Source organism: Mustela erminea, chromosome 6 (genome assembly GCF_009829155.1).
Source record: "Mustela erminea isolate mMusErm1 chromosome 6, mMusErm1.Pri, whole genome shotgun sequence".
In the NCBI taxonomy this organism is placed as follows: domain Eukaryota; kingdom Metazoa; phylum Chordata; class Mammalia; order Carnivora; family Mustelidae; genus Mustela; species Mustela erminea.
In genome coordinates, this window is record NC_045619.1 from 121,770,769 (window position 1) to 122,823,707 (window position 1,052,939).

A 1,052,939-nucleotide genomic window follows, 5' to 3' on the forward strand; every position below is an offset into this window, starting at 1 on the left:
TCATCAGTAACATATTTTTAAGTGTACATCTTCAAAATACGTATGTATATGTATTTACAAATTGTACAGATTCTACTCTGGCAATTTATTTTGTGCATTATGCAACACTCTGAAAAACAGATATCTTAGGAGGGCCAGAGAAAAAGAATATTAATAGAAATTCTAATATTTTTCTTCTGTATCTCTGGTTCATTTTGTCTGTGTCCTAGGGAGTGTCTGTCTGATTTTGAGACCGTTGCTTTAGACATTAAGATTAGACATAGAGGGAATGGGAGATCATTACTAAATTGGCCTGTTGAAGTAAGTATAAGTATGTGCACCGCATTTCTCGTGTTCCTTTATTCTTTATTAATCTGGATTAATCTTCCTGCCTTTTTTTCTCCCTGCTACTGAGTTTTTAAAGATCTATACTAGGGGCACCTGGGGGGCTCAGTCATTGGACATCTGCCTTTGGCTCAGGTCATGATCCTGGGGTCCTGGGATGGAGTCCTGCCTTGGGCTCCATGCTCAGCGGGAAGCCTGCTTCTCCCACTCCCCCTGCTTATGTTCCCTCTCTCGCTTTGTCTTTCTCTGTCAAATAAATAAATAAAATCTTTTAAAAAAATAATGAAGACCTACATTAGTTGTCACATAGAACTCCACATTTCTAGATTTATCGCTTTCTTTATGGTGTTAGACTTAATGCTCCATTTTCACTATAGTACTTTATTACTTAATCCTAAAGGAATTACAGTTAGAACCATATGATTTATGGTTAAAAATTATTAATATTTTTGGATTCCTATCAGAAAACCATAAATAGAAATGAACATTATTAACCTTAAAATGAATAACCTTAAAGTGTATAAGAGACTGCATGCTCAGGTCATTGATGCAACCATAGCTCAGTACAGTTTTGTGTCTTTTTTTTTTTTTAAATCTTATTATTCATTTGAGAAAGAAAGCACGAGCAGGGTGGAGGGGCAGAGGGAGGAGGATAAGCAGATGACTCCCTGCTGAGCAGGGAACCCCAGTGCAGGGCTTGATCCCAGGATCCTGGAATCATGACCTGAGCTAAAGGAAGACACTTAACCGACTGAGCCACCCAGGTGCCCTTGTGTTCTTCATTTTGAATTGCATTTAGAATCTGAAGGAAATTTATGCCTTTAAAAAAAAATAACTTCCTTTCCCCCCATTCACACCAAAATTAGCTTTTCTCAAGTTCATGTACCTGATTCACTCTGATGGCTTTTTAAGTAGATTTTAGAAATGTAATCAACATTGATAGAACTTTGTGTTGTTTGCTTTGTTTTGTTTTTAAGTAGGCTCCATGCCAGTGTGGAGCCCAATGCAAGGGTTGAATTCCAGACTCTGCGATGCAGACCTGAGCTGAAATGAAGGGTTGGACGTTTAACCAACTGAGCCACTTAAGTGTCCCAGGACTTTGTTTTTTGGATGCATGCATTTTGGCATGTTTATTTTATTTTATTTTATTTTATTTTTTAAAATATTTTATTTATTTATTTGACAGAGAGAGATCACAAGCAGGCAGAGAGAGAGAGGAAGCAGGCTCCCTGCTGAGCAGAGAGCCTGATGCGGGACTCGATCCCAGGACCCTGAGATCATGACCTGAGCCGAAGGCAGAGGCTTTAACCCACTGAGCCACCCAGGTGCCCCTGGCATGTTTATTTTAAAAGACTTCTCATTACCTTATAGTTTTATCTTCTATTACGATATTGAAATCCGTGAAGAGGGAGGAAAATACTTCTTAAAAGTTTTCTTTGTTACTTCTTTTCCTCAAGTTGGTTACCAAATTGGAATCAGACCAAGTAAAATTTACAACCACAGTCAGGTTAGAAACAAGTGCAAGTTATAGTAATGTACACTATCAGGTTATTAAATAGCTGGCATTTGGACCTTAGATTATTCTGGTTAGTTAATTAAAAAAAAATCAAGTATTTGTTTGTAATCCATTGTTTCTGTGGCAGGATATAGGAAGTTTGTTTTGTTTTGTTTTTAGAAACTTTAAGTTCAGGATCATCTTGTTACTTTAAAAATTAGATATGGTGGTTAAACAGTTGAGAATGTTTTCACTTAATTGTGTGTTATATAATATGTTAGCCAGTTTAGATACCAGATATTATGAAACAACCGTGTGATACGGTGCTTCTTTTCAGAACCAAAAACAAACTCAAGAATACCCCTATACTACTTTGGAATTTGCGCCTCCTCTCTCAGAGAAAGGAGGGTTTCAGTGTAAGTATTCTTGATGTTCTGTAATTTAAAAATATAATGATAAACTCTAGATGAGTTGCATAAATGACTGAAATAGTTGTAATCAAGGATACAGGTAAATTCACTTTTAATATTTTCCAAAGGAGCAGGCAGCCTTGGTGGTGCAGCTGGTTAGCATCTGTTTTTTTGTGTCTGCTCAGGCCCTGAGCTCTGGGTTGTGAGATCGAGCCTCATGTCAGGCTCTGTGCTCATCATAGAGGCGCAGAGTCTGCTTAGGACTCTTCTCTCGCTCACCCCCACCTCCAGCTCAAGTCCATTTCTATAAATGGTGAATGGCACATGATAAAACGGTTTCATTAATTTGCATTGTAAAATCTATCAGTTTGTGGCCACTTGGGTTTCTTCTGAAGAAAGTGGTGGTACTTGGTTGAGGATAAGAGTAAGAATAAGAGCTAATTTAGATTGTTTACTGCAGTTCTGTTCTGCTATGAAGTGGAAATTTCAGTTCATTGCCCGAAGGAAATCAGAGGATTGGATTTTAACACATACATATCTTTTGTCAAAAGAATATCTTGCTAGATAATTACTTTAAGTGTTAGTATAACTAACTAGTTAGTATACTACTAGTTAGTGTACTACTATATTACCAGTTAGTATAACTACTAATAAGTAGTGTTAGTATAACTACAGAATTCTTCGTGGTTTGCAGAGGGTCTGCCTTAGGTCGTTACATGTCCACCTTAAATATCCCTGACATTCAGTAGCTACCCTCTCGCAGCTTAGAGGAGGAGCATGGGATGGGGTGGAGTACTGCCGTACTGAGACTTAGGGGTATGATTTCTGCCATTGGTAATATGCTTTCGGAAAATAATTGGGTTATTTTATTTTTATTAGCAAATGCTTGAGCCTTTTGTTTATGTTTGAGTGATCTTATCAGAGACATCTACATTCCAGGTAGGAGTGCTTTCATTTAGTAGTACTTTCATTTTACTGGTGCTAATTTGGGGTGGTGTGGGGGTAATTGTTAATTACAGCTCTGAAGCATATACTATGGGTATTTTTTTAAGATTTTATTTATTTTATATATATATGTGTATATATGTGTGTGTGTGTGTGTGTGTGTGTGTGTATGTGTGTGTGTATATATATATATAGAGAGAGAGAGAGAATAAGCAGGGTTAGGGGCAGAGGGAGAGGGAGAAGCAGGTTCCCCACAGAGCGGGGAGCCTGATGCTGGACTCAGTCCCAGGAGCAGAGATCATGACTTGAGCCAAAGGCAGATTCTTAACCCACTGAGCCACCCAGGCACCCTGCATATATATGTTTTTGTATATTACTTCAAACTGAAGGAGATAGGTAGCATCAGACTATGTAAAATGTTACTGTTCTTGATATTCTTATATACAAACTAGGTGATGTTGGTGGCCCTGTGCTACTCTGGCCTTCCTTCAGCTGTTTTGTTTACTTAGGAAGCAGATTGCTTGGGACATTAACATGCTGGCTGAGAGAGTATTTCTAACATTCCAAATAAGAGGTAAAATCAGCAGTTGCATTTTTTTACATCACAAATATTTGGCCTGGAAAAATGCCATTATACATTGTTTAGTTTCAAGTTATTACTGAAAACAAACATTAGCTAGTGGTTAAAGTTTTTTTTTCCTAAGCAACCTTTTTCTTATGTGTCAGTCAGTTACATGGATCCTTTATTATATATATGTATATAGTTATATAAAACAATTCTAAGAATAAAACATATTTTAGTTTTCTTGTGCTTTAGAAGATACCTTGCTAGTATTAAAAAAGTTTCTTTACTAAATTTAGGTTATTAAAGGAATCTGGTAAAGAAGACTTATTGCAAATATTCAATAAAGTAGAAAAGAAGTAGATAAGCTTTTTATAGGGTTTTTTTTTTTTTTTTTTTTTTTTTGGTGGGGGGAATACAGACTGCCTTCATTTTATCACTGCTTGTGTCAAAGGGAATAGTCACTGCCTTATTTATAGCGTCTTTGCTGCCTCATGCATGTTTTTTTCAAACAATGTCCCAGAAGTTGATACTTTTTGGATTTTACCAGAAAAAGTTCTTTATCTGACATCATAGTAAAAACTAATTTTAATTTTGTCTTTGTACAGTTAATATATTTTTCTTCTTTTTAAAAGATTGCTTAGATTTTGATTGGTTTTAGTGAAATGTTTTAATTTTAAAGTATCAGGATAATTTTATTTTATTCATGTGGTTGCAAAATATTAATTTACATGGGAGGGCAGGTAGGCTAATGGATTTTCTTTAGGTGAAATTAAATGTGGATTTGAAATAAGAAGACTTCTAGTAGGCGGAATGGAATCACATGAGGCTATAAGTTCAGTTACTGTGCTTTTGCTTATTTCATTAAACTTTCTTCCCTGCGTGCCTTTTGTGTATTTGAAAGATGATAATTTCCCTAAAGGTTTTAGCATGATAAGACAAAATTCTGTTTTTATTTTAACTTTCATCCAGCATTTATATGTATTTAACTCTTCTGACTGGTATGTTTGAAATGCAGAAAATACCCCCAAATTTTTATTTGCTGAAGAAAACTTACTTTAACATGGTCCTGTTGATGCTTTCAGTAGGGACAGGTTAAAATTGAGTAAGTGTCCAATTTATACTCGTTTGTTTTTATAATAATTCAAAATGGCCAGGAAAATTGTTTTCAAAAATTAAGCCAAAGGGTATGGCTAAAGGAGCTGAGTTAGGTAATATGTTTTAGCAGTTTTGTCAAAAGTACACATTTTGAGATTAAAACCTTTGAAGTGTATTTTCCATGTTTGACCAAGAGGTGTGCATCACTAAATTAAAATTGAGTAGCACGATCTAAATACTTCATTTAGTATCTTTTGAAAGTGGTATTTCTAAGTATTCTTTTTCTCTATTAATTCATGGCTAATTAATCAAATGTTGTTTATAACTCATTTTCTAGATACTTACTCCAGGAGCTGTCGTTTGAGAAATATAAATTCTCTATGGAATGCTTAAAATCACCTTAAGAGACACCTGAACATGGGTGGTTGTTTCCAGCAGTTGACTCTTGTATATTGGACTTGTTATAATTCCTTTGAACTAGATAGAGTTCATGATAGTATACAGTGGGTTCTCCTGTAATACAAACATGTGTTCTGAAAATCAGGTTATGCATTAAAAAAGCCTTACTAAGGGTTTATGGGGGAAAACAGGGTTAGAGGCACAACACCAAAATTTCAGCAATGCCAGCACTTAGGAATAAAGATAGGAATCTAAGAAAAACAGCACAGTTTTATACCTATCAAATGATTAATAAATATATAAACATTACCATAAATATGGCACTTTACTTTGAAAAAGACCTCAAGTGTGCCTGTGGAAGCCGGTGTCAGAAGGGTTGTAGCTCGTGGGTTTGGGGAAGGCGGGAGGTGGGGCTGCTGGAATCTGAGCACAAGTTGTGACCCAGGCGTGAGGGGAGCGTGACAGCCCCGCAGTGAGCGGAGGTCTCTGCTGCTGGTTGGGGGCGGGGAGTGTGTGGATTTGGGGTATTCCTGTGTCCCTCAGGTCAGCCAGGCCCAGTTTTCTCTGTTTCACCTCATGTTTCTCCTGGACGGAAGCCTGTACACGCTAACTGAAATTTACATTTTGTTCCTGTTGTTTCTTAGTGTATCGGTCTCCTGCAATAAATACATGGTTTCTGAATAATCATTATATCAAAACTGACCCTGAAAGTGATTTAGAGAATGAGTGGCTAGCCACCATTTATTTCTAAATTTAGAAAAATTCCTTGTAAACTTTCAGGTGATAAGAATTATAGACATGGAGGACAGAATGTTTTCTTCCTCCTTCGATCAGAAGCTATCCCAGTTAAACATATGAACACATTTAGATTCAAAGAATTACATATTATGCTTAAATACAGTCTTGAGAAATTGTATGCCCTACAGTTACCTTTGCGGCACCCAGATGGTTAAGTGTCTACCTTCAGCTTGGGTCATGATCTTGGTGTCCTGGGATCGAGCTCGGCATTGGGCTCCCTGCTCAGCGGAAGTCTGCCGTCCCGCTAACTCATACTCTCTCTCAAATAAAAAACTAAAATCTTAAAAAAAAAAAACTGCCCTCTTCCCACCTCAAAAAAAGGGAAGGAAAAGAAAATTAAGGCTCACCATTATTTTCTGACTTAGGTGAGCTTAGCCATTATGTCATTATTTTCACTGAATTTTGTTTATTAACTATTGATTCTCATTTCATTGACTTGAATATTTACCAGGTGTTCAAGGTTTACTAACTGCTTTCTAAAATTTTACGTTAGCATTGAATATGATAGGTATTTATTTAAACATTCACCTTAAATATTGAAATGTTTAAATGAATACCCATTTACCTTAATATTTTACCTTAAAACGTTACCTTGACTATTTAAATAATACCTTTACAAATCTGAAAATACGGATGCATTTTCTTTACAAATTCATTTTCATATCAGTAGATAAACTTCAGAAATGAACAACAGAGAAGTGTACTAGTGGTTTCACTCTGTTTTCAAAATTTAATCATGTATGTTATGACATCTTTTGTTCATATCCGTAATTTGTTCCCCAAAAGCTTGTTTGTAATGTGGTTCTGGGACACATTTGAGAAACAGTGTTGAACCTGGTGATGAGGATGCCAGGCTAGCATCTAAACCCTGTGAAAGCTGTGACATAACCAAAGTGTGACATTGTGTTAATGGTGTGTTGAAGTTAAATACCACAGATGCTTCGATAGGAAGATCCACTCAGAGAATCCAAACTTGGATTACCAGAAGTGTATCTCCTACCTCTGACTGGTGGGTTCAGACTCTTGCATGTGCCCCGAAACAGTGACACTTACTCATTTCAACCCAGTCTAGGCCAGTTTGTTCTCCTCTCCTTTTTGAGATCCAGACATAAATCTGCTTGTCTTCACCATTTTCACAGCTTGCCGCTTCAGATCACATTTTCACTCTACCCAATCCATTGGAGGACTAAAGACAGTCTCCCCCTTCCTTTCTTCCCCAGAGCGACTTCCTGTGTTTTTCTAACTGCAGTCGCAAGCACTAAGGTTGGAGGCCCCAGGCAGGCTAATTTGCTTTATCTTCCATATGATAATCTCTAAATTTATTTACCTTTATTTCACAGAAAGGCTACAATTTGTATACTCACCTAGGGAATCCAAAGCCCTGCATCTGTCCTTAAAAGGGTTTAGCTTTGGGGCACCTGGGTGGCTCAGTGGGTTAAAGCCTCTGCCTTCAGCTCAGGTCATGATCCCAGGGTCCTGGGGTCGAGCCCCCGCATCGTGCTCTCTGCTCAGCGGGGAGCCTGCTTCTTCCACCCTCTCACTCTGCCTGCCTCTCTGCCTACTTGTGATCTCTGCCTGTCAAATAAATAAATAAAATCTTAAAAAAAAAAAAAAAGGTTTAGCTTCTATTGTTGGCACCTTGGCCCTCGGAGGAGGGGAGGGGAGAGGGGGTGGTTTTTCTCCTCACCCCCCAAGCACCAAACAGTCTTCCCCTGTAGTACCCTCCCTGTGGGCTTCAAAGTAAATAGAATATTTTCATTTCCTTGAATATTCCAATAATTTGAGGGCATGTTTTATCTTAATTCAGCTGTAGGAAGCACCAAGGTAAACTAGTTCCCATTTTTCCCTTTTTTGCTTTTTCATTCATACTTGGGAAAATGGCAAATGTACCAAAGAATGAAGTAAAATTAATCAGAAAAGCATGCCCCCTTTGTTTCTTGACATTTAAGAGTTGCCAGAAGAGAGTAAAGAAAAAGGCAGTCGTCCCCACTTCCTTCTCAAACTGTTCTTGAGTGAGACGGAAGGTAGGCATGGGGTAGGGTTGCAAAAGAAAGGCTAGGAGGAGAGATTCTTAGAGCCCAAGAGAAGACTTTTTTCCCTGGATGTGATCAATTCTTAGGTACTACAGTGATGTAGCTCCCCAAAACTTTGGAAGTAAAGGAAATTAAGATTACCACTTGGTATTCAAACAAAAATTAATACAGAATGAACACAGTAGGATAGGCACCTTAAAGCAGAAGTTAAAAACTAGTGGCTCAGGCAAGTCCAGCTATTATGTTTTATTTGGCCTGCCTAGAGAAAGAGTTTTTTTGAAAATGTTATATTAAGACTTGGTGATTGCCCATGGAAAATAAGGATTTTTTGCTCCTTGAAAAAAAAATAACAATAACAAACACGAGGCCTATATTCTTTCCACAGCTGGCTATTCCATCTCTGGCTTGCCACTGAGCCCTCCATTTATTAAAACGTCACCCTTCTAATTGTCAGGGAGAACTAGAGCCAGATCCTAGTTAAGATGGTAACAGTTTTAATCAGAAGCTTGCAGTAGAGGAAATGACAGTATAAATGGAATAAAATAACTAGGGATTTATAGCAAAGAAGCAGAGTAGAAGGGGTGTGGGAGATCGATAAACAGAAAATTTCTAAGAAGAGCCATCAAGGATACAAGGATAGGAGGGATCCTTGCTGAGGGCAGGCAATGTAATCATCTCAAGGAGCGAGAGGTGGATTCCCTCTAAACTGACTTAGCAGACTATTTGCTAAAATGGGGCTATTTAGGCCTGGCAAGGACAGGGATCATGCCAAGGCCTAGTTGAGGGGAGGGCTTAGAAGAGGCTGATTAAAGTTTGGTCAAAGAACATCTTGTTACCACCTCATTTGTTTTTTGCCAGACCCCCGGAGATACTTGGGGCTTTGGGTCCTACTTTAATGCTGCACTGTCCGATTGGACTTTTGAGGGCTTGCTACTGCAACTGAGGAGCTAAATTTTAAATCTTTTTTTTTTTTTCAAGATTTTATTTATTTGAGAGAGAGCATGAGCGGGGGGAGGGAGAGGAATAAGCAGACTCCGCAGCTGAGCAGGGAGCCCAACACAGCGCTTGATCCCAGGACCCTGGGATCATGACTGTGCTGAAGGCAAACACTTAACTGCCTGAGCCACCCAGGTGCCCCACTAAATTTTAAATCTTAATTTTAATTGAGAACCTGAAGCAACGTAAAAGCATTTTCCCCATAACCTTATCATTTCAGTAGGACTATATTAGGTCACATAATGGTATTGTAGTGTTTGTGTACTTTAAACTTATTTAATGTAACTACTAGGAAGCTTAACATTAAATATGTGTCTCAAGTGTCTGAGAATATGTCTGATGTGGTGAGGCAAATAGATTTTGGAGTGGATTCCCCCGTGACCCCTTCCTCACGATCATGCCTGTGTTTAATCCCTTTAAGCATGGGAAGGACCTGTCACTTTCTAACAACCAAGCAGACTAGGGAAAGGTGAGGGGATGTTGCTCCTGTGATTTTGTTGTTATAGGAGCCTCACCTTGCTAGCAGACTGAGCTTGGAAGCAGAGCCTTCCTGTCAAGTCTCCAGATGAGAACCTGCCTCTGGTCAACATATTTTGTGCAGCCTTGATGAGGACTCAGATAAGCCATGGCCAGAATCCTGACCTGCAGAACCTGTGAGATAATAAATGTATATTGTCTTAAGCCACTAACTGTAGTAATTTGTTGTTCAGTAACACAATACATAGCCTGGGAAAGGGGGTAGGGGCGGTGGGAGGGCCGTGTAGAACCATGGAAGTCTAGCAGAAAAGGGATCTACTGGGGAGAGTGAATCTTAGCCAGTGTACTTTGAATATCCTTGCCCTTTAAATAAGCTGTTGTCCAGTTGGTAATGCATAAAGCTTTAGTTCAGGAAGGCTTAACATCGCTTGTTTTGATTTTATGCTCACAGAAAAACATGTTAATTGTTACACGCTCCCTGCGTAGGTCCACTTAAGGGAGAGGAAGCCCAGGACCATCTGATTTGCAAAGGTGAATTCTGATGGTTTGTGGGATTTAATTGGCTGGGTGCCAGCCACGGGGCACGGTTGAAACTGACCTCATGCCTCTGCTTGGAGTCCTCTTGGCTGTAGTTGTAGTTGAATGCTCTGTGATTAAACAGTTGATTAAACAGTTGATCCCAGACTCCGTCTGATTACTAGTGACCAATGGAATGGTGCATGAACTTCATGAAATTCATGAAAATTTCCCCAAGACTCAGATGGTGTAGAAACAGGGTAGAAATTGTTGAGAGATGCTTTTTCCATAGTTTTTTTGTGTTTCTGCACATCTTGCAAACAGGCAGTGACTGCTTTTTTTAGACTATCTTCTTAAAGAGGTTTGTATAGTGAACAGCCCTGCTAAAGATAGACATGACGTCTCTCTTTGGAGCAGAGAGCAGGGTTGCTTAAGCCTTGGAAGACAGACATAATGTCTCCCTTTGGAACAAAAATGCTGATATTCTGCCTACTGCTAGTGCTGTGAATGATACAGTCTTTTTGTCTTAGACCCACAGGTCTTGTGTCTTCATTTTTCAGCACTCGTGGAATGGTGCAGACTATTTAGCTTGCAAGTAAGGTTTTTACCTAAATCAGAGCCTTTGCCTTTAGAGGTCTTGAAACTTGTATTGTTTCATAGTAGTCAAGATTTTATTTTTTTTTATAGAACTGAAGTTAATCTACTCATGACTAAACCTTTTCCAGAATAGATTGGGTGCCCATATGTCTTTCTCTTGCCTGGGGTGGGGGAGCGGGGGAAGACTTGTATTTGTTTTGTTAGATAAAGTTGTTCCATTTATGTCTTAAGCATGTTGTATCAATGAGTGAGTCTTCCTAGCAGTGATGTTATCTGAGACAGTCACATCTTTTATGCTAGCGAGTTGTATTAATCCCAGGCTTTGGTTATATCACCTACAAATGAGAGAATCGTATCTCTTAAGGTCTTTTCCAACTATAGTACTTCTAGGCAATGTAAAAAAAGCATCCCTTTAATTTTGTTTATTGGACGAGCACTTATATTGTTCTCACTATGAGACAGGTACCACTTTTAAGCGCTTTTCAAATAATCACTTAAACAAAGGTGATGTAGGAAAGGGAACTGAGGCAGGGAGTTTAATAATTTGCTCAAGGTCCTCCAGCTAGAAGATGACATGGCCGGGGTTCAAAAGTGTCTAGGTGAAATTTGTACTCTTTTCCACCATGCTGTGCTCCCAGGTTTTCCCAGGTTTTCATTGAAAAAATTATTCATTCTCTGGTTTTCATTGAAAAAATTATTTCATTGAAAAAATTATTCATTCTCTGCCTTGTGAGAAATCTGGAAGCCACAGGAGAAATTGAGGCAGGTCCCTGCTCTCCAGAATCTTCACACCAAGTGATAATTTTGTGCACTGTGTGTGTGCGTGTGTGAGTGAATGTGTCCCACACGAGGACTCAGAGGTCAGCATTTGTATGTAAGAATACCTCTTTAGAATGTAAAAGTTATGTGTTTATGTTAAATAATTGGTTCCAGATTTTTAAATATCTTATTTAAGGTTGTTGAAATAAACCTTAGGGTTCTATTCTAGTAGTAGTAAATTAGGTGAGACTTTAAGGGAACTATGCAGACATACTAGCCAAAAGGCTTTCCTGTTTGATGCCTAAAATAAGATTATTAAGATTATGTACAGAGATTAAAATAGTTACACTGAAGCATTTTCTTGAACGTTTTTAGTCAACCCACATCTCATTTATGTATGTTAGTATGAGCTTGTTGAGGATAACAATGGATGGAATCTTTTTCATCTTTGTGTCGTATCTGTGTTGCACCTAAGAAATTTTTTTTTTTTTTTGCTTTATTCACTTAAGTGTTGAGTGAATGATCAGTTTTATAGGATACACAGTGGTTCTCCATATCTGTCAGGGCAGGAAGCAGAATGACACTCGAGGTACATAAGAACAGGCTTTCATGAAAGAACTACTGAAGACTAAGGGAACCAACATGGGGTGTTGAGGCACTCCATAAGGCACTCTCTGCTGCTGTGACTCTGAGGTCAAAAGGGGCATCTATTACACAGTAACTGTATAGAGCTAGTGCGAGCAGAGGTAGGACTTACAGGGGAGGGACAGATGGACAGAGCTGTGACTGGCACAGCAGGCAAGAAAGAGGGGCAAGGGGGACAGATATCCCTGTGTCTCTGCTACCCTCTGATCTCCTGCCAATAATCCTCTTGTTGGCTGAACCCAGCTGGAGTACTGAATGATCCAGAGTGAGGGGGACAGATGGAAAAGAGCCAGCATGCTAGAAACATATCTGGATTTGTCTCCGCGCATTCAGGCCCCTAGAACAATACCGTAGACTGAGTGGCTTATAAACAGCAGAAGTTTATTCCTTATAGTTTTGGAGACCAGAAAGCCCAAGAATAGGGTTCTGGCAAGAGCCAGTGTCTGGTAAGGACTCACTTCCTGATTCACAGAAGGCTGTCCTCTTCCTGCAAGCTCATGGGGCAAGAGGAAGAGGGTATGCACTTCTCAGGGGTCTCTTTTGTAAGGGTACTAATCCTGTTCACAAAGACGCGGCTCATAGGATCTAATCACCTCTCAAGGGCCACACTGTCTAACACCATCAAGTTATGGCTTAGGATTTCAAGGTTAATTTTAGGGGGACCTGCTTTCATTTGATAGCAGGATTGAAGGATGCATTGTCATTTAATGCAACTTGATTCCTCAACTGCAAAAATCGTTAAATGTTTCCTCTACTGGTTCTCATGCATATTTTATGAAAAGCGAAATGCCTTCTGGTTGTTTTCCAGTTAAGTGTTTAATATTCACTCTAAGAATTTACATGAAGTACTGAATTTAAGTCATCAGTAGGTGGTGCTGCTGAGATTGAATCCTGAAAAATACAAAACTAGACATTTAACATGAGGATTAGGGTTCAGATAGGTTATTTGGGGAGGAACGTTATAATCCAGTGAGTTTCTGATTCGTTGTTTGGAGTTTCTGGAGAAGAGAATTAACGTGCAGGAAACTTCACCGCTTTGCCTTTGACAGCATCATCTCGTGAGACAAACAGGAGCAATGGTTTCTTGACTCCCTGAGATGCCATTTTGCTGTCACCCCTCAGGAAATGCAGTACTATGGGCTTTAACAATAGGAATAGGCCCATAATAACCATGGAGTTGTAAAATGTCTAACTGGGCTTGGATTTTAAAGATGCTGAAATGTATCACTCAGACTCGGTATTTGATAAAATACAGATTTTCAGGCCATTTGCCTGGAGATTCTGATTTAGTTGATCTGAGGTAGGCTGAAAATCTATAACAAGGTCCTGAGTGTTCCTCATGGTCACACTGGTTTGGAAAACACTGATATAGGTGGCTTGCCTTTGACCTGAGTTTCCTTACATACTTGGCCTGAGACTTCACAAACATTTTGGAGTGACAGTCACCTAGGACCCTCTCCCCCAAAAATGTTCCTACCCAGAGCTTTACGTATAATTTTTGATGCTTCAGAAATTCAGTCCATCCTCCATCACCTACTTTACAAACCCTCACAGAATCAGTGTAAAATTTCCCAGTTAGATTTCAAGGTTTTCCACAATTTTGGTCTACCCTGCTGATTGAGCCTTTTGCCTCCTTATACGCATCATACTCCGGAGCTGCAAAGATGAGCAAAATATTCAGATTATATTCCTGGACACAGGGATAAATTAAAATCAAAGGAACCTGTATGTTTTTCTTAAAGCCTGTATGAGTTTGTCAAAATACAGAATATAATCTGGGGCACCTGGGTAGCTCAGTCCGCTAAGAAACCCACTCTTGGCTTTGGCTCAGGTCATGATCTCGGGGTTGTGGGGTCAAGCCTTGTGTCCAGCTCTGTGCTCAGCACGTGGTCTGCTCCTCCATCCCCTCCCCGTGCTCCCTCCTCCCTGACTTGTGCTTGCTCTCTCTCTCTAAAGTAAATTTTTTAAAAAAACTTCTTAAAAATATAGATTACTATCTATTAAGGAAGTGCTCTAGGTAGGTTTTATGGTTTACAATCAGGTTTTTCTGATAAAGAAGACTGTTGATCTGTCAAGGTATGTGTATCAATTTATTCTACTCTCAAAGACAGGCCTTTTATTTAGAGCGTAATTTGGAGGGGGCCCTGTCATACCACAGCAGAAGTCATTCTGCTACTATGGTGGTGAAGCATCCAGGGTCCAGGGATTGAGCCCCACGTTGGGCCCCCTGCTCAGTGGGGAGTCGTCCTCTCCCTCTCCTTCTGTCCCTCCCCCCTACTTGTGCAAGCTCATTCACGCCCTCTCTCTCCATCTTAAAGAAATAAAAATTTTTAAAAATTAGATATTATATCTGGGCCATTATCTCTGTGGTGGTGATTTAACCATTACCTATTGTTGACTTCTATATTTATAATAATTAGCTAGAAGTTTACATGAAATTGGTTTTCCAAGTTTAGGTTAATATGGGAACAAACTCCTATTATGTGGCATGACAGTTCTTGAAAACACATGCAGGCGGTGTTAATATAAACATAGTTCTTCATAGGTATGAAATTTTTACTTCTTTGATAACTCTTGCCTCATTTTATCAATAGCCTGAGGTTGGAAATGGAATTTAGCAAATATTTGAACATTAGTGGGACTTAACAGTGACCAAGTGGGCAGAAAAAAGAAGAGTAGGTCTGACTACTGTCTTTTCAAAGTCCCGTTTACAAGGTTGGCCCTTGGCTTGGATTTAGGGAGGGTTCCCACCATTTCCAGAATTGGTAAGAGTGGCCCACTGTGCCCAAACTCGTTATTTGCACAAATGATGTGGTTTATGCTGGACACCTGCCTTGCCTAGGAACTCTGGAATTTGGGTATATGCCAGGCAGATCAGCCCCCAGTAAAAGCCCCAGGCAATAAGTCTAATGAATTTTCCTAGATGGCAACATTTTACAAGTCACAACCTGTTGCTAGGGGAATTAAACTCATCTTGTATTACCCTATTGCAAGGAAGCTCTTGAAAGCTTGTACCTGGTTTCTCCTAGACTTGAAAACCCCAAGCACCTTTTCCCTTTGTTGATTTGGTTCAGAGTCCTTTTGGTGTAATAAATTATAGCCTTGAGTCCAATATGCTGAACCCTGTGAGTCCTCCTAGTGAACCATAAAACTGGGGGGAGGGTGTCCTTGAAATGCAGCAAAATACTGAGCCTGCTGTTAGGGAGGCCATACATGTGTAAGGAAATAAAGCACGTGAATTTAAAAGGACAGCACAGGGTAGAGTTTAATAATGTGTTAAGTACTAGACGAAGAGATGGTGCTAATATTGCAACTGGGAAGTCAGATAGATAAAAGTGTTAATCATTTAATGCTTTGGAGCAAAAAAAAAAAATTCCCAGCTGTATTTATTGATGTGATAATGGGTATATAAATAATTATACACAATAGAGACAATTTTGTGAGCTTGGATATATGTGTTCACACAGATATGTATTACCATAACCACAATCTAGGTAATGAACATATCCATCACTCCCCAAAGTTTCCGGGTATTGTTTTGTTGTTTTCCTAGTAAAAACACTTCACATAAGATTTGTCCTCTTGTAAGTGCAAAATACCTCATTGCTAACTATTGGCATAATGTTACGCAGCAGGTGTCTGGGACCTACCTTATAGAACTGTAGCTTCATCCCTACTAAACATGAACTTCCCATGTCTCCCTCTATCCCCTGATAACCACCGTCCTATTTGCTACTTCTACAATTTGACTATTTACTTATTTCATTTTTCTGCTTTTAAAATTGAAGTTTAATCAATATAACAGGGTTCTATCCATTTAAGATGTACAACATGATGATTGAACAGTTCTCTACATTATTCAGTGCTCACCACAAGTGCAGTCACCATCTGTCCCTGAACATTGTTACATTACTGGCTATATTACCTGTGCTGCACTTTTCTGTGCACTTGTTTAACAATTTAGACGTTTGTACCTCTTAATTCCCTTTATCTGCTTCCCTCATCCCCCACTACACTTGCCCTCTGGCAACTGTCAGTTTGATCTCTCTCTGCATTTAAGAGTCCAGCTTTTTGTTTTTGTTTTTTTAGATTCTGCCTAGACGTGAAATTACATGGAATTTGTCTTATTTCACTGAGCATAATGCCCTCTGGGTCTGTCCATGTCGCTGCAAATGTCAAGATCTCATCTTTTTTTATGGCTGAGTAATATTCTATTGGGTGTATATATACCATATCTTTATCCATTCATCTATGGGCAGATGCTTGGGTTGCTTCCACATTTGGGCTATTGTATATAATGCTGCAATAAACGTTTGTAAGGGAATGGTCTAGTTTCATTCTTTTACATGTAGGTGTTCAGTTTTCCCAATACCATTTGTTGAAGAGACTGTCCTTTTCCCTTGTCTGTTTGTGCCTCCTTTGTAGATTAACTGACCACATAAGCATAGGCTTATTGCTGGGTTCTCTGTTTTGTTCTGTTGATCTATGTGTTTTTGTGCCAGTGCCATCCTGTTTTGATTGCTACACCTTTGTAATGTATCTCAAAATCTGGGATTGTGATACCTCCAGCTCTATTCCTCTTTCTCAAGATTGCTTTGACTGCTCATACAAATTTTTGTCTTATTGGTTTTAGGACTGTGAAGAGATTGCATTGAATCTGTAGATTACTGTGTGTCATATGGACATTTTAACAATATTAATTATTCTAATCCACAAACATGGAATATCTTTCCATTTGTTTATGTCATCTTTAGTTTCTTTCATCAGCATCTTACAGTTTTTTGTTGTTGTTGTTTTGTTTTAAAGATTTTATTTATTTATTTATTCCACAGAGATCACAAGTAGGCAGAGAGGCAGGCAGAGAGAGAGAGAGGAGGAAGCAGGCTCCCTGCTGAGCTGAGAGCCCAATGCGGGGCTTGATTCCAGGACCCTGGGATCATGACCAGAGCTGAAGGCTTTAACCCACTGAGCCACCCAGGTGCCCTAGCATCTTACAGTTTTGAGAGTACAAGTCTTTTTATTTCCTTGGTTAAGTTTATTCCTATGTATTTTATTTTTGGTATAATTGTAAATTGGATTGTTTTCTTAATTCCTCTTTCTCATAGTTCATTATTAGACTACAAACATAACAGATTTCTGTATTTTAATTTTGTATCCTGAAACTTTACTGAATTCATTTTATAAGTTTTCTGGTGGCGTCTTTAGGGTTTTCTATATACAGCATTATGTCATCTGCAAATACTAACCATTTTACTTCTTGCTTACCAATTTGGATGCCTTTTATTTCATTTTATTATCTGATTGCTACTGCTAGGACTTCCAGTATTCTGTTGAATGAAGTTGCCAAGAGCAGGCATCTTTGTCTTATTCCTGATCTTAGAGGAAAAGCTCTGTTTTTCACCTTTAAGTATGATGTTAGCTGTGGGTTTTTCATATAGGCGTTTACTGTGTTGCAGTGTGTTCCCCCAAACCTATTTCACGGAGTTTTTATTATGAGTGGATGTTGTACTTTGTCAAATGGTTTTCCTGCATCTATTGAGATGATTATATGACCTTTATTCTTTGTTTTATTAATGTATCACATTGACTGATTTTTGAATTTTGAACCACTCTTGCATCCCAGGAATAAATACTACTTGATCATGGTGAATGATTTTTAAAAATATATTGTTGGATTTAGTTTACTATTATTTTGTTGAGGATTTTTGCATCTATGTTCATCAGAGAGATGCCTGCACTTCTCTTTTTTTGGTAGCATCTTCATCTGTTTTTTTTTTCTTAATATTGTTTTGATATCAAGGTAATGCTAACCTCATAGAATGACTTTGGAGGTTTTCCTAACTCTTCTGTTTTTTGGCAGGGGTGGGGGATGGTTTGAAAAAAATAGGTATTACCTCTTTTTAAAGTGGTTGATAGAATTCACCCCTGAAGCCATCTGGCCTGGACTTTTGTTTGTTCAGAATTGTTTGATTACTGATTCAAATTCAGTGCTAGTAATCAGTTTGTTCAAATTTTCTATTTCTTCCTGATTCAGTTTTGGAAGATTGTATGTTTCTAGGAATTTATTCAATTCTTACACATCTGATTTGTGGACATATAATTCTTCATAATATTCTCTTAAAATTCTTTGTATTTCTGTGGTATGGTTATTGCTCACTCATTTCTGATTTATTTGAATTCTCTCTTTTTCTCTAGTGAGTCTGGCTAAAGGTTTATTGATTTCTTCAAAAACCAGCTCCCGGTTTCATTGATCTCTTTTCTTGCTTTTCTCGGTCTCTGTTTCATTTATTTCTGCTCTAATCTTTGTTATTTCCTTCCTTCTGCTGGCTTTGGGCTTTGTTCTTCTTTTTCTAGCTCCATTAGGTATAAGGTTAGGTTGTTTGAGATTTTTCTTGTTTCTTGAGGGAGGTGGGCTTGTATTGCTATAAACTTTCCTCTCAGGACTGCTTTTGCTGCATCCCAAAGATTTTGGACCATTGTTTTTTCATTTTCATTTGTCTTTATGTATTTTTTATTGCCTTTTTGATTTCTTCGTTGATTCATTCATTTTTTAGTAGCATGGGTTTTTGGTGGTTGTTTTTCATCTTCCACATATTTCTGTTATTTCAATTTTTTTCTTGTAATTGATTTCCACTTTTGTACCACTGTGGTTAGAAAAGATGCCTGATATGATTTCAGTCTTCTAGAATGTATTGAGACTTTTTTTCCTGGTTTGATATGTGATCTATCTTGGAGAACATTCCATGTGCATTTGAAAAGAATGTATTCTGTTGTTTTTGGTGGGGCTTCCATATATATCTGTTAGGTCCATCTGGTCTACTGTGTCATTATAAGCCCTTGTTTCCTTGTTGATTTTCCATCAGTATGCTCTACCCTGTTATTGTATTACTGTCAATTATTCCCTTTATGTCTGTTAATAATTGTTTTATGTATTTAGGTACTCTTCTCTTGGGTGCATAGATATTTACAGTAGTTATATCCTCTTATTGGATTGTTCCCTTTATTATGAAATGTTCCATTTTTGCCTCTCACCACAATCTTTTTTTTAAAAGTCTGTTTTGTCTGATGTAAGTATTGCTTCCCATTTTTTATGTTTTTATTTTGCTATCATTTACATGGTATATGTTTTTCCATCCCTTTACTTTTCTTCTTTAAAAAATTATTTATTTATTTATTTATTTATTTGAGAGAGAGCACAACCAGAGAGGGTGGGACAGAGGGAGAGGGACAAATCAGACTTCCTTTAGTTAATTTTATTAGGATTTTTTTGTGCTTCCTGGAATCTGGATGTCCGTCCTTCTCCAGACCAGGGAAATTTTCAGCTATTTATCAGCTAATTTCAGCTAATTTTCTTCAGAAAACTTTTTTTGCTACCGTGCTCTTTTTTCTTCTGGGATCTCTATAATGTCATTGCATAATACTTGATGATATCACTGAGTTCCTTTAACCTAGTCTGTCTGTCTGTCTGTCTCTCTTTTTAACTCTTTGTTCTTTTTACTGTTCAGCTTGGTTGCTTTCCACTACTCTGACTTCCAGATTGCTAGCCCGTTCTGCATCCTCCAATCTGCTGTTGATTCCCTCTAGTGTATGTTTTATTTCTGTTACTGAGTTCTTCATCTCTGACCCGTTCCTCTTTGTATTTTCTCTCTCTTTGTTGAAGGTCTCACTGAGATTCTCCACCCTTTTGTCAAGTCCAGTGGGTATCTTTATGATCATCACTTTTAGTTATTTTTCACGTATTGATACCTCCATTTTATTTAGCTCTTTTGCTGTTATTTGACCTGTTCTTTCAATTGAGACACATTCCTCATTTTTTCTTACTCTCTGTTTCTGTGTATTAGAAAGATTAGATACATCTCCTGGTCTTGAAAATAGTTGCCATGTGTAGAAGAGGTCCCTGTAGCGCAGTGCCCTTTGGGCACCAGAACCAGGAATTCCAGATGTGTCTCCTCTGTGGGTTGCACACTTTCTACTGTTAGGGCTGAATCTTGTTTGCTTCAGTCCAGTCAGCTGCAATGACCGCGCCCCCCCCCCCTTGCCTACCTTCAGTACACTGGGCAGGATTTGGTTCCTGCATTGTTGAGGGCCTTTCTGAGGTCACCATGGGCTTGTAGGTGGGTGATGTCAGCACGCAGACTAGCTGACTAGCATACTAGCCATATGCACTGAATAGCAGGGCTCTCTCCCTGCACAGCCAGCTGGAAGTTTTCACTTGCTGGTATTACAGGCACACTGGTGTGCGGGGTTATCTCCTGCCTCTTTCTAGGGCAGGAATCACTTTGGAGTTCTCTACTGAGGCTGCTTATAGGGTGTGGCAAGGTTAGGAGCTGCTTTGGAGGGTTATCTGCTAAAATGCGCAGGTTGGATAAGGCAAGAGCACAGGGGAATGTGAGGGCAGGGCATGCAGTGCCAACAAGATAGGTGGAGAATGTTTACATTGGTTCCCACAAATGTGTGACTATCTAGGTTGAGGGTAAAGAAGAGAAATGGCACCAACCAGCACTTTTATTCTTTAGAGAAGTCTCCTGAAAATCTCTTCCCCTAGAGAGCATGTTCTGAGATTAGTAAATGAATCTACTTTATGTAATACCACAGGCACTTTTCAAACTTCTGTCTCCTCAGGGTTATTTATTATGTTGGCTCTTTAAGGGCAGGGTCTCAGTTTCCTCTTGCTTTCCAGCTCTCCCTGGGCAAAACCCACTGGTTTTTTAAAGTGCCTGGAATTAAGCTTCAGTGATTCTAAAAGCTTAAGAATTTAAGCTTCACAGGTTTTCAAATTAAGTGTTACTAGGACTTGTCTTCTCAGTGCAGGCCCCCAGTGCTGCAGGGTGTCTCTCGTGTGGGGTGGGAATCTTTCTCTTCTTGCTTGTGGATTCCCTTCCATCTGTGGTCAGTTTCACCAGGGCTGTGGTTCTCATCCCCATCTCTCCTCCTCCCACTCTTTCACACGTGTCCTCTCTAAGATTAACTGTGGAAGTTCTATTCTGCCAGTCTTTGGGGGGTTTGGGGTTTTTTGTTTTTTTTTGTTTTGTCAGCTTTAGTTGTACAGATGTAGCTGTTATCTCTGTGTGTCCATGAAACGAAGTGACCTCAGGATCCTCTGCCTCCGCCATTTTCCTCTGAACTTTCCTCTACATTTGATTATTTTGATGCTTCATGTACGAGGAAGCATTCATTATTTGTCCTTCTGTGATTGACTTATTTCACTTAGTGTGTCTTCCAGGTCCACCCATGTGCAGCAGATAGTAGAATTTCCTTCTTTTTTTTTTTTTTTAAAGCACTGAATAATATTTCATTGTATGTAATTGCTGTATCCATTCTTCTGTTAATGAACACCTGGGTTATTTCCACAACTTGACTGTTGTGAGTAATGCTGCAATGAATGTGGGAGTGCAGATATTTCTTCAAGATCTAGTCACCCAGAAGTGGGATTGCCTAATCATATGATGGTTGTATTTTTAATATTTTGAAGAACCTCAATAATATTTTCTATGATGGGTGCACCATTATACATCCCTCCTAACAGTATACAAATGTTCCAATTTCTCCAAATCCATCATTACCAACAGTACCCTTTTGGGGCTCTGTGTGGAATAATAGCCATCATAACAGGTGTTTTTGTGTTCCAGATTTTAGGGGCAAAGATTTTCGCTTTTTACCATTAAGTGTGATGGGAGCTTTGGGCTTTTCGTTTATGGCTTTTATTGAATTGAAGCAAGTTACTTCTATACTTTTTTTTTTTTTGAGAGTATCATGAAAAGGTAGTGAATTTTGTCAAATAATTTTTTTACACTTATTTAAATGATCATGTGATTGTTTTTTGTCTTTCATTCTGTTAATGTGATGTGTCACATTGTTTGATCTGTGTATGGTGACCCATTCTTGCATTTCAGGGATAAGTCTCACTTGGTTCTGGTATGTGATACTTTTTTTTTTATTCTCGTTTTTTATTGCTTTTTAAAAATTTAAAAATTTTTTTTATTGTGTTATATTAGTCACCATACAGTGCATCATTAGTTTTTGGTGTAGTGTTCCATGATTCATTATTTGCGCATGACACCCAGTGCTCCATGCAGTCCTCCTTACTACCCATCAGCAGGCTCTCTGTCCCCTGCTCCCCTCCATTCTAAAACTCTCCATTTGTTTCCCAGAGTCCCTAGTCTCTCGTGGTTCATCTCCCACTCTGATTTCTTCCCCTTAATTTTTCCCTTCTCCTAATGTCCTCCATGATATTCCTTATGTTCCACAAAGACGTGAAACTATATGATAATTGACTCTCTCTGCTTGACTTATTTCACTCAGCATAATCTCCATTCCCATCCATGTTGATGCAAAAAATGGGTATTCATCTTTTCTGATGGCTGAGTAATATCCCATTGTGTATATGGACCACATCTTCGTTTGTCTGTGGTATGTGATATTTTTAATGTGCTGTTGAGTTAGGTTTGCTGGTAATTGGTTGAGGATTTTTATATCCATGTTCACCAAATATATTGGCCTGTAGTTTTCTTGTGATTTTACAAGAAAATCACAAGTAGTGAAAACTACAAGTATAGTTTTCTTATCTGGTGTTTATATGAGGGTGATTACTGGCCTATAAAATGAATTTGGAAGTGTTCCCTCTCTTTTTTGGAAGAGTTTAAGGATTACTATTAATTATTTTCAAATGTTTGATAGAACTCACCTATGAAGACACAGACCCTGGGCTTTTTTTTTTTTTTTTTCCCCAGGAGGTTCCTGATTATTGATCAATCTCAGTATTTATTACTCAGTATTTATTATTGATCTGTTTAGTCTTTCTGTTTTCTTTTCTTTCTTTTCTTTTTTTTTCAAGAGAGAGGGGGAGAATGCATGCATGTGTGTGCGTAAAGAAGGCGGCAGAGGGAGAGGGAGAAAGAGATCCTTAGGCAGGCTCCATGCCTAGCGCAGAGCCAGATGCAGGGCTCAATTCCCTGATCCTAAGATCATAACCTCAGCCAAAATCAAGAGTTGGACACATGCCCCTTTCTGTTTCATCTTGATTTATTCATAGGTTTTATGTTTCTAAAAATTTACTCATTTCGTCTAAGTTGTCTAACTTTTCATCATATAATTGTTCGTATTAGTTTCTCATGATATCTTTGTTTCTGTGGCATCAGTGGTAATGTCTCATCCTTCATTTCTGATTTTATTTATTTGAGTCTTCTCTCTTTTTTTCATACTTGGTCTTAGGGGCGCCTGGGTGGCTCAGTCATTAAGCGGCTGCTTCAGCTTAGGTCATGATCCTAGAGACCTAGGATCAAGCCCTGCATCAGGCTCCCTGCTCTGCAGGAAGCCTGCTTCTCCCTCTCCCATTTCCCCTGTTTGTGTTCCCTCTGTCACTGTGTCTCTCTGTCAAATAAATGAATAAAAATCTTTTTAAAAAAAAACTTGGTTTTGTTTATTTTTGTATTCCTCAATTTCTTATTTTATCTATTTCTTCTCTGACCTTTATTATTTCCATCCTTCTACTAACTTTGGGTTTAATTTGTTCTTTTTCTAGTTACTTGAGATATAAATTTAGGTTGCATGTTTGAGATCTTTCTTATCACTGTAAACTCTAAGTACTTTTTGTTGTTGTTGTTATATCCCTTAAGCCTTGGTATATTGTGTTTTCATCTTCATTTGTCTCAAGATAGTTTTAAATTTCCCTTTTGCTTTTTTGAGTATTGTATTTCTGTAGCTAGACTAGCTTCCTGAGCACAGAAAATGTGCCTATTTTCTTTTCTTTTTTTTTTCAGGAAGCTTTACCTGAACCTCCATGTTGCTCTCCTCTATGCTTCCAGGGACTTGGGTGTCCATCTCTCATTGTGCTTCTATTGAAATTACTTGTGGAAATGTCTGTCTGTTTAATTAGACTGTAAGCTTATAAGGACAGAGAGTGTGTCTTGGTCATCTTCGTATGCTGGCATTAGCACAAAAGCTAGCATTGAGGGTCCACTCAGTTCATTTGTGAATTAATTCTGTCACTCAGTCAACAAATATTTATTGAGATTTTACTATGTGCCAAGCACTAGTCTAGTTTTGAGTATATAACAGAGATCAAAACTGGTAAAAGTTTCTGCCCTAAAGAAACTCACATTCCAGGTGAGAGAGCAGACAATATAATAAGAAAGTCAAATAAACATTATATTGTTAAGTAAATAAGAGGAAAAATAAAGAAGGGGAAAGATCAGGAAATTAAGGAAGGGGGTGTGTTGACATTTTAGATAAGCAGTCTCACAGTTGACGTGTCATTCACATAAGGACCTAAAGAAAAGGAGGTAGTTGGCTCGTTGGATGTCTTGGGGGAGGGAACAGCAAGGACAAAGTCTTCATGATGGGTGGAACCTCTATGTCTGGCACTTTTGGAGAACATCGGAGAGAACAGCAAGAGGGAGAGTAATGGGAAGTTAAGTTAGACCGAAAGGTGGGTGGGGAAGATTCTGGAAACCCTTGAAAATTCTGGCAAAACCATAGACTTTTACTCAAAACGATATGGGAAGCCACTGGTGGCTTTGGACAGAGAAGAGATAAGCAAACTTACTTATTAATGTTTTTGGAACTAAGTGGGCCAAATATACATAGTACAAGAAGACCTAAAACTTGTATGCCTTTATAGTCTAAATTTTAAAGGAGTACTTTAGGTTAGAAAATTCCAAATCCATAATATCATTAAAAATATGGACTTAAAATCTGTGATTAAAACCAAAACAAAACTTGCTCCACCCAGTGGAGTGAGGGAGCACTGCATTTAGGCATACCACTTGGAAATTTTCTCTGATCTACATTAAACAAAATAACTGAAGAGTTGTCATTTCTGTGGACTTCACAAAGATCTGGCCGTGTCCACTAATACTGTTTTCAAGTTATTGTTTTCTTAAGATTTTATTTATTTATTTGACAGAGAGAGAGCCATCACAAGTAGGCAGAGAGGCAGGCAGAGAGAAGGGGAAGCAGGCTCACCACGGAGCCGAGAGCCTGATGTGGGGCTCAATCCCAGGACCTTGAGATCATGACCTGAGCCGAAGGCAGAGGCTTGAACCCACTGAGCCACCCAGGCACCCCCATGTTTTCAAGTTATTTTATCTTTTTTTTAAAAAGATTTTATTTATTTATTTGACAGAGAGAAATCACAAGTAGATGGAGAGGCAGGCAGAGAGAGAGAGGGAGGAGGAAGCAGGCTCCCCGCTGAGCAGAGAGCCCGATGCGGGACTCGATCCCAGGACCCTGAGATCATGACCTGAGCCAAAGGCAGCGGCTTAACCCACTGAGCCACCCAGGCGCCCTCAAGTTATTTTATCTTAAGTAAGGAAAAATTGGAGAGCTACAAACTTACCAAGTCCTTAGCAGTGAAGATTTGAGAAATACAGATTAAATCATTTTCATGAACTTTGGAATGATTATGCAGTAATTAATTTAGGGCTGCATCTACATTTAAATAGGATTTATTTATTTGCTTAAATATGTTAACTTTGGAATATTGAAAAGCTAACCCAGACTGTTGTAGTCTCTTAAAATATAAAATCTGAGAATCACTGCACAGAATGAAGTAACTTCCTCTTTTCTTTAATAGTCTATTTTTAATGATTAGCTCCCATTTGTATGCCATTACACACAATTTGTGTAATGGGAAATCTTAAATCATCTTTCTTTCTGTCTTTCAGTGTTTGAGATCTGGACACCTTTAACAGAAAAAATATTTCAGGGGAGCATTATTATTTTTACAGAAGTAAGGACAGCCTCTAAATTTTGTTAATTTCAAGAATAGCATCACTAAGTAAACACCAGATATTAAAAGGGTTGTATAAGCAAATATGCTATTGTCCTTGCTCTTACAAAGTTATTTATTTTATAGTCAAGGAGATTAAATTGTCCTTTTTTCCCGTAATAAAAATTGAACATCGTCTGGACTGTGATAGCATAACATTACAAAAAGAGGCACAATCCGTTGGTGATATAATCTTAACTGAATTCACTTCATGTGATTTGTTTGGTGACACCTGCTTATGAGGATTGGTATTGTATTTTGGAAAAACTCTTTGGAAATTACAAATAATGAGTAATTAGATCCAATCTCTTCCTGAGGCTCTCCACAGATCCAGCCTGATCTGTAGAGCAATTTCATTGCCCCCAGCTTCAGCCTTTCTGCACATCAACACCATATGATCACAGGAAACAAACCCCAGATATGCTGGAACATTCCTGGCTGTCTGTACATTTTGTTTCACAGACCCTACACTGAAAACAATGAACAAGCCTTGAGATTACAAATGATCTTACTAACAATTTAAGAGACTTTGAATTTTTGACTTCCTGCCTGCAGGAAGGAAGTGACAGTTGGAAGTGTGGAGAACAGGTGTTACCCCGGACAGCATGATATCTTCTGCTTACTAAAATAAAAAACACTGCATCAACATTCCTACGTGGAAGTGAGTTCTAACCACAAGACTCAGTCTTTCCACCACAGACCCAGCTCCAGAAAACCAGATCTGTTTCCTACCAGGAAGTTGTTAAACCCAGCATTAAAGGGCAGACTAAGGAGCAGAGTTCTTTGAATTGGTCTTGGATGAATCCAAGTCAAGAATTGGGGGGTATGAAAATGTCCCCCTGCGTGTCCTTCCAGTTACTGGCCCTGCAGTTGCCTGGCGGAATCGTCAGGGGACTTAGAAGGGAAAGAATCAGGACTGGCATAAACTGGTCTCAGCGGAAGGGTAGGTGATTTCAAACCCTTTCTCATCTCCTTTTGTCTTTGTCTCCAAGTGAGGGGTCCAGCATTGTTTCCTCCCAGGAGCTTAATGTTGCTGTAATGGCATTCTTTTCTTTGCCAGGCTAACTTGTTCTCTATCCCTGGTGAAGGAACCTACCCTGCCTCCCAATCTGTTACGGAAATTTTAGACTATTTTGGATCCCTTAGAAGAGCTGAGGACTCTTAAGTAATTGGAGGCTATGTCTTAGTCCAGACAAATAGCAGCCAGTCCTCTCCAGCCTCCTTTGTTAATGGTTCAAATCCATTATGGGATATGCATTTTGGAGGACATACAGATTAGAAAAGGTTGGGAAAGATATTGTAACACTGGGACCTAAGTCTTTGTGAATGCTTGTAAAGAAGCATGGTCTTGGGGCGCCTGGGTGTCTCAGTGGGTTAAAGCCTCTGCCTTCGGCTCAGGTCATGATCCCAGGGTCCTGGGCTCGAGCCCCACTTCCAGCTCTCTGCTCAGCGGGGAGCCTGCTTCCTCCTCTCTCTCTACCTGCCTCTCTGCCTACTTGTGATCTCTGTCTGTCAAATAAATAAATAATAAGAAGCATGGTCTTTTCCTAACATGCATCTTGAGGTGAAGAAACTGCATTCCCCAGGGGCTTTGTTTTCTCTCTTCTTAGAGACCTTACAGAGCCATGGCTGTGCAGGAAGGAGTCCTGGAGGCTGTAATTGGGACCACACAAGGAAACTGAAGCTCACGGGCTGAGTGGACAGATTGTATTGGGACAGGTAATACGTGATTTCTCCTTCTGAAAGGTCAGTGTGAGAACGAGGATTCTCTTGGAATAAAAGAGGAGTCAGCCATTATCAAAGCTTGGCACATTCCCCCTACTGCCCACCACTTCTCTTACTCTTCATCTCCGTCCATTCCTTCCAGGAGATCTTTCAAGGGCCCATTACGTGGTAGGCACCATGCTGAGATACGACCGTACAAAGATGAAAGCGAGTGTTCTCTGCCTTCAGGGAGCTTCCCTGGGGAAAGGGAGCTTTTGTAGGGGAGCCAGTGCCCAAACTATATAGGGAGACAAGGGCTACAGTACGAGCGTGGATGGATCCAGAAGGATTCAGGTGTTCTGACTCAAAGGAGGACATGCTTCCTTCTGTTTGGAGAAGGAGAGTAAGGAAGGGTTTCAGAGAGGAGGAAACTCTTAGAGTGGGGCCTGCAGGAGGAAGGCTATGCTTTTCGCTCTGTCATGTGCGATCAGGAATAAACAATAAAATTCTGTCCCCACTGCCTCGCCGGCCAAGTGATTCAAGGCTCTCCCCATCTTTCTGCTTGCCTCTTGGCTATTTCATTGCTCTTTAGTGCTGCCATTTAAGGCATAAGTGGAATTGCAATTCATTTATGTTGCTTTTGCTGAGAAGTTAGGGACAACAAACAGGTGGAGGAAAGATTTTTAAAAAATAGAGCATAAAGTTCTTATTAAGCCAGAATTGCTTTGTTTAATTGATTGTTACTAATCTGTAATTACTTTCAAGTTTTTATGCTAGTGAACTATTGCAGCTATACCAATATTAATAAATCGAGAGTGAAAACTCCTCCACCCCGCCTCACCCATTCCCCAGGGGCAGCACTCTTAGTCTGAGGAGTGTATTTCTGGATTTTTAATTTATGCTCCAATCCACAGCGATGATATATTTTTTTAAGATTTATTTATTTATTTATTTGACAGGCAGAGACCACAAGTAGGCAGAGAGGCAGGCAGAGAGAGAGAGAGGAAGAGTAGCAGGCTCCCTGCTGAGCAGAGAGCCCGATGCGGGACTCGATTCCAGGACTCTGGGATCATGACCTGAGCCGAAGGCAGAGGCTTTAACCCACTGAGCCACCCAGGCGCCCCCAGCGATGATATTTTAAGACAAAAATGAGATTGTGCCATTCGCATTGTTATACATAGCATCTACAGTTGGCTACTCTCTCCTACCCCTCTCCTAACTCTCTATATTATGAACAGTCTTAGGACTAATTTTCAAAGAAATTGTCTTTATATGGCACAGAGAAAGTTACATATGGATATTGCTGTGAGTCAGTAGAAAAATCAATTTGGCCGAAATTCATCTCCTTCAAGAAGCCCTCTCTGATCAACTCTACTTTGATTTTTTTCAGTCTCTTCTTCTGAGTCATCTTACATCTTGCTTTTGTATACTCTTTGGCCCCTGCTCCTAAACATATTCCTTTCTTGGACTCAAGCCCTTTTGGTTGCCAAGACTGAAGAGCCCATTTTGTAAGCCTTGTGGTTGCCTCTCGCTATTGATCTCTGTTCCAATCTTCTCACTCTCTGCGTTGGCTTCTGTGCTGACTCTTCTGTCCCCTCACCACTTGGCTTCCATTCGTTCCCTCCTTCACTCAGCAAATAGGTGCTGAGTGTCCCAACATGCTGGGGTCGGGGGGGTGCCCACACGTAGAGTTTGGACTTTAATCTGGACTCCAGATCATGGCCTCCTGCACTTCCACTTACCAAATTCTCCCTGTGTTTCTTGGTTCAGATTTCTAAGCTGGAGCACCTGGCCCAGGTTACAGAGGGGCATTCTGTGAACCAGGGCCTGTTCATCCAGATGTGGCTGGAGAGGGGTGTGGAGGACTGTGCCTGGGACATGCCCAGCTCAGTCCATCAGTGTTCTCCGGTCCTACCAGTGCATTGGTGACATATCCCTAACTGGGACATAAGTGAGGAAGAACTGTGTCTCTCACCACGATCCACTCATAGAAAATATTCATAAGCTATGCTAACACAGGCACTCTTTTGTTTACAGGAGGTAGGCTTATTGTGGGTAGCGAGCAAGCATCACAACCTCCTTCCTGTTCAGACAGCACGACTAGTTATCAGAGCTTTCCGTGCTGTAGAGAATTCTGGGTCCTATCACATGAACTCTGTCTTTGAAGGTAAAGGTGAAGAGACATTAGAAACTAGAAGGGAGGGTGCCTGGGTGGCTCAGTGGGTTAAGCCTCTGCCATCAGTTCAGGTTGTGATCTCAGGGTCCTGGGATCAAGACCCACGTTGGGCTCTCTGCTTAGCAGGAAGCCTGCTTTCCCCTCTCTCTCTGCCTGCCTCTCTGCCTACTTGTGAACTCTCTCTCTCTGTCAAATAAATAAATAAAATCTTAAATAAATTTTAAGAAACTGGAGGGAAATTAGATGTGAGAAATATAAAATGAGTGCCATTTTTAAATTCCCACACATGGAAATAAAAAAATAAAATGAGTATTTAAAATGGAATTAAAGACCTAGCCCAGAGTCCTTTTACTTCGTTCCAGGCAATTTTATTCAACAATTGTCTTCAAATGCCCAGGTCACAATTCCTATTAATACACAAAATTTCTAGAAGAAATCATAACACATCATACCACTGATGACTCAAGACAGAGGGCTAGGAGGTTAGAGTCTAGTTTGTATCCAGTTTCTCTTAAATATAAAGTTTTGTCAGGGATGACATGGAGAATCAGTGACAATTATATGGTATTAAAAATAGTTGGTGGGGCACCTGGGTGGCTCAGTGGGTTAAAGCCTCTGCCTTCGGCTGAGGTCATGACCCCAGGGTCCTGGGATGGAGCCCCACATCGGGTTCTCTGCTCAGCAGGGAGCCTGCTTCCCTTCCTCTCTCTCTCTGCCTGCCTCTCTGCCTCCTTGTGATCTCTGTCTGTCAAATAAATAAATAAAATCTTTAAAAAAAAAAATAGTTGATGACAGAAATGGTGCTCACATGGTTTTTCTACCCTGTCCTCTCATGTTCTCTGTACCAGTCTTCCAGCTCTTGTTTGAGAGGACTTCCGCAAAACATCAGCAGATTGCAAGTTCAAGTTCAAATAAAATAGCTAGCTTGAGGAAGCGGCTGACTGACTGCGTTGCAGTGGGCGGGCCGGAGGAGGCAATCCTCAAAACTGCTACCAGAATCCTAGGGGCACTGGGGAGCCAGGCGGCACAGTGCCCCTTCTGCAAAGGGCCTGCCTGGGGAGAGAGGAACCCAGAGAAATAATGGCGTGCCTCAGGCTGCCGGGAGGCACAGGGGAAACCATCGAAGGAAGCCAGTGTGTGGAAGGGATGAGAATAAGTGCTCCCCTCAGCACTCTTGCTTCATCCGTTGCAGCCAAGGCTCTCCCCACTGCCCAGGCGGCTCTGGGGCTCCCCACTGGCTTCCCCACCTCCAGGTTAACACCGCTCCTGTCCGTCCTGCACACCAGCACTCGCCACCCTTTCCAAATGATCAAGGAAGTGGCTCTTCTGTCCAGAAAACATTGCTTTATCGCTGCCTGCCTCACACACACACACACACACACACACACACACACACACAGACACCCCACCCCACCCCACCCCACACCCACACCCAGATCCTTCATGGATCATTGACATTCTGACCCCAGCCACGTCTTCTAACATCACCTGTCCTTACTTCCTGCCACGGGACACCAGACTCTCATAACCGCTCTAGCCTCCGGGCTTTTTGTGTGTGTGTCTGGAATATTACCGACACCCCAAAACCTGCCATCTGTCCTCCTCATCTTTCCCTCCCCTTCCCACAGCCCGAAGAGGAAATTCTCCTCTGTGTTACCATAGCACTTGGGCTGTACTTCTGACCTCAGTGATTTTTCTCATTCCCAGGTATGTTTTGTCTGTTGGACTTTGAGCATCTTTAGGGCAGAAATCTTCTGTCCATTCACCTTCACACTCCAGCACCTAGCAAAGGTGAAGTGCTCATTTGTAGGTGCTCCCAAGTAGTTTTTGAAAGAAGGCTATTCATGGAGACGGTTGTTGTCTTTTAAATATTTGATATGCTTTCGGACTAAATATGGACAGCTCTTAAGACGTCAATCCTGAAAACAGGTTTCCAACACATGTCGGTTCCCTCACCAGCAAAATAAAAATATTAATCTGGGTTACACAACAATTAATGTGCAAGAACAGATAGTTCAGGTACTAGGAAGAAATCTGGTTAGGAGGCTCGCAGTGTGAATCCAAACTCCCTTTCTGAACACTTTGAAGAAAAACAAGGGGTACTTTTCCTTGATGAGGACCCCGGTTTTGGGTATCTCTTTTTGCCTGGATTTGCTTAGATAAAAAATCAAGGATCACATTACAGTTCTTCTTCTCCTTTAACTCTAAAATTATATGATTCTGGATGGTTCCACTTAACAAATGTTAAGTATTCCATAATTTTTGTGTGTGTGCTCAAGTTGGCAATCCAAGCTACGCTGAAAGATCTGCTTTTTACCAGCGCTGCAAAGCATATTCAGAAATCCATTTGACTTTGAATAATGGACGTGCAAACACATTAAGTCATCATCTCCACCACTGTTCTGTTTCTTTAAGAGACCTCGCTCAGCAAGTTGGAAGATCATTGAACCATATGAGGGTCAATAAAAGAATAAAAAGTCACTGATTAGTGATTTCAGGACAAGGAACTGGATCCTCGCTCAGTATCAGTGTCCATACGCCACTCACAACCGAAGGGGGAGTGTTTGATCATCAGCAGCTAGCCCTTCTCAGGATGGCTTCTGGAAGACTCATCAAGCTCCTGATTTTTGAGCTTCTTGAGTTTGTTGCTTTCGCCACTCCCACGCTGGTGATCGTGGAACAGTTTGCCACTGCCTATCAAAAGAAAGCGGGTAGCCCTGGGAAAACGCATTATTGGCTGATTGTTTCCTGTTCCATTGCCTATGTGGCTTCTGTGACTCTACTGGTATGGGTTCCCGTTAAAGTTCTCTTATACAAGAAGCACCGCCTTTACAAAAAAATTAAAGGATGGTGAGTAAAATGGTTCTAAAGCAGGGAATCTCTGTGATGCTTTCAAACACACTGTCTCAGGTACTACAGGTAAGGATGTTCGCGTAGCACAAATGTACATAACGTATGCGTGTTATGATCAGTGAAGAGGAATTAGCACCGCTTCTATAGATATGTTGATAATATGGTATCTTCCTTTAAAAAAAAATAGGGACATTTTTCTGACTGATAGCAACACATTTATGTGTTCCTAAGTTTGCGGTTAGCATGAGTCCATGATATACAAATGTTGGACCTAATTCCTCTGTACACTGAACTGCATAAAGTTATCACAGTGAATTTATAGAAATCATAATTGAGAGATTATAGTGTAGAATTTTACTTTTGTGTGAAACAGAGTAATGTCTATTTAGAAATATTTATATTGCGTTGTTTTGCAGGTCTAAAGAAATCATCCTTTGACCCTTAATCAACTGAGATTTTTAAGCAACTGGTCTCTTTACTTAGATTTTTAAAAAAAATAATACTTTGCTTTTTCCCTGGTGTGTGTCTGGTGGTGGGGGGGAACTGCCACAGTAACAGTATAGAAATGTTTTAAATAAATTAAGATCTAATGTTGGTTCAACAGTAATTTGATAACCGTATCACCTGTATCAATTAAGTGCGAATAATCTCTGATACTAATATTTTTTCCTTTTAGATCTTCAGATCTGATTTTTACTCATCTGAGATTTCTTTGTTTTCTTTGCTTAGTTAAACCTTCTTTCATACTTATATTTTATTTATTTATTTTAAAGATTTTGTTTATTTATTTGACAGAGAGCGGGAGAACACAGCAGGGGCAGGGGTAGGCTGAGGGAAAAGCAGGCCCCTCTGCTGAGCAGGGAGCTTGTGCCAGCTCGATCCCAGGACCCTGGGATCATGACCTGAGCCGAAGGCAGAGGCTGAACTGACTGAGCCACCCAGGGGCCCTAATACTGATCTTTTATTTTAAAGCCAAACAACATCAACATATTTGAAAGCAAGCCCCTGGGAATTTTAACAAGGGCAGAAATGTAAAAATCATAGAGACAACCATCTAATTGTATTGGGAGGGTGCAGAAGGGGAGGACTGACGTGTTGAGTTCGCAAGGAATCTCTGGGTGCCAATTTTAGATGTGGGACTTTCATTTCCCTGAGGGCAAATATGTTGAAGTGTTTCTGGAAATAAACCATTTGGTTGACACTGTGTTTATCAGTGGGGTTTAGGGATTTTCCAAACCTTGACCCAAAGTTTCAGAATTACCTATGGAGCAGGTTTGGAGCTGAGCTGGGTCCTTTACTTCTTCTTACACCATCTAGGAGTAACTTTGACTGTCCAGGACTCCTGGCTGGGCTGGGAGTTTTGAGGGAAGGATGGACTATCCAAATGACTCTAGAAACCATTGGTTTACTCTAGCCCAGAAAGGCACTCCTTGATTTTCGTTTTGTTTCGTTTTTTATATTGACTCAAATCCCTAGGACTGTAGGTTCTCAGTATCATTCAGGCAGCAAACCTTCCATATCAGTTACCATCATCATCATTAAGTTATAAGTGCTTCTTTACTCATCACGTATGTGCTGAGAGATTTATATGTGAATTTCATTTTCTTCTATACCTCCTTATAAGTAGATATTTTCCTGAGTTTATCATCGCTATTCCCAAGAGGAAATTTATGATTAGAGAGGTTATGCAACTTCCCTGGTCATTTAACTAATGAGTGAGAGGACCAGACTTTGGACCTCCATCCATCTGACTCCGTAATCGCTACTTTTTTTTTTTTAAGTTTTTTTTGTTTTGTTTTTTGGTTTTTTTTTTAACTTATTTGAGAGAGAGAAGAGAGAATGAGAGAGGTGAGGACAAGAGGAGAGAGGTCAGAGGGAGAAGCAGACTTCCTGCCGAGCAGGGAGCCCAGTGCGGGACTCGATCCTGGGACTTCGGGATCATGACAGAAGCGGAGGGCAGTCGCTTAAGCAACTGAGCCACCCAGATGACCCATGATCGGTACTTCTAACCACTCTCCTAACTGTGTCTTTGAATGACAAGGTCCCAATCTGCTGGGATAAGTTGAGGGTAAGGAAGAGAGTAGCTTTACATTTCTACTCCCCAGTACACATTTTGCTTTACAAATCTGGTCCACGTACTCTCCTTATGCTAATGAGTCTTGGGCTGTGTCACAGTTACACTTTCCATGAATTCTTTGGGGAAATACTTTTCTGGTCTTTCATTTTCTTTGTAGGTGTGGCTGGGCGCAGGTGTTCTAAACAGGTTTACGATAGGTTATTCAGTTTCACTGCAACTATGAAACTATTTCCTCATGGCTTCATTTGTGAACACTGTCATATTGCTACCTCTTACTGGCATAGAAGAGAAAAGTTACCTAGCTCTATCCTAGAAACTTTACACATTCTGTACTATTAAAGTTTTTTGACAGCCAGGTGGGGTATGTGCTAGTATTCTCATTTTAAAGATAAAGAAATAGAAACTCTAATAAGTGATAGACTTTGTCAGGTCAAAAAATTTGTAAGTGATGGAGCTGGGATTTATAAGCCCAGATTGGCCTAAATCTGTGCTCTTTCCTTTATCTTGTGTAACTTCTCCTTTATTTTTTTTCTGTCTTTGAATGCCAAGTGTATTTCAAAATCAACACAACTCTTTTGGTGTCATTAAGATATAGTACATCCAAAGATGTGTATTTGGATATTATATATGATTCTCAAACTTATATATATGGGTATTTTAATATATGTAGTCAGGCAGAGTGTTTATCCTAATTGCTAGATAAAGATGATGCAAAAATAATTGGTATTATAGAAGGTAGGAATTGAAATAATGACTATTGAAGAATGCTTAAATAGTTATTTACACAAAATCTTATAGGTCCTTGGTATTTACAGATAGATGGTTGTCCTATTTAAGGATGTCCTTGTAGGTTCACAATGCCATTATTAGCCCCATGAAGCTGGTATTCAGGAGAGAATGAGGAATGTGCCCTGGCCATATAGCTGAGAGGAACAGACCTGAGTTCAAATCTCAGCTTTTTTTTTTCTTAAGATTTTATTTATTTATTTGACAGAGAGACAACGAGAGCAGGAACACAAGCAGGGGGAGAGGGAGAGGGAGAAGCAGGCTTCCCACCAATCAGGAAGCCTGATGTGGGGCTCAATCCCAGGACACTGAGATCATGACCTGAGCCAAAGGCAGATGCTTAACAACTGAGCCACCCAGGCGCCCCAAATCTCAGCTTTGACATTGACTGTGAGGATTTGTGTGAGTTATTTAAGTCCTTTGAATCTTAATTTTCTCATGAGCATAACAGGGACAACTGAGCTTTTTCATTTGAAGTGCTGTTTTAAGAAACTGAGTAAGATTAGGCATATAAAATCCCAAGCATAATGCCTGGCACGTAGTACAGATTCTATAAATATTATTGTTATTACCTCAGGCTGAATTTAGTATTTCCATTTAATTAGCAATAATCGCGTCTCAGATAAACTTCATTGACTACGATACTGCCACTGCACAAAGCTAGTGTTTCCATTTAAAACATGATCTTGTTTAGGGGCGCCTGGGTGGCTTCCTTGGGTATGTGTCTAACTCTTGATTTCGGCTCAGATCGTGATCTCAGGGTTGTGAGACTGAGCCCAGTGTTGGGCTTTGTGCTGAGCATGGAGCCTGCTTAAGGTTCTCTCTTTCTCCCTCTGCCCCTTCCCACTCCATGCACTCTCTCTCTCTAATTAAAAATACCAAAATGAATAAATAAATAAATAAACAAAAATGTGATCTTGTTTAATCCCCAGAATAGCTCTGAGAAGTGGTAAAAGTAATTTAAAAAATAGTGATGATCGGGGCACCTGGGTGGCTCAGTGGTTTAAGCCACTGCCTTCGGCTCAAGTCATGATCTCAGGGTCCTGAGATCGAGTCCCGCATCGGGCTCTCTGCTCGGCGGGGAGCCTGCTTCCCTCTCATTCTTTCTGCTTCCATCTCTTCCTACTTGTGATCTCTGTCAAATAAATAAATAAAATCTTAAAAAAAATAGTGATGATGAAGAAAATTATATGCTATAAGTGATGTTCTTCAAATTTGGAAAATCTTGTAGGTCTCTTTCATCCTTTGAGGAAAAATGATGGTCCATATAGTGATATCATGAATATCTTATAAAGTATTTGGCACTTATACAGTGCTTCTATGTTTTGTTTTTTCACTTGACCTGCATGCCAGTGTTGCGAAGTTGACCGAGTAGATATAATTCCTATTTTGTAAGGGAGGAAACAATGCCAGAGATCTTAAGGCATCCACACTAAATCAACAGTAGAGTCTGAACTTTAATCCAGTGCTCCTTCCTTTACTCTTGTGAAACACTTCCTTATTCTCTTTAGAATGAGTGTTCCTTTTTCAGGATGCCTGTCATAATTCATAATAGACTAGGCAGATGGTTTGAGGAATGAGGAAAAGCTGTTTATGTACACACCAAATTGTATATCCCAGTAAATAAGAGAAATCCTTTCCTGGGCTTTCAGTGAATGTGTGAAACCATTGAGCTACAAAGCTGGTCTGCAACTGGAGCATGTCTCAGTGGAGAGGGTACCTGGGGATAGGATAATAACGGAGGACTTGTGGGGATTCCCAGAATGCCTTGGGACCCAGGGATTCATTTCAGGAATTCTCTCAGTCTGTCAGAGTACAATTACCTTGGATCATGACATGTCATGAATTCTGGGAGGTGCCATGTTTGAAACGTGCCAACATTTTGGACTGCATTTTACCTTGCTTAAGTCCTTAACATATCAGACATGATTTGCTGTTGATTTGTTTAAGACAGTGGTAGTAATAGTAGTAGTAGTTATAGTCGTAGTAAAATAAGGGAAGTACTTATTGAAAGCTGCTCAGTTGGAGCACTATGTACCAAGCATAGTGGTAAACGCATGGCCTATATTATCTTAGTTAATTCTCTGACCTTTTTATGTAAGAACACTTAGAGTGTTCTTCTTACAAGTGAGGAAATTGGGGCACAGAAATTATAAGACCACATAGCCAGTGAGCTGTGGAACCAAAACTGACCACAGGGTGGTTTGACTCCAGAGCCTGGTCTCTTGAGGACCTTACTACCTTACTAATTTAAGTAAGGACCTACTTCTTACTACCTTCCTACCACAGTAGCACACACAAGTCATGTGCACGGTGGTAGTAACACCTGGGCACTGCTGGACAGGCTGGACGAATGGAAGGAAGTAGAGCTTGCTCTTTTCAGACCTGGGAAGGCCATCAGTAAGTTACCATGAACTAAGCACTGGTGCTTAATTTACTTCTTCGCAGAGCACTCCTCCTTTTTTCAGTGGGTCTGTCCATTTTCTGTTCATTAGCAATAATTGTGTGACATTTGACTATAGGCTTTTTCTTCCTTGCCCCACCATATCCAGTAAATTGGGAATATACTTACTTTTGCTTTTCTCTCCCACCTTTTGAAATAAGTTACCAGATTCCATTAATTCTTCCTCTTTGATCTCTCTTGTACCACCTCTTTGTTCTCCATGACTGTTAACCTCACCCCAGTTAGGCACTAACTTCGAGGGCCATCATACAATGGACATAGTTCCCCAAATTTACCTATGTTCAAATCCAGTATCAGTATTTGTCTCGGTTGTTTTGTTCAAGGAAGCACGAAGAACACTTTATTAGCTAATGCTGGGACTCATAAACTTCACCAGCTGGTGTCCTTGTCCTTCGCTGCTTCTCCCCACCATCCCCCTCCTTTACAGTCTTTGTTCACAGAATAAAAATCTCCTTTAAAAATGTTTTCTGCGTATATCTGTTGATGGACATCTAGGTTCTTTCCATAGTTTGGCTATTGTGGACATTGCTGCTATAAACATTCGGGTGCACGTGCCTCTTCGGATCACTACGTTTGTATCTTTAGGGTAAATGCCCAGTAGTGTAATTGCTGGGTCATAGGGTAGTTCTATGCAGCCATCAAAAGAAAGGAAATCTTGCCATTTGCGACAACATGGATGGAACTAGAGCGTATCATGCTTAGTGAAATAAGTCAAGCAGAGAAAGACAACTATCATATGATCTCCCTGATATGAGGAAGTGGAGATGCAACATTGGGGGTTTGGGGGGGTAGGAGGAGAATAAATGAAACAAGATGGGATTGGGAGGGAGACAAACCATAAGAGACTCTTCATCTCACAAAACAAACTGAGGGTTGCTGGGGGAAGGGGGGTCGGAAGAGGTGGGTGGGGTTATGGTCATTGGGGAGGGTATGTGCTATGGTGAGTGCTGTGAAGTGTGTAAACCTGGCGATTCACAGACCTGTACCCCTGGGGATGAAAATACATTATATGTTTATTAAAAAATAATAATAATAATAAAAAATTTTTAAATGTTTTCTGCACACCATTCCTGCCCCTTAAAAATGGAATCTCCCCCTTGCTTGTACAGTGGTATTGATATTATACCACCGAATCCTAAAGCTAGAAGGCACCTTAGAGTTCTACCACACTATTTCTCACAATACAGATAGACAATGGACGTCTGATTTCAAGGGGAATTCACTAGTTTTTGTGTCTCTGATTCTGAGGATGGCCTTCCTTATTTCTATCTAAGAAAATAAAAATCTGCCACCATGAAAGTTCCTCCCCATCTTCTTTGTAGACTTCATGTCCTCTACCCCAACTTGATATGCCGGTGAATTTGGCCATGGCCAGGAGCTCTACCCAATTCCTATGCCTGATTATCTAGATTCCCCCCCTTTCTTTTTAAGTAGACTCCATGTCTAGCTGGAGCCCAGTGTGGGGCATGAACTCATGACCTTGAGATCAAGACCTGAGCTGAGGTCAAGAGTTGGATGCTTAACGGACTGAGTCACCCAAATGCACCCCATAATTTCCCCTTTTTATTGCTTTACAAGTGTTCTCATTGGCTCATAACATAAACTCCCCCTTATATGATGATGATTCCCAAAATTGTGTCTCCAGGGTTGACTTTCCTCTGAGTGACTTCAGAGGAAAGTGTGTATATTAAAGTTTTTCAAATATTTGAAGGTACCTACCTCACTATGCCATCGCAAGCACACCCGATGGCGGTCTGCTAAGTCTTCTGTGGGGTACAGGTTTTATCAGGTGTCCTTGCTCTGTCATTTCTAGACCTTTTGCCCTTTTGGATATTTCCTTGGGACGATAGCTGACTTGTTAATGTTCAGATGATCTCATTGATACTCTGATATCCTATGGATTCAGCCGTCAACTTCAGCTATTGGTGTGATGTATTGACTTCAACTACAACTGTGTCACATTCATCACTGAGTGTGTGACTTCTCGAAAAACTGGCTTTTATTGCAGTTACCTTATCTTGTGCTTAGGCAACTTCCAGGAACCTGTAAGTGCCATACAGTCAGTGTGTCTTACGTGATTTTTCATGCCAGGAACAGTGTAGTTCACATATTTAACAATAGTTTAGATGAATGGGTGAATGGATGAGTGCAGAACTCGGCTTGTAGTATGAGCTCCCTGGGGTTAGTGTCAAGGAGGAGGGAAATTAATGGAAGATTGTGGGGAGTCTTGAAAGACAAGGAAGGGAACTTGGACTTGAAGAGCTAGGTGATAGAGAATGTGTGTGAGTTTCTGAGCATAGAGTGGTTTCCCCCATTATTATCTGACCTGCACTTTGTCCATGAAAAATCTCAGGGCCAGAATTCTTGCTGCACAAATAGGAATCATTAACTCATCATGGCTGAGCTCAGTCAGGTCTTTCTTCATAGGGCTACTCCTGGGGGAGGGAGGGGTCCTTCTTTCTAATTTATTCCAGATACCCCCAGAGCTCTACTGGTAGTGTTCTAGCTCATCCTTCCACCTGGAACTTACACCTGGTCCACAAGTCCTTCTCCTCAGCTGTTCTGCTCTCTGGTTACAGCCTTGCACTAGTCTTAGCACAAGTACACTTTCAAAGATGTGTCTGTGGGATTTCCAACATACATTTCATTGTGTGAACTTCCTAGGATAGCTGTTACAGAGTACCACAAGCTTGGGAGTGTAAACAATAGAAATACACAGTCCCCTAATTCTGGAGGCTAGAAATCTGAGGCCAAGGTGTTGGTTGTTCCTTCTGAGGGCTGTGAAGGAGAATATGTTCCAGGCCTCCCAGATTCTGGTGGTTTACTGCCACTCTTCAGCATTCCTTAACATATTGATGCATCACCCTGATCTCTGCCTTCATCATCACATGGTGTTCTCCCTGTGTCTCCTCACATGGTCTTCCCTCTGTGTGTGTCTGTCTCCAGATTTTCCCTTTTTACAAGGACACCAGTCATGTTGGATTAGGGCCCATGCTGATGACCTCAATTTAACTTACTACCTCTGGAAAGATACTATTTCCAATATAGTCACATTCTGAGGTACTAGGGGTTGGGACTTCAACATGTGCTGGCCTATGATAGTCTGCCCTCTGGCCCTGTCCAAAATTCATCTTCTTCTCACATGCAAAATAGACTCATTGAAACTGAGAAGGGCAAATTTCACTAAATTTTGAGGCTTGAGAATAATCCCCTGTGGCTGGACACTGTGTCCTCTGGGCCTATCAGACTGGAGGCTTCATGCTTTTCCTGGCTTCTGGTTCTGAGGAGGAAAAACCTCTGGGCCACTGGTGGCAGTGGTAGCCTCTCAGGCCTCTGAAGCACTGTCAGAGTCATTCTTCCCTTTTCTTGAAAGATAGTACACGTTCACAGCCAAACAGCTCTAGCAGCCCACTTCCTGCCTCTTGAATCCCAGAAGGCTCACAGCTTTCCTTCCCTTTTGTCCCATCTCTGTCCCGTTTTAGTCCCAGCTGGCAGTGGCAGCATTTCTGCTGAGACAGGTGATTGGATTCACAGGCCACACCCTTAGTATCCTCTCTAGAACATTCTCTTTCATTTTTTAAAAAGATTTTATTTATTTGAGAGAGAGAGAACATGAGCGTGGGAGTGGGGCACGAAGGGGCAGGGGCAGAGGGAGAAGCAGACTCCGTGCTGAGCAGGGAGCCTGATGTGGAACTCGATCCCAGGACCCCAGGATCATGACCTCAGCCAGGGCCAAACACTTACCCTACTAGCCACCCAGGCGCCCCTCTTATTTTTTGCACCATGGATAGACAGAAATTTCCAAATCTTCAAGTTCCAGCTCCTTAACAGTTATTCTTTCTTCAATTTCTCTCTCCCCTCTTGAATTTTGCTCAAAGCAGCAAGGAGACACCAGGCAGTGTCTTCAGGACTTGGCTTAGAAATCTCAGCTAAGTATCTGAGTTCATCAGCTGTGAAGTTCTACTCCATACCCCATAGAATACAGGTCCTCCAAGTGTTCTGCTGCTTTATAGAAAGGATCATCTTCCCTCCAGTTTCCAGTAACACTATCCTGTGTGCTGCCTGAGTCTTCACCAGGAACACCTGAACATTCGTATTTGTAGTATTTCTGTTCATGACAATGCGTCTACCAGTTCTGGAGGCTGGAGGTCTTGGGTCAAGGTTGGTTGGTTCCTTCTGAGGGCTGGTGGTTCACGGGCACTCTGGTGTACTTGGCCAAGCATCATCTGGCTAAATTTAGCCTTCATCTGCTGTCTCCTTGTGTCTTCATATAATCTTCCTTCTGTACATTCTCTTAATTTTCCCTTTTTATAAGGACACTGGTCATGTTGGATTAGGCATCACCCTAGTGACCTCATTTTAACTTCTTACCTCTAGAAAGACCCTGTCGCCAAATAAGATTACATGGTGAGGTACCATAAGCTGGAACTCCAACATATCTTTTGGGGAGGAGGCACAGAATTTAACCCACAACCCTTATTCATAAATTATAAACATATGTTGGCAGTCAGTCAAGATTTTAAAATACAAATTATCATGATTTCTGGTTACATAAAACACAGAACTTGGATTGGGAACAGGTTACATTGTTATTTTCACTAACCTCTAATTGAAAGCTATGATTTCTTTCCATTTTGAACGTTGGTAACAAATCAAAGTAGTATTACCAGAACCTGTAATTTCATTACATAGGTCTTTTCATATCACATTACAGCTGTTGCAGATACTTCATCAAATGGGTTATGAATGATTTCAGTTTCCACTAGATCTTGAGTACTCCAAAGGAAATCAGAAGACAATGTTCATAGATAGGCACATATATTACTATATGAAAATTGTAAAAGAATTTGGATAACTGTATTTCAACATAATTGCTTGTTTTTTTTTTTAAATTGTGTTTTATGAAAGGCCCATAGGTTTTACCAGATTCTTAGAAGTTTCACGGCACAAAAATTGTTCAAAAACATTGTGCTAGCCAGTGGAGAGAATGTAGTGAAACCACTCAGATAAGTTTCCTGCTTCCATGGAACTTCGTTTGGGTGACTGGCAAAGAGGAGGAATGTGTAAAACGGTACCCAAGAAATAATCAGCAGAACTTCAGATGGCCGTAGGGCTGTAAATGTATATAATTCTGTGTCAGACGTGGAAGATCTGGGAATAGAGAGCTGCTGGCAAAAGGAGAGCAAGTGTACAACGTGAAGGTGGGGCGAGTTTGCTGTGATCCGGAAATAACTAGAAGGCCAGTATGGCTGGAGTTAAGAGGTTTTTGGGAGAGAAGGTCATTCTAAATGAGAAAGACAGTGGGAGGAAGAAGAGAAACCACAACATATAGAACGTGTAGGCTAGAGTAATAGGTTTCAATTTTATTCTAATGACGTTACTCGTGCATTGGTGATTTTTTAAAAATATGTAAAATTCACAAGTGTATGTATTTTATGAAAAATACACAACATAAAACTTACCATCCTAATCGTTTTTAAGTGTACAGATCAGTGGCCTTAAGTGCATTCACACTGTGTCCAGACCAACCAACCATTCGCAGAGCTCTTTCCATCTTGCAAAACTGAAATTTTGTCTCCACCAAACACTAACTCTCCATTCACCCCACCCCCCATCATTGGAGAATTTTTGGTAGGGCAGTGATAATCATGTTTTACATTTTAGAAATATAACTGCTCTATGGAGACAATGTTGCTAGGCAAGAGTAGAAGCACTAACAGGAAATTGGTTAGGAAGTCAGATGAGATATGATAACCCATGACCTGCAGTGTTAGCAAAGGATGGTTTGAAAAAGTGTTTTCAGTACATATACTTGATGTAAAGCAGACAGCATTTGATGATCATTGGAACAGGTATGGAGAAGGATGTGGAGTCTTTTTCAGGCATGTTAAATCTGGATTGCCTACTAGACATCCAAGTGGAGGTACCAACAGTATTGGTCATACAGGCCCAGAACTCAGGCGTATTTACTTTTATATAATACTGATATTGATTTTTCTGAAAAAAGACATTTAGAGATCATAAGAGATAAACCATGACTTCAAGTGAAAACATTTGGGTATTTCTTACTCAAACCAAAAAAATCATATATATATATATATATGATAATGTATATGATATTATATACACACACACACACACACATACATATATATACATATATATACAATATTTGGAAGGTATGGGTAAGTAGCTGTTACTTGAAACCATGAGATTGGCTTAGGTAATTGAGGGAGAAAATATAGATAAGGAGGAGGAGTGGGAGTAATACCTGGGACATTCTTATCTATTTTTGAGTACAAGCTGAATAGAAAGCTCTAACTATCCTTAGAGAACCAGGTGCTGCAGGAGCCTAGATCTGGACTCAGAAAAGGAGGCAAAGCTACCCCTTAAAAACCCCATTGTACCTCTGGTTTTAGCAGGTCATATTGGGTCTGGTTGGGAGAGGGGTGTATCCCGCCCCCTAATTTATGTCTATACCTAGAATGCAAGATAGACAGTAGCATGGTAGTACCAAGGGGAAAACCTTAGTTTATTTGAAAGAGTTCAACACTTTTTTTGTACTTGGAAACACAATATCATATAAATGTAATTTTTTAAATGCGTAATTAGTTAAATATCTATTTAAGGAATGGAGGTATTTCATGAAACAAAAGCTTTGAGAATACTTTGTCCTCCCCAAAATTAATGATGCTAAGTGTATATTTTAATTCTTTCTGTCATAAGATATTTTATGTATTATATATGTATTATATCACAATAACAATTTGATTAATTGATTATTGTAATGTTTAAGAAGGGGTCCAAAAACACGTTTGCAAAATTATGTGTTTTTTATATATCCTATATATGTATATATACACACATACATATGTGATTTTATATATATGTGATATATAAAAATTTTTATTTTTGTGTATATATATTAAAATGTGATATATGTGATACATAAAATCACACAATATTTCACTATATATATATATATATAATTTTTTTCAAGTAAGAAATATCTAAATGCTTTCACTTGAAGTCATTCTTGGTATATATTCTCTAAATGTCTTTTTGAAAATCAACTTTAGACATAGGGTATAATATAACTTAAGAAAGTCATGTTCAGGAGGCCTGGGTGGCTCAGTCAGTTAAGCTGCTGCTTTGGCTCAGGCCATGATCCCAGGCTCCTGGGATCTAGTCTCGCATCGGGCTCCTTGCTCCAACGGGAGCCGGTTTCTTACTCCGCCTCTGCCTGCCACTCTGCCTGCTTGTGTGTGCGCGCTCTCTCTCTCTCTGACAAATAAGTTAATAAATAAAATCTTTAAAAAAAAAAAAAAAAAAAAGAAAGTCATGTTCTTTTTTTCAGTTGGTCACAAGAGCCAGAACTCTTGGGCAAGATTCCAAATAATAATGAAATATTGAATGTCTCTCATCTTGTACAGAGATGCTCTTAGAAGTCCATGGTTTGCTACTTATTTAGAAATCTCTCACCCCTTTGTTCTAGAAAATATTCCGGTTTTTGCATGTGTTGCCCTTTGCCATACTCAAACATTTGGGAAATGGAAATAGGGAAGCAGTAGTTTCTTAGAAAAACTATAGATGAATGGAACAGGAACTGCTAAATTAGCAGAATGGAACAGGAACTGTTGATCTTGTACATTATTGCTTTTGCTTATTTTTTTTCTCCTTTGCTAGGAGACCTGTTATGATGATGTGTGTTATACTCACCACACTTCCCAGCTTCAGCTTTTCGATTGCAGTGACCGAGGTATGGGATTTTTATTTCTTCTGCTGCAAGATTTTTGAGATTTTAAAATTTCCTCTGTTACTGCAATTCGATAGAACAGTGTGCCCCAAAATTTTCTTAAAACTTTATTTTATCCAATTTTCTTCCAAGTTGCAATGTATATATTTAAAGTACTAAGAACATTGTTACCTCTGTGATTGTGAAGGAAGGTCTAGCAGTCAATTAAAAAAATACCTTCTGTGTTTGTGCGTGAGAGACAGGAATGTTAATTTCAAAATAATTTTTTAAAAAAGCAAGGAATTTGAAAGTAGATTTGTATTTGTTTCTTTTAACTAGATGTCTTTTGAGTGTCCTCAGTTCTAAACAATATCCAAAGAACATCCACTCACATTCTAAGACCTTTGATAATACATCTATTGGCAAAGCATTTACACATGATATATATTTAAAAATAAACTTTATGTTTTGACTAAATGCAGCTTCAAAAGGACTCTAATAGATGAGCATCTACAAGACAGGAATATTATAGGCAGAACTCACAGGTTGTGAGAATTTTATTGTCTAAAAAAGGTTCAAAGAAGAATGCCCTATTAACCTTATTAATTTGCACGATGCTGTGAAGTATATAATTTTCACTTCCCCAAAGTGAGTAACTTAAATTACTTTATATTCCACAGATGAAATACATTGAGTAGGTACTGGGATAGAACACTCAGGAAATTTGATGGAATCTCTAGCATTCAGTAATTATTTATTGATAGTAGAGATAGAAATAAACAGACAATCAGAATAGTCATGATAGGCTTTATGAGAGAGGGGAGTACTGGGTAGTGTATGATATCATTAGAAATAGACGATTGTTGGACTGTGTCCTAGATGTTACATTAGGACAATATATAAATGTATTAGAATAACTTCTGAAGGCTGCACTTGATGCACATACTGTCCATCAAACAACAGTGTGTGTGTATTTGTATCTAGGTTTATCTTTTTTCCATCTCTCCTCCCCAAAGACTTTGTAAAGCTCATGAGAGGTTCCCCAGACCTTTAAAAATTCAGTTTACAACATTTTAAGCAACGCTATTATCGTAAAGTGATGGTAGATTTGTAGTCTGATTGCCCTTCTTGGGGCAAAAGAACATTTTTTTGGCTCTTTTCTATTATGTCCTTATCCACTGTTACACATTTTTTTCCTCCTTTCCTTTCATTTTTCACTCAAGTAAAGACACAAACAGAAATGTGTACAAAACAGTATTAGTGAAATACTACAGAGCAAAAACCTGTGTAAACACTACTCAGGTCAAAAAATAAAATTTTGCCAGCTCCCTTGTTTTTTTGCAATGACAACCTTTTCCCTCCTCCTTAAAGGTAACTTCTACCTTAACTGCTAATACCGTAGGTTGGATTGTCTGGTTTTGAATCTTTCATAAGAGAAATACAATTATATACATATATATATATATATATATATCTCATATATATATATATAAAATCTATCTATCCAACTATCTATCTATTTATCTACCTAATGTATGTCTGGTTTCTCTTATTCAAAAGTGTGATTCATTCAGGTTTTTGTATACAATTGTATTCCATTCATTTTCATTCTGTAGAGTAGTTCATCTTATGAATATATTACAGCTTACATTTCTGCTTTCGATGCCCACCTCAGGATGTGTCTGGTTTGGGTTATTAAATATAATGCTGCTGTGAACATCTTTGAATATGTCTATTGATGCACATATGCAAGAATTTCAGCTGGTGAAATATGCAGGAGTATAATTGATGGGTCATAACATAACATAATAAAACAATAAAAAAATAAAAAAGACAAAAAAAATTCAAATGTTTAACTAGCAGCTAGTGCCAGGTTTCCAAAGAGATTCTACTAATTTAGACTTAGCACTGGTGGAGAACAAGCATACCTGTTGATCCACAGACTCGCTAGACTTACATCCTAAGTCTTCTAGCCATCCCAGTGTGTATATTCGTGAATCTCATTGCAGTTTTATGTTGCATTTCATTAATAATGAAACTGAGCATTTTTTTTAAAGATTTTATTTATTTGACGGAGAGAGAGATCACAAGTAGGCAGAGGGGCAGGCAGAGAGAGAGGGAGAAGCAGGCTCTCTGCTGAGCAGAAAGCCCGACTCAGGGGTTGATCCCAGGACCCTGAGATCATGACCTGAGCTGAAGGCAGAGGCTTAACCCACTGAGCCACCCAGGCATCCCGAAACTGAGTATTTTCTTATCCTGCCAATTTTTTCCCCCTATTGTGTTACTTATCTTTTTGGAATTGATTCAGAAGTAACTTATATATCCAGATTTCAAGCCCTTTGTTGATTATATGTGTTGCAAATATATTCACACTTTGTGACTTAATACTTGTCATACCATTTTTGGACGAAGAGTTCTTCATTTAAAAATGGTGCAATTTGTCGGTTTCTTTTTTTCATGAATAGTAATTTTGGTAGCTTGAAAAGATTTTGTCATACTGTGAATCTGAATCTCAAAGACTTGAAGATATCCTCCAATATTATATTTTGGAGCCTGTATTGTTTTACATTCTCTTTTAGATTCACAGTCCATTTGAAAATAATTGTTGCATATGTTGTGCAGTAGGGAGTGCATTCCCCCCCCAATTAATGTCTAATGGACTGAGCACTATTTATAAAAATTTCTGTCTTTCCATGTTTCTCTGCAGTGCTACTTTTACAAATCAAGTGTATATATGTACACGTCTATTTCAAGTCTTCTGTTTTGTCCACTGTCTGCTTTTATATACCTCTGTCCACACTACACTGATACAATTCTTCTAGGTTTATAATAGCTCTTTATACCCCAAAGAGTAAATCTTTATATCTTTTTCATCTAAATGTCTTGCCTTCTGTATTCCTATATGGATTTTAGTGTCTGCTTATCATTTTCTGCAAAGTCTTTGAATTTTGGTTGAGGTTGCTTTGAATGTTATCATTTTTAAAAATCTCATTTTCCCTTTATTGATATTTAGAAATAATTTGTCCACTTTGGGGAGATTTTCCCCATGTACACTTATGTAGTCTATGAATAAAGATATATATTTCTTTTCTTTCCAATACTTACTGTGTTTATTTCATTCTCTTGCCTCATTACACTGGCTAGGACTTCTAGTACAATGTTGAATAGGACTGGTCGTGGTGGCACCTTGGTCTTCTTCCTGATCTCAGAGGGAAAACTCTCAACATATCACCACTAATATGATGTTTGCCACAGTCTTGTGTGTGTGTATGTGTGTGTGTGTGTGTGTGTGTGTGTGTGTGTGTGTGTATCTTAATCAGATGAAAGAAGTGTCCCAAAACCTGGTTGGGTTTAACCTGGGCTCTCCCTTCTTAGAAGATCCTGAACTCCATCCAATATCTGTCCCCCTCATTCTTCGACTTAAGGACTCCCAAAGGCTCTGCTTAGCAGTAGAGGGGGAAGAAATTGCCCATCCCACTGTTACCAGGAGCCTGCTGTAGTATTTTCGCATGTGTTTACCAACCTCAATCTTGAACTGAAAGCTCTCCCACTGATAGGAATCTTTGTTACATCTTTACAAATTGTTCAAAAGCTTATGGGGTTGCTGAGAGACTATGGACTCCCAGAAACAAACAGGAGAGTTTTTAGAAGGGAGGGGAGTTGAGGATGGGTGAGCCTGGTGATGGGTATTAAGGGGGGCATGGATTGCATGAAGCACTGGGTGTTATATGCAAGCAATGAATCTTGGAACACGACGTCAAAACTAATGATGTGGGGCGCCTGGGTGGCTCAGTTGGTTCTGCAATTGCCCTTGGCTCAGGTCATGATCCTGGAGTCCTGGGACTGAGTCCCACATCGGGCTCCCTGCTCAGCAGGGAGTCTGCTTCTCCCTCTGACCTCTCCCCTCTCATGCTCTCTCTCTCAAATAAATAAGTAAAATCTTAAAAAACAAAAAAACAAAACAAAACAAAACAAAACTAATGATGTACTATATGGTGACTAACATAACGCAATTTTTAAAAAAAAGCTTACCGCGTTGAATACCTGAAAAGCTGGAAATTAAGCTTCTAAGATTTTAGTAAATGTCTTTATAATTTAGTGCTGCTTTCAGACTATTAAAAGAATTTTAAACAAAGAAAGCACAAAATATAATCCTTCTAAATGGTTTTCTGAAAACAGGTTCAAAAAAATAGTAGTGCTTCGACGAATAGCCTTCCTGAGAAGTTACCTGACCTGCCAGTTTCTCTGGTTCTGACTTCCTTGATTGTGGTTGATATTATTGAAAAACTCAGGATATATCCTCTTACAGGACGGCTAAAGAGTAAGTATACTTTTAAATATAAATGTTTTTAAAAGTTTGACAAATTGGGGCACCTGGGTGGCTCAGTAGATTAAGCCTCTGCCTTCAGCTCAGGTCATGATCTCAGGGTCCTGGGATCTAGTCCCGCATCGGGCTCTCTGCTCAGCAGGAAGCCTGCTTTCCCCCCTCTCTCTACCTACTTGTGATCACTCCCTCTCTGTCAAATAAATAAATAAATGAATAAATAAAATCTTTAAAAAAAATAGTTTGACAGATTGTTCACCTCTTTCTGTCCCTCTGTTATTTGCTGACATGTTTAATGATATTCTTTTTTACAGTTAACATTATAGTTAGAAGATCAGAAATGAAGATATCTAAATATAATTATTTTAAAACCTACTTTGATTGCTAGACAGTTTTTCTTCTTTGTATTTTGGTAGTACTGATAAATGAATAAACTTACCAAATATTTAATACCAAAAGCTTTATAAATGTTTACTCTAGCAAGAAAATTTTCTAAGTAAATTGCTATAGATTTGTACTTTTTGGAAACTTTCTTAAAACCTTAAGTTTAGATAAATAAATAGTTCTGGATACCTTTGATACAGAAATTAATGGGACTGCTGCACTTATATCCTAGAGAATTATGTGTTTTTAATTGTGGATTGTCAAAAAGCTAAAGATCACACTAAGAAAACCAAGATACACCACAAATATTCCTCCAAAGGGATCAGTCAAAACTAAATTTAGGTTGGCCTTAAAAAAAAAAAAAGATATTTTGCTAATTGAATATTGTGTTTGGTCTTAGATTTTCTTAATTTTCACTTAATTTCATGTCATAGTATTTATGTTTAATTTATAATAAGTGTATGCTATTGTTCTTGCATGGCTAAGATTTTATATTTGAGGTGGGTAGATTTTTGTCTAATCACTTCCTGGTGGGGTGGAGGGGTTAAATTGAGTGAGTCAACTAGGAGAATGCTGAAGAGCAGTAGGGATGACTACTACAGCCAGGAAGGAAAAGACCAGAGAGTCATTTATGGACCATGAGCCACCACTCTTCCAGTCACTCTTACTCCTCCAATTGAAAAATAAAACTGAGCTGGGAGGCCACCAGGAAATCTGAGACTCTGAGCTTCATGTTTTGCACTCTGTCCTCAAGTGGGAGATGACGGTCATTATGTTTAACATAATGCAGGGGACAAAGTCCGTAAGATAGTAGCCAGTGGCCATCTTTTGAGGGAAGAGTATCCTTGAGTTACATCTGCCCTCCAGAGCCAGGTGTCTTTGTCTCAGACCAAGGAGATTCGGGAATTACCACGTCCTCTGCTACTTGCCTAGACTCTTTCTTGATGCAAACCTATTGTGAAGTTGGATTGTTTTTAATAACGCTGTACCTTCCATGTATGGGGACATTCTGTTTAATTTTTTAAAAAATTTTTAAATTTATTTTCAGCATAACAGTATTCATTATTTTTGCACCACACCCCGTGCTCCATGCAATCCGTGCCCTCTATAATACCCACCACCCGGTTCCCCCAACTTCCCCCTCCCCCGCCCCTTCAAAACCCTCAGATTGTTTTTCAGAGTCCATAGTCTCTCATGGTTCACCTCCCCTTCCAATTTACCCCAACTCCCTTCTCCTCTCTAACACCCCTTGTCCTCCATGATATTTGTTATGCTCCACAAATAAGTGAAACCATATGATAATTGACTCTCTCTGCTTGACTTATTTCACTCAGCATAATCTCTTCCAGTCCCGTCCATGTTGATACAAAAGTTGGGTATTCGTCCTTTCTGATGGAGGCATAATACTCCATAGTGTATATGGACCACATCTTCCTTATCCATTCGTCCATTGAAGGGCATCTTGGTTCTTTCCACAGTTTGGCTTCATCAGATCTATCTGTTTAAGTTTTTAGTGAAAGTCTCTTTCTAAAAAATGTACATGTATGTTTTGGGGAATGAGTTATCAGCATCTTATGTTTTAAGTGATGAGTTGGATTATCAAAGGGGAATTTTCCCCATATCCAGCAATGACAATGATACTGAGAATTGAAATAAGAAAAGCCCAAAGAAGTCAGTCTTGGAGACAAGACTGGAGAACAACTTGCACAACTGCACAAAAACCTTCTTCTTGAGCTCTTCTCTGCCCAAACTTGGGAAGGTTAATGTCTGGTTTAATAGCTCTACCGTTTAATGAAGTCATGCTTTAAAAAAACTAGGATTCACTCAAAATACCTTTGCAAATATTAATATATGTTAATTTAATTTTTTGCAAGTATTTGAACATGCATACTAATAAAATGGATTATGTGAATTCTGAATTTATGGTGTATTCTCATTCTCTGGAATTTAATACATAAATTCATAAACATGTAGGTTGTAATGCATAAATTTGAACATAAGCCAGTATGCTAAAAATATGCTGTCATTGCATGTGGTAATTCAGAATCCAAGAGGTAGAGAAGGAGTGGGTGATAAAGAAGCTTAAGAAATATTTGGCTTCCTTTAGAAAATGTTGAGAAATGGAATATATTCTGTTCTGTGCTCTATCCAGAGTTTGAAATGCCTGCCCTTCTATCAGCTTGTAGCAGTTATGACCTTATATTTGATGAAACTAAGGTAATCTATAGTGCTTGATTTCTGGACACTTTCATGCCATTTCAACCATCTCAATTCTAAGCTAGCAAAGCTTGATCCTTGTGTAGCTTTTCCTCTTCTATAATTTTAAATAAAAGTTCTTCTATATAAAAAATACGCTTATGCTTAAAGCAGTCTTCACTGGACCAGGGAATCCTTTCTGCTAACTTTCCATTACTCGCTGAAATATCTCAACCTCCCGTGGTCACCGTGTCCTAACAGCCAAACACATCATCTCACATATCCTGAGCCTCACACAGGAATATTTTCTGACACACATAGCTCTGAGACACAGCCACCTCTCAGATGTATGTCATACCTAATAATGTCATGTCCCCATCATGAGAACAAGTAATAATAGGAGCACAATATATAGACTAAATGTCCCCAGCTCTCACAGTATGTGGGTAGAGGTGGGCACACTTGGATATTTCTGTTTGAATTTTGCTAGCTCAGTCCCGACCAGTGAACGACGGGACCCCCATGCCCCCCCATCCCCCCATCCCCCCCATCCCCCCATCCCCCCATCCCTCACCATCCCCCCATCCCTCTCCATCCCCCCATCCCCCCCATCCCTCCCCATCCCTCCCCATCCCCCCATCCCTCCCCATCCCTTCCCATCCCCCCATCCCTCCCCATCCCCCCATCCCTCCCCATCCCCCCATCCCTCCCCATCCCCCCCATCCCTCCCCATCCCCCCATCCCTCCCCATCCCCCCATCCCTCCCCATCCCTCCCCATCCCTCCCCATCCCTCCCCATCCCTTCCCATCCCCCCCATCCCCCCATCCCTCCCCATCACCCCCATCCCTCCCTATCCCTCCCCATCCCCCCCATCCCCCCATCCCTCTCCATCCCTCCCCATCCCTCCCCATCCCTTCCCATCCCCCCCATCCCCCCATCCCTCCCCATCCCTCCCCATCCCTCCCCATCCCTCCCCATCCCTCCACATCCCTCCACATCCCCCCATCCCTCCCCATCCCTCCCCATCCCTCTCCCTCTTCCATCTTGTTCCCTCTCTCGTCTTTTAAGTCAGACCCAACTTGGGTCTTCTGTGATCTCATCTCTTGGTCCAGACTGCTAAATATTCCATTGCTCCAGCTTTTTTTTTTTTTCCCCAGTCATTGTTCTCACGCACAAAAAGACCTGGAATGCTCTTTTCCCACCACTCTTGATTGGCTCTGCTCGAAATGCTTGTATTATACTGTTGTTACTTGCCTCTGGGATATTGTTTGATGTTCTGCTAGTGCTTTAGACTGACTGCCTTTCTTCTGACAGTTGGAATACTGACTTCACTGCACCGAGATCTACCTGTTTAGAGAGGTCCCAAGCAGAGCAATAGATTTTCATTTGGGAACACAAGCTTTTTTGGCCCAGAATGTCTATGTACCAACAGATTGGCTGGGATTCAACAAGTTCAAATGATGGTCATTCCACTCTACTGGAGATCACCATTTCTCCTCCTGTCACTAGATCTTGTTGTTGATTCTGATACAGCCAGACTCCTTCTCTTGAGGTAGTACCCCCTCTCCCCACCATCAAGGGATCTCAGAGTTTCTCCTTACATTAGTTGTACTTATATTGTCTGAACCCCAAATCGTGGCCACCATTAGATTCCTCCTGCCCCATGTAGATTTCTTAACCTCCATAAAAACCAGTGAGGCAGCCAGACCCGCAAAGAAGTCCTTGGTTAGGAGGCAAATTTTCAGTTCTACCTACAAGGACTCACTTAAATACCTTAAGCCTAGCTCAGGTACCACGTTGCAAGTGATATAATAGAGTATGATAGTTAAAGTACTGTGGGGTGACACATGAAGTAATACTTTGTTTAATCTAGGGTGTTGGAGGTCAAAAAAATCCAAACGGAATATCTGGGATTTGTAGGCGTTTAGGCAGGTATGGTGAAGCAAGCTTTCTACATCGAAGGAAGACTGGGCCTCAAGAAATCCGAGTATACATGTAATTAATGGGCAAAAGTAACCATTTGGGTTTCATACTATGAGTGGAAAAACCTATTGCTGGAATGGAAGTTGCCTTCTTAAAACCAGCTTTTGTTTGTTTCTCAACTAGTGAATGGGGAAACCTACCAAGTTGCTTTGTAGGGGAGGGGGTATAGGCAGAAGGGGGAGGCTTAACTGGCATTACTGGTTGCTGCAATTCCTACTTGAACCAAATCAATACAACATTTGCTGTTTAGGAATTGGTATTTTATGTAAGATTTCATTTGGGGAGGAAAAAACCCCAGATTCTTCTGCTGTCTGGAAACTAACCCAGGACCCCATTTAGAATGACAGCCTGTGACTTTCTCTAAGGCAGTAGCATAACTCGAGTGTCCAATTCTGTACCTCTCCAGCCCATGGCTTCTGGAATCATGACCCTTCACCACCAAAGGACAAAGTGTATTCTCATCTGAGCTGTTGCTCTGGGCTGTGATACAACACAGTACAACACAACACAACACACTAAAATGCCCAACAATACCAGGCTCATCCCTGTAGAGCACACGCAGGTTTTGAGGAATATAAACACATATAAAATCAAATACATTTTTTAACATTCCATTTTGAACTGTTCGACTTCTAATGTGCTGTTTTCCCAAAATCATACTCATTCATTTAGAAAGATGGTCAAATAAACATAAGCAAAAAAGAAGAAAGTGGAGATCAACCACAATCCTGTAGACTAGAGATTTAGAACTGATAACATCTTCGTGAACATGCTTCACTTAAGGAAACTTATTTTCTATCTTTTTTTTTTTCTGAGCAGAATGTGGTATATATCATCCTTATTATTATATCTCCTTCAGTACATGGTTTTTATCGGTTGAATAATATATCCCATTATTAGCAAACCCTGACTTATTTAACCATGGTTCATTAACTAACCCCTGTTGTTGGACAACTAGATTCTTTTCCAGTTTTTCACTATGAAAAACACTATTGTTAGGACTCTTGTTCGGAAGTAAAAAGGGTTGCAGAAAAAAGGAGAAGGATGTGGTGAGAAAGAGCCGGCTGATGTGGTTTGAGTTGAGCAGGGAAGGCAAGCCTTGCTTGGAGCACCCATGCATGGATGGCCAAGGTAGATGGTGTCTGGGGGACCCTGTGCTGTGTAGGACAGTTAGCAGCCACTTGTAGGTCACTGGCCAAGCAGTGGCTGGGGACAGAGAGAGTTAACTGCCCCGGGATGACAGCCGAGTGATACCAGGAGGATGACCACAAAGTGTCCTCGGAAGACCCTGAGCATCTGCACATGCCCAGACTCCTTGGCAACGGCACTTGCCAGAAGAAATGGGACTATTATGGGCTGGCTGCCCATGCAGACAAATAGAGAGGGGGTCATTCATAGGGGATTGGACAAATGGGGTCGCAAGATGGTCGGGCTGCATTAGGGATATATGCACAGTCAGAGACGGCTCGCTAGAGGTGAGGTCAACGGGCTATTTGAGTGGAAAACATCCGAGCTCTGAAGAGGAGGTAGTTTCCACTGTCGCCTCAGTGAGAGGTGCCAGGTATGACATCGGCAGTGTAAGGTTTTCAAATAAATCTGCTCTCAGTGGCTCTAGTCCAGTTCCTACTGTGTAGTCTCTTGAAAACGCAGAGACTGGGGCCAAGAGCTGCAGGACCTCAGCAGCCTAGATAATTACTCCTTTATGTTAAATGCCTAAACGTACAATTTCTTGCTCAAAGTATATGCAAGCTCTTATGGGTTTTGACAGATGCCAATCAATCAAATGGCCCCCCTCTAAAGAATGCCCTAATTTACCATCTAAATAGTAAGAAAACACCTGTTTCCCCTCAACCTTGTAACTTCGGATAATGTATTCCTTTTCATCTTTGCCAGTTTCATAGGCAAAAATAGTATGTTACTGTTTTAATAATTTGCTTAAGGTAGTAGTTGCATTGAGCATTTTTCCCATAGGTTTCTTGGCTATTTGTATTTTTAAAAAATCGTATCTTTCCGTCTTTGATCTGTTTTTCTGTCGATATGTCTATTCTTTTGTTGTTGTTGTTTTTACTACTGATCCATGAGTTCTGTAAATAGTAAGGACATTAAACTTTGCCTGTCAGAAATATACATTTCAGAGTTATTTTATTTTATTTTAACTGTACTATAGTGTTTTTGATATAGGGAATTTTTAATTTGGACATTATCTGTTCTACAGATATTTCCTTTCTGGACTCTATGATGTTATGCTTTAAAATCTTTTTTTTTTTTTTTCACTCCAAGCTGATATAAATATTTACCAATTATCTTCTCAAAAATTTTGTACATTTAAATGTTTCATGAAGAGAAGAAGGTGGAATCTCTGTAAGGTAGAAACTCATTAATTTATAGGTAACCAATATCAGGAATGATAATCAGTATGTTTATTTACTTGATCTGGCAAAGCTTTTAGACCCTGCCTTTATTGTATTTCTTTCCATTTCTCCTGTTATGTCCAACATAAAAAAAAAGACTTAATAGAGTGCTTTAAAAATGTCAATGCCAGTCATAGCAAGCCCAAATAAACTGAATCAGGGTCCCTGAGGATGGGACTTGGGCATATTTAAATCGTTAAAAGCAAAACCTCATTGGATTCTGATTTGTATCCCCCATTAAGATCAGTGGTTTTTACTTTCTGACTGCATGTTCAGATCGCCTATGGGACTTGAATTTTTTTTTTTTACTCCCAGACTGAGCCCTAGATCATTAAATCATAGTTTTGGTGAAGGATAGGTCCAGGCACAAGGAATTTTTAAAGCCCCCCCCCCCCCCCCCCCCGGTGATTTACACTTGTAAATGTGATTCAAGTAGATGGGCAGAAAACAAGCAGGGACCTTTTGTACCTGTTAACCTCCCAATGCCTTTGTGAAATAGGAAACAAGGTTACCTGCAGAGAGCACTAGCGACGGATGGGAGAGAGAGAATCTGTAACAGGTTGGGTAAGGTTTGGGATAATTGCTGAGGGTCAAGGACAAGGAAATGGATGGATGAGAGATGCATAATGTTCAGCAAAGGATAGAAACCAGGAATTTGTCCTGGGAGCAATCAAGATTATGAGAGCTTTCTTCAATGATACTGAGAAGTCTGGGCATTGATTGTAGAAAAGATAGAACTGTAGGAATGATCCAGGTTTAGGGGTTCGCGGAACAGGAATGGAAGACGGAAAAGGATCTGTTGCTTTAATGGTTATTTCTTCTTATTAAATTATACAGTTTCTTAAGTGCATGACAATGATGATTTTTATTGAACTTGTACACTATCTCCAGTGAATCATGGACCACCATGTTCATGGACCATCATGAACATATATGCAGGGACCCACCCTTTGGGTACTCACCAGAGGCGTCTTTTCAGAACACACACATGTGAGCGTTCCTACTGATCAGTACACTAGGGGAAGGTTGTTGGGGTCTCAGCATATACAGTTAACTTCTTTAGGTTAAATGCCTAGACTAGTAATTTCTGGCTTGAAATAAATGTAAGGTTTTAAGGCCTGGCATCTGCAATTTTTTTAAAAGTTCCACGGACAATAAAAGTTCTGATACCCGCCCTGGCTGAGAGCCCCTGGTGATAGGAAGTATTGGGAATTGTTATGCATCCCAGGTTAAAAGCTGAGAGCCCACATCCAAATTCCTGAAGCCATTTGCTTTCCAGATTTCCTTGAAATGGAATGCAGCACACTTTAACCAGATAGAGTGTAAGAGATGCCACAATAAAGGCAGGGGGGTAGGATGGGGGTGGGGGGCGGCGATAGGGACGCTGCTTTTGTCTGAATAAAATAAATGGCACTTTGAGTTCCCCTTTGTTTCTTTTTAAGAAAAAGCTTATTATACAATATGAGCCCAGCGTGTGAGCTGGGTTTCCATAATGTGTTTTGCAATGGGTTTAGAGAGTACGTATGAGGAACACTGTGTTCGGGGCTATGCCAAAAAGGGGGAGTATTTCCTTCACACCCTCCTTTTGCTGTTTAGAAGAAGGAAGTTTTAGAAAAGTACGTACGTTAGTTCCAGGATTTTTCCCTCCTCTCAAGAAATAAGTAGCTATTTACCAGAGTGGGATGAGAGAAGGATAGAATTTCTGATTTATACCGTCTAATGAAGTACCAGCTGTCAGGATTAGGTCAGCGTGTTTCGGGCCAGGAACTATATTGTGGCGATCCCCAGGCCAAAAGACAGAGGACATAAGGGTGCTATTGAATTGTGACCTTTGATTAGGACAACTTCACATGATTATAACAATTCGGTATTCAATTGTTGCTTTCTTCCTACATGGGGAAAATTATGAACAATTTCAGTATCTAAAGTGCGATTCTTGAGGGTTGCAGGATATTTTCAAAGTAAATATTTTAGGGAGACTGACGGAAATAAGGGAACATGAAGAACTCAGCCTGCATTACTTTGTTACAATACTGAGCCTTGTTCTTCCTATCATTATTAGTCAGCAAAGAGTATGGCCCCAGGTTGAAAGTAAAGGCATAGGTCCTTAATTTTGGATATATAGATTTCCCTGGGGTGCCCTGGGGGTGGCTCTTTGGGTTGGGTGTCATCTTCAGCTCAGGTCATGACCCCAGGGTTCCGGGATGGAGCCCCATGTGGGCTCTCTGCTCAGCAGGGAGCCTGATTCTCCCTCTCTCTCTCTGCCTCCCCCAGCTTGTGGGCTCTCTCTGTCAAATAAATAAATAAAATGGTAAAAAATAAATAAATAAATCTCGATTTTCTTGTCTTGGAGTGAAGAGAACAAAGTAGGTTGAGCTGATGGTCTACATAATGTATGGACGTTCTGGGTCATTCCGTGTTAAACATGGTGGGTCCTTTGTATGGAGCACCATTTTGTTGCTATTTCAGAACCCCAAGTCCCTCAATTTCTGAATGGGGGGGGTGTTTAGTCTGTTTTCTATGAACTCACAAACACGGTCTTCTTGGAATCACCCATGGACATTTTTGTGACTCCCGATGCCTCCAGGGTCTGGGAAGCCTTGGCAATGTCTTGAATCAGGTTGCTGCTGTAGGAGTCATCTCTTTGTCCCAGTCCTGCTAGGCAGTGCCGGGGACACTTTGCGCTGGCTGGCATCCTGGGCCCAAATCCATGTGTGACATCCTCTCCCACCGTTGACTACCCGGGCCCTGCTACCAGGACCTCCTAATGTCCCCCCGGGCTGTGCTTGTTGGCTTTATCAGTTGCCTGGTCTCTCTTATAGAGCTCTCTCTAGGACCTGGGGCAGGGGGCAGTCTTAGTGGCTGACCCTGTGCAGGACTCCAGAGACCTTCTAGCTGGTGAATGGAGGGTGGAGGGGGGTGCGTTGTTATTCCGCGTGGTTTGGGTGCTTTGACCTACTTGCCTTCGTGCACATTTCCCCCGCAAGACGCCCATTGCTTGCTTATGCGAACAGACCCCAGAACAGGAATGGCTCCCATCTTTCATACAGCAAATCTTTAGGGAGGATCTCTTGCATACCAGGAGCTCCGCTAGGACCTAGGGGTATGGCAGTGAGTCAAAACGGGCGAAGTTCCCCCTTTTACGGAGCCCTCGGTTTAGTGGACATAAGAGCACATCAGTGAACTGCACTAGCAAATGGGTATAATTAAAACTGAGGCAAGTGCTTTGAAGGCTAAAAACAGGCTCATTCCCATTTGGACACAAATGTCCATTTTTGTCACCCAGCTTGGGTTCCTGCTGGGATTCCAAGCTTTGCTCTATGTCCAAGCACTTACTAGTAGAGGCATTTCAAACCATTTCAGAGTTTAAAATTCTGTGTATTTGGAAATACACAGAAATAATTCTGTGTATTTGGAAAACTCTGTGTATTTAGAATTCTGTATTTTTGGTATTCTGTGTATTTAACAAATTCTGTGTATTTGTTAAAAAGCATATGGCATACAATATGCTTTTTAACATTTTACTTTATTTGTTTTATTTAAATTAGTATTATATAATGGATAATTATCATATATCAATGCATATTATAGATTTATAATTGTCTATGTAATATACTTAGCATATTATAATGATTAATTATTACATTATTATATATAATATAGTATCTTGTCCGGGAAGATGGTCTTTAAACTAGCCAGCCTTCAAGCTACAGAAGATAAAAGAGTTTTCTGAATATTTTACCTTGCCTACAATCCAGAAATGATACATTTGTTTCTTCTCATGCTTGGGAGGAAACTGGGGTTGAACAGACTTTGGGATGTACTGGGAAACAGTTCAGTGTTTTTTCTAGAGAAAGTCCATGAGCTCTTCCAGAATTGCTCATGGGTTGAATATTTGCCTTGACTTCATTATTATTGTGAATTATAACTATTTGGTGAAAACTTGCACATCATTTTGAACACAGGCAGTGGTATGCTGGTCAGTCTTTCCAGAGGGTGCAGGGGAAAACTTTTTGGCCCCTGCCCATAAATGGGAGACGGGATAACAGTGTAACTCTAACCAAAGTTTAACAAACTGTGATCACTTTTACTATTTACTGTGTTCTTCTATTTAGTGATTGTTGTGTTTGATATATTTAACACACATACGGCTGTTGCTCCGTGTCTCAGGCACGATTTTAAATGTTCTACACATACCAACTCGCTCAGTCCTCACAACTGCCCTGTGAGGTAGATGCTGCTTCCGTCTTTTATTACTTGGCAACGAAGCTACTGGTCTTCCAGAGCTAAGATGTGCTGCTGAAAGGAAACAAACTCTCCACAGTCCAACTGAGTTTAGGAAGCAGATAGCGTCAAAGTAACCTTGTATATAAATGCCCTGCTGTGTCTCTTAATTTATTACATTTTTTCCCTTAGTTTCCAAGATTATGACCAAAAGTGTTTTGTGTGCTTAATATACTTTCAAATATTTGTAATGATTAATACTTTTCTTTTTGTCTAGATTTTTTTTTCTCAGAGTGTTATTTCTAGTCCATTAGCATTTCATGTTCTCTAGAACATTTTTTCTCTCAGGAAAAATAGATTTGGGAGTCTGTTAATCAAGGCTAGTCTTCTTTTTTTCTGAATACTTGTTTGATCTCCTGGCTGCCGTGAATTGAGTCACAGTCTCATTTCACAACAGCTGCCTCAGTGGCCTTGAGAACCTCTCTGCTGATGATTCCACGTCCTTTCTGGTTCCTCTGCCTTCCTCTCTCCCTCTTCCATTGAGCTCAGAAGAAAAGTCCAAAGCCTTCACCATGTCTGACTCTGCCACGTATGATAGCATGATCTAGGGGAAAAGGGTTTGAGGTTCAAGTTCTGGTCTCTCTACTTGCTAGCTGTGTGACCTTAGAAACGATTGTTGATCTTTCTGTGCCTCTGTTTAATGCATCTTTCAGGTAGGAAAATAACAGCATCTATGGTATAGAGCTATTCTCAGGATTAGGTGAATTAATGCAGAGAAACGGCTTGTGACAGTTCCTGATATGTGCGGAGCACTTACTAGGTTTGGACTCCGCCCCTCTTCTTCCCCTTCTGCCTCCCTAGCTCCTTACAAAGCTTGCCCTCTTTCCATCACTGTGGCTGAAAGATCTTTACCCACACGCTCTTTCTACCACCTAGAAAGTTCCTTTCCCCATTCTTCACCTAATTCATTCCTACTTATTCTTCAGGTCACTGCTTAACCGTCACTTCTCAGATGAGCCTTCCTGACCTCCTGTCTCACTCAGACCTATACAAGAATTTCTCATCACAGCACTGACCTTCCTTTTAAAGCCCTGCCACATTTTATTCTTCTGTGTTTATTGATGTGATCCCAGGTGACAGCACGGTCAAGGTGGGAATGTGGCTTTCATTCTCGATGCCCAGCTGAAGCTTGGTCTGGCTCTCTACGATCTGTCTGTTCCCAAAGGAGACTCACTAGTTCATTTTTCCTATCGTCTCCATTCCTGTCTTGGTTTTTGGTGCCTGTCCTTGTGATTCTTTTTATTTATTTATTTATTTTAATTTTTTAAGTAATGAACTTATGTTTCATCGTTAGCTTTTCCCGTAAAATTTCAGAATTACACAGACATTCTAGATTTTAACTGGTCTTTAGTAATTCATACAGTGTGTATCCTTCTCTGACTTCAGTGAGTATTTCATTCTGAATGGGAATAATTTCCTCATATTTCATGCATCAGCCTGTCGTATTTCTTTTTTTTTTAAACTTTATTTTTTTCGGGGGCACCTGGGTGGCTCAGTGGGTTGAGCCTCTGCCTTTGGCTTAGGTCATGATCTCAGAGTTCTGGGATCGAGTCCCACATCGGGCTCTCTGCTCGGCAGGGAGCCTGCTTCCTCCTTCCTCTCTCTCTGCTTGCCTCTCTGCCTACTTGTGATCTCTCTCTGTCAAATAAATAAAATCTTTAAAAAAAAAAAAAACTTTGGAGAAGGGAGTTGGGGGAAATTGGAAGGGGAGGTGAACCATGAGAGACTATGGACTCTGAAAAACAATCTGAGGGTTTTGAAGGGACGGGGGGTGGGAGGTTGGGGTACCAGGTGGTGGGTATTATAGAGGGCACGGATTGCATGGAGCACGGGGTGTGATGCAAAAATAATGAATACTGTTATGCTGGAAATAAAAAATAAAAAAAAATAAAAAAAAAAAAAAAAAAAAAAAAAAAAAACTTTATTTTTTTCGGTGTTCCAAGAGTCATTGTTTATATTTAAATAAGTTATATTTCTTTCCTAGTCTCTTTCCAAGAGGAATGCATGCTCACTTCAGAAAATTCTCCCCTACTGGTTTGTTACGTTGTTCTTAGGTTTTCCCTGTAAGCTATTTAACACTTTGGGGAATAAGTTAGAGATGGAAAGACATCAATACAAAGAAATTATCAAGGGGCACCTGGGTGGCTCAGTTGGTTGAGTGAACAACTCCTGGTTTAGGCTTAGGTCATAATTTCAGGGTTGTAGGATTGAGTCCCCTGTTGGGTTCCACACTGGGTGCGGAGTCTTCTTGTCCCCACTACCTCTGCCCCTCCCGCCACTGATGCTCTCTCTCTCTTTCAAATAAATAAATAATTAAAAAATCAAGTAAAATAGACGTGAGTCACTACTTAAACATTTGCCTGTGATTAAAATTACATATTCTTAAGTATTTAGTTCACACAGTGAAGACAAAAGGTTGTTTTGGAGCCTGGCATCAGATGTAGGGGACTACACAGAATGGCTGTTACCTTTTCTTTTTGCAGGGAGATGTTAACCTCTAGAGGAATGTGTACACTTTTTTTTTTTTTTAAAGATTTTATTTATTTATTTGAGTGAGAGAAGAGAGAGCATGGGAAGAGGCAGGGTCAGAGGAAGAAGCAGACTCCCTGCCGAGCAGGGAGACTGATGCAGGGTTCGATCCCAGGACTCCAGGATCATGACCCAAGCCGAAGGCAGTCACTTAACCAACTGAGACACCCAGGCACCCTCGATTTCTTTTTCATGCTTAAATCTTTTGTGAATTTTGCACAAATAAATATCCTTTTCCCCCAATAGAACACTAACAACTACAACAAAAGAACAATGTGGAAATTTGAAAAAATAATGATTTGGAGGGGAACTGGTTATTGAATCAAATGGGATAGTATTGAGTACATGAAAGTTTACATTGCTTGGGGGTAAATTTGTGGGTCTATTCTAATGACCATACAGTTTCTTGGCATCTTCAGTACTACTTTGCCCTCTGGCAGGCCAGCAGAGCTCTCCAGCCAATAGTTCTAGTACTTCTCCCTTGGAAAGAAGACAACAGAGTCCCTGCAACCCCAAATCTAAGCTAGTTTCTATTGAGCTCTAGAGAGATATGAAGCTCCCAACCCCACTTTCACCAAATACCCATGGGTTGGGACTTTAGTATTTTATTAAAAATGAACTCTAGCTAAGAATTCATTATTCATCCTGTGGTTCTTATCCTCAGATATTAGGATTCTTACTGACTGTTTAAAAATGTTAATGTGTCATGTCTTTGCTTGCCACTTCCTGGCATTGAAACAGTGCTGAAATTGCGATCAGCCACCAAAGCCCACATTATACCCTGCATTATTGATGTTGACAAAGGAATTTGGGTTTCCATACAAACAGTTTTAATTACAGAGACAGGTGAAGGAGAGTTCTCCAGGACATAACATCCTCTAAGAAACATAATTTCCATGTTGTTTTCCTTTCTTTTGTAAAACGAGAGATATAACTGATGCCAGTGTGCATCTGAGTTTAAAAAGAGATGATTTTATGAATATTAAAATAATAGTAATGGGTATATAATTTTCTTTCCTACCTGACTATTGTTTCATAAATGATACTCATTCATGCTACTCTGTCATCTAAGGTTGGTAAAAAAGTTTCTAAAGGTCTTACCATTTTCTATAAATGATTCATATCAGAAGTACTATTTCATCAAGAATTTAGATTATCTTTTTATTTTATTGATTTATGCAATTTGCACTTAAAATTTTAAAAAAGGAAAACTGAGGTTTGTTCTTTAAACAGCTCCTATTTATAGTAATCATTCTATTAATCATTAATCATAATAATTTATTTATTTTAAAATGTTTTCATATCAGTTCAATATAGTTCAACAAATTTTTATTGACTTCATGTCTCTAACCTTCAGAGCTATTCAGTACAATGACTTCTTTAGATTTTGTCTTATCATATTGCTTAATAGGTAATGATAAGCATGTTTGCTGAGTAAACTTTGCTAAGACCTAACAAATTCTTAGCAAAAAAAAAAAAAAAAAAATGATGCTTAACTAGATGAATGTTTGAGAAATAATGTGATCTACTATTCATGTATAGGAACCACACCATCAACATTGGTGGTTAAGTTTTTTTTTTTTTTTTAAGATTTTATTTATTTATTTAACAGAGAAGTCACAAGTTGGCAGAGAGGCAGGCAGAGGGGGAGGGGGAAGCAGGCTCTCCGCTGAGCAGAGAGCCTGATGAGGGGCTCCATCCTAGGACCCTGAGATCATGACCTAGGCCAAAGGCAGAGGCTTAACCCACTGAGCCACCCAGGTGCCCCTGGTGGTAAGTTTTGAGTTTTGAGGATCCCTTTGTAATTACCCAGCCTCAACACCCATGTCGCACAGAGAGGCACACGCCTGGGTGCACCCACATGCTCACACACAGTGTGATGTTCATGAGAAAATATCATCCTGATTCAGATGACTGTCGTGTTGATCAGGGATAGCCTTGTGGCCACAAACAAGTTGCTTTAGTCTAATCAGTTGTACTGACTAGTAAAAAATTCTGAGGATAGGACAGCTTAAAAAATCTCAGACTGTGCGGCACCTTTCACCAAGATTTTCTCATGGTCAAACAGATTCTGTCTTAGGACCAAATCCAAGCTGGAGATCTGGGTTGTAGTGATCCCTGTGGACGTCTTATAAAAAATGACAGGATTGGACCATTGGACTTTTAGAGTCATTTGATTTTACGATATGTGCATGTTTTATAATTAGCACATGACGTATTGCCTCTAGACAGTAATAACAGCCATAAAGTTAAGAGATTGTCGATTGGGGTCAAACAAATCTGGGTGTAAATTCCAACTCTGCCCATTACTGTGTGTTTGGATTGGTGTGTCATTTCACCTCTTGGGCTGCAGTTTCTATATTTATAAAGTGGGACCATAATCCCCATCTGTCAACTTTTTCCCAGAGGATTAAATGAGATAATGTTTGGAAGTACTTGGCTCTCTAACCAGTAATGGCTAGTACTGTGAAATGGTAACATGACTTGGGATCCATATATAGAAAAATAGGAAATGAAGAAGAACTTTCTCTGCCTTTGGATTTTTTAAATTTAAGATTAAAAAAAAATTTTTTTTAAGATTTTATTTATTTATTTGACAGAGATCACAAGTAGGCAGAGAGACAGGCAGAGAGGAAGGAGGAAGCAGGCTTCCTGCTGAGCAGAGAGCCCAATGTGGGGCTCGATCCCAGGACCCTGGGATCATGACCTGAGCCGAAGGCAGAGGTTTTAACCCACTGAGCCACCAAGGTGCCCCAAGATTTTTAAAAATTTTTTAATTTAAGATTTTATTTGTTTATCTGACAGAGAGAGAGATCACAAGCAAGCAGAGAGGCATGCAGAGTGGGGAGGAAAGCAGGCTTCCTGCTGAGCAGAGAGCCCCACGCGGGGCTAATACCCGTGACCTGAGCTAAAGTCAGGAGCTTAACCCACTGAACCACCCAGGTGCCCCCCTCTTTTTGTCATTATGCTTCCCATTGAAGTTCCATGTGTGAAACAGACATCAAATAAGAGAACACACAATTTTATCTTTAAATTTTAACACTTAAATTTACAAAAAATTGAAATGAAATTTTAATTTACATAACGTTTCAACAAGTTTTAAAATTCAAATCTATTTGTTGCAGGTGATGACAATAGGTACAGCCATACTTTGCAGCAAATAAAAACTGTGACCGACCAAGTGAAGCAAAATGAAGAAAGCACTTCCCCTCCGCAGCCAGCCAGGAGGACAGAGGTGTCACTGCCACCGTCAGCGAGGACACAGAACCCCTCTCCAGTTCTGGAGAGACCCCAAGAGCCCTCCTTTCACTCGGGAATCCTGGGAGCAATGTCCCGGCAGGATGATCGTGCCCAGATCTTCCTGTGGAGCTTTCTGCTGTGGTCTGACACCATAGAAATGGTGCGCGTGGCTGGCCACGCCGATGTGTACAAGTCAGGCTGGCTATACCCAGTCTACATATTTAGTTTTATTTCTCTCCTTCGAATTATATTAACTCCTCAGAACCCTCTTCTGAATTCCCTGGGCATCCTTCTCCAGGATTTACCCTTTATTTTTGTTAGACTTAGCTTGGTCATTGCCCTGGGAACTATCACACCCATATTGGGCCTTTGTAAAAACATCCTAGTGACTGTCTCTTATGTGTACTTCAATTACTTAACCAAATTCAGGGCTTTCTCTACCTTCGAAACATCTTCATTTTAAAGAGAACATGTAATATTGTCAAACCTCTTCATTATGCGTGTGTACACACTTGTCATTTTTTTTCCCCCTGGGGCCAAAGTTTTTGTACTATATAAAGAAATGAGGAATACATTGTAGAGAATACACTTTTTTTTAAAAAAAGAACTGTAGCATATCGCTTTTACAAAAATGTATTCAAATGTTGTTAAATCTCAGCAAAGTTTTATTCTTATGCTAACTCCCCTGGGTCTCTAGAAAATGTTAGTCATGTTAGTCCGTTATGTATACCACACTTTTTCTCAGAACACTCTCCATGAAAGCCTTAAAAAAATTAGAACATGTTTTCCCACTAAGTTAATTTCAACCATGCATTTGTGAAAAACAATATGTAAAATCTTAAGATTACCTCAGATTATAATTTTTCGTCAAGTAGTATTAGGTTCAAAATGAGCAAATACACAGATGAAAGTTGTTCTGACTATTGATTCGTCAGGCATTTGACCATCCCCCGCTGAGTTTTCGTAGATCCTAATTATAGCACTCTGTTAAGACTTTATGGATTTGCTTTTCTGAGTTCCCCGTCGATGTTTAAATCCTTAATCTACCTCCTCTGTCAATCCAACAGGAACTTGTAATACTTATAACTCTTAAAAATGAGAATTGAAATAATCTCTTTCAAATTATGCTATGATAATCTTTTTTTAATTAAGGAAAACTTCTGGTGAAGTAGTTGATTTGTAATGTTCTTAAATATGAAAATATTTTATATACACTTATATTGGGATTTATAGTGTGAACAGTGCTCAGACTCTAAGGTATTACTTATTTGAGTTTAGAATGCATTTTGTGTCTCATATTTGAATATGGATGTACCTGATATATTGGGAAGTCACAACGCTTAATACGAATAGTAAAGTCATGTATGTGTAGTAGGAAGATTATTGAGTAACTAATTTAATATTTTATTTCAAGAGTATACACGTTTATAATGTTCAAGTCTATTTTTTTGTTTCAGTGCTTTTCAGTATTTTGTTTAATTAAAATTTTTTTAAGTTGAAGAATAGTTGACATACAGTATTAATTTTAGGTGTGTAATAATAATTTGATATTTACATACATTACAAAATGATCACTATTATGAGTCTAGGTACCATCTGTCACCATACATAGCGTTTAGAATATTATTGACTACCTTCCATTTGCTGTGTTTTATATCCCCATGACTTATTTATTTTATAACTTGAAATTTGTATCTTTAATCCCCTTCACCTGTTTCATCCATCCACCCACACCCTTCCTCTCTGGCAATTACCAGTTTGTTCTCTGTGTCTAAGAGTCTATTTCTTTGTTTTGTTTGTTCATTTGTTGTGTTATTTAGATTCCACATATAAATGAAATCATATAGTATTTGTCCTTCTCTGTCTGACTTATTTCACTTCGTGTAATACCATCAAGAACCATCCATGTTGTGGTAGATAGTGAGATTTCATTTTTTATGGCTGAATAATATTCCACGGTAATATATATCGCTTTTTTAAATTTATTCATATGTTGATGGACACTTAGGCTGCTTCTGTATCTTGGTTACAGTGCTACAATGAACCCAAGGGTGCACATATCTTTTGGAGTCAATGTTTCCATTTTCTTCTGATAAATACCCAGAGGTGGAATCACTGGGTTGTATGGTAGTTCTATTTTTAATATTTTGAGGTCCCTCCACACTGTTTTCCATAATTCCTGTACAATATTACATACATTCCCACCAACAGATGTAGGTTCCCATTTCTCTACATTCTTTCCCTTGCTTATTATTTCTTTTCTTTTGAATTCTAGCCATTCTTATTGGTGAGGTGATAGCGTAGTTTTGATTTGCATTTCCCTGTTGGTTAGTGATGTTGAGCATCTTTTTGTGGTCTGTTGGCCATCTGTATGTCTTCTTTGGAAGATGCCTCTTCATCCCCCTCCTTTGCCCATTTTTAAATTAAATTGTTGTTGTTGTTGTATGGTGTTGAGTTGTATTAGTTCTTTATGTATTCTGGATATTAATCTCTTATCAGATACATCATTGGCAAATATATTCTTCCATTCAGTAACTTGCCTTTTCATTTTGTTGATGGCTCTTTACAAAAGCTTTTTCATTTGATGTGGTCCTATTTGTTTAGTTTTACTTCTGATGCCCTTGCCTGGGGAGACAGGTCCAAAAAAAATAGTGCTAAGACTTATGTCCAAGATTTTACTGCCTCTGTTTTCTTTTAGGAATTTTACAGTTTTGGGTCTTAAATTTATGTCCTTAACTCATTTTGACATTATTTTTGTGTATGGTTGAAAAAGTGGTCAAGTTTCATTCTTTTCCATGTAGCTGTCCAGTTTTCCCAACATTATTTATTGAAAAGCATGTCTTTTTTCTCATAATATATTCTTGCCTCTTTTGCCATAGGTTAATTGACCATATAGTTAGGGTTTTTTTTCCTGGGCTCTCTGTTTTATTCTGTTGATTTGTGTGTCCATTTTTTGTGAGTGCATCTATGTGTGTGTGTGTGTGTACCATGCTGTTTTGATTATTAAAGCTTTGTAGTACACTTTAAAGTCAAGGAGCATGATGGCCTCCAACTTTGTTCTTTTTCAAGACTGCTTTGGTTATTCAGGGACTTTTTTTTGCTTCCATACAAATTTTAGGTATGTTCTATTTCTGTGAAAAATGCCATTGGTATTTTGATAGGATCACATTGATTCTATAGATTTCCTTGGGTAGTATGGATACCTTAATAATATTACTTCTTCCAATTCATAACCAAGGTCTAGCTTTCTGTTTGTTTGTGTCCTCCTCAATTACTTTAATCAACATCTCAAACAGTTTTCAGAGTACAATTCTTCCACTTCCTTGATTAAATAGGCATTTTATGCCTTTTTGGAGCCCGGCTAACACCTTGAGAATTGTCATTCTGAACTCTGGATCTGACATATTACCAATGTCCCTATTGATTAGGTTCCTGGCCTTCAGTACTGCCTCTTGTTTTTGTTTTTGTGGTGAGTTTTTCTGCCTTGTCATTTTATTCAGATAAGAATATATGAAGGAGTGAGTAAAATACTAAAAAAGGGTAGCAAAGCCCCCAGTAAAATGTGCTTTAACCAAATCAGAGGAGACCCTAAATCATGGGGGGAAAAGGAGGGTAAAAAGAAGTTCAGGAAAAAAAAGAGAAAAAAATAAAATATATATATATATTAGACTGGTGAATAAAACAGGTTCACCCACTTACTTTTGGGAGTATTTTGGTCTCTTAGAAGAAACTACCTCCCCAAATTTTAAAGAATGAAAATCATATATGAGGGTAAACATGAAGAAGGGATGGAATATGACTATAAAGATGAAAAAAAATTTTTTTTAATTTCTAAAAAAGGAGTTGATAAGATAAGTTGGTTGGGAGAATAAAGAAAAAGAAAGTGGAGAGAATTTGCTCAGGCTGGAGACTAGAACAAAGCCCTGTGCTAGATTTAGGGTATATTTTGATCTATCAGAAGAAGTTGTGTCCCAAATTTTTTTTAGAAGAAAAAAAACCCTATGTGTATACAAAAAATAAAGTTAGATACAAGGAAGAATAAGATGTGACTATAATAATGAAAGTTCAAAAAAGATTTTTTGGAAAGGTATTGTTATGATAAACTAGTTTAAAAACGTTAAAAGAGGAAAGGGTAAAATTTAAAGAAAATTTAGCAGAAGAAAAAAATAAAATAAAAAAAATTAATTAACTTTGCAAGACTAAAGAATCATGGGGAGAAAGCCATGAATTCCATGCTTTGCTTTCTCCTTCTCTGGAATTAACGCTGTTCTCCTTGGTAGGTGAAATTGTTCCTGGCTGGATTTCTTGTTGATCTTCTGGGGGAGAGGCCTGGTGTAGTGATTCTCAAGTGTCTTTGCCCCAGGCAGAATTGCACCGCCCTTACCAGGGGCCGGGCTGAGTAATCCGCTTGGGTTTGCTTCTGGGAGCTTTTGTTCCCTGAGCGCTTTCCGTAGAGTTCCGGAGGACGGGAATACAAATGGCGGCCTCCCAGTCTCCGGGCTGAAGGACCCCAGAGCTCAGGGGCCACACTCCTCAGTGCGCCCTCAGAGACAAGCACTCAATCACTCCTGTCTCCCTGGCCTCTGGCTGCGCTCCGAGCTCACCCGGCCTGTGACCAAGCATCTCTGTCTCTGGCACACAGCCCAGCCTGGAGTCTTGGAACCCCGCAGATCTGTGAGCTCTTCCAGGGGAGTCTCCTGGGGTCTCGTGGGACCCCTGAGAAGGACAGAGGCACAGAGCGGTGACCTGTGCCACGGATCATGATAAGGTAACCCCAAGTTGGGAGCTCACTCCTCAGCTCCATCTCTGTAGCCAGCTTCCCGGCTCTAATACCCACAAGCTCTGTGACACTCAGACACCCCCGATCCTTCTGTGACCCCGTGAGACTTAAGGCCATGCTGTCCCCACGTGAGCTTCACCCCTGTTTAGCCTCTGGAGCGATGTCTCCCTCAGTGGAGCAGACTTTTAAAAGTTCTGATTTTGTGCTCCGTTGCTCCGCTGCTTGCTGGGAGCTGGCCCCTCACCCCCGGGGTGCATCTTCGCGTAGGTTTGGATTCACTTCTCTCTGGTCCTACCTTTCAGAAAGTGGTTGATTTTCTGTTTCTAGAATTGCTGTTCTTCTTCTCTTTGATCTCCTGTTGGATTTGTAGGTGTTCGGAACGGTTTGATAAGTTATCTAGCTTATCTCCTGCTGCCTGCTGTCATCTCAGCTTGTAACTTCTCTGCCATCCTGACTCCTCCCCTAAATAGGCATTTAAAAAAGACTTCTTTGTCTATTCGGATGCCTTTTATTTCTTCTTGTTTTCTGATTGCTGAGGCGAGGACTTCTAGTACTATGTTGAATAGCAGTGATGATAGCGGACAGCCATGCTATGTTCCTGACCTTAGGGAAAAAGCTCTCAGTTTTTCCCTATTGAGAATTATATTTTCTGTAGGTTTTTCATAGATGGCTTTGATGATGTTGAAGTATGTATCCTCTATCCCTGCACTTTGAAGAATTTTGATCAAGAAAGGTTGCTGTGCTTTGTCAAATGCTTTTTCAGCATCTGTTGAGAGTATCATATGGTTCTTGTTCTTTCTTTTATTAATGGGTGTTTCACACTGATTGATTTGTGGATATTGAACCAAACTTGCAGCCCAGAAATGAATCCCACTTGGTCATGGGGAATAATCCTTTTAATGTACTTTGGATCCTATTGGCTAGTATTTTGGTGAGAATTTTTGCACCCATGTTTATCAAGGATATTGGTCTGTAATTCTCCTTTTTGATGGGGTCTCTGTCTGGTTTTGGGATCAAGGTAATTCTGGTCTCATAAAATGAGTTTGGAAGTTTTCCTTCCTTTTCTATTTTTTTGGAACAGTTTCAGGGGAATAGGTATAAATTCTTCTTTAAATGTTTGGTAGAATTCCCCTGGGAAGCCATCAGCCCTGGGCTCTTGTTTGTTGGGAGATTTTTGATGACTGCCTCAGTCTCCTTATTGGTTAAGAGTCTGTTCAGGTTTTCTATTTTTTTCTAGTTCAATTTTGGTAGTTTCTTTGTCTCTAGAAATGCATCCATTTCTTCCAGATTGTCACATTTGCTTGCATATAGTTTCTCATAATATGTTCTTATAATTGTTTGTGTTTCTTTGGTGTTGGTTGTTATCTCTTCTCTTTCATTCATGATTTTATTTGGGTCCTCTCTCTTTTCTTTTTGATAAGTCTGGCCAGGGGTTTTATCAATCTTACTAATCTTTCAAGGAACCAGCTCCTAGTTTTATTGATTTGTTCTATTGTTCTTTTGGTTTCTATTTTATTGATTTCTGCTCTGATCTTTATTATTTCTCTTATCCTACTGGGTTTAGGTTTTCTTTGTTTTTCTTTCTCCAGCTCCTTTAGGTGTAGGCTTAGGTTGTAGACTCGAGACCTTTCTTGTTTCTTGAGAAAGGCTTGTATTGCTATACACTTTCCTCTCAGGACAGCCTTTGCTGTGTCCCAAAGATTTTGAACAGTTGTGTTTTCATTTTCATTTGTTTCTATGAATTTTTAAAATTCTTCTTTAATTTCCTGGTTGACCCATTCATTCTTTAGTAGGATGCTCTTTAGTCTCCATGTATCTGAGTTCTTTCCAACTTTCTTTTTATGGTTGAGTTCTAGTTTCAGAGCACTGTGATCTGAAAATATGCAAGGAATGATCCCAGTCTTTTGGTACTTGTTGAAACCTGATTTGAGACCCAGGATGTGATCTATTCTGGAGAATGTTCCATGTGCACTAGAGAAGAATGTGTATTCTGTTGTTATGTTCTGAATATATCTGTGATGTCCTTCTGGCCCAGTGTGTCATTTAAAGCCTTTATTTCCTTGTTGATCTTTTGTTTAGATGATCTGTCCATTTCAGTGAAAAGGGTGGGTGTTAAAGCCCCCTACTATTATTGTATTATTGCCAATGTGTTCCTTTGATTTTGTTATTGATTGGTTTATATAATTGTCTGCTCCCATGTTGGGGGCATAGATGTTTAAAATTGTTTCATCTTGTTAGACAGACCCTTAAGTATGATGTAGTGTCCCTCCTCATCTCTTATTATAGTCTTTGGCTTAAAGTCTAATTTATCTGATATAAGGATTGCCACCCAAGCTTTCTTTTGATGTCCATTAGCATGGTAAATTGTTTTCCATCCCCTCACTCTAAATCTGGAGGTGTCTTTGGATCTAAAATGAGTTTCTTGCAGGAAGCATATTGATGGGTCCTGTTTTGTTTTGTTTTATCCATTCTGATACCCTGTGTCTTTTGATTGGGCATTTGGCCCACTTACTTTCAGGGTAACTATTGAAAGATATGAATTTAGTGCCATTTTATTGCCTGTAATGTGACTGTTATTCTATATTGTCTCTGTTCCTTTGTGGTCTGTAACTTTCAGGCTCTCTCTTTGCTTAGAGGACCCCTTTCAATATTTCCTGTAGGTCTGGTTTGGTGTTTGCAAATTCTTTTAGTTTTTGTTTGTTCTGGAAGCTTTTTATCTGTGCTTCTATTTTCAATGACAGCCTAGCTAGATATAGTATTCTTGGCTGCGTATTTTCCTCATTTAATGCTCTGAATATATCATGCCAGTCCTTTCTGACCTGCCAGGTCTCTGTGAACAGGTCTGCTGTCAATCTATATTTCTACTGTTCTGTGTTACAGACCTCTTGTTCTGAGCTACTTTCAGGATTTTCTCTTTGTCACTGAGACTTGTAAGTTGTCTTACAAGTTGTTGTCTTATTTTTACTGATTTTGAGGGGAGTTCTCTATGCCTCCTGTATTTTGATGCTTATTCCCTTTGCTATATTAGGGAAAGTCTATAGTATAATTTGCTCCAATATACCTTCTGGCCCTCTTTCTTTCTTCTTCTTCTGGGATCCCCATTATTCTAATATTGTTTTGTCTTATGGTATCGCTTATCTCTCAAAATTTCCCCTTGTGATCAGTAGTTGTTTAACTCTCTTTTGCTCAGCCTCTTTATTCTCCATCATTTGGTCTTTTATATCACTAATTTTCTCTTCTGCCTCATTTATCCTAGCAGTAAGAGCCTCCATTTTTTATTGTACCTCCTTAATAGATTTTTAAATTTCAACTTAGTTAGATTTTAGTTCCTTTATTTCTCCAGAAAGGGATTTTATTTCTCCAGAAAGTGATTCTCTAGTACCTTACTTTTTTTTTTTTTTTTTTTTTTTTTTTAGCTCAGCTAGCACCTTGATAATCATCATTCTGAGCTCTGGTTCTGACATCTTACTAATGTCCTTATTGATTAGGTCCCTAGCCATCAGTACTGCCTCTTGTTCTTTCTTTTGAGGTGGGTTTTTCCACCTTGTGGAAAAACTTTCCCCTATTTCATCCAGATAAGAATAGGTGAATGAGAGAACAAAATACTAAAAGGGTAGCAATGACCCCCCAAAAATATACACTAACCAAATAGGAAGAGACCCAAAACTGGGGGAGAAAGAAAGGAGAAAAAAAATCTATCTAGATATATCTATCTCTCTCTATATATATATAGTGAGTTGAACAGAGCTACACACTTGATTTTGGGTGTATTTTGCTCTGTTAGAAGAAACTACCTCCCAGAATTTTAAAGAAAAACTTATATATATACACAAAAATAAGGGGTAAACATGATGAAGAGATGGAATATGACTGCAAAGATGAAAATTTAAAAAGATTCTAAAAAAGGAATTGATAATATAAGAAGTTAATTGGAAAAAAAAAAGAAAACAGAGGAAAGAATATGTTCAGGCTGGAGACTAGAACAAAGCCATGTGCTTGATTTAGGGTATATCTTGATCTATTAGAAGAAACTGTATCCCCAAATTTTAAAGAAATAAAAACCTGTAAGTATACAAAAAATAAGTTTAAATACAATAAAGGGATAGAATATGACTATAACAATGAAAATTTAAAAAGATTTTTAAAAGGTATTGATAAGATAAAATAGTTAAAAAGGGTTAAAGTAGGAAAGAAAAAAATTAGAAAAAATAGTATAAGAAAAAAATAAAATTAAAAAAATTTAACTTTGAAAGACTAAAAAACCATTGGAAGGGTACATGAGTGGCTCAGTAGGTTAAAGCCTCTGCCTTTGGCTCAGGTCAATTTCCCAGGGACCTGGGATTGAGCCCCACATGGGGCACTCTGCTCAGCAGAGAGCCTGCTTCCTCCTCTCTCTCTGCCTGCCTCTCTGCCTCCTTGTGATCTTTGTCTGTCAAATAAATAAATAAATAAATCTTTTAAAAAAAAAAAAAGGGAAAAAAGCCATGAATTTTATGTGCTGTATTCCTGTATGTCTGAAGTTTTGCAGTTCTCACTGATTCGTGAACTTGGTCTTGGCTGGATATTCTTGCTGATCTTCTGGGGGAGGGGCCTGTCACCATGATTCTCAAATGTCTTTGCCCAAGACAGAATTGCACCACCCTTGCCAGGGGCCAGGCTAAGCAATCTTCTCAGGTTTGCTCTTGGAAACCTGTTTGTCCCCTGAACGCTTTCCATATAGATTTGGAGGACGGGAATGAAAATGGCGACCTCCCAGTCTCCAATCCCAGAGGAGCTGAGAGCTCGCAGGTCCCACTCTTCAGTGCGCCCTCAGAGAAGAGCAGTGAATCCCTGCCATCTCTGTGGTTTCCAGCCGCACCTGGAGCTCACCTCGCTGATGGAGCGTTTCTATCTCTGGTGCTCAGCCCTGTTTGGAGTCTTTAAACCCAGCAGATTCTTGCTGTTTGCTCCCTCATCACTCCTTCCAGGGTCTACCAATTGTTGGGTCCCTCCTCGAAGAGCAGTGGCCTGACTATGACTCAGATCATGGTTTAAGGTAACCCCGAGCTGAGAGCCCACTGCTCAGCTCCATCTCTGCCTCCAGCTTCCCCACTCTGTTATCTGGGAGCTCTATAGCCCTCAGATACCCCTGGTCTCTTTGTGACCCTAAGACCACACTGTCCCTGCAAGGGCGCCACCCCCCCAACTTAGCCTCTGGAACAATGTCCTTCAGTGGAGCAGACTTCTGAAAGTTCTGATTTTGTGCTTTTCTGCTCCACCACTTGCTGGGATCCAGCTCCTCCCCACCACTGCCCTACCTTTCCACTTACTGCTTTGGGTTCACTTCTCTGCATGTCCTACCTTCCAGAAAGTGGTCACTTTTCTGTTCCTAGAATTGCCGCTCTTCTTCTCTTCGATCTCCTGTTGAATTTGTAGGTGTTCAGAATGGTTTGATAGCTATCTAGCTGAAGTCCTGGGACCCAATGATGTAAGGAGCGTGTTTCCTGCTCCTCCTCTATCTTGCTCCTCCCTACCCTTAATCTTTTCTCTTTGTTTTGATGATTTTCTATAGGTTATGTTTGAAATTCTTTCTCCCTATTTTTTGGGTGTCTCTTGTAAGGTTTTGGTTTGTTGTTACCATGAAATTTATATTTAACACCCTTTGTATGTACAAGTCTATTTGAGTTGATGGACCGTAAGTTTGAACATGTTCTAAAAGAGCTGCATTTTTACTCCTTCCCCAATGTTTTATGTATTTGATGCCATATTTTACATAATTTCATTTTGTGTATCCCTTAATTAATTATTATAATTATAATTGATTTTACACTTTCGGTCTTTAACATTCATACTAGCTTTATAAGGTTTATCCACTACCTTACCTATGTGTTTGCTTCTACAAGTAAAATTTTTCCTTTCATAATTTTTTTTACTTCTAGTAATAGTCTTTTCTTTTCCATCTAAAGAACTTCCTTTAACATTTCCTGAAATGCCAGATTAGTGGTGACAAATTTTAACTTTTGTTTCTTTGGAAAGCTCTTTATTTGTCCTTCAATTCTGAATGATAAACCTTACTGGGTAATGTATTTTTGGTTGTACATTTTTTTACCCCTTTCAGCAGTTTGACTATATTGTGCCAGTTGCTTTTGGACTGTAAAGTTTCTGCCAAAATATGAGCTGATAGTCTTGGAGGGGTTCAATTGTACATGACAAGATGTTTTTCTCTTGCTACTTTTAAGAGTCTTCCTTCAACCTTAACTTTTGACATTTTAATTATTATGTGTCTTGGTGGGAACTTCTTTGGGTTCATCTTGTTTGGGACTCTCTGTGCTTTATGAACTTGGATGTCTGTTTCCTTTCCCAGGTCTGGGAGGTTTTCAGCTATTATTTCTTCAAATGAGTTTTCTGCTCCTTTTGTCTTCTATTTCCAGAATCCCTATTAAAGAAAAAAAAAATAACATGGTTGATGTTGTTTCAGAGGTTACTTAAACTATTCTTGTTTTTTAATTTTCTTTTTGCTGTTCACTTTGGATGATTTCAACTACCCTGTCTTCTGGATTACTGATCTGTTCTTCTGTATCCTATAATCTGATGTTGATTCCCTTTAGTGTATTTTTCATTTCAGCTATTGTATTCTTCAGCTTTGCTTGGTTCATTTTTATATTCTTTATCTCTTTATTGGAGTTTTCACTATCTTCATTCATTCTCTCCCTAGTTCAATAACCATGTTTATGACCATTACCTCCAATTGTTTATCAGACAGATTGCTTGTCTTCATTTCATTTACTACTTTTTCTGTAGTTTTGTCTTGTTTGTTTGTTTGTTTGTTTTGTTTTGTTTGGAAAATATTCCTCTATTTCCTCATTTTGTCTGACTCTCTCTGTTGATGTCTGTGTATTAGGTAGATCAGCTTCATCTCCTGGGCTTGAAGAAGTGGCCTTATGCAGATGTCCTGTGAGGCTCCTCCCAGTCACCAGAACTAAGTGCTCCAGAGGTGTCCCCTGAGTGGACTGCATGTGCCATCCTATTATGGCTCTGCTATGACTGGTGGGCAAGCCTGGCCCCAGTATGGTTGATTAAGAGGCCAACTGTGGCTACTATGGGCATTCTTGTGTGTGAAGTTGGCTGAAGGCCCAGCTGATGGGTAGGCCACCCTGCTGTACCTGCACTGAGAATGTGCTTCAGTTTCTCACAAAGAGACAGTAATTCATGAACTCTAAATCATGCTTCTCCATGTATTTTTCAGGACTGTAATGAATGACTGTGGTAGCCCATGGAACAGGCACCCCTTTAGGTTTACCAGTGAACAACCCACACATCCTTTTGCAATGCCCTTGAAAAAAAGCAACTTCCTCCAATATGCGTTCCCTGCTTGGTGAGTGTTGGCCCAGAAGATACAACCAAGCTGAAGAATAGGAAAAGGAAAGAGTTTTGCCTGCAACAAGTAAGAAGAACATCAGGGATTTTTCCAAGATTGGAGAGACAGGCAGGGAGTCACAGCTTCCTAAAAAAGATACCAGCACCCAGGTAGGAAAACCTCAGATATAACTGATGAATTGTTGAAGGCTCTGTGTAGATAACTGAGTTAAAAGCTCCAGAGGGACCCAGTCATAGGAACTCCCCATAATACTGTGAGATTAACCTCCAGGAGCTTGATCAAGTTTCCATAGTAAATATTGGGGAAAAAATTCCCTCATGCTTCCACCAGGGGGAAGAGAAAAGGAACCTATTTGAAATAATTCAGGGGAAGCTAGCTAACCAGAGCCCAATATGCTATGGTGATCATCAGAGTGTAGCTGAGGGAAGCTGACCCAATTTTGGCCCACTCTAGCTATCTTGTTGACTTAAGGATGGGGGAGAAAACAAAACAAAACAAACCAGGGAAACTCTTGTGAAGTTCACAGTCCAGAGGCATAGACTGTCTAAAGACTGAGATGTGGTCATAAATTATAAAATGCTGCCCTCTGAAACACACACGTTTCACCAGAACATCACTAAAGGCCTAGTTACAGAAGTTCCTTTTTCCTGGTATACCATGTCCAGCTATCAAGAAAAAATTAGCAGGCATACCAACAGGCAAAAAACAAAACAAAACAAAACAAACACCACCACCCCTCCCGCCGCAAAACCTGAAGAGATAGAACAAGCATCAAAACCAGACATGTCAGGGATGTTAGAATCCTCAGACAAAGAATTTAAGACAACTAGGTTTAATATAAGGGCTCAAATGGATAAAGTAGAGAGCATGCAAGAACAGATGGGCAGTGCAACCAGAGAAATGGAAATCCCAAGAAGGAATCAAAAAAGAAATGCTAGAAACAAAAAACTGTGTAGCAGAAATGAAGACTGCATTCAGTAGACTTACCAGTAGATTGAATACAGCTGAGGAAGGAATCTCTGCATTAAAGCATATAGCAATAGAATCTTTGAAATCAAAGAAAATGAAGTCTAAAAAAAAAATGGAACAGAGTACCCAAAAACTGTGGACAGCTGCAGAAGGCATAAGTTATGAGTAATAGGAATACTAGAACTGGAGAAAGAGAGAAAGGAACTAAAGAAGTATTCGAAACAATAATGACTAAGAATTTCCCCACATTACTGTGAGACACCAAACCCACAGATCCAGAAAGCTCAGAAAACACCAAACAAGGTAAATGGCAAAAAAATTACACCTCAGGATATCATTTTCAAATTATAGAAAAGTCATAGATGAAATATCCTGAAAGAAGCCAGAAGGAAAAACCACCTTACTTTTAACACCCACCTTCTCAGAAACCATGCGAGCAAAAGAGAGAACAGTGAAATACTTAAAGGGTTAAGAGAAAAAAGCTACCAACCTAGAATTCTGTACCCTGTGAAATCATTCTTCAAGGTGTGGAGAAATAAATACTTTCCTAGACTTACAAAAGTTGAGAAAATCTGTTGCCAATAGATCTGTCTTACAAGAAATGTTTAAAGAAGTTCTTAGAGAGAAAGAAAAAAATGAATCAGAACTGAGATATACAAAGAAAGGAAGAGCATCAGAAAATGGATAGAAGAAGGAAAATAAAAATTAAAAAAAAATTGTAACTGACCTAATGAGTAACAGTTTGTTCAAAATAATAATGGCAACAATGTAATTATGTATGCATATGTATATATCATATATATATATATTTATTACATGCTTTATACAAATACATGTAAATAAAGTGAGTGACAGCAATGATACAAGTGATGGGAGGAAAGAATTAGGAATTTTTTTAAATTTTAAGAAAGTTTCATGGTAAGTGGTATAGCATTATTTGAAACTGTACATGGATTAGCCCTAAAAATGTGTTGCAAACTCTAGGGCAGTCACGAAAAATGTTTAAATAAAGAAGAATAACAGACACCCTGAGAAAGGAGACAAAATGGAGTCATATAAAATTTTCAATTAATACCATCAAAGGCAGAAAAAGAGTGAAAGACAAAAAGAACAAAGAAAACAGCAATACATATGATAGATATGAATCCAACTTTATCAGTAATCACTCTGAATGTCATTGGTCTAAATACACCACTTAAAAGACAGAGATTTTCAGGAAAGCCTGGATGGCTCAGTTCTGCCTATGGCTCAGGTCATGTTCTCGGGGTCATGGGATGAAGCCCCGCCTGAGGCTCCCTGCTCAGCCTGAGGTCTGCTTTTCCCTTTGCCCCTCCCCCTGCTCATGTGCACGTGCATGCTCTCTCTTTCTCTCAAATGAATAAATGAAATCTTAAAAAAAAGAAGTTGGAGATGGTTAGAGTGGATCAAAAAGTATGACCCAGCTATCTGGTCTACAAGAAACCCACTTTAAATATAAGGACACATTATAGATAAAAAGTAAATGGATGGAGAAAAACATGTTTACACTAACAACAAAAACAAAAAGCAGTAGTAGCTATATTAATTTTAGAAAGAGAAGACAGCAAAGTAAGGAAAGTTACCAAGATTAAGGAAGGTATTCCATAATGTAAAGGGTGGATATCTTAAGGAGACATGAAAATTCTTAACATGTATGCAACCTAAAAACAGAGCATCAAACCACATGAGTCAAAAACTGCAACAGATAAATCCATTATAGTCACAGACTTTAACATCCCTGTTCAGAGATGGACAGTTCCAACAGGTAAGTAAGGGCATGGTTGAACTCAACAACACTATCAATCATCAGTTATCAAGCTCTGATAAAAAAATATCAAAGGAGAACTAAATAAATGGAGAGACATTTCACATTCATGGATAGGAAGACTCAATATTGTCAAGATGTCAGTTCTTCACAACTTATCTCGAGATTCAGTGCAATCCCAATGAAAGTTTTCACAAGTTATTTTGTGGATATTGACAAACTGATTCTAAGTTTATATGGAGAGATAAAATCTTCAGAAGAGACAACACAGTATTGAAGGAGAAGAGCAATGTTGGAGAATTGATACTACCTGACTCAGGACTTACTCTAAAGCTACAATATTGTATCGACAAAACAATAGACAAACAGATCAATAGAATAGGATAGAGAGACCAGAAGTAAATCCACACAAAAGTAGTCGACTGATCTTTGAAAAAGGAACAAAATTAATAAAATGAAGAAAAGATAATCTGTTCAACAAATGGTGTAGGAACTACTAGACATCCACATGCAAAACATTAATCTGTGTATAGACCTTACATCCTTCACAACAACTAAGTCAAGATGGATTATATATCTAAATGGTAAATATGAAACTATGAAACTCTTAGAAGATAATAGGAGAAAACCTAGATGACCTTGGATATAGTGATGCTTTTTTTAGGTATAAGATCAAAGGCATGATCCATACAGAAATAATTGATGAGCTTGATTCATTAAATTAAAAAGCCTCTGCTTCATGAAAGACAATGTCAAAATTAGAAGACAAACCAGAGACTGGAAGAAAATAATTGCAAAATTCATATCTGATAAAGATTGTTATCCAAAATATACAAAGAACTCTTAAAACTCAACACTAAGAAAACAAGCAACTCTGAAGACAAACCACAAGAGACTCTTGACTAGGAAAACAAACTGAGGGTTGCAGAAAGGGAGGTGGGTGGGGGTCTAGGGTAACAGGGTGATGGGCAATAAGAAAAGCACGTGATGTGATGAGCACTGAGTGTTATATGCAACTAATGAATCACTGAACATTATATTGGAAACTAATGATGTACTATATGTTGGCTTATGGAATTTAAATTAAAAAGAAAAGAAAACAAGCAACCTAATTAAAAAATGGAAAAGGACCTCATCAAATGAATAGACACCTTACAGATGGCAAGTTTACATACAAAGAGATGTTCTAGATCATATGTCATCAGGGAAATGCAAATTAAAACACAATGAGATACCACTACACCTTGACTAGAAGGGCCAAAAAAAAAAAAAAAAAAAAAAAAAACTGGCAAGAAAAAATGCTGGGGAGGATGTGGAACAGAAGAAATTCTCATTCATTGATGACAGGAATGCAAAATGGTATACTTTGAAAGACAGAAAGATGGTTTCTTATGAAAATAAACATAGTCCTACAATACCATCCAGCAATCAGGCTTCTTGTCACTTATCCAAAGGAGCTGGAAACTGATGTCAACACAAAAGCTTGAATGTGGTTATTTTTAGCAACTTTATTTATTCATAATTGTCAAAACTTGGGAGCAAGAAAGATGTCCTTCTGCAGATAAATGGGTAGGTAAAATAGTTAAATAAACTATGGAAATTCTGATAATGGAATATTATTCAGCACTAAAAAGAAATGAGCTAACATGCCAGGAAAAGCCATGAAGGAAACTTATCTGAATATTACTAAATATAAGAAGCCAGTTTGAGAAGGTTGCATGCTGTAATGATTCAATCTATATGACATTCTAGAAAAGGCAAAACTACAGAGACAATATAAGATGAACAGGCAGAATACAGAGGATGATTGTAATGGAGAAGGCTATGTACATGTGAGGGCAGGGGAGTAAATGGGAAATTTCCATACCTTCCTCTCAATTTTATTGTAAACGAAGTGTCCTAAAAAATAATCTTAAAAAAAGCAGTATAGCCTTAAATATATAAAAAATGATTTTATATGTGTTCAGGATAATATTTGCTGTAATAATATTTGCTGTGAAAGTTTTCATTTATATATATATATAAATCTTAATTTTTCAGGATGTACCCATTTAAAAAGTCATAATTTCTCATGCATTGAAATTAAAATATTAATAGATTTTCTAGAAATCTCTTCTTTCTCTACAATGTTCTTCTTTCCTTTTATTTTTGAAGATTTAGATACCTAAGAGAGTAGAATTTCTAGAATATTTCAGTGAATAGATACAACATTTACATTCTATATTGCTAAATATTATAGATAACATTACCTATTTGTGTAGTTTTGGAAAAGAAATCTAATGTTCTTATGTCTTGGCTTCCAACTATAAAATCTTGGTTATTTTCAGACCATAAAGTACATTTTTAATCTTATTCTTACATTTTTCCCCAAATATTAAATGGGTCAAATAACAATCTAATTAAGTTATTTTGCAAAGTTAAATAAGTTTATTATAAAAATGTGTGCAGTGCCAAACAAAAGAAAACATAACACCAATTGGAGAACTGTAAAACTCAGGCCCTCAAATAATCTGCATATATATACTGCAAATTATGATCAATCTAAATATTCTATCTGAAGACAAATTTTAGATAAATAATCCAATTTTTTTTTTTATTGCAGTAAGGCAATTGTTTTCTAGTAAACTGCAAATGCATTACTGGTGTTTTGACATATTTTGGTAAAGATCAGAACATGTGAGGAATAAGAACATAAAGAAACAGTGTTCCATCCTTTAAATTTTTAAATTTATACTCAGCTGCATCATTATATCTTCTTTTTTTTTCTGGATCATAATTATTATGATAACATTTGAGCCAATTTGCCCATCAAAAGATAGTCTTGCTTAAAACAAATTTCTGAATCAGTTGCCAGTTTTAACCATGGAAAATGATAAAACAGTTTACAAAAAATGTGTTGAGCTAATTTTCTTGGAACTGTTTCAGGGCAAAAGAGTCACCAAGTTCATCTTTTATGGAATTGAGTGGGTGTGAAGTACGTGATACTTGAGAAAGAGAATGTCTAGGAGGAAATGAAATAGTTCAGCAATTATCTTGGCAATTAAAAAAGTAAGGATTTTCTTGATTTTATAGAAATACTTCAATAGCTTGAAGGAAGAGCTAGTTAAAAGCTACCACTACTGGGGGCCCTGGGTGGCTCAGGGGGTTAAGTAGTTGCCTTCAGGTCAGGTCATGATCCCAGGGTCCTGGGATTGAGCCCAGCATCAGGCTCCCTACTTAGTGGAGAGCCTGCTTCTCCCTCTCCCTCTCCCCACTGCTCTGCCTCCTTGTGATCTCTCTCTCTCTCTCTCTGTGTGTCAGATCAATAAAACCTTAAAACAAAAACAAAAAAATCTACCACTATCATCAACAGTTAAGCAAAAACCAGATGCAAAACTTAGTAGAAAAATATGGTAACAGATTTTATTTTAATGTGATAAAATATATGTAACATAAAATTTCCCACTTTAACCCTTTTTATGTGTTCAATTAAGGAGCTTTAAGTATGTTCACAATGTTGTGTAATTATCACCACTACCTATTTTTAGGTTTCATCATCTCAAACAGAAACCCACTAAACAATAAAATTCACTTTCCCTTCATCACTTGTCCCTGGTAGCCTCTATTCTTTCTGTCTCTATGAATTTTCCTGTTCTACATATAACATATAAGTGGAATCATACAATATGTGCCCTTTTGTGCCTGGATTATTTCACTTAGCATAATGTTTTCAAAGTTGTACTTGTTATAGCAGGAATCAGATTCCTTTTTATGATTGAATAATATTCCATTGTGTGTGTATGACAAACACTACATTTTGTTTATCCATTCACCTGCTGGTAGGTGAATAGGGTTGCTTCTATCTTTTGGCTAGTATGAAAAATGCAGCTATGAACACTGGTGTACAAAAAAATATCTGTTTTAATCTTTGTTTTCAGTTCTTTGAATATATACCTAGAAGTGGAATTGTTAGATGATATGACAATGATATGTTTAGCTTTTTGAGGAATGGCTTAACTATTTTTCACAGTGGCTATATCATTTTATGTTCCCTCTAGCAGTGCCTAAGGGGTCCAGTTTCTCCACATCCTCACCAATGCTTATTATTTTCTGTTTTCATTTTCTGATAGTAGCTATAACAATGGGTATGAAGTGGTATGCCATGGTGGTTTTGATTGTGCTTCCCTAATGACTAGTGATGTTGAACATCTTTTCATGTGCTTATTGGCTATTTGTGTGTCTTCTTTGGAGAAATGTCTGCTCAAGCTCATTGTCATTTTTAAGATTGATTGTATTGTTGTTGCTATTGACTTCTACTTCTTTATATATTATGGTTATTAATCCCTCTTCAGATATATGAGTTGCAAATAGTGTCTCCCATTCTCAGATTGTCTTGTCACTCTTTCAATTGCATCCTTTGATGTACAATTTTAAAAACAATTTTAGTGAAGCCCAATTTATCTATTTTTTTTTCTTTCATTGTCTGTGCTTTTGGTGTTATCTACCTCCTCTCTCCAAAACTCATTGCTGAATCCAATGGCATGAAGATTTTCCCTGATGTTTTCTTCTAAAAGTTTTATAGTTTTAGCTCTTGACTTTAGGTTTTTGATCCATTTTGAGTTAATTTTTGTATATGGTATAAGGTAAAGGCCCAATTTCATTCTTTTGTATGTGGAGATACAGTTTTCCCAACACCATTTTTGAAAAGACTATTCTTTTTCCACTGAATGGTCTTGGCACCCTTGTGAAAAATCAATTGGCACATGTGTGAGAATTGATTTCTGGACTTTCTATTCTGTTCTATTGCTCTTTATGTTTCCCCTATGAGAGCACCACACAATTTTGATTACTATAGCTCTGTGGTAAATTTTGAAATCAGGAAGTATGATTTGAGTTCTCCAACTGTATTCTTTTTCAAAATTGTTCTGTCTATCCCTTGAGATTTCATGTGATTTTTGTGATTTTATTTTATTTCTACAAAAAATGTCATTGGGATTATTATAGAAGTTGCACTGAATCTATAGAAATCTTTGGGTAGTCCTGTTATCTTAATAATATTAAGTCTTCCTTTGAATGAACATGGGATATCTTCCCATTTATTTAGGTCTTCTTTAATTTCTGTTTTATAGCTTTCATTGTATAAGTCTTTTGCTTCCTTGGTTAAACTTACTCCCAAGTATTTTATTCTTTTAGATGCTATTGTAAGTGGAATTTTTTTCTTAACTGCCTTTTTAGATTTTTCATTGATAGTATGTAGAAATGCAACTGATTTTTGTGTTTTGATTTTGTATCTTTCAATTGTGTTTCATTTGTTTATTAGCTCTAACAATTTTTTTTGGTGGAAGCTTTAGGGTTTTCCACATATAAAATCATGCCATTTGTGAAAAGAGATAATTTGACTTCTTTTTTTTTTAAGATTTTATTTATTTATTTGGCAGAGATCACAAGTTGGCAGAGAGACAGGCAGAGAGAGAGAGAGAGAGAGAGAGAGAGAGAGAAGTAAAGCAGGTTCCCTCCTTAGCAGAGATCCTGGTGCAGGGCTCGATCCCAGGACCCTGAGACCATGACCAGAGCCAAAGGCAGAGGCTTAACCCACTGAGCCACCTGGGCACCCCAATCATTTTACTTCTTGAGAGACACTTTTACTTCCTTTTAGTTTGATACTTTTATTTTTTTTTTCTTGCCCAATTGCTCAAGCTAGAACTTCTAGTACTATGTTGAATATAAGTGTTGAAAGCAATTAAAAGCAGTGGTCAGTCTTCAGAACCCACAACTCTGATATTTTGAAGGACAAAGTCTTTACTGTCCACTCTGACTCTAGCAAGCTACCCTGGAAAATCATTCTGCCACCCGAACACTGCCAGCCACAAAGATTGGGGATAGAGGATAGTAGCCACTACCATTAGGGACATGATGAAATTCATTGAAATTTGCCAGTTCTCCACTGGGTGTTTCAAAGTTTCTACTATAGCCCAGAGTTCCAGAAGTCACTTCAGACAGTTGCTGCCAGTTCAATAGTTGTTGAGATGAAGTGATGGATTCCTAGAGCTTCCCAGTCCACCATCCTCGGTGATGTCACTCTCCCAAATGTTGCTTTTCTTTTTTGCCTGTCCACCTCTTCAAGCCTGATATATTTTTGTTTCAATAAGTTCAAGGCCTGGGGCACCTGGGTGGCTCAGTGGGTTAAAGCCTCTGTCTTCGGCTTGGGTCATAATCCCAGCGTCCTGGGATCGAGCTCCAGGTTGGGCTCTCTGCTCAGCGGGGAGCCTGCTTCCTCCTCTCTGCCTGCCTCTGCCTGCTTGTGATCTCTGTCTGTCAAATAAATAAATAAAATCTTAAAAAAAAAATAAGGTAAATTCTTATTTGATGTAAATTCTTTGTGGGACAACTGAATTTCTTTTGTTTCAGAGTCACAGATTTACCATTGATTTTGGCTGGCCATGTGACACATTTGTGTAATTCAAAAAACTTTGAGGGTGAGTGTAGAGAGAATGTAATTACATTTTCTTTGCTTCTGAAATTGATATACATCTAAATTGGGCCAGATTTTTTGTATTTATGTAAATTATTTATATTTAAAAGCCATGAATGACTCATTTAAAATATCTTTTTTGTGTATGTGATAAATCAGTGAAACAGTGTTTCAGAAACAAACATGTTGTTTTATCTGTTCTGTTTCATAACTAACTTTTTCTGTCAGTCAAGTCTTAGCTTAATGAAAAAACAAAAACAACAAACTTTTGTCCTCTGCCCTACATTTTTATCACCTTTGGCATCCTGTCTGAATAATCTTAAAGTTAGAATGTTTTAAAAAATCAGCGAGGAGACTATATCATATTTCTTCCTAGGAAGCAGTTTCTAACTTTTATAACATTCACAAAAATAGTCAATTTTAGGGCTACTTCATGATAAACTACTCATTTAAAATTAAAAAAAAAAAAAAGGGGGGTGCCTGGGTAGCTCAGTCAGTTAAGTGTCTGCCATTGGCTCAGGTCATGATCTTAGGGTCCTGAGATCATGCCCTACATCAGGCTCCCTGCTCAGCTGGAGAGCTTCCTTCTCCCTTTCCTCTCCAGCCCCTCTGCTCTCCTCTGCTCATGCTCTCTATCTAGCTCTCTCTCTCTCAAATAAATAACATCTTTAAAAAAAATTTTTTTTTTAAATGCAATGTTTCTAGCAGCTTCATTTTGAATTGCTAATTTTTACCATGTTCCAGGGGTGGGTTGGCTATCTAATTACTGATCTCTGCATCAAGATACTCTTAATCCATGTTTTACTTCTAAAAAATAACAGTAGATGTTTAGGGGTTAATTTTGTGTTTAATGAACATTTTTGTTTTTATTTTTATTGATTGTTAAAATTATCATTATTTTTTTAAGTAGGCTCCACACCCAGCATGGAGCCCAATGCAGGGCTGGAACTCACAACCCTGAGATCAAGACCTGAGCTGAGATCTAGAGTCGGACGCTTAACCAACGGAGCTATTTGCTCCCATTTTTTTTTTTAAAGAAAGAATTCCATCCATCATGTAATGAATATACATCCTTGTGACTAAGTAAGCAGATTTTCTCCTTTAAGAGGACCTTTCTGAAGTTGAAGAGGATGAGTATGGTTGAGGCTGGGCTTTGAGGCTTTATTACAAATCTTTTATCCCTGTTTTCTCCGTTTTTCTGGAGAACCTTCTAGAGAAAGCCTTCTAGAACTATCTGCTTCCTAGTCTGGAGGAGATTCCCTCTTGGGTTTAGCCTCTCACTTTTTTTCTGACTGAAGGAACAAAGCTTTGTGAGAACGGTGTCTTTTGAAGCTAAGAAAAAAAGACACAACACTCCAAGCACTGAGTATACAAAATGAGGGGAATCCATTTCAGCCCTTAAGATAATGTTTCCAGCACCCAAACTGTCCTTTTTAGTGCTGCCATTTCTGTCAACTCTACAGTGAGGCTGTCTGCTGAGGGACCGCTGGCTCAGCTGCTTCACTGAGGGAAGCCCAACTTTCCAGGCCAGGTAATGGCCTCCTGCCTGCTTTTCACACAGCCCCTTCTGAGCAGCCCTGAGCCACACAGCTGTTTCACTTCTCCCCTTCTCTGCAGGCCAGCCTGGCTCCGCGTTTCTCACTATCACCCTTTCGCCACCCTCCCTTCCTCACCCCTCTCCCACATGTGTCCCTTTCTTCCCTTCCTCTGTGTCTGCTCTTCTCAGAAGTTAGCTTACAAAGCAAAGTTGTAACTTTGAATTCCTGTTTTTCCAACTACCATCATGTGACAGGATATCTCCTTATTGGAGGTTTTCCCTAATTTCAGAAGCCCTTTAAAAGTGAGAGCTTCCTCCACACCTCTTTTCAGCAGGGCAGCTCGGAGACCAGAGTAGGGGAAGGGGTGATTGGGTGCCTGCACTGTTTTGGTTCCTTCCTCCCCCCTCCTCTCCATTAGTGCAAGTTGAAGGATCAACTGTGGGACATGAGGCTGTCCCTGCTCCTGGTTTTCTTCCCTCTCATTCCGGTCGCTGTACAGCTGTTGGGTAAGTTGACTGAAACAGAAGCTTTCTGACTTGGGGCCTGGGGGAGATGGCACACCTTCCCTTTTGGGTCAAGGTTAATGGATTCCTTTTAATACCGTGGTGAGGAGGAAAGCAGAAGTCCCCTGCACCACCAGGTCTGCGGGGGAGACGGTTTTCCTCCTCTTGGAAGCCGGGAACATGGAGTACGGAGGCTGCCTCTCAGGCCAGAGGTGCTACGTGACCCCCAGCCCCACAGAACCCCTGTTTCTCCTGACTTCTTTCACGTCCCATGGTTCCTTCCCTGTTCTGTTCTTAGAGGCATTTCCTCTGCAGTTTGTTCTGGTTTTCAATTCACAATGTTCCTGTCGAAGCACCAAGAAATATCTTCTGAATGTTTTTGGCCAAAAGGAGGGCGGCACTGCTCTCTTTCTTCATGGTGGGTCTAAGGACAGGGTCATAGATCATCCTCCAAGGATAGATTCCATGAGGTTTTCACAACGCGTCTCTTTCTGTGAACAAACCTTTTAATGATCCATAGATTTTTACAGCTACAAAGTTCATCAGTATTCTAAGTTGTTCAAACTGATTTACACTTGTTTTCTCCCCCCCCCCCAACTCCCTTTTTTTCCCCTGGAGACTGGTGATTACTCACGAGGAACAGAATCCTAGCTTTTCAATTCTTAAAGACATTGTCGAGTCTCCCTTTTCTTTTCTAGTCCTTTAGACTCAGCCTGTTTAACTTCAGAATGAGAGTACCCATTAGAATTTTCATTCCCTTTTGAAATGAGATCGCAGGGATCTCAACTTTGAACTTTGGTTCCTGATCTCTCTTCTTTTCTCCCAAAGAGCACAGGTCATCTGTGTGCATTCTGTTCCAAGGGCACTCCACACTCTCTGTGTAATGGTGTGGGCGGGACTGGGGCATACCAGTAACACAGAAATGCCCGCCACCAGGAGACTTCCAGAGAGGGTGCTGACCACAGAAGACATTAAATCATAATGAGCATTAAGTAGTGGTAATTATATGGGGGCACTTGGGTGACTCAGTCAGTTAAGTATCTGCCTCTTAACCTCAGCTCAGGTCTTAATCTTAGATGGTGAGTTCAAACCTCATGCAAAAAAAAAAAAAAAAAAAAAAAAAAAAAAAAGGAAAAAGAAGTAGTAGTGAGTACAAAAGCTCAAGTGAAAGACCCCTGCCCTTGCCAGGGAGCTACTTAGTTACTCTGTGTTTTAGATTCCCTGTTTATAAAATGGGGGGCATAATGTTACCTGCACCAAGTTTTTGTAAGGATTCAATGAGTTACAAAATGGAAAATGTTTAGAACAGAATCTGGCCCATAGGAAGGCTTCCCAAGTGCTAGTTATTAAAGGTAGTAACTTCTTGTTCCCACAGCAGTAACAAGTTATCCAATAAAAGCAGTATATTAAGCATTTAAAGGAGAGATTTCCCAAGGAATTGTGCTGAGGTTCCTGGAGCCTGAAAAGATATTTTGCTTTATTGCTGGCTACAAAGCATATCCCTCAGTGAGTAAGGGGTGCTGGAGGAGATTCTTAACCCAAGTGGGAGAAGACTACAGGCTAGGGTTAGACATTAACACAGTGTTTGTCTTGCTAGTCTGTCTTGCGGCAGGGAAGTAATGTATGCTTCAGGACCCCAAAGGTTAAAACTAAGACCAGTGAAAATCCAAGAGTTGTGCTGTCTTAGATAGGATTGTCTGCTTAGGAGTGAGTTCGCTGTCACTGAAGGTCTTCAAACCGAATGTCAATGAACAATTCGAGGGCTCTGTAAGTGACCTGGATTCTAACCCAGGCAGTCCAATAGAAACATCATTGGTTAAATTATGTAGCCATGCTAAAAAAGTAAAAAGAAACAGGTGACATTGATTCTTATGAATATATTTTATTTAACCCAAATATTTTCAATGAAGATCACTAATATCACCTGATCATTTTATCAGGATAAAATATATGGGGATATTTTTATATTGATTTTTTTAAACATTAAATTTTCAAAATCTAGTATGTATTTTGTACTTAGAGCACATTTCAAATCAGACTGGCCTCATTTCTAGGGTACAATAGACCCTCAGGGCTGATAGCCACCATATTGGGCAGCATAGGTACTAGTTTTCTTTAAATTGACTCAATGTTTTGGGGCAAGAAATGTTTCTCAATTTGCTTAGGAAAGTTTCCCTCCTTGAGACAGCAGGATGCCTTGCTCTGATGAATGTCTTCCTCTTCTTAGGCACAAATATGGGGGAAGCAGGGAGGTGCTAAAGATGTGTTTACTCAGAGAATTTGAAAAAAAAAATGGGTAAGGGAGCCCCTTCCAAATTTTTTTTCTCTAAGTTGAAATCCTATAATTCTGATTTTACCTTTTCTTGGTTCACACAGCACATGGACAAAGGTTAGTTACTGCTTCATAATAAAGCAGTAGAACAAAGGGTATTTGAATTCCCATACCCAGCTGCCCTGGGTCCTAGCCCATGAAGAAAACCCACAGAAAGGTCTCCCTACTTTCTGTGTTTTATATATTTATATATATATATTTATTTATTTATAACTCAGAACACTTTCTCCTACCTCCCATAGTGCATCCCGCATCATCAGTGCTGGGAGTACCCACATCATACCTCGAGGGGCCAGGAGCCCAAGCTTAAGCGGGGAAGGGGGAGAGGGGTAGTACATGGAGTTCTTCTGCTTCTCTTGCCCTACTATCTGTTAGCAGGAAGAGTTGCATTCAGCACTAATGTTTAGATCTCAGTGGGGATATAGTCATAGTAGTGATACAGTGAGAGATGTTCAGACACAGAGGTTAGACCTCAGCTGAGAACTTAAGCTTAAAATGGAATGGCTTAGCTCATTAGCAATGGTGTGTTGGTAAACTTAACAATCAATTCTCAGAGAAGAAGAAAAAAAGCACTGATTTGTGGCATTTAGTGATTGCCATGGTGTAAGATTCCTGCTACGGTTGATTTCAAACTATGAATGTTATGTCACGGGAGGCAGAGTTGGAAAAGATGCCAACAATAGGACCTCACTAGCCAATGAGTGTCAAACAAATACAGTGAACGTGATCCCTGGCTCAATCTCATGCAGCATCCAACCTCTGTGTTTTATAGGTAAGAAAATTGAAGTCCTGACAGGTTAAGTGATCTTTCCAGAGTCCCACAACTAGTTAATGGCACCACCCATTTAGGGCTTAGGAGTCCTGACTCCCAAGGGAGTATTCTTTCTATTAAAGAGAAGTGATGTGCTTTCTTGCTGAATGAGTGATTGGTTAATATCAATCTAGAATTCTTCCAGAAACAATTCCCCACTGCCATTCCCTTTGTCATTTTAATTTTCATGAAATTTTCCCTATGATATTTCTATTTTTCTTTATTTCTAGTCTCTTCATTTCTTCCTTTACATATGACTTCTTTTAGATACCAGATTAAAGACACACCTTATCTAAAGTTACTGAGCAAAACCAAGTTCTTGTCATCATTTTTTTGCCTCCAGTGTTCTTATATTTGTCTATTTTTCCTGCTATTGTTCCAAACTTCATCTGACTTTTCTGAAATTGAAAAATGGAGTTCTGCATATGTAGGATATTGTGGTTAATGGCTAGATGACACTTGTTTTGCTTTGCTAATGACAATTCAGCACCTTATGAGGACGTTGAACTTAATTTCTCAGTAGGAGTCATCATCATTGGTTAAATGTGAACTTTACAGGGTCATGTGTGCTCAACCTCAGTTAAAGACAAAAACCCTTGCCCTCAAAAGGGAGCTAGAGACCATAGGCATCCTTCAACACTCAGATCTGGCCTCTGGGACTGGTAGGCAAGCAGCTAAGGGAGAACTAAGAAGTCACAGAGGCCACAAGAGGAGTGGAACAAAAGGAAAGCAGCTTCTGAAGTCACATATTTCCATAGCTGAGAGGGAGTCAATCTGTTATCAAAATGAGAACACTAATGTCCTCTTGCCTCTTGGCCACCATCAAACATTGTTGGATGGAAACATCATGTGGTTAGTTTGAGCCATAGAGGAGATTAGTAGAAATCAGTCAGAACACAAATGAGAGTAAAGGTGGTAAGAAAGCAAGGACCCTTTCAAAAAGAATTGAAACTGACATCGGAAAGAGAAAGCGTTCTAAGACAAATTTGTCCACTTACAAACCACGTTAAAGTCACAAAGCACGTTCAGATCCCTCGTTCCATTCATTAATCATTTTCAGATCCTTCACAATAGCCCCATGAGGTAAGATGGGTAGGTGTTACTGCCCACCTTTTACTACATGAGAAAACAGGCTCAGAAGTTAGCTAGCCACTAAGGACCTGAGCTGATTCTTGACTATTGTCTTCTGGCTCTGACGCTAAGAATTTGCCAGCTGGAGTGTGTTGACAAGGAAAGACATAAAATGTGCTCGAAACAACAGTATTTCAAAAAAGGGCTTAGTCCCTCTATTTGTATCAACTGTTAAGACATTTCACTTAGGGGGGGGAAGGAGGGCATTAACCCTGCAATATTTACTGTATGCAAAATGATGTGCTGGGTTTTTTACATAAATTATCTCATTCAGAAATTCATAGCAAGTGTATCATGGAACATTATTATCCCTATTTTACAAACGAGGAAATCAAGGCAAGAATGGTTAATTTAACTGAGCAAGACAACTAGTGAATGGTGGAGGCAGAATCTGATCACAAGTTTGCTGACCCCAAAGAATATACTTTTCTCCACCACATCACTTGTCTCTTGAGTTTGGAAACTCTGGAGTTCTCCATCATCTCTGCTCTTCTGTTCCTTTCTCTGGGCTGCTGCAACAGCTCTATTTTCTCTAGTCTCATCCTCTTTTCAACCATTTCATGCTGTCTTCAAGACTGATTTTCCCAAGTTAATGATAATACTTAACATGTATATAGCGATTTCCACTGGTCAGGAACTGTTCTCAGTGCTTTATTTAGAAGATCTCATTGGATCCTTACAACTACCAGCAGGTTCTATTATTTACCCCTCATCTTTCAGATGGAGAAAAGGAAGCACAGAGTAGTTTAGAAACGTGACCAAAGTCCTATAGCCAGTGAGCATCGGGGCTCTGATTATGTCATGCTCGTATAGACGTGATACATAAAGACTAATTAATTAGTTAGCATGATGGTGAGGGGAAGAAGAAAGAAGAAAGAGTGGTGTAGGTTCAAAACCTACAGATTTGCTTGTTTGTCCTAGGGTTGGGGGAGGGCCTGGCAATCTGAGGTTGAAGATCTAGGAGAGAAGGAAAGGAAGAGAACAAGTTGAGCGGCAGAAGGGAGTAGCATCCAGGACACAGGTAAAGAGATCAGCAGACTGAGGGTGACCTACTGAGACGAGAGTGAACAAAATCAGGAAGGGTGTAGCTATTCCTATCTTTAGAAAGTGAGACAGGAAGTTGGAGAAATTTCTTAACTCCTGCCCTCACCTTTCTCCTGAGGTCATAACCCATATTGGATTCACCCTTGGACCTCCCCAAATGGCCAAATGCAGTGACTTAAAGTATTAGGTTCTCTGAAGATTTGGTGAATAAATGAAGGATCAGAGTGAAAACTAAAATAACTCTCAATTGTTCCTTTATTCTTTTATTTGATATTGCCACACCTAACACTGTGATCCTTAGTCTGGCCCTTGCCCCCAGCACTTGGCTTAGTTTTTTTGCATGTACTTGGTGTATGACAAATATCTGCTTTTCACTTAACCTTGGTCCTTGAAGGACACCTCTGTAGGTTTTACCTTCATTGACTGAGGCCTTAGGGACAGATTTCTTGGTTTGGGTTAAGACACTATCTCTGATGGTGATTGGCGTGAAGTCGTTCATATGGGAAACAGTCCCAGGAAACAATGGCAGAGGTGTGGGGAGGTGAGACAGGAAGGGAAGGAGCCGTGGCCACTGTGGACAGCTGGAGTTCAGCCCTGCTCAGGTGTTCTGGGTGATTAAGGCGGACTGTGTCATCCCACCTAATATGCCAAAGATTAGAGTTGTTTCTTCATCAGTTGCTATCAGTCACTGGTGAAGAGCCCTTCCTGGAGGCCTTTGTTCTCCAACCCTTCTTGCCTTCACAGCATGTGGGGACAGGGGTCTCTGATGCACCCCAGGCCCAGAGATGCTGTGCTGACATTGAGGAGTGGGGCTTGCATGCACTGAAATGGCAAAAGGCAAGAAAAATAAGTAGGGTTCTGGCACCGCCTGCTACAAAATATCCAATTATGTTCCTTGTATCCAGTTTCTCTATCTTGCAAAAGATCGTTTTTCATGTTTGCAAGTCAGGATTTCATTTATCGATAATGGGGAAGGTCTACAAATGTGTAAGGAAATAGAGCATATAATGGTTCTGTCTCTAGAGGGTCAAATTTAATAACCTAATTTTCTTTGCTAGTCAATTTAGAAATTTCAGTATTTGCTTGATGTTATGGAAAAATGTAAAACTGTTAAAATGTGCTGAAAAGAATATTCACCTTCATGGGGCGCCCAGGTGGGTCAATGGGTTAGGTGTCTTACTCTTGATCTCAGCTCGGGTCTTGATCTTGGGTTGTGGGTTTGGGCCCTGCGTTGGGCTCCTTGCTGGGTGTGGAATGTACTAAAAAAAAAAAAAAGAATATTCACACTTATGTTATTGGTTACCTAGTCTTCACTTATTTTTACTTGAGATACTGAACTGAAACTTATTATCATTGCTTCTTTCCTGTATGTATTTTGACCTTTGAGGTTTCTGCCTTTGAATTAGCTACAGGCAGTATGAGCTCAGTGGGGCACAGAAGTTGTCTTTGGTTTGTTCTTACAATGTCACCTGCACAGTGCCTGGTACATATTTATCGAAAAATTAATATGACGGACCCCTGGGTGGCTCAGTCAGTTGAGTATCTGCCTTTGTCTCAGGTCATGATCCCAGGGTCCCGAGAGAAGGCTCCATGTCAAGCTCCCTGCTCAGCAGGGAGTCTTTTTCCTCTCCCTCTGCCTGTTGCTCCCTCTGCTTGTGCTCTCTCTCACTCTTATTTCTCTGTGTGTCAAATAAATAAATAAAATCTTCAAAATAAATAAGAGAAATTAATTTGAGATGAGGAAGATAAAGTTAAAGATGAAAGATGGGTCTCTTCAATTCTGTAAATATATTTCTTTTTTTTTTTTTTAAAGATTTTATTTATTTATTTATTTGACAGAGAGAGATCACAAGTAGGCAGAGAGGCAGGCAGAGAGAGAAGGGGAAGCAGGCTCGTTGCAGAGCAGAGAGCCGGATGCGGGACTCAATCCCAGGACCCTGGGATCATGACCTGAGCTGAAGGCAGAGGCTTTAACCCACTGAGCCACCCAGGTGCCCCCAATTCTGTAAATATATTTCTGATGTGTATTTAAAAATCAGAAAGAAAAACACACATTCAATCCCATAATTGAGATGGCAGAGAAAGGAATATAACAATTCTACTGTCCTCATTTGTTAGCTTTGTGCTGTTTCTCTTATAATTACATAACTGGTATAGACAGAGAACAGGACGTTTATATGTATAAAACATTGGTATGGTTAATGGTGGCAAAAAACATACCACAATGTGTCTTTTGGTCAAGACCTTGACTCCATTTAGAGGAAGAAATCAGAGCAACTGCACAGAGACCAGTGATACAAGGAAAACTCCATGTTGATTAGTGGGGGAGAAGAATAATGGATTACTGTGGAATCATAGAGTGATAATGTTGCCTTTCCTTATATTGTCTAGCAAAGACAATATCAAACTTGCCCTGCTCCCTAATGTCAAAGATAAATAAAGGAAACCAGAATAGATAAGGTTGAATTGAAATAGAAACTTTTCATTTCCAAGTACTCCTTGTATAAACAATTTATGAATTGTTCTTTGGTAAAAATAAACTTTCAGGGGAAGAAGTAACATGAAATATACCCATCACCATTCATCAGTTATTAAATAAACTAATGTATCTGGGTTATTAGTCAAGATGTTTCAGATTGAACTTATGTTCCTTCATTCATTCAACTAATATTTGTGGACAGAATATTTTGCTCCAAAAAGAGATGATACAGTCCTGAATCAGAAAGATTAAGTCTTTCTACTTGTGGGATTTACATTCCAGTAAAAGGATATGGACAAAACATAACTAAATGATTTTTTATAAAGAGTATATTTTAAGATGGTTAAGAACATTATATAGAAAAAGAGCAAAATTTGGATCATCTGCTCACTAAGGACTTGACACTTGAGCTGGGACCTTAAAGTGTATCCAAGAAGAGGGAACTTGAACTATGAAGTTTCTCAAGTGGAAATGAAGGGTTTGAGGAACAGAAAGGCCTTGTGGCTGGAAGGTGGTGGGTGAGAGCAGGGACAGGATCATGTCCTCTCTAGGGAGCTAGGATGTGGAGGTTGATGTTTTTCTCTTGTGTACAAAAGCACACTCTTAAAGGATTTAAAGTTTTGGGAAAATACAATTAAAAACAAAATCTCTTCCAAACTTAGAAAACCCTCATCAAGGTAGAAGAAAAAGAAAAAAAAATATGGTGGAATAAGCACTCAACCAGAATGGGATGCGTATCACAGATAATCTGCTAAAACAAAGAAATCGGACTCTTCTACATCATTAAGTGGAAACAACCCATTACATTAGGGAGGTACTGCAATTTGGAGTCAGGTGGCAAATTAGGCCCATCTCACCCAGGAAGCTGGGAGTTCAAGGGCTATCTTCTTTGATGCTTGCATTTCAAAGAGAAGAAGACCAGCGTGAGACTAATCCTGGCTTGGTCTAGTGTGTTGGCCATAGTGAAAGAGAGAAAATAATGGATTAGAATATATATATTTGCCAGGGTTTTCCAGAAAAATAGAAACAATAGGGTATGTGAGTGTGTTTATAAATGTGTGTGTATCCCTATATCTATCTATCTATCTATCTATCTATCTATCTATCTATCTATCTTCTATCATCTATCCATCCATCTATTGGTCATCTTCTGTCTCTCTTTCTGGAGATATTGAAGGAATTGGATCCTGCAGTTGTGAAGGCTGGCAAGTCCAAAATCTACAGGGGTAGACTGGCAGGCTGGAAACTCAAGAAAGAATTGATATTGTAGCTCAAGTCCAAAGGCAATCTGGAGGGTAGAGTTTTGTCTTCTTCAGGGACCTCTGTCTGTTATCTCTAAAACCTTCAACTGACTGGATGAGGCCCACCCACAGTACAGAGGATAATGTACTTAAATTTAACTGATTCAAATGTTAATTTTATCAAATGAACAAACGAACAGACAAACCCTCACAGCAACATCCAGACTGCTGTTTAACCAAATTCTGGGTACTATGACCTAGCCATGCTGACACATAAAATTGTCACAGTATATTTTTGGGTAGAGCCAGTAGATTCTGCTTTTGTTCTAGAAAGTGAAGGTGAGCTGGGTATCCAGGATATCCTAGGTTTTGGGCTTATGGATATGAGTAGACAATGTCACCATTAATGAAAAACAGAAGACTGGATGTTTGCCATGATATTTAGAGAAAAATTAAGATGGAACTACAGATGAAAATTAAGTACATGAAATGAAAGTCAAATAAGTATAGAAATCTCCAAAGGAAGAACACTATTTATGCATGAAAACTTTCAAGCACCTTACCTTAAATGGCTGGTGACCAACTAGTTGTATGACTGAATTTGGATGATGAACAAATGTTGGCTGTTCAGTGATACTGACGTATGATGCAGAAGATATTACTGTTGATGAGATGTTACTAAGCTAAACTATCTAAAAAGTGGAAGATAAGTCTCAATAGGAAAACAATTGGCAGAATTGAAAACAAATTAAATGTAAAGGGCCACATAGTTCAGTTTACAGATCTATATAACAAAATTTTCAGACTTCATTACCATTTTAGATTAGAAGAGCCTAGATATACATTTATGTGAGGTAAATGATCATAGCAATTGTTTTTTTTTTTTTTTTTACTTTTTGTTTTCCTATCTCCTGTTTTATTATGAACAAGACAGCATGTTATTAGTATTTTTATTTTATTGCCAATGCAGAAAGTTACTCATCTTGTCACACGAGGACATGAGCAGCAACAAGATGAGATCAAGTCTGGGAAGGAGTTCAGCTAGATGGGAGGGCCTCCGGCGGGACAGCGCATGCTCAGTTGACAGATGTCAACTCCAGAGACGCCAACGGAAGCAGGTGTTATGAGTTGAGACTCTATTGAGTCCCAATTCCAAGAAATCAAACCAAGAGAAATGAGAACCCCATTCCGAGGAAGCCCAGCTAAATTTCAAAGTGGCACCAAATTAGGAAACCAGATAGGCTAGAGGCAGGAGGTCTCTAACAAGTGTGGGACAAGAGCAGATGCAGGAGCAGGGCAGGGAAAACTAATCTTTGAAGGCACGGATCTTCGTAAGCCCTCAATTGATGGTCCAAGAACTGATCTCAGAACGTAATGGTGCTAACCTGACAGGGGTGTTGAGGACAGTAAGTAGAATAAGGCTTGTGAAAATGTTTTGTAAATGGTGAAGGACTCTGCTGTGGTACTTTTATGACTTTGTTACATTTCACGGGAATGCTTTGATTTAAAATAATGAGCTAATGACTCAGACCCTCAAATATCTGAAATTCTACCAGCTTATTTTGAAAGAACGCTTGTGTAGAAGGAATTCAGTAAATCTTTAGAAGTCATATTTGATATTTATGTCAGAAAATGAAAAGTCAGTTCTTTTCATTTGTCTATTCTTAAAAAAATAAACAAAAAGGAAAACCTTTACATGAATTCTGTTTCAAGGGGAAGAATATGTTTACCAGGTCCTTTTCCTTTTTCTTTTTCTTCTTTCTTTCTTTCTCTCTCTCCCTCCCTCCCTTCCTCCCTTTCTTTCTTTCTTTTGGCAAGAGGAAGTTCAGTTTTGCCAGCTAGCAGCTACATACTCTAAGTATAAGTCAGCTACACATATTTATTTAAATTACCAGCCCCAAATTATAAGTATAAAGCAACACTATTATTTGTAGTTATTGTCCAAAATATTACCACAAATGAAATAAAAACATATTTAATCTTTACTGTGAATCTGACAAATTATTACACTTATAAGTACATTTTTATATCTTTTGGTTATACAAAGTCTAGCATGAGTATGCCAATAAAATGAAAGTCAAAATTATATAAAAGATACTAACTTACAGATCTCGATGCTACACTATTAAGTTATCTACTGTTGCAAGAGAAAATAGAACAAAACAAAACACTTCTCTACAGGGCTCTCCAGAAAGCATTTAGTTCAAAGATTTGCCGAACATAAGGGTAAAAGTTCCTAAAATAAAACTATCTTTTAAGTTAAAAAAAAACCTCACCAATATTATAATTAGAATAATTATGTATGAGCTTCCTCTATCTCAAAGAGAGTAGGAATGAATCAGATTTCAAAACTCTATTCCAGGGTACACATATATCTAATTCTACAGCTTACTGTATTCATATCTAAATTTTCTTTTTTTTTTTTTGAGATTTTATTTATTTATTTGCCAGAGAAAGAGCAAGAGAGCGTGAGAGTACAAGCAGGGGGAGCAGCAGGCAGAGGGAGAAGCAGGCTCCCCACTGAGCAGGGAGCCCAACATGGGGCTCAATCCCAGGACCCTGGGATCATGACCTGAGCTGAAGGCAGACGCTTAACCATTGAGCCACCCAGGCGTCCCTTATATCCAAATTTTCTTTACTCAGATGGTTATTATTTCTTTCTCTGTTCTCGGCTTTTTATGTTTACTACACTACAATTTGTGTGCATTTAAGGCAGGCCTTTAGTAATGCTCCCATAACAAACTAGGATGTCTTGAGGATTTCTGGCCAGTTGCTGGGGCCTCCTGGGAAGAGGCCCCTCATCCCATTCTCTCTTTCCAGTCTCAAGGACATCCCCCCTTCTCCTGGGATCATACATAAGTTTTCTGGAAATGGAAACATTGGGAACTTTGACCTAAAATATTCTTTGTCACATGTATCCACTTAAACATCTTTTCTTGTTCTTTTTTTCTTTTTTAAACAGACACTAGGCAATTTTTAATATATAATGAGGATCACAAGCGCTGTGTGGAAGCGTTAAGTCCCAGTGCAGTGCAAACAGCGGTTTGCAACCAAGACAATGAAGCACAGAAATTCCGATGGGTGTCTGAATCCCGGCTTATGAGTGTTGCTTTTAAATTATGTTTGGGGGTACCATCAAAAACGGACTGGGTGGCTGTCACTCTGTATGCCTGTGACCCGAAGAGCGAACTTCAGAAATGGGAGTGCAAAAATGACACACTTTTGGGGATCAAGGGAGAAGATTTATTTTTTAACTATGGCAATAAACAAGAAAAGAATATTATGCTTTACAAGGGTTCCGGTTTATGGAGCAGATGGAAAATCTATGGGACCACAGATGATTTATGCTCTAGAGGTTATGAAGGTAAGAAGCATGGACTATCTTGACTTTCTGTCAAATTTTTCTCATCTTTCTTAGTTAGAACCTATTTCAAGAATGTAAGTATATTCTTGTTTAGTCTGTGCTAGAATTACTGATTGATTATGTTTGTGTTTTAAACTATTCTGTGTGCTATGAGAAAATGACAGTGAATAAATAGAATAAAAATTACTGAATGATTTAGCTGTTTATAATTAATGGAATGACTGTGTGTGTGTGTGTGTGTGTGTGTGTGTGTGTGTGTGTGTGTTTAACTTCTGCTAAGGCTTTTTTTAAACTATGGATCATGATTTTAAAAAATGAATTTTCACTCTGGCCTTTGACCAAAAGCCTCCTCCTATTTGACATTATCTGGTTGTAGTGATAAATGAATTTAACCAGATGTCTCTTTTCCTTTGGTTTAAGCTATCCCTAGAGAAATGACCCATGGAAAATCATTCTTTCCCAAGTCAGACTGCCTGAAATGAAATCTTGACATTCCTTGATCTTTTAAGTTTCTCAACGTTTCTCTGTCACCTTATGGGTATTACAAGACTGTACCAATCAGAAGATTAGAAAGGCTAAGGAATTAGCCTGTAAATTAACATGCAACATAGCTCACTATTTTAGAAAGTGGTAACACCTGTGGGCAGAAAATAATTTTATATGAATTTGGTTCCTTAAGCTATTGAAGGTTAAATAAAACCAGAGTATTTAGTTTTCTCTTATCTTGGCCAAATTTCATTCTCTGGTGGCTTGAAAGAAACAACATAACAAAAATAAAACAGAACTGGAAGCCTTTTACAAAGCCTCTTTCTGTCAGATGACGTTATAACCACATTCCAGGTTTGGATACTTGGTTATTTGGAAGTCTTATCAAGAATGACCTCAAGGTCAGAGGAAGGGATTACCTGTTTCCAAAATTACTGTGTTACTGAGGCTACAAAGATTGGTTGAACCCAGTTGTCATAGCTTATCAGAGCCTGGGAGTTCAGATCTTTGTAAGGCCACATTTGTCAGCTTTCCATTTTCCTTCTTTATGAAGAGAAAGAAAAGTAGGCATTGAAGAAGAGAGAGAAGTAGAGTTCAGAAAGAGGCTATCCTGAGGCATTTCTTGATCATAATGAAGGTTTAGAAGTTATAGGGGAAGCAGCCTAAGTAGTATAACCTTACAGGGGAAACTTGATAGAAAACTTCAGCAGGACAAGTGTGAATCAAACTTGACTGAGTCAAATTCCACAGATAGGACAGTAGTCCTAATTGAGGGATTCCAAACAAAGAAGATTGCCATTAAGATGTTGGACTCCTTATTTTATTTAAAAATACATCACTGAAGTTACGGAGACCCCACTTCTAATCCCCACCATCCTTTGTGCTCTCCTGCTAATTTGAGAAGAATATGCTTAGGGTTAGGATGGTGGTTCTCAAACTACATGTTTAAGAATCACCAGGAAATCTCGTCAAAAGTGCAAATACCAAGGTTCCCAAGGACATGGGGGTAGAGGGGAAAAGGTCTAAAAATCTATTGCATTATTTCTATGAGCACCTGGGTGGTTGTAAGAAGACTGACCACATTTTGCCTGCTCCCCAAATCTCTCTCGGTACTTAAGATTTTTTCTGCTAGAAGGTCTAGCACTTCAGAGTGATCTTGGAATCTACTCATTGGAATACACCTTCGATCTGAAGACAACATAGAGAGGGTCTATGTAGAGTCTGTCTCTCTTAAGAAAACTTGAGGAAGACAGCTGGCTGGGGTCAGGGACTATTTTAGAATAATGAAATCAGAATTTCAGACTTAGAGGGATCTGAGTGTTGTCTGAAGAATTTGGACCATAGAGGAAGAAAAATTGACTGCAGTTACATGACTTGTTAGTGAAGTGGTTGGAATAGAACTTGGTTCTTTAGGCCTCCTCAGGACTTTGTTAACTAAGTCCGGTTACTCCTAAAAAGGCCATTTCTGACTGAGAACTATAAACCAGCACTGAAAATTTCTTGGCTAATTTAAAGAATAGTACAACTAGCCCTGAGGTGGTCTTAACAGATTTTCTTCATGTGAAGGAACAGGAGACCTAGTGATTAAGAGTGGCGTAATTATATCTAAATCCAGGATGTTCCTTATACAATATATGATTTGGAAAACTGATCCTGTAATGTAGTGGGGCAAATGCTAGAGTTGCCTTTTGAAGTTCCTAACAACTAGCTAATTGGCGAAAAAGTAATTTTGTGGTAAATGAAAATAAACCTAGCTTGTCAGGAGGACCGGGTAAGTACAGTGAGGAAAGGGAAAGGAAAGAGGGTAAGGAACTTAATGTGCGTTATGATTTTAATATATGTTAGGTGTTGTGATGTATGTTTTACAAATTTTATACTGTCTAAATTGGATTTTAAGATGTCTTTAGGGGACTTTTTTTTTTTAATTTTTTATTTTTTATAAACATATATTTTTATCCCCAGGGGTACAGGTCTGTGAATCACCAGGTTTACACACTTCACAGCACTCACCAAAGCACATACCCTAAATAAATGAAATCTTTAGGGGACTTTTTAAAGTCATAGAATCTAAAACACTTAATTGAGAAAAGAGTGTTTTTATCCTGGACAAATTTTCTCTGTAGAAGGTTATTGTTTCCCCAGGGGGTGTCCCTACAGAGACAGACACACTAAGTATTTTGGACAATGTGGCTATGGGGGATGGTACAGTTTTGGTGGAGATTTGAGCTTCTCTAATCCTTTGGCTTCAGCCAAACTATAATCAATGATGATTTTTTATTTGTTTCAATTTTGTCTTTTAGGTAAACCCAGAGATTCCCATTTTCTCTGTCTGAATTCAGTTTTAAGAAAGACAAATATTGACTGTCAATGGTATCCAATGGTTTTGAGTGCTTTCTTTCCATGATGTGGATTAGAGAGTTACATCCAAATTCTGACCCTTTCTCATAGTCATTGTTGAGGGACTCCAGTAGAGGCTGGCTTGACAGGAAGTGGTGGGGAGGGCATTTAACTTTTGGCTGTGTGTTTGAGTTACACAGCTGTAATGTATTTTTCCATCTAGAGGGTCATTCATTCTGTAATTCCAAGCAAGAGGAAGAATGGCCTCTTCCCTGTTTTGGGAGAAATGCAGAAATCAAGACAGGTGTCAGTAGAACTTACTACTTTTGCCTCACATGAAGAAAAAGGAAAATCTGTCCTAAAAGACAGCAGATATGAGGTGGTACTAGAGTTGTTCCTAACACAGGATGCTGTGTGTACTCAGCAAAAGACGGGTGTAGAGAGAGAAGGCAGAGAGAAATGAATTTCCTGTGTGGAAATATCCAATGTGGTCAGAGAAAGAAGACCCCATTCTTTCAGCATCCTTCTTATTGGAAAGCCATGGGTCAGAAGATTGACTGACATTGTAAGTGTGATCACTGTATCTCTTCTAGACATGTACACGCTGCTGGGCAATGCCAATGGGGCAACGTGTGCCTTTCCATTCAAGTTTGAAAACAAGTGGTATGCAGATTGCACAAGTGCTGGGCGATCGGACGGATGGCTCTGGTGTGGGACCACTGCAGACTATGATGCGGACAAGCTCTTTGGATATTGTCCCTTGAAATGTAAGTAACGTTATCACCGAGAAAAGTTTGCCACATTTAGTACAGCACCGTGGCGATAGACCTTGTGTTTATTGAGACCATTTTCCCCCTCAAAGTTATTTCTCATTTATTGACTTGTCACACTCTATCACAACCCTGGGCAGATGTCATGGTCCCACTTTATAATGAAGAAGGTGTCCGGCTGAAGCCCAGACACAGTTCTTCTGACCCTCAGCCCTACGCTGCATCATATGACCCCTTTATTTCTGCCAACTGCTTCTTCCCTTCAATGTTTTCTGCTACTATCTGTTATTTTCTAAGATATACGACAAATTATACTGTTTATGATACAATATATACTGAATATCCCCCCCAGGGTTTACCTTTATTAAGCCATAGATCAAAAATAAAATTTAAGCAAGCATATAGTTTGATGGAACAAAAAAGATATGAGGGGCTCCTGACTTTTTGCCCATATAATGAAAAGGACTTCTTTCCCTGAAAGTCGTAGTAATGAATAGTAATGATTTTAAATTTAAGAACAGTATCATTTAATTTAATGTAGCTGTGAATCAAATGGAAGTGGATTATTTTTATGCTTGAAGGGATTTTTAAAATGAAAACCTATTACTGCAGTAATACAAAGTAAGTAGCTTTGCATGGTATTGATGGGAAAGCAGCCAGAACATAAGAATTCTCCTACGTACCTTCCACACTCAAGAATCTGTAAAGAGGGGCGCCTGGGTGGCTCAGTGGGTTAAGCATCTGCCTTCAGCTCAGGTCATGATCCCAGTGTCTGGGGATAGAGCCCCGGGTCAGGCTCCCTGCTCAGTGGGGAGTCTGCTTATCCTTCTGCCTGCCACTCCCCCGGTACCGGTTCTCAGTCTCTCATTCTCTTTCTCTCTCAAATAAATAAAATCTTAAAAAAAAAAAAAAAAGAATCTGTAAAGAAACAGTGTAACAGGTTTGGGTGCAGTGGAAGAGATCATCAGCCTTGGGAGAAGGGGTTGGGACTCAAGAAGGAGGCAAGGGAGGGGTTCTTCTGCTTTCCCTGTTACCCTACATCGTCAGCCTATTGCCAGCTACCCCCTTCTTTTTTCTACCCCCTAAAGTTCTTACTGTCTGCCCTCTTGCTCCTTCAGACTTTATGGATCACAGCAGCTCCCGTTTTGTGCTATTACCCAGAACTTTCCCCTGCTGGCCTGCAGAGGGATGGGTGCTGGAGAAGAGTCTGGGTGACGATGTGGTCCGGGATGGTTGTCAGGCCACGGGAATTGCAAGAGCATTGCTTACAACTGAATTGTGGGGACCCCACATCCACATACATTCACATGATTCCAAGCACTACTGTGAAATAATTCACAAAATGTTTTAGTGTTTTTTAAGTTAAATCCCGAAGTCTAAGAATCATACTTATTTCTCTTTTGATTTATAATCCCACTTAAAATAAATTTGATTTTTCAGTGCCATCTATTTATTATAATTCTGTCCTTTGTGCAGTCCCTATGTTCTGGGTGAGTAGCTACAAAAAGAGGCTTTCCCATTAATAGTGACACTCCTCTCGTGTTCTTGGGTAAATTAATTGTACTTGCCTCTCTTATAACAACTCTTAGAGCTTTGATTCCTGGGAAACGTTTATAGATGTCCAACCTCATTTTAGATGGCTTTTTTTAGTTGGAATCAAGCTATTCCCCCCCCCCCCAAGATAAAGCAATACTTGTTTTCCAATAATTGAGGACTGTCTTTCACCTTTGCTTCGTAGAAAGGGTATTTTTGAATCTATTATCATGAAGTTTCTTGGGAGTGTGGATTTTGTGGGTCTAACTAGCATCTCACACTTAAGTGGTATTGATGAAGGAGTTGTTGGAGGTATGTACGATTTAATCTATCATTAAATGGAAGACAAATAGCTAGTCACTAATCACACACACACACACACACACACACACACACAGACTCACAAAAAATGTCTCACAACCTTGGGATCAATTTGTGTTGGAGCTGTATCCTGAGTATTTTCTTGAATAATCTTTTAGTATTACTACTTCTAATTTATGTCTTCAAAGCCTATTTATATGTTTTTATTTAGTATATATCTTCATATTTTATATGTCTTTAAAGTCTACATATATGTATTACTTTTACATTTATCTATAAATATGAAAGTAAAATAACTGTAGGGAATCAAAAAATTGTTTGATTTCAATATACATTAAAAATTTAAAGCACATTTTATACATTTCATGCCTTTCTTAAAGGGCTTTGTGATTTCCCAATCTATTTCATTTTCCTTGCTCTGCGTTCCTTTCAAAAGAACATTTTAGGGGCACCTGGGTGGCTCAGTGGGTTAAAGCCTCTGCCTTCGGCTCAGGTCATGATCCCAGGGTCCCTGCTCAGCAGGGAGCCTGCTGCTTCCTTTTCCTTCTCTGCCTACTTGTGATCTCTGTCTGTCAAATAAATAAATAAAATCTTAAAGGAAAAAAAAAGCACATTTTATTTCCTATTAGCCTTAAAGTAGCAGGTTTAATATGGGAAGATGAGGTATCAGTTATTGACCTAGTGACATTTTTTTAAAATTTTTTATTTTTTATAAACATATATTTGAAAGAATTAATAAAATTGATAAACCCCTGGCCCGACTTATCAAAAAGAAAAGAGAAAGGACCCAAATAGACCTAGTGACATTTTAATAAGTGCTCTTTGTGGTCCTTGCATTGTTTATTGTAATGTTTTCCTTCTGTTTAGACATTTATTTTAAAGTATCATGAGAACAGGAAAAGGAAAAAACCCTTTCTCTCAGTTCTCCATAGCTTGCAACTTTAGCTCTCCAAATCGGTTGTGCTGGTTTGCTGCAGGAATTGGAACAATCTGGGGAGGTGTAGGGTCAGCAAACCTCTACACTCATTAAGAAATGGATTTTAATTCCTTGATCTAAAGTGCAAAATATACTTTTTTTAAATGAAGAGAAGAGTCAAATAGCATTTCCTTCTTGGGTCATGTGTATCCCCTCTCTTCCATTCCTGGGCAAGAAAATTATCTCTCTCTCTCTCTCTCTTTTTTTTTTTTTTTTTTGGTTTGTTTGTTTTGTGTCTCACATTTTCTACCATATTAGACCTCCAAATTTCTAAAAATATGTATTTTAAAACATCTCCATCTTCAAAAAGCCCTCAGGTCAATCTCATTTAAATGATCTCACTTACGTGGAGAAGAATCCTTTTGGGTATGGAACTAGTAAGATCTCAGATTGTGATCACTGAAATTAAACATTACCAATTCAAATTTATTTTTATGTAATCATATAGTAATTTTATAATGAAAAGCTCTTAGAAATTTCTATGTTGTTGCGTGAATGGAATTTTGATTTTTCTTCCTCTTTGATGTGCCATGGAACCCCAAGTTTCATATCATAGTGTGTGTTGTTGTCTGAAAAAGGTCACTTCCTTGCCACATACAAAGATTCATGGCAGCATAGGTTATATGCTTATGGGAAACTGGCCAACTTCTTGGCAGGTTGAACATGTCTCAGAAAATTTGAGAAATTACATGATTATTTCTCTTCCCTATAAATAAGAAAAGAGATTATTACTCCCTAGACTTTTTAAGTAGAATTTTATATTATTAAGAAGAGAAAAGGGACATTTTTATAATACTAAGCACTCAGAAATACTTCATTTGTTGACTAATTTCCCAACCATCTTAGAAGTAACACACTATAAATTATATTTATCCATTGACACTATTGGCCTTTCATAGGTACAACTAAGTTTATAGAGTATATTGGGAATCATAAAATAGCAAAGGTAAAAATAAACTCAAAAATGATTTTTTCCTATGAAAATAACAATCTAACAATCAGCATCTACTAGGACGTGGGGATACACAGATTTAATACATCCTAGAGATGGGGATATGAGGCTTCAGAACTAAGGACAAACCAGTAGTGAGTGACCATGCCTGGGTGTAGGTCCAGTCATCCTGGTGGTGGAGTGCATGACTTTGCCTTCTAAAACCCATGCCTTCGGTCTAAAAAGACCTATCTAGAATGTGAAGGCAAAATATCTACTTGCTGAGAGAAGATTTATATCTTTTCTCTTTCCCCTATATTTTTTTCTAGATTAAGGAATTTGGATTAGCATCTCTATTCTTAGTATTTTCATTTGCCTCAGTTCCCAAATCAATTGATCCCAAACATCCCAACACAAAAATAGGAAGACAATGCCTCTCTTTCCTTTCATGGGCATTTGAAAAGAATGAGATGCAATCGATCTTTTGAAAACTCCCACTCCATCAGAGGAGTGAAGAAAATCTCATAGGCACTTCAAAAAGAAGATGTGGTATATATACACAATGGAATACTATGCAGCCATCAAAAGAAATGAAATCTTGCCATTTGCGACAACATGGATGGAACTAGAGCGTATCATGCTTAGCGAAATAAGTCAAGCAGAGAAAGACAACTATCATATGATCTCCCTGATATGAGGAAGTGGTGATGCAACATGGGGGCTTAAGTGGGTAGGAGAAGAATAAATGAAACAAGATGGGATTGGGAGGGAGACAAACCATAAGTGACTCTTAATCTCACAAAACAAACTGAGGGTTGCTGGGGGGAGGGGGTTTGGGAGAAGGGGGTGGGATTATGGAATTGGGGAGGGTATGTGCTTTGGTGAGTGCTGTGAAGTGTGTAAACCTGGTGATTCACAGACCTGTACCCCTGGGGATAAAAATATATGTTTATAAAAATAAAAAATTAATTAAAAAAAAATAAGTCAAGGAAAACAAATAGGCTTCAGGCAAAAATGGTCCTAGACTCATTTAAGAAATGTTGTTACCTGAAAGTCTTTTCTATGCCTAATGCAGCCAATCGCATTTGACTTCTTTTATAGTTGAGGGCAGTGAAAGCTTATGGAATAAAGACCCGCTGACTGGCATTGCCTACCAGATAAACTCCAAATCTGCTTTAACTTGGCACCAGGCGAGGAGAAGCTGCCAACAACAGAATGCTGAACTCTTGAGTATCACGGAGATTCACGAGCAAACATACTTGACAGGTAATGATGGGAAAAGAAAACAAAGTTGCAAGTAAGATCATGATGGTTGTATTTTGGTCCAGTTTAGCTTAGAAGCAGACAGCCCATGTGATTATAGACATCAGGATAAATGCGTCCTGAGCAGGTGTTACAAAGGGTGGGGGTGGGGGAGAGGAGGGGACAAATATGCCCCTGGAGTGGTAAATAGGTTTTGTCTTAGGAGCCAGCTTTCTTCCATTGGTTGTGACGGTCTCAAGAACCCATGTTAAGAAGGATTCTGAGACTTGATCCAGGCTCAGAATAGAAGATATTGCAAACATTAGGTTATGTTCTTAGACAGGGCAAGGGGACTGTGGTGGTCATGTATTCCAGGTCTAATCTGAAGCCAAAGATTTTGCATCAGCATCACAGACGTCAAAAGGAAAAAAGGAAAAGGCAGGGATGAGTTGAGAGCAGCTCGGAAACTCTGCCTCCTTCGGGCTTCCTCTCTCTCAAACTCGCAGGCTGTACGGGGTTTCACGTCTTATTGGTATTCTTTTCACGAAGTGTTTGCGTTTGAAGCGGTTGTTCTCATAGGATTGTAAAGACAGAAAGAACGAATGTTTGCTTGGTATGAAAGTATTCGTTGGAGCTTTGAGATCCACACTTGGGGATCAGAGAGATCAGGAGCAGAAAAGAGCAGGGAGACAAGGCATCCTCAGTACCCTGTTCCAGAATCCCCTTCCTCCGGTTCACCCGGACACTGCTGCCAATGAACAGATCTCTGATCTATGACTTACCGTGTTCAGAAACTCTTAGTGGCTTATTTCTTTTATTTTTTTAGATTTTTTTTTTTTTTATTTGTCAGAGAGAGAGGGGGAGAGAGCAAACACAGGCAGACAGAATGGCAGGCAGAGGCAGAGGGAGAAGCAGACTCCCTGCCGAGCAAGGAGCCCGATGTGGGACTCGATCCCAGGACGCTGGGATCATGACCTGAGCCGAAGGCAGCTGCTTAACCAACTGAGCCACCCAGGCGTCCCGGCTTATTTCTTATCAAATAATTAAGAAAACACTTCTGCCTGGCGTTCAGAGGCTGTCATCTGTCCCCTGGCTCTGATTCCCCTTCATGCATGCTGCGGTCTTGACAGAAGAGTTTGGGTTTCTCATCTTTCTCTAATACTTTCTCACTGCTACAACTTTTCCCATGCCATTCCATGTGCCAGGAATTCCCCAGATTTCGTACAGCTGAAATACAATCCTATCCATTTCTAGCTGCATTTCTCTTGTTTGCTGCTTTTATAATAGCTACATGCATTTATGTCCATTTTCTTTCCATTATTATTACCGAGACTGACAGGAGACGAGCCCTCTGACCTCATCGTGTATTCACACACTCAGAGAAGGAATTATGCCTCAAGTCTGCTCAATTATTCTGTTTTGCGTCGGTCTACGGGGCCGCTAGTATTGGGGCATATTATCAGCGTGATTAATATTTATAACCGTGTCTAAAAATCAGGATGGAAATCACAGAAAGAGATAAAACTGAATTCCTATAGATGATCAAGGAAGAGAAAAGATGACTCAAGACTATGCAGGTGTTTTCTGGGCGGGCCGGCATGAGTGAGAGAAAGTTCTATGAAAGTTGAAGTGGTTTCTAAGTTAGTTACAGGAAGACGAATACCATAGGATTTCACCCAGATGTGGAGTCTAGGAAACAAAACAAATGAGCAAAGGGCAAAGAGAAAAGACAGAGAGAGAGAGAGAGAGAGAGAGAGAGAGAGAGACAAACCAAGAAACAGACTTTAAGTATAGAGAACACCCTGCTGGTCACCAGAGGGAAGGAGAATGGGGGGTGAGGGGAAAATAGGTGATGGGGGTCAAGGAGGTCAATTATGGTGACGAGCAGAGGGTAATGTATTAAAATTAAAACTTAAAAAAAAAGTTGAAATGGTTTCAGTTGCCCTTTTTTTTTGTTTTTTAAAGGAATCTATTTGTGGGTTGTCTTATCTTGACTCTTTCCAAGTTTTCAAGTTGACTCTTCCAGACTTTCCAAGTTTCTTGTTTCCTGGCTTTCTGGAAGCCACAGGAGAGAACCCAGGTTACTTTTTACCTACCTTCAGCAGCTGCCTAGAGGAATGGGGTGGTGTGGGCAGTACAGCAGCTCCAGCTGGGACTGCGGGAAATGCTTTCCTCATCAGCCAGTGTTATCTTTGTGTCCCTCAAGAGCGCAAACAAGCCCTAAGAGATACCGAGGCTGAGTTCACCTCAGATACTCATTTGAAACTTATCCAAGCCTCTGGAATTTTAGTCAGCAAATTTTAACTGAAATCTGGATGAGAGTGATTTCATTAACAAGATCTGCAGTATTTCCTGCTTTTCTTTAAGTAAAAAATATCATGCATTAGTGGGGGAAAAACCTACGGGGGAATTCATAAAGTGAAGCAGAGGTTGGTTTTTGGAGGGAAGATATTCATGACTTTCAGGATTTATTGGGATGTAGTGAGGGAAGAATCTAGAAAATAATGGTGTGAGTAAAGGATTGTCATCTACCTTCTTTGGGGAAATATGCCACTAAAATAAAAAAATACATGCCTATAAATAGTTATCTTTTTAAAATAAGATTTATTCTATGTGAGAATTGTGAGCAGTCTAAATATTCTTTTTTTATAAAAAGATGTAAACCATTTTTATGACTTAGTTCCATTTAGCTGTCATTTTTTGATCAGCTGCTGTGTGTCAGACACTGGGCTTTCTTTCTTTCTTTCTTTCTTTCTTTTTTAAGATTTTATTTATTTATTTGACAGGGAGAGAGAGATCACAAGTAGGCAGAGAGGCAGGCAGAGAGAGTAGGGGAAGCAGGCTCCCCGCTGAGCAAAGAGCCCAATGCAGGTCTCAATCCCAGGACCCTGAGTCCATGACCTGAACTGAAGGCAGAGGCTTAACCCACTGAGCCACCCAGGCACCCCTGGGCTTTATTTTTAAAGCTCACACCAACACCCTAAATGAACACTATTTTCTTCACTTTACAGAAGAAATAACAGGGAGAAGCTACAAAGATGCCTGATGCTTCCTTTTCAGAAAATAGTTAGATTGGAACTGAGCACTGTCTGACTTCCCGGGTCACATTCACGAACTAAGTGAGGATCTGGTGGTCCCCAAAGCACTAAAGAGAACCTTAATTTAGTTGTGAGCCACTCCTTGTCCTGGTTAACTTAGTCTAAACCCACACTCTGATTCCCTGTTGTCTGCAGGGGTTAGTGTCTCCCCAGCGGCGACTTCTTACATCATTCATGGTCATTGCATCATCCTCACTTCTGTTTCTACCCCCAAAATGTTGGGAAGCTATTTAATCCTCAATTCTTAAATCAGAGGTATAACTACATCATATGCAGGATTAGGATTTACAGAACTGAAATAAGATGTGGGAAGTGAAAGCTGGCTTGCTACTCTGATTGTTTTTGATGTTGGCTGGACAATGAATTGGACCACAATGCGGAAGAGATGAAAGCAAAGGGCAATGTTGGACCCAAGTTTATCTTCTGTTATAACTAGGTTTGAAAGTAGGTGCATAACCATTTCAGACAATATATGCAGAAAAAGCAAGAATTAAAAAGTTCATTGATATTTGTGTTATAATGCTAAAAATTGATATTTTGTGTTATAATGCTAAAAAAAAACCAACTCTTGGTCTCTCTATGACATTACAAAAGCACATTAAAGAAAGAAATTTGGGGGCACCTGGGTGGCTCAGTGGGTTAAGCCTCTGCCTTCGGCTCAGGTCATGATCTCAGGGTCCTGGGATCGAGCCCCACTTTGGGCTCTCTGCTCGGCGGGGAGCCTGCTTCCTTCTCTCTCTCTGCCTGCCTCTCTGCCTGCTTGTTATCTCTCTCTCTCTCTCTCTGTCAAATAAATAAATAAAATAAAAAGGAAAAAAGAAAAAAAAAGAAAGAAATTTGTGGATGATGCTCATTTGCTTTAAGTGAGGATATATTTAACACAAAACTTGAACTTTATTTCTAATCATACTTTTTGCCAACATCATTCAACATAGAGTAGTAGTAGTAGGAATAGTAATAATAATAATAGCTCATTTTTATTGGGCACAGATTATGTGTTAGGCCTTGGTTTAAGAAGTATTTATTAATTCAATTCTTCAAAATAAGCCTACAAGTACCTAGAGCAGAGGCAGGATGTCAGAGGACAGATAATTCCTTTAAGAAGCTATCTGCTTTGCTTTGTTATGCTAAACACAGTAATTTCAGCAGTCAGAAAAAATCTACTTTAATTCTTTCCATAGTCAGTGAATTACTTATAGTTTTGAAAACTTATAAATGTTTATTTTCTTAACGAATAAATTTTTTAAAATACAAGAGTATTTGATTTGCGGGAAGAGCTATATTAAGCATTTGTGAAATGCTACTTTCAGCATCATTGTCTCTAGTATACCCTTCTCTACGTACAGAGATTATTAGTCAGGTGACTACAACTTTAAGTAATTTATGAAAAAAGTCGTTAAGTGTTCAATAGTATTTAATGGAGTAATTATTAACATAAAATGTAGTATCAGTGTGACACTGATCCTAGAATGACATTTCTAAGGCACAGAGTAGTAGACAAGTATTTCCACTTGACACATCATAAGTTAACTATTACATAAATGAGATAGGACAGAACTTTTTATTTTATTTTTTATTTTTTACTTTTTTTTAAAGATTTTATTTATTTATTTGACAGAGAGAAATCACAAGTAGATGGAGAGGCAGGCAGAGAGAGAGAGAGGGAGGCAGGCTCCCTGCTGAGCAGAGAGCCCGATGCGGGACTTGATCTCAGGACCCCAAGATCATGACCTGAGCCGAAGGCAGCGGCTTAACCCACTGAGCCACCCAGGCGCCCCAGGACAGAACTTTTTAGTTGATTTCTTTAATTTACCCTAAAGTGACTAAATAGTATAGTACTCAAATAGGTTTAATAACTATATGTAAAAAATAAAAGGTGACCATTGATAAGATAAATAATTATAAAATTAATTTCATATGAATGCATTTTTATCACTTTAATATTGTTTTAAATAAATGCAGTCATACTTGGTGATGCTCATCCCAGAGATTTAAGACTTTAGAAATACAATTACCCTTTTGGTAGTCTCATCTCCTTGGTGGAGTTTACAATAAACATTTCTATTTTTTTAAGATTCCAACTTTGGAGAACCCAAAGCTGAGTCTTCACAGGTGTTATGAGTGAGTTCCGGCACGGACTTTTGTCTGGAGAGGAATGACACGTATCAGAATAGCTGTCTGGTTCACTGTTGTTTATTTAAAAGTGCTATGACATTTAAAGTTATCTAGAAAACATATTATAGTAATAACTCACAGGCAAAACTAATTTAAACTGGGATTGAATCTACTGGAGAAACCACATTGAGCCTGATCTGCTAATCCTCTGCCTCTCCCCATGTTTCTTAATCTGTCTTTAATTTCTTCCTCTGTAAAATGAAGAGATTTAAAGAAATCACACAATAGGGTTTCCTTTTCAGTAAATAATTCCAGTATCGAATTCAGTTCGGTTTATGAAGCATCAACCTACCTAATCAATATCAACCTAATCAACATCCTCAAGTTAGTATTTGGACTGCGCTTTGTGAGTGCCTCGCTTCCAGATTCTGAATGTACTGAGTGTAACATTCAGACCCCATGACCTCTAAGACCATCATCTGCCCTTTAACGGAAGTGGATGCAATAAATGTGAGATCTGATTATTTGGCACTGAGTGGCTGTGACCTCCATTCATTTGAATTGGTGACATGAATATATGCATATGTGAGCTAATGAGAAATTGGGGGAAGTGTTAGTGACTTTGAGATAGCTCAGTTGGTTACATGAGAACTGTAGAGTCTGGGCTTTGGTGTCACGAGACACCTATCATAGTTTGTGGGATTAAATGGACACATACAGTAGTCTGAATAGAGTAAGTGGTAATTCTCGCCATTGACAAGAATACCAACTTAAGTTTGGTATTTTACTTCAGACAAAGGATAGTTTTGCTTTTTATGCACCCCCCTTTTTTTATTATGTTCAACTTGCCAGTATATAGTACATCATTAGTTTTTGATGTAGTGTTCAACGATTCCTACAACACCCAGTGCTCATCACCACATGTGCCCTCCTGAATACCCATCACTCTGTTACCCCATCCCTCCACCCCCTTCCTTCTGTAACCCTCAGTTTGGTTCCTGGAGTCCAGAGTCTATCATGGTTTGTCTCCCTATCTGAGTCCTTCCCATTCATTTTTTCCCTCCCCCTCTGTGGTCCTCTTTAATCAACTAAAAACAAGGTAGAGAGAACAGAGAATCTGTTTTTTAAAAGTATAGGCAGGTAACAAATCAGTGTTTGACACCACAGGGCGTATGTCCATGTGGCTTGTTTTTTTATTCTACATCAACCTCCACCAAACCACCCCCCCAACCGCACAGAGTTTGAAATATTGTAATTATGACTTATGAAGTGCCTAAACAAAGTATTGTTCATGTTAGCCTAAGAATTTCACTTAGACTTTAAGTAAAATATTAATAAAAAGAAAAATTGATTTTTAAAAAATGTGAGATAAAAGTCGTAGACTAAGTTCTGGAAGGTTAGATAATAACTTGTGAGAATGAGAGACTGAAATGTTTATTAAACATTTTATGATAGAAAACTTGGAATTTTTTTTATAATAAATCTTATTTGTATTGTAGGAGCACCTGGGTGGCTCAGTTGGTTAAATGTCTGACTCTGTTTCTGCTCAGGTCTTGGTCTCAGGGTCGTGAGTTGGAGCCCATGTAGGGCTCTGGGCTCATCAAGGAGTCTGCTTGTCCCTCCTGCTGTTCATTTGTGGACTCTCAAACAAATTAACAAAATCTTTTAAAAAATCTTATTTGTACTCTAAAATGAAGTAAAATTATTTTTTGTTGATAGAGTCTTATCCAAATTAAAAGCACACTCCTACTATCCGATAGGAGTATTCCAAGATGATAGGGTCGAAGCCTGGTCATATCTGGATTAGAAGCTTAGCAAGAATCTTACTGGAGCTCACTAAGAATCTTACTTGGGCTTTCTTTGTTTCTCTGTTTCTTTATCTGCCAATGGAGGTCGTAGTTGTACTTACCTTAGGAGAATCCAAGGAGAAATGTTAGGCATTGTTTTTTTTATTACTTCTCTCTAATACATTTTGATCCAGGCACTTAATTCTGAATTCAATTCCATTGTGTTTTCCAAATGTCAGTTTTGTTTTTTGTTTGTTGTTTGGTTTTGCTTTTGTTCCATAGGATTAACCAGTTCCTTGACCTCAGGACTCTGGATTGGACTTAACAGTCTGAGTTTCAACACTGGATGGCAGTGGAGCAGTGGCAGTCCATTCCGGTATTTGAACTGGTTACCAGGTAGGGTCTAGCTTGTCTGTGGATAAATACATCAAGATTTAATTTATCTGGATACCATAGTGATCTTCATCATCTCACATGGAGAGCTCAAAGAAAAGAATTGGGAGACTTTACCAAATATAGTCTATTTCTCACATTCCTTTGAAATCTGCCAACTAGATTTGCATGTCATAAAACCGTAAAGTTATACCTGCTTCCCGGGTTAGAGATTTGTCTGGCAGAGTTATGACACAAATCAATACAGGACTCTGTTAAAGTACACATTCTCTGAATATCCTTGATTTGCTAGCTATTATATTCAAAATCAAATTTTCAAATTCTACAATGTTCCAGTTGAAAGTGCTTATATATGAAATTTATACTTATGAGATGTATGTGTATATATACTATATAATGCTATATAGTATATTCAAAGATTGTATATGTATTTATTTACATTTACACACACACATACTGTGAACTTAAGTGAATATGAATTATTTAGGGCTGGGTAATTTCTCATTGTCTTGAGCCCTGAGATTTTTATGATTTTTCTGTCATTGTTATAAGGAGCTTAACATCATTTTCTTCTGTTGTTAATCTAATAGAGTTGGATTAAAATGGCATTTCAGACATCGATGATAATATTCCATGCTAGCATAATAATTCATTAGCACTTTTGTGCTTGAGGTGCTCTATGGAGTGTGATTCAGAACTCCCTACCCCCACATCCAATCCCACCCCATACTAATGTTGGTTTATTAGCAAAGAATATAATAATTAATGATTACTAATGTCTGCATGGGTGTGGGAAAGGATGGGTCACATTTTCATTTACTAATTCTGCTGTGAGAAAATACTGATGTAGTGTTTCTTCATATGGTCTTTCTTAAAAGCCACTGAATGGTTTTTGCATTGGGCTTAGGAAACTAAACTCTCTTCTATGTTACTAATTTATGGTATTTAAAGAAAATGGAAACTTTGAAAATAAGAAAGAAGCAAGCTAGCTAGCTAGCTAGCTAGCTCAGAATAGATGCCAAAACACAAAAGGGAAATTTTAGAGGATATATTTTGGTTTAAACTGATGTGCTTTCCTATGAAATTCCACATCCAATGCATTCCTTCAGTGCAGAGTAACAGGGCTGTCACTAGAGTCAGCTTTGTTTTCCTCTACAATATGGGAACTAAACATTACGGTAGAGGAATATAAGATGTCTTTCTCGTGGGTGAGGTTTTGATTAGTCTGCCCACTCAGTCAAATTAAATTAGAGAATGCCAGTTGGGCTTAATCAGATCATTAAATAATAATGATTTTTTTAAGGAACTAGAGTTTATTTTTTGCTGCTGAATTATTGCATGTTTGACAGGTCACTTTATTTATTATGCAATTTTGGAATAATTATTGTAATACTTAACCACTTGCATTCTAAGGGTTCAGTGAGAAAATTGGGGGGGCTAACTGCAGTGAAAATGAGGAATGAAATTAGAATATTGATGAGAAAGGAAAAGAAATGCCCTCCCTTATTAAACCAAATTCCTGAGAAATAAGAGATACAAGGTTAAATCACCTTCCGAAATAATCTGAAACTCTCTGGAGAGTTTCTTCAAACTAAAACCAGAAAACTTGTAGAATATTAGAAGCTGTTATTGCATGAAATATTTGATTAAACATTCAGTTGTGTACTTACCAAGAAATGCATCTATTAAAATACATTCACATTTAAAGTGAGGATATTTTACACAAATGCCGGAGAAGTGTGAACTAAAATCTGTATCTATGGTAGCCATTTAAAGACAACTAATTGATATATTTAAGTCCTTATCATTGGCAGTGTTTTTCACTGTGCGCTCTTCTAAAACTTACAAAAAATGTTGACAAAAGCTTTATGGAGCAGGAGATACGGTTCCCATCTAACAGGAAGGCAAAGTGAGGTCTAGGTCCAGGTTATATACATGTCAGAGGTCACAAAACAGAATCATTAACAAAAGGTGGCTCATCAACCTGTCTTCAGGTGAGAGATGGCGCTAGTTTTCAGAACACTGGTTTTAACTAGTGAAATTCCTGTATTAACTAGTGAAAAGGCATGAGAAATGTGGGCATTAATGTATCCATTGCATTCCCAAAGGTGACTTTTTTTTAAAGATTTTATTTATTTTTTTTGACAGAGAGAGAACATAAGTAGGCAGAGAGGCAGTCAGAGAGAGAAGGGGAAGCAGGCTCCCTGCTGAGCCAAGAGCCTGATGCGGGGCTCGATTTCAGGACCCTGAGATCATGACCTGAGTCGAAAGCAGGCGCCCCTCAAAGTTGACTTTATCTGGTTCTTTTATCAATTTTCAGGAAGATATGGGATGATGGGTTAGTGGTTACAAATCTTCAGTGGGCTCGGTTGAAAATCGTGAGGAAGAGTCTTGAGTTTGGGGTGGACTTTATCAGTGTTTCCTATGCCCCGTTGCTTCTCAAGCTCCCAAGCTCCCTTTCCTAGTCTTTCTCCTCTTTGCTGTCTTCCTCTGCCATCTCCTCTCTCCAGATGGATCAAGTCCTACCATGTTCAGAAATTCTCTAGTTTGCTCCTCGCTGTTAGCCTTACGTAGGTTTTTGGTAGGTATTTACAATGTTTAATATGGTTGGTTTAGAACATTGTGTGTTTTGCATTTTGTTAGTTACTTCTAGATTGATTATACATAACAAAACCCAATGTGAAGATTGTTTAGGATTATAAAGTCTAGCTTTATTGTCCATATTGTGAAATGAGTTATTTCAAAGAAGTGAACTTGTATAATCAACATTTTAGACACTAGAGCGACCCAGCGATAAGGAAAGAAATAGACACTCAACGTGTCTTTTGCACTGCAGTCAGTAAAGATTTATTGGTGAATATGAAGCCAGAGACAGAATGGGATCCAATTAAATCCCAAGGATGAAGCTGTGAGGTTTGGGGGGGCTAACTGCTTGTGCTACCATAATAATCCCACTTTGATTTTTCCTTTTCCCCAAAGGAAGTCCATCAACAGAACCTGGAAAAAGCTGTGTGTCACTAAATCCTGGGAAAAATGCTAAATGGGAAAATCTGGAATGTGTTCAGAGACTAGGCTATATTTGTAAAAAGGGCAACACAAGTTTGAATTCTTTTGTGATTCCCTCTGGTAAGTGATCTATTTGGTCTGAAGTGTAGAAGATACTTTAATTGAAAGAAGAAAATTATAGACAAGCACAACTGTATGAAATGACAGGTTTTGTTGATAATTTATGGAGTAAACTTAGTCATACGCCTCCGGAATTTCTTTTTGTTGGTTACTAGTAATGGCCACTAACATTTCCTGAGTGTGCTGTGGTGTTCAGGCTTGTACAAAGCCTTTGAAAGAACATAAATAGGAATTCCAGCCTCATAGCAGCCCTATGAGCAAGGCATTATTATTCACACATTCTCAGTGAGGAAGAGGATATTCAGAGGATATATAAAACTTGCACATGTGACAAAACAGGAATCCAAACTAGGAAATAAATATCTGCAAAGGATGTTTTTATTATATTCTGGCTATTTAAGGATTTATCTGGGCTCTCGTGCCGTAAGTTTAGCGTCTTCAGTGGAAGTCTTCACAGAAATGGGACAAAACATCCAAAAATACTAACTGAATTTTATATATTGGCTAGACTCTGGGAAAAGAAGTCAATTATGCTCTCTCTTATAATTTTATAGAAGAATTAAGTTACTAACACAAGAATGCACCCTTTTTTCAAATTGACAGAAAGCAGACAACCCACATTTTTCACTATCAGCTGTTTTTGGAGAGACACTTAATACTTTAGAGGGATGTACGTATGTATGTGTGTATTCTTCTTGAGAAATCTGACAGTATGGCATTCTTGACTTCTCTCCTTGACTTCTAAAGTTAAAAAAAATTTGACTTTAAAATATGATTGACATGGTTGGAAAATCAAAATTTATAAAGTGATAGAAAATAATACCATTTTCCTTCTACCTCTTAACCTCTAACACCTAGTTCTCATCCCTGGATAAATAACTGTTTCTGGGTGTTTATCCTTATCTGGTTAGTCTATAAATATATCAACAAATATGTTTATGATTATTTATGTCTGCTTTATACAAATGGAAGCACACAATACATATCTTCTTCACACTTTTCAGATAAAAATGTGGACATCTTTCCATATGGTACAAAAATAACTTTTTGGTTTATTTTTATGACTCACAATAGACATTAGAGAGAGACCATGTATATTTTTGACCAGTCACCCATTAATGGACCTTCAATTTTCTTCTGATTTTTTATTTTTACAAACAATCCTACAGTGAATAATTTTATACACATGTCATTTCATGTGTGTGATCATTCCCAGAAGTGGAGTTGCTAGACCAAAGAGTAGGTGTATTTGCAATTTTTAAAATATTTATTAACATATAATGTATTATTTGCCCCAGGTGTACAGGTCTGTATTTGCAATTTTAATAGAGATAGAAATGATCATGATCTCCAGTGGGTACAGACAATGGTCCTGGTTCTTGGGTTTGATGATATTATGACTGGAAACACGTGTCTGGGAGACCTAAATCATTTTGTACTTCATCTTCTCTATTCCTCCCATAGGAGAAAAAGTATAATTCTTTCTCCTTGGAAAAAGTCATACAATTCTCCTTCCGGAGACTTGGAATTACCATGTAGGGGGAGATGAGAATGCTTTTTTAAATAGTTTCTCTGGTACAGGAAGCAGAATTCTGGAACTTAGCCTTGTTACTTAACTCCCAGTTTTGGGTTCCTCATCTGTAACAGGAAATATTAATACCTGTTTTGCCTGTAAAAATGTGTTCATACTGTCAAGCATTCCATAAATTAGCCTAATTTCTCTACTATCCGCCACCTCATTTTACTTGCTAACCTTCATTTGACATGGGGTTTTGCATTTCTCTGTAGTTCCTGGATGAATCATTCTGTCTTATCTATAAATTCAAATAAATCACAGAGGAAAATCCTGTGAGAGTTAAAATTATGCAGTGCACATGACTGGTGACCCCCTGGGGCAAGTGTTCTACCTTGTACCCTGTTGGTCCCTGCAATGCTACCCTGTTTGCCATAATTCCTGGGATCCTAGAGCTACACTGTTACATGACCCCCCCAACCACAAGTGGCCAGTGAGAGCATGAAGCGGGGCTAGTTTGACCTGAAATGTGCTCTAAGTGTGTAAAATGCATATGGCCTTTCTAAGACTTCCCACACAAATGAGTAAAAATATCTCGTGACTTCTTTTTTATTGATTACATGTTGAAATGATAGTATTTGGGGTATACTGGGTTTAATAAAATAAATTATTAAAATTAAATGTGCCTGTTTCTTTTTATTTTTATTTAACACAGCTGCCAGCAAATTTAAAACCATGTATGTGATTCTTATTCGTGACTTACATCGTATCTCTGTTAGACAGTGTTGCTCCACAGGAACAAGAGATCTTTTCTGGCTGCCCCTTGGACCTCCTTTTCCTTGGCTGTCTTCATGTTTTAAGATATTTTTAAAGGTCATTGGTTCAGTTTTTGAAGGCCTCAGCACTTACTGACTTTATTTTCAGCATCCCAGGTAGCAAGATCAAAATATCCCACCAGAGGGCTCCAGAGTTATAGTAATTTTTTTTTTTTTTTAATGTAAGTAGAAGTGTAGAATATCTAAACTGTATTGAGGGGCTGGGATTTTTTAAGCATGTGCATGTTTTCTACGATGATAATGCAGTGCTTGGTCATCATGGGTGACTGTTTACTACATGACTCCTGTAAACAGAATCTGGGACTCAAACATGTGGCAGACAGTCCTGGTCTATAGGGAAAAAGGGCTTTAAGGGATTCATTAAATAACACACATTTACCATACTGAGCATATGCTAAGGTAGCATGCTGAGAACATTCACTACCAAACATGTATAAATTAACATTCATGTGGTTATAGAGTCCCTCTTTAAGCAAGGTGCATTGCTAACTTGCAGTTTGAAAGAGCATCGATAAATGGTAATGATAAGCTGTTGCATATCCAATATATTTTCTCGACCTACATTCATTACACCAGCCCTGTGCCAACCCCCATGCCAGTTCTAGGGCATACAAGGATGAATAATGTGAGTTTCTGCCCTCAAATATCTTTCCTTCCCCTTTCGCCAGCTCAATACTTTTACAGTTCATTTTTGCAACATGAAGTCACGATTTGTGAGATTTAACCCTAACTCTTAGTAGCAATAATTAGGATGTTGGCCACTATTACTCATTGAGTTAATAATAATTATTGTGGTGTTTGTAATTTATATAACATTATCTTAAATGGTTTCTAGTCCAGAAGAACACAGTGAGGATAAATAGCTTCCTGTTAGTATTGCTATCAATATTGAAACGTTTTCACACATACGGATCCTTTGGTTCCTGTCATGTGACTTGCCCAAGATCACATGACCTGTGGCAAATTCAAAAGACTTCTGAATCTAAATCCCTTCGCTCACAACAGTATCATATGCCATCTCGCAGGAGCAAGCCAGAGGCCATGCAAAGGCACAGGTGGGCAGCTCATGCTCTGGTAGTTTCTGTGGGTTTTTGGTGGCTCTTCTGCCCGCACCTAGTTTATCTTCTGTGAATATGCATGCCAAAAAAGAAAAATAAATATTACCCTTAAATGTTTACTATGAATTTTTTTGTGTATCAAATGCTAGAAAATTTTGTTGTAATTTTTAAAACACTTTTTTCTCTAGAAAGCGATGTGCCCACTAACTGTCCAAGTCAGTGGTGGCCATATGCAGGTCACTGCTATAAGATTCACAGAGAGGAGAAGAAAATCCAAAGAGATGCCTTGACTGCATGTCGGAAGGAAGGTGGCGATCTAGCCAGCATCCACAGCATCGAGGAATTTGACTTTATCATCTCCCAACTGGGATATGGTGAGAAATCTACAACAGTAATACACTTCCCTCTCTCCCCAACTCTCCATCCATCTCTGGAATTTAATCATTATCCATTTAATTACAAATGTTATGATTTAATAATTTTAATTTAATAAAATTAATGAGATTATTTACTGCATACAATAAATATTAATCATGTATAAAAAGTAAAAATTGTTTAGAAATTTAAAGAATTTTTAAAATATCTTATTTATTTATTTGAGAAAGAGAGAGAGAGAGAGCATGGGGGTGGGGGGCAGAGGGAGAGAGAGAATCCCAAACAGATTCTTCACTAAGCATGGAGCCCAGTGCGGGGCTTGATCCCAGGACTCTTGAGATCATGACCTAAGCTGAAATCATGAGTTGAACACTGAACTGACTGATCCACCCAGGCACCCCGAGATTTAAAGAATTTTTATTCAAGAGATGATTTGCCTTATTTTTCTTTTAATATGCAATCAATTGACAGTTTTAAAAATCTGATTTTTCTCTATATAATCTGCATTCAGAGCAGTCTACCTTAGATTTGTCAGTAATGCTCCAGTTATTAGAAGTAGTGGTGCGTATGTATTTTCTTTTTTAATGCCATGTTTATTCTCACCAGAAACATCTCTAAATGAACCATCTCATACTCCGGACTTTATTTTCTTTTTTAAAGAAAAGCTACCGCTGCTACAGTGTTGAGCAGTGGAAGAAACAGGATAGTTTATTGGGGTGGTTAGGTGTTGGCCTCCAACTTTTAAAGAAATGTATGCCTCAATTTTAGGTACGTAAAGATTCTAAAGAAAATGTACTGAACAAAATTTTGTAAAGGTTTCAAAAATCAGTTCTATCAAAAACAAAGCAAAGCAAAGCAAAACAAAACAAACAAACCCCAAAAACAAAACCAGGGAAAAGGAGCTAGGAACAACTCCTCTTGTAGAAGAGGCAGGTGAGGAGGAACAGAGCGCTAACTGGCAAGCAGGGGTACCTGCTGGTTAAATGATGATCATTTTCTGCTCCCCCCCCCCCCCCCCCCCCCCCCCGAGCCTGCTGACTAGCCGCAGCTGTTCATTTCCAGCCAGCAAAACAAGAGGAAATGGATGGTGGCGATGGTGGGGACGGCTTCCTGACGTTTATTGCCTGAAAATTGATAGGAGTCAGGGTGGGGGGAGGAGGGGAGAAGGAAAATACAGTTGACAAATAGACGGGAATTAGCAGCGTAGTCGCAGAGAGCAGTTGCAAAGACCCCAAAACATCAGGGCCTCTAACACTTGTGCCAAATGGGATTCTTTCTCTTCTGTGTACTTCCCTCGGTTTAATAGACCCTGATAATAGCCTGCGGCAGCCTGTAAACAATTTCTTGATATTCTCTGCTTACCCATTCTGGAGAATTCAGACCAGACGGTAATAATGTAAGCAGGACTGATGTGTCTGAATAATATCATGGCATACAAGTCACAATGCTTACAGCAGGTAATACAGTTTGCAGATGAATCACTGGAGACCAGATTAGTTAAGGGGCTGTAGTGCCAAAGTGCAAAATTTTCTTTACTTTTTATAACATGTTATAGTAATAGGAAAAGCTGGTATGTTTATTACTCTGGTTATATAAGGAAGTTGGCTGACAAAAGTAGCCTTTATTTATTTTTTATTGAAGTATAATTGACATACATTTTGTTAGTTTCAGGTAATGATTCCACAACTGTGAAGTGATCACCACAATATACCTAGCTACCAATATTGACTGTGGTCACCCTGCTGCGTATTCCATCTCCTCGACTTATTAATTTTATCACTGGAAGTTTGTACCTCTTTTTTAAAAAAAGATTTTTTTTTTTTTATTTGAGAGAGAGAGGAAAAAAAATGAGTGGGGGAGGGGCAGAGTATAAACAGACTCCCTGCTGAGTGGGGAGCCCATCACAGGGCTTAATCCCAGGACCCTGAGATTGTGACCTAACACTTAACTGACTGAGCCACCCAGGTGCCCCTGAAGTTTCTATCTCTTGTTCCCCTCACCCATCTCACCTTAACACCCCGCTCTCTCCTTTACGTCTGGCAACCACAAATCTATTCTATGTATGGGTTTTGTTTTGTCTGTTCCTTTGTTTTGCTTTTTCGATTTCACGTATAAGTGAGATCAAATGGTATCTGTCTCTGTCTGACTTAGTTCACTGAGCATCATGTCCTCAAGGTTCATCCATGTCATTGTGAATGGAAAGATTTTATTCTTTTTTATGGCTTTATAGTATCCGTGTGTGTGTGTGTACAGATTGGAATATATATGTATGCAGTATCTTCTTCATTTATTCATCCATTGATAGACACTAAGGCTGTTTCTATATCTTGGCTGTTGTAGATTATGTTGCAATGAACATTGAGGGCGCATATGTCTTTTTAGTTAGTGTTTTTTTCCTTTGGATAAATGCCCAGAAGTGGAATCACTGTATCATATGGTAGTTCTATTTTTAATTCATTGAGAAACCTCCATACTGTTTTCCAAGGTGGTGACACCAATTTATGCTCCTACCAACAGCACAGGAGGGTTCCCTTTTTTCCATGTTGCTGCCAATACTTGTTATTTCTTGTCCTTTTGATAATAATCATTCTGGCAGGTGTTAAGTAATATTTCATTGTGGTTTTGATTTGTATTTCCCTGATGATTGGTGGTTTTGAGCATCTTTTCATGTGTCTTTTAGCCATATGGATGTACTCTCTGGAAAAAATGTCTATTCAGATCCTTTGCCTATTTTTAAATCAGATTTTTTTGTTGTTGTTACTGAACTGTATGAATTCTTTACATAGTTTAGATATAAACCCTTAATGAATATACGGTTTGCAAATATCTTCTTCCATTCAGTAGGTTGTCTTTTCATTTTGTTGATGCTTTCCTTTGCTATGCAGAAGCTTTTTAGGTTGAGGTAGTCTTTTGTTTACTTTTGCTTTTGTTGCCATTGCCTTTGAGTCATATCTCAAAACATACTGCCAAGAACAATGTCAAGGAACTTACTGCTTATATTTCTTCTCAGAGTTTTATGGCTTCCAGACCTATATTTAAGTCTTTACTTTGAATTAATTTGTGTGTATGGTGTAAGGTAGTGGCCCTATTTCATTCTTTTGTCAGTGGCTTCCAGTTTTCCTAACAACATTTACTGAAGAGAGTATCCTTTCCTCATTGTATGCTTACCATCTTTGTTGTAAATTAATTGACTATATATGTGTGGGTTTGTTTCTGGGCTGTCTATTCTGCTCCACTGTTCTGTGACTGCTTTTATGCAGATACGATGCTATTTTGATTATTTGGCTTTGTCATATAGTTTGAAATCTGGGAGTGTGATACCTTCAGCTTTGTTCTTTCTCAAGATTACTTTGGCTATTTGGGGTCTTTTGTGGTTCCAGACAAATTTTAGGTTTGTTCTATTTCTGTGAAAAATGCCATTGATATTTTGATAGGGATTACATTGACTCTGTATATTGCTTTGGGTAACAGGGATGCTTTTATAATATTAATTCTCCAATCCATGAGCATGGACTATCTATCTCTTTATTTGTGTTTTCTTCAATTTCTTTCATCAAGTCTTATAATTTTCAGTATAGAGGTCTTTTACTTTCCTGGTTAAATTATTCCTACGTATTTTATTGTTTTTGATGCAATTGAAAATGGGATTGTTTTCTTAATTTCTCTTTCTTATAGTTCATTGTTAGTATATAAAAAGGAAACAGTTTTATATATTGATTTTGTATCATGCAACTTTAATTTGTTTCCTAGTTTTAGCAGTTTTTTTTGGTGGATTCTTTAGGGTTGTCTATAAAATCATGTCATTGAAAATAGTGATAATTTTATTTCTTCCTTTCTAACTTAGGTGCCTTTTATTTCTTATTTTTTCCTAAGTTCTGGCTAGGACTTCCAATATTATGTTGAGTAAAAATGGCAAAAGTGGTCATCTTTGCCTTTTTCCTATTCTTAAGGGAAAAGCTTCCAGCTTTCTACCATTGAATATGTTAGTTGTGGACTCACCATATATGACCTTTATTATGTTAAGGTACATTCTGTCTATTCCCAATTGACTGCTTTTATCATAAATAGATACTGATTTTGTCAATTACTTTTTCTGTCTCTATTGAGATGTTAATATGATTTATTTTATTTTTATTTTAGAGAGAGAGAGCAAGCGTAAATGGAGAGGGGCAGAGGGAGAGTAAGAGTTTTTTTTTTTTTAAGTTTTTATTTAAGAGAGTGAGAGAGCACAAGCAGCAGCAACAGCAGAGGGAGAGGGAGAAGCAGGCTCCCCTCTGAGTAGGGAGCCTGTTGTGGGACTCAATCCCAGGATCCTGGGATCATGAACCAAGCTGAAGGCAGATGCTTAACCAACTGAGTCACCCAGGTGTCCTGAGAGGGAGAATCTTAAGCTTGTATTGCTATGAAATTCCCTCTTGAATGTTTTTGCTGAATCACATGGATTTTGATATGTTTTTTTATATTTCATTTTTCTAAAGGTATTTTTCAATTTCTTCTTTGATTTCTTCAGTGACTTATTGGTTGTACAGTAGCATAATTTATTTATTTATTTATTTATTTAGTAGCAGACTTTAAAATTACAACTTACATTGTAATTTTTCCAGTTTTCTTTTTGTAGTTGATTTCTGATTTCGTACCACTGTGTTTGTAAAAGAAGCTTGATACGATTTCAGCCTTCTTAGATTTATTGAGACTTATTTTGTGGCCTAGGATATGACCTATCTTGGAGAATATTCCTTGTGCACTTCAGAAGAATGTATATTCAGCTGTTTTGGGATGGAATGTTCTCTACATGTAAATTACTTATCTCCATTTCCTTAAGTTTTTTTTCTGGGATTTTTGTCTTGGATTTTTTTGTTTGTTTGTTTGTTTGGAACATATTCCTCTGTTTCCTCATTTTGTCTAACTCTATGTGTTTGATTCCATGTGTCAGGTGAAACAGCTATCTCCTCAGTCTTAGAATGGTGTCCCTATGTGAGCAGTGATCCTTACCATTTAACTTTGCGGTAGTCATTAGCTATTTCTTGAATTGTTTCTCCAATTGTTTCAAACTTAATGGGGCCCAAAACATAGTCTCCCCTTACCGAAGCCCAGGACTCAAGGGGCATCCCTTGTGTAGGCTGTGTTTGGGAGAACTGTGGAGAGGTGGAGTGCTGCCTGCTGTTTGTGGGGGGCTGCAATAGTGGCCTGGGGGGTGAGGCCCTCACCTGCCTCTGGCAGGGCTTCAGCATCAGTGTGGTGGGGTAGGCACTAGCTGGTTAGATTGACAGTGCAAAAATAGTGCCCACTGGTGCCGCTATTAGCAAACTAGAGCAAGAATGCAAAAATGAAATGGTGCCCTTTTGCAGTTTTCTCTAGAGATAGTTCCAGTAGACTTTTGCTCCTCTGACTTTTTTTTTTTTTTTTTTGACAGAGAGAGAGATCACAAGTAGGCAGAGAGGGAGGCAGAGAGAGAGGGGGAAGCAGGATCTCTGCTGAGGAGAGAGTCCAATGTGGGGCTCAATCCCAGGACCCTGAGACCATGACCTGCGCCAAAGGCAGAGGCTTAACCCACTGAGCCACCCAGGTGCCCCTGGCAGAATTTTTAAGATTAGCAAATGAATCTCAATTGCATATGGTCCAGGGTCTTTCCAAACTGCTGCTTTTGCCCTGGGTCTTGGGGTGAGTGAGTCTGTATATCAGATCCTTAAGAGTAGAACCTCTATTCCCTAAGCCCTTTGGTTCTCTTGGATTTAAGCCCCATTGGTTTTCAAAACTATATATTTTGGAGACTCATCTATAATACACATCCTGATAGTTGGGGTGCCTGATGTGAGAAACAAAGCCCTCACTTGCTGGAAAGGAGGTCCACATTTATGAGACCCCTCCTGATGGTAGGTCACTACACCCTGGTAGGGTTTTTAGCCAGACTAGGTCTCTGCCTGCTACCCATCTCAGCATGGCCTTTTTATCCTTTGTTGAAGAGCAGTTGTTCAGCTAATTCTCAGGTTACTTTCAGAGGGAATTGTTCCATATATAGCTATAGATTTGTTGTAGGGTTAGTTCAGGGTCTTCTTATACAGCCATCTTGAACCACCTCTGGCAAAGATTGCTTTATAGTTCAACTTAAGAATTAATAAATTTTCACTAGGGAATATTCCCTTTTTTGATTATTGATAAAGCTTATTTATTTAAAACAATGAAAATAATGTTGCTAAAGTTAAAAAAAATTATAAAATTATTGTTTCTAAATAAAAAGCCTAGAGAAACTTTTTAGGTAGTTGAGATAGCATCTTTTAAAAATATTTTTATATTAATTATAGAAATACAGGGGAGAAATTTGGACTTACACATATAAGTTATGACTACTTCAAGTAAAACAGCTTCCCTAACTGACTCATAACAATTGAGTTAACAACTTTTTACACTCGTGTATTATATATTTTTATAGAGTCTACCTTGTGCTTAGGAATTACAAAAACTAGACAAAGGTGCACAATTTAGTGAAAAAAAATATTTATAGGGAACTCTTTTTTTTTAAAAGATTTTATTTATTTATTTGACAGACAGAGATCACAAGTAGGCAGAGAGGCAGGCCAGAGACAGAGAGAGGGAGAAGCAGGCTCCCCGCTGAGCAGAGAGTCTGATGTGGGGCTCGATCCCAGGACCCTGGGATTATGACCTGAGCCGAAGGCAGAGGCTTAACGACTGAGCCACCCAGGCACCCCATGGAACTCTTAATACTTTATTTTAATTGTGGGACCTGAGGGTTTAGGTTTTTATTAGTCTTGAACCTAAATCCTGGAAGGACATGTGAGGTCATTTTGAAGCCTGTATTTGCTGCCCCAAAGATCATGATCTGCCATATTAAGTGAAAGGAAAGGGGGATCATCCTGGCAATGTCATTCCTGCCTCATGGCACTGGAAACATCTGTTGGGGCTGGCAATGAGCCAGTCAGGGACTTCTCCAAAAGCAAAGTTAAGTGACAACTTTTAGGAGGAAGAGATGAAACCATTTAGGGAAATTCCTATATAGTGTGGCATTTTCCTCATTTTCTACTACAACATCATCTTTATAATCCTTTGACAAGTAGTTTTATTTTTACCATTTAAAGAACATAAATCAGTCATTCATGATGAAATTTCCAATAGTACAAATTAAATAGATATTGAATTGTGTATTCTTTCATTTTTTGAATTTGCAAATATTTATGTTTCTAGCTATGAAAACTTAGGCTTTAAATTTTGTCCTATTAGTTATAATACTTAGAATTTTTAGAATTCTAACTTCAGGTAAGGTCAGTAATCTTCATAGAATAAAACAAATGATCACACTTTATATCTGTACCTGGTTGTTTTTGTTTTAACTTTTATTTGTTATTTGAGTTTTTCTGCTATTTTCTGGTGAAAAGGGTTACAGATTCATTTATATTTATATACTAATAAGTAAGTCCCAAATGTCAGGAGAGACAGCTCAAACCCTCAGTTTATGTATGTTTTCACTCCTATTATAGATATTGAGCTTTTTTGTGTGAGTTTTTTAAAATTTTATTTTGTTTTTTTCAGTAGTCCAAGCAGATATTGAGTTTTAACAGAAACACCTAGAATGTTGTTAATCACAACACAGTAATAAAATAGAAGTGGCGTTTAATAATACTTTAAAACATTCATGAGATTTAATAATAGTCAAATAGAGTAATAGATAAGTTAGCTATCACATTTCTAACACTGTGAGTGCAGTTGTTATGGAAAGTTATTTATAACAAAAAAGGAGCTTCACAAGATAGGGGATAATGAAGGACCAACTTCAGACTCATTTTACCAACTGCCAGGAGATATATTATACCCCCAAAATAAAAGAATAAAGTTGCATTCACAATGTAAATAGTACGTTGTGCAATTAAACTAATTTTGACAACGTAAAATGTAGCTGACGTCTCAGATTAACACTCAAGAGGATGGTCTTTTATCCGTTATAATATTAAGGGAGTAGAACTTTTGTTAATAAAGCAGGGGACCTTCCTTTCCTGATAACCTCCCGATTTTTGGAAAGAAAACATATGTACATTACTTTTGTGTCTTTCTTCCTGTTTAGAGCCAAATGATGAGTTATGGATTGGCTTAAATGACATCAAGATTCAAATGTATTTTGAGTGGAGTGATGGGACCCCTGTCACATTTACTAAATGGCTCCGTGGGGAACCGAGCCATGAAAACAATAGGCAGGAAGACTGCGTTGTAATGAAAGGCAAGGTAAGGCAACTCTATTTGCTGATATCTAGCAAAAGCCAGAGGGTATTTTTCTTCCTGCCTCACTCACTACACATCATCATTTAGATTGGTATTAGTCTAGGTGATCTATCTATATTTCAGTTGTTTAGCAAAGTCAAATTTTCAAGAGGACAACTAGAAAATCAACAGAGAGAAACTTTCAGTTCAAGGACAAAATTAACCAGTGACCCGTATTCATACTGTTCTTTTGCTGAGTTCTAAAGGGCAATACAAAGAGCTTGACTGAGCAAACGAGAGCTTTGGTTCTGTTTTGACTGGTTTCTCTGAGTTGATGTACTTAGGTCTGTTATGGGTTCCACAATCTGCACTCTGTATTTGGAGGGTTACCTATGTTATTTTAGGATACATGGAGATGTCACATATGAAAAAATTGTGTCTATGTCCTATACATGACTTTAGTGACGGAAGAATATCATCAAATTATCTTTCGCTAATGGGTAATGAACATGGTGGTTGAGAGGCTGGGTTTTGATGCATGGCTTATTTTCGCATTTATAAGATGGGCATAATAACTGTACCCAGCTTAATGGTATGGATATAAGGATGGAATGGGTTAATGCATATAACAAGCACAATGACTGACCCAAACCTAATGTTCACTAGTTATAAGCTTCTGTTTCGTCATGGGATTGTTTTCATTGTGATTAACTGAAAGCTTAAGAAAAAAGTAAGTGTTAACTATTGAAAGGGTAGGCCGAAGTGTGACGGAAACCAGAAAGCATCATTCTTGAGAAGAACTGAAGGACAATATGGCCGAAAGCCCAGAGTTAGAGGTGGAAGGGTAGGTAAGAACACTAACAACTGCTGAGGTGGAAAAAATATGCCTTTGTCCAGGAGTGGCAAGACCAATTTTTCAATTTAGAAATATTACTCTGGCTGAAGGTTGAGTACCAGATGGCAGTGGGTTGTTACTGAGTGAGAAATGAGGAATCAGAGGCAGACAATACAGAAAACATTTTTCAAGGTGGTTAGTAGTTTTGTGAGGGAGAAGAAAGGCCATTTTGACGTGAGGTCTCTAAGGAAGGGGGAGTAGGTGCCATCTGAAGCAGAGTGGGAGGTAGAGCCTTAGACCCAAGAGGACACTCATTAATATGAACTGGAAAAGGGTGGAGAGATGACTGGTTTCAGGTGTGTTTTCGAGTTTGGTGTGTTGGGTGAGGGAATTTTCTGGATGACTTTCTCTCTACTTGGTTAACTTGAAAACAGTCGACAGCAAAGGCTGCATGTAAACCTTCTTTTGGCACCATCACTTAAAGGCTGACAAGCATTTTTAGTTTCTCTCTAGATTCTTCTACACAGTAGCAGGGATAGTTAAAATATAAAAACATATTGGGGAGCTTCAATCTCTTTCACATCTTTGTAGCCAGAACCAAATTTGCTGTTGACTTATAAAATGTCAATTTACCTTTCCTTTCAGAGATGCCATTTTTCTCTTAACAATCTTTGTTTTTCTTTCCTGAGGCCCAATTACAAGAAAACTGCCTCAGAGTCAAATATCTGATAATCACTATTTTTTTTTTCTCTCTCTTTGCTTTCCACAGGATGGGTACTGGGCAGATCGGGCCTGTGAGCGGCCTCTTAACTACATCTGTAAGATGAAATCTCAAACCCAGCCCTCGGGAACAGTGGAAGTAGAACAAGGCTGCCAGAAAGTGAGTATAGAGCATGGACGATAAGTTCAGACCCGAAAATATTATGTGATCTCTTGGCTTTATTTTTTGGCGGTGTCATAGGTAGCCAAGTGTTCCAGCTGTTTAGATGTTCAACAGGTTCTTGTTAGGGTTTGGTATCACTGTTCTTCCTGAAGGCCTCTTCGGGTGTTCTCTGCAGTTACCGTGGCTGCATGTGGTCAGCAGCAACTTTCAGAATGCCATGGAAATTCTCCTACCCCAATGGGGGAACAAGAACAGAGAATAAAACCACATGCCCATGGAGCCTGGTAAGGGTAACAAGATTCAGGTCATGGAAAAGTGGTAGAAACATATCCAGTAGATAACTGTTAAGTTTCAGATAGCAAACTATCCTGTCATTTTCTCCATTTATAAGGATGGCCTCCATTGAGGATGCTGCTTCTGGTGGGGATTCCTCCCAGAAGATCCCTTCAGCGGGAGGCAGTTGTGACTAGCTGGTGGTAGCTGGTGGTAACCATGGAGTAAACCACGCCAGCCAACTAAGTGTGTGTCATCCTTGCCTATACCTCAGTTTGTCGCCACTCCCTGCATCTCTTTTAATACTCTGAGATTGAAGTAAAGGGTCTCTGTGAAACAATTTCTAACAGCAGAAAGAAACTCCAAAATACAGGGTGTATGTTTATCATTTTCCTGTTTAACTGCTGAGTTGCTTGTCTTCCTCTTTTTTCCTTTCTCACTTCTCTTGGGTAAAAATAAAATAGAAACTAAACCTCTTTCCAAGCTCGTCGTGTTGTGATCAGATCATCTTGTCACAAACACCAGAAGGCTGAGAGTTCATGAAACATAATTTAGGACTGTCCAAATAAATCATCAAGAAACATGGAGCAGACACAAAATCAGAGACCATTAATGATATAGAGGATCTTTGTGATAATTTCAATCCCTCCTTTAATTTTTATGTTCTGGAAATTCAGCCCAGAGAGGCTATGACTGTCTTGGAATGACAGAAACAAGACTAGAACCCTGGCCTCCTGACCCCATGTCTCACACTGAGACTACTGGGTTCACTGCCAGTGTGTTTACTTTTGCTTTGTCTAATCATATGGATATATGGGAGAGTGTGTATTATTGTAATTTTCTATAAATAAGAAATAATATTTAAATGTGATTACTTCTATACAATGGATCAAAGTTTGTATACATATAACAGTTATATAGATAATAAAAGTTATATATATATATATATAATATGGTCTAGTAATTGTCATATCTATAATGTCTGATAAAATCCACTTTAATCATAGGGTGGTAGTAACATAAATAAGATAATATCCATAACTGTTTGTTGAGTGTATTTATTATGCTGCCAATGATCTTAAAGGATAAACATTATGTTCCTAAGTAGACAGGAGAGGAAACTGAAGCTCAGAGACATTAAATAATTTGGTCAGTTTAAAAATACCTCCTGTGGCTCAGAGGGCTGGGAGGACTCGAACATCGAACAACAACAAAAAAATCCATTCACTAGCAAAGAAAGATACGACTGTTTCTTTTGGTTTTTTGTGAGTTTTGTTTGTTTGTTTGTTTGATTTTGTTTTTTTCCTGTCTGGGAATAGACACTTGGTGGTGTGGGGACATTTTTGAGAATTCAAAACCACAGGTATATTATACAGATGTAGAATTCAGTTTTCAATTCATTGCTACCTTTGTGGGCAATCTGGGGCAAAGTGGTCCTGAGTCTCTGAGATTCCAGGATGTCTGACAGATACAAATGTTAAGCAGTTTTACATAGAAGTTTTCTTTACCCAGCTGACGAGTAATCCCCTGGATGAGTTTAAAATCTTGAAGTTATAGAATCTACTACCAGGATTAATGAATGTGACATTCAAACGAATGTGTTTTTAAATACTTACAGAAATGGAATGTGAGCGTGGAACCCTGGACCAACCAAGTTGTCTTATCAAGTACTTCATTATGATTCACTTCCAAATATTTTTTATTTCCGTTAAGATTTCTTTGATTCTTGAATTTAGAAGTGTGTGTGTGTGTGTGTGTGTGTGTGTGTGTGTGTTGATATTGGGTAGGGGTTTTGGTGGTAGTGATGGGAATTTTGTTTTTTAGTTTTTAAATAATTAGAAACTATTGATTTTAATTTCACTGTATTGTGATCATTAGTTGTGGTTATTGTTACTTGTTGAGGCTTTCTTCATGGTCTAATTCATAGTTTTGGTAAATTTTCAGTGGGGTTGAGCAGAATGACTTTTTTGGTAATTTTATTTTTAATTATTTTTATTTTTTAAATAAACATATAATGTATTATTAGCCCCAGGGGTACAGGTCTGTGAATCGCCAGGTTTATACACTTCACAGCACTCACCATAGCACATACCCTCCCTAATGTCCATAACCCCACCCCCCTTCTCCCAACCCCCCTCCCCCCAGCAACCCTCAGTTTGTTTTGTGAGATTAAGAGTCTCTTATGGTTTGTCTTGCGCCCAATCCCATCTTATTTCATTTATTCTTTTCCTACCCTCCAAACCCCCAACCTTGCATCTCCACTTCCTCATATCAAGGAGATCATAAGATAATTGTCTTTCTCCGATTGACTTATTTCGCTAGGCATAATACCCTCTAGTTCCATCCACGTCATCACAAATGGCAAGATTTCATTTCTTTTGATGGCTGCATAGTATTCCATTGTGAATATATACCACCTCTTCTTTATCCATTCATCTGTTGATCGACATCTAGGTTCTTTCCATAGTTTGGCTATTGTGGACATTGCTGCTATAAACATTTGGGTGCACGTGCCCCTTTGGATCACTATGTTTGTATCTTTGGGGTAAATACCCAGTAGTGCAATTGCTGGGTCGCAGGGTAGCTCTATTTTCAACTTTTTGAGGAACCTTCATGCTGTTTTCCAGAGTGGTTACACCAGCTTGCATTCCCACCAACAGTGTAGGAGGGTTCCCCTTTCTCCACATCCTCGCCAGTATCTGTCATTTCCTGACTTGTTAATTTTAGCCATTCTCACTGGTGTGAGGTAGTATCTCATTGTGGTTTTGATTTGTAAAACAGAATGACCTTTGATTGTTCAGTTCGGGGTCTATATATGTTAACTAGAAAAAAACTTAACAATTTATATTATTCAGATGTTCTATATTCTTAATATTCCTAATATTTTGTCTGCTCAAAAAATATTCTTGCACTTCTGTCATCTTTTGTTTTATATACTTTGATCTGTGTTATATATACTTTGTATATACACTGTGTTATATATACTTTGATCTTTGCTTTATTATACTTTGATCTGATGTATCTTATTGATACATAGGTCCTTTAATTATGTAATTATTTTCCTTATTCATAATGCTTTTTTTTAACCATAAGGTCAACTTTAAATAATATCAGTATTGTCACAGAAGCTATATTTGCTTGGTATTTCCCTAGAATCTCTTTTTCCAACTAATTGTTTTTAATCATTCTATATCATGGAATGGTTCTTATAAATATGTATCTGCATTTTTACTTTTTATCTAATTTGAAGAACCCTGGCTTTTTATTGGCAAACACAAGTTTAGTTTTTTTGTTTTTTTGTTTTTTGTTTTTTTCCTCATACTGATATATTTGCCTTTGTTTCTACCATCTTACTCTGAGCTCTATTTTATTTACTATTCTGATTTCTTTTCTCTCTTGTTTGTCCTTTCCTTCATTCCACTTGTCCTATTAAATGTTTTGTATTATTTTTAAGATTTTATTTATTTATTTGAGAGAGAATGAGTGAGAGAGAGCACGAGAGAGGAGAAGGTCAGAGGGAGAAGCAGACTCCCCAAGGAGCTGGGAGCCTGATGTGGGACTCGATCCTGGAAGTCCAGGATCATGACCTGAGCTGCTCAACCAACTGAGCCACCCAGGTGCCCCTATTGAATGTTTTGATCCCATTTTCCTCCTCTACAGGTTTTGGAATAATACATTTCACTTTTTTAAATGGTTAAACTTAGGTTTTTTTTTTTTTTTTTTTTTTAAGATTTTATTTACTTATTTGAGAGAGAGAGAGTATGAGCAGTGGGGAGAGGTAGAGGGAAAAGCAGATTCCCCGCCGAGCAGAGAGCCTGATACAGGGCTTGATCCCTGGGACCCTGGGATCATGACCTGAGCTGAAAGCAGATGGTTCACCAACTTGAGCGCCCCAGGCATCCTAACCTTAGGTATTTAATATACATTTCTGACTTGAAGTTAAGCAGTATCTCTTCTGCTTCCTAAACAAAATGAAGTTCATTATTCCACTTAAATATGATTTTTTTTTAACTTTTAGAAATGTTAAACTCACAAGGAACTGAAAAAGAAAGTACAGAGAATTCCCCCATGCCATCTACTTTCTTCCCTCCAGTGAGAGCTTCTTATGTAGCAAGAGTGCAAACAGCTAGGTAACTGACATGGATACAGAATAATAACTAAACTACACATCATGTTAATTTCCCATTCCTTAACTTCCCACCTGTAATTAGTTATCTTTGCTATTTATACATTTAGACCTGTTCACTAAGGCATTTATTGGTTTCTTTGTTCAGTGTGACTTTCAGCCCATTTATTCCTCCTGACTTAAAATTCCTTCTTGCCAAAGTAAATCTTTTTGTGATCTTTTCCACTGGTGATATGGGAGTGGAAAACTCCCATCTTTATCTGAAAATGTCTTGTTCCATCATCACCTTGTGTAATAATTTTAGGTAGCCTGCTTTAAAATGCTCAGTTGAGGGGCGCCTGGGTGGCTCAGTGGGTTAATGCCTCTGCCTTCAGCTCAGGTCATGATCTCAGGGTCCTGGGATGGAGTCCCACATCGGGCTCTCTGCTCAGCAGGGAGCCTGCTTCCCCCTCTCTCTCTCTGCCTGCCTCTCTGCTTCCTTGTGATTTGTCTGTCAAATAAATAAATAAAATCTTTAAAATGCTCAGTTGACAGCCATTTTCAGACCATGCTGTGTATATAACGTTTCATTTTCTCCTAGCCTTTATTTTGCCATTGGAATTCCTGTTATTAGGATAATTCTTCTTTTTTAAAAAGTGGGTCCTCTGTATTTTCTCTCTGATTGATTTTAAAATCTACTCATTGGCTTTGTCATTCTGCTAGCTTTTAGCACAGTATGTTGAGATTTGGATTAATTTTCTTTTGTTTGGTACTCAGTGTTCTTCAGTTTTAGAATTTGTCTCTTTTAATTCTTGAAAATTATCAGTCAGTAATTTTATTTGGTGATTCTGAAACTTTTCTTAGGTTGATTTTCAACCTTTTCATTCTATTTTTTGTGTTCTCTCTCTGTTTTTTAAAATCTCCTTCATACATTCATCTCTCTGCTACATTCATTCATATGACGAATCTTTCTGAAACCACATTTTCTATATTTAATAAGGCCATTGAATTTTAAACTTTATAGATTTCTTTTCTGGAAATTCTATTTTTTGTGTGTTCAGGTCCTCTTGTTCTTTGTTCATAGCATTTTGATCTTTAGTTATTGATTCTCCTTTTGTCTTCTTTTGTTAAATCATCTGAGACATTTTTTTAAAAAGATTTTATTCATTTACGAGAGAGAGAGAGAGCGTGCACAAGTAGGGTGGAGGGGCAGAGGAAGAGGGAGAAGCAAACTCCCCACCCCACAGAGAGCCCAACATGGGGCTCGATTCCCAGGACCCTGAGATCACAATCCAGACTGAAGGCAGAAGCTTAACTGACTGAGCCACCCAGGCACTCCTGAAACATGCTTATTTTTTTTATTTTTTTTTCCAGATTGTTTTATTATGTTACATTTCTGACTTTCCCATAAAATGAACCTCAGGTGATTTGTAAATTTTGACTATGATTAGTCCCAATCCCATATCCACCCTAAGCCTCAAAATTTGTCACATTTTTTTTTTTTTTTTTTTTTTTTTTTTTAGATTTTATTTATTTATTTGACACACAGAGAGAGATCACAAGTAGGCAGACCAGCAGGCGGGGGCTGGGGGTGTAGGAGTGGGAAGCAGACTCCCTGCTGAGCAGAGAGCCCGACGTGGGGCTTGATCCCAGGACCCTGAGATCATGACCCAAGCCAAAGGCAGAAACTTAATCCACTGAGCCACCCAGGCACCCTTCAAAAGTCATAGTCTTACATGACCTGTGTTGTGGAAATATTTCTATTGTGTGGTTCTGCATTTTACTTTTCTGAGTGTCTAGGAATTTCTCCTTTTTTAGACCAAGATTTATTTTATGTTTTTGGCTGTGGAGTCTAATACAACGTGAATAGTGTCAAGTTGGGACCAGCACCCATCTCTGGCACAGAATCAGTATTTATTTTTAACAGAATGATTTCTTATTTCCCTGCACCTAGAACCCCAAGCGGATGACAAGAATCTACTATTGCCTGGTTTTGTGAATAGAGTTTTCTCACTTTCTTTTCCCAGAGGGACTTTCCCTAGTGGGTATCGTCTTTTTTTTTTTAAAAGATTTATTTATTTGAGAGAGAGAGACAGAGAGAGGGCATGAGTAGGGGGAGGGGCAGAGAAAGAGAGAGAGGATCCTGAAGCAGACTCCTCAGTGAGCCTGGAGCCTCATGTGGGGCTCAATCCCAGGACCCTGAGATCATGAATCATAAAATCAGGAGTCAGCCAATAATCTGACTGAGCCACTCAGGTGCCCCAGTGGGGATCATCTTTATGTAAGGACTTCAGCCCCACTTCCCTGCCTCAGGTAGACTGCTGGCCAAATACCCTCATTTATATGGACATTAGAACCCTTTCCTCTAAAGTCTAGTACCCTAGTCTTGGTCTGGTACATGACAGGACAATGACAGTCTTGACTTGAGCATTTCCCATTCTAGCGTTTTAGTTTTCTCTATGTTTTCGGTACCTGAAGTTTATATCAAGTATGGATTTTGTTTTTATTTAGCATTTCTGTGTATTTGAAGTATGGGAGAGGAACCATGCCGCATCATGTTGCCAGAAGTTTGCTAAGTATTCTCCCAGGACCAGATCACTCAGCTTTATGGTCACTATCTCCTTTTGGCTTCAGTAGACCACTACTGGTGGTAGTGGTTAGCTACTCAGCAAACGATTTCCTGTGGCTCGCTATTCTAATATAGAAATCTTAGCCATTCTGTTTAGGTTCCTCGGTATGCATTTCACAAGTCACTTTTACTGGAAGATGTATCAGGAGGGGAGAGAATGAATACCCTGACCCCAGTTTTGTGTCATAAGAGGAACAATGTACTACTGTTTTCTTTATTCATATAAATATTTTTCATTGCATTTCAAATTTTCCGTATTTGTGTTCTCTACATACTTCTGTCATTTATCAATTTATGTTTCATGATAGAGCAATTATTAAAATAATATTATTTAATTAATATCCCTGATTATCTTCTTGATAACATTAATAGGGCTGGAAAAGACATGGCTTCTACTGCTATATGATTGGACACACACTTTCAACATTTATGGAAGCAAACCAAACCTGTATAAATGAGAAGGCTTATTTAACAACTGTTGAAGACAGGTATGCAACCACTTTAATTTTATTTGAATGTAGGTCAAATAATGAAATTTTTTCAGAGAAGCCTAAATATCAACATGCTCTAAATTTCTGTAAATTTCTCTAAATTCTATAAATTGACACACTGTAAATTTTTGTTCATCTTGAAGTATGGCTTGCAAAAGTAGGAGCACTAAAAATCATATCCTTATTTGGATTCTTCATTGTAAGCACTATAAAATATTTTGCTGCTTCTAGAACTATAAAGCAATATTCAAAACAGTTTATTAGTATTCTGGCAAATATAGTTTGTGGATCTTTTTTCTGACCTAATATGGATCAATTTTTTCAAGCAGGGAAACTAAGTAAAATTTATTAGTTAAAAAAAGTTACTTTTTATCTTTACCATTATCTCTACCTAAAAAGCTAGTAGAGAGATTTACTGAATATTTTATTATTCCTTTACATTCTTCTGTTTTTGTTGCTTTCTTTTGTTACATTCTTATTTTTGTTGCTTGTTTTTTTTGTTTGTTTGTTTGTTTGTTTGTTTGCTTTTGTGTGTGTGTGTGCATTGCTAGGTTTACTAGACTGATAGGTCAGAAAAATCAAATTCACATAGACGTAGAACATTTTATATAATTTTTACTTCTAGAGTCCCAGCCATCTTTAAGGTTTTAGTTTTTATCTATTTTTCCTTTAATCTTTTCAAAGCACTGGATTAGGCACAGAAGATACTTAAATTCTAAAATGTGCAGTTGACTTGTAATAAAAAGGGAAAAATGTATCTAGTTTAAATACAAAAAATTATGTCCATTGGCCTTTCAGGACACACCCAATAAAATATAGAGAATACTATTGATATGAAAAAATCCTTTGATAAAACCAAAAAAAGAAAGATATCATAGAATTTGTATAGTCTCGGTAAAAGTGCTTGTAGTTCAACCATATCCTTTTTCACATATGATTTAATGTCTAATATTTGTAGCAAACTCCTATAATGCTAATGCGTGAAAATCTGAATGTAGATACTTTTTATCTTATGACAAGGTGAACTTTACCACTGTAAGTACTATGGGAACATATTCTGAGCTTCCCTGTAGTGGATCTTTTGATTTATTGGAGCAGAGTTTTGTTTTCTATGATATTTCTATTCAGGAGCTCACAAATTGTGGTCAAATTTGGTTTCTAGACATTTGAGAAGTACTGAGTTTAGGACTTTTAAATTTTTTTGTTTGTTCAATTTAGGGAATGAAATTACTCAGATTAAGATCGTACAAATGTTCTGTTATGGTAACCTCTCCATTTCCCTCTCTACTCTCTCTGAAGTCAATCCACCTCTCTTTGTTCCTGGAAACTTTGAGTCTCATTTTTATTTTGCTCCAAAGAAAGATTATTGCCTACATTGCTGCCTTATTGTGTAATGTTTGTCTGTGAAGACAAACTTTGGTCACTTTACTAACCAAATTGTGTCATTACCAGATTATGCCAATATGTGGATGAGAGCCAAAAGGAGAGAAAATGTGGGACTTTCTGACTCTGCTCCCAGTTCTTTCTAGAGTTTGAATCTCTGCTTCTCTGTTTTTCTCAGTTTTCTCTCTGTTTCAGACCTAAGATGAGAATAAAATTGTGGGGGACAGCCAACAGATTTTTCCATCTGTATCCTCCTTGATAACGTTATGACCTCACAGTTTTCTTAACCAAGAATTGTATAGAACATTTAAATATTTGGAAATTGGACTAAGTTTTTAAACAATGTATTTTGAAATGCTGTAGTCTTCTCCTTTGCTTTTTCAGAATTCTCTTATAATTTGAGGAGGGGCAGAGGGGCTGGTGAGGAATAGAGAGGAATTGTTTGAGTATATTTGAATGATTTTATTTACTTAGCTCTCTTATATTTCCCCCTCATTTCCTTAGTAGAAATTTGCATAATTTAAATGACCTATCCCTAAGACACAAGATGTTTGGATTACCAACTAAACCATAACCTAAACATAAAACTGAGTTACATTTCATGTGGCTAATTGGAAAAATTCACATTTCTAAAATGTAGTTAATTTTTTTTTTCTTAAGATATGAACAAGCCTTTCTGACCAGTTTTGTTGGATTGAGGCCTGAAAGGTATTTTTGGACAGGACTTTCAGATGTGCAAAACAAAGGGACCTTTCAATGGACCATTGAGGAAAAGGTTCAGTTCACCCATTGGAATTCAGATATGCCAGGTATGTGAATTGCTTGGGGCTGAGGTTTTCATTCACCCTACCAGTCCATTATCTTTCCATGTACCTTTCCAGACAGACTGTATATATTAATTATGTTCTCAGCATTTTGTACTTCACTTTCTTTTTTTTTTAAATTTTCTAATTAGTTCACATTGGTCTAAGAAAATAAGGAAGATAAAACTACTCATTGTCTGCTACTACTCTGAAAAATATTTAGGAAATTCTAAATGGCCACAGATGTTCTAAATGGCTAATTTATTCCTGTACCCTTGAAACTATATGAAAGGGATTTGAAACTTTTGAGTGCAACGATGAATAGAACCATCACTGGTCTTTGGTGGCAGGGCAAAGAACCATGTTTGCGTGGAATGTATTATTTCATGGTCTTGTGTGCACTGCCTCGCTTAGCCTTTTATATGTCCGGATCTTATTTTATCTTTTTAAAGAAATCTTCCAGGTAAGTTGAAAGATCTTCATTTTAAAAATGTGGAAACTAGAACTCAGAAAACATATGTGAGTAGAAATATTCTAGGCGTGGGCTTAGACTAGCCTGTGTGATTCCCAAATCTGTGTCACTTGGTGTGAACACCGCCATGCCTCTCCATCAGTTTGGATTTACCTCCCCTAGTAAGTAGTTCTAGAAATAGTCTCCGAACGATTGTTTTCCGCCTTTATTCACTGGTATCACAGCATGTGACATTATCCACTGTGACACCTTCCAAAAATTCCACATCTTTAATAGCAAATGTTTCATTGTGTCTGGGTGAAAAGCTAAAGGAGGACTGTTAGTTCAAGTGCATGAACTTACTACTTGGCCTAACAAGTCCTAATCTTCAGAAGTTCTTTTAATTTGTATTCTCAAATTATTGACAGAGAAAATAGATCAACAATATGGATAGTAGGATTCTTGGTGAACTGAATGTTCTTAAAGGCAGTAGGATTTCAGTTATTTTGAAATTAACTTGGGAGGATATTAAAAAATAAAAATTAAGTGGGCAGGATAGTAAGAAAAATATATATTTTAGCATCAGTAGGAGTGGTAATTCTTACTCTCTTGGTCAAACTCCTTATTTTTACGGGTGTTGATCATTCAGTGGTAGGATGTTGAGGGATTAATTTTGGAATGTCCTTAGGGAATAAAAATGGATCATATCAGAGCCATAGAGAATCAGAGATCTTAGAGAAATCAGAGATCTTAGAGAAATCAGAGATCTTAGAGAAAATGTTTTGGGAAATACGTGCCTTCCCAGAACTTTTAGAGTTACCTCTAAACCCTGAATGTCCATTTAAAGAATAATAATACAAGATTATCTCATGCTAGCAGCATAGATTCTTGGTGTTTTCAAAGTTCTATCTTAATGAATTACCATTTGGAAATAATCACAACTGTAAAATAGACTTATAAATTGTTAAGCTGACTATAGTCCTCATTTTATGTGCCTTTTTATCCATTAAAGCTGGTCCTCATCACAACTCCAAGATAGGTGATATTTGCATATTAAGATGAGGAAACAGGTCCAAGGTAGTTGCAAAGTCAATAAATAACTAAAATCTCTAGCTCGGTTGTATTTCATTTTGAAGTCTGTGAAAAATTTCTGTTCTGAGAGACCTATAAGGGCCCCATGGGGGGAAAATGGCTTTTAAAAAACTTAAAAAAAATTAAACCACTACTTTTGCCATTATGGTAAATTTTGTCATACTAAAATCATTGTATTATTAGATATCTATATGGGGAGCACCCTGAAAGATGTTAGAAATACAAAATGTTATCAAAACTCTGATGTAGGGGGCCCCTGAGTGGCTCAGTGGGTTAAGCCTCTGCCTTCAGCTTGGGTCAAGGTCTCAGGGTCCTGGGATCAAGCTCCGCATCGGGCTCTCTGCTCAGCGTGGAGCCTGCTTCCTCCTCTCTCTCTGTCTGCCTCTCTGCCTACTTGTGATCTCTGTCTGTCAAATAAATAAAATTAAAAAAAAAAAAAAAACTCTGATGTAGGAGATCAAAATTCTGTTAGGGATGTGGGCCATGCAAAGAAAAGGTAAATAACAGGTCAAAATAGCATAAATGAATTGCCAAACACTGCCATATTTCTCCTCTATATTTTCTCTTCATATGCAGACTTTCTTTTTTTAAGATTTTATTTATTTATTTGACTAAGAGAGAGCACAAGCAGGGGGTGCAGCATCCAGAAGGAAAAGCAGGCACTCCACTGAGCAAGGAGCCCCGATGAGGGACCTGATCCCAGGACCCCAGGATCGTGACCTGAGCTGAAGGCAGATGCTTAACCCACTGAACCACCCAGGCACCCTTTTTCATGTGCAGACTCCACCACGTAGTTCACAGTCCAGTGTGTACTGTCTTCTGTGACCATGGCCAGCTGTCAGTAGCACCCGTTAAGTGACTTTGGCTTTGTGTATTTAATACAGGGCGGAAAACAGGATGTGTTGCCATGAGAACTGGAGTTGCAGGGGGCTTGTGGGATGTTTTGAGATGTGAAGAAAAAGCAAAATATGTGTGCAAACACTGGGCAGAGGGAGTCACTCGCCCACCGGAGCCCACGACAACCCCCGAACCCAAATGTCCAGAGGATTGGGGCACCAGCGGTAAAACAAGCTTGTGTTTCAAGGTGAGTATCGATTGCTAAGTCAATAAAGAATGTGGAATGGGTTTCAGCCTTAAGAATCACACGAGGAATCAAAATAGAACCCCAAACCATGGCGCTCAGGCTCGACCTGCAGAAATTCCAATTTTATTCATCTGGAAGGTGATCTGGGCTTCCGTTCTTTAAAAAGCTCTCCTTGGGTTCACACTAATGACAAATTGCATTTCGACCAACAAACGTGACTCACAGAAGCTTTCTTCACTCACTTGCCTTCATCACCCTCCCTCTGTCTCTTCTCTGTGCCAAGGTTCCTCGGCTTAGTCTGAGCTCCCAACTCTTTGCATCTTAATGAACATTTCTGTTTGCCCTCGTGCTCTCCCACTGTGTCTCATTTCGCCCTGTTCTTAGAGTCCAAGTTTTTAGGTAAGTGGACAGATCGTGCCCATAGGCATCCTAGAGGTGATGCTCCACTGTTCTGATTTAGCCCCTGGTTGTTACACCTGCTGGGAGAGGAAGGCTCAGCTAGGTAGGGGCACAGGGCTGTTCTGTGCCGTTTAAATGACAATTTGATATTCTGTTCTCACTTTATCCATTCCAAGGTCACGCCATCTATTCTCTCCTTAGGGAGTCAAATTGACCAAAACAAATGAGACAAAAACATCAGTGATTTATGCATTGGGGTACTTTTTTCGCTCTTATAAGTCATATCCTTTCTGGAGAAGGTTAGTTCTAATCAAATACAGAAATGTGCGTATCTCCTGCTTAATGATATTATTGTCTAGTGTCCCCCTCTCAGGACCTCTTTCATTCAGTCCCTTCGGTGGCATATGGCCATGGCATGCCTTGTAAGATAGCTCAAGTTGAGGGAAAAGTGGAATTACTAACATGGATCAGAATGAGGGTAGTTAGGGTGCCTGGGTGGCTCAGTTGCTTAAGCGACTGCCTTCGGCTCAGGTCATGATCCTGGAGTCCCACGATGGAGTCCCGCGATCGAGTCCCACATTGGGCTCCCTGCCTGGCAGGGAGTGTGCTTCTCCCACTGACCTCTCTCCTCTCATGTTCTCTCTCTCTCTCTCATTCTCTGTTTCTCAAATAAATAAAACCTTAAAAAAAAAAAAAAGAATGAGGGTAGTTAGTCTTCTGTAACTCAAGGGGTGTGGCTAGTCAGTTTAGTCACTCCCACTGCTAGCCATAGAGACTGATAACCTGTTCAATCCTGGTTAGGCAGTTTCGAGTAAACATGTAATTTACCTAGAAGGGAATGTATAGGAGCAAGACAGGAGAGGATTTTGTAAATGGGTTAATTGAGGAGGAACACAAAGCAAGTCAGGTGTTTGTTGTGGCATCTGGAAACTTTGGCATTGACTACACAAAGGCCTGTTTCATCCTATGCACAGTCATTCCCCCAAGGTGGTAGGCTGAGCAGATTTGTTGCAGGGTTTTGAGAGAAGTAGCAGAATTCTTCAGAGCTGTGAAGCGACCAGGGTTCTGGGAGAGATGTTGCCCAGGTGGGTATTTAACAAATTAGAATATGTGCTTCACTAAAAAATTATGTAGTTTTAGAGATACTTGGGTAGGGTTTTTTTTTTTTTTTGGAAATAGATGGACTATCTTTGTACATATGAAGGTAAGGGAGTTATTAATAAAACTTAGGTGATGGTAAATTTATTTAAGAAAATAAAATCTTATGTCACAGTGGAGCAGGTTGAAGTTCTCACAGGAGTCTTGGGAATTACAGGAAACTTGCTCAAGATACTTCTGTCCAGATGGCTCAAGATAGGGTCAAGGTGAAGATTGCCTTGGGTTGCTTAGTGACAGCTGGGCAGCCATGGTCTCTTGCAAGCAAATCCCATTTCCCACAAACCTGTGATGGTGGGGACCATGACTCATGAGAAGCAATAAATAAAAATTACAAAAGTTGGTAGATACAATGGACTCCTATAGTGTTTGCATAAAGGTAGGTATTTCCCAGTCTGGAATTCCATTTCACTACAGACCTCACGATAATATGAGATGTTTCCTAATTTATATAATCTGTTAAATTTAGTTCAGCTTATCACCTTTTTAGATGCTTTGCCAAGCAAGTGTCTTTTGTGGCACGTGCTCCAATAGTTGTTAAAATACGCAACTGTAAGGAAAAAAAGACAAGACCATAGTAAAGACACTAAAAACAAAGTATTGAAAGACTGCCTGGTTATGCATTGTTTAAGCTAAACAGAATAACAAACTCTGGCACAATTTTTGTTTGCTTGGAAGTTTTTTCCTTATTTGTGTTTAATTTCTCTGTATCAAAAGTTATTCGGGGGCGCCTGGGTGGCTCAGGGGGTTAAGCCGCTGCCTTCGGCTCAGGTCATGGTCTCAGGGTCCTGGGATCGAGTCCCGCATCGGGCTCTCTGCTCAGCGGGAAGCCTGCTTCCCTTCCTTTCTCTCTCTGCCTGCCTCTCTGCCTACTTGTGATCTCTCTCTCTCTCTCTGTGTCCAATAAATAAATAAATAAATAAATCTTAAAAAAAAAAAAAAGTTATTCGGGGCCCCTGGGTGGCTCAGTCAGTTGAATGTCTGGCTCTTGATCTCAGATCAGGGAGCCTGCTTAAGATTCTCTCTCTTCCTCTCCTGCTGTCCTGTCCCTCCCCCTGCTTGCACATGCTTTCTCTCTCTCTCTAAGATAATAATAATAATAATAATAATAATAATAATAATAATAATAATAAAGCTCTTCTCTCTTTCCATCTAACACTTAACCAAACTAATCCTGTCTTCTACAATGAGCTGTATACCTAACCAATATGCCTGAAATTTTTATATACTTTTATAACTTTTTGGTATACCTGCAAGATTTTAATCTAATTTCTCCTTTGCTGTAAAATGCTTTTATTTTCTAAGGTTTTCTCAACAAAATATCATTCTACACATTTTGTTACCCAAATACTTACCCCTAAATTGATTTTCAACCAAGACAATTACATTGCTTTGTGCCATAGCAGTGTCTTACTTTTGATAGAGTGAAATCTCATCAAAAGTAAAAAATTAGTGGGAATGCAAGTTGGTGCAGCCTCTTTGGAGAACAGTGTGGAGATTCCTCAAGAAATTAAAAATAGAACTTCCCTATGACCCTGCCATTGCACTACTAGGTATTTACCCCAAAGATACAGATGTAGTGAAAAGAAGGGTCATCTGTACCCCAATGTTTATAGCAGCAATGGCCACGGTCGCCAAACTATGGAAAGAACCAAGATGCCCTTCAACGGATGAATGGATAAGGAAGATGTGGTCCATATACACTATGGAGTATTATGCCTCCATCAGAAAGGATGAATACCCAACTTTTGTAGCAACATGGACGGGACTGGAAGAGATTATGCTGAGTGAAATCAGTCAAGCAGAGAGAGTCAATTATCATATGGTTTCACTTATTTGTGGAGCATAACAAATAGCATGGAGGACATGGGGAGTTAGAGAGGAGAAGGGAGTTGGGGTAAATTGGAAGGGGAGGTGAACCATGAAAGACTATGGACTCTGAAAAACAATCTGAGGGTTTTGAAGGGGCGGGGGGTGGGAGGTCGGGGTACCAGGTGGTGGGTATTAGAGAGGGCACGGATTGCATGGAGCACTGGGTGTGGTGAAAAAATAATGAATACTGTTATGCTGAAAATAAATAAAAAATAAATTTAAGAAAAGTAAAAAATTATCTCTTTTGATTTGATAAGCAATCGAGTATAAAATAAATTCTGAAATGATATCATCTTTAGCTATTTGCAAAAGGAAAACATGAGAAGAAAACCTGGTTTGAGTCTCGAGATTTTTGTAAAGCTCTGGGCGGTGACCTAGCTAGTATCAATAATAAAGAAGAACAGCAAGCAATATGGCGGTTAATAACGTAAGTGTCTTTTCTGTGTGATATTCCTTTCTTTTACCTATTTGGTGCTAACGATGTTGAGAAAATTCTTATATTTTTGAAACTGTTGACTCATAATGCTACTTGGAGTGCCTATATTGTATCTCAAATCCAAAGGACCTTTTTGATCTGGTTTCACTTCCAAATGCTTTAATTTTATAGGTATAAATCCTGTGATGAATTGCTCTATAAAAGTAGAGGCACGGGGCACCTGGGTGGCTCAGTGGGTTAAGCCTCTGCCTTTAGCTCAGGTCATGATCCCAGAGTCCTGGGATCAAGCCCCACATCAGGCTCTCTGCTCAGCGGGAAGCCTGCTTCCCCCTCTCTCTCTGCCTGCTGGTCTGCCTACTTGTGATTTATCTCTCTGTCAAATAAATAAATAAAATCTTTTAAAAAAAATGAAAGTACAAGGCACTCAATAAATCATATTAAATGTTAAAGAAATGTTAATAAATGAATGATTGTCTGCCAGTGCTTTCCAAGTATATATTCTCAAATGGTGTCTTGTTTTCAGTATACTTATAGGCTGTACCAAAATGCAATTGTATAATGCTTATATTTAGTCACTGAATCTCATGACCTGGTTTGGAAGGTAACTTTCAAATTTGATTAGCTCTTATAGGTAACCAGACTTGTTTCATCCAATAACATAAGCTTTCTTTTTGTCTTCTAAATTGCAGGGCTAGTGGAAGCTACCATGAGCTGTTTTGGTTGGGATTGACATATGGAAGTCCTTCAGAGGGCTTTACTTGGAGTGATGGTTCTCCTGTGAGTAATTTGATTTAATATAGCATTTTCTCACTTTATCATGTATTTGTTTTGATGTTATCCTTGGGCTTAATCCAAATTTTTGGTAAGACAGACTATTGTGATAGCTACAAACATTTTTCTATGCAAAAGTAAATGTTATTTTGGATCATTATTCTGCTCCTGCCCTGATACAGTTCTCCTGTTCACCCAAGCTTATAAACACGGTGGACTGGATGAAAAAAAAAAATTAGAAAACTCATTTCACTGTTTAAATAAAATAATGTTTTCATTCTATCATTGTAAAACTGGTGTGCAAGTAGTTAAATTTCTCAAAAGTTACATTCTAAATAAGTGTTGGTGAGGATGTGGAGAAGGCAGAGCCCTTGTGCCCTCTTGGTGGGAATGCAAACCAGTGCAGCTGCTCTGGGAAACAGTATGGCGGTTCCTCAAAAAGTTAAAAATAGAACTATCCTCTGATCCAGCAATAGCACTACTGGGTATTTACCCCCCAAATATGAAAACATTAATTCAAAAGAACCCATGAGCCCTTATCATTATTGCAGCATTATTTACAATAGCTAAACTAGGGAAGCAGCCCAAGTGCCCAGTGATGGATGAATGGGTAAAGAAGATGTGGTGTGTATATACATCTATATGCGATGAGATATTATTCAGCCCTAAGGAAAGAATGAAATCTTGCCATTTGCAACAACACGGATGGAGCTAGCGAGTGCAATGGTAAGCAAAATAAGTCAGGACTGGAGAAAGACAAGTACCATAGGATTGCACTCACAGATGGAATTTAAGAAACAAAACAAACGAGCAGTGGAGAAAGAGAGACAAACCAGGAAACAGATCCTTAACTATAGAGACCGAAGTAGTGCTCCCCAGAGGGGAGGTGGGTGGGGGATGGGTGAAGTAGGTGGAGGGGACAAAGAGTGCACTTACCTTGGTGAGCACTGAGCAATGTGTAGGACTGTTGAATCACTAACATTACACAGTATGTTAACTGTATTAGAATTATAATTAAGAACAATATAAAAAATTGAGCGTTTTATAGCTTCTTATAGATCAGGAGATCTGGAAACAACTTTTGAGAATCTACTAGTAACCCCTGGGCCTTGCCAGCCTTCCCCATTCTCGGGAATGGAGAAGTGAGAGGCTTGGGCACATGCCGGCCACATTTCGTGTTCTAGTCATCCCAGGAAGTGATTTTATGTAATTTCAGTTCTACCTCCTCTTAGAAACCATCAGCAACTTTTCAAGGCCCTTGAGTAAAGTGATTTATTTGATAGTTCCATTGACACTCGGATTTCATATTGATATCTGGAAAATACTCTGTCTAAAACTGTTGGCTCTGATTCCACACTGAAAACTACAAAGTGGACCGGAACCCAGCCTGCCATTGATTTCCACTGTTAATTTACATGAAGGCTGGTCACTTGGTTAGCAGTATTTCATAAGTCTTTTTCCTTTAAAAGAAGAACTAATTGTACTTCTCTGTCTAATGAAGAGAAAAGTTTCCAACAACACACTGAAATATTAGCCCTTAAGAATTAGGGATATTAGAGATTGAGGAACTCCCAACACTGAGAAGTGGGGCTTTTTTTGCCAAGTTTTTCCCATATATAAATCCCACTTTTGTGACCCTGGATCCATTCTATGAATAAGACCAAAGAGGATTTTATAGTATAGTAACAGCATATTCTCTTCAACTTTGAGAATTTCCATGTAAGGCAAGCTATTTCTTTCTCACCCATTTTCATAAACCTTATTTTCAAAACAAAGCTATTGCAAAGAAAAGTAAATGGAATTTAAAAAAATGCTAATATACCTTTCCTTTCCTACTTGGATAAATGATAGGAAATGGCCTGATAAAAATGATTAATGGTTGCAATGTAATATTTTGGACATAGGTTTCATATGAAAATTGGGCTTATGGAGAACCTAACAATTATCAAAATGTTGAATACTGTGGTGAGTTGAAAGGGGACTCTGGTATGTCCTGGAATGATATTAACTGTGAACATCTTAACAACTGGATTTGCCAGATACAAAAAGGTACGGTAACCGGTCTTTTATTTTATCTCACGTTGGAGAACTAACCTCCTGATATCCCAGTATTTTCCCTTTATTAGCAGAACCAAAAAACGAAAAAAAAAAAACAAAACAACTAAATAAGGGAACTGGCCGGGGCCATCATTTCACAGGATAAGAATGAAGTCACTGAGTACAGATAAATGTTCCAAAGGAACAGAAGATCAAAAGGCCACCCGGGGAATCCTGGACAAGAGTCACGTCCTCTAAAGTCGTTCTCACAAGCTGTGATTCTGGCTCAGGTTCTATAGGGGGCGGAAGTGGGTGGGTACTTTACTCGGCAAGCAAGTCATGCAAACGCCATTCCTTTTTTGGAAAATTTACCCTCTGACCTATGTTAGCCCTCCGATAGGTGAAAGTTTCCCAAATAGTCTAAATATGGATTTCTTAAATAAATGTTTTTAGCACAAAGAACAGGCACCATTTTGAGACATCTGGTGCTGTGATTCCCAGCGTTGTTACTGGTGGCCAAAAAATATTACTGCATGCTGTCAGTCATGATCTGGAACTCAAAAAGTTCCACAAACCCAAGTCAGGCATTGAGGTCCAAGGATCCAGGTTCTTAGGTTAAGATCAAGGAATAAACAGATCTTCCCTGGAACCACCATGTATGTAAGCTTCCTCTTTTGTAAACAGTTCAGTGGAACCACATTGCCCTCTGCTGTTGGGGAACTTGGCTACTTGCTAGAGACACTGTTGCTCTCTCACTGTCCCTCTGAGTCTTCCTCACTTCTCATAGATTAGTGCTTTCACAGTTTTCAGAATGAAGGCATAAGTAGTGGCCAGTTTTTCTTTAGAGATCTCCACGCCACCGATGACTAGCTTCTCCATGTACTGTTGGTAGCTCTATACTTACAGGTGTTAATGGCATGAGACCATCTGGGGAACCTGCCTTTTATCAGGTTCTCACGACATCCCGATATATTGACTACTTAGAAAGAAAAATATTTTGTTCAGGTTTAGTAAAACAATACATTTAATAAAATATAAGATTCTTTGAAGAAAATATTTTATAAATAAAAAGTTCATCTCTAATGGTTTCAAATAATGAAATTTTAAGTAGTTTCACAGCTGATTATAAGATGATGTAACTGTCAACCAAACATCTATTGAGTACCTTTTCCATACCAGTAACACATATATTTTACCCCACCTCTGTACACGTATGACTAATTCCTTTTAGCTGTTGACAGAATTGAAGGTACGCGATTTAAACCCCATCTGAGACTTGAAGCCAGGCTTTCTGAATCCAACACCTCTGTCCCTTTTTTTCCTTTCCATGACACCATTTGTTGGGCCTGAAAAGTATCTTCCAATCTCTGGTGGCAATGACTTACCTAGTTCTTCTGTCCTTCCTTCTCCAACTCCATGGCCTGATGGGAGAATTGGAGAGTTCCGGAAGAGAGAAAGACAAAGAGAGAACAGTTGTGTTTTTAGATATTTTGACCCATGAAAATAGTAAAATCAGAAGGACATGGGATTGCAGAAGTTCAAGCACACTTTAAAAAATCTGATTTCCTTTTGTTTTCCAGGACAAACACCCAAACCTGAGCCAACACCAGCTCCTCAAGACAGTAGGTGTTTCCTTGTTTTGTGATCTGCATACTGATAATCTTTTTTCTCTCTCTCTCCTTTCTCTATGAAATGTACTTATACCTAGGAAGTAAGGAATTTTCAGTATCTTTGAGAATCTTGTGAAAGTGTGGATCTTTTCCTCTAGACAGGAAGTGTGGATCTTAGGCACAAACCTAAGGCATTTTAATGCAAAGTCTTAAGGGCTCTTGAATCATATCCCAGGGGCCAGATCTCTCTTTTTAGTAATGTAAAAAGTTTGTTTTCCAAGGCTTACTGTAACAAATTACCAAAAACTCAGTGCCCTTTTTTTTTTTTTTTTTTAAGATTTTACTTATTTATTTGTTCGACAGGGAGGGACACAGTGAGAGAGGGAACGCAAACAGGGGGGTTGGGGAGGGAGAAGCAGGCCTCTGGCAGAGCAAGGAGCCCGCTCGGGGCTCGATCCCAGGACCCTGGGATCATGATCTGAGCCAAAGGCAGCCGCTCAGTGACTGAACCACCAGGTGCCCCTCACAAACTCATTGCCTTAAACCAACACACACTTATTCAGAAATCTGAAGTCAGTTTCAGCGGGTCAACATTGGCAGGACTGTGCTTCCTGCAGAGGCTCTAAGGAAGAATCTGATTCCTTGCCTTTACTAATTTCTAGAACTGCATTCCTTGCATTTGCTAGCTCGTGGCCCCCTTCTCTATCTTGAAAAGCCAGCAGTGTAGCACCTTGCTTCATTTATCACATTACATTCGTCTGTAGTCGGATGTCCTTCCTAAAGGATATTTGTGATTACATTAGGGCCCACCGGATGATAATAGGATCTCTCTCCATCTCAAGACCCTTAAATTAATCACCTGTACAAAGTTCCCTTTTCTATACAAGGTAACATTTATGGATTCCAGAGATTAGGCCATGGATATCTTTGGGGGCTCATATTGAGCCTACAGTAGCCCAGATTGTGGAACACCATGGTTTGGAAGAAGGCTTAGGAGCCCGCCTGGTGTGTGAATTCCTTTTTTCTCCAGTTATATACTGAAGTGCCCAAGTTCATCTGTTACAGGCTCTTTGTTATACTGAGATGAAAGTTGATTTCTCCCAGCTTCCACTTCTTGAACTCAGAACATCATACGTGCAGGTATGTAAGTCCTGCCAGCTATGCGATCTCATTGATAAAAGTAACATTGGGACTTCTTTTACCCAATGACCGTACATGGAACTTAAATGAGGAGAAAAACTTCCAGAGTTGGAGCAAAGCAGCTATCTGGCCTTCAGTAATTCAGTCTGTATTTGGCATAACTATCCTGCTTATTCTGGTCTCTCAGAGTTGTAGATATTGCTGACAAAGCTACTTTGTCCTTTCCACTTTTGTGTACCACAAGAACCAGATTCTTGAATTTGTCTAAGTAAACTTCATCATCCTTTTTTCATTAATTTTTCAGATCCACCAGTCACCGAAGATGGGTGGGTTATTTACAAAGACTACCAGTATTATTTTAGCAAAGAGAAGAAAACCATGGACAATGCCCGAGAATTTTGCAAGAGGAACTTTGGTGATCTTGTTTCTATTCAAAGTGAAAGTAAAAAGAAGTTTCTATGGAAATATGTAAGAATTTGATCAATTGAAGAATGAAACAGTGACGTGATAAAAAAAAATTATAATGTCTACTATTGGTACCCGATGGTGTAGTTTCAAATTATGGGCTGAATTTGAATTTTCTCAGGTCAGGAGAAAGATGTGCATGCCAAGGGAGGGGTGGTGGTGGTGCTATAGCAGAAATGAGTGACCTGATGGCTTAAATATTCAGTGCAGAATCACAAAACCTGGAATGTTTTTAGTTGAGGCTTTGTGAGGACCCAGACATGATGGCTTTGAGTTCACTAATTTGATTTTCGAAGATCATAATTCTTAACTGCTTGTTATATGTCAATCCTGGACGCTTTGTGTATAGTGTAGCTTGATTACTTAAATATCTATCTTAGCTGGACCAAATTGTTGGTTAAAAGTACAGCTTGATTATTTACATAAACATCTTTCTTTGCTGTACCAAAATTGTCATATAGTAGAGCACAGTTTATTCTTTCCAAAGGTCCTTAGCTCAGTATTTCTTTTTCAAAATCTTCAAAATCCTTGCTGCTTACCAGAAGGGAGGTAAGAAAGAGAGCAGACAAAAATAAGGTGAACATAATGAAAGAATAAACATTCATTTGCTTACAAAGGTATTAAAGAGTAGCCTGACTTATTTTCATCTTTGTGGGTATATCTTGGTTTGGAATTTTTAGGATATTTCCTTAAATTGTATAAATTATATGCTTTCCTTAGAAGCAAAATACCAAATGGTTACTTTGTTTTAAAAAGAATATCTTCAATAATTTAATTACTATAAGCATTTGGTATAAGAGAGAATGATTTGAGGTATTTGTTTTAAAATTCAGGTTCTTATATGATGTGTATATTTTTCTTTTTCTTTTATTTAAAGCATATTTAATTTCTATACCCAACGTGGGGCTCAAATTCACAACCCCAAGATCAAGAGTCACATGCTTCTCTGACTTAACCAAGCACCTCAATATTTTTCTTATTATTTCTATGAAAAACAGAACTTTGAATGTACAACAAAATTTCTGCATGAATCCTCCCTTAGAAAATGTCCCAAATGGGCTGCCTCATTAATAAATAAGGTTTATTTAAGAATTTTCTTATTATATGGGTGCCTGGGTGGCTCAGTTGGTTGAGCATCACTCTTGGTTTTGGTGCAGGTCATAACTTGGGGTCTTGAGATCCAGCCCCACACTGGGCTCTGCACTCAGAACAAAGTCTGCTTGAGATTCTCTCTCTTCCTCTCCCTTTGCCCCTCCCCCTGCTCATGCTCTCTCTGTCTCTCAAATAAATAAATAAATCTTTAAAAAAAAAGAATTTACTTATTATATAAGTAAGGAATGAACTATAGGTAAACTTCTGCCTTTTAGGTAAACAGGAATGATGCACAACCAGCATATTTTATTGGCTTACAGATCAGCTTGGATAAAAAGTTTATGTAAGTACATCAAAATGAAACAACTTTGCTTCAGAGAGTGATTTGATAAACATCTAAGAGTTACTTTGAGACTAGTTTTGCTGAATACATTTTTAAAAATCCTACTGAATTCTCAATCTGAAAAGCATCTTTATTTTTTTGTGGGTTTCCTTTTTTTAATTTAAATTCAATTAATTAACATATAGTGTATTATTAGTTTCAGAGGTAGAGTTCAGTGGTTCATCAGTTGCATAGAACACCCAGTGCTCATTCCATCAAGTGTCCCCCCTTAATGCCCATCACCCAGCTACCCCATCCCCCCACCCACCTTCCCTCCAACAACCCAAAGTTTGTCTCCTTTGCTTAAGAAGAGTCTCTTATTGTTTGTCTCCCTCTCTGGTTTCATCCTCTTTTATTTTTCCCAGGTTTGTTTCTTTTACTAACCAGACACATACTGCATGTATTGTTCTTTGGTGTGCTTGTTGGCAATGTTCTCAGCCTAGCACACTCCTTTTATCCATTGTGTATTCCACAGAATTAGTATCATGGTTTGGGTTGCTTCATTCTGTGGTTATATTAAGGCTGACTTTTGTGCACAAACTTGAGCACAGGGGCTGGAATTTGAGGGGAAGAGTTTCAGTTTGAGCCCTTGGCAATCTGAGGTGAAGGTGTGTTAACTTGGCATTGAGTAGGTAGCAGGGCGTGCATGCTGACTTGGGCAGGAGGGCAGCTGGATTGTGAATTTGGGACCCACAGACCGATGACTTCATGTGTGACAGGGACACAGCTTGTTTTGGTTTTAACTTTTGTTTTTCTAGGAAACTTTATCTCTCCTTCTATTCTAAGTGAAAGCCTTGCTGGATAGAGTATTCTTGGCTGTAGATTTTTTTCCTTTTAGCAGTTGGAATTTATCATGCTGCTTTCTTCTGGCCTGCAGAGTTTCTGCTGAAAAACCCACGGATAGCCATATGAGGTTTCCCTTGTATGTCACTGCTTTCCTTTCTCTTGCTGCTTTTAAAATTCTCTACCACTACTTTTGGCCAACTTATTTATGTCTTGGTGCAGACCTCTTTGGGTTACTTTTTTTTGGGGGTTGTCTGTGCCTCCTGGATCTGGATTTCTCTTTCCTTTCCCAGAAGTTTTTACTATTATTTCTTTAGACAAATCTTCTGCCCCCCTTTCTTGCCCTTCTCCTTCTGAGATCCCTGTCATGTGACTGTTATGCTTAACAGTGTTGCTGAATTCTCTGGATCTATTGTCATTTTGTGTGTTTTCCCCCTCTCATCTGTTCAGCTTGATTACTTCTCATGACTCTGTCCTCCAGGTGGCTGATCCATTCTTCTATGTCTTTTTGTTTGCTATTTATTCCAGGTGGTCTATTTTTATTTCCATTTAGTGAGTCCAATAGCTCTAGTTGGTTCTTTTTTACATCTCCTGTCTCTTAGTAGGGGATCTCATGGAGGTCTTGCACTCTTTTCTCAAGTCCATTGAGTTTGTTTTGAGCATTACTTTAAATTCTCTATCAGACGTATTTCTTATCTCCATTTTGCTTAGGTCTCTTGTGATTTTGTTCCGCTCTTTCATTTGGGACGTATTCCTCTCTCTCCTCATTCTGTCTGTTGTTGTGTCTGTTTCTCTGCATTAGGAGAGTCATCTATGCCTCCCACACTTGAAAGTAGTGGCTTTATGAAGAAGAGGTCCTGCAGTGCAATGTCTCCTTTTCACCAGAAAATGGTGCTTCCGGGTTGTCACCTATGTGTGTTACCACAGGGGTTCCTACCATTGTGGCAGAGCTATATTTACCTTCGGTCCAGTCTGTGATGGCTCTCTGCCTGTTGTGGGCAGAGTCTGGTCCCTGTGGTGTTCGTGGGCCAGTTGGGGGCTGCCTTGGGCTTGAGTTGAGTCAGAGATGGGAGTTTATCAGAGATGAAGTAGCACCAGACTGTAGGCACTCTCCCTGTGTGGTCCCCTGAGAAGCTTTGAGTGCTGGGCGGGGCCTGCAGTCAGACTAGCTGCCTGCTTCTGGTCATACTGGCATATGGTTCTCTTCCCCTCTCCCTGGAGCTGGACTCACACTGGAGTGGTGCTGGCCCTCGTCTGGGCTGCTTACACACAGCCCAGCTGGTGATACGACTTTGATGGGGCCCTGCCAAGAGTGACTGGAGGGGGCTGACCTGCTTCACTGTGGCCTCTTTTCTCTGTCAGTCTGCAGAGAATCTATTTTGCCTAAAAAGCGTCTTTAAAAAGACAAAAAGAATTTTTTAAAAATCCTGTTGAATATTTTCAACATCATAATTTTCAAGCAACTCAAATTTAACTCAAGATTTAATCTTGCATAATTCCACCTATCTTTGTTTTAGGGTATCATCACGTGTTAGCCGGTGATCTACTAAGAAGATGTATCACACGTATATGAATACTGAACTTATTTTGGAAAATTATGATTCCCATTTGGACCATCCTTGGTGGACAGAATTAAAGGGTCCTTTTATGTTGCCCCACGTGTGCTTTCACAGCATTACTTTGAAATACCCTTTCAACTGCTTGAAATGCTTTCCCTTCAAAGGAATGGCTGTACTGTTTTCTATTAGATACAGGGGCCAGGAAAAGCTGTGGGAGGGAGGAAATTAGTACATTTTTGGGGGTTTCTTTCCTTGTTCATTAATACACATGTTCTCCTGAGTTTGAAGAGCAGATATGTCTTCCTGGCTCAGGCACAGATGTTTTAGCCACATGGGTTCTGTGTGACCATTAATTGCCATTTTTGAGATAGAGATCCAAACTCACACTCATTATTTTTAAACATCAGAAATGCTTGATGCTTCTTTGGGCAAGCACCGTTTTAATCATCTCTAAAATGAGAGGGTCGCATTTGATGATCTCTTGCTCTCTTTCCAGCTCATAGTCCCTGAGTTTCCATAATTTATGAAAATAAACATCAGCCCACATACCTTAGGAGAAACCTAGAATAAACATGAAAATCAGAGTATAGGCTTAACGAGAAACTCTGAATTCTTGGTCTCTCTCTATGGGTGGTTTTGTTTTGTGGGAATCATGCCTAATAAGTACTTGGAGAGGCTTTTTGCTTCTGGTCCCCTTCCAAAGAAACTGGGATCTCCATGACCTTTCTCACTTCAAGACTAAAGGTAGCTTCTTCTAGGGAGGGCAAAGAAGACAGGAAGCACCAACCACTTGGGAGTTTTCCTGCTGGTCTCTTTAGAATCTTCTCTTCTGTTTGCTTAAGATCCTATGCCCTGTTCATCTTCATTGGCTAATCCATTCCCCACACCAAGCTGTAGCCTATTATCCTAATGTTTGGATAATTTTTGCTAACTGCCTGGATTTTCTTTTCCAGTTGGATGGATGGAAGCAAAGTGGATTATGTGGCTTGGGCCACAGGTGAACCTAATTTTGCAAATGACGATGAAAACTGCGTGACCATGTACTCAAATTCAGGTAGACTATAAAAATCTTGAGTTTGCCTTGTGGCATGTTGTGTTGACCCTCCCCTAACCCTAGGCTAAATGTAGCAAATCATGCACTTCAATCAGGCAAGAAAAGCAGAGAAAAAGAAGTTTAATTTCAGTAGCATCACTGTTTGGTTTGTGAGAATGGAAGTTTGACATTTGCTCTACTACATGACACAGACATCTTACCTCTCATTTTATGTAACATTTCTTCATGTTTTGATTTGAGCAAAATATCCAAAATATTTATCTATCTCTTTTATCTCTCTCCACATCTTTGTAAAATGAGAATCATGGCAGAACTTACCTGTTGTTGAGTAGATTAAAGACGCAATATACCTAAAACACTAAGCAAATGCTTGGTATAGCTAAGTTTAGGTATTATTAGATTATTGTTATTAGCTCTTAATGGCTATTTAGATAATACATCTGCAACACTGAGTTTATTCTGGGCTCATAGGAAGCTGTCTAGAAAGTTGAACTATTACCAGTTTAAGTGAAAGAACAAAAGAACAGGGCATAGATCTTTCTAGTCACTTGTGTAAAAATGTTTGTAGTCTCAGCCATTTCTGAGAATCTTTATAAAACATAAGTATGTTTTTTTAAAAGAATGTTTTTAAATGCAAATATGTAAGTCTAACTTGGCTACTTTGTCCTTTACCAGGGTTCTGGAATGACATTAATTGTGGTTATCCAAATGCCTTCATCTGCCAGAGACATAACAGCAGCATCAATGCCACGGTTATTCCAACGGTGCCTTCAGTCCCAGGAGGTTGCAAGGAAGGCTGGAATTTTTACAATAACAAGGTACTACGAATATTAGTTGTAGTCTTGGCATTGATCAATACAGAGAGCTATAATGCACATCTTTCAGCTCGGAGGTAACTTTGGCTTATCAATGACTTTAGAAAATTTTAGGCAAGAATAGATAGAGGCTCCTATGCCAAATTCTTTATGGAAATGGAGAGTATGCTTGGAGATAGTCTCCAAATGGGAGTGTCCTTTCTTCTAAGGAAGAAAAAAACTTTGCAAAGGAAGTTCATGGGTGACAAATCTCACTTAACCTTTTGGATCTCTATTTGGTTGTAGAAAATTTATGCGTAGCTATCAGCTTCATGAAAAATTTTCATTTCTTTAGAGCAAACACTAGTATCTTTATTTAGTCCCTTTTTTCCCTTTTTCATCCAAGTGTTTCAGAATCTTTGGATTTGTTGAAGAAGAAAGAAAAAATTGGCAAGAGGCACGGAAAGCTTGCATAGGATTTGGGGGAAATCTGGTATCGATCCGCAATGAAAAAGAGCAAGGTATGCAGACTTGTATGGTTAGTGATGCATTTAAATATGTAATTCTCCCCCTGCTGATAGTAAATGATATTTTGGTTTTCCAGGGGAAAACCTGGAAGGGGAGAAAACCTGGCAGGGGAGAAAACCCAAAGACACAGGGAGAACGATTTTATTCAGTGGTAGGCACTGCCCTGGGCATTGAAAAGAACCTTTTCATTGTTAGGACAATTCTGTGAAGTCAGTTATCATCACCCCACTTGTCCGGGAGCCCGTTGCTAAGGAATCAGACTGGCTCTTCGACTTACATTCCGTTCTGTTTCCGCCAAACTGGTTTATTCCCCAAAGAGCCAAAGAAGTAGAGTAGCTCTAGGAGTGAAATGGAAAATTGCTAATTTATTGCACTGCTAATCACTTAATCACATACCTTAAAATGCAATAAAACTAATTTTAAATAGGAACATTGAACAAATTGAGACACCCCCCCCTCAAAAAATAACCATTAAGGATAAACCAGAGGTTTGAAGAAAATATTGAAAGAGAAAACGGACCATATCCATATAGCGGGTCAAGAGAAAGAGAGATCACCAATCCTACATGGTCTTTCCATGGCCACCTTACCGGAAATAGAGACTAAGCTAAATGAGTGATTCGTCACCTGAAGGACGATACTAACTACCAGTAGACCAGCCAGATGATGTTACTAAATCCGTAGAGGGTTTGGAAGCCACAGCAGCAGCAAGTGAGGCATGTCTGAAAGACTTCCAGTTTTCACAGCCTGGAAAAGAGAGGGTGTGGGCTTTGTAAAGAGAAGATGTGGACCTGTATTGTTCCAGAATGAAGACTTGGCACCAATGAAGGGCTGTTATGAAGAAATAGATTTAGGCTCCAAATCAGGAGGCCATTCTCATAATTAGAACTGATTAAATGAGCTGCTTTATAAGTTCTCTAAAGGGCTGTGAAAAGGCTTACCTTGGAAAGTTCTCAGTTGGCTGCTGTAGAGTCACACAGACTGACTGGTACGTAGTAGGAAAGATGTTCAGTAAATATTTTTACGAATGAATTTATGTGAGATCTTGAGGGGGAGATGAGGAACTGCATAATTTCAGGCTCCCTTTTGGTTTTGGGATTCTCTGACTTCCAGAATCATTTACATGTCTCCGAAAATATACAAAGAAGAAAGACCCAGGAAACTTCTATAACCCTCACTCAAATGTTTCCTAGCCTCTGTAAATGCTGTCATGGTCTCTCTTGGAACACGAGATTTAATAAATCAACCAAGGTTTCACTGAGAGCCTTTGTCAAGCTCAGCAACTTGCCAGACCCTGAAAGAAAAGGGTTAAAACATAACACACAATAGAAACATTTTCAGAATAGAATAGAATAGAACAGAATAGAATATTTCTCTAACTGGACTACCATATTTTGGGCTTAACTACCCAACAGAGAAACATAATAATTGATTTCTTCTCTTAACCACAAAGTGCTGATTCCTGGCATCACAGAATTAGAACCTGGGTAATAGAGATGTGCAGAAGGAAATAATTTTCAGATAAAATAACATTATTCCTGGCAAAACCGGCACACGTTGAATTCTTATTGTGGTTGTTGGCAGAAAAAAAAGTCAGTGCTGAAATATTGGCAGGTAGTGCTTTTCCACATTCATTTTAATTTGGGGATGGGGAAAGTTAAGATCTTATTTAGGAAATAAAACAAAACCAAAATAAATATCTAGCCATGCTCTTCTCCCCCTGAAAAATTTTGAAAAAAAAAAAAAATTTTTTTTTTTCTTAACCTTTAGTTGAGAAATAAGCAAATCCCTGAGCAGAGGAAGAATATACTCTAACAGGAGAATATACTCTAACAGGAGAATAAACACTTAACAGTGGCCCTTCTGTGGAATTGTTTGTTTCATGAATAAACAGCTTCTCTGTTTTGTATTTTCTTTGAGTAACCCAGATGCTTAGTCACTCCATATCCCATTCGCATCAGGAGCCTGGGTTTAAGCAGAGGTGCTGGGAAATTGTTCTGTCGAGCTAGTGCTCATTCACCTGGGCAGCCTTGGTTCCTGGCCCGAGAGGCTGCCAGCCATGGGGGTGGCTGGGGGGGTGTGGGACACAGGCTCACAGGCAAACACACATGGGATGGGGCATGTGTTCATTGAAGCCTTTTACAGCTTCTGGGCATTTGCCACCCTCCTTTCTGCCACAGAACAGGCAAGGAAGCAAAAGGCCACCCTAGCTCTACATTTGCTGCATTTTTCTAGATCTTCTCTCGTAATGATGCAAGTGATCCCCCCCGCCCCACATACACAGCCCCGGGTTCGAGCACATGGGGTGGATGCTGCTGGCCCCTTAGGGGTTGCTGCCAAAGAAAGTTCTAATCGGGTAGCTCTTTTGGTTTAGAAATCCAGTGTAGTGATAACTTGACAGCCTCAAGCATCTTGTTGGGAGAAGTAGGTTTCATTTTTAGACGTTTTCTGGGTTAAGAGCACTGTTTGCCTCCCTAGGGTTATCTTATCTAAAGAATCAGGAAACCTGCTAACTCCTAGGATGAGTGTGTGTGCGTTCGAAACACTAGCGCTTCCTGTAGGCCGGCAGGCAGCCCCAGCCCAGATTGGGGAAAGGGGATATGACATGGCACTCCCGGGGCCAGGGATGGACTCAGCCACCCTTGTCCCAGTTCCCCACTGCCCCTGGGCACGGCCCAGCCTGTCCAGCTATCTGCAGTGGCCCAGATAAAGCCTAGACTTTGATTATACAAAACTTTCCAAAGTACAAACTGAAGTGATAAGGTGAATGTAAGGTTAGAATGTGTTTGTTTTCATGGTAAGTGGTTTTAAACAGTAATAAAGACCTTAATCACGTACTCAGTATTTTAAACTTGCATATTTTGAATATTTTCCGTATTTTGAGTATTTTTCCCCAAAGGTTAAAATTATCTTGTGGAACTTTCTTTCAGCATTTCTTACCTATCATATGAAGGACTCCACGTTCAATGCCTGGACCGGGCTGAATGATGTGAATTCAGAGCACACGTTCCTTTGGACAGATGGGCGAGGAGTTCATTATACCAACTGGGGGAAAGGTTATCCTGGAGGCAGACGGAGCAGTCTTTCCTATGAAGATGTAAATATCAGTTTCAGGTCACCTCTCTGCGTACGGTCAGCCTGCTTCAGGGCAGCAGATTGTTCATTCATCTGTGAAACATCTACCAGGGTTCTTGATCTGGTTCATTCTTGCAGATCTTAAGTGTTTCAGACTCAGCCCGCCTGGAGGGAAAGGGTATAAATTCAATTACAAACTCTTCAGCTTGTGGCGTAGGTGGTGGCGGTCTCAAGGGATGGGAAAACCAGCTCCATTCTGGATCTGTGTTTCAGTCAGGATGTACACTTGAGCCCAGAGTTGCCAATTTTATTTGTATCAGCTGCCTCGAAACTTTTGAAGCTTGTAGTATTAATGCAACTATGACTCCTTCTAAAGGTAGAAGTTATCTGCCATTCATAGAGGATTTACCATGTGCCAAACACTGCTAGCTGCTCTCACATGTTAACCTAAGAGACAGAGGGGTGTTTATTTTCATACTTTTTAAAAAAATTTTTTATTTATTTGACAGAGAGAGAGATCACAAGTAGGCAGAGAGGCAGGCAGAGAGAGAGGAGGAGGCAGGCTCCCTGCTGAGCAGAGAACCTGTTGCGGGGCTTGATCCCAGGACCCTGAGATCATGACCTGAGCCAAAGGCAGAGGTTTAACCCACTGAGTCACCCAGGTGCCCGTATTTTCATACTTTTAATCTGGCATCATTGAACAGTTAACGGGTCTATGTTAAACACCACGTTAGGTTTTGAGAAAAACATGAAGAAACAGCAGCTTCTGTTCTGACATTAAAGAAGCCTACGCTTATGTTAGACCGCAAGTCTGATACAGGAAAGAAGAGAGTACGAAGTGTGAGTGTGTGTTAACAGTTATAGAGCCCTGTAGTAGGTAGGAGGAAAGAAGCTTACTGTAGGATAAAGTGATCTAGTCAGTCAGTACTCACTTAGGGAGGCTCTTGTTTGATGAAGAGAAGGAATATGAGAGGGGAAAAAATCAGCTCTGGGTCTTTTCCTCAAGAGGTTTAAAACAAGGGCGCCTGGGTGGCTCAGTGGGTTAAGCCGCTGCCTTCGGCTCAGGTCATGATCTCAGGGTCCTGGGATCGAGTCCCGCATCGGGCTCTCTGCTCAGCAGGGAGCCTGCTTCCCTCTCTCTCTCTGCCTGCCTCTCTGACTACTTGTGATCTCTCTCTGTCAAATAAATAAATAAAATCTTTAAAAAAAAAAAAAAGAGGTTTAAAACAATGATCTGGGAAGTTGGGTATGTGGGGCACCTGGGTGGCTCAGTGGGTTAAAGCCTCTGCCTTCTGCTCAGGTCATGATCTCAGGGTCCTGGGATCGAGTCCCGCATCCGGCTCTCTGCTCAGCGGAGAGCCCGCTTTCCTCTCAGCGGAGAGCCCGCTTTCCTCTCTCTTTCTCTGCTTGCCTCTCTGCCTACTTGTGATCTCTCTCTGTCAAGTGAATAAATAAATCTTCACCCCCCCCCCAAAAAAAGCAGCAGGTAGGTCTGGGTAGGAGTAAATGACTTGGGTTATAGTAGGGCTTTTATACAGAAAAGGAGTAGAAGTAAACTTGGAAAGGTTGACAGCAGAATTTAGAGAAATTTAGTTGCTCCAGGAGTGAGTTTGGACTTTGTCAGATGGTCAGTGAGAAAAGGTTAGAGCAGAAAAATGATCTGATCAAAATGGTACCTTTATGATAGTTAATTGGCAGAGCTCTGTATAGGGTAGATACATTTAGATGATGGGTCAATGATTTTCTATCGAGAAATTCTTTGAATCTTCATACATTCATGAGGACTAGAAACTTACTGAAGAAATTAAAGTAGAATGTAGTGAGGTGAGGTTTGCTTGGAAAAATTTGTGTGAGGGGTGAATTTTGTGTAAAGCAAAAAGAAAAAAAAATTATTGTTGCCCAAGTTTGTTTTGTTTTGTTTTGTTTTGAGAACATAAAGACAAGCAGAAACAATGGAAGCAAAAATCTACAATCTCAACCACCCAGGGAAAAAAAAACTGTTAATTTTTTGTTGAATTTATTTCTAGACTTTTTCTTAGTGCGTGAAAAATAAAGTTTATTTCGCAAAAATGGAATCAAAACACACATACTGTGTCGTTACAATTTCAGGACTTGAAAAGTGACAAGGATTCACTACAGTGTGATAAAGAGAGTGTGAGAGAACTCTTCGTACAGGTTCTGTGGTGGGAACATGCTTGCTCTGTACAGGTTTTCTGGAGCAGAGCATGGGCTGGAACCCAGTGTAATGGAAGATAAGAATGGCCAAGAGGGAAGTTGGGAATGAACGGAGCATCTAAATGTGGGACTGGGAGTTCTAGGAGTTGAAGTTCATGGGATAACAAGGCTGGGGGCAGCTAGAGCAGCACAAGCTGTGGATCAGGGAATGGGGGTAAAGTTAAGGACTGGGGTTCTTTCCATCTTTCTCCTCTACACTGGCATGCTGGCCTAGGTCTTCACTGCCGCATGGGAGAGAAGTTTCAGTCGTCCTGTCTGTTCAAGACAATACCCAATCTTTCCTTCCTTTGTGGTTCTTTACCAAAAAAGAAACCCTTCCTGGGGAGCACTCCTGCTCACAGTATGCTTTGCATTCCTCATTTGTTGAGAAGCAAGATAGTGCAGTGCTGTCATCTCTGCCAGGAGACAGGATGCCTGGGCTTTGTATCCTAACTCTTATTTATTAGCTGAATAACTGTGGGCATGTTAACCTGTGCCTCAATGCACCTGCGCCTCATATCTCTCATCTAGGAACTGGGCATACTCCTAGGACCAACCACTAAGGATTTCTATGAGCTTACAGGAATTAATATGCATCTAGTACTTAGTACAATGTCAGATATTATAGATGTGAGCTCTAACTGCTAGAGCCTATGGGTAAAGAAATGCAACACATGATAAATCAAAGACTTCATCTGACCCTGGATGAAAACTCTGGCAGGTGCAAGTTTTTCTTTACTTGCTTTGGCTCATAGACTGTCCTCTGGAAGTTTGATATTGCAAACATATCCACAACAAAAAATAGAAAAGTCTTTCCAGCCTGGCATACGTCCATGTACGTTTGCAAATAACATATGAAACTTTCTAGTTACATACCAGCCATTTGCTCTGAATCCATAATGATAATCATATAAATTAAATTAACAATGAAGAAATATAGATTATACTCATTTCTCTTTAACAGTGGGATACCTGTTTTGGGATTTGAGTCATGAGAATTTATATGGAGAAGATATTGTATTCTCCTAACATTTGATTGCAAAACTTTGATAGAGGTGTATACCATTTATGATAACAAAGTTTCTCAGACCTGTCTCTAAAATCATCCCAATCTATCTGGTTTTTAATTAAAAATAGCAAGAATTCAGTGTGAGAGATTCATTTGGAAAGTGCAAGCAGTTCCTGGAAAAAAGGATGAATTGAATGTGACTGTACATGAATCAGGATCATCTTTAAATTTGGTGGTTAAGAATGAGGCTTTTTCCTGACTTATTAATGAATTGATTAAAACAATTACTGAGTCACACTACTTTTTATTTTTCTTTCTCCACAAATGTACAGGCTGACTGTGTGGTTATTATTGGAGGGAAGTCGAGGGATGCAGGAAAATGGATGGATGACACGTGTGACAGTAAACGAGGTTACATATGCCAGACCCTTCCAGGTAGGTTCTCCCAAACCTCGCTTGCCCATAGAGCTGGGTGGTTTAATATATATATATATTTCAAGATTTTATTTATTTATTTGATAGAGAGAGATCACAAGTAGGCAAGAGGCAGGCAGAGAGAGAGAGAGAGGAAGCAGGCTCCCTGCTGAGCAGAGAGCCCAATGCGGGGCTCGATCCCAGGATCCTGAGATCATGACCTGAGCCAAAGGCAGAGGCTTAACCCACTGAGCCACCCAGGCGCCCCTTAATATATTTTTAAAAAATGACCTCCTTCTCAATTTTGCTCTAAACCTTAAACTACTCTAAAAACATAAAATTTTGTTTAAAGAATGGCCATTCCCAAGCACAAGAGAAAAGGTGACATTTTCTAGAAACTATTCATGAGTGTAACCCTTCATCCATTACCAAAAAAATTTGTGCAGATTACCCTTGAAGTTGGAACTTTTTCTAACTTCATAAAAAATGTAGGATATTCGCCTACCTGTTCCTTTTTAACAATGTCACAGTAAGAATACTTCGGTTCTGCTTGCGTAATTTGAGAACCATTGGCACAGAACATCATATATGCCCCATCATTCTATATACTCTGCCTTTAAAAATGTAGATGTCTTTTTTTTAATGATTTTAAGAGTGTACCCAGTGTGAGGCTCGAACTCACAACCCCAAGATCAAGAGTTGCATGTTCCACTGACTGAGCCAGCCAGGTGCCCCTAAAAATGTAGATACCTGATTTGTGTTTCACTTCGTATCTTAGGAAGCCCTGCGGTTATACAAAAATAAAACAGAAAATGTGCATATTTGCTTAGAGTTCAGATTATGGTTGCACATACTTTCGTGTCCAGTGAAAGAAGAATACAAATGTCTAGTTACACAAAAAGAGGGCCAGAAATTAAAAGGTGGTTTAGAGAGGAGGGTGCAGGTGGGGGGGGGTTGCTTTCATTCTGAGAACAGCTCTTTGTGAGTTTGAACTAGAAGGTACTTGTTCTAATACATCAAACTGACTTTCCAACACTCTCCAGGGAATCAGGCAACTACGGTCAACTCATGACCATGAGTGAAAATCGCCTGAGATATTTTCAGATGATTGAAAGGTGCTGCAGAAATTCTAAGCTTTCATTAATTCAAAAGCTGGTCTAGGACCTGTTGTTTTTCCCTCTATGCTCTGTCCTATGGCTGCAGAATTTTAGGCCACCAGAAAAGTACACATGCCATCTGTGCCCATGTTTTGAGGAAAGGAGGGAATATCCTTCCAGGAGTGAATGCTGACACACAAGCTTTTTGAAAATTTTTTTCTTATTATTATAAACGTAAGTGATAGAATATTTTCCACTAATAAAAGCTTATTAAAAATAAAAAATATTTATCATCATTCACATATACCTTCATGATTTTATTCATATATATATATTCATGTATGTATGTGAATAAAACCCATTTAAAAAATATGTAACACGTGTTCTTTGTTGACATTTTAGAAAATGCAGTAAAGCATAAAGAAGGCGGAAAAATTACCCACAATCCAACCACCTGAAAATAATTTCTCAATAGTTTAGTTTTTCCTTAGTCATTTTATGTGCGCAGTGGCAGTATCGTAGCCAATGAGGTTTATCCGAGGCGCGATTATTGCTAATTGAATGTCTTAATAAACAAATTGGACAGATGAGCTATTTCCTAATTGAATATAGCCTTCCGTGAAACTTTTTAAAGCTTTACTTGAAGTCTCATTTGGCACTTTTAGTGGTCCCCACATTCTCCACGGGTATTAAGACAAATCCAGACCTCCACAAGTTGGGAAATGGTTAAGATCATTCAGTCTCTACAGGCTGTATGTACCACGTGAAGGGTGCCGGTCGGAGTCTCTTAGTTTACTGATATTCTTCTACTAACACAAGGTGGCAGCAACAGCAGAAGAAAGGGGAAGCTGCCTTGGCCGAAATGAAGTCATTACCATACTAGGCGTAATCAAAAGCACTTTTGGCATTTGGATAGCGACAGAACAAGGCAGATGGTAGATTAGGTCGGTGTTATAGTGGAACACGTCTGAGAATTAGCCAAGACAAAATTGGTAGGCAAGGACATCTAGAACCCTAAAATAGGAGTTGGCAAATTTTTTTTTTTCTGTAGAGAGACACACTGTAAATATTTTAGGCAGCAAATATACATTCTCTGTTGCAACTCCTCAGCTCTGACATGATGCTAGGCAGTCACAGACAACATGTAAACAAGTGAATGTGGCTGGGTTCCAATAAAACTTTATTTATGGACACAAATTTGAATTTCATACGATGTTTACATGTCACAAAATATTATTTTTATTTAATTGTTGTTATTTTTGTCAGCCATTTAAAAGCCATTCTTGGCTCACTGGCTACAAAAACAAACAGGCCAGATTTCACCCTCTGGCTGTCATTTGCTAACCTCTCACTTTAGGGCATCCATTAAGGGACACGGAAAGAAACCCTTTTTGGGGTGTTGACAGTAATAGGCACAAAGGAAAGAAACCGTTTTTGGGGTGTTGACAGTAATGGGCACAAAGGATGGGTGGGCCTTAAACAGCCATTAGAGATGCATACTGGAAGACTGAGGGGAAAAGTTCAGAAAGCCAAAGTGACTCTGTTTTAGGCTCTACCCCCTGAGTCGGTTTGGTCAAGATATGGGAGCCCTGGATGAAGGGTGTAAGCAATCATCAGTAGGAGAAGAGGCTGATCCCGGGATAAGGGTTAAATGACCCAGGACTGGTGTCTGGCTTCATGCCAAAACTTAAAGCCGGCTCTGGAAGGTCCATTACTAACAGGTAGAGTCAAATAGATACAAATAGACACAAATTCATGGAGAGGGTACAGCGGACAGAGGAGAGGGAATAAGCTCTGTTGGTGCCCTTGAAATACGACCAAGATGGTAAAACAAAGATTAGTAACGACAGGATGGTAGATATTCTTTAATCGATGGAATTAAACTGTGTCATTTCTTTCATTCAGATACTAGATCTCATTGAATTTGCAAGCCTTTGGGTTTTTTTTCTTTTTCTTTTTTTAATTTAAAAACTCGATTACATATCTATATTAATGGTCTAAATACAGTTTGGAAATTATTTCATTCAACCAGCCATACTGATTAAAAACCAGAGCTTTGTTTTTTGGTGTGAAATGACTCATGAAAATATTTTTAACACCTGATGGTTTAGATTTATGCTATCCTGATTATCTTTATAATGTATGAGATATGGTAATAGACGACATGACCATTAACCCTCAAAGAAATGGTTATTGATAATGCTAATGAAAAATGAATCTTTTTGTTCCAGCCTCTTCCCTGCCTAATCCTCCAACAACAATTCCAACAGATGGCTTTGTTAAATATGGTGAAAGTAACTATTCACTCATGAAATTAAAGTTAGAGTGGCATGAAGCGGAGAAGTATTGCAAGCTTCACAGTTCCCTTATTGCTAGCATTCTAGATCCCTATAGTAATGCATTTGCATGGATGCAAATGCAAAAATTTAATGAACCTGTGTGGATCGCCCTGAACAGTAACTTGGTAAGATGCTGGGAACATGTGGGGACTTGATGTGATTGGTTAATTGTGATTAAATACGATTCTCTTTCTGTTCATTCTGTTGGATATTTGTTACATGCAAGACACTGCCGGGCAATGTGAATGATGTGAACGTGAACTAGACCCAGTCTTGCAAGGACCCCAGTGCCTTCAAGGATCTGGCAAGCTGGTGATCTCTGTCAGAAATCAAACAAAGATTTATATAGCTTATATTAACTATAAAATTGCTTTTGAATATTAAACATAGATTCTGCATCTAAGCATTTTTATTTATTAACTTACTCCTCTCTGGTGTCCCAATTACAACTATGCCACTGGAATTAAGGAAGCAGATCGGGGCATGGTTCCTGGATCATGAGGCACTTTTTCTTTGTCGAGGCAAGCCCTAGAGTTATCGGTTCTAAAGTTGTGCGAAGAATTTCACTGCAGTCAATTCTCTGTGTTGCATAAAAGAAAAAGGCAGGTTGGTGGAGCATTGGAGTGGTGGGCGGAAGCAGTGGGCACGGAAAGAAGAGTGGTGATGAAGTTGCCAAAATATCCCCATAATGAGCCTTCTCTGATGCCCTGTGAGCCATCTGTCCTCCATCTATTTAGCTAGCCAGCCGGCAGAGTTCCTAATAGAATAGCGATGACTAGCTATTAGCAAGTAACTAAGGGACAAGATCGAAAATGTCAAAGAGAGTTGTATAAAAGCACTAATAAGAGGAGACAAAAGGTATGGGTTGAGTGAGGGTAGAAGGTCAAGAAGGCTTCTCAGAGAAAGTGGGCTTTGTAGATGTCGTCTGGGATGGCTGGATATAAAGAAAGAGTACCACGAAGAGATAAAAAGGCAGAAGGAGCTAGAACTGGGAAGCAGGTTGGTGTCAGATTTGAGAGAGCTTCTAATTCTGTGCTACAGGGATAAAAAGGTGCACTTCATGGGCAGAGTAATTCTTGAGTAGGGAAGTGAACATTTAAAAGTAAGTGGTTCCATAATGATTTCTGTGATGGAACTTAGGCAAGACAATTTTGTGTCTATGTTGACTTTTCTTGATAGTTCATTTTCTCTTATGGACTCATTTTCTTCTTATAGACATGGTCACAGATCTCTCATGAGTTTAAAACAGGCTTGTATTTATTTTTAGAAAGATTAAATAGATTTTCCACTCTCCGAACCTTTATAATTAAAACAGTAGTATTATCTTCCTTATGTCTGTGGAATTAATGACTATGTAAGTATTATGTGATTAAACGTGATAGAATACTACAAAATCCCAACTTGGAATAACACATGCTTTTGATTTTGTCATTAAGTCTTTGGTAATTGGCTTGGTAAATGAAATAATGTGGTTAAAATGGGAGATATTTGAATCATTTCAAAATTCATTTATCTCATTAATACTATATATCTTATTTTTAGGCATTACTTGTAAAATCTCTCAGGCTGTTAAGAGGATATTATTGATTAGTAATATTTTTGATGTTATTAATGAATTTATATGTGATCATAAATTTATTCTACAAAATTTAATAAAAAAGTAAATGTGCAAACTGAATAAAACAATCAACTGTGTAAAAATTACTCTCATTATTTGCTGGAAGACCACCTTACTGGAAAGCAAGACACCTAGGTTCCTCTGTTACTTATCCATCTGATCTCACCTGTCATTTGTCATGTATACTTTTTCAAAAGCTAACCAATGAGAAGATCAGAAGAGATAAGTGTTTCTCTCCAACACCTATCAGTGAAAATCACTTAACTTTCATTATCATTTCATTGATAATATAATAAACATTTTATTTGTTCCGAAGACAAAATTTGTATTATGCTGAAAACCTGTGAAGAAAGAGTTTCATAGAATAAGACATAGGTGAAGTCTGTGTTTTTCAAATTAGTTTCCAAGGGTATAGTTAAGGGGAACTCTGAGAGTCTCTCTAAAAGAAAAGTGACATTTACTGAATTTAAGTTGGTAGAACTTATTTAGACAATGTACTTTTTGTTCCCAAATGTTGGAGACTGTCAAATCGTAGTCTCAAATATACTTCTGCTCCTCACTGGGTCTTTTTGGTGTTTTCGAAATGAGGCGAGACTCTCTGTTAATGGTGGTTTTTCTTCTTGCAGACCAATAATGAGTATGCTTGGACTGACAAATGGAAGATGAGGTTCACTAACTGGGCTGCTGATGAGCCCAGACTGAAATCAGCATGCGTTTATCTGGATTCTGATGGCTACTGGAAGACCGCATCTTGCAATGAAAGTTTTTATTTTCTCTGCAAAAGATCAGATGGTAATTGAATACACAAAAACAATCAAGGGGTTTGGCATTTTCTCAATAAGCTAATACCTACTGCTATTGATGTTATTAAACAGTAACTTGTTTTGGAGAATTAAATATAAGATAATAAAACCTGTCCCTTCACCTAACAAAAAGACTGACTTGGGAATAAACAAATATATAGAGATCTGAATAATAGAGAAAATTTTCTTCAGTGCTAGAGTTTATTTGCATTTTTTAGATTTTTGAATTTTTATTATTGAGATTATCCTCTGCATCTATGATGTCAGATTTGTCAGGAAATTATGATTACCTTTTATATCAACAGCATATCTGTATCACAGTAATTTTTATCAGGTGCATGTAGATTAATCAGAGTCAGTGAGATTATGGTTTTGGCTTTCCTAGAATACAGTCCTAGAAGTGGACAAGGATACATTCCTAGAGTTTTAACTGTCCCATTTCATTATATCAGAGACATGAGTCATAGCTAACAAGTGTTACTAGGCGTTAGGATTCCAGAAAAGAGTGACTTAAAGGGGGACTTTCTCAGCAAATTGTTTTTAGGTGACCTTTTTTTTAAGGAACTAAACATCTTTGTAAGTGTTTATAGATCTGCCTTCTTCAGGATGACTGTGATTGATTTCTACGCTATTAGAATACAGTCTATTGAAATATATTTAAAATGAAACCAAAAAGATAAAGTAAAAAGAACACCCAATAACAAAAACGTCAGATCCAAATAATTACCATTAGGACTTCATAAAAATAATCGTCAATAAAATTTTCCTTAGCTGCTACTCTATCACACTACAGAAACTTTAGATTTTATTTTATTTGAACTGTCTTTTTATTAACAGAAATCCCTGCCACTGAGCCCCCACAGCTACCCGGCAGATGCCCAGAGTCAGAACACACGGCATGGATTCCTTTCCACGGTCACTGCTACTATATCGAATCTTCGTACACAAGAAACTGGGGTCAAGCTTCTCTGGAATGCCTCCGAATGGGTAAGTGCCACATCGATGTCAGAAAATGCCATCATCCTCTATTCTGGACTACTGTCATACAAATAACACTGTACGTTAAATCATATGGAATGTGAAGATACCTGTTTATTTTTCTTCATAATTTGTACCATAACAAAATGCTCAACATCAACCCCCCCAATGTAATTTACAACACTGTAGCCTCAATGTTTTAAAGAAATACAGTAGAAAGTAATCATTTGCCGAACAAGTCTTTCTTATTTTCTGCCGTAATATTCTAAATTGTTAGGATTGTCATTATCAGTTGTCCAAAGTATTATGTTCACCTCTTCTCCCAAAAGCTCAAGTTCCCACAGTGCCCAGGCGCCATTTTGCTTTACTGTGAATAGAAAAGCATGTAGCCTGTGTTATCTCATGTGTGAAGAAAAACAAGAAAAAACTCAAATAGACCTGACATAAATGGATAATTTTCCTCTCAAAATAAAAATGTTAAATTAAGTTAATTTATCAGGGTGCATTTAAAAACGCCACTAAATTAAATCCTACTTTAAAAATTACTGAATTTTTCTTATACTAAATTTTGATTATCTTCTAAGTTAGTGTTCTTTATCCAACAGCGATATATATATGAGAGCTGTATTCTCATTTCCTTCAAATTCATTGAAAAGTTGACCTTGAGTTTTGACCTTTTCTTTTTACTTTTAGGCTTTTTTCCCCCTTCAGTTTCACTGAGGTATAATCAAGAAATGAAATTATAAGACATTTAAAGTATACAATGTGGTGGCTTGACACAGGTGTACATTGTGAAGGGATTCTCACCGTCAAGTTAATTAATACATCATATCTTTCTAGGAATGCATCCATTTCTTCCAGATTGTCAAATTTGTTGGCGTAGAGTTGCTCATAGTATGTTCTTATAATAGTTTGTATTTCTTTGGTGTTAGTTGTGATCTCTCCTCTTTCATTCATGATTTTATTTATTTGGGTCTTTTCTCTTTTCTTTTTGATAAGTCTGGCCAGGGGTTTATCAATTTTATTAATTCTTTCAAAGAACCAGCTCCTAGTTTTGTTGATTTGCTCTATTGTCTTTTTGGTTTCTATTTCATTGATTTCTGCTCTGATCTTTATGATTTCTCTTCTCCTGCTGGGCTTAGGGTTTCTTTCTTGTTCTTTCTCCAGCTCCTTTAGGTGTAGGGTTAGGTTGTGTACCTGAGACCGTTCTTGTTTCTTGAGGAAGGCTTGTACCGCTATATATTTTCCTCTCAGGACTGCCTTTGTTGTGTCCCACAGATTTTGAACTGTTGTATTTTCATTATCATTTGTTTCCATGATTTTTTTCAATTCTTCTTTAATTTCCCAGTTGACCCATTCATTCTTTAGAAGGATGCTGTTTAGATTCCATGTATTTGGGTTCTTTCCAAACTTCCTCTTGTGGTTGAGTTCTAGCTTCAGAGCATTGTGGTCTGAAAATATGCAGGGAATGATGCCAATCTTTTGATACCGGTTGAGTCCTGATTTAGGACCGAGGATGTGATCTATTCTGGAGAATGTTCCATGTGCACTAGAGAAGAATGTGTATTCTGTTGCTTTGGGATGAAATGTTCTGAATATATCTGTGATGTCCATCTGGTCCAGTGTGTCGTTTAAGGCCTTTATTTCCTTGCTGATCTTTTGCTTGGATGATCTGTCCATTTCAGTGAGGGGAGTGTTAAAGTCCCCTACTATTATTGTATTATTGTTGATGTGTTTCTTTGATTTTGTTATTAATTGGTTTATATAGTTGGCTGCTCCCACATTGGGGGCATAGATATTTAAAATTGTTAGATCTTCTTGTTGGACAGACCCTTTGAGTATGATATAGTGTCCTTCCTCATCTCTTATTATAGTCTTTGGCTTAAAATCTAATTGATCTGATATAAGGATTGCCACTCCTGCTTTCTTCTGATGTCCATTAGCATGGTAAATTCTTTTCCACCCCCTCACTTTAAATCTGGAGGTGTCTTCGGGCTTAAAATGAGTTTCTTGGAGGCAACATATAGATGGGTTTTGTTTTTTTATCCATTCTGATACCCTGTGTCTTTTGATTGGGGCATTTAGCCCACTAACATTCAGGCTAACTATTGAGAGATATGAATTTAGTGCCATTGTATTGCCTGTAAGGTGACTGTTACTGTATATGGTCTCTGTTCCTTACTGATCTACCACTTGTAGGCTCTCTCTTTGCTTAGAGGACCCCTTTCAATATTTCCTGTAGAGCTGGTTTGGTGTTTGCAAATTCTTTCAGTTTTTGTTTGTCCTGGAAGCTTTTAATCTCTCCTTCTATTTTCAATGATAGCCTAGCTGGATATAGTATTCTTGGCTGCATGTTTTTCTCATTTAGTGCTCTGAAAATATCATGCCAGCTCTTTCTGGCCTGCCAGGTCTCTGTGCATAAGTCAGCTGCCAATCTAATATTTTTACCATTTTATGTTACAGACCTCTTTTCCCGGGCTGCTTTCAGGATTTTCTCTTTGTCACTGAGACTTGTAAATTTTACTATAAGGTGACGGGGTGTGGGCCTATTCTTATTGATTTTGAGGGGCGTTCTCTGAACCTCCTGAATTTTGATGCTCGTTCCCTTTGCCATATTGGGGAAATTCTCCCCAATAATTCTCTCCAATATACCTTCTGCTCCCCTCTCTCTTTCTTCTTCTTCTGGAATCCCAATTATTCTAATGTTGTTTCATCTTATGGTGTCACTTATCTCTCAAATTCTCCCCTCGTGGTCCAGTAGCTGTTTGTCCCTCTTTTGCTCAGCTTCTTTATTCTCTGTCATTTGGTCTTCTATATCACTAATTCTTTCTTCTGCCTCATTTATCCTAGCAGTGAGAGCCTCCATTTTTGATTGCACCTCATTAATAGCTTTTTTTATTTCAACTTGGTTAGATTTTAGTTCTTTTATTTCTCCAGAAAGGGCTTTTATATCTCCCGAGAGGGTTTCTCTAACATCTTCCATGCCTTTTTCGAGCCCGGCTAGAACCTTGAGAATTGTCATTCTGAACTCTAGATCTGACATATTACCAATGTCTGTATTGATTAGGTCCCTAGCCTTCAGTACTGCCTCTTGTTCTTTTTTTTGTGGTGAATTTTTCCACCTTGTCATTTTGTCCAGATAAGAGTATATGAAAGAGCAAGTAAAATACTAAAAGTGTGGCAACAACCCCAAGAAAATATGGTTTAACCAAATCAGAAGAGATCCCAAATCGTGAGGGGGGAGAAAGGGGATAAAAAGAGGTTCAAAAAGAAAGAAAGAAAAAAAAAGAAAAAAGAAAAAACAAAGAAAAGAATTTTAAAAAGGAAAACGAATAAAGAAAAATATAAAAAGGAAAAAATATATATATATATGATAAACTAGTTAAAGAACGTTAAAAAAGAAAAAGGTAAAAGTTTAAAAAATTTTAGCAGAAGAAGAGAAAAAAAATGAAAAAGAAAAAAATTAAATTAACTGCAAGACTAAAAAAATCACAGGGGGAAAAAAAAAAAGAAAAGAAAAAAAAATCACAGGGAGAAAGCCATGAGTTCCGTGCTTTGCTTTCTCCTCCTCTGGAATTCCGCTGCTCTCCTTGGTATTGAAACTGCACTCCTTGGTAGGTGAACTTGGTCTTGGCTGGATTTCTTGTTGATCTTCTGGAGGAGGGGCCTGGTGTAGTGATTCTCAAGTGTCTTTGCCCCAGGCGGAATTGCACCGCCCTTACCAGGGGCTGGGCTGAGTAATCCGCTCGGGTTTGCTTTCAGAAGCTTTTGTTCCCTGAGTGCTTTCCGTAGAGTTCTGGAGGACGGGAATACAAATGGCGGCCTCCTGGTCTCTGGCCCGGAGGCGAGAGCCCAGGGCCCCACTCCTCAGTGCGCCCTCAGTGAACAGCACCCAGTTACTCCCGTCTGCCTGACCTCCGGCCGCGCTCCGAGCTCACCGAGCCTGCCACCGGTTCAAGGTAACACCGAGCTGTGAGCTTACTGTCGGCTCTGTCTCTGTAGCCGGCTTTCCTGTTCCAATACCCGCAAGCTCTGCAACACTCAGACACCCCTGATCCTTCTGTGACCCTGCGGGACCTGAGGCCACGCTGACTCCGCGTGGGCTTCGCCCTGGTTTAGCCTCTGGAGTGATGTCCGTCAGCAGAACAGATTTTTAAAAGTCCTGATTTTGTGCGCCGTTGCTCCGCCACTTGCCGGGAGCTGGCCCCTCCCCCCGGGGTCTATCTTCCCGTCGCTTTGGATTCACTTCTCCGCCAGTCCTACCTTTCAGAAAGTGGTTGTTTTTCTGTTTCCAGAATTGTTGTTCTTCTTCTCTTCGATCTGCCGATGGATTTTCAGGTGTTTGCAATCTCTAGATAAGCTATCTAGCTGATCTCCGGCTAGCTGAAGTAGTCTCAGCCTGCTACTTCTCGCCATCTTGACTCCTCTTAATACATCATATCACTTATCACATATTTACCTTTTTTTTCTTTTCTGGTTGGAACACTTAAGTTCTACTCTCTTGGTAAATCTCAATTTTTTTACAGTACAACATTATCAGCTATAGTCACCATGTCATCCATTCAATTCCATACACACACACACACACACACACACACACTATATTTTCTTTATGCAGTCATCTGTTGATGGACACGTAGGTTGTTTTTGTACCTTGACTGTGGTGAATAATGTTGCAGGGAACATGGGAGTGGAGAGCTACCTTTGAGAAGTGATTTCGTCGCCTTTGCATATATAGATACCCAGAAGTGGGACTGCTAGATCATATGACAGTTCTATCTTTAATTTCTGGAGAACCTCCATGCTGTTTTCCATAAGGGCTATATCAGTTTGCATTCCCACAAACAGTGTACAGGGGATCTCTTCTCTACATCCTTGTTACATTTATCTCGTCTTTTTGATAATATCCAGTCTAACAGGTGTGAGGTGATACCTCATCTCATTGTGGTTTTGATTTGTATTTCCTTGATGATTAGAGACCTTGAAAATTTTTCCCTGTACTTGTTAGCCATTTTTGAATCTTCTTTGGGGAAAAAAAAATCTATTCAGGTCTATTTGTCTATTTTTTAATTGAGTCTTTTTTTTTTGGCTATAGAATTGTGTAAGTTCTTTTTACATTTTAGATCTTAAACCTCTATTAGGATATGCAGCTTGAAAATATTTTATCCCCTTCCATAGGTTGCCTTTTCATTTTGTTGATGGTTTCCTTGGCTGTGCAGAAGCTTTTTAGTTTGTGGTAATCCCATTTGTTTATTTTTGTTCTTGTTGCTTTTGCTTTTGGTGTTCAAATACTATACACACACACACACGTATATATGTGTACGTGTGTGTGTGTGTGTGTGTGTGTGTGTGTGTGTAGTCATTGTTCTTGGGGAGATAGATAGATAGATAGATAGATACCTAAAACAGGTAGCTTGCCACCTGTTTTCTTCTTTTTGCTCCTCTGGGTGTATTTGATTGGCTCTTCTTGGAGACTATCGTTTCTTGCTTCCACTTTACCCGTCTGCTGTTGAATTCCACTCTGTACGTTTCTGTTCCATTATTCTTTAGCCCTGCGATTTCTGTTTGGTACTTGTTGATTCTCTCTCTCTCTCTGTTGAAATTTTCACTTTGTTTATCACTTTTTTAACCTCAGTGAGCATCTTCATAACTGTTGCCTTGAACTCTGTCAGGTAAATCAGTCAACGCTGTTTCATTAAGATCCGTTCGGAGATTTATCTTGTTCTTTTGTTTGGAACATATTTCTCCTTTTCTTCATTTTCCTTGACTCTCTGTGTTGGTTGCTGCACTTTCGATAAAACAAATACCTCTCCCAGTTTTGAAAGCCTGGTGTCATGTAGGAGATGAACCTCATCAACCCAACACAACCTCCTGTTTGTCCCTTAACCCTTTGTGATGGTCTAAGCTGCCATCTTTGTCTTTTAGTGGCTCCCAGTAGTTGAGGGTGTGCAAGGAACCTGTGATGTCCCAAAGGAGAAAATCACAGTCAGCACATAAATGCAGGCTGATTAGAAGCCAGACTCTCAAGTGGCAGCTAGGAAAATATGTAAGCCAGGTGTGTACACATGTTCCTTCCCGAGAAATATTGGTGACCTGCTTTTGTCATTGTTGCAAATCAGAGAAAAAAGGTGGTGGAATTACCCCCCCCAGATACCCCAGACTTCACGGAAGATCACACATTGCCCCTAGATGCATGCAAATTAGAAGCTGGACCACAGACAGTGGGTTGTAAAATACACAGTCAGTCCCTCTCCAAGAAAAGGCTGGAAAATGGGCATTTTTGCTGTTTCCTCTTAGCTGAGTCTTGAGTGTGGGGGTGGGGACCATTTAAGAACTGTTTCTTTGTTTTTCTGACATCCTGTGGGTCTTATGGCTGCAAACCCCACTGGTTTTCAGAGTGAGGTAGTTTGGTGGCCTGTCTCTTAGGGGGAAGCTTTAAAACTTGGAGTGCTAGAGGTGTGGTCCAGACCCTTCTGTCCTCAGGGGAAAGCTGGGAGTTGGCTACTCCTGATTATGTGGTGCTCTACTGGAGATAGGCTTTAGAGAGTATGTCTCAGCCTTTCCTACTCCTTTAGATGTAGAGATACTCTCAGTTACCCCATATGTCAGAGTAACTCATCTTGTTTCTGGATTTCTCTGAGGTAGTTGCTCCATGTGTAACTAACTGTTCATTAGTGTGCCTTTGAAGGAGGACATTTCAGGAACCTCCTATTTTGTCATCTTAGTCCCTTGCTGTAAGTTTTGACTTCAATTTCTGAGTCAAGTGAAGTCTCTTTGACTGTTCTTTGTTCATTTGGGGGGGGCTTTATTGTAGGGTATATATATCATATATATCATATGTTGGTTTAGTTCCTTTATTTCTTCATTTCTACTATCATATCTATGTAACATCATGTGTGTCTTTAATTGTTATAGATATGTTATATAGAAAGGTATTATAGATATGTTATATATATATATATATATATACACACACACACAAATACATACATACATATCTGTTATATATATATAGAATATATGTATGGGACATACATATTGTGTATGTTACATATATATGTCTATAATTGCTCTATCTTCTTACATATGTATGTTATATATGTGCCTATTATTGTTATATCTTCTTAATGAAATGAAAATTTAATCATTATACATGTCCTTATTTGTGTCTAGCAACAATTTTTGTCTAAAAATTTATTTTGTCCAGTATCAGTATAGCTACTTCAACTTTTTTTAAGTTACTATTTGCATGGTATATCTCTTTCCATGCTCTTACTTTCAATCTTTTTGTGTCTTTGAATCTCAAGTGTGTATTTTGCAGGTGACGTATAATTAGATAATTTTAAAATTTATTTTTATTTTCTTATTTTAATGTTAAATTTATTCTACCAATCTGTTTTTTATTATAGCAGTTAATCCATTTATATTTAATATAATTATTGATAGGGTAGGATTTACATCTGCCACTTTACTTATTTGCCATATATCTTGTGTCTTTTGGCTCCTCTATTTCTCCATTTCCACTTTCTTTCATGTTAAATAGATAATCTCTAGTGTACCATTTTAATTTCCTTGTTATTAAAAAAATGAGTTATAAACAAAAAATAAATGAATAGTCTCTTATTTTCACTTAGATAGGTACCTTTATTAGTGCTTATTATATCTTCATGTGGATTTGAGTTTCTGTCAAGTATACTTTCACTTCAGCCTCAAAAACTCTCTTTAGTATTTCTTGTAGCATATATCTGCTTGTGACAATTTCTCTCCATTTTTGTTTAACTATGAATTTATTTTTTTCCCTCATTTCTGAAGTATAGTGTTGCTGGATAGAAAGTTGTTGGTCAACAATCATTTTCTTTTCCAGCCTTTTGAGTATTTCTTTTCCAGCCTTTTGAGTATCTCGTGCACTGCCCTCTGGCCCCCATGGTTTCTGTTGAGAAATCAGTGTTAGTTTTTTTGAGGTTCTCTTGTACATGATGAGTCACTTCTCTCTTGCTGATTTTAAGAATCTCTTTCTTTTGACAGTTTGTGGTGTGAATTTCCTTTAACTTACTTGGAATTTGGATAAATGTGGAGTTTCCTAGATGTATACATTGTTTTTTGTCAAATTTCAGAATTTTTAAAAATTTTATTTTTTAAAAGATTTTATTTATGTATTTGACAAAGAGAGACACAGTGAGAGAGGGAGCACAAGAGGGGGAGTGGAGAAGGAGCCACAGGCTTCCCACTGAACAGGAAGCCCAACTTGAAGCTTGATCCCAGGACCCTGGGATCATGACCTGAACCAAAGGCAGATGCTTAATGATTGAGCCACCCAGGCACCCCAAATTTCAGAATTTTTGACCATTATTTCTTTAAGTATTCTTTTTGCCTTTTTCTCTTTTCCTTCTCAGACCCCCATTATGTATATTTTGATACACTTGATGATGTCCCACAAATCTCTGAGGCTCTGTCAATTCCCCTCCCCCCCATTATTCAGACTGGACAGACTGGATAATTTCAATTCACCTGCTTTTTTTTTTTTTTTTGGCTCTTTCTTTTGCTTAATCAAATCTTCTCTTAGGCTGCTCTAGTAAATTTTTCCTTTCAATTATTGTGATTTTTCAACTCCAAAATTTTAAGAAATAATTTCTGTCTCCCTCTTAATATTCTCTATTTGGTAAGATATTACTCATACTTATTTTTTTCCCATTCTTTACACGTTTTCCTTTATTTCTTTAACATACCTGTCTGGTCTTTGGTATATCAAAGGTGTGGCTTTCTCAGAAACAGTCGGTATTAAATGCTTCTTTTCTTGGGTATGGGTCATATTTTCTTGTTTTTTTTTTCTATTTCCTATATTTTTTTGTTGAAAACTGGACATTTTAAATAACATGATGGGCAACTCTCATAATGAGATTCTTTGCATTCTACCGAGTATGCTGTTGTTCCTGTTTGTTGTTTTTTCTCTGGTTTAGTGATTTTCCTTCACTAATTCTGTAAAGCTTGTATTCTTTTTCATGTGTGATCACTGCAGTCACTGCTTACTTAATTTAGTGGTCAGCTCATGGTTGGGAACAGATTTCCTTAAATGCCTAGAACCAGTAAGTCTCCCAGGGTTTCCTGAGGGACTCTGCCCGAAGGTACTGCCTTCCACATTCATTCAAGTAGTTTAAAACTCTGCCTTAGTCCTCCCTTCCTGTTTGTGCAGACACTCAAGGTCAGCCAGTGGTGAGAGCTTAGGAGTCCCTCAGATTTTTCATAAACATGCATGTCATCTTGGGTGCGTACATGCCCCAGTACATGTCTGTGGCCTTCTAGAGTCCCAAGAATGGATTGAAGTTTTTTGGAGCTCCCTGTGGACTGCTTATTCCCATTTTTCCTTTTAAGTTTTTTTTCTTTGTTATTCTCTTTTCCTCACCTGTTATCCCTGCCTCGGGCATCTGTGATGTTAGACAATTGCCACTGAAAGTTTTTGAAAAATGCCATCAGGGGGCGCCTGGGTGGGTGGTGGGTTAAAACCTCTGCCTTCGGCTCAGGTCTGGATCCCAGGGTCCTGGGATCGAGCCCCACATCTGGCTCTCTGCTCCTCAGAGAGCCTGCTTTCTCCTCTCTCTCTGCCTGCTTGTGATCTCCATCTGTCAAATGAATAAATAAAATCTTAAAAAAAAAAAAAAGAAAAATGCCATCAGGAAGAAGGCTGTTTACACTGTTGAGTTCTGAATTAGGATAAATAAAGCCAAACTTTGCAAGTGAGACTTTCCATGGAACTGTCAGATAAAATAATGGAAATTCTTTGAATTGGGACTTTGAAAGAGCTCCAACCCCATTCTGAGTATTCTGGTGGCTTCTAGGCTGCTGGTTTCACTGTGATTTGGGTGCTATTTGTTTTTAAGGTAAACAGAGAGCTGAGGATAAGACAATGAAATTAGAACAAGTTAAAACACCATGAAGTTCACACTTTATCCAAGTTTTCAATGCAAGTTTTAACTTGCAATGAATATGGAGAAATTTGTTTTCAATTTTAGGTAACATGTTTTCCCATAAATAAAATAAATGATTCTCATTTATCAAAACATGTCCAAAATATTTTGAATTGGTTGTTGTCTTTGAAATATATTAAACAATGAAATATGCAATCATGCAATAAAAACAATCACCAAGGGGATCATCCAGGACTCAGTACCATGTGATGCAGGCATAGAGTTTAGTGTAGGGTTCTGAGATTCAGAATGCCTGGATCATGCCCTCTGCTATCATTGGGATCTTGACAAATTACTTCCCCTCTGTACTTTTGGGTCCTTATCTATAAAGCGAGGTAACAGTAGTGCTCATTTAATAAGATAATTGTAAATTTCTAGTGAGATCATACTTGTAATACACAATGTGAAATATCTGGCATAAAGTGCTTAAAATATATTAGTTGTTATTATTATAAAGCTATAGATTTTTACTCTAAACTCTAATGCTGATACTGAATCAACTCTAATGTAATGAGAGATGTTGATGTCATAGTAATCTAACCAGTCTTTCAGTTTTCCTCTCTCTTTTTACTTTGTACAGTCCTATACGTAAGAGCAAGATTAATAATTAACCCTGCTGCCTAAAAAAACTAAGTGTTCTTTATCACTACCTTAAATACCAATCTGTTTCCATCTGCAGAGAGGCCTAACCCAAGTCTTTTTTCACATGTTGACCAGAGTAGTCCATCCAAACTGAGCCATCTAGTAACACTCTAAGTTCCTCCCAGTAGATAGGTCTATCTATCCATGATTTGTCTATGTCGTATCGTCATGAACCAAATACAGAGGAATCCATGTATCTGCATGCCATGTTCTCAAAGAAGCTCTAGGCTTCCCTCTCTCTCTCTGTCTCCTCTCTCATTCCTTCTCTTCTTGGAATTATTTTCTATTCATTCCACTTGAAATCCTATGCTTCTCAATATCTTAAATTCTTTTTCTGCATGGTCTCCTTTAGTTGCTCCACCTAAAAAAAACCTTCTCTCCATTTGACATGTCAGTTACATATCAAACCTATTTTCTCTTCAAATCCATCCATCTATCTATGCTATCTCCTGAGCCATAACCTTGTTAAGACACACTCTACGATGACCTGAATAGACATTTTTCCAAAGAAGACATCCAGATGGCTAATAGACACATGGAAAGATGCTCAACATCACTAATCATTAGGGAGGTAAAAATCAAAGCCACAATGAGATACCATCTCACACCTGTCAGAATGGCTAAAATAAAAAAGAAAAGAAATAACAAGCGTTGGTGAGGATGTAGAGGAAAAGAAACCCTCAAACACTGTTGCTGGGAATGTAAATTGCTGCAGCCACTGTGGAAAAACAGTATGGAAATTCCTCAAAAAATTAAAAATAGCACTATTGTATCATCCCATAATTCCACTATTGAGTATTTACCCAGAGAAAACAAAAACACTACCTCAAAAAGATATATGTACCCCTATGTTTATTGTAGCCTTATTTATAATAGCCAAGACATGGAAGCAACTTACATGTCCATCATTAGACAAGTAGATAAGGAAAAATGTGTAATATAGGTATATATGAAATGGAATATTACACAGCCATGAAAAGGATGAGATTGTGCTTTCTTTTTTTTTTAGAAACACAATGGACCTAGAGGGTATTTTGCCAAGTGAAATAAGTCAGACAAATACCATATGATTCCATTCATAAATGGAATCTAAAAAAGGAATAAACAATCAAAAAGCAGAATCAGAACTATAAATACAGAGAACAAACTGATGGTTGCCAGAGGGGAGGGAGGTAGTAGCATGTTGGGCAAAATGGGTGAACATGAGAGAGGGAGAGATACAGGCCTCCAGTTAAGGAATTGGTAACTAAAGGGAATAAAAGCAGAACATAAGGAATGCAGTGATAATATAATAGTGATATAATTGGACAGAGGGTAACTGTACTTCTGGTGAACACAGTATAATATATCAACTTGTCAAGTCACTAATTTGTACACCTGAAACTAATGTAATATTGTGTGTCAACTGTAGTCAAATAGAAAAAAACACACACACAGACACATTGCTACAACCAAACCCCCCTCCAAAGGGAATATTACATAAATACTTAAATATCAGGAGGCAGGGATCAAAGTGAGCCATCTTAGATTCGGTCTACCATGAGAGCTATTGCAGTAATTTGAATGTGAGATACTAGTGGCCATTCTTAGGTAAAGGTAGTAGAAACATAGAGAAGCAGACAGATGTGACAAATATTTAAACAGTAAAATCAACAGAATTTGGGCGTAATAGGCACTAGAAAGTGTGGAAGTCGAGAATGATTCTCATGTTTAGGCTTGAGCCAGTGGACAGATGCTGCCACTGCCATTCACTGATACATAAAGCACTAAGGAGAAATAATATTTCAGGACAAGAATTTTATGAGTTTTGTTTTATACATGTTGAGCTTGCAGTACCGGTGAAACATTACAGCAGAGTTTAAAAAAAAAAAAAAAAGACACGTCCTACTGGTCTTTGCATGTCTTTCAGCAGCTCGTTCAGTGTCTTATACAAAAATTATGCTTAAATCAGGGAAATACAAATCAAAACCACAGTGAGATACCACCTCACACCAGTAAGAATGGCTAAAATTAACAAGTCAGGAAATGGCAAATGCTGGCGAGGATGCGGAGAAAGGGGAACCCTCCTACACTGTTGGTGGGAATGCAAGCTGGTGCAACCACTCTGGAAAACAGCATGGAGGTTCCTCAAAAAGTTGAAAATAGAGCTACCCTACAACCCAGCAATTGCACTACTGGGTACTTACCCCAAATATACAAATGTAGTGATCTGAAAGGGCACGTGCACTTGAATGTTTATAGAAGCAATGTCCACAATAGCCAAACTATGAAAAGAGCCTAGATGTCCATCTACAGTTGAATGAATAAAGAAGATATATATACAATGGAATACTATGCAACCATCAAAAAAATGAAATCTTGCCTCTTGCAACTGACATGGATAGAACGAGAAGGTATTGTGCTGAGTGAAATAAATCAATCAGAGAAAGACAATTATCATATGATCTCTCTGATAATTTCCTCAAATTTCTCTGAGGAAGTTAAGAGACAGGGCGGGGGTTGTTGGGGGGTAGGGAAGGTAAAAATGAAACAAGATGGCATTGAGAGGGAGACAAACTGTAAGAGACTCTTAATCTCACAAAATAAACTGAGGGCTGCTGGGAAGTGGGGGTTAGGGAGAGGGTGGCTTGGTTATGGACATTGGGCCTCCCCAACGTGCTATAGTGAGTGCTGTGAAATGCATAAGCCTGATGATTCTTGGACCTGTACCCCAATGTTAATAAAAATAATTCAAAAAATAAATTATGCTTAAAAAATTTTTTTTTAATGAGCATGAGCAGGGGAGGGGCAGAGGGAAAGGGAGAGAGAGAATATTAAGCAGGCTCCACAGTCAGCATAGAGCTCAGTTCAGGGTCTGATCTCATGACCCTGAGATCATGACCTTAGCCCAAATCAAGAATTGGCCACTTAATCATCTGAGCCAGCCAGGCAACCTCCCCTCCAAATCTTACTTTTAGCAGGGAAAGTGAAACTTGGAGAAGATAAATGTCCACGTTTTGACATTCTTCCCCTTAAGTGGAGATGTTGGGGTGATTTTTATTGCTCTATCAATACTGTCATTATAAAAATATTATTAGCTACTTAAATGTCATTCCATCAATGTTGTTTTTTTTTTTTTACTTTGCAGGATCCTCCTTGGTTTCCATTGAAAGTGCTGCTGAATCAAGTTTTCTGTCTTATCGAGTAGAGCCACTTCAAAGCAAAACCAATTTTTGGATAGGATTGTTCAGAAATGTTGAAGGTAAATTTGCAGAACAATTATTTAATCACAAACATTTCAAAGTGTTCTGTGCAAAAAAAGTTTTCTGTTCCAGAAAGTCTTGCCTTAAATAATGATAAATTTGTGAAGAGTTTAGAAATTCAAACTTATACTTCCATTTAAAATAAGAACTGAAATTTTAAATGACTTCATATTATGCTATCTTGAAAGCTGTTGATTTAAAGTGTTTTCTGTAGCTGAATTAGTTTAAGAAGAGTTAAAAAATAATTTCTCTCTTTTGCCAGGAAGAAAAAAATAGGGATGCTTAAGTATATATTTTTGTACTAATTAGGAATCAGTTTTCAAATAATGCTAGTAAGAAACATAATCTTTTCAGTCTTTTTTCTCTGTAATAATTGGTTATTATAATATTGCATACTAAAAGTCTGGTTGTCAACAACAGTCATTATAGTATAAAATAATACGTTTAGAAATTTTGCATGAATAAGTGGAATTTATTTTAAGATGGCTGATTTTTAACCTCTGATTTACTGACTTTATTTGATCATCAGGAAAATGGCTGTGGATAAACAACAATCCAGTCTCCTTTGTGAACTGGAACACAGGAGATCCTTCCGGTGAACGAAATGATTGTGTAGCTTTATCTGCATCTTCTGGATTTTGGAATAATATTCACTGTTCTTCCTACAAAGGATATATTTGTAAAAGGCCAAAAAGTAAGTATGAATTCTCCTTGCAGTACCTGTGTTCGAAGTCCATCCTAGTTTCTTTCAAATATTAAGGGGTCAGGTGTGGGATTATAATGTGGTTATGGATCCTGTTATACAAGCTCTCCCCCATGTAAGCGATAAAACCCCGGTGATCAGTTGTCCACAGCTCTGAGGGGACAAACTCTGTGAGCGAAGCTGACATAATGACTTAGATATATCCATACATTTATGATGGGATCCCCAGACATACAGATTATAGAGTTGCAGGTGGTTTGAGGAGTCAGCTTGCAAAGCCTTATGGCATAAAAGGAAAAAGGGGTAAAGTTTGCCCTCTCCACCAAACCAGAAGGGATTGGGGTTCTGGAGAGGGATCAGAATTCACTGTGGGATAAATCATGTAAGACCAGTTAAATCTCCTTCTGAGATTAAGCAGCAGATCATGTAAATACAAGAACTGAGGGAATTAATAATGTTCTATGCCCACGATGTAGTACTCTCTAGACTTTAATAATATTTTTATGCCATTCCACTTCACATAATATCCTTCCCGAGAGATAAAATTATTAATTAGATAATAGAATTAAATAAATAAGTTAGGTAAATTAATACTCTACCCCCAGTAGATTTTATTATTTAGGAATTGTGTTGTTCTTTAGTCTTCTAAAACTCTGTTTTAGACACTTCGGTGGAGTGTTGGAGTTTTATTTTACTTTTCTTTCAAATGCCTTGTGGTGCCTTAGGCTTCAGTGGACCAATTTCAAAACAGCCTAGAATGCCTTATTTTTGGATGGGTTGGGAGATTTTGAGGGTCAGTACAGTGGGTTAAATGCAACTCAGTGGATTGTATTTTCAGAAATTTCATTGTATTCAAACTCTCCCTACAGTTGTAGGATGTTGATACAGGATGGATGGATGGATGGATGGATGGATACATACATAGGTCTTCTAAATTCTAGTTATCTTTCCTCTATCATCTAACTCTACATATCATATCCCCATGGACCAAATATGGAGGATTCCATGCATCTGTGAAACAAATAATAGTCACTATCTGCATGCAATTATTCTGGGGTTTTATAAGTATTTAATTAATTTTTTTTATTTCACCAACAGTTGTTGACGCTGAACCTACACATACGTCAGTTACAACAAGAGGTAAGACCACTATGAGATTTTAAGTTCTGTACTCGTAATATATCAATACAGTTTGTTTGTTTTAAAAACCATAATAATACCTTCCTATATCCCCTGTATTCAGTAGAATTGTGACTTACATTAACCTTTGTCAATACGTCATCAGCCTCCCTTGAATGATGCTCTAGGAAAGCAGGCCTGGGAGTCAGGTTTGGGTTTTTACCATAGATACTATTGAAAATATTGCTGTATTACAGAGGTGTCTTGTAGAAACCACAGGAGAGATTCCTCTCCAGAATCCCTGTGGTTTTCTTCTTTTTTTAAAAAGCAATATTTTAAATTTTATTTTTATAGACAACTTGAACCAGGTAACTGATCTTATTTCACCCTTTTTGTCAGCAGCTAGAAAAACTCAGAGTGACATTAATGGTTTGCTTGAATCTCCTTATTAGCCTCCTTGGCGTTATTTATTAACTAATTATACTCATGAGTTCAGATTCCCTCTACTCTGATTTTCTCTTTTCTTTAGTTTTCTCCTTTGCTTTTTTAAAATCATCATGATGATGATTATCTATTTATCTTCCTATGATGTATTTGTAAGCACCATTAAATTATTTTGAAACAGGTGTACCTATTTTAAAACACCGATGTTTAGAGGGCGCCTAGATGGCTCGGTTGGTTGAGCATCTGACTCCTGGGTTTGGCTTTGATCATGGTCTCATGGGTCCTGGGATCGAGCCCAGTGCAGGGCTCACTGCCCAGTACAGAGTCTGCTTGAGATTCTCTCTGTCCCTCCCCCTTGTTCTTGCTCACACTCTCACTTTCTCTCTCTCAAATAAATAAATAAATCCTTAAAAAGCAACAACAACAACAAAAAAAACCTGATTAACTAACAAATGGAATATTCCTGCAACTAAATAATAATCTTACACCTAAAACAATCCTCTAGGTCATGTGGACTCTGTTTTCATGTCCTGCATTTCTGCCTGACCAATGTCAAGGAATATTTGACATGAAAGGACATTTATGCATTTTAGCTTTTCCAAAAAGAAAGTTGTCTTGTTCTCCATAGCATTCTATCTTTGGCCTCTCTCCATCTTTCTCCTCACGATTTTGTTTATTTCTAGCTGACCCAAGGAAGATGGATCCTTCCAAACCGTCTTCTAGCATGGCAGGAGTCGTGGTCATAGTGGTCCTCCTGATCGTGGCGGGTGCTGGCCTTGCGGCGTATTTCTTTTATAAGAAAAGACGTGTGCCTTTACCTCAAGAAAGCACTTTTGAGAACACTCTCTATTTTAACAGCAGGTCAAGTCCAGGAACTAGTGATATGAAAGATCTCATGGGCAACATTGAACAGAATGAACATGCAGGCATCTAGTATCCTAATGGGATTTCGATATATTTGAATTTCATAACATTATAACTAAAATGTTAAGGTCTTTAATGCAATGTGATTGTTTCTTTAAAAATTTGTACGGTAGTGAAATGGACTGTCCTTTTTCTTTGCCTAATTGAAGAAATAATTGCTCCTGTTCCAGTCTGGCAAGGGATTTTCATGAAAGAGGGATAAGGATATGGACTATCACTTGAAAAACAGCTTAGGTGAACACAGAGCACAAGAATGCCCACTTAAAATTTAAGCATCACTGGTGTGTAGCCAGCATCAACTGCATGTGGGTTAGAAGAACCCCAAAGACCTAAGCTTCCTGAAATAGATCAAGGAGCTCCCAAAGCAATGTTCGGTAATTAGAAGACCGTTTAAAAATTCAGGTACAGATAACCTCAGGTGGCATGAAAATTTAGTCACTGTTTTCGCTTACCAGTCTTGATTTTTACTTCAGTTACTTAGAATTGTATTTGTACACATGCAGAAAGAATGAGGCAGCTGAGAATCTTGTTTTTTTCTAGCAGGGTTTCCCAGGCTGAATCTTGCAAAGGTGTTCTTTGTCCTGTAATATGTATATCGGGAACACAAAGATGTGAAATAAAAATGTAAATTTGCATAACTGGATGTACTTAGATAATGTGAAATAAACATCAAAGACAAGGTCTATTTTTAATATATGTGTATTTTGGTGATCTTGGTAAATGTCCATTTTCTTTTAAGTAAGACTTATTTATCTGTTTTACCATATACTTTACTTTGAAAATAAATAATATGATTAGTAGAGGAATTCTTTAAACCCTTCATCTATTTGGGAGAGATGTGTTGCTAAAATAGGTATAAAATGAATTTTTTTCCCCACAGTGACTTGCATAATTTCCCCAGATCTTCTCCTGTAACACTGGTTCAAGTCAGAATTCAACAAAGGCACTGTTACTGAAAGTTAGGTCTCTAAATATCTTTTTCTCACTTTAATGATTAATCATTCCTTTTTGTCTTAAAAAATGTTGCCTTAGATAAAGCTTCCTGGTTCATTGTATAATACTTGGGAGGTTTCGTATCTCACACAGCTACCACACTATCAGCTCATCACCGCCTTTATCAAGACCTGCAGTCCCAGGACTGGACTCACATAGTGTCAAGAGGTCTGGGAACGTCCAAAAATTACATGCATAATGCTGTACTAATTTGTGTTTGTGCCTGCTTTTTTTTTCTTTTCTGGCAAGAAAATGGCAGATTTTCAGGTAAGTCTGTAATTCAAAATAGATGAAGAAACTGAACATTGGGTAGGATGAGGATGGAGTTTCTAATACCCCAACTCAGATGAGTAACAGGTGGAAAGAAATAGGAAGTGAGAGGCAGGTAGTTGTAGAAAAGGTTGCTGAGCACAAACAATTCCCTCTCATACTTGAAACAGTGGAGGGCAAGTTGCTTTTTATTTTCTTGGTAAGAATGAAGCATTTTCCATCTGAAGAAATAGCAATGGGAACGATGACTGTAGAATCACAGCTGTCTGTAGTGAACTATGCTAAAGGAATGACTTTCCTAATATAATATATATATTAGGATATATTTTTAGGAATATATGCTATATATATTATATATACCAATATATCCTATACATATATCACATATATAGTATCTATTATATATATTATATAGTATATATAGACATATACTATATATGCATAGTATATTACAGATGCTATATGCTATATATAGTATATCATATAGATAGATACAGATATATATTATATATATATGCATAGTGTATATATAACTATTATAGATATATAATATATAGATATATAGTGTATATATCTATATATTATATAGACTGTATATATATTTTTTAAAGATTTTATTTATTTGACCAGAGAAAGATCACAGGTGGGCAGAGAGGTCTATATTATATATGAGGCCTATTTTATATATATATATATAATAGTAATTATATATTTTTAAAATATTTTATTTATTTATTTGACACAGAGAGAGAGAGATTACAAATAGGCAGAGAGTCAGGCAGAGAGAGAGGGGGAAGCAGGGAGCCTGCCCAGTCGTCCGTCAGGTGTTTCAGGAGCACCCGTCACATGGGCCAGACATGGAGACACCCACTGGAGACTCAAATACAGGTACGGAGCAGTGCGTGTCCACAGTCGTGCACAGCCCAGATCATTTTATAACGATATGGGAGATCCTTTGGTAGAAATAGGCTCAAGATATTTTTTTCAAATTGGGGCCCCTGGGCAACTCAGTTGGTTAAGCGTCTGTCTTCAGCTCAGGTCATGATCCTGGGACTGAGCCCCGCATCAGGGTCTCCACTCCACGGGGAGTCTGCTTCTCCCTCTATCTCTCTCCCTGCTCATGCGCTCGCGCTCTCTCTCTCTAAGGAAATAAATAAAATCTTAACATTTTTTTCAGCTTTCTTGAGATAGAGTTGACATAGAACCATGTCAGTTTGAGATGTACAACATAATGATTTGCTCTCTGTATGTCTTGCATCATGATCACCACAGTAAGGGGAGGTAGCACAGCCCTCACTTCACATCGTTACAATTTGAAATATAATTTGTCTTAAGCTTTTAATGGAGCAGTGACGAATGTAGACATGGTTTCAGCAATTCCAGAGCTGAGTTTGTGTGTCCAAGAGGTTAACTTTGGGAGGTACCCTCTTGAAGAAAGGTAATATGAAAAAGTAGGTATAAAAGTGAAAATTTATTCAAAATGAAAAAAGAAACAAGAAGTTACACATTTTTAAATATCATTAAATATCATATCATATCATATCATAATATCATAAATATCAAAAATATCATTTAATATAATTTTTAATAACTTTTTTAAAGTTGGCAGCTACAATATATATATCAAAAATTCAGGAAAATTATTATTTATTTTTTAATTTTTTTTTAAAGATTTTATTTAATTACTTGTCAGGGAGAGAGCGAGCACAAGCAGGCAGAATGGCAGGCAGAGGCAGAGAGAGAAGCAGACTCCCCGCTGAGCAAGGAGCCCACTGTGGGGCTTGATCCCAGGACCCCAGATCATGACCTGAGCCGAAGGCAGCAGCTTAACCAACTAAGCCACCCAGGCGTCCCTGATTTATTTTTTAATAATTAACTGCCTGATATACTTTGTATTCATTTTCTAGGATTTACCATAATGAAACACCATGGACTGGTAGCTTAAACAATGCACGTTTATTTTCTTTCAGCTTTCCTACAGCTTACGGTTCTGAAGGCTGGAAGTTCAAGGTCACTGTACTGGCCGGGAGGAGGTGGGGTGCTCTGATGTCTCTCTCCCTCTGGCCTGCAGATGGCTGCCCTCTTCCCAACCCCTTTATATAGCGGTCCCTCTGTGTGCAGGAGTTCCTGTGTCTCTGTGTGGGTCCTAGCTCCTCGTATAAAGGTACCAGTTAGACTGGACTAGGTCATACCTTAAAGACTATGTTTTTAACTTAATACCCTCTTTAAAGATCCTATCTTCATATATAGTCACATTCCGAGTTACTAGGGATGAGGGCTCACCCATTGGAATTTGGCGGGGGTGGAAGGACTCAATTCAGCCCATCACATACTTCAGAACCCTTCTTTCCGATTATCCCTTGTATTTGTCACAATCTTCTAGAGAAACTGAACCAATAGAATGTGTCTGTCTATCTATCTAACATTCAACTATCTTTTTAATCTACTTAGCTCTCATCTATCTGAAGATAGAAAGATATTTTAAGGAAAAGCCTCATGCAATTGCAGGTGTCTGATAACTCCAAAATAAACAGGATAGGTGAGGTGGCTGAAGACGCAGGGAAGAGTTGCAGTTTGAGTCTGAAGGCGGTCAGTCTGCCGGCGGACTCACTCAAGGAAGGTCAGTCTCTGTTCTGATAAGGCCTTCAACTGATTAGACAAGCCTCACCTGCACTAAGGAGGATAATGTGCTTTGCTCAAAGCCCACTGATTTTTTTTTTTTTAAGATTTTATTTATTTATTTGACAGAGAGAGAGATCACAAGTAGGCAGGTAGGCAGGCAGAGAGAGAGGAGGAATCAGGCTCTCTGCTCTGCAGAGAGCCCGATGTGGGGCTCGATCCCAAGACCCTTGGATCATGACCTGAGCTGAAGGCAGAGGCTTTAACCCACTGAGCCACCCAGGCACCCCAAAGCCCACTGATTTAAATGTTAATCTCATCCAAAATAACTCCTTCACAGAATCATCCAGAATAATGCTTGAGCCCATACTGGCTTCATGGCCCAGCCAAGTGGACACGTAAAATTAACCACCACACCCCTTTAAATGGCAATGGTTTTGCATTTTTTATAGAAAGAATAGAAAGATAATGCAGTCTTCAGCATGATAGAGCAAAGTTTTGAAAAATTCTTTCATAGTTTATAGTTTAACTCTTTAACTTGTGATTGATAATATAGTATACATTTTAGCATTAAGGTCAGCTATGGGAAAAACCTCTTGAATTTCATTCATCTATAAGCATTAATACTTAGGGCATTCATTTGAGTTCCTGTGCGTGTGCATGTGTATGTAACAAGTAACTGTAAATACCTCTGAATCTGGTCATAATCACTAATCAGTTTGTTGACATTTTTATAATGGCATATTATGAGTGCTTGGTGAGGTTGGTATTTTGTATCAAATCAGCTAATAATTTAAATGCGACTTGCATTTTATTCTAATTCCTTAAAATATTTTTTAAGATTTTATTTATTTATTTGACAGAGAGGGAGAGAGCATGAGAGAGCACAGGTAGGGGGAGGGGCAGGCAGAGGGAGAGGGAGAAGTAGCCTCCCCACTTAGCAGGGAGCCCGGGTGTGGCTTGATCCCAGGATCCTGGAATTAGGACCTGAGCTGAAGGCCAATACTTAACTGATTGAGCTATCCAGGTGCCTTCTTTGATGAATACATTTTAAAATGACAAAATAAGGTATACTTTCTAGACATCCAAATGTGCAGTCTGCCAGGAATTATAAAAGAATTTCTCAGTTGTTTTTCTGAGATGTTCCAAAATATTTTTCCAACTTACAGGTAAATTGTATATGCTACCTTTCTTGACCCTTCCATTTTGAATTGGTTGGATGACAACTGAAATTTCTACTTCAGTTTTCTTCCCTGTGGTAAGTGGAGGAATTTCTGTAGACTAGCCTCTCGTTGAAAATGTTTCAAGTGTTTCTAAATCCACTTTCATGGATCCTGGGCACATTAGGATATGCTCACACTACTGAATAAATTCTGGTTCTCCAGAGGGCTGGACAATCTGATACAGTGGATGGTGGGTGCGTTCCCAGAAGCCTCGAGGTAGCTGACTGACATGGTGGTTTCAGAGGACTGAACCACAGTATTCAGTCCAACGTGAATCTAGCTGCTCTGTGAAGGGATTTTGCAGAAGTAATTGAAGTCCCTAAATCAGGTGACTTTAAGTTGGGGATATTATTGTGTGTGGGCCTGGCTTAATCAGTTAAATGGTCTCTCAGAATTGGGCTTAGGCTTTCCCTGGGGTGGGGCTGGGGGCAGACTCTTGCTTTTAGGAAACTGTTTTGGCCCGTGGAGTTCCAACTTGCTCCAGATCTTTCCTTTGTGATGGCCTCCCTGGTGGACTTCAGACTTGCTCAGACAGTCTGCCCAGTTACATAAGCCAATTCCTTATGTCTCTAGAGAACTTTACCTATTATTTATCATCTGTCTATCTATCTATCTATCATCCATCTATCATGTTAATAATTCCTACTGGTCCCCTTTCTTTGCCTGAACCCTGACTGATATACCTATACCGACAACCACGTAAACGTATTATTCCATTAAACCAACCAAATACATTCCGAACTCAATGTCCCTTTTCCCTGATCCCCCAAAGTGCTCATGCTCCTTCTCACAAGAAGGAGTTTAATGGAAGGGTAGTAGGAGTAGAGAGTCTGAATCATTTAGGGTTAGAATATCCTACTTTGGCACATCTTATTTTAAAAAACACAACTGTGTGAAAACACGGCTAGGACCCTGTCCAAGAGCTTAAAACGGATGCATGCAAGGGAAGGCCCCCCCAGATTATGCTTCATTTGAAAGCTTCATTAGAGAACCACTCTGAATGTCAGGACGAGTTTCTGAGAGAGGGGCCACTGGAGAGAAGACCTGAGCACAGTCCTGTAAGATGAGAGAAAAGAGTATCTTGGTGGGGAGGGGGACGGTAGGAATAGATGCCAGACAGAGGAAATCTGAAGCAAAACCAGAGAGGAGAACCCACTGGTTGTAGATAGGGAGTAAAGTGGGGTGAACGTGGTAGAGACTAGAATTCAGGAGTCACACTCTCAGACACAGAGAGCGGGCACCTTCCATTTGGTCCTCCCTTCGATTCATCTGCATTCAAAGCACCTTTTTGTTTGTTTGTTTGTTTGTTTAGGGATGTTATTTATTTGTTTGACTGAGAGAGAAAGAGAGAGGGAGCGCACAAGCAGGCAGAGGGAGAGGGAGAAGCAGGCTCCCTCCCTGAGCAGGGAGCTGGATTGCAGCCTTGATCCCAGAACCCCAGGATCATGACCTGAGCTGAAGGCAGATGCTCTGAGCCACCAGATGCCCCTACTTTCAGAGCACCTTGATGTGTCAGGTTCGGCCCAGTTGACCTAACCAAGGACACAACGTGTCTCGCTAGTTCGGTGCCTTAACACACGAAAAGCTGCATATGTAACCTGGCCTCGCTTCCGGAGGTCCTCAGAACGCACACTCCTTTTTTCTCAGACCTTTGTGTTTGGAGCCACTAAGTTACTCTAATAGATGCAGGAAGAATTAGGCTCTGAGACTGCTGGGGACTTAGGTTACCCAACTGTGGGATGTGCAAAAGAACAAGCCTGTTGGCATGGCAAAACCGGAGGCTGAAAAATGTTAATTTAGGAACCCTTGAATTATGAGAAACATAAGGCCCCTGTATTAGTGAGAATTTCTTTTCTGCTAATATCTTAGGGAAAACCTATTCCATTGGCTATAAATGGGCATTTCCAGCCGGGTTGCCCTTTATAATTGCCTGGGCCTCACCTCAAACCTGTAAAATGAGAATCTGGGAGTGGGACTCAGGCGCTGGCCACTTGACCAGCAGCACAGAAGAAGAAAAACCAATAAAAACTGCCCAGGTGACCTTATGAACTGGATAATGAAGAAATAAGGTTAACCAGTACAGGTTTGAAGGTGTTAATTGTTCCTCAGGGTTTCCTAGCAGGTCAAAATTCTTGAGAACAGGAATATGGTAATAGTTCTCAAAATTAGCAGAGGGCAGTTGGTGAATTTCATGATGTAGGATGGCTGCCCTTAATGTAACTTTTTTTTTTTTTTTTTTACTAAAAAGAAGATATAGCCAAAAATAGTAATATTACAATTTGCCCTTGCATACTTCTGGTTTTTCTTAGAGAATTCATATTTTATCCAAATATCTAATAAGAAAATTTCCTTAAAACACTGTTTTTGGTCAAGCCTAAATAGATGTTGTCATAAAAATGTTTCAGGAGATTTCTTCCACTGGAACTTTTATCCAAACTGGTGCAACACATATTTTGGTATTAGAATTTCCTTAGCATTCTATAAATAATGTTTTTGATTTGGAAGAGTCCCTGACAGGCAGCAATTTTGAACAAAAGATGGCACTGACATTGGAAAGGCTCCCTGAGTTGGCTGGAAATCCTGGCTGTGCTGTGGGGGCTTTAAAATATTAAAAGTTATTCATGGTGTCCCTGCACGATTAGATTTTGGCAAAGATTGTTGATCTCACGCAATGAGCTCTGTGGGTTGAGTGAAAACCATTCCTATCACAGCTTTCTCCTTATGGGTCTGATTACAGTTCATGTACACAGAGTTCTCCCGGAGTCTGAGAGAACCCCGTAAGGCGATCATGCTCTCTTTTCTGTTAACTTTATGTTTTCTTTAAGGACAGGAAAGTTCGAGACTCCGTGGGCTTGCTCCTGATTTGGGGTTTTGGCAGGGGTTCTCAAACCGTGATGGGCATAAGAGCCACATAGGGAGTGTATTCAAAAATACAGATTCTCTGGGCTCATGGTTCTGATTCTGATTAAGAAGAGCTGGGTTGAGGTCCCGGAATCTGCCTTTCAGCAAGCATCCCAGGAGATTCTGATGGCCTCGGGCTATGATTTTTGATGAGCTCAATTTCAGAATCATTTTGCATTGAGATAGCATTTCCTTAAAGCTGTGAGAAATCTCACATAATCCCATAATCCCTGAGGTAAAAGCCGGATAGCCAAATAGCATGGGAGTTAACCAGAGTTTCAGTTTTTCCATTCTTTCTGTTAATTAACCAGGCGCTGTTGATGCTAAAATCTTACTGCACTACTTTTCATAAACTCTCTTAATCTCTCTGCTCTCTACTGAATGTTTGCCTTTCCCCTCATCCACACCCCACTCATACATTGAGACCTAATTCCCAGTGTGATGGTCTTAGGAGGTAGGGTCTTTGGGAGGTGATTAGGTAGTGAAGGTTGCGCCCTTGTGAATGTAATTAGTGCCTTTATAAAAGAGACCCCAGAGAGCTTCCTGTCTTTCCATCATGTGAAGACACAGAAAGAAGACTACTGTCTATGAACCAGGAAGCAGCTTCTCACCCAACACTGAATCTGCTGGTAACTTGATCTTGGACTTCCCAGGCTCCAGAACTGTGAGAAATAAATGTTTGTTGTTTCTTGGCCTACTGAATCTACTAGAATCTACTAGAATGCCTATGGCTTTCTATTAGAGCAGCCAAAAGGGTCTAAGACATTCTCCCGAAACTAACCTGTGCCTCTATCCCCTTTAGAGTTACCATTAACGAATATGTGTGAGTTGATGATTTGTCTCTCTTGTCCAATCTTAGAATATTAACTCAGGGAAGGGAAAAGCTAGATATTATGTGGTCCTGGACAGAACCTTAGATCCTTGTGAAAAGCATCATTTCTCTTTGCTGTGGGAGAAAGCAAAGAAATTGCCCCTAGAGAGACTCCCGTCTCATGGAAATGTCAGTTGTGATGGGTCAGGGTTTGCTCATGTTATAAAAGGGAGTCCATGGAAACCTTGTAATGCTGTGACCATCAGAACTCTGTAATTCACATTTATTGTCTTGATAAGGTGGCAAAGAAACCTCACCAGCTTCTTTGATAAAAATTGCAATACTTTAAAGAGGATTCTGCCTCTTATTTTCCCTCAGTTTCCTGGAAATCAGGAGCAGCTCTTGGGAAGAAGGTAATAGGGATAATTTCCTATCATGCTAGACACAGTGGCCTGTAATTGAATGAATTCCAGATGGTCCTAAAGTGTGTTCTGCCAAATATCACATTCCGCTGAGGGGTTAATTCCCAAACCCCCAAGTCCTGGCTCTTGAGCTGTGGGGACAGAAAAGGAGATTTGACGTTTCTAACAGATAAGAGGGAAGGGTATGGGATCAACAGTCTCTAGCTATCTGCGTCTCTGAATATGACAGTTTGCTTATCAGGCAAGATTTAACTTCCTTGAGGAAATACCAGGTTAAGAGATACGCAAGATCTCTATGTGTTTAGTGTTCTTGACCTTGGGTCTCAATACAAAGTCCTGATTTTCTCTGGTTGCGTCCGGACTTCTCTCTGGGCCGTGCGCCCATGTGTCAGTGGGCTGTGAATACACATGGATTATGGAAGAACTGCTCTTGTCAGAAGAGTCTGCTTCCATATCCCAGGTACCCCATCGGCCCCTGACTGCTGTGGGCCACCTCCCCACCTGCATGGCAGCTCTGCGGGAAACACCAGCCAGGAGCACTTGTGGTGTGTGTGCCACAAGACAGGTAATGGGACTCTTGCTTTTACCATCCAGGGGGGCCACCCCTCGCCCAGTGAGGACCACCAGGCCAACCTTGCAGAGCACGAAGAAGGAAGCAGATCCAGTGTGGGGCCTTCTTCGCTTGAGTAGCTGACAGAGATTCCACTGCCAAGTAATGGAGAATCTGGCACAATCCCCGAAGAGCCTCAGCCAACTGGAACTTTGGAAGCCACAGCTTTCTTCTGAGCTCCCCCTCAAGATGTGTATAGTCATTGTGCTTGTTTTGCTTCCTCCCTGTTCTTGTTTAAAAGCCAGATTTCTCCCTGGACAGACAGCAAAATCTCAGTCCTCTGGGGTTGCCATAAGGGCAGAGAGGCACAGGGAGAACAAGCTTGGGGAGGCCAGGGCGGTATCGGGTAACCTTTCCTGAAGTAGATCTTTAGAGTATCCAAGCCACTATGTTCTTTTGGACTGTCTTCAACCAAGCGTTTCCCACAGTGCCAAACCTCAGGATATCAAAGAACCACTCACAAAATATTCTCTCTCTCAGAAGAAGCAGAATGATTTTGCTAAAAGGACATTTCTGCCAACACATATCACATAGTCTGAGACAGTAAAAAAAAAAAAAAAAAAAAAAAAAAAAAAGATTAAAAAAAGGCCTAAAGAGAATGAGAGTGAGTTTTCAGTGGAATGAACACAGTCAATCCCCTTCTAAGAGTTCCTGTGATCGGCCAACCTAAGCTACTTTGGTAGATGCCACCTCCTCTGTGTCCCTCAAAAATAGCTAAAGCAATGGGAAACATTGTACCTCAGTGACCATAACTGGTACCACACCCGGGTAGCCATCAATATCCATAATCATGCATTTTTTAGCTCTCACTTTGTTTTCTTCATTCAATGGTATTTCAGTTTCCATTGTATCTGATAGAAGTGTCCAGGGGTCAAGTGCTATAAAGAACCACAACAGAAAAATGACAACTGTATAAGCTACAAACTCAAAACCTGTTGCTGGGACCTAACCAGAGGTAAATGGTCAGATGGACACACCCTGTTCTTCTGAACACACCAATCATAATATGACAACTTCCCCGAATATTTGACAGATCTGTGAAGCTGGTCACTCCTGCAATTCTGGCAGGCCATTCTGTATTAGTACAGAAAGCAGACCTACATCCATTTGGTTGAGTGTTGAGGCCAAAAGTACCATCACAGGGATGATCAACACCATCACCCCTAAGGAGTCCTGTCTAAGACAGCAGTGATCACCATCAGGTCACGAAAAGTTGAGTCAGAAATGAGGATACCATCTATACCACCCATGGGGCTGAAGGCCACACCCAACACAGGCACAGTATGAAACCTTACAACTTTCAAGAACATGGTTGAGACACTACGCCAATTACTGATGACAGAACAATCTAGAGTTGAGGCTGTTGTCAGTACTGTCTTGACAGAGCTTATAAAAATGCTGAAGATGCCGGCAACAAACTCAAGACAGGACAGATCCATTGGGTCATATGTGCTTGGTGTCACAAAGCTTCTGAATGACCCTAAACAGATTTTACCCTTGGTGCCCCTTTTAATTTCTCTTGTCATATTTATCTTTAAAAGCTTCAAGAAGAGCTACACCCACAAAGTTCTTAATTAATAGACTTTAGGTGATTATGTAGGAATTACTGGAAGGATACTTACACAAAAAATAATTTCTGTATTAAGTGTGCTTGGAAATCTGGAAGGACATTTCTCCTTCCTTTGTGATCTGTTAAGTCTGAATCAGGTATTATTTTACGCATTGTTTGAAGAGAGAAGCCAGATACTTAATAGATTTGTTATAAAACTAATGTTGTAATTAAAAGCTCCCTCCTCTTTTTGAAATTGAAAAAAAAATGTCATGTTATAGACCAGGGAAGTGTAGTAACGGTCAGGATAGAAGTAAGCAATCCCAAGTTCACCACAGAATTAGTTTATTGGGTCATTTTTCAACTTGATCAGATCTAAAGAGAGAATCCTTGTGGATCTTGACTTTTTTCTGCCTTTTAAAACAATGTTATGTTTATAGCCCATTCTAGTTAGAAACTTTGTGAAATATATGGTGAGTAATTAGTATTGTTTTTATAACTAGTCATTTAATGAAAAGAAAAATAAGATCCTAGAAAAATAAGTAAGCATGAGAATGAATAAATACCATGTTCATGGGGTGCCTGGGTGGCTCAGTTAAGCATTCACCTTCAACTCAGGTCATGATCCTAAGGTCTGGGATCAAGCCCTGTGTCATCCGGGCTCCTCCTCAGCAGGGAGTCTGCTTTTCCCTTTTCCCCTCCCCCCACTTCTTGCTTTATCTCTTTCTCAAATGATTTTTTAAAGTCTTTAAAAAAATACATTGTTCATGCTGATAATTCTCAAATTTGTATCTTTAGCTTTAACTTCTGCTTGGAACTTTTAACTTGCCTACTTGACTGCTCTATTTGAATGTTTCATAGATAGCTCACATTTAACAAAATAGAACACAGGCTTGCCCCCATGCTATTACCCCTCTGGTCTCCATTGTCAATAGCAATATGAGCTATCCAACCACTCACTCTAGACAACTTGGAGCCATTCTTACTTCATCTCTATCCCTAATGTTCTGTATCTGTCACCAAGTCTATTCAATTCAATTCCGCAAATCAGTCCTTGGTCTTATCTATGTCTTTCTCTTTTTATGGCTGCTCCCTAGTCCAGCTCTCATTATATCTTGCCTAAAATACAAAAGCCTGCTACCCAATCTCCCAGTTTCTGCTTCTGTTGTCCTCCATTTGTCCTCCACTTTGCAGCAAGTGGCCTTATTAAAATGCAAGTCATATCATGTCGCTCCACAACTCAACACCTTTCAATAGCTTTCAGTTTCATTTAGGAGACCACTCAACATTCTTACCATGACTGGTAGGACCCATGTGATCTGCCCCTGACTTACCACATGTTCACCACCAATACTCCAGCCAACTAATCCTCTCTCAGCATTTCAGAAAGTAGAACTCTTTCACCCCAGGGTCTTTGCACATATTGATCCCTCCACATGGAATGTGCTTTCTTCCCAGCTTCAAGATCTAGAGCTATTAGAGCTCTCAGGTCATTTTCATTAAGGTAGTCTCTGATTCTGTTGGTCTTCAACTCAGCCTCCTGCTTGTTTCCATAGCACTCATAATTCCTTAATATTTCCTTTATTTGTTTCTTCCTTTCTCCTCCCTGCCCTCCTCCCCCACCCCATGTAACGAAGGCAGGAACCAATGTCTAGTTTGATTCATCAGTGAATTTCTGGTGCCTTCCACAGTCCTTGGCTCATGATGGTGTTCAACAACACTTGTTAACTCAACTGAATCAATGGAAGAATTTAAATATTAAAATATTAAAAGAGAGCATTAGGCAGAATCCAGGAGAGAGCTAACATCAACTTTGAGGGGGCAGGATATAAACCTACCAGGAAATTCAAAAGAAGCCAGAGAGGAAGGATTCTGCTAGAATATTCTGAAAGCCAACCAAAGGATGCATTTCAAGAAGGAGGGCTAGGGAGGAGTAGGCTTGGCCAGATGCTGCCAGATGTCAGGTGAAACATGGGGTGAGGCTGTCTGCTGTATTTAGCATTACAAGCGTCATTTGTGATGTTGGCAATAGCAGTTTCAAGAAGACTGGTGAAGGAGAAGAGAAATCAGGCACAAGTTACTGGAGGGAAAGATTTCAGTATGATTGAGTTTAAGAAAGGACCTAGGAGAGAAGGAAGCGTAAGAGCCAGCAGTGAGAGACTATGATCAATGGAACACAGCACCCCACCCCCCATCATCCACTTCCATGGAACCCAAAGCCCAAGTGGAGGAAAGAGGAGAGGAGACTTCTCTAGAGTCACTGTGAAAATCACCTGGGAGGGGTTTTGTTTTTGTTTTTTAAGATTGTATTTATTTATTTAACACAGAGAGAGAGATCACAATTAGGCAGAGAGGCAGGCAGAGGGGGAGGGGGAGGAAGGCTCCCTGCTGAGCAGAGAGCCCAACGTGGGGCTGGATCCCAGGACCTCTTGATCACGACGCAAGTTGAGAACAGAGGCCCAACCCGCTGAGCCACCCAGGTGCCCCCAAAATCACCTGGGAGGCTTTTAAAAGAACCAGTGTCCTTGGCCCTACCCTAATTCGATTAAAGCAGATCTGTAGGCATGGGGTCTAGATAATGATATTTTTATAAAGCATCCAGTCTCTTCAAAATGTGCAGACCATGGTTAAGAAATGCCAGTTAAAGTAACTGTTTTAACTTTCTTTCTTTTGTGTGTTGAAATAACACTTGCAATTGGGGGAGGTTTCCTAGTTAGGCAAACACTGAGTTAAGGTAGCTGACAGGTGTCAGCAGGAAGGGGTGAAGAAGTTAGTGGGTACCTTTACCTTTATCCAGCCGAATTGTTTTAAATCCATGCATACATTCATTTACAAAAATGTGGTAGAATACACGAAACATAAAATTGGCCACAGTAACCATTTTCATGTATGGAGTTCTGTAGTAAGTATATTTACATTGTTGTGCAACCAATCTCCAAAACTCTTTTATCTTGCAAAACTAAGACTCTATGCCCATTAAATACCTTTCCATTCCTCTGACTTCCAGCCCCTGGAAGTACCATGCTACTTTCTGCCTCTATGAATTTGACTTCTTTAAGTAGCTCATATAAGTGAAATCATGCACATTTATTCTTTTGTGACTGCCTTATTTCACTTAGCATAGTGTTCTCAAGGTTCATCCATACTGTAGCATGTGTCAGAATTCCTTTCCTTTTTTTTCTTTTTTTAAGATTTTATTTATTTGAGAGAGAGAGCACGAGTGGGAGGAAGGGGTAGAGGGAGAAGCAGACTCTGTGCTGAGTGCAGCGTCTGACATAGGGCTCCATCCCAGAACCCTGAGATCATGACCTAGCAGATGTTTAACCAACTGAGCCACCCAGGTGCCCCAGAATTCCTTTCCTTTTAAAGGCTGAATAATATTCCATTGTATGTATAGATGACATTTTGTTTATCTATTCATTGGTCTTTGGACACTTCATTGCTTCTACTCTTGGTGATTGTAAATAATGCTGTAATTAGCATGGGTATACAAATATCTCTTCAAGACCCTGCTTTTAATTCTTTTAGGTAATTCTCAGAGGTGGGGTTGCTGGATTCTATGGTAATAATATTTTTAATTTGTTGAGGAACCACCATACTGTTTTCCACTGTAGTCATTTCCATAAAATGACTACAGCATTTTATATTCCCACCAGCATTGCAGAAGAGGTCTAATTTCTTCACATCCTTCCTAAAACTGTTTTTTTTTTTTTTAAAGATTTTATTTATTTATTTGACAGACAGAGATCACAAGTAGGCAGAGAGGCAGGCAGAGAGAGAGGAGGAAGCAGGCTCCCTGCTGAGCAGAGAGCCTGACGCGGGGCTCAATCCCAGGACCCTGAGATCATGACCTGAGCCAAAGGCAGCAGCTTAACCCACTGAGCCACCCAGGTGCCCCCCAAAACTGTATTTTGTTATTTATTTTTTGATAGTAGCTACCTAAAATATGTGAGGTGGTTACATTGTTCATTTTTACTCTTGCTATTTTTTATTTTTTGTTTCTTTTTTTTGAAGATTTATTTATTTATTTGAGAGAGGGCATGGATGAGTGGAGGGAAGGGGCGGAGGAGAGACTCTTCAAGGAGAGTCCCTGTTGAGCACAGAGAATCCCACAGGGCTCAGTCTCACAATCCTGAGATCATGACCCAAATTTTAGTATTTTTTTAAAAAAGATTCAGATCTTTATTTATTTGAGAAAGAGAGAATGTGCCTGCGAGTGGAGGTGGGGGAGGGGCAGAGAGAGAGAAAGAATCCACGCCTAACATGGAGCCTGAAATGGGGTTCAATCCCATAACGCTGAGATCATGACCTGAGCTGAGATCAAGAATGAGACACCTGGGGTGCCTGGGTGGCTCAGTCGGTTGGGCATCTGCCTTCAGCTCAGGTCATGATCCCAGAGTTCTGGGATCAAGCCTGGTGTTGGACTCCCTGCTCAGCTGGGAGTCTTCTTCTTCCTCTTTCCCTTACCCCACTTGTGCTCTCTCTCACGCAAATTAAATAAATAAATAAATAAAGTCTTTGGGGGGGAAAAAAGTGAGATACTGAACCAACTGAACCATACAGGTGCCCCCACTTTCACTGTATTTGAGAACTTCTTTTTTAAAGTTATTTTTATTAACATATAATGTATTATTTGGCCCAGGAGTACAGGTCTGTGAATCATCAGGCTTACACATTTCACAGCACTCACCATAGCACATACCCTCCCCCGTGTCCATAACCCAACCATCCTATCCCTTCCCCCCTCACCCCCTAGCAACCCTCAGTTTGTTTTGTGAGATTAAGAATCTCTTATGGTTTGTCTCCTTTCCAATCCCATTATGTTTCATTTTTTTCCTTCCCTACCCCCCAGAACCCCCATCCTTCCTCTCAAATTCCTCATATCAGAGAGATCATATGATAATTGTCTTTCTCTGGTTGACTTATTTTGCTCCGCATAATACCCTCTAGTTCCATCCATTTCATTTCTTTTGATGGCTGCATAATATTCCATTGTATATATATACACCACATCTTCTTTATCCATTCATCTGTCGATGGACATGTAGGTTCTTTCCATAGTTTGGCTATTGTGGATGTTGCTGCCATAAACATTTGGGTGCACAAGCCCCTTCAGATCCCTACATTTGTATCTTTAGGGTAAATACCCAGTAGTGCGATTACTGGGTCATAGGGTAGCTCTGTTTTATTTGAGAACTTCTTAAGTGAGGCTATACCAGGTGGTGTTGGATTTTTCAATGGATTTCCACCCTGGGGGAGACTAGGATTGGATAACTCAGACTTTAGCAAGGCTCTGTCTCTCCTTTTCTTATAGAAATTTTTGACATCTAGAAAATAAAGAAAAGCTTACAGTTACAAATCATGTCCTCTGATAGGGTTCTTCCTCTCTGGGGAAGACATGTGCACACAGCCTTGTCTAAAGGTTTCTCTTACTCTGAATCCTAGAGTGTTGTGAGGAGGGAAGATTCTATTTCTCAGTGCTGCTCATTTCTGGGCAAATCTTTGCTGCTCATTTTACATAAGATACAAGATAACCGGAGGCTTACAAAGTATGCAAGGGAAGAGATAGGCCAAGCTGCTGACTTCTTTCTCTGGCCCCACCTGTAGAGAACAGTGTCAGTCTGGGAGAGAAAATCATGATGTCTGCTGAGTTCAAGGTTGGAGGCTTTAGAAATTTAAGTATTTGTTGAGAGTCTATGTACCTTACTACTACACTATTATACCCCTGTTGACTTCAGCAAGCAGGACACATTTGATGAAGAAAATGGAAGAAAAATTTTAAGTTTGTGTTATAAAATTTTTTGTACCCAAGAGACTATGAAATCTGACTACCAGATATCTATTTAGATTACAGAAATGTGAACCCCAGTGCATTCAGGATCTAACTTTTGTTAGATTGAGCTGCCCCTGCCTTTCTCAACACTTTCTTACCTTCCTCTCAGAGAAGCCTGTACAGGCTAAGCTATTAGATCAAGGAAGTGCTGGAAGGCTTCTGTCTGCTAATGAGCCAGAATAAGGTGTGACTCCATGGGGTCACTTCAGAAGTCTTATTTATATGTCATCCAAGGAAACCTTGAGAGTTGAAGGTAGATGGCAATTTGGGCTCAGTGATAATTATTTTGTTCAAGGGCATTTCCAGTTTCTCCTCCACTTGATTTCACACAGACCTCACTATTTTACTAGTGCCCAAGTCAACTTGCCTTTTGTTGGCGCCCATGGACGATAAGGGACTCCCATAGAACATGCTGTATGTTTCATAGTACTTAGCTTGCTGCATGCTGTTGGACTTTTTGTCAGGCTTTTCTCTGACAAACTGTGATTGTGGCAGAGATCGTGCTCCATTCATCATCGTCTCACCAGCATATGGTGATGTAGGCATGCTCAATAAATATCTGAGTATGATACGATATAAATATGCAAATAATGCCTAATGCTCATTGAGCACTTCCTATGTGCCATGTACAATCATTAATTGTACTAGTATTTAATTTAATTTGGGTGAACCCTCATAACAGCTCTATGAAGGCAAGAGCTGTTCCATTTCACTGAGAAAACTGATAGAAAGTTTAGAAAAGTTATCCAAGTTCACACAGCTAACAAGTAGCTGAACAAGGAATGGAGCCTGGGCAGTCTGGCTCTTGAGTCAATAAGCTGACTTTGAAAAAAATAAAAAAAGGAAATGAAGTAGGGAAAACAAGGGTTTTTATCTGTCTGAACTCCCTTCCTGGGCAAGAGGGAGCACAGGTCATCAAAGGCAGACTAGGAGCTGGCCATGAGATGGTTCCCGGGGGGAGACCCGACGGAAAGGCCTGTGCGCTGGCCCAAAGGCACCAGCAGCAAAGCAGAGACAGCCCCCCAGAGCAAGGGGTCATCGTGGTGGGGATGCAAGGCTGGTGGGCGTCCAAGCTCCACCCACCCCTCCTTTTCCAGATGACTCCTCCCCCTGGGGCTTTTGGGTAGGGTGTGATATCAAGGATTTCGAGCTGAATTGCCAATTTCAGTACTGAGAACAACGAGTCAGGTATTTCACTGTGTTTGTTACATTTGTCATCATCATGAATGAATAGATAATGCATATACAGGGTACACAAATTAAAAGATTCAATAGGATGGTGAACCCCCACACTGCCTACCCCTACAACCATCTCCCTTAGCCACTGGTGACCACAGCTGGACATTTCTTGTGTATTCTTCTAGAGATCAAATATATATATATATTTATATATATGTGTGTGTGTATATATATATATACACACACACAAATATGTATAGATACACATACATACATTATTTATATATGCACATTTCTCTGGAAGAATATATAAGAAACGTTCAACAGTAGTATTTATACACACACACACACACACACACGTGTGTGTGCATATACATATAGAAGTGTCCACTCATCCATTTTCATTCTTCTAAGGTTTCCTTCCTTTTTTTTCACACTGTTGTCCCTTCTCTGTTGTCTTTATTTGATGTATTATGCTTCTTTTATTTAAAAAAAAAAAATCCTCTGTTGTCATTATAATGGAGTTTGGAGGAGAGCTCTGAGATAAACACATACCACATTTAACCAGAAGTCTTGTTAAAAGGTAATGATGGAGCACATCTGAGACAGACCCAGGTTTGGGCAGTCACAGATTATCTATGGGAAACTGGGTCAACTCAAAGAAAGCAACCTAACAAAATCCTGGTTTTAACAATAATAACAATAATGTTCATTTCACATTATCAGTGCTAGCTGATGTACTTTACCCAGTCTCTCATTTAATCCTCACATAAAATAGGTACTAAATCATCAGTAGCATTTCAGAGGTAAGGACCCTGAAGCTTACAGAGATCCAGTAAACTGGCCAAGGTCATAAATCTCACAAAGGACAGAGCCCAGGATTTAAATTAACATCTGCCTGAAACCTTTCTCTTAACTCCATGCTTGTTATATACTCTTCTGGCTAATTCCCGACCACTATGAATAGATTGACTCAAACTTCAGTTTTGTGAATGGAATGTATGTCTATGAGGACAGGATATGCTGAATGTGATTTTCCAGGGTCTGCTGTTCTCTTCAAATGGCATTTGAAAAATAAGATAATTCTAATTATCTTAGAAACTGGTTGGTGAGAACCTGTCTTAGTTCTATCTGAAGACAGCCCACCCTACGCCTCTAATATCCCCCTGTTTTAGCCTTAATCTTTTTACACTCTCAAACTCTAAAGTCTAAAGAAGTTCAAGTGGGACATGCTGTGTAGTTTCAAAAAGAAACTGAGGTTCCAGAAGTTCTTAATATAACAGGAAAGTGGTTTCAATAATACTATATTAATACATAGTTAATATTATATGTCAACTTGACAGGGCCATGGGTTGCCCAGGTAATTGGTTACACATAAATTCTGGAAGCATCTGTGAGGCTGTTTCTGGATGAAATTAGCATTTGAAATCAGTAGACCAAGTAAAGCAAATGGCCCATCTTAACGATGGGTCAACCAGCCGGGTGAGGGCCTGAACAGAAAAAGGTGAAGGGGGAATTCATTCTGTTTGAGGATCTCTGAACTGGGATATTGGTTTTCTCCTGCCTTAGGACTTGGACTAGAACTTAAACCATCAGCTCTCCTGGTTCTGAGGCCTTGGGACTAGGTGTCTTGGGACCTCTTATCTTCCATAATCACATGAGCCAAACCCTTACTATCAATAGATCAATATCTATCCATCCATCCATCATCGATCTGAATTTTATCTATGTATCTCCTACTGGCTCTGTTTCTCTGAATAAAGTGACTGATCTCATGAGATGGGAGGTCCCAAAATACTGTGAATAAGGCCACTTCCCTGCATGGCCCTCCGGGGCACCGTTCACCTCAAGGATTATGGGAATGATACGAAGTGAAGTTGAGACTTCTACTCTGATGAATCCAGGGCTCTTTACCAGCAATCATGGGACCCCAACGGGGCTTCTCCTTATAATACAGAAATGCCCTCCTCATAACAAATAGCATGGAGGACATGGGGAGTTAGAGAGAAGGGAGTTGGGGGAAATTGGAAGGGGAGGTGAACCATGAGAGACTATGGACTCTGAAAAACAATCTGAGGATTTTGAAGGGGTGGGAGGTGGGAGGTTGGGGGAACCAGGTGGTGGGTATTATAGAGGGCACGGATTGCATGGAGCACTGGGTGTGGTACAAAAACAATGAATACTGTTATGCTGAAAATAAATTAAAAAAAAAATCAAAAAAAAAAAAAAAAGAAAAAGAAAAAGAAATGCCCTCCAGTTCAAGGAAGGTCTGATCTAGGTGTTTGCAACGTACCCTTCACAGCAGGAATCCTGGGATACAGCAATTATTTGAACAAAGGTGTTCAGTTGATCAAGTGAGGCTCAGACCTTAACTGGAGGTTTTTTGGTTTTATTTGTTTGGTTTCTTCATTTCGTCTATAGAAGAGGAGGATTGTAAGTAGACCAAGAGATCAGAGGAGCATGGCTCCCCAGGATACCATTTCCTCCTCTCAGCACTTTTTCATCACCTCATCATCTGGACCATGACTTTTTCTCTTTCAGTGTTTGAGCTCATTTCTTTTAAGCTAGTCCTCTCCTTCCCTGGTGGCAGGTCTCCTGATCACATCCATTTTCTTTCATCCATCCAGGGATCACACAGTTCTAATCTACTTTTCCTTCTCTGGCTCATTCATTCAATTATTCATTGATTCATTCATCAGATATTTATTCAGCATCCACCATATGCAAGGGACTTTGTGTGAAAACTGGGAGACAGCAGGGACAGGAAGACATAGTCCTTTCAGCTACAGACCTTGGTGGACTGTAGGAAAGACAGAATTTTTAAAAATGATTTCATTATTGAAGTAAGCATAATGGAAGGAACTTATGGGAAGTCATGAAGGTACATATTGGGGTCAGAGAAGGCTTGAGAAAAATGAAAAAGGGTGGAATGAGTCAGAGTTCAGGGAAACTGATCACTGGAGGACTAGGGGTGCAGGCAGGGGAAGAGCATGTGCGGAGAAGGTACAGAAGCAAAAAGACATAGAATGAGCAAGGGGAAAGGCCATGCTCGGGGTGAAGCTGCCCCATATCTTAGCTCCCAGTCTCTTTACAAATGCCTAGTTGAGAATTTTTTTTTTTTAATTTTCCATTCAATTCTCCAAAGTTTAATTAAGAAGGAGATTGCTGGATGGAGTTATTCTTCTCACTGGATGGAGTCCATTAAAAATGAAGTCCTACCCTCTCTCCTTAAAATCAGAGCTGAGTGATTCCTCCACACAGGAGGACAGAGGACAGGCCCTGAACCACGCTGTAGTATTGTTGTTTGGGGCTGGGCTGAGGTGTCCCAACAGAACAAGGGCTCGGGAGATCGGACAGTGGAGGTCGTTGTATTTCACACAAACTGTAATGGTAACTTGCACGGAGCAGATTCTAAACAGGTGCTAGCTGAACCGAATTGTTATGTGTTGATTTCAAAGTTTTCTGGAAATTATCTCTAGAAAACGTATTATTCAGGGAACCATTTTCTCAGTAAATGGTAAGGACAGCTTCCATTTTCTAATATTAACTCTTCCGGGATATTTTTTTTTTCTCCCAAACAACCCTCTCTATTCCCTCCCCTATTTTCAACCAGAAGCTGGAATTTCAGTGCCCCTTTGCCTCAGAGATGGTAAGAGAAGCATATACATCATCACAGCATGGGAAAAGTAGGATAAAAACCAAGTATATCAGGCACAGGTGATGAGGATTCTACTACGGCATGAGAATCATGGGAAGCTTTTACAAGAAAGTGGCGTCCGAGCTGGGTCTGAGAAAGCGACACAAACAAAAGGAACAAAGATCTGGCCGTCGAGGGGAGAAAGGGCCATTTCCGCTGGACAGAACAGCATGAATTCTAGAAGCTGGAGAAGCTCCAGGTAAGAGAAGTGAAGGGAAGTGGCCTGGAGAAGGAGCCGAAGAAAGAGAGGCTAGTGAGGGACTTTCCATGGAATTATTACTGTAGAGCTTGCGTAATAATTGCAGAGCGATGACAGTCCATTTAATGAACTCACAGCTGTGCCAGCTACCAAAATGCCATAAAGGCAGGTGATAGCCCCATCTTAAAAATGAGGAGAAGTGGGACGCCTGGGTGGCTCAGTGGGTTAAGCCGCTGCCTTCGGCTCAGGTCATGATTCCAGGGTCCTGGGATCGAGTCCCACATCAGGCTCTCTGCTCAGCAGGGGGCCTGCTTCCCTTCCTCTCTCTCTGCCTGCTTCTCTGCCTACTTGTGATTTCTCTCTGTCAAATAAATAAATAAAATCTTTAAAAAAAAAAAATGAGGAGAAGGCTCGGGGCACCTGGGTAGCTCAGTCGTTAAGCGACTACCTTCAGCTCAGGGCATGATCTCCAGGTCCTGGGATGGAGCCCCAGGGCTCTCTGCTCAGCAGGGAGACTTCTCCCTCTGCCTGCTGCTTCCCCTACTTGTGCGCTTGCTCTCTCTCTGTCAGATAAATAAATAAAATCTGGAAAAAAGAAAGTGAGGAGAAGGCTCAAGGGCCCATAACATACCCTACAGGAGGCCAGTATTCTTTCCCCCAGGTCTGATTCCTATTATCACCACACCCTGCTTTAAAGAACTCTAAAACCATCCTGACTCGTGGTTTTAAAAAAGGATTTCAAAGAGCCCTCAGCTGTTGTGGAGTTCCACAAACAATAAAAAAATACTTTCCAAAACATAATTATCACTCTTCTCAGATTCATATATTAGACTTCCTCCTCTAAAAGAAGCGTTTTGATGCTAAAATAAATAAATGAATGAGGAAAGGAAAATCTTTGATGTATTCCAATCCTCTTTTAAAAATGATTTTCCCCCGTTGTGCAAAATTATACGTTTGCTATAAAAAATATGGAAAACATAAAAAAGGAGGAAAACATCACCTATATTCCTACCACCAGTGAGGAAATATTACTACTTAATTTATAGTAATATTCTTGCCATGGATATATTTGCCATAGTTATGATCTCTGTAACATTACCCACAAATGTGTAAAAATAACTTTTTCTTATTACACAATTTGCCTAATGACTGGATAAATATTGCAAAGATCTCTTTCCTACTGAGAATAAAATCTACCAAATAATAAACATTGGACAATTCATTTTGTAGAATTCTTATGAAGACCATTAGTTAAGTCAATATAAATAGTGTTGAATCATTCCTTCTGGCAATAGTTGAGTTCAAAAAAATTTTTAAATTGTCATTAACTTAAAGGATATCCGAAAGATAGAAATTTCAGCACGTCACATAATTCTGAAATACCCATCTGTTGACACCAACCTCTTAATCTTTTTTTTTTTTAAAGATTTTATTTATTTATTTGACATAGAGAGATCACAGTAGGCAGAGAGGCAGGCAGAGAGAGAGAGGAGGAAGCAGGTTCCCTGCTGAGCAGAGAGCCCGATGCGGGACTCGATCCCAGGACCCTGAGATCATGACCTGAGCCGAAGGCAGCGGCTTAACCCACTGAGCCACCCAGGCGCCCCCAACCTCTTAATCTTAAGAGCGTGCTAAAATGATATACCAGGATTCTGCCGCTTTTCTAAAAATATTCTAGAAACTTCAGTGGTTTTGGTGTGTGGAGTAAAAAATAAGTTTGAGGGTTAGGTACCTTAATATCCTTTCATCTCAAATTACAAAGGATTAGTTCTTCATTTTAGAAACAAGCAAGGAAGACATTAAATTAAAAAGGAAAAAATTTCCAGTGTGTTAGACTGGCACTGAAGATGCTGGATAAATATTAAATGTTGAATATATTCTTTGTCATATTTGTGGCTAACCCCGGAAAGGGGGGGAAACAAGAGAAGTTGGGGTGTGGCTGAAAAGGGAGAAAGATGTTCCACTGTCTCCACTTCCCCGGAAAAAGAGTACGGATGAAAAATAGAACGTTTTGGAATGTGAACTGTAGTTAACTCCCCAAGCTTCTCCCACTGACACGTTATGCCCCCCAGGGATCCCCACGTCCTGGTATTCACCTCCTTCTGGCTACACCCCTTGCCCCACCCTTAGGTGTGGATGGAACACGTGACTCCCTTCTGACAGGTGAAATAAGAAATGCCCCTTCCTGATTAGAAATCCTAAGCTTGCCAACAGCCCTGTGAGTCTGAAAGGCCCTCCTTCCACCCACAAGTCTCCCAGAGAAGCCTCAGTGTCGCTGGAAACACGGACTGCAGCCCGATGGAGCTCCCAGACGCGGAGCATAGGACGGCCACGCCTGACCCACAGCAACTGTGAGATAATAAATATCTCCCGTCTAGATCCTCGATGTGTGTGACTCTGTTATGCAGAACTGGATGACTAATATACCTATTTACACAGTGATTCACCCGGAGTGAGTCAGAAACTCGTTGTGAAATTGAGTGGTCAGCAGGCCTCTTTCTACCCACTCTCCATTTCTATTAGCTTCTTCTCGTCTGCAGATGTCACTTCCAGAAACCGAAGAGGGTGACAAGACGTATCACTGTTGTCTCACGGGGTATCAGCGCGTGCATGTGGCACAAACGAACAGAAAAGCCTTGGTGAAATGGACCCAGCCTTGGGTCAGGGCCCCAAACTTTAGGGAGGGGCCGCCAGGGTTCCTGTGGTGACTTGGCTGGACTTTTAGTGTTTTAGACTCCTTCTTCCGTCTTCCTGCGGCTCCAGCTTGAGTGGGGAGGCCCTTGGCTTCCTGCTCCTCATATCGCTGGGGCCACACTCAGTGTCACTTCTGCCTTCCAGACAGGATGCTCCCTCAGCATCCCCGGCAGACTCCCACCCACATTCACCTCAGATCTGGGTCACGCGCTCACTTCTCATGAGTCTGGAACAAAGTGAGGGGTTCCCACTGGGCCCTCGCTTGCCTTGAACAGATGGAAAGAGAAGGGATGGACATGGAGTAGACGCCTAGTAAAGTCTGCCACTCAAAGCTTTGTTCTCACAAAAGAACCACGGAAAGACAAGACAAAGGAAAGGGGGAAAATAAAAAGAGCGGAGACTCAGGACATGGAAAACAAGCTCTAAATGAGGATTCATCAAAACCAAATGGGAAGGTGCATTTTTGAAATGTCTAATAAAATAGATCCATTTCCAGCAAGACTGACACAAGATAATGAGGAAAAAATGATGAGTTTTAAAGTTACGCACATAACGTAATCCAAATTAGGTTAAAATAATAAAAAGAAATACACTAAAAGGTAACACAGATATAACACAGAGAGCATCTTTTTTTAAATATACTCTTAAGTATTTCTCTATAGGTTTTTTAAATTAGTGACCATAGATGGCTTTTATATAGAGAGGAAAAATACTGTTTGAAAGTTGCACATAACAACATGTATGTTTTGTTTAAGTCATTTTTACTATCAGCTTCCAAATCAAAGATGGCCTAAAAGTCTAAGTTAAAAAACGATTGACATGATCTAATTGTTATTCATACAGTGATGTGGATAGTGTCACAGAATCAGAAGTGTAAGATAGTCCCTACCCCATAGGGGCTGCCTTCTCAGTGGAATATTCTGTTTTTCCTCTAAGAATCCTTTAGAAGACACGTAGCATTTGTTTCAAATGCCTCGTAGGTAGTCCTGTGAAGTATTACACAAGAGTGGAGCCCGAGGTTGTATTTGTTTTAAAGCTCTGAGTTCTGCTTACATTTTTCGCTTCCTCTAAGAATTTCTGGACTGAAAGGCTTTGGAGAAGAATTGAAAAATCAGAATGTAGCAGATTATTTCCTTGGTGATGAGCTCTCTTCGGATTCCTTTGTGAATCCCGCCCACCCCATGTTGTGCTGCAAAAAGACTTGCACTTGCAAATAAAACCAAGGGGACTCATCACGACTGACGGGTGCTTGGTAGGATAAGCACCAACTTCCATTTGGATGGGCCCGGATTTCTGGTGACACCTACCAGCTGTATGACACTGGATATTTCTGGAATGCATAGTGAGATGTTCATTAGGTTCAATTGGTATAATGTAAGAAAATATACAAGGTACTTAGCACAGTGCCTAGGCATAGAAGACACTTAAAAAGTGTTAATGAACATTTATTATTATTATTATTATTATTATTATTATTATTATTATTATTTGGAGAGGTTAGTGTCTTGGAAAAGAAGGAAGAAAACCATGTAAAAGGACGCATGGGAAGAATCTGGGCCCAGAGCAGCTCAGAAAGGTAAGACTTCCTATTACTGTCAGAGCTGGCCCCACAGGGGCTAGGCAGGATGTTGGAGAAGAAGGGCACATGCATCCCTCCAGCAGAAACAAAGCCAAAATTTGCTGGAAAATTGTTGAAATAAATATAGAAATCTGTGATTATTATGGAAGTAAACGATGATCCCTAAAATTGTGCAATGCCCAACCTTCAGAACTGCACAGGGCAGTCCTGAACTAGACCCACAAGGTGGCTTTACCCTGGTGTCAGTCTCTTAAGTTGCTGCCATTTATTTTATGTTTCCTGGTGGGCCTCTTTTAAATTCTTTTTAGCTCAAGGCAGGGTAGACATGTAAATATATTATAAGGCCCGAAGAAGAAGTTTGAAACACAGGCCATACCAAAAGACAAAGACTCAGAACCGAAAGAAAAGAAAGACTGGTCAAGTCCCACCTTCTCTCCCACTTCCTGTCCGCTACATCTTCCTGTGAGAATGCAAAGTGTCTGTATATCAAGACGTATTGCATCAGGTAAGTGTTGGCCTCAAATGGGGCCAAATGCCTTGTGATTATCAATCAGGAGTAAATTAGCTCCTTCTTTGTGCAGAGGGCTAGCTAACATCTGAAACTCATTACCCCTAGAGGTTGGTTTGGATTGCAAATACAAGCATGTTTAAGGAAGGTTGGTTTCAGGCAGGCTGCACCCAGGCAGTTAAAGCTACAACCCGGAGTCAGGTGCAGAAGGTCAAGCCACTGGGTTCTGCTACGAGTTCTGTTCCTTTATGACTCCTGCTTTTCTCTTGCCGGCCCTCCGCAGCTTGGCCTGACTTGGAGACTACATCTTGGGCTTCTGCCTACCCCACCTGAACACCGTGACCCCAGGGACAGGGACAGGACCGTGGCTGGGGGTTGACTGTGGGGTGCTGTAATCCCTGGGGACAAACAGAGAAGGCTTGGCCATGTGACATTGGGAGGGAGTTGTTTATCCAGTGGGGAAGTTGTGCGGCAGCAGGTAGGCTGGCGCAGGTAGTGGGAACAGCTGAAGCTATTAGGAGGGCATCTGTAGCCCTGGAGAGCTTGAGACAAGAAAACAGGCCTTCCCGGGGTGGACATCGGCACAGAGGAATCGGGAAAAGGCTCAGAAGGGCCACTGTCCTGGGACCCTAGGTTAGAGCAAGTCAAGACCGGGTTCTTCTGTATCCCGCAGGTCACTTGGTAAGATTTGGGCAGGGAGCACAGATTTTAGGACCTGCTAATTAGTGCAGGATGCGGAACTCCCAGCTTAATTCCAGAAACAAGGTCAGCGGAGGTACTGAAAGGTAGCAGACACTGGGAGGCCCGGCGAACATGTTTTGGATGACTTTGCTGTAGACACCAATGCCTGAGACAGATAAGGCTGAGGTGGTCCCCCAGTGGGGGTGGCCACAGGCCAGGAGCCTGAGCTGCTAGGAGCTTGTCCATGCTCCTCTGCCCTGAGTCCACTCCCTTCTCTGCCCCGACTCAGGGCCCCAGCGGGGGAGCCCTGACCCCTTCCTCACTCCTCTCCCTGCTGGACTGATGATTTCCTCTCTCTCTCTCTTTTTTTTTTTTAAGATTTTATTTATTTATCAGAGTACAAGCAAGGGGAGCGGCAGACAGAGGGAGAAACAGGCTCTCTTCTGAGCAAGGAGTCTAATGCAGGACTGGATCTCAGGACCCGGAATCATGACCTGAGCCAAAGGCAGGTGCTTAACCAAAACTGAGCCACCCAGGCACCCCTGGACTGATGATCCTGGACACTGACTCCCGCTCAGCTCACCAGAGGGCTCAGGAGAAACAGGTCAAGTCCCTTCCCTTGACAGTTGAGGTAAATCCATCTGCTCTGTGATGTGTGTCATTGGAGAGAAGCTGGGCATTTCTGGGAGCTTTTGCCCCCCTGTTTCCATAAGAGTCACAGCATTCTCTAAGGTTGTCTCCCGCTGTTGCTCCCAGTTCTCACGTCGTTAGTGACGGAGAAGACCGATTCCCCCGATGTCTTTCTCTTTTTATTTCCTCTGCCCCCCACGCCAAGAAGCCCCACTCCCTCCACACCCTCCTCACCCCGACCCGGGACCCGAACTCAGAACCTCGTCCCTTCCCTGCATCCTTCGGCATCACGTGGTGTTTCATGTGCCATGGGCCACGTACACGTACTTTGTCCATCTTGAAATCGTGGGGTTTACCTTCTCTGACCTCCTCCACAATTTAGCACTTTGTTCGCTCAGTCGTTGCTTCGCTAATAATTTGTCTGGAACGTGTTCCACAGGGTCTTGGGATACTTACATCATCGCTCCCACCGCAGACTCTGGGATCAGAACATGTATAGGCTAATTCAAGTTCCCGACTTCCATTCTCTTACTTCCCAGGTAAGAACTTTATGCCTCCAACAAATACTTTTCTTTCTGTTTGAAGATCTCTTTTTACAGATTTTCGAATGCCTTAAGTCTTTTAAACCTCTTGCACCTTATGTAATGAAGGGCTTTATAGAGCTTATCTTTTCAACAAATCTTTGGCTTGAGTATGGCTAAAACAGTTACAGAATCAACTGGAAAGGGGAAAAAAAAAGATCTTGATCTAACACTAAAGCCTTTCCATTCTGCAAGGTGAAATCCTTTGACCTAGATCTGTCCCTTAAAAGGCAAGGGACTGTAAGAAATTCTAAGTTTTTCTTTGACTTTTAAGAGCATTCATAAATACTGATTAAAAAGTCGGGTTCACCAGCCAGTTTTATTTGATTTTCCTGAAAATCTGCCAGACAGAAAGTTCTCATTTTTATCCACCTTCATTGTTACCCCCAGAGCAGCCCTCTCCATAGCAACTGAAAACCTCTTTGGGTTGAAATAATCCTCTCCAGCTCCCAGTGCACAGTCAAGGAATTTTAAAAACAGAGGACTTTGTAACCACAAAGTACTCTCCAAGATTTAAAAGGCCACGGAGCTCCAGATAAATAATCATTTATCTTTCTCCTAACGGTAAGCACCACATTTAGAAACGTTTGTCTCATTCTCTGTCATTTTTTAAATGCTAACATAAGAATCTTAAACTCTCTGTTTTCTTAACCATAGAAGTTATCCCAATATCACCTCTACTACCCCACAGTCATTATTACCTCATCTCTGGGCCAAGATCTGACATGAGATGCTGTTCACATTTTGCATTCCTTAGGCAATCGGGTGAAGGGATTATTATCTTTATTATTTATTTACTTAATTTTTTTTTTTTTTTTTTTTTGCAGAAAGCTGATTGGCTCTCAAGTTGTCCCTCATGCCTTTAGTGACCATTGAGTTTGTGGATTTATGACAGCTCTTGAGGTCTTGAAACTCTGGGCTTTTTCTGCTAGTTGGTACTTTTAATAAACTAAAACCTTAAAAATGACCAGTGTCTAAAAAATGAAAAATGAACAGTGACTGTCTTCTTCTAGTCTCCTTCCTTAACAAAAACCGTCCCATTCCGTGTGATATGGTAATTTATGGAAATGTATTTTCTGTTTATTTTTTATTTACTTACTTGAGCAATGAGGACCCTCAGCCATGAGAGTTCTACTCTAGGATGGGAAAAAAACCAGCGTATTTCCTGTCTGGGTCCTAGGACTAGTACCACCTGCAGGGTGAAGAGAGAAACTTCTTCCTAATTCAGTTCCTCTGTTGAGTTTAGAGAGAGGCAATCGCACAAACTTCTTGGCTGTTCTACAGTTTGAACTAAGTGCACAGCCCTGAGCACTGCCTGCTGTTTGCAGTTATAAATGACCTACAGACACCCCCCCACACACCCCCTCGTCCCCCGCTGCCGTTCAGAACCGGCTGACCATTGCAAATCAGCTTAGCCACCCCATTAATGAATCCTTTCAAACACATTGCAGGAGGAATAATTAAAGCCTTTATTTTTTCCCTTTACCACAGAAGTTCCTCCCATTGCAAGTTTACACCGACAGCAAGCCGCCTGACTCCATCACACAGGGTCTCCAGGTAAAGGAAGGGTGGAAATGTGCTTCTGGACAAAGCTTCCAATATTGGGGGTGCCCGTGTTCCTTTTCCTCGGCCTTGTCCCCTCTACTGAGACGGAAAGACCCTCCACGCAGGACAGCGGCGGCCCCTGGAGCTCCAACCACCTGACAGAAGTACTAGGAGCTCTGTCTGCTGGTGACCCCCCACCCCTGAACCATTCGAGAAGCCTCATCAAAACCTTGCTGGAGAAAACTGGCTGCCCGCGGAGGAGAAGTGGAACGCAAGGAGATTGCCGTCTGGTTAGTGCATTAGGGTATGGGATCAGGTACCGGGGGCGTGTTCCAAAGAGAGCCGTGGCTTCTCCAGCCCTTTACTTCCCTAAAGGAAAATCAGGACGTGGTACCCGGGGCGGGCGGTGCCTTGCGGTGTCCTAACGCCCGCAGCTAGGGTACTGCGAGCCACTCACTCAGCATCCTCTATACAGCAATTCGAATCAGGGGGAATTTTATTTTATTTATTAAAACGGTAAAGTTTCTGGAAGCCTTTCTGCAACCCTCCAGCTCATGGAGAGGTATTTAGCTGCAAGTGTGAGCTTTTAGTTGTCTCTTCTTTCTGATTTACTATTTTATTTTATTTTACTTTACTTTATTTTTTGTGGTTGTGGAGAACTTGTGCTTCCCTGGTTAGATGCTCTTCGTTTGGGGGAGCAGGATGATAATGATAAGATATTTTTCTAACATTGAATTTTTGAAGTACTTCATCCTGGGGGTTGATTGGTGTTTTCTAGAATGTTGCATGGTGGGTCGCTCATGAATTGGATAATCTCCTCTCAAAAAGGACACATCTGACTGGCGCCCACGTGAGGCAGTCGGTTGAGTCTTGGTTTCTTGGTTTCAGCTCAGGTCTTGATCTCAGGGTCATGGGATCGAGCCCCATGTCAGGCTTGATGCTGAAGTGCAGAGTTTGCTTGAGATTCCTTCTTCCTCTGCCCCTTCTGCTCGTTCTGTCTTTCTCCCTAAAATAAGTAATTTTTTTTTTTTTTTAATGACACATCTAACCTAGGGAAGAGAAGTGCTGTAGATGGAGCTAAAATGAAGCCTGTGGCTCGAGGGGCTGGGCTCCCAGGTTTCTCTTGGTCTGCCCGGTGACCCTCAAACCCTGTCCGCTCCTCAGCGTTGTCTGGGCAGCTTTCCCCAAACACCATGCTGGGGCTTTTTCCTCCCTCCATGGAAGAGACTTAACTTGCCTGGAATGGAATTTTTAAAAATATCCTCCGCAGGCTGCTTTCATGTAAAATCCACCTTAATGTAAAGTCAGCATTTAACGTAAAACCAGAAAGTCTCCATCAAGGAGGGGGGACCCACAGAGTTACGAGCCCATATTGTCAGAGGATAGCAAACAAGAACAAACAAAAACACCATTCACCGTCCCTTTCCTGATTGACGAGATCTTTTTTTCCCCAGAATGAATCTACAAATAAATAAATAAATAAGCAAATAACTGCCTCCAGCCAAAAAAAAAAAGACAGAGAGAGAGAGAAGAAAAAAGTTTGGCAGACTTTCTCAATCATGCTTCATTCTAGGGGAAACATTTCCTGGCCAAGTGTTTTGTTTTTTGTTTTGTGTGTGTGTATGTGTTTGTTTTTCTTTCTTTCTTTTTTTTCATGACAGAGGGGTCTTACTAATAGAATTTTTTCTCTGCTCTGTGCAAACAATAAATAATTTGATAATTAGTGAAATTCCCAAAGGCTCCCAGAGAAAACATGTGTTAAAATAGGCAACTCATCTGTAATGACATTAATTTATATATATAGCAACATAAGACTTCCCCATGGAAATAACTCAGAGTCATATCTTATTAATGTCCTCTGAGAATTTGCTTCAGGGAAATGTTCTCCTCTAATGACATAAAGTGCCTTATTAAGGCTGGTTGAATATTAGTCTAGCTAGAACGAATGTAAACATGCAAAATTGTTCTCCTGGTTTTTTTGAGGGGCAGAGAAATTGTTTTGCACTTTTTGTTTTCTGTGACGTTACCAAGCATTTGACAAATTTATCTTCTGTTTGAGCTATTTCCTTTCCTAGGAAGTGAAACCCTTGTCTTGAATAGCCCTCTTGCTGCAGCTCTCTCTCTCTGTGGAAAAGACTGAGGTTAAAAAAGAGAAAGAAAGAAAGAAAGAGAGAGAGACAAAAAAGAAAGAAAAGGGCGAATTTCCACTTCACCTGCTCAGAGAGCTACACTTCACCTGAGCTCCCCATAAGCTAGGATCCCATGAAATCTCTCCTTGTTATTCATAAAAAAGCCAGGGAGAAACAGTGTCCTGTTGGTTTGACAAACAATCACTTTTGGCACAAACCACAGGACTTCAGCTCGTTCTTGAATCTCTTATGTCTTTTTAGAGACTTTGTCCATTTAGAGGCAGCATTTGTATTAGAAATTCTGTGGTAAATAAAATCTTAAAAAAGAAAAGAAAGAAATTCTGTGGTAAAAAGAGGGCAAGGGGTTAAGTTCATATCCTTAAATGTGTGGGGAGAAAAGAGGGAAGTAGGTGTCTTAAATTTGGGAGGAGAAAAGAAAGTCCCCAAATTTATTTCATGTTTAGCTAAAAACTGAGTGTGAGTGTGAGTGTGTGTGTGTGTGTGTGTGTGTGAGAGAGAGAGAGAGAGAATCAATCTGCAGTATCTGAAAACACTGCGCATTTAAAAATAAATCCATTCAAGCTTTAGCCTTTGAAAATGGATAGTCTTGCCTGATCATGGCCTTTTAAACTTTTTTTAATGAGAAGGTTAGAATGGAGTTTTAATGAATTTAATGAGGGATTAAGTAACTCTAAGTGAATAAATTCCACTTCAGTTGTGGTGGGAACCATGACCCTACATGGATTCCAGACATGGTGAAGGGATAAGAACCCGGTGTCTGGGGTCAGCCAGCACTGGGCCCAAATCGTTGTTCTGGTACCTTCTAGTTGTTGGGACATGTTGAACCTCAGCTCCCTCATCTATAAGACCCCAGTGCTGGTTCTCTCCTCAGGGAGCTGTGTGTGAGGACCACATGGCCATGAGATGGGGCACAACAGCTCAAGCTCTCTTTGTCCCCTCACATTTCCTTTACATCATGGACATGTCCATCCCCTTTTCCCAGGGACCCTGGAGTGGTGCTGGTGAGAAATGAGATAATCCTCAGCATCCCCCTCCTGCCCTGTCCCCAGACTTCCCTGCCCTCCATCCCAGGGGGTTGGGGGTTTTATCCAAGATCTCTAGAAGATTCTCAGACACCTTCAAGGTAGAGAACCACAGGTTTAAGGTCCTGCATTTAATTCAGTGCTCCCTCCCCAATTTGTCATTTCTGTCCCAGGATAAACAGGGAACAGCTCAAACTCTATCTTGTTGATCTTACAGGTTTTTCTTATCTCAGGAAGACTTATCTCTGTCAGTCAGAAATCTCACAGAATCTGGTATAGACCCACAAAAAGCCAGTACCTGCCATCAGCCAACATTCTTCCAACTCTTGATTTGGCAGGAAAAAGAAGAAATATAATTTCCCTCTTAGAGTCCATTATAAGGCCCCTCCCCCCCCCAAAAGAGACCTTATAAAAATCTCAGAACTTGAAAAAGGCCAGTGGATTTATCTATAACAATAATCAAACTTAAACAGCTTTGGATCTAAAATCTTTTAAGTTTATCTACAAGTATGACAACTGCCCTGTTAATGCAGAAGAAAGATTTCCTCTTGTTTTTGTCACTGAAGCTTTCCTAGCATCAGCAACGAACAAAACTAAATGAGGCGGCTGGGGAAGGTGATCTGATTTGACTACAAATCCAGAATCTGTTTGTTTTCCCTTTGAAACCTGATTGCCTCCACCTGCCAAGAAATCAAAGGGAAAATCGATGGATTATTCCTGAATGAGTCCATTCTTCTTTAACAAAGAATTACTTCATCCGAGTTAGCTCCTTAGATGGATCTTGTTGCCCATGAGGTGGAAGTATTTGCAAAATTTTACTAGACATCATTTCCCAAACAAAACCCAGCCACTGCTAAAAGCTCTAACCATATCTAGTGATGATGAATTGGAAAGTCCAGTCCCCCACGCACCCCCATAGAGTTTTCTGTCCTGTCAGTGTCTGTTAGAGCTCATGATGTGCCCAAGAGTAGTCTTTCCTCAAGCCGCTGCCTTCCATATGCAGGTAACTTCTTAAAAGTCCAATATTATAAAAAGGCAAAATATTGTCAGTCCACGGTCACTGGATTCCCCACTGAGCTTTATTCAAGCAGGCATCAAAAAATTAAAGCAAGGTTAGGGAATTTGTGTTCATTCGAGATGAAGGAAATCTCTCATCAGACAGAATGAGATGTTCCACTACTATATAAACATTTTCAGTCAGAAATCAATTTACCTTCCCCATTCTATGCTTTTCACAAACCATATCTCATCCTAATCTCTGCTGCCCCAAGCCACATCCGTCCTCTTCCTTTTATTCTTTCTTTCTTTCTTTTTGTTTTTAGATTTTATTTATTTATCTGACACAGAGAGGAAGAGATCACAAGTAGGCAGAGGCAGGCAGAGGGGGAGGGAAGCAGGCTCCCTGCTGAGCAGAGAGCCCGATGCAGGGCTCGATCCCAGTACCCTGAGATCATGACCTGAGCTGAAGGCAGAGGCTTAACCCACGGAGGCACCCAGGCACCCTATCCCTCCTCTTCCTATCCTAGAGTACATTGAGGAGGAGCCATGCATGGAGAGGGGTCTCAGGCACCCTGGATGTGATGAAGGGTGACCATGTACTCTGCTATGCGCTCTCAACCAAACCCTGGCCATGTGTGCCTGGTCCTGTGGCCTCGTGGAAGTGCCATTTTTTGTTCCACTGGCACTTTGTCTGACATACCCAGACTCATCAAACAACCTGAACGGCACTTGACAGTCTGTCAGCAAGAATTCATTCATTCTTCTTGTGGAGCTATGTCCTTACTGATTTACATTCGAGGCTTATCCATCCCTTGGTATCCTTTTTAATTTTTTTTTTTAAGATTTTAGTTATTTATTTGAGAAAGAGAGAGAGAGAGAAAGAGAACACAAGCAGGGGAAGGGACAGAGGGAGAGGGAGAACAGAGGGCTCCCCACTGAGCAGGAAGCCATATATGGGATTCGATCCCAGAACCTCAGAATCATGATCTGAGCCAAAGACAGATGCTTAACCCACTGAACCACCAGTCTGTTGGTCTCCTAATTGACCTTTTTTTCTATCAAACAGGAGGGAGAGTAAATTACTGGTCAAATTAAGTACATAGTTGGGTCTACAGCTTATGTTCTTCATGGCACAAAACAAAGGAATAAACGAATGAAGCCTATCCGTGGCGGAGGGGGAGTTAAGATTGAGCAGTATTAGCTCTGTGACCTTAGGTACATTGCTTAGACTTTCTTAAACTTGCTTCTCACATATGCTATAGTTATACCTTCCTTGTAGAAGGAAGACATAACTCATGCTGGATTCTGTGTGTTGCCCTTGCATACTGCACAGAAATGTACCCATTATTACCCATTACCCATATAATAATGTACCCATTATTCACTGTGAGTTAATTGGGTAATTGGTATTCTCAGTGCTTAACATTATGCAGAAATATTTGGTGGGTTATCAAATAGGCTGGGGACATTTTGTTTTTTCCATTTAAAATAATGGAATCATATTCTCACCATCAAAAAACAGATGATCACATTTTTTTTCCAGAACCAATTAGATATAGGTTTTTTTTTTTCAAGACTTCATTTATTTGACACACACAGAGCACAAGCAGGAGGAGCAGCAGGCAGAGGAAGAAGTAGACACCCCACTTATCAGGTAGCCTGATATGGGGCTCAGTTCCAGGACCGTGGGATCATGACCTGAGCCAAAGGCAGATGCTTAACTGACTGAGCCACCCAGGCATCCCACCAGTTAGATATTTGTACTGGGGAATGCTTGAATACCTAAGGTGCTTAGCAGTGTTCTGGACACATGGCTCGATTACACTTTTGTTTCAACTGATTCACCTCCCTAAGTCTTGGTGTCAGCTCTGCCAACAGTTACCAACCCATGAACTTTTCTTGTGGGCTAATCAAGAAACAGAAAAGGGCTGGGTTGGTTTCAGTGGTGAAGCTTTATAGCCACATCGAGTTGGTCTTGTTGGGAAGCCTGTTTGTTGAGTTCTTATCCCAGTGTAGCTGAGCTGGGGTGAGAATGGAATCTGTGTGGCTCGTGAAGAATGAGACAAATGCTTTGCTTTCGAGACAGATGACATGTTCCTTCCTGACTCAGACGGTATGTCCCAGATGTTCCCTGGTGGGACACCCAGCACACGTGGAATTATGACGCCTGAAGCTTCCACCTCAGAGAGTAAATTAAAAGATATTCTAGTAAACTGTCCTGCTGTGGGGAAAAAAAAAATCCCTCTGGGGCTCAGGACAGGCATCCCTTCATGCCTTGACTGAGACTGAGGCTATGCCATGGGCTGCTTCTGGTATCCTAGGAGAATTCTTTTTTTTTTTTTTTCCCAAGATTTTATTTATTTATTTGACAGAGAGAGGTCACAAGTAGGCAGAGAGAGAGGAAGGGAAGCAGGCCCCCTGCTGAGCAGAGAGCCCGATGCGGGGCTTGATCCCAGGACCCTGAGATCGTGACCTGAGCTGAAGGCAGAGGCTTTAACCCACTGAGCCACCCAGGCACCCTCTCCTAAGAGAATTCTTAGGAATGCCTCACCGGGGCGCCTGGGTGGCTCAGTGGGTTAAGCCGCTGCCTTCGGCTCAGGTCATGATCTCAGGGTCCTGGGATCGAGTCCCGCATCGGGTTCTCTGCTCTGCAGGGAGCCTGCTTCCTCCTCTCTCTCTCTCTGCCTGCCTCTCTGCCTACTTGTGATCTCTCTGTGTCAAATGAATAAATAAAAATCTTTAAAAAAAAAAAAAAAAAAAAAAGGAATGCCTCACCGTCTTTGAAGTAAGGCAGCTCCTGTTTTGTCAGGAGAGTTTCCCTTCCACAGCTCTGTGTGTATCTTTTTTTTCTCATCGTCCCATCATTACCCAAAACACCTTCTGCCATGTGAACTTCCCAGAGGAGCTAAGCCGGGCGTCGGGCTGTGTGTGTGAAACAAAGAAATCATCGTGGAAGTATTTTTAAGCAATTCTCTTAGGTAGGGTAAAGGCAAGGCAGATGGCATTCATCATTGCTTTTCACACCTCCTAAGAGCCAGGCATTGTGCTCGATGCTGAGGATAGAACTGCGCACAGACAAAACTTGGCCCAATGGACCACTTGTTCTCAGGGGAAGAGAGAAAATAGACATGGAGAGAAAGCAATTTTAGAATACTAGGGCCACAAAGAAAATAAATCTATTCTATGCTAAGGTTGCCACTAGACCCAAGTGACTGCTGGGCATTTGATACGTGGTTCATCTGAATTGAGACCTGCTTGGAGGTGTAAAGTGCACACCAGATTTTGAAGACTTAACCCGACCAAAAGAATGTCAAATAGCTCATGAATAATTTTTAAAAACTTGGATGACATGTCGAAGCAATCTTACTCTGCATGTATGTTTCAAAAAGGGACAGTATTAGATACGTTATTAAAGTTAATTTCCCTTTCTAAAATGTGGCTACTAGAAAATTTAAAGTGACATGTGGCTCACCTCTGTGGCTTGGGTCCTGTTTCCACGGAACAGCGCCACACTGGAGAACGTGGGGCAGGGTTGGGGATTTCCTTTCTAGAGACGGTGTTCAGGAAAGCATCCCCGAGGGGGTGTCACTATAAGCTCGATCTGAGAAATGAGGGGTAAGAAGACCTGATGCGTGGTGGGAAGGAGCTTGGTGGGACTGATGGAAAATGACAGGGCCAGAAAGTGAACGAGAGGTGGGAAGAGGTTAAGGGAAGAGAAGGCTAGGAAGTAGGCAAGAGCCAGACGGATGAGAAAGTTGTGTAGAGCGTGGATTTCATTCTAAGTGCAATGGGGACATTCCTTTAAAAGCCAAAGAGTCAACTGCTTTTACTCCAGGCAACATATGGAGACTGGAGACAGAAGAACTCCTCTCCGGGAGTAAGGGCTCCCCAAGAGGGCATCCCTGATGTATGAAAGTCCAACCTGGATTATCTTATTTGAAGCTGACTATTGGGGCTGCCCACCTTTCCTTACTGTTCATAAAATAATAAGGGGTGGTCGTTAGTGTTCTACGACTCTTCACTAAGCCTTGTATCTACTTGTGTTTTATTTTGTGTTTTTGAAACAGTGCTTCGAACCAGATGCCCTGTTACTAATAGCTGGGGGAGATTTTGAGGAGCAGCTCCGAGAGGAAGTGGTCCAGAGAGTTTCCCTTCTCCTCCTGTATTACATTATTCATCAGGAAGAGATCTGTTCTTCCAAGCTCAACATGAGTAATCGAGAGTATAAATTTTACCTACACAGCCTCCTCAGCCTCAGGCAGGACGAAGACTCCTATTTCCTTTCACAGAACGAGACAGAAGATATCTTGGCATTCACCAGGCAGTACTTTGACACTTCTCGAAGCCAGGTAAGAAGGGCCAAGGTGCCAGCTGGCTTTGCTCCTGAGATACAGTCCCTGAGCCTTATTTCCTGTCACTTATTTATCCCTAGGACAGTCAGGGACTCTTTAGAGAGTGCTTTGTGGCTTTCAGTTATGGGATGTTAAGTGATGTCATTTAAAATTCTGAGTATAAAAGGGGGAGATGGGATGACTAATGATTGTAAAATGAGTTCTAGCCAGAAGGTGGGTGGGCAGGAAAGCCAGGTGACTGGGCAGCGCTCTTCTCCTGCACATGAAAGCGAGTGATTCACAGTTCCTAATCAGTCTCCAAGGACTGACCCACGTCAGGGAGGGCACTGTGCCTATTTGCCTTGCCTTCTGGCCAGGGAAAAAAAAGGCGGAACCATTTGAGGGAGAGGAATTTATCATTAGTTACTTCACCAGAGAAACAGCTTGCAAAAAGCATTATTCATGACCGTCAGCCCAGACCATATCTCTTCTGCAGCTTTTGATTCCTGCTGCTTCTGTTCAAGGGGTCTCCGGAAGTGGTTTTCTCCTCTCTTGGTCCCTTCTGGCCTTCATTACTGTTCCAGCAAAAGGTGACCTTTCAATTACCTTTATCAGCTTTGCAGTGGGAAGTCTGAGTGGATAAAGTGTTCTGAATATTAAAAAAAGAAAAAAAAATTTAAGCCACATTTTCTTAAAGAATTGTGCAACCACCTGTGCAGTTTGAAGAGAGTTGTGAATCATTTTTTTTTCCTCTTGAATTTTTCATTGACATGTGTCTTTGAGCTGCTGTAACAAAAATATAACAGACTGGGTAGCTTCTACACAATAGAAATTTATTTCTCACAGTTCTGGAGTTGAGCGAGAGTCCCCATCCTGGTTCAAAAGATACCATCTCCTCCCATGGTGGAGGGAGTAAAGAAGCCCTCTAGGGTCTCTCTTATAAGGGCACTAATCCCATTCATGATGGCTTCACCCTCATGACCCATTCAATTCCCATAGGCCCCACCTCGTAATACCATCACAGTAGGTGGTAGGATTTCAACATATGAATTTGGATGAGGGGGACACAGTCATTCAGTCTACAGGGACGTGTGTAGGTATATTTGATTTTGGACCTCCATTCTGGCTCCTGGGAGCCCAGAGGTTTCTGTGCAATCATGCTGTGGCCTAACGACCCGCAAACATATCCTCCAGTTTGTCATAAAAATGTTTAATTTCTCGTGTGATTGGCACACAGATGGAAAGACTGCTTCTTAAAGACTGTGTGGGCATCACTCTGGTAACTCTCATCTCATGAATCTCAAAATAGGGCCATATTTTTGTTTCCACTTCCAATTGAGAAAATGGGTTCCTTTCTGGAATTCAGTTTCTGCTTAAATAAGGAAATAGGCCCACATATAATTTCTTCGGTGCAACATCTATATGATATGAGATCAGTTCAAATTAGCCACTAGGATTTTAGTCATCCCATCTGTTACAGCCTTTTGATTCAGATAAAGTGGGAATGAAAACCCTGCTCTTAAAAGCAGATGGTGTGTATATGTTCAACGTAGATTTCTGGTTATCCAACACACACTGCAAATTCCTGGGCTTCCAAGTGTATGTGAGATTAAACATTCCTAGAGCAGAATAAAATAATTCAATATTATGTGTAGGCCTACTTTCTCCATCTCTTCAGTCAAGAATTAAGAGCTCTTGTTGAGTCGTTAGGCCTTAGAGCTTTTGTCTCCTGGAGGATGGCAATGTCATCCTTTAACCCATTCACTTGGGCTGGAATTCCCTTAGGAATCCTTAGTCAAGTCAACCCAGACTTTTACAGGAGGCCAGTTGGCCTCTCACTGGAGGATGCCACTGTCTCCAACTAGAGAGTGTGAGGTCACGGAAGGTGCTGGTAGACCAGGCCCACCACTACCAACAGGTAGGTCTTGATCTACACAGGATTGGGCCTCCATCGGTGAAGTCACTAACAGGTGCTCTAGGTGGGCCTTCACCAGCTCATCAACAAAGAGCTCTGCACTGGAGGACCCTAATGTAGCCACCCTCCCTAGTGGCCCAGAACGTTAATATCCCTCCAGGCCTTCATTCTCTTTTGTCCAATTACTGTTGATCTCCTTGACTCAATCTCTTGCTCCCACCTCTCTCTGTTCTTTCTACTGTTGGCTGTTTCCATGATGAATAAACAGGGATCTGTACAGACTTCTCCACTAGCCCTGACTCTTCGATGAGGGAATAGTGGATAGTATTACCGTCCTACATTTGACAAACCCAGAAACCTGAGCCATTTTTAACTCTTCAGACTCCTTCACATTTTCTTCCAAATCCTTTGTAATATTCCTCAAATACATCCATTTTTCTATCTCTAGTGCTACCATCTGAGGTCAAGAAATACCTTGGGTTAATCAATAACTTCTTAACTTTACTCCTGCTCTTAAATTCTAGCCCTGGCAATTTATTCACTACTTTACCACCAGAGCGACATTTCTATAACATACCTTATTGTATTACTCTTTTGTTTATAATATTAATGTCTTCCCTGGAGCCTTTAGGGGAAAAGTTTTCATAGCACTGAGTATAAGATTCTTGTCACCTTCTTCAGCTTACTCTATCCGATGCACAGCTAGACACTGGGTCTCACAATAATAGTAGCGAAGACTAGATGACTGTGTCCTATGTACCAACTACTATATTAAGAATTTTTCATGTGTTAGTCCTTTTTTATCAATAAAGAGTATGAAGGTTGGCAAAGTTAATCATTTTGCTCAAGGCCACTCAGTTACAAATAACAGAGATAATATTAAAGCCTTACCTGTCTATCCCAAGCACTATGCTGTGGAACTCACTTTAATGATATGAAAGTCCCATCACCATCTGTGTTTCCATTTATTTCTACATTTAAGAGGAAGAGTATTTAAGAGCTTAGGCTATAGAGTCCTATCTGGGTGTACACTGGGACTCACTTATCAGCCCAGTGATCTGTGTAAAGAGTATCCACTGCACAGAGCTCTGGGAGAATGAAAAGAGAGAATAATGTAATGGACTTAGCACAGTGTCTGGCACACAATAGGCACTCAATAAATGTTTAAATGAGTGAATTGATATTCCAGTGGAATGCAAGGCAAGAGACTCGCCTTTCAAAGACTCATAATTTCATTGAAGAAAATTGATGTACACATGGAAAAGATCCTAGGTTCAATGGAAGTTCAAAAATATACTGTGATAACTTTGATTTGCACTTACCACACATTGAACTTGAAACTAAAGGCAAGGGTGAAAAGAGAAGTTTCTTATGATGACACAATGCAACAGAGCCAGTATGAAGTCAAGGTCAGGAATATATATTTGAAAGTCGTTACACTGCAGGCTCTACTTGAAGCTGGAGAGAAACAATTCTCCAACTGGAAGGGTGTGAACAGTAAAAATAAGGGATCTTCTTGGAGAAAACCCATCTCTGAAGGAATAATGAGAAAGGTTAAGTAAATAAGGACCAGTAGGATGGGTGTTAAAAAATCCAGTGTCAGGGTGAATAAAAGAAACAAGAATTTTCCAAGCAGAATTTCGAGACTAGAGAATGAGGGTAGTCATGTTCCTATAAACAGTTCAGACCTCTGTAAGGTAAAGAACTGTTTCTTGTCTTTTGGGGAAATCCTAGAGATATTTTAATCAATGTAACTTCAGAAGTTCAAACTTTTCTTTTTACTATGTATCTGATTTCAGTGTATGGAAATTAAAATGCTGCAGGAAAAATCTGGAATATTGAGCAGTGATGGTGCTGATGAAAATACACTTCCTCAGTTAGCAGCGACAATCATCGCTCTGTCCCTCCAAGGTGTTTGTCTGGGGCAAAGAAACTTGCCTTCTCCAGACTATTTTACAGAATATATTTTCAGTTTTTTGAATAGTACAAACACTCTCCACCTCTCAGGTAAGAATGCTTTTCATGAATTTAACTACTAAGTCATTCCTACTAAATGAGTTGTGCCTAAAAGAAAGACTGATGTTTTTTTATGAATAAATTTGTTCAGGTATGTTCTAAACACCCATTTCATCTTACATGTAGTAAGAGAGCTCAGACCTTTTCAAGGCAACCATGCTATTGTCTCCATGTGGTGATGGGGCAAAAACAGGGACTTGACCCATTTATTGATGATATTATGGATATAGAGCCAACGGAGAGATTTTTATGACCTGCTATAAGTACTAAGGAACACTTTTCTACTTGGTACATGGTCCTGAGCCAGGGGTCGCATAATATTGCCAAGAGTGATGAAAGGGTATGCCAAATGATGCAAGAACCTTGGTAGAGTTTCCTTATAATCATAACAGTAAAATATTTAATTTTAAGTAAAAATCATGTGAACTATCCACTCTGGCTACATTCATGACTGGCAGCTTTTTTGAGCTCCAAGATAAAACAGGATGCTAGGAATGGACTCAGAATGTTTGTCTGGCTCATTTCTTTGTCCTTGACAAGATATTAAAAATGAAATGAGTTTTATTCATTAAATTGTATTCATTAAAAATGAAATGAATTTTAATTTTTTAAAATTATTTTTATTAATATACAATGTATTACTTGCCCCAGGGGTACAAGTCTTTGAATCATCAGGCTTATACATTTCACAGAACTCACCATAGCACATAACCCAACCACACTATCCCTACCCCATATGTCCATAACCAAACTACACTATCCCTACCCCCCAGCAACCCTCAGTTTGTTTTGTGAGATTAAGAGTCTCTTATGGTTTGTCTCCCTCTCGATCCCATCTTGTTTCATATTTTCCTTCCCTACCCCCCACAACCTGTGCACTGCCTCTCAAATTCGTCATATCAGTGAGATCATATGATAATTGTCTTTTTCTGATTGACTTATTTAACTCAACATAATACCCTCTAGTTCCATCCATGTCATTGCAAATGGCAAGATTTCACGTTTTGATGGCTGCATAGTATTTCACTGTATATACATACCACCTATTCTTTATCCGTTCATCTGTTGACGGACATCTAGGTTCTTTCCATAGTTTGGCTATTGTGGACTTTGCTGCTATAAACATTCGGGTGCACATGCCCCTTTAGATCACTACATTTGTCTTTTTACAGTAAATAACCAGTGGTGTGATTGGGGGGTTGTAGGGTAGCTCTATTTTCAACTTTTTGAGGAACTTCTATGCTATTTTCAGAGTAGCTCCACCAGCTTACATTCCCACCAACAGTGTAGGAGGGTTCCCCTTTCTCCACATATTCGCCAACAGCTATCATTCCCTGACTTGTTAATTTTAGCCATTCTGACTGGTGTGAGGTGGAATCTCATTTTAGTTTTGATTTGTATTTCCCTGATGCCGAGTGATATGGAGCACTTTTTCACATGTCTGCTGGCCATCTGGATATCTTCTTTGCAGAAATGTCTGTTCATGTCTTCTGCCCATTTTTTGATTGGATTATTTGTTCTTTGGGTGTTGAGTTTGCTAAGTTCTTTATAGATTTTGGATACTTGCCCTTTATCTGATATGTCTTTTGCGAATATCTTCTCCCATTCTGTCAGTTGTCTTTTGATTTTGTTGACTGTTTCCTTCACTGTGCAAAAGCTTTTAGTCTTGATGAAGTCCCAATAGTTCATTTTTGCCCTTGCTTCCCTTGCCTTTGGACATGTTTCTAGGAAGAAGTTGCTGTGGCTGAGGTTGAAGAGGTTGCTGGCTGTGTTATCTTCAATGAATTCAAAAAACTCAATGAATTTTAATGACTCCCATTCTCACATTGAGGTCTTTCATCCATTTTGAGTCTATTTTTGTGTGTGGTATAAGGGATATGGTCCAGTTTCTTTCTTCTGTGTGTGGCTGTCCAACTTTCCCAACACCATTTGTTGAAGAGACTATCTTTTTTCCATTAGACATTCTTTCCTGCTTTGTCAAAGATTCATTGGCCATAGGATTAAGGGTCTATTTCTAGGCCCTCTATTCTGTTCCATTGATCTATGTGTCTGTTTCTGTGCCAGTACCATACTGTCTTGATGATTACAGCTTCGTAATAAAGCTTGAAGTCTGGAATTGTGAGGCCACCAACTTTGGCTTTCTTTTTCAACATTTTTCTGGCTATTTGGGGCCTTTTCTGGTTCCATATAAATTATAGGATTATTTGTTCCATTTCTTTGAAAAAAAATTGCTGGTATTTTGGTAAGGATTACATTAAATGTATAGATTGCTTTAGGTAGCATAGACATTTTCACAATATTTGTTCTTCCAGTCCAGGAGCATGGAACATTTTTCCATTTCTTTGTGTCTTCCTCAATTTCTTTCATGAGTACTTTATAGTTTTCTGAGTACAGATTCTTTGCCTCTTTGTTAGGTTTACTCCTAAGTATCTTATGGTTTCGGGGGTAGTTGTAAATGGAATCAACTCCTTAATATCTCTTTCTTCTGTCTTGCTGTTGGTGTATAGAGATGCAACTAATTTCTGTGCATTGATTTTGTATCCTGACACTTTACTGAATTCCTGTACAAGTTCTAGCAGATTTGGAGTGTAGTCTTTTGGATTTTCCATGTGAAGTATCATATCATCTTCAGAAAGTGAGAGTTTAACCTCTTCTTTGCCAATCCAGATACATTTTATTTCTCTTTGTTGTCTGATTGCTGAGACTAGAACTTCTAGTACTATGTTGAACAGCAGTGGTGATAGTGGACAGCCCTGCTGTCTTCTTGACCTTAGGGGAAAAGCTCTATTTTTCTTCATTGAGAATGATATTCACTGTGGGTTTTTCATAAATGGCTTTGGTGATATTGAGGTATGTACTCTCTATCCCTACACTTTAAAGAGTTTTGATCAGGAAGGGATGCTGTACTTTGTCAAATGCTTTTTCAGCATCTATTGAGAGTATCATAGGGTTCTTGTTCTTTCTTTTATTAATGTATTATATCACATTGATTGATTTGCAGATGTTGATCCAAACTTGAAGCCCAGGAATAAATCCCACTTGGTCGTGGTGTATAATCCTTTTAATGTACTGTTGGATCCTATTGGGTAGTATTTGATGAGAAATTTTGCATCTGTATTCATTAAGGATATTGGTCTGTAGTTCTCTTTTTTGATGGTATCTTTGTCTGGTTTTGGGATCAAGGTAATGCTGGCCTCATAAAATGAGTTTGGAAGTTTTCCTTCCTTTTCTATTTTTTGGAACAGTTTCAGGAGAATAGGTATAAATTCTTCTTTAAATGTTTTGTAGAATTCCCCTGGGAAGCTATCTGGCCCTGGGCTCTTGTTTTTTGGGAGGTTTTTGATGACTGCCTCAGTCTCCTTACTGGTTGTGGGTCTGTTTAGGTTTTCTATTTCTTCCTAGTTCAGTTTTGGTAGTTTATATGTCTTTAGGAATGCATCCATTTCTTCCAGATTTTCAAATTTGCTGGTATATAGTCGCTTATAATATGTTCTTTGTATTGTATTGTATTTCTTTGGTGTTGGTTGTCATCTCTCTTCTTTCATTCATGATTTTATTAATTTGGGTCCTTTCTCACTCTCTCTCTCTCTCTTTTTTTTTTTTGATCAGTCTGGCCATGGGTTTATCAATCTTATTAATTCTTTCAAAGAACCAGCTCTTAGTTTTGTTGATTTGTTCTACTATTCTTTTGGTTTCTATTTCATTGATTTCTGCTCTGATCTTTATTATTTCTCTTCTCCTGCTGGGTTTAGGCTTCCTTTGATGTTTTTTTCTCCATCTCCTTTAGGTGTAGGGTTAGGTTGTGTACTTGAGACCTTTCTTGTTTCTTGAGAAAGGCTTATATCACTATATACTTTCCTCTCATGACCACACTTGCTGTGTCCCAAAGATTTTGAACAATTGTGTATTCATTTTTATTTGTTTCCGTGAATTTTTTAAAATTCTTCTTTAATTTCCTAATTGAGCCATTCATTCTTTAGTAAGATGCTCTTTAGTTTCCATGTATTTGAGTTCTTTCCAACTTTTCTCTCATGGTCGAGTTCTACTTTCAGAGCATTGTGGTCTGAAAATATGCAAGGAATGATCCCAATCTTTTGGTCCCAGTTGAGACCTGATTTGGGACCCAGGATGTGATCTATTCTGGAGAATGTTCCATGTGCACTAGAGAAGAATGTGTATTCTATTGCTTTGGGTTGGAATGTTCTGAATATATCTGTGATGTCCATCTGGTCCAGTGTGTCATTTAAGGCCTTTATTTCCTTGTTGATCTTTTGCTTGGATGATCTGTCTATTTCAGTGAGGGGAGTGTTAAAGTCTCATACTTCTATTCTGTTATGGTCGATGTGTTTCTTTGATTTTGTTATTAAGTGGTTTATATAGTTGGCTGCTCCCATGTTAGGGGCATAGATATTTAAAATTGTCAGATCTTCTTGTTGGACAGAAACTTTGAGTATGATATAACGTCCTTCCTCATCTCTTATTATAGTTTTTGGCTTAAAATCTAATTTATCTGATATAAGGATTGCCACCCCAGCTTTCTTTTGATGTCCATTAGCATGGTAAATTGTTTCCCAACCCCTAGCTTTAAATCTGGAGGTGTCTTTGGCTCTAAAATGAGTTTCTTGCAGAGAGCATATTGATGGGTCTTCTTTTTCTTTTTCTTTTTTTTTTTTTTTCCAATCCATTCTGATACCCTGTGTCTTTTGATTGGGGGCATTTAGCCTATTTGCATTCAGGGTAACTACTGAAAGTTATGAATTTAGTGCCGTCCTGGAAGCGTTTTATCTGTGCTTCTATTATCAGTGACAGCCTAGCTGGATATAGTATTCTTGGTTGCATATTTTTCTCATTTAATGCTCTGAATATATTATGCCAGTCCTTTCTGGCCTGCCAGGTCTCTGTGGATAGATCTGTGGCCAATCTAATATTTCTATCATTGTATGCTACATTGTATGCTATCTTGTCCCGAGAGGATTTTCTCTTTGTCACTAAGACTTGTAAGTTTTGTTATTAGATGACAGGGTTTGGACCTATTCTTATTGATTTTGAGGGGGCTCTCTGTACCTCCTGGATTTTTATACTTGTTTCCTTTGCTATATTAGGGAAGTTCTCTGCTATAATTTGCTCCAATATACCTTCTGCCCCTCTCTCTCTTCTTCTGGGATCCCATTTATTCTAATACTGTTTTGTCTTATGGTATCACTTATCTCTCAAATTCTCCCCTCATGGTCCAGTAGTTGTTTTTCTCTCTCTTTTTCTCAGCTTGTTTATTCTGTCATTTGGTCCTATATATTGCTAATATTCTGTTATGCCTCATTTATCCTACAGTAATAGCCTCCATTTTTTATTGCACCTGATTAATAGCTTTTTTTTTTATTTCAAACTTGTTAGATTTTAGTTCTTTTATTTCTCCAGAAAGGGGTTTTATTTCTCCAGAAAAGGATTCTCTACTATCTTCCATGCCTTTTTGGATCTCTGCTAGTACCTTGATAATCATCATTCTGAACTCTAGTCCTGACATATTACCAATGTCCATATTGATTATGTCCCTAGCCATTTGTAGCCTCTAGTTCTTGTTTTTCTTTGGTGTGGTGAGTTTTTCTGCCTTGTATTTTATCCAGATAAGAATATATGAATGAGATAATAAAATGCTAAAAGGGTGACTAAGACCCCAGAAAAATATATGCTAACCAAATCAGAAGAGACTCAATACTGGGGGGAGAGAAAAGGGGAGAAATTTTAAAATATATATATATATGAATGACTGGTGAGTAGAACAGAGCCACTCACTTGATTTTGTCTGTATTCTGGTCTCAGAAGAAATTACCTCCCAGAATTTTAAAGAAAGAAAAACTTATACATATACACAAAAATAAGGGTAAACACTAAAGGGAGAGAATATGACTGGAAGATGAAAATTAAAAGAGATTCTAAAAAAGGAATTGATAAGTTGGTTGGAAAAAGGGAGAGGAAAAAAAGGGGAGAGAATGTGATCAGCTGGAGACTAGAACAAAGCCATGTGCTATATATAGGTTATATTTCGATCTATTAGAAGAAATTATATCTCAAAATTTCAAAGAAAAACCCCATGTATAAAAAATTAAGTTTAAATACAATGAAGGGATAAAATATGACTATAACAATGAAAATTTATGAAGAGTTTTTTAAAAAACATAAAATAGTTAAAAAGTTAAAAAAGGAAAGAGGAAAAGTTTTAAAAAAAGAATAAGAAAAAAATTAAATTAAAAAAAATTAGCTTTGCAAGACTAAGGGATCATGGGGAAAAAGCCATGAATTCTATGTGTTGCTTTTCCCTAGCTCTGGAGTTCCGTAGTTCTTGTTGGTTATTGAACTTTGTCTTCTGATCTTCTGTGGGAGGGGCCTATTGCAGTGATTCTCAAATATCTTTCCAGAAGTGCAATTGCACCACCCTTGCCAAGGGACAGGCTAAGCAATCTGCTCAGGTTCATTCTTGGTACCTTTTGTTCCCTAAATGCTTTCTATATGGCTGTGAAGGACAGGAATGAAGATGGCAGCCTCCCAATCTCTGGTCCTAGAGGAGCCAAGAGCTTGGGTCCTCACTCCTCAGTGCACCCTCAGAGTAAAGCAGTCAATCCCTCCCTTCTCCCTGGTCTCCAGCCACACTCCTTGCTCCTCTGGCCTGTGACGGAGTGTTTCTATCTCTGGTGCATGGTCCCATTTGGAGTCTCCAAACCCAGCAGATTCCTGCAGTGTGTTCCTGCATTACTCCTCTGGAGGAGGAAGGAGGGGTTATCTCCGGATCTGCCACAGTGGGGTCCCTGCTTGAAGAACAGTGGCCCAACTATGCCTTGGATCACAGTTGAAGGTACCTCCAAGCTGAGAGCCCCTCCTTGGCTGCCCTGCTCTGATACCTGAGCTCTGCCACACTCAGGCACCCCTGGTCTTTCTGTGACCCCACAGATTCTGAGATCACACTGTCCCCGCGAGGGTTCCTCCCCTCACTTAACCTCTAGAGCAATGTACCTCAGTGGAGCAGACTTCTAAATGTTCTGATTTTTGTGCTCCACTGCTCTCTCACTTGCCAGGAGCCACCCCCCTCCCCCACCACCACTGTCTGTCTTCCCATATGTCGCCTCAGATTCACTTCTCCACATATCCTACCTTCCAGAAAGTGGTCGCTTTTCTATTCCTAGAAATGCTGCTCTTCTCTTCTATCTCCTATTGAGTTTGTAGGGATTCGGAATGGTTTGATAACTATATAGCTGAACTCCTGGGACCTAATGATATTTCAGTCTCCTACTCCTCCACCATCTTGCTTCCTCTCTGAATTTTAATATTTTTAAAGACGCATTTATTTATTTTAGCAAGTGAGGGAGAGAGAATGAGTGGGGAGAGGGTCAGAGAGAGATTGTCAGTCATACTACCTGCTGAGCATGGAGTCTGACTTGAGACTTGACCCCACAACCCATGAGATCATGATCAAGTGAACCATTCAGGTGCCCCAGAAATGACATTTTTAAAATCTGTTTCAAATTTTTACACCAGGAGCATCTGGAATGTTGCAAAAGAGCTGGTGCTCCTTTCCAATACACTTCCTCCTGGGAAGTCACAGCGTAAAGGGAGATGTGAATTTACCAAGGGACCAAAAATACCTGTGATCTGAGTAAGACTCCCAACTCTGAAAGAAGGGCTCGAGAACTGGAATCATAGAGTTCAGTGTTGAACTTTTCCTGGACCTGTTTGCCCAGCAATTTGAATAACATATGTGGTTTTCTACAGTTCACTTGCACTTTTTGTTAAAAGTCAAAATATAATTAAATCATGTTACCCAGCTTTTGTGCATAGGAAATAAGCCAGAGAAAGGCATGTTAAGCAGAGAATCAGTCTGAGGTGGGAAGTCGGAGTTGGGAAATTTTAGCAGTGCAGTTCCTGTTGCAAGCCGAAGGGGTGCAAATGATTCCATTTTTCAAATGATGTAAAAATGTACACCACTTGAAGTCTTGACAGCTCTAAGAAATGGAGGCAGTCAGACCACAATACAGAAGAGAGAGGCAAGTTGTGTGAATATTGATCATTGTGGACCTTGGTCAAAAAAGCCAAGTAACACAGTTCATAAGAGATGTGTAGTATCACCTATTTGAACAAAAACCAGCCACTTCAGCATTTGAGCACTTGGGAGTTCAACTTCAGACTACCATTCTATCTCAGCTCCATTAGGCATTTTAGAAGCCATGAGGTATTTTCTCTCACAACTGCGCCTGAGCTAGGGCACTGTAGCTACTGATTATATCTTGGGTGGAAAGAAAGTATGCTAGTTTCAAGTGTTTTTTTTTCTTTTTCATTTAAAATTCAGCATAGTGAACATAACAGTGTTATATTAGTTTCTGTGTGTGATATACTGATTCCATTCTATGCATTACTCAGGGCTCACCCTAGTTCTCTCTCTCTCTTTCTCTCTCCTCCACCCTCTTTTTCTCCTTTCCTTATTTGTTTTGTTCTTAAATTCCTCTTATGAGTGAAATCATATGGTATTTGTCTTTCTCTGATTGACTTCATTTTGCATTATACTCTCTAGCTCCATCCATACTGTTGCAAATGGCAAAATTTTGTTTTCTTTTGGCTGAGTAATATTCAATTTTATATATACCATATCTCTTTTATCCATTCATCTATCAGTGGACACTTGGGCTGTTTCCATAGTTTGGGTATAGTAAATAATACTGCAATAAACATAGGAGTGCATATAACCTTTTGAATTAATGTTTTCATAGTCTTTGGATAAATATACAGGAGTGTGATTACTGGATTTTATGGCAGTCCTGTTTTGATTTTTTTGAGGAATCTGCATACTGTTTTCCACAGTGGCTGCACCAATCTGCATTCCTACCAACAGTGTACAAGGGATTCCTTTTTCTCTACATCCTTGCCAACATTTGTTGTTTCTTGTATTTTTATTTTAGCCATTCTGACAGGTGTGAGATGTTACCTTATTATGGTTGTGATTGGGTTTCCCTGATATGAGTGATTTTGAGCATCTTTTCATGTGTCTATAGGTCATCTGGATGTCTTCTTTGGAGAAATGTCTGCTGCCCATTTTTATTTAGATTATTATTATTTTTTTTTTTTGGTGTCAAGTTGTCTATATTCTTCATGTATTTTGGACACTAGTCCTTTATTGGATTTTCATTTACAAATATCTTCTCCTATTCAGTAGGTTGTCTTTTAGTTTTATTGATTGTTTCTTTTGTTGTGTATGAGTTTTTATTTTGATGTAGTCCCAATAGTTCATTTTTGCTTTTCTTTCCCTTGCCTCAGGAGACATTTCTAGGAAAAGGTTGCTATGACCAATGTCAGAGAAATTACTACCTGTGCGCTCTATTGGGATTTTTATGATTTTAGATCTCAACTTTAGGTCCTTAATCCATTTTGAGTTTATTTTTGTGCATGGTATAAGAAAGTGGTCCAGCTTCATTCTTTTGCATATAACTGGACAGTTTTCTCAAGACCATTTGTTGAGGAAACTTTTTTCCATTGCATATTCATACCTCCTTTGTTGAAGATTAGTTGACCATTACCATACTCTTTTGAATATTGCAGCTTTGTAAGTATAACTTGAGTATGGAAATGTGATACCTTCAGTTCTTTTGTTCTTTTTCAAGATTTTTTTGGCTATCAGGGTGTTTGGTGGTTCCATACACATTTCAGGATTGCTTTTTCCAGTTCTGTAAAAAATGCTGTTGATATTTTGATAGGGATTGCATTAAATCTATAAATTGCTTTGGATAGTATAGACATTTTAACAATATTTAGTCTTTTAATCCATGGGCATGGAGTATCTTTCCATTTTTTTGTGTCATTTTCAATTTTTTCACCAATATTTTATAGTTTTCAGAATATATGTCTTTTATTGGTTAAATTTATTCCTAGGTTATTTGGTTAAATTTATTCCTAGGTATTTTATTATTTTTGGTATAATTGTAGGATTATTATCTTAATTTCTCTTTCTGATGTCTTATTATTAGTGTACAGAAGTGCAACAGATTTCTGTATATTGATTTTGTATCCTGCAAACTTGCTGAATTCATATCAGTTCTAGTGGTTTTTTGGTGGAGTCTTTAGGGTTTCTGTATATAGCATCATCTCATCTTCAAATAGTGAAAGTTTTACTTCTTACCAATTTAGATACCTTTTGTTCCTTTATCTTCTATTACAGCTGTTGAATAAATGTTGAATAAAAGTGGTGGGAGTGGGCATCCTTATCTTGTTCTTGACCTGAGAGGAAAAGCTCTCAGTTTTTCCCTATTGAGAATGATGCTAGCTGTGGGGTTTTATATATGGCCTTTATTATGTTGAGGTATGTTCCCTCTAAACCTACTTTGTTTATCGTTTTATATGAGTATGTGTTTTACTTTTTTTCAAATGCTTTCTCTGCATCTCTTGGAAAGATCGTATGGTTTTTATCTTTCCTCTTATTGATGTGATATATCACATTTGAACCACCCAAGCATCCCATGCATCCCAGTAATAAATCCCACTTGATCATAGTAAATGATTTTTTTTATGGCAAATGATTTTTTAAAAATTTCTTTATTTGAGAGAAAGAGAGTATGTGTGTGAGTAGAGGGAGGGACAGAGGAAGAGGGAGAGACTCTCAAGCAGACTCTCCACTGAGCATGGAGTCTGACAAAGGAGTCAGTCTCATGACCATGAGATCATGACCTGAGCCAAAACCAAGAGTCAGATGCTCAAACAACTGAGCCACCCAGACACCCCAGGAAATGATTTTTTAAATGTACTGTTGGAATCAGTGTGCTAACATTTTGTTGAGAATTTTTGCATCTATGTTCATCAGAGATATTGACCTATAGTTCTCTTTTTTTTGTGGTGTCTTTGTTTGGCAGTATCAGGATAATGCTGGCCTCATAGAATGTATTCGGAAGCTTTTCTTTCTAGTTCTTTCTTTTCTAGTTTTTGGAATATTCTTTGAGAAGAACAGATATTAACTCTTCTTTAAATGTTTGGTAGAATTCACCTACGAGGCTTTCTGGTCCTAGACTCTCATTTGTTGGATGTTGTTTTATTTTGAGGGAGAGAGAGGTAGGGGCAGAGGGAAAGGAAGAGAAAGAATCTTAAGCAGGCCATGGAGCCTGGTGTGGGGCTTGATCTCACAACCCTGAGATCATCACCTGAGCTGAAATCGAGTTGAACACTCAACCAACTGAGCTAACCAGTCCCTGGGAAGTTTTTTGATTATTGATTCAATTTCAGTGCTAGTAATCAATTTCAAATTTTCAATTTCTTCCTGACTCCATTTTGTTAGGTTATATGTTTCTAGGAATTTATCCACTTTTTCTAGGTTATCCAATTTATTTGCTATATGATTTTTCATAATATTCTTATAATCTTTCATATGTCTGTGGTGTGAATTGTTATTTCTATTCTTTCATTTCTGATTTTTTAAAATTTGAGTCCTCTTTTCGTTTTTCAAGAGTCTCACAAAAGATTTACCAGTTTTGTTGATATTTTCAAAGAACCAGCTTCTGGTTTCATTGATCTGTTCTGCTGGTTTATTAATTTCTATTTTGCTTATTTCTGCCTTAAACTCTATTATTTCCTTCCTTCTCCTGGCTTTGGGTTTTGTTTATTTTTCTTTTTCTTGTGCCATTAAGTGTAAGATTTAGCTATTTACATGAGATTTTTTCATTCTTCTTGAGGTAGGCCAATAAAATTATAAAATTATTTAAATTATTAAAGTATTAAATATTAATATTAATTATTTAAATTATTAAAGTTATAAAATTCCCAATTAGAACAGCTTTTGTTGCATCTCAGAGATTTTGGACCATTCTGTTTTCATTTTTTTTTTTTTTAAGATTTTATTTATTTACTTGAGAGAGAGACAGTGAGAGAGAGCATGAACGAGGAGAAGGTCAGAGAGAGAAGCAGACTCCCCATGGAGCTGGGAGCCCGATGCGGGACTCGATCCCGGGACTCCAAGATCATGACCTGAGCCGAAGGCAGTCGTCCAACCAACTGAGCCACCCAGGCGTCCCTCTGTTTTCATTTTTAGTTGCTTCCTTGTATTTTTTAAAATTTCCTCTTTGATTTCTTGGTTGAACCATTCATTGTGTGATAGCGTGTTATTTAATCTCCATGCTTTTTGCTTTTTCTAGATTTCTTCTTGTTATTGGTTTCTAGTTTCATAGAATTGTGTTCAGAAAAGATGCATGGTATGACTTCTCTGTTTTTTAATTTTCTGAGACCTCTTTAGTGATTATATGTAATCCACTTGACAGAATGTTCCATGTGCACTTGCAAGTACTATATATTCTGCTATTTTAGTATAGAATGTTCTGAATAGATGTTAGATCCTGCTGGTTCAGTATGTCAATCAAAATCACTATTGTTGATTTTCTGTTTGGACCATCTGTCCATTCAGGTAAGTAGGGTGCTACAGTCCCCTACTATTTTTGTATTGCTATCAATTACTTCCTTTACATTTATTATTAATAATATTATGTATTTGGGTGCTACGATGTTGGGTGGATAAATATTTACAACTCTTATATCATCTTGTTGGATTGCCCCTTAATGATTTTTCAGTGTCCTTCTTTATCTTTTGTCACAGTCTCTGTTTTAAAGTCATTTTAGAACATCTCAGTGGCTCAGTCAGTTAAACTTCTGCCTTCATCACAGGTCATGATCTCAGGGTCCCACACTGGGCTTCCCTCTCCACAGAGAGTCTGTTTTATCCTCTGCCCTTCCTCCCACTCATTCTCTCTCTCCCTCAAATAAGTAAATAAAATCTTTAAAAAAAAAAATTTTATCTGAAATAAGTATTGCTCCCTAGACTTTTTTTTCAAATCCATTCGCATGATAAATGTTTCTTCATTCCTTCACTTTCGATCTGCTTGTGTTATTTAGGTCTGAAATGACTCTCTCATAGGCAGCATATATATGGGTCTTGCTTTCTCATTCATTCTATCATCCTTTCAACTGCAGCATTTTGTCCATTTACATTCAAACTAATTATTGATATGTGTATTTATAGCCATTTTGCTACTCACTTTATGGTTGTTTTTGTAGTTCTTCTCTGTTCTTCTTTTCTCTTACTCTCTTCTCACATTTAGTTGACTTTCTTTAGCAATAAGATTTCTTTCCCTTCATTCTTTGCATATCTATTACTGATTTTTGATTTGCGGTTACCATTCATTATATATATAATGTGTTCTATATATAACAGTCTATATTAAGTTGGTGGTTGCTCAAGTTTGAGCCCTTTCTTTACTCTTTTCCCTGCCCTCACATTTTAGGTATATGGTGTCTTACTTTATATCCTTTTATTTTGTGAGTCCTTTGAATGATTTTTATAGATATACTTATTTTTATTGCTTTTGTGCTTCCTAGTTTTCTTACTATTACTTATGGTTTTTCCTTGCCAAGCAGAGAGTTCCCTTTAACATTTCTGGTAAGATTGGTTTAGTGGTCATGGATTCCTTTAATTTTTGTATGTTGGGGAAACATTCTCTCTCTTTCCATTCTGAATGGTAACCTTGCTGGATAGAGTATTTTTGGTTGCAGTTTTTTTTTTTTTCTTTCAGCATTTTGAATATGTAGTGTCACTTTCTTCTGGACTACAAAGTTTCTGCTGAAAAATTAACTAATAGCTTTTTGGTTTCCTTTGTATGTAACTGTTTTCTTATTTCTCTGTTGGTCTTAGAATTCTCTCTTTACCACTACTTTTTGCCATTTTAGTTACTATGTGTCTTGGTGTCTTGGTGTGGACCTCCCTGAGTTGATTTTGTTGGGGGGGTCCTTGTGCTTCCTGGGTTTAGATTTCTTTTTCCTTCCCCAGATTTGAGAATTTTTCAGTAATTATTTCTCCAAATAAGTTTTCTACCCCCCTTTCTTTCTCTTCTCCTTCTGAAAGCATTATGATGCAAATGTTATCACAATCGATGATGTTGTTGGGTTCCCTAAGTATGTTTTCATTTTGAAAAAAATTTTTTTTCCTCTCAGCTATTGAACTTGATTGCATTACTCTGTCTTCCAGGTCAGTGATCCATTCTCTCTTTTCTCTAGTCTACTATTAACTCCATCTGGTGTGGTTTTAATTTCATTTATTGATTTCTTCATCTATTTTTTTTCTTTTTTGAGAAGGAGAGAGAGAAGGAGGGGAGGGGCAGAGGGGAATGGAGAGAGAGAGAATCTAAAGCAGGCTCCACACCTAACTCAGAGACTGACACAGGCCTGATCTTACAACCCTCAGATCATGACCTGACCTGAAATCAAGAGTCAGACCCTTAACCAACTGAGCCACCCAGGTGCCCCTCTGATGGGTTCTTTTATGTTTTCTATCTCTTTCTTAAGGGCTACACTGATGTCCTTCACTCTTTTCTCAAGTCTTTTGAGTGTCTTTATGACTATAACTTTAAATTCCCTATCAGGCATATTATTTATCTCCATTTTGCTTAGGTCTCTTGTGATTTTGTCCTCTAGGTTATAGAGGTAGTCATCCATATTTTCTTCCAATATTTGCATGTTATCATTTATGATTCATTTTGGATTAATTATGGTATATGCTGTGAGGAATAAATCTCCTTTATTGTTTCTATATGGCCACCCTTTTTTTAAATACATCTTATTTTAAATGCAGTGGAAATTATTTCCTCCACTGATTTGAGATTCCTCTTCTATATAATACATTGACAAATGTAATCAAATATATTTCTATTTCCTATTCTGTTGGTCAACTTATCTATTTATGGGCCAGTATCATACTCTCTTACTTACAGTTTTACTTATAATTAGTATACTAGTATATAATATTTAAAATATTAGTATATTTCAATGTCTGATAGAGCTAGCCTTCTTCATTGCTCTTCTTTTCAGCATATTCCTGGCTTGTTTTTACTTCCTAACAGACATCACCAAAATGTCAAGCTGGAAAGAAAAACATTGTGATAATTTATTGTGATGTGTATACACACACATATAAAATAACTTAGAGAGAAAATGACATTTATAAGATATTACATCTTATATATATGAATATATGTCTCCATTGCTCATGCGTACAGGTGTGTTTTTTTGGAGTTCTTTATTATTTTACTCATAGGTTTTAGACATTTTCTGTTATATTTGTATTTAGGCTTTTAGCTTTCTTTTGGCTGTCTTCGATGGGGTCTTTTCTTAAATTATATTTTCTAACTTGTCTTTGTGTATACAAAGGGTTTTATTTCTATGGACTAATTTTATAACCTGTTCCATCATTAAATCTTTTATTTTATTTTTGCATTGTTTAGAGTTTTCAGGTATATAAAACCATACCATCTTTAAATAGATAATCTATAAACTGGCAACCATACCACAGTAGTATTAGTAAACAAAGTCAGCTTGTCTCTGCAATCTTAGACCCCTTTTATTTCCTTTATTATTTCTGCATGAACAAACCCTTAAAAAGAAAATAATTGTATTGACTTAATCAAAGGAAATAGTTATGTATAGTTATAGTTAATCTACTAAGGATGTCTATAGTCCCTCAAAAAATAAATTTCCTAAGGATTAGGCCAGTTCTATTTTTTGTTTGCATTTTTATAGAGGCCATCTAGAAAAAGAAATAGTTGACTCGAGAGAAGGTATCCCTTTGGAGGAACTTCCCTTTGTATCATCCTTAGGAGATAAAAATGGTGGGAACTTCTTTGTAAGGCTGATATAGCTCCAAAGCTTAGTGTAAATCTTGTGAGGCAATCAATACTCACATGAAGTATAAATGTTCTTTTATTATTGTCCAGAGTAACATCTTGATTTTTCATTGGAACCAAATTTATTTAGCAGAATATCTGTACAGTGGCCGTAAGAAATTGTGATGATCCTGAGATTGACTTATCTTTATTCTATGTGACACCAGATTTTGTGTGAAATTTCTAGAACTAGACCAGCTCCTCAACATTCTCTGGACCAAAAGTACCTGTATCAGAAAAGGTAAAATCCATCAACTTCAAAGGACACAAACCAACCTAACAATCTATGATTGGGGTCACCCTAATCTCTCTGTATCCATGGGCCAAGAGTCAAATGATGGTTCAGCTTCCTGGGATGAGGTATGGTCATTATTCTTATACCATCTGATGTTACTGTTAAAGTTGTGAAAGTTCTGTAAGAGTTGCGGAAAATTTAAAGGATAATGTGTATTTCCTGTGTATGTGTATTTATAATGTGTATTTTAAATGTAAAAATATTCTATTTCTACAGAGTGGCCATGGGTTTTTTCTTCTATAAATAGATCTCTATGGACATAAACATGAGCCCAAGATAGGCAAGAAAAACATATATAGTGTATGTGTGTGTATATCTGCATTGTCTCATATATATCTTTTCCCACTTGTGTCTGTATTAAATGAGTGAGTAATTAATTCAGTAAACATACTGAGCATTTACTACCTGCAAGTCACCATCACAGGCATTAGGGATACAAGGCTGAACAAAAATAGGAACAATTCCTTTGTCACTTATGGGATAGTAGGAGGATATAGACATTACATATATATTCACAATGATGAATGAATGCTTTAAACATAGTTTAGGTTATGAAGAGATTACTTTGAGCCATGACTAACAGAAATATCTATACAGTAAGTTGTGAAAGATATATTTCTCTTTTTGAGAAAAAGTGATAAATATGTTTATAAACATATTTATATCTGTTATTTCCTTAAGTCGTGCTCTAAAGAACATTCGCTAGCCTATCTTAATGTTTCTTGAAAAGGGGTGCTATGGTCCAATTTGTTTTGGAAATATTAGATATACATATTGCTTTGTAGCATATTAAGTTATCTGGGGAAGTCCTTTAGCAAATAAACTTCTTTTATCTAATTGAATCCAACACTTCTCAAACTTTGACTACGGCATTCTTCACTCTAACCATTTGAAATCCTAATAAATTGATGTTCCACAAACATGACTTATGTTTATTGAGTATGTACTTTGTATTAGATGTGGCACTATTTCACCTGCATTGCCTCATTTAATTATTATCACAACTCTATGAGGTTAGGTATATTATTACATACTACAGATGAAAAAGTTGAGACATGGAACTAACAAATGATTGCTTCAGTTCACAGAAACTAGGATATGCACATAGGTTGTCTAATAACATATTCTGTGCTCTTAGCAGCTGTGCTATTGTTTGGGAAATGTTGATTTAAATAAAACTATTTTTGTTATTTGTATATTAGGTGAGCAAGGTACCGTCTGTACCTTAAAAGGGCAAGATCCCTTATAGATTCTTAACAATGCAGAATGTTGTTCCTGTGAGTTATAGATACATGACTGGGCAGTATCATACATTCCCTCCCCAACCCCAACCCCCAAGAGTTTGTATCTTTTAATCCCCATCATCTATTTGCTCATTTCCCCAACCCTCCCCTCTGGCAGCCACTGGTTGGTTCTCCATGTTTATGATTCTGTTTCCCTTTCTTGTTGTTGTTTGCTTATTTTGTTTTTTAGACAAAAACAGATTATTAATTAGAATATTAGATATTTTTTAAAGTAGATTTCTGTTACTTCTGTATATATGTATATCATAAGATATGTATATATAAGATATAAAGACCTGTATTAAATTTGATTCTTTCAAACTCATAGTAATTGTATTCAGCTCATAGTGAAGAGAGCTGATGCTTATGTTAATCTTTGCTAAGTAGATTTCTTCAGGGCTGGCTTTTAGGAATGGAGCAAATTTGCCTAATGAGGCCTTATCTTTATAAAGAATGAAAATTGTTTCTTAAAATTTAGGAACTACCTACTTAAGGCATGTGACCTCTAAAATCAGTAATAGTCATTTCCTGTGCTAACAATGCAAATGGTTCTTCTCTGTCCCAACCTGTCCCTTTCCTCGTGACTCTTGACAGGACCCTATGACAGAGAAGATCTGAAGATCCTGCCTATGTTATTTAGACCAGAGATCCTCAAAGTGTTATACCCGGGAACTTCTTGGAAATGCAAATTCTCGGGTCCCAGCCCAGCATCTGCTGAATCATAAACTCTGAGAGTAGGACCCTGCAGTCTGTCTTATAACAAGCCCTCCAAGTGATTCTCAGAATTAGAGATCTTGAGCCACTGCTTTAGAATATGTTTGTAAAGTTATCATAGATGTCTGATGATATCAAAGCAAGGATACCCATATACTGAAGTTTTATGCGAAGGCATAAAGATATTTTAAAGGTTATTGGCTGGATAATCTAAATTTTCATTTGATTTTGTTCTTTAATAAAAATATTTGGGGTTTCAGATTTATAGAATATAATGAATCACCATTAAGGACATTTGTGTTAGTGATTTCAGAAGAAATGTAAAACAAACAAATGACCTAAATAGCACAGGAATGGCACGTAAAGATCAAGGGCACAGAAGCTTATAGAAAGCTTCTGTGAAACTCTAGGAGAAGGTAGTCTAAGACCAGAACGATTCAATTTCTTGGCATTTAGCTGGTGAAAGATGAGTATCGTTCTGTTCATGTTTGTCTCCCATTGCTTTACTTACCAATCCTGCCCTCCTCAATGAGAATGCTCGTTCCAAAGGATTCATCATCGAAAGTCTGTGGCCAGTTTCCCTTTGTTGTTGTCAGTACATCTAATGGTGAAGCAATTATATTCTCTTAGTAACACGGTACAAGAGAGAAGTTGTCTTTGGCACAAATTACTTTGACAAAGGGAAAAAGAAAAACCCAAGTTTAGCTTTCTGTTGTTGCTTTCCCTAGTAGAAACCTTCTGGAGTCTGGCCCGGTCCTTTTCTGAGAAATGCCTTCCTCACCCACAGGCGTGAGGCTGGCAGCCATGTCTGGACAGTCTGATCCCACCTCCTATCTCGTGGGCAAAACCGATTGAACCAGAGGGATGCCTGAGCCCAGAAAGCACATCTGTGGCTTTGCTGAAGCAATCAGATCTCTGTCAGGACTTGCAGACTCAACTCCGTCTTGGGTTTGTGGGCTGAGAGGTCACTTCAGAGTTGGGATTTATATGGTCGTGTGTTTACTAAAGGAGAGAACACTGGACCGCAAAAGGAAATAGATACATGCAGCGGGAAACAGAAAGGAGAAAACACTTGGCCCCAATGAGACAGAGACAGAAACATCTTTGCTTCTCATCTTCCAGCTTCAAGTTGAGTTCTGCCTGAGTTCTACCTTTTCAATCTCTGAGATCCTTAGTGTCCTGCCAACACAACCTCCCCTTGGTTCTCACTGATTTGAGTGGGCTCTCTTCCCTGCAACCACACATTTCCTGATCAAGATAAAACATTTTTTACTCATGGACTCATCCCCCCAAAAATGTATGTGGGGAAAACTCAGCAACTATGTCATCATTTTCTGATCAGCAGTCTTTGTTAAAAAACCCCTGCATTCTCCAGCAGGGCAAATCCCACAAGCCTCGCAAAGCTCTGGTTTTCTTCAGAAGACCTTACTGATTGTGACTAAAGCTCACAAAGTCATTGCACTAGGGTTTGATTTCACCATCTGTGCTGCTGGAACTATATACACATTAAAATTTTAAATGCAATTTTTGATACAGAAAATCAGCCCTGAACACTCCTGAAATGCACAAATTCCCTCTGGCAGTTTTGAGAGACCTGTTGGATTGTTTGTTTGCCTATAATCCTTATCTGTCAGTGAATATGCCTACATTTGCTGTAGAAAAACAGCAAAGATAGAGATAAGCAGCAGCAGCAGCAGCAGGGAATCGTAATGATTTCAATTGTTTTTGGGGAAAAGGGAGGTCAGTTCCAAAGGTATCCATATTATTTAGTGTTTACACTCCCACTGGTTGACACAGCATTCACCTTTTAAAATATTTACTTTTATTACTTTTGAAAATACATGTTGGCTACACAGGCTTTTTCAATCAGAGAATATTAAAGACAATGATCTCATTCCCTCAGAGCTCCTGTTTATCATACAAAATCTTGACTCTGTCGAGACAAAGCCACCATCCACACTGAGAAGAAAAAAAAAAAAAAGGCATCAAGGATTTTAAACTGCTGGTTAGAAAACCATTTGACACATTATAAAATCCAGCGCACATTTTCAGGAAAGAAAAAAGGGTGCAAAACTCATACTATATCGTACTCAAAACGAAAGTGAGATACAGCTGACTTTGATCAGAGGTTGCAAATAATCCTTGCAATTGATCAGAGGTTGAAAATAATCCTCGCAAATTATGTACGCATGAGAAGATTGCAGGGGGGAACATGCAGTCATGGCTCCTTGTGTCTTTTTTACCCATTCCGTTGAGCTCTGACTTCTCAGGAATGACAACTGATGGGAAATTTGTTTGTCGAGATTACTAACGATGTTCTTTCCGTAGTCTTGCTTTTCTGCAGGGCAGCTGGCAGAGATATTTGTACAGAACAGCCTTTCACCCATTTCCAAGGAAGACTTCCAACGAATGAGTCCGGGAATCATCCAGCAGTTACTCAGCTGCTCTTGCCAGCTGCCTGAGGACCAAGCAGCAAAGCTGCCACCGACCACTCTGGAGAGTAAGTTGTGGCTCATCCCTGAGAAAGTGAGTGCACATAAGGCAGTGCACGTAATGTTGTGACCGTAGGATACATACTACATACCAGGTGCTGCTCTCAGCATTTTACCTTTCTCAGCTCACTCTATCCTCACAACACTATGAGCTAGATACTGTTATTATCCTCATTTTACAGATAGAAGTTAATTGACTTGACCAAGGACACACACTGGGGTAAGTGAAGTTGGATGTAAACCGGGGCAAGCTGGTCCCAGCACCCTCGTTGTCAGCCACTGTGCTACATTACCTTTCATTGAATAGTTTCTATTTTGTATGTAAGTTACAGAAATTGATTTATTCTCTCTATATGACTCAGGCACGACCAACTTCAAAGTTCCTAGTTGAGAAGTGGCATGGTATAAGAGAAAGAACATGAGTGATGGGATCAGAGATGCAAAGCTGAGTCCTGCCTTCTAGCACCAGCAGCTCCATGATCTTAAGCCCTCTCTTTATCTCCCTGAGCCCTTTTCCCCCCTGCACAGTGGGAAAGCAGTGATATCACACAGCTTACCATCCTTTCACACATCATAACACACCTAAAAAACAAAGGCACGCTGGGGTAAACCAAAGAGCTCCTCTAGGGTAGAAGTGACCGTGGAGAGAGTTGCCAGCCTCCGGATCAGGCTGGCATCCCCAGGAAGTAAAGCCTAGATATTTGCACTCACCTGTATCCCACTGGATCACTGCAGTAAGTGAACTCCACGATAAGGCTTCCTAGGGTAGCTGGAAGTTTCAAACGGGGCAATGTGTACAAAAATGTGTTCTGCACCCGAAAGTCACTGTATATGTAAAAGAAAAAGAAATTGTAGTCCAAAACATCCATGATGGGTAGCAAAAATGTGACAGTTAACATATGCATGCTTTAAGTATTACCAGTGATCAGAGGGTCTTATGTAGACTTTTTTAGAGTGTTTTCTTTCTCTTTGAGATAGTCTTGCAATGCCCTTCAGGGGTGAACTGTCCAGCTACACACTTCTTTTTTTTTTTTTTTTAAGATTTTATTTATTTATTTGACAGAGATCACAAGTAGGCAGAGAGGCAGGCAGATAGAGAGAGAGAGGAGGAAGGAGGCTCCCCGCTGAGCAGAGAGCCCGATGCGGGGCTCAATCCCAGGACCCTGAGATCATGACCTGAGCTGAAGGCAGAGGCTTTAACCCACTGAGCCACCCAGGCGTCCCCAGCTACACACTTCTAACACAGTGTGAATTTTGCACCTTCAAGTGGCTCTTTGGAAGATTTTATGTGAACAAAAACCTGCCAGACCTAAATATCTAAGATTCCACATTCACCAAAAGGAAAAAAAGCGAATTAAAGCTGAACAACAAAATAATTCAGCACCTGCTGGTCAGTGTTAGCTCAGAAATGGAGAAAGGGGATAGACCATGGAGATCTAGGAGCCTCCATGAGCATATTTACATGCCTACCCCCGGTCACCTTATCTGCTGCATAGGGGACACTGTGAAATAGCTTTGTGAGCTGAAGATCTGTGAGAAATCTTGCTTTCTAACGAACACCTAGACCCTTCTGCGATATGGTCCTCCTGAGAACAATTCAGAGAAATAACACTGACTATAGAACCCAGAAAAGCATTACTGTGTTCAACTTGAACTGTTGCATTATGTAACTTAAGGGAAAGGTAAATAACAGAAAATGTGGGCTGAAGACAGAGGCAGAGGGAGATATTAGGAAGAACAGGGTTTGTTGTGCTGGAATCCGACCCCTAAGCACCATCTGCATGTGGGGTTCCAGGAAAGTGTGTTACAGCCCCCACTAAATTGGGTTTCAGACCTATTCAAGGGAGCTGCTCAAGAATGGCTAGGAATTTAATGATTAGGTCAAGTTCTATTGTAATGTTGGGAAACATTTCTAGAGAACCTGTCTGCAGGCTGCCTGACTCCAGTCAAGATAGCCATGATATCTCTGTGAGGACCTGGGGTGATTAGCAGAGTCCCATGACCACAAATGACAGATGTTAGGGTTTTCAGGCTGTCTTTGCCTCATGAGAGCAGGTGAAATCTGATTCACAGAAGACCAAAACAGATTTCTAAGCTCTCAAGTTAGAAAGGATCCTTTCTCCTCCCAGACCCCATTGTAGTTGTCCTCAGGACAAAGGGGAGAGGAATAGAAGAATCAAAGGACTGGGAACTTTGCCCTTTACCTGGGAAATGCCACATCCTAATTTATCCTTGTGAATGCTCAACATTTGCTGATCTTTTGTAGCCATCATAAAAATGTGGCAACTTTGAACTTTATTAGACATCTTTTGAATGTCTTTAATTATGTATTCAATGGGAAGAATGACATTCCCACATAAGGTCTATTTGTGGAAGAGTGAGATATGAATCTTGGTTATGTATCTCCAGGGATGTTTTTATAACATAGGTATTTTTGTTAAGTCAGAACAAAATAAAACCTCTGAGTGTATGACTGATCCAAACCATTTTCATCATTTAAAAAAAAATTTTAATTGTGGTAAAAAACTGAAATTTGCCTCTTTGGAGAACAGTGTGGAGATTCCTCAAGAAATTAAAAATAGACCCTGCAATTGCACTATGACCCTGCAATTGCACTCCTGGGTATTTACCCCAAAGATACAGTTGTGGTAAAAAGAAGGGCCATCTGTACCCCAATGTTTATAGCAGCAATGGTCACCAAACTGTAGAAAGAACCAAGATGCCCTTCAACGGACAAATGGATAAGGAAGATGTGGTCCATATACACTATGGAGTATTATGCCTCCATCAGAAAGGACGAATACCCAACTTTTGTAGCAACATGGACGGGACTGGAAGAGATTATGCTGAGTGAAATCAGTCAAGCAGAGAGAGTCAATTATCATATGGTTTCACTTATTTGTGGAGCATAACAAATAGCATGGAGGATATGGGGAGATAGAGAGGAGAAGGGAGTTGGGGTAAATTGGAAGGGGAGGTAAACCATGAGAGACTATGGACCCTGAAAAACATTCTGAGGGGTTTTGAAGGGGTGGGGGGGTGAGAGGTTGGGGTACCAGGTGGTGGGCATTATAGAGGGCACGGATTGCATGGAGCACTGGGTGTGGTGCAAAAATAATGAATACTGCTGTGCTGAAAATAAATAAAAAATAAATTTAAAAAATAACCTTAAGAAAAACCCTGAAATTTGAGATGAAGTTCAACCATTCTTAAATGTATAGCTCAGCAGGCAGTATTTTCACATTATTGTGCAATAAATTTCTAGAACTTTCTCATCTTGCAAAACTGTAACTCTGTATTCACTGAACAACAACTGTCTTATAGAGGTTCCCTAGAAGTGAAGGGGTGGTGGTAAGAGGGGGAAAATTAAAATTTGGAAGTTTTTTGCTTCTTTTGAGTACACTGACAACACTTTTAATATTAGACTCCTGTATGATTTAGAACTTATAATTCAATAAAAGTCCTCTTAAAAACAAAGACTATTATCATGTTACCAGCTTGTACAAGAATGACAAGTACAGTAAAGTAGAAGACCAGAATATTTTCTATCTTAACAAATTTTAAGACGGCAGTTTCTTAAAATCTACAATGGGTTTTAATTAATATGATAACTGAATTATTTAACTTCTTATCTGTAGTCACTAAAGGAAATGATGGCTTAATTTTATAATTACCTTCCTTCATTGTTTACAATTTGCCGTGGCTTATTCGTAATTTCTAAATAAGTAGAAGACAGAGTATTTGCTCTGAATATTTGCCACCAAGGAAAACAGTGGCCTGGAAAACTCTTTATCCCCAAATCATTTATACAGTTGGCCCTTGAACAACACAGGTTTAAATGGCACAAATCCACTTATATGCAGATTTTTTATACATATACAATACTGTACTGTAAATGTATTTTCTCTTATGATTCTATTTTCCTTTCTGTTTTTAATTTTTAAATACTCTCCATGCCCAGCATGGGGCTTGAACTCATGACCCTAGAATCAAGAGTCGTTCAACCAACCGAGCCAGCCAAGTGGCCCTCCCATTATTTTCTTAATGACATTTTCTCTTTTCTAACTTGACATTGTTCAGGGGTCAACTGGGCTTGACACTGAAAGCCATTTTTCCCTCTCTTTTCATCTTTTTATCTTTCCTTCTTTGTTTCTTTTCCCCTCATGCATATTTCCTTCTGTTTGAATAATCTTAAAAATTATACTTCCTGAATATTTTTTGAAACTTTAGAAACCTATTTTTTGATAAATTTAGAGGTTATAAAAAATGATTGCAGTAATTTAAAATGTAGGCTGTCCAAATTTTTCTCCCAACCATTACACATTCATTGATCAGTTCTTACTAATGCAAGTACTCATTTTAGACCCTGAGAATAATAATCACTGGACATTATAAATAATTTTGAGAACTTTGGGAAGAAAGTACTCACCTTGTACAGAATCCTAGGTCTTCAATGGCCCCATTGAAGACACACATTTGAAGGCCACACATTGAACAGTGTGCTCCCTCTATAACTCTGCTTCCTTGACTTCAGAAGGTTTAAATGGGATTGGAAGGAAATCACGACCAGTGGATGGCAGCCGATATTGTGGTTTAAAGTGAGAGAAGTTCATTTCTTTGGTGGCGGGAGGTAAGCTAGGTCCTGTAGTGATTTTAGTAAGGGGTAGTTGGGGTCACTTCAAAGCAACAAGGTTAATGGTATAAGTCTTTTCATCCTTTTCCTTAAAGATGAAGACCTTTTACACACTAGAATGTTCATATAACAATTCCATATCTCTACCTGCTGTATTGTAAGATGGGTTTTTCTGGAATTTTGCGGGTTGGGGCATCACTATGAGTGATGAACACTGACCCTTTTGCACTCTCTGTTTGGCTTAGAATATGGCTACAGCACAGCGGCCGTGGCCTTGCTCACGCTGGGTTCCATGCTCGGGACGACGCTGATTCTGTTCCACAGCTGTGAGGAGAACTACAGGCTGATTTTACAGCTGTTTGTGGGTCTGGCCGTCGGGACACTTTCTGGGGATGCTCTGCTCCATCTCATCCCTCAGGTAACTCTTTTCCATTCTCCATGGAGCATTGCTAATTTCCATTTCCATTGAGTCACTGGTGGTGCCGATGCAAAATTTCACAGGGACTTGGCCAGTGTCTTCCTCGGGAGTAAGTATCATTACCCCAAAGCACTTATAGGGGCGAAGAGAGAACCAATCCTTAGACCCGCCACTCATTACTCTTATTTTTGAAATAAACCAAAAAAAGTCATCGGAGGCAGATTCGTCTTAAGAGACATTCAGGAAGTATCCACTAATTATCTGTTAAATAAAAATGAATGGGCTGTAAGAGGTTTGTGCTGACTTTTCTCCAGTTGTCCCTGACACATCAGATCCTTTCTCGGCCTTCTCTGCTGCTCTTTTCCTGCCCCAGAAGATTGTGCCTCCTCCGCTTCCTTACAGGGTGAACTGTTGTTTGGATTCAGCCAATGGGAGGCGCAGCAGAAAAGCCAGGGCAGGAGGAGAGAGTGGCAGGGGTACTTCTTCCCCATGCCTCCTGGCTCTGCACTTGCTCTAGAAGCAGCAGATTACCTATCATACTCCAGCTCCCGTGGGACGCCTCGCTTCCCCCCAACCCCACCTCCCCCTGAGCTGCAGAAACATGAGTTCCAACCTTCGCCCTTTCTGCTCTAGGAGTGGGAATGGATTCCCGGGGTTGCTTGCTTCGGGACATTTCATTATCCCTTGTTCCTCCCCTTGCTGCCTGCATTTGTTGCACCATCAATAAGCTGTCTTCATTTGAACCATCACAATGAATTTATTTTTGCCTAATAATATTTATATTTTCCTTAAGCAAAATATAAGTACCAGGAAGCTGGCTCTTTGCTGAATTCTTCTGAGGCTCTTTATTTGTTCAGAAATGACAGGGCAAAGACCCGAGATGCAAGAGTTAGGGCAGAAGGGGCTCAAGATGAGGTTATTTCTTCCCTCTGAAATCTCTTGGGATGGATAATGATGGGCAAATGAGCCCCCCTCTTGCAAAGCCGGAGATGTTAAAAATTTCCACAGGCCTCTGGCAATTTCCTACAGGGTCACTCTTATTGCTCAGAGGCTCAAAAATGATTAGATGTTCTGAAAAATCACAAAGTGAGCCTTGGAAAATGAAACAAACCATTATTTGTTTTAATTTCCCTTGTAATCTAATTTTCTGGAAATATTTCAGGGCTTATTGGCTGGAGGCAGTGGCCGAGGCCTTTTCCTAGGTCCCTTTAGTCGTTGCAGAGCTACTTACTGCCCAGGATTCTGCAAAAACAGCAAAAGCTTCCTGTCCCTCCCCCAAAGGGGGCATGGGGCTCCTGACAGCAGACGTGGACTTAGGCAGATTGGGGGGCAGTGTGTCAGCTCGTACTGCAGAGACATGTTCCAGAGAAGAGCTTAAAAGATCAGCTAGGTCCCCTGAAGATTGGAAGGCAACTGTTTTATTTGAGAGAAGACCCTTGGATAAAGGTTACTGAGGAAAGGAAGGAGAAGACGCAGTGCAAGTGTTTGGGAAGCTAGAAAATTCAGTGGCCGCACAGAAACAAGAAAAACACACTACTGTTAGGATTTCCTCTTCTCAGCTAGCAAAATGCATTCAACTTAAAGGTCTATATTTTATTCTGAGCTTGTGGGGTTTTCTTCTGTTTTGTTTTGTAACTTTGCCATGTCCATTATTTTAGGAAATAACATCATCATCAATATGAGATGAGTATCCTTTAATATCTTTACCAGAGGGAAAGGTTGAATAACATACACTGGTTTCTAGTTACGTTCATAAACTCAGTGTATATGCTCGGATACATATGCACGCTTACACATGTACTCATAGGCATATGTGCGTACATACCTACACATGCACAAGTATGTATGAACACATATATGTACAGTATGTGTGCATGGAATTTCTTTTTCCTTTTCTTACTTTGGTGATCAGTAACATCCTAAATGTAGAAAACACTGAGCTGTTTCCCAAACTGCCTTCTCCTTGGGAGGGAATATGATACATACTGATTTACCAACTCACAAGAAATCATGAGGTCAACCAATGGGATGAGTCAACTAGAAGAAAATTCCCAATGTGTTTCTTGTATCCTTTTGTTTCCCAGAAAGCTAACAGTATTGCTGGGTATATAGTGTACACTTCGTGGAAGAAGCCACTCAAGCAGATTTCTCATTTATCTGAATATTTCTTAGATTTTCTTTAATTGCAGTGGGCATGGGGGAATAAACCTTGGATGAAATATATCTTTCTCTTTCTTTGGGATATAAAATACATTGATCTGTTATAAAGACTTGCTGGGCAAATAGATATGGATTGAACTCTGGGAGAGGGGACTGAGAATATATGAAATTTTGGTTCTCCCTTCTTTTCTCTTGTACACATGTTGTTTGACCCTGAATAAATCAGATAGTGGATGTACGCATACAGCCAAGAACAGACTGGGCTTTGAATGATTCCAGCAGTTTCATGGGGTTCCCCAGAAGGAAAGGTGAATATATTTAATACTGGACCTATTAAGTAATATTTAAGTCATCAAAAGTTATTTCTTTGTGTCTCCCCCCCACCCCCTTTTTTTAATAAAGGTTCTTGGTTTACATAAGCAGGAAGGCTCAGAGCTTGGACATTTCCATGAAAGCAAAGGGCATCTTTGGAAACTGTTAGGATTAATTGGAGGCATTTATGGATTTTTCTTGATAGAGAAATGTTTCATTCTTCTGATATCACCAAATACCGAGGTATATTTTAAATTTTATTTATCTTTTGCTTTAGAGCTTCATAATACTCATCGTTTATTTCAAAAGTCCTTATTGAAATGTAATTGACATCTTCATAAGGTTCTCTAGGTAAGGGTCGGGGCTCTAATTTCCACAATACACAGATTATTCTGACTGGCAGCTTTCCTGTAATTATGGTTATTAATATTTTTAAACATCCACTGCTGGCCTGTTAAGGTACTTGTTAAAACCCGCTATTTGACCTTTGTAGCTAGTTCAGAAACAGGAGACTATTTCATGTCTGGGAATGAAGGGACCCAAAGGCCTAGCTACTAATCAGCATTTGGATGTCTTTCCTAACCCAAAACAAATAAACATGCAGACAAAAACTTAGAAAATTCACAAAATTACCCATCATTTTCTATCCTTTAAAAGCATTTAAAATTATAACAACAAGGAGCTCAGAAATGGGATTTGTGGCAGATCATCCTTTTTTTTTTTTCCAGCTGAATAATTGCATCCATTGTGTCTGTATTTGATCAGTTTCTGCATCTGTGATGAAACACAAAATGCAGTATGGTTTTTTAATGGATTCGTTTTGCTCTTACACATTATCCCATCAGCCAATAGATTAACTGGTGCGATGGTTAAAAAGGTAAATGTGTGCAAACAGCTCTAGGAGACCAAAATAAAGCAAATTCTCTTTACAAGGTCCTGGGCCTCTATTGTCCCATGTGGTTTTCCACTTATTTTCTGGCCTTCTCCTTGTTCACATAATTTATAACGTCTCTTCAGTCTTTTAAAATATCAAACACTTGTTTATTATTATCCCTAAATTTATCTGAGATTCAGATTCTGTGCATCAAAAAATAAGATGGTTTTATGGGTGAGCAGAGGGATGATGGGTGGTAACACGCTTACAGTCTGATGTTAAGGATCTTGCGAGTGAGTTTCTGAGCGATCACATTACGGTTCTTTCAGCTTTTTTATTTGAAACTTATCACCGTAAATAAAATACTGTTGAAATGTGGTTTGTTTTGTTTTGTTTTGTTTTGTTTTGTTTTAATGAAGCAGGTTTTTTCTTTGTCCTGGAGCCCAAGCGAAGATGCTATAATAATTCAGAAATTAGGAATACTAGCTTTGATCACAGTCCCGACCCTTGTATGTTCAACAACTTTACCTCCACAGAAGGGATTCTCATCTCAATAAGCACAAAAGACAATAAGAGATCCTCTTTGTCCACAACAGATTAGCATTGTCAGCTTGGGAAAATTAAATGACAAAGTCAACATATTAACCTGTGTGTAATGATTAGAAATTTAACCAGGATAGAAATGAGTGCAATAAAGTCTGGCCATCCAAAAATGTCTAGAACTTATTCAGATTGTCCTTAGACCTGCCAGGGAACTTAAAATGAGTTTTAAGAACAGAATTTCAAGGCACCTGGGTGGCTCAGTGAGTTAAAGCCTCTGCCTTCGGCTCAGGTCATGATCCCAGGGTTCTGGGATGGAGTCCCACATCGGGCTCTCTGCTCAGTGGGGAGCCTGCTCCCCCCTCCGACCCTGCCGCCCCTCTGCCTACTTGTGATCTTTGTCTGTCAAATAAATAAATAAAATCTTTTTTTGAAAAAAAGAACAGAATTTCAAGATTCACTCTATTGAGTAAAATAAAGATGAATGCAAATGTTTCAGAAGATAACAGTGCTTTAGTGGATGAATACATTTCTGAAGATATTAATTTCATAGTTACGGTGTAATATAGTTTCAGTTATCATCATTTGGTATCCCCATCAGAAAGAAAGCAAAATTTAATTTTGTAGTAAATATGATTTGGGGGTAAATTCAAAAGACAATATAAAAATTACCACCACTCAATTTTAATATCATAACTAGACATTTAAAGTTTCATTCTTAAGGCATTTGGAATATGAATGATGTTTCAGAGCAGTCCTGTGCTTCTCCAAGATGAGACATTTTAGCAAGTATTTTTCAGGATGAAATTCTCTTAGTGCTTTTTTTTTTTTTTTAAGATTTTATTTATTTATTTGACAGACAGAGATCACAAGTAGGCAGAGAGGCAGGCAGAGAGTGGAGGAAGCAGGCTCCCTGCAGAGCAGAGAGCCCGATGTGGGGCTTGATCCCAGGACCCTGAAATCATGACCTGAGTCCAAGGCAGAGGCTTTAACCCATGGAGCCACCCAGGTGCCTGTTCCGCACGCGCGCCACCTACCACTTTGGCCAATAAGCGCAGTATTAAATAGAACCATGAAACTGACAGAGGCTGCACCTGTGTTCTTCTGGCTTCAGCACTAATTTTAAACCATCCTCATCCAGCAGGGCGTGTCGTTGGTTAATGGGCATGTGGGACATTCCCACCATCTTTCACTCAACTCTGAATTAAGTGACCAGTCAGGCAGAGGCAAATCTGCTTCAACTATCCAGTTGGTAGGTTACTGATCTGAGTTACCTTCTTTCCTTTATTCTTTGATGAACAGCCAAAAATCAGTAGGATAGATAATCAAATTCACTCCTGATTTGCCTTTCTTAACCATGATATGTAGCTTGGAAAACTTTGCTAAGCACCTAAAAGCTGTTTTAAAGAGGAAAAAGCCTTTCCACAAATTCAAATCCTTGCTATATACACCACTCTGAAACACATACAATCAGATGGACATAATATGTATCACAATCATTTTGTTTACAAGTTTTCATAAACAAGTTGACCTTAAGGTTTTCCATCCTGAGTCATCCTTATCCATGACTAGATGGGGCCAAATAAATGTTGAACAAGGAATTAGAGCATCTAAGAGTGGGGTGATCATTTTATATTGCAATGAAGAACGAATTCTGTCCCCTAAGATGTTTTATAGTAAGTGGTTTCTGTTACATTGAGTTTTCCAGAATAAATATTCCAGGAGAAACTTCAAAATACAACCTCCAATTGGGTTTAAAACAATGTTCCCACTCTCATTCTTAAAGTAACAAGAAAAGGGACAGGAAAAAATATGAAAGTAACAAATAGTAGAAAACTTGCCTCCTCTGACCATGGCCTTGGGGGAAGTGTTTATAGTTCAAGGATAAATTCCTAATCTAGAGATAAGGGTGCCGAACCTGAGACGTTGCTACAGCAAAGGGAAGTCTGCCGGGAGATTTCGAATCTAGAGCTAACTCAAAGATGAACGAAACCATCCCCTTAAACAAGCAATTTTTAAAAGCCTTACTATGTTTATTGTGTAGATATGTCACAGGTGGCTTGGGAGAAGGTAATTTCAGGCTGACATTAGTTTTAAAATCACTTTCAGGCTGACTTTATCCCTTCCGTTTCAGTGAAGGGTTTCAGAATTCCAAGATGCATTTGAGTAAATCTCTGATGCTAACTTAGTGAGTTTTAAACTCTTTAAATAAGCTAGCTCACTAAGAAGATATTCCTTTTGTTATTTTAGCTGCAGGATCGCCCTTAAGTGAATAAAAATAGTATGAGCTTTTAGGGTTGTTTGGTTCAATTTCCCAGTTTTTCAGGAAGGAAGGGGGCTCATAATTCTCTCCAATCAAGGAGTCCTGGATGCTTGCCTCTAAATTCCTTTACACAGTATATGGCTTTTGGGGGGAAAAAAAATTCTAGAATAAATATTTGAACTCCTGTCTTTTAGTAGAACTGTAGAACTTTTTAATTTTAATCTGGCTTTTGATACAATGTAAAAAAAAATCATATTGTTTTCTTGTTCACTCTTACCCTATGTCCTTTGGGTCCTACCTTAATTCTCAGCCACTTATCCAAAAATAGCCCATTACTGCATCTTTTGAGTAGCTGCTACTGTTCTAATATGTGACATACAAGTTTACGTTCTCTGTTTCACATTTTTCAATAAGATGCTTATGCCTTACATTAAATTTGTCTCAAAGTTTTTTTGGAAGTTTATTTAAGTAATCTCTACACTCAACATGGGGCATGGATTCACGACCCCAAGATGGAGAATCGCACACTCTTCTAATTAAACCAGCCAGGTGCCTTTGAAAGGACGTGGTCAATAGGCAGATGCAGGTTTCCCTCACTACCCAAAAAAAAAAAAAAAAAAAAAAAGAACATTCCTATGAAAACTTTTGTAAGTCAAAATGGTATAAAGAAGCAATTATCATTAATTTACATGGAAGAATGTGTGAGCATTTCCAGACACAAAAAATAATAATCTCTCTTGGGACCTTTTGACACCTTAGGACTCATTTTGCTAACAGGTGTACACAATAAATCGAGTTAAATCACTTAACTCGCTCACAGATACAGGTCAAAGGTCTGGTAGCTTGATGCTGAGAGACTGAGTGCAGTTCCCAGGAAAAGCGCTTGGTGGCGCCGCTCAAGGCTGGGGTGCGTGCTGCCGCTTTCGCCTTGCCACGAAACGGATGCCGAAGGCCATTGGTGCTTTTGACTTTTCTCTGTAAAAGCAAAAAATCCCCTTCTGATTTCTGTCAGTTCCTGAAAACAGGTCCTAGTGTAGGCTTTTCGTAAATGCAAAAGGGGTGTAACATGAGCGTAAGAAAAATACTATGAAAAATATTACGAAAAATATTCTTTCACATCATAGAATGAGAAATTCAAGGCCCTGGGAAGGGAAATGACTTGGCCGAAATTGATCCATGAGTCAATCTCTGAAATGAAGTCAGGTCATCTTAACACAGAAGTCAGTTTCAAAATCTTAGTTTTCTGTCCTATGAAAGAATTTTTTAAAAGAGTAAAATCTCTTTCTTTTGTAAGTCTGTTGTACTTTCTTCATCAGCGAGATTCCTCTACTCTTGGGCAAAACCCCCGGAACAGAGTATTATGTTTTCAGGAATAACGGGAGGCATTGCATAGCTTTGTTCCCTATCCACAATACACAAATGTGCTTTAAGATCAGAAAAGGAATCCTAGACCCACAGTCCACCATACAGAAGTGTCAAACTAGGTCAAGAATCAAGAATCGTTTTCTTTTCTCTACAGCTTTTGGATTTCATAAAGGCTTACATAATTTAAGAGCCTGAATTACAGGCTGTCTCGGTAGCCTCTCGCTCTGTGTGGAAGGGTCTGATGTAGGTAAGAAAGCTATTTTCGTCTAAAGGTACACAGGACAAAAAGTTTGCTTCTAGCCCTTTGTCTTTACCATCTATGCTTGCCTATGAAATTTCAAAGTTCTGATACATCCCAGAATATTCAAATGTTTAAAAATCATCATAACTCTCCAGGTGTTTCAGTTTTACACCAAAATGATGAGCAGTGCTAATCTTTCATCAGTTATTATTATTATTTTTTTTAATTTAAAATAGAAAGGCCCAGAAGATTCACAGGCAGCTGAAATTCCTGTAGGCAGTCTGACGGCCTCCAACAGAAAATGTGAGTACCAATTTTCAACAGTTAAACTTTAAATATAGAAAGTACCACAGAACGGGGTTATGTCTGTTTGAAAATAATGTGAGGAAATCATGTAGATTTCTTCCTGGGTTTGCATTTCACTATTACAGTTTTTATGAGAAAATGTTTAATACTCAATCCTATCGGTCTTTCACACGCACTGAGCATTGACATCAGCTGTACTCCATTCTTTAAAAATGATATTTTCCTAAACTGTTTAAAACTGATCCTCTGGGAATGACAAATGCTGTAAATCCATATGTAGTTATCAAGTCTCCTTTAAAATCCTGAGCACAGCGTATTGTATAGATTTGCAGAATCACTATATTCTGCGTCTGAAACTAATGTAATATGTGTCAACTAAATATCAATTTTAAAAAAATTTGTGTTTACATGATAATTGAGCCTTTTACTTCTTTCTCTATGGGCTGGAGACTTCTGTCACAGTCTACTGAAATTTGGTACAAACGTCTGTCTCATGTGTGATGTTGACCCTGAAACGGTGGAGGTCAAATCAGAGATAACTCATCATTTGGATCTTACTCTACAGCTCACTTGTTCATACAAATCTCAACCAACCTTTTTTCTTTCTGTGCTTTTCCCTATTTCTGAATTTAATGTACCAATTTTGTAGACCACTTTATTCCTTTTGGCTTATGTTTCTGTAATTTTCTGAATTCTTTTGGTCTCTTTCAGTTTTCATCTGTTGTTTCCAAATCTGCCTAGTGGTTCTTACGGATAGGACCCTTTTGTGACACAAGCTTCTCAGTGTTTTAATGTTAAATTGTCATGATTAGTTATTCCCATTCTACTATAACAGATTAGTTACCTCGTAATAGAACTAGCTAACATTATATGCCAGGCACAGTGCTCCACACATCATGGATTATCTTATTTAATACTCCTATGACTGACTAAAGTAAGAACAATTATTATCCCAGTAAAATAAGTGTAGAAACAAGCTGTTTGAGAGGGTAAGTTACTGCCCAGGGTTTCATAGCTAGTAAGCTCCAGTACTAAAACTTACAAATGCTAATAGACCAACAATTTCATGATGGTCATTCATTCATTCATTCATTCATGCATCTGTGTCTTCTTACATTCTTTCATTCATTCAAGAAATGTTTGAAGTTGTGCTGTGTTGGGGGCACCAATGCATGCACTGGAGAGAAAAATAATGGTCTTTATCCCTAGTTTGCAATGTGGCTGGGGATATAGATGCTAAAGGATCAAACACGATTGTAACGGTCACTATTTTAAATGTGTTACATTTATTAACCTTGGTAATTTATTTATTTGATTCAAAATATGTGATTATGTAGTCTGTCTAATTCCGCTTTCAGGACATGGCTAGTAGTACTTTTCCTTCTAAATCTTTAGTTCCAGAAGAGAGTCTAGAATGCCTGGCACCTAGTTGGTCTGCAGTGGGCATCTCTTCACAACCGTTTTTGAAAGAAGGGAAGAGGGGAGAAGGATATACCCCATCACAGTAGAAGTGCTTTGGCAGATACTAGATCAGGGACTAGCGATGGTCCTATTCAAGGATTTTGGAAGCCTCCTATCTTTCCACCTCAGATATCAAGCTTGGCATACAGAACGCACAGTGAACAAATCCAAATTTGATTACTCAACTGCCCTTTTGCCAGGGACCTATTGAATTAGCTTCAAATATTTGATTACTTGTTTCACATTACCTCATTGGTGGAACTCGGCTTGTGTTTCAAAAGACAGGATGTGAACATCCTACCCACAGTCTGATTTAAATAAACGAAAAGTAACATGATACAAGGTCCAGCCCCCGTTTCACCATGTAAAACCTCAGATAAGTTAGAAATGTGGATATGAATATGACTGCCAGGTACATACACAAAGATAAAATATTATTGATAATTCTGTAGTAAGTACATTAGATTACCAAAGGATGCTGGTCTTATCTTCCACTGAATCATGTGTAAATTACCTTAAACACGATATACAGTGCGCTTAAGGGGTTTCTATTATAAATATGTATTTGCCTGGGGCTTGTTACATGTCCGTGATCTGACATTTAAAAACCCGTAATTAGAGGTAATAAAATAATAGAAAACAAAAATAGCCATACTGTTTCTTAGCAGAGTATAAATTGAGTAAAAATTTTCCATTTGAAGATATGCTACTTGTATCAAAACTACCCTAAAATACATGGAAATCACAATGTATTTGCATGCTGCAAAGTTGCCAAACGTATTATTTTAGATTGTTTTATTTCCACAAAGAAGAGCTTTATTTCTGAAAATTGGCAGGAATGGCAAAGTGACCCGGTAGGATTATTAGATTCCGAGAGTTTCTGGGCCATGCCAATAAGAACTCCCTGAATTTGATCATTTGATATTTATTCTGTGTTTATGTGACCATTACCTGAAATTTTCTTATTTTTGATAAAGAATAAAATGTATTAGTAAACCACAAGAAGGATGTAAGTTATCCTACAGGGATAGGTCTAAATAAACATGAATTTCAGAAGCGAAATGCCTGGGACATGTTTTGTAGAGTGGTCACTACATCTGTCTCCTGGCTGATAGCCTGGGCTCTATCTGCCATTTACTCAACTGAGGGTACTTAGTTTATGGTGTGGGATGTGAAATGAGTTGCACTGTATTGTCCAGACAAAGTGGAAAACCATATTATAGCCCAGTGCCCCCATAGTCTTTGACCACATAATAGAAACCAGGAGGTATCCTCTTTCTAGTTTTACTGAGTGTATAATTATTAGAATACTGGGTTCAGTTCTTTTTTTTTTTTTAAAGATTTTATTTATTTATTAGGGAGAGATCACAAGTAGGCAGAGACACAGGCAGAGAGAGGGGGTGGGGAGCAGGACCCCCCGCTGAGCAGAAAGCCCAATGCGGGGCTTGATCATGACCTGAGAGGAAGGCAGAGGCTTAACCCACTGAGCCACCCAGGTGCCCCTGGATTCACTTCTAACAGCAACAACAGCTACTACCTACACTGGTCAAACAGTGCATTAATTAAACAGTAATTAATAAAGTTTTACACAATAGAAATGGATTTGAATAGCTATTCTTATCAAATGGCATCGCTAGGTGGTTTGCTGTGAAAATAAGTGTAATCCTAGGAGTACTTTTTGAATGTATTAGTTGTCCAATTCCATGAGGAGGTTATGCCAAGATACAGTTTTAGGTTTTCAAAAGCAGAAATTCTGTCCGTTAAAACTCTGGCCCCAATTATGATTGAAAATATGATAGTAATTATTTCTGTAACTCTGGACTAATCAGATAATGTATATTATGTAATAGAATCCCATAAAAAAGAGCTTCTCTTCATTTTGTTCGATGTCTGGCAGCTCTAGTCCTGAAGGTTATTTTTTGGAAAGAAAAGGACACTGACTAATTGTTCCAAAGCTGATTTGGGGGCCAGCAGAGTTGTCCTTGGTTTTATGCTGGTCACACCTGGGGTGTGAACAAGATACCTGGGGAAGGCCATGAGTGCCAAACAGAAAGGGAAACTCAATGAGCAAAAAATGGGCAGAAGTGTAACTCAGCCATCTAACACCAAGGACAGTCTGACCCAAAGGAGAGAGTGTTGGAAAACAGCCTCTATTTTAACGACATCCTACGGGGAGGGTCTTAAATTATTTTAAAGTGCTTCACAAAAAATGCCAGTGCAGAGGTCACTCGTGGTATTTTGGAAGGTTATAACAACATTATTTTAATTTTTTCTTTTGGGATAGCTGAACAAAGTGACAGAATTGTGGATGCCATGCATAATTTATCTCGTTACGAGTCAGATCCAGTAGGAAAACAATGATCGTGCAGCCGAATGTGTCAATTACCATATCTGCATCTCTAGTCCTGACTCATTTGAAAAGCTGAACCAACGCAGGGTTGCTTAATTTGACGCGATGTTAAGAATGTCGAGAGAAAATGGGGGAGCTGGTGGTGTGTGAAGGGTTCCGTGACGTGTCTAGGGCCCTGTTCACGCTTCTCACTTTATTTGGTTCTTTAGGCAAAACCATTAGCCTGTTAGCAATAATGATACTGGTTGGGGACAGCCTGCATAATTTCGCGGATGGCCTGGTGATAGGAGCGGCATTCTCATCTTCATCTGAGTCAGGGGCGATCACCACACTTGCTATCTTGTGTCACGAAATTCCACACGAAATGGGTAAGTCAGACGGTAGCATGGCTGTCTCCCACTTGTTGAGAAAGCTAGAGGGTATTTCTAGCTATGGTCTGTAGGCGTCTTTTTCCAACACACAATTGAAAGACGAACACTTTCCATTCATAATCTATTTAAATGGCAAGAAGAAAACAACTGGTCGGAGGAAGCTTCTGTACCTTGGGATAAAATTCACTCTTTATGATGTTTCCCCAGGGCCAGAAGTCACTTGTTTTGGATTCTGGAGAGATCCAAATCTGAGAAAGTCATTTAGAAAAACCTCATTTTAAAGAACTTCGGCAAAGTCTTTAAAATCTGCTTCTTATATGTGGGAAAAACATTAAGTGGAGAACTTTCCCCATCATGTCAGCAAACAGGCCAATGAGATAAAATAACATTTAAATTAAAGCCAAACCATGGTTTCATCAACTTGATTTATATAAAATGTCTAAGACCAAGCATAAAATTGAAATGACAGGCGTCTGCTAGCAGATGCACATAAGGCTCTTTTTCTGGATAATCTTAATAGCCCTTGTAATTCAAATTCTGCCTCCCAGGAAACAAGAGAAGGCAAAATAGACATTTCCGAAAGAGACCCAGAAAGAGCGGGGTGGGGGCTGGCTCCAGGCACACACACGTCCTAAAGAGGGGGCTCTGGGCACTCTCATGGCCCCCCACTGCCAGGTCTACACTTCCCCTTTGGGCCACCCTAACCCCGGTGTTCATTGTCTACTGCCTAAAATCCTGTCAACAACTCATCACCCATCCTTCTTAGAGCAGTTCATCCAAGGATCTTCCTGAATCCATTAAAATGTACCTGGTCTGGGTGCTACATACTGTGGCCTTGCCTTTAGCTATTATAATAAAACCACAGAGGAGTGTGACAGTCTGTGACAGGCCAGCGAATGTGTTTTAAGACCTGTCCTAGGACCGGTTATACCGGTTACACCTCTCTGATCAAAAGGTCATTCTTCTTAGGAGGAAAGGTGTGGAGAGAATAAGGTCAGTTTTGGCAATGATTTTAAAATCTATTAAGTAGTTCTCTGTGCACAGGAGTTCTTGCAGAAGTAAATAATAAAAGCCAACGTAAGGAGATTTTGTCTGGCAAGTTTCCAGGCAAAAAGATTTAAAAACTCTGCAACAGCAAGTGCTTTATTCTGCATTTATCTGGGTCACAGGGTGCCAGGAACTAAAGAATATGTTGGTCCTCCTGGCAGATGTTAGCTTCAGGACTAGGAAAAGGAAGACAGCTCTTGAGCTGTAACTTCCTAATGGTACACTGAGAATCCTAGAGAGATACAAGAAATGTTTTAGCGACCTGTCAGTCAACTTCCCTTGCAAAATTGGTCCCAGTTGCTGAAGTTTGAAGCAACCTAATAGCACATTACTCCAGGAAAGGTATCATCAATTACACAATGATTATGTTTTCATTTTCCCTTAAATTTCAGGAGACTTTGCCGTGCTCTTAAGCTCTGGCCTTCCTATTAAGATTGCCATCCTTATGAATTTTCTAAGTGCTCTCACCGCCTTCGTGGGACTCTACGTTGGTCTCTCAGTATCAGCTGATCCGTGTGTTCAAAACTGGATCTTAACAGTTACTGCGGGCATGTTCTTGTATTTATCCTTGGTGGAAATGGTAAGCTCTGTGGCTTTTCTATGTTGTGTTTCTAAACTCTGAAAATGTAAAACAGAGACAAAGCTATAAAATGGAAGGACAGATGAGAAAAGAGTATATTTAATAACATAAAAGACTAAGGAAATATTCTGTGTAATCCGAGAAAGTAAAGTTGTAGGCAGAAGAAACATAATTTGAGATACAGAAAATATTGACATCCTTTAAGCGAATTTAAGTGGAATGAGTGAAACCTGTCAAATTGCCAAAAAAGGTGATCATCAGTTCATTCTGCTCTGGTTTTGCATTTCTATAGGATACCTATCGTTCTAGCTGAAAAATGGAAAGTTCTGCAAAATAGCCACCTATTTTGTTTATGCACTGGGCAATAGTTCAACTGAACTTGTCATTAATAAGCTATTTGAATTCATTAACCAACTGTATTTTTTAAAATAATGATTTCATCTTTATTTCAGTTTTACTAGCCAAAGGGCTATCATGCTGGTGAAAACAGAAAGATGATTGCAAGGGGCCTCTCACATTACAACATTTATTTCCTAAAGATATCCTCCCTGACATGGCTGGGAACTCAGTTATCTCCTGTCTTCCTCTCTAATCTGATGAAGGAATATAAGCTGGGAATTTTACTTTTTTTTTTTTCCTCTTAAATTCTGGAATCTGAAAAATAAACCAGTCTTTTAAGGTCACCTTCTATTAGACTTGGTATGACTTGGATGTGTTGAGGTAGAAAGTCTGAATAACTATCCTTTCTCATACATTGGAATCACGCAAATAAAATAATATAAATGATTGAAAGAAATATTGGACAGTGAAGAGCAGTAGAAAGCCAGTCCAAATGGAAGTAAGATATGTGATTACATGTATCTTAGAGCAGAAAAGTAAAATAAGCAATTTTGAGGGTCATATGTGTAACAGGAAATGATGACTTGTGATATGGGAGAACCTTGCTATTGCCCCAGAAGTAAGTGAAGAGAAATGTTTCATGAGGAAAAAAATCGGAAAGGCAGGAACCTTTACTGAAACAACCAGGTAACAGTGAATTCTGGAGGTAGAATTCGATGAGGGGACTCTGGAAATTAACACAACCGTTTTAAACCCTGGTCTACATACTTTTGGCTTTTTGGTTGTTCTCTTAATTCTCATGAGATTCAGAGAGCTGAGGTGAATACCAAAAGGCACTTCCATGTTTAGAAATGTTCTTAGATATTATTTATGATACTCAGGGAATTTCCTAATCTTGATAGTAAAGACAATATTCAGGGGGCAAGTTCAACACAGCTCTTCTGAACCTGAATCCTCAAACCAAGGTCGGTTTCACAAAATTCTGTGAGGCTTCCAGTTTGAGCAATCTGGATTGCTAACCTCTCCTGGTGGCTTCAAAAGAACAGTGTCACTCATCACTGAATTGTGAGCTACCTTCTGTTTAAAATGTCTGTATGTCAGTCCTCCGATTCACTCCGAAGTCTCCTGATGTTCAGTTTTCTGCTTTCAAATTCCTTTCTCTTTATGACTCAGTTGGCAGGGGGTGGGGGGTGGGAGGGGCTGGGCAGTTGCTGTATTCTTTTAAAGTGTATTCTGTTTTTGTTTTTTTGTTTTTTAAGTCTGGATCTCTCTTTGATGATGATGGATGTCTATTTATCTAGTTAATGCTTTTTCTTTATTAGAGAGTCTGAGCTCCCAAAATGGACCTGAGGACATTATCAAGAACCATTTGCCAGGGAGAACCCTAAGCTAAATACGTCATTTTCCCCTCAGTGTTTCTCCCCCTGGCTTTGTAAGCGAAAGCAATTGCTTGTACGAAATGTGGCAGACATCCTATGAGATTCCAACTAGAATGAATCTTGACCTTGCTGTAAATTACTATTGGTTAAGGAAAAACTGGCATCCTGGCAAAAAGACAGGAAAGAAAATACTCTTGAGTTTCCCGGGGCTACTTCCTATAATCCAGGTCGCTTGCTCTCACGGCCTTTGGAGTAACTTCTAAATAAATGGGACTCTTTCACATAGCAACAACTTTAACTGTTGCTGTGCTCTGGGGCTCTGCCAGAGAAAATAGTCTTTTGTCATTGAAAGGGAAGAAAACAAGTCTTCAAAACTCTGTAAAACAGCAAAGAAAATAAATAACAGTAACAAAAGGGTAAGGGGGGGCAGGGGATACTTTCAAGCACTGGTTATTTACTAAATGCTGGAAATTTACCAGGCACCTTCTGAGCAGGGCTAATGTGAAAAGATTAGCTACATTTTTGCCTTGCTTGTTTGTTTCAAAGTAATTGGGCATGTTATTTCAAACTCCCAGAAGAAGAAGAAAAAAAAAATACTAGGAGCAAAAAACGAGGCCATTAGTAATGAAGTCAGCAAAGCAGAAAGGCTTCACTAGGGAAATCTGCCAGCCTGAATTCTCCAAAGTGGTATTGCCTTCTCCAAGCACACTAACTCTCAGAGGCATTGATTGGTTTCTAAAGAAAGTTAAGAATGAAGGAGGCCTGGGTGGCCAGAGGAAATTCATTCTCTTATAAAGATCAGTGTGCTACGATGGATTTGTCCCAAGCAGAGGCTAAGACAAAGGCGTATATGAAGGCAGTTCGCCCTGGGGGTGATCCCAGGGGCAAGAATGGAGGGCAGGTGGAAGGGGGCAGAAAATGATAGAAAATCAAGAAAACGGTGTGTCTTTGTTAAGTCGATCTCCACGCTGGGGGATCCACCACACAGGACCTTCTGGTGGAAGGTTCCCATCCCCGTTGTTCAGAGTTAGCTCCACAAACATACCCCCCCAACACACACACACCCCTTTCAGGTTACACATGCTTGAGCGCCAAGGGAGTTCCCACCGCAGTCCCACAGAGAAGCCCAAGGCCAGAGAAGGAGGAACACAGTGTGGGCTGAAGCAAACTTCTGTGCAAAGCTCATCAACACGCCCTTGGAAATGGTCTCTGCAGCAGTGGTTGGTTGTCGCAGGTGAAGAATACGAGGAGCTCCTTCAAGGACAGGAGCCAACCAAAAACTCAGGAAAAGACTCAGTGCATAATAGTTAGTGGAACACGCTCCAAACCCGGTGGTCTTGAGGCAATATTTGATATTCCACCATCTCTGTCCTGTAGCACCCAACTTTGATTCTCCTCACCTTCAGGCCACATTTTGGCAGACCCAGATTTCTCCCCTAGAAGGGAAACCACGTCTTCCCTGAGGGGTCTGCTTTGTCCTGGCCGGTTGACAGGAGGCGCACAAATGTACTTAAAGGTTCAAGTTCAATGGAAATGTTCCCTGGTGTATTTTCAAACACAATAGACCGTGATTGGACAGTGTTTTACTTTGCAGGAACAGGAAGCACAAATTCTACCAAAGGAAGAGCTGGCAAAGATGGTGTACCATTGTTTCATGATTTTCTCTCGTTTCTACCATCTCTATGATTCCCTTCTCTCTTCACTTTGCATTAATTTTCTGCTTCTTTTCTTCCTTTGTGAAGTGGAATGACATATCATTGATTTTAAATCTTTCCTTCTTTTCTAATCCAATCACTGAAAGCTATAAACTTCCCTCCCAGCACTACTTTGCTGGATCCCATGAATTTTAATCTGTTGTGTGTTCCACATGGATCCCTCTGAAATGTCTTTAAATGTCTCATGTAACTTTTTTCTTGTGGAAGGAGGGTGCCTAATTGCTCAATGTTTGTAACTTTTCTAGGTAGCTCTTAGTTATTTTAATTTCTTCATTGTCAGAGAATATACTCTGTATTATTTTAGTCCTTCCAAATATTTTAAAGCTGTTCTATGGTGCAGGGTGTGGTCCATCTTGGCAAATGCCCTCCTGCGTGTTTGGAAAGTCCGTGAATGCTGCATTTCTTGGGTGTAAAGTTCTGTGAATCTCCATTAAGTCAGGCTGCTCGATGGTTTTAGTTGTATTTTCACATTCCATACTGATCTTTTTCTCCACATGATCTGTTAATTATGAAGGAGTGATGCTGAAATATACACCTATGTTTGTGGGTCTACTTGTTTCTTTCTTGGTTTTGTTAATTTTGCTTCATGCAGTGTAAGCTCTGACAGTAGAGGCATGCATGTTTAGGGCTGTCCTGTCCTCTTGATTGAATTGATACTTCTATCATGCAGAAGGATCCCTCTTTACCTCTGAGAAAACTCTTTGTCTTGAAGCTTCCTTTGTATGTCATCGACAAATGGAATAGAGTAGAGGCACATCTGCTTTTCTATTTGCACAGAATATCCTGACCATTGCTTTGTCTTCCCCTGCCTATGGAAAGTAAGGGTGGAGGTCTTTTTTTGTAAGATTTTATTTATTTATTTGACAGAGATGGAGACCACAAGTAGGCAGAGAGGCAGGCAGAGAGGGAGAGGAGGAAGCAGGCTCTCTACTGAGCAGAGAGCCTGATGTGGGGCTTGATCCCAGGACCCTGCCATCATGACCTGTGCCGAAGGCAGAGGCTTTAACCCACTGAGCCACCCAGATGCCCCAGGTGTGAGATCTTGATAGAGTGTTTGAAATGTCATGTAATAGAAATGTCTGATACAGTTAACAATGCCTGGAATTGGGCGCCTGGGTGGCTCAGTGGGTTAAAGCCTCTGCCTTCGGCTCAGGTCATGATCCCAGGGTCCTGGGATCGAGGCCCGCATCGGGCTCTCTGCTCAGCTGGGAGCCTGCTTCCTCCTCTCTCTCTGCCCGCTTCTCTGCCTACTTGTGATCTCTGTCTGTTAAATAAATAAATAAATAAATAAAAATCTTTAAAAAAACAAAACAAAACAAAATGCCTGGAATTAATAGATTAGAATCCATTTATCTTGTCTATCTACTTCCTCCAAATTGTATTTAATAACTGGATCTATTGGCTTGGTATCTTTTTTGTACTCCCACGTTTGCTACGAAGATTTCATGAGACGTGTTCTGTAGAGAATGCTCCCCTCGCCAAGATATCCCTGTCCTCTTCTTGGGGACCTGTGACTATGTTATCTTACATATCAAAAGAGACTTTGAGGATGTGATTAAGGTTTAGGACTGTGAGATGGGGAGATTAGCCTGGATTATGTGAGCGGCCACGTTCTAATCCCATGAGCCCTTAAAAATGGGAAACCTTCCCCAGCTATAGTCAGAAAGAGATGTGATGGCGGAAGAAGGGTCAGAAAGATTTGGTTCTCTGACTGACGTGGTGGAGGAGAGGGGTCAAGAGTCAAGGAATCGCAGCCACCTCTAGAAGATGGAAAAAGCAAGGAAACAGATTCTCCCCAGGAACCTCCAAAAGAAACCCAGCTCTGCTGAAGCGTTGATTTTAGCCTCGTGGGACCCTTGCTGGATTTCTGACTTCTTGAACTATTAGATAACAGATTATATTGTTTTAAGCCACTAGAAAAATGGTAATTTGTTAACAGCAGCCAGAGAAAATGAACATATCCCTACTACTCCTCCCTAACTACTAACCCTGGTTTAGATGTGTTTGGGACCAGAGACCACTACATAGGACAGTCTCATTCTGCTTGCTAACTGCGAGTTCCTTCTAAGAAAATTCTCAGAACTAAAGGAGTCCAGAGGATTTCTCATATTCACCTTCCCTAAATTTACAAACTTTCTAAACTAGAAGGAAGAGACAGGCCCTGGAAGTATTATTTTTCAGAAGTTTGGATAGGAGAGACTTTATTTTTAATAAATATGATTTATTACTTAAAGAATAAATTAACTCATTTTAAGGAACAGAAGAGGTTATGGCAAGGGAAAGTTTACTTTGGATCAGAAACAAGTTTCAGACCTTTAGGCATTTTTCCTAAGGTTTTAGATCCTGCAAAACTGTTTCCATAACAACGAGCCCATAGAAACCTCAAGGGGCTGTCACCACAGATAGAATTAGAGATGTCCCTAGAATTGGTGGAACTGGACAGCTGCCCAGGACCCCAGTACATGAATAGCACCCATGCTGATAGTGCAGAAGCTATAACTCTGAGAGGTAGGTCGTAGAGAAAGAAGAGCACTGAGTTCACCAGTTCATGCCCAAACAAAATGAAACAAAATTCAGCTGCCCCTCCACGGACATCAAGGCCATCTAGTTGAGAATAGACCTTCTTTCCAGCCCCCTCCTCAGCCTGTCTCCCTGACTACGTAGTTCTTCTGGATCTCTTTCTCTCCCTTCTCTGCTTTTTTGTTGGTTTGTTCATTCGAAGGGATGCTCTTCTAAAATATCTCTTCCTCTTCCAGATGATTACAGATGTTCCTTCCATCTTGATTTCATTTACGTAATAGGGAGTGGAAACTACAAGGTTGAGGGGCAGTCAGAGTATCTCACGTATCTGTTCCCTCTAAGAAGGGTCTCCTTGAAGTAGTAGCACAGCCAGACTTTTGCCTGGACCATTTTCCAATGTCCAGATAATGTTCCTTGAGCGAAAGGCAGGGTAAGAGTATTTGGATTTCGACCTTAAGATCCTCTGCTTTGAAAATAAATCCACACACACAAAAGTAAGATCTGTGTATAAAAAGGATTATCAGCAGTCAGATGATGAACATGCATTGGCTTCTCGATGTTTATTTTAATTCAGTGAATTTAATAGCTTCTGGATAGTGGATTGGGCGAAAATAACATAAATTGACAAAACAGCTGAATTTCTAGTGAGGCTTCTCAGTTTTTCATAACCGCATGACTACAGAATTAAACTAAAATAGAATTTCCTGCTTTTAGGATATTGATCCTATTTGCATTTCTCTGTTATTGTTTATTTCCAATTTATTGATTTTGATGGACTCGTGCTTTCTCAGAGAAAGCTGGATTCGTCCAATGCAATTCATTCAATCATCACCAAGTTTGTTCTGGTAAAGTCACCAAGTTGGTTCCAGTAAAAACCTTTTCTCCCTCCCAAAAACTTGTAAGCTACCTCTTCTTTGAAGTTTGACAATACCCAGGTGTGATATCCTTTAAAAAAATATGCATCGATAAAAGGAGACATTTTATTTGAAAGACATACAAAATAACCTTAATATACATATTTGCTTTCAACAAATATTGTACTTCAAATCAAAGAGTGCAACTCACATTATTTAAAATGCTCTTCTTCTATAGAAAAAATGAAAGAATTTGAAAACAATTTCAGGCAGCAAAATTAACATGAATTAATATGCACATGATTTAATATGCACAATTACTTCACAAAAGCAAGAAGTATGAATCATTATTATCAACAATTTTGAAAGATTTTTATTCTCTTTCTCTATAAATCAGTCAAACTCTATGCTTAGAGATTTTCTACTGAGAAAATGACTGATAAACCCAATTTTGATAAATGTTGTGCTCTGTGATTTTAAAAAATTGACCACCAGAAACATTTGTATTTTTCTGCCCCTTGTATTTTTTTTTTGCTTCTAGCCAGCCTCTCGACATGTAAATACATCTTCCAAAGTAATCCATTTCTTAAGAAAATATGCGAGACGACCATTGACTCTCTTTTCTGAGTTATACAATATACAAGAATTTGTCTAACAGAATCACTTCCCCTAAGGAAAAAAATGGAGACGTGAACTATTAAATAAAGGTTAAAAGAGGTAATATATTTGTCTCTCTGAATCATATGTGGTCTTTGTCTTACAACTCAGTTTTTGAAGGAGGAGATTTATTTTCTAATGTAAACTGCTTCATAAATTCCCTTAGGAAGGTAAGATCGGGAAATTAGAAGTCTATAGTATCCTGTGTTTGAATTTAAAAAAAAAAAAATTTTGTTTACTTATTTGTCAGAGAGATAGAACACAAGTGGGGAGAGCGACAGGCAAGGGGAGAAGCAGGCTCCCTGCTGAGCCGAGAGCCCAATGTGGGTCTTGATTCCAGGACCCTGGGATTATGAACTGAGCTGAAGGCAGATACTTAACCCACTGAGCCCCCCAGACATCCCTGTGTTTGAATTTTTAAAGAAAATACCTAATGTTGAATTTTTTAAAATAACCTTAAGATAAGCCCCGTCTTTGGTACTTTCACCTGGGTGAACCCCGTGAAAGCTGTAGTCCTTGCTTTCTTGCTTGCAAAAGAAAATTGAAACTGCTGTATTAAGATGTTTTGTGAAGAGAGCTACTAATTTAAAAAGACTTGAATTGGAAACAGGACGTGTGTCAGTGGGAACAAATCTCCAATTTTAGGATATTGTGGCGTCAACATGGTGATCTGTGTTCAGGGTGTTACTATTAGTAATCAAATATGATGCTGAAATCGAATGCACTTCTCTTTTTTGTCATGTAGAATCTGTGAATTTTATTTCAAAACAATATTATTATTCCACAACTGTTTTTACCCCCATGGAATTTTTAATTCTGTTAAAATGAACATACAATGTTCTATCAGTTTCCAACGTACAATAGAGTGATTTAACAATTCTGTATGTCACCCAGTGCTCACCTTGATAAGTGTGATTTTTAATTCCCCTGGCCTATTTCACCCATCCCCTCCAGTAACTGTTGGTTTGTTCTCTCTGTTTCAGAGTCTGGTTTTTTCTTTGTCTCTCTCTTTTTTTGTTGTTGTTCATTTGCTTTGTTTCTTAAATGTCACATATGAGTGAAATCATATGGTATTTGTCTCTGGCTGATTTATTTCACTCAGCATTATACCCTCCACAATCCATCCATGGTGCTGGAAATGGCAAGATTTCATCTGTTCTATGGCTGAGTGATATTCCATTGTATGCATATACCACATCTTCTTTATCCATTCATCTTTGGATGGACGAGTTGTAAATAATACTGCAATAAACATAGGGGTGCATATATCTTTTCAAATTAGTGTTTTCATATTCTTTGGGTAAATACCCAGGAGTGGAATTACTGGATCATATGGTCATTCTATTTTTAAATTTTTGAGGAATTTCCATACTGTCTTTCATAGTGGCTGCAATAGTTTGCATTTCCACCATCACAAGGGATTCTTTTTCTTCACATCCTTACCAACAATTGTTGTTTCTTGTGTTTTTTATTTTAGTCATTCTGACAGGTGTGAGATGATACCTCACTGTGGTTTTGATTTGCATTTCCCTGGTAGTTAGTGGCATTGAGCATCTTTTCATGTGTTTGTTGGCCATCTGGATGTCTTCTTCAGAAAAATGATGGTTCATGTCTTCTGCCCATAAAACAGAACATACTTCTAACCTCCTTTATACTGCTGTCAAAAGAAATGACAGAGAAAATGAATTCAATAAAACAAAAGAGAAAATATATCATAGACAAAAGGGTAGATTAGGTTGGAAACCATTCCTAAACTTTTATTGAATTTAAGTCTTAGGAGATTGTTAGAGGCAAGAATTGATAAAATATTTTTCAGCAAATATTCCAAAGAAAATTTTCACCTTCCAGAATATTGAAGAAAGAGAAATCCAGAAGAGACTTTCTGAGATTTTATAGTTGGTAAAACCTCTTTCTGTGGAGAGGCAACCTTCCCCAGCCAATCTGCAGCCAGGGAATCAGCCAGATTCCTTCAAGGAAAGGAGACATAGACTTCCCTCCATCATGTAATGGCCGATAATCATAAAGAAATTCAAAGTAGTCCACACTGTAGACTATGAAAAAAAAAGGATTCTAATCCTCTAAAAATGGATTATTTCATGAGTTAATTTCTTGATCCGTTTGGGCTGCTATAATTAAAAAAAAAAAAAAAACAAAACCCTAGACTGGGTGGCTTGAACAAACATTTCTTCTCACAGTTCTGGAGCCTGGTAAATCCAAGATCCTGGGTGCTGGCAGATTTGGTATATGGTGAGGACCTGCTTCCTGGTTTGCGCATGTCTGTCCTGCTGTGTCCTCACATGGCAGAGTACAGGGAGAGGAAAGGTCTCTCAGAATTCTGTTAAGTATATTCACATTGTAGTACAACCTTCATTCATAGAACACTTTTCGCCTTCCCAAGCTGAAACTCCATACCCATTAAACAAACACTAACACCTGATTATCTCTGCCCCTATTCTCTAGCAACCACCTGTTGACTTTCTGTCTCTATGAATCGGACTATTCTAGGTACCTCATTTGATTGGATTCATACAGTATTGGGCTTTTTGTGACTGGTTTATTTTACTCAGCATGAGATCATCAAGGTTGATCGTTGTCAGCATGTGTCAGAATTTCTTTCCTTTTTAATGCTGAACAATATTCTATTGTATGTTCACACAACATTTGGCTTATGCCTTTATCCATCAATGGACATTGAGTTGCTTTCTTGGCTACTGTGACTAATGCTGCTGTGAATGTGGGTGTACAAATAGATCTTGAAGTCCCTGCTTTCAATTCTTTGATGTATATATCCAGAAGCGGAGTTGCTGAATCATATGGTAATTCTAACTTTAATTATTTGTTTTCCATAGTGACTGCATCATTTTACCCTCCCAGTATCTCTGTAGCTTCAGCAACACTTGTTGTATTCTGTCATTTTTAAAATAACCATACCAGTGGATGCAAAGTGGTATCTCATTGTTTTCGTTTGTATTTCCTGAATGAGTAGCGATGTTCTTTAGCATCAATTCATGTACTTATTGGCCATTTTTGTATTTTCTTTTGAAAAAATATGTATTCAAGTCCTTTGATCATTTTGTTTAGATTTTTGTGTGAGTGTGAGTTGTAGGAGTTCTTTACTTATTTTAGATATTAACCTCTTAGCGGATGTGTGATTCACAGATAACTTCCTCCTATTCCATGTGTTGCCTTTTCACTCTGTTTATAATGTCCTTGGATGCATGAAAGTTTTTCGTGTTGGTAAAATCAAATTTAAGCTATTTTTTCTAATATTTTCTTCCCTAAGCTTCTAATGACATATCCAAGAAATCATTGCCAAATCCAATGTTATGGAGATTTCTGCACGTTTTCTTCTAAAGGTTTTATAGTTTTAGGTCTTAGATTTAGGTCTTTGATCCATATTGAGTGAATTTTTGTATATGGTACAAGGTAAGAATCCAATTTCATTCTCTTATATGTGGATACCCAGGTTTCCAATTCCTTACATTGAAGGGCTGTTCTTTCCTTTACTGGATTGTCTCTCAGCAGTCTTGTCAAAATCAATTGCCTGTATTTGCAAGAACTCATTTCTGGGCTCTTTATTGTATTCCATTGGTCTGTATGTCTGTCTTTATGCCAGGACCACACTCTTAATTATTGTAGTTTTGCGATTAATTTTGAAACCAGAAAATGTGAGACCTTGAACTTTGTTCTTTTTCAAGATTGTTTTGGCCATTGAGGGTCCCTTAAGATTTTTTAAAATTAATTTTAAGATAGATTTTTCCATTTCTGTAAAAAAATCATTAAGAATTTGATAGGAATTGTAATAAATGTGTAGATCACTTTACCTAGTATTGCTATCCAAACAATATTAAGTCTTCTAATCCATGAACATGGGATGTATTTCCCTTTATTTATACCTTTTTGATTAAGTTAATTTGTAACTATTTTATTCTTTTTGATGTTATTGCAGATGAAATAGTTGTCTTAATATCCTTCCTTCTCAAAGTGTTCGTTATTTTTGATAGAAACACAACAGATTTTTGTGCTGATGTGTATCATACAACTGCTAAATTTTTAATCATGTTTTAATATCTCAGAAATAAAAAAGGTATTGGCACTGTGTAACAAAGTTTTATTTATCAGAAGGACATGTTTTATAAGCAGTAATTTTTAAAAGATTTTATTTATTTATTTATTCATTTATTTGACACACAGAGAGAGATCACAAGTAGACAGAAAGAGAGGGGGAAGCAGGCTCCCTGCTGAGCAGAGAGCCCAATGCAGTGCTGGATCCCAGGACCCTGAGATCATGACCTGAACTGAAAGCAGAGGCTCAACCCACTGAACCACCCAGGTGCCCCTATAATCAGAAATTTTTAAATATAATACTATAGTGAATACAGTTTTTTAAATAAAGATATTTATAAGTCAGAAGATATCCATCATTAATCACATGAGGTCATTTCTCTTGTTTTTTTTTTTTTTTAACTCACTAGAAACAGAAATCTGCCTCAATTTTATCCATGTTTTTCTCTTTTTCCTCAATTATTGTTATATGAATAGGTAAACATGCATTGATGAGAATATGTAAATAGAAGAAATCTTCATTTTTTTTCTGAAAGTTAGAAGGGAGGATGTTAAATTCTTATTGAAGACTGTATGACAAATTTGATCCTTACATGATTTTTCCTTTAGTAGAGCAACTTCCTTGTCAAACTTATGAAGTCCATGAGAGTGAATGCCAGATACAATCTTGTTTACTCATTAGGACTAACATAGGTTGTTTACAATTCAGTTCATCTAATGGTTATTGAATGCATGAGATGATCACTGCTATGAAGAAATAGCTTATATATGGCTGAATGCTGTCAACAACCTGGGAGAAAAACAAAAAGGTCATGTGATTGTTTCTGTGGTTGAATACTTACTAAAACAAGTAAGTTGGTCAGCTGACAGAAGAGAGAAGAAAGACAAACAAAAATCAGTCTATCTATTTTTATTGGGTATATAAAGGCCAACAGCCTTTCTAATTTATCAATTTTTCAGCAAGTTGTGATCTCATGGATGACTTCCTCAGAAAATTTTCTTGGAGACAGAGTATGTATAAAGGATCATATCGACTGAGTGTTTAGTTTTGCAAACACTGGGTGAACTTGTGGGTGTCATTAAGAACCGTAATAAACCTATCTACCTATCTATTTAATGGAAGAACTCCTACACGTCTCTTTGTAATCATTTCTAGATAACATTTTATTAATTAATAATTACCAAATAACCCTTCAAAATCAAAAGAAAGTAACAAAAAAAAACTCTTCAAGATCAAAAGAAAAATTGCTTGCCTTATTCACATTATAAATATGCGGATGAGTGAATATGCAAAGATCATTTTTTTTCCTCATGCATTTGATGATATACAGATGTTCCAGTGCCTCTTTGTAGCAATAATGATCATTTGAAAAAAACCCTAGATATAGTAGTGGTATAAGACTGTGGAAAATATTTGGCAAAAAAAAAAATCCTTCTGTCCTGAGTATAAATAGAAGACTTTGAAATGACACTATCTAGTTTGACCTAAGCCACTAAATAGTCCAGTAACTCAAAATATGCTTTAGTTTTTCCTTCTTTTCCTTTTTTTTCTATTTTTAGATTAATAAGAATGTGTGGGTAGAACAGAAGAAATATAAAATGATCCATAACCATTATAATTCTTTTCCCAGTGGGCCTATACTTCCTTCTAAGAGTGTTTCTTTAATTTATCTAGTGACAGGGGTGCCTGGATGGTAGATAGGTTTATTATGGTCAGTTAAGCATCTGACTTTGGCTCAGATCATGGTCTCAGGTCCTGGGACTGAGCCCTGCTTTGAGCTCCCTGTTCAGTGGGGAGTTGGCTTCTCCTTCTGTCCCTCCCCATATCGTGCTCTCTCTCTCTCAAATAAATAAAACCTTTAAAAAATTTATCTGGTGACTTAGATAATCAGCTTTTTTTTTTTTTTTTTTTTTTTTTGGTCTGTACTATCTGCAACAGTGGTCACTCCCCACGTATGGCTGTCTCATCAAGCACTTGAAGTGTGTTAGTGTACTGGGAAATGGATTTTCTTTTAATTAAAAAACTTTATTTCTTTTAGAGCAGTTGGAGGTTCATGACAAAATTGAGTAGAAAGTACAGAGAGTTCCCAAATAACATCTGACCTATACATGCATACCTTCCCCCACTCTCAGCATCCCACACCACAGAGGTACATTTATGATAATAGATGAAACTACATTGACATGTTATTATCACCCAAAGTCTGTAATTTACATTTGGATTCATGTGTGGTGGTGTATATTCCATGGGTTTTGACAAATAACAAATGACCCTTATAATATCATATAGAATATTTCCCCGCCCTAAAAATCCTCTGTATTCTGCCTCTTCATCCCTCCCTTTCCTTGAAACCACTAATCTTTTTTTTTAATCTCTGTACTTTTGCCTTTTCCAAATATAATGTAGTTGAAATCATACAATATGTACATTTTGAAACTGGCTTCTTTCACTTAGTACTATATTTTAAGTTTCCTCCAGGTTATTCCCTGGCTTCATACCTCATTTCTTTTTAGCACTAAATAATATTGTCTGGATGTACCACAGTGCATGTATCCATTCTCCTACCAAGAACATCTTGGTTGCTTCCAGGTTTTGGCAACTATGAATAAAGCTGCTATAAATATCCATGTGCAGGTTTTTGTATGAACCTAAGTTTTCTGTATACTTAGGAAGATACCAAAGAGTGTAATCATTGAGTCATATGATAAGAATATGTCTAATTTTATAATAGATTTCCAAGGTGATTGTACCATTTTGCATTCCCATCAGTAGTAAATGAGAGTTCCTATTGCTCCAGATCCTTGACAGCATTTAGTGTTGTCAATGTTTGGATTTTGGCCATGCTAGTAGTTGTGTAGTGATATCTCATTGCTGTTTTCCCTTGAAATTTTCTAGTGACATATGATGTTGAACACCTTTTCATGTGCTCATTTGCCATCTGTGTACCTTCCCTGGGGAAGTGTCTGTCTATTCAGGTCTTTTAATCATTTTTATAAAAAACCGGGTTGTTTCTTATTTATGTGTTTTAAGAGTTCTTTGTGTGTTTTGGATAGTAGTCTTTTATCAGATGTGTCTTCTGCAAAAAAGTGTTTCCAGTTTCTGGTTTATCTTTTTATTTTCTTGACATTGTCTTTCACAGAGAAGAAAATTTAATTTTAATGAAATCAACTTATCAATTATTTCTTTCATGAATCATGTCTCTGGTATAATATTTAAGAAGGCATCACTCTACCCAAGGTCATCTATGTTTTCTCCTTTGTTATCTTCTAGGAGTTTCATGGTTTTGTGTTTTCCATTTAGACCTATAAGTCATCTTGACTTAATTTTTGTGAAGGGTGGAAGTTCTGCATACAGAGTCATTATAGAGTTTTTTATTTTTTCACGTGTGGCTGTCTGATAATTCTAACACCATTTGTTCACAAGACTATATTTGTTCCATTTTATTATTTTTGCTCCTTTGTCAAAGACTCGTTGACTATATTTATGTGGTTCTATTTCTGGCCTCTTTATTCTCTTCCATTGATCTGTTTTTCTATTCTTTCACCAGTTCCACACTGTTGTGATAGTTTTTATAGTAAGTCTGAAGACGGATAGTGTCAACTCTCCAACTTCATTCTTCTTGAATATTATGGTGGCCATTCTGGGTCTCTTGCCTCTTCATATAAATTCTGGAATCAGTTTGTCAATATCCATGCAATAGTTTGCTGAGATTTTGAATGGGATTGTGTTGAATCTATAGTAAGAACTGACATCTTGACAATATTGAGTTTTCCTGCCCAGGGACATGGGATATCTCTAGATTTATTTAGTTTGTCCTTGATGTCTTTTACTAGAATTTTATACTTTTCCTCAAATAGATTTATACATAGGTATCGCACTATTTTTGGTACTAATATAAATGGTATTGAGTTTTTAATTCAAATTCCACTTGTTCATTTTCTTCATGTGTAAGAATTGACTTTTGTGTAGTAACATTGTATCATGCAACCTTGCAATATGCACTTATTCTAGGAGGGTTTTTTTTAAATGATTCTTTTAGATTTTATACCTAGATGGCATTTTGGGGGTATTCTTTTCTTTGCTTTTATTCTCTTATTGCACTCACTAGGAATCCCAATCGGATGTTAAAAAAAAAAAGGGGGTAGGAGGGAATGCTCTTACTTTGTCCCTTATCTTAGCAGTAAATTTTCTGCATGATGTTACCTGTAGGGTTTTTTTTTTTTTTAGATGTTCATTATGATTTTGAGGAGGTTCCTCTCTTTTCCTAATTTGCTGGGAGTTTTTATCATGAATAGATGTTCAATTTTGCCAATGCTTTTAATGCATCTATTGATACCTTCTTAACCTGTTGATGTTGCAATGTAGATCACAGTAATTGATCGTGGAATGTTGAACCAACCTTGTATAATTGAATAAATCCCACTTGATTGTGGTGTATAATTCTTTTTATATATTGTTGGGTTCAATTTTCTAATATTTTGTTGAGAAGTTTTGCATCTCTGTTCATAAGAAGTATTGCCCTATAGTTGTTCTGTGATGTCATTAGTTTCCATATTAAGATATTGCTAATCTCATAGAATGTGTTGGGAAGTATTCCCTCTGCTTCTATCTTCCAGAAAAGGTTGTAAAGAATTGGTATGATTTCTTCCTTAAATGTTTGGTTGAATTCACTGGTGAATAACCTTTTGGAAGATTATTAATTATTGATTCAATTTTTAAAATAGATATAGGCCTATTCGAATTGTGTATTTCTTTTTGTGTGAGTTTTGGCAGCTATGTTTTTCAAGGAATTGGTGTATTTCCTCTAGATGATCAAACTTGTGGATATTGAGGTATTCATAACATTCCTTTATTATGCTTTTATTACCCTTGGTATTTGTAGTGATATCTCTTTGATTTCTGATATTAGCAATGTGTGTTTTCTTTTTTTTTTTTTTTCCTTAGACTGTGTAGAGGCTTACTGATTTTGTTGACCTTTTCACAGAAACAACTTTTGGTTTTGCTGATTTTCTCTACTCATTTCCTATTCTCAATTTTATTGATATCTACTCTAATGTTGTTATTTGCTTTTTTTCCTCTTTACTTTGGATTTAACTTGCTATTCTTCTAGTGTCCTAAATTAGAAGTCTGCATGATTGATTTTAGATTTTTGCTCTTTTCTAATCTATGCATTCAATGCTACAATTTTGCTTTACACACTTCTTTTGCTCTGAGCCCCACAAATTTTGACAACTTGTATTTCTTTTTTCTTTTAGTTCAAATACTTTAAAATTTTTCTTGAGATTTCTTTATTGACCTTTGTGTTATTTAGAATTATGTTATTTAATTTCCATGCATTTGGGGATTATTCAGCTAGTTTTCTGTCACTGATTTCTTGTTTAATTCCATTGTTAGCTGAAGTAGACATTGTATGATTTCTATTCTTTAAAATTTATTATGATGTGTTTAATGGCTGAGAATGTGAACTATCTTGGTGAATATTCCATGTGAGCTTGCAAAAATATATGTATTCTTCTGTCATTGGATGAAGTAGTTTACAGATGTCAATAATATCCAGTGGATTGGTGATCTTTAGTTCAACTGTGATCTTAACGATTTTCTCTTGCTGGATCTGCCCATTTCTGAGAGAGTGATGTTAAAGTCTCCAATCGAACAGTGGATCCTTCTCTTTCTCTTTGCTGTTCTGTCCATTTTGTTTCACATATTTTAATACCCTGTTGTTAGGTACACACATAATAAGGATTGGTCTTTTTGGAGTATTGAGTCTTTTTTCTTTATCTAATGGCCATCTTTATACTTGACACCATTCTTTGCTCTGAAGTCTGCTCTGTTTGAAATTAACATAGGTATTTTGCTTTCTTTTAGTTAGTGTAATGTTATATATCTTGCATCCCTTTATTTTTTAATCTGTATGTGTCTTTATATTTAAAGTGGACTTCTTGTAGACAGCATATGGTTGGGTCTTATTTTTGATCCATTCTGAAAATCCCTGTCTTTTTTCAGTGTATTTATCCCACTGGCATTTAGAGTGATTATTGGTATAGTTGGATTAATAGCTACCGTATTCTTTACTGTTTTCTATTTGTTACCTATTATTCTTTGTTTCTACTTTTGTCTTCAACACTTTTTCTGCCTTGTGATTTTAGCTGAACATTTTATACAATTCCATTTTGACTCACTTATTATCACCTTAATTATATTTATTTTCTAGTATTTTAAGTGGTTACATTTATTTATTTATACATTTACAAGTAATCCAGTTCCACTCTCAACACTACTTCATGGGTAATAGAAGTACCTTATAATATTGTGGGGGTTGTTTGGTTGGTTGTTTTTAAATATTTTATTTATTTATTTGTCAGAAAGAGAGAGAGTGTGTGTGTACAAACAGGCAGAGGTAGAGAGAGAAGCAGGATCCCTGCTGAGCAAGGAGCCCAATGTGAGACTCGATCCCAGGACTCTGGGAATCATGACCTGAGTGGAAGGCAGCCACTCAATTGACTGAGCCACCAGGTGTCCCTGGGTATTGTATTTTGAGGGTTGTTGTTGGTTTGTTTGTTTTTTTGTTTTTGTTTTTGTTTTTAGTCTTTCTTCTCTCTGGTTTTCAATTTTAGAAGTTTCTACTGTCATATCTTCAGACTCAGAGTTTTTCCTCAGCCATGTGCAATCTACCAACGAGCCCTTTATTCTTCATTTTTCTTGCAGCACCTTTTATCTCTGACATCTCTTCTTTATTCTTTCTTAGAATTTCCATCTCTCTGTTAATATTATTTTTGATTGTTTATGTTGTCTCCTTTTCCCATTAAAGCCTTTACCATATCATAGTCTTGTTTTGTTTTGTCTTTTTAAGCTCCTGGCCTGATAATGCCAACTTTCCTGCTGTATCTGACTCTGGTTCTGATGGTTGTTCAGTCTCTTCAAACTGTGTTTTTTGGTTTTCATGTAATTCGTGTTACTTTTGTTGAAAGGAAGACATAATGTTCTGGGTAAAAGGAACTGTGGCAAATAGTCCTTTAATAATACTGGAGTAAGGTATGGGGCGAGGGGAAGCATTATATAGGTCTTTGATTGGGTCTTGGTATTGTGGTGAGCTGGTGCTCCCAGATGGTGAACTTCTTGTCTCCTCCCTCTTTAGATGGAAGAGAATGGCAAGAGGGGGGGTGAAATCGAGCATTTCTCTTTAGCAGGTAGGATAATAAAACTCTAATAAAACCCCAAAAGGTTAGGCTCTGATAAAATAGTTTCTCTTAAGAGAAGTCCTTGTTAAGATCAGAATTCTCTGGCATATTTCAAAATAGCTCCTTTATCTTCCTCCTGATAAAAGCATGAAGGGATTTTCCTCCCAATACTCCCTGTGAGAATTCAGTAGAGCTCTTGGCAGAAAAATTCCACAGAAGTGAGGATTAAGACTTAAGGTTGGGTCCCCCTAGATTTTTTTACTTTTAGGCTTATCTACACTGAATCTAGTAATTTGTCCATTACAGTTTATTTCTCTGCCCTGGCACTGGTTTCTGGTTATAGGTTTCTGCTCAGGTAAACTGGATTCTCTATATACACTCTTCTTTCTCTCCAATGTTTGGGGCAGCCATTTGATCTCGCTTTTCTGTCATATCTGAGGAGAGTTGTTGATTTTTCAGTTTCTTCATCTTTTTTACTTGTTGCTGGGTGAATTGATGACTTTTAATCTTCTATGACATACCAGAAACCAGAAGTTTTGTTATTAAATTTTTAAGTGTATAGTTTGCATATGCAAACAGATAGTTGCAGATCTGCAAGCCAAATCATGACTTTCACTAACAAATTTCCATCTTATTCTCAGATGTGGGTCTTCTGCAAGGACACAATTAAACTCATTACAGATGTGACAGTAAGAGAAGACCCACATCTGAGAATTTGTGCCCCTAGAGAGATTAAGCTTTACTAGGACAGCCTACAAAATAAGTTTCTGAGATTTTCTCTCATCATATTTCTAGGAACAAGAATGGCTCCTCTTAGCAAATGCAAATGGATACATAACTCAGTGTGCACAAAGGATTTTAGGAATCTTCTGAAAAGAAGACGGTATAAGTCAGTTATCAAGGGAGCTTCACGAATGGAGGAGCAAATCATTTCTCTTGAAAGTTGATAATGCCAAAAACTATGCATTCCTGAGAGAGGAAAAATATATGAATGATAATCTTACCTGCAATGGAGACATCCACCGAATGTCTTCAGCAAGTGAATGTTGAATATTTATATTTAAATTGTAAATTTTTCATGGTGAAAGGACTTAGGGTTTGTTTGTTTGTTTTTAGTGTTTATAAGAAGCATCAGATACAGAACTTTGTCAGTATGTACATTTATGAGAGATCTTTAACACCAACAAGAAACCAGTTTCAGATTACAGATGAAAGTAGACAGAGAAGGCTTTGCATGGCAAGATTCTGAAGCTTAGATGTGTAAGGAGAAACCAAAAACCTAAGTTCTAGAGAATGTTTTATAGATCATCTTCCTTTGAGATGTCTTCACTAGTATATAATTAATTGCATAGCACAAGACATTAGAATTTATCCAGTTTCTTTCCTGATGGGTTCTAACACTCTCCATGAGCATTGCTTTTAAAACTTCAGCTTGACTATGAATACAGTTATGGGAACTGCCTCGAATATACGTTATTTACTTAATATCACTTTCTTAAATGTTCAGAAATTCTAATTACCGGTTGGCTGTAATACCTACATCTGCAGACAAGTCAGTCACTGCGTAGACTTGGTGCGTCTCAGGGAATTTCTCTTCTGTGTCTGATTCAGATTAAAACAATGGCATGATAAAGGACTATCTTTTAGTTAAAGATTTTCTTTTTTTTTCTTTTTTTCTCCACTCTCATTCTTTTTTTTTTTTTTTTTTTTTGCCAGAAAATTATAATTCCTTGACTGCCATGTTTAGGCATCCACTGACTTGAGTTGGGGAACTTGCTAAACATTGCAGGTAAAAAAGAAAATTATTTTCTACCTCAAGGCTTCCAAGTTTCTGGCAGAAATCTAAAAAATATATATCTCTTGGCTCTATCTCTGGCAAAGGGTTTTGCTAACATTTCTCTTTTTTCCTGACCTTTTTCTTCAGTTAACATACTCTATCCATCATTTCACCCCCTCTAGTCTTAGGGTATAAATCAAGATCTATAAAATTGTTCAATAAAATAATTTAATTGCCCAGGAGGTAAAGGAGGTTTTCCTCTCTTGAAATCCAGGGGAAAAATGGGGGCAATAAAACTGACATCTGGAATTTCTTTAAGAGAAAAAAACAAACTATATACCCTTGAAAATTAGTTCATATGGATCTTTATTTTCCTTCAAAATTTACTTACTGAAATGATAAAAAAAAATGTGGGTAGATTCAAAGGAAGTGAAATGCTGTAATCAGACATGGTTGAGATTTGACATTTTACATTTGTATCTTTTGGAAAGACTTTTTGTAAGACTCTCTGGTATTTTGGTGTATATCCAAGAGATATTATGATTTATATGTTCATCCATAATCATTCAAAAAAAGAGCCAAGTATTGTCTCAAAAGCAGGCTTAGCTAGATTTTCTTACCAAGCCCATTTGTGTACAGACATGAGAAGTTCAGATAGACCACCCAAATTAAGATGATCCATGTCAGAATGAGACTCTCCCTAAACTTTTTTTTTTTGAAATGCTGATTTTCATCGTTTGTCCATTTTTATAGGCTCCCAAAGCTAGTCTTTTTTTAAATAGCTTTTTCAAGTACACATTGTTTGCCTTAAAAACAGAATCAATAGCATGATGTCTTTTTATAACAAAACCAGCATGCTATCTATATGTTGCAGAATATATTTTCATTATGTTTTCATTACATGCAGTGACTTTTATGTCTATTTGAACATTGTTAGCTTTGATATTTCCACTTTTTTCTAATTAGGGGGAAACGTGTTGGTCATAATAGAGATGAATTTCAGGCAGAGAGCTGGTCTTTATAGTTCTTTAGAAGGTGGAAGAGGGACAGTAAAGTATCTCCCAAACCGAGAAAGCATGGTGAGAGCAGAAAATGAAGCAGACCACTCCATATAGTTTACACAGAATTTTATTCAGGATAATTTACTGATGGGGGCGGGGGTGGGCAGGCAGTCATACATGGCAGCAGCATAGTTATTCTTTGCAAAATCCAGACCTTAGTGTAGACCTTAGTACACCAGTTATATAGAGGGAAAACACAGAAGTTCATTGTCATGAGATCAAAGTGTTCACATGCACTTCCAAGGGCTTGCATGCCCCTAACTGACACCTAAGCTTTAATTAGATCTTGGGCATCACCTGTGCATCAGGAAGGAGAAAGACTATGTTATCTCTAACAGAATCATGGGAAATCAAAACAAGCTTCCCCCAATCTCAGCCTCAGTGGGCATGTCTAGGGCATGTATATTAATCTCCAAGAGGGCCAGAACAGATAGCCCTAAGAGTGCTCACTGAACAAACATGAACACCGTGGAGCGCCAAAGATGGAGTCGGTGTTTTCTGCATTCCTGCGGTCCTCTACAGTAACGAGATGAGCTGGCTTCTTGTCCTCATTCTGATGTCACATCTATGTGACTGAGTAAGTTATTATCCTCCTTGAGCCATTGTTTCCTCCTAAATAAAAGGAGTTTAATAATTTAGTAGGGGGCGCCTGGGTGGCTCAGTGGGTTAAGCCGCTGCCTTCGGCTCAGGTCATGATCTCAGGGTCCTGGGATCGAGTCCCGCATCGGGTTCTCTGCTCCGCAGGGAGCCTGCTTCCTCCTCTCTCTCTCTGCCTGCCTCTCTGCCTACTTGTGATCTCTCTGTGTCAAATGAATAAATAAAATCTTTAAACAAATAAAAAATAAAAAATAATTTAGTAGGAAAGGAGGGTGCAGGATTTAAGATAGGGCATGACAAAATGGATGTCAATGAAAGTCAGTGCCGTATACAACCTTCAACCAGAGCATCCTGAAGGAGTTCAAGGAAAAGATGAGCTGCTAGAAGTCCCATCTACATGGATGGCGAGTTCGTAGATGCAGCCATTTTGATTAAAAAGTAAAAAGCAGGGACCCTGATGCAAAACTTTCCAGAAGATATTGCATTCATGTGACTAGTGGCTCCTGGAGCTGTAAAAATCCTCATGGTGTTTCCTTGTGGATAATGCCATTTATGTACTCAGAGTCAAGGATTCTTGGTTTTCTTACTGGGGGTGGGGACACTGACAGAGCCTGGAAACTCTTCTAAACACATTTATTCAATTTTATTGTGTGTCACACACTATAAGCCAGTAGCTGGTCTATAAACTTAGGCTGGTTTGAAAAACAATAGGTCCAAAAATTATTTTTAAAAATTGTGGCATTTGGGGATTTAGTTGAGACAGAAACTGATGGAGATTATGAAGGAAGTCCCAAGACGCCAATTTAATCTCTGCAGTTTTGTACCTTAAACATTTTTGCTATTAAATCTAGCTGATTAAGACCTACATCTTTCCAACCAAAGACCCTGAATAGATGTTTGCAGCAAAGATGGAACTTCAAAAATGAGCTTTCTAAAATGTAGGTTAAGACATAGGTGATTTGAAAATGCATCTCAAGTTCTATGTTTGGAACTAGAACTGTTTTCACCAGCATGCTTTGTATCTTGGCTGAAGTATTTTCTCAACAATATACTAAAAAAACCCATGATGGTTCATTCAATTATTCATATTATAGGAGTATTTGCCAAAAAAAAATCTTTCTAGAAATTACCTCTACTTCATCAGAGAGGAACAACAGTCAGATGGCACCAGACGTAGTAGACATAAGACAAGTTGTTAATTCATCCACATCTTGAGGATGAATATTAATTACCTTCTTGAAAAACAAGGAGAAGGAATTACACAATGTCTTAGTATATTTGGAAGTAAGGTTAATCAAAGTTTGAGCCTTTTTGTGACAAGAGATGGCATAATTATGTCTCACAGATGGTCTGAGAGACAAATTATTGAGATAGAAGGAAACTGGTCACCTATGTTGTCTGGCTTTGAAGTAAACACTTGGAAATTGCTTACAAACTCCTGAGAATCAGCTGTCTTGGAACCTCCAGTGCATGTATCTTGTTAATCCCTCAAGAGAACCATCAATTGCCAGCCCTTTGGGAATGCTCTATGGATTTTCAAAATGTCATTTTAAATTTATAATAGATAATGAACCATACATACATACTTTTTACTATAAAGTAGTATGGGTAAGCTTATGTTTAAACATGGCAGAAAAAGACCAAAAGGACACATAATCTGTTTAAGGTCATCCCCCCAGGACAGCATTTCTGGATCCTACTTAACCTTTTGGTCCACTGCTCCATGTGAGGGTGTGAGATAGCAGATCACAATAACCCTCATCCTCATCCTGTCAATTTCTCTAATTAAAATGGAGAAACAACCATCTCAAGCATACCCAAAGAGAGCATTCAGGACGCTCTTGGACAGGTATTAAGAAAAAACAAGTCTACCTTGTTTTTTATTGCCATAAATCTAAGACCCTTGCATATTTTACAAGTTTTCAACTTGTAAGTTTTAAACCTTTTTCTTGCTGTAAATACCCTGGTAGTTCTCAAACAGAGGTGATTGTTTTTTAACCCCCTGGGGAACTTGGGACAACATCTGGAGACATTTGTGGTTGTCACAACTGGAGTCAGAGGTAACAGCTGACATCCATCAGGTAGAAGCCAGGGATGCTGCTGAACATCCTTTAACGCACATAAGAGCCCCCTTAACAAAGAATTATCCAACCCCAAATGTCAATAATGTCATGGTCCAGTGAGGTTTTCCCTCGACGTTGACTTAAGCCGGTTTCCCAATGGAAATGACTATGTCATGCAAGAGATACGTCACTCTCTCCTTTACATAATGAGGGATTCAAAGGAATATGGGACAGAACCATAGCGGGGATGAAAGCTACAGCATAGGGAATATGGTCACTGGCATTCTCGCCTTGTAAGGTAGACCATCGCTACATCTGTGGTGAGCACAGTAGAACATACAGAGATGTGAAATCACTATGTTGTACACTCAAAACTAAGGTAATAATGTGTGTCAAGTGCACTTCAATTAAAAAAAAAAATGAGTCGTGGAACACGACACCAAAAACTAATGATATACTGTATGGTGACTAACATAATGAAAAAAAATTAAAAATAAATAAATATAAAGAGATTAAAAAAAAAAAAAAAAAGGAACACATTGAGCTGCTTTTCCCCCAGACTCTCATGAGAACATTTTCTTCCACGTGGTGTTAAAGCCATTCCACTAAAAAAACAGCTGCCACTTGCCTCTCTGAGAGTAAAATACAGCTTTAGGGCATGATGTCTTTATTGTTCTGAAGGTCAGGAAGACCTTGGTGATCTCTTTGAAAGGAAACAAATATGTGCTTCGTAACAACCAGTACATCTAGCGGCTTCATAAACCTAGAAGAAGAGTCAAAAATAATACTTTATTATCTATTTCACATTTAAGCACTCTCAGAAAACCAAAGTAAGAAGGATTGGGTCTGCTTTAGGCTGATAACTATGTCATTTTAAGACTTCTGGCAATGCTACGATCCTTCTAACCACAGCTGAATGACTTAATTTATCTTACACTTTTAAGTTTTGGTCAAGAGTAGGTATCAAGCATTTTGTAACTGTTTTGGGAATTTGAAAGGTTATTAAGTTCTGAATAACAGAGTCTCTCATGTTTTCCCACCAAACTTTTCCCAGCAGTGAGTATATCTGGATCTTATTCTGGTTTTTTATTCTTTTTTTAGCTTCCTGAAATGACTCATGTTCAAACACGGCGACCCTGGTTGATGTTTCTCCTGCAGAACTTGGGGCTGACCGTAGGTTGGCTTTCTCTCTTACTGTTGGCTATATATGAACAAAATATTAAAATATAAGCTGAGAGTCTCAAAATCCTTCAAAAATGAATTTATACAGCCTCATTTTGTTTCTTTCCTTATACTCCAGAGTGGCTTGTAAATTAAGCATTTTTATCTTCCAGAAAGGCTATGTGTCTTTTAGTTCATTAACTTATTAATTTTATGATGCACTTTTGTTTTGGGATATAAATGTCAGGTTGTCCTCAACTGAAATTTTGGTGTCAGTGCCCAGCACCATGATGGAACGCCTCTCTTTTTTTTTTTTTTTTAGTAATTAGCCAATTCTAAATTAATGCTGGTAAACTTTCAAACAATATTGTTTTGCCAACAAAGAATGTTTGCAGTATTTGAAGTGGACGAACGCCTGCTGAGATCAAGTCTGGCTGCAACTTCTTTGATGTCAATAATATGCTTCTGCTTGCAAGACATTAAACCATAAGCAAAATAAATTACAAACAAATGTAATAAAGTCTAGTGTTGATGTGATGATTTGTGTGACCTTCTGTTACTGGGTGTCGGAATCTGAGTCAGTTCTTGCAAAACCGAAATAATGCGGTTCACCTGGAAGCATTATTCACTGGCTCATAAATGCATATAAATCAGCAAACTCCGGAACCCTAAAGGATTATAGATCAGCATTCTAGCTAACCACCAAATGAAATCTGTTCTAGGTAAGGAGAAATGGAAACAAAAAGGGAGGTGAAGAATTTTTTTAAGTCATAAAATTGGAGTTGGGCAGTAAGTCAATGCATAAACTCTCACAGATTTAACAGACTGTGCCTATGGATAAAATATTACTGATGATGCAATATAGTTTATATTGCATAAATCAATGCATAAACTCTCCCATAAATCAATTTATGCATAAATCAATGCATAAACGCTCACAGATTTAACAGCTATATGCCTATGGATATAATATTACTGATGATGCAATATAGTTTATATTTTTTTGAGGAAACCTAAACATCATTTCAGTAGGTAAGTTCTGGAAATGTGTAAGCCGCATTACAGATAACCCAGCAAAATTATGAAAATAGAAAATAACCCTGGCTTTAGTTATTTTTCTTGGAAAACAGAGGCCTAATATTTTTCTTATTTTTTTAATGATATCTCTTGACAAGGAAAAAAGCCCATTTTCCTGCCAAAATGCCTCATGGTACTCAATCAAATACATCTCTTCTGCTTCTTTCTTACCGGTAGGCAGATAACCCTTGCCATGTCCCACCGAAGCCCCAGGTCTTTTAACCGGTTTATTTGATTTCAAAATGAGACTGGTTTCTTCTTCAGTGGTCTTGAGAGCTTGATTTAAGGGGACCTCATGATAAAGTGCAGTAGTTCAGAGACGTTGGCCTACATGGGCATCAGCCAGAGGATGTATCCAAACACAGAACATCCGTCTCTGTCCCCAGAGTTTCTGATCCTGAATGTCTGGGCAGATTTTGAGACTCTGATCTTGAACGACCTCCAGGTGATACCCATGCTGCTGGTAACCACACCCCACCCCCACCCCACCCTGTTTGACCTCCGCTGGTGGGGTAGAAGTCTGCACACCTGGCTTCAAGAAAGAGCAGGAACACAGCCCTGTTGCCCAAGAGCTGTGTGATTCTGGTTAAGCTGATTAACGCTGCAAACCTCACGCGGGACCAGCGTTCCTAGGGTGAAACTCCTTTCCTCTTCCTCCTCTCCTGGGAGCATCGGAACGGTTACGGGGGGTCCCTGGATGACGAGTCCACAGAGAGGCACTTTTATTCAGATTTGCCTTGAAGGTAAGCAGAACTGACACATCCGAGCTTTGCCCTTCTTTTGTTAAGGAACCCAGTGATTTGTAACCGAACAGAAACGCCTTTGTGCAGGTCACAGCATGTGGGCTGCACACGAGAAGCCCCTGGCACCGTCTGTGTTATGGTTTCTGTGACCAAGTTCTGATGTTGACATTAAGCCTTAATTTATGCCAATTTAATTAGGAAAGCTCTGATGGATGACTGTATTCCAAGTTCAAGTTTAGAGTGGTTTGGGGCGAACTAAATTAAAATGTTCGATGTAAGCTACTCTGTAACCTTCAAGTTAAAGGGAGTTTCATCTAATCTCTAGGATGAGGTCGTGGGCACAGGATGGAGGGGCTTGAAGGGAGCCGCATGTTGGAATGAGTGGAGGGACATCCCCAATGAGCATTTTGCAAGCCTACAACTAGTGCCCTCAGTAAGCCATCAGTCCTGGCCATCAGAGGTCACTTGTAGGTAATGTAATCACTTCCAAGGGCACCTTTCTAGCCTTACCACTTCTTCGTTCTGCTCCCTTAACTGGCTCTTTGCTAATTCACTGAGTAACCCGACAGCCTGGGATGGTCCTCCCGCCACAAACAATCTTAGAATTGCTAGAAATTCTCTTTGTCCTCAAAGTTGAATGGTAATGATAAAACTATTATGACAACTATTTGCCTTGTAAATATGGACAGAGCCTGAATTTGGGGCGACTGAACTTTGTCGTCCCGGTAAGTCGTCTACATCATGGGTTACTCACGAGAGTTGGCGTATGTGCTGTTTTCCTTGAAGCCAGATTTCTCAATAATACTGGAGTATTTCTGTCTGCCAGGCCTAAATTTAGGATTCCACTGTATTTCTACTTGGTGACTGATTTGTTTTGTAGTCACTGAGCTAGAAATGGTCCGCGAGCAAAATCAAAGAGAAAATCATACAGAAATCTTACTTGGGCTGCCGTCGCCCAAAGACAGCCATCTCTACGGGAAGGGGAATTGGACCTGTGTCACTGTGATGCTAAGTACCGGGCCTGGGAAGATGGGTGCAGTGTTGCGTACTTACCAGGATGAGCATATTCTATGTATGAGGCTATAAATCGTGGCCAATACCACTCCTCCTAGAACACACGCTTCGGGGGTGAGACCGTGACTCTTTCTGTAAGATGCATCTGTCAGGACACTGCACGTTTACCCTTTCCTTTCTCCTTCAGAGCTGGAGGGGAAGGGTATTATCACGAGGCTGTGCATCACTAGGGTAGACTGGACTAATCAGGTTCGGGCTCTGGTGTGATCATTAAAAAATCAGGCTTTACACCGGAATCTTGGTTGAAATCTCAGTGCTTCCATTTCATAACCTTATCACTTCTTCGAACAATTCTCTCTTCTCATGTAAAATAAGGCTGAGAACGGAACCCAACTCATAGGATGGTGATAAGGTCCGTATGAGATATTTACTGCTCATGAAGCACTTAACACCATGCCTGGAGAACAGAAATGGCTCCATAAAGATGAAATTACCATCAGGACCCCCTTTGTTGTCAATTTCACAGTTCACCTCTCCAAGCTCTACTTTGGGTCAAGGAAATGTCTTGTCTTGGTAGAGAATGGAGATCAAGGATTTTTATGTAATGTCTGCAGTCCTCTAGTGACTCCTCCAGGCTCGCCCCCAATAGTCCTGCAAAGATGTCCACAGGCTTCTGGAGCCAGAGAGGTGGGTCCCCTCTGGTCGAACCCACTCCGCCCATCTCTCTGGAGAGCCTTCATCCACATGTCCTAAGGCTTATGCTTGATGAGAGCCCCTCTCTCTCATATTCCTTATCACTCATAAAAGAGGAAAACCTATTCTATTCTATTCCACTCACACTGCTAAGGATGTGGAGGGTGAATCATGGAGCCTGCTAGCGAGAAACCTGTCTAAGGTCATGGTTACTTTTACAACTTGATTTCAACTCAGGGTGAGTAAAAAGTAGTTCAACCTGTCCCCCCTGTTGCCAGGGCCCCTGCTGAGGGAATGAAACCAGCTCTGAGAAGAGTCCAGCCCTATCAGGATGAGCAAGAGGTCTGGCCACTGGAGGCCTGTCCTGTTCTACAGCCAGAAGCCCTCTGGCTGGCAGCATGCACAGCCTACACTGGACCCCCAGGGCACCATGGGTTGTGGTACTCCATCTCCCCCAGACGCTGCGCATACCCCTAGTGCCATAACTCCCCTCAGTGTAGGGGCATGAGCCCCACATTCTCTTACTTTTACTTACGTAGGCACCTCTCAATACCCAACTGAAACCATAGAGAGTTTGAGAAGCTAAAAAGACATTCCCAAATTCAAAGTGCCTTTACCCCACACCCATTGCTTCTTGGAAGGGTGTACCTATGAAATGTATTTGCACAGCCTGACATCACCCACCCACCCTCCCTGCCCTGCCCCCACCACACCAGCCACCTCTCAGAGGTGGAGATCTGTCATACAGACCTTCCTCCGGCAAACTCAAAGCCCCACCCCCAACACCTGCTTTTCAAAGCCTCTTGTTTCTCAGAATTTTCTCTTTCATTCTATAACTTTCTCCACATCCCTAATCATACTAAACATCAAAAACTTTCCCTCTTCCCCTGCCCACCGTGAAAGATGCTTTGTCCAACTGTAACCTACCTGGGCTCCCACACACTCCCATCTGTACCCTTGGCTTCACTCAAAATTTTGGAAAGTATCTAGGACTTCCGTGTTCTGTCTTAGGTTGTCTCATGGACTCAGCATTTCCTGAAACATCAAGCAAAGCCCATGGTCTCAGCCTACAGGATCCCATAATGCTGGCACTGGAACCAAAGTCAAACATTTAACGCAGCTCTTTGATTTTCTAGTAGTGTTATAATGACAAACATATTTATAGCACTATGTGCCAGACACTATTAAAGGTGCTTTGTGGGAGTCATTGAATTAAGAACTCTGAGAATGTAGACCTGATACTATTTTTGTGCCCCCCTTTTACAGATGAACAAACTGAGGCCCAGAGAGGTCAGTTAACTTGCCCAAGCTTACAGTAGCCTGGCTCCAGAATCCGTGATCTTAATCCCTACATCACATGGCCTCTACAGAGGGGAAACTGAGGTTGGGAGAGTCTAAATGATTGCCTGAGCTCTTATCTCTCTGTAAAGGAATTGGCATTGGACTTAGTTCAGACCTCTGACTCTAGTCCCACCATCTTAACAGTCTCCAGCCCTCCTTGGTCCTGCCCAATCAAACAATTCACCAGCAAGACCTCAGTCATCTGAGGTTGCTTTACTACCTAATTCATGTTAGTTTCTTCCCATGAGGATTTAGAGTCTAAACAGCTAGGTTTGGTTTTTTTTTAATTGAGATATAGTTGACATATAACATTATATTTCAGATGTACAAAAAAGTGACTAGATATTCGTATGTACCATGAAATGTTTACCATGGTGAGTCTAGTTCACTCCCATCACCACACATAGTTACAAAAAAATTTCTTTTCTTGCGAGGAGAGCTTTTAAGATCTACTTTGAGCTGCTTTCAGATATACAACACAGTATTATTGATTACAGTCACCTGTGTTATATCCCATGATTTATTATTTTTATAACTCGAAGCTTATGACTTTTGACACCTTCATGTGTGTCTCCCACCCTTATCCCCCTGTCTCAGGCAACCACCAATCTGGTCTCTGGACCTCTATGTTTGTTCTGGGTTTTTTTTTGTTTTGTTTTTTTTTTTGTTTCTAAGAGTCCACTTATCAGTAAGAACATAAGTAAGATGTCAGAACTAGAATTCAGAATAATGGTTATAAAGACACTATCTGGGCTTGAAACTGCTCTCACTTAGCTTAATGTCCTCAAGATCCACCCATGTTGTAAAAAACAGCAGGATCTGGGGTACTTGGGTGGCGCAGTCACCTAAGCATCTGCCTTTGGCTCAGGTCATGATCTCAGGATCCTGGGATCAAGCCCTGTGTGAGGCTTTCTGTTCAGTGGGAAGCCTGCTTCTCCTTCTCCCTCTGCCTGCCTCTATGCCTGCTTGTGCTTTCTATCTCTCTCAGTGTCAAATAAATAAATAAAATCTTTTTTTAAATGGCAGGATTTCCTTCTATTTATGGCTGTGTAATATTCCATTGTGTGTGTGTATATAATGGAATATTATATGGAATATTAGTGTATGTGTGGAGTATATACATTATATATTACATATACAAAGGAATACTGATATATATGTGGTGATGTATACACCTCTCATCACCACATATATATTGATATTCCTTTATAGATATAACTAATATATAATACATATCATATATATAGATATATCATATATAGATATATCATATATACACATACATATATCATATATAGATACATATCATATATATATCATATATCATATATACATACATATGTCACATATATGTATATAGATATATATGGAAGTATAGATATCACCACATATAAGTCACCATATATATGTATAAATATAAGTAATAAATCTCAAATTTTCTTTATCCATTCATCCACTGATGGACACTTAGGTTTCCATATCTTGGCTGTTATAAATAATGTTGCAACAAAAATGGGGGTGCCGGTATCTTTTTGAGTTAGTGTTATCATGTCTTCATATAAACACCCAGAAGTGAATTGCTGGCTCGACAGGTAATTCTATTTTTAACTTTTGGGGGAATCTCTATACTCTTTTCCATAGTGGCTATACCAATTACATCCCTACCAGTAGATCATTTTTTTCTCTACATCCTCATCAACCCTTGTTTTTTCTTGTCTTTTTGATACTAACCATTCTGATATACATGAGGAAATAGCTCATTGCAGTTTTGATTTGTATTTCCCGGTTGACTAACGATGTTGAGCATCTTGTCATACACCTATTGGCCATTTGGAAGTCTTACTCAGAAAAATGTCTGTTCAGGTCCTCTGCCCATTATTTAATTGGATTGGGGGGGTGTTTGTTTTGTCATTGAGTTGTACAAGTTCTTCATCTACTTTGGATATTAACCTCTTAACAGATATCTGATTTGCAAGTATTTTCTCCCATTTGGGTAGCTCCCTTTCCACTTTGCTGATGGTCTCCTTTGCTGTGTAGAACTGCTTAGTTTGGTAAAGTCTCACTTGTTCATTTTTGCTATTTTTATCTGGACTTTTGGTGTCAGGTCTAAAAAGTCCTCACCAGACTGATGTCAGTCTGTTTTCTTCTAAGAGTTTTAAGATTTCAGGTCTTATTTTCAAGTCTTTAATCCATTTCAAGTTGGTTTTTGTGTATGGTATGATGAAACAGTTGTCCAGTTTCATTCTTCTGCATGTACCTGTCGTTTTCTCAAGACTTTATTGAAGAGACTGTCTTTTCCCCATTGTGTATTCTTGCCTCCTTTGTCACAAATTAATTGACCATACATGCTTGGGTATACTTCTGGCCTTCTGTTCTGTTCTTTTGATCTATTTATCTGTTTTTATGTCAGTATTATACTGCTTTGATTACTCTATCTTTGTAAGAGTTTGAAATCAGGGAGCATGATGTCTCCAGCTTTATTCTTCTTCCTAAGGATGGCTTTGGCTATTTGGGGTCTTTGTGGCTTCCTACAAATTATAGGATTATTTGTTCTATTTCTGTGAAAAATGCCATTGGAATTTTCATGGGGATAGCATTGAATCTGTAGATTGCTTTGAGTAACGTGGACATTTTAGCAATATTAGTTCTTCCAATCCATGAGCATGGAATATCTTTCAACTAACCTGTGTCTTCTTCCATTTCTGTCATCAGTGTCTTATAGTTTTCAGTGTACAGGCCTTTCACACCCTTGGTTAAAATTCATTATTATTTTATTCTTTTTGATGCAGTCGGAAATGGATTGTTTTCTTAGTTTATCTTTCTGATAGTTCATTACTAGTATATAGAAATGCAACAGATTTTTGCATATTGTGTTGATGTGTATTTCCCTTTTTAGCTCTGTTAATGTTTGCTTTATTTACTTAAGTGCTGCTATGTTGTGTAGTTAAATATTTACAAGTGTTACGTCCTTTTCTTGGACTGACCCTTTTTACTTATGTAATGACCTTCTTTGTCTCTTGTTACCATTTTTGTCTTAAAGTCTGTTTTGTCTATAACTAGGTATAGCTACCCTAGCTTTCTTTTGGTTTCTATCTGTATGGAATGTCTTTTCCATCACTTTACTTTCAGTCTGTGTGTGTCCCTCCTTCTGAAGTGAGTCTCTTATAGACAATATATAAATGGATTTTTGTTGTTGTTGTTGTTTTACCCATTCAGCCATCCTGTGTCCACTGATTGGAATGTTTAGTCTATTTACACTTAAATGATTATTGATAGCTACACACTTATTGCCATTTTGTTCATTGATTTCTGGCTGTTCTGTAATTCCATTTTTCTTTCTTCTCTTGCTCTTTTTCTTGGTGATTTGATGATTTTGTAGAGGTCTTTGATTCCTTTCTCTTTGTCTTTTTTGGATCTACTATAGATTTTTGCTTTCTGTTACCATGAGGCTTACATTTTTTTAAAAAGCCACTTATATTTATAACAATTTATTTTAAGATAGTAACAACTTAAGTGTTAATGCATCTAAATTTCTACATTTTTATATTCCCTCCCAACATTTTATTTTTGATATCACAACTTACATCTTTTCATCTCATACACCCATTAACAAATTATTGCAGTTTTAGTAATTTACATTTGTCTTTAGCTTTCATATGCCTTTATGAGTGATTAATCTACCACCTTTACATTAGATTATTCTAATTTTAACATATATTTACCTTTACCAGTGAAATTGAAACTGCCACATGTTTTCCCTTCACTAATTAGTACCATTTTGTTCTGCTTAAAGAAGTCCCTTGAACATTTCTTATAAGACAGGTCAGATGATAATAAACTTCTTTGGTTTTTATTTGTCTAGAACTGTTTATCTGCCCTTCAATTCTGAAAGAAATTTTTGCCCAGTAGAGTATTCTTGATTGGGAAGTATTTTTTCTTTGAGCACTTGGAATATATGGTGCCACTTTCTTCTGACCTGCAAAATTTCTGCTGATAATCTTATGGGGATTCCCTTCTTCTTGCCAAATTATTTTTCTCTTGCTGCTTTGAAGATTTTTTTCCTAGTCTTTGAATTTGACTCTTTATAATATGTCTCTTGGTGTGGATTTCTTTCGATTTTTCTAACTTGGATCTCTCTGCAATTCCTGAATCTGTATGTATGTGTCCTTCCCCAGGTTAGGCAAGTTCTCGGTCATGGTTTCTTCAAATAAATTTTCCGATCATTTTACTTTCTATTTTCTGTCTTGGACACCTATAATGCAAATGGTTTGTTGATTTGTCTGATGGTGTCCCATCAGACTGTTAAGCTATATTCATTCTTTTTCTTTTTTTTTTTTTTTAAGATTTTTGTTTTTTTTTTATTTACTTGACAGAGAGAAAGAGAGGAATCACAAGTAGGCAGAGAGGCAGGCAGAGAGAGAAAGGAAAGCAGCCTCCCCGCTGAGCAGAAAGCCCCATACAGGGCTTGATCCCAGGACTCTGAGATCATGACCTGAGCCTCACAGGTGCCCCCATTCTTTTTTCTTTTGATGCTTTGAGTGGGTTAATTCCACTCTCCTGTATTTGCATTCATTGATCCTATCTTCTGCTTCATCTGATGTGCTGTTGAAACTTTCTTGTATTTTGTAGTTGAATTATTATATTCTTCAGCTCTGGGACTTCTGTTTGGTACTTCCTTATATTTTCCCTATCTTTGTTAAAATTCTCAGTTCGTTCATCCATTCTTCTTCCAAGCTCAGTGAACATCTTTATAACCATTATTTTGAACTCATTTTCAGGTAAATCACTTACCTCTATCTCCTTTAAGTCCCTTTCCCAAGGTTTCATCTTATTCTTTCATTTGGAACATATTCCTCTATTTCTTCATTTTCTTTGACTCACTATGTTGGTTTCTATGCATTAGAAAAAATAGTCATCTCTCCCAGTCTTGAAGGATTGAACTCCTGGAGGAGATGAGCCTTATTGTTCAACCCTGCCCTAGCTCTTGGTTGTCTCTCAAACTTTTGTGATTGTCCAAGCGGGCTTCTTTACCTTAGTGGCTCCCAATAGTTGAGGGTGCCATACCTGTCACTGCCCCAAAGGGGAAGATCTCGTCAACACCTAGATTTAAGCTGATTGGAAGTCAGATCCTCAAGTAGTAACTTCTAAAATGTGCAAATTTATCTCTTTCAAAAGAAGACTGGAATGCAGATGTTTCTGTCTGCTCCCTCTGCAATGAGCCCTGATCTGAGAACCATTTGGTTTTTTGCCCATCATCCCACTGAACCCATGGACACAGCCACACTGGCCATCACAGTTAAGTTATCAGATGATGTGCCTCAGTGTGGCAGATGCAAAAGCTGGGGCAACAGACATGAAAACTGAGGCTCCAGATGTGTGCACAAGCTCTTGTCTGGGATACCCTAGTGCTCTCAAGCTCAGCAGAGGGAGAGCACATTGATATCACTCAGGCTCTGAAGTCTCTGAAGAGGATTACTGTCATCCCTTATGTGTGTGTCTAATGGGAAGCCTGCCCTCAGGCCACAGCTATGAAGACAAGCTAATAGGTTTCTTGAACAGCAAGACTGGTTGCCTCAGCCTGTTGCCTCTCTGCTGTCCTCTGTGCATTGGAGCTAGTTACGAACTTGTTCTCTGTTTGCTACAGCCCTGTGGGACCCACTACCATAAGCCACAATGGCTACCAGAGCCAGGTAATCCAGAGGTTTGTCCTGGGCAGACGCTGTAAAAATCAGGGCACCAGATAAATATAGAAGCTCCTTTCTGGGAGATACAAGGGCTGGAATGAGGCAGAGGAAGAGCACTAAAATAGTACCTGCCAGCCTATGTCTTTGAAGAATATTTCACTAGCCCCCTAGCCGTGTGTTAAATTGGATGCCCACCCCTCAATCTAGTGCTTTAAAATAAGAAAATAAGTGTCTTTCACAAAAAGTCTGGGAACTTTTCATTCAGCTTCCTCCGCCCTGAACTCTGGGGTGGGTGAGGAGGTGCGTAAGCTATTTAAGAACTGTTTCTTAGATCACTGTTGTCTTGCCAGGACAGGGGGGCAGCAAGCCCTATTAACTTCTAAAAATAGATGTTTTGGGGATCCTCTGCCTAGAGTTCTTAAAGTTGAGATGCCAGACGTGGAGTTCAAACCCTTCTTTCCTCAGGAAGAAGTCTGGGATTTTGAGTACCCTCTCCATTATAGGTTGCCATGCTAGGGGTGAGGTTTATGGTAAAATTGTGTTTCAGCCTCTTCATCCCACCTCAATGTTTTGTTTTGTTTAGCTGGAGGAGTCCTCCAGCTAATTTGGGGCCTTTCTTTTCAGAAGAAATGATTCCTTTTGTAGCTGTAGATTTGTCTTTGGGAAGAGGTAAGCTCCGGATCCTTCTATGTCCACATATTGAACTAGAAGATGTTTACTTTTTTTTGTAATTTGGAGAAGTAGAGTAAGCAGATGCCAAATGTTTGATGTGCAAGGTCACCTAATGCATTTACTATGGATTAGAAAAATAGTCTCATTTCGAGTTTTAAATGCATTGCCTTTTTTTTCCTTTTCAGTGTAACAGTATTCATTGTTTTTGCACCACATCCAGTGCTCCATGCAATCCTTGCCCTCTCTAATACCCACCACCTTATTCCCCCAACCTCCCACCCCCTACCCCGTCAAAACCCTCACATTGTTTTTCAGAGTCCACAGTCTCTCATGGTTTATCTACCCCTCCGATTTCCCTCAACTCCCTTCTCCTCTTCATCTCCCAGTGTCCTCCGTGTTATTCCTTATGCTCCACAAATAAGTGAAACCATATGATAATTGACTCTCTCTGCTTGACTGATTTCACTCAGCATAATCTCTTCCAGTCCCGTCCATGTTGCTACAAAAGTTGGGTATTCATCCTTTCTGATGGAGGCATAATACTCCATAATGTATATGGACCACATCTTCCTTATCCATTCGTCCGTTGAAGGGATTCTTGGTTCTTTCCACAGTTTGGTGACCGTGGCCATTGCTGCTATAAACATTGGGGTACAGATGGCCCTTCTTTTCACCACATCTGTATCTTTGGGGTAAATACCCAGTAGTGCAATTGCAGGGTCACAGGGAAACTCTATATTTAATTTCTTGAGGAATCTCCACACTGTTCTCCAAAGTGGCTGCACCAACTTGCATTCCCACCAACAGTATAAGAAGGTTCCCCTTTCTCCACACCCTCTCCAACACATGTTGTTTCCTGTCTTGCTAATTTTGGCCATTCTAATACACTTCTCCAATGAAGACATACAAATGCATTGCCTTTAAAAAAAAAAAAAAATGCACGGGGGCACCTGGGTGGCTCAGTGGTTTAAGCCGCTGCCTTCGGCTCAGGTCATGATCTCAGGATGCTGGGATCGAGTTCCGCATCGGGCTCTCTGCTCAGCGGGGAGCCTGCTTCCCTCTGTCTCTCTCTGTCTGCCTCTCCATCTACTTGTGATTTTTCTCTGTCAAATAAATAAATAAATAAAATCTTTAAAAAAAAAAATGCACGGAGAAACACCTGGCTCTCAGGCCAACCTGGAAAAGACAGAGGGTTTTTGGCTACTAAGTTACCAGATCAGCAGTCACAATAAATGAATAGATAGGAAAAGATGTCAGAAATTGCCCATGTATTTTTTCTGCTCAAGAGAGATGGTATTCTGTGATAATATTATGTCTGATGAACCCAGGTAATGAATACAATATTGAGATACAACACTTTGAGTTCATGGAAGTAAGTTTTGCCTTTTTTTTTTTTTAATGAAGTGGGGACAGAAGGTGTATCCAGAATTATACTTTAATTATAATAGTAATAGCTGCTATTTATTGATCTTCTTTCTACAAGGCACTTATTGCTTTACCTGTAATATTTCTCTCATCGTTTAAACCCCATATTAAACCATATTGGAGATGAGGGTCTTGAGTCAGAAAGTTTAAATACATTAATGAAGACCATATGGCTCATAAATGGCAGAGCTACTGTGATTCCATGGTCTCAGGTCTTTACCATTACACACACTGTCTCAGACAAGGAGATCAAAAGACGGCACTAGAAGAGGTCATTCAGAAGTGCTCTGTGGGAATCCCCTTTCTTACACATCTTCTTCCAACAGTGGAACAAGATGCCTTGGCTTGGGGGAGTTTCCCAGTTGGGAAAGGCTATCGAGTTAAATAACCTAATACCCCCAACTACCACCACCCCCAATACTAGGAGCAGACAGCTAGGCAAAGGCAAACGTTTTGTTGGAGGGAATGGAAACTGACAACGTATTTGTGTTACAGACTCAAACTTCATACTATGAACAACTCAGGGAAGAGAAGCACTTTCCCAGCTATTTTTTGAGCTATTTTAGGTTTGCCAACTATATCTGAGAGTTCTTTTTTCAAATATTCAGGTCACTATCATAGCACTCACCAAAAATTTTGAAGTTAACTCTTTCCTTATCTGTGTTTTCCACCAGATGTTTAGTTCTTCCAGGGTAAAATGATCTCTCTCATTCATGTTTACACTCTGAGAACCTAGCATTCTGCCCCAAAGGTGCTAAATAATGAACTGTCTGAAAAACAAATCAGAGCACGTCATTCCCCTATTCAAAATATTTTGTTTCTCCCCATCGCCTTCAGGAAAATGTCCAAGTTACTTAACATGGAGTTACTTAACAAGTCCATGAACTGTCCTCTTTCTACTTCTTTTGTTGGATTTTCATTCCCTCCTTCTTTGTGTTTTACATTACAACAAATTCAGACTGCTATATATTTTCTTCATATATTGCTGCTTCTCACCTTCATGAGTTTGCAACATGGTTCCCTCTACCTGGCATGGCTTGGCCATGACTTCCTTCAGAAGTTCTTCCCTCTTTCTTCTTCCTAGGTCTCACCAAATCCAGTGGGATTCAATCACCATCTTTTCTCCTTCCATTAAATCTCTATCATGGGGTGCCTGGGTGGCTCAGTGGATTGGGCCTCTGCCTTCGGCTCAGGTCATGATCTCAGGGTCCTGGGATCGAGCCCTGCATCGGGCTCTCAGCTCAGTGGGGAGCCTGCTTCTCCCTCTCTCTCTCTGCCTGCCTCTCTGCCTACTTGTGATCTCTCTCTGTCAAATAAATAAATAAAATCTTAAAAAAAAATTTAATAAATCTCTATCACGGTATCCACAGCTCTGGTATATCACTGTTCAGACAACACTCTCTCCCACCAGAAGGAAATCTTCTTGAGAACAGATACTACATTTTGTTTATCCTGATATTACAGAACCATTGGCCTGTGGAGGGCATTTAGTAACTATGTGATGAATAACTGAATAAATCAATTAAAGTGCTTTGGCAATTGAATTGAAAATTCAACCAATATTTCAGTTTTTAAAATGTTTTCAAAGTCTATTTGGAAACAAACAGAAAACCTCACAGAGATGCCAAATTGCTTTGTCTTCACAAATGAGAAGCAGATTTAATTTACCTAAATGGCACTGAAAGGAAGAAACCATCCCCATTTGCTTCATATGAGCTGATTATCTGGTTACTTCATAGATTCATAAGTTAGCTGAGATATGTCTAGAAATACGGCATTACTTTGCTTTACATAGCTGTTTATGGTGACAGATGTTAATCTCTGGTGGAGTTGTGCAAATCTTTAGGCTACAAAGCATTGCTTTGTACAAGTTTGTGTGTGTGTGTGTGTGTGTGTGTGTGTGTGTGTGTATAATGGTATATAATTATTTTTTCAGTGTTATTTTAATGCAAGGCTTTTAGGAGGTTCGATTATCCAGAGATCATGATTATCTCTTAAATTCTTCTCCTAGGATAAAGTATATAACTCACCTCCATATCTGAAACCTGTTGAGTCGAAAAGATGAGATTGATCTAACGAAACACCAGCCTAATCTTTTGAATGGGGTCACAAGTAAGATATTCAAAATATTCACCCATTGTGATACAAGTATTAGTCTGGTGTTTTTGTAAATTATTATTTTTTAAAGATTTATTCATTTATTCTAGAGAGAAAGAGGGTATGTGTGGGAGGGCAGAGGGAGACAGAGAGAGAATCCCAAGCAGACTCTGTGCTGAGTGCAGAGCTTCACGTGGGACTTGACCTCATGACCCTGAGATCGAGACCTGAGCCAAAACCAAGAGTTGGGCCCTTAACTGGCTGCACCAGCCAGGTACCCCTTTTGGGTTTTTTTTCATAAATTATTAAAAAAAACTTTTAGTTATTATGCTAATAGCATCACAAGGTGGATAGTGAACTAAATGTCCCCCAAATTCATATGTTGAATTCTAACCCCCAACAATAGTATTTGTAGATGCAGCCACTGGGAAAGGATTAGGTCATGAGAGTGGACCCCTCATGAATGGGATTAGTGTCCTTATAAAATGGGCCCCACAGAGCTCCCTTCACCACCACCGCGTCAGGGCGCAGTAAGAAGAGAGCCATCTACGAACCAGGAAGTAGGCCTACACCAGACGCTAAATCTGCCTGGGGCTGATCACAGCCTCCAGAACTATGAGAAATAAAATTCTGGTAGTACAGACAACCCAGTTTAAGGCATTTTGCTACAGCAACCCAAACAGACTAAGACACTTCGGTTTTCAGGAAAGGTGGTGCCAGGGAGTCATTGATAGTCTTTTGCGAACTCAGAGGCTACAGCTAACTCCAGAGCTCAACAGCTGGGATACCACTGCTCAGAAGTTTCCTTTCTGATTAATATTGGAAAGTTAGATAAAACACGTGATAGGATCTCTGGGTATCTTTTTTTTTTTTTTTTTTTAAAGATGGCAGTTTTAGAGATGAGGGTAGTGAAGCAGACCACATCTCCACCACATGACATAATGAGAACATTTTGTCACACCACCATCATGCTGTGACCACCTTCTTCATTGGTGAAGCACTGACTGTGTACCAGGCACTGTTCTTGGTACTGTAAGTACCACCTTCTTTGACCCTTAGTACCACTATGAGATGGTTATTCTTATGTGAGTACCTTGATGTTTGTAAGAAATTGGTGGAGGGGTTAACACTTATCTTTTATGGTTCATGTAAGAAGTAGAGGAGAGATTATGCTGAGCAAAATAAGTCAAGCAGAAAGAGTCAAGTACCATATGGTTTCACTTATTTGTGGAGCATAACAAATAACATGGAGGACAAGGGGAGATGGAGAGGAGAAGGGAGTTGGGGGAAATTGGAAGGGGAGGTGAACCATGAGAGACTATGGACTCTGAAAAACAATCTGAGGGTTTTGAAGGGGTGGAGGGTGGGAGGTTGGGGTACCAGGTGGAGGGTATTAAGAAGGGCACGTATTGGTAGGAGCACTGGGTGTGGTGCAAAAACAATGGATTCTGTTATCCTGAAAAGAAATTTAAAAAAAAGTAGAGGAGAAAGTGCATTTGAGAATATTTGCAAACAATAAATATCTAAATAGTAGATTATTTCATTCTGGACAATTTATTTAAAGAGAAGGCACACTCAGATTTGAGCTCATGTCATAGTGTTCATCTGATTGCCCAGTTATGTCCTGCATTGGTAAGGCAGTATCTTAAAAGTGAAACAGAATTCTTCTCTGAAATAGACATATGATATGAATATATACAACTTCATGTAGAGAATCAGAGAGTGCTTGGCCTGGAAGGAAACTGTGATGGCTTCCAGCTCAATCCTTTATTTTATAAAGGTGGAACTTAAAATACCAGGATACTGGTACAATGTGGTATGATCAAAACTATGTTGGGAAAATGTGGGTTCTGGATGACAAAGGGCTGGCCGCAAAGGAACAAGGGCTAATGGAAGAGGTTTGGAGAAACTGATTTGACACTGGGGCAAGGATTTGGGAGAAGGAGAGAAAGCTGCCCAGACACAATGTTGAAAGGGGTGCCATAGTCTCGATCCTAATTCCAGGCTAGTTCCAGAAGCCTTCTTTCCATTTAGCATCAAAAAAATCCAGACGGCCAAGTCAGATGGGCTGGGTTTGGAGGCTCTGCCTGGGATGATGGACAGGTCACAGCATCTCCGATTAGACCAGTCTGTCTGAATTTCAACAGCACACCCAAGTCTCACTCTATTATTGGCTCATCAGAGGATTCAGGAATCCAGGAAACGGAGGTTGGGGAATCACGTGGATTCTGGCCAAGGTGTTGCAGCTGGTGAGTGGCAGAGCTGAGCCCAGAACCCAGCTCCCCCGACTCGTCCTCTGTCCTCCTCTGTGTTCTGCTGTGGTCTTCTTTCTGGGACATCCGCTGTCTCTTTTCTTCACCAAGAACTTCCTTTGCAAAAGGATTAACAATATTCTTTTTTTTTTTTTAAGATTTTATTTATTTATTTGACAGAGAGAGACAAAGAGAGGGAACACAAGCAGGGGGAGTGGGAGAGGGAGAAGCAGGTTTCCTGCTGAGCAGGGAGACCAATGTGGCGCTCGATCCCAGGACCCTGGGATCATGACCTGAGCTGAAGGCAGACGCCCAATGACTGAGCCACCCAGGTGCCCCAGATTAACAATATTCTTGATGTCACTCTATAACTGAAAGAATGAGAGGTTTGGGGGATCATTCTACATCCACATCCTATTATGTAGTAGGAATAGCTGCGCCTGTACCAGTACCAGCCCTGGAACCACACCCCCTTCATTTGTGAGGCACCGATGTGTGCCAGACGTACCGAGGGTATCTACTACTTGGAAGTAGTTGAATTCTTACGTGAGTTCGCTGATATTTAGGGAACATATATAGCCACATATGGGTATCATCAGACAGTTCAAATGAATTTACTTCTTTCTGTGGTCTGTTCAGTGATCATGGAATTTGTTTATTAGTTCTGGCTTTCATAGCCTGGCCTATTAGAAGAACATGGGCTCTGAAGCCCGCTTCTGACACTATTTGTTGTGTTAACTGGAGAAAATTCCTTAACCACTCTGAACCTCAATTCCCATCTGAGGCACATGTAACACTTTCTGCCTTATAGGGTTGCTATGACATGTGTAAGCAACAGAATGTAGTCCTCTGCATATAATAAGCAGTCCATAAATGATGGCCATCATTATATTGTTACTTCTGCTAAGAGTATTTCGATCTGGGGCACCTGGGTGTCTCAGAGGGTTAAGCCTCTGCCTTTGGCTCAGGTCATGATCTTAGGGTCCTGGGATTGAGCCCCACATCAGGCTCTCTGCTCAGCTGGGAGCCTGCTTCCTCCCTCTCTCTCTGCCTGCCTGCTTGTGATCTCTCACTCTCTCTGTGTCAAAAAAAGAAATAAAATCTAAAAAAAAAAAAAAATTTCGATCAGTCAAGCTATAAGAAAATAAGTAAAGATTAAATTCAGTTCTTTCAAAAGCAATAGGCATATTAACATTAGCACCATTTGCCAAGCACTTTCTCTCTTTTGGTCTTATAAATAATGACCTGTATTATCTCATGTAATCCTCACAATGACCTTTACTCCCTAAAGTTCATGATGAGAATCAGGGAGTCCATACTTTTAAGTAGTTTAGCATAGTGACTAGCACATAATGAGCTGTGTGTTCATGAAAACAAAAAAGATAAATACTATCATTTTCCTCATTTATCAGTTAGGGATATTGATTCACAGAGCGTGTGACTTGGCCAAAGTCACACAGCTGGCAGGAAGTGAAGCTGGGACCCAATCCTGGCAAACAATGAGGTGTCTATAGCAAACGGTACTGGTATTTTCCCCCAGAGTAGAAGGTTGTACCCCATGACAGAGACGAGGGTTCTCTTCCGTAAACTGGCGAAGCGGTCTTCCATGTTGCCTCTTTCTTTCATTTCCTTAGATAATGACTCCTTCCAACCCCCTGACATCCAGTTCTCTCTCCGTCTTCACCTGCTTAGTGGTCCTTTGCCTCTCAGAAGACAACTCAACCACACACATCCCTTTACTCTTTCCACAGGGACCATGAGAAGTCACCCCTCTCTCAAGAGACTTGCAGTTTTAAAACAGTGCCTTTTCCACCCACACGGTATCTTATGGGTTAGAAATCCATATGCCCGTCTGTTCCCTTCTCGGAGTTTTCTAGAATGTTCCTAATTCCCCTTTAGCACAGATTTCTATATCCTTTGCCCAAAGTCTCATGAAACACATTCCTGAAAACGGGCATTAGTGTTCAGGAGAAGTGTGGGGACCTTTTACCTCCCAGCTGCCTGGGTCCAGGCAGCCAGCCCTGCGACTGACTGAATGCACACTCTGTTAGTACAATCGTTTTTACCTTTTCTTCTGCCCAACCTCTGTAGCCTGTGCTCGCACAGAAAGCCTCGTTTGTATTCCGAGTCTGTTATTTTGATCTGCACGATAAGACAATCACTGTCCTTTGAATCCATAGCTTGCGGCAGCCTCCTTTGCTTTTCAAGTACGATAAGTTCTTAAACACAAGCGAGATGAAAAACATATTGCGCTTCCCTTGGGGACTATTTAAAATGTAAAATATAAATATTTCTCCTTTGAATGTACTTAACGTAGCAAGCCGGTGTCTGGTTTGTGTCCTTTCAGACATCACACTGACGCTGTGTTTGCTCTTCCTCCGTGTAGCGGAGTCGAAATGAGCTGGACAAGCGAAAATCAGCACTTGGGCCTCCTCTGCAGGGCCCAGCGCCGGCAAGCTTGCCAAATCTCCCTTGATCACATAATGCCTTTCAGATAAGGTTAACTCCGCAGTAGGCCCTGCCTTGTGTTCCTGTTTTATGGTGACAGATAGGCTGGCACAGGGTCTCCTGCTGCAATGAATCCAGTGTGAGGAAAAGCTAAGAGGACAGTCAGCCATTTTGGGGGGCTGGGAGGGGGCATGCCGCAGGCCACCTCGTGGGGCTCCGCACCTGGGGCTCATGGTCTTGGTGAAGATAGGGGACGCTTAGTCCTCCAGGGACAGCACCCCAGGGGGGGAAGTGGCTTCTCAGTCTCCCAGTCATTGAAACGTTTCTTCAGGCACATTCTCATGAGGAAGCCCCATAAGGATGAGTATTTGGGGGAGGCAGGGGTGTGAAATATAGTTAGTATAAAATTTGCCATTTTTCACCATTTTTAGGCAACCGACGCCGAGGCATAATGACGTTCACAGTATGTGCTCCTGTCCTCACGTTCTCGTCACAATTCTTCCACCACCAGAAACTCTACGGCCCTCACGCAATAACTCTCCATGCCTGCCCCAGCCTGGGCAACCTCCAGTCTACCTTCTCTCTGGTTGACTTGCCTGTTCTAGATACTTCATATAATTATACAATATTTGTCTTTTTGTCTCTGGCTTATTCCACTCAGCATATGTTTTCAAGTTTCATCCAAGTCATAGCAGGCATGAGGACTTCAGGCCTTTTTTTTTTTTTTTTTTTCATTTGAAATATAATGAACATACCATGTGATGTTAGCTTCAGGTATACAATATCATGATTTGACAACCCTATGCATTTCTCAGTCCTCTTCGTGGTAAGTGTGCTGTGGATCCCTCTGATCTCTTTTGTCTCCTTCATCTATTTCTACCATACCCATGGTATGGGTATACCCTAGTTTGTTTATCCACTCACCTGCTGATGGACACTTGGGTTGCTCCACAGTTGGCCTATTGTGTATGATGCTGCAATATTTCATACATGTGTATGAGATACACATACATGTATCTCATGTGTCTCATACATGCATGTGTCTGTTTGAGTCCCTACTTCCAGTTGTTTGGGGTGTACACTAGGAGTGCAATTTCTGGGTCACTTGGGAATTCTATGTTTACCTTTTTTGAAGAACCTTCAAGTTGTTTTCCACAGGAGTTGTACCATTTTATATTCCCACCAGCAGTGTGGGGGTTTTAGTTTCTCCACATCCTGGACAACACTTAACCATTTTCCATTTTTAATTATTATCATCATCATAATCATCATCATTATTATTATTATTATTGCCATCTTAGAGGGTGTAAATCTCATCACAATTTCATCCACATTTCCCTAATGGCTAAAGAAGCTGAACGTCTTCTCATGTATTTATTGGTTATTTGTGTATTTTCCTTGTAGAAATAGCTATTTGAGTCTTTTGCTTTTTCGAAATCATGTTGTTTTTGTTGTTGAGATCTAGGATCTCTTTATATATTCTGGAAATAGGATCGGGTATAGACCAGATATATACTTTGTAAATATTTTCTCCCATTCTGTGGGTTGTCTTTTCACTTTCTTGATAATGTCCTTTGATGCACAAAAGTTTTTAATTTTGCTGAAGTCCAGTGATTTACTTTATCTTTAGTTGCTTGTGTTTTTGGTGTCATATCCCAGAGTCCGTAGCCAAATCCCAGATTATGAAAATTTACCCCATGTTGTTTTTAACGTTGTTGAAGACTTATTACATCTCAAGCACCTTTCATATACAACGTATGTAATCCTGGTAGTGAGCTTAAGTGGTATTATTGTCCCCTTTGACTGATGAAGATATTTAAGCTTAAAATAATAATTTGCCCAAGACTGTGCAACTAGCAAAACTATAGAGCAGGAATTTGAACAGTGCTTCCAAATTCCTAACAGTTACTAATTTGGGGGTTCAGGAATGACATAGCATCATTTACAAGATTTCTCAGGAATTCCCCCAAATTGTAATTTATTCTTCAAGTACTTTCAGCATTCTTCATGCACTTTACTCATTATTATGAATATCTAAAATTTTGTGTTTAATAAATAAGAAATATTAAGGTTAGTAGTGTTTATAAAGTATGGTGAATGTTCAAACATTGGAAAAAGCCAGCAAACAGCATTGGTTAGTATTCAAATAATGTAACATTTAGAGCTCTTAACAAGATTAACAGAACTGCAAAAAAAAAATGTTTTTGTATAAAAATTGCCAATTTAAGGATTTTTTTTCCTCTTAGTCTTGTTATTTCTTAAAACAACATCCACAGGATTTAAATAAAGCATACAATGTGTATCAACTTATTAATATTTATTTTATGTGCCAGAATGACTCACGATTAGCAGCAGGTAGAGCCAGAAGCTCGTACTTATAAACAGCTCCAAGTAAGACTGACTGATTAGATCATAAATATTCCCCTTCTATGGTGAAAGTTAAGCTTTCATTTTTGCTAGAGAATTATGTTTTCCCCTTTCCCCAATTTCTCAACTGATTTTTTTTCTCAGGAGGTAGAAAAACATATAAATTTACTGAGAAATGACAAAAAAGAATTCTTGCGTGGAAACACTGGTTAAAAGCACATCTGGATTTTCCCCCCTCAAAACCCATATTTTTCCTATGGCTCCGGTGGGCAGCCTCCCAAGGGAGGCTAAGAAGGGAAGGGGAAAAGGAAAAGACCACTGGGTGTTACGACTAGGAGGTCTTCCCATCTAACATGTCTGGAGGGTTTATTGAATGTATTTGTTTCCTATTGCTGTTCTTAAGAGTCACCACAAATGTAGCGCCTTAAATTAAGGCAAATTTATTCCTTACAGTTCTTGAGGTCAGAACCCCAGAATCGGCATCACTGGGTTAAAGACAAGGTGTCCGCAGGGCCAGCTCCTTCCGAAGGCTCCCGTGTTTTCATGCATTTTCCAGCTTCTAACGGCCACCTACATTTCTTGCCTTGTGGCCCGTTTCTGAGCATCAGAGCAGATCACTCCAGTATCTGCTTCCTCATCAGCTCACCTTCTCCTCTTATTCTACCTCCTTCATTGTTGCTCTTTAAGGGCTGTTGTGATTACACTGGACCCATTGGATAATCCAGGATAATCTCCCTCTTCTAAAGATCTTTCAATTAATCACAGCTTCCAGGTCCCCTTTGCCTTAGAAGGCAACATTCAAGGTCCCAGGAGGAGGAGGAGGAGGAGGAGGACTCAGCGCAGGAGCCATTACTCAGCCTCCCGTGTTGGGCATCATGGTCTACTCTTCAAGTAATAGTAAAAGGCAGATGGGGTGTCCAGGACCTGACAACAGGTGAGCCACCTCTAGCAGGGCACTGAGGAATGTCCCCAGGTACCAGCGAGGCTTCACTGTACTAGGGCAAATTCAAGGTCTAATAGAACTCAATAACCTCCTACCCCAGTCAAAGTCAAGAGCTCACGAGTGGTCTCAGCTGAATTACAAAGGGTTCACGTGGAAAGAAAGTAGGCAGGGGTCCAGACGGCTGATGCTCTGAAGTTTAAGGGAGCAGCCATCGAGGGGAATCTGTCCGTTGATCCAGAGATCCTGCTTTGGCTCAGGTTTAAAAGATCTAGTCTCTTAGAAGGCAAACAGAGAAGAATCAAGTGTGTCTTCAGGGCTTGAAGGAGAACCTGTTTAGGCCTACCCTGGGAATTCAGAATGTGGAAAAGAGCAAAAACATAGTCTTTTGACCTGAGTGTGTTAGGAGAGTGTAGGTTTTAGAAATCTTGTTATCCCAACCTGGTTGGATGAGTTCTGGGCAGGGACTCGAGACAAGTATGCAGTCCTCTGTGCTTAGAACTAGGAAGAGGTTCAGGCAAATCAGATTTGCAGAAACAAAGATTTACTTATTCCCAAGGCCGGTGAGCATTTATACATAGCAGGCATGCGTGTGTGCATTAGGGCGTGTGAATTTCAGAAAGTATATACATTTGATTGGTCCATTCTCCCAGGTGACACATAGCAAGAGTCCCTGTAGCTTTCTGGTGCCAAAAACAGTATCGCAGTAATTAGACTCAAATACTTCACCTTGCATACCCATGTGCGGATTTCTTTGACAGCATACCTGCAACAGGATTCCTGGGTTATAGGCTTGGCATAAGGGCTGGGGCGCTCTCTGGAATGACACAGGAGAAGTCCGATCTCCCCACATCCCTGTCAACCTTTGTCATTTTCCAGCTTTCTAATTTTGCCAGTTTATTAGGTGGTGTGTCCTACCTCTGATCACCTACCGCGTCATTGTTTCTTATGCCTTCGAGTCATGTGACTTTGCTCTGCCATACATCGCCTCTTCATATCCTTTGTTGACTAGCCTGTTGGAAGTGCTACCTTTCCCTTTGTTGATAGGAAAATGTCTCTTGTATTCTCCGATAGTAATCTTTTGTTGGTTCTAGCCATTACGGATCACTTTTCCGTTTCATGAGTCTATTAATTTTGTCCACAGTGTTCTTCACTGAACAGACATTTTTAAGTTCCATGTAATTGAATGTGTCAAGTTTGAGCTTTATTGTTTGAGGTTTCGTTTAAAATTCTTCCTCATTCCCCAACGGAATGAGAAGAAATCAGAGAGGGAGACAAACCATGAGAGACTCTTAACTAGAGGGAACAAACTGAAGGTTGCCAGAGGGGATGGGGTAACTGGGTGATGGGCATTAAGGAGGGCACATGATATAATGAGCACTGGGGTGTTATATACAACTGATGAATTACTGAACTCTACCTCTGAAACTAATGATGTACTATATGTTGGCTAATTGAATTTAAATTTAAAAAGAAATTTCCCCCCATTGAAAGTCACAAAATTATTCCACTATATTTTTAAGTAACTTTAGGTCTTTAATCCTTTTGGAGTTCACGTGTCTGGTGCTAGTTAATAATTCAGGTTTATTTCTTCCGATAGTAGTCCATTTTCCTAACACTAGCTACTACATAATCTATTCTTTCTCCATTGATTTGTGATGCCACGTGACTATGAATTTCCCCTGGGCACGTGGAATTGCTGCTGACCTCTGCTTTCTGTTTCATTGGTCTACTTTGATGCCAGACTATACTGTTTATTACCGTGCCTATGGTACGTCTTCATAATTGATATTGTCCTGCTTATAGATTTTCTTTTAAGAGTAACTTAACTCTCAAAAACCTTCATTCGTTTTTTTAAAAATTGAGATAAAATTCACCTATGGTAAAATGGGCCCTTATAAGGTGTATAATCCAGTGGTTTTTAGTGTGTTTATAACCATCACTATACACTAAGCAGGACCTTTTTCCCACCCTAAAAAGAAACTTTGTACCCACTAGCAGTGACCACATTTCCCCTTCCCCAAGCCCCTGGTAACTTCTCACCTACTTTCTATCTATATGGATTTACCTATTCTCAACATCTCATTTACGTGGAATCGTACAATACATGGTCTTCTATGACTAGCTCCTCTCACGTTGCATGACATTTTCAAGGTTCATCTATCCGTCTAGTATGTATCATAGTATTAAGTATTTTTATTGCCCAGTAATATTCTATGGTATGGATAGACCACATTTTGTTTATCCATTCATCAACAGATGGATATTGGAGTTCTTCCTGCTTTTTACTATCATAAATCATGCTGCTATGAACATTCGTGTACATGTTTTTGAGTGAACATAGTTTTCAGTTCCCTTGGATGGATACCAACGAGTTACATTGCTGGGTCATATGGCAGCTTTATGGGTAACTCTTTGAGGAACTACCAAACTGTTTTCCAAAGTGGCTGCACAATTCTACATTCTCATGAACCATGTGTGTGGGCTCCAGTTTCTCCACATTCTTGTTTACTGTCAGTCTTTTTGGCTGTAGCCATTACACTGAGTATAAAATATTACCTCATTTGGTTTTGATTGCCATGTTTCTAATGACTCATGATGTTGATCTCCTTTCTATGTAATTGTTGGCCATTTGTATAACTTCTCTGCAAAAGGTCTATTCAAATCCTTTGTCCATTTTTTAATTGTGTTACTTATTTTTCTACTGATGAATTATAAAAGTTCTTTATATATTCTGGATACTAGACCACTACTAGATCTACGTTGTGAATATTGTCCTCTGTTCTGTGGTATGTGTTTTCACTTTCTTTATGGGTCCTTTGGAATGTTCCCATTGCTGTTAGAGGCTCCTGTATGTTTTCACTGTTCAGGCCAAGAAATGTAGAATGATTCTTGACTCTTCTTTGCTTTTAACCTACATCCAATCTATAAGGCAGTCCTATTGCTCTGCCTTGGAACCATGAATAGACTCTGACCCCTTCTCACCATATCCATCCTTACCCCCAGCAGTGCTCCTGTCTTTACATGGATTGTTTCCTAGGGTCCCAGCTCTTTCCCCTACTTCTCCACTAACCCTCCAATTGTCTCTTCTCGGTACAGTACCAGAAAGATCCAGTTAGTTTAACTCAGATTGATATCACTCCTCCTGATGGCTCAGGACACCTACAAGTTCTGCCTCTCACCCCTCACTCAGCTCTTCCCCAGGCACACTGACCCCCTGGACCTTTGCACGTGCCCTCCTCTTACCCTAAGGTATTTCAAGTGACCCCAGGATTCTGATTTTTCAGATCTTCTCTTCAATGCCGTCTTTCATGAGGATGTTCCTGTTTACTTTATGTAAAAATCACACATTATCTTCATCACTGCTGCTGTGGCCCTCCCTTTCCTATTCCCTGGTTTATTCTTCTCCTTAGCACTAGTCTCCTTCTAATTACTCTAAACGGGGCTTGTTTTTGTTGCTGTCCATCTCTCGCCACCTCCATTTTAGAAAAGAAGTTCCATGAAGGCGGGGATTTAAAAGACATTAAGAAGCCCAAGGACCACTCAGGATTTTATGAAACATTTCAGTTTGGAAATCAGTAGATCAACAATTCAAAGCAGCCATCTTTCCTGCTTGGTGGGGATTTGGGTGTGGTCTTTCCTGATCCTCTGGGCAGGGCTCCTTCCCTCTTAGAGCTGTGACTTCTGCAAGGCGAAGTTCATGGCTCATTTGTTTCTATTTGTTTGCTTTTTAAACCAAAAAGTGAATAGGTATTTTGAGTAAGAAATGGAATCATGGAGTCCTTCTGAAATCAGTTCCTTCTCCCCTTTGACACCCTAGAAGATTCCTGATCCAAGTCTGGCTTCCCTACCCTGCCTAGAACACTCAACCACCACTTAGCAGCTTCTCATGCTCCTGGGAACCCAGAAGGTGAGGGGCCCAAGAGTATTAGCTTCAAGATAAGTTGGCCTCTGCTGCCCAGCAATCCTGCTTCCTCTGTCGAGACCATTCCCTCACGTTCACTCTCTGCATTTGGTGTCTTTTTAAATTTACTAGTGTAGCGTGCATACCAAAAGCACACAAATTTTAAGTGCACAGCTCAATGACTTTTCAAAGGGAAAACACATCCATACAACCAGCACTCAAATAAGAAATCAGAAGACCTCCCCGCATCTTCCAGCTGGATTTGTTGCACTTTTTTTTTTTTTTATCAATTTTTTTTTTTTATTTCCAGCATAACAGTATTCATTATTTTTGCACCACACCCCGTGCTCCATGCAATCCGTGCCCTCTATAATACCCACCACCTGGTACCCCAACCTCCCACCCCCCGTCCCTTCAAAACCCTCAGATTGTTTTTCAGAGTCCATAGTCTCTCATGGTTCACCTCCCCTTCCAATTTCCCCCAACTCCCTTCTCCACTCTAAGTCTCCATGTCCTCCATGCTATTTGTTATGCTCCACAAATAAGTGAAACCATATGATAATTGACTCTCTCTGCTTGACTTATTTCACTCAGCATAATCTCTTCCAGTCCCGTCCATGTTGCCACAAAAGTTGGGTATTCATCCTTTCTGATGGAGGCATAATACTCTATCCCCAGGGGTACAGGTCTGTGAATCACCAGGTTTACACACTTCACAGCACTCACCAAAGCACATACCCTCCCCAATGTCCATAATCCCACCCCCTTCTCCCAAACCCCCTCCCCCCAGCAACCCTCAGTTTGTTTTGTGAGATTAAAAGTCACTTATGGTTTGTCTCCCTCCCAATCCCATCTTGTTTCATTGATTCTTCTCCTACCCACTTAAGCCCCCATGTTGCATCACCACTTCCTCATATCAAGGAGATCATATGATAGTTGTCTTTCTCTGCTTGACTTATTTCGCTAAGCATGATACGCTCTAGTTCCATCCATGTTGTCGCAAATGGCAAGATTTCATTTCTTTTGATGGCTGCATAGTATTCCATTGTGTATATATACCACATCTTCTTGATCCATTCATCTGTTGATGGACATCTAGGTTCTTTCCATAGTTTGGCTATTGTGGACATTGCTGCTATAAACATTCGGGTGCATGTGCCCCTTTGGATCACTACGTTTGTATCCTTAGGGTAAATACCCAATAGTGCAATTGCTGGGTCATAGGGCAGTTCTATTTTCAACATTTTGAGGAACCTCCATGCTGTTTTCCAGAGTGGCTGCACCAGCTTGCATTCCCACCAACAGTGTAGGAGGGTTCCCCTTTCTCCGCATCCTCGCCAGCATCTGTCATTTCCTGACTTGTTGATTTTAGCCATTCTGACTGGTGTGAGGTGATATCTCATTGTGGTTTTGATTTGTATTTCCCTGATGCCGAGTGATATGGAGCACTTTTTCATGTGTCTGTTGGCCATCTGGATGTCTTCTTTGCAGAAATGTCTGTTCATGTCCTCTGCCCATTTCTTGATTGGATTATTTGTTCTTTGGGTGTTGAGTTTGCTAAGTTCTTTATAGATTCTGGACACTAGTCCTTTATCTGATATGTCATTTGCAAATATCTTCTCCCATTCTGTCAGTTGTCTTTTGATTTTGTTAACTGTTTCCTTTGCTGTGCAAAAGCTTTTGATCTTGATGAAATCCCAATAGTTCATTTTTGCCCTTGCTTCCCTTGCCTTTTGCGTTGTTCCTAGGAAGATGTTGCTGTGGTTGAGGTCAAAGAGGTTGCTGCCTGTGTTCTCCTCAAGGATTTTGATGGATTCCTTTCGCACATTGAGGTCCTTCATCCATTTTGAGTCTATTTTTGTGTGTGGTGTAAGGAAATGGTCCAATTTCATTTTTCTGCATGTGGCTGTCCAATTTTCCCAGCACCATTTATTGAAGAGGCTGTCTTTTTGCCATTGGACATTCTTTCCTGCTTTGTCGAAGATTAGTTGACCATAGAGTTGAGGGTCTATTTCTGGGCTCTCTATTCTGTTCCATTGATCTATGTGTCTGTTTTTGTGCCAGTACCATGCTGTCTTGATGACGACAGCTTTGTAATAGAGCTTGAAGTCTGGAATTGTGATGCCACCAACGTTGGCGTTCTTTTTCAATATCCCTTTGGCTATTCGAGGTCTTTTCTGGTTCCATATAAATTTTAGCATTATTTGTTCCATTTCTTTGAAAAAGATGGATGGTACTTTGATAGGAATTGCATTAAATGTGTAGATTGCTTTAGGTAGCATAGACATTTTCACAATATTTATTCTTCCAATCCAGGAGCATGGAACATTTTTCCATTTCTTTGTGTCTTCCTCAATTTCTTTCATGAGTACTTTATAGTTTTCTGAGTATAGATTCTGTGTCTCTTTGGTTAGGTTTATTCCTAGGTATCTTATGGTTTTGGATGCAATTGTAAATGGGATTGACTCCTTAATTTCTCTTTCTTCTGTCTTGCTGTTGGTGTAGAGAAATGCAACTGATTTCTGTGCATTGATTTTATATCCTGACACTTTACTGAATTCCTGTATAAGTTCTAGCAGTTTTGGAGTGGAGTCTTTTGGGTTTTCCACATATAGTATCATATCATCTGCGAAGAGTGATAATTTGACTTCTTCTTTGCCGATTTGGATGCCTTTAATTTCCTTTTGTTGTCTGATTGCTGAGGCTAGGACCTCTAGTACTATGTTGAATAGCAGTGGTGATAATGGACATCCCTGCCGTGTTCCTGACCTTAGCGGAAAAGCTTTCAGTTTTTCTCCATTGAGAATGATATTTGCGGTGGGTTTTTCATAGATGGCTTTGATGATATTGAGGTATGTGCCCTCTATCCCTACACTTTGAAGAGTTTTGATCAGGAAGGGATGCTGTACTTTGTCAAATGCTTTTTCAGCATCTATTGAGAGTATCATATGGTTCTTGTTCTTTCTTTTATTGATGTGTTGTATCACATTGACTGATTTGCGGATGTTGAACCAACCTTGCAGCCCTGGAATAAATCCCACTTGGTCGTGGTGAATAATCTTTTTAATGTACTGTTGAATCCTATTGGCTAGTATTTTGTTGAGTATTTTCGCATCTGTGTTCATCAAGGATATCGGTCTATAGCTCTCTTTTTTGGTGGGATCCTTGTCTGGTTTTGGGATCAAGGTGATGCTGGCCTCATAAAATGAGTTTCGAAGTTTTCCTTCCATTTCTATTTTTTGGAACAGTTTCAGGAGAATAGGAATTAGTTCTTCTTTAAATGTTTGGTAGAATTCCCCCGGGAAGCCGTCTGGCCCTGGGCTTTTGTTTGTTTGGAGATTTTTAATGACTGTTTCAATCTCCTTACTGGTTATGGGTCTGTTCAGGCTTTCTATTTCTTCCTGGTTCAGTTGTGGTAGTTTATATGTTTCTATGAATACATCCATTTCTTCCAGATTGTCAAATTTATTGGCGTAGAGTTGCTCATAGTATGTTCTTATAATAGTTTGTATTTCTTTGGTGTTAGTTGTGATCTCTCCTCTTTCATTCATGATTTTATTTATTTGGGTCCTTTCTCTTTTCTTTTTGATAAGTCGGGCCAGGGGTTTATCAATTTTATTAATTCTTTCAAAGAACCAGCTCCTAGTTTCGTTGATTTGTTCTATTGTTTTTTTGGTTTCTATTTCATTGATTTCTGCTCTGATCTTTATGATTTCTCTTCTCCTGCTGGGCTTAGGGTTTCTTTCTTGTTCTTTCTCCAGCTCCTTTAGGTGTAGGGTTAGGTTGTGTACCTGAGACCTTTCTTGTTTCTTGAGAAAGGCTTGTACCGCTATATATTTTCCTCTCAGGACTGCCTTTGTTGTGTCCCACAGATTTTGAACTGTTGTATTTTCATTATCATTTGTTTCCATGATTTTTTTCAATTCTTCTTTAATTTCCCGGTTGACCCATTCATTCTTTAGAAGGATGCTGTTTAGTCTCCATGTATTTGGGTTCTTTCCAAACTTCCTTTTGTGGTTGAGTTCTAGCTTTAGAGCATTGTGGTCTGAAAATATGCAGGGAATGATCCCAATCTTTTGATACTGGTTGAGTCCTGATTTAGGACCGAGGATGTGATCTATTCTGGAGAATGTTCCATGTGCACTAGAGAAGAATGTGTATTCTGTTGCTTTGGGATGAAATATTCTGAATATATCTGTGATGTCCATCTGGTCCAGTGTGTCGTTTAAGGCCTTTATTTCCTTGCTGATCTTTTGCTTGGATGATCTGTCCATTTCAGTGAGGGGAGTGTTAAAGTCCCCTACTATTATTGTATTATTGTTGATGTGTTTCTTTGATTTTGTTATTAATTGGTTTATATAGTTGGCTGCTCCCACGTTGGGGGCATAGATATTTAAAATTGTTAAATCTTCTTGTTGGACAGACCCTTTGAGTATGATATAGTGTCCTTCCTCATCTCTTATTATAGTCTTTGGCTTAAAATCTAATTGATCTGATATAAGGATTGCCACTCCTGCTTTCTTCTGATGTCCATTAGCATGGTAAATTCTTTTCCACCCCCTCACTTTAAATCTGGAGGTGTCTTCGGGCTTAAAATGAGTTTCTTGGAGGCAACATATAGATGGGTTTTGTTTTTTTATCCATTCTGATACCCTGTGTCTTTTGACAGGGGCATTTAGCCCATTAACATTCAGGGTAACTATTGAGAGATATGAATTTAGTGCCATTGTATTGCCTGTAAGGTGACTGTTACTGTATATGGTCTCTGTTCCTTACTGATCTACCACTTGTAGGCTCTCTCTTTGCTTAGAGGACCCCTTTCAATATTTCCTGTAGAGCTGGTTTGGTATTTGCAAATTCTTTCAGTTTTTGTTTGTCCTGGAAGCTTTTAATCTCTCCTTCTATTTTCAATGATAGCCTAGCTGGATATAGTATTCTTGGCTGCATGTTTTTCTCGTTTAGTGCTCTGAAAATATCATGCCAGCTCTTTCTGGCCTGCCAGGTCTCTGTGGATAAGTCAGCTGCCAATCTAATATTTTTACCATTGTATGTTACAGACTTCTTTTCCCGGGCTGCTTTCAGGATTTTCTCTTTGTCACTGAGACTTGTAAATTTTACTATTAGGTGACGGGGTGTGGGCCTATTCCTATTGATTTTGAGGGGCGTTCTCTGAACCTCCTGAATTTTGATGCTCGTTCCCTTTGCCATATTGGGGAAATTCTCCCCAATAATTCTCTCCAGTATACCTTCTGCTCCCCTCTCTCTTTCTTCTTCTTCTGGAATCCCAATTATTCTAATGTTGTTTCGTCTTATGGTGTCACTTATCTCTCGAATTCTCCCCTCGTGGTCCAGTAGCTGTTTGTCCCTCTTTTGCTCAGCTTCTTTATTCTCTGTCATTTGGTCTTCTATATCACTAATTCTTTCTTCTGCCTCATTTATCCTAGCAGTGAGAGCCTCCATTTTTGATTGCACTTCATTAATAGCTTTTTTAATTTCAACTTGGTTAGATTTTAGTTCTTTTATTTCTCCAGAAAGGGCTTTTATATCTCTCGAGAGGGTTTCTCTCATATCTTCCATGCCTTTTTCGAGCCCGGCTAGAACCTTGAGAATTGTCATTCTGAACTCTAGATCTGACATATTACCAATGTCTGTATTGATTAGGTCCCTAGCCTTCGGTACTGCCTCTTGTTCTTTTTTTTGTGTTGAATTTTTCCGTCTTGTCATTTTGTCCAGATAAGAGTATATGAAGGGGCAAGTAAAATACTAAAAGGGTGGCAACAACCCCAGGAAAAAATGCTTTAACCAAATTAGAAGAGATCCAAAATCGTGAGGGGGGAGAAAGGGGATAAAAAGAGGTTCAAAAAGGAAGAAAGAAAAAAAAAGAAAAAAGAAAAAAGAAAAGAAAAGAATTAAAAAAAAAAAGGAAAACACCTAAGAAAAATGTAAAAAAGAAAAAATATATATATTAGATAAACTAGTAAAAAATCGTTAAAAAAGAAAAAGGTAACAGTTAAAAAAAAAAAATTTTTACCCGAAGGCGAGAAAAAAAAAAAAAAAAAATGAAAAAGAAAAAAAATTAAATTAACTGCAAGACTAAAAAAAAATCACAGGGAAAAAGCCATGAGTTCCGTGCTTGGCTTTCTCCTCCTCTGGAATTCTGCTGCTCTCCTTGGTATTGAAACCGCACTTCTTGGTAGGTGAACTTGGTCTCGGCTGGATTTCTTGTTGATCTTCTGGGGGAGGGGCCTGTTGTAGTGATTCTCAAGTGTCTTTGCCCCAGGTGGAATTACACCGCCCTTACCCGGGGCCGGGGTGAGTAATCCGCTCGGGTTTGCTTTCAGGAGCTTTTGTTCCCTGAGCGCTTTCCGTAGAGTTCCGGAGGACGGGAATACAAATGGCGGCCTCCTGGTCTCCGGCCTGGAGGAGCCGAGAGCCCAGGGCCGCACTCCTCAGTGCGCCCTCAGAGAACAGTGCCCAGTTACTCCCGTCTCTTTGACCTCCAGCCGCGCTCCGAGCTCTCCAAGCCTGCGACCAGTTCAAGGTAACACCGAGCTGCGAGCTTACTGTCGGCTCTGTCTCTGTAGCCGGCTTTCCCGTTCCAATACCCGCAAGGTCTGCGACACTCAGACACCCCTGATCCTTCTGTGACCCTGCGGGACCTGAGGCCACGCTGACCCCGCGTGGGCTTTGCCCCGGTTTAGCCTCTGGAGCGATGTCCCTCAGCGGAACAGACTTTTAAAAGTCCTGATTTTGTGCTCCGTTGCTCTGCCGCTTGCCGGGAGCCGGCCCCTCCCCCTGGGGTCTATCTTCCCGTCGCTTTGGATTCACTTCTCCACCGGTCCTACCTTTCAGAAAGTGGTTGTTTTTCTGTTTCCAGAATTGCTGTTCTTCTTCTCTTCGATCTGCCGATGGATTTTCAGGTGTTTGCAATCTTTAGATAAGCTATCTAGCTGATCTCCGGCTAGCTGAAGCAGTCTCAGCCTGCTACTTCTCCGCCATCTTGACTCCTCCTGGATTTGTTGCACTTTTAGCCAATGGAGGAGGCCAGGTCAAGAAAACAAACTGACGGACCATAGAATAACACATTTTTGTAACTTTAAAACAAGACCATAATTTTCAAAAACGAGCTCCCGCTGAATGTGCCTGATGTTCCTGAATTTCCGAAATGAGCACATCTGATCTCTGTGCACATATCTGGTATACAATTTATACTAGTATTGTAGCTTTTCTCTCATTTTAAAAAATAAACTTAATGTCATAATAAACTTAATGTCATATTGAGCGAGAGCTCATTTTGAATGGATGTGGTCAGTTTGTCTCTTGATACTGCAAGTGGACAGCTCCCAGGGAAGTGCAGCAAGGTGCCATCGCACTTTCCTCTGAGATAACAACACTCTCAAAATCTTGTAACCCCCATCCTCCAAGCCTTGCCTAGGACCCAGGCTCCCCCTAAAGTAAGCAAAGTGGACAAATACCAACGCCCCGGAAGTACAAATGAGAAAGTCTCAAGTTCAAAGTATCCCCCTGAGTCATTGAATTCAGCTTCCTTAAGTTTTACTTTTGTTATGTACAACCTAGTCCTAGAGTCCCAAGCATCCATAAGATGGAAATAATCATAGTCCTGAGGTGGTGGGAATTAAATGAAATAATATATTTGTGATAGGCAGAATAATGCCCTCCCCCCAAGAGCCCCACACCCTACTCCCAGGAATCTGTGAATATGCTACCTTTGATGTCAGAAGGCACTTTGTGGTTGATCATAGTTAAGGATGTTGGGATGGGAAAATGGCAAAGGGGATTAAGGCTACAGGTGGAATTAAGGGTATAAATCAACTGCCTTAAAATAGGGAAATTATCCTGAATTATCTGTGTTCGTCCAGGTGCTGTCAGAAAGACACTTAAAAGTGGAAGAGGGAGGCAGAAGAGAAGGTCAGAGGGATGTCAAGAACTTGACCCACCTGGGTGCCTGGGTGGCTCAGTGGGTTAAAGCCTCTGCCTTCAGCTCAGGTCATGATCTCAGGGTCCTGGGATGGAGCCCCACAGTGGGCTCTCTGCTCAGCAGGGAGGCTGCTTCCCTTCCTCTCTCTCTGCCTGCCTCTCTGCCTACTTGTGATCTCTGTCAAATGAATAAATAAAATCTTAAAAAAAAAGAACTTGACCCACCATTGCTGTCTTTCAAGGGGAGGATGTGGCCTTGAGCCAAGGAATGCAGGCAGCCTCCAGAAGCTGAAAAAGGCAAGGAAATAGATTCTCATCTAGGACCTCCAGAAAGAAACACAGCCCTGCTGAAACCTTGATTTTAGCCCATGAAAATGTCAGGTTTCTAATCTTCAGAAGGGTAGGATAATAAACTTGTATTATTTCAAGCCCCCGAATCAGTGGTGATTTGTTATCACAGTCATAGGAAACTAATATTTAAAGATCCTAATCAAGGGCCAGGTACATAATAAATGATCCATAAATACATGTTGGTTCTGCAGAGTAAACAGAGAAAAGGAAGGCTGAATGCTTCTAAAAGCTTTGCTATTTCACCATTTTGTCCAGGGTTGACCGTGTATATGTCATCAAAGTCCTGTTCCTAACTCACGTAGTGAGTCACAGAGCTGGGTTTAGAAACTAATATAGCTTTTCCTCTTTTTTATGATCAGAGCCAGAGGTTTCGGGTCTAAAGTCACCCCTGACAGTCATTGAAACTGCTCAATATCTACGTGGGGTTAGTGGCTGTCATACTGGAGAGCGTGGGCAGGGAGGGTTTCCACTATCGTAGAGAGTTCTAGAGGTCAGGGCTGATCTAGAACACAGTAAGTGATCGAGAAATACTTGAGGAGAAAAGAAAGAATGATGGGAAGGAGGAAGGGAAGAAGGTGGGGAAGATAAATAAAATTCCAAAAGGATGTCAGAAGAAATGATCAAGACTTAGAAGAGGGTCAAAGAGCTTACCAAGTGTCTTTTCAGAAAAGGCCTGGTGAGTCCTTTGGAGATTATCTGATTCTGTAGCTTTGAGAACCTCTGATTGACTTTTTATTATCTAGGCAAGTCTATATCTCTGTGAGGGAGGAACTTTGCTTGCCGAAAACCGATAGCATTTGCCAAATGATTTTTGCCCAGGACAATGCAACTAAGTGTTATTTCTCTAGAGAAACAATTCACTTCCTCCTGGTATAAAAGACAATCTCAAGCGTTCCATCTGATTGCCGCAGAAGATGCTAACACACTGTACTTCTATTAACAATTTTGTTTCAGTTTTGGTAACTGACTAAGCATCTCTCCTTTCTTCAGTCTCTTTTGAAATAGCTTTAGTATGTTACCAGTGCTTCCACTGATATATTGAGTTGGTGAAAATCTCAGATATGTTTTTGTTTTGTTTTGTTTTGAGATTTTATTTTTAAGCGATGTCTACACCCAAGGTGGGGTTCAAACTCCCAATCCCAAGTCGAGAGTCACCTGTTCCGGACTGAGCCAGCCAGGCACTCCAGTGTTCATATATACATGAGACGTAGGTTTTTAACATTTAAAAAATGACACCCAGTGAATTTTGAAGGCTGTAGTGACATACTCAAGTGGGCTCCACATGGAGCCTGGTAAAATGCACCACTCAGGGAGTGCACTTTAGGGGCTGTGGAAGCCTGACCATTCCTTTTTTTTTTTTTTTTTTTTTTTTTGGTCTCTGAGAGTGAATAACAAAAAACAGTAGGGCTTCAACTTTGCTGACTCTCTGTTCTTTAGGTTCTTTTGTCCTCTGTGATGTTTTTGGGTTTTGGAGTGTGCAGTATGTGGTTTCTGATTCTAGTTCACACACGCCCACTATGCACTTCCCATTGGTTGCAGCCATGAGGAGGGAGTTAGTTTTATGGGCTACTTGGCGATTCTTCCCAGATGAGGAAGAACAATAGGAGCCATGGTTTACAATTTTTTTTTTTTTTGAAAATTAGACTCTAGCAGGGCGAAATGAGTGACAAAGAAAGAGATACTCCTTTGCTAGAAGTCCTTTCTGAGATACTGGTCCCTGTAGACGTTATTAAAGAAAATCAGAGGGGTATCTGAGTGGCCCTGTCAGTTTGGCATCTGACCCTTGATTTCTGCTTAGGTCATGATCTCAGGGTCATGAGTTTGAGCCCCGTGTCGGGCTCCGTGCTCAGCACGGAGTCTGCTTGAGATTCTCTCTCTCTCTCTTTCTCCCTGTCTTCCTCTCTTCCCCTCCCACTCCTCGTGCATGCTCACTCTCTCTTTCTCAAACAAATAATCTTAAAAAAAAAGAAAGAAAGAAAGAAAGAAAATCAGAACCTAACAGTAAAGTGGAAAAATGAGATTTTATTCAAGGATGATTGCAATAGAACTGGGATGGGTTCCAAAGACAGCATAGACACACGTGCAAGAGGAGATTAATGGCCCAGGAGCAGGGTGGGAGTCCCTGCATGGAGCATTAGTCAGGAAACAGAGGGGTAAGGGGGATTCTGGCTGACTCAACTTGATAGAATTTTGCTAAAGATGACCTGTGTCATTAGACATCACCTGGCAGAAGTTGGGAGATAAAGAAAATGATCAGACACCAAAGTGATCAGTTACTGAGGGTGTGAGAATTCCTCTATCCTGACATAGCAGGGTTTTTGCTGAAATCAGGCAATGCACAGATGGACCCAGAAGGAAGTCCAAAGTTTGGGGACTAATGGAGAAGAGGGTCCAGGACAGTGTGGTTCAAGGACAGAGTTTGCTCAAGGACAGAGTCTTCCTTAACTGACACAAAGATGAGAGCTTGCGGTGCCCTTTGGAAAAGAAAAAAATTGCTTTGCCAAAATACAGGAACTGAGAGTAAGTAATAAGGGCAGGGGCTAAAAAGTGGGAACCTTTTGAGTTTATTTTTTTGTTTGAGATGTTAACAGGAAGGGAGAGTCTTTTAAAAGAGCTCCATGTAGTCGAGATAGGAGGGTTTTTTTTAATTGTTTGTTTGTTACTTTTATATTTTGAAATGTTAAAAGAGGCAAGAAGCAATAGGAAATAAAGAGAATATAGCCAGGACAAAGATTTCTTTGATGGGTATAAAGAGAAATAGGAATAAACAGCATATGGTGTCAGAGAGGAAAGTCTCCCTCTACCCTCTTCCACTGAGAGCCCGGGGCGCTGCCAATTAAACTAAGAAAAGACAGATTTGTAAGAGATAAGGCACACAATTTTTATTAATATTTACAGGCCTGGGTGTTCCTAGAAAGAAGTAAAACTCAAAGAAGTGGTTAGACTCAGGGGTTATGGGCTTCAAGCTACGAGACACATTGGGGAAGTAATAGGAAGTATGTGGGAGAACCACGGAAGAGAAGGTGATTTTACTAAGATCGGTTTATGCAAGTAATCTTGATGCTGGCTCCCTGTCTCTGAGGATGTGAGTGGCTCTTCTATTTCTGGGCGGGGGGGGGGGGGGGAGAGGGGGAAAAGCAGGGAGGGAGGGGACACCTTTGCACTTTCAGGCAGAGAAAGGAAGGGCAGAAAACTCTTCCTGCATCTGTTGATTCTGAATTGTCTTCAGCTCAAAATAATCTTTATGCCCAGGTGGCGTCTTTCAGGATGACATATTCTGATTCCCTTCCGTGGCTATCTAAAACTGTATTAAGTATAAATGGGCGAAGGTTAATAAAAATTGAAGAAAACAATTATCCATTCATTTATTCCTTCATTCAATACGTTTTTATTGAAGGCAATAGCTGTGCCATGCATTTGGCCAGGAGCTAAACATAGAAGGATAATATTCTCTGCTCTTTAAGGCTTTCACACAAGCAGAAGACAGATAGGGAAGAAAATTAAGTGAACTACAATGTCATAGGTACTGCATGATACAAAAGGAATACAATAGGATTAATGGTCTATTTTGATCTGAGGAAAACATATCAAACAATACAGGAAAAGATGAATATTGCAGTTATTTTCCACAGTTTCTGACAGGCCCTGAGTGCAATTTGAAACCAGTCACTCTGTGACTGAGTAATGACTATTGTCAAGCAGCAGATTAGCTAGCAAATTAGAATTCATCGGAAGCCATGTTCAATAAACAATTCATTTTCAGATTTTATGTTGGTTGAAAATGCATGTCTTTGAACATTTTGCTGGTTGCTTATTTCCTTCAAAGGAAAGTAAACCAACAAAATGGTAGTTAATTGTACTCATATCTAGCCGTATGTTACCATAAAAATATATACAACCGGAGGCTTAGGGGATCCTGTGGCATCTCCAAAGTCTCCTTCAGACTGTCTGTTCCATGAATGTATATCCCAAATACCTGAAAATCTGACTTCTAACCCAGTCTGGGGAACTTTGGAGAAAATGTTTTTGAATTGAATTTTATGTAGCGACATCTGTTCCCTGGGTGAGAATGCGTTAGCCAGATTTGTTTACTTATTTCTATGCCTCCAGTTAATCTTTTTCTTAGAAGTTACCAATAGTTTGCATGAAAATTCTCACAAGAACTCAAACTTACATAATAAGCTCTTCTCAGCTAGCTAAACTTATCTGAAGTCTGCCACTATTTTCCCAACTGCTTGATATCCCTCGGCATACCTATTATAACCCATTCTCAAATTTATACACAAAGATAAACTCAAAATGGATAAAAGACCTCAACATGAGGCAGGAATCTATCAAAATCCTAGAGGAGAACATAGGCAGTAACCTCTTCAACATCGGCCACAGCAAATTCTTTCAAGACACGTCCCCAAAGGCAAAGGAAACAAAAGCGAACATGAACTTTTGGGACTTCATCGAGATCAAAAGTTTCTGCACAGCAAAAGAAACAGTCAACAAAGAGGCAACCCACAGAATGGGAGAAGATATTCTCAAATGACACTACAAAGGGCTGATATCCAAGATCTATAAAGAACTCCTCAAACTCAACACACACAAAACAGATAATCACATCAAAAAATGGACAGAAGATATGAACAGACACTTCTCCAAAGAAGACATACAAATGGCCAACAGACCCATGAAAAAATGTTCATCATCACTTGCCATCAGGGAGATTCAAATCAAAACCACATTGAGATACCACCTTACACCAGTTAGAATGGCCAAAATTAACAAGACAGTAAATAACAAGTGTTGGAGAAGATGTGGAGAAAGGGGAACCCTCTTACACTGTTGGTGGGAATGCAAGTTGGTGCAGCCACTTTGGAAAACAGTATGGAGATTTATTAAGAAATGAAAAATAGAACTACACTATGACCCTGCAATTGCCGTACTGGGTATTTACCCCAAAGATACAGATGTCGTAAAAAGAAGGGCCATCTGTACCCCAATGTTTATAGCAGCAATGGCCACAGTCACCAAACTGTGGAAAGAACCAAGATGCCCTTCAATAGACGAATGGATAAGGAAGATGTGGTCCATATATTGAATGGAGTATTATGCCTCCATTAGAAAGGATGAATACCCAACTTTTGTATCCACATGGACGGGACTGGAAGAGATTATGCTGAGTGAAATAAGTCAAGCAGAGAGAGTCAATTATCGTATGGTTTCACTTACTTGTGGAGCATAAGGAATAACATGGAGGACACTGGGAGATGAAGAGGAGAAGTGAGTTGGGGGAAATCGGAGGGGGAGACAAACCATGAGAGGCTGTGGACTCTAAGTAACACACTAAGGTTTTGGAGGGGAGAGGATGGGGGGTTGGTTGAGCCTGGTGGTGGGTATTAAGGAGAGCTCGCGTTGCATGGAGCACTGGGTGTGGTGCCTAAACAATGAATTTTGGAACACGCACAGAAAAATTAAATTTTAAAAAATGTTTTTAAAAAATCTAGTACCAAAAAAATTCACCTTTCTTCAGCTGTCAATCAACAGGCAGGATCTCTTTGAATTAAATCAGTTGCCCGGAGCAACAGTGAAGTGCTACTTATTTCAAGGAAATCAGCATGACTCTGAAGTAATAAAGGGTAATCTTCCATTCCTTGTGCCACTACAAAAATCAAGCCTTGGTGTGACAATGATATTAAATGCATTGATCTTCAATCACAGTCCAACTCAATGGCCAGAAGAAAGGTTCTTTTGTGTGAAAATTCTTTCTGGGTCTTTGACCATCTTAGTGCACATGTGGACAGTCGGGAAGGCCATGCAGGTGGCCCTATTAGACGATGACAGCTGTAAATGGCTATTTATTCAGAAAGCCAAGCTGCTCACTTCTGTTTGCAGAGAACACAGCAGTTATTTGAAATCACTTCTCAAAAATCTTATCTCTGGTTTCATGAATTTCTCTTGTAAAGGCTAAGTTCACGTTAACCTGCCCAATTTACAAAAGGATTTCCAGAATTAGCTTTTGTCTGGTGCCACTTTTTCTTGGTCTATGTTTCTGTCAGGGTCCTCTGCGAATCTCTTTGAGCATCAAGTCCTCGCTCCCACACGCCCACCATTTTACAGACCGGGGAACACACCCTGATGGCTTCAAGTCCCCAGAATTGGCAGAGTTGAGAAGAGGGCCCAGGGGTTCTAATTACAAATCCCATATGAAGTGGGCCTAAGTATACCCTAAGTATACCTTCTAGAGCATTTTGTTTAATTAGCTGTATCCAAAAGCTTGCTGCCACATTACATAGTTCTAAAGAGGATCCTTGAAGCTTAAATATATGTATGTATTATGTGGTTGACATTTAAGAACACTATTTCCTCTCCCTCAGGCTCTATCTCCAATGAGCTGTGAGGAGACAATGAGACTTCTTTCCTTCTCTCAAAACTTTCCCATCCTTCTATCCCTTCCCTTCTAGTCCTTCAGCCCATTCTCCTTCCTCCGGAGCTGTTGGGATGGCCACAGAAGTAGAGCTGCCTGCGGTTTTCCCCGTCACCCAGCCAGGTCACCCTACCCAGAGCCAAGCAAAAAATAACCTAACCAGGTTGACTCCTCAGGCTCCCCCTACCTAAAACTGGAGTCCATGGCCTTGGAGGGGTTTGGTGACATCCTCTTAGGGATTTCTTACATTCTCTATGACAAATGAAAAATTCTGGTCACTGTGCTAGTGACAAGATTGAAAATTAAAATAAGTACTGAATCATCTGGGTGCCTAGAACGTAGGGTTGACAGATTCACCATCTGCATTTGTCTGTGTTTACTTGTCCCCTATAGAGCTGGTCAAAGAAAAAAAAAAATTAAGGCAATTTTTCTTTAACTTGGGTGAGAACTATAAGGGACTTTAGATGGAGTTAAATAGTAGTGAAGCGGGATTTTTTTTTTTTTTTTAGAAAGGCCATTTAGACCCAAAATGGCAATTTTCAAAATTGAGGCACATTGTACAAATTTTTTGAGGATTGAATGTAATCATGCTCAACAGTAGATGATTCTTTTGGAATTGCCTCCACCGTTAAAAGCCTCCATCTGATGGGTGTTTGTCATATTTGCATCTCACGGTAGGACATGGATCTCTCTGCTTTCTCTCCTCAGTTGGTTATCTGGCTTCCTGGCCACCCAGGCTGTGAGTTTCCGAGCTGAGCGCTCAGCGCCTCCGGGCTGCCGAGTTTTAGGAGACGTTTCCCCACTGCTGAGCCTCAGCCCAGCCTCCTACGCTCTTATCTGTTCGCAGAGTCCGGTGCCCAAGTTTTTCGAACTGTCAAGTGCACTTGAGCCATTAGCTGGCTCCTCGTGGCTCTTGCAGATCCCTGTACTTCCACTCTCATTTCCTTCTGCTTTTAAGCTATTTGATGCTTTTGTGTCTTCCTTCGGAGGAGTTCAGCAAAGTTTGCCTTGATGGAGAGGGGAGGGAGGGGGAGCATGTTTGGTTCTTTGGTGGCGGGGGGCGGGGGGCATGCATTATTGACCTGTTCATCCGGTAACTGGAAAAGCCTTCTCATTTGTGATTTCTCCTACTCTTCCTTCTTGCCTTTGCCTGCCTTCCAATACCTCCTCTCTGTCTCTGTCACACGTGTGCATGGGTTCGTGGTATCTGAAAAATCATGTAAATTACTTTTGACTCCTGATTCCTCTCCTATATGACAGTGCTTTGAAAAAAATAATAAATAAAAGCAATTGTACAACACGTGAACTGGGTCAGGTGCTCTGTGGTTAACTTCGTGTCCATGACACCTTGAAGGAAGCCACCTTTGCCGTTCAGGCAAAAGAGGGGATATCTTGGCTCTTATCTACAGACCAGCTCCATTTCTCTCATGCATAAATACATACATACATACATACATACATGCATGCATGCATGGGGTACCTGGGTGGCTCCATGGGTTAAAGTCTCTGCCTTCAGCTCAGGTCATGATCCGAGTCCTGGGATCGAGCCCCATATCAGACTCTCTGCTCAGCGGGGAGCCTGCTTCCTCCTCTCTCTCTGCCTGTCTCTCTGCCTACTTGTGATCACTGCAAATAAACAGATAAAATCTTAAATAATAATAATAATAATAACCCTAATCCCTTTTGCATTTTGCATCCCAGGATTTCAGTCGTGGGAGGGAGATGGACCATACTCATTCTGGTTGGAGTGCAAAATGCTGGAGGGCGGCATGTTGGCTTCACCTGGGCGAGGTGCCCATCCTGGAACTAATCAGCTGGGTCCAGGGACAGGCATAACTTCTTAATGTGGCAGCTCTCGTATGGCCCCAGGGAAGGACCTGCAGAGGGGAGAAGGAAGGGCTACTAAGCAAATCCTCTTAGGATCCATGTGCTATATGGCATAGTATATGAAAATCTCAGCAATCACAGGACGTGAATATTGCTGTTCCCATTTTACAAACAATGGAAGATTCTTGGAGGCATTAAGCCACATACGTGAGAAATGCGTGGTCAGATTGACTTCTGCATCAAAATTTACCCCATTTCCGGAACCCTCCTACACTGTTGATGGGAATGCAAGCTGGTGCAGCCACTCTGGAGAACAGCATGGAGGTTCCTCAAAATGTTGAAAATAGAACTGCCCTATGACCCAGCAATTGCACTACTGGGTATTTACCCCAAAGATACAAACATAGTGATCCAAAGGGGCACGTGCACCCAAATGTTTATAGCAGCAATGTCCACAATAGCCAAACTATGGAAAGAACCTAGATGTCCATCAACAGATGAATGGATCAAGAAGATGTGGTATATATACACAATGGAATACTATGCAGCCATCAAAAGAAATGAAATCTTGCCATTTGCGACAACATGGATGGAACTAGAGCGTATCATGCTGAGCGAAATAAGTCAAGCAGAGAAAGACAACTATCATATGATCTTCCTGATATGAGGAAGTGGTGATGCAACATGGGGGCTTAAGTGGGTAGGAGAAGAATCAATGAAACAAGATGGGATTGGGAGGGAGACAAACCATAAGTGACTCTTAATCTTACAAAACAAACTGAGGGTTGCTGGGGGGAGGGGGGTTGGGAGAAGGGGGGGGTGGGGTTATGGACATTGGTGAGGGTATGTGCTTTGGTGAGTGCTGTGAAGTGTGTAAACCTGGCGATTCACAGACCTGTACCCCTGGGGATAAAAATACATGTTTATAAAAAAATAAAAAATTAAAAAAAAAATTTACCCCATTTCCACTGTGACATGACACACAGTATTATTCGGTTGGAGATGAACATTGAGTTTCTCTAGTAAAAGAAAGGGATTCTTTTTTTTTTTTTAAATATTTTATTTATTTGACAGAGAGAGAGAGAGCACAAGTAAGCAGAGCGTCAAGGAGATGGAGAGAGAGAAGCAGGCTCTCTGCTGAGCAGGGAACCCGATGCGGGGCTTGATCCGAGGACCCTGGAATCATGTCTGGAGCTGAAGGCAGCCACTTAACCCACTGAGCCACCTGGGTGCCCCAAGAAAGGAATTCTTAACCAACTGTTACCTAGTATCACTCACTGAACCTCACTAAAAGTCTTCATTTTCTTAGTTCTTGATCCTATTATCCCAATAATACTATGTTAGAGCTACAGGAGACCACAGTCCTTTCTGCCCAAAACCCTACTGGAATTCCAGCTGCCTTCAGAGTCCATGTCAGCAGCCTTACTCCCTACATTCCATCGCCATCGCCCAGCTCTTGGGTCACCTGAGCTTGGACAACCTCTTTCTCATACTCCACTCTCCTCACCAGACCCCAGATATCAGACCCCTCCATCTGGCTCCTCTGTAAAATCTTAAATCCAAACCTTGTACTCTCTGACTACACCTTCCCCTCAGGCATTCCCACCTCACCTGCCGTTGTCTCCATGAGGCACCCAATCCCTTTGCCCCAATTTCCCTCCTGCCTCCATTTCCTCCCACCTCCCCTTACCTCCCGTCCACCCAAAATAGATGTTTCTTCATGTCAACTGGTCTTGACCGCTTTGCTCTAGCCATGGTCTTCACATCATGCTTTGGATCAACCTTGGACCCATGAAATTGTTTGCGTTCTCCCCTCATGTGAGCACTTCAGAGGGAAAATCACCAAAACCACAGACTGGCACCAGGAGGCATAGATCCCTGGGCACCCCCTGTTCCATTCTCCACAGTGACTATTTCAAGTCTTCACTGCTTCTCTCAATTCTTCTACCCAATAGCACTCTCCTCGTGCTTAGCCGGTGACCTCGCCTGCTGCTTCTGAGAGAAAATTGAAGCCTTTTCAGTGATAATGCTCTCACCTTCCAACCTGGGAACAAACCTGTGACCTTTAGTAAATATTTTGTCATGAAGGAAGACCTGACCCCCTCTCTCTGGCCTCTGGGGGCCAGCGCCCCTTCCTCTCAGAGATTAGATCTCCTTCCTGCTTTCCTGAATCTTCCATATCTCCCTATCTATAGCTCCTTTCCCCCAGAAGTAGAAAATACTTAGTTCAACTCATCAAAACAAAAAATATAACTTCCTTCTTTAGACTGCTTCTGGCCTCTCACCAGTAGAATACAAAGTCCTTGAAAAGAAAGAGGATCTTTCCTCAGCATAATCGCTGCTGCTATTAGAAATATTTATTAATATGGGGCACCTGGGTGGCTCCGTTGGTTCAGTAACCGACTTCAGCTCAGGTCATAGTCTGAGGGTCCTGGGATCGAGCCCCGAGGTAGGGTTCCCCACCAGCAGGGAGTCTAGTCTGCTAGTGTCTCTGTCCCTCCTCCTGCTTGTTCTTTCTTTCTCTCTCTCAAACAAATGAATGAAATCTTTTTTTTAAAAAAAAAATAGTTATTAGTAAATATTTGATAAAATGAATGAATGAATGTACTAGTTCAAATGTTTCACTTGTTAAGTAAGGAAATCGAAGTCAGTTCATTGTCCAGATTTACATAAAGCCCAACCAGCTTTTATGAGATATTTATAAATGATGGGTATTTAGTGTTTCCAACACTTTAGTCAACTTGTATAAGAATAAATATTCAAATACAAAGTATACAACATGGTGCTCGCTTCGGCAGCACATATGCAAAGTATACAACATGATTTATACCTAGGCTGGGATGCTTTTGAGATAGTCCTTCTGGAGTTGCTTAAGAAGAACATGTGTGGGGGCACCTGAGTGGCTCAGTGGGTTAAGCCTCTGCCTTCGGCTCAGGTCATGATCCCAGAGTCCTGGGATCGAGCCCTGCATCGGGCTTTCTGCTCGGCAGGGATCCTGCTTCCTCCTCTCGCTCTCTCTGCCTGCCTCTCTGTCTACTTGTGATCTCTGTCTGTCAAATGAATAAATAAAATCTTAAGAAAAAAAAAAAAAAAGAAGAACATGTGTGTGTGGAGTAAGCTGATTTGGGATTTACTAGACTGAAGCAACCACTCACGTGTAGTAGTTACTAAGGAAAGACTCTTGTCACCACAGCAGCCAGAAACTTTTCCAGTCTATATCAGATCATGACCTTTCTCTGCTCAAAATCCTCTGTCGCTTCCCACCTCACTCAGAATAAAAACCCAAACCTTGACCATCACGTCCAGGGCTTTCCGAAATCTGACCTTCCTTCTGCAGCCTGGTTTCTCCATTCCTTCTGGCTCCCTGAGCCTGCCAAGCTTGCTCCCTCCAGAACCCCTGCCCGCCTTCCCTTGCCTGGAAAGCCCATGCTCCAGGGACCCCCCCTGGTACACACTCCCTGACCTTCCTTTGCTCAAGTCATCTTCTCAGTGAACTTTAGGAAGCTCTGTCTCAGTCAACAGAATTTAAATGGTGAAGTTCTCTGCGTAGAGAAAACCATCTAGGAGGACATCTTCCTGCTGTGTTATGGGGCGAGATGACAGCTACCAGGGGCGTAGGAAATTTTCAGACAGGCTCTGCCCTGAAATGGCTCATCTCGCCTTCTGCCTCTGAATGCCCCCTTTCTCCCTTTCCAGAAGAAAGGAAGCCGGTGTGCTGATGCTCTCCTGGGACTGGTCAAAGCCTCAGCACTCAGCCCTTACATTCCGTTTTCCAGAAACGCCTTCTCATTTTCCTCTTTCCCTTCCACACCCCCCTCAAAACCTCCTTTTCCTCAGAGCAACTGAATTTGTGGGGTGCCCTATATTTGTGGGTGCTACAGATAAAAAGTCTGCTATGTTTATTCTCCACCAAAGTTGTTTGCTTCTAAAAAGCTGAGCATATTAATTCCAACAAAATAGGGAATTGGTAGATGATATAAGGAAGCTATTTTTGACTAAGAACCATCCTCTGGGGACCTGGGCCTCCTTTGAGGATAGAGTCTGACACTGGGACAAAATAGCAGCAGCAAAGGGATGCCTTACTTTTAGAGCTGATCAACCACTGAGAAGGGAGGAATTGTTTTTGAAGTTTCAAAAAAACATAAGTCATTGCTATATTGAGATTTTAATAACAATATGCCCTAGCTAATATCATTCAGTTTGGCATTTCATATATATATATATATATATATATATAAAATTTTTTCACGTTGTCTTTTTTTTTTTTTTCTTTTTTGGTAAAGCCAATACTACAGCATTGGAACCAGGGGCCCTAGTCCTGCATTATTTTTGGCTGAAACCGCTCATTAATTTCACAGGGTAGTACTTGGTGATCACGACCTTAAGGATGTGTTCTGTTTTTAAAGGAAATGTTTGACCATGGAGCAGGACGGCTTATCACAGGCACTTAATTTAACATGGAAACCCAGCTGTTCCTTTCTCTAAGTCTTAGTTAACTGTTAAGGAAGGTAACGTGGGAGAATTGGAACCCGAACCCTGGTTCATGGGCCAAAACTGTTTTCAGAAAAAAAAAAAGCCTCCAGTTGGCTAAAAAGAGAGCTCTACACAGGATGGACACCCCCAGAATCAGAAGCCAGAATTCTCCGAGCATCTCAGATAGCCACAGCCCAGCCTCCTTGAGCTGTCCTTACTTGGCCGGTGGCCAGAGGAGGAATTGCGGAACTCCTGGGAAGCGTGCCCAACGCAGAGTTCAAAGCTCCCTTGTTGAACAGATTCTGAGTACCAGTAGATAAAAGGCTGTCATCATTTTAGAAAAGACTAGGGTGCTTCGCTTTGTGGCCTGATCTCCAAATATTTCAGAATGTGCTGGTCTCCCTGTATCCAGTATATCCCTCTTTGCCTTTAATCAGCAGCCTTACCCAGGCTGTATTTTGAGGGTGGGTTTCACAAAATATCATAGCTTTATAAATTACAGAGTAGTTAGAACAAAGGCTTTATGTAGAAAGGAGCAGTTGTATATAGATTCCCATAAAGTAATTTTCCCCCCAAATGATAGGATTCCGACTTGGGACATATGCAGATTTCAGATTGGATGACTGGTTTTTTGAAATGTTGGGAGGGGGCAGCCTGAAATTCCTTCCTTCAAATTTTAGCCTGGAAGCCTCAAAGATTCCCTTACCTTGCCACCATTCTTTAAAGATAAGCAAAATATAATAATTAATTATCTATTATCCCTGGTTGGCTTTAAATTTATGAGCTACTTTGGGGTAGTATTTGAAGGCATCAGAATGATTCTTTGTGTTTCAGTGAGGATTAAGGAAAAGAAGACAATCGAAAACTTGTCCTTCAATAGATATGGTGTTAGCTCCTTGAGGAAAACGACTATGTCTTATTGAATGGTTTCTCTAGAGCCTAGCACAGTGCCTGGCAGGTTGTAAGTGCTCAGTAAGTATGTGTTGAATGAAGAAGGGAATGAATGAATGAATGAATGAGCAAAGGACTGAGCAAATACTTGGGGATTCATTTTTTAGAAAGTATAATCTTTGGGGGTTTATAAGAAGAAAACCGTTCAATATTTTAAAACAATATTGGGACATCTATATGTTTAGGAAGCTCAGATAAGTCACTTATGGAGAAACTGGTAAACCTCTGAGCAATGAGAACTGATCATGCATAGAGGAGAGACAGAACACAATAAAGCTTGAGTCAAAGCCCATCTAGGTCACCCAAGACATGGGAAATTGGATAGGTTGAGAGTGGTCATACAGGGTCTTCTGACAGGTGGGTAAATATCGCGACAACTGGGACAAGGTAAATATGATTGTACCGTCTGCCCTGCCAAAAGCACATGGGAATGCACATTAGGGGCTAGGTCAAAACCTCTTTGAGTTTCAAGGTCCTGGCTAAGGGTTCCCCTGGAATCCCTGGGAAATGAGCCTGGGCAGATTTGCAATTTGCATTCTCTCTTGCTCTTTTCATATGGTGACTGTCTGAACTGGCACCATCAACTCTTTGGGCTCTTCCAAGAAGACCTTAACTCGGGCAGCCTAGGCTGGGTCTCCATCCAGCAGGTGCTGGATTGCTGTGCAAAGGTCCCATCTGCCACTTCGGATGAGTCCCTCATGGAATCAGTGACAAACAAGTTCAGGTCTGCACACTTCATTTCTCATCTGTCGTCCACCACACGTGTGACTGTTGCAGGCCCATCATCATCCAGGTTTTGTGGGTTGGTGGTACCTATGAGGAGGGAGGGAACTCTGAGGAGGACAGTGGGGCTGGGAGGGTGCAGAGCGATTCTGAAGAAGCTCTAACTGTTGGAAGAAGCAATATCGTAAAGGGGAATTTATCAAGATTTTTTATACTGATATCCTTGAGATTTGGTCAGAGGCTCCAAAATCATTTTCAAATATGGTTACATTTGATCAACACTGAAAGCATCTTTTTAAATTTCTTTCCCTTCCCCTGTATCCTTCACACAAGGCACCTAGTTACTTTTCAAAGCCTGTTTGGACTCTGTCGCTATTCTGACATTAATAAATGAGTCCATTGACCTGTGTTGACTTCTTGCTGTGAGGTCAGCACTGTGCTGGCCCTCGTGGAGACCTTGCTACTTGCCCAGTCTCGAGACTTGGTCCCTTCAAAGAGATTATCACCTACATAAGGAAATAGAACTAACATAGCAGAGCACAAAATACAAAGGAAATCAGGGAAGAGGGGAGGCTTTGAGGGATGGGCCTGTCTGAGATGTCTTCAGGGGAAGCTGGAGCTTGGGCAGGGTAGAAGGAGGAATTGGAAAGAGAATAAAAGCAGAGCCTTGGGGAGGAGAGCCCAGTCATTGGAGGCGAGTAGTGTGTGGGCGTTGGTGGGGCATGAAGGCTTGAGCTGTGTTGGTTGAGTCCTGGAGCCCAGGGAGAATTTGCTACAGCATTTCAGGCATGTGGTGATGATAGCTTGGGCAAGAGTGTTAACAACGAGAATGGAGAGTCGCTCGGGTCATTGAAACACATGAAAGGAAACGAAATAGGAAATCCTTTATATTGATTGGATGTCAGAACTGGTCATTATTTCTTGTTTTTCCATCTCCCTACAATTTTATGCTCTAAATATTCTTAAACATAATGTTTTCTGAATTCCCGAGTACATTGAAGATTATATCCTTCTTAACCAATCTTCTAACTGTAGCATATAATAGAAAATAGAATAGAATGAGGGTATATGGTGTCAGATCACAGGAGCCTATATTCCAGCCTGGGCTCTGAGCGGTGGGACCTTGGACAGGCTAGTGAACTTTTCACCATCTCCCAATTGATGAAAGGAATGTTCTCTAGGACAGGTGTGGAGATTAAAGGGAGGCCATGATTCCTAGGGTATATCACCCCTTTCCTTTTCTTCCTTTGGAAAGCTCGTGAAAATCTGGAGAGCACCTGGTATGTTCAGTCCCAGGTTGTAGACCATAGATTTGCCAAATACCAGCTGTAGACTTTGCAGGACTACACTTGCCCTTCACCTTGCAGTGCCGTTCATGCCAGTGTTTATGCAATATGCTCTCTGGAGCCCCACTTCACATACTTAATTTTTCACCTCTCCCTCTACCCCAATAGATATTAGAGTTTACAACCTAAAAAAAAAAAAGAAAAGAAAAGAAAAGAAAAAGAAAAAGAAAAAAAAAGAAGAAGGCACACACTTTTGTAACCTAGAAGTAAATATTATCCTTGGTTCCCAGTGGGTCTTCTGACCAGGCTTCAGTTTAGACTTCCCTATCAAGAATGTCTCTGTATTTGGGGCACCTGGGTGGCTCAGTGGGTTAAAGCCTCTGCCCTTGGCTCATGATATGATCCCCGCGTCCTGGGATCGACCCCGCATCAGGCTCTCTGCTTGGCAGGAAGCCAGCTTCCTCCTCTCTCTCTCTGCCTGTTTCTCTGCCTACTTGTGATCTCTGTCAAATAAATAAAAAAATCTTTTTTTTTTTGCTACAATTCTCTTGTAAATGAACTCATCTTTCCCTAAGTGGGTGCCTTTTTTTTTTTTTTTTTAAGTACCGAAATAGAAAGCATAATAGAAACTCTGCAATAACAGAGTTGAGTGTTAAGCTTATTACATTCTGGAAATACACCAAATAGCAATGATGTAAAGAACAAGAAACCAGCATTGTGTTTGAATTATATTTTAGCCTTCTGATTATTTCAAATTATGAGCCAGGCTTCACGTGTAACCCTTACCCACCACCCACAGGTTAGGCAGGGAAGGGCGGGCTGCTGAAAGGGTCCTTGAGATGGGAAGAGATCACATTAGTCAAGAGTGAGTTCTCCTCGCTAAGAATAACATACCCTCCACAAGACTTTGAGTCACGAGCCAGATCAGATTTTGATGTGCAAAGCTGATATCTAGAGTGTAAAGAAAGGGGGATTGAGTTCAGGGTCAACTGTTTTGGTTCAGTCTACCTAAATTATAAAACAACAGGCTTTTATTGAAGACTCACTGTGTGCTAAGTGTTGAAGATTCCAAAGATGTTCCCAAAGAGCCTAAGGGCTGGCTTGTGTCAGTAGGAGAAAAATGCTCTTATTGTCAAAGCCAGCAGAGTTTGGGACCGACTGCCCTAGAAGGACAGAATACTGCTTGGGAAAATGGCCTTTATATGGGAAAACACCTAACAGGCCATTAGAGTCTACAAATAAATGCTAGTCCAGATGGGAGAAGGAGAGAGGTTGGCCTCCAGGAGTTAAGAAAGGGAAATTATCTGGATAGAGAGACTAGTGAAGGTTGGTGAGGATGACCTTTCTGCAAAGAGAAGGTTGGGCACCACGAACGTCCCTGTGCTGCAAATGACTTGGGGGGTAACAGTGACACCCAGGATTCAATTCCAAGTTATCTCCTGGTTTCCTATGTTGCGCTGTTGTTCATTATTGTCGCAGTTTTTAATAGGCCTGAACTACAATAAATATATGTTTAGAATAACTTTCTTTGGAGAACAAAGGAGGAAAAGATATCTAGAAGAACTGTGAAAGATTTTATAATGGAAAAAAATTACTCAGTACCCAAAGCACCTTTCTGCATGACCTCCAGCTGTCATTGTCTCTTGGACTGTTTTACAACTCCAGAAGGTAGAAGAGCAGTAGTGATATTAGTGATTCTGTTCATAAAAATGCAAATTATGTAGGGCACCTGGGCAGCCCAGTCAGTTAAATATCAGACTCTTGGTTTCAGCTCAGGTTGTGATCTCAGGGTCAGGAGATTGAGCCCCATGCAGGGATTGGTCTCTGTGCTCAGTGGGGAGTCTGCTCTAGATTCTCTCTCCCTCTCCCCTCTACCCCTCCCCCTACTGTGTGCATGCAAGTTCTCTCTCTCTCTAAAATAAATAAAATATATTTTTAAAGATTTTATTTATTTATTTGACAGAGAGAGAGAGAGATCACAAGTAGGCAGAGAGGCAGGCAGAGAGAGAGAGGGGGAAGCAGGCTCTCCACTGAGCAGAGAGCCCGATGCAGGGCTCGATCCCAGGATCCTGAGATCATGACCTGAGTCAAAGGCAGAGGCTTAGACCACTGAGCCACCCAGATGCCCCAAAATAAAATATTTTTTAAATACAATTTATTTAGAGATGCTGTTGATTATTGTCATTGGTATTGACCACTTTCACTTTGATTTATAAATTTCTTTTGGAATCTATGTATATATTTTTAAACATTCTTATTTGAAGCAGTGGTAGCATCTTACTGGGCACCTTATTAATAAATAAAATCTTTGGCAAGTGGCAATTGCACATTTGCACAACCATCACAATTTAACTTTCAATTTTTAATTTTAAAAATTTTTAAGGGGCACCTGGCTGGCTCAGTGACTCTGCCTTCAGCTTGGGTCATGATCCCAGGGCCTTGGAATCGAGACCTGCATCAGATTCTCTGCTCAGCAGGGAGCCTGCTTCCTCTTCTCTCTCTCTGTCTACCTCTCTGCCTACTTGTGATCTCTGTCTGCCAAACAAATGAACAAAAATCTTTAAAAATAAAAAAAGTAAAATTTTTATATTTTAACTTTTAATGTTAAATATAGTTGGTATATAGCATTATATTCATTTCAGGAGTACAGCATAGCCGTGATTCAACATCTATATGCATTTTGAAATGCTCACTGAAAGTGTAGTTACCATCTGTCATCATACAGAGTTATTACAGTATCATCGACTATATTCCCGATGCTGTGGCTTTTATTCCCTTGACTTATTTATTTTATAACCGGATGTTTATATCTCTTAATCCCTTTTATTCCTCCCATTTCCCACCCCCCCACCCACCCACATGGCAATTACCAATTTGTTCTCTGTATTTAGGAGTCTCTTTCTGTTTTGTTTGGTTGGTTGGTTTTGTTTTTTTAGATTTCACATATAAGCAAAATCATATGGTATCTGCTTTTCTCTGTCTGATTTAATTAATTTCTTAATCTGCTTACCATAATACCCTCCAGGTCCATCCATGTTGTCCCGAATGACATGTTGTCCCGAATGACAAGATGACACATATATATATATGTGTATATATATAATATATATACTAGATAGAGATATTGATATCTCACATCTTTCTTATCCATTCATCTCTGAGTGGACACAACTTGTTTCCATATCTTGACTATTGTAAATAATGCTACAATGAACAGAGGAATGGGTGCATATATCTTTTCAAATTGGTGTTTTGTTTTCTTCATATAAATGCCCAGAATTACTAGATTATGTGGAATTTCTATTTTTAAGTTTTTGAGAAATATCCATACTTTTTTTTTTAAAGATTGTATTTATTTATTTGACAGAGAGAGAGAGAGACAGCGAGAGAGGGAACACAAGCAGGGGGAGTGGGAGAGGGAGAAGCAGGCTTCCCAGGGAGCAGGGAGCCCAACGCAGGGCTCAATCCCAGGACCCTGGGATCATGACCTGAGCGGAAGGCAGATATTTAACTGACTTGGCCCACCCTCAAGTTTTTATTTAGATTTCTTTTCGTGTTTGAAAGTTAATCAAATTTTCAGGACTAAAATTTAAAAATATCAATATCCATCTACCTCTGTCTACTCATGTATCTGTCCATCTATCTACCCATCCACCCATCCATCCATCTTTCTGTCTTTCTCTGGGGACTCTTCTTAGCAGAATAAGGCCTGCCACAGATGGATGGACAGACCACTCACTGCTTTCCAGCCAGGGTCCAACATTGTCAGAGTAACTGAGAATCCTTTACTTATCTAATATGAAAAGTTTCTCTTTTTTGAATTTTAAAAAAAATTGTTTCTATTTATTTGAGAGAGAGAGAGAGAGCACAAGCAGGGGAAAGGACAGAGAGCGAGGGAAAGCAGACTCCCTGCAGAGCAGGGAGCTTGACACAGGGCTCGATCCCAAGACCCTGGGGTTGTGACTTGAGTTGATGTCAAATGCTTAAATGACTGAGCCACCCAGGTACCCCTAAAGCTCTCGCTCTCTCTCTCTCTCTCTCTCTCTCTTTTTTAAGATTTATTTATTCATTTGAGAGAGAGAGAGAACTCATGTAGGTGGTGGTCTGGGGGTGGCTGGGTTGGACAGAGGGAGAGAAAGAGGATCTCAAGCAGACTCCAGGCTGATGCGGGACCTCCTCCCACGCCCCTGAGATGGTCTGAGCTAAAACCGGAGTCAGATGCCCAACCAACTGAACCACCCAGGTGCCCCCCAGAATTTCTTTTCAAAACAAATGAACAATGTCACGCCTCTGGGAGGAAAGGGAGGAAAGATATTCAGAAAGGGAGGCAAGGGGGATGTGGTTCTCCAAGGAGCCTCCGTCCCCTGAGGAGTGTCAGTGAGGGCAGCGCTGGAGAGGCAGAGGTGAGGGTATTACTCTGTGCAGGAAAACCTCGGGTTTTTTTTCGACTCTTCCTAATCATCTCCTTTTCTTGGTGCAGCCCTCACCCAATCTGCCCTGGGAATTACCCCTGCAAATCGGCCTTGCCCTAGGGCACGTGTATGAAGCCCTTATGAGAAGAATCTCAGCCACAAATACCAGAGTCGGAGGTGACCTTGTAGGCAGATAAAAGTGATAAGCGTGAGGTAACATGGACTTGACTCTTTGTCCAAGCTCCCTCTTCTTCAAAATGTAGTAAATTCTTAACTCCCCTAGAGATTTCTCAAAAATGAAATGCTGAGACAGCAATGCTCACCTTAGAGGCTGCTGAATGGTAGGTAGGCAGGGAAACAAAGATAATTCCTGGTCCTTGGCGTAGGGTGGATAGTCGGTGTGATTTCCCTTTTCTCTGAGACAGGCAGCTAGAGAATGAACTAGATCTGACAGGCTACAGAAACATTTTAGAAAAAGGAAAGATGAGATTTCCAAGCAGTTTTTTTTAGGGACATAGTGAAGATGATAAAAGATTTGGGGCTTGGATTTCCCTTTCTTTCTTTAGTTAAGTTTGCGCCCATCCAGGGACAGATGTGTGGTTGGTTCTCAGGGTCAAAGGACTTGGTTTCCTGTTCTCTAACCACTTTTGACCCTATTGCAGTGACAGCAGAATCCTGTCTGTCAGAAGACTGCCAGCAGTCTGTCCTCCATTGGTTATTGGCCAACTCTCTGACAAAGATGCCAAGCTTCTGGAATCATAACCATCTATGTTAAAGGGTCACAACAATTGGGGCTCCTGGGTGGCAGGAGCCTCCGCCTTTGGCTCAGGTCATGATCCCAGAGTCCTGGGATCGAGCCCCACATCGGGCTCTTTGCTTAGCGGGAAACCTGCTTCTCCCTCTCCCACTCCCCCTGCTTGTGTTCCCTCTCTCTCTCTGTGTCTCTCTGTCAAATAAATAAAATCCTAAAAAGGAAAAAAAAAAAAAGAAACACGACAAAGGGGGAGTAAGGGCTGTCTATTGTGCTCCTTCTTCAATATCAGTACATTCTGGATTTGTTTGTGGCAGGTAGACTCAGCCTCAAGGCTCTGTCACCCCCCACAACCAGTCATCTGGTTGACTCCTACCCACAAAACAGCCTGTAGGTGGGAATAATGCCTCCTCCTCATCAGTGAGGATGACTCAGTGTGAGCTTTTCATCCCTAATCATTTTCCTGTAATTTTGACTTATCTAGCCTAATGCCATGGCTCTGGTAACATTCCTCTTCTCTTCACAGTCCTATCTGTAAACACATTGCTCTGTCAGAGAGCGGCATCGAAGCCAAGGCCGGGAAAAGAATTTCCAGAATGTTCAACGAGCAGGTCACATTTTAAAAGGATTCTCGGGCATGACCCAGAGCCCGCAGTATTTCAATTCCATTCATCCTTCACTTCAACACTTCTTGTAAGGTCACTCTACCGCCTGATTTGGGACGGTATAAAGCAGCTCAGCCCGCTGGCGCTGTGGGGGCCCCTGATTGTCCATCCGTCAAACACTCTCAAACTGTGATATTAATTGACTCCGCGTACTACTCATTTATCTGCATATAAGTGAGTGACTTGAGGTCACGGGCGTATGCCGGATGGGGTTGTTTTAGAAAGAAGAGAGAAGAAAATGGAATGTTAAGTCAGATTTTTGTGGGAGGAGTCACCAAAAAGGTGAGTCCAAGCCTAAGATGGAGTGCTTTCTGGCTTTGGAGGGCAGGTGACAGAAGTTGCTCTGACCCCATTCAAAGAGCTGACAGTCTTTTGTCCATGCCCTGAAATAATATTTCAGGTTGTTTCAATTTAAGCAGTTGCTATAGGCAACATAATGCTCAAACTATTAAACTTGGGAGGGAGGTAAAGATGGCAGAAATTCTCCTCAATGTTCTCCTTTGCAAAAACAGGAGTTCTATCCTCATACCCGTTTTACAGGAATATTATTATTTTTTTTTTTTTTGTAAAATACTTTGAGTTCTTCAGAGAGACAAGCTCTAGAGATCCTAAGAAATTGTTATTTTTTAACATAGTCATAAAATACTCTTTCTGTTAAACCATATTTGTACATGTGGATTTTCTCCTTCTTTAAGGCCTTGCTCTCTTGGTTCAGATTGATTCCCTTGGAGTGACTGTTGATGGTCATGGTAGTTCATGCAAATCGAAAAGCAGCAAAACCAAGTCACGAATATGACTGCTCTTTTACTACAGCTGACAGATGGAAGCAGCGTAATTGAGTCCCCGCGCCCTTGTTCCATAAGCTCCTGTAAGTCACCGTATTGCTTGCAGATTTCTTAGTTCCTTAGAGCTTTCAGGAAACCACACATTGCTCCTTTCTCCAATGACTAGCACTTCTATTATAATAACTAAGTAAATCCCCAGGGTGTAGAGCACAAACAAACATACTCTTTTGACTCATCCCATGTTCTACCAAAATTCCATTTGAAAGTTCCTAGGGTCCTCTAGAAAAGAGAGTGTGCCCAGGATCTCATGTTTCATGGATCATCAGAAGAGTGAAGATTAACTACTGTGTGCTTCTTTCAAAGGTGACTAAGTTGGCTTAGACTTATCCGCACGTACCTGCACAGAGTCTGTACGAATATTTCCTCTGCCAGATAGAGAATTGCTCTTATTTTTCTTGGCACTTAGTTGTCAAAACTATAATAATAATAATAGTAATAATAATAATAAAATAATCATAGCAGCCAGCATTTCTTGAGAACTTGGTAGCAGCATGAGTAAAACTTCACATGTGTTATCTCCTTTAATCCTCGACAATAACTTGTGATGCAAATATTATTTCCATTTACAGATGAAGAAAAAACTTAGAAAATAATTTGCCCAGGGCACACATCCAGAAAGTGGCAGAGTTGGATGACATTAATGCAAATAATTAGGTGCTGTTATTTTTTTGTTTTGTTTTGTTCCATTTTTAGCGATCCCACATAAAAGGTTAGAGTAAAATGTCTGTAGGTTTTCTGCGTATGTGTCTCTGATCAGCCAGGGGACCACAAATAAAGTCAAGAATGTCAATACACATTTGTGTTCCGTGACCTTGCCTCACTGATACACAAAAGTCTAATGGACCAGGTGATACCATGATTAGTTCACTCAACAATTGTTTCTTGTACAAGTCTTCTGATTATTTATCCTCAAGTGCCTACTCTAATCTTCCTCTTCCACAAAGCCTTCCTCAGTTTATCTTTATCTGTTTGTCCTTATACCAGATTACTTGTTATCCCTTTGTTCCTAAAATGTGATATGTGGGCCACAGGGGAGGTATGAGATGGTTCCAAGGGACATGCAGACAAAATTTTTAACAGTTTTAGTTTTCTGTTGCTCATTAGAAAAAAATCTAACCAGCACATTAAATCTGTGATTTCACAAATATTATTTACGACAAAGCTAAATTTCTTTGTCAAGTACAGACACCAAGTACTTAACCTTAGCTTTGGAAATGCAGCTTGTGACTTCTGAAGTTAAGGCAATATTGGGGAACACTATATACAATGCCAGATTATTATATTTTATAATGTCTAATTTTCACTGTATTAAAGTCTTATTTTGTAAACATGACTGTTTACGAACTCTTCTATAAACTTGCTACATGTCCATTTCTATACTAAACGCAGAGATACATTACTTCAGTTCGTTCTTGTTACAACTCTGTGAGACATGTAGTATCATAAATCCATTGTACAGAAGAGGAAACTGAGGGTTACAGACATTAAGAAGCCTGCTCAAGAGCACATAGTAAACAATAGTGTTAAAATCCAGGTCTATCTAATGCCAGAACTCATCTTACCACCACCTACATGGTGTCCTTTCTGTTCATATATTCCTCTAGGTTAGAAATTGTTGGAGAGTATCCTAGTGTCTGAAATTATTGCTAGAGTACTTTGACTTTTGACTTTGGTAAAGTCAAAAGTAATTAAAAGTAATTAAATAATTATTTAATTATTTTTTTTAATAATAAAGATTTGTCTCTTCTAAAAGAACATAAAATAAGCATCAGGAACTGGAATAGCATCGTGTCCTTTCCAGTAATAAGCAGAGTGAATGTAAGTGCTAAGATAATTCTGTGTCTTTAGTGATTCTTTAGGGATACTCTTGAATGAAAAAGAAAAGAAAAAAAAAATACATTTGCTTCAGCATACACCCCCCCCACACACACACACACACTGTCCTTTAGATGTCAAGCCAAAGTTCTGTTCCAGGCAATCTGATGGGGGTCGGGGGTGGGGGAAGGGAGGGATAGAACTGACTTGGGGGCAGGGCATAGTCAACTCTGGGAACATAAGCAAATTTTGTGGAGTACATTCATTCTGCCAATTTTCCCACTCCACTGTTTGAACTAAGATCCAATCCTCTCTATACTAAACAAAAAGATAAGACCATCAACCTGTTAAAAATCTGTGCTGGTTTAAAAACCAAAAGGAGGGGTGCCTGTGTGGCTCAGTGGGTTAAAGCCTCTGCGTTCGGCTCAGGTCATGATCTCAGGGTCCTGGGATGGAGCCCCACATCGGGCTCTCTGCTCAGCAGGGAGCCTGCTTCCCTCTCTCTCTGCCTGCCTCTCTGCCTACTTGTGATCTCTGTCAAATAAATAAAATCTTTTATAAGAAATAAATAAATAAATAAAAAGCAAAAGGAAACAAACTGCTAAGGCCAGATTGACTTCCTTTCAAAGCCTTTTATTTTTTAATAGAGAAAAATCTCTTTTATATTTTATTGATGAACCCTGGAGATAGATTTGGGTTTTTGGTACATGGCATTCTCAATTATTAAAATAAGTTCATTATGGTGATTATGGGAAGAAAACTTCATCCTATTTTCCCCAAGTCATTCCCTTGATCAATTTCCATCTGAATTGGAATTGGAATGCTGATTTCCCTGGGTTCCTAGTGAATGGGTTACTTCTCCAGTCTGGGCCTAGGTATACGTATTAGGGTTCTCCAGAGAAACAGAACCAATAGCATGTATGTTTATTTGCATCCATAGAAGGGTGTGGTATTTATCATAAGGAATTGACTCATGTGATTATGAAAATAGGTAAATCCCAAGATCTGCAAGGTGAGTGAGCAAGCTGAAAACCTAGGAAAGCCAATAGTGCAATTCTAGTCCAAAAGTCAGCAAGGTTGAGATTCTAAAAGAGCCAATGTTTCAGTGTAAACCCAAAGGCAGGAAAAAAAGTGGGGGCGTGGGGATGATGTCCTTGCTCAAAGGCAAGTCAGGCAGGAGGAGTTCCCTCTTTTTTTTTTTTTTTAAAGATTTTATTTATTTATTTGAGAGAGTGAGGGAGTGAGAGAGAGCATGAGAGGGGAGAAGGTCTGAGGAGAAGAAGACTTCCCACAGAGCCGGGAGCCCGACGTGGGACTCGATCCCAGCCGGGATCATGACCTGAGCTGAAGGCAGTGGCTCAACCAACTGAGCCACCCAGGTGCCCCAAGTTCCCTCTTATTCAGGGGAGAGTCAGCCCTTTTGTTCTATTCAGGTCTTCAACTGATTTGATGAGGCCCATCCACATTTGGGAGGGCAATCTTCTTTACTCAGTCCACAGATTCAAATGGTAGTCTCATCCAGAAACAGCCTTGCAGACACACCTAGAATAATGTTTGACCATATCCATGTGGCCCAGTCAAGTTGACATATAAAGTATACCATCACAATGTACTCCACATTGTGGTAGAACATCTTTAGACAGTACCTCCTTACTCTTATCCCCAATTTTGCAGAATTTCCCTAAGGCTGAACAAATTCCAAGCTTCTTCTATGCATTTCCCAATGCCAGACCCTTAGTAAGGAATCCATAAATGTTGTTGAAATTACTTTTTTTAAGTGCCAGGGACAATCAGAACTTCAGAGAGGAAGAAGGTGACAGTGGACTCCATCAGCTAAGCTTCTGTTTTCTGTACACTCAATCTTGGTGTTAGAAAATAGAATTCTTTGAAGGCAGTAACAAATGAGACTGAGTGTGTCGCATGCTGTAGATAAGAAATAAATGTTTATGGTATTGAGGGTGCTAAGGAGCATTCTCAAAAGTACATTGTCTCCAACAAGCCATACTTTTAACATTTCCCTAATTAGTAAAATAAGATTTCAGAATTATTAAAGTGTTGCTTTCAGAATCACCTTTGGTACTTCGCTCCAAGAAGAATGATCAAAATACTTTCACATGTTCTAGAAAATGAATGGGCATACAGGGTTTGGGGATGAACTCTGACAATGATTTGCATTTTCTTCCTCGTTGCCAAAAATAATGTTAGTGTCTTCTGGTGTTCGTGGCAGGCAAAATAAATGCCCTTTGTCTTTCCCCTTGTCAGAAACACACTAAATCATTCAGGATTGTTTGAAGTAACTTCTTCTATTTTTGGTCCTGTTTTCACAAGCATGAAATCTCTCTTTAGAACCTGGGGAATGCTTTCTGTTAAAAAACCATATGACAATTTGTTGATCAGTCATGGGTCTTTGTATGTGCATCTCATGGTCTTGAGGAAACCAAGTCACTTTGGGAAAGTGATGCCTTCTCCTTGACTTGGACATTCAGCCAGAAACCAGGGGTTCTCTCCTGAACCCCCTACTGGTCATACAAAAACATCTAACTATTTTTCAAGAAAGAGGAGTGATGGTAATATCCTGCACCAGGCAGATGACAATAACCTGAAGGTTTCAGACACCAACAACCTCTTGCTCTCTCATGGTCTTTAATCATTATGTCCTCCATGAAACCTGTTCCACAGTTTGTCACACTGCCCTCTGCTGGCTGGGCGGGTACTTGCTGATAGACGAAATGAAAGGATTTTTGGAAGGGGAACTTCAACATCCTTCCTGGGCTCTGACCACTGAATATAGCTCTTCCAATGTATTCCATAAATCCATCCAAAAAAAAAAAAAAAATGCCACTTCTGTAGCACCCAGGGATCGCTTACTCTTTGTCAGGCAATATAGGCACTGAGAATATGACAATGAACAAATCGTAGATCTGCTCTAAAGATGGTCTGGTAAACCAGTAATTATGGCAAGAGGTGAAAATGTCCACATGTGGGTAATGACGTTGTTTGCTGGTCTTCTTGATCGTGATTGTAGATCATACTTTCTGTTGGTATGAGAAGATCGTATCCTGGTCTTGATGTACTTATCACAAATGTTTGGTGTCTTGGATTTACGACACTTTGTATTTCCTTCAGGTGTAAGTCTTTTCGCTGTTTGCAAGATTAATGCTTAAGGATGACTGTCCAACAGTTTGGATATGTAGCTAAAATGCAGTGAATCTTTAGGCCCAATGTTTTAATCCACAGTTAGAGACATTCTAAATCATTCAGACATATCTAGAACAGCAACCCAGTTTCTAATATCTTTGGTATTCTGTACTTTCTGACAAATATTCCTCAGTGAACAAAGCACACTAGGTCTATGATTCGGTTGGTTGAAGTTTATAGGATAACAAACTAGTCATTTGCAATTAGAGCAAAAGCATGACCGTAATTTAACTCAGAGGCTTTTGAGGTAAATCTAAGGATACAGGTGACCCATGTGGGGTTGGAGTAAGGGTTGTGACTCTGAAGGTGAGCAAATGTCTGTGATGGTCACTGAGAGAGGAACCTTCACCTTTAACTACACTTTGCAGGTTTGGGACTGCAAGATTATCCCAGGGGCTGGTTATTTCACTTCTCTGAAGTTAAGGTAACTGATGTTTGGGTCTTCGTCCAAAGGCATCTGAGTCAAAGAAATCCCACCATTTTCCATTCTGTTGTCCTTATTCTATGATAATAGAATTCAATTAAAAAATTTTTTTCAGGGTGCCTGGGTGGCTCGGCCAGTTGAGCATCCATCACTTGATTTCAGCTCATGTCATGATCTCTGGGTCTTGGGATCGAGCTCCAAGGTAGACTTCGTTCTCAGTGGGGAGTCTGCTTAACTCCCTTTCCCTCTCCCCCTACTCTCTCTCTCTCTCTCTCTGTCTTAAATAAATAAATCTTAAAATTCTTTTCAACTTATAAACTATAAACTATTTATGGAACAATTTAAAGCAAGTCTAAAAGAATGTAGTAGCTAGGTATCTTTTCTCACTGATAACCAGCTGGCGTTAACCAGTTTAGTTCAACCTGGTTTGCTTTTGTACTTGGGTAGAATATGCTCACCTAACTCACCCTGGTTTTTTTATTTTGTTCTGTCTTGTTTTAGCATGTCCATGGCTTTGAGATCGCTATAGCTACCTCTTCATAAGAATTTTATATTGGAATTTTTCCTCTTGTTCCAGATTTTTATTTAAGTTAAAACTCAATAGTTTCCAACTTAATGAGAAAAGCTACTACTGTGCCTGCTCAACACTCATAATTAGTCCCCTAAGTTTTAAATTTTGTCCTGTTCTCTGTGACAGCCCTTCTTGTCCTCCCTGCTCTAGAAAATAAGTAACTAAAACTATCAGGGAAAGCAGGAATTGAGGGAAAAAATGCAATGCACTTGTGGTAACCTAAAGTATTCATTTCATTATTGATTTTTACAATTAGAGAAAGGTTTCCACTGGGATATAGTAGAACTCCTTTTGCTGTTTGTCAGCAATTGAGCTCAGATACTGGGGGGATCTGCCATCGAAGGGGAGGCTGAGGCAGAAACAAGGCTTACTCTGTGTGGGAGAAGTTGTGTTTGGATAGAGGTCGACCAGCAACCAACTCACACTTATCACTGACTTCTAGCATTGTATTTGGGGTATAGTGGGTGAATGTTTGTTGAAGGAATGGTTAAATGGATAAGTACATTTCTTTCTGTGCCTTGTAGAACCATGGGCTATTACTCGTGCAAGGTCACAAAATAACACATTGAGCAAGTCCAGAAACGAAGCCCAATTTCTTGATTTCCAGCCAAGTGTGCCCCCCATTCTAGCACCCACCCTCATTGACAAGGACCAGATGTCCTTCAGCCCTCCTTTTATCTGCTTTCACAGTTCGAGTTGACTGATGGAGTGCAAGGGTAGGGGAGTGGCCTTTTCTCCATTCTTTTTTTTGATTTTTCAAAGTGCATCTTTCAGAGTTGTTGTTATCTGTTATGGTTTTGTAAGAAAGTCAAGAGTGGAAAAGGTCGATGTTCAGAGTCAGACATTTGAAAATTGGCCAAACTGCCTCAATCTATACCTTAGATGGGTTTATATTTGATGAGAAACTAAAATATTATCATACCATATTTGCTACACCATAAAAAGTCGAACCATTTTTAGATATCTTGTGATCTGGAAAATAGAGGATTTTATAATTACTGGCCTTCCCACCACTCACTGTGTTTCACCCCATCAGGTTGGCGATACTCAGTAACAAATTTAGTATATTTAAGGATAACCCATAAATTCACAACTCAATTTAGTCTTGAAAGGTGAAACCTTATAAATAGAGTGAAGTTTGGGTCCTGAAAAAAAAAAAACTCAGAATCTTTAATAACAAATGAAGTTAAATTGCTCTTAATTTATTTAAGCTGAAAAATGTTCTTCTAAAAACAGACTTAGATCATGGGACCCGCAAGGAACGTATCTGAAGATTCCGCTATCAGAAATAGCCAGCATAACACAGGAAATGTGATCCTTTTTTGGGCATGAAGTGAAGGCTTAAGCACAGGTACTTGGACATTCTCTGATAAAGTAAAATGACTAAACATTTATCTGGATTCGGAGTTTAACAAGGGCAAGAGAGGAAGCCAGTTAGAAATGATCTACAGGATAGGAATGAAGCCCAGCTTTCTTTTCTGAGTGCTTTTCAAATGTTTGTATCTCTATGTCTCTAATAAAATAAATAAATATTCCCCGACACTTGGGATTATTTATATTACGTGACCCCTTCCTAATCTGCTTGTGTTTTAAAATCTCTTTCATTACACTCAGGTTTATTCTTAATTGCCAGCATTGCCTTCTCCTGTCACTGTAGATTTTGAAATTTTGCTTTAGATCTTTAGCTTTCTTGCAAAGAAATAATTCGGTGTAATTCTTCATTGTTTTCATCCGCTGGAATACTCAAAATGCAACAACTCATTGAGGTGGAATGCAAAGCGGGGACCAACCCAGATGTTCTGGGATTTCAATCCCAGCTTGGCCACTTGCTCAGATCTTTGATCTTTGGACATGATTTAAGTATTTGTGCCTATACTTTTGCATGTTTAGTAGAAATTTTGAGGCTCCCGTAGAGTTGTCATGTGGATTGGAAGAGATATTCTTGGTCAAACCTTGGTTCAGGAACTGGTCCTTAACAAAGGTTGTATTTTATTGTTGTTATTATTTCCTCGCTCCTGCTCAGGATCAAGTGTTCTGGGGTTAGCTAAAACGCTAAGAAGGCATTGTGTGAGGAGGTGAAAGTGGGCAGTGCTCCCTCTCAGCATTTCACAGCATAGACTCTAGACCCCATTTGATCATAAAAGGAGAGGAGCGTGTGTGTATGTGTGTGTGTGTGTGTGTGTGTGTGTGTAAGAGACAGAAATAATCTCAGAACTTCTCTTTTGTTTCCATGGCACAGTTCCTGGGTATCCTTTGGTTTTTACACTGCTATTTGTGCTGCCTCTATTTTTCTTGCCCACTCCCACTTTGATCAGTTCTTGGATCTGTTGTTTCCCTCTCCATACTGCCCCTAGATGATCACATCCATGCCTATGGTTTCAACCCTCACATGCCTGGTGAGGGCACCCAACTGTCTACCTCCAGCTGTCCTGAGCATTAGATTTGTAGTTCAGTGGCTCACTGGGCATCTCCCTCGAATATCCCCTAACATTTTCAAAGTCAACATTTTTAAATATGGGCACATTCTTTTAAGCCCCCCTTTTAGCTGCTAACATTCTCCTCCTGAGGTCTTTTCTTGGCCAGTAGTGTCATCATCTACCCAAATTATCTACCTTAATAACCTCAGAGTTGTTCTGAACTTCATCTTCGAAGTCGACTCAGCTGCCAGGTCTACTTCCAAATCACCTGCCGTTTCTTTGTTGGAGTGCTTAGCGGTGTTTCAGTGAAAACCAACACAAATTAACTCCAAAAAGCATGGACTCCATGTTGTTTTTTACTGAAGTTTTCTGGTGGAGAAAGGGAACACTTTGCACAACTCAGAGAAATATTTTCTTTCTAAAGCTCCAGTCTTCATGGCAGCTGCTCAAAATTTCACCAGCTTCTCCCTCTTTCTGTTTTTGGCTCTATCCCTACCATCACCCCCAGCCTCATCCACCTTCCTGGATCTTTCCCTCTGGGCATCTTCCTGGTCTTATCACATGCAGTAAATTTTGGTCTCTCTGTACTTCCTCAATTGAGGAAGTATAGTTTTAAACTGTCAACACAATCAAGTTCAATGTCTATGCAGAAGAAAACACAAAGAAACAAAAAAGATGATAGAAGGCAGTGCTCTGGGAGAGTGAAAATAATAAAGATAACAGAGGCTATACATTCTTTAGCTTCATTTTTTGGCCTCTCTCATACCAATATACCTTATAAATTCATACATGATAAATTCTCTACTTTGCTTTGCCCTTTGGGTTTCCAGTCCAACTTTTCAACATAGGATAACCTAGCCATCCTTTGAGATTCAGTTGAAAGATACATTTTGCATTTTTCTGAAATGCTCACCAACCCCCCCACAACCAACAAAGTAAATTACTCTTTTTTCTGCTTCCTCATATAACCTTGGACACACTAATTGTGCCTGTATATCCCCTCTCACCAGAATGTAAGCCCCTTACAAATGAGAATCTCTAATTCAGTGAATGATGATTGAGCTTTGACGACGTGCTAGGCTGTGTTTGAAGTGCTTGGGAGTCATTGGTGAACAAAATGGATAGAAAGTTCTGCCCATCAGGGAGCATGCATTCTGGAAAAGATACAGACAATAAACAATAGCATTCTAAATGAGTAAACCGGAGTAGGTACGAAGGTTGTGCATTACAGAAAAATGGAAATGTAGAGGGATCTGGAGTATGCAGAGGTGCCGATGGCAGTTTCAGATTGCATAAAGAAGGTTGGGGTGAGATTCAAGGAAACATGGAAAGAGATGGAGGATATAGCCCTGGGTAGCCCTGGGGAAAGAGCATACACAAAGATGACAATCACATCATGGTATAGACTCCAAGGCTGGATCTCCCTAGAATTTTGGAAGAAGAGGAAGAAAGTTGGTTTGGCTAGAATAGAGAAAATGAGGAAAGCAGAGCCACAGAGAAGGTTGTAGAAGTGATGGGAGCCTGTATCATATAGTATCTGGGAGTCAACAAGGCTTTGGGTCTTACTTACGTGAAATGCAAAGCCACTTCAGGGTATTCAGTGATGGACTGACCCCATCTGACTTACATTTTGGAAGGACTGCTCAGGCTGCTCTGTGGAGCACTGACTGTAAGGATACACAGATAAAGAACAGGGAAGCCTGTTAGGAAGCTATCATAATAATTGAGATGTGATGATTGTTGCTAGGACCAGATAATAGGATTTCATAATTGAAAAAATTCAAAGTCAGCAGGAATTTGAGAAAGGACTATCCGGATTTGGGTCTGAGCAACTGGAAGGGCAAACTTTCTAAGAACTGATGTAAGAAATACATTGGATGAACTAAGTATGAGAGTTATTGGTATTGCAGTTTTGGACATAACGATTTAGGGATAGCTCTTCAACATCCAAGAGATACAGCCAGTAGACATTTGGGTATTTGAATCAGTATGGGAGAGGAGTCTCAATTGGAAAAAAAAAAAAAAAAAATGGGCATCTTTAGTGCATAGATACAGAGCCATGTAACTGGAGTGGGTATAAAGAGTGAAAAAAAGGGGATGTGATATCCCCTCCATTAACTGGTCCGGACACAAGAACAAATGAGCAGAGGACACTGATGAGGCAAAGTATGGAGAAACTAAAGACAGCATCCCGGAAGTCACACATGATGATTAACTATGTTAAAAACTGATCATAAGATGAGGACTGACCCACAAGAGCAATTTCCATAGAATGGAGGGAGAAGAGACCTGACTAGAAAGGGCTGAAGAGAGAATGGAAGGAGAAAAATTGATAACAATGGCTCTCAGCAGAACTTTCAAGGAAGCTGACTGAAGGGAGCAGAGAAATTGTTTGGAAACTGCAATTGGAGGAAGTGGGTTGAGAGGAATTTAATGGTTCTGTTTGTTCCTTTGTTTGTTTTAAGACGAGAGTATATTGGGGCACCTGGGTGGCTCAGTGGGTTAAAGCCTCTGCCTTCGGCTCTGGTCATGATCCCAGGGTCCTGAGATCGAGCCCCACATTGGGCTTTCTGCACAGCGGGGAGCCTGCTTCCTCCTCTCTCTCTGCCTACTTGTGATCTCTCTCTCTCTCTCTCTCTCTCTCTCTCTCTCTCCTCTCTCTGTCAAAATAGATAAATAAAACCTTAAAAAAAAAAAGATAAGAATATGTTTGTATGCTGGTGGGAATGCTCCAAAAGGAGGTCTGGAGGTAGATGAAATGGGAGAGAAATGTGAAGATTCCTAGATCACCAACTTTGAGAAGGGAATATATAGGCTCTAACACAGAAGCACCAGCTTTCTTAGTTCATCTGTACTAATAGGACTGAGATTGAGCTGTTTTCCTGAACTAGCGCCATGTTTTGGTCATGGTCAGCATCCAAGGAGTGTGTATATAATTACTTGTTTGCTCTCTCACTAATGTAGAGAGGAAAAAAATGCATTCTGTCTTATACCTTCTTCCTTCTCTCTTCTATCTCTACCATATTATACTATAGTCTATCTCCTTAGCTCATCCAACATGTTCGTAAGGAAAGAAGAAGATGGCAGTGGTGCTGGGTGGGGAAGCATAGTGGGAGGTGAGGCAGGCAGTGAGAGACAGAAACAGAGAGACAGAGAAAGACCTGTGAAACATTGTGGAATGTTAATGTTCAATTATCTGACGGATGAAAGCCAGGCAGTGAAGAGAATGCTGTGTTGCCTGTCCCTGCCTTACATTAGCTGAGTAGTTTTCAGGGTAACCTAACTGTGAATCAACCAAAGACCTCTGTCTCTGGTGACTTCATTGCTAATGGAGGGGGCTGTTTCCCAGCCCACTTTTTCTCCCTCTCTTCTGATGTGGCAATGTTTTCCTCTCTTTGGCTCTGTCCCTACGTTCCCAACTGTCTTTCCACCCACACACACACAGGGACTGATTTCCTCTGTGGGACAAACTTTTTATTTTCCTTATAAAACTTTAATGTACTTTGTGTTGCTAAATTAGTTCTCTTTCTATTTCATGTCTAAAGAGCCTGTTCTAAACACTGGCTAGAACTTAGTATAGAAACATATTCTAAACTCCTCTCCTAACATTTTCTAGTAATGAAGTATCTTCATGATCAAAATCTTTAAAAAAAAAAAAATTAAATCTCTAATAATGAAACAAATCAGACCACCCCTAAAATACCATTGGAATAATTTAGTAAAAAATCGGTATGTCTCACCTGTTTGATGACTCTGGGCTGGGTAATAAATGGCACACACTGTAAATCTGACTGTTCTGGGAAAAGTTGTCTTTCCTCCTGGCCCCTCCATTTCAGGAATACAGGATTAGCCATGGATTTCGCAGAAGAGTTGATCCAGGGCTATTTTAAGATTTCCCTAGTTCAGGGATTCTGAGACCAGCAATTGGCTCAGAGAATACAAGCTAATGCCAGACATCTATGGACCTGGAATTTTCTCTTCTGTATTTAAAAGTTATGGATTCTTGCCATACCTTCATCTACTATATGCCATGGGGCTTGCAGGTGCTATATTTCAGTCTCTAAGCTTTCACCCAGAAGCTGAGACTCACTTTTGAATTAACTTTGGACACTATGTGTGTATTAGAAATGGCAGAAGGAGCTCCTGTTGTGGAAGCAGGCAGTGGTGCTATGCTCAGGGGGACCCTGCTATATCTGGCATAGACACCTAGACAGGGCAATCATTTCAGAGGTTGATCAATGATTTAAAATGGGGTCTGGTACAAAAGGACAACATGGACCAATCCTTATCCTACTCTCGTAGTTTTACTGGGAAAATAAATGAGGTAGGTAGTTTACTACTTACTAATATGGGAAAATCTGAAGTCATGGTGAAAGCAAGAGTGGTCAGGGAAGCCATCATAGGCTTGAGAGCTGAGATCATGAGGAAGCAGAAACTATGGGTAATCATAGGATACCAGCTGGTAGAAAGAGGACTCTTAACCCACAAAAGAGAAACATTGCTGCCTAGATGATAAAAGGGTTAACTGGCAACTGGAGGTGGACTCCGGTATTTAGGGCCTGCCAGTTATGCAATTCTAATTATCTTAAGTTAAAAAAATGATATAAAATTACAAATATAAAAACATTAGAGGTTCTCCCAGATTCATGGTGAAGATCCAAGCTAGTCAAAGGTCCTGAAGAAAATGACTTGAATATGCGATTTTTAAATGAGGATATATAAATGGCCAAAGATTATGAAAAGGTGTTGATCTTCATTATCAGTGAAGAGTACATGAAAACCGAAATGTACTACCACTGTCACTGAAAGATAATTCTCCGTAAGTCTCTTGTGTTTGTGCATGTCTTGCAAAGAGAGGTAATACTCTGGTTTGAGAGTCTGGTTTTCTTTCCAGACTACCTTTTCAAAGATGTTGGCATAGTGTACAGACATGGAAGATGGAAATAGTGTCTCTTTTGAGGGCAAAACAGGCCAGCTTACTGCCCACTATAAAAGATTTAGGTTCCCTAACACAGGCTTCCTCTCCTATAATGTAACTCACTACTCATGCAGGTCCCATCTGGCTTTCTTTGCATTGCTCTGCAGGATCTGGGGCTCAGAGAACCCATGCAGAAATGTGGATATTCTGGTTACTCTAATGGCTGTGAAATAAACAGTACTTCATCTCTGATCCAGGAATATCGAGTCTCTTTCCAAGATCTGTGAAGGTGGAGTAGACAACTTTGAGTATAGGATAAAAATCTCAGGTGTTTACAGTCCTTGATAAGTTAACACAGTACACCCTGTAGAATGGCTAAAAATAAAAAGATTAATGATACCAAGGGTTGGAAGGGGTGTGAAGCAGTTAGGACTCTCCCTGTTGTTGGGAATAGACTTTGGCACTCCACTTTGGAAAACTGTTTGACATTGTCTACTAAAGGTGAATGTCATGTCCTATGACTCAGTAAATTCCTCTCCTAGGTATACACCCAATAAAATATGTCCATATGTTTACAAAAGACATGCAGAGGATGCTCACAGACATATTCCTTGTAATTATCCCAATGTAAAACAATCAAAAGTCCATCAACAACAGGAAAGAAAAATAAATTGTTGCATATTCATACAATGAAATACTACACAGGAATGAAAATGAATAGCCTCCAATTACACACAGCTCCCAAAAATCACATCGAATAAAGGAGCAACATACCAAAAAAAAAAAAAAAAAAAAAAAAGACATATGATGCTATATTCAGAATAAAGAAAGCTAATACAGAGTGGCAATATAATTTTGTTTTGGGTTTTTTTTTTATGGTGGTTTGTGAAAGTCAGGGGGGACTTTGGAATTCTAAGGTGCGAAAAGTGTTTTCTTGATCTGAGTGGTGGGGGTGCAAACGTGTGTTCATTATATAAAAATGCAATGAGCATGTTACATAGACTCATGATTTGGGTACTTTCCTATATGTATGCTATGTTTCAGTAAAAGGACTAAGAAAATCAGAACTCTGAAGTCTTTTACTTCGCATACCGTGTCACCTCGTGGTAATAATCCTATCTAAGAATAATCTCATTTAAGATTAAACTGAGCATAATTTAGAGTTCAGTGGGTTTGGAGGGCATGGTTCAAAAACTCCACCAAGAAACAACCATAGTAGGGCACCTGGGTGGCTCAGTGGGTTAAGCCTCTGCCTTTGGCTCAGGTCGTGATCTCAGAGTCCTGGGATCGAGCCGCACATGGGGCCCCCCGCTCTTTGCTTGCCTCTCTGCCTACTTGTGATCTTGATCATATCTCTCTCTCTCTGTGTCTAATAAATAAATAGAATTTTTAAAAAAAGAAAAGAAAAGAAACAACTATACTGGTGCACCTGGGTGGCTCAGTCATTTGAGTATCTGACTCATGAGCTCAGCTCAGGTCTTGATCTCAGGGTTGTGAGTTCAAGCCCTGCATTGGGCTCAGTGCTGGGCATGGAGCCTACTTAAAAAAAAAAAAAAAGAAAAAAGAAAAGAAAAAGAAAACAATCATCGTACTAAAATTGTTTTAAAGAACTGCTTTAATGTTTGTCTTCTGGCATACTCCATAATTTATCTTATTTTTTTTAAATGTTGCCATACATTATAAAGGGAATTATACTGATTCAGAATATGTTCATTAAGATAAAAAATGAGAAATCTGCTTAATTCCAGATTGTCTGGAACTGAAACTTCACAAAGCCTGACATAACTTCAGTAATAATAACTAAAATTATAGTAATCTTAACTAACCTTTACTAATGAAGTAATAGTAACTAACCCTTACTGACAAAGGAATAGTAACTAACCTTTACTGTTTGAAGCAATCTTCATTCTTGATGGATGTCGTTCTATGGAATCTTCTCAACCACCAGGTGAAGTTTTATAGTCCTTGAGCTCTGCACACAGTCTCTACCCCAGTGTTGCACATAGGTCATTTCCTTACTTTAAAGAGTCTTACAGATTACATTATCAACCATCAATCCACCAAAATAGACATAGTAAATGTGATATGTAAGGTGTTAGCACCCCATGTTAAGAAGAAGGTAAAGAATAATTTTTAGGTTAAAAAAAAAAAAAAGCTACTGAAAGTAACCACCATTCTCTCAAAACCTGCTCTGCAAAACTTAAAAAAAGATTGATTACTCATAGTACTTGCCCACTTGTATTCTGACTCACTTGCCATTTAGTATTACGTTAAGTGAAGGTAAAAATGCAGGAAGTCAACCCAACCTTGTCAAAGTGTAGAGCACAGAAATGTCTATAACCAATTTTAAAGAGGCTCGTATTAATTGACTCTGTTCAAAATCCTTATTTGTTGAGGCTAGAATTCATTATTTCATTACGTAATACTAAAGAAACAGGAAGACTTCTAACACTGTTTTCGGTGTTCCCTACTTTGGGCCATTGGTGGTCTCAGGGTTGGGAGATGGTTCATACATGGTTCTAATTCTTTCTTAAAAGGGTTAGAGAAGATTTTTAGATCAAAATTAAGTATTTTTCCATTTATATGTGCAAATTATCATGTAAAAGGAATCATCTTGGGGTAATTTTTACTAGGTTACACGCTACATTAGGAGATGGATAATTTACGTGAGGTAATAAAAGCAATTATTTTTGAAAGTTCTCTTTGGAATTGATGTGAGATGCCCTGAATAGGCCTATCCAGGATTGTGTAATCTTTAAAAACTGTCCTTGAAAAACTAGTGTTCCACATACTATTACAAATGCAAGCAATCTGTGTTAAGGACTTTTTTTAAAAAAGATTTTATTTATTTATTTGACAGACAAGAAATCACAAGTAGGCAGAGAGGCAGGCAGAGAGAGGAAGGGAAGCAGGCTCCCCATTGAGCAGAGAGCCCAATGCGGGGCTCCATCCCAGGACTCTGAGATCATGACCTGAGCCTAAGGCAGAGCCTCAACCCACTGAGCCACCCAGGTGCCCCTGTGTTAAGGACTTTTAATCATGACTCACATGTGCCAATGTAGTAATAGATACACTTCTGTTGTCTCTGAGACCCCATGACATGTTCTTCCTAAGTTTCAATTAGTTCTTTTTTTTTTAATAGGTACCTCTTGTATATTTATTTTTTTTAATTTTTGAAAATTTATTTTCAGCATAACAGTATTCATTATTTTTGCATCATACCCAGTGCTCCATGCAATCGGTGCCCTCTATAATACCCACCACCTGGTACCCCGACCTCCCACCGCCCGCCCCTTCAAAACCCTCAGATTGTTTTACAGAGTCCATAGTCTCTCTTTTTTGACAAAGTTTGATGTACTTGTTTGTTTGGGTTCACCTATCTCAGAGATGATTAATAATATCGGACGCTTCTAAGGTACTAGCTCTACGAGTAACCCATTTCAATGCTATGCATCTACTTTTACAATTCTCTGGAAATGAGAATGTCATTTATTAAGGGGATAAAATAATTTACCCCCCCCCAAAAACACTTGTAAGTCATCGTAGTCTTGTCTCCCAAATTCACACTTATGACGTAAAAGCGTGGACACACGAATATACGTGAGGTGACCGTTGCGGGGGAGGGGGTTGCGGGTTGCTTTTGTCCAGTGAGAAAAAGATCGAAGCCTCTTTCATTCGGATGGTCTGAGCGATGGGCTAATTGGTTCACACGCCCCTCCCTATGTGTGACTCTAGGTGGCAGATAGGATGTTGGACACAAAGAAGCAGAGAAGAGAGCGTGGGCAGAGTACAGATTCCAAGGCTGGGGGCAGAAGAGTGTGGGGAGAAGCCGAGGAGAGTGGCCAAGGGCAGAGGCTGACACAGCAGCAAGGCCTTAGCCCAGAGAACTCGGTAGAAAGTTTTCTGCATACCAGAGATGCTTGTCACAGGCAGTGTTTTGCTTTTTAAATGAATCTGCTGGCAGTGTTTAGATGTGAATGGAGAGAGCGAGGCGAGGCCTCTGGACCACCACGCTGAAGAGGTTTCCAGATGTAAAGTGAGAAAACTAGACTTTGCATTGCTGACCAGGATGATGACAGACACAGGAGAAAAATAGAATGGCTTCGGAAGATATTTGTAAGGGAGAAATTCGTGTAATGTCCTATCTGATTGGATGAAGAGACAAAGGAGAAGAAAGATATCACGGAGGGTTCCAGCTGAGGCAATTAGGAGAACAGAATTGCTGTTGTGGAAGAGGAAGTCAAGAGATTTGGTAACAAGATCTTTTAGATACGTTCCGGGATTTTTTTTTGCTTGGTTTTGTTTTGATTACACGAATGTCAGAGCAGAATTTGTTCATCAGCAGGAAGATTGAAATGTGATATTTTATTTTCTGCAGCTAGAACTCCTGTGAAAGTATTTTAATTAAAATAATGTTTATCTATTTGCAACTCTCTGGCGGAGGGTTTAGTGTTATAGCTGTGAGACCGATCAACAAATGCTGAACAGTATCCGTCTCCTACTTTTTTATGAATCTCCTTTGTTCCTTCTTTTGTCATTCCTCAGGATTGTGTGTGAGCAGTGAGTGTGTGAGAGGGAGAGAGAGAGACACAGAGAGAGCCGAGTCACTACAGTCATCACGTGGCACAAGGGAAGAAGCAATGAATGTCCTTACCCCACAGACCCCTGCAAATAGGCATCAGAATCACTGTGTAGAGAACCCAGGCTTGGAAGGATTCATGGCGACCAGCTAATGCCCTCAGAGAAGACACCAAAGGAAGTAATCACAACAGAATTATCAACACGAGCTTTTCAGCTGTGGATTCTTTTCCGTCCACTGCCTCTTGACTGTCACCATGTGCAAGTGACAGTTAACCAGCCTGGGGGGATTATCACTCATTCTCTCTCTGCCAACAGAAAACAGGAGGATTACTATGTATGGACTGGTTACCATGCATCAAACCTCCTTATCCTTATTACTACGTCGAGGGCCCACAACTTTGAGAATAGGGATTATTGTTCCCAATGTATGGAGAATTTATGGTGGAAAAATTTCTCCAAGGCCCCCCACCGAACAGGATGATATTTCTGGGTGTACGGACCTACACCTGTGACCCTCGGCATGAAGCCACTTGCAAACCGTAGTTTTATTCAGATGAGAGGACCCAGACTCTCTGGCTTGTCCAGAGCCAGACTTGGTCATTCAAGTCTGATCCAAGAAGGTTTCCGCAGATTATTCTCCCTCCTCCCCTCTTCCTTTCTTCTTTCCTTCCTTTTAGAACATTACCTTTATTTCATGGATTAAAATACAAGTACACTGCAGGATGGTGACAAAATTTCACCACATTGAATTATTAATTTATCCATTTTAGAATTAAACGATTCCAAGAGGGATCTCTAATACCCAAAATAGAAATGATTATATTCCAATCAATATATATACATATGTATGCACATATATACATATATGTATACATATCTATATCTATACACATATGTAGATATATACATGTATATACACATAGATGTGTATATGCACACATGTATGTATATGTAAAATTAATGATCTGTATATAAACACACAGCCTCTGTAGAAAATTCAGATCATGCATACATCTCATTGAAATATTATATTTCTGTTGCTTAGGGTTTAACTTGCTTACTTATTTTTGTCAACTATTATCTCTTCGTATTCCAAGCCCATCTTTACCCTCCTGTTGAGGAACGCATTGCCGCATTCAAGCAAGCAACACTTCCAAATTGCTACCCTGTTGCTGTGTGGGATCAAAGGCACACTTTTGATCTCTTTACATGGGACTGTGCTTAAGCATATTCATTTACCCTTGCAAAACCCTTTGAGATTTTTTAGGATGAAAGAAAGGTGTTTCCTATCGTATCGCTGCTGTAAGGCATTTTGTATCTTTTTTATGTCTGTGGTTGATGTAACAACAGTATGTCATTCCTCCCAAAGTCTTCAATGTGCAGCCTAAAATCTATTTGCTAATATATTGTGAGTCTTCATTAATTTATAAAATTCCTTGGGACCCTTGAATTTAGTGTACCGTAATTGGTAGAAAATACTACTAATTAGTACTTTAATTATAAAGCCCTTTTAGATGCCCCTTCAAGTATGATTGAGACATTTTCCTGCAATATGTGATTCAGAGAGCTAGTAATTCTGCCCTCAGGATGACTTATTAGAAGAGTATAAAATACTTATAAATGTGCTGAGGTTTACTCATTACAGTAAGAAAATGTTATATCCTCAAATTCATGAGCATATACTTTTGTACTGAATGTGACAATGCAGGTTTTAGATTCTCTTTGCTACTTTATCTGGCACACCATATAAAGATACTGAATCATCTGGAATCTTTTTGAAAAATTCCATGTTTCCTTGGAGGGGGGTATCTGCAAACAAGATGAAAAATAGAAGAGAGAGCTAGGAGACAGTATTCCACTTGCTTTCAACTTTTCTTCCTCAACTCTCAGGATTTCAGAGCGGAGAGGAATCTTGAAAAGTAATAAAAATTTATTCTAACTCCCTTTTTTAAAATGACGGAAATTAAAGTTAGGCAGCAGAGGTCATTTATGTTTACATCCAGAACCTGTTCTTACATTCTTTGGACCACAAAATCAATACTGTTGTGTTAAAAACACTGTCCAGGGGCACCTGGGTAGCTCAGTGGGTTAAAGTCTCTGCCTTCAGCTCAGGTCATGATCTCAGGGTCCTGGGATCAAGCCCCGCATCGGGCTCTCTGCTCAGCGGGAGCCTGCTTCCCTCTCTCTCTCTCTGCCTGCCTCTCTGCTGACTTGTGATCTCTCTCTCTGTCAAATAAATAAATAAAATCTTAAAAAAAAAAAAAAAAACCACTGTCCAGGTTACCATGGGAAGCTGCCAGTCACGTGTTATAATTGAGACATCTCACTTTTCATCTTCCAGGACCTAGAGATCTCAGCTGACTGAAATCATTTCCCACATGTTTTGGAAAAGGCAGAAAAGAGTGGGAAGTGAGACAATCAGTTTAGTACATTTATTTAAAATAAAATAAAGGGGCACCTGAGGGGCACCATGTGTTAACTCATAGTTTCTGCTCAGGTTGTGATCTCAGGGTCATGGGATCAAGCCCCTCATGGGGCTCTGTGCTTAGTTGGGAGTCTGCTTAGGACTCTCTCTCTCTCTCCATCTCTCCCTTTGCCCTTCCACATACCTCTCTCTCTCTCAAATAAATACATCTTTAAAAATTAAAAAAGAATAAAATAACAGAAATACAGAAAATTATCTAGATTTAGTCTGGGTTTACTGTGATAATTGTTACACTGATTCTAAGACTTCACGATCATAAAATATTTGCTTAAATTAAAATATTTTGAAATATTCTTCAATAAGTCTCTTCAATGTTTTTCTGAATTCAATAAACCAAAATATCATACACCTTAATATGTCTGGGTTAATAGAGGTTTTTGATAATGGCATTTTAAATTTTTTCAAAATTTTACATCTTAATCTTGAAAAAGATATAAAAGATATAAGAAGATATAAAAAGAAAAATACCTTGTTATGTTTGCAACTGAAGTCTGTTCAATAATCCTAACTTAACTATTTTTACTTTTCTTAAATGATCATGAATAGTACCCTTCTATGAAATTATAAACAGAAGCCACATAAACAGAGGTCATATCCATGCAGCAACAGATTCTTAGATGTGCAACTAAAAGCACAATCAACTAAGCATAGAATAGATAAATTGAACATCATCAAAAATGAAAAAATTTTGTGCACCCAAGGACACTATCAAGAAGGTAAAAAAACCTACAGGATGGGAAAAAAATTAATATCCAACATATATAAAGAACTCTTACAATTCAACAAAAAGACAAACAGCTCAAATAAAAATGAACAAATGACTTGAAAAGACGTTCCTCCTAAGAAGATCTATAAATAGCCAACAAACAGGAACAAATATTAAATATCGCTAGTCATTAGTGAAATGAAAATGTAAACCACAGTGAAATACCGCTTCACACCTGCAAGGAAGCTACAATCAAAACAATGGAATGCAGTGCGTGTTTGTGGGGATGTGGAGAAATTGGAGCCCTGAAGCATTGCTGTTGAGTAAATAAAATAATGCAGCTACTGTGGAAGACATTTTGGTGGTTCCTCGAAAAGTTAAACAGAATTACCATAGGACCCAGCAATCCACCCCAAGTAAAGAATTGAAAAAGAATTCTCTACCCACAAGAATTTAAAATAATTATTCAAACAAAAACTTGTACGAGAATGTTCACAGAAGCACAGTTCACAATAGCCAAAAAATAGAAACAACTCAAAAGTCCATAATGGATGGATGCGTAAACAATGTGTGATATATCCATGCAACAGATTTATAATTTTAGCATAAAAAGAAAGGAAGTTCCGGAGAGCCTGGGTGGCTCTGTCAGTTAGGTGTCTGCCTTTGCCTCAGGTTATTACTTGGGGTCCTGGGATGGAGCCCTGCACTGAGCTCCCTGATCAGCAGGGAGTCTGCTTCTCCCTCTCCCTCTGCCCTTCCCCCGAGTGCTCTCACTCTCCCAAACGAATATATAAAATCTTAGAGAGAAAGAAAGAAATGAAGTTCCAACATGGGCTACAGCATGGTTGAACCTTGGAAGCATCATGCTATATAAAATAAGTCAGATAAAAAAGGATGACTAGTGTATGATTCCACTTATATTGGAATATCTAAAATAGGCAAGTTCATGGAGATTGAAAGTAAATTAGTGGTTCCAGGGGCAGAAGGGCTGGAGTTGATGGCAAGTTACTGTGGACTGGTACAGAGTTTCCATTTGTAGTATTGAAAATGTTCTAGGGGCGTACGGGTGGCTCAGTGGGTTCAAACCTCTGCCTTTGGCTCAGGTCATGATCTCAGGGTCCTGGGATCAAGCCTTGCATCAGGCTCTCTGCTCAGCAGGGAGCCTGCTTCCCCCTCCTCCTCCTCACCCCCCTCTCTCTCTCTCTGCCTACCTCTCTGCCTACTTATGATCTCTGTCAAGTAAACAAACAAAATCGTTTAAAAAAAAGTTTCAGAACTCAATGAAGATGATAGATACACAGTGCCCTGAATGTACTACCCGCCACTGACTGCACCCTTTAAAATGGTTACATTTATGTTACATGGATTCTATCTGCATGTGAAAGAGGAAATTAAAATATCACATTATGTGCTAGCTTAAAATAAAAAGGGGAGGCTTACCAGTACGTCCCTAAATATTGCAGGGTTTGTTTGTTGGAAAACTTTTGTTCTAAATATGTGTTCGAGATTTAGAATGTTCTAAATGCAAAATCTAAATTCTAAAGTAAGCGTTTGTTCTCACAACCTCTGATCAAGACAGAGCTTTAGGTAAGCGAAGACTAACCAACCAAAAGCACCAGAACATCAGTAACTCAAAGCACAAACTTAACAGAAAAATGCAGACTGGGACTCTGACAGCTTGAGTGGCATTTTACTGCGTATCTGCTTGCCAGCGGAAATGTGGGAACAGTTAAAAATAGAGCCGATGAAGGAACCAGAGCAAATGCTAGGGGCATGTCAGTAATAAGATTGAGCTTGAATTATAAAGATAAATTCTTCTCATTGTTTACACTAGTGTTTATTCCATTCCTATTGAAGTAGGGATTCATATTTTGCAGAATTTTGCCAGAATCACATTTATTGGTTATTCACAAATAGTTGGAGACAACGTGTGTTGGCTGAGCCATGAACCTGAGCTTGGGGAGTGCTCAGACCCTGTATCGCTGACCTTCTCTGAGCCTCATTTCTCAGCCATAAGATGGAGATGATGATGCCCTCCTCTCCATGTGTGGGGAGCATAACGAGACCATGTTTGTAAAGCAGACAGCCTGGCCCAGAGAAAGCAATTATTAAACATTAGTTCTCCATTTCAAGGAAAACCTTCTATACCAAAAGCTGTCTCAGGGAGGTTTTTTGTTTAATATTGGCCCTGTTGTAGGGTTTTTCTCAGGGAGGGGAGAGAGAATTGGCTAATTTTTTTTTTTTTTTAATGAGAGTCCTTTTTAAAATTATTTATTTTTTAATTTTTTTATTAGAGTGGGGAAGGGGCAGAAGAAGAGAAGCTGAAGCAGATTCCAGGCTGAGTGTGGAGTCCGAGGCAGGGCTCTATCACATGACCCTCCAGACCATGACCCCAGCTGAAACAAAGAGTTGGATGTTTAACCAACTGAGCCACCCAGATGCCTCTAAGGAAGTAATACCATGGAGCTTTCAAGCTCAACCTGAACTTTTCACTGTTTAAGAAGTGAGCTACTTGGGATGCCTCGGTGGTTCAATGAGTTAAGCCTCTGTGTTCTGCTCAGGTTATGATCTCAGGGTCCTGGGATTGAGCCCCACATTGAGCTCTCTGCTCAGCAGGGAGCCTGCTTCCCCCTCTCTCTCTGTCTCCTTCTCTGCCTACTTGTGATCTCTCTTTCTGTGTCAAATGAATTAATTAATTAAAAAAAAGAAGTTGGCTACTACACATAAAAATCTTTATATAAACATTATCATAAAGGGTCATCTCTGAATAAGCACATTTCTATTGCTCTTTCTCATGGTTATTATTTTCTTATTATTTAATCATCAAAGAAGATACAGTGCTGAAGCTGGGAATACAAAAGTTGGACTCTTACCTTATGTCATAAACCAAATTAACTCAAAATGGTTCAAAGACCTAGAGGTGAGACCTCAAAGTTCAAAACTTTTAGAAGAGAACAGGGCAAATGTTTCACAACACTGGATTTGGAAATGGACAATAAAAGAAAAGATACCCTGGACTTCATCAAAATTAAAAACGTATATGCATCAAAGCAAACTAGCAACAGAGTGAAAAAGCAACCCATGGAATGGGAGGAAATATATCCAAATCATCTATCTGGTAAGGGATTAGTATCCAAAATACATAAAGAATTCCCATAACTCATGACAGCAACAGAAAGCAACTCAATTTTAAAAATGGGCAAAAGTCTTGAACAGACATTTCTCCAAGAAGCTAGACAAATGGTCTATAAGCACATGAAAGGATCATCAATATCACTAATCAATAGAGAGATACAAATGAAAATCACAATAGGACAGTACTTCATTTCCATCAGGGTGGTACTCAATCCAAAATAAAATAGAGAGCCACAAACATTCTTGAGGATGTGGAGAAATTGGAGCCCTCACTCACTGCGGGTAAGAATGTAAAATGGTGACGGCTATGGTAAACAATATGGCAGTTTTTCCAAATTATTAAAAATAGAATTATCATATGATCCAGCAAGTCCACTTCTGGATATAATACACACAAGCATTGAAGGCAAGGAGTCATACAGTTGTTCACACCAGTGTTATTCACAATAGCCACAAAGCAAAAGCAACCCAGGTGTTAATTGATGGATAAATGGATAAATAACATGTGGTTTGTAAACCCAATTGAGTTTTATTCAGCATTAAAAAGAGGAAATTCAGACACATGCTATGACATGGAAGAGCCTTGAAGACATCGTGTCAAGTGAAATAAGCCAGTCACGTAAGCACAAATACATAAGAAGCCTGGGGTACTCAACTTTGTAAAGACAGAAGATAGAATGGTGGTTCCCAGAGAGCAGGGGGAGTTAGTGTTTAATGAGAATGGAGTTTCAATTTGGGAGGATGAAAAACGTTCTGGAGATGGATGGTGGTAAGGATTGCACAAGTCTGAACTCTACACTTCAAAATAGTTAAGATGGTTAGCTTTATGGTATGTGTATTTTGGCATTTTTTTTTTAAAAAACACTGAATCTGTACACAAATAGATTCATCACAATGAAAAATAGGGACGACAGTAGTTTATTTGCTTTTCTTAGGGAATCCAAGCAGGCAATCCTTGGTCCTCTTGAATAGCTCCATGCAGCAGAGATAGAATGCAAACTACATGTGTAATAACATAAGTGATCTTAAATAAATATTGCCATATTTATTTATTTTTGAAGATTTTATCTATTTGAGAAAGAGAGAGCAAACCAGAGAGAGCACAAATTGTGGGGAGGAGCAGAGGGAGAGAGAGAGAAGCAGACTCCTGGCACTTGATCCCAGGACCCCAAGATCATGACCTCGGCTGAAGGCAGACACTTCAATGACTGAGTCACACAGGCACCCCTGGTAGCCATATTTAAAAAGTAAAAAGAAACAGGTGAAATTAATTTTACTAATCAATTTGAACAATTTAACATTTTATTTAACCCTACATATTCAAAATATATCATTTCAACATTCAGTTAATATTACTTCCTTGGGGTGTCTGGGTGGCTCAGGTCATGATCCCAGGGTCCTGGGATCGAGCCTCTGCTTTTGGCTCAGGTCATGATCCCAGGGTCCTGGGATCGAGCCCCACATTGGGCTCTCTGCTTGGCAAGGAGCCTGCTTCCCTTCCTCTCTCTCTCTCTGCCTGCCTCTCTGCCTACTTGTGATCTCTGTCAAATAAATAAAATAAAATAAAATAAAATAAAATAAAATAAAATAAAATAAAATAAAATAAAATATATTACATTCTTAATGAGATATCTTTAGTCTTATTCTGTATTTTGCTTTGGTTTAAAGATGAAAGGTAGCACTAGTTATATTTCAAGTATTCTGTGGGCTAATGGCTACTAAATTGGGTCCCAGAGCTCCAGTGTGTTTGCTTCTCCCCCAGAGCCATTAATCTGGTGAGCTGAGAAGCAGTACCTACCACAAGGAAGGCACAACTTAAAGTCTTCTCGTGCACCAACTGTGGGAGAACTTCCTGTGAAAGACCTTCCTCAGTTGGATCACATCACAAACTCGCTGTGTGAAAACTGGCTACTAAGCACAGAGGTCTAGAGAGTGCCTGTTTGTGGACCTGAAGGGAAACTAGAGCCAAGGAAGTTTGGTTTGCTTTCTGACGTGTTTTGTTTATTTCTAACTGGGGAGGCACAGAGTGATCAAGCAGAAGGTGAAGGGAGAAGAGAGATATCATAGTCACAGGGGCGGCGGGAAAGGTGGTGGTAAGAGAGAAATGAACAAAGAGGGGTCTATGTTTGGGAGAAATATATGGTTTTATCTTGGAACTCTTTTTTAAGATTTTAGTCATTTGAAAGAGAGAGAGACAGAGCATGAGTTGGGGGAGGAAGGAAGAAGCAGACTCCCCACTGAGGGGGAGCCTAATGTGGGGCACGACTCCAGGATCATGACCTGAGCTGAAGGCAGACACTGAACTGACTGAGCCACCCAGTACCTGTGGAACTTTTAAAAATACATATATTTATTTATTTTGAGAGAGACCAAGTGGAGGAGGGGCAGAAGGAGAGAGAGAATCTCAAGCAGACTCTGCACCGAGCACAGAGCGCAACACAGGGCTGGATCTCACAATCCTGAGATCATGACCTTGGCTGAAATCAAGAGTTGGGTGCTTAAACAACTGAACCACCCAGGCATCCCTATCTTGGAACTTTTTTTTATCTTTGCATCACCATATCTTAAAGTCAAATATTTTTTTCCTTAGCGGGACTATCAGAAGTTGAACATTATATTTACCAAGGGCAAAAGGGCTGCGTATAGTCCTTTTACTTAATCGGAGGGATTACCATCCAGAATATATAAACAACTCCACTGTTGACAGCTTAATACCCTAAAGATTAAATCATATGCTGTATGTAAAAAAAGCAAAGAATTAAAATCAAGTATTGACTTCATTTATAGCGTGGTACCATAATAAGAAGGTGGATCATAGTTGTTTCTCAACAATTATGTTCACATACATTTGCTTTAGTTTAGTGAATCTTTAGTGAGTGTGGCCCAGGATAGCGGGGAGTATAACGATGAACACAAGAGGTGCCCTGGGGGCGCCTGGGTGGCTCAGTGGGTTAAGCCTTTGCCTTTGGCTCAGGTCATAGTCCCAGGGTCCTGGGATCAAGCCCCACATTGAGCTCCTTGCTCAGCCAGAAGCCTGCTTCTCCCTCTCCCACTCCCCCTGCTTGTGTTCCCGTCTTGCTGTGTCTCTCTCTGTCAAATAAATAAATAAAATCTTAAAAAAAAAAAAAAAAGCAAGAGATGCCCTGCCTAGCAGTCTAGCAGAAGAGAGACAAATTGTCATTTTCATTCCAGTTTGTAAGTGCAAAAAATAAAAATACAAAGAGCAAAGAAAGACACTCTATCCCACCCTCAGGTGGTGAGGGTAAGCTGCCCAGGAAAGAGTTTAAAAATGAACTGGGGGTAGCCAGGTGAAGCGGGGCATGCCCTCCAGGCAAAAGACGGAGTGACCAGGCACGAAACAGTGAGAAGTGAGTAACTCTCCGTCCAGGAGCAAGAACTTCCAAGATTGACCTTGTTAATTGAGAAGCCTCATCCACTTCCTGCGGAGTGATTTTTAGAAGGTTATTTTTCTGAGCCATAGTTTACTCTTCCATCAAATGGGAACAGAAACATCTCAGAATTGTTATGTGAAATAAATGAAATAATTTATGTGAAGTCCTTAATATGGTGCTTGGTACAGATTAAGCATTTGATAAAAGGCAGCTGCTATTAGCAAACTTAGGCAAATATGTGTTTGTCCATTTGTTTGTTTTTAAAGTCATCTTTTTATTTGCAAGAAAGAGCATGCACATAAGAGTGAGGGCTGGGGAGGAGGGAGAGAATCCTTAAGCAGACTCCCCCACTGAATGTGGAGCCCGATGTAAGGGCTCAGTCCCAGGGTCCATGAGATCATGACCTGAGCCAAACCAAGAGTCAATAGTTCAACCAACTGAGCTGCCCTGGAGTCCCTAAATATGTGTTTGAACTGCAGAACTAATACTGTCATGTTCATACAGGATTTCCAAAATGGAATGTTATATTTTCTTAGGAGTAGTTAAATAAAATAAATATTTTTATTTTATAAAAATAAAAAGTAAAATAAAAGTTAAATAAATAAAAGTAGTCAAATAAAAGGGCAACAAATACATTTACCTGTATATGAAGTTCTATTTCTCAACCCTGTCGGTGAGACACACTATACAAGACTTTCTGAAAATTACACAGTAAAATCAATACAAAGACAACTTTGATAGCAATAGGTTTGGGAAGGATCTTTTTTTGGTCTCATTTCTTAATTTCCATTAGGACTGCTAAGAAAATATTAGGCTGCTCCCAAATATGAGGGGAAAAAGGCTATCTTTTCAATTTGGTCTTACTGAAGTCTTACCTGATTGAAGTTGTTGGATTATTTATCAAAGATCATCACAAAGGTAAACATCAAGGAAGCATCCATATGCTTCCTTGTCCTCAAAATATATAGAAGAGAGGTAAATATTCTACCATTTTTTTTAAAGTACAAGTTCATTTCAGATGGAATACTTTAATCTGTTACTAAATGATTCTGCCCTCATTTTATGAAGTTCTTGGGAGTCAAATTGCACTTTTTATTGTTTTGTTGATTCTCATTGTGGTTTATTTTCTTGCATGTTTTTAATTTTGGAATTTGAATCTATGCTTATCAAGGCTTTAGGACAGAAATTTCCTATGTTTCTGCTGGTGTCCATAGGACTCTAGCCACAGGCCTACCAGAGCCGCCTTGTACTCAGAGAACACCTTGCCCATGAGATTCTGTACTCAGCATTCAGAATTGTTGATGAGGATATACCGAAATTGGAAAGTTTGTGCGACATTTGTGGGAATGTAAGATGGTGAAGGCACTGTGAAAGTGTGCTGGTTCTTCAAAAAATTAAAAATAGAATTACCATATGATCCAGCCATTCCATTTCTGCATATATACCTGTCTAAGATCATTCTGGCAGCTTTAACGAAATGTCACAGGCTGGGTGGTTTATAAACAACAGAAATTTATTTCTCACAATTCTCAAAGATGGAAACCCCACATTAGGGTGCCAGCATGGTCTGGTTCTGGTGAAAGCTCTCTTCTGGGTAGCTGACTGCCTACTTCTTGCTATTATTGTCTCATGGCAGAGGGGCAAGCCAGCTCTCTTTTGGAACAGCATGAATCCGCTCATAAGAGTTCTGCCCCGATGACCCAAGGCCTCGCTTCCTGAGACCATCACATCAGGCATTAGGATTTCAAAATACAAATTTGGGGGAGGGGGTACAAACACTCAGACCATAGTAATTACCCCCCAGAATTGAAAACAGGGTCCTGAATTTGTACACCCATGTTCATGAGGCATTATTCACAATAGCTAAAATATGGAAGCCACCCAAGTATTCATTGACAGGAGGGTGAACAAAGCGTAGTAGATACATACAATGGAATGTTATTCAGCTTAAAAGGAAAGGACATCCTGGTGCATGATATAAAGCGGATGAACTCTGAAGGCATTAGGCTCAATGAAATTAGTCAGTCACAAAGGGACAAATTCTGCATAATTGCACATCAGGGGAGGTACCCAGAGTAGTCAAATTCAGAGGGACAGAAGGCAGAAGAGGGGTTTCTGGGGGAGGGGAATGGGAGAGCATGAGGAGTGATGGTTTTGTGGATATAGGATTTTAGTTCAGGAAGATGAAGTAAGTTCTGGCGATGGATGGTGGTGATGTTATACAAAGATGTGAATACACCTAATGCTATTAAAATGTGCACTTAGAAATGGCTAAGATGGTAAATTTCATATGTATTTTATTACAAGAAAAAAATTCAAAAATAATTAACTAAAAGAATCCAAAATTATATTTGTAGACTCCAACACTCCTTTCTCATTAATTGATCAAATAAGTAGACAAAGAAAAAAAAATGTTCAGATATTGAAGACGTGAAAAACACTCCAAGCAAATTAATCTAATCTGTTTTTCTCTAACATTCCCCCCCAGCAATACTAGAATACGAATTATTTTCAAATACACGCAAAAAAATTCAAGGTAGATGATTTCCTGAACCACAAACATAAAGCCAACCTCATCGAATTTAAAATGATTGGGAATACACATAGTATATTCTCCGATTACTATGGAGTCAAACTAAAAATCAAAAGGAGTATTTAAAGCTTCAAGAACTGACTTCTTTATAACCCAGTGTTGAAAAAGGAAATCACGGAGAACATTGGCACATATTCTGAATTACATGAACAGAAAAACAAGTCAGAATCACTGGATTTATCTAACTAGGTGCTTGAAGGAAAATGTATACGATCAAATGTTCATGTTAGGACAGAAGTAAAATATGAAAAGTTCTAAACTTTCATCTTAAGAAATCAGGAGAAAAGAAGAGAAAAAACAAGCCCAAAGCCAGAAGAAGGAATAAAATAGGGGGCGCGTGGGTAGTGTAGTCACTTAAGCATTGACTCTTGGTTTGGCTCAGGTTGTGATTTTAGGGCCATGGGATCGAGCCCCACCTCTGGCTCTGTTCTCAATTAGGAGTCTGCTTGACATTCTCTCTCTCTCTCTTCCTCAGCCCGTCCCAGTTGTGCTCTCTCTCTAAAATAAATAAATCTTTTTTTTTTTTTACTCTTCCACAGGCAAAACTTTCATTATCTTTTTATTAACATATAATATATCATTTGTTTCAGGGGTACAGGTCTGTGAATCACCAGTCTTACATAATTCATAGCACTCCCCATTGCACATTCCTTCCCGAACGTCCATCACCCAACCCCCCATTCCTCCCATCCCCCTCCCCTCCAGCAACCCCCAGTTTATTTCCTGAGGCTAAGAGTCTCTTATGGTTTGTCTCTCTTTCTGGCTCATCTTGTATCATTTTTCTTTCCCTTCCCCTATGATCTTCTGTCTTGTTTCTCAAATTCCTCAAATTAGTGAGATCATATGATAATTGTCCCTCTCTGGTTGACTTTGCCAAGCATAATACCCTCTAGTTCCATCCATATTGTTGCAAAGGCAAGATTTCGGAGGTTTTTTAAATGGCTGCATAATATTGTGAAAGACCCCCCAATAATGGGTTCGTGATTAAAGGAGCGAGACTGATACAAAGCGAAGGTCAAGCAAAGCTTTATTTCACGCCAAGCAACAAGAATCAAACTGAAGGTTCAGGGCCATGCCTCTTACAGAGCAGGCGACCCCTCTCTGCTTCACAGACTAGCTTTTAAGTGCAAAGGCCATGTGGTTGGGCCTGGCCACGCACAGGTGACCAATGAGATTGTAACACACAGAGAAAGCTACACAGTCATGCTAAGTCACACATAAGTGACCAACTGAATTACAATTTACCCTATAGTAGACATTTGAACTAGCCTATCACCTTGGTCAGAATTGGCACCCAAAAGGCGGGGCCCATACTCCTTGGTAGCTAGGGAGACAGTATGTGCCCCCACTGATGGGATACCTCCACCTGGCCTGACCCACCCTTGTATTTGGGCTTTGTTCCCTGGGACTGATTTCTCAGGCTTGTTTTTAAGTAAGTCCCCTGGGGGGAAGGGGGGGCAGGGACAGTTCAAGTTTTACTGCATAAACAACAAAATAACTGTTTAATCCAAGATGGAATCACTTGCTAAATAGGAGATATATATATATATATATATATATATATATATATATATATATATCTCACATCTTCTTTATAATAAATAAAGAAATCTTTAAAAAAAGAAGGAAGAAAATCATGTAAGAACAGAGATTTAAAACAAGAGAAAAAATAAGAAAATCAATGAAACCCAAAGTTTATTTGAGAAGATTGATTGATAAGCCCTTAGCCAGAGTAATCAAGAGGAAAAGAAAGAATGCAAATTATTAATATCAGGAACAAAAAGGAAAATGTCACTGTAGAGGCTGCAGACATTCAAAGGATAGTAAGAGAATACTTATAACAACTTTATGTCAATAAAACTGATAAAGATGAAATGGACAAATTTTGTGAAACACTTGAACTATCAAGGATGAAAAAAATAACCTGACTAACCCCACATCAATTAAGGGAATTGAATCAATATTAAAAACACAGAAAACTCCAGATCCACTAGTGAATTCTTCCAAATATGTACTAAAGAAGTATGACTAAGTCTGTATAAATTCTTCCAGAATATAGAACATGAAGAAAAATTTCCCAACACTGGTCCTCACTTTATCAGGCCAGCATTCCCCTGATATATAAACCAAGATAAGGTAAATTACACTTTAAAAAGTTAAAAATTTTTTTAAAAATTATTTATTTGTCAGAGAGAGAAAGAGCACAAGCAGGGGGGAGCAACTAGCAGAGGGAGAAGCAGACTCTCGCTGAGCAAGGGGCCCGATGTAGGACTCACCCCAAGACCCTGAGGTCATGCCTGAGCCAAAGGCAGATGTCTAACCACTGAACTACCCAGGCATCCTGAAAGTTAATTTTAAAAGGAAGAAAATGTTTTGAGTAATGAAAGTATCACTAGGCTGGTTAGGTTTGGTATGACTTATCAGAAGACCTAAAGTAAAAGAAGCTTAAGCAATCTAAATGCTTATTTCTGCCTCCCAAGTCTGAAAGTCAGCAGTTCACAGCTACTGTAGTGGCTTTGTGGTGCCATCAGTGACCCAAGCACCTTTCTTTCCCCTGCTCGTTGAATTTCAGCATGTCGCTTTTATGTGTCTTCATTGTCTAAAAGGTCCACTCATAGCTTAGCTAATACGATCCACGATCCGATCGTCAGCTGGAAGGAAGAAGAGAAATAAAAGCTTTTCTCTCCCTTTTATGGATACTTCTCAGTAGTCTGCAGAATGTAGCCACATAGCTGCATCTCGTTGCAACAGAGACTGGGAAATACACAGTCTTTTATTCTAGCTACCAATGTGCCCCCCTTAAAACACAGGTTCCAGAAGAAAGAGACAAGGACAGCTGGGAATCGCAGCTATGAATAAGCTGACAGCTCTACATACGGAAATGCAGATGTGTTTCTTGATAATGCAGGTTTCCGTAGTCTATACAATCCTCCTGATTGTTCTCTGATCCACAAAATATTTAAGATGTACTTGTTAGAGCAATTGGACTTATCCTAATGAACACAAGGAATACTGATTTCTAATTTATAGATGAGATGATGTATATAAATCCTTCACACAAAGCCTGACACCTTGTATGTAAACAAAGGTACCAGTTGTTATAACAGGGTTTAGGTGAGAAATTAATAACAAATGAATGTGCTTTATAAACTAAAAAAGTGCTGTAGAATATTAGACACTCCAGAGTTCTGTCTTCTAGTTCTAGGAACTCATGAAATCTTGATTCTTCCTTGAAGCCTTTTCTTTGGAAATGAAATTAAGCTTTCCCTGACTACTTGTATATTTCAGCTGTGACCTTCACACACACACACACACACACACACACACTCACACACACTTATCCCCCTTATACTGGGTTTGCTTGCGCCTTTATATGCTATTAAACAACAATCCATAATCACGACACTCATTTTATAGTGTAAGTTTACAAAAAGCAAATGTTAACATTGTGGAATGCATCATATCAAGTTAGGTCAGTGGTAGATACAGGTGTATCTTTATGAAAGTGCTATACATAATGACAGATCTGGAACCATAATGTGTTGAAAAATGATTTACTAAGTAAAATGGAAAAAAAAAAATCACACATGGTGCTTATCTGTCCCAGAGAGCTCTTACTCCACAAGGTCTTAAATATAGTCAAAAATCTGCAAGGGAAAGAGGAGTAAAGTAATTGTAATCTCTGTTTTTCTCTCTCGGAGGGGAAGAAAAACCAACTCTTTTAAACTTCTGGCTTCCTTGGCCAGTGTTTCTTCCTGGCCCCCGTTCTCATTTCAGAGCATTAGTAATGCCCATAATATGCCTGTCCATTACAAGGGCTAATGAGCAGGCTGAAGTTTACATACAGCTTGAACAAATTAGTCATCTGCATTTGAATGCCTCCACTGATGACTGTACATCCATTATTGCTAGAGTACATCTGCATAACTTTTAACATGGAAAAAAATTAGGCTTCACTTATCAAATTTTAGCATTCATCTGTGGCTTTTAAAAACTGCAAAAGTCAAGGTATATTAAAAACAAAACTGACCATGATAGAAGGCATCCCTAATAAGCTTCTCAAACCTTTTTCTTTTCTTTCTTTTTAAGATTTTTATTTATTTATTTGGGGGGGGGCACAGAGGGTGAGGAAGAGGGAGAAGCAGACTCTCCGCTCAGGAGAGAGCCCAACTTGGGGCTCCATCCCAGGACCCCAGGATAATGATCTGAGGTGAAGGCAGAGTCTTAACCAACTGAGCCACCCAGATGCCCCTCTCAAACTTTTTTCTATCTATATTTATTCTGACAGTGTTTCCTTTTTTACATAAGGGTAACATTGCCTTACATTTTATTTGAAACCTTTAAAAAGCAGACTAGAGTCTGAACAGGTACATTGCATTGTGTTACTGTTCAATAAATTAACTAAATCAGCACAGGTTATAAAGAAAGAATTAATATAATGCTTTCATGGGAATTATGATTAGGTAAATGTCTTCCTATGTTAGAACTTGCCAAGTTTTATGTTTTAAGACACATGAAGACAGATCATTTATTCATTCATTTATGCAACTTGTGTTTTCAGGCTTCATCTAAGTGCCCGACACCATGCTCCATGCTAGGAATACTAAAATGAGTAAGACACAATTGGTTATTCTCAAGAAACTATGTAGTGGCAGAAAAAACATAAAAGCAGTTTGATATAACTTATATACTAGATCACACATGAACATTTATTTCAAACTTTACTTGTCCTTTGGCAGAAACTTTACAGGCCCTTTGGTTATAAGTATTATTAAAAATTATTTTCAAGGTTGTCTTGCTATTTTGTGATCTCTTTAAAAACGTGATGAAAGACAAAATTCCATTTCCCTGATGGTCATAAATGAAAGTGAATGCACAGATAATTAAGTACACTATAAGAAATCACACAGAGGGCGCCTGGGTGGCTCAGTGGGTTAAGCCGCTGCCTTCGGCTCAGGTCATGATCTCAGGGTCCTGGGATCGAGTCCCGCATCGGGCTCTCTGCTCAGCGGGGAGCCTGCTTCCCTCTCTCTCTGCCTGCCTCTCCGACTACTTGTGATTTCTCTGTCAAATAAATAAAATCTTTAAAAAAAAAAAAAGAAATCACACAGATGTCTTGGGAAGACACAAAGTTTCATCCAACTGGGTGTTTTTAAAAAACCATGTTAGAATCCTCCCTCCCTTCCATCAACAAGTGTGTATTGACTGGTTTCTAAGTGCTTATTAACTAGACTATAAGCCCCAACAGACCTGGTTTTTGTTGTGTGTATTCCTCCAGTGGCATGCAATGAAAGCTTGAAATAAACTTGACTGATTGTTGAAAGAACTCAGGGCAACTTACTAGATTTGAATGTGCTCTGATGAATATGCGGGGCTCCTACCCACACAGCTTCCAGTCTATAAGAGAACTAGACTTCATGTTACCCCTGAAATTTGAACACTCTCTCAAGAGAACCAAATAGTTTTGTTAAATGAATAGACCTAGGAGGGTGATATCCTCAGCAGATCACGAAGTTAAAATAGACAATGAATCCAAAACTTTAAATACAATATCTTTTGTATTTTTTGTATATACATATATGCACACATATACACATGAATACATATAAAACACCACTGTTTCCCCTCACCCCTCCACAATTCTTAGCCAGGGTTCTGCGGAGACTTCCAGCCTTGACTAGAAAGCAAAGGGTACCCTCTTCCTTGTCACGGGGCTCCTCACCCACATCCTAACCAAGAGCCTCCCAGCTTCCCAGTCTGTTGTTTTTCAAAATGTCATATTATCATTATCATTATTATCCAATATTTTAGTGCTTCTCTTTAACAGTCACTGAAATCTAAGTAAAAATGACCCTTTTAACGTCAAAGATTAGGAAAACCAGGGACCCAATGGATATGCCTTTTTTTTTTTTAAGATTATTTATTTATTTATTTGACAGACACAGAATACAAGTAAGTAGAGAGGCAGGCAGAGAAGAGGAGGAAGCAGGCTCCCGGCTGAGCAGAGAGCCCGATGTGGGGCTCGATCGATGTGGGGCTCGATCGATGTGGGGCTCCATCCCAGGATCTGGGATCATGACCTGAGCCGAAGGCAGGGGTTTTAACCCACTGAGCCACCCAGGTGCCCTATGGATATGCCTAAAGTTTTAACCTTACCAAAACCTATTCTTTCAGCCTTACTAAAATTAGCTTATGATGGAGATGGGTTTCAGCTGTTGATCTTTGAGATGAACAAGTACTGCGTCCCACAGTCATTTCATATAAAAGGCAGTTGAAGCCTCGTGGACTGCATTTCTGTATGTATATTTCATCACGCCAAACCCTAGACGTCGTATTTTTTTTTAAGATTTTATTTATTTATTTGACAGACCGAGATCACACTGATGCCTAGACGATTGGTTCTCCAGAGTTTCGCTGCAGTAACCTTTGTTGCAAGAAGAGGCACGCTCGAGTAGAAAAGTGAGCCTTTTGCTGTTTAAGTGCAATGTTCATGCTCATGTCCACTACTCTCATGACCAAGAATTCGGAATAGTAAAAAAGTGCTTATTCTGCCCAAAACGTGCCAGGAAGACTTCTCCACTTTGCAGAAAAAGCGCACTCCAAAAGCAGCGCTGTTTGGCTAGGAGTCAGACAGGAGTCAGGAAAGAAGAACTTCGGGCTGGGGCTGGGAAGTGGTGCTTTGGGATCTAGCGGAGGAGGCCAGCTGCCAGTGCTCGGGTCCTCAGCCCCGCGACTTTTCTGCCCACCCCCCACCTCCCGCCCCCGTCACTGCCACCGTCAAGTGCCTTCCCAGGCTCACCGGCTGCCCCGGCAGACGCCCGCGCCCCGGGGCCGCCGGAGGCCTCCGCGGACCCCAGGAGTCCGGTTTAGGAGCGGAGCCCGGGCGCTCTCCGCCGCTCCCGCCCCTCTCCCGCCCGCGGGCTGCCAGGCTGCCCGCGAGGTGGCTGGGGAGCCGGGGGAGCCGGGGGAGCCGAGCCCGGCAGCCCGAGGGAGGAAGCTCCCGGGCGCAAGGCCTCGCTTTCGTGGCTTTGAAAACTTTCCAGCGCGCGTGCCACGGAGACGCGCAGCGGCTGGGCCGGAGCCCACGCGGCCCGCGCCTCCCGCGGGGAACTTTTCGGCGCTCGGCTGCCTTGTCACTCTCGCTTTCCGACGCGCCTCCCCCTGGGCTCGCGCTCCCCGAGCTCCCTCCCTCCCTCCCGGCGAGGACCTTCCCGGCGCCCGCGGCTCCCGTCCCCGTGTCGTCGCCGCCGCTCGGCGCTCGCCCTGCCCGGCCGCCCGGCCGCGAGCCCGCCCCGCCGCCGCCGCCGCCGCCCCGCGTCTCGCTTTTCAAAATGGCCCGGCCCCGTCCCGCGCCCTGAGAGCGGCGAGCGCGGCGCCGAGCCCCGGGCAGCCCCCGGAGCGGGCAGCGGGCGGCGGGGGGCGGGGGAGGGGAGGAGGAGACCCGCCGCGAGGGGCTGACTGCTCGCTGCCAGCCGACTTTTCGCCAATGGTCCAAAGCGACATGTCCAAGTCGCCTCCCACAGCGGCGGCGGCGGTGGCGCAGGAGATCCCGATGGAACTGCTGGAGAACGCGGCTCCCGCGGGGGCGCTCGGAGCGGCCGCACAGGTAGCGAGAGCGCCGCGCCTTCTCCTTTCTTTGTGAGCCGCCGGGGCGCCGACCGCCCGCTCTCCCGCCGCCTCCTCCGCTAGGATCCCCCGCCCGGCCGCTCCCTGCCGCCCGGGTCGCCTCCACCACCCCCTCTCCCTTCGCCCTTTGCCACCGGCTTCTCCTCTCCTGGCGCCGGGGACCCTGCCCCTTCTCGCCTGTCCCTGGCTCTTCCGCGGCTTCCATTTTTCTCGGCTTCCGAAAAGCGAGTGGGAAGGGGCGGGGGAGACCTCCGGGTCTTCAGAGGCTGCTGCCCCCGGGGCTGCTCGGTCAGCCCTCCTCGCCCCTTCCCGGGAGAGGCACATGGAGAGACATGAACCAGGCGAGCGGACTGGACCTGCTCAAGATCGTGAGTCCGGGTGGGCGGGAGGGGCTCGGCTCCCCGCGGCTCTGGCTCGGGCTCCGACGCCGACCCTTCCGGGCGAGCTCGGAGCTGCGGTGGGAAGGGGGCGAGGCAGGGGGTGGAGGTGGGGGCAGCGGGACGTGGGGGGGAGGAGGGGGCTTCGGGCCGGGTCTCCGGGCGCAGCCCTGCCCCACCCCCACCCCCCGCACCTGGCTAGTTCTGCCTCCTTGACAGCTCAGCTCCCCTCGCGCCGCTGGCCACCGTTTGCCCGCGCCCCTCCTCGTTTCTTTCTCTTAAAGCCAGTTGGGGACGCGAAAAGTTTTTATTTTTCCATTTCCCCTGAAATGCTGGCCCTTCCAGGGAGCTTCAGGACCACCTTCCTCTCCGATGAGGATGAGCGGTTTCTGGAAAAATTCCGGTTTGCAGCTCAGTTGTGAAATAGGAGATGTCAGTTGTAGGCGTTGGGCAATGATAAGGTGGTGGCTTTTACGTAAGGCTTTGGCAGGTACAGTTTGGATTACAGACACCTCCAGGTCTCGGCGGTGAGGAGTCTCTCAACTTTTATCCTAGCAGGGAAATGACTGAAGACTCCTAGCTGTGGGGCCGCTTGGCGAGTGCCGGGAAGAGGTTAGGGTTCTATTTCAAGCCTTATTTTGGGGAAATAACTCTTTGCTTAGCGATATGGGCTTGCTGATTTCAAGCCTACGTTTGCTAAATGTGTAAATGTGATGGTGACATATACCTATATTTAAAAAACCTTATACATGTGGAGCTTTAGTGAACTTTCTTTAACCACTGGGAAATAACCTTGCTAACTTAAAACACATAATTCACTTTGATTTGAGATGGAGGAAAATGTAGAAACCAAGAAGTCCTGTAATGAGAAACCCATTTCTTTCATAAGGGTAGGACAGCTAGCTTTTTAGTCGGCCTTGGGCTGTTCCGCTGCTGAACCAGAGGGGGGACCTGTAACTAATCACCTACATTTCCATCTAGTTTCTGCCAGGGGACCTGAATTCTTACCAACACATGTCACATTTGTTCTAGGCTCCTGATTTTATCTAGACACTTAATCAGGTTAGATGAGAGTGAGAAATGTACTCAGAGAACTCTGTTATTCCAGGGTGAACGTCTTGAATTTTGATAAAAGAAAGGACTCTCTTAGACACCCCCCCCCTTTTTTTTCTTTGAACTCCCTTCAGGGATTTTTCTTTTCTTTTCTTTTCTTTTCTTTTTTTAAGTTTATTCTTGTGATAAAAAGAGTTCTTGGATTTCTGGAGATTAAAGTTGAGGCTGACCGAAAGCATGACTGCATTTAGATAAGAAATACTAAATTCACTCAGTGATTTACGTCGTTAAATGTAAGTCAACAAGTATTTGTTGTTAACTGCAAGGTGGAAATGATTCAGATGTGAGGAGACGCCACTGCTGTCTTCAGAGAACGGATATTCTAGTAGCTGCTAGTGTGACGCCTGTATGACAATTGCCTGGTAGAGGACTGTAAAAGAAGTACTGAATCTTGCTTTCCAAGGAGGAAGGATCACAGAAATTCTATGCGGAGTAATCCTTAAGGGCTTCATAGAAGAGGTGGCTTTTGAGAAGAGAGTCCAAGGATGGGTGAGATTTGACCAGAGATTGTCAGAGAGATGGTGGGACACATACAGGAAGTAAAGTCACAGAAGTTATAAATCTTATCACATATTTTCATGTGTAGCTTGAAGAGAGTACGGAATGGTACAGAGCAGGCATAGTTAGACGTAAGACTCACAAGGCAGTTTGAGGCCACATCTTGGAAGCGTTGAAACCAGCGGTGTAAGGAATGATGGAGAACCGTGGAAGGGGTTCAGCCAGGGAGTTGCATAACCGCTTATTCAGAAGATTTACCTGGGAATGTTCTGGAAGGTATTTTAGAGTTTTAGAAGTCCAGAAGTGGAGCTGCCAGACAGGAGATTGGTGAAACAGGTTGGATAAGAGTTAATAAGGCCTAATATGAAGGGACAGGAAAGAAAATGGAGATGACAGACCCACGCATGGGACATTTCAAAAGACTCAATGTGCAGGACTAAGGAAGTAAGTGTAGAAATACAAGAGACAGGAAAAGGGGAGGAAAGGCTATTATATGCAGGTTAGAGGTATAAATATTCAACTATAAATATAAATATTCCCCATCTATCTCTTTGCTTTTTCTACCTTCCAAAAATGAAAGCAGTTTTCTTTGAATTGTGTTTCTATTACCTCGATTATGTGAGGGGAAACATGGCCATGTTTATTTTATATCTAATAAATCATGGCATCATAGAGCTGTGAGAACTTGGCAAAGTCTCTAGTCCATCTCTCTGGGCAGGACAGGACAGCAGTAAAGCCCCCAGAAAAGGCGGGGGAGGGGTCCAGCTCAGGAGCAGCCCCTTTTGCTGATACTGATACTTAGAAATGGAATTTTCACTTGCAAATGGTGTCTCTAAGCAATCTTTGCTTTAAAGAACCCTCTCTGTCTTACCTCTGGATTTTATTCCAAGTTCTGTTTGAACAAAGCAAAAGATGCAGATTCCCAGACTGCCCATTTTTCCTTTTTTACGTTAATTAATTCTGCCTACGGATGGGGCACCCTCCTACATTCCAACCCTTTCCCTCCAGCACACTGCCATAAACAACACGACTATTATTTCTTACGTGAGAGCCGAGTTGGCAACCCTAACTACAAATCCTGGTAAGTTCTGATTCAAGCAGATTGCATCGCTTTTTAGGGGGCCTGCTGAACAGCTTCAGTGCAAACTTGGACATGGTCTACTTCCAAAGTCATGGATTCTCCCTCCAAAGCTCCAAATCTGCTTTGTCCACTCCTGGAGCCACTAGCCACATGTAGCTCTAACTGAGATGTGCCGTACATATAAAATACACACCAGATTTCAGGGACTCGGTATGAAATAAAGAATACACATTAATCTTTCTTACACTGACGACAGGTGGCTGCGATAACGTTTTGGGTATATTGGTTTCAATAAGTTGTATCACTGCAATTAGTTTCACTTGTTGCTGCTTCCCAGTTTCGTATGGCTACTAGAAAATTTCAATGACATGTGGTTTGGCTTACATTTCTGCTGGACAGCGGTAGTCTAAAATACGGCACTGGTAATTCTCTGGGGAGTGGAATTGATGGTGTAGGGAGGCGGTGTGGATGGGAAGCCTGTGGGAGGGGTTGAGAGTAGGATGGAGACACCGGAGGAGATGAGAAGAAACAAAGCAGTATCCCAGCACGTTAGGCCTGAAAGAGGTTGTGAGCAGCACCTCTAGGCACACCTGAAAATGAACAGACAGTAACCAGAGGTCCTGTTTGCTTTGCTCCTAGCAACAGAACCCAGCTGGTTCCACCCCGGCTGAGTTTGCCAGATGCTTTTCAAGCATGTCGTAGTAACACAGCCTGGTAATGGCAACATCTTGAATCACTGCAGCAAGGAGCTTTATCTAAAGAGAGCAGCAGCGGTCCTCCTGTGGCTCTTGTGCTGTGTGGGTATGGTTTTCCAGAAACACTTGGACAGCCGAGGTACAGCTCGGTCTTCCGCAGTCTGCCAACATAATGATCGTGGGTCTTGTGTTTTGTGTTTTTGTGTTTTCCTGGAACCTTCGTTGCTAACCCCCATGGCTTTCCTCTTGAATGGTATTTTTGTTCTGGTGTTGCATGGGAGAAATTTTAAAACATGCCAATCAGAATTTCTGAGTGTGTTTTAAGAACGTGAAATGTAATAACTGATTGAGTGATGTGGGGTTCGGCTGGTCTGGTAGATCTCATGGCTCTTTTCTTTTTGTCTTTCCTGGAGCGGAAAGGCTTAGTCTACCTGTTGCTGGATTTAATTCCATTGAATTAACACAATTATGAAGCCTTGGTCCTTTCAAGAAAAGCTGAGCAAAATGTGTTAACCCCGTAGGGGGTGGTGGCACTGTTTAATTTCACAGTGACAAGGAGTTACAATTAGTTATGCCACCACCACAAGTAACAAAGTCTGTCTCAGAGTTCTTTCTAGGCCTGCCTGGAGGCAGCTTATGAAGAGGGTGAAGTTCTCCTGCCCTCCCACTAGACGTTCTGTTTCCCAGCCTTGTCCCTCCTTCCTTCTCTACCTCCAGACCCCGCAAAAGATCTTTTTATGCTGCCTCTTGCTTCCTTTTTGCTTTTGTGCAAACTGATCCATATTGACAAGAACTGATGTCCTACCTCCCCTCTTCTAGAGAGGTAGTCTCAATTACTTCCTTCCAAGTAAAGGATCTTGGCAACCCCGTTCAGACTGAACTGTCAGTAAAGGAGGAGAATGAATGTCTGGTTTCTTTCTGGATCATTCTGGCTGCATTTGTCTACAACTCAAGGGATAAATATCAATGAATGCTAATCGAGAGGGATGGAAACTAATTTCAGGTATCAGCATTATGCTTATGGGGAGCAATATGTAGGGAAGAGACTGTCACCCTATCTATCAACCGCAGAAGCAGCGTCATACTTCAAGCTGTCCCCAGGGTCTGCCAAACCAACTTTGTGTGCACGGGTGGGCTCAAATCTCCAACTGACTGGCAACTTCCAAAATTAACTACTATGGTCCATTTCAACTAGACAGAAATTAGATTTTAATTACCTGTGAAATATAAACATTTATTTGCTGATTTGAAAACTACACTCCAGTTTCAAAAATTATTTGGTAACAAGGAGGACATTCATTTACATGAAGCTGATACTTACCATCCTGAGGAATTATCATTTTAATAAGTCATTTATATATTTGTGGAAATTTCTTAAATTTTTGTTGTTGTTTCTGAAATCTGATGTAGCTTGGTTGATGTTGTAGGAGAAGTAAAAGAATTTCGGTTTACGGTTTTCTTTTTCTCCTTTCTGCTATGGTGACATAATTTGTTTTCATGAGGTTTCGTGTAACTAATAGGAAATGAATAGAAATTAGTGGCTTTTCAGACTGTGCTCCCAGAAGGACTTAGGGGTTCTGCATGTGTCAGGGAGAGTATTATGGGATATACTTTACGCTCCGGCCAAACCCAAACTCCCTTTCTCTTCTGCCTTTTACTTCCTGAAATCTGGGAGACTCTGATTGTGAACCGTTTCACGTATTGGGTGTTTATATATTTAGTGTTGCTAAAAAAAAAAAAAAAATTGGAAAAACAATTGGTCCTAAAAGAGGCTACATTTGAAGCAGCCCCTGAACTAAGAAAACTATACTTCTTTTCCAAATTGAGTCAAGTAAATATTTGAATAATTAATCTTTCCTGTCTCTCTCCATTTTGAGAAGATTTGGCCTTTACTTTTTTTTTTCTTTCTTTCTTTCCTTTTTTTTTTTTTTTTTAAATTCCTGCAGATGAAACAGTCTAGTCCTCATTTTCAAGGATTTAAAGTAACTAAAGAAAAGTAATTCTAGCAAGATGGACTTAATTTTAAATATGCATTGGATCAAAGGGAACTTTGTTTTATAATGGTAGTATAAATTTTCACTAACATTTTTTAAAAATACATTGAAATGGACTGTATTAGCTTTCCAAAAGTTGCTTTAGTTTTTTCCCTTGATCTTGGATATTGTTATAAAAAACAATAAAGATTAACAAGGAAACTATGGAAGAGAAATAACTGCTCAAATTCATAAGAGAACAGAAAAGAGGTATCATTAAGCGTATCTATTTTAGCTTTTAATATATATAATACATAATTAATAAGGATTTGCTATGACACTATTAAGACATGAACAAGTTAATACTTTGAATAAAGCATTCCCTATAAATTTAAGTGATTAAAGGACAATATAGTTTTTTCAAAGTTATCACAAGTTTACACGGGATTCAGCCATAGTTGTGTGCCTGTGTGTACAAACTGTGTGTTAGTACAGTTGAAAACTCTGATAATCCAACATATATACGTGGGTATATATTGACTAGGTAGCTAAGTGTATCCAAAGTAATACTTATGAATAGTATTCCTAGGGGCTTAGAAAAATGAACATACATTTAAAATGAAACACTTTTTAAATGTGTCTAATTTCTTGCAGAAAATTGTCTCCTGTAGGACTGAATGTCTGAAATTTTGTGTGGTTTTCACAGTGCCTATTGTGCATTTGTGAACAGCCACGAAAAAGCTTACACACCAAAGCAGCAGAGTAATAAAATATATTTATCATGAAAAATCTGAAGCAAAAGACAGTGATAGAATTTCATATTCTCTTTCCACCCATTTCAAAATGGTATTGGAAAGACACATCACGATGGAGTAAGATTATATTTTGTCTTCATTCTTAAAGATAATCTGTGCCTCTCCTAAAGAAAAACAATGTGTTTTAAAAAAAGAAAGGAAAGCCGTGTGTTTAACACAGGTTTGCCCCTCCCCCGCATAAGAAACATGTTAGGCCTTAAAAAATTGCTTTCAAAGGTAATTAGTCTTTTCCCATGTTCAATAATATAAAAATATTTTTAATTTTAAAGAACTTTTCGTGCTTTATTTTTGTGTTTGTAGGCTTTGGAAGACACTTTTATCCAAACCTTTATATAATAATTGGAAAAGGAAGAACACTCTTGAAAGAATGTTATTTTTCAACAGTTTACTGAATAGTGTTTACATAAGTATAAAGAATAAGCTGCTAAGTGAGAAGAACCTTGTATGATACACTGTGAAAGCCCAGCCTAGGTTGTCTTTCCTTTTATGAACTTGAGAGTTAATTAAATGCCATGGAAACACATTTGTATTATATAAATCCCGTAGATACTTGAAAGAGAACAAACGTGGTTAAGAAAAATTTTTGCTTTAAGATTGTACTACCCTCTCACTGATTGCAAAGTCATCTAAGTTACTCATAACACAAATGTTCTTAATAGATCTTAGTTTGCCTAAGTACTACGTATACCGTAGTTTATAAGATATTTCTTTTTTTTAATGAAAACCATCTGTGTGTATCAAATAGAACAAAGTAGTATTTTCAAAACCTGAACTCTGCAATTTACTCGGCAATTTAAAAAAAGTTAACTTTTGTAAATGCTGATAATCTCATGAAGTCTCTTTGAGCCTAAGCATTCTCACCATGTTACGTCCTTCACCCAACTTTACCCGACTCTTCCAATCTGTACATGGATATTACTTTTAAAAATATCATTCTGAGCCCTTATCATTCACTAGGTCTTACACTAAATGCTATGAATCTGTTATTTCATTTAATTCCTAAACCTGTAAAGTAAGTAGCAGTATGCCTTTTGAAGGATGAGAAGACTGGTGTTTGGAGCAGTTAAGACATTCGCTCACAGTCTGCAATGGCAGGAGTCCAGCCTATTTGCTTTGCACCTAAAGGCACAGTTTTGAGCTATTTTTCAATTATATGTTAATGGCCAGTATTTGCAACAACTTTACCTATGCCTGCCATGAAACAGAGATTGATGCATTGTTTGTTCTTAGAGCTCTGAGTGTAAATAAATAATAATAGAAAAAGCAAGTTCATTCTCATAGATTCATGCTTGGCTTTATCCTGGTATGGAAGCAAACGGTCTTGCTCTTAACCTCCTGTTCTTAAATGCTTGTCTTCTTATTGCTATTATCCTATAAAATTACCTATTTATCTAATTATTCTATAAAATTTTATTCTATGAAATTTATTTTTCTCCCATTCTCAGTAAAATCACGAAGTGATTTTGATTTTCCTATCACATGCAAACATTGCCACAATGGGCCCGACATTTTTATAAGGCAGTTCAGTGTCATCCAGTTCATGACCACTTACAGAAGAAGCCTTTCACCACTTCTGAAGCCGTTTCTAGATCCATACGGTCAGGGGAGGAATTGGTACCATGTTTTCATTCATGTTCCATGTAGACGCGTGTGTGTGTGTGTGTGTGTGTGTGTGTGTGTGTGTGTGTATTTCAAGGTAATCAGAATTCATATTATACAGTGTTCTTCGGCTACCATATAGTTCTACAAGTAACTATGGGATTACAAATTAAAACATGAAAAAAAGCAAAAATGGAGGCCCAGTGGCACTGGAAATGGCATCTCAGGGCAGGCGAAACTGTTGCCTTCGTGCTGTCCGAGAGGCCTGGACTCATGATCTTTTCTGTCTCCTTACAGCTGCAGCTCTGTGCTCTCCTGCCCTGAAACCCTTGCTTTTAAATGTTTTCTCTTCGGTGGCTTTGCCTCTTGACGCCCCGTATGCGAACAGATAACATAATTTGTTTTAATTCAAGAATTAGTAAATGCTTTGTCTCTTCTCCCTATTAACTCACTGTTCTTGAAATAAGTACTTGTGATTCCAGCAATAATAATTTTCAAACAATGCCCATATGATGGCAATTTATAATTTGTTTTGGTTTTTGACTTCTTCCTAGCAGTAGGCCTAGATTTCTCATTTGCCTTTTTTTTTTCTTTTTTTTTTTGCAGTCATATGGGAAAGGAGCTAGAAGGAAAAACAGATTTAAAGGATCCGATGGGAGCACTTCCTCTGACACTACCTCAAATAGTTTTGTTCGTCAGGTAAGAGAGCTTTTAAAATTTCTGTTCTGGAGAAGTATATTCAAATGAATTTTGTTGGTTTGGTTTGGTTTTGTTTTGAAGGCGATTTTATACCATTATCCTTAAGACCTATATGGTGTTATTATACTTCTAGTTGAAGTGAAAAGTGTGCCGTTTCATGTGATAATTAAAATATTTAAATTTTAAGTGAGACCGTGCAATAATTACAGCCTTTCCTGGCAAGTTGGTCTTGCCAGGAAGAAGGATTTCTTCTTAACAAAATAAGGGAACTCCAGCCGAAATGATTACAGATTTGGAGGTTTTCTTCGGCTGCGGAAGAGGGCATCTCAGTGGGTATCTGTGTGGCCAGCTATGAAATCGAAATACTGGTGTTCCTCTCGCTTGGGTTTTCTTTTTCCCTCTCAGAGTTCAGGCTGTCAAAGAGGAAATCGTGTTTCGTCTTGGAATGTTTGAAGCTACTAAGGTTAAATAAAGCACGTGTTATCTTTGAGGAATAATTTAAACTGCCTTTGGAGACGTAGCCTTTATGCCAGGTACCAGGCAGTGTAGTCCTGGGCAGCAGTTTCCCGCCGTCCCCCAAAAAGTCAGCATGAGCGCTTTCCGCATAGGAACATTTGTATGTGCTAACAGAAGGGACCGGAACCCCCAGAGCAAGAGCACAGGCAGCCCGATGACTGAGGACAATAGGTTCTGCTCTAGACTTAAGTTTCTTCAGGTGTAGGTGTGTATCTTCATCGAACATTTCTCGGTGGGGAAGGAATTGCACAGAACAGCGCTAGACAGAACCTGATTCCACGGCCCAAGGTCCCCCAGTTTTTGGCTCTTGTGCTCAGGAGTAATTTGTCGGTGACCACTTGCTCCCCAGACCATGGAGGTCCACCAGAAAAACTGCTCCAGTTCTTTTGGTTGCCAACTCTCCCCATTGCTTCTGGCGTCCCTGCTCCCACAGCTCTCCCCCACAGTTAGTTAGTAGCTTAAATGTCTATACCTGCTGCACCAGCAGCGATTCTGTTCTTGGCTGGTTGCCCCCTTCTTCCCCTGTCCTGACAAAGACCAAGGATGGGCCCTCCTGGGTCTCGCCTGTTCCCACCTTGCAATGTCAGGAATGCCAAAGGCATGTCTGAGTAACTGACACGCAACTGGAAAAATCTTGGTTCAGGTCCGTGCCAATGAAGAATTGTTTCAGTGACAGGAAATTAGAAAGAGAGTTGGTTAAGAAAGAATGGAGCTCTTTTGCTAAGAAACATTTAGAAAGAGAAAAGGTGGAGCCAAGCATGGCCCAGCCCTGGAGCTATGTTTTACTGGTGTCAGAAGGAGCCAGGAAGGGTAGCAGAGGAGCCAAAGGTGTGTGCGTTGGCCTGATGTCATGGTGGGCAGAACTGGGGCGTCATGGTCCTGAGAATGAATGAAGGATCTTGAGAAATAGCTTCAGGGAGTCAGTTAAAGGAAAGTTACCCAAGGCCTTTTCCATGTCAAGCATCCATATTTATTCTGCCTCTGGGACAAGGAGATTGAACCAGAGGAGTGAGAATCCACGGCCGTGAGTCATCATCTCAGGGCCAGCACTGGAGGACCCGAAGCAGAAAAGAATAAGCTTCTTAGGACCCAGAGTAGCTGCGGCACAGCCACACAGAATGAGAGGCAGCTTGTCGAGATTATGTGGAAAGAAAAACTGATGTTTCGAGTGGGCAAGAGATTGTGAATAGAAATTAATCATACAGAGCCTGTGATGGCCCAGTTTAGCTCTGTAACGATGTCCTTCCAAGACAGTCGCTGGACTTCATGTTCCAGTCGTCTCTTTGGCTGTGAATTCCCCTTTTATGGTGTTTTGAGAGCTTAATGCATTACGTTCATTCGTTAAGGAGTGATTGCCGCACTGCATGTAAGTTACCTGGAATTTCTTTTTTGTCATGATAGCTTCCTATTGGCTTTGTGTTCTCTGGGTGTGAGATTCTGTGCTTGAAACACAATTACAAATAATAAAGAGGGGGGCACCTGGGTGGCTCAGCTGGTTAAGCGTCTATCTTTGGTTGGGGCCCTGATCAGGAGATAGCCTGCTTCTCCCTCTGCCCCTTCCCCCCCACTCCTGCTCTCTCTCTCTCGGACTCTCTCTCTCTCTCTCTCAAATGAATAATTAAAAAAAAAAAAACTTCAATAAAAAATGAGAGCTGTTAAACTACTTCCTGTACATTTAGATATATATTGCTAAAACATATGTGAGCATTTAAGAAGACCAAAAAAAAAAAAGTCTATCCTAAAGGTCCATCTTCTGGAAATAAAGCCTGTGTCCTTGAATCTCAACAGAGCAAGGTGTTCCATATGGCATGGATTTGAGGTCATGATTACACAGGCTTGAGAACCCTGATATACTAGCGTCTTTCTGTCACAGAAGGAAAACCAGTGTCTTTGGCAAGAATGCCAAGTCTAAAAACCATAGTTTTCCTTTGATAATTTAATCTCTATTTGTTTAAAGCAGCATTTGTATTTCATTGCTATTTGAAAATAAGCAGAAGCTACCTTTGCCAGAGCTAGATACATACTAGAAATGGCATCATCAGAGTGTCTCAAGAAGTATATCGTGGATAATAATGATAAGCATATGTTAGATTATTAAATAATCTGGAAAAACATCTTTTAAGTATTTTCTTTTTATCATAAGTAGATGTTTTGTTAAACATGTGACTCATGCCCGTGTATGTTACTTCCTTGTCTGTGGCTGGGGCGTATGTACAATTGATGTTGGAAAAGTAGTCCCTGTAAGTAGGATCCATTTAAAAATATCTTGCAGTTAGGTTATATTTTTGCCCTTGAATTAAAAATGGTTTCCATACAACTTTGAAACATTAGAATTATATTTTTTACAACTATATCATTTGTAAAGACTTTTAAGACTCTTTGGGAAGCACTGGGTACTTTAGAAAGCTTCAGAGGTTGAAAATGTGAAGATTTCATTAAAAAAAAAATTGAGAATTTCAAAAATAAATAACTGACAGAATATCATAGCACTTATTATGAACAGAGTTGGAGGTCCCCCAGATTCCTATGCTGATTGTACTTGGAGGGTATGTATGGGGGCAGCAAGGTTAAATGAGCTCATAAGAGTGGGACCATTAATTCCTGTAGGACTGGTATCCTTGTAAGAGAGAGATACGAAGAATATGCATGCTCAGTTAAATAGCCGTGTGAGAGCATAGTGAGGAGATAGCCATCTGCAAGCCAAGGAGAGAGGTCTCGCCAGAAAGCCCACCCTGCCAGCTCTGTGATCAGAAAATTCCAGCCTCCAGAGCTGTGAGAAAATAAATTTCTGTTGGGTAAACCACCCAATCTGTGGTGTCGTTATGGCAGCCGTAATAGACTAATACAGGCATATATATAAAATTGGGCTTGAAAACAGGCCTCTTTTAATTAATTTAGTTTCTTACTTTTAAAGTAAACATTCTTACCGATATGTAGCATATATGCCCTGAGATGCACAACTCATAAGTGGTTCATGAGATCTGAGATTTCATCAAGTAAGCACCTACGTCACTACCACCCAGATCAAGAAATCCGTACCCTCTGGCCCCTAGGCTCCCCGTTTTGACCCTTCTCAGTCATTTTTCTTCTCATGCCATAAGTTCTATGGGCCCGTTTTTAGAGTCTTGTGTAAACAGAATCATTTTATGCCTGAATTCTTTCACTCAGCCTTATGATTGTTGAGTGTATGTATGTTGTGTGTTGAGATAACTGGTGCGTCTTTTTTGCTGCACAGCATTCCATTATGTGAAGACACTGCTAATGTTTATCTCCCCTACTGTTGCTAAACGTTGGGTTATTTCCATCTGGGGTTATTGAGAGGAATACTGCATTATATAGTCCTATCTTTGGTGTGCATTTTTGGTATGGTTTTATGCATTTCTGTTCCACAAATGGAGTAGAATGCTGGGTCCTACCTATGCATTTCTTTTTTCAAGATTTTATTTATTTATTTGACAGAGAGAGATCACAAGTGGGCAGAGAGGCAGGCAGAGAGAGAGGGGGAAGCAGGCTCCCTGCCAAGCAGAGAGCTCAGTGCGGGGCTCGATCCCAGGACACTGAGATCATGACCTGAGCGGAAAGCAGAGGCTTAACCCACAGAGCCACCGAGGTGGCCCATCTATGTATGTTTAACTTAAGTAAACACTGCAGTCCAGTGTTTCAGAGTGGTTGAACCAGTACACATTCCCACAAGCAGTGGGAACAGTCTCAACTGTTTTGTATCTTTGCCAACACTTGGTATTGTCAGTGTTTCTCATTTCAGTCATTCTTGTGACAGTGTAGTGGTAGCTCACTGTGGTATGAGTATCCATTTTCCTGATAACTAAGTCACAATTTACCTGTACCAGATTTTAGTCCTATGGCTATTTGATGAACATTATAACCATTTGTTGGAATATGTTGAAACCTATCGGAAAACATTAGAACATGATCATGAAGACTATGAGGTAAAAGGGTGAGAGGCATTTTTTCCAAGGGTTTTGGTTTTTTCCAAACTTTTTATTGTGCATTTTTTAGCCATCATTTGTGTGTGGTTTTCTAACTCAAGTTATTTTATAAGAATCAGTAGTCTTAAGGAAAAGATGCTTACCCATATGTTTCTGCTTCAGATCCTAAAGCAGGATAACAGGTGCCGTGACAGAATTTTTGTAATCATTGGTCAAGATTCCATTTTGTTAGTTGATCAGTTCACTGTAAGTTGATTAAGTAAGTAGTCTTCTGGTCCTTCACGACATCAACTTTTTTGATGTCCTAATATTTCAAAGTGGGGATTGGAGAGAAACGACGAGTACTTATCATTTACCTCAACACGATGGAACTGGAGGGTATTATGCTGGGCGAAATAAGTCAATCAGGAAAAGATAATTGTCATATGATTTCACTCCTATGTGGAATATAAGAAACAGTGCAGAGGATCATAGGGGAAGGGAGGGAATCTGAATGGGAAGTCATCAGAGAGGGAGGCAAGCTGTGAGAGACTCTTAACTAGGAAACAAACCGAGGGTTGCTGGAGGGGAGTTGGAGGAGGATAATTTGGTGATGTGATGAGCATTGGGTGTTATATGCAACTGATGCATTATTGAACTCTACATCCAAAACTAATGATGTACTATGTGTTGGCTAATTGAATTAAATTTTTTTTTTTTTTTTAATGTGTATTGAAGGATGACTTCGCACCTGAGTGTGGTTAATTTCCCCCAGGACATTGGTTTTTATGCTGGGGCTCGGGGGAGGGCCAGAGTCCTGATCAGTGCTGCAGTCTGGATGCTGTCCACAGGGATGGTTGGCTAGGTATGGCATATTATTGGTAGGGCTTTCCAGTGGCTCCAGGAAACAAGGTTGCTATGGCTTCTACTCTATATAAGCTTGCTGTCAAGTGATGGCCTAGCTCACTTTATAAACTACATTTTTTTAAAAAAGATTTTATTTATTTATTTGAGAGAGAGAGAGACCACAAGTAGGCAGAGAGGCAGGCAGAGAGAGAGGGGGAAGCAGGTTCCCTGCTGAGAAGAGAGCTCGATATAGAGCTCAGTCCCAGGACCCTGAGATCATGACCTGAGCCGAAGGCAAAAGCTTAACCCACTGAGCCACCGAGGCGCCCCGGCCTATCTTACCTTATACATCATGCATTTCAAGGAAGAATTTGTCCCGCCTAAGGTTTCCTAAAACCATTAATTGGAGGGAAAGTTAATCGTGGTGTTTTTTAAAGTCTTTTGCTTTATGTTGCAGCCAAAATGTTACCTGTATGCAATATGTGTTTTGAGTATACTGAACTTAAATTTTCCATAGTTCTCATTTATGTAAATTATGATGTGAGGAGACTTATTTAAAATGGTTTCTTTTCAAGAAGGAGGTTAGTGGTGAGGGATTATGGTTAAGAGACTGGACTCTGAAGACAGGCCACTCAGTGAAGTCAGGCTCAGACATTTACTAGTTAACCTTTGAGCAAGTAGCTTAATCTTTCTGTTCCCCTGCATTTTGCTCTGGGGAATAGTGCCTACCTCCAAAGTTAGCTGAAAGGATTGCATGAGTTCAAACTCATAAATTACTTAGAGCTGGACCTGGCATCTAGGAGGTACTATTGAAGAGTTTATTACTATTGCTTAGAATATCATTACCCATTGAGAACACTGGTTAAATCCTGACTACGGGGCACCTGGGTGGCTCAGTCAGTTAAGGGTCTGACTCTTGATTTCAGCTCAGGTCATGATCTCTCGGTCTCAAGATCGAGTCCCGTGTCAGGCTTGGAGCTCAACGCGGAGTCTGCTTGAGATTCTCTCTCTCTCTCTCTCTCTCTCTCTCCCTCTGCCCCTCCCCCTCTCTCCATCTTTCTCAAAAACAGAACAAAACAAAACCAGAAAAATAATAATAATATTAGGGAGAATAATAAGAGTTAACTCTTATTTGAGTGTTTAGTATATATTCTGTCTGTATCTCCATTATACAGTTAAGAACATGGAGGCACAGAGAGGTCAAGTAACTTGTCTTCAGTCACCTTGCAAGTAGGGTTGGAGTCAGAATTTGAATCCAGGTGGCTGACCCCAGATTCTTGCTTTTATTGAATATGTTACATCTCCTCGTAACAAAAGCTGTGAATACATAAAATCACCAATGAGTGTATCATTCATTCAGCTGAGGAAGACATGTAGAAGGATTTCTACCCATGTTTTCAGGATGAATGCATGCAAAATTAGTTTTCTTTTAACTTCCTTCCCCATAGGAAGGTGAGGATGTCTTCAGCATTGTCAGCATCCCCTGGGCATCATGGTTTTAAAAACTAAAACAACACACCAGTATTATTCCATTCCTGGTTCATCAAAAATTGCTTCAAGTCCCAGTTGGTACCATCATTCAGCCCACTCCGTGCCCGTATCAGTAATGACAAGTGGAGAAGTAGCAACGGAAATGTCTGTTTTCCCTCTCCTCCCACAGAAGTCACAGGAACACGCCCTTCTCAGAATCCTGAAAGTCCTCTTTTTCTTTTTCTTCTTTTCAATGAACTTGGATGTGGGCTCATGTCCACACTCAGCATCTCACTGGTCTGTTTGAGGTCTAGCTGAGGCTGATGCAGTCCATGAATCATCCTGATTGTGAATCTGGGTAACATTAGGTGCATATACAGCACTTGGGATAAGGTCGACCTGTTAGAAATGTTTGGTCTGTTTTTTAGGTCTGTTGCTTCCTAAACAGGCATTTTAGTTTTAATGTAGTCAGAAGCAGAAAGTGTTCTACATGACTTCTAGGCATCCTAAAGAATTAACAAAGATGATTGTTCAAATTGTTTCTGTACCAAACCGTGTTTAATCCACAAAGCCATGGTTATCTGGGATTTATTATGATAATTAAGATAACCAAAGTTATCTTCAGCTCAGGGAAAAACACTTTGTCCTCTGGCTCTGCGTTGCGAACAGATACATCGATAAAAGAACTTCATTTGTCATCATAATAAGGCTGGAAAAGCTGCCATTCTTAAAGTTTTTTGCATGTAGTGCCTTGCATAAAGTTATAGCCTATGAGAATGATTAAGTTTTTCGTTAATGTAGCTCTTCCTTCCCAACTTATCACAGAAAGAAAGAAACAAACAAAGAAAGAAACAAAGAAAGAAAGGAAGATTGATCGATCCCTGAGGTCTGTTGTTGAAAGAGTAGAAAAGGAGAAGAAGTAGTAGTTTATTTTAGCACAAGAACCTAAGCGAGTAAATTAATTTACTGGAAGAAAAATAGGTGGAAAGGAGTAACAAGGCCTGCCTGGCATTGAAGGATAGAACATTTGTGCTGTTCTTTTCAAGAGATTGTGCAAGAACTGCTAACTGTATAAATTCCTTGATACTGCCAAGGTCAGGGGAAACTATGTACATCAAAGTCAAGGCAGCTCATGGGGGCAGAGAGGGGAGTGTTACTAACTGCTTCTCAGCCCACTCAGTTCTGTGCTGTTGTCTCTCATTTCTCCATTCTCTTTTCTTTTTTTTTTTTTTTTTCCTCCTTCATTTTCTTAAAGACATGTGTTCTCCCTGGCTACATTTATGTACCTGGCAGTATTCCTAAGATGAACACCAAATGCTGAGCGGATGCCTGGCAGTTTGCTTTATTTGGATGAGTCCCCAGCAAGGCAGCTTTCATTCAGAGTACACCGTCCTCTGAGCTCTGCTGTATGCGCTGCCCCGGATGGCGGGGGCTGGCAAACGGTTTCCACTGATAACTTTCCCAGGTCACCTTGTGGCACCAACGGGTGTCTCTCGGGCAGAGACTTCAGCCCTAGAAATGAACAACTCTTTTAGGAATTTTCGAGGGCCATGACTCCTTGGGACTCACAGGGAGAACGCTGCGACTGATCTGGGATTGTGCTTGCCGACATATGTTGTGGTTGTAACGAAATAATCCTGTAGCTTCTAAGAGCTTCCAGAATACAAATCAGGATGACAAAATGGAATGAACCAAATATTTAACAGAAGGTTGCATGGCACTTTCAGAACATGGTATTCTAAACAAATTCCGTCCTCTTCCAGTACCATGTTCTTGGTGCTGCTTTTTTGGACCTTTTATTAGTTCAGATTGGCTTTAAATACGAATGATTAATCACAGAGACACACAGTCTATTTTTTAGTTCTGTTTTGCAAAGACAGATTAAATTGTGATAATGATTACAGACTCCAGGCCTGCGTAGACTGATATGTTTAAGGTTGGATAAATCTTTCAGCCCTTAAATACTGGCTTGTTGCCTTGTTATGCTGTATTCGTCACAAACACAACTATAAATAATAATGTGGTAGATTTATGGCCACTGTGATTTCCTGTAAATGGCTTTCCATCTTATTAGGCATTCACCTAGGTTTTGTGAATGGCAGGATCTGTTCTGAGACGTCTTAAGAACTCTTCTTAAATATATCAGTAGAAAAATATTGAGCTTTTCAGTAAAGAATTCCCTTGCCTTTCTGTAGTATAAATCTCCTTACTGCCATAAATGTTTTCCTTTCTTCTTTTAGGAGACATACATATTTTAGAAAGTACTAAAACAAAATTTAGATTTTTTGTACTTCATATAATTAGTTTTAAAATGTCTTTTTTCACATAGTTTTTGTGGAAGGACAAGGGCATGATTAGATATGGAATCTGCCTCATTCTCAGACTATTTTCCTGTATTTAGAATACCTGCTCTGTGAATGAGGTTCAATTAAGATCTCTCATTATTAAAACAGTTTTGCAGCTCAAGGCATTTCTATCTTTGCATGTCTTTTTTCCCCCATTGTTACAAACATATAATTTGAAAACCCAGAATTATTTCTGCAGGTGTTTTGAGTTTCATTGACTTTCAGATGTTTCAAATTACAATATACTTTCCACTTACACCCTATTTTTGTTCATCTTCTGCTTGGTCCATCTGTGCATTCTTAGAAGTCATAGACCAAAGTCACCTCGCGAGATTGAGAAATTACAAGTGATCTGATACGGAGTAACTGGTATAATTAAGTCAATGGAGTTTCTTCATAGCTGGTGTAAACTAACTAATGGAGTTTCATTAAATACTGAATTTACAAAAAGTGTGTGTTTCAGTTGACCCCTAAACTTTGAGAAGTACCACTGAAGATCACTCACTTAGCTTAAGGTTAATTGTTCATGTGTCTTAGGCCTTCACAGGCATAGGTAGTAAGTAGTCTGGTCCAAGTAAGGAATTGTCTTTTATTTTTTTTTATTTTTTTTTTTTTTTAAAGATTTTATTTATTTATTTGACAGAGAGAAATCACAAGTAGACAGACAGGCAGGCAGAGAGAGAGAGAGGGAAGCAGGCTCCCTGCCGAGCAGAGAGCCCGATGCGGGACTCGATCCCAGAACCCTGAGATCATGACCCGAGCCGAAGGCAGTGGCTTAACCCACTGAGCCACTCAGGCGCCCAGGAATTGTCTTTTATAAATGGAAATATTGTCAGCTTCTCTCCCTATTGATTTGTTTCTGGAATTCTTCATGTCTGACGATTATCAGATGCCAAGGAAGTCCTTTTTGAGGTTTTGGCTTATGTCTCAAAAATATTTGCTACGGTTCAGCTCAACAAGCAAGTATTCCAATTCTATCTCATCATTATTTCACATTCATGACGAAGCGAGTGTGTTTATTACAAAGACCCGAGGTGGAGAGAAGAAACCCAGCCCCCGCCTGCTCCTCTGATCTTACCGTGCTTCCTTTCATCATCTGCTTATTTTAGAGTCTGATCATAAAGGAGGGGAAAAAACAGGAAAATGGTCACAGGAGGCGGGGAGAAGCTTTCCATGGATGCATAATTAGGAAAATATAGTTGAAGGTCATCAGGAAGTCCCTGACGTTACGTTCTGTGCCATCCATCCAAAACTATGATCAAGTTATAAAGAGTTATCTTGGTTCAGGACCTCACATCTCCCTTCATGATTTCCTTATATCTTTGATGTCTGTAGAAAAGTTCCAGTACCCATTCCTTCTTCTACTTTAGACCTGGTGGCAAGAAGCCCAGGGGACTGTATTTGACAAAGCTTGGACTTCTGACAAGGACACTTTACCTGAACGCTGCCTTCTCTTCTCCATCCTGTCTGAGAGTCTGGATGTTATGACCTCACCAGTTTTTCTTTCCTGGAAATAATATTTTCTCTCAGCCAGGGGTCTTCTCTTTCACAGAGGTGGAACCTGGAAGGTTTACTCCCCTATAGAGGTCTCACTCCCATGGAAGGATGTGTGATTTCTCCTTGATCAGGGTGCTGTATCTGCAAGCTGGACATGGCAAACTACCTTTAAAAAAGAACCCAGCAACTGCCTCCCCCCCACCAAAACAAACTAACTGTTCATTTGAAAGAAAAGTAGCTCAGATGGTATATCCCTTTGCTAGAGTTTGAACCACAAGCTGGTGGCTTCAACAACAGAAGTTCATTGTCTCACGGTCCTGGAGGTGAAGATTGTGAAATGGAGGTGTTGGAGAGGTGGCTTCCTTCGGAGGCTGTGAAGGGAGCTTCTGTTGCAGGCTCCTTTCCTGACATGTAGGTAACTCTCTTTATGTTCATGTGGTTGTTTTCTCCCTCCTGTGGGTCTGTCTCCACATTTCCCCCTTTTATAAGCACATCAGTCATGGTGGATTAGGGTTCATCTTAATGACTTCATTTTATCCTGATTACCTCTATAAAGGTCCGATCTCCAAATAAAGTCACATCCTGAGCTACTGGGGGTTAAGAACTGGGGAGGGGGTGATGATTCAACCCATAGTAGATAGTGACTCTGTTATAATTAGCTTCATATATGAATTTGTTTTTTTCTTACAGCTCAAGTATTTTAATATAATGATAGATTTACACTAAAAAGCCAGCATATATCAGAAAAGCATCTTCTGCTAGACTATTAAAGGAGTGAAAAGGTGCATTTCCCCTATATGTGTTGACACGATGCATATATGGTCCTGTGGCTGAAGTAATACATGAAAATGTTATTATTTTTATAATCAATTTAATAAATTCAACTAATATTTTAATTATAAACTCACTTCAACTTTCTTCATCATATGAATTTTCATTTAGATTACTCCATTTCTTCCAGAGTAGAAAAACCTCTTCCCAAGGCCTTGATAACTTGCACCTAAGCACATGTCAGGGATTTATAAAATGTTCCAAAAGCTTGGGGCTTTTAGAGATTAAATTCATTAGTATAACCCAGAATCTGGTTCACTCTTCAGTATAATTTGTCTGATGGGTAAAAAAAAATATGAACTATTGCGTATCTACAGTAGAAAGGTTCTTTGCTCTTAGCTTCAAGACACCTGTCAACACACACAACACACACACACACACACACACACACACACACACACACGCAAGCATTTATGTGTACATCTGTGCATCAGTCTGTATTAGTGACTTGTAGGTTTTCCTTGTACACTTTTCCCTCTCAGATTTAAAAACAGCTCTATATTTTAAAAAGTAATTAATTATATGGCCTAAGATAGTATCCTTCATATGTATTAAGATTTGAGCTATTTAAAAATCATTTTTATACTTGCATTTCTTACAGTGAATTATTAACTCTGTTGAGTTCTAGCAGTTATGACTTTGAGCTTATAGACATTTAAGACCAAGAAGAATGAGGAATTAAGTTAATCTTTCTCACAGACAATTATAAAGAGAGCTGTGGCAATGAGAAAAACCACATGGTAGGTCATGCTTACTTCTGCATTAGCTACTTGGGGTGGGGAGGATCAAAGATCATATGTCATCTCTTGCTGTTTTATTTGATGATGCTTACTGGTTCACCAAGGTGAGGAACTTGCTGAAGAACATTATTTACTCTTTTGAAGACCTTGTTTCAAGTGATTTTCCTTTGCTAAGCAGAATGCATTTTAGGGATCCAGTGTAGAAATCTCTATTAAAGAATTCATAGTTAAATGTGTTGTTAAGCATCAGAGCCCTGGGCATGTACATTTTGGAAATAGTTCCCAAGGGATTTTAATGTTTGCTCATGATTAAGCACTATTACCTGGAAGGAATCAAAGGATGAGACAGGGTCATAAAGAAAAAAATTTGGTCGGAAGCAGCCACCAGGAAAGTAATAGATCAATGTGTGACTTACTGACATATCCATAGCCATTCGTGAACTTAGAGGAAGATTGTATTATAGTAGAGGGGCAAAAGAGAGGCTTGCAGGAGCGTTGGGGAAATGGTGTTTTATTCTGAACAGTAAGAAGAGAAAGTATTTGGACATTAATTCCAAGAATAATTTTATATCAAAGTTTTCCATTTTTTAATTTAAAAATTAAGTTCTAAATTAAAAAATTGAAATCAATATTTAAAATTAAATTAAGGCTCATTTAAAATTTAAAGTGTTTAGCACGCAGTATGTTCAGGGATGGTAGGGACCCACGTTTGAGGCATCTGGATGTACGGAGAGTTGAATGGGGGCTGAGCTTGGGGGTGTTGGAGGTCACCAGTCACTTCCGTGCTGTTGAGTTATGCTGCAGCATCTGGGGTAAGAAAAGGGTTGAAAGGACGCATTGATGGGATCGGTTGCTGTCAAAGAACAGAACTGAGGGGCGCCTGGGTGGCTCAGTGGGTTAAAGCCTCTGCCTTCGGCTCAGGTGATGGTCTCAGGGTCCTGGGATCAAGCCCCGCATAGGGCTCTCTGCTCAGCAGGGAGCCTGCTTCCCCCCAATCTCTGTCTCTTCCTGCCTCTCTGCCTGCTTGTCTGTCAAATAAGTAAATAAAATCTTTAAAAAAAAAAAAAAAGAACAGAACTGAATAAAAACGGTAGTAATAGCTAACTTTCACTGAATGCTGATGGTGGGTCGGCCAATCTGCTAACCACGCTGTTGAATCATGAGCACATCTGAGCGGGTGAGGTGGTTGCGGGGGTGGGTACTGCAGCCTTCCCAATTAACAGGTGATGAATTGAAGCCTTGGTTAGGTTAATTAATTTGCCCAAGTTTATATACTTACAAGTGCATAGTAATTATTAGATCAAATTGGGTACCCTTGGGAATGTTGAGGTGTTTGCTTGGGTGGTGAGAGACTTTGGGCCATACTGATGCTCAACATCTGGGAACGAGTGACAGGGGAGTTCTGGGTCATCAGGCCAGAGCCAGCCTGGGGTCCAGCCACCGGAGCCACGACTCTGCCAAAAGCAGGGCAACCCACTGGGTTCCAAGAGCTGAGCTGGCTTCAAGAAGACCTCCAGCTCCATCAAGGATTCAGGAGGGTCCCTTTTTCAGTATGGAGTACATGCGAAGGAAGAGAGCTTTCAAGGTGGAAGCCAGGTTCATCATACCATTCTTTCAGTTTTTCTATAGTTGTGAACAATTTCAAAATAGTCTGGGGCAGGGGGAAGCGGTGGGATGGGAGGGAGAGGGCTAGAGTACTGAGTGAGCTAAAGGTAGACGCTCTGGGAGAACCCAGGACCCCAGGCTGGGGTGGGGAGCTGCATCCGCTGAACACTGCGTCCGCTGAACAGAAGCACATAGAGGAGAAGTGATTGCTCTCTTAGAGATTCCCTCCACGGCATCCTGCTTGCCTGTCTGCTTCTTCAGAAGATGTCTCTGGGGCCAAAGTGCCTCATAAAACAGAGCTGGGAGACAGAGGTTGATGTGCTCTATTGGCAACTTTATTCCAGAATTTGGCATTAAAAAACTCTTTTAAGACTTTCTCTTTCTCTCTCTCTCTCTTTTTAAGGACTTTTTTCAACATATAAAATAAAACCATGGACAAATACAATAGAAATAGGTTTTCCTCACAGATGTCAAGTTGAGAAAGGTTAGAGGGTTTATAGCCCCAAACAGCTGCTTATCTTAATATCCTATCATGGCTCTTTCGGTGAATTTGCACAAACCCCTTTGAACCAGGGGTGCTGATTAACAGCCATTTTCCCCTGAGTGGGAGTAGTCATTAGTGGTCATGTAAGTTGAAAATCAGCCATTCTCTTTCTGCCTCTGGTCATTTGTTTGTGGGAGAGCAGTTGTTTGAGAAAATTAGGTTATTTGGTTACCAAGAGACACTGCCCTTTATCTAATTACACTCTCTTGGAAGAAGAATTGCTCAGTATTTGTTAGACAACTCTGCGTGCTAATGGTCTTTGGGGAGATGTTTACAATCTTCCTATAAAACAGATCAAAACAGTTTTGCTATTGTTTTCCATGGTTTCTCCCTATTGAAGTTTATAGGCAAAGCGTCTGTGTCCTGAAGATGTGATAAGTACTATGAATGTGAAATACTGTGTTTTAATGTTTAAAAAAAAAAAAAAAAATTCATGGAGCCTGATTTTCAAACACAGTTGTTTCAGGACAGGACCGAGTATCAGAGTTTAGTCTTATTTATTCCAAGCAGAGAAGTGACTCTGCATTCGGGACTTGAAGGTATCCACACTTTAGGGTGAAACAGTGTCTCTGAGCGCGTGTTTGTGTCCCTGTGAAAAGTTCCCTAGAAACAGGCCGAGTGTGCTTCTACTTTCTGACTCTGCTGGACTTTATTTGTACTACCCTCTCGTTACCGGTCCTCATTGACTCATGTATGTATCCCTTCGTTTGTTTGTTTGTTTGTTTCACAACCCATGTGGAGCGTCTTTGGCAGGCACTGGACCAGACAGAAAATAGAATAACCAAGTTCTTTCCAATTATAAAATAAGTCCTAGGGATATACCATACAGCCTCGTGACGGTAGTTAATGATACGGCATCATGTGTTTGAAAGTTGCCAGGAGAGTAAACATCCTCATGGGGGAGGGAATCTAGCTTTGTGTGTCGATGGATGTTAATTAACTCAGTGTATTGTGGTGAGCTTTGATACGTACATCAAATCATTATGCCGTACACCTAAACCTGAAACAGTGTTAACTGTCCATTATATCTCAATAAAAACAGCAAGGTTTCTCGATTAAAATATTAAAGTGTTAAGTGTATTAGTGCTTTAAAGTCCATCGTTACAATTTCTGTACCAGAGGTGAGTTCAGAATGTGGCCGATAACACAGGGAAGGGACCGATTAATTCTCCCCGGGGAAAATGAAGAGAATGTCGCCAGGAGGTCCCGTTTGAGCTGAATATTGAAGGATGAGGTGCAATGTCCTAGGAGAAGAATCTGGAAAGGGCGATGGCAGGCTGAGAGAGCTCATCTTGTGCTAAGGCAGGAAGAGAGGAAGAAAATGGCCTGTTCTATCTGGTGGGGCTGGTGGCTGGATGTGTGGGAGAGGAGGCCATGTGAGTATGGGTGTCTGAAACACGGAGAACGCTGTCACATAGGACACCTGTGCTGACCACGTCTGTAGCAGGGGAGATATTTACATCGCTCTCCAACACCTGCTCAGGACCTACTCTGTCTCAACAGACACCATAGAAGGGTTTACTGGCATGGCTGGCTGTTAGCGTGGGGCGTTTTAAAGGGCAATATATTTATTAACAACAGCCATAGACCTTCTTATTGCCCTTCAGACTGACGTTAGGTTGACTATAGTTGTTTAGACTTCTGTGGTTCAAGGACTTGGAGGTTTCTGGGTCGGGCATATTGTGTTTTATTTTAGATTTCAGAGCAAAAGGAGTCTACTGAGAAAGTTATGTAATTTAAAACGCAAGCTTTAAATATAAATTGATCCTATATCTGTAATAGGTCTGACTATATAGGTCCACATATATGTGTAAATGTATGCACATTTCTTTTGACAAGTTATTTCAGGGATTACATGATTAATGTAACCTACTGTTGTTGTGAAGGTCGTAAGTATTTCCAGGATGAGTTAACAGTGACAAATCTTAACAATCAAGGCCATTTAAATCTGAATTAATTGATACCACATGTATTTAGGAGTTCCTTTGTTTTTATTTTTATTTTTTATTTTTTGAGAGAGAGAGCACGCACACAAGTTGGGGGGAGGAGCAGAAGGAGAGAGAATCTTAGCTCCACACTCAGAATGGGGGCCCAACACAGCGCTTGACCTCACGATCCTGAGATCATGACCTGAGCCGAAATCAAGAGTCAGACACTTAACTGACCAAGCCCCCCCCACAACCCCAGGAGTACCCTCTCAGGAGTTCCTTTGTTTTAATCTCCAAACTTACAAATCTTCCTGGATATATGCTTGAGAGATTATAAACCCTTAATTATCTGGGAGCTAGTGTATCTGTGCACTAATTCTTTTGGTTTATGAGGTATAGTTTGGGCTGACGAAGGAAGGAAAGGTGTTGAGGGCCCTCAGATCTCTCCAGAGTAGGAGAGAGAAAAGAAATGAGAGGAAGGCTTGGGAAGTGCTTTAAGGTCTCTGAAACGTTCCGATCCCAGTTCTCTCCATTTTTCCTTCCCAGTTACTGAGAATGAAACCGGAAAGTCTCTAGAGCCTGCAGCCACCAATCTACCCTCCCCGACTAGGTCACCCCCACCCTGTTCGTAAAGGTCAAGTTGTTCAGAATAGTTCTCAGCTTCTTAAAGGAAAATTGGTACAGATGAGGCTACTCAACCCCCCAGCTCATCCCAGAGATGCTTGAGCTGTGGAAAATAGTAGTTATTTTATTTGAGCCTCTGCTACTCATACCGGTGTGACCTGGTAAAGTTACATGAACCCTCAGCTCCTCTGGAAAGTAAGGGTAATGGAGGGATGGCTGCTGGGGGGAGCACTACAGCTTGCTCCAAATCTCCGTCATCCCAAAGCTACGATCCAGGGGGAAAGAGCACATTCCCTAGGTGAGTGTGCTGTATCGGAGTAAAAGCATTTCCAACCCAAAGGGGTTTAAAGGTAAAATCTAGAGGTAAAGTTCCCTGTATGCGAGTGGCAGGTGGCCTGGGGAAACTTGCTGAGAAGATAGACTTGTTTGCTTTTACTCACTGTGATTCCTCCACATCTAAAAGATAACCGGGCAGACGCTTCACATTCCGGGCAGTTGGACTGTTGTTGTGGCTGTTGCTTGTTCAGATTTGTTTTTTGCTTCTTTTGCAAAGGCGACCTGGGGAGGCTGTTGGTTGAGGCTGAAGGGTACTGCCTCGGAGTAATCAAGTTACGAGAAGAACCCTTAATCAACAGATAATTAACTTATTCCCACCCCCACCCCCCAAAAATTGATTTTGAGCAATGTGTCTTACACAAAAGGAACATCATTCACCAAAAATGTGATTTCTTGGTATCTCAGTCTAAATTTGAGTCCTTTACACCCACCTCTTTTTTCTTTCTTTTTCTTTTTTTGGTTTGTTTCCTGAAGCTATATTTAGAATACATCAATCACTTTATGCTGCCATTTTTTTTTTCTTTCTCTGACCTCAGGAACTTATGAAATGTGCTTGATCTGGAGACCCCTTTCTTTTCACTCTCTTCACAGCCCAGAAATTTGAAAAACAACGATTTTCTTCTATTTAGTTCATTCACAGTCTCTATCTCCATTATACCTAGTAACTGGTAACTAGGTACCAGACAAGCTTGAATAACACAATTGTACCAATCATTAGCTACAGTAGCATAGAGTTTCAAAGAGAATCAGTGGTGATACCACTGTTGGCCTTTGTGGCAATTTAAAAGAAAACAATTCTTCCAGTTTATTGTATCCAACGTGTATTAGAAGAAGAAATAGTTTTGATTTAAAGACGGTCAGAAGTAGATAGCGGGATGGTATGTTGGTCCAGCCAGGAAAGTCTTGTATGCAATGAGTGGTTCTTTTGTTCAGGACATCTCCATGTTTACTAGGTGGTTCCACTTAAAATATTTGCTACTTTCATTCTTGTTTTGTGCGTAAAAGAGACTTTTTTTTAAATCATAAAATTCATATAAGCTCACTTAAAGCTTTCTCATGATTTTTCTACCCAGATCTTTTTACCTTGTAAAGTACATGTTTTATGCTTTTAATAGGTTTTTATGTTTAACATGGATTTTTTTCTGATCATAAAGTTAATATATGCTCTCTTAAAGATTAGCTCATGGTTCCTCTACCCAGATCTATTTACATTTTAAAGTACAGTGTAGAGAATGAAGATAAAAGCACAATTGTATGGTAAAAATTCTATCCTCTGAATAAAGTCCTTTGATTGAATGCAACTTGGGAGTATTTTGCTCAACTTTAGATTTTTGCCCAGATGTTTATGTAGCAGAAGGTGGCTACTTTATACTATATTTGTACTAGGTAGGATAGATTAACTTTTTTATTAGAAAATTCTTTTTTTTTTTTAAAGATTTTATGTATTTATTTGACAGAGAGAAATCACAAGTAAACAGAGAGGCAGGCAGAGAGAGAGGGAAGCAGGCTCCCTGCTGAGCAGAGAGCCTGACGCGGGACTCGATCCCAGGACCCTGAGATCATGACCTGAGCCGAAGGCAGCAGCTTAACCCACTGAGCCACCCAGGCGCCCTTATTAGAAAATTCTATTTGGTGATGGTATTTGCCTCCCTGCTGATCACTTACACGTATGGCATCCTTTTTTCCCTTGTTCACATCTTTCCTCCATTTTCCCAGTCCTGATCTGAAAAGCAACCATGACAAGAGGGAGCATCAGGTAGAACGGTCCATTGCAGGGGACTGCAAACATGACTAAGGATGGCTTAGCAGAAAGGTAATTTGGGGGCCCACTTAACTGTGAAGCCCAGGTGTCGGTGACTGGAGTGGCTCTTCTGTCATTGGGCACTTGACTTCTTTCCATCTCTTGTCTCTCCTTCCCCCCATGTTTGCTTCATTCTCTGCTCTAGGTGGTGGCAAGAGGGTTCGCAACAGCTTTGGGCGCACATCCTTCCAGTTGAGTTGTATCTCATTGACCCCGACTGAATGACTGTGTAGCCGTGAGCTCATGGCTCAAGCCATCCATTGACGGGCTGGACCTGAGTTATGTGCTCTCTCCGAAGGTGGCGGGAGAGTCACCCTGACACAAGGCCTACGGACTAAGTCAGAAAAGTGGTGACTTCCTGGGGGGAATATCAGAAGACTGTTACCAGGTAGAGGAGGTGGAACAGAGAATGAGGCCCACTTTAGGGGGTCAATGGAGCCTGCTGACATGGGAATGCATGTGTAAATATATCCGTACAGGAATATGTGTTGATGGCCATATGTGTTGCTTATTTTTTAAATGATCAAATCGTAGTCTTAATGTGAAGCCACCCCAGGTTGGTGGTATAAAATTAGAATGTTTCAGTGTTATATGTGTGTTATATATGCTTTCTGAAAAAAATCCTTGTGGGGACAAGAGGACTAGCTAAATCTAATTATTATGGCCTTCAAAACATTTGAGCAACACCTATGCCCTAGAGATAGAACAGAGAGTTACACTAGTTTTAGAAACCAATAACTTAGGTTCTTTTTTTTTTTTTTTTTCACAGTGATTTTTATAAGCAGCCAATCATGTTCTGGACAATGTTTGTTTGTGTTTTGTTTGTTTGTTTGTTTGTTTGGCTTGAACAGTTTTTACCAGGACACTTGGTACCTTTGGGAACTTAATAAGATGTTTGAGAATCTTAATAATTGGGGGAAATTAACATATTAAGATTTAGATTATATTTTTCAAGTAATAATGATCACTTTTGCTTGGAATCTTAATTCAGTGGAAAGACTCATTTGCCCATTTGTAAGATGTTGGACACTGCCTATGTTCTATTGAGTACCACTGGCTTTGTCATTGAGAGTATGCTTGGCATACATCCTAACAAACGTGTTCTTGTTTTCAGACCCTTGTAGTGATAATCACCCCTTATGCTTAACAGAACAGGGCATTTGGCAAATGGAATTGGGTAGACCTGTAATGGGCATGCAGTTTTGTTGTCTGTTGAGAATTTGGGTTCCTTCTGGCCAGTTTCACTCAGTTTCTCCTTGCAGGAAATGTAAGGGCTGACCTTGAGAAAGGGGATTGTGACAAATTAGGATTTTTTGGTTGTGTCAGAATCCCATCTCAAACTTGCATAAGCAAAAGGGGATTAGATGCCCCCCATCAGTGTAAAAGGCATGGATGTTATTGGAGGTGACAAGATGCTGTGTCTCTTTGCATCGGTGCTGGATTCTCTTTCAGGAGATAAGATTTCGCCAGGTAGGCAGGGACATGGCAACTGGAAGATCCAGGCTCCCTCCTGGCCAGCTTTGAGAACAGAGAATAAAGTCTGCTTCTTTGTTTTTACTCTTTCTAATTCCAGTTCATTGAACCTCAGGGTAGGTTGCTTGACCTGCTTTGTTCAGGTACCATCTTTTGAACCAATCTCTGTGGACAAGGATGAAGTACTGTAAAAGACCAGCTTGGCCAGATGGGTGTGTGCAAGGGCAGGCAGATGGCGGGGTTAGAGCAGAGGCCATGCAAGTCAACCAAAGAAGGAGGGTGGGGGATGTAATCAGACAACGTTGAAAAGGATGCTGGGCAAACCAATGGCCAGTGGAAATACTGGACTTCCATTGTACTTGATGCTTATACGAGTGTCTCTTTGTCCCCTGCACAATGTACAGAAGGAAGCAGATTCTTCATAGGGATCATGGATCCTTTATCATGCCCTGTGTATTAATGAAGTAATGGTTCCTCTCAGGGACTCTCATGAAGGGTAGGGCAAGGTGGGAGGGTAGAAGATCTACCAGCCTGGGCAATTACAAGAATGACATCTTTCAAGGTGTGGAGGGCTAGCACTTCTTTCTGAGTAGTTGATTGAAAACACTTTCACCTTAAATTTTCACTGTTCCCCTTCGGTTCCATTTGCATGATGCTTTCTCATTTTTCAGGTGTTTTTTTTCCCCCCTCCTACATCATTTCTTTCCAATGATACAGTGTCTTCTGAGGGAATGCAAACAGAAGTTCACAGAAATTAAACCCAAGGTCCCACAGCTAGGAGACAGTAGAGGTAGGATTTTAACCCTGGTCTCCTGTCTACACCGAGCTGTCTTTGATATCACTATTGTATTCTGCTACTAGTGCCATCGGCATCCACTGCTGAAAGCCTACAAATATTTTAATTTACCCTTAGTGTGTGTCTTACTTAAGTGACAAGCACGAGACTAGCATCTTGATGTTGGCCATTCGTGATAGGATTGCTGAGCTCTGACAATCCCAGATTCTGGAGGCAGACAGCTTGGGTTCAAGTCTGTCCTTCCAAACCTCCCTAGCTGTCAGTCTTTGGGCACGTTGCTTAACCTTTCTGAGTTTCAGTTTATCTTCAAATGGGGGAAAATCAGAGGGCTTACCTTATAAAGCTATTGTGAGAAATGAAAAAAAAAAGTACTGTAGATGAAGGAAAGATGTTTCATCAAATCCTAAGGTTTACATTAGCACCCTGCCTGGTACTTGGTAAACTTTATAAATATTGGCTCAAAGGGTGCTAATAAAACATTCAGGCCAGTGGCTTTTTCTAGGACAGTGTTTATATTCTTACAGGAGACCCGCAGGTGAGAGATGTATTTGTGATTGAAGGATTCTGGAACATATTAAAGAAGAGGTGCCTAGGAGCTATGAGCCATAGGAACTTTGAGTTTGGTTTTAACTTTTTTGGGGTGGGTTTAAGGTTCCTTACACTGTCGAGTTCATTGTTTAATAATTGTTTAATGTTTTCTGCCTTTACAGTTGGCATTATATAATGAATAATGGGGGTTTTGAATATAGGGAAGCATACTTTTTGACTGTTGAATATCACATGTTTTCTTAACAGGGAAATCGAGGACATTGAATGTTTTGTTGATATTTAGAAATTTGTTTCCAGTGGTAGGGCTGTGCCTTTTTACATTTTTGTAGGATTTGAAAATGCGTGGCAATTCACTGAGACTTTTGAATGTTTAGATTTTACATTTCTATGAAAGTACCACAAATATATTTGCAAATTAGTAAGCTCGGGGGAACCGGTGGTAGCAGAAGTAGTTTGCCACAAGAAAGCTGTAGTGGGTGAATCTCAAATGGCCTTTATTAAATGAGTACTTTTATTAGTAAAAATCTAGTAATAGAAACTTCTGGAGAGAGAAAAAGAGACTCTAGTCTATAATACTAACTGAATAGAAACTCAGTTCCAATAGTTCACTTAAAAATTTTTTATTTATTGGGACGCCTGGGTGGCTCAATTGGTTAAGCAGCTGCCTTCGGCTCAGGTCATGATCCCAGCGTCCTGGGATCGAGTCCCACATCGGGCTCCTTGCTCAGCAGGGAGCCTGCTTTTCCCTCTGCCTCTGCCTGCCATTCTGTCTGCCTGTGCTCGCTCTCTCCCCCCCTCTCTCTCTGCTAAATAAATAAAATCTTTAAAAAAAAAAATTATTTATTTATTTATTTATTTGAGAAAGAGTTGGGGGGTGCGTGTATGATCTGGAGGAGGGGCAAAGGAGAAGGAGAGGTGGATCCCACCACCCCTCGCTGAGCAGGGAGCCCGACACAGCAGATATCCGGGCTCGATCCCAGGACCCTGAGATCATGACCTGAGCCGAACACAGACACTTAACCAGTTAGTTAAGTGCTCCTATAATAAAAATTTACCTTTTGAATACTTGGAAAATTGGTTTAATCTTATCATTGTTCAAGACAAGTAAAACTGAGTACCTTTGAAGGTGGGAATTTGAGACACCTTTACTTCTGACGTCAGATTTTCTTTATTTGGCATGAATCAGTCACTGTGGAGGAGTATGTGTATCAAATATCTGTTCTTTTAACCCTGGTTCAAATTTAAATACAGTTCTGATTTGTTGAGCATGGCCTTTAAATTTTTTTCCTTAACTAACTCATATGTTTGAAAAACAAATTCATTTTAAAGAATTGGGACTTTTTATTTTGTTTTTAAAACCGAAAAAATAAAGATATAAATTAAGACACACACACATCAAGGTGAAGCATTTTATAGCATCAGTGAAATAACAATTATTTACAAATAAAATACTAACATATAATTTATAAGTGAAATAACCCATAAGCCTGTTCCAGTACTGTTTCAGGGGTGCCTGGGTGGCTCAGTCAGTTAAGCATCTGCCTTCGGCTCAAGTCTTAATCCCAGGGGCCTGGGATTGAGTCTCGAGCTCCCGGTCCACAGGGAGTCTTGCTTCTTCCTCTGCCCTTCTTCCCACTCATTCTCTCAATCTCTCTCTATTTCTGTGTCAAATAATAAATAAAATCTTAAAAAAATAAAGCCTGCCTATTAACCACTTTAAACTAGAAACTGGTAAAACACTTTCATCTGGTTGACAAGACTTTACATCACTATGGGGTCTTATTTTTAAATCCTTTTAACTAAATCTGTAGAATATTCCATTTTACGTGTTTCTTAATATTAAACACAATGTAACTGGGGCGCCTGGGTGGCTCGGTGGGTTAAAGCCTCTGCCTTTGGCTCAGGTCATGATCCCAGGGTCCTGGGATCGAGCCTCACATCGGGCTCTCTGCTCGGCAGGGAGCCTGCTTCCTCCTCTCTCTGAATGCCTCTCTGCCTACTTGTGATCTCTGTCTGTCAAATAAATAAATAAAATCTTTAAAAAAAATAAACACAATGTAACCATGTGGATCAGTGTCAAAATTTACGCAGTGTTGTTTGAAATGCAGATAGTCACTGTTGCTGTTTATTTCTCTGTCTACATGAGTTTCATCCTGGGGCATCTCCTTTGACTGATGGCTTCCAAGTAGCAGAAACTTGAAAGCCCTGCCCTCTCAAGCATATAGTTGGTTACTTCTACTCTTGTCAATTTACTTTGTTGCTTATTAAATAAACAAGGTTGATGGGAGTCAAATGATGTGCAGGTTGAGTCAGAATTAAACCATTCTGCATGGAGAACAGGTTAGAATTATTGAAACAGTCAATCAACATTAGGAACAAAGTATTTTACAAGGAATATTCATTTTATTAAAGTTAACAGGTTCCTTATTCATCAAGTCTTCAGAAATACCACATGCACACGCACCTTACACCACACCCACTCACACGCGTGCCCAGAGGCACTGCCAAGAGACCGGGAGCTCCAGTTTTCTGCCTTTTTAAAAATAAAATTACCGCCCCTTCTACTGGATTATGGTGTCCAGTGGAAAGAAAGCCCCCTGTATGCTTTTATAGCAGGAACCTGCACAGAGGGGCAGGTGGGGGGAGGGGAGTTCTTACTACTGTGCTTGCTGCAGACACTGTCAGAACGTTAAGACCAGACTGAATTCTGAACTCCACATCTTGTAGACGAGAACACCTTTTCCGTCTTCCTCAGAGTCATTTTTAATATGCCGAGGAAAATCGTGCAGTCCAATCCTGATGACGTAATGTTTACTAAGCAATCATATGAGCATATGTGTATTTGGCTTACAAACAGGGTAAGGAAAGAAAAAGCAGCAATTATTGTTGTGGGCGGCGGGGGGGGGGGTGGTTACTGACAATAAGTGTGCATTGATACACTTCCCAGATTCTCCCTCTCCTTTTTTGGGTGGTTGTTATTGAGGGTGTAGAGTTGATCTGGGGTAATATAGAGATGATGTCACTGTACCGTGTTTGCCATCTCTTTTAATTAGTAGGTCTGTAGGGATTGAGGACTTTACCTTCAGAATCAGTGCACGTGATCCTTGATGTGTGAATGTGTGATATTTGTTGTCAGTGATCTTCACAGTGAGTTTTAAAGCGTTTGAAATGGCACTTTAAGCACTAACTGTACCTTTGTAGTCTTTGTTAGAGCCCAGGTAGTAAGAAAACTTCTCAGATTCATTCTCGTTCAGGAAACGCTTATTAAATATCTGGGTTGTGCAAGTCTATCATCATTCACCTACATGCCAGATGCCGGAAGTCCCAGAAATCAATCAGACAGGGGTCATGTCCTCGAGGATCTGATTGCCCAATACAAATCCCTTTTTTGGATTCATTTTGTTATTTATTTCCTCAGGATCGTATAAGTTTACCAAAAAGATGGTGATTTGGTGGGGGTTCCTTTTCCTTTTTCTTGTTTCATTTAGCGTGGATGATAGAAACATCTTTGACCGGAAGTAAGAATTTTGGGTGTGAGGGCGCATTTTATACTCAAGATATAAGTGCTATCAAAAATCCAGTGAAATCGGAATCACAGTTTCTGCTTCTGCCGCATTCTGCTCTGAAGGTTGTCAGGTCTGGCCTTGGTGTTGCCATGGGGACAGGGACTTCGAAGGACCTGCCATTAGCAATTCTGTTTGAAACGGAGACCCTTTGAACCACTGGAAAGTGGCCCTGGAATAAGCTTGGTCAGGGAGCCCTGGGAGAATCCTTGGCTATTTCAGCCGCCAAGCCCTGCAGGGATGAAGGTGGGGGAGTGGCCAGTAGAGAGAGCAGCACGGAGCTCTTCGCTCTGCCATTTTAAACAGAGAGGCAGACCGAGAGACCCCGACCTGGCAACTCTGTGTTCCAGCTGAGACATGCCCAAGAACAAATCATGACTCTCTAGGCCTTGCTGATGGATGGTTTTGCGACCAGTCGAGGAACTACCAACATTTCCATTGCAATGGAAACTTAATACCATGAAATAAATATCAGTAACTCCTTTCTGGAGAATATCAGAAACATGATGATCGTATTGTGAATTCTGGAGAGAGAAAGAGCTTGTATGCAGCCGTGCCGGCAGCCCTTGCTATCTTGTGAATTGTTGTAGAGGGTTGATAGTTATCCCATGATTATTAATAAGGGTCCTGCATGCGCCTGCATAAAAAGGAGGGTGATCAGATTAGCTCAACGACAGCCGAACGGGTGACACCGGCCTTCCTTCCAAGCCTGCACCCCACCTCCCAACACCACCTTCTTTCCATTTATTCTGTAACATACCCTGTCATCATTGTTAAATAAAACTTGGACTTTGGTGGTCATATATATATATATTTTTATAATCAGTTATTCTGAATGTGCCGTAGTATGATAGGTATATTTATGCCTTTTTATTAAATCTTTTTAGGATCTTTGGGTACAGATAAGCTCAAATCAGATTTTAAAGGTGGAACTCAAGGGTTTTTTGTTTTTCTTTTTTTTTTCTTCCAAGTATTTTAGTTTGGCAGCTTCTGTTTCAGTTTGGTATTTAAATTTGTGTATGCCTTATTGCATACTGACTATTTTCTCTTGCTTATTAGTAAACACAGGCATGCATGTGTTCAAATTGTACTTCGCCATGAAAGAATGACATTCAAACTCTTTGAGTTCAGACAAGTCATCCACACCCGATGTCCCCGCAGGAGTCTCACTTGTGAGTTGTACCTTTCTCTGACTTGCATAATTTCATGAAAAGACTTTCAGGTCACTGTCGACAAAGATGGTCATCTTCATGGTATTCCCCTTGCGTATAGATAGATGAGGCTTTAGATGTGTCTTGAAGAATGCATCCTTATGCTTATATGTACAAGTTGGCATGACTACAGGATCCGCTTCCTCCGCTGGCTGGAACTGGGGCTATTTTTAGTATCTTTTCCTGGCTTCCGAGTTAGTGTATCAGCGTGTATTTATGCGAGGGAGAACTCTGAGGCCATATAAGACTGTAGTTTAGAAACCTAGTAGCCTCATTTGCCTTTTGCTCTCTGGAAGGGGAAAAATGATATTGTATTTTGCCAACACAGAAATGTAACAGGATGGAGTGACAAGACACATCACTCTGGCTTCTCCAAAACCACAGGGGACACAGGTGAGGCTTGAGAGAGAGTCTACACATGGAGAAGAATTGTCCCAGGGATGAGGGACGGGGCATCTTCCTGGATGAAGGGAGGTGGCTGCTGTCAGTTGCACTAGATTAAATCATCACTTCCTTTCGTACGTGGGCAATACCTCAGATTTCCTCTGATTCACAGAGGCTTTGACATCTTCCATGGAAGCCAGTGTGTTCCCCATTATGGGCAAATAAGGTTCTGTCATGCAGAGAACTTGGGCCAGATAAGACTGCCTTTTCATCTTGGGTCCTGCAGTCACAAGCAAGTTGGGTGACATTAGGAAGGTCAACCTCCCTGGCCTTCAGTTTCCTCATCTATAAGATGGGGAGATCATACCCTTCGCTCCGAGGGCAGGGAAGGATGTGAGGAGGAGAGATGATGCTAAACCACAAGTAAACGTCTGGCATGGGGCAGGCGCTGATCAAATCCTGCAAACTCAGGGAAATAAAAGTAAATGGACCATGGGCTACCTTTCCCTCAAGGATCCACATTAAGACTTTCAGCCAGATGTTCTTTTTTTTTTTTTTTTTTAAGGACTTTATTTATTTATTTGATAGACAGAGATCACAAGTAGATGGAGAGACAGGCAGAGTGAGAGAGAGAGGGAAGCAGGCTCCCTGTTGAGCAGAGAGCCTGATGCGGGACTCGATCCCAGGACCCTGAGATCATGACCTGAGCCGAAGGCAGCGGCTTAACCCACTGAGCCACCCAGGTGCCCCAAGACTTTCAGCAGATGAAGCAAACAGATCAAACGTATTTTTGGAATCCATATCTCATTTCTTCTATCTCTGCTATTGACATCCATCGACCCAGGGTCACTTGGCCCTCTAGAACTCTCCATTTGAGTTAATGGCTGGACCCAAACAACCTCATCTAAATCTCTTCCTTCCTCCCATGGAACTTCCCTCCTGGCAAAAGCAAAGCTGAGACTTTGAGACATTCTGACAATCAGTAAGCCTAGTCTTACAGTGAGAACAGGTGAGCCCCCAGCTTTAGTTAAACCTCTTCTCCTTCCTGGCACTAGGTACCTTCTCTGATGGCACTCTGCTGAGGTTTGGTGTTCAGAGAAAGTAGCCTGTTTGCAAGACTCTTTGCCTTTTTTTTTTTTTTTTTAAGATTTTATTTGTTTGAGAGAGTGTGTGAGAGAGAGAGAGAGAGAGTGAGAGAGAGCACGCAAATATGCCTGAGTAGGGAGGAGGAGTAGAGGGAGAGGGAGAAACAGACTCCCTGCTTAGTGGGGAGCCTAGCATGGGGCTTGATCTCAGAATCCCAGGATCATGACTAGAGCTGAAACAGACACTTAACCAACTGAGCCACCCAGACACCTCTTTCTTTTGCCTTTTTAAAGATTATTCCTTTATTCGTGAGAGACAGAGAGAGAGAGAGAGAGAGAGAGAGAGGCTGAGGGAGAAACAGGCTCCCCAAGGAGCAAGGAGCCTGATGTAGGACTTGATCCCAGGACACTGGGATCATGACCAGGGCCTAAGGCAGATAGATGCTTAACCGACTGAGCCACACAGGCATCTCTTTGTTTTGCCTCTTTTAATGGCTGGTAGTCACAGTTTTGAAATTTAAGATTGACTTTCTTTTTTTTTAAGATTTATTTATTTGACAGAGAGAGATAACAAGTAGGCAGAGAATCAGAGAGAGAAGGGAAGCAGACTCCCTGCCAAGCAGAGAGCCCGATGCGGGACTTGATCCCAGGACCATGAGATCATGACCTGGGCTGAAGGCAGAGGATTTAACCCACTGAGCCACCCAGGCGCCCTGAGATTGACTTTAAACAGCAGCCAGATGAATCCTAAGAATCTGAAGAGCCTCGTGACACCTGTGGGCATGTGTAAAGCCTCTGCCTTTGCTGTGCTGGCTGATTTTAGTATCAAAGAGCAGATATGTCAGAGAATGGCAAAAAGTACAAACAACCAAAAAAAAACTGATAGGGGTCTGCTGGGTGGGAGTGGGAACAGCCGCCTCTTTGGCCCACTTGTGTCTGGGATGTCTGTTTACCGTTTCTGAAAAGTAGGTGGAAGATGGAAAAATATTAAAAAGTGAAAAATCAGATAACATTTTATAAGCAGCAGCATTTAAACTTTCAGTGAGTTCAGTCAAAATTTGCTATGTGGCTTTTTTCTAAACATAGAAGTAACCTATGCTCCTAAGATAAAAATGTGAAAAAAGTAGGGAAAAATCTTAAGAGGGAGATAAAAATCACTCCTAATCCCCTCTGGTGGTAAATTGTAACCATTACTGATATCCTGGGGTTTTTCTGCCCAAATCCTTTCATCTCCCCTCTCACTCACACACACTCAGATTTGTGTAACCACCGCATATATTTGTTGGAGTGGAGAAATGGTATGCAAATCGAATTTTAATATCCTCGTACTGTTTTCATTAGTAAGAGACAGAGGAGCAGTGTGGTTGAGAGATCGTGCATTTGGACAGCCCCCGTCTGAGTCCTGGCTTTGCAGCAAAGTATTTGATGGTGGAAGTAACTTCGGGCCTCCCTTTCCTCCGCTGTGAGATGCGGATACAATCATCCACCCATACACCGTGGAGCCCTGAGGACTCAGTGAGATGTTATCTGTAAAGTGCTTAGAGGGATGTCAGGATCCAGTCCACTTTCTCCGAACAGTGGCCAAGCCCACAGCTATCAGCAGTGTGTCCTCCCCCTGTAGCATCATCTGTCCCCTCCCTTGACCCTGTCCTTCTAACCCTTTTTAAAATCCTACAGGCCCTTTTAGGTACAACTCAGATGTTTCCCCAGCTGCAGAAACTCCCCAGGTGGTGGGGATTCTTCTACATGAGCACCGATAGATGCTTCTGGAAAGCTGTGTGGTGTTGTGGTTAGAAGTCCCGGGACTTCACTAAATTCCCCCAGTTCGAGGCCGGCTCTGTCATTCACTAGCTCAGCATTCTTGGGAGAGTGACTTCATTCCTCTAGGGCACGGAGTGCTCCTCTGTGGAAAGAACGTTAAGTGTAGCACTTAGCTCACAGGGTTGTCGATCAGGTTGAAAGGGTTATCCCGTGACAAATGCTGAAAACAGAGCTCAGCCTGTGTTAGCTGTTCCCACGCAGAGCATCTGCACTGGCGTTAGTGGCTCGGGTGTTGTATTCTTCATATTAGGAACGCATGGATTTTATCTTACCCATCTTTATATTCACCATAAACCTACCCAGTGCCAGACCCAGAGCAGATGTTCGCTGTACACTTCCTCAGCGTAATTGCACTGGGTAGAGAATTGCAAGGGAAGTCAGGACTTAAGATGATGACACATGGGACGCCTGGGTGGCTCAGTTGGTTAAGCAGCTGCCTTCGGCTCAGGTCATGATCCCAGCGTCCTGGGATCGAGTCCCACATCGGGCTCCTTGCTCAGCAGGGAGCCTGCTTCTCCCTCTGCCTCCAGCCTGCTACTCTGTCTGCCTGTGCTTGCGCTCTGTATCTCTCTCTCTCTCTCTCTAACAAATAAATAAAAATCTTTATATAAAAAAAAAAAAGATGATGACACATGAAGATTTTACTGTGGAAGCTTTGGGTTATTGGAAGAAGTACTAAAGTTTATAAGACAAAAGGAAACTAAAAGTCCTCTTCTTTATTAACTTTGTATTTTATGACAGTTTTTGAGGTACAGAATTATCACACATCAGGTCCAAAGAGTTCTCTTATGGGCAACACCATTTCGCCCATTATTAGCGTTTTGTGTTAATAGGTATACTGGTTATAATTAATGAGCCAATGCCAACTGGTGTCCATACTTCATTCAGATTTTTCTCAGTTTTTCCTTAATGTTCTTTTTCTGTTCCAGAGTCCCATCCAGGATATCTTATTGTATTAGTCTTTATATCACCTTAAGCTCATCTTGGCTGTGATAGTTTCTTAGACTTTCCTTTTTTTTTTCTTTTTGGTTACCTTGACAGTCTTGAGGAGCACTGATCACGTTCTTTGTAGAGTGTTCCTCAAGTGGGATTTTTAATTGAGAGATGATTCACATACCACAAAATTCACCCTTTTTAAAATGTTTACAGCAAACCAATTTTAAAATAGTTCTTTGGTAGCTTGATTTCATGAAACTAAAATTTATTAATAAAACCAGATTTCTTGAATTGTATATAAAGTGTTCCCAGATAGGAAGTGTGTTATTTAAATTCCGTTCATATGGTGAGCTCAGCTGCTTTCTGGTGAGGATTTATTTGAGCGGGGTTATAATGCATTTTGGCCAAAGAGAACCAGAAGGTCATCTTGGGTTCGCTGTTGCCCTGGAAATGTTGAAAGGAATGAATTTGTTCTGGCATCTTGGACTGTTTTGGACACAGTTTCTAGCAGGGTACTTGTTTTTATATACTAACTGAAATAGTACTGATGTCAGAGTAGCTTGCATTTGGAAAACAGAAAAGAAAATGGAAAGGCATCGTTTACCTTGAAAAGCTAGCAACAGATGGGCAGAGATTATCACAGAGTAGAAATCAGGGTGTGGGAGTGGGATTCCTGTTTGTGCAGCTTTCCCTATATACCCAGCTCATCCATCCATCCATCCATCCGTCCATCCATCCATCCATCCATCCGTCCATCCATCCATCCATCCGTCCGTCCATCCATCCATCCATCCATCCATCCATTCATTCGTCCATTCATTCATTCATTCAACAAATCTCTGTTCAGTGCCTACCAAGTGCCAGAAACTGCTCTTAGTCCTTGGAATGCAGCAAAGAACTAAGCCAACAAGGTCATTTTCTCCCGGACCTTTCATGTTGGTAGTGTAGACAGATAGTAAATAGAGGAATGTATGTCGGGGGCGAGGGGTGATAAGTAGTTTGAAAAAGCATAAGGTGTGGTCGGGTGATACAGAACGGTGGGTGGGGGCTCTTCCAGAAAGACCTCTTTGAGTTGACATTTAAGCAGAGACACAAATACAGGTATTTGACTACAAGTGTGTCTGCAACATGGAAATTCTCTTTGGAATGAAATGCATTCAATTAAAATCACAAAGAAATTAATGGAATAGCTTTCTCTCACTGTCACCATGCTGCGTTCCAGAGATTTAATGGTCAGTGAATGCCAAGTCCCTGCTTCCAAGGAACTTCCTGCCTTGGGTGGGAACAGGGTTAATCAATTGGAAATAAGTCCTTAGTGACAAGGACTGGCAGTGTAAGAAGTACACTGCCCCTGAACTTCCCTGCCCCTGGGAAGGAGGCAGGAGACTGTGAGCCATGAGAGGGGACAAGAGAGAACCAGTCTCATCTGGGGGGTCAGGGCAGGTTTCCTTGAAGGGGGACACTTGATCTGAAAGCCAGCCAGGGAGCAGGAATGAACAAAAGTGATAAGGATTTAGGAGGAAGGCCAGAGAGCTTGGGCGCCAGCAGCCAGGGAGAATTGTGGGAAGAACGTGGTGGGGCCAGTAGCTAGGAGAACATCCATCACAAATGGCCAAAGGAAGTTCTAAATCAGTTGGTGCCATCACATTCTCGGAAACGGCTAGTCTTTTTATAATTGGTAAATGGTACTAAGTGAGAATAAGTTTACCTGAAAAAGGCCAACCTATTGACTTGTTTTAACATTTTTGGAATTTATTTATTTATTTTTTAAAGATTTTATTTATTTATTTGAGAAAGAGCAGGCATGAGCAGGGGGAGGGGCAGAGAGAGAGAGGGAGAAGCAGACTCCCCGCTGAGCAGGGGTGTCTCCATCCTAGGACTCTGGAGTCAGGATCTGAACTGGAAGGCAGATGCTTAACTGACGAGGGCACCCAGGCACCCCAACATTTTTGGAATTTAGAGTGTACACCAAGTTTTGCCAAGATCAGCTAGAATATGGCAGGATGCATCAAGTTTCTGATACTTTGTTCGAATAGCCAAAAACTAGAAGAAATAGATCTCATGATTGTGTTTTCAAAATGATCGTGTTCATAAGAAAAAAGACTAGATTCTTTTCAGGAAGACAGTTTTTAAACTCAAGACATTGAGGGTTCTTACATTTTTCTTGTTTTTTTTTTTTAATATCGTTAAGTGGTATTTTCGAGGAGACATTCAATTGTATTATGCAGGAAGTGTGGTTCTTAGAGGCAAAACAGCCCTCAGGGAATGTTTTTTAATCTAAGAAAATGAATTATCTTTGTTTAAAGCTTTTCCTCTAGTACATTCAGTTACTTAATGTTGTGCATCATCTTTTAAGAGTGTTTGGGTATGACATGCCCAGAGCCCAATGACTTTATAAAGACTGAACAATGCTTTTGCTAAGGATGCAAAAATGCCTAATCTCTGGCTTTTAAAATGTTTCTGCCTTTTTAGGAAAATCAAGATGTGTATGTGGAGTAGTGTTAAATGAAGGGCTTACAACAGCAGTGGTGGTTCATAATGCTGGTATGACGGCGGTGGTGCAGGTGTCTTGGTCTGTCGCAATTTTGTCTGGGTTTTGACCTTTCCATGCCGGTGCACAGCAGATCCTTTTTGGTGACACCTGTGTACCAAGTTTTGTATTTCTGTTACTTAAATCCTCCATAAACATACCCCCCAAAATTCCGGTGGTCACTTCAGTTCTTTCCAAAGCTTCAAAATTTTGATCAGACTTTGAAACTTGGGACTGTTTTGTGTATTTCTAATATTTTTTTAATTATGAAAGCAGGACAGGCTTTATTTGGAAAATTAGGAAATTGGAAAATTAGGAAGGTAGGAGACAAATATTTAATCTCATCACTGATCATCTTGTAGCATGTGAAATTGTTATTTTAAATGCAAGTCATTTTTGTGATTATAGGAATAAGATGTACACACTTCAGAAAGAAAGACAATATATAGGGAGATAGCCAATGTTAGGATTTGGGTCATTTCTGCTGTGTGTACATGTGTGTGTTTCATATTATAAAACTTGAATTCAGAGTAGTCTCAGAAAGGGTTAAGGGAGGTACTTTAAAAGATTGTCTATTAACAAAATTTCTTCAGGGGTGCCTGGGTGGCTCAGTGGGTTAAAGCCTCTGCCTTCGGCTCAGGTCATGATTCCAGGGTCCTGGGATCGAGCCCCGCATCGGGCTCTCTGCTCAGCAGGGAGCCTGCTTTCCTTCCTCTCTCTCTGCCTGCCTCTTTGCCTACTTGTGATCTCTGTCTGTCAAATAAATAAATAAAATATTTTTTTTTAAAAAAAGAAGAAGCTTTTAAATGAAAAAAAAAGAAAATTTCTTCAAAGTATCTTCTTGAAAATCTTGGGCTTTCACATCTTAATAATATTCTGCTATTTTTAAGTATTTTTCAATATTTTCAAATATTCTAACATTATCTGCCATATTTTCTGATGGCAAATTTCATAATCTCAGTTGTAGCTTTGAGGGCCTTATTTTGAATGTGAACTTAATATTTATGAAAGGCCATTAAAAGTAGTTACTAAATAGTTTAGCCAATAATTCATATTAATTGAACAAAGATTCAAAAATAAATATAGCCTAAAAAGGAGGTAAATATGTATCAAATAACTTCCCAGATATTATACTTTTATATTCTTCCATACTTTTTTGGATGTGTGCAAGTGTGTGTGTGAGATGAGTGTGTGTGTGTGTGTGTGTGTTTATGCAAAATTATGTCATGTTATTTGCATTATTCTGTAGCTTGTTTTCCTCATTAAGTTGAATAATACGAACATGTTCCTATTTCACTCAACAGAATTTTCTATTAGTATTTTCGGTGTCTGTATAGTATGTGATTTTATAGTAATATTGTAGTTGAAACGATTTTTTATTATAAAACATTAGGGTTTTCTCTATTTTTTCCATTATTAAAAACAACACAGTTGTGAACACTGGTGTTAAATTATCACTTGAATGTGGATTTCTAGAATTAGAATTTCTCAGCATTGAGAATATGACTATTTTTAAGGCTTTTGCTACATATTTCCAACTTACCTTTCTGGCCCAGCACATTTTTCTTCACATCATCATGCTTTTAATTTCTTGCCTACCTACTAAGCAAAGAAAATTACCTATTGGCTTTAGCTTCCCTATACGCTGGGCTTTTCCATATCATATTTTTTGGACAATTCAGTTCACAGTGTTCATAGAAAACTTGTAGGCATATTCGGTTAAATCTCAGCACTCGGAGGCTGACCTCGAGCCCTGGGAGCAAACCAGATGACAGTTGATTTCAGATTTTGATAGTAGAGAATGGGAAAGGAAGTTTTGGAAATTCTGAACTTAATTCACATTTACTTCCATGCCATGACTGATAGACATGCCACTCAACTGGAAAGTTATTCTTTGTGAGGATGTGTTCCCCATCATACACAACAAACCATTGAACTACCCAGGTTCTAAACTTATATTCCATATAAATTTAATAGTGATTATCTGAGTGTTGGGAAAGTCAACGATTTGCCCCCAAAATTCAAGTTAGGTATTATGTAAATTTTCTCAATTTCCAAAGTTCAACTTTTGCTGATATTTAAGGAACAGAAAATCCTCTAACTAGAGGAGCTTTACGGTATCATGTCCAATATTCACATATTTGGAATCTAAGGCACAGAAAGGTAAAATGGCTTGCTGGAGTCACAGAACCCCAGGAAAAGTGTGTCCATTGGTCTTGTGCCTTGTCTTTACCTCTTGGAGCTGAACATGGAAACCCGCAGAGAAGGGTGTCTGCTCCTCCCCTGTCCTATACAAATAAGGTGTGCATAACCTTTAGGCCAATACAATTGAGCAAGCTGGAGAAAATCTCTTAGATGAAGATGGATTTGGGACTAGGGAGTGGGGGATGAGGAAGACCCTTACAAAAATAGTCTATTGATACCATCACATTTTAAATATTTTGCTCCTCTTTGGGTCTCCTCCCTAACTTATTTCCCCCTAGGAATTCCGTTTTTATGTATACATAATTCTTAAAAGTCTGAGATTACATTTATTTTCCCTGTATTTCCCAGCACTGCACGTGGCCCTCCCTGCCTCAGTGCATTTGGAGGTGATAATCGCGACCCAGCCTGACGACACTGCATGTCCCTGTGGGACGAGATAGTTGGAGGAGAGCCGTCCCCCTGTGAATGGGGTTTCCATTTCTGTTCCTTGAAGAAAGCTTCTCTTTATGTGAAATTAATGATTCACATGGATTTTGAACCTTTGCCCTTATAGTACTGGGTAGGGTTCTCTTCCCAGAAAAGCTGATGAGTTGGTGAATAGGGTCATGGGTAGTGTCTTCAGTTGGGTTCTTTGGGAGGCGGACGTTGAGGCAGGTAGCAGGCAGGAATCCACAGGACTGGAAGGGTGTGGGGCTCGGGAAGGAAGCAGGCTATGTGGAGAGAGAAGCTGCGATGGAATGCAGGGCAGACTGCAGCCTCAGCCCCCACACGGGGAGCTCTGGAGCTAACATGACCAGTCAGACTTGTCTCAGGTTGGGCTGAAGTGACCGGATTTTATCTTATTTTTTGTTCCTTTTTTGTTTCCGTATCTTGGATTTTATTTTTATTTACTTTTTAGGATTTTTATCCATGTTCCAGTTAACATAGAGCGCAATATTAGTTCCATATACAATATCTCCATATGCATATAATGAGTCAAGGCTTCGGTGCAATGCCTGGTCCTCATCACAAGCGAGCTCCTTAATCCCCATCACCTGTTTCACCCCCACCCGCCTTCCCTCTCTGGTAGCTAGCAGTCTGTTGTCTACAGTTAAGAGACTGTTTCTTGGTTTGCCTTTCTCTCTCTCTCTCTTTTGTTTCCCCTTTGCTCATTTGTTTTGTTCTTTTTTTTCTTTTAATTTTATTTATTTGACAGAGAACACAAGTAGGCAGAGAGGCAGGTAGAGAGAGAGAGAGAGGAAGGGAAGCAGGCTCCCTGCTGAGCAGAGAGCCCGATGCGGGGCTCGATCCCAGGACCCTGGGATCATGACCTGAGCTGAAGGCTGAGGCTTTAACCCACTGAGCCACCCAGGCGTCCCTGTTTTGTTTCTTCAATGCCTGTATGAATGAAATTACATGGTATTTGTCTTTCTCTGACTCATTTCACTTAGCACAATACCCATCCATATTGTTGCAAATGGCAAGATTTCATTCTTTTTTAATGGCCGAGTACTATTCCATTTTATATATGTACAACAATCTTTATCTATTCATCAGTCAATAGACACTTGGGCTGTTTCCATAATTTGGCTATCGTAGATCCTGCTGCTGTAAACTTTGGGGTAGCATATCCCCTTGAATTAGTATTTTTGTATTCTAGTAGTGCAACTGCTGGATCATTTTTAACATTTTGAGGACCCTCCATACTGTTTTCCAGTGTGGCTGCACCCGTTTGCATTCCCACCCTTGCAAGAGGGCTCCCCTTTCTCACACCCTCACCAACACCTGTTGTTTCTTGTGTTGTTGATTTGGGCCATTCTGACAGGTGTGAGGTGATATCTCATTATAGTTTCGATTTGCATTTTCCTGATGATCAGTGATGTTGAGCAGCTCTTCATGTTGCCTTACCCTCATAGATGTCATCAGGTAGGGATCACCCAAGAATGGCTGTGACCTTGGTTGAGGCACTTTTCATCAATGGGCCAGCAAGTGATTGGGGCCACATATCCCAGGGCCCACTGTCGTTGGCATCAGTCCTCTCTGGATAAGTGCACTTGTGAGGGTACAAATGAAGAAAGGACCATTAACCCTATATATGGAGATAATGAGTTTCATCTCCTTGCTTAAACTCCAAGAACTGACATTTGTTGAGCAGGGGAAGAATGCATCTCTAATACATGTAAATATGAAACAAATGAGAAGAGACAGAAGGCGTTTGCAGCTTTCACACAAAGCCCATGTCTCCAGCATTAATAAGTCTATAAAGGGGGGTGGTTTCTTACAGAAATTTAAGAAACATACGGATTTGCAGAATAGGAGGAGGAAGGGTGACAGGTATTTGCAAAGTACTTAGATTCCTTTTCTCATTTGACAGTTGAAATAACCCAGTAGATAAGTAGGATGAGAATTCTTATCTTTTATTCATGAGTGAAGAAACGGAGGTTTCTTAGAAGTTGACTGAATTGTCCAACGACAAAGAGCTGGTAAAGAAATGAACTTGAGACTCCTTGCACCATTGTGTTCCTTCTTTTATAATCCTTTGTTTGTTCCAGTGATCAAGGAAGGTCAGGGAAGATGAAATATCTCCAAAGGCAATTTTCTTGTTCTCCATTGCAGTAAAAAGTACTAAAGTATTCTCTGATATAAATCCAAGGTACAAGTGAAGTAAACAGTCTCGAGGCTGGGGTCAAGGATGGACACCTGAATGCTGGATGGCCGTCTCCCGCATCCCTTCCTCTGACCTCTGGTGGGTGCACACAGAGGCTGAGAGAATAAGGCCAAAGGCACACTACATTACTTACTTGGTTTGGACCCAACCCCCAGTGGACTGGACAACTTGAACATTCAAGGAATCTTTGTCTATGTCTAGTGGACTAAGTGGCTTCTTCATTAAAAATTGTTTAAAATAATAAGTCACTGAGGTGAAATCCACATAATATAGAATTAACCATTTAGGGTGATCAATTCAGTGGCATTTGACACATTCACAGTGTTGTGCAACCACTGTCTGTGGTTAGTTCCGACACATTTCCATCACCCCAAAGTAAAAGCTCTTCCCTATTAAGTAGTTTCTCCCTCTCTCCTCTCCTTCCCCTGGCCACCACCAGTCTGATGGTTCTGTCTCGCCTTCTGTCTCTGTGGATGTATCTATTCTTGGTATTTCATGTAAATGAAATGATACAATGTGTAACCTTTTGTGTCCGGCTTTTCATTTGGCATAATGTTTACAGGGATCCTTATCTTATCAGGTGTGTTGGTACTTCATTCATTTTCATGGTTGAATGATACTCTGTTGTGTGAGTGTATCACAGTTTGTTAACCCATTCATCTGTTGAAGGACATCTAGACTATTGTTTTGACTGTCCTGAGCTGTGTTGCTAGGAATATGCACACACCTGTTCTTGTTCAAGTACCCGTTTTCAGTTCTTTTGGTTATATACCTAGGAGTAGAATTCTGGGGTCAGATGGTGACTCTCTATACAACTTCTGAGGAACTATGAAATTGTTTTTTATGCTGCTGAATCGTTATACATTTCCACCAGCAAGTACAAGTGTACAGGTGTTTCATTTTCTCCCCATCCATGCCAACACTTGTCATTTTCTGTTTTGGTTTTTTGTTGTTGTTGTTGTTCGGTTATTTGTTTTTAGCCATCCTAGAGGATGTGAAGCAAAAAACGGCTTCATCCTATGAGGCCACTCCTAGTTTCCACCAGAGGAAGAAGCCCCTTTAAAGTAGAAGGGAAACAGGGCAACCTTACTTGCCAGCTATCTTGGGAGGAAAAGAAATCTCTAAGGAGGTCGTTCCTAGAAGGACCCCAGAAGAGGGGGTGTCTTTCTGGAACTCAAGGCTTCAATCCCTTGGCCTGGTCCCATGACCCTCCCACTCTAGCATGGAGGGTTGACAGATACTTTCCCTTGGAAGGAGGGACACACTTTTGTTCTCCCATTTTGAAGGTGGAATGAGCTACCAAGCTATGGAGGAGGGTTTGTGGGAAGGAAGCCAAAGATTTCTGGACAGATAAAGTCATAGAGTCATTAATTTATTCCACAAATATTAATATGGTACCTTTTATGTGCCAGGCACTTTTCTGGATGCCCGTGATATGTTAGTAACAGATAAAGTCCTTGCTTTCACGAGCTTTCATTCCAATGGGGGCAGATGGACATGAACAATACACATCACACAAATTCCATAATATGTTGGAAGGTGGCAGGTGCTATGCAGGGTAGGAAGGTTGTGGGGTGCTGGGATGGGAAAATGTCAAGTACTATATAGAATAATGGATGGATATTTTGGGGAAGCTGGGAATTGAGCTCGGCTTGGGAAGGCTTGGGCATAAAGAGATTCTCTGAGTCAACAAGCTTTACCCAGACAGCCCGAGATCCTCAGGACAGTGTTGACGTCATAGCTGTGGTTCGCTTCCTGTCCTCTTAGTCCTCCCCTGTTCGGGGGTTCATTGTCGTAGTTGCCTTTGATATTTATCTGTCTACCTTACTTTGCTCAGTATACAAGCCAGCCTTTCCAGTTACGACTGTCTGGTTAACAACAGTGAAAATTAAGTGCCTCCGAGCCTTGGGCAAGTCCGGGCCCCTGGGAGGCAGGAAGCCAGATGTGAGTGACCAAAATCTCCCCGATGTAGCTGACGTAGAGGCTCAACGTTGTAGAGGCTTATAAGCCTCACCAGGTGTGCGAGGGTTCTGTGTCTTTGTTTTTATTCTCTTTTCTAGAAGGGACTCCTAGAAGATTTGGGGCATCCTAATACCTCACGGTTCAGAAAATATGTGATTCTCAGACACCCCCTGCACTTCTGGTGTTTTGCCCTACAGACACCCAAGAAAGGCCTGGAGCTGGCCAGGTTCCTCTTCTAATTTCCTCCTTACATGGCACTGTTTCTTTTGAGACGGGAGACCACAGTAAGGCGTGGGCAAGTGTGAGGTCGCTGGACTGCGTAGTGTCTCCGTCAGGAGGCTGGCAGTTGGAAGAGGAGAATCAAAATCATTTTGACTCTGAGACCATATCCATATTTGATCTCATTTTTGCAGACCTTTCACTGTTCTAGGCTGATGTTTCTGTTTGATGAGGCGAACATAGCTATAATCACGATCTTGGCAGACCCAGTCACATAAAGTAGGAGCATAGAACACAGACAGCCTGATGTGTGTTCACTTTATTGTGATTGCTGTCTTTGAGCTGGTCAGAAGATGATTCAGAAATAAAATGGGCTTCTGATTTTAAACTTTGAACTCTAGATCCGGCATCTACATAGGCTAGTTATTGGAAATTTATGGTCTCTGAATTTTATTTTTTTCTCTGAATTTAAAAATCTATGACTAAGTAGAAGACAAGATGTTGTTGCTTTAAATATCCAGGTATTGCAAAGGAGAGTTCGAGATCTCTGGAATACTTTTCCCAAATGAAATGGGGTTTGCTCTTTTTCACGTTGGTTATTTTAGGCAGTCATTAAACAGTTGTTAGCCAGTTTAGTAAGTTTATATAAAACTGCATATTTGAGGCTTTAAATGCCACACAAGTTCCAGTGTAAACAGAGGAGAACAGAGTCCGTGCTTTACACAGAAGCGCCCGGCGCTGTACCTCATTCCAATTGAGGAAATGCTTACAAGTCCGGGGCCAGACACAGGTTGACTCACCCCAGTAGTCAAGGATGTTCTGGTTAGTGAGTTGGGACCGAGAGGGCAGATCCCGGTGCCAGTGCTGCGTGGGTCAGCTAGACTGACTTTGTTCCGCAGTTACCGATTGTGTCTCAGACCCTGGTAAATGTCTCATAAATGCATTCCAGTCTTCAAGAGAGTGTGGATTATGAGCCGCTGGCTCATGGCCAGACCGATGCTCAGCAGCCCTCCACCAGGCATGCCAAGAACATTCTCTCTTCCGACTGTCAGTGCCTAGTGTGGCGAAGACAGCTCTCGCTCAAAGTGACACCTGTCTTCGGGGGTAGGCTTTTGCAACACACGCCTAAATATGGTGAATGGCTCTGATACTGGCCAGTTTCTCCCCCAGTTGCTGTTGAGAAAGGAGAAAAAAAAAAAAAGGAGTAGAAGCTGCTGTTGATTTCCGGGTAATGTCTTTGAACTTGAATTTGTCACGAGAGTGGAGCCTTTGGTACAGAGCATCTTATTCACTGTTTCGTTAATCAGAATGCATTTGCACTCTTAAAAAGCTTCAATCTGGATCTCTGCAAGGGATTTTAAAAATTTCTGGTTTCTAGCTTCTCTCGTTTTCTGTGGAAGAGTAGCTCTACTGACATTAGCTACAGCTAACTCTTACTGAGCCCTTACTGTGTTTCTCGGCTTTGTTTTGCACATTTTACATCTATTAAATCATTTCATCCTCAAGGTAACCCTATCAAAAGGAAGCTGTTTTTGGTATGGCCATACTTAAACCCACTGTGTAAAGCTATTTAATACAGCAGCAGCAATAACAACACATTTTTGAGTGTGCCTTATCCGCAAGTCTCTTAGTAAAGCAAGTCTACTTTTACTGTGCCATTGAATCTCATTGGTGTCTAAAACAAACTCCTCCCTAATAAAGAGGTATTTATCATTTTTTTTTTTGATGCCTACACGATGGATGAAACGCCTTTCTATGTGTGTCCCACTTGATTCTAAAAATAATCTAGGAAGGCTTTGAAACAATGGTCTTCCAGGCAACGAAGCTTACATGGTCAATTTCTCTGTTTTCCTAATTTTATCAGTATCGTGTCTGTAGATTCCATCCAATCCTGAGTTTTTCTTGCTTATTCCCCTAGGATGCTCTCTTATGCTTCTCTTTCTCCCCTCCTCTCTTTCTCTCTCTCTTTTCATTTTCTATAGGACACTTCATTATGCCTCTTAGCTAGGTGAGCATTGCTCTGTTAGAATGATCACGTCATTAGCCAACAATTTTCAGAGCTGTTTGATGGCAGGAACTACGTCCTATTCATTTTCTCGTTCTTCTAGCACCCAGCACTGGGACCTGGCACATAGGAAGCACTCAGTAAATGTTTACTGAATGAGCAAATCTCTTCCTTCCCTTCCTTCTTTTCCTTTGCCAATAACCTACTCCAGACACTCATTATTATTTCATGCCTAAGGTATATCAGAATGTTTTTGCCTGCATATAACAGCAAAGACAACTCAACCTGGCTTAAGCTGTAAGGAATTTTACTGGCTGACAGCACTGGAAGTACGGAGATAAAGCAGGCCTCAACATGGACTGAGTCCAAGCACTCCAGTGTTTCTTTGGGATTCTCTTGGCCCTGTCCTCTTTTGGCTAACACTGTGGTGGTTACAGGAGTTCAGATCCGCAGATTTGACCCCAGATTTGGCCAACCTGTATCTTAGGAGTGCACTTGTCCCGGAAAGTTCTAGGAAATGCCACTTTGTATTTCATTGGCTTGATTTGGGTCACGTGCCTGTTCTTGAACCAGGTTTTATAGCCTGAGGATTGCCATATGCTGATTAGTCTACAGCGGGATTTGTGAAATAGGCAGTGGCATGAGGGAAGGAATGACTTTGAGATAAAAATAGAGTTGGGTCAGCTTCTTCAAACATATGGCCTTTTATGGAGCATGGGTGGAAAGGTGACTAAAATTTAAGGTACTGTTGGGAAGCAGAGCTGGACTTGGTTGTAGTAGCCATCAATGTGATGGTGCCCTCTATAAAACTAACTAACTGGTATTTCTCCCTCTGGATGCTCCCTCCTTCCATACACAGAGCCACTAGACTAATCTCTCTGAAACATGATGTTTATGATACAACCTTAAATGAAAAAATGTTGACTGGCTCCTTTATTGCCTGTTGAACAATATTCTGATTTTCAAGCTTCTATTTAAGAGAGTCTTGTTTTATTCTTGCAGATTCATCTTCTCGTTCTCTTCTGTACTAAAACTAGCCCTGTTGACTGAATGTTTGTGTGACCCATAAATTTATATGTTGAGATTCTAACCCCTGAGGTGATGGTATTAAGAGATGGGGCCTTTGGGAGATGACTAGGTCATGAGGGTGGAGACCTTATAAAAGGGATCCCAGAGAGCCTCTAGTCTTCTTTCTGCCATGTCAGAATATAAAGAGAAGGTAGCCATCTGCTTTCTGGAACAAGGCCCTCACCATATCCCAATCAGGGATCTCAGGCCTTCAGCCTCCAGGACTGTGTGAAATAAATCACTATTATTTATAAGCTACTCAGTCTATGAGTTTGTTACAGTAGCCTGAATGGATTAAGATAGCTGGGCTTTGGCCAAATTAGTTTACTAATCATTCTCTGATAATGTAGGTTTATACCTTTGCTTCATGTGTTTTCATTTTCTCCACCTAGAATGACTGCTTTTCTTCTCTCTGAATATCAAAGTCCTAACCTTGATTTCAAGATCCACCAAAGAAGAGAAAGAGAAAGGGCCAAAAAGTGTATTTAAAGCAAAAATGGCTGAAAACCTCCCAAACCTGGGAGAGAAATAGACATTTAAATCCATGAGGCCCAGAGGTTCCCAAATAGGTTGAATTAAAGAGGGATGCCCCGAGACACATTATAATTAAATTGCCAAAATTCAAAGACAAAGAATTTTAAGAGCTGTGAGAGAAACGATGGAAGTTACCTACAAGGGATCTCTCATAAGACTATGGATTTCAAAAACATTTCCAGCCAGGAGAGAATGAGATGACATATTCAAAACACTGAAAGAAAACTTTCTTAGTATAGACTTGTTGATTGAAAGTTGTTTTCTTTCAATCAATAAGTCTATCCTAAGCCGGGCTGTCCTTCAGAAACAAAGGAGAGATAAGGACTTCTCTGCTCTTCTGAACAAACACAAGCTGAAGGAGTTCATTACTAACAGATCTGACTTACAAGAAATGCTAAAAGGAGTTCTTGGAATGGAAATCAAGGAACACTAATTAACATCATAAAAACACAAAGAGATAGGGTAAATCTCACTGATAATAGTAAGTATATAGTTAAAGTTAGAGTCTGCAATATGGTAATAGTGATGTATAATTCACTTACAACTTTAGTTTACAAAGTTGGAAAAAAATGAATGTAGTCAAAGTAACCATAGCTTAAAATATGTTATTAGTTACACAATATTTTTAAAAAGTAAATTATAATAACAATCTATGATATGAGGGGAAGGAGAAGTGAAAGTGTAAAGTATATGAATTTTGTTGAAGTTAAGTTATTATCAGTTTAAATTTGGGTGCTATAAGTTTAAGCTATTTTATGTAAGCCTCATGGCAACTACAGGGAAAAATCTTGTAGCAACTACACCAAAGAACACGCTAAAGAAGTCAAAGCATACCAATACCAAAACACATCAAAACAAGAAAAGTCAGCATATAAGAAGGAACAATGAATCTACAAAACAACCGAAAACAATGAACACAATGGCAATAGTGAGTCTTTACCTAATCAAAGATTATTTTAAATATAAATGGATTAAAGTAATATTTAATTACTTGAAATATAAATGAAAAGACACAGAATGTATGGATTAAAAAAGTAAAAATAAGAACCAGATCCAGCCGTATGCAGCCTATAAGAGATTCACTTCAGTCTTAAAGGCACACATAGACTGAGACTGACGGGATGGAAGAAGACATTTCAACCAAATGGTAAGCACAGAAAAGCAGAGATAGCCATACTTACATCAGTCAAAATAGACTTTAAAAATGGTAAAAAGAAAAAGAATGTAACTATATAGTGATAAAGGAATCATCTATCAAGAAGATAGAACAACTGTAAATTAGGGGCACTTAAATATTTAAAGCAAAAACTAACAGAGCTAAAATGAGAAATGAACGGTAATACAACAATGGTTGGGGATGTTAATACTGTACTCTCAACGATGGTTAAATCACCGAGCCCCAAGAATCAATAAGGAAACAGAAGATTTGAAAAGCACTGGAGACCAAATGGACCTAACAGACATTTACAGAACACTCTACCCAGTAACAGCAAAATATAGTTTCTTCAACTGCACATGAGATGTTTTCTAGAACAGACCATATGCTAGGACAGACCACAAAACAAGTCTTAGCAAAATCAAGAAAATTGAAATCATACCAAGTATCTTCTCTGACCACCATGGCTTGAAGCCAGAAGTCAAGAATAAGAGGGAAACTAGAAAATTCATAAACACATCAAAATTAAATGATACTGTCCTGAACAACCAGTGGATCAAAGACAAAAAGGGAATTTAAAAGTTTCCTGGAAAATGAAAATAGAGTATAGCAGAACTTTTGGGATACAACAAAACAGTTCTAAGAGGGAAGTTCATAGCAGTAAACACCTACATTAAAAAACAAGAAAGATCCTAAATAAACAATGTCTGCCTTAAGGAACTAGAAAAGAAGGAACAAATTGAACCCAAATTTAACAGAGAAAAAGGAAATGATAATGATTAGAGCAGAAATAAATGAAATAGAGAGCAGAAAAAGAATACAAAACGTTAAGCAAACTAAGAGTTGTTTCTTTGAAAAGATAAAACTTACCAGTCAGAATGGCTAAAATTAAGAAGTCAGGAAACAACACACGTTAGCGAGGATGTGGAAAAAAGGGAGCCCTCTTCCATTGTTTGTGGGAATGCAAGCAGGTAGAGTCACTCTGGAAAATGGTGTGGAGGTTCCTCAAGAAGTTAAAAATAGAGCTACCCTATGACCAGCAATTGCACTACTAGGTATTTACGCCAAAGAGACAAACATAGTGACCTGAAAGGGCTCTTGTGTCCCAGTGTTTATAGCAGTGATGTCTACACTAGCCAAACTATGGAAAGAGCCCAGATGAATTGGTAAAAAAAGATGCGGTATGTATGTATGTGTATGTGTATATATATAGATACGTGTACACACACTCACACACACACACACACACACGCACACACACACACACACACAGGAATATTACTCAGTCGTCAAAAAGAATGAACTCTTACTTTTTGCACTGACATTGATGAAACTAGAGGGTGTTATGCTAAGTGAGATACATCAATCAGAGAAAGACAATTATCATAATTTCACTCATATGTGGAATTTAAGAAACAAAATAGAGGATCATAGGGGAAGGGAGAGAAAAATAAAAATAAGATGATATCAGAGAGGGAGACAAAGTGTAAGAGAGTCTTTTTTTTTTTTTTTTTTTTTTTTTTAAAGATTTTATTTATTTACTTGACAGAGAGAGATCACAAGTAGGCAGAGAGGCAGACAGAGAGAGAGAGGAGGAAGCAGGCTCCCTGCAGAGCAGAGAGCCCCATGCGGGACTCGATCCCAGGACCCTGAGATCATGACCTGAGCCGAAGGCAGCGGCTTAACCCACTGAGCCACCCAGGCGCCCTAAGAGAGTCTTAACTATAGGAAGCCAACAGGGTTGCTGCAGGGTGGGGCGTGGATGGATGGGGTAACTGGGTGACGGGGATGAAGCTGGGCAATGATGTAAGAGCACTGGGTGTCTTATGCCACTGATGAATCACTAAACTTTACCTCTGAAACTAATTATACACTATATGTTAATTAAATTTAAATAAAATAAAATTTCAAAAATGCAAAAGCTGACAAACCCTCAGCTCAACTAACCAAGGAAAAAAGAAAAAGGATCCAAATCAACAAACTTGTAAATGAAAAAAGGCATCAAAATAGGCATCACACGTGAAAGACTGAAACTGGACCCACCTCTTCTCTACCACTCAAGAAAATTAACTCAAAGTGGATTAAAGGCTTAAATATAAGACCTGAAACCATGAAACTCATTAAAGAAAACAGGAGCAAAGCTCCTTGACATGAGTCTCAGTCTGATATTTTTAGGTCTGACACCTAAAAGCACCAGCAACAAAATAAAAAAAAAAAAAATGATGAACAGTGGGATGCCATTTAATTTAAAAGCTTCTGCACAGGGGCACCTGGGTGGCTCAGTTGGTTTAGCATCTGACTTCAGCTCAGGTCATGATCCCAGGGTCCTGGGATGGAGTCCCCCATTGGGCTCCCTGCTCAACAGGAAGCCTGCTTCTCCCTCTCCCACTCCCTCCAGCTTGTGTTCCTTCTCTCTGTCTCTGTCTCTCTCTCTGTCTGTCAAATAATTAAATAAAAGCTTAAAAAAAAAAAATAGAATGCTCTTCACAGCCAAAGAAACCATCAGCAAAGTGTAAAGAAAACCTACAGAAGGGAAAAACTATTGGCAAACTGTATGTATGATAAAGAGTTAATATCCAAAACATATAAAGAACCCATACAATGTGAGGGCAAACAAAACAAGACAAAAAAAACAAACAAACAAAAACAAATAACCAATGAGACAATGGGCAAAGGACCTGAATAAGTATTTCTCCAAGGAAGATCTATGAGAAGCCAAGTGGTACAGGAAAAGGTACTCAGCATCACTGGTCCTTAGACAAATGGGAATTAAAACCACAGTGAGATATCACCTGACACCTGATGGGGTGGCCATCATCAAAAAGGCAAGAGAGAACAGATGATGGCGTGGATGGGGAGCCAAGGGGACCCTCGTGCACTGTTGGTGGAATTATAAACTGGTGCAGCCTCCATGGAAACAGTATGGAGGACCTTTAAAAAATTAGAAATAGAGCTACTACATGACCAGGCAGTTCCACTTCTAGAGATGTATCCCAAAGAAACAAAAACACGAACTCAAAAAGATATTCATACCCCTCTGTTTATGGGAGCATTATTTGCCATAGCAAAGACATGGAAACAACCTAAGTGTCCATCCATGAATATATAAAATAGAATATTGTTCAGCAACATAAAAAGGAATCCGACCATATTTGACAACACGGGTGGACTTGAAGGCATCGTTCCAAGTGACGTAAGTCAGACAGAGAAAGACAAATACTGTGTGGTCTCACTTATACGTGGGATCTAAACAAACCAACCAACCATTAGAAAAAGAGGTCAGATCTGTGGTCACCAGAAGTGGAGGGGGAGGGGAGGGGAAAGTTAGATGAAGGTGGGGAAAGTGTGCAGACTTCAGCTCTAAGACATATAGGCACTAGGGATGTCATGTGCATCACGGCTATTTGATATATAGGGAAATTGTTAAGAGAGTAAGACCTAAGAGCTCTCATTACGAGGAAAACGTTGTTTCTTTTTTTTTTTTCTTTTTTCTTTTTACTGTATATGAGAAGATGGATGTTAGCTGAACCTAGCATGGTACTGATTTCACAGTATGTGTAAACCAAACCATCATGATGTATCCCTTAAACTCACCCTGTGGTGTATGCCAGTCATTTCTCAGTAAAACTGGGGTAAGCAGGTGGTTCTCTCTGAAGCATTTCATTATCGCTCTGCTTTGACTCAAGGTGCCTCTACTCTAAATATTAGAGCATTTATTAAAATAGCATGGTGCCCAACATGATGTTGCTTTGCGAGATTGGATAATTTTTCATTTAAATTAAGTTTATCTTTTTCTAGTCTCCCTGAAGGTAAAATTAGAGATTTATATGCATTCTTGTTGCTCCTCCTGCCTAAGTCACTTTCTTGCAATGGGTGGTTGCTCGGTACATACCTTACATACACCCGCCGAGGAGAGTGGTAACAAAGAGGTATAGAGGAATGATTGGAAATGGGAAGGTTCTAGCTAGCCTTTTGAAAAGTTAGTAATACAAATACAGGCACTGTTCAAGGTTCTAGAACTTAGAGCAACGAATAACCAAATCCCTTCCCTCGGGGAGCTTACATTTCTGGTGGAGAGATGATCAAACACATTAATATGTGGTAAAATGTCTCCTTGTGCCAGCCGCTAAAGACGAAGGAAGATAAGAGGATATCGGAAGGTAGAGTGAACAGGGAAGGCTCTGACTAAAGCCCTGGATGGAACACTAAGAGATGATGTGGGACAGAGGGAACCCCCTGGGGCACAAGTTTTGAAAGCAAGTGAGCAGCCTGATGTGGTCCAAGGGTGCTGACGGAACAGGAGTGATGGGAGCTGGGAAGGTCAAGGGAGCCATTTGTAGACCATTCCAGAAGTTCAATTTTAGGTGACAGAAGATGCCTTCAAAGGGCTTCGATCTGGACAGTGGCCTGGCCTGATATATATTTTAAGAAAATGACTTTGTCTTCTGTGTGGAGAAGAGAGATTGAGGAAGACCAGAGGCGAGGTGTTGTGGAAGTCGAGGTGAGGGACTGGGTCTGGAATGCTGGCGGTGGAGCTGGGGCAGAGCGGTTGGATTCTGTCTGTAGTTGAAGATGGCAGCATTGGGATTTGCTGATGAAACGGCTCTGTGATGTGCTTTTGTGTATGATGATAAACGAAGGTGGGTAAAACGGAATGAAGTGACGTAATCGTGGCTTTTCAAATAGAATGCGTCATTTAGTTTGAATTTTAAAGAATCACACAGACAGCTTTCGACAGTGGACTTTTTCAACAACTGCTCCTAAGAAGCACTAAAAAGTTACAAGATTACTTAAGAGTACTAAATAAATGACAAAAGGATAAAATCAAAGGGCACTTGGAGTGATCATTTGTATTTACAACATGACGATTCTGAAATCTCTATGTTTTAGACATCTTTTCAGAGACCTGGCATTAATTGTATTTTTAATATTTTGCTGGGTTGAACATCTTTGTTGTGGGAGATGTGATTAACTTGAGACTACTTTGATTTCTGTAATCTGTTTTTTGTACTCGCTTTCAGAATTGATCCAGTTTGGTATAATCTTCAGTATATCGTGTGACTTGCCCAAAATTCGAATACATCTCCTTTCCATAGATAATAGAAAGGGGAAATCTGCTAGAAAGTGCATAAGAACAAGCATAAATGCTTTAAAATAATAAAATTTAAAACAATTAAAATAATACTTTGTTTTAAAAACTGTTAGGCATGTTTTCTGTAATATTTGGTTATTCATCATTTTATCTTTTTTAATGAATTTGTTCATTTTTTTTTGCCTTGACAAAGCACTACTTCCAAAGCATTTAATGTTCTTATACCAGATTTCTCTGAGAACCTCAGAACTTCCTCAAATTCATTAGCTTTTACAATAATTTTATAATTGTCAAGTGGCAATTTTTTGTTTCCATTTCTTTTTTTTAATTTAATTTAATTTTTTAATATCTATTTTCAGCATAACAGTATTCATTATTTTTTCTTAAGACAAGGTAAGAGATAGGAAAATGAGGACTTGCCATTAGAAATTATTTTCTAGTGCCCCCATGCCTGCAGTAGCCTCTTTGTAGAACAGCTTTCTTCCTGGAAGAGCAGGTGTTTGCACTACATGTATTTTTTGCACTGAAATTCACCTCCATGGCATTCATACTGACTCTTTACAATGGGTGAGAATTTGGTTTCAGCGGGATTATAGGGCTGATGTTCCTTTGCTGTTATGATCAAACTAAATCAGTTGGATGCTAATTTTTTGATATCCCTCTAGGAAAGTTATTATTTGTTTGCTTATTGATGATGTACTACTTGGAGCAATTTATGTATGTCTTCCTTTTATTCATTCTTTCAGCAGAAATATATCGAGTACGGTCTTTCTATGGCCACTGTGGTTGCTTACTCACTAGAAACTTCAAAACAGTAATCCTGCTAGCGTTCTTCACCCACTGCCTTTTAAAAGGGTCCAGTGTAATTTTTAAACCTCTTGCATGGGCGGAGGAGGGCCCAGTACAACAGAACAGGTAGCATTTACAGCTTCCCTCCCCTGTATCTTCCTCTCTGCTTTGTCAGATTTTCTTTAATTGTGTGGCAAATTTTTGCATTATGCAGCTACATAGAAAATTATTTGTTTGTTTGTTTGTTTGTTTTGGAGAGCGAGCACTCGTGATTTGGTGAAGGGGCAGAGAGAGAGAGGGAGAGAGAGTCTCAAGCAGGCTCCATGTCTAGAATGGAGCCCCATGTGGGGCTCGATCTCATGACCCCGAGATATAACCTGAGCCAAAATGAAGAGTCAAACACTTAAGCGTCCCAGATATTAGCCACCCAGAGGCCCCAGAATGATTAAAATACTGATTTTGATCAGTATTTTGCAGGACTCTTCAACCAGAATTTTACCAGTGTGCTACTCATAGACAGCTCCTTATTTCAGAGATTAGAGAAGGGAGAGCCCGTGCCTTAGACTCCTGAGATAGAAGGTAAAATTGACTTTTGGGGGCACCTGGGTGGCTCAGTGGGTTGGGCCTCTGCCTTCGGCTCAGGTCATTGATCCCAGAGTCCTGGGATCGAGTCCCGCATTGTGCTGTCTGCTCAGCAGGGAGCCTGCTTCCCCCTGCCTCTCTGCCTACTTGTGATCTCTCTCTGTGTCAAATAAATAAATAAAATCTTTTTACATTGGGGAGGGTATGTGCTATGGTGAGTGCTGTGAAGTGTGTAAACCTGGTGATTCCCATACCTGTACCCCGGGGGATAAGAATATATTATATGTTTATAAAAAATTAAAAATTAAAAAGAAAAACAATATTTTTAAAAATTGACTTTTTGGGGGGTGGAAGATCAGTGAAAAGTTACTTGGAAAGATAAGCAAAGGCGAAGGTGGACACCCTCACCATGTCACCTGGGATTACCTTACTGGCTCCCTTGGGTGAGGTCCGACAGAACCTGTGAGGAAGGTCATCCTGCATGATTTGGAAGCCAGGTGTTCTTTCTGGTTTCTTCCCTGGCTGTGACTGAGTTCCTGTAACCCTCTTCTCTGGGCCTCAGTTTCCTTAGTTCTCAACTAAAACATCGGGTAGGACCTGAATGCAACCCCTTAAAATCCTTACTGAAATCCTAACCCCCAGAAGTGATGGCGTCACTAGGTGGGGCCTTTAGGGGGTGGTTAGGGCAAGAGGGTGGAGCCCTCATGAATGGGTTCAGTGCTGTTACAAAGGGGATGCCACAGAGTTTCTCCCTGTGAGGACGCAGTGAAACGATATGTCGGAGAACCAGAAAGAAGGCCTTTACCCGGCCATCCTGGCTCCCTGATCTTGGACCTCCAGAACCGTGAGAAATAAATTCCTGTGGTTGATAAGCTACCCGGCCTTTGGTATTTTGTGACAGCTCGAGCAGAGTAAGACGGCGCCAAACCTGATCACGTTGAGAACCTCTTTAGAATCTGAGAGACGTGGGTTCGGAAGTCAGCTCTGCCGTTGACTTCAGATTCGTTCTTAACTCCTTGAAGCCTTCATCTCCTCACCTGTACAGTAGATACACAGTCTCTAAGGTCTTAGGAAAATTTGAGATAATATAGATTAAGGATTTAGCGTAGTGCCTGCTCCGCCAATGGCAGCCAGATAGAATGAATTGAGAAGGTTGTAGCAGGGTCCGGATTTCCAGAATCCCTCTCAGGTGCTGTCTGGGCGTGTAGGTCCGTTCTGCGGGTACCCCCTGTCTGAGATGTCGTGGCTCCTAGGAACGGCAAGCTCTTTGCCCTGGCCCTCTCCGTCTCAGGAAGAATTCACTTTGCAATCTGATGTTCTTGCATCCGAGCTTTCTCAACATACACCCCGACACCGTGGAATGAGGTCAGTTCCCTATTGTCTCTGTTATTAAATTAGACCAAATTGTCATTGTTTAGAAAACTCTGTTCACAGGGTCCTTGTTAATGGAACCAGCCAGGAACGTTGCCCCCCACCCGCATGCTTTTAGCTTCCGTCACCTCCACCCCCGCTGAAAATGCCAGACTCTGCGCGCCCGAGCAGGTAGTTTCTCGTGGGTACACAGGAGACACACGAGAATGAGTGTTTGTTCTCTCGCCGTAGCATCCAGATCCAATCCTCAGTGAAGACGTGGTTCCTTCTGTATCCCACTCCACCACCCAGAAGTAGACAGAATCAGGCCGGCACTGGGGAGCAAGGAATCCTAATCCAGTGGCATCCCAGAGCAGCCCCGTGGGCAGGCTGTGGCAGAGGGCCAGGCCGACTGGCGCAGATGGTGTGAATTGTGAAGCCCTCACCGTAGAAGGGGCTTGCACCAAGGCTAGGAATTAGCTGTCTTTCCTTTATAGAGATATAATGGACACAGAGCATTGTGTAAGTTTAAAGTGTACAGCCTGTTGTTTAGATACTTTTCTATTACAATGTGACTGCCCGTTAAAGCCTTAGCTAATACCTCTCTTGCATCACATAATTATCATTTCTTCTAGTGTTAGGAACAGTTAGGATCTAATCCCTTCGCGTATTAAATGTGCATAACAGAGTTCTGTTGTCTAGAATGACTGCGCTATGTATTAAGTCTGCGAGTGACAGGTATGGATCCTTCAACGGCAGCTCCTTGGTTCCCCTAACCCCCAGCCCTTGGTAACTACCATTCCATTTTATGGTTTTTTCAAATTTTCTTTTTTTTAAGATTCCCTATAAGAGATAACATACAATATTCATCTTTCTCTGAGTTCTCTCACTTACCACAATATTTGCAAGGACCATCCATGCTGTCACAATAGCCATTTTTCCTTGTTTGAAATTTTTGGCTTTCTCTTTCCTGTGTGTATCCTTTGGGTGACACACCCTGACTTAATGAAGGCAAGCTTTCCTTCTCAAAGGAGTGATTTTATTCCAAATTACAATGTTTTGTTATTTTCCTATATCCCGTATATTTTATTTCCTATATCCATCTACCAGTACCTTGAGAAAAAGATGACTTAATGAGGGAGAAAGTTTAAATAAATCAACCACACCCCCATATGGGTGTATATACATAATACACGTGTATATATGTCCGTGTATGTATAAAGACAGATATATAAGAGTTACATGCGAACAATTGTCGACTACCTAGCAGAGGCTGGAGAGTGAGCAGCATAGTTAAATATATGGTAATGAGGAAAGAACAATGATTGTGCTGTAATTTCCCTACTGTTTTTTTTTGGGGGGGGGGCTGCTATTGGCAGCTATTATGAAAAGCAGGTTGTTGGAATACAAAACCTAAACAAAGAACTGTCCTTGTATAAGAGCATTTTATACAGCCTGTCTTTTGAAATACAATAAAAAAATGTCCACAATCCATGCTTCTCAGCTTATGCCAATTACCCATTGTGTTTGTGCTTACTCATTTATGCATGCAAGTTTCAGTAGGAAAATATAGTTGTTTCTGTAAATCTTAGATGGATAAGCCTCTGTAAAAACAGGCTCATTCAAACAAACAAACAAAAAAAGCAATCAGACTGCAAAATGGCAAATAAAAGGAGCCTGTCCTTATAGAAGAAAAATATTAAATTTTAACATGATGTTGCAATAGACAAAGGGACCTACTGCAGACTTTTCAAGTGCTCATTTTGCTTCCATCGCTATGGTTCCACTTACAGATGGTCCAGGCGATAGTTGCTATAGAAACCAAACCCCTTTCATCCATCTCTCTAGGTTGCTATGGTGTGTTTGGGGTTGCTGCACGTAAACTTTTGTATTAAGTGTCATTGATGTTTTTCATGACTGACCTTATAATGAAGCATATCGATTACTCATTAACCATGAAATGATGCATTACCAACTAACCATCAGTTACTAAGTAGAACAGGCGGGCCTGAAATTCTTTGTAGACATGTGCTGTGCCTTTGCTAACCAGGCTATTTGAAACATTAATGTGATTAAAAAGAAAACACACACACACACACACACACAAACCTTGCTCGAATTGACAGAAGTAGAAATCTTTTTTTTTCTTGAAACTGATCCTTTTTCTAATGAGATTGGAGATCTCCTCAAAGCTAACAGGATTCAGAAATCCTGTATTGTGATTTTTGTTCTGATATTTGGTGTGTGGCTTTAGGCTAATCGTTAACCTCTGAAATTCATCTCTGGATTCATTATCATAAGATAATGAAACCCTGGCATGATAGAGTTATATATGGTAAGCTCCATGAGGACTGGTACACACGTGTTTTGTTCACTCTTGTGCATTCTGAGCCTGGGAAGTGCCTAGAGAAAAGAGCCTGGAATGTAGGAAATACTCAGTGGTACTTGTTGATTGAATGAACACGCGTGTTGTGTTCTGATCACACAGGCCGCCCATGTTTTAGTTTCTGTGTTAAGTCAGTTTCAAGAGTAGGCTTCATTTCATTTTAATTCAACAAATGTTCATAGAATTGCTAGTTGTGGCAACATGCTTCACTTCTTGTTTGATTCCTTACACTTTACAAAATACTTGGTTTTCACTCCTGGGATTCTGTGTTCTAAATTCCCTAATTATCGCTAATCTGTGGACCTCAAGTGTTTTGTTATTGTTGTTGTTGTTGTTCAGTTTCAGGTATGCATCCTTGAATATAAATTTTCTCACCATTCCTTTCAAGGCACACTAATTTTTTTAAAGATTTTATTTATTTATTTGACAGAGACACAGCGAGAGAGGGAACCCATGCAGGGGGAGTGGGAGATGGAGAAGCAGGCTTCCCGCTGATCAGGGAGCCTGACACTGGGCTTGATCCGAGGACCCTGGGATCATGACCTGAGCCAAATGCAGACATTTAACGACTGAGCCACCCAGGCACCCTTCAAGGTACATTATTAGCAGGGCACTTGGCTATCCAATGCTTAGAGGCACAAGCCTCTGACTATAAACATACTACTTCTCTACCCTTCAGAAGGTTACTTCCCATTGCTGGACTCAATTTTCTCATCTATATAATGGGGATAACAATACCTACCTCATATAGTTATTATGAGATTTAAGTGGATTCATAAAGTACTAAGCCCAGCAATTGGCAGAGGGGAGAGTTTCATGAATAGTAGCTTTTGTTCTCTGTGCACATAGAGAGGATGTGCTTGAGTCTAGTTAGTTGGAAAGTCTAGTTAGTTGGATGTAAGTTAGTTGACTTTCTGTTTCTATCCAGTCCCTCTCACTGCACTGCCAGCTCCCACATTTCCACTGGGTAAGGCTCGTTTAATAACATTAGACATATTCTATAACCTACCAGTCATTTGAGATATTTAAAAAAAAAAAAAAAAAAAAAAAAAAAACCTGTGCCGTTTAAAATCCCAATCAGAGACATGCTTCAGATCTGATCTTTGTGACCTCCAAACCAGACTCCTGAGTCTGCACTTGGGTGGGGCTTTGTTCATCAGTCCTTCCTTCTGCTCAGCAACTTGGACTTGGGGGGCAGGGGGTCGTCTTTGACTCTTCCCCGCCCCTCATCAGACCTAACTTATCTGGTGCCTGGGATGAGAACCGATGGCAGCAAAGATTCTGTACAACCTTTCAGAGACGGGAAGGTGTCTTAGTTCTTACTCAGATCCTGTCTGGTTCCCTCTGTTGCTGTCTGTGGGTGGGTCCTGGGGAGAGCGCACGCCTGGTTACAGTTTCCCCAGGCCCCCCTCCCTCAATGAGGATTCTCCGAAAAGGACTGCCATCTCTCCTTTGGATTCTTGCCATCTGCCCTCTCCCCTAACTTCCTCCCCAAGTGGAGCATCCTCTGTCTTGGACTACTGTGGGGGTCCTTCCCCGCCCCCAGCAGCTGCCCCATGGAGCCACAGACACCGTGACTACCCCCATGCTGTGCAGTCTTCCCTCTTCCCTGTTGGCAACTGTGGCTCCAGCAAGCCTTCTTCCTCCTTCTGGAAGGACTTGTTTCAGGAAGTGTAGATGCACGACACAGGTGTTTCCATGTACTTCCCCCAAACTCCGGGAGGCCCAGCCAGACTCTTCCAGGAATTCCCCAGCCTGCTCTGACCCTCTCCAGAGGGGCTGCTGGGTGAAGAAGAGGCGCTTCCTGCTGGCGTTAAGACGGGGCAAGCAAAGGCCAGGATGAAGGTCTATGTCGTTTTCTGGTTGGCGGGTGAAGTAGGCTGTCCTCACACATACAGATACGTCAAATTTTCAAATCCTCTGTGGAGCAGACACTGCTGTATCTTAGTTAGTAAACATTATACCTGAGAGCATTATAATACATGTAGTTATCATTGGCCACAAATTAAAGCTTATAATACATATGGAAGCCGTATGGTACTTAAATTGAAAGGTAAGCACCTTTAAGACCATCAAGTTTAGAAAATCGTTTGCACACATTTATTTATTGTTTGATCCTTCATTGGTCTTTCTTTTCAGATATATTTTAACGTGTGCGTTCTAATAAATATGACATGTTATGTTGCATGCCATACAAAAGGATCTTCATTTGTGACTTAAGAATAATTGCTCTGAGGGACGTCTGGGTGGCTCAGTTGGTTGGGCGACTGCTCGGGTCATGATCCCGGGGTCCTGGGATTGAGTGCCACGTCGGGATCCTGGCTCCACAGGGAGTCTGCTTTTCCCTCTGACCTTCTCCCTATCATGCTCTCTCTCACTCTCTCTCTCTCTCTCAAATAAATAAATAAAATCTTTTTAAAAAGGAATAATTGCTCTGAAACAGATTTATCATTGTACCAGCAGGAACGAAAAGAAAAATCAGTAGAGTTCTGATGTGGAATTCTACACCGTGCGAGTTGACATGTGCATATTTTGTATGTGCTGTTTTTTTGTGTTTTACTCTCAAGATTCTTCTTAAAACCCTGAATTTTAGGAAGCGTATCCGTGATGGCTGCACACAAATACTAAGACCCACAAATACGAAGATCCATGGGCTGACAGCCCTTTTCTTTCTTTCTTTTTAAGATTTTATTTTATTTTTTTATCTGAGAGAGAGAGAGAGGCAGAGGGAAAAGGAGAAAGGAGCCCGAGACGGGGCTTGATGTCAGGACCCCAGGATCACGACCCGAGCAGAAGGCACACGTTTAGCCACTTGAGCCACCCAGGCGCCCCTTAAACTTAGTATTTTAGAGCAGGTCCAAGCAACAGAAGATTCCATGTTTAGGGAAAGAAAACCCTCAAGCGAAGTTGAATTCTGGGGAATCCTAAGGCATGGGAAAGCGCACGCCTGTGTAATAACGAAGCGGTAGTGCTGAGCCTGTCCTGTGTGCGACGCCAGGCCGTGTGTCATTGTGTCGCTTGGCGGTGGTGAGATCACAGCATCGCAGGGGGAGAATGCTGGTGCTTAAATGGAAACTAAATCCAGCCAATGCAAAACAAACGTAATCTTTTCCAGATTAGCTGCCATTCCGCATTACCTGCAGAACGGTTGCTGTGGGTCACAGGCTTGAGTACATGTGAAAAATAATGTAAATAGAATGCCTTATTAATGCTTGGAGGAAGACTGCCTTAATAAATAACTTTGCATCACACACACAAAAATGTGGCTCTTTTTTTTTTTTTTTAAATATGTCATGTGCCTTAGGCAAGAAACCGTTTAATGGCAAGATCAACTTCATGGAGACTAAAAATTTTCTTTGATAGATGGATGTGTTTCTCCAAGGGCTTTCTGCTCTAATGTACAAATGGTTATTAAATTTTCAGGGAAGGTCTCCTTTTAACTCTCAATGTCAACCTATTTTCGACTTTTACAGCAGGAAAATGAACTGAGGATGTCCTTTTCCAGATGTTCCCATCTTGCTTTTCATTAACTGCGTGGTTTTAGAAGTTGTTACCTGATTTTGATCTCTATTGCACTGACAGATCTATTTGCAAATCTGTAAAAATATTGCAGCCTATTGTATGTTTCGTTGAGTTGGGAAGAATTGATATATATTCACTATTGATGTATATTTATATATAGCATATCAAACAATGTCCTGAGCATTATATCATTATAATGAGTGCCAACAATTTGGTTTTAAGGACAGCATGATATAGTCTTTTTTGACCTTAGGAATTAGTGTTTCCAAATTTATGAAATTATTAATTATTGGAATTAGTGTTTCCAAAATTATTAAATTATTAATTATTAAAATTGAGCTACTTACGTGGTGACTATTACTCTAAACACATTTAACAGGAGAAACCACATAAAGTCTAAAAAAACTTTTTTCTCAATCTACATATTTTGTGAAGATAAAAAAATTAGCTTCAGTATGCAAAAGAGAAGATGGTACTTTGTCACTGAGAAACTGTTGAAAACTCTTTACGAACATTTAGGCTTTAAAATGGATAGAAGCAGGGGCTCCTGGATGGCTCAAGTGTCTGATTCTTGATTTCAGCTCAGGTCATAATCTCAGGGTTGTGAGACTGAGCCCCGCACGAGGTTCTGTGCCAGAGAAACTCTCTCCCACTCCCTCTTCCCCACGTCACTCCTGCCCTCCAACTTGAACATGCATGTTCTCTGTCTCTCTAAAAATAAAAATAATAACATGGATAAAAGCAAAAACAGAAAAAGGAACGAAGGAAAAGAATGCCTTTCTTCATACCATCAGACCCTGAAAGCTGATTTCACAGAGAAACTTGTGTAAAGTTGATGCTAAAAGATTCCCTGTAGGTTTATGGTAAGAGGGAACGTTCTATTCCTCTGCTCAAAAGTGAACTGGCCTTACTATGGCTACATTTCTGGTGATTCCATTTTGGAACATGACACCATTGGGACCCACCAGGCCAGGGCTCCGACTTTTAGACTGTATTGAAATATAGTCAAATTGGTGAGTGTAGTCAATTTTAAGCCAGTGTAAGTATGTCAAAGGGATATGCAGATCTGGAATAGAGAGAAATACACACACACACATGAACTTCTTACAGAATCCTCTTTGATAAAATGTGATTTTTTTTTTCCCTGTAGACCTTGGCAGTGACTATGTATAGCCAATAAATGGAATGTCGCTGTCATCAAGAACCTGGGCTTTTGGATTCTGGAGAAGACCTGGGTTTGAGTGTTTGTTGTGCTGCTTGCCAGCTCTATAAGTCTGGTTTATACCAACTCACCTCTTCTTTTTTTTTTTTTTTTTTAAGATTTTATTTATTTATTTATTTGACAAACAGAGATCACAAGTAGGCAGAGAGGCAGGCAGAGAGAGAGGAGGAAGCAGGCTCCCCGCTGAGCAGAGAGCCTGATGCGGGGCTCAATCCCAGGACCCTGGGACCATGACCTGAGCCGAAGGCAGAGGCTTTAACCCACTGAGCCACCCAGGTGCCCCTGACTCACCTCTTCTTAATGTCATTGTCCTTGTCTGAAAATTGATTATTATAAAGGATTCTCCCTCCTAGAGCTGTTTGCCTCAAATGTAACGTTAATATAATATTGTTATGGGTCCAAAATTTAAAAATAACCTAAGTTCTCCCCTCATCCTGCCTATCTCATCTTAACTGAGGAATTCACATTCTTTTAAAGTAAATATACAGTATTTATGATATTTCGCATGGATGTGTGGACAGTGGAATAACAGAGTTGAGAGCAGTTTGCCATTTAGACTCAGTATGCGGGTTAGGATCTGGGTCCTCTATTTTCCTTCGGTGTCCGTGGACGCGTTTCTCAGCCTTTGGAGGTTCCTCTTTCCCCTCCTGGAAACAGGCATCATTGTGGTCACTGCTCTGCAGAGTTGGCCTGAAGATTCGATCAGGAGTGTCTGAAGCACTGAGAATGGGCCCTGCCTCACAGCGAGGCCTCCATGAATATGAGTTATTCTTATCATTGTGCATAGTTTAAAGGGACTGGGAGAAGGGGCTAGTAAGTTGGCTTGAAGCTGAGAGACAGGAGAGGAGAACCAGAAGAGCAGGGAAAGAAGAAGATAGAAAACCAGGCTGCAGACAGAATGGGAACTGGGAGGCAGGGGACTCTTGCTTTTCAACGGATGGGTAGATGACCACGTGACCGTCTGCTTAGATGTTCGCATCATCTTGGAAACCCTAGTCTTCGGGATGCATAATTCTCCGTTCTTTATTATATAAACATTTATTAGCAAATAACTTGACTGGTTCTATTTTTTAAAATGTACCATGCAACTTGAGGGGCCCCTGGGTGGCTCAGTCCGGTTAGCATCTGACTCTTGGTTTTGGCTCAGGTCATGATCTCAGGGTCTTGAGATCAAGCCCTACGTCGGGCTCCATTCTCTTCCTCTCCTTCTGCCCCTCCCCTGCCTGATCTTTCTCTCTCTCTCTCTCTCTCAAAAAAAAAAAAAAAAGTATCATGCAATTTGGAAGACAAAAAGGTATAAAGAATAATAAAATAAAATATTGATTGTGTTCATTTTTATGGCCCACACAATTGATGCTTTTGGTGTAGCATTCCCTTGCTCTCCCACTGACAGAAACCATCACCTTCATCCTTAAATTAGTCCCATGAATTTTTCCCATCTTCTGTATGCATGAATATGTCTTTTTTTTTTTTAAGATTTTATTTATGTATTTGACAGAGACAAAGAGAAGAGGAAGCAGGCCTCCCCGCTGAGCAGAGAGCCCTATGCGGGGCTCGATCCCAGGACCCTGGGATCATGACCTGAGCCGAAGGCAGAGGCTTTAACCCACTGAGCCACCCAGGCGCCCCTGAATATGTCTTTAAGTGGTGTATAGTACTGAGTATGCTTACGTGTTTTCCTGTAAGTTGTATTTACGTGTTTCAGCTTTATATAAAGAACAGAATACTAGAGTATGCTTCTAACACTTTTGGTCTGGGAAACATATGGTTGTCATTCATCCTTAATGTTATACATAAGGATGGTTCATTCATTTTCATGCAGTGAAGTATTCTATTGTGTGACTGTAGCACGGTTCATTTTAGTTAGTGAATATTTAGGTAGTTTCCTTTTGGCGGGGTGAGGGTGGTCAGTGGCTACGACCTACAATAACACCAGAAATACTCAGGTGCATGAGCCCGGCTACAAATGTGCAGTTTTTCCGGGCAGTGCTTTCGTGATCCTTTCTGAGTTATGGCGCATATGGAAAATAATATTTTTGTACACCATTCACAGCTGCAGCCCTGACCCTATCCCCCCGACCAATACCAGCACTTAGCCGCTCCTAGAGCTCAGTGGAGTGATAACCGCAGCCACAGCTGGAACTCATTTGCTTCAGTGGCCTGATGGAGAAGCTGTGCCTAAGGTATAGGTTGGAATGGCTTGCCCCAGTTGTGGTGCACAGAGTTTTGCCCGTTTTTATTGTCAAACTGTTCTCTAAAATAGGTGTGTCATTTCCGCATCCTCAGCAGCTGTATAAAGAGGTCTCATTCCTCCACGTCTTTATCAACACTTGGAAATACTGGACTTTTTCACATTTTTGTCTGCCTGACCCTCTTTTGCTTTTATACCTTGCCTTTATATCTTTTGCCCACATATCTGTTGTGCTGCTACCTTTTTACATGAGGCTGTATAAGACATTTATATAGTCTTTGTAGTAACCCTTCGTCAGTTACAAGTGTGGCAAAGATCGACTCCCAGTCTGTAAATTGTTTTTCCACTTGTTTTTGTTTTTGTTTTTTTGATGAGCGTAAGTTCTTAATTGGGATATTGTCAACTTCAACAATTTTTTCCTTTACATTTCTCATTTCTTACCTTGTAAGAAATTCTTCCCCGAATAATAAGGGCATAAAAATATTCTTTTATATTTACTTCTAAAATTCTTAAATTCTGGCTTATTTGTTTTTATGATATGAGGTAAGAATCTAATTTGATGCTTTCTGTCTGGATAATATATTGTTCCAGGACCACTCATTAAATGGTCTTTTTTTCCCCTACAGATTGGCAAGGGCAGCTTTGTCATAATACCAAGCACCTGTTCTGAGTTTAACCTTAAGTTTAATATGTTTTGATTTTGAAAAATAGAACTTTAAAATAAAACTGTGGCCCTCTTGAAATTAAAGAGGAAATTGGATTGGGAATTGGATTGGATTGGAAATAAGAAGATTTGGGTTTTGAATCAGACAGAGAGCAAGAGCCCCAGGACAAGCCAATAATATAAACAGCATATATGATCTAAGTCCAAAGTGGTAGTCTTCTTTGGCTTTGATTCTAAGTTCAAGTTATTCTACTCTGGGAGTTTGTGGTGAAGCACATAAGGAAGAAAGGGAATAGAAGACCCTACCTCTCTACCCTTGATAGTTGGTCACATCACTCAAAGCCTGGGTACAGAGGGAACCCCCTGGGATTGTTTTCCTCATAAGGGGGGTGGTTTGTGATAGACCCTTGAGGGTGGCAGGGACTCAGCTTGGTGAAGTGAGTCCTCAGCCTCTTTGGCCTTAGTTCCCCCTCTATTGAACAAAGACCATGAAGCAGGCGATTTCTCATGTTTCCAGTCTTTGAGAGTATGGGCCATGTAACTACGCCTAATTGTAAATGAGTCACTGGAGAACCAAGAACTGGCCCGTGGTTTTCGGGGTGTGTTAGATAGCCTTATCTTTGCTCTTTCACAGTTGGGTGAGGTTTCATTTTGTAATGCCTGAATATCATATTTGAAATAAATGTCAGCTTAATTCAGGAGAGTGCAAAAATATTATTTTTTGAAGAATTTCCCCCACTTCATTACATAATGTAAATTATCCTACAAACAAAAGTACTTCATTAAAATTCTCCACTGGAAGAAATGTCCATTTTATTGATGTGTTTTCAGTGAGTGAAATTGCAAGAGACTGTGGGGTGGGAAATTATTCTTTTCTCTCCAGCACTGTGCTCAAACATATCCCAAAACACCTCTTTTATGTAACTTGCAAAGAAATATAGCATAACGGGGTGCCTGGGTGGCTCAGTGGCTTAAAGCCTCTGCCTTCAGCTCAGGTCATGATCTCAAGGTCCTGGGATCGAGCCCACCACCACCACCACCACCCCACCGCCTCCCCGCACATTGGGCTCTCAGCAGGAAGCCTGCTTCCCCATCTCTCTCTGCCTGCCTCTCTGCCTACTTGTGATCTCTGTCAAATAAATAAAATCTTTTAAAAAATTTTTTAAAATATGTAGCATAATGGCTAGGAGAACCTTCTCTGGAGTCAGATCAGATTCCGGTGGTCAAGAACTGCAAAGATGACCTTGAAGTTGTTAATTACCTTCTCTAAGCCCCGAATTATTATTTTTTTTTTCCCGTGAAATGTAGATAGTGGGCGTTATTCATTCACATGGCTTGAATCTTTAACAAGATAATGCATGTCAAATGCTAATTGTTAATTCACGGGACAACTGACCAATATGTGCTACCTACTAATACTATTATTCATGTATATGCACAGTTTTTTATTCTTATTTATTAAAAATTATCACACAAGCTCCAACTCAGTGTGAATTCTTTACCCTTTGACTGCAGGCTTTTCCCAGCTTATTTCCCAACACTTTAAATTTCTGTACACAGAGTTGACCTTACTTGCCTAACGCACTTATGTGATCTGGATCAAACTTTACCCTTAAAAAGTGATTTGTCTTTTTATCATCTACATGTGGTGAAAAACTGTAAAGATAAAAAAGCTTAGAAAAATCTTTTTCTACTATTTACCTACTTTTGTATGTTATATAATCCAAAAATATTTTTGGAAGTTCAGTGTCCGAAAGACACATTTTTAACTTTTGTGTTATAAAGGAAGTTCCATATCTTATAGACCCAAAAAAGGTTATAAAATCCTTATTATGCTTCTCACAGCCCTGACTCCTCGTCCCAGGTAACAGGGTAAACAGGTAAGAATCTTCACAGGCATCTGGTAAAGGCCCCTTGACTGTATAAGGAAAGAAAGTAGCTGTTAAATTCAGTTTATGCAGCCCTAGATAAAGCAAAACAAAAAGCCAAGAGTTCTGATATTGAAGACCAAAAAAATCTATTACATGAACTTTCTTGTTTTCAGCGCCCTTAGTAGAACGTCAAATTAGCAGAATGCCATGTAGGTCAACTCTGGCTCATTTGCATATGCAAATAATCTTGGCAGTTAATAATTTAATATTTTGTGAAACAGTACATTTTGTATTAGATTTATCTAGCAAATGAATATAAATTCTTTGCCATGAAATTTGCATGATTTTTTTCCATGCAGTCATCCTTATTCTACACTCAGTCTCTAAGATACATTTTTATAAAGAATAAGGACTTCCTTCTAGTACTGTGCCCAAAAATACATAGAGTCTACTAAATATTTTTAAATAGAAGATTAATTCCTGATCATTCCGTCAGATTATCATAAATGTTCTTTTCTGAACAAGAAATATCCTCCGAATTTCTGTTAGTCAAAATATATTCCCAGAAAGGCAGTAAATCCTACGCTCATCCATTATTCATGTCCTATCATTCTCCCAATTGGAGGTTGGCAACCTGGGAACACATAGAAGAATTAATTCATGATAAAGTGGGTTATTTTCCGAACTCCACATTGAACTTGAAAATACAGGTCTTTCATGAAATCTCACTGGTCCTCTTTATCTTCCCTGCCATGCATTTGCATGGCGAATCAGTGCAACCCACCCTCCTCTCTTTTATTCCAAGTGTGTAGGGAGACGTTCGGGACGCCTGGGTGGCTCAGTTGGTTAAGCGGCTGCCTTCGGCTCAGGTCATGATCCCGGTGTCCTGGGATCGAGTCCCACATCGGGCTCCTTGCTCTGCAGGGAACCTGCTTCTCCCTCTGACTCTGCCTGCCTCTCTGTCTGCCTGTGCTCGCTCTCGCTCTCGCTGACAAATAAGTAAAAAAAAAAAAAAAAAAGTTGTTCATTTTGTTTCCAGATAAACGAAGCAAAATTGTACACGTGTGTAAATGTCCTTAAAAATCTTTGGCTGCCTCCATCTCTTAATTTTAAAAACTTTCAAATGCGTGAACTACCAAAATCAATGACTTCCTTATAGGACCGGACTGGACCGAGAGGTTGTCTCTCTGTCATTCCTGCTGCACACACACACACACACACACACACACACACACACACAGAGTCAGGGATCACAGAAATGGGGAGAACTTTGGTTCCCATTGTTTATACCATTGTTCTTACTTATACTATTATTTATAGAACTAAGCTTTTATTTCACACCTGTATCTTTTGGCTATTTCCGTGGAAGCACACTCAGCCTTCTTCTGGAAGGTACCCACATTTCTTTCACGTCCCTGACTTTATTTCAACTTCATTATCTCAAAAATTGCAGAGGATCTTGTGGCGGACTCAAAAACAAAGGTTTCTGCCTGGATTCGATGAAAACCAGAGGACCTCTACATCTGCATCCATTTTGCCTTACACAGCGATGATATAAAAAAATATTTAAATATGTATTTCACAACTGTCTAGAGCAGCAGGAGCAGCCTGTCGGGGAGAGCACCCCCAATAATCTTGCAGAGATGTTTTGTAACCCCTGTGGTTGTTGGAGCCTGGGGACGTTTGGGACAGTGATGTGATGAGGGCTGGGAGGGTTGGAGCACTGAGTCTTTCTGAGCCTGGAGGTAAGTGTTCACGATTCTAACAACCGGTGTGGCTGTGGCTGTGTGTGCCACCTCGGCGTCCCCGGAGTCATCTCCTCCATGGTAATTTGCCCAGACTCTGAGAAGAATCTAATACCTAGGATCACAATAAAAGTATTACTTACTACTGACATGGCTTGAGTGTTTAGCAAGGAAAAATGGTGGCAAAATCTTTGGGCTTGATTGGCTGTGCAATGCTCACCTTATGGGGCCCAAATGATGACAACTAGAGTCAAAAGTATATTGAGCATTCCTTCACTTTACTTTCCAGCTCCCGGGATGGCATTTCATGGGAGCAGTGACATCTAGTGTTCCCTCCCAAGACAGCAGTGACTCTGAGCTAAGTGATGGTGTTTATTTCAGCAGTAGGCGACAAACTAGATTACTTCTGCCGGGGCCTGACTCTCACCATTTTTGAAGCACGTCACATTAATCTAAAGTCAGGGGTCTGGTTCGTTCCAGATTTTCATAAGCACTGGGGCAGGTCTGGCTGGGAGGCCAGACATTTTCTTGTTTTCTGGCCCCACTCCACACGGTACTCAGCTCAAAGGTCCCCTGGGAATAAGGCATTTCTGAGACCAATCTGAGGCTTTGCAACAAATGTTAAGTGAGTACAAAACTTCTTTTAATAAAAAATTGGCACAAACTCAAACCTAGCCTTTCCCCCCTAATGCATTTTGACTTCACAATGGTCATTTTGAATTAGGTATGATTGGGAAGGTCTTAGGAAATAAAACTGGAAACTCAGCAACATCTGTTAGGGCTATACCTGTTCTCACTTTTGCTCTTATTTATTTATCTCCCTCTTTCTCTTTGAATGCTTGGGATTTCATGAATATTTTATTTATACTGCTTGGTGCACACAGCAGTGAGGAACTGAGTCTAAGAAAGGAAAAAAATCCTTAACCTTCCATTGTCCACTGAGGACACCATGTTGATATTTAAGAGTAGCCTGTGGTTTCTGGAGTTTGTGTGTTTGTCTAATGTTAGTGGCAAGTAGGCGCTTATATTGTTTCTTACTTAGATCAGTTCTCAGTGCTTTTCTTGCTGGACTGCAAACAGTCAGGCTCGTGGTCCTGGGTACCTTTGAAATTCCCAGTTATTACCTTTCTCTAATTCTCCTTTTATTTTAACATAAAACAAGTTTTTGTCTTCCCTGAAGTTCTTGAGTTTGAACCTCTCTCATGGAGTCTATCTGAAGACCTTTTCCATAGGCGCCTTCTGCCACTTCCATTTTAAGCAAAAACAAGCAATATATGGTTATTTCATCACTGATAGGCATGTCCTAGGATTACAACTTTGTGCACGATGATTAGCACCTGACTTGGCGAGTGATGTCCGTAATTCAGTGCTGGACTGTGTGCATCTCAGCGCTTTTAAGAGCATTTAATTGTTGTGGACAGTTTTTTTTAACTGAAAGCTGGTAGGGAAAAACACAACTGTTCAGTGTTGCTGGGAAGTTGGGGGGGCGGGGGGGGGCGATGGTGGGGAAGAAGGCTGAAGCGCCACCTGCTGGTGCCTTCCCTTTTCTCTCAAAGTACAAAGTACTTGTGTTTTTAGACAACCTGTTCCGTGAAATTTAGCCATTCCTTAATCTCTCCACATTCCAAAACAGAGGTCTCATAAAAAGTCTCTTAAAAACGAGCATAAATAAATGCATTGGCTTATACGTTGCCACTAGGTGATGGGCCAAAGACCACATAGATGTGTAACCCCGTTGGGATGAAGGAACTATAATTGCATTTCTTTAACCAGATAAGCTATCCTTGCTGGATTATAAATGGAAGCTTCATATTCATATGAGCCAGGCATGTGGAATGTGTCAATGAACAAATACTTCTTACTATCCTATATCCAACTCCAGGAAATTCTCTGCCCACACAGGTTCACCTTTTATGGGATGAATACAGCTATAAACAAGAAACCTAATAAATAAGCCTATTGTTTAGTATGGCAGAAGCTTATAAATGTTATAGAAAAAAAAAGAAAATAGAAATCAGGATAAGGGAGGTTGGGAGTGTAGGTTTCCATCCTCAGTGGTGAGGTCGAGACAGTCCTCACTGAGAAAGTGTCATTTGAGCAAAAGTAGGTAGGAGAAATAGGTCGCGTGGATATCTAGGAGGAGAACATTCCAGATGGAGGGAAGAGTGATGGCAGACCCTTCAGGAAGAAGTATGTCCAGTATGTTCGGAAACATCAAGAAGACCAGTGTGGCCGGGGCAGAGAGAAGGAGAGGAGACAGCACGTAGGGCAGGAGGGGAGAAAGGAAACCAGGCCAGCACATACAAGTGCTAAAACATGTTTTGTTACACTGTCTGCCCCACAGGAAGTGCTGCTCTTACATCACCTTTAATAGTCTTTCCTTACTGGAGTTGGTTGTGTATATTCTAGCTTTTATGAAGGAGTCTCACACCATGACGAAGAGCCCGTTGTATTTTTGGTCTCATTCTACGTCATGATTGATGTGCCATCTTATCCCTGTATTACATGTTGGAGGACATTCTAAGGTTTTGGAGAGAACTGAATTCTCACACACTGTATGCACCAGGGCTGTGATGGGACAGGCACACAGCAGACGGCTTTTATCTAATAGGGCATTGCCATTTTAATAGAAATATTTCCTGTTTGACTAATCCATAACAAATGGAAATACATGGCCAGAGTTTGTCTTACTAAACTCTGAAGTTATTTTTGCCATTAATGGGATGATAATATACTATTTTGACTAATCAGTTCAACTAAAAACCCATCAGTTAAGTCACAGAGACAAACTGATTTGCATTCCCACCATATCAATCCCCTTTGAATGTAATTCATGCAATGAATTTGAAATGATAAAAGTACAGATTCTTTAAATTTTATTTATTTTTAAGATTTTATTTATTTTATTTGAGAGAGTGTGTGTGAGCAAGAGAGAGAAAGACAGCAGGAGTAGCAGGAGAGGGAAAGCAGGCTCTCCGCTGAGCAGGGAGCCTGATGCAGGGCTCGATCCCAGGACCCTGAGATCATGACCTGAGCCGGAGGCAGACGCTAAACCCACGGAGCCACCCAGGTGCCCCCAGATTCTTTAAATTTTAGATCTCAAGGACCTTTTTTTCTAGTGTCACTCTTCCATCCCACACATGAGAGAAGAGAGGGCTAGAGAGATTTTTCCTGAGGTGTAGCACAGCTCTTCAACCTGTTGTACATGCGTCTCAAATTTACCTCTTCTTGAAAAATGCCTCTGCCTCCGAAGTTCAGAATGGTATTTTTCCACTGTCGTTCTTACAAGAAGACAAGTGAATTTCAGAGATTTGCTGGTTATAACTTGTTCCCTTTTTTTGCCTCAAATATAAGATGACTCAGCAGCCATTGTTCTGCGAGGTTGGAGAAATACATGATTTGAGCTGGTGGTGAAAAATAGGAGAGTCACGTGACTCGCTAATGTCATTTCCAGGTGCTGTCGGCAGAGACATCTGACCTCAGAACTGTCAGCCTCTGAGAGCTAGATATTGTTAACTTGAAATGCAGTTACCAGAGAATGCTATTCCTAATCCTTTTGCCTTGTCTTCTTGAGGCATACAGCCCTGGGACAAATTGTCAAGGACAGGTGGACTAGCAAAGAAGACATATTTAGAAATTCTGTCTGGCTCTATATGTCACTTACAGATTCAGTAGCCAGTTGGGGCGTATTTTGGCGTATGAAAACTTGGGGAAATTCGCTTTTTACGTTTACATTTCCCTAAAGCTCAATAGTTTCTATTACTCATCTTATCTCGGACTGATTTTACTTTGAATTTTAGCTCCTCTCCTTAATTAACTACTTATTAGATAGTATTGTCTCTATTTCTAGCATCTAGAATCTAGAGTACCCTAAAGGAGGAAGTTTGAATTTTCCCCCTTTACAGGAAATTACGGTCTCCCTTGTCAGGCAAGTTAACCTGGAGGAGGGATGGAGCAATTCTGCCTGGCTGGCTGCTTTGTTCTAGGGAGAGAGGGGCTTAGTTGAGGGGCGTGGGGGGGGAGAGAGAGAGAGAGAGAGAAGGAGAGGAGAGAGGAGGGAACACCAAGCAACCTTCCTCTTCCAGTCCTCTTCCTCAAGTCTCAAGAGTTCTCAGAACTTGACGCCTGGGCAGGTAAGCGTATAAACCCATCGTAAGGCCGACTACAGCAACATTGATTGTGTCATGGAACCATGTAGAAATTAATAACGTCCTGTTGCTTACGCCACCCGCACATTTGCTAATGGCCGGAACTACTGCTTATTTCCATCACGATTCATTAGATATCTCACCAGGTCCAATGAGAGAACAGTATTTGCTTGTGAGCCCTGTACAACCATTTTTAAAGACCTTCATGTACATCCATGAAAGAGAAATTAACCTACTTGACAAGGCTGTCTCTTTCTCACCTGGTATGGTTTTGCTTCCACTCACCCAAGCCAGTCCAGAATCTCAGAATGCATCTTGTATCCTGTCTTTATCGAAAACTGCAATGATTACTTTTTGAAAGTAGGACAGGCTGAATTATTATTCGGCAGAGTTTCTCTTTATAGAAGTATCCCCACTAATAAATGAAGAAGGGCCCGAGAAATTATGGTTTCATCGTTCTGCAGTCCTAATGATCGATTGGCTGAAGCAGTGATGTCGTCATTGTGAACTCCGTAAAGAAGGAAGGAACCTGGCCTATGTTCCTCCTTTCAAGTGTCTTTGCCACCTCCAGATAGAAATCTAATCATGCCTCTAGATCTCGCTAGCAGTCTTCCCTGGAACGTGTTCAAGGACAATGCAGGAATTCAAAATCCAGAATGTGTGGAATTCTATAGGACAAATGGCCAGTTTTCTTCCACAACCAAATTGCAAGGGGGCCAATGGGAAGGGCTAGAGGAGGAGCTACAGGGTAATAAAAACCCAGACCAGTAATCAGTTGCAATGTACAGTCCTTATTTAGATCCTGATTTAAGCAAAAAGTAAAAAAAATTTAAAAAATAAAACAAACACCACCACCACCACCAACAAAAAACAAATGCTCTGGGACAATAGGGAAATCATTACTAGACTGGGTGTTTACTACTATTACAGAATTACTGTTATTCGTTCGTTTGCAATCATTCATATGGGGTTCTTTTAAAGTAATACCCATTTTTTAGAGATACAGGCTATAATTTTCATGAATGGAATGAAAAAAATAGTACTGAACTTAAGAAGCATATTGATAAATTATATGAAACTTGTCTCAAAATGACGCTTTCATTCAACTTATTTAATTTCATTTAACTTGTTTTTTTCGTTGTTCTCTGTATTACATAAATTACCTGACACAACTTGAGGAGACTTGATGTTTTGCTGTCAGTCACATGCATGTGTTAGAGGCATGACACACAGACCAATAACACCATTTACATAGGATTCTGAGGATTCCTAATTTTGCCTCAGAAAGAATTCCGTAATTTTGATAATTTTGCTCAATTCTTACATGTGTGGTCTTCAGATATGAACTGTGGTTTAAATCATATACCCAAACCTTTTACTTATAGAATACTAAATATTGATTAGTTTTTTAAAAGATTTTATTTACTTGATAGAGAGAGAGTAAGTGAGAAGGAGCCATGTGGGGTGGGGGGGGAGGGTGTGGGAAGGCAGAGGGAAAGAGAGAAGCAGACGCCCTGCCGAGCAGGCAGCTGGGCTTGGGGCTTGATCCCAGGACTCCAGACTCACAACCTGAGCCCAAGGCAGAAGTTCAACCAACTGAGCCACCCAGGCGCCCCTGACTATTGATTATTGTTGTAAATCATCACAACTCCACAGCACTGTAGAATATTATATCATTTAAAAAGCTAGTCAGCAATGGGTATGCAGCCAATATTTGTTGAATAAGTGAAATTTCACTCAGTTATGTTAGGTTTTTTGCAAGAAAAAAAGAATTTTATATCCTTAATATATTCCTCTTGTTCAATAATTACTGATCAATATGTTTTACCAGATTTTAAGAGTAATCATTATAATGAAAATATACCACTTTTTTTAAAAAGATTTTTTATTTATTTATTTGACAGACAGAAATCACAAGTAGGCATAAAGGCAGGCAGAGAGAGAAGAGGAAGCAGACTCCCTGTGGAGCAGAGAGCCTGATTCGGGGCTCGATCCCAGGAGGCAGAGGCTTTAACCCGCTGAGCCACTCAGGCGCCCCCCTGTCTACCACTTTTTAATACTCATGCAGAAAATCACATAAAACAGAAAATGCTTCTATATTTCTTTTTCTTTTCTTTTCTTTCTTTCTTTCTCTCTTTTTTTTTTTTACTTTAAGGAATTTCCTTTTATTTTAAAAAGATTTTTTCTTTATACACTATCACATAGTCACTAACGAAAACTCCAGAGGTACTGAAAAAGTTTTCATTTCATTACCGGACACAACCACTATGAACATTTTTATTTCTGTTTAGTCTTTTTAAAAATAAAGCTGTAATCATATTAAGAAATACTCTTGCCTTCAGTTTTAGAGACACAATTGCATTGCATAAGTGTTTTCTTTGACATTTCCTCTTGGCATTATTTTTCTCTAATAAAACAGGAACTTCTCAGCCTCTTAAAAAATGAGAACTCTTCTACCCAGTGAAATATGTAGAAAAAACAGAAAATAAGCACAGTCAGCACTTTTCAGGAACATATCCCTACATCTTTTAAAAAGGGAGGCCTATTTTTAAATTTTTTAATATTTATATTTATTTATTTATTTGCCCTGAGAACAGTGGGGCTGTTTGAATTTCTAGAAGTAGTGAGGTTTAGTTTGGTGAGTACTGTTTTTGGATGGATCTGGAGATGAGTAACCAAACAAATTATGCCAAGTTATAAAATAAAGAAATAAAAAAAAATATTGTGCCTTTGCAATGCTTTCCTCCTCTACCCTGCTCTTGATCAATGCTACTGTTGTGTTTTGTCTTTGGATTCCGATGGCTACTAGAACCTGGAGCATGTAATCTGACCTCTTTTACTTTATTTATTTTTTTTAATTTTTAAATGAATAGTATTTTTTTATTTTTTTAATTTTTCTTGAGTTTTAAAACTTTTTGTTTGCATATTCTAAATCTTAACTATCTTTTACTTTATATTTTTATTATTTTTTTAAACTATCTTTTACTTTAAACAAGCTCAACTTCTGAACTCCGTTCCTTTTGGCCCTAAGCATGTTGAAGACCTCCTTTCTTTATCCCCTCTTCCCTTTTTCTTCCTCCCTCTACCAACTTCTTTCCAAAGAAATTTCTAATTCCTTTCTAGGCTTAGAGCTCTGCGTGCGAATAGGAAACAGGTTTGCACAACTAGAGAAGACACCAATTGTAGGAAGTGAGTCATCTTTAAATTAAAGAAATTCTATCCCATTTGATAAGATTGCTTGGTTCCTTGCAGTCTCTCATCTTGCAGCTGCTTTCCATTTTCCAAAGGCTTGCTTTCTCTATCCCAGGAGAGGATGGAACAGATGTTAATCTTATTTTCGTGAGACCTAGGCAGTTGGAGTTAGATCAGGCTAAAGAGCTCGTGTTGGGCAGAGCTGGTCAAGAACCAGCCTGTTACCGCGGTTTCTTGCATCATAGAGTTGGAGGTTATGCCTTGGGACAGGAGGCATATGTCCCACAACCGTGACAAACCAAGTGTTTCTTGGAGTTCGTTGTGCTCTTGGCTCACTCTTCCAAGGTATAAACTTTATAACAGGCTTCCATGGTCTAGAGAGCCAAACTGAAGTCAAGCCAAGTCCCTGATCACAGGAGCAGAAATCAGTTAAATGGCCTCACCTTGGCCATCAGCACCTTGACCCAGATGTTTATCTGTACCCCAAAGTCTCACTGCCTTTTCCAGATTAGCTTAGCGTGGGCACCAAAAAATATTTACCCATTTCTCTCATCTTCTCTAAAGTAATTGTTCTCTGGTCAGCGAGGCTCGCTTATGTTCAAGGTCAAAGGCATCTTACTACTTACTGGACATTTCATTTCCTTCCTTATAAATGACTACTATTCCTCAGTTTTCTGGCTTTCTATAAAAAAACTTCTAAAAGATGTGATCCATCATATTCTTCCATATCGGGAGGAGTCAACGGGACCTCTTAATATCGGATATTATAAATTCCCTGGCAGGATGAGGAGGAAGAAAATGGAAACATGGCTAAATAGCTTAGCAACCCTTCAGTGGTATTAAATCTCTACCCGCTGAAACATTTTATATGTCATCTCAAAATATTATAGTAGTTTTTCACAATAAATATTCCATCCCTCGTTTTATAGAACAGGAAACCAGGGTTGTGACAAGTATGACCAGAGTCAGGTCTCAATGTGGATTTGTGGAGACTACAAGCAGGCTATCCTCTGATCCTCATTCAAATAATTTCCAAATATGTGGAACATTTTCTTAGTGGGGGAGTGGGCTGGCAGTGATGGTGAGGGATGCTTTTCTTTTCTGTTTGCGGGCACTGGCCACTTCGGCCGAACTGGGCCCATTTTGTCAGCTTCGTAAGAGTTACCAAGAGGTCTGAGATCTTTTCCCAAAGCAGTCTGGCAGAGTTCCCCTTATAGACCAGTTCTCTGCTTTCCGTTCCTTAATTTGCTGTGATGCTAGGTTACATGGCTGGTGCATGGTGAAGAAGGGGTTTACAACCTGATCTTCCTGTGTCCTTAGCTTCCACCATCTTCCAACACTTTTTTTTTTTTAACTTTTTATTTATTTATCTGACAGAGAGACAGAGAAAGCAGAAGCAAGTGGAGGGGGCAGAGGGAGAGGGAGAAGCAGAGTCCCCACTGAGTAGGGAGCCCCATGTGGGGCTCAATCCCAGGACCCTGGGATCATGACTTGAGCCCATAGCAGATGCTCAACAGACTGAAACATCCAGGTGCCCCTTGCCAGGGCTTCTTAAGATTCATGAATCTGTGGTCAAATGATCATTAGTGAATTACTGTAACTTTGATTCTCTGTTCTATGTCTTACATTCTATATGTGGCTTTACAATTGACAAAGAGTTTTTCACAGCTGTAATCTCATTTAAATCTCACCCAGGAACAGACATAAGAGGTGGGCCAGGGGACATCACAAGTAATTCTTCTTATTCAGAAGAGGGCCATAGTAGAGTTGGGCACTCCTGTCTCTTAACTTCAAGTTTCATGATTCTCTGTCGCTTCTGTGTTACTGGGTTTCTTCCAGATACTGCTGTTCAGCCTGGGAATAAGAAAAAAAGTTGGGGGGGGGGGGAGGATTACTTAATAGCTACAATTTTGAAACAAGAAGAATGGCCACTTATGAAACAGTTTCTTCTCTGGTAGCTCCTAAAGATGGCATTAGGGGCCCACCCAGGTTAACCCCTGACAAGGGAACCTTCCATCTGAAAAGACTATAGTGATAAAGCATTTCCTGACACTAGAGTAAGAATTTTATGTTAGATTACCTAATGGGGTCATCAAGGCTTCACGGAGATGATGCCATTAGAAATGGGTCTGGTGAGTGAGTCAGAATTTATATCCAAAGCCAAAGGGGGATAAGAGGCAACACCTTCCTTACTGAGAGACAGAATAGGAACCCACACACCCAGAGGTATGACAGGGAATGGAAGGCTTATGAATGGTGAGTCCTGGCTGGGCAGGAAGTTAGCACTAGGTGTAGGCTGGGAAGCAGCGGAAGCTCCTAGGAACTTCTTTGCAAGAGGTTACCGAATCAAAGAGGTCTATTAGAGTAATGAATGATCCAGTTGGGAAGGCGAGCTGGACAGAGGAGGAAAGCCCGGAGATGGGATACTCACGTTTTGAATTTAGTACTTAACTCCGTCATAATAAAAGCGTTTATTGAAAGAGTGAGAGTGAACAAGTGGCACCTTCCATGTAATCTTCTGAAAAGAGAAAAAGTAACAGTTACCATTTTTATATTCCTTGAAGTGAGAAGACAACCCAGCACCGAGTATCACTTTGTATTCAAATGAAACCCTCACAGTCAAAAGGTTTGATTATTTGATGACTTATTTAAAAAATATTACTTGGCTTTCAGGTGGAGACGGAAAGCCTCTCCTTCATCTGCAACACAGCACAGAGCAGTAGTGATGGGTGTGGCTCCTAGAGACACACTCCCCGTGTAGGAATCCCAGCTCTGCCGTGTCCTTGCTGTATGACCTTGGGTCTGTTACACGGGGCGGGCACAACCCTCGGAGGGCCTGGGGACAGAGGTTAGTCTGTGACTGTAGTTCAGTCCTCTGCCCAGTGTGCCTTAGGTGAAGCACCAAATTTTCATCCTTTCCTGCTCGCTTTCTCCATTTAATGGATTTCTTTGCAGTTTTAAAAAAGCATTTTTACAGTGAAAATATATATATATATTTATATATATATGTATGGAAGATAAGCCATCTCAGCTGTGGTTCTTATCGAGTCGTGTGAGTAATGTTAGTGCAATTAGCATGAGCTTTTAGTACCACTAGTATCATTTGTAGGGGTGGTTGGGGCATGTTGGTGAAGAAAAGAAGACCAGCGGGTGGCCAATCTGAAGACTAACTAGATCCACGATTTCAGTTACATGATTTTATTTATTCTTAGAAAACAAGAATGATTATTCCCAGATTCAGGGGTTGAGGCAGAAGTTCAAAACTTGAGTTGTATTTCTGCTTGGGAAAATAGCAGAGATCTAAAATTAGTCTTATAAGACCACAGATATGTACCCAGCCAAATTTAATGTGGGATTTTAAAGTTCATGGAGTTAAATAGTTGAAAGTAGCACTGTACAAAGCAAATAGAAAATGTACTTTCAAAAGTTTTTTTCGGTTTTATTTGGTAAGATATCAAAATCATTTAAGGAATGTATTTATGTTTTCACGATGATACTTCAGATATTTGGCATCATGAAAATGTATTAAAATATTAACAAAATGAGAGTTTTTCTTTAGTAGGGATTTCTTTAGTAGGTATCACATTTGTTACAGGAAAAGAGGTAGAAGTTTCTAATTCTTGGCAACACATCTCCTCATTTGTAATTTGGTTTGTCCTCATGTGTGGCAATGATGCATTGTAGTAACATTGTAGTTACAATGTTAGATTGTTAGAGCACTTTTTAAAAGGGTGTTTAGGATTGGGTTCTTTCTTTTCCATATAGTTGAATAAATTTGAATTAAGGCTTGGTAAGATCAAATTAGATATAGCATTTGTCCCACCATTGAGAAAACTGAATCATGGCATATAGTTAGTATTGAAACCAGGGACCCATTTTCAAAGCAAAAACAAACAAACCACCACCAACAACAATGAAACAAAAAAAGAGAGAAAAAGAAGGATCTCATGATTGCTTCCTCTCTAACTCAGCCTCGCATCTTCCTAGAGTATGTGAATCCAGGCAACAGCAGTAATTTTAATGTGGACCACTCAATGGCCCACGGTTAGTTCACTGATAATGTTCCAGGAATATTCATTGCAATACCTAGCAGAGGAAATTACTGGCACGATATTTTACAAATAGGTTTAAAAGGGCTAATTTCGTCTTAGAAGGGAGGCAGGAGAGGGACACAGCATCCCCAACTCCTTCATTCCCTGACACAGACAGTACCCTCTAGAATGGAATGGTTAGGGGAAAAAACGATAGAACTGTGAAAAGCATCTCAAATGCACAACATAGATTTCTGTGATTAGTGTAAAATTTCCTTGCCAGGGCACCTGGGTGGTTTAGTGGGTTAAAGCCTCTGTCTTCAGCTCAGATCATGGTCCTAGGGTCCTGGGATCGAGCCCCACATCGGGCTCTCTGCTCAGCAGGGAGCCTGCTTCCTCCTCTCTCTCTCTGCCTACCTGTGATCTCTGTCTGTCAAGTAGATAAATAAAATCTTTAAAAAAAAAATTCCTTGCCATTAGAGAATAAAAGCAAAAAGAATGAACTCCATCTTGTGGAGGGACCATCCTTTGTCACACACATCTGTGGTCCCCGTCTTTTTTTATATGATTATTCAGCAAACAAATGGACATAATATGCAGAGTTTATCAACTATGGTATGATAGGAACTATTTCCAACAGATAAAGACATCTGGTGAATTAGTGTATAGTATATAGTTTCACTGAGATTTAAAACCATTTCTCACCTTAGGGTGCCTGGGTGGCTAAGTCAGTTGAGCATCCAACTCTTGGTTTTGGCTCAGGTAATGTCAGGGTCATGAGATCAAGCCCTGTGTCAGGCTCTGCACTCAATGGGGAGTCTGCTTGAGATTCTCTCTCTCCTTTTTCCTTCACCCCTCCCACATTCATTCTCTCTCTCTCTCTCTAAATAAATCTTAAAAAAATTTTTTTCACTTGAAACTAATGTGACACTATGTGTCAACTGAACTCAAAATTTTAAAAATGTAAAATTAAGTAAGTAAATAGTGATCACAAAAACATTTTCAAGATGTATGTAGTGCTAAATAGTGATAAGAGACTGAGAAAGCAAATAGGGGGAAAAACTAGTTTTGTCTTGGAAAAATCTATGAATGATGTCTGAAGCAAAACCTACCATTCTTAGGGGCGATGGGGTGGCTCAGTGGGTTAAGCCTCTGCCTTTAGTTCAGGTCATGATCTCAGGGTCCTGAGATCGACCCCACATTGGACTCTGCTCAGTGGGGAGCCTGCTTCCCCCACCCACCCCGCACCTACCTCTCTGCCTACTTGTGATCTCTGTCAAATAAGTATTAAAAAAAAAAAAACAAAACCTGCCATTCTTAAAGAATCATCAACGTTCGGGAGGATCCTTGAAGATCGTTTAACCAAACCACTTAGTCTTGCCAGATGAGGAGAAACCTTTCATTTCCTTGATTAAAATACTAGATTATTTCAAGTACGATATGGACTGGAATTGAACCAGAGGAAGGAGGACTTGGGTGGGGGGCAAGTTACATTATGCTCTTGTAATTCTGAGTCATTCATTCTGTACATGTACATTCTGTACATGAATTTACAATGAACCCTAAATTCTTTCAGAAAAAAAGATGAGATTATCCAGTGGCAGAATGTGTAGTCTGCAGCCTGGGTTGGTGAGGGGGAGTGGGGAGAAGATTAGCATGTTGGAGCACAAGGATGCTTCTCAGAACTTCAGATGTTGTGTATTCTAGCAGCATATATGGAAGTTGCCCTGGCGAAGAGTGGTCTAAATGCAAACCAACAAAAATACTGCCCCAAATCCTAAGTATTTGGTTGCTACAATGCATGACTCTTGGTGTACACCCTGATACAACTATTTTGTTTTGTGTATCCCTTGTGTATCTGAATCCTCTCCGCTACTAGACTGCCGTCTTTCTTCAGGGCACATGACACATACATAGACAAGTGTCTATAGACACAAACATAGTCTGTGTCTTATCCACCTTAACTGGTGGATAAGAGCCGTCTGCACGGCTCTCTGTAAGAGATACTGGCTTTCGTGGCACGTCACAGAAACTTGATGGTACAATTAGTTGACGGATAGCCATACCTTTAAAATAGAAGCTTTATGTTTTTTTATCTAATGGGATTCAGAGGTTAAGTATGCTAAAGACATACCTTCTAAATAAAATATTTTCCTTTTTTTCCCCTCTGTATTCTCTCTGAGAGTTGCAATTGCTTTCTATGTCTTTTATTCAAGATTTAAACTAGGAGTACAACCCTTCACGCTTCTCTAGCCTAAACTGCCTTGTAAGCAACAAGACATATTTCTTTTCTTTTGTAAAAGTCTTAGCAACAATAGTGATAATATCTGCATAAATACATATTTGGAATGGACCAAACCCCCATATAAAATATTCTAATGCCTTATTTTGGAAGTTTTCCTCTATTGGTTTTATTTTCCTTCTCCAAGCACATAAAAATGACCACAACGGTATTTATACAACAGTTCAAACTTTCTTTTGAAGATAACGATATGTGATGATTTTATTTTTCTTGGATTTAAAAATAAAAGCCTAAGAAGAAGAATTTGCCTCCAGACAAGATAGAACGCTATCACTGAGGCTGCCCATGGCATTTTAAATGGCATCACTCCTTGAATTCTGATGACCAGTCCATGTAGCTGATTATATTATCACCATTCTCATTTTACAAAAGCTTAAGAACAGAAGGAGCTTGAGTAAGCTGTCTGTGGTACCTGAGCTCACACCTGACTTTACATCACCACCTGCTTAGCCACTGTACTGGGCAGCCTCTTGAATGTAGAAAAAATGTAGGACAAGTATAGTGGAAATCTCAGATTCATGGTGTGCAATGTTTGTGTTAGTGAGGAAGAAAGTCTTATTGAATTATGTGTGTATCTTTCGAGGTATCCTTTTGGGGGATCAGAAGGATACTCATTCTTGAGTTGTTGGTCTGATAGTGAATTTGTGTCTTCGGATGGCAGGGCTGAGCCTTGTGGTCAGTTTTGTCTGTCTGCACGGCTCTCTGTAAGAGATACTGCAATTTTTGGAAACTTGAAAAAAAATTCTTTTGCATACTCATTAAAATCATAAGCCTGAGTTTCCCAGTATCTTAAATAGTTTGTAGGGCTTGGGAAAACACAAAGCTATGTTCCGCACACATGCTTTTGACATGAAATTGGCAAGAGTCTGGCCCAGCAGCTATGCCCGGGTATCATACTAGCATGGACTCTTATGTTCCAAAAATGACCGTCATTCGGGAGAACACTCAAGTTGCCCCAGCACCTTCCCGTAATGCCGCTCACGCTGGAGGACAGACCGCTTGAGCCGTCTCTCGATTTATTAGTGCTATTGCTACTTTTATGTGTTTAGTGACCTTAACTCGTCATTTTTGCGTGTTGCTTTAGAAACTTGTAAGCACTTGAGACTTGGGAGCTACTCTCTGGTGGAAACATCTGTTTGTTTCTATTCCTGTGACTAGCTAGGTTCCTTGTTGTTGGGTTAAAAAAGGGAAGATGTCCCAGAAAAGAAAGAAAAAAGGCGGTGCACTGGGAGAATTGGGGTTTGATCTCAGGATCTGCCAAAACGAGGAAGGAAGCTCTCTGGGTGTCATGGTTAAAGGAGCCGAGCAATTGTTGAGTGCTGGTTGTTGAGGGCTAAGTTCTCGTGCACATTGTCCGTATTAGCAGGCATCCTTTGAACTCCTACTCTTTTTTTTTTTTTTAAGATTTTTATTTATTTATTTGACAGACAGAGATCATAAGTAGGCAGAAAGGCAGGCAGAGAGAGGAAGGGAAGCAGGCTCCCTGCTGAGCAAAGAGCCCTATGTGGGCCTTGATCCCAAGACCCTGAGATCATGACCTGAGCCAAAGGCAGAGGCTTTAACCCACTGAGCCACCCAGGCGCCCAAGCCCCCACTCTTTATGAAAGAAGTACTACCCTAGGTTCCCTCTGGGCTCAGAAATAAAAGGAGGTCCCTTCTCCCAAGACTTTAGGAATGAATATATAGGGCTGCCTATATTATAACAAATCTTATTTCAAAGGTTTTTTTAGTAGTAACTTCTTTTGAAAAACCCACACACACATTCTGTCCCCTCCCCTGCCTTCACCCCTGTGTTCAACATAGCAAGCAAGCAGGGGTGCCTGGGGGTGAGGGGTGCTCAGTTGCTTAAAAGTCTGACTCTTGATTTTGGATCAGGTCATGATCTCTGGATTCTGAGATGGAGCCCCGCGTCGGGCTCTGCACTCCACATGGCCTCGGCTTGTCCCTCTCCCTCTGCTTCTCTCCCTGCTTGCATGCATACTCTCTCTCTCCAATAAATAAGTAAAATCTTAAGAACAACAAGAACAAAAAACCACATAGCAAGAAAGTTCCTTGCTGGTGGCCGAGCTTAGGAGAATCAGCCAGTGTGTGTGTCTAGTGGAGAAGACCATGTCTCTGAGTGTCCACCAACCAGGAGCAGACTCGCTCAAATCCTCCAACTCCACCCCCAAAATATGTTCCTGCTCAGAGCTTCAGAGGCCCTTGGTAATGTGAGCATACGACCGCAGTCTAAAAGGAGAGAATGCTAAATCCTGTTTCCTGGCACTAGAGCCCTTCAAGGACCAGAGGCAGGCAGAACTTGGCCGTGGAGCTCAGGCTGCAATGTTAGATCCTGCCCTCAGAGGCCAGTTCAGGACTGAGACACATGATCTAAGAGAGAGACATGTTCTCCCACCCTGGCCTGAGGTTGCCAGGGGACCTGGTTGGAGTCTTGTCCTCTGATGTCCTTTGCACTAAAAGGAGGTGTCTGGGTCACTTCTTCTCTTCAGTGTATCTGAAGATGAAAATAAAGAGTGCAGCCTCGATGAGATTCAAAGGTGGCACGGCCACTATGGAAAACAGTATGGAAGCGCTTCAAAAAATTAAACCGAGAATCACCACAGGTTCCAACAGCTCCGCTTCCGGGTAGACACATGGAAGAATGAAAGCAGGGACTCGAAGATATCGTCACCCATCCAGGTTCATGGCAACAGTGTTCTCAATAACCAGAGCATGAGAGCGACCCAGGAGTCCATCAGTGGATGGATGTGGAAACAAATGTGGTACATCTGTACAGTGGAATATTACTCAGCCTTGAAAAGGAAACAAGTTCTGACTCTTGGTACAACATGTTTGGACCTTGAGAACATGACGCTGAGGGAACTAAGTCACTGACAGGACAAATAATGTGATTCCACTTAGATGAGGTGCCTACAGCGACCAAACTCAAAGAGAAAGAAAAGTGAACAGTCAATGGCAGAGGGGCTGGAAAGAGATGAGAGGAGGGAGCTAGCGTTTAGGGAGTACAGAGTTTCCAGCAGGGTGGATGGAAATGTTCTGGAGATGGATGGTGTGCCCAATGACATGAATGGACTCAATGCTACAAAAGAACTTAAAAAAGGTTGACCTGTTAAATATTATTTTGTGTATATTGTACCACGATAAATTTTTTTTAAAAAAAATGCAGGCTCCACATTGAAAAGATTATCCACCATGACCAGCTGGGATTCATCCCTGGGTTACAAGCATGGTTCAACATTCGCAAATCAATCAATGTGATAGAACAAATCAGTAAGAGAAGAGAGAAGAACCACATGGTCCTCTCAATTGATGCAGAAAAAGCATTTGACAAAATCCAGCATCCGTTCCTGATTAAAACGCTTCAAAGTATAGGGATAGAGGGAACATTTCTGAACTTCATAAAATCTATCTATGAAAGATCCACAGCAAATATCATCCTCAATGGGAAAAAGCTTGCAGCCTTCCCGTTGAGGTTAGGAACACAACACGGATGCCCACTCTCACCACTCTTGTTCAACATAGTATTAGAAGTCCTAGCAACAGCAATCAGATAACAAAGAGAAATAAAAGGTATCCAAATTGGCAATGAAGAAGTCAAACTCTCTCTCTTTGCAGATGACATGATTCTTTAAATGGAAAACCCAAAAGACTCCATGCCCAAACTACTAGAACTCATACAGCAATTCAGGAACATGGCAGGATATAAAGTCAATGGCTTTCTTATACACTAACAATGAAAATACAGAAAGGGAAATTAGAGAATCGATTCCATTTACTAGAGCACCAAGAACCATAAGATACTGGGAATAAACCTAACCAAAGAGGTAAAGGATCTGTACTCAAGGAACTACAGAACACTTACGAAAGAAATTGAAGAAGACACAAAAAGATGGAAGACCATTCCATGCTCTTGGATCAGAAGAATAAACATTGTGCGCTAGAGAAAATAATCCTAAAATTTGTATGGAATCAGAAGAGACCCCGAATTGCTAAGGAAATGTTGAAAAACAAAAATAAAACTGGGGGCATCACGTTACCTGATTCCAAGCTTTACTACAAAGCTGTGATCACCAAGACAGCATGGTATAAAAACAGACACATAGACCAGTGGAACAGAGTAGAGAGCCCAGATATGGACCCTCAACTCTATGGTCAAATAATCTTCAACAAAACAGGAAAAAATATACAGTGGAAAAAAGACAGTCTCTTCAATAAATGGTGCTGGGAAAATTGGACAGCTATATGTAGAAGAATGAAACTCAACCATTCTCTTACAGTGTACACAAAGATAAACTCGAAATAGATAAAAGACCTCGATGTGAGACAGGAATCCATCAGAATCCTAAAGGAGAACATAGGCAGTAACCTCTTCAATATCAGCCACAGCAACTTCTTTCAAGATATGTCTCCAAAGGCAAAGGAGACAAAAGCGAAAATGAACTTTGGGGAGTTCATCAAGATCAAAAGCTTCTGCACAGCAAAGGAAACAGTCAACAAAACAAAGAGGCAACCCACAGAATGGGAGAAGATATTTGCAAATGACAGTATAGACAAAAGGTTGATATCCAGGATCTATAAAGAACTCCTCAAACTCAACACACACAAAACAGATAATCATATCAAAAAATGGGCAGAAGATATGAACAGACACTTCTCCAATGAAGACATACAAATGTCTATCAGACACATGAAAAAATGTTCATCATCACTAGCCATCAGGGAGATTCAAATTAAAACCACATTGAGATACCACCTTACACCAGTTAGAATGGCCAAAATTAGCAAGACAGGAAATAACGTGTGTTGGAGAGGATGTGGAGAAAGGGGGTTCCCTCTTACACTGTTGGTGGGAATGCAAGTTGGTGCAGACACTTTGGAGAACAGTGTGGGAATTCCTCAAGAAATTAAAAATAGAGCTTCCCTATGACCCTGCAATTGCACTACTGGCTATTTACCCCAAAGATACAGATGTAGTGAAAAGAAGGGCCATCTGTACCCCAATGTTTATAGCAGCAATGGCCACGGTCGCCAAACTGTGGAAAGAACCAAGATGCCCTTCAACGGAGGAATGGATAAGGAAGATGTGGTCCATATACACTATGAAGTATTATGCCTCCATCAGAAAGGTTGAATACCCAACTTTTGTAGCAACATGGACAGGACTGGAAGAGATTATGCTGAGTGAAATCAGTCAAGCAGAGAGAGTCAATTATCATATGGTTTCACTTATTTGTGGAGCATAACAAATAGCATGGAGGACAAGGGGAGATAGAGAGGAGAAGGGAGTTGAGGGAAATTGAAAGGGGAGGTGAACCATGAGAGACTATGGACTCTGAAAAAGAATCTGAGGGTTTTGAAGGGGCAGGGGGTGGGAGGTTGGGGGAACCAGGTGGTGGGTATTAGAGAGGGCACGGATTGCATGGAGCACTGGGTGTGGTGCAAAAACAATGAATACTGTTACGCTGAAAAGAAATTAAAAATTAAAAAAAAAATGCAGGCTCCTCTTCCAGAAGGAAGGAGGGATCTATCAGATGAAACTAGAAGGACATAATACAAGATGGCGGACAGTGGACTTCCATTCAGCTGCGGGGGTGGCTGCTGTGGACCAACCAACAGCTGAAGGCGAGTCAGTGGCGTTCTGCCCTGGAGCTTCCCCAGACCTCAGATTGTCTTGCTGTGATTGCGTCAGACAGCAAGAGGGGCGATGAGATTTGGGTTGGTGAGATAGTAGTCGGGCTTTCTGATGCTGTGGTTCCAGGCTGGCCGCAGCCTGAACTCAGCACTCTGATCCCATGTCGTGCCTTCCAAGCCTGGTTCCAAACTGGGTTGTTGAAACATCACCTAGATCTCAGAAATGGGGGATGAGAATGTGAGCAGAAGTCATAGACACCTCTGTATCGCGAAGCCGTGAGGAACAGATGAGGCCCAGAGAAAAAGAAGGGGTGTGCTCTGCAGATGCATTCTAGCCTCCCATGTCACTCCCTGGGCAGACCTTCGTCCTCTCTCTGCTTCCAGAGCCGTCTCAGTAGGTCTCTCCAAGAGCTAAGGCCAACCTTCTGCAGAAACTTAAATGCCAAGTGTCAGAATCAGTCAGAGTGGTTAAAGAGAATGAAATATACAAGTTTCGGAACACATGCAGGAAACACGCATTTGTGTCATTAAAAAAAAACAACAACACAAAAACTAGTACCCCAAAGTGACAGGTTCTGTTCACAGCCTACCCATGCTCCGCCTCTCCCTCCTACTCTCAAAGCCATTGACACTCTTGGAAATACTGTCTTCAGTGATCTGGAAATTTATGTCTCTATGCCCACCCTTGTCTTGTCCAGAACTTTGCAGCTCAAGCCTCCCTTCAGCCAAGGTCTCCTCTGGAAGATTGTTTCAATTGGATGTTGTAGGTTATCTACAGGGAATACGCCGGGGAAACTGGATATAGTCCAGAGCCAAGCTGAGAGAATTATACTCATCCATGGGCCCAGAATACTAGGCACCAGGCAAAGTGCCAAGCAAGGCAAACACAAGAACAGAAAATGGAGAGGAAAGAGGCCACTGCTCACCTGAGGATTGACAGGCTGAAGAATATATGTTCACCTAGCACTTGTCTTCAGTGTGGTTAGCACAGAGAGGTACAGATAAAGGCCAAGGGGAACGAGGTAGTAACTAACTCTTGGGGAGAGAGATGGGGAGTAGGAAGGGGGAAAGGCACTGTGTGGGTTGATTGCGTGCCCCAAAAGGATATGTTGAAGTCCTAAGCCCCAGTACCTGTGAGTGTAATATTATTTGGAAGTAGCAACTTCATTAGATGTGATCAAATTAAGAGGAGGTCTTACTCAGCTAGGGTAGGTCCTAATCCAACATGACTCGTGTCCTTATAAGAAGAGAAACTGAGGTACAGACCCACACAGAGATGGCCACGTGATGACGGAGGCAGAAAGTGGATTGAGGCATCTACAAGCCGAGGAGTGCCAAGGACTGCCTGCAACGCCAGAAGCTAAGAGAAGGGTGTTGACCAGTTCCTTCCCGACAGCCTTCAGAAGGAGCAGCTCTGCAAGTGGAGAAGCAAAAACAAGGATTGGAGAAGAAAAACAGAGCCATTCAGAAAGGGGTGCCCCATATCCCAATGGGATGTCAAGCCGTGACAGGGAGTGATGGCAGAAAGATAGGCAAGAATCAGACCAGACAGGGCATTTCTGCTCGGCTAAGGGGTCTGGACTCTGTTCACTGAGGATTTCATGGCTGATTGATTGTAAAAAGGCCCTTGCAGCCTTCCACGCTCTAGTCTCTACAGGGTAGAGTGCATCCTCATTTGGACCTGATGTTGTCTTGCCCTCTTAGTTCTTCCAGATGGAAGGTTCGGCCAGATGTAGACTGACTTTAGGACTGGACTATGGAGACTGTTCTCGAAATACCTCTCCTTATTGCTTTGGTTTTATATAGCTCCCCATGTCGCTCGCAGACACAGCCTTAGGACTGACATATAGTGCACTTGGCTCCAAACCACGGCAAAACTCTGTTTTGTTTTTGAGATTCTTGGCACCATTTCATGAAACTCCTCCAATTCTAGTCTGGTCCACGCTTAACAAAACCAAAACTTTTGATAGCTAGTATTCCAAGCTTGCCCCCACGCTTGTGCGCGTATCGTGCACTGTTGAAAGCCAGAGTCTCTGGTCTGCCTCGGGTCAGAGTTTCGGTTCCCATTTTCTTATCACAAACCCACTCCAGTCTTTTCATTTTGCTCATTATTTCATTAATGATATTTCCAAACCTTCTGACTCATAGGTTTTCGACCTCATGTGGACAACAACAATAAAAGAATCTAAATGAAACATAAGAAACTGTTCGCTATGCTTTCTTAAGGGACCATTTTAAATCGTCTGCCTTTCTGAATTGCTTTATATAGTGTAGCAGGAGTGGGTATGGGATGGTGATTCAAAATTTCCTCGTGATCTTCTTGAAAAATGACTTCATATTTGCCAGAATAGCTTCATTCAGATGATAGTAACTGTTACAGTGCTATAATTTTAAAAACAGAGTGGAAAAGTACTAAAGGAAGATGCCAGAGGTCTGAGTTTGAGCCCCATCTCCGCCATTAACGAACGCAACAGAATACTTCAATTATTTTTGACCTCATAGTTACAGCCAGCGAAAGGGGGCCCAAATAGAGTGTTTCTAAAATCTTCAGTTGTGCAATTGCAAGTTTCTTTTTTAACTACAGAAGCAACGTGAACTCTGAGGAGGTAGTTTAACGTTTGATGGCCGCTAGAACCCAAATACTTTACGGAGCTTGTCCATGAAGGCAAGATTCCTTAGCAAAGTTTGCCACCTAGTGGCCGCAAAGAGTGAAACAGTTTTGCTGTAAGCAATGGCCCAAAACAAGGCGCCCTTATGGAGTTTCATTGGCCCCTGAATGCAATTATTCTATTAGAGTTTTTTTTTTAGAAATCAAGTCTACCTTGTAAGCAGGAAATTGTCCTAAATGCCAGTTAGTCTTGGGTCTTCATTGTTCTGGATTTTGTTTTGCTTCTGGACCTCCAGCACCACGTCACCCCTAGCCCTAAATCTTACATAAAAGCCCTTAAATGTTTTATTTGTCTCAGAGAAGGACTTGTAAGGATCTGAGCCCTACATCAGCATGTGGAGACATGGTCTTAGTTTTGTGGATTCTTTTGGAGTCTTACGTACCAAGCTGCCTTAACTGCAACCACTTCACATGACCTTTGAATAACCTCATATTTTCGAAAATATTTGAAAATCTAAAGCGTGAGAGGTTAAGTATTATCTTCATAAAAATACTGAATGACTGGAATGATAGGAATAGGTCACGCTCTGAACTAGCAAAACAAAAGCTGTGACTATTCTATTGACATTAGACAAATGCCTAAAAACATATTCTACTTGACATTTTGCTTGGTTTCACTTGGACCTTCTCTTGGACAATATTAGTCTACAGTCCAGAAAAACAAGTTGCAAAAGATTTGCTGTGACTCAGATAACTAAACATCTCTGCCTGCATTTATAAAACTTAACCAAAAATTTGATTAAGCGTCTTTACGGAGAGTTGATCCGCACTCAAGAGGAGTCCCGCACGACTCCGCATTTTTGGTAATTCGCCCACAGTGAGATAATGAGATGGTGGAAGGTATAACCAGGTAATTCATTGTTAATCTTTTGTCTGGGGAACAAATCCAGCTGCGTTCTTGACGTCGCCTCTTAGTATTCTCAAAGACACCTCACGCTCAGTTGGTCCACAACAGAACTTGAGGTCTTGCCCACCCCTATCCCTACCTGGCTCATTTCCGGTCTTTTCTCCTCCCTCACCCTCGGATCCAGGAACCAGTCTATCACCAATTCCATTTTTTTGTTGTTGTTGTTGATGTGTAGGTGATACACACTGTACTATTAGTTTCCAGTATACAACTAGTGATTCAACAACTCTCTGTGTTATGCTATGCTTACCACGTGTCATATCTGTCACCGTACAATATTATTACAGTACCACTGACTATATTCCCTATGTTGTGCCTTCCATACCTGTGACTTATTCTTTCTGTAACGTGGGAACCTGTACCTCCGACTCCCCTTCACCCTCTCTTTACCTTCCCTCCCCTCTGGGAACCGCCAGTTTGTTCTCTGTATTTATGGGTCTGCTTCTGCTTCTTGTTGTTATTGTTTGTTTTATTTTCTTAGATACCATATAAAAGTTAAGTCACATTGTATTTGTCTTTGTCTGACCTAATTCCCTCTAGGTCCATCTTTGTTGTTGCAAGTGGAAAGGTCTCATTCTTTTTTATAGCTGAGTAATATGCCATTGTTTATATGTACCACGCCTTCTTTATCAGTTCGTCTATCAATGGATGCTTAGGTTGATCTATATTTTGCTATTCTAAATAATCCTGCAATAAACATAGCATATATCTTTTCTTTTTTTTTAAGATTGTATTATTGTATTTATTTATTTGAAAGAGAGCGTGTGTGTACACAAAGCAAGGGTTTAGAGCAGAGGGAGAGAGAGAAGCAGACTCCCTGCTGAGCACGGAGCCTGATGTGAGACTCAATCCACTGGGATCATGACCTGAGCCGGATGCAGACGCTTAACTGACTGAGCCATCTAGGTGCCCAGCATATATCTTTTCAAATTAGTGTTTTTGCTTTTGTTTCCTTTGGATAAATACCCAGTTGTGGAATTACTAGGTCATATGGTAATTCTGTTTTTAACTTTGGGGAGAGTCTCCATACTGTTTTCTGCAGTGGCTGCATCAACTTACATTCCCACCAGTAGTACACAAGGGTTCATTTTTCTTCACATCCTCACCAACACTTGTTATTTCTTGTTTTTTTGTTTTTTGGGGTTTTTTTTTCTAACAATTCTGACAGATGTGAGGTGATATCTCATTGTAGTTTTGACTTGCATTTCCTTGATCTCCCATCCAAGTGCTAACCAGGCCCAACCCTGCTTAGCTTCCAAAATCAGATAAGATAAGGCACATTCAGGGTGGTGTGGGGCATAGACTGCATTTCCCTGATGATGGGTGATGTTGAACATCTTTTCAAATGTCTGTTGGCCATCTGTATGTCTTCTTTGGCAAATGTCTGCTCAGGTCTTCTCCCTATTTTAAATTGGATTATTTGTTTTTTTGGTATTGACTTGCGTAAGTTCTTTATGTATTTTGGATATTAATCCCTTATCAGATAGGTCATTTGCAAATAACTTTTCCCATTAGTAAGCTGTCTTTTGTATTGTCGATAAGTTTTTTTAACCCCACTATGCAAAAACCCTTTATTTTGGTGTAGTTCCAATAGTTTATTTTGCTTTAGTTTCCTATGCGTGAGGAGGTATATCCAGAAAAATGCTGCTACAGCCAATGCCGATTAATTTATGTGTCTATTTTTGTGCCAGTAGCCTACTCTTTTGATTATTTTAGTTTTGTAGTATATCTTGAAATCTGGGACTCTGATACCTCCAGCTATATTCTTCTTCCTCAAGATCGCTATGGCTATTTGGGGTCATTTGCAGTTCTATATAAATTTTAGGATTATTTGATCTAGTTCTGTGAAAAATACCATTAGTATTTTGGTAGGAACTGCATTGAATCTATAAATTGCTTTGGGTAGTATGGGCATTTCAACAGATTCATTCTTCCAATTCATGAGTGTGGTATCTGTGTCATCTTCACTTTCTTTCATCAGTGTTTGATAGTTTTCAGGGTATAGGTCTTTCACCTCCTTGGTTAAGTTCATTCCTGGGTATTTTCTTCTTGTGATGCAATTGTAAATAGGATTGGTTGCTTAATTTCTGTTCCTGCTATTTCATTATGAGTGTATAGACACACAACAGATTTCCCTAAATTTCATATCCTGAAACTTTACTGAATTGATTTATTACGTCTAATGTCACTGGTTCTTTGGGTTTCACCGTGCAGGTATCCCGAACAGATCCTTTCATCCGCTACCCCTCCTCTGCCAATTAAGCCGGATCTCCGTGTCTTTTGCCTGGACCACTGCAGTGGTCAGCTGATCTTCCCTCTATCCTCCCTCCGGCTCATTTCCCTTGCTGCATGTAACCAGTTTGATCTTTCCTAAATGAAAGTCAAGTCATACATCCCTCTTGCTAAAACCCCTCATTAACTTTCCAACATTTTTATGACAAATACAGAACCTGTTAAAATTGCCTGCAGGCCTCCCATGGACTGGCATGGCTTTCCTCTCCAGTCTCAGTAGAACTATCTTCCCTGTTAATGTCCCCACACTGGTGATGCTTCCTCCTACAGGACCTTCTCCCTGGGTTGCTGTTCCTTACTCCCTGTCCCCTAGTTAACGTTATCATCTTTCAGATCTCAGATTTTGTCTCATTTCCTCAGGGAAATCTTGGACCAGATGAAATAGGAACTCTGTGGTCAGCTTTTACAACACCTAAATTTTTTCTTTGACTCATTTGTTGTAGTTGCGATTTTACAGTAAGTATATTGAGGCAAACTCTCTCTGCGTCTTCTCCCCAGTGAATCTCCAGCTCCTTGGTTAGTGCCAGGCTTATACTGAATGCTCCAGGGACTCATGAAGCAGATAAATGTATAAGGCACATTCTCTTATCACAATTTGCTAAACTCAAAATGTCAAAATAATCCAAACTAAGAAGAAATTTGTAAAACTCTTGGGTAATCCTAATTTGCTCAAGGGGGAAACTAATATTTTGCTATCAGACTATTCTGACCAATGGTTGATTACATTTTTTCTTGTAGCAAACATCAGCAGAGCAGATACACTGGGTACATTCCCATCAACAATGCTAACCAGTATGTCATTTGAATAAAATGTTGGGACAGTTCCAGGGACCTGGGTATCTCAGTTGGTTAAGCCTCTGCCTTCAGCTCAGGTCCTGGGATCAAGCCCCATGTCCCTGCTCAGTGGGGGGTCTTCTTCTCCCTCTCCCTTCCCCCACTGTTCACGCTCACTCTCTCCCTCTCAAATAAATAAATCAAGTCTTTAAAAAAAATAAAATTCATGACAATGGAGCAAAACACAAATTATAAGTAAAAAATGAATGCTGGAAAGAAATGGATGATCCTGTCATATAAAACTAAAAAATAAATAAATAAATAAAACCCCAACAAGTAAAAGGGATTTAAAATAAAACATTTCAACAAAGGTAGATATAAGAAAAATTAATACATAAGATACTGCTGTAATGAACTTTTAAAATTGCATTGAAGAGACTACATTTAGAGTAATAACAGAAAGCATATACTTTTTTAATGTGTTCTGTACTTGTTTAATTAACTAAACAAGTGGCCTGTAAAGAAGTATATGGAATCCAGAAAATAATAGTTACTTAACAATAGGCATAAAAATGAGGCAAGGGAAAATAAAGGTAAAAATCAAGATGAAATTCCCAAGGATAAACTTAAAGAGATGTGTATAATGTATTTAAACTAGAAGATAAACGTCTTCCATTAAGGCCCCTTCTCCAGGAGAGAAGGCTTTGAGAGAGAAAGGGAATATCTGCCTTATGGGTAAGATTGGCTAAATCAACCTCAATGGACAGTGAAGTGTGGCTTGCCCTAGAATACACAAAGCTGTCTTTTTAGCTACTGTGTCTGTGAGGAAAATGAGTAGACTCTAATGGGGACTGAGATGGTGAACTCAAACAGCATCACCAAAGATCGCTTCCTTAATGTCTAGGGAAATAAGCAAATGTTCATTAAAAAGGCAAACAAGTTTTTATTAACAGCAGACAAATAAGGAAAGGGGCATTATCTAAAGAAGTCATTTTCAAAAACTGAAACAGAAGATTGTGGGGGTAAAGGCATGTCCACAGTTCAATTCTTACAAGTTAGCAATCTTGAGAATTCCTACACATACCTTTATGTTTTTCTTCTAAAAGTAAGGACTCGTGGAAACTAGTAAAAATGGCTGAAACAGAAGGTAAATAGCAGGACCAACCCTTTCCTCAGAAATGAAAACTTCCAACCTCCATAATGAATTAAAAAATATTTCCAAAGGAAAAGCGTCAGTCCGTCATTTGACAGTTAACAAAATCTCAGAAGAGAGACCAAAGTCCAGGTATTATAACAGAGACTTCCTGCTACTTTGCTGAGTCCTTTGTTCCCACACCTCCGTCCCACGATATACACATACACACACTCACACGCTCTCATTTCATAAAAATAGGTAGAATATGAGAAATGTACCCCTTGATGAATGAACTGTAACTCAGAGGTGGAAACAAACTGATCTGGAGAATCATGGAAAGAATTTACTCACCCTATAACAAATCAAATGATAGGGCAGAGCTGCCTAAGAATGCCTAAGCATGAACCAAACCAAAAACAAAAGAACAAATAAAATGTTACATCCAAAAAAAAAAAAAAAAAAACCCACTTGAAAGAGGAGCATACAATGCAAAACAATAGCAACAACAACAAAAACCCACCCCCTAAGAAACACTAGGGTGTGGAAAGAAATTTCTCACAATTGCTTCTTACATGGTACAATTGATACACATGGATTTAATAAAATAATGCTCATGGAAAACATGAAAAAAAAACACAATAGAATTATAAAAAGGAGACAGTAGTTATAAGGAAATAGAGGATCAAAACAATGTCATTTTCAAAGTACTGTATCAATCAGAAACAGCAAGAAAAAGATTATAGACTAGATAACTGAATTACTGACAGAGAGGAAAGGCTTGGGATAATCATAATGACTACAAATTAAAAAGGCTAGTATTAAAAGCAATTAGAGAAAAATTAATAGATATAGAAGGTAGACGAAGATGAGCCAACATAAGGATAATTGCTATTTAGTGAGAGAGGAGGAAAAATTCAGTAAGACACAAGATGTCTTCTTTGAAATGAAGAAAAAATAAGAGATTGCAAGAACTCACTGTATTCCATAAAAATACTATAAAAATATCTATTGAACAGCAAAGATTTAAAAAAATTATTCAGATGAGGGAGAAATCAATTTTCTCCAGTTTCTCCATATACTTCTAAGTTCCAGAGAACAATGGAACATTTTCTACAAAGTTCTCAGGGACAGAGCATGTGATCTAAGGATATTGTTCTCATCTGAAATATCTGTCCAGTATAATGGCAAACATGAGAAACCTCAGAGAATATTTAATCTGTAAGCCTGTTTTGAGAACCCTCCTTTCCAATGAAATCCGGCCATGTAATGCTCAGATCAAGAAGGAGGGCTCAGGGATAAAGGTACTATGGGAAAATGTCTATAATAAGCATCAAATCCATTTTAATGTAGAACTGATACCAAGTAGAAGTATATTACATAGCAAAGTATGTTTCCGAACATGAGGAAATAAAATTCATAACATAAAAAAAAATGGGAAGTGAATAATGGGAAATGGAGCAGAAGTGTGAGAATGCTCATGGTCTCAGGTAGTATGGCAAGGAGATCGTCTCTGTGCTCTGGGAGTAAGAACTACAGTTACCGAAAAAGAAAAAAAAGACAAAAAAAAAGAACCAAAGCAATAATAATGACTCATATGTCAGACTTTTCTCCTACTCCCATTCTTTTTAAAAAAGAGTTTATTTATTTATTTTAGAGAGAAAGAGAGTAGAGGGAGGAGCAGAAGGAAGGGGTGAGAGTTTCAAGCAGACTCTGCCCTGAGTGCGGAGCCCAACTTGGCGCTGGATCTCAACTTGGCACTGGATCTCATGACCCTGAGATCATGACCTGAGCCAAAACCAAGAGTTGGGTGCTTAATCGACTGAGCCCCCCAGGCATCCCCTCCAATTCCCCTTCCTAACGGCAGAGGGATCATTTAGGAAATACTGTCTATTGTGTAAAACAATCATTATTGGAGGTTCAACAGCTTATTTGTTTATACTTGTTTCTCTTCTCTTCTCATTTTACAGGAACAAGTAAAAGTTAATTTAAAACTTCCTATTAGGGGTGCCTGGGTGGCTCAGTGGGTTAAAGCCTCTGCCTTCGGCTCAGGTCATGATCCCAGGGTCCAGGGATTGAGCCCCACATCAGGCTCTCTGCTCAGGGGGGAGCCTGCTTCCCTTCCTCTCTCTCTGCCTGCCTCTCTGCCTATTTGTGATCTCTGTCTGTCAAATAAATAAATCTTAAAAAAAAAAAAAACTTCCTATTAAAATTAGTTTTAAAACTTTTTTTTTTTTTTTTTTTTTTTTTTTGTCTGAGAGAGTGAGCACAGGCAGACAGAGTGGCAGGCAGAGGCAGAGGGAGAAGCAGGCTTCCTGCTGAGCAAGGAGCCCAATGAGGGACTCGATCCCAGGATGCTGGGATCATGACCTGAGCCGAAGGCAGCCACTTAACCAACTGAGCCACCCAGGTGTCCCTAAAATTAGTTTTGATAGGTTGATTCTATTTTTATGCAAGCGTTTTTATCAATATAATTGCAAGAAAAGTTGTCTAAAATGAATGCTATAGTCATTTATGGGTCTGGTGTTTACAGATGGTGCCCCATCTTTGGGGCACCTAGGTGGCTCAGTTGGTTAAGCAGCTGGCTCTTTTTTTGGGTGAGGTCACGATCTAAGGGTGCTGGATTGAGCCCCACATTGGGCTCTCCACTCAGAGAGGAGTCTGCTTGAGGATCCTTTCTCTCTCTCTGCCTCTCTCCCTCCTATGTGCGTGCTCTCTCTCTCTCTCTCTCTAAAATAAATAAATCTTTTTAAAAAATTAAAAAATAAAAATCTCTACTTTTAAAAATGTTGCTTTAAATTGCTTTAAAATTGTTATTTAATGAGTCGATATCATTTTTACAAAAATGACTGAGTTAATTCTACATTTTAAAAGAAGACTGGAGATAGATATGCCAGGATGTCATCAGATGGTCAAGTGGGTCATGGAATCAGGGGTAACTCCTGCCTTATTCCTTTTATTTAATTACAAAGATAAAATATTTTTTAAATGTATTGCTGTACTTACATGGGGATCTCAGATAAGTTGAGAAGTATTCTAAGAACCTAGATGACAGGGGTGCCTGGGTGGCTCAGTGGGTTAAGCCCCTGCCTTTGGCTCAAGTCATGATCTCAGGATCCTGGGATCGAGCCCCGTATCAGACTCTCTGCTCAGCTGGGAGCCTGCTTCCTCCCCTCTCTCTGCCTGCCTCTCTGCCTACTTGTGATCTCTCACTCTCTGTGTCAAATAAATAAATAAAACCTTTAAAAAAAAAAAAAAGAACCTAGAGGACAATAGTAAATATAAAGATAACCTATTTCATCTAAGTAGATTCATAGCTTTCAGTTTATATCAATGATAGATTTGTCCCTATCAAAATCACAAAGGTATTTCTCATAAAGTAAAAAAATAATAATAATCTTTAAACATTAAAATGTTGTAGTGGAGTGAGAATATAAGTGGAGTAGAGTAGGAAATGACTCACTTGTGCTTTCTAATTTGTTTAGCTGCTAAATCAGTAGGCACATTTTTCCTCGCCGTGGCCCTATAAATACATAAGCCCCTCTGGTCCGGAGCTGTGGAGCTTCTTGAGGTTGGATGGGCCATACAGGTTTTGAAACATCACATAGCACCCAAATTAGAGGAATGCTCTAAGTATTTGGCAATTGAGATCCTTTCCTCTAGCTAAAACACAGGGGAATGTGTCCCACATTGTACCTGGTACATTAATACAGAAAACTAGATTTTTAGGGGATGTCTTAATTGTTTTTACTTGTAACAACTTTTACTGACTTTCAACTTTTATGTGTGTATTTTATGGAAAAGTCAGAGAAATTACTTTGGAAATGTTTATACAAATAATGATTATCACTGCAAGCAGATTCATCTTTTTGGTTATTATAGTATATTCAAGTAACAACAAAAAAGAGAGGTGCGTTCAAAAAATAACATACCAATAGGACAGTCAAGAAAATTCCCACCCGGCCTTCAATTTATGCAATACATATTTTAAAAAACACAAAAAGCAATAAGGATATATAACAAATAATATTAAAAATTGTATTGGGGGGTGTGGGCACCTGGGTGACTCAGTTGGTTAAGCATCTGCCTTCGGCTCAGGTCATGATCCCAGCATCCTGGGATCGAGCTCCACCTCGGGCTCTCTGCTTATCAGGGAGTCTGCTTCTCTCTCTCCCCTTCCCCATTACTACTCTCTCTTTCTCTCTCTCTCTCTCTCTCTCGTTCACTCTCTCTCTCCAAAATAAATAAATAAAATCTTTTTAAAAATTGTATTGGGATAAATAGTTAACTGCTTGAAAAAATTAGATCCACGCCTTACTGTCAAAACCAGATAAGAAGTTAAATAGAATATGTCCTTGAGTAAAGAGTTTAATATAAAACAAATCAGGGTTAGAATAAAAGAGTGTTGCTTTATCAGGACAAAGAGAAAGTAAAAAAAAAAAAAGAAATCTTGGAAAATAAAGAACAAGGTACTGTTATTTTAAGATATGAAACTGTATAATAATAAAAAAAACAAATAAAATGAAAAGGTAAGCCAGGAAAATATTTGAAGCAAGTGCATAAATCAAGAATCAAAATACTGCATAGTTTCTATAACTTGGTAAGGCTATAGCAGTAAGGAAATTGAATTTCAAAGTATCTGTATTGTAAATGCAATGAAGTAAAAATAGCTGAATTTTTAAAGAAACGATGCAAAAATCCCTTCAAGTTCCCACATTTGAGATAAGAACTAATATTTTTCACTTTCTAAAGTGGCAGTATTGTTCTATTTTCAATAAAATTGGAATAAATGCATCAAACATTCTGGTAGCTATGAAAGGGAACTATTTTAGAACTCCCAGGACCCCAAGACAAAAATCCCTCAATTTCAACAGCAATCTTGACTTACTGTTGTATTAAATATGACAAAAAATAAGCAGAAAGTTCCTGTTAAGACATTTATTGACGATAAGAAACAAATGGCAATTCAGAAGACTCACACACAGCTAGGTGGGAAATTTTGTGTTCGAGGGTAGGGCCGGGCTGCTCAGCGCCCCCCAACCCCGGGATCCTGCTGGCCAGTGTGGGAACCGGAAGAAAGTTGAAAGAGCCCACCACCCAAGACAGCCTGGCATCGTTGAAAGTGCAGGGGTTTCGGTGTCCAAGGGCTTTGAGCTGGAATCCTTCTCTGGCTCTCACTAGCATGTATCCTTGCATCTGTCATGTCACCTGGGAACCCCATTTCCTCAGTCGTGAAACTGAGCTACTGTTCACTGACACTCCATTTCTGGGGGGAGTTATATGATACAGTGAGTACAGGGAGTCGATGCTGGTTCTTGTCATGGACTTTTGAAAAGCACTCATTCAGCCGGAGCCAATGGCGTCTCCCAAGTACAGTGTCCTTGCTATCTGCTACAATGACCTTGGCTGTGAGACTATCACCTCATCAAAAACCCATCACAAAAGAGTCTGTTTGGAAGCACAGATGTCTGGTTTCTTTGCTGAGATCTGCATAGAATAAGATCACTGAGCTCAGCAATAAACTTCTGACATCAAAATTCAACCTTTGAACAAAAACCATTTAAAGACGAAAAGTAGAATCATCAAACCATTTCCCAACCCCCATAGGCCTATGATGATGGAGGTCCCTGTATGCTATGACTTTTTCTAATGTGCAACCTCATCCCTCATTAAAAAAAAAAAAATTTGTTAATGCATGTCAGGTGAAACATAACACTGATTCTTGCCCACCGCAGAGACATCTGTTAAGTGCACTTGGAAATTTTGCCTGGGAGTTTGGATTTCAGTTGTGAATTTCAGATTTCTGAGCAGCTTTCCTGATTCTTTTGTCAACCTCGTGGAGGAGGACTTGAGGCTTGATAGGGTTCCATGGTGAAGCATCCTTGGAGAAGGGTGAGTGCTCCCTACCCAGCACACACAGGCATGGGGACTGAGAAATGATCCCCCCCACAAAAGGGCTCTGTCCTAATCCCTGGAACCCGTGAATATATGCCCTGACGTGGTGAAAAGGACTTTGCAGATGTGATTTTATAAAGATCTTGAGCTGGGAAGGATTATCCCGGATTATCCCAGGAAGCCCAGGGTCATCGCCAGGGTCCTTGCAAGAGAAGGAGACAAGAGAAACGGCAGCTGAGAAGGAGATGGTGACCAAAGAAGCAGAGGTCAGAGGGATAGGTCTGCTGGCTTTGAAGAGGGAGAAAGGGCCAGGAGCCAAGGAATGTGGCAACTTCTAGAAGCTGAAAAAGGCAAGGAAACAGGCTGTGCCCTAGAGTCTCCCAAAGGAAGGCAGCCCCAAGGACGCCTTTTTCTCCTTGTGATACTTTAGAACCTCTGACCTCTAGAACTGTAAGATACTCAGTTTGTGTTGTTTTAAACCACTGAGTTGGTGGTTCTTGGTCACAGCGGCCGTGGGTCTGGTACGTAAACACATGGTGTTATAAAGTTGCCCCCAGTGGGCCTGGTGTGTGTGTGTGTGTGTGTGTGTGTGTGACAGTGAAGTAAGGGGGACTGTCACCTGCGCTCATTTTTATTTTTCCAAAACCACGCAGCACGTGTTTCATCTTTTGGCTTAGCCCCGCGATCACCTCTCCTCCACCGAGAAGTGAGAAGGTCAGCTGCTGCCAGGCTTTATCCTCTCCAGCGGGGCGCTTGCTAAAGCAGAGCAGAACATTTTCATTTAAGAGAGAGAGAGAAAATCCTGGGGAGGTGAAGGGAAGGGGTTGGAAGTGTTCCTACTTTCCTTTATACGGCAAGAACTTTCATTTATTTTTATTCTGACCTTGCTTTCAACTATACGTAGTTCTCATATTAATCAGGAGCTAGGAAGCAGTCCGTGGGCATCCTGGGGTCGGTGCTGGGGAGGGGGTACAAAGAGCAATCATACGCTCTGGTGCTGGGAGGCCATGTGCGGGAGGGACCCTCTGTTGGCTGTTCCATCCCAAGAGTCCAGAGAGCAGCTCTGGGTCAAAACCTGCAGCCCTTCCCTGGGTCCTTGGAGGGGGCGGGGGAAAGCTTTGGCTGAAAGGCTGGATGCTCTTGTGGCCCAATACGACCTCCTCTTTCAGACGCCCACCAGAACCGGAGCCCTGCTTTCTTTCCCTCCCCTAGCTCTGCGAGCTGAAGCCAGTTAGGGAACCTCTCTGTGCTCAGTTTTCCCGTGTGTCAAATGGGTACAAAAACACGAGCTGTGAAAATTAAAAGAGCCTAGCACACAGTAAGTGCGTGTTAAGCTATCATTATAATGGCTCTAATCTCAGGGAACAACAGAATTTTAAAGGGGGAACACAGAGGCTCTAATTTTGATCTCTTTAACGGATTTATTTCTTTTTACAACACCAACCCTGCCTGCTCTGTTACATAAATGAGCCAAAGGGGGACTCTGTGCCTTGGCTCGTGGGTTGCTTATTTCTTTGGGGGAGCAGAAACCCGTCAGCTCAAAAGTCAGCCGGCGCCAAATGCAAATTCTTACATATCCTATTGTTTTAAACATAGCCCCAAAGCAGATTTTTAGCCCTTTAGAGCCCGCCTGCGTTGTTTAACCCACGAATTTTACCCACGGGTACAAGCCATAAGGGCCCCAACCTACTTCAGACCTTTGGGGATCTCTGACCCAGAAGCCCCAGGGGAGGCCCCAAAGGGACATCACGGAGGCCCCTTTTCCAGTCACCTGGCTCCTTTGTCCCCCTCCCCCTTCTGAGTTGCACCCCTACGTACCATAGCCTCTGGACAGGCTCCGACTGCGAGGAGCCTCCCCGCTGCATGCAAATCTGTCAGTCACTCAACAAGACTTCTGTGTGTCATTGCCATCTCTGTCTTCTCTTTCCTTTGATCATCCTCCAGATCCCTCAGACCCCCGCATTCTCTTTTCCAACTAACACCAACTCCCCGTAAAGGAACATTCAAGCACATTTCTGCTTCTCCCCCTCATAATAAGCTAAATAGAATCAAGGGACAGAAATGTAAATGTCTTAGTTTTCCATACAGTTGCCCAATTTGGGACATGAAGTGTTGGATATAGGAAGATTGTCAGGAATACCAAATATCTCAAATTATTACATTCTTTCCATCACACCTTAAAAAAAAAAAAAATCACACTGAGATTTTAGGCACATCTGTTGGTACTTTCCAAAATAAATCTAACCAAACGAGAAAAATGAAATTCAAATGTCTAAACCTAAGCTTAGAAATTCAGTAGGAAAGCCTCACTTCTCCAGAGCCAATTAAGTGGAGTTAGGACCCAAATGAACTATTCTTTATGAAGAAGGAAAAAATGTTTATATCAAACATAACAAGTTGGATCTTTCAAAAAAGGAAAATTCATAGTTCAATTATTTCTCCTTGGAATCTCTCTGGTTCACAAGTGAGATACCTCTGTGGTCTGTAATTTTAAAAAATGGGCAAATACACTGTTTTTTAGATGTTGTTTATCCCTAGCCCGATGACGCTCCCCAAGTTCCACTCTTCTGATCTTCCCTTTGAAAAGACTGTTTTTCTGTTGCATCTATCATTCTTGTAGTGTTCTCAACTAATTAAATTGAACAGAAAGAAAAATTGAGATTATCTTGTCCCTTCCTTTGCAGTTCCTCCACTGCTAGTACAGTTTTATAAGAAGGTGAACTTTTCTTGAAGACACCTTAGAAAACAATGTCTGTGATCTCGTCTGACATGTCTGATATTCCTCTCCAAACGCTCTTCTTGTTATCCTATAATTTTGTATCTTTGTAGCCAACATGTTTTTGTTGTGTTTTTTTTTTTTTTTTTTTTTTTAAGATTTTGCTTATGGGGGCGCCTGGGTGGCTCAGTGGGTTAAGCCGCTGCCTTCGGCGCGGGTCATGATCTCAGTGTCCTGGGATCGAGTCCCGCATCGGGCTCTCTGCTCAGCAGGGAGCCTGCTTCCCTCTCTCTCTCTCTGCCTGCCTCTCTGCCTACTTGTGATTTCTCTCTGTCAAATAAATACATAAAATCTTTAAAAAAAAAAAAAGATTTTGCTTATGTATGAGAGAGAGACAGAGAGGGAGCTGGGGGTGGGCACAGAGGGAGAGAGAGAATCTCCAGCAGACTTCGCACTGAGCACAGAGCCCTACCCAGACTCAATCCCAGACTCTGGGATCATGACCTGAGCCGAAATCAAAACTCAGACATTCAGCTGACTGGGCCACCCAGGTGCCCCGATAGCCAGCATCTTTCCGTAGCCCGCCATGCCCCCCTTCTCCGTATCCTCACTCTGTTTATGCTCCATGAACCATGTATACGTTCTCATCTCTGCTTCCCTCACCCTCTGTCCCATAGTTTTGGAAAATCCCAAGCCATGCAAAGTCCGACTCTCACTGACTCTGCTGTTGAATTTGAACAGACAAACATGGCAGGGAAGAACCACAACTGGTTTCCTTGAAGTTCATGACCACTAACATCAACCTGTCCTCAGTACTGCCTATGAGTCCTACTTCCCTGATCAAGGCACTCAATCCCTTCTGAGGTAATTCTTTCACACCTTCTGCCTTGTCCTCAGTCCCCAACATTTTCTTCCTTCTTACTCTCAGTTAATGACCTTTCTTCTACTTTCATCTGAGGGCATAGCAACTCTCCAAAAACACCTTTGTCTTTCTACCACCATTAAATCTACCCACCGGTCCTTAAATCCTCTGCCCTCCTTTCTGTTACAGTGGGTGAACCAACCAGGAGTCTGCCTCAGCTTGAACCCGGGGTCGCATTCCCTCTGGCGCACCCAAGGACTTGGCTTCTACAGTTATCCAGGGTTGCTCTTGAAATATCTTTCCCCCCTTTAATACCTTCCCTTCAAGGGAGAACTTGCCTTATTCCCACCTCTTACTGCAACCGTGTTTTCACTTTTCTACTCTTTACTACAGAAAGTCTCCTTGAAAAAGTTCTCTCTCCTCACTGTATCAGGTTGCTTGCCTCCCTCTCTCGACCGAATTTATTTCATTCAGACTTGGACCCAGTCCCTCCATTAAATTCAGTCTAGTCACAATCATCAGGGGCCCCCACTTGATCACATCTGATGATACCTTCTCAGTCTACGTCTCGACCGTGCACTGGGCTGGACCAGATGAATCCCTTCCTCTGTCTTGCAGAACGCCATGCTCTTCTAGTTTCCTCCCAGAGTCACTGGCTTCTCCTCCTGTTTCCACCTCTAAATGGTGCAAACCTGAGGAATCCATTTCCAAGCCTCGTCTCTGTCTAGACATCTCTAGGAAATTCCTTAAAACTCATGGTTCTAAAGATCATCTCTCTGTATATAAACTGACTTGCAAGGTAATATCTCAACCCAACCTCCTTTTCTCAACTTTGGAATCCTATGCTAGATTGCCTACAGGATGTCTCTACCTTGACGTCCTAGAAGCGTCTCAAAATTAATATCTCCCCAAAAGTACTTTTTTGTTTTCTCCTCCAAACCTGCATCTCCTTAAGTGTTCCTCTTTTCAGGAACTGGCTTGACCATTCAAGCAGTTGCTAAGGCCTTGTCTGCCCTTCTTCCCAAACTGGGCTCATTCCTGGCTCTTCCCTTTTTCTTCAACACAACGTCAATTAATTCTGTTCCCTCTGCCTTTAAAACACATCCACAGTGCAAACACTTCTCAAGATTTTCCCCTGCTGGTGCCTTGGAGCAAGGCCTCTCTCTCTTACATGGACTGTTAGCAATAGTCTCAGAAACAGTTTCTCTGGGCCCAAACTAGTTCCTTGCATTCTCCACACAGCAGACAGTGTGCCACTTTGAACGTGTAAATCAAATTGTGTGTCCTTTACACAATATTCCAATGATCTCCCTTCGCAATTAGAATAGACCTGAAGACCTTAAATGCTGAAACCCCTGGCCACTCACTGAGCTCCAGCATGGGTGGCTTCTTCCCATTCTTCCCATGGGCCAAGTGCCTTCCCTCTCGGTGCATTTGCCTGGATTTTTCTATCTCCAGATGGTCACTTGTTCCCTCCCCGCTTTATTCTGCTCAGAGTTCATTTTTCTAAGAGGGTGATCAACTCATATATGAGAAAAAGTTCTATCTGTCTTCACTTCCTCCCCCACTTAACCCAACACCAAAAAACTGCACGTTGATACTTTTAATAATTGTTTCCATTTCCATTGTTAAGTAATATTTTATAATAAATATATAATATATATTTTTATATTTATGTTTTTAAATTTTAATTTATATATATTTTGCTTAAACTAGAAAACTCAGCATTAGACAAATAATCTAACAAAATATCTTTTTTTTAAAGATTTTATTTATTTATTTGACAGACAGAGATCACAAGTAGGCAGAGAGGCAGGCAGAGAGAGAGGGGGAAGCAGGCTCCCCGCTGAGCAGAGAGCCTGATGCCGGGCTCGATCCCAAGACCCTGGGATCGTGACCCGAGCCGAAGGCAGAGGCTTAACCCACTGAGCCACCCACGTGCCCCTCTAACAAAATATCTTAATGGACATGGTTTTTCCTATTTTTTTTTTAACCAACATATCAAAAAATTTTTCTTAAATTCTCATTACCAACTCATTGATGCCCATCCTCTATTTTTAAATGTAAACACTATTCTTTACCTTTTCTTCTTCTTTTTTCTCTAAGGGGATTCATATCCCACTGTATTTGTTTTGTATATTATTCTTGATGCTTGGACTTCGGCCTGGTGTTTTCAATGTCAAGGGATAGGTAAGAGTGTATATTCATTTATTTAACCCAACTGCCAATATTGAAACCCTGTTAGGCAGTAAGAGCATAATCTGAAAAGGACTCAGCAGTAATAAAAACATCAATTTGTTTTAGACTTGAGCTTAGTAGGTCACAGAAAGGTCAGTAATCCAGAAGGATATTTCCGTGAAAGTATCAACCGATCCTTAACAGAATCTCTACAACATTTGGCTCGAGTGTTACTTTCTTAATTTGTTTTTAAGTGGAAAATTTTAGGTTTTGTGGAAGTATTTAAAGTTTTGCTTTGGAGAATATGTACAATCTTTGCTCCCCGGTTGGCTACTTTCATCTTCTCTTGGCTGACATCCATTACAGCCCCATTCATGGGGGGTGCCCACTAGTCATCTTGATTTGAACGGGGCCTACCGGAGCACTCCTTTCATCTTCTGCAGCAATTAAGTTAATCAGGAAACAGTTTCATATTAGGATAGAAAAGAATAACACTACATGCTGTCCTTTGAGGATACGATAAAATAAAAAAACTCATTAAAACAATAAAACATAAAATGAATGCAAGGTGATATTAATACCAAATCTAGTAGTCTGTTTTTAGAGGGTTTGCAAAGTGATTTCGAGCGTCTATTCTAATTAGCGATTTTAGTAATATTTGATGTGTTTCAATTTCTCCTAAAATGCAGACAGACACTTTGCTGTCCCCCTTTTTTTTTTTTTAAGATTTTATTTATTTATCAGAGAGAGAGAGGGGGCGAGCACAGGCAGACAGAATGGCAGGCAGAGTCAGAGGGAGAAGCAGGCTCCCTGCGGAGCAAGGAGCCCGATGTGGGACTCGATCCCGGGACGCTGGGATCATGACCTGAGCCGAAGGCAGCTGCTCAACCAACTGAGCCACCCAGGTGTCCCTTTGCTGTCCCTTTTTTCCGCTTCTGCCCCTGTCTAATCCTCCCCAAAGCGACATGAAAATGCACGCCCCAAGGCAGTTTAGTGTTTGACTATTTTGAGACGACTTTTCTTACCGTTCCTGTGGGGCGTCCTGATTGGATGGGGGAGCGCACCCAGAGGAGGCCTTCCAGTCCCGTGGAGGGCTGCTGGGGGGGGGGGGGCAGTGGGAAAATTCACCCAAGGCGGGTCAAAAGAGATAAAAAGTTTATCAAACACTGCAAGGGAGCAGTGGACAAAGGAGAACCTGTGTGGTGAGGGACCACACTTATAGGAGTGTGGAAGCAAGGGAACGCCTGGAATATTCCCTTTTGGTGATCTTGGGAACCTCGCCTGGTCATCACCGGTCACTGAGAACCACTGGTTATTTCCAGGTGGCTCGCCTAATGAACCTGTTTACTCGGCCTGTTTGCATTCAGCTCAGTGGGGGGGGTCACTGTAGGGGCCCTTTTACCTTCCCAGGTTGCCATGGCTCAAGCCCGTTGCCTTGATCTCCCTTGTTTTGAAGTTGTCCATTTTAAAATCTATGAAGGCTGGGCAGCAAGCAGGGGCAATAGACGAAAGTTTTTTGCTTTTGGACGAACTGAAGACATCAGGTTTCGGATATACCGATACTCGTGACTCCTGGAGAACTACGCCATCATGGTTCATAAAAACAAACGAACAAACAAACAAAAAACAAAAAAATTGCAAATTGCTTTTGACCCAGACAGCCTGTATCGTCGGCCTCCTCTGTGAACGTTCCCCCACTCTGCTGGCCAAAGACCCAGGACTGCGCAGGCTTAAGCTTCAGTCCCCCCCAGTTCTGTTCTTTGGTGCCCATTCACGGAAGTTCCCCAACTCCTTCTCCTGGTCTCTGGACCATCTCCATGGTAGTGAGGTGTTGGGAAGAAAAGCCATTTCCTTCACCGTAGGCTAAGATGGGGGTAGTCCTGTCCTTATCTTTCCCTGTCCTTCTAGCTTGTATGGGGTCTGTGTGGAAGGAGCCACACACACAAAAATCAGTGTTAAGGTCCCTATCATCTAAATCTGTATCAGAAGCTCATCAGTGAGAAGCAATATTTCAGTGGCATTATTTTGAAGGACCCCAAGTCCATCACGATGTAAAGCTCTGCAGTCCCCATGGCTGGGAGCAGGAACTTTGGAGTTCTGCGGACCTGGGTTCAAATCCTGCGGCTGCTGCTGACAGGAAAAACACAAGTTGTGTTATGGCCTGCGTCGAGGTGCCGAGGGCTGAAATCTCTTCCCTCATTCGTCTCCCGGGGATTAATCATAACTCTCCCTCCTCCGGAGCTGGTGTAAGGATAGAAGGAGTAGTGTGTCCTCAGCGCCAACGTCAAGAACTGTTAGTATTTTTTCTTATTGTCATTGTCCCTGTTACTCGTGAGTCGGGCCACACCTGTGAGGAGTCTGGTGTCTTGCCTGGCCCCTTCTCTCCGCCCCCACCCCCCATGGTCTTACTGAATGTGGCGTGGCTTGAGACCTGTACTTGGCGGTGAAGGTCAGGGCTAGGTGTCTCGCTTTAAAACCCACTGTGCTGTTTACCGTAAAGATGCCCTCAAGAGTGCTGTTTATCGCTGTCACACAATGTTCCTTTTTATGGGGACCTCCAGGAGAAGTTGGTGCCAGGCAGAGTCGCTCTTCTGAGCATTTGGGTTATTTTAAGCTTGTAGACAGTAAATTATATAAATGACCAAGTTTCCCTCCTTGAGTTGGCTGCTAGAAAGCTTAGAGCCAAATGTAAGCCTCATTTGTAGGAAGTGCATCGATTATTACGGGGTGCATTTTAAGCCTCATTTCTGCCTCCATTTTATGTCATCCTTCTATTATTCTTTTTTTTCCTCCTTTTATTTTATGCTACCTAAGTGTTATTTGAAAATGTGTTCTTGTAAATTACTTAAATTATTTCTGAAGCAAGATGGAGGGTAGCTCGATGAAGATAGATCGGTAAAATAAGGCTTTAAGGAAATTAACATGAAGCTATAACAACTTAGAGCTTTAATATCTAAGAGAAATTTAATTTTTATAAAAAGACACTTGTTACATAAAGGTAAATTTTCCGATTAGTAAAATTTCAGACATTGCAAGAACAAGAAAGGAATAAGTTCAGGAGTGTGACTGTTTTGCAGAGAAATAAGGGTGATTTGGAAAACCAGTAGAAGGGAAACCACGGAGCTCAAAATGTGTCTGTTGTGTGATTGATCTCATTAATTCATGAATCATTGTGTTCTACCCCAGGGTCAGCTTATAAACGTAATTTTGGCCTCTGACAGAGAGCAGAGGAAGACCTACGGGTTCAGGGGTCAGACTCCTTGGTGGAAACCTTGGCTCTGCCATTTCCTTGGGTAATTGACTTAACTTCATTGTGTTTCCATTTATTCATTTATAAAGTGGATAGGGAGCCGGGCTTACCTCACAGGGTTCACAGGAGAATCAAGGGGAACCTGTGAAGTGTTAGCAAAGTGACTGACACTTAGTAGGAGTCAGTGCCTCTCACCCATTCTTCTTCACCTTTTGCACTTGAGCCCGTGAATTTTGAAAAAGATGCCAATTGTCAATTTCGCAATGAGTTGCATCATAGGGTTAGTCACATCGTGGTTGGGCTCATGCTGGTGACAATCTTCATGACAAATAACGATGCTAATAAGAAAAGAAAAAACATATATATATGGTTTATACACACGTCGCAGAATTCCAGAATCTATCAGGAGCGTTTCCTGGACACCGCAAAAAAAAAGTGTGCTTCTCTTTCTTGGTCTTTCCAGACAAACCAGAAATCAAAATAGCTGCCGCAGAGCATCTCATCCTATTACCGTGATAGATGTGCTCATGGAACGTTACACTATGAACAGTGCACTTTGCCTTTTATCACCAAAGTGTCATTGTTTTCTTTCTTACACATGTTGCATTTCCTCGTAGCTGTCATTAATGAAATGAACTGATCAAGTCTATGTTCTGAAAAAAATTAGTGTGGGATGGAAAAATTTTAAACTCATAATATTCTATCTAGACTTTTCTTCTCTACTTCATCACTTCCTCTGACCTTCATAATAAAGACTTATTCATTCTCTCTTCTACACCCAGCCACCCTGTGACATAAGACCTAAAGTCTGGGGAGAGAGAGAGCGCGCTGGAGATGTCGAACAGAAGGGGTAGGGTTTTGTTTGCTGGCTCTCTTTGTTCAGAATCTGAGTAATGGGCAAAGTGGGGAAAATTGAAAGAAAATAAGTAGCAATAGAAATTAAGCAAATGTACCAAATATAAGGCTGGGGATGTATATTGATGGACAGAGACACAGGAGACTGAATGTGGGGGAAAGGAGTTTGTTTGGTTGTTTTTAATTGTTTTTGTTTGTGTTGAAAAGTGAAGGCGGTCTTAGAAGTGACTCTAGTGGGAAGAGAGAATTAGGGAGGGAAGCACCTATGTGGCTCAGTCGGTTGAGCAATGGACTCTTGATTTTGGCTCAGGTCATGATCTTTGGGTCGTGAGATCAAGCCCCATGACCTCTATATGCTCAGTGCAGAATCTGCTTGAGATTCTCTCTCCCCCTCTATCCCTCCCTGTGCTCAAGCTCTCTAAATGAATGAATGAATGAATGAATGAATGAACGAACGAATGAATGAATGAATGAATGAAATCTTTAAAAAAAGAATTAGGGAGAAAAGGAAAGGAAATTCTTGGGTAGTGTTGCTGAGTTAGAGGATTCTCTGTTGTTTTCTTTGAGTTGTATATAATTAAAGATCAGCACTTGATTTTCAATCACCTTTTGTTAGATTGCATTTCTTTCAATATGACTGGGCTGTGAGAGATGTGGGATTTCCTGGAGTTGCATCGTTTTCTCATGATTTTAAATACAATGTGTATTCTGACTCCAGAACACAAGACTTACTGAAGTCAGTACACAGTTCCTGATCATTATTCATTTTGCGAGTATAAGTTCTTCTCCCCCAATCACGTTGCATGGGACTGTTTTGTTTACTTCTGTTGCCCTGTGCACGTAAGTGGCAAATAAACCAGTAATGCCACTCTCATCACTGAGGAGAAACACCTGGTTGTTGGTATGAAAAACAAGCAAACAAAAGAACCAACCAACCAACCAAAAAAACAAACAAAAAGAATCTGGACACCCTGGTGAGAGAAAAAAGAGAGAGAGAGAGAGAGAGAGAGAGAGAGAAAGGACTTTCAGTCTATAGAAGCTGGAATAAAATAGAGCAGTAATTTTGGGTGTCAAGTAAGTAGAGCTGAATGGAAGAGACAGAGGGCCAAACAGAGATCCTGTTCAGGATTCTGAGATGTGAGGATCAACTGGGAATTGAAGTAGAGTGGAACTGACATGAAAATAAAGAATGTCATGGATCGTGCTATTGGAGACTGACCTTCACTAGTGCATGGAAACATCCAGAATTGAGACACTTTGGGAACATATATCTGTTCCACTGGATTTCTTTTTCTGTTTTCTATCTTTGTGCTTATCTATTTTATTCCTGACTGTCTCATGGATTTATCCACTTCTCTTCCCTTCCACCTCCTTGGATACTATCATATTTTACCTGGACAGTCACAGCAGCTTCTGAGATGGTCTCCCTGCCTCCTTTCTGGCCCTCTCCCACTCTGCTTCAACTCTACTACAATAGTGTGTTTAAGTGAACTTGCCTCTCAACTGTATGAGTGGAATCCCACTGCTGTTAGTGTAAAGACAAGAGTCCTTTGCATGGTCCTCGTGATCTAGCAATTATCTACCTTTCTATCCTGTTCTATCCTGTTCTTGTTCCACTCTCCCTCTTCCTTTATCTTTTAGCTGCTTTGACTCAGCATTCTCTCTTCTACCACAAAGACCTCCATAAATAACATTCCTCCATCTGGAACATGGCTGCCATATTGCCTCTCCCTGCCTTGTCTCTCGTGTATTTAGTTAACTCCTCCCCATACTTCCCACCTCAACTCAATGGCACTGCCTCAGGGAAGCCTTTTCTGAGACTCTAGTTCTAGAAGTTGCCTACTGCTATACAGTTTCATAATAGTCTATACTTTTTAAATTTTTTTAATTTTTTTAAAAGATTTTATTTATTTGTTTGACAGACAGAGATCACAAGTAGGCAGAGAGGCAGGCAGAGAGAGAGGAGGAAGCAGGCTCCTGCTGAGCAGAGAGCCTGATGCAGGGCTCGATCCCAGGACCCTGAGATCATGACCTGAGCCGAAGGCAGAGGCTTTAACCCACTGAGCCACCCAGGTGCCCCTATACTTTTTTTTAAAGACCTAGGCAGTTTGCAGTTCTCTGTTTATGTGATCCTGGTTCACCTTGTCTTTCCCCCTGGGTTTTAGTCTCTCTATAGTCGAGGACCATGGTGGTTGTACCTGTTGTTTTATCCCGAGTGCATAGCAGAGTCAGGCCTGTATGGTAAGTAGTGCTCAACTGGTATTGTTGACTGCATGATATTGTTTATGAATATAGACATTTGGTCCTTTTGCTTTGTTATGTTTTCATTGAAATCGGTGGAGAACTGTTTGGTGCACTTAAGAACACTAGGCTCTGAACAGTTGCCTTTATAACAGCATGCAGTGGAGGAATAGTTCAATGGGTATATGGGCTGGAGTGTCCGTGAGGGGAGGGAAAACACAGTCACCAGAAAAGCCATCAACACGCAAGCCAGAAGCAGCTGCCATAAGGAGCCTTGGGCTCTCCCACAGAAGGTTTCTCCAGGGGCGCCTGGGTGGCTCAGTGGGTTAAGCCTCTGCCTTCGGCTCAGGTCATGATCCCAGGGTCCTGGGATTGGGCCCCGCATCGGGCTCTCTGTTCAGTGGGGAGCCTTCTTCCCCCTCTCTCTCTGCTTGCTTCTCTGCTTACCTGTGATCTCTCTCTCTGTGTCAAATAAATAAATAAATAAAAATTAAAAAAAAAAAAAAAAGAAGGCTTCTCCAGGTCAGGTTTTACTCTTCGGTATCAAGGAGTTTTCTTCTCAAAAGAAGCATTTCCTCTACTTCTTCCTTTTTTTAGAAGACTTTCCTCTTCTTTCGTGTGTGTTTAACGTTCACTGTGTACTTTTTTCCCTCCGAACTAATAGTAATATAGAAAGGGAAGAATAAATTACGATGAATTCTCAAATTTTATTAAGACTTCCTAGATAGAAGTATCTTGGGCTTCTAAAAAAAAAAAAATACCTGGCCTCAACATTATTTATCCACAGTTGTTTTTAATTTGTTGATTTCATCATTGTACCTCTGATTATCACCTTTTAATATTTCACTTGGACAAGTGTTGCATGATAACAAAAGAGCTAATCTAACAATTCATTTGATTTGTGATTTAGCTGAAAGAACCAAACAGCTAGGGTGTTTGTTTGTTTGTTTGTTTAAGATTTTATTTATTTATTTGAGAGAGAGAGAGGGAATACAAGCAGGGGGAGTGGGAGAGGGAGAAGCAGGCTTCCCCCTGAGCAGGGAGCCTGTTGCAGGGCTTGATCCCAGGACCCCAAGATCATGACCTGAACTGAAGGCAGACGCTTAATGACTGAGCCTCCCAGGTGCCCACAAACAGCTAGTTTTATTGACGTTATCTGATTGGATTTTTCAGTAGAGACACGTTTTTTGTAGACAACTACACAAGTTCAAAAGCTATAGATTTCTTACTAATGTTGGACGTTTGGCTAGTTTTTAAAGCTAAACAGCCTGGAGAATTTTTCCCCCCTCTTTATTTTTTTAAAGGCTTTATTTACTTATTTGACAGAGAGAGCCAGAGAGCATGGGATGGTAGTGGTGGGGGGGTTATGGCAGAGGCAGAGGAATAAGCAGGCTCCCCATGGAGTAGGGACCCCAATGCGGGGCTTGATCCCAGGACTGTGGGATCATGACCTGAGCTGAAGGCAGACACTTAAGCAATTGAGCCATCCAAAGGTATCTTTAATAAAATAACAGATCCCTTCACATTTAAACACTTTGCTGATTTTTTTTTAAGATTTTATTTATTTATTTACAGAGAGATCACAAGTAGGCAGAGAGGCAGGCAGGGAGAGAGGGAGGAGGAAGTAGGCTCCCCGCTGAGCAGAGAGCCCGATGCGGGGCTTGATCTCAGGACCCTGGAACCTGGAACCCTGGGACCCTGGGATCATGACCTGAGCCAAAGGCAGAGGCTTTAACCCACTGAGCCACCCAGGCGCCCCCTAGATTTTGCTGATTTTGTATGTCCTATGAGATAAAGTGTAAAGTCCTTGCTCTGGTGTTCAAAGTCCTTCACAATCTGGTCCTATCCCATTCTCAGACCACTCCTCCACCTCCTCCCCAGTCTTAGGTTCTGTGAATTAATCATTCATTCCAGAAACATTTTGAGGTACTTTTAAAATACACACTTGGGGGGCACCTGGGTGGCTCAGTGGGTTAACGCCTCTGCCTTCGGCTCAGGTCATGATCTCAGGGTCCTGGGATCGAGCCCCGCATCGGGCCCTCTGCTCAGGAGGGAGCCCGCTTCCCCTGCTCTCTCTCTCTGCCTGCCTCTGTCTACCTGTTATCTCTCTCTCTCTCTCTGTCAAATAAATAAATAAATAAATAAATAAATAAATAAATAAATAAAATACACACTTGGTGGGAGGTCTGGGTGGCTCTGTTGTTGAAGCCTCCAACTCTTGATTTCAGCCCAGGTCATGATCTCAGGGTTGTGGGATCAAGCCCCATGCTGGGCAAGATGGCTCCCTAAGACTCTCACTCCCTCTCCCTCTGCCCCTCCCCCTGATTGTGCACATGCTCGCTCGCTCTCTCTCTCTCTCTCTCTTAAAGAAGAGAAAACTGAGGACAAATTAAAAGTGACTTCAGTAATATAGGCCTTTATTTCTCTTTCATGTTATAGTCTGAATGTAAACAACAGAGGGACTGAGGCGCTTTCTGTCCTGTTGCTCTGTTCTCCCAAACATTCAGCTTCCTCCTCAGTTGAAAGGGCTTTTAAATGGGGAATGGCTCTGAAGTCTACAGTCAGGGCAGCAAGAAAGGAAAGGAGCACGGGAAAGGCATGCTCCATTCCCTCTAAGGATGGGACTAAGACATTGGCATGTGTCCCTTCGTCCTATTCTGTGGAACAGAAGCAGGTCATGGGGCCATACCACGTTGCAAGGGATTCTGGGATATCTCTCCTAGCCCCACAGCCACATGTCCATTTCTGCCATTCTTAATGAAGTAAAGAAGGGATAATGAGGGGACAGCTGTGAATCTTCGTCACCCCTACTACGTGTCCATCACTGCACTAAATGCCAAGGGTATAGATGAGTGAGGCCTGGATTTGGGGGAGAAGCCAGTTTAGTTTGAGGGACTTTGGGTTCTCGGAATATATCACAAATATTTAATCTATTTATGTTTTCTTTACATTCTATACAAATAGAATGTATTGTGTATATGTTCTGCATATAACTTTCTGTGCTTTTGCATCTGCTGTCCCATTACCTGGAGTGCTTTCTGCCTCAACTTCCCACTGGGTGCAATTCTACCTACCCATTCTGCAAAGACTAGCCGAAGCTCCCATGTTCACAAAGCCTTTAGCATTCCTTCCAGGGATAGGTAGGAGTTATATCATTGGTACCTCCATAGCACCCAACCTCTGTTTTCTCTTTCCTCTGTTTTGTTATAAGTCCCTAGAGATAGATAGGGCTATATTTTATTCATTTCCTATTTCGAGCCCCTAACATAGTGTCAAGCAAATAGAAGGGGCTTGATAAATGTTTGCTGATCAAATTGGTGCTAGGCATCCTTTCATAGATTCTTGAATGGCAAGGGTGGGGGAATCTCTAATGAACTGGAGCTCTCTCTCCTTTTCTGCATAATAATATCAGAGTTAATAAAAAAGTTAAGTGAATTCCAAATCAAATTCAGAATGATAGAAGACATCATATCCCCAACATTTTCATCTTATTTGTTGAGTTAATTTTAACTCTTCATTTTTATTCAGTTATTCTAGCAAATGTGTCCTGGATGAGACAGACGAAGGGCCTTCGAGAAAAAGCCTAAATTTGAATTACATGTTCTCTTAGATCACTTACTTATGCTTCTCACTAAAGTTTCCTCAAAAAATCAAATTAGTATCCTACCTACTGGAGATGTATCTTGCATGGTCCAGGAGACACTGAGATTTCTTTTCCGAGTTCTTCCTTCACAAGCAGATTTGCAATGTAATTTAGAAATTTTGTTTTATGCTAGGTTTCTGATACAATCACAAAAGTAATCTTATTATCTATAGTTTATTCTTTTATTTCCTTTTGGGGCCTTCGAATACATGGAGGGTTAATTGGTATATGATAAAGCCATAGAATTTTCTCGGACTGTTTCAATGACATAAATCACAAGGTATGGTAGGTAACACTATTGCCTATGTTACTCATAGACAAAATACTTGACCGTGTGGCACCTTCCTTAATTAGGGAAATGAGAACATTGAACAAAAACAGGGTTGGTTTGTTTATTTTAATCTCTAATGGCTTCCTGGACTATTAAAAATAACAAAGATCTGTTACTCTTAAATCATAGGTTTTAAGGAAATCTTGGTGAAGTGTTGACCTCCTCATAGGCTGGCACTTTCTAGGGGCCTAATGGGCATGATGGCGAGCGACCTTCATCTGTGACGTGAAATAGTTAACCTCCTTCTCAAGTGGCGACAGTATGTGGAATGGCTGGGACATGGGAACACATTTGGATCAACAGCTGTGGCACACTGAAAGGCTCTACGAATCCCTGCTCACTAGAACGGGGGAATACCAGGCAAATTAATGGTTTTATCCCCAAATGCCTATTTTTTTTTTTAAGATTTTATTTATTTGACAGAGAGAGAGAGATCACAAGTAGGCAAGCAGAAGGCAGGGAGAGAGGGGGAAACAGGCTCCCCGCTGAGCAAAGAGCCCGATGCAGGGCTCGATCCCAGGACCCTGAGATCATGACCCGAGCCGAAGGCAGAGGCTTAACCCACTGAGCCACCCAGGTGCCCCCCCCCCATGCCTATTAATAATTCGTCTTTTCAGGGGTGACAGGCACAAAAGCCTTTTAGGAAGCATGTGATGATCAGCTGAGCCTCTGGGGGCCCCTGTCTGTAGAGAAGGGTGCAAATTAGAGCTTGCAAGGACCCTTCATTTGCCAACTTGTGCTGGGAAGGCAGCCTCATCTAGTTTCTCGTATCTAAATCATAGGTGAAACATCCTCTAATTAATTGTATTATCTAATTAATCCTACCTGACTCTGATCAGATTTGCTCACTGGGGTTCTGCTGAGTTAATGTGCTTTTCACGTTGGAAATGAACACTTGTCAGGGAACGAATGGGAGAAGAGGACCTGCTCAGCTGCGGCAGGCAAGTGGTCCCCAGACCACTCTGGAGATCTCTCCTGACAATCCACGAGAGTCGCGTACCGCGAGACACGGCGTCTGGCAGTTCGGAGGGCGGTTCTGTAGTCCCAGGAATCCTGAGTGAATTAAAGTCTAGACCCTAGGATCTTTCAGGATCAAGGGAGGAGGGAGAAACTGCAGATCAGATATGCCCCAAGCGTGACAGAGGTAACGGAGGCACGCAGCAGGGATGCTGTCGCTGGTCTGAAGCCTTGTGAGGGAGGAGGTAATGGTAGAGCAGTGGCGGGCGGGGGTGGGGGGGGGGTTGAGCTTAGAAGCAGGGACATCAACAGCATCAGGACTAGGCCTCCTCTGGTAAAAAGCAGGATACTGCAGGCTCCTGAAAGGCAAGATTCTCTGATGTTTGCCCATCTCCCGAGTGGAGAATGGCTACTGTAAAAATGTGGCCAGGAAACTCTCCTAATCCGGACAGTCAGCACTGTACGCCAGTACCAGTTCTCTCAGGAAAATAAATTCTGCTCTCGGTAGCTCTCTGGTCAGTAGACAACTTCCCTGAAGAAGAACTCAAATTACCCGGAAAAGGGGGAAAAAAAATTAAAACGGGGAACACAAAGTTTTGGCATGCTGGCAGGAGCTGGTGGTGTTTTTTTAGAAACTACCTAGGAGGCAGAAGCTAAGTGCCGATGTGCCCATGCCTCTTACCTGGGTGTGCAAGGTGGGGAGCAATGGACAGTGGCTCTGATGAGACGAGAAAGCACAGTGCAGCTCGGTGAAGCCACACACACGCTGACTGCGTTCTGTACCGCTCTTCATGCAGTGCTGTGGGCTGGTGCATCGTCGGCGAGTACGGGTGTCCTATGTAAGTTTCTATGTAAGTTTCTATGCTTGTAGACGCGCAGCGAGGGGCTGAAAATACGATCCGTGGCTGTCTGGTGCATGTTGCCTCTTTCAGACGTTTGTCATCCCTATGCTGAAGGATCAGCCAGAGAATCAATCATTTGTCCTACGAGTTTTTGAGGCACCTGAGGTAGAGGAGATGCTAAGATTTTTCCGGAGATTTTTTTTTTTTTTTAAATAGATTTTGAGTGCTGTGACTTTGATAAGATTGGAAATAACTTGCGCAGGGTTGCGGGGGGGTTGTTTGACAAGACCATTGTCTCGGAGATCTGTTCATCAGTTCAGACCAGTTGATACTCTCTTTCACCTAAAGGAGTCCTGTTTTCCTGTTTGCATTGTGGCAGGAAAAGAATCTCTTTCAGAGGGAAATACCATGGAGTTGGTGATATTAAAGCTAGCCACCGAGGCTACTGCTAAATCCTATTTCGAACGGCTCTGGAGAAAGAGTAGATGCTAATTGCTTGACGGATGACACAGCTGTTGCAGTCACGCCAGCACTGACAGCAGCTTTATCATCCTGTGACTGTTTCACTGAAATAACCCTTATTTCACGGACCTGCTGTGTTTTGCAAAATGGCTGTCTGAGTATTATTAAATTCTGCAAGGCAGGCTTCCACACACGCTGAAGTATCACTACTTAAAATGATCGGATGCTAATTGGCATCTGCGGGGCTGCACCGCTAGCTAGCCGACAAGCTCCCGAGGAAGTGCTGGCTTTATTTTCCTGCTCCTTTTGCAAACGGCTGCTTCATTTTCTGGGGCTGATGCGAAAGAGGTTTATGCAGGCTGGTCAAATTGCAGTGCTGAAGCCGGTTTGAGATTCCTGGCTGCAAAACACCCGGAAATTCTACAAAGGGAGCTAATCTGTGCGTTAAGGGTATAATTTAGGAAAGCCGTGACCTTGGAAAATTGGCCACTAGGAAAGATATACGTGCCGCTTCCAGGACAAACAAGGTCAAAATCGGATATGATCTAAATAATAAAGTTGAGGGCTGGGAGTTGGAGGGAGGGGAAGGAATAGCTACATTCCCATCCGATCTTAAAGGTAAATGTTCAACGTTATTATATAGCTAAGAGCCTAAGAAGCCCCTGTCATTCGAAGAGTTTTGTGATTATTATGTATACGGTGCCGTTTTTCTTTCGAATGCAACAGTTGACAGGTAAGGAGATCGGGTAGTGAGGTAGCCAGCAAAGATTTTTAAAGACGATGTCTGCAGAAAGACATGTAGCTTCTCTTTTTTTTTTCCCCAATAGAAAAATAAATTGCTTCTTAACAGGAATTGGGGGGAAAGCGTTAGAAAGTTTTCAAAGTGTAAAATTACCCACATAGAAAACATCTTAAACTAAAAGTAATTTGAAATTAAAAACCCATATGTTTATAGAGTGATGAAGGCTGACAGTTCTATAGCTGTATGGATTTCTGTTTGCTCATATAACGAGCTATAAGAAATCTGTGGCTATGTGGTTTCCAACGGAAGAATTCTGAAATAAGGCCTCAAGGTAATAATCTTTACCCGACTTGTTTTTGCCTTTTTCCTGACCTTGAACATGTAAATAAATGGAAGAGACAGCACCCTCTGTGTTTTGGAATGTTAACTTTTAGTTTAGGAGATTTGACTCATTTGCTCATTCTCCAACCTTTTTTATCCCACATGCATTTTGGTTAAGGGACCACAAAACATACAGCACGACTATATTTTAAAGGTAAAATAAATTTACACCTTGGTCGCTAGAAATAAATTTTCCTTTATTTTAGAACATTTATCTCTTGGGAACTCGAACGTGTCACCCACCTGCTGCTGTTTCAGCCTCTTCGGTTTGGCAGATCTGTGTATGGATTGCAATTTGCTTCAGAGGTAGCCAGCCCAGTACTATAGGCGTGTACAATCGGAACATATTTCATTTCCTTGGAAGAAAATATCTGCCTGTGAGATCCCTAATGGGCATATAAAGCAGATGTCCTGTGGAGTCTAGAAGCTGCTCACTGAGTAATCAGGGAGACAGCAGGGCAAAGGGAAGCCCAAACCTGGATATGGTACCACTGATGGAAGCCTTGTCCATTAAATGTTCATTATGTCCTGGTGTCCTTTCTCTAGTCATTTTTCATTTCAGGCAGTGATGACCTAGACCATGCCAGTACTGAATTCCAATTGAGACTTGGGAACTTTAAGTGCGTATAAATAAATATATATATATATGAGCTGCAACACACAAATCTGTCGATGTGTGTGTGTGTATGTGTGTGTGTGTGTGTGTGTGTGAGAGAGAGAGTCCTCCCCTCGTTCTTCTAATCTATTTTTTAATATGACAGCTTTCTTAAGGATTCCTCCTACTCCAACATTGTCTCAGGAAGAGTATGAAAGTTATGTGGGTTTTTGAATAAAGTTATGTACATATGCCATAGTTCCTCATTTCTAGGTTTTCATCTTCCACAGCTGTCCCCTTGATTAGAGTCCCTCCCCTCATTTGCATAATGCTGCCTCCGTATTCAAACATATTCTGTGAGTGGCACCTCCCCTATAGGCTGTGGCCCCTTTCCTTTTCTGTAAGGCCCCATGCATAAGCCTCTCTCTTTGGCATTCTTCTTTGAATGCACGATCTAGCCTCCATTATTTGGTTTACACCTAGTGATCATTCTTCTCGAACCCTGCTTCATTTGTCAGAAGAAGTTCCTATTTTTATCTAAACTGTCTTGCTATTTTTATCATATTGAATGACATGAAAACCTGTCAGCTGAATAAATACTCTTAAGCTTAAAAGGCTTTATAAGCATAGTAAGCCCTGGGCGCACCCCTGCGCGGCGCTTCTAGAACACCGACGCTTGCATGCCTTGGGGAGCCGAGATTGATACGAACTCTATTTGGTAAACTTGCAAGTGAAGTGTAAGCGTCCCGCCAGAGAAGTGCAAAAATCTTGTGCCCATCTTGGTTTTCGTTTTTGTTTTTTAAGGTTTATTTATTTATTTTGAGAGAGAGAACAATAGGGAGAGCACAGGGGAAGGGGCAGAGGGAGAGAATCTCAAGCAGACTCCCTGCTGAGCCCTACCCAGGGCTCGATCTCACAACCCTGAGGTCATGGCCCATGCTGAAATCAAGAGTCAGACGCCTAACCGACCGACTGAGCCACCCAGTGCCCCATAAGTACTGATAGCGACAAAAATTCACAGGGTAGGGCGGCTGGGTGGCTCAGTTGGTTAAGCGACTGCCTTCGGCTCAGGTCATCATCCTGGAGTCCCAGGATCAAGTTCCCTGTCGGGCTCCCTGCTTGGCGGGGAGTCTGCTTCTCCCTCTGACCTCTTCCCTCTCATGCTCTCTTTCTTTCTCATTCTGTCTCTCTCTCTCTCACATAAATAAAATCTTTAAAAAAAAAATTCACCGGGTAAACAAGCCCACATCACCAATGCTGAAACAAAGAAACCAAACAACATCAGGACCCTCGTCTGGTCTTCCACTCACTGGTCACCTCCCTCTGCATCCGGGGTACGCACTCATCTGGCTTCTCACATCATAGGTTCGTTGTTCCTGTTTCCCAACTGTATGCAAAAGGGCTTATACAATATATGGGTTTTTTTGTTCAGCTTGTATTGGACATCATTATATTTATGAGGTGAATCTGTGTGGTTGCATGTTGTGGCTTATACCCGGTCCATTCTCACTGCTGTATAGGGTTCCATCACGGTATAGGTTTCCATCAGACGGCTGATAGACATTTGGGGCATTTCCAGGTTGGCGCTGTTGTGGCTGCTGCCTCTGGAGTCATTCGTGACATGCCATTTTGTGGATGTTTACATGTGCATTTCTGTGGAATATGAAACTAGGGATGAAATTGCCGAGCTGTGGGGTAAATCTGTATTCCGCTTGAAGTGATGGTGGAAAACCACTTCCCAGACTGGTTCAGTCAGTGGACACTGTGAGCAGGAGTGCCTAACCAACGCTCACGGTCATCTCTTGCATTTTACCCTGCCTGGTGAGTGTGTACACGTACACCCACGATGTGTTATCTGGCATTTCTCTGATGACTAAGGAAATCAAGCACCTTCTCAGGTATTTATTGACCATTTGGACAGTCTCTTTTGTGAGGCGTTGGTTCAAGTCCTTGTCTCTTTTTCTATTAAAGCATTTGAGACTTTTTTTGTTCTGGGAAGCACAAGCACCAGGACACCTGGCTAGCTCAGTCAGTGGAGTTGTGTGACTTTTGATCTTAGAGTTGTGGGTTTGAGCTCTATGTTGCATGTAGAGATTACTTTAAAAAAAAATCATAAAACAAAAAAAGAACCAGGAAGAAGGAAAATAACTGATAATTATCATAATAAAAGGATCAGAGACGAAGGGGTATTATATAGACATCATTAGAATGTGGACTCAGGCTAACCTGGGCATGGTTCTTGATGGTCTCACTTATTTACTCTGAGATAGTGTGGGGTTCTTTTCTCTCTGACCCCCCACTTCACTGATCTATATAATTGGGAAAGTAGGAAGAGCTTGCAGGGTTATGTTGAGAGTTGAAAGGGTCATCAGCATTTAGCATATTGCCGATAAACAGTTCTTTTTCCAAAACTGGAGCCACTGGGAAGTGAGATCACGAGACAGTGACCACAGTGAGTGAGTGGTAGGGGATGGTAGGGAGGACATGGTGGGAAACTCTGAACTGGATTCTTAAGCCCGTGTTAGTTACTCAAAGTCTTGAAAAGCTTTGACAAATGGGTTAGACGATGGAGAATGACCTAGTCTATTACCAGTCTCTTCTAAGAGTACTCTGTCCTTGGTATATGACCACTCCTGAACTTTTGGAGCACGTAAAGGCAGTGCGATTGCCAAATGGTGTTACTTTTGTATAAATAGTTGGCCCCTGAACAACACAGGTTTGAACTGAGTGGGTCCACTTTTGATAAATACAGGGTTTTTTTCAATAAATAGAGTAGAATACTGTAAATATGTTTTCTTATGGCTTTCTCAATAACATTTTCTTTTCTCTAGCTTACTTTGTGGTTAGTATGCAGTATATAAAACCTCCAGCATACAAAATAGGTGCTAATCAATTGCTGAAGTTATCAGAAGGGTTCTGGTCAACAGAAGGCTATTAGTAGTTCAGTTTTGGGGGAGTCAAAAGTTATACACGAATTTTCAACTATGTGGCTGGGCCGGGGGCATGGCGGGGGGCCGGTCAGCATCCCTGCCCCATGTTGTTCGCGGGTCAACAGTATTACATAACTTATGAGCAGTTCAGGACTCTAGATAAATTCTTACTGTTATTGTTATTCAATGCACAATCATATGCCCTTTTATAGAGTTTACAAAATACTTTTATGCCCATTATTTCATTTGATGTTAAAGCAACCTTTAAGGCAAAATGAACAATAATCTCACCATTCTCTGGATCAAGGAACTTCAAATGAGGAGTAACTATGGCCACAGGCCCCAGAATCCAGTAGAGGCCAACCTGAGATTTAAAGTAAAATGTATTCTTACCCATACACGATGCTTTGTGCATCTTGTTTGGGATGTATTTCTAAGTTTCAGTAATGGGATTAAAATTAAATTTAATTAATGCTAAAATTTTGGGTGCTTCTGAGTAAGAAAATCATCATTGAACTTAAGAAATGCTTAAGTGCCTATTAATGAGATTTCTTTGTAGTAGTATTGTGGGTGATGTACCGTTTCAACTTAGAGTTTTCTCTCACAATTTATGCTTTGTCCAATTATCCTAGCTAGTAGTTGTCCTAACTAGTTAAAGTAAGTTCAAGCTATGCACTCACTATATATATGTTGGAAAAAATGTATTTTTCATGGAAAATGACTTTTTGAAGAACTTTTGAAGGCATCAATTCTATCCCTTCACAGATAAAAGATTCATAAGCATAGTAATGTATATGTATATATATGTACATATGTACATGTATATATATGTATATATGTACATATGTACATGTATATATGTATACGTGTACATGTGTACGTGTACGTGTGTGTATATGTATGTGTATATACATACTAATATACATTAAATCACTTGGAGCTTTTCCATCTATGTCTTAAGATTTTTTTTAAAGATTTGTTTATTTATTTTAGAGAGAGAAAGAGAAGGTAATGGGAAGAAGGGCAGAGGGAGAGGGAGTCTTAAGCAGACTCCACGCTTAGCGGGGGGCCTGACTTGGGGGTCAGAGTCACGACCCTGACATCACAACCTGAGTTGAAATCCAGAGTTGGCTGCTTAACTGACTGTGTGCCACCCAGGTATCCCTGTCTTATTTAAGATGTTCTTGAGGAATAATATTTGGTGTTTAAAACCTACGTGTCTTTTAAAGTCAAATTTATATATACTTTTGCCTAGCCTATTCTTAATCTCAAGAGATGGCTGAATTTTCAGGTTTGGGACTGCATGTCTTTAATAGCTTTTAATTTGGGCCATATTAAAATCTTCAATTTGACCCTTCAAATTTATAAGGTGCCATTAATCTTAAAAAATATATATTTTTTTAACTAATGTTCATCTCTGTGGGCTGGGTGAAAACATTCTTCAGAAGACATATGTTAGTATCCAAGGAGTAGATCCTAGCTTCAGAAACGGCAACCACAAATGTATAAAGAATTTCACAATAAAAATACTGCTTGATGATTTAATTTTTTAGAGCTTTAAGTTTTGCTTTAATTGTAAGCATCAGAGCATGAGGACTTTTTTTTTTTTTTTAAGAGGGAGAGTGGGAGCAGGGAGTGGGGAGAGGGAGAGGGAGAGAATCTTAAGCAGACTCTGCTCCCATTGGAGGGGCAGTTTGGTTTTGTTAATTTTAAGAGGATCACTTTTTTTTTTCAGCTCTATTGAGGTGTACATGACAAATAAAATTGTAAGATATTTAAAGTGTGTATCGTGATGATCTGATATACATATACATTGTGAAAAGGCCCCTCCCATCTGGTTAATTGACAGGTCCCTCAGCTCACACATATATCTTATGTGTGTCTGTGTGTGTGCGAGAGAAAGCACTTTTCAATTCCACTTAGCTTATTTGTGAAATGTGAAATTTTTGAAATGTGTCTTAGCACATTTCAGTTACACAATACATGGTTATCAACTGTAGTCACCATGTTATATGTTAGATCCTCAGACCTTAATTTATGTTATGGCTACAAGTTTGTCTTATTACCAGCCTCTTTCTATTTACCCTACCCCCCAGCTCATAACCACTTTTCTACTTTCTGTCTTGATGACTTGGATTTTTTTTTTCCCCACATGTAAGTGAGACCATGTAATACATCTTTGCCTGGCTTTTTCACTTACTCGAGTACACAAATGGCAGGACTTCCTTCTTTCTCGTGACTGAATGACGTTCCCCTCATTGAGAAGAAGCATCTCACTTCTTTATTCCATTGTGTAAGTGTACGTGTGTGTATGTGTCCCGTCTTCTTTATCCAGTCCTCTGATGATGGAAACTTATGTACTTTTGATATCCTGGCCACTGCAGATAATGCCACAATGGACATGGGAGTATGGAAAGGCAAAATATTTGTATTATTATCATGTTTTTAGAGAGGGGAAAGAGAGGGTTGGTGGGGAGAGGGGGAGAGAGAAAATCTTTTTTTTTTTTAAGATTTTATTTATTTATTTGACAGAGATCACAAGTAGGCAGAGAAGCAGGCAGAGAGAGAGGAGGAAGCAGGCGCCCTGCTGAGCAGAGAGCCAGATGTGGGGCTCGATCCCAGGATCCTGGGATCATGACCTGAGCTGAAGACAGAGGCTTTAACCTACTGAGCCACCCAGGCATCCCAAGGGAGAGAGAGAATCTTAAGCAGATTCCATGCCCAGTGCCGAGTCCAACATGAGGCTCTAGCTCACAACCCCGAGATCATGACCTGAGCTGAAATCAAGAGTCAGACACTTAACCGACTGGGCCACCCAGGCACCCCAAGAGGCAATTTCATATCCAAAATTTGTACTTTGTAGACCCTTGGGCAAGTTAGTCCATCATTCAGTGCCTCAATTTCCCTTTCCGTTAAGTGAAGAATAACAGTAGAATCTTATTCATAGGCTTGCTGTGAACATTGCATGTGTTAAACTATGCAAAGACTTGGCACATAGTAAGTGCTTAATTAAGTCTGAACTTTTTTAGTTATTGTAATTTCTACCTCCCTCTGCCTCTGAGCACCACTTCTCTTGTGGTAAGAAAGCTGCTGAAAAAGAGCCATCACTTTCGGAAGGATGAAGTCATTGTTTTAAAGAAAGCTTTTTTGAAGTTGAGTTGGTTACCGAGAGTTCTAGCCAACGTCATCCACCTGTTCATTCGTGAAGTGATTACTCAGCACCTGCTGCTTGCCCACAGCTATCCTGAGAGTTCAAAGTATGGAGGGGAACTGAACCCCTTAATTCCTTCCTTCAGGAAGGCCTAGCTTACTGGCGGAGATACGCAAGTTTATGGAACTTTAAAATATTTTAGCTAACTGGAATATCCAACAATAGGACACAACAAATGGTCTACCACCTATAGCAGAGAAGGTCAAACTGACATTAAAGAGAAAAAACTAGGTTTAATGCAGACTGACATGGAAGGAGGGCTATGTTCTGAAACTATGTTACACAAAAAGTCAGTTGTAGAGCAATGTATATGGTATGATCACATTTACTCTGCATGTGTTTGTATCTATATTGGTGTCTTCAGAAGAGGTCTCCAGTGGATGCCAAGCTCACAGAAGTGGGATTGTAGAGGGACAGGTAGAATTTTACTTTTTATGTCATCTGACATTTGACAATGAGCATACCTCATGTTTGCAATACATATTTAATAAGATAGATACCTTTCAATTAATGGATCCCCCACCTTCTTCCAGAAAGGCTTATAAAATATGAATTAATATATATAAGACACATTGTAGCTCATCAGAAAACACTCCACTTGAAATGCATTGAGTGGAAGCAATCCACAAATGGAGGAATCTGTTAAACTGAGAAATTGGCATAGGTACACACAGAACTATTTTGAAATAAGAAGGGCAAGGTCTAGCTGGTTGTTATGTGTAGATGTCTAGCTGGTTGTTATGTGTAGATGTGCTCAGCAGTGGGCCAGGGTTGAGTCCTTCCATTGTGTGCTAAGAACCTGTTTCATGAAGGGTGGTCAGATCCTACTAAATCTGTTTGCACTCTGGCATGATTTTATTGGTGGCCCATTTCCTAAGCAAATGAAAATCAGAAGGAATGACTATATGAGGTGTAAGCAGCGGGATGTAGATCATCTTAAAGGATACTGACATTACCTGATGGTGGCCTAGTGTGTCTTTTTCACCAAGAATACGCACCAGTTGGGATGGTCAGATGGTCAGAGTTGGCCCCAGTCCTATCCCACTGTCCTGAAACAGCTTCCCCTTCACATCTGTGATACTCATGCACCTGCTTCCGTAGTTGACTCCCTGCGCCTTCTCACCCACATGTTATATCTTTCTTTTCTCCTTTATGTTGGTCTTCGTTCAGGCAGTCATACATCTGTATTCAATTCTTAGAGAAGCTGATGAAAACCAAAATACATTTGGAAAATACTTAAAAGAAGGAAACCCTAAAAAAATTAAGAGTAGACTGAAAAAGAAATGGCCGAAATAAAGGAAGGAAAACTATTCTTTATAAATGCTGAGGGTGACTAACTCTCTAGGCCTAGCTCAGATCTTTCTCCCAAGCTTCACACCCATGTAAACATCGAACAGCCTCCAGGTGCCTATGTTTGGGAAGCCCTCCGGCACTGCAAACACAGCTTGGGCAAAATGGACCCCACTGGCTCCATCCTAGTCCTGTTCATCTCCTTACCTCCTTTCTCTCTCCCACCAACACGCGCATCTCCAACCACCTCATTGGTCACCTTGGAAGGCCCTGGGATCCTCCCAGTTGTCCAAGCCAGAAGTGAGTCCTTTTCCCTTCCCTTTACTCTACGACTCAATCTGTCATCACATTCAGTCACTTCGACCTCAGGAGTTCCAGAATCTTCTCTCCTCTGTCCCATCTGTCTCAACCCTAGTGAAGGCCCCAGTTAAGTCCCTCCCAAATTCCTGCAGCAACCTCCTGACTGGTCTCCCTGTCGTAGTTGTGATTCTTGAACAATCTTTTCAGCACGTCGTAACGGCCATTGTGATTCTTCTCAAATGCAATCATGTTGTTTCCTGGCTCAAAACCCCCAGTGGATTCCCATTCTCTGAGAACGTAAGTATAGTCTGATCAGCGTGGACAAGGCCCTTCCTGATTAAACACTATTTGTCTCCCTTAGCTCCGTCCCACTCCAGGCCCAGTGGCCTGGAATGCCATGCATTATCCCCAATGCCCAGTGTTCCCTTTTGCTTCCGCTCCTCGGGAGGGTCTGTTCCCAAGTCTGGGGTAGGCGTCCTTGCTCTTTTCCCACAATAGCACTTACTATACCTTATCATAATCACTCCTCTAATTGTGCCTCTTTGAACTCTAAGTTCTCTTTTCATGATTGTATCCTGATTGTCCAGCAAGAAGGTCTCGCCTGTGGCAGATGGTCAGGACATATTTGTTGAATGAATAATTAAATACAGCTGGACAAATGTGGTTAAACTGTTATTTTTTTCTGTGTTCCTACTGATCATTATAAAATGCAATCTGCATTTTAAATATAAATTCATTATGTGCACGAGTATATGTGTGTGCAAACACACACACACTGCTTTGTGATGAAACCAAGTTAAGTTCCTTGATCTCTTCATTATTTATAAAGTAGAAGATAAATTCTGTTGCTAGACTTTGAAACTATGTAATTATTTACTTATTAGGCCTTTTTTTCATTGTTTAGATTATTTTCTGTCCATTTCTTTCAGGGATCTGAAAACAAGAACAAGCTCTTTACCTATGGCAAGGACCTGCTCTGAGTACAGAGGAGGTCCTAGCTTGATTTAAACAATGGGAAGGAAAAAAATGAAACAAGGAGGGATCTGGAGGGAGACAAACCATAAGAGACTTAATCTCACGAAACAAACTGAGGGTTGCTGGGAAGTGGGGTTAGGGATAGGGTGGCCGGGTGATGGACATTGGGGAGGGTATGTGCTATGGTGAGTGCTATGAATTGTCTAAGACTGATGATTCACAGACCTGTACCCCTGGGGCAAATAATACAGTATACGTTAATTTTTTTAAAAAATACTAAATTAAATAAATAAATCTTAAAAATAAATAAATTAACGATGAGAGTCACCAAAATCCATAAGCTAACTTCATTTAAAAACAGCAGTGACAAAATAGGTCTGATGTGGTGGTGGTGGTGTTTTTAACACCTGTTTTAAAGGATCTTAAAGCACAGCCTTTTAAAAATAAAAACACCACCGGGTTAGTTTGTCCAGGCCTTGAATTAAAGGCTTTCGCGGCCCGTGTGTATTCGAGGCTGTTGCATGTTTCCCATGTTAAACCGGCGGCCCCGATTTCAGACGCAGCTTTCCTCCCCACAACCTCCCGTCAGGGCTCAGGCAGGTAGCGCCGCTCTGACGCAGCCTTTTGTGCTGTTGGCTTACAGGCCTTCTATTGCCAGATGACCTTTCTGCTGAATAGATCTGCTTCCCATCGAGCCAGACTCCTGTTTGTTCTCTTTCTTGGTATTACATTGAGATAACAGCCAATTCTCTTCTGTTTGAATCATCCCAAGTGGCTCCTTTTATTGTTGACTGGGCTGGGCTTTTTCCCTTGGCACTTTTGTGATGAGCACATCACAGTTCTCCTCCCCATCACCAAAGGGATAAATAATTGATGCACTCCACTCTGATTTCCAAACAGCAACACAGAATAAAGGGGGTAAGGGGCAAAGTGGCTTCTCTCGGGGCTGTGACTAAGGCACTGGGTGGGTTTGGAGTTTCTGTCCTTCTTGTTTCTCACCCTTTTGGAGGGACTTGTGAGGAGGGTGATGGTATCAGTGAGTCCACAAAGCTTCCCTGCAGCGGCCATTGACTTCTCTCTAGTCATCTCATTATTGGGAAAATCAGGTTGCTCCTTTGGGCAGATATTAGACTATGAAATGGTGGTAGTCATCAAAGGCGGGAATTGGAACCTTTTTTTCTACACAGATTGTTGGGACACCAAGAGATGTAGTCAAAGGAGAACAGAACAGAGTGGAGGGGAAGAAGAAGTTAAAAAAATCCACTTGAGGGGCGCATAGGTGGCTCAGTGGGTTAAGTCTCTGCCTTCAGCTCAGGTCATGATCCCAGGGTCCTAGGATCAAGCCCCGCATCGGGCTCTCTGCTTGTGGGGGGCCTGCTTCCTCCTCTCTCTCCGCCTGCCTCTCTGCCTACTTGTGATCTCTGTCTGTCAAATAAATAAATAAAATCTTACCCAAAAAACCCAGTTGAAGGATCTGAAATCTCTCTTCTCCTCTGTCCCCAAGGCGCATACCTCTTTATCAGTCATCACTTTGCAAAGCTTTATAAAGGATGGGTAAGATAAGGGAAGGTAATTTCGTGGTAGACAATAGAAATCACCTCTTTCCAATTTAGCACATGGAATTTGTTGGTTGTTTACGGCAGTGTTTCTGGATGTGTTCTTTGGGTCACCAGCGTGAGGATTTTTAGGAGTGTTTGTGAAAAGAAATGCACAGCCCTGGGAACGATCCTAGACCCATAGAATCTGCTTCTCAAGGATGGATCTTCATCATTTAATTTTTAATAACCTCTCGGTGTGCTTTTTGTGCGCACTGTTGCTTGAGGAGATCTCAGAGAATCAAGGGAATTTGAAAGTCAGGGTCGGAATGTCAGGAATTGTGAGAATCTGGGTGTTGGGAATTGTGGCTAGGCTTTTCATTGTCCTTCTTCTAAGGTGAGTCAGCTTACCTCAAGTCAACTTGTGTCAGGTTACTCAAGGTTCAAATTCCTCAGAGAAAGGATCCGAGTTGCCCAGCTTGGTCTTCTTCAGGCCAGGACAGGGGAGGACTACTTGACTGACAGTGGAGAAGAATTTCCCAAAGGAAAAGCCAAGGTTTTTTTCTAGGAAAAAAAGGGGGGGGATAGGTTCTGCCCAGCAGAAACCCCAGATGATCTTTGTACCGACATAGAACATAATGATAGGAATTTTCAAATGAACCATGCTCTCCCATGGTTAAAGCTTAGGAAGTAAAGCATTAACACCCTTAAGCTGAGTAGTGCTGATGTTCCTTGTGACATAAATGGGGATTATGGAAGATGGAATTTGTAGGAAAAATCCAGAATTGCCTTTCCAGTAGAATTAGTGCCTGCTAAAAACTTGGTGAAAGTAAAGTCTTAATATATGAGCTGATTTAAGTAACTAATAATGACAGTAAAGATTTCATTCAGATATTCTGTAAATACTGGCAACCTATGGAATGATAATACCGAATTATTATAGATTCAACTAAGGAACACTGTAAAAAGTCTGTCAATAAAAGAGCTAACATAGGGGTGCCTGGGTGGCTCAGTGGGTTAAAGCCTCTGCCTTCGGCTCAGGTCATGATCTCAGGGTCCTGGGTTCCAACCCCGCATGGGGCTCTCTGCTCAGCGGGGCGCCTGCTTCCTCCTCTCTCTCTGCCTGCCTCTTTGTTACTTGTGATCTCTGTCTGTCAAATAAATAAATAAATAATCTTTAAAAAAAATAGGAGAGCTAAAATAAAATACCATATATTCTTTCACTCCTTGCAAGGTACAGCTTTTGTTGCGAGATCTGACTCCTACCGTGTATTTCTCCTTAAGCAAATACTGACCTTCTGGGAACCGTGGTCTGAGCAGACACAGTTCTGATAAGAGCCTAGCATGAAAGATATACTGTGGATTTCAAATTTCTAGAAAGTTCTACTCCTTGACAGTCTTAACTAACCTCCAACTGTTCAATCATTATGGATGCCACAGAAAGGAATAGGATAGCCTATGTGCCATGGTGCACAGATAGACCACACCTATTAAATCTATTGGCAGCTTTCCTTACAGCAAGGTTAATTTGGTTGAAATAAATGGACTTGCCTCCTTATTTTAATGAACTAAATTTCTGTTCCAGAAAAGCAGAGAAGGACAAGAAAGCACCTAAAGTAGAAAAGGATAAGAAAGAGGTTTTATAAACTTGTTTCAAAGTATCAGCACCTCAGTACCTTTTTTCCCCCCTGATAATACACCAAAAATGCCTTTAGAAGTGATTTAATTACATGGAAGAAGTTTCCTGAACCAGTTTACAAATGTGTACCCCTGAAATTTGAATAAAGCAATATAGACAGACCCTAGAATTTATAGTCTTCTCTTTAAGGGCTCTCAGCAAGGTTTGTCTGTTCGGTTTTTGTCTGATTGGGAGGGAGGACAGATCAGAGCTGCCGTCAGTCCCGTCTTCTCTTTCCTTGGGGTCACAAATATTTTAAAAGAGAAATCTGTGTAATTTTTTTCATACAGTGCAGACCTCTACTTTAGTTAAATTCTTCTGGTTTTAAAAATTTATTCTTTTTAAAAACTCTTGCTCAATCCCTCTTGAAACAAGCAATTTCATAGATTTTCATTTCTGACCCATAATTATAACGTGCTCATTACTGTTTAAAATAATAGAATTCGTATTTTCCACAGACCAAAGAGCACTTCAAATTTTGAAATGAACCTCTACTTCAAAGGGAATAGCCATCATTGCTGGAAACTACTTTTCTCATTTTTCATTTTTCCCCTATATGATTCCTTATTTCACTGTTTCTTTCATTGAACTTGACTCTTGAACTGTGATTGACAGCACAATCAGACTAAAGAATACTCTTAAAAGACACTGATTTGGGTTCTTTTCACGCTGCAGCTCCGTGAAAAACGAGATGACAGTCTGACTTTCTTTCTGAGTTGATTGGATGTTCTGTGTTTACCTTTTTAAATCCTTGATGACACATGCACTTCCCCATGGCAATTTTTAAAGTTGCTAAGGCACTGAGGATTTCTCTCTGACAACTCTGCTCCATTACTCTTTGGAGAAAATGACAATCATTTGGAGTTTTACAGTTTCATCTATGATTAGATTACAGGCTATAGGCTTGTTAACTCCGGTGGGTCTGATAGAAGGACTGATGTGCTATCTGAGTACTATCAGAATTCACTTCCCCGTCATTATTCTGTTAGCACTAGTACTTCTTCATACACAGGGGGAGGTTAGCCTCATCACAAAGAAATAGGTGCAAGACACTGCAGTCACATTTTTCTTTTTAAGGTTTATTTATTTCAGAGAGAGAAAGAACAGGAGAGGGGGAGGGGAAGAGGCAGAGGGAGAAGCAGACTCGCCCACTGAGCCTGGAGCCTGATCTGGGACTCGACCTCACAACCGTGAGATAACAACCTGCGCCAAAATCCGGAGTTGCACGCTTAACCGACTGAGCCACCTAGGCACCCCTAGACCATATGTATTTTTGAAGATCAGCTTCTAGGGTCTGATGGAAGGGTATCCACGGAGAATTATTCTCATTGTAAATGAATTGGCACCTGAAGAAAATAAAGTCCATTCCCATTTTCCCATGCAAGAATGGCTTTTAAAGTTTATTTTAAAATAATGGCTCTGCTTTTTGTAAAGCTCACACTAACACAATAAATGTTCTTACTAATGGCTTCTAAATTACCATGTAGCTTAACTAAGCTCAAGATTTTAAATTTCAGAGTAAATCTTCACCCTCAGTTTTTATTAGTAATGTGAACCTATTTCTCTGGTTTCAAACTATGCGGACTTAATTGCAACCAGAATGCTGAAACTTTGTTTAGATTAAATAAGGAACTCATGATTCAACTTTTCTCCATTCTTTGCCAATCCTTCCTAAGTTTCCATAAAAGTATGAAAATACATTTTATAGCAATTTTAAATAATAACTAATTGAACAATTCAGAACACCAGTGTACCGTGCATCATTTTCAGCCTCACATAATACAAAAGATTGGGACTGTCACAAACTTCGGGCATAAAGCAATGATCTCAGTTTCATAATAAATTACGCTTAGAAACAGAGTGAAATCAATAGAAGCAATAACATAAAGAAGTGAATAATTATGCAACCTTATTAGAAATGCCAATCACATACTTGCCAGCCTGTAGCCTTGTGTTGTGTGAAACTGTCAAAGGGCAGGGGTGTGTGAATTGCGGAGCCCGCCCTGCCCCACCAGCCCACAGGCAGTGAAAACGAGTTTCACTGGGGCAAGGGCTTTGACTCAGGAATATAAATGAGGGATTCACAGAATCCTTTACCTCCAGAAGCAGGAGCTGAAAACCAGTCATGGAGGAGAAGTGGAGTCACAGGGAGTCGCATCAAGCCCGAATTTTGAGTAAAAACGTGCAAGGATGCGGAAGCTATGTTGTGAAGAGTGCACATTAGAAAAGCAGGGACTCCTCAAAGTGCCTGAAGGGGGCAGGAAAGAGAGCTTTCAGGAAGTGTGGCCCCTGAAGAGGGCACTTGGGTTAGCAGGTTCTTTTAATGGCAGAATATGAGAGTGAAGATCTTAACATGGTTCCTGCCCTTTCTGCAGTCTGATGGTTCACGTTTTCTGAGTTTCTGCAAATGAATATCCTTTAAATTAGGTCCCGCCCCTTGTGGGAACGTTAGTGATCTCTGTCCTTTTAAACCAAGTGGTCCAGACTCTGATAAAATAAGGAACATGTTCACGGAGGAAACAAGAGTGAACACCAAATGTTAGCATAAACTCAAATGTTATACGTAACACAGCAGTCAAGGTAGGGATTAAAGTATATGCAGAGGTTCATAAAACAAGGATGATAATTAAAACATGATTTTTTCATGCTCTGTAAAGTGAAACATGTTTCATTTTTAGCTTAATGATGGTTAGGTTTATTCATTTATTTAATATGTATTTAGTGCCTGGCACGTCTTAGATACTCTTATTCTAGCGGGATGTAAAGATGAATCAATCGTCCCTTCCCTCCAAGAACTTACGGTAAGTACCTAGAATAAAGCAATATCTTTCATTTTTAAAACTGCATACTGCTTTTGAATTCTCCAACTGTTACCCTCACTTAAGCAGATCATTTATGGGAATTTGTCTCAGAACCGGTTTCCTGTAACCAGTTATAATGGGGCTATTTGTCCATAAATTTCAGCTCAAATCTAGGATTTAAATGAGTAGCCTTCAAACTGTCCAGAAACAGATCTTTTCTCAATAACATAGAAAAATCTGTGTACCAATACTTCTAATTAGAAGGAAATAACTTCTCCTTTTTTTTTTTTTTAAAGACTTATTTATCTATTTGAGAAAGACGGAGGGAGCACAGGCTCATGGGAGCTGGGGGAGGGGCAGAGGGAGAGAAGTAGACTCCCTGCTGAGCACAGAGCCCCAGGAACCCCAATTGATCTCATGACCCTGAGATCATAACCTGAGCTGAAATCAAGAGGCAGATGTTCAGGGACGCCTGGGTGGCTCAGTCGGTTAAGCTGCCTTTGGCTCAGATCATGATCTCAGGGTCCTGGGATCGAGTCCCACATGGGGGTTCTTACTCAGCAGGGAGCCTGCTTCTCCCTCTGCCTGCTGCTCCCCCTGCTTGTGCTTTCTCTTTCTCTGATAAATAAATAAACAAAAATTTTTAAAAAAAAAAGTCAGATGTTTAACCACCTGATCCACCCAGGTACACTGGGAAATGACTACTCCTGTTACTGTTACTACATGGCTGAAATGTAGGTGTTAACATACAAGCGCTATACACACATTACAACCAAAGAGATGAAGAATTTGTATTGAATTTAATGTGTTGAGAAATAAGAGACGCCACATTCATGATCATAAATCTACATGAAAGACTCTTGGCACCTTAGGCAGTTGGACTCCAGTGAGGTTGCTCAGGAAGACCACACTCTCCTGTATTCTCCAGATGATGTGACAAAAGGATGAGCATCTCAGCGATGGGGACTATTGAGAGACAGAAAAGACAATGGACTATAAATATGGTGATTCTAATTTTTCCTATTTTCCACTTACAAAACATTATTTATTTAGACCAAAGTTGTATTTGTCCCAAGGGAAATAGAGCTAGAAAAGGTTAAGATGGCCAAAGATAATCATTTTCCTTTTCCCAACCTATTTTGAGTTCATCATCCCCCGAAAATAGTTGTTTGTTTCTTAATCTCTGGTAAGTTTTGGTTAAAATTGAGGATACTTGCAAATCTCATGAATCCTCACCACATCCGTGTCTTTACCCTTTTCTTATCAAGGACATTTTAATTTAGCTGGTTGGCCAAATTAATGAAATCTGAATGGCTTTGGCTGTGTTTTTGAAAGCTGTCCCAGAACTGGTAAAAAAAAAAACAAAAAACAAATGGTTCTATTCTTTCTGGAAGAAGTTCAGATAGGCCCTCCCCGCCACCGCCCTCCCCTCCACCGCCCTCCCCTCCACCTCCCTCCCCCATGACCTCGCTCACTTCCCCCTCGCCCCTCCTCTCCCATTGTGCGGTAAGCAAGAGCCAGAAAATGGCTTTGTGACTACTATTCAGTGACAAGTCATTGTCAATGACTCCCTCCAAGGGACAGGATGCTGTGGTTAGACCCTTGCTTAAGAAGTCATTGTTTTATGACTTTTTCCATGTCCTTGTCCTCTCTGGGTTAGACGACTGCAGTGTGCTCTACTGGGATATGCCTTTGAAGTTCACTTGGCAAACGCTTATATTATCATTTCAGCCAACATTTTTTTGTGTATAATGTGTCATAGTAGTATATATTAAAATGATGAATGTGGTTCTTGCCCTTGAAGATTTGTTAATCCAACAAGGATCAGCATTTAGTTGATGGCCCATCATCAGAAGATGATAAATTGTCATGGGAAGTATCATGACTTATTGACAGAATTTTAGGCAATCTATTAGAAATATTTGTATTGGAAAGGCATATTCCCTGGCATAAAAATATGTTCAATATTTGGTGGGTGGATGAATAAATAATTCTGGGTGTATTTTATTTCCTCCCCAAATGCTATTGTCCCTGATAGCCAGAATATGAATGCAACTGAGATTCTTGTGTAATAGTTGGGTGTTTATTTCTAAGTAACAAAACCTCAATTTAAAGAACAAGTAAAAATTGAAAAAAAATACTCAGATTGATCTAAACTAAGCACAGATCTGAACTAAACTCTTCAAAGTCACAGCTTCTAATAGCTCTGGCTTGAGCTAAGCAATTTCCTGTGCAAGAGAACAAATTCTGACAACCATTTCAAATCATCAGAGCTAAGCTTTTATTAACCTGTATGTTTCAGTAGTCCATCAGTTCATCCATTATATTCATCAAAAATTAAGAAGAACAAATTTATACATTGCTAATTGGCCTCATTACGAAACTAGTGTACACACAGTTTGGTTTTGAATGGACCTAAATTCTATTTTGAATGATTAATACTGTGTGTCATTTCTTTACAACTGGCTCATCTTCATCTGGACTATGTGAGTTACATTTAAAGAATAAGAATAACAATAATTAGCAATGAGCACTTATTGAGTACATACTATGGGCTAGGCATGCTTCTAACTGCTTTGTACATATCCATTTAATTCCTCATTATCTGTGAGTCTTATAACATCGTTTTCTTTTTACACGAATATATTGAGGCACAGAGCGGCTGTGGTCAGAGTTGTGCAACTAGTCTAGTAAATGTTAGAAACAGGAGCCTACTCTTTTTCATCACAGGCACTCTGTGGCCTTAGAGAAAGGACTATCTTTGAGTGGACAAATAAGAAAAATGCCACACTGATTGGGCAGATGAGGCCTGTATTGATTTCACCCATAATTTATTCTTTTGGCCAGGGCATTTGTGCAGTGTGCAGAATGTACAACATTTCATGGCAGCCTCATTCTCACTTCCTCTACTACCCATCAGTACTTTTGCAAATCTCAAGTAATTTTCGCATGTATGATTTTATTTGATTTTGGCTTTGGCCATATTAAGTAAATGTAAAAGTTAACTATCCTTCCTTTTCAAAAGAGAAAGCTAAGACTCAAACAGGTTTATACATTGATCACACAAAAAGTACCTCATGAAGACCAAGCAGGAAACCAGGAGCATGGCGATCCCAGGTACGCAGCCACTGCATCCTTACCATCTACATGCTGTACACAGAGTTTTATATATGCTCACAGAGCCCTGTGAGCTAGTTGTCACTAGAGTCTTTATGTGGATGAGGAGTCCAACAAAGCTAATTACCTTGCCCTAGTTTCAATATTCTGTAAATGGAGGAGTCTGAATTCAGTGTTGGTCTGTTTGACTCCAAATCTGTGCTCTTCCTGCCACGTTTACTCTGTCTCTACTTGAGTAGATCTGATCATTAGGTGTAGACATGTCCATACAAAATAACACTCATTAGTGTTGGGTTGTTGAAGTTTAAGATAAAACATTGCTTAGACAAAACAGCCTACAGGGGATACACTAGGGAAGATACTGCTCGAGATTTTAATAGGTTAGAACATAAGGAGATAATACTTTCAAGAGGGAGAACCACTTACTTAATCAGGATGCACTAATTGAGCACCTGTTAAATACCAGGCGGCTATTTAGTTGTAATGTGAGTGATAATGCTGAAAGTAGAAGCACTTACCCTCCAGGGGATCACAATCTAGTTAGTGAGATAACTAAAAGGCCTGGATGTGAAAACTTAAGCTACTCAGTCATTTTCAAGGACCTCTTTCAGTAGGGGCTCCCTTAGTGGATTCACAGAAGAAACAGTCACAGATTAGGTGCCTCACAGACTTGGAACTCCATTTTCTCCACTGACTAGAGTGGACGCATCTACTAATAATAGATCTTGTGCCCCAAATGCAGAGCCTGAGACAAGGACTCAGTGCAGGCAGTTTATTGGGCCGGTGGTGTGTCTGAGAGACAGGGAAAGAGAAAAAAAAATATATATATATATAAAAGAGTATTATCAAGGTTGTGGGAAAGGGGGTTAGAGTGCTCCAGATTATCCTGAGAAGTGTACCAGAACGTCCCAGAACTGCCCATTCTGAGAATAGCAGTCAGAAGCATTTGTGTCCTATTCTGTCTCCTATTCATTGAGAGTTGACTCTAGGGACAGACTCTCCCCAGTGCTTCTGGGTTTGCTGGTGGACTGAGTGGATGTTTGCAGGATGTAAGACTGGGGCAGAGAGTGGAAAGTTGCGTGGCCTGGCTTAAAGTGAGATAGAGTAAACTGCAGCTGTGACTGAAATCAGAGGTAGGTTAAGAGAATGGGAGACTGTTCTGATCCCTTCCATGAGTGGCAGCACTGGTCAGCTGTTCTTGTTATAACCAAAAGATAGACCAACCAACTGGGCAAGTATAGGCGTCAGACCCTAGAGGGTCAAAACTATGTGTTGCCTTGGCACTTAAACTCTCTGGGTCTCCACGCATGCCCCTCACCTGTTACCATGAGCCACATGCCCAGTGTTCATGACCTTATATAGGATTCATTCCCTCTGAATCTGGGCAGGTCCTCTGGTGCTCTTCCTCACTTTTGACAAGTAGGACACGGTGGAAGTAATACTGCATGATTTTCAGGGTTAGGGAAGAATCCTTGCAGCTCCCCGCAGGGTTTCTTGGAGTGCTTGCTCTTGGGATACCGTCTCTTGGAATCAAGGTGGCATATCAAGAGAGGCTCCAGCTGTGTGGAGAGGTCATGTATTTTGCTGTGGTCCCCCGCCCCAGCTGAGCTCCCAAATGACAGGGTGTATGCACTGCTAGCCATGCGAATGGCATCTTGGGTGTCCAACGTAGTCAATCTCCAGATGACTCAGCCCAACATCTGTCTGCCCATAACCACATCAGAGTCCCCAAATGGAAACTACCCAGCTGAGCCCAGGGAACCCACAGAACCATGGATGTCTTAAACTATTGTTTTAAGCCATTAAGCTTTGGGACAGTTCGTTACGCATCAATCGTTAAGTGGCACAGGATATAAATCAATTATTTCTTAGATGTCAGCAAGGTTTTACTTTGGTACACAGTTGCTACCTGACATTTTAAAGACTCCATTTTTTACTTTTTACTTACCATAAAGTTGCTCCTTGGAAATAGGTTTGTGGAATAATATTGCTGCTTATCAGTTTTCTCCTGATAACTTTATAGATGAAATTCTTAGATTTATTGTGTCATGAATCCTTTTGTAGTCTGGTAAAGCCTAAAGGAGTCTTTCTTAGAACAATATTTTTGAGTGCATAATATGAGATTTGTAGAGCTACAAAGGAAACTAATCATACGATGACATAGTTTTCAAAATATTTTAGAAACCAAATCTGTGATACAGTAATTTATGCACTTTTTATTAGTGTATTTTTAAAAATATTTTATTTATTTGACAAAGAGAGAGAAAATGAGAGCGCATAAGCAGGGGGAGTAGCAGAGGGAGAGGGAGAAGCAGGCTTTCCCAGGGGGCCTGATGCGGGCTCCCACGATCCCAAGACCGTGGGATCATGACTAGAGCTGAAGACAGATGCTTAACTGATTGAGCCACCCAGGTGCCCTTTATTAGTGTGTTAAATGCAACACTAACAATCCTGAAATAGTCTTAGAGAGAACACCCATATACTTAGTTCCTAGTTTGTCTCATAAGCCTTTGATAGACTTCCTTTTTTTTTAAACATACTTTAGCACATCTGTCCATCTAAGCATCTGTCCATCCATCTATGCATCATTAAACCATCCTAATGTTTTTATGCAAGTCAATGTAAATTGCAAAGCAAATTGCAAGTTTCCTTTAAATAATTCAGTGTGTATATCATAAACCAGAAGATGGATGTATTTCAAGATACCTAAAATAATTATAATCTGATATGAACATAGGTGTGATTTCTCTTGCTGACATCACAGGTACTACCAAAGCTCTGGTTTGTTGCTAACATCCAGAACTGAGAGGGATGCTAAGGTTAAGTCAGAAGTTACCAAAAAAATAAGATGCAGTGTTTTTTAATTCAACTTCATGAACTCCCTAGGTTTTATTCATAGATTCCTTGGGTTCCAAGAGCCCCACGTTAAGGGACCTGGTATGTGAGATGTGCAGATGGTCCATGAATTAATTTAAAATTTAAATCTAGTGTATATAATAATATAGGTGTATCTTAAAACTCAAGTTTTTAAAAATAAATTTTGACCTTTTTACCTGCAAGTTACTATAGCGAAATTAAGGAAAGAAGCTGAGAATACTTCAAAGAGTCATTGAAAAGAAAAAGAAAGGAAGAATTATAGAACTGACCTCTGTATTAGATTGGTAGGCCTGCTGTAAGTACCAAAACCCGAGGGACTTAAAACAGGAATATGTTATCTTATAATCTAGAGGCTAAGAGTCCAAAATCGATGTAACAGCAAGGCCGTGCACGCTGTGATGGCAGGAAAAATTCCTTCTTTGCCTCTTGGAGTGCTTGCTCTTGGGATACCGTCTCTTGGAATCAAGGTGGCATACCAAGAGAGGCTCCAGCTGCATGGAGAGGTCATGTATTTTGACCTTCTGGTGTTTGCAGGCAAACGTTGGCATTTCCAGTCCCGTGGTCGTCTTCTCCTCTTTGTCTGCCCGTCTTCTTTCCTCTGCATGTCTGTCCCTGTGTTCACATTTCCCCTTCTTGTAAGGACACCAGTCGTATTGGATTAGGGCCCAACCTAATGACCTCATTTTAACTTGATTACCTCTGTAAAGACCTGACTTCCAAATAAAGTCACATTGTCAGATATTACTAGGGGTTAGAACTTAAACCTACCTTCGGGGGGGGGGGGGACATAGTTCAACTGATAACAACAGCAGACCATTATAACTCAAAGGAACAAAGGTTTAGTTGTAGTTTGAAACCAAATACTTCTAGAAGGATCTGAGATTAAATGTGACTGGAGTTACATGGTCTGCTCTTCCTTTTATACAACTCCTTTCTAGAACAGTAAATTTGTGTTGGATAGCCTTCATGATTTTTTAAAAATTTAAGTCTAAAAATACAAATCTAAGTAATCCCTAACATTCATGTTTTAGTCAAAACATTGGGCTCCAAGTAGCTTTATCCATTTTTCAACAGTATTAAACTGCAAAAAATTTTAACAGAAAATTATACCCAAAGAACTGTTTTAAAATACTTACTATACCTGATTAGTCAACAATGGTTATTGAGTAACAGTGAGTACAGAGTACTCTATTCCCTGAAGAGAAAAAACATATATATAGCAGACCTGAGCCATGTCCTTAAGGGGTTTATAGCATAATGAGACAGATAGGATTTACTCACACACACACGGATTCACAGGATACTCAAAATAAAGGAATTTTTTAATTTTAAAAATCCTTTTTTATCTCCATTTTCATGTGGATTTAAAATTATTTTCTGATTTTGAATTGGTTGAAAACTCAGTTCGTATTTACAATTTTAATTGTAGTATTAGGTTTTTCTTTTTTTAAATTCAATATTGATTAATCCTGCCTCTACAAAAATCATCCAGAATCATTAGAAATCAACTTCATGAGGTTGTTGTCACTTTGAGTAAGTAAGATGAAAACAGCAAAAGACATAACCGCTTAGAACGTTTTAATAAATGTTGGCTATTATTATTAACTATATCTGTAGAATGTGTAGCCCAAAATCATCATTTAGGCCCTTTGCCTGTAGTTCTGATATTTATGTGGCTAACTGAGCCCCATCGTTGTTGTTTTATACTTTACAAAAATGCAATCCAAAATATAGTTGACTTTTTTTTTTATTGTTATGTCACCATACAGTACATCATTAGTTTTTGATGTAGTGCTCCATGATTCATTGTTTGTGTAGAACACCCAGTGCTCCATGTCCGTGTCCTCCGTACTACCCACCACCAGGCTCACCCATCCCCCCACTCCCCTCCCTTCTAAAACTTTCTGTTTGTTTCCCAGAGTCCATAGTCTCTCATGGTTCGTCTCCCACTCCGATTTCTCCCACTTCTTTTTTCCCTTCTCCTAATGTCCTCCATGCTATCCCTTATGTTCCAAAATAAGTGAAACTATATGATAATTGACTTTCTCTGCTTGACTTATTATAAGTCAAGCTTATCATAGCATAATCTCCTTAATTTAGCATAATCTCCTCCAGTCCCATCATCCATGTTGATGCAAAAGTTGGGTATTCATCCTTTCTGATGGCCGAGTAATATTCCATTGTGTATATGGACCACATCTTCTTTATCCATTCATCTGTTGGAGGCCATCTTGGCCCTTTCCACATTTTGTCAATTGTGGAAATTGCTGCTATGAACATTGAGGTACACACGGCCCTTCTTTTCACTACTTCCAAAATACAGTTGATTTTTGAAAAACATGGGAATTGGGGGTGTCAACAATCCACACCATTGAAAATCCACATGTAGGGGCGCCTGGGTGGCTCAGTGGGTTAAGCCTCTGCCTTTGGCTCAGGTCATGATCTCAGGGCCCTGGGATCCAGCCCTGCAGCGGGCTCTCTGCTCAGTGGGGAGCCTGCTTCCCCCCGTCTCTCTGTCTGCCTCTCTGCCTACTTATGATCTCTCTCTCTGTCAAATAAATAAATAAAATAAATCTTTTTTAAAAAAAGAGAGGAAAAAAGAAAATCCACATGTAACTTTTGACTCCCTCAGAATTTAATTGCTAATCATGTGTTGTTGACAGAAAGCCTTCTGGATAACATAGTCAACCAGCATATATTTTGTATGTTCTATGTTTTATAGATTGTGTTCATATAATAAAGCAAGATAGAGAAAAGGCAGTATCATTAAGAAAATCATAAGGAAGAGAAATGACATTTATAGTACTATACTGTGTTTACTGAAAAAAAAAACAAAAATCCATGTATAAGTAGACCTGATCAGTTCAAAGCCATGTTGTTCAAGGGACAACTGTTAGAACATTATTATTTTCAAAATAAATAGGAGCCATAATTCCAAATAATTCTTAGACACTTAAGGGAAACATATGCCTTTAAGGGAAAAAAAAATATATATATATAGTATTTTATTTTTTATATTTTATATTTTATATTCATATATATGTATACACACACACACACATATGTATATATTCAAGATTGGAAGTGACCCAAGGAAAAAAGTCCAGTTGCCTTTTGATTTCAGAGAGAGAAGAGTCTAGAAAGCATTGCTTTGGCTCAGTAGGTCTTCACTGAAAGATACTGAATATCTCTAAATCTTAATTCCTCATCTTTAAGGAACTGATATTAGTACCTACTTCCAGGATTGCTAGGACCTGAGTGTATGTAAATTCCCTTATGGCATGTTAGGCCTATAGTAAATGCTCAGGAAAAGTGGCTTTCAGTTCCCAGCCCCCTCTGTAGTATCCCATGACCTCAATCTCTTGGTCACCGTGGTCACTCTGCTAGGAAAAAAATTTTGGATGGAATGGGAAAATGCTATGCCTTTCTTTTATGGTCCTGAACTTTCAACCTGCAAGAACATAAGAATATGGAAGAAAAACCAAGTAAAAAGTGAAATAGACGGTTTGCTCCCCCTCTATTTGTATCCGCGCAGCTTCAGGGGGCCAGGATTTCCCTAGCGAGCAGATTCCCTCCTGCAGAACCTTCCAGAACGCTTCCGTCTGATGAAGAGAAGGCCCGACAGCATGGTGTTGTTCCAGTCGCCTGGTGTTGCTTGCTGAGGGGGAAGGCAGAGGTCCGCCTGTATAATCCGATTTCATCAACCCACACTAATCACTACTGATAGTAGCAAAATTTAGCCTGGATCTGCTTCGCTAATCTAGATTGACAGGAGGTAAAAGAAAAGGGACACAAGGACACAGAAACAAAGAGAGGAGAGCCAACACTGATTTCCAGCCTTGCTCTTCCACCTGGGGCTTCTAAATTGCTCCCCTCTGGGGCTTCTATTTTTCTTACCTTATAAACAAACGTTCCTGGTTGTTAGGAGACCAGCCCTTTCGCGGAGCAGTTTCAACAACAACAGGTGCGCTGTGAGTCTCGGGACTGCGGAGAGAGCAATACCTACGCGAGGCTGCGCAGAAGGTACTTACAGGTGCACATTGTACCTGACACTATGTATTATTTATTGAAACTGAGCTCTGCATTCTCTGTATCCTCTGGGCAGCCCTGGAGTCAGGCGCCTCCTAAAATGGATGCCACCAGCAGCTAACCTGCAAAGTCTCCTAAGTGCTTTGCTCTCAACGATTTCTCTTACTAAGTGATTGTAAGCTGTCGCCAGCGAGTTTTTCATTAAAGCTTGGGGAGTAATTGGGACTTGCACTTATAGCAGCCGAGGGAGGAATTCCTCTGTGATTCTGGACGTTTGCACATGGATGCGAGCTCTCTTTTCTAAGGGACACTCCACCCTGGGGTTTGCGGCTAGAGAGAAGATTCACATGTTGCAGCTTCTGGCTCCATATACGGAGTGATTAGTGATCTGTTATGTGTGTCTTCACATGCTTAGTACTGAGAAGAAAAATGGGTTATCTGAAGGTTATCTTCATTGTTACGTACGACTTCTGTGTCTGGCAAACCATGGAACTTTTTGCATTTGGGTAACAAAGACATTTGGAATAAACTCCATTGGATTTTCCATGTTGGTAAAAGTGTTCTTGGTCACCTCACTATTGCAAGTTGCCATGCAAAAGACACCTAAGGGTAAAAATGTCTCCTGGGTAAGTAGATCGTGTTTTTATATCTCTTAAAAATATATATATTTCTTTGAGCAGAAACACATCATTTGAGGACTTAAAGACATCTGGTGGCTTCATGATAGTACAGGTGTTTGGGAGACTTTCAGGAAGGATTTGCCTGAGAAAAGCATGGAAGTGTCTTTATATTAGTGTTAGAAATCCTTGGGCAAAAGCCCAGTGGTGTGCTTGCTGAAATATGAACTATATGACATGCAAACTGTGGGTTTGTTTTGCCACTTTGAAGTTGCTTCGGATTTGCCAGTAAACACAGAATTTAAAACGCATCAATACGAAGTCAAGGTTGTAACTTTAAGGTGTTTTTAACTGTTCATGTTCAGTAAAGATAGTGCATATTTCTTAGAGGAGTATTAGGTCAAATTTTACAGGGAAGGGTGTGCAGAGTTTTCATTATTTGGGCATTTGGTTCTCCCCTCCTTTTTTTTTCCTTAGGAGGAAGATAGCAATAGGCATTTTTCAATTTTACAGGTCTAATTAAATTCTGTCAATCCATAATAGACATGTACAGTGGGGGTTTAACATTCCAGGAATAACAAGGACATGTTAATCCTAATTGAGTTTGGCTCTTTAATGTTGTTTCAAGTTCGTTTCCTACTAAAAATACAAAATGTATTAGATGGAGCTTAAAATAATAACAATCTGTAAACTCTTAAAGGAACAAGTGGCTTTAATTCCCTGCTGTCATATTGAGTGAGCTTGGTACATTAAAATTAATAGGCAAATGGATTCCCTTCTCCTGTCCATACAAACTTGGGTCTCAAACACCAATGTATTCCACCAGCACCAACATATGCAAGCCAACCTTACTCGGTGCAGAATTTATTAGATTTATGGTTGTGGTCTTCTTAAAATAACTCAGGGGGAAAAAGGATTCTGTTTTTGCCACCTTAATTTGAAATTGACTGATTAGGTTATTTTTACGTTGTGTGAAATAGCATGATGCATACTTGAAAATGGTGACTGATCCCTTTCTGTTATTGACCGTTGTGCTTTAGAAGACTTAGTATAAAGAGATGTATCTTTGTTTAAAAAAAAAAAATCCCAAAATTATTTCAAACAACTGACCATGTTTTTTTTCAATTTATTCACTGTCAACAATTATATTGATTTTTTTTGTGTCTTGATATTTTTACTACCCTTGATTTTTCATCTTGTCCTGGTAGAACCAAGTCCTAAGATCCACACACCCGTGGCCTTTGTAGTGAGTTTCACTCCCTCTCTCTACGGATGGGTCCAGCAGCTAATTCTGTTTCCCATTTGAGTCTCTGCCACTTCTCCCAGTACATAAACACCAAAGAAAGGAGTAGTTCCAAAAGTATATCTCCTCCTTCATCTGATTAATCCCTTCTAAAAGATTAATTCTCCCAGAGCGGTGTCTGCCTAATGGAGGGTTTCTGCCGTGAGGGCAAAACCTGAAACATTTTATTAGCTTAGACCACCACTGGGTTTGGTTTACTTCAGACACAATGATGCCAATATTTTTGTAAAAGTTCAAGTTGTTGGCTAAAAATTTAGGAACAGTTATTTTAATAGTCAGAATACTTGTCTTTTCTTAGGTTATAATTTTCACTGTATATTCTATATAAATGCATTAATGTCACTATATAAATGTCTCTATACCAGGGCTTGTCAGAAGCAGAGTTTATGAGTTTAATCACTGTTACATCCCAGAAAATACAGCAATTCAGTCGGTGTGCGCTGACCCTGCAATGAAACCATGACTGTTCGTTAGTCTTATAAAATGTCTTATTTTAAATACAGGGTGCAGGCAGATGTTTTCTGACATTGGCCATTGCCTCGAATTTAATCAGTTGTGGTGGTTTTAGGCATTGAATGACATTTCCCTGAGTTTTTTGGCTTTCTGGGGTGAAATGTATCTGATAGTCCTTTGCCATTGGACAGTTTCCATTTGAGCTTTTACTTAGACTTGAATTTAGAGGAGAACAACATGATTCATCTCATCTCAAAGCACACAGCACACCTCTCAGTGGAGAAAGTGGGGCTTCTCTCTCTCTATCCCTGGTCTGTCTTGAGTCTTCCTTAGATACACTTTGCCCCAAATGATAAACACTGACACGGATTGTGAACATCACAATCCAGGGAGAAACACCACTTTCTTTTTGTGGCGCGGACTGTGCGGCAGCCTGGTGTCTGGGCACCTGCATATTATCGTGCCTGAGAGTTTCTCTGCCTTTAATGAATGAGACTAGCAACTACCTGCTTCTCTGAGATGTGGTGAGGATTAGCAAGTCGTCTTGCTGTAAGGGTTCAACAACCGTTCACCAAATGTTTACTGAATGCCTCTTCTGTGATATTCTCAGAACTGTGGAAATAGCAGTGAATAAGATACTCGAAAATCCCCGTCTGCATCGAGCTCGTGTTTTAGTGAAAGAAGACAGACAAAAAGCAAACACAAAAGCAGTATATAACATGGTGAATAAAAGAAAGCAGGGAATGGGTTAGGAAGTCCGAGGGTTTGGGAGGGGGTGTTGCCAATTGGTTAGTCCAGTGATTTGAGCAAATACTTCAGGAAGGTCGCAGAACCAGCTGTGTGGAAATGTAGAAGTCAAGCATTCCCAGGAAAGGAATGTTGAAGTGCAAATGTCCTGAGGCAGGAGTGTGCCTGAAGTATGTGAGAGGAGCATGGCTCAACTTCAGGGACATTCTTAAAATTTCTTTGTGTCTCCTGAATGCATTTGCATATCTTTGGCAATTGTTTCATTTTCACTGGGAATTCCAAGGCAGATCTAAATGTGTGTATTCAAATCTCCAAGACCGGTAATGTGTGGAGACTTCCTAGGACAGCCCATACCACACTTGCCGGATGAAGATTACAGATGACACAAAGGAAGGGGAGAGGACTGACTATCAATGACACATTCGCACTTTATAGAAAGTGTTATGGCCCTTGAGAGTTGAGAAGTTTGTTTATTTTTTTTTTTGATGTTGAGACAGTTTTACAAAGAAGCATAAGGATGTTTTTGGAGTAACTGAAATTAGAATAAATTTTAAAGTAATGTTAAAGATCGTATTGAGAAAGAATGTTTAGGGATAAGCCTCCAGATCTGTGAAACACAGCTTTCCCAATAATAAATTATACTTTTTGTTGGGATATGGTTAAGTATATAACACAAAACTTTATTGTGGCATCTCCACAGATTCTTGGACTCTAAAAATCTCTTCCAGAAGTCTGTGTTTTGAGACACGGTCATGTGGACATTTGTTCATTAGAGCTCTATGGACCTCTTAAGGCTGTAGGTCTGACTTAATGCCAGACTGACCTACTTTGTGGAAGAGTTGCTCAGCCCTGAAAATACAGAAATAAGAGATCCCACTTAGGATCCTGTCACTGAGTAAACTCCCTTGCTGTTTTTTTAATCCTCAAGAACTGATATCAACCACACCGCAGTTTCTGATATTCCCAATATGTGGTTCTCTTTAAAATGATGATTTCTCTATAGTACAGTCTATTTCATTATCTGCTTTTCTATTTTTTTACTCAGAGCCATAAAAAGCTAATAAAAGTTATGTAAGAAAATGAAGGCAGACTGTAAAGGACCTAAATGAATTACATTCTCCTAACCACATGCTAGAGATTAAGTAAGAACTCAGAACTTCGGGGTCTACCTTCTATTTCTTGATAGGGATGGTCCTGGCAAAAGCATTAGGTGTGCACATGTTTTTATATTATTTTATATTATAATATTATAATATTGAGAAAGAATATGTTATATATGGTTATTATGTATTAAAATACATGTTACTGGAAATTAGATAAAGACTAACATGAAAATAAAACACTCCATCTAAGATGGGGCACTAGTAAGTTTCTGAAATAGAAAAGCCATACTCCAGCCCAAGAATCTATCCCTTCTCCTTGGTCACTGTCTGTGTCATCTTATTTCCATATAAATGTCTTTCCATATAAATGTCAAAGATTCACTCATCTTCTGAGGTGGTGGTGGTTGTTGTTGTTGTTTTAACTTCTCTGGTAGCTATCTGTGTCCATCTTTTTTTTTTTTTTTTAAAGATTTTATTTATTTATTTGACAGACAGAGATCACAGGTAGGCAGAGAGGCGGGCAGAGAAAGGAAGGGAAGCAGGCTCCCTGCTGAGCAGAGAACCCGATGCGGAGCTCGATTCCAGGACTCTGGGATCACGACCTGAGCCGAAGGCAGAGGCTTTAACCCACTGAGCCACCCAGGCGCCCCAATCCGTGTCCATCTTGATGAACTTAAAGCTGAATGGTTTTAAGTCATTACTGTGTCAGAGATTTACCTCTTGTTGGTTTTGCTTCATTAAGTATGTAAGTTTCACTAGAGTATGGAGATTACTGGTCTTTCAGTCAGTAGCAGTTTCTGAAAATAACCAATTTTATATTTCCCTTTTTTATGCTCTGAACATATGCCACTATCATCAGAAATATTTCTCTATTGGTGCTCGGCTGGCCCAGTCACGTAAGCCTGGGCTCTTGATCTCAGCTCAGGTCATGATCTCAAGGTCATAGGATTGAGCCCTACGTAGGGCTCCAAGCTGAGCTCGGAGTCTGCTTGGGATTCTCTCTCCCTCTGCCCTTCCCCACCCTGCTAGCCCCCCCCACTGTGTGTGTGTGTGTGTATATATATATATATATATAATTTTTTTCCCTCCCCTTTTGTTCCTTGTTGGATTACATTAGGTTTATTATACTTACTTCAAACACCTATGCAGGTTTTCATTTTTTCACCTGCATTCACAACTGAGAGGAAATCAGAGTGATACAGATAAATTATTTACTTTGGCTCACAGCTGCTAAGAGTCTTTAAAAAACTCACACATGGAGGCAGTTTTTACTTTCTCTCTCTCTCTCTACATATATATATATGCACACACACACACAATTTTTTTGTTTACTAAATAGAGAAGCTCAATATCTAGGCTCGGAAACCTGAAAGATTTTACCAGGTGGCTTTAGCAAATATGCATTTATATAGCTCTCTAGATCCCAGCCATAAAGCATTAAGAAATGTGTGCTTGTACGAAGGCTGCTCTTATTAATTATGTTTTTATTTTTTTTAAAAGATTTTATTTATTTATTTGACAGAGAGAGATCACAAGTAGGCAGAGAGGCAGGCAGAGAGAGAGGAGGAAGCAGGATCCCTGCTGAGCAGAAAGCCCAATGCGGGGCTCAATCCCAGGTCCTGGGATCATGACCTGAGCCGAAGGCAGAGGCTTAACCCACTGAGCCACCCAGGTGCCCCAATTATGTTTTTAAATATTAAAATGTGCACCATTTAAAAATAATCATAGTTCTAACTTACCGGGTACTTACACATTTAAAAGGTGGCATATCATCATCTCCTGTCCCCAAACTAATGCTTTCCCCGCCTCCTGTTTCCCGTTGCTCTTCCTGGTGACGTTATTCTCTCTTACACCCAAACTTAAAGCATTGTTGACAGTGTTTTGAAAGGGGGAGAGTACGGGCTATATAGTGGGGAACATATGGACTTCAAAATTGGATTTGGGGTTTAAAGCTTGAGTCTTCCAACCGCTGTAGGACGTTGACATCATTAACCTCTGAGGTTCAGTTTGTTCATCTGTCAAATGGGGATAGTAGAACTTTTCCTGTAGGAATATTTTTTAAGTAGTGTATCTGAATTACTTATCATAGTGCTAGCACTCGCAAGTAGTTCGTTAAAAATCGGTTTGTTCCCCTCGTCCTTTCCTTCCCAATCTCATGGCTATAGCACGAATTTAGGGATCCCTTACCTTGTATCTGCTGGCCTGTGTAGCAGGCTCTTCTCTGAGGCTTCCAAACTTTCTCCTCTCCCACTCCTTCCAGATATTTCTGCTCCTCCCTAAGTTCCCTTAAACCCAGATTTTCATCATTTCTCCAGCAGACCAAATCCTTTCCAGATTCCTCATCGTCCCTAAGTAAAGTTAAATATTCTTGAACCCAATTGACTCCCTTCACAGAGAAGACAACCAAGGGGTCTAGAATCGGGGGCCCTCTGTTCACCCCTTCGGCTTCTTTCTCTTGGGTTCAAACCATGGCCTGAGACCACTGGGCATCAAGCTAGTGGGACTCCTCTTCTCAGGGCTCTTACTGAGCACAAGTCTGACTGAGGGAACATTCAACTCGACTGTGTGCAGATGCTTCCCAAGGTTTCCCCCTGGGGCTGGCTTTCTCCCTGGATGTTCCCCAGGACCAAAGATCATGGCCTTCAGGCCGGTGGAATATGGGTAAGAACGGGGAGGGAAGATCTCATAATTATCCCCAAATCACGTAGTGATCTGCTGAACTCTTCCCTTATTCTATTTGGTGAAGGTTTTAAAAAAGAGCTCAAGCAGGTGCATGGAAGATATCATTTAAAATCTAAACTCGAAAGCACCAATTCCAGACTAAGTAAGAAGTGTTACTTTTCTGAGAGATGTTGATCTATGTCCTAGTTCATCTTAGATCCCACATCTGAAGCATTTGGAACCCAGGAATGGGAGGACCAACTGTGACTTGTTCCTTAAAATCAAGAGGTGTGATACCATTTGCGATGGGTTACCAAATCACAGTGTGTTCAAAGGAATCTGAGTCTGTGCCCAGTAGGGGATTTTGTTCCTTCTGCTGTGCGTGACAGCCCCAGCGGGCATTAGCGGCTTTGATCAGCAGGGCCAACAAAACTTTCAGGGAAAACACAACACAGCCCTACAATTCCACTGCTTGGGGAGAAGGGCAGGTATGGCAGTCCTCCTTGTAGAGAGATAGAAGGTAAAGCAGAAGTAAAATAAGGATGGGTTGGTTACTTCCAGCCTGAGAAAACTGTGGGGTATCTGGGGTTGGGGGGTGAGTGGTATCTCCTTTCAGTAATTAGATGGTGCCATATTCAGGGACACTACCTTTGGCAAAAAGGCTGGAGAGATTCCACCGTAAACAATTTCAAATTAAGTTATGAACGTTAACCCTGTTTCAGGGAGTCAGCCAAGGTAGGGTGACCCGAAGTCCCGTATCGTGCCTGTTGCCTCGCAGTAACTATTAAGAGTGATTTTCACTCTCGAAGGTGTTCTGGTTTGGATAATAAGTTACCTGTCGCTCTCAGTGTTCAACAGAATGTGAATTGGTGATGAAAGTGGAGAGCAGTGGGGGAATTGCTGGGAAGACTGAGCTGTCCCCAGGAAAGGCTATGCTCTGAGTGCTCTGACACTCAAGGAGAAGGGGAGGGTGCTCACGTCTGTGGCATTGGGAGGGAGGCATCAGCTTTCTAACTTTGGGAAAGCTCATTGATCTCTTTTGAGGATCCCTCCCTTTCCCTGCAAAATGGGGATCCTTATATCTACCTTGTATGGTGGTTGTAAGGATAAAGTGTAACTATCCAAGGAGGATAGGTACTGAAGACAAGAGATGTCCTAGGAATAGTGACACAAGCTGTGCTACTTACAATGACCTCCACTGCCAATCTAGATTTCTCAGCCTGACCTGGAGGAATGTCAGCATCCAGCCTCAGACTAAGGTTCTGGCCCAGTTCCCAACCATTTCTGCAGGTAGAACCTCTACCTCTTTGAGGGGGACCTGGGTGGCTCAGTTAGTTAAGCATCTGCCTTCAGGGCGCCTGGGTGGCTCAGTGGGTTAAGCTGCTACCTTTGGCTGGGGTCATGATCTCAGGGTCCTGGGATCGAGCCCCGCATCGGGCTCTCTGCTCAGCGGAGAGCCTGCTTCCTCCTCTCTCTCTCTCTGCCTGCCTCTCTGCCTACTTGTGATCTCTCTCTGTCAAATAAATAAATAAAATCTTTAAAAAAAAAAAAAAAAAGCATCTGCCTTCAGCTCAGGTCACCATTCCAGGGTCCTAGGATTGAGCCCCTGCCCTGGGCTCCCTGCTCAGTGGGGAGTCGGCTTCTCTCTGCTCCCACTTTCTCTCATGTGCTCTCTTTCTCTCTCAAATAAATAAAGTCTTAAAAAAAAAAAAAAAAACTCTATCTCTCTGAACACACGTGCTTCTCTACCCTTGTGCTTCCGTTCCCACTCTGTGGCTAACAAGTTGACACCCACACCCTTGAAATTTAATTGCTGCTACTTCTGAAGCGAGTTCAAAACTAAGTCTTATTAGCAAAGGTCACTTGAAAGAAAAGAGATCATTAGAGTGACCCTCACCACATATGCATGTAGCCCTTGTGTATAAGTAAGTTTACATTTATGTCTTTAAAGCTAAGAGCATATACTGTAATAAATGTCAAAACCCTAGGTGTTTATTACATCTTTGATAATGACAGTGTTTAAAATGGAGTGAAAATATGTTAGTGTTTATCATGAATGATGATACAATGACTTCTGGGGGAAAAAAAAAATACACAGGATATTCAGAATACTTAGTGGAGGACAGAAAGACAGAGTTTCTCCTAAGGACTTAAGCTAATCCAAGCAAATAAGACAATACAAATCAGGAGAGAGCACTATTTTAACTTACATTCTACAAAAAAATTAAGGTGAGAGGGAAATTATCAAAATGTGCAGGAAATCCCCACTGCATTCAAAAACAAAGACTCTCAAGGATGCCTGGGTGGCTCAGTCAGTTAAGCATCCGCCTCTGGCTCCTGTCATGATCGCCAGGTCCTGGGATTGAGTCCTGTCTCAGGCTCCCTGCTGGTCCCCCTGCTTGTGCGCATGTGTACTCTCTTTCTCTGACAAATAAATAAATACAAAATCTTGAAAAACAAAACAACACACACACACAAAAAAAAAACCCCAGAAATTCCTATGCCAGAGTGCAAACGTATCAGTATTCCTCTCACTGTGGAAGTCTGATATTTTTATCTTGGCACTGTTTGCTAGCTCTTGGGTCTTAAATTTATGGTCTTATTAACTTCCCAAGTCAAACCAGGAGAGTGAAACGAGCTGCCTTGGCTGTCTCTGGTAGCATGAAGGAAAGTACCTGCATGTGGACAACAGGGTTCTTCCATCTCTTCCTCCTGGCTGAACCAACGCCACGAGGTCAATGGACTGCACCTCCTCCTAATGTATAGAAAGGATACGAACATCTCCCACTTCCTGGAGCCCCCCCCCAACCCCAATAACCCAAGGGATGCATTCTTTTTTTTCTTTTTTTAAAGATTTATTTATTTATTTATTTATTTGACAGACAGAGATCACAAGTAGGCAGAGAGGCAGGCAGAGAGAGACAGAGAAGCAGGCTCCCTGCTAAGCAGAGAGTCCGATGCGAGACTCGATCCCAGGACCCTGAGATCATGACCTGAGCCGAAGGCAGAGGCTTAACCCACTGAGCCACCCAGGCGCCCCCAAGGGATACATTCTATTTAACTTAGCTTAGCCTTAAGAAAGGCCGAGGGTGGAAATGTGACCAACCTATCAAGACAGAAAGAGCTGGCATCGCCATACGTTTCTCAAAATCGCCATCATCAGGCACCCCAGGTCGGCACCAGAGAAATCAAACCGGAATCACTCATCTGAGAGGAAGATCTCTGAGGTCGTGTCCCCCTGACCCTCAGAAGGTACACAGCAGCGGTCTGCGGAGCTCAGTAGGGCTGCAGCCATCTTAGCTGCTGACAGCTGGCACAGCAGCGGCAGTGACAGCACGTATTTTTTTTTTTTAATATTTTATTTATTTATTTGACAGAGAGAGATCACAAGTAGGCAAAGAGGCAGGCAGGGGGGTGGGGGGGAAGCAGGCTCCCCACTGAGCAGAGAACCCGATGCAGGGCTTGATCCCAGGACCCTGAGATCACGACCTGAGCCAAAGGCAGGGGCTTAACCCACTGAGCCACCCAGGCGCCCTGATAGCATGTATTTTAAAATGTGAGTGACAGGTGGGGGCCAGACGCTTCTGGAGGAGGTGGAGACTCAACCTTGTGCAATCTGGGTTCAGCATGTCCAGCCGGCTTGCCTCATAGAGCTCTCTTCCAGGTTCCTACCTGTAAGCAGGTGTCCTTTAAACTCAGAAGCTCTTTGGGGGGGCCATTCGTCCCAAAGGGGAATTCACCATGAAGGGATCTGGGTTAGAGCCTTGTTGGGGCCACTGCCATGGCCTCTGGAGATAAAGGATCGGAGAGAGTTTATTTTCATTTTTGTTGTGTCAGGAAGTCTGTGCAGGAGCGAAGGCAGAAAGCAGGGATGTGAGAAACGTTTGGGAGAGGGAGAAGTAAAAGAAGCAGCACGTCTCCATGCCACGTGTCTCTGATGACACACTCGCCTCTATGCATAAGTTAATACTGAAGTCTTGGACGTTGCGACAGCTCTCAGGAGTGTCTTCGCTTTCTGCTACTTTCTCAGTCATCTTGTAGAAATACTGTAGAGATTCGGGGTCCCAGCTGCTGAAGCAGGCTGTCCATGGAGGTGCACATCCCAGCTCTGCCCTTGCCCAGGGGCGCCCCCAGTGCCTTACCTTCGGGAAGACCGTTTTCATGTCTGGTCAATGGCGAGATAGAGTTCGATCTGTCCTACTCCCCTCAAGCAGTGAAGACCAAACAGATCTCTGAGACAGAGGCTGCCACTGTCACACATTATAAATGTGGGATTTTATTAAAATGAGATGGAGATCCATTCGATTTCTAGAAAAACTATCTGTGTTCTAAGACCAGAATTGCAAATCTCAGTGACAGTGGACAGGCGTATTTCTCAACACACAATGGACAAGCGCATTACTCCCACAGAAGGAAATGAACTTCCCCTTTGGTCCAAGAGCGTGGCACATAACAAAAGGTGTCAGATACATTGGTTTCAAAGATGGAGTTGGGAAGAGTGCTTGTTTCCCCAATTTTCCAGGTGAAGGATAAATCTGTGTTCATTTTCACTCGACTTTTTTTTTTTCCCATGTAACCTAAACCTGTTAATATCTATATTCAGCAAAGCTGACATGGTTGCCTAGCAACCTGGCTTAGTGGGCTCACAAGGCACCAAAGCAAGAAATGAAATGCAGCTCACAAAACCGTGATTTATGCTGCCGTTGGACAGAAATTCATTCCCCATGTGTTGTGTATGGGTTTTTATTTTCAAAATATAAATAAACCTTTCCAAATGTTAGCTCAAGGCTATGAGGAGCTTAAAAATGATGGTATATTAGGTAACATTTCGAGGTGGTTAAATAAGGAGGGAGGAGAAATGTCCCTCTGCTCCTTAATTAAAACGGGGGGTAATGTTGTCCCCCCCCCCCGCATAGGTCATCTTCTACTCTTCACTCTCACTTTTTATTTCCTCTGCGGGAAGATGTATACATTATTCTCGGAATAAGATGTAATGAAAATTGAAATGTCAACACTGGGAAATAGAACTTAGGATTAATTACTGCCAAATGTCTATTTTTGTGCCCTACACAAGAGAGTAAAAGGAGGATGAATTAAAAGGACTTTTCTGATGCCGATTTTTCTACCTTTCCACCTTTGTATGTTTTCTTTTCTTGTATTCTCCCCCATGGTAACGTGATCACCTCTAAAATTAAGAACAAGGAAAGCCTTTGGATTCAAGAAAACAAATAGCGTCTACTTCGTGGACAGTGTCGACGTCGGGACTGCGGGCGGAATGTGACACCGACAGTTGACGTTGTCTCTTGTTTTATTATCTCAGTTGTTTCAGGGTTCAGGTTTTATTAGGTACCTTCAGTATGCGGGGGAAAGCAAACTAAAGGACCTTGAAAAAAATCCTTTTTGAAATAAGATTGGAAAATAGAGTAAGATGGGACAAATAACAAGGACTGTGAAGTGAAGATGTGGGTAAGGGTGAGAACAGACGACAGATAGACTGAGCTCGGTAATATCTGTGGTTACCAGCAGGAATCCCTCAAATCTGCCCGAAAATATCTCCTGATACTTCCTACATGATGGAGGAGGACAGTCTCCCATTATTACTTTGCTATCAAACAGTCATTTATATCCCCTCGATGTTCCTTCTTTCTTTTATCCTTATTCTGTAGTTGGTACGAATTATGGTTTTTCAAGACACACCAGATTATATGTAAAATCTTCTCATTTTTAAGTGTTGGCTTTAGTCAAAACGAGCAACCTCAATACTCCGTAGGCCAGATGGAACATACATGGAAACCAGAATATGCTCGTGGTTGCCATTCGGGACTCCTGGTGCAGAGGGAGAAGAGAACGGGGTTGATGGAGGAGTCCTAAGCAACTCTCACTTGGGCAGAGGCTGCAAATAAGACAGGTTATCCGGGAGGTAGTAGGGCAAGAGACAAGATCCTGCTTGATGCTACAGGAACTAGGAATGCAGAGGACTTTCAGGAGGAAGAGAAGGGATATCCACTGGGTCAAAAGCGACTTTAGGGGAAAGACATTGAAGATCTTAGAAGAGGAATTTCGAGGGGTGGGTGAGAGTCGAGCACAAATGCCGTGAGTTACAAGAAGTGTGTGGGTGATGAAAGTAAGAAGCAGCAGAATGTAGCCTACACTGTCCAGAAGGTGGAAGTATGCCACAGTCACTTGGAAGCAGTAAGTTGAGAGAAGATGTGAACATATTTGTAGACAGAGCACAAGTTTCTGGAACACGTGGCAGAAGAGAAGACCAAACGCAGAGGTCTAGAGTTCACTTCTGAGAGAATTAAGAGTTTAAAAGGAAGCGGAACATGAAGAGGAATCTGTGAAGGTTTTGTGTGAGTGGATAACGACATCAGTTTTGAATCCGCATTTTAGTTGATAGGTCTTGTTTAGTTGACCGTAGAGGTGAGGTGCTTGGAGATTGAGAAGGGCAGGGCAAGACAAGAGGAAGAAGGAGGAAGGTCTGTTATGGAATCGTGGTGAGCGTGATCTGTGTTGAGAACCTCCAGCAATTTGCGGTAACCCTCGAGAAAATGACTAAACTTTTCTCTAACGGGAAGAGGTCGACACGGAAGGTAGTCAGGAAGCGGGGGCTTGTGGGTTGCTAAAGACTGTGCTATTGCAGTCCCTGAGACTGATGTTGGACCGTGGGGAGCCCATCAGTGAAAAAAAAAACATGTGATTCCAGGAGGAGATTGGTAGCCAGAAGATACAGCAGAGATATTCAAGGACTCAAGGTCATGGGCAAGGCTAATTGCAGGTTTATTATAAGAGAAGGAGCAGATGAGGTGAAAATAACATTGTGACCAGAGAAAAAAATTTCAGGATTTGAAGTCCATTAGTTGAAACAATTTGGGGCCACCTGGCTGGCTTAGTCGGTGGAACATGCAACTCTTGATCTCGGGGTCGTGAGTTCGAACCCCACATTGAGGGTAGACATTACTTAATTAAAAACACACACACACAATTTGAGGTAGAGACCAGAAGAAATAAGAGTTATGCCTATGGGTTCCTAGTGAGGGAGTGAAAGCCCTTCAACTCAGGGAGAGCCAAGGGCCAGGAGGAAGTGCAGAATTTTGCATGTGATGTACCGGATGCAAATGCTCTAGTAAAGAGAAAAACCAAGTCAGATGAAAGAGTGTTTGAGACACCTGGAGGGAATATCTCAAAAGTTGGTAAATAGACAGTCTTAGGTTGCCGTACTTACCATAATTTACAATTTAGGTACCAGTTTATTTATTCTTCATACCTTTCTTCCCTCCCTACTAAGTTGAAGACAAAGATCATATTTTATCTATTGTGTTCACCACCAAATATAAGACCTAGTTCGCAGCACAGTGATGGCTCACAGCAGGCATAATCAATAAATCTGTTACATAATAAATTAAAAGATAACAGCAGGGGTGGTCAGGGGTCCTGCAATTGGATGTCATGGATTTAAAAAGCTTTGAGACCACTGACTGAAATGAGGGGGAAATATTTCATAAATGGCAGGAAGGAGCTTGCCTCTCTCTCTCTCTCTCTTTCTCTCTCTCCTCTCGTTTAATGATTTTATTTATTTATTTGAGAGAGAGTTGCTCAAGTGGGGTGAGGGGCCGAGGGAAAAGCAGTTTTCCCACTGAGCAGGAAGCCCACTGTGGGGCTCGATCCTAGGACTCCAGGATCATGACCTGAGCTGAAGGCAGACACTCAACCGACTAAGCCATCCAGGCACCCCATGAAGCTTCTCCCTTGATAACAATATAAAAGGTAACGATCTCCAAATTGTAGCAAAAGAAAAATAATTCAAACTTTCATTAATCTGCAGGAGACAAAGAAGAAGGTAGATTACTTTTTTTAGTAAGCAGCAGGTAGGCACCGCACAGACATGTAAAACCAAAAATGTGATGGTCTTAAGACTAAATAATCACCACCAAAATGTTATACTTTCATAACTCTTGAAAGGTCATTATAAAGTGGCAAAAGTATTTTAAAAATGTAATCCTATAGCAGCATTCACAGTGATTCTTGGGCTACCATTCAGTTTTCCCACAAGGTCACTTTCAATAGTTCATGTGCTCTGGCTTTTGGGGTCATGATGAAGAGTAAGTTGGATATGCCTCTGCCTGCCAAAAACAACCCCGAGAGTGCCAAGTATGGGAGCCAGCGAAGCTACGGAAGGCATAAGGTATGCCTGACACCTTCGGCTCCTGGCAAAATGAGTCAAGTGTATGACTTGACAACTTTTTTGGGTGAACAAGTTGTCCCTTTTGTATAAAATGTCATCAGCTCACTGTTGGGTATTTGCTGATGTCAGCCAGAAAAGGAAGCATTTTCAAAAATGTGATTTTTAAAAAAGATTTTCTTTCTTTATTTGACAGAGAAAGGGGGGTGGGCAGACAGAAGCAGGGGGAGTGGGAGATGGAGAAGCAGGCTCCCCGCTGAGCAGAGAGCCCCATGCGAGGCTCAATCCCAGTACCTTGGAATCACAACCTGAGCCAAAGGCAGATGCCCAACGAGTGAGCCACCCAGGTACCCATCAAATATGTAATTTTAAAACAGAGTAAGATTTGAATATAAACTTGAATATAAACTTATATAACTATATAAACTTGAATATAAACTTACTCTTTTTGTTTGGAAGCATTACAAGATTGTGTTTATTTTTTTCAAAATTTTTTGCCCTTGGGGCCACCTAGGTGGCTCAATGGGTTAAGTGTCCGACTCTTGATTTCAGCTCAGATCTTGCTCTCAGGGTTTTGAGTTCAAGCCTCGCATTGGGCTCCATGCTGGGTATGGAGCCTACATTTAAAAAAAAAAAAAATGGTGCCCTCTAAGTGATAGGGTTGTATTTTTTTCCCTCATTGTAACTACTTTTTTTTTCTTTGCTAAAACTAACATTTTCAGTATTGAAGTAAAGGTAAAACTGTTGTCTGACATGTTCCCCAAGTCTAAAAAATTCAGATGGTAACTTTCTGCACTAAATCTGTTATTTATGTATAAAAGGGAGATGTAAGATATACTCTTGGATTTTGTGAAAAGGAGACAAATAGGGAAATATCCAGAAAAAGGGAAGACAGAGTCAGAAAATCGCCAGCAGTTACATTAATACCAAGCTGTGACGAATCTCTGTATGGGAGGCAGGACTTGACTAGGAAGTGTTCTCCCCAAGGACAGGCAGACAGGGCTTCCGGCTCGGAGCCCCATGGTGCTGCCTTCATCCATCTGTCCATCCGTGCGTCCATCCATCCATGCATCCATCCCAAGGTCTTGCATGTAGTAGTTCCTTAGGAAGATGTTAATTTTATTTAGTCCCTGAATTGCTATTTGTTTCAGAACGGATGTCCTGATAAGTTCAATGAGAACGAGGCAGGCATATGTTTTTAAACATGCTTATAATAAAGGGCTCATGGATTAGCCGATTAGAATCAAGATAGGAAGGAAATCTAACAAGCAACCTTAGATTTGCCCGTTTGAAAAAGATTAAAACATCAAGATATCTTTGAGATATCTTCAGCTGTTACTGAAGAAATAGTATAGGGACACCTCCTGTATCCATCCCACTAAGAGCTGCCGAATACCAGCTTTTTGCTTACTGACAATCCACACTGAAGAAACTGCTGGCTCCCCAGGAGCTCACCTTCTACCCAGGAGGTGGGGAAGGCAGTAAGATGAGCTGACAGATAAAGATACAAGGTGGCAGGTGTTGAAAACAAAATGAAGCCGGAAAAGAAGAAAAATGACAGGTCAGGGCATGGAATGCGTTTCTCTGGAGCAGAGTCTGAGAGGCCACTGTCGTTAAGATAATGCTCATTCCAGGAAACGAGAATTTAACACATCTTCTGGTGCAATTCCAAAATCACGGCAGTGCTGCTAATTCCAAGCCTCCGGTTATACAGTTTCTCTTTTTTGCTTCATTTTCAAATAGTTTATTCCCAATTTTGAGTAGTTTAGCTTGTGTGTGTGTATGTGTGTGTGTGTTTTGTCTTTTCAGAAATGTGTTTTAAAGCTCCGTCTTTGAAATTCTAGAATTTGCCAATTTTGTTTGGATTTTGTAGTTCTGAAAGAATTTCTTTTTATCCTCTCTAAAGTCTACTTTGATGGCAATAATTAGGTTTACTGTAATTGTAAACCAAGAAAAGCTTGCCATAGAAAAAAAATAATTTTTTAGAAGATTTTATTTACTTATTTTCGGGACAGAGAGAGTGTGTGAGTGGGGAGAGGGGCAGAAGGAGGGAGAGAGAGAACTCTAAGCAGACCTCAGGCCAAGCTCGGAGCCTGATTTGGGGCTTGATCCCACGGCCCTGAGATCATGACCTGAGCTGAAACCAAGAGTCGGTTGCCTAACCGACTGTGCCACCCCGATGCCCCTATACTCTGATTTTTTAAATTGAAAATAAGCATCATTTGTAGTATCATGATTATGAAAACATCATCTGTATATTGGACCCGCAATAGAAGGAAACGTGTTCTAAGGCCATTAAAAGTTGCTGCTCCAGGATGACTCTCCATTCTCTCCCAGCTGATGGACTCTTGTATTTTCTTTAAAATTTCTATCTGCTCCTTCTCAGTTCTATTGAACTGTTAGTGCGGTTGATATCCCATGAAGTTCTTATTCTTCGGTTATTTTTTATTTTGTTAGCAAATCTTCAGTAACCGTGTGTGTGTGTGCGCGCGCGCGCGCGCGTGTGTTGCGCACATTTTAAAAATCTCTTGAGTCACCTGGGTGGCTCAGTCTGTTAAGCATCTGCCTTCAGCTCAGGTCATCATCCCAGGACTCTCAGATTGAGCCCCATGTGGGGTTCCCTAGTCAGGGGGGAGTCTGCTTCTCCCTATGCCCCACGCCATACTCACACTTGTTCTCTTTCTCTCTCTCTCTCTCTCTCTCAAATAAATAAAATCTTTTAAAAAATTAAAAAAATAAAAATCTCTTCATTGTGTTTCTTCCATCCTACAGGATTGCTGATGAGAAACCAACTATTTAATCTGATTTTTTTTTCTTCTGTAAATAATTTGTCTGTTTTTTTCTCTCTGCAGCTTTTCACATTTTTTCTTCATCCCTGAATTTCAGATTTTCCTCAGGACACATCTAGGTGTGAATCTTTTTCTCCACCATTCTGTTTAACTTTGGGTTAAACTGTCGATCTGCATACATCCATATTTCTTACATTTTCTCCATTCCCATAAGATAAATGTTGGAACACTACGATCTATTCAAATTTCTTAAGCTCCTATATTTTCCGTCATTTTTTCCCTTTGGATTTACAGACCTCCGCTTTGGTCTTCAAATGTATCCATTTTATTAATCATCCTGGCCATTAAATTTTTTTTTAGGCTGGCAAGTGGGTTTTCATTTCCAAGAACATACCCATTGCCCCATGGCTCATAGCTTCTTGAAATAATCTCTTGACTCTCTGAAGACACTAATTTGGATTTTTTTTAATTTGCTTATGTTTCTTGCTTTATTTCTGTTTCCTTGAGGGATGTTGGATCTTCTCATTGAGATTGCTTTCTTTCTTTGTTTTTCAAAGGTATGGTTTCCTTATTTATTCATTCATCCTTGTGCAGAAGTGCCTGCTTTGGTTCACATAGGCTGGTAGCATGGGGTCCTTACGTTTTAAGTATTGTTTCCCCTATAGCCCCATCGTGCCTGAGTGGGAAAGTGAGCTGCAGATCTGTGTAGCTGAATAGGGTCGTGGAAGTTTGCCTTCCCAGTGGAGTGTATCATCAGGAAACCCCCAGGCAGGAACCCCACCGTCACCTGAGTTAGGGAGGCTTTAACCCTTAGGGTTGGAGTCCTTTAGTTCAATGCTGGGAAAACCTACTTTTTTTCTTCTCCCACAAGAACCCCTTCCATGCCTTTAAGGATGTCAGTATTTTTGCCTCAAAACTTTCTTCCTTCCAGTCCCAACACCTTTTAAACTGCATTTATCTATTTAATACTCTTTGTCTTTTTTAAAGTTATCTGATAAAAACTCTGCAAGTAAGTAAACCTTATGAAATAAAATTATAAGTATGGTGAAATTTAAGGTCTCCTAAATATTCAATATAATACATAAACTTAGTAAGTTTTCAACCAAAATCCCAAGTCTAAACCAATTACTCAGTTATATATTTTAAGTCGGAACTAAAAAGCTCATCTGTTTCTACTGGGCTGAATTCTCTTAAATGTTACAAATACATAAAATACAGAGTAGGCAAGTCTCGTTTGCATAAACATCCAATTGATTATGTTTCTTCAGTCATCAAAACATTGCTCTTTTTTTTTTTAAGACATTATTTATTTGACAGAGATCACAAGTAGGCAGAGAGGCAGGCAGAGAGAGCGGAAGGGAAGCAGGCTCCCTGCTGAGCAGAGAGCCTGATGCGGGGCTCGATCCTAGGACCCCGAGATCATGACCTGAGCCAAAGGCAGAGGCTTTAACCCACTGAACCACCCAGGTGCCCCCAAAACATTGCTCTTTTAATTCTAATTTTTTCTAGGCTTCCTCTCCAAGGAAATAATTTATGTTATCCTACCTCAGCCGGTTAAGACTGTAGAATGGCCAGAAATGCTGGCGACTCTGAATGAATCCTCATCAACACAGACCTGCCTAGCTCTTCAAGGTCACTTTATCAGGGTCCTCTCAACATTTTTATTTAGGGAGAGGTGGGTGTGGGATACAGCAGGATCATCCGAGCCCTTTTCTGCCCTTTGGACTACCTCCCCCTGGATTGTACTTGGCCTTGTACTTTTCTGCCTAGCTGGGATTGAGGAACCCAGCCTCCTTTTTTATGTATTTTCGAACACTTTGGACTATAGCTCTCTTGGAGGATATTCCGAGGATATCCAGCTGAGTTCCAGAGAGCTCTCATGACTGACTTTTTCTGTCACAACGTTCAAGGTCACACCACTGACAGTTATTGACTGAGAGACCGAGCAAGTGACTGCTGACCTCTAGAGGATGCTTGATGCTATAAGTGATCATTTTTCTGCGCTAATAGCGCTCTCACCAGATGGTTGTAATAAATTTGGACTGGGAAAATTCAAGTCAAGTTCATAGCCCAGTGCCTGGCACATAGTAAGGGCTCAGTAGCTGGTATCTTTTATTATGGCTACATCCGGTAAATAACTACCGATAAGAAAATACATTTAGATGAGACAGAATCTTTGAAGCACGTATTTCGCTAATTGGTGTTAGGTATCTCCCCTATCTTCCCCTTGTTTTGAGCAGTACTTTATTAACCTAGTGTTGCAGTGATAAGTTAGCTTTAGAGCAGAGTTTCTCCACCTTTGCATGGTTGAGGTTTTAGGCTGGATAATTCTCTGTTGAGGAGGGGCTGTCCGCGCCCTCTGGGAGGTTAAACAGCATCCCTGAACCCTACATGAGCAGCAAACCCTCTGCCACTGTGACGACCAAAAATGTCTCCAGACTTTGGTGCATGTCTTCTGGAGAAGGCAACAATCACCCCTGGTGGGAACCGCTGTTTTAGAGTGATACCAATTTGCATGTTGTTGTTGTTTTTTAAAATCATTTTTGTCTTTGCTTCTCTGAACTCCGCTCCTGTCTTTGGAGCTTTATATCTTTTGCCCTAAAAGCAGCATAGACTATGTCATCACCTCCTTTTTCCTCCCAAGCTTGGGGTCTAAAGATGGAAATGTAATTGAAATTAAAGGCAAGGCTCTATTGAAATTAATAATCAACCTATTAGGGGAGGGAATGTTTCCCATAACCCAGAAGATAGCACTTCTTGTGAGCCTGCCTTTTGCTGGTTAAGAGAATTGCAGATGTATTCCATTGAGAAAAGTGGTATGTTCCCACAATCCCGCACAACACTGTATTCTTCTAGTTAGTAAGTTTCAAAGAGCTGTTTCTATTTGTGGCCACTACAAAAATAATGGCTTGCAGGTCATCTCTTTATGATAAGGTTAATTCCTCTCCATTAAAATATTACAGGCTTTTGACGAAACCATTTACTAGCAGCCTCTAGACAATCAATAAATATTTTAACTTGAAGTGTAAAACACCAAATCATTACATAGTAACCTCGTTGTGTTATTAGTTTTTTATATTCAGTAAATATTGAATATTGAGTGAATGGATGATTGAACAGAACATACACTAAATTTTATCACATGGAAATTCTATATAAGTATCGTCTTACCAATATTGTAGTGAATAGCTTTCCAGAAGAGAGAGTTGTTATAAAACCATTATGTACCACTGTTAAAAGTTGGGATTTGAAAGAAAGAAAAAAAAAATATAATCGACCAACCCACGAAAAAATAGTCCTAAGGAGGGCGCCTGGGTGGCTCAATCAGTTAAGTGGCCCACTCTTGGCTTCAGCTCAGGTTGTGATGAGGATTGTGGGATCGAACCCCGTGGGCCTAGCTCTGCGCTCAGTGCAGAATCCACTTCAGGTTCTTTCTCCCTGTCCGTCTTCCCCTCCCCACTCGTGTGCTGTCTCTCTCCTCTCCCTAAAATGAATAACTACAATCTTAAAAACAATAATAATCCTAAGGAATATTTCTCTTGTTAGTGAATTTTAACATTAATTACATTGTTCGTTTTGGACAAGAAGGCTACCAGGATGTTCCACTATGTTGTTATTCAAGAAATTGTAGTATCGATAAATATCAGAGGGTCTTTTTCGCTCTGTTTTTCCTTTTTGTGTAAGTCTGAAAAATGACTTGCAGAGAGGTAAAACCACATTGAGAGAATTGAATTTCCACAGTTTATCTTCTCACATTCATGGGGGGAAAAGTTAACCTCTCTAAACCTTCAGCCACAATAACTGAACCAATCTACGCCATTGCCCTCAGTGACCTGTCATGGAGAGCAAAACATTTCTTAGCCCCGCAGTGACACTACCACAAACACCACAGAAAGCTTTCCAAGTTCCAATGGAAAATAGATTTAATAGAGTAGCAATTCTAGTGCAACAGAAGAAGTTGACTTCATCTTAGAAACTTCTTGAAATTTATAACAAAAGATCAAAAACTGTACAATAGAAACATAGTAACTCAGAACAACTCATAGGAAAAGACAATATTAAAGTTCTAGTAGGGTTTTTTGTGGTTTTTTTTTGGTTTTGGTTTTGGTTTTTTGCTTCATTTTGGTTTTTAAGAACTGTTGCTCTTGGGTATTTGCATATTGACTCTCACCAGCCAATTTGCATATTGACTCTCACCAACAAGTTAGATAATGACAAGCAGAAGCAACTTCTGATTCCTACATAGGAACAGTGGTGTGCTGGCAAATGTTGAATATAAAGCTATCCAGAAAGAATGAAAGGAAAAAGGAAAGAAACTTTCTGATTTGTAGCATTTGCCAGTTTCCATGGTAAAAATACTCTCATCATTGCCAATTTCAAGCTACATTGTAACCTCACTGAAATGGTTCTGAAAAAGAGATGTTCACCAGCACACCATTATTTGGTATTTCCATCATACAGGTACAACTGACATAAAATCACCTCAAGAGTATAAATAGCAGTGAAGCACAGTAAAAATAATCAGAAAATTATGAGTTTTCAGTACTTACCATCTTTGTTTTTAAGCATAATTTATTTCATTGTTGAGTTATGTGATTTAACTTTCAGGAATAGCTATATTTGAGAACTGCCTCAAAATTCTTGAAATTTTAACAATCAGTGGGGCCAGACCCAAGAGCACACTACTAGCATTTTTTTCATTTATATCTAAATTCTCTAAAAGACTAGTAAGTACTTGCAACATCTGTTTTGCAAGTATTTTCAAAGTAATTTCCTTACAGTATTAGTGTATATTTATTCACTTAGAGATCTAGTGCCTAAAACAGAGGCTGGCATATACTAAGTTCTCAATAAATGTTGGGTACCAGGCTGATCTTAAAAATGTAAAATAAGGGGCACCTGGGTGCCTCAGTCGGTTAGCATCTGCCTTTGGCTCAGGTCATGATTCCAGGGTCCTGGGATCAAGCCCCACATCAGGCTCCCTGCTCCTTGGGGAGCCTGCTTCTCCCTCTCCCTCTGCCTGCTGCTCCCCCTGCTTGTGCTCTCCCTCTGTCTCTCAATCTCACTCTCATCAGTACTCCATAATTATTGGCTACCCTTTATTGATTGGTGGCCTGAAAAACTCCATAGTGCGTATTTTAGTTGCTTTTCACTTAGGTATCGAGCAAATCTTATTTGATTTTTAGCAAACCGTGGAATACCCCCAAAAGCTGTTTTCATTACAAGTAGACTAACGGTAGCCAGGAAACCAAGGATTTGACTAAAAGAATGATTGCCTCACTTAATTGCTTTGTGGCTAGAATTACTGTTTGACGGCACCGAAGGGGAACAGAGAGCCTGTATTTTTCCCTCTCAGGAGACTGTTAGCAAACGCTTCACTCCACATACCACAAATGGCCGATTTCCTAAAGAGCAGGCCAAGAGGGAACTGTGTCTCTTCGACCCAGAGGGATTGGGAAAGCAAGAACAGTCCTTCAGAGGTAAAGCTCTGATGCGTCCTCAAGCTTTGGGATGTTTTTTTCAGCTGAGTGAGATGTTGCTTTTGAGCCCTGCACATTCTGAAAACCCTCCCTACCCCAACATAACCAATCACATTCATTGACTAGATCAAGTTGGAATATAAATCTGACAATGTAACCAGCATATGTTTGAGTCCTTTGCATGCATTCAGGAATATCAGAACACCTTGAGGTCATCAGCGTCTTCTGCAAGCTTACTGGAGTACAGCACATCGGAGACTCAGAAGGCAGTTGGTTTTTTTGGTGTGTTTTTAAGAGCCTTAATAGTCCAGATAGTCAACAGCCCCAGGAGCCATGACTTCATAGGAGGGGTAGCCTATGGAATGAAGCCCTCTTTTGCTCTCTGCCCCGTCTTTGTAAACTCTGGGGTGAAAGGGTGGGGAGCTGGGGTTGTCAATAGTGCGAAGCCTCCTAGGATACTTCAGTCCCTTGAGTGCACTAAACTCTGATTTGTAAGAGAGCAGAGCTAATGGCAGGAATCGTTAACATGAGCTCTATGACACCCAGGAAGACTATGACTCATCTTTCAGGGGTGACGCCTCATGACTCAGAAGAAGCAGGCAGCGAGCAGCTATTTTGTGGTTAGTAGTTGTTGATTACGAAAGGTCTCTGCTGTTCACTGACTCGATCAGTATTTTGTTATCTGCTTTATTTGTAAATATATGTAACAATGCCTTTGTCAATTGTAAACATCCTACGTTTCTATAATTTTATAAAATGATCTTGGATGAGATGAAATAAGCAGATTAGAAATAATGATTTGAGGGTTATGAAGTATCTCCAACTACAAGATTTCATTTCTTCAAAGGAAAATGGAGTGGAACTCCTGGGTGGCTCAGTAGGTTAAGCATCCGACTCTTGAGTTTGGCTCAGGTCATGATCTCCGGGCCATGAGATTGAGTCCTGCTTGGGCTCTGTGCTGGGCGTGGAACCTGCTTAAAATTCTCTCTTCCTGAGTTTCCCTCCATCCCTCCCCCTCCCCACGTGTGCACGTGAGCGCTTTCTTGCTCTTTAAAAAAAAGAAAAGAAAAAGAAAATAGAGTTGTATTTTATGTTAGTTGTAATTTCTGATTTCAAAAATGAATGTATGTGAAAGAAACAATAACTGTATTTGTGAACCTGAAGCCCAAGGTAGATGACAAATTGTCAAAACGACATTAAAGGAATAAACTCTAAAATGTCTTCTTTATGCATTAGAGATCAGAGCTTGCTAGGTCATTTTGGATTAATAGATTTTTAATGTTTTTATATGCAGAGCAGTCACAAATGCATTAAATATAAAATTGTACCTTCTGCCCGACACTGCAGGAAATCCTAAAAAAAATTTTAGAAACCAAATGCGTATAAAAAATTGCAACCCAAACCACCACCGTATTTAAAAGCAAATGACAGCAAGCAAACTCCCATGTAACACCTCCAAAACAATGTCTACAGAATAGAACATTTCCCAACAGCCCCCAGAAGCCTCCCTCTGCCTCCTTATCCTTTCCACTCACCACCCTTGCCAAAAGGTAAACACTATCCTGCCTTCCTGACTTTTATGGAGATCAACTCCTTGGTTTTCTTTATCATTTTATCTTTTCTCACTTCTATACACCTCCTTAAGCTCTGTGAGTTGTTTTGCCTAATTGGGCATTATGGAACCTTGCTACTCTTTGTATATATGCTTTGGAGTCTTGCTTTTTTTCCTCACTTAGTATTACATTTCTAAGGTTGTACTGTGATAAATGTTTAAAGAGCCCATTAGACTATATCTGAATTTATGTGTCCATTCTACCGTTGATGAACATTTGGGCTGGTTTTTTTTGTTTTTGAGGGCTAATAGAATTACAGTGTGGTGATTATGAACCTGAATCATGAAGAAAAGATGTGTTTGGACTCCATATATTTGGTGAAAGAACACATGGAATTAGAGATTATTTATATCAGAATGCACCTGTGTTATTTTTGCGCACTTAAAGGAATGAGTTTTAATACCATGAAACTCAATTACTTGGAATATCCTAATGAAAAGATAGAATCACATCCAGTAACTACACTGAACTAAGAAGCAGAAAGGTTGCTACACATTGCTAATGGATTTTCCTACCCTAATGGATTTTCCTACCCTTTTATTTTCCTATCCAGAAAGAACAGTAGTGAGTTTCTTGCAGGCATGTTTTAAGGAGCTGCAGTATGAGTACAGGTCTTTGAACGTGTCAAAAGGAAACAATTAAACCTAGTTATCTCAATCTTAAAGTCATTTGTAGCCATTTATAGCCTGGTTGCTATACAACAGATAGAACATTACGCACAGTGGTACAGTGTAAGGGATATACAATGTCCCTCGTACAAAGATAGGGGAAAATCCTGTTTTAAACATCTCACTGAGTATATGAGTGAAGGTAATGAGTCTTGGCTAATCCTCTAGCTTATGGAGAGTTAATAGGTCATTCATTTATGCATGCACCAAGTACTTATTAGGCACTGTCTGTGGGTTAGACCATAGTGATACTAAGGAAGTGCACACTATTTTCGCTGGTGAGGTGCTACAGACTTAGGGGAAGAGAGGGAAATTAGGTATAAGGTAATGATTTGCATATGCAGAGTGACTGGGGCTGTGTCAGAGGAGTGTGTAATAGATGGACAACGAAGGGAGCCTGTAGCCCTGAGAAGATCAGGGAAGGCTTCGGAAAGGAAGAGAAGCTTGAATTGGGTCTCAACATGTGAGTGGAAGTCAGCCCAGGGAGTCCAAGGCGGGAGTGGGGGGAACATCCCGCAACAGAAATTTTGCTATCTTTGCCATCACAGACAATGAATGGATGGCGGTGATACAGAAATATTCAAGGAGACATAAATAAGCCACTTGGGAAATGAATAAGGTAGAATTCAGAGCAATGGAAATATACTTCAAAAATAGTTTGTATTCATTGAAAACTTCTGTGCGCCCAACACTGGGCTTAGTATCTTCTCTGTATGTTGTCTCACGTGCTGCTCACATTAGCCTCGTGGAAGATGTACAGTCAGTCTTTCCAGGCATGATGTCCTATGATGGAGTCCCAGTGCTATAGTGACCTGTGCTGTGCTTAGAACCGGCCCTACCTTGGGGTTAATGCTCTGCCAATGTCATCTTGAAATTCTTAATAATTGAGGGCAAAGGACACCACATTTCCATCTTGGGCTGCACCTTACAAATTATGAGGCTAGTCTAGAGTGTCTGTGCTGTGATTTGCAAAAACTGGGGCTTATGAAGAATAGTCACTTGCCTTAGATCACATAGCTATCAAGCCCAAGAGTCAAGATCCCAGTCAAGTTCTTTGGGATGCTGATTCCGAACTCCTGTTTTAACTCCTGTGCTAGTCTCTTCTGCCTTCTATTTTCAAAATAAATGAATAACAGAAGAGAGGAGCACCTACAAGTAACCTGAGCTGGTGTACTGAAATGGAAAGGAAAAAAAAAAACAAAAATCAATAGAGGAAAAGAAAAAAATGAATCAAATGGTTAGTTGAGGAAGGAATGAAACATGATCTTCTCATCATAGCCACCTTGAATTAAATGTGAAAATCCAAAATGTGGAAATCCAAGTCACGTAAAACCATTCCCCAGAGGAAAAAGAGCTTTGAATTCAAAATCACGTTCCAAGGTAACTGTGCTGTGTCTTGGTTATCCAAAGCGCAATTTGATGTTGACCCAACTTTGCTCTTTCTTGGTACTTTATGCAAGAAAAGCCAAGAGCAGTCTTCCTCCCTCAGACTCCATCAATACAGCTGCCCCCTCTGATGGCATTAGATTAAAAACTGAAAATAAACAAGATCCCATTTGATCTTAATCACAGCTCCCTTGGAGGAAGTTCTACTTTAAGATATCTTCATTTTTCTTTGGAAAATGGCAGCTTACGCCTCTAGCCCTGGGATATGCTTCAAATTTTTCTTAACGCTCCACATTAATTCAGCAAGCAGAAAATAATGATTTTTAAAAGCATTTCCTTGGACAAGCCTTCTTTGAAGACTAACAAATCCAACTTCCATGATACTAAAAACACGATATTCTAGAACATTCGTGATTTGTTCATTTTGTTTCAGATAAAGCCTTGAAATATGTTCTTATGTTATTCCAAAGCACCTGCAGAGTTCAGGGTCCAAGACAAGTGACCACAAAAGAACATGCTTGTTATATGAAGAACATATTTTTTGTAAGTGTATTCATTACACGTTCATAATAAAAACAACATAATTCTCTTGATTCATTTCTTCAGCCTCCAAACATATCAGATGTACTTAAATGCTATCTTGTGGAAATATGCACATCTGGAAATACTAAATTGCACCAGCAGTGTTTGGAATGACCACATTCATTCCTGTGCTCTGCTAAGGGCAGAGGTTTGACTGTGTCTGACTAACTTCCTCTCATGAATGGACAGGGGACAGCACACTAGGGCTTCTGGAATGGGACTCCATGGGGACCAACAGGGCTGGTTTTAGAAAGTGCCAAATGCTGGAAGTGGATAGAAAGTTAGGACAGGATACGAAAAAGAGCTGCCTAGGGAGTGCTTAAACTCTGCAGCCAGTTTTCTGGAAGGATCCAAGACACCGGGAGACAGGGTATATTATGGCAACATCAAGGGCTAGGTCTCAGGGTATGAATTCAAGAGCTACAAGAATTCAAGCCTCAAAGACTGAACAGGGAACAATGATGAAACCTGCAGAGAGAAGAGAATTTACACTGCCCTAACACAGTAGTTTTCTATCTTGGCTGCACATTAGAAACACCTGGGGAGCTTTTAAAACTCCACATGCCCAAGCTGCATCCCAGACCAATTAAGTCAGAATCTCAGAATCTCGGCGGGGTAGGATTCAGGCATCGGGAGACCTTAAAGCTCTCCAGGGGTTCCACTTTGCAGCAAGGCTGAGAACCACTGTTTTCAAGCAAGTGGTGGTGTTTACCCGATTTAACCACGTACGTATCATATGCATCATAATTCTCAGATTAACCACATTATACTTAAGTATCTTTGTGCCTAAGGTGCAAGGTGCACTTTTTTTTTTAAAGATGTTTGTTTGTTTGTTTGTTTGTTTATTCATTTGAGAGAACGCGAGAGACTGCGTGAGAGAGAGCATGAGCAGGGGGAAGGGCAGAGGGAGAAGCAGGGAGCCTGACGCAGGGCTTGATCCCAGGACCCTGAGGAGCTCTTTATAGATCTTGGATATCAGCCCTTTGTCTGTACTGTCATTTGTGAATATCTTCTCCCATTCCGTGGGTTTCCTCTTTGTTTTGTTGACTGTTTGCTTTGCTGTGCAGAAGCTTTTGATCTTGATGAAGTCCCAAAAGTTCATTTTCACTTTTGTTTTCTTTGCCTTTAGACATGTGTCTTGCAAGAAGTTGCTGTAGCCGAAGTTGAAGAGGTTACTGCCTATGTTCTCCTCTAGGATTTTGATAGATTCCTGCCTCACGTTGAGGTCTTTTATCCATTTCAAGTTTATCTTTGTATATGGTATAAAAGAATGGTTGAGTTTCATTCTTCTGCGCATAGCTGTCCAGTTTTCCCAGCGCCATTTATTGAAAAGACTATTTTTCACTGGATATTTTTTCCTGCTTTGTTGAAGATTATTTGACCATAGAGTTGCAGGTCCATATCTGGGCTCTCTACTCTGTTCCACTGGCCTATGTGTCTTTTTTTATGCCAGTACCATGCTGTCTTGGTGATCACAGCTTTGTTGTAAAGCTTGAAATCAGGCAACGTGATGCACCCAGTTTTGTTTTTCTTTTTCAACATTTTCTTAGCAATTCTTTTGCTAAGAAATCGGGATAGCATTGAAAGTATAGATGGCTCTAAGCAGTATAGACATTTTAACAATGTTTATTCTTCCGATCCATGAGCATGGAATGGTCTTCCATCTTTTTGTGTCTTCTTCGATGTCTTTCATGAGTGTTCTGTAGTTCCTCGCGTACAGATCCTTTACCTCTTTGGTTAGGTTTATTCCCAGGTATCTTATGGTTCTTGGTGCTCTAGTAAATGGAATCAATTCTCTCATTTCCCTTTCTGTGTTTTCATTGTTAGTGTATAAGAAAGCAACTGATTTCTGTGCATTGATTTTGTGTCCTGCCACATTACTGAATTGCTGTATGAGTTCTAGTAGATCATCACCTGACCCGAAGTCAAATGCTTAACGGACTGAGCCACTCAAGGGCCCCTTAAGAGTCACTTATGTAGTTGATCTACACACACACTTAAGGAATTCTGCTTATCAGATCATAGTGCTCATCATCAAAGACGGGGGTCTCTGGAACAGACAGCACATTCTGTCACTGTCAGAGACAAGTGCGGAATAGCGAGACGTTTATCCCGAAGACACTACTTAACATTGACATACATTTGCGGCTCAATGAAATGAATCACTCACCGTCGGGGCCAAAACGAGCTCCAGGGCTCACTCGGAGATTTATCATGCATGATTTCATCAGATAGTTAGAGCAAAAGGAGACCATTTTAAAATTTCCCGTTTATTTTTGGGGTATCTCCAGTTTTTCATCTGATAGAGAATCGTTTTGACCTCAACGATCTTCTGAAAGGGTCTCTGGTCCTCAGACCACACTTTGTGAACCACCAACCTGAGGAATGCACCCAGTGAAAGTAGTGAGGATTGCGGACACACAGATGTATTTCCCACTGTCTTCCTTCACTTGTGCGAATTTTATTTCTCTGCCTGTTTCCCTTATCCTTTTTCCACTCAGCTGTGGTACACGATGGATTCAGGTTGGAAGTTTGTATTCTGGGCCATGTACGAATAAATGCTATTGATGCACAAACCTTATGACAAAAAAGAATCATCAACGCTCAGGGAAAAGTTTCCCCCAAACAAAGTGCCAAACAGTTGTTATTCTCAATCTGAAACATGAATAAGGTCCCACTCATAACCTATTCCAAAATTCCTCAAAAAATTAGAGCCAGAGTCTCGAGTTTTTATTCTCATAAAAGGAAATGATGAAACCTGTCGCTGTTTTAAAAATGGGGTTGGGAATATCTTGTTTTCTTAGAGTTGGTGCTCCTAAATCACCCTGTAATGAAAAAGTGGTGTGGGGGAGATGGAAGCTGTAAAAATGGGTCTCTGTTTGTAGTAAAAATTAGGGAGTAAATTCAGTTCACATTTTTGTGATTTACACAAAATTTGCATCTAGAAAAATCGACTCATTTCACTACTTCATCGCAGGAATTAGTAAAATGAAATCACATGGTGGGAGCCATTCCATTTGAGTTCATGGTCTTATTTTTAGCAGTCCTGTATGCTCTTCTGTATCCCTAATTCATTGTTTCCCCTAGATCTATTTTTTAATCTGTTTTATTTAATTTTATCCTGTTGTACTGAATTTATAAATTTGTATTTTGAAAATTTAGAAGTTCTTTGTAGGTTAGCGAAATGAATGCTGGGGCTAGGTGGTGGGGAGAAATGGGAGACGATGATAAAGGTTCCAGACGTTTAGCTATAGGATGAGTAAGCTCTGAGGATCTAAGGCATCATGACTGCAACTGACCATGAGGTGTTCCCACACTCACTACAAAAAGACACCACATGAGATGATAGAATGTGTGAATTAACTATCACAACGTACATGTTTATATCAAACCACCACGATGCACACTATAATTATCTTACAATTTCCTATGTCAGCTATATCTGACCAAAGTTGGAATTTTAAAGATAAGACAAAATGAGTCCTAAAAATCATATTCACTATTTAATACTTACGATGTTTGGCAGACCTTATTTAAGTCTATATTATATGGTCAACTCGCAAATGCAGGAAGATATCAGATATGCTCCTTCTAGGACTCGCTAGGTCAGCAAGCTTTAGTTTATTTTCTTTTTTAAGATTTTATTTATGTATTTGACAGACAGGGCTCTGGGATCATGACCTGAGCCAAAGGCAGAGGCTTTAACCCACTGAGCCACGCAGGCACCCCAGCAAGCTTTAGTTTAAAGAAGAATTGGGTGAAAATTTGATTAGCAAGGGCCATTTATTTTGGCCAATTTTTTTTTTTTTTACCTAAATTAGTTGTGAATCTCTTAGAGATTATAACTAGAAGCTCTAACTAATTTAGACTGTTGTATGAAGTCTCTTTCCTCCAGCATGTTTAGTGGAATAGAAATTTTGGAACTGATAGTGGTAGGGCTAGACTAAGTCATTAGCCTCCCTGTAGACCAGTTGAACGACCTCTCTTTAAGTTGGAAGCTTCTAAGGCTTCAGGCATATCAAGTCACTCAACCAGTTAGTTAAATGGCAGCAGAGTTGGAACTAACTCCATTCTACTATCTCTGAGTCTAGCGTCCTTTCGGCTTTATTGAATATACTTCCAGGTTTTACTAGATTACAGAAAAGACCATACTCTTCTGAAAGCAGTAAGAGATCACATTCATGGTGGCCATATTAAAACTGAAGTTAGCATGGTGGACAAACCAGATGTTCTGTACTCGTTCTAATGGGAAGGCAAATATGATCTAGAAATCAATACATTGGGTACCTTCAACTATTGCTCTAAGCTGCAGAGAAAATCAAACAGGGTCCTGTGACAGAGGATAGCTCTACTTTGGTCCCAGAGGTCAGGGCTTCTCTGAGGAGATGAGTTTACCTGAATGATATAAGAGGGAGGCAGCCATGTGTCTGTCTACGGGGAAAGCATTCCAACTAGTCAGAAGAGCAAATGCAGATCCCTGACACCAGAATGCGTGTGGCGCAGTCTGGGGACATCAGGAAGGCCATTGTGGCTTCCGCTGTGGCACCGACGGGCAGAGTGAGGGGAGATGAGGTCAGAAATGTGGCCAGGAGCCAGTTCTCACCAGCCCTGCACATGTCAGCTGCACTGAGAAACGATTAGAAGATATTAAGCAGCAGAGCAATTGAAATGAATTCGTGCTTTAAAAAAGACAACTTTCAGGGCACCTCTGTGGCTCGGTCAGTTAAATGTTGAACTCTTGATTTGGGCTCAGGTCATGATCTCAGGGTTGTGGGATCGAGCCCCGCATCAGGCTCCACGCTCAGCGTAGAGCACAGAGTCTGCTTGTCCCTCTCCCGCTGCTCCTCCCCACCCCCCACTCATGAGCTCTCGCTCTCCTGCTCTCTCTCATAGAAATAAATGACCAAAACCTCATAAAACAAGAGACAACTTTGCCTATCTGTGGCGGTGGGACAGCAGCCATGCAGTGAGTTAGGGGCTGTTGCTAGGCAGGTCATAAGAGAGGTAACAAAGGTTGGCTTGAGTGGGTGGGACTTGCCAATGAGTTTTTGGTCTAGTCACAGGAGGACAGTGGTGCTGTTCACTACATTGTGCAGGACTGGGGTATTGGGAGTGGAAGAAAAATTCCTTTGGAAGCAAGTATGTTTGAGCACACTACTGGAAGTTCATGGGACTGTGTCTAGCTGGTGCTACATGTAAGAGCCTGGAAATGAAAGACCTTGGATATTTAGGACAACCTCACAGAAACTGGGAATAGGGAATAATGACTCCCTTAGAGCAGGTGAGAAGTGAAAATTTCAGGAGGAAAACCCGTAAGATGGCAGGATAGAGCAGGGCTGGGAAGATTAAGAATTGTGGGGGTGTGTGTTGGGACCAGGGGTATCTCAAAAACACAGTGCAAACCCAGGGCTTGATGTAACCTTCTTAATCCGCAGCCCACACCCCATCTGGCATAATTCAGTGGCGGTTCTTTTAAAGGGAAATATTCAAACATTAAACATAATACATTGAATTACACAGGTTCATTCAATTACTATAGAGAATAGTCAGCGGATTTTCTTATAGATCACTCTGGAAAGACATTTAATAATAAGGAAAGAGTTTTATTATGTTAAATGCAGGTTGCAAGTACCAAAAAATTATAAACTATGCTTTTTGGAATCAAATTTACAGTAGAACGGATCTATGAGGAAATAAAAAGGTCAAAGGAGCCCCCAAGACACTCTCTCCTTCTTTTATTTTTCCTAGAATAGTCTGAAGTAGAAGTTTTGATGTAGATTAAAATTACTGTGGCTCTTTGTTAATAACAGTACTCAGGAATATTTTCAAGTCTGTCTTAGCCAATAGTGAGGGAAAGCAAATGGTGGAGAAGAGAGTTCCTTTCGGCTCTTGCCAGTTGTGATATGTTTGAAATTAGAACAATGTCTCAGAAAGGAAGTTGTTTGGCCAGTGTAAGTTCTTAACTAAAGATAAATTGCGTAATATATTTTTAAAAAGGGAGGGGGACTCTTTTATCAAGGAGGGAAGAAGGACAAGAAGCTAGCTGAGTTCTGTCACTGTGAGATTTTTTATGAAATAAAAAAGGGGAACTTTCTTGATTTGAGTGGCTCTGATTTAAATGAAGATTCTGCCTTCATCTGCCCCTAGATGAATTAGGGCCAAGTTGATAACAGACTACTTACAAGAATAAAACATGAGGAAAGAAATTGAACGGTGCAAGTTTTTGGGTCAAATAGTACGGATATGGGGGAAAAATGCTTTGTTCTTGCTCCTATTCTTCTGAATCAGTAACCAGTAGAAATCGGTTGGGATTTGTTTTCACATGAAATAAAAATAAATAAATTTATTAGTGACAACAATAAGTTAGGTGGAAACAAAATTCAATTATAAATGTGACTATTTTCATTTGGGTTTTTGTTTGGTTTTTTTTTTTTCTATGGCATTTGGAATTGTCTCTTGTTTTTATTTCTTGAGAAAAACAATGTGTTTGGCTGTTATTTACCAAAAACACATGCGAGGTTTAGAGTGTACACACACGTTAGAGTTTTGTTTTGCAGTCATGATTCACTGTCTGGCTAACGCACGCCATAATTATCCATATTTGTACACATATCGTGGCCTTTTGTAATCGAAGATGACACCATTGATGGCACAAGCTCTAAATGGGGGTTTGATCAAGGAAGTTTTTTTCACAATCCTTGCCCGTTAGATAAACAGTCTGGCCTTTGAAGTCTGGAGTGGCTGCTCAAAGTACGTGATTTCCAAAATTTTGACTTTTTTTTTTTTTTTTTGGTTTCCTGGCAACATAACATATTTCTACTTTGCCCCCCACCCCCAATCCAGAAAGTTCCGCTGCTGTTTTAAAGTTTAGAACAACAAATGGGACTGTTGTCTCAGATTTAGGATTCAGGGCTATTGAAGCTCTCCTCCCTGCCTTCTGTTTATGTAGACAGATAATAACAATTCTGAATACAAATACAGCAATAAAGAGAACCCTTCTCTTGGCAGATTGGTAAGCATGCCTCTTTGGTTATAAAAATAGCGCTCCCGGAGTTCTCCAGTTCTCATGTCAATTTCATGAAGCCTTTTTCACAGTTTAGCAAAGACAACTTGGTGGGGGTGGGGGTGGGGAGTTGGTAGGGGTATGGTAGAAGGGAACTGGAAACAAGCTAATGCAAAAGATTAGTGGTGTGAATGCCAGTTCCGACTGCAGAAACCTTTGGTTCTTCCATCTGAAATCTGACACCAAGCTAGACCGTGGTCTCCATGGGCTCCTCCAGTAGAAACTCATAGTATAACTGGGCACTTGGCTGAGCTCCCAGGGGCTGCCTTTGAGATGTCCCCAATTCACAGCGGTCAGCTTCCCCTGTCCCTGCCCTTTGCCTTTCCAACCCTCTTTCCTACATTGAGGCAACCTGGCGTAGATCTAGATATGGTTTGAATTTCACAGGACGTTAAAGTGCTTCTCACTGATAGCATTGATATAAAGGACACCTTCAGATTTCTCAACCTCAGCACTATTGACCTATTGAGCTGGAAAATTCTTTGTTGTGGGAGAATCGCCTGTGCCTTCTTATAAGATGTTTAGCGGCGTCCTTGGCTTCTACCCACTAGATGCCAGTAAACCAACCACCCGTCCCAGTGTGGCAATCAGAAATGTCCCTCGACATTGCTAAATGTCCCCTAGGGGCAAAATCATTCCCAGCTGAGAACCACCCAGTTATAGCAAAGAAAACTAACATTTATTTGTCGTCTCTGATGTGCCAGATGTCTTTTAGAGGTTTCATGTAATCTTGACAATTCTCTTTTCATAGATTAGGAACCTGAGGGATGGCAAGGATAAGTGTTGCTATTGTTTCCTTTTGTTCTGGGTTGTTCTCCACACACCCCCCACCCCCAGTACTTAACAATGAAAATGCTTTGTAAAACCAGGGAAGTTATCTTATACCTACAAAAAACAAAAAATGTCATTTTTAGTATTTTTATTCTATACTATATATTTTAGACATTATTTATTCTTTGTATTTTAGACATTCTGTAAATTACAAACACTTAGCTTGAAAATTTATCACATGTATGAAAAACTAAAAAATCACTATTGGAGGGGCACCTGGGTGGCTCAGTCGTTTAAGCATCCCACTCTTGGTTTCGTTCACGTCATGGGATTGAGTCCCAAACAGGGCTCCGTGTTCAGCGAGGAGTCTGCTTGAAGATTCTCTCCCTCTGTCTCTCCCCCTACTTACTGTTTCTCTCAAATAAATAAATATTTAAAAAAAAAAAAATCACACGGTACCTGATGGGTCCGTCAGTTGAGTGTCCAACTTGGTTTTGGCTCAGGTCATGATCTCGGGGTTGTGGAATCAAGCCCTGCCCTGGGCTCCACCCTCAGCTCAGAATCTGCTTGAGATTCTCTCCCTCTCCCTCTGCCCCTCCCCCCACCAAATAAATAAATACAATCTTTGAAAAAAAAATAACTAACTACTGGATATTGACTAACCCACCTAAATTAAGGTCACCTACCTACCCTCTTAACCCTGGAAAGTGACCAGATTGTCTTGGGTTTGTCATTTCTTCTGGTTTCTGGAATGATAAGCTGATCTAAAATCTTGCATGCACTTCTGTTATCACCTTCCTGGCTTATACTCTGCATAGTCTATTTTACCCTGATAACCTGCATTTCTTATACCGTCTCTTCTCTCTGTTTATCTTTGTCTTCCCAGAGACCTCAAGAAAATATCCCTTGGTCCCATTTGAAAGGGGAAGAAAGAAATCATATTTAATGTGTGAAAAAAGTGCTATCCCTGTAACAGGGACGTACTGTTGTTTAGTATTAAAAAACTTATAGGTGCTTGGAAAGGCATTGAAATTGGCTTGCAGAATTTCCGTCTCCTCCTTTTCAAACCCCAGTTGTTTTTTGCTTACCTGAAATTAACATCAGTGACCGACATTTTTCTATTGTAAGTATATCTTAGTGGCGCTGTATACTAATACGAGCTAGACTTGGAAAGCTAGTAATCAAATATGCCATTGTCAGAAACATTGAAGGCCAAGTGTAATTTTCCAAAAATTTCAGTATGTTTATCACAAATAAATGTACTGTGAATGTGTTTCAAAGATTTTTTAGTTTATTGAGGAAACTGGCAGGATGGTAAAACCAGTTTAGAAAGATTATGGGAGAGACCTAAGCATTTATAGTCTTTGAAAAAAAGATACAGGGCTAAGATTGTTAAATTAGGTACAGAACTGTTAACTACTGCACCAGGCAATAAAACAGTTGTGGGGTGGGGGGAGAGGAGGTTATTTTTTATACTAGATGGAAATCATTAGCATTTTTACTGGATGAATTTGTTTCTGCTCATCAAATCATCAGATCCATTGGCATTCCTATCAGGTTTTTACAAATTAATTTCTACTCTTACACATATATAAGATACTGTAATCTAAAGTAAATAGTGAGTTAAACAAAGGTTTCTAATTTCTCTAGAAAATTGGATAACCCTTGGTTGTCAGTTAGACACTTAATACTTTTGGGAGGATCAGAAAAATAATATAAACCTATCATGAAAAGTTTGAAAATACTTTTTTTTTTAATATTTTATTTTTTTATTTTTTTATTTTTTTGAGAGAGAAAGAGAGAGAGAGTGTGTGTGTGTGTGTGCGCGCGCGCGCTCACGCACATAAGCCAGGGGAGAGGCAGAGGCAAGGAGAGAGAGAATCTTAAGCAAACTCTCCACTGATTGCAGAGCCAGACACAGGGCTTGATCTCAGGACCCTAAGATCATGATCTGAGCTGAAATCAAGATGCGGACACTTAACCAACTGAGCCACCCAGGTACCCCAAAATACTAAATTTTTCTAAAGGAGAGAAAAAACCTACCCTCAACCCACTACCTAGATGTAACCACTATAAATAGAATTCACGTTTCCTTACAAGTTTCTCTCTAAATCATTTTAACAGTGAAGTCATTATTATAGAAAAAAAAATGGTAGGCTATTCTTTTTCTTTTACATATTCTCACATATCATATGTATTTTGTCGCAAATGAAAGTGTCCTATAAACATTTTAATGTCTATATAATGATTTGGCATTTTTGCCTCATTCTTTCCACTGTTTTTTCTAATCCTAAAATTATTTCTTTATGCACTTAATTATGAAATTTTTAGTTACAAAAAATACATAGAAAATAATATAGTGGCGAGTGGTGGAAGTACAACCTAGTGTAAGAAATAAAATATCACTAGTGTAAGAAATAAAATATCCCCAACCTTCAGTAATTCTTCCAGAAGGACTCCTTTCCTGATGTAACGCTCTCCTGCATTTAGTACTTTTTCACATTTATTTCTATACTTTCACTACCTACAGAAAGCATATAGTAATTTCGGATATTTTCCAACTTTATACAAATCATATCATAGGTTCTCAAGGTATAAGGGTCCTACAACTTGCTTTTCCCTCCTGACATGCTTGCTTTGATTTAATCCATGTAGTTACTCATAAACCATGTACTCTCCTTGCTGTAGGGTCTCAGACCTTGTTTATCCACTTTTCTGTTGCTACATGTTGGATTTGTTAACAGGTTTTTACCAACATCTCCAATGTTGCTAGCGACGTTCTGTGCCTACTCTGCCGCCCTGTGTGCCTGTGTGAGGGACAGGAGGACCCCCAACAGACACAGTCACTAACAACTTTGCTGCCCTCACCCTTCACAAAATCACGAACGTGACTGTCCCGATTTATACTCCCACCCACAAAGTCTGAGAGTCTAGTTACTCTGCTTCAGGGGCTGGCAGACCTTTTCCATGAAGGAGTAGCCCAGAAATATTTCAGCCTTAGTAAGCTACGTGGTCTCTCTCATAACCTCAACTCTGCACCTGTCAAGCGAAAGCAGCCATCAGTCATCCTCTTAGCTAGCAAGTTACGAGTAATGGGTAGCTGCTTAGATATGGCCTCAGGCTAGAGTGTGCCAACCCCTGTTTGACGTCCTCACCAAGGTCTAGAATTTCAAATACCTTAAATGTTTCTACCCAAATGGGTGTGAAATGGTAAATTGAGATTTTCATTTGTATTCCCAACCAGCAGCAAAGCATTTTTCGTTTCTTGGCCACTTAGGTTTTTCTCTTCTGTGGTTTATTTATTCATTTTTCTTTTCCTTATTCTCTTATTTTGTGGGTCTTTTCTTTATTGGCTTTTAGGAGCTCTTTCTGTGTTCTGGATAGTAATCCTTTGTTACATGCTTTGCAAACATGTTCTTAGAGTATAGTGGTTTTTGTTCCATTTTTTAAAAAGTCATCTTTGGATGAAAAGACGTTTTCAGTTAAAATAAAATTAAATTTATCCAAGCATTTGGCTTTGTGGGGGGAAAAAGATGTTTTTTTCATGCACGCGGAGAATGTGAAAGGTGACCACAAAAGAAAGATATCACTTTCTCGTATGCGAGGGAGGAAATATTTTCTCCCATCGGATGTGAGCACAGGAATGTCCTCACTTGTGTTCCAGACTTTTTTTTCACAGTCTAGTAGTTTTCTTGATCGCTGACAGCTTGTCCAGTTGTGCAATCTGTTGTATCGTCAAGTATCCCGAAGCACCGCTGTAGCCAGTATTGCCCCAAGGCAGGCATCTGACATTGATGAAACGTTTGTCGGTTTCACAAGTTCACAGGCTTTGCTCTTGCAAGCCAGCTGACGTAGCTGGGAGGAGAAAGAGACCCTCCCACTCGCGTTTGTTAATTGACTTTGATGAGCTTGTCTGCGATGCCTAAATGGTTCCAGAACAGAGAGAGCCGTTATAATCTGAAGAACTTTTTAGAAAGTCACACTGGCTGGCTACAACTGCGCGCACCTCCAGCCAGCAAAGAAAAGGAAAGCAGTTGATGGGTATGCCGGTCAGCAAAGCCACCCTTGGCTGCCTTGAGCTTTTTAACTGAGTTCTTGCCCCTGTGAAGCACATTCTTGCTCTCTGGAGAGCTGGGTGCACTTGGAACGGGGCTGGCATGCTTGACAGACGCTTCATGTCTCCTCAGACTAAGTACATCATTCCTGGGGTAAGCAGGCGGGCAGGGAGGCAGGCCAGATGCACGGTGTGGTTTAAAGAGAACAGGAATGTCCTTGATTGTTAGCGAGCTCAAGCTCAATCACGTTCGTCGCTTCACTTTTTTAAAAGTTTTGCTTATTGTGCCAGAAATGTCATTTGCAGTGTGATTATGTAAATGTTCCGGGGCGGTTGAAGCAAGGAGAGCTGTAACTCTGGTTTTAAACTGTATGTAATTGAGATCGGTATAGTAGCTTGTGGCAGAGAGAGGGAGAGACTGGGAGACACTGGAAAATGGAAATGCTTTCTCCAGCTGTGGACAGTGGGTCCCTTACGCATAACACTGACAGTCTGGACACTTGCTGCTTGCTTGCTTTTCTTTTTTTTTTTTTCTTTCCAAAAGCCTTTCTATGTAAATCAAAATGATTTGACTTTCTGCATGGATGCAAATTCAGAGTTCGTTGCTTGTTTGTCACTTCAAAAATTTGTGAATTTAATGAAATACAGAAATGGGAGTCTAATGTTTAAAAAAAAAAAAAAAACGTAAGCATAGAGATTTACCAGACAAAAACTGGATGTTTGGGTCTTCCGATTTGGAATGGATCTTTGAAAGTAAAGATCACATCATTATGGGGCCCTTCGAGGGAAGTTTCCAGAAAAAAAACAGTCATCGCGCTAGAACCCAAATGTAAGGTAGAGCCTGTAAAAAGAAAAATCCTGAGGTTACAAAGGTCTGTGCCAATAGGACGTGAAAATACCTTTTTAAAATCAATAAAGTACAGCTTGCCTAGAAATTCTTTCCAAGGTACCTCTTCTGTTTCCGGCTCCAATACACCCTAAGTTCATCTAACCAAAAAAAAAAAAAAAAAAAGAGAGAGAGAGAGAAAGAAGGAAAGAAAGAAAGAAAGAGGAAAGGAAAAATCCTTACTGAGAAATACCTGTGTGTGGTAATCACTTGTTCCGTCTTATATCAGATGAAGGCATTAGCACAATCAGGCAACTGTGAGATGAGTCGCTTAATCTAGCTGCTTTTAATTATCTTTTGTTATATTTCATCTAGAATTTTCTAAGCACACCCTGTTCCTTGCTTGTGCTTGCCCCCCGTTAAATGTTGTGTGCCACGGTTCTATTTCCTAAGACTCTGGCATGGCTGGCTATGTGCACACTAATTCTAAAGCTATCGCTCGCCTGTATTTTAGAAATTATTCAATACCTGTTTGTTCTCAGGGGCCTCTAGAATCATCCTTTCCCGTAAACTTGCCTGCTTTCTAAGAATGTGATCGCACACAAAATAGCTGTTATAGTTGTTTCTGCAGAGGAATTCTCTTGTGAATTGGGAAAATGTATAATTCTGACCCCCAAATTGCTAAGTATCCTAACACATTCCAGTGGTCATTTTGAATATTTTCAGCAGTGAAATATGGCACAAAAAATGTCACAGTTATTTAATTGGGACGTCAATCTAGATGACTTCAGAATAGTGGAGTGGTTTATCGTAGAGTTAATTTCGGTTCTGTGAAGGATGATTGGGGAATCCACACAGGGACGATTTATCCTTTTAAACTACTTTCTCTCCCCCAGTCCTAGCTCTTTGTTTCCCGTGACCTAATCATTTCTCATTTTAACTAATACCAGTGTTTGAATAGGCTGGTAAACACGTGGATTTTTCCTTTAAGGGTTAAAGTTCAAAGTAAGTCCTTACAAAGACTATTCTCTTTCCATTTTATACCTTCATCCTGTCAGTCTCAAAAACTCCCCAATGATGACAGAAGCTAGTTTTTCAATTTGGACAATAATATAAAGGAAGATAATTTTCAAATCCATATATGTCTGTGTATACATTCGTGTGTGTAGGTATATATATTGTGGAATAACTTTTTAGGAGGCTCAAGAAGCCACATGGCCCTTATTTTTGTTCTAACCAAGTATGTTTTCAGCTTTTCTATCAGGGGTACTCCTTTAAAATCACTGCAAATCCCAAACACACAAAAACACATCTAGAAACCATACATTTAATTCTTATTTTGGTGAAGGTGAAATTAATCAACTAGTAAAAATTGATACTGATAATTACTTTTTCACTATCAAAGGCAAAAAAAAAAGATTCTGACTAGTGTTAAGTGCATTTGTTATCTTTTTATGAATGCTGGTATTGTTGCATTAAGTTTCTTGAACTTGAATATTCTTTATGACTGAAATTGTGTGCCCAACAGAAATGACCCGTCAGACTCGTGTAGGCTTTTTTGTTTAGTTAACACATTACCCACAATTTCAGTTTTTCTGACTGTGGTTAAGAGCAAGTGTTTGGATCTGGTCAAACTTGACTTTGACTATTAGGCCATTCCCTTAATAATAACTGTACGATTGGCAAATTTTGATCATCTCCGAATTATAAAATTAAGAATATAATATCTGCATTTCCAGTATTTTTGAGAATTTTTCTTTAAAATCACAATGCATAGATACTGTTTAGCACAGTGCCTAAGTTATTGAGGGAACGCACTTGCCTGTCTACATTTTCTACTCTGCCTAATAATGAAAGAACTTAGCTCAGAGATCCCAGACCATGATCTCTAGAAGAGACAGCAGGGGAAATTTGTGAGCTGTTTTTGATTTGCATATGGGAAGAAAGAGAGATTAAAATAAATAACAGCCCTGCAAAGTGGGACTCCTAAGTGGTTATCTGCGGACCTGGGATCAGAGGGCCAGGAGAAGGCACGTGCAAACCCACCGGAAACAATATGCAAATATTTGAGTCTATGTATACATTCTCATTTTCTAGCTTTCACAGATTCTCACTGTGGCCCTCAACTCCCAAAGGGTAAAGCACCAGACCTCCTAAATGACGACCAGCCCAAAAGAGCAAAAAAAAAAAAAAATCAAAAGATGAAGGAGGTTAAATGTTCTAAAAAGTCTAGTAATTTTTGAATTATTATTCCTTCTTTCTCTTAACCTTTCTATTGCTAAAGCAGTTGGGAAGGGGAAAAAGAAGAGGACATTGACGGGAGCCGTGTATCCTGCAGGGGAGGAGAACTTTCCCTTTCTTCCCTTCTGGGTTCTTTGGCTGGTCTCATAATTAAATTGACATGAAACAGATGAACAGGAAAAAAACAAATTTAATTGTGTACATACGGGAACCCATAAAAATATGAGACTCAAAGAAATGACCAAAGCAGGCGGCTGTTTCAGGAAAAGAAACAATACATTTTTGGAGAACTGACAAAGCAGGGGTTCGGGCTTGAAGACGCAAATTAGTGAAGACGTAACAAAGTTTGTTCATACAGCATTTTTGGCCTTGAATTCCCCCTCTCTGGGGGTAGAGACATTTTCTACCCTCCTGGTACAGGGTGGGTGTCTTCAAATGGGAGATTTATTTTCTGCTCTCAGGGGGACAAAGGAGGTTCAGAGTGTCCTTGCACCAGCTGTTTCTTGAGTAACTTTAATTCCAAATAATGAGTATGCTGAAACTGGCATATTTTGGGGTGGCCTAGTCTGTTCTGCAGGCCCGCCTTTGAAATCCCCAAGGAGTTTCTCAATTCAGAGGTTGAGTTGGTAGATTGCTCTAGTATTTTACTGAATTGGTCTTCTTAGTCTTGAAAATAAATCAATTAAAAAAATTTTAATTGAGGTATAGAGGACATACAATATGATGTTAGTTTCAGGTCAGTGTAGTGATTTGACATTTACATACACTGTGAAGCGCTCCCCGTCGTAAGTCTAGTTCCATCTGTCACCATGCAAAGTTGTGACAATATCATGGACTGTGTTCCCTGTGCTGTGCTCCACATCTCAATGACTTATTTATTTTAGAACCAGAAGTTGGTACCTCTTAATCGCCTTCATCTATTTTGACCACCGCCCCGCCTCTCTCTGCTCTGGCAACCACCCGTTTGCTCTGTGTATCCATGAGTCTGTCTCTGGTTTTGTTGGTTTATTTATTTTGGTTTTTAGACTCCACATATAAGTGAAATAATACCGTATTTGTCTTTCTCCGTCTGACTTATTTCCCTTAACATAATAATACTCTGGAGGTCCATCCATGTTGCTGCGAATGACAAGGTTTTGTTTTCATGGCTTTTTCTAAACAAATGTTTATACACACATGCACACAAACTCACCGTATCTTTAGCCATTCATCTATTGATGGACACACTTAGCTTACTTCCATATCTTGGCTATTGTCAATAAAACTACCATGAACATAGGGGTGAATATATCGTTCTCAGTTAGTGTTTTCGTTGGGAGGGGGGTAAATACTACAAAAGTAGAATCACTGGATTGCATGGTATTTCTATTTTTAATTTTTTGAGGACCTTCCTGCTGTTTTCCATAGTGGATGTACCAATTTACATTCCCACCAACAGTGCACGAGGGTTCTCTTTTCCCCACATCCTTGCCAGCACTTATTCTTTCCTGTCTTTTTACTACTCGCCATATTGACAGGTGTGAGGTGATCTCTCATTGTGGTTTTAATTTGTATTTACCTGATGATTAGTGATGGTGAGCATCTTTCCATGTATCTGCTGTCTGTATGTCTACTTTGCAAAAATGTTTACTCAGGTCCTCTATCCATTTTTGGATCAGATTTTTTAGGGTATTGAGTTGTATGATTTTTTGATATTTGGGTTATTAACACCTTATCAGATTTATCGTTCACAAATATCTTCCTGTTCAGTATTTGTTCTTTCCTTTTGTTGATGGTTTCATAATTAGGTATTTAGAAAGAGACATTCCTCTGGAAACAAAATAAAAATGATGGTTAATGATTAGAGTAAATTATAAACCTAGTCAGAGTTCTATAGGTCATCAGTTAAGACTTCTAGATTGAACTCAAAGCATTTTCAGATAGAATGAGGACAGGCAGTAGCAATCGGACAGATTTCCTAGTTTGCAGTTGGGATGTCTCTGGTGATTTTCATGAGCAGCCATACCACAATAGGCATGAAGATGGTTTATACAAGAGCTGTTGTGGTGATTTCCCTGAAGTTCATACCAAGTTGTCCAACTTTAGTTTGCATAGCTTTAGAAAAAGAGCAGTTTTACTTCTTAGTGATTCCAAGTCACAGGGTGGGAGAAAATTGGAATTTTGGAAAATTGGAAGTCGGTTATTTTGGAACATTGTAGCCAGATATTGGAGAAAACTAGAAGCATTCAAATCCAGTTAGTTTATAATAGAAAACATAAATCAATTAACGGGACTGGAATCTGATATCCAAAAGGGTTTATTTATAGCTTTCCATTGAAACAGATTTTTTCTCGGGGCACTTACCCTTATTTCTAAAAAAGATAATCAAAGTAAGACTAATGTTTTTCAAAAAAAAGTCTAGTCCCATTATACTTGGCCTGATTATTTACATTAAGTGCAGCAAGAATAGCGGTTGACCATATGGACTTTTCAAAGTTTGCTTTGCTGAAACATTTTTTTAAAGATTTGTTTATTTATTTGAGAGGGAGGGGGAGAGAGAGAGAGAGAGCATGAGCAGGGGGAGGGGCAGAGAGGGAGGAGAGAAAATCCACCGGGAGGTCAGTAGGGAAAAAGAATGATTTTTTCATCTTTGTACATGAGTAGACTTTACTAAATTGCTATAGGTCATAGGTAGCTGAAGGAGGGCTGCGGGGGAGAAGGGAGGGAGTAGAAAAAGTTTTCCTTAAATCTCAAGAAATAACTTTAAAAACCCAGAGGTATTTCAAACAAAGAGTCAGGAAAATAATAATCATCCTCACCAATTCATTTAGCCCCATATAATTAATTCTTATTCTGCTTGAATTTAGTGTTTCCATTAGTTCTGGAAATTCTTTTTTTTTTTTTTTAATTTTATTTATTTATTTGACAGAGAGAGATCACAAGTAGGCAGAGAGGCAGGCAGAGAGAGAGAGGAGGAAGCAGGCTCCCTGCTGAGCAGAGAGCCCGATGCGGGACTCGATCCCAGGACCCCGAGATCATGACCTGAGCCGAGGGCAGCGGCTTAACCCACTGAGCCACCCAGGCGCCCAGTTCTGGAAATTCTTACCCAGTTCAGTGATACGGTCTTTAAGTTATCAGAAACCTCTCTCCTAAAAAAGAAAAGAAAAAAAAAAAAAAAAGGAAACCTCTCTCCTAGAGTACTTGTCAGAGTCCTTTGCATGAACCTCTCATAACTTTGGTTAAAGATCTGATGAGAGTTCATTATAATGCGATTGATCAGGAAATTTGGTTGTCTCTGTAACATACATTTTAAAATAATAACTAGAGGAGCACCTGGGAAAAGTGCTTCTCCCTCTCCCACTCCCTCTGCTGTGTGCCCTCTCTTGCTATGTCTCTCTCTGTCAATAAATAAATAAAATCTTTTTTAAAAACTAAAAAAAATAATAACTAGAATTACGACTGATCGCATTATGCCAGGTCACATCATAGTTTGAGGAATTTCATACAATTTCTAGAACACTTACATTTATAATTTCTGTATATATTTTGTCTAAAGAATGTTTAGCATCACTTCTTATTTGACAATTTAACATATCAAATAAGCATAATTAGTGTAATATCTCTCTTTTTGTAAGGGTTGGGGGAATAACTCTTTTGAGATAGTCTATGAATCCTCTACAAAATCCCAAACTTAGTTTGAGGTCAGAAAGACTTCATTTAGAATTTGATTTGGGGAAGCTTCTTCAAAAATATCAAAAGGTTTTGCACGCTTGACCAAATAGGATTGTGGAACATTACAAAATTTAAGACTTACTGTGCTATTTAACCAAAGTGACAATAAAAGATTATAAAAACAAATACAGAAGGTTAGTTGTGAGCAAAACTTTGTTCATTGATTATTGAGAAGATTCAGTTTTCTTAAGTAATCAAAGATGTGATTAAAACAAAATGCAGATCAGGAAATTATTTTGGTTTTGTTTTGTTTTGTTTTGTTTTGTTTTAAAGATTTTATCTATTTATTTGACAGAGAACACAAGTAGGCAGAGAGGCAGGCAGAAAGAGAGGCGGGGAAGCAGGCTCCCTGCTGAGCATAGAGCCTGATGTAGGGCTCGATCCCGGACCCTGGGATCATGACCTGAGCTGCAGGCAGAGGCTTAACCCACTGAGCCACACAAGCACCCCAAGAAATTATTTTGGTCAGACATATAATCTTTGCTTTCTAGGCAGATTTACTAAAAGGTAGAAAAAAATCTCTCATGGCCTCATAATCAGCAGCAGACCAAGAGTCCAAAGAACTTTGTCCCTTTTGCAGATGAAAGAAAATTAAGATTTATTTTTACATAAACACCCTATTAAAGCTTATTTTTAAAAACCTTTATGTTTATAATTCACCATTAGCCAACTGGATTGCACAAGATAAAATTCTCTCCCTCTTTCTTTCTGTCTCTCTCTTCCCAACTGCCTGCTTCCATTTCGTTTGTCCTCTGTTTTCCTTTTCCTCATTCTGAAATAGCCGGTTGTATTTTAGGACAAAATTAGTGTCTTTTCTCTTAACAAAAATGCATGTCCATATCTGATACTTTTTCTTGCCCCGGAAGATTTTTCACTTTTCTTGCAAAAAGATTTGTGTCCTTTATTACTGCCACTTGATTTATTACGTCTCTATTTTTTAAATTTTTAAAAGATTTTATTCATTTGAGAGCAAGAGAGACAAAGATAGTGACAGAGAGCATGAGGGAGGAGGAGAGGGAGAAGCAGGCTCCCCACTGAGCAGGGAGCCCCACGTGGGGCTCGATCCCAGGATCCCGGCATCATGACCTGAGCCGGAGGCAAACGCTTAACGACTGACCCACCCGGCACCGCTGTATTTCTATTTTAATTATATTTATTAATTAGAATTCATTCTTAACTCTTAGAAACTATAACTTCTAATAAAGACTAAGAAGTAAACAGTTATGAACTTTGTATCAGCATACTTTAGATTAGCAAAATTGAATACATTTTATAATTCTTAGAAACATAGGCTTCCTCATAGTTTAATTTTTAAGTGTGGTACACATTTACTAACAGACTCAAATATCTTTAGTTCCTCTGTAATAAGCCAAAATTGGGTAAAACTTCTGTTTGGTAATTAATGTTTCAGTATTCTGTCTTAGTTAGAAATAATCTAGGTAATACAATAAGACAATTGTTTAGAATGAGAGCTCTCTAAAAATAATTTCTTTTCTTCAAATACAGACATTTTTCCAATTCTAAGATCCTTCATGTGCCCATCGATCAGTAAGATCTTATATTTATCTCAATAGCAACTCAAATCAGTAAGCCTTTTTATGGCTTCACCATGGATGCAAGAAATGTCCCAAAAGAGAGTACAAAAGGGGTAGCCTTTACAAGACCCAGAAAATCACTCCCAGAGTTAGCCTAAGAAAACAAAGACCTGGGGCGCCTGGGTGGCTCAGTGGGTTAAGCCTCTGCCTTCAGCTCAGGTCATGATCTCAGGGTCCTGGGATCGAGCCCTGCATCAGGCTCTCTGCTCTGCCGGGAGCTTGCTTCCTCTTCTCTCTCTCTCTGCCTGCCTCTCTGCCTTCTTGTGATCTCTGTCTGTCAAATAAATAAATAACATCTTTAAAACAAAACAAAAGAAAAAAACAAAATAATTTCCTGCTCTCCATTTTATTTTAATCACATCTTTGCTTACTTAAGAAAACTGAATCTTCTCAATAATCAATGAACAAAGTTTTGCTCACAACTGTGTAACCTTCTGTATTTGTTTTTATAAGCTTTTATTGTTTAAGTTTGGTTAAAGAGCACAGTAAGTCTTAAATTTTGTAATGTTCCACAATCCTATTTGGTCAAGCGTCCAAAACCTTTTGATATTTTTGAAGAAGCTTCCCCAAATCAAATTCTCAATGAAGTCTTTCTGACCTCAAACTAAGTTTTTAGGCCAAGAAACAGTAAGTTTGTGAAGAATTGGCAAAGCAAAGAGGTTTGGGCAAATCAGTGAAGAGGTAACAAGGCCTCAGATTCCCGATCTCTAGCCATAAGGGTGCCTTCCCCGTCCTGGTAAACAGAGTGTGTTCAGGTGGGGGATTTGTTACCTGCTTTCTGGGGGGACAAAGGAGAGTCAAAGAATTTGTTCTGCGCAACTGTTTATTCAGTAACTTCAAGTCAAAATAATTTTTATTCCACTTTGGAATTTTTGGAGGTGGACTGTTCTGCTCTCCTTCAACTGCTGTATGTCATAAAACAAATAAACAAATAAATGGTCTGCATCATTTTTCAGGGATAAATTGCACTTACATGGAACCAGAATGTGATAAAGCCCTGGTGGCTAACATCCGTACATGGGGCTGCTCTAAAGGATCATCACAGGGATGCTGGCTTTATCACCTGGGGCTGTCAGAATGTGGGATTTCACCTAGCCCCACCAAACAGTCGGTTCATAGAAAAAGATAGTTTTGCACGATCCCAACAGAGAATCGCCCAAGTATTTTTGTTAAAATTGAAAAAACTTGAAAGAGAACTTTACACATCAAAGTCACTAATTAAAAGTGATGACTACTGGAGGCACCTGGGTGGCTCAGTGGGTTAAAACCTCTGCCTTCGGCTGGGGTCATGATCCCGGGGTTCTGGGATCGAGCCTTGCATCGGGCTCTCTGCTCAGTGGGGAGCCTGCTTCTCCCTCTCTCTCTCTCTGCCTACTTGTGATCTCTCTCTCAAATACATAAATAAAATCTTTTTTTAAAAAAAGTGATTAGTACTGAGGCACCTGGGTGGCTCTGTTGTTAAGCATCTGCCTTTCGGCTCAGGTCATGATCCCGGGGTCCTGGGATCGAGACCTGTGTTGGGCTCCCTGCTCAGCGGGAGGCCTACTTCTCCCTCACCCCCTCCCCCTGCTTGTGTGGTCTCTCTCTTTCTGTCAAATAAATAAATAAATAATCTTTCCCAAAAGAGTGATTAGTATTAAAAACATTACGTATTATGGAGCTCCTGAGTGGCTCAGTTGGTTGGACATCCAACTCTTGATTTTGGCTTAGTTTGTGATCTTGGGGTCCTGAGATCCAGCCCCAAGCTCAGTGGGGAATCTGCTTGAGAATCTTTCTCCCTCTGCTTCTGCCCTTCTAACGCCCACCCCTACTCATGGGCATGTGCCCGTGCACTTGCTCTCTCTCTCTCTCTCTTAAATAAATAAAAATATAAGAAATATTAAAGGAAATGTGTATGTATAGGAAACACCACCATCTCATCTCTTTGGGTCAAATGTTTTTGTTCTGGCAAGTTATATCCCAGTTGTTTTCCATGAGCTTACATATTCTTATGGGTGTAACCATAGTGTACAAACTCTTCTGGATTCTGCCTTTTCCTTCAGCTGTGTTTTGAGGTCACTTTTTAAATCACAGCCTGATAAAGTAGTGTGCGGATTTACCATAGTTTGTCTAAATACGATGGTCATTTATTTCTTGGAATTTTTGTGCATTTTATACTTTTGTTTTTATAGATAAATCAATCTGTAATAACAATTTTGAGCATCTGGCTTTTGGCTCTGTTAAATAACTTCCTTGAGATGAAGTCTCAGATATGGAATTCACATAGTGAGTGGGTTTGAATGTTCTTATGTCTCTGGCTTTGCTTTCCATATCTCTTTTCAAAATGATTGTACCAGTTGCACATGCCAACACAGTGTGAATACTGTACTAACTTCCTAACAATACACCCCACATTAAGTATTAATAACTACTTGAAAACATAACGAATGGCACAATGTCTTCATTTCTATTCAGTAGACTTCTCGCAAAGGTGAGTATTTCACTGAATATTTGTAAATTCTTTGGATCTGTGTGTAAATATTTTATTCGGTTTCTAGGGTTTAGATTCTAATGTTATTTTTATTTGTTATATATTAGTAGAATTACAGAATAAACTATTAGACAGTGTTTTCCCCTGCCCAGTCCCAGCCATCAATATATTTCCTTTTGTACAAACTGATTCTACATTTAGATTGCATCACCCCGCTGGTATCACTAAAGGGTACACTAGTGTGAGACAATAACATATTGGGTTTGATTAAAATCAACTCTACACTAGTCAAAAAGATCAAGCCTTAATTTTGGAAAGTGAAAGGAAAAGCTTCAACTTTGTTTAGATATCTATCTGACTTTGTGCAGAGAGAGAATGACTCTCCACAAAATAACGTGGAGACCACATCTGACTCAACCTGTAGTTATTATGAGGAGTGTATTCTGTCTCAACTTTAGGTTCCTAGATTTTGCACCATCGAGGAAAAGGTCATCAGGTTGTTGATTCAGGGCTGTCAGAGCTCAGAAATAGCCCTGTACCCTTAGAACTTCCCACAGGGATCCCCCTTAAGTCACCATCCCAGGGCATGCAGTCTCCCCAAATCTTCCCATAGAGTTGGAGAACTATACTATACTCTTTCTTGGCAAGGAAACTGCTGTCATTTGGACTTTAATGTTATCTATTAACTTTATAAACAGTGCTTAATTGTCTTCAAACCTTGGTCCAATTATTTAAGACATTGTTTTGGTTAGAAGCATTCTAGGTATCAGAAAAAAGAAAAATCTGACCCCTGATATACCCAAGATCCTTGTCTGTGCCACCAACACACCTGAAGGTTCCACACGCTCTGCTACAGATGCCCTCTTCTCAGAGTCTGATTTGAACCATCCTGGGCCTCATCATCTCAGTTCCTCAAAGACTGCAGAAAATGGCCTTGATTGGAGAGAACACTACAGGATTTGGGAACATGATTAGATGAACAGAGCTCACTGCACTGAAAGGAGAAGAAAAAGACATTTTTTCTTGGTTGTAGCTCTTGTGTCTTCATTTGGAAGCAAGTCTATTAACATCTGTAGGTGTGTTTTCTCACCTACAAAATGAGAGTAATAATTCTCTCTGCATTCCTCCATATTGGAGGTTGTAAAGGTCCATGGGGTGGGGGTGGGGGTTTACAAAAAGTAGTTAAAACATCAGTATAGCTGTTTCTAGTTTGGTCTTCCCTCTGAAGCCCTAGGGATTGCTTGAAGACCATACCTTTGATATCAGTATGCATAAAATCCAGTAATCTAACCTCACATCATACCCCCCACACACATTTTTTCTTTTTCTCCTTTTCCTTTCTCTTTCTTTTCTTTGGGGGGGTCTCTCTTGTCTTGGCATCAACACAGGTGTTATCGTAGCATAAAAGCTGATGAGCCAGAGGTTCCGCCTTGCTGGGTCCAGGTTTATGACCACTTTCATGACTTCCTTTAATAAGGTTTAATGTTCAATAAAAACACATGCTTGAAAATCTTTTCAAAGCTAAGTGCCACATAGATGGGTTCTGTGAGTCATTCACAGCTCTGCCTCCAAAGCTTTTACAGTGGACTTTCATGGTAGACTGAATAATTAATGCTAATTGATGTTTGCGTGGGGTTTTTTAAATTATTTATTTATTTATTTGACAGAGAGAGATCACAAGTAGGCAGAGAGGCAGGCAGAGAGAGAGAAGGAAGCAGGCTCCCTGCTGAGCAGAGAGCCCGATGCGGGACTTGATCCCAGGACCCTGAGATGATGACCTGAGCCGAAGGCTGAGGCTTTAACCCACTGAGCCACCCAGGTGCCCCTGTTTGGGTGTTTTTAAAAAAGCCTCTGCACATGCACTCGAATATAACCACATGAAAAAGAAGTAACTTCACGATATTGCCAGAAATACTAATCACCTGCACATGATATGCGTTGAGTGCTACCCAGATGAAATTAAATGAGATCTCTATCATGGAGGATCTTACCATTTATTCAGATAGTGTTAAGAAGATTAAAAAAAAAAAAAAAAAAGATGTATGCACCTGTGCAGATACTGGGACAGAAAGAACCATGAGTCTCTCTACCATAGAGAGAATAAATACTTAGAGCATCCCCAGGGTAAAAGATCCATTGACAGTGCGGAAGTTGTGGAATTCAGTTCAGTGTAACAGTAGGAAAAGGATAGGTCTGTGCATCGTCTCTTGAATGTGATCGAGTTGACTTACCTGTGTCTTTCGCTATGAAGATCTAAGACAGTGAATGAGGCTGAGTTTGAGCTCAGGAAAAGTTGAGAGCTTAAAGAGCTCTCCAACCTGCTTCTCTTCTCTTGTGTCTCCTGTGAAAGGTAGGAATCCAAAGGCCATTGTAGAAGTCACGACAGGACTCAGGGTTCCCATGAGAACTGTCACGTGACTGCTTCTGTGTAACTGTTGAGAAACGTGGTGCTGGAGCCGGAACAGCTAATTGGTAGAGACGTTGAAGGTTGTTTAAAGAGAGCCCCAAAGAACAGTGGTTTCTGGGCTCCTGGTTAATAAAGCTACCTTAGCTAATGAGGGATCGTTTGTGCGAATAATAAAGGGTCCCCGTTGCCGAGGCAGTATCTGTTTTTGGGTTAAAAAAAAAAATGTGTGTGTTTGTTTAATTTCTACAGCTGAGTGAGAGGCCTGCCTTCTCTGGGGCTGCTTTTCATTCTCACAGCGTAAACCTAGAACTCATAATGCCATTAAAATGGAAGGCGTTATGCTGAGTGAAGTAAGCCTGCAGCAAGATGGCGGATCTATGCATGTTCCGCCTAACATGAGGGACCTGCAGCAGGCAGACTGCCAGAGCCAGAGGGTAGAATGGCGGTTGCTGGGAGCTGGGGGGAGGGGGAGGAAATGGGGAAGTGTGTTTCATGGGGACAAGGCTTCAGTCTGGGATGATGGAAAGTTCTGGAGATGGATAAAGTTGATGGTTGCACAACAATGTGAATCTACTTTTTTTCCCCAAGATTTTATTTATTTCTTTGACAGAGACACAGCGATAGAGGGCACACAAGCAGGGGGAATGGGAGGGGGAGAAGCAGGCTTCCCGCCGAGCAGGGAGCCCGATGTGGGGCTGGATCCCAGGACCCTAGGATCATGACCTGAGCTGAAGACAGAAGCTTAACAACTGAGCCACCCAGGCGCCCCAACAATGGGAATGTACTTAGTGCCACTGGTCTGCGTACTCCAAAATTACTAAAATGTTATACATTTATCTTTCTCTATTTTACCACAGTTTTTAAGATGCAATTAAAGGGGCGCCTGGGTGGCTCAGTCAGTTGGACCTCTGACTCTTGGTTTTGGCTCAGGTCATGATCTTGGGGTCGGGGAATGGAGCCCCACCTCCTGCTCCCCCGCTTGGCATGGTAGAGGCTGCTTGGGATTCTCTCTTTCCCTTTCCCTCTGCCCCTTCCCTTGCTCAAGTGCTCTATCTCTCCAGAATAAATAGGTAAATAAATAAACAAACAAATAAATAAATAAAATGCAATTCACAAAGAAGCTTGTAGTAAGCGTGTATGTTGAATGAGGCCATATGCCGTGTATGTATTATTTAATCCTCACAGCAACCCAGGGAGGTGGACCCATGACCATCTCTCCAGGTGAGGCATCTGAGCACAGCCAGGAAGGTATCAAGCCGAGGGCTACACAGGTACCAGCGGCAGAAGCAGGGAACGCCGGTCAGGGGGCAGCTTCTCACATGCACACACAGACCTGCCGGTGCATGACTTCCTTTTTCTTTTTCTCCCCTCTGGTAACTGTGCTCTTTACCGCCTAGGCCCCCACTGCTATTGCAGATTTCTTTAGGGAATAGGGGCATGGGTTCATGAGGCTCCTCCTGGACATCTGAGCCCTGAATGTACAGCAGCAACAGTGAGGCTGCCTGCCAGCCCTCCAGGAGTCAGCCGGGCACCCCAGACCTTCTGCAGACCAGCCCCACGCTCCTCCTTTGGAGTTCATGAAAATCACCCACTACACCTGCTACCACCATTGGTTCTCAAAATTAACTTGTGCTTTAAAATCATTTTAACCCTCTCTAAATGAACCACTTTCATTTCAATCGTTTTTTTTTTTTTTTTAATCTTCCAGAATAATCCATAAGGGGGGAAAAAAAAGTTGTTTTTTCCTTATCATTATGTCCCAGCTACTTTTCAGAAAAACAAGAGCAGACTCATTCCCACAGGGAATGTATGTAAAAGCCAAGTAAAGATATTTTCGTAAAGACTATGTTTATCCCATTTTTTTTAACTTTTTTTTTTTCTGAAATCTGTCTTTATAACCAGATTTCACTAAGGTTTTTGTTGGTGTTGTTGTTGTCAGTTTGTTTATTTTAGGGTATGTTGCTTTGTTTTGAGATGTTTGTTTTGCACTTAAATGCTTTGGACCACGTATATTCTCTATCCCATCATCCTGGTGAATTGCAGATTGGAAGACAATTGTGGAATAAATTAAGTTACATAAAATGAGCAACAAGGTGGTTGGGGGACTGGGCTAAGACATCTTTTGCTGATTCTGGTGATCATTGCCTCTTTACGCCATTTTACCTGTTTCTCAACTGGGTGAAATGATGAACCTAAAGATACTTCCGACATCCAGAAATTCCAGTGTCTTTCAAAATCTTGTCGGAAACACATGCGATTCAAACATTCCCACTTTCCACCTTTTTTCTTTTTATCAGGGGAAACCAGCTGGCCTGTACCAGCTGAGAGAAATCATTTCCAACCCAGTATATTTGCATAACTTCCTCTCTGCCCTTAATCTGGAACAAAGGAAACAAAATAATAGGCCAACACAATGAATCAAATCAAGTTCTTAATTACGGAATTAAGAAACTTTTTAACATAATTTAAGAGTCCATGCTTGTGTTTCTTTCAAAGTTAACTCTTATTGGGAGCTTTTTGCTGATTAGTTCATCAATTCAGTACGTCGAAATGCTGACAGTTTTTGCAAACCTAAGAAAAATAATTATGACACTTAAAACACAGATATAGACGTGCCAAATTTCAAATCCTCTGTCGTCTTGCCGCTTTCTCGAGGGTGGTTCAGTTTTTCCTAATAAGGACTTTTGACCAGCTCGCAGGGCTCTGACAGATGATATTTCTACAGGTCTGGTTGTTTCCTGTGCATTCACTGAAGTGTCTGAGCCGAACAAGGCACGACTGGCCTCATTCACCAATGACGTCTTCTGCCTAAAAGTTCACTTTAACACCCAAGTCCGTCTCATTAGACTTCATTCTTCCCCTTCAGAAAGATAATGTCTCCTTATTTGGTATTCATGCTTTCTTTCAGATTGCATGCATTGAGATGCTCTTTTACATATCCTGTCTCACTACCGGGCTCCTCTGTGAAGCTGGGGGGGGGCAACATGGCATCTGGTGCCGTTCATTCTTACAACACCAGAGAACATAATTGCTTTATCGCAAGATAGCCCGTGTCACCACTGTACGAATGTTCTTAGGCTAAGGAATTTGGTCAGTCCTAACGTTATCATGCGAGTGTACTGAAGTAGAGAGCCGTGGGATTGATAAATTGGGAAAAGAGAAGAGAAGCCAGAAAAGGGGAATGATAAGCAAGTACATTGCTTAAAAGCATTCCGAGAGTTCCAGTTCTAAGAACTCTTACTCACTTTGTTTTACTGCCTGCTGGTGGCTTTGGAAGAGTTGCTCTCCCTTAGATGTGTCATTTTTCAATAATCTATCCTCAGTTGTTATACGAACGGCAGGAGGATACATGGATTTAGTTGGGGAACTATTTTTTTTAAAGATTTTATTTATTTATTTGACACAGAGAGAGAGATCACAAGGAGGCAGAGAGGCAGGCAGAGAAGAGGAGGAAGCAGGCTTCCCGCTGAGCAGAGAGCCCGATGCAGGGCTCGATCCCAGGACTCTGAGATCATGACCTGAGCCGAAGGCAGAGGCTCAACCCACTGAGCCACCCAGGCACCCCAGAGAACTATGTTTTAAGTAATCCTGAAAAAAAAAATTTCTTCATGGCATTTCATCATCGTTTTTAAGGGAGAACATTTTATATAAAATATCCAGCACAATGCGAAATTATTAGTGTTTTGGGTGTTCTCATCTTCTGAGCAAATGAGTGAATATATAAATTTGTATCTACGAGGGGTATATGGGGGCATATTTTGAATTTCAAGCCCACATTATCTGTAGCAAGATTATAAATTATTTTTCTTATTCAGGAAATGTTATATTTGGGAGCAGGAAAATGGGATCTGTTCAGTTAGAGGATCATGAGAGATAAAAATCGTCTTCTAATTTCTTTTTTCTAAGAGATACCGTTCTTAAACAATAATATAACTTCAGTTTTAATTCTAGATGATCTTAAGTTTTCAAATTAGAATCGGAATTTTAAAATATGACTCTGGATGAAATCTGTATTTTTATGTCCTTGGAAAAATCTTTCTTAGGGGCATGGCTCCTCTCAACTGTTTTCAGTTCACTGATTAGATGATATAAACTGAGTGTGTAAGCGTTCCTTTTCTTTACAGTGGACTGATCTGTGTTGATTTAGTGTAAGGTACACATCAAAGTAAAATGACCTGCAAAGACATCTGAAACTAATTGAAGGGAAAAGGAGAGAATGTAATGCTCCGGGGATTAACGAACTACTGACGTTTCTTACTCATTGGCATCTAGTTTGAGAGTATGAGTTTAGATTTCCAGCCTTATTTCCCTTAAAAAAAAAAAAAAATTCCACAGGCTGCTCTCTGGCAGTTGAGATCTTTGTATTAATCCTACTTATCCTAAAAGATCTGTTTAGTCTATTAACTCTGACAATATCCATTATCTATGTCTTTGCCCAGAGATGTTACAATGAAATATTATGAGCAAAGTCTTATTTCTAGTACAAACAATAAATCGTTCTAGACCTTCATCAAACTCTTAAGAATTCTGGTTCATGTTTTGAAAACTCTTGGAATTTCTTAATGCCAGCAAGTGGCTCATAGCCTGAGGAGTACTCGATTGGTGTCAAAATGGAGTGGATGTTTCTTTAAAAAGCTGGAATAGGCTTTAATTAGATGGGTGACATTAGACACATCACCCAGTGTCTCTGAGAGTCCATTTCCTTATTTTTCCAATCAAGCCATCATGATATGAGCCCTATATGGGCCTCGAGGATCAAATATAATCTTTGTGTAAGTCTTGAAAATAGTGAAGTGCTCTGTGATGATAAGGGGTTAACCATTTGACAAGCATGTGTTAAGGACTGACGTGTCTTCTTCCTCCTGACCTGAGCCTTTGCTTGCCTACCATCTGACCAATCTTGGGAATGGTCTCCTTGGTACAATTCCAAGACCTTCTCGTTGTGCCTGGTCCTAACCCCCCAGTGCATCCTCCATTCCACCTACCCCTCCGCTGCCTTGCTCTGCCCTTAAAGAGGCCCAGACGCTGCCGGAACAGTGCTGGGGAGAGGAAGCAGGTGGCCCATACCCACGCAGTCGCCATGGGGCCTGAGGGGAGCTGAGTGACGTCACAGAGTAGGCAACTGTGTCAGGTGCTGCTGAGGGTCTAAGGCTGCCAAGAAAGCAGCCTTTTCTTGTTTTTTATCTTGTTTTTGTGTCTTATCTTGTTTTTGTGTCTTGTTTGTTTTGCAAATTGTATCTCCAGACACCTTGGAGCCAAAGGCCTAAGAGTGGAGGAATGGGGGGCACTTAGGAGAAGGAAGGCAGAGCAAACAGTAAGAGATAGCGGCCTCTGAATCTGAAAATAGGTTCATTATCTACATATCCTACACATGGGATTGGCAGGATTCAGAGAATCAAAATATAACACACCCTTGGAACAACGCATGGTTTCTTTCTTCAGGAGTCACTTCTGAAGGGAAGATGTGAATAGTGTGTTTCAGGGGGCTTCGATATTTCCACCACCTCTTGTTGTTGGAGCTTTCTAGATTTTCGGATGCTAGATAAAGAGCTTATGTTCTGTAAATCTTACCTGTAGCTGTTCCTATCTACAAAGGTATGAACCTAGTTAGAAAAGTCATATTAAAAAAAATTTTTTTTAACGGGGATTTCCATATATAGCTAACCATTGGGTGTTGATTTTACATGTGATTTCTTCTCAAGGTGATGAATGATATCACACGAATGATTATACCTCTCGAATAAATGTCTCCTTCCTTTTATTTCGTTTTATGCTGCAGCAGAGCTCCTGCTAAAGCCAAGAGCTCCACTTAGAATCAAAGAGGTATCTGGTAGGAGCTCAGCTGCTTAGGCTCTCCGTGTCTGATCTCACTTTTTCTTTGTTGTTCGTAGTGTCTGAAGGAACTAACTCGCAGGTAAAATATGAAAAACAAACAACACAGGGACACCTGAGTGGCTCAGTCGGTTAAGCATCTGCCTTGGGCTCAGGTCATGATTCCAGGGTCCTGGGATCGAGTCCTGCATCAGACTCCTTGCTCAGTGGGGAGCCTGCTTTGCCCTCTGCCTGCTGCTCCCCCCTGCTTGTGCACACTCTTTCTTTTTAAAAAAAGGGGGTGGGGAAAGAAACAAACAAACAGCACTTCTTTAGAAGGTTTTCACAGGGATGTTCCTGGTGCACTGGGGCTGTAGATCCTAGGAGACCAGATGTCTCACCCCGTGCAACCTCTGATGCTTCTTACACACCTTCTCTACTTGATGGGCCAGAGTTCTGGGAACCCCACTGGGGCCACCGTAGTCTAGACCTCTACCCAGCTTTTTCCCTTCCACTCTGAAGCCTGATTCGTCCATACAACCCCGCCAGTCCAGCATCTGCCCTGTGCCCTGCCCGTTTAGGGCAGCCCTGAGATTCCCACCATCACCAGCAGCATCACGTCCCTTGACCTAATGTACTTCATCATCACTGATTTTTTCCCCCCAATTTCTCCAATAAGCCAAGTTCTTTCCAACCTCATGGCTTTGCACCTGCTATTCTTTTTTCTTAGAAATGTTCTTTCTGTCCCTTCCTCTTATTTGTAAGCTTTCAGTTAAAGCGTAATTCTTCAGAAAGGTTTTTGCTGACTGCCCTCTATGAAGTGGTTCCTCCCATTTGTCTCTGTACCGGGACTGAGTTTATCTGCTTCCTCCAAACGTGATTATCTGGCTTCCTTCTTGTCTGGAGCGGCTCGTCCCGTTTCTAGCAGATTCGGTTTCTTTTACAAATACGCCCGCAGGTCTCCTTCGTGATCCTGAAATGAAAGTCGACCTTAACGTGAACGGCTCCCACGTGATGTAAAACCTCAGGAAGTAATTTGCTTATTCTTCAGTCATGTGTATTTCAGTTTGCGATGGCGCAGGTATGACCACGCTGGAAGACGCGATGAAGGAGTCAGGTGTCTGCCCCTGTCTGCAGGTACCGTGGGTGGGACAGATGTCAATGCTGGTCGACAGTGGTGTGGGGCACAGGTGGGTGGCTACTGGAGAGAGTATTTCACAATTCTTCGTAAAGTTCCAAACAAAGTACAATCTTCTGTTGATTCACGCACTACTTTCATTTGTAGAAAACTCAGTACGTTTGACATCTCTACAAAAATGCTTCGTGCTTGTACGCTTAATAGGGTTAGAGTCTGGGTTCGGATCATTTTATAAACAGATTTTTCACCTGCATGCATTCCAGCAAGACCAAGGGCATGAGGGGTGCACACATCCATTTTGTTATTACACGAGAATGTTTGTGCACGATGTAGGACATTTATATCCCTGGCCACTGCCCACGGCCAGCCTGTAATGTCCCACAATTGTCGAGACAACCAGAAATGCTGCTGCGAATTTCTGGAACACCTCTTTGGAATCACCAGTCTAGGCTATAAGCTCCTCTAGTCCAGGACCTGTGTTTGCCTTATTGACCCTGGAAGCCTCAATATCTAGCCAATTATTTATACCATAGCAGTACATGACAAATATTTAAGGAGTGAATGAATGAATGCGAATGCATGGAAACAGGGAAACATGTTCATCCATTCAGTTAAAAAGTGTGCACTGACGGCGCCTGGGTGGCTCGGTGGGTTAAAGCCTCTTCCTTCTGCTTGGGTCATGATCTCAGGGTCCTGGGATCAAGCCCCACATCGGGCTCTCTGCTCGGCAGGGAGCCTGCTTCTCCCTCTCTCTCTCTGCCTGCCTCTCTGCCTACTTGTGATCTCTCTCTGTCAAATAAATGAAGAAAATCTAAAAAAAAAAAGTGTGCTCTGAGCACGACTCTGGGGGCTAGGTTGCTGTTCTAGGATTAGGAATGCAGCAACTAATCAAACAAATACCCTATTCTTGTGGGCTTGTGCTCTCTCTCTGTATATGAAAGTACTGTTCTTTTTAGTCATCTTTCTTTTAAAGACTTCTTAACCATACTTCTTAAAAAGCATATCCAACTTAATTTGCATTTCAGAACACTAATGGCCAAATTAGCGCTGTGGATATTTTTGTTTTAGTTATAACTACTTAAGAGATGTTTATCTGAAGACTTTTTCTTCCCAGTGTTTTGTGAGTAGCAGTAAATACTTGTAAAATTCATAGAAATGTTACTAGTTTTATCCAACTTTCTTTATGTTGTGTGATTACTATGTGTTGTTTCATGTTGCTTTTTTAAAGTGATTATTTGAGTACTGTAGTACTTTTAGAAATTTTAACACAGAAGTAGCCTTAGGTGAATTGATTAAAAATTCTTAAAAAAAAAAAAAATTGAGGGGTGCCTGTGTGGCTCAGTGGGTTAAAGCCTCTGCCTTCTGCTCAGGTCATGATCTCAGGGTCCTGGGATTGAGCTCCGCATCAGGCTCTCTGCTCAGCGGAGAGTCTCCTGCCTCTCTGCCTACTTGTGATCTCTGTCTGTCAAATGAATAAATAAAATCTTTAAAAAGAATTTTGAGACATAATTAACATATAACATTATATTAGTTTCTGGTGTACAATTTAATGATTATATATTACAAAATAATGACAGTAGGGTCTAGTTAAAATCTATCACCACACATAGTTACAGCTTTTTTTCTTGTAAAGAGAAACTTTAAGATCTACTCTCTTAAATAGGGGAAGAAATGGTTGGAGGGGGGTCATAAGGCACAAACTTCTAGTTATAAAATAAGTAAGTCCTGCAATGTAATGTATAGCATAGTGACTGTAGTTAATAATACTGTCATAGAGGGGCACCTGAGTGACTTAGTACGTTGAGTGTCAGACTCTTAATTTCACCTTGGGTTATGATCTTGGGGTCGTGAGTTCAAGACCCCCGTGAGGCATCAGGCTCTGCACTCGGCAGGGAGGCTGATGGAGACGCTCTCCCTTGGCCTCTACCCCTACTTGCACACACTCTCTCTCTAAAGTTAATAAATAAATCTTGAAAAAAAATTATACTCTCTCTCTCTCTCTCTCTCTCTATATATATATATATATATATATTTGGAAGTTAATAGGAGAAAAGATCTTGAAGTTCTTTAAAGTTTTATTTATTTATTTAAGTAATCACTGCACCCAGCACGGGGCTCCAACTCAAAACCCTGAGATCAAGAGTCACCTGCTCTTCCAACTGAGCCAGATACATACCCCGTAAAGTTAAATTTAAAATACAAGTAAATAAATACAAGTAATTACCTGTGAAGTAATTGATTTTAAAGTCCGTAAAAAATAAGGTCCATTAGCAAATACTGCTGTAGAAAATGAGAGTAGGCTCTGAAGCGAGATCCTTGTTAAACCAGTTCATAAACTATGTGCTCCGTGGTTTTGCCAGTGAGGAAGGCTTCTTGTCTGAGTTGACCACCTTTGATCCGCCGTCTCCTCTGTCTTTCACATTCATCAAGTTCTCTCCCCCACCCCTCTCTGGCCTTTCTGCTTCAGAGGCCATTTTTCCTAGAAAAGCAGAAATCTTTCTGCTTACTTAGGAAGTCCTTCCTAAGTAGAGATGTTAACATTTCAAGCCCCTGTTTTATAATCTTGGGTGGCTCCTTATTATTTATAGGATAAATTTCAAACTCAACTTGGCATTCAAGGCTCTCACAAGCCTGGGGGGCTCAGGCTTGCCTTTGCAGATGTAATGCCTGTGGTTCCCATATAAACTTTGATTGATTGACTGATTGATTGGATACTGTCTGTCTTCAGTTGAGAATGTCTTGTACCCAATGACCCCAACTTTCTTCTCAGGCCTAGTTCAAATCCTGTTCCTGTTGGGGAGTCTTCTGTGTTGTCCATGGAGACCCATCCTCTGATCCTGGGATCTGTTTACTATTTCTCTTGCTAGTTACTTGGTGACAATATCTGCCTCACGTTTTAAAAGATTTTATGCTCTGAAAGGCGAGGTATGAGTTTATGAGTTACTCATTTTCCCTTCTGTCTCCTGGTCCAGGAAGTTACTGATCACACAGTGTTTAATAGCATCCCGCCCCCCCCCCCCCCCCCCCCCCCCGCCCCGCCGCCTTTTTTTTTTTTAAAGCTGTGATTAGACAGGCAGCGTGCTGTGCTTGAGAAACGTGTGCATTTGAGCTAGAGCGTCCAAATTCACATCCTTGCCTTGTGCACTCTTAGGAGCTCTCTGGCTTTGTCCACGGTGCTCAGCATCTCTGAATACCAGTTTTGTTTTCTTGTAGAATCGTAAGGATAATAATACCAATCAAATTGGGCTGCTTTAAGAACAAACTAATATGCGGGTAGTACATTCCATGTCATAAACTACGGTAAAAATGTTAATATGGCGGTTACTTTGGTGAATGCCTTTTAAAATAATGCGGCCTTCAATGCAGCTCATTTTTCTGGTCTACTCTTGTCTTTTTTTCCAACATCTTCAGCCTATTCCTTTTCCCCCTGCCTGTTCTCAGAGTATTACCTGGGACCTGCAGCTTTCTCCCATGTGTCACTACATAAATTACTATACTTGCTTTTATCTGCTTTCCTGATTTCCCTCTCTATGCCAAAGTCCCATTTCCCTGCAGTATTTCTTTCTCCATTATTCTTTAGCTTTCTTTCCTCTTAGTGTGCATAATAGGGTTCAACACTCACAGGAAACTGAAGAGTTCTCATAAAATCCAGAAGTCTATACAAATTCTGTTTTTGTTTGCTTATGGTAACATTTTAAGCAAAAGGCTGTCTTATTCATATGCACAGTTTTGGGAAGGTAGAAGGAGAGGTGGCAATTTTTCCAATCTTGTCCACTTGGTTTAAGGATGAAAACAAGTGTCCAGAGGCCCTATGTGAATTGCCCTGGATCTCAAGGTTAACGACCGATGGAGTTGATAGTTAAGACTGTTTCCGGAACTCAGCCCACTCTTGTTTCTTTGTACTTTTGCTCTCCGCTGTATTGTGTGTCCCGTCCTGGAGTTTAGCTGAGGACATTATCTAGGGGTTAGTTTGTTCCCTGCAGGCAATCTAGCTGATTGACTTTGGGTAAGTTATTTAACCTCTCTGACCTTGAGATTCTCATCAGAATAGGAGAGGTCCAGCTGCTCTGCAAGGTGTCTTCATAAATCTCCGTCTTCCTTCATTTCACAAACTCTTTGATGACCAGTTATTTACAAGTATGAGGTGAGTTGGATGCTTGGACATGGTTTGCATTTGTGCTTGTTTGGTTTTGTTTTGTTTTTTCCTCCCAAACACCACTCAAGGTTGAGCTTTTTTTGCTACATTACTGTATTTTGATCTGTACAACCAATTAAGCCTGTCCAGTATTTGGTTAAATTATTTCTAATTAAAACATCACGGCTTCCTTGGCAGAAATCCTGTCCTTGTACTACAAGGATGTTTGGCAAGATTTTTGTTATCATTTTTTAAAAGACTGTGGGAAAATGAAGCATTTTGTTGAAATATTTTCTTTGAGTCATAATGTTGAGACAGAACAATGTGACATTCTTTTATATGCCACCTGAAAGTTAACAAAAGAGACAGATTATTTTTCATTTAAGGACCAGTGTAGTATTAATCATTCATGGATTTCTTTGTGTACCTTCCCACACGAATTATTCACAGTTTGAAACAAACGCAGACCAAGAGAGAAATGTATACATGTATCTTATTGAAATTATAATGATAGGATATGTGAGCTGATTTGGCTAAAATATCATATCCAGTAAGTTACTCAGTCTTTTAATTTTATACAAACTCATACTCAAATTCCCTTTAAATTCCTAGAAAATCTTTCTACTTATTTCAATAAATGGAAAGGAATTATGAGTGGTATGTTTTTTCCCTGTCCACCTGAGTTCCTATAATGTTTGCTAGCCCTCCATTGAGAACGAGGAGCTTTCTGTGTGTAGGTGTGGGTCAGGTGATAAAACTACTTACCAAAAGAGTGAATGACTGTTCCCTGACCCAATATTTTCTTGGTTCTGTTTTGCTTTTAGTAATCAATTAATATACTACATCAAAAACCGATTTTGTTCAGTTGTGGAATTTTCACTCAGTCTGCCAGACCATCATTTCCTGAAGTGCTTGCAAATAGTCATTTTTTGTCTTTCGGTGTCTGAGAGACTATTTTAAGAGCATTGCCAAGCGTGGGAAACTAATAGCACTATATCCCAGCTGTGGAAACAGAATCACTAGGATAACGCACTTTAGCTTCCTGCAAAAGGACTTGTTGATGGCCACGCTGAGACTCTAGTTCCAGGCGGAGAAGAAACATGTACGATGATGGCAGTGAGCATTCTGAAGCGGTAAGAAAGTCTTTTTAAAGTCATTGACGTCTAGCATTTTTAATCAGTTTTTTTTTAACCATTTCCAAGTCTGTTTTTAAACTTTCCTCTCAAGTGCCTGGCATCACAGAAATCTCAAACAAATCGCTCATTTCTGAAGGACTAGGACAAATGCGGAAACAGTTCAGAACAAAATTTGAAATCAAACATGTTTTGTAATTTTATTATTTGTTGTATTTGAGATTATTTTTGTACTGGAACTTGGATTTGAAATGGTTACATCTATGAAAATGTGTTTTAAAAAATCCCTATAGTGTAATGACAGCAATTAAGATTCTTTAACGAAAAATCCTTGACTTACCAATGAAATCATATCTGTTAAGTAAAATTCAAAGTAATCGAATTGAGAATTTTTATTGTCATAAAATACTCTTCGGATCATTTGTAAATAGTAAACCATTAGTAAAATGTCACTCTTAACCTTAAACACTAAATGCATTCCTTAAACATTAAAAAATATTTAAATTAAGACTATATATAGAGAGTACCACATTGTTCTCAACCCGTAAAATATGTAAAAATTCACATTGATCCATACATTGTGCATTATGAACAGTTAGTGTTTCTCATAGCCAAATAAAAAATGAAGTTAAACGTTAAGAATTATAGACACAGTTTTGAAAGCGTCAAAAGGTATTTTAAACCATATGTTCCTTTGAAATACTGAATTTGAGCCAAGTTCAATAATTACATTTCTGATTCCTTCATAACTTGATGAACTGTGATGATAATTTGATCTGATTTTAGAAAGATTTATCAACTCTGTGTTCAGTAAATAATACCACAGCTTAACTGTTAAGAAATAAACTTGCATTAAATAGTGAATTTCAGTTTTCTGGTCATATTCCACTAAAAACCAAATTCCCTTTTTAGGTGTGTGTAGGCATCCCAGAATGAGATGATTTCACTTCTTGTCATGCAGCCAGAAGAAAAGAAATTTCCCGAAAAGCAACTGAAATTTCTACTTTAAACATAGCAAGTTGAAATCACACAGTCTTCTATTTAATCTGATTCCTTTATTCCAACCATTGGCCTAAGATCACGATGACAGATACAATTCCAGAATGAGAGCTGAAGGTTTTTGCCATCCATTTCAAAATGGTTTTTTTCTATTTTGGTCAGTGTTTTTTAAGACCTTCTTTTGTCTTTTGATCTATGCTCTCAGGTCACTGTCAAGATGAGCAAAAATTATTTAATGAGCAGGATAGGCCCCCTTCAGATGTTCCTCAGGATTTAAAGTTGCAAAATTCTAAGTTTTCAGAATAATTCCCTTAAAACTCCTACAAAGTGAATAGCGCGGAAACTCATGCAACGTGTAAGCCTTCCTGTCCCTTGTTCCGGTCTGCCCTGCTTGTGGCTCATGCGGAATTTTCAAACTATTTCAGGGTTGCACCCAAGCATAAGCTGTCAAAGAAGAAAAAGTATTTTGAGGAATGATGTTAGCATTTTAGGAAAGCACTCCTGAAAATGAGTTCCAGGTTTTCGTTACTTTTTAATAAAGAGTGTAAGAGAACACAGAAATTATTTCTTAGAATACACCCCAACGAGTATTTCAGGAATACAAACATTCATTAATTAGCCCCCGTGTGTTTAAAATACACACCTGTTGGGTATGGTTATGCACAGAAGCCAATTTTTTCATGAATAATTTCTATCATTTTTTGCATAATTTAAGGAACCATATGTTCTATAATGAAGAAAAAAATATTTAAAGTCTGCAATCATGTTAAACAGTTACAGTATGAGTCACTATATATATATACTTTTTTAAAAATGCTGCCCTAAGTGTGACAACAGGAACTTAAAGGATTTGAAGCATGCTATTAATTTAGTCAATTTATTAATTTAGGCCATTTTGCTTATCGAGACCAAATTTGGAAACTTTTCTGGATTTAAGTATTAAATTTTTTAAAAAAAAAATCTGGGGGACACCTGGCTGGCTCAATTGGTTAAGCGTCTGACTCTTGATTTTGGCTTCAGGTCACGATCTCAGGGTCGTGGGATTGAGCCCGTGCCAGGGTCTGTGCTGGGCATGGTAAGAATCTCTCTCCCCCTCTCCGGCTGCCCTTCCACCCCCTCCAAACAAAACAAAACAAAACAAAACAAAAAAGAAAGAAAGAAAAGAAAAGAAAAAAGAAAAAGTTTGAAAACTAGACTAAAATATTCATTGAGTCCTTAGATTTGTATTTGTTTTATAAGAAGAGGTCTGTATAGCTATTTAAGAAAACTGACTTTAGTAATTCTTCTAGGTTTTATAACTAGCCAGATCTGCTTAATTTTACTGGTATCATAAAGAACAGTTATGTGCATATAAAAAAATAAATTATTTTCCATTTCTTTTAGCTCCAAAGTCCTTTTTCTGTTTTTCTTCCTGTGAGTCGAATGTTCTATTTGTGTTACTAATATTTTTTGTAGTTTTGTCATTATTATTGTCTATTTGAAATATCCTTTACTTTGCTATAGTATAGGTAACGGTAGCCTAAATTTGGTATTTCTAATACACCCATATCCAAATTTTAATTTTTTGGGAAGTTAAGAATTGTCATTGAGGTGGTCTTACTTTTAATAAGAAACATGTAAAAACATGCTACATTTGAGAGGACTTCCATCTTTAAGGAGGTATATTTCCTTGTCGTGTCTTGTTAAGAGTTTGGAATGGGGCCAGTAGTGAGAGTTGTAAGAAGGGAGGAGGTATGTGTCTTTTCAGTTTAGAAGTTAATAAGTGAGTTCACTAGGAAATGGGCCGCCAACTCCCCACCCTTAGAAGTAGCTATCTTGCTTTCGGCATGCCCTAGACAGAAGAACTTTTTCTGATGATTGAAATAGTCTGTATCTGTGGCGTCCAATATGGTAGCCACATGTGGCTGTTGAGCACCTGAAATGAGGCAACGTAAGAATTGAATATGTAATTAAATTTAAATAGTCCTATGGTAGCTTCTACTGGACTCCTTTTAGCCAGAATTTTGCTCCATGGACCAGCAGTTCCAGCTTCACCTCAGAGCTTGGTAGGGATGCAGAATCTCTGGCCCCACTTCACACGTACAGCAGCAGTCCTCGTTTTAGTGAGCTCTCCAAGCGGATCCTGTGTTCATCATCATTTAGCAGAGCTGGTCTCACAGGTGTTCTTACGCAGACTGGATGGTTCGATGAGATGAGTGAGCCTCTAACTTTTTAATTTCAGAGAAGTTAATGATTTGCGATTCATAGAAAGGGAAGGGGCATCCACTTAGAGGTCAGACCACAGGCAGAAACACAACTTTGCAGTGTGTTGGCAGTGAGCGACTTGAGGCATACCGTTCTGTCTGTGGTTCGGTTCCCCCTGTGCCCCCCTGTAGTGAAGATGAAGTGACGTAACGTGAGCAAAGTGTTTACACACATAGTAGACCCCCAAGAGGATTGTTGTTGACTCATATTACAGAAGGTTGTGCCTGATTTCAAAGGAGACGCACAGACTATAGCAGACTCTGTCTTTCTTCCACATTTAAAAGGGCTTTGCAGAGTCTCAAATGATGACCGCTGGTGTTCAAGAAAAGAGGGTCTGAGCCCAGTGACTGGCTTTTTGGTCACATGTTACATCTTTGGGATTAAGGTGAGAAGCAATGACCCAGCCTCTTTAAACCCTGAAGGAATCCTTGCACTGCAGACCTAAGAGAACTGCTGCAGCTTCTTGCTGCATTTACTTTTTTTTTTTTTTAAGATTTTTATTTATTTATTTGACACAGACAGAGATCACAAGTAGGCAGAGAGGCAGACAGAGAGAGAGGGAGAAGCAGGCTCCCCGCTGAGCTGAGACCCTGATTTGGGGCTCGATCCCAGGACCCCGAGACCAGGACCTGAGCCAAAGACAGAGGCTTAACCCACTGAGTCAGTCAGGCACCAATTCCCCTTTCTCCTCCTCTGCCACTAGTGCGCGGAAGCCCCCAGATGCTTTACAATGTCTCCAAAATTCTGCCTCTCTCTGTAGCTCCTAGTTGGGAGCTACAGAGAGAGGCAGAAAGTGTGGTTTTGCCCTCCTGGTTGCAAAACAGGGAAGGAAATGTTGGGAGGATAGCCAGAATTTCCTTTTCAGCAAATTCTATGTTTTAAAAAGAATGAACCTGGGGTGAGCTCAAACTATTAGTCACAAGTTTTCATCTTAATGGTGCTTCATCAGAAAGCTAATCCAAGTGGTGGGGGGAGCTGTCATCTGGTTAAAAAGAAAAGCACATCATTACTTAAAATTCCCATCATTCTTTCGACACTAAAAAAGGAGTCCATGCTTACAGAATATAATTTTCAAAGTACTTTCTGTAATTGAGCCATTCTCCCCCTGTCGGATATTTACATTGTTTTATACATACAAGCACATGTGTATATACGCATACATTGTTTTATACATACAAGCACATGTGTATATACGCATACACACATGTACATATAGACGACGTGTGTGTGTTTCAGCCCGTGGGAACATTCTCGTACGTATTTCTTGGCATCTTTATTTCCTTCACATAGATTCTGGAAAAGAGAATTCCTGAATATATACTTTTTAAGAGAGTAGCATGCCTTTCCAAATTGCTTTTCAGAAACGTTGCCTTAAGTGAGACATCTACCAACATTGTATGAGTTCATTTCCCTGCAGTATTGGCTATCATTTTTCAAATGATTAATTTGACGGGGTGGAATATTATCCAGCCATGGAAGGGAAGTCCTACCATTCGCAACAACACAGGTAGCCCTTGAGGACAGTATGCTGACTGAAATGAGTCCGTCAGAGAAAGACAAATGCTCTGTAACTGCGCTTGCATGTGGAAGGTGGGCGAAATGGGTGCAGTTAGTCAAAAGGTACCAACCTCCAGTTATATGATGAATTAGTCCCAGGGATGTAATGTACAGCATGGTGACTATAATTCACAATACTATATTGTATATTTGGAAGTTTCTTAAAAGACTGGATCTTAAAAGTTCTCATCACAAGAAAAAAAATTATAACTATGTGTAGCAACGTACATGAACTAGACTTATTGTGGTGACCATTTGATAACATGAAGTGCATCTATATATCAAACCATCTATATATTGAAGTGCATCTATATATCAAACATCTATATATTGAGGTTTTATACACCTCAAACTAATATAATGTTATATGTCAATTATATCTCATTTTTAAAAATAAAAATAAAAAAATAAAAATAGTGTTAAAATAATTTGATAGGCAAAAATATCTCATTTTTAAACATCTGTGTATTTTTTTATTATGGTGAGGTTAAATATTTTTTCATATTTTTTTTAGCCATAGTTGTTTCTTCCTTAGTTTTGTGTCTTTGGGTGAGTTATTAAACTCTGTATCTTGTTTTTTAAAAATATTTTATTTATTTATTTATTTATTCATTTATTTATTTATTTGACAGAGATCACAAGTAGGCCAGGGAAAGGCAGAGAGGGAGGAGGAAGCAGGCTCCCTGCTGAGCAGAGAGCCCAATGCAGGGCTCCATCCCAGGACCCTGGGATCATGACCTGAGCCAAAGGCAGAGGCTTAACCCAATGAGCCACCCAGGTGCCCCTTGTTTTTTTTTTTTTTAAATCTCAAGTCACTTTGTAAGGTCAGTGTGAAAACCAAATCAGTTAATATATTTCGCGTACTTGGAGTTGTATAAATATTGGTTATTGGTCTTCAGTGAATGTTGATTGATGGCTTTTGTCCATTGTTTTCTGTTGGGATCCCAGAACTTCGAACTTTATTGACTTTTCTCACTTCCTTGCACGAAGTGGGAGAGGGTGAAACTTTCTGATGAATCTGGTCCCTGTTGCTTCTGAAGGCATTGGAAGCCACAAGATGGGATGATCCTCAGTATGGAAGTTGAATCCTCACGCTGGGTGTGTCACCTGATATTATTATTCCCATCGTGTAGATACGGAAAACAAAGGTTTTGAAAGTTTCGGTGGCTTGTCCAGAGTAGGACCGACTTCTCCTCTGCCACCTCTGTGCCGCTGGAGATTATGGTCACTCACCCCCTGGCAGTTGCGCTTGGGTTTACACCTCGGGTTTACAGCATGCTGGTTGCTATCGACTCGGGAGCCATGTGGCCAGAGTTCAGCCCCTGGCTCTGTCGCTTCGTAGCGGTGCCATGTCACCAGCACTCTCAGCTCATCTGGAAAACAGGGAGGGTGGTAGGACTTGGCTTAGGGATGGTTGGGAGGGTTAAGTTAATCTATGCGTAAGTCACTTGGAAGAGTAGTTTGTACACGACAGCTGGTCTGTACCAGCCACTGTGATCGCAGTAACTCCATCTTCAGAGGCTTGGGTGGCCAAAGGCCCACCTGACACGTTAAGGGTGTTGCCTTTGTATTGACTTCCGGGAAAGAGCACTTCCGGGATGGAGATCAGGGGAGATCACTTAGGGACTGAGGACTTGGGCTTTTGTTCAGCCCATGTCACGATGACCCAAAAAGGAATTTTGCCCAGTGAAAACTACACCAGTTCTGATTTGGTTTTGTGCAGCTGACAGATCAGAAGCCCAGAGCCCCTTGGTGCCTCCGGCTTGTTACAGTTCCTGCATGGACGAGTTCACCAACGAGGCCACGTTCCTTCTCTTCTGTTACTTTCTTGGGGGTCAGGGGCAGTTGGGAGGGAGCTGCCGAATGCCTCTTCCCAAGGCCACAGTCATCAGAACATCAGCTCAGCATGTGGCTCTTGTGCACACACATGTGCCCCTCTTTCTGGAGATTTTCACTGTTGGTAGTACAGGAAGCTCCATAGATGCCGTGGTTTGGGGGGATAAAAGAAGAAGAAGAAAACTTTGCTATGAAGCAAAATCACTTCTCTTCAGTGACCAGCCAGCCTCACTTTGCCCTGCGCCGTGGAGGGATCATAAAGAACCTTCTCGGTGAAGGTCCTCATGGTCTGTGGGGATCCTCGTTTGTTCATCATTCAGCAAGGTTTACGGAACCCTTACTGCGCTTCCTCCCACCCTAAACCCAGGTGGATTTGTGTCTGCTCCTACTTTTGTATCTTAATTCCGATTTCTCTTTCTCCCCAACAAAGCGGCACAGCCTTCCTGAAGGGTTAGCAGCCGGCTGTGCAAGGCTGACAGGTGGACAAGGACGAGGATAACAGATATTAGTTATTGGATATTTATGTCGGGCACTAGATCAAATGATTTATATATAATAATCATTCAAAATAATTGTCTTACCACCCACAGTTTACAGATAAGGAAACTGTGATTCAGGAAGGTTTGAGTTTTTTTTTTTTTTAATTTTTAAAAAAGATTTTATTTATTTATTTGAGAGAGAGTGAAAGAGAGCCTGGGGGGGGTGGGTTATGCACAGGGAAAGGGAGGAGCAGAATTCCCGCTGAGCAGGGAGCCTGACTCCAGGGCTGGATCCCAGGACCCCGGGATCCTCACCTGAGCTGAAGGCAGACGCTAAGCAACCCAGGTGCCCAGGGATTCAGGAAGTTGTAAAATATTTTTTAAATGTGCCTAAGAGCACACAGCTAAGCGGTGGAACCAGAATTTCAGCGCTGGCTAAGCCAGCTGCAGAATCCAAGCCCTTCCTTGTCCTGTGCGGCTCCTCTCATAAGGTCAGTCTCCTGGTTTCTCTGTTTGCTTTCTTGAGCCTTGGGGCTAACCTGTATGTTCCTTCATATTTTTTGTCACAGTTTTTTTGTTTCATTTATTTCATTTCATTTCATTTTTTGTTTCATTTATTTAATGAATAAGGTGTTAGAATTGTCAACCCAATCGGTATGGGATTTGCTTTTGGGAAAGTGTTTATCCAGCAGCTATCTCCAGAAGCCCACGTGTCATTGGGACACGCTTGCACGGGTGCTGATGTGCAGCCTGGAGAGGATCACATTTCCAAACTAAAGTTAAGGTTTACTGGCAAAGAATAAAATATGAGAGAAAATCTTGAAGACTTGTGTAGGGAACAGAAATGATGGTAAGAATAAATCAGCTTCCTTCTCTACGCTGATTTGTGTTGTGCCTGCCTTGATTTGGAGAAAAATAAATAATTACGGACATACAGGATGAGATAGTGACTAAGGATAAAGAGTGCCAGAGGAAAATGCCACTATAAAGATTTACGAAATAGAGTGATGTCTCCAAGGTTGGAAGGATTGCTGAAGTCACCAGACCGAGCAGGACAAGAGATAAGTGAGGTGAGGTGTCCCTTCAGACTTCCAGGAAGGTAGACAGGGGCGTAGGGGCAAGTCAGTGCCTGGAGAGGAGCCAGGTAGAACTGGCTGGATGGGGAATGGAATCCCACGATTGCCTTGAGGGACTAATCCTGACCTAAGAAAGGAAGTGTCTCCTTGGGTTTACAGTAAAGGCGAACAGCTGCCTTCAGAATGAAACAGAGGCAACTTAAAACTAGTTAGAGTTCAGGAGTTACTGAATAATTTGTTGACCTCCTTTGTCACTGAGGTAGGTTTTCTTTGTAAAGTGCTTGGTGTCCTAAATGGTTTACTTAGCCTTTTGTATCCTGTGCAACCACAGAACCACAAAGTCGAGGTAAATGGCACTTTCCTGAGTACTTCGCACCAGCTCTGTGCTTGGCGAGGATTACTTACATCACAACAGCTTTATGCACCAGGAGCTGCCTCCCTCCCATTTTCCAGATAAACTTAGCCTTTGCGATGTTCTTTTTTTTTAATTACTGTATAATGTATTATTTGTTTCAAGTGCACGGGTCTGTGAATCATCAGTCTTATACAATTCACAGCACTCACCGTAGCACATATGCTCCCCCAGTGTCCATCACCCAGCCTCCCCATCCCTCCCCCTTAACCCCCCAGGAACCCTCAGTTTGTTTCCTGAGATTAAGAGTCTCTTAGGGTTTCTCTCTCTCTCTCTCTCTGGTTTCATCTTGATTCATTTCCCCTCCCTTCCCTTATGATCCTTTCTTACTTCTCAGATTCCTCATATCAGTGAGTTCATATGATAATTTCATTCTTTGATTGACTTATTTCGCTTAGCATAATACCCTCTAGTTCCATCCATGTCATTGCAAATGGCAAATTGCAGTTTTTGATAGCTGTGTAGTATTCTATCGTGTGTGTGTGTGTGTGTGTGTGTGTGTGTGTGTGTGAATATATATACACTTACCACATCTTCTTTATCCATTCATCTGTTGATGGACATCTAGGCTCTTTCCATAGTTTGACTATTGTGGACACTGCTGCTATAAACATTTGGGTGCACATGCCCCTTTGGATCACTTCATTTGTATCTTTAGGGTAAATAACCAGTAGTGCAAATTGCTGGGTTGTAGGATAGCTCTGTTTTCAACTTTTTGAGGAAACTTCATGCTGTTTTTCAGAGTGGTTGCACCAGCTTGCATTCCCACCAACAGTGTAGGAGGGTTCCCCTTTCTCTGCATCCTCACCAACACCTGTCATTTCCTGACTTGTTAATTTTAGCCATTCTGACTGGTGTGAAGTGGTATCTCACTGTAGTTTTGATTTGTATTTCCCTGATGCCGAGGGATGTTGAGCACTTCTTCATGTGTATGTTGACCATTTGGATGTCTTCTTTACAGAAATAGTCAGAAATTCATGTCTTCAGCTCATTTCTTGACTGGATAATTTGTTCTTTGATTTGTTCTTTATAGATTTTGAATACTAGCCCTTTATCTGATCTGTCATTTGCAAATATCTTCTCCCATTCTGTCAGTTTTCTTGGTTTTGTTGACTGTTTCCTTTGCTGTGCAAAACTTTTGATCTTGATGAAGTCCTAGTAGTTCATTTTGGCCCTTGCTTCCCTGGCCTTTGACAATGATTCTAGGAAGAAGTTCCTGCAGCTGAGGTCGAAGAGGTTGCTGCCTGTGTTCTAATCAAGGATTTTGATGGATTCCTGTCTCACATTGAAGTCTGTCATCCGTTTTGAGTCTGTTTTTGTGTGTGGTGTGAGGAAATGGTCCAGTCTCATTCTTCTGCATGTGGCTGTCCAATTTCCCCAACACCATTTGTTGAAGAGATTATCTTTTTTCCACTGGACATTCTTTCCTGCTTTGTCAAAGATTAGTTGACCATAGAGTTGAGGGTCCATTTCTGGCTTCTCTATTCTGTTCCATTGATCTATGTGTCTGTTTCTGTGCCAGTACCATACTGTCTTGATGATGACAGCTTTGTAATAGAGCTTGAAGTACGGAATTGTGATGTCACCAGCTTTGGTTTTCTTTTCCAACATTCCTCTGGCTATTCGGGGTCTTTTCTGGTTCCATACAAATTTTAGGATTATTTGTTCCATTTCTTTGAAAAAAGTTGATGGTATTTTGATAGGGATTGCATTAAATGTGTAGATTGCTCTAGGAAGCATAGACATTTTTGTAATATTTATTCTTCTAATCCATGAGCATGGAACATTTTTTCATCTTTGTGTCTTCCTTATTTTCTTTCATGAATATTCTATAGTTTTCTGAGTAAAGATTCTTTGTCTCTTTGGTTAGATTGATTCAGCCTTTGCGATGTTCTGTAACTTGGCCAGGGTCACTAGGAAGTGTCAGGTTTGATATTTGTTACACTGCCCCCTAAAGAAAGGGTCTTTTTAGTAAAAGCAAAAGGCTGGGCTAAAGCATAGCCCAAGGAACAATTCCTGTTTTCTCTGGTGTTAGAAATTGAAGATGAGTGTGAACTAAGTGCTTTGACATATCCTGTTCTCTTTTATTTTGTCCTGTGATTTCACTCTCCCTATCCTGCTTCAATGCCATAAGATGGGAGGTATATGCATCTTTATTAAGATAAAGGGAACCTCAGTGTGTTAATTGGGATGAAGTCCACTGTTAAATTAATCATTTTGTAAATCCTCTGAGAAGTAATATTTACTCTTTGGATTGAGTTTTCAGAGTTATGCATTGGAGGAAAATTAAACTAGGAAAAACAGCTTTTAGTCAATGAAGACCTTTCATGTATTTTCCCTAACTAATCTAGTACCTTGGAACTGGGAAAAGGAAGGAGGTATTTGCCACAAAATACAGCTAGCAAGTAGAAATTCAGTTCTCCTTGACCCTTACTGGGAATATCCAGGGGCCTATGCTCTGAGCAATGAACTTAATGTTTGTCGGCTGGAGCACGATTATCAGTAGATGGGAAGGATGGACGGTCAACGCCTGAACAGGCCAGGATGGAAAGATGGTTTGATTTTCCTTGTTTGTCGACATGCTGAAACCACCACAAAGGAGCCTCTTAATGCCGGGAACATAGATTTGGAAGGGAAAATGATTTTTCTCACCAGTTGAGGTTGTCACAATATTAAAAACCAACTGTACTAAGATACCAGCTTAAGTATAAATTATTTCAGTTAGCTTAAGAGAAGGAGAGGAAATATCTTTTTTTAAAAATGATTTTATTTATCGGGGCACCGGGGTGGCTCAGTGGGTTAAAGCCTCTGCCTTCTGCTCAGGTCATGACCCCAGGGGCCTGGGATCAAGCACCGCATCGGACTCTCTGCTCAATGGAGAGCCTGCTTCCTCCCTGTCTCTCTGCCTGCCTCTCCACCTACTTGTGATCTGTCAAATAAATAAATAAATAATCTTTAAAAAAAAAAGAAAGAAAGAAAGAAAGACTTTATTTTTCTATATGAGAGAGAGCGCATCTGCACATGAAGAGAGGGAGAGGGAGAAACAGGCTCCCCACTGAGCATGGAGCCCCATGTGGGGCTTGATCCCAGGACCGTGAGATCATGACCTGACACAAAGGCAGGCATTTAACCGACTGAGCCATCAGGCGCCCCAGGAGAGCAAACATCTTGTGCCCCATAGGTAGCCTCCAAAATCAAACCCTTCAATTACTGTTATAAAAAAGAGGAATCAGAGTATGGAATAATTGGACTAATTAGGTATCAGTATGATACAAGCTCTGTAATGTGAAGCCTGGCATATCATATAATAGAGAAGTTGACAAATTTTTTTCTGTAACAACCAGACAGTAAATATTTTTGGCTTTGAGGCCATACATTCTCTGTCTCCATCACTGAGATCTGTTGTTGTAACCTGAGAGCAGCCATTAGCTCACAAGACACAAAAAGTGACGGCAGGCTGACTTTGGTCCCAGAGCTGTGGTCGGCTGGTCCCTGATAGCATCTGTGTGGATAGAGCCCTAGACATATTTTTATACCAGCAAAAGTATAATGCTTTCTACACAAGCCTCGTAGAAAATCTGAGAATGCACTATATAGATGCCCCTTTGTAGAAAGCTATTTTATTTGAGGCTTTTGAAAATTATACTCGGCCAACTCCAACATTAACCTCTGCTCTTTAATTCAGGTATTTTATTCAGATTTCTTCCCAGACCCGGGAACTGACTGAATATAATTATTATGAAAGACACAGATCCCTTGAACCCTTTCTTCTGGCTGTTTTGAAGGGTCATTGTCTTTTTGCTAACATCATGCTTCAGCTGCTTACGGAAGGTATTATCCTTACAGGAATGGTCTAACTGACAGTTTATATGGGGCTGCTGGGACCAGCAACCGAGAAAACCCAGCCAGTAGTTAGAGGAAGGTTCTGAATACAAATCCTCAAATGTGTCACTTTGTCCCATCTGAATCCCAGTGCATTATACTCTACGACCGACAGCATGCTTGGTGATATGTCAACATTTTAATTCTGAATGAGTGTTAATTGGATATTTTAGTGCTGAAATTATTTGTTACCTAAAACACTGACACAACCTGAAGTTCCCTGATTTTTATAATTATATAGCACATACAGACTCTCTTTCTCTAGCTTTGATTGCTTTTACAAAATGTATTTAAGGCACACGCTTTAGATCAATTAATAATTCAGAACTGTAATTATTAGACTCCATGGTGACTTGGTAGTAAACGCCTTCCTGAATCAGCTCGTTCACAGTTCGGGGCTGGTTGGAATTGGGAACTGCAACTGAAAACAAAAACAAAAGCAAAAAACGGAAAATACCTCCCCTTGAAACCATGTACGCCGGGAACGTAGAGGGCCCTGCCGAATGGTATATTGGGAAGTCGTTAAGCAAGTAAATCTTGACAGTTGTCATCTCAAGGAGAAAAAAAAAATACTTTTTTTTTTTTTGGTATCTATATGAGATGATGGATGTCAACCAAACTGTGGGGAAATTATTTTATAATATATGTAAGTCAGGTCACTGTGCTGCTTAAACTTACACAGTGCGTAAGGTAGGTAGGTCAACTGTATCTCATTAACGCTGGGAAAATAACACCTCCCTGTCCTCCCTTTACTTCCCAGCTGCCTAGAGCAAATGTGTGGGGTGGCTGCCCAGTCCAACTCAGGGCTCGGGGCTTGGGCGCAGGAGAGACCAGTGCAACCAGCAGCCCTTGCTTTCCTGGAGCTCTTTGTTATGTATTTCCTCGCCTAATAGAATTTCTTGCTCTCTTCTCTCTCTCTCTCTCTCTCTTTCTCTTATTTATTTATTTATTTATTTTCGTTTGGATGCTTACTCTGATTTCTCTAGCAGAAACCATGTGGGTCAAAAAAAAATTTTCTTTGTGGCAAAATGTACATAACAATATTTACTATTTTCACTGTTATTAAGTGTACAGTTCTGTGGACCTAAGTACATGGGGTTTTGGGGGGCTTTTTTGTTTTTTTTGGAGAGAGAGAGAAAGAGGGAGTGGTGGGGTGGGGTGGGGTGGGGTGGGGAGAGGGGCAACGGGAGCACGAGAATCTCAAGCAGACTCCAAACACCAGTGCAGAGCCCAACACAGGGCTCCATGCAGGGCTCGAACTCATGACCTGAGACCATGACCTTAGATGAAATCAAGAGTCAGGCGCCCAGCCGACTGAGCCCCCCAGCTGCCCCTAAGTGCATGTTTTAAGTACTAATTCCCCGCCTCCTCTCCCCACCCTGGCTTCTGGCAACCACCGTTCTTTCTGTCTCTATGTGTGTGACTACTCAGTGGAATGATTACAGTATTTGTCCTCCTATGTCCTCATTTGTCCTCAGTATTTGCTTATTTCACTCAACATAACATCTTAAAGGTTCATAGGAAACTGTGCTTTTAAAAAAATGTTTAATTATCTTGAATTAAACATTTTAGTTTTAGTGCAATCAAGTTAAAATTTTTTAATCTCAAGAACAACAGTGTTCACAATTCCTTTGACAAAATATTTTCTTAATGTTGACTGACTCACCAAGCAATATTTTCATTTTGTTTTTGCCTTAATCAAAAAATAAAAGATCTTGGGGCGCCTGGGTGGCTCAGTGGGTTAAACCTCTGCCTTAGTCTCAGGTTATGATCTCAGGGTCCTGGGATCAAGCCCTGTGTTGGGCTCTCTCCAGCAGGGAGCCTGCTTCCCCTCTCTCTCTCTGCCTGGCTCTCTGCCTACTTGTGATATCTCTCTCTCTCCCTCTCTCTCTCAAATAAATAAATAAAATCTTTAAAAACAATAAAATAAAAATAAAAGATCTGATTGGTTGAAAACTTTTGAGCACTACAGTCTAACTATGAGAACCCAAGTGCACTCTTGGCATGGGAGTAAGGAACTATTTTGAGGATGGTCCCACTTTAAAATACTTTCTAAAGCCAGTGAGAAATTATTAATTAGGAGAACTCATTTTTGTAGGTTATCTTTAGAGAAAGGTGCAGCAGAATTTTCTTAACTTTTTGGAAAAGAAAGTGTAAACAGGAAAATAAATACATACTGTCCTAACTGGGGGGAATCCTACTTTTTTGAAAATGTGTAAACTTTTCTCCATCCGATCCCAATTTTACGTTAATTAGCACGTTTCCCCCCTGTGTAAGGAAAACTGTTTTAGGGTGCCCTCCCTTTCCTGGTGAGCTGCCTTGCTGGTAAAGCACCCCCAGGAGCCACCAGGAAGAATGTGAGCAGCAGTGTTTTCTGAAAGTAGAAAGAAGCGAGATCAACAGAGTTGTTAATCCTAACGCTGAGACCAAGCCTTCAGACACAGTGCCAGCTGGGGAAATTATACTCCCGGTTGCTCTCCTTTGGTTCTGTTGTCAGTAATAACAGGTAGGAGCCCCCATCTTTCCTACCTAATAGAAGGTTCATTTTACTGTGATTTAATTGCTTACAGAGGTTGGAATGTGGAGGGCAGGAATTCTATGAGTCAGCCCTGCATTCATGAAACACGTGGTTCACGTAGACAGAAATAGGTCCTGAAAAATGTCGGTTCCTAACGACGTGCATTCACGATGTGGTCCCCCCAGAGCTCTGAAATCCTGCCCTAGCCTGATGGGGTCCACCCATTCCAGGCATCTCCCTGGACTCTATGGGAATATTCTTTTACTTAGTTCTTCACGGATGTCACAAAAGGCTAACTCGGAAGGTGTTGAACATCCCCATTAGGTGGTGAGGTTTTCATGTGTTTTTTCCCACAGGATCCTAATTCCAAGAAAATTAGTGTACTTACAAGTGCTATACATTGGGACTCTGACTTTATTTTATTTTTCAACTTACTGAAGTCGACTAAAACTCCTGGGTAGGGCCAAAAAAAAAGAAGAGGGAAGAAAAAGACCAGGCCCCGCATCTCTTGTGTTCTAGGCTTGTCTGGATTTCTAGACTTTTCCAGAGCGTTGTCTCTTCTGATAAGCTTTGCAAATGCCTATCACCCCAGGCACAGTTTCTCCTCTCTATTTACCACAGCTTGATCTCTGTCTGTGCTGAAGCTTCCTTGTGGAGTTGGCTAGGTATCCTTCCTCTGCGTTTCTCAGATGATAGGTCCTGTTTTACCCACACTTGGAAGTCTCACCAGTAGGAAATATAGATGTTACATTCTTTGCCCAACAATCCACAGAACAGTGAGGCTCCTGAAGTTGTCTCCTTACCCCCTTAACACCAGATATCCCCCCAAGTTTGATATGGTAGACATATACTTTATTCACGTACCCAAAAATACTTATCGGCCAACTACTAGACACCAGGCTGGGTGCCAAGTACTCAGCTAGAAGCAGAAGATGCTGATATGAACAAAATGGAGTCCTCGCCATGGTGATAGACCTGCTTCTTCTGGGTCTCAGGCCAAAGAGGACCAAAGGAGGCCTGAACAGTTAATGCCTCTAAGACTGTGAAGGCCGGTGTGAATTTACGGTTATCTTTGGAAGTACTGCTGGGAAGTCTGGCAGTGGAGAGAGCGCTGACATACAGACCTCATGTCTGTCAGGGTCCTTGAGGGGCTTTGAGTGGAAGCCCACCCCATACATTCAAGCTCCTGCTTATCGCCGCCTACCTACCTCATCATGTGGCTGCCCTGAGCAGCACTGGGCGCTGGAAATGTGCACACTGGTAGGGAAGTGTATCCTGAGAAGTAGGAACTTGGGAAGAAGCCCAGGCAGGCCTACCAGGCTCATGGCCATTTGGTCAGTAAATTCCAAGGTCTCTGGTACCCAGACTATCTGGAGCTGCCCTGTATAATAGGGTAGACCTCGCCATGTAGGACAATTGAGATGTCAATTAGTTAAAATTACATAAAATTTTAAGATTAGGGGTGGCTGGGTGGCTCAGTCTGTAAAGTGTCTGCCTTGGGCTCGGGTCATGATCCCAGGGTCCTCGGACCAAGTCCCACGTCGGGCTCCCTGCTCAGCAGGGAGGAGCCTGCTTCTCTCTCTCTCCTCCCCAGCTCGTGCATTCTGTTGCTATCTCTGTCTCTCTCTCAAATAAATAAATAAAATCTTAAAAAAAAATTGAAGATTGAGTTCCTTAGTCACACTAGCTATATTTCAAGCCACATGTTGTGTAGAGGCTATCATATGGGAGAGCTTGGATATAAAACAAATATATATATGTATTACATATATAGCTACGGAACAAATATAGATATTACTGCAGAAAGTTCTGGGTTAGAGGAAAAGGCATGGGCGGCAAGTGTATATAGGCTCCGCTTTCCCAAATCTAAGAGCTGCATTTTCAGAGCTTGTATTCTACCTGGGAGACTCGGGGAGTGGGGTAGATGAGTAAACAGTAAACAGAGATTAGGAGCGCCCGGTTGGCTCAGTCGGTTAAGCATCTGACTCTTGATTTCGGCTCAGGTCCTAATCTCAGAGTCGTGAGCTCCATGCTGGGTGTAGAGCCTGCTTAAGATTCTCTCTCTCTCCCTTTCTCCCTGCCACCTACTTCTCTCTCTCTTTAAAAAAAAAAAAAATAAATAAAAGAAAGTAAGCAATGACTCAACGAGCCTTTTCATAATCGGAGAGGATCTCGGAAGAAGAGAAGCTGGGGAGGCGATAGTGTGCTGTAGCAAGAGAGAAAGGAGGGCTTGTGAGCACTGGGAAAAACAGAAGTAGAAATTCTAAAGCAAAAAGTGTTCGGTTTGTACCCAAAAGACCCCCCCCCCCAAAGGTTTGTACCTGGAAGGTAGTGAAGGAAAAGTAATGCATGATATGTTTGGAGATGCAGGCGATGGCAAAGTCTATAGGCAAGAAGTGGATTTTACTTTAAAGTGGAATGGGAAGAAATGGAACTCTTCTAAACAGGGGAGAGTGGTGTGATCTGGTGCATGTTTGAAGAAGATTCGTCTGCCCATATGCGTGGAAGGGCTGGAGGTGGGCGGAAGCGGGAAGACCAGTCAGAAAGCTGTGGCAGGTGTCCCCGGACCCTGGGAGATCCGACTCCTTGGAGGGGTGCAGTGGAAGGAGGTGGGTGATGACATTTGCATGAAGCAAAACAATAGAGCGGCTTGATTTGTAGCCAACAAACATTTATTGAGTGCCTGCTGTGTACCAGGCCCTCCGCAAGGGCCTAGAGACTCCACAGTGACCGAAAGTGACACAAACCCATCCCTTCGTGGAGCTGAGATCTTGGGGCAGATGGTAGAACCATGAGTACATCCACAAGTCCCTGCATGGTGTGCTGGAAGGTGAGAAGATGGAGAAACAAAGCAGAGAAAAGGGACTAGTGAGATTCCTATAGTCAGTAGCTGACAGATTGTCATTTTAAATGCTAGTTATTTTTGTCAGATTTGTAATCTTTAACTTTGGGGATTTACAAAGACATTTTGGGAGAACAAACAAACAAAGCAAAGTGCATCCAAAAGCAGAGTTAACAGGACCAAAGAAGCATGAGGGCCACTAAGGGTCTTGTAGTCCGCATGGAGTCAGTACAGAGAGTCCGCCAACCCCCCAAATCCATAGGCTCAGCTTCCTGCCTCTGGACCATATTGTCAGCATCGGTGGTCACCTCTTTGTTTTTTTTCTTTTTTAAATTTTAATTCCAGTATAGTTAACATTCAGTGTTATATTAGTTTCATGTGTACAATATAGTGGTTCAACAATTCTGTACATTACTTGGTTCTCATCGTGATAAGGTGCTCTTCGTCCCATCACTTATTTCTCCTGTCCTCCCCTCTGGTGACCATGAGTTGGTTCTCTACTGTTCAGAGTCTGTTTTTTGGTTTATCTCTCTTTTTCTTTGTTTTGTTTCTTAAATTCCACAAATGAGTGAAATCGTATGGTATTTCTTTTTGTCTGACTTATTTCACTTCATTCTACCCGGTAGATCTACCCAAGTTGTTGCCCATGGCAAGATTTCGTTCTTTTTTACAGCTGAGTAATATTCCGTTGTAGATCTATATCTCATCTTCTTTATCCATTCATGTATCGATGGGTGCTTGGTTTGTTTCCATATCTTGGCTATCGTAAATAGGCTGCGATAAACATCAGGGTGCATATATCTTCTCAAATTAATGTTTTCATATTCTGTGGGTGAATACCCAGTAGTGGAATTACTGGATCATATGATAATTCTATTTAATTTTTTGAGGAACCTCCATACTGTTTTCAAAAGTGGGTGCACCGGTTTACCTTCCCAGCAAGAGTGCGTGAGGGTTCCTTTTGCTCTGCATCTATGCCAACACTTGAAATTACTCTCTTCTAACATTTTTATGGCTTCAGGTCTCCCACTTAGGTCTTTAATCCATTACCAGTTTAGTTTTGTGTAAGGTGTAAAAAAGTTTCATTCTTTTGCATGCTGTCCAGTTTTCCCAATGCCATTTGTTAAAGAGACTTTCCCATTTGCATATTTTTGCCTCCTTTATTGAATATTAATTGACCATGTAATTGTGGATTTATTTCTGGGCTTTCTATTCTGTCCCACTGATCTATGTGTCTATTTATGTGCCAATATCATAGTGTTTTGATTACTACACCTTTGTTATATAACTTGAAACCTCCAGTTTTGTTTTTCTTCTTCAAGATGGCTTTGGCTGTTTGGGCTCCTTTGTGATTCTATACGAATTCTAATATGACTTGTTCTAGCTCTGTGAAAAATGCTGTTGGTATTTTGATAGGGATTGCATTAAACCTATAGGTAGCGTTGGGTCATATGGACATTCTAATAATATTTATTCTTCCAATCCATGACTGTGGAATATCTTTCAATTTGTTTGTGTCATCTTCAGTTTCTTTCATCAGTGTTTGTAGTTTTCAGGGTACAGGTCTTTCAGCTCCTTGGTTAAGTTCATTCCTAGGTATTACTTTTGGTGTAATTATAAGGGGAACTCTTTTCTTAATTTCTCTTTTAGCTACTTCATAGCTAGGATACAGAAATACAACAAAATTCTTTATATTGATTTTGTATCCATAACTTTACCAAATTCACATATCAATTCTAGTAATTTCTTGATGGCGTCTTTCGGGTTTTCATATGCAGTATTATGTCATCTGCAAATGGTGGGAGTTTGACTTCTTTGCCAGTGGCCACGTTTTGAAAACAACTTCAGTATGTTTTCATCATAAAAATAAAGTATACCTCTTCTTCTTTCATTGAAAATAAAATTCGAAGTCATGGCTATTTTTATGAAAAAAGTTACCACAAGAATTGGAGAAGGGAAAGCTATTATAAATCCCTGATAGACAATAACAGGAATTTTGTTTATAAATGTCTCTTGTTAAGATATTATGATCATGGGGTGCCTGGGTGGCTCAGTGGGTTAAATCCTCTGGCTTCAGCTTGGGTCATGATTCCAAGGTCCTGGGATCAAGCTCCACATCAGGCTCCCTGCTCAGCAGGGAGCCTGCTTCCTCCTCTTTCTCTGCCTTCCTGTCTGCCTACTTCTGATCTCTGTCAAATAAATAAATAAAATCTTTAAAAAAAAAAAAAGATATTATGATCATGGTTTTAAAAAAATGCAGGGGTTCCTGGGCATCTCAGTCAGTTAAGCATTGGACTCGGCTCAGGTCATGGTCTCAGGGTCCTGGGATGGAGCCCCATGTCGGGCTCTGTGCCCAACAGGGAATCTGCTGAAGAACTCTCTCCCTCTCCTGCTGCCCCTCCTCCCCCACCCCTTTCTAAAATAAATAAACATATCTTTAAAAAATACATAAATAAAACTTTATTTATTTATTTATTTATTTATTTATTTATTTATTTTAGCGTTACAGAAGGTTCCACAATGAAGACTAAGTCCCTTCAACCCCGGCCCTGGCTCCCTCAGGTTTCTTCCCCAGACACCATCCGTGTTTGGGGTCCTGACATAGAGTGCTCCACCACTGGTGGGCAACAGAACCACATGCAGAGCTTTAAGCACTGAGGCCTGGTCCTGCCCCTCAGAGTTTTTTGTTGGGATATAACCCAAGCAGAGGGAGTTTTACTATCTTCTCCAGATTACTTCATGTGCAGCCACTTATATGTTCTAGAGTATAGCCTAAATACTAACGTCTATATGCATCCTTTAAAAAAATATATGCAGATGATAGCAGAAGAGTATCCACTATTTTGCCTCTTGCTTTTTAAATTTTTTACATGTAAAATATATGCTGGAAATTGTTAATATGTATAGCTGTATATACCTTATTATCGTTAATGTCTCCATATTGTGCCATGATATAGATGCGTCTTAATTTATTGAACCAGTCTCCTAATGGTAGACAGTTATGCTAGTTATTTTTTTTATTTATTTATTTTATGAAGAGCATTTTAAACTTTTTTATTTATTTATTTTAAAAGATTTTATTTATTTATCAGGTTGGGGCTAGGGGACAGAGCACAAGCAGAGGGAGCAGCAGGCAGAGGCAGAAGCAGGCTACCCTCTGAGCAGGGAGCCCAGTGTGGGACTTGATCCCAGGACCCTGGGATCATGACCTGAGCTGAAGGCAGTCATTTAACTGAGCCACCCAGGCATCCTGGACAATTGTGCTATTTAAAGGCATCTGTTAACACAAATAATATTGTAATGAACCTTGTTTTGTTGTTATTATTATTTTTTAATTTCTTTAATGAACATTCTTTTTTTTTTTTTAGTATTTTATTTATTTGACAGAGAGAGAGAGATCACAGGTAGGCAGAGAGGCAGGCATAGGGAGAGGGGGAATCAAGCTCCCTTGCTGAGCAAAGAGCCCAATGAGGGGCTCGATCCCAGGACCCTGAGATCATGACCTGAGCCGAAAGCAGAGGCTTAACCTACTGAGCCACCCAGGTGCAGCTTTAATGAACATTCTTATGTATACATTCTTTATATATATTTGTACATACTTTGAAGATTAAAGTTTCAGAATCAGAATTTGAATTATTGGTCATAAAGGAATTTTCAATTTTGAGAAGTGCAACCAGATTTTGTCCTTCAGGGGCAAAGATGAGAGCACCACACTAACAAGTGCTTTGCTTTTAATCTTTGCCAATAAGGACTAGTACCTTCTTTGATTTTGCTTCTTTTAACATCAGAATTAAAGTTGGGCATTTTCCATATGCTTTAAACATTTCTTTTTCTGTGAATATCTTTCTTTCCTCCCCCCATTTTTCTAGTGGTATTGATCTTTTTCTTACTGGTTTCCAGATCTCTTAGGATATGAAAGAGGGGACCCTTTTGTTATTGTAAATTTTTTCCGAATGTTATTATTGGATTTTTTTTTTTACTTATAATTTTTAAATTTTACATAATAAAATGTATGGTTTTTGTGTTTTGGAACTTTAAAATATTAACTGGTATTTGATCCGGGTTCTGCAAAGTACTCGAGGGCAGGGAATGTAACTTCCTACTCTTGGATCCTCAGTGTCTGGTGCACAGTAGGTACTGGCTGAAGGAATGGTTGGTTGTAATCATGATGATGATAAAGGATCATTCAAGCTGTTCGCATGTATTCCTCCTTGAAAAGTTAAGGAATTAATGGTATGCCTATAATTTAATTCCCTTGGTAGTTGGATGTATCACTTTGCACTTGAAGTCCTAAGTGCCAGAAGGTATATTCCAATGAGTTCTCTCAAAAGGTTTCCTCTTGCCCCTTAAGCTCTGGCTCCTTAACTATGCCAAGAGAATTCTCTTCTTCAAACTGGTCCTACTGCCTTGGAACATGTTCCCCTTACCTCTTTCTATGACCTGCTGCCTCTCGACGTTAAACCCGGCCTAAATTTGCTTTTCCTTTTAGAAGCTTCTACTTAGTCTCCCTGCTACATTCCCTCGGAGCATCTGTCCCTCTCCTATACAGAAATTACCAAAACTGTCATAAAAGCATGTGTAGGTTATCACCTCTGGAACGTCTGTAAACCCCAACGGGCTCTTCTTCCCAGATGTGCACTCTCCCTAGCGATACAGAGGAGAAAAAAAAAAACAAAACACCCAATTTTTTGCCACCCTTGTGGACAGGAAAGTAGAACAGTATAGTCTAGTGTGTGTGTGTGTGTGTGTGTTGGGGAGGGAGAGATAATAATAAATTTAGTTGTCCACAATACTAAATGATTGATATTTCAGTAGAGTGGAAGAGCTAGTAGATGTATCTTTGCTTTGAAGTGCTCACGTTTGGGGTCTGTTTTAACAGTAGAAGCATCTGGCATATAACAGGCTCTGACACAGGGGTCCCCAGGCCATCGTGCAAGCGTCGACAGACATGGTCAGCAGCAGTGACCTGGTCTTTTCTAATCTTTACCAAACGGTCTTCTTACCAAACTGCCACAGCATTTTTGCCTGTCTTGATGGAGGTTTTACCAACACCGAAGTCCCTTATACTTTTAAACTTAAATCAGAACATATATTTCCTTGTGTCTTCGTCTATGTGAATTGTTATTATAAAATACCATAGATGAGTGGCTTAAAAACAACAGATATTTATTTCTCACGTTTGGGAAGCTGGGAAGGCCAAGATCAGGGCACTGGCTGATTCATTGTTTGGGGAGAGCCCGTTTCCTAGTTCACAGACAGCCCTCTTTTCTGCTGGGACCTCATGCAGTCAAAAGACCAAGGGGGCTCTCTGTGGTCTCTCTACAAAGGCCTTCATTCGGTTCAGGAGGACTCCACTGTGATGATCTCATCACCTCCCAAAAGCCCACCTCCTAATACCATCACTTTAGAGATTAGGTTTCAACATATGAATTGGGGGCGGGGCGGGGGGGGGGGCATGAGCATTTGGTCTATGAAGCCACATATCGAATATTTGCAAAAAAAAATCCTTTATTTGTGAGACAGGAAATACCCTATGAATTGCTTTTTACCTAGTGGCTATGTCTGATGCTTATTAAGTGTGCTTAATATAGTCTGGATTTTCTAACATTAATAGCGTATTGACATACCCAACAATACAGCTCCGGCTAAACAATCTAAAATTTGCAGCACATTTCTAAACATAGATTTATTTAAACCAGATCGTCTCTGGTTCTTAAATCACCTCCCCAAGGTAGGTTAGCTGCTTAAGGGATGCATTAACTATTTTAGGTCAGTAGGGTACTTTGCAGATCTTTATTTCTAAATGCTCCATACCACTGGCGCTTTTCCAGCCAAATCCCTGATGGCGTAGCCTGTTTTTAATATTAAGTCTCTCTGAACCAAAGTCATTTCTTTCTGGAAGGTTAGACTTTTAGAGCAGTATATTAATAATCTAATACCAAATTACTGAGTCATTTGGCCTGCTTAGTATCTAACCCAGTAGCAAAAAAATTATTTAAGCAGTCATATGAGAACGTCCCAGTGTTTCAGTGGAAACTTAACATAATCATTTTAACGCATTTTCTACAGAGAAATGTAATATGTACTACTTTAAAATGTTAACATTGGAGGTTCCAGTACTTTTCTTTTAATTCTTATTTCTTACCTGATGTAATTCGTGCATCCATATTTCCTCCCTTCCTCCCTTTAGTGTGCATAAAGAGTCTTTCAGAAGATCCATAGCTTGTCTTCCTTCCCCACATGCAAAAAACTATCAAGGTTAAATCAACATATTACAGAAAGTATATATCCGCCAATCCTCTTTTATACAACACAAAAAATACTTTCAGGGTATTTTGTTAGATAATTCAATTGCATTAAGAGCTTTTTAATTCTATTCAAAAATGGTATCATTAATTTAAATTAGCTCCCTGCATGAAAAACGTGAATCCAACCTTATCTCTTCTGTTCATTTTGTGCCCTCCCAGTATTTTTACATGCATGAATGTATGTATTTATAGAAATGATACAGGGGCGTCTGGGGGGCTCAGTGGGTTAAGCATCTGCCTCTGGCTCAGGTCATGATCCCTGCTCAGTGGGGAGCCTGCTTCTCCCTCACTCGCTCTGCAGCTCCCCCGACCCCGCCCCCTGTTCATGCTCGCTCGCGCTCTCTCTCTCTGTCATATAAATAAATAAAATCTTAAAAAAGAAATGATACAGACTTTTTATTTCTTTATCCTTTTAACCAAATATAATCATCAATAACATTTGTCTATAATGCTCTACAGGCTTTGTAACTATTATTAAGGTTATGTAATAATCTAAGTGTTGTATGGAACATAATTTTAGAATTTTCTTAAGACAGGTCCCAGAAGTGAAATCATTATAGTCTAAATACGTATTAGTCTGGATACACGTCTAGATACAAACAGAAAGAACATCGCTTTCCCAAAGGGTTTAATGAAAGTCAAAACACTATCAACAAGATGTTAAAGCATCAGTTTTAATGTATCCTCATAACATTGTGAATTGGTACTTGGCAGAGAGAACTCATTTAATGAGGAAATGTTATTGTGTTTCACTGAGCAGCCTCAACACTTTTTCCAGATGCTTGTGACTGGTTGATTTTTTTGTGAATTTTGTATCCTTAACCTTTGTCTACTTAGATCTCCTGATCTCTGACTGTTTTATCAATTAATAGAACTTCTGCATATTCAAAGAACATTTTAGAGGGTAGAATCTTTAAGGACTGAAGCCATAGCCCTTCCGACAGCTCTGTGGTTCCCTGGAGGACACCAATGACTATCCTTTAATGTCTTTGGATTGATTGTGCCTTGCCACACCTGGGAGCGTTCACCCCGGCAGGCAGGTGCCAAGATTTATTGTTTGATTGTTCTGCCACTCAAGGAAAGACTCATCACTGGACATGTCATCTTCCGATGTGACCTTTATTTAGTGATAGAGAGCCCATTAAGATGTTTCAGAGTTTTATATATCTGTCCAGTTAGTCAGTTGCATTCCTTTTAAATATATCACCCAGAATTGCTTGAAGAAATATCTTCCTTCTGTGCTGGCTTGATTTTCTTGAACACTCTGTCTTACTAGACATTGTATGTATAGTCACGTTCTCTGCCGTGAATTTAAATTCGGTCCCCATAGGAAAAGCAGGGCTAGTGCATGAGAAGTAACAGTCAGTAAACGGTCATACAGTATGTCATATTTACAGTGTTTTTTCAACCATCTGTAAGAAAATGTTTAAGAATATTCTTTCTAGTAGCACCGTTTTTTTGTTTTGTTTTGTTTAGTTGGTTTTTTTTTTTAATTTTTGTTCTTTTGTTTTTTATATTCCTTTTTCAGGGGGGTATCTAGCCTGGAGAATGTTTACATGACTTGCCTATGGCTACACAAAGGGTCCTTGGCCATTTTAGGACTGGAACTTTAAATCCCTGGAATGAAGAAGTACAATCAATGAGAAAAGGATCTTCATAGAAAATGAGCTTCAATCATATTTTCAAAATATAAAATCTCTCCTACATTTCTGGGAATAAGGTTGCAGTATACATCTTAAGTACAATGATTTTTTTTTTAAGTGGTTTGTTTGTTAGGGGACATGTGTATTTAATCAACTGATCATAGCTGACTTTTGCTCTAAGTTCATGGAACTGGTATTTATTGAGGGTTACGATAAAACACCAAGTATATCCTCAGGTTAAGGTCTTCGTTTTCTGCTCTTGCTCACTGTACCAAGTCTTTATTAGCCATTCACCATCTGGGTCAATCTGCTGTTGCTGTTTTCTTAGTAAGGAGGCAACCTGAGAATGTTTAGGAATATTTAGAAATGTTTAGGAAGGCTAAGGAGGACCTTGTAGTGGAGGAGGTTTGAGACATGGGGTGTGAGGGGGAACAGGCTCTCTGTCTCTCTCTGGTAACCCTTATTCATTCATTCAACACATATTTATAGAGCACGTACGCCATCCCAGCTACTATTCTGGCACATGGGGTAAATGAGTGAACAAAATGGGAAAGAGTATGTTTGCCCTCATGGATGTTTCCATTGAGGGGAGAAAGACCCCGCATGATAAACATAATAACCAAATTACATGGTGTGTCCGAAGGTAAAAGCACCATTTACAAGCACGAGTAGAGGAGGGTAAGTGGAATTAGAGATACTGGAAGGCCCTGGGGATTAGTTTTCCATAGGATGGTCATGGAAGGGCCTCATAGAGAAGGTGAAGTCTGGGGGTGTCTGGGGGCTCAGTGGGTTAAGCCTTTGCCTTCGGCTCAGGTCATGATCTCAGGGTCCTGGGATTGAGCCCCGCATCGGGCTCTCTGCTCGGCATGGGACCTGCTTCCCCCTCCCCTCTGCCTGCCTCTCTCTCTGCCTACTTGTGATCTCTCTCTCTGTCGAACAAATAAATAAAATCTTTAAGAAAAAAAAGAGAGAGAGAAGGTGAAGTCTGAACAAAGACATGAAGTAGGTGGTCACTGGTCATGTGGAAATCTAGGGAGAGAGCATTCCTGGTGCCTGTGAAGCGATGGGTGAGGTCGGAGCAGAAAGAAGGAGGCGGTGTGGGGGGAGGAGACCAGAGCAGATGGTAGAAGAGCAGATAACCAGCACAGGAGACTTAGAAGGAGGAGCCAACAGGTAGGAGAAGGACAGAGAGAGTGGTTTCTGGAAGCCCCATTGAGAAAGGGAATAAAGAATGAGGAACGATACTGAACCACCATGCTCCGTGCTCCTAATAGGTTAAGAAAGATGCACGTGGAGAATTGCCCTTCGGACTTAGCCCCCTATCACTGACCGCCTTGATGAGCCCTGATGGTGGAGGGCAAGGAGAGAGTAGGTTTCAGAGAAAACCAGAAGAGAATTGAAGGGCATATCGGCAACATCTTTGGGGCATTTTTTTTTTTTTTTTCCTGCAGAGGAGAGCAAAGACATGGGATGGGGAGTGGCAGAGAAAATGGAATCAAAGGAAGGTTTTCTTGGGCAGAGAGGAGTGAGAGTCTGCTGATCAGCACGACTCGGTGGGAAGACCGAAGGTAGTGATGTCCACGCAGAGTTTCTGACAGTATCTGTACTCACCATGAGTTCCTGTGCCAAAAATGTCCTGTGTCTGATTCATTCACTCCTTTCCCTCATTTAATTTAAATTTTTTCAGCAGTATTTTAGGAAAAGTCAACTCTCCCAGACTGCTATTTTTCGGGCTTCTTGCCTACTCGTTTCCATTTTCATGGCTGAAAGGTAAAGTTTTAGGTAAGAAATTATAGAGCGTGAAACATTGTTGTCATCTATCACCGTCAGTAAACATATATGAAAGGCCTAGAAACCTCCCTCAGCAGTCCGCCCCCCAGCCACACACAATGTTGTAATTATGAAGGGAAATTATTTATCCTATGCCTAAAATCCCAAACTCAAAATAACATTAAAAATGGCCATCTAGGGGTGCCTGGGTGGCTCAGTGGGTTAAGCCTCTGCCTTCGGCTCAGGTCATGATCTCAGGGTCCTGAGATCGAGCCCCTCATTGGGCTCTCTGCTCAGCAGGGAGCCTGCTTACCCCCCCCCCCCTTCTTCCTGCCTCTCTGCCTATAAATAAATAAATAAATAAATAAATAAAATCTTTTTTTGTCAAATAAATAAAATCTTTTTTTAAAAATGGCCATCTAATTTTAACTTTTTAAAAATGGTTCTTTTTAGCAACATCAAATTTTGCAAATTTTGTTCAGAGGTTCTTCTGCAAAATACAAAGAGCCACATGCCCTTCTTTTAAGGCATACTTTGGTGGTAACAGCGTTTTAATATGTTACTCTTTAAAAAAAAAAAATATTCCTCTAAAAGATAGGTGACTTAGTCATGTCTCTGATTTGTGCTTTTTAGTAACTTCAGCTTCAGTGCTGAACACCAGCAACCGTTCCTGTTGATCATATACTCAGAAGATGCTTGAATTCCAGCCAGCTTCTGGCAAGATTAGCTGCCAGCATGGCTACCAAAGGCCAGCTTGCCAAAGTTGTGTTCATTTTCAGGGAAAAGAGAGAACTTTAAATAGCTAATTTCTTGGCTTCCATTGTTTTCCTCTTCTACCTATCTACTTCCTATTGTAAATGAGTAGTGAAACGAAGGCTTTACAATTTTGAGATTCTCTGAAGAGAGGAGAATTTCATGGTAGCAGCCGACTCTTTGAATGCTTCTTTGCACAAAACAGCATTACAGTGATGAATAAGAAATTATCTGTTTTTTGTTGGACCTTCATTGTGCCTTTGGGGAAGATAAAACTTGAGGTTCTGTGAAAATGTATATGGAGGGTGTGTGTGTGAGAGAGAGAGAGAGAGAGAGAGGGCACGCGTGCTAGGTTTAGCAAAGACAACGAAGAACTTGGAAGTCATCTTGGCATTTTATGACCATTAGAAATGGCTACATGTGTGCCTGATAAGCAGTAAAAGAGCATTTTCAATCATCAGCGTTTTCAAGTAGAAACTTTAGTGGCAGGAAAGGATTGTTCTGGCTTATTTGTATGAAGTGATGCATGCATGGAACCTAAATTCAAATTTGAATTCCATTTAAAATCTGCCTCCAGGCGGCGTCTGGGTGGCTCAGTGGGTTAAGCCTCTGCCTTCGGTTTAGGTCATGATCTCAGGGTCCTGGGATCGAGTCCCGCATCGGGCTCTCTGCTCAGCAGGGAGCCTGCTTCCCCCTCTCTCTGCCTGCCTCTCTGCCTACTTGTGATCTCTCTCTCTATGTCAAATAAATAAATAAAATCTTTTAAAAAAAACCAGCAGTTATTATTATGATCATTCATATAGATAGCCTAATCTTAATAAATTAATTGTTCTAATTATTAACATAACATACCACTATCTGAAAAACAGACAGACTCTTGGGAGAGAGCACTGGATTTAGAAGGAAGAAAATCTGAGAACTCTGTTTAAGTGTCAGAAGACATGATTTTCCTCATAATGTGTACTTTACTAACAACTTCAATGCCACAGGATAAGGAGTCTATGAGGTGATGTCCCATAAATGAGAAGGATTCGGGGCACCTGGGTGGCTCAGTGGGTTAAAGCCTCTGCCTTCAGCTTGGGTCATGATCTCAGGGTCCTGGGATCAAGCCCCGCATCGGGCTCTCTGCTCAGCAGGGAGCCTGCTTCCTCCTCTCTCTCTCTGCCTGCCTCTCTGCCTACTTGTGATCTTTCTCTGTCAAATAAATAAATATAATCTTTAAAAAAAAAATGAGAAGGATTCCCCAAATCCCTAATGCAAGTGTGCCTCAGTGTGTATCTACCTGCAGCGTAAGAAAGAGTAGGGAAGAAAGGAGGGAGAGACTGAACTTTGTCCTCTGGAGAAAGGATCCTGTTAAACTACCCTGATCTCTTTTCCCTTCCTCAAACTGCTGAGTAAACCTTGTCCTCAGGCCTGAGGAGATGCGCTTCTGTCTTCCCACACACTGCCTTTCTCAACATTCTAAAGCTAACTTGTTTTTCGTCTTTTTCCTATGGGATATTTCAGCTTCAATAACATCTCAGAATGCTGTCTCATAACCCTAACTAAAATAGCTCCTGCTCACCATTATTCTCTTTCTCAGCCTGTTTTGTGTTTTCTTATTAGGATTATTTTTCTGATTACTTAAAAAAAAAAAAATGGTCTCCTTTTCAGCTAGATTATTAGGCTCCCCGACGGGAACTTAGCTTTCATCTTTTCTGTCATATTCCCAGCATTTAACTTAGAGTCAGAGCATGATACACTTTTACAAAGTAGGAAGTACTCAGTAAATGCATGTGGTTGGGTTTTGGTTTTGCTTTGGGTAACATTTAGTCCTTTTGTCAGTACCTAGGGCTATTACAAAAAGTTTCTAAATTTCCCTGTGCTCTTGAGAAAATTAAAGCTAATATCTTAGCTTTTACATAATCATCAAAGTTACCCTGTACCTTGGTTAATGTTTCACATTAAGCCAAATGGGAGGCCAATCATATTTGAGAATCTCATTAATTAAATGGGTATGAATAGTACTTCCATGACATTTGCAAACTAAAGTATACAGTATTCATGTAAATGTACTTCATCTCAGTGGTCTACCACTTTAAAATTTTTGGAGTCAGGATCTTATCATTAGTAAACAGTTTATGGTTTTGTTGTAACCTCAACAGTGCAGGGTTGGCAATTCATTTTCTTAGAGATCCAGATCTCTTCACAGAAAAAAAAAAAATTCTTACCTATGAAAAGAGATGACAATAGGAGAAGTAGAAGAATTATCTCTGCCAGCTAATGCAAGCAGATAATACAAGATAGAACTCTTTCCATTGGTCCTTGGCCTCAGAAGTCCATCACATCTTGCTTTTTTCTGAAAGCGTAGACCTGAGGAGTGTGACAATGGGATGTCTGTCTGTCCCATGGCAGGTCAGGAGGAAACAATGGAAGTCAAACTTGCCATTGGCTTAGCATTGTCTTATACATGTGGAGGGTCATTTGAAGTCTTGAGAGTTTGGGATGAAACATAGATTTATCTAGAGTCAGGGTAACCTTGGGATACTGTGAGAAATCGATTTTTCCCAAGAGCATTGCTTTCATATGAAGATTTTCTACAGAAATAGATGACCACTTTGGGATCCAAGATGCTACTCCTGTATAGGCTTATGACTCTTACCCTTTTGGCTTTAAAAGAGAAAATACAAGAAAAAGAACACTGCAGAAAAATGATGCTGGAAAGATATATGATTGAAACAGAGTACAGCATCAAAAAAGCAAACTTTATAAATATAGAAAAAAGCTGTTAAAGGAAAAGGGTGACACTGTTGGTGCATGTATTTGGCATAAATTGGAAAAAGACAAAAACTGAAGAGTAGATAAAAAGTGTGAGTTAGGGATGCCTGGGTGGCTCAGTGGGTTAAGCCTCTGCCTTCAGCTCAGGTCATGATCTCAGGGTCCTGGGATCGAGCCCCGCATCGGGCTCTCTGCTCAGCAGGGAGCCTGCTTCCTCCTCTCTCTCTCTGCCTGCCTCTCTGCCTACTTGTGATCTCTGTCAAATAAATAAATAAAATCTTTAAAAAAAAAAAAGTGTGAGTTAGGGGCACCTGGGTCAGTTCAGCATCTGACTCTTGATTTCAGCTCAGGTCATGAGCTCAGGGTTGTGAGATCGAGCCCCAAGGTGGACTCCACACTGGGTGTGGAGTCTGTTTAAGAGTCTCTCCCTCTCCCTCTGTCCCTCCCCACCACCTCCTCTCTCCCTCTCTAAAAAACTAATAATAATAAAAATTTTTTAAAAACATGAGTTAATCCAATTTAACTAACTTTCCCATAAGCAATGCACACATATTTGGAGTAAGAGTTCTGAGGATAAAAATGAATGATCTGGAATGAGTTTTGGTAGACGTCAAGTTGCAAGTTACATCTTGGAACTCTACATTGAGAAGTGAGAATATTAAGGTGTGGAAAAGGAAATATTTGTAGCTGAACATGGGAGGTAGCTTCAAGGACAAAACTGTAAAAGACCAGCTAATCATATTGTAGCAACCCAAGAGATCCAGGGTACATCCTGTAATAACCTATTCTGGAGTTATGGAATGGTCTGCCAGCTGTTCCTGACTGGAGACTACTTGAGGCAGAATGACCCAGAAAGTCCATATGGTACCAAAGGCAAAAGCCTAATTAGATATACGACTTCTAACTGCATAAATCCACACTCCCAGAAGGAAGCAGATTAATTGTAATGCACATGTGGGGAGGGTGACTTTCAAAAACACAAGAATTCTGGAGGCTAAAACATGTTTCTCTTTAATAGTGGTTATCTTTGGGTGGGAGAATTGAAAGTGACCGTTATTTGTGTGTCTCTGCAGTGGGTTCATACAACTTCTGTAATGAAACAATTTTGCCATTTTGCTCTTATTAATACAGATACAAAGAATGAAGGAAGAATCGTGACTCTCTATAAGCTACATTACACATCAGTTGAGAGTCCCATCTCATATTGTACAAGAGCCAAAAGTTAATATATTGTTGCAAATATTCAAAAGATCTTTGCCAAAAGTCACTGTAGAGTTGTTGTTGTTGTTGTTGTTTTTAATGCTTTATTATTTAAACCTGGAAACAGGTCTCAACATGATTGTGCAATTTAAAGCTACATCTGATTATTAGCCAAGGACTTTTTAAATCTTACTTTGTTCAGAAGGAAAGGGGATAGCACACAATTATGCGTGTGTCGGGCCCTTTCTCTCCATATTATGGGATTTCTTAAGGACAGAAACTTTGTATCCTCGCTGAGGTGTGAACTGAACCTTCCTCAGGGTGATTGAGTTTAAAATGCCAACACTTTCGGAACACTGAAAAAAAATTAAATTTAATTTAAAAATAAATAAATAAAATGCCAACACTTGTGACAAAGGGCCTGAGGCCCTTTTAGGGATAGAGTTATGCTTCCTGGTAGTTTTGTACTATGCTACTCCTGCTGAGAAGCTCTCTGGGAAGATTAGGGATCCCCTAGGATACTAGTTGGTGGGGGGAAAAATACCTATCTCTCCTGTTGTGAATCTTACTGGAATAAAAAATTGCAATGCATTCGGTATCTCCCATACATTTTACGTTTATTTCACAAGAATATAAATATTCTGGTTATTGATTTATGATACCATAATTAAGGTGCATTCAATCTGTAACTTTTATTCAAAAGCCTCTATTCTACTGTATTTTCTAGGATTTATATCATGAAGATTGGTCTTAGTCCATAGATGAAAGGTGGGGGGGGGGGTTGTGGAGGAAGGAGGAATGAAGGAAGAGAGAAAAAGTAACAAAGATTTTCTTTAAAATAATCTTCCATTTGCATGAGACTTTACAGAATAATCCCCTCTCCACCACGCCAAAAAAAAAAAAAACTATAATTTGGAAATCAGTGATGGAATTTTATGTTTACTTTAAGAGATCTAGAAGTGTGTATTTCTTCAGAGAACTTTAAAAATGCAATTCAATTAGTACAGAAAATTAGTATCTTCTCTTCTCAAACTTGAGTCACCTTATTTATAAGAAGAACTTGGACTAAATTATTCTGTAAATCTTAACTCGAGCTAATCAACCAACCAAGCTTTGCAATTTCTTCATAGTTACTGTTCTGAAAATGCATACTGTTATTCAGTCTACGGACTTTCTTTCAAACGGTCTCAGTTGGAGAAGCAGTTCAAAGTCATTTTGAGCTCAGTTAAACTCCTTGCTTTGAGCTGTGATTACTTTCATGTCCTAATTAAAGGGGCAAATGGGTCTCCTGCATCTTGTTTGGAAAGTCACAAGCAATCAAGAGCAGGTTGATGCTATGACTGATAAGCATCTTCATTGGTTTCTCCTGTCCAATAACGTGTGTATCATATTGCTTATTTTTGAATTGTCTTATGGCACAGGATATACTTTCTGCAGCAGGGTGATGGAAAGGAATCATTAAATGAAAAGATTGCATGCTTTGTCTCTGGAGAATGTTTCAACGGCAAGGGCTACATGACAGACATACCATGTGCCTGTTACTATAGAACTGAAGAGCCCTTTCCAGCTGTTTACACTTCGGATGCAAAATGGCAATTTGACATAGACTAACAGTGTGATGTAGGCATCTGCGTAAAAAGGCTACATATGGAGCATGCCCAGTGCGGTGAGTGCGTCCTCCGCCCTCCCCCTCCAGATCTCTGAAGATAAGGCTTGAACTTTGCACTTGCAAATGTCACTGCATACGTTTTGCACTAGGGTTTTTTTTTTTTAAAGGTTCTCTTACAACTAATTTCCTGTAACAATCCCAGAGCAGAGAATATTGAGTGTGATAAGATGCATCAAGTTTAGAACGAGTTGATGCCTGTCTTTGAATGCACTTGAAGTGTTCTTTATTTTTAAAGCAATATAAGGCATTCGAGTGTTTGGGGGTTTTTGTGTTTTTTTGGTGGTTTTTTTTTTTTTTTTTTTTTTTGGCACCCCCGCGCCCGGAATGGGAAAATAAGAATCTCCTTGGATCTGAGTCCTCCGGGGTAAGGCGTGAAAGCCCCGGAGGCAGGAAGGGACGGAGAAGAGGGGCTTGCCCAGAGCATGGATAGGAAAGGAGCCGGGGCGCTCCAGGGCTCAGCGCGCACTCAGGATCTGTGCCCGGGGCTGCAGCTGCGGATGAGAAAGGCGCTGTCTGGCTAATGAAGGCCACCTGGGTCAGGCTTCTGAAAAGAGCCAAGGGAGGAAGGCTGAAGAATTCGGATATCTGTGTAAGCTCAAGGGCTTTCGTCTGGGGGAGACTCTATATTGTCGTTGCTGCTGCTGTCCTTCCAGTGAGTGCTGGCAGGGGCTCCCGTGATTTAGTAATCTGAGCCTGATCGCAGGAGAGGGAGCGAGGGAGAGTCCTGTAATTTTCTGAGCTCCTTTTCCTATGTTGTTATTTATTGCCAGAGAAGCTATCCCGGGCAGGTGTTTTCTTTAGGCGGCGTTTATTAAATGTCTGTTTAAAGCTATGGGAAAAAAAAAAAAGAAATGTGTTGCTTGAGGATGGAGTGAAGCCGGCTGCTGTTGTCTTACAGTTTTGTCAGTGAAGGTATCAGGTGAATGGAAAGGTACCGAAGGATGCTTAATGTTAAAAGGGGAGTCGCGGCAGAGAATTGAAGTTTATAACTCGTCAGGCTTTCTTTTATGTTTTTTAGTTAGTCGTTATCTTCTTCCTTGTTGTAAATACTTGATTTAGCCTGTCGTCTCTTCTTGAAGCCATCCTTGCAACCCCTCTATGCCCTTCAGCTGGGCACTGCACCACGGAGCCGGTTTAATTATAAAGGAACTTGTTCAGGCTTCCAGAAAGCATAGTCCTTGGAACCCTCAGCCTGGGGAAGGAATGGTAACTTGGTAGGCGCAACTATCCCAGGGAATGGTCTGCAAAGGAGAGCATGATGTTTCTAGATGGCTCGCCACAAAATGGATTATTTTCTCCTCTTTTCAGGAATTTATAGCAGAGTCGAGGAAGCTAACTGCTGTGTCAATGAGACTTTTCCAATGCAAACATCATAGATGGGATCTGTTTTAAAATGCAAATTTTTCTCTCAAGGGTTCGGCAGACTCCTACACCAGCCGTCCATCCGATTCAGATGTTTCTTTGGAGGAAGATCGGGAGGCAGTGCGCAGAGAAGCAGAGCGACAGGCCCAGGCCCAGCTGGAAAAAGCAAAGGTAAAACCATTCCTCTCCTGCCAAGGTCTTTCTTTGCCAGTCGTGCCGGGTCTGAGATGGGCCACCTGTGGAAGTTTCCTTTAAAGCATATGTTTGGACTCTTACAGTGTGTCATTGTCTGATTTTAAACAAGTGCAAGAAAGGGAGTGTGTTTGATTTCCTTGATAGAAAAAGGCAGGGTGATAGATAAGAGTGGTCCTGGCTTTTATCTCGTTTTATAATCCAACCAACTCGTTTCTGTAGGTGGATATTTTATTTAGACACACAGAAAAGGACGCCCAGATAAACAAAGGGGAAAAATCTGCTTCTGGTAACAGAACGATTTCACTTCATTTTTCCAGTAAACCATTCCTCTGCCCAGAAAAACAACTTTCTTCAAGACGATGTGTATTTTCATAGGCTTGAACAGTCTCTCCCCCAAATTTTACTCCATAGATGTTCTATAGTAGTATTTTCTTATACTGAAAAAATAGATTGCGTAATGCTTTTCAAAAATAAGCCATAAAAGATTTTATCAGTTAAAAGTGTTCCTTCCCTTGGAACCTGTTCTTATAATGAAGTGTGTATCTATGGAAGAGGGACTGGAAATCAGAGATAAGATCTGTAAGTACAGTACTAACCAAGACAGTGGGTTCGTTTCACTAATTATAACGATGTGAATTCTTTTTCCCATGCAGTCATTCGAATGGCAGCTTTTTCTAAAAGCATAGATTGTCGTTCAAGTTTACGGTGTCTTGGGGATACCCTTGGGATCTGGGTAGCTTGGAAATGAACCCATTTCGCATGGTGGTTGGTTTTCTTTAGAAAAAAAAAAAATATATATATATATATATATATATATATATATTGCTTTGGAAAAAGAAGAAGTACTGTGTTGATCTTGCTTAAAAAAAAAAAATCAGGGGTGGCATTAGACACTCTTGCTGGTTGCTTCTTCCGAGATGAGTAAAATCTCTGTGTGTTGCTATGGGAATTGTGACTTGGAGATTCTGGCTGGAATGCATGGACGGCCCTTATGTAATATTCATGGCCTCTAGCACAGCTGCCAAAGTAGTTTGCGGAGGAACAGCCAGGAGGCCTTGACTTTTAAAAAAGCAGTCTTTCCATACATCAAAACAGTGTTCTCACCTCAGCGGGCAGGGCAGTCATTTCCAGATCTGACACCATCTTGACTGCAAGACAAGTCGTAAACAGCAGGAGCGGGGAGCTGATAAAGCTAGGTGTGGCCCGGTTGCCACCAACTAATCTCTCCCAGGTGTCCCCCATTTAAAACGTTATGGGGAGACACTGAGGATGTAGCTGGAGGACATAATGCTCCATGAAATAAGCCAATCACAGAGGGATGAACCCCGTGTGATTCCACTTAGAGGAGGCATCTAAAGCAGTCACACTCATAGAAGCAGAGAGTGGCACGGTGGTTGCCAGGGGCTGGGAAGAGGAGGAAGAGGAGGAGGAGGAGGAAGTGGCGAGTTGCTAATCAACAGAAAGTTGCAGTTATGCAAGATGAATAAATTCGAGAGATCTGTTGTACAACGTGGTGCCTAGACTTAGCACAACTGTATGTAGCACTTCGTATGTTAAAAGGATAGATCGCTTGTGAAACGTTCTTACACAATTAAAAAAATATAAAATTAATGGAGAAAAACAACAGAGGTGTGCCTAGTGAAGTTCATTGCCACATGTTTGCAGTGTAGCTAATATATGTCGAGATTGAGAATCTGAATCTTTGTATTTTGTATCGGGGTGCAAAGAAGAGTCTGGAAAAAAAAATAACAGTCTGTGTTCCAGAAATAAGTGTTTTATTTGCACTAATTTATTCATGTGATTTTCATATACCAAAATTAACCAGTTTCTCAGATTCGTATCACATGATCGTACAATCCACTGTCTTATAGGTTTGGTTTTCAAAGTTTTTAGTTATCTGGTTGGGGAGTTTTTGTCCATAACCGTGTGTTGCAAGTCCTCAGTTAAAGTGACCCAACTGTGTAGAAATTTTAAATATCTTTTAACCAGCATGGACCAAAATCCTGTTTCCCAAATCAAGCCAGGTTCATGTTACTTGTCATACAAACGAAAAAGTTTATCATTACAAATAACGTAGAAGATGAAAGAAAAACGAAGATAATTTAAAAACCAAGGCAAAACAACCAAAACGTTTTCTGTTTAATGAAAATGGTTTATTGACATCCATTTTTCTTCCTTAAAATTAGGGTTTTGGGGTTTTTGTTTTTGTTTTTAAAGATTTATCTATTTATTTTAGAGAGAGCAGGAGCAGGGGGTGTGGAGGGGAAGGCAGAAGGAGTCTTAAGCAGACTCAGGGCATGAGGAGCTGGACACAGGGCTCCATCTCATGACCCAGAGATCCTGACCTAGGTTGAAACCAAGAGTGGGACACTTAAACAACTGCCCCACCCAGGTGCCCCATTAGGTCCCTGTCTTAAACCTTTGATGTATTCAAATGAGTTACACTTGGGTAGGTGAGAATTTGAATATATTCTGAAAGACCATGGAAGGACTAGGATTGAAGTGTGCTTTATGTGAAACTCATGGCTTGGTAGGTTTGGTTTATTAATTCCAGGACCTCTGAAGAAGAAATGCAAAAGAGGGGTTGGAGATGGCTTTTTCATTAGCTTATTTTTATTTTTATTTTTATTTTTAAAGATTTTATTCTTGGAGTGCCTGGGTGGCTCAGTTGTTAAACCTCTGCTTCGGCTCAGGTCATGATCCCAGGGCCCGGGGATAGGAGAGCCTCGGGCTTCCTGTTCTTCAGGGATCCTGCTTCTCCCTCTCCCTCTGCCTGCTGCTCTGCCTACTTGTGCTCTCTCTCTCTCTGTCAAATGAATAAGTATAACCGTTAAAAAAAAAAAATTATTCTTAAGTAATCTCTGCATGCAGCGTGAGGCTTGAACTCACGACCCTGAGATCAAGAGTTGCGGGCCCTTCTGACAGAGTCCGCCGCCAGGTGCCCCTCATTAGCTTATTTTCTCCCTTCCCCTCCCACCAGGCCTTTCTGTCAGTACGACTTTGTGGGCCCTATTTTGAAAGGAAGCTTTTAAAGTTTAAAAATACATGAATTCATCGTTTAATTTTAGAGAGTCGAAAACACTTCGCACGACCATCTTGGAAGAATCAAAAGTTTCCCACACTTCTGTTGTAATCCTTATAGATAGCATCCCTCCGGCAGGCAGACTCGCTCAGTGGGCGCTGCATCTCCCTGCCCCCGCCGATCACGTGCGGTGAGATCCCTGGGAAAGAGCCTGGAATAAACCGCAGCAGCCTTTTCAGATCCTGGCCCTCTTTAAGTGAGAACGACCTGACCCGTTCATTGCCCTCAAGAACGGGTCTGTGACATAAGGCGATGGGGCGAGGAGTACAGCTAGAGACGTTGCCTTTGGAAATTCAGTGACCTGCAAAAGGTTCTCTAACCAGGCGCTCCGTGATTCCAGTAAAAGCCAGTACTTTTCATGATGGTTGCTCTTCAACTGGGAAACTCTACGGTGAACAAATTATGTATTAATTTTCAGACAAAGAAAAATCAGCTGACCTGATTTTGCCGTTCTCTGCAAATCTTGCCTTATTTAAGCTGGTGCTCTTTGATTTTTTTTTTTTTTTTTTTTTTGGCCTTCGAGACTAGTAATACATGGACTTAATTTACTCCCACAGTGATCTTTTTTGAAAGGCCTCTTTAGTGGGGTGTAATTCATTCACACGTTTAAAATATACAATTTGGTGGCTTGGGGAATATTCACAGAGGTGTGCAACCATCATTACGATCAACTTTGGAACATTTTCATTGCCCCTTAAAGAAATCCCGTGTTCTGAGCTAGCACTCGAGCGCCTTTTTCCCAAGCCCCCTAGTCCTAGCCACTCTCCAACTTTCTGTCTCTGTAGATCTCACATATAAATGGAATCGTGCAGTAGGTGGTCTGTTGCGACTGGCTACCTTCATTTAGGGATGTTTTCCGAGTTCACCCTGCTACAGTATATGTCAGTACCTCGGTCCTGTTTTTTGCCCAGTAATATTCCATTGTATGTATATATTTATCCTTTATCGTTCTGTGGACATCTGGTTTGTTTCCACTTTGAGCTATTGTGAATAATGCTGTGATGAACATTCGCGTACAAGTTTTTGCATGAACATATGTTTCCATTTCTCATTCGTATATATCTAGGAGTGAAATTGCTGGGTCATCGGACCATCTTTTTTTTTTTTTTTTTTTTTTTTTTGGTTAATTGAAAGAGGAACTTTTTTCTTTTCACTCTTACTCCCCAGAACTGATGGCCTTCTGCTCGAGGTTGCAGAGACTCCTTGAGTTAGGAAGTCCGAATGTGGAAGGGATTGGCACAGACTTGAAGTAGGCTCAGTGCAGTCTTCTTAGTAGAATGGATTAACGTGAAATTTTAAATTGACTGTTCTCCTATCGGTACATAGCACCTTGGTGGGGAAATTGTATTAGGCACCGTTGGTGAGTACACAGGCTACAAGGCCAGAGCCACAAAAAAGAAATAAGCAGACTGCAGAAAGCTTCTCCTGTTTGTTTGGGGAGAAAAGTCTTGGCCTTAGATCATGCTTGTAGAGTAGAAATACTGTAGGGGAGTCAGGAGCGTCAGGGTGGGAAGACTGCCCCCTACTGGCGGGAACAGAAAGCCGTTCCAGAATGGACACAAGAGTTTGGCTGAAAAATAGAAAAGTGGCCAGTGGCCTAATAAGTAATGTAAGCGAATGCCAACATAAGAAATGGCTGGCAGCAAGAAAACATGGAAACTTCTAGAGAAAGTTGTTTGGTTTTTTTGTTTTGTTTTTTGGTTTTTTGTTTTTGTTTTTGTTTTTTTGGAGATCATGCCAACTTGCAAATATCTTAATTCTAGCCTCACATTTAATTCCTAGTTTGGCTAGTTATAATATTCAGGTATGATGGCAGTTCTTCTTTAGAACTTAAAAAAATGTGATTTTGGTGTTTCTGCCTTCCAGCATTGTTGATATGCTGACCAACGTCATTGGGGTTTTGAGGGTTTTGTTTTTTAATTTTCTGCAGTATGTCAAGGACTGCTCTGCTTTTGGTATTTTAAAATTTTGCCTTGGTGCATCTCTCATTTATCGTGCCCGGCTTTTCATATGAACATTCATTATGAAGGGCCAGTCACTTCAGTTCTGGAAAGGGACCGATTTTTATTTTGATCATTTTCCCCAGTGTATATTCTTCTTTTCTGGATTTTCTAGTTTGATGAGAGCTTTCTTTGGATTCTTTTCTGTCTCTCTGTTTTACTGTCTAGTCTCTCTCCATTTTACCTTCAAACCCACCCATTGAAATGTTTAGATTTGACAATTTCTGATTCCCAAGAGCTTTCTTCTCTCCTCTTTTGTAGCTTCACTGTTCTTATTCCATTGCTGTAATATTTTCTCTTACATCCCATGAGCTATTCATTTTAACTTTTCTGTACTTCTTCAAACTTTTAAAATTTGGTCTTATGTTTACATACTGGAGACTGTCTTCAGAGATGTGCTTTTTGGCAGTCTATAGGGTCTTGCTCTTAAATACGTATAAAGCCCACTGGAAGTTCTAAGTGCAATAGCAAAGCTTCTTGGCTGCTCATCTTTTATAGGTGGACTGGAGGGGGACGTCTTTCCTTTTGTCTGGTTCATGTTCTCAGACTCATCTCCAGCCTCTCGGTACTTGGTGTTCTCACGCTTTCTACTTTGTTAACTGCCACTGTCGCTTTCTATAGTCTACATTTTTGTCGACTCTCCTCTCATTTCCTGTTCTTTTTGTCTGTGGGTTTATACTTTCTCAAAAAAAAAAAATATTTTTAGGAAGAAGCATATGTTCATTTGACCATGTTTTATTCCCCCATAGTCATCAGTAAACATATTGTATATAAAAGAGAAAATGTGTTTCTCCTATTGTCTTCATCCATAAAAGCCTTAGACAGTGGGAGAATCTGACCCAATTAGAAATACTCCCTGAACCAGCCTTTTCAGAAGAAAGAAAAAAAACAAAACAAAACATGAATATGTGTATTCACCTTCAGCCTGAAGATGACCTTTTAATTCCCAAAATGTTAAACATGTTTTTAGAAACGTGTCTGATTGAGTAACTTCTCTGGGAGGTAAGGACAAAGCGTATGTATATGCCTGTATTACATACTTTCTCAAACCTATCAGAGAGACTATTAGAATCCAGAAAACATATGGCAGGTATTAAATGAGAAAGCTGCTTATAGGAAAACACCATGTTTCATGGGTAAAAACCTAGCAGAAAGTGCTCATCATAGAAGACACATGGTAGACCTTCTTAGGACGATATTTTAGGCTAAACTCATTTTCCCATCATTGATCTCAGTGCTGCCTTTCAGTTTTTGCATGGAAAAATGGTCAGCTCTCTTTGGCTCCTAGCAATTACCTTCCAAAAAGAAGTAGGAGACTGGCTAAAAGGTCAGATCTCCAGTAGCTTGGGTTAATTTAAATACACATTAGCTTAGATTGCCCTTTTTTCCTACCTGTAAGAAAACAAAAACTCATGCATGTGACCGGGGAGGTATAACCCTGAACACTGGTGCTTTTAATCCTGCTCATCATACTTGGTAGGTGACAGTTAACAGTAACAACAGTAACGACAACATCTGTTGCAGGATCTCTGTTCAACAGACACTTGGAAAGTAGAAATGCAAAGCTCTGTATCTTCAGAGCATTTTGAAATACTTTTGAGCGGTTATGACCATGAAGGACATACAGCATTGGATGGGTGCATGGACTGTCTTTGATATCCGAAAAAGTCCTCCTTTGTTCTCTCCGCTAGCTTTAGCCACAGAGCACATCTTGTCACCTTAAAGCCCCCATCATTTTTCCTGTGGTCCCAGTTCTCTTCTGTGCATCGCTGGCCCGCTGGCAGGTTGCCTGGTGACCAGGTGTTCTGGGATGGCCTTCTGCAGGTGTGGAGGTTGGCATCTCTGAGCTTGCGGGGTTCCTTTTCCTCCTCTAGTGTGGGTTTTTCAGGCCTCCGCAGGCCGGTTGGCTCCTTCTGCTGGTTTAAGGGCTACAAGCACACCGAGTGAGCGCAAGCCCCATTGGGAAATATTCGCGTCCTTTCTGTGTCCTGTTGGTGACAGCACACCACATGGCTAAGCCCGGAGACTGTGTGCAAGGGGATGACCCCAGGACCTGGATTCGGCTGGTGACTGGTTGCAGCCTTTTTCTGCAGAGTCCCCCATCTTTTTCTCCCTTCCCCTTCTGGAAAAAGAGCTACCTCCTTACCTTCTAACAGAAACACCTGTCTTCCTTCCCGTCTTGCCCTTCCTGTTAGTGCCAACCTTCTGCAGAGCAGGTTGCATCCCCATTTCCAGTTCCTCGTTTCTTCCCCAGCTCTCTGAAACTCCTTTCGGTCTCTCTACTGACAGTGACTAACCTCTCCCATGACCTAATGAAGCCGAGCGACGTTCCGTCAAGTGTTCCCTTGACTTCTCTGTAAGCCTCCCCTCGCTCTTCTTCCCTACCAGGTCCCCTTTCTGCCTACAACACAAGCCTGTTGCTGCTTCTCCTCTGGCTCCTTTTCCGTCTCTTTCGCTGCTGCATTCATGGAAGTCCATCCAGCCACGTGCTCCGTGCTCGGACCTCGACCCTGTGGCTTTCATGGCGTTAGGCATGCCATTGGCTTTGAAACCGTTGGGTTCCTCAGGAGCTGCTGCAGAGGCAGAGGGGGGCCCCGGCAGGTTGTGTTCTGTGCATTCCTTCTAGAATCAGTCAAAGCGGCTCCCTCCATTCATCGGACGCACTGGGACTCCCGTGTATGTTTCACTTGAGCTCCCCAGGTGCCCCTCCACAAGGACTTTTAAACCACTGCTGTCTTTCCCCTTCCTGTCTTGCACTTCCTGCAGCTCCTGCTTTCCATCTGCAGCTCTGCCCCAACCTCTCTCCCTGGTGTTAATGATGTCACGTCCTCTTCTCTCTGGCCTCCTGATCCGTCCTGCGCCCTCCCCCTCCACCACACCGTTTAAAATTGAGCTCTCCACTTTTTCTTTGAAACCCTTTCTTCTCTGCGTGTTCCGACCTCTGTCAAGGTTAACTTCATCCTCCTGAGTTAGACGGAGGGTTGGCAATTTTCTTCTGTAAGGGGTCAGATAGGGAGTATTTCCGGAGCCTCCAGTCTTGCGGTCTGTGTCACGGCCTCCCAGCTCGGGGCTGCCCGGACTCCGATTCCGTCTCTGCCATGGACGGGTTGCCTGGCCTTTCGGCGAGCTGCCTGTGAGGTTGTGGTTGCAGTAGTGATTGTTGTGTGAGCTGATACATGGTACGTGTCAAGCGCAGGGTTCCCGTTTGGAACTACTGGTACCCATAGCTCCCGCCCTCCAGTTCGGTGTCCGCTGGGGAGTCTGTATGAAAAGTTAAGAAACCACTCTTTCCATTTCTCTTTACTGAACACTGTATACTATTTGGCGGCCGTCGTATTCAAATGACTCCTTTCTAACTTAGTGGTGAGTGCTGTGTGGCCAATCTGTAGGTCCAGTGGCTTCAGCAGCCCTGCATGGGGAGTCACGGGCATGTCCTCGATCACGGGACCTTTACAGCAGCTCGCCGCATCAGGTCAGGTGGCATCCCCTCCAGCCCATGACCCGGGCCCACGTCCTGTCTCCCGAACTGGACTTTGAGCCCCTTCAGAGGAAAGGTGTTCTCTGTGCTTCATCTCACTGGTCGGATTCCTACCTTCATCATCAAGAGCGAGCTAACCTGCCCCTGTGCTCTGCTCACATCTTCTAACACCTGAGTATTTTAGGAATAAAATTACATATTGCCTTCTATATCTTTATGGTTATATTTATCTTGACAGTCTACCTAGGAGTATGGCTAAGGGTTATAGGTTTTAAAGAGCGCCTGATTATCTAATTCAGCACTCTTTGAGTGGTTTATGGTTTTCTTCACAAGTTCTAGAGGGCTGAATTTTGCCCGCGTTTAAAACTACCCTCTTGTGCAAGAACCCTTATAAGGACTGTTAACATAATACAGACTTCTGGCTATTTCAGAGCCATAAATGGATTGGGAAGGATTATTATAAACTTTGCAGCTCAAGCTTTTTTTTTTCTTTTTCCTTTGAGAGCTGTAACTGAACATCTTTGTTGTATCATTATAAACACAGCTATAAATACATGATTTTTCTCCTTTTTCTTTGCCCGATTTGAATGGGGGAACACAGAAAGACCTTTCCAGGCTGCTTAAAGTTGTCATCCTCCTGCTCCACTCTTGAGTTGGGCCCCCAACAGCTAAATGAAAGATGACGGAAACTGGGAAACAGTAGAATTTATTCAATTAGTGAACATTTGATGGGTGATTATGCTGTTGAGCTGGGAGCTAGAAGAAAGGAAATCAAAGATGTGTTAGATGTGGTTTCTCCCTCAAGAAACCCAGGGTCTAGTGATGATGCCCGATGTGTGTGTCACTGGCTGAGCACCCTCATGTGGTAAGTGTTAAACGAGCAGCAGCATGGCCAGGTGGTGCTTTGAGGGTCCTGACCAGGTGACCCTCAGTTATGGTGGGGGGAGGGGAAGGGCTGGAAGACACAGGGGGGCTGGTGGGATTACCAATGCCCCCATTGTTATGTGAATGTCTCCTTGGAGCACAACCTTTGTTAACCTGACCCATGCATTCTAAGGTTGGCAGGATTGATTGCTAACCCAGGGCTCCCACAAAGGCTGTCCTTTCGGTTTAATTTTGTTTAAATCCTACTTAGTTCCAATTTCTGTGAACTAACCACATGAAAGTTTTTTTTCTTTTGTTTTGTTTTTACCTTCTTCACCGTTTTGGTGAGTACAGTGCAGTAGTGTTAACTGTGTTCCCATCGTTGCGTAACAGATCTCCTAGAACTTTTTCATCTTGCAAAAATGAGATTTCTATACTTATTGGACAACAGACAGCAGCTCCTTATCCTCCCTCCCCCAGCCCTTGACAACCACCATTTTACTTTTCATGATTTTGGCTACTCTAGGTACCTCAGATGAATGGAATCATACAGTATTTGTCCTTTGCTGACTGGCTTACTTTACTCAGCATGATATCCTCAAAGTTCATGTCTAAGCAGGTGCCAGAATTTGCTTTTTTTTTTTTTTTTTTTAAGACTGAATAAGATTCAGTTCTATAAATATACTGTATTTTCTATTAACATATAATGTATTATTAGCCCCAGGGGAACAGGTCTGTGAATTGCCAAGTTTACACACTTCATAGCACATAGCACATACCTTCCCCAATGTCCATAACCCCACCACCCTCTCCCTATCCTCCCCCCGCCCCCCCCCGCCCCCACAACCCTCATTTTGTTTTGTGAGATTAGGAGTCTCTTATGGTTTGGTCTCCCTCCCGATCCCATCTTGTTTCATTTATTCTTCTCCTAACCCCCAAGCTCCCCATGTTGCCTCTCAACTTCCTCCTACCAGGGAGATCATATGAAAATTGTCTTTCTCTGACTTATTTCACTAAGCATAATACCCTCTAGTTCCATCCACGAATATGCTGTATTTTCTTTATCCATTCATCTGTCAATAGCCATTTGGGTTGCTTCTGTCTCTTGGCTATTGTGAATAATGCTGTGTTGTTGTTTTTATCTTGGATTTTTTTTAGTTGTCTTGTTAAGCTATTCTATCAACAATGAGTAATTAAAGGTGATGTCATACAGTGTCTCAGTCCTGAGCTTTCCAGTGGGTTTTGCTTTGCTTGATCCTTTGCCACTACTGAGTGAAGAAGGGAGGGCAGATATAGTTACCCCACTTTATGAATGAGGAAATTGATGTGGATATAGAAAGCTCTTGCGCAAGGTCGTTGAACTCTCCAGTGGCAGAATGAGGACAAGGACCTAGGTTTTTTGGTAGGATTCTCTTACATTCTTTCACCTAATCAGTGAGCACCTCTTAGAAAGATGTAAACCAAGAACACACTAAGGTTGCCTCTTTGTTTAATGTTCTGCAGGGATTAAAGGATGAACACAATTTTTTTTCTTTAATGACGGAAGCAAAAAAAAAAAGACAACCATTACAACAATTTTAAAAATAAAAATGCCACCTCTGCTTTTTTTTTTTTTTTTTTTGGCTGTTGAGTTAGATAGCACAATTGGAGTTTCACAAACAAAATATTCATCTTTATTCCCACATTTTAAGTTTTGCTTATGGTCCTTATGCCACTGATTTGGAAAGAGTACAGTTTTAAGAGAGGAATTTTCAGGATGTGTATGTGTACTCTATTCTTGGTTCAATGGAATGTGCTTGAAAATATTTAAGTAGGATCTTCCTAAAGAGAAATGGAAAAATAACCAAATATCTAGGAAATATGTTGTAAGAAGGATGTTGAAGAAACAGTTTAAGTAGGCCAAGGGAGAAAAGATCAAACTTAACAATGAAACTATTTGAGAAGAGGTTTCCCAAGTTTCGTCCTAGTCCTACCAAAAAACAAAACAAAACAAAACAAAAAACCCAAAAAACAAAAACAGGAAGGGTCTAAAAATCATAGCAAAAAATATAAAGTTAAATGTTAAAATTGGCTAGAGAAGGTTGAGAATATGTTGTCAAGAAATACTAGGAAACTGCCTCAGTGATGGTTTAAAAGAAATTTTTGTGTCTTAAACAAGTGTTGCTGTTGTCTTTGTAGAAACTAAACCCTGGGGGCACCTGGCTGGCCCTGTGGGTCGAGCATCCAGCTCTTGATCTCAGGGTCCTGAATCTGAGCCCCATGGTGGATGTAAGGATTACTTAAAAAAAAAAAAAAAAATAAAAAAGATACAAGATTTGAAAAAAACAACTAAACCCTCTCTTTAGGAAAGGAGATGATGGGCTTAATTAACTGTCAATTATTTATGTTCTAGTGACTCTCTGCTAATAGTTCTTTCTACTGACACTTGCAGGAATAGCCCATTGCTTTAAAACAAACCAAAAAACAAAAACAAATTTTAAAAAGTGTCCGTTCTTGAAGATTGGAGGCTGACACCGTGCTTCCCTACTCCCTCCAAACCAGGCCAGGAGGAGTATTTGGCAGGAGCTGGGCAAAATGTAGGCAGTCAACTCTTCCCAGTCTTTTATGCTTTCTGGTTCCATTCCCTGGACCTTAAACAGTTTAACTCTCCCTTTTGTCTTCTTAAAGGAACGGTAGTCATCCTTGAATAAATTCATAACTGGACCAATTTTAATCTTACATTGGAGTCAGCTTACATTCCTTACGGATGAAAGTCATGATACAGGTTTGTTTACAAGGCAACGCAGCATCTCACATTCGCCCAGAATTAAAGCCAGTCTTTGGCATATGCCACTTGCTGAATTGTGCGAGTCGAGGGAGTCTGGATCATGTCACAGGTCCCCTCATGGATGCACACAATGAGTATAGAAATCATTTGAACAGGTGATGATGTTCACATGCTAAATCACTGCATTATTCATAGAACATGCGTACATTTTTGGTCACCTCCCTTGTGGTGAGCGTGATGCTAGAAGATAGGAAATGAGTAAGTCTTGTTTCCTGATCTCTAGGAGCTTCATCAAAGAGGCCCTATAAATGTACCAAATCACCTTACTCATCTCCTACCTTCAAAATGAGAGAGGGAAACTGAGCAGACTGGGGGACAGGTTTCACAGCTCCCACGTGCACTAAGCTTTATGAACTGCCATATATTTCGTGCCCGTTTGACCACATGCCTCAGAAATGGCATTTCAGACATACCAGGGGTATCAGCATCCTCTCATCCAGGGGCTCAAAAGTCCACTAAAGGGAGGTAACCCAACCTTAAATATTTCATTTAAGCTTAACACATTAATAAATGTATACCCTGGCACTCATCTTTTGCTACAAAACCAGTGCATGTTCTTTGAGTAGAAGTTTAATGGCTGTCTCATTGGTACCTGTACAACGATGTCCAGTACAGTGTACCAGGGCATTTGAGTTTGACTCTGTCCAAAGGGCCTGGGGTTCCAGAAAATACGAGAAGAAACGAAAAGGATTAATTTAAAAACCTAGTCCTTACTTAGACCTTAAAATGGTACTCAAAATTTCTCCTAACTACCTTAGTTTTATAAAACATGAACCGTTTGTGTCTAGTCTCATACTTTTTGCCAAATGTCTTAGTAAAATAAAAGGGCAAGATCTGGCATAAAATGTAGCATCTTTAGAATGAAAGAGAGGACTTTGAATGATGTTTCTTTTTTCTTAAAAGAGCATATGTCTATAAAATGTTTTGATCTTCATAAAGGTCAGTCAACTCCTAATAAACTCGAGCCCAAGAAAAACTATGAGTTCAAGTTAAAAACAAAAACAAAAACAAAAACAGGGCACCTTAACATTTTGACCCTTGAAATAATTTTTTGTACTTCCCTGAAATATGTATGCTGTTTCCTTGGCTGAAAAATGTTCATTGTAACATCACCAGTAGGGGACTCTTTTTTTTATAAGATTGTTTATTTTTTTCTTAACAGTGTTTCTTCACCTTTTCTGGATTACAAATGTCTTTGAATATATGATAAAATCGGTGAGCCTTCTCCAGAGAAGGAGTCAGTTTCCATGCCTTCTAGCTGGGCTGATATTTCCAAGTCTTTGCAGACCCCTGAAATCAATGCATGTTTCCTAAAGGTTTACAAAGTACAAGAACCTTTGTTGAAAACCCCAGCAGTCCTCCATGTAGAATGGCAGATGCCGCCCAAACTACGGGACATTACCCTCAGGAAGAGGCATGCTTTGCCTTGCTCTAGATACTTGAGATGATCACATACATTTGTCTTGGAGTTTTCCTTTGAGCCATAGTGTTTAGTCTAGTGTGGAACCAGAGGTTAGGCAAATATACAATATTCCAAATACTTTCACGTGCTGTCTAGCTGTGAAGGGTGTCCTAGTTTAAACAGTTGTCAGTGGCTCGCCATGTCCAGGTTTTGTTTTGCTTTCAGTGTTTTCAATGACCTGTATGAAAAGGAACAAAACGGAAAGATGCTTTCAAGTTCAGCAAATCCTGAGAGCTTATTTTTCCGTGGCTGGTCCTGGCTACCTGCCTCTGTTGGCTTCCTGGTCTGTGAGCTTCTGAGCTGCTTTATCCTGTGTTAACGCCCATAAAATATAATCTGCATATTTACTCTGCTTATTCTTGCCTGGAATATCTGTTTGATTTGGACACTGACGAGCTGTTTGGAGGGGAGCCTGCCTGCAGGTTACAGAACATTAAGGCTGTCTGTTGCCTAATTGTCTTTCGCCCTCCCCCAGAGGAGACTGAAACCTCCTGTCATTTTTCTGGCTGTCTTGGAAAAATAATTGAAATATTACAAGTTTGCAGCAGCAGGGCTTTCCCCTAGAGCCCAGAGCTCTAGGATTCCATTGAGAGTTTCACTGTATTCAGCAACCGTGGGCTCTGGTCTGATGCGGCTCAGGCTCTGTCCCACCAACCCTCCCTCTCTCTACCTCACCTCTGCCCCAAACGACTCGGTGTGTTCCTGCTTCTTACAGCCTTTCATGCCCCTTTGGGTTTTGTTTTTCTCCCCAAACATGGAAACTGGGAGAAATTTGAACTAAGATTGTCCTGTTGACACTTACAATTTACCTCCTTTGTGGAAGCGTAGAGTCAATGAATCACGTGATACTCAATGTGGAGTCAATGAATCACGTGATAGTCAATGTGGAGTCAATGAATCACGTGATAATCAATGTGGAGTCAATGATCATGTGATAATCAATGTGGAGTCAGTGAATCACGTGATAGTCAATGTGGAGTCAATGAATCATGTGATAATCAATGTGGAGTCAATGAATCACGTGATAGTCAATGTGGAGTCAATGAATCACGTGGTGAGGGAGTGCTGGGGAACGTGTGACCGGAGCTCAAAATCTTTGGATGTAACCACGTTTTGCTATCTGATTCTTGTGACTTAACTGTTTTAGGTGGCTCTGTCTTATCCTCATAGCTACCTGTGGCCTTGGAGAGGGGAAGTGGGATGTAGAGTTTGTTTCTCCTATTCTAGTGAGTGAGACACAGAATAGCTCTTGGTGACTTTGTGCATTTCTTTTCTTTTTTTTTTTTTTTTATCTTTTTATTTACTTGACAGATCACAAGTAGGCAGAGAGAGAAGGGGGGAAGCGGGCTCCCTGCCGAGCAGAGAGCCCGATGTGGGGCTCGAGCCCAGGACCCTGGGACATGACCTGAGCTGAAGGCAGAGGCTTTAACCCACTGAGCCACCCAGGTGTCCCAACTTTGTGCATTTCTTAGTGGGAAAAAAAAAAAAAAAGAGAAGTTTCTGGTAGAGATAACTGAAGAAGTCTTTTCAGAAACTGTTTGGAGTAGGGTCCCCCTTCACCAAGGCCACTGTGTAGGGCATGGGGTGATGGAACACGTAGTAACCACATCTGAGCATGTGGTCTCTGGGGGAAAAAGGGTACCCCTCCAAGTGGCCAGATTCCTGACTCACAGCTGCCAAGACTTTGCATCCTTTGTCTTAAGCAAGAGTCCTTTACAGCCCAGTTTCTGAAGAGCTATTCTATTAAGTAAAGATGAGATTTTTAAAAAAAAGATTTTATTTATTCATTTGACGGAGAGCGGGATTACAAGTAGACAGAGTCGGGGGGGGGGGGAAGCAGTTTCCCTGCTGAGCAGAGAGCCCCATGCAGGGCTTGATCCCAGGACCCTGAGATCATGACCTGAGTGGAAGGTAGAGGCTTAACCCACTGAGCCAGCCAGGCACCCCTAAAGATGAGATTTTTAAGTTGGACTATCTTTTAGAGAAATTGACATCTATATGTAAAAGATACCTTGTGTGTATTGTGCAAACCTATTTCCAGAATTCCTGGTCGTTTTCAGGTTTGATCACTTTCTTTTTTGGAATAATTAGTGAAGAAGAGAGAGAGTAACATAAAGGACTCAAACATAAGACCTAAAAATGGCTGATGAGTTCCTATGTGTAGACTATCCGATCATTCGATTTGCTCTTGTTTTTTTTTTTTTTTGTTTTTTGCTTTCAATTGCTTTTGTAGCATGACTGAAGGAAAAACTGATTATATGACTTCATCATCATTGGAAAGAGTTTGTCTTCTTGTTGTACTGGCGGATATGCTATAATGAAAGACTGATAAGTAATAGTGACATTTTCTGCAGGTGTTGACTCTAAGTATATTATCATGTAATAGAAGTTTATTTAAAAAAAGGATGTCCCGGAACACCTGGGTGGCTCAGTCGGTTAAAACCTCTGCCTTTGGCTCAGGTCATGATCCCAGGGTCCTGGGATTGAGCCCCACATCGGGCTCTCTGCTTTGCGGGGAGTCTGCTTCCTCCTCTCTCTCTCTCTCTCTGCCTGCCTCTCTGCCTACTTGTGATCTCTGTCAAATAAATAAATAAAATCTTAAAAAAAAAAAAAAAGGGGGGGGCGCCTGGGTGGCTCAGTGGGTTAAGCCGCTGCCTTCGGCTCAGGTCATGATCTCAGGGTCCTGGGATCGAGTCCCGCATGGGGCTCTCTGCTCAGCAGGGAGCCTGCTTCCTCCTCTCTCTCTCTCTTTCTGCCTGCCTCTCCGACTACTTGTGATTTCTCTCTGTCAAATAAATAAATAAAATCTTTAAAAAAAAAAAAAAAAAAAGGATGTCCCCCCCCCCCTCCATTATATTCTCAGGAAATTAAATACTACCTTAAAAAGATGATAAGCCATGCCCCCACGGCCCTGATTAAAGATAGAGAGCATTGCTAATAGCCTGAAAGCCTCCTTTCTGGCTCTTGTACTCGACATCCTCCCCATCAGATGATTCTTACCCTGAATGTGCTGTTTCTCATCTCTTCCTTTTCATTCTGTTTTGTCGTACCATACATGTTTACATTCCATATAAACTACGGTGTCATTTTTGTATTTTGAACCATTGTTTCAATGGCATCCTATCACCATGTTCTTTTTTCACTTGCTTTTTTCGTGACATTACCTTGGTTATATTGTTACTTTTACCCGTATATGGTACCATAGCATAGGACTCGCCACATTGATCTGTCCTCCTAACAGTGGATGGGTGAGCTAGTACACACAGTCCCCCCGTGGAAATGGTTTACTTGTCTCTCGGTTACACGTGTGCAAATATTTCTCTAGGATATGTGTAACCAGCAGTGGAATTGTTGGCTCATAAGGTATGTGTGTTTTTACTTTCACTGGATAAACACATCTGGTCTTTGAAGTGGTTATCTTGGGAGCACCCGCGTGGCTCAGTCATTTGGGCATCCGGCTCTTGGTTTCAGCTTAAGTCATGATGTCAGGGTCTTGAGATTGAGCCCCACATCAGGCTGTGCACTGGGTGTGGAACCTGCTTGGCATTCTTTCTCCCCCTCTGTTCCTCCCCCTACTTGCAAGTTCGTGCTCTCTCTCTCTCTCTCTCTCCCTCTCAAAAATAAAATAAAATGTAAAGTGGTCATCTTAATTTGTACTCCTGCCATCATGGGAAGAGCGTTCCTTTTGCTCTGTATTCTCCATATCCTTAATACTGTCCGACTTGAATCTGGCGAGGGGCCAGTCAAGCAGGTGCAGAATTTAAAATCTCATTGTGATATGGTTTGTATTTCTATGATTGCTTAGGAAATTGAACACTTTTCATGTATTTTCTGACTTTCGTTTTCTTCTCCTATGCATGGCTTTGGATTAATTTTCAATCAGATCATCTTTTTCTATTACTTTGTGGGAGGACTTCACATACTCTGTATCCAGTTATTTTGTTGGTTATTTGCATTACTAAAAGCTCTTAATCTGTGGCTGCTCTTTTCACATTTTCGTAGCATTCTTCGTTTGAATCAAGTAAGTGTCCTCCGTTTCTTCTCTTCCTGCTTGTGCGTCGGGAATCTTGGTTAAGAAATTCTTCCCCACCCTCAGCTCGTAACAGATTCCACCTCTATTTCTTTTTTTTTTTTTTTTTTTTTTTTTTAAAACATTTTATTTATTTACTTGACAGACAGAGATCACAAGTAGGCAGAGAGGCAGGCAGAGGGAGAAGAGGAAGCAGACTCCCTACAGAGCAGAGAGCCCGACATGGGACTCGATCCCAGGACCCTGGGATCATGACCTGAGCTGAAGACAGAGGCTTTTAACCACTGAGCCACCCAGGCACCCTCCACCTCTATTTCTAATAGTTTTAAAATTTTATCTTTCATCTTTAATTCCTTAATCTCTCTGGAATTGACTTTTGTGTATGGGGTGAGATAGAGATCTAATTTTATGTAAGAAATAGCTGATTCTCTCCCTAGTGGTCTGAAATGCCTGCTTACTCGGAAATCAGTTTTTTATGTGATGAATTAGGTTTGTTTCTAGGCCCCTTTTTCTGTGTCAGTGTCCTAATACTAAATTACTGCCACTATGAAGTCAGTACTGGGAGGGGCGCCTGGGTGACTGCGTCATTAAGCAGCTGCCTTCCGCTCAAGTCATGATCCCAGGGTCCTGGGATCGAGCCCCAACCTGGGCTCCCTGCTCAGTGGGAAGCCTGCTTTTCCCTCTCCCACACCCCCTGCTTGTGTTTCCTCTCGCTGTGACTCTCTCTGTCAAATAAATACATAAAATCTTTAAATAAATAAATAAATAAAATGAAATTAAAATACTGGGCATGTCAACCCACTGTATTCCTCAGGAAAGAATGAGCTATACTTAGACCTTTGTCCTTCAGATAAACTGTAGATGTAGCACCTGTGAAATTCACCACACACACACACACACACACACACACAAGCATACAATGAAAACAGACCCCAAAACCCCCAAAACACAAACATACACAGCTGAGATTTGGGGTTACATTTAAATCTATAGATGAACTGGGGAGAAAATGCCTTTGTTGTACTCTTGAGTCATCTTATCCATTAATATGAAATACCTTGCCATTAATTTCATTCTTGGGGCACCTGGGTGGCTCAGTCATTAAGCATCTGCCTTCAACTCAGGTCATCATCTGGGATCCTGGGATCGAGCCCTGTCCTGTGTCAGGCTCTTTGCTCAGTGGGGAGCCTACTTCTCCCTCTCTAGCTCCTCGTGCTTGTGTTCCCTCTCTCACTGTCCCTCTCTGTCATAAACAAATAAAATCTTTAAAAAAGAGAAAGGAAAAAAAAAAACTCCTTAAAAAAAAGTCCATTGAACGTTTTGTAATTTTTTCCATAAAGGTCATGCTTATACTTGTCAGGTATGTTCCTGGGTATCTTATGTATATTTTTAGTTACTACTGTATAGTCAGTCCCTCTGATTCACTTTCTCTCAAGTCATATTTTTGTACATCACCAAACAAATCATACTTGATTTTGCATCAAAATCTTGGTATTTGTCAATCTTCTTAAATGCGTATTAAATGTTAATAAACTTTCTGTAGATTCCTGGGTTTTCTATCAACCATAGATTTAGATTGGACAGTCCTACCATTTGAATAACAAAAATTCTATTTCTTCCTCTCCAATCCTTTTAACCTTTCTGTGTGTTCTTATCTTAGTGGACTGGTTAGACCCTCCATGGTTAGACCCTCCTTTTGGGTATTTGACAGGTACAGCATCCTGGTCTCTGCGAGTTTTTAAAAGAGAATGCTTTTATTTTTTACTGCTTTGTTTTTGTTTTTGTTTTTGTTTACTATTTATAATTGATGTGGGGTTTTTTGTAGATACTCTTGCTTATGTTAAGGAAGTTTCCTTCTATCTCTAGTTTGCCAGGTTTTAAAAGAAGACCAGGTATTGATACTGAATCTTTTCAAATGCCTCTTTTTACATCTTTTAAGATGATCCTGTGATCTTTTTTTTTTAATTTCTTTAAAATTCTTTAAGTTAATAGATTTTCTATGTTAAACTGACTGCATCCTTGGATAAGTAACATTTTCACAATAGTTTATCTTTTTTTTTTTTTTTTAATATTCTACCTATTTTAATATGTGGCTGTATTTGGGGCACCTGGGTGGCACAGTCTGTGATTAAGCTTTTGCTTTCGGCTCAGGTCTTAATCTTGGAGTCCCAGGATCAAGTTCCTGGATCCACTCCCTGCTCAGCAGGGAGTCAGCTTCTGCTTCTGCCTCTCCCGCTGCCAGCAGCCCTAATGTCCTGCCAGCAGCCCTCATCCCATCATGTTGTCCCTCTCTCTCGCTCCTGCTCTCTCTCTCAGATGAATAAACAAACTCTTTTAGGAAAAATAGGAGGCGGGATTTGACTTGCTAATGATTAACAAATCATCCTGAGAGGAATCAGCCTTTAATTTACCTAATTTGTACTGTTTCCATGTGGTTTAAGATCGAAGTTTGCTATGCTCATAAAATCAGTATTTTTGTTTGTTCACTTAGGCTTTTTCCCCCTGGAAGAGTTTCTGCTATGTTCCAATTATTTATTCCTTGATAGTTTTTAGAACTCCCTGGGGAGAACTCCTATAGGTACTGTGGTTTTACTCTTTGGTAGAAAGCCTTTCAAACAATTGATTGGAATTCTCTGATTATATTATAGGACGATTCAGGGTTTTCACTCCCCTGTCATTTTAGGTGTTCTAGCTCCTTCGGTCTTTTTTGTTTTTAATCTATATTTTCACATATGTCAGTCTAGATTTATTATAATTGTGCTATCTTTTAAAATCTTGGTCGTATCTATCTCAAAGATGCTCACCTGTTTGATGAATACATTCAAATAAAATTTGTAATTTTCTCTATTTCCTGTTTCAGTAATTTTTTTTATTAAAGATTTTATTTATTTACTTTAAAGATTGAGAGAATGAGCAGGGAAAGGAGTAGAGGGAGGGGTGAAAATCCCCAGCAGACCACACACTGAGTGCAGAGCCCAACCCCGGGCTGGAGGTCAAGATCTTGAGATGGAGTAGAAACCAAGAGTCCAAGAATCCAACACAGGCTCCCCTGTAATTTTCTTCTCATTTTTTTCTTGTTCATTTAAGTCAAGATTTCTCATACTCTTCTCTGTTGATCATATACACTTTTCATGTTTCTTGTTTCTGATTCCACAAATACTGATGTGTGGCATTTTGTTACTGTTGTTTGTTTGTTACTGTTTGTTAGTGTTTTCGTTTTGATTTCTTTTAACTTTTTTTTTTTTTTTTTTTTTGAGAGGGAGCCCATGCGTGAAAGCTGGGGGGAGGGACAGAGGGAGAGAGAATCCCAGGCAGGTTCAGCACCCAGCACAGAGCCCACAGGGTTCAGTCTCAGGACCCTGAGATCGTGACCTGAGCTGAAATCAAGTCAGATGCTTAACTGAGCCACCCAGGTGCCCCACTTAATCTACTTTTAACACCACACATTAGATAGTAGTAGGAGTAATAGTTATATTTTTTTAAGTAAATTTGTGTTTTTTTAAGATTTTCCCATTTCGGGGCGCCTGGGTGGCTCAGTGGGTTAAAGCCTCTGCCTTCAGCTCAGGCCATGATCCCAGCCAGGGTCCTGGGATTGAGCCCCGCATCGGGCTCTCTGTGAAGCAGGAAGCCTACATCTCCCTCTCTCTCTGCCTTCTTGTGATCTCTGTCTGTCAAATAAATAAATAAAATCTTTAAAGAAAAAAAAAAGATTTTCCCCTTTCATTTCTACTGCCTTTGCTCACCATTTCTTTCAGGCATCAGGGATTCCTTCTCATATCCCTGTTGCCATTGATATTTATCATTTATAAGTTCCTTTCATGAGCACATTTTTGATGGGGAAGTGTATTTGTCTGGAAAAAAAAACTCATTTATGAAAGATAGTTTTGCTTAAAAACAATTTTGGGTTGAGAGCTATTTTTTTCCTAGTGCTTGGAAGATGATATTTTACCATCTCTTGGCTCTTGGCTTTTGAGGAGTCTGTTCTCAGGATAACTATCGATTCTTTGCAGTTCTCTCATTTTCCTGGCTGCTCTAAGATCTCGTCTCTGTCTTTGGTGTTCTGTAGTTTCACTACAATCTGTCAAGGTACTAGTTTCCTTTCCTTTAAAGCCCTGACTTGGAATTAATTATAAATATTAATGTTATTAATAGTAATAATATTAATATAATATTAATATTCAGGAGGTAACTCCTGAATCAAGGAATTGAATGTTTTACTAACTTTGGAAAATTCTGAACCATTATTTGAGAAGTTAAAAAAAAAAAAATGAAAACAAAAACCAACACCTAATGGCATTGTCAGTTAATCTTTGGTGGAATGTTTGTCAGAAAGGTCAGGTCTGCCTCCTTGTTAGAATTGAGAGACATTAATAAACTGTTAAAGGGTCATATTACCCAAAACAATGGGGGTAAAAGAACCTTTTCTAAGTGGAAAAGGGGTGGTGTCAACAGATACTCCTCTCAAATGTTAATTCTCATTCTGACTAAATACATAAATGTGTCTTAGAACTAAAATAGTCACACAGTGTGTTTAGTCTGTATTTTTTCATGTATGGAGGAGGGGAAGAGAAGACTTATCTGTATCTTTAAAGTTACATACAGGGATTTTTCTTTCTTTTTAGGGATTTCTGGTCAACTTTAAAAGTATCTGAGTTCAGTGTCTCAACAAGGTACTGAGTAGTATGAAGTGTTCTGACCTGTGATCTGTGTTGCTGAAATGTGTTTCCAAAAAGTAAAGACCAAAAGTTGATTCTTATGTATAAACGGGCTGGAGGAGAATGATAAGCACACTCCAGTCTTATTCATCAACATGAGAAACACTTACACATTTGCATTTGATGCATCAACCAAATGGTTAATTTAAAGAGACCGTCTCTTAATCATTTATATTTGGGCTCGGTCAGATGCTTTTGTTTTTTTACTTATACACAGATTTCTCTTTTTCTGCAGTTTTAGAATACTTCAAACAAATCCACAGTAAATGCTGCTTTGTTTACCTTCTCCATTTGCCACATCTGGCTGTGGGAATAAAATAAATAGAATAAATCCATTTTTTAATAATACCTAATAATAATCTGTTTTTAATCATACCTAAAGTAGATCCTGAGCTCTTTTTATAGATTTCTCAGCCGTGCTTATAAAACCTATTTTGCCTTTTCCTGTGGTTATTGCTTACAAGAGCAAACATATTCCATTTACATAAAAAATGTGCTTTAGCCGAGTTAAGGAAAATGTCAACTTCAACATAGGCTTTATTCCTAATAATCCAGGATATGACAAGGAAAGAGCTGACCACATTTTTTTCCCTTTGTTTAAAATCTTTACAAATCCACAGTAATCTTTATTCCTTGAAAAGCCAGGGGAGAAGAAGCAAGAAAATTAACTGACATATCTTGACAATGACACTCGTCTCATAAAACTCAAGAAACAAAATGGATAAGCCCCAAGGAAATTTCTGTTTACCCCATCATTACCTCCTTCCTCTGGTCATTCATCTGTTACAAGACAATAATCTATCTTTTTAAGAAAGGATAAATTAACTTTAGAAATAGAAATGTGTGATTGCAAGCCTTATGGATAAACTGAAAACTCTTTTTAATAATCTGAAATGTCAAGCTACTCACTGGGATTTTCTCTTGAGTCTGAAACTAGCCAGAGTTGGAGCAAAAATACCACACGTATTCTATTTGAAGTAGGATTTAAAATTTTAAATGTGGCAGTGAACATATTTGTCACCCCCGAAATGCTTTTTGTCGCCTTCCTTCTTGTCCTTCATGATGTCCTCCTATGTTTTTTACCTTGATTGTGGTAGTTACATAGGTATAGAAGTTACAACTTAACCAAATTTGGGGACATCTGGGTGACTTGGTCAGTTAGGCATCTGCCTTCGGTTCAGGTCCTGATCTTGGGGTCCTGGGATCGAGCCCTGCATCCGGCTCCATGCTCAGTGGGGAGTCTGCTTCTCCCTCTCCCGTCCGCTACTCTTCCTCTCTCTCTCAAAGAAATAAATAAAATCAACCAAATTGAACTCTGTTTGTGTGTGTGTGTGTGTGTGTGTGTGTGTGTGTGTGATTATATGCCACCAATACCTCAATACAAGTGTTTAAAAACAAAATATATAAAAAAAAAATTTTCAGGGGCACCTGGGTAGCTCAGTGGGTTAATAAGCCTCTGCCTTTTGCTCAGGTCATGATCCCAGGGTCCTGGGATGGAGCGCCCGCGTCGGGCTCTCTGCTCAGCAGGGAGCCTGCTTCCCCCCTTCTCTCTGCCTGCCTCTCTGCCTACTTCTGATTTCTGTCTGTCAAATAAATAGAAAAAAAAATCTTTAAAAATAAATAAATAAATAAAAATAGAATTTCAAAAACGTTTCATGAATCTTAGGAAGAAGAAATTCACTCGCTTTGTATTTCAAAAGCAATGAGTAATACAGTCAAAAAAATATTTCAGTACCATTGAGATGAAAGCTAGATGACCTATGTCAGTGCTTTTTATAACTGCCCAAACATCTCTTCCCTTTGGGGTGTGTGTTGCCATGCTTGTTATTTATTTATTTATTTATTTTTACCTCGTTAGAGTGTAACTGTTTAGATCATATTGTTGATTCATTTAAATATATAAATCTATACGTGTACGTGTGTGTGTGTGTGTGTGTTCATTTGAGAGGCTGTTAGTTCCTCGGCAGTTTGCCAGAGCTGTGGATAGATCCAATGTTGATCAAGATAGGCTGTTTCAACCAAGGGGACGGGCATGCTCGCAAAAGATCTGTTTTAGGAACAGCAAGCATTGGATTAGAGCCCCAAATAACCAGGTTCTTTTGGGAAGTTAGTCTCTTTCTTGGTTTTGTGTCTCAGCATTACTCACACCCCGGATTGAGTGGCAGTCAGGTGATGGATTGAGTAAGCCTGAAGGTCTGTACCATGCAGACCACTCCTGGTTGTGGGAGTGGTGTGTGGTGTGACCAAGACAAGCGTGTAAGGAAAAGAGCTATTGGTTCTATAACTAGACAGCTGTGTGTGATTGGCACCTGTTCCTGGTCATTGGATGATAAGAACCTCGGAGAATCTGGGCCATCTGGGTGGCTCAGTGGGTGAAAGCCTCTGCATCGGGCTCTCTTCTTGGCGGGGAGCCTGCTTCCCCCCGTCTCTCTCTCCCTGCCTCTCTGCCTACTTGTGATCTCTGTCTGTCAAATAAAAAATCTTTAATTAAGAACTTCAGAGAATCTATATATGCTGATGCTGGCTGGTATTGATAAACAAAGGAAAGCCCTTCCTTGTGCAAATGAAAAACAGAACCGGACGATGGGTTCCTGAGTGAGAGTTACGGTTAAAATCTTAGAACTATATAAATACCCCGTGGGGCAAAATACATTTTCTGTGGCAAATTTAAAACTTCCCAGCTTCAAATTTTTTTCTCCACAATCAAAACTATTGTCTTTAATCATCTGTTTGTTATTTTAGTTGTATGGAACTTTGAGGAATACAGTTACTGTGTGAGAACAAACCGTTTTATGGTATTCCTAGCCATTTCAACAGGAACTGTAGTAGAGTTGCATGTAATGCTGTATCTGTTAATTCTGAGCTCCCTCTGAGAGGCACATGGCGTGTTTTATAGAGAATAACCATTTCAAGATGTAGAACACTGAGAATTTCTTTGGTCATCAGCTTGAGTAGAAGTTGGTTTGGGGTGCCTAGGTGGCTCAGTCGGTGAAGTGTCCAGCTCTCAGTCTTGGCTCAGGTCGTGAGAACGAGGCCTGCATCAGACTCCGGGTTCAGTGCGGAGTCTGCTTGAGATTCTCTCTCCCTCCCTCGGCCTCTCCCACTCTTGGATGCGCACTGTCTCTCTCTCTCCCTCAAGTCTTTAAAAAAATGGTTTGAGGGTAGGTTCTTCTAAGTCATACTTGGATGTAGAGGTAGGAGTAGGGAAGAGATTTCCCACATGGTCTGATTTTAAAGATTATTAAAAACAAATTTATAGTATCTTGTGTTGAGCATCACTTCAACTCTCTCATGGTCTCCTCAAGAAAACAAAACCACTTTAAATATTTCATGGAGGAAGGAATTTAATTTAGGGAATCAGAAGCTTACAGAACCCAAAAGGGACTCAAGAAATAAAGTCAGAGAACACTTTTGAGTTTTGCCAGTAGCTGCTGCGGTAAATCAAGAAGTTGCCAGAACCAAAAAACAGAGAAGTTGCCAGAACCGAAAAAAGTCATTACTGATAATTACAGCTACCTGGAGCAGTGGGTGGGGGCTTCTCAGGACAGAGCCTACAGCAGCACTTCGCAAACTTCTTGGTCTCACTTGGCAAACTTCTTGGTCTCAGGAACGCTTTCTGTCTTAACAGTTACTGAACCCTCAGAGAGCTTTTGCTTATTTTGGTTGCATCTACTGATATTTATCGCATTTGGAAGTAAAACAGAATATTTAGAGCACAGGAATAGAGAAGCACACGTTCCTGTAGCAGTCTGAGCCATAACATCATCACCGGTCAGGTGGCTTCTGGAAAGTTCCACCATACAGTCATGGGTGAGTGAAAGTATGAAAGGCAAATAATGTCTTAGTATGATTATGAAAATAATTTTGACATGGTGAACTCCTTAAAAGAGTCTCGGGGACTTCTAGAGGTTCCTGAAGTGTACTTTGAGAAATTCTGGCCCGGTGGATCTGGAAAGCCTCTTGTCTGTTGGTGGTGTAGTGGCGTGGCTCTGCTCTGCCTTCTGAATATCTCACACAAATGCCCCTCACTGGGGCAATCCAACCTGCTTCCCTGCTGGCAGAAATTGGGTAAATAGAATTACCAGATAGCCATGCCCTCTGGTCCGTGGGAGATGACTGTGTGGGATAAAGGATGATAAGGGCCAAACTAGCAATGGATAATCCAACACATTTCATTTAAAGGCCCGATTTGCCAATATAGCATACACGTAAATGGCACATTTTTTGTGAAGGTAGGGTCCTTGCTATTCCTTCAACTTCCCTAAACCCTTCCCAGTTCTCATCCCATTGCCTCAGTCTTTCACAGAAATTAAATGATGAAGTAACTTCCAACTAGATCTTTGACTACTCCCCCCCGCCACATTTTCAGGGGAGTTACTTATTCTGAAAGTTAGTTTGTGTGGGTGCATGCACATGGGTGCAGACACATCAAAATTGTTGAGATCTTCTTAAAGCCTGGCCAATTCTAGTCCTATGTGAAGGACCCAGTGAGCCCAGAACCTTAGCAATTGTCATGTAGATCAGACCTTGAAAGCAGGATGACTTTTTTTTTTTTTTTTAAGATTTTTTTAATCTTTGGCATATCTCTACACCCAACATGGGGCTTGAACTTCTAACCCTGAGATCAAGAGTTGCATGTTGGGGCGCCTGGGTGGCTCAGTGGGTTAAAGAGTTGCATGCTGTACCCACTGAGCCAGCCAGGCACCCCTTGAGAGCAGGATGGCTTTTCAAGCACTCTAAAAATGTCAGTGGTATTTTTAGATAAATTTTAGAGCATTGATAAAGTTAATTTTTTAAAAAAGGCCATCAATAAAAATATTATACCTTCTATGAAGAGTATTTTAAAAGTTGTTCAGTTAGGTAGGAAAATTCTTAAGCTGGGTGCCATAAAAGAGTAAAACACAAATAGTGAATTAATAAAATTTTTGTTCATTAGTAGTCTACCAATAAAAGCTTTTCTCTCTTTGGTGGAGAAGTTTAGAAACGTCTGTTTAATTTCAGGTTTGCATAAAATTTTAGAAGCCATTTCAAGTATACTTGGCTAAACCAGGAATTTTGGCAGCATATTATACATTTGAACCTTCCGGAATCATTTATTCATTTTGAACAAAGCAGAGACCGACAATAAATAAATCTAATCACCCAATCAAAGCAATGCTATTTCCTTTTTATTAATCATTGTGACATTTCTGTTGCCTGCCCTTCATCAGTAGATAAAAATTAGAAAAGGGCTTGTAGGTAAAAATTGGTCCTCCTTCAGAGTTCTACTTAGACCATGTATGTGTGTGGATTAATTCTCCTTGACATATATGGCTTTATAGTCAGAAGCGCTGTTGCTTGCAAAGCATATTTGGTATTTTTTAAACACAGAAGCACCTGAAAAAACAATCAGGTTCTTATACAAAATGTTACTAGGTTCCCATTCCATGAGAATGCCAAAAGCAAATGAGCTTACACAACCGAACAAAAATAAATCATGTTTATTTTTTCCATATGCACTTAGAAAGAGAATATGTAAAAATAAATGCTCAGAAATATAAATTTGCCAAAGATTACCACATATGCCTGAACATAAGATGGGCCTTTTCCCAAAAAATCATTCCTCAGAAAGGAGTGAGTCACCTTCTATTTGATCCCTCACAGAAAATCTCCTGGGGCAGGAAGCGCGGTCTCTCTCACTTTATTTTGGACAACAATGCTCTGTTTGCTGAAGCTGCATCAGCCTGAATAATCTCAATCAATCTTATTTTGGGGAATATATATATGCCCCTTGATAAATTTGTCCTTAACATTTAAATAGAGACTTAACATTTATTCCTGGGAATGTGACCTCACAGTTGTAAATATTGGGTGCTGTGGTAAACTCAAGAATGAAAAAAGTGCTATTTCCAATAACTTGGATGAACGTTTCCTCTGGAAAGGAACTAGATGATTCTCTGTGTCTACTAATGTCCATGAGATAAAGGCACAGTTCAGAGAAAACCATTTTATGAAATCTGAATAAAGTTTGGAAAGAGGGACATTTCTAAATTCATACAGGCTTATATACTGTGATGCTTAAATAGTATTGTGTATAACCAGATTTTAAGTGGACGTTTGTATTGGGGCAAGGAGCACTGCCTGCTGTCACACATGAAGCTAGACATCTCACTGGTGTAACATGATGAGGAGTTACTTCTGCATGTCACAATTCAGTGCCAGTGGCGTGGCTCTCCTCCTCACAGTGGTGTGGGGGTGAAGACTCTCTATTTTGCCTGACTGCCATTTTTAGCTACAAGAAAAGATAAAGAACATGGAAGACCACATGATTCTTTTCCTACCAGGCTGGGAAATGCCAGGCATCAAGTCTGCTCACATCCTGCTGGCCCAGACTCAATCACCTAGACCTAACCCAACTACAAGGAAGGCTATAAATGCAATTTATCCACATTCTGAGGAAGCAAGTGGAGTTAGCAAGCCTCTAGATTATCTGCCACAGCATTTGACGGTCTCTGCTGGTCCCAAGAGTTGGCCCAAGAAAAGGTTGAAATATGTCATTTGTGAAATGTGAGGTCAGCATCTTCCTGGGGATAACCTGAGATCACCCAGATTAAGGGCTCAGACCCACAAGAATGCACACTCACTGTCCGCATCAGATGCCAATTACAAGTCTCGTTTGTCTCCATGCTTCTGACCAACCAGCTGTAAATTGGAGGTGGTTTCATTACCCATTCTTTGTTCTGTTCTTTTGCTAGACCAGCTCACGGAACTCAGGAAATGTTTACTTATTAAATGACAGGTTTATGACAGAAGGATATAACTCAGGCGCTGCCAGATGGAAGAGATGTACAGATCATCACATGAGAAAAGGGGCCTGGAGCTTCCATGCTCTCTAGGTGCACCATTGTCCCCAGATCTCCATGTGTTTACTAACTAGAAGCTCTCTGAACACTCTCCTTTTAGGTTTTTATGGGGGCTTCATTATGTAGACATGATTGATGAAATCGTTGACCATTGGTGATTGAGTCAACCTCTAGGATTCCTCCCCACCTTTCCAGAAGTAGGACCCAGAGTTCCAACTCAAATCCCTGGGTTGGTTCCCCTGGCAACCAGCCCCCAACCTCAGGGTACTGGGGGCTTTCCAAAAGTCACGCATTAACATAACAAAGACACCTTTGTTGCTGTCAACACTTAGGAAATTCTGAGGATTTAAGGTGCTCTGTGCCAGAAACTGGGAGGAAAACCAAATATAGATTTCTTATTATAAATCACAATATCACAGGCATGTTCAGTAGTTGCCTAAAAACTCTGAAGTCCTAGAAAATTATTTATTATGAGATATTAAAAAGTTTATGTAAGCAAGAGAAATTGACATCAAAATAGTGTGGAAATTCATTAAAACTGACTTCCCCATCAATAGAGTTGGATTAAATGATAGAGTACATACCCACTTATTTTGTTTCATTTTCAAAGTTTGAATGTCTAGATTCCCTATTCTTTCAAAACTGTTGGTTAGTAAATGACATCAAAGAATAAAATTTCAGGGGCGCCTGCGTGGCTCAGTGGGTTAAGCCTCTGCCTTCAGCTCAGGTCATGATCTCAGGGTCCTGGGATCGAGACCTACATAGGGCTCTCTGCTCTGTGGGGAGCTTGCTTCCCCCCTCTCTCTCTGCCTACTTGTGATCTCTCTCTCTCTGTCGAATAAATAAAAATCTTTAGAAGAATAAAACTTCAGAAGTAAAAGGGGGCACAGATCTGTCCCTTTCATTTTTAAACTCTTCTTATTAATAGACTACTATTTTTTTCCCCTACCAAATGAAATCTTCTATCAAACCTCAGTTGGTGAACCAGATTAAATGGCTATACTTACTGGTAGACTCCAGAAAGAGGACCTAGAGCCTGGCCCAGTTGGAGTCCCCCTCTCCAGCCTCCACTAAAGCATCCCTGAACCTTGGGCTCTGAGGAACTGAGTTTGCCAACCACTGATTTAATCTACCTTTCTTGAACGATGAGGGCCCAGATGAACAGATTGGTAATTGGCAGGCAAGGGCCCCCAGCTAGCAGGTAGCAGCTGAGACCACGCCGTCCCAGACCACCTGTGCACTGCTTGTGTTTATACTGCGTCCCACCAGTAGTGATCCAGGCCAGTAATCCATCTGCTCTCCTGCACCACATCTCTCCAAAAGGCCATCTTGTCTGCTCTTGGCTGGCAGCCAGTGTCTTCTGCCAGTAGCTCATTTATGCTGCTTTATATACAGTGAAAGTCTGCCTTGCTTTAACATCAACTCTTTGATCCGAGTTCTATCCCCTCTGGGCTTTGTGGGGTATATAATCACCTCCTCCTCCTCTAGACTTTTTCTTTCCCAGGCTAAAAATCCTTGAGTCCTCAAATGACATGTTTTTATGCCTCTTTACCAATTCCTCCTGTCTGAGTGTGCTATAAATACAACTCTTACAAAGTAGGGCTCACGTTGAATTAAATACTTCAGTTGTGATCTGGGCAAGCACTAAACAGGATGGATGAGGAAGGCATGTGGATTGGTGGTGAGGTAAAGGTCGTTGGGAGGAAAAACTTTTCCTCAACACTCTTTGGTTTCTTCTCCTGGGCTGCAAATAAAACGAGCAAAGGACAGATGAACAGGAGAAGAGGCATATAGGGTTATTAATATTTTTATGATCACAGGATTTCACATAGAAGTAGAACTCAAAGTCGTTGTTAGACTCAGGGAATTATAGGCCTATTTTAACAGTAGAAAGTGGGTTTGGTATCCAAGAGATGATAAATTAGGGGAGGTGACTAGGAAACACATAGGGGAAGCTAACAGAAGTGAAGGGTTATCTGAGTAGGATTTGTTTGTACAGGCCCAGGTCAGCTTTCCTCCATCTGGGGTGGTAAGAGTTGCTCACCTGTTCCTGGTTCTGGCAAGGGAGACACTTTCACAAGGGAAATCAATGCCCAGGTTTGGGACCAGTAAGGAGAGGGCAGAGAAGTCTTGCTGTGTCTGTTGAGTCTAAGCTCAGAATAATCCTGATGCCAAAGTAGCATGTTTTATGGTAGCATGTTGTGTATCCCTTCCAGAATAACTGTTCCCCCTCCCCTGACTTCAGTTATTCTAGACTGTTCTCCACTGGGGCTTCAGTCCCCTACCTCACACCACACCTTCAGGACAATGCTCTAAATGTCTCCTCAGATTATCACACGCACCATGAATTAGGGTCCTTGAGGTGTTGTTGTTTTCGTGGTTATAAACCAGCTTCATTATTCTGTCATTCAGCTTCTATCCCAAGGATAAGACGTCGTATCTGGTACTTGGATTAAATTTAGATCTATGCATGCATTCATTCATTCAGTGTGTGCCAACCTCAGAGAACAGAAGTAAACAAAATCCCTGCCCTTGTGGTCTGTTTGGGGGAAGAGACCATACACAAACTTAAACATAGATACCTTGATAATGGTGGTAAGTGCTAAACAGCCAAATTAAAGAAGAGCGTAAGGGACGCCTGGGTGGCTCAGTTGGTTAAGCAGCTGCCTTCGGCTCAGGTCATGATCCCAGCGTCCTGGGATCGAGTCCCACATCGGGCTCCTTGCTCTGCAGGGAGCCTGCTTCTCCCTCTGCCTCTGCCTGCCATTCTGTCTGCCTGTGCTCGCTCTCTCCCCCTCTCTCTCTCTGATAAATAAATAAAATCTTAAAAAAAAAAAAAAGCGTAAGAATGAGTAGAGAGTGAGCAGAAATGGCTTCTCTGAAGAGGTGGTATTTGAAAAGAAACCCGGATTAAGTGAATGTGTTTGCACGTGAATGTTTGGTGGAGGATAGAGTGTTTTCCAGCCTGTGGGAACAACAGCTGCAAAGGTTCTGAGCACATCCTGGGAACGGCCTGGAGACCCATGTGTCTGAGTACAGGGAAAGGCAGGCAAGGGAGCCAAAGATCCCATGCAGACTTGCAGGCCATGGGGAGACCTCGCAAGTTCTTATGAGTATTGGGGGAATCCATTAAAGGTATTGAACAAGGGAATGGTGTGATTTGTTTAAATCTTAAATGTTAAGAGCACTAAAAGGAAAGGAAGAAAGAAGGAACAGAAGAACAAAACAAAGCACTGGCTGTTATGTGGAGAAAGGCTGTGGGATTAGGAATAGTTGTGGAAGGAAGAAAACCAGTCAGGCAACTAGTAGTCCACACTCTGTTCACCTCACTCCTTGATTGATTTATTTAATAACCATCCAAAATGGAGAATAATGCTTGCCTAATGATGTTTGTTTTGCATCAACCTTTTCTCGCTCCTAGTGATTCTGAATTTGTTTTCTAAGTACTTTCAAGCTAGTCTCCTTGTGATTCATTCTAGAACATTCCATTGGGAAACTAGTCCTCTGAATAAGGTAGCATACAATGTGAGTAGCAGAAAGGGCTTGTCCTCTGTAATGGACACTCCTGATTGGAATTTGGCTCTTCTTAGCTCTGGTATAGTAACTTGAGGTGGTGGTGATAACACTTCTCTTGACCTATATGGTTCCTGCAGCTTAGGGCTCAGCAAACCTAAGTTCTTTTTCTACCTATTTTGGTTTTACTTTAGCATGCCTTTAACCGGATGGTACTGTCTGTAAGAGTATGAAATAGGTTTTGTTGATGTTTGCGTCCCCTGCGGAGGGCCTGAGTCATAACAGGGGCTAAATTTAGAGCGAATCAATGAGTCTGTGCGATCCGTGGCAAGTGCGCAAACATCCCAATGTCCTAACAGAGGCAAGAAGCTACTTCCAGGTGAGAGGCACGGTGATGGTGCACCAAACGTACTTCTTAGCATTTGGGGCGTCTCTGCAGGGTTTCTGCTGCTGTTTGTCATCGTTTTATTTCATACTGTTTCCTGGACATCTAACAGGGAGATAGTGACCCAGTTACTACTTCAAGGTAGCCTTGAAGGACATCCTCTAATTTGAGCAAAATGTTGCTCTCGAAGGAACGAAGATCCTTTGTATCCTTTCTGGATGATCCTGTAAGCATTAGAAGAGGATGTTCTGTCCCCCATCTGGGTGCAGAGAGCTTACTAGGTGGTTTACTCACGTAAGCACTGTATTAGCCCAGACCCTGGAAAATGATTACTTTTCATTACTCTGAGTGCCCTTGATGATCCCACCCACTCCTCTAGTCTGTGGCTTTTCAGACCTGTCCTTGAGTTGCATGTACACAAGCAGAGAGCAACGGGGTCTGGACCCACAGACAGAATGAGCCTATGAAAAGGTAGCCTGGCGAAATACGTTTATTTCAACAATGTGTGTGAATTTTACCTTTACTCCAAAATATGATTTAAGAGAAAAATATTTTAGATTGCTCAGCAGCTAAATTACTGAAAATACTTCACTCCCAAATCTTTCAGTAGAATGACAGAACAGGGAGAGAATATCTCCTATTTACCTCTTAGAGGCCTTGTATGCCGATAGGCTCTATTAAGGACTACCCCCTGCCCAAAATTCATATGTTGAAATCCTAACCTCAAAATGTGCCTCAGAATGTGACCGTATTTGGAGATAGGACCATGAAAAGAAATAATTAAGGGGTGCCTGGGTGGCCCCTTCAGTTAAGTGTCTGTCTCTTAGTTGCTTGCTCTCTCTCTCTCTTTCCTAAAATAAATAAATCTTTAGAAAATTTTTAAAAACAAAAAATAATTAGGTCAAAACGAGGTTCTTAGAGTAGTAGGCCCTGATCCAATATGACCAGTATCCTTACAGAAAGGAGATTAGGAGCCAGATGCTCCAAGGCTGAGAGGCAACCATGTGAGAACACAGCGAGAAAGTGGCTTTCCGCAAACCAAGGAGAGAGGCCTCCAAAGAAAGCAAGCTTGCTAACACCTTGATGTTGGACTCCAGCCTCCAGAAATGTCAGAAAATAAATTTGTTACTCAGGCCACCAAGCCTGTGGTATTCTGTCATGGCGGCCCGAGCAAGCTGACAAAACCCGTGACCACAAACTTTGTGGAAAAGCACAGCCTGACGCGGGCACCTCTGAGAACTGGCACGAAGGTTCTTGTGAGGGGCACTTTTGGCTAGGGCTCCCAAACAGAGAACCAGATTTGGCTCTTTCTGAAGCCTGCAGGGGAGGGATCTGTTGCAGGCTTCTCTCTTGGGCTTGTAGATGGCCGCGTTCTTCCTATCTATTCACACATCACCTTCTCTCCATACGTGTCTCTGAGTCTAAATTTCCCCTTTTTCTAAGGACATCAGTCATAGTGGATGAAACCCCATACTAATGACCTCATTTTAACTCGGTTCCTTCCGGGAAGACCCTGTCTCCATGTAAGGTCACATCCTGGGGTACGAGCAGTTAGGACTTCAACATACCGTTTTGGGGGGACACCATTCTGCTGGTAACGGGCATCTTCTCAGAGGATGGGGACTATGGTCTCATGTCTCCCCGAAGTTTATTTATAAACAGGACCTTCCACTGAGGACCGTGAGTGAGAGCAACCGGAAAGGCCTGGATCACAACAGGGACTCTGCTGTCTGTGTGTGTAGCTGAGTGTCCTCGAACGAGTTACTCCATCAGTTCTATTTTCTGTTTATTTTTAAAGTATTCATATAGAAATAGCTTATGATTGCCAAGCATTGTTCTAAGTACTTAGAGGTATTATCTCATTTAATACCTATAAAAACTCCAGGAAATAGATGCTATTAGTATTCCAGTTTTATGAAGGTGGGGGAGGCCCATTGGTGAGTAACTTGTTCAAGGTCACACATCTAATAAATAAGCTGGGTCTGAACACGGATGCGTAGTCCAAGAGTTAGTACACTTCCTCGCTCTGCTGTACTCATGTGGACTTCGGGGATTTGTCACCATTTTAGCCACATGGCAAAAGTTGTTCCTTTTCTCTTTACATTTTTTAAAAAATATTTATTTCTTTGACAGAGCACAAGTAGGCAGAGAGGCAGGCAGAGAGAGAGAGGGGGCGGGTAGCAGGCTCCTTGCTGAGCAGAGAGCCTGATGTGGGGCTCTATCCCAGGACCCTGAGATCATGACCTGAGCCGAAGGCACAGGCTTTAACCCACTGAGCCACCCAGGCACCCTGTCTTTACATTTCATCATTTTATATATATATATATATATGGTGAGAGCATAAAATGCTAAGCACACTGGCTGAAATATTAGTGAAAGACCATAGCATTTGGAGTTGTAAATGGAGGGAGTAAAAGGGTAAACCATGAAATTGGGAGAAACACACAGAAAAGTGCAGATTTTGTTGAACTTTTGTCCGGTGGTTCTACTAAGTTTGATTGGTTTTACCCTTTGGGTTTTTTTTTTTTTTTTTTTTAAATGAACTAGTAATTCCAAGTTGTTGGTTTTGTTTCTTACCGAAGTATTTGTGGCTCACTTGTTATGTAACAGGTTGAATTCGTCCCAGTTTTTCCTTCTCAGACCTGTCTAACATAGCGAGGACAGTAGTAGGAGTCGTTGGTATATTTTGGTTCTGCCCATGGGTAATGATTAATACATTAATGTATTCGGTTATTTTTCAGTTCAGGATTGAAGTATTATTGGGAAGTTGAACACTGATTTCTCTCAGGAACAGGGGAGGACCTTCTAGCAGCTGGCCCTCGGGAACTGGTACAAATTACTGTGTCTCTTAGTGTGTCTTGAACTGCGATGTTTATAGCTACCCGCGGGGCCTCAATTTCACACAATTACAGCACTTAGTATTTAAAAGCCGCTTGCTCTTTTAAAGGAAGAACGCGGAGAGTCTTCTTTTCCATCACACATGTCCTGACCACCTTTTGGTAAAGGAGCTTCCGACGTCTTGGGGGTCTGAATTTAAAAACGGTTTCTTTTTCCATATACAGGTCGATGTCCTTTGCTTCTTATTCATTATCCAGGTTATGTCTAGAGCTTTCTGAGCAAGGCACTGTGTTAGGTACAGCTGGGGAAGTAAATACGTATGAGAGGAAGTTTCTGTCCTCACCAGGCCTCATTCTGAAGACAGAAGACCACCAGATAGGACAAGGGTGATGAGCACAGCACAGTGCCTGGAATTTCAAAAGGGGCGGTGATAGTTTATGACTGGGGCATCAGGAAGCTTCCTGGAAGTGGCGGTATTGTAGCTGAGCTGCGGAGCATAGGTAATCCTTGAGAAGCTGTGGTGTTGTTGGAGGGTTTTTCATAATGAAGAGAACAGCATGATCCAAAGAATGGATGTAAGGACAAGTGAGGGTCAAGGGTCCATTTGAGTGTACAGAAGGAAGGAAACAGGGCAAGGGATCGCAAACAGGGGCTCATCTGGGATAGAAAGGATCTGGAATGTTCCTTTATGTATGATGCTGCTGATTCTTTAGTGGAGATTTTAAATCAGGGAGTGAAATGCCCTGATTTGGACTTAGAGCAAAGTAATCTGGTCTCAAACTAGGCATTCAAAGTTCAGGAGAAAAAAAGTGAGATAGTGAGTTGCAGAGTTGGGCAAGAAGTAGCAGATCCCGGAGTAGGGAACTGACCAGAGGCCCAGAAAGATCTCTGTGAGGAAAAGTCAGCCATGCTGGGCAGATAATCAGAGGTAAGAGGCAGAGGTGAGATGGTTGATAAAGTTGCCTCCTAACGTATATTGGTAGATGTTCCGAGTGACACTGCTTAATATTACCTAAGAAATTGAGACCTTCCCCAAATCAATTTGCAGTGGCATGTGTCATTTTTTTCCAGGGCAGGATTTCTCAGATTTTATAAAATGCTAATACACCCTGTGAATCTCCCAGAAGAAGATGGTGGTGTCCCATTACCCAAACTTATTTGTCCATAGACACCTTTTAAAAAAAAAAAAAAAAAAAAATTTCTAAATCATTTAGTATTTTCCAGAACACTGTTTTGGGACATGCTATACTACCTTTGGAGGAAGATGATTTAATGAATAAAAACTGGGAAATTGAAATTAGCGTTTGGTCTGGACCAGAGACCATAGCTTGACATTGGGGTGTGTTAAGTTTGAGGTTCTGTGGACCATGCACCTAAACACGCATCTAAAAGGCTTCCTTTTGTGAGGAGCCACAGCTTAGATGAAGGTTCAGATAGGAAGAAGAATTTGGAGTTACTGTCTAGAAGTGATAACTGAATCCGTATGGTGAGAGCAGTAGGAAAGAGAACTTTCGTGAAACTAACCAGAGAATTGTAGGAAGGGTTTGTGTGAGAGAGATATAAGAGAACTGGCTAAGGGGGCTGAGAAAGGATGATCACAGAGCAGGAGAACCGGCATCTTCCTCTTTTAGAAAATTAGGATAAGTCTCTGAAGACCAAGAAAGTGTGTGGCAGAGGGATTGAGGAGGAGGAAGAGAACTTCAAAGTTTGGAAACTAAGTTATCACTGCCCTTGGAAAGAATAGCTTTAATAGAACGTAATAGAGATGGGAGCCCTGTTTAAGGAGTCTTGGAGTGTTTTTAAGTGCAAAGAGAAAGTACATTGTATTCCTTGTTTAGAGAATGTTGTCCATGAAATAATATTTAATGAAACTTTGTAGAAGGAGCAGGATTCAGACTTTTCTTCCTTGAGAATATGGAGTAACATGATTAAGTAGAACATGATTAAGGAGAAGCAAGGGAGAGAAGGAATAAAGAGCACGGGGATTCTTGCTTTCCCGAGTTCTGCCATAATAGTTCTTAAATGTTGTTTTGCGTTAGAAGCTCTGGAGGTCTTGTTTAAACCCAGACTGCTCAGCTTCAGCCCCAGAGTTCCTTGATCAGCAGATCCCAGGGTGGAGCCCAAGAAATGGCACTTCCAACAAGCACGTGGGTGGACCTGATGCTGTTGGTGTGGGGACCACAATGAGAGAACCTCTGTTGTAGAGAATCCAGGTTGCAGGTAGAAAGTGAGTGTTCGGAGAGAGAATAGACATGTCTTTGTCAGAGAATGACCAGGAGTGAAAGAAGAAACAGTGGATGATGACACATGAAATCTTGAAGTTAGGCTAGAATGGAGATGGCAGCCACTAGAGTTGAAGAATTGGGAAGGAGAATCCTGAAAGTTGTCCCTGTGGATGTTGAAGTTATGACAAGGAAGAAGGAGCAGGGGGAGGAAAATGCTGTGAGCCCTGTGCTGAAACCATCAAGAAAGGTGGCGTAGGGGAGGAAAATGATTTTTCTCTCCACCCTCCTAAGTTCTTCGGCTGGGGCTGCAGAAAATTAGAATGATGCACACAGTTTAATGAGAGGTAGTTGACCAACAGGTGCAGCACACACCATGGGGGAGAAACATCAGTGGAGAGCAGCTCAGCGGGGGCCAATAGAATTTGGGCTCATGTAGCATCTTAACAAAAGAACAATACATTTCAGAAATGTGACAAGGGAAAAGAACTTTGAGTTTTTGGTAGGGCAAATTGGGGGAAGGTGAATATAGGGGCAACCAATGCAATAAGGTTTATGTGTGTAGGTCCCTCTGGGCAGCAGATTTCTTCCATTCTCTTCTCAGCCATAAACTTCTCAAGAAGAAGGGATGTATGGCAGTGACCGTTTTTCCAGAAGTTTCTACTTAGAAGTCATTTAAGGAAGCTCTGGGAAGGTATCTTTCTGCATCTGTTGATTCTCATTTGTCTCCAGCTCAAAAGAATACTTACGCCAAAGTGGCATATTTTGGGGCGACATATTCTGGTCCCCTACAGTGGACATAAATGGAAGGAATGTGCCGTATATGAAATGGGCCACGATTGTTGGGGGTCCTGTGGTCTGGAAATGTTAGGCAGCAAAGGTCACACTAAACTCCTTCAGTTAATAATAATAATAAGAAGAAGAAGAAGTAGGAGCACACAAGGACCCCGTTGCAGAAAGTCATGAAGACATTATGATCAATCTAAGCTACTGTTTCAGCAAAGGCAGAGCCAGCTGGGCAGGGGGGTCTGATGAGAGCAGTAAGCTCTTACCTAGCGCTTTACATCTACTAACTACTTTCATCTTCTCAAGGACACTTCGTGGTTGATCCTGGGATCCCTGTGTCACACTTAAAGACAGGAAGTCATGAGAAGTTAAGTAATTTGCCAGACTCATATAGTTGATGAACGAAGAAACATAGGACTGAATCCAGTCTCTGGGGAGCTTGATAGAATTTTGACTTTCCATCCCCATTTCGCAAGAGCCTGATGAGAATGCCAGCCCCAGGGGTTTACCTGGAGGTGTGCCTCCCAGAGGCTGCCCTCCAGCTTGTGGGGGTGTTCTGAAGCAGCTGTTACCTACATCTGATGGGAGGCCAGAGGCCAGTTAGAGTGGCGATGGGGAACCAAGGAGTGTCACATTTCAGTGCCGAAGTTTGGAAGAAGCAGCAGGACAAGGCAGAATGGTTCAGAGTGCGGACCCAGAGTCCACAAAGGAGCCTGACCCTTCCAGAATGGAAGGGGCAGGCAAGCAGGTGGCATAAGGCGGGGGGCCTTCATTTCATTTCATTGGCTCAGTCACACCAACTCTGTTCATCATAAAATTTGTTCTGTTCCTTGGGTCTGTTTCATTCTCAAAGTAAGACATTTGTAAGTCTGTTTCATTCTCAAAGTAAGACATTTGTAAGCCCAGAACTGTACTATTAAGGCACAGTTGCAGTAGTCTTCAGGAATAGTTGTAAAATACCTATGTGCTACATGTCTCTTTAGGTCTGTCCTTTAAAAAATAAAAGTACATCATTACTGGAAACAAGATTTGACTGGAGGAAATCCTTCCTTGTGCCTTATATCCATAAAGCCATTCAACAGGGAGAAAAAACATCCATGAACCAAAGCAGTTTTCTCATTTCCTTGCTAGATACTGATGATGTAATCTATCCCATCACCTAAAAAAATAGTGCTTTTAGGGGTGCCTGGGTGGCTCAGTCGGTTGAGCATCTAACTCTTGATCTCAGCTCATCTCTTGATCTCAGGGTCGTGAGTTCAAGCCCCACGTCAGGCTCTGCGCTGGGCATGCAACCTGCTTAAACAAATAAACAAAACTCCACTAGGGCTTTCAGTAATTGAGAAAGAATAAGTAGAGAACGGTGTAAATAATGTGATAAGGTTGCTCACCAGGGGTAGCAGCTGAAGATAGACTGTAAGTAGTAATGGAACCCCAAGAACTGGGTATTCCTTCTTGCTTCCGCAAGAAGACATCTCTGTGCAAAGGGGAAACACTGCAGAGATTTTTGCCCCGTGGATATTTGTATAAATGAAAAAAGAACCACTACTGGTATTTCAGCATATTACTTGGAACACATTTCCCATAATCAGGGAACCAATGGCAAATTTTGTCATCTTAACCATACGTATGATAAAAACCTATTGATGTGAAGAGTTCATGTGTATACTGGATTAGCTCTGGGGAGAAATTCTTGCAGTACTGGGATGTGCGGGAGGCGTTAGACTTGGAGACATGTGAGCATTCCCTCCACGGATCTTGAATTTCACTTTGCTTCTGTCATTTGAGCAGGTCAAGCATCACTGGGCCAGGATAGTCCCATAGGCTCCCACCTGTCCTTGGCTTTGTTTCGAATTTTGGTCAGAGACCCCGCAGGCATGAGTACAGTGTGCCTGTCACCAAGCTACATCTCTTCTGTTGTGCTGATTTAGCACTGTTTTAAACTGGACCATGACAGAATTTGTTCAATGTAAAGTTTTCCGGATTCGGTGTGGATTAAGAAACAGAATGGCTTCGGAACTGTGCTCTGCCACTAAAACACATTTCCCCCCTACAGAAAAGGTGTGGCTGTTGACCTTGTTACTCTTCGCCCAGGAAAGAGGGAGGAGGATTTTCACAAGTAGGGACTCTCCACCCCAGTGTCCCTGTGTCATAGCTCTGTCTGTCGGGGAAACACTTTTGTTCCGTCAAGCCCCAGTGGTCACCTAGTTCATAATCAGCACTACAAATGCAGACATACCAATGAATCCTGCATTTTCACTGCGTTTACTCTGAAGGCACGTATATATCAAACAGAATGCTGGTTATATCATAGTCTACATAGAGATAGGGCTCAGTTTATTACACCTCTGTGTATTCTTTGCAATCAGTTGTGTTAATTTCTGCATTTTTAGAGCTATACATAAATTCAGGTCACCAGGGTGGTTGAAAGAGATGGTGCAACTTCACATCTGGCTTTATTCCACCACCATTCCCCTAGCCCCGCCATCTTTCTTTAACCAGTGCCTCCAATTCCAACCTGTGTCTTAGTCCATTAAGCTGACGTCACAGAATCCCATAATTCAGGCTTGTAAACAACACAGTTTTGGAGACTGAAAGTCTTAGATCACAGTGCTGGCACTGGTCCGGTTCTGGTAAAGACCCTCTTCTGGGTTACAAATGGTCATTTTCTCATATCCTCATGTGGCGGAGAGAGGGTGTCTCTTTTCTGAAGACACTCATTTGTGAGGGCTCCATTTTCGGGACCTAATCACGTCCCAGTTACCCACCTCCTAATTACCGTCAACATTGGAGCTTAGAATTTCAACACATGGGGATGGCTGGGTGGCTCAGTGGATTAAAGCCTCTGCCTTCAGCTCAGGTCATGATCCCAGGGTCCTGAGATCGAGCCCTGCATCAGGCTCAGTGCTCAGCAGGGAGCCTGCTTCCCTTCCTCTCTCTCTGCCTATTTGTAATCTCTGTCTGTCAAATAAATAAATACAATCTTTAAAAAAAAAAATTTCAACACATGAATTTGAGGGGGACAAAACTAAGTCATCATCCTTCTGCCCCAGCCCCCATTATTACAGACCACACTTAAAGATTGTTTTTGAAAAAATGAAGTCCGTATGGGTCTTGCATGTGCATACGGGCATTTTGTTCAATCTGTAATACTGATGTTTATTTTCCTGCCAATGTTCTCTTTTACAACAAATTTAGCAGATGTTTATTCTCAGTGTTTGCTCCAGGATGGTGTTCCTTAAAGGGCAGTGCCCCCAGATCATAGTATCGAGGTCAGTCCTTACAAATGTAAACTCTTGGGGTGCTACCCAACATCTGCTAAATCTGGAACACAACATGGCAGGAGAGCCCGCCCTCTCTGTTTCAACACACCCTGCTGGGGATTTTAATCTACACTCATGGTTGAGAGCCGCTGCTCCATTGAAATACCCGTCCTGTGTTTCTTCTGGGCCTTGTCATCTTTACTGTGTGACTTTTGGCTTCTCATAAAGTTCAACCTTAACTTCACCACCTCAGCCAGTCAGATTTTCAAATTTCAAAGTAGTTTGTTTTCTCACTTCTTACCTCTGAGGTAGACTCTTACAAGTTTAGCTGATGCCTTATTTCCCTCGTAAATTGGTAAGGAATTGAAATAGTTGAAGAGAGGGGGAAGTTGAGATCTTTCTGCCAATACTTAGTTGACTTACTGTGCTCTGTTTCAGATGATCCGAACCATTTCATACACACATTTCTAGTGATACTATTTAAAGACACCGGGTTTGACAGAATTTCCCTGTCAGAAAGTGCCTAGCCTGAAGAAAAGAAAAGCTTCCCAGAACACGAATGACTATTTATGTGGTAGGTCACTGTGAGAATAGTGCCTGACAGGATAATGGTCTCAGTCAGGGACGTTAAAATTTACATTTAGAATCTACTCTCAGATCATTAGAAAATCAGTCACCTTTACCTGCTGTCTTTTAGAATTAAGAGTTAGGAAGAAGATGACTTTAGTAGCATAAATGTAAAAAACGTAACTTAAGACTGAGACATTAAGAATTCATCCAGTAGGGCGCCTGGGTGGCTCAGTGGGTTGAGCAACTACCTTCAGCTCAGGTGGTGATCCTGGAGTCCAGGCGCTGAATCCAGTATCGGGCTCCCTGCTCAGTAGGGAAGTCTGCTTCTCCCTTTGACCCTCCTCCCTCTCATGGTCTCTCTCTCTTTCTGTCTCTCTCTCAAATAAATAAAATCTTCTAAAAAAAAATTCATCCAGTAAACTCTCTCATTTATGGTGGAAGAACATTCCATCAACTCATTCAGTTAGCTCTAGTTGATGGTCCAAGTATTAGTGAAGTCCCCAATTTGGAGGAGCTGAGGGGCTGGTGGAGAAGCTCAGAACAGTTACAGGGTGGGACCAAACCTACTATGCCTTTGTCTGAGACTCAGCCTTACCGTAAACACCTCAATGATTGGCTTCTCTGGGGAAGGAAGATTGGCTATGGCCAGGAGGAGCCCAGAGTTAGGTGATACAGTCCTGGGGTTAAACTGGCTGTGACCCTGACCAGCTAGCTGGAGGCTATTAGATTCATTATTTTTAGATCCTCAGTTTCCTTATTTTTAATTCAGGAAGACTAATATCTGTGTCTAGGTATTATGAAGCTGAGATGAACTAATGCTTTATTTGTTCAAGGAAATTGTACTAAATGCTAGCTAGAGTGTCAGGCAATGTACTAGGGACAGATAAAACCAGGATAAAATCTCATTTTGACAGATGTGAGTGCCATCGATTTTAGTTGCTTAGACTCAGCCCATCCTCCATTTCTCTCTGTCCATCTCCTGGGCTCAGATTATTTGTACGTGTCCATGTTTCTCCATCTCTGCTGCTGCCATGTTAGCTTGTGTCACCTGGACTATGAAGATCAGAGTAGCCTTCCCAGGAGTCTCTTCCTTGGGGAGCCTCTCTCTATCTTTTCTCCCCACGACAGCTAGGAGGATTTTCTTAATATTTAAATTGGATCCTGTCTCTGTCTTGCTGAAAAATCCATTGTGGCTTTCCATGGCTGTAAGACAAATCGAGACTTACCATCATTGTAAAAAGCAGGGCATGAACTGGCTTCCATTGACCTGACTTTCTGGTGTCATTTCCTGCCAATCCCCCAAACCACCCTTACCCCCCTTTGCAGCCCCTCAGGCCTCCACAGTTCTGCCCTTCAGTGTCTTTATGTTGGTGAGTTCGGCCTGGCATCTCTGTCCACTGGAATCTCTTCTTACCTTCCTGGTCCCAATGAATGCTCACCTCCGCAGAGATTTCTTCTTGACCACTGTCTTCTCTACATCCTGCTGACTTCCTCCACAGAACTTTTGGTATAGCTCATATCATGCATGTGTTTACATATTTCTTAGCTTTCTTTGTCACAAGTAGGATGCAAGTGCCTGGAGCCCAGCGTTCTTGTTTTGTTTCTCATGGGACTTCCAGGGCCGGCCCCCGTGCCCTTCTCACAGTAGAAACCAATGTTGAATGAAAAAAGTGTCTCTTCCTTGATGCAAGCGGTATGGTGAAGGGGTTAAGTCCAGTGGCCACTTATAGTATAGCATGATGGCGATGGTGTAGGAAGGATTCGTCCCTTGGGGCATCCAGGAGAAGTATTCCCAAACGCTTGGGAATAAGAGAAAGCATCCCAGAGAAAAATCAGGTCTAGAGAATTCAAGCATCTCTAATAACTAACTATTGGAGGTTACAGTATTAACATTTAAACATGCAATTTCATACGGTTGTGACATCAAAGCAGAGCTCTTTGATCTTTTTGTTGTTGCTGTTATCACCTCCTTAAGGAGGAAAGTTTTCTAGACGGTTTTTTCCTAATCACCCTCCCCTCTTCCCAGTGACATTGTATACCACAAATAGACTGTATATCTGGTTAAACATAACCGACGCAACACACACACACACACACACACACACCCCTATGCTCTATACAAAAAAAAAAGGCTTTTTTTTCACCTTATTAGAGCAAATTTTTGCTCTTTTGGAAGTACAGTTGCCCTCATTGAAAAGGCATGTGTGAAAGCATTTACTATAGATCATGGAACCAAGTTTTGAAGAAAATGCAGTTGATAAGCCTTTGTACTACTTGCTCTTTGAATGTCAAGTAGACTGTGTATTGTTTTAAATTCTTTTTTCTTTGTTTCCATTGAGAGAAAAAGAGATGAAATAGTTCTTTTTTTTTTTTTAAATATGATATGCATGCTCATTGGAGTGAAAAGTCCTCTTCAGAATCACAATGAAAGTTCCACACAATGATGTCTGCCGGTATGTGATGGGGCACGTGCCTCCATGAAGAACATTAAAAGATATGGTAGAGGAACTTGTGTTTTGAGGGAGAAAATGTGACAGACAAATCCACAGTAATCATTGCACAGTCCGGGAAGGAACATGTTGGGGGCTGGTCGATTCTGGGAGTCCTTGATGGTGTATTAAGGAAGATGATCTAGGAAGGCCGCATCGCCTAAGAGGGGATTTAGAAATGGCGGCTAAGTTATGAGGTTAAGTGAGTGCTGACCTGGAAGAAAATGAGGGCTCGGAGAGCTGGGTTGAAGGCTCATGAAGGGAAGAAAACATTTTTGGAGGGAGTCTGTAATCTGGCTTCCATCTGGCCGTCACCATTGCCAGAGGTGAGTGCTGTTTGAACAGGGGCACCTGACCCAGGTAGAGACCAAGGGGTTATTCCTTGGATCTTGGACCGTGGAGTGCACAGAGTTGGTGCGGGGTGTGCTGGTGGGGGAGGTTTTCATTGGGAAAGGTAGCCCAAGGGCAGATCGTGTAGCACTCAACACGTTCCACCGGCTTATCTTTCAGGAATTTTAAGAAGGTTAAAGCACTAAGTTGGTTAAACAGCTTAACTCTGTAGGTTCCATTTATCTTCTTGATGTTATTTGGTCCCTACCCTGGACTCCTGGACTCTGTCCCTCAGTGTTATACTAAGAAGGGCATCGCCCAGAAAATGGTGGGCTTCTAATTCTGTACCCTTAGCAGAATTTGTTTTCATTAGCCAAGTAGAATTGAGCTTTGCTGCTGTGCGGTGAAATGAGGCATGACTTAGCTTGATGGTCCATGAAGGATGCCCGGGGAGGGTGACACTTAGTCCCTTTAGGCTGATGTTTCTTTTTATACCAAGGATAGTTTTTGCAGTAACACAAGAGACAGGATATTTCCTGGTTTTATGGACAGATACATCCTTTTATTTCATTTCCTACTTAACCAGCTTCCTTGTTGCCCATTACTATTCTTTCTCATCTAGTTAATGTAATCTTGACTTTCTTGACAGATTAATGTAAATCACCACTTTCATAACACATCTCCCTGAAGACTTCCTGCCAGTCCTTACCGCTTGAACTCCAGTAACTGACGGACCCGCACGGCTCTTCTTTTTCTACCATTCTTTCTGAGACTCCAAGATTTCATCTGTTTTTTTTCCTTAAAGCCCATTCCCTTCAGCTGCCTCTCAAATCCTCTGCCTTATGCTTACAGCCTGTCCTCTGTTCTTTCTTGTAGTGCCCCTAACTTCTGCCTTCCATTGCTGGGCACAAGATATGCACAGATCATGGCTTGTATCCATGACGGTTCCTTCTATCGCCCTCGCCCCGCAAGGACGACAGGACGCCCTGGTTCGGATGCATCTTCTCTCTCTTCTCTCTTTATTTCCGCAAGTCTACACACTTATATACGCTTACATGACCAATCAGCGAGCAGGGTACAGGAGGGAGCGAATCAGGCGGTGCACCTAAACGAACAACTTCACTAGCAACCAATGCTGTTTACTTCCTCTTTGGGCGTTCTGCTTAGTCTCACGAGGCAATCCTCACCTGGCAACTAGCCAGGCGCCATCTTTTAATGGCGGAGGCCGCCCTGGCCAGGGGCCTGCCTCCGACACCTTCTATACTAACTTCGAAACAAAGTGCTCGCCACCTGAGTTCTAGCAGTGTTGGGATACATGGTGTTTGGATATGTGGTGGTCACCGCAGTGCATTTTCTCTTTGATATTGTATGAATTAATCTTGTGAATTCATTTAAGACTTCCTGTGTCTTTTTACCCAATTGGCGTTCCAACCTTGGAGAAGGCTTGCTGCCGTGTATTTTGACGGGCTATATACACGGACTGATGGCGGCACTCAACAAATGGACATTATATGAATTTATTTGTTATTTGAGCACTTCACAAAGGAGACCAAATATTGGATTACTGCCATTTAGATGAACGGATAACCCAGATTTTGGCCCTATAGGCAAGTTTTCCCCATGTACAAGTTCATAGATTATTACTATGGTACTGACCTAAGTTTTTTTTCATTTTTACAGAATACTGGGATTTTTGTGCAGTTGTTCTTGTGATAAAATATTCATAAAATTTATCATTTTCAAGTATACTGTTCAGTGCCATTAAAGATATTCATTCACATTCCAAAGCAACCATCATGACTGTCCGTCTCCAAAACTTCTGCATGTTCTCCAACTGAAACTCTGTCCCCATTAAACAGCTACCGTTCTACTTTCTCTATGAATTTGACTACTTTAGGAGCAGTACTGCCTCACATAAGTGGAATCATACAGCGATTGTCTGTTAGTGATCGGTTTATTTCAGTTAGCTTGATGTCTTTAAGGTTTATCCCCACTGTGGTACATGTCCAAATTACTTTCCTTTTTAAAGCTGTTTAATACTCTGGGGTATTACACATCAGGGGTGCCTGGGTGGCTCAGTCAGTTAAACGTCTGTCTTTGGTTCAGGTCCTGATCTCAGGGTCATGGGATGGAGCCCCACATCGGGCTCTCTGCTCAGCGGGGAGTCTGCTTCTCCCTCTGCCCTTCCCCTCCATTCATGCACACGCATGCACTCTTTCTCTCTCAAATAAATACATACATAAATCTTTTAAAAACTGTGTAATATTCTGTTGCACGTGTACACCATATCGAGTTTTGTGTAATATTCTGTTGCATGTGTACACCATATCGAGTTTGTCTATCTGTGGCCTTGTGGGTTGTTTCCAGCTTTTGGCTGTTGTGAATAATGCTGCTGTGAATCTGGACATACAAATAGACCTCGGAAGAACTTTCAAAGGAAACTGTTACATTGAGACTACTCATGCCGTTCCCTTAGATTCTATGGCATAACTTGTGTTCCTCCTACACCGTATAGTCCCTCATTTTAAAATGCTGTTGGATAAGAGTACTTTTAAATTTAAATATGCACCATCTCACCCCCTGGTTGAATAGTGATATTTTTCAGCAGCTTCTTTTTATAGTACAAGAAAATGAGGGAAAAATGTTCGGAGAACGAAATATAAAAATGAGCCTATTTTTAGTAGCATATATTTGTTCTCAACATGGCTAATTATTACAGATAATTACCAGTCTTGGACTACAAATATTGGAAGCTATGCAAACGTGAAAGTTTGAAAAACATAAAGTATCTCTTCAGGGTTTTGGTTGCAGGTGACTTTATATCCTCCTATGCAGCAGCGGTTCAGCATAAAAATATGGAGGTCCTAGTTGGAAAAGAAATTTGGCAGATCAAATATTGTGTAAGTCTAGAAAACATGTGAAAATATTATCCTAAGTCACTTTCATATTTCACTGTTGATTGGCATGTGGTGAATTTCTATTTGTATGGATTCTAAGAGGTTTTGTACACTCCAAGAAGATGGGGATTTTATCTGTTTTGCTTACAGCACGTAGTAGGAAGTCGTTAGATATTGGATGCATATAAATGAATAAGTATAACATGGAAAGTCCTCCATAGATTCCTCCATGCTTTAAAGTGAAATTAATAGAGACTAGGCCCTCCCTCTCCCAAAAATGACACAAATAATTTCAGTAAAGTTGAGGGCTTTTTTTCATGATTTATTATTCTAATTTTAATGACCAATTCAAGGCCTCTGCATGCTAGCATGAAGGAAGTAAAGAAAGTGAAGCTTTCCATAGCTTTTTCAAAATTTTTGCCCTTGATAGTAACTCAACATGGATTCACTTTCTGAGACATTTTTATGTGACATTAAAAAACAAAAACAAAAACAAAAAAAAAACATAGTTTGAGTTTTTCTAAAATAAAATCTTAAAAAGTAATAAAATTAAATATATATATATATATAGAGAGAGAGAGAGAGAGAGAGAGCACATGAGAGAGATCTAATCGCTACCTTAAATTCACATTTGTCGTTGTGAATACTATTATCGTACTCCAATGGCACCAGGAACCTTGGGCCCATTGTCCTTGGAGCCTCCCAGTCACCTTTGCTGTGTTTGCTCTGCAGAAATGTCCAGGTCCTCTGGAATAGTTCTGGAGGAAGGAGGTGGGCAAGACCATCCAACCAGACGTGTGCTTTTCTGGGCTGTGACCATCCTATTAGAGCTGCCTGGGATATAGATCCAGGATATAGATCACCTCTGGGTGTACTTCAGGCTTCAGAGAACCATGCGACAGGGCTGCCAGTCAGGAACTAAACTTTTTTTTTACCTGAGTGAGGCACCATGGTGTGACCAATGCTGAAAAGAAATTCACCAAGTGTAGCAAATAATCTTTTTTCCCTTTTATATTGTTATCCGGATTATGATTGCTGACTTAAAATATTCATAATATTCAAGACCCTGTGTAATCAGTTGGCCAGTTCTTAACCACAATTTTGTGAAGGTAGAGTGCTAACGTATTTGGGGTTTCTTTTAAGAAAATTGTTATGTTATCTTGGGAGTACCTGTCTAACTCAGTCGGAGGAACGTGTGACTCTTGATCTCAGGGTTTTGAGTTCGAGCCCCATATTGGGTGCGCAGATTACTTAAATATTTTTTTAACCATATTGTTTGTTTTAATGTGTGCATGCACACACACACACACACACACACACACTTCTTTTCAAATGACAAGTGAAATAATGGAAGTCCATAATAAGACATGGAAGAAATTAGATGTGTTTTTTTTGTTGTTTTGTTTTGTTTTGTTTTGTTTTTGTTTTTAAGATTTTATTTATTTATTTGACAGAGAGATCACAAGTAGGCAGAGAGGCAGGCAGAGAGAGGGGGGGAAGCAGGCTCCCCACTGAGCAGAGAGCCGGATGCAGGGCTCAATCCCAGGACCTGAGATCATGACCTGAGCTGAAGGCAGAGGCTTTAACCTACTGAGCCACCCAGGCACCCCAGAGGTGTTGTTTTAATTCATATTTTACCTCCCTGTTTGTGGTTTTTGTTAGACTAACATAAAGGGGGTTAGGAAGAACCAGAGCCAGGCTTCTAGACCCATATATTGGATATTTCTTCCACATTTATAGTCTTTCTCAGTGCTGAGCTCTGGAAGTTTGAATAGGGCTAGGTTCTGATGGAAGGCTTCCCAAATTCATTCCTTTACAGGATTTATGCAGTCATGGCTCTGATATCTAAGTGAAACTTTTTTTACATCTAATTTTTTTTTAAATATCTGGTGGACTATTTCAAATTATTTACCCTTTTTTTCCTATAGGAATTCTGATATATACAAATGTGGAGGTTGAGTTCATCAGTTGTTCTAGGGAGAATTTTCTTTTTAGCAGATTACAGTGTGTTTGGAACCCCCTCCTAAAAAAAGGGACTTTCTTTATTGTCTACTTCTTTATACCAGTGTTTCTTCTTCAGTTACTCTGGCTTCTAGAGAGCACTATCCTCAGGGGTTCAGCTTGTCCAGCCATGTCTTCTGATCTTTGTCCAGACTAATTCTGTCATTATAGACCTATTCCTGCCTGGAGTGACCCCTAGTTCCCTTAGAATCCAGGGTCCATGATTTTTCCATTTGTTTTCAGATGATATGTCCTTTGTCTTTAGCATTTTGATAACGTCTGGTTTTTCGGCTGTTGTACTTCTACCAAAGTCCGGACCTCCTCAGTATGGTTGGGAAATGCCAGTGGCCCCCAGTCTGGGCTCTTGTCATCCCGGGATAGAGTTCATCTACTATCTGGTAAGACACAGCTGCCTCAGAGTATTGAAATCTTTTTGGTGCTCTGGACAGAGAGCCTGAGGTGTCATTTTTTCCCTTTTGGGATGTTCACTTAATCCGAAACCTGATACCTCTCCACCCTCACAGTCAGCAACTGAACCTGTTCTGGGGAGTGGGTACTCCATCTTGTCCGCTTGCCCGGCAGAAACTAGTACCATGAGAACCCCAGCAGCCTTGACTGTGTTCCTCTAGAACTCCACAAAATATCCAAAGATCCTGGGACTGAAGAGTCACAGTAAAAATTTATGAAAATGTATAAAAAATAGAAATAGTTTCTCACAATGCCCATAAGACAGCAAATAAAAGCTGTTTATTGAGCAACTGTAGATAGTGTTCACTTTCCTGTAATCCAAGATGGTTTTCCTAACTTTTCTCTCCTCAAAGTAATTATTCTTTCACTTTTAGGTTATTTTTTCTTTCAAAACGTTTTTTTTTTTTCACTTCACTTTAATACTGCGAAAACAAAAGTTCACAGATGGTCACACTCTCGTGTAGCCCCCGGTCTGTAAACCTGTCTTCATCCAAGTTCCGTGTTTCTTCCTTCCTTTCTCCTGGAACAAAGGAGGCATCTTCCCTGCTGTCAGATTCCTCTTATTCTGTTTCTCACCTCCCCAGGTTTTCCTGCCTTCATTCATCTTCTCTTTCCCACAACAGCCAGTCTTTCTCTTCTCTTCAGGATCATTCCATGCATGACATACCCTAAAGGTGCCCATCCGAAAAGCCTCATATCCCAGCTCCTTCAGCTACAGCTTCATCTCTCTACCCGCCCCCTCCAAGCCAGACCTTCTCAGTTGAATGGTTGCTGTACTTAACCTCTTTCCTCTCCCTTCTCTGTCCAGTCCAAACTCCATCCCCTCAATGCCAACAACTCCAACAAATTGTTCTGAGTAGGGTCAGCAGTCTGTGCTGTCACGTAAGTCAAAGCTTTGTTTCTTGTCTTATTCAAGCTGTCAGCATTCAGAATGGTTGACCACTCTTCCTAGCTTGAAACGTCATCTGCTCTTGGCTCTGTGATACCATGTTCTTTGGCCATCCTTTGCTAATTTCTTCCTTCCCTCCTTTCCTCCCCTTCTCTTTTCTCTCCATTGTCCACCCTGAATCCCAATTTATATTTATAGCCTATATAGCATCTCCACTTACATGGTCACTCAGACCATCTCCAAAATGTTTCCATCTTCAAAATGTACCCAGCTTTATCAGTACAACGCTAGTCCAAAGCGCCATCATCTCTTTCCTGGGCTCTGCTTCTTCTCTTCCTCCTTTCCAACATGTTAAGTAAAATTCGAGAAAATTGACACCATGAAATTTAAGTCTGGGGGGAGTACAAATGGGAAGGGATACATTGAAAAACTAGATATATTTAGCAAGTGGAGCAAGCTATAGTGAGCCAGTGGGAAATGGGAAAGAGCTAAGAGGCAGGAGGCCAGGTTTAGGTGCTATTAAAGCAAATGGAGAAAATCTGAAAGTTTTGACTAGATGACTTAATCCGTGGACGTGTTGAGCTGTGGACTGTCTGTTGGGTATTCTTGGAGGCAGCTGGATATAGAACCAAGCCTTCAGGGCTAAATATATAGACCTAGGAACCAACCATTTTAAGTTATACCTGAAGACATGGAAGTGGATATAATCACTTGGGAAAACTGTGTAAGTGAGTCCATGAGATCCAATCCCGCTTCTCAGCTTCTCAGCCTCCTGTTGACTTCTTACTTACATCTCCCATCTGTCCATCTGTTTCTTCTCCTTTCTTCATGGCCACACATCACCTGCATTCACCCCTGCTTATTCCCTGCCTAGGCTACCCGCAGAGTGAAGCGCGGTGTCCCATGAACCTTTTCAGTCTTGTTATTCACAAAGATAAGCACTTACGTTCACTTTCTTTATAAAGTTTTTGGCACTAAATAATCTTCATTATCTAGACCAAGCAGGAGGGTGACAACACTTGACAAACAAGTACAGTCACGCCCTCCCCCTCCTGGCCCCACCGCACCACCAGGGCTGGATTATCTGACATTCCAGTGTGGGAAGCCAAGAATCTCAAAGCAGCAAACAAAACCTTTTAGTCTTTAAAGTAGTTAGAATATCTGGGCCCTGAGACTGGAGTCTGTTTTCCTCTCTTTTACCTACACTTTCTAATGAGCTTGGTCTTCTGACCATGGCTGTTAATTTTGCCTTGTATGAAAATCCTACCTGGAAGGTTCTATCTTTGTGTTTTGGCAGAAGGAAGAAAATCAGGTTCCTTTGTGGTCACTTCATTTGAACATCCATTATGGATTCTAGCACTTGCTGAAGGATTCAGAAACTCTTACTTACATGGGACTTCACAATCTTCATCTAAAAATCCTGGCTTCCTGGTCGTAGGGCGAATTCTAGACGCACAACTATCAGAAACATACTTAACAAACTGGACCTTAGATTGAAACATTCTAAACAAGATGTGGAATTTCAATAGCATCCAGATAATGTTGAAATAAAGTTTTAAGCAGAATAGGATGAAGCAGAAAGGGATTCTTGAGTTTTTGAAGAGCACGATTCTAAAGCCATTCCATTGAAATGATCAGTTGACATCACAGTCTCCTTTGGTCGCAAACGTCAAGCATTCACCGCTGGTGTGGTTGGCTCTCGAGCTCAGACTTCGCTGCGAGATGCTTCATCTTGAAGACCCGTCTGTATTCTTGGGGAGTGTTGAGATCAAGAAGTATTTATTGAGTGCCCAGTATTTGCTAGGCCCTGGGAAAGCAATGATGAATAAGAGGTAGTTCCGACCTCGACAAGCTTACACTTTGGTGAATTTACGGTCTAGCTAGACAAGACTTGAATATAAAACAGGGAGCAGTACAGAGTGATGGATATCAGGGGCCAACAGAGGAACAGAGACATTAAGTGCTAAGTGCTACCAGATGTCTTCGGTAGCCAGGGTCTCGTGGGCTGCCACAGAGTGACAGGAGAATAATTTACTGCCATCGCTGTAACAGCAGTGGCTGGGAACACGGGAGCCCAGTGTCTTTGACTTTCCAACTCAACGCAAACGGCTTCGCCCTAGCTTCTCTGTCCACCTGCTCCCCTTCAGAGCCCGCCCCAGGCATAGTGCGTCCCTTCTCTGTGACCCTGACACTTCTGCCCTCTGTTCTCCACTTCACTGAAATGCCTGGGGTACGTTGTGGTTGTTGGCAGGACTGTTTCTCTTCGAGATTGAGATCTCAAGACTGTAGGTTTGTCTTGGCCATCCTTCAGTCTCTACTGTCTAATCCCGTACCTAGACGATGGTTTGTGTCCCTCAAAACAGTGTTCATGAGTGAGTGAATAAAGAATTAAGAGAATTCACACAGGGATACTTGGCTCTGAAGGAAGTTGGCAACTTTGCATTTTCCAAATCAGTACAACGAAGGCCTTTACCCAGGCACATGATAATCAGAAATAAAGAAAATTAAATAAATAGGGGTTCTGAAACGTCAATGTTTTGGAGTTACTTAAGACTGTTAAATATGCAGATAATATGAACCCCCACCTCAGACTTAGTAAGTCCGAATTTCAAAGCATCTGAATCTTTTAAAAGCTCCCTAGGTGACATACACCGCCAAGGTGGAAAATCATTTAAAATCTCCTGTAGTTGACATTTTGGGGAATGAAGCGTTGCATTACTGGTCTTCTAGATAATGTCCCTGGCTGCTGTGAGCAAGTAAATATTTTTGCATTTGATGGAAATGTATATTAAATTCTCTCCTGCCATCTTCTTCCTCTTCTTCTTCCCCTTTTTTTTTTTTTTTAAGATTTTATTTATTTGAGAGAGAGAACACAGAGGGAGAGGGTGAGGCTGACTCCCCGCTGAAGAGGGAGCCCAATGTGGGGTTCAGTCCCAGGACCTTGGGATCATGACCTGAGCTGAAGGTAGTAGATGCTTAACTGACTGAGCCACCCAGGCCTCTCCTCTCTCCTGCCTTCTTAAACAAAATGCACCTTGCATAGTTTGGTATTGCTTTTGGGAGCTCATGGTGAGCACCAGAAACCTCACCATTGGATGCCTTGTCCTTCTTTCTAGTGGGTCTGTCTGTTATCCCATCTCCTGTTGCTAATATTTCTGTCTCTCTTGTGCCATTGACGGATTGCTTTTAATGTGCCATTGACTAGGACAACACATAGCCCAACTTGTTAGCGACTGTGTTTTGAATGAAAATGAAGCGCATGGACTTGAGGAACTTTATAAAAAGATACTTTAGGTGCCCCAAGGTGCTTTTGCTTCCTTTGGGCAAATTTCCAAAACATACCTGTCCCCAAAGTCTGACCTTTGAGTGGGGTATTCATAGAATAACTTTCGAAGAATTGCACAGTTTGGTTCTCAGCCCTTTCTTTTACATTCAGGCAGAGGGAGGCTTAGAGATTTTTTGGCTCTCTTGAGTTGGGGAGTTACTAACAGTTTTAAACTGTTAGTAAACCAGGTTCAGGGGCGCCTGGTTAGTTGGTCAGTTGGTTAAGTGTACGATTCTTGATTTTGGCTCAGGTCATGATCTCAGGGTCATGAGATCGAGCCCTGCATTGGTCTCCACACTGCTTAAGATTCTCAGGGGTCTGCTTGAGATTCTCTCTCCCCCTGCCCATACCCCCCACCACCCCAAACACTGCCCACACACTCACTCTCTAAAATACAAATAAACAAACCAGGTTCAGTAGAATTTGCTTGATTTGAGCCAGTAATCACTGTAAATTCTAAAGTACATCCATGGCAAGAATATTGGCTCCTTTTAAGAATAAATTTAATGGTTGGTACAGTTTCTCTAAATCCCCCCATGCTTTATTTTAAAACCTATTTCATCACATCTGTACTTACTTATGTTCAGTCTTTTTTACCCTGACAAATCACAGGTACCAAGAGGTTAGGGAACCTGGTTCCATTCACTTTTGATGCAACCCAACAACTTAAACAAAGAATATTCTCACGGTCCTTTTTTTTTTTTTTCTTTTGCCTTATGCTTATAAATCCATTTTTTAATCACAAATGTATGTGAATTAGTCAGTGACCATTTTACATAAAGTTTCTAACTTAGGAATTGCTACCTGAAAATATGTGTATGAAAAACATTCTGTTCAAGGAAGCCAGATGCTTGTACTAGGCAAAATTTTGAATCCAGGTTTTTATTTTGCTTTGTTTTGTTTTTTTAAAGCATATGCAGGAGAAAAACTTTAGAATTTTATGAATGGCCCTAACGTAAATGCAAAATGCAGCTTAAAGGTTTTCAGTGAAACATAGCATCTTTGGGGGGTAAAATGCCAATGATCTACTGAGAAGCCAAGTAATGCTGTGAATGTAGTTCTTACTGGATTTTTAAAAATAAATGTTCAGTCCTTGTGTTTCATATGCTTCAAAATGTCTCCATCCCTGTCTGTTTGTGTATTTTATGTATGTATCTATGTATACATATATGTGTTTCATCCGCTAATATAAACTTCTCAAATATGACAAGGCTGTGATACAATGATATGGTTTAGAATTTTTATCTTTGGCTTTTCTCCTTCTCTGGGTCTGCTTCACTTTATTCACCAGAATTTTATAGTTCAGCAGGTTCTCTGACACTGTGGCTTTTCACTCCCCTTGACTGACTTCTACAAGCACTTAGCTTGGTGTTTTCCATGTCTGGCACACAGTAGGCATGCCGGTGTGTAGAGGCTGGCAGTGGCAAAACAGAGAGAGGAAGGGGACACCCTCTGGCCTTAAATCTGGTCGAGAAGACAGCATGCAAGACAGAAAGGGTATGGATGTGTGAGGCAAGCATGCGAGAGTCCCTTCTCCTGGCTCCAAACAGGAGTTTCGGGGACATGCCGGACACCACTTCCAAGTCCCACATATGGAGTGTAAGGTATGGAATGTCAGCGTCGGAAGGTTGGTGAAATGAATGTTCCTGCAAGACCTTAACATGAAGGAATTATGACAAATTATGATTTAAAAAACGAGCTGCCTTTTCCTCACATGTTATTAAAATATTTATTTTAACATCTTAACGATTCATTCCGGTGACTGCTGTGCTCTCCAAGACAGGAAATCATGATTCTGCTGGCACTTGTCTTGTTAAACTGCCCTTCTTGTAAGCCTTTGGATTTTCCACTTCCTCTGGAGCACTTGTTAGAGACAGCCTAAAATTGGAGCAGAAATTATGGTGTAGTGGAGTTAGAATTATGGGTTGGAGTCCAGTCCCTACCACATATAACCATGTGGTTCAGAGCCTGCCATCTGATTTTCCTCATATGCAAATGGGACTAATAATACTTAATTTGTCTACTGAGAGCCTTTGACACTGGACTCAGAAGAGATCTGGAAAGTTTCAGTTTACAGTTGAGATGAAGAAACAAAGACTAAATGGGAGGGTGCACGTAGTCAACGATGAAATGTCGGTCAAGGTGTCTTATGAATTACGTCGCTGTACAGACATCATGGACCAATCATCCAGCATCATGACATCACCACGTATTTGTTTTTCTGCTTAACTGCTTTTAGAGTGCCTACATATAAAGTAATAAATACATCCCACCCCAGACCCATTCAACTCCAGAATCTCTCTGCCCAAGTAGCTGTTCCTCTCTGTCTCCTCATGGTCATTGTTCCTCCTACATCTGCCTTTGGATCTCAGATGCATCTTTGAGATGAAGGTTCCTACCAGTTTCTTTTAGTGGCACACCCCTTCCTCGCTTCACTTCCTTTTCAATTGTCTTAAACCCACGATTGACTGCCTAAACCACTTTTGGACAAGGAGTCGCAATTTATTTGAATTTGGGTCATCTTTCCCCTTTACTTGCCTGCTTTGGTTCCATGATGTAAGCCGCCTCCTTAACCTCCTGTTAACGCCAAGAGTGAGGGTGTGGAGAGTTGACAGAAGAGCTTGAGTGACCTTAACTTCACTTACATCTGGTTTAAAATTGTGTCTGACACAGTGATGTCTCTTTAATAAACTTCTTGGTTTACTCTTTTCAGTTCAATTTTTAGGAAACAAGTGGCCTTTTCAGAAATCTTCCAGAAAGTTTTAGTCTTCAAACTGTGTGCTTCTGAATATTCTTCGTAGCTTTTTTTTTTTTTTTTTTTTTAATGCAGTTTTAGGCTGGGGGTGAGACTTGCCATTTATATTTTTAACAGGCTCCACCCCCAGTGTTCGACTATGATGCAAAACAAAGTTTGAGCATCACTGTTTTAGAATACATTTCTCTCTTCAAATGGAGATTTCCATTCTCCCAAGAACACGGGGAGGTGTGAAAGCCGCACAGCAGAATTTGCATGGCTGTTCTGTGCTGTCAGGGGTTCTGAATTGAATACAGGCTTGAGAGTCAACCATGATGGTGCTTTTCAAGGCCATCAGTGAAAAATATTCATGTTTTGGCTCCACTCACTGGCAATTTGGTGCAAGACTTTACAGGTGGGGCTCAGCACCTTTATTTTTTAAAGATTTATTTATTTGAGAGAGAGAGCACGAGCAGGGGGAGAGGGAAAGAGAGAAGCAAGCTCCCAGCTGAGCAGGGAGCCTGACTCGGGACTCCAGCCTAGGACCCTGAGATCATGACCCGAGCCAAAGGAAGGTGTCTAACCACGGAGCCACCCAGGTTCCCCCATACCTTTATTTATTTATTTATTTACGTATCCTAGGCGATTCTGTGTGGTTTACTATGGTATGAAACATTCACAGTGGAAATAAATGCACGCTTCAGGTAGTAGTATTTTGATTTTAAGTTACTATGTTAATAAAACTAAAGTCAATAGTGGGGTTGTTACTCAGAGACTTTATAAAAGTAGTATATTATGCAAGTCTATAGATGGACCATCAGTCTTTTTTGTTGTTGTTTTAAAAACCTATTGCCTCTACCCAAACCTTGAAAACGATATGTGCTCCGCTTTCCCCTTCCCTCAATGAAACCACATTTTAAATTCATAATCACCAGTGCTAGTTTACATTCAATTCAAGACAGCAGGCCCTGAAATAGCCTGAATGACTCATGCAGAGCATTTTCCTCGGAACAGACTCCGGACTGATCAGGGTCTGGAGCCATCAGTCAGTACTCATCTATCTGGTGCCCCGGTGTGCGAGGAAGCAGCGCCCGCCATGTGTGCCTTCCCCTGTCTCACCAGGTCACACAGCGAATTCACAGAGCTTGCCTTAAATAGCCGAAGGGGAGAAGGAGAAGGAGAGAGGGACTTGGGATGTTCTTGCTTCTTAAAAATACTTCCCCTTCCATGGCTGTAAAATACCAATTGAAAACTACCAGGTAAAGTTAAAAATCCTTTCCTGGGGTTTCAGCTGTGTTTTCCACGTATCCGAACCAGGGCCTGGGTGTCCTCGGACGTGGAGCACTGAGCCCCCCATGCAGGTCCCTGCCACGCTGCTCCCTGTGACCTTGAATGAGACCCACAATTGCTGGGCTGCATCTTTGCATTTTTTTTTTAAGATTTTATTTATTTATTTGACAGAGATCACCAGTAGGCAGAGAGAGAGGAGGAAGCAGGCTCCCTGCTGAGCAGAGAGCCCGATGGTGGGGCTCGATCCCAGGACCCTGAGATCATGACCTGAGCCAAAGGCAGAGGCTTTAACCCACTGAGCCACCCAGGTGCCCCCATCTTTGCATTTTTAAAATGAGACAGCTGGATTCCCTTGGGAAGGGCTCTTTGCGTTCTAAACACCAAGATGTCGAAACATGATGCTTGCAGATAGCTCCCTGAAATGTCTCACACGGAAGGAAGAGCCTTTTCTAACTATTTCATGAGACTTCTGGTGAGACAGAGCTCTCCTGGTCGGGTCGGGGGAACCTGGCAAACCTGAACTTGGCATCGGCTCGCAGGGTGAGAGCCTGCTAGCACCCAAGGGCCCACAGACGTGTTGTCTCACATACAACGAAGCAAGGGACCGCGAGGCAGGGTGACTTTCAGGGTCGGCGGACTCAGGTTCCGGAGTCAGGCTGGCAACAAGCCAGGCGCTTAGTCAAGCTCACGGCCTAAGGCACCATCAGTCAGTGCGGACTGCAGGCCGCAAGAGGGTGAGGATGTCCGCTCGCCCACCGGTTTCTTCATCCATAATGCTCTTCCTTCGCAGCAGCTCACGGTCCCCGCAGAGATGGCCGTGAGGCGAGGGGGGGCATCCAGCCTTTTGAAAGCTCCGAGTCCATGTCGCCTTCCTTAGCCGGTGTCGCCTGCTAAACGTTGGGGTGCGCGCTCCTCCGTGGACCGTGTCCTAAGAGTGTGGCTGTCGTGTTGCTCTCTGGACCTAGAGGTGCCTCCCTGACACTCTCCCTGCCCGCCCCCAGCCCTCCCCCAGAAGCAGATCTTACTGTTTACCCACTAGTTAACCAGACTGGCAGAACTCAAGAGTGATTAAGAGGGGGGCCTCTGTCACTTCCTGCTTTGATGGTCACCATTTTCTGCATGTGTCCCTGTGCCGGCTTCTGGCTGAGAGCGAGGTATCTTTCCAGCTCGTTTCTGAGTCACAGCACCCTCTTTAAGGTCCGGGAACCAGGCTGAGAAAGGATGATGTGTGTGGGTCACACAATGAGTTCACGGCCAAGGCTGGTCTCCGCAGGCCTTCTCAACAATGCAATGACTGCATTCTGTTCTACTTTCTCCCAGAACCCCCAGGGCAACCCACTGACTTCTTTTTTTTTTTTTTTTTTTTTTTTTTTTAAGATTTTATTTATGTATTTGACAGAGATCACAAGTAGGCAGAGAGAGGAGAAAGCAGGCTCCCCGCTGAGCAGAGAGCCTGATGCGGGGCTCGATCCCAGGACCCTGAGATCGTGACCTGAACCGAAGGCAGAGGCTCAACCCACTGAACCACCCAGGTGCCCCCCCCCCCCCCACTGACTTCTATTTAACCACAGCTCAGAATCCTTGTGACTTGGCGATTTTCATTTTCTTTTCCGAACAGCATCCAATCGTGGTGTTCTCTAGGACTTGTTAAGGGGATTTAAAATGAATACAGTGAAAAATACGTGGCCTGTTGGCATAGCTGGTTGATACCGAGCATGAAATGCATAAGCAGTCAACTTCCTTAGGCTGTTAAAATATGGGGAGCCCAGCCGGGTAGCGGTGTTCGTGCTTTTATCCATGTATGACCCGGTTGGGAAGCTTGTCTTGCCACTACAGTGTGGCTGCAAATCGGGCTGTGCTTAAAGTTGAGGCAGACAGACCCAGAGATATAGGAAGAGCACAGAGCAAGAGGCGAGAAGCGGAAGGACCACACGGTAGGAAGGAAGGACCTTCTCCGATTTCTGAGTAATTGACATCAGGAGGATTTGCGGGGTGGTGGCAGGGTGATTGTTTTGTTTTGCTTTCTCTTACTGTGTTTTTGAGAGAACACAGGAAAGAAACTCCTTTCTGTGTATAAGTCTGCTAAAGTGAGCATTCGTAGTGATGTTCAGGTGAGTGCAAACAGACTATTGTTAGTAATATGGGACTTCACGGACCAAAGTTACCGTCCTGGGCAGAAGTGTACCAGGGGAGCCCTGACATGTGAGCACCAGAAGTGCTGTGCTGCATCAGGAGAGAAGATTTTTTTTAAAAAAATATTTATTTATTTGACAGGCAGAGATCACAAGTAGGCAGAGAGGCAAGCAGAGAGAGAGAGAGAGAGAGAGGAAGAAGCAGGTTCCCTGCCGAGGAGAGAGCCTGATGTGGGAGTCAGTCCCAAAACCCTGAGATCATGACCTGGGCCTAAGGCAGAGGATTAAACCACGGAGCCACCCAGGCACCCAGGAGAGAAGATTTTGGGGTCACCCAACTGGAGAGGGACCAAAAGGCAATTAACATAAAACTCAGCAACATACCATTAATAATGTCCTTCTGTGTAATCCCTCTTATGTTGCAACAAGGGGGGAGTTTCATTTTCCTTAATTACTGTGTTGTCTATAGAAAGTTGCAGATTAAAAGTTTCCTCCGGACGATCGGCAGCTGTTCTGGAGCTCAGAAGGGTCTGCCGATGCGGAGCAGCCATGGGGGGGGGGGGGGGAGAAATGGGGAGAAGTTGGTAAAAGTGTACAGACTTTCAGTTATAAGATGATGAATGTCTGAGGATCTAATGTATAACATTACAGCTGATGATGCTATGTGATAAAACTGAAATTTGCTAAGAGGGCAGAACTTAAATGTTCTCAGGAAAGTGAATATGGGGGGTGCCGTTATAGATATGTTAGTTAGCTTGGAGGAAACCCTTTCACAGCGTGTGTGTGTCATGTTATCATGTAATGCACTTGAAATGTCTTACAATTTGATTGTCATTTGTACCTCACTGGAGCTGGAGAGGAAGAAAAGCCATCTCAAATCTTTTCCTTCCCTGGGTCCACTACAAATTACGTAGCAAAACAGTTCTAGAAAACTTAGCATACCTGAATTGAAATAAAATGCCAAAAAAAAAAAAAAAAAAAAAAAGAAATAAAATGAGCAAGATGCACAAAAGGAAAGAAGTAAAATGTAGATCATTTCTTTGTTATTGCTTCTTCCAGTTCTTCTGTTGTACACTAGAGGGAGAGGAAAAATAATTCCATAAATTGTGACTATTTGGGTGTTCAAAATTGTGGCTAGTGTGTAGCACTTCTTTGTAAAAGTAGGAATACTTGATTTTGTGGGATTGGATAGAAACATACAGAAATTATTGCTGAAACCCTTTGATTTTTTTTTTTTTTTTCTGCCACAAGTAAACACAAATAACCTCAGAGCTTATGACCTGGTCTCTTGACCGGCCTGTGATAAGACATTTCTGCAGGCATACCTGGAGTTCTTAATAAAAATTCCAAGAAGATGGCTTATGGGAAGCATGAAAAATTAAGAGAACTTTGGGGAGCCATGGTAGGGACTTTCTTTCAAAAGGTGTTGACAAATTGCTAAGACTGTTCTCTGAGGCGAGTTATGAAGTACAGAAAGAAGACAGCTCATTACTTTTACAGTCAAGCAAAGTTCATAAGGTAAAAAATTTGTGTCTCAGGTTGACCATTATCCATTAAAACTTGGCTTTGAATGACTCTGGGCTCTTCGGAAATACTAACTTGTCCTCAGAAAAAATGAGTTACCAATATAAAGGGCATTCAGAATATCGTATTTTTTATTTTGTTTGACACTTTCAGAAAATGTACTTTGAATAATTTTCAAACAATGGTAACAACTCTAGAATACATGTATATCTTTTTCCCAAGAATACCTTCTTGAAGGAGCCAACCCTAACTTGGGCAAGGTTATGTAGGCTTGATTTAAAAAAAAAAAAAAATCACTCAAATTCTCTGAGCATCACAATTTTGTATTTTGTAATATATTTATAAATTTGTATATAAATTTATAACTTTGTAATTTACTATTAGACGTGTGGGTTTTGTTTTGTTTCCTCTGGGTTACCAAAAGGCTGATTCTCCTTGACCTCTAGAATAAGGCAAGTGCCTCTATTTAAGCATTACACTAAGGACCATCACATCACTGCATCTCTTTTATAAAACTTACCACAACTGCAGTGAATAATGTTGTTGTTATGTCAGTATTTCTCTCCTGCTAGGATATCCATCTCACAGAGCAAAACCGTATTTTTTTTTCCCGTTGATCTGTGTTCCCCTAAAGAAAGAAACTTGCACATAGAGGAACGGATTAATACTTGATAAATTAAACAGGAAATTATTTAATTACTGAGCTAATTCTACCAAGCGTAAGTAGTTAAACTGTAGGATGCAGAATTCAAAGCTTTTCTCCAACCTATCATTTTGAGACTTTGGATTTATAGTTGCAGCTAAGAGAAAAATAGGTGTTTTTTTTTTCCCCCTTGTCAGTAGGCAAGAGAATTAGCATATCTTTCTGGAGGGAAATTTGGTGATTTATATCACATTTGGATATAAGTACCTTTTGATCTGAGAATTTCTCAGAGGAAGTAATTAACGATAACATATTCTAGATGTGTGCAGTGAACTGAGTGTTTGTGTCCCCCTCTAGAATTCACAAGTTGAAATCCTAACCCCCACAGTGTGAGCTTATCAGGAGGGGGTGCCTTTGGGAGGTGATTAGGTTATGAGAGTGAAGCCCTATGAGTGAGATTAGGATCCCTATGGAAGGGACCTCAGAAGCTCTCTCACCCTCTTTTCTATCACATGAGGATAAAATGGTAAGATCCGTGATGACCATCCACCTCTGGAAGAGGCCTCTCCCCAGACTGACCATCCTGGTACCCGAGCCGAAGGCAGAGGCTCAACCCACTGAGCCACCCAGGTGCCCTATATTTTAAATTAAAAAAAAAAAAAAAAGTAGATACTTCTGATGCATCCCCACAGATGCTCCCAGTCTTCCCTGCCTCTTGTTCGACGCATCTCTGCGGCGGGCCCTCTGCCTGGGCTCTTTCTGCACCTCACTTCCTATCCACCGCACTCCACTCGGGTTTTCCTTCTTGACCTGAGGTGCTCTTGTTCAGGACCATGCTTATCACAGAGTACCTGGACGCCCAGGAGAGTCGCACCAAAGCCAGAACACCTTTGACCGGTGGAAGGGTTAAGTATCACACTTCTCCTGGCAGGTTGTCCAAGACAGGGCTTCTGTGGCTTCTCAGAGAATGGTCCAGAAGGATTAAGCAATACCTAGTGGTAGCCAAGTCAGTCATGAGCCCTCACAGTTTCTTTCTCTTCTTCTTGGCTTTACCCTCTCTCACTTGTGCCCCCTGGATCGACTCCTCTGTAAACACTCTCCCTCGGCTTTTGCTCTCTGGGGGGTCTGAGAGGTTATCTACTTGGTAAGTAAGACATACTGTTTAGTCAGCAGGTATAGATATGTACAACCATTAAAAACAACATGGAAAGATATCTTTCTGCTGCCACAGATACGCCCAAGTAAGTCAATGGCGCTTCGTCTTCTGTTCCACTCAGTAGCCAACTGCTTTCCCTAAAGACCTGACTCACAGACAGCCATTGGGAAGTGGGAGATAGCCCTCAACTTGACTGAAAATGTTTGAGCAGATACTTGAGATGCCTTCAGTAAAGGTTGTTAGAGTCATTACCAGTGTTAAAGTAATTACACAAAGAAGCCATTTGATCGGGGGTGACTCTGATGCCTTGGTAACCTATGAGAGCACCCCAAAAACCAAGCCAGAGCTGATTTCCTATAAATTCACTCATATCCCGGCAAACAAACTGGGCCTTCACAGATAAGGCAACTACTTAAACTGTAGCCAACCCCTTTCCTTGCTTTGCTCGGACATCTTCTCTGGAAAAGTCTTTCTCCCAGCTCCTGTAGGTGGGGGGTCCGCAGCTACCTGTGGTTCGGTGCTGCCTGGTTTGACGGGGTGTTTGCCCAGACACAACCTTGAACATTTTAATACAGCTCGGTTTATCTTCTAACACAAGTTAGTTGTGTATGTGCAAATGGTAACAGTGCATCTAAAAATAGAATCCAGTTGGTGTTCAGCATTCGTCATTATGACAAAATTCTTCACACATCAGAGCTGATTTCTGCTTTGAGGAAAGCAGAAATTTGCCCCCTGCCCTGTCCTCTCAAGACCAGGCAGTCAGAGAACTTCACTCTGGCTAGTTTTGGTCATGGAGACGGCTTGCTCCATTTTTTTCTGTTTAGGAAAAACAAAGCTCGCGGTGTGAAATAAACAATAACAAAATGGACACACGCAAACTTGCATACCTTGTGATCGCTAGAACGGAGGGACTTCGTTAGCAAGGACTACAGCTGTTGGGGAGGGAACTGAAGATTCCAGAATGAAAACAAAACAATACTATGTCTCCCCGGTTCTCAGTGTACTTTCTCAGGGTTTCCCTTGCATTTGTTTAGAATGCGTCTTGGGAAGTTCTCCGTAGTGTATAATTTTCTAAGTACTGAATGGACCTTTTTAAACAGTGTAAATGCAGAGTGGGATTTTAGAAGGGATACCGCTGCTGGTTGGTCTTAATTCTAACGTCCCTATGCTTGCAGTGGAATAAAAGTACTTAGCAGAAGCTTGCCGGCAACATGTGAAACCACTTGTGCGAGGGGTTCTGGATGTTTCCAGGCTGCACTTTGTGGACCGAGGCCCTTCAGAGAATGATGGGCCTGGTCCCTGTTGGTAGGACCGTACATCACCACACTTTTTATTTTTTTATTTATTTTTAATTTTTGCACTTGAAGAAAAATGGAAACAATGTAATTCGGAGAAAACTGGCTAAGACACGGGACGCTCGATGGGCTCAGTTAGAGCGTGGAAACAAACAGAAAGAATGGAGACAGAAAGTAGTTATTCAGGAGTTGGAATGGCAAGTACACGAAAGGCACAGCCCATCAGCAGCAGGGGAAGTGAGCAGGTGGGTTTGAATCCACCCCGGAGGAATCCAGACTTTTCTGCTGCTCTTGCTAAAGCGCTTTGGTCTGGTGGAAGCACCAGCTCCCCAGCTGGGGTCTCTACGGGCTTGAGGAAGGAGACCCTGAATCCTACACCATCCTGTCTTTTGACCTGTCTTTTGACGCAGTGCTGGATTTTAAACAAAGTAAATGTGTGTTGAAGTGTGTGTGTGTTGGGACTTGACCTTTCCCTGATTTTCTCTGAATTTTGTTTAAAGAAATTCTCTTTGTTTATGAATGACTTTTATGTCAAAGTCGTGTAGATTAAAGTTGTGCTTTTTACTAGAAACATAAACCGTGATATGGATTCGGTGAAAGCAACTGTGCCTTGGCTTCCATAACAAAATACCATACCCTGTGTAACCTGAACAACAGAAGTGGATTTTCTCACAGTTCTGGGGGCTGAAAGTCTTCAGTCATGGTCTGGCGAGGTCTGTTTCTGGCAGGCACACTCTCCTTGGCTTGTAGACAGCCCCCTTCTTCCTGTGGCCTCTCCCGGCCTTCTTTGTCCCCTCCGTGTGCGCCCTGAGAAAGAGTCGTCTGGTGTCTCCTCCTCCTGGTACCAGGACACCAGTCCCAGTGGATTAGAGCCCTACCTTTCTGACCTCATTTTACCCAGCTTCTCTAAAGACCCTCCCTCCCAATACAGTTCCACCGGAGGCTAGGACTTGAGTATCTGACTTTGTGGAGGAGGGGACACAAACATTCCAGTCCATAACAACAACTCAAGAAAAGACCAGTTTTTCAGGTGGTGGTGGTGGTGGTTTTTAAACAGCAAGCATAAAGTAAGCATTGTTTCTGAATGGTACTATTAACTTCCTGATAACTCGAGGAATACTGTGTACCATGCTTGGTAAAACTAACCCGTAGTAAAATAAAATACGAACACTTCTTTTCTTCTTAAGGGGCTGGCTTAGCTGAAAATGAACTTTTAAGTAATCTCCCTTCCAAGGTGAGGAGACCCACATTTCACAACCCAGAATAAATAAAATCGAGCACATTCTCCTCGTGTTGGCTTCTTGCCCAGTAACTTGTAGGAGTTGTTGTGCCTTTTGAAGTTGCTCTAGGGAAAAGCAGCCTCTCTAGGGTAAAGAAGCCCAGTTTGCTCTTTTTGAAGAAGAATCCATTCCATAGATAACAGTGGAATTCACTGAAATGACTTCTACAGTCTCTCGTCTTCATATGGGATTTCTTACTTGATAAATCTCTCCATGGGCACTTGCTAATCCTTTACATACCTTAGTTGAAGACCCTGGATCCAGAGTGATCAGATTCTTAATACACAGAAAGATGTGTGCTGGATTTCTCTCTGTGTGTGGGTGTGCGTGTGTGCACGCATGCATATTAATTGTATGAAACAAAATCCTGATCAGACCGGCCTTGCTCGCATAATGATTTAGCCATTTGGGGTTTATAGGCCCTGAGCTCTGTGGTGGCAGAACCTTGCACTGAGTGGGTAATGTATAAGCACCTGATCATTGGTTTCTCGAACAGAAAAAATCAGTCCCTTAATTGAGTCCTTTAAGTTATTTATGGACCTGCTGCTCTGGTAAAGGCTTGGAGTCTCAGTAGTACAACTGCTGGGTCATAAGGTAATTCTGTTTTTAGGTCTTTGAGGAACTTCCATACCATTTTCCACAGTGACTGCCCCAGTTTACCTTCCCACCAACAGTGCACGAGGGCTCCTTGGTCTCCACAGTCCTTACCAGCACTTGTTATTTCTTGTCTTTTTTTTTTTTTTTTAAGATTTTATTTATTTGAGACAAAGCGTGAACACAAGCGGGGGAGGAGCAGTGGGAGAGGGAGAAGCAGACCCCCACTGAGTAGGAAGCCCGAGGGGATCACGACCTGAGCCAAAGGCAGATGCTTAAACAGCTGAGCCACCCAGGCGCCCCTCTTGTCTTTTTTTTTTTTTTTTAAAGATTTTATTTATTTATTTGTCAGAGAGAGAGGAGCGAGAGTGAGCACAGGCAGACAGAGTGGCAGACAGAGGCAGAGGGAGAAGCAGGCTCCCTGCCAAGCAAGGAGCCTGATGTGGGACTCGATCCCAGGACGCTGGGATCATGACCTGAGCTGAAGGCAGCTGTTTAACCAACTGAGCCACCCAGGCGTCCCTCTTGTCTTTTTGATACAAGCCATTCTGATAGAGGGAGATGATACCTCATTGTAGTTTTGATTTGCACTTCTCTGATTATGAGTGATGTTGAGCATCTTTTCGTGTGTTTGTTGGCCATTCGGATGTCTTTGGAAAAATGTCTGTTCAGGTGTTCTGTCCATTTTTTAATTGGACTCTTATTTTATTTTATTTTATTACTCTTGCGTTGTAGGAGTTCTTTATAAATTTTGGATACTGACCCCTTTTTAGGTAGATGATTTTTCAAATATTTTTCCCCTTTAGTAGGTTGCCTTTTTATTTGTTGATGATTTCCTTTGTGGGACAGAACATTTTTAAGGTTGGTGTAGACCCACTTACTTATTTTTGCTTTGGCTGTTTTGGTGTCAGATTTAAAAAATCATTGCCGGGGCACCTGGGTGGCACAGTGGGTTAAGCCGCTGCCTTCGGCTCAGGTCATGATCTCAGGGTCCTGGGATCAAGTCCCGCATCGGGCTCTCTGCTCAGCGGGGAGCCTGCTTCCCTCTCTCTCTGCCAGCCTCTCTGCCTACTTGTGATTTCTCTCTCTCTCTGTCAAATAAATAAATAAATAATCTTAAAAAAAAAAATCATTGCCCACACCCACATCAAAGAGAATATTGCTTATGTTTTCTTATAGAAGTTTAATGGTTACAGGTCTTACATTCAAGTACTGAATCCATGTTGACTTTAGTTTTGTGTATGGTGTAAGACAGTGGTCCAGTTTCATTCTTTTGCATGTGGCTGTCCAGTTTTCCCAAAACCATTTGTTGAAGAGCTATCTTCTCCCCGTTGTATATTCCTGGCTCCTTTGTCATAAATTAATTGACCATATATGCATGGGTTTATCTCTGGACTGTTCTGTTCCACTGATTTATATGTCTGTTTTTATGCCAATATCATACTCTTTGATTACTATGGTTTTGTAATATTGTTTGAAATTGGGGAATGTAATGCCTCCAGCTTTGTTCTTTCTCAAGATGGATTGGCTAGTGGGGGTCTATTGTGGTTTCATATAAATTTTAAGATTTATAAAATCTAATTTATAGATGGGATATGTAAATCTAAATCACATTTCTACAGTGACAAATGCCATTGGACTTTTAATAGGGATTGCATTGAATCTATAGATTTCTTTGGGTAGTGGGGGCATTTTAACAGTGCATTTCCACTGCATGAGCATGGAATCTCTTTCTGTTTGTTTGTATCTTCCTCAACTTCTTTCATCAGTGTCATGTAGTTTTCAGTATATAGGTCTGTTACCTCCTTGGTTAAATTTATTCCTAGGTATTTTACTCTTTTTGAAACGATTGTAAATGGGATTGTTAATTTCTCTTTCTGATAGTTTGCTATTAGCATAGAGAACCACCACAGATTTTTGTGTACTGATTTTGTATCCTGCAACTTTATTGACTTGGTTTATCAGTTCTAACAAATTTTTGATGGAGTCTTTAGGGTTCTCTCTCTATATAATATGTCATCTGCAAACTTCTTCCTTTCCAATTTGGATGCCTTTTATTTCCTTTTCTTGTCTAATTGTTCCGGCTCCCAAAGTCTCTTTTCAATTAACAGCCACCATAGTACTGTTAACGTATCGGACCGCATCGCTCTGCTGCTGAAAACCCTCCAGCGACTTGCCTCATTTAGAGTAAAAGCTGAGCATCTTGATTGTGACCTGAAAAGCCACATCAAACCCCAGAGCTCTGACCTCACCTTTTGTTCTTTTCCCTGGTTCCCTCCACTCAGCCAGACCTCGTCTTCCTCGCGCACATCTGGCCTGCTTCTGTGTTCGTGCCTCTGCCGTGGCACTTTCCTCTGCCTGGAGTTCGCATCTCTGCACTCCGCTCACCGCCTTCATGCTTTTGTTCAAGTGCTACCTACCCTGTCCCCTCCACCTGGGCTTTCCTTACCTTGTTTTGATTTTTTTTTCCTACTACATTCCTTCGAACATATACTTTGCCTATAATGTCTGTTGTCTGTGCTCATCTCTCCCTGCCTCCCTGTCCCCTGCCCTGGACCGTAAGCTCCTAGAGGGCATGAGAATCTTAGTTCCCATTATTCACTGTCCGAAACAGTGCCTGACATACAAGTAATGAGTGGATGAGCAATCTAATGAGATTTTCCCTAACTGCCCCATTTCATGGTCACCCCCCATGGTCACTCCCTACTCACATAACTTTTTTTTCCCCCTACTTTAATTGTTATTTGAAATCCCCTCTACTAGAATACAAAATAAGCTGTGTGGGAGCAGGGACTCAAGACAGTAAACACATTCTTATAAATATTCATTAAGGGAATCCATTCTAGAAAAGAACTTGGAAATTTCTCAAATCAGTTAACTGCATATGTAAATCTTGTGACACTTCTGATAATTTGCTTTTTCAGTCTGGGTCAATGTTCAGTGGTCAGAATACGTAATTACATTCTTTTTATCACTGTGGCTTGATATATTTGGCCATTAAAGAATTCTCAGGGGGGATGCCTGGGTGGCTCAGTCGGTTAAGAATCCGCCTTTGGCACAGGTCATGATCTCAGAGTCCTGGGATCTAGCCCTGGATTGGGCTCCCCGTCAGTGGAGAGCCTGCTTGTCATTCTTCCTCTGTCATTCCCCCTGCTTGTGCTCTTGCTCTCTCTCCCTCTCAAATAAATAAAATCTTTTAAAAGGAAAAAAAAATTCCCAGACTCTCCTTGATAGTTTATAATAGATAAGGCAAATATTTTTTAAAAGCTCAACGATTGGTAAGACTCAAAGCAAGATTTTTTTTACAACATGCTATAGAATCTTTCACCTGTGTGTATTCAAATAGAGTTGAAGATTTTCATTCTATATGGAAGGATTTTTGATTTGATTATCACTGAAAGTAGCAAAATGATACTTCAGTGCCTAGTTATCCTTCCCTGTACAATTTATTTTTTACATAAAACAGCTTGTGATTTTATTCTGGATTCTTTTATTTATTACCATCTCTTCGGTTCCTGAGTATTTCCTTTGTGAGACTCAATGGTGATCCTCCCACTTGAGTCCTTTTTAATTATGGAAGAGTATAGCAGGTTTTATAGGAAATGATTATGTACTACAAAAAGTAGATCAAAAATCCGATTTGATTTTTAAGCTCTTTTCCATAGTCTCATAATAGGTATCTGGGTCATACTTTTCTTTTAATTTCTTTTTAAAATATTGCAAGTTGGGGGTAGTTAATATTTAGACAAATCCATTAGAGACATTAAAACATGGACTATGGATTTTTCTTTTATGTTATTGGATATTGACAGTTTCAGAATGAAAATGGGAAAAAACAGACCTTGCTATTGAGCCTGGTAAAATGCATCTTTATATTAAGAGGGAGAAATCACGGATGCCTGGGTGGCTCAGTGGGTTAAGCCTCTGCCTTTGGCTCAGGTCATGATCCCAGGGTCCTGGGATTGAGTCCCATATCAGACTTCTTGCTCACTGGGGAGTCTGCTTTTCCCTCTGCCTGTTGCTCCCCCTCTTTGTGCTAGGTCACTCTCCCTCTCTCTCTGACAAATAAATAAAATCTTAAAAAAAGAAGAAGAAGAATCAGTGCATGAAAATTGAAGTAACTCTATTAGTCACAACCAGAAGTTTGTTTTGAGTCCATTTCATTCTGCTTTCTAAAAGTAGGTATTCTACCAGTAGCACATTTTTTTTAAAGATTTTTAAAAATTTTATTTGATAGAGATCTCAAGTAGGCAGAGAGGCAGGCAGAGAGAGAGGAGGAAGCAGGCTCCCTGCTGAGCAGAGAGCCCGATGCGGAGCTCGATCCCAGGACCTTGGGATCGTGACCAGAGCCGAAGGCCGAGGCTTTAACCCAGTCAGCCACCCCAGTAGCACATTTTTAATAAACATTTTGTTGTATTCCTTAAAATGATTGGTTTCATTATTAACTTATTAAGTCGTTGTCTAGGAAGAAAACTAGAAATAGTGCCATAAACTTGCTATAATCTGTTTTATCACAACTTTATGACCAAAGAGTATTTGTTTTGCTTTGTTTTTTGAGATTCTACATGTCAGATCATATGGTAATTGTCTTTTCTGTCTGACTTATCTCACTTAGTGTAATGTCCTCAGGGTCTATCCATATGTCACAAATACAGGATTTCCTTCTTTTTATGGCTGAGTAATATTCCATTTATCCATCGATGGACGCTTAGGTCATTTCCCTGGCTTGGATATTGTAAATGATGCTGCTGGGAACATGGGAGCACGGATATCTCTTCAACATAATATTTTTGTTGTGATGATATAATAGATATTATGCATATATAATATATTCCTTTGGATGTATTCCCAGAAGTAGAACAAAACAGATTTTTTTAAGTTCATTATCTCCCACTTATAATAACTGTGTCCTGATAGCCTCAGGGCTAGTGATTCCAAAAGGTTGAGAAAATATAAAAATGTGCTCCTGCTACAAATTGCAAACGTATCTCCAGCAAAAACCTGTGGGCTCTCATGGGCCTGGCCTCTGGAACACTAATGCAGCTTCCTTGGGCTACGTGAAGAGCAAGACCTCTGCTCCAGAGCTGTGCAGGAACAGCCCCTGCACCTGCTAGCAGGGCTTCTGCACGTGCCTGTGCATGACCAGATTCCGGCCTCATCTCTCAGCATATGACGGCATGATGAAGGACCTTAAGGGAGGCTAGAGGGCGTGAGTCAGAGGAGGAGGAAGAACATTCCGGAAGGTGGAGATGTTGCTTGGCCATCCTTCTGGGTCAACAGGCTGGACTGTAGTGGGGCTAGATTGGGCCTGGGGCAGGCGGTGGTGAAACCGATCTTCAGCGTTCAGCTGTACTTGGAACTCCATGTAGTCATCCGCCAGAAGAATTCTGCCCTGAGACTAGAAAGCGACAAAAACTCTCCAGGCTTCCACGATTGAAACCTAGGCATCGCTGGTGACACAGCAACAGCTGCCACAGGAAAGGGACCTAGAAAAGGAATAGTTCCAAAAGGAATACACTTGCAAAGCAAAGTTAGAATGCTCCCCGGATAAATGTAAGGCCAGTGAAAATCCTCAAAGTTAGTCAAGGAAACATTTTCTCATAGGGAACTTTGCACGACTTTTCTTTATCCTTTCCGGATATAGTATATATATTATAAATTCCTTATGTATATACTCTTTATAGTATATTCCTCATATATATAGTACATTGTACTGGAATAGAATAGCTGTGGTCTCTCCACTCTCCCTGTGCAACCTCCTTTGTGGCATTGTTGAAAGCCACAAACCCACATGTGTTTTAATACCTTAATTCTCTTTGCATAAAAGAGAGCTTTATATGTTGTGGAAAACAGAAGAGAGAAAAGTCATCAACAAATAAACAAAAATCATGATTTGACATTGTTATTGATTTCCTGGACCACAAATCAATTCAAGTGCCAAGAGGCAGAAATACACGAGCTTTACAATAAATGAGCATAGTTCTGTTTTGTTGTTGTCAAGATTTTATTTATTTGAGGGGCGACTGGGTGGCTCAGTGGGTTAAGCCGCTGCCTTCGGCTCGGGTCATGATCTCAGGGTCCTGGGATCGAGTCCCACATCGGGCTCTCTGCTCAGCGGGGAGCCTGCTTCCTCCTCTCTCTCTCTGCCTGTCTCTCTGCCTACTTGTGATCTGTGTCTGTCAAATGAATAAATAAAATCTTTAAAAAAAAAAAAAGATTTTATTTATTTGACAGAAAGAGAGACAGCGAGAGAGGGAATACTAGCAGGGGGAGTGGGAGAGGGAGAAGCAGGTCTCTCACTGAGCAGGGAGCCCGATGCAGGGTTCAATCCCAGGACCCTGAGATCATGACCTGAGGGTAAGGTAGATGCTTAACCGACTGAGCCACTCAGGTGCCCCAGTGCCCGTAGTTCTAAGACATGAAACTGCACAGTGTTACCTCTTTGTGTGTGTGTGTGTGTGTGCGTGTGTGTGTGTGTGTGTGTTTTCTTTTTCTTTAAATGAACTAAATGACACTACAAGGCAGACTTTGGCCTGATTTTTTTTTTTTACCTCTTTCTGTCCCAATTTTTGAGCATTTTGTAAAATACAATTTTCAAGAGTTTTGAATTTCACACAGACATGTAAGTGCTCTGAAATTGCCCTCAATGCACCCCTTTGAATGAAAGGCAGCCTAAAGCTGCAGAAAGTTTGGGCTTTAGAATGAGATCATTGGGTTTAAATATTCCCCCATTATTTGTGGCCTAGGAGAACTTTTTCGAGCTTCACTTCCTCTCCCGGGAAAACCAGTGGTTGGTGGGATTCAATGAAACGTGCCAGTCTCTGCATAACACACAGCATGCTACCCAGACGTCCCCGAGTCGTAGTTCTTATAGTGTGATTATAAATCGTGCTCAGTACAAGATGAAGAAGGGCATGGAAGAGAGGAGAGGAATTGCTTTACACCTGTATTATTTATTCATCTCCCTTTTCACACATATTTGGAAACAGACCGGAGAGGGGTACTATGGTGAAATGATACAGCCTTTTGAAATAGCTCTTGCTTACTCGTCTGGGTGGTGAGATGCTCTACTCTTCTACAGATTGGTACTTACTGAGCTTTAGTTCACAAGCTGAAGTGTGCAGACTTTTAACTTCTGTGATCCGAAAAGGCAACTACAAGGAACAAGAGGGTTTTACCAACCCCTTTACGCCGTGGAGCAGACGGTGGTTAGAAGGTACCAGAAAAAGGGCAAAGGAATCCATCATCCTTGTTATGTGGGCACGGGAGTGAGAAGCAGAGACTCGTAGGCTAGTGTGGCCCCCACTTCACGTGGCTTCCAGGGCCACAGGACAAGTGAGCCAGGAATCCAGGTAGGGGGAGACAGCGTCGCCAGACCCCAGCTATGGCACTGGCCTGCGAAAGAAAGTTCTTACACAGCATTAATGAGGTCGGAAGCAAGTGGAATTAAGGAGCACATGGTCTCCCAATCAGTTTATTATCCCAGTGATTCTGTAGAGGAGGGTGATTCCAGACCTCATTCTCAGTTGGGATTTAAGTGCTTTTCCACACTAGTCCTACTAGGACCCTCCCTAGGGCGGAGGGCCTTGCTTCCCTACATTCCTCTCTAGCCATGACCGAGTCTTTCAGGCAGACCTTTGAGGCCCTGGGGTTAGAGAGTGGGTGAGGGGGGACTTGAGGGGAGTCTGCAGACGGGCAGGGCCTGTTACTTTTGGTCCAGAGGCCTGGTCCAGCCTTGATTCCCTCAAGGCCCAGAGCAGGGAGGGGTCCGGCATGTGTGACAGCTCTGGCTCAGTCTGTCCCCACTGTCCTCTGTCCTGGTTGCGCGGGAGACCCCGTAGGGCCCGGGCATCCTGCCTTCTGTTTGCTCTTGCTTTTCAGGCCTGCGCCTTACCTTAGGAAGGTGGGTAGAAAAAGGGAAAGTAAACCGCGGCTGTGAGAGGGAACAAGGCAGAGAGGCCCGAATGAGGAGAGGAGGAAGTCCTGTGTGGACCCTACAGCCAGCCAGCCTGAAATGCAGGTGCCCACTGAAAGCAGAATGTGTTTGATTTAAAAAAAAAAAAAAAAAAAAATGGTTTCATGGGATAAACATTCAAAGATTCCTTAAGCCATGGTCCCTTGGGACTTGAAATTGGTTAAAGAAATAAATGCCTCGGGCGCCTGGGTGGCTCAGTGGGTTAAGCCGCTGCCTTCGGCTCAGGTCATGATCTCAGGGTCCTGGGATCGAGTCCCGCATCGGGCTCTCTGCTCGGCAGTGAGCCTGCTTCCTCCTCTCTCTCTCTCTCTCTCTCTGCCTGCCTGCCTCTCTGCCTACTTGTGATCTCTCTGTGTCAAATAAATAAATAAAATCTTTAAAAAAAAAAAAAAAAAGAAAGAAAGAAATGCCTCTGACTGAGGACTATGGAAGAAAATCAGAATTAAAGAGATAGGATGGTGCAAGCCAACAGATCTGGGGAGGCCGTACCATGTTCTCATGTCCAAGACAGTATGCAAGAACGCACGCTGGAGAAAACCATCTTGAATGTAATCACCATTTAACGTTGCAACGTAGGGCAGGCCCTCAACTGTCTTAACTAGCGTGGTCTGAGGAGTGTCACGGGGAAGAGCACAGACGAAACCATTCGTGTAGGGCCTTAAAAGATGGGTGAGCAAGGGCAAACATTTATTTAGATAAGGCATTTATTGTGGTGTATAGCAAGTGCCTGTTTATTTTTTATTATGATTTTTTAAACTAGTTAATTTATTTATTTTAGAGAGACAGGGTTCACAGGGAGAAGAGCAAAGGAGAAAGAAGAGGGGGAAAGATCTCCAGCAGATTCCCTGCTGAGTCCAGAGCCTGATGCGGGGCTCGATCCCACGACCCTGCGATCGTGACTGGAGCCGAGTCCAAGAGTCAGACGCTTAACTGACTGAGCCACCCAGATGCCCTACAAAAGCCTATTTATTGAGCACTCTCTATTCCGGACACTGGGCTGGTCTTGTGCATGCATTTTTTATGGGGTTGGGTTTTTGAGGGGAGGTAGGGCGGTTGGTGGTGGTTAGACCCACATATAACTGAGATCAAATGGTATTTGCCTTTGTCTCACTTAGCATAACGCCCGGGGAGTCCGTGCAAGTCATCACAAATTGCAGGATTTCCTATACCTCGTGATGCACATTTTCTGAAATCTCATAATCACGCTGCCATATTGGTGTTATTACTCTCATTTTAGCCATGAAGAAACATGGCTCAGTGAGGGTAAGAGGTAGGCCCAGGTTGCTCACCTGGTAAATGGCAGAATCAAAGCTCAAATCCAGACCCATTTAAAATGCCCTGCTCTAGGGGCACCTAGGTGGCTCAGTGGGTTAAAACCTCTGCCTTCAGCTCAGGTCCTGATCCCAGGTTCCTGGGATCGAGCCCCACATCGGGCTCTCTGCTCAGCAGGGAGCCTGCTCCCCCTCCCATCCCCCGCGCCTGCCTCTCTGGCCACTCGTGATCTCTCTGTCAAATAAATAAATAAAATCTTTTAAAAAAAAAAATGCCCTGCTCTTGAACCCATTCGAACAGAATTGATGTGGGAAATGGCTTCGATGTAGTAGGAGTGCTGCTTGAATTAGAGCTGAAAGGAGTTCAGGGAACCAAAGGCAACATCGTCATTTGGCCCTTTGGGTTTGCATCTCGGGGTCTTTTCCTCTTATTTTGATAAAAGCTTTTTTCCTCCTCTTCATTTTAACTGTTGTCCATTCCGATTTTAGAAACATAGTTCCTGGGCGCCTGGGTGGCTCAGTGGGTTAAGCCGCTGCCTTCGGCTCAGGTCATGATCTCAGGGTCCTGGGATCGAGTCCCACATCGGGCTCTCTGCTCAGCAGGGAGCCTGCTTCCTCCTCTCTCTCTCTCTGCCTGCCTCTCTGCCTACTTGTGATCTCGGTCTGTCAAATAAATAAATAAAACCTTAAAAAACAAAAGAAAAAGAAAGAAAGAAACATAGTTCCTGTAGTAGAGACACTGAGGGCCGGGATTCTTCTGTGTCTTTCCTCCTTGCACGTTGATACAGCAGATTCCCATCTATAGCTCCGCATCTAATGCTGGCACTGTGGGTTACAGGACATGAGCCAGAGAAGGAAGAACATTCTGTATTGATGTCTTAGACAATCAGAACATAAAATTATTATCTGTGGCCCCTGCCATTATATGCTAGCCTTCCCCACACCTTCAGTGTTTCTGTTTCTCAGTGTTTCCTCTCCTGGGATTCCAGTCTTTGAAAAGTTAATGCATACAAGACATGAGATTTTTCATAGGGTCATCTGTACAGTTGTACATTTAAAATTTTTGTCTTCTAATGGTGAAAACACATTATGTGACGCTTAAACTCTATATCCTCCAAGGAATAAAAAGACCTTGAGAGAAATGAGAGAGCTCATGCTAACATTAAAAAAAAAAAAAAAAAATCTTGGATCTACATTTTTGTGATCTGACTCTCCTGAATAATGGAAAGATCTATTCAAGAAAATCCTATTTTTAGCAGTAAAACCAAGTCTGATTAAGACTATGTCTTCTTTTAAAGGGCACCATCATATACGGCTGGTTGCAGTTTAAAATGGTGCCCATTTGGACGGTAGTTTGGAATAGAATTTAAGAAGGCCTTGCTAACTCATGGCTTACTCATGCTACCTCTGGGAATCTGTCCCAAGGAAAGAATTCTAAATAGAAAGAGGCTTTTTGTATAAAGATTTTTCAAAGTAGAATATTTATCAGTGAAAAAAACTTATAAACCTACATAGCAAAAAAGGTGAATGGTTGGAATAATTTTTTAAGTGGTAGATTTAAAAAGCATATCGCATAAATAGTATATTACTTTAAACACTGGCTAAAAGTGAAATATGATTGTAGGTGTGGGAGTAAAATCTATTATATTTAAGGAAGTTTCAAGAAAAAATGGAAGCACCATCACTTTATCAGGGATTGTGTTTGACAAAAATAGACTCAAAATGGATGAAAGACTTAAATGTGAGACAGGAACCTGTCAAAATCCTAGAGGAGAACACAGGCAGCAACCTCTGTGACCTCAACCGCAGCATCTTCTTGCTAGACATGTCTCCAGAGGCAAGGGAAACAAAGGCAAAAATGAACTATTGGGACTTCATCAGGATAAAAAGCTCTTACACAGCAAAGGGGAAATAGTTGAGAAGACCAAAGACAACCAACAAATGGGTAAAGATATTTGCAAATGTCTTAACAGGTAAAGGGTTAGTATCCAAAAATCTGTAAAGAACTATCAAACTCAACACCCAAACAACAAATAATCCAGTCAAGAAATGGGCAGAGGACATGAAAAGACATTTCTGCAAAGAAGACATCCAAATGGCCAACAGACACATGAAAAAATGCTCAACGTCGCTCAGCATCAGGGAAATACAAATCAAAACCACAATGAGATACCACCTCACACCAGTCAGAATGGCTAAAACTAAGTCAGGAAACGACAGATGTTGGTGAAGATGTGGAGAAAGGGGAACCCTCTTACAGCGTTGGTGGGAATGCAAGCTGGTGCAACCACTCTGGAAAACAGTATGGAGGTTCCTCAAAAACTTGAAAATAAAGCTGCCCTATGACCCAGCAATTGTACTAGTAGGTATTTACCCCAAATGTAGTGATCCGAAGAGGCACCTGTTTCCAGTGATTATAGCAGCAACGTCCACAGTAGCCGAACTATGGAAAGAGCCCAGATGTCCATTGACATGAGTGGATAGACGATGTGTTATCTACATACAGTGGAATACTATGCAGCCATCAAAAATGAAATCTTGCATTTGCAACAACATGGTTGGAACTGGAAGGTATTGAATGAAATAAGTCAATTGAAGAAAGATAACTGTATGATCTCATGCTGAATTTAAGAAACAAAACTAGGATCAGAGGGGAATGGAGGGAAAAATAAAACAAGATGAAACCAGAGAGGGAGACAAACCATAATAGACTCTTAATCATAGGAAACAAACCGAGGCCTGCTGGAGGGGAAGCAGGATGGGGAGGTGGGTTAACTGGGTGGTGGACATGAAGGAGGGCATGTGATGTCATGAACACTAGGTTTTATAGAAGACTGATGAATATCACCGAACTCTACCTCTGGAACTAATAATACACTATATGTTAGTTAATTGGATTTAAATTTTTAAAAATAACAATTTTTTAAAAAAGGATTGTGTTTCAGTGGTAGAATTTTTTTTTTAAAAAGGATGGTATTTCAGTGGAAGAACTTTTTTAAAAAAAGGATTGTGTTTCAGTGGTAGAATTATGGGCTTTTTAAAAAGTCTCTATTTCCGGGCACCAGGGTAGCTCAGTTGGTTAAGCATCTGCCTTTGGCTCAGGTCATGATATTAGGGTCCTGGAATCCGTCCCAGATTAGTTGCCTTGCTCAGCAGGGAGCCTGCTTCTCCCTCTGCCTGCCACTCCCCCTTCTTGTGTACACGCTTCTTCTTTGTCTGACAAATAAATGAATAAAATCTTTTTTTTTTTAAAGATTTTATTCATTTATTTGACAGACAGCACAGGTAGGTAGAGAGACAGGCAGAGAGAGAGGAAGGGAAGCAGGCTCCTCACTGAGCAGAGAGCCTGATGCCGGGCTCGATCCCAGGACCCTGGAATCATGACCTGAGCCAAAGGCAGAAGCTTTAACCCACTGAGCCACCCAGGTGCCCCAATAAAATCTTTTTTTTTTTTTAAGATTTTTTTTTTTTTTTAATTTGACAGAGAGAGAGATCACAAGTAGGCAGAGAGGCAGGCAGAGGGGGAGGGGGAAGCAGGCTCTCCACTGAGCAGAGAGCCCAATGCAGGGCTTGATCCCAGGATCCTGAGATCATGACCAGAGTCTAAGGCAGAGGCTTAACCCACTGAGCCACCCAGGTGCCCCAATAAAATCTTTTTTTTTTTTTTTTTAAGTCCCTATTTCCATTCAAGGAAAAAACACCATTGTCATTAAAGATCATAGTGGATACCAAGAATCAAATTTCCTGTATTATGTCCCCTTTATGTCTACTGTGCTCTTGTGCAGAATGTGGTAGCCTTTCTCAGTCTGCATATTGTGGATGGATCTAATTTCTTGGCTCTTAGCTTGGTCCTCAACCCAGAAACAGTCCCATGGAACTGATTAACTGTGGAAAATTTGGAAATAAAGAGGGGCTCTTATTCCAAATCCCCATTTTTCGACCCTGACAAGCCAGGCCAAAGAAGAGCTCCTTCAAAAGGGAGAAACTACTTGGAAAATGTCCACGTGTCCACAATGTAAAGAAACACAATGCCAGTTAAACAATACCTCTTTTCACCATTTCTGCGCTTACCTGTTTTTTCACCTTGTATCTAAATAGGAATTGCCTAGACAGAAGACAAATACTTAACCTGTGAATTTGCTAAGCGTCAAATAATGAAGGATGGCTTCATTCATGTGACCATCTTCAATGGCTGATGGAACTCAAGGAGGAAGACTAATAGAATTAAAGGTCACTGATGGGCACCTGGGTGGCTCCGTTGATTAGGTGGCCAACTCTTGGTTTTGGCTCAGGTCATGATTTCAGGGTTGTGAGATCAAGCCCTGCATCAGGCTCTGCACTCAGTGTGGAGTCTTCTTGAGACTCTCTCCTCTCCTTATGCCCCTCCCTGCAGCTCTCTCTCTCAAATAAGTCTTTAAAAAAAAAATTTAAAGGTCATCGTTATCATAATTCCCTGCAACCATGAATTAGACATATTCTCTGGCTATTTTTTCACCCCAGACACTGTACTTCCTAGAATTATGTCATGAATTATTCATTGAAGTAGTTGTTTGGGGGTGGGAGTGGCAGGTACTAGGTCTTTCTTCACTGAGCCCAAAGAAGAAGGAGCATTTTATTCTTCTGTGTGTGTCTCCTGATTTCCAGTGGCTACAGGCTGTTACGTTGTAAACACATATTTCTGGACTTCATCTTCACCTTCATTACTTTTCGTGCCTTCAAAGAGAGCAGTGGCCTTTTTCCCTGGTTCAGAGTTGGGTGGTTTGCGGCACAGAGCGCAAAGATTTCCCGCGCGGTGAACACTAACATGCTGTTTTGTGATAAAGGACACAGGTGGAAGAAAACTACGCCAGCAGATATTTGGTGTATGCTGGTTGGGATCATGGGGAGAAGAAAGAGGAGCTCGGTTGTTTCTTTTTCTTCATTTTTTTTTTTAACCTTTTTCTCCCTTTCTTTTCCCTCTTAGACAAAGCCCGTTGCATTTGCTGTTCGGACAAATGTTAGCTATAGTGCAGTCCACGAAGATGACGTCCCGGTGCCAGGCATGGCCATCTCCTTCGAAGCAAAAGATTTTCTGCATGTTAAGGAAGTAAGGAAAAGGATTGGAATTTCTACCCGCATTAAGTTTTCACCTCAAGACATCGTTTCTTCTCTCTTATTGCTGTGACATAGCATGGCGTGCCCCCCTACCCCCGATGTGTGTAACACCCGCGGATACAATACCGCTTAACCTTTTCTAATATAAATGTAACCTTTTTAAAGAAGAAAGAACTCACAGGTGTCTTGCATGAACTTCAGGGCTCCCCTGGGCTCTGTGACCCAGAAATTGGGAATTACTGGACTAGATGATCCTTTTTTATGCATAACCTGTGCTCTTTCTTTTTTAATTTTTAACCTTGGCTGTGTGTCGTTTCCCCCTCACGTCTATCACAAGTTTAACCATCTGGGGAGGCTTGATAATACCTAGAGCTCACGATTTCACCTCTCTGCTGACAATGCCTGAACGCAGACCACAATGCCTGGACCCTCCTTGGGTGGTAAATGTCTGCAGTGGAAGGGAGAATGTAGGCATTGGAGCCACTGAGGCAAGGAGTAGCGAGCAGGACACTCCCTTTATCTCCGTGCCGAAAGTCTCCACCTGTCAGTAAACGATGACTCACCTCCATCCCCTGGGAAAATGCACCCTTAATTAAGGTTGATTTTGGATCAACATTTATCAAATGCCTGCTGTGCAGAACATGGTATGAAAAGAGCAGAAATTCCCCCTGAATGATGTTCACGGTGTGTGAGTGTGAGGCTTCCTTGGACCCGCAGGAATGAGACCTGGAGCAACTTGCACCTGAGGGATGATATGTCACGAGGAGCGCATGTAAATTCCAGGGCTCCCTGTGATGCGGCTCTAAGTAAAGGAGATGACGGCTGCCGGCTACAAGAGCCCAGAGTAAACTCACATAACAAAAATGTATTAAAAAATAAAGCCATCCTCTAAAACTGTTTGGTAAAGAGGTAGAAAGGTACAGTTTTGGCTCAAATATGTTTTTATGTATGTAAGGGGAAAAAAAAGCCTGGAGAATTTATTATTTTTTGAGGATTTTATTTATTTATTAGAAAGAGAGACCAGGAGCAGGGAGTTGGGGGGACTGAGCAAGGGCAGAAGTGGAGGGAGTAGCAGATGCCCCCCCACCCCCGAACAGGGACCCCGATGTGGGACTCGATCATGACCTGAGCCGAAGGCAGACACTTACCCGACTGAGCCACCCAGGCACCAAGCCTGGAGAATATAGAGCCTACCATTTCATTAACTTTTAAGAAAGAGATACGAATACTGGGTGGGAAGGAAAGGTAGAAAATGTTGTCAGAATTAATGACGTGCCTGGAATCGGACTTTACAACAGGAAGTTAGGTTAACCTGTGGTCCCCTCCTGATGGCTTAAGCTTGCTGCTTAAAGAGAGATCTCTTTTCTACCATGGAAGAAAAAGAAAAACAGAGTGGCCCTTCTTTGAAATGTTCAAGAACAGACTGGAAAGCTACCAGTCAACTGAGAGACGTGAGACCAAATCGTAAAGACTTAGGATAAATATTCCATCGGCAAGAGAGAAATTGTCAGCATCCACATGAGTGGAGAACTCCTCTCTGAACCCCGTGCCATGGGAATTAGAAGCCTGTTTGTACAGAGGGACATTTTGCTCTGACATAAGATATTTCAGGTAGATTTCAGTGTTTATCGACCACTCTTAGTACGTTTAAGTAATCTGATTATGGAAGAGGCGTCTGTCACACACTCCTTCCTAATGGTCTCTTGGTAGGAAGGAACCAGGGGAGGTGATCCTTTAAGAGCCTCGCTGGAATTCAGGCTAGTCTCAAAGCAGTAGCGGGAAAGAGAAGGAAGGGTCCAGCCTGCCTTCCGAGATCGCTGAGCTCACTGACAATACTTCCCTCGTACATGCTCAACCATGAAACCAGTAGAGTATCTTCAGTTGTGATGTTGAGGTGTAGTTTACCGTAATTGCCATAATACCTTCTCCACCGAAAACAGTTAACATAGACATAAACCATAACATAGACATAAAACAATTAACATATTCTGTGCACTGATGGCAAACAAATTTGATTTTGTGTCTAGAAATTTAACAATGACTGGTGGATAGGGCGATTGGTGAAAGAAGGCTGTGAAATCGGATTCATCCCAAGCCCAGTGAAACTAGAAAATATGAGGCTGCAGCATGAACAGAGAGCCAAGCAAGGGAAATTCTACTCCAGGTATGAGAAAAACCGCGTTTGTGTAAAAGTCTACATTATTACATGGTCAATTGTGTCTTCGTGTTGTCTGTGTCCCACAGTATTTATTACACGTTGAAAAGCGGACTCGCGATATGGTTTAGTGATGGCATCCTAGCGTCTGATTTTCATCCTATTTGGGAAAGAATCAGATTAATTGTTCTCCTTAAGAACGAGGCATCAAGTATTAAATCTGGGCTTCATTGCGGACGTTGTTCTCAAGTCCTAATCTCTTACTGAAAACGTTCTGGCCCTGAGCAGGCTTGGTGACTAAGCCGAGTGTCGCTAGCTGCCTGGCGGGGTGGGGAGGCGTTTCAGACATAACGGTCTTGGACATCGCTGGCCAAGAGCAGGTCTTGGGATCTGTGCATTCTATCCTCACTTGGGAAACTTGAGTTTTCAGTTCTACGCACTCTGCTGTGCACTTCAGGGTTGAAACCCAGTATGAAACCAGTTAAAACCGCCTTTGGCGATAGCAACTGAATGAGTTATGAATACACTGGGGCTGAGTAATCCTTCCTAAGAGTCTTGCAGTTGTGTGCCCCTCCGTAAAAGCAGCCCTGGAAGGCCAAGAAGAATTCCCTCAGACATGGAGTGAATTTGAAATTGAACAGTATGTAGACACGTCTGAGAACACAGCCTGCTCCTCCCTGGGAGACGGGATGTGAGCAGCTAGGTTCTGTTTTCTCTAGCTTCGATTTTGTTTGTTTCTCTAATGCTGCAAAATCCTTTGTCGTCAAAGGTAATACTTTAGCATTAGCAAGAATTTTATTTATTTATTTATTTTTTGGTCAAGCATCAGCAGTAAGTGAAATAGAAAATCATTTTTGGTTTGGACCAACCATCTTCTTTAGTATCTTGTGAACTGTCGGGTTCTTTTAGTTCAGATGCATCTCCTCCTCCCTTTCTGGAGACTTCGTCCCCATATTTGGCTCTCCTGAAGCCCTAGGTTATTGGCAGCTGTCAGACTGAGACGCATGTAGTCCCACAGAAGTCAATCCGGGCAGATCAACAGAGCATGAGCAGCTGACTTGTGGGGTGTTGAAGGTCTGATTCTATTCGTACAATTTCCAGTGTTCTCTGGCTTTATTGGGTCTTCTTCTGTTCTCTGTATGGATACTGGTATCTCAGTACTAGCTAATAAAATCTCATAATGTGGAAAATTTTCTATTTCCATGGGATATAGATATTGCCGTTTTCAATTTGGTGGTATATAGGTGGTTGGGGTTTGATGTTATCTCAGGGGATGCTCGTGTTGTCTTTATTTGTTAAGGATAATTCGGCATTTTCAAGAGTTTTCCTGGTGAAGTAAGTTTAGGGTAATACTAGCTAATAGGGAAATTACTTTGAGGATTTTTCGGAGCCTTTATTTTTTTTTTAATGATTTTATTCATTTATTTGAGATAGAGAGAGAGAGAAAGAGAGCAGGGAGCAGGGGCAGAGGGAAAGGGAGAAGCAGGCTCCCCACTGATCAGGGAGCCTGATGCAGGACTGAATCCCAGGACCCTAAGATCATGACCTGAGCCAAAGGCAATCGCTTAACAGGCTGAGCCACCCAGGCGCCCCTTTTCTGAGCCTTTACTATATCAGTGTATACTGTGCCTCTGGGCACTGGGATGGGGATATTTTTCGTGTATATACTAAAATTATTTTAAATCTTCCTTCGTTCATGTCTTTGGAATAGTGTTCTGCAGAATGTAATATGGAAAATTACGGATGGGTTTTCTCAGAGATACACTTCTATATCTTTCTCTGCTTATTCATGTACAAACCAAGAAGGGAGAGCTACTTCCCAAAGCGTAGGAAGGGAGATATTATGGCCAAAATTGTCAGGGAAGCACGGTTTCCTCTGCTTCCCATGTGGTCATCCCTGGGCTGATGGGAGTCATTGGCTCAGCTTTGAAGAACTTGTAGAAACAACAGGTATTAGAGCCCCCACTTCCAGACGGGGCAGCAGGCAAAGAGAAGGCCGAGACCTTGACCAAGACTGCACAACTAGTAAGCAGCAGAATTGGGATGAAAACTGGCTCAGTCTGACTGTAGCCTGACCTCGGACAGATTACTCTGCTCCAGCGCACATCGCGTAGGGAGGGCTTAGTATACCAAGGACAGAACAGATCCTTACTCGTACCGCCATCTGATATTTACTCTATCAGGTAGACTGTTTTGCTCTTGCATTTTTTTCCCTCTTAAAAGACTATAAATTACATTTGGGGAGTAACATAACTTACTCTAGAGAGCTAGGTTGCCTTTCCTATAACTGGATGGCTTTTCTCTTGACTCTCTTGATTTTATTTTGTCCTATATCTTGTCCTTTTTACCTAAACGTTTGCCTTGGTCGGTGAAGGTATTTGTAGTTGCTTTTAGAGATTTTTACATTTGCTTTCTAACCTTCAAAATATAGTTTTTATTTTGAGGACATAACTGGAATTCAGCAGTATGTAAAAGGACTCTGATTTTTAAGTTACAAAAATCGGCAGAAATCAAAGGCAGTAATTGGGGGGGGGGTGCAGAACTCAAGAATGTGGCATTTGCCTCAAATGAAAAGTTAAGGACAAATTTGCATTTTGAACATTTTGGCTGTTTGCGGTGTTTGTTGAAATTTTACACAATCCAAATAATACTTTGACTTTTATTAAAATTCAAAGAGAATGTAAAACAGACCCATGCTTGAACTGAAACTGGACTTGGGACTTGAGAAAAAGTAAAAACAAAATCCAAACACACAAAAAAAACTTCTGAAAGAAAATGTTTTGATCCTGGTGTAATGGGTATATTCTTGTAAAATGACCAGAAATTGCTTCTGTCAATACCACTTTTAATTAATTTTGCGTCCTGTCTGGTATCCTTGTTAAATGTACCAGGGTATCTCTTAAGAACCTCAGAAAGATACAGCGGCTCCTGCTAGCTGCTTTAAGTTTGTGATGTTGGTCTGTTTTACGCTTTAAAAATGCCAGGCAGAAGCAATACAATTCAGCCTGCTTACTGGTGTTTAGTGGAATTTATATTTTCATATTAATATTTATGTAACTTAAACATTGCCCTTGGGTGCATAGACACTGTAGCAGATTCTTTCAGCTAGACCCAGGGTTGGCGCTGAGAATAAGTGTTAGGCGGTAAGACTGTCTTGCCAAAATTGCCCATCCCCCGCGTCTCCTTCCCATCATCATCTGTGAAGGGGTAGTAGTACTAGGGTTCTAGTACTAGGACATTTAGCGTGCTAGGATGCTGGTAAAAATACATAAATGTCTGCCGGTAAGTCTAAAGTTTCCAAGACACTATCGAATTTTACAATCTGGTGGTTTCACAGTACGTGCTCTTCAAATCGTGTCTCCATGAACCAGGTTGAAGCCTCCATATTAGTCACGCTTGAGACACGTTCTGAAGGCTAATTGCTATTAGAGGGTTAAATCATGTCACACCGTGTTTGTCCTGTCCCTCTGTATGTCTTGCAAAGGTTAGCAAGTTCCGTAGGGCAGTGTTTTTCTTTTATAGGTTGCTCAGGAAAGCTTGAGTACTTTTAGACTTCATACGCTAAAAGTAACCAAGCCAAGACAAAGAAGCAAACCAAACGAGAAGAAAACCATAATCTTGGTGTTAACCTTGAGGTTCTCGGCACTGCTTCAGGGGGTACCCAGCCGAAGAAGCAAAGGAAAGTTCTGCACTCTGTCTCTGATGCTGGCAGAGAATGTGAGGGCTGCAGAAATTACCCTAGTTCTCTTCCGTTCTCTCAGGGCCTTTTAAAATTAAACCAGGAATTTGAAACCAAGACTATTACATGGCTGTTTCAAGTACTCCAGGAATCTCCACTGGGAAATTACTATTTGCCTCCTTATAGGAAAGACAGATTTAAAGTTCAGTAGAAACACAATGACTAACCATATTTATTGAGCAAGACAAATGTTTTAATATCTGAAATAAGTGTCAGGTGTAATGTAAATTTTTGCTTTACTCCAGTAAATCAGGAGGAAATTCATCATCCAGTTTGGGTGACATAGTACCTAGTTCCAGAAAATCTACACCGCCATCATCCGGTAAGTAGGCGATGAGTGCAGAATGGTGCCGTCTGCATTTCATGCTCTCCTTGATCTCTCCTAGTTGTGTGACTCTGCATACAGGATCCCTGTGTGAACCCAAGAAGGGTTAAAAGCGATCAGAAATAAGAGGGCCTACATGGAGTAAGAAATAATATGGGGAAGTTTTTTCAGGGCTTTGAATAAAGGAACGATGTTCATGTGTTCACTATAAGTTGTTTAGATGACCAAAGTGATGCATGTATTTAATTTGTTATCCCTACACACACACTCCCACAGTGGTACCCGGCACAGCGTCATGGGCAGCAAAGGGGCAAATGCCCACCATCAGTGACAGGGCAACGTGTGTTCTTGGCCTCAATGTTCAGTAAAGGCCGAAGGATAAAAGCTTTCGAAAGGCAAGGAAAGGAGGATAAAGTTATGATGGACTGATTGACCTCACATGAACTTTACCCCAAAGACTCTGGGGAAGACGTAGGAGATGAGTAGAAGTATTGAGAAGAGACAGAAACACTTGTGGGAAGAGTAACTCCTATTTTCTCTCCAAGGCAGTGGAGAAGGATACCAAGGTAAAATTGAATTTCAGATGAATGAATAATTTTTTTCATGTATTATATGAGAAATACTTACAGTTAAAAAAAAATTCTCCGAAATTGAAATTTGACTGTTTTTTTTTTTTTTTTTTCTTCGTGAAATCTGGCAACTCCACCATTCTGGAGTTGTCTATACATTGAAGACTAATTGGTAGAATTGCAGAAAGTCCATAATCATCAAAATCTTAGTTTGCAAGATACAGTTGAGTCAGCGTAAGATTGCAAGGACTTACCGGCAGAGTATTTTGAGCGAAATGATTCCTTGTGTGATTCCGAGGAAGCTGGAGTGTTCATCTGTGGACAAGTTAGGGAAGTGCTTGCCCTCTAACTGGCCTGTCTTAAGAACAGGCTTCCCCTGTTACTCCTGATCACTCCTGAACTCCTGATCACTCCTGAACTCCTGAACATTGGTGGCTTTTAGAGGCCAATCAAAGCCGCCTTAATGAAAATGACAGAACTTTTTAAGTGCAAAATCTGAGCACTTAAATAAGAAAGAAATTGTTTTAGGATGTGTATTGATTTCAAATACCATGTGCGGAGAACTTGCAGTAATTCTGAGTTGCTCCGAATCAAGTGAAAGAGTATGTTTGAAATGAAAATTGAAACCCATTTAGGGATCGTGTGAGGCTTCGGTCTTCATTCCACCCGTGGAGGGGCTACTTGCTGAACGCACAGGGCAAAGGGAAGCTTACCTCCGCTCCTTGTCAAGCATGTAAGATTACAGACATGATGGTAGAAAGTTGTATACTTCGTATATATCTTCAAAGCTGTCTCAGAGTCTCTAGAGGATGATCACCAGGGTCCAGAAATGGGAAAATGTCACGTCCTATGGTGATACAACACAGCCCGGGCCGCAGAGATCAGCGGTCCTCCTGTAGACCAGGAAAAGGCTTCCATTTCCTTCAGCCGTATCATAGCCTTATAATATGTTTTCTAATGGTTTTGGAAATAGAAGGAGAACAGGCCACATGCGTTTTGAAGAGTAACTTTGTGTGTTTGTAAAATAACATTCTGCTTTTGCAGACAGATGTTTGCCATTACTAAAACTAACGTTTAATTGGCTACGATAATTTGATGCAAGTTTTATACAGATACAGGACTTGAGAATAACTTTTCTGAATACCGAGAACAGAAAACACTCGTGACTTAATGGACTGGAGATACTTGCCAACTATGAATTTATAGCCAGCACATCCGGGACCTGCTGTCATTTTCATATCAATGCCACAACTTCTCTAAAGGAAAACTTTAGAGAATTTCTACAGAGAAGATCCCCCCCTCTACCTGTAGGGTAAACCACTTAACCTATCGGTGTTGATTGGTCTACAGTCCCTAACTTTCCCCTGTTATCTCCCAGAGCCCTTACCTACAATTCACCTGATCCACTGCTAAACTGAAGAATACAAGCATTGGCCTAAAGGAACTATACTTGGAGTTTCTCAAGGATTTGGAAAAGGAAAAATTTCCACTTCTCATCTGGGTAATGGGGTGATTGCCAGTTACACAACACGTACCCCATGCCTACATGTGCATGCCTTCAGGGGTCACCCCAACACCCCCCTCGACTGGACCCAGTGTCTAAGATGAAGTTACAAAGCAGATTTCAAAAAATGTTGTCAAGGCTCTCCACCAAAAACAAAACAAAACAAAAAACCGAACAGTCATTCTGTTGCAGACCGATAGAGGAAACCATTTTCTTATTTATGGAAGTAGTTTTTCCCAAGTAAATACAAATGTTTGCCAAGGTCCACAGACACAAAGGGGCAACCATCTGAGTCTGATAAAGTCCATGGAGCCATGAAAAGAGTTGAACATGCTTCTTAACTGTCTTAGTAAATTCCTTTAATATGTTTTATAAGTGGCCAAATGCTTTAGAATTCTCTGTGTTTTGGAATGAACCCACATGCTTTTAAATTTAAGTTAACCAACAGTCAGAACTAATAAATTGGAAAGTTCTCAATTTGAGATTTTTGAGCCCTTGGGTCCAAATATAGGTGAATTTCAAACCTGTCTTGGGCTCTGAGGCTATGTGTGGGTCGCCAAACATCTGGGCGGTATTACAGCTAAGCTTTTTATGGATTTCCACTCTTACTATAACTTTTTTTTTTTTTTTAAAATCCACCCACTGATCAGAGCACACCAGATTGAAGGACCAAATCATAAAATCTAATGCACGAACTTTGCTGATGCCCTGTCAACTCAGGAGAGGCTTGTAGGTATCCTCAGTTTCAGAAATGCTCTCAGGAGGACTGTCCCTTAAAGGTGGCCTTTATAAGCCCAAGAAAAGACGAGAAAGGGAAAAGTAGATGGGAAGTTAACACCAGAAGGGAAACTTACCTGATGTTGGTTAAGGTCTACTTCAGAGAGAGTGAAAAACTGACCAAGATGCTCTCCATTGTAGCCAGGAAGACACTAACACGCTTCCTAAGTTAGGATTCAGTAGGAGGAACATTAGAGCGTTGGATAAAAGTCAGCATCAAGTTAGATAGAGTGTTTCTGTCACAGAAGAGGTGCTGAACCTGTCAGCACATCAGCGTTGTGTGGGCGATACAAAGACAAAAGACTTGTTTACTAGCTAAGTCTAACTAACTAGCTGGAATTAACTCAGTCTGTGAGTCCTTTCCCTGGAGAGCGAATCCTATGTGCTCGTTCTGTGAGCAGGTGTCGATCCGAGTGATGTTGTGGCAACAGTGCCAGGGAATCTCTCCATCACACACCTTCGACCTCCTCAGATGAATCAAAGGAACGATGAAGCGAGAGATCATAGTTTCCAAAAGGCTGAGTCACCTCCTATCCGTAACAACCTCAAAATTGAAAAAGAATGTGATGCCCGTCAGGTGATCTGCTCCCCGTCGAAGAAGTTAGCAGCAGGTGCCCGTGTGAACCTGGCGTGTTCCTTGTGGGGCCCAGGGATGGGAGCTGCTCAGTGACCCCAAATGGTTATTTCCAGATGGTAATGTGTTCCTTACCGGAATGTACCTTGGTATTTGTTACAGTAGATTTTCTTTTCTGTGACCTCAACTAAACCAACCACAGCGTAACTTTCTCCTGAGCTCCACTCTGCGGTCCCTTCCTGAATCCTGGCAGTGAGGACGCGACACACACACACACACACACACACACACACACACACACACCACCCACTCCATCCCCCCCCCCCCCCCCCCCCGCCTTGGCTGGGGGGAAAGGAAGAGGCTGAGGACGGAGGGCAGCGTGGATGAGGAGCGCTCACTTGCCGGGGCAGCGAGGTGCGGGGACAGGGGCTCGCAGACGCGGAGCCTAGCTTCCGAGTCCTGGCTCTGCAGAGGTTTTTGCCAACAATAAGTCCCTGAAACTCTTGAATTCTCATTTCAGTCTTAAAAATAAGAGGGTTGAAAGTGATCCTCAAAATACTCTCCAGCTCGGATTCTGCAGCGGATAAAACTCGGTAGTAACTGCTGGTGGAAACATTTCATAAACCTGGAAATGAGAGTATGGCTTTTTTTTCTTTTTTCTTTTTTTTTTTTTTCTTTTGCATTTAACAGTTCATCGTTAAGCACTCCAATTTTCAAGGCAAAAGATTTCAAAAGTGAAAGCATGTCGAACCACAGACCTAAACCTCTCGTTCTCCAGACAAGGAGGCGTGTGCCATTTTCTCTAGGGTCTTCGTGCCCTCCCACTCTGCCTCTCAGGTTTAATGCATTGATCTAAGGCTTCGTATCGATCAGCGGAAGTCCCCTTATTATGTCATTTTTATTAGACTCGTTTCATTTGGAGATCGGGGAGGGGGGTCCAGAGGTTTCTATCTAGCTTCCAGTCAGCCCCGCTGGAGGGGTCCATGCCATCTCGAAATCATTTCGGTCCTGCCCATCCCGGAAGCCTCCCTGTACCGTGTGCCTCCTGTAGCCCTGAATTGGGGATTTTTCTCTTCTCGCTTCCCCTCACATGCCTGTTGTGGTTTTAGTGATGCTTTCCACCTTGCCCTTATTAATTTTTTTCTACACAAAACCAAGCAAAATAAGGAGTTGTAGGCAGCGCCTGATAACGGTTTGCAGTGCAGTTGTTTACGATGGAAAAGCTGAAGATACCATGAGACGTGAAGCCAGATGTTCTGTGCCGTGCTTACACACGGTCGATGCGGAGAACTGTCAGTACTCTGTTTGGAACTACAGATTCAGAGTGTTGCTCTAAAAATACCAGTCAAGAGATCTAGCGTAAAACTCACGTGTTCGAGCCAACGGATCTCGTGAGGGGCTCTTGTGGTTTTGTTAGGTTTGATTGCGTTGCCTTCTTAACGTGCCCGACCTTTGAAATTTACTTTGTTGACCATGCAGAGCACTCACGATCAAGCTTATACGGTTCGTTTTATTTGCTTTCGTTTTATTTTCATTTCTTTTTTTTTTTTATATATAACCTGTTTTTCCTCTCCTGTCTCCCTGATGATTTTTGAATTGTTTGTCTGTATATAGCTATAGACATAGATGCTACTGGCTTAGATGCAGAAGGAAATGATATTCAAGCCAACCATCGCTCCCCTAAACCCAGTGCAAACAGTGTAACGTCACCCCACTCCAAAGAGAAAAGAATGCCCTTCTTTAAGAAGGTAACATTAACTTCCAAGCTCCCATCTGTCCACCTGCTCACCTGCACTGCGTCACATTTCTAGTCCTGTTGACTGTCTGCGTCCTTTCGAGAAGCCAATAACGTGCATGCTGTGTTATTCTTTGTTTCTTTTCCATGCTGCTGTAGCTAAGCAGAAGCAGAAATCGGTAAGTTGACGTTGACATAAGGTGTGTTTATCCTGCCACTGGCATCATTAGCATTAAGCCCCACAGTTTGGGTAAAACACGGTCATTTCTGTCCTCAGAAAAGAACCTGTCAAACAGCTAATGAAGTCCATGCATTTTCAAACGGACGAAATTCAGCGAGTGACCTGTTAAGGCACTATTACAGTACTTATCCTTTTTGATGGAATAATATCTTACCACCGAGGGACTTTGGTTCAACATCTCCCAGACGTCAAACACTGACGACTTCTATGATGCACCTTTATTGTGCATGCTTATTCTGTCTGTCTTTGTCTCTCTCTTTTTTTTCCAGAAATTTTAACTTCTATGAAGCATAGTAAAACCATTATTAGAATCTGATTTGTGATATCCAGATACATAGCTTGTACTAAAAAAAAAAAAAAAAAAAAAGTATTCAATTTTTAATTTAGTCAGTATTTAAACTTCTAATCCACTAGGTGCAAAATCTGCAGATGAACAAGACCAGTGGAAAACTGCAGGCTTGTTTTGGCGGTCTACTGTGAGTTTTTCCTATTGTCATCTATAACTACTCTCCCCATGTTCTTGCCTCCTCCGTCACAGTCAGGTCACCTGTCGGATGACGGGGCAGTGGCCGTGCCGAGGTCACCTTTGCCGCTGGCCGGCCAAGATGCTACGCGGTGATGCTCCTCGTCCCCTGACTGGAAACCAAGGGTGTTCCTGAGCTCTCTTGACTCCAGACCTAGTCTGTTTCCTTTCACCCATTTTGTAGCTTGAAAGCATTATTTTTTAAGGACATTCCTCACCCTCCCCCCGCACAAACAATTTCCATTCCGTCCTTTTTGCACGCCACTTTGCAGAGCCAATTGGACTGTCTTTTGGCATCCTCTTTCCTCCCGTTGCTGTGTCCGGCGCAACCAGGCACATCGTGACTCGGGTGGGGACGAAAGCCTCCTCTGCCTCAGACTCTGTGTCCTCGGCTTTTTTGCCCTGCACACAAGCATTTTGCCACGTGGAGGAACTCTAAAATCAGCCACGAGGTGTCAGAGACCGAACTGGGAAGTTTGTTGTTTTTTTGTTTTTGTTTTTAATAAATGATCGTTACTTTTAGAACGCAAGACCTAGGCCCTCCAAAAATTAAAACCTGGATTTTTTGTGTGTTAACACAGACAGCCCCAGCTTGGTGCACACCCGCACCCATGCCCCCCCCCGCCCCCGGTTTTACCTTCTCGGCGCAGCTCACCCCTGCAACCTTGACTGAGCTCGAGCGCTGCTGCCTAGAAAATCAGTATCCCTCAGACGCTCTGGGTTTTCCAGAGCGGTGACACGAACTCAAATCATGTCAGTCGAGATGCCTTTTTGGAAGTTTGCGTACCCTTAAATTCCCAGCCTTTAAAAATGTTTATCACGATTTTTCAGCTAAAGAATTGGAACAAAATAAGGTTAGCGGGAAAGAGCAGATAAAAATGATGGTGTCGGTATCCATAGGGCATAAAGTACCAATATTCCATCAAATAAGGTAATTTCTGTAGCTACCCTATTGAATAAGAAGCTGATTGATGACCAGCATGGGTCACATTTCTCTAGTTGGCAGCCAGAGATCGAAGGAACCAAAGACCTCTAAAATATGGGGCCACGTAATACTTACAGACTCGAAATGAAAATTCTCGGTAGCTGTGCAATTTGTATTCCTAATTCCAATAATGGAAAAGGGATTCTTATACTGAATAGCTAGAAGGCCTTGGCTTCTAAACATTGTCAGTACAATCCCAGGCGGTATCAATGTTACGACAAATGTGCTTATGATGCCTTCGGCACTGGTATTCATTCTTCTGTTAATGATGATGTGGTGAACTTCAATGTAGAGCTCAAAACCAAAGAGACGACCTGAGATTCACGGATGAGACTGTTTTCCATGTTTTAGGTTGCTTTTAGAGTGGTGCTTGTGGCGTTTGTGCTATTATTGTATTATGTTTGTCTTGTTTGTTTTTTTTCCCCCTGTTTGAAAATGTATCTTACCTTTCTTGTGTCTTTTAAAATTAATTTTGAACATGAGGTAAAATTTCAAGGACTAAAATTGGACCACACAGCCACAGCATTATTTCTGCCCCCCTGTAAATATATTTGTCTGCTACCCTGGATGAAATCTTACATGGAAGCTGCTAAAACTGAAATGCTTTTTAACTCCACCTCTCCACCACCCCCAACCCCTGGAAGCAAGTTAAATTCAATTGAAGTCAGAAAGTTTGTAATGGACAATTTAAAAAAAAAAAGTTTATTTATTTGAGAGGGAGGGGACGACAGGGTAGTAGGGGACAGAGGGAGAGAGAATCTCAAGCCGGCTCTACACGGAGCACGGAGCCCCATGCAGGGCTCGAACTCATGACCCTTGAGATCGTGACCTGAGCTAAAACCAAGAGTCAGATGCTCAGCTCAGAGCCACCCAGACACCCCTGTAATGGGCAATTTTAAGCAACAGTAAAATGTTCTTGGGCACCAGGCTGTGCAGAAATTACGTTCACACGTTAGTTTTTCAAATTCTTAAAATAGTTTAAAAAATCTTTTTTTGGTCTCTGTGATTCTGAAAATATATATTTTTTAGACACTCCTTAATGCAGAAAGATTCAGATGACAGTGATTTGTTTACCCCCATGTTTAAGGCCTGATCTCTGTCTTCTGCATTCAAAAAAGTCATTTTGGGTCTGTGTAGCATTTTCTGCCTACCAGAAATAGCCGGCTTTAAATTTATCAAACAGATAAGCTGTTACCTGATTTTTTTTTTTTTTTGCAAGATTTTATTTTGACCATTTTATGTGAAGCAACAAAGCTGAAAACTTTGCAGAGTTTTAGAAACTGGTCCATAATTTAGCTCCTCCCCTTACTCTTCCAAAAGAGAAAGAAAGGCATGAATTAGTTATGTAACAGAGACATTACCTAAACCACTCTAGAGAAGCCTATTAGATGTGCAAGTTGATAATGAAGCTTTGGAGGCCCCGGCAGCGTGACTACGTTATCACATGTTAACTGCCTTCCTTCCAAGACGCACAAACCTTACCTCTTAACTTTTCACACTCTTTAACTAGAAACTGGAAATCCAAAGCCGTGCGTCACTAACCCATGATAGTGACCCTAATTACTGCTCAGTGGAACGAGCGTGCCTGTTGACTTAAACTCTCAGAGGAGAGCAGGGATTTTCAAGTATTTTGGTAATGAATGTTATAATGTTTTGAAATTAGGTTTTACCCAGGTAAGACAAACATCTAAGATGCAAAGCTAGTAAGACTTTTCTTTTCTCCGTAATTAACCATGTTAGGCCTGATCCTTCAAGCCTTCAGGAAACTCTCAGATGCATTTGAAAAGCAATATTAACTTCCCATCAAGCCTAAAGCACCTGCTCTGCACGAGGCATGTCTGCTGTCCTTCCAGCTAGGTTTTGTTCAAAAAGCAGCACTTCCTGCTTCCTGCTAGGTTAGTAGTCTTTCTTGAGGAGAGCAAGAAAACCATAGACAATTCAGGAACTTGACAACTTTAGGAGCATAAACCCATCAAGCTTTGGTTGGGTTTATGGAGGAAAGAGGCAAGTAAAGAAAGAAAGAAAGAAAGTTCTGGAATGCCGGTGCCTCCTATTACACAGTTCAGAAAGAATAATTTATACTTAGAACATTTCAGGTCCCCTTGCCTTTTAAGCATCTGAAGTCCTCTCATCTCTCTCTGCAGACAGAGCACACTCCTCCTTACGATGTGGTTCCTTCTATGCGACCAGTGGTCTTGGTGGGCCCTTCTCTGAAGGGGTACGAGGTAGGTGTCTGCCCCCTGGAGTGCACTACACTTGACATTCGCATGCTGACCTGCTTTGTGGTTCCGCCTCCCTCTTGAATTTCAAGCTTAAAGAGCTTGCAGCAGCCAGACACATTATTTTCCAAGCTGTGGTATATACTGTTTCCTGTTTTGATCTGCTTTGTTTTGATGGCTGTTGCTGGGGACCTTTTGCTAAGCTTCAGTTTACTCTGGGGAAATGGTATCTAATGGCGAGCGCCTGAAACCACTTGGGACGTCATCGTCATGTACTGTCACTGAAACATCAGCATAAATTTGGGGAACTTCACCTTTTTCATTGTGCTTGTATCAGAACTCAGCCGTGGGAGATTGGGGCAGTCTCACATGTGCTCGATCCAAATGGGATAAACAGTCTTGGGGACGAAACTGTTTTGTTGTAATTAGTAATATTTTTGCCGTATCTTAATGTATTGCTTGCTCAATTGCAGGTCACAGATATGATGCAGAAAGCGTTGTTTGATTTTTTAAAACACAGATTTGAAGGGCGGTGAGTATTCTCCAAATCCTGGATTTTGTGGATTCCTCCGTGAAGATGGCAAAACCCGGGTGGGACAGGGCATGTGATCGCAAGAGAAAACTACCCTCGGCGGTCTGTATGGCGACGGGCAGTGAGGTTCATCCAGTTCTGTCGGATTCAGTAAATATTTGTCGTGTTTGCTCAGTATCTCCTCAACCCTGGATAAGCCAGCGCTCTCTTCCTGCACCTGTGTCTAAGCTGAACTTGGCCACATTCCTGTTGACCTGTCTCACCCTGAATTCATGATTAGCTGGCGCTTAGGGCTGCTCAGCAATAATACTCACTATCTCTCTTCCATTCACTTTTCTACTCTTCAAGACTTCCGGACCATCTCCTCTCTCAGCAGTCCCCCAAACTCCTCATCCCTCTTCCCGATGAACGTGCTTCCTCTTTCACAGAGACAACAGAGGTAAACAAACAGAGGAGAACTTCCAAGAACTCTCCCCACCACATCGAGCCCGGCTTCAGTGTTTGCCTGAGTGTCCTGCTTTTTTCCCTTTCACTGTGCTCCTAGCCATGGCCAACCCACCCAGTTGGGCTCTAGATCCCATTCCCCATAGAATCCTTTCCTTTCTCATCACTGCTGCTCATTCTCGTGGGAACTCCATCAGCATCAAAGGATGTGGTTATTTCTCCCTTCGATGGAAGTTTGAACCATATTCCCCTCTAGCTAGCCCATTTTTCTCCTTTTCTTTACAGCAAATCTCCTTCCACACGTAGTACATCCTTGTTCTCTCCTCATACTGAAATGTATGCCAGTTAACGCATCCGTCACTCAACCGATCATCAGTGACCTTCACGTTGCTAAGTCCAGGGCTGAGCCTCAGTGCTCCTGTTAATTGGCGTATTGGACTGCTTCTTCCTCTTTTAACTCCTTGATGTGCTTGCTTTCTGCAAGCACACTTTTCTAGGTTTTCTCTTATCTCACTTTGTCTCCTTTTTCTCCTTGGCTGGTTCTTCCTCATCGACTAGACGCCTTGGAGCCCCCAGGACCAAGTCCTTTGGTCTTCTCTCTTCTGGTTGCATTCATTCCGCGAGAGATTTCATTGGATGTGTGACTTGTCAATAGCATTCCTTCGCGGGTCCGTCCTCTGAATTCCAGATCCTTGTATCCAACTGCCTGTTCAGTCTCACCACTGAGATATCGAATGGATTTCTCAGACGGAACCTCCCGGCTCCCTCCGAACCTGCTCCTCTCCTAGTAGCCCATGCCTCATGTACACCTGCTTCATCTTTCAGACCCAAGACCCATCCACCCCGAATCACCGAGTCATTCTTGACTGCTCTTTTTCTCTTATGTCCCACATCCAACTGCCATGGTGTGTTTCTTCAAAATATATCAAGAACCGAACGACTTCTCGCACATCCTCTGCTATCCTTTTGGCCTAAGACCCTGGATCGCGTCATGAATAGCCTCGTAACTTGTATCTTTGCTTCCGTCTTCGCTTCCTTGATCTCTCGTCTCAATTCTGCACGACTAAGGCTGCGCGACTCTGTTAAACTGTGAGTGTGTCTCATCCCGGCTTTGTTCAGATCCAACCAGCGACTGCTCTTTTTACTCAGCATAAAAATTGAAGTCCCTACAGGGGCCTTTAAGAACCTCTCCGGTCAGACCGTCCACACTCCCCCACCCCCTCCTTTCTTCCGACTTCATCTCTTATACTCTCCCGCTTGCTCATTCTGCTCCTGTCACACTGACTTCCTTGTGGCTCCATGAGTGTCCCAGACAGCCTGGTATATGCCCACCGCAGGGCCTTTGCATTTGCAGCTCCCTCAGCTCCCTGTGCGAGGAAGACGTTTCCATCAGATACTGTCCTTGGTGTAGGTGCACACAAATACACACTACATTACACACACACACACACACACATATACACACACATTCTCTCTCTCCCGTCCTTGACTTTTTCCATAACTCTTTTATATATTCTATTAATGAACTTTGTTGTTATTCTCCCACAGTCAGAATATAAACTCCATGAGGGCAGATTTTTTTTTTTTGCATTTTTTTTTTTTCTATCTGCTGTGTGAACTCTTGTGTTCTCAATGCCTGGAACTGTGCTCAGTGGGAACAATACGTGGGTGAGGCTGAATGAATGTCTCCCCATGTGCACCTCCAGCTAAAGAAATGGAGAGATGGGGAAGCCACTCACTGTCTTTGTGGACCTCAGGTGTCAGCCATCAGTGGAAACCTTGAGCGGTAAACTACAAAGTAAAGGAATGGGCAGCTCAGCCCCTGTGTGTCCAAGGTGCACATGGCGTAAAGGGAGGAAGGATGGACACTGACAGGGATGTTACCATCTAAGAAAGGTAGCTAAGATTTCACTCACTTGAATTAGAAAGAGAAAGGTTGGGCCGGTGGATGGGTGTTAAGTGGGTGAAGGAATCAGGGTGTGACACAGCGTCATGTGGAAGGCAAGCTCCTTAGAGATCCTCAAGGCAAGACTCTAGACAAGGAGCAAGTGGTGAGAGAGCCAGGGCTGTATCTCGTGTGCCATGTCCGTCGGCTTGGACGTAATCCAAGTCTGTATGTCTGTAGTTTTTTAAAGATAGATATTTATTTGAGAGGGAGTATGCACACAAGTAGGGGGAGCAGTGGAGGGGAAGGAGAGGCACAAGCAGACTCCCCAGTGAGCAGAGAGCCCAAGGCGGGGCTTGATCCCAGGACCCTGAGATCATGACCTGAGCCGAAGGCAGACGCTTAACTGAATGAACCACCCAAGCGTCCCTATATTTCTATATTTTTAATAAGACAAATTTGGTGCCTCTACTCTACATTCCTGTCCTTCTCACATCCTAAGGATACAAGTACAATAAATACATAGTATCTGTGGGTTTCAGTGTTCTTTTAAATTTCAAATTTCTAAGTATACTGCTTTCTTCCTTGACCATACCTGCTCCTAGAGCCATTTGTAATTCATATCAACTTTTAGCAGGGGAGGCAAGGCCACACGGAAACCTACAGCAGGACAAGGACAGGACTGAAAGAGACAGTAAAAGAAAGAAGAAATTATGTTTCCAGGTGTAAAAAAGACTATATAAACAAGGCCCACATAATCAAATGTTCCTTATTTGACTTTTTTTTTTTTCCATAATTTTATGAAGTATGTTTTAGTTTGTGCCAGGAAAACACAGGGTTTGGCTTGGTCCAAGGCTGTCTGGCACTGGCCACGTGAAAAAGACATACCCCTGATCGGGCTCATTTACCGTTCAGTTCTTTATGCTTAACTATGTCATTTATCCTAATTTGGGGTTGTCTCCTTGAGCATACACCCCCAGAAAATTACTAGACAAAGCACTGTGCTTTCCCTGAGTTAACCCACTGCGCTTTCCAAAATGCCAAAGATGGAAAAATGAGATGGCATTTCCTTACTGTTTAAACCTAGTTAAGTTCTGAATTTGGAAGACCGAATCCAGCCATAGGACATGTCTTGGCCCCCTGTTTGAAAGTGTCGGTCCATCCAGATTGATTTCATTTAAGAAACAAATGAACAAAATATCTGAATGTTGTCAGTCTGCTCTTTCTGGCCAGAAGTAATTTCCACGGCTTTCTTAATGCATCTGCCTTGGCTCATTTGACTCAGAGCTCAAGTTCAGCATTCTAGGCTTCAGAGTACCAATTAAAGATCCTCAAAGGAATTAATAGGGCCCATAAGATACACTTAAAAAATCCATGCAAAAAATTTTTAACCCACAGCAAGACATCCGGAGTACCTGAATCATTCAGTGTCTTTGGTTCTGGCAGCAGTAGGGGGAGGAAACTGATCCAAAGTATCAGGTACTTCCATATACATGTAATTTTAAAAGGGAGAAATGAATTACTCTTTCATTATCTATTAAATAAACTAAACTTATTTTTAAAAATTTAAAGCCCAAGGGGAAGAAAATATGAAAGGAAGTGTTGGTGATGAAAAGATTCTTGACGGAAATTCTTTTCTGTTCCTAAACCTAGTTAAGTTCATTTGTTGAAGCCCTGGGGAGTTGTCAGAATCGTGATCCTGGCTGTCAGATCAAGGAATAGATGATAAATCATTACCGTCTTTCTCTTGTGTGCAGTAGAGTAGCCCGTTTACAATCAGACCCATCCTAACCAGCTGTGTCATGTAAACAAAGCAACCTTCACATTCCCCTTGTAGGATATTGACAGGTAAATTAACAAGGAAATTGAGGATGAGAAGGAAGGCTACCACCAGTGATGAATTCGGTTTCCTCCCCAGAGACTGAAAATGTCAGCTCTTGGCACTAAAGTGTCTGGAATGGGAACAGAATTGTAGGGATATGTACACTGCTGAATCTTCTGCGAGAGAATCTTATTGGAAATCAGTAATCCTGGGTAACATTACATCACTTTATTTTGTTGTGTAGATCATTTAGTTAGATGTGAGACAACCTCTAAACTGGTGGTTATCTAGCCTGGCTGCACATTAGAATCATCGGCAACACTTTAAAAAATAAAACACCAGCCCAACAACAAGGGCTTGGGTTCCATCTGTGACCAGCTGAAACCACATTTCCAAGGCAGGACCTCCTGTAACTGTAAAAGCTGGTACGGCGATCTTGATACATTCTGAGAGGGTTAAGAACCACTACTCTAGGGGCGCCTGGGTGGCTCAGTAGGTTAAAGCCTCTGCCTTTGGCTCAGGTCACGATATCCCAGGGTCCTGGGATCGAGCCCCGCATCAGGCTCTCTGCTCAGCGGGGAGTCTGCTTCCCCCTCTCTCTCTGCCTGCCTCTCTGCCTACTTGTGATCTCTCTCTCTGTCAAATAAATAAGTAAAATCTTAAAAAAATTAAAAAAAAATAAAAAAACACTACTCAACTTTTTGTCCCCAGAATTTGGCCCTTAGGATTATCAAGGTCTTCTTTTTGGCAGAACCCCAAGTAGTGACAATTCCCAGAGCATAACTGTAGGAGTTGAAATAGAATAGTGACCCAACTTCGCACAGCCTACTGAGCTAACGCGAGAAGCAGGTCAGTGGATTCTCAGCTGAGCAGTACCATGCACAGAGAGGTCCAAGCATGTGGGAGAAGGAGGACGTATTCAGCTGGCTCCATTTCTTAGTACGTATTATGACTCTCTGGATAATATTCCAATGAGCTGTAGTATACACTGTAATGACTCTGTCTTCTGTGTTTTCCTTGAGATAAGGAATATACCTTTCTACGCTTGCTTTACTTCCTCTGTGTTTGGCATTAATTCAGCCCTGAACCCCCCAGCTGTCGGAACCTCCTCACAGTATCCTGAGATGCATCCTGTTGTCACTCCTCTTTGTCTTCTCGAACCTCTGGGAGCGTTCTGGCCATCTCTGGTCTGGACAGTTTCTGTCTTTGATGGGTGCACATTGTCATTCCAGGACATCCTTCAACATTATTCTGGATATTCCTTTAGCCTTCCTCTTGGGTCGGAGCCCCTTTTCCTTATATCCATTGATCTGGGGCTTTACCCTGTCCTTTCCGTTGACAGTGTTCTCTGGTAGTTTCCCTAGAAAAGTCCCTAACTTTTTGAGGCCCTGAATGTCTAAAAGTGTCTTTCATCAACCTTCCCATTTCACTGACAGTTAAAATGGCTACCGAATTTATTTTTTAAGATTTGATTGATTGATTCATTCATTCATTCATTCGACAGAGAGCAGAAGTAGTCAGAGAGGCAGGCAGAGAGAGAGAGAGAGAAGCAGGCTCCCTGCTGAGCAAGGAGGCCACCTTGGGCTTGATTCCAAGACCCTGAGATCATGACCTGCGCTGAAGGCAGACATTTAACCATCTGAGCTCCATCTGCCCCCTAATGGCTATAGAACTTTGATTGAAATAATTTCCCTTTAGGATTTTGAAAACTGGGCGCCTGGGTGGCTCAGTGGATTAAGCCGCTGCCTTCGGCTCAGGTCATGATCTCCGGGTCCTGGGATCGGGTCCCGCATCGGGCTCTCTGCTCAGCAGGGAGCCTGCTTCCCTCTCTCTCTCTGCCTGCCTCTCTGTCTACTTGTGATTTCTCTCTGTCCAATAAATAAATAAAATCTTTAAAAAAAAAAAAAAAGGATTTTTGAAAACTTTCTGCTCCATTCTCTTCTGGCTTCCAATGTTGAGAAGAACAGAAGACTTCCATTTCAGACCCTCAATGTGGGACCTGTATTTATTTATTTATTTGTTTGTTTGTTTATTTTAGTTTCTCTTCTTTCGTTATTCCCTTTTTTTCCTGAAGTTCTTGTGTTATTTGGAAGTTGAACCTCCTGGGTGGTTCTCCCATTTGTATACTTTTTCTTCTGTGTTCTCTGTCTTTGCCTTTTTTGTTTTCCCCTTTAGAGTTTCTTAACTTTATGTCCCAGCTCTCTTTTGAATGTTTCTGTCATTTTTAATTGCCAAAAACTCATTCTGAGTTTCTAAATAGAAATTTGTTATAGTTTCATAGATATAATAATGTCTTAGCTTTCAACTTGAAATACAGCTGACCCTTGAACAACAGGGCTTTGAACTGTGGCTCCTCTTCTAGGAGAGTTTTGTTTTGTTTTCAGTAAATATATTGGAAAATTTGGGGGAGGATTTAACAATCTGAAAAATCTTGCCAGTGAACCACCTAGAAATATTGGAAAAATTAAGAAAAACTTATTATTGTAAGAATACAGTGTATAATATATGTAAGATACAGAATATGTATTAATAGACTGTTTAGGTGATTGGTAAGGCTTCCTTCCAGTCAACAGTAGGCTACTAGCAGTTAAGCCCAAAGCTCGTGGTGGATTTTGACTACCCAGGATGTCAGTGCCTCCAACCCACACGTTGTTGAAGGAGTCAGCTATATTCTTCATTTATTGATTTTTCTTTCTGGGCTCTCATTTCAGAGGTTTTCCTAAGATGCTCAGTGAACACCACAGTGCTCCAATTTAAAAACGGGACATCCCGTAATCACTTGGAAATTGCATACTCGTAGGTGAAGCTTGTTGGCTTGGTGCTTCCCTATAGGACAACCTCACCAGGCCATGTCCATAGGAAACCTCCAGGGTTACTGTTCTGGAGTCTTTTTCCTTTTGGCCTTTTCCCTCAGGTCAGATGTCCCAGGGACAGAGCTTCCTTTTTTTTTTTTTTTTTTAAAGATTTTATTTATGTATTTGTATCATGACTTGAGCCAAAGGCAGAGGCTTTAACCCACTGAGCCACCCAGGCACCCCAAGAGCTTCCGTTTTGATCCCTGGAGTATTATAAGCCTGGCTATCAAAATTGTAAGATGGGCAAGAGGCTGGAAGCTCACCATTTAGAATCCTTTCTTTTCCGTCTAGTGGCCCTGTCCTCACTCTGCCTAGGGTGTCCTGGTCACGGGCCCTGCGTGTGATTGCCTGTAGAGAATAAACTAGCCATCTTCTATCAAGCATCCCCTGGCAACTTCATGTAATTAGAGGGGAGGTGGAGGGCTCTAACTCAGAAACAGACTTTTTCACCAAACCTTTAATATCCCTTTTACCATTGCCTTCAAAGGTATTGTGAGGCTTCTGTTTTACCCCCTAGCTTTTCCTATTGTATATTTGGATCTCTGTAGTCTAAATCATTTTACTGGTAACAGTAAATGCTCTCATTTCTACCACACCTAAAATGCCCCCCAACCCCCGCAATACCTTACCACCAGACACAATACCCTGTCTTCTCCACAACAGCCATCTTGAGCTTTAGTGATTTTACCAGGTAATGTTCTTATCTGTTGCCCATCTCTTCCACTAGACTCTTCTCTCTCTGAGGGAGACCGTGTTTGTCTTGTTCTTACTCATTCTTTGTGCCTATCACAGCACCACACTTCCGATGCGGGGGCTAAGAATACAGGTTTTCGGCAGCCTGGGTTCAAGCCCCAGCTCCCCCTTTTAGACGTAGACAGTCTTGGATGAATATTTGGCTCATTTTCTTCATCAGCAAAAGTGGGACTATAAGAAGCCTCTCTGCTCGTGTTGGGGGGATAAGTCAGTGAGATATACAGCGCTTAATACTTGGTAAGCAAACAATAAATGCCGAGTAAGAAGTTGCAGGATAAGCAGAAATGAAGGATTTGGTGCCCTAACATCTTTTCATTTGAAAATACTGTTCACTATGCATTTCAAACTTAAGTGAGTTTGGGGAATGTACTTCTATCCCCTTGTATTCAGCTAATAACCTCAGAGTCTTCTGTTACGTTTTCCCCCCAACAGGATATCCATCACAAGGGTCACGGCTGATATCTCGCTTGCCAAGCGCTCCGTGTTAAACAATCCCAGCAAGCATGCAATAATAGAAAGATCCAACACAAGGTCAAGCTTAGGTAAGTCTGTGCACTAGACTTGGGCTTAGGCTATTTAAACATTTCTCTCCGGAGGCTGCCAATGAGAAGATCTGACTAGATGGTAATTCCATGTGTCACAGAGCAGAGAAGAAACGGACCCACGTTGCCAGTGGCTACTGCTACAGTCTTAGTGATTTCATGCTATGGAAAGATTTGTTATGATAGTTTCAAGTTAAATATTCCACTGGCTGTCAGGATTAATGTTTTGGTTGTGGTGTTCTTTTGTGGTTTTTTGTGGGTTTTTTTTTTTTTTTCTGCCAAAGTGAGCTTTGCTGTCTACAGACTAAAAACTCCTGGCTTAGCATTGGTGTTACCATGGGCAAGTTCATAAACTTCTGTAGTGTCTCGTTTCCTCATCTAAGCAACAACAACAACAAGAGAGAGAGAATATTAACTACCCTGTAGAATTACTGTAAGGATTAAACACAGTATGTTCTCCATGAAGGCTTGCTATTATCCGAAGACCCTCAGTAATGGGATTGTACCGGGGATGACATCATTTTCAGGATAGTGTTTGTAAGGGGTTGGGACAGTGTTGAAATAAAAAATGAGGTCAATTCCTGGCCATTTTTACTTGATACCAGTATTTTTATTTGTAAAAACAATATAGAGATTTTAGTTAACAATTCTATAGGGTTATGTTTGGATACTGTTTATTAACATCTACTGATTTGTTGAAATGATATCCTTTGCAGCTATTTCTTCTCTGTGGCATTTACTTGGAGTCTTAGGTTAATTGCAGTTACACAGTAGCTTACTGGCTTGTTAGGTTGTTGTTAGGTTTCTGTTACTACAATTTTTTTTGAGAATTTTTTGTAAATTTTTTGCCTCTTGTTAGGTTTCTGTTATTACAGTTTTTTTTTTTTTTTGAGAATTGTTTGATCTTAGTTCATTTTTTTCCTGTTTATATGTTAAATATGTAAGTCCATTGGGAGACTGGTCTTTAACATCAACGTTTTTAGCTTACTCTGGAGCATATTATATAAATCATAGAGAAACTAGTACAATTAAACTTTATCTGTTAGTAATGTCTAGAATACCTCATAAAACTCAGTTTTGTTCCTAACAAACCCTCCCTGACTACACTTCATTTTGCTTATAGTAACTTCTTTTCTTATTCTTACATTCTGTGACCCACATTTTTGATGTTCACGGAAATTGTTAGAAAATGCTCCCTTCAGTGACTCGCCTCCTTAACAATGTCAGTTGTTTACACTCGTATGGTACATCAGTGGCATGGATTTGTTTGCATTTCAAGGCCTTTTATAACTACCAGCTATATATTATTTTTAAAGGACTGTTCCACGTCATAGATTTTATTGAGCATATACTAGACACCGACTGTCTGGGGGTACAAAGATGAATTAGATGAAGGTGCTGCCCCCAAGGAGCTTGGTATAACAGTAAGGCAGAGAAGTTAAGGACCCATTGGAGTAGAAGGTGGTGAGCACAGTGGGCATGCGTGGAACTGGTTGCCAGAGAGGGTGCAGGCCCCTAAGGAAGGTTTTGCAAGGAGCTAATAAGCCCGAGCTGTCTTGAAGCCCCACAGGGTTTAGGCAAGACAGAAGGGAAAGAGGTAGAGAGGGTGAAAGGCACTTAAAACTGAGTAACAAGAGGCTTCTAGAAAACATAGGTTCTTTACCTGAGCTGTGAGTGTATGGTTTAAACCAGAGGGTGAAGGCAGATGACGCCAGAAAGGCAGAGGAGAGATAGTAAGGAATTCAGAGCTTATCCTTAAGGCTATTTTAGAGCCAGGTATCGATTTTAGGCATGTATTCGTCCATTTAACAAATACTCGAGTGCCAACCATATGCTAGGCATTACTGTTAAGTGTTGGAGACAGAGAAGTAAAGGACACCACATCCTCACTCTCATAGTTTTTGTTTCATAGGGAACACATGGACAAAAGCTAATAAATGTAGATGTAGAGTCAGTGGTTAAGGAATCTGGGAAGAAAAAGCAGGCTAAGGGGTAGAGAGTAAACTGAGAAGAGTGTGATTTTACATGGGGAAGATGGGAGCCTCTTTGAGGAAAAGACATTGTAGCAGAATGATTTGTTGTGAATTCTTTAGCCTTACAGCTACCTGTGAAAAGACTGTTTTGGGGAGAGGGAGCTGAAGGTGCAAAGGCCCTGTGGCAGGAATATGTGTGATACGTTTTAGGGCTAGTGAGGAAGCCAGTGTTAACAGATGTGGAATGACAAGGGGGGACCAGGAGGTCAGAGAGATTGTGCCTGATCGTCTAGAACTTTATAGGGCTTTTATAGTGGATGTGGTAGAGAGGTGTAGGAAAGCAGACCCTATGACACAATAGGACTTGTGTTTTAGAACTATCGCTGACAGCACCGTGGAGAAATGCATGGAAAGGAGAAAGAGCCAAGTCAGGGAAAAAGTCAGACTCTCTTAAAGCAGATTCAGGGAAAAACAATGTACTCTGGGCAGAAACTAATAAAACCAGTGCCTTGAGGAGAATCTCTGTCGCAGTGGGCTGGAGATGGGACAAGAATTGGACAGGGAGGTCATTTCGTAGGCTGATTTCATCCCTCAAGGGAGAGGTTCAGAGAGGACTGAAATCAGACAGTGGTACAGGGAATGAGTAGAATGAAAGGAATCCAGAGATAAGCGAGTCCAGTACTGGCAATCTGGAACATGAAGAAACCAACTCCAACATGATCTCTAAGGTTTTCCTTTCAGGAGTCGGGTCATCGATGGTGTTATTCTGGGGAGAAGGGATTGAGGATGAGGGGCTAGAAGGAGTGGACCGGTCAGGGGGTAAGGAAGATCCTGGCCGCCTTTGTGCACAAGTTGAATTCGCAGCGTTTCGGCTCCCCCACATACCCGGCAGGCGATCACCTGTATGTACAGACCCGGAACTCGGCACCGAGGACAGGACTTAAGATGCAGCCCATTCTCAATATTCACAGTAGTTACGTTGTCATGGCTCATGTCATGGCCTGAGCCAAAGACAGATGCTTAAGTCTCCATGAATACTGAACTAGCAAATACGGAGTCTGCTCCCAGGGAAACACAGGGGGGAGGTTCCTCTGTAAGTATGAGAACTTGGTTTTTTGGTTGTTTTTTGTTTAAGATTTCATGTATGTATTTGACGGAGAGGTCACAAGTAGGCAGAGAGGCAGGCAGAGGGAGAGGAGGAAACAGGCCCCCTGCTGAGCAGAGAGCCGGATACGATGCGTGGCTCAATCCCAGGACCCTGAAATCATGACCTGAGCCAAAGGCAGAGGCTTAGCACAATGAGCCACCCAGGCGCCCCAAGGACTTGTATTTTTTATAGCAGCCCCAGGAAACAGGTCGTGATAACAGACAGGAGAATGGTCAGGTGATACCCCTTCTGTGTCAGTAACATGCTGAATAATAAGTTATGCGTGTTTTGTGGACTCCACTACATAGGAAACATGTTTATGATCTCACAGTACAAAACTGATACTTGAACTCTCCTGGAATGTATGTATATGTGGGTATGCTGTACCTTAAGATTCTTCTGCATTTCGTCAAGGTTAAATATGAGAAGATCTACCTCAAATCTAACAAAGGAGATCAGTTTTAGCATTTACATCTTTTACAAAAGGATGGAAGTTCCAGTACAGTGAAGACGAATTTGATAGGTAAAAATTTGCTTTAGAAAACTTCTGTTACATAAACAAAAGTAGAGTATGTTGCCTTTGGAGTTCATTTTGCTGATGTACCACTGTATGATAGAAAGGAAAAGAAAACCCTGAAAAATTTGAAGCTTTAAGCACATCTTCTATACTGCTTTAGGTTGGTCTGGAACTTCTCTGCATGGACACGTGGCTTTATTTGTACTCCTAAGACTCATTCAAGTTAACCTTTTATCCCCTTTGCAATATTGGTCAAGCATCACAATTTAAGATATCTACATTAGCTATTCCAATGGTAAGGAATGCAAATAAAGAACATTACAGTCTTAGAAATAAAAATATTACTTGAATGTTAATAGTTATGGGGGTGGGTATCCAGTTAATTGCCAATTCCAAGTTCAGACTTTTTTAAAAACAATATATTTAGATAACGATAGTACTGCTTTCTAAGAGGAGTCACCTTGGAGTTTCTCAAACTGCACAACTTCTTCAAAAGTATGGTTTGGTTTTACCCTAAGCACCTTCCCAGAGACAAATCAATTAGGGGAATACGGTACATCCTTGTACATGTTTGTACTCAGAGATGTGAGTATAGGGCCTATGTGTACCACTTGAGAGCAAAAATCGTGTGCTGAAGGTGGGAAAATATTGAGCAGATATACAAGAGTTAAGGAAGCACAGGTGGGTTTCGCTGTGCACGTGGCAACAGTTGCAGCTGGTGGCATACAGGGAGTAAGGAAAGGCATTCACCTTGGGTGTTAGCAACCCAGGTGGAGAGATCACAGTGTTGCCAACCTGGTAAATATTCTTAACCCAGCTGAAGAGCTAGCTTAGGTCATTTATTTTGTCACTTATCCTGTGATGGAACTGTTCTCTCTGAACTGTTGTGCTGGATGCATGAAACAACACATAGGATAAAATCCCGTACAGCTCAACAGACACACCTACGGGAAGTACAGGAGAACTGGAGAAATCTGGAGAGGATTGGTAGGTCATAGTAATACTTTGGTTGTGATACTGCATGATAGTTTTGCAAGAGGTTTCCATTGGGGAACACTGGGTCAATGGTACAAGGGCTCTCTGTGTTTTTCTTACAACTGCATGCGAATGTATCATTATCTCAATGAAAGGGTCAGCTAAGCAGAGTTCATCACTTGGGTTATAGCACCAGGGACTTGAGAACCGGGATGGAAAACTTGAGAGCGTTCAGTTCCGTGGTTCTTGAAGTGTGTTCTCCAGATCAACAGCGTCAGCATCATGGGCCGTTAGTTAGGGATGACTGTTCTAAGACCCCAGCCTGACCCACTGCATCAGAAACTCTAGAGGTGGGGCCCTTATAGCCTGTTTGAGTAAGCCCGCCACGTGATTCTACTAGCTGGCAAAATGTGAGGACAACCAGCCTTGTTCAGGCCCATCGCTGTATAGCAAAGAATCTAAGAGCCAGGGGCGCGTGGGTGGCTCAGTTGCTTACGCAGCTACTTGGGCGCAGGTCAGGATCCCAGGGTCCTAGGATGGAGTCCCATGGCAGGCTTCATGCTTGGGGTATCTACTGTTCCTGCTCCCTCTACCCCTCCCCCTACTTGGGTGTGTGTTCTCTCTTTCTTAAATCTTTAAAAAAAAAAAAAATTTGAGAACCACAGGAAATGAATAGCTCTGTGTAGTTACACTTTATACTAAGGTGTAAAACGAAGGCTAGACACGGGGGTCTTGACTAGCAGTCCAGATTTTTTTCCCAGGAGGCAGTGCCATCTGGCAGTGATGCCGATTGCATGTACTTGACCATCTGCCTTCTCTTCGGAAGAACGGAGAGCAAAGGGCTGATGATAGAAAGCTATAAAATTAGCCTTGCAGATGAACGTGGAATTTATGTGACTAGTTGATCTTTTGAATCTAATTTCTTTCCTCCTTTTGACCTATTGCCAGTGTAGCTGTCTTAAGACATTAGCACAGTCTTTGTTCCACAACACACTGATGCCCCAGCTCCAGCACTCTCTCTTCCCAAAGGAGTAGTTCACGTTGTCTGCATACATTTTGGTAGTCAAATTCGTTATTTAATTGGCTCATTCTTTCAACAGAATTTGAGTGCCAACTATGTACCAGGCACTGTACTGTGGGGGAAGGAAGAGAACTCATTATGTATTGCTCTGTCATTCCACTGCCTGCTGGGAACATTTTCAATCCTGTCATCGAAACTCAGTGGGGTAATTGTTAACAGAAGTAGGTACAAAGCAATACAGTTGACTCCTGAATGACGGGGGTTCGAGGCACCAAGCCCCACACTGAAAATCTAGGTAGAACTTCTGACTCCCCAAAAACTGAACTACGAATAGCCTACTGCTGTCCCTAAGCCTTACATGAACAGTTGATAAGCACATATTTTGTATGTTAGATACACTGTATACTGCCTTCTCAGAATAAAGTAAGCTACAGAAGAAAATTATTACCGAAATCCTAAGAGAAAATACATGGACAGTGCTTGAAAAGCATTTACTGAAAAAGATCTTATTGATCTTTTTTTGAAAAGATCTGCTTATTGAAAAGATCTGCTTCTAAGGGACCCACAGAGTTCAAAGCCACATTTGTTGCTCAAGAGTCAACTGTACTTGACTCTTGACATTCATTACTTACTAGGGGTCAGACACTGTAATTAGGAACATAGGTAGAACTTACTGAGCTTGAGAAAAGGAAAAGATGCTTAGAGGCAGCTTTAGAGATTTTCTTTTGGGGGACAAATAAGGCACTTGTCAGAATTAGAGTTTTCTGCTTAGTGATTATGAAAATGGCACTGCAGTTATCATTCAGTAACTAGATACTAGAACAATATCACAGTTTCGTTATTAACCAACCACTTAGATATTCCTATATAGCACAATGAAAGTAACAATCTCATTCTGTTTTTATTTCCAAGTATTGTTCAATTGCAGAAACTTCTACACAAAGTAACTTTTTCTTCTTTCTTGTCTTGGAGAAAACATTATGATTGTTCCTGAGTGTTGTTTCTAGATGTCAGATATAAATTTTCATTTTACTGGTGCCAGTTTTAACTCCACAGGTAGAGACAGTAGGATATGGACGGATGAGTTAGGCCTGCCCATTTCAAGATGCAGAGTGTGTGCATCCTTTCACTGGGTAGGATGACTCTGATGGACCAAAATGACTTCAAGACCATTTTTCAATTTCATGACTTCCAAGGAAGTCTTTGGCATTTTTTTTTTTTTTTTTTTTTGGAGATAAATTCTAAGTGTGATGGACTCTGTCAAAGGAAAATCTCTAGTACCAGATATATTGCTTGCCGCTCTCTCTATATTTTTTATTGAAGTGTAATTAACATGCCGTGTTATATTGGTTTCAGATGTACAATATAATGACTCAACCGATATACACATTTCTCAGTGTTCATCAAGATATGCATACTCTTAATCCCCCTTAAGTGTCACACTTTCCTCCACCTCACTCCCCTCTGGCAACCACCGGTTTGTTCTGTGTATTTGTAAGTCTTTTTGGGGGGGGGGGTCTCTTTCTTTGCTCCTGTTTCTTAAATCCCATGTAAGTGAAATCCTATGCTATTTGTCTTCCTCTCATTCCACCTGGTGTTAAATCCATGTTGTTGCAAATAGCGAGATCTCATGTTCCATGGCTAATAGTCCATTACTTAGAGATGTACCACAATTTTATTACCCATTCATCTATCATTGGACCCTTGGGTTGCTTCCATATTATGGCTATTATAAATAATGCTGCAGTAAACACAGAGATGCATGTGTCTTTTCAACTCAGTGGTTTTGTTTTCTTTGGGTAAATACCCAGTATGGAATTACTGGATCATAGGTTAATTTTATTTTTAATTTTTTGAGGAAAAATCCATACTGTTTTCTACAAAGGCACCAATGTGGATTCCCAACAACAGTGCCCAATGATTCCCTTTGTTCCGTATCCTCACCAACACTTGTTGTTATTTCTTGGTTTTTGATACTAGCTTTTCTAACAAGTATGAAGTGATATGTCATTGTGGCTTTGATCTGCATTTCCCTGATGACTATTGATCTCTTCATGTGTCTGCTGGCTACCTGAATGTTTTCTTTGGAAAAATGTCTATTCAGTCTTTCTGCCCATTTTTTAAATCAGACAGTTTTCTTGCTATTCAGTTTTCTGAGTTCTATATTTTGAATATCAGACATGTCATTTGCAAATTTTTCTCCTTGATAGGCTGCCTTTTCATTTTGTTGATAATTTCTTTTGCTGTGCAGAAGGTTTTTAGTTTAAGGGAGTCTCTTTTGTTGATTTTGGCTTTAGTTGTGTTTGCTTTTGGTGTCAAATCCAAAAAGTCATCAACAAAACTGATGTCAAGGAGCTTACCACCTATGTTTTCTTCTAGGAGTTCTATGGTTTTAGGTCTTAGATTTTAGTATTTAATCCATTTTGAGTTAATTTTTGTATATGGGGAAAGGTAGTGGTCCCACTTCATTCATTTGCAAATGGCTATCCAGTTTTCCCAACACCACTTATTAAAGAGACTATACTTTCCCCACTGTATATTCTTGGCTCCCTGGTCATAAATTAACTGTCTATGCATGGGTTTATTTCTGGGCTCTCTATTCTGTTCTATTGATTTATGTGTCTTTTTTTAATGCCAATACCACAGTTTTACTATAATATCATAATATAGTTTGAAATCAGGAAGCATGATGCTTCCAGCTTTATTGTTCTCTCTCAAGATTAAGTTGGCTTATCAGAGTCTTTTGTGGTTCCACACAAATTTTAGGATAGTTCTGTTTCCATGATAAAGCCATTTTAATTTTGACAGGGATTGCATTGAATCTATAGATTGCTTTGGGAAGAAGGGAAGTTTTAACAGTGTTCAAGTCTGTAAGCATGAAATATTCTCTCCATCTATTTGTATTTTCTTCAGTTTCTTTCAGCACTGTCTTGTAGTTTTGAATGTGCAGGTCTTCTACCCCCTTGGTTACATCTTAGGTATGTTCTTTTTGATGCAGTTGTAAACGCAATTGTTTTCTTACTCATTCTGATAGTTGATTTTAGTATGTAGAAACACAGTGTATGTTTTTATACCAATTTTGTGTCTTGCAACTTTACTGGATTTATTTATTCTAACAGTTTTTGGTGGAGTCTTTAGGGTTTATAATAATGTCATCTGCAAACAGTAAGAGCTTTACCTTCCTTTCCAACTTGGAGGCCTTTTGTTTTTTGCTTAATTGCTCCAGCTAGGACTTCCAGTAATATGTTGAATAAAAGAGTGGATAAGAGTAGGTATCCTTGTCTTGTTTCTGATCTCTGAGAAAAAGCTTTCCGCCTCACTATTGAGTAGGATGTTAGGTGTGGGCTGATCAAATTTCATAACGCTTACAGTAATATTTAGACTGGAACTTGATTGTTGGGGGTCAGTGGCCATGAAGACATGGATGCAGCCATACAAGGTGATAACTGAAATATAAATGTAAAGATCAACAGAATATCTAAATAATATTAGTAATGTTTTAGAACACTTATGAAAAATCAGAATATATAATTTTTATTTTTAAAAGTGTTTTTGAAGTAAATTCAAATATATAGGGAAGTAAAAAGTTATAACCTCAGATATCCATCACCCACTTTCAATATTCATGGCCAGTCTTTTTTCATTTCAGCCCTCCCCGTGCCCTCTGGATTATTTTGAAGCAAATTCTAAGCATCATATGATTTTACCTGTAAACATTTCAGTATGTATTCTTAAAGATGAGGGACTATTTAAACTACAATGCCATTATCATATATTAACAACACATCCCTAGTATCATTAGATGTTCAGCCATGTATCATTTCCCAAATGTGATGTATATTTTTATATATACATCATTTTATTCATTTATGTATTATAAATATATATAAATTAATAATTGCTTGAATCAGAATGCTAAGTCCATAGTGATTCGTTTGTTCATAGGTCCATGAGTCTTTCCTGTAATTTTTTTTTCATTTTAGTGAGCTGTAAGTCATGTTCCATCAAATTCACCCTTTTTAGTTGTATATGCACAGTGTTGTGCAAACCATCACCGATATCTAATTCTGGAACAAACCCCATCCATTAGCAGTTCCTCCCCAGTCTCCTGTCCCAGGAACCCAGGATATTCACTGATTGGCTTCATGTCCCCACAGATTTATCCATTCTGGATATTTCAACTAAATAGGGTCATACATCATATGGCCTTTGAGTCTGGCTTCTTTCACTTAGCATTATGTGTTCAGGATACATCCATGTTGTGGCAAGTATCACGACTCCATTCTTTTTTGGCTATTATTCTACTACATGTACATACTACCTACCACATGTACTGTATTCATGACATGGTTGGGGATTTGGGTTGTTTGCACTATTCAGCTGTTGTCATTATTGCTAGGAACATCCGTATACAAATTTTTTGTGAGAGCTATGTCCTCACTTGTCTTCGATATATACCTAGGAGTGGGATAACTGGGCCACACAGCAATTCTGTTTAACTTTTTGAGGAGGCGCCAAACTGTTTTCCGCAGCAGATGTTCCATTTTGCCTTCCCACCAGCAATGTATGAGGATTTCAGTTTTTGCACATCCTCCCCAACAATTCCTTTCATTTTTGAAATTTTATCCATACTAGTGGGTGGGAAGTTGTAATTCATTGTGCTTTCAATTTTTGTTTCCCTAACAACTAATATTTTTTAACATCTTTTCATGTCTTTATTGGATATTTGTGTATCTCTTTTATAGAAATGTCTATTCAAATGCTTAGCCCATTTTTAATTGGATTGTCTTTTTTTTTAAATGTTGTTAGCCACCGTATAGTACATAATGAGTCCTTGATGCAGCGTTCAGTGATTCATTAGTTAAGTATAACACCCAATGCTCATCATAGCATGTGCCCTCAATACCCATGGCCCTGTTACCCCTCCCCCCACTCTCCTCCCCTCTGAAACCCCCAGATTGTTTCTCAGGGTCCATAGTCTCTAACGGTTCATCTCCCTCTCGGATTTCTCCCCCTTTGGATTTCCCTCCCTTCCCCTATGGTCCTCTGTGCTATTGCTTGTGTTCCACCTATGAATGAAACCATATAATTGTCTTTCTCTGTTTAACTTACTTCACTTAACATAATCCCCTCCAGTTCCATCCATGTTGTTGCAGATGGTGGGTATTCATCCTTTCTAATGGCTGAGGAATATTCCATGGTGTATATGGACCACATCTTCTTTATCCATTCATCTGCCGAAGGGCATCTCAGCTCCTTCCACAGTTTGGCTATTGTTGTCTGTGAGTTTCTTAATCTGTAGTTTTCCATGTCTTTTTTTCCCCCCCTTCTAATTTCTTTCTTTCTTTCTTTCTTTTTAAGATTTTATTTATTTGTTTGACAGAGAGAGAGATCACAAGTAGGCAGAGAGGCAGGCATAGAGAGAGGGAGAAGCAGGCTCCCTGCTGAGCAGGCAGCCGGATGTGGGGCTCGATCCCAGGACCTTGAGATCATGACCTGGGCCGAAGACAGAGGCTTAACCCACTGAGCCAGCCAGGCGCCCCCCACCCCTAATTTCTTACTTGAAGAGATTGGGTCACTTATCCATCTGAAGTTTTCTAACTGCATTATATGGGTGTAGTTTATGTAATTGTCTATTCTTTGTGTTTCTTGTCAACTGGTAGATCCAGAAGCTTAATCAGATTGCTTTTGGTCTTCCTTTCTGCAAGACTGTCATGAATGGCTTGTAACCAAATATTATTTTAAAGCTACTACTGTAAATGACTTCAGCCCAGATTTTAAATACATCCAAGGAACTAAAAGGATTCTAGTCATAACTTACTGTGAGGAAGAGGAGTAGTGACTTGTCTTTTCTGCAGTAATATACTAGTTGAAATTATCTCCAGCACTCTTCTGCATGGATCTAAATGGCTAAGAGGAATTGGAAGGTATTCTGTAGGTCCAGGAATCTCATAGAGTCTGCCTTTCATGATGGTAGAGGACACTACAAGCTACATGTTAGGCCTTTATAGATCTGTGCTGCCTAGTACAGTAGCCTCTGGCTATTTAGCTTTTATTTAAGTTTAAAACTTGAGCTTCTCATTCGTTCTAACTACAGTTCAAGTGCTCAGCAGCCTCCGAGCAGCTATCATACTGGATGGCATTGACACAGACTATTTCCACCATCACAGAACATTCTGTTGGACAGTCCTGTTTTGTATTCTGGAGGGATCGTGGAGTAGATAAACTGAACTTTTCTTGGTGTTCAAGCATTTTTTTAATTAAGTTTTTCTATGAATCTTAGAGTTTGGATTTCTGTAGTGCTGCCTCTAATGGATAACTCCCCTTTTAAAATACGAATACTGCAGGACCACTCATCTGTGGGCAAAAACTTATGAGAAGTGTGCTTTTGGCCAAGTTTGTTACAGATACTATTAACGTCTCTCTCATTTTATGTTGGATTTCAGCTTGTTAATAAATCTAGAATATCATATAGAGAAAGTAGACCAATAGGTGACAATATAAACACAGATCAAGCTGATACAGTGAAAAGAAATGTGAGAGTTGCTATGGTAACGTGGTCAGAAACAGACAAGTTAAAGATATCCTTAAGTTTCTATTTTACAACATCTTTATGAAATGATTTCACAGAGTGAAGTTTTATAGCACAAAGAATGTTATACTGGAAGCAAATTTTATAGCTGGTTGAGAGAAGAATTCCCTCAATACTAAAGGTTCTGTGGAGAGACAGCTCTTTCCAAAGGATAACTTTTATCACCTTGATTGCCTGCAAACCTTAACCTATTGGCTGCCCTACTTCCCTTCCTGTTGAAGAAACAGTGTACCATTTTTATTTCAATTTGGTTTAAAAATACTTTCAGTAATTGAACTCTGCTTATTAACCCTCTACAGCGGAAGTTCAGAGTGAAATCGAAAGGATTTTTGAACTTGCAAGAACATTGCAATTGGTAGTCCTTGATGCAGATACCATTAATCATCCAGCTCAACTCAGTAAAACTTCTTTGGCCCCTATTATAGTCTACGTAAAGATTTCTTCTCCTAAGGTAAGCGGGCTTGTTCTTATTTGCTCTCTAATCAAACTTCATTACAGTTGTTTATGTTCTGCTTTACAATTGTGGTAAGTTATATCTCTACCCATCATAAAGAGTTTGAAGAGACAGGGTAGTCAAGAGTTTTTAAGATTCATGTAAGCAAAGCATGGTTATTAGTTTCATGGCTTAGAACACCGATTCCCAAAATGTGGTCCTCGGTGTCCTGGAGGAAGGTTCTGAGAAACTTCAAGAGAATCCAGGAGGTCGAAATTATTTTCATGATACTAAGACATGGTTCTCCTTTTTCACTGTTTTGACATTTGCACTGAGGGTGCAAAAGCAGTGGTGGGTAAAAGTGCTAGTGTTCATGAATGGGGACTGGTAACAGACGGTGCGCACGGTCCAAAAAAACCTACCACCACCCAGCTTCAGTTAAGTATGTCTTGACAAAGTAGTAACATTTATTAATGTTATAACTTTTGACTCTTAAATACAAGGCTTTTCAATATTCTGTGTAATGAAACTTGAATAGCTGAAACACTTTATCAGTCATCTTGAGGACACATAGTGACTATTCAAGTTATAAACTCAAGCAGCCTCTTTCACAGAACACCATTTTTATTTGAATGAACAACTGACATACTATAAGACTTGGTTTTTTGGTAGATATTTTCCCATTTGTCACCAGTGATAAAACTGGAGCTTTCAAACAAAAATTAAAATTTCAGAAAATTTGTATCTGAGCTTAGCAGCTTCTCAAAAGATAGCCTTTTCTGATGTGATCAATGGTAATAGCAAATACGTTTTGATATTGTTTAAGAAGTGTGTCAGCATTTGAAAGATCTGAAGAATCTGAACCATTATTTTCCAAATGATCAATGAAATGATGTTACAAATCATGCACAGTAAAAGATCCATTTGTATTTCAAGATAAACCAATGGAATGTAATTTAACAGTAAGAAAAGTTCACTGATACAGTTTAAGCTTTTTCACATGCAACTAGTCTTAATAAACTGCCACTTGTTTAGTGTAACATCAAAGAACACTGTCACAATTCTGAAAAGGCTGCTAAAATACTCTTCCTTATCTGAATTACCTAGCTGTAGAGGGATGGATTTCTTCACATTATTTCAACCAAAACAAGACTCTGTAGCAGGTTAAGAAGCAATTAGAGAAATTGATTAAAAATGTAGTTTTTTAAAAAATAAGTAATTTGTTAAAATATAACCAGCTTATCATTCATTTTTAAATGAATATTTAACAATGTGTTCAGTTGTAATTTCTACTGTGGTAAACATTATACTTCACATAAACAAAAACTCTTGGGCTTCTCAGTTTTCTTTTAAACATAAAGGAGTCATGAGACAAGAAGATTGGTAACTGCAAGCTTTGAAAGAGAGTAAGCTCCAAGCTAGCTATCTTTTTAAAGTCTGCAACTGAGATATCTGTTAACTTGTTAATTTTGCAGCTAACTTACATGTTTTCTGGCTCAATCTATTATAAACCATTTGTGCTATACATAAAAAGGCCCTGGAGTGAGTAACAAACCTTGTTCTTTACCTGAATGCAGATATTCTTCTGTTAACTCTTATCTTGCACAGGTTTTACAAAGGTTAATAAAATCTCGAGGGAAATCTCAAGCTAAACACCTCAATGTCCAGATGGTCGCAGCTGATAAACTGGCTCAGTGCCCTCCAGTAAGTCGTCTCCATACACGGTAAAATCCACCTGAAGACATTAGCCCTGGTTTTATATTTAGAAAGCACAACCGGCCAATAACCGGACAGGAAAACAGGTGTTGGGGGCGAGAATTCTCCCCACTTGGCCATGGTCTTCATTCCCAAGAAGTGAACTGTCTGACCACCTCCCATAAGCACTCGTCTAGATTATGGCTTACAAAAAACTCCAGTGCATTTGGTGGTTACCTTGCTTTGTTAATACCTAATTCGTATCTTAAATGAAATGAGATTATGGTTTCAAAATTTGGTTTATAAAGTGGATCTGTTTGGGCTGTGTTAGTCGCTTCTAATAACTCTTAATAGCTTTCTTAATAATTGAGAAATTGATTTGAGACCATGTTAAAAAAAATTTTTTTTTTCTAAACAGTTACGTAGCTTCTGACACCTCAACAAATTCTCCTCCTGATCCCTGCTTTTTACATATCATGGTTTGAGACTAACGAACACCTCTAGGTTTTCATTTTGATATGCAGTATAGCAGAAGCTCTAAGAATTAATTGTTTATCGCTGGGCATATTTTGAAGTTTGGGCCCTGTCAAATCATCAATGATTTCAGCTTTTGTCTACCAAATTACCTGTCCTAATCTTGCCTCAGCAATTTCCACGATTAAGTTTTTCATAGTCTCTATGTCAAAACCAGGCCTCTTTCTGTACTGTCCAGATTATATTTTTATTTCTCTACCTCTTTTCTATCATGTCTAAACAACTGTCATTACACTGAGAATCGCTACAGGTTAAACAGCCAGAGTTGTGAGCACTGATCTGAGGCAGACAGACACAATCTGACTCCACAGGACATTTAGACGATTTGAAAAGTAGAGAGCAGGAGCACCCGTGCAAATACAAAGGGGTGTGGCCCCTTCCTTTGGGGAGTACCCAGCCGGTGCGAGTGTGTCATCGGCAACGTCTGCCTCTGCAGGAGCTGTTTGATGTGATCCTGGACGAGAACCAGCTCGAGGATGCTTGTGAGCACCTTGCCGACTATCTGGAGGCCTACTGGAAGGCCACTCACCCTCCCAGCAGCCATCTCCCCAACCCGCTCCTTAGTCGTACTTTAGCCACTTCAGCTCTGCCCAGTAGTCCCACTCAAGCCTCTAATTCACAGGTAAGAGGGGCTCTTTCTTAAGCCCTAGAAACTAGGCTGCCTTGGGTCATCTGGCCGGGATCCAAGCCCAGTTACCTTTCACGGCGAGTTGTGTACCTGTAAGAAAAACCGTGTCAACACTATACTGCAAACATACAGAAACTCCTCAGCCCCATGTTCTGTAAGACAAGGATAGCATTCTTCTACACTGGCAGCAGCACAGCCATGGAATCAGACTGCCTGGGCTCGAATTCCTGCTCCAACTCTTACCGGGTGTGTAAGGTTGGAGAAGTAGCTTACCTGCCCCTGGCCTCAGGAAGACTAATGGCAACTGGTCTCGCAGGGCTGCTGCCACATTACTGAATTAACACCAAGGACTGTCTTAGGACAGTACTTGCCTCATACTAAATGGTATGTGAGTATCGGACATTTTATTTCTTCCCCAACATCTTAAGCATTTTTAACCTTCCCACAGGTCCTCAAGTGGAGGTAGTGAAATGTACTCTGGTGTGTAAAGAAATTTTAGGTAGCTGTATCTGATTTGAACGTCAGGAGAATATATAAAAGGATGCTGTCCCCCCTTCACTTACTCATTAAGGAAAAGAAAGTCTGATATAACGTAGTACAAGCCTTGTAAATGCCACCGGATGTTATCAAAAGAATTAAGTAACTGAGCAAGCTTAGATTTCATTTTAGAAAGTCCCCAGGGAATAAACCCTTGAAAGGGCAGCCTTGCTCTTGTGACATATTAGTTCTTTACACGGTGACCTCAGCTGACGCCCGTGTTGGCTCCCTTTCCCACCAGGGTTCCCAAGGGGATCAGAGGACTGAGCGCTCCGCTCCCGCCCGCTCTGCCTCCCAGCCTGAAGAAGAACCCTGCCCGGAGCCCGTCAAGAAACCCCAGCACCGTTCCTCCTCCTCCGCCCAGCATCACAGCCACCGCAGTGGGACGAGCCGAGGCCTCTCCAGGCAGGAGACATTTGACTCAGAAACCCAGGAGAGTAGAGACTCTGCCTATGTGGAGCCGAAGGAAGATTACTCCCACGAACACGTGGACCACTATGCCCCCCACCGTGACCATAACCACCGAGAGGAGCCCCACGGGAGCAGTGAGCACAGACACAGGGAGTCTCGGCACCGTTCCAGGGACCTGGATCGAGAGCAGGACCACAACGAGTGCAACAAACAACGGAGCCGGCACAAATCCAAGGATCGCTATTGTGACAAGGACGGAGAAGGCCTCTCTAAAAAACGGAACGAGGCTGGGGAGTGGAACAGGGATGTTTACATCCGCCAGTGACTTGGGCCCTTTTACGTTTCTTTTTTTTTTTTTTTTTAAGTCTTGTATACCCCCACCCTCAGACTCGATCTTTGGGGTCTACATTGCAGTCATATGTGATCTGTCCTGTATACTTTGTATTGCTGTTGCTCGAATAGCAATAGCATGATAGAGAGTATTAATATACCTTTTTTTTTTCTTTTGTAAGTGCTCTATAAATTCGCCTGGTATGGCTGCAGTCCTCCGGTTGCATACTGGACTTCTCAAAAACTGTTTGGGATCGCTGCCACTTGAACAAAATCTGTTGCCATCCAGGTGGCATTAGTATTTTAAGAAACATAGTTGATGTTTTCAAAAATGTAGTTAATGTATCCAGCAAGCCAGAATTGACCCAGGTGAAAAGTGGAATTTCTTGATTCTCCAGATTTTTAATATGTAGGCACCTGATTTGCATATTCATTTAACCATGGACCACTGTTTCTTGCTTGTACCTCTGGCTGACTAAATTTGGGGACAGATTCAGTCTTGCCTTACACAAAGGGGATCATAAAGTTAGAATCTATTTTCTATGTACTAGTACTGTGTACTGTATAGTTTGTAAATGTTATTTCTGCAAACACCTTCTTATGATAATTATATATATATAATATATATATATAATATATATATATATATATATCTCAGTTTGATCACACTATTTTAGAGTCTTAATGCCAAGTCAGCAGATTTGCTTTATGAATTACAGGGACTAGAAATGCCCACCTTCAGGAAATTTGTAATATCGTCTAGACACCTATCCCCATTCTAATAGAAAGTCTGTACATACTGTAAATACGTGTGATTGCCTGACTTGAAGAGGTTTGATTTCTGAATGTTTTACCATCCTTGTAAGTTTATAATTTTGACCATAAATTATGGTAAATATAACCAAACTCCAAAGGTTGTTCTAATCCATGCAGTTCACACTGATTGTGACAAACACATTCTTAGTAGCTAGTGTCTTATGTCACTGCACTGGAGTATACGAGCCGGACCTCCGTATGCAAGCGTGTCTGTGTGTACGAGTGTGTAAAAGTGTGCACGAGTGACTGCGATGGAACTGAGTGCTCAAGACTCGAGACTGAAACCTAGAATTCTACTCACCTGGCTTTGTATTTAATTGTGCTACTTGTTGCTTTGAGAATCCGTTGAGCAGTCAGGGAATGTGAGGAAGCTTGCTGCCAAAGGCGACGAGGAAGGCATTCGTCTGCTGGCTCCTTGTTTTTGCTCCTAGAGAGTAAAATGCAGGCAACTTTTAACTGTGAGTGTTTCACTGGAAATGTACAATCTTTGTGTGTTTGAGTATTTGTTTTAGTAAGAAATGTTTACACAGCTTGTAGAATTATTTCGTGGGAAAATAAATTTTTCTAACTTCTCCCACCTCCTTTCTAACCTTGCCTATGGTTCCTGTTGTTCATCTCCCTTCAATTTCCCCCTTCATTCCATTCCCTGCCCCCAACTCCAACAGTTTCGCTGTCAATCAAAACCTAGAAGTGCTTCTTATAACCAAAGTTTCTGCTCTTCAGAAGTAATCAGGGCAAAATGAGGTGACTTGAAGTGAACAAAATGGTAAGACTATCTTCCTCCATTAGATATCCGCTCTGAAAGGGAACCCAAAAGATACTATTCTCCATGCCCCAGTGATACCACTGTAAGCAGCTCCCAGGGTGGTTGTCACGCTAAGGCTAAAACAACCTTCTCCGTATCGCTTACGTGTACTTTTTGTCCAGTTACGACTGGACAGGTAAGACAGTATTAGGTGTGCAAGTACCCAGCACCTGAAGTTTGTCCCTGAAAAATGCCGAGCTTTAATATAATGGCCTAACTTCAGATCTGTACATTATGAAATTATTTTGTTAAAGATGTTAATCTATTTTTGTTTTGCATGGATTATTCCAGGTTCTTGCCAAATATTCTGGGACTTAAGTAAAACTGTTTCACATTTAACTCCTTCTTTTCCTTCCTCCGCGAGAAAACTCAGTTTTAAAAATGAGTTACATTTGAAGGGTTTTATCAGTTAATATAAGGAACATTTTCCTCAGAATTCATCTTTTTGTTAATTAGCTCTGTACTGTTGACAAATTTATTTATTGAATATAAAAACAATAGTCATAATATATGCATTTTTGATGTAAAGTATTCATATCATTGGGGAACCATATTCCAGTTAAAGTTACTTGTATAAAATATATCTGAAACTTTCATCCCAATTAATGACTTTGGGATATCTAAAACTCTTGAAGTATAACTGGTATTTATCTTTCTCGCTGCTACCACGAATCCCTTTCAAAGAGTCATGCTAACAGATTCCAGTTCTTTTCACTTTTGGATTCTTTTCACTTGACTGTGAAACATACTAGTCCAAATCAGAGTATTCCTCAAAAAACGATATTGTAGGATTTGACAGTGAACATCTATACGTGAAAACTGTATAGCAGGCATATGTGTGAACAGTGTGTACTGAATCTGTAAATGAAGAAATAATCCCAAGGGCAACGGGAGATTTTACTGACTTGTGGAATGTAAACTTAGTCTTTTCACTCAGCAAAGGCTTAACCTTAACCTACTCAGTTGTAGAATCATGATCTTTGTAGTCAACCTAGAAAATGCTGGAAATGGAAATGTTCTTAATAGTTCTGTTTTATTGTCAAACCCATTTCAGTTTTTCCTATGCTCTTTCTCTACTGCTCATTTAAGTTACTGTTACAAAAAGGTGCTGCTAAATGTAGGATGTCTTAGTCGTATTGTACTTTGGGACAATGCCACATTTTTAACATGGTCTGCTATGCATTCCTGTTAAACATTCACTGTCAGCTACACTGAACTGTTCAACAAATCTGGTTTAAAGTCATTCATATAAAACAAATAAAGAGCTGGCTTTCTGCACTGTTTATTAGTAGTAGTATTAATTGCCATTTTAGGAATGATTCTTATAGTTGAGAATATGTCAGATTTTCAACAACACTTACCACGGTGGGAGCATCTTTTCTTAAGGGCAATGCTGATCCCTGAATTTCCTTTAGTGATGTTCCCATTATGTCACATAAAATGCTAGTTTATGGCAGGTAATAAAGATCTTTTAAGATAGGAGCAGAGCAGTCTTTCTCCCACCTTAATTCTCCATGTGTGGCAATTCAGTTTTTTTTTTTTTTATTCTTCATTTTTAAAATGAAAATCGATCTTGATGACAAATTTAAATCCTCACCCCTACCCCCCCTTTGCTCAATGCTGCTAGTCTTGAAAACTTTCATCTTAGTAGTGGCATGTCAAGAGTCACACAGTCAAGGAAAACAGGTAACTAGATGATTCTAGACCAGTTATTTAATTCTGGCTATATTATATTTGTACTTCACCTTACTATTTAAGGTAAAATGTGGCACAGGGTTTTGAAGTAAAACGTACTCACTGTTAAGTTGCTTTTTTTTTCTTTCACAGAAATATCTGTTAATCTTAAACACGTTAAGAGAGAATATATTCTTTTCTTCCATATTTCCCAGATGTTTTTCCCTTTTTATTCTACTTGGTCTTAACTTTGTGTCCCTTAAGATTGAATGTGTTTTATTTTCCAATTTTCCCTATTTTTTTGAAGGAACTAAACCCACTGAAAAGGTCTTTGTCAAAGCCAACATTTTTAACAATATTCCTTGTCTTCCTGTTTTAATATGCAAATATTGTTCTTTTGTTTTGCCGGCATTGCTTGTATTTTGCTATTTGTCAGTATTAACCGACAGTTTACATGTCTACTGCTGGGCTCCCTGTCTACGATTTTCATCCCAGCTGAGCACGTAAGGCTTGGCAGAGAGCATGAGAAGACATGGATTTTTTTTTAAAACACACTTAAAGTTTGGAGAAATGTGTGAAGCCCTAGAAACGGAATTACACAGGTAAATGGTGCTTCTCTTTAGTCCAATGACATCTACTGGATAAAAGGCAGAATAAGTGATATAAAGAAGTCAGGCACATAACTGAATCTTATGGAACCTGAAATAGCTTGTCCCTCATTCAATAAGCATGTATTGATCTATTCTACAGCAGGAACAGAAAAGACAGGGCTCCTGCCTTCAAGACCTTCCCCCGAACCTGGGAGGAGGAGGGGGGTAAGGAGGGGGCCTATTAAAAGAAAAGTGAGTGTGTTAATGATAAGGGCAGGAGAAGTGGGTCCTAGGGGTGTGGGAAAAGATAGAAATGCCTAAGCCAACCTAAGTGGAGGATGTTCAAGAAAAGCTTCAGAGAAGAGGCTTGCTAAAGGTCTTAACCTGATCAAAGAGACCTTGCCATCTTGATGGACACAACAGTCAGGAGAAATTCCTAACAGAAACCTAGGAGGGGGAAAGAAAGGAACTATTAGGCAATTGTTCCCAACTGTCCACCTTATATACCCGAGGCTGAGAAACTCTGGGGTGATCCAAATGGAAGTTAAAACATTTAGATGTATTTAATACTGTAAGAGACAGCCTTTAAACTAGGCTGGGTATTGGGTATTTTAACGTATCTTATCTGAAAAGCAGTAGGATGAAGCAAGCCTAAGGTTATAATTACATTTTAATAAAAGCAGTCACATACGGGCTGCTCACAGTGGGATGTCTGGTTACTTTTGCAATTAAGGGAACGTTCATGTTTTATTGGATTCTAGATTTGCTTATAAAGTGGTCTTTTTTGTCTTGATCTACTATATTCGTACTTGGCTTTGTCGGATGTTGATGTTTGGTGACTGAATGTTCAAGAGGACACCATCAAGGTATAACTGAAAGTGCCAAGCCAGTTTCCAGCTACCAGAAGCTGCTCTTTTCTGTCTCCCCAATCATATCACATTAACTTGTATAAGCTGTTCCAATGGATGATGAAAGTACCCAAATTGTGAAATATTCTCATAATTTTAATATACAGAGTGAAGAAAATATTTGTTGTAAGTTTCAGTTTAAAAGCTTTAAAAAAGAAAAAAGAAAGAAAGAAACATGGTAAAGGCACACTACCATTTAGGAGAGGTCTAGACACCATTTGAAAGAGTTGATTTAGGAGTACCGGGTGGCTTAGTTGGTTCAGCATCCAACTCTTGGTTTCGGTCAGGCTTTGTGCTCAGCCCGGAGTCTTCTTGAGATTCCCTCTCCCTCTGCCCCTCCTGCTCACGGCTGCTCTCTCTCTTTCTCAAATACGTAAATCTTTAAAAAAAAATTTTTGATTTATCATGTAGTAAGCAGAAAAATTCCGATAAAATGCTCAGTTCAGTTATGGGCATATGGAAAACGTTATAGTTCCCATACCCTGAATTTTTAGGAACTACTTTAGGAACTCAAGAACAAAGAAAAATTTCTACCAAATTAAATACTGCTCATTTTATTCCTTTTGTTAGAATCATGAACTTTAACATTAAAAATGATGTACATTCTTTACACATTAAAACACAAAGCCCCAAATGAAAATGCACTCTACGCTCCAAATATCTGCAGGCATCTCCTTTTTTTATACTGTGCTAATCCTTAAGAAAAAAATTATTTACAAAATACAAAATATAATCATATACCACCCCCAACTACTTCCTCCATGAAGCAGAGTCTCTTGATCAAATCTCTTGGTCCCTGGTAGAACAGCTGGCAGCCTTTTCGGTTTCCTTAGCAACTCTGCCTGACAACAGTTGGGGGGGAAAAAACCATATAGTGAACGTTTAGAATTTTCATTTCTAAGAGTTCTTCTATGTGCTTTTGCATTTTACGAATTTTGCAATAAAAAAACCTATACAATCCTTATTTGCCAGCCAAATCATGTCTTCTATCCTGGCATCTCTGAGAGAATCAATGTCAGTGTCCCGTAATGGCACAACAGATGGATCAAATCGCTGCAGCTGTTTCAATTGTTCCAATGATAGGCCAGCTCCCATTATTCCTTCTCCTCCAATCTGTGGTTCCTGTTTGGAGAAAATGAGAGAACGTGACCATCCTATCATTGGTAAGTGTGCCCGCATACATTTAAGCTAAAAGACAAAACTGGGGCGCATGGGTGGCTTAGTAGGGTGAGTGTTGGCCTTCAGCTCAGGTTGTAATCCCAGGGTTCTGGGATCAGGTCCCACACTTCGTGGGGAGTCTACTTCTCCCTCTGCTGTGTACTCCCTTTCTCTCTCTCCCAAATAAATGAATACAATCTTTAAAACAATATAGATAAATAAATAAAAGACAAAACTGAGGTCTAAGTACCACCAATTCCAAAAAGAGACAAATGTCTTTGTGGAATGGACATGCGGTTTTTCTGGGTAGTAATACCTGGTCTCCTGATGACTGAGTTTCTATTATGACCCCAGATACTCATCAAGAACCGTGGCTTTGCCACATTTTCGCTGTGTGATCTTAAGCAAGTAACTTCATCTAACTCTTGTTTCCTCATCTGTATAACATATAAAACACTCGGTTCTCAGATTTTATTTAATAAGGTGGTAGTCTGCCTGGCATGTAGTGGTCAGTCCGTAAGTGGATCATTATTATCAAGAACAGCAATAAAAGAAAACTCAGCTTTATTACCACACTCCCCAAAGCTGACAGGAGTTCCACATGCACCTAAAGGTGACTTTCTCTGACCCAAACTAATTGGATGATTAAAGATTTCTATTGTTGTTTTTGAATGTACTAGAATATTAGGAGATAAATTAAGGCTGTGTCAGTTAGTTTAGAATACAGAATCATGAGGATCTGAGTGAGATGTGGGAATCTCAACTGCACAAGATCCGTAATCCTAAATCAAGTCAACACTGTGTAAATGTTTATGGTTAATACTTAAGTATTATTTAAAAACCTACTGTTTATTAATCCATGGGGGAAATTTTCCATCTCTTTTAGGTATATATCAAGTGTATATGTATATGTACACACACACATAAAATTCAAGTGAATTCTGAAGTCTTCTTTTCCTCTACAATGCAATTACCTTCCTTTCCGAGTATAGAAACCATCTCTGGATTACTTTTTATTCATATATTCCAATTACCTAACTAGAGTTCTGTACAGAAGGGTACTGAAGTTAGATGTTCCGTGTATCCAACTGAATATGAGCATTATTACATATTTAAACTTCCTCTCAAATATCATGGGTTAAAAATGTAGTCACACTATACTTCTGACAAAAACCAAGACCAGTAAAATAAAGTATAAGAAAGCTTTTTAAATGTTACATATTTTATGTCAGAAACCATAAAGAAGCAATATTCTTTGTTGCTGATGTGACCTGAGCAAAAATGTTGAACATACTCCATACCAGCAAATCCAGGAGCGGGAGGGGAAAAGAAAACGACTTTTTAGAAAAAAACGTTCTGAGTAACGTAAGCAAGAGCCGTGGGTGAAAGAAGCACGGAACACGAGTACCCCTGAGCTCTGGGGCATTTCAACACAACGGCAAGGAACGAGAACACGGAAAAACGTGGTTGGGAGGTGGAAATTCTCTGTGGGCAGCCTACAATGGATCTCATTAGAGAAGCACTCTTGTTTACTGCTTGTTTCAGAAGTTTTGCTTGACATAGTTCTTCCTGTAACAACCCAAGCTCAAGTTTCCGTAACTGGTCAGATTATACCGAGAACACTGCCATCATTCTTACCTGGGGCTGAAGCTGAAGGTAAGGAAACGTTCGGAGGGCCCAGGCGACCTGTTCTTCGTTTTCGGCCAGCGAGATGGTGCATGTGCTATAGACCAGCACGCCCCCCGGCTTCAGCAGCTCAACGGCCTAAAGAAACACGATCAGACTCTGGACCGCAAGGCACGATCGACACTTTCCGGGATTTTAGATCGCTAGGATACCTTTCAAGGGTTTGGGATAAATGTTCCGTATGACCAAGACTGGTTCTCTGTTCCAGACTAGATGCATTTCACTCTCTCAGAGCAGTTATAATCCGTTTAAACCAAGACTTCCCTGAACATAATCATTCCGTTTCACTCCTTTAGATACCCCTTTTGGTGCCCAAAACTCACACATGTACCTTTTTAAACCATAGTCCTTTCTGAACTCTGTACTCGTGTACGCACTTCCTTCTTCATACGTCTGCTATCCAATTCGACAGTGAACACCTATCATCCCTCTGAGACCTATTCGAGATATGCTAGTTTCAGGCCCCAAACCTGGTATTGTCTTTAATGCCTCTCTTGCCCTCATACTCCCCATCCATTAGCAAATTCTACTGGCTCTTCCTTTAAGATCTATCCAGAATTTGGCTATTTCCACTGCTATCATCCTAGTCTGAGCCCCACTATTTTTGGCCTGGATTACTACAGCCTCTTCAGAATCTGAATTCTCAGATTCTGAGGATGAAGGAGAAGGAGGACGTAGAAATGTGGCTGATCATAAGAAAGGAGCAGAGAAAGCTAGAACTGAAGAAGACAAGAAAGAAACAGAGGACAAAAAAGCAGATGTTAAGGAAGAAGATAAATCTAAGGACAGTAGTGGTGAAAAAACAGATACCAAAGGAGCCAAATCAGAACAGCTCAGCAACCCTTGAATTTGAGTGTCTCACCAATTTCAGAAACCATAAAAGAGAAAATATTGGGAAGAAAAATTTTTTCTTTTTGAAGACTTCTGGCTTCATTTTATACTACTTTGGCATGGACTGTATTTATTTTCAAAATGGCTTTTTTTTGTTTTTGTTTTTCTTGGCAAGTTTTATTGTGAGTTTTCTAATTATGAAGCAAAATTTCTTTTCTCCACCATGCTTTATGTGATAGTATTTAAAATTGATGTGAGTTATTATGTCAAAAACTGATCTATTAAAGAAGTAATTGGCAAAAAAAAAAAAAAAAAAAAACCTGCTTCCCTGTTTGCCCTCCTATAGCCTCTTCTCCATACAGCTGCCTGAGCAGTTTTTAAAACTTCTCCACTCAAAACCCTACAAACGCCCTGACCTATGACTCGCAGTCGATGCCCAAGTCCTTACAGTGGCTTTCCAAGCCCTACGCAGAGCAGGCCTCTGGCTGCCCTTCTGACCTCCCCTCACACCTCTCGCTCGCTTTGCTTTAGCAACACTGGCCTCCGCTGTTCCGAAACACACATGGCCCACTCCCACCCCAGGAGCAGTGCACAGGCTGGGAAACTTCTCATCGTCTGCAAGTGCTTCTTCACAGTCTTATCTTTGTGTCTCGGCCACGTTCCCGGCACTGGCCCTCCCAGGAAACACTGCCACCATTCCAATCCAGCGCTCCTAGCCTCCCTTCCTTAGTCTGCTCCGCGGGGTTACTGCTCTGCTACTGGACTTCCTAACTTACTCAGCTGTCTGCTTCCTTTCCTCCCAATTAGAAGAGACACTCCATGAATACGGCAGGGGTTGTTATTTTTTTCGCTACTATATTGACAGCACCCAGAATAGCATAGATTATGTTATCCTCAGGTGCTCAATGAAAAATAGTCCAGTAAATAAGTGAATCAGGAAATAGGTATTATAAGAAAATGAGTTTTTCCCAAATAACAGTTTATCTTTTCAGACTCCCAGACACTTAAAAACATTTCAAAGAAAAATCTTTAAAATATATACTATATAGTATATTATTACATATATACATAATACATTATATATATACATATATACTATATGGTATATACAAGTATGTAATAAACTATATAACATATAGTATATCATATATAGATATAGTGTATCATATGCTACATATATCTTATTGTATATAGCATATATTGTGCTTTCTTAACTAGAGTAGACTGATCAAAACTGAAACCATTACTGTACTCGTGCCAGTTATGGTTTTAAGCATTTTACAAGGATTTTCTCAATTTACTTATAACCATGAGGTATGGTTACCATCACCAATGAGGTGAACCTATTAGGTAGCGTATAGTCTCCACTTCTCATATGTGGTAACCAATGTACCTGAAGTCACTTACGCAGAAGCAGCACAGCTCCAGACAAGCCGTTTCTGATTATAAGGTCCACATTCTCAATTAACACCTCTCAGTGCAGACTGGCAAACCTGCTACATCCTAAATTCTCCCTTGTACACAGTCAGCTGTTCCTCTTCCCTGTGATCACTGCAACTACTCCTAAGTAACTTTTTAAAATTTCCTTTCTGCTAGGACCTAAAAAAAACAAAAAGCCTACTCTTTTTAAAAAATTTTTAAAAAAAGATTTAATTTGTGAGAGAGAGAGCATGCACGAGCACAAGCAGGGGGAGAAGCAGGCTCACCACCAAGAAAGGAGCCCGATGCGGGACTCCATCCCAGGACCCTGAGATCATGACTTGAGCTAAAGGCAAACGCTTAACTCACTGAGCCACCCAGGTGTCCCCAAAAGCATAGTCTTCTAAAATAGTATCCTGGGGTGCCTGGCTGGTGCAGTTGGTTAAGCGACTGACTCTCAGTTTCAGCTCAGGTTGTGATCTCAGAGTTGTGAGATTGAGCCCTGTGTCAGACTCTGTGCTGTCTGGAGTCTGCTTGAGTTTCTTTCTCCTTCTGCCTCTACTCCTCCCCACAATCTCTGATCTCTCCGTCTCTCTCTAAAAAAAAAAAAATAATAATAAATCTTTAATAATACAGTGTCCTAATTTTACTCTCAAGTCAAAGTGGGTTTCAGCTATAAGTAAAGCTTCCATTTTTTTGCTTCCAGGATGTGTTAAGACTGTACAGAGAAAAAGTTAATCTACTACCAGCGCATCCTTCGTGTTTAAAAGAAGATACTAGACAGATGAGCAAAATTGTACTCGAAGACAACTTTTAGAGACCCACTATTGGGTCTCTATGTACTTATAACTGCTGGGCTGAGGGGAAGTGATTTAGTCATCTTTGGTCAAATGCTCTACATTCTGTGAAATCCATGGAATCATTTGTTCAAGCCTGAAAGAAATCCTCATACGTTCTATTTGGGCTTCTCCCGAAATGTGCTAGACACCAGCTCAATTGGCAAAGTTTTTACCATTCTTCTATATCCTACACTGAACAGTCTCTTCTCATTTTTATCAGTGTGTTTCCCTCCCCTGGACCTCCCCCCTCTCATATGCTAAGATGATCCAGGAACCCTATAAAAAAAACCTATAAAAAAAGAGCAATTTGTTTTATATTCCATTTCTTACACATCCCATTCTTTAACTATGATATTAACAGCTCACTGACTTCTTTAAGATATAGCAGAAGGTTGGAAATTCATTAAATGTTTCAGTGAAATTTTGCTACTGCCTTTAAATGAAAGAAATGATCAACATAGGGGCGCCTGGGCGGCTCAGCGGGTTAAGCCTCTGCCTTCGGCTCAGGTCATGATCTCAGGGTCCTGGGATCAAGCCCCGCATCAGGCTCTCTGCTCAGTAGGGAGCCTGCTTCCTCCTCTCTCTCTGCCTGCCTCTCCGCCTACTTCTGATCTCTGTCAAATAAATAAATAAAATCTTAAAAAAAAAATGATCAACATAAATGAAAGATTCTTGGATTTAAAACTAGGTTTTTTTGTCTTTTCGTCTGATAAAATAAACATAAAATTTGCCATTGTAACCATTTGAAAGTGTCTAGTTCAGTGGCATTAAACATTCACACTGTCATGCAACCATCACTACCATTCATCTCTCTAGAACTTTTCATCTTCTCAAACTTAAAATTTGTACCCATTAAATACTAATTCCCCATTCTTCTGTCCCTCCAGCCCTGGTAACCTGTATTCCACTGTCTCTATGGATGTTCCTAATCTAGTTACCTTGTATAAATGGAAACGGACAATATTTGTCTTTCTGTGTCTGGCTTCTATCACTTGGCAGAATGTTTCCAAAGTTCATTCATGTTGTAGCAGAATTTCATTCCTATGTATGGTTGTATAATGTTCCATTCTGTGTGTACACCGCATTTTGCTCATCTGTTCACCTATTGATGGATCACTCGATGGACTCTTTCTACATTCTGGTTATCATGAAAAATACTGCAATGAACAATGCTCTCAAATGAAACATCCAACTATGAAGGCCAACTTTCTTTCACATCAAAGTATCATCACATACCACAGTGAAGAGTTTTCTCTGTAATGGTGGATATGATGTCACTTCTTTCAAAGTCCAAGAACAAGCCATGTTTGGTCTCTGTCCCATTCCACTACATGGTGCATCAAGAAGAATTCGATCAAAAGATTCTGCTAAGAATGGAGGTTTTCCTATGAAGAGAATTATAAACATATTTGCTATCTGCCTACTGATCTAGAATAGGAAGCTCCTGGAATAGAAATAATTATCAGCAATTTAAAATCATAATCTAGACTACAAAGAAAAACAATTTCTCCTTTCAAATAGCGGTAAAATTAATTCTAACATATGCAAAATAGTAAAAATGTGATTATTATAATTAAGGGTTATTCTGTTGACACAGTGCAAATCAAGGCCAATCAAATGAGACTCTGAATCCCCAGCATCAGGAGCCATAGTTTATCAGAGCTAGGATCTGGAATTACCTCTCATCATCCTGAAGGCTGACACTTCTCTGGGCAATCCCTACTGAACACAGCCCAGAAAGGAAGAGTACCCGTGAGGTTCTAGTCAAATCTACTGGTTCTGAGGTTCCTCACTCTCCTTGCTTCTGGGCCATCAGCAAGGCTATGCTCTAGAGTAAGGCGGTATGTCCCTGCATCGAATCATGCACAGGTTTCCCTCTGCATTCACCTGACTAACTTTCACTAACTTCTGAGCTCTTTTAAGTGTTACTAGAGAAAGTCATGAAACCAGTCTGCTCATACATACGTTTATGCTACTTTACTGCATGCAAGACACTGCTGCTGACTGCTTTCAGAGGAAGCCAGCTGACTGTCTACAGTAACCACAGCAATGTTCCAAATACCACACCAAGATAACCTGCTTTTCTCTAATTGCAAGACAAGCAGACAAGACTGCTCATCAATTTAACTCATCTCTATCTAAACCCATCCTTGCCTTCTTACCTATGGTCTCAGAATATCTTCTCAAAGTGAAGTTATTTTTAAGGATTTTGATACATACTGAAAAAATGCTCTAGAAAGACTATACCAATTGATATTTCCATTATGATTATACTTATTCTCCCAAAATTCTTCATCAAAGGATTATTTTTATTGTTACTCTTGTTGTTTTATTGGCCATTTGTATTTTTCTTTATATGGCCACATTGTTTTGTCCTTTTCCTACTAAGATTATTGTCTTTCTCTTTTTTTAAAAAGATTTTACTTATTTGTTTGAAAGACAGAGCAAACTTCAAGCAGGAGGAAGGGGAGAAGGAGAAGCAAACTTTCCACTGTGGGGCTTGATCCCAGGACCTGAGATCATGACCTGGGCCGAAGGCAGATGCTTAATCGACTGAGCCACCCTGATGCCCCTTTTATCTTTCTCTTATTGATAAGAAATATAAGGGTAGTAGCTGTTTCCTGCCGTGATTAGCTCTCGGATACCTTAGTGATCTCTTTTGCTTTTCCAACTCTTCAACATCTATTTAACAGATTCCTTACACTACTTATTTATACTACATTGTCTCTGTTGAAATACCTTATATAACTTTTTTTATTCCTGTGGCCAAATATACAGCTCTCAACAAGTTATTCATTTCCCTGACAAAGTAAAATAAAACCAAAAAATCAACTCCTGAGACTAACAAATACAGACCATTAATGATGAACAATTTGGCCTCATCCAGATTCTTCTCCAACCACATTTCTCAGTACTCCCCCCAGATCTGTCAATGTTAAAAACAAATCCACATCACCACTTTGTTACCCAAAACTGTCACGAACTCTATTTCCATGCTTCTAGTAATTCTATTCCCCTGAGAAGCCCCCTGCACTTATTTTCATTTGTCAGAATGCTCTCTACAGTCTCAAGGCCTAACAAATGCCACCTCCTCACCTAAATGCTTTTTCCATTGTCCCTTTAAGAAGTAATCCTTCCTTCTGAGTTCCTACTGCACTTGGTATCTTTTGGATGTATGGTATTGTTTTTATATTTATTTACTTGAGAGACAGGGAGACAGAGAGTATAAGCATGTGGCAGGGAGGGGCAGAGGGAGAGGGAGAGAGAATCTTCAGCAGACTTCACGCTGAGCATAAAGCCCAATGGAGGGCTCCTCTCCTGACCTTGAGATCATAAGCTGAGCAAAAACCAAGAGTCAGACGCTTAAATGAGTACATCACCCAGGCGCCCCTGGCTGTATAGTCATACAATCCCTGATGATCATGTCTTACTTGCCCCCAGCACTGAAAATTCCTTAAAAATATCAGCAAGCTCACAAGATACCTCTGTGTGAACTAGGATTAAGATATCTGCACCCTGGCTTTCTTCAGAGATGACATGATACTTTTTATGGAAAACCCAAAAGACTCCACCCCCAAACTACTAGAACTCATACACCGTTCAGTAATGTGGCAGGATACATAATCAAGGTACAGAAATCAGTTGCTTTCTTATACACCAACAATGAAAATACAGAAAGGGAAATTCGAGAATTGATTCCATTTACTATAGCACCAAGAACCATAAGATTCCTGGGAATAAACCTAACCAAAGAGGTAAAGGATCTGTACTCAAAGAACTACAGAACACTCATGAAAGAAACGGAAGAAGAAACAAAAAGATGGAAGACCATTCCATGCTCATGGATCAGAAGAATAAACATTGTTAAAATGCCTATACTGCCTAGAGCAATCTACACTTTCAATGCCATTCCGATAAAAATTCCACTGGCATTTTTCAAAGAGCTGGAACAAACAATCTTAAAATTTGTATGGAACCAGAAGAGACCCCGAATTGATAAGAAAATGTTGAAAAAGAAAAACAAAGCTGGGGCATCACATTGCCTGATTTCAAGCTTTACTACAAAGCTGTGATCACCAAGACAGCATGGTACTGGCACAAAAACAGATACGTAGACCAGTGGAACAGAGTAGAGAGCCCAGATATGGAACCTCAACTTTATGGCCAAATAATCTTCGACAAAGTAGGAAAAAATATACAGTGGGGGAAAAAAACAGTCTCTTCAATAAATGGTGCTGGGAAAACTGGACAGCTATGTGTAGAAGAATGAAACTCGACCACTCTCTTACACCACACAAAAATAAACTCGAAATGGACAAAAGACCTCAACGTGAGGCAGGAATCCATCAGAATCCTAGAGGAGAACATAGGCAGTAACCTCGTCGACATCGGCCACAGCAAATTCTTTCAAGATATGTCTCCAAAGGCAAAGGAAACAAAAGTGAAAATGAACTTTTGGGACTTGATAAAGATCAAAAGCTTCTGCACAGCAAAGGAAACAGTCAACAAAACAAAGAGGCAACCCAAGGAAGGGAAGAAGATATTCGCAAATATCTTCACTACAGTCGAAGGGCTAATATCCAAGATCTATAAAGAACTCCTCAAACTCAACACACACAAAACAGATAATCACATCAAAAAATGGGCAGACGACATGAACAGACACTTCTCCAAAGAAGACATACAAATGGCTAACAGACACATGAAAAAAATGTTGACCATCACTAGCCATCAGGGAGATGCAAATCAAAACCACACTGAGATACCACCTTACACCAGGCAGAATGGCCAAAATTAACAAGACAGCAAACAACATGTGTTGGAGAGGATGTGGAGAAAGGGGAACCCTCTTACACTGCTGGTGGGAATGCAAGTTGGGGCAGCCACTTGAGAAAACAGTGTGGAGATTCCTCAAGAAATTAAAAATAGAGCTTCCCTATGACCCTACAATTGCACTATTGGATATTTACCCCAAAGAGACAGATGTAGTGAAAAGAAGGGTCATCTGTACCCCAATGTTCATAGCAGCAATGGCCACAGTCACCAAACGGTGGAAAGAACAAAGATGCCCTTCAACGGACGAATGGATAAGGAAGATATGGTCCATATATATAATGGAGTATTATGGCTCCATCAGAAATGATGAAGACCCAACTTTTATATCAACATGGATGGGACTGGAAGAGATTATGCTGCGTGAAATAAGTCAAACAGAGAGAGTCAATTATCATATGGTTTCACTTATTTGTAGAGCATAAGGGATAACATGGAGGGCATGGGGAGATGGAAAGGAGAAGTGAGTTGGGGGAAATTGGAGGGGGAGACAAACCATGAGAAATTGTGGACTCTGAGAAACAAACTGAGGGTTGGAGGGGAGGGAGGTGGGAGGTTGGATGAGCCTGGTGTGGGTATTATGGAGGGCACGTATTGCATGGAGCACTGGGTGTGGTGCATAAATAATGAATTCTGGAATACTGAGAAGGATGGATAGATAGATAGATAGATAGATAGATAGATAGATAGATAGATATCCGCACCCTGGAATTAACATAGTCCTACACTATGATACACAGAGTACAAGTTGGAATTCAGCCCCTCAACATATACCTCAGCCAGGTCCCTTTGGACAGAGCATAACTATATGCCATGGCCCTGACAGGGGGAGTGACAAGAATGTCTCATCACTGAACTTACTGTTCTTGGTAAGTTCAGTGATGATATTTAAGACTTAAAAAGGCGGTGGATAATTATACAGAAACTGAGAAAATCATAAAAATCGTCTAGACCAAGAATCTGTCTAAATCTGCCTAAAATCAGACCAAGATCACCAAACAGCCCCCAAATGTACCTGATCCAAGAGAAATTTCTCTTGTTCAAAACTAGAAAGCCATGGAATGAATATTTAAGGCTTATACATAGTATAAGAGTACCCTGCTTTCTGTTTATGCAAATCTTTTTCTCTTAATATATAATCTTACCACTACATTTAGTGATTTCTAAAACTGCATTAGTTTGGAGTCTTATATAATTTAGGTGCAATTTTATGATACAAGTAACGAGACTGAGACAACTTTTGGAATGATGGCATATGCAGATCTTCTTCCCAGTGAAACGACTGGTAAAAACTATAACAAAACCAAAAACTGCCATTTAAAATCTCTACAAAATGTCCAGGATATACATCAAATGAAGAAACACTTATTAAAGAAAATCTAAGGAATGTGAGTGTCTGTGGTATCTGAGCCACAATCTGTTCCTTCCTTTGCCCCAACAGCCTCTTTCCTGAAGTTCAGGGTGAAAGGTGATCCACTTCATGTGGGTACGGCCAAGAACACATGGCTGCCTCTCTCCCTACACTCCCAGGCAAGAAATACGGTAATTCACTGGAGATGACAGGCCTGCCTGCATTTCTCATCTCCTCAAGACCCATGTTGGAGAAGCTAAATTCCAGCTTAAGAGCAGCTGAAAACTCTGGGGCTGCCTTCCTCCATCCAGCCCCCACTCATCCGTGGACAGCTCTAGTCCAGGCACAGCAGCCTGAGAATACCAAAACCCCAACTGTCTCTGCCCCAACCTAACAAAAGAACCTCCAAATATAAAAAGCAAAAACTGGGAGAACCAAAGGAAGAAATATACCATTCAACAATGAGCGAAAGACTTCCACACCTAATTTTCAATAATAAAAATAATAACCAGGCATAGGATCAAAAAAGAAATAGAACATTTCAACATAGAGGAGACCTAACAGATTATATATAGAACATTCCACTCAACAGTGGTAGAATACACATTATTTTCCAGTGCACATTGCTCATTCCCTAAGAGAAAATAAAGTGAGGTCATAAAACACAGATCAATACTTTTATTTTTTTTTAAGATTTTTAAAAATTTATTTGACACAGAGAGAGAGATCACAAGTAGGCAGAGACAGGCAGAGAGGGGAAGCAGGATCCCTGCTGAGCAGAGACCCCGATGTGGGACTTGATCCCAGGACCCTGAGATCATGGTCTGAGCCACCCATTGAGCCACCCAGGCACTCCCAGATCAGTAAATTTTAAAAGGCTGAACTCATACATTTGTTCTCTATCAAAATGGAATGAAAATATGTTAATAATACAAGGAAATTTGGGAATATCACAAATATGTGGAAGTTAAAAAACATGCTCCAAAATAACCATGGGTCAAGGAAATCATAGGTAAGTCATAAAATGATTTGACATAAATAAGAACAAAAACACAATATACCAAAACTTATGGGAAACAGTGAGACATGGCTTAGAGGGAATATTACAGCTGTAAACACCTACGTTTCTAAAAAAGGTATCAAATCAACAACCTAGACTTCGATCTTAAAGCAATGGAAAAAGAAAACTAAAAAGCGAAGATGAAAATAATAAAGGTTAGAGCAGAAATTAATGAAATAGAGAAAAAAAGAAAAAAATCAAAAACAAGAGAAAGGATCAACAAAACCAAAAGTTAATTATTTGCAAGGAGCACAAAATAGACAAAACTTCAGCCAGACTGACCAAGAAAAAAAGAGAAAAACTCAAAATGCTACTATCAGGAATTTAAAAGGAGACATTACTACTGACCGGATGGAAAGAAAAATAATTAAAAAGGAATACTACAAACAACTGTACAGATAATTTAGATGATATGGATAAATTACCAGTGAAACACAAACTCCTGAAAATTATTTAAGAAGAAAGAAAATCTGAATAAATCCATAGTAAGTAAAGAGACTGAATTAATAATTTTTTAAATTTTCACAAAGAAAAGTCCCATCCGGATGTTTTCACTGATGAAGCTACCAAACATTTAAAAAATATTTAATAATTTTTGATAAATTCTTTCAAAAACAGAAGGACAAAGAATACTTCCCAATTCATTATTTGAAACCAGAATTACCCTAATATCAAAACCCGATGAACACAACACAGGAAAAACTACAGACTAGTAGCTCTTAAGAATATCAACATAAATACAAACAAACCTGATCAAGCAACATGGGAAAAAAATTATGCACTATGACCAAGTAGGATTTATTCCAGGAAGCAAGATTGGTTTAGTATCTGAAACTCAATAAAGGTCAAATACCAGAAGATCATCTCAATAGACACAGAAGAAGCATTTGACAAAGCCCAATATTATTTTATGATTAAAAACAGCAGCAAACCAGGAATAAGAAGGAAAACCCTCAGCGTAATAAAGGTTATCTATGAGAAACCTATAGCAAGTTTTAAGCCACTAGAAAGACTGATCAGCAATAAGATATGAAAGTCCTCTGTTACCACTTCTGCTTAAACATTCTACTAGAGGTTCTAGCAAGGACAATTAGGCAAGAAAATGAAACAAAAGGCATCCAAATTAGAGAGAAAAAAGTAGACCTATCTTTATTATCTGTAAATAAACAAAGATGGAAGACACCTCACTTCCTGATTTCAGAATTTACTAAAAAGCTACAGTAATCAAGACAATCCTTACTAACTCACAGATAAAAATATCAATCAGTGGAAGAGAACTGAGAGCCCAGAAAGAAACCCTTACATTTACGGCCAACAAAAGTACCAAGACAATTCAACAAAGCAAAAGAGCATTTCACCAAAAGGTGCTGGAGCTAACGAGTATCTATAGGAAGAAGAATCAAACTCAAGTTGGATTCTCTCATCACACCATAAACAAAAATAATTTCACAATGGATTCTAGATCTAGTTGTAAGAACTAATATTATACAGTTCTTAAAGATACCCAAAACACAAATAACAAAAGAAAAAACAGGTAAAGTGGACAACCAATTAAAAACTTCTGAGCGTCACAGAACATCATCAAGAAAGTGAATGAACAACTCTCATAATGGGAGAAAATATTTATAAATCCTATGTCTAACAAAAGACTTGTATCTGGAACATATAAAGAACTTGCACAGCTCAAAACATAAAAAGACAACCCATTCTAAAAATGGGGAAAAGGATCTGACTAGCAGAGAAACACAAATCAACACCAGAAGACAGTACTCCACACCTACCAAGGTAGCTTATAAGCAAAGGGACAGATGCTGGTAAGGATGTGAAGAAACTGAAACCTTCATATATTGCTGCTGAAAATGTAAAATGATCCAGCTACTTTGTAAAACAGACTGGTAGTTCTGCAGAAAGTTGAATGTTGAGTTACCATTTGACCCAGAAATGCCACTTAAAGGTATTATGCTCAAGAGATATGAAACCTATGTCCACACAGAAACTTGTACACAAACGTTCACAGCAACATTTTTCATAACAGTCAAAAAAGCGTCAACAACCCAAATGTCCACCAAATGATGATCATCGGTGCGGTGGAATACTGTTCATCCATGAAAAGGAATGAAGTACAGAGACACACCATGACATGGATAAAACATAAACACATTATAATAAATGAGAGAAACCAGTCACAAAAGCCCACATACTCTCTCATTTCCTTTATATGAAAAATCCAGAACAGGCCAATCTGCAGAGACAGAAAGTAGGTTAAGAACTGACTAAGCCTGGGGGGTGGAAGTATAAGGGAATAGGGAGTTATACTGAGTATGAGGTTTCTTTTCAGCATAATGAAATTGTTCAAAAATTAGAGTGTGATGATAGCTGCATATCTCTGAATAAAAAAAACTAGTGAACTGTATACTTTGTGTGAACTATATGGTACACAAAGTATACACTGATATACAACAAAACTGTTAAAAAAGTGAAGTCAGATTATTACAAATTTTCATTCTAAAGCAATCTTTATTATTCATCCTACATGAAGAAAACCCACTATTTTTTCCCATTTAACAAATAATACAGGGGTGCCTGGGTGGCTCAGTGGGTTAAAGCCTCTCCCTTTGGCTCAGGTCATGATCCCAGGGTCCTGGAATTGAGACCCATACCGGGCTCTGCTCAGGAAGGAGCCTGCTTCCCCCCTCTCTCTGCCTGCCTCTCTGCCTACTTGTGATCTCTGTCAAATAAATAAATAAAATATTTAAAAAAATAATACAGGTAGATGTAACTCAAATTAGGTAAGAGAAAGAAAAATAATCGTTCAAAAAATCTCTACTATAACATGAAATGTTTCCTTTTGCATCAAGAATAAAAGCTGCTTTCTAGAATGATTTTTAGGACTTACCCTATACATTAAAAAACAACTGGTTTCTTTTTATAAATTGTATATATGAGGGAAAAGATAAGATTCAGGCTACTCCTTGTAAGTTAAGTATAACATTAAAGATGTGGATAATCTTTATTCCAAATAAATGACAGCCAAAGTGAATATACTTCTTAAAGAGTTCAAAATGAATATTCAGACTGAGTATTTTCTCTCTTTAGGTTTTTTTTGAGGGGGAGGATATTAAAATCTCCTTGTTATGCTACATAAAACTTTTAATCATACTAATTCAATTTACAGAACAGGTGAAAATCACCCTGAAGTAAATTGTCAGAATTATTGTTTTTATGCTCTTTCATTTTCCAAGTCAGTATTTATTCTTTGTGTCCAACTAACAATCTATTGTGCATACAAATTAAAAATTTCTAATAAAAAAATAATTTAAAACGGTGGAGGGGTGCCTGGGTGGCTCAATGGATTAAGTCTCTGCCTTCAGCTCAGGTCATGATCCTAGGGTCCTGGGATCAAGCACCACATCGGGCTCTCTGCTCAGCAGGAAGCCTGCTTCCTCCTCTCTCTCTGCCTGCCTCTCTGCCTAATTGTGATCTCTGTCAAATCAATAAATAAAATCTTTAAAAAAAAATAAAACTGAGGAAAAAATTCTGTTTTCCAAAGATGACTGTGACAATATCTTTCATTCCACATGCTTTCAATTTGCCATTGACTCTTCTCCCACAAGAGATGGGGTCTAATGCTCCTTCTCCTTTATTCTGGACAGCACCAAACTTGATGCTACACGACTTTTGGACGAGGTCATAAAAGATGATACAGCTTCTGCCTGGAGCTCATGGGACACTCATTTTCAAAACCCAACCAACATGGTCTGAGAAAGACCAGTAAGGTGATGTGTAGGTGCCTTCTGAGAGCCACCATTAACCTCCAGACAGGTATGTATTAGACAAACCTTCTGAGATGACCCCCCACCATTGTGTAAGACACTGAAAGTGAGAACCATTTGAGTTCCCTGTTAATCCCTAAAATTGTGAGAAATATTGTTTTAAGCCACTAAGTAATGGGATGATTTGCTGCAACAGCAGTCCATACCCAGAACAAATTGTTTAAAAATCAATACTGCCCTGCAACATGACATGTGCACGGTGACTGAGTCACTGAATCAACTCCTTGCCACCTTATACTACACACCTCATTCATCTGCTCAGAGGACTTCAGACTCTCATCTTAAAAGTAAAGAAGAAATTTATAACTAAAAGGAGTAAATTTAGAAAACATGAGGTGGGAAATGGCAGAGTAGGAAGAGCTTGAGCTCCCCTGATCCCACAGACACACTAAACCAACAACCACAACTACTACAACTAATTCTGAAAATCTGAAAACAGAAGATCTTCCAAAGAGAAGGTCACATCAAAAAGGGTAAGAGTGGCGGAGATAACCAAACTCCTGGTGTGATTAACCACAAAAGGAAGGAACATCACAAACAGGAAGGAATCAGACTCCACCGCTGGCAATCCCAACCCGGGAAGATGAGACCTCATGATACCTAGAGCTTTGAAAATCAGCAGAGCCTACCTAACCTTGGGAGTTCTGACAATCAGGCTATCAGTTGATTTTTCAACAGAAACTTTGCAGGCCAGAAGAAAGTGGCATGACATGTCCGAAGTGCTGAAAGGAAAAACCTACAACCAAGAATATTCTACCCAGCAAGGTTATGATGAAGGAGAAATAAAGAGTTTCCTGGACAAACAAAAGTTAAAGGAGTTTATCACAAGTAAACCTGCCTTACAAGAACTGTTAAAGGAAATTCCTTAAGAGAAAAGAAAGACTATAACTAGAAGAAAATAATTAAAGAAAAAAACTTCACTGGTAAAAACAAAAACATAGTAAAAATAGTAGTTTAATCTCTCATAAAACCAGTATGGAGGTTAAACCACTAAGATTGTGAAATCAAGTATATGTATAAAAGGAATAAAAGGAATAAAATCTATAAGGAATACACAAAATAAGAAGATGAAAAATATGACACTGTATACATAAAATGAAAGAGAAGTAAAAATTTAGCGCTTTCAGAATGTGTTCAAATTTAGGTGACCACCAAATTAATACAGACTGCTATATACAATAGGACGTTATAAATGAACACCATGACAACAAATAAAAGACCTATAACAGATATTAAAAAAAAAAAAGTAAAAAGAATCTAAGCATTACACACACACACACACACAAAACGAAACAATCAAAAAAAACTACCAAAAGAGAGCAAGAAGAAGGAATCAAAGAACTACAAAAACAACCAGAAAGCAATGAATAAAATGGCAATAAGTACGTATCTATCAATAATTACTTAAAGTTTTTTTTTTAAAGATTTTATTTATTTGAGAGAGAGAAAGAGAAAGAAAGAACAAGCATGAGCAGGGGGAGGGGCAGAGGAAGAAACAGACTCCCTGCTGAGTAGGGAGCCCAAAGCAGAGCTCGTTCCCAGAGTCCTGGGATCATAACCTAAGCCAAAGGCAGATGCTTAACTGACTGAGCCACACAGGACCCCAGTAATTACCTTAAGTTTAAATAAAGGCTTAAATTAAAAGACCTGGTGACTGAATGAATAAAAAACCAAGACCCATCTATATGCTATCTATAGGAGACTCACCTCAGACCTAAAGACACACAGAAACTAAAAATGAAGGAATGGAAAATTCCATGATATTCCATGCAAACAGAAAAAAAAAAAAAAGGCAAAGCCAAGTAAAAACACTTACATCAAACAAAACAGACTTTAAAACAAGGCTCTAGGGTGCCTGGGTGGCTCAGTAGGTTAAGCCTCTGCCTTTGGCTCAGGTCATGATCCCAGAGTCCTGGGATCGAGTCCCGCATCAGGCTATCTGCTTGGTGGACAGCCTGCTTCCCCCTCTCTCTCTGCCTGCCTCTCTGCCTACCTGTGATTTCTCTCTCTGTGTGTCAAATAAATAAATAAAATCCTTAAAAAAAAAAAAAACTCTAATAAGAGACAAAGGCATTACATAATAGTAAGTGGATCAATCCAACTACAGGATGTAACAACTGCAAATGTCCACACAACACAGAGCACCTAAATACATAAAGCAAATATTAACAGAGGTAAAAAACAATATAACAACAATGTAACAATATACAATAACAGTAGTGGACTGCAACACCCCAATAACATCAACCGACAGATTACCCAAACAGAAAATCAACAAAGAAACAGTTGCTTTGAATGACACATAGAACAAATGGACCTAAAAGATACAGAATGTTTCATGCAAAATGAGCAAAACATACCTTTTTTTTTTTAAGATTTTTTTTTATTTGTTTGACAGACAGAGATCACCAGTAAGCAGAAAGGCAGGCAGAGAGCGAAAGAAAGGGAAGCAGGCTCCCTGCTGAGCAGAGATTCCGGACGATGCGGGGCTTGATCCCAGAACCCTGGGATCATGACCTGAGCAGAAAGCAGAGGCTTTAACCCACTGAGCCACCCAGGCACACCCATACCTTCTTTTCTAGAGCATATGGCACATTCTCCAAAACCAATCACATGTAAGGCCACAAAATGAGCCTCAATAAATTTAAAAACACCAAAATCACGTCAAGCATCTTTTCCAACCACCCCAATGGGAAACCAGAAATAAATTAACAGAAAAAAACTGGAATAAACCACAAACACATGGTAGCTATACAACATGCTACTAAACAACAATGGGTCGATGAGGAAATCAAAGAGGAAATCAAATAATACCTGAAGACAAATGAAAATGGAAACATGACGGTCCAAATTTGGGGGAATACGGCAAAAGCAGTTTTAAGACACAAGTTTACAGCTGATACAGACCTACCTTAAGAAATAAAAAAACCTCAAACTATCTGTCCTAAAGGAACAAGGAAAAAAAAAGTCCAAAGTTAGTAGGAGTAGGTAAATAAAAAGAGTAGAGCAGAAGTAAATTGAGACTAAGAAACAACAACAGAAAAGATCAACGAAACCAAGAACTGGTTCTTTGAAAGGATGAACAAAATTGATAAGCCTTTAGCCAGACTCAACAAGAGAGAACTCAAAGAATAAAATCAGAAACGGAAGTGAAAAACAAAATCAAAGAGCAGAAATAACGGACAACATAGAAACACAAAGGATTACTGAGATTATAAGAGAACAATAAAGTTTTATCCAAACAAATTGGACAACCTAAAAGAAATGGATACATTCCTAGAAACATACAATCTTCCAAAACTGAATTCGGAAGAAACAAAAACTAAACAGACTTATTAGTAGTAATGAAATTAAATCAGTACAAAAAATTCCCAACAAACAAAAGTCCAGGGCCAGAAGACTTCAAAGGTGAATTCTACTAAACACTGAAAGGAGCGTTAATACCTATTCTTCTCAAACTATTTCAAAGAATAGAAGAGGAAGAAAAACTTCCAAATTCATTCTAAGAGGCCAGCATTAGCCTACTATTAAAACTAGACAGACACTACAGGAAAAGAAAACCTGACAGACAGTTGCAAAAATCCTCAACAAAACATCAGCAAACCAAATTCAACAATATATGAAAAGGTCATTCACCAAGATCAAGTGGAATTTATTCCAGGGATGCAAGGATGGTTCAATATTCACATACCAATGTGATACATTAACAAGAAGGATGATCATCTCATCAGATGCAGAAAAAACACCTGACAAAATACAATATCCATTCCTGATTAAAAAACAAAACAAAACGAAACAAAAAAACTCTCAACAAAGTAGGGTTAGGAGAAACATTCCTCAACATAATAAATGCTATATATGAAACAATGTACAACCAATATCATACTCAATAGTGAAAAACTGAAACCTTTCCTCTAAGATCAGAAATAAGACAAGGATGTCCACTCTAGCCACTTTTATTCAACACAGTCCTAGAAGTCCTAGCCAAAGCAATCAAACAAGAAATAAAAGGCATCTGAACTGGTAAGGAGGAAATAAAACTGTTACTCTTTACAGACATGATACTATATATAGAAAACCCTAGAGACCATAAAAACCTATTAAACAAATGAATTAATGTACATAAATCTGTTGTGTTTCTTCTGTACACTAATAATGAAGTAGAAGAGAAATTAAGAAAACAATCCCATTTACAAATGCATCAAAAAGAAAAAAAAATACCTAGGAATAAACCTAACCAAGGAGGGGAAGACCTACACTCTGAAAATTTTAAGACCTTAAGGAAAAAAACGGAAGACAATACAAATATATATAAAGATATACCACACTTGTGGATGGGAAGAATACTGTTAAAATGCCCATACTACCCAAAGTAATTTAAAGATTTAATGCAATCACTACCAAAATAACCACAGTGCTTTTCACAGAACTAGAACAAATAGCACTAAATTTTGTATTAAGCCACAAAAGACCCCAGTCAAAGCAATCTTGAAAAAGAATAAAGTTGGAGGTATCACAATCCCAGATTTCAAGATACACTACAAAGTTATAGTAACTGAAAAATACGGTACTGGTAGAAAAACAGATCAGTAGAATAGGAGAGACTGCTTGGAAATAAAACCATGCTTTTATGTTCAATTAATCTATGAAACAGGAGTCAAGAGTATCAATACAGAAAAGACAATCTCTTCAATAAATGGTGCTGGCAAAATTGGGTAGTTACATGCCAAAGCATAAAACTGGACCACTTTCTCACACCATGCATAAAAATAAACTCAAAATTATTAAAGACCTAAAATGATTAAATATGAGACCTGCAACCATAAAATTCCTAAAAGAAAACACAGGCTGTTTTGACTTTAGCCTTAGCAACATATTTATAGATACGTCTCTTCAGTAAAGGGAAACAGAAGCAAAAATAAACTATTGGAACTAAACCGAAATAAAAAGCTTAGGCACAGTGAAAGAAACCATCAACAAAACAAAAAGGCAACCCTACTGAATGGAAGATTTTGAAAATGATGTCATCTGTAAGGGATTAATTTCCAAAATATATACAGAATTTACACAACTCAACACACACACACAAAAAACAAATAATCTGATTAAAACATGGGTGCAGGACCTGAGAAGACATTCTTCCAAAAATATACAGATGGCCAACAGACCCACAGACCCACAAAGATGCTCAACATCACTAATCCTCATGGAAATGCAAATCAAAACCACAATGAGGTATCAGCTCACACCAGTGAGAATGGCTAGTATCAAAAACGTAAGAAATAACGTAAGAAACAACACACGTTGCAAGGATGTGGAGAAAAGAGAAATCTTGTGCACTCGTAGTAGGAATGTAAATTGGTGCAACCTCTATGGAAAACAGCATGAAGATGACTCAAAAAGTTAAAAATAGAAGTACTTTATAATCCAGTAATTCTACTACTAGATAACCAAAGAAAATGAAAACATCAATTCAAAAAGATATATGCATCCCTATGTTTATTGCAGCATTATTTACAGCAAGCAGTATTTTTTTTTTTTTAAAGTAATCTACCAAACATGGAGCTCAAACTTAAAATCCAGAGATCAAGATTTGTATGCTCTACCAGCCAGGTGCCCCTTTACAGTAGCCAATATATCGAAGCAATCCCACATGTCTACTGATGGATGGGATAAAGAAGATGTGGTGTGTATACATACACACACACACAATATTAGTTAGCTACAAAAATGAATGGCATCTTGCTATTCATGACAGCATGGATGGACCTAGAGGGCATGGTGCTAAGTAAAACAAGTCAGACAGAGAAAAACAAATACCACAGAATTTCACTTATATGTGGACTCCAAATGTCAAAACAAATGAACAAAGAGAAACAGACTCATTAATACAGACAACAAACTGGTGGTGGCCAGAGGGGAGGTGGGTAAGGAGATAGGCAAAATAAATGAAGGAAATTAAGAGATACATACTTCTAGCTATTAAATAAGTCACAGAGATAAAAAGCACAGTGTAGGGAATAAAGTCAATAGTATAGTAATATTTTATGATGACAGAGGATGACTTAACTGCAGTGAGCACTGAGTAATATATAGAACTGTAGAATTGTTACATTGTACACTTGAAACTAGTAACACTGTCAACTACACTAAAATAATAAAAATTTAAAATAGCTTATAAATTTTAACAATCACCATTACCACTTTTAGTAATACAAAGACTTTGTCAGACTGCTAGTTGTTCTTTAATATCCATTCTCCTCTTTTCCTAAAGTCATGGGGTTTTTTTGTTATCTTTTTTTGTTTTTTAAAAGATTTTATTTATTTATTTGACAGACAGAGATTACAAGTAGGCAGAGAAGCAGGCTGAGAGAGAGGAGGAAGCAGGCTCCCTGCCGAGCAGAGAGCTCGATGCTGGCCTTGATCCCAGGACCCTGGGCCACCCAGGCACCCTAAAATCATGTTTTGAACTGGGCACATGGCTCTACAGCTAATGAGTATATTTTCCAGCAACCCCCACACTCCCCCGCAGTTAAATTGATCAAATGACTAACCTGGCCAGTAGCATGTGAATTCCTAAGGATTCTCACACCCTTTCCCTTCCCCTTAAAAGAAATGAAAAATCTGTCTTGGACCCAGAGATGAAACTACTAGCACCAGAAGCCCACTCCTGTTACGTGAGACCAAAATAAACAAAAACTAAGAAACAAAAAATGCTTCTATCTATTCTAAGCCACTATATTTTGAGTCTCTCGGATACAGGCTATATGCGCTAATATAGATCTCCTGCGAGTTCCTGGCTAACTCTTCTGGGTTAACGACCAACTGACCATGAGATGCTGTTCTCATGTCATCAGGCAATTACATCTGACCTATTCCCACCTCCTTCAGAAGATAAATAATAGTCTAGACCTTGCTATTCAGAATAACCCCTATTTTTCTAGGAAGATTTCCATGTGTTTCATTTATTTCTTTATTTCCATGTGGTTTATTAGACATTAGGCAGGTGTCACCAAATAACTTCTCCCTTTCCAGGAGTCTCAAAGATACGGTGATGTTCACATTACTACTGATGCATTTTCCATCAAACAAATTGGATCTATTGCCAGACACTCTAGGTTTAATAATCCAAATCAAACTACCACATAGTCTGCGATGAATCATGTCTTAATGAAAAAAAAGAGCTAAAGATGACAACCTACGACCATCAGCTAATAGTGATGTGGATGAGAGAAAAATCAGTGATTGAGTATCCCAAGTCAATTAATGAATGTCTCCTTATAGCACAGAAGGCCAACCTCTAGGATGGCTACTCCTGCATCTTGATTGTTCTTGCCAATCTTAGCCTATTATGTGCTTTTGAGTATGATTACTCTCTTTAGTGTAAAACTTGGTGACCTACCAACAATTTCAGTTAAGTGACAGTAATAGATTATATTGCACTGTCCACTGTTCACTAGTCATCCTTATGAACAAGAGCTTATATATGAGAAAATTAGATGATCTATAAAGGGTTGGGAATCAAAACAATGTCCTCAGGTTTTTAAAATCATCTTTATTCAAATAGCATCTTTAATTTATAAACATTTCAGGGAAACTGATGCCAATTAGTTTGTTAAAATATGCAAGTTTCTTGAGTATTTCATGAAATCAAATCTGAACAAAGAATGAGACGAATAGAGAACTTAATAAATGCAATGTTTTATTCCAAGAAAAATCATGTCACAGGATATGTGACAGTTTTTCCTCCCTTCCTAGCTCCATAGCCCCATTCTCTCAAGAAAAATGAAGAAAACAAAATACCTCAAAAATCATAAACTTGAAAGGCCAATAAGCTTGAGATTTAACAGGAAATTCAGAGAAATACTTAAGACTAAAGAGTCTGACAAAGTCTTGGAGTTTGATTTTATATTATTAAAATCTGACATACATTTTACATATGGGGACTATTTATATGTTCTGGGATAAGATGAAAGGCAAAATGATACCTATTACAGATGCCTATCTTAGATCCCTGCCCGTTTCAAGGTCTTATGGATATTTTAGGCTAGAACAATGACAGCAAAATCTGTTTCCAAAAGCCAATTATAGAAGCTTATAAAGATAAAATTTAACTCACCTTCAGCATCCTTAACCATATCGAGTTTAAGAGCCTTTGTTCCATCAAAGCAAAATGCCTTGATGGAATTCAGCCCTAACAATAAAGCATTCTGTTTTATTTTCTCTACTTTTTTGGATATTTTATCCAGTGCTATTACTTCTCCCTAAAAAACAAACAAAACACACATAAAAATGAGGTGTAAACCCAAAGCAGTCACGACAACTACTAATAATGAGGAAAACTGGTGATAAATTATGGTCTTTCCTACTTTCCTCCCATCCCTAGTTTTAAATCTGAATTCATTAACCAAATGGGTATCAAAGTTACATTAAAATACTTAAGTCTTATCCTTTTAAAAAACCCCATTCTTAGAGCGAGACAAACCAAGAAACAGACTCTTAACTATAAAGAACAAACTTCTGGTTAGGGGAAGCGGGAGGGGGGTAGGGGCAACAGGGGACGGGGATGAATTCCCTTCATTACTGAAGGCTACTCACTGAGGCTGCACTAGTGTTACCACCAGGGGTGTGTGTGTGTGTGTGTGTGTGTGTGTGGCTGCATGTATGTACAGACTGCATATATTCATACACACATAGAACATAGATACACATACAATATAGGTTTTAACTCTTCAATATGTTTATTGAAAATATAAATTTATTATGTATGTACATATACATGTATGCATGTGAGTGTGCATTATTTTCTTGCTCGTGACACAGTGAATGTTTCAAAAATTGTAATAGTATCAAATACTAATATGCAGGTAATGTGAATTTTCATCAGAAGTCTTTGGATAAAATGATTTGCACTAATGAAAGGGAAAAATTACAATTTCATCTTGACACAGTAAATGTTCCTATTATTTTTTTGCAAGACTGTTTTTACCAATCTTTGGCATTTACAAGATTGCTTGTACCAAATGACCGTCCTAAAAACCATCAAATATAGATCAGAAATAGTCATCTGGTAAAGTCCAACATCTGGCACTTTGGGGAGTGGGCACACAGATATTACAACTTCTATCAACTGAATCAGAGCAGAAGGGCTCTGCTAAGCCTCACAGAACAGTATTTCTATGCTAGAAAGTCCTACACTTCATGTAGGCAATTTTTACTTATTTATAAATGAGTACTATAAAAAAAAAATGCCAAGTTTCCTAGGTGCCTAAGATTTCCTACCACTGTATAAATCTGAGCTAACTTGGAAAAATAACAATGGATCCACTGTCCCCAGTCTTTTACTGCCTTTGCTATGCTCTTTACCCAGTTTAGATTCCATGCTGTATCTCATTACTCTTATACACATCCTGTGTCTTAGATGTAAGCGTGACAAAAAATGCTGCTGTGGTTAAATCCAATTCTTCACCAACTTCACATCCAAACCCAAAAGCTAAAAAATGCCCATCACTATCCCAACAAATTTTACCTTACATTCATGACCACTGTATTCACAGAGCACATTGTGCAAACTGGAATTACTAGGACGCGTCCATAGCCCATTCTCACTTTCATTTTCCTAGATTAACTTTTCATACCCCCCAGCTCTTACTACTCCTTCCCCATCCCCATTCTCATCTGATGACCTTGCTTCATATTTCACTGAGAAGACCCAAACAACTTAAAGAAACCTTCCTACCTCTTACCACATTGACCGGCCCACCAATATCTGCACCCACGTACTCCAACCCCCTCCTATTTCCAAGGATCAACTGCCACATGCTACCATCTAAAGCCAAGTGTGCATCAGACTGTATCCCATTTCCCCTCCTCAAAGATACAGTTAGCAATTTCCCCTTTTAATGGATCTCTCATTAGCATACAAACATGATCATTTCTATCATCTTAAAGTATTCCCTGAGTTCATTTCCAACTACTGCCCCATTTCACTGTATTCCTGTAAAAATAACTCCCCCCACCACCCCTGCCAAAGGAGTGATCTTGATTCACTTTCTTGGATTCCTCTCAATCTCAATCCAAGCAAGGATTTCCACTCCCCAAAGCTGCTTATGATAAGGTTGCCCATCACCATCCTGGTGCTAAGCCCACTGACGCTCCCAGTCCTCAATTTTTGTGTCCCGGCAACAACATCTGACATAGCTGATCTCTCCACTGTCTTTCAATCCCTTTCTTCCCATTGTTTCCAGGGTGTCAGACATACTCCTCTGGTTTTCCTCTTACACCGCTGTTCATTCCTTCTCCTTTCCCCAACCTATGAATGTTGGCACACAGCACCCATGCAGCTCAGTTTTCTGGCCTCTTCTACTCTCTGTTGCCACCCATATCAGTTTTATGGCTTTCATATTATCTCTAAGCTGAAGACTTCCAAATTTCTATTTTATATATTTTTACACTTCCAATCTATATATTTATTTCCAGTCTATACCTCTGTCCTGAACTCTAGGCTCAAATATCCAATTGCCTGCTCAGTATCATCCATTGCAAGTCTAACAGACACTTCAATTTAATATCTCCAAAACTAACTTTCTGACTTGCTCCTCCCATAGTCACCCTTACCCAAAATCTGTAGGAGTCACCCTTGATCACTCTCTCATTTCCATAACCCACATCCAGTGCATCGGCAGCTTCTTACAACTCCACCTTAAACACATCTCCAGAACTTTTTGCCATCTCCATAATGCTTCCCTGAATTACTGTCTCAGACCAGTCACCCCTGCCATCCTCCAGTCTGTTTTAAAGGCAATAGCTAAAAGGATCCTGGAAATAGTAAAGAGGCATATGTCACTCTTCTGTGACTTCCCATCACTCGAACACAGCCAACATCCTGTGAGACCCTACCAACAGCTAGACCCAAACATTCTCCCCTGAGCGTCCCTCTCTCTGTTCTCTTTTCTTCCTCCTGTCTTTCTCACTTTGTCTTTCTTAGCAAAATGCAACAAAATGCAGAGGTTCCTCCAACAGGTCAGGTGTGCTCCAGCCTCAGAGCAACCACACTTGCTTTTTGCGTCCCACAGACCTCCATGTTGCTCATCACCTCAAAGTCCTTCCTCAAAAACCATCTTCACAGGGTGTATTTCTCACCACCCTCCTAAACACTGCATACCCACTCCCCTCCACAGCCCCAGTGCCCCTCCCCTTCCTCTCTTGCTCACCAGCGCCCTTACCGCGATCCTACATGCCATAACGTGTATTCATTTAGCTTATTATCTGTCTCTTCTTAACTAGAAGGGAAGCTACACGACGAAGACAATTTTGGTCCCAGTGGTTTATTGCTGCATCCCCAGTACTTGGCATATATAAGTACTGTCTGTTTAATCAACCAACCAACCAATTAAAATCTGCCTCCAGATCAAATAGGTGAAGATAATAGTGTGTCTAAGCATTTCAGGAACCATGTAATTTTATGATTTGACACAAGAAAAAAGATAGCATCAACTGGCCCTATTCTTCTTGAGCTGAAGAATCTTAGGTGCAGCACAGAATGGTCACAGTGAGTGACAACGTCACACTGAGTTTTAGACACAAAGTAACCCATAATGAAAGGAAACATATTGTCAAATACATATATGTGGGGGAAAAGCCATAGAATCTGAAATAAAGTCATCCAAGACTTACTATATTTTATGACAATGCAACAAGCTTAATAATTAAGCCATATCATAAGGTTTTTATGAATCTCAAGAAAATGTGTTTGATGTGCACATATCATAATGTACATATATATTATCAATGTATATATTGATACTTCAATATATACTATCAAATTAAGTTTCAGAGGCAGATTTTAGTAGTTTAAGAAGTGTCAAGTCTGATAATCAAGAACATAAAAAAATCTCTTAAATGTTGCATTTAAATGTAATTTTATGAAGAAGACTTCTACTCTACAAATGTATTAGTATATTTAGGATTTAAGAAGATCTTCAGATAGTCTTCATAAATGTTAATTATCTACTGAACTCAACATGTGAAGAATGCCATTACTGAACAGTCTTCACTTTGGCCGAATCTGAAATAATTCAGATTATAAATGTCTATATAATGTTCCATAAGTAACATGAGGTTCCACCTTCAACACTGAAACATGTGATATGTTGAGAGTAGTTTTTGCTGTGAAGACAGTCTCACCTGATCATGCATTAATGCTGCAATGTGTGTTGTTTTTCCCCCGGGCGCTGCACACAAATCCAGAATCTTCTCTCCGGGTTGAGGATCTAGAACATGAGCTACTACAGCAGATGGCAAATTCTATTAAAAAAAAAAAAAAAATCAACTACCAATGATTCTAAGTCCTTTTAAAATTCAGAATAAGAGAACATAAAGAAATCTTTGGAGGTAATCCAATACAACATCCTCTATCAGGAATAGGTTTTCTGTAAATATACCAGTGTCAGAAAATTCAGTTTCCAAGAGTATCCTATGATCTCACTGGACATTCATACACGAGACACACACATGCATGATGTATTTCCCCTATCAATTTAACAAAAAAAAGCACATTATTCCCCCCTCAATTCAGCGGTCTCAATATTGTGAAGGCCAAAGCCCTTTCAGAAATATAACAAAGCTCTGGATCTTTTCCTAAGAAAATGTACAAAATTTTGTAATTTCAGGTGCTTCACCATCTAACACCCACTTAAGAATCCTAGTTTTATGCTACTAATGCCACTCAAAGACATCTGGGTTCCTATCTCCCCGCCACTACCACATTTCTGTAGAAGAAAAGTAAAATGTAAGCCAATCTTACTATTTCTGATTGACACCTAGAAATATGAGATTGGACAACTCCTGTATCTACAGCAATAAGCCATACGGCAACCAGTTACATTATACCATTAAATCATTATTAGTTTTTGTTTTTTTAAAGATTTTATTTATTTATTTGACAGACAGAGATCACAAGTAGGCAGAGAGGCAGGCAGAGAGAGAGAGAAGGAAGCAGGTTCCCTGCTGAGCAGAGAGCTCCATGTGGGACTCGATCCCAGGACCCTGAGATCATGACCTGAGCCGAAGGCAGCGGCTTAACCCACTGAGCCACCCAGGTGCCCTTTTCTTTTTTTTTTAAAGATTTTATTTAAATCATTATTAGTTTAAAAAAAAATCATTATTAGTCTTGATCAAAAAGGATTGCTACTGGGGCGCCTGGGTGGCTCAGTCGGTTAAAGCCTCTGCCTTCAGCTCAGGTCATGATCCCAGGGTCCTGGGATTGAGCCCCGCATCAGGCTCTCTGCTCAGCGGGGAGCCTGCTTCCCTCTCTCTCTCTGCCTGCTTCTCTGCCTACTTGTGATCTCTGTCTGTCAAATAAATAAATAAAATCTTTAAAAAAAAAAAAAAAGGATTGCTACTCTAGGGTAACAATTTGCCTTAAATAAAACAGAATAATATCCCAAAGTAATGCATTTTTTATTTTATTTTTTTTTTATTCCCTTTGTTTTTTTTGTTGTTGTTGTTGTTTTTGTTTTGTTTTGTTTTGTTTTTTATTTTTTTTTTTTATTTTTTATTTCCAGCATAACAGTATTCATTATTTTTGCATCACACCCCGTGCTCCATGCAATCCGTGCCCTCTATAATACCCACCACCTGGTACCCCAACCTCCCACCCCCCGTCCCTTCAAAACCCTCAGATTGTTTTTCAGAGTCCATAGTCTCTCATGGTTCACCTCCCCTTCCAATTTCCCCCAACTCCCTTCTCCACTCTAAGTCCCCATGTCCTCCATGCTATTTGTTATGCTCCACAAATAAGTGAAACCATATGATAATTGACTCTCTCTGCTTGACTTATTTCACTCAGCATAATCTCTTCCAGTCCCGTCCATGTTGCTACAAAAGTTGGGTGCATTTTTTAAAAAATATTTTATTTATTTCACAGAGAAAGTGCACACAAGGTGGAGGTAGAGGGTGAGAAGCAGATTTCCCACTGAACAGGCAGCCTGATGCAGGACCCTGGGATCATGACCTGAGCCAAAGGCAGATACTTACCCGATGGAGCTACCCAGGTGCCCCTGTAATGCATTGTTTTTAAAGTAATGTATTTTCTAAATTACTTTTCAAGAAAAAGCAGTAGAGGCTAATAAGCAATTAAAACACTTTTGTGCAACAGAAGGTTTTTTTTTTTTTTTTAAAGGCTAAAATCAGCTGAGAAAAAGAAGAGAACATGTACAAAGGTTGGGTTTTTTGTTTTGTTTTTGTTTTTCGTTTTTACTGCTTTACCAAAGGTAGATCAGAAAAATAAATCACAAAAAGTATGGTAATAGAATAAAAACTTAGATTTGAAATAACTCGCTGAGTTTATGTTTCAATGTCATTAAATATTTTATCCTAACATATACTTGCCTGTAAAAATAAGTAGCTGGGCAGTACATTGTCAAATGAGGGGCTGAGATATATTGGTTCTGTCATTCTTATGCCTATACCTCTGAAAAGTAGAAAAATCAAACATTAGTCTGCATAAATTCCTGAGTCCGTACAAATTAAACTTCCAGGAACATACCCACACTGCACAACAAATAAAAGATGTTCTCCCTTTTTAAAAACCTCTTTTACTCAATACCACAATACTTAGGCTATTCCTGTGAATTGTTCATGACTTGTTCCTTGCAATAGAAGGCCATCAGAAAGCTAAAAAGGATAGTTCCATATATTTTTCATTTAGGCACAAAGGAGTTTCTTCAGAGAGTTGAACAACTGAGAAAGGCAAATAAGTGAGTCTTTTTTTTTTTTTTAACATAGCTATGCAATTAAAAATACTACTTATGTTAACAGAAAGCATTTATTCTTACTTTATTTTTAATGCCAGTATACAGTGTTAAGTTTCAGGTGTACAATATTGTGATTCAACATTTCTATATATTACTTAGTGCTCATCTCTTATATACTACATACAAGTATTTAAGAGTATACTCATAAGTATACTCTTTTTTTCTTTAAAGATTTATTTATTTTAGGGGTGCCTGGGTGGCTCAGCCATTAAGTCTCTGCCTCAGGTCATGATCCCATGATCCTGGGATTGAGCCCCACATTAGGCTCCCTGCTCTGCAAAGAGCCTGCTTCTCCCTCTCCCACTCCTGCTCGTGTTCCCTCTCTTGCTGTGTCTCTCTCTGTCAAATAAACAAAATCTTTTAAAAAAGAATTTACTTATTTTAGAGAGAGAGAGAGCACATGCATGCATGAGAGAGGGTGGGGCAGAGGGAAAGGAAGAGAGTCACAAGCAGACTCAGCACCGAGTATGGAGCCTGATGTGGGGCTCGATCTCATGACCCTGAGATCACAACCTGAGCTGAAACCAAGAGTCAGATGCTTAATGGACCACACCACAGAAGCACCCCAGGATAAGCACCCTCTTAATCCCTTTCACCTATTTCACCCATCCCTACCCACCTCCCCTCTGAGAACCACCAGTTTGTTCTCTACAGATAAAAGTCTGTTTTTTGATTTGTCTTTTTTTCCCCTTCATCCATTTGTTTTGTTTCTTAAATTCCACATATGAGATCATATGGTATTTGTCTTTCTCTAACATCTGAATCTTTATTTGTTGATTCATTCTAATCTTTCTGGTAACAGATTCATGATCACTGTTAACAGCTTTTAATTCAATAACCGTTTTCTGAATGCTTGTTTGCAAGGCACTATGCCTAAGTGCTTGTATGAAAAATAAAAATATACCTAAGAATCATGCTGATGCTAAGCAACCACAAATACACCACACAACTCTCTCATCTCTTTAGAGAGTAACTGCCCAGTACTGACACAAGCCTCAAGATGAGCTTTTCTACCTTTATCCCATGTTAAAAGTGGCAGTGGAACTGATCAGAGCAGGAAGGGCCAGGACCCAGGAGAACATGGTGGCCGATGATTTATTAGCACAAACATTGCCATCTAGGAGTGGCTATCAGAGACCATCACAGGGAAGAGAAAGCACACAAATACTGTTGGCTTATCAGGCCACGCCACTGAGAGCAAGAAAAAAGGGAAATCAACACCATGTTCCAGGGATTAGAGGGGCATAGAAAAAGTGCATTCTGGTAATAAAGGCAAGATTAAGAATCTGGATTTAAAACCAGGTACAGGAGTACAAGCAAGGAAGAACAGGGAGAACAAGAACAAACTCCTCCGGTCCAGTACAGTAGATGAGGTCAGAGCTTCTGAACCAGTGTTCGCAGAGAAGCATCTACATGGATGGTTTGCACTCAGCTTTATGTAGGGAGGTGGGCTCATTTTACCCATAATACTCCTGACACCAAATGTGTGGCGTTTTCTCTCACACCAGCTGGGAGTCCTCCACTCCAGTTCATCCTGACACAATCTGCCAGGGGTTACTGTGAGATGCCATGGGCTCAACAGTTGGATCCGATACAACGAGTGTGGCTCCAGATGCCACTGGCACGTCTGGGCTGCCGTCTGTACTTTCTCCTCAATGGGCTGCAAATTTGGGGGTTTCCACACTGCCCTCCTCGGGTTTGAAAATTCACTAGAACAACTCACAGAACTCAGAACAACACTTACTAGTACGGTTTACCATGGAGAATACAACTTGGAAATGGCCAAAGGAAAGAGATGCACGGGAGAAGGTAAGGGAGAGGTATATGGTTCACCACTCCCCCCGTGCCTGGATGTGTTCACCAACCTGAACCCCACCATCTAGGAGTCTTTATGGAGGTTTCATGACATAGGCATGATTGATTAATTCACTGACCACTGGATATGAACTCAATTTCCAGGCCCTCTCCCCTCCCTAGAGGTTTGGGGGTAGAGCTACAAGTTCCAACATTCTACATACAAGGTTGGTTCCTCCAGCAAGTGCCTTCCAGAAGCTATCAAGGGACCCCCAGCTACCAGTCACCTCATTAGCATATAAAAGACACTCATCACTGCAGAGGTTCCAAGGATTTGAGGAGCTGTGAGCCAGAAACCCAAAGACCAAATTATTATTATGCCACAACAGGATCGGTTTACACTGCTCTTTAGATGAAATTATTTCTGTCGATACTCGTGGACTGCAACTGCAGTGGTTAGGACTACGATGTCCACTCGGTTCTAACATCCTTTGTCATACAATAAACGTTAATTCCTTTCTCCTTCTACCCATCACTTTTATCCTCACTCATTTGTTTACCACTTGATATGTCTGAATCTATACTTTTAATCAGACTTAGTTAATCAGTTAGTCTTTGGTCCTTGCTCCAGCCAGGATCAAATCTAAATATTTCCCACAAAGTTCCTGCCCCTGACCAGAAAAAATACAAAGGAACCTTGTGAAAAGTCACAGCCTCACATTCAAAAGTCAGTCGTTTGTTGACACAACAGTGCACTCATCTTGATCAACACCTCAGCCCCAGCCCAGTCTGGACCCACTACTGGACACCTTGAATTCCATGACCTGCTCACTCTTTCATAATTTAAATGACTTTCTGACTTGCAGGACACTAGTCCTCAGAAAAATACTCAAACGATAACATTTATATGTCTGCCTTTCTAATCCAGTTCCTACCTAGCGCTTCAAGTTCTGCTATTTCTTTGAGTACTCCTTCTGACCACCAGCACAAGTAGTCCATCTTTCCAGTAATCAACTTAAAACAACAAGGAATAATTTAAACCAATTATTGTTCCAGTATGGGATTATGTTTCTTTCTTTTTGACTATTTGGGGGGGGGGGGATAGGGCAAATTTTATTTTTTTTAATTTTTAAGGTTTTATTTTTATTTATTTGAGAGAGAGCATGGGCATGGGGACCGTACAGGGAGAGGGAGAAGAAGGCTCCCTGCTGAGCAAGGTGCCCAATGCAGGGCTCTATCCCAGGACCCGGGGATGATGACCCGAGCCAAAGGCAGATGCTTGACCAACTAAGCCACCCAGGCACCCCACAAAAAAATCTTTAATAAAATCTTTTGTAATATGTATCTCCATATAATAATGCAAAGCACCAGATCTCACATGATAAAAAGGCTGTTAGTAAATTAATCTACCTCTATGACGTCTACGACTGAACTCCACTGTAATTTAAGAAAACAAAGGGTGCAAATTTACTAGCTCAATAACAAAGTACCACTAGTAGACATAGTTCTAAAATTTTATAATAAGAAACATGATATATGCATAGCGTTTCTTTGTTATGGAAGCATGCTCTTCCTCATATAGGCAGAAAAAGAAATCCTAAGAGCATACTGAATGCTGAGTTTAAAAGTTGAGTTAAAGGGCGCCTGGGTGGCTCAGTGGGTTAAGCCGCTGCCTTCGGCTCAGGTCATGATCTCGGGGTCCTGGGATCGAGTCCCGCATCAGGCTCTCTGCTCAGCAGGAGCCTGCTTCCTCCTCTCTCTCTCTCTGCCTGCCTCTCTGCCTACTCGTGATCTCTCTCTGTCAAATAAATAAATAAAATCTTAAAAAAAAAAAAAAAAAGTTGAGTTAAAAAAAACCAAAAAAAACTGGGGCACCTAAGTGGCTCAGTGGGTTAAAGCCTCTGCCTTAGGCTCATGTTCCTGGGGTCCTGGGATTGAGACCCGCACTGGGTGCTCTGCTTAGCGGGGAGCCTATTCCCCCCCCCCCCGCCTACTTGTCATCTCTGTCAAATAAATAAATAAAATCTTTAAAAAAAAAAATCAACAACTTTCTGAAAGATGGCTGTCTGCTACTTCTACCAACAAACAGTACTCAGAAAGGTCTGTCAGCAAAGTTACTGGAACTTTGAATAATATAAGAGAATGAAGAGTGGAAGATGGCAGAATAATAAGGATCTGAGCTCACCTCCTCCCCCAAACATAACAGACTGAACAGGACCTAGAAAATAGATGAAGAGAGCCCTCACAACAAGGGACAACACCAAGATGAGAAGAAGAGGCAAAAATATAGTCTTGCTAAGGCAAAAACTACAACTCTGGAGCATCATTCCACGGTCTAGACAGACCTTAAAGAAAGGTTACCTCCTTGAGGAGAGATTCAAACTCCACATCCGACAACCCAACCCTTAGATAATGCATTAAGAGATGAGCTTCCAAAACATCTGGCCTTAAAAACCAATACAAAGTATGTCCAGGAAAACTACAAAACTGTAAGGAAAAGAAACCCCACTCATAAAGAGCTTGCACAGAAACTCAACCCAGAAACCAGAACAAATGGTTTCAAATCAGATCAAAACCACATGAAAAAGATCAAAAAAGATCAAAAGCCAGATCAAAAAGCACATAGACCATAGGTGAAGTAGGCCTACTTACTAATCTTGGAGCACCTGATGAAGGGGATGGGGGAGGGGAGCCCTCCTGAGGAGTAAGACACTGCTGACAGCCATTTTTGCTATCTTGTTCTGCCCTGCTGATGCTGGAGATGACAGACACCATTTTGAAATTCTCTCTCTATAATGCTACTGCCAGGGTGTACGCCCCACTGAGAGCCCCATACAACCCTGTGCCTCAGAAAAGCCTCGCAGTCTATAAGACTCCATCCACCAGCACACCTGTATCCATCAAGAATAGGCCTCCAGCTAACTAGGCAGGGGAGGGAAGCCAGCATCACCCAAGAGTACACCTGCAGCTGTCAAGGGGCTGCCATAAGAGAAGGACACACACAGCCCACTCAGGAGACACCCCTGAAGCACCTGTGTCTGGGTACCAGGGTAAGAGAATTGCACTACTGGGCCCGACAGGACATCGCTTATGTAAAAGCCACCCCTTCAGAGCCAGGAGTTGTAGATGAACTACCTAATACACAGAAACACAGAGTTAGGCATAATGAGGAGACAGAAGAATATGTTCCAAACAAAAGAATAACACAAAACATCAGAGAAAGAACTAAACAGAATGGAAATAAACAATTTATCCAATAGAAAGTCCAAAGTAATCGCCATAAAATTGCTCATCAAACTCGGGACAAAAAAGGATAAACACAGTAAGAACTTCAACAAAAAGAAAAGATTAAAAAGTTCCAATCAGAGCTGAAGAATAACAGAAATAAAAATACACTATAGGGAACAAACAGCAGATTAGTAATATAGAAGAACAGGGCAGTGCTCTGGAAAACAACTAGTAAAAAAAAAGATCACCCAAACTGAACAAAAAGAAAAAGGAATTTTAACAATGAGAATAGTTTAAGGGACCTGTGAGCTAACATCAGGCGCACTAACATTCCCTGTATAGGAGTCCCCAAAAGAGGAGAGAGATAGAGAAAGGAGCTGAAATTTTATTTGAGAAATAACAGATGAAAACTTCCATCATCTGGCAAAGGAAACAAATGTCCAGATCTAGGGAAAAGAGTATCCCAAAAATGATGAACCCAAAGAGATCCACACCAAGATACATTATAATTAAAGGGTCAAAAATTTAAAATAATGACAGACCTTTAAAAGCAGCAGGAAAAAAAAAATAGTTATATACACGGGAACCCCCATAAGGCTATCAGCTGATTTCTCAGCACAAACTTTGCAGGCCAGGAAAGAATGAGCGGCACATTCAGAGTGCTTACAATCAACAATACTCAGCAAGGTCATCATTCACAATTGATGATGGAGATAAAGTTTCCCAGAGAAGCAGAAGTTAAAGGAGTTCATCATCCCTGACCTAGTTTTATAATATTAAACAGACTTCTACAAGGAAAGGCCGTAACTAGAAATAAAACACATGAAAGAAAAAAATCTAACTGGTAAAGGCAACTATATCGTAAAGGTAGTAGATCTACCACTTACAAAGCTAGTCTGAAGGTTACAAGATAAGAGTAGTAAAATCAACTATATCTATAATAATTAGTTAAGGAATACATAAAATAAAAAGATGTAAAATATAATGGCGGCGAGGAGGGGAGAAACGTTTTGGAATGTGTTCATATTTAAGCAACCACACATGAAATGGACTATATACATAGGTTACTATAGACAAATCTCATGGTTACTACAAACTGAAAACCTATAATAGGTACACAAAAAATAAAGAGGAAATAATCCAAGCATAACACGAAAATAACCAAATCCCAAGAGAAGAACATAGGATTACAAAAACATTCAGAAAGCAAACAACAAAATGGCAATAAGTACACATATATCAATAATTAAAGGAAAGTGAACTAAACAATCCAAGCAAAACACAAAGCATGAAGGAATGGACCCATCTATAAGCTGACTACAAGAGATTCAAGTCAGATCCAAAGACAAATACAGACTGAAAGTACAGGGTTACAAAAAAATATTCCATGTGAATGAAAATGAAAAGAAAGCAGGGGTAGCAATACATGCAGGACACAAAACAGACTTTAAAACAAAGGCTGTAATAAGAGACAAAGAGCATTACATAATCATAAAGAGAATCATTAATAATAGTAATGATTATAGTAGGGGACTTTAACACCACATTTACATCAGAGGATAGATCACAAAGACAGAAAATAATGCAATAACAGCAAACAACACATCAAACCACATGGACTTGATACATACAGGATATTCAATCCCCAAACAGCAAACAAACAAACAAAAAACAAATGGCAGAATACACATTCTTCTAAACCGCCCATGTAACATTTTCCTGGATAGATCATGTTATGCCACAAAACAAATACTAATTTAACAAGACTAAAATCATATCAAGCTTCTCTTCCTACCACAACAATATGAAACTAGAAATCAATTTTTTTAAAAGATTTTATTTATTTATCTGACAGAGATCACAAGTAGGCAGAGAGGCAGGCAGAGAGCGAGGGGGCCAGTAGCAGGCTTCCCGCTGAGCCCAATGTGGGGCTTGAACCCAGGACCCTGAGATCATGACCTGAGCCGAAGGCAGAGGCTTAACGCACTGAGCCACCCAGACACCCCAGAAACTAGAAATCAATTATAAGAAAGTAGAAATTTTAAAATGTAGAATTTCTACATTAAAAAATGTAGAAATCGAGGGGCGCCTGGGTGGCTCAGTGGGTTAAAGCCTCTGCCTTCGGCTCAGGACATGATCTCAGGGTCCTGGGATCGAGCCCCGCATCGGGCTCTCTGCTCAGCAGGAAGCCTGCTTCTCTCTCTCTCTCTCTCTCTCTGCCTGCCTCTCTGCCTACTTGTGATCTCTGTCTGTCAAATAAATAAATAAAATCTTTAAAAAAAAAAAAATGTAGAAATCGGGCGCCTGGGTGGCTCAGTGGGTTAAGCCGCTGCCTTCGGCTCAGGTCATGATCTCAGGGTCCTGGGATTGAGTCCCGCATTGGGTTCTCTGCTCGGCAGCGAGCTGCTTCCCTCTTTCTCTCTCTCTGCCTGCCTCTCCATCTACTTGTGATTTCTCTCTGTCAAATAAATAAATAAAAAATCTTTAAAAAAAAAAAAAAATGTAGAAATCCACCACAGGAAGAAACAAGTCCACAGGTAAATGAATGTATTAAGAAAATGTGGTACACACCCACACATACACACACACAAAGGAATATTAGTCATAAGAATAATATTTTGCCAACATGACAACACAGACTGTCCCAGAGAGTATTATGCTAAGTGAAGTAAGTCAGACAAAGACAAATACCGTATGATTTCACTTATATGTGGAATCTAAAAAACAAATGAACAAACAAAACAAACAGAAACATAGACACCGAGATCTGATGGGTGCTACAGAGAAGGGTTGGGGTAACGAATAAGGTGAAAAAGACTAACTTTCCAGTTATAAATGAGTTACGGGGACTAAATAAATTATAAACAAGATGAAATAAGTTATCAATACAACACGGGGATGTAAGGTACATCACAGGAAATATAGTTAATAATATTGTTAACTTTGTATAACCACAGATGGTAATGCCTTATTGTGGTGATCACTTCCTAATGCATATGAATATTGAATCACTGTGTTGTACACCTGAAATACAGTATTATATATCAATTATAATTCAGGAAAAAAAAATCAAGCCAGTCACAAAAAAAGAGAGGATGAAGAGTGTACCACTAATAGCAGAACCAAAGAAGGAAGTCAAAATGTCAATTTTCTATTACAGACCTAAAGATAAACAGAACATACATAAGCTTTATCTTTATATTCATAAAATCTGAGGAAAATAAAATCTTTGCTCTTGGCCACTTGGAAAGTACTGCTATCCACAGTTAGTTAATCCAATAATCTGTCTCTTCAAAGGAATTAATTTCAACTATAAACCCAGACTGCTGCAACATGAAAACTGTCCCAGGAATCAGGGATGTAGTCCAGTTCTGCACAGATAAATTCAGTTTTCAGCACGTCTACATCAGCTGTCAATGGTGGAGTAATGGAGTTGTCCACAGAACTCCTTTAACAGACTGAAAATATGAAGCAAAATGACTCTGGATCACCAACAGATTTAATTTATTTAGAATCAGTAGCAACTCAGGATGATTTAAAACTGTTTTTTTAATTTGGTTTGAGTAAATCCAAATGTTCTTTTTTAAAAAAAAGATTCAAAAGAGAGCATGTGGGAGCATGAGCCAGGAAGGGGCAGAGAAAGATCTAAAACAGACTCCACACTGAGCGTGGAGCCTGACATGGGGACCGATCCCACGACCATGAGATCATGACCTGAGCTGAAATCAAGAGTTGGACGCTCAACCGACTGAGCTACCCAGGCACCCCAGATTCATGTATTAATTCTTGACCACAGTAGCCATATGACTCCTGGCTTTCTGATAAAAAAAAAAATTTTAATAAAAACTTTAATTTAAAATTTAATTTAAAAACTTAAATTTAAACATTTACTTTTACCCAAAAGTAATTTTTCAAAAAAACATGGAAATAGGCATTGAGCAATTATTTTCCAGTCAAATTTATACCAAAAAATTTTATAATGCAATTAGATATATTTTTACTTGTTTTTATTTTCCTCAAGCCACCAGAAAGAATGCATATTTCCCCCAAACATTTGATGACATACTTTAGTTCAGGTAGTCCACTGAAGATTTCTTTGCGGCTTAGTTCAGAAATCCCATTTCCAAGAAATACTTTTGTTCCATCAAATTCTTTGGCTCCTTTTTTGCATTTGCCTTTAATATCAGAGTATACAGAAATAACATCTCCAGCTTTCATAACTAAGAAAAAAGAAAAGCGGCTTATACTAATTAGACCGTATTTTGGTAGAAGAATAGTGAAAATTCTTTAAGCTAAACTCGGGACATCTAAGGGCATCAATAGTGGGCATGAAGAGGTCTAATCTGGCTCATTATCTCAAAATAACCCCTTATACTTTTAAATGTTCATAACAATCTATCTAATGGGAGATTATTTTTCTAGGAGAACAAAAAAAATACAAGTTTCAAAACATCCTATCTAAATTGGAACCCTTTGGCAAAGCAGAAAATGAAGGATATTTAATATTTAAATTGTTTTTTCCAAACCTAACATTCCCTAAACAATTTCATGTAAGTTTTGGTATCTTTGGCTCACTCCTCAAAGTTCTAAGTTTTCTTTAAAAAGATTCATCAAAAATGTACACTAAAATCCCTCAAAGAAATGTTTCTAAATCCCATAACCCTGTTGTTATTTCTCTGGTTTTCTATTATAGCAATTAAAGCAGAGATTTTAATGATAAGTACATTCATATATATGTCTGTGTGTATGTATGTATATACATGAGTGTGTGTATACATAGGTACATGTACCTACGTGTGTGTGTGTGTATATATATATATATGTACATTACTCAGAACACCTTGAAACTACACAGCATATGGAGTTGATTCTTATGGCTGATTAAGTTTATGTTTTGTATCCATTTCATTAAATGATTTTCAGTAACCAATCCCACTGACTTTAATAATGGGAAACTCAATTCCACTTTCATGTTCTTAGACATAGCCTGTCATAAATTTGTCTAGCCCATTAACTTGGGAACAGTAGTGAGCAATCTATCAACTAGGGCATTCGAAGGACTGTTCAAATCACATAGATCAAACGTCAATGAACTTTTCCTACAAAGGACAAGTGAATTCCTTGGGCTTTGTGACCCACATAAGGTCTCTTGGCATATTCTTTGTATTTTTGTAAAACAACCTTTTCAAAATGGAAAACCCATTTTCAGCTGTGAGTCATGCAAAAACAGACATGGGCCAGACTTGGCCAGTAGTTTAGCACAACCTAATATAGGTCAAATTGTTCGTTTCATAGATAAAATAACTTAAGTCCACAGACCGAATAACTTTCGAAAAGATCAAAACCCATGTGGCTTGACTTCAAGCCCAATAAATTAAGACTGAACCACAGTGACTAGCTTATTAAGCACATGTCATCAACTGAGTGAGTAAATTAAGAATACTGGCTTTTATTCCAATATTAAGATCCCAAGTTCTAAAGGTTATCCTCACAAATAACGGAAGTGTGAGGGCAATGGAGTTAAGACTACAAAATAAAATTTCACTGACATCTTACACTCTATTAATCAGTAATGATCCTATAAACATCATCTCACACACTCTTTTATGGAAAAAAAATGGCAAAAAAAATATACAGACGCCCAATTTGTTAGACCATATCAGATCAATCTCTTTCTAGCTATCCCAAATGTAAAACTTGGAAAATATCTGATAAAAGTAAATTTGAAATGCATCTGAATGATAGTTTAATACGTTTTCCACTTGATAATGTATACAGATTTTAAAGAATCTTTTCTTGTACAGGGAGGCTGAAACACTGCACTTACTTTTTTTTTTTTTCTTTTCCTTTAAAGACCCTATTCATTTACTTGACAGAAAGAAATCACAAGTAGGCAGAGAGGCAGGCAGAGAGAGAGGAGGAAGCAGGCTCCCTGCTGAGCAGAGAGCCCGAAGCGGGGCTCGATCCCAGGACCCCGGGACCACGACCTGAGCCGAAGGCAGAGGCTTTAACCCACTGAGCCACCCAGGCGACCCTGCACTTACATTTTGAAGCTGACACAATTCCTGGAACATAGACGTGGGCTCCTCTTAACACTGCATTGCCACATTGTGCTCCAACAATTGCTTCACAATGTTGTTTTTTTATATTCTTCCTAGAGAAGTAAGATGAGCAATTTTGAGAGTAATACACCTCCAACCCCCACTGACCTTTTTAATGTTTCAGTCTAAACCCTAAATAAGCCCTTTACTCCTGACTGTCCCAAGATCATGCCACGAATGAATAAATAAGAAAAAGAAGTTGAAAAAAAGGATAAATATAGAGGAAGTGGTTTAGAGAAGGGGAGGGAGCACACTTGAGAAAAGAAAAAGTAGAGCTCTATCTGGTAGAAAGCAATAAAGTAGCACCAAAAACTGCTTAATAATTTAAAGAGCACCAGTTTCCATGGTGGATTTAGAAGGGAAAAATAATGTCCTTATCTTCAAAGACTGAAAGAGACAATATACAATGAATTCTAAAACATTTCTAAATGGTATATTGCTGCATGGTCAACTAGTCATTTTTTAAACCAGATGATTTTATTCTTCCTTTACTGTCCAACTTTTTTGTTTTCCAATTTCTCACCTTCTATTCATTCCATTAGACCACTAACATATGAGTATTACTTCTAACTCATAGAAAAGATGTTTTCAAAAGTCAGGGGATGCCTACGTGATCAGCCCTGAATAAAGACCTTAAGCACGGAGTCTCTTATGCATGTCCGTGCTGGCAATATTGCACTTGTCACATCTCCTTGCTGTGGCAAAGTAGTGGGTCCTCTCTTTCTTCCATGATCTCCAGATGGTCAAATCTCACGGAGCTTCTCAGTTTTATACCACTTGTTTCTCATGTTCTACCTGCTCATTCCCTATCTACTTCTTAAAGAGGTCCATTCCCCCAAGTTCGAAAACATGCTGCATCTCTTCTCACCTCGGATTCTACTCTCGGCGATCTCAGACTTTCAATAATCACTTACAAAAATGACCTATGTGTTCTCATGTTTGGCCCTTCTAGACACTGAATTGGTATTTCTAATCACCCACTACCATGTGTATGTGTATGTAGGCTATGTGTACGTAGGTTTCTCGTGGTTACTTCCAACTCAGCAAGTCCTAAACAATGTTACCTTTCCCCTGACCCTCCATCTTTGGCACATCCCAAATCTTTCCATCGTTCCGTTGCCAATCTTGAACTAAGTGTTGTCATCTGCCTCGATAACCAAACTGGAAGCCTCAACATCTTCCTAAATCCTCAAACTCAATACTTGCAGTGTTACCAAATCACACCACCCCTAATTCTCTGACAGGTCTTCCAGACCCAGCCTCCAACATCAGACATCTATCAGCTTCTAACCTGATCACTGAAATAACTTCTTGCCTTTTTTTTACCTTTAACGGTTTTCAGATCTTTATGTCTTTGGTGTTCTGCAGTTTCATTCTGAAGTAGACATGGAATTATTTTTACTTTTGGCTTTAGACTCATTATAATTTTTTTTTTAAGATTTTATTTATTTTAGAGGGCTGGGGAATAGGAGTATGAGTCAGTCCCAAGCAGACTCAGAGCTAAGCTTGACGCCCGAACTGGAGCTTGATCCCATGACCTCATGACCGTGACCTAAGCTGAAAACAAGTCAGATGCTCAATCGACTGCACCAACCAGGTGCCCCCAGACTCACTGTACTTCTTAAATCAATTGTGGAAAATTCTTAGTCATTACATTTCTGAATGCTGTCTCTCATTACTTCTATTCTCTACATTTGCAACCTATTAGAAATATGAAGTATCTTTCCATTCTATTTTTGACTCGATTCAACTTCACATTTTTATTTATCAATCTCTGCTGCATTCCAGATCATTTCCCATGGGTCTTCTACTTCAATAATTCTCCATCAGTTGGGTCTAAGGTACAATTTAACTCACTGAACAGATTTTTTATTTTAATGATGATATTCTTATTTCTAGACTTTTTTTCAATTCTACTCCTTTCCTCTTGGGATCTTTATACTTTAGATTCTGCTTCTGTTCTTAATCATTTTAAGAAATTTGATTTTAAAGTCTCTACTAGATAGCTCTAATCTGCTAAAGTTTGGGGGGAAATCTGATCCTTCAATTTGTGACTTATGCTCTCACTTATGGTGGTTTGAATCCTCGTGTAGCTTTCAACCTCGTGTAGCCTGGATAGAATGTATGCCTCTCGAAAGCAGTTTTGCCTGGCTTTTGCCAAGCACCTGAGGAACTGGCTTGGGATTAAGTTTTTAAATTAATTTCCCAGATTTTTGGTTTTAAGACCACTTAGGTAGCATGACTTTGAATTCCAAATCTTTATAAAGCATGGAACCATAGTTTCACATTCACAGATCTGTCTTCTTCAACCCAAACCCCAAGACAAGAGAGATCTAAGGGTGCCTGGGTGACTCCATTGGTTAAGCAGCTGCCTTCAGCTCAGGTCATGATCTCGGGGTCCTCAGATCAACTCTATATCAGGCTGCCTGCTCAGCGAGGAGTCTGCTTCTCCCTCTCCCTCTGTCCCCCTCCATTGTGCAAACTCTCTCCCTCTAATAGATAAGTAAACCTGTTTAAAAAGATGAGAGATCTAACTCCTTAATTATTGTCTTGCACTGACTTCTGGATATGTCTCACGTTATCTCCTATATTAAAAGGAAAACCTCTAAATGTAGAAGACCAACCACCTCCTCTCCCCCATCTCCCAAACCCCGAACATTCACTCACAGGCTTACTGTTCTGCTTTCAGTTACTCTTCATTCTAACCCCTGAATATCCACCTACATGGTCAATCACTCAGTTGTGCATTTTATTGCCTTATTTTTTATTTAGTATTCCTAGGTGTATGCAAGTAGAAACATTTTTAGAAATCTAGGTTACCAAATTATTGGAAATAAAACACTCTAAAATGATTTCCTAATTGGTTTCCAGTCTTATAATTTTTCTTTTAAACTTTTTTCACTGGAACCCATAGAAATGCAGTTAATATCACAACTCAGGACATATGTGTGTATATATGTATACACACATATATTTATACACATATTTATATCATTTTACGAAACACAATCCGTATATGCAGTACAATATGATACCTTATGAAATATCCCATTTCTTTTTTAAAATGCTTAAAAAAAGGACATTAAATTGATTTTACAACCTTCTAATGGATCATGACCTCCATGTGATTGAAAAAAATAGCTTTATGCTACTATCAGTATTCTTTGGTTCCTATGTTCTAAGCAAAAAACTAAACATTCCTGGGGCACCTGGGTGGCTCAGTGGATTAAAGCCTCTGCCTTCTGCTCAGGTCATGAGCAGATCCCAGGTCCTGGGATCAAGCCCCGCATTGGGCTCTCTGCTCAGTGGGGAGCCTGCTTCCTCCTCTCTCTCTCTGCCTGCCTCTCTGCCTACTTATGATCTCTGTCTGTCAAATAAATAAATAAGGTCTTTAAAAAAAAAATAAAACTAAACATTCCTTAATTTAAAAAAAAGAAAATCTTTTACATTTCACAGCTGGCCTCTCCCAACTTCTTCAACCTCACCGTTTCACCACCCTCTCTGAAAAAGCAACTAAAGAGCCAAACTTGATCACTTTGACACGAGCCAACTTGTATTTTCAGGCGTCGGTACTTCTGCTTTCTCTTCACCTCCCATAACCTTGGCCATCTTACCCCACCAGCCTAATGCCTAAACACGATTCAAGGCTCAAATGAAATAATAACTACTCGAAAATCTTTACCAACTTCCTTTCACTCCGTCCTTCCTATTCTGTGCTCTGATACTTTATTAATACCTTCACTGCAGCACTTTTAACAATCTTGATTCATACAAAGGTTTCCTGTTGTTAAACCAATCAACTGCATTTCATTCATCTTTGTAACACCCTTGGGTCTTAGACATAGCACCAATCCGAAAAATGTCTTGAGATATAGAACCTTGCAGTTTTAAGCAGAATGTTTTTATGGGAATAACCATTTCATGGAGATGACAGAAAGATGGGCTACAGAAAAAAAGAGTTAACATAGCAGTCCTGAATTACTGTCCTTTCTTTGGACAGCATTGTCCAAAGGTTGTCCCTGCATTGTACAAGATTGGTCCCTGGCTGCCATCTGGGAACTCAGATTTCAGAAGGATACCCACTATTCACTGATGAGAATAGCTCACTATGCTTAAATCATCTGTACAAATATTACAGTTACAGCCAACAATGACTTTCCTTCTGAGAGGCCAGAATATGGGCATGTGCCAAGTGTGGAGTGCTTACATGACCAGATGCAAATAAAATCCTGGACACGAGTTGCTAATGAATTTCCCTGGCTGGCAACATCTTACAGTTTGTCAAGCCTGTTCCTGAGGGAATTAAGTGTTTCCTGTGTGACTCCATCGGAAGAGAATTCTGTAAGCTTTCAACTGGTTCTCCCTGTACTTTTTCCCAGGTGCCCCCTCCCTTTGCTGATTCTGCTTCAGATTACTTCACTGTAATAAATTACAGTCACAAGTACTACTATATGCTGAATCCTATGAGTCGTCCTAGAGTCATCAAGCCAGGGAGTGGTCCTGGGGATCCCTCAACACTAGGACTAATTGTATAAAAACATAAGATCCCAAATATGCAAGTATCAAGGTATAATTCAGCTTTGCTAAAGGGGAAATTTTGAGGCAGCATAGATAAAGGGAAATGTGAGTTGATGCAGGGCCATAACACATGCTAAAAGTTTAATTTTTTATTGCAATATTTATAAATAAAGAAGTAAACATTAAAGAAAGAGGACCTTCTGATAGTACAGTAATATAGATGGGAGGGGAAAATCCTATGAAGGTACTCAGATTAAGAAAAAACTAGTAAAATAGCTTTAAAAAATGAGGTGTCTACAAATTAAAGAGTGGGATTTTAAGAATGTCCCACTAAAATACATATAAAAATATAAACTTACCCATTTGGCGCTTTTTTTTTTTTTTAAGATTTTATTTATTTGAGACAGAGTGTGAGAGAGAAAGCTCTCATTCGAGCACAAGCAGGGGGAGTGGAAGAAGCAGACTCCCCACTAAACAGGGAGCCTGACATGGGGCTCAATCCTGGGACCCTGGGTTCAGGACCTGAACCAAAGGCAGACACATAACCAACCGAGCCACCCAGGCGCCCCTCAATTTGGCATTTTACTGCACATATTGGCAACTCTACACCAATAGGAGATAATGATTATAATTTTAAGATGTTGTATATTATTGCATGCCAACAAATATTTCTTTTTCGGCAGGCCTGCCATCTGTACTTAATCAACCATTTTTGTGCAATTACTTGAACATTCTATTGCATTTACCGTATTATTTCATATACACAAACAGCAATTGAAATATTAAAGTGCTGATACTAGCAAGAATGATGAAAGATGGAAATCAAGCAGGCTCAGAGAGACGAATACAGCCTCATGTGGATCTCAAGAGAATTATGCTACTGGATTAGTTATTCATTGCAAAGGAAAAAAAGAAAATTTTCTGACCTGTTGAAAATATTTTGCTGAGATTTTTGTCAAAAAGGGAGGTACACTAATTAAAAAAAAATGTAGAGATCTTTAAAAATTATGAATTGAATGTTGACCTAAAAAATTCTACTAGTATAAACTCAGTCTTTAGAAAATGAGAAGAGAAGCCTGGCATTCAATTTTCTCCTAAGTTTCTCAAATAATGTTGACGTTGATACTGTCAAATTCAACACTACAGCCTTATGTTCAATCTCATGACATTACCAATGATAAAACCTTAAGCAATGTTAAAACAGATTTAATCAGCATATTAAGTATCATATTAAGTAAACTGAGGGAACCAGAATTTATGGTGAGAAATTACTTTTAAAATTATTCATTATCTACAAATACAGTTTCACCTCTATTCGGTATTTTAAATAATTATAGGATATTGAGTATACAGTAAAAGATCAGTAAAAGACTGAGAGTGTATTTCTTTTTCTCAAGTCTGTACAAAGGAAGAAAGAAACAACGATTTGAGAAGGGCATGCCATTTATAATAAAACTGACCAACAGCTATATTTCCATTGAGGAGGAGTAACTGTCTGACACAGAAATTTGGATCAAACCTAGTTCCTCGACAGGGTATAAATGTCTCTGAAAAGAAAAATCTCACGGAGGCCTAATCAAATATTTATTACTTAGAACCTGGACGGGGGGTTCAGGTTGAGAAATGAGAATCTGAGAAGTTCTTGTTAGTGTCCCGCTCACAGCAGACACACCTGAAAGAGGAACAGGGTCATCAGCACATCTGCGCCTTCCCTGACAAATCTGGATAAACTGCCCGAAAGTCGCTAAGGGAAGGGAAAGCGCAACCAAGTTTGGTGCCCCTCACCAGACTCAACTAAGCAGACGCTATCACTAAATCCCCATGCAAAAAAGTGCCGAGGTTCTGCCGCGCACGCAGCCTCGCCTTCCGGGCTCACCATCTGCCCCTCCCCCGCCCGCCGCCGTCACCGGGGAAACGGGCTGACCCGAAGCTGGTTTCATGGCAGCCGAGAAGAAAGCAGTTTTGGGGCCACTGGTGGGGGCAGTGGACCAGGGCACCAGCTCAACGCGCTTTTTTGTTTTCAATTCAAAAACAGCCGAACTACTTAGTCATCATCAAGTGGAAATAAAACAAGAGTTTCCAAGAGAAGGATGGGTGGAACAAGATCCTAAGGAAATTCTGCAGTCTGTCTACGAGTGTATAGAGAAAACATGTGAGAAACTTGGGCAGCTCAATATTGATATTTCCAACATAAAAGCTATTGGTGTCAGTAACCAGAGGGAAACCACTGTAGTCTGGGACAAGTTAACCGGGGAGCCTCTCTACAATGCTGTGGTGTGGCTTGACCTAAGAACCCAGTTTACCGTTGAGAATCTTAGTAAAAGAATTCCAGGAAATAATAACTTTGTCAAGTCCAAGACAGGCCTTCCACTTAGCACTTACTTTAGTGCGGTGAAACTTCGTTGGCTCCTTGACAATGTGAGGAAAGTTCAAAGGGCTGTTGAAGAAAATAGAGCTCTTTTTGGGACCATTGATTCATGGCTTATTTGGAGTTTGACAGGAGGGGCCAATGGAGGTGTCCACTGTACGGATGTAACAAATGCAAGTAGGACAATGCTTTTCAACATTCACTCTCTGGAATGGGATAAAGAGCTCTGCGAATTTTTTGAAATTCCGATGAAGATTCTTCCAAATGTCCGGAGTTCTTCTGAGATCTATGGCCTAATGAAAGCTGGGGCCTTGGAAGGTGTGCCAATATCTGGGTGTTTGGGGGACCAGTCTGCTGCACTGGTGGGACAAATGTGCTTCCAGGATGGTCAAGCCAAAAATACATATGGAACAGGCTGTTTCTTACTATGTAATACAGGCCGCAAGTGTGTGTTTTCTGAGCATGGCCTTCTGACCACAGTGGCTTATAAGCTTGGCAGAGACAAACCAGTGTATTATGCCTTGGAAGGTTCTGTAGCTATAGCTGGTGCTGTTATTCGCTGGCTAAGAGACAATCTTGGAATTATAAAGACCTCAGAGGAAATCGAAAAACTTGCTAAAGAAGTAGGTACCTCTTACGGCTGCTACTTCGTCCCCGCGTTTTCGGGGTTGTACGCACCTTACTGGGAGCCGAGTGCAAGAGGGATCATCTGTGGGCTTACTCAGTTCACCAATAAATGCCATATTGCTTTTGCCGCATTAGAAGCTGTTTGTTTCCAGACCCGGGAGATTTTGGATGCCATGAACCGCGACTGTGGAATTCCCCTCGGTCATTTGCAGGTAGACGGAGGAATGACCAACAACAAAATTCTTATGCAGCTGCAGGCAGACATTCTGTATATCCCAGTAGTGAAGCCTTCAATGCCTGAAACAACTGCCCTCGGAGCGGCCATGGCGGCGGGGGCCGCGGAAGGAGTTGGCGTTTGGAGTCTCGAACCCGAGGATCTGTCAGCGGTCACAATGGAGCGGTTTGAACCACAAATCAATGCTGAAGAAAGTGAAATTCGTTACTCTACATGGAAGAAAGCTGTGATGAAGTCAGTGGGCTGGGTTACAGCTCAATCTTCAGAAAGTGGTGACCCTAGTATCTTCTATAGTCTACCCTTGGGCTTTTTTATAGTGAGTAGCATGGTAATGTTAATCGGAGCAAGGCACATCTCAGGTATCCCATAAATGACACCAACTCACGGATTCCAAAGATGCAAGCTCTTTGCCTAATGAGAGAATCCAGCGATTGTCTCTTAATGTGATGACTCTATTCATAGACTCTGATTTTATTTATAAGCCACTTGCTGCATGACCCTCCAAATAGACCTGTGACTTGAAATAAAGAAAATGCAGCAGAAAGAATGCTATAGAAACATTTGGTGTGTTTTTTAACATCAGGAGTTAAGATTGGACCAGCCACCTTGGGGGCTGACCCCTCCTTTGCCATTGTGTCCTGCCCCATTCCCTCTGAGATCTAGGAAGAATTCAGGTCCTTCATTTCATTGGAATCTTTCATCAAACACACTAAACGCCAATGATGGTCTAGGATTTGGTTCTCTGCACTACACACACTTGACTAAGGGATGATTACTAACCAGCTAAAAATGAGTGGCTTTTTGTTCCGTTTCTTTTTTTTTTTTTTTTAAAGATTTTATTTATTTGTCAGAGAGAGAGAGCGAGAGCGAGCACAGGCAGACAGAGTGGAAGGCAGAGTCAGAGGGAGAAGCAGGCTCCCTGCGGAGCAAGGAGCCCGATGTGGGACTCGATCCCAGGACGCTGGGATCATGACCTGAGCCGAAGGCAGCCGCTTAACCAACTGAGCCACCCAGGCGTCCCTGTTTCGTTTCTTTTTAACAGACCCTAAAAGTCCTCTTTTCTGCATATTAAGGAGGCCACAACATCTTCCCCGAATGTTTAAATGGACACCTCTATGGAATTCTTAAAATGCAAATTGAGTACTCTCATAGCTTAAGACATTTTCCAGAAAGGTATTTGCCAAAACTGAAATTCTTCAGAAACTTTATGTGGTCTCACTCATTCACTGAATTGCTGTCTGGATCTTCTAGGCAAGGACACTTTTTCCTCTCTTTTTTCATCTCTCCTTTGTATATTTTTCATTTTGTATGTATAACATACATGCCTATACATATTTTATACAGTGAGGGCAGTCCATTTATAAATCAAGAGTACATTTTACATGATCTCACTAATACACTGAATATCTGTTTGGATCTTACAGGGAAGAACACTTTTTTCTTTTCATCTCTCCTTTTCATATTTCTTACTTATATGTCTAACATACATGCCTCTATATTTTATATACAGAGGGTAGCCCATTTATAAATTCAGAGCACATTGTATTCAGTAGGTTATAATGGGGCTGGTCTTAAGTGGACCACTGTGTGTATAAATATTTTGGGGAAATCACTGTATACATTTTTGGGCAACGGTTATACAAATTTAAAAAGAGAAACTTTTTCTTAAGAGAGCCAGCATTTAAAGTTTAAGTATATGTTCTTAGTAAAAGAAAATGTACTTCATCGTGACTTCAGCTATATTTCTTAAACTTTTTATTTAATTTTTTTAGCTGGATACCTGTCTTTAAAAAAAAAAGGAAAAAAACAAAACTGTGGAATACTATGGTAAATACTGTTTTCAAACAAGCACTAGTCCATATCAAGTTATCTTCCTTTGACATAATTTTAGAAATATTTGGGATTGTTTAGAGGGGATAGCAAAAAAGCCTAAACACTGAAGTAGAAGAAAACCTTAGGAATAAAGCCAATAATCTCTTTGTATCCAAATATGTTATTAGTTGCTCGTAAGCAAGTATAATTTCTATTTGGGATCACAGAGACTTATCTCCAGTTACTGTCCTAATACAACTGAAGAAAGGTTTGCAATTAGAAATGGCTTCCAAGGGCGCCTGGGTGGCTCAGTGGCTTAAAGCCTCTGCCTTCGTCTCAGGTCGTGGTCCCAGGGTCCTGGGATGGAGACCTGCATTGGGCTCTCTGCTTAGCGGGGAGCCTGCTTCCTCCTCTCTCTCTCTGCCTGCTTCTCTGCCTACTTGTGATCTCTGTCTGTCAAATAAATAAATAAAATCTTAAAAAAAAAAAAAAGAAACGGCTTCCAGTGAAATAAAGAATTTCTCAAAATAGTATTACATGTTATAAAAACCTACCTAATCTAGCATCTTAATGTCAATTTTTTAAAATCCTAAAATTAATTTGCTTACTACAAATAAAATACTATCTCCTAATATTTTCTTCAACCAGTGCTGAAAATGGGGAAATATTTATATATTAGTATAAAAGGTCTTGTTTTGTTTGGTGTTAATGGTGGCTTGTATTTGCAGTTCTGATTATGCTGTTTCTAAATTATTCAATATACTTGAGTTTTATTGCTGCAGCTGCCACTTGAGTGACAAAAATATTACAGAAAGGTACTGTGAAATTATTACTTTGTGATGAGGGTACTTTTAAACATAATTATGTTTCTACAAAATCAGTTAGTTGTAAATAATTGTTAAATCACTGTTCAGATAATTTTAAGATTCCACTAATTTTCTATAAATTGAAATATTTATAAATGTTTGAAACTGTGCATATTGGTATTTAATGATGAAATGACTTAAAATAAATTGACCCTCATTCTTAAAAAAAAAAAAAAAAGTGCTGAGAGCTGGAACCCTTCACAGAGAACCTCGGTCTTTATCAGCTGTGCTCACCAGGACTAGAACCGTGCCACTAGGGAAAACTCGTGAAACCATTTTTTAAAAACCCATCTGTTTAGCTGTATAGGGATACAGTTCACACCATTCTGTATCATTTTTGAGCAAACTGCATACTCGAAGAAGCTATATGAATTCAAGTGTTTCCCTCCAGTGAGTTAGAGAAGCAGAAAGGATTCATTCAACTCAGGACCTAGACATATATAGTAGCAAAATAAAACAAAAACAAAAACCCAAAGAAAAAAAATTTCGAATGGGTCATTATATTTTCAAAAACAAACGAAAAGGAATAACTCAAAATGGAATCTAAGAAAAACTAGATAAAAAAGTAGTGAACTGGGGGCGCCTGGGTGGCTCAGTGGGTTAAAGCCTCTGCCTTTGGCTCAGGTCATGATCCCAGAGTCCTGGGATCGAGCCCCGCATCGGGCTCTCTGCTTAGTGGGGAGTCTGCTTCCTCCTCTCTCTATGCCTGCTTCTCTGCCTGCTTGTGATCTCTGTCTGTCAAATAAATAAATAAAATCTTTAAAAAAAAAAAAAAAGTAGTGAACTGGAAAATAAACAGTAAGAAAGTCTCGGAAATAAGAGAGAACACAACAGGCTTGAGACTGCTATTTTTAGAAAGGTCTGCTTGAAAGATCAACCCTTGGCAGGCATCTGCAACTGTGACTGGAAAACCGTTCCCAGGACTAACTGAAAACCTTCTGTAATGATAAGAGTGGATTATTGTTCCTAAATATTTGTACAAGCAATGTGCTTTGTTCTGAACACCTGTTCTCCTTTCCAGAGGCTGAAATTTTGGTATATGCAGGGCAGAGGGTGCCAACATGACCAGCACCCGATAAAACACTTGCTACTTGCTAATAAGCTTCCCTCCTAGACATCTATTCAACTCTTGTCAAAACTCATTGCTAGAGGAATTATGCATGTCCTAGTAACTCCATTGGACAAAGGTCTCTTGGAAGCTTGTGCCTGGCTTCCTCCAGGCTTTGCCCCATATACCCTTCCCTTTGCAGTTTTTTGTGTCCTTTATTGTAATAAATCTTCACCATGACCACAACTACATGATGAGTCCTGTGGGTCCTTCTTGCCAATCACCAAACCTGGGGGCTATCTTGGGGTGCCCCAACACAGGGGGTATCTGCAATGGAAATCCAACTTATAGCCCTAGTGGGGTTTTTAAAAATATTTTTATTTATTCATTTGCAAGACAGAGGGCGCACATGAGCAAGCACATGAGCACAGGTGAAGGGAGAAGGAGAAACAGACTGTCCAAACAGCAGGGAGTCCTACAGGGGGTTCATGGGGCTTGATCCCACACATGAGCTGGAAACACTTAACTGACTGAGCACCCAAGCGCCCCCTAGTGTTCTTATACAGAATAGAGAAAAGTATGATACTGAAAGGCTCCTAACTAAAGAGTTACACTGTTTCATTAAAAAATAAGAAAGAATGGCACAAAACTAAGGGTGCTGGGGGGAGAGGAGGTATGGAAGGGTGGTTGCATTATGGACACGGGGGAGGGTATGTGCTATGGTGAGTGCTGTGAAATGTGTATGTCTGATGATTCACAGACCTGTACCCCTGAGGCAAATAACACATTGTATGTTAATAAAAATAACTAATTAAAAAACTAAGAAAGAATGTTAAAAAAAAAAAAAAAAAAATCAAGCTATCAAGTTTCTAAAGTTTTGGAGAAACTTTAGTTTAATGATAGAAAACCTGTAGATCTCCAAGCAAAAACTAAGATACTGTTCGCTGGGGCCTCTGATTTTTTTCATAGCAACACTTGATGACATAACATTCCAAAAGCAATGTCTACAAAGGGAATTATATTCCCTTAGCAATGCCTGCTAAGGGAAATAATATAGGATCTGAAAGTACTATAATCAGCCAATCTATTGTTTAAATATAAAGGCAACAGGCAATTCTGAAGCAAGAGTGTAAATACTTTGGAAATGAGAATACTTACTTTGGAGACGGGAAACAGGTGTTGCAGACCTGATAAATGACTAAGGTCACCAACCAAGAGTAATCAAGACAAAGAACTCAGGAATGAACTGTTAGGACTAAAAGTAAGCACAGCATTCATTTGAATTGTGCTTCTAGAATAACAATGTTATAAGCCTGTGCAATGCTTAAAGAACACAGTAAATAAAAATTGGCTGGTGGATGTTTTAGGGGATAAAATTTAAGTGTAAGATTTTTAAAAAACTAAGTGTAAGAACTTCCTCATTTTTCATAATGAAAAGGAATATAATAATAATAATACTGATAATGAGTTTTAAAAACAAAAAAGAACTGATTTGCTCCTTTTAGAAGTGAATAGTAGGTATGCAAATCTATAATCCTAAATGATTTTTGGACTTTTCTGTCATAACCCATCATTTATGTCTTATAATTCACTAACTTTTTTTTTTTTTTAGATTTTATTTATTTGACAGACGGAGATCACAAGTAGGCAGAGAGGCAGGCAGAGAGAGAGGAGGAAGCAGGCTCCCTGCCGAGCAGAGAACCCCCGAGTCAGGGCTTGATCCCAAGACCCTGGGATCATGACCTGAGCCGAAGGCAGAGGCTCTAACCCACTGAGCCACCCAGGTGCCCCTAATTCACTAACGTTCTAATGAGTGTCTAGATCACTACAAAGAATAGGATGAAAGGGTACTAAGTTCAGAAAATAAAGTTAAATCATCTAAATACTTCAAAAGAACTAGTATGGCCAGTATTAGTGAGAATGAAAGACTGATACTCTCTCATATACTACTAGAAACATTAAATGGTAACTTTATAGAAGGCACTATACCTCAAACTAAAATATGCACAGACCAATGAACCAATGATTCTATGCTGTACCAGTTTATCCTGTAGACCTGCTTACACAAATTTACAAAGAAACATCCTTAGAATATTTACTGTTGGTAATAATAAAAAACAGGAAAAAAATAAATGCCTATCTATATTACAGGGATGAATAAATGTTTTAAAAGTATGCACATATTAAAAAGAATGAAATAGGGCCAACTGGGTGGCTCAGTTGATTAAGTGTCTGCCTTCGGCTCAGGTCATGATCCCAGGCTCCTGGCACTGAGCCCAGAGTCCGGCTCCCACTATGGAAAGTCTGCTTCTGCTTCTCCTCTGCCCCACAACCCATTCATGTGCTATCTCACAAATAAATAAAATATTTAAAAAAATAAATAAAGGGGCACCTGAGTGGGTCAAGGCTCTGCCTTCGGCTCAGGTCATGATCTCAGGGTCCTGAGATCAAGCCCCACATCGGGCTCTCGGCTCAGCAGAGAGCCTGCTTCCCCCTCTCTCTCTCTCTCTCTGCCTGCCTCTCTGCCTACTTGTGATCTCTCTCTCCCTGTGTCAAATAAATAAATAAAATCTTTAAAAAACATAAAAATAAAATAAATAAATAAAATTTTAAAAATGAAATGGGTTCTATTAGGGAGAATTATGGACTTCTTTCTACCTTGATTGGGATAGGTCTTGGCTACACAGCTGTACAAATGTGGAGAAATTCAGCAAACAGTACACTTAATTAAAATCTCTTCATTTCACTGTCTACACAGTTTATCTTAAAAAACAGATAAGGAACTCACAAAATCTTTTTTTAACTGCCAAAGGAATACATGCTTATAGTAAAAATAACACAGAAATGTTACAAATGAAAATCTCTTACCCCTTCTCTCCCAATCCAAACTCTTCAGAGTTAACCACTCAAAATTAACCTCTATTAATAGCTGGGTATATTAAAGCCTTTGGACCTTTCCCTGTATATAAGTAAATATACATAAATGTGTAGTTGTTTTTCGTAATTGCAAAATAAAGTGTAATTATCCCATACATAACAATCTCTTTTTGATACTTAATTGTGACTATCTTCTCTTACCGGTACATGTAACTCTTCCTCATTAAAGTCCATATTCCACTGCACGATAAACCATAATTTACTGAACCACGGCTTTACTGACCACTAAATTACTTTCAAGCTTTAACAAAATGAGCATTTTTCTATTTTCTATTTTATTTCTATTTAATATCTTTCTTAGGGGTATAAAAAATTAAATCATAATTAGGGATTTAAAAATATTCCTTGGAAGTTGAACTCCCATTACTCCCATTAAAATATGAAAGCCCCCCCACCCCCCATTTTCAAACATATGCCTTCCAAATACATAAATGAGAACAATGCCTGTTCTACTCATAGAACATTCATAGTAAATCAAAGTAACTGTGAATTACTGAATAAAATTTTACAAACACATTAACTAGGAAAGCAGGAAAAATGTTATATATTTTAGTGGCAGCTCAAAAAAAGTTTTAAATTAGCCTTGGAACCTCTTAATACATATAAGTAAACAAATGAAGTTTCTTACTAAGTAGGAGGAAACTCTGCACCAAATGGACTAAAAGGCATTACTTTCAAGGTATCTGGACCCATTCCTACTCTTTTATAATATCTTCTAAGACAGAATACGAAGTTACATTTATGAATTTGTGAACTGTCTATATGAAATTGCTAATAATAGAGAAATTTAGTATCACCAAACAGTAAGAAAAAAAACCTATGACAAATTTTTAGAAAAATTTCATTTGAAAATAAAATAATTACAAACCTAGGTCCAATAACAGGAATAAGTAAGACATCCTGAAGGTCTGGATGTTGAAGAACAGGAACATTTAATCCATTAAACTGCTGTTAAAAATAAACAAACAGAATTATGGATCCATCAATATAATTGACAGATTTCAATTTACAGTTCTTTTCATTGTCATTACCTAGCAGAGCATGAAGCTTGGTTTAGGATATTCTTACTTTATACCACATAACACTATAAAAGACAAAGATTTCAAAACAATTATGTTTTCTCTGTGTTTTATTCTGAAGTATCTCGATTTCTTTATAAGGTTCAATTTTGTTTATAATTTGGCTTTATAAAGACAACCCATGTTTACCTTAGGTGACTTATTTTGAAAACATATAACCAATATAGAATTACACATTGTACTTTTTTTTTTTTTTTTTTATTTCCAGCATAACAGTATTCATTATTTTTGCACCACACCCCGTGCTCCATGCAATCCGTGCCCTCTATAATACCCACCACCTGGTACCCCAAACTCCCACCCCCCGTCCCTTCAAAACCCTCAGATTGTTTTTCAGAGTCCATACACATCGTACTCTTATTTTTTTTTTTTTTAAGATTTTATTTATTTATTTGACACAGAGAGAGAGATCACGAGTAGGCAGAGAGGCAGGCAGAGAGAAAGGAGGAAGCAGGCTCCCTGCTGAGCAGAGAGCCTGATGTGGGGCTCGATCCTAGGACGCCGAGACCATGACCTGAGCCAAGACAGAGGCTTAACCTTACACTGAGCCACCCAGGCGCCCTCATCGTACTCTTTTAAGGAAACATTCTGAATAGGACATTAAGGTTTGAGATTATTAAATACTATTTATTAAACACCACCAATACTGAATGCCATGTCAGTTTTGCTAAGGGAAATAAATGCTTTTTGGCAAAAGTTCAGGATTTTCAGTATCCTCTATCATACTTGGTCTTTAAACTGGAAATGGGTACATGATCAGGAGTGTAGGTGTCAAGGCCAGCTCACACAGTCTCAGGAGAACCAACTATGTGCATCTCTGTCCAATTTCAAGGTCACAAGGGTAACTTGAAATTGACAGTAGTGGGAGTATTTACACCACTGAAATCAGCAAATGCTACAAAGGGTTGTTTTTCTCAGAAAGTGGGCTTTTCAATATGTACCAGAACACTACTATTGCAGAAGAAAATAACAAGGCACTGCACTCATCAGAATCAAGAGCAGAATAGTGGAAGGGATAGCAAGAATACTACAGTCTTAGGGGGAGCTACATGCAAGTATTTCAGAACAAGTCTTGGCCATGAATTTTAAAGCGTGAATTTTCACATACTATATTAAAGAATAGTAACAATAATAGGTATTTCCACTGCCCTGTGGCATCCGTATACTACTTAGAAAAATTCTCAAAAATCAATTTATTTCCAAGTTGATGAGAGAAAAAATTTGTATTTTAGCAATCTATATTTCTACCATATCAAGAACTCTCCTGACTTTTGCTTCTTCCAGGCAAAGGAGATTTCAGACCAACCTTACTTAACAGATGGCTACTAAGAAATCTGAAATGTAGGGGTGCCTGGGTGGCCCAGTCAGTTAAGCGTCCACTCAGGTCATGGTCCTGGAGTCCTGGGATCGGGCTCCATGTTGGAGAACAACACTCTACAACATTCCACAAGACTGTAGAAATGCAATTATGGATATAATGACAGAAAATTTGCGCATACCTTCTGAAGTTCATCAAACAACAGATCTTTCACATGTTGCACTGAGGCTAGATGTGTATTTACTCTTACTGTTGTGAATGACGGAGGATGTGACAAGCGATTTAACAGAGTTTCAAATTTCCTTTCTGCTTCTTGTTTTCCAAAAGCAGATACAACCTGAAAAGAGGAAAACAACACGTTAATGTTTCAATGTCACTATAAGAATTAACTAAAAATATTAAGTACATTATGCATACCCGATTAATGAAACATCTTTCAGCAATTATGCAGTTCCATTTCATTTTGCTACTTTAGTTGCATGTTAGTTAACACTAACGGAATGTAATACTTCACAGGGTTTTGGGGTTTAATAGTGGTAATAAACACCTAACAAAATGCCCAACATAAAGGTCTTTGAAAAAACTGCCTCAACTTCAAAGCATTATTAACATTTTGAACATATTAATGTCTGCTATGCTTTTCATATAAATTCATGATTTTATTCTATTTATAATATACCAAATATTATATCGTTCTGTAGAGCTATTTACTTGCTGGCCTCATACCTAGAACAAATTCATTAGCAGCCTTTGAAAGCACCAGTATTTGAATACTGATACTGATACTGATATTGATACTGTCATCTAAAGGTCATCCACACCAGCTTTCGAATATGGTATTTTTAAATGTAATAAATACCACCCAAAAAGACAGGTAGCAAAGATAACCTGTCAGAAATGGAGGTTTAAAGATAAAAACAAAAACAAAAACCAAGTCCCCCTGTGATTAACTGAAGCTTTGGGAGACATGTATTTTCCCATTTTTGTCATCTTTAACTGTACTCTGCTTCACAGCATCATCTTAAACTACCTGCCAGAGTACTCATCCACCAGCCTCAAAGTATTAGTATTTTCTCAAGTTTAGTTTGTTTTTATTAAAACTGAATATAACTTTACTTCCAATACTTATACAAAGGAATGTTTTTTCTTTTCTTTTTCTTTTTTTTTTTTTTAAGATTTTATTTGACAGAGATCACAAGCAGGCAGAAAGGCAGGCAGAGAGAGAGGGGGAAGCAGGCTCCCTGCCGAACAAAGAGCCCGATGCGGGGCTCGATCCCAGGACCTTGGGATCATGACCGGAGTCAAAGGCAGAGGCTTTAACCCACTGAGCCACCCAGGCGCCCAGGAATGGTTTTTTCTAAAATCATTTACAGTTAGCGGGCTTGAGACAGAGATGGTGTCAAAGACAGACATTTGGATCTTCTATAATACAATATTTACCATTTTAAAAATAGTTAAGAAAAACTGCTGAATGCCTCTATTTCTCTTAATATGCTCCTTATATTTTTAGTTCTTTGAAGTCAAGAGAAGGTATTTTCTCTTTCCATACTCTCTAATCCCTTAATCTAATCTTTGGAAATAAAATGTAGAAATCAAATCTAAGAAGTCATAGCTTCAGTAGTATCTTCATACACGAATCACATTTAAGTCTTAGATTTTACTCTGAATAAGAAAAGCAAAAATTTAGAAAATACAAAGTTGCTTAGAGGCACGAAGTAAAATGCAAAGAGCACAAGCCTGACAATCAAAGACAACATTCACTGAGGACTTCTGTGCTCGCTACTGCTCCCACTGCGTGGAATGAATATTTGTTGAGGACTAATGTGCCAGAACAATACCAGCTGCATTCACTTATGGTTAATATTTTAAAATAACCTTGTAAGGTAAATATTTTTAACATCCTCAGTTTCCACAGAAAAGGATATCAAGGTTAAACGGTATGAAATAATTTACTCAAAGCACAGGGGCACCCATCAAGGATCTGGGATGCCAAATCTGTATTTTTTTCACTGTATCTGAGCTCTTCAGCTTCAGATTTCAGCCCTATTACTTGATAGCGGTGTCAATCTGGGTCAGCTGCAGGACTCTTGGACCCTCAGCTCTCTCACCTATTAAAATGCAGAAGAAATCTCTTACCCCCCCCCCAAAAAAGAAATTGCTAATATTAAGATGTAAAAGTCTGCAAATCAGCTAGCACAACTAGTGGCATTTAAAAGGCATTGACACATTATCTCTTTCACCTGAGAACCACAGCAAGCGCTCTAAGGACACGTGTGTATCTTCTCCACTGGACTTAAATTCTCGAGAACAGGAATCTTTTCCCCTCATTCTTGTAACCCCTTCAGTGCCATGCCTACTGACACGCACATAACCGCTCTCTTCCCTTCCCTTCTGTTCACATTCGTTAAGTGTTGAAACGTAGACCTCATTCACCTCCTATCTCGAAAGCATTAAATGCCCGCAAGAAGATACTGGCAGTTTTTACATTCCAAAAAGAGTAATAAGAAACAACCGTGTAAAGATTAGATCTCGCTTTAGGGTTTTTTGGTTTTGTTTTGTTTTTTGTTTTTGTTTTTCCTATTTTCCCAGCGTGTGTAAACATGGAATTTTTGCAAGCATCATAAAACAGGTTTGACCTACCTCCTTATTCACAAAACCCTCTTTCAGATACTTTTCAACCTCCTGTCTCAACGATATTTTAGGGAACACGGACATTTTCCCTATTGTTTTGTCCTCCAAGAAAAATGTGGGAAAACGGTGACTATTCTCTTTCCGGATTAACAGTGAGCAGCGTCTTGGCAATGGGTAACCACCCACAGGCGCCGGGACCACCAGCTGGCCGGGAAAACTGCGCCGCTCTTTCCAAGTTCAACTCGGGATTGCGGAGGTACATCCACGCTTTCTCCGGCATTGCCCGTTCAGAGCGGCTTCCTCGCCTCCACCATAGCCGTCTCTGGTGCTTCTTGAGACACGCTCACGGAAATCACTGTGAGGTCATGTCCCCCCGTGCGGCAGAGAATATACAGGTTTAAAAAAAAAAAAAAATGACAATCCAATCCGTTGTGAACTGGCCTGGAAAACAGACTGACTTCAGACTTCTGTTCACTCATGTTCAGGGTTCAGACCTCATTTCAAAACCGCGCCCCCAATTTCCCGGCCGAAAGCCGCTTCCGGTTTGCGTCACTTCCGGCGACGCGTCCCACCCTCCCCGGTTCCCCAATCCGCAACCGCGAACCGCCGTACGTCTGGTAGGCGGAGTTTCCGAGGTCCGCTGGCTGCAACTCCACGTGCGGGTGGTTTTCCGGACCTCTGAGTGGGGGAGGGAGGCCGCATGGGTGAACTGGCTGATTTAGCGCCTGGGGTGGGTTCCAGGAGAAAGGAGGAAAGGGTGTGGGTAAAATCGAGATGGCTTGAGTAAACTGGAGGTCCAGTTAGTTCACCTGCCTGTTGACCTCCTACGTTAGAAGGAAGCCAGAGTTTATTTGAACGTAAAGCCACCCTTTGCTTCAGACACCTGGCCCTCGGTGACTACTCATCTGACTTCAGCTGTGAATGATCGCCGTTATTTAAATTTCTGAAAGCTGGGTTAATGGTGTGTTCATACCCATTAATGATCAGTTAAAACTAAAAAAAAAAACCCGCATATTCAAAATTAGTTGAATGAGGCTAACGGTTACCTGTATTATCCGAGACGCTTACCCTAATTTATGTGTTACAGATGAAGGTAAAGATTCAAAAGAAGATGCATAATGAAATTCAGACATTTTATGATTGAATACGAAACTAAAAATAATTGTCTCTTTGTCCTAGGTTTTTGTTTTTGCAGCTCACCGTGTTAACTGTAGGAAACGGTTTTTTCTAAATCTCACACAGAGGTGTTTAAAAAGTTCAGTTACTTTGTATGATACGCTGACCAGGTTCTGTATAAAATATTTTAATTTACCGCCACAAAACAACCCTGTTAAGTGGTTATATCCCTTTTATGAAAGAGTGAAAAGGCTCCCACAGCTGAAATAAGTCTGTAGCCTCACAGAAAGAAAAGAAAGACCACAGCCACCTGCCTTCTAAGTACCAACTCTTTTCACTATGCCATGCTTCTCCAGTAAGTTGATGGGATGCTTCCGTGGCAAAATCATTAAAAGTGATCATCAGGAAGATGTCAAGGGGGCTCTGGATGGGTAGGCTGGTAAGCCTCCGACTCGCGGTTTCCACTCACGTCCTCATCTCACCGTCCAGGTTGAGGTCTGCATTGGAGTCTCTCAGCCCAGAGTCTCCTTAAGACTCCCTTTCCCTCTCCGCCTGCTTCTCCCCACTGTGTGCATGCTCTCCCACTCTACAATAAATAAATCTAAAAAACAAACAAACAAAAAAACCCGTGATTACGAAAATACCTAGATCAGGCATTTACAAAAGAATTTTTTTTTAAGATTTTATTTATTTATTTGACAGGCAGAGATCACAAGTAGGCAGAGAGACAGGCAGAGAGAGAGGAAGGGAAGCAGGCTTGCAGCTGAGCAGAGAGCCCATTGCAGGGCTCGATCCCAGAACTCTGGGATCATGACCTGAACGGAAGGCAGAGGCTTAACCCACTGAGCCACCCAGGTGCCCCTCCAAAGGAATTTTTGCAGCCTCAGCATTTTGCCCATGGCACCAATAATGGTTGGAATCTCTATTTAGGAGAAAAGGGAGAAGGAACAAGTTGGACTACATTGTAAATTCCATGAGAGTAGACTTCATCTCATCACTGCATACCCATTGCCTTAACATGTAATAGGCACTTAACTGTTAAATGACTAGGTGAACAGATATATGGGTATCTATGTGAACTAGAGAAAGAAAGTGCTGATAAAGCATGTATATGCTGGAAATTAGTTCACTAATTAAGCACACATGAAGAGTGCTGAGCACAATTAGACTATTCTTGTCTAGACGCTATTGCAGTGACAGTTATGTTGATGAAGAGACCTCTTGGTGTTCCAGGGTTGGGTTCAAGAAAAGTGTATTACAAATCTGAAGTTGGCGTAGCACAAACTGTCCAAACAAAGGAAGATTTCTATAGGAATACACCCATTTAGGTTGTATATGGCCCCCAATGTGGTGGAGCAAAAAAATCTTAGATATAATCTTAAATCTCAGTTTATAGTGCTCCAAAGTTAACCTTATAAAAAAGAAATCCAAAATATTTAATTTCATGAAGAAGGTATGAGAGGATTAGGAAAAAAAAAGGTCTAGAAAAGATGGAAACCTTCGATCTCAGCTCATCTGGAGACTAAAGTCAAAGTGGAGATAATCTTAAATGCATAGGAGAGTTGGTTTTAAAGAGTCAATTCAATTCCTAGTTGGCAGAACATGCTGTCCCTGGCTCCCTTGGTTCAAGCCATGCAGGCAATTTATCTTAGCTAACAGTAACAAATTGAATTCAATACCGGCTGTAGGCAATTCTTCTAAGTATTTTCAGAGGTTAATTGATAATTAGTTCCTTCTAAGAAATATAGTTTGTTGTTTTTAATTCCCTAGTTCAATGTTTCATTTTTCCTTGAAATTTTAATTTGTTTTGCTCTAAATACATTACACTTTTATCTTTTTTCTTAAAATTTGTTGAATTGGCATTCCATTTTAATTAAAGGAAGTTATTTCCAGTTAACACTTAAGTAAATGAGTTATAATCCTAACACTAGTATTATATTCCTTTTTTATGACTTTTTTCTTATTTCACAAACTCAAAATATATTTATATTCAAGTAGTAACATTTCAGAGAACTGTGTTTCCTTCTTTGGATCTTTTGAAATTAGTTTTAAATAAATTAAAGGAATATTTTCAGGAAAAAAAAAGAAGTGTTTTAAGTGCTATATTTAAAAAGTATATTACTCAAAATTCTCTAACTTGATTAAATTCTTAACAAGTGTTCCTACTATATATAATACAAATGTTCAATATGAACTATATGTATCTTTTCAAAAAATAATTATGGTATATTAGTGTGATTTATGTTCAGATGATTCACAGCTATATTTTATTATTTTTTTAGTTGTGACTAGTTTTCTTTCCTTCCAGTCAGTAAAAATTTCAAATTCCTAAATGTACAAATAATATTTTCTAATGTGAAAAAATATTTTTAAAAGATTACAACAGTCCTGTTGTCAGGTAAATTGTAGAAGAGATAATAAAAATTAGAACAGTTCTTCAACATAAAAGTTTCAAATATTTTGGGGCACCCGGCTGGCTCAGTTGGCAGAGCATACAATTCTTGATCTCGGGGTTGTTAGAGCCCCACATTGGGTGTAGAGATTTACTTAAAAAAAAAAAAAATGTTTCAGACACTTTTGAAAGAGTAGAATCAATAGAAATATTAAATGTCCTGCTCAAATATATTCATTCCACTTAATTAAAAGTGAAACAATGGGGCACCTCGGTGGCTCAGTCGTTAGACATCTGCCTTCGACTCAAGCCCATTGGGCTCTAAGCTCCTTAGGAAGCCTGCTTCTCCCTCTCCCCCTCCCCCTGCTTGTGTTTCCTCTCTTGCTGTGTCTCTTGCTGTCAAATAAGAAAATAAAATCTTAAAAAAAACTAAAAGTGAAAAAATACTTCAAATTTACTTTCTAAAGTATCATTAGACCATCATAAAAATATTTAAGAAATATGTAAATTTTTGGCTTCAAAGCTCTGCGAAAAAAAACTGCTTTATTTCAGAAACTGTTTATTGGAAATCTGAAACCCAGAAAAAAATAGAATGTGGTTTATATATATGTCTAACAATTAAAGAAGCTAAGTTACAGAATGTAAAGGTTTTTTTTATATATAAATAATGAAACGAGGACTAGAAATGTCCCTTCGAGTCTCTGCTTACCCAAGCACAAAATCATCTATATTTGAGCCAATTCATGGTTCTGAAAGATAAACTAATTTATGTGGTCTCAGCACATACCTTTTCCTCCTTGTGGGAGGTTATAACTTGTCTTTAATGTCAGAAAATTGGAGCACATTATCCCATATATGTCCTAAAGGTCTTTGAATCATCACCCTGGGAGGACTTCATAAGTCATACACTTCTCTTTGTAAAGGTAATAAAAAAGAGTCTAGCATATCAAAAGACCGTTCTTGCCTGGGTTAAAATGTATCACTTGACCAAAGTCCATAGCTTTTCAATTAAGTTCTCTCCTGAACTGTGAATTAGGCTTCATCCCAGGCTGTGAAGCTTTTAAAATTTGTTGGTGCTTCAAACTTAACCTTATCAAAAGAACATGGAACCTAACCTGGAAAAGAATTGGGTAATAGCGTTGTACCATGACAGATGGTAGCCACACCTGCGGTGAGCACGGCTGATAGGGATGTTGACTCACTACGTTGTCCACCTGAAACTAATGTAACATTGTGTCAACTATCCTCAAATAAAATTAAAAGTTAAATTATAAAGCGGAATGGACACAGGTAGGGGATTAGCTGTTTGATTTAAAAGGTTAGCTGAGTAATAAATCAATTACAGCTGCAGCCAGTTCCTTCTAAGGAATATTAGATACATATTTTCTTAATTGCCTAGTTCGACCTTTTCCCCTGAAATTTCAGTTTCTTTGCTCTAGGTAGAGCATGTTTTCCCCTCTATTTTGTTGAACTGAAGAGATTGCTGGGATCCCATTTCAGTTAAAGGAAGTTATTTTATTTCGTGTTATTTGGGCTCCATGAAAATTCGAACGCATGGCCAAACTTGGAGGCTTTCAGTTAATCACATAACTGAACTCCGTGGCTACCGGCATTCCATGGCTCGTCCCCCACTAATTCTATTTCGAATCACCGCGGAACCCCAAGCCTGCCTGCCTGCCCAGGGGTGACAGTTGAAGGAGAAACACCCCTTACTTTCCTGCGGGAACAGGGCAGCGAACGGCGGCTATTCGGTGGGAGGAACTGCAGTTGCCCCTAGGTTTTGAGGGGACAGAGGCGCACCTGCCCAAAAACTCAAGAACCGGAACGTAGCAAACGTTTGCAAACAGTGACCGGTACAAACGCTCACGGAGGGAAACTCCCCGACTCCCACGCCCCGAAACCGCCCACTCAGCGGAGCAGTCTGGAACCCGCCCACCGGAAGTGAAGCCGGAGGAAACGCCACGTCGAAAGCGTGGGTTAACGTAAGCGTGCCGACGTCAGGTCCCGTCCTTCCGGCGATGGGTGGTCGGGACTCGGGAGGGGAGGCGGAGCGGAGGCGGGGCTTGGGGGTGGTTGAAGCTCTGGTGGGTTGGTGGGTTCAGACCGAAGGGACTACGGGTCGGCGTTTGGCTCAGTGGGCTCGAAACAAAGGACTATCCGGTAGGGACTCGGCGCGGTGCCTGCTGACCGGTAGCTGAGCGGCCCATCGAGGTTTCTCGGCCAACCAGTACCCTCACCGCGCGGTCTCAGTAGGCTTCTCCTCGGTTCCCTACAGCCAGCGCCGTGGTGGGGGGCCCCGCACAGCGGCACCTGCTGCTGAGGGACCCCGCGGCCCGCCCAGGTGCTCATGATGGGGCTGATCTTCGCTAAACTGTGGAGCCTCTTCTGTAACCAAGGTGAGAAGGATGGAGCTGCGCAACGGCCCGACTCCAAGGAGGAGAGTCCGGTCGCCTTAGGGGACAGCCAGAGGCAGGGCTGTCGGTGGACGCAAATGTTCTGAGACGCAGAGAAGTGATTGTCTCGAGGGGACGGGTAGAAACTCGGTCCTTTAGGCTGGGAGAAGGTGCAGGAGAGACTGGATGTGTGGGAGAAATGAGGAGTGAAAAGAGGAGGCATTCGGGAGCCCAGAGTCCGAACTGAGAATTTTTGGATTTTAGCGAAGCAGAGCGGAAAGCACCTAGTGATACCTGGAAGCATTTCGAGGGTCTTTTCGATCTCTAATTAAGTATCCTGTGGCTTTCCCCTAAGATAAGTCCGCCCAGAAACCTATCAACTTTTTTTTATTATTATTATTTTTAGTAGTGCTGCTTTTTTTTCCCTACACTGTTCTTGAAGCCATTGCGCCTTCACGTTCTGATTTCGCCTGCTTCCTCGGACTCGGGAATGAGTTGTTCTTTGAGATGCACGGGTTTCCGGAAATCTGCATCCTAACCCTTTTATTCCTTTCCTAGGTATTATAATGAGAACTAAATGCTTTGGGTTCTGTATAGGAGATTGCGTGTCCGTAATGAGTCTAGAACAGGTTATGAGACATTTTAGAAGTTGGAAGTCCAAAGGGCCAAGAAGTTGTAAAACCTGTTCTGAGTCAGAGAATGAGATGTCATGTCTTCTGAAGGGAGAAAATACACAGACAAAAAAGGGTCTGGCAATAAAGTTTTAGAACTTCTTTGAACAGAATGCTTTCTTAGTAATTGGATCTGCTTTTTAAATATAGTTTTGTTTTTCGTTTAACACTCTACATAATAAAAACAAGTGTTTTGTAATGACAGCAATTGTTACTGCCAATGTGTTTTTTGTTTTTGCTTTTGTTTTTTGCGGGATTTGAGAAGTGAAGAAAATGAAAGGCTTTAGTTCATTTGTTCCATAGGTCAGAGCACAAAAATCGTCTTTTCCAAACTTATAAACGCAGGTATATGTATATACATATACAAATATGCATATATATGCAATTATATGTATATATACAGTTACCACAAGTATCACGCTTAACGTGATTTCAGAGTTTAACTTCTTAAATATATCTATATATTTAATACATGCTTTTTCAGTTTATATTTTCTAGTCCTCATTACATGAATTCACTAGTATATGTAAAGGAGTATTTTAACATGTTAAAACGTATAAAGATCAACACAGTTATTATCTGCTTGTCTTTTCCCATAGTTTAAGAAACAAAACATGACCAAAGTTTGTTTCTCCTTGTGTTACCCATCCATTTCCTCTTTCTCTCGTTTTATTACTGTTGTTTTATTTTCTTGTACTTCTTTTTTTTTCTATTTATTATTATTATTAATATTACTGAGCCTTCTTTAAATCAGACTAGAAGGGAACAGAGGATGTAGTAAATGAAGAAAACATTCATGGGCTGCTTAAAGCCCCATAATTGTTCAGGCCTTTTAAATCCCCATTACTATGTAGAATTTTTCTTTTCCTTTAACTTTCCTGTTGAAAATTTAGACCCAGTGGTTATGCTCTCCTTTTATCCTCATTCACTCATGCAGCTAACATTTAATCAAAGTCCATCACCAATCTTCAGTTAGGCTTGGAGATACAAAGATGAAAAACAAACAGAAAAGATAACATAGTTACTCAAAAAGTACTCAGAGATCAGCAAATGAGACCTGTGGGGAGATATGCAGTGTGATAACTTTTTTAACAGGTATGTACAAAAGTGTGTTGATGATTACCAAGAAGCAGGTGATTAGTTTTTCTCACGTGGTTCTTGGAAGACTTTACGGAAAAAGGTATACTTACACTTGTACTCTGCTGTAAGTGGGAGTTTTCTGGGCATGCTAAGCAGACTGAGTAGAAGGGGCATATTATTCTAGGTTGAAGGACTCCTAATATGCAAATGGGAGAGGAATCAAATACTTGGGTACATTGGAGGAAGCTGAGGATAGTTTAGCTTGGCTGTATCTTAGTTGGCCTGTGGGGAAGTTAGAGGTGTTGAGGTTGGAGAGGTAGCTAGCGCCTGGAACCAGATCACAGAGGGCCTTGTGTGTCAGCCGACTAAGACATTAAACTGTACAGGGCCGTTGAAGAGATTGCTCATTGTATGTTATTTTTTAAGCTGGGGAATAATGCCATCAGACTGTTACTTCAGTCCTGTATTTTTTCCTTTCTATATCAACAAAATTAACTAACATTCTCAGCATTTTCCATTTTCACACTATAATGAAACTAATCCAGAGATACTGATATCACTCAGTCTTGTTTGCATATTAGAATAATAAGCCCATGGCCCTATCTCGGACCAGTTAGAAATGAATGGGGCAGGGTGGCCTGGGCGTCACTGCCTAGATGATTCAGATTTGGAGTCAGAGTTGAGAACTCCATATCGCTTTACTCTTTCTCCTTATCTGTTTTTCACTATTTGCCTCCCATCTTTTTTTCCTGTAGCATTTTACAGCACAAAGCATCTTCTTATAAATTTGATACCTTTCTGAGAATAAGTATGCTAAAGTGTGGTTGTCTAAGTAAAACTCTGACAAAGTATACAACCTGAGCAATTTTGTATTACTTCATTATAAGCTAGAAGACATTGCTTGGATGCAGTTATCAATGAAGGAAATAATTTCCAATCTGATTATCTTTTTTTTTTTTTTTTAAGATTTTATTTATTTATTTGACACACAGAGAAATCACAAGTAGGCAGAGAGGCAGGTAGAGAGGGAAGGGGAAGCAGACTTTCTGCTCAGCATAGAGCCCGACACGGGACTTGATCCCAAGACCCTGAGATCATGACCTGAGCCGAAGGCAGAGGCTCAACCTCCTGAGCCACCCAGGCACCCCCAATCTGATTATCTTTACAAATCTATGAACATATCTGTTACAGGACATACTTCCATATTTTTTAATTGTATGCATATGTGGAAATTTTAAACATTATCATTTGTCTTTTATTGAGATATAATTGACATACAACATATTTGTTTCAGGTGTACTAATCATTTGTCTTAGGGTTAGAAGAGAAATTAGTACTTTTATGCCCTCATCATCCCAAAATACAGTGTTTTGCTTAAACGTAGTCTTTTTGTTATTGTGACCATAAAATTTAGTTACTCCTGTGCCAGAGTGTGCTAGAATTATGTTCCCCTTTTTCCTACAAGTTTTCCCCCTAGAGTAAATAATTACAACATCTCATTGCCTTAGTTTTCTTTGTGTGTTTGATTAAGTCATTTCATTCTGTCCCAATACTCTGTACAAAGTTTCCCCACATCACACTTAATCAGATGTCTTATTCCTTCTCCTGACCCCCTCAGTATTTGCTTCTGTTCTGAACTTAGCTTGCTTCCCTCTGCCTGCTCCACAGCTGTGCCAGACTTGTCTATGCAGTCATGCCAGGAATTTCCTTTGCTTTTCTGTTTTATTAGAACATACGTCTTTCTTGCTTCACTACTTTTTGTTTGGGTTTGGGGTCTTTTTTTTTTTTTTAAGATTTTATGTATTTATTTGACAGACAGATCACAAGGAGGCAGAGAGGCAGGCAGAGAGGAAGGGAAGCAGGCTCCCCGCTGAGCAGAGAGCTAGGTGCGGGGGCTCAATCCCAGGACCCTGAGATCGTGACCTGAACTGAAGGCAGAGGCTTTAACCCACTGAGTTACCCAGGTGCCCTGTTTTTTTGAAGCACATTCTACCAAAATTTCCTGCAAAGATGTCCAAAGCGGTAATTTTTTTTTTTTCAATTCCAAATGCCTGAAAATGTGTTGGTCTCACTTTGCTTTTGATTTATAATTGGGCTGAATATAAAATTCTGAGTTGGAAAACATTTCTTTCAGCAGGCGTTTGAAGGTATTGTCATGGTCCTCTAGATTCCAGTGTTTTTAAGACCAGTATCATTCTTATTCTGAGTTTTTCTCTTTTTAGTAGATTTTAGAATTTTTCATTTATTCCTGGGGTTTTTAAATATGCAAGGTGTGTGCCTTGTAATGTGTCTTTTTTTGGTTCATTGTGCTAGGCCTTCTGGAGCTTTTCAACAGAAAGTTGGATGTTTTTTGGTTCTAAGATTTTTTTTTAATTAAATTTCGCTTAAGGTGTTTTCCTCTACTTTATCTGAAATCTTATCCGTTGTATTGTGTTGCTTGATTATCTAGCATTTTTCCATTTTACTGTCTTTTTCTCAGTACTTTCTGGGGTATTTCCTTTGTCTTTTAATCTTCTTATTGAATATTTTGATTCCACTATCATATTTATGCCACAGTTTGTTTATTAATTTGCATCATGATGAATTGTAATATGTGAATACTCTCAAGTATGTGAATACTCTTTGTAAACATGTTTTCATTTCTCTTAGATGAGTATCTAGAAGTGCAATTTTTAGATCGTAGACTGAATATATGATTAGTTTAATAAGAAACTATTAGATTGTTTTCCAAATTGTTACACCATTCTCATACTCTCACCAGCAGTGTTGGAGACACCACTTTTTTTTTTTTTTTAGATTTTTTTTTTTTCTACCTTTACCTTATAGAAAGCGTAGATGCACACACACAATTGGAGAGGGGTGTGGAGTATGGACAGAGGGAGAGAAGCAGACCCCCCTCTGAGTGTGGAACCCAACACTGAGCTCAGTCCCATGACCAATAAGATCATGACCTGAGCCAAACCAAGAGCCAGCGGCTTAACCGACTGAGTCACCCAGGCACGCCTTAGACTTATGTTTTAACATCCTTACCTACAGATGTCGCCAGTCTTTTTAATTTTAGTTTATTCAGTTAGATGAGTAGCAGTATCTCAGTTTGGTTTTAATTTGCATTTTTCTGATGATTTTTGGATGATAAGCACTTTTTCACATGCTGGCTGGCCATTTGTATTTCTTTTGCAGAATGTTCAAATTCTTTTCCTGTTAAATTATTCTTTTATCTATAAAATTATACATATAATTATTTATATCTTTTGGACTTGAGTCTTTTGTCAGATACGTGTTTTGTGAATATTTTCCTCCAGTCTGTGCTTCCTTACTCATTTTTTTTTTAAAGATTTTATTTATTTGACAGAGATCACAAGCAGGCAGAGAGAGAGGAGGAAACAGGCTCCCTGCTGAGCACAGAGCCCGATTCGGGGCTCGATCTCAAGACCCTGGGATCATGACCTGAGCTGAAGGCAGAGGCTTTAACCCACTGAGCCACCCAGGTGCCCCCTTATTCATTTTCTGAATGTGGTTTTTGCTGAGTGGAAATTTTAAATTTTGGTGAAGTTCTGGTTTTTCAACTTTTTTTAACAGTTACTGCTTTTTATGTCCTATTCCTTTCACCTACAAACTTTGGCTTTTATTCTTAGGTCTGTGAGCCATCTCAGATTATTTTGCAGTTATGATGTGAGTCAGGGGTTGGGATTCATTATTTATTTGTTTGTTTTTACATGGACATCTACTTGTTCTAATAATTTACTGAAGACTTTCCTTTCCCAAGGGATCGCCCTAGAGCCTTTGTTGAAATACTGAGTCTCATCTCTGGACCTTTCTCTTGCATTGTTCTGTATGTCCATCCCAATACCATACTACACTATCTTGATTATTGTACTACTTCCTGATAAATTTTGAAGTCTAATAGTGTCTGTTAGACTATTGGACTAACAGTCAAACATGTCTGGTGATCATTTCAAAGATTTTTGTTTTGTCTGTTTTCTGCTTTTTATTTTACTAATGCCCTGCTGTTTGTCTTTCCATCTAGTTACTTTGGGCTTACTTTACATCCCCCTCTCCCGTCTTCTCAAGGGTGAGCTGTTCTCAAGGGTGGGGTGCGTGTCATTGTTTTTGTCTCTTATTCCTTTCACATGGAACATTTTAAAGCTGAAAGTGTCCCTCCTAAGAATTGTGTTAGCTTCATTCTACAAATTTTAATTTGTTGTATGTCATTCATTCAGTTTGAAATATTTTAATTTTTTTGTGTTTTTTTTTTTTTGACCTATGGGTTACTTTTAAGTGTTTAGTTTTCTATTTTTCTAGATAGCTTACTATTCATTCCTAATTTAATTCCATTGTGGTCAGAAGTATACTTTAAGATTTTCATCTTTTGGTCAGATTTTTTTTAAGGTTCTTATTTATTTATTTGACACAGAGAGACACAGGGAGAGAGGGAACACAAACAGGGGGAGTGGGAGAGGGAGAAGCAGGCTTCCCGCTGAGCAGGGAGCCTGATGCAGGGCTCAATCCCAGGACCCTGGGATCATGACCTGAGCCGTAGGCAGACTGAGCCACCCAGGCGTGCTGGTCAGATTTATTGAGGCTTTTTTATAGTCTATCCAAATGGTCCGTTTGGTGCATGTTCCTTTTGTGCTTGACAAAAATGTGTTATCTGCAATTATGTGTAGTACCCTAACTCTGTAGGTTAAGGTTATACCACTCTGTTAGTGGTGTTCAGATAATCTGTATCTTAATGTATATCCCTGCTAGAGAGCATACAGTGTGATCTTGTGTTTGTTTGTTTGACTTTATTTATTTATTTGACAGAGAGAGATCACAAGTAGGCAGAGAGGCAGGCAGGGAGAGAGGGGGGAAGCAGACTCCCTGCTGAGCAGAGAGCCCAATGCGGGGCTCGATCCCAGGACCCTGAGATCATGACCTGGCCCGAGGCAGAGGCTTATCCCACTGAGCCACCCAGGCACCCCTGATCTTGTGTTTCTTAATCTAGTATGAAATTCTCCTTTAACTGTAATGTTTAGTCAAATGTATTGATGCAGTTCAATTTATGATACAGTCAGATATCAAGGTATGCTATTTTATTATTTCCTTTTTGCCCCATCTGCATTTGTTTTGTTTAATTGTTTTCTGTTCCTCCTTTCCCACTTTGCTTTGGGTTGTTTTTTTATTGTTTGTTTTCTTAAAATTCCATTTTATTTACTGGCTACTTTAATGATCCTTTTTCCATTATTTTTATGGTCCTTAGAGATTGCAACATACGCTGTTACCTTTCCTCGGTCTACTTAAGAGTAATGTAACATTTGGAAAGTGGAAGAACCTTGAAACTGTGTAGTATACTCTCCCCTCCCTTAGTCTGTTACAACCATGCAGGTTATATGCCATAAGAATTGTATCTACAGGGACACCTGGGTGACTCCCGTGGTTAAGTGTCTGCCTTCAGCTCAGGTCCTGGGGTTGAGCCCCGAATTGGCCTCCTTGCCCATCGGGGAGCCTGCTTCTCCTCTGCCTGCAGCTCCCCCTGCTTGTGCGTGCACACGTTCTCTCTCTCTTTCTCTCTCTGACAAATAAGTATTTAAAAAATTGTATCTATATTAGTTGTAAACTGTACAATATAGTTATATTTTTGCTACAAAGATTCACATGTTCCTGAATAAATATAAAGGGTAGAATTTTCTTTTATATTTACTTACATTACTATTTTTGATGTTTTGAGTTTCCATCTAGTATAATTTCCCATGAAGCCAAAGAATTTCAGCATTTTTGTAATGTAGCCCTGTTGGTGATGAATTTTCTTAGTTTTCTTTTATCTGAAAGTGTCTTTATTTTGCCTTCATTCTTGAAGTATATTTTTCCTGAATATAGAATCTTTCCCTCTTTAGTGCTTTAAAGTTGTCATTCCATTGACTTCAGACGTCCCGTTTTTTTTCCTTGTGAAAAGTCAACCAACGTTCGTATTTTACTTCCCCTTATATAGCCTGACATTTTTCTCTTACTGCCTTCAAGATTTTCCCTTTATCTTTAGTTTTCAGCTGACTGACCGTGATCTAACCTAGATTTGCTTTTTTTTTTTTTTTTAATTTATCCTGTTCGGAGTTTCTTATATTTGCAAGTTTTGTATATTTTTGCAGTCACCCAGTTCACTTGTATTTCTCAAATACAATTTTTCCTCGAATTGTCCAGTATAGCCCGTTCTATAGAGTCAATTTAGTGAGGACTGCCATTAAAAGAAGGAATGAGGGGCACCTGGGTGGCTCAGTGGGTTAAATCCTCTGCCTTCGGCTCATGTCATGATCCCAAGGTCCTGGGATCCAACCTGGGTTCTCTGCTCAGCAGGGAGACTGCTTCCCTTCCCCTCTCTCTGCCTGCCTCTCTGTCTACTTGTGATCCCTTCTTTCAAATAAATAAACTCCTAAAAAAAAAAAAAAAAAAAAAAGAAGGAATGAACATTCTAAATTTGAAACTATTACAGTGTATCTCAGTTAGTAAAGGTATCATTGTGTGAAACTTCCGTTTCAGTTGTGTGTGTCCTGGGTCATAATGCAAAATGTATTTATATTGTGTATGTATAATCTTGGTTATGGTACAAGTTTGAAAACCATGCATTGTCTCTGCCCCTTAACATTTGTTTCCCATTGTAACCTTCCCCTGGGCAACATTTGAATTCTCTAGAGAACTGTGTTGAGTTAAATCAGTTTCAGTATTTCCTGTTGAAGCCTTTTATCATTCTTTTGTTCATTGAGTGTGGTGGGTGCGGGGGTGGGGGGTGGGGGGGTGGGGTGGTCTTTGGTCTTCACTTCACTCTGGACTGGGACCTTAGAGTAGTCTACCTACTTAGACTCTTTAATCTTCTTCTTCTTTTTTTAAATCTGTATTTTTTCCCTTATCTACCAGAAAAGTGTTTTTGTTCCACCCAATAAGCTGTTCTTATTTGTTATTGTTAGATACTAAGACTTCATTTTGTCATAAAGATGGGGAGGCATCACCCTGGGAGACCATTAGCCAAACTTCCAGCATGTTATTTAACTTAAGACTCCATTTCCTCCTCAGTAAAATGAAGAATACCACCCCTTTCTCATGGCATGATTGTGAGCACTAACTTTCACAGTGCACTTAAATTACTCAGATTGAAATTCTGTAATGTTCTTTTTTACCCTTGGCATTTCTCTCCTTCCCTGAGAGCTGGATTCTAAATCTAAATCTCAGTTTTCCTTGAGAATATTACCATCTGATACTTCCATATCTGTTGCTTTGTACTAATAGTTCTGTACTGTAAGTGCTTATTTCCATAGCCACCTGTAAGATTTTTGAGGGTAGAGAGAGCTTGCCTTGTTTGTCTTAATCACAAATGTTAAAGTCAGGCATAAAATGAACTCAATAAATATTGAATTGTTGAATCCTCAGGTTTACATAGCTGCTCTTAGCAAAATTTAGGTTATCTAGGAATATGGGAACTGGGGTGGGAGTGGGAGGAGACTGAAGAATTTTGAAGGGGAGTTAATACATTAAAGCAAAAAAAGGCAGGAAAATAAATGCAGGTTCTTAGCAGTGTTTAGTAGAACAAATTACTTAACTTAATAGGACCTTAATTTCCTAATCTTTTACATAAGCAAGAAAACAACCAGGTCAGTAGTTAGGACCTGAATTTTCTAATCTGTAACATAACATGACAGATTTTGACAGATTGTGACATCATATCTTCCAGCTTTTTAATACCTACCCCTTGGAAGAATTCAAACTCATTTTCTATATACACAAAATCCCAAATTTGACAAAGGGCATTTTTGTTAAGTTATGAAGTTGTTTACATACTCTTGTGTTCATATAAGGCTCTCCTCTTATATCTAGAAGGTAACGATCCCTATTTGATGCTGTCTTTGGGCTTTCTTATATTTTAAAATTAAAAGTTGATCATTTTATCACATCTTAACAATATCCAGTTTTAACATGATAACACAGTTTTCCACTTTATTGGCACTATATGTAGTGCTTTTCTAATATTTTTCTTCTCTTGTGTTTATCAATTTGAATTATTTGGTATTCTGTATAAAAACTACATTTTTTTTTTAATTTAGGAATGGGAAAAGGGTTTTCTTTGATTTTTCTTCCACTTACTTTTTTTTTTTTTTAAAGATTTTATTTGTTTATTTGACAGACAGAGATCACAAGTAGGCAGAGAGAGAGAGAGGGAAGCAGGCTCCCTGCTGAGCAGAGAGCCCGATGCGGGACTCGATCCCAGGACCCCGAGATCATGACCTGAGCCGAAGGCAGCGGCTTAACCCACTGAGCCACCCAGGCGCCCCATCTTGCACTTACTTTTTTAAAGTTCCTTTTACTATCCTTTTTCTTTTATTTATTTATTTATTTATTACAGATTTTATTTATTTATTTGACAGGCAGCAATCACAATTAGGCAGAGAGGCAGGCAGAGTGAGAGAGAGAGAGAGAGGAAGAGGAAGCAGGCTTCCCGCTTAGCAGAGAGCCGGATGCGGGCTCAATCCCAGGACCCTGGGACCACGACCTGAGCTGAAGGCAGAGGCTTTAACCCACTGAGCCACCCAGGCGCCCCATCTTTTTAGCCATCTTTTACCTGTGCTTGTTCTCATGCAAGTGCTCTTACTAATTTTCTTTTGAAGCCTCATTCTGTATAGGCTTTATGTCTTTATGCCCTTCTTACAAAATAGTATGATCCAACTTTTTTTTTTTTTAATTTTAAAGATTTTATTTATTTGTCAGAGTGAGAGAGAGCACAAGTAGGGGGAGCAGCAGGCCAAGGGGGAGGGAGAAGCAGGCTCCCCGCCAAACAGGGAGCCTAATGTGGAGCTTTATCCTAGGACCCTGAGATCATGACCTGAGGTGAAGGCAGACGCTTAACCGACTGAGCCACCCAGGCGCCCCAGAACCAACTTTTAAGGACATCGAGGAGAGCAAACACCATAGCCAAGAGTGCAGAGAAACTTTTGTGTAAACAGTTGGTCAAAATTAAACAAAAGCTCTGCAGTTGGGCCTTCATTTAGTATAAATAAACATGCTTTGTGTTGACTCTGGAGATGCAGCGATTAGTAACATTGGAAGTGCTCCTCTCCCAGACCTGTGTTGTGTGAAGAGGTGGGGCTTGGTTCCTGGAAGAGATTTCTGGTGAAGTGTGATGGCAAGGTGACTGTCTCGTGGTGTGCAGGCACATTTTACAAACATTCAGATTCAGAGTGCCTGTCTGGCTCAGTCGGTGGAGTATTTGACTCTTATTTGATCTCAGGGTTATGAGTTCAAGCCCCAGGTTGGGTGTAGAGATTACTGAAAAATAAAATACTTAAACGAACAAACAAACCCATTTGGATTCAGTGTAACTCTGCTACTTATGGTAGTGTCTTAACCCAAACTTTACTTGGCTATCCGCGAAAGTTTTGAGTTGTATACACTCTATCCCCAACATAAACGTTTCTGGCCCCAAACATGGGCAGCTTCTACTCTGTCCCCAAACTGATTTTAATAATGCTACTGAAAAAGACAATAAAGAAGGTAAACTTCAATAAGTACATCTGCAAAATTCATTCCAACCAAAGAATTTTGTATCCCTGTTCATAGTTTTCCCTATTTAAGGTTCCATAAGAATGGACTGTGTCTCAGCCTATCAACTAAACATTTCATTTTCATGGAGAGTAATTGGAGGAGTTAGAAGAATCTACAGCTTATGTGTGCGTGTTGAGGACCAGTTGAAGTTGTAAAAGTATACAGTTGTATAGTTTTCCCCTCACACCTTGAGACATTTCAGTGGGTCTGTAAGTAAAAGTGATGTTAAATGGCTAGTACTCATCTGACTGGTAGCAATTCAAAAATCTGACCGTAGCATCATTCTTTCTTACCTTAACCAAGACTGAATTGAACTATGATCATATATTTTTAATGTTTTTTTTTAACCTATTAGGTAAACAAATAATAAAAATTATTGCTTGGAGATATAAATAGTACAAATTTATAAGTGTCTCCTTACATCTGCTTTCGTTAACTATGACAGGTGAAGGAAACTTTTATCCTGACTGTAGGAAATCACTAATATAGTTCAGTTGATATTTTTCCTTTTCAGTACATAATATTTGTATGGGACCTGTTGATTCTGCCCAATCAAAAAGACAGCGATACAGAACAAGCACCTTAAGTCATGTTTTTAACATCAACCAATATCTTACACCACCACATGATTTGTACTTTATTAATCTAGACACCACTGGTGGTCATTTCAAGCAACACATTAATTTCCTTTTCTGCTTACAACAAGCATGTGTCATTGTCCCTTGTTTTTCTCATTGTCCCTTGAATAAGTAAAAAACTCTATTAACTAGCATTTGGAAACTAAAGTTTTTCGGTCATTGGCGTACTCCAGTTGCAGCTAAGGACAATGGAGGCATTTGAAGGAAGACGGAGGAATTACAGTTATGCCACAGAATACAAACAGCTCTTATTTTGTGCTTGGCTTTTTAGTAAATGCCCTTTGAACTTGATTTCCCTCTTACAGTGCAGATAATGCTTAAGAGATTTTTTTTTCTCTTTTTAATTCAAGGAAAAGATTTAAAATAAATCCTGTTGCTTGATGCATTTAGCTTTTTTCTGTTGGTGTTTTGTTATAGAGACTCAGGTTGATGATAATATCAGAAGATGGACCTCGGTTTAACTGAAGGATTGATGTTAATACCTTCATTGCAAGAGTTGAAATTGTGTGTTTTGTTTTGTTTTGTTTTGTTTTCAAGATTTTATTTATTTATTTGAGAGAGAGAGAAAGAGAGAGAAAGCTTGAGAGGGGAGAGATCAGAGGGAGAAGCAGACTCCCTGTCGAGAGGGAGCCTGATATGGGGCTTGATCCTGAGGCTCCAGGATCATGACCTGAGCGGAAAGCAGTTGCTTAACCAACTGAGCCACTCAGATGCCCATGTGTTTTGTCTTAATTGCTAGAATTCCCTGTCACTGAGGGGAGAAAAAGAATCTGAAAAAGACCTTAAGTTAATCATGCAGTTGAAACTGTAACAAAACTCATACTCTATCCCCCTTCAAAGCTTGTCACCTCTGACTTAGTTCACATTGGGCACCAGTCTTTCAAAATGATGAACTGTGTATGAGTTTTGACATCATATGCCTTAAATATTGTGATCATCATCATAATAGAAAATGTGAAGCAGGGAGCAGGACTCTCTAAAAATGGCCCTAGGTGTTGGTACACTTCAGTTGCCTCAGCAGTGGACCAGCCACCTGATAATGCTTCTCCCGGCAGAGGTGTCTGCTCCTCAGTGTAGCCTCCTTCCACACTAGTGGCTTCCTTCCTACTCCTGCAGGGACCCCATGGGTTCCAGATGCCAGGCAGGTGGTTTCCAGCTGTCACCAAAATTCAGAATGCTGTTCTTCCATGAACAAGAGGGTTCTCATTCTTATACCAGAAGGGAGAAAGATAGGGCGACACTTAAAGCTTGGCTGTGTTAGAAAATAGGGGTTATGAACCAAAAGAGTCAAAAAAGGAGAATGATAGTGAGTTACAATAAGCAAACAAGTTTTGTTCTGTTTTGTTTTTTTGTAGAGCAGTTTCTGCCATAGTGGGAAAAAGCCCTTCCGAGGACCGTGGCATTTGTCCTGCAGTATTATAGGCAGTACTGAGAGTGTTCAGGTCATTGGAAGGCACAAACATGGTTTGTCACCTAAGAACTTGTCTGTGAATTATGGCCCCTCTTTTTGATTGATACAGTCAAAGTAACACTTTAGAATAGGAATACCAGATGATGCTTGATAAAATGTATAATCAAAACTTTGACATTCATCATAGGTTAACAAGAAGAGCAGGGCTGTGATAGGAAATTTGTCAGATCATTGGCTAAAAATTAATCGATTGTGTTGTGGTTCAAGGTTCACTAGTAGTTTTTTAAGCATTCTGCCCTGGGGACGAGAGGTATCTTCTGTAAAGGTTAACATCTAGAAAAGATGATTCTAGAGTGTTTTCTCACAACTGTGTTCAAAGGAGGTTTCAGAATATGTACCATTTAACAGAATAATTAGGTGGGCTTTAAATTCTGTGAAACAAGTGACTGTTCTGTGCATGACACCAGAAGAAGATGGAAGTTTTTGTTGCATGAAGAGCAGAGATGGTACCTGCTCAAAAGAATTGTAACATCCAGGGCCACCTGGGTGGCTCAGTTGGTTAAACACCTGCGTTTGACTTAGGTCATGATCCCAGGGGGGGAATGTGCTTCTCCCTCTGCTTCTTCCCCTCCCTACCATTGTGCTCTCGCTTGCACACACTCTCCTCTCTCTCTCTCTCTCTCACAAAATAAATAAGTAAAATCTTAAAAAAAAAAAAAAAGTTGGGGGCGCCTGGGTGGCTCAGTGGGTTAAGCCTCTGCCTTCGGCTCTGGTCATGATCCCAGAGTCCTGGGATCAAGCCCCGGGCTCTCTGCTCAGCGGGGAGCCTGCTTCCTCCTCTCTCTCTGTGATCTCTGTCTGTCAAATAAATAAATTTTTTTTTTTAATCTTTAAAAAAAAAAAAAAAGTTGTGGGACGCCTAGGTGGCTCAGTCACTTAAGTGTCTGCCTTTGGCTCAGGTTATGATCTCAGGGTTCTGGGATTGAGCCCCAGGGGGTGGGCTCCCTGTGGAGAGCCTGCTTCTCCCTCTTCCTCTGCCTGCTGCTCCTCCTGCTTGTGCTCTCTCTGTCAAATAAATAAAATCTTCAAAAAAAATTTTGTAAAATCCAGATTAAACAATCATTGTGGACTAAGTAAATGCTTATTTATCTGTTGATTAACAGAAGGAATAAGAAACTGAGAGAGTATATTGTATGTCTTGTTAGTGACAGGGAAACCTTTTCAATTTTATGTTTTAAATTGGATTTCTTCATGAAAGGAAGAAAGAAATCTTGGTTATATATAGGTGGGAGAATTTCCAGGTGTAGAAACAACTTGATAAAAAGCTAATTTGATTAGCAGGGTTGACAAGCAGATGCGTAAAACAATTTTTTAAAGATTTTATTTAGTTGAGGGGGAGGAGGGCACAGAGGAGCAGAGGGAAAGGAACAAGCAGATTCCCCAGTGAGTGCAGAGCCCAATGCAGAGCGGGATCTCAGGACCCTGAGATGGGGACCTGAGCCAAAATCAAGAGTCTGGTGATTAACCCACTAAGCCACCCAGGTGCCCCAAAACAATTTTTTTTTTGAACTTATAATTTAAGTCATAATGCCTTGTCAGGACCAGAATTTGTGTTTTTCCTCCCAAACAGTATTGTGAGCAGGTTCTCTTGTACTTCCCTCCTACCCATAGCTCAGTCTCTTACAAGACAGCCAGGTGGAGGACATCATCCCAGACTGCCTCACTTAACGCAGGTGACCTTGACACCATGAAGTTCTCTTCACTCTGTATTTTAAGAATCCAGTACTAAGTATCTAGTGAATGATTCTCATTAGAAAGCTAACTAATAATCATTTTGAAAGCATGTAATTATAGTATGCAGTAGTGTTAAATGTTTACGGTTTGTTTTCTTTTTGTAGAACACAAAGTAATTATAGTGGGACTGGATAATGCAGGGAAAACCACCATTCTTTACCAATTGTAAGTATAGTTATTTACTTAAACAGTTTTCATTATTTTAGTTATTAGAACTAGTTTTATGTAATTAATAAGGTGCCATTGTAATAAAACAGAAGAGCTCCAGCATAAGGTTTTGTATTTTACCAAACATAAAATATGTTTAAAAAGTGAATAAAAACTGCTGTGTGTTTTCTAGAGCCTTCACAAACACTTGTCTTATTCTGGCCTTGAAAGAAAGAATGTTAAACTAAAATGAATAAAGTACATATAATAGTGCTGGAGTGAAGTGGTAAAGTGTTTCACTTAATTCTTCCTGCACTGCGGTTCATGTGAATAGAAGGAAGCTTATTGCTCCTCTCCTGATTGATAGCTCTGAATTGTTGCATGTAGCCAGACTTGTCAAATCCAAAGAAATGAAGATCACCCCGGAAAGTACTGCTTTTCTAGCTTGCAGCAGGGAAAGGCTTGAGACTTCCAGGGAAATACATTAATACTTGCGCGGAGTTTTAACATCCCATCAGTCTGCTTGTCAGAGTAGCTCCCGTTACTGTGCCAGTGTTCATGGAACAACCTGCATTAAGCAGTGGAAATGGATCTGTGTCCCAAGCATTTTAACAAGTAGTTATTAGATAACAGTGCACCGTTGACGGGTTCTTCTCTCTTTCCACCTCACGCTAAGTGTGTCAGCTGACAACTCTCCAGAAATACTTCACTTACGCAATGCCTGATGTAGTTTTCAGCAACTTTGCTAAAAAGCTCCTAACTTGTGGCTTGTTGTTTTAGAGACGAATTAAGTACTTCTTTTCCTTTAAAATACTCGTTGGCCATTATGTATTTTAATATGATTTCGCCTTTAACATCAGATACAAACATCTCAGAAACCTGTCAGTTGTTGAAATAATTTTCCACATAACTTCAAAAATACACATAAAACCCAAGAGACAGTGCAATTATAGGCTTCTTCCAGCACAGTACTGACTTATAGGCAAGTATGTATTTGTTGAACGAACTAATTCTCTTAGCCAAGAATTATGATAATATATGTGGGTATGAGCATTGGTGTTCTAAACGTATTTATAGTTATTCTAATTAAAATTTTCATTTGTCTATCGCCTTATCTTTTTAAAGCTGTAGTTTAGGTGGACAGGCCTGAGTCTCAATTTTCTCACCCAAACAGTCTTCACAATTATACATAGCATAGCCTACTGGTCAGTGGTTGCTACTTTTGCAAATATTGATGTCACAGTCACCAGGAAACTTGCTCCTTCAGGAAGAGGCACTGGGCACTGCTCTGATAACAGGGCATAGTGGTATTGGAATTTTGGCCACAGAAATACAAATTCACACCATGGTGTTCCTTTCTCCCCAAACAGGCTTTAATTTATTCCAGTAAAAGGAAAAAAAAAGGTCGTCTTCAGGAGTTGTTCTTTGTCTAGATACTTGTTTGCACAAATGTGCTCTAAGGTTTTGATGTTAATGATTACCATCATCGGTGCAATTGAGGAAGGGTGATTGATTCTCAAAATAGAGATAAAACTTCCTTCAGATTCTCAAGATTTACCAAAGATTTTTTTATGCTGTCTTTCAACAGCTTAATGAATGAAGTGGTTCATACATCCCCAACCATAGGAAGCAACGTCGAAGAAATAGTTGTGAAGAACACTCATTTTCTCATGTGGGATATTGGTGGTCAGGAGTCCCTGCGTTCATCCTGGAACACGTATTACTCAAACACAGAGGTATCTAAGTTGCCTTCTGAATATGAATACAAAGAACCAAAGAGTCAGCACAGAAAAGAGATAGGCTGTCCATGATGGCGTATTGACAGTTGCTTCTCAATAAGATTGTGTTCTGTAAGGAATGTGAGGTTTTCAATTAGAAGAGAAAAGGCCAGTAGAAAGAGTAACTCTCACTGTTGGTTGTGGGTTTGCTGTATGGCATCTGTGAGTTCCTCTGCACAGCAGTACTGTGACAGCGCTACTGTTGAAGCAAGCAAGGACAGGGATCAATCAGATAATCAGTCTCAAGATCTCACAGCTCGATGAGGCTCTGGTTAGGGGAGGAATAAAATATTTTAAGCATAATTTAACACAGGATTTCCAAAATTCAAATTTTTGGTGAGATTATATTTTAGTTTTAAAAAAGGAATTTATAGTCCCTCCCTCCCCCAAATTTTCTGTCAGTTATTTCATTATTTGACTACTTCAGACCCAACCTGGGAAACAGTCTGGACTAGCTTCTATTTCTGTTTTTATTTCTTGTTGGAGACAGATTTTTTTTTAAACCAATGCAGTGCTATTGAGAGATTTATCTTTGAGTACACTAATGTACAGTTGCATCCATAATTTCTCTTTACAAACAGGTACATCTAACCAATTTTTTTTTTTTTCTAAAATGAAGCCTATTAAAAATTGAGTGGGTGTTTTGAAGGGGATGTGCTGAGGAGGTGGGAAATGTAAGGAAGTTTTGTTGAATGATTCTTTTTTAACCTAAATCCTTGAGATGATATTGCAATTACATGAGTATTTGTGTGGATATATTCCAGTGCAGTTTGTGACTGTCAGAACCAAATAGCATATCCTAGATTTTTAGCAGTGGTGGTAGCACTTAATTCTTTTTATTTGCAGGGGAAGATAGGATGGTTAGCAAATATGGTTATAGATTAACTTAATATACACTTCTTTTTCTTTTAATTTTTTTCAGTGTTCAAGATTCATTGTTTATGCACCACACCCAGTGCTCCATGCAGGACGTGCCCTCCTTAATACCCACCACCAGGCTCACCTCTCCCCCTACTCCCTCCAAAACCCTCAGTTTGTTCCTCAGAGTCCACAGTCTCATGGTTCGTCTCCCTCTCCAACTTAGCCCAATTCACTTTTCCTTTCCTTCTCCTAATGTCCTCCGTGTTATTCCTTATGTGCCACAAGTAATTGAAACCATATGATAATTGACTCTCCGCTTCACTTACGTCCCTCAGCATAATCTCCCCCAGTCCCATCCTTGTTGATATAAAAGTTGGGTATTCATGCTTTCTAATGACTGCGTAATATTACATTGTATATATAGACTATATCTTCTTTTTCCATTCGTTTGTTGAAGGGCATCTTGGCTCTTTTCACAGTTTGGCAGTTGTGGCCGTTGCTGCTATGAACATTGGGGTAATATGGCCCTTCTTTTCACTACATCTGTATTTTGGGGTAAATACCCTGTAGTGCAATTGCAGTGTTGTAGGGTCGCTCTATTTTTAATTTTTTGAGGAATCTCCACACTGTTTTCCAAAGTGGCTGCACCAACTTGAATTCCCACCAACAGTATAAGAGGGTTCCCCTTTCTCCACATCCTCTCCAACACACGTTGTTTCCTGTACTGTTAATTTTGGCCATTCTAACTGGCATAAGGTGGTATCTAAATATGGTTTTGATCTGAATCTCCCTGATGGCTAGTGATGATGAACATTTTTTCATGTGTCTGCTAGCCTTTTGTATGTCTTCTTTGGAGAAGTGTCTGTTCATGGAATGTTATTTTATGACAGAAATATGTATTAAGGGGCAAAACATGAGCTTAATACATACTTCTATCATAAAATAACATTCTGAAACGAAAACACGTTGGAAAGTAAGAGATAAACAATCTCTTATGATGACTGCAGTTGCCCCTTGAACAATGCGGGGTTAGGGACACTGACCCACTTGCACAATCCAAAATCCGTGTATGACTTGACTCCCCAAAAACTTGACTGATGGCCTGTGTTGACCAGAAGCCTTACCGATAATATAGAGTGGATAAACACATATTTTTTATGTTGTACAGACTATATACTGTATTCTGACAATAAAGTAAGCTAGAGAAAAGAATGTTATTAAGAAAATCATAAGAGAAAAGGCGTGTTAAAAAAATCTCGTTGAAGGGGATCTGTTCAGTCAGCCCCATGCTGTTGACCTGTGTTTAAAGCGCCAGCGCTCAGTGTGTGTGACTGCAGGTGTGAGAAGGACAGCTGCAGCTCTCATGAGTAGGTTAGAGTTGGTGGTCCAGAAAGAAATATGTTATTAATGACACCACTTGTATGGAATGTTTCTTTAGTAAACTCTTTCTGTCAGTATTGCAAAATGGGTACACAAAGACCCCCTGGCCTTTCCCACAGTACGCCAGTGTAGCGCCTAGCAGTTGCGATCTTAGATGCCAGGTGGGCATCCTGTCTGTGTGGTGTTGCCCTGCTGGCTTTGTTCACCCTCGTCACCTTCTTAAATTCCTTACCTCCAGACCTCTAAAAGCCTAAGGTCTCCGTCATAATGCAAGGAGTTCAGCTGTTGGCAGATTCCTGACAACTTCTGTCATTAGTGTCACTTCCCCGTATTCTGTCCCTGCTCATTTTGCCATGGTTTTTACATTTCTTCCTTCTAGTCTCTTCCCTTTTATCCCCTGTGAAGCCCTTCACATTGTATATGCAGATCACTCTCCTGGTCTCTCTCTGAACAATCTGGTGTCACCCTCCCTCTCTCCGTTTATTCTGCGTCATTCCTCTGTTACAACCTTAGCTCTGCTTAATCTCACTTCTTAACTTTTTCTTCTGAGATATTCAATTAGGGGCCCTTGGCACTATATCTTCTTATTTTTCTTACCAAAGATCCTTTTACTTCTAATGTGTAAGACCCACCTTTCTTCATACGCACCGTTACCAGCCGCTTTCTCCAGTGCTCTGTGCTTGCCCCTCTTTAGTTTCAGCTCCATCCCCTCTAACATATTAACCCCTAAATAGGTATGTTTCTATTTAGCACTTTTTTCTGGGGCTCTTATTGTTGATCTTGTATTAAAACATCTTGTTTATCGGTTGTTGTTTTTTTTGTAAATTTGCTTCTCTTTTTCTTTAAAACTTGTGTGCTCCTTTCTAGTGGGCAGGAGACTGTCTGAAACATAAATAATTACTGATTGCCAAATGAGCAGTCATCGAGTATTTTCAAGTTTTAGTAAAAGTTATTTAAATTACTGTGACTTTCCCTTTGAAATTTATTTTTTGTTACCTGCATTTACAAATAAATCTTTGTGTTACAGAGTTTGATGTTTTAAGAGATCACCTTTTCAAAATAAACTTAGGATATAGCTTTTATCTGTTGAAATTATGAGTTATTTTCTTATTAACATTTGGGTTTTACAGTAGAATATAAACTCCTTATGATGAAAAAGCAGTAGACCATTTTATGGTAATGATGATGTCTTGTGAAGAAAGTATTCTCACTGAGAGTAGTTTTGCATAAAATTTCGAGGTTTCATTCAATTTTCTTTCTTTTTGGTTGTCTTCTAGTTCATCATTCTTGTTGTTGATAGCATTGACAGGGAGCGACTAGCCATTACAAAAGAAGAACTATACAGAATGTTGGCTCATGAGGTAAATTTTGAAAGCAAACATAAACCATGGAGTAAGGTATTTTGTATACTGGCTGTGCTTTTTTACAAAGATTATGGGCTTTGCTGTTGGTTATTTCATCATTAACAGAATTTTATATTTTGATGAAAGTCTTAAAGTCAAAAAGTTTCATAGTTTCATTACATTTTCAAGCTTGGAAAAGCTCAATACATTAATTTGTAGACTGTTACTGTTACTGACAAGATTTTTCAAAGTTTAAACCACTTATTAATGCCTTAAAGAGGCTGATAAATTAAAGCAAGAAAGACAAAAATTTAAGTGTTTTTTTTCCCCAAGAGTTTATGACTGAAAAGCCTTTAGTGAATAGTCTGAGTTCACTTAATTCTATTTCAGATACACAAAAGCTTAGAAAATAAAACACATTTGTCCATCAGCCATTCAGTGTTAAGATATGAGATATCTTATGTGACCCACCAATCTCATTTTCTTCCTTTCTGTCAAAGAATTATGAGAGAATTACATTATCTTAAAAGTAGTGATGATCAATCCCATGTATATTTTTATACTTTCCCTACATTTTTATTTGTCAATTGTACAAAATATTACATTTCATTGTTCATAAAATCTTATATAATGATCAAGAGTATTTTTTTCCCCTTAACTCAGTTTGGGGTTTTTTGGGACAATATTGTGATTACCCATGTCCGTACATAGAGCTTTAGTTCATTCTTTCTGACAACTCTGTAGAGTCCTAGTATATGATTAAACCACAGTTGATCGATCTTCTTCTCCCTTTTTTTTTTTTGTCTGTTCTTCTATTAATGAACATTTAGGTTATTTCTACATTTTGATAGTTTGAACAGTTCTACAGTGAACATTAATGAAATACAGTTAGTCTGTTACAATATTAGTAAGATAAGTATTACCCAGCTCTTACCTTCAGTCCTCTTCTTTAAATTTGGAGAAATTCTGTAGTATTTGGTAACATATTACCATATTTGCCCATTAGAGTATCATTGCTCATAGAGTTTTAAATCAGTGTTTAAGATGCATGTTTATTTTACTTTTGGCCCAACAATATAAAATAACTTTTGATTATCTAGCTTATAGTTAATAAGCCTGTCTTTGTCAGAGTCAATCATTAAATTACTGTTACTTGAGGAAATTTATTTTCATTTCAGTACAACTTTTATTTATTTATTTATTAGTTTTTATTTTTTAAGTAAGCATTAGGCCCACTGTGGGGCTTAAGCTCACAATCCCAAGATCAAGAGCTGTGTGGTCTACCAACTGAGCCAGCCAGGTGCCTATCAATAAAATTTTAAAATTTAAATATTACTGCCTAATAATTTTAAAGTAGAAGGATTTCATTATCACTGTCCAGTTAGGCATATCTGACCTTCCTCATGCATTAGTTTAATTTGAATTGTGGTCTTTCATGTATTAGAAATATTTCATATTGATTGCAGGATTTACGGAAGGCTGCAGTCCTTATCTTTGCAAATAAACAAGATATGAAAGGGTGCATGACAGCAGCTGAAATCTCTAAATACCTCACCCTTAGTTCAATTAAGGATCATCCGTGGCACATTCAGTCCTGCTGTGCTTTAACAGGAGAAGGGTAAGTGCTAAACGGTATGAGGGGAGCTATGACTTCTTTCAAATTTCTGTCAACTTTTCTTCTTTGATCCTATTCCCTTTTTTGTTCTTAAAGATAGTTTTCATATTGTATTTCAATTATTTAAGGTAGAAATAATTTTAGTCCGTTACTGTTGTTAAAGTACACTTTAGCAGAGTTACTGACACATTTTTTGTAATTTTTAATATAAACAAAGTATTTTAGCAAAAAAGTCAATAACAAATGTCTGGATGAAGTTGTCACAATCCAGATTTTTAGTTGCTGTTTCGTTTCTTGCATACAGCATTACAGTTAACCTGAATTAAAGAGGAAGCTTCAAAGCAATTTCAGATTTTCTGTAAAGCCTTAATAAAGCATGAGCTCTCAGCTTTCCACAAGAGTACATCTCCTTTCTAATCAGGAATCCTTTCAGGGGACATACTTCGAGAGAGGAAACATTTGAGATAACTGCTTCCTATAGCTTATTCTTTTTTCCTGAGAACTTGAATTTGGATGGAGTAGGCTAAAGAGAACCCAGCGTGTTACACGTGACTTATCTAGTTGATTTCCAGGAGCTTATTTGTCCTTTGATCAACCTGACCTTCTTTGTTATGCTCCTATTGGAAATAGCTTGTAATAAAATAGCTCCATGTAGACTTTTTGACCTATCCTAAGACTGGGCCATAAGCATTCCATTCTTTAGAATTTAGGTGCATAGGGGAGAGTTTCTGTAGTGGTTTCAGTTTTAATCTTAAAATTAGGGGGAGAGGAGTATTTGCAGTCTTGATTGTAGAGCTGGGTTATCTTCAAGATGAGACTGAAACCATTTCCCAATTACTCAACTAATCTGGTCCCATCATTTTGTCTAAGTGAATCTTCCACTTAAAAATTGCACTTCTGGGGGCACCTGGGTGGCTCAGTGGGTTAAAGCCTCTGTCTTCGGCTCAGGTCATGATCCCAGGGTTCTGGGATCAAGCCCCACATTGGGCTCTCTGCTCAGCAGGGAGCCTGCTTCCTCTTCTCTCTCTGCCTGCTTCTCTATTTGTGATCTCTGTCTGTCAAATGCATAAATAAATAAAATCTTTTTTAAACAAAAAGGGCTAAAAATTGCACCTCTGGTGTTATCTACATATTTTACTTGCCTATATAAATCATTACTGCAGTATCAACATTTGGGTAAGACTTAAAAATAATAAGTATGCTTTCAATTGTAAGTATTTCCATTTTGAAAATACTTCTGTCTTTTGTTTCAGGTTATGCCAAGGTCTAGAGTGGATGACCTCCCGGATCGGTGTGAGATAACTTTTTGCTTGAAAAGAGACTGCTCTATTTATTCTGTGACATGAACATTTTCTTAGTACCTTTGGCTGCTAAGGCAGCAGGCATGTTTAATTTATAACAACACAAACCTCTATGAGCAACACTTGAATCAAGTGCAGCTGAACTGGAACATAAAAGATTTTTTCTTAACTTTTTTTTAATGCACTAATCTTCAGTTGGATGAACATAATGTGTAACTATGTTTTCAGCAACATAATTCTTCTGACTGCTGATTCTAACTATTCAATGACTGCCTTGTAAGAAATGTTTGTCATATGTTTAATGTTTTCCGAAGTATTGTAATACCTTTAAATGACCAATTTCTTTCATTTCTTGACCACCCCCTTTCCCTACCAGATAATTACTGGTTTGACATGGTAGTAGTGGAAATCATCAGGTTCTGCTTGCAAACTTAACTAGTACTAAATATTTGCTCCCTCTTCAAACCACTTACCTTTTGAACAGAACTTACTATAGAGAAAGAAATCTACCTAGAAGATACGTATATATAAGGAAGACTGACCATCATGAGAACTGCCTTTAAGTTAATTTCTCCCACATTATTGCAAGTCATGGGGTAATTTTAACTTACTATTAGCTTGGAAATTAAGTAGGCTGTTTATCTAAAAGAATTAAATTCACTTTTCTGCCTCTAACACGAGATTAGTTTTGACTGAAAACTAATCAAGGAAAAATATTTGAAAGCCCAACTTTGATGGTAAATATTTTGATAAATCTGATGTTTTAAAAATGTCATATTATTCAACACATACATTAACTACCGGAAATTGTTAAAGCGTACCAGCACTACTATCAAAACAAGACACTTGGAATATATTTTACTATCAATTATAAGCAACTTTCATTATCAGCAGAAAGTTCAACTATTCCATTTGCAAGGGAGAGCACATCTGCTTTGGCAATAGCTGAAGCGGAGTATAAATATTTCATTTCTTAAAAATTTGAAATTGTGTGTGAATTTGAAGTGTTTCTACCACCAGCAGTATATTATACTTAGAAAACCATATGACTTTCCCTTAAATCTATCTGAGGTTATAGTGTAATAGGCTTAAAACAGTTGCCCTCTTTACAGAACCAGATGTTCTAAAGTCTTTTGCTGGGTTACAGGAAACTGCTGAATTTAATCCTAGCTTTTAAAGTATTACTAGGAGACTGAAAGTCAACACTAACATAAATTTTAAAATAGGAAGAAAAAGTCATATGCTATCAGAAGTTTATTACATATCATTGAAAAGTTTCAAGGCAATTGTCTAATATGAACAGTAATATATAAATAGTGCATACTTTAGAGGGAGGACAAATATTATAATTTTGATCCTTTATTTCAAATGTGTGATTTTGCTATAATGAAAGGGATAAAATGCATACTTAGAGAATAATAATTCATTTTTGCAGTATTTTTTTCATTTGGGTCAAAAATAGGATTTAGTGTTCATAAGAATATCAAAATACCTGTTCAAAAGTGGTATTTTAATTTTAATATTTTTATTGTAAATTGGTTTTACTTTTGCTCTGTTTTCAGGTATACTTGATTTATTATATTTAGTCTAATTGAATGTGGTAACAGTTTCTTTCTATTTAGTGGTAGCACACGCTAGACTGAAAAATGGCCAGAGGAAAGCTTTCTGGACTTTGGGAACTAGTGGTCTATTAACCTTGTTTTGAACCTTTTTCCTTAGTGATTCTATACCAGGTAGAGCGTAAATTTTGTTTTTAATAAAATCCATAATCTAGAATGTGAGAGAAAGAGCAAACATAAATCAATATGGATGCTTCGTGTTATGTGCTTGGGGGCAGGGAGCAGGAAGAATTATGAAGACAACCATTTACCTAAAGCACACTTTGCCAGAATTTCTGTCTTGGTTGTAGAGTTCAGCCATAAATACTGAGGATAATTCTCTTAGCTCCATCCTGAGAAAATGTATTTATACCCTCGTATCCATCCCTATTATGAAATTTATCTTACATCTAGTAAGATTGGCTGGCTCAGTTTTCTTCTATCAAATTATACGGTTATTTTTTTATATTACCACATCAGCATTATATTAAAAGTGTTTTTAATAGTTGATTGTATTTTGTCAAACAACTACTAGTATAGATTCAAGTTTGCTATTTAATTTTTTAAAATACAATTTATTTTATTTTCTAAATTTTTTTAAAAAGTGTTTTGTTAGTTTGGGATTAGAAATGGTTTATGTTAGCTGCGTTGATAATGAAATCGATATCCCACTAGTTTTTGTGGCAGTGATTTGGAAAAGTTTAAATAGAAAATTCATGTAAGACTTTTTAAAGGTGTTTTATAGGTTCTCATTAGAGATTTCCTGTTACATTGATAAGAAAACTGATTATCCTTTACTCCAAGAGAATGTTTTGTTTGACCCAAGCGGGTATCTCATACTAAAGCATTGATTAGGACATTCATTGTCAATCAACTATAAAATATTGTTTGATGAAAAATGTAAATTTGTAATTAGTGCCTTTATTCACATTTTGAGATGAATTCTCAGTTTTGTACTATACCTGTTCTCTAGAAGTCAGATTAACAGCTGATTAACTTGACAATGAAATAATTCAAGATTCACCTCCCCACCAACCCTTCAGTTGCCTAGCAAAGTGCAAAGCATGGGACCCACCCACATTACTTTTGGGAGATTATTCTAGATTTTATTTTTATTTTGAGGATGAAGCAATGAAAGTTTAAATATTTTATTAGAACTGAAATGTAACTGCCACCCAAATACGGTATTTTTCTCCATTTTGAACATGTTACATTCTTCATGTTTAAACCCACTGTTGTTATTGCAGCGCATTTGGGAACTCTTAGAATTAACAGGCCCTTTTATATGGGAATACACTACATAATTTGTATTCTTAGTGTAATTTAATTCCTTAAAATCTGAAATAATATATATATATAATCTATTGGAAAACTCATGGTTAAATATGTAATTTTTGCTTTTAGATTCTGTGTTAGTTGTGCTTCAAGGTATAATTTTATTCTATATTCCTTAGAAGAAAGATAATAAATTCAAGTTTTATTGTTAAAAAAAATTTTTAAATGGGCACTTACCTTTATAGCCAAAGTCCTTTTGTTTAAGCATAAATTAACTTTTATTTTCTATAGCATAAAGAGAAAATTATTTTCCTATGAAATGGTGAGTGATACAAGCAGTGCTGTAAACAATAGTCTCTGAAGAACTATGGGGAGTCAGCAAAGAAAATTTTAAAGAAATCAATAAATCTTTATATTTTTAAAAAATCTTTTTTTTGTAGTATCTTAGGACAAATTTAGACATGGGATTGCTTGTCACTAGCACTCATTTAATTCTTAGCTATGGAAAACTATATCAGTAGATAAATGTAGTGGTATTATGCCTGTGGATGGGTAAATTCCATTGACATTTATGTTTGAAGACCAACTTCCTGAGTCTAAAGTTTTCTCTGTGGCTTTGGATCTAAAATATTTCATATTCAGTTCAATTCTAAAAGAGGATCTTTTATGTTTTGTTGGGATAAAGTCCCTTCAAGATGTAGTCTGTTAACTTGTATCTAATAGAATACTGTGCTGGCTCTCGAAAGAGGTGGATTTGAATCTTAATTTGGCCATTAATTGTCTAGTTGACCTTAGATGGTTACTGTTCACAGACATTTTGTTTTCTCCCATATTGAGACACTTAAGCCAGCTGGAACTCCATTATCTTGGTTTTAAAGTCCTAATTCCTTACATACTACATTAAAGTCCAAAAGTTAAAATACCAGGAAGGGACATGTAATATGAAATTAAATTCACTTTTGTCTGTTCTTTGATTCCCACCTCATTTTCATTTCATTTAGTTCATGAATACAATCAAATAAGAAAACGAAGTATCAACTAGTAACTGCTACTCAGCTTAAATTGAGCTAAGAGCTAATGATAATGCAGAAGAGAAAATAAGCCATATTGCTAAGAAAATTATTTTAAGCTGCTGATAATAAAACACCAGTGTTGTGTTTAAAGTACTGTCTTTCAGAGAATATCTTGCTTATTTTCCTGGCTTTTATCAATTAGAAGTGGTCAGTTTGTTCAGAGTCTGTTGGCGTTAGATGCTTCCCCAAACTCCCAGTTCTGTTTGACTTTTCAGTATTGAAAGGAGCATATAGCCAGGCTGTCAATATTTTACTAAACTTCTCTGTAAATCTGAGAGTAGTTTACATTCAAAGTTGGTTCCTTCAGTAATGTCTCGTCCTTACTCATTTAGCATTACTGTGAAACCTGAAATCCAAGGTTCCCAGAAAGTATTTTTGAAAGAATTCCAGGTAGCCAAAAGTAAATAGAGAAGATCGATTTAAAAAAAAAATTTTTTTCTCCATTTATTTTTTTTTTTAATTCTCCATTTAAAGTAGAAAAAATATTGTGTTCAACAGATCCAAAATCACCTTTAATTGTATATGATTTGGTAAAATGTTTGGTAAAGGTTAATTTGGGGTATAGAGTGTCGTACCTAGAAATGAAGTAGAATCATTTGGTAGTAAAGATAAACATGAGGTAGAAAACCCTTCAAAAGGATATTAAGTAAGAGAAAATGTGAATGAAAACAGTGAATTTCCCTCATTTAAGGCACTAAAATTGCTAGAAAGTATAGTCTCTTTACTGTAGAGCTAGGTATCTTACTTTTAAAGTGGCCAAACAACCAAAGACTGATCAGGTTTTTAGAATTTGTTAGTGTTGTCAGTCACATCTTTTTAATTTTTTTCTTAAATTGGTAAACTGCATTGTCTCCTAGAAATGGAGAAACAGTAAAATGTGTCGTACATATCTTTTGGAATAGATGACAGAGTTCTAGAAGAATGGAAATGTGTTCTCTTGCACAAACTTATAAAATCTTAATTAAGAAGTTACCTCATTTTTCAGTCCATAAGGTGCTTTGCTGAAGCTTGTGGGATGTTAGGCCCATAAATACTCCCCCTTCACGCCAACTGTATTTGAAATATGCAAAATTCACATGTAAGGGATAGCATTCTTGGGAGATTCTATTTCGTTTTATTCTTGGTTGCGGCGGGCAGGGCTGGCATGGTATAGCAGATTCACGTACTGTCTTCATTAAAGCACACAGGCAAGTGCTCAGTCAATACTTAATTCATTTCATTAAAAATCAAATAAGGGCAAGGAAGAACCCTCAAAGTTGATCAATTATACTGTGACCATATTTCATTACGTGTTGGGAGGATGTCAGATGACTATCATTTGATCTTGGTTGTGCCTAATTTCTTCGCATATTTTGTCCCTATTCCTAAGTGATTATTTTAATCCTCTTATGTTTTCCCTCAGGAAGTTCAGGGACTCGACAAGTCCCTCTTTTATTCTCTTGGAGTAAACTGTTCAGTGCAGTTATGAGATTTTTAATTTCAATTTAAAAAAAGTTTAGCTGCTATTTCTTTAAAAGCGTGAATTATAAAATGATGGTTATGATTTTTTTCCAATTATGTGATAGTATTACATTTTACCCTATTTATCTGTTGCACAGAGTATGGTTTTTAAAAAGAAAAGAAACAAAAACTAAAAGCTATTACAGCCTTGTCCCTGGATTTCTCCTAAGCAGAATATAATGGTTATAATCACACATTGCCATCTTCATATAAATTGGTGCTTTAGAGCATTAACGAGGAAACAGCAGGCCCTGTAAAATATACTTCTTGCCTCAGAATGTAAAACTACTTTAAAGTGTGTATTTATGTTCATTTCTTAAGGCTTAAATACAAATTGTTGTTATCCATCAAGCTTTAGGCTTTCTACAAAAGCTGTAACAGTATCTTTGCTAATCAGCTTGGTCAAAATAGATGGTGTTAATACGGACAAAATTAGGAATTGGATCTCTCTGTGGGTCCCTTGGTATTGCATAGGAGGGAAAAAAGAATGTTTTTCATGCCACGAACTGTGCTTCTTAACCCCAACCAAGCAACTGAAATGTGTGCTATTGGTCTAATATATAGCATTAATAAAATAAAAAGAGCAAACCAATTACTTAGTGCATTTACATCATCACTTCTTGAAAATGGTTCAAAGCATGTTCTACGAATGGTGGGGCTGTTTAAAGACATGTTTTAAATTTTTTAATAGCTTTGTTACTGTCATAAAATGCTTCTTTTATATGTTAAGTTTAGGTTGCTGGTACTTAACGGATTTTTTTATTTCTGCAATTATGTTATAATGAGTTGCTTGCATGCCTACTCACACAAGTAAAAAGGATGCTGTTTGCTCTGGAATGTTCATTTTTTAGACAGGTTTTGGCTCATTTGCAATCATGGTGCAATACAGTGTAACATTCATTTGTTTTCAGTCAACAGTTTTATTTTTGTCATAATAAATAATTACTTTTCCAATATGACACGAACCCAGTGGTTTCCTTTGAAGATAAAAATCTGTCTTAAAAATTTGTTGCAAGTAATAGAAACCTACCTAAGCTAACAAAGTGATGGGAATTTATTACAAGAGTAAGGTCCTATTGTGGGTTCTAATGGAACCTAAGGAAGTCAGGGATACAACTGGGTTTTGGGGATAGGCTAGGGCCAAAGACCTAGACTCCGGGATGCTGAGGAGAAACCAAAAAGCTCTTTTTCTCACCCATCTCTTTTTCACTTGTTTCCTAGGAAGTCCACATGGCAGATAATGTCCAAACCAAATAGTTACCATAGTTTTATCTTTGTACAAATAAGAAATCAGATCATCATTAGGTTCTTAGTTATGGTGTCAGAAACCAACCTCCGTGTTTTGGAGTCAAAATAGAATGCATAGACGGAGTTTAGGATAAACAGGAACAATAATGATGTAGGAAAAGATGTTAGGGTTTGAAGCCGACGGCCAATTAGAGAATTCTTTTTTTTTTTTTAATTTATTTTCAGCATAGCAGTATTCATTATTTTTGCACCACACCCAGTGCTGCATGCAATCCGTGCCCTCTCCAATACCCACCACCTGATTCCCCCAACCTCCCACCCCCCGCCCCTTCAAAACCCTCAGACTGTTTTTCAGAGTCCATAGTCTCTCATGGTTCACCTCCCCTTCCAATTTCCCTCAAGAAGAGAATTCTTAAGACAACTTAGTGCTAAAAGGTGGTTTTATTAAAGCACGGGGACAGGACCCTTGGGCAGAAGGCTGCATGGGGGAGGCGGGGGTGGGGGGGAGGCTGTCATGAGGAGTGGCCCGTTATATACTTTCAAGTTGAGAGGGGATTAGGGAGAGCCTAAGCCACCCGGGTATTTTGGAAACAAGGTTTCCAGGACCCTGCGGGAACTAGCTATCATTAGGAAAAGGTCCTTTATTACTGTTTAGTAAAAACTCAGTCATGAGACTCTTCAGATGTATATCAATAGGTGGGTCATATGCTTGGGGGATGATGGCCAGCTTGTATCCTGGGGAGTAGAGATAAAGGAAGTTTCCAAAGGAATGTTTTTTTTATGTTAAGGAAGACTTACAGGATTCTAGGGGTCTGGCTAAGATTACCTACTGCCAGCCTTGTTGGTCAGGTTTTCAGGGTGGTTCAGGGTTCCTGAGACACAAGACCAAGAAGGGAGTAGTGGAGGAGTGTGGAAGAGAGGAAAAGGTAACTTAGTTTAAAATTGAGCCTTGCCCGTGGCCTTAATATGGCCATTAAAAAAAATTTTTTTTTTCAGCTTTATGCTTTTAATTGGTTTCAGTTACAGTTTCATATTCCCCAAGAACATTGTTCATTTCCCTGCAGTGGGTCGGTTTCTCTTTCTGGTCTGAACAGCTGGGGTTTGGAGGAAGGTCCACTTACCAGAGAAGGGGAATCCCTGGACTATAGGCAAGCCATCCGAGGGGGGGGGGGGGGCGATGTAAAAGGAAATATATTCAGTCTTTGAAACCTGGTCCTGAGACAAAACTCCTCAAACCCTTGGAATTTCCTGAATGATTGGAGTGTCTTTTGTCATTCATAAGAAGGCTCTTTAGCTCATGTAAATGAGGTGACTCAGTGGGCTTCTTTTTTTTTTTTTTTTTTTTTTTTTAAAGATTGATTTATTTGAAAGAGAGAGATCACAAGTAGATGCAGTGGCAGGCAGAGAGGGAGGGGGAAGCAGGCTCCCTGCTGAGCAGAGAGCCCATGTGAAACTCGATCTCAGGACCCTGAGATCATGACCTGAGCTGAAGGCAGCGGCTTAACCCACTGAGCCACCCAGGTGCCCCCTCAGTGGGCTTCTTGACCGACTTAGAGTGGAGCTGGTCTGCAGGAATACCAAATGATGAGAAGGTTGGAGCTTTCAGCTCTGCCTGCCAGCCTCTGGAAGGGGAAGATGGAGGAGGAGTGCTGCTGATCAACCTCTGTGAAGGCTTTTTTTTTTTTTTTTTAAGATTTTATTTATTTATTTATTTGACAGATCACAAGCAGGCAGTGAGAGAGGAGGAAGCAGGCTCCCTGGTGAGCAGAGAGCCCGATGTGGGGCTGATCCCAGGACCCCGGGATCATGACCTGAGCCAAAGGCAGAGGCTTTAACCCACTGAGCCACCCACGCGCCCCCCGCTCTTTTTTTAAATCTCTATACCCAGCTTGGGGCTTGAACTCACAACCCTGAGATCCAGTGCCCCATGCATCACTGACTGAGCCAGCCAGGCACCCTTCTGAAAACTCTTGGACAAGACTGATAAGCTGAACACATTCAGATGCTGGGTTGGTGGTATACCTCGGTTCCATGGGGAGCCTTTCAGACTTTGCCCTATGTACCTATTCATCCGGCTGTTCTGTATCCTTTATAGTAAACTGGTAAATAGAAGTAAAGGTTGAGTTCTGTGAGCCACTCTAGCAAATAAATTAAACCCAAGAAAGAGATTGCAGGAACCTCGTGTCTAGAGCCAGTCAGAGATACAGGTGAAAATCTGGACCTGGCATCTGAAGCAGAATGGGAAGGGGGCAGATTTGGGAGTGAGCCATTAATCTGTGGGGTCTGCCCCATTCTCCAAGTGCATAGTGTCAGAATTGAGCTAAATTTTAGGACAGCTAAGTCAGTGTCTGCTGAGAATTGGAATTGCGTGGTGGTGCCTGAAAAAAACACCTGCTTGTGTACTCCACTGTGAAGCGTAATTGGGATCTTCTACGCATTGTGTGTTCTTATTTTTTTTAAAAGTTGAGATTATCTCAACTTGAATAAGATCTTAAGTTTTCATTATATTCATAACTTTTCATTATATTCATTAATTCAATTTCATTATATTAATTATATTCATTCCTCGAAAGTAGACTCCCTCCTTATTTCAAAGCCTTCTTTGAGAACATGATTCAAGATGTCTACATTGAAAAATTAAACATACATACTGATATAAAATCTTGGGGTCCAGTCAAGAAAGAATTCTTGAGACGTCTTCAGTGGGAAAAAAGATGGTTTTGTAAAGCACACGGACAGGACCCATGGGCAAAAAGAGCTGCACTGGTGTTGTGACAGGTGACTAATTATATGCTTTCAAGACTTTCAAGCAGAAGTCTCTAAGGAATTTGGAAGCAAGTTTTCCAGAACCTTAAGGTGTCATTTAATACTGTCTAGTAAAACCTTAGTCATGAGACTATCAGATGTCTATCAATGGGCCATATGCTTGGAGGATGATTCCAACATATGGGGGGGGTAGAGATAAAAGGAAGTTTCCAAAAGGATTTTTATATGTTAAGGAAGATTTACAGCATCCTGGAGGTCAGGCTAATGTCAAGCTAAGGTTGCCTTTTGCCTTTAGCCAAGTATTAACATTGAAGCAGTTTAATTCCTGGAGGTAGTTCATCCTGCTTATCTTAAGTACTTACCAATAGCTGCAAAGGAAATTTAATTTTTTTCTTTTGCCTCTGTTCTCCAAAGTTACAAATTTTGTATAGGTTGGGAACATAGGATGCCTTAGTTTAAGAGTTCTGCTACTCTATACGACTTCATTAGCCAAGCATTCCAATTTCTACTGAGAAACACCCAAATTCAGTAGCCTATTTATTAACAGCTTTACGTAGGTACAATTAACACATAAACTGTGTAGGTATAGGGTGCACGATTTGAAAAGCTGATGTGTGTACACTCAGAACACCATCCCCACAATCAAGATAATGAATTATCTTGGTTATCACTCCAATATTCCTACTGCCCTTTGTAATTCCTCCCTTCTGCTCAAATCCCAACCTCTGAGTTTGCTTTGTGTTGGTTTCATAGAATTTTATACCATCATAGCACAATTACTTTGAGATTTACTCATTTTATTGTATATATCAGTGGTTCATTCCTTTTTCTGCTGAGAAATATTTCATTGTGTCAATATATATCACAGTTTGTCCTCTCCCTGTTAGGAACATCTGGGTGCGTCTAGTCTTTCACTATTACAAATGAAGCTAGCTGCAAGACTGCTAGAACATTCATGATCAATCTTTGTAGAAACATTTGCTTTCATTTCTCCCGGGTAAAGCACAAAAACTAAGAATGGAATGGCAGGGTCGTATGGTAAGTACATTGCACTTTCTAGGAAACAACCACACTTTCAGAGTCCTCGTCCCTTTGATCACATCCCCACTCTTGGTGTATGACAATCACAGTTACTTCTCATTCATGCCAGCTCTTGGCCTGGTCACGGATTTTAGACATTCTCGCTGTCTCATTGTAAGTTTAATTTGCATTTCCCTAATGACTGCTGACGAACATCTTTCATGTGCTTGTCTGCCATCCCTATATCTTGGTGAAGTGTTGGTTCAAATCTTCATTTTTAATTGCACTTTCTTATGATTGAGTTTCAAGAGTTGTTTAGTTTGCCTATAAATCATTTATTAGATATGTTATTTAAAGTTACCTCTCCCAAAAAAATAAATAAATAAAAAATAAAGTTACCTCCCAGTCTAAGCTTGCCTTTTCATCCTCTTAACAATATCTTTTAAAAACACTCTGTTTGTAATGCTATTCTTCATATATATTATATATATATATACACGTGATGTATATATATACACATCACCAAACACACACACACACACACACACACACGTGTGTGTGTGTTTGTAGTTTTGTTTTTAAGATTTTATTTGACAGGGGCACCTGGGTGGCTCAGTGGGTTAAAGCCTCTGCCTTAGGCTCAGGTCATGTTCTCAGGGTCCTGGGATGGAGCCCTGCATCGGGCTCTCTGCTCAGTGGGGAGCCTGCTTCCTCCTCTCTCTCTGCCTGCTTCTCTGCCTGCTTGTGATCTCTGTCTGTCAAATAAATGAATAGAATCTTAAAAAAAAAAAAAAAAAAGATTTTATTTGACAGAGCAGCAGAGGGAGTGGGAGAAGCAGACTCCCCGCTGAGCAGGAAGACTGATGTGGACTTGATCCAAGGACCCTGGGATCATGACCTGAGCCAAAGGCAGATGCTTAATGGACTGAACCACCTAGGCACCCAACTATTCCTCATTTATAGATGAGCCAAATACAGGGGCATCAATAAGGGAGTTCAGATTAATCACATGGTTAAACTGACTTAACAATCCTCTATAGCTTCCATGTACAATTTATATGTAGTTCTCTTAATGTCCATGTCATTTTCTCATCCCTAGCCTAAGCTTGCTTGGCACATCCTTCATGGGAGTGGAGTTTTTTGTTTGTTTTCTAAACCAAAAAAGTCTGATGTCGAAGTATATTTTTTAAAGTACAAAACTCTGTTGTAAACTATAAAGAGCACTTGTCAAAGATTTATTTAAGTTGTTAATTAAGGAAACAGCAGGCTATAAATCTGATTCAAAGGATTACACATCAGAAGAATTTACACTGGCTACATCTTTCCAACTAACTTTATATAGAGTCTGGGTCCTAACTGTTAGTAACTAAGAGATCAAACAGAGCTACATCACCTCGTAGAAAGTCGGATGGTCCCTCCAGAGACTTTCAGACATTGCCCTAGTAAGACTTTGAAAGAGCATAGTAATCTTTCTGCCTTATTTCTGAGTTTTGGATTAAAAAAAAAAATTTTTTTTTTCTATTTTTTAAAACCCTGGCCTATTGAAATATGGAATACAAAGTTGGCTGTGGGGAAGGGAATCAGCCAACCAAGGGACAGAATGTTTTTGGTGAAAAGGGTGAAAAGCAGTATAAATATCCAGCTAGTGCAAAACAAGCTCTCAAAACCCAGAATGGCTCAAGCCAGACCAATGATGCCCACAATCTTCAGCAACCCACAGCTACTGGGAAACCAAATGAGAGCGCTCCCTGGGCAGTGGTTTGGTAGCTCCCCAGAACTTGCCCCATACTACAGTTTGAAATCGGAAACTGCCATGTGTCAGCATCAGAGACTGTTTTGGGTTAGGACACCTTTCGCTCAGGAAGCTGAGAAAGGCAGAGAAGAAGATTGTCCCCAGAATCCTTCACGTAAAATGCAGCCCCGCTGGCAATTGGATTTTAAACTGTAGTTCTGGAATACATTTTTCTTCTTTTAAGCCACTAAATCCATGATAATTGGTTACAGCAGCAGGAGGAAATGATGACAGGACCATATGTGTTTTCACAAACTATTAAAGATCAGGAAACTAGAGAAAATCTAGCAGAGATTTTACTTGAGAGACTCAGTGTGTGTGGTTTGCGTGGCTCTTCCAGACAGAAAAAGAACTATTAAGGTATTCTATGAGTTGAGCTTTATCAATTCTAAAACCTAAATTTTCCTTACATTTTTTTTTTAAAGATTTTATTTATTTATTTATTTGACAGGCAGAGATCACAAGGAGGCAGAGAGGCAGGCAGAGAGAGAGAGAGAGAGAGAGAGAAGCAGGCTCCCTGCTGAGCAGAGAACCCGATGCAGGACTTGATCCCAGGACCCTGAGATTATGACCTGAGCCGAAGGCAGCGGCTTAACCCACTGAGCCACCCAGGCGCCCCTTTCCTTACTTTTTTAAAGAGATTTTATTTATTTATTTGACAGAGAGAGAGAGAGAGCGCGCGTGCACGAGTAGGCAGAGCAGCAGGCAGAGGGAGAGGGAGAAGCAGTCTACCTACCGAGCAGAGAGCCCGATGTGGGACTCGGTCCCAGGATCCTGGGTTCATGACCTGAGCCGAAAGCAGAGGCTTTAACCCACTGAGCCACCAGGCGCAGCACCCCTTTACATTGTTTAAGTTCAACTTTTTTTGTTTCAATTTTATTGAGATGTAATTGACATTACAGCACTGTGTAATTGTTTAAAGTATACAGCATCGTGACCTGACTTACATACACTATGAAATGATAATTGTGATAAATTTAGTTAACATTTGTCATCCTATATAGATATTTTAAAAAAAAGGAAAAAGTTTTTTCTTATAAGAACTTTTAGAATGTACTGTCTTAGCAGCTTTCAAATATACCCTTCAGCAGTGTTAACCATAGGAATCATGATGTACATTACATCCCCAGCATTTACTTATCTTGTAATTGGAAGTTTGTACCTTTTGAACTACCTTCATAAGTTCAATTAATAATCTTAAATTCATTTTTGAATGACCATTAAAATGTTCATCGTTCTAAGAGTTGGTTTCAAGGAAACTATTATTTCATCCATTATTAAACATAGTTAATTAGGGATGCCTGGCTGGCTTACTCAAGTTAAGCGTCTGACTTAGTCGCAGGTCATGATTTCAAGGTCCCAGGATCGAGCCCACCTCTCAGTTGGGCTCCATATTCAGTGCTCAGCGGGGAGTCTGCTTGTCCCTCTCCCTCTGTCCGTTCCCCCCAACCCCCTCCCTACTCGTTCTCTCTCAAATAAATATAAATAAAATCTTTAAAAATACATAATTAAGTCATCTTAAACAATTTTTAAGTGACTCTAAAGATAGCTTTGAACATTTTTAAATACTTCAAATCTGACTAAACCTTCCCATGTACTTAGATAATTCTAACAAATCTAACAAATGTATTAAATGTAATAGATCCTCTCTTTCTTAAATATTAGCAAATTTTCCTACAACATTTTTTTTTTAAGATTTTATTTATTTATTTGACAGACAGAGATCACAAGTAGGCAGAGAGGCAGGCAGAGAGAGAGGAAGGGAAGCAGGCTCCCCGCTGAGCAGAGAGCCCGATGCAGGGCTCTATCCCAGGACCCAGGGATCATGACCCAAGCCAAAGGCAGAGGCTTTAACCCACTGAGCCACCCAGGTGCCCCTCCTACAACTTTTTAACTTAAAACCAACAAATCTAAAATCATTTATCCATTCATGTATTTTACGTTAGAATTTAAGTTAGTGTGTTAGATTATTTAATATGACAAATCTTAAATATTATACATACTCTACATACTAAGTAGGCATAGGCTATTCTTTTTTTTTTTTTTTTTTAGATTTTATTTATTTATTTGACAGAGAGAAAGAGATCAGTAGTAGGCAGAGAGGCAGGTAGAGAGTGGGGGGTGGGGTGGGCGGGAAGCAGGCTCCTGCTGAGCACAGAGCCTGATGCAGGGCTCTATCCCAGGACCCTGGATCATGACCTGATCTGAAGGCAGAGGCTTAACCTGCTGAGGCACCCAGGCGCCCCAGCATAGGCTCTTCTTAAACCTCACACAAAAGCATTCTACTATGGGTTTGTCTTACTTAACCCTTGTCTATTGATTCTTGGTTTAAAAGACCCTTCTTTGTTTAAAAAGGACCCTTCCCCCTGAGAAAACAATTTTATAGCCCTAAGCAAAGTTGACTTCCCATGTTAGTGGGCTGAGATGTTTGAGGAGGTTTTGCGACTTGGTGGTGTAGTTACCCGAGAGGATTCTTCTGGTGCAGAAACAAGTACAACATGAATTCCGTGGGAGAGAACCCATACCTTCCAAATGAGGTTGGTTATTCTGTCATTTCTTTGTCATTAAGCACCTAACTTTTTCGGTAGATGGCATTGTTTATAACTTGAAGTCAGGAAATTCTACACTTGATAGGAATTGTCTAATCTATTTATTGCTTGATTCTATTCTGAATTAGTTTCACGTTCTATTTAAATTACAGCGGATTGAATTCTGCCCATTTTTAAAACATGGGATTGCTTCTGGCACTGGATCCAGTTGCTGAGTCAATGGGAAATGGGAAGCCTATAGATAGTTCCTGGGGAATTGGTAGGTGGATGAGATGGAAGCCACAGTTTTTAAGAATGTGTTTGAGAGGACCAGGTAGCTGTCATGACTTAAAATAACATCGGCCATTTTGAGCATTCCACATGCCACACCCTTTGCTAACCACTCTATTATATTAGCTCATTTTGCTACAACAACCTTACGAAGGCAAAAAAGTATTTATTCCTATTCCACAGTTAGGAAGCAGACTCTGAGAGGTAAAGTGACCTGCCCAAAGTCACAAGGTTAGTAAGTGGCACAACCAGGATTCAAAACAGGTATGGGTCATTCTAAAGCTGTTAACGGTCATGGAGAAACTTCTAGAAGCTTTTCACACTTGCTTCCTTTCCTCCTAATAAAAGAATGAAAGGGAAATGGAAACGTTCCCTATAAATGCTTTGCCTGATAAGAAGGCACAGGCATAATGGAAGTTCCTTGGCTAGAGTTTGGATTCTGAACATAGATCCTGTGCTCAGAAGAGACAAGACTGGGAGAAGGATTCTCATTCCGGGGGTAGTCTTAACTATATGCCGGACGGAACTACATCAAGACTCTCTAAATTCCTCTGCTTAAAAATGAAACAGAAGTAGAAGCAAGGAAAGCAGTGGTTCTTTTTTGAAACCTGTTCTTTTTTGTTCCTTCCTTCCTCATTGGCATTATAATTTCCTTGTTTTTGTGAAATTGTAACTTATATAAAGTCCGTAAAACAGTGGTACAATAAATAAGGTGAACGTAAAGTCCTCCTTACTGGTCATTGTCTTCTTAGTCTATGCAGTGTTCCTCCCTGAAAATGGCCACCTTTGTAGGGTTATGGGTACCACTGCCATTGAATGTATTCAAGACCATCTTCTGCCTTCAAGGCTGGACCTGGAGCTGTGACTGATTCTCCCCAAAAGAACCCAAAGAACTCCTCTGAGAAGGGTTTTTACAGTATTGTGATAAGGAGAAATCTATCAGGGAAAAAGCTCTAATCTCTCATCTGTATCTTTTATTCCCTGGATCCCATGGCATAGAGATTGTTCAGGTATAAGCTAATAACGAAAAACAAGGAGAATCAAAATTCAACACTGATAAAAGTTTCTGAATGAAATTTTACTTTATCGAAATCTTGAGCAGCTGTGGATGTTAATGCCAATAGCGTAAAATTTCCAGTGACACCAGTGGATCCCCTCTGTGGATAGGACCCAGCATTTCTTTTTTTTCTTTTTATTATTATTATTTTTTAACCCGGCATTTCTAGTGAGTCTCCCTCAGTCATCTCTTCCGCTAAGAGATTTTGATGCACTTTCTTGTGGAAGAAACTGGGTGCCCCTGCTTTTGAAGTGAGAAGAGCAATTTACATGCTCATGAAGGTGAGAATAAAAAGTATTTATGCTCCAGATTCAAGGAAAGGAGATTGTCTGGCGGCTGATGAAGTTTCTTGCCGGCAATAATGGTGATCTCCGCACACACGTGCTTGTCGCTGTGGAAGCTGTTGCCCAGGCGCACTTAGTTCTTCTCAATGGTGACCCAGGCTGCTGCCTTCGTGGTTTTGGTACGAGGGCGGCTCATGTGGATGGGTCCCTCATAAAAAAAGCTGTGGTTGATTTTTTTTTTTCAAAAGTAGTTTGAGGTTCACAGCAAAATGGAGTAGAAGGTACAGAGATTTCCCATATGCCCCCTGCCCCGTACATAGGCACAGCTTCCCCACCATCAGTATCCTGCACTAGAGGGGTACATTTTCTACAGTTAACAAACCTATATTGATATATCACTATCACTCAAAGTCCATGGTTTATCTTGGGGTTCACTCTGGGTGTCGTACCTTCTATGAGTTTTGACAAAAAATCTAATGAGATGGACCCACTGGTATAGTTTCACTGGCCTAAAAATCCTCCCTGCTCCACCGAATCATCCCGCCCTCCCAAGATAGTTGGACCATTGACTGAAGTGGAAAACCTTCAAGAAGAAGCCCTTCTGTGATATCTGTAACATAGTCTTTTTTTTTTTTTTTTTTGCATTTTTGAATTTTTTTTTCAAAAGATTTTTATTTATTTATTTGACAGAGATCACAAGTAGGCAGAGAGGCAGGTAGAGAGAGAGAGGAGGAAGCAGGTTCCCCACTGAGCAGACAGCCTGATGCGGGGCTCGATCCCAGGACCCTGAGATCATGACCTGAGCCGAAGTCAGAGGCCCAACCCATTGAGCCACCCAGGCGCCCCTTTTTTGCTTTTTTTATAAAAGATTTTTTTAAAGACCTGTCCTTTTCTTACCCTAGTTTCACAGAAAATAATTTTTGCTCTCTTTTTGTTTTGTTTTGTTTTAAAGATTTTATTTATTATTTCAGAGAGACAGAGAGAGCACACACTCAAGCATGAGTGGGGGGGAGACACTCTGCTGAGCAGGGAGCCGGATATGGGGCTCAATTTCAGGATCCTGGGATCATGACCTGATCCTGGGATCATGCTTAACTGACTGAGCCATCCAGGTGCCCCGAATTTTTTCTTTTTTATTTAATATCAGTTTGAGGGCTACCCTGATTTTTCCCAAGAACATTTAAAAAAATTAATCCACTTGACTTTTTAAAAGTAGGTTCAGATTTACAGAAAAATTGAGCCAAAAATAGAGTTCCCATATAGTCTTTCTCCCCACCTCCCACAATTTTCCCTACATACTTTGCATTGGTGGGGTACCTCTGTTACAATTCAGTAACCCGTATCAATACATTATTATTAAAATGTGTCGTTTACATTAGGATTCGCTCTTTGGCAAGTGCATAATGTCATGTGTCCACCATTCTAGTACATTCCAGATGTCTCCGAGGACATCTTCTTGAAGATTTTTCATCTTAGTAAATGGCCCAGTTACCTAGGTGTACAAGCTGGACAACTAAAGGTCATTTTGACGCCAACCCAGAACACCCTTTTACACCCACTTGGGATGATTAAGTCCCTATCTGTCTTGGTCCATTCAGGCTGTTATAAAGGAATGCCATAGACTGGGTGACCTGAAACACAGACATTTCTTTCTCGCAGATGTAGAGGCAGAAAGTCCAAGACCAAGGTCCGGGCAGATTTGGCGTCTGTTGAGGACCTGCTTGCAAGTTCACAGACAGCATGTTCTCGCTGTGTCCTCACGTGGTAGAAGGGGTTCAGGAGCTCTGGTATTCCTAATGGGCATAAATCCCATTCCTGAGGGCTCCATCTTCATGATCTAATCACCTCCCAAAGACCCCACCTCCTTAAACCAGGGGCACAGTCTATAACACTACCTGTTTTCCCTCCTCTAGGACTGAAGTACGCCAGCGGAGGCCACTGCCCAACTCCAGGAGACACTACTGACCCAGACCACAGTCCCATGAGACTTGTCTTCTGCTGTGACACTGCTGTACAACAAGCTGTTGTCACAGGTTGCCTCTTAGGGGTCTTGTGTTTGGTCCATTCTTGGCTCCTTTCTCTCTGTCACCCACTGGACCCAGACTAGTCTTTCAAAAGCACAAATCTGATTAATTCTCTCTTCTTGAAACTCTTCATAACTGGCTCATTGTCTGTCATCTGTCTCCAGATGATTAGACCCCAGGCAACCCCTGCACACTCAGCCATACCCATTTCCCACTAATCTTTAGTTCCACAAGAGCATCAAACCTCCTTCCAACCCAGGGCCTTTGCCAGTGCTGTTCACCCTTCTGGGAATGCTCTTTCTTTCTGCTTTGCTTATCCTTTGGATCTCTGTTTGTTTATGTGACACAGAGAGAGAGAGACAGCGAGAGAGAGAGAGAGAGAGAGAACACAAGCAGGGGGAGTGAGAGTGGGAGAAACAGGCTTCCCACTGAGCAGGGAGCCCGATGTGGGGTTCGATCTTCAGACTCCAGGATCATGACCTGAGCAAAGGGCAGTCACCTAACCAACGGAGCCACCGAGATGCCCCATGGATCTCTCATAGAATAACTTCTTTAGAGAAGTCACACCTGATCTCATGACTAGACCAAGTCCTACTTGCTGTAAACTCTTCCTTAGTTCCCTGTATTTTTATAATTTTATATGATTGATTAATGTTTCGTCCTTAGTAGACTATTAGCTCGTAGAGAGCAGGGACTCTGTCTCTTTCATGTGGCATTTCCCCTTCAGTGCCTATCACAATGCTCAGCCCATAGTGCGCATGTATTAAGTATTTATTGAACGAATAGATAAATGAACTGAAAAAACAAAACAAAACAAAACAAAACTGGACTTAGATTGGGCAATGTGGGTGGGAGTGAAAGCAGCAGTAACCAATGTATGATGTCGAACAGAGTATAGAATGTTTGTTGGCTTCAGTTTCTTCCACTGGAAATGAAGAGATTGAAGATTATCTTCACTGTCCCCTTTAATTATGAAGCTCTTTGATTATATGAATGGCCACCTGTTCGCTGATTTTTTAAGAAAGTATATATTTGGTTGTAATAAACTCTGAAAAGCAAATACTTTGTACCTATAAAATGCTACTCTGCAATTTAAAATACCACTTAATGCTTGTTTTATATATTAGGTCGGGTAATTTAGAAAATTTTAAAATGTGGGACTGAAAATTTCAGTGGAAACCATCACTAAAAAGCTTCAGTTTAAGCTGATGCATCCACAATGACTGGCCAGGGCCATGTTCTTAGAAGATATACCTAAGGTGGGGCTTTGCATTTGCAGGGGGCCAAAGCCTTGGAAGCCAGATGGGGCCAAGCAAATTTGGCAAGGTGTACATGTCAACTTGATGCTGATCCACAGTAGTTGTTTTTAAAGATTTTATTTATTTAAGAAAGAGAGAGAGAGAGAGAAAACACACCAGTGGGGGAGGGGCAGAGGAGAGGGAGAAGCAGACTCCCCCCCGCACCCCCCATACTGAGCAGGGAGCCATTATTGTGGAGCTCAGTCCCAGGACCCTGGGATCACGACCTGAGCAGAAGGCAGATGCTTAACCCACTAAGCCACCCAGGTGCCCCTCTAATCAACAGTTTTTTAAAAAGTGCTTTTTAAACAAATTATTTTTTCTGTGTAATGAAATCTGATAGTGTCTCAGAGGAAAACAAACCTCTTTCACAATTCTCCCCCACCCACTTTCTTTTAAACAGAGTATCTCTGTATTTTAAACTTCAGGAGCCATTAAGATTGAAAATATTTTTGACCATTCTAACTAGTATAATGTGGTATCTCAATGTGGTTTTGATTGGTGGTGGGTATTAAGGAGGGCACGGATTGCATGGAGCACTGGGTGTGGTGCATAAACAATGAATCTTGGAACACTGAAAAAAATAAAATTAAGATGTTAAAAAAAATGATTTAAAATATTTTCTAGGCAGTTAGCATGTGTCCTCTAGATGGCAGAACAGGATTTCATTTTGCGCTGTTGAAGCCTCTTTGTCATTAATTGAAGGTTTCCTACTGCAGAAAGTTCTTAGTGATTTTTTAACCGAAAGACTCAATATATGTCAAAAAATTTCTTTTTTCTTCTTTTTTTTTTAAAATTTTATTCATTTATTTGACAGAGAGAGATCACAAGTAGGCAGAGAGGCAGACAGAGAGAGAGGGGGGGAAGCAGGCTCCCTGCTGAGCAGAGAGCCCGATGTGGGGCTCGATCCCAGGACCCTGAGATCATGACCTGAGCCGAAGGCAGAGGCTTTAACCCACTGAGCCACCCAGGTGCCCCCCAAAAATTTCTTTTGTCCAAATAACAAGTTGACCAATCCAAAGTCACAAGACGAAGAATCAAGGTGCATTAGTAGAAAATCTGAACAATGAGTTTTTTTTTTTAATCCAAAATATTTGGTGTTCTTAAGCTACTAAATTATTTTGAATAAACTGCTTATTATTTTGCCAAAATGTAGATCCTGCTAGACTGGCTTTAATGGACAGACAAGGCTTGTTGTTAATTGACCTTTATTGTTGCTACTTAATACATGTTGCTGGAGTGGAGTCCCTGAAGAGTATTCTCTTATATAGGTTAAAAATGCTGTTACATTTTCCCTTCTGTTGCAAATCTGCTTATTAACATAATTTTTCCCAAAGACATTTCAAAAACAAGCTTTAGAACAGACTTGCCTTAGTTATTAGGAATTTTGGATTGGTCACATCTGAAAGATGAGGTTTACATTAGCCCCTTACACCATTGTTTAGAAGAGTTTATGATATTATGGAAAGTCATCTCTGAATACAATCGCCATGGGGGCTCTATTAGCTTTCTTCCATCTGTTAATACGGATTCCTACCAGGGAATACATTTTCCATAGAGCAGACACTCAGTAAATATTTGTGAATTTGAATGGACTCGAACACAGGTCACCTTCAGAACTTGGATGTGAAACATCTCAAGGGATGAGTCTGAGAGGGATCCCATTTCCCCCCCAAAAAGCTTGGATTGCATGTTTCCAAAATGAAGACCACTGTATCCACTAAAATGGAGAAAGTAACAAAGACCAATATCTAGATTTTAGGTTTGCTTATATTGAGGTCCAAGGTCTGTATATTTTGTTTTAGGTAGCAGACAAAAGTGATGAAGTCTGTGCTTTCTCTGTCTCTGAGAATGATGCCTATGAATGATGACCCCAAGCAACCATGACAAATAACCATTGCCTGGAGGATGGGCAGCTGGGGCTTCTAAGACAGCCTTGCTGACGATTCTGAGGCCAAGTCTGCTTGCGGAAGGAAAGACCTTGTGATTGATGAGCTTTTTCTGTCATGGTAGTAGAACGGGGAAGCGGGGCAGACATCCCAGGAATCTGTCTTCTCCTCTGGGTTCTGGCTGTGATGTCAGAGAGATCTCAGGGTCATTTCTTCAAGGGAATTCAGTGATATGCGGCTTTTGTACTACAGGATCAGAGTAGTTTCCCTAAGAAGGCTTTTTCAGGGATGCCTTTCAGAAAGCTTTGCCAGACCTTCTCCAGTTTCATATTTTTGTTATTGGTTTGTTTTGTTTTGTTGGGCATGCATTGGGGTATTAGCTGAGAAAAACGAGTTTATTACACATTTTAAGAAGCAATAGCACCGATTCCTTTCAATTTAGGCATTTGTTCATTCATTTTCACTACAGATGTTAGAGAGCAGGGCACTGTGTTAGGGATGGGGTTATGTTGCTGGGGAAAAGAACATTCTCACTGTCCTGGGGATTCGTTTCAGATTTGAGTTTCTTTAAAGTTACTTTATTGGAAGGACCTTTGAAGTCCAGTTGACTCCCAGAATGTGCCAGCTGGTATTCTAGGTGCTGTGGCAGTCGCAGTGACTAAAACACAGTTCTGATTTTCATGAAGCTTTCCGTTAAATATACAGTATAATGTCAAACATCAGTGTCATAAAGGAAAGCAGAAGGAGGTAATAGGAAGGGAAAGGCTGGTCAGGGAAGTTCTCGCTGTGGATTTTTTATCTGTTAAACAAATAAATTCAAAACATGAACTTGAAGGAGAGGTATGAATGGAGATCTTTGTGAAGACCCGTGAGGAGAGAGAAGGGAAAAACCAGAGAAGGTCTTCAGGTTCGCACTCGATGAGCACAGCGCCCCCTGAGGAGGCCATGGGATCAACCAGTGAGCCCCAGAATACCACAGAGAAGGGGGAAGAGAGCAAATTAGATATATAGCCAGATACACTGCCATGGTAAGGACTTCAGCTTTTATTCAAAGTTTTTTGGGAGACATTGGAGGGTTGTGCACAGAGCAATGATACAATCTCAATTCGTGTTAAAATATTCACACTGAGGGCACCTGGGTGGCTCAGTTGGTTAAGCTGCTGCCTTCGGCTCAGGTCATGATCCTGAAATCCAGGGATCGAGTCCCACATCAGGCTTCAGCTCCACAGGGAGTCTGCCTCTTTCTCTGACCTTCTCTCCTCTCAAGCTCTCTCTCTCTGTCTCTCTCTCAAATAAATAAATAAATAAAATCTTTAAAAAACAAAATATTCACACTGATAGAGTATAAGCCAAGGAGAGAACTAGATTAAATAAAATAAATAAAATAAAACTCTATTATAAAAAGTGATAAAGATTATTATAAAACAATATATTTTGTTTTTATACATTTTATGAAACTATATATATTATTATCAAAATTCTCAGAGATTAAAACTTCATGTATTTTAAAAGAAATCCTAAACCAGTTAGCCCTTGTATTGTTTAATACACTATAGCTCAAATATCTATACATCATATAACATTTTAGAATTCAGAAAACATATAAAAATCAGTGATTTCTGAATTTAGATATTAAGAGACACATAAGAAACACCCAGGGCCCAACTTACCAGATTTTGCACAAATACCAATGATGCTCAGCTTGAGATTATTGGTGACAAACAAACAATATCTAGGCTTCATCAGAACCTGTATTTGGGGACCTGAAAGTACAGGCAGTTTGGATGGAAGTTCCAAGAATATATAGGGTATTAAGAAAGAATATTAATTGTTATTATTACAAACCCAAATATGAATATAGAAATAGGATTATTTGACCTTCAACTTGGATATAAAGAGATTTCCTCATTTTTAAGATTTTAATTTTTTTATTTGACAGAGAGTAGGCAGAGAGGCAGGTGGGGGGTTGGGGGAAGCAGGCTCCCCACTGAGCAGAGAGCCCAACACGGGGCTCAATCCCAGGACCCTGAGACCACCTCATAGTAATATTTGATAAGGTTAAGAGGGGAGGGCGATTAGTGTTGTTTGCAAACATTTCTGGTTCTCCCCCACTCTAGGCATGTGAAAAAATTGAACTTCCTGACGCCTCATGGATGGGAGCCATGTACGTCCGTTTCACTTCTCCAAAGATCCTTTAATTGACAGAGCAGTATCAGCTGGAATTTTAAAAACTAGCTAGTCCTATAAAGGATTAACTAGGAAAGTATACACAACACAAGTAGTACTAGATAGCAGAAGAAAGGCTATATTTGTCCTTATTTATTTATTTATTTTTATTATTTTTTTTAAAACATTTTACTTATTTATTTGACAGGCAGGGATCACAAGTAGGCAGAGAGGCAGGCAGAGAGAGAGGAGGAAGCAGGTTTCCCACTGAGCAGAGAGCCCGATGTGGGGCTTGATCCCAGGACCCTGAGATCATAACCTGAGCCAAAGGCAGAGGATTTAACCACTGAGCCACCCTGCCCCTATTTGTCCTTTCTTAGATGGCTGTACAACTTGAATTGACTATAATTTTCATAAATCGCTTGTTCACTATTTCCATCATCTAGAGGCCATCTTCACCATCATAGCCTGAGAAGAAGACCAAAGCCACAGTTCTAAATTTTATCTGATTTCTACCACTAAGGTTACTAACGTAACCCTATCAATCGAAACTTGAAAACAAAATAAGGAACAAAACAGTTGAAAGAGGATGACCAAACCTAAGATGTCCTGGAAGAACCTTAGTGGTTAAGTGGTCTCTGAGACGACCCCCAATGATGCCAGCCCCTAGTATTCATGTCCTTGCGTGATCCCCTTCCCTAGAATGTGGACTGCACTTGGAGACTCATTTCTAATGAATGGAGATGACAACTATCACTGCCACTTCTGGATTAGATTACAAAGGATTGGCCTCCATCTTTGGCTTCTCCCTCTTGTTTTCTTGCTCACCTTGTCAGAGGGAAGCCAGCAGCCATGTTGGAAGCTTCCCTGTGGACAGGTACCTGTGCAAGGAAATGAGAGCGGTCTCCTCACAGCCAGTGAGGAACTGAGCCAGGGAGGAACCAGTGAGCCAGTGAGGAACTTGACGCCATCAGTCCAGCAACCCATGAGGAACTGAATTCTGCCAATAATCACATGAGTGGACTAAGAAGTGGATCCTTCTCCAAACAAACCTTCAGATGTGTCCTTACCCCAGCCAACAGTGTGACTGCAAGGTCAGGAAAGACCTTCAGCCAGCCACATCCAAATTTCTGATTCCAGAAGCTGAGATAATAAATGTTTTCTGTCTCAAGCTGCTAACTTTTGAGGTAATTTGTTATATGGCAATAAATAATACAATACCTTAAGTATATCCTGGAGCACAATGCCAGAGAATATAAATGCAGAACTATGGGCTGCTGAGGGTATATTTTAAACATGTCTGGGCTGAATCCAATTATCATAAAGGAAATAGTCCTTTTAGCTAAATCATGGAGACCATGTGTCAAAACGCAGAATTACTTGTTAAGACCAAACGACGACTTGTTTATATTCACCCTCAGTCGTGTGCAGCTCTTCGTTTCTCAGATTCTCTTAAAGTTGGATTCACCATGTGGCTAGGTCTGTCCAGTGGAACATAAGTTGAAGTAAACTGTTTTATTTCTGGTTGATTTCTTCCCCCAATATGCTGGCTCAACTTGAAGCCAGAGGATGGTGAGACCCCAAGATGGAAGGAGCATGTGGCAAGAGGGAGAAATAAACTCAATGGTATTAAGCCACTAGGGTTTCACGTTTTATCTGTTACCATGGTGTAGCCTATCATACCCTGGCTACTATAGCCAGTAACAGTTACAATGTAAGGGGTGGCATGTCCATTGAAGTAACAGTTTTTAAATATCCTCACTGGAGACAATATCACCTGTCTAATTTGTAGGGAAATATATTTTTATTTTTTCCCTTAGTGAGAACACATTTCTCCTCTTCTACAGGGGTTTGTTTACACAGTCTAGAGGAGAGCTAGCTGCGATCTGTGTCCTGGAAGTCAGTGCCACTTGCACATTCCACTCCTGTTGCATTTGAGTTACTGGTATATGAAACTTATGTATTTTTGGTAGTGATTTGTGTGCTTTTTTTTTTTCATTTTTTTTTAGGTTATATATACATTCTTAGATTCCTTCAGTTCTTTAGAAACTGTCAAATGGGAAAAGCAAGTGCTTTAATAAAGAACTTTTTTTTTCAGGATTTTATTTATTTGTGAGAGAGAGAGCGAGCGAGCACAAGCAGGGGCAGTGGCAGGCAGAGCAGGCAGAGGGAGAAGCAGGCTCCCCGCCAAGCAATGAGCCTAAAGTGGGGCTCAATCCCAGGACCCTGGTAGCATGACCTGAGCCTAAGACAGACGCTTAACTGACTGAGCCACCGAGGCATCCCAAGAAACGTTTTAATAAAGAACAATTTCTTAGTCTTTTTTAAAAAAGTAATCTTTATGCCCAATGTGGGGCTCAAACTCAGGGCCCCAAAATAAAAAGTCACATGTTCTACCAATTGAGCCAACAGGCACCCCACAATTTCTTAGTTTTCATTGGTGTGGAAACAGCCCAGGACAAATGGTGGCCCTTTGGCTTTACTTTTATCTTCTAGGTCACATGTAAACACCTTGTGTCTAGACATGAAATACATTATGGAGGACACCTGGGTGGCTCAGTGGGTTGAGCCTCTGCCTTAGGCTCAGGTCATGATCTCAGGGTCCTGGGATCGAGCCCCGCCTTGGACTCTCTGCTGGGTAGGGAGCCTGCTTCCCCCTTTCTCTCTGCCTGCCTTTCTGCCTACTTGTGATCTTTTTCACTCTGTCAAATAAATAAATAAAATCTTAAAAAAAAAAAAAAAGAAATACATTATGGAGACTCTGAAATCCCTATGATGTCATGTTTCAAAAAGGAACAGTCTCCTGGTGTCAATCAGAATGCCTGTTATTCATTCATATGTTAATCAACTAATTCAAGAAGTATGTATCGAGTACCTAAAACGTGATAGGCTTCATGGTAAGTGGTAGGGACACAAAGATAAGGAAGACCTGGTCTCAGTCATCAGGGACAGTAGAGGCCACAGGAAAAAGCTATACTGAGGAATCGTTACATGAAGAGCATTCCAAAGGCGTTGGGTTGTAACAGGTGGTAGTTTGGGGTGTGAGGGAAGGAGACCCGGGTCACGGGGTCACAGCGTCCGGAAAGAAAAGAGTGACGTTTAAGTTGAAATTGAAGGGTCAGCGGGAGGGAAGGGTGTAGAGAAAGTTCTGCACTGAAAGAACATCAAAGGTAAAGGCTCCAAGGTGAGGGAAAAAATGGATGAATTAATGATAGGAAATGAAATCAGACCAGTGTGCCTGGAGGTAGCTGGGTCTTTCGGGGCCTAACCTTGATAATACATCATATAGTTGGAGAAACTTGGCAGAGAGGGTTTCCAAATTCAACAGGGAAAATAAGAAAAGTTTTTTCCTTTCTAATTCTGACTGCTTTCTTCCATATTGTCCATCTTCTATAAAATGAACTAGACTGAATACACTATTTTCTTTCTTCCTTCCTTCCTTCCTTTATTTTTCTTTCTCAAGTTTCACTGATGGTTGAGTTTAGGGTACTTGGCTCAAGCCAAGTACATTCTTGGCCATTTTATTTTTTCAGCATCGTCTGTGACATATGAACATATTGGGGAAGCTGAGAGGTTAAAGGCTGAGGCTTTAAACCATTGTAGAATAAATTCTGTGGTAAAGATGATGTTACATTTACAGTACAAATGTTAATCAAAGGAGTCACTCAAAATCCTTGTTTTAAAAAAAAAAAAAATACCGCTATAAAGCTGTGTGTGTGTCTACCCCCTGACCCTGGAAACTCTCATTCTCAAACTTGAGTCAAAACCCGATCTTTGATTTTTCCTGATTGTATCCCGAAAAATGTGAGCTACCGAAATGGTCCATTATCCTGCCTGTACTAGGTGGTTATGTTTGCCAGTGGCTTGGAAATGAATCAGTTGGCCTGGTCTAGGAAGGATCTCTTTAAAGGAAACCATAGGATAATATTAGAGTGTATTGTTCGATGCTAGTCAGTGGCGGGCAAGGCCGAGTGCCCCGAAACGAGACTGCCAGGTGCCATCAGCCTGAGTCCCAGGTGCTGAGAGATTCGTGGAATGACACTGCCCTCCCCATGCTCATCTACCCGTGGTGGCAGAACAAACTGTGCCTGTAGCTCATTTATCAGCAACCAGCACCATTCGCACTGATAATGTCTGCAATTAGAGCCTATTAGTTCTGATTGAAAGTGAGGGATCAAAGGTGTTATGTAATTTGGGAAAGGAGAAACAACATCTGGAGCCCTGTCATCTTGGTGGGAGAGACGGGCTTCATTCCAGGGAAGAGTAAATGCGAGCTTCTGTTAAACAACGCGTTGGGGCGGGCGGGGGGTCGATTTCTTTAGGGACTGGATTCCATGTAACTTTAGAGCTGCTTAACCGTACCAGCTAGGGTGGACCGAGCGTCGCAAGGACTGGGCTCAATGTTGACGTGAGCGAACTTGCTAAAAGCTCACCACAGCCCTGTGAGAAGGGGTACTGTCATTGTCTCTTTACCTTTGGAGCTCTGTAAACAGGGAGGGGCTGCAGAAGTCAAGGACGCACACAGGGCCCAAGAATGCAGAAGCTGATGCTGCGCTGCTGAGGACCACGATGCTGGACCCTGATGTTAGCCCCAGGGTCCTGCTTCTCTGCCCTCATCTCTAGGCTACACCCCATTTCCAGCTCACCAACAGCAACACAGGGGATGAAGGACCCTGAAAGTATCAGGAACACTAGGAAGAAGGGCGAGCTTATTATATACCAGGTCAAGGTGCTCGTCCATGTGATGTATTAAGGACGAGCTGCTTGGCTATCCCCAGATAGTCTCTGCTATTTGCTAACCGATGCCTGAAATTCCAAAGCCTCAAACATTAGGCTTTAATCCTGCCAGAGCATTTTCCTCTTTCCTGTTAAAATGTAGGAAGGTGAGATCTTTAAGCTCTAAATAAGTAGTGGTATTTGTATAATGTGAATGAAAGGTAAGAGATCTGTGTTTTCCAGGATATGGGGGCATTGTGAGGCCACTGAATGGAAGAGACTAAGGCAAGAAAGGGGGAGGGGGTGTCACAGGGTGGTGATGAGGGAGCAGAAGGCAAGCTGAGGACAAAGTCCAAGCCCACACCCAGCCAGCCTGTCTTCCCACTCCTGGATAGGATCTGTGTGATATTCCTCCCAGAGGCTCCCAACTGTCTTAATGTTAATGCCTTGCTAGAGGTAAAAACAACCTTAAGTTGACAATGGCGAGGCTTTCTGTATCCTGTGAGGCTTTAACATATGAAAATCCTTTTGAAACCTCCCTTTTCCTTACTTTCCCCAACTCCCAAGTATATAGTCAGCCACCCTCTCACAAACCCAGTGCAGCAGCTCTTTCTGCCCATGGGTCTTGTCCCTGTGGTTTAATAAAACCACCTTTTTGCACCAAAGATGTCTCAAGAATTCTTGGCTGCTGGCTCTGGATGCCCCCCCCCCCACCCAAACCTCATGTATATTCCAAAACCACATCAGGTGGGAGCATTTATTTAGACTATAATGTGAGTGGTGTCCCCAGAAGTACCCAACACTGCGGTGGGCAGGAAATTGGGGCTGCCTGTGCATGTGTGTGTGCATGTGTGTGTGTGTAACAGAAGATGAACTGAGAGCATATTTTGCTTCTTTGTCAAATACTTCTTACAGCAGTTTCCAAGGCATTTCCTTTTTCAACTTTAAAATGTGCCCTTCTTTTACACCGGGCTGAGTTCAAGGAGGTTTCTGCCACCCGAACTGACCCATTTATTTCCTGAAGTCCAAGAGACTTAACAACTTGTCCATGTGACCACAGAGAATGTATGGGACATTGATACTCAGTATTATCCCATTCTGGTTAAAAAATGAAAATTAACAAGCCATCAACCTCTATAGTTCATAAATATTTCATTAAGCTTTGATTGTAATGGGAAATTCTGAAAAAATTGTGTAACATTGAAGTTATAAAAAATTAGTCTTTTAAAAATTGTTCCTACAGGCAACCTGCTTTGAATTATTACTAAGCAGTAAAAACAAGGGCTGTGTTAGGGCCAGATGATAGAAACTGAAAGCTACATGTGGTTTTTCTAGCAAGCATTCCCAAAGGGGCCCTGGTGGCTAGGTACATGCTTTTGATTAAATTCACTGAGTTTCTTCTATTGTGGCTACAATGCTTGGGCTGGTTACCAAATGTGTTCCCTTCGTGGGGATTTGTGCTTTAAAAAATCACAGAAAGGTTCCTTCTTAAAATGTCATATTATGTGAATGTTTTATATTTTGTGAATGCTGACCATTTTGGGTAAGGTTTTTAACTTCAAGATAATCACGCCCGGTGTACTCGGTGTGGGCATCCCAAGGTTAGCAGGATGGAAAGTACATCATAGTCACCCATTCCTGAAGGTTCCTTCTCCTTGTGGTATGTGTGTGATGCCTCTTTGCTGAGCTTGATTTTGCTGACAAGTAGACATTAGAGCTGAGTTGCCTGGGTTGGCGTTCCGTCTCCATCATTCCTTAACTGTTCAACTTCAGCAATTGGTTTAACCTCTGTGTCCGGGGTTGCTTCTCTGATAGAGAGAGAGAGATAACGGCACTTTCCTTGTCAAACTGTTGTGAAAATTAAATGACAGAATACATATACAATGGGTTTGGAATTATGTGGCTCTTAACAAATTCCCAAGAAATATTTATTATTCCTCTTGCCCTTTCTAATTTTCTTTTCCTAACCTTTCCCCTCAATCTCTTCCTCCATCAGTCTTACCTCAAATACATCTCGACACCTTATGACATTTCCCGTTTCATCTTTGAGATTCCTTCCAACTCTGAGTTTAAGATTCTAGGTTTCTTTGATATGTCAGGCATTGCAATAGGTGTGCTGGGGAGTACAGATGAAGAGATGTGGTCTCTGCTCTCAGATTACAGCCCTGCAGTGGAGAGAAGTCAGTTTCAGCTAATGGCTGCCTTAGATAGAATGTGATACATACTCTTACGTATGTATCAAGTGTATTGGTGATAGAGGAAAGAAAAATTTCAGCTGGAGAATGAAATATGATTTGGGATAGCCTTTCGGCCATCTTGGCCTTTGCATTTGTTTTTTTTTTTTCCTTCTTTTTTGGGATTTTATTTACCTATTTTAGAAAGAGATAACATGGGCTGGGGGAGGGGAAGTGGGAGAGGAAAAGAGAGAATCTCAAGCAGATTCCTTGTTGAGCAGGGACCCCAGCGAAGGGCTCAGCACGAGGCTCCAAATCATTACTCTGAGATCATAACCCTGAGATCATGACCTGATCTGAAACCAAGAGTCAGATGCTCAATGACTAAATTACCCAGGCACCCCCCTGCATTCCATCTTCAATGAGGACATTTGAAGGTGTGGGAATAGGTGAGCAAAGCCTTAGAGGCTGGAAAGCGGTAGAATGAGTCTGGAGAACTTGAGTGAGTCTATGGAACTGGAACCTAGGGAGTCATGCCCGGCAATTGCAGCCCAGGAATTCGTGATTGCTGGAGGAAGAGCCGGACATGCTAAGACTGGAGCTCGTTTTACTGGTAATAAGAAGTGCTTGAAAGTTTAAAATAAATAGGGCCAAAATCAGTCCTTATTTCTTCTTTCTTTCTGTTCTGTTCCTTCTCCTGTTCCTTCCTTCTCTTTGCCACTGATTAAAGGACTGCTTTTCATTAAAGCAATTGGTCAGCCCTACCAAGCCTTTCCCTCTGCCTCACATTAAACTTGCTAGGACTCCCCCTGGACAGGGAGGACTGTGTCTTCTGTTAAGGTAATTTATTCTCCTCTGGGATCTTAACTTACGCTTATATATTCTAAATGACAGATGCTTCCAAGTTTTTGGCAATTATGAATAAAGCTGCTATAAACATCTGTGTGCAGGTTTCTGTGTGGATAGAAGTTTTTAATTCATTTGAGTAAAGAGTTAAGTGGTATAATTCTTGGATTACATTGTAAGAGTATATTTAGTTTTGTTGGAAACTGCCAAATTGTCTTCCAAAGTGGGTGTACCATTCTGTACTCTCACTAGCAATGGATACAAGTTCCTGTTGTTCCACATCCTTGTCAGCATTTGGTGGTGTCAGTGTTTTGGATTTTGGTGATTCTAATGGGTATATAGTGGTGTGCCATTGTAGCTTAATTTGAAATTTCCTGATAATGTATGATATTGAGCATCTTTTCATATGACGATTTGCCATCTATGCATCTTTTTTTTTTTTAAGATTTTATTTATTTATTTAACAGACAGAGATCACAAGTAGGCAGAGAGAGAGGGGGAAGCAGGCTCCCTGCTGAGCAGATAGCCCGATTCAGGGCTTGATCGCAGGACCCTGAGATCATGACCTGAGCCGAAGGCAGAGGCTTTAACCCATTGAGCCACCCAGGTGCCTGCCATCTATACATCTTCTCTGGTAAGGTGCCGGTTCCTTTGCTCATTTTTAAATCAGTTTGTTTGTTTTCTTATTGTTGAGATGTAGGCTTCTTTGTATATTTTGGAGAGCAATCTTCTATCAAGTATGTCTTTTGCAAATATTTCTCTAAGTCTGTGTCTTTTCTTCTCATTCTCTTGACCTAGGTCAATCATTCAAATAAAAAAAAATATGAATTAGATGTTTTAACAAGGAACGTACAACACAGTGATGAGAAATAGTATTGAGGCAGCTAGAGAAGATTGAGGGTTTTTTTTCCCCCCACTGTAAAATACTAAGTGGCTAGATTGGTTTTTTAGTCTTTTAAAGAACATTTTCATTTTAAAATAATTTTAAATGCACAGGATTACAAGATTAGCACAGGGAGTTCTCTTTTTACTTCTCCCCCTGCTTCCCTTAATGTTAACCATCTTAAATAACAGTGATACATGATTGCAACAAGAACTAACATTGAAACAATACTCTTAGCAAAACTACAGGCTATTAGGATTTGACCAGCTTTCCGCTAATGTCCTTCCTCTGTTCCAGGATTCAGCACATGTTGTATTTAGTTGCCACACCTCAGTGTGGGTGGAAGAAAACCTTTTATTCCAAGCATCATAAAATGCACACAGCCTGCCCCACATTGACCCCTTTTTTTTTGTCTCATCAGCTAGCTCAGACCTGCACTTTGATATCCTGATTAAAACTAACTCTTTCGTCTGTTTGCACTGTCTTCTCAGCTGCTCTTGGGGCAACCGATAACATTCCCTCCTGCCACCAGGAGCCCTGTTGGATTTGACTGTGAGAATAGCCCCTGTTGAGCCAGGCGTGGCTTTCCTGTCTGGCTGGTCTTCTTTGTCACCAAACCCATGCCAAACATGGCTTGGAAAGCCTGGGCCTGTGGCAGCTGACAGTCACAAACATGGCCCAAAAGTTAAAACTCAGCATACAGGAAACCAGATCCTGGTGGAGTCAGTAAATTAGCATATTCATCTGAGTCAGTTTCACTTAAACTAATTAAGGTTCCCTTTGCTCACCATCCTTTGTTGAATTTTCTCAAGCTTTTTATGATTCAATGAAACACAAGCTTGTGGATTCTTTCCTAAGACACTTAATAGACCAGCATGTCAGCAAATAACTTCTTTTCAGGGAGGTGGTGAAATGCAGGGGTGACTGACAATTGCTTAATTCCTAGAAAAAAAAAAATACAACACCAAAGAGGGCAGGCTGGGAAATGAGTACAGAAACATGAAAGCTTAATCTGCAATTCTAGGTTTTAATGCAGAGGGGATTAATATAAAAATGGAGAGTGTTCCTATTGATTTCTGAGGAAAAAATATATCAGATTATTCCTTCTATGCGGTTTATTCATTAAGCATTGACAAAGACACCATTTCCCCATACTTTGGCTTTTCTTATCTGTCATCAGAGACAGAAATTGATTTTTTTTTTTTTATTTGGGGCTGTCAAATCTGAATGACGAAAATAGCTAGCAAATTAGCTAAAAGATTTACCGGGCTAAATGTATGCTTTTTGCTATTTGGTATAGTAAGAGTTGAGATTTTAGAAAGAGGATCTGTGGATAAGGCCTGGGTAAGAGGAAGAAGTCATTAAAATTACAAAGCCTTAGCACTTTTACAGAAAATTGAACTTTAGGGAAGAAAAATTGGGTGGTATTTGTTACATGGTTGATTCTTCCCAGCTGGTCTATGTTCAAATACTGGGCATCTTCCATGTGTGGGAATGGCAGTGATGGTGACAGCAATCCAGCATGTAGGTTTCCATGTGGGGCTCACATAGGGCTTTAGTGATAAGATTTGGGCAGAACCTGAGAGCGGCCTGCATCACTTCCAGAGTATTCAGTGATGTTTGAAGTTTCTCCCATTAGGATGACATTTATATCTTGGCTTCATCATTTGGGTTTCTGAATGTCCCTGTTATCAGGACAGAGAAATATCTTAAACATTAATAGGTACCAAAAGTCTAGATTAATTGCTTCCTACCCCACAGTGAGGAAAGCCCACTAAAATAGAATGCATGTGCGCTGGGCAGTGGACAATGATTAAAATGATGGGAATAGTTCTGCTGAAAGTGGAAGGAGGGACAAAAATAAACATGCTGAACATTCCAGAGCAAGAGTTCATGCTGTGGTTCTGGAAGATTCAGATATTCAGGGGGTGATGAATGAAAAATAGGTCTTTGGATCATAGCAACACATTTTTGTATGTTTTCTTTTCTTTTCTTTTTAACCATTAGCCATACTTGTTGCTTTTTCTGTTTAAAATGCAATTTAAGAAAAAGGAGCACCTGCATGGGCCAGTCGGTTAAACATCCAACTTTCCATTTTGGCTCAGGCCGTGATCTCAGGGTCCTGAGATGGATCCCCTAACGGCTCTGTGCTGGGTGTGGAGGCTGCTTAAGAATCTCTCTCTCCCTCTCCTCTGCCTACCCTCCTCCACTCCCCTGTTGGCACATGCACGCTCTCTCAAATAAACCAATGAATACATAAATGCAATCACTATGATTGAAGGCATAACGATAGGAGAAACGGTTTTACCCCGGGCACAGATACCTGTTCTGCATAAATTCCAGGCGATTCCAAGTATTTGTATCCAATTCTATCATATTGTAAGCACTATACTGTTATTTAAAACTTCAAAGCTGTAGTCAAAACACAACTAAAATGCCCCATTACATATGTTTTCTTTCAAAGGAATCAACCAATAAAACTGGAAGCAGCCGTTAACTTCAGGTAATCATCTCCATCTGAGAGCTCAAGGCTCCAAGAACTACAAAGAATGTTTGCTGACAAGGTCATGCAAAAAGGATTCCCTGTTTTGATGTGACATTCAAAAACATTTTATGAGACAGTGGTGCCAACTTGACTTCTTATTTATTTGTTTTTAAAAGATTTTATTTATTTATTTGACAGAGAGAGATCACAAGTAGGCAGAGAGGCAGGCAGAGAGAGAGAGGAGGAAGCAGGCTCCCCGCTGAGCAGAGAGCCCGATGCGGGACTCAATCCCAGGATCCTGAGATCATGACCCCAGCAGAAGGCAGAGGCTTAACCCACTGAGCCACTCAGGCACCCGCCAACTTGACTTATCTCTACAGTCACTCCCCCTCATCTGCGGGGAGAAGTTCTAAGACCCCCTCCCCCACAGCAGATGCCGGAAACCTCAAGATAGTACCCAACCCTATACACACTTTGGGTTTTTTTCCTTATCCATACAGACCTATGATAACTTTAATTTATGAATTAGGCACAGTAAGAGATGAATACCCAAACTAATAGTAAAGTAGAACAATAATAATAATATGCTATAATAAAATGTGAATGTGATCTCTCTCTCTCTTTCAAAATATCTTATCGTAGGGCCCTCACGCGTTTCGGAAGGCCGCGCCTGCGCAGGAGGTGAAGTGAGCCAATGACGCAGCATTGTGACGTCACAGTAGTTAACGCTACTGTTGACCTTGTGACGCCACAAGCCTGCGTCAGGAAGATCATTTACGTCTGACTGGGGTTGACCTCGAGTAACAAACTGCGGAAAGCGATGCTGTGGATAAGGTAAGACTACTCTTCTACGTTGTGATTTCTGGTGTAAGGATTTTTTTAAAAAAAGATTTTATTTATTTAACAGAGAGAGATCACAAGAGGCAGAGAGGCAGGCACAGAGAGAGGGGGAGAAGCAGGCTCCCCCTGAGCAGAGAGCCCGAGGCGGGACTCGATCGCAGCACCCTGGGATCATGACCTGAGCCGAAGGCAGAGGCTTTAACCCACTGAGCCACCCAGGTGCCCCGTAAGGATTTGTTTTGTATTGCTAGGAGGGGAAAAAAGTCACTTCTCGAAAACTGCATGAAGAATAGTAGTTCGTCTTTAGTACAGAGCCCTGACGTGGGGTTTTCCCTCTTTTCCTGCTCTCATTACATTCTATTTGCCGATAACAACTGGAATAATCTTCTAGAAATGTAAATAGGATTATTTCAACCTCTGCTTAACTTTCCATTGCTTTTCACATATTTAAAATTTAAACTCCCCTACTCGTGTTATGAAGGTGGAAGGAATGAGTCCTTTCTCACCAGCCTTATCTCGTGACACTTTCCCATTTGCTTACTTGGTTCCAATCACACAGACATCTTTCTGTTCCTAGATAAATGGCCTGCTTCCTTCCGACCTTGCCTTTGTAGTTGCTGTTCATACTGCCTCGAAAGCTCTGCTCCCTGATTTTCGCATGACTGGCTCCTTAATCGGGTTCCGCACTCAAATGGGTCTCTCCTTCCGAGTAAGGTCTTCCTTGCCCTCCAAGCCTAGGGGTAACTTTGATCCCAGTCAACATCACATCACCTGGCTTTTTTCTTTTTTAATTCTGTTTTTCATTATCTGAAATTATCTTGTTCAGTCCTCCGTTTACTTTTTGTCAACCCTCTGCAAGAATGTATCTCCTTGGAGAAGAGTCATTGTCTCATTGTTTCCCTCCATACTTCTGGACTGATAACAGTCTGGAGTTATGTAAATATTTCTTGAGTGGATAAATGAATAAATTATTTCTTTTCTTGGTTGGTTAGTTGACAACCGGTAGAAACTGCACAGTAGTAAAGTAGATGTATTCCAATTAGTTTGTATACACAGAGAGATTAGCAATTATTGTTACCAACTCCAAGGAGATTAGGTTTCTCTGACCTTTGACCTAGTAAGAATAGACCTTTGTCTATATAAAAAATAAATGGCATATAAAAAAATATATATATATATAAAATAAATGGCACTGGTTCTTTAAGAATGTAATCTCTTCAGATTAGTCAATCTGAATAATTAGTAATATAAATTACTAATTAAGTAAATACCATACAAATTAAAAAGAGGGATGAGGAGGGAGTTCAAAAGAGGTTGGAGGGTAGACATTATATAGATCAGCCTAGAGAATTCTTATTCGCATTGTCGATGCCAAGGGATAAGCTTGTAACCTGAAAGGACAGTGACAGAGGGCCTGGCAGTGACCCTCTGATGCTTTACATGAAGAAATGTGAGGCACGTGGTGAGGAAACCAATCTCTGTATTTAAGCCGCATTTAATATAGGGTAAGGAAAGTTTTTCGACAAAGGAAAGTGTTGGGGTTGCAGTGACAGAACAGTCTATGGAGTGTAGGAGAGTGAGTATGTATGTAGACTAGCGGGTAACAAGCGGCTAAAACAGATATGAAGGGTCTTCTGAAAGGGAGACAAAGTTTCTAAAAATAGAGGTTGCGTTTAGAGGGAGAAAGGGGCTATTTCAAGCTTTGTCCTTAATGGAGAGAAATGGAGTATGGGGTTGGGAGCTAGTGGTAGGGAAATACATAAAACTCCTTCTGCTCAACTTTCCATGAACTTTTTGGAGCAGTTAACAGAGGCAGATGTTTTCTTATTTACTTATTTGAGAGGGAGAGAGCACAAGGCGTGAAGGGGGGAGGGGGAGAGGCAGAGAGAGAGAAGCAGACTCCCCACTGAGCAGGGAGTCCACGTGGGGCTCCATCTCAGGACCCCGAGTTCCTGACCTGAGCTGAAGGCAAACACGTAACTGACTGAACCACGGTGGCATCCCTAGAGTCAATTGTTTTCTGCCCACTTGTCACCATTTTAAGCCACAGTGTAGATAATGGTTAGCACAGAGCTAGCAAACAATAACCACCTTGGGCAACTGAACCCATTCCAGGGATGGCTTTGCTGATGTTACACTTTTTATGAGAAAGCTCCCCCACTTGCCTCAGGTAGTGACAATCAACAGGATTCAGCAAGGGGCCAAGACCAGTAGTGAAAGTCTTTCTACGGCTTGGTAAATTTATGAATGACCCTGCTACATTGAAAGTAACTCTGGCTATCCAGAGACTCCAAAAAGAGTTCCTGTTGCTTTGCGAATATGACTATGTAGACTTTGGCTGATGGACAAATGACTCATTGCCCTTGAAAATACTATGGAAATGCTATGCTTTGCATCTGTCTCAGGTTTAATTTGCTTTTGATGGACATTGTGATGGCAAACAATTTAAAGTAAAGAAAAACAAAATGTCATCTTTGGGGGCAGATGCTAGTATTTGAAGTCAAATGTGAGGGAAATGGTTTTAAAAATGTGCTATTTCTCTGTGTCCTTTTATGCTGCAGGGAAAAATTTTTATTCTTACTCTCATTTAAAAGTCTGTGACTGCAGCATTCATTGTAAATGAGAAAACATTGTCCACCTGAATTTTATAGTGGGTACACAAGGGTTTGGCAATAAATCGTTTAGGGGGCCCTGTAACTTCAATTACTGTTGTAATTTCAAATAACTGAACAACTATTTGTGTGTGTGTGTGTAATAATATTCTGTGAAAGCTCACAAATGTTTATTGGAAATTCCTTGTAAAACATCAGATGCTTTTTGTTCTGGAGCATTGGGCTCAAAATCTTTAATTTATTGGCTAGAATGAATTGTTCTAGTACTGAGACAGTATGATGGCCCCTTTAATTCACTTAGCATATTTGGCATATGCAGATGATATATTAATTAAAACAAAACAAAACAAAACAAAACATTAAGGATGCTTTTAAATAAGTTTTTCCATGAAGGCCTGAAAGGGTCCATGCCTCTTCTCCCAGGAAGTTTCCTTGACACCGGGAAAATCAGATTTCCTAAATATAACTTGATATTATCCTTTATTTACCCCAGAAAGATAAGATGGCAAAACAGCACGCCCAATTCAATAATAGATAAGAAACACACACTTTATATTTTCTGACAGCTGTGTAACCTCTGGTCCATTTGGATGTTTAGAGAATTTTTCTTTTTGTACTTTGTGGGAATTTTTTTTTAAAAGATTTTATTTATTCATTTGACAGAGATCACAAGTAAGCAGAGGCAGGCAGAGAGAGAGGGGAGGAAGCAGGCTCCCTGCTGAGTAGAGAACCCAATGGGGGTGCTCAATCCCAGGACCCTGGGGTCATGACCTGAGCCAAAAGCAGAGGCTTAACCCTCTGAGCCACCCAGGCGCCTCATGTACTTTGTGGGAATTTTAAAGATATATGGCAAAGAGTTTATATCAAACAAAATGACCTACTTAAAATAGAAAAAAATTGAACCAGTTCCATTCATCTGAGCCAGCAGAAGCTGAAAAATCCTTGATAATGTTCTTCTCTACTGACTGTCTCACTGCAGAGAGACACTCGTTTAATTTTCTGGACACTCCTCATTTCGGAGGGACTGAAATGTTATCAGCTGGAACACCCCTTCAGATGTGCACCCCAGATTCTCTCCAGGAGACCTTTGGGCTCTTCACTTTGCATTATTATCTGATAAGAAAGGACTCATACCCACATACCAACTGTCACTCAAGTTCCTTCCATGCCAACCATCCTTGAAAGTGACCTAACTGTGCAGGTCTGTCCCTGCTGCCCCAGGGACACCTGGGCTCCCCGGCTTAGTGGATCCACCACAAGGCTCCACCATGCTCTGTGACCCACTCACCACTTAGCTTTAGGTGATCTTCAGGATTTAAGATTTTGTCACCTTCTTAGCCTCAGTTGTCCACATTACCCTGTCATTCTCTACTTTACTCTAATTACTTATGACTCACAGAACTCAGAGACCATTCAGAATGTGAAAGTAGGAAAGGTCTTTAAGAAGTTGAATAATCTGACTTCCAAAAACTACAGTTTCCTCCTTTCTGATATTCATTTCTTTGAGAACTTTTGCTGTTCTCCAGATCCTACATGGCTATTGTGAGAATAATCATCATTAATGGAGATTCCTCAAGAAGTTGAAAATAGATCTACCCTACGACCCAGCATCAGTGTAAGACTGATGATTCACAGACCAGTAGCCCTGAAACAAATAATACATTATATGTTAATAAAAAAAGAATAATCCTCATTACTCACTTTCTAACAAATTGTAAAATTATTTGAATGGACATTGAACCTATTGCTAATTAATTCTGCTTGTTTTTTCTTGGAGCCAACAGGGGAGGACGCGGTGGGTGGGTGGAGAGAGAGAGAGAAATATGTCAGTGTGCACATATCCTTGTATACATGCCATCTGTGAAAAACTGGTGTCTAGTATTCTACAATTTTTTTTATTGAGATATAGCTGACATATAACGTATTAGTTTTAGGTGCACAACATAATGATTCAATATTTGTATATATCACAAAATGTTTGCTGCAGTAAGTTCTGGTTACCATTCAACACTATACATAGTTACAATCTTTTTTCTTATGATGAGAACTTTTAAGATCTACCTTCGCTAACTTTCAAATATCAAACACGGTATTGTTAACTGTAGTCACCATGTTATGTATATTTCATCTCTAGGACTTCTCTATTTATAACCAGAAGCTTGTACCTTCTGACCACATTTACTCATTTTTCCTACCCCTCACCCCAGAATTATAGAATTTAAAGGCCCATTTTCAACATGCCAATTATTATATCAGAAAACTCTAGTTCCTTTTTGCTTTTTTAAAATGAAAATTTTGGGGCTCCTGGGTGGCTTAGTTGGTTAAGCAACTGCCTTCTGCTCAGGTCATGATCCTGGAGTCTGGGATCGAATCCCACATCGGGCTCTCTGATCGGCAGAGAGTCTGTTTCTCCCATTGACCTCTCTCCTCTCATGCTCTCTCTCATACTCTCTCCCTCTCAATAAAATCTTTAAATAAAATCTTTAAAAAAAATGAAAATTTCGGTCTAAAACATGATTTCTTTAATCATAGTCTCACCTTTTTAGAACATTTTTTATTTTGGTTTTAAGTTTTATTTTATTTAAATTCAATTAATTAACATAGAGTATATTATTAGATTCAGAGGTAGAGTTCAGTAATTTATTAGTCTTATATGATACCCAGGGGTCATTACATCATGTACTCTCCTTAATGCCCATCACCCAGTCACCCCATCTCCCCACTCTTGCCCCTCCAGCAATGCTCAGTTTGTTTCCTATGATTGAGTCTCTTATCGTTTGCCATCCCTGTCTAATTTCGTCTTGTTTTTTTTCCCCCTTCCTTTCCTCTTTGATCTTGTGTTTTATTTCTTAAATTCCACATATGAATAAGATCCTATGATAATTGTCTTTCTCTGGTTGATTTATTTCACTTAGCATAATACCCTCTAGTTCCATCCACATCATTGCAAATGGCAACATTTCAATTTTTTTGATGGCTGAGTAGAATTCTATTATATATACATACATACCACATATTCTTTTTCCATTCATCTGTTGGTGAACATCTGGGCTCTTTTCGTAGTTTGACTATTGTGGACACTGCTGCTATAAACATTGGGGTGTAGGTGACCCTTTGGATCACTGCATTTGTATCTTTGGGGTAAATACCCAGTAGTGCAATTGCTGAATTGTAGGGTAGCTCTATTTTCAGATTTTTGAGGACGCTCCATACTATTTTCCAGAGTGGCTACATCAGCTTGCATTACCACCAATAGCATAAGATGGTTCCCCTTTCTCTGTATCCTCGCCAACATCTGTTGTTTCCTGTGCTACTTTTAGCTGTTCTGACTGGTGTGAGGTGGTATCTCATTGTGGTTTTGATTTGTATTTCCTTGATGTGAAGTGCTGCTGAGCATTTCTTCATGTGTCTCTTGGCCATTTGTATGTCTTCTTTGGAAAAATGTCTATTCATGTCTTCTGCCCATTTCTTTTTCAGATTATTTGTTCTTTGGGTGTTGAGTTTGAGAAGTTTTTTTAAATAGCATTTGGATATTAGCCCTTTATCTGATAAGACATTTGCAAATATCTTCTCCCATTCTGTTGGTTGTCTTTTGCTCTTGTAGACTGTTCCCTTTGCTGTGCACAAGTTCTTTATCTTGATGAAGTCCCAATAGTTCATTTTTGCCTTTGTTTCCCTTACCTTTGGAGGTGTGTCTGGGAAGAAGTTGCTGCCCCAGGATCACAGAGGTTGCTGCCTTTGTTCTCTAGGAATTTGATGGATTCCTGTCTCCCACTGAAGTCTTTCATCCATTTTGAGTTTATTTTTATGTCTGACATAAGAGAAAAATCCAGTTTCATTGTCCTGCCTGTGCTTGTCCAGTTTTCCCAACAGCAAATAGTCTCTTGTTGAAGAGACACTTTTTTTCCATTGGATATTCTTTCCTGCTTTGTTGAAGATTAGTTAACCATAAAGTTGAGGGTCCATTTATGGGTTCTCTAGTCTTTTTTTTTTTTTTTTTTACATTTTATTTATTTATTTGTCAGTGAGAGAGAGAGCACAAGCCGAAGGGAGCGATAGGCAGAGGGAGATGCAGGCTTCCTCCTGAGCAGAGAGCCTGATGTGGGACTCATCCCAGGACCCTGGGATCTAGACCTGCGCCAAAGGCAGACATTTAACCTACAAAGTCATCCAGCCACCCCCAGAGATGGTTTTTCTAAAACTAATTTCAATGTGACTAGATTTATATACAGTTTTATATAGGAACTGCTTACCTCTGCAGACAGATGGGCCAAAGTGGGACAGAAAGCTGCTATCCAGGGGCTCAGGTGCCTATTAGAAGTTGATTCCATTTAAAGTGGCAAATTTAAGAAAGGAAATAACAGTGATTCAGCATCCTTTCAGAAATATCAAAATTCTATGTAAAAAGAGAGAATCTATACTTAAATGATCTCAGGATATGAAATTCTATCAATTACAGTTTTCTCCCTATTAAGACTGGGAGTAATTTACTCATATTTGGAAGCTGAAGTGAATCTGTCAGGCTGCCAGAGTTGAGTGTTTGATAAACTAGTGTGTGTCAGAGTCGAGATTTGCTTACTCTATGAGGGAGCCCCCCCTCTCACAGTTGAAGTTGCGTCTGAAAAAATATCTGAGACAACTTCCTGGACTTATTCTGTGTTGTTTCTGTAAAGTCTGAAATTCGAAGGATGATGTTTGGGATCAGGCAGACAGAATATTTAGGTATTCTCAAAAATAAATGGACTCTACTTCCAGCATGAGAACTTTGACCTGAGTCATGAGCAAAGCAGGTGGGAGAGTGGGCAGGGCCGAGTGCTTACACACTTCCGAATCCTTTGCAAGATGTGATGTGCTCTGAGGAACCAGTGAATAGTAATCAGACCCATATTTATCCACCATTGTAATTCTGAAGGTTTTTAAATGACAAATTCAGTAATCTTATAAAATGATAGATTATAAACCACTATTTTGTACTTCATAAATATATAAGCATGCATACTGGAATTCATTTTGATAGGAAATTCATGTCTTTTTAATCAGAAAATTGATGTCATTTATTATACCCCAAGTGTCATTCTATTATTCCTTTCTGGGAAGCCCTGAAGTAAGCTGATCAAAGAAAAGAGCACTACATTGTAAAATGATAAATTTTATGCCGGTTTGATATGAAAAAAGCTATGCTGTATAATGGGAAAAAAATGTCTTTGAAGCAAAAATTTTAGAAATGATTCCCTTACTCTTACTAAATTAAAAGATAACATCTCTTGATCAGAAAGAGTCACTCCCAGGGCCACTTTTCCTTTCCCTACCTCAGAGAATTTTTGTGAGGGGAGAGAGAGAAGATGTAAAACTGTTTATTCATTTATTTTTTCAAAAAATTACTGAGTGCTCATTTTATGGAAGTTTCTAATAGCAAATAGGATCTATAAACTATCTAATCTATAAAAGCAGTTTACATAGCAGTGCATTATGGCTGTTTTCTTTCACCCCGCACAGTGCCTTTCTAAGCAGTATATACAAGCACACTGAGGAAACTAAGGGAGAAGGAACTGCGGACTTCTTGTTGGTTAATGGTGACCACACACACAATGTCTTTCCCCCTCCCTTTGCTATTTCTTCAGTGCAGTCTGTAGTAACTTGAGTATGGAAACAATCCTCAATAAGTGGGTGACTTCCCAAAATTTGGAAGTGTCCTTTGGAATGGATGTTTTAAGTTACCAAAGTCTCACAGAAATCCCTGGAGTTAGATGTAGTTAGAACTGAACTGAAATTCTGCCTTAACATTTATTTCATCCATGGAGCCTTTACTTAAGATTGAGGAAGGTAATGTCTGTCCTGGCTGAAAGCATTTATTAAAGAAATCAGTTATAAAGCACCTGGTGTCTGGCTCAATAGGGTAGGGGGCCTGACCAAGAGTGGTGAGGGTCTTTTCATAACACAAGCCCCCCTGGGGCTGTCTTCTGTGGGATGGGTATAAGATGGTGGGGTGGTCCTTCAAACTGTGAGTCCCCTTGATTTGCACTGAAACTTCTTGGGAGGGAAAATATCTCGTAGTTCAGGGAAACTGACGATTATAAGCATTCAAGAGTATGTAGCAAAGAAAATCTCAGAGTGAACTCAGGACACTGCCAGTTCCACTCAGCCAAATCCCACCAAGAACATACCTATAGATGGAGCCAGGGACACAAACTTTGGGGACAGTGAGGCATTTTGGTAAGAAGTAATAAGGAAGGACTTTCAGTATTTGGACCTGTGCTGGGGATTTGGGAGATGGTTTAAGAAAGCAGAGCTTTACTCTAGATTGGCTGCTGTCAGGAAGGGGGTGGTGGTGGAGAGAGGTAGGTAAGTCTATGACTACGGGAGTCTGTTAATCTGCTAGGGCTGTCTGGAACATTTCCCAACACCACCAAGCAGTTCTCTAGTTCTCAGTGGACACCAACTGGGTGTCCTACAAATTTAACACTGTCTATGTGGAAACAGCATCAGATCTCTCAGGTTAATGGCTCAGTCCCATAAGGCTGTCTCTACTTCAGATGCCAATTCAGATTGTCTCCTTAATTTCTGACTGGCTATAAACTGATTTCCCTCAACTTCCTCCTAGGGTTTATTAATTTGCTATCCTGGCTCATAAAGCTCAGGAGAACATTTACTTACAGTGATTATCAGTTTATCATAAAGAATGCAGATGAATATCAGATGAAGAGGTATATGGAGTTCTGGAAGGGTCTCAAGAACAAGAGCTTCTGTCCCCATGGGACTGGAGTGAACCACACTCCAGGCACAAGATATTCTCCAGCCCAGAAGCTCATCAGATCTTGTTGTTCAAGAGTTTCATCTCCAGCCCACCACTCTCCTACCCTTCACAGAGGTTGGTGGCTGAGACTGAAATTCCAACTCTGTAATCACTTGGTCTTTCTAGTGACCATCTCCATCGTAGGGCTCTGTAAGGGCTCCACCCTAAGTCACTCCATTAGCATAAACTCAGGTGTGACCCAAAGGGATTGCTTTGAAGAACAAGACACCCCTGTCACTTAGGAAATTGCTAGAGTTTAAGCTCTGTGTCAGAAACCAGGATGAAGACCAAATCTCTTTCCTATTATACCACAGGCTGCTGTAACAAATTACCACAGACTGGGTAGCTTAAAAAACCGAATTTATATCTTCACGATTCTAGAGACTAGAAGTCTAGGGCAAGGTGTTGTTAGGGTTGGTTTCTTCTGAGGCCTCTCTCCTTGCCTTGCAGATGGCCCTCTTTGAGTCTTCACATGCTCTGCCTTCTGTCTCTGCATTTTAATCTTTTCTTTTTATAACAACTTAATTGACTCAATCGTATTGAGTTAGGACCCACTCTGGTGACCTCATTTTAACTTATCTTTTCAGAGATCCTACCTCCAAAATAGTCACTTCCCAGGTACTGCGGTTTAGGGCTTCAATGTATGAATCTTGAAGGGCCACAGTTCAGCTGATAAGAGATGTCTTAAATAATCTTATCCAGAAGTTCAGACTAAGGTAAGGCATTACTCATACTAGCGAGGGTAGGGGTATTTGATCATTAATGTGGCTTTGCCACTGTTCATATTTTGCCTGTGTTAGTAGTTTCTGTCTTGATTCACCCTGGCCATAGAACATCCTTATCTGATGTTGATGTTCTATGAAATTGTTTATGTTCAACAGGAGTACACCAAGTCCTACCTGGTAGTGCCAGGCCGACTCCTAGATGTTAGGGACTGCTGTTCTCTTTCTCAGCATCATTAAAAAAAAAAAGAAGAAAAGAAAAAAGACAAACGGAAATATACTAGTTCATATTGCTATCCTTTTAAAACTATCCAATTTAAAACTATGTGTTTTGGTCAATACATCGTAACAGTTTTTCCAAATAGGCTGGCACCTAATAAGTGTGAATAAAACCTCTTCCTAAGCAAGATAAAGTGAAGAAATAAGTTGCAATGAGAACGTAATGCTAAACTATATCACCAGACTCTTGCATAAATTGGTTTATTAAGAACTGAAATAAGAAACAAAAGGCTATCTTGTGATCACTCAGCATAACAGGGAAGGCTGAGCACATACTGCTTAAGTGAGGGGTAAGCACATGACACCATAGACATGGTAACATCTTGGAAGCGACCAAGAAGCCCTTCAGTAAGTGACTGGATAAATAAACCGGTAAATCCAGACAATGGAGTGCTAATGGTTCAGTGCTAAGAAGAAATGAGCTCTCGTGTCATGGAAAGACATGGAGGAAACATAATTGTGTATCACCAAGTATAAGAAGTCAGTCTGCACACTGCTATTTGTATGTATTAAATGTTTCATTACAAAAACTTAAAAGTATTCTGTCTTTATATATGTTATTACATCTGCCTTATACAACTTCCAAAGCTGACAGGATGATCAGGCAGAGACACTGAGATATATTTAAATATCAGGAAGTTGCCAGTTCTGAGTGCAGTGAATTCTACTAGTCTGTAGCAAGGCTACTGGTTATTACCTTAAAGTTCTGTTTAAGAATAATTCCCAGGGCGCCTGGGTGGCTCAGTCAATTAAGCTTCCGCCTTAGGCTCAGGTCATGATTCCCGGGTCCTGGCATAAAGCCCCATGTCAGGGTCCCTGCTTTGTAGGGAGTCTGCTTCTACCTCTGCTTGCTACCCTCCTCTTTCCACCCCCCAGCCCCAGCTCATGCTCTCTCTCTCTCTCCATCTCTCAAATAAATAAGTAAATAAACGAAATCTTAAAAAAAAAAAAAAGAATAATTTCCCATCCTTAACAACTATAAAAAAAGTGACAGTAGTGACTGCTCTCACATGGGGACATTAAAAAAAGGAGATATCAGGGATATTACAACAGTATTAAAGTTCCCTGTATGACTATGTGATACAAAAAAAGTTTAAATAAGCCACCTTCAAGTTTAGCATTGGGGCCTGAAGAAGAAAAAGATATGAGGAATATGTCAGGACAACAGCAAAAGTCTGAGACATTGTTTTTGTGTGGAAAAAAATCCTCCTCGCTGTGCAGAAATCTCTAGAAATGTTATACTCTAGGGTTCGAGAGACCGAGATGAAGCAATATAAAAATAAGCTCTCTTCTGGAAGAAACCCGAGCTGAAAACTGATGAAATAAGAATGGTGCCAAGGTTCAGCTGCATTTTTATCTCACATGCCCGCCTGCATTCAGATTTGACCAGGTCATGAGGTAAAATGGGTTTGTCTGGTCATGCCTGGTAGCCATTTATCTCCATAACGAACCCGCTCAATGACACAAAGGCAAGGAGAGAGTAAATCAGGCCATTTCCAAATGTGATTTTCTAATTTGCCTAAGAGACCGAGACCCTGTTTGACAACTGCCTAGATAATTCCACTGACAAATTATGTTAATGATTATATGAATTTAATTACTTCCCAATTTATACACTACCATTGTCCACGAATAATGCAAAGCCACTTAATCAGGATATTTATATAGTTCCTCACATTTAATGCATTTTAGCAGGTTTTGTCTGTTCTTAAAATAAGGCTGTGAGTCCAGGATCAACAGCTCACTTTCACAGCTGGCGAAGCTACAGTCCACAAAGATTAGTTGACCTACTCTGTTGTGAGGGAGGTATTGGTGTTGTCTTCTTGCTAGGTGGGAAGTGAAACAGAAAAGAAGCTGATTGCTAAAGAAGACATACCTAGTTTGAGGTGGGATTTCGACACAGATTTACTGACCTCAGAGGACTGTCATCAACTACCTTGGTGTATTACCTTTTCTAAATGTTGTTTTTATGGAGGGTTTAGCCAATTAAAAAAAAAAGAGTCACTCAGTTGATTCATATTTCCAAATACTATTTGAAGAACATGGATGCAATTTAGAGTAAATTTCAAATTCTTCTGATGCCGTGAGACATTTTATTTTGATTTCCGAAATATTGGTCCATCTAGAGAATTCTGCTTATATTTACTTGCGTGATTTTACCTAGTAAATTCTAAGAAAAAGTTAACCTTGGTAGAAAAACATCTGCTGTTTTATCTGTGGAGAAACCCTGAGTCATTGCAGTTGATTTCAAAAAGAGTTCAAAATAATGTTGTTAACCTTTACTGTTCATTGTGTGCCCTCCACAAATATGTTTTCAACCTGACAAAATGGAATTGATTACCCATGACTCAATTTCCTTGCTATTTAAATACCATTAGTCTCCAAAGCATTAAAGAAATTAAAATAAGAATATAAGAAGTGACGGGGGAAAATTAACACTGGATGCTATCCCATTTAAAATTTGGGTCTTTTAGTCATGAGGAAAAGCCCAGAGTGACTTTTGGAGACATTTTCTGAGAGCTACTTACCATGTATTTAGTCAAAGTAAACACATGAATGAACTGTCTGCTTTTGCTGAATACTAAATAGCGATAAAATGTTACTGTTCTAACTCCGGTTTCTCCGGCCACAAGGTTTTGAGACCAAGGATGCAGAATGGCTGACACCGACACCCTGCAGTTTAGTTCATCTTCCTCCAGGGGTCACTGGAACCCAGCCTCTGTATAACCATTCCTCCGTGTGGGGGTGGAATAGGTGGTCCTTGAGATGGGTCATCACACTTCTGGAGTGCTTGCCTGGGGGATCCCTTAAGAATCCAAAGCCCGGAAGTAATGCCATCGACTCACTACTCCCGCTCTGATGCCAGGCTAAGCATTTCTCTATAACCCAGCTGCTGATACCTGGGCAAGATGCCTCTCTGGGTGCCCGAGACTTGAGTCTCCTGCAGTGGATGATGATGACCTTTATCTTTTTCGTGCTCTCCTCCTTTTAGGACACTCCTTTTAGGACGTAAAACTGATCCTCCCACACCAGCACATGTCTTTGAACCATTCTGATGGTTCTGAAATATAGTTGAGAAGCTTCCAACCTGCATCAGCCCCTCTTCTCTGGACTTTGGTGCTTTTTCCCCTTGTATTTCTTTCTGGGCAGTCACCTCCCTAGGATTCTGTCAACAGATTAGACATAAGTCTTGTGAAAGCTTTTACAACAAGTTTTTCACTTATAATGTAGATTTCTGCAAGTATGTTGTGGAGAAATAAATTAGGAATGTTCTATAACAATTAGAGAAAAATTAAAAGTTAATTATAAAAGAATTAAACACAAAGCAATTAAGCATTAGGGGAAATAAAAACAAGACATAACATTTAAGTTTAAGGGTGGCATATAAAATTCCAGTTACAAGTTAAGTCCTGGAGATATAATATACAGCATGTTAACTATAGTTAATAATATTATGTGCTTTGGTGAGTGCTGTGGGGTGTGTGGACCTGGCGATTCATGGACCTGTACCCCTGGGGATAAAAATATATGTTTATAAAAAATAAAAAATAAAAAAATATTATGTTTGAAGATTTTGAAATTTGAAAATTGCTGAGAGAGTTAATCCTAAAAAGTTCTTATCACAAGAAAAAAAAACTGTCCTTGTGTGTGGTGACAGATGTAAATGAGGCTTATTATGGCAATCATTTTATAATATATACAAACATGGAATTATTATGTTATACCCTGAAACTAATATAATGTTGTGTGTCAATTATATCTCAATGAAAAAATAAAATAAACATAAGGATGATAAATATAACATGTCACAAGTGCTTCTTTAAAACCAAGTAGTTTTAGGCTTATGCCTAGGCATGTTGGAAGTGTGAATGGCTCACACCTAATATTGTCTTTAAAACTGGCCTGTTTTACAAAGAACGTAATGGATGCAACTTTTGCCTAATGATTGGGAAATGGATATTCATTGTGAGAGCCCAGTTGTCAATAAGACCTTCGTGAGCTTTTGAAGAAGCGCTATGCTCAGTATTGACTTTGCTTTTGGAATCTAGGACACAGCTGAAATTGCTTAGCGCGGACGACTGACTGTCTCATCTGGAGTAATCTTCTCACAATCTTTTTTTGGCCTAATAGATATTTCAATCTCACACATTCGCCAAACCAGACATCCGCTCTCTTCTCCTTTCTCTTTCTCCTTGAAGAGAACCGATAGTTCTTTGAAATGTGAAAACAAAAACCAAATAGCAAACTTCAGTTCTAAGATTACAGTTTAATAGGAGATAACGCGCTCATATAACAAACTTCAGAACCCTTGTTCTGTGCTCATAAGTGACCTAATTTAGCACTGAAAAATAATAATTTTGTTTATTACTTGGTGGAAGATAAAGGTTTATTTCTAGTTTTTGGTAATTATCAATAAGAGCTGCTAAAAAGTTTTATATGCTAGTTTTTTTTTTTTTTTAAGATTTTATTTATTTATTTGACAGACAGAGATCACAAGTAGGCCGAGGCAGGCAGAGAGAGAGGAGGAAGCAGGCTCCCTGCTGAGCAGAGAGCCCAATGCGGGACTCGATCCCAGGACCCTGAGATCATGACCTGAGCCGAAGGCAGCGGCTTAACCCACTGAGCCACCCAGGCACCCATGGCTATGTGTTTCTTAAAATCGTTTTATCTACCTCCTGGGCTCACTATCAGATGATAATTTCCAACCTCCCTTGCAATTATGTCTGGCCATATGACTAAGTCCTGTAGACATTTTCATGCCGCTTGCATGCTTGGCCCATTAAAAACTTATAACTCTCTACTCTTTCTCCTTACACAAATTCGGGGTAGATACAGAAGATCCACCAACAGATTTAAGTTCCTGTGGACTTAAATGGAATTGCTAAGTGGAAGCTACCTGGGTTTCTGAGTCGTCATATGGAAGGAAACCTTCAAGTGGAGTGTAATGGGAATAAAAAAATAAACTTTCATTTTGTTAAAGTAATACGAATTTATTAGGTTTCTTTGTTGTAGAACTCTGTGTTACTTTCCCTAATCTGAACAAAAAACAATCAAATTTCTTTGCCTATTCAGGCATATTAAAAGCTTGGAATTTTTGGTAAGAGGAAAATGAGATAATAAATCCATGAAGATGGAGGGCTTCAGATATTTTTGGATGTGGCATTTCGGTGGGAATATTTTGAGGGAGTTTTTTTTTTTTTAAGATTTTATTTATTTATTTGACAGATGGAGATCCCAAGGAGGCAGAGAAGCAGGCAGAGAGAGACAGAGAAGCAGGCTCCCTGCTGAGCAGAGAGCCCAATGCGGGACTTGATCCCAGGACCCTGGGATCATGACCCGAGCCGAAGGCAGAGGCCTTAACCCACTGAGTCACCCAGGTGCCCAAGGGAGTTTTTTGACCCATAGGTTTTAAGAACACTTTTTACATTTCATTTGAATTGTTATGTGGTAGCTAATTTGTCTTATTAATGGAAAGGGCGTATTAAAAACATTCTACTATGTTGGTAGATTTCTGTTTCTCATTGTTTATATAATTTTTTGTTTTGTGTTCACTGAACTTGTTATTAGTTGCATATAATTTTAGAACCGATATTCTTCTATGTATACTGAAACATTTCTAAAAACTTTTATCATTATGAATTGACTTGTTTCTTTTTTTAAAAGATATTTTTAAGACTTCATTTATTTATGACAGATAATGAGAGAGCATGAGCAGTGGGGAGAGGGAGAAGAAGGCTCCCCAGGGAGCAGGGAGCCTGACATGGGACTCCATCCCAGGACTCTGAGATCATGGCCCGAGCTGAAGACAGACACTTAAGTGACTGAACCACCCAGGAGACCCTGAATTGACCTATTTCTAGTAATGCTCTTAGCTTATGAATGAATTGTTGGTATTAATGGAATCATGCAAGCTTTCCTTTGGTTAGTATTTACTTAACATATACACTTCTACTTATTATGGCTTTTACTTTCTATACCTCTATGTTTTTGATATATTTCCTATAAATAAGATATAGCTGAATTAAATAGTTTATAATTTTCTTTTTCTTAAATTGAAACATTTGGTCCATATAATCTTAAATTATTAACATATTTGGAATAATCTCTTATTTTATTTTGTGATTTCAGGGTATCTTACCCACAGAATGGTTTTAGTGAAAGGATAGATATTGTAGATCAGTGGGAAAGAATTGGGAATCCAGAAATTGACTCATACTTATGCAGTAACTTGTTTTCAACAATGGTGATGAAGCAGCTTATTAAAGAAAGTCTTTTTAACAAATAGTGCTAGAAAAAATGGATATCCATGTTTAAAAACAAACAGACCTCAATCCTTAGCTTACCTTATATACAAAAATTAACTTGAAGTGGATTATAGACTTAAATGGGAAAGTTAAAAATAAAAAACTTCTAGAAGAAAAAGTAGGATGAAATATTTTTTGCAAATTTGAGTAGGAACTTTTTTTAAGATACCACACAAAAAGCATGAACTACAAATGAAAAATATTGGACCTTATCAATATTACAGACTTTTATTCTTCCAAAGACACTGCTAAGAAAATGTAAGGTAAGCCACAGAATTGAATAAATTATTTGCAATACATATTTCTGACAAAAACTTATTTCTAGAACATGTATAAAGACTTTATTTTTTTTTTAAAGATTTCATTTATTTGTTTGAAAGACAGAAAGAGCACAAGCAGGGGGAAGAGAGGAAGAGGGAGAGGGAGAAGCAGACTAGCCACTGAGCTAGGAACCTGACTTGGGACCCCATCCTGGGACCAGGAGATCATGATCTAAGCCAAAGGCCAATGCCCTACCATCTGAGCCACCCAGCCACCACAAGACTTCCTTAGTGAAAAAATAGGAACATGAAATGACCAATTTAAAAATGAGCAAAAAATTTTAATAGATACTTTAAAAAACAGTGGTCAGTACGACTTCAAATGATATTCCATATCATTTGGAGAATGCAAGTCGAGGCCATGAGATGTTACTACTTACCAGTAGAACACTGACTTTGGGGGCACTTGGGTGGCTCAGTCGGTTAGGCATCTGCTTTTGGCTTGGGTTGTGGTCCCAGGGTCCTGGGATTGAGTCCTGCATGGGGTTCCCTGCTCTGTGGGGAGCCTGCTTTTCCCTCTGCCTCTGCTGCAGCTCCCTCTGCTTGTGCTCTCCCTATCAAATAAATAAATAAAATCTTAAGAAAATAAAGAACATTGACATTAAAATTGCCAAGAATACACATACTCATGAAAATGTGAAGCAATAGGAACTCTCATACACTCACAAGGTCTTTGGAAAATTGACAGTTACTTTGATAAGTAAATGAATACCTACCTTATGATCCAGGCTTTTCTCTAGGTATGAAGTGAAAAAAAGAAAAAAAGAAAAAAAAAATATCGGTACAAAGGTGAATGCTTATAACAGGTCTAATAATAGCTAAAAAGTGGAATCCACCTAAATGTCTCTCAGTGAATTTTTTAAAAATATGCAGTATCTATTCAACTGATTATTATTCAGAAATAAAAAACAATGAAATACTGATTCACAATACAACACGAATCATCCTCAAGATCATAATGCTGAGTGAAAGGATCCACACAAAAAAATACATTTTGTATGATGTCATTCATGCAAAAAGGAATTTAAAAAATGCTGTACTGGTAAAGAATATATATCTGTGGTTGTCTGGTGCCAGTGGTAAAGGATAGGATGTACTGCAGAGGGGCTTGAGGAAATTGTACACATTAAATGCTTGCAGTTCATTTTCAATATATTATAACATCAATTAATTTGGACTACTACCTCAAATTGGGTTTAGTATGCTGGTAGCTAATTTTTCTCAGCATGCATATAATTCCACCATCTTCTGGTTTCCACTGTTACAAATGATAATCCTCTGTTAATGTAATTATTCCTTTATAGTAATTATCATTTTTTTCCTACCTTTTTTTTCACCTGGTTCTACTTAAACCAACCCTTCCTTCCTTCCTTCCTTCCTCTTTCTTTCTTTCTTTCTTTCTTTCTTTCTTTCTTTCTTTCTTTCTTTCTTTCTTTCTGGTTTTTGATAGTTTCATTGTAATATGGATTTCTCTTTCTTTATTCTACTTGATATTTGTGAAGCTTTCTGAATCTGTGGGGAGAGGTCTTCTGTAAGTTTAAGAAGCTTTAAGTCAGGGTGCCTGTGTGGTTAGTTGGTTAAGTCTCTGCCTTTGGCTCAGGTTATGATCTCAGGGTCTTGGGATCAAGGCCCACATCAGATTCTCTGCTCAGTGGGGAGCCTGCTTCTCCCTCTCTTTCTCTCTACCTACTTGTGATCTCTTTCTCTGTCAAATAAATAAATAAAATCTTTAAAAAAAAGAAAGAAACCTTAAATCATTGTTTATTCAAATATTTCCTATAATTCATTCTCTTTCCTCTCTCCATCAATTAAACTCTTATTTGTGCATGCCTTGGGCATTGTTTTCTGCTTCTGCACCTTTAAAGCCATGAAAGCCAAAGCTTCAAATTTCTAAACTCAGAAATTGGCTTCCTCCAAGGAATAACCCATTTTAAATTCTCTATTTACCTTGCTGCATTTCTGCCCTCACTTAAATTTTGGCACCTGAGTATTACTTTCTTGCTAGATCCAGGCATTTGAAAAGATTTACAAATATATCTGACTTAGCATTTTGATTTGTTTTTTGCTGGAGGATCAGTTATGGAATCCAGTCAGTACTTTGAGAAAATGGAACTGCATCGTATAGATGATTCCACTTAAATAATCGCATTATGATATATCTCTTACAATTTAAATTATTTCTTTAATGATTATCCCTTAATTACTATATAAGTAGGTAGGGTCTGTTTTTGGGAGCTGAAAAAGAGTTTATAAACCCAAAACACATTAGGAAATCCTGGAGAGATTTTGTTTCGGTGGTATCGAATCATCTCGGGTCCGTTTGCAATGAGATTGCAACAAAGCCAAAGACTTTGACATTGAACAGGAGATTATATTGCAAAGACTATGCGGTTTCTTAACAGTTCGCATTAGAAATTGTATATTTTCAGAATGATCTCAAATTATGGAAAGAAAATTTGGTAGCTGAGATGAAAATCTTTTGAGACACTTTTGATATTAGAAGAAAAAGGAACAATTCATTTCTTTTCTCTAGGTTGGTGAAATCATATTTCAGAAATGACAGATCTTACAGATGGAAAGTTTTTAACTTGATCATTATTCAACTCATGCCAATTTTAAGCATATTCAGTAGACAAGTTATTCTCAATATTTTGGAATTTGATACATAGTTTGACTTCATAATCATTTTACTTTATTTTATGAAACCTCTGTGAATTTCAGATACTGTGGTGGTGTAAACCAAGTTTGAGTCCTGGCATTCCTACTGTACATTAGCCAATGTCCTATCTTCTGTTTATATATGCCAATTATAGCTGTTTTCCACATCTCTCAGGCAACTAACTGTACTTTTAGCTTATAAAATTGATTACACACACACAAGCACATACATCAGTGAAATAAACAATTTACTTTTAGCTCCAAAAGACTTCCATAAACATTTGCAATGAACTAATTTAGGTGTCTATATTATTTTGGGGACTGCTATCAATGTCCTAAATATATTTGTTGTTCAATGTTTGTTAGTAAAGAAGGAGATTTTGAATTTATATCTTAGTATGGGCCATTCTGAGTGAGATTCTTACCTTTTTTTTTTTTTTTCAAAGATTTTATTTATTTATTTGACAGACAGAGATCACAAGTAGGCAGAGAGACAGGCAGAGAGAGGGGGAGAAGCAGGATTTCTGCCAAGCTGGGAGCCGGATGCAGGGCTCGATCCCAGGACCCTGAGATCATGACCTGAACTGAAGGCAGAGGCTTAACACACTGAGCCACTCAGGCATCCCCTTACCATTTTTTTAAAATAAAACATTTCTAGGTTGTCATATTGCACAGTGAATATACTTTGAAATTTGTTAGTTGTGTGTTCTTACTTTAGATGCATGGTAATTTTGTATTTCTGAGAAAAGAATATTGTTTTAATAAGCCTTTCTTTAAATTTCTGAACAGAAAGTTAAAGGGGAGCATGGGCTTATCTCAGGCTCCAGTTTTGAAAAAGTGTGTGTTGTTTGGATAAGCATACTTTAAATCTCTGAAGAGAAAGAAATAAGGAAGACTAGAGCAATATTGGATATTGTAGAATGAACATAGATTTGGAAGTTTAAGTCTGACTCCACCATTTAACAGATATGTAGCAGCAGATGAAGAAACTTTATTTCTATAAATTTTGAATGGCTCAAATCTAAAGAGTTGAAAGTCAATAAAAAGTAAATAAACGAGTTGAATATTACCGATCAAACAGGGTTATGTGTGTCAATTAAGTAGTATATGTGTGATCATAGGTACTTAAAAAATTATCTTTTTTTTTTTTTAAGATTTTTTTTATTTAAGTGAGAGAGAGCACAGGCAGGGGGAGCGGCAGAGGGAGAGAAAGAAGCAGACTCCCTGCTAAGCAGGAACACATGCAGGGCTGGATCCCAGGACCCTGGGATCACGACCCAAGATGAAGGGAGACACTTAACTGACTTAGCCACCCAGTCGCCCCCCAAAATTAACTTTTCTAATTTTGGATCATCTAAAGTTTATTTGTGGGACAAGAATAAAACAGCCTGAAGCGTATGCTTAAAGCTTTAAAAAAAAAGAAGAAAAGAACAATGAAAGAGGGAACTACCTTTACTGAGAGGAGGCGCTCTATCAGTCTTTTGCTGGAGAAAGTTTTAAATGAATGACTGCTTCTGTTTTTATATTTTATATTTTGAAACTTCTGCTTCTGATGCCCAACAGGGCCATCATAAATAGGACAGGACAGATGTTCAACTGAAGGCGGCCCACAAAGAATCAATTAGCAAGAACTTACTCTTTTTAGTATCTTGGTATTATCTTAGCACTTTCCCAAGCCCCGCTGAGACAAGTGATTTCTATGGAGGATTGTTTGAAGTAGCCCATTCCTTTCTGTGAACTAAACTGGAACATCAAAAAGCTATGCAGTTAGTGTTTATTTTACTGTGCATTAGACACCATGCTAAGAGTAAAAGAGAATGGTAATAACATTCTTAAGTGATCTGTCATCAGCCCTTTTTTTTCTTTTTTAAAGATTTTATTGTTTTGACACAGAGAGAGAGAGCACAAGCAGGGGGAACAGCAGAGGAAGAGGGAGAAGCAGGGTCCCTGCTGAGCAGGGAACCCATGAAGGGCTCTATTCCAGGACCCGGGATCATGACCTGAGCCAAAGGCAGATGCTAACTTACTAAGCCACCCAGGAGCCCTTTATCAACTCCTGCTCAAGTTAATGACTCCTCCATCTTTGAAACACTCTACATGGTCTATTCTCTCTTGGTTTGCTCCACTCTCACTGACTTTCCTTTCCAACGTATCTACCTGGTATTGCTTATCTCCTTGATCTTTGAGAATTGAGTCCTTGGTCCTTTTTTTCTACATCTATACTAGCTCCCTTGGAGATCTCATATAGTCTTGGGGTTAAAATATCATGCTGACAACTGCAGAATTTATATCTGTAGTCTAGACCTTTTCCCTACAGTCTTATATGTCTAATTGTCTCCATGACATTTGTACTTGGATCTCACATTTTACAAATTTAAACAGAGTTCCTGATTCTCCCCAGGACTTGATCCTCACAGAGTCTTCTGGGATCAGGTAAATGCAACTCCATCTTTCCAGTTGCTCAGGTCAAAAGTATCGGACTCTTGGGGCGCCTGGGTGGCTCAGTGGGTTAAACCCTCTGCCTTCAGCTCAGGTCATGATCTCAGGGTCCTGGGATCGAGCCCCACATCGGGTTCTCTGCTTAACAGGGAGCCTGCCTTCCCCCCTCTCTCTGCCTACTTGTGATCTCTGTCAAATAAATAAATAAAATCTTTAAAAAAAAAAAATACCGGACTCCTCTCTTTCCCTTACCTTTAACTCTTCTCCGAATCTTTCATCCCAAATACAATCTACGAGTAAATTCTATTGGTTCATATTTGAGCTATGTCAAGATTCTGATGCTTTCTACCTCTGTGACAGCTCTGATCCAAGCCACGTATCACATTTTACCTGGATTATTGCAGTAGCCTCCTGTGTCACACCAACTACTATAACACAACTCTAAAACCACAGCGGCTTAGTGCAACAAATGTTGATTATTTGCTCACATAACAGTAAATGAATGAAGGGACTCTGATCTACATGGTCTTTAGGGATCCAGGATTTTTCTATCAGATGGATCCTTCTTTCCCTGCAACGTGGAATTCTCTACTGGATTCTCTGCATGTGGCAGAGAATGTGGGCAGGGTGTGTGTTTTCTTACAAGCCAGGACTGGATGCAGCATACATTACTTCTGATTGTTCTCCACGGGGTACATCAGTCACATGGTGCCATTTGCAAAAGAATCTAAGAAATTTCATTGCAGTGTGTATACAGGGAGGAAATAAGGTTATTTGGTGAACACTTAGCTGTCACCGGGTATCCTGTTAAATAAAAGTACCAAACTGCATTACTGCTCAAAACTTTCCAATGGCCTAACTTCTCACTCAAAAAGAATAAGAATAAGAATAATAAGAATAGGAAGAAGAAGAAGGAAGAGGAGGAGGAGGAGGGGAAAAAGAAGAAGGAGGAGGAGGAAGAAGAATAGGAAGGGGACACCTGGGGGGCTCAGTGGGTTAAGCCTCTGCCTTCGGCTCATGTCATGATCCTAGGGTCCTGGGATCAAGCCCCATATTGGGCTGTCTGCTCAGCGGGGAGCTTGCTTCTCCCTCTCTCTCTGTCTTACTCTCTGCCTACTTGTGATCGCTCTCTCTCAAATAAATAAATAAAAACTCTTAAAAAAAAAAAAGAAGAGGAGGAAGAAGAAAAAGCTAAATCTGTAACTTGGGTAAGAGATCTTCCATGAACTGGCTACCATTACCTTTGTCACTTTATTTCCTACTCTTCCCCTTGTTTGCTCCTCTCCAGCCACACTGACTTCTTTGATGGTCCTTGCATGTGCTAGGCATGCCCCCATCTCAGGGTCTTTCCACTTGCTGTTTCTTCTGTGTGCAGTGTTTCTTCCTGGTTATCTGCATGGCTTTCTGCCTTAGCATCTTTTTATCTTGGCTCAAATGTTGCTTTCCCTGCGAGTCCATGCCTGCCTGCCCAATTTGAAACAGTAGCCGTCAACCTCAGTACTCCTTACCCTGCTTCCCTGGTTAATTTTTTTCATAGTTCTTATCACTTTGTATTTTATGATATATTTACTTTGTTTCTTGTGTCTATCCTAATAGAATGTAAGTTCCAGCAGAACAGGGATCTTGTTTGTTGTATTCACTGCTGTAGCCTTGGCTCCAGAGGTATACGTGGCATTTGGAAGGTTACTGAAAAATAATTATAATAAGCATAATTATGCAAATACAACAATAATAATACAATCTAATCTTTTGAGTAAGTGAATTCTCCATTCCCAAGGATTTTAAATCAAGCTAGGAACACAAACAGACAACTGTAACATCTCATTACAAGATACAAATACTAATTGTTAAAGAAACAAAGAAAAGATATACTTGTTCTGCCTGGAACCTGAGGCTTCAAAATGACAGTGTTGGACCTGCACACTGAAGAGTGAATAGGAGTTTTCCAGATGTTAAGGGGCATTCTGTGAAGAAAAATAGCACAAACAAATACTTGGCAACAGGAGAATTAAGACATTTGGGTAACAACTGAGGAATCAGAGGTGTCTGGAGGTGGACAGGTGTGTATATATTTAAGAAGGGGGATATTAATCTAAAATGTTAGGTTAGTACAAAAATGTTTGGTATTTTAACATTTGGATTTGGATATTACTCTGTTGGCCATGAGGAGGTTGGCAGTCTCTAGTAGGAGTATGATGAGTCCAGGTGTGCATGTGTGAAAAATAAGCTTGATGACTGAAGGGCAAGTGACAGGGACGTACATGAGAGGCTGCTCTGATACTCCAGACAGAAATGAAAACCTGACCTAAGAGACTCAACAATGGCTCAGATGCACAATTCTAATCAGTCACGAAGCTCTCATCTAAATTGCTGGCTTATAGTCTCCTAGTGGAAGGTGTGAGAAGTCTGCCCAAGTGTGGCTAACACTGAGAGCACAGAGATCACTAGGAACACTGATATTGACTGAAGCTAAGCATTCTACACCTCTATCCACGCAAAGCCTGTCTCTAATGCTGTCCATCGCCATGATAGCAAAGTCCTCAAGGTCTGGATCTCAGCCATCTTCTCATAAAGATATGACTTTGTGATCAAAAGAACATATGATCATTTATATTATTAAGTGTTCACACATTACTTGGTTTTGAACTTCGTCCTTGATTCCTCAGGCCTGTTTGGCTTCACTCAAATGAACATCAGGATCTATAAATGATTTATGTCATTATTGATTTTATTCCCTGCAATTCAAAAAGTATTGATTCCCTATAATGTTCACCTTGCAAGGGACTATAAGATACACAAATATGACTATACTTAGAGAAAAACATTTGAACCACAGCTTCTATCTATCTATCATTGTCTTGGTCCTTAATGAAGTGATAATCAAAACCTGTGAGCCTTGTAAATAATACTTTAATAGGATTGCTTCCCCATCAGTAAACCATTTGTGTTTATATTCACCTTCCAAATCTGAATTGAATAATTTCCCAAAGATGGTCTTTTTTTGTTGTTGTCTTAGAATGCTCTGAAATTTAGCATGTGATGTTGGATATAAAAGTTGCATATGTGTGCGCACACTCTTCTGCCATGGCTAAGGCACAAGACTAATGAGCAGCTAGGCTACAACCAAGTGAGTACTAAGGAACCAAGACCATCCATCACTTTCAACTGACATAACACGTTTATCTCTCTAGACAGTACAAAATCCAGAAACAACTTGTTTTGTTTTTTCAGTGATAGATGCTGCTTCTTATTAATGATTTTTTTTCTCTGTCTGACATACGTGTATGTTAATAGTGAAGAAATGTGAAAGCCCAAGCTTCCTGGGAAAGTGCACATTTGTAAAATTCTCTCATGTAAAACATTATGAAGGATGTGTCTTTTCCCAGCACTGGAGAAATTGGTGATCTAAAGCATCTGAGCTAGGATTGTAATTCCTCTGTGAGTTCATTTCACGCTGAGTAGTAGAACTCGATAAAATATATTTGACTAAATTCTGGGCATTGGTGGTATTTCATTTTTGTGGGTGTTCTTAGCTTCACTGGACTTAGAAATAGCTTTGTTCTCAGGGTGTAAATAACCGTTTTCTCGTAGCCTTCTCATCTTTTATATTTCCTCTAGAGAACCCTTCCTCAACTTGGTGTCAGCTTCTCATTCTACATCTGTCTGTCCCGGTTCTATGAAGTAAGAAACTTTTGGGGGGGAATCTTGAACTTAGGGGTCTTCATTAGCGTGGTTGTACCTGTTTCTTTTTCAGATTCACTTCTCATTTTAGTAAAATCATTCAGTCGAAAGGTTTTTTGGTTTGTTGGGTGCTCACTTTTTTTTTTTCTTTTCTGGAAGAAAATGACATGGTTCTCAAAAGTTAACCAGAAGATTTTTTCCCCCCCATTGTTATAAGCCTTCTGGAGAAAAAGGAGCGTGTAGTAGGAGGCATATGTGCATTATTCTAGAGTAGAGTCTGAACAAACAAAGAAAATACTCTCCATAGCAAAACGAATTTGTTTAATAGTCGTTCATTTTGGGGAAAATGCAAAGTTTTATACTTTGTTTTGAGATGACTTTGACAGCCTCAAGAAAATAGGTGTCGTCATAAGCCATAATCGTTGGTGTGGAAGCATAAACAGATGATCATCAAGGAGGTTGCTGAATCTCAATGGGAATGGGTCCAAGAATCAGGCTGTTTTCTAAAAAAATTTCAGCTTTACTGAGGTTCAATAAAAATACAAAGTTGCAAGATGTATAAAGTATATTTTGTGATGATTTGATATACATATGTATTGTGGAAGGATCCTCCTCATCTAGTTCATTAATAAGCCCATCATCCCCCATAGTTATCTGTTTTATTTTTTCGGTGAGGACATTTAAGTTCTACTCTCGTAGGAAACCTTAAATTATACAGCACAATATTATCAACTATTTTCACCATGTTATACTTTCGACCTGCAGAACTGACTCATCTTGTAGCTGAAAGTTTGTCCCCTTTTACCAGCCTCTCCCTATTCTCTAGCCCCTGACAACAACTTTTCTAAGCTTTCTAGGAGTTTAGCTTTTTTTCTTTTTTGGCTGTTATGTTGAATGAAGAAGGTTGAAGCAGATGAACCTGAAAGAAAGAGTTTTTTTTTTGGAATGCAAGCGATCCTATAGATTGTTCCTAAATAGAGTTTCAAAATCTACTATGGCAAAAGAAATGTCTTGGTAAAATGTATCGGTATCAAATTTCCATAATATATAGCCCATCTTCAGTGTTCTCATGAACTGCTGTGCTTCTTAATAAAATGTTCACTGTTCAGAGAAAGACAATTATCATATGACCTCACTGATATGAGGAATTTGCAAAACAAGTGGAGGATCTTAGGGGAAGGGAGGGAAAAATGAAACAAGGTGAAACCAGAGAGGGAGATAAACCATCAGAGACCCTTAATCTCGGGAAACAAGCTGAGGGTTGCTAGAAGGGAGGGAGTAGGAGGGATGGGGTAGCTGGGTGATGGATATTGGGCAGGGTATGTACTATGGTAAGCAAAAAAAAAAGGAAAAAAAAAGAAAAAAGAAAATAAAATGTTCACTGAGTTATTTTGGAAGTGATATTTATTGAGCACTTACTCTGAGCCAGGCACTGTTCTAAGCACTGGAAGTATGGCGGAATATAGCAGTATGTGAACACAAGAGTTGTGATGTAATAGGCATTTTTTAAAAAAGATTTTATTTATTTATTTGACACAGAGAGAGGTCACAATTAGGTGGAGTGGCGGGCAGAGGGAGAGGGAGAAGCAGGCTCCATGCCAAACAGAAAACCTGACATGGAGACTGGATCGCAGGATCCCAGGATTATGATATGAGCTAAAGACAGGCACGTAACGGACTGAGCCACCACGGTGCCCCTGTAATGGGAATTCTTGTACCTTTCCCCATTGGGTTCATAAGCCGTTAAAGCCCTTGACAGCTCTCCAAAGGTAGATGTACTGGAATGCTCCTCAAAACTGTGACATTTGGAGTGCCTACACCGAAGTTACTTTCAGTCAAGATGGTAGGGGATTAACCCTATCCTCCATGCGTTCCCATGCCAGAGAGATTTTAAGACCACATCTATGCAGTCATCTGTGAACTTTTTGACTGAAGACCATGCCGTGATATTTTTGAACACCTCTTCTAAAATATATGTATATGTAACCCTACAAATGTTATTTTAAAACATATACAAAACAGAAATTGTCAAGTGATGAAATAATAACAATAAATGTGAATAGAAGTTACAATATTCTCTTCTGTAATCTCAACAGATCATTTTGTTGATTCCTTTAATCTCAGCATTTAAATTGGTAGAAAGCTGCCACATGAGGACAATGTTATCTCTGGGTATAGATGTTTATGGAGTTTTCCTTCCTATACAGAAGAATTTTAGACAGGTTTCTAAAAATTTATAACAACAATCCAGCTTCAATTCCTGGCATATCAGGTAGTCAGAGCAAATGAGATCTCTTTATTCTGTATCTCAGGAACTGTTAGGGAGTCTGGTCTGGATTTTACTGTACTTTCGTCTCATGGGACAGTTTAAAGCAATTCATGTTTGAGTCGTAATCTAAGGCTCTTCTCAGCTGCTGTTACCACAGAGGGATTGAAGGTATGTGGAGATACTGAGTCCCTGGTCCCGTCCAGTTGTAGGCAGGCATGTTCAAGATCCTTTGGAGGGATATGTGTGAGTCTGAAAAAGTATGGCCCAAAAGATAAATTGATCATTCATTTTCTGGATTTTCTAATATAATGTCACCAGAAAGTTAGATGGATATTTTAGATGACTTTAATATGCTGTAGAAATTATTCAAAGAATTTTAACATATGTTCTAAGCATTTTTTAAAGAATTTATTTATTTGAGAGAGAGAGAGAGCATGGTAGGGAGGGGCAGAGGAAGAGGGAGAGAGAAACTAGTAGATTCCACATTCAGTGTGAAGCCCGACTCTGGGCTTGATATCACGACTCTAAAATTACAATCTGAGCCAAAATCAAGAGTCAGATGTTCAACAAACTATGCCACCAATGCATCCAGCATTTTTTTTAGACGATTATTATCCAAAAAAACCCCACAGAATATATTGTTATTGATGATACATGCATTTAGCAATGTTCGTCATGTTATTAAATATTCTTTTTTAAAAAATATTTAATTTATTTACTTAACAAAGAGAGAGAGATTACAAGTAGGTAGAGAGAAAGGCAGAGAGAGAGGGGGAAGCAGGCTCCCCGCTGAGCAGAGAGCCTAGTGTGGGGCTCGATTCCAAGACCCTGAGACTATGACCTGAGCCAAGGCAGAGGCTTATTAACCCACGGAGCCAACCAGACCCCACAAATATTCTTAATGAAATTACTAGCAGGAAACTTTCTCTCCCCTGAAAATGAAAAGTACAGTAGGGTAACAATAATCTTCTTTCTTTAATTTCCATTTCATGAATAATTTTGTTATTTTTTTTGTGGGAAGCCAAATGTTAAATTTTATGGTTAGATCATCTTGTATCAAGAATTAAAAAAAAAACATTTTGTTCAAAATACTGACATTTTGGGGCACCTGGGTGGCTCAGTGGGTTAAGCCTCTGCCTTCAGCTCAGGTCATGGTCTCAGGGTCCTGGGATCGAGCCCTGCGTCAGGCTCTTGGCTCAGTGGGGAGCCTGCTTCCTCTTCTCTCTCTGCCTGCCTCTCTGCCTACTTGTGATCTCTCTTTGTCAAATAAATAAACAACATTTAAAAAAAAATACTGACATTTTTATTAAGGAGTTTACTTTAAAGATTCCTTAGACAGTGTGTTTTAAAGATTGCCATTTGCCATGAAGATTGTCAGACTGAGAAAAATACTTGGCTTTGAGCGTGCGCACGTATATGTGTGTGAGTAACTTTATAACGGGGCTACATAACTCTGATATTTGCCAAGGGATATATAAGGATGTATCTTTTTACATCTTTGAAAATATTAAAGATGTTTGAAATATTTCCCATCCAAAAACCTTCTCTTGATCCCTCATATCCCAACAGTTCCTGTCTCATTTCTTTAATTTCCTCACTAGCAAACTTCCTTGAAAGTTTGACAATACTTTGTCTTCTCATTTCCCACTGAACTCACTCTAGTCTTTCCCCTCATTCCACACCTGTTTCTTATCCATGCCCTCGATGTTCTCCCTGTTGCTAAATTCATTGGTGAATCCTCAGTCCTCCTTTTACTGACTGAGCAGCCACATTTGACCTCACTGGTTGCTCCCTTCTCTTTGAAACTGTGTTGGGTACCTGGGTGGCTCAATTGATTAAGAGTTTGCCTTCAGCTCAGGTCATGATCCTGGGGTTCTGGGACTGTGCCAGGCATTGGGCTCCCTACTCAGTGGGGAGCCTGCTTCTCCCTCTCTGCTTACGCCTCCCCCTGCTTGTGCTCTCTCTCTCTCTCTGTCAAATAAAATAAAATAAAATAACATAAAATAAAATAAAATAAAAAGAAACTATGTCTGTAGTTGGTCACTAGAATATCCTTCCCTTTATGTTTTATTTCTGTCTCACTGCACTGCTGCTTCTCTGTTTTCTTTGCTGCATTCTACTGAGTTTGTGACCTCAAATATTAGAGTCTCTCAAGGTATAGTCTTTGGATCTCTTCTCTTCTCTGTCTGTATTCACGCACTTGGGTTTTCTCATCCTGAACCAGAGATTTGACTCTCAAAAGTATCTACTTTTCCTTGAAGCCCTATGTTTCAAAATATCAACAACTCTACCTTCAACGTAAGTCTGAATTTTGAGCGATCAGTGAAATGTTTTTGGTCCAAGCTGCTATCATCTCTTACTTGGTTACTGGAATAGGTTTTGAATGTGTCTCCCAGCTTCCCCTTTTGCTCAGTCATCATCCCCTACCCCTGCCCCAATAATGACTTACAGTTTCACTCAGAACAAAATTCGAAGTGCTTACCATGGGAAATAATATTCTCAGTGAAACAGCCTTTTTACCTGTTTCTTTGCATCGCTTTCCAAGTCTTGGCCTCACTCAGTCTACTTCAGCCAAACTTAACCTCCTTGTGTCATCCCTGATCATTCTAAGTCCTCCTGGAACTTGGCAAAGGGCGCTGCTTTTGCTGGAAGCACTTTCATCAGATAGCCTGGCGGTTTGCTGTCTTACTTCATTTAGGTTTTCTATCCATTGTCACACCACCTGGTCCAAGAGTCCCTCCCCGAACCTCCATCGAACATAGGAGCTCTGCCAGCCTTTTAATTCCACTTTATCCTTTGACTCCCTTTTCTTCTCCTTAGAGCACATATCAATATTAATTACCTATTGATTCAGTTGCTTGATTGTTGCCTTTCTTCAGTAGAAGGTAGGCTCTGTGGTAACAGGGATTTTGCCTTTGTTTTTGCAGTTACAATAAGGACTACCTGCCTACAGCAAGCGCTCAATACTGTTTTCAGTGACTGAATGAATAGAAGAGATGGGAAATGGCTTTCAGGGTATTGGCTGGAAGCATTTCTTTTTCTTATGTATAATCTATAAATTGCTGGTGTGGGTTTATGATTAATCAATGCTATGCCTCTTTACCCGGAGAATTCTTTGCTCCTCTGAGGAGCTCATTCAGGGTAATGCAAGGGTCATTCCACATGTTTTTTGCTGGAAGAGTCTTTTCCTGCTTAGACTTCTAGTGGAAAACCAATCCAGCCTGGTGAGAAGGGTGATTGCTGTGAAACTTGTCTCCTACTCCAGTGATTGTGGGTCTGGCATTGAACAAGGCCATCACCCTTTAGTTACTTCTTCACAAAAGCAGGATTTATTTTCAACCCTATCCACTTATTTTCTGGAGCCTAGTTCTGTAGTATCATTGTTTTATTTTATGGGAGGATGCTGGGGAAAGGTGTACAAATTGCTCAAAAACAAAGATATATTAGAAGTATTTCTGCTGTGGCCAAATTGTCTGAATCTGACTTTGAAGTCGATATTTTCATTGGATATTTAGTGCTTATCAAAATCATTTGCAGCCAAAATAAAATGTCAGTCAGAGGCACACATTTTACCACTACAAATTTAAGATTTCATAGGATTTTTGTGATGTATATCTCTTCAGGGTATGGTTTGACAGAAATTAAATTAAATCTGCCATTTCAAATAAATCCTGAGGATGGAAAAATTACAGATAATTTTTAATATTTGATAAATATATGTTCTTCTCTAGTAGTGAATGCTACTATTGAAATAAATAATAATTTAAAAAATTATTGGAGATAAACATTGTTTTCAGTAAAAGATATCATTAAAGAGAATGACATGGAAGCCCTACTAAATATTACAACAGGAAGATGATTAAAATTCTCCATGTGATTATCATAAATTACAAAATTAATATAAAGATTAGTGGGGCTTTTTGGTTATTTAATTCATTAAAATATTCCACATTTAGTAAATGAAGTGTTTGCTAGAATTTTTGTGATATATCATAAAATGTTAGAATAGTCAAATATCCTTGTATGAAACTTTTAATTTTAAAGAATATAAAAAATTAGTTTCAAAAGGAAACCCAGAAGAAGAACATATTACTATATTACTATAACACATTCCATAAAATTACATCATTTTTAACTTAAAATAGCTATAAAGTTAATAAAAAAATTTTAAAGAAATTGGAACACTCTGATACATAAATTGCATTTATATTTCATGCTTTTTCCAGTCCTTACCTCAATTCACACATTTTTTAATAGGTATAATCATGTTATGTGCAATTTGATATCTGTGATTTTAACATAAAATTATATATATTTTCATATCTTGCTGTGTAATCTTTATAAGTATCATTTTTATTGATCACTATATTCCTTTCAGTGGATTGCTGTAATTTGCCTAACTACTTTTCTCATGCTGGACTCAGTCACATTTATTTGCTTCCTGAGAACACACTTGAAATATTAAGTTATAATAAATAACTCCCTATGTGGTATGATTGGAGTAGGGCTGAAAAATATTTCTCATTTCAAAATATCCATACAAAGTTATTATTCATTCTTATACCTTGGCCTGAACAAGTTAGCATATTAGTTCCACCCAAAATATGAGAAATAAATTTTGAATGGAGAAGACATGAACACACTGAGTGAGCTTAGGCTCACTCACCCTGGGGTACGGAGCTGTGGGTTGACACTGAGCACAGGCTCTTGTGTGAGAATCAACACCCCAAAGGGTCAGTGAGGATACCTCATTTGCAGTATAAAATTTATTTTTGGGTTGAAGCATACAAACTATACAATTTGTGAAGAGGTTAGCTTTGTAACCTTTGTAGAGGTTACTTTGTGTAGAGTTAGCTTTGAAGTTAGCTTTAGACATGGAAAGAAACTGCCGATGAAAAGAGATGACTGTAAGTGTGTTTTTCCTGTCTTGGGTTGGAGGAGCTTTAGGGAGATGTTACTGATTCACAGTGTGTATCCAGTGTGGGTAGAAGAATAATAAACTGACTTGACCAGAAATTGAACACAACACAGGAACATGACTGTGTTGAACATGAACACATGAACATGACAATGGTGCCAAATCAGTAAAGTCAGAGCCACACCTGTCAGTTCTGTTGTTTGTCATTATGCCATGCAGAAAATACTACAACTGGCAAGGTGATCTTTTTTCCCCCCCTAGATTCTTTCATGGTCCAACTGACCAAGACATCACTAGATTAAGGGTTCCTCTAAATTGTAAGGCAGTACACGAGGAGCAATAGGATTCCATTTTCCATTAGTGGGCTGTATTATAATTTAGAAGCTAATTTTTGTTCACTAAATTGAGCTATGACCGTTTATGACCAAAATGATAATACCTGGTTTTAAGGATTTAATTGGAGCAATGAAGTAAATTGTGAATTTCATGAGTTGTTAATTATGTGTATAAATGTAGCAGTAATTATGTTCATTCATTCATTCACTCACATTATAATAATATTCATATTCATAGCAATATTCTTTGAGGTTTTACATGTGGCATGCTGTAGTCTGGGGGATATCATACTGAACAAGACAAAGTCCCCATTCTAATGCAGCTTATAGTATAGCGGAGTGAGATAAATGCTAAACAAGTAAACATACATATACAAAATTTAAAATTTCAGCTTGCACAGGAAAAACAAAAGTAAGCTAAGAACACTATAGGCAGACCTGTTTTATTTATTTCCTTTTTATTTTCAGTAGGCTGCATGCTTCACATGGGGCTCAAACTCGCTACCCTGGATCAAGAATCACAGCCTCTACTGACTGAGCTAGCCAGGCACCCCCAGATCTGTTTCATATTAGGTGGTCATAGAAGGTTGGAAAAAGCAGAATCATGACCTGAAGACAGGAGAGGACAAGCCTGCAGGTATGTGGAAGGACTTCTACATGGAAACATAGCAAGTGTCCAGTGTTGAGGTGGAACATTCTGGGTATTATCTGGGGGAAGAAACAAAGCCATTGTGCTAGGGCAGAGTGGATGAGGAGGACACTTCCATACAATGACTTCAAAATGTTGTGTGTGGGGGTGCAGGGTATGGAGGGTGTAGGACTTTTAGACCACTGTAGTGACTTTGGCTTTTACATAGGAGGAGATAAGAATCCATTACAGGGTTTTCACCAGATGAGAGATATGCTTGGGTTTGTTTTAAAGGAATCACTCTGTGGTTTGGCAACTAAAGATGAGAAGAAAAAAGGGAAACTAGAGAGCGATTTTATGCAGAGATGGTAACTATATCTTTGAGATAATGGAAGTGGTTAGAATCAGGATATATTTACAAGGATAACTGATACGTCTTCTGTTGGATTGAGCACCTAGTGTGACATTGAGAAGACAAGGATGACTAAGGCATCTGGTCTGAGCAAATGGGAAGATGAGATTGTCATTTAGTGAGATACAAAGTGTTCCAGGAGAAGCAGCCCTTTACTCCATTTTGAGTTAATTTTTGAGTACAGTATGAAGTAGGGGTCCAACTTTATTCTTTGGCATGTAGATACCCAGTTTTCTCAGCAATGCTTGTTGAAATGACTGCCCTTTCCTCACTTGAAGGTCCTAGAATCCTTGTCAAAATTATGTGAGCACCTCTGGGAGGATTTGCTTCTGGGCTCTCTCTTCTGTTGCACTAGAATGTATGTCTGTCTTGATGACAGCACCAGAGCTTGGATCAGTATAGTGTTGGTAGAAACTATTGAAATCAGCAAGTGTGAAACTTCTAAATTTGTTCCCCCCCGCCAAATTGTTTTGGCTGTTCAGGGTCCCTTGAGATGTTCAGTGAATTTTAAGATGGAATTTTCTATTTCTGCAAAAAAAAAAAAAAAAGTCTTTGGGATTTTGATAGGGATTTTGTTGTGCATGTAGATCCTTTTGTGTAGTATTGATATCTTAATGATATTAAGTTTTCCAGTCCATAAGCATGAAGGTCTTTCCATTTATTGGTGTCTTCTTTAATTCTTATAGGAACATCTTGTAGTTTTCACTCTTCTCCTCCTTGATGGATTTTTTACTAAGTATTTAATTCTTTTGTGATGCCATATTATTTTTTATTTTTAAGTTTCTTCTCCAGATTTATTGATATATAATTGGGGGAGAAAGATTCTCTCAGGGAGAGCAGGAAGAGAGAATCTTCAAGTAGACTCTCCGCTGAGCATGGAACCTGATACTGGGCTTGATGTCACGCCCATGAGATCATGACCTGAGTCAAAAGCAAACATATACTGTTGTGTATGTTTAAGATGTACTATGTGATGATTTGATAGATGTATATATTATGAAATGATTACTAGAATAAGGCTAGTTAAAACACAATTTGTTGCTATTTTATAAAGTGGAATGGCATTCTTTTTTTAAAAAAATTTTAAGTTTTTATTAACATATAATATATTATTAGCCCCAGGGGTACAGGTCTGTGAATCACCAGGTTTACACACTTCACAGCACTCACCATAGTGCATACGCTCCCCAATACTGGAATGGCATTCTTCATTTGATCTTAGCCAAAAGGCCGAGAAGCGATTGGAATGGCATTCTTAATTTCCCTTTTGGATTGTTCATTGTTACTGTATGGAAATGCAACTGAGTTTTGTTGAAACATTTTTTTCTCCCATATAATACCTCTAAAAACCCTGAAAAACTATTGTCCTGTAGAGCACAGTTCAGAAAATACTGCCCAAAGGGACATACTAATTTTTGTTGTTGCTGTTGTTGCAAAGTCTTTCTTTAAACGTATTTGCTTTTCCATATCATTTGGGGAACTTTGTTTATGTCACTTTTCACACTTATGATAAATCGTATTCTTATTTATTTTGAAGGAAAAGACTCTGGAGAATTTGAATAATGCCTGTAGTCAAATAAAAGGTGATTTATGCATCTGCCAGAATTCCCCATTTACCTTCATCTCATTAATTCAAAGGACAAAAGTTTAAATCTAAGTTCTACTGTATGTGAACTATATGACTTTGAACATCTTGCTTCATGATTCTGAGCCTAAACTTTCTAATTTGTAAAACAGAGTAACAATGCTAGAATTACTTTTGTTCTAATCAAAGGACACAAATATGTCTATTTCACTTAGGGAGTGTTTTAAATTGGAAGTGAAGAATGTGTATTGCCTTTAGACTCTGCTATTGGTTCTTTTTTTAAACTGAAGTATAGTTGACATACAATGTTGTATTAGTTTCAGGTATGGTACATAGTGACTGGGCAAATCCATTCATCATTTAGTACTTACTATGGTAATTGTAGTTATCACCTTTCACCCTATAATGTTATTTCAGTATTATTGACTATATTCCTGTGCTATAATTTTTATACCTTAAACTATTTAATAACTGGAAGTTTGTATTCTTTAGTCCCCTTCACCCATTTTGCCCATCCTTCCCCTCCCAGGCCCCTCTCTCTGGCAACCAGGAGTTTATTCTCTACTTGTAAGATTGTTTCTAGGTTGATGTTGTTTATTTTTAAATTTACACTTTATTCTTTCTTTTGTTTTCTCAGTGTTCCAGGATTCATTGTTTATGCACCACAGCCAGTGCTCCATGCAATATGTGCCCTCCTTAATTCCCACCACCAGGCTCACCTAGCCCCCACACCCCTCCCTTCCAAAGCCTCAGTCTGTTTCTCAGAGTCCTTTCTAGTTTTGCGTGTTTGTGTTTGTTTGCTCATTTTTTAAGATTGTATTTATTTATTATTTGAGAGAGAATGAGAGAGAGAGACAGCATGAGAGAGGGGGAGGGTCAGAGGGAGAGCAGAGCAGGGAGCCTGATCTGGGACTCGATCCTGGGGCTCCAAGATCATGACCTGAGCCAAACGCAGTTGCCCAACCAACTGACCCACCCAGGTACCCCTGTTCATTTTTTTTTTTTAAAGATTCTTTCATTTTAAAAGATTTATTTATTTATTTGAGCAAGAGACAGTAAGGGGAGGAGCAGGGAGAGAGACTCTTCAAGCAGACTCCCCGCAGAGTGCGGAGCCTGACACCGGGCTTGATTTCATGTCCACGAGATCATGACCTGATTAAAAGCAGGAGTCAGGGTGCCTGGGTGGCTCAGTGGGTTAAAGCCTCTGCCTTCGGCTCTAGGTCATGATCTCAGGGTCCTGGGATTGAATCCCGCATCGGGCTCTGTGCTCAGCGGGGAGCCTGCTTCCCTCTCTTTCTGCCTCTCTGCCTACTTGTGATCTCTGTCTGTAAAATAAATAAATAAAAAATTCTTAAAAAAAAAAAAGGGCAAGAGTCAGATGTTCAACGGACTGAGCCACCCAGGCATCCCTCATTTGTTTTGTTTTTTAAATTTCACATGTAAGTAAAATCATATCATATTTGCCTTTCTGTGTCTCACTTATTTCACTTAGTGTGATATTGTCTAGTTCTATCCATGTTTTCATGAATGGCAAGAGCTTATTCTTCTTTATGGCTAAGTAATATTCCATTATATAAATAGCTCTGTCTCACATCTTCCTAATCCATTCATTTATTGATGGACACTTAGGTTGCTTCCATATCTTGGCTATTGTAAATAATACTGCAGTAAGTGTAAGGGTACATCTATCTTTTCAAATTGGTGTTTTTGTTTTCTTTGGGTAAATACCCAGTAGCGGATTACTGGATTGTGTGGTATTTCTGTTTTTAATTTTTTGAGAAAACTCCATACTCTTTTTCATAGTGGCTGCACCAGTTTACAGTCCATCCAACAATCCTTGAGGATTCCCTTTTTACCACATCCTCACCAACATTTGTTATTTCTTGTCTTTTTGATTCTAACCATTCTGACAAGTGTGAGGTGATAAATCATCGTGGTCTTGATTTGCATTTCCCCAATGGTGAGTGATGTTGAACATCTTTTCATGTGTCTGTTGGCCATCTGGATGTCTTTCTTGGAAAAATGTCTGTTCAGGTTCTCTGTTCCCTTCCTACTCAGACTTTCTTTTTTCTTTTTCTTTTTTTTTTGATGTTAAATTGTATGAATTTCTTGTATATTTTGGATATTAACCCCTTATCAGATAGATAATTTACAAATATCTCCTCTCATTCAGTTGGTTGCCTTTTTGTTTTGTGGGTGGTTTCCTTTGCTGTGCAAAAGCTATTTGGTTTGTTATGGTCCCAATAGTTTATTTTTACTTTTGTTTCCCTTGCTTGAGGAGACATGCCCAGAAAAAAGCTGCTAAGGCTGATGTCCAAGAGATGACTGTGCATATATATATATATATATATATATGGAGTTTTATGGTTTCAGCTTACATTTTAGACTTTTATCCATTTTGAGTTTATTTTTGTGTATGGTATAAGAAGGTAGTCTAGTTTCATTCTTTTGCATTGCTATTCAATCTTTATGTCCTATGTTGTAATACTAGACTTAAAAAATTATTTTTTCATTCATGGAAAAGTGAGATACATGCAAATTATAAGGTCTAATAATATCATTAATTCATTTCTATTATTTAGGCTTGACTATTGCTAACCTTGTTAATTTCTCTGAAATGGTCTGACAGCTGATATTTGAAACACAAAATGGGTGATATTTTCTGTGGTTGGGGAGTTGAATGAGTCATTCCTAAGCATGATCGCTAAGAAACATTGTTTGAGCGAACCATTAAGGAAGAAAGAATCAGAACCTTGGCTTGTTGGTAGCAACCTTCCTTTCTCTTCCTTATAAAACTTTAACCATTTTTCTATAGCCCTATGCACTGTGTGAGAATAAACTCATTGTTAAGGATAAAACACCCCCGATGCACTTGAAATCATTGACTACAGAGGCTTGAGTCGAGATTTTTTTCTCTTTCTCTTATTCAAACCTGTAGAACAGATTTACCCTGAAATATTGTAATTATTCTTTTCTTTAATCTCAGTTCTCTCAGGAAAGTTTAAGCTAACTTCTTATCACTAGCCTTAGAGGTGGCATTGCTATTATCTTCACGGTGATAACGTGCTTTCTGCCATACAGCATATGGTTGCAGTCATTTCCCTAAAGGGCTTATTTCCTAAGCAGGAAAGTCCATTCCCCTGTAAAATGCCTTAATGAGAAATACTGGCGGTGTGCAATTACTCATTCCTTGACTCTGGTTGGAGGCAGGAAGTAAAGAGATTTTAGTTCCCTGAGAAGTATTATTGTTAGAGGTGGAATCAGCACTTGTATCTTTCTGTGTTTCTTATGGGTACGCTGGTGTCTGGAGGCAGCTCTGCCTCTTGTTCAGGCTCAGTGAGAGGGCAGAATTCCCTAATTCCACACCATCGGTTCCTCGAACTCACCAAAGCCCTCAGCGACAGCAGGCTTCAGTAATCATCAGTTGTGTCTCTGTCAAAACCACAAATGCTCAGGAACGTGCTCACCTTTTTTTCCTTTTATTTGTGTATTTGCTCATTTGCTCAGCAACATCAGTAAGGCAATCCTGGAGACAGAGATAAAAAAAAAAAATTTCTGACCTCAAGAAGCCCTCAGTCTGTTAAGGTGATAAATATATAATTCCATTATACTATGATTATGACTAGGGCACAGAGGAGGGACCTCTTACCCATGAGGGGGAGGGAGAAGGTTGACTTGACATGAAACAGTAAGTGCAGTATTCCTAATGTAAGGAGTGAGGTTTAGAATCCTAGGCATTGCAGATAGCTCACACAAAAGCACAGGGCAAAAGCACAAGGCAGTTTTGGTGGTGGTGTTTGAGGATGGAGGCGGCTCCCCTTGAATGTGTGCTGTGAGTGGCCAGGCTGCTGCCGGATCTTGGTCAGTGAAAGAGTGGGTGCTTCCTGCAGCTTCCTGTAGCTAGATGCTCACGGAATTGAACTGATGTTCTGACAGGGTGCCAGTGTCCAGGTCCACTTACAGAAAGGGGCTGGAATCCTACTCTTGATTCCCTTGCATGAATCTCCTGGAGAGATCAGACTTATAATGATGACTCCCGTGGTTTCTGCATCGTCTGGTGTCTACACGCCTTGTAGATTGTCAACATCTCACTGAGATGAGGTCTTCTCACATGGTGTGGATGACTTACCCTTCCCCTGAGACGCATGGCTCTACTCTTACTCCCTGCAGGCCTCCTTCTGCCTCCTCTTAGGAGAGTGTCCTCCTAAGTCCCACATAATGGCCAGCTGGCAGACATAGTCCCATACTTCAAGTTATATCTGGGTCTTCCCTGGATGGAGATTGTTCCAGAAATAAGTTATCATTTAAGACTTTGTTTATTTATTAAAGATTTTATTTATTTATTTGAGAGAGAGAGGGAGAGACACAGAGGAGAGCGTGAGCAGGATAAGGGGCAGAGGGATAAGCAGGACCCCTAGGAGCAGGGAGCCCAACAGTGGAGTCCCAGGACTGTGGGATCATGACCTGAGCCAAAGACAGACACTTAACTGACCCACCAAGGCGCCCCTCATTTCAGACTTCAAGGGGAGTTGAGGACATAAAGGAATTATAAATGGTCAGTAGGAAAATAAAACAGAAGAGTAGTGAAGAAGAGAAACTGAATGCTAAAAGTAGTAAAGTGGGGCGATGTTGATATATATTAATGAAATCTGTATAATCAAAATGATGGCTCCAAAGCTTTCCACGAAGGGATATGGATGCACTGGTTGTCTGGAAAGGTAGATGGTAACTGTGGCTTAACAAATGTATTTTGCAATAATGATTAAAAAAAAATCTATCCTTTTTATAAACTCCATCATTAGATCTCTCAATTACAAAAATACTCTTGTTGGTAGTGGCCATTCACCTTTTTGGTATAGTCTGAACACATTCTAGGGAACCAGGGCTCACCCCAATGTCCTGCCCGGCCTGGGGATCAGGCACATATGAAACCTAGAACTGCCAGGATCCCAATTCCCACAAGACTCATCCACTCAACCCAACATGACCCACTTAATGGAAAGAAAAAAAAATTCAGACACTCTAATCATTTGATAACAATACAGTAGAATTAGTCACAGCCTCACACCTGTGGCAGGATTGGTAAAACTCAACCAGGTGAAATCCAGACCATTAGGAATTTGCTTTGGGACAACAAGACAGCTGTTAGGGCTCAAAGTTGCGAGTTTGCTCTAATAGGTTCCTCTTGCCCCAGACACAAACATTGGGTAATCTACTCGAGAATTTTGTGTACTTTTTTATGAGTTTTCCCACAGAGTTACCCCCCTCTTTTTTGTCAGTTACAAGATGCTAATATGCTAATGTTGGCCTAGACAGGGATCATAAATATTCAAATCAATTCCATGTAGTGCTTGTTATGTGCTTGGCTGTAGCTCTAATAAAAGATGAGTAAAATACATTCTGATCCTCAGAGAAGCAGGCTAATTGCTTGGGAGGAATGCTAAAATGTAAACGTAAAATGCCTTATGTTTACAGGGGAATTACACCTTGAAATACTGAAATGTGGTGGAAATGCAGGACAAAGGACTCCAATGAGCATCCCAGATAAGGAATTTTAGTATTTATGTGTCCATAGCAGGTCACGACACTGTGGCTTCATGGTAAGACAGAAAGTTTTTGTGAACGGACTGAGACTTCAGTGGCTTTAAAGAATGAACGGGAGCATGGTAGACAGACTGGGGCTTGGGAAGATATTTTAAAAGGAGAAACAGCCGAGAGTCTCAGAAGGCTGAAGGAAGGTAGTGAGGCTATCTCCTTGGATGGCAGATGGGGAAAGATAACGTTGGCACATCATGTTATGGGCAAATTGTGGGAGGCCATGAAGATGAGATATTTGCTCTTTATTCTGGAGAAAACTGGAAATCACAATTATTTGAGCACAGCACTTGTGAGTAGGTACATTTATTTGCTAATTTCTTGAAAATAAGGAGGTCAAGAAGTACTAACTTCCAGCTGTAAAATAAATAAGTCTCAGGGGCTTGGGTGGCTCAGTCAGTTAAGCATCGGACTCTTGATCTCAGCTCAGGCCTTGATCTCAGGGTCATGAGTTCAAAGCCCCATGTTGGGCTCCATGGTTCTCGTGGAGTCAACTTAAAATTAAAAAATGAAAATAAAAAAATAAATAAGTCATGGAGATATAATGTATACCAGGGGGCTATAGTCAATAATATCGCAATTTTTTTCATTTTATTTTATTTTATTTTATTTCAGTGCTCCAAAATTCATTGTTTATGCACCACACCCCGTACTCCATGTAATATGTGCCTGTATTGCAAATTTGGAAGTTGCTAAGGAAGTAAATCCAAAGTGTTCCCATCACAAGGAAAAAAGATGTAATCTTGTACAATGACAGATGGCAAATAGACTTAAATGTGATCATTTTTCAGTGTATACATACACTGAATCATTACATTGTACATATGATTCTAGTATAATGCCATGTCTCGACTATACTACAATTTTTAAAAAGTATGTTAGACCTGGATATTAGAGAAGGCAAGGAGAGAGGTTGATGGGATGATAAAGCAATCTGGGGAACATAAATATTCTTTATTAATTAAAGTTGTGACAGCGAGAACAGAAATGATCAGGAAAAAATAATAGCTAACACAGATCCACTAGGATGTGGCAGACACATTTCTAATTCTTTTATTATATTACTCATTTACTCCTTGCAGAAACTATGTGGTATGTACTATTATAATAATCCCCATTTTTATAGATGAGGAAACTGAACAAGAGGTCGTGTAACCTTCTCATGGCACATAACAGCCTGGATCCCACCAGGCACTGACTACATAGTCTGTGCTCTTGGCTGCTAAATCCCGTTGCCTTTGGGATGGGTAAAGGGGTATTTACGAAGAAATGTACATAGTATTTGGAATTGCTATATTGTATGTGAAGACAAGCAGCAACATCTCTGTCCCTTGCATAGCTTTTAGTAACTGTTTATTCAACATGGTGTATCATTTGAGTTAAGGGTAGATAATGCATGTTTAAAATAGAATGATGAGTGGGGCTCCTGGGTGGCTCAGTGGGTTAAGCCACTGCCTTCCGCTCAGGTCATGATCTCAGGGTCCTGGGATCGAGTCCCGCATCAGGCTCTCTGCTCGGTACGGAGCCTGCTTCCCTCTCTCTCTCTCTCTGCCTGCCTCGCTGTCTGCTTGTGATCTCTGTCAAATAAACAAATAAAATCTTTAAAAAAAAAAAAATGGTGGGGCGCCTGGGTGGCTCAGTAGGTTAAGCCGCTGCCTTCGGCTCAGGTCATGATCTCAGGGTCCTGGGATCGAGTCCCATATCGGGCTCTCTGCTCAGCAGGGAGCCTGCTTCCCTCTCTCTCTCTCTTCCCTCTCTCTCTCCATCTACTTGTGATTTCTCTCTGTCAAATTAATAAATAAAATCTTTAAAAAAAAATGGAATGATGAGAGATAAATTTTTAAATGTCTTCCTTTGATTTGTCTTTCAAAGGGTAGAGATATCTTAAATCTGCTTATTCCAATGTCTCCAAAATGATAGACATTTATATTTTTTTAGATGTAAATGTGTTTTTTGAGGTGTTTTCAGAAATGTAATTGAAAATGTAAATAGTTGATTCATACTGTATGCAGGATGCAAATGAAGACTTCTATACATGTTAGGTTGATTTTGGGTTACGTAGCAAAACCCGCACATTTTCCTTTATAAGGTGAGCAATTTGCCAAAACGCTTTTGGGTAACTTACTAATTCAACAATAAATAGTCTGCCTTAATATTTATTGTAATATGAGTACTCAGTCCTTATGTCAGAAGATAGAAAAAAACCCATGGAGAAAAATGTTTTTTACAACTTCTCTGGCTCTTACTCTTTATTTAAGTGGTGCATTGTACTTCTAAAGCGAGGACAATCTCACACTTGACATCTGTTATTAAATATGTGGTTTGCACCTTTGTTGGGGGTACATTTTTAAGCTGTTTCATAAAAATGCTAACAATTTTATACTAATAACTAATCAAAAATAATGGAAATATAGAGCATTTTAATTAATGTCATATTTGATTGGACTTGTTCTGAGCTTAATGATGGAACAGATAAGATATTAAAGACCTCAAAATGAACATTTCATTGGTCTTGTCCAAACTATTTCTTTTAACTTGGTATTTAGTTAGAAACATATTTTATTTCAACAAGGAAGTACAGCAGGGATGTATTTATTTCTTTCCACATGAATGCGTTGACTTTAATTTTTAAAGAAAAACCAAAAATGGGACGCCTGGGTGACTCAGTTGGCTAAGCATCTGCCTTTGGCTCAGGTCACAATCCCAGGGTCCTGGGATCAAGTCTGACATCTGGCTCCCTGCTCAGCCGGGAGCCTGCTTCTCCCTTTCCTCCCTACTCCTGCTCTCGGTCACTATCTCTCTAAAATAAATAAAATTTTTGAAAAGGGAGAAAACCAAATATGACCTTATTAATACGTAATGGAATATAATAGGTCTCATTTTTAAGAAGACTGAATTTTTAATTTGCTGCATTGAGATATTTGGACATGATGGACATTCCAGAGCAAAGGTTCAAGTTCTTGCTTATATTTGTTGTTATTTGCAAGGGAGGACAATGATATAAAAGACTTTTGACAAGAAAGGCTGGTCTTTCAGAAAAAAAGCCTTTTCTTTCCAGGACTTTTAAAAATTTGCTTTGGGAGCACCTGGATGGCATAGTCAGTTGAGCGTCTGACTCTTGGTTTTGGCTCAGGTTGTTATCTCAGGGTCATGGGATCCTGCCCTGCAAAGGGCTCCAGGCTGGGCAGGGAGTCCGCTTGAGATTCTCTCTCCTTCTCACTCTGCCCTCCCCTCCATCCCTGCATTCTCTCCATCCCTGCCCCTGCTCTTTTTGTTTTGTTTTGTTTTGTAAGTTCTATTGGTGGTTTAAGTTTGGCTTATCTTACCTTATAGAGTCAAATTGTTCCATTTCCCTGCAGGATTACATGTTTTAATAAATCATTCGTAAAAGGTTTTATTTTTTTATTTTTATTTTTTAATTTTTTAAAAGATTTTTATTTATTTATTTGTCAGAGAGAGAGAGAGAGAACAGGCAGAGTGGCAGGCAGAGTCAGAGGGAGAGGCAGGCTCCCTGCGGGGCAAGGAGCCCGATGTGGGACTCGATCCCAGGACGCTGGGATCATGACCTGAGCCGAAGGCAGCTGCTTAACCAACTATGCCACCCAGGCGCCCCAAAAGGTTTTATTTTCTGCGTGAACGACTTCAGGGTCTCTATCACAGGCAGATAGAACAGGCAAAATGACCTTCAAAATTGCTTTCAGGTCAGATGCTAAACTGATTATTTGTAGAGTCTAAAGTCACTAGAATTACCTAGCATAAGGAAAGAAAGAAAAAACAAAACAAAGAATGTGTTTATTTCCAAATGGTATTCATTGTATATTTACTCAAACAATGATTTCTAGGATTTAAATAGAAGTATTTTGCAGAGTAGATAACTTTGTGACACAGAAATAAAAACTGGCCCAGATTTAGAGGAACCAAAAAAAATAGTCTAAGTTGCTATATCTATTGCTGACTTTCTAGTGATTGTAGATCTTAAGATAAGAATATAGTTCATTTCTGCACGTGTATAACATTAAATTATTAAATAGAAAAGTGCAAAAATTTAGCTATGACCTTATTGTCAAGGTTATGTGGGGCTACATGACCTGGTGAGTATAAAGTGCATGAGAAGAGCAATAACTTAGAATCAAAAAATAATATTTCTGATTATAAAAATAATATAAATGCAATATAGATAATTTGAAGGTATAGAGACATAGAAGAAAGAAAAAAAAACTATAACATGCAACCTGGAAATAACTTTTGTTTACTCTGTTGTATTCCTTCCAGTATTCTTTATTTTTACATATGAATGCAACTGATTTGGATCATATTTAATTATTGTTTTATTCTTTGTGCATTTTTTCATCTAATGTTCTATCAGAAGCATCATTAAAATTCTTTGAAAATTTAATTTTTAATAACTGAGAAAAAAATCAAGATATAATTCATTTAATGAATCTGCTTTGATATTTAGTTTATTTCTACTTCATCCATGTTGCAAATAATACATTAATAAACATCTTGATAAATCTTTATCATCGCTGTCTTATTAATTCTGTAGAGTTGATTCATAGGACTGGAACTACTGGGTTATTTACTTATTTAATCATTTGTGCAACTAATATCCTTTGAAAACCATCTTTGGGCTATGAAACATTTTTTAGTATTTTGATACATATTATAACATTGCTATCTAGTGTGGTTATACCCATTTATTGGTGTTTATTCCAATATCTCCCTCCTGGTATTTATGCCCTTGGATAGTCCCTTCCATAATGAATAGGGTTGACCTGGGTAAACCAATATGATGTTATGGAAAGGAAGGTTAGTCAGAAAGGACATTGTGGTATCTGCCTTGCCCCCTCTTGGCTCACATGCTCTGAAGGAGCCAGGTGCCATGCCATGGGAACACTTAAGCAGCCCCAAGAAGGGGTTTTGTAGTGAGAAACTGATGCTCCATCCCAAGAGCCAGCAAGGACCTGAGACCTCTAGCCAGCAATTATATCAATGTGCCCTCGCTCAAGCATCCTCTAGGCCCACCCAGCCATCAGATGGCTGCAACCCTGGCCAGCACCTTGATGACCACCTCCTGAGAACTCTTGAGCCAGAACTGCCAAGTAGCTAAGCCACTACTTGATGCTTGACCCTCAGAAACTGTGTAGGATAATAAGTATTTGTTGTTTCGTTCTATTTTAGGACACTTTGTTACACATCAATAGATAAATAATACCCATGCCTACCAGCAGTTGGCATAGTCCTTGCTGACTTTGTCATTTTTGAGCTAATTGGGCAGATAAATGTTATCTTCTTGTTTTATTTTAGTTAGTGATTTCCCTGTGATTAATCATATTTTTTTTCACTTCCAGTGGTGATTTATGTCTCTTCGTGGATTTTAAAATGAGAGTTTCAGTTTTTTCCTTTAATTTCCATCAAGAACCCAGTACGACAGTATAAAGGTACAAATAGGAACCACCAGAAAACCTCAAAATGCATGACTCAAGGATTTTGCAAGAATAACAAAGGGTCAATATTGAGACAAAAACTAACTCCTAAAGATGCAGTTTAACATTTCTCCTGGTACCCTCTTGGATCATCAAAGCAGCTGTGGCAGATCATATATTCCAAAATGCCAGAACAATATTTCCTATCTACATGCTCTTCCTACAATATGAATTTGACATTCCTTCCATTGAGTGGTTGGTTCTATAATGTACATCACTTTGAGCCTGGAAGAATAGAGACTGTGTAAGTTCAAGTGAAGATATGTGAGTTTGGAAGTTAGATCGTAAAAGATGCTATAGTTCCTTCCTGATTCTCTTTCGATGCTTCCTGTTGGAACTTAGCTACTCTCTTGCAAGGGAGTCAAAACTAGTCCACATGGAGAGATCACTTGTGGGTTTTCCAGCCAACAGTCCAATGGAGCAGCTCCTAGTCAACAACCAGCACCAACTGCCAAATATGTAAGTGGAGATGCCTCCAGAAAATTCTAGCTCTAAGTCAACCCCCCAACCCCCGCCACTAATCTTCGAGTGTTCCCAGATGAGGCTGTAACCATCCTGGAACAGAAGCAAAAAAATCTACTTTGCCATATTTGAATTCCTGACCTATAGTATTTGTGAGCATAATAAAATAATTGCTTTATGTCTCTATGTTTTGGTTTGCTATGTAGCAATCGTAACTGGAACAGCAACCATATAAGGACAAGTAGGTTAGTCAGATGTTTTTATCACCATTTTACTTGTGGAAATACAAGTAAAGAGAGAGAGATAAGTGACATTCTCAGGGTTTCCAAATAAATTAGTGTCAGTTCAATAGTGGACTGTTTTCACCACAGGATATGCTTTTAAAGATATAACTAGTGATAAAAATAATAATGGAAATATTTTATACTCAATGATTCATTCAGAAAGGTTTATTGACTAGTACTAGCTTACATGCGATAGATGAGGTTTTTGTGGTAAAATAGTGAGCGAAAAGAAGGTATGGACTCCGTCTACCTGGGAATGACAGGCCAGCACAGGAGACATTTATCAGATAATCACACACATACATAAACATTGACAACTTGTTACATCCAATAAAGGAAATTATAACAGTATCCTAAAAGCAATACCAAATTGACGGTGGTCAGGAAAATGTGACCGGCATTTGACTTGAGTCAGGATGAGTAATAATATTCAGCTGTACTTAGGTTTTCTTTTCACATGTTATTTCATTTTTTATTTGTTCATTTGCTTTTCACTATAAAATTATATACTGCTTTAGACCAGAAAATGTGCTTTCTATTTCAGCTGAATAACTCCATGGAGCATAATTATAGTCATAGTTATGCTAAGGCTTCCGCAAGTGGTACAATGGACTTAAGAATAATTCAGCTTAGGGTTCCATTTCTACAGTTGTTTTATGATGCTGTTATCCTGTCACTCACTTCCAGGTTTTAGCAGAGGTCTTTGCATCACCTGTACTAAGCTCTTCTGAAAAGTGTGAAGCCAATGTGTTGGGACACTGATCTACAATGGAGGATTCAATTGGCCGATGCATTTATTTGGCAAAATAATGGGTCATGTCCACTAACAACATTAGTACTTCCTGTGCTATGAAGTATTCAAGGACACTTAGTGGTTATGAATTGACAAGATAAACTAGTAAGAGTTTATAAAGATTTACAGAATTGAATAATTCTTACCAATAATCCAAAAATGGAAACAAAGTGATAGAGGGGTGGGATTCAAAATCCAAAAATTCTCTAAAACTCATTTTACAACTTACAGACCTAATAAGATTCTCAATGTACTGTAATGAAATTTCTATGAAAGAGTTGTGACTGTAAAGGAGAATTCCAGTAGGCTCAGACTTGGAGGGTCTGATGAAACGCAGGAGGACATGCAAAGGGGTGATGGGGGACAGGGGGAAGACGGAAAGGAATCTGAGGCAGAACACCATAATTCAGTCAAGCATTTGTACTCCATCAGGGCTATCAGGGACAGATGGTCTGAGATGAACATCACTCTGGAATTGTTCTCTGATTTACGACTCTTTTCTTTTGGAAGATCTATCTATTGTGGTACCATGACTCCCCTAAACTTGCTGAAATACAGTCCATTTATCTTCTTGTCAGAGACGTTAGCTCTCTAAGGATTGAGCAGAGGTTGAGGTGGACAGAATAATATCAGGGGATTTGGTATATTGGAGTTGGGGACTAAGAGATGCTGTGAAAGGGAGTATCTACTGGCTTAGGTTCTGATGGGTACCAGGGCCAAGTGGATGGTAAAGTAGACTTTCTAGTAGTTTGAGTTAAATTAGAGCTGTTTCATTCATTTGAAGTTAACACATTCACTCTGATCAGTTTGATGACAGGAAAAAAATACAGTCATATCTGGGGCTTAAAATGGACGTCTCAGATATGAGATAAGATTATGGGCCCTGATTTGGGAAGTCACAGAGCTAAAAGTCTTATAAGAACAGAGTTTCTCTTTAAATGAAGTTAGGGAAAAGGCTATTGTTTTATATTCAAGGTCACTAGTAAGCCGACAAAGTTATTTTTAAATCTGTTTAACCAACCAATAATAGTTCTGTAGCTATTGTAGTAACCAACAGACCTGGTTTAAACATCTTTAGTTGACGAATGACTAACCACCTGAGTTAAACACAAACCTAAAATCTAGCCATGAATGACAGCTTCATACTTTGAAAGTCAGATAGTTGATGGAGAACTCATCCCAGTGAATATGTGTCTAAGATTGATATCAACTCAGTCCCTGTTGTTAGCTTAGTCCCCTCTCTATAACAAATAAAAACATGCTTACATCAATTCATTCCTGCTGACATAACCAACACAACTCTGAAACAAACACTTTCTGAAAACCCTGTATTAAGTCAGCAACTTCCTTTGTCCAAAAGACTGCTTGTTCAACACAGCTCTTCTTTATTTAGGTAAACAGTAAATTCAGTTTTTAGTTCTAGGTACCAAGTAGTGGTCTCTTCTGTCATGGTTTCAAAAGGCATTGAGTATATCATGGAAATCCAGAAAGGAGGTGTGTTGGGTCCTCTGTGTACCATATTGGACCAGGGACCAGACCTCTGGTAGGTGGTTGGTGAGAGGACCTAAACTCTTTTGGACTATTTTTAAGGATGTTTGTACAGTGAACATCCATGGAAGAAAGAGATAGTGTCTTCTACAGTCAAAAGCAGGATTGTTCAGTGTACTAAGAGTGGGGAGGGAGATCTTGAGAAGATAGCAGATAAGGGAAGAGAAAATTGGGTCCTGAGTTAATGAATTACTAAGGGAGATAAAGAGCATGCTAACTGTGCTATACGTTTTCCATTTGTCCCTCTGTAGCCTGAGTGGTAGTATCTAGAAGTTGAACAGCTTGGACTACCATCAATGTAGAGTTTTATACCCTGGCTTCCAGTTATGTTCAGACAATGATGCGTGCAGGCTACATATCAGCGGAGTGACAGAGCATGAGATGAGGATATTTATACCCTGTCCTCCACCTCCACCAGCTTCTTCTGTTGGGAATCACCGGGGTCTTGCTGTGGCCCAAGGCCATAATTCCTGTTAGGTCTAGCATTTTCCAGGTGCCTTCCTATTTCCATTATGATTTCTTCCTTTTGTTGGCCCTTTGGTCCTAGGGGTCCTAATGGGTTCTCTCCATATTATTTTATTAACACCTCTATTAACCTCTCTGCAAACTGGCCAGTTTGAGTGTGCCATCTACTTCTCGCCAGGACCTGCTCAATGCACTATTGATGTTATGACGCAAAGGCAGAAATGATGGGACTTGGCAACTGACTGATTGTCAGGGGCAGAGGAAGCAAGGAAGCAGAGTGGGTGTTGCTTAGGGGAACGGAAGCCGTTCACGGAGACCAGAAGACCAGGGGAGGGTTTAGAAGGAACACTGGCAAATAAATTTTAAGGATATTGTATTTGAGGAGAAGGCAGTTAAAACTCAAGATTGGCGCCCAGGACAGAAAGCAGGACTGGGGATATAAATATATTCCTCTACATAGGAGAATATGGAAACTACAGGAGTGACTGAAAACAATCAAGGGAGACTCTACAGATCTTCTACTAAGCTAAGACTTACTAAGTCTCAGTTTAGACAGGAAGCAGAGTCATCAAAGACATACAGTTCACCAAGTCTAAGTCAAAGTAATTAAAAAGTATCTACTTGAATTGCCGAAATGCTAAGAAGGAGATAAGACATAGACAGTAAAGTCTTGAAATCTTTTTTTTTTTCATCGATTCTTTTCCACCCACAGTAGTTTTTCCCTCTTTGTAGGACCTTCCTTCTGCAAACTATATGCCCAACGTAAAACTTCCTTTCTTGACATCCCTCTATTTATTATTCTCCCGATTCCTTATCACAGTGGTGAGAGGAGGTCAGATTTTAGATCTGTTCTGGAGGTAGAGCCAGGAGCACATTTGCTAATAAATGTGATTGGGGGTGTGAGAGAAGGAGACAACTTCTCCCTGGCATGTGAGTGTGCATGAGTGTGTGTGTGTGTGTGTGTGTGTGTGTGTGTGTGTGTGTGTTGGTGGGATTGACATCTGCCACTGATCCTTTATCTATGGAGAAGACGAAACTTGAAATAGCCCTGGAACAGCCTGACTGGAAGTCAATATTTTTACCAATCTGTATTCCATAATTACTTCTCTAAGACCTTGAGAAACCCTCCCTAAATTGCGTTTTTAAATTTCTGTTCACTTTTTGCATTGAGTGTGTACAGTTTAATTTTCAAACCTCTCACTATAGTGCTGTGTATTTTTATTTTGTTTTTAGACGCGTGATTAGTTGACATTCACCTGAACTGCCTAATGGAGGAAGTCTTTGGATGCTGCTAAGGAAGAGGGATGATTTAGAGCCCATGCCAGCCAGACTGCAGTAGGATGCTGGTAGAACGCAGAATATAAATGATAAAAATGTGGACCTGAGATAGACTATAGGCATAAAAGGACAGAAGGACCTAAATTTAGTGAATGCAAAAATTTAGATTCAAAACATGACAATTGTCATTTGTTGTCCCTAAAACAACCCCATATTTATAGTTTTAAATTAAATTCACTATTGAGAATAGAAGTATAAGAGTACCTCAGATTTACCTAGTTAACTACAGCATCAACTTTGCCTTTGTTCACAGAGGTGTTAATTTTTGAAACTTAGCTGTATTTTTTGTTAAACTAAGTAATTTATCGCAGATTACCACCAGATATACAAATACCTCAGATCTATTTTTCATCTTCTTTATCCCCACTACTTTAGTTTAGGTTCTCCTTGACCCCAGCACTTACGGAGTAAACTTAAAGAAAATCATTACAGAGAATGCCGAGCACATAAAGCCCTATAGAATCAGGCATTTGCCTGCTCTTCTGCCCTAATCTTTCTTCTCACCTCCTTCCCCAGTGTCTGCACCCACATCAAGATATGAATGGTCTTCTGAACCTACTAATCCAGTTAATGACCCTGCGTTTGCATTTTGTTGTACTGCTTTTTCTTTGTGGGGACAACCTTCCAGGATTTGCATATATCCTGATCAACTCCTTCTGTTATAAACCTCAGTTTGGAGAGGGCTTTGAAATAAAGCTCTGTTTTCATCCCAGGAAAAAACTCAGTCAGCTTCAAGAGCCTCCTTAGCATCTAAACATCTAACACTTACCACAAGGAATTGTAATTATTTTCTTACATGTCAATAGGCTTTTAGCAGGAAGGGCTCGATCTTATTTTTCTTTGTGGTCCTAGGCCCAGAAGCAAAAAAATGTGCAAAAAATGTTGAGTGAATATAAAAGATTCTTTCCTATTTGTGGTGTGGTAAATGGCCCATGGCAGCAAGTAAATAATCAATGAATCATATATCCAGTCAAAAGCTTCTATGTTGGCTCTCTCCCCTGAGATATAAATGGATTTTATTTTATTTTTTTTAAAGATTTCATTTATTTATTTGACAGAGAGAAATCACAAGTAGTTGGAGAGGCAGGCAGAGAGAGAGAGAGGGAAGCAGGCTCCCTGCTGAGCAGAGAGCCTGATGCGGGACTCGATCCCAGGACCCTGAGATCATGACCTGAGCCGAAGGCAGTGGCTTAACCCACTGAGCCACCCAGGCGCCCCTATAAATGGATTTTAAAACGTGTAATCATAATGACTCAGGATTTTCATTTTTATTTTTATTATTTATTTATTTTTTAAAAAAGATTTTATTTATTTATTTGACAGGCAGAGATCACAAGTAGGCAGAGAGGCAGGCAGAGAGAGAGAGAGAGAGAGAGGAGGAAGCAGGTTCCCTGCTGAGCAGAGAGCCCGATGCGGGGCTCGATCCCAGGACCCTGAGATCATGACCTAAGCTGAAGGCAGAGGCTTAACCCACTGAGCCACCCAGGTGCCCCTTTTTTATTTTTTTATTTTAAAGTTTTTAAGAATGACTCAGAAGTTTTAAAAAATAAATTCCACCTATCTCCCTTGATGAATTTTTTTCGTCAAGACTATAGAAATCACATCAGATTTCAACACTTTTGGTGGCAGGATTTGTTAATCATGATTGTCCTATTCGATAGGTTCTCTTATATTCCATATATCTAAATGAGGGAAATCTGGTCCCAACACCCTTCCCTTAGGTTTCACTAAAAAATATTCTTTCCTTCGGTAGAGTCTCCGGTGAAATAGTGTTTCTGGTGTAAGAACATCTCATCCTCTGTTAAGTGCAGGGGCTTGTTTGCTAAGCCTGTTTTCCTGAAATGTGTGCTAATGCCTTCTCTTCCTCAGAGCTGCCATTAGCAGGCTTTTAGGACCCCTCCAATCAAACTCTAACAAGGCCTTGCTCGGTTGAAGGTAAAAGGAAAAAGAAAATGTACACAGATAATGCCCGAACACTCTCAAGTGTTTCAGGGAAATAATTAGTGTTTACTCTTGAGTCTTTCCCTTTGAAGACATTTTTAAAAAATCAGATTTGTTGATCATATGGATAACACAGTTGCAGATAAAAACTCTAGAGAAAATGCATCATTTCTTTCTGAGTTCTTTTTGAATATGAAGCCAAAATGTGTAATCTCAGGGAGAGATCTATATTTGGTTTTTCAGGGGGCTAAACTCATTTTCAGGCAGGATTAATTTACATCAAGAAAGCTGGACAGTATTGTTAGAAAATGTCAGGAAGGAATTGTTTTTACAAGGGGCAGATTCCTGAGGGATCCGGTGCCATTCTGGCTCTAAAACAGCATATCGCATCCATCCTAAAACAGCAGAATACACATAATTTTCAAGTGCACACAGAACATTCTCTAAAATAGATCACGTATTAGCTCGCAACACAAACCTCGACACATTCAAGAAGATCGAAATCATATCATGCATCTTTTCTGAACAAAACGCTATGAAATTTGAAGTCAACCACAAGGAAAAATCTGGAAAGACCACAAATACATGGAGGTTCAATAACATGCTACTAAACAATGAATGGGTCAACCAGGAAAAGGAAGAAGAAATAAAAGGTACATGGAAACAAATGAAAGTGAAAACACAACAGTCTAAAACCTCTGGGATATAGCATAAGTAGCTCTAAGAGGGAGGTTTCTAGCCATACAGGCCTATCTCAAGATGTAAGTAAAATCTCACACAAACAACCTCACCTTGCACCTAAAGGAGCCAGAAAAATAACATCCAAGACCCAAAACAATCAGAAGGAAGGAAATAATAAAGATTAGAGCAGAAATAAGTGACATAGGAACTAAAAAAAACCAAAAAACAGGGGCGCCTGGGTGGCTCAGTGGGTTGAGCCGCTGCCTTCGGCTAGGGTCGTGATCTCGGGGTCCTGGGATCGAGTCCCGCATCGGGCTCTCTGCTCAGTGGGGAGCCTGCTTCCCTCTCTCTCTGCCTGCCTCTCCGACTACTTGTGATTTCTCTCTGTCAAATAAATAAATAAAATCTTTAAAAAAAAAACAAAAACAAAAAACCAAAACAAAACAAGAAAACAACCAACCAAACACACACACAATATAACAGATCAATGAAACCAGGATCTTGTTCTTAGGGAAAAAAAGATCAATAAAATTGATAACCTCTAGGCAGACTTATCAAGGAAAAATGAGAAGGGACTCACATAAATAAAATCACAAGTGAAAGAGAAGAAGTAACAACCAACACCACAGAAATTATCAGAGAATATTATGAAAAACTATTTGCCAGCAAATTGGACAACTTGGAAGAATTGGATAAATTCCAGGCACCTGGGTGGCTCAGTCAGTTAAGTGTCTAACTTTGGCTCAGGTCATGATCCCAGGGTCCTGGGATCAAGCTCCAGATGGGGCTTCCTGCACAATGGGGAGCCAGCTTTTCCCTTTCCTTTACCGCTCCCCACCCCCCACTTTATGTGCTCTTAATCTCTCTTAAATAAATAAAAAATAGATAAATAAATAAAATCTTAAAAAAAATAGGGGGTCTGGGTAAAAAGAATGGCCAGATCATCAAAAGTATCATCTCTGAAACCAAAATAAAATACAACAAAAAGCAAATGAAAGCCAAAACCAAGCCAAATCCTCTCCCCTCCTTAAAAATACCAACATTTGGGTGCCTGGGTGGCTCAGTGGGTTAAACCTCTGCCTTCGGCTCAGGTCATGATCTCAGCGTCCTGGGATCGAGTCCCGCATCAGGTTCTCTGCTCAGCGGGGAGCCTGCTTCCTCCTCTCTCTCTCTCTCTGCCTGCCTCTCTGCCTACTTGTGATCTCTCTCTGTCAAATAAATAAATAAAATCTTTAAAAAAAAAACATTTACGGAGGATGGGTCAGTGTCTTCTTAGTATGTGAAAAATAGCACATTAAGAGAATTAAGTTCCTGCTTTCATAACTCAATCTTTTTTTTTAAGAAGGATTTTATCTACTTATCTGAGAGACAGCATGAGAGAGAGAGCGAGCGAGAATGCACACATGTGCACAAGCAGGGGGAGGGGCAGTAGCCAAGGGAGAATCAGCCTGTCTGCTCCGTAGGGAGCCCAACTCTACTTGGGGCTTATTAAGGACTTGATCCCAGGACCCTGGGATAATGACCAGCGCCAAAGGCAGAGACTCAACCCTTCAACTGACTGAGCCACCCAGGCACCCCTTAAATTAACCTTTTCTTTGAAGAAAACCAAATCCAACAAACAACAACTTTGGGTTGCATTAACAAGTCTGAAGTAGAACGCATTATATAATGGTAGTTCCAAGGGGCCTAGAGTTTTGAGGTACATGTGCTAAAATTGGCCATGTCGCCTTGGACAGGACTTCTGGTCTTTAGCTTTTCCTATTTGCAAATTGAGAGAATTTAATTAGATGAACTGGAAATTATCCTGGCTCTGCTGTTGTTTAAAAATGGTTTTGAAGCAAGAATGATTATATTTTTGGAAGCATATAGGTCTGCAATGCCAATTGATGCTATATTAGGACATTTCCTAGAACTGAATGTAGCTGGAACTTTTAGATTAATTACTCATCATGGATGGTGCAATATTCAGCTGACTTCTGGTTCAAGCACTGGAACAGATCTGAAATTGCTCTCTAAGAACTCTTAGATGACCTGTGTGAGCTCCAAATCTTCCACTCTGGCCATGTCTCAACTAAGGAACTATATTTCTAATAATAAAGTATCTTTTTATAATTTCTCTTCCATTTGTATGTTGAACAAAGGTTTTCAAACTTTATTACACAAAGAATCACCAGCAGTATTAGTTAAAATGCAAATTTCTGCATTCCATCACCAAGAAAGGGTTTTTCCTGTTCTAAGGTCTATTTATTTTATTTTATTTTGTAAATCTTTTAATTATTATCCATTTATTTATTTGACAGAGACTGAGATCACAAGTAGGCAGAGGCAGGCAGAGAAAGGGAGGGAGGAAGCAGGCTTCCCACTGAGCAAATAGCCTGATGGGGGGCTTGATCCCAGGACCCTGAGATCATGACCTTAGCCGAAGGCAGAGGTTTAACTCATTGAGCCACCCAGGCACCCCAGTAAGGTCTATTTTTACATGTATTTTTTAGCAAGCTACCAAGGGGGATGGGCCTATTTGGACAGACCGATTTGAGAGACAATAGTTCCCATTACTTTCAGCTAGCCTACCTGCCAGACCCTCCCTCTTTCTTCTTCTTGAATCAGAACAATTCCAGCAGTGACAATGGATTTTTGAAAGTGGCAGTTCTTGGAGTTGGTTTTCTGCAGTCACCTGAGGATCACTTGTTCTATGTGTAGATTCTTGGTCCCAGCTAAGAGACCCTAGGGATCAGTGTAGGAATTTATACTTTTTTTGACAGCTCCTGTGTGATTTTTATATTTGATTAACTTAGGGAAACACAGGCTTTATGGATTTGTCCATTTCTCAAGATTTTCTGAGCATTTAAAAAAAAAAAAAGATTTCCTGAGCATAATGTGATACTAGTCATTCTTTCACTGGAGGAGGTTACCAAAAGTCGGCATACCTGTACCAAATTATTAACACTATGCTCCTTGCTTTCATGGAGGCTTTGATATTAAAAATAGCCATATAGCCATATGTTGAATGACGTTCTTTGTTCTTTACTGCTTTAGAGTTCACAGCCCATTACATTCTCAATGGTTCTTATAAAAAGACTTTTGGGACAAATTTTTCATTAACACTCAGATGTAAGAAAAAGTTTCTTTCACCTGTTGAACTGATGTGCTTGCTTCTCCTAGGAGGGAGAGTTATGTAACATATCAACCTTTCCTAGGTTGCTAGGAAGTTCAGGGCAAACCTTTGAGTTTAGCTGTTTTAGCTTTCATCACTCAGAATTTTATGGATTATTAACTGCTACCCCCATCCTTATAAATTGGCATTTTAATTTTTTAAATTTAAAATAAAAAAAAGATTTTATTTGTTTGGGAGAAAGAGATTGAGTGCAAGTGAGCAGGGGAGGAGGGTTGGGAGGGTGTGGGGAGGAGCAGAGGGAGAGGGACAAACAGATTCCATACTGAGTTTGGAACCCAAAGCAGGGCTGGTTCCCATGATCCTGAGATCATGACTTGGGCTGAAACCAAGAGTCACATCTTTAATTGACTGAGCTACCCAGGTGCCCTGGCATTTCTAATTTTATTGAATATCCATGTAGTTGTAGTTGTAGTTTTGTTCGGCAGTCCAAATCATTTTTTGAAATGGAAAGAATAGTTAGACTTAATGAGATTCTTAAAATCTTTACCTTAAAAGCTTAGCTTCTTAGCTGCTAGTCCACGTACACTGGTGAAGTACTGTCTTTCTTGTTTCTTACATCTGAGACGTGATTTGAACACCTTGCAGTCTGCATTAGGCACTGTGATGATCAGCTGTCTTTCCTTATTTATTGGATGAAGCCCTGGTTGTTTATCCTTCATTCCCTTCCTGTCTTGGCTGATTTTCACTTTGCTCCTCTTTCAGTGTTTCCAAATCTTGCCTCATCATAGAACCACGTGTAAGTGCTTATTTAAAACACCCAGTCCCAGAATACCCTCCTCCTGTCCCAAACTTTTGATCTGGTAAGTGGATGATACAGTGAAGGTGCATTATTTAAGCATTCAGCTGTTTAACTGATGCTGGACTTCAGAGAAGACCAAGCCGTACCTTTTGTTCCAAGGCATCTACTAAAGTTGAGATTCTTCAGTGTTTTCACTGAAGAACATAGTACACCTTGCAGAGAGGATTGAAGCATGACATTATCCATCACTATTTGGAATCCTGGCTTCATGAATCCTGGCTTCATCCAGTCTTCCTAGGAATTAGGAGACATTCTGTCTCTGAAATGAGAAATAGATACAAAAATGCTATTACAGTCAAAAGCTAGGTGAGTTGTAAGATTCAGAGGAGGCAAAAGCCAGAGACATTTATATTGCATCCTTCTTTGATGTATTCAACAACTACTCATTGATCTTTCATAGTATGTTACGCTGGAGATTCTCAACTTTGGGTGCTTTGGTATAACCTACGGTGCTTTAAAACATATGGATGCTTTAGCCCAAACACTGTCTGCCAAATGAGTATCTCTTGTGTTGAGTCTGAATGCATGTATTTTAAGAAAGTCAATTTGGGAATTTCTGCAGTGGGCATACACTTGCTCTGACAGAGTTTGTCATTTAGTAATTGAGATCAGTAGTTCTTGGTTCTGACTCTAAAATTCTGGAAAAAGTTGTATAAACTCCTGAACCCTACTGCCATTTTACTGAATCAGAAGCTTTTGGAGGCAGAACAAGAAACCTGTATTAAAAAAAAAAAAAAAAAACCAAAAAACAAAAACGAAATCTGATAATTCGGCTGGGTTTGAAAAGAGCTCCTCTAAAATCAAGGAACTTTGGGAGGAAGTGTTTGTGAGATAATTTAATAAAATGATTTCTTGAAGGGTGACAACACCAAGCTAAGAGCTGGGAAGCCATAGAATTCTAGAGCAATGTTTTTTCTAATTGTTGATCTGAAGATGTCTGAAGCAAAGTTTTATGATGTCACATCTCTATTACCTTTCCCTTCCCTCGTGATAATTCCAGTCTTCTCCCGTTTTCCTTTTTAACTTCTTGTCTTCCTTTATTTCATTCCTGCCTAGAATCTATATCACAGAATTTAGTTTACTGAGCTGTATAATTTATCTCAATAAGCACTGTTTGTATATGATTTTAATTAGGGGTAGGGCAGAATTTCTCAAATCTGACATTAAATTTGAATTCTCTGGGGAGCTTAGAGAAAAATACCTGAGACCACGCACTTGCCTGCCCCCACCCCTATAATTAAATCCAAGTCTAGAATTCTGGTATTTGTATTCTTCTGAAAGATTTCCTGTTGATTCTAATGGCATTCAGGGTTGAGAATAGCTAGGTAATTTTGCTTGTCCTTAAGGCATTCAAGTTTTTAAACTAGGACTAAGATCTTCTGCATTCTGCCTTTTTAGTTGTTGTTTTGCATATCATTTAAATGCAAAAATTTTATATTGTATAGGACAGATTTTTTAAAAAATTTATTAACATATAATGTATTATTTGTCCCAGGGGTACAGGTCTGTGAATCATCAGGCTTACACACTTCATAGCATTCACCATAGCACACACCCTCCCCAGTGTCCATAACGCCACCACCCTCTCCCTACCCCTCTCCCTCCCCCCAGCCCTCAGTTTGTTTTGTGAGATTAAGAGTCTCTTATGGTTTGTCTCCCTCCCAATCCCATCTTGTTTCACTTTTTCCTTCCCTACCCACCAAATCCCCCACTCTGCCTCTCAAATTTCTCATATTAGGGAGATCATATGATAATTATCTTTCTCTGATTGACTTATTTCGCTCAGCACAATACCCTCTAGTTCCATCCACATTGTTGCAAATGGCAAGATTTCATTTCTTTTGATGGCTGCATAGTATTCCATTGTGTATATATATATATACTACATCATCTTTATCCATTCATTTGTTGATGGACATCTCAGTTCTTTCCATAGTTTGGCTATTGTGGACATTGCTGCTATAAAGATTCAGGTGCACATGCCCCTTCGGATCACTACATTTGTATCTTTAGGGTAAATACTCAGTAGTGTGATTGCTGGGTCGTAGGGTAGCTCTATTTTCAACTTTTTGAGGAGCCTCCATGCTGTTTTCCAGAGTGGTTGCACCAGCTTTCATTCCCACCAACAGTGTAGGAGGGTTCCCCTTTCTCTGCATCCTCGCCAACACCTGTCATTTCCTGACTGGTTAATTTTAGTCATTCTGACTGGTGTGAGGTTGTATCTCATTGAGGTTTTGATTTGTATTTCCTTGATGCTGAGTGATGTGGAGCACTTTTTCATGTGTCTGTGGGCCATCTGGATGTCTTCTTTGCAGGAGTGTCTGTTCATGTCCTCTGCCCATTTCTTGGTTGGATTATTTGTTCTTCGGGTTTTGAGTTTGATAAGGTCTTTATAGATTTTGGATACTAGCCCTTTATCTGATATGTCGTTTGCAAATATCTTCTCCCGTTCTGTCAGTTGTCTTTTGGTTTTGTTGACAGTTTCCTCTGCTGTGCAAAAACTTTTGATCTTGATGAAGTCCCAATAGTTCATTTTTGCCTTTGCTTCCCTTGCCTTTGGCCATGTTTCTAGGAAGACATTGCTGCAGCTGAGGTCGAAGAGGTTGCTGCCTGTGTTCTCCTCAAGGATTTGGATGGATTTGTGTATCACATTGAGGTCTTTCATCCATTTGGAGTCTATTTTTGTGTGTGGTGTAAGGAAATGGTCCAGTTTCATTTTTCTGCATGTGGCTGTCCAATTTTCCCAACACCATTTGTTGAAGAGACCATCTTTTTTCCACTGGACATTCTTTCCTGCTTTGTTGAAGATTAGTTGACCATAGAAAGGACAGTCTATTTCTGGGCTCTCTGTTCTGTTCCATTGTTCTATGTGTCTGTTTTTGTGCCAGTACCATACTGTATAGGAGAGATTTTAATGAGATGGCAAATTGCTTCATTGAGACCCAAAAGGATAAACAAGGTGATGAGACATTACTTTGTGCCTTGTAACCAGAGTACTTACTACCAAGTTTTAACATCCTCCATGAGAAATATGGATACAACATCCATAAAAGCAAGATTTTGGTTTGTCTCTTGTCATCCATTTTAAAAAATATATAATTCCAAATATTTTGTAGTGAACTGTGTGTTTTCCTTGGAGACCACAGTATTTACGTCTTAGAACTTCGAAGATGTGCCATCATATCTCTACAGTGGAGCCCTTTTATTCTTTGTCTTTTCCAGGTAAGGAAAAGCTTAGATTGTGAGTATTTTTACAAAATCTTCTTAAAAATCCATAAACAGGGATGCCTGGGTGGCTTAGTCATTCAGCGTCTGCCTTTGGCTCAGGTCATGATCTCAGAGTCCTGGGATTGAGTCCTGCATTGGACTCCTTGCTTAGCAGGAGCCTGTTTCTCCCTCTGTCTGCCTCTTCCCCTGCTTGTGCATTCTCTCTCCCATGTTCTCTCTCTCTCTCTGTGACAAATAAAATCTTAAAATAAAAATTAAAAAAAAATCCATAAATAAGTAGAATTTGGAGAGCCTGTTGAATTGAAGCCAAGAAAATAATGAGATGTTTTGTTTCCTTCAGAGCATTAATAGTTAGATTCATCAGACATTAGGGAATCTCTGTTCCAGGCACAATCCTGGACATTGGGAACATTTATATGAATAAGAGCTTTCTGTCCTCCGGAAGCTCACCCTTGACGGGATGAAAAGATAGTACTAAACAATAGAATATAGATATGTGCAGCCTAGTTAGGAAAATAAGGCCAATATGCATGACATAAATATTAAGAAATGGTTATTAGAGGGGCGCCTGGGTGGCTCAGTCATTTAAGTGTCTGCCTCTGGCTCAGGTCCTGATCTCAGGCTCCTACTCACGAGGACTGTGCTTCTCTCTCTGCCTCTGCCCTCCACCTGCTTGTGCTATCTCTCTCTCTCTCTCAAATAAATAAAATCTTAAAAAAGAAGGAAATGGTTATTCGATCATAATTGGAAATTACTAAAGAATGATTAAGTGATAATCTGAGAGAGGCTGTTCAAAGGAGAATAGAAATTCATTGGTACTTTGGAGGAAGACAGAACTTGGGTAGGTGGATGTGTAAAAGGGGGCCATTCTGGCTGTGGGATCCAGCAGAGCAAAGGGGCCAAGGAGGAGTTTACCTTACTATGTGAAGAGGGGTAGGCATATGCAGACACTGAGAAGTGAGTTCTTACATTTTGGAGGGGGGGTGTCGTGAATCCTTTAGACAAGATAAAGAACATTGTAAAACCCTTTCTCCAGAAAGAGGCATATGTATCCAAATGTACTATTTTGTACTTAGTTTTAGGGATTTATAACTTCTTTAAATGCTAATGGAGGAAATACGGTAGAAGTGGTTTGTTTCAAAATGAGTATTGATTTATGAGCAGTGGAGTGAAATTATACTTGGGTTTATTTACCATTTTTCTGGCTTAGGGAAATTATCCTGATAGCAGTATAACTAAAATGATTGGAGCCAGGAAAGAACTGAGTAGAGAAAGGTAAAAACGAAATGAAAACAATCCGGACTGGAAAGGCAGCTGTAGGAATAGAGATTAAGGCCGTAAAAGGAAGATACTGCTCATTTAGTAAATGAAGATGAGTTTTTTGGTCAGTGGCATGCAATGAGTAATTTTCTGGTGTGCATTTTAATTTTTACATGTAATGTTCCAAATATTTTAGCAAGTATTCTATATCAGAGGTTCTGTAGTTAGTTATGTGAGAGGCAGGATGACTAGTAACGTTTTTAGAAGAGGCTGTTGGAAATGAGTTTAGTTTGTAGGAGATGCAACAGAGGAGGGTTAAAATTTGATACTGTTATCAAAATCTTCAAAATGGTTGGGATTTGGCAGGAAGGAAGATTTTGCGTATAATATTCAACAAAAACATACATTTTAAAGAATTTTTTACTTGTTCACTCATAGCTTGTCTGGGTAACTTGCTTCTTTAAAAGGTACTGTAAAATAGAAATTCTGATGTGTCAAGGACCCACATACGGGAGGAAGAGAGAATGAACTTGAACGTCCTTACCCTTGAGGAAGACAGCCGTTAGCCAGCAGAGGGAGTACGTTAACTGGATTTTCAACAGTGTTCACCTTTCTCACGCAGGAGGCTGAGTAATAACGAAAAGCTTTGCTATTACAGGGTGAAAAATCAAAATTATAAAAATTATAAAAGTGCCATCTACCTTGGTGACTAGGCTTAATGATATCTTTTTTTTTGTAAAGATTTTATTTATTTATTTGACAGACAGAGATCACAAGCAGGTAGAGAGGCAGGCAGAGAGAGAGAGAGGAGGAAGCAGGCTCCCTGCTGAGCTGAGAGCCCGATGTGGGACTCGATCCCAGGACGCTGAGATCATGACCTGAGCCGAAGGCAGAGGCTTAACCCTCTGAGCCACCCAGGTGCCCTTAATGATATCTTTTTAGGAGGATCTCTGCATCATGCTTTTATGAAATTAGCCATGAAGCTGAAATAGGCAAACTGCAGAAAATGTAATACCTGTTGTCTTATTCATGTTTACCTTTGTGGAGTTCCTGGCCTTTTTGCCTTCTGTCGGCCCAAGAAGGGAGGTATGATTTTTTAAGAACTGAGATATGGTATTGCAGATGTTCATGTTTTTGACAAAAATATTATTCTTGTACAAAGAATACTTATGACAAGGGGACAATAATGCCTTGTAATTAAAGGAAGATGAGATTTTCAGATAGGTGAAACTCAACCAAAAAAATTTTTGTATGAATTTTAATTTTGTCTCCTTTAAGAAGAAATTGTAAATCCGGTGTATATTATTACCATAAAATGAGGTTTGCCCAAACCAGCTGGCTAAATAAAGTTAAACTAAGTTAGCAACAGTTTAATTAATAATAATGTAATCATCCCAGAGAGAAAATAAGGCAGTGCACAAATTTAACTAGAAAATAAGTAGATGGAAAATCCGTAAGTAAATAAACCAATCTTAAAGTGTTGGTGGTGAGAGAGATGGAAAGAGAAGGGCAAAAACCTAGAAAATAAAACTGGGATAAAATTAGTATTTTTAAGACCCAATCTATAAAGGTTAAGCATTTACTGAAATTGTGCAGAAATTTGATTCTGACTTCTTTGTAGCAGGAAACAGAATAGGTTACATGATTTTCTTCTTCTTTCAACTGACAACGTTCAGAGCTTTATTGACACAACTCAATACAGTTCACACACATTGAAAGTGTGCAATTCCACGGTTTTTAGCATATTTATGAGTATGGGCACTCGCGACCGCAGTTTTAGAATATTTTTATCACCTCAGAAAGAAACCTTGTACGCTTTAACTTTTACCCCTCCATCCTTCAGTCTGCTCCCTACCCACCAGCCACGAGAAACCATAATCTACCTTCTGTCTCTTTGATGTTTTTCATTCTGGGTTTTTATATGAATGAAATCATGTCATATATGGTTGTTTGTTGTTTTGTTTTAATGACTGGCTTCCCTCACTTAGCCTAATCTCAGGTTTCATCTCTATCATAGTGTTATCAGTACCCCATTCCTTTTTGGTGGCTGAATGATATTCCCTTATGTGGCGACGTCTCATCCATTGATGGACATTTGGTTGTTTCCACCTTTTGGCTATTACGATTATTGCTGTCATAAATATTTGTGTACAAGTTTCTGTGTGGAATGTGTTTTATTTCTCTTGAGTATATAGCCAAGACTAGAATTCCTGGATCATATAGTAACTTTAGGTTTAGTGCTTTGAGGAACTGCCACATCGTTTTCCAAAGTGGCTGCCCCATTTTGTATTTCTACTATCACGATATCCGGATTCCAATTTTGCCACATATTTGTCAACACTTATTATCCAATTTTTTTTTTAATTGTGGCCATTCCAATGGCCATGAGGTGGTATCTCATTGTGATTTTGATTTACATTTTCCTGATGACTAATGATGGTTACATGTTTTTTAATAATCATATGGCATAACTAAATAATTTGCTTAATATCATCTACCCATATATCTGCTATGTACATGGATTTGAGAGAACCTTATCTTATGGGTCTTCATGTAGAAAACTCTGTATGATACCGGAGAGAATCTCCTCTAAATATTCCTAGGCAACAAAATAATATGTCCTGCAGGACAAAAAGCATGAGTCCATGTTGGAGTTGGGAGATATGAAATACTGCAGGAAAGATAAGAATTTAGGACTGTGTTTTATAATTAGGGCTGCCTTACGTTTCCTTTAATGATGTTGATTAAGGAGACACAGCTGTTAAACAAACATGTGTTTTCTCCAAAGCACATCTAGTGAGCAGCTGAGATACCCCTTTGTTTGTCCTTCTAGGTGTGCTAGTCTTGCCAAATATAAGTCAATAATTCTATTTACACTGTTCCGCCTGAAATTAAAAGGAAAACAATTTAAGCCTGGTTCGAAGAATTCATTCTAAAGAACATGACTCCTATTTTTCTTTCCAGGAATCTTTTGTTATCAGCAGGCTCTGCAAAGATTATGAATCCTGTCTCCTGCTGAATGTCCATCTCATTAGAAACTCTGTTTCGCTGTGCTTTTATCTGCTTTAGACTCTTCCAGATCTCTACAGTTGGGTTGAAAATAGTAATAGACAAAAGCCCTGGGAAGGATTCATCCCCTCAGGTATTTTTGCTGCTGGGACTCAAACAGGGCTATTTTTCTGTGTCCTTTTCTTAAAACTGCAACAGAGCTGGCTTAAACTATGATATTATTAAGAAAATAAAAGTACTATTTTCTTCCCTCAAATTAAACCCTGTGGTGTTGAATTAGCCCCTGGAGGTGGTTGAAGAGGGATGGTGCATCTGTTCAAGAATTAGACGGTTTACAGTTAATAAGACTGCATCGGATGCTACATTATTCCCTTGTCAGAACCTTATAAATCATTTCACAATTTTGAAAGACTGCAGGAAGTTGTAATAAAACTTCGCTACTCTCATTAGCAGTCCTTTGTTACCAACGGTCTCCTCTAGCTTTGAGGACTTCATCTTTTTGATGATTTATTTAATGTGTTCTAGATTCTCTGAGTTTGGCAAAGAGAAGCTACATTAAAAAAAAAAAAAATTAAAAAGTCCCTAACTGCCCTCTTTGTGAAATTTATGGGTCTCAGTCCCTGTACTCTAAATTTTAACCAAGCAAATAAAAACAATTCGGAAATATATAAAGATTTTGCTAGATGCCCCAGCAAACATTTGAAATAACCAGGCAAAATTGTTCTGATTATGTCACTTACACTGAATACATAATTATACTTTCTTCTTACCGTCACTTTTAACTAGTGGGGGAACTAAATTTCATCAAAACTAGATTAAAATTTGTGGACCTCCTTGACCCTAATAATAAAAAAAGTAAGTTGTTTGAGTAGGAGATAGACCAAAGTAAGAAGAACAGATTTATTTCCTAAACATTTTTTATAGTTACCCACTAACAGCAAAGCTGTTAATTAAAAGTGTCATCAATAATAAGAAAAAGAAAATGAAGCCACTCAAAGCATATCTCAGAAAGTCTCCCTTTCATCACATATTTGTCTAAATCTCATTTGTTTTTTTCCTGGCAGCTCAACAGAGCAGAGAAAAAATACGGAGAGGAGGATTTTCTTGTGCCAGAGTCACCATTTCTATGGCTCAGTCGGTTCTCATTTGTCATCAGCCTATCAGTCCATATGCCCCAGCGTGGAGGACCCTCTGTTCCTAGGACCTGTTTCACGGATGTATGATCAGTGCAGGCACTTGGAGTTTAATGCTCTGCAATGGCCAGTGAAATTCTTCATGCTTTAGTCTTCGTGTTTGTGCTCTGGGGGTGAAGTCTGATGGGACAATGAAGTCAGAGCCAGAGCCTTGGAACCTTGGTTCAGGGAAAGTCTTGCCATCTGCCATGCCTGTACCTCCCCAGGACAGATGCTCAGGCACCTGCTCTCCTGCTCTACCCAGCAGCTGCCTTGTGGCCTCCAACCCGAGCAGGGGGCCTGGGTGTGGGTGCAAGGGTGGTTGGGATTGGGTGTGCACCCTAGGTGCCCAGCTGGGTGGAGCCGTGAAGTCATCATGCTCCCAAGAGGGCGCAACATTAAATAGTAAGTAAAAGAAACCAGGGCAAGTCAAGAAACAGATGTCAAAAGCAAGAAGGGAGCTTTTTTTTGCCAGCTTTGGGACCACAAAAGTCCTGCCTTTTCATTTTGCACTATGCCTTGGAAATGACATAGCTGGCCCTATCTGTTAGCCCATGATTCTTCCCATCTTGCTCTTGCTATCAGGTGGTTTTCTTTTGAAATGTGTGGAGAGAATAAAAATAATATCGTATTTTTCTTGTTTTTCCCCACCAACATGTCTGAGTGCTTTTATGGTTTTTTTCCACGGGTCAGGTCTGAGGCTTTAGGGCTCCAGTGACCCTTTCATACAAAGGCCATGTCCTAAGGACTCTAGGATTAATGTCTTTTTGAATGAGTCTACTAGATTTTTGCTGTTGTTCAGGTAATTCAAGGAATCATTACATGAAAGATTTCTGTAGTGATTCTAATGTCCCCTACCTATTTTTGTTACCGTTGTGTTGATTAGCAACATAACCTTCTGGTCTGAAAGACGTATCTGCTTACTTCTTGAGGTGGGACAGATAGGCCCGCCCATTGGTTTTCCTATACTTTTGATTGGACTACCTCCCCAGGTCAGGTGGGTAAGTCCTAGGGGAACTGTTTCCAGTAATCACTGAATGCTTTTCTTCTCCTGGGCCCCATAACATTAAAAAAAAAAAAAAAAGCCATGCCACCCTACAGATCACCCAGAAAATACTGTCCAGATATGACCTAGCTCCCCATACTGATACGCCCTAGAGCAAATGTTTGTAACTGGCAGAATTTGATTACTCTCATTATTTACAGAAGGACCACGCCACATATGCCAAGTTAAAACAGATGCCTTAAAAAAAAATTGATGCCTTAAAAAATATTGAGCATACTTAGCTTAAAGAGATGGAAGCTGAAGCCAGGCAGTTTTTCTGTCTTCCTTTTCTGAAGCTCTCCTGGAGAGAATGCTCACAGCTCTCTTAGCAACTTGCATTTCTTTATAGCAAATACCACCCCATGCTTGCTTTGTGATGTTCCTGTGGCTTAGATTAGTGTTTCACAAACTGTCATCTACACACCGTCCGGAAGTTAATCCCTCTTAAAAGGGGGCCATGACTAGAAAGCTGTACACATACCATCCCCCTTCTAGGAGGATCTCCGCGTATGCCCCGCCATGGAAACCTCTCTGTAGACCCATAGTAAAATGTGTTTAACATATTTTTAAAAGATTTTATTTGTTTATTTGAGAGAGGGAGGGAGCATGAGCAGGGCGGGGGGAGGGAGGGCCGAGGGAGAGGGAGAAGCAGACTCGCTGCTGAGCAGGGAGCCCATGATGGGGTTTGGTCCCCGGACCTTGGGATCATGACCTGAGCTGAAGGCAGATGCTTAGCCAATTGAGCCATCCAGGTGCCCTAGGCACCCCATGCACTTAACTTTTTTTTTTTTAAAGATTTTATTTTATTTACTTGAGAGCGAGTGAGGGAGTGAAAGAGAGAGCACAAGTGGGGTAAAGGGCTGAGGGAGAAGCAGACTCGATGTGGGGCTCAATCCTAGGACCTGAGTATCATGACCTGTATCCTGACCTGAGCCCAAGGCAGACACCCAACCTACTGAGCCACAGGTGCCCCAACGTTTTTCAATGTTGGGTTTTCCTAACTGATCTGATCATAAGTCACATTTTCCCCCACCAATATCTATTAACATTTGAGGGCAGAAGCAAGTGAGGGCGAACCTTTTGGTAATTGCTGGTCTAGACAGTTGGAATGCAGGGGTGTTCCGTACAGCCCTAGTTGGCCGTGGTTGTATGGTGCAAGAAACTAAGAGTCTATGCAAAAAAGTTAAAATCATGAAATGGATTCTCTGAAGACAAATATCTCTGACTCATCCCAGTTCCCTCAGTAATGTTTGTGCCTCTTCTTATGGGATGCGAGGGTAGAACCTGAAGAGCATTTTGGAAGATTATGCAATGTGATAAAAATTGGCTGAATAATAGCCCCAAGGATATTGGGTACAAATCCCTGGGAACTGGAAGTGTTGTTATTTATGGAAAAAGGGTATTTGCAGAGGCAGGTGTGTTAACAATCTTGAGATGGGGAAATTATCCTGAATTATCTGGATGGGCTTAATTGCAGTCACAAGTGTCCTAATAAAAGATAGGCAAGAGGAAATCACACACAGATGAGAAGGCAAGGTGACCACGGAGGCAGCGTGGAGGGCTGTGACCATAAACCTGAGTGTATTAATCAGGGTTCTCCAGAGAAACAGAACCAAGGATAATTATAGGAATTGACTCAGGTGGGTACGGAGGCCGAGAAGTCCCACAATCTGTCTTCTGCGAGCAGGAGAACCAGGAAACCCCGTGTTATGTTTCAGTCCAAGTGAGGATCTGGGGACTGATAGTGTAAATCCAGTGTGAGTCCAAAAGCTGGAGAACCAGGGGCACTGACATCTGAGGGCAGGAGAAGATGAATGTCTTAAGCTCAAGCAGAGAGGAGAAATTTGCCCTTCCTTTGACTTTTTGTTTGACTCAGGTCTTCGACAAAATGGATGATGCCTGCTCATATTGATGAAGGCTGTCTTCTTTACTCTGTCTACTAATTCAACTGTGAATCTCTTACATAGGTACCTCCACAAAACACTTCCAGAAATAATGTTTTACCAGCTGTCAGGGCATCCCTTAGCCCAGGCAAGTTGACCCTTAAAATTAACCACCACACCAAAGAAAGATGGCAGTCGCCAGACTCTGGTAGAGGTGAGAACAAATTCTCCCTGGGAGCCTTTGGAGGAGGCATGGCACCCATGACATTTGCTGACACCGTGGTTTTGGCCGAGGGATACTAATTTTGGACTTCCGGCTTCCAGAACTGTGAGAGAATAAACTTCTCTTCTCCTAAGCTACCTAGTTGTAATTTATTATAGTAGTCATAGGAATCGAATACAGTGAATAAAGAGAGGATTTCAATTTTTACTTTATTGACCTAGGCTTTAGATTACCTTTTTCTTATTTCCATACAACTGGAAGATCGAGGGATCTTTAGCATTTCCTTCAAATTTGGAATGAAGACTTGTATCTCTCTTGGCTGATATTTCAGGATTCTCCAGGAGGCCATCGTTACAGGAAGAGGAATGTGTGAGAAAGCAGGTCTTGGATCCCATAACAAGAACAATTTCGGGGCACCTGGGTGGCTCAGTGGGTTAAGCCGCTGCCTTCGGCTCAGGTCATGATCTCAGGGACCTGGGATCGAGTCCCGCATCGGGCTCTCTGCGCAGCAGGGAGCCTGCTTCCCTCTCTCTCTCTCTGCCTGCCTCTCCAACTACTTGTGATTTCTCTCTGTCAAATAAATAAATAAAATCTTTAAAAAAAAAAAAAAAAGAACAATTTCAGTTGTGCTCTAGGTGGAAGGAAGAGTATATAGTAATTATAGTAATTATGACGTAAATGTATTTTCTTGCTGGCCGATTTCCTTGAGGAGTTCCCTCATATTTGATGGGACTCCATCCACATCATCTAGGGAGAGCAAAGTCAAAATGGAATCTCGTTATTAACAAGGATACATACTGTTTCATGGGATCTGACTTGAATATAAGATCAGAACCAATTGGGACCGATGGAGATAATTAATTAAAAACTGAAAGATAACAAGAGAAAGGCAGGAAATGTCTGATTAAACAAGAATTTGTAAAGAATAAAACCAAAAGTGGACATTTTCAAATTTGTGGTGATTCAATAGGAGTGCCCTGGAATGTCATTTGGCTCAGGGGAAAAAAAAAAAAAAAAAAAAAAAAAAATCTCTGCAGGCACCACCATATAATGGTATTTAAATTTTATCTATTTCTATACTCCCACTCACACCACAAAGCCCCCTCCCCAGCCCCCCCCCCCCGATGCTGTGCCATTTAGTAAGAGCAAAACCTTCATTTCCAAATTAGAAAGGCTTAGCGAAGCTCAGCTGAATGGATGAGTGCATAAAATGGTATTTAGGAGGTGAGACTTCATGAATACTAAGGACTGTCCCACGACTGAATTAGCAACAAGGAAAATCCAATCCAAGTGCACTGATGCCGAGAATGGTGTGGTCTCCTCGCATCCAGAGCAAACCCCCATGGGCCCACCAAGCTGATTGTGTCACATCAGAAGTCCAGGAACCAGGTGTCAATCCTGGGTCTCGAGGCACATACAGGACTGGGATCACCAGCCAGTGGTCAATTGAAATGGAAATGAAAACGCTTCCATGCTCCATTGGCTCCAAACTGCCTGTTCTGAGCTTTTCTGGCTTGCTGGCTGTCCCCTTTATTACCCTGTCCCTGAACCCTCCCTGTCACACAGCCTCAGTTTTGCCTTTCAGCCTGTGATTTAGAGACGGTCTGTGCGTTCCGATTTCAGTCTGGGCTGAGTCCCTGGACCAATTCTTCACCTACCGTGCGCCGGTCTTAATCTCTCCCCCTGGCTAAGCTGTAATTCTCAATGAGGTTCACCGCTGTTGTTCGTTCTTTCCATTGTGACACTCAGCTTCGAATCCCGGTAATTGGGAACCCAGCATATTGGGGACTAGGAGGGATCGTAATTTTTCTGTCTTTCTCATCAAATATTAAGCTCAATTATCTTGCTCCCATCATCAGCAATTATATAAGCTTGCATAAATTTATGCCACTGCAGTAGTCATATTGCCCAACCGAATGTCTGGCAAGTATAAATGTCATTGTCAGAAGCAATTTATCGCACAATTCAGACAGAGATGCTCCTCCACCAAATCTCTTTCCCCTTGACTCTCTGGATGCCTAATTAGAAAACTCCATGTGAGGACAAATAGCAATAAAGTTGCTATGTTAAAGGAAGAGAGAATTAACAAAGCAAAATGATTATTACTTACTTCCTTGGTGGGTGTGTATGAGCGCATGCGTGTGTACGTGAAAGAGGTAGACATTGCGGAGACACGAGGCAGGTCGTTTTCCTATGTAGTTGGTCAGCTCAGTTAAAAATTCTTTCAATAAACAATAGATATCAGAAATTTATTAATGATGCAATTAGACGCTATGCAAGGCAATAAGGATGTATTGAAAAGTAAGACAAAACCTTGCCTCGAAGAAGCTAGTGGTGTGATTTTTCTTTGTTTTTGTTGACCTCTTCCTGTATTTCAGGGGACAGGTCTGGGGTTCTTAGGTCCAGATGACTCTGGAATTTTGAAAATGAGTTAACACAGAAGGGACTACTTACTTGGGCCATTTGATAGCATCCTTAGTGTCTAGGTTGCATGTAACATCGAACAATTTTTGTCCTTATTCCTCCCTTTCACTGTCCAAGCTCAAAACATAATCGAGACAATGGCCCTGAAGCTAAAATAGACAATCCACTTAACTTTCCACAGCCCAAAATAATTAAAGGAAAGATGGCCTAATATTTTTTCATTTCCTATGCTTGAAATAGTTGTAGAGAAAACCAGAAAATGGTCTTTCCCTGAGCTCTTGTCTGTTTGTCCTAGGGGATTCTGGGTCTTTCCGGATTCAGTGAATCTGTAGTGTATAAAGTGTATTTGGTAAATAGCAAGATAATAGAAAAAGGCGTTTTTTAAGTTGCCAAACTTTTTAGAGTTAGACAGCATTTACTGAGACCTTGATTCTGAGGGAAAAAATTTGCCCTATTGGTATTGTTTTCCATTATAGTTTGTTTACTTTCTGAGCTCGTTTAGTGACTGCCCCTTAAAGTCCTTCCATTTCTCGCACATTTAGTGGTATCATATGGAGAGAATAGTAGTCAAAGTAGAAGTAATAATCCTTTCCTGCTTTACACCGTTCTTTGCATTTCTGGGAGAACAGTAATGAAGTGCATTTAATCGCTGAGTGTTCTTCCTCTGGAGGAAGATCGGGCTTGGAAACCATCAGCGTAAAACTGCATTTTTCTCAAAGATAATGTCTTACTGTTTCCTGCCCTAAAGTTTCCCGAAAAACATTGTCAGAGTTTAAAGTAAAGAGTAAGTACCGTCATTCTAATAACTCCTGTGGGTAGATCACATTTTCTCTCTAAGATGTACCCGGAAGTTACATTTTTCGATTCAGAATTTTATAATGTTTTTGAAACCTTATCTTTTTAAGAGTGTTATTCAGAAAGTAAAAAATGGCAACACAGATAATAAAATCCATTTTGGAGTGAAATATTAAGTATTTCACCCAGGAGGGATTTTATTTGAATTAAATGGATTCATCGTAAAGATTCATTGCCATCAATTTTATTCCTACAAGGAGTACATTCTTGTTGGTAGAAATCACCTTAATATAGACACTGTGCAATTCAGAAAAATTAACCGTTGAGTTTTATGAGGTACACTGCATTATATTGAAAACAGGAATAGTGTGGTTCTCCCCACCTGCATATTTTATGTCTGCATCATCACAAAATAATGAACTGGTGATTTTAATTTCCATCACTTATTGGGCAAAAATTTCAATTTCATTTGCTGGTGAGCTATTCTGATACAACAAATAATTAAAGGATATTGTGATTTTTTTTTTTTCCTGTAAGGCATTAGGAATTTTTAAAAAGGAGCCAACTTTAGAAAATTCCTGTTTGAGATGTTGGATTGCACAGAGGCTGAAAATTCCTGTTACTATTTTAAACATACACAGTAGTATGACAGAATTATGTCCACATGAATCAGTAATAATTAGATATAGAAATGGGTTTCACTCCATTAACAGCATCTCTCAGACTCATTAAAGAAAATAAAGCCAAACTCTATGTTTCCTTCGTTTTAAGATGCATATTATTTGACAACTTTTGACAACTCTGAAACTACAAAATATCCTAGGCACGGCAGATGTGATTGGCATCCCTAGGATCTATAGTTTTCCTGGTGACTCAAGGAGGCTACAGCAACCCTCCGATGTTCCGGTCAACAAATCAGTAAGGATCATTTGAAAGAAATCTTAGTCTGCAATGTTTGAAAACCTTCTGTTGACATCTTAGGATAAGTTTAAGAAAACACTGACATCAAGCCTTGTCAGAATGAGTGTCAGCAGCTTGGAAGGAAATTCTGGAGGCAAGAATGAAATTTCCAAGAGGACAGAAGCCCCCCATCCTCTTGATGGTGCACAGGACAATAGCATATGGAAAAACGTGAATGGAACATCTCTGAGTAAAAAGCCTTTCAGAAACACTGCATTCTGAGTGTGAAGAAATTTTGTTTTAGGCATAACTTTACCATTTGATTTTGCTTATATTTCTTTAAAAAAAAATCTTATTTATTTATTTGACAGAGAGAGAGAGATCACAAGTAGGCAGAGAGGAAGGGAGAGGGGGGAAGCAGGCTCCCTGCTGAGCAGAAAGCCCCATGCAGGGCTCAATTCCAGGACCCTGAGACCATGACCTGAGCCAAAGGCAGAGGCTTAACCCACTGAACCACCCAGGTGCCCCGCTTATATTTCTTTTTTTTTTTAAAAAATACATGCACATAGTCGATATATATTAACAGCCAACTTCTAAATACTAGTTTTGTAAGAGTTGTTTACCAGGTGGTGGGTACTATAGAGGGCATGGATTGCATGGAGCACTGGATATAGTGCAAAAATAATGAATACTGTTATGCTGAAAATAAAAAATAAATTTAAAATAAGTGCAAAATTAGAGATCTAAGTAATAAATACATTATTTTATACATTATGTTTGTTTATATTATTTGTATTATACATCATATTAATTATATACATATTTACATATTAATTAGCAGAGGTTATTTCTTTCACAGAGATAACTAATATAATGATGGATATATAGACAGCAATGGTCTTAGATTAAATGAAATAATCCTTTTAGGAGACACAATTGAAAAAGCAAATGATATGATTGGAAAATAGAAGGAAAGAAAAATTGTAACAAAAAAGGTGGTATATAGCCTTATAACACAAAACAGTATTTGAAGCACAAATCAATGAATGCTGAGATAGGAATTTCATATTGATAGAAAGGATAACCCACCAAGAAGATATACTATCAAACTACATTCATGCAACTACATAGCCTCAGAAAATATAAAACAAAAATAGAACTACAATTTAAAAAAAGGTCAAATCTGTAATTATAGCTACAGAGCTTAGTATACCTTATTCAAATTCTGATAGATTGTTTTATTAATACAACCCATATTGAATGTCTGTTCTGGGCTGGATTTGTTCTAGCTTTTTGTAAAATAACTTTTATTGAATAGCATTTACTGAAATCAGAGCTTGCAAAATGGAAGACTTTGAAATAAATCCCCACAAATATAGAGAACTGATCAAATGGAAGACTAAGACCGTAAATGGTCTACAGTTTAATGTAAAAATTCTGTAATTGCATTTTGAAATATGTTGATTTGTGCAAGAACAGAATCCTTTGGTGGGATCACCATTTGAACTGGACATATTGTTCCCTGGAATGAGTTTGTGACACACAATTTGTGGCATCTGTATTTGTTTCAAAATTAAAAAATAATTCTAAATAAACACATTTGTGAGATGTTTTATCTTGCAAAATTTAAGGAAGGTCCTCTGAATGATGGCAAAACATGAACATCTGTGAAAATAATTAGGATGGAATACTTACATACTTAAGTATCAGAGGAGAAATACTCTCATTCTGTTGAATTGGGTTTGAGCTGAACAGATTCCTCACAATCTGTAAGGAGACAGTCTTCTAAACTTAAACTATCATAGTTTCTCAAGAAGAGCTAATTGGAGATGTTAACAATTTCAGATTTGTTAACCATAAGAATGCAAATTTTGGGGACGCCTGGGTGGCTCAGTGGGTTAAGCCTCTGCCTTCGGTTCAGGTCATGATCCCAGGGTCCTGGGATTGAGCCCTGCATCGGGCTCTCTGCTCAGCGGGGAGCCTGCTTCCCCCTCTCTCTCTGCCTGCCTCTCTGCCTACTTGTGATTTCTCTCTGTCAAATAAATAAATAAATAAAAATCTTAAAAAAAATGATATCACAAACAAAACCACCCCCTTGAATTTTTGATATTAGTAATTTGTGTCAGCTTTCTTTTTTCTTAGTTAGCTTGGCTACAGGTTTATCAATTTTACTGATCTTTTCCAAAGAACTAGTTTTTGGTTTTACTGATCTCTATTTTCAATACCATAGATAACTATTCTAATTTTCATTATTTCTTCACTTGCTTTGCATTTGATTTTCTTCTTTTTTAGTTTCCTAATGTAGAAGCTTATATTATTGATTTTAGATATTTCTACTTTTCTGTTACATGCATTCAATGAGATCAATTTCTTTCTCTGCACTGTGTTTGCTGCATCCTACATGATTTGATCTTTTGGATTTTTATCAGCTGCAATGTCTCCTTTTCCTTCCCACAAAAATAGCACTTATAACTTAGATTTTAGCTATGGACACAAATCATAAAAACAAAATAAGGCTGATCAATTGAGAAATTTCTCTTTTTAATAAGTTCAATAAGGGCTATAAGTAATTGATTACATTCATAGTTTGGGCTTAAAATCATGCCTAAAATTTTTGAGGATATTGCTAGACTAAGTATGAGCTCTCAGCCAGCGGTTTTGATTCTTAGACTGGCTTTGAGAAAATCATGTTTTTAAGATTTTATTTACATTTTTGAGAGAGAGAGAGAGTGCATGAGAGGAGGAAGAGGATGAGGAAGAGAGACTCTGAGGCAGATTTAAGCCTTAGTGTAGAACCTGACTAGGGGCTTGAGTCACAACTGTGAGCTGGTGACCTGAGCCAAAACCTAGAGTAGGGCACTTAACCGATTGAACCACCCAGGAAATCAAACTTTTAATGTCTGCACAGTTGGTACATTATTGTTATTCATGTTCAAAGCTTTAAGAATTGACACATAATGATATTTCCTTATGCATTATATTATATGATATAATAAGCTAATCATATAATATAATGATAAGCTAATCATATAATATAATGATGTAATAAGCTAATCATATAATATAATGCATAAGGAAATATCCTAACTTCTTCATTAGTATAATGCTTTCTGGTTCCTTTGTTGTTTTGAAGATATAAAAACCAATCTTTCATGCAATATAAAAGGAGCACATATTATTGGGTCATTTCTTCTAATTATTCTATGTATAATATCATTTCCAAGTTGGAGGCTTACTTTGGAAAGAGAAATTTCAGTTCTGAATATTTGAGACTAGCACTAGTTAGTGGTGCTTTGCTTTGGTCTGTAGAAATTCAAATTAATAAAGCTTCCTTGTTCCCACTTTTATTCTAGGAAGGTATGTTCCTAGCAATTGTCACCTGTGGAAGAAACTTGGTTAACTATGGTTCTATCACTCTAAAAAATTCATATACAGAAAAAGCAGTCATTTGCTCTTTATTTTTTAAAATTTAAATTTAATAATTAACATACAATGTATTATTATTTCAGAGTTAGTAATATTTTATTTTTTTCCATTTTTTAAAATTTAAATTCAAGTAACATATAACGTATTATTGGCTTCAGAGGTAGAAGACCAGTCTTTTGCTTTTAAGATGATCTTTTCCTTCGTGAGTTTCTATGACCTTGTTGGGGAGGAAAAAGTTTTTCTCGACCCTTTTAGGATGCCTGGCTATGCTTGCAGTTTTAACTGGAAAGGACAGATTCACAGGAAAAAACCATGCAAATGTATTTAACATAAATTTTACATGACATGGGAGCCTTTATAAGGAAATGAAGACTTACAGAAACAGACTAGAGTATTTTCAAGGGAGGCTTAATGAACTGTAACTGAACCCAAGTGCATTTGCCCTTCGCACAGCAAAGCTAATCACTGAGACATCAGGTATGCAGCAAGGAGAGGATTTATTAGAGAGGTAGCCAAACGGAAAGACAGGAGGGCAAGGCTCAAATCTCCAAAGAAGAAGAGAACGAGTTTTCCCATAATCATAGGGGTTGAGATTACAAACATATTGATGAAAAAGGCAGAGAAACTTAGGCCTACTCATGAAGAAGGACAGAACATGTGCCTTGAGCCAACATATATGTAACATATATTCCATGTGTGCTTTGGGGGAACACTTAACATCAGAAGGAGACAAAATTCAACCCGAGTCAGGAGGTTGCCTTAGGACAGCAAGAAGAGGTATGGGCATGCTTCCATAACTGGTAAAAACTGGATGGAGTCTTGAGCTCATTACCTTGGGGAGGAATGCGAGGTCTTTCTTGTTCACACACTGAAAGCTTATCAGTTGACCTCGAGTCCAGGCTTCTGCAGAGACAGCGAGTGGATTTGTTACTGGAGTCTGAAAAGACACAATAGCTGACTGGGGAGAAACAGTTCTCTGAAAAACAAGCTTTAGCTTTTTGGCCAGTTTTGACCTCATTAGCCCGTGGGGCATGATTTCAGAATGGACAGTTGAATAAAAAGATGATAGAATTCAGGGGTAGGAGTTTAGTGTGGTCTTTAGAGATGAAAATGCTTTTTTCCTTCGGGTATGGGAAGGGCGCCCCTCACATGCAGGTTTTATGCACTGTTTCAGGGGAGAAGGGTAGGGGGAAAGTCAGAGTGACCTTCTGCTTCTGCCATTTACTCAAACTGCTTCAGTTAAAATATTCGAGACGCAGGTGCCAGACTTTGGGGTAGCACGTCCTGTACTCTACACTGTTTGGGCTGAAGATTTTTTTGGCTGGTAAATGCACTTGGGAATGTCGACTTAACGCTTCTTGGGGAAGAGAATTATTTGGAAAGTGATTACAATTATGTAACTGTGCTGGAAAGTCCTGTGAAATATGTATTTCTACCAGGACACCATGTTCAAAAGTGAGAACAGCATTAGACTATGGCTGGAGACAGAGGACGGGTGGGTAAAAAGCAGGCGATCTATACCTTTAATATCGTGGCTGTTCACTACATCTATGAAGGCAGAAAAGAGCAAAACCAAATACAGTTGTACACTCATGGGAACCCACCACCTAAGGAAGAAACACCTGAGATTCTGGAGCTCTTTCCTATGCCATATTGTGTTCAATTTCCTCTCCGTCTATCATTTTATCTTGCATTTTGCTAAATTGCCTTTTTGACTAGTTTGTTATCCACTTTTCCGTGCCATTCTCTCTAACATTTTCAAGTGTCTGTTTACTTTTCATTTTTTCATTAAAAGAAGAAAAAATCTACTGTACTTTGGGTGGAAAAATCTTTTTTTCCTTTTTTCTGTTTATGCTGGACTCATTTTGTGCAATTTCAATGATTCAAGGCAGAATGACAAGTTTTTCTTACTCTTCATATCATCCAAATTGATCTCCTGGAGTCATGGGAAGTATAGAACTCTTGAAAATTATTGTAGAGAAGGAAATGGAATTTTGTCTCATTTCTATGCCCTAATTTTGTTCATAAAACTAATGCTTCCTTAGCTATACATATCCCACCTCAGGTGAATAAAAAATGAGGAGGCTTTCCCAGCATGATGAAATGCCAATCAAACTCCTTGTCAGTAGTCAACTTCTGTTCCTATAACTACAAATTCCTGATTAAATATCTATTTAAAAAAATATTTTTATTTATTTGTGAGAAAGATAGAGACAGCGAGCACAGAGGGAGAGTGAGAGGGAGATGCAGACTCCCCACTGAGCAGAGAGCCCAATGCAGAGCTCGATCCCAGGACCCTGCGATCATGACCTGAGCTGAAGGTAGACCCGTAACTGACTGTGCCAGTCAGGTGCCCCGAATATTTATTTTCAGTGAATTGGCCATGAAGAGTGCAGAAAGATAATTTAAAATCACCGGATATAATTGTTTCTAGTGGTCCTTCTCAGTGTAATAACCGCATTGGATTATATTCGAATATGATCATTCCCAATTTTGGCTCATGTAGAATGAACTCGGGGGCTTGTAAGACACAGATTTCTGGGTCCCACTCCGAGAGTTTCTAGTACACTGAGTAGGGTGTGGGGCCAGATCATTTGCATTCCTAACAAATTACCAGTTCATGCTGATGCTGCTTGTGAAACTCCACATTTTAAGAACCCCTGTTTTTAATTAAGTGAGTTGATTCCCTTCTCTGACTTCCCCCCAGTAGGTGACATATAAAATAACTTACATTGCTCTTTTCATCATTTTGAGTGTCGATTGCTTCTTCTCTAAAAGGGTTACCTAAAGATTTATTTTTCCCCTCCTGAGAATTAGAAGGTACGCAGGGGCAAATGTTCTCATGAAAGCTAATCTTAAGAACAACAAATAAAATCTTCCAAACATGGACACCATCACTCGCATGTACGGGAAACTTAAAATTTTGTTTCACATGCCTCTCTGTCATGCTTCTCTATTGCTGACAAATTAATGATCCACTTTAAAATAAATAAAACTAGTTTTAAAAATAAATGTGTGTTAGTCCTAGATTCAGCTATGGCTGCCGTGCTATGCCATTTATTATTTCAAAAGCCATCTCAAATAACTAAACATTCTCACTTTTATTTCTGAATTTTTTGACAAAACGCTCAGGGGGAATTCCACCTTTAGCTTTCTAAGGGCGCTTCTCCATTTTTTCTGACCACTCTCTCCGACATTTTTCTGCTATAAAATAACACCAGTCAATTTCTGTAGTGATTGTTGCCTTCATCATTGCAGGACTCTGTTGCCCGGAGGACAGGCATCAAACCCAAGTGAAAATGATGGTGTGAAGTGTGTATGTCTAGTCTCAGGTGATAAATGTACTCTTACTGCTGTAGGTTACAGACAACTCTTTTCATATAAAGACAAGACAACAACAACAACAACAAAAACAAAAACAAACAAACAAACAAAAAACAACCAACCCCCCCCAAAAAAACCCACCAAGCCCCCAACTTAATAAGATTCTATTAATCTACTTTCTAATGGTCTAATCGCCACAAACCTTATAAATTACAGTTCATATTGTCAGAGAAACTCTGGAATTCCTCAGGTGATAGTATTTCTTTCCATGTGGAGGAGCTTGACATAATCAGAAGATTAGAGTTACTTTTAGGAGAAGTCAGGTATATTTCATGTCATCGCAAAACAAGACATTATCTTTCTAATTGACTCAGGGTTGGTTAAACCTGAATGATTAGAAATTAGGATTCACTGTAGATATATTGTTAGCAGGTTCCCTCTGGCATATCATAAAAATGGCTGCCGATTTCTTCCATTGCTTTATGCACACCACTTTGTGTTTTGACTCTTCTGGTTGGTCTCAAGGGATGGAGTCATGGCTTCATTTCTTGATGTAGCTCTTGGCCACGTGACTTGCTTTGGCCAATAGGGCAAACTCACATAAGCAGACACTTAAAGAATGCCGTGCAGGAGGGCTTCTGATCTTGCTACATCTGGAACTCCACGTAGGCAACGTGAATGAACACAGGCTGGTGTCATGGAGAGGGAGAGGCTCTGTGGAAGAGAACTGAAGCACCCTGGCTGATCTTGAACCAGCCAGACCGGCACGTGTGTTAGACCACATAGACCAGGGGATGGTAAACAATGATGGTCTATGGGTGGAATCCAGCCCACCATCTGCTTTTGTAAATAAGGCTTTATTGGAACACAGTCATGCCTATTTATTTGCATATTGTCTATGGCTACTTTTATGCTCCAACAGTAGTGATCAGAGTGACTGTGACTGAGACCATCTGGTCCATAAAGTCTTTTGCAGAAAAGGTTTGTCGACTCCTGTTGTAAACCACCAGCGCCAGGTAAGCTGACCCAGACCCAAAGAACTACTCAGCTAAACCACAAAATCATGAGGGATATATATGCTTGTTGTGAGACTCCAAGTTCTGGGTGGTTTGTTATGTAGTATAAGCTGATACTGACACTGCCTGATAACTACCTCTATCCCTAGCACTTAATACCCTTTCTCTGGTTCTCTTAAGCTTGGAGGATTGGTCCATAAGCTCAGTGAATATTGGAGTAATCTTGGAGATCATTTAGTCCAATCCTTCCATTGTATAGACCAGAGAATAAACTCCAGGAAGAATATTTAAGACCACATAGATAACATTAAGTGACAATAAGCTTTTCACTAGTGAACCTCAAATCTTTCTTCCTTTCTAATTAGACTATAAAAATATCTTGGTTTGATTGTCTCAGGAAGAAATTCCATATGTTCACCTTAGGCAATTTCTATTCCTTCTGTATTATTTTTCCCAACTGGGGTATTTGGAACAGCGGGTATGAATGTAACTACTTTCACTGGGAATTCTGACACAAGGATGTGTTTGGGGTTCATTACACAGAAATGATTATTCATCTCTGATCACACCTGGAGGGGCCGTTTGGTGTGATGAGAGCTAGTGAATGGCTAGGTATAGTATTTTTGCTTGTTCCTTGGTTTCCCTGAATAGTTCAGGTAGGCTACAGTTGGATAAATTAATTAAAGATTATTTATTTATTTATTTGACAGAGGGAGAGAGATAACAAGCAGGTAGAGCAGCAGGCAGAGAGAGAGAGGGGGAAGCAGGCTCCCTGCTGAGCAGAGAGCTTGATGTGGGGCTCGATTCCAGGACCCTGAGATCGTGATATGGGCTGAAGGCAGAGGCTTAATCCACTGAGCCACCCAGGTGCCCCAAAGATAAATTAATTAAATGGTTTGTTTTTACCTTTCTTATAGACCTTTATTTGGATTGCATGGAAGATGCTTGCAATGCAAATTTTTGAAATGCCTTGAAATATTGGTTGAAAAAATAACTGCAAAACTACAGTTATTATTTAAGTTTACCTTATGAATGTCTGCAAATAGCAAAAGCAAAATAACCATTTCAAGGATAAATACAGGCTAGTTCTTCGTCTTTTGCAAGAGTAATTAGGGGCCTGAATTACAGAACTGATGAGGATGATGATAATTCTAAGTCTGGCTTCATTTTGATCATGTATAGATATTTATTCATGTGGAAACAACTGTCGGATATATTTTTAAAAGACTGGGAATTTAAATGAGAACTCAAAGAAAGTAGTTTCCTTGATTATATTTTTGTGGATGAATGTTAGTATTGCTTTTCTTCTGTCTTAATAAAAAACCAATATACAGGATCACTTACACATGTATTATATTTCAAATAACAATTTTATTGATGGCATAAAGTTAACACGTACATATTACAATGTACCTATAAAGTAGGTTGGCTATAACTTCTTACCACTTAGTCTACACATAGTTTATAATGAGTTTTCTAAGTCATTTACCTCTCCCGAAGATTAATCACAATTGATATTTGGTGTTATATATTCTTTTAGTTTTCTGTTAATTTGCCTGTATGTGCCTATGTCTGTATTTTAAAACCATAAATTGGATTTTAATGGACATATTGCATATTGCCTCAATTGTTTAACATTTTGTGAGAATTTTCTGTGTTAGAACACATAGGTTTTCCTTTTTCTTTTTAACATCTGAATATACTTCCATAGCATGGATACCATGTTATATAAAAATTCTCTAATTGATAGACATTTGTTTTAACTTTTTCTTACAAGCAATGCGTATTTCTTTGTGAATTTATTCAAGTATTTCTGAAGGATAAATTTGAGGAACTGTAGTACCTTGGTCTGTATTTGTGCCTGTTTTAAATTTTGATTGATTTTATCAAATGTCCTTCAAAGTGGTTTTGACATTTTATGTTCTTACCAATAGTGTAAGGACATGCTGACATTAGATGTTATTGTTCTTTTTTCAGTCTATTCCAAGTTGATGGTAAACTTGAATTCTTATAGTTTCTAATGATTTGATCATTTCATATGTTTATTTGGACTTTGTATTTATTCTTATTTCTATATAATTGCTTACATATATGTCTGAAAGGCATTTCTATTTCTTTAAAAAATAAGTTTGAGAAGTCCTTAATACGCTATAATCCTCAATCTCTCATCTATTTTTACTTTGTTTAAGGGATTTTTTTAAAAAAATATTTTATTTATTTATTTGTCATAGAGAGAGAAGCGAGAGCAAGTACAGGCCGACAGAGTGGCAGGCAGAGGCAGAGGGAGAAGCAGGCTCCCCGCCAAGCAAGGAGCCCGATGTGGGACTCGATCCCAGGACGCCGGGATCATGACCTGAGCTGAAGGCAGCCGCTTAACCAACTGAGCCACCCAGGCGTCCCTGTTTAAGGGATTTTTAAAAAAGATTTTATTTATTTATTTGACAGACAGAGATTACAAGCAGGCAGATAGGCAAGCAGAGAGAGAGAGGAGAAAGCAGGCTCCCTGCGGAGCAGAAACCCAATGTGGGACTCAATCCCAAGACCCTGGGATCATGACCTGAGCCGAAGGCAGAGACTTTAACCCACTGAGCCACCCAGGATCCCCTGTTTAAGGGGCTTTTGTTACTTTTTAAAGTCAAATTATAAAATTTTCTTTTATGATTTCAGGTTTGTTTCAGAAGGCTTTTTTTTTTTTTTTTTACAAAAATATAATTTCCTATATTTTAAAACTTAGTAGTTTTGTTGTTTATATTTAGGTCTTCAGTATGACAGGGATATATTTTTATGACTGTCTGTTATAGTGATCTGTAATTTTTCAAGTAAATAATTTTATAATGCTATTTTTCTCAATTATCTGAAATGTCAACATTATCATATATTAATTCTTCTTTAGTGTGTAGGTCTGTTCTGCAGTATTTGGTTCCATTTATCTACTTCACCATTCCTAAGACAATCAGACTCTTTCTTAGAACTAAACTTTTATTATTGTTTTGGTATTTAGTTGTCCAATGAATCACTCTCACTATTCTTTACCATTTCTTTAAGATTTTATTGTTCTTTTTGCTCACTTACTTTTGCAGTTGAATCCTAGAATCACTTTGTAAAATTCTATAAAATTTCTGTTTGAATTTGATTCAGATTGCATTGATTTTATAGATTTGAGGGAAGTTGATGGCTTATCCGTTTTTTAACCTTTAATCCAGAATAAGGTGTGATTCTGTGTCTTGTGTCCATGAATAAAGTTTAAATTCAGTAGCTTCTTGGTATATCTCTTGTATATCCATTCTTATGTTAATTCATTGGCATTTTACAGTTTTTGTTGCTATTATAAACTGAATTTTTCTTACAGTAAAAAATAGTGCTTCAGCCAAAAATTGTTGTCCCCTTGCTGAACTATTCAACTGCTATTATATATATCATATCATATCACATCTTATCATATCATGGTCTGCAAGTCTCTGAACACATTTTAATATGTCCGTGGCTTCTGAAACTATTTAAAAACCAAGAATCGAATATTTCTTTTTCTTGTCATCCCAAAATTTCTTCTGATATAATGGCGCTGAAAACTGCCAATGTATATAACTGTTCTTTTCTCTTTATAATATGTCCCTTTTCTGTATTTCAGATCTTGTCTGAAGCCATGGACCTTCTTGCATCTCTCTAGTCTTCCACCTTCTTACTCTTTATTGTCTCCATCCTTTGGGAAAGAGAAATTCCCTACATGCTGTGCAGTGATTTTATTTGTAGTTAAGGCACTTCACCTCTTAGAAGAGCTTACTGTCACTTAAGAATGAGAACTATGAGAAAGCAAGAACTTGTAAGATACTCAATTCTTTCACCCCTTTTGTAAGTATCCTTTTTCAAGTGTAGCACTGTCAGTGTAGGGTTTATGGCATAGTAGTTAGAAACAGTGGTTAGCTTCATGAAAAAATTTTTGGACAAAAAAATTTTGATGTCATTTTAGTTTTTACAGTAACAGCCTGTCACCACTGGCATGGACAGGGCAAATGGGCAGGGTATGGGTTCTGGCCTCACGGTTTTAGGAACGCCTGGTCCTGAAGATGAAATTCTGGAAGCAGCCGCCAGGTGGTGCCAGGCTGCACGACTGCGCCAGGATGTGAGGTTCAGGGCTGGGAGCTGGAAGTCGGCCAGAATTCCAAGGACCTCCAGGACTACCCCTCCACGGGCCCAGTGGGTCTAGGAAGCTCTTTCCTCTAGCCTCACAGGGGTTTCGCTCCCGTAAAGGAGTCTAGTCCTGGTCTGGGCGGGCCTCGGCGGTGACCATCTGTTGGAGGTGCAGCTCGGTGGTCACAGCCGGGTCTTGGCGTGGCCTGGCCCGTAGTGCGCATGATCAGTGCCTGCTGCTGGCCGCGTGGCTGGGGCGGTGGTGGCCGGGAGAGCACTAGGCCATCAAGTCACCGTGTCCAAACTCCACGCAATCCGCAGCCAGAACCGGGGTGGCCTCCTGGAAACTCCAGCACTCGAGGTAGGCTACTGCGCCCACGGGCTGCGCCACCTGTGGACACCTGTGTGGGATCACCCGTGCCAACCCATTTTCCGCAGCCTCTTCACCAGCGCCTTGGCCTTGCGCGGGTCAGTCTTGGAGCCCATGACCATGGACACCTGCTTGAACAAGTACTCACCTCCAGTACCCCCCGGGGCTAGCTGTGTCACAGCTGTGTGGGGGGGGTGGGCGGCGGGGTGGGGGGAGGTCAAAAGACTTTTCATCGCAATTTCCCCCTCCCATTTTGGAAATTTGTGTGTTTCAGCAATACAGCTGGCCAGGCTGGGGTATATCTAAGGTCGTGGGCCGCGTTGTTCAAAATAGTATTTGGATATTTCAAATCTAGTTCGAAGTCACAGTACAAACCTGATGACTAAATGGCAAAGTAAAATTGAAATCACCATTTCTGTTCACTTTAGACTTAATTTTGCCCAAATTTAATATTACTGGGGGTGTTCCTGGTATTTCGAATTCGCGTGCCTCATATTCTTAGCCTTTAGTGTATAAATATAAAAATGCAGTCCTTCCTTCAGGGTATAAAATAACTCAGATGTTTTCAAAACACTTTATAAATTTGAAGTGCCTTTCATTGCAAATGTCCCACCACTATATTCTGCTGTTCAAAGTGCAGTACAATATAGAGGCTTTAAAAGCCTGGATAATACATTTCATTTTCATTCATTAAGGAACACCCATAGTGAAAGGTAATTATTTTCCCTTGATTATGAAACACTAGGTTGCCATGCTATATGCAGAAATTTCATTTAATTATAAACAGAACAGCCTTGGGATTTGACATGGTGACAATGGGTAGGAAAGCAAGGTTTAAGAGCTTTTCAAGCTGTGCTTGTTTCATTATGTGGAACTGTCCTTTTTGCTGACTCCTGGTAGTTTGCTGAGGACCTGACAGGGGAAAGTATCCGTCTCTAGCTTCTAATACTAATGTTAATCTAATTATAAAGCCAGCACATCTTTTTCTCTTACCTCACACAAAGTTATAAATCAATTACCCAGCGTCTCTTATCAAAAGAATGAAAGGAAGCATATTTTTTAAACATACATGATGTAATCTATAAATATTTTCTAAGTGTCCATGATTTGGGTTGTTGTTAGGCATTTTGTAGTAATTTGTGGACCTCACCTTCAGTCCTCATCATTACAGAATAGGTCAATTTTGTCATCCCCATTTTATCAAAGTGACTATTCTTTGTAGTTGTTGGGTGTGAAAAAAATAAGAAGCGATTTTTGAGACTCTGTGTGTGACTTTGTTGTAGAGAGATTTTGCCTTTGCTTTGGACGTGCAGAAAGTTCGGGAGAAGAACACTTCACTCTCATCTGGCATTGAGCTGATTTGCCGCCGTATTTATTTATTTATTATTGTTTTATTATGTCCAGTTAGCCGCTGTGTGCAGCCATATTTAAACTTTTGTGAAAGCTGTTCCATTTCCTGTTGCCCTTCCTCCTATAGCATAGCCCCTCATGAGTTCTAAGTGACATCCACAAGTGGCTACTGGGTTCTTCCCTCTTGGTGTGTTCTCCTTTTCAGTTTTTAAAATTTCCTTAGTCTACTGAGGCCACGGAACTGTGTTGAGCTCTGCTCAGCTTTTCAGCCTCCTGGTCACCACGTAAGCAAAGCCAATGACACAAGGGAAAATATAATGATGAATTTGAGCTTTCTCTCTTTGTATTTCCCTTTTCTTGGGGATATCGGCCCCTCAAGTTCTCGCTGCCTTGGTAGTTTTTAAATTTTTTTTTTGTTTTTCTTTTTTTTCTTTTTTAAAGATTTTATTTACTTATTTGACACAGAGAGAGAGATCCCAAGTAGGCAGAGAGGCAGGCAGAGAGGGGAAAGCAGGCTTCCTGCTGAGCAGAGAGCCCGATGTGGGCCTCGATCCCAGGACCCTGGAATCATGACCTGAGCCGAAGGCAGAGGCTTTAACCCACTGAGCCACCCAGGTGCCCCTTTGTTTTTCTTTTAAAAAAATTTTCTACCTGTGTTTTCTAGTTTTCAGCAGCAAGTGGTCAGACAGCAGCTGGCCTCTGTAGGTATAAAGTGGAAGTCTTTGATGGGAGTTTGGAAGCCTATTGATTGATTTCCTTCTGGAAGCAAATTCCATCACTGTTCAGGAATCACAGTGATGCTATTCTTGGCCCTCTTCTACCAATATCAATGCATAATCCAGAAGGCTGAAATGAAATATGCAGTCTGCAGTATTTGTCTTAAGTGGAAAGTTTTGTCCATCTGACAGTTCGTTGGCCGGTACCCACTTCCAAATGCTGCCTGTAGCTATTGCTTTAACAACAGGAAGGGGGATAAACAGTACGATTAGGTGGGGAAAATTCAGATCGCTCTGTATCCACATTCTGATTCTAATTTAGAATCTATTGGATCCTTAGAAAAACCCATAAAATGCAGTATTTGAAGCCTATTGTGTGTATAATGTAAAGGTCAATTAGACAATTTTGGACAGTATCCCATGTTGGAAATTTGAATATCGTTACTTTGCTGCATCATTTCCTAATTAGTCAAGCCATGAGGCACTAAATACAATGGTGACGATAAACCATGATTATATTAGGATCACCTGGAGTGCTTTAAAAATTTTTTACTCCAGGTCCCATCCACAAAGATTCTGATTGAACTGATCTGGGATGGGGCACAGCTGTCTTCCACTTCCCATCTCCGATCTGAATCCTACTTAACCGAAGTATTTTTTTCTCTGTAGTATTTTCTTCTACATCTTTGGTCTATATTTCTTTTTCCTTTTTTTTTTTTTTTTAAGATTTTATTTATTTATTTAACAGACAGAGACCACAAGTAGACAGAGAGGCGGGTAGAGAGAGAGAGGAGGAAGCAGGTTCCCTGCTGAGCAGAGAGCAGGATGCAGGGCTCGATCCCAGGACCCTGGGATCATGACCTGAGCCGAAGGCAGAGGCTTAACCCACTGAGCCACCCAGGCACCCCTGGTCTATATTTCCTCAATCTGAATTTCCAAGCTTATTATACCCTAAAACATTTATTAAATCCTTATCACATTGTCTTACACATACATATCTTGCCTTACCATATATATTGTCACCTCTTTGACTAGGATCCGTATCTCAACCTTATTTTGGATAACTATTGACACAGCCCAAACTTTGGCAAGGAAAAGGTATATGAAGGTGAGAAACAACACAACAGAATACCACTCAGAGAAAGCACGACATTTGCTTAATACTTGATAAGACACTGCGGATAAATGTGAGCACCTGAAAGTTATTAGCCCGAGACTATGCGGGAGGCAGCAGATGAGCTTCCTAAATGCTTTTGTTTTAGAGATAAGAGAAATCCAGGGGTGGGGGGAAAGCAAAGGCTGAATAAAATAGGAGAGAGTGGACAGGAGAGAGGACAAGGAGGAGTAGGGCTGAGCAGCTGGCATACTCAGCGAGTGGCTGGGGAAAGTTTAATGAAAGGGCGTCCTTGCTCAATTTTAGGTTGTCAGTCTTACTGCCATCAAGAAAATAAACTCTCTGGCTCACCCAAGAAATCAGCAAAGACGGCTGCTACATACCACCTTAAGAAAACTATTATGACTTGTTTAGCTTACTGCTGTTGTTATTATTATTTTTTAATAGTGGGAAGTGGCTGATTACCAAATGTCCCACGGGTCAGCAAAGACTTAAAACACGGGCAAGTGCAAGGCCTGTGGATGTCCAGGATGTTCCTTGAACCAAACTAATTCAGTGGAGGCCAGAGCTTGGAGCAGAACTGCCTGTTTGAAAGACTCCGTGTAGAAATTTGGGGGAGGTCCGTAGACATTCCAAAGACACTTCAGTGGAGGTTCAAGCCAATGTCATTTAAATCTTATGGTTTTGATGCTTTATGATGTTAAGGTATGAGACCTTATTAAGCCATCACCTTGGCTATAGGAAGAAATTGCTTTTTCTTACTTGGTGTGAGGAACATTCATATGTAGATTTTTTTTTTTTTTAATTTATTTGACAGACAGAGATCACAGGCAGAGAGGCAGGCAGAGAGAGAGAGAGAGAGAGAGGAGGAAGCAGGCTCCCCGCCGAGCAGGGAGCCCGATGCGGGGCTCAATCCCAGGACCCTAGGACTATGACCTGAGCTGAAGGCAGAGGCTTTAACACACTGAGCCACCCAGGCGCCCCAGATCCATATGTAGATCTATAGCAGGCTGCCTGCTTTTAAATCCTGACTCCGCCATGTGTTTCCTCTTTGACCTTGGGAAAGTCATTCAGTTTATCACTGCCTCAGATTTCTCAACAAAAAAGGAGACATAATGCTAGCTTCCACCTCAGAAAATTGTTCTGGAGATCAAATGAATTGAGACACGTAGGTCTCTCAACCGAGCACCTGGTACAAAGTTGTGAACTCCTGTCATCATCCAGCATCATTGCAGTGCTGTCCGGCTTCACCTTGCTTTGCATCAGTCAGCCACAGTGTTTGAAAAAAAAAAAAAAAGCCCACGCTTTGGGGTTCTACCCCAAACCCATTAATCAGAATTTCTGGAATTGGTGTCTGGGCATGTGGGGGAGAAAACTCCAGGGATTCTCAAGTGTAGTTAGCTGTGAGAAGCATTTCTAGTGATGAGGGAAAGAGGCTAGCTGAGGACAAAGCCCAAGCTTACAACCTGCAAACCCGCCCCCCCACCCCATTCCTGGATGGGATATGTGTGATATTTTCCCAGGAAGCTCCCAACTGTCTTAATGTTATTGCTTTAGTAGAGGGAAAAAACAACCTCAACTTGGGCGCCTGGGTGGCTCAGTGGGTTAAGCCGCTGCCTTCAGCTCGGGTCATGATCTCGGGGTCCTGGGATCGAGTCCCGCATCGGGCTCTCTGCTCGGTGGGGAGCCTGCTTCCCTTCCTCTCTATCTTCCTGCCTCTGTCTGCTTGTGTTCTCTGTCTGTCAAATAAATAAATAAAATCTTTAAAAAAACAAACAAACAAAAAACAACCTCAACTTGACAGTGGCATGGCCTCTGGTATCCTGTAGGTCTTTAGTATATGAAAGTTATTTTGAAAATCTCCCTTTTTAACATATGAAAGTTCTTTTGAAAACTCCCTTTTTCCTTACCTGCCCCAACCCCATGGTGTATAATCAGTCACCCCTCACAATCCTGAGGTAGCAGCTCTTTTTGCCCCTGGGTCCTGTCCCTGTGCTTTAATAAAACCACCATTTTGCACCAAAGATGTCTCAAGAATTCTTTCTTAGTCTTCAGCTCTGGACCCCACCCCACCAGACCTCACCTACATTCCAAAACTGCATCACTAGGATTCTCAGGTAGAAGAAACCTGAAGATAAGCAAGAATGGTAGTCCCCTGTAGAAACCGTATCACTAAAGGCACATAACTCGAGCTACCAAGTCCTGAACCCATTAATACTGAAGTAAGTCATGTCCAGAAGTCTTTGGCTGTCAAGTGGAAGTGTGGAAAGCAGCTGTTGAATGGGGTCTATGTGGAACAAGGCTTTGGGGGAAGAATGTTTGCCTATGTATTACCAAGTGGCTCCTACTGAAAAACAATAGCACCTTTCTGTTTGATTTGTCTTGAGAATGAATTCAAGGACCCCAAGAGGCCAATTGGTGTCATGGTTATGAATGTTCACATTGAAATGCAGAAATGTATTTTTCCTTCAAAGTGAATACAATTGTTATTGCTAACCCGTTACTTGCATTTTAGAAGGCTAGAATGGGAATAATTATGTTCTGTCGTTGTGATGAGGTGGACTTTTCCAGATAGTTGTGGTTTCCTGGAATCCCTCTTGCCTGGGAGGGAGTACCACCTATCCGCCATTTTTGCTTCTCATACTGACATCTGACCACATGTACACACTCTTAATTTCTTTCTCAGATTTTTCAGTGGTTCCTTATTATTGAGATTACAGGATAATAAAGACTAAACCAGCTGGCTGGTGTTCTAGATTCTCCAGGCCAATTATTTCACTCTTATTTTAGTCAGTTGAGTCTATTCCCATTGTTCCAAACACTCATAAGGATAGAGGTGATTTTGAGTGTAGTTGTTAAAATTAACCTAACAATAGACATTTGCCAGAAGGCTCAGCTTTTCTCTCCTGTCTCTTGCTTCACAATCTGAGGATAGCCCAATGAAAATTATAAGGATACAAAAACTTGTAATAGGGATTGAGGGACTATCATATGCCCGCCATGTTGATTGAATTCTTATTTAGTGGGAGTCAGAAGACTGCAGTGATTAAAAGAAAATACTTTGGAGGTAGATTTTTCTTGGGAAATTTATTTGGCTTCCTTATGCTTGTATCTGTAAAGTGATGATACATTATAGTAAGTATTTCATAATATTGTTAGGAAAATTAAAAGAGTTTTCTTTACAAAGCACATGAAACAGTGGCAAGCATATAGCAAACATTATATTAATGTTTGTGAAATAGAGAAAAAAAAGTTAAGGCTATAAAATGTCATAGCCCATTTGAGGAACCAAGTATGGCTTTCTCTCCTGATTTCTTGCCTACCCATTCAGGTATTAGACTCTCATCTTAGAATTTGATTTATTCCTTGGCATCCAGGTCAACCAAGAGTTTGATTTTTCCTCTTACTGGGTTTGCCAAGAATCATCCTGACCACTTGCAATTTTCATCCTATTTTTAACATTAATCCAAAAGGGCTCTTATTGCAGTTAGACTACCATAAACTTTGTGGAGTAAAAGCAAATCCCACTTGAGTACTCCATTTTTGGAGTCATTTTGGGTTCCATATCGACTTCTAGGATGCCACAAAGAAGGAAGATCTTTTTGTGTTCTGTTGGGGACTCCTGCATTCTTGTGTTTCATCATTCCTGTAAAACTGGAAACTTGCTACTTAAACTGGAACCTGGACTCAGTCATTGGTCAGGCCAACCATGTTGTAGCAGTTGCTGTTGGTTCTCCACGCCTGCTACCCAGGAATTGCCATGTTTGTGCCTCACATCAGACTTCCACCTACCATGGTCTTCCAGAGGGCTTTCTCTGAAGCTAAAAAGTGAAACTTGACTATGTCCATGACTGGCCCAAAGTGAAGGAGAGTTGGTATCACCCAGCACTGGCTCTCAACCCATGATTGATGGGAGGTAGTATCCAAATATACCAAGTCCTCTCCTTTGGGTTAAATCTAGGGCTCTTCCAATGGGTTAAGCAGTAGGAGAGTCGTCTTTGTTCCTTGACTAACTTCTCCATTCCCTGGCTGATGTTCCTTCCCTTCACAAATAAAAGTCTTATATTCAAATATTTGTATGAGCATCTGCTTGTAGGGGAACCCAAACTAAGAGCCACCTGTTTCTTCAATATGTAGAGTAGAGGTTAAAGTGATAAAGTGAAATTTGAGGTGCTCTTCAGGTGCAGGAGAAGCTGTGATCAGTTGTTGATACTGCAGCATTAGTTGGTGTCATAGGTGATATGGGAGATAAGAAAAGTAAAGAGTTGGAGTCTCATGTAAGGAACAGAAGAGTCTAAGTGATGAATACATCCTTACTTTTTACTAACTTTTTACTTTGAGACCTATCCTTAGTATTCATCTGGATAAGGTACCACTCAATCTAGAGGGAGAGAGGGCTCCTTCACAGATTCTGAAGAGGAAATTACTAGAAATACATGCTAGATGGTTGTATCATTCTAGATCTTTAAAAATGTATACATGGAGGTAAAAATTGAAAAATCTCTTGCTGACTTTTGTATTGTAACCATTCTTTGTATTATTCCCATTCTTTTTCCTGGCATTCAGACACTGTGTATCTGTACCATTTTTCACAGACACAACCCTATTTTATCAACTACTGCCTCCTATATATCCTTGACAAAAGTGAATTTGTTTTGTTCATTTTTCTCTAAACAGAAGGCATTCACTCTTGGATACGGTCATGTTTCCTGCTTTTTTTCCTAATGGGAATTCTCTCCCATTCTTCTCTGTAAAATTAAATTTTATTCTGTATTTAGGCTGTGTCAGCTGGGATAAAGTAATTATAAGTAGCAGAAAATTTGGGGCACCTGGGTGTCTCAGTTGATTGGGCAACTGCCTTCGGCTCAGGTCATGGTCCTGGAGTCCCGGGATAGAGTCCCACATCGGGCTCCCTGCTCGGTAGGGAGTCTGCTTCTCCTGCTGACCTCTCTCCTCTCATGCTCTCTCTCTCTCTCAAATAAATAAAATCTTAAAAAAAATAAGTAGCAGAAAATTCAACAAATAGTGATTTAACCAAGTAAGAGATCTGTCTCATGTGACAAGAAATTTGGAAGCAAGAAGTCTTAACCTGGCAGAGTAGTCTAATGGTTTCATCATGGACCTGGATTCCTTTCATCCTTAAACTGTGTTCTTCATCGTCATGGTTACACTATGGCTGTTCCATCTGTAGGCATTGTATCTTTGTTCCATGTAGAAGAAGGGGAAAGGATAAAGGGCGAAAGCAGAATGCCAAAACTTACAACATTTTCCATTTAAAAGCCTACTCAATGATGTCTGCTTATGTTTCATTGGCTGGAAGTGAGTCACGTGGCTAAGCCCAGATGTGAGGGATTCTGGGAAGATATCCCAATTCTCTAGTCTCTATTACAGAAATCAAGAAAAAAATAAGGTTGTGGATGGTATTCGCATATCTAGTTTGCAGCATCAAAACATTCAGCATTTAGCATTCATGATCTCCAGAAACATTTTATTTCTGACAATAATTTTATTTGTAATTTAGCCGATATTGTCATGAATGAAAAAGACCTATATATTTTCATTTGTGTCTGTGTGTGTATAAAACATCTCTTTGACTGGATTACAAACTATGAATTTCATCTTGTCATGTGACTAGCACCTACTTAAATGTTTCTTGAAACTAAACTTAACCCATTGAGGATGAATTAAGCAAGAAGAGAAGCCACTGCAAAGGGAAGTGGCAAGATCCATAATATTGATTTCATTGGCTACCCATCCTTTAAGATATTCCTGGTTAATCCCCGTATTTCATGGGCAGGTTGGTCAAAGCCACTGGGCACTGTATAGACTGAATAAAATGCATTTAGGAAAGTCGATACAAGTGTGGGCTACTTGAGGGAATAAAACAGTGTGTGTGTGTGTGTGTGTGTGTGTGTGCACAAGCAGGGGCAAGGACAGAGAGAGGGGGAGAGAGAATTTTAAGCTGGCTCCATGCCAGCAAGGAGCCCAATTTGGGGCTTGATCTCAAGACCCTGAGATCCTGACCTGAGCCAAAATCAAGAGTCAGATGTTTAACCAACTGAGCCACATAGGGGCCCCAAGCAATGTTGTTTTAATTCATATTTAATGTTAGTTATATATAAAGAAGCATTGTTTCATATAATTTTGAGAAGATAGTGAAGTAAATTTTGACAGGAGGGAATTTCAAAAAAATTAAACAGTTGGCTTTAAATAATACAGTGGCAAATAATGGAGCTGGGATTGGCAGACAGGTCTAGTTCAGAAGTTGACTTCTTTCTGCTGGTTTAGGATAAAAGACTAAGGAGAATTAATGTGGCTCAAAGGTCAGACAACAGCTAGCTTCCTGTTTCTAATGTAACTGTTGGAGGGACATTACCTGGGTATTAATCAAGGTTAATCACTTCTGACTATGAAATAAGTGTCTATTTAAGTGACCGTTGCTAGGAATGAAAGCATGCCACAGTGTTCAAATGATTTTGCTTAATGATGGAGCTAGATACTTTCACATGTCTTTTCAGAACTGATTTGAGCAAGTGAAATGAAAAGTTCAAAAAAATACAGCTTTATAAATAATGGAAGTCTTGACATTCTTTAATATTACAGACCAAATAGCTCTACATTCTAATCACTGGTGTATAATGTTGAGTATCTTTGGTGGAGTTAATTAAAGAGTGACTTGAATATTTTGCCTAAAATGTCCATACCTCACATTTACACTGCTATGTCCTTTGAAAAACACATGCTAATAGCTGGGAAGAAACACGGCCCAGACTACATTTTTTTTTTCTTTTTTCTTTTTTTAAAAGACTTTAATCATTTATTTGGGAGAGGAAGACACGGAGAAAGAGGGAGAGAGAACCTATAAGCAGGGAGAGAAGCAGGAGAAGCAGATTCCCCACTGAACAGGGAGCCTGAAACGGGACTTGATCCCAGGACTCCAGGATTATGACCTAAGCTGAAGGTAGACAACCGAATGAGCTACCCAGGCGCCCCCAGACTACATTTCATTTTAGACTTTGCATCTCAGTTCTGTGTATGAAGGGGCTGCAGAAAGGGATGTTTATGCTAGGAGAGAAGACAGAGTGAGTATCCTGAGTCAGCATTAGAGGTTTTTTGTTCTTTTAGGTTCTTATAGTAATTTCTTGGTTGCAGTTGATGAGGTAATGTATTTGGGGTACTTTGCATTTTTTCTTTTCTTTTTTTTCCCATTTGTCTAATACTGTAGTCTTGTACAGTTATGGAGAAGGTACTAAACTACTTTTACTGTTGAGATCATGATAGGACCAGTAGAATAGAGATTTTACTGTTCAAGGACTAGTGTAGAAGTTTTCAACTTTTTTCACTCTGAGGAATTCTATTTAAAGTAAAAAAGAAATTAATAGAAACATTTGTGTTATATTACTTATACTTCTCTGGTGGTTGACAGGACAAAAATGCTATGAATTTAAGAATACTTCAAAGAATTTATAATGAATTAATCACTGAAATCTGTGTATATTTGAAGTATAATAACAAATACATGTATGAAACACATTGTTTACTCCATACACATTGAATGTGCTGTGTGGATCCACACAGCTTATTCTCATGCTGCCTTCTAGAATTCAATAGGAAGGATCTAGAAGGAGTAGAATTAGGGAAGCTGAGCCAAATAGCAAAGGGCAATAGATTTCTTGGAAGAACCTGCTAAATTTCCAGTGGTTTACAGAAATTTTTAAAACTCCAAATGAAAGACACTGAGCCTCACACTCCACAGTTTTGCATTCAGCCTGGTAAACTGAGCAAGGAGGTTCATAGTTGACTCTGGTTTCTCTAAAGATAAAGTTGCCATTTGAATTTCCTTGACTTGTCAGTACTATTTTAATGTAGAGAAATTATGAGGAGTTACCCTGAAGTGTTTAGCCTATTGTTTTGACCTTTGACCACTAACAGTTCAAAACTAAGTGTAGCCATTTTTAACAAGTGACAGGGTTCTGTTGAAGTTGGCACAGATCTGGGACTCAGGCACTGATGCACTTTCTAGCTCAGTGGCATATTATCTGCCGGCCGTTGATCATTTTATTTATCCTCTTTGGTTCTTTATGTACAAAAAGGACTATTACGAGGATTATGGTGACGATTAAATACATTACATTTAATGTACCTAGTACAAGCCTGGCACATTTTAATGCTTATTATTGATAACTTTTATTAGTATCACCATCATCATTATTGTTAAATAATGTCCTTTCTAGACAGAACAATAATTTCTGAGGCAGAAGCTATGATTTCAGGGGTACACAAGTAAATAGTACTAGAAACAAAGGGTCTTCTGTTTTCCTAGATGAGTGTATTTTGCTAGTATTTCCAATAACACTCTTTAGACAAATCTTTTGAAAAATGAATCCAGTATTAGTGGACTGGCTTGATATTAAAAAAAAAAAATCAGTGTGAGGGTAACAGTTGGTGTTAAAAGGCATTTATGCAGAGGTCTTGCTATTTCTGAAGTGGTCAGTATTTAGGGTTGAGGGACTAAAAGCAACAGGATGTTTGAGTAGTTTACATGTTGCCTTCTTTGACATGGACACCTATGTGGAGAGGAAGTAGGCTTCTTATTTTCCCTCTATTATTCTAAAAGCTGTTCTCATAGGAGGACCAAATCAAGAAAAATTTTTAAAAAATTGTAAAAGGAAAACCAGTGATCTTTAACCAGTGATTTTTAAAAATAATACAGATACAGATACCAGAAAGAGATACCAGAAAGCAATGGCTTTTTATAAATAGGTCTGATGGTGCTTGAGCTGAAAAAGATTAATATTTACCTAAAATTAGAATTCACAGGAAGGGGTGCCTGGGTAGTTCCGTGGGTTAAAGCTTCTGCCTTCAACTCAGGTCATGATCCCAGGGTCCTGGGATCAGGCCCTGCATCGGGCTCTCTGCTCGGCGGGAGCCTGCTTCCTCCTCTCTCTCTCTCTGTCTGCCTGCCTCTCTGCCTACTTGTGATCTCTGTCTGTCAAATAAGTAAATAAAATCTTATAAAAATTAGACAGCAGTTGGGATAATGATATTAGTATTATTATTGCACATTATTACATATAATGTATATAAATATTGCCATGTAAAAATATAAATGAAATTTAGAAAATCTCATTGAACTGCACATCTAGTACTTGGGGTTATAATAAGGAAATCACACAAGCTAGAAGAGTAGCTTTTTAAAAAAAATTTAATTAAATTAATTAAATTAAATTTAATCTAATCTATTTAAAGATTTACTCATTTATTTGAGAGAGAGCAGGGGGGAGTGGCAGAGGGAGAGGGAGAGAGAGTCTCAGGCAGACTCCATGCTGAGAACGGAGCCTGATGCAGGACTTGATCTCACGAACCTGAGATCATAGCCTGAGCTGAAGCCAAGAGTCAGATGCTTAACAGACTGTGCCACCCAGATGCATACTGCCCCCCCTTTTTTAAAAAGATTTATTCATTTGCCTTTTTATTTTGGAAACTTCAGAGTGTATTTTTGACTTTTCTAAGAAGTAACATAAATAAATAATTCAGTGACTAGACATAACATTGTTTAATATGATTATTAAAACTACCTTATAAAACTCCCTGCAAACTCACAAAGGTGTTCATATCTCTAATTACATTTCAAGAATACAGCATTTCAGCCTGGGAAGTAAGCTGCTCACTGACTGACCCAAATTGATAAATAGAAGTCTGACTGCTTATCTAATTACTTCAGCCGAGGACCCTTGAGGAAATCTTGTTTCTGAAAGTAGGGTTGGAGATTCTAGAAGTGTGATTTGAGGACGGAGTAGGTTAAATGAAGTAGAAATAAAGTTCGCCTATAAATAGGGGGTGTATAGAGATGGATGTTTCCTTATCTAAATGTATTTTCATCTTAGCACATAATTATTACTCTATGGACTGAATGTTTGCGTTCCCCCAAAATTCATATGTTGGAACTGTAATCCCCAATGTGGTGGTGTTTGGAGGTGGGGCCTCTGGGAGGTAATTAGGTCATGAGGATGTAGCCCTCATGTGGATTCATGTCCTTATAAAAAAAGGAAGAGATATGAAATCTCTTTCTCTCTTTCTCTCTGTCTATCCATATATGGCCTTCTGAGATAGAGATAGAGATATAGAGGTAGAGATAGAGAGAGATCTGTAAGATACTGTCAGATATCTCTCTCTCTTTCTCTCTCTAGACATATGAAGACATAACTAGGGAGAGGGCCCTATACCAACCCGGACCATGCTGGCTCCCTGATCTTGGACTTCTAGTTCCTAGAACTGTGAGAATTAAGTGTTTGTTGTTTAGCCGTCCGGTTTATGGTCTTCTGTCAGAGCAGCTCAAACTGACGAAGACAACTACCAATTGGATCCATTCAAACACACATATGGACATCCATGTAGACATATAGACATAGACATTTTCTGCACTACACTTTTTTTGAGAGAGAGAGAATGCGCACAAATGGGGGGCATGGGGCAGAGGGAGAGGGAGAGAGATAGTCTTAAGCTGGGCGTGGAAACTTCAGGGATTTGATCTCACAACCCTGAGATCATGACCTGAGCTGAAATCAAGAGTTGGATGCTTAATGGACTCCACCCAGGAGCCCCTTCTGTACTACATTTTTATGAGAAACACCCTTGTTAACACCAAGGATTTATTATTTTTAAGGACGTTTATTTATAGTCCTAAGCAATTTTCTTTTGAATTTATCTTCTTAAGATTTTTTGACACTTTCAGTTAGTATAGTTTGTTTAGCTGCTTCATAATCTATTTGGGAATAATTGATAACATTTTAATGCACTTCTACCTTATGTAAGGAGTTCCAAACTGAATGGCATTAAGAAATCTGCTAAGTTATGGCTAAATTATTAAGTATCTTGAAGTATTTGTAAACAAATTAGAATACCTATGTTATTGGTAAAAGGTGAAGATAGAAAGGCAGAATGTGAGAAATTAATATTGGGATAATCCCTTCTTCTAAGAAGACTACAAGAAAACTTCTCAAGAAGATAATGCTGGAAAAAATTGATAGTTTGATGATATTCACCAAATTCGGGTCATGCAAAGAAAAAGATTTACCAATAATCTTGTATTTGGGGAGTAACATAGCAGATGGAACTGAAGTCAAGGTTTTCATGTATCATTGCATTATGATGACTCTAAAAACCTTGAAATTCTTTTTTCAGTTTTTTAAAAAATTTCTTTCCAGCGTAACAGCATTCATTGTTTTTGCACCACACCCAGTGCTCCATGCAATACATGCCTCCCTAATACCCACCACCTGGTTCCCCCAACCTCCCACCCCTGCCCCTTCATAAACTTCAGATTGTTTTTCAGAGTCCATACACTCTCATGGTTCACCTCCCCTTCCAATTTCCCTCAACTCCCATCTGCTCTCCATCTCCCCTTGTCCTCCATGCTATTTGTTATGCTCCACAAATAAGTGAAACCATATGAAAATTGACTCTCTCTGCTTGACTTATTTCATTCAGCATAATCTCTTCCAGTCCTGTCCATGTTTCTACAAAAGTTGGGTATTCATCCTTTCTGATGGAGGCATAATACTCCTTAGTGTATAGGACCACATCTTCCTTATCCATTCGTCCGTTGAAGGGCATCTTGGTTCTTTCTACAGTTTGGCGACTGTGGCCATTGCTGCTATAAACATTGGGGAACAGATGGCCCTTCTTTTCACTACATCTGTATTTTTGGGGTATTTTGAGGGAAAGGGTGACATGCACATAATTATATAGAGGACTGTAATGAGGAGTCTAGTGATGGGTGTTCTGTACCTCCTCTGAGTGCAATAAAGCCAACTGGCCTTTACAAGCCAACAAAAAAAAGATGTAGGCTAAGTGTAAAAAAGGGGATTGTCATATAGTTGAGCATAAAATTGGCTTATGGGTTGTTTAACTTTCTTTATTGCAGATTTAAAAGCAGATGAGCATTAATCTTAATTTAGGTAGCACTCTTTGTTTAGATGCAGGACTGACAAGTTAATCATCTGATGTGGAAGTTAGGGAACTTTTTCTTTAAAGGGTCAGATAGTAAATATGTTCAGTTTTGGGGACCATGTGACCTCTGTTGCAGCTATTCAACTCTGACATGGTAAGATGAAACTGCCTTAAACTGCCTTAAACAGTATGTAAGTGAGTCAACATGGCCGTGTTCCAATAAATTTTTGTTCATAAAAACAGGAGGCAGGTGGGATTTGGGCCATAGTGTGTTAGCTCTGTAGTCTGATATTTTTCTATGGAAGACTGGAACATTGGCATGGTAGAGTTTAAGAGGAATGATAATAAGTGAACTCTCTGTGATTTTAGTATTCTACAATTAATTATCATTATAATTTGTAATTGTTCTATATAGCTCACCTTGGGTATGACCACTAATGGAAACACAACAAATCTTTGCAATTTCACACTTACTTGTCTATATAACTCTGGGACCCACTCCAGACCATAAATGTTTTAATGGCAGAGCTGATTTACTTCACTTCCGTATTCTTAGTGCACGGTATAGTGTCCATCTTTAAATAGATATTTAATAGATATTTTAATTGAAACATCAAGTGTTTAAACATTCTAGCCTTAAGCCATTAAAATCCTGAAAAAATCTAGAGACAGGGTAAGTACTCAAGGGTCCCTTTTTATACAATAATGAGCCTACCAGTAAATGTTTCTTTGGGCCTTTGGAAGCATTTTTATTGCTGCAATACCAAGAAAAGCTCTTGACTGCGAGCTTGTATTCAGGGAATCCATGTAATCAGACACCCAGACCAGGTAGGTTTATGTCAGAGAAATATCAAATTCAGTGTGTGGAGCACTAAAATCTGATTTAGCAATATAGTAAAGATTCCCCTATCTGGGACCCTGCAGAAACAACTTCCAGGGGCCTGATTTCTTTATCAAATCCTTCTGTGGGAGCAATTAATATGACCAGGGTGTAGCAGGTTTCCTTTAAGTTCCGGTGATAGGTGATTGACAGAAAAGTGTTGACTGGAAAATTTTACAAGGAGGAAGTAAATTCCTCATTCTAAGAGAAAGTTTTACAACTATCATTGAATAGAGGGAGGTTGCAGTTACACTAATAGCAGTAAAGGATGGCATGAATGAGCAAATCCCATATTCAGGGTCAGTGAAGTTTTTCCAGTTGTCAGATAACTGGTACAGTGAACAAGACAACTTGTGGGATGTAATGAAAAGGTAATTTAATTTTTTCCTTAGTAGTCTCTCCTTTTGTTTGGTGGGTCTCATTTGTCTTCTGCCCTGACTGAAAACTCTGGGAACCCTCATCTGAACACTCTTAAGAAATAGATATACATATATATTTTTTTAACCATCGTGTGTAAATCATAAATAAGATTCATTTCTAAAATTTAAAATGTCTTGTTTCTACTAGATAACTTTCTCTTCTGAAAAAAAAGCAAAAAACTGGACAAAATACATGAAATAACAATTTTGAAGGCCTTAGACATCAGGCGTATGAAGGAGAGTGAAGGCTGAGGGGAGACAGAAAATAAATGAGGTGAGCCTTGTGATTGTTACAGGAGCCTTCAGAGAATTCCCAGGCTGTAATGCAGGATAGGGTGATTCAGGTAGAAATAGAGGACTCCCTGAATTGAAGAAATAGAGCTGAGAGTTCAAGGTGACCAAATCGGCTACAGTCTGTCGAACAGAGCCCTGGAAAGGACAGAGTTGTACAAAGAAAGAACTCTTGAGATTGCAAGGGGATCCACTTGACTATTGAGCAGAATATTGATCAGCATATGTATGTGAGAAAACAATAAACGTCAGGAAATTAAACCATCCAAAAGGATTACTAGGAGCATTGTGTGGCAGTCAGTCAAGGTTGGAATATCACCTGTCCCATCAAGCCAGTCTAGAAAATTTCACCATTATGGGGCACTGGGTAGAGAGCTCAGAAAAGTCTTGCCTCAGTATGGTGGAATAATTAGCCCTAAAGTAAATAGTGTTTCAAATATTCAAAAATTAAAAAAAATTAAGTAAAGACATGGAAGATTTTAAAAAGACATAAATCAGACTTCTAGAAATGAGAACTTAAGGTGTCAGAAAAACCATACTGATTTGGATTAATGGAAGATTTGATATCACAGAAGAAAAGATTAGTGAATTTGAAGACAATACTAGACAATCCAAATGAAACATGAAAAGAGAAAATGAAATTTTAAAAAATCATCGAGCTGAGGGACAACTGAATATTGCTTAATACTCACGTGGTTGTAGTTCCCAAAGGTGAGGTGAGTAGAAAAATCTGTGATAAAATAATGGCTGAACATTTTCTGAATTTGATGAAAACTGTAGATCTACCGAACTAGGAAATTTTATAAATTCCAAAGGCAGGAATAAAGAACACTGGAAATGATAACTCTACCAGTCAATGCATAAAATATTTTCCTATTTAAATCTCCTAAAGATATACTTGTTTAAACATAAATTATAATGTACTCTAAGATTCCTAATACATATATGTTATATTTGTAATGTATACATAAGTATGTTAAAATGTAACAAAAATGATATAAAGCCCAGGAGAGGAGAAATTAAAGTACACTCTTGAAAAGTTGTTATACTATTTTTTTAAAATATCATGCTATGTTTGAAAGTGTGTTGTGATAATTAAAGATGTAGACCATGAATCCTAGAACAATCACTAAAATATCAAAATGAAGAATTATAATCAGTAAGCCAGGAGGTCAAATGAATTCATAAGACTACTCAATCTAAAAGAAATTAGTCAAAGAAGAAAAAAGGAACCAAAAAAATGAGGTAAATAGCATGACTTAATTGTATCAATAGCCATATTAAATGCAAATGGTATGAATACCCCAGTAAAAGGCAGGTGTTGTAAGACTCGATAAAAAAGCAAGACTCAGTTTATATTTCAGCTTCTAGAAATTCACTTTAAATGTAAAGACAAATAGATTAAAAGGTTAAAAATATATATAATGTTAACAAGAGTCAAAGTACAGTCTCTCTTTTTGTTTTTTTTAAAGATTTTGTTTATTTACTTGACAGAGAGAGTGCACAAGCAGAGGGGAGTGGCAGGCAAAGGGAGAGAGAGAAGGAGAAATAGGTTCTCTGCTGAGCCGGGAGCCCGATGTGGGGCCCATTCTCAGGAGTCCAGGATCATGACCTGAGCTGAAGGTAGACGCTTTTAGACGCTTAACCAACTGAACCATCTAGGTTCTCTAAAAAGGACATACCATATGAAATGCTTGTTTACCAAGGAACAGAGCACTGAAGTACATGAAGCAAAAACTTACAGATGTACAAGGAGAAATAGACAAATCCTTAATTGAAAGTGGAGATTCCAATACCCTTCTCTGGATAATTGCTAGAACATTATATGGAAAATCAGTGAGATATTGACTTGAACAGCAACTTTATCTAATTAACATGTATAGAACACTCCATACAAGGGTTGGGTACACATTCTTTTCAAGTCTCATGGAGCATTTGCCAAGATATACTGCATTCTGCACCATATAATACGAGATTAAATAAGTTTAAAATAATTTGAGTCACACAGAGTATATTCTCTAATTTTCCAGAATTCAACTAGAAATTGAGCAGAAATATCTCTAAAGAATCTTCAAATATTTGGAAACTAAACAACAGAATTCGGAACAACTCACATGTCAAAGAATGAATCCAAAGGAAAATTTGAATTTTTTTTGAACTAAGCAAAAATGAAAGTACGATGTCTCAAAATTTCTAGCATAAAACGTTTTAGTGGAAGAGAAGAAACTTCTCAAATTAGTGACTTCAGTCTCCTCCTTAAGAAACTAGAAAAAAAAACCCAAACTAAACCCAAAGTAATCAGAAGAAAGGAAATGTAAGCAGAAGTCAATTAAATAGTCTCTCATGGTTTGTCTCCCCCTCTGATTTCCCCCCAACTCACTTCTCCTCTCTTTCTCCCAATGTCCTCTGTGTTATTCCTTATGCTCCACAAGTAAGTGAAACCATATAATTGACTTTCTCTGACAAGCTGACAAAATTCACATAGAAGCGCAAAGGATCTGGGATAACTTTGAAAAAAAAAAAAAGCGAAATTGGGGATCAGAATTATTTAATTTCAAAATTTACTATAATGCTTAAGTAATCAAGAGATTGTGATTACTGATAAAAAGATAGACAAATAGATTTCAGACATAGACCCCCATATCCAGATAATTTTTTTGGTGTTTTTAAAGTAGATTTTGTTTGTTCGTTTATTTTTTAAGATTTTATTTATTTATTTGACAGAGAGAGAGAGATCCAAGTAGGCAGAGAGGCAGACAGAGAAAGAGAGGGAAGCAGGCTCCCCGCTGAGCAGAGAGCCCAATGAGCGCTTCCATCCCAGGACTCTGGGATCATGACCTGAGCCAGACACAGAGGCTTAACCCACTGAGCCATGCAGGTGCCCAGATTTTCTTTTTCTGAGTAGTTTTTAGGTTTTTAGAAAAATTGAGCAGGAAATATGAAGTTCCCATACGCAGTTTCAAAGTCTCCTGCTCCCCTTTTTAATTTTCCCCATTTTTAACTTCTTGCATTAGTGTGGTACACTAATCAATGTACAATCAATGAGCCAATATTATGCATTACTCTTTTTTTTTTTTTTTAAAGATTTTATTTATTTATTTGACAGAGAGAGATCACAAGTAGGCAGAGAAGCAGGCAGAGAGAGAGGAAGGGAAGCAGGCTCCCTGCTGAGCAGAGAGCCCGATGCGGGACTCGATCCCGGGACACTGAGATCATGACCTGAGCCGAAGGCAGCGGCCTAACCCACTGAGCCACCCAGGCGCCCATTATGCATTATTCTTAACAAAAGCTCATATTTGTGAGGGTATGCTTTTTGTGTTATACATTCTATGAGTTTTGACAAATGTGTAGTGGGCATGTACCTATCATTAGAGATTCATATAGAGTAGTTTCATTGCCCTAAAATTTCCCTCCATTGTGCAACACTGGAAAGAATTTTTATTTTGCTTTCTCTCTCTTTTATTTTTTGTTTTTACTATTTCTATAGTTTTGCCTTTTCCAGACATGTAGTTCTAATTATATACTAGCTAGCCTTTTCCGATTGGTTTCTTTCACATAGCAATATGTGTTTGTATTTCCTCCATGTCATTTTGTGGTCTGACAACTCATTCTTAATGACTGAATAATATTCCACTGAAGGAATGTGCTATGGCTTGTTTATCCACCTATGTATCTAATGACATCTTGGTTGCTTCCAAGTTTTGGCCATTGTGAATAAAGTTGCTATAAATATTTTTACGCATGGTTTGGTATATATATTAGTTTTCTACTCAATTGGGTAAGTATCAAGATTGCTGAAAAAAAAAAGAAATGTGATTGCTGGATCGTATGATAAGAGTATTGTCATTTTAACTTGCAATTCCCCAATGACAAAAGATGCCAAGCATCTTTTCAAATGCTTATTTTCAACAGCTATCTTCTCTGCTGCGGGGGCTATTCAGATCTTGGCCCTTTTTTTAAAATTGGGTTGCTTGTTTCCTTTTTGTTGAGTTTTAAGACTTCTTTGTGTATTTTGGATACCATTCCTCTAGTAGACACATTTTGCAAAGAGTTTCTCCTGGTCTGTGGCTTGGGTTTTTTTTTTTTTTTTTTCTTTTGACAGTGTCTTCAATAGACCAGGAATTTTTAATTTTGATGAAGTACACTTACCAGTTGTTTTTGTTTTTTTTTCCATGGATCATGCTTTTGGGTTGTATCTAAGACATCACTGCCAAAGCCAGGTCACCAAGATTTTAAGTTATTCTAGGAATTTTATATTTTTTCAGTTTATGTTTAGTTTTATGATCCATTTTTATTTTTTAAATGGCATAATGTGTGCTTTCAGATTTTTTTTTTTTTGTATGTGGCTATTTTGTTGTTTCAACACCATTGTGGAAAAGATCATATTTTCTCCATATAATTGCTTTTGTTACTTTGTGAAAGATCAATGGACGATATATGTATGGGTGTATTTCTGGGGTTTCTGTTTTGATTCATTGATCTATTTGTCTGCAAATTGATTTTTGAATGTTAAACTAGCCTTCTGTACCTGGAATAAATCCCACTTGGTCGTCATGTATAATTATTTTTATGTATTGTTGGATTTGATTTGCTAATATTTGGGTAAAGATTTTTGCATCTCTGTTCATGAGACATATTGGTCTATAACTTTTTCTTTTTGTACTGTCTTTGCCCGGTTTGGTGTTAGGGTAATGTTGCTCTTATAAAATGATTTAGGAAGTGCTTCCTTTTCTGTTGTTTTCTGGAAAAGATTATGGAGAATTAATATGAATTGCTTCTTTAAGTGTTTGGTAGAATCTACCAGTGAACCTACTTGGGCCTGATTCTTTCTGTTGGAAGGTTATTAATAATTAATTTAATGTCTTTAATAGATATAGGCCTATATTTAGATTAGATTACCTTTCTATCTGGTGTGGAGATGTAGACCATGATACATTGTGTTTTTCAAGGAACTGGTGTAATTCATCTTGGTCATTAAATTTGTGGACATTAGATTCTTAATATTTCTTTATTATTCTTTTATTGCCCATAGGATTGGTAGTGAGAGTCCCTCTTTCATTTCTGATATTGGTATTTTGTATCTTCTCTTTCTCTCTCTCTCTCTCTCCTTTTTTTCCCCCCTATGTTAACTTGGCAAGAGATTTATTAATTATAACTATCTTTTCAAAAAAATCAACCTTTTTTTCATTGATTTTGCCCATGATTTCTTTTTTCAGTGTCATTGATTTATTCTCCATTGTTTATTATTTTATTTTGTCTGTTTGGCTTAGATTTAATTTGTTCTTTTTTTTTCCTCTGGTTTCTAAGGTGGCAGCTTAGATTACTGATTTTAGATATTTTTCCTTAAAATATGCATTGAATGCTGTAAGCTTACTCTAACACTGAATTCCTTATCTTTCACTGCAAATTTTGTTAAGCTGATTTCCTGATCATAAACCATCCTCCCCATAAAACACCTGCCTATGGCCACCAAAAGTTTCTTGAGTAAGTTGCAGAACTTAACTGGTTTGAAATCTAACTTTCCTCTCTCTGTTCTCTTGTAATGAATAGTAAAATAATGTAAAGGGAGGGAAAATATGATTTTTTCTAGCAACAGCAATCAGACAACAACAACAACAAAAAAGGCATTCAAATTGGCAATGAAGAAATCAAACTCTCTCTCTTCGCAGATGACATGATACTTTATATGGAAAACCCAAAAGACTCCATCCCCAAACTACTAGAATACATACACCAATTCAGTAATTGTGGCAGGATACAAAAATCAATGTACAGAAATCAGTTGCTTTCTTATACACTAACAATGAAAATATAGAAAAGGAAATTAGAGAACTAATTCTTTTTACCATAGCACCAAGAACCATAATATATCTGGGAATAAACTTAACTAAAGAGGTAAAGGATCTGAACTCGAGGAACACTCATGAAAGAAATTGAAGAACACACTGAAAGATAGAAGACCATTCCATGCTCATGGATCGGAAGAATAAACATTGTTAAAATGTCTATACTGCCTAGAGCAATCTATACTTTCAGTGCCATCCCAATCAATATTCCACTGGCATTTTTCAAAGAGCTGGAGCAAATAATCCTAAAATTTGTATGGAATCAGAAGAGACCCCGAATCGCTAAGGAAATGTTGAAAAACAAAAATAAAACTGGCGGCATCACATTACCTGATTTCAAGCTTTACTACAAAGCTGTGATCACCAAGATAGCATGGTACTGGCACAAAAACAGACACATAGACCAGTGGAACAGAGTAGAGAGCCTGGATATGGACCCTCAACTTTATGGTCAAATAATTTTTGACAAAGCGGGAAAAAATATACAGTGGAAAATAGTCTCTTCAATAAATGGTGCTGGGAAAATTGGACAGCTACATGTAGAAGAATGAAACTTGACCATTCTCTTACACTATACACAAACATGAACTCGAAATGGATAAAAGACTTCAATGTGAGGCAGGCATCTATCAAAATCCTAGAGGAGAACATAGGCAGTAATCTCTTCAACATTGGCCACAGCAACTTCTTTCAAGACATGTCTCCAGAAGCAAAGGAAACAAAAGTGAAAATGAACTTTTAGGACTTCATCAAAATCAAAAGCTTCTGCACCGTAAAGGAAACAGTCAACAAAACACAGAGACAACCCACAGAATGGGAGAAGATATTCGCAAATGACACTACACACAAAGGGCTGATCTCCAAGATCTATAAAGAACTCCTCAAACTCAACACTCACAAAATAGATAATCACATCAAAAAATGGGCAGATGGCATGAACAGACACTTCTCCAAAGAAGACATTTAATTGGCTAACAGACACATGAAAAAATGTTCATCATCATTAGCTATCAGGGAGATTCAAATTAAAACCACATTGAGATATCACCTTACACCAGGCAGAATGGCCAAAATTAACAAGACAGCAAACAACAAGTGTTGGAGAGGATGTGGAGAAAGGGGAACCCTTTTACACTGTTGGTGGGAATGCAGGTTGGTGCAGCCACTTTGGAAAACAGTGTAGAGATTCCTTAAGAAATTAATAATAGGGCTTCTCTATGATTTTTGCTTTTGAAATGATACTTTTCTCTAGGTTTTGTGTTTAAAATTTAGATGGGCATGAGGGAGTGCACTTGCTATCATGAACCCCTGCTGATGTATGGAGCTGATGAATCCCTCTATTGTACATACTAATATGACACTATATGTTAACTAACTGGAAGTAAAATAAAAACTGAAAAAAACAATGGGGCACCTGGGTGGCTCAGTGGGTTAAAGCCTCTGCCTTCGGCTCAGGTCTTGATCCTAGGGTCCTGGGATCGAGTCCTGCATGAGACTCTCTGCTCAGCGGGGAGCCTGCCTCCTCCTCTCTCTCTTTCTGCCTGCCTCTCTGCCTGCTTGTGATCTCTGTGAAATAAATAAATAAAATATTTAACAACAACAACAACCAAAAAAAAACAACTAAAAAAAAGAATATTTTAAAAAAGCATTTTGGCAATGATCAATCCTCTGTCTTCAGTAACATTAGGAACACTTGACATCTATAAAGAAACCATTTTGTTTTCTTATAATCTTTGTAATTTCCTCCCTCAGCCTTCTTTTTAGTGCTTAAAAAAGAAAAATCTCACAGAGTACCATTTGCATTTTAAGGCTCTCCTTTCTGTTTAAGCAAGTGCCCTAGGACATCTATGAAATACCACTCTTTCTTTAAGTTGGACATTTTGACCTGTGTCCTTGAGAAATATGAGGCTTACAGGCATTAGAGCAGTTCTGTGATTCACCGGCAGGTTGCAATTTGAGACATTGACTTTAAATGAAAAATGTTATGATCGGACTGCAGTTACCTTAGAAAAATGCCTTTTTCTCATGTGGTCTCGGGAATAGGAAGGATCTGTCTGTGTGCTCTCGTGCTGTATCTGTGGTTCAGCTTCAGGGGAAGCAATGATAAGCGACGGTGCTCCCATCTTTGGGTTTCACACCTATTTTGGTCTGTTACAGTTGCACTGAAATAAATTTTTTTAAAGCAGTGCAAAATCTGTATTTTGAAAAGTTTGTACAGGTGGGGTTTGGCGGTCCCGGTCTGGTGACTTAAAAGTATGGTTCTACTTAAAAGGATATGCTTATAGGGTGGAAATTCCTCCTTTAGAAGCATTTTTGTAGACATTTAAAATGAATAATTCCATCTGCAAGTCATAGGCTTAAATTTTTATATCATTACTAATAAAAATGTTCATTTACATTTACACTGCTGGATTTGGTATGTGTAGCGCTGAGTAATTTAGACGGCAGTGCTGACCCTCAGTTTAACACTAATTTAGAGCATTTTAAAGAGTGTATGAAATACTTTAACATAACTGAATTGTATAATTGTATTCATATTAGAGCCTAATGTACTTTAGAGGTGATAGGGAAGCACTGAGGTTTTTAAAAATTGTTTTGAAATGTGGGGTGCCTTGGTGGCTCAGTGGGTTAAAGCCTCTGCCTTCAGCTCAGGTCATGATCCCAGGGTCCTGGGATCGAGCCCTGCATCGGGCTTAGCAGGGAGCCTGCTTCCTCCTTTCTGCCTGCTTCTCTGTCTACTTGTGATCTCTGTCTGTCAAATAAATAAATAAATAAGATCTTTAAAAAAATTGTTTTGAAATGTAATTGCTCATTATATACAACAGACCATATTTATTTTAAAATTATTTTCTTTGTTCTTTCTTTTTTTTTTTTAACTCATAATTCTTTTATTTCCAAAGCAAATACCAAAGTTCAGTACATACATGTACATTTGCCAAAGGATTACTGTGCCTTTTACCACATCCCTTGCAATATAAATAACTTATCAATTTTAGCTACACATTACATTGAATGAAAATAAAGTAATGAGGAACTGCATATTGATTTTTTTATAACTTATGATACAATGAATAAATTCTGTTAGATCTTATGTCATTTTAATTAAAAATATTTTCTTTTTAAAAATAAAAGCATAGGGGGCACCTGGTTGACTCAGTTGGTTAAGCATCTGCCTTTAGGTCAGTTCATGATTCCAGAGTCTTGGGATCAAGCCCCTTGTCGAGCTCCCTCCTCAGTGGGGAGTCTACTTCTCCCTGTCCCCCTGCTTGTGCTCTCTTTTTTACTCACTTTCTCTTTCAAATAAATACATAAAATATTTTAAAAAACAAGAGTATAATTACAGTACTTTATCAGGAAAAATATAAATATGAGCACTTAGAATGTCTTCACAACATCCCAGACTGTCTTGACCAATTTCGTGATAGAGTTTCTACTACATAATTCAGTCATTTGCCAACTAAGATATTTTTGGTTGAAAAGAAATGTAATATAAAAGTAATAGTTTCTGTTGCCTTGTGAGAGACCACAAGCCCCATCTCTCATGCCATAGCAGTCTGCTTACTAGGAATGCAAATTCTTGCTTTTTTTTTAAATATCAGAGGAAGTATCATTCTTTTACAAAACCATGTATGAGACATTTGTGAAGAATAAAATAAGCTGAGAATTGTGTTGGTTATCCACACTTGCTTTTTCAGCTATTACAACAAATTTTTAAATTTATAGTTTTAGTTATTTGTCCCAGACTTGCTACATGTACAGAATTTTCCTAAATGTGTATATGATAGCTATGTTTCTTCTGTAATGTGCATTTTATTTACTTTTTTAATATAATATTCCAGCCAACATTGATATCCTCAGCAGATATACTTACTTTGTTTAAGAAAAATATTATTATAGAATTTAGAAATAACTCTGGTCTTGCCATAGAAATACATATAAAAATTACCTTAGGGGCACCTGGGTGGCTCAGCGGGTTAAAGCCTCTGCCTTCGGCTCAGGTCATGATTCCGGAGTCCTGGGATCGAGCCCCACATCGGGCTCTCTGCTCAGCAGGGAGCCTGCTTTCCCCTCTCTCTCTGCCTGCTTCTCTGCCTCCTTATATCTCTGTCTGTCAAATAAATTTAAAAAAAACTTTAAAAAATGACCATATAGGTTATGTTAAACTGCTATATTACTAGATATTTCCACACATGGTAACATGTAGCAGGCTGTGATGGTGAACACGAGTGGATTTGACCTGGTGTTGCCTTTTTCCTAATCATGATTAACATTGACTTCATCATCTTTCTTCAGCCTTCTCAGAACTGGCAAGCCTAACATGGGGCTTGATCCCATGACCTTGAGATCATGACCTGAGCCAAAACCAAGAGTTGGACGCTCAACTGACTGAGCCACCCAGGTGCCCCATGTTGTTGACATTTAATTGGCAGTGAGGTCATGGGTGACCTGAGGTGCGGAGTTTTGATGAGTTGCAGAAGCCAATGAGAGTCGATAAAGGAGCTGGAGATGAGAGAATGGAGTCACAGGCAGGACATATGCTCAAGAAACGATGCCAAGAAGGTGAAGCTTGAGGGAAGGTAGAACAATATGTGGAACGAGAAGGGAAGTGAGAGGACATTTTTGTTTATTTCTGGTTTTTACTTGGGAGAGGTTGAGCGATAAAAATACAAGCATCGCTTAATTGCTAGTGTTAACTCATCAGAAGACAGGAGATCTGCAGCCTGGGAAAAGAGATATCTGAAGCTAAGAGTCTGGCATCTTTTATCCTCAGTGAGAGAGAGACAGACAGACAAAGAACAGAGAAAGTGAGAGATGATTCTAGTTAATTATTCACTTCCTGCGTGAAAGAAATGCCTTTTGAGGTCCTATTGCTTCCGAGTTTTGGCCTAACTACTAATTGGGTCTCCCCAGCAGCTCCAGTGTCAAGTTTACTGATTAACTTTTACGTGGTTAGCTACTTTCAATCAGGTTCTTGGAAGCTCTTTGGGGGCATTAATATAATGGAGTTTCTAGACCCTCAGAGAAACGATGGAGTGTAGAACAAGCTGCCTGCATGAAGATATGACTGGTTCAAACTGGCGGAACAGTTTAGTTCTAAGTTACTAAGAGGCATAAAAATAGTTACCATTTGTCCAGTCCTTGTCATGTGTCATATTCTGTGCTGCACACATTTCTCATCCTTTCTCCAACTCTGCAAGAAGGTTGTTACTATCATTATTTTATAGGTGAAGGAATTGAGGCTCAGATAATTGTTTTTGTTTAAATTTTACTATAGGAAGAGTCAAACATACATAAAAATAAAGGAAATGGGGTAAAGAAACCCAGATTCAAGCATCCCTGCTGTTTGTCCATCTTTTTGCAGCCGTGCTCTCTCTTTGCTACGTCCCCAGCACATTTTTCTTTCCTACAGCTCAGGGCATTTAAATGCTTTGCCCAGGTCTGCACAATCAGCGTGCTGTCCACGTCCCTCCTAGGAATCCGGACTAAGTTGGCTCATTGGAAGTGCAGACACAAAGAAGATCTGGTCTTCTTCACCACCATCACCACCTGTGAGAATTGTTTCAGTCAGTGGTTAGAACAGTTCCGTGTGATTAGTGTTACAGATGTGGAAACTGAGTTACAGGGAAGACCAGTGACTTGCCCAAGCGTGGTAAAGCTGCCTTCTAACCCAGATGGTCTGACTCTAGGACTGGTACAGTCTGGTGGGCAAAGCAGCCCACAGATAATTTAGGAGGATTGGAGATGTGATAAAATGATATAGAAGGTAAAACCTTTTAGTCTCCCTCCCTACTCTCTTTTTGATCTCCCTCTCCGGATAGAACATCCCATAAGGAGAGCAAACGTTTGGGTCACAGCACCAACATCATTTAGAACACTGGGTCTAGCTCTTCTCTAGTCTGTGGCCAAGTCAAAATGAAAGCAGAGAGAATTTTGACATTAATGCTAGACTCTAGCCAGCTCGTGTTTAAGAGGCTGCTAACCGAATGATGTGTGTGTGATTGCACATGTTAGTACAAGGTGGCAGGGTCAGCCTCTAAAAAGCCTTGCAGGGGATTAAAGCTAGAAGATTTTTACCTGCCAGCTAGACTTTGTTTTAGCCATGATGAATTCAAATGAGCCAGGCTGCATTTCGAGCATGCCCATGGGCTCATCATGTTACTTTAAATTACATAATATCTCAGTCACTAATAAGCATTGTTCTTTCATCTGGAGTAGAGAAGAGTAGAAAAAATTGCATCAGGAAGATGTTCCTGTTGATTTATTTTTTTAGTTCCCCATGGATATTCAGATATTATTCAGATAGTACTTAGATTAATTGCTTATGTGATTAGCAGTGATTTTTGTGCCTGCTCTAGGGACTAACATGGCAGCTTTGTTACCCTATAATTCAAAGGTAAATGGATAAGGATGTAAACTTATAGCCATGATGCTGGTAGGAGGAGGTAAGGAAGAAAAGGTAGGAGGGGAAATGAAATGATTAGGTGGTAGAATAATTTTTGTCCCCTTTGTTAAGAATCCTGATATTCTGGGGCAGATGATGGGTATATGGAAATGGTCACTTTTGAATGAAATTCTTCTTAGAGGGGTCAGTTGATGTCAAATTTGTATCTCTTGATTTGTGGCCAAGAATTGGGCAATTGAATTATTTTTGTCTTGTTTTGAAACTCCTTTCTTAGAAATTCAAGCAAAACCTATTAATGCCTGTGAATTGAAAGGCAGTTCTCTTGGTCGATGTTGAGATTGTACCAGTGGGGAAGTGAGGTAGCTTTTGACTGATGAACTGTTTTGGAGAAACATTGTACTCTAAATTGCTTCCAAGTTTATTTTGTAAAATGCTTTGGAAGGTTATATTTTCTAGATGCTTGGCAGACTGCTGGATATCTAGCATTCAGCTAGTGAACCCTTTTAGTTATTTATCAAAGAAAGAGTCTCAGACTCCCACTCACCTTGCAAATTCTTATTGAGCTTTTGATGGAAATAAACTGTAACTCTCACTGCATTCACTTTCCTATTAAAAACAAAAAAAAGGAAGGAAGGAAAAGAAGTCTTTGTCACAATGATTCATTTGAGGCAACCGCCCATGTCCCAGTTCATCTAAAGTTCATTAAGTTCCAATTCTCCCAAATGCCAAGCTCCAATAACGTTGTAATCCAAGAAGTCAAGGAAATAATTTATCCCAACAGTTTATATACTTATAAATGCCTTGCTAGCCTTGTGATGTACATTGTTGTGTTGGGCTCATTACTGTATTTGACAAGTTTATATGTTAACTTTGTGCAATAAGAATTTTACATAGTAGAGAACATATACACTGGCCATGTGTTAACTAGCCACACATATGAATTCTGTGTTAGTTTGTATAACTTCAAGGTTTGAAATCATTGCTTTGAAGAATGTTTTACTCTTTTCAAAAACTTTCAGAATTGACTTTGAAGAGCATAATTGCAAATTGTACTCCCTCCTTTGTATGTCTTTTAAAATTATTCTCGAGTGGTATCATACATGCTTATGTGGCTACTGAAAATTCAAAGAAAATGTAAAATATTAACATTTGTTTTACTAGATGCATTGTTATTTAAGAGCATGAGAGTTAAGAAAGGTGAACTTGACTCAGAAAAAAATGAACTGCCTTTCTGGTGGGGGTATATTAAAAGAGAGAAAGAGACTGACTTAAGAGCTATCTTTCCTCATTTACAGAAGAGGAATAGCATATTTTGTCCTACTCCCTTTTTGTCTCTGAGGTGGTGGGAAGATGGTAGGGTGGACATGGTTGGTGGGGGTGGAGGGAGCTGTTGAGGAGATTAATTTGGACTTCATGCATCCTTTATCTATGCTGTATTCATGGGTATATTCACCGCATTTCAGATTGTTCCTTCACTTTGGTCATTGCATTAGTTTCCTGGAATTGCCATAAGCAAACTGAGTACCTCAAAACAAGAGACATTTATTCTCTTAAAATTCTGGAGGCCAAAAGTCTAAACTCAAGGTGTCAAGCAGGGTCATGCTTTCTGGCAGAATCCTGCCTTGACTCTCCTCAGCTTCTGGTGATAACCAATAATCATTGGTGTTCCTTGGCTAGTAGACTCTTGGCACATCTCTTGCTCCATTGTCACATGGTTGTTGTCCTGCGTATCTGTGTCTTTCTTCTTTTAAGAACACTTGTAATATTGGATTAGGAGCTACCTTACTCTAGCATAACTTTATTGTAACTAATTATCCCCAAAGCAACCTCATTTTCAAATACAGTCACATTCAGCATATCTTTTGGCGGGGGATCCAATTCAACCCATAGCAGTCATGGAGATCATGATTCTTGCTGGTCTTCACTACAGACCTGCATATCCTGTGGTGCTTGTAGTGGCTTTTTCTCCTGAAAGCTTTTTTTCTTTTCTTCTTTTAAATTATCTGGGGTTGCTAGCTCTCTACCCTGGCAGGCTTCTTTCCAGATTGACAATAATAAGAAGAGTGTTTAGCCTTCTCTTCTTCCCCCAGTACCCTTTCTAAGGACTACACTGAGATTAGTGTTCTCACAGAGCCAGAATCTTCCATCTTGCTCCCCTGACCTACCACTCTTTGAAATCTTTTGAATTTAGAGTGTACCTACTTCTTTCGTAGATTGCTGCTACCTTTTAGTAATTTCATTAGTTACGTGAGAACATCTGTGGTCCAATTTATCTATCACTACCTAGAAGTTCAATTTCAAAAATCTGAGCATAATTTTATAAAATATGTATTATAAGTTATTCTCAAGAACTATGAGTAGTCAGAGATTTTACCCTATGTGCAGACACAAGTTAGCCTGTCACAATGTCATGGATGCCGGAGGGACAAACAGACATCCTGGGTTAGAGATGGAGTGTGATACATCACTCACAGCACTAGCAGTAGCCAGAGTATCAAAATTCTGTACCAGTTCCCAAACATGAGCCTCAGTCCCAAACATGTGATGTGAAGCGAGTCCAAGTACAGCTGCACACAACAACAGGTTAAACTGCAGGAGAGGAACCCTGAGCTTAGGGAACTTGAATCTTTTATAATGGGCAGCAAGCATGACTGCCTTTTGCTTCCGAAGGAACATTATCTTCATTATACTGTTCAGTAAGCATGTCTGCCCTTTGCTCTGGAGGGAGACACTGTATTTTCCAAGGGAGCATACCAACTCCTTGCTCCCGAGGGAGAAATGATCTCTATCTTCCAAGGCAATTTTTTTGTACAAACATCCTTGAAAGGGTGGTCTAGAATGAAGAGCAGTCAGTGCCTTGCCTATTAGGCATTCGTAGGTGCAAAGGGGCCCATGGAAGAGTTGTCTTCTAACAATTGTTATGAGGAGGTATTTTCTCACAGGAAGCACTTGTCATGATGTCATTATATTTTCTGGAAAATGTGGTATTTGTGTAAAGTTTTACAATGGTAATATATTTAAATGCTGGTAAAAAAAAAATCCCTGCTTAGAATAATATTTTCATGCCATGTGTTCCAGGGTGTATTTCCTATATGGTTTTAGTCATAGTCTTATGCAGTAGCTGAAGTAGGGGCTTTGGAGACAGGCAGGATTGAATTTTATTGCCATTTAGGCTGTTTATTCATACATGGGTGAATAAAAAAAAAATCTTCAAAATTGTTTTCTTTTTTAATCCTACATAATCCTGAGAAAACCAGATCAGATTGGAGAGGCTTATTGTCTTTCCCAATGCCATTGTGCTAATAGAAGATAATCAGGATTCACACTGAGGTCTACCTGACTTCCAATCCTGAATTCTTAACCACTCTATTATTACAAGTCCATGAAGTAGCTGGTGTAATCAGTAGGAGGTGCTTCACATCTAGAACTTAGAATTTATGGGAGAATCTCAGTCAACAGGTCCCTGAAATGTATTCTAAAGTACTCCTTGGAAACAGACAAGACATGGTTGTGTTAAGGAAGAGAAATCAAAGCAAGGAAGCTTCCCAGAAAACAGACATCTGTCACTGCTGTTATTGAACTTTCAGAGAGAAATTTGTTATAGAAAAGAAATTGTCATTCATCCAGACCGGACCTCGTGTATTAGCTGCTGAGATTGTCTGGCTAGCATAGCCAGTAAACTTGAGCTATGATTTGGATTTATATATTCATTTGATTCCTATGTGTCAAAACATTGGGATAGAAGAGGGAAATACTATTTTATTTTGCTGGTCAGAGGACAGAAAGTTTCTTGTTTTGTTGGCTTGGTGTGGAAGGGAGTCCTGTACTATGGTCTAGGTATTTCAGCTGAGTATACAAACAAGTGTTATAGTCTGCTTACATTTTCTCCTTTGTGTACTTGGCTTTATCAGGTTTGTCTAACCTCTTTGACATGGCATTTTACTTTGATTTTGTTGCTTTATATTTACTGGGTGTTAACAAGTTGCAAGCACAGTAGGAGATACCAGTTACATAGGGTTCCTCCTCAGTAAATGTATCACAGAAATGCAAACATCAAGTGGTATTTTATGGGATGACAGGTGAACATTTCTATTTTAAATTTCTTTTCAGTGATGGGTCAGTAGATTTTCAAGTGTCATGCAATTGGAGCTTATTATCTAGCATTTTTTTTGCTAAACTTAAAATTTTAATTTGGTGGGACTTTGTTTTGTTATTGCTGGTGTTTATGCTGTTCTGTTTTCCTTACTTAATGGTATAATTGACTGTCCTACTCAAAGATGTTGGATAGAAACCTGTCGCCAATAATTAATGAATACTATTATTTAAGGCTTACGGAGGGAACTTTGATCCTAAAATAAATGTTTATATGTGGGTCATGCCTTCCATTGTAATGTGAGTTTTCTTTGCCCTGCTTAGCATTGGAGTTATCTTTTGAAGAATGCCAATTAACTGCATACCTGCCCTAGGGAAAAAATGTCTTTCAAACACAGGCTGTGTGCAGAGGGGCACAACCTATAGACAAAACATTAAAGTAGCAGGCTGGAGGATTGCAATTTAATCCTGATGGCTCTCCTTATTAAATTTTTAATTTTGGAAAAACTCCCTTAACCTTTGGTGACCATCTTCTCACTTATAATGAGAACACATGAATAGCTCTAGAACTGACGTATGTATATCAAATATATGTGATATATGCATATAAAATGTATTTGTACTTGTTAATTGTTAATTTTATTTCTTTTAACTTTTGTTAAAAGTTAAAGACTTTTGGATTCCTGGGTGGCTCAGTCGTTAAGTGTCTGCCTTCAGCTCAGGTCATGATTCCAGGGTCCTGGGATCGAGCTCCACATTGGTCTCCCTGCTCAGCAGGAAGCCTGCTTCTCCCTCTCCCACTCTCCCTGCTTGTGTTGCCTCTCTGGCTGTCCCTCTCTGTCAAATAAATAAAATTAAAAAAAAAAAAAGTTAAAAGATTTTAAGAATTTTCAAGTGTGTCATAAAATTTTATGTTCTAATAAGTCATCCCAAAACATGGTGGCTTGAAACAACAATCTTTTTTTTCCACTCTTTTTTATGGATCTGCAATTTTGGCAAAGCTCAACAGGGGGCATCTCATTTCTATTGGATATCAGCTGGGGCTGCTTGGGTGGAGGCTAAGGAATCCATATTCAAGATTGCTGTCTCACATGGCTAGCAATTTGGTACAGGCCATTGCCTGGGAACAGTCAATGTGGGAACAGTCAATGCTGTGGACTGGGAGCTGGTCCCTCTTCACCTGGGCCTCTCTTTGTACTTGGAGTTTGTCACAGTGTGGTGGCTTGGTTCTAAGAACAAGTATCCCAAGAGACAGGAGTGAAAGCTGCAGGTTTCATAATGCCTGGACTCAGAAACTGATACAATGTTACTTTTTGCTATATTCTGCTATTCAGTTTTTCATAGAGCCCCAATTCAAGAGGAGGGAGCATAGACAGCACCTTTCAATGAGAGGTGTGTAATTTGGGGTCATGTTTTAAAACCATGCTATCCTGTACATGGTTCCTGAACTACTGACAATAAACATGCACATTGTAAAGAGCACTCCCAGTGTTTGATTAACATCTATTTTTTTTCTTTACAATCATGAACAGTCCCTTGATATTCTGCATCATCTCTTACCATTGGCATCATTGTTTATTTTAAATTTTTTTATTAATTATTTTTATTAACATATAATGTATTATTTGCCACAGGGTTACAGGTCTTACATCATCAGGCTTACACATTTCACAGCACTCACCATATCACATACCCTCCCCACTGTCCATAACCCAGCCACCCTCTCCTTCCCACGCCCCAGCAACCCTCAGTTTGTTTTGTGAATTTAAGTCTCTTATGGTTTGTCTCCCTCCTGATCGCATTTTGTTTCATTTTTTCTTCCCTATCCCCAAACTTCCCACCGTGCCTCTCAAATTCTTCATTTCAGGGAGATCATATGATAATTGTTTTTCTCTGATTGACTTACTTCGCTCAGCATAATATCTTCCAGTTCCATCCACGTCATTGCAAATGGCAAGATTTCGTTTCTTATGATGGCTGCATTGTATTCCATTGTGTGTGTGTGTGTGTGTATCTGTATATCTATCTATCTATCTATCTATACATATACTTCATCTTCCTTATCTATTCATCTGTTGTGGACATCTCGGTTCTTTCCATAGTTTGGCTATTATGGACATTGCTGCTATAAAGATTTGGGTGCACATGCCCCTTTGGATCACTAGATTTGTATCTTTAGGGTAAATACCCAGTAGTACAATTGCTGAGTCATAGGGCAGCTCTATTTTCAACTTTTTGAGGAGCCGCCATGTTGTTTTCTAGAGTGGCTACACCAGCTTGCATTCCCACCAACAGTCTAGGAGGGTTCCCCTTTCTCCGCATCCTCTCCAACATCTGTCGTTTCTTGACTTGTTAATTTTAGCCACTCTGACTGGTGTGAGGTGGTATCTCATTATGGTTTTGATTTGTATTTTCCTGATGCCGAGTGATGTGGAGCCCTTTTTCATGTGTCTGTTGGCCATCTGGATGTCATCTTTGCAGAAATGTCTGTTCATGTCCTCTGCCCATTTCTTTTTTTTTTTTTTAAAGATTTTATTTATTTATTTGACGGAGAGAGATCACAAGCAGGCAGAGGCAGGCAGAGAAAGAGGAAGGGAAGCAGGACCCCCGCTGAGCAGAGAGCCCGATACGGGGCTCGATCCCAAGACCCCGAGACCATGACCCGAGCCGAAGGCAGTGGCCTACCCCACTGAGCCACCCAGGTGCCCCCTCTGCCCATTTCTTGATTGGATTATTTGTTCTTTGGGTGTTGAGTTTGCTAAGCTCTTTATAGATTTTGGATACTAGCCGTTTATCTGATATGTTATTTGTGAATATCTTCTCCCATTCTGTCCGTTGTCTTTTGGTTTTGTTGACTATTTCCTTTGCTGTGCAAAAGCTTTTGATCTTGATGAAGTCCCAATAGTTCATTTTTTCCCCTTGCTTCCCTTGCCTTTGGCCAATGTTGTTAGGAAGAAGTTGCTGGGGCTGAGGAAAGAGGTTGCTGTTTGGATGGATTCGTGTCTCACATTGAGGTCTTTCATCCATTTGGAGTCTATTTTTGTGTGTGGTATAAGGAAATGGTCCAGTTTCATTTTCATGCATGTGGCTGTCCAGTTTTCCCAACACCATTTTTTGAAGAGACTGTCTTTTTTCCATTGGACATTCTTTCCTGCTTTGTTCAAGATTAGTTGGTCATAGTTGGTCAAGATTAGTTGGTCATTAGTTGGTCAAGATTAGTTGGTCAAGATTAGTTGGTCAAGATTAGTTGGTCATAGAGTTGAGGGTCCATTTCTGGGCTCTCTGTTCTGTTCCATTGATCTATGTGTCTGTTTTTGTGCCAGTACCATACTGACTTGATGATGACAGCTTTGTAATAGAGCTTGGTGTCTGGAATTGTGATGCCTCCAACTTTGGCTTTCTTTTTCAGCATTCCTCAGGCTATTCGAGGTCTTTTCTGGTTCCATATAAATTTTAGGATTATTTGATCAATTTCTTTGGAAAAAATGGATGGTATTTTGATAGGGATTGCATTAAGTGTGTAGATTGCTTTAGGTAGCATAGACATTTTCACAATATTTGTTCTTCTAATCCATGAGTATGGAATGCTTTTCCATTTCTTTGTGTCTTCCTCAATTTCTTTCGTGAGTACTTTATAGTTTTCTGAGTACAGATTCTTTGCTTCTTTGGTTAGGTTTATTCCTAGGTATCTTATGGTTTTGGGTAAAATTATAAATGGGATTGACTCCTTAATTTCTCTTTCTTCTGTCTTATTGTTAGTGTATAGAAATCCAACTGATTTCTGTGCATTGATTTTATATCCTGATACTTTACTGACTTCGTGTATGAGTTCTAACAGTTTTGGAGTGGAGTCTTTTGGGTTTTCCACATAAAGTTTCATATCATCTTCAAAGAGTGAGAGTTTGACTTCTTTGCTGATTCGGATGCCTTTAATTTCTTTTTGTTGTCTGATTGCTGAGACTAGGACTTCTAGTACTATGTTGAATAGCACTGGTGATAGTGGACATCCCTGCTATGTTCCTAACCTTAGGGGAAAAGCTCTCAGTTTTCCCCCATTGAGAATGATATTCGCTGTGGGTTTTTCATAGATGGCTTTGATGATACTGAGGTATGTACCCTCTATTCCTACACTTTGAAGGGTTTTGATCAAGAAAGGATGCTATACTTTGTCAAATGCTTTTTCAGCATCTATCGAGAGTATCATATGGTTCTTGTTCTTTCTTTTATTAATGTATTGTATCACATTGATTGATTTGTGGATGTTGAACCAATGTTGCAGCCCAGGAATAAATACCACTTGGTCGTGGTGAATGGTCCTTTGAATATACTGTTGGATCCTATTGGCTAGTATTTTGGTGAGAATTTTTGTGTCTGGGTTCATCAAGGATATTGGTCTGTAAATCTCCTTTTTGGTGGGGTCTTTGTCTGGTTTTGGGATTAAGGTTTTTGGGATCAAGGCCTCATAAAATGAGTTTGGGAGTTTTCCTTCCATTTCAATTTTTGGAACAGTTTCAGGAGAATAGGTATTAATTCTTCTTTAACTGTTTGGTAGAATACCCCTGGGAACCCATCTGGTCCTGGGCTCTTGTTTGTTGGGAGGTTTTTGATAACTGCTTCAATCTCCTTACTGGTTATGGGTCTGTTCAGGTATTTTATTTGTTTGTGGTTCAGTTTTGGTAGTTTATACGTCTCTAGGAATGCATCCATTTCTTTCAGATTGTCAAATTGGCTGGCATATATTTGCTCATAGTATGTTCTTATAATTGTTTGTATTTCTTTGATGTTGGTTGTGATCTCTCCTCTTTCATTCATTATTTTATTTATTTGGGTCCTTTCTCTTTTCTGTTCTTTCTCTTTCTTCTGGATAAGTCTAGCCAGGGGTTTATCAATCTTATTAAAGAACCGCTCCTAGTTTTGTTGATTTGTTCTACTGTTCTTTTGGTTACTATCTCATTGATTTCTGACCTGATTTTTTTGTTTGTTTGTTTCTCTTTTCCTGCTGAGTTTAGGCTTTCTTCTGTTCTTTCTCCAGCTCTTTTAGGTGTAAGATTAGGTTGCGTACTTGAGACTTTTCTTGTTTCTTGAGAAAGGCTTGTATCGCTATATACCTTTCTCTCAGAACTGCCTTTGTTGTGTCCCACAGATTTTGAACCATTGTGTTTTCGTTTTCATTTGTTTCCATGAATTTTTTCAATTCTTCAATTTCCTGGTTGACCCATTCTATCTTTAGCAGGATGCTCTTTAGCCTCCATGTATTTGAGTTCTTTCCAACTTTCCTTTTGTGGTTGAGTTCTAGCTTCGTAGCATTGTGGTCTGAAAATATGCAGGGAATGATCACAATATTTTAGTACTGGTTGAGACCTGATTTGTGACCCAGGATGTGATCTATTCCGGAGAATGTTCCATGTAAACTAAAGAAGAATGTGTATTCTGTTGCTTTAGGATGGAAAAGTTCTGAATAGATCTGTGATGTCCATCTGGTCCAGTGTGTCATTTAAGGCCTTCATTTCCTTGTTGATCTTTTGCTTTGATGATCTGTCCATTTCAGTGAGGGGGGTGTTAAATACTATGAGTATTGTATTATGGTTGATGTGTTTCTTTGGTTTTGTTATTAATTGGTTTATAGAGTTGGCTGCTCCCATGTTAGGGGCATAGATATTTAAAATTGTTAGATCTTCTTGTTGGAAAGACACTTTAAGTATGAAATAGTGTCCTTCCTCATCTCTTATTATAGTCTTTGGCTTAAAATCCTGTTTATCTGATAGGAGTGGCACCCCAGCTTTCTTTCTTTCTTTCTTTCTTTTTTTAAGATTTTATTTATTATTTATTTGACAATAAATAGGCAGAGAGGCAGGCAGAGAGAGAGAGAGAGAGAGAGAGGAGGAGGAAGCAGGCTCCCTGCGGAGCAGAGAGCCCGATGTGGGGCTCGATTCCAGATCCCTGGGATCATGACCTGAGCCAAAGGCAGAGGCTTTAACCCACTGAGCCACCCAGGTGCCCCCCAGCTTTTTTTGGATATCCATTATCATGGTAAATTGTTTTCCATCCTCTCACTTTAAATCTGGAAGTGTCTTTGGGTCTAAAATGAGTTTCTCATAGACAGCATATTGATGGGTTTTGTTTTTTTATCTATTCTGGTACCTTGTGTCTTTTGATTGGGGCATTTAGCCCATTTACATTCAGAGTAACTATTGAAAGGTCTGAATTTAGTGCCATTGAATTGCCTGTAAGGTGACTGTTACTGTATATTGTTTCTCTTCCTTTCTGGTCTACTACTTTTAGGCTCTCTCTTTGCTTAGAGGACCCCTTTCAGTGTTTCCTGTAGGACTGGTTTGGTCCTTGAAAAGTCTTTTAATTTTTGTTTGTCCTGGGAGATTTTTATCTATTCTTCTATATTCAGTGATATCCAAGATCTATATAGTATTCTTGGCTGCATATTTTTCTCATTTAGTGCTCTGAATATATCATGCCAGTTCTTTCTGGCCTGCAAGGTCTTTGTGGATAAGTCTACTGCCAATCTAATATTTTTACCATGGTATGTTACAGACTTCTTGTCCTGAGTTGCTTTCAGGATTTTCTCTTTGTCACCAAGACTTGTAAATTTTATTATTAGATAACGGGGTTATCTAATAATAAAATTTAATAATAAATGGGGTTATTTTTGTTGATTTTGAGGGGGATTCTCTATACCTCCTGGATTTTGATGCTTGTTCCCTTTGCCACTTTAGGGAAATTCTCTACTGTAATTTCCTCTAATATACCTTCTGCCCCTTTCTCTCTGTCTTCTTCTTCTGGAATCCCAATTATTCTAATATTGTTTTGTCTTATGGCATCACTTATCTCTCGAATTCTCCCCTTGTGGTCCAGTAGTTTTTTGTCTCTCTTTTGCTCAGATTCTTTATTCTCTGTGATTTGGTCTTCTGTATCACTAATTCTCTCTCATTTATTCTAGCAGTAAGAGCCTCCATTTTTTATTATGCCTCATTAATAGCTTTTTGATTTCAACTTGGTTCTTTTAATTCTCCAGAAAGGGATTTTATTTCTCCAGAAAGTGTTTCTCTAATTTCTTCCATGCCTTTTTTTAAGACCAGCTAGCACCTTGAGAATTGTCATTCTGAACTCTAGTTCTGAGACATTATCAATGTCCATATTGATTAGGTCCCTAGCTGTTGGTAGTGCCTCTTGTTCTTTTTTTTTTTCTTTTTTTGTGTGAGTTTTCCCACCTTGTCATTTTATCCAGATAAGAATATATGAATGAGAAAATAAAAATACTGAAAGAGTTGCAAAGATCCCAGAAAACTGTACACTAACCAAATGAGAAGAGACCCAAAACCAGGGGGAGAATAAAGGGTGAAAAAAAGAAAAAAAAATATATATTAGACTAGTGACTAGAACATAGTCACCCACTTGATTTTGGGTGTATTCTGGTCTCTTAGAAGAAACTACCTCCTAAAATTTTTAAGAAAGAAAAATATATATACAAAAATAAGGGCAAACACAATGAAGGGATGGAATATGACTGTAAAGATGAAAATTAAAAAAAATTCTAAAGGAATTGATAAGATAAGTTGGCTGGAAAAAGGGAAAAAAAGAGAGAGAATGTGCTCAGACTGGAGACTACAACAAAGCCATGTGCTAGATTTAATGTGTATTTTGATCTACTAGAAGAAATTGTATCCCACAATTTTAAAGAAAAAAAAAACCCTAAATGTATACAAAAAATAAGGTTAAATACAGTGAAGAGATAAAATATGACTATAACAATGAAGGTTTAAAATGATCTTTTTTTAAAGAAAGGTATTGTTAAGATATACTAGTTAAAAAACGTTGAAAGGGGAAAGTGGGGAATTTAAAAAAATTGAATAAGAAAAAATAAAAGTAAATTTAACTGTGCAAGGCTAAAGGATAATGGGGGAAAAGCCATGTATTTATGTGTTGTTTTCCCCCAGCTCTGGAGTTCCGCTATTCTCCCTGATCAGTGAGCTTGGTCTTGGCTGGATGTTCTTGCTGATCTCCTGGTGAAGGGGCCAGTTTGTGTGAGTCTCAAATGTCTTTGCCTGAAGCAGAATTGCACTGCCCTTGCCAGGGGCAGGTTAAGTTATGTGTTTGGGTTCACTCTTGGGAGCTTTTGTTCCCTGAATCCTTTCCATAGGAAAAGGATGAGAATGAAAATGGCGACCTGGAGGAGGAGAATGAAAATGGCGACCTCCCAGTCTCTGGCCTGGTGTAGCAGAAAGCTCAGGGCCCCACTCCTCAGTTCACCCTCAGAGAAAAGCATTCAGTCATTCCCATCTCCATGGTCTCTGGCTGTGCTCTGCGTTCACCCAGCCTGTGACCGAGCGCTTCTGTCTCTGGCACAGGGCCCTGTTTGGAGTTCTCCAAACCCAGCAGATTCCTGGATCCCATGCCATTCCTCTTGGAGGAGAAGGAGGGGGTCTCTCCATATCTGTCACTTGTGGAGTCCCTGCTTGAAGAACAGTGGCATGACTGTACCTTGGATCACGGTTGAAGGTGACCTCAATCTGAAAGCTTTTTCCTCGGCTCCGTCTCTGTAGTCAGCTTCCCCTGCTCCAGTACTGGGAGCTCTGCCACACACCCCTGATCTTTCTGTGACCCCGTGGGACCTGAGACCACACTGTCCCAGCGAGGGCTCCACCCCTGCTTAGCCTCTGGCACATGTCCTTCAGTGGAGCAGACTTCTGAAAGTTCCAATTTTGTGCTCCACTGCTCCACTGCTTGCTAGGAGCTGGCCCCTCCCCCTGTGGTCTACCTTCCTGTCATTTCAGATTCACTTCTTTGCACATCCTACCTTTCAGAAAGTGGTTGATTTTCTGTTCCTAGAATTGCTGCTCTTCTTCTATCTCCCGTTGAGTTTGTAGGTCTTCAAAATGGTTTGATAACTATCTAGCTGATCTCTTGGGACCTGAGTCATTTAAATCTGCTACTCCTCTGCCATCTTGCTTTTCCCTCAGGCATCAGTGTTTATTTTATATATTTATGTAGAATTTCTAATAAATCAAATGAACAAAGGACTATAAAACCAAAGCATGTCACCGTCTATTTGTTACCACCTATCTTTAGAAGTATTTAAGACTGTCATTAAAAATGTGCAATACAGGGACGCCTGGGTGGCTCAGTTGGTTAAGCAGCTGCCTTCGGCTCAGGTCATGATCCCAGGGTCCTGGGATCGAGTCCCACATCGGGCTCCTTGCTCGGCAGGGAGCCTGCTTCTCCCTCTGCCTCTGCCTGCCTCTCTGTCTGCCTGTGCTCGCTCGCGCTCTCTCCCTCTGTCTCTGAAAAATAAATAAAATCTTTAAAAATGTGCAATACAATTTGAATTAAGAAAAATAAAACACATCACTGAGGAATTCTTGTTCAGTGTGAAATCAGTGTATCTTCCAGAGGAAAGCCTACAGCAGAGCTAGTGACCAGCCTTTGATAAACTGTAATATAAGTTCATTGGGAGCACATCCTCACTACTCTGGTCAATGTCACCCAAACAAGAAAGGGCAGGAGTCACAATCAATAGAGAAAATATGTCACACAATGGGGTTCGAGCAGGGTTTGCCAATGTTGGCTCTGGGTGTATGGCAGGGTTTTTGAGCAGCTCCAGAACAGTGAAATAGAGCTGTAGAAACTCAGTGAACATAATGGCCACAAGACCTTTAAAACATTCACTGACACACAGTTTCAGAAGTTTTAGCACAAATACAGCTTTGTAACAGTTAATGATAGGTGTGAAATGATCTAAAATGGATTTGGTTTATTTTGTGGGAGAGAAAATATGAGTCAAGGAAGGAGTAGGTGAACTTCCTATTGGTCACTGAAAATACTAGCCATTGAAGGCTCCTTGAAGGCTCCTATCATAGTAAGGACCTCTGTGGGGACCTGTGTTCTTCCAGTGGTCCCAAGGAGGGAAGAGATGGCCGTGTGAGAGTAGCTTATCTCCTGCTCACCTTATTTCCATTATACTCCTCTCTGATCCTGACAGTTGGCACTCACCTGTCATGGCTTTTTCATGGTCTATTATAGCTTATTTGGTTACGTGTACATTTCCTTCACTTAATGCAACATGATACCATCATTCATTGAATGAATATTGATCTTTTTGCTCCATCCAGCAGTCCATCCCACTTTGTGCAGTTACTTATTCTTCCTTATTGGCCTAAAGTCACTTCCTTGTATGTGGTAAGTTTAGGTTTGCCTTTTATACTGACAGAATAGATGGAGAGTAGTATTCATCTGCTGTAAGGGCCTTGTGAATCATAAACTTTTTTTTTTTTTAATCAGAGTCTTTTCCAGTAATGATTTAAGATTGCGTTTTCAGCTACTTGCTTACTATCATATCATACAGTTATATTAAGAGTAAATGCTTTGATATTTACACTACTAATATAACAGATCAAATTTATATTTGCTTCTTTTTATTGACTAGGGAGGGAATTCATTAATTTTTGAAATAGTTCATTTGGAACTTTATTAAATAAATACAATGTATATTTGAGAATATAATTTATGTGGTAGTTAAGAGGGGTAAGAAGTCAGCAGTGTTGCTTACCTCTTGTGTCCCCCTCACCTTTGTTACTTACCTTCTTATTCGAGTTGTTGCTGTGGCAACTTCTGTAGGGTGGTATAACCTGACAGAACTTTGTCTCAGCTGATCTAATATTTCTACCTCAAGACTTCTTTGCTACTGTTGTGTGGGATGTCCATGGGAATATCCTCAACCCCTTGGACCTATGCATAAACCTGCATGGGTGAAGGAATTCATACTTCATGGAGTAGTCCTTCATTAATGGAGCCTAAACGTGAACACTTCCCTTTTCTGCATGGTTCAGAGAAAATTCAGGGAAACACTTGATTTATCATAATACTGATATAAAGGACACAACTCAGGAACAACCAAATGGAAGAGATGCATAGAGCAAGGGGAGAGGTGCAGAAAGCTTCCATGCCCTCTCTTGGTGTGCTAACCCCCCAGCACCTCAGGTGTTCACCAATCCAGAAGCTCTCAGAAGCCTGTTGTTTAGAGATTTTGGGGGAAGTTCCATTATGTAGGCACAATTGACTAAATCTTTGACCATTGGTAATTAAAACTCAATCTCTACTCTTTCTCTTCTCTCTAGAGGTCCAGGGGTCGAGTTGGAAGTCCAAACTCTCTAATACATGGTGGGTTCCTCTGACAACCAGCCCCATTAGGAAACCATCTAGGGACCCACCAAGGGTCACCTCATTAGCATAAATTCAGGTAAGGTAAGAAAGGGACTCATTACAAATAACAAAACATGCTCCTCAGGAACTTTGGGAGTATTAGAAGTTCTCTGTCAGGAGCTGGGAACAAAGGCCAAATAAGTATTTCTTATTAACCTACTTTCTTTGTTTTATTCTTCTTGGTCTTTCATTTCTTTTTTTTTTTTACAGTCACCTTCCAGAATAAATTAGTTGCATGCAAATTTTTGTCTCAGACCCTGTCTTTTGGGGAAATCTGAACCAAGATATCAGAAAAAAGGATAGGGACGCCTGGGTGGCTCAGTTGGTTGAACTGCCTTCGGCTCAGGTCATGATCCTGGAGTCCCGGGATCGAGTCCCACATCAGGCTCCCAGCTCCTCGGGGAGTCTGCTTCTCCCTCTGACCTTCTCCTCACTCATGCTCTCTCTCTCAAATAAATAAATAAAATCTTAAAAAAAAAAAAGAAAAAAGAAAAAAGGATAAAGGTAGGAAGAATCAGGTTCTGAAGTATTCTTAAACACTGGGACCTTAGTTGTTCATCTGGCTCTTCATCACTGCTCTTTTTCTTTTCTTTTCTTTTTTAAAGATTATTTATTTATTTGTTTGAGAGAGGGAGAGAGAAAGAGGGAGAGAGAGATATATCACAAGTAGGCAGCGAGGCAGGGAGAGGGGGAGGCAGGCTCCCCTCTGAGCAGAGAGCCTGATGTGGGCTCGATCTCAGGACCCTGAGACCATGACCCGAGTTGAAGGCAGAGGCTTAACCCACTGAGCCACCCAGGCACCCTTCTTTTTATTTTCTTGTACAAGATACATTGTCGGCAAAAGGTGTTCTATACAGCACCCTTCCCAGTACTTTTTTTCCTTTGGCCTGATTCTAAATTTAAATATACAAGTCAATCCATAAAAATGGTACCGCTGAATATGTATACTTCATGTGGAATTCACTTTCCATGCCTATAGAATTGAAAAGCTCACATCACAAAATCAATTAGAAACATCAGCCTTATGAAGACAGAGGAAAATATAGGAAGTAAAGAATCTATTACTGTGGTGACATTTTTAAGGGAGAATAGAGGAAAATATAGGAATCAAAGAATCTACTACCATAGTGATTTTTTTTAAGGGCAAACAAATTTGTATTCTTCATTTTATCAAGTTAATTGAATTTATGTACAGTATAAGACGATTATGTTCTTGCATCTTCTTTCTGATTTATTCCTTATTTTTGCCTTCGACTTTCTCAATGAGATTTGATTTCATTTTTAAACATCCTTCTGTGATCTTTACCCAGCTTTGGCTTGGTAATAACCATTTTGGAAGGGAAAGGAACAGCAAATAGCATCACCTTTCACATTAAACCTATTCAATGCATTTGACATATTACTTTCTGAAATTCTGGAAAATTGGCTGATTTATTAATCTTTTGGGTGTTCTTGAATGTTTTAACTTTAATGTATATTTTTTACTAAAAAAGATTATTATAAGAATATGAAATAACTCAGAACCTAATGATGAAAGACCCAGTAGACCACGCAGAAGATTAGATAAACAAAATGGAATATTGATAGGAACTAGAGCAGCAATTCTTACTATCCTGCATAAAAGTTTTTTCATCTCTCTCTTGGGCCATAAGTTCTCTCATCTCTATTTTCCTCTGTATGTTGGCTTCATTCCTGTCTTTGTCTTGTAGTAGCACCAGATGAATATGGTTTTCTGCCTGAATATTCAAGAGACATGTCCTATATTTGATACACCATTTATTTATATATTACTAAGAAAAAACACTATTAAATATGATGCACAGGCTATTGTGAGATACCTTGTGATTTTAGAAATGATAAAAATGTGCATCTTGGGGTGCCTGGGTGGCTCAGTGGGTTAAGCTGCTGCCTTCGGCTCAGGTCATGATCTCAGGGTCCTGGGATGGAGTCCCGCATCGGGCTCTCTGCTTGGCAGGGAACTTGCTTCTCTTTCTCTCTCTCTCTCTCTCTGCCTGCCTCTCTGCCTGCTTGCGGTCTCTCTCTCTCAAATAAATAAATAAAATATTAAAAAAATGTGCATCTTAATGTCAATATAATATAGTACTGGTGTGTTTGGGTTCTTTTTTTTTTTTTAAGATTTAATTTATTTGAGAGGGAAAGAGAGAGAGAGAGCAGGGAGAGGAGCAGAGGGAGAGGTAGAAGTAGGTTCCATATTCTGCAGGGAGTCTGACATAAGGGCTCGACCCCAGGACCCTGGGATCATGACCTGAGCCAAAAGCAGACACTTAACTAACTGAGCCACCCAGGCGCCCCTGGTGTCTGGGTTCTCAATGACTGGAGACAGAGAATTTGAGTGATTCAGTCCAGTCAATGGATTGCTTTTTTCAGGTCCAGCTGTGTACGCCAGGACCAAGCAGCCACAACAATAGGAAAGTTCTTAGGCAGGTGGGTTGGGTGGGGACAAAAATTACAAAGGCTGTGTTACTGTACACTGTATACTGTTCCTTGTCATTTTCTAGAGTTTCACATTCAATATTTTGGTAACATAAAAATATTTATATATTTACACTTAGGTTTCCTGTTTGTTTTGAATGGCTGCAAAATATGGATTGAAGAGACACGTCAGCAAAAATCTGATGTCCATATTAAATTATTAATTTAAAAATGAAAATAAATTCTTTTGGCTGTTAAAAGTTCCATTATGGGTACAACTGTAAATTTTAAATAGTTTGACATTTTGGTGCAGTTTTGAGTATGACTTCAATAAAAACTAATAGTTAATTCTTTATTTTGAGGTAAGTTTAGACTTCAGAAGAATTGCCCAAGTAGGACAGTGAATTCTCAGATGCCCTTCATTCAGCTTCTGCTCGTGTCAACATCTTCTGTAACACCGAGCAATGATCAAAACTACAGTACTTGACCTAGGTACGATACTGTGAACTAATGTACACAGAACTTCCTTGGATTTTGCCAGGGTCCCAGCTAAGCCTTATTTCTATCCCCAGGACCCAATCCCAAATTCTGCATCCTGTTGAACTGTTCTATCTCTTTTAAATCTGTGTCAGTCCCTCCGTCTTCCCTTGGCTTTTGTTACTGTGACACTCTGGAAGACTGTTGGTCAGTCATGCTGTAGAACGTTCTTCAGTGATTCTGTGTGATCACGATGAGGTTTGGCATCACTGGGAAGGGTGCCACAAAGGTATCAGAACATAATATCTGGGCTCCATAGTGTCGGTATATATTACTGGGGATGTTAACCTTGATCAGTTGGTTAAGGTGGTGTTTATCAGGAATTTCTACTCTAAAACCAAGCACGTTCCCTTTGAAATGGGTAAGTATTTGGGGGTGGGTACTTAGTGTCCCTCTGGATATCCTGTCTTTGCCATCCAGGTTTGTTCCTGTGCTCTTTGACGTGCTACCATCTTTTTTTCTTTAGGCGTGCTTTACTTTCTGACTTCACAAGAGACTCCAGGCTGACCCTGTGTTTTTCCTGTCCTAACCTTGAAACCCACCAGTTTTCTTTTTTTTTTTTTTTTAAGATTGATTTATTTATTTGACAGACAGAGATCATAAGCAGGCAGAGAGAGAGGAGGCAGGCAGAGAGAGAGGGGCTCTCAGCAGAGAGCCCGATGCGGGGTTCGATCCCAGGACCTTGGGATCACGACCTGAGCCGAAGGCAGAGGCTTTAACCCACTGAGCCCAGGCGCCCGAAACCCACCAGTTTTCTATGGAGCTCTGCTCCTTGTGTTGGAGAATGGGATTTGGAGGCCACGATTTGAGTACCAGAGTGTTCATTCTTATTTCTAATGCCTCTCGGGAAATAGAACTAAAAAATAAATGATGCGTGGTAACCCACACAGATGCAAACAGTACACCTCTCTCTCCGTCTTAAATGTTCCTCTCTCCTCTCCATGATGTCTTTGACTCCTATCCCACACCACCCAGTTTCATTCTAAGAAAATTAATTTTGATTAAAAATTTTTTTTTTGTATTATGGTTAGGAGGTAGGGCCCACACAGTATTTATTCTTTGGAATTTATTGAGACTTCCTTATACTGAGGCCTAATAGTTCATTTAGTACGTGTCCCATAGGCACTTGAAGAGTGTATTCTTTGTTAGACATAGAATTATCTGTTCATCTAACAACTTATGAGTGTATTATTCAGATATTGTAGATCACTGATTTTTTTTTCTTGCTTAACTTTCAATTTCTGAGTGAAATATGTTTTAGTGGTTCTCAGAGTGTGGTCCCCGGACCAGCAGGTTTAGTATCAGCTGGGAATTTAGAAATGCAAATTCTTGGGACTCACTCTAGTATGATTTTTATTCCTTTTTGGATTTCTTCCTCTCTGAAAAGCTTCAGAATTTTCTGTTTGATGTTCTTAAAATGTCCCATCATCTGTCTTACTGTGGTTCTTTTTTTCTTATCTCTTATATTTAGTGCTCTGTAATCCCATTTGATCTGAGGTCTTTTATCTCTCTAATTCTGGGAAATGTATCTCTTATTTCTTCAAGACTTTGCCCCTTCAAATTTTTACTTCTCTTCTAGGACTCTTATAATCTGTATCTTGGCTCATCTATTTCCAGATTCTTTAACTTTGAAAAGAAATTCTCTTTCTTTATCCTTTCCTACCATTTTTTTCAGTTTAATTTTCCAACTCTGTTGTGTTTTTTAAAAAAATAATATTCATCTTATTGCTTAAATTGTATACTGTGTTCACTCTCATAATTGATATTACACTTGGCGCTACTTGTGATTACTTTTTCTTCCTTCAAATTGAGAATAACCTTTTGAAAATCTCTCCAGGGGCTTTCTACTCTTCATTTCTTGGTCTTCAATAATTCTGCTGTAGGCCCAGGGACATCTTTGGTTAAGCTCCTGATTCTTGGTTTCAACTCAGCTCATGATCTCATGGTTGTGTTATCGAGTCCCATGTCCAGCTCTACACTCAGTGTGGAACCTGCTTGAGAGTCTCTCTCTTCCTCTCCTTCTGCCCCTCCTGCTTGTGGTTGTGCTCTCTCTCTCTCTCTCCCCCAAAAATGAATAAACTTAAAAAAACAATTCTACTGTAGGTTTTACATGTTGCTGATTTAACCCATTTCAGTTGAGGTCATGTTAAGCTTCGGTTATTATTTTTGTCTGTGTGCATTTTTCTGGAATACTCTCAGGCAGTGTGAGTTTGGAAAGAACTGTTTATCCAGGCTCTGTTTCACTGGGAGACTCCTGGGAGAGAGGGGCCACACTCCAGAACACCAGTCTCTATGGATTCCGCAAGGAATAACCACACCCAGAACCACCTTTACTTCTGGAGAGGGCCAGCCCTGGGCAGATGTAGTCTGTTCTCTGAGCCCTGGGAGCTTTGAACAGGAGGGAATGGAGGAGTAATGCAATAGGGCAGCTGGTCAGGCCATACCTGCTTATACCGACACCCAACACTGTAGCAGGTTTTTGAGCCGGACACTCTCCTCCCTAGCCAGTGCCAGAGGCCGGTGCTATTGCTGCTAATTTCTGTGGTGAGAGTAAACACAGTAGTTGTCCAGGGCAACCTTGGGGAGAGGAAAGAATAACATTGAAAGAGCCTTCCTGCCTACCATCCTCCACACAGCTGTCACTCACCTTCCCACCCCCTTCTTCCCCTACACATACACCAATTCGAGGCAGCTTTTGTTCTTTCTAGTAGTTTCTCACCTTTGGTTTGTTCTTTTGATTTGTTTTTTTCTTTGTTCTGGAATCCATGTTTGCTTCCTGAGTCCATATATTCTCCAGGGTTGAATTTTGGGAAAAGGTTTGAGCGACTCTGCTATTTTGCCATCTTGACAGGCCATTTAATTTGTGCTGATCTATGACCATTGACTCTACTCTTGGATAACCTCCAGTCCTCATGGCCTCTGCTGCCTTGCCATTGTCCTGGAACCAGACATCACTGCTGGTGGGAGCCAAAGAACGGAGCGTGCCCATTTCAGATTGCCGTCGGTCATCTCATCTCGCCTTCCATGGACCCCTCAGTCCCGATCGCCTACAATAAGTACAGGAACTACTCTTCCCTTTTTCTCCCATCTCCGTTTTCTCCTTGCCACGACTGGTTCCAGGGAACGGCCAAGGTTTTTGTTGGGTGGAAGAAGATGAACGATGAGCTTCCTTGCCCAAATTCTTACGTATTTCCTCATATTCTCGTCTCTGGCCTCAACCTTCCGTCCAGTTCTAGAACGGAGTAGATATTGCTGAAATAAACTTTCCTCTTGTTCTCTGGATCCCATTTTCCTCGGGATGATTTTTCTGTACTCATCTTTCATATTGTTAGCATGATTTTTTTTTTTTTAAAAATAATTTTGGGGCGCCTGGGTGGCTCAGTGGGTTGAAGCCTCTGCTTTCGGCTCAGGTCATGGTCTCGGGGTCCTGGGATCGAGCCCCGCATCGGGCTCTCTGCTCGGCCGGGAGCCTGCTTCCTCCTCTCTCTCTCTCTCTGCCTGCCTCTCTGCCTACTTGTGATCTGTCAGATAAATAAATAAAATCTTTAAAAAAATAATAAAAAAAATTAAAAAAATAAAAAATAATTTTGTTACCATTTCCTAAAACTCTCTATATTTTACATGAAGTTTTAAAAACTCATTCAAGTTTTTCTTAGTGTGAGTTTCTTGGCAAAACAGAGCTTGAGGCAAAAGCTTTGTAGCTAAAGCTTCGCTGGGACCAAAGGAGCATGAGGCAGGGAAGGAGTGGCAATAAGTATGAATTAATATGTTACCGAGCTGTTCTCGCTTTCAGGGCAAGCCAATCACTCATTCAAACTTTGACATCCTCAAAGGAGCTCTGGGAAGCTACTGTCCAGCAAATAGTCTACCTGGGAGTAGACTATTTATCCATTGTATACTGTCTCCTGTTTGTCAGAGTTTATCTTGTTAGAGTGCCAAATCCTTGCATTCTCTCCCCGCATTGTTGGTCTCGTGAGTCAGGGTAGAGGCTGAAGGACAGGGTGAGGAGTGCGGTGAGGCAGGGATGAGGTGTGCTGAGAGGCATGAAAGACTGGACCTCTGTCTAGACAGCAAGGCAAGGGTTTGGAGCTGGGTGCCCATAAACTGAACCCAAATGACAGTATATAAAAGATACAAAGAATATTAAATGAGATATCAGGGTTCTCACCGAATAGATTAAGGAGGAGAAAAGAACGAATAATGCTGTAGCTCCCTATAAGCCTTTGTCCATTCAGACTCTCTTTTTCCCTTTCCCAATCATATCTACTCTGATTTTTATATTATAATCCCATTGTTTTCAATAGCATTTAAAAATAATACATATCTTTAACAATATGTTGATCAATTTTGGATATTGAATTATCTATAAATAATACCTCCTTTGTATTTTTCCGTGATTTGCTTTTGCTGTTGTTGAGGAAATGTAATTAAAAACAAAATTTCCTGCCAACCCAGGAAAGCACTCTACAAAGGAAGAAGAGAAAGAAAGCAATTTTATTATTGAATAAGCATTAAAGCAAAGTATAACGTGCATCACAGGCAAGTGGCATAACAAAATCATGCCAGATTATTTTCCAAAATTGTTGAATCAATTTACCTTACGCTAACAGTGCATGGTTTGTTGCTCGCTGTAATCATGAATACTTGCTAAAGTCAGGTGTTTACATTTTTGCCAATTTGGCTTGGGCAAAATGTTCTCTCAAGGTTTTAATTTTCATCTCTGTTTAAAAGTGAGATTGGGCTTCCATTTATTTATTAAGCATTTATAGTTCTCTTTTTGACCATTTTTCATCTGATTGTTTTCCTTTTTGGTTTTTAAGAATTGTTTACCCACTCTGCTTATGCTCTTTGAAATGCAAACACATCTTCTAATTTTGATATTTAATTCTGCATTTTCTTTTAAAGTATCTTTTGATGAAAAGATAACTTTAATTCATATGTATTTATTTTTCAATCATGACTTATGCTTTTGTGTCTTGTTTAAGAAAGTAATTTTTACTGCAGTTGAAGATATTCACATGTATGTATGTACATATATATGTATATAGTTTTTTTTCTTTTTAAATATTTTATTTATTTATTTGACACTCAGAGATCACAAGTAGGCAGAGTAGGCAAAGAGAGAGAGGAGGAAGCAGGCTCCCTGCTGAGCAGAGAGCCCGATGCGGGACTCGATCCCAGGACCCTGAGATCATGACCTGAGCCGAAGGCAGCGGCTTAACCCACTGAGCCCCCCAGGTGCCCTGTTTCTGTGTTTTATCATTTCTAGAAAACTCTTAGGCATCATTCTTTTGTTTGTTTATTTATTTATTTATTTATACTCCAATCTCTGTGTTCTTTCTGTTTGGAACAGTGATTAGGTATGTGTTAAAGCTTTTCGTTCTATTTTGTATTATCTCTTAAATTTTCTAATTTATTTATGCTGCCTTTGGGTAATTTCTTAGATTTATTTTCTGGTTTATTTATTCTCTCTTTGGTTTTGTTTCATTTGCTGTTTAACTCTTCCTTGTATCTTGAATGTCAACAATTCCTTTTTTTAGAACTTTCGTTTGGTTCTTTGTCAAATTGACTTGGTCATTTTTATATCTTCTCGAGCTTTGGTTATTGCTTGATTCTTTATTCTTTTGCCATTCTGCATTCTGTTCTGCTTTTTATTGCTTAATTATTTTATCTTCTGTGTGTTCTGGTAATGGAAGCCTTGGGGATCTAAACCTATTGTTTTTGTTTCTACTGATTCTCACTGAAGATGACTGCTGTTTGTATGCATTTGATAATTATTTTGGACTAATATTTGATTGTGGGAAAATCCTGTGGGGTCTCCATTGAGGATTATTCCCTCCAGAGAGGATTTGTGTGATCATCCCAGGTCAACCTTAATTAATATTTTGGCTTCATCTTTCTCAAATCATCATCATACATGTAATCTAGAATCAAGCCCAAGACACATGTGCTGGCAGGTCTGTAGCTAAAATTTTTTTATGAGGCCATTTTTCTTCTTTATTTCCCCTCTGGAACCAAGGTTGGGACAGACAGGTTTTCTTCTTAGCTCCCTTTATGGCAGGGCTGTGTTGCATACTCATCCTTTGATCCTGGTTAAAGTTCCTTCTTTGTATGGGGTTTTATGTCAAGTGGTTTCCATCCTGGCAAAGGCCTGGAGTCCTGTCCTTAGTTACCAGTTTGGTGATAACTCCATCCCAAATGCTGGACTCTTGTTATTGGCATTTGTCTCTAGAACATTTCCAGCTTTTTATGTTCTCTTTCTTATTCTATTTTAGCTTTTTTATTATTATTGTTATCATTATTTCTTGCCTTGGGGTTTTTTTCCTGACTTTCTTTTTAGATTAGCAATGCATTTGAAAAATATGACTCTGTAATTTATCCAGTATGTATTTTTTTTTTAAATGCAGTGGTTTGGAGTACTGGGTTCAAAGTATTAATTCCCAAATAGCCAGAAACAAAAAAGTCTCATCATTTTTTCAGAAATATAAGGAACCAACATTGCAATTATTCTGAGCTCCTGGAGAAGAAGGAAATAAAGGGAAAAAATAATTGCCTTGTAATATGGGAGGGTATGTTGCAAATATCAAAATTTTGGGAGGCAGTGTGGCTAGACCACACTTTGTCTCTGTGTAACTGTGAAGCCATTGCCCTAAATTATTTTTTAAAGGCCACAGATTAGAGTACAGTTTAATCCTCATGGAAAGGAATAGATGTATGTAAAATCTCAATCATAGAGTCCATAATAAAATTTTCTTAGCTGTGTCTCTGTTATAAGACCCTTCCCCCTGCAGTATTTACAACGTGAATGTTATCTTAGAACTGATGAAAGTCTGTATCTGCTGAATGGCTTCATTTAGAATGTTCTCTTTTGATTTTAATAATGAGCCAAGAAGTATCACTCCAATAATGCAATTGAAGGGTTTCCTGTAAATTTTACTAAGGATGTAAAACTCATGGAAAATTGGACATATGTTGCATTAAATTCTTTTTGCATTGGAATAACACTGGAAAATTAAGTGGCCTCCTGATTTATCCAATTAATCGTATGTACAACTATCAGAATATTTTCTTTCCCTTTTAAAAATATTTATTTATGTATTTGAGAGAGAAAGAGAGAGAGAGAGAGACTGAGACTGAGAAGGAGAGTGGGGGCAAGGGGCAAGAAGGAGAAAGATTCCCAAGCAGATTCAAGCCTGAACATGGAGTGCAATGCAGGACTCAATCCCATGACCCCGAGACCATGACCTGAGCCAAAACCAAGAGTGAGATGCTCAACTGTGCCACCCATGTATGCCCAGAAGAATATTTTCTTAAAGCACAAATCCTAATTTATGGCCCTTCCTTCGCTCAAGAAAACTTGAATTAATTGCTATTTCTACCTTCTTGTTAGACATTTCTATGTGAATGCCAACTTCACAGTCAAATACTATCTATCTAAATCTAAACTTATCCACATTTACTTTCATTAAATCAAGATTTATTGAAGTCTTTTTCAATATTTTATTCTGTGTGAGGCAAGTGAATCAAAGATGAATTAGCCATGGTGCTTACTTTCTAGGTGACATTCAGTCCCAGTGAGGGTGGAGAGGAGGGACAGACAGCATGTAAAAAAATCACATAGTGTGGTAAGGGCTCTAATGGAAATTTATGCAAGTAGTTCGTTCTTTTTCTTAATTTTCATAGCATTTTATCTTAATCCCTCATATGCATTATGACTTCTACCTTTTAGTACAGACATTATCTCTCCTTTATGACTTTAAAGATTTTGAGGAGCAAGTCATGGATATTGGGTTTTTTGATATATTTTCAAGACAGTTGAATTTTTTTTTATTTTTTAAGATTTTATTGAGAGAGAGAACAGGGGGAGGAGAAAGGGGTGAGGAAGAAGGACAAGCAGAATTCATGCTGAGCATGGAGCCCAATGTGAGGCTCCATCTTACGACTCTGAGATGACTTGAGCTGAAGCCAAGAGTAGGATGATGCTTAACCAACTGAGGCACTCAGGCACCATTTTAAGATAATTTTTTAGGGAAGTTTTAGGTTCAAAGAAAAATTGCAGGGGATATGTAGAGATTTCCCATATACCGCTTTCCCCACACAGGCATAGCCTCCCTATTATCAACCTCCCCCATTAGAGGGGAGCATTTGTTTCCACTGATGCGCCTACATGGACACATCATCATTACCCATAGTCTGTATATTAATTAGGGTTCATTCTTGGTGTTGTACTTTGTTTGAGTTTGGGCAAATGTATAATGACATGTATCTGACATCATAATATCATTCAGAGCACTCTTACTGCCCTAAAAATCCTCTGTGCTCTGCCTGTTGATCCCTTCCTCTCCCTTACAGTCCTGTTTTTAATTCTACCACACATTTAGCTTAATTCTTTCCATGGAAAAATAATGGTAACAGAACAATAGCGGTAACACCAACAGTAATATTACTTACACACTAAATATGTGCTGGTCCCTGTCCTGTGGTTTTGTACATACTAATGCATTGACTCTATCCAACAACCTCATGAATTGGATACTATCATGATTCCCATTTAACTGAAGCACAAGAAAGTTAAATAATTTGCTCAGACTCACATAGCTAGTAATGCAAGATGGATAGACTAGGTATCTAGAGCTGGATACAAAAGTGGTCAGTGAATATATACTGGAGACATGATGAATTAATATTAGGTGGCTGTTTAAAGAAAACCTTAAATGCAAAGGTCCTAGAAATTCTACATCCAATACTGATATACTTTCCTTTGGTTTGGGGGCTGTATAATTTGTGGAGACTATAAAGCTATATGTGCATTAAAGGATTTTATTTATGTCTGATGGGAAACTCCTTAGTGTTGTTGCCCTAAGACATGAAAGATTGACAGATTTTACCTCTAGCAGTTCTTTAGTTTTGTTGTCCTGTTTTTCAAGTTGGATTGTCCTCAAAGGACAGAAACTTCATTGGCATGCTAGATGTTTCTTGTGTTTTACACAGAAACCTCCTCAATGCTCTGAATATAAAGAAGCTTTACCTGCAATGCAGAACAACTGACTTTATAACTTGCATATTAATGGAATACACTAAATGGAAAGTCATTTTGAAATCTGGACACTTCTTGCTTTCTTGGTTTTTTACCTCAGGACCTAAGATAATCACAGCTTGCTGGAGCTGGCAGGGGCTTTGGTGATCATATGGTCCAACAACCACCTTTTATGGACAAGCTAGCTACTGTTCAGAGAAGCTCTGACTCGCATACATTAAGAGAGAATAGAAATGTGAAAAGTCCTGTTTAGAGACAAGATTTGACAGGCTCAAAACAATCAAAGACACAATCAGAGGGTAGCCTGAGCTGTTACCATGAAAAAAATTATATGTACCATTCTCTGTATTCAGGTAATTTTACAGTTAGGAGTAGAGAATATCGGCTATGAGGTCCTACTACAAAGGAATCTGATAGGGTCCACACAGGTAGAGCTAGAGGTAGATTATAGAGGTAAGTTATATGGTATCATAGAGGAATAAGGGGTAACTTCTGGCTGTTGTATTCAGGAAAACTGCTCATTCCTTTCTTCTTTTCAACATATTTCAATCTAGCGTGTTTGTTCCAAACACCATTCTGCATTATGGAGAATCAGTGATTAATGAGATAGACTGACTTTTCCTTATGGAATTTATATATTGATTGAGATAGATTATTGATGTAGAAATGAATGAAGGCCAATGAAAATAATGAGAATAAGCAAAGAATATTGGTTCAGCACTTTCTATAGTAAAGAGAGTGAGCCACTACCATTACTTGCCTCTGGCAGAGACTCAAAGACAGGCTGAGGAGTGGGAAAGCTTTATAAGAGAGAAAAAAGGTAGTCTTCAAGCTATTGGCATGGGGAAGCTGAAGGTAGGCTAATAGAAGTGGGCACCCTATGTGATTAGTTAAGGGTGCATATTTGGCTTTCTCCAGTTTGCCCTAAGATAGAAGCAGGTCAGAAGTTAGGGAAGCTGTTAGCTAATCAAATCCTGGACATTTGGGGCCAATTTGTTACAAGGGGTATTGTTTGACTTCCTATAATTGTTGTTAGAGATAGTGGTCAGACTTTCTACAAGTCCGATTTGTAGGTAATAGGTTGACTTCCTGGGCTTGCTGTAGATTATGAGTCAGAGTTCTGTTTTTACATATGATCTAGTCACTGTCTGTCTGTCGATTTCATCTTTCAACAGGGAAAAAAAGTGCTCTAAGTAATACAAATAAATGCAAAAGTGAAAAGTCAGGGAGAGGAATAAAGTGTGATCAAGCAGTGGGAAGGAACTTATTTTAGACAGGGTAGCTACAGAAGGCTCCTCTGAAAAAAGTAACATTTGGGCAGAAACTTGAATTTTGGGAAGGAAAAAGCTATGAGGAGTTTGGAAGCTAAGTGGAGGAGGGAGAAGAATGTTTCTGGTGGAGGGAAAGGCAGATGCAAAGGCCCAGAGGTAGGAATGAGCTTAAAGTGCTTGAGGGACAGCAAAAACCCAATGTAGGCAGGCAATGAGAATGGAGAGTGCTAAGGATGGTGAGGACTGTTTAAAGGGAGATGGAGGGGGGGCAAGTGCTGGGATGTTGGTGTCCCACACGTCTTCTAGACCTTACTCTGAAATTATCAAGTGTCACCTACAGTGGAATGAGCTAATTGCTAAATATCAGTTTGGCCACCATGTAGGACATAGTAAATATACTGTCAAATGTGGAAGCAGGAGCAATTAGAAAGCTAATTGTGAGGACAGTTTGAGTGGAATAAGACTGAGAGGAAAGATGGGAAGACTGTTTTAATGTGAAGGAGTGGTATGAGAAAAGTTAGAGACGATGGTGAGATAATTATGACAGGAGAATGGAGAGGCATTCTCTTGTGTTCTGGGGGTGGCTGAAACATGGAGGCAATAATCTGAGAAAAAATTACAGAAGCATAGATTTGGTTAGTTAGGAAGTATCTGTTGTGAGAATAATATAATTAATCTTTTTGTTTAGGACATTTTATTTCTTCGTGGTTGTGCAGTGGATGAGGGAGATGGGGCTTGTTAGTGGGAACACTGGTGTTGAAGTTATCTGTGTGTGAGACATTCCTGACAGTGGAAACAGAAGGAATCTAGGGAAGTGATAGTTTTTATTGTTGTTTCAGGAATTCAAAAGAATGGAGAAATAATTGCACCGCATGGGATCAATACAACTTCATATGTGTACCATTGGAGCTGCAACACAGCTTTTAATATCCACTGTTAGAGCTGGGCCATGTCTAATTACAAATGATAGGGACACTCGTGAAGCAATGAGGTTCTGAATAACGCACGAGTCATTGAGGCAACATTTGGCCTGGAAGATATAATGCTCCTGCCAAAAGTTAGGAAGGTCTGAAAAACTTCACCTCACACAAAGAAAGCCTGTGGTACGAGGCATTGTATAGAAGGTAGAGATCAGTTGCAAAGCACATTTTTGTTTCCATCCTCTCTTTTTCTCTATGCATCTTAAAATAGCTAAGTTGAGACTGCAGATAAATTTTTGAGTCTTATTCTTCTCAGGCAATATTAGAAGTTTCCTCTGGTGTAAAACTCCTGGAGAGCACAATTTTTAAGAATATTCATGTCTTTGTACATAAGCCTTTACTATTATTTCGGATTATTCCCCTAGAAAGTACTACTAGAAAAGAGATGAATGGATCATTTCTAGTTACTTCTGTTCCTAGTAGTTCTTGCATTAGCCTTGAGATGGTAGGAAATTCAGGACCTGGAGAATCTTTTATTATTCCTTTCAAATGCAAATGTGGGAAGTTCGAAATGAACTATAGAAGCACATCAATGGCTGACTTAGAATAATAGTGATCACTTGAGTGACTACTGATTTGTACCAGGGTTTTCATAAATTGTCTTCTGTAATCCTCAAAGCAGTTCTATGAGACAACCATTTTTATTTTTGCTTTGCAAGTATGGAAAGCAAGACCATGAGGTTGTTAGCTCAAGGTCTTCAGACTCCTACATTTGACTCCAGAGTCTATACTGTTAATCTGACCAGATGGACAAACAAAACTAACTAGATAATAGCCTGAAAAGAGTCAATCCTAGCCATTCCTGGGCTTCACCCTTCACCTTATGAAGGAATCACTCTCATCTGAAACCCCTCTTCTATTTTCCTCCCAGTCTTAAACATGCTGCTGAAATGGGTTTCCCCACAATTTCTTTCCCAACAGTTCCCTCTGTTCCACATTTTTCTGTA

At 40.0% G+C, this 1,052,939-nt stretch overlaps 7 protein-coding genes, 3 long non-coding RNA genes, 1 other non-coding gene and 1 pseudogene across 32 annotated transcripts; 9 read left to right on the forward strand and 3 right to left on the reverse strand.

Moving 5' to 3' along the window:
• The first annotated feature begins 25,346 nt into the window (after nt 1-25,346).
• Nucleotides 25,347-68,470, forward strand: TMEM236 (transmembrane protein 236). The gene is made up of 6 exons (XM_032349532.1): nt 25,347-26,765; nt 27,433-27,541; nt 31,410-32,552; nt 45,569-45,641; nt 49,797-49,938; nt 66,855-68,470. Exons 3-6 carry the CDS (start codon nt 32,296-32,298, stop codon nt 67,430-67,432), a joined length of 1,050 nt encoding a protein of 349 aa, XP_032205423.1. The 5' UTR covers nt 25,347-26,765; nt 27,433-27,541; nt 31,410-32,295; the 3' UTR covers nt 67,433-68,470.
• LOC116594535 lies at nt 35,946-36,080 on the reverse strand. Its single transcript, XR_004287271.1, has one exon. It is a non-coding gene; the product is annotated as a U4 spliceosomal RNA (small nuclear RNA).
• A 21,603-nt stretch (nt 68,471-90,073) lies between the features above and the next one.
• Nucleotides 90,074-195,240, forward strand: MRC1 (mannose receptor C-type 1). The gene is made up of 30 exons (XM_032349534.1): nt 90,074-90,353; nt 102,351-102,752; nt 106,169-106,342; nt 111,208-111,372; nt 118,631-118,744; nt 121,721-121,867; nt 125,463-125,648; nt 133,724-133,881; nt 135,462-135,572; nt 142,955-143,070; nt 145,117-145,265; nt 147,687-147,886; nt 151,612-151,739; nt 152,438-152,525; nt 154,424-154,568; nt 156,137-156,178; nt 157,611-157,774; nt 159,139-159,206; nt 162,541-162,641; nt 163,317-163,459; nt 163,842-163,956; nt 166,894-167,060; nt 170,594-170,696; nt 174,004-174,236; nt 176,356-176,521; nt 177,370-177,519; nt 191,242-191,355; nt 191,886-192,050; nt 193,158-193,199; nt 194,306-195,240. The coding sequence occupies exons 1-30, from the start codon at nt 90,293-90,295 to the stop codon at nt 194,554-194,556; spliced, it is 4,368 nt and encodes a 1,455-aa protein (XP_032205425.1). The 5' UTR covers nt 90,074-90,292; the 3' UTR covers nt 194,557-195,240.
• LOC116594534 lies at nt 172,269-172,418 on the forward strand (annotated as a pseudogene).
• A 27,654-nt stretch (nt 195,241-222,894) lies between the features above and the next one.
• Nucleotides 222,895-302,818, forward strand: SLC39A12 (solute carrier family 39 member 12). Its single transcript, XM_032349535.1, has 15 exons — nt 222,895-222,945; nt 223,384-223,483; nt 223,916-224,089; nt 225,017-225,360; nt 233,309-233,590; nt 237,287-237,494; nt 253,416-253,588; nt 257,849-258,020; nt 262,891-263,063; nt 265,626-265,778; nt 268,091-268,201; nt 271,055-271,121; nt 275,145-275,303; nt 276,746-276,933; nt 302,241-302,818. The coding sequence occupies exons 4-15, from the start codon at nt 225,100-225,102 to the stop codon at nt 302,367-302,369; spliced, it is 2,076 nt and encodes a 691-aa protein (XP_032205426.1). The 5' UTR covers nt 222,895-222,945; nt 223,384-223,483; nt 223,916-224,089; nt 225,017-225,099; the 3' UTR covers nt 302,370-302,818.
• Nucleotides 302,819-397,095: 94,277 nt separating this feature from the next.
• CACNB2 (calcium voltage-gated channel auxiliary subunit beta 2) lies at nt 397,096-774,412 on the forward strand. Of its 12 annotated transcripts, none has more exons than XM_032349536.1 (14): nt 397,096-397,435; nt 406,213-406,305; nt 650,940-651,059; nt 733,214-733,336; nt 735,372-735,508; nt 739,484-739,560; nt 744,602-744,735; nt 748,616-748,696; nt 749,164-749,222; nt 757,414-757,523; nt 770,048-770,199; nt 771,790-771,885; nt 772,847-773,032; nt 773,817-774,412. In XM_032349536.1, the coding sequence occupies exons 1-14, from the start codon at nt 397,316-397,318 to the stop codon at nt 774,309-774,311; spliced, it is 1,983 nt and encodes a 660-aa protein (XP_032205427.1). In that variant the 5' UTR covers nt 397,096-397,315; the 3' UTR covers nt 774,312-774,412. The 12 variants fall into 12 exon arrangements, with proteins under 12 accessions (XP_032205427.1, XP_032205429.1, XP_032205428.1 ...); XM_032349538.1 differs by lacking the exon at nt 744,602-744,735 and adding an exon at nt 744,882-744,901; XM_032349537.1 differs by lacking the exon at nt 744,602-744,735 and adding an exon at nt 745,378-745,439.
• LOC116594307 lies at nt 425,097-441,474 on the forward strand. The gene is made up of 3 exons (XR_004287148.1): nt 425,097-425,326; nt 429,659-429,661; nt 441,463-441,474. It is a non-coding gene; the product is annotated as an uncharacterized LOC116594307 (long non-coding RNA).
• LOC116594306 lies at nt 593,371-608,446 on the reverse strand. Of its 2 annotated transcripts, XR_004287147.1 has the most exons (4): nt 608,350-608,446; nt 601,787-601,951; nt 594,740-594,990; nt 593,371-593,847 (listed from the first exon to the last, which is right to left on the reverse strand). It is a non-coding gene; the product is annotated as an uncharacterized LOC116594306 (long non-coding RNA). The 2 variants fall into 2 exon arrangements; XR_004287146.1 differs by lacking the exon at nt 593,371-593,847 and having other exon boundaries at nt 594,705-594,990.
• NSUN6 (NOP2/Sun RNA methyltransferase 6) lies at nt 765,864-846,943 on the reverse strand. 6 transcript variants are annotated; one of them, XM_032349550.1, is made up of 13 exons: nt 846,719-846,943; nt 846,121-846,219; nt 841,507-841,852; nt 839,048-839,203; nt 837,338-837,417; nt 822,002-822,111; nt 820,024-820,177; nt 810,511-810,592; nt 808,306-808,425; nt 804,239-804,383; nt 786,279-786,427; nt 781,906-782,031; nt 779,442-780,231 (listed from the first exon to the last, which is right to left on the reverse strand). In XM_032349550.1, exons 3-13 carry the CDS (start codon nt 841,579-841,581, stop codon nt 780,019-780,021), a joined length of 1,410 nt encoding a protein of 469 aa, XP_032205441.1. In that variant the 5' UTR covers nt 841,582-841,852; nt 846,121-846,219; nt 846,719-846,943; the 3' UTR covers nt 779,442-780,018. The 6 variants fall into 6 exon arrangements, with proteins under 6 accessions (XP_032205443.1, XP_032205442.1, XP_032205441.1 ...); XM_032349552.1 differs by lacking the exons at nt 779,442-780,231; nt 781,906-782,031; nt 846,121-846,219; nt 846,719-846,943 and adding exons at nt 765,864-766,602; nt 775,434-775,559 and having other exon boundaries at nt 841,507-842,040; XM_032349551.1 differs by lacking the exons at nt 779,442-780,231; nt 781,906-782,031; nt 846,121-846,219; nt 846,719-846,943 and adding exons at nt 773,020-773,128; nt 775,434-775,559 and having other exon boundaries at nt 841,507-842,040.
• Nucleotides 828,468-830,543, forward strand: LOC116594302 (glycerol kinase-like). Its single transcript, XM_032349549.1, has one exon. The coding sequence runs from the start codon at nt 828,515-828,517 to the stop codon at nt 830,174-830,176; it is 1,662 nt and encodes a 553-aa protein (XP_032205440.1). The 5' UTR covers nt 828,468-828,514; the 3' UTR covers nt 830,177-830,543.
• Nucleotides 846,944-847,011: 68 nt separating the features above from the next.
• ARL5B (ADP ribosylation factor like GTPase 5B) lies at nt 847,012-873,969 on the forward strand. 2 transcript variants are annotated; one of them, XM_032349556.1, is made up of 8 exons: nt 847,012-847,401; nt 849,165-849,249; nt 862,434-862,495; nt 862,661-862,721; nt 864,292-864,439; nt 868,000-868,083; nt 869,532-869,683; nt 870,934-873,969. In XM_032349556.1, the coding sequence occupies exons 1-8, from the start codon at nt 847,353-847,355 to the stop codon at nt 870,980-870,982; spliced, it is 690 nt and encodes a 229-aa protein (XP_032205447.1). In that variant the 5' UTR covers nt 847,012-847,352; the 3' UTR covers nt 870,983-873,969. The 2 variants fall into 2 exon arrangements, with proteins under 2 accessions (XP_032205447.1, XP_032205450.1); XM_032349559.1 differs by lacking the exons at nt 849,165-849,249; nt 862,434-862,495 and having other exon boundaries at nt 847,017-847,401.
• A 32,582-nt stretch (nt 873,970-906,551) lies between these two features.
• On the forward strand, nt 906,552-954,384 carry LOC116594308. 4 transcript variants are annotated; one of them, XR_004287151.1, is made up of 5 exons: nt 906,552-906,728; nt 940,534-940,702; nt 948,166-948,290; nt 953,295-953,428; nt 953,637-954,384. It is a non-coding gene; the product is annotated as an uncharacterized LOC116594308 (long non-coding RNA). The 4 variants fall into 4 exon arrangements; XR_004287152.1 differs by lacking the exon at nt 953,295-953,428 and having other exon boundaries at nt 906,556-906,728; XR_004287150.1 differs by lacking the exon at nt 948,166-948,290 and having other exon boundaries at nt 906,557-906,728.
• Nucleotides 954,385-1,052,939: the final 98,555 nt, after the last annotated feature.

Excerpts from the sequence above, each read along its gene's own strand:
- SLC39A12 (XM_032349535.1), top strand. The coding sequence starts at position 225,100 with ATGTGCTTCTGGACAAAGCTTCCAATATTGGGGGTGCCCGTGTTCCTT. Across the intron at positions 233,591-237,286 it reads TTGACACTTCTCGAAGCCAG|TGTATGGAAATTAAAATGCT; the intron begins GTAAGAAGGGCC and ends ATCTGATTTCAG. Across the intron at positions 265,779-268,090 it reads TGATATCACCAAATACCGAG|CAGGGCGTGTCGTTGGTTAA; the intron begins GTATATTTTAAA and ends ATCCTCATCCAG.
- ARL5B (XM_032349556.1), top strand. The coding sequence starts at position 847,353 with ATGATGGGGCTGATCTTCGCTAAACTGTGGAGCCTCTTCTGTAACCAA. Across the intron at positions 849,250-862,433 it reads GGAAGACTTTACGGAAAAAG|CTCAGTCTCTTACAAGACAG; the intron begins GTATACTTACAC and ends TCCTACCCATAG. Across the intron at positions 862,722-864,291 it reads ACCACCATTCTTTACCAATT|CTTAATGAATGAAGTGGTTC; the intron begins GTAAGTATAGTT and ends GTCTTTCAACAG.
- TMEM236 (XM_032349532.1), top strand. The coding sequence starts at position 32,296 with ATGGCTTCTGGAAGACTCATCAAGCTCCTGATTTTTGAGCTTCTTGAG. Across the intron at positions 32,553-45,568 it reads TACAAAAAAATTAAAGGATG|GAGACCTGTTATGATGATGT; the intron begins GTGAGTAAAATG and ends CTCCTTTGCTAG. Across the intron at positions 49,939-66,854 it reads TCTTACAGGACGGCTAAAGA|GTGATGACAATAGGTACAGC; the intron begins GTAAGTATACTT and ends TATTTGTTGCAG.
- LOC116594302 (XM_032349549.1), top strand. The coding sequence starts at position 828,515 with ATGGCAGCCGAGAAGAAAGCAGTTTTGGGGCCACTGGTGGGGGCAGTG.
- NSUN6 (XM_032349550.1), bottom strand. The coding sequence starts at position 841,581 with ATGTCCGTGTTCCCTAAAATATCGTTGAGACAGGAGGTTGAAAAGTAT. Across the intron at positions 839,204-841,506 it reads AGGGTTTTGTGAATAAGGAG|GTTGTATCTGCTTTTGGAAA; the intron begins GTAGGTCAAACC and ends TCCTCTTTTCAG. Across the intron at positions 820,178-822,001 it reads AATTGTGTCAGCTTCAAAAT|TTATGAAAGCTGGAGATGTT; the intron begins GTAAGTGCAGGG and ends CTTTTTTCTTAG.
- CACNB2 (XM_032349539.1), top strand. The coding sequence starts at position 551,050 with ATGCTTAGTACTGAGAAGAAAAATGGGTTATCTGAAGGTTATCTTCAT. Across the intron at positions 748,697-749,163 it reads CTTCTCTGAAGGGGTACGAG|GTCACAGATATGATGCAGAA; the intron begins GTAGGTGTCTGC and ends GCTCAATTGCAG. Across the intron at positions 749,223-757,413 it reads AAACACAGATTTGAAGGGCG|GATATCCATCACAAGGGTCA; the intron begins GTGAGTATTCTC and ends TCCCCCCAACAG.
- MRC1 (XM_032349534.1), top strand. The coding sequence starts at position 90,293 with ATGAGGCTGTCCCTGCTCCTGGTTTTCTTCCCTCTCATTCCGGTCGCT. Across the intron at positions 154,569-156,136 it reads GATTTGCCAGATACAAAAAG|GACAAACACCCAAACCTGAG; the intron begins GTACGGTAACCG and ends TTTGTTTTCCAG. Across the intron at positions 163,957-166,893 it reads CCGCAATGAAAAAGAGCAAG|CATTTCTTACCTATCATATG; the intron begins GTATGCAGACTT and ends ACTTTCTTTCAG.